Raw genomic sequence first — 1119363 nt, 5'->3', positions numbered from 1 at the left:
GAAGAAGTACACTAGGCATTCCAAAACGGAAGGTTACCTGGTATCTGTGTGCTGCTAGATTCTTTTCTCCCAATTACTGAAGGATACAAGGGTTTCTCTTCTAAGGATACTTAAAGTATATGTACTCAATTGAGTGGGGTACATATATTTTATCATAACAACAGTTAACATTTATTAAAAGCTCACTAGTTTCATCCTTAACCCTCACAACAACACTGTGAAATAGATACTAGAATAGCCATTATTTCCATTTCCAGTGTTACAGATAAGGACACTGAGGCTTAGATATTTTAAGCTGGTAAAGGGTAAAGCTAGGGATTGACTCTAAACAGCCTGACCACAATGTTGAAATATTCACCACTTTTACCATCCTAAAACCCCCGCTCACACACACTTACACACACATTCTCACATACACACTCCCTCATACACACTTCCACAGTAAGTGAACACTTCTGGATAAAAACCACTCAGAGATTGCTAGGTTAATACATATTCTTTCATCACCCAATTCAGCCTGAAGCAGTTGACAGGAATCCAAGCACATTCAAGTTGTTACTCTGTTTTACTTCCAACATCCCACCTTGTTTCTACTCCCAGGAGGAATAGTACTCTGTCTTAACTTTTACCTCAAGGGAAAATTACAAGTTCTGTAGTTTCCCATGTTTAGCATTTCTGCAGGGTTAAACCCTTGGGTTCAGGCTGCTCTGCAATCCATGAGACTTTTCATTGTTTTTCCAAAGAGTAATTCTCCTCTCGCCTCTCGTTTTGAAACATAGTCACTCATTTAAGTCATGGTTTGTTTTTCTTTTTCCAGAAACTCAGTTTTTCAGAATCAGTGATGAGACGAACATGAAAAACTAGGACAATTTTAGGTGATAAGCCACCATGGAGCTGTGTAAAAGGCTCTAAGGAAGTGTGGAAAGGGAGTGTCTTTCTGGGCAGGGAGAGATAGAGTATATTCGTTTGTCAAGACTTCTGTAACAAACTACCACAGACTGGATGGATTAAACAATAGTAATTTACTTTTGCACAGTTTTGGAGGTTGTAAGTCCCAGATCAAGATGTCAGTGGGTTTGGTATCTTCTAAGTTTGCTCTCCTTGGCATACAGCTGGCTGATTCTTGCTGTGTCTTCATATGGTCTTTTCTTGGTGCAAGAGCACCCCTGGTGTCTCTCCCTGTAGCTTTTTTTTTCCTTTTGGGGCTGCCCCCACAGCTTTTGGAGGTTCCCAGGCTAGGAGTGGAATCTGAGCTGCAACAGCCAGCGTGTGCCACAGCCATAGCAACGCAGGATCCAAACTGCACCTGCAACCTATACCACAGCTCATGGCAGTGCCAGATCCTTAACCCACTAATCGAGGCCAGGGATCAAACCCACAACCTCACGGTTTCTAGTGTGATTCATTTCCTCTGTGCCACGATGAGAACTCCTCTCCATGTCTTAATGTCTTCTTATAAATCTACTTGGATTGGGGTCCATTCTAATGACTTCATTTTAACTTAATTAACTCTTTTCAAGGCCTTGTATCAAGTATAAGTCACATTTTGAGATACTAGGGATTTAGGCTTCAATGTATGAATTTTAGGGGAACACAGTTCAATCCATAACGGAACGGCATAGGGAGCATCAAGAAAAAGTTAATTATCTGAGCTGAAACTTGAAGGGTAAATAGTTCACCAGGTAAACAGAAGGACATTGTAGGTAAATTAAACAACAGCAAATCCAGAGGAAAGATGAAAGCATGAATGTTGAGAGAGTTCCCTTTGTGGCACAGGGGAAATGAATCTGATTAGTATCCATGAAGATGCACGTTTAATCCCTGCCCTAGCTCATTGGGTTGGGGATCTGGCATTGCTATAAGCTGTGGTGTAAGTCGCAGATGTGGCTTGGATCCCAAGTTGCTGTGGCTATGCTGTAAGCCAGCAGCTGTAGCTCCAGTTCAACCCCTAGCCTGGGAACCTCCGTATGCTGTGGGTGCAGCCCTAAAAGAAAAAAAAAAACCATGAATGTTGAAAATATTGTGTTTGCTATATATGTGTGGTTGGAATGCAGAATACACGAGAGAGTGGGGAGAGAGGCTATTTCCAGCTGAATTGAGAGAGACAGTAAAAGATTTTATTCTGGAGTTCCCATTGTGGTTCAGTGGGTTAAGAACCTAACTATTATCCATGAGGATATGGGTTTGATCCCTGACCTCATTCAGTGGGTTAAGGATTAGCATTGCTGTGAGCTGTGACATAGGTTGCAGATGTGACTCAGATCTGGCATTGATATGACTGTGGCATAGGTCAGCAGCTGCAGTTTGGATTCGACCCCTAGCCTGGGAACTTCCATATGCTGCAGATGCAGCCCTAAAAAGACAAAAAATAAATAAATAAATAAATAAAAAGATTTTATTCAGGAAGAAGCACAATCAAATCTGCATTTGATTGAAATGTCAGCAGGATTGAAAATTAATTGAAGTAGAGGAGTAGATAGAAAATTTAGAAGATTATTATAATGGGTCAGGAAAAAAAATGTTGACAGCTTAACCTAAAACAATAACAACAAAGATAAGTGGGTATACCTGAGTCAAGAAATTAAAACAAAACAAAGCAAGTTTCAGGTTTTCCAGGAATAGAGACAGTTATGTTATTTAGATCAATTCTTCTAGGGATAACAAAAATTCTAGGTAAAATAGTTTAGAACTTTCTTAAAAGTAAAAAAGAACTAACAAGATAATAAAAACTTACCAGGCCAAGATATAAGTGAAAACAAGGATACATATTGTTTAAGTTTGACTGCTATCACCACTTCTTTTCAACATTGTGCTGGAGATTTTAGCTAGCACATCAAGGCAAAAGAAAAAAAAAGTTAAATATTGGAAAAGAAAAAACAGAATTGACATTATTCTCAATTAATATGAATGTATACCCAGAAATGTGAATGAAATTACTGATAAATTTTGAGAATTAATAAAGTAATTTAATAGCAGTGTTGGATACCAAATCAATATAGCAAAATCAACTATATTTCTGGTAAAAAGAGCTGGAAATAAAACTTTTGAAAAATACCATTTACAATATTGTCAACAAATATAAAATATCTAGGTATAAATCTAATAGTATGTTTTTAAAACTATTATGGAGAAAACTGTAAAATTTTCTTTCTAAGACTAAAGAATAAATAGATATACTATGTTCATGGATTAGGAGACAATACTGTAGATATAAATTCTTTTAAAGTGTCAGTCAAAATCATATATTTGGGAGGACATTCATGAGCTGATTTTAAAATGTATGTGAAAGTTTAAGGAGTCCCCAAATAATAAAGATACTCATAAAGAAGAATAAGATGCTATAGAAAGGAAGAGTAGAGAGAACCCATACACACCCATACATACATAGTATACACATTTGGTATGTAACAGGGATAGCATTGTAAATCGATAGAGAGGACATGGTGTTTTCAATTATGTGGGGCCAAAAGAGTACCCATGTGGGAAAAACAGATCTTCTTCTCACATTATATGCAGAAATAAATTCCATCATTTCAAGACCTAAATGTGAAAGCTAATACTGAAATGCTTTTAGGAGAGAGTGTAAGAAAATATCTTCCTGAGCTCAGCTTAGGTAAAGATTTCTTAAGCAAGACACAAAGCACGGTAACCATAAAGTAAATAATTGAAATTTTTACTGTATTAAAACTAAGAACTACTGTTCTTTAAAAAAAATTAAATGAGTGTGACAGATACAGATGTGCCGCTCAGAGCCCCCTTTGAGAGTGACTTGCTGCCCAGCTGCAAGGACTGTGGTTTGATGACTGCCTCCACCTATTTGCCTACCTGTTGAGCCAAGGTCATGCTATTCTTGAAGTGGTCCCCAGGGGAAAACGGAACAAGCTGTAGTAACCAAGGTCGCTCTCCTCTTGAGGAGGTCCTTGGCCAATGACTAACTGAGCAAAGCAGCAGTACAAGTGGCCCATCATTTCTACCCAGTGGAGGATTCATATAATGAAATGTTTTTGCTCCAGGGCTCCCCATGGGTTGGCAGAAACTTTTTCAGATTGAAATTATCGATGGAATTCTCTGCCCAAATCTATTTCCTTCCTTTACCTTCACAGGTGTTACTCCACAATAAAATATTTTCGCTTTCTATTCCAACTCAGTGTCTGCTTTTCGGAGCATCAATTTGCAAAAGACAGTTAAAAGGCAAGCCACAGAGTGGAAGAACCTATTTGCTGCCTATATTAACAAAATAAGGTTCATACATAAAATATATAAATAACATCTAGTTGGCAATAGAATAAAGACAACAGCCCTATAAAAATAGTTTTAAAACTCAATTTTCCACTTCACACATATATAAAGGATGTCTAAATGGCAATAAGCAATGAAAAAGTGCTTAACATCAACAGCAATGGGGAACTGCAAATTAAATGAGATGCTCTGTAATTCTGCTGAAATTATATAAATGTAGTAAATCTGAAAATTCCAAGTATTGATGTTTATAAAGAGCAATGAGGACTCTCATAAAATGCTAGTGGGAATATAATTTGGTATACCACTTTGAAACACTGGCATTATCCAGCAATGTTGAAAATGCTCTTATCTTATGACCTAGCAAATCCACTTCTAGTATCTCTCACAAATGTATACCAAGACATAAGTACAGGAATATTTATAGTAGCATTATTCACCAAAATCTGAAAACAACCTAAATATCTTTCAGTAACTGAATGGATAACTAAACTGTGTTACATTCATGTGGTGTAATACCTTGCAGCAATAGAATAAACAAATTACTACTACACACAGTGGCTAAGATGAATCTCACAAACACAATATTGCGTAAAAAAGTAAGATACACACAAAAAATATAATATGATTTCATTTAAGGCAGGCAACACTAAAATATATTGTTTATGGATGGAATTTTATCTCAGGTAGTAAAACCACAACGATTAACAGAGAAATCACCACGAAAGTCAGGATAGTACTTATGTCTGTGGTGAGGAAGGACTATCATTGGTAGGAGCACATGAATGCTGGAAATATTTTTTTTCTATTTCATCTAGTTGATATGTGGATGCTTGATTTATGACAGAGATGTTCATTAGCTTACTTACTATTACAGAAGAGACATGGGAGCTGAAACCTGGCAAATGAGAATGAGCAGGTCATACAAGAGTCTGGGAAGATCTTTCCACAGAGAGGGTGTCACCAGTGCATTGAGCTTAGGAGAGGGAAGAACTTGAAGTTCTGTTCAAAAAACTAAATGGAAGATGCAATGAAGGCAGAAAGTGATAATATGTGAGGTTTGCACAGCAGGATTATGCTTTGACCATGCAGAGCACATTGTGGGGTTTCAATTTTATTTCAAGGGCAATAGAAAGCCATTGGTGGGTTTTAACCAGGAGATTGTTTGGCATGGCCTGATTTCCTTTTTTTTTTTTTTGAAAGGTCATTCTGGCTGATCTATGGAAAACAAATGACACAAAGGGTCCACAACCAGAAATGACAAAATAGCTCCTGTTGGGCTAGAAAAGGATCAAGGAAAACCCTTAAATTTGGGGCTTAAGCAAATGTAAAAATGAGGTGTCATTTATCAAGATGCAGATAGTGGGAGAGGAACATCATTTGGAGCAAAAAAAAAAAATCAAGAGTTATTTTTAAGACCTACTTAGGTTTGAGATACTTGTTAGTCTTCTAAAAATTGATGTAAGTAAAGCAGCTGGTTAGAGAAGTCTGCAGTTCGGGGCTACTGTTTGAGTGGGAGATAAAAATTTGAGGGTTAGCTGCATATGGATGACATAAGCCACCTTTAAATGTCCATGCTTTGGACCCTTTATTCTTTTCTAATGTATCGTTATGGTTATGCATTTCTCTCTAGGCACTGCTTATATTGTATCCCACGGATTTTGATATGCTGTAATTTTATCATCATTCACTTCAAAATACTTTTTTTATTGTTACATTATCTTTTTTCTTTTTTTTTCTTTTTGGCTGCACTCTGGCATATGGAAGTTCCTGGGCCAGGGATTAGATCTGAGCCATAGCTCTAACCTATGCCACAGCTGTGCCACACTGGATCCTTTAACCCACTGCACGGGGCTTGGGGCACTGGAGAGAATGCCATTCTCCTTGCACCAGACTGGGAATGCCAGCCCATTTACTGTTTATTGAATATTTAAATATTGGACAGGAAGGAGTTAAGACAGGTGGTCTTTCATCCATTTCTCTCTCATTTACTGGGGTGGAGAGGTCAAGATATTCTCAGACAAAGAAAGACAGTAGATGACCCAGTAATGTAAACATGGCAATAACTGAACCTCCTGGAAGATACATGGTTATTGCTTAGAAGGAGTGTCCTTGTTTATGGAATGCTCTTTACAGGATATCCCTACTTTAGGATTGCTTATGGTGAATCTATGAATTTAAGGAGCATGGTTTCCTGAAAAGTGTTACAAAAACTATTCAGCTGTATGCCTATAAAATGGAAAGTTTTCATTGCAGAGACCTTAAGTCTTACATGGGAAGAAGGACTGGGAGTTGCCCTCTCCCTGCTTTGGCTGTTTCTGGTGATTGATTATATTCCTGAAATTATTCATAGAGCTTGATATTAGAAGAGATCTTAGATTTGTGTGAGTCTGATCTGACATTATGATCCTTTGTGTTACACACACACACTCTCTCCGCTACCAGATGCAATTAACTTTGAAAAATGCCTTTGAATTCCCACATATGTGTGATATGGGATACTGATATTTCAAGAGATAAAAGAGCAAGCAAAGGCTTTTTTTTTTTTTTTTTTTTTTTTTGAGCAAGGATCCCCAGGAACGGAGTTAGGATTACTGAGCCCTCATCTTCAGTGTTATCTAGTTATGTGATGTGGGCCTAATTTCCCTACTTATAAATTGAAAAGGGGAGTTCCCATTGTGGCTCACAGGGTTAAGGGCCCAACATAATTTCCACGAAGATGTGGGTTCAATCCCTGGTCTTGCTCAGTGGGTTAAGGATCAGGTATTGGTGCAAGCTGTGGTACAGATCGTAGATGCAGCTTGGATTTGGCATTGCTGGTATAGGCCAGCAGCTGCAGCTCTGATGTGACCCTTAGCCTGTGAAATTCCATATGCTGCAGGTGGGGCAGTAAAAAGAAAAAAAATAAATTGCAAGGGTTATGTAATATGATTTCAGAAACCCCCTCTGGTTCTAAAAATCTTAGAATCCAAAACAGAAATTAAGAAAAATAATTTCATTACATGAGAAAAACCAAGAAATGAGAAATAACATGGTGATTAAGTCCTCCCTCTTGTGGTCACTGTATTCAAAAGTCAGCTCCTCATTCAGCCAACTCCTGAGGGACTTCTAGGCTCCCACAGCCTCTCCGCACCCCTCTAATCCATGCTATTCTCCTGTCATTTTGTACTTCTAATGACAGAGCCAGGCTTGTTTTAGAATTATTTTGGTCTCTCCATTAGATTCTGGTTTCTGGAGGACAAGAAATGTGTTTTAATTATCTTTGTTTCTCCTATTGTGTTTATGTGCTTTACACATAGATGGTTTCCAGTGAATATTTCCTGAACTGAATACATACCCAGGAGAGCAGAAAACAAACAAACAAACAAACAAACAAACAGTGGAGAATTTTATGAATTTTATGCAGTGGCCTTTTGCTTACTTAAAGGAAGAGCCCAAGTTCTCAGTAGAGCTACTTTTTTTTTTTTTTTTTACATTCTGACTAGATAGGGAGAAGGAGAAAGAATTTCAGTAAACAATAGTAGCAAATGAGATGCTGTAAGGTGGGACTTGCAAATGACAACAGTTAATTTTTTTTTTTTTTTTTTTTTTTGGTCTTTTTGCCTTTTCTACGGCCGCTCCTGTGGCATATGGAGGTTCCCAGGCTAGGGGTCCAGTCAGAGCTGTAGCCACCGGCCTACACCAGAGCCATAGCAACGCAGGATCCGAGCTGCGTCTGTGACTTACACCACAGCTCACGGCAACGCCGGATCCTTAACCCACTGAGCAAGGCCAGGGACCGAACCCTCAACCTCATGGTTCCTAGTGGATTCGTTAACCACTGCGCCACGACGGGAACTCCAACAATTAAATTTTTGAATCCAATGTTAGCTGTAAGAAAACACTATGAATAATTTTGGAATATCTGGGCAACCCCAATATATTAAGTAGGAAAGGATTAAAGGATTGTAAAATTCTAAAAAGAGTTTTTCTGCTGAGGTAGCAGTGGCTTGCATGTGAGCTACGTCTTCTGCATGTTAAACATGACCTGTTTGTTCCCTGCAGAGCAGTTGTAGAAAAAGGTGGAAGCTTTTTCAGGAAAACCATGAGGGGCCTGCTGCTTTTAAGGAAGACCTTGCCCCAAATCTCTTCTCTCCACTTAGAAGGTGGTAGAGGGTGTGGGAGGCACAGAATGGAGGAAAGGAAGGAGATAAATTGGGCATTTCGGTGGACTGAGAAGAAAGACAAAGGAGATCATTGAGGTTCAATGGGCATAGCAGTCAAGAGAAACTTGATGGAGAAAGACCAGGATTTTCTGTGACACTGAATAGGGGGGTGTAGAGTGGTACTATTGGTTTTGTTAACTAGGATGTTTTGTTTTGCAGCTCAGAAAGAGAATGTGAGCAGGACATCAACTTTCTGAGATGGAGCCAAACTTGACATTCCTTGAAGCCTTGGCAACCAAGATGGTTGAATGTCAGCTTCATCTGGACAGATTTGATAAAAAACACAGATTCTTGCAATCCCCCAGAAAAACAAGTGAAATCACTGTTTATAGGAGACAAATATGAATGGCCAACAAACAAATATAAAATTGTTTAACCTAGCCAGGGATCAGAGAAATGCAAATCAAATCATTTTTTTGTTCAGAATACTGTCAACATTTTAAGAGATTTGTAATATTAAAAGTGTGAGGGAAATGGCTTTTTTGTTTTTTGTTTTTGGCATGCCTACTGCAAAATAAGTTCCCGGGCCAGGGATTGAACCCATGCCACAGCAACGACAGCATCAGATCCTTAACCTCCAGGCCACCAGGGAACTCTGAAATGCCTACTCTTTTACACTGTTGGTGGGTATCTATAAATTAGCAATGCTCATATTGGATATTGCAATGTGGTGCTATCTATTACATTTTTAAATGCTCCATTCTCTTCAACCCAGCATTTCCATTTCTCAGTATTCACCTTAGGGTAATTCTTATACATGTTCACAAAGATGTAGGATAATGAATTTTTACCCTAGTATATTTTTCTAGAACACTTTTATCATGGAAAATTTCAAACATGCAAAGTAAGCATTATAGTATAATGAATTTCCTGCACTTGTCACCCATCTAAGAATGTTTTATGAATAGCTTTAAGTACTAAAGAATGCATGTCAAGTTGTGGGAGAAAATGAAATAAAAAGTAGCACATCCATACTTTGAATTTTGGAATGGCCTGAAGCAGTATGAAAAAGGTGGAAAGAGACATTGTTGCATATCCTTTGTATATAATGTTCTACATGGGTTCTAAATCATACAACTAAGTAAAAAGAGCGAGTTGCCAAATAATGCTTATAGTGTGATTCTGATAGGTTAAAGAGGTCCAGAGCACACACTCAGGAGTCACCCATACCACTTACTAGGTGTGTGACTTGAGCAGGTTACCTATGCTCTTTCTGCCTGAGTTTCCTCATCTGTAAAGTAAGGATATATGATAATAATAGGGTAACTGTGAGAATGCTTGGCATGTATTAAGTAGCACACATTCTTTCTTGTGCAGAAAAATAAAGGTTAAAAATAAGGTAAAACTTTATATTTTATGTATACAAATATTTACATAAAAACATAGGAAATAGTCTTAAATTATTCACACTTAACTGGTATTAATGATTTTATCTTGAGAGTACGGGAAATGAGAACATAATCAAGGAAGCCAATTTGTTTTATGCATATTGTTCGAAGCTTTTACTATGAGAAGACCTTCCTATTGTATAATATTTGAACAAAATAAATTAAACAATTCCCAGTCTCTACCTTTGGCCATATATAATGATTTAAGTATCTCCTACTTGGAAACATTGCAGTATATAAATGGGCAAAAGCAAAGAATAGAGATAAATGGAAGATATAAGATTCACTGCAGCAAAATTGCAGACACAGTTGAGATGGACATTAGTTCGTCTAGTCTAGTTAGAAACTAGACTGAAGTGGGTGATAAAAGGGATCTGAGGAGTGGATGAGGAGCAGATCAGTACACATTTGGAGATATAAATGTGTAATTAGTGGGACTTAACATAATATGATAAAAAGGCCAGCATTATACTAATATTTCACATTTATTCATCATCTGTGGTTAGAATAATTCATATCCTCAATAAGGAAAGATGGAGATTAAATAATAATATGCCTGTGTAAAATATGGTAATTTATTGTCATTACACACCCTCCTATACTCTTAGAAGAATATGTTATTCTATAAACTTGTACATAATTCTCATTATTTATTTATTTATTTATAAAAATTAAAGTATAGTTGATTTACAATATTGTGCTAATTTCTGTTCTATAGCAAAGTGACTTAGTTATATACATATATACCTTCTTTTTAAAAATATCCCTTTCCATTATGGTTTATCCCAGGAGATTGGATATACTTACTTGTGCTATACAATAGGAACTTGTTGTCTATCTATTCTAAATGTAATAGGTTGCACCTACTACCCTTAAACTCCCAGTCTATCTCTCTCCTCCCTCCCCCTTGGCAACCACAAGCCTGTTCTCCTTGTCCATGAGTTCACTTCTGTTTTGTAGATAGGTTCATTTGTGTCATATTTTAGATTCCACATGTAAGTGATATAATATGGTATTTATCTTTATCTTTCCAACTTATATCACTTAGTGTGAGAATATCTAGTTGCATCCATGTTGCTGCAAATGGCATTATTTCATTCTTTTTTATGGCTGAGTAGTATTCCATTGTGTATATGTACCATATCTTCTTTATTTATTCTTCTGCTAAGCCTTGTCTATTGTGAATAAGTCTTCTATGAACATTGGGGTACAAGTACATCTTTGAATCATTCTTTTGTCTCGGTATATGCCCAGGAGTGGGATTGCTATATCATATGGTGATTCTGTGTATAGTTTTCTGAGGAACCTTCATACTGTGTTCCATAATAGTTGTACTAACTTACATTTCCTCATGATTCTTTTAAATTATTTCTTTTATTTTCCACATTCTAAGTTCAAAAACACATTAACATTAAAATATTTTAAATAGAAACACATACACTTGGGCAAACTAAATCAACCTGTCAGCAAGTACTGTCCTTTCTTTCTTTCTTTCTTTCTTTCTTGGCTGCACCCTCAACATGTGGAAACTTCCAGGCCAGAGATCAAACCCACGCCACAGTAGTGACCCAAGGCACTGCAGTAGCAATACTGGATCCTCAACCCACTGTGCCACAAAGGAACCCTCTTCATCGTTGTTGTTGTTTTGAAATACTGTCCTTTCTTGATCAGCTGGAGAAGAAGTTAATTTACAAATTTAGAAATTAGGATTAGCTGTTCTTGATTTATTATTATCATCTAGAAGGACCAGTTAATTTATACTTGAAACTTCTTGAGGACAGGGTCCTTCTTTATTTTTGAAATTTTATTGGAATATAGTTGACTTACAAGTTGTGTTAATTTCAGGCATATAGCAAAGTAAATCATTTATACATATGCACATATCCATTCTTTTCAAATTCTTTTCCTATATAGGTTATCACACAGTTTTGAGTAAATGTTCCTGTGCTGTACTATAGGTGGGAAACTTGTTTTTAAATTTAAAATTTTTGTTTCCCAGTTTCTAGAATAGTGCCAGTCACATAACAGCTGCTCTTGACAGGTGTTTATTGAATGAAGAAAGGAGTGAATGGTGAGTGAAGGAAGGCTGGCTCACTTCTCTTGAAATTCTCTGGAGATTCCTACCTTGGTGACTATACCTCTTTCTAATTCAAGAAGTAGAGGACTACTTATGTAGGATATATGATATTGTGTGTGTGGGTTTCAAAGTGTCGCTTGAATATTTTTTTACCACTGAGTTTACAGAGAGCTTTAAGAAGTTGGATGGCAATAGCGTACCCCTTTCTAAATCATATTATATTTCTTTATATCTAATCTCAGGCTGCAGACACCTTCCAGGCAGGGATTACTATTCTTTCAATCCCTCCATAGGATTGACCAACATGCCATGACAGTACACACTTGATAAATATTACAGAATGAATGAATAAAGGAATAAATGCTGATAATTTGGACAAGTTTGTAATTTTGATTTAGAGAATTTCTCTCTAAAGCATTTCTTGTTCTTATGGCATGTCTTCCTCTTCTACCTATATCTTCTATTGGAATTGGTTTCACGGCTGTACCATAGAAAATTCCCGGTTCTCCCTGTACAGTGGCCGTCAAGGCAGATGATGCTGTAGTCTCGCTGCTGTTGCTCCTCTCACAAACAATGTTTGCTCTCTTGCTAAGACCTAATTAAACTGTGATGCTCCCACATTCCTCTGAGGACTAAGCCGAGGGTGATTTTTCCAATCTCTTAAATTGCCTATGTGTCAAAATTCTCCCTGTGGCCATTATTGGTAACACCTTGAAATAACTGAAAGTTATGCTGGGGAGGGAATACACTTGCATGGAAAAGCCCTTGCCTTTGGACCTGTAGCAAAATAGCTCTTAATCCTGAAGAAACAAACTCTTTTCTGCTCCACGAACCAGTGAAAATCTAATAAAAGTATGTCTCCCCTGGGGATTTTACATCATTAGCATCCTGGCTTCACACTTTTCTTTAACAAATAACTTATTTTAAAAGTTTCTCCAGGGAGAAGACAGGGAGCCAAAAATATCTTGGAAGAAAACTTTACCTAGCAACCTGATAAGGCTGTTTCATACAGTTTCTGAAATTTAACTTCATGCAGAAAAGTCTTTGAGGTTTTTTTCATTTTTGATTTTGGTATGGACAGAAACTTCTTCATGATTCAGCAAGCAGGGAAAGAAATAAGTAATGTATTATATGTGAGTGGTACTTTATGGCTTTTCATTATATAAAGCATTTATTATAAATGCTACTACCATAATTGATCACTACTACATGCCAGAACATTGTGCCAACCATTCTACATATGCGCATTGGATTTTTTTTTGGCCACAATTCTACATGGTGAGAGGTATTACAAATCCTATTTTACTAATAAAAAACTGAGTTTTAGAGGAGTTATATAATTTTCCCAAAGTCATATAGTTAGTAAGTGGCTGAACTTGGATTTGTCTGACCTTAAAGACTACATACTTATTTCACTTGGCAACAATCTTAAAAAGTTGAGTGAACAGCTCTTTTCCTTTTATATGTACAACTGTCCTAATGTTTATGTGTCTCCATCTTTTTTTTTTTTTCTCTTTTTTCCCTCTCAAAAAAAGCCAATCTCATCACATATCCTTCATTTCCTCCCTCTCTGAATTCTTGGTACTACCTTGCTACACAACTCCAGGGGGCACTATCCACAAGGTGCTCTCTGTAGGTAGCACCTCTGGAGGCAAGGCATCAGCATGAGATGTGAATGGTGCCTCCTGGGACTGTGTGACTACTGGCTCTGTGGATTTCCTCCCTCTACCTTATTGAGAACTTCAGTTCCTCCTCTCCCCTTCATCATCAATCTCTCACTCTCCTAGATTATTAGCATCAGTATACTGACATATCCACTATCCTCTGCCATAATGACAAACAAAAGACCCAAGAAACACCACTAGCCAATCACCCTTGAGCTTATATTCCTCTTTCACTTGCTTTTTCAGTAGCAGTCATTATTTACCATCCTGAAACATCCTCTTTTCTCTGTGCCATCACTCTTTCCTTGTTTTCCTATTTCTCTAGCCACTCCTTTCCTCTCTCACTGAATACTTTCCTGTATCCATTCTTCAAATCCAAAATTTCTTCAGGTCTCTATATGAGGCTCCTTTTCATCTTTCTATATTCTCAAGTCATCTCTCATCTATGCTTGTGATTTAAATACTCCCAAATGTCTATCTTCACTCCAGATCTTGCCTCTAAGACCTATTCTTTTTTTTATTACTCAAATGAATTTATCACATCTGTAGCTGTATAATGATCATAACAATCCAATTTCACAGGATTTCCATCCCACAGCCCAAGCACATTCCCCCCACCCCCCTAACTGTCTCCTCCGGAGACCATAAGTTTTTCAATGTCTGTGAGTCAGCATCTGTTCTGCAAAGAAGCTCAGTCTGTCCTTTTTTCAGATTCCACATGTCAGTGAAAGCATTGGATGTTGGTGTCTCATTGTATGGCTAACTTCACTTATGATAATTTCTATTCCATCCATGTTGCTAGAAATGCTGGTATTTCGTTCCTTTTAATGGCTGAGTAATATTCGATTGTGTATATGTTCCACCTCTTCTTGATCCACTCCTCTGTCGATGGACATTTAGGTTGTTTCCATGTCTTGGCTATTGCAAAGAGTGCTGCAATGAACATCGGAGTGCATGTGTCTTTGCGAGTCATGGTTTTCTCTGGATAGATGCCCAGGAGTGGGATTGCTGGATCAAATGGTAGTTCTATGTTTAGTATTCTGAGGAATCTCCATCCTGTTTTCCACAGTGGTTGCACCAATTTATAATGCCACCAACAGTGTACTAGTGTTCCTTTTTCTCCACACCCTCTCCAGCATTTCTTGTTTGTAGACTTTTTGATGATGTCCATTCTGGCTGGTGAAAGGTGGTTCTAAGACCTATTCTTATACCCGAATATTCTCCTTTACAATTCCCCTTGAAAACCTTACAAGCATGTCACACTTAACATTCTCAAACCAAATATCTAGCTTTCTTGTTCCTTTCGATTTTCTTTGTCTCAGAAAATGGCATAATCCTCAAACTTTTATCTTTAGAAAGGATAAGCAAGGACGGCCTACTGTATAGCACAGAGAACTATATGCAGTCTCTTGGGATAGAACATGATGGAAGATAATTAAGGGAATATATATATGTGTATGGCTGGATCACTCTGCAGTACAGCAGAAATTGGCACACTGTGAATCAACTATTCTTTAATGAAAAGAAAAGAAAAGAAAAATGGCATCATCCCCACACAGTTGCTTAGGCCAGAATCTTTTTTTTTTTTTTTTTTTTTTCTTTTCTAGGGCTGCTCCCTCGGCATATGGAGGTTCCCAGGCTAGGGGTCTAATCAGAGCTGTAACCTCTGGCCTACGCCAGAGCCACAGCAACGCAGGATCCGAGCCGCATCTGCAGCCTACACCACAGTTCATAGCAACACTGGATCCTTAACCCACTGAGCAAGGCCAGGGATTAAACCCGAAACCCCATGGTTCCCAGTCAGATTGGTTAACCACTGAGCCACGACGGGAACTCCCAGAATCTTGAAAATTATCTTTGATGCCTACCTTTTCCTTATTCCTCGTTTAATCCATCATCAGGTCCTGTATATTGTATGTCCAGAATATGTATCGAATCAGTTCACCTTGTCTGCTGACCACCCTAGGCAAAGCCTCCACACCATCACTCCCTGGATGCTTTGACAGTCACTAGCTGTTCCTACCTCTTCTTTTGCACCACCAGCACCCCCAATCCAATCCTATCACATCCAGATTTTTGCAAAATGTAAACTGGCTCACTTTACTCTCTTGCTTAAAACATTTTAGTGATGTCTATTTTGCTTCACATAAGGGCCATATAGAAGGCTCTATATGGCCTGGCCTATGCCTTCCTTTCTAACTTCATTGTAACCACTGTGTTCTAGGTGTCTGATTTCAGTTCATTAGATAGACCAGATCTTCCTAACTTTCAGCCTCTGGATGTGCTACTCTCTCTCCGCTTAGAGGCTTTCTCGGCCCCTATCCTGGCTGTCTCCATTTTATCCTTCATTTGTCCTCCAAGATTCTTCTTGTTAAGGTCACCATTGATTGGCCTCCACATTGATAACAGTGATACTAATACATTTAACACCTCTGTTCATAGGCAGTAGATTTCCCGTCTTCCTACTCCATCTTGAGTTCCTTGAAATCTGAGATAATACCTGCACTATATCTTCATTACCCTGGAGCCTAGTGCTATGATTGGCTTATGGTAGGTATTTAATAAATGCTTATAAATGAATGAAGGTGCAAGTTGGGACAGATTGCTGCAGAAGTAGCCCCAAACTCCCACTAGTATAATGAACAAAAACTAGAAGAAATATCAAGAGACAGGAGTTAAAGGCTTAGCACTGGCAATAACTATTCTTGAAATTCTCTGGCCTTAGTTTCCTCATTGCACCATCTACATCACCAAATTTTTTATGTCTCTTTCTCTTATTTTAGGGTTAAATTTTTTAATTGCTTAAGCCATTTTTTCTGGTTCCTCTACCCCCACATTTGAATTACAAAAAAAAAAAAATCTTTAAATGATATTTAAATTTTTAAAAAACTTTTAATTATGAAAAAATTCACCCTTACAGAAGGAAAGAGAATATTATAAATACACATGTACCCATCATTGGCTTAATCAATTACCCACTCATCGCTGATTTGTTTTATTTCTATCCTTATCCACTTCTCCCTCCCATTATTTTGAAGCAAACCCTGGACATGGTATGATTTTCTCTGTAAATAATAGAGTATGTATGAGAAATAATTTCTAACTGCTGGCACCTATTCTGTTTCTGAATGGCTTAAAAGTTTTCATTGAACAGCATGTTGCTCTTCCCAGAAACCAGATAACTAGCATGATTTTATTTCATGACTTAGGCAAACTGCTTAAGTTCTTTGAGGAGTGGGGCGGTGAGGAAAGGTGGGTTATAAAGCACTTAGCTCAGTGCCTTGCAATCAATCAGTAGAGGTTGAATGAAAAACAAAATGTGTGTTGGGTTTCTTATTTATTTACTTATTTATTTATTTTGTTTTTTTGCCATTTCTTGGGTCGCTCCCACGGCATAGGGAGGTTCCCAGGCTAGGAGTCGAATCGGAGCTGTAGCTGCCAGCCTACTCCAGGGCCACAGCAACGCAGGATCCGAGCCGCGTCTGCGGCCTACACCATAGCTTGCCACAACGCGGGATCGTTAACCCACTGAGCAAGGGCAGGGACCGAACCCGCAACCTCATAGTTCCTAGTCGGATTCCTTAACCACTGCACCACGACGGGAACTCCTGTTGGATTTTTTAAAACAAGTTAAATGCTTCTAGGGCCTTGTCTTATCTCCTTGGCTCTGTTCCCTTCCTAATTCATTAAGGGAAATTTTCAAATTTTATTAAATCATCCAGAGAACGAGGAGTTGAGGGCAGAGTAAGATTCCCTTCCCAGGAACAAAAGCATTTAAAAAAAAAATTTTTTTTTTCAGATGATTTCAACCTATGAAGAGGACTCACTATCAGGACTCACTATCAGGAGGCGGGGCCTCCGGGGGTGGGACTGCGCAGAGGCTCCTCCCCCTGTTCTCCCCACCCCCGTCCTCCAGCTCTTCTTCCCGGCATCCCTAGCGCCCGCCTTGGCGCTCCTCAAGATGGCGGCCGACAGTGAGGTGAGGTGTTTGTTTCATACCTATCCCTGTCTCTATTTAAGTTCGATTCTCCGCGTCAGCGCTCAGGCGCTCAATTCCTTTCTTTCTTCCCCTTCCCGCAGCCCGAGTCCGAGGTGTTTGAGATCACGGACTTCACCACTGCCTCAGAATGGGAAAGGTAAGGTCGTGTGTTTGGTTACCAACACTTTGGGCCCCGGCGTCTCCCCTGTCACTCCCCTAACAGAGCCCACTGGTGACGCCACTTATGCGGGAAAAGTAAAACCTTGGCTGCCCGCGTCTCCGCTTCCTCCCTTCTCGGGTCAGCCGCAGGCTTCTTCCGCATCTCCTGGCTGACAAGCCCCGGCCCGTCCCCCTTCAGCCAAACCCGGAGCCTCCGGCTCTCCGAAGTTTTGTTTTCTCTGCCCAAGGACCACTCTCCTTAGACCTTTGGTTTTCTAGTTGTTGTCCATCTGCAGAAACAGTTGTCGAGGCTATAACTTCCGTTTAACTCAAGTTCTAGTAAGCAATAAACTTCACAGCTGCCTTTTTTTTTTTTTTTTTTTTTTTTTTTTCCTTCCCGGGTACATCCTTTTCAGGAGGAGGCCTTTCTTCAGAGTCGTGGTGGGCTCTGCCACACACTCACCTTCTCCATCCTGTCTTTTAGAATAACTTTTTGAAATAGTCTGTGTCTGGTTTTGGAACGCTTTGATTCAGATTGTTCCATGTCATTGGGTGCTTTGCCCAGGCGTCCTGTGCCTTCAAACTCCAGTGAACAGCTGAGTCAAACTGTTGGCTCACTGAAATTAGTTGAAGGCCTAGTTTGTGGATGACTGATAGCTTAGATCAAGAGGTTAACAGTTTTGATGTCGCAGAGGTCCTTCAGGTTTTCTGGGTGATGAGGTTGCAACGTTTTATAATCCTAAAATCTTGCCGGTCGGGAGAAGTTTGTGGAATCCATGTCATCAAACGACATATGAAAATATAAAACATCTCTGCTGGGAAACTAGTTTGACCCGTGGTATCCCTCTTAAAAGACAGTAAGACATAACCACATTGGCAAGGCTTTATTGAGCAGGTATTGTGTGTTCAGAACTATACTAACAGAAAAGAACAAAAACAAAACGAAAGCCTTGATCCATGTGTTTTAAAAAAAACAAAACAGCAAATAGTTAAATTTTAAGCCAGCTAGTACTAACTATAAAAATAGTAGTTTAAGGATGATGTTGTTGTGGATTATAATTGTTGGAAGTATTTACATAAGAAAAGATAGGAAATGTGCTGGGCCCAGAAAATAGGAGTAGTTAAATATGAGAAGGGCCTAGTGTGAGTAGAGACAGGTGAAAACCTTTGGGATTTAATGAAACATCTTTACTGGAGTGAGGGCTATCTTTTGAAGGAAAGTAAACAAAATTATTAAGGAAGAAAGGACCCAGGTTATAGACAGCCTCCAAAGCTAAGTAAAGGAATCTAGGTTTGGTGCTTTAATACCAGTGATTCTCAAACTTTAATGTGCATCAGAATCACAGTTTATGGCTCTGTATGTCTAAGGTAATTTCAAAAATTTGCATTTCTAACAAGCTCCCAGGTGATGCTGATGCTGCTGGTCTGGAGACCACACTATACAACCATTAAGGAGCAATTGTGAGAGACCCTTGATTTTAGAGTGGTACAGTGACATGAGTTGTTTTAGGAGGTGAGGTAAAATTAAGGTCAGTGAGTTACTTTGATAAAGTAGGTGATTTGGAGACTGGAGAGGAAGGATAGAAGATTGTAAGACATTTTAAAGAAGTAGATAGTGCTTGATGAAATGTAAGAGTAGAAAAAAATCATAGATTGAAACTGCAGTTTCTTGCATGAAAGAATGAAGAAAGTGGCAAAGTAAGAAGAATAGTTTTAGACCTGTTGAATTTGAGATAATAGCTTAATGTCTTGAATGTAGTTAGAAAATTTAACTTGAATCTTGGAGGATGGGATGAGGAAACAGTATTTAGTTGAAAAATGATCACTTTCCTCTAGCTAAATACTTAAAATATTCTGAAGTAGAATATTAAATCCTATAGTTTCTTATTTGAAAGTATTTTTTTTAAACTTAAAAAAATTTAATATGCCTCAGTTTATCTTTTTTTTTAAACTGCATATAGTTGACTTACATGAAAGTAATTGTTAACACAGTTATAAAAACCACCACAAAGGAGTTCCCATGATGGCGCAGTGGAAACGAATCCAACTAGGAACAGTGAAGTTTTGGGGTTTGATCTCTGGCCTCTCTCCATGGGTTAAGGATCTGGAGTTGCCATGAGCTGTGGTGTAGGTTGCAGGCGTGGCTCAGATCTGGCATTGCTGTGGCTCTGGCATAGGCTGGCAGCTATAGCTTGGATTAGACGCCTAGCCTGGGAACCCTCCACATGCCCTGGGTGCAGCCCTAAAAAAAAAACCAAAAACACCAAAAAACCACCATAAAGTAGGAAATTTGGTTTTTGACTTTCATGCTCTCACGTCTAGAGTGAAACCAGTGTTTTACAGTTAGTAGGAAAATGTTAAGACTTTGGAGTCTTTTTTTTTTTTTTTTTTTTTTTTTTTTTTTTTTTTTTTTTTTTTTTTTTTTTTTTTTTTTTTTTTTTAATTCTTTGCCCCTCAGCATTTGGAGTTCCCCAGACCAGGAATCAGATCTGAGCCGCAGTTCCAACCTACATGCAGCTGAGGTAACCCCAGATCCTTTTTTTTTTTTGCTTTTTAGGACTGCACCTGCAGCATATGGAGGTTCCCAGGCTAGGGGTCGAATTGAAGCTACAGCTGCTGGCCTACTCCAGAACCATATGGCAACGCCGGATCCTTAACCTGCTGAGAGAGGTCAGGGATTGAACCTGCAACCTAGTTAGATTCGTTTCTGCTGTGCTACATCGGGCACTCCCCAGATCCTTTTAACCAACCTTGCTGGCTTGGGATCGAACCTGTGTCCTGGCACTGCAGAGACACCACTGATCCCGTTGTGGCACAGTGGGAACTCCAACTTTGGAGTCTCTTAAACCTTCAGTTTAAGGTTTGAATGAAAGTTCTTATCAGTGTGTTATGAACCATATAGACAGTTTATTGAGAGGACTAAATAGAAGCCCATAAGTCTTTTATCATTTGTTCATTGAAAAAATAGAGAGTGTCCACGTGTCAAGCACAATGTAGGGCATTTGGGATGTAGTGGTCAGTGTAAACAGATCATTCCTGCTCTTGTTGAACATACAGTCAAATGGAAGAGATAGACATGAATCTAGTAGTACAAATGATTCTATAATTACAGTTGAAATAAGAGCTAAGAAGGGAAAGAAACCTGGTCTTTTAAGAGCATGTAACAAAAGAATCTAATACAATGATGCTTCAGGTCAGATCTGGAGAGCTTTCAGGGATAGTTATTATATTTTTCTAGTTAAATATCAGTACTTGCAAGATAGAGTCTAATTTTTGTCTATTAGCTAGTACTAATAGAATTCACACAATATTTTTAAGATGTTCTTTTACTGTGAAAACTATATTTAAATCGTTTTTATAATAATAATACTACCTTATAAAATAAAAGAAAAATTGCCTGTAATCCTACCACCAGGGATAGCTAATTACTATATTAAGAAATTCCTTCTAATCTGTGTGTTAAAACTTTTGTATTAAACTATACTAACACTTACGTCTATAGCTTCCATTTTCTCATTTAACATATGGATATTTTCTTATTTCCTTAAATGGTTTTCCAAACACGATTTTTAATGGGTGCATATTATTCCATTGAATGGAAATACCATTAATTTACAGCTGTTTGCTGCAGTTGGACTTCAAGATAGTTTCCAGTTTTTTACCTTTATAAATGTGATGTACATTTCACATGCAAATTTAAATTTTGAGCAGGTATTGTCTGTTCAGAATTATACTAACAGCAAAGAACAAAAACAAAACCAAAGCCTTGATCCATATGCATACATTTAAATTTTTAATTTTTTTGTAAACATGTTAACTTATTTGAAGAGCACTCATTGTAAAAACTGATAATTGCTATTTGACTAAACCCCCTCCAATATTGTATTAATAGCTCTTAAAATTAATTAAAAGGCTCAGGTGAATCATAAAAACTCTGCCTTATCATTACTCTCATTATTACCTTTATAACAAGAATGTAAATAATGGCTTATAATGTCATTGAAGGGAAAAACCTATACTTTTGAGTATATTTTGACTAATATTAACTGTTACTCTAGCAATACTGTGTTGGTGTTTTAGGAGAGCAATGTTGCTGTTAGATTTCATCATACATATAGTATAAAAAGTCAGTTTCTTATAAGTCTTCTGAAAATGTCTTTTAATATGTATTTAGTACTACTACTGAGATTTGACAGTTTTCATTTGCTGATATTGAGCATGTTGCAAGTCATTCATTTCATTCCGTCGTCCAGTGTTACGATCCTAGATGATTCTTGTCTGTTGTAGTTTACATTTGTGCTTTGTAGTTAAGCTCGATTGTTGCTGTTTGGTATTGCAGTCATTCGATATGCTCATATGTCACAAAAAAAAAAAAAAAAAAAAAAAAAAAAAAAAAAAAAAAAAAAAAAAAAAAAAAAAAGAATTCATTCTCTTTAATAGGTCTACTTGATCATTAGATTTAAAGATCAGGTAATGAATAGTGTAAAAGCCTGTTGATTATTCCTTAAAGCTGACAAATATATTTTCAGTTTCTTGCCAACTGTCCCTTAAAACTTGTTTTATTTTAATGGGCAGAGCTCCCAAATGATGTTTTCTTTTAGGGGTGGGAGGCCAGAGGAAGCTAATCAGGGAATTTATAAATATCTTTAAAGGAAAAGTTAATTTAGTTATTTGGAGGGTAATGAAGAGATTATTAGTTTCATAATTATCTTTAATAGTATTTTAGTTTTTCAGTTTTTACTTCTGTCCTAAATTTATTACATTCAATATAGAGAAGTTATTCTTATTTTATATTTTATACAAGGCCAAACAGCTTTGTTGGTTAGGCAGTAGACAAAAAAATCAAAATCTAAGAATTCTTAGGATAAAGATGATTTCCATTTTTATTCCACATCTATAAGTTAGACTGACAATATTAAACTTCTTGAACTTTCTCTGATAAAAGTGATAAAATATGAAAATATCTTTTAAAGGAATTGTATAATCATAGGAAAAATGTGGTTACATATTTAGAAAGTTTTTCCCTCCTACCTAGGTTTATTTCCAAAGTTGAAGAAGTCTTGAACGACTGGAAACTGATTGGAAACTCTTTGGGAAAGCCACTTGAAAAGGTCAGATCTATTTGCTGCTGTCTCTAAATGAGTTTACTTTGAAATTTCTATTTTTAAGTCTTTTTGCTGCATTTGGTACATTTGAAGTAAATGTTTTTTAAAGTCATGTATAATCTGTGAACATAAAATGGCATCTGGAAGAACTTGTTTTTGAATCTCTGCAAACAATCTTTGTAAGATACTTGTGAACTGTTTTTTAAATAATAAAATTTTATATAATGTCATTCTTTGTGAGTGATTTTATTTGTTTCTCCTGATGTTTGCTGCTTGTTTCTTGCCTTCTCCCTTAGAATATTTCAAAATGGTTTTTCATATATATATATATATATATATATATATATTTTTTTTTTTTTTTTTTTTTTTTTGTCAGAGAAAAATTGTGACTACAAACTTCTTGGGTAGAGTATTTTGCTTAACTATAATGAGGAAAAATCTTGGTTTTTAAACAATTGACCTTCTGTCAGTAGTTGCTTTACTTAGTTTTTGTATTTTATGATACCCATTAATAATATTTGTCCCTCCCTTTAACTTTATGGATATTTTCAGGATATTTAAAAATTAAAAAATTATTGAAAATTGAGGTGGAACTAATCCTAATCTAAGATATTGATGATTTTGCTCATAAACGGTGTTCCAGATGTTTACTGAAGTATATACTCTGAGAAAAAAACCCTAGATTTTCTGTAGGTCACAGAAGGGAACTAACAATTTGATTTTAGGCTTATATGCTTCGTTTGTTAGCTGAATTCTTTTCCAGTAAAATTGATCATTGTTTTTGTTAAAAATCTGTTATTAACTGCAGTTTACCCTTCTACAAGGAACTGTACATTCTCAATGTTTGCCAGCATTTTTAGCTATATAGTGGTGTTAACAGAATCTGAGACTCTTACAGCATTACGATTTTCTTTATTCATATGAATAAGAGCAGAAAAATAAATACTATATATAGAAATGTCATTTAATACAGTGAATATATACGTTGATATACTATATTAAAGTATTTTATGATTACATTTTTGAATGAAGAGAAAATGCGACATTTCAAACAGACATTCTGTTCTACTTGAAACTTAACAATTGAGATGGATGCTAGTAAGATTAAGGCAAGACAAACTGGATATAACAGGGGTGGAAAATGACTTGTGCTATCAAAAAGAGCTAAACTGGATTATTTGTGAGCTCTGATAATATATTCCTTAGTTCTCTGAGTTACACACATTCACTGGGTATTCTGTGTGCCAAGTCCTGAAGAAATAATGAACAAGATCCATGTTTGCTATTGCACATGAATTCTCATATGAGAGAGAGAAAGTAATATGTAAACAAATAAGGTTAAAATTCTAGATGCTAAATTCAACTTTCAGATTTAAGTTGGATAGTGTTTTCAAAGTAGGGATCATACTGCTAGGTAGGTAATAGGGGTAAATGGAGAGTTACTTCTTTCCAACCCTTTTCTCACTACAGGTAGTAGTAAATAAATCAAATATGGAAAACATGAACAGATTTCAAAGTGAGCTCCAACTGTTAGGAATAAGATTAAAGAGAGTATAAAGGATGGGATTATTCAGCATAAACAAAATTTAGAGAATACCTTAGTAAGAGATTCTAATTTAGGTGAAGGATAGTGATTACCAGTTCTCTTCCTCCACTGAGAAAGAATGAAAAATTATTTTTTTAAATACCTGTAATTATGGAAAATTTCAATCACACATACATAAACAAAAATAGTATAGTGAACCCTCCTGTGCCTATCACCCAGCTTCAGTTGTTTCATTTCTTATGTCAATATTACTTCTTATCTACTCCCTACTCCCACTGGATTTTTTCAAAATAGTTTTTAAAATAAAATATACATAATGCTCAAGCTTAACTGCTTTTGATACATGCTTATATCATGTAAGACTCATTTTCACTCGATATTGGACATTTCTGTCACCTCGGAAATGTCCATAGTGAACATTTCCATTTGATCCCCTTGCTTCTCATTCATGCCTCTCCCACCTTCCCCACCTTGAAGGCATCTACTGTTCTTTTTCTCTTTTAAACCATGGATTACTTTTGCCTGCTCTACAGTTGCATATACATGGTATCATACAGTTCATACTCTTTGTGCCTGGCTTGTTTTACATAATATTTGAGATTATTCTAGGTTGTTGAATATATGAGTATTTTTATTGCTGAGTAATAGCCTGTTACATGAATATACCACAGTGTTATTTGTGACAGATGTAATCACTGTTATGAATAAAGCAAGAGTGTTCTTACATGAGGCCTTTAGTAGAATATGTTCTTATTTCTTAGTTAAATACCTGGGGGTAGATTTACTGGCTCATAGGCTAAATGTATGCTTAGCTCTATGATAAACTGCTAAAGCTGTTGTAGTATTACCTACCAGTAATAGGTGAGTTCGGGTAGTACTCTCACCAACAATTGTTTGTTTTCAATTTTGTAAATTTTATTTATTTATTTAAATCTTTTTAGGGCTGTACCATTGCATAAGGAGGTTCCTAGACTAGGGGTTGAATTGGAGCTGTAGCCACCGGCCTCCAGCACGGCCACAGCTATGCAGGATCTGAGCAACGTCTGTGACGTACACCACAGCTCACGGTAGTGTCAGATCCTTAAGCCACTGAGTGAGGCCAGAGGTCAAACCTGCATCCTCATGGATGCTAGTCAGATTAATTTCCACTGACCCACGACAGGAACTCCCAATCTTGTAAATTTTAATCCTTCTAATAGGTATGTAGTTTGTGGAATTAATATGTATTTCTCTTTCTGTGTTAATTTATATTTCTGTGACAAATACTGGTCATAACCACTTTTTTTCATGTACTTATTAGCCATTTGTGTACCTTTTGTGAAATATCTCTTTAAGTTTTTTTTTTTTTTTTTTTTTAATGAGAGTTGCAACGTTTATTTCAGGTTCTCTCTTGTTTTTTTTTTGTATTTTTTTTTTTTTTTTTTTTCTTTTTTGCCACACAGGCAGTATGTGGGAATTCCTGGGCCAGGGATTGAACCTACGCCGCACAGCAGCAACCAGAGCCACAGCGGTGAGAATGCAGGAGCCTCAACCCGCTAGGCCATCAGAGAACTCCCTCTTTAAGTTTTTGTCCATGTTTTAATTGGGTTGAGTTTTTATTGAGTTGTAAGAGTCTTTTAGTTCCTCAATTGTTTTGTCTCTTCTAGGCCTTTATGTTTCCATTATGAATTTTAGAATAAGTTTATCAATTTATATAAAAAAGATTATGATTGTGCTGGGACTAGAATTGGGGTTGTGTTAATTTATACATGACCTTGAAGAAAAGAAACTTTTTCTTTGGCAATATTGAAACTTCAAATCATGAACATGGTGTATCTCCCCACTTAGTAAATCTTTATCTCAGCAGTATTTTGCAGTTTTTGGTGAGGTCTTGCATCTTTTGTTAAATTTATTACTAAGTATTTTATGCTGTATGATGAAGTTGTAAATGGAATTTTTGAATATATTAGATAAAAGTTATTTTGTTTTTAATTTTTAAAAAAATTTTTAATTTTCTGTCCTTTTTTTTTTTGCCTTTTCTAGGGCTGCTCCTGCAGCATAGGGAGGTTCCCAGGCTAGGGGTCTAATCAGAGCTGTAGCCGCCAGCCTACACCACAGCCACAGCAATGCCAGATCTGAGCCATGTCTGTGACCTACACCATAGCTCACGGCAAAGCCGGATCCTTCAACCCACTGAGCAAGGCTAGGGATCGAACCCTCAACCTCATGGTTCCTAGTTGGTTCATTAACCGCTGAGCCACGATGGGAACAACTCCTTTTGTTTTTCAATTGTGGTAAAATACACCAATGTAAAACTTACATTATAACTTTTTTAAGTGTACGGTACAATAATATATATTTCACGTTGTTGTATAACCAATCTCCAGGACTTTATCTTGTAAATCTCTAAACAAGTTTATCTTGAAACTCTAAACCCATTAAGCTGTAATTTCCTATTTGTCCTTACCCCAGTCTTTGGCAGCCCCTGTTCTACTTTGTGTTTCTCTGAATTGACTACTCTAGAAACCTCATATGAAGGGAGCAATACAGTATTTGTCTTTTGGGGAAGGGTTTATTTCACTTAGCATAATGTCTTCAATATTGGAACATGTCAAAATATTTTTCCTTTTTAAGGCTTATATTACCATTGTATGTATATACCATATTTTGTTCACCTGTTCATCAGTTGGTGAACATTTGGTTGCTTTCATCTTTTTGCTGCTTCCAGTAATGCTGTTATAAACTTGTGTACAAATACCTTGCCAAGACTTTGCTTTTTTAAAAAGAATTAATTTTATTGAAATATAGCTGATTTACGTTTTGATTTCTGCTGTATAACAAAGTGAATTAGCTATACATATATCCATTTCCATATAGAGTATCATAGAAAATTGAGTAGCTTTCTCTGTGGTATACAACAGGTCCCCAATGATCATCCATTACATATACAAAAGTATGCACTTGCCATTCCCAAACCCCTAGTGCATCCCTCCTACTCCCACTTTTCTTCCCCTTTGGTAACCATATGTTTGTTTTCAAAGTCTGTGAGTCTGTTTCTATTTTGTAAATAAGTTCATTTGTATCATTTAAAAAAATTCCAAATATAAATGATATTATGTGATGCCTGTCTTTCTCTGTCTGACTTATTTCACTCAGTATGAAAATCTCTAGGTCCATCCATGTTTCTGCAAATGGCATCATTTCATTCTTTTTTATGGCTGATATATATATATATATATCTATATATATATATATAATCACATCTTCTTTATCCATTCCTCTGTCAGTGGGCATTTAGGTTGCTTCCATGTTTGGCTATTATAAATATTTGCAGTGAACATTGGGGTGCATGTATATTTTTGAATTATGGTTTTCTCTGGATAGATGCCCAGGAGTGAGATTGCTGGATCATATGGTAGTTCTATTTTTAGCAGGTTTTTTTGTCCTCTTTTTTTTTTTTTTTTGGGCTGCTCCTGTGACATGCAAAATTTCCTGGGCCAGGGATCGAACCCATGCCACAGCTGTAACCAGAGTCACAGCGGTGTCAGTGCAAGATCCTTAACCCACTAAGCCATGAGGGAACTTCTATTTTTGTTTTTTTGACAAACCTCTGTACTGTTTTCCATTTTATATACTGTTGTACCAATTTACCTTCCCATTAGCAGTGGGGGGGGTCCCTTTTCTCCAGCACCTTCTCCAGCATTTATTGATTGTAGACTTTTTGATGATGGCCATTATGACTGGTGTGAGATGATACCTCATTATAGTTTTGGTTTGTATTTTTCTAATAATTTGCAATGTTGAGTCTTTTTTCATGTGCTTTTGGCCATGTGTATGTTTTCTTTGGAAAATTGTCTCTTTAGATCTTCTGCCCATTTTTTGATTGGGTTGCTTGTTTTTCCTTTTTTTCTTTTTTGACATTAAGCTGAGTGGTTTGTGTATTTTGAATATTAATCCCTTGTCAGTTGCTTTGTATGCACCTATTTTCTCCCATTCTGTTGGTTGCCTTTTTTGTTTTATTTATGATTTCCTTTTCTGTGCAAAAGCTTTTAAGCTTGATTAGTGCTTGTTTTTTTTATTTTTTTATTTTCATTATTCTCAGAGGTGGATCCAAAAAGATATGGCTGTGATTTATGTCAAAAAGTGTTCTGCCAAATGTTTTCCTCTAAGAGTCTTATAGTGTCCACTCTTAACATTTAGTTCTTTTATCAATTATGAGTTTATTTTTGTGTCTGGTATTAGAGAGTGTTTTAATTTTATTCTTTGATATGTAGCTGTTTAGTTTTCCCTGCACCACTTATTGAAGAGACTCTCTTCTCTTCATGGTATATTCTTGCCTCTTTGTCAAAGATGAATTGACCATAGGTGTGTGGATTTATTTCTGGGCTTTCTATCTTATTTCATTGGTCTATATTTCTGTTTTTGCACCAGTACCATACTGTTTTGATAACTGTAGCTTTATAGTATAGCCTGAAGTCAGGGACCATGATTCTTCTAGCTTTGTTCTTATTTTTCAAGATTGTTTTCTATTTGGGGCCTTTGTGTTTCCATACAAATTTTAAAATTATTTGTTCTAGTTCTGTGAAAAATGCCCTTGGTATTTTGAAAAGGATCACTTTGAATTTGTAGATTGCCTTGGGAAGTATGGTCTTTTAACAATATTAATTCTTCTAATTTCATGAACACAGTATATGGTCATTTTTATGTTAATTCTTCTAATTCATGAACACGGTATATCATGTTTGTGTCATCTTTAATTTCTTTTATCAGTGTCCAATAGTATTCTGAGTACATGTCTTTTACCTTGAACCTTAGGTAGGTTTATTTTTAAGTATTTAATTTTTTATGATGCGGTGATACATGGGATTGTTTCCTTAATTTCCAATACCGACAGCTCATTGTTAGTGTGTAGAAATGCAAGAGGTTTCTGTGTATTAATTTTGTATCTTGTAACTTTTCTGAATTAATTGATGAGCTCTAGTAGTTTTCTGGTGGTAGAATTCTAGTTTTATTGTTGACTACCTTTGTTGCATTGGGCTCTCTCAGTTTTAGCTGCTAGTGGTATTGCCTCTCTCTTTCTCTCTTTCTCAAAAGTACTCACAAGAAGCTTTAAAAATGATGTTTTTTTTAAGTAGAGTAAAATATAAACTGATAGAAGTTTTTAACTTTTTTTGCTATAAAAAGTATTGTTTTCTTAGAGCTCCTAGAATTGAAAACCTTAGCATCTCTCTAGGAAAAAAATAACATTTTATATAATGTATTCGGGCTGAAAAAGTTCAGCTGTCATCAGCTAGATGAGGGCTCTCTTCAGACCTTTTAGTTCTAGTTTTTCTAGTTCTTATTTTCTTTTGTATATTTTAAAAGATTTTTGCTTGTTATTTAATTTTAGCACAGCATTCTTTAGTGTGAGAAGTCAGATTTTCAATATACATCATGAATTTCACTTTAATTTGGTATAGGACATATGCCCTTAAAACAGCTACACAAAAATCGTTCTAAACCAAAAGCACCTAGCACAAACCATTACTCACTTAATTTAGACATTATTTATTGTAATAAAATCTCTCCACAACATAATTCTAAAAAACAAACATAAGTCTGCTATATGAGGTTTCATAAATTAATACTCAGTTTTATTAAATAATTCCCTAACTTAATATTTTAATTACTTGGCTTGTTATATACAAATATGACAGTTTTTTTTTTTTTAGCAAAACATCTATTATCAAAGCCATAATCATTTATAGAATATTTGGCAGTTAACATCTCTATTGCTGTGGCCCTTTTTTGTTTTTATGGCTGCACCTGCAGCATATGAAAGTTCCCAGGCTAGGGGTTGAATTGGAGCTGCAGCCACAGCCACAGCAACACTGGATCTGAGCTGCATCTGTGACCTATGCTGTACCTTGCAGCAATGCCGGATCCTTAACCCACTGAGGGAGGCCAGGGATTGAGCCTGAAAACTCACAGACCTCTGTCAGGTTTTTAACCCACTGAGCCACAGGAGAACCTCCCCCCATTGGTATGACTCTTAATCTTTCTTTTTCTGAGGAGTACAGGCAGAGGGTATGACCCAGTGCCATTAGTAATAATAGTTTGCTAATTCATTTATTACATATACTTACCATGTTGCCTGGTTTGCACTTAGTAAATACTATTTAATTTATTCAGAATACTTGATTAACCCGTTGAGTTTGTGCTCTCTTTGCACAAGATATGGTGTATATAGATCACATTTAGTTACTCCGGGTTTTGTTGAAATACGATGATGGTGGCATTTAAAAAACTATTTTACTAAAGGTATCATATCTTTTTTCTGGGTGATCTGGTGCATTTTAAAATGAGTAACTAGATTAATTTCTCTGCATTTAGTTTAATAACTAGCCCTTTTCTTTATATTTTGATTTTTTTTGTTTTTTTGTTTTTGTTGTTGTTGGACCTAGTAATTTTTCTCTTTTTTCCCTTGGATTTTGGTTTAGTAATTTGGTTTATTTACTCCTAAAGAATTTTGTATATACTGCAATTGACAGGTCTAATGATGAGTCATTTTCTAAAAATGATTGTAAAAATGGCTGATGAGAATTTTGATTGCATTTTTCTGTAGAGGCAAGGAAATATTTAAATTATGTTTTAGGGTAGTGTCCAAAAATATGAAAATTCTCTATTATCAGAGCCATGTAATAAGTCTTTCAACTCCTTTCATTTTATTAATTTTTCAGTCATTCATTTATATAGAGTTGCTACTGTGGATCAGTTGTTATCCTGCTTCCTATTTATCAAAACAACTTCTCTGCCCTCCTTCAGCCTCAGATTGTTAAATACTTTACCACTTTACTCCCTAGTCATTTTATTCATTCCTCGGCTATCAGTATAGTCAGACCTCCATATCTCTGGATTCCACACCTGCAGATTCAGCTAAGGATCAAAAGTATTGGGGAAAAAATATTCCAGAAAGTTCCAAAAAACAAAACTTGAATTTGTGGCACTGGCAACTATTTACATAATATTTACATTGTATTTCCTACTATTTATATAGCATCTACATTGCATTAGGCATTCTAAATAATATAGAAATGATTTAAAGTATACTAGAGGATGTGCATAGGTTATATGCAGATATTGTACTATTTTATGTATGACACTTGGATATCTGAGGATTTTGGTATCTGAGGGTGCTGTGGGAGAGATGTGCTTGAACCAATTACCCCCAAGCACCAAGAGAGGACTGCATTCTTTCTGTGCCTCCCTCCATGAAGTGTACAATTAATGACTTGGAGCTGTTCAAGCAGTTAAACTCAGATTAGCTCTCTGAACTTGGTTGTTTAAGAAAATTATAATAGAAGTTCCTTTGTGGTGCAACAGGTTAAGGATCCAGTGTTTTTCCTGCAGTAGCTCAGATTGATGCTGTGGTGTGTGTTTGATCCCAGAACTGCCACATACCACAAGTGTGACCAAAAAAAAAAAAAGGAGAGAAAGAAAATTATATGAAAGTTAGGTTTTATCATGTTACTGGAATTACAGTTAAGCCAATTTAAAGAATTAAGCTCTTTGTGGACAGAGAAACTTCATCACCATATTTAATGGGAGTTCTTAGCTCAGAGTCTTGGGTCTCTTTAAATTGTGCACATGCTTAATTTTTAAAATACATGCTTAATTATTAATGTGAATATGCCTGATTTTTTTTTTTTTTTGTCTTTTTGCCTTTTTCTAGGGCCACTCCCATGGCATATGGAGGTTCCCAGACTAGGGGTCGAATCGGAGCTGTAGCCACAGCGACTCTGTATCCGAGCCACGTCTCCAACCTACACCACAGCTCATGGCAATGCCGGATCCGAACCCACTGAGCAAGGCCAGGGATCAAACCCGCAACCTCATGGTTCTTAGTTGGATTCGTTAACCACTGAGCCATGATGGGAACTCCTGAATATGCCTGATTTAACGGATGGTTCAGAGCTTTCATCAGATACTTAAAAAGAACCTGTGACTCAAAAAAGATGAAATAATAGCTAGTGTTTAAAGTTTCATTTTGTGTTCATTTATTATTTTAAAAAATTAATGTCTTTTGTTTTGGTGGCATTTGTATCCAAAGGCTTACCTGACCATGAACTTTTTTACCCTCACATACAACTAATAATTTTTTTAAGTCATGAAATTTTTTTTTAATATATCTCTTTCCTCCTTAGCCCTTTACTAATTCCTGGTATCATGGCTTCAAGTTTTGCCAGCCACCTTACCCTTAAATGTTGATTCCTCCAAAATTAACCTACTTCTTTACTTACTTTCTTTTTTCTATTCCCTTCTCCAAAATATAATGCTAATCTCACTTGGGTAAATAGAGAACAGTTTTTATTAACTTATTTAAAAAGGTTTGAAGGGATGATAATCACCTGACCTTATAAAAAGCGTTTTGGTTTCATATTTTACTAAAATGCTGAAGGAAAAATAAAAATGAAATTGAAATTGTTAACTTTTCCAAGCAGAGTTCCTTATCTAACCAATGGCTGAAGTAATTCATAGGAACTGCTTTTGGGCTCCTAGCCTGAATTTCTTTCCACCATTTAACCTTCAAGATTTTAATGCTTTTGAAAGAATGCTTGTGGAATTTCAGGAAGATGTAAGAAATATAAGTAAACAACTTTAGATTGTAGGGAGAAATATTTTGGGGCAAGATATGTGTCATATGATTTAGAAGGTTGTCTTAAGTCAGTTTTCTGAAATTGTCTTTCCTATCCTTTCAATTTTCTGCTTTTGAGTTCAGAACAGTTTTATTAAAAATTTAAAAACCTTTTTATTTACAAAAATAATATAACCAAATCAAATGATGTTTGTGTTTCAAAAGTGAATTTCCTCCTCATCACTTCCCTTCTACCCATCTACTTTCCAGAGCTAACAATGTTTATTTGATATTCTATTCCATGTGTGCACATTGAAAAAGGTGTTCTGTCTTGTAGTACAACTGCCTTTTTAAAAAACTTTATATTTTGTGAGTTTTTTTCCCAAAATAGGTCATAGACATTTATCTCATTATTTTAATGCTTGCATTGTAGTCTTTTGTATGACTGTACCATAATGTGTTTATTTATATTCTTATTGAAAGGATGTTTAGTTTAGCATTTTTGTAGTAGTGGGGTAGAAAGCATTATTGTACATACTTTTGTAAACTTGTGTGAATGTTCTGTAACTGTTTTCTAAAAGTAGACTTGCTAGGACAAAGGGAATGTGTTTTTTCTTTTTTTTTAATGTAATGATTTTTATTTTTTCCATTATAGCTGATTTTCAGTGTTCTGTCAGTTTTCTACTGTACAACAAGGTGACCCAGTCACCCATACATTCTTTATTCTCACATTATCATGCTCCATCATAAGTGACTAGATAATAGTTTCCAATGCTATACAGCAGGATCCCATTGCTTATCCATTCTAAAGGCAATAGTTTGCATCTATTAAACCCAAATTCCCAGTCCTTCCCAGTCCCTCCTCCTCCCTCTTGGCAACCACAAGTCTGTTCTCCATGCCCATGATTTTCTTTTCTGTGGAAAGGTTCATTTGTGCCATATATTAGATTCCAGATATGAGTGAAATCATATGGCATTTGTCTTTCTCTTTCTGACTTCACTTAGTATGAGAGTCTCTAGTTCCATGTTGCTGCAAATGGCATTATTTTGTTCTTTTTCATAGCTAAGTAGTATTCCATTGTGTGTATATACCACATCTTCTTAATCGAGTCATCTGTCGATGGACACTTAGGTTGTCTTTCATGTCTTGGCTATTGTGAATAGTGCTGCAGTGAACATGCGGGTGTATGGGTCTTTTCCAAGGAAAGTTTTGTCCGGAATATACCCAAGAGTGGGATTGCTGGGTCATACGGTAGTTCTATGTATAGTTTTCTGAGGTACCTCCATACTGTTTTCCATAGTGGTTGTACCAATTTACATGCCCAGCAACAGTGCAGGAGGGTTCCCTCTTCTCCACACCCTCTCCAGCATTTGTTATTTGTGGACTTATTAACAATGGCCATTCTGACTGGTGTGAGGTGGTACTTCATAGTAGTTTTGATTTGCGTTTCTCTAATAATCAGTGATGTTGAGCATTTTTTCATGTGCTTGTTGGCCATCTGTCTATCTCCTTTGGAGAAATGTCTATTCAGGTCTTTTGCCCATTTTTCCATTGGGTTGTTGGGTTTTTTGCTGTTGAGTTGTAGAAGTTGTTTGTATATTTTAGAGATTAAGTGCTTGCCAGTTGCATCATTTGAAACTATTTTCTCCCATTCTGTAAGTTGTCTTTTTCGTTTTTTTTTAATGGTTTCCTTTGCTGTGCAAAAGCTTGTCAGTTTGATTAGGTCCCACTGGTTTATTTTTGCTTTTATTTCTGTTGCCTTGGGAGTTTTTTATTTTTTAAATAGAGCCTTGTTTTACACCATGTTGATTGAATGTACTTAGTATATTCCCATGCATGGTTTATGAAAGCATCCGTTCCCTCAGTCCTCCAATACTGTTTTCATTATATTTTTATGTGTGTGTGTGTATATATATGTATTTAGTTCCATTATGTGGAAGTTGCTGGGATAGGGATTGAACCAGCAGTGACAATGCTGAATCCTTAACTGTTGGGCTACCAGAGAACGCCTTGTTTTTGTAAATATAAAACTGTCTAATTTTTATTTGTATTTTCCTGAGTCCTGATGAGATTGAGTGTTCCTTCATTTTATTAAACATTAGGATTTCCCTTTTGATTGCTTGTTATATATATTTTGGCCAATTTTCTGCTATCTTAACTGAATTATGAAGGGCTATGTTTAATAATTCTCTGTGTTGCAAATCTTTTGCCCAGTCTACCATTTTAATTTGAATGTCTTTTGACTTAGAAAAAGTTGTAAGTTTTTCCTTTGAGTTAAGAACATGAGAAAACTTGTAAATAAAAATTACCAATTTTGGAGTTCCCACTGTGGTGCAGTGGGATTGGCAGTGTCTCTGGAGCGCTGGGACATAGGTTCACTGCCTGGCCCAGAACAGTGGGTCAAGGATCTGGTGTTGCCAGAACTGCAGTGTAGGTCATAACTGCAGCAGATCTAATCCCTAGCCTATAAACTCCATATACCTCAGAGTGGACAAAAAGGAAAAAAAAAAAAACAAACAAACAATTTTGGGAGTTTCTTTGTGGCTCGGTGGAATAAGGATCTCATGTTGTCACTGCTGTGATTTGGGTTACTGCTGTGGCTCAGGTTTGATTGCTGGTCCCACATCTGCATGCTGCTGATGCGGCCAAAAAAAAAAAAAGAATAGAAAAAAATCTTACCAATTTAACCATGGTTAAATGTGTGTGGTTCAGTGGCATTAAGTGTATTTACATTGTTGTGCAGTGGTTACCACCATCAATATTCAGAACTTTTTCATCATCCCAAACTGAAACTTTGTACTCATTACAGAGTTTTATATCTGGTTTGTTTCTCTCAGCGTAATGTTTTCAAGGTTCTCTAATAGTGTAGTGTGTGTCAGAATTTCATTCCTTTCTAAGGCTGAAATAAAATTTCATTGTATGTATATACTGCACTTTGTTAATCCATTCATTCATAGAAGCAACTTGGGTTGTTTCTACCTTTAGCTATTATAAATAACACTGCTATGAATATGGGTGTACAAGTACCTGTTTGAGTCCCTGCTTTTAATTCTGTTGGGTATATACTCACAAGTAGCTGGATCATGTGGTAATTCTATTAACTTTTTGAAGAACCACCTAATTTCCACAGCAGCTGTACCATTTTATGTTTCCACAGTCACTGCACAAGGGTTCTAGTTTCTCCCCATCCCCACCAACACTTGTTTTCTATTCTTTTCTTTTTTTTTTTCGTCTTTTCTAGCACCGAACCCAAGGCATGTGGAGGTTCCCAGGCTAGGGGTCGAATTTGAGCTGTAATATTCCATTGTATATGCATACCACATTTTCTTTATCCACTCATTCATCAATGGACATTTGTTTCTTTATCTTGGCTATTGTAAATAATGCTGCAGTGAACATGGGGATGCATATATCTTCTCTTGTTATTTTAATTTTCTTTGGATAAATACCCAGATTTGGAATTGCTGAATCGTATGGTATTTCTCTTTTTTAATATTTTGAGATACCTCCATACTGTTTTTCATACTGGCTACACCAGTTTATGTTCCCACCAACAGTGCACAGAGCTCCCTATTCTTCACACCCTCAACCATCACTTGATATTTCTTTTCTTTTTGATGATAGCCATTCTTAGAGCTGTGAGGTGATACCTCATTGTTATTTTGATTTGCATTTCCCTGATGATTAGTGGCGTTGAGCATCTTTCACTGTGCCTATTGGTCATCTGTATGTCTTCTTTGGAAAAATGTCCTTTCAGATCTTTTCCCATTTTTAAAATCAGATTGTTGGGGTTTTTTGCTATTGAGTTGTAGAAGTTTTTTTTTAATATGTTTTGAATATTAACCTTATCAAGGTATATGATTTACATATATTTTCTCTCATTCATTAAAATAATTTTGTTGATTTTCTTTGCTGTACAGAAGCTTTTATATATATTCCCGCTTATTTTTGCTTTTGAAGTCAGATTAAAAAAAATCATTGTCAAGATGGATATGGAGCTTACTACATATGTTTTCTAGGAGTTTTATGGTTTCAGGTCTTATATTCAAGTCTTCAGTCCCTTTTTGTTTAATTTTTGAATGGTTTATGGTGGGGTCCAATATCATTCTTTGGCCTGAAAACTTTTGTCTGGTTTTCTTAGCATCATTTTTTTGAGCAACTTCCCTTTCCTCATTTCTTATTTATGGCTCCTTTGTCGTAAATTAATTGACTATACATGCATGGGTATATTTCTGGGCTCTATTCTGTTCTGTCTGGTTTATGCCCAAACCACTGTTTTGATTGCTATAGCTTTGTAGTATAGTTTGAAACCAGGGAGTGTGATTCCTCCAGCTCCATTCTTTTTTCTCAAGAATGTTATTGCTGAAAATTGAAACCAGGACCTAGTATCCTCTTTTCTTTATATTTGTGGTCATGTTTATTAGATCCCTAGCATTCTTATCCATGACACAGTTAATTAGGCACAGAAAGCACTGAGTATCACCTTGGATGACTTTAGGTGTCTTAGATTCTAAGTATTTGTCGAAGGGGATGGCTTCTGTTGTAATTTAAAACTTCGTACTTCACTTGTGAATTTTTGATATTATCATAATAGGTAACATTTGTTGAGTGCTGACCATGTGCTAGGCAATTTTTAAGCAGTTTATACATATCATCTCATTTAATCCTCAAATCCAATTCCAGGAGATAGATACTATTTTATTACCCCCATTTTATAGATAAAAATTTAGGCACTGAGGGAAAAGTAACTTGCCCAATTTTATTTAGCTAGTAGATAATAGAGCTATTCTGTGAATCCAAGAGATCTGCCTTAAGATACAGCCTTCCCAGTATAATCACTGGTCTATATTACTTCTGATTGCCCTTCTTTGCTCTTCTCCTTTCATCTTCCCCTATCTTAGCTCTTTCCCATTTTGTCTTTCCATGCAGGGTGTTCAGAGAAATTCTTCCAAAGTAATATTGTTATCATGTTACAAGCTTACATGGAAGCCTTCAAAGGGTCTTCACTACCTACAGGGTAAAGTCAAAACTTAGGGCTAATATTTGTAGACATCATTGTCAAGTCTATCTCTACCTTTGTTTTCCTTCTATTCTCTTTAGGAAACTTCAGCTGAATTGGGACTATTTGTTCCGTAAATTTGACATCCAGTTTCCTGCCCCAAACCATTATCTGTTCATTAGCAGTCTTACCTTATCTAAAGGCTAACTGGGATCCAGTTTTCTGAATAAATACATTTCTGACTCATCTGGCATTTATCCAACCATCTCCTTAAATTCTGACCCATATGTTGTTCTCCTTGTTTATTTTGTTCACATATGTAGTATTGAATTTATGTATGTACTTGTGTGTGTTTTTATCTCTCTGCCTTAGCTTCTAGTGGAAAGAACCAGCCTGTGGTAGATCCAATTCCAGCTTTACCACTTAGTGGTATGGTAACCTTGGACAGGTTTTTAAATCTCTAAACCTTTTCTCATTTATAAAATGGGGTTGAAACTTACTTGACAATGTTAGGTTTTATGTATGTGTATACACAAACATACATAAACACACATAATTACATATGAATTATTTGACTTAGTAACCACTCAGTGGGTGTTAGTTTCTATGCCGAAGGGCAAGGAAGCAGTCTGTATAGTTTTCTTATACTTGTTAAAAATGTTTGTAATGAACTTCAGGCTTTTGGATTAACTAATCCAGTTGGATTAATTAAAATTCCTGGTGTATATACATAAGTGTGGTGCATATATAAACAAATAAGATGGTCATCTATAAAAATGAGGAAGGTCAGATCAAGAGATAAAACACTTGGGGCTTAAATTGGAAGCCAGGTTGACTTAGTAAGGAGTATAAATCCTGGCTGCTGAGGTAGGCCCAAGCTTCTGTTAGAGCTGAGTGTCCGAGTAGTGCTAATGAGTACTCGTTGCTTTTAAAGATGACTTATTTGTGTCAACCATTGTATCTTGTTCCTATTTTAAACTGCTTGGCTTGTTCTTTTCCTTGAGGATTAGCCTATCATTTTTTTTAATGATTATTTTTTCCATTCAGTTGGTTTACAGTGTTCTGTCACCTACTATACAACAAAGTGACCCAGTCACACATACATAGACTCTTTTTCTCACATTATCCTCCTTCATGATCCAATATAACTGACTAGATATAGTTCCCTGTGCTATACAGCAGGATTTCATTGCTTATCCACTCCAAATGCAAAAGTTTGCATCTATAAATCCCAGACTCCCAGTCCCTCTCACTCCCTCCTCTGCCCCTATAGCCTATCATTTTTGGTACAGTCCACTAGTTGTTTGCTATGTCCCTTCATTCCAGGATCTCTTACTGTTAAAGTCTTAGATAGTAGAATGTTCTCCGGATGAATTGTGGTTCTTCATTGATTTGAGAGGGGATAATTTCAAATTGCCCTTTTGCTTTCAAGTTCCCCTGGTTAGGGTGTTTTTATAACTCTTTGAAATGAAAGTTACATGGAGAAGAGTGTCTGGATTTAAGCCTTAATAGCATTCCCTTCTACTTTTGTGCTTTTTGTGTTTGGGTTTTCATTTCTCTTGAGGTATTTTCTAATTTCTTCTTTGATTTCTTCATTGACCCATTGTTTTTTTTTTTTTTTTTTTTTTCTTTTAATACCGTGTTCAGTCTCCTCATGTTTGTGGGATTTTTGTTTATTTTATTTTACCATTTTCCTTCCTGTAATTGATTTCTAGTTTTATACTGCTGTAGTTGGAAAAAATACTTTTTATAATTACTATCCTCTTAAATTTGTTTAGACTTGTTTTGTGGCCTAGTATGTGACCTATCCTGAAGAACATTCCATGTGCTCTTGAAAAGAATGTTTATTGTGCTGTTTTTGGATGGAATGTTCAATAAATCTGTATTAAGTCCAACTGGTCTAACATGTCCTTTAAGACTACTGTTTCCTTATTGATTTTCTTTCTGGATCATCTGTCCATTGATGTAAGTGGGGTGTTAAACTCCTCTATTAGTATTGTGTTAAAGTCAGCTGTGTCTGGTATGAGTTTTGTCTCCCACCCTTGTTGTCATTTCCATTTGCATGAAATGTCTTCTTGCATCTCCTAACCTTCAGTATGTGTGTTTTAGCTTTGAAGTGAGTTACTTGTAATTAGGATTTAGGTAGGTCTTGCAGTGGTTTTTGTCCTATCAGCCACCCTGTGTCCTTTGATTGGAATATTTAGTCCACTGGCACTTAAAGTGATTGTTGGTAAGTATGTACTTACTGCCATTTTGTTACTGGTTTTCTGGTTGTTTTTGTAGTTCTCCATTATTTTCTTTTTTTGGTTTTCCCCTTATGATCTGATTATTTTTTTTTCTTTAGTGGAATTACTTTGGTTCTTTTCTCTCCATTTATATCTATGTAACTATTACAGGTTTTTGATTTGCAGTTACCAGGTGGTTCATATACCTATAACTATACCACTTTTTTTTGTTTTGTTCTGTAAGGGCTGCACCTGCTGCATATGGAAGTTTCCAGGCTAGGGGTCGAATCAGAGCTACAGCTGCTGGCCTACGCTATAGCCACAGCAACACCAGATCAAGCCACATTGGCAGTCTACACAGCAGCTCATGACTGTGCCAGCTCCTTAACCCACTGAGCAAGGCCAGGGATCCAATGCATGTCTTCACGGATACTAGTCAGGTTTATTAGCACTGCACCACCACAGGAATTCTTGAACCTACTTGTTTTAAACTAAGTCATTTAAGTTTAAACTCATCTTAAAGGATATACTTTTTTGTATTCTTCTCCCCTATGTTGTGTGTTTTTGATATTAAATTTTACATCTTCATGTTTATCCCTTAACTTATAATTGTAGTATTAAAAAAAAACTCAATACATTTTACTACATTTATAGTTGTACAATGATCATCACAACCTAGTATTGTAGTATTTCCATCCCAAACCCCTGGCCCACCCCCTTCAACCCCCAACCCGTCTCCTTTGGAACACATAAGTTTTTCAAAATTTGTGAGTCAGTATCTGTTCTGCAAAGAAGTTCATTTTATCCATTTTTTAGATTCCATGTATAAGTGATAGCACATGACCTTAGTGTTTCACTGTTGACTAACTTCACTTAGTATGATAATTTCTAGGTCTGTTCATGTGGCTGCAAATGCCATTTTTCTTTCCTTTTTATGGCTAGGTAATATTCCATTGTGTATATGTACCACATTTTCTTTATCCACTCCTCTGTCAGTGGACATTTAGGTAGCTTCCATGTCTTGGCTATTGTATATAGTGCTTTAATGAAGATTGACATACATGTATCTTTGCACATCATGGTTTTCTCTGGATAGATGCCCAGGAGTGGGTTGCTGGATCAAATGATAATTCTGTTTTTAGTTTTTTGAGGAATCTCCATACTGTTATTCATAGATGTTGCACCAATTTGCATTCCCACCAACAGTGTAATAGGGTTCCCTTTTTTCACACCCTTTCTAGCATTTATTGTTTGTAGACTTTTTGATGATGGGCATTCTGGCTGGTGTAAGATGGTACCTCATAGTAGTTTTGATTTGCATATGTCTGTAATAATTAGAGATGTTGAACATCTTTTCATGTGTTTTTCGACCATCAGTATATCTTCTATGGAGAATTGTCTGTTTAGATCTTCTGCCCATTTTTTGATGGATTTTTTTTTTTTTTTGTCTTTTTTTGGTATTGAGCTGCAAGAGGTGTTTATAAACTTTGGAGATTAATCCCATGTCAGTTGCTTCATTTGCAAATATTTTCTCCCATTCTGTGGGTTGTCTTTTCATTTTGTTTAGAGTTTGCTTTGTAGAAACTTTTAAGTGTAATTAGGTCTCATTTATTTATTTTTGTTTTTACTGTCATTACTGTAGGAGGTAGATCTGAGAAGATATTGCTGTGGTTTATGTCAGACAGTGTTTGGCCTACGTTTTCCTCTAAGAGTTCTATGGTATCCTGTCTTTAGGTCTTTAATCCATTTTGAGATTTTTTTTGTGTGTATGGTGTTAGGAAATGTTCTCATTTCATTATTTTACACCTAGCTGTCCAATTTTCCCAGCACCACTTATTGAAGGGACTGTCTTTTCTCCATTGTATATTCATGCCTCCTTTGTCATAGATGAGTTGACTGTAGATGCATGGGTTTAATTCTCAGGTTTATATCCTGTTCCACTGATCTGTATTTCTGTTTTTGCGCCAGTACCGTACAGTTCTGATGACTGTAGCTTTGTAGTATAGCCTGAAGTCAGGGAGCCTGATTCCTCCAGCTCCATTTTTCTTTTTCAGGATGTCTGTGGCTATTCTGGGTCTTCTGTGCTTCCAAACAAACTTTAAAATATTTTGTTCGAGTTCTGTGAAAAATGTCCTTGGTAATTTGATAGGGATTGCATTGAATCTGTAGATTGCCTTAGGTAGTATAGTCATTTTGATCATATTGACTCTTCCAAGAGCATGGTATGTCTTTCCATCTGTTTGTGTCGTTTTTGATTTCTTTCATCAGTGTCTTATAGCTTTCAGAGTACAGGTGTTTTGTCTCTTTAGATAGGTTTACTAGGTATTTTATTTTTTGGATGTGATGGTAAATGGGATTGTTTCCCTAATTTCTCTTTCTGATCTTTCACTGTTAGCATATAGAAATGCAGTCAATTTCTGTATATTAATTTTGTATCCTGCAGCTTTACCAAATTCATGGATGAGCTCTAACAGTTTTCTGGTTATCTTTAGGATTTTCTAAGTATAGTATCATGTCATTTGAAAACAGTGATAGTTTTACTTATTTCTTTCCAATTTGGATTCCTTTAATTTCTTTTTCTTTGATTGTTGTTCCTAGGACTTCCAAAATTATGTTGAATAGTAGTGGGGAGAGCGAACATCCTTGTCTTGTTCCTGATCTTAGCAGGAATTCTTTGATTTTTTTCACCATTGAGAATGATGTTAGCTGTGGTTTTGTCAAATATGGCATTTATTATGTTGAAGTAGCTTCCCTCTATGCCCACTTTCTGAAGGGTTTTTATCAGAAATGGGTGTTGGATTTTGTCAAAGGCTTTTCTGCATCTATTGAGAGGATCATATGGTTTTTATTCTTCAGTTTGTTAAAGTGGTGTATCACACTGGTTGATTTGCAGTTATTGAAGAATCCTTGTACCCCTGGGCTAAATCCAACTTGATCATGGTCTACAATTCTTTTAATGTATTGTTGGATTCGGTTTGCTAGTATCTTGTTGAAGATTTTTGTATCTATATTCATTAGTAGTATTGGCTTGTAATTTTCTTTTTTTATGGTATCTTTGTCTGGTTTTGGTATCAGGGTGATGGTGGCTTCATAGAATGAGTTAGGGAATGTTCCTTCCTCTGTAATTTTTTGGAATAGTTTCACAAGGATAGATGTTAGCTCTTCTCTAAATATTTGATAGAATTTGCCTGTGAAGCCATCTGGTCCTGGACTTTTGTTTGTTGGAAGGTTTTTTTGTTTGTTTCTTTTTTTTTTTTTTTTTTTGGTCTGTTTTTTGAGCTGTACCCACAACAGATGGAGGTTCCCAGGCTAGGGGTCAAATTGGAGCTGTAGCTGCTGGCCTGTGCCACAGCCACAGTAGCAACAGATCTGTGTTTGTGACTTTCACCACAGTTCACAGCAACGCCAGATTCTTAACCCATTAAGTGAGGCCAGGGATCAAACCTGTGGCCTCATGGATGCTAATCACATTCATTTCCACTGAGCCACGATGGGAACTCCTGTTGGAAGTTTTTAAATCATGGTTTCAATTTCAATACTTGTGATTGGTCTGTTCATCCTTTCTAATTTGTTTTGGTTTAGTCTTGGAAGATTGTACTTTTCTTTCTTGCTGTCTTCTTGCTTTTTAGGGCCGCACCTGGGGCATCTGGAAGTTCCCAGGCTAGCGGTAGAATCGGAAGTGTAGCTGCCCCCACTTATGCCACAGCTGCAACAATACCAGATCCTTTACCCACTGCGTGAGGCCAGGGCTCTAACCTGCAACCTCATGGTTACTAGTTGAATTCGTTTCAGCTGAACCACTATGGGAACTTCCAAGATTGTAGTTTTCCAAGATTTGTCCATTTCTTCTAGGTTGTCCATTTTATTGGTATATAGTTGCTTGTACCCATCTCTTAAGATTCTTTGTATTTCTGTGATGTCTGTTGTAATGTCTCCTTTTCATTTCTAATTTTATTGTTTTGAGTCCTCTCTTTTTTTTCTTGATGAGAGTGGCTAAAGGTATATCAATTTTGTTGGTCTTTTCAAATAACCAGCTTTCAGTTTCGTTGATCTTTTCTATGGTTTTCTTTGTTCCTATTTCATTGATTTCTGCTCTGATCTTCATGATTTATTTCCTTCTGCTAATTTTAGGTCTTGTCTGTTCTTCTCTCTAGTTGCTTTATGTGTTATGTTAGGTGGTTCATTTGAGCTTTTTCTTGTTTCCTGAGGTGGGCTTGTATTGCTATAAACTTCTCTCTTAGAACTGCTTTTGCTGCATCCCATAGGTTTTGGAGTGTCGTATCTTTGTTGTCATTTGCTTCTAGGTATTTTTTTTAATTTCCTCTTTGATTTCTTCACTGAGCTTTGTTTAGTCTCCACGTGTTTGTGGTTTTTTTTTTTTTTTTTTGCAGTTTTTTTCTTGTTGATTTTCAGTCACATAGTGTTGTGGTTGGAAAAGATACTTGATATGATTTCAATTTTCTTAAATTTGTTGAGGTTTCATTTTTGGCCCAGAAGGTAGTAATCAATCCTAGAGGATGTTCCACGTGCACTTGAGAAGAATGTGTATTCTATTTCTTCTGGATAGAATGTCCTACAAATATTTATTAAGCCTATCTGGTCTAATGGCTCATTTAAGGGCCTATGTTTCTTTGTTGATTTTCTGTCTGTATGATCTGTCCATTGCTGTAAGTGAGGTGTTAAAGTCTCCCACTATTATTGTATTATTGTCAATTTCTCCTTTTAAGGTTGTTAGCAGTTGCCTTATATATTGAGATGATCCTGTGTTGGGTGCATATATATTTGCAGTTGTTATATCTTTTTCTTGGATTGATCCTTTGATGATTATGTAATGTCCTTTGTCTCTTATAGTATTCTTTCTTTTAAGGTCATTTTGTCTGATATGAGTATTGCTATTCCAGCTTTCTTTTGATTCCAGTTTGCATGGAGTATTTTCTTCCATCCTCTCACGTTCAATTTGTATGTGTCCCTAGGAGTGAAGTGGGTCTCTTGAAGACAGCATATATATGGATCTTGTTTTTGTATCCATTCAGCCAGTCTATGTCTTTTGGTGGGGCATTTAGTCTATTAACATTTAAGGTAATTATTGATATGTATGTTCTTATTGCCATTTTATTAACTGTTTTGGATTTGTCTTGTTCTTTTTCTTCCCTTCTTCTCTTGTTCTCTCCTCTTGTGGTTTGATGATTATCTTTAGTGTTGTGTTTGGATTGCTTTTTCTTATTTATTTATGGTAGATTTTAGGTGTGCAGTTACCCTGATATAGGAGTGTACACACACACACACACACACACGATTGTTTTTAAGTTTTTGGTCTCCAATTGCAAGTGCATCTCCAGTGTTCTGTATGTGTACCCTCCTCTTGTCATGGATTTTTGATTTTGGTAACATGTTTGTGGATGATTTCCTATCTTTATTATATGTATGCCTTTACTGGTAAGCCTTGTCATTTGTAATATATTTGTTTCTAGTTGTGGCCTTTTCCAACTAGAAAAGTTGCTTTAGTATTTGTTGTAAAGCTGGTTTAGTGGTGCTGTATTCCCTTAGCTTTTGCTTGTCTATAAATCTTTTGATTTCTCCTTCAAATCTGAATGAGAACCTTGCTGGGTAGAGTAATCTTGGTTGGAGGTTTTTTTCCTTTCATCACTTTAAGTATATTATTCTACTCCCTTCCGGCCTGCAGAGTTTCTCCTAAAAATCTGCCAATAGTCAGGGTTCCCTTGTATTTTATTTATTTCTTTTACCTAAGTGCTTTCAGTATTTTCTCTTTGTCTTTAATTTTGGTCAGTTTGATTAATATGTATCTTGGGGTGCCCCTCCTTGGGTTTATTTTGTATGGTACTCGTTGTGCTTCCTGGATGTGAGTGAGTGATTCCTTTCCCATGTTAATGAAGTTTTTAGCTATTATATCTTGAAATATTTTCTATCGCCCTTTATCACTCTCTTCTCCTTTTGGCACCCCTATAATATGGGTGTTGGTGCATTTAACATTGTTTAAGAGTTCTCTTAGACTGTCTTCATTTCTTTTCACTCTTTTTTCTCTTTTCTGTTCCGCATCAGTGATTTCCACTAGTCTGTCCTCCACCTCACTTATTCGTTCTTCTGTTTCCTGTATTCTGATGTTGATTGCTTCTAATGAATTCTCTATTTTTGTATTTTTGCTTCTCTGCTTGCTTAATCCTTAAATCTTCTATTTGCTCACTGTTTCTTGTAATTTATCATTCTTTGCCTCCAGCTTACTTCCAAGGTCTTGAATCAACTTCACTATCATCAGTCTAAAGTCGTTTTCATGGAAGTTGATAATCTCCAGATCACTTAAGTGTTTTTTCTGGGTTTTTTTCTTGCTCCCGTATCTGGGTCATAATTCTCTGCCTTTTCATTTTTATAGGTTTATGGTGTGGTCTCCTTTTTGCAGATAATAGAGATGCCTCTCTTGCTTCTGATGTCCACCCCTCCTTGTGGCTGAAGTCAATACAGGGGATTACTGTAGGCTTCCTGATGGGAGGGACTGGTGCTTGCCCTCTGCTAGATAGAGCTGATTCTTATCCATCTGGTGGGTGGGGCTTTGTCTCTGTGTGAGGTTAGAGGTTGCCTTGGGGTTCTTTAGGCAGCCTTTTTGCTGATGGGTAGGGCTGTGTTCCCCCTTGGATTATTGTTTGGCCTGGGGCTTCTCAGCCCTGATGGGTAGGGCCGGATTTTTCCAAAATGGCTGCCTCTACAGGAGCACATGCTGATAATTATTCCTGAGACCTTTGCTTCGAATGCCCTTCCCTGACAGCGAGCCATATTCACCTCCTCTTTGCCCAAGAGATACTCCAAGAACTGCAGTCAGGTCTGATTGAGATCCTGTAGAGTCTCTGCTTTGCCCTGAAACCCAGTGCACTTGAAAGCCTTGTGCACCTTTGAAGAATGGGGTCTTTTTTCCCCCATTCCTGTGGAGCTCCCATACACAAGCCCCATTGGCCTTCAATGCCAAATGCTTCAGGGGCTCCTTCTCCCAAAGCCAGATCCCCAGGCATGGGGACCTGACGTGGGGCTCAGAACTCTTTATCCTGTAGGTGAGTCTTTGTGATAGTTATTTTCCAGTCTGTGGACTGCCCACCCAGTGGGTATGGGGTTTCTTATATCATGTAGTCTCCCCTTCTACCATCTTGATATGGCCTCCTCTTTGTCTTCTGGAGTAGGATTTTTTTTTTTTTTTTGATAGTTTGTAGTCTATTTGGTTGAAGGTTGTTCAGCAGTTGGTTGTAATTTTGTTACTTTTATAAGAGAAAGTGAGCTCCAGTCCTTTTACTCTGGCATCTTAATCCTGTCTCTGTATTTTAGTTATAGTTGATTTTATCTTTTATTGGGTTTTAATCTTTGTACTAGCTTATTTAAGGTATTGATCCACAGCCTTTACTATATATTTGCCTTTATGAGTGGAATTTTCCCTTTCCTGTAAATTCTTTTTATTGTAGTCTTTTCCACCTAGAGAAGATCCTTAAACACTTTTGTTAGGTTCGTTTAGTATTTTTTTGACCATACCCATAGCATGCAAAAGTTCCTGGGCCAGGGATTGAACCTGAGCTACGGTAATGACAGTGAGCCACAGCAGTGACAATGCTGTATCTGCTGGGCCACTGGTGAACTCCCACAGTTGGTTTAGTATTGATGAACTCTTTGCTTTTGCTTATTGGAGAAGTTCTTTTTTCCCTCTTCAATTCTGAATGATAATCTTGCAGGGAAGTTTACCCTAGGTTGCAGGTTTTACCCTTTGAGCACTTTAAATATGTCATGCCACTCCATTTCAGCCTGCAACGTTTCTGCAGAAAAATCAGCTGATAGCCTTATGTAGTTTCCCTTGTACATGACTCTTTATTTTCCACTTGCTGCTTTTGGTATCTTCTATTTAACTTTGCCATTTTAATTATGGTATGTCTTGGTATGGGTCTTTTTGGGTTCATCTCGTTTGGGACTCTGTACCAGAGTACCTGTACCTGTACCAGAATATCTGTTTCCTTCTTCTGATTTGGAAAGTTTTCAGCCATAACTTGAAGTACATTTTTGACTCCTTCCGGGATCCCTATAATGTGCATGTTAACGTGCTTGAGGTCCAGAGGTCCTTCAAGGTGTTCTCATTTAATTTTTTTTTCTTTTTGCTGTTTTCATGGGTAATTTTCATTATTCTGTCTTTCAGGTCACTTACATGCTCTTCTGTATTACCTAGTCTGCTGTTAGTTTTTTCTAGTTTTTTTAAAATTTATTTTTATTTATTTATTTTTATTATTCAATGAATTTATCACATCTGTAGTTGTATAATGATCATCACAATCCAGTTTCACAGGATTTCCATCCCACAGCCCAAGCACATTCCCCCTACCCCCCTAACTGTCTCCTCTGGAGACCCTAAGTTTTTCTTTTTTTTTTTTTTTTAAATACAATTTTATCTTTCTTTTTTTTTTTTGTCTTTTTTGTTGTTGTTGTTGTTGTTGTTATTGTTGCTATTTCTTGGGCCGCTCCCGTGGCATATGGAGGTTCCCAGGCTAGGGGTCGAATCGGAGCTGTAGCCACCGGCCTACGCCAGAGCCACAGCAACGCGGGATCCGAGCCGTGTCTGCAACCTACACCACAGCTCACGGCAACGCCGGATCGTTAACCCACTGAGCAAGGGCAGGGATCGAACCCGAAACCTCATGGTTCCTAGTCGGATTCGTTAACCACTGTGCCACGATGGGAACTCCCCTAAGTTTTTCAATGTCTGTGAGTCAGCATCTGTTCTGCAAAGAAGCTCAGTCTGTCCTTTTTTCAGATTCCACATGTCAGTGAAAGCATTTGATGTTGGTGTCTCATCGTATGGCTAACTTCACTTACCACGATAATTTCTATTCCATCCATGTTGCTAAAATGCTGGTATTTCGTTCCTTTTAATGGCTGAGTAATATTCCATTGTGTGTATGTACCACCTCTTCTTGATCCACTCCTCTGTCGATGGACATTTAGGTTGTTTCCATGTCTTGGCTATTGCAAAGAGTGCTGCAATGAACATCGGAGTGCATGTGTCTTTGCGAGTCATGGTTTTCTCTGGATAGATGCCCAGGAGTGGGATTGCTGGATCAAATAGTAGTTCTATGTTTAGTATTCTGAGGAATCTCCATCCTGTTTTCCACAGTGGTTGCACCAATTTACAATCCCACCAACAGTGTACTAGGGTTCCTTTTTCTCCACACCCTCTCCAGCACTTCTTGTTTGTAGACTTTTTATGATGGCCGTTCTGGCTGGTGGAAGGTGGTACCTCATAGTGGTTTTGATTTGCATTTCTCTAATAGTGATGTTGAACATCTTTTCTCTTAATAAACACTTACTTGCCCCACTACCCTCAGTCTCTCTGCCAATTTTTTTTAGTTTGTTTTTTATTTCCATTACTGCATTCTTCAGCTCTGACTGGGTTTTATGTTTTTTAGTTCCTTGTTAAAAATCTCACTGTGTTCATCTATTTTCTTCTGATGTTCAGTTTGCATTCGTATTTCTAATTACTTGAACTCTGTATCTGTTCATTTATTTATCTTTGTTTCATTAGTTTTTTTTCAGTTTTGTGCTTGAAATAAATTCCTTTGTCTTCTCATTTTGTTTAACTTTCTGTGTCTCTATGAAATTAGGTTAAAGTTACCTATCATGGTCTTGAACAGATGTCATTGGGTGGGAGCATCCTTGTGTATTCTGTGTGTGTCTGGTATCTTTGGTGGGTAAACTGGATCTGAAGTGTGAGCGTGGGTTCTGATCACTGGTGGCTGTTGCTTTGGTAGAAGGGGGGCTGGATCTGGAGGGACTAGAGTCAGAGCTAGTTGGGAGCCAGAGTTTCTCCTGTACTCAGCCTTATCAGATGGGTTACAATATGCTGGAGCAGGAGCCTTGAGGGTCAGTCTGGCTTCATTCACTCTAAGTGTCTTCTCTCCCAACTCCTGGGAATGGTACCCTTGCCCTAGAGGAGAGCAGCATTGGAATAGTATAGGTCAGAACAGGCAAGTGGTGTGGGCGGGGTCGTGTCCTAGTATTGTCCCAGCACATCAGTCAGAGCTGTAGACAGCTCCCAATTCACTGCCTCTGTGAGTACCAGCATGGCCACTCTCACCTGGCTCACCCTAAGTGCACACTCTCCTTGGCTATGGCATCCTGTTTCCATCTTCTGGTTTGGAAAGTTTTAAGCCATAACTTGATGAAATACATTTTTGACTCCTCATGGGGAGCAGCACCATAGATAGACTGGCTAGAGTAGGTGCTTGGTTTGTGTGAGGGTTCACTTTTGTGTGGTTGTAGGAAACCGACCAGAGCTCAGAGAAGTTTCAGTTTTCTTCCTAGGCCTTGTTCCCAGGAGTAAGCAAATGTGTGTTCTTTAGGAGCAGAATCTCAATATCTTATAGTCCTCCCTTAAGACCCACTGGTTTTCATACCAACTAAGTGGACACATCTTATCTTTCTGGTGTCAGATCCCAGGGCTGGTGTGCCCATTATGTAACTTGGACCACTCACTCCCCAGGTAGGATCTCTGAGCCTATGATGTCCCTCTCTTCTATGTCCCCTTATAGTGCTTTGGGTCCTGCTTGCTTCTGCTCACATTCTGCCTGACTTCATATAGATCTTTCTTCATAGCCTTGGTTGTAGAAGAGTCTATCAGTCTCCAACTTGTTTTCAGTATGAATTGCTTCATATGTAGCTGTACTGCAATGTGTTCCTTTGTGAAGATGAGTTCAGCATCCTCCCACTCCATCAATTGATCTCCCTTGTATTTTTTTAAATTTAGTTGATTTATAATGTTGTACCAATTACTTCTATAAGCAAAGTGACACACTCTCTCTCTTTTTATGTGTGTGTGCATATATATATATATCTCGTATATTGTATACAGTTCCCTGTGCTATTAAGCAGGACTTTATTGTCTACCTGTTATAAATGTAATAGTTTGCACACCTACCAAGCCCAAAGATTGATAGGTGCAAACTACCAACATTTTAACATTGAGAAATCAGTTGCATGTCTATTTAGATCTTCTGCCTATTTTTTCATCAGGTTGCTTGTTTTTTTTGTTGTTGAGTTGTGTGAGTTTGTATATTTTGGAAACTAAGCCCATAGGTGTGTGGGTTTATTTCAGAACTTTCTGTTCTGTTCCATTAATCCATGTGTTTGTTTTTGTACCAAAACCACACTGTCCTAATTACTGTAGCTTTGTAATATGAGCTAAAGTCTGGGAGAATTATGCTTCAGTTATGTTTTTTTCCCCCCTCAGAATTGCTTTGGAAATTCTGGATCTTTTATGGTTCTCTATACGTTTTTGGATTTTTTGTGCTAGTTATGTGAAAAATGTCATGAATAATTTAATAGGGATCACATTAAATCTATAGATTGCTTTGGGTAGTATGGTCATTTTAACAATATTCTGCATTCCAGGAGTGTGGGATATCTTTCTGTTTCTTTGAATTTTGTTTAATTTCCTTTATTAATTAATTTATTAATTTCTTAGTCTATACGTCTTTCACCTCCTTAGTAGATTTATTCCTAGGTATTTAATTTTTTTGGTGTCATTTTCAGAGGTATTATTTTTTAATATTCCTTTTCTAATATTTCATTGTTAGTATATAGAAATGCAGCCGATTTCTAAATGTAAATCTTGTATTCTGCTACTTTGCTGAAATTGTTTATCAGATCAAGTAGTTTTTGTATAGAGTCCTTGGAGTTTTCTGTATCATGTCATCTGCATCTTGGAGTTTTCTGTATCATGTCATCTGCATAGAGTGACAATTTTACCTCTTCTAATTTGGATACCTTTTCTTTCCTTTTTCTTTCTTTTTTTCTTTTCTTTTTTTCTTTTTTTGTCTGTTTGCTATGGCTAGTATTTCCAATATGCTGAATAAAAGTGATGAGCGTGGATATCCTTGTCTGTCTTGTTCCAGATTTTAGTGGGAAGGCTTTTGGCTTTTCTGTGTTGAGCATTCAATTAGCTGTGGGTTTGTTAATGTGGGCTTTTATTATGTTGAGATATATTCCTTCTATACCCACTTTGTTATATGAATGGAGTTGAATTTTGTATAGTGCTTTTTCTGCATCTATTGAGATGATCATGTGGTTTTTTACTTTTCTTTTTAATGTGGTCTGTCCCATTGATTTGTGTATGTTGGACCATCCTTGTGAACTTGGGATGAACCCCACTTGGTCCTGGTATATGATCTTTCTTTGTGTGTTGTTGGATTTGATTTGCTAAAATGTTGAGAATTTTTGCATGTATATTTATCAAAGATACTGGCCTATAATTTCTTTTTTGGTAGTATCTTTGTCAGGTTTTGGTATTAGGCTGATGGTTACTTCATAGAATGTCTTTGAAAGTATTTTGGAAGAGTTTAGGAAGGATCAGTATAAATTCTTCCTTGTATGTTTGGTAGAATTCACCTGTGAAGCCATCTGGTGCTGGACTTTTGTAGGGAGTTTTTTTGTTTGTTTGTTTGTTTGTTTAAATTGTATATTAAATTTCATTTCTAGTGATCTGTCTGTTCAAATGATTTCTTCTTGATTCACTTTTGGTAGGCTCTATGTTTCTAGAAAGTTATCCATTTCTTCTAGGTTGACAAATTTGTTGCATATAATTTTCATACTATTCTCTTATTTTTTTTTTTTTGTATTTCTGCAGTATCAATTGAGGTTTTTCCTTTTTCATTTCTTACTTTGTTTATTTGTATTCTCTCTCTTTTATTCTTGATGAGTTTTTGGTTTCCTTGATTTTTTTTCTATTGTTTTTAGTTTTTTAGTCACACCTATGGTATATGCAAGTTCCTGGGCCATGGATTGAACTCAAGTTGCAGCTGTAGACTTCACCATAGCTGTGACAATGCTGGATCCTTAACCCACTGTGCCAGGCCAGGGATCAAACTGGCTCCATCACAGAGACAAGCCAGATCATTAACCCAGTGTGCCACAGAGAGAACTCCTTTTTTTTTTTTTTTAATCTGTTTTATTTATTTCCTCTCTGATCTTTATTATTTCCTTTTTTCTTCTGACTTTAGGTTTTGTTTGTTCTTTTTCTAATTCTTTTAGGTGGTAGGTTTCGTTGTTGATTTGAGATTTTTCTTGTTTTTTGAGGAAGGCCTGCATCATTATGAACTTGCCTCTAAGAACTCCTTTTGCAATATCCCATAGATTTTGTATGGTTGTGTTTTCATTGCTGTTTATCTCAAGGTGTGGTTTTTTTGTTTTTGTTTTTTTTTTATTTTTAGGACTGTACCTGCACAGCATATAGAGGTTCCCAGGCTAGGGATCCAATTGGAGCTACAGCTGCCGGCCTACACCACAGCCACAGCAACGCCAGATCTGAGCCATATCTCCAACCTATACCACAGCTCACAGCAAATCCAGATCCTTAACTCACGGAGCGAGGCCAGGGATCTAACCCACAACCTCATGGTTCCTAGTCAGATTTGTTTCTGCTGCACCATAATGGGAACTCCTCAAGGTATTTTTAAATTTCTTTTTTGATTTCCTTGTTACTCATTGGGGTTTTTTTTAGTAGCATGTTATTTAATCTCCATGTAGTCAGTTTTTTCTGCCTTTCTTTTCCTGTGATTGATTCTAGTTTTATGCCATTGTGGTCAGAGAGGATGCTTGAAATGATTTCTGTACTCTGAAACTTGTTGAAGTTAGTTTTGTGCCCCAGTGTGTGATCAGTCCTAGAGGGTGTTCCTTATGCACTTGAAAAGAATGTATATTCTGGCTTTTGTTTGTTTTTGTTTTTTGGGTAGAATGTAATGTCCTTAAAATATTAAGTCTAACTGTTCTATTATGTCATGTAAGATCTCTGTTCCCTTGTTGATTTTTCTGTCTAGAGGATCTGTCCATTAATGTGAGTGAGGCATTAAAGTCTCCTACTGTTATTGTATTCCTGGCAACTTCCCCTTTTATGTCTGTTATTGTTTGTTTTACATATTTGGGTGCTCCTATATTAGGGGCATATATATTGACAAATGTGATATCCTATTCTTGAATTGACCCTTTTATTAAATAGTGTCCTTCTTTATCTTTGTTTATGGCCTTTGTTTTATAGCCTATTTTGTCTAGTATGAGTATTACCACTTCCACTTTCTTGTCATTTTCTTTTGCATGAAATTCTTTTCTTTTTTTGTTTTTTCTTTCTCTCTTTCTTTGCTTTTTTAGGGCCACACCTGCAGCATATGGAGGTTTTTAGGCTAGGGGTCGAATTGGAGCCATAACCACCAGCCTGTACCACAGCAATGCCAGATCCTAGCTGTATCCATGATCTGTGGCGGTGCTGGGCCCTTTAACCCACTGAGTGAGGCCAGGGCTTGTACCTGCATCCTCATGGATACTTGTTGGATTCTTAACCTGCTGCACCACAATGGGAACTCCCGAAATGTTTTTTTAATCCCCTCACTTTTAATCTATGGGTGTCCTTTGCCCTAAGGTGGGTCTCTTGTAGGCAGCATATTGTAGGCTCTTGTTTTTTTAATCCATTCTGCCACTCTATGTCTTGTGACTGGAGCATTAAGTCAGTTGACATTTAAGGTAACTACTGATAAATATGTATTTATTGCCATTTTAAACCTTTCTTTCCAGTTGATTCTGTGTTTCTTTTTGTTCCTTTTTCTTTTTGTGGATTAATGTTTTCCTTTTATTTTATGCTTATTTGTTTTGTGACTGTATTGTTTGTTTTTGATTTGTGGTTGCCTGCTTGTTTTTTTTGTTTTGTTTTTTGTTTTTTTTGGTTTGTTTGTTTTTTTTTTTTTTTGCTGTTTAGGGCTGTACCCATAGCATATGGAAGTTCTCAGGCTAGGGATCGAATCAGAGCTATAGCTGCCAGCCACAGGCACAGCAACATGGGATCTGAGCTGCATCTGTGACCTACAACACAGCTCATGGCTGTGCTGGGTCCTTAACCCACTGAACAAGGTCAGGGATCTAACTCGCATCTTCATAGATCCTAGTTGGGTTCGTTACTGCTGAGCCATGACAGGAACTCCTGTGGTGGCCTGTGTTTTAAGTCTGTTAGCCCCTTCTTGTATCTGCTTGCTTTAGACTGATGATAGTCATACAGGCTCAGACACATTTTAAAAAAAGAGTCTAGATTTTCTTACTCTTCTTCCCTGCATTTTATAATTTTAATGTCCTTTTTAACATCTTTATGTTTATCTTTTTGCTGTTCCTTGTGTCTATCACTGATTTCATATATAGGTTTTTTTGTGTGTGTGTGATCTGTATACTGGCTTATTTAAGTGATTACTTTCCAATTGTCATTTCTTCCAACCTGTATCTTCTTATTTCTTTCCTATTTAGAGGAAATTTTGAATATTTGAATATTTCTTTCAGGATAGGTATAGTATTGCAGTATTCTTTTAGTTTTTGCTTGTCTGAGAAATTCTTATTTCTCCTATTTTAAATGATAATCTTGATAGGTAAAGTATTCTAGGTTGTAAATTTTTCCCTTTTAGAACTTTGAATATATCTTGCCACTCCCTTCTGGCCTGTAGTGTTTCTGTAGAGAAATCAGTCATTAGCCTTATTGGTTGGGGGGGTGGGTCCTTTGTAAATTACTCTTTGTTTTTCTCTTGCTGTCTTTAAATTCCTCTCCTTTAACTTCTGCCATTTTTATTACAATATGTCTTGGCATAGGCATATTTCGATTCATCTTGTTTGGGACCCTCTGTACTTCCTGCATTTGGATATCTGTTTACTTCTTTAGATATGGGGAATTTTCAACCATAATTTCTTCAAATACATTTTCTTTTCTTCAATTTTTTTTTTTTTTTTTGGCCTTTTTAGTGCCACAGGTGAGTTATATGGATGTTCCCAGGCTAGGGGTCGAATTGGAGCTGTAGCCACTGGCCTACACCACAGCCACAGCAATAGCAGCTCCGAGTGGTGTCTGTGACCTTCACCACAGCTCACAGCAATGCTGGATCCTTAACCCACTGAACAAGGCCAAGGATTGAACTTGTGTCCTAATGGATGCTAGTCAGATTCGTTTTCACTGAGACATGACAAGAACTCCTCAAATACATTTTCAATTCTTCTTCCTCTTGCTTCTCCTTCTGGGGATCCCTATTGGTGTAATACATCATGCCAGTATATGTTACCCCATAGTTCTCTTATTGCTTGCTTACTTGCTTGCTTTCTCTTTTCTTTTTTCATTTGGCTTTCTATCTGGGTGATTTCCTGACTGGGTGATGGCCATTTTTCTATCTTTCAAGTCACTTATTTGTTCCTTTGCATTATTCATTCTACTGTTTGATGCCTTTTGCTCAGCTTTCGTCTTGGCAAATGAATTGTCTAATTTTTCTTGGCTCCTCATAATTTCTAGTTCTTTTTTTAAAGTAATCTGCATTAACTTGATAGCTATTCTTAATTCTTTCAGTATTTTCATTACTTCCTTTTTGAACTTGATGTCTATTAGACTGCAGATGTCCATCTCATTGTTTGCTTCTTCATGGGAATTCTTCTGTTCTTTTAACTGGGAATGGTTCCTGTGCATCTTCATTTTGCTTATGTTGTTCTTACTCATGAGTTTAGGGAAAACAGTTATCTACTGTAATCTTGGAGGGCTACATATATGTGGAAGCATCCCTGGGTATTTTATGTGGGTTTCCTGTTTTGTTTTGTTTTTTTTTTTTGGTGTTAGGACTGCTTTTGGTTTGAAGGCTTGCCGTCTCTTTCCTCAATGTGTGCTGTTGTCCCCTTGGTAAGGAGTGTGCAAGTGCATGGCCTGCCCATGCTTATGGGGTGGTGGTGGCACTGTGCAGCACTTGCAGGTGGTGCCTGGTCACTGGGTCCTTGGCACTGGTGGTGACCCATGGGAAGGTGCAGACTGCAGGCCCTGCCTGGTTGCAGGGCCCTCAACAGGGGCAGTGACCCCCAGGGATGTGAGGGTGATACCCAGGGCTCTTGTCAGTGGCATTGGAGGGTGTGTTTGTTCCCAGGGAGGTGTGGGCAGTAGGTGGTGCTTGGTTGCAAGACTCTCCATGGCAGTGACCCCTGGGATGACTGGGGTGGCTGGCAGTGCTTGGTCATGGGAGGACCCTCAGTGGTGGCAGGCTGTGCCTACCTCTGGAGTCCAAGAAGTCTTGGATGGTTTCTACCCATCCTTGTAGTCTGCTCAAGAGGTGCCCTGCTGCTTGAGAGCCTACTCATGTGCAGAGAAGGAAGTCACTATGGTGGTCCTGCCCCCGCCCCCAAATGGTGCCTTACTTCTCTGGTGGGCTCAGGCCTCCCCCCAGCACTCCCTGGGTTGTGGCACACCCCTTACAGAGTCATTCCTTACATTTTTTACTTTGTAGTTCGGGCTGTCTGTACTTGAAAGTTGCTGGGTTGATATTTTGGCCCTGTAGTGATGCTATGCTGTAATGACTGTATAATCCTCTGATGGAAAGAATAGCTATGGAAGATTAGAGGCTCTGTGGGGGAAAATCCTTCTTTATGGTTAAGTTGTGTAAGTAAGGGGGTGTTTTGGAATGTTTAACTAAATGTTTGCCAGTCAAGTTGTTGTTTAATGAAAATATTTGAATGCCAAATCTTTGTAAAGAAGCTTGCAGAAGCTGTTAAATAAGTGCTTCAGATGTCGTGTCACTTAAATTGATTTTACAAATTGCTTTTTTTAAAGCAGTTTCTGATGTCCAGTAATGCTGTGTACTACATAGTGATGTTTTTATATTTGAGTTTATTTATAATAAACTATATTTTGTTGCTGTGTATTTTTTTCTGATTTTCAAAATTTATGAAGTTTAACCAGTTTAAAAAGTAATGGTAGAGATTCTGCTCTTGGTAGAAAAGGTGTTGGGTGGGTGTGTGTGTGTGTGTGTGTGTGTGTGTGTGTCTGTGCGCAGAGACATGGGGTTTACTGTATATTCATGGTTATATAGAGACTCATCTTAGAAGAATACTTGAAAGTATAATTTTGTAAGTTACTTGGTCATTAATATTCTAGGGGAATTGTCTTTTTAAAGGAAACATTTTGATAAATCATTTATAAAATACCTTCCTCTTGGTTTATTCACATGTATTTTTCCTTTCCCATTCATTATGGGGAGGTTAAATGTAGGATGGAACTTTTAAATTAATTGGCAGAAAAAGGGGAAAAAAATCTTTGGTTAATAAACCTAATGGTTACTATGGATTACCTTAAGGATGTTTTTCCTTTTTCCTTTTTTTTTTTTTTGTTTTTTGTTTTTTTTGTGTGTTTTTTGGTTGTTAAATACAGGGTATATTTACCTCTGGCACGTGGGAAGAGAAATCAGATGAAATTTCCTTTGCTGACTTCAAGTTCTCAGTCACTCATCATTACTTGTACAAGAATCCACTGATAAAGAAGGAAAGGATGAAGTATTAGAAGGTAAGTTTATACTATATGTTTCAAACTCTTCACTAGTGAGAGTGATTATAACTTCAATTTGTGAATTTATTTCTTTGTATGTATATGTGTTTTGTCTTTCTAGGGCCGCACACGCAGCTTATGGAGGTTCCCAGGCTAGGGGTCGAATCAGAGCTGTAGCTGCTGGCCTACACCATAGCCGCAGCAAAACCAGATTCAAGCCATGTCCGCAACCTACACCACAGCTGACTGCAATGCTAGATCCTTAACCCACTGGTCGAGGCCAGAGATCAAACCTTTGTCCTCATGGTTTGGGTTTGTTAACCACTGAGCCATGACAGGAACTCCTGTTTCTCTTAATTAAGTAGCACCATCTGGAGATGATTTTTCTATGTACAGTTGTTTTACCATATCTGAAGTAGAGTATGATCCTTATAGAGGAAAAATCACAGCATCATTCATTTAAAAATTAATTAAATTAGGGATGGAGTGGGATGGACTGGGGTTTGGGGTTAGTAGATGCAAACTATTGCATTTGGAATGGATAAGCAGTAAGATCCTGCAGTATAGCACAGGGAACTATATCTAGTCACTTATGATGGAACATGATGGAGGATAATGTGAGAAAAAGAATGTATGTATATGAATGACTGGGTCACTTTGCTGTACAGCAGAAATTGACAGAACATTGTAAATCAACTAATAGAAAAAATAAAATTCTTAAATAAAAATAAAATAAAAATTAATTAAATAAGCAAATTTTTATCAAATGCCTAATATGTGCTAGGTACTTTGCTAAGCACAATTGATAAAAGAAATTTACTTTCCAGTAGGGGAGATAAAGTTTTTAAATCAGTAACAATGATGGAACGAAAAAAGTGAAAGTGCCATCCCAAGACACAAAGTTCCACTGGAGTTCAGAGGAGAAAGGATCACTTTTAATCCAGAGCGATTGGAGAAGATGTCATGGAGAATTAAGTAACTAAGCTGGGCTTTGAAGAATTTTAAAAAAGAGTCACTTACAGATTAGTCAATGTCATTTTTTGGATATATCTCAGACTTTGGGGTCAGATAAAATAGATTAAGATTCTGGTTTTTCTATTTACTAGTTACTTGACCTTTCTAAACGTCACTGATCATATTTGTAAAATGAAGTAATACTACCTGGGGGGTTAATGGGAAGATTTCATGAGACACTGTACATGAGTACCAATATCATGATTCCTAATGTTACCAGGCTCTTGTATAAACACTGCAATTAGTATTCAAGTTAGCAAACATCCTTTGCAGCATAATAAAAGATTTTAAGAGTTAGTTTCTTCCTCAAAAAAGCATATGTTTTATTTCCTAGGAGTAATTTACTAACTTGCAATAGGACCTTTAGTTTATATTACAATTTTTAGAGAAAGATTCATTTTAAGAGAATAGTTTTTAAATTATGATATTATGATAAATTATAATATATTATGATATTTTCATAATATATTGCTGACTTGAAATGCTATAACTTCTAATTCTGAATTAATATTTTAATTAAATTTTATAAAGTACCTATCTCAGTACTGGCTCATATTAGGCATTCAGTAAATAGTGCTTATAGTTGTTAATAGGTCATATCATCCAAAATCTGTATTTTGAGGTATGCTAGTGCAAAACAGTGAGTGAACAAGGTATTTTAAAAAAACATGAAATTTGCATCTGTTGATGAAATATTCTTCTTCATTGACTCAAAAATAACATACAGTTAAGTTTTACTTGTCAAAACAGATTTTCATTTCTAAGTGTAGGCCTGAAATATATGTGTCTTGTATAGGAATAAAATTACAATATCTTTTCTATTGTATTTTCACAAACAAAGCAATTTGATAGCATTTGCATTTAGATTCGTAAACTAGGGCAGATGTTTGACCATGTATACACATATACAGGACTGTTATATAGTAAAGTAAAATAATTAAACCAGAATGTGAACATGCATATTTTTGAAATAGGAGGAGGGAAATAAATGCAACTGGTGGGAAGTCTGATAATAGCACAGAGCTTTATGGGTCTAATATTCCACTAATTACTGAAGGAAACTGTTCAAGGTAGAAGAATCTTAAAATGCTGTTAATTTACAGAAAGATCATATATCACAGAAAAACTGTGATAGTAGGGGGGCTTAGAATCAGTGTTTCTGAGATGAATAGATAAAAGAGACTGATATGAGAGAAAATGAATGAATTTAAGATAGTAAAAGTTACCCCTGGCATTTTTCAAGGAACTAGAACACACAATCCAAAAATTTATATGGAACCACTAAAGACCTAGAATTGCCAAAGCAATGCTGAGGAACAAAAACCAAGCAGGAGGCATAACTCTCCCAGACTTCAGGCAATACTACAAAGCCTGAATAATCAAGACAGTGTGGTACTGATACCAAAACAGACACACAGACCAATGGAACAGAATAGAGAACCCAGAAGTAAACCAAACACCTACAGTCAATTAATCTTTGACAAAGGAGGCAAGAACATAAAATGGGAAAAAGACAGTCTTTTCAGCAGGTGTTGCTAGGAAAACTGGACAGCCGCATGTAAATCAATGAAACTGGAACACACTCTCACATCATGCACAAAAATAAACTCAAAATGGCTTATAGACTTAAATATAAGACAAGACACCATCAAACTCCTGCAAGAGAACATAGGCAAACATTCTTTGATATCAGTCTTACAAATGTTTTCTCAAGTCAGTCTCCCAAGGCAACAGAAATAAAAGCAAAAATAAACCAGTGGGACCTAATCAAACTGACAAGCTTTTGCACAGCAAAGGAAACCATTAAAAAAAAAACGAAAAAGACAACTTACAGAATGGGAGAAAATAGTTTCAAATGATGCAACTGGCAAGCACTTAATCTCTAAAATATACAAACAACTTCTACAACTCAACAGCAAAAAACCCAACAACCCAATGGAAAAATGGGCAAAAGACCTGAATAGACATTTCTCCAAAGGAGATAGACAGATGGCCAACAGCACATGAAAAAATGCTCAACATCACTGATTATTAGAGAAACGCAAATCAAAACTACTATGAAGTACCACCTCACACCAGTCAGAATGGCCATTGTTAATAAGTCCACAAATAACAAATGCTGGAGAGGGTGTGGAGAAGAGGGAACCCTCCTGCACTGTTGCTGGGCATGTAAATTGGTACAACCACTATGGAAAACAGTATGGAGGTACCTCAGAAAACTATACATAGAACTACCGTATGACCCAGCAATCCCACTCTTGGGTATATTCCGGACAAAACTTTCCTTGGAAAAGACCCATACACCCGCATGTTCACTGCAGCACTATTCACAATAGCCAAGACATGAAAGACAACCTAAGTGTCCATCGACAGATGACTCGATTAAGAAGATGTGGTATATACACACAATGGAATACTACTTAGCTATGAAAAAGAACAAAATAATGCCATTTGCAGCAACATGGAACTAGAGACTCTCATACTAAGTGAAGTCAGAAAGAGAAAGACAAATGCCATATGATTTCACTCATATCTGGAATCTAATATATGGCACAAATGAACCTTTCCACAGAAAAGAAAATCATGGGCATGGAGAACAGACTTGTGGTTGCCAAGAGGGAGGAGGAGGGACTGGGAAGGACTGGGAATTTGGGTTTAATAGATGCAAACTATTGCCTTTAGAATGGATAAGCAATGGGATCCTGCTGTATAGCATTGGAAACTATTATCTAGTCACTTATGATGGAGCATGATAATGTGAGAATAAAGAATGTATGGGTGACTGGGTCACCTTGTTGTACAGTAGAAAATTGACAGAACACTGCAAACCACCTATAATGGAAAAAAATTAAAATTATTATATAAAAATAAGATAGTGAAAGTATTTTTGCTTCATGTGTGTATGTATTGTGCTGTTTTAATTTGGTTGTGATTGAAACTGTAACTTAATGGTCGAAGTTACAGGAAAACCATCAGCCCAGTTAATTTGGAGATAAATGATTAAAACTATATTATCAGGTCTGAAGATGTGAGCAATGATCTTTTATGTTGGATTTGCTTATTGCTTTAGTTAAGTAGAGCATGAAGTCCTTAGTGTTCTCCTATTTATTCTTTTTCCAAATTAAGAAACCATAAGTTTGCTAAGCAATTATAGCTATATAGCAAAAGAAAATATTTTTATGAACAAACGTTATTCTTTATACTTTGAATTTATCATCCATTTATGAGTATAAATAAGATAATTGATGTTAGTGCCTTATTATGGATAGTAGTGCAAGTATTTACAGGTAGATTGGTTATAAATGGGAAGCTGCTTAGTGGTTTTTCAAGAATATTTAAGATGGCCAGGGATGAGTAAAGGCTAACCATCGGAGGTAGAGTTGAAAAAATTTTAATTCTAATTTTGAAGAAAAGTGGATGCAGGGGCAGGCCAAGAAGAAGAAATACAACAAGCCTTTCTTAATAGAAATTGTTTGAGTCATGATTTAGAACAATGGAAAATATAAACATAGGAATGATAAACACACATATATTTTGTAGGTTGGCTTTTTTTTTTTTTGAAGAAAAGAGCAGGAGAGAGACATTGGTTTCCCCTCCTTAAGAGTTAGCCTTAGATATAAATTTTTAAGCAATGGCAAAACTACATGGATTAGCAAGATAGGTTATAGATGATTTCTTTAAATCGTATGATAAAATTCTGCATTAGAGTGAACATACTGACCTTTTCATTATCAAATGTTTCTGTAGATGTTATTCCACAATCTATGCAAGATTTGCTGTGTATGAATAATGACTTTCCTCCAAGAGCACATTGCCTGGTAAGATGGTAAGTATATATTTTACTTTAGTGTGTATATATGTCAGGGAGGCCCCAAGACCTCTCCCAGATTTGATGATTTGCTGGGAGGATACACAGAACTCAGCGTGTAGCTGATTTTACTGCTATGATTTCTTTCTTTTTTTTTTTTTTTGGTCTTTTTAGGGCTGCACCTGCAGTATATGGTATTTCTCAGGCTAAGTCAAAACATAGCTGCAGTGTTGGCCTGTGCCATAGCCACAGCAACGTGGGATCTGAACCATGTCTGCGACTTATACCGCAGCTCATGGCTATGCCAGATCCTCAACCCACTGAGCAAGGTCAGGGATTGAACCTGCATCCTCATGGGTACTAGTCAGTTTTGTTAATGCTAAAGCACACGGGAACTCCTGCTATGATTTCTTAAAGTGGCAGCATTCAAAGCAAAATCTGCAAAGGGAAAATGTGCCTGAGGCCAAGTTAGGAGGAAGTGCAAGTGTTTAAGAGTCTTTTCCTGATGAATATACTCATTTCCTTTAACCACAAGTTGATGACACATATGAAATGTTGTCTACTAGACAAGCTTGTTTAGAGGGACAGCTCTCAGTTTTTTAATTAGAGACTAGTCATATAGGCACCCTCTGACTGCTATATAACAAAATTTCAGACACCTGGAAGGAAAGCGTGTGTTCAGCTTAAACCATGTTGCTTGTACCAATAGTGTAGGCATGATAACTCTTATTAGTTAAGAAAATGGTGAGACCTCTCCCCAAATCCGAGTTCCCAAGTGCCAGCCAAAGGTCAGCCTTGCAAGTAAGCCTTTCTGAGATAGCAGCCATAGGCCTGCAGTTAAGTCTTTGCTGCACAGTATGTCATAATTTAGGTTGTACCTAACTATAATTCTGATGATTAGCATAGAACACTTAAATATCATAGAAAATTAAATATATATTGTTGAAAATTGAATTGACATAAAATGCTGATTCTCAATTAAGTGATAACATCAAAACTCATCAGTATCTAAGTTTAAATATGATACATTCATATAAAACATTTATCACATTAAATTGTTTTAAGGGTCTTTTAATATTTTTTCAGTTATTTGCAGCATCTCTTTATTTTGGAGAAGTTGGTATTAAAACATACTACCACCAAAATGGCCCAAGTAAGAGTACATGGTCAAGAAAGGAGACCTAGTTAAAGGAAATTTATATACTGGTTTAAAATTATTCTGTTGGTGTGAGTTGGTCTTTTAATTTTTTTTATTAAGAATTTCTAAGGAAGGGGAAATGATATCTGTTTCTATTTTCTTCATTTCACTGTGATTACTATATCAAGTAGATTGTGTCACATGTTAAAAAAATAAAAATTATTTGTATTGCAATAAATTGCATGGTTCATAAATATTCCTATTTTAATGTGAGCTTTTGAAAACTGAACTATATAAGGAATTTAATAAATAAATTACCCATTTAATATAATCCATCCAGCTTCTCTTTCAATCTTATTTTTATGTGAATACACGTATTTAATATGACAAAATATATCAGAAGGCAGCTTGGTATCATAGAGCATGCATTTGCATGCATTCAGTCATTCAACATTAATTGAACATCTACTCTTTGGCCAGACACTGAATTAGACAAATTAATGTTTAATTTCTAGCTAAAGTACTTATTATCTCAGCAACTTTGGGCAGGTTATTTAATTTCTCTGAGCTGGTGTTTACATTGGTAAAATCAAAATAATAAATAATATGTACCTTTGAGGGTTATTGTAAGAATTTATTAGATAGTAACACGTAGTACATTTATCAAAATCTGAGTGCTATTGCATAACTTCTGCTCAGCTTTTTAATATAAATTTCAAAAAAACTGTATTTGACACATATCCATAGTTAAATATTCATTGAATGAATAAAATAACCATTCTTTGTTTTAATGAATCACTTGTTGGTGATTTATTTATATATTAATGAAAATCACTTTTTAGTGGTTTTTTTAACCTTCCTCCAATTTACTTTTTTAAAACTTTACTTTTAAAATTAGCATATAGTAAGCTGACCTTTTTTTTTGGATGAGTGGTTCACTAAACTTTAAAACAGGTATAGGGTTTTTTTTGTTGGTTTGTTTTCTTTGTGTTTTTTTTTTTTTTTTCGTTTTTTTGTTTGTTTGTTTTGCTTCTTTTTAAGGCTGCACCTTCGGCATATGGAAGTTCCCAGCCTAGGGGTCGAAATTGAGCTGCAGCTGCCAGCCTACACCACAGCCACAGCAACAGCAGGATCTGAGCCGCGTTTGTGATTTACAGCACAGCTCATGGCAATGCCAGCTCTTCAAACCACTGAATGAGGCCAGGGATCAAACCTGTGTCCTCATGGATACTAGTCAGCTTTGTAGCCCGCTAAGCCACAGTGGGAATTCCACATATAGGTTTTTTAAAATTTCCATCACAATCAAGATATAGAATAGTTCTGTAACCTCCTCCAAACTCTTATTCTCCTTTATAATGTCTGGCAGTCACTGATGTATTCTCAGTCACTAGAGTTTTGTCCTTTCAGGAGTGTCATAGAGGTAGGATCAGACAGTAACCATATGAGACTGACTTCTTTCACTCAGCTGGAAACAGCGAAACTGATTTCCAGAGCAATGGTACCATTTTGCATTCCCACCACCAGTGAATGAGAGTTCCAGTTGCTGTACATCCTCAGCAGCACTTGGTGTCAGGTTTTTTAGGTTTAGCCATTCTAATAGGTGTGTTGTGATATCTCATCCTAGTTTTAATTTGAATTTTGAGTTTCTTTCATGTATTTATTGGCCATCATATATACTCAGTGGTGAAGTGTCCAAGTCTTTTGTTTACTTTTTTTTTGTTTTTATGGCTGCACCTGTGGCATATGGAAGTTCCCAGGTGAGGGGTTGAATTGGAACTGCAGCTGAGGCCTATACCACAGCCACAGCAACAGCAGATCTTAGCCACATTTGGGATCTGTGCTGCAGATTTTGGCAACGCTAAATCCTTGAGCCATTGAGCAAGGCCGGGGATTGTACTCACATCCTCATGGAGACTATGTCAGGTTTTTAACCCACTAAGCCACAATGGGATTGCCTTATTGACTTTTTAATTAGGTTGTTTTTTTACTATTGAGTTTTGAGAGTTCTTTATATATTCTGAATGCAAATGTTTTCTCTAGACATAGCTTTTCTTTCCTCTTTTTTTTTTGGCCTTACTTTTGGCATGCAAAAGTTCCTGGGCCAGTAATCAAACCTGCACCACAGCAGCAACTTGAGCTTCTGTGGTGACAGTGCTGGTTCCTTAACCCTCTGTGCCGCAGGGGAACTCCTAGATATAGCTTTTCATTCTCTTAATTGTGTTCTTTCCAGAATAAAATGTTTTTGTTTCGATGAAGTTCAGTTTATCAATTTTTTACTTTATGGATCATACTTGTGGTGCCATGTTTAAGAATGCTTTGCACAAGGTCACAAAAGCTTTCTCCTATTTACAAAAATTATAAACTTAAAAACAATGTGGCTTTTTTTTTTTTTTTTTTTTTGGCTTTTTAGTGCTGCACTTGTGACATGTGGAGGTTCCCAGGTTCCCAGGCTTTTTAGTGCCGCACCTGTGGCATAGGGGTCCAGTCGGAGCTACAGCTGCTGGCCTATACCACAGCCACAGCAATGCCAGATCCGAGCCAAGTCTGTGACCTACACCACAGCTCACAACACCAAAATCCTTAACCCACTGAGCAAGGCCAGGGATCTAAACTGCAATGTCATGGTTCCTAGTTGGATTCGTTTTTGCTGTGCCGCAATGCAAACTCCTGGCTTATTTTTAATTTATAGAAAACTTGTGAAGATCATACAGGCTATTCCAGGATACCCTTTACCCAGTGTCCCCTACTGTTAACAACTTATATTACCATGGTCATATGACAAAATGGAGAAACCAATATTGATTAATTGTTATTAAACTTAATTTAACAAGTTTTTCCACTAATTCCATTTTCTGTTCTAAGATCTAATCTGGGATTACACATTGAATTTAGTCATCATGTCTTCTTAGTTTCTTTAATCTCTGTTCTGTGAAAAATTCTCAGTCTGGCCTCATTTTTTTATCACATTGAACTTTTTAGGGATACTAGTCAGGTATTTTGTAGAATCTCCTTTATAATTTCAGTTATCTCTTTAAAAAATTTTTTTAAGTAAAAAATTTGTGATTATTCTTAGTTCTTTTATGATTATTCTTTTATGTCTTTTGGAAAGAATTCCATAGAGGTGAAGTGCCTTTTGCATCATATATCAGAGGGTCGTGTTGTCATTGTGACTAGTCACTAGTGACATTAACTTGGATCACATGGCCAAATGTGTGTTTTATTCTAAGAGTTTTATACTTTATATTTAGAGCTATTGTCCATTTCAAGTTGATTTTTATATAATGTTGTTTTTGCATGTGGATGTTTAGTTGTTCCATCACCATTTGTTGAAAAGAATTTTGTTGACTTTTTCACTTTTATCAAATATTATTTGGCCATATTTGTGTAGGTTTATGTCCAAATACTCTTGGTTTCTATAGTTTTAGAATAAATCTTTAAATTAGGTAGTGTGATTCCTCCAACCTTTTCCTTTCTTTTCAGTTTGTTTTGGCTCTTCTAGCTCCTTTGCTTTCCTGTTTACATTTTGGAATTAGTTTGTCTATATCTACCAAAAGTTCTGCTGGAGTTTTGATTGGAATTGCCTTGGGGGAGAATTGTTATGTTTATTATGCTAATAAGTTTTCTATTTTATGATCATAGTTGGTGTCTCCAATTATTTGTCTTCTTTGATTTCACCATAAAGAACCTGTATACATTTTGTTAGATTTATATCTAATTATTGCTTTTTTAAATGATGTATTTTAATGATATTATTAAAAATTTTTCATATCTAGCTCTTCGCTGTTAGTATCTAGGAACATGACTGATTTTTGTTCATTGACCTTATATCCTGTGACCTTACTAATTGAATTATTCAAGGAGAAATTTTGCGGTATCTTTTGCATTTTTTGTGTTAACAGTCATGCTTTATGTGAATAGAGGTAGTCTTATCTCTTCCTTTTCAATCTCCATGTTTGCTCTTTTTTCCTTGCCTTTTTCTTTTCTTTTTTTTTTTTTTTTTTTTTTTTTTTTTTTTTGCTTTTTTAGGGCTGCATTTGCAGCATATGGAGGTTCCCAGCCTAGGGGTAGAATTGGAGCTGCAGCTGCTGGCCTACCCCACAGCCACAGCAATGCCAGATCCCAGCCACACCTGTGGCGTCACCACAGCTCACAGCAGTGCTGGATCCTTAACCCACTGAGCGAGGCCAGGGATCGAACCCACTTCCTCATGGATACTAACTGGGTTTGTAACCCCCTGGGCCACAATGAGCACTCCATTTTTCCTTGTCTTTTATAACTGTCTAAGGCTGTAATAAAATACTGAATAGGAATGGTGAGAGTGTATGTCTTTGTCTTGTTTTTAATCTCAGAGAGAAGCATTTAGTCTTTTATCATTAAATATGATGTTAGGTATAGTTTTTTCATAGATGCTTTTTATTAGGTTGAGAAATTCTGTTCCTAGGTTGCTGAGAGTTTTTATATGAATGGATGTTGAATTTTGTCAAACACGTTTTCTGCTTAAATTGATATGATTGCTTGTTCTTTAGATTTTTTATTATGGTGATTACATTGGTTGACTTTTAGATAATCTCATTAGCTTTGCATTCCCCAGATGAGCTCCACTTCTTCATGGTGTACTATTTATTAGTGCTTAGATATATTGCTGAATTTGTTATGCTAATATTTTGTTGAGGACCTTAGTGTCTGTGTTAATGAGAAATATTGGTCTGTAGTTTTGTTATACTTTCGTTTTGATATCAGAGAAATGCTGGCCTCATAAGTTGCAACGTATTTTGTTTTCCCTGGAAGAGATTGTGTAAAACTGATGATGTCTTCTTTAAATGCTTGATAGAATTTGCCATTGAAACCATCTGAGCCTTGAATTGTTATTTTATTGAGGTGGCTGTTCTAAGATCCAGGCTTTGTATAGAAGTCTCAGTTATAGTTCCTTGCCTCAAGTACCGCCATATTCTTGAGAGGCCATTCAAAATCTTATACAACCTCTGTATTGATTTGGATTGATGGAGGGTTCAAGCACAGACAATACTTGAATAAATGTAAAGGATACAGGAGGAAATTGATGTATTTAGGTTACTTTCTAGGGAGATTGGTAACATCATTGGAAAAAATACAGGCATTCCTACTCCCAGTGCCTCATAAGCGAGAGATGCTAATATCTGAATATTACACTTCTGGAATCATCATTTTCAGTCCTAGCCTTATTTATATTTATTATGAGGTTGGGGTGTTCTTGGACATAGCCTAGCCTGGATCCGTGCTAGAGACCACTTCCCCTGGGCTAATTATATAATCTCAGAGTTACATAATTTACATTATCATTGCTAAGCTAAATACGTGGTATTCTCAGACATAAATAAAATTTTCTTCCGTCATTATCAGTCTCTCTAGTCTTTGAAAGATTGGTCGATTTTGCAGATACTTCTGTGAGTTATACTAACAGGCTTTTAACATCTAAAAGACTTACCCTGTAAAATCCCAGTCTCTAGTCCATAGCTGTTAGGGCCTCTGTGCAGAGCTGATAATCCCCTGGTTTTCTTCAGAATCACCTTGCATGCTTACTTCTGCCTTTCAGTTTCCTTTTTGTTTCTATCACTCAGGAATCTCCTTGTTATTCTTTCAAGTTCAGCTATGTATTTAAAAAACATTTTATCAGATATTTTGGTGTGTCTGTGGGGGAGGAGGGATCTGCCATATCACTTCCATTTATTTCATTTATTTTTCTTAAATATTAGAAGGTTAGAAATAATTGACAATTGTTTAAAAATTAAACATATTTAAAATGTGTGTGTTGGAGTTCCTATTGTGGCTCGTGAAAACGAATCTGATTAATAACCCTGAGGACACAGGCCTCATCCCTGGCCTCGCTCAGTGGGTTAAGGATCTGGTGTTGCCATGAGCTGTGATGTAGGTCACAGATGAGGCTCAGAACTGGCTCTGCTGTGGCTGTAGCGTAGGCCAGCAGCTGTAGCTCCAATTCAACCCCTAGCCTGGGAGCCTCCAAATGCTGTAGGTGCGGCCCCAAAAAGACAAAAGAAAGAAAAAAGTATGTGTTTTCTTTTTATTCAGCAAACATTACTTTTAAATATTTTCTTTGAAGCAGGTACTAGGATATCAAGGATAAAATGTAGTCTTTGCTTCAGTTAGCTTTGGGATTAGAAGCGGGGCATAGAGATAAGGGAACAAATGGCAACACTGTTGATAACTGTTCTCATAGAGGGCAGCGTAGGACTTGGTGCAAAATCATATGAACTACCCCCTTTCTAGACAGATCAAGTTGGAAAATGTTTCCAGAAGACATGGTACCTTACCTGAATCCTTCAAGGCAAGTAAGAATAAACCAGATGAAGTTAGATAAAAATATATTCAAGTAAAAATGTTTTAAAATATGAAAATATAAAGGAAAAAAGATATTCAGGACAGAAGAAGAGCATTAGAGGTGATGATGCCTAAATGAACTTGAAACCTGAAAGTAGTTTGGTAACTCTGGGGTATAGCAACAGATGGTTGAGAATGGGAAAAGATGGGATGGTGTCTTTGTATTTGGGGCCTAATGTGAACAGGGCATCTTAAGAAGATTTCATAATGTTCTCATACTTCTGTTTTTTTTTAAAACAGAATTTTAAAATTATAATTGTTAAATATAAAAATTCTTAAAATTTTCACTGATAAAAATTACTCATCGTGTTTCTTAGCAACTGAGGAATAACATACACATCACCTGTAAACATTTTAAACATTTACTTTTTTTTCTTGGGCTGCACCTGTGGCCTGTGGAAATTCCTGGGCCAGGGATCAAACTCATGCCATAGCAGTGACCTGAGCCACTGCAGTAACAACACCGGATCTTTTTTTTTTTTTTTTTTTTTTTTTTTGTCTTTTTGTCTTTTTGCTATTTCTTGGGCCGCTCCTGCATCATATGGAGGTTCCCAGGTTAGGGGTCTAACCAGAGCTGTAGCCGCCGGCCTACGCCAGAGTCAGAGCAACTCGAGATCCGAGCTGCACCTGCAACCTACACCACAGCTCACGGCAATGCCAAATCCTTAACCCACTGAGCAAGGCCAGGGATCAAACTAGAAACCTCATGGTTCCTAGTCAGATTCGTTAACCACTGAGCCACGACGGGTATTCCAACTGGATCCTTAACCTGATGTTTCACCAGGGAACTCCAAACATTTCCTTTTTTTTAAATGGAACTAAAGTTTATAATAAAGCAGACAGCGAAATTTTGAAAAGCGTTATGCAAAATATTTTTACATCATACATACACAGTAAAAATTGACCCTGTTAGAGTGAAACAAACTATGATTAATCAAATTTTAGAAAATAGAACATTTATGTCAACTACTTAATATTGATGGTCGAAGTTAGTCTACGTCTCGTTTGTTTGTTTGTTTGTTTGTTTGTTTGTTTGTTTGTTTAGGGCTGCATCTGCTACATTTGGAAGTTCCCAGCCTGGGGGTCGAATTGGAGCTGCAGCTTCTGGCCTACTTCACAGCTACAGCAATGCTAGATCTGAGCTGTGTCTGAGACTCACACCACAGCTCACAGTAAAGCCAGACCCTTAACTGACTGAGCAAGGCCAGGGATCAAACCCATATCCTCATGGATACTGGTCAAGTTCATAACCTGCTGAACCACAATGGGAACTCCCAATCTATGATCTGTTTTGATATCTCTTAGTTTCAGTTTTTATATCAAGCACCCGCCTGTTACATTTTTAAGTGCATTTGATGAAACAGTTCTTAAAAAACATACATGGGCATGATTGTTACTGAACTTGGGCTTGGGCTGACGCAGCAAAGCCAATCTGCTGACACTGGATTGTGATGAAGGAAAGGACTGTTTATTGCAGGGCACCAAGTGAGGAGAATGGGCAGCTCATGCTCAAAAGAAGACCCAACTCCCTGATGGCTTTCGGGGAAGAGTTTTTAAAGGCACTGTAAAGGGAGCCACAGGGTCTGTTTTTGACTTGTGCTCACTTGGATTGGTTGGCATCAGGGTGAAGTTTCATGCATCATCAGTCTTCTGGCTCCAACAAGTTTGAGGGTTTTGTGTTGCAGTCAGCAGTTTTCATATGGTTGGGTTTGCTTTCTGTAAAAACAACTTAAGATTGGAGTTCCCGTCGTGGCTCAGTGGTTAATGAATCTGACTAGGAACCATGAGGTGGTGGGTTCTATCCCTGGCCTCGCTCAGTGAGTTAAGGATCCGGCGTTGCTGTGAGCTGTGGTGTAGGTCACAGACTTGGCTTGGATCCCACATTGCTGTGGCTGTGGCATAGGCTGACAGCTGTAGCTCTGATTCGACCCCTAGCCTGGGAACCTCCATATGCCACAGGTGCAGCCCCAGAAAAGAAAAAAAAAAAAAAAAAAAAAGAAAAGAAAAAAAGATGGTGTGTCAGCCCTTTATATCTTTCAGGGAACTGGGAGTTTGATGATTCTGCTATGTGGCTGATTTTAAATTCTTACCAGTTTCCTGAGCCAATAGCTGTTCTTTTTTTGTACATCTTGACATTTCTTAGTAATTAACTCTTGAGCCAGACATTTGAGACTCGGCAGAGTTCTGGGAGACTAAAGCAAAAGCCTTTTACTTCAAAAGTCAGGAAGATGGGGACTTTATGTGTACAGTTTCATGACCAAGTTTTATAGTATAAGAAAGGTAATTAGTGATGTGATTTCTTGGCTGCTTCTCTCTGCCTCTTATGTACCTATCCTTTAAATACTTTCTAATGGCTGATCCTGAAACTATCATTAGAGATTTAATCTCTTGATTAATTATTCTTTATAGTAAAATAGCCTTAGAAATGACACAGACATTAGCCTTAGTAGACATTTATGTCCAAATGTAAATTTATGAGAGCTTTTTTGAGCAGAGATTTTAATAAGAAGGTGGTGTGGTAGGCAGAACCTCTACTTCTTCTTCTTCTTCTTTTTTTTTTTTTTTTTGGTCTTTTTGCCTTTTCTAGGGCTGCTTCCTGCGGCATATGGAGGTTCCCAGGCCAGGGGTCTAATCGGAGCTGTAGCCACCGGCCTATGCCGCAGCCACAGCAATCCGGGATCCAAGCCGAGTCTGTGACCTACACCACAGCTCACGTCAACGCTGGATCCTTAACCCACTGAGCAAGGGCAGGGATTGAACCCGCAACCTCATGGTTCCTAGTCAGATTTGTTAACCGCTGCGCCACGATGGGAACTCCAACCTCTACTTCTTAAAGATGTCTACATCCTAGAACCTGTAAATGTACGTTACATGGCAAGAAAGAATTCAGAGAGCAGATGAAGTTAGGGTTTCTAATCAACTAACCTTAAGATTGAGATACTTTTCTTGAATTATCTTGTGGGCCCAGTGTAATCTTAAGAGTTCTTTAAAGTAGAAGAAGGAGGCAGGAGATAGTCTCAAAGTGATATGATGTGAGAATAAGTTAGCCTGCTATTCTTGAATTTGTAAGTAGAAGAAGGTCTTGAGCCAGAAAATGAAGGTATCTCTAGAAAATGGTAAAGGCAAGGAATGGATTCCCCTTAGAGCCTCCAAAACGAACATAGCCTTGCTGACACCTTGCTTAACTCTGGTGAGACTTGTGTCAGACTTCTTTTTTTTTTTTGTCTTTTGCCATTTGTTGGGCCGCTCCTGCGGCATATGGAGGTTCCCAGGCTAGGGGTCTAATGGAGCTGTGACACCAGCCTATGCCAGAGCCACAGCAACGTGGGATCCGAGCCGCGTCTGCAACCTACACCACAGCTCACGGCAACGCCAGATCGTTAACCCACTGAGCAAGGGCAGGGACCGAACCCGCAACCTCATGGTTCCTAGTCGGATTCGTTAACCACTGCGCCACGACGCGAACTCCGTGTGTCAGACTTCTAACTTAGAGAACTGTAAAATAATAAATTTGTGTTGTGGGGAGTTCTCCCATTCTGGCTCAGCGGTAATGAACCTGGCTGGTACCCATGAGGACGCAGGTTCAGTCCCTGGCCTTACTCAGTGAGTTAAGGATCAGGCATTGCCATGAACCATGGTATAGGTTGCAGACGTGGCTCGGATCCTGCATTGCTGTGGCTGTGGTGTAGGCCAGCAGCTACAACTTGGATTTGACCCCTAGCCTGGAACTTCCATATACCACAGGCACAGCCCTAAAAAGACAAAAAAAGAAAAAAAAATTGTGTTAAGCTGCCAGGTTTGTGGTAATTTGTTACAGCATCCATATGAAAATAGTATAAATAGTTACAGCATGAATGTTATATGCCTGATGAGACTCTACTGAGATTAGAAAAGAGTACCGAAAGTACAGCTGGTTTTACCTGAGGTCAGATTTTTTGTCTGTGTGCTTTTGCTTTTGTCTAGCCTGGTCTTTGGGCCTTCTGCTTCAATCACATTTTATTGGTTACACAAAAACAAGAAATCTTATTAGCTGTGTAGTTGAATAATTATGATGACTTTTTAAAAAAGATTCATTTTTGTAATTTTTTTTTGCAGCATATGGAAGTTCCCAGGCTAGGGGTCAGATCAGGACTACAGTTGCCGGCCTACACCATAGGCATAGCAACATAGGTTCCAAGCCATGTCTGAGACTTACACCACAGCTCACAGCAACGCCAGATCCTTAACCCACTGAGTGAGGCCAGGGATTGAACCCACATCCTTATGGATCCTAGTCAGTTCATTAACTGCTGAGCAACGAAGAGAACTCCTCATTTTTGTAATTTTAATGTGTTTATTTTGCTGGTGATAGAAAAATTTACAGAATAGCCCTAAGGGCCTGTAAAATATTCTTATTTCTGCAAAAGCAAATGTTTAGGGGACTTCTGATAATGATGACATGAAGTAGTGCATTTCCTTTATGGAAAAAAAATACGAAATTGAAAAGGGAAAAAACATCAAAACAACCATTTCACGGCACTGGGAATTGCCTAAGGGCAAGTAAATTCAGGAGCATTTATTCTTGAGAAACTACTAGAGCTCAGGTAAGAATAGAGGGATCCTCTGGCCCTTGTGCTTGTGGCTGCTTCGGTCACCTCCCCCTCTTTTTTTCCCAATCTATGCTAATGAGGACTGTAGCTTTCCGGTCTAGGTTGGTCATGAAAACCATCAGCTCTGTTGCCAGGTGGGCAGACTTGATTCTGGGTTGGAGGGCAGAAGCCTCTGGCTTTGCCAACCAAAACTAGCAGACTTGATTGAGGACAGATAGGGAAAACCTATACCTTTGCTAGGCCAAAGTTGCAGCCCTAGTCCAAAAGCAAATGGTAGATTATTTGGAAATTTAGCAGAGAGATCCTGTTTGAAAGTCATACAAAAAGTAGATACACTCTGTAAACATCCCTTTATGATAGGGAATCTGCTTGTGTGCCTGGGCAGACCTAAGGGAGCCCTAACCTGAGAACTTTTTGCAACTTTGAGTGCATTCCCTAACCCCACACAAACATTAGTTGCAGAAGGAAAGCCTAATGGTCTCAGCTATTTGAGAATCTTTGCTCAAATTATTGATTTACCACCAAGCTATACAGACAAAGGATAGTCCCCAGGGAGCCAGGTTAAAAATTCACAATAAAATTACTGAATAGAGACAAAAGTAATTGAACACTTCGGGGAATACAGATTGCACAGTTTCAGTATGCATTTTACTAAGTACAAACAAAAAAGAAACTAACAACCTCAGAAAGTTAAATAGCATCTGGTTTTATCTAAATGGAGTTTTCAACCGCAAATTAATAGATAACAAGGTCACAAAGGGAAGTGTGACCCATATGCAAGTTGAAAACTGTCAATAGGAATGGACTCTTAGTTGGCGTAGAGGTTGTATTTAGCAATGACTTGAAAGCAGTTATAAGTGTGTTCAAAGAATTACAGGAATTATATTCAAGGAGTTAAAAATAGACTAACAATGAATCAAATAGGAGCTCTCAATAAATAGAAAATATAATGGAGAACAAAAATGACAGCTAATACAAACTTTCACCAGGTGAGTTCAAAAATGGATCTTTTTGAAGCTAGCAGAATAAAGAGTTTGTAGATTTGAAAGTTTAATGGAAATTGTCTAAAGAATAAAAGAAAAAAGATTAGAGGGGAGTTCCCGTCGTGGCGCAGTGGTTAACGAGTCCGACTAGGAACCATGAGGTTTCGGGTTCGGTCCCTGCCCTTGCTCAGTGGGTTAACGATCCGGTGTTGCCGTGAGCTGTGGTGTAGGTTGCAGACGCGGCTCGGATCCCGCGTTGCTGTGGCTCTGGCGTAGGCCAGTGGCTACAGCTCCGATTCAACCCCTAGCCTGGGAACCTCCATATGCCGCAGGAGCGACCCAAAGAAATAGCAAAAAGACAAAAAATAAATAAATAAATAATTTTTAAAAAAGGCTTAAAAAAAAAAAGAAAAAAGATTAGAGAAAAATAAACAGAACTTTAGAGATGTGTGGATCAGTAATCATTGTTCCAAAGCATACTTGTAATGGGAATCCGAGATGAAGGGAAAGAAAAGGGCTGAAAAAATAATGGTTGGAAACTTGCCAGATTTAATGAAAAAAAAAAATTTCCTGAGGGATCCAGGAATCTCACTGAACTCTAAGTAGGATAAACACAAAAGGGAACCACACTTGGATACATCTTAGTCAATTTGCTAAGAGACAAAGACAAAGCGAATCTTGAAAACAACAAGAGAAATATAACTCATCATGAACAAGAAGACAACACTGCTGGTTGACTTCTCGTCAAAAGCAGTGGAGGCCAGGGGACAGTACAGTGGCATATTCTAAGTGCTGAAACAAACTATCAACCAGGACTTCTACATTGCTGCAAACTAACTTTCTGAATAAAGGTGAGATAACAACATTGTCATATAAATAGAGACTAGAGTAATCATTCATTGTAGGCCAACCTGCCTTACAGGCAGTATTAAAGGAAACAGTAACTTAGAACCACAGGAAGGAATGCTGCACATTGGAAATTCTCTAATACAAAAGATGAGTTCTCTCTCTCTCTCTTTTTTTTAAAAAATCATGATTGCTTAAGCAATGATGATAACACTGTATTGTTGGGTTTGTAACATGTAATATACATGACAACGTTGCACAAAGGATGAGGGGAGGAAATGAAATTATTATTGTATAAAATTGCTAGATTTTAGCAAAGTAACCTAGTAGATTATAAATTTAAGATAAATTGCATTGTCCAAGAAATATTGGGGGAAAAAACATTGAAAAGCATAGTTGTTTGTTCAACAATTCCATTTTCTCAGTTTTTTCGTGTGTATTTAAGTATGTCCAAGAAACGTTTTTTTTTTTTTCGTTTTTTAATCACCATTTTTGGTGATCCAGTATTTTATGCACATATTCTTTTTTTTTTTTTTTTTTTTTTGTCTTTTTGCTGTTTTTTTGGGCCGCTCCCGCGGCATATGGAGGTTCCCAGGCTAGGGGTCAAATCAGAGCTGTAGCCACTGGCCTACGCCAGAGCCACAGCAACGTGGGATCCAAGCCGCATCTGCGACCTACACCACAGCTCACAGCAACGCCGGATCGTTAACCCACTGAGCAAGGGCAGGGACCGAACCCACAACCTCATGGTTCCTAGTCGGATTTGTTAACCACTGCGCCACGACGGGAACTCCCCTTTTTTTTAAATTTTATTTTATTTTCCCACTGTACAGCAAGGGGATCAAGTTATCCTTACATGTATACATTACATTTTTTCCCCCACCCTTTGTTCTGTTGCAACATGAGTATCTAGACATAGTTCTCAGTGCTACTCAGCAGGATCTCCTTGTAAATCTATTCTAAATTGTGTCTGATAAGCCCAAGCTCCCAATCCCTCCCACTGCCTCCCTCTCCCATCAGGCAGCCACAAGTCTCTTCTCCAAGTCCATGATTTTCTTTTCTGAGGAGATGTTCATTTGTGCTGGATATTAGATTCCAGTTATAAGTGATATCATATGGTATTTGTCTTTGTCTTTCTGGCTCATTTCACTCAGGATGAGATTCTCTAGTTCCATCCATGTTGCTGCAAATGGCATTATGTCATTCTTTTTTATGGCTGAGTAGTATTCCATTGTGTACATATATACCACATCTTCCGAATCCAATCATCTGTCGATGGACATTTAGGTTGTTTCCATGTCCTGGATATTGTGAATAGTATGCACATATTCTTTATACTGTTTGAAGAGGCTCCCAATGTGTTTCTTTCTGAAGTAATGTATAGAAGGTTTTTATTTATTTATTTATTTTTTATTTTTTAATTTGTCTTTTTTGCTATTTCTTTGGGCCGCTCCCACGGCATATGGAGGTTCCCAGGCTAGGGGTCGAATCGGAGCTGTAGCCCCTGGCCTACGCCAGAGCCACGGCAACGCGGGATCCGAGCCGCGTCTGCAACCTACACCACAGCTCACGGCAACGCCAGATCGTTAACCCACTGAGCAAGGGCAGGGACCGAACCCGCAACCTCATGGTTCCTAGTCAGATTTGTTAACCACTGCACCATGACGGGAACTCCAAGAAGGTTTTTAAATTGTAGCATTCAAAGTAGGTTATATGGCTTTGATTTTCTTTTCTTTCTTTTTTTTTTTTTTTTTCCTTTTTAGGGGCATACCTGTGGCATATGGAAATTCCCAGGCTAGGGGTTGAATTAGAGCTACAGCTGCAGGCCGGAGCCATAGCCACAGCCACACCAGATCCTGGCTGTGTCTGTGACCTATACCACAACTCACAGCAACACCAGATCTTTAACCTACTGAGTGATCAGGCCAGTGATCAAACTCACCTCCCCATGAATACTATTCGAGTTCATTACCTGCTGAGCTATAATGGGAACTCCCTATGATTTTCTTGTGTGAGATTAATAAATATTGGTTAACTATTTGCTCTTGCTTTCAGTCTTAATTGGAGCAAGGAAGAAAAATTCATCTTTTTTTTTTTTTTTTTTTTTTTTTTTTTGGGAAGTTTCTTGAGCTGCTCCCGTGGCATATGGAGGTTCCCAGGCTAGGGGTCTAATCGGAGCCGTAGCCACTGGCCTATGCCACAGCAACAGGGGATCCGAGCCGCGTCTGCAACCTACACCACAGCTCACGGCAACACCGGATCGTTAACGTACTGAGCAAGGCCAGAGATGGAACCCTCAACCTCATGGTTCCTAGTCGGATTTGTTAACCACTGAGCCATGATGGGAAATCCAGAAAAATTCATCTTAAAAGAAACAAAAAGGAGTATAGATTGTCCTGTCTTTCTCAGTTGGAGGATAGGATGTTAAGGCACATTTATATTTAAATTTAGTATTTAGTATATGTACGTAGTTTGTTAGATAAAGCAGCTCTAATAAGATTGCCATATGGGGGTTTTTTTTGTGTTGATACATTTGAGCTCCTAATAAATTTAAATCGCTAGATTAGAAGTTGTAGGAAATAGATTAATTGGATGAAATTCATTCTCATTTTTGCTTCACTTTTCCCACTCCCTCCCCGCATCCCTCCTGTTTCCACATACACAAAAAGGGGGACTAAAACATCTCATTCTTCTTAATTTTGTATAATTTAAGCAGGAGACCGTGAGAAATGTGTGATATTTATGAGTATGTGAGTGTTATGTATTTTTTGTGGTTTTGATATGGGCATTTTTTATATGGATTTTACTATCAGTGTTATACATTTTTTCCTCTCAGCATTTCATATAGCTTTATGTCATTATTATTTTTAATTGATTGTTAAGTATTTCATAGTATAGGCAGTACTATAATTATTTACCCATTTCTCTATTGAACGATTTTTGTTTGTACTTTTCCACAATTAAACTGTTATAATGAAGATCATTATATGTATATCTTTTTGCATCACTATGAATGTTTTTGTAGCATAAAGAGATATATTTAGGTCAAAGTTTGTGAATTTTAAATACTGATATATTTTGCTTTTTTGCCCTCCAGAAATGTTTTAAAAGTTGATACCACCACCTATGGAATATACCAAACTCTTGCCGACATTGGATCTTACCAGTATTTTATATTTTTGCCAATTTGATAGGTTGTAATATCTTATTTTTTATTTATATAATCACTATTGAGGTTGAACATCTTTTAATAAAATTATTAGACATTTACATTTATTATGAAAATATATATTAGTTTTGATCATTTATTATGGTTAATTTTTTATTGTGATAAAACATAACAAAATTTACCATTTTAACCTTTTTTTTTTTTTTTTGAGCTGCAGCTGTGGCATATGGAAGTTACCAGGCCAGGGGTCAAATTGGAGCTGCAGCTGCAGGCCTATGCCACAGCCATAGCAACACAAGATCCAAGCTACATCTGTGACCTACACCAGAGCTCACTGCAGTGCAGCTCACTGCAATGCTAGATCCTTAACCCACTGAGCAAGGCCAGGAATCGAACCTTATATCCTCATGGATCCTAGTTGGGTTGTTACTCCTCGGCCACGACAGGAACTCCCATTTTAACCATTTTTTAAAATAAATCTTTTGAAATATAGTTGTCTTAGAAATGTGTTAGTTTCAGGTGTATAGCAAAGTAACTCTGTTATACATATATCCATTCCTTTTCAGATTCCTTTCCCATATAGGTTATTATACAGTATTGAGTAGATTGCACCATGCAATGCAGTAGGTCCTTGTTACCTATCTATTTTATTTATAGTAGTGTGTATATGACAGTCCCAACCCCCAGATTTATCCCTCTCCTCCCACCTATGTTTCCACTTTGGTAATCATAAATTTAGCTTCAAAATCTTTGAGTCTGTTTATGTTTTTTAAGTTCTTTTGTATTATTTTTTGTTAGATACCACATATTAGTGAACTCATGTGATGTTGTCTTTCTCTGATTTACTTCACTTTAATTTACTTTCTCTGATTTACTTAATTTCATGTCCATCCATGTTGCTATAAATGCCATTATTTCATTTTTTACGGCTGAGTAATATTCCATTGTATATATATACCACATCTTCTTTATCCAATGCTCTGTTGAAGGACCTTTAGGTTGCTTCCATGTCTTGGCTGTTATAAATAGTGCCATGATAAACCTTGAAGTACATGTACCATTTCAAATTATGTTTTTTTTTTTTCTGGATAGATGCCCAGGAGTGAGATTGCTAGATCATATGGTAGTTCTATAGTTTTTTAAGGAACCTCCATACTGTTCTTCATAGTAGATGCACCAGCTTAAATTCCCACCAATAGTGGAAGGGTGTTCCAGTTTCTCCATACCCTTTCCAGCCTTTATTGTTTGTGACTTTTTGACAGTGGCCATTCTGGCTAGAGTAAGGTAGCACTTCATAGTAGTTTTGGTTTGCATTTATCTAATAATTAGTGATACTGAGAATCTTTTCATATTCTTCTTGGCCATCTCTCTTTTTTGGAAAAATGTCTGTTTAGATCTTCTGACCATTTTTTAATTAGGTTGTTTGTTATTTTGGTATTAAGATGTATGAGATATTTGTATATTTTGGAGATTAATCCTTTGTCTGTTGCTTCATTTGCAGAGATTTTCTCACATTCTGTGGGTTGTCTTTTTATTTTGTTTATGGTTTCCTTTGCTGTGCAAAAGCTTTTAATTTTAATTAGGGCCCATTTATTTGTTTTTATTTTCATTACTCTATGAGGTGGGTCAAGAAAGATATTGCAATTTATGTCAAAGAGTGTTCTGCCTATGTTTTCCTCTAAGGGTTTTATATTATCTGGTCTTATGTTTAGGTCTTTAATCCATTTTGAGTTTATTTTTGTGTATGGTGTTAGAGAGTGTTCTAATTTCTTTCTTTTACATTGTAGCCATCTAGTTCTCCCAGCACCACCTGTCAAAGAGATTATCTTTTCTCTGTTGTATATTCTTGCCTCCTTTGTCAAAGATTAATTGATCATAGGTGTGTGGGTTTATTTTTGGGCTTTCTGTCTGATCCACTGATCTATATGTCTTTTTTTGTGCCAGTACCATACTATTTTGATGACTGTAACTTTGTAGTAAAGTCTGAGATTGGGGAGCCTGATTCCTCTAGCTCCATTTTTCCTTCTCAGGATTGCTTTGGCCATTTGTGGTCTTTTTGTGTTTCCATACAAGTTAAAACTTTTTTTTGTTCTAGTTCTGCAAAAAATGTCATTGGTAATTTGATGGGGATTGCATTGTTCTGTATACTATCTTGGATAGAATAGTCATTTTGACAGTGTTGATTCTTCTAACTTATAGAACATGGTATATCTTTCCATTTGTTTGTAGCATCTTCAATTTCCTTCATCAGTTTCTTATAGTTTTCAGAGTACAAATATTTTCTCTCTTTAGGTAGATTTATTCCTAGGTATTTTATTCTCTTTGGTGAGATGGTAAATGGGATTGTTTCCTTAATTTCTCTTTTGGGTCTTTTGGTGGTGGTGTATAGGAATGTAAGAGATTTCTGTGTATTAATTTTGTACCCTGAAACTTTACCGTATTTATTGATGTGCTCTAGTAGTTTGCTGGTAGTATCTTTAGGATTTTCTATGTATAGTATCATGTCATCTGCACACAATGCAGTCTTACCACTTATTTTCCAATTTGGATTCCTTTTATTTCTTTTTCTTCTTTGATCGTTATAGCTAGGACTTCCAAAACTGTGTTGAATAACAGTGGTGAGAGTGGACATCCTTGTCTTGTTTCTGATCTTAGCAGGAAGGCTTTCAAAATTTCATTGAGAATGATGTTAGCTGTGGATTTGTCATATATGTCCTTTATTATGTTGATGTAGTTTCCCTCTATGCCCACTTTCTGGAGAATTTTTATCAAATACGGATGTTGAACTTTGTCAAAAGCTTTTTCTGCATCTATTGAGAGGATCATATGTTTTTTATTCTTCAATTTGTTAATGTGGTGTATCCCATTGATTGATGTACATATATCGATGAATACTTGCATCCCTGGGTAAATCCCACTTCATCATGGTGTATGATCCTTGTAATGTATTGTTGACCATTTTAACCGTTTTTAAGCGTACAGTTCAGTGGCATTAAGTACATTCACATTTTTGTGCACCCATCACCACCATCCACTTTCAGAATCTTTTCATCTGCTCATATTAAAACTCTATACCCATTAAATGATAACTCTTCATTCCCTCCTAATCCAGCCCCTGGTAAGGACCATTCTACTTTCTGCCTCTTTGAGTTTGAGTTATAGTACCTCATATAACTAGAATCATAAAATATTCATCCTCCTGTGACTGGCTTATTTCACTTAGCATAATATCTTCACGTTTCACCTATTTTGTAGCATTTACCAGAATGTCTTCTCTTTCTAAGGCAAAATAATATTTCATTGTATTTATGTCCCACATTGTGTTTATTCACCTGTCAATAGATACTTGGTTTCCACCATTTGGCTGTTATGGATAATGCTGCTCTGAACATGAGTGTTCAATCTGTTTGAATCCTTGCTTTTAATTCTTTTGGGTATTTACCGAAATGTGAAATTCCTGATCATCCTATGTTTAAATGTTTGAAGAACCACTATACTGTTTTCCACAGCGATTATACATTCCCATCAGTCATACTTAAGTGTTCTGCTTTTTCCTTATCCTTGCCAATAGTTGTTTCCTCTTTTGATTCGCTTTTTAAATAATAGCCATTCTAATAGATGTGAAGTAGTATCTCATGGTATTGATTTATATTTTCCTAATTAAATATATTAACTATATCTTTTCATGTGCTTATTTGCCATTTGTACATCTTCTTCAAAGTAATGTCTCTTGGGATTCTTTATCATTTCTTTTTCTTTTTAGGGCCATACCTCTGGCATATGGAAATTTCATGGGCTAGGGGTCAAATCGGAGCTGTAGCTGCAGACTTGTGCCACAGCCATGGCAACACTGGATCTTAGCCACATCTGTGACCTACACTGCAGCTTATGGCAATGCTGGATCCTGAACCCACTGAGTGAGGCCAGGGATCCAACCCACATCTTCATGGATACTATGTCAGGTTCTTAACCAACTGAGAGACAAGGGGAGCCCCCTTTGTCCACTTCTAAATCTGTTTTGTTGTTGATTTTTTGCTCATTAAAAAAATTTCCACCTGGAATTCCTGTCATGGCTCAGCGGAAACGAATCTGACTAGAATCCATGAGGATGCAGGTTTGATTCCTGCCCTTGCTCAGTGGGTTAAGGAACTGGCGTTGCTGAGAGCTGTGGTGTAGGTCGAAGATGAAGGTCAGATTTGGCATTGCTGTGGCTATGGCATAGCCCGGTGGCTGCAGTTCTGATTAGACCCCTAGGAAACTCCATAAGCCGTGAGTGCGGCCTTAAAAACACAAAAAATAAAAATAAATGAAAAATTTCCACCTGATGTTTGTTTATATGATGAAGGCATAGTCTTGGGCCTCAAATAGTTCTAGTAGGAAAAATAATAATTTACATTAATGTTTAAAAAAAAAGTCAATTCCTCGGTATTGCCACCAGGAAGCTTAGCTAATGTAATCAGGTTTCTTAACAAAGCCAATATGCTAAAATAACCTAACTTCTGGGTTCTTTCTTTCTTTCTTAGGGCTGTACCCACAACATATGGAGGTTCCCAGGCTAGGGGTTGAATCAGAGCTGTAGCTGCTGGCCTACACCACAGCCACAGCAATGTGGGATCCATGCCGTGTCTGTGACCTACACCACAACTCAAGGCAACACCAGATCTTTAACCTATTGGGTGGGGCCAGGGATCAAACCACATCCTCATGAATACTAGTCAAGTTCATTACCTGCTGAGCTATAATGGGAACTCCTTTTTTCTTTTGAGGTATAATTGATGTATTATTTTTAGGTTTACAACATAATGATTTGATATTTGTATATATTGTGAATTAATCCCCACAGTAATAGTCAATGTCCTTCAGCATAAATGGTTACAAATTTTTTTTCTTGTGTTGAGAACTTTTAAGATTCATTCTCAGAGTTTCTGTCGTGGTGCAGTGGTTAACGAATCTGACTAGGAACCATGAGGTGGTGGGTTCGATCCCTGGCCTCGCTCAGTGGGTTTAGGATCCGGTATCGCTGTGAGCTGTGGTGTAGGTCGCAGACGCGGCTTGGATCCTGCATTGCTCTGGCTCTGGCGTAGGCTGGCAGCTCCAGCTCCGATTAGACCCCTAGCCTGGGAACCCCATATGCTGTGGGAGCGGCCCAAGAAATGGCAAAAAGACAAAAAAAAAAAAAAAAGAAAGATTCATTCTCTTAGCAACTTTCAGATATTTAGTACAGTATTATTAACTGTAGCCACCATGCTCTACATTACATCTCCATGATTTACTTACTTTATAACTGAAAATTTCTATCTTTTGATCCCTTCCCCTGCTTTAGCCACCTCCCATCCCCACCTCTGGCAACCAGCAATCTATTGTCTCTATCTATAAGCTCAGTGTTTTTCGTTTTTGTTTTTCTTGGATTCTGTATGTAATCGAGGTCATATATTATTTTGTCTTTTTCTGTCTTATTTCACTTAGCCTAAGTTCATCCACATTGTTTAGATGCTAAGATTTTATTCTTTTCTATGACAGAATAATATTCTGTTCTGTATGTATACCACGTTTTCTTTGTCCATTCATGCGTCAGTGGATCCTGAAGTTGTTTGCATACCTTGGCTAGTGTAAATAATGCTGCAGTGAACATGGGGTGTAGGTGTCTTTTTGGATTAGTGTTTTTGTTTTCTTTGGGTAAATACCCAGAGGTGGATTTTGTGGATTGTGTGATAGGTCTGTTTTTAATTTTAGGGTGGAGAGTATCTCTGTGATATTTTCCACAATGGCCGTACCAGTTTACATTCCCACTAACACTGCACCCCAGTTTCCTTTTGTCCACATTCTTGCCAATACTTATTTTTATTTTCTTTTTGATGATAACCACTCTAAAGGTATAAGGGGATGTCTCATTGTGGTTTTGGTTTGCATTTCTCTTAAGATTATTGATGTTGAGTATTTTTTCATTACCTGTGTTCCACATATCATATGTATATATTGATCTTTTAAAGATAATAATAATAGGAAAATACATTAGAAGTCAACAAAGAGAGTATATATTACAGGGGTAAAGGAGTGTTGTTTGAGGTAAATCTTCAAAAAAGAATCCATTGGTGTTCCTGCCCACTGCACAGTGAGTTAAGAATCTGACTGTAGCAGCCTGGGTTGCTGTGGAGGTTCCATCCCTGGCTAAGTGCAGTGACTTAAAGGATCCAGTGTTGCAGCCACATCTGTGGCAAAGATTCAGTCCCTGGCCCTTGAATGCCCATATGCTACAGGTGTGGGCATACAATTTAAAAAGAAGAAGAAGAATCCATTGATATTCTGTAATGGCAATTGAATAGCAGAAACAATCCAAGTAGTGGAAACAAAGATACAGACTATCAAATTTTATTGTAGATAAATGGAAAGCAGTTCACTTTGGCTTATTTCTTATGAGTAGGAGTATACTTGTATACTGGCGTAGTTTATATGTGTTTGAAGTGGGAGGAGTAGTTTGGCCACAGCTATCGATGTTAAAGATACAGATGTTCTTTTAAACAGCAACTTACAGGCATTTATTCCACAGATGTAATCGTTACAGGTAGATAATTGCAGTATTTTTGCGAAGCATAAAACTGTAAACAAAGGACTCTAGGGGAGATGAGTTTTTGAAAGGAAGGTACAGAAAGTATAGTTTATTCTTTTTTAAAGGATTTTTTCTTTTTCTTTTTTCTTGTCTTTTTATAGCTGCACCCATGGCATATGGAAGTTCCTAGGCTAGGGGTCAAATCGGAGCTGCAGCTGCGGGCTTACACCACACCCACAGCCAGCAGCAATGCTGGATCCGAGCTGCCTCTGTGATATACACCACAGCTTATGGCAATGCCAGATTCTTAACCCACTGAGCGAGGCCAAGGATCAAACCTGCCTCCTCAAGGATCCCATTTGGGTTTGTTACTGCTGAGCCACGACAGGAACTCCCTTTTTGAGGGTTGTTTGTTTGTTTTTTTTTTTCTTTTTCTTTATAATGACCTTTTTGAGGATTTTTGAGGATGGATGAATAAAATAGTTCTGGAAGAATGAGTAAGAAACTGTTGACGATGGTTTCACTCTAGTGCAGGGGCATACTTTGGCCAAATATTCACTTGTTTTGTTTTCTTAACATCCTTGGAAGAAAGAAGAAAACTTTATTTAAAGACCTTTAAAGTTTAAAATTCACAGCTCTGGGTTCCTTCTAGTGTATGACGCTACTTCAGCATAATTAATCTAGATTTCGAGGATAGGAGGGTGGAAGCAAGGTGAGAAGATGAAATAAATTTTTGTCCTCTAAACAGTAAACAGATTATGGTTTAGACTTTAAAAATTTTTAAATCTTTTTCCAAACTATCGTTTTGGGGAATTTCTTGAGAATTTTCATAAAAATAAGCATTCATAACTGTATACATGGAGTTAAATTAGGCAAATGAGTAATGTCTTTTATAAATTACTTTATTTAAGAATATTATTAGGGAGTTCCCGTCGTGGCGCAGTGGTTAACGAATCCGACTAGGAACCATGAGGTTGCGGGTTCGATCCCTGCCCTTGCTCAGTGGGTTGGGATCCGGCGTTGCCGTGAGCTGTGGTAGGTTGCAGATGCGGCTTGGATCCCGCGTTGCTGTGGCTCTGGCGTAGGCCGGGGGCTACAGCTCCGATTCGACCCCTAGCCTGGGAACCTCCACATGCTGCGGGAGCGGCCCAAGAAATAGCAAAAAAAAAGACCAAAAAAAAAATATTAAATAAAAATGCATTAGGGAATGAATAGGACAGGAATTCTCAGGATGCAAAGTCATCACTTTGACCTTAACATTTTTGTAAATTTTGACTTCAAATTTGATGTTTTTAAAGGACTTGTTAACAAAATGAGTTTTCATTATTGTATGACACCATAGCAAGGGTAAGCCATTTTCTGATAATTTGTGATTCCTGTCTATTATGTGTTATTGAGTGAAATAACATGATTCCTTTTTTAAAAAATTTTTTATCATAGTTGATTTACAATGTTCTGTCAATTTCTGCTGTACAGCAAAGTGACCCAGTTATATGCACATACTTTTTCTCACATTATCCTCCATCATGTTCCATCACAAGTGATTAGATATAGTTCCCTGTACTATACATTAGGATCTCATTGCTTACATACTCCAGATGCAATAGTTTGCATCTACTAACCCCAAACTCCCCATCCATCCCACTCTCTCTCCCTGCTCTTGGCAACCACAAGTTTGTTTTCCATATCCATGAGTTTGTTTCTTTTCTGTAGATAGGTTCATTTGCTCCATATATTAGATTCCGGATATAAGAGATAAATCATATGGTATTTTTTCTCTTTCTATCTTTACTTAGTATGAGAGTCTCTAGTTCCATCATGTTGCTGCAAATGGCATTATTTTGTTCTTTTTTATGGCTGAGTAGTATTCCATTGTGTATATGTACCACATCTTGTTAATCCTTTCATCTGTTGATGGACATTTAGGTTGTTTCCATGTCTTGGCTATTCTGAATAGTTCTGTGTTGAATATAAGGGTGCATGTATCTTTTTTTCTCTCTCTTTTTTTTTTTTTTTGCTTTTTAGGGCCACACCTGCAGCACATGGAGGTTCCCAGGCTAGGGGTTGAAACGGAGCTGTAGCTGCTGGCCTACACAGAGCCATAGCAATGCAGGATCTGAGCCACATCTGCGAACTACACCACAGTTCACAGCAATGCAGGATCCTTAATCCACCGAGTAAGGCTGGTGATGGAACTTGCCTCCTCATTGGATGCCAGTCAGATTCATTACCACTGAGCCACAACGGGAACTCCTTCTTTTTGTCTTCTTAGGGCCACACCCAGGACATATGGAAGTTCCTAGGCTAGGGGTCAAATTGGAGCTGGAATTGCTGGCCTACACCGTAGCTCATAGCAATGCCAGATCCTTAACCCACTGAGCAAGGCCAGGGATCAAACCCACCTCCTCATGGATGTTAGTTGGGTTTGCTACTGCTGAGCCAAGTTGGGAATTCCCACACATATCTTTTTCAATGAAAGTTTTGTCTGGATATATGCCCAGGAGTGGGATTGCTGGGTCATATGATAGTTCTATATTTAGTTTTCTGAGGTTCCTCCATACTGTTCTCAATAGTGGTTGTACCAATGTGCATTCCTACCAACAGTAGGAGGGTACCCTTTTCTCCACACTCTTTTCAGCATTTGTTATTTGTAGACTTACTAATGATGGACATTCTGACTGATGTGAAGTGGTACCTCATTGTAGTTTTGATTTGCATTTCTCTAATAATTAGTGATGTTGAACATTTTTTCATGTGCCTGTTGGCTATCTGTATGTCTTTGGAGAATTGTCTATTTAGTTCTTTTGCCCATTTTTCAATTGGGTTGTTTAGTTTTCTTTTTGCTGTTCAGTTATATGAGTTGTTTGTATATTTTGGTTGCCTTTGTTGGTTGCATTGTTCGCAACTGTTTTCTCCCATTCCATAGGCTTTCTTTTTGGTTTTATTTATGGTTTCTTTTGCTCTGCAAAAGCTTGTAAGTTTAACTAGGTCCCACTGGTTTATTTTTGTTTTTATTTCTATTGCTTTGGGAGACTGACCTAAGAAAACATTTGTATGGTTGATGTCAGAGAATGTTTTGCCTTCATGTTCTCTTCTAGGAGTTTGATGGTGTCTTGTCTTGTGTTTAAGTTTTAAAGCTATTTTGAGTTAATTTGTGTGCATGGTGTGAGGATGTGTTCTAGTTTCATTGACTTACATTCAGCTGTTCACTTTTCCCAATGTCACTTGATAAAGAGACTTTTTTCCCATTTTATATTCTTGCCTCCTTTGTTGAAGATTAATTGACTGTAGGTGTCTGAGTTTATTTATTGGTTTCTCTATTCTGTTCTATTGATCTTTATGTCTGCTTTGTTTTTTTTTTCCACCAGTACCACACTGTCTTGCTTACTGTAGCTTTGTAAGATTGTCTGAAGTCTGGGAGAGTTAGGCCTCCTGCTTGGTTTTTGTTCCTCAGTATTGCTTTGGTAATTCTGGGTCTTTTATGGTTCCGTGTAAATTTTTGGATAGTTCTAACTCTGTGAAAAATTTCATGGGTCATTTGATAAGGATTGCATGGAATCTGTATATTGCTTTGGGTAGTATGGCCATTTTAACAATACTAATTCTTCCAATCCAGGAGCATGGAATATCTTTCAATTTCTTTGAATCCTCTTTAATTTCCTTGATTAATGTGTTACAGTTATCAGCATATATGTTTCACCTCCTTGGTCAGGGTTACTCCTAGGTGTTTAATTTTTGGGGGTGCAATTTTAAAAGGTATTTTTGTATTCCTTTTCTAATATTGTTAGTGTACAGAAATGCAACTGATTTCTGAATGGTAATCTTATATTCTGCTACTTTGCTGTATTTGTTGATCAGTTCAAGTAGTTTTTATGTGGAGTTCTTAGGATTTTTGTATATCAATAGTATCATGTCATCTGCATAGAGTGACAATTTTACCTCTTCTCTTCCAGTCTGGATACCTTTTATTTCATTTGTTTGTCTGATTGTTGTGGCTAGGACTTCCAATACTATGTTTACTAAAAGTGGTGAGAGTGGGCATCCTTGTCTTATTCCAGATTTTAGTGGGAAGTCTTTCAGCTTTTCTCCATTGAGTATTATATTGGCTGTGTATTTGTCATAAATGGCTTTTATTATATTAAGGTATGTTCCCTCTGTACCCACTTTGGTAAGAGTTTTTATCATGAATGGATGTTGGAGTTTGTGAAGTGCTTTTTCTGCATCTGTTGCATGATCTAGTGGTTTTTGACTTTTCTTTTGTTAATGTGGCATATGATGTTTGATTTTGTGTATGTTGAACCATCCTCGTGAACTTGGGATGAATCCCACTTGGTCATGGTGTATAATCTCATTTTATCTGTTACTGGATTTGGTTGGCTAAAATTTTCTTGAGAATTTTTTCCTCTATATTCATCAAAGATACTGGCCTAATTTTCTTTTTTGGTAGTATCTTTATCTCGTTTTGGTATTAGGATGATGGTGGCTTCATAGAATGTCTTTGGGAATGTTCCTACTTCAACCTTTTGGAAAAGTTTAAGAAGGGTGGGTGTAAGTTCTTTTCTGTATGTTTGGTAGAATTCTCCTGTGAAGCCATCTGGTCCTGGACTTCTGTTTGTGGGGAGTGTTTTTATTACATATTCTCTTTCATTTCTAGTGCTCAATGTGTTCAATTGATCTATTTCTTCTTGATTCAGTTTTGGTGGGCTGTATGTCTCTAGAAAGTTGTCCATTTCTTTTAGGTTGTCAAATTCGTTGGCGTATAATTGCTCATAGTATTCTATTATGGTTTTTTTTGTTTGTTTGTTTGTTTTTTGTATTTCTGCAGTATCTGCTGAGATTTTTCCTTTTTCATTTCTTATTTTATTTATTTGAGTTCTTCTTCTCCTCTTGGTGAGTCTGGCCAGAGGTTTGGCAGTTTTGTTTACCCTTTCAAAGAACCAGCTCTTGGTTTTATTGATTTTTCTCTTGTTTTTTGAATCTCTATTTTTTGATTTCCTCTCTGATCTTTATAATTTCTTTCCTTCTGCTGACTTTAGGTTTTGTTTGTTCCTCTTTTTCTAATTCATTTAGGTGGTGGATTAAGTTGTTGTTTTGAGGTTTTTCTTCTTTTTTGAGGAAGGCCTGTCTATATCACTATGAACTTGCCTCTAAGCACTGCTTTTGTGGCATCCCATAGATTTTGTGTTTTCTTTATCATTTGTCTTGAGGTATTTTTTAATTTCACTTTTGATTTCCTTGTTGACCCTTTGGTTTTTTAGTAGCATGTTGTTTAGTCTCATGCTCTTTTTCTATGTTTGATTACTAGTTTCATGCCGTTGTGGTCAGAGAGGATACTTGAAATTTGTCACATTTAGTGTTGTGCCCCAGTATGTGGTCAGTCCTTGAGAATGTTGTATGTGCACTTAAAACAAAATGCATATGTTGATTTTTTGGATGTAATGTCCTGAAATTATCAATTAAGTTTAACTTTCCTATTGTGTCATTTAGGACCTCTGTTACCTTATTGATTTTCTGTCTAGAGGATCTGTCTGTTGATGTGAGTGGGGTGTTAAACTTTGCTACTATTATTGATTCCCATCAATTTCTCCTTTTACATCTGTTAGTATTTGTTGTACTTATTTGGGTGCTTCTGTATTGGGGGCATATATATTGATGAGTGTAACATCCTCTTCTTGATTGATCCTTTTATCATTAAATATTGTCCTTTATCTTTCTTTATGGCCTTCATTTTAAAGTCTGTTTTGTCTTATGTAAGTATTGCACATCCTGCTTACCTGTCTTTTTCATTCTCATGAAATATGTTTTTCTATCCCCTCACTTTGAGTTTATATATGTCCTTTGTCTTAAGGTGAGTCTCTTGTAGGCAGCAGATTATAGCTCCTGTTTTTTTATCCAGTCTGCCACTCTATGTCTTTTGATTGGCTCATTCAGTCCATTGACATTTAAGGTAATTATTGATAAATATGTATTTACTGCCATTTTAATCTTTGTTTTCCAGTTGATTCTGTTTCTCCTTTGTTCATTTTTTTTGGATGTATGATTTCCTTTTATATTATGCTTATGTCTTCTTTTTAGTTTTTGTGAATGTACTGTTTGGTTTTGATTTGTGGTTGCCCTGTTTTTCAAGTGTATTAATCTCTTCCTGTATCTGCTAGCTTTAGCCTGATTAGTCATAGAGGCTCAAACACATTCTAAAAAAAAGAGACTCTAGATTTTCTTACTTTCCTTCCCCATATTTTATGACTTTGATGTCTTATTTAACATCATGTTTATTCTTTTGTTTATTGTTTCTTTTACAATCTTTTTTTTTTTTCTTTTTGATCTGTATACTGGCTTATTTGAATATTTTCCAAGTGCGATTTCCTCTATCCTCTTTCTTCTTCTTTTTTATTTAGAGAAGCCCTTTCACTATTTCTTTTAGAATAGGTTTGGTATTGCTGTACTCTTTCAGTTTTTGTTTGTTGGCGAAATTCTTTATTTATCCTTCTCTTTTAAATGATATTCTTTCTGGGTTCAGTGTTAAGGCTGCATATTTTAGAGCTTTGAATACATCTTGCCACTCATTTCTAGCCTGCAGTGTTTCTGTCGAGAAGTCAGCTGATAGCCTTATGGGGGTTCCCTTATAATTAAGTCTTTGTCTTGCCACCTTTAGAATCCTCTCTTTAACTTTTCCCATTCTTATAAAATGTCTTGGTGTTGGCCTGTTTGGGTTCAACTTGTTTGGGGCCCTCTGTGCTTCCTGTATCTTGATAGCTGTTTCCTTTAGATTTGGAAGGTTTTCAGCAATATTTTCTTCAAATATATTTTCAATCTCCTTTTCTTTTCTTCTCCTTCTGGGATCCCTATTATGCATAGGTGGGCCCACTTTATATTATCCCATCAATCTCTCATATTGCTTTCATGTTTTTTCATTTGATTTTCCGTCTGCTGTCCTGATTGAATGCTTTCCATTATTCTATCTTCCAAGTCACTAATTTGTTCCTCTGCATTATTCATTCTGCTCTTCAGTGCCTTTAACTCAGCTTGCATCTCTGCAAATGAATTTACTAATTTTTCTTAGTTCCTTATATTTTCTAGTTTCTTTCTAATGTAATATGTGTTGATATTCATACCCGCTCTTAATTCCTTCATATTCGCTCTTAATTTTTTCAGTATTTTCATTATCTACTTTTTGAACTCAGTGTCTGTTAACTGCAAAGGTCTGTTTCCCTGTTTGCTTCTTTGGGTGAATTCTCCTGTTCTTTTAACTGTGAAAGGTTCTTGGGCTTCTTCCTTTTGCTTATATTTTTCTTATTCTGTGAGTTTAGGGAAAACAAATACTGTAGTCTTAGAGGGCTATTTATATGTGAGAGTGCCCCTGGATATTTTGTGAGGCTTTACTAGGTGTTTTTGGTGGGATGGCTTTTGGTTTGGATTCTTGCTGTCTTTTTCCTCAATATGTGCAAGCTGTTATCCCCTAGATAGGATGCTATGCATGTGTCCAGGGAGAAGGAGGCAATGGTTAGGGCTGGTAGCCAGTACCTGGTTTGCTGGTCCCTTGACAGTGGCAAAGACCCATGGGAAGGTGGTGCAGACTGCTTCCTAGGTTCAGGACCCTGAGAATTGGCAGCGACCCTCAGGCAGGTGTACGTGGTACCCAGAGCATTTGGCAGTGGCAGCAGCAGGGCCTGTGCATTCCTAGAGGAGTGAGAGCGACAATGGGTGGTGCTTGGTTGCAGCACCCTTCTGTGTTTGCTGACCTCTAGGTTACTGGGGCCATAGGTACTGCCTGTTCATAGACCCCCTAGGAGTGGTGGACTATGCCCACCTCTGGAGTCTGATATGACCAAGTTTGCCCCTTCCATCTGTAGAACATGCAAGAGGCACCCCATCCCACTTATCTTGTGCAGGAGGCGCTGCCACCCTTTGCCCATGCAAGGGGGGCCTGTCGCCCATAGCCTGGGCAAGGGGCACCTCACTGTTGGTAGCCTTGACCTCCGAGAGTCCGCATATGTGCAGGGAAAGATATTCCTCTGGCAGTCCACTCCTCCTCCTCTTGCCCTCCCTAGCAATGGCGCCTTGCTTTTCCTGCAGGCCCAGACCTCCTTTGGTTCCCTCAACTGTGGTGCTCCACTCCCCAGCCCTTGCCACATTGATTCCTAGCCCCTCAAGCTGTCTCCACACAGCCAACCCTAGTCCTCTCCCCTAGAACTGACCTACAGAGCCTGAGTCTTAGTGCCTAGTCCTCCTCCAAGCATCTCATGCTGTGGTGTTCCAGGATGTGGTACTGATGGTCTGTGCAGCTTTGCCCTCCTCAGTCCAGCTGCTCCGCTTTTCTCTGAGGCTGTGAGGTCCCTCCTTCTAGGCCGATTTCCCCGTCAGTTAGGTGGCTTCCCAGGCCATGGGATCCTTTCCTCTTTCACAGCTCCCTCTCAGGAGTGCTAGTTCAGTCCTAATTCCTTTTCTCTCTCTCTTTTTTCCCTTTATGTTCTACCCAGTTACATGGATGGTTTCTTGCCCTTTTTGGAGGTTTAAGATCTTGCCAGCTTTCAGTAGATGTTCTGCATGAATCATTCTATATGTAGATGATTTTTTTTGATGTGTTTGTGAGAGGTGAATGCCACATCTCACTCTGTCATCTTGATCCCACCCCAATTGCTTAATTAGGATTCTAGGGTAAACCTTAGGCACTTAGCACAAGTGCAACATGGCTGATAATTGTTCTCCTAATATTTGGGGAATCTGTTAAACTTTCTCTTTCCACATTGGTGGACTTAATGCTATCAGTTAAGTAATGCAATATGTCAGTGCTAGCTTTCATGTTTTAATTTTGAAACCTAACTTTTAAGACACAACTGTTATTTAATTTCTTTTCTTTGTGGTTTTGGTAAATTGCTCCTAAATTTATAAAGAATAGAGAGAAAATAGTAGATGAATGTTGAAAAGTTTTTACTAAAGTCCAGGTAGTTATAAGTTCAGTTGTCATTTGAAAAAAGAAAGAAAGGAAGAAATACCTGCAGTTTAGACCTGACTTTCCTTCAGGTTAGTTTTTTCATGTTTCTCAAGTAATGGATACTTGTATTCTGACTTTTTCCCTGTTGAATGGCAGTGATCTTTTGTTTGCTTTTGTTTGTTTGTTTGTTTGTTTGTTTTTTAGGTATGGACTTCGAGAGTTCGTGGTGATTGCCCCTGCTGCAAACAATGATGCTGTTCTCAGTGAATCTAAGTGCAATCTTCTTCTGAGTTCTGTGTCTATTGCTTTGGGTAACACTGGCTGGTAGGTGGACATTTCAAAAGACCTAGATAGCAAGTTTTAAGAACTATTTTAAATTATAATTTATGAAGGAAAATGGTTACTAAATGTTAGGATTTTGATTATAATTAGGATTAGTACTAATGCATTATTATATTGCAACATGGTCTATAAGGACAAACTCAAAACCTTTTAAGGGAGGCAGTTCTAAAGGGAAAATTACTGAAATATTATATAAATATTTAAAATGAAGAGTAAATTACACTGTTTTTGTATTTCGCTTCCAAATGTTTAGTTAATTTAAATTTTGATGCTGAATGTAATTTTAAAACTTGATGGCAGTTCATCACCTTGTTCTACCCCAGCTAAGAATATGCACTCAGATAACTCAGATTTTTTGTTTCTCTGCACACACCTGTGAAAGCGCTATTAGTATTGATATTGAGGTTACAAATACATTTTAGTGAGTGCATTAATTTGTGGGTATGGAAAACTTTGAATAGGGAGGATTAAGTGTGTCTTGAAATGATAAAGTAAAAAATAATTCACCACTAATATGAGTTTAATTTGTATTAATACTCATGAACCAAGTTTTATTGATTGGAAAGCCTAATATGGTAGGATAACTTTTATTCAGTGAGATTTTCATTCTGCTTTTTTATGACTTTGAGCCATTTTAAAGTAATTTTCTGACTGTGAAGTGCCATTAGGATGATTTCTTCATTTTATTCATGTAAGATGAAAAGGAACTGAGTATCTTTGTAATAAATTAAATCTGCGAAGTTTTCTTTGTTTAGTGCTTTTAAATAATTGAGATTAAAATAATGTAATCGTGGAAAAACTAGGAGTCATTGAATGTTTAATAGACTTACAGTCTATTCCTGTTTAATTATGTCCTACAGCCAGTTTAATAGACTTACATTCTATTCCTGTTTTATGTCCTACAGCCAGGTGCCACTCTTTGTGCAAATTCATCATAAATGGCGAAGAATGTATGTGGGGGAATGTCAGGGTCCTGGTGTCCGAACTGATTTTGAAATGGTTCACCTTCGAAAAGTGCCAAATCAGTACACTCATTTATCAGGTCTGCTGGATATCTTCAAATCAAAGATTGTGAGTTGCTATTGATGTTTTTGGTGTTATCTGGAATATAGATAAAAGTAATTTGGTAATTTTATTGATTATGTGGAAATATTTTTCTCTAATATTGATAATGTAATTACTTAGAAGAAAGATACAAGTAATAACATGAATTATTGTATATGTTTAAAGAAACAAAGTATCCAGTTAGATTTTTAGCTTACTAAGACTAAAGCTGATTGTTTTTTGGTTAGTTAACATTTACCTACCATGTGAACTTCTTTTCCTCTAATAGTAATATTGCCAGCCTCCTCACACGAATTGGCTTCAGGTAGCTGCTTGTCGTTCAGGGCTCTATGAGCAATTGGGATGTTAACTCTTTGGGTTCTGAATTGGTTTTTTTTTTTTTTCCCCCCAAGGGTCCATTTAATACTATTTTTTCTTTTTTGCGTTTTAGGGCTGCACCTGCAGCATATGGAAGTTTCCTGGCTAGGGGTCTAATCAGAGCTACAGCTGCCACCCTATGCCACATCCACAGCAACTCGGGATCTGAGCTGCATCTGCAACCTACACCACAGCTTATGGCAATGCTGAATCTTTAACCCACTGAGTGAGGCTTGGGATCAAGCCCATATCCCCTTGGATACTAGTTGGGCTCTTTACTGCTGAGCCACAATGGGAACTTCTGGGGTCCATTTAATTTGATGTTTAAGATTATTCTGATTTATAGTCTATGACTAAGAGCAGTAAGGCTAAATTGGATGTGCTCAGTATAACCTTGTTGTTATCTAAAAAAACTCTCACAGAGAAATGGAGAACTTGCCTGTGCTCTCTGAGGGAAAAAGATTGGGTCTAGATTGAGGAGCCTTTTGTGAATGAATACCTCTAGAAAAAAGAGCAAAGCCAGATAAGAAAGTGGTGAAGAGGATTCTCCACTTAGAGAAGTTGTCCTTAAGTTGGCACCCATTTCACTACAAGTGATCAAAATTGATAAACAATATTAGATATCTCCTGGTATGAGACATTGAATAGGATAGTCCATCATCTGTGTTGCATTCTTGCTAAAAATGTTTAACATGAATCAAAACATGAGGAAATAATCACATATTTTGAAAATAAGCCATATTTTACTAAGTAGCTGGCCTAGATGCTTTAGAAATGTCATTATCATGATAGGCAAAACAAAGGCTGGAAGCTGTTGAGCTTAAAGGAGACTAAAGTGATAGAACAGCTAAATGCAATGCATGATCTTTGATCCAAACAAACTAGCCATAAAGGGTACAATCAAGATAGTTGGGACAATTTTAATATGAACCATATATTAGAAAATAGTATCAATGCTAAACTTCTTCAGTGTGGTAAAGTGTTATGTTTGCAAAGGATAATGTTCTTGTTTATCGGAATTACCAGCTGAAGTATTTAGGAGTGAAATGTCATGATGCCTACAACTTACTTTTAAAAATTCAGCCAAAAATTTATTTATGTAAATATATATATGTGTGTATGTCAAAACTTTAATTGGTAAACTTGATGAAAGTCATATGGATATTAATTGAGCTAGCTTTGCAAGTTTTCTGAAGATTTGCAAATTTTGAAAAGGAAGAAAAATATAAGAAAAAATGCTGAAATTTCTTCAACATAATTTGTTTATAGAAAAATATTTAGGATAGCACTTAATTTCATAAAAATGTTTTTTAATGTTGAGGCCCTAAATAGTCTAATGGCAGGATTATCATCACCCAGATAAATCCGTCTGACTTTTTTTTTTTTTTTTTTTTTTTTTGTCTTTTGCCTTTTCTAGAGCCACCCCGCGGCATATGGAGGTTCCCAGGCTAGGGGTCTAATCGGAGACACCAGCCTACGCCAGAGCCACAGCAGCTCGGGATCCAAGCTGCGTCTCACGGGCAACGCCGGATCCTTAACCCACTGAGCGAGGCCAGAGATCGAACCCGCAACCTCATGGTTCCTAGTAGGATTCGTTAACCACTGCGCCACTATGGGAACTCCACCATCTGACTTTTTTTTTTTTTTAAAGTATGTGTATATCCGGTTAAGAAATTTAAGTAAAAACTTTTTACCCTTTAGTCGCTCTCCTCAAAATAACTATTGTTAGCTTTATCTTGTGATTTTCTTTATTAAAAAAATTATAGAAGCATGTCTTTTAGAAAGTTCCATGCCCTTATGTAATTTATTTTTTCAGGCCATTCTTGGGCTTTGAAATGTTTAAGTACTGCTAAGTTCTATGTATATTGCTTTGAGAAATTTTTGAAAAATTATGTGTTGTTTCTTCCCCATTGGTTTTTCTTTGCTCTCACCAGAAATCTTCAATTATGTTAAATTATTTTAGACCAGTTCTAGTCAGATGTAAATATTAATGCTTTATTCCTTATCTTAAAAGACATTAGTGAACATTATTTTCATGGATCTTTAAAGTCTCTCTTCTATGTAAGTTAACTTCTCTTTACTGAAACCAAGGACTGCTTTGACCTGTGGAATCTGACTTAAATTATGACTATTTGCTAATTGTACTTTAAAAAAGAGGGGTTCCTAGTCAGTTTATCACATCATCTGTCAGAAATTTAACAAACCTCACTTGTCTAGTTATGAAATTCTCTCAAAGTTGATTTGGTTAAGAGTTGAACTTAAAATAATTGAGGCCTGGTTTGTGTATTTGAGTGGTTTTACATTAAGGCTACCCAATATGTGACTGTCCTGTCTTTTTAAAGTTGTAAATATTACTTTTTAACATCTACTGGAAGTGTTGTAAGATACTTACCCTTAACTGGCAGTTTATTTCATTTTTGCACACATCTAATTATTAGAAAAGTCTTCCTTGGCAGGATAGCAACAGGGGGTGGTTGCCCTTTAGAATCACATAAAATTTAAGTTTAAATCCTCTTCTGCCATAATCCTCTAAATATTTGAAAACTCTCTCATGCTCTGGTCTTTCCTTTTTCAGTTTAGACATTCTTTTTAATTTCATGGTTTTATATTATGATTGTTGATTTGGATATTGTCTTTCTTAGAACTACATTTCTTCATGTTTTGGGGAAATTTTGTAGGTTCATTTTGAATAAAGGCTGTATTTATAGTTTTCAACTTTCTCTGCCATCTCTCTAGTGGTTTTGTAATTTTGTGGTTGTTCCCTACTACCTGCAGGAGATTTCAGAAGCTGGTCTTAAAATGGTGTTTGGAGTCCGTTGCTCAGTGGTGGTATTGACATATTGCATATTGAGTCTTGGAATTACTGGATTGCTTGTTCATGTCTTGAGAGTGGGATTTCCCCCCCGCCCCCGACACACAACAACCTTCCCTAGCCCTATACCTTCCAACAAAGCCATTATTGCAAGCAGGAGTGTGCTGCCCCAGTGTCTGCCTTAAGCAGTCTTATAGTACCCTCGCTCTGGTCTGAGTACTTTTGGTTCCATTTAAGGCAGTCTGTAATCCTGGGCTGTCACTGCCTTCTGCATGTGGAACTCAGCAAGCTTGTGTGTGTGTGCCTTGAGCCCCACTTAACACTTGAGTTTTAGCTACTTTTTCTAGGATCCACAAAGATATTTATGTCATGTTTGGTCCTAGCTATTTCTTTTTGGTCATCTCTTTCTATGCTTGTCTACATTGATATGTGACTGGAGCAGAGGTTATGTGTCAGATTGACTGTGTTATGATTTCTAGATCATTTACCCCCTATTGCAGGTGAGCGCTCATTTGATATTTAGACCTGAGTCAAAAGTAATTATTGCTGATCAGCCAGGACCTTACCTTGCTTGTCTAGGACACAGCAACCCAAAACTAAATTAGCTTTTTTGTTGTTGTTGTTGTTGGCCGCCTTATTTTGTGACTTTAGATTGAGTTTCTATTTAGTTAAAGTTTCAAATGACACTTGTAAATGCTGCTGCTGAGCTAAGTGTCCTAATCTTATCAGTAACACATGGGAAGTGGTTATGTATATTCATTATACTTCTGAATCTGAATTTTCACAAGCTCATTAGGTCATTCCTATGCATGTTTAAGTTCTATAGCACATTAATGTATGTTACCTATTAAGGGAAGCTGAGATTGTGAGATGTTTGGATGATATTAATTTTTATGATTTTTAATGAATATAAAAATGGATCTAAATTTTCTGATTCATTAATATAAACTATTTTGCATGAGTGACCATTTGTCATAGTCTAAAATTCCAGTTAAATATTTAAGACTGAACTTAATTTGAGTTTATTTCCATTTAAAAGAAAGAAAAGATATTCCCAAACCTAGTTTTACATTTTATGTAATAGTTTTACCTTATTTTAAAAGTGAATCACATTTTTTTCACATTCATATGGCTGAAGAGAATAGTAAGAAATTACATTTGTGTAACTGAAATTGTATAGGATATTTTGAAAGAACATTTTGCTTAATAGAATTTAATATCTTTTCCAGGTGGTAAACAGCTTTTCTCTTTTTTCTTTCTATGGCTGCACGTGCAGCATATGGAAATTCCCAGGCTAGGGATGGAATGAGAGCTGCAGTGAAGGCCTGTGCCACAGCAATGGCAACACCAGATCTGAGTCGCATCTGTGACCTACACCACAGCTTGTGGCAATGCCAGATCCATAACCCACTGAATGAGACCAGGGATCGAACCATATCCTTATAGAGAAATACATTGGGTTCTTAACCTGCTGATGCACAATGGGAACTCCAGTTTAAACACCTTTATTTTAAAGTAATTTGTTGTTTGGTATTGATTCATTTCTTGAGCTTTTGTGCTGTAAAAATTTCTCCCATGAAAATGATTTCCTAATTCTGAACCTTTGACTTTGTCAATTTCAGGGAAGTAGTTTTCCTCTTTAACAGCTAGAGTATCATGTTTTTTATGGCTAGAATATGGATACTAACACTATAATCTGAAAATCCATATTTTATAAAGGTAGTAATTTATCTATTCCAGTAGTCTGAAATTTGGACATGGTGTTTATTATAGCAAAGGTACTAATATTTACATGGTATTGTCTTTGCATTTATTTCCTAGGGCTGTCCTTTAACTCCATTGCCTCCAGTTAGTATTGCTATAAGGTTTACCTATGTACTTCAGGATTGGCAGCAGTATTTTTGGCCTCAGCAACCTCCAGGTAAGATATTAGAACTATATTTAACTTACTGAATATAAATGGAGAAAAAGTATATTCAGAAATAAAATATATTTAATAGTGTATTTCAAGTGTTTTAAATTTGAAGTATCAGTAACTCACTTTAAATGTTATATTGCTGATTTCATTGCCCTTATCATTTTTTTTCTTGGAAAAGCTCTGTCGGTTGTTCTAGAGACAACATTGCTCTGTATTTGACACTGTCATTGAAAGCTAATATTGTTTGGAAAGCATCCCCCTGCTGTGAAACGTCATGTGTTATAAATTAGTATGTAATGAATGATTAAAATGTCTGGTTTCAGAATGTAAGAGAAGCCACTCTCATAGGCTGAGAACAGACTTGCATAGAACCTTATAGAGTGGAGTTTGAAGAAGAGGACTAAATAAGAAAAGCAGAAAAGAAATGTGTTTATACACAAACACGATGGGAAGAGCTATAGAATATTTTACTTTAACATTCACTGTTATAAAAATATAATTAAAATCATTTTACCTACTTAGCCATTGATACACTGATTCATTTAACAGTCAATAAATACTAACCTATAATGGGACCAGTCTCTGTCACAGACATAAGTATGAACAGACATTATCTAAGTCCTATTGAAGCTCAGCCTGGTGGACATTTAGCCTAATAAAGTGAGGTTTTGGTTCCTGTGAGTTTCTCTCACATATAAGCATATTCAAGTATATCTAATAAGAGATTTAATATAAACTTATAAATATAGTACAAGAATGTTACTACCCTGAAAGCTTTTCTAGTCTATCTCCCTCAATGAGAAATAAATTAGAATAAAATATTTTTTGGTGTTTATTTTTGTTCCAAATGGTTGGTTTGTTTATAAGATTGAGAATAATAAATTAATAGTCTTGGGATGATACTAAAATTAATGTAGTGCATCTAGCTTTTGGTGATTATATACACTGCTATTATTTTATGTACTACTGAATAATTTGAAACTCTAATGTGCAATAAAAGAACTGCGTCTGAATTACAGCAGAGGGAAATAAAAGCTAAACTGAAATTTATATTAGAAGACTCAGATGTTCCTTTTGGTAATTTTAGTTCCTAGACAACAGTACCCACTAGACATATTTATAGTTAGCATCCTGTTTTGAGTTGCAATTCCTACCCTCTATCTCCATTTTTCAAAGGCCACCCTATTATTTTAAAGATTTCCAAAGATGGTATGGCCTTTTAATTATCTAAGAAATTCAAGAGCCAGAATCTTAACATTGTAATTCTGATTTCCAAAAAAGTCTTTGTTAATGTTCTTTTGCCAGTTTTTAAAATTAGGGTATCAAAATATTAACCTTTTTCCTCAGTGATTGAAGGCCACATACATTTTTAATGCTTTTCTTTTCTTTTTTTGGCCATGCCCATGGTTTGCATAAGTTCCTGAGCCATAGATCAAACCTGAGCCACAATAGTGACAATGCCGACTGCTTAAGTTCTAGGCCACCAAGGAACTCCAGTATTTTTTCTTTTAGAGGGAAGTGACTGAACATGTAATATGGGCCAGACATTGTGCTTGGCATTTTATATACAATTTCATGTAATTCTCTTTACCTTTTATATACTATTTCATGTAATTCTTGTTTACCTTTCTTAGAGATCAAAAGTAACTGGAGGAGTTCCTATCCTGGCACAGTAGAAATGAATCCAACTAGGAACTACAGGGTTTCAGGTTCGATCCCTGGCCTCACTCAGTGGGCTAAGGATCCGGCGTTGCCGTGAGCTGTGGTGTAGGTCGCAGACTCAGTTTGTATCCTGCATTGCTGTGGCTGTGGCGTAGGTCGGCAGCTACATCTCCAATTGGACCCCTAGCCTGGGAACCTCCATATACCGCAGGTGCGGCCCTAAAAAGACAAAAGACAAAAAAAGAAAAAAAAGTAACTGGAAAAAGTAAAAATCATTATAAAATTAAAAAAAAAAAAAAAAGTAACTGATCCAAGGTCACATGATCAGCAAGTTTGCATTTTTTTTTTTTTTTTTTTTTTAGGACCGTGCTAGTGGCATGTGAAAGTTCCCAGGCTAGGGGTAGAATTGGAACACAACTGCCAGCCTACACCATAGCCACAGCAATGCAGGATCCAAGCAACATCTGCAAACTATACCACAGCTCATGGCAACGCTGGATCCCTAGCCCACTGAGTGAGAACAGGAATCAAACCCGCTTCCCCATGGATACTACTCAGATTTGTTTCCACTGAGCCACAACAGGAACTCCAGTTCGAATTTTTAAGTACTGTCAAATTCCAAGTCCTGTCATCCTTTCATTCTACAGTGTTGCTTTTTGACTTTTATTTTATTTATTTATTTTTTTTTGTCTTTTTGTCTTTTGTCTTTTGTCTTTTGTCTTTTGTTGTTGCTATTTCTTGGGCCGCTCCCGAGGCATATGGAGGTTCCCAGGCCAGGGGTTGAATCGGAGCTGTAGCCACCAGCCTACGCCAGAGCCACAGCAACGCGGGATCCGAGCCGCGTCTGCAACCTACACCACAGCTCACGGCAACGCCGGATCGTTAACCCACTGAACAAGGGCAGGGACCGAACCTGCAACCTCATGGTTCCTAGTCGGATTCGTTAACCACTGCGCCACGACGGGAACTCCGCTTTTTGACTTTTAATTCAACTAAAAGTTATAGTCTAATAATTATTTTTCACTTGCTAATTTACAAAATGTGTTTATTATAAATTTTGAAGCTCTTAATTCACAGCTTATAATAAAGCTAGTCATTGTGATTTTTATTGTAAACATTCATCAGTTGGAAGAATGGAATGACTTAAGAAAATTTACTGAATGAAGTAGTTGAACCATGTTTAATGACTAATGTAATAACTTAGGGTGTAGATAATTGTCAAACATTTTAGCAAATCTGTGAGTGTTCATAACTCAACAGTAGACTTTAATTTTAGGAGTTCCCAGTGTAGTGTGAATAATTAAAAACAACCATCTGTATTATTTCAAAGAGAAATAAATCTTTTTGATGTCTTTTAGAAGTGTTTATTACTTCTTCAAGATAGATGGAATGAAGGGGATGATTTACCCTCTAAATTCTTCTCTAATCTCAAATACCATTCGTAATGGAAAGGAAATTCTTATCTGGACTTTAAATATTTCCATGTACTGTCAGCTGAAATAAGTTTATTATTGATAGCTAATTTGGGCTTTTCAGAAATTATTGACAGTAAAACTGATGAATGCAGGTTAATGATTAAATTTTTAATGCTCAGATAAGCTTTCTTTTAGATGATACTAATCACATTATTTGAAAATGAAAAAAATACAGAAATAATGTTCTCTTTAATAATATTTAAGGACTTTTCAGAAAGGTAGAACTTATTTATTTATTTATTTTTATTTTATTTTTTTTCCAGGGCCGCACCCACAGCATATGGAGGTTCCCAGGCTAGGGGGTCTAATCAGAGCTGTAGCTGCTGGCCTACGCCACAGCAACTCGGGATCTGAGCCGAGTCTGCGACCTACACCACAGCTCATCATAGAGCCAAATCCATAACCCACTGAGTGAGGCCAAAGGTCGCACCCACAACCTCATGGTTCCAAGTTGGATTTGTTAACTGCTGAGCTACGATGGGAACTCTAGAAAGGTAGAATTTAGAATGCAGCACTTTACAAGTAGGAATTAAATGTGAACTGTGTCCTTTTGCTATAACATTCTCAGAGGAAGTCTTTAATACCTAATGGCTTGCTCTCTTACTTGTTTTATGTGTCTTAATTTAGATGCTTTTAAATCTATAATCTCCCAAAGGGCTAACTTAACTAGATGAAAATACTGTATTTTTGCTTTGTTTTGTTTAGATATAGATGCCCTTGTAGGAGGAGAAGTTGGAGGCCTGGAGTTTGGCAAGTTACCGTTTGGTGCCTGTGAAGATCCTATTAGGTGAAAATTTCAGTATATCATTTGAATTATGGGACTTTACTTTTTAAATTATGTTAATAGTGATTTTACTGTGCTTTATAATACTGCAGCCTCCTAGAATGAATATAGTACTGGAAATGGAGACCTAGATCTAACAGTCTATCGATCTTTTTTTCTCTGTAACTTAAGAAGTAAAAGAGGGTTTAAAGTAGACATAAGATGTATATAATAACATTTATTGATTATTCCTTATAGAAGTGATTCTTGGTCTACTTTGGGGAAAACATTTTAAATACCGAAAAGCACAGATAGTATCATATGGGTCTGTGACCCAGAATTAACAATTGTTGGTATTTTTCCTGGCCGCTTTTTCAAAATACATAAATTAAGACTTAAGTAAGAGATGCAAGGGTGACCTCATAGTATACTGAATTTCTCTTCTGGAAGAACTACTGAATTCAAACAAAAAAAGTTGTTTGACAAGAAAATGTAAGGGTTGGAGAATTTAGTAACCCATAGCAAAATATTTGGAAGATACAAACAGTGCTGATACACTGTCTCACTTGTTAACTGTTTGGTTTTTTTTTTTAAATATATTCACATATATACATCTATCTTTAGTACTCTCATGCAGAGGTAGAAGTAATAATACTTTAATAAACTTAAAATCACTTGAAAGATGAAAAAGTAAGTATCTTTTTAAATAGATATTTATTATCTATGCCAGGCACAATACTAAATAAGGAAGATATTGAAGTAAATAAAATGAACAGTTTTTGTCTTATTGGCATTTACAGTCTAACTAAAGGAAGTAGAAAAAACAATCACCTAAAAAACACAGTTATAAATTGTGGGATAATTTGAAGGGAAAATACAGGAAGTAAAGACAATAAAATGAGGAACTAGTTTAGATTGGTATGCTGTCATCAAAGTTGTCCTCAAAGGAAGTGATATTTATTCTGGGTCTCAATTTCGGGAAGACTTAGCCAGATAAAGAGTGAGGATTACAGGTGGATGAGCCTGAGTGTTTTACTTAGAGGAAATTTTAAAGGGAGAGAAATAAATTGACTTGGTAGAAATTTGAAGGGTTTTTTGTATATTTGTTTGTTTTCAGTATATATGCAAAAATTCTTAGTGGAATTTTAGCAAGCTGAATCCAAAAACAATATAAAAGGGATAATGCATCATGATCAAGTGGGGATTCCAGAAATTCTCTTTGAACATTTAAATAAATCAGTCTATATAAATCACCATATTAACAGACTGAAAAAAGTTTTTTAAAAAGGATCATCGTTTCTTTAAAAAAATTTTTTTTGTTGTTGATTTACAATGTTCTGTCACTTTCTGCTGTAGAACATAGTGACCTAGTTATACATATATGTATACATTCTTTTTCTCACATTATCCTCCGTCATGTTCCATCACAAGTGATTAGATATAGTTCCCTGTGCTATACATTGGAATCTCATTGCTTTTCCACTCTGAATGCAATAGTTTGCATCTACTAACCCCAAACTCCCAGTCCTTCCTACTCCCTCCCCCTCCTCCTTGGCAACCACAAGTCTGTTCTCCATGTCCTTGAGTTTGTTTCTTTTCTGTAAATAGGTTCGTTTGTGCCATGTATTAGATTCTAGATATGTGACATCATGTGGTATTTGTCTTTCTCTTTCTGACTTAGTTCACTTTGTACGAGAATCTCTAGTTGCATCTATGTTGCTGCAAATGGTATTGTTTTGTTTTTTTATGGCTGAGTAGTATTCCATTGTGTATATGTACATCTTGTTAATCCATTCATCTGTCAATGGACATTTAGGTTGTTTGCATGTCTTGGCTATTGTGAATAGTGCTGCATTGAACATAGGGGTGCATGAATCTTTTTGAATGAAAATTTTGTCTGGATATATGCCCAGGAGTGGGATTGCTGGGTCATAGGGTAGTTCTATATTTAGTTTTCTGAGGTACCTCCATACTGTTTTCCAAATAAACTCAAAATGGCTTAAAGACTTAAACATAAGACAAAAAAATACCATAAAACTCCTAGAAGAGAATATAGGCAAAACATTTTCTGGCATCAGTCATACAAATGTTTTGTTAGTTCTGTCTCCGAAGGCAATAGAAATAAAAATAAACCAATGGGACCTACCAGCTTTTGCACAGCAAAGGAAACCATAAAAAAATTAAAAAATAAAAAGACAACCTACAAAATGGGAGAAAATAGTTGCAAATGACACAACTGACAAAGGCTTAACTCCAAAATATGCAAACCGCTCATACAACTCAACAGCAAAAAAAAACAAACAACCCAACGAAAAATGGCCAGAAGACCTAAATAGGCAGTTCTCCAAAGGAAATAGACAGATGGCCAACAAGCACATGAAAAAATGCTCGACATTGCTAATTATTAGATAAATGCAAATCAAAACTATAATGAGGTACCACCTCATACAGGTCAGAATGGCCATCATTAACAATTCAACAAAAAGAATGCTGGAGAGAGTGTGGAGAAAAGAGTACCCTCTTCCACTGTTGGTGGAAATGTAAATTGGTACAACCACTACGGAAAACAGTATGGAACTTCGAAGGTTTTTTTTATATATATAATGATTTTTATTTTTTCCGTTGTAGCTGGTTTACAGTGTTCTGTCAATTTTCTACTGTACAGCATGGTGACCCTGTTACACATACATATGTACATTCGTTTTTCTCACATTATCATGCTCCATCATAAGTGACCAGACATAGTTCCCAGTGCTACACAGCAAGACGATTTTATTTTATTTTATTTTATTGGTCTTTTTACCATTTCTAGGGCCACTCCTATGGCATATGAAGGTTCCCAGGCTAGGGGTCTAAACAGAGCTGTAGCCACTGGTCTACACCAGGGCCACAGCAACTCGGGATCCGAGCTGCGTCTGCAACCTACACCACAGCTTACGGCAGCGCCGGATCCGAAACCCCCAGAGTGAGGCCAGGGATCGAACCTGAAACCTCATGGTTCCTTGTCGGATTCGTTAACCACTGAGCCACGATGGGAACTCCAAGAAGGTTTTAATTATTAAATATTTCTTCCTAATTCATATCATGATAAAGTGTCAGTTAGCAAAGGAAAAGTGATTAAAGAAGAACACAAATATAAGTTGGGGTTAAAAATGGCGCACATAGGAGTTCCTGTCATGGCACAGCAGAAACAAATCCAACTAGGAACCATGAAGTTGCAAGTTCAATCCCTGGCCTTGCTCAGTGGGTTAAGGATCTGGCGTTGCTGTAAGCCATGGTATAGGTCACAGACGTGGCTTGGATCCCTTGTTGCTGTGGCTGTGACATAGGCCGACTCTTAACCTGGGCACCTCCATATGATGGGGATGCAGCTCTAAAAAGCAAAAAATAAATAAATAAATACAAATAAATAAATAAATATGGTGCACATGGAAGACTTTAAATCAAACAGTGATTAGCAAATGTTGTGGGCACTCTGCCTTTGAAAAGGCATCTTAGGTAATAGAAGAGGAAATAAGAGGCTTTTGTTTCAGTGTCTTCTGTCCTTTATCAAAGAAATTGTTAATTGTTCTGTAGTTGGAGAGGAGAGGACATAGTCATTAAAACTTTAGCTTTATTGTGAATAATCACGCTCAGTGGAGAAAATTTAGAAAACATGTAAAAGGGCAAAAATAATATGTTTAGTGAGATTGTTTTGTTGCAAATTGTAATAGTATTCAACTCTGACTAATTCAAGCAAAAAATCAGTATATTGGAAAGGTATTTGGTAACTCAAACTCAAAGGTTTAATTGAGACCATTGTAGAACTTGTCTTAGAAAACAGACTTGTGCCAAGGGTGGCTATTTGACCGGTTATAACCAAGGTTACACTGCCCTGTTGTGAAGTACTCGCCCTGCTATCACACTGAATTCTAAATAATACTTACAGATTCAGAGTCTTACAGAACTCAGCATATAGTTGCTTCTGTGGGTATGATTTACTATAGCAAAAGGATACAATGCAAAAATCAGCGAAGGTACACAGAGTTAAGGTCCAGGGCAAAGTACAGACAAGCTTCCTCTCCCCCTGTAGTCACACAGGACACATGTAGTTTTCCCAGCAATAAACTGTGACAACATGTGTAAAAGGCTATCTACCCTGAAAGTTCGTTAAGAGGCTCAGCGCTTGGGGGTTTTAATTAGAGACTGTTCATGTAGGTACCCTCTGCCTGGCACCTACCAGAAGGAAACCAGATGTTTGCATAAGCCATATTCTTTGCACAGGTAATTTAGGCACAGTGTGCCACTCTTATCAGGGAATGGTAGGAACCCTCACGAAATTCACATTCCCAGGTGCCAAGCCAGTGACCAACTTTGCAAGTAGTCCTTTCTAGATATCAAACCTGCTATGTTTTCTCTTTTTTGGATAATACTTTTGTATATTTTACAAATTTGTCATCCTATAAATTTTTTGTGACTTGTTTATTTTATAATTTTACATGAAAACTTTCTGAAATTTAATATTCATCTGTAATGAGAGGTCAGCAAACTATGACCTATGGACCAAATCTAGCCAGTTTCCTGTTATATAGCTAATGAGCTAAAAATGGTTTTTACATTTTTAAGGACTTTAAAGAAAAAAACAAGAATATGACAGAAACTGCATGACCCATAAGAAGCCTAAAATACTCTCTGGTCCTTTGTAGAACATGTATGCCAACCCCTGATCTATAACATGATATTTTCAAAATTGAGATACAAGTTATATAATAATTGACAGTTTTAAAGTATACAGTTCCGTGTTTTTTAGTGTTTACAGAGTTGTGCCACCATCATCAGTATTTAATTCCAAAACACTTTACTACTCCCAAAAGAAACCCCTTACCTCTTAGCTATTATCCCCTGCCCAAGTCTTACCAGGCCCTCTAGCTCTAGATAAGTACTAATCTACTTTTTGCCTCTATGGATTTGCCTATTCTGGACATTTCATATAGATTGGGTTATACCATACATGACCTTTTGTCTGATGTCTTTCACTTGGCATGTTTTAGAGATTCATCCCTATTGTAGCATGAGTCAGGACTCCATTACTTTTTAGGGCTGTATAATATGCCATTGTGTGGGGTATTACCACATTTTATTTATCCATTCATCAGCTGGTGTACTTATACTTTTTGGCTATTAGGTATAGCATGGTTTTTCTTGCAGGCAATAACTTTATATGAATGTGCTACCATTTACTATGCCAGGTGTTTACAGTTTTGTCATATTATAAATAATGTCCACTTTTAACATATTTTTATGTACATCTCTGGGTGTTTAGTTAGGGTACAATTCCAGAAGTAGAATTAAGTCAGAGAGCATATATACAGTATTAAATAAAGCTTATGGGGAGTTCCTGTCATGGCTCAGCAGTTAGCAAACCCGACTGGCATCCATGAGGACAAGGGTTCTATCCCTGGCCCCGTCAGTGGGTTAAGGATCCGGCGTTGCCATGAGCTATGGTGTAGGTCATAGACGCGGCTCGGATTTGGTATTGCTATGCCTCTGCCATAGGTCGGCGGCTACAGCTTCCACTGGACCCCTAACCAGGGGTCCCCTGTGCCAGGGGTGGGACACTAAAAAGATGAAAAGACCAAAAAAAAAAAAAAAGAGGGCTTATGGATATATTTTATGTTTTCTATTTTTTAGTGAACTCCATTTAGCAACTACATGGCCTCACTTGACTGAAGGTATCATTGTGGACAATGATGTTTATTCGTAAGTATGTTAAGAGTTGAGATTCACAAATTTCAGTAGAATAAACTAACTTCCAAGTGGTTAGCAATTTTTCTTTTTCTTTGTATCAGTTTCTGATGAGGTTGGTTATTTTTTTCTTTTTTTTTTTTTTTAAATATAGAACACTTCATGAATTTGCATGTCCTCCTTGTATAGGTACCATGCTATAATCTCTGTATTGTTCCAGTTTTAGTATGTGTGCTGCTGAAGCTAGCATTGTTGTTGTTGTTGTTTTCTATTTTTAAAGATCATTTTTTAGACTAATATGTATTAGAGATGAGTTTTAAGCTCTGGACTTTGGGGATATGATCCCTAGTTCAGGGATAGTGAGCAATCTGAATCTTACTTGGTTTTAGCAAAAATGTCTCTAAGCCAGTTTGGAATTCAGTGCATAATTCTGTTGAACTTTTCTGGCTGGTAAGAAGTATTTAATGAAGGGCTTTGAAGAAATGATGGTCATTAAAATATGTGGGAATAATGTTTGATTATTAAATGTCACAGGTAACAAAACATCTGTGTCATATACTCCTGTGCAGTGGAAAATTGCTCAGGGAAAAAAGTAAATTACTGTGAACAGTATCCTGGAAGAATGTAGAGAAAGAGGTTTTAATACCTTCTCATGCTTGATGCAGAACAGTGAGAAATAGGACACTTTTTTTCATAATTAAAATAAATGTGTTGTATTTTCTGATGGTAAAAGTAACATAAGCTTTCTTAATCTGATAACTTAGATGGCTATTAAGAAAGTAAAAACTGCCATCTACAATTCCATTACTTTAAAAAATAGGCAGGAGTTCCTGCTGTGGCGCAATGGGTTAAGAATCTAACTGCAGTGACTCAGATTGCTGCAGAGGCTCGGGTTCAATCCCTGAACTGGTGCAGTGAGTTAAAAGGATCTGGCATTGCTACAGCTGTGGCATAGGTCACAGCTGTGCCTTGGATTCAGTCCCTGGCTCAGGAATTTCCATATGTCTCAGGTGTAGCCATAAAATTAAAAAAAATAAAGCCAGTTGTTTTTGAGGGTATGTCTTTTTAAAGTTTATATATTTATAATTTGCATTATTTATTTAATATATTATTTAATAAATGTAGATGTGTTGTCAACTTTTAAGTTGCATAATATTCCATTAGATGAATGCACTATAATCTGTTTATTTGAGAAAATCAGGTGCTTTTGATCTTGTGCAAATTTTTTTAGTTCCTTTTTTTATTAGTAAATAGCAGAGTAAAAAAACAGATTAAGATTATTATACAATTTTGTTTCTCATTTCTTTTCCCTTATTTCTAAAATGTAATTCTCTCATTAGATTATCAGTGTACATTACCTGTTGAAAATTGGTTTTATTTATTTTTTGATTAGTTTGTTTTGATATTGGTTTTTCCTTTTGTGCTTTTTTCTAAGAACTTTGATTTCTTTTTTTTTTTTTAAACTTATCCAAATGGTCTTATGTATCTGAATAACAGTAAGTTTAATGGAGGCAAGATGGATTGCTTGTCCTTCTATATATTGTTTTATTAGACTGCATCTTGGTAATTTTTGAGTCTTTTTTTTTTTTTTTTTTTTTTGTCTTTTTTGTCTTTTTTGCCATTTCTTGGGCCACTCCTGCAGCATATGGAGGTTCCCAGGCTAGGGGTCCAATCGGAGCTGTAGCTGCCAGCTTACGTCAGAGCCACAGCAATGCGGGATCCGAGCCGAGTCTGCGGCCCACACCACAGCTCACGGCAACGCTGGATAGTTAACCCACTGAGCAAGGGCGAGGATCAAACCGACAACCTCATGGTTCCTAGTCGGATTCGTTAACCACTGCAACCACGGCGGGAACTCCTGTGAGTCTTCTAGTTTGCTATGATTAGGATCTTGTCTTTGTTTTGCATTTTAGTGATTTGGATCCTCTTCAGGCTCCCCATTGGTCTGTTAGAGTTCGAAAAGCTGATAATCCTCAGTGTTTGCTAGGTAAGATGTTTATGTTCTTTTCCTCAAATACCACAAATCTGTCTTTTGTCCCGATCAGGAACACTGAATGCATTCTTTATATTTTATTTTACCTATCCAAAAAGCATTTTTATATGTTTTTTACATTATAACCACCTCTTTTAACACTATTAAAAAAAAGAAAATCTTTGCCAACAGCAGTGAATCCTTCCATTTACTCTTAAATAGTCCCAGCAGACTTTCTTGTCCTTTAGTTTTAACCAGTCTATATCTCAAAATTCTCTTATATTTTCCCATGATCTAGTTGTATTCTCCTAATGCTTTTATGTCAGTCCTTTTTTTCCTTCTGTGGAGTACTCTGCATCTTCCATTCTAGTTAGTTGCACCCTTTTTGTCTTTTCCCTTCCCTCTGCACCTATGCTCTGTGATGGGAAGATCACTGAATTCGAAGATCTTATCTGAGTCCTTCCGTAGAGTTGTACTACATTTGCAGATCTGTTTTCTCATAGAGGAAAAGATGTGTAAATAATCTTAAACATTCATAGGTATATTTGAAGAATCAAGTGAAATAATGTAAATGAGAATACTTTGAAAAATATCGGTTGCTATTCACCATGTTATTATATCCCATGCCTGGAATTATCTTTCCCTTCCCATTTTTGTAGATAATGTCTCTTTCATAAAGTCTTCTGAACCCGTCTACTCTATCCGTCTTTTATCTCTTTTATTTAGTGCACAAGAAAGTATTTTCTCCATTTTTGTTCATTCATGCCACCTTTAATTGATACAACCTGATAAATTACTGTTAAATGGATGGAGTTACTAAATATTTATTGGTTAACAGTATTGGTGCATTTCTCTAAGGCATTATTTTCTTGGGCTCTTTATCATTCATCACATACTGTTCATTAAATGCTAATTAGCCCTTGCCATTTGGGCTAACTACGTAATAGTGAATATGAAGAGGTATATAAGGTAAAATTCCTGCCATTGGTATATTTGTCTTGGGGTATAGGGAGAGAGTAGAGGGTTAATACCAAGAGTTTTAGAATTAAATAGACCTTGTTTCCAATCTTAGATACACCAGTCTGAGCAAGTTTCATAATCTCTTTAAGTGTTGGTAACATGGAGAAAACAATAGTACATACTTCATAGTGTTATTGAAAGGATCAAATGAGATTATGTACATATATATATGGTAAATACTTAATAAATAGTTTCTGTTGTTTAATCATTGATTTACTAAATTATTTACTCACTACATTGTTTCTTAGTTCCTTTATTATTTCTTAGCCACTGACTTTTCTAATAATTATAGAGGACCTTAGAATTGAAAATACTCTTTTTTTTTTTTCCCCCAGGGCTACATCTGTGGCATATGGAAGTTCTTGGGATAGGGGTTGAATCACAGATGCTGCTTCTAGCCTACACCATAGCAATGTGGGATCCGAGCTGCATCTGGAACCTACTCCATAGCTCATGGCAATGCTAAATCTTTAACTCACTAAGTAAGGCCAGGGATCAAATCTTCATCCTCATGGATACTAGTTGGGCTTGTTATCATTGAGCCTTGATGACAACTCCTGAAAGGATTCTTATTTTAAGTTACTGTTCCATAATCTCACCCTACTTCTTTCTTTCTTTCTTTATTTTTTGTCTTTTTGCTATTTCTTGGGCGGCTTCTGTGGCATATGGAGGTTCCCAGGCCATGGGTCGAATCAGAGCTGCAGCTGCTGGCCTACACCACAGCCACAGCAACATAGGATCCAAGCCTCATCTGCAGCGTACACCACAGCTCATGGCAAGGCCAGGGATCAAACCCGCAACCTCATGGTTCCTAGTCGGATTCGTTAACCACTGAGCCACAACGGGAACTCCTCACCCTACTTCTTTAATTTTATGTGTTTATATAACTAAATTATAGGATTATATGGTCATATATCATAAGTTATAGTCATATAGTTTATATGACTTAGAGTATAGTATTTTCCAACTTTGATGAAGAGCTCTATAAAATGTTCTAGGTTTATTCAGAGCTAGTTGGTGAGTTCTAAAACTTTGATGTAATTAGTATATTGTATTGTCTAATAATTTTGGTACTTACGGTTCTTGTTAAACTTTAATTTCTTTATGCAAACATATCTCATAGAAGCTCCTCAGAGGTTATGAAACTTCCCCCATTCTTATGATAATAACATGTAGCATACCATTAAAATAATTGAAGCTGAAAGAACCTCATCCTACATGATTTTTTAATCCTGTAGAAATGTATCATTAGAAATTATTTTTAATTTTTACTTATTTAATGGATTCAGAATTATAGTAGGGTGACATCTGGGGAAAAAAAGGATATATATATATGAGAGAAATATTCTTGTTAACAATACACCTTAATGTGAATAGATACTATTTGTGTTATTTAGGCAAATTAGTAAGTCCTTAATCTTTATTAGGTCCTTTTTCCTTTCATTCTAGAAAGAATTATAAGGAAAAACTATTTTAATATCTTGGGAAAAAACTATTTTAATATAGGGAAAAAAGGCATATATATATATGAATATATGAGAGAAATAGTCTTGTTAACAATACACCTTAATGTGAATAGATACTATTTGTGTTATTCAGGCAAATTAGTAAGTCCTTAATCTTTATTAGATCCTTTTTCCTTTCATTCTAGAAGGAATTCTAAGAAAAAACTATTTTTTTTATTTTATTTTCCCACTGTACAGCAAGGGGATCAAGTTATCCTTACATTTATACATTACAATTACATTTTTTTCCCCACCCTTTGTTCTGTTGCAACATGAGTATCTAGGGGAAAAACGATTTTAATATCCTGGGACATGGAGAGAAAGTAAGAGCAAGGCTACGTTTGAAATAGGATTAATTTTCGTCTTGGGTTGAAAAACTGAATGATTCTTTTTCTAGTATATCTTAGTTAATAGCTTTTGTGAAAAGACATGTACTTTTATTTATAGGACTGTTTTCTTTCAGTTAAGTTTCAAAAATGAGTAATAATTTTTATATGCAGGTGATTTTGTCACTGAATTTTTTAAAATTTGCCGTCGAAAGGAGTCAACTGATGAGATTCTTGGACGATCCACATTTGAGGAAGAAGGGAGAGGTGACCTACTTTTTTCTTTTTAAAAAGTTAATTTCAAATGTCTCTTTGGCATATTTTCTGGCAACTTTTCTCTATTTCTCATTTGAATTATGTTGGGAAGCTACTATTTTCTCCAGGCTATACCCTGAGTTTAAAACATTGTGATTAATAAGTTCTTCCCACTGAAAATGTAAGATATTTTGAAAAACAGGGTTTTAGAGGTTTATTTTTGAAGTTCCCTGGGTGGAAATTTTGTTACATCTTCCTCAGTCATGCATCCAAATAGAGCTGAATGTGTCTATTAAAATTTTATAATTCTGAGACTATTTGACACTACTGGGAAGAGTGACTAAAATATCCAGTGATTGATTTGCTCATCATTTTAACCTGCTAAGGTTAGTGATATAATTTATATTCATTTCTATTCTTTTTCTAGAAATTGCTGATATATCTCATGCTTTGTCAAAGTTGACAGAGCCTGCACCGGTTCCAATTCATAAATTATCAGTTTCAAACATGGTACACACTGCGAAGAAGAAAATACGAAAACACAGAGGTGTAGAAGAATCACCACTAAATAATGATGTTCTCAATACCATTCTCTTGGTAACCAACTGTAATGTCTTTATATGTTTATATGCACATTCGTTTATTCATTATATGTTCAGTCCCACCTATGTGGCAGGCACTGGATTGAGGATATAAAATGAGTAAAAGTCTCCACATTCTGAGTCACCGCTATTATAGTAGGAGGAGAAAAGTAAACAATAGTTATAAGACTGTGTTGCATGTGAGAATTCTGGCAAAAGGGCTATGAGAACACAGCAGAGGTCCATCTGTCTCTTAGCTCTAGCAATCAGGGAAGGCTTCATAAAGAGGGACACTTGAGCTAAGTCTTAAAGAGAAGAAGGCTTTAGAAGCAGAGGAATTGCAGAGTGTGTTGAACAGTTTGGTACATTGTAGGGTACTTCCTAGAGAGTGGCCAGGGATGATGCTGTCGAGTAGCACATACCCTGCCATGCTGAAGCACTGGACTTTATCTTACTGTTTAATGCCATTTTAAGCAGAAGGTGGATAGGATCAGAATGGTATTTTTGAAAACTTTGTTTCACAGCAGTCCAGGGAAAGCTTTCTAGCGAGTACTAGAAGGGCCTAGCATGTCTCCTAGGTACAATGTGGTGGAATGGGCCCTGCCTAGGAGCCTTACACACTGGGGTTTAATCCTGTCTTCCTGTACAGCTTTGAAGAAGCCATTTAAGTTCAGTTTCCTCATTTAAAAATGCGTCTAATAAAACCCTGTGAGATTGTTGTGAGGATTAAAGGACCTTATATTACACAGGCGTATGATAGGCTTTTGCTAAACGATAACTATTCTTAGTATAATTATAGTTATACTTCTAGCAATTTGTGCATTAAGATATTCTTGGGAAAAACCTTCAAGACTATTGCAATGAAAAGAATATAAGGCTTAAAAACTTGATGTTAATCTTAACCCTGCTGTTTAACTGAATAAGACTTTTAACCAGAGTTTTGGTTTGTGTATTCCTAAGACGTGGGCAGTAATATATAGCTTACACATTGGTATGAGACTAGTGTACTGTTTGTAAATTTCCTAGTTGGGAGTTGGCACATGGTAGCTTCTCTCATTTAATAAAGTCTGTTCATGGACTTCCCATTGTGGTTCAGTGGTTAATGAATCCAACTAGGAACCATAAGTTTGCGGGTTCGATCCCTGGCTTCGCTCAGTGGGTTAAGGATCCGATGTTGCCGTGAGCTGTGGTATAGGTCGCAGATGCAGCTTGGATCCCGAGTTGCTATGGCTCTGGCATAGGCTGGTGGCTACAGCTCTGATTAGACCCCTAGCCTGGGAACCTCCATATGCCGCACACATTCTCTCTCTCTCTCACACACACACATATGTACACTCACACATGTTAACAGAAACCATGTGGAAAAAAGACACTGGTTGTTACAGGTTTAGACTGCTTTGCATTCTCTATGGGTATCTCCTAAGATAAAATTGTGGGTCTTTACAAATATCATATATATGTATAATCTAAAAAAAAAAAAAGATAAAAATGAACTTATTTACAATACAGAGATAGGCGCACAGACATAGAAATCAAACTTATGCTTACCAAAAGGGAAAGGTGGGGAGAAGGATAAATTAAGAGTTTGGGATTAACATATACACACTACTATATATAAAATAGATAACCAACAAGGACCTATTGTATAGCACAGGGAACTCTACTTAATATTTTGTAATAACCTGTAATGGAAAAGAATCAGAAAAATTATATATGTGTGTGTGTGTGTGTATATATCTGAATCACTGTGCCATACACCTAAAACTAACACAACATTGTAAGTCAACTATATTTCAATTTAAAAAAGAATTAAGAATTAAGAATAGTAACACTATGAGGTAAATAATATCAACTCAATTATACAACAGAGGTATTGAAGATCAAGGTCATAGCTAGCAAGTAGAAATGTCTGGCTCCAAAGCAAAATCCGTCAATTCCACATTTTAACTTTCACTATTCTCTCATCTCCTGCATCTGACTTTTTTCAACTAAAATTGTATTATAAGCATCATTAGTGATAATAATTCTCCTATCCACTTAAAAAAGTTTAATATCTGACTAGTATTCCATTTATAGTTTTTCAAAATATATCACCATTTCCCTCTTGTTAGACGTTTGAGTATGGTTTTGTTTGCTTTCAATTTTCTACTAGTATAAAAAATACAGAATAAATATCTTCTAGATTAAAAAAAATATGTCTTTAATGCCATACTTTTGCATTTCACATATGAAAACCTTTAATATATCCCTGTGAGCTCATGAATATATGTTTTTAAAATTTTTCTTTGTTTTTTTATCTTTTTAATAATAAAACTTTAAAAAGACCTAATAACCTTGGATGAGCCTGAAATCATAGTGAAGAGATTTTGATTCTATATTGTGTTTAGTTCACAGAAGCAGGTGCTTACATTTAAGAAAACTAACTAGTCACTGAAACTCTATATATTCTTATGTTAAGTTGGAAAAATCAACAAAATAGGAAATTTGATTGAAAAATGTGATTATTTTCTTTTTTGTCCATAAGTTTTTATTCCCTGATGCTACTTCTGAGAAACCACTAGATGGGACTTCTTCAACAGATAACAATAATCCTTCATCAGAAAGTGAAGAATATGTAAGTTAATCAATATTAAAAATATTTAAAATTCATCAAAGGAGTTCCTGTTGTGGTTCAGTGGGTTACAAACCTGACTAGTATCCATGAGGATGCAGGTTTGATCCCTGACCTCACTCAGTGGGTTAAGGATCCGGTGTTGCCTGAGCTGTGGTATAGGTCACAGACATGGCTTGGATCCCATTTGGCTGTGGCCAGCAGCTGTAGCTCCCGTTCAACCCTAGCCTGGGTACTTCTATTATGCTGTGGATGCAGCCCCAAAAAAGCAAAAAAAAAAAGACATTGAATTTCTAGGAGTTTTGCTATATTTCTAGCAACAGACATGAAATCTACTTTACAACATGACTTTTATAAACAGTGTAATGTGTCTCTACACCTATCATTTAAACTCTCATTTCTGGGAGTTCCATCGTGTTGCAGTAGAAGTGAATCCAACTAGCATCCATGAGGTTCAATCCCTGGCCTTGCTCAGTGGGTCAGGGATCCAGCATTGCTGTGAGCTGGGGTGAAGTTTGCAGACGTGGCGCAGATCCCACATTGCTGTGGCTGTGGCATAGGCTGGTAGCTCTAGCTCTGATTTGACCCTTAGCCTGGGAATTTCCATGTGCCTCAAGTGTGGCCCAAAAAAGCAAAAAAAAAACCCAAAAGAAAACCCTGTCATTTCTCAATTTATCAAAGACTTGGATAAGGAAAACATGAAAAATTTTCTAGTAGTCCCTGTAAAGCTTTCTTTGGACCACTGTGAAATAAGAATCTTTTTTTTAAAAAATCACCTTAGGAAAACTTGAATGAAGTTTATGACCCCCATTCAGACAATGACCTACTATAGAACATTAGGCATGGATACATAATTTGGATAGCAAGAACTTTTCTGGAAACAAACAAAAAAACAACCAAATATACTGTATCTGGTTATGAGATTTCCTTCATTTTAGACTTTTCACGAAAGCATCAAATTTATGTTTTGCAACAGTTTATTTTGGGTATTTCAAAACTGGGCAGAGAGTGGAAAATTCTTTAATGAAATAATGTATAAGATGAAGTAAAATTTTCTTTTTTTTTTCAAGTCATTGATAAATTTTCAAGTCTTTGAGAATTGAGAGTTTAAATAATAGGTATAGAGGGAGTACCCATTGTGGCTAAGCAGGTTAAGGATGCAGTGTTGTCTTCATGAGGATGTGGGTTCAGTCTCTGGCCTTACTCAGTGGGTTAAGGATCTGGCATTACTGCAACCTGTGGGGTAAGTTGTAGATGCGGCTCTGATCAGTGTTGCAGTGGCTGTGGCTGCAGCTCTGGCTCCAGTTCGACCCCTACCCTGGGAGCTTCCATATGTCTCAGGTGCAGCCATTAAAAAAAAAAAGAAGAAACAATACATGACCAGTGGACAGATTTATCAAATTGTTAACAGTGATTACTGCCCAGAAGTGATTTCATGAAGTAAGAAGGAAAGCAGAGGCTTTACATTTTCAGTTTATACAGTTCTGATTTTATTATATATGTTTTTGATTTTGACAAGTTGTGTACTCATTGGTAATTAAAAGATTTGTTTAACTACACATGAAATTTGGAGTATATTTTAAGGATTCCACAGACAAAATTGAAAGCTGTAACTTTAACCTTACTAAACTGTAGCCTCACTTTTTGATCCTTGTAGAAATCTTGAAAATATAGAGCTGCCTAAGAACAATTTAGTCAGTAATGTATTAGACATTTGATAAAAGCTAGTTTGGGTAGAATAGACTAATTTTAGTTTTTAAATACATACCCACACAGTTTTTGATTATGCATGTAACTATGTTGTTAAAAAGTTTTGCTTTGTTTCTATTTTGTTAAATTTAGAATCTCTACAATCAGTTCAAATCTGCACCATCTGATAGTTTAACGTACAAATTGGCGTTATGTCTTTGTATGATCAATTTCTACCACGGAGGACTAAAAGGAGTGGCACATCTCTGGCAGGAATTTGTTCTTGAAATGCGTTTCAGATGGGAAAACAACTTTCTGATTCCAGGGTAATAATTTCAATTTCCAGTTGTAGAGAGTATTTTCATTGGCAAAATTTGACTTTTGACCCATTAACTCTCCTGTCCCAGGAAACTTGCCCTGATGAAGTGGTAAGAAAGTTAGGACACGATTTATGTTCAGGGGTGTTCACTGCTGCAAATTTACAATAGGAAAAAAAGTTAACCTAAGTATTAAACATTAAAGAATGGTTGGACAAATTATGATATATTTCTACAATGGAAAGGTTTTTTTCTATGAACCTCTAATAACATAGAAAAATGATCATAATATTTGTAGTGAAGTAGAAGATAGGGTTAGCTGTACAGAGTGCTTTCAGTTGTGCTAATAGAGAGTGTTGAAAAATACACAGAATAGATATATATATATGGAAAAATAATTGGAAGGAAATACAACCAAATGTTAACAGTAGTTTTCCTGAGTGTGAAATTATATATTTATTTTGTACTTTATACATTTGTGTATTTTCTAAATCTTCTGTAGTGAACATATGTTTTTATCATTGAAGTGAAAATATCTTTAGTTTTTAAGTTCAGATATTAGACATTACTTATAATTTATGTTGACATTTCATTTAAAGAGTTTAACTAGCATATATGTTGCATAGATTATTGCTTGTTTACCCTTGTTACCCAAACTAAGGAGAATCATGATTTGAGTAATATAAAATGGTGATTGATCCAAAAATGTTTACTCTTAGGTCATTTGTCAGCTTCTGCTTAGCTAGGTTCTCTCTGGTTCCTAGGAACCTAGTGATTTAGATTAGAGGCAGTCCCTTTAGCAAATGAGAGGTGGAGATCAATGATTTTTATATTGAGGATCCACTGTAATGATTGAGAACTGAAAATATAGTATATCTCTTTAGTTTGATGTAAAATACTGCATGTTAGCAACCTACTAGGCTGGATTTAGAGGCCTTTTCAAAAATGTCAAGTTTCTGTAAGCTTGAAAGCTATCATTAGTTTGCTGTTGTGTTTTGAAATGTCTGTTATAATTGATGTTGGTGAATTATGGACTAGGAGGATAGAGTTAAATTGATCTTTTAATTGTATTTCTCCATCTCGTAGTGCCTGTCATGGCACAGTGGAAACGAATCTGACTAGGAACCATGAGGTTGCAGGTTCGATCGCTGGCCTTGCTCAGTGGGTTAAGGATCTGGCGTTGCCTTGAGCTGTGGTGTAGGTCGCAGATGCAGCTCAGATCTGACGTTGCTGTGGCTCTGGCGTAGGCCGGCAGCTACAGCTCCAATTAGACCCCTAGCCTGGGAACCTCCATGTGCCGCAGGTGTGGCCCTAAAAAAAGAAAAAGACTAAAAGACAAAAAAAAAAAAAATTTGCTCCATCTCAGTTACCTTACCCATACAAACATAGTGTTGATTTCTTATCAATGTATGGTAGTATAAATAATATGAATATCTGACGGAATTTTAATAAGTTTCTTTTCCCACTACTTTATTCAATAGATTAGCAAGTGGACCCCCAGATCTAAGATGTTGCTTACTTCATCAGAAATTACAGGTAAAGATTGCCTAGTGACAGTATATAAATGTGGTCTTGGTTCAATCAAGCATATTCTAGTATTAAATGTAATAATGGATTATAGGCTATTCTCTTTGTGCTGCTGTAGGTTATATAAAGTCACTGTCATTCACGGTCAATAAGGTCCAGGGAAAGGGTGGAGAATGAAAGTTAAATATTCAAGCAGTGAATATATTTTTATTTTACTGTAATTAATTCAAATATAAATGTTATTTCTGTTTTCTTAAGATGTTAAATTGTTGTATTGAAAGAAAGAAGGCACGTGATGAGGGGAGAAAGACAAGTCCTTCAGATAACGTGACTAACACATATTCAGGGGATGCTGGAAAAGCCGGAGACCAGCTGGGCCCAGACAATCTTAAAGATATGGATAAGGAAAAGGGAGAAGTGGGAAAATCATGGGATTCTTGGAGTGACAGTGAAGAAGAATTTTTTGAATGCCTAAGTGATACTGAAGAACTTAAGGGAAATGGACAAGAGGGTGGCAAGAAAGGAGGACCTAAGGAGATGGCAAGTTTAAAGCCAGAAGGACGACTCTATCAGCATGGGAAACTTAGACTGCTACATAATGGAGAACCTCTCTACATTCCAGTGACCCAGGTAAGGCATGGACTGGTTCTTTAAGGTTTGTTGTTGTTGATATAACTTTATCCTAGTGGAGGTGATTGCTTTGAGGATGGGCACTTCTTTAAACAATCTGTGTTTGGAGATCTATAAATTTGAAATTTAAATAAACCGTTGGGGCTCTAGGTCTACCATTTCTGGAACTGAGAAATGTTTTGAAGTTTCAGTACATAGTAGCTCATCATGTATAAGAAGACCTTTTAGTTCTTAAACTTAGTGGTACTCAGATGTTTAGAAAACAAAATCCAAAAATATTGAGGGGAAGAACAAAAGTAAAAGTCCTTTAATTATATAGTTAGTTTTTATCTGTTCTAATAGTTGTTTGAATTTGTTAGGAAGGTAGAATAGCAGCAACTCAAAACCTAAGGAAGAGCAGTAGTTTTTGTCGTTTTTTTGTTTGTTTTGCATAGAATACATTTTATTGTGAAAAATTAAATCCAGAAAAAGTGAAAGCTACCACCAGTTAATTCTAACTCTCATCCCTGGAAGTAACCACTATTATTGATTTGGTTTATAAATGCCTGTTTCTATGCATTGATGTACATTTGTATTTACATATGATACATAATTTTGCTGATTTAATGTGTGCATTGATGTGTAGATTTTTAACCTAATATATCTGGAAGATCTTTCCATGTCCCTACATGTAGATCTTCTTTATCTCTTTTGAATTGCTGCATAATATTCCATGAGATAGATGAGCCATAGCTTATTTAACTATTCACCTTTTAATGCACACTATATGTAGTTTGCAGCTTAATGCTATTGCAGTACTACAGTACATATTCTTGTAGTTTTTCTTATATGTTTACATATGAGTGTTTCTCTAAGGAGGAAGTAAAAATGGAATTTCTAGATAAACAGATGTATAAGCTGTAAAATTCCCCTTCAGAAGGGGAATGACCTACCTTATGCCGTCATTGATGAATATAGGAGTGAGACAGTATCACTCTCTCCCTAACTTTCCTTTCTGACTTTCTTCTTTCCACAGTAATATATTGAGTGCCTAATATATGCCAACCAGTCCTATGTCTTGGGGTTTTGTTGTTGTTGTTGTTTGTTTTTGCAGCATGCAGAAATTCCCAGACCCGGGATCAAACCCATGCCACAGCATTGGCAATGCTGAATGCTTAACTCACTGAGCCACCAGCGAACTTCAGTCTTGGGATTTTTAATAGCAAACTACAGAGTAAGGTTCTTGCCATTCATGGTACTTATATTCATATTTAATTTTTAAATAAAAAGTTGACATTACCAGTCATAAAAATTTTGCCAATAAGATTGGCAAAACTACTATCTCAATGTTCTAGACTGTATTTCCCTGATTTTTGATGAACCTAAGCAACTTTTAATATGTTTATGGCCATCTTTTCCTATGAATTAGGTTCTATTTTTCTTTTAGGTTGCTGTCCTGTTCTTTTTTTTTTTTTTTTTTTTGTCTTTTTGCCATTTCTTGGGCCGCTCCCATAGCATATGGAGGTTCCCAGGCTGGGGGTCTAATTGGAGCTATAGCTGCCAGCCTACGCCAGAGCCACAGCAACGCGGGATCCGAGCCGCGTCTACGACCTACACCACAGCTCACGGCAACACCGGATCATTAACCCACTGAGCAAGGGCAGGGACTGAACCCGCAACCTCATGGTTCCTAGTCGGATTCGTTAACCACTGCGTCACAACAGGAACTCCCTGTCCTGTTCTTATTGATTTATATGAGTCCATATTTTAGATGTAAATCCTCTGTTATATACATTGTGTATGTTTTCTCCTAGTTATTTAAAAATTATTTGTTTATTGAGTTATAAAATAATAACTGAAGTGCACAATCTTAAATATGCTGCTTGGTGAGTTTTTTTCATATTTAAAAACATGTAACTACCGCTCAAATCAAGATACAGAAAATTCCCATAATCCTAGAACTTTTCTGTGAAGATGGGCATAATATATTTTCTATTTCTGCTCTCCAGTACTACAGCCATTTTATATGTGTAGCTGAGTGCATGAAATATGGCTTATGCAACTGAAGAACTGAATTTTTTATTTAATTTATTTATATTTAAATAGCCAGATGTATTGGATACCATACCCTAGTACTCCCCTCCAGGTAACTCTTTTTCTCACTTTAGTCACCATATGTTAGTTTTATCAGTTTTTAAATTTCATAAATGGAATTATAATTTGCTTACTCTTTTGTATATAAATGGAATTATGTGCCCCTATGTTGTGCTTTTGAATTTAACTACCAGCTGTGGAAATCCATCCATGTCATTGTGTGAGTCAGTATTTGTGCATGTTTTATTACTTTATAGTATTCTGTTAAATGAACATGCCACTCAATTTTTATATTGCTTATCCATTTACCTATTGATGGAATTTGAGTTGTTTAAAGTTTGAGCTGTTATAAATACATGAACATTCTTATAAATGTCTTTTGGTGAACATAGACACTCATTTTCTTTTGGATATATTCCTAAGAGTAGAATTGTTGGGCCATGTGTAGAAATGTGTTTTAGCTTTAGCAAATATTGCTAAACAGTCTCCCAAGTGGTTGAACTTATTTTAGTTTACCTTCCATCCAACAATACATAATAATTGTAGTTTATTCCACATAATCTCTTACATTTGATGTCTTAGGAATCCAAGTACCACTCCCAGATTTGATGATTTGCTAGGACTACTCTTAGGACTCAACATATAGTCTTGCTCACAGCCATAATTTAATATAGCCGAAGGATATAAAGCAAAATCAGCAAAAAGAGATGGCATGTGGGACAAAGTTCAAAAGATGTCAAGCACAAGCTTCCAAGAGTCTCCTTGCAGAATAGCCACACAGGATGCACTTAACACCAGCACATGACCACACCTGTGAAATGACCACACATGTGAAATGTTGTCTACCAGGGAAACTTGTCAGAGGCTCAGTGCTCAGGTTTTTATTAGAGACTGATCACATGGCACCTTCTGCATAGCATGTGCCAAAATCCTAGAAGGAAAACAGGTGTTCAGCATGAACCATATTGTTTGCACAGATAGTTTAAGCACAGTGCACCATTTTTATCAGTGCTGAGTATGGTGAGACTTTGCCAATATCTAAGTTCCCAGAAGCCAGCCAAGGGCCAGCTTTGCAAACAGACCTTTCTGAGTAGTCTGAAGCCAACTCTGTTAACTCTTCTTTTTACATTTGATTATTTTAAGCATTTTAATTTTTGCCTTTCTGGTGGGTATGTAGTAGTTTCTCATGTTTTAACATTTCCCTGATGAATAATGACACTGAACACATTTTCATATATTTATTGCCCATTTGGATATTTTCTTGGTGAAGACCTTTGCCGACTTTTTCTCAAGTTAGTTGTCTTTTCTTATTGGTTTATAGGAATTCTTCATCTGTTTCTGGAATATGAGTCCATAAATAATTTCTCCTAACCTGTGGCTGGCCCGTTCACTTTCTTAATGATGCATTTTGTTGAATAGATGTTCTTAATTTTAATAAAGTCTGATCTACCAATGTTTTTCTTATGTAGATAGTGCTTTTGTCTCCCATTAGGAAATCTTTAACTACTCATGGTCCTGGTGGTATTCGTTCATGTTTTTTTCTGGAAGTTTTATTTTTTTACCTGTTGTATTTGTTTGTGGTCCACCTCACATTGACTGGTATGAGGAATAAATTAAGATTCTCTTTTTTCTGTAAGGATATACAGTTGTGTTCTAACACCATTGTTCAAAAGACCTGCCTTTTCCTACAGAGTGGCAAGGACATCTTTGTTGTAAATCAGGTGCTGTATGTGTGTTGCTCTCTTTCTGGACTAATTTTTTTTTTTGTCTTCAGTCTTTTTAGGGCTACACCCATGGCACATGGAGGTTCCCAGGCTAGGGGTCAAATTAGAGCTATAGCTGCCAGCCTTACACCACAGGCTCAGCAATGCCAGATTCAAGCCACATCTGTGACCTACACCACAGCTCACAGCAACGCCACTGAGTGGGGTCAGGGATCGAACCCGCAACCTCATGGTTCCTAGTTGGATTCGTTTCCACTGAACCACAAAGGGAACTCCTCTTTTTGGACCATTTATTTTGTTCTATAAGTTTCTTTGTCTATCCTTGTGCCAATAATGTACTGTCCTTATTACTATAGCTTTGTAAGTCTTCCCATCTTATAGTATAAATGTTATAACTTGTTCTTTGAGATTATCTTGTCTGTTCTTGCATTTTTATGTAAATTTGAGATTCTGCTTATCAGTTGCCACATACAGAATAATCCTGCTGGAATTTTAATTCATACTCTACTGAATTAGAATTAAACTTGCATTGAATTGAATTAAAGAAAATTTACATCTTAACAGTATTGAGTCCCATGACCATGAAATGCCTTTTATTTTATTTAATCTTTCTTTTACTTGGCCTTATCAGTGTCTTTTAGTTTTTAATATAGAGGTTTTTTGTATCTTTTATTAGATTTATCTCAAAGTATTGATAATTTCTCAAATATTATATTGGAATTTAAAATTTACATTAAACAGTTTTTCACAGATTTATGGAAATTTTTGTATACTGACCTTGAATCTAGCAATCTTACTAGATTCACTTATTATTTCTAGTAGTTTGTAGATTGTCGTTTTGTATATACATAGTTATGTTACATGTTAGTAATTCTTTTTCATGCATTATGCAATGGCTAGGACCCTACTACAGTATTGAAATAGTGAGCATCCCCCTCTTGTTCCCAGTTCAGAAGGAAAGCATATGATAATCATTGAAGGTATCCAGTGGAGTTATCATTTATCATATTAAGGAAATTCTCTTCTTAGTTTCTGAGAGTTTTTATCATGAACAGGTGTATTTTATCAAATATTTTTTTACTTAAATATATTTTTACCTGAATATTGAGGTAATCCATAAGATAATTGAGTTTTAAGTGAAATAGTATATAAGGGAAAAAGACTGTCTAATCCAAAATAAGCACTCAGTTTTTAGCTATTATTTTTCTGAAGACTTTTTCTTTCTTTTTTTCTTTTCTTTTTTTTGCTTTTTAGGGCTGCACCTGAGGCATATGGAGGTTCCCAGGCTAGGGGTCTAATTGGAGCCACAGCTGCCAGCCTATGCCACAGCCACAACCATGCCAGATCTGAGCTGCGTCTGCAACCTTCACCACTGCTCACAGCAAAGCCAGATCCATAACCCACTGAGCAAGGCCAGGGATTGAACCCGCAATCTCATGATTCCTAGTTGGATTTGTTTCCACTGTGCCATGACAGGAACTCCTAAAGACTTTTTCTTATACACGACTAAAGTATAAGCTAGCATTTCTTCCCAGGATGTAGGGATTTACTTAAAAGTTTTTGTAAATTAGTTTTCGTATTCTGAAATGGGTTGATGAGTTGTAATGATTATACAGTGGGATGCTGGGATGTTTGCTTGATAATTTTAGACATGGATTCTGTTAACATATTTCTTTGCTTATGTTGTTTTTTTACCAGGTGGCCATCATTGATGAGATTAGATATTTTTGTTTAACAGGCCTTGTCTTTTTGCTTCATTACAAATATAGAGTTGGTTTCTAATGCTAGAAACCAAGTGTGTATTTTTTCTAATTTTAAGCATTGTGCAGTTGGTATTGAGGTCTTATGATATAGATTTGGATTTTTGGATCTAGCAGAACTAGATTTATATCTTGCACCACTACTTGCTATTACTAATGTTGATAGTACATTCTGTGTTTCCTTTCTGAGCTTTGTTTTCTCTCTCTCTCTTCTCTAAACAAATATTTGCATTTTCTAGAATTTTATATAAATCTTACATAACTAGAGTGGGGTTTTTTGTGTGTTGGAATTCTTTTAGCATAATTATTTTGAGATTTATGTATATTGTTTTGTGTATCAGTAGTTCATTCATTTTTATTGCTTAGTAGTGTTCCATAGCATAGATATATCATGTTTTTTTTTTTTAATCCATTCACCTTTTGATAAGCATTCTAAAAACGGGCCTAAGGAAACTTTGCAGGGTGATGGATAAATTCATTATCTTGATATGATTTCATGGGTATATGCAGGTATATCCTTTAAATTATTATATGTCAATTACACTTCAGAAAAACTGTTTAAAATTTGTCATGTGATCAGTGATTGACAAGAAAGAAGAATGAAAGTATTGCTATCTTGTTCTAACATATCTTCAGTTTAAAACCCTACCTATTTATTTAATAAATAAATACTAAATACTAAGTTAAGTCAGTAGCAGTTTGTACTACTCTGGTTGTTGAAGGTTAAATTACATATTTAAATTACATATTTGGATGTAAGTGTTCCGCAAAGGTTAATTTTTTATGTTCTTTTTCTTTGCAAGTTTCAATAATTTTTTTTTCTTTCTTTTTTGGGGGGCCACCCTGCAGCATATGGAGTTCCTAGCCAGGGTCAGATCCTAGCCACAGCAGTGACCTACGCTGCAAGTGCAGCAAAGCAGATCCTTAACCCCCTGTGCCGGGCTGCAGATTGAACCTGTGTCCTGGTGCTCCAGAGACACCACTGATGCCGTTGTGCCACATTGGGAACTTCATTTCTTCTTATTTTTAATGAGCTCATTGCATATATGTTGTCTTGGTTTGATCAGGTTAATAAAGAGTCAAAGAAAGTTGTCCCATAAGCTCAAGCTTTATTTTCCTTCGAAATGTTGTGTTCCCTTCATTTATTTCAGATGCTTTAGTTTACATATTCAGCTTCGTAATTTAAATCTGGATAATTTAAATTTAAATTACTTTTCTCTCAGCATATGTTTTATGTATGTAGAAATTTTTATCTTTAGATAAATCAAGGCAAGTTTTTAGTCTGTTTTACTTTCTTTAAAGTTAATCTTCTTTAAATTATTACTGTTTTGTATGTACTTATTGAAAATGTTTGGAATTCAAAATGATCGCAGTTGAAATCATTATGATTTCAAAATTTATAAGTTAGCTTAAAATGTGCCATTAATCAGTTGGTACTTCAACAAAAAAAAGTAATAAGGCTTATATAGGTCTTACCTCACAAGAATTTAAAACACACTCCCTTATTCCTTCAGTGTAGCCTTAGGTCGTCCTACAGTTTATGCCTAGGAAAAGTTTAAAATTTTTACCCAGTATTTTAGAGCCAGGGCTAGAAGAAAAATTTGGGAAAATCTGTTAGAGCAAGAACTCTTAAATAGCGGATTAGAGGCAAACTAATAAATAGTTCTCACAGTTAGCATCAGATGGCTGTTCTAGATTCTCTTCACATTGCCCTAGAGAGTTTTGCTACTTTGAGGGTACTGAACAAGGCACTTCATCTCTGCACTCAGTTTTACCACATGTAAAATCCCCTGATCGCTTCTGTGATGAGATCATTTGTATGAGAAAGCTTTGGTCATACTCAGAAGTAGTCCTCATGCTACTTGCTGCTAATATTCTTCTCGATTGTGTTCTTCATTTATGGTTGGCCTGAGTTCCCAAAAGCCTTTCACAAGCCCCTCCCTTTTCTCAGGAGGAGGCTAAAGGACAATGAAAGTGGTTCCTACTTAATGGAAATAATGGGGGCTCTGTTCTTTAGTATATTGCTTCATTGAAAATTAATATAATTTTTTTAATTTGACTGAGGTATTTTGATATCATAGGGAAAGTCGAGTATAATACAGCCTAAGTATTTTGTCTCTAATTGCAGGGATCTATTCTTTGTAACAGTGAGTCACAGAAAGCTTGAGTAAATTACCCAAGGTCATAGAGCTGGGATTCAAATACAGGCATGTTGTCTCTAGATCCTAAAGTATTAATTCCTTACCAATTAGTATTCAACCCTAAGTATCAGTGTGAAACTTTAAAAGTAATGCCTGTTCATTGTAGAGAAAACAAAAGAAAACAAATCATAATTCTATAATCCAGGGCTAATCACTGTTAGAGTAGTTCTCTCCCATTTTTTCCTTCTGTTGTATATTGAGATTCTTTCCAATTTTCATACTATTATAAATAATGCCGCAGTGATATTTCTAGAAGGGGAATTATTGGGTCAATGGGAATGATCATAAATGCTTGCCATGTATCAATTGCCAGATTGTTGTCTGGGAAGATTTATATTATTATCTTCAGCAGTGTTTGAAAGTGCTCCTTCAGGTTTGTTTCAAAAATGAGGATGAAAAAGGAAAAAAGTTTAGTTTGTTGCTATGTTTTGAATGCCATACCTTTATCCTAGCTCTGCTTTATTCCCCACAGATACCTGTGAAAATCATTTACCGATGTGGCAGTGGCTTTTACCTGGGGAGTGTGTTTTGTGCCCACTCTCCACCCCCCACCCCAAATCAATGTCTGGAAACAGTTTTGATCTTCATGAGGCGGAATAGTGGTACTACTGCAGGAGGCAGAGACTAGAGAGGCCTGCTAAACATCATACAACATATAGAACAGGTCCCATGACAGAGAATTATCCAGTCGGAGGCTAAGAAAACTTGCATTATAGTAAGCTCCTGAAATCTAGAAAGAATCTATTTATTGACAAGACACTTACTCCTGCTAGGTCTTATGCTGTTACCAAGGAATAGAAGAGTTCGTGTTTTTCTGGTTTTAACAACAAAGCAGGGAAGATTTGTTTGGTTAGTCTCTGGATTGTAGAGTTCTTCATATTTCAAATACAAAGTGTCATGGAGTCAATTCTCAGAGAACTTCCCTAAGTCCTTTTGAACAGGTTGAAAATGTTTTCTGTTAACTCTCTTAATGACTCTACAGTCGTGTCTTCCTTTAGGTTTACCATAGCTGCTGTTTTATTTGGGATTGTCATTAAAATATATAATGTTTCTGATTCCCAAAACAATACCCAGCTTCTTGTGGGAATTAGTAATTTGAATTGGAACCTAAACTCAAAGCATCTTCTCCAACATAGGATAACATTTATTATAATTATTTGGGGGCTTTTAGTTGGGGTTCAGTTCATCTGCTTTCATTTTTATTTATATATATGTATATCAATTTTCTTCTCTTAGAGTAGTTCCAATAAAACCCATTGTAACTATAATGATATTCATAAAAATGTCTTAGGATATCATTTCTTTATCATTAATAGTCAGGAAAATGTTCAGTGCATCCAGATTCCTCTCAGCTCTCATCAGTAAGAAACATGATAATCTTATCTGTGGGAGGGAGGTTGCTGAAAGTCATAGTTATCGTTACCTTTTCGTGTAGGTTCCAAAAAACTTGCGAATTTTTCTGAATTCTTTTAAACACTTATCTTGTGACTACTAGAGCTGAAATGTTGCCTTTAGTCTATTTTTATAGTTCTGCTTTGTCTAAAAAAAGCTCTTCATGAGTTTTGTCATTTTCTGCTTCACAGGAACCAGCACCTATGACAGAAGATTTGCTAGAAGAGCAGTCGGAGGTTCTGGCTAAATTAGGTACATCGGCAGAAGGGGCTCACCTCCGAGCACGCATGCAGAGTGCCTGTCTGCTCTCAGATATGGAGTCTTTTAAGGTGGGTCACACTCTCAGAGCTCAGGAGTCTATTTTGAGCTATTCTGAGATAAAACTGTGAAAGTCACTTTATAAAGCGGTGTAAAGGCCTGGATGTCTTTTTTATTAAATGTTTCGATTTCATTAGCACTTACAACACCGTGCCTCTGCCCCTAAAGGTCATAGTCAAACTTACTTCTTAAGTTTAAAAAAGGAAAGTCAAGAATCTTTGAATAATAGTTGAAAGTTGAGAGTTGAATCATTTCTATATGTTTATTGGTATATTTTCTTCCTTTGTGTGTGTACAGTCAATTTAATGCAGGGCTTTTAGGAAACTCTTAGGATTTAACCTAGGCTGCTTCATTGAACAAACCTTTGGTTGTCTGTGTTGTGCCTGGCACTTTGATGATTAAGAAGTATAGTGTTGGAGTTCTCGTTGTGGTGCAGCAGAAACAAATCCGACTAGCAGCCATGAGGTTGCAGATTTAATCCCTGGCCTCACTCAGTGGGAACCTCCATATGCCACTGGTGCAGCCCTAAGAGGACAAAAGACAAGAAAAAAAAAAAAGAAATACAGTGTTTATCCTCACGTAACAGCCGATTGAAGTTGTGGGAGGGGAATATGTAAATAATTATTATGTGATGCATTCTCTTATGGAAGCAAGGTCAAAAGGTGACTGACTCTACTGAGTAGGGTCATGGAGAGTTTCTCACAAGAGTCACAGTTTAGGCTGAGTAGGCATTTGATGCCTGGAGAAGAATATTTTAGGCTTGGATATAGGCCTGTATGTAGAACACAAAGCGTTCAGAGAATGGTGGCATTTGGCTTATTAGTTAAAAACACAGGGATGAAGAATTTTTTTTTTTTTTTTTTGAATTACCTATTCTTTTTTTTTGGTCTTTTTTTGCTATTTCTTGGGCCGCTCCCGTGGCATATGGAGGTTCCCAGGCTAGGGGTCCAATCGGAGCTGTAGCCACCGGCCTACAACAGGGCCACAGCAACGTGGGATCCGAGCCGCATCTGCAACCTACACCACAGCTCGCGGCAACGCTGGATCGTCAACCCACTGAGCAAGGGCAGGGACCGAACCCGCAACCTCAGGGTTCCTAGTCAGATTCGTTAACCACTGCGCCACTACGGGAACTCCTGAATTACCTATTCTTGAAAGCAAAGGCAAGTCCATCTACAGTAAAAAGGAAAATGGGTAGCTCATTGGCCCACGGGGCTTCCCTCTCCTACTCCTCATACTCTGACCTGTCCCCAATGCCCAGACTTGCCTCCTTAACCTGCTGCTTCCTGTGATAGCCTCCATCTCTCCATTCCATAGCCCCTACTCAGTCCTGCTTTCGTGCTATGTAGGCCAGCCTGAGTTTGACATTTCAATGTAAACACCCCATGAAAACCTGTGCCACTTTCATCTTCCTTGCTAGCAGAGTTAAGTGACAATAAAAGGGAGCTTTTTATTCCCTACTGGTGTTCCCCCATCTTTCCTAAAAGAAGAAATCTTTAGTACATCTCTTAAGAGCTGCATGTTTTCCTTAGAGATGAGAAAGATACAGAAATTTTTTGAGTTCTATTCTGCTGTGAGACAAGAAAGTGAAATGTGTTGTTTTAAAACAGATATTTGGTACAGTGGATAAAGAGAAGCCAGTTGGCTCTCAGGGCATGTGTTAAATCAAAAAGGAGGAGAAAGGACTTGGCTTAGGGTGTGTGTGCACAGTAGGAGGTACTGGCCTCTACAGTAGCTGTTTTTTTACTTGACCTCTGGCCGCCTTCATATTCATCTGTCTCTGTCCTGCTACACTGTCCTTTTAGAGGCATATACAGGAGGAAATTCCAAATTGGAAGTGTAAAAGCTTTACTCCATAGAAACATATCTGCCCCTCATAGTAAGGTGCTATATAATTCCTTTAACACTGCTTCAGAACTGTGGTTCATTAGATGTCTTTGAACTAACCTGAGTAATGAACAGATCTCTTTCAGTAACATTGTTTTAGCCATAAAATAAATTGTATTTCAAATAACCAATTTATGTATCTTCCCTATGTGGGAATCAGATAATATATTTAAGGAAGTATGAAGTCACTCTAAAATAGGTATAGTTGCCTTTCCCTTTTTGTGTAGGGGATGATTTGGTATTTGCTGTACATGGGAGAGCCCCCAGAGCTGTGGATAAATGCTGGTATATTCCTAAGGTACCTACCCTTCACAATTCCAGGAGGACAGGCCCTGTTCTCCCACATGCGCTTGGAGTACCTACCTGGAAGGGTAGAAAGAAGATAAACCGTAGCCGAAGTGACCCTTGAGCCTCTCCTGGTAGCACTTTGATCTGCCTGGTATAGTAAGGACAACCAGAAGGAAGAATTCTGGTATGATATGTCCTTCTTTAACACATTCTGTAGTGCAGGAGCTCAATACTGTTTTCTTTTTCAGGTTCACTCTCTTCACTCAAGGCCTACCTCTATAGTTTCCTGAGATATATTCATCTGTGTGTGGTGTTGCCTGGTTAATATCCAAGCTTTGTATATGAATCCCAGGTCATGCAGTGATCTTGATCCACTGCATTTCATAACAGTTTTTTGTTGCCATGATGCCATAGCCCTTAGAAATTTGTGTTATTGACTGTCAGTTAAGGACTCCCCTCTGATTCCTTATCCTTTTGGGGGTTTCCTAAATTGGTGGGACCGGTTATGCTGGTAGTGAGTGCAATAAGGAGAAATTGGCAGTTTTGCTTTTCAAATTTAAGACTAACCATTCTTGTCATGTTGGTTTTAATTTTGGCCTGAGGTTAATTTAATTTAAAAAGAAAGAAAATGAACTTCTGCTTAGTACTTTTTAGTAGTGCTTATATCACTTATTATTTCAGGCAATTAAATACTGTACTCATAGCAGGAAGAATATGTTATAGAAAATTATAACCAAAAAGGTATGTGTTTAATGTACACATTTCCTTTGAGTATTAAGGGGATGATGTATATGCCCTTCCTTAGTAGTGTATTGATAAATTACTGGGCACTTGCGAAAAGACCTCCATGCCTTACCACTAAAACTGTGAAGCCTCCCTTTTTTCTCAGGCATGAATGTAGAGGCATGAATCCTTACTTAAAGGATTTTGGCATGCATCATTGTTAATTCTATAGAATTATCCACTAAATAAAACTTTAATTAGTTTGGTTTCAGAAGCCTGAAAAGCAATAATTTGAATTCCAATTCCTTAATAGCACAAAAGCAATTTATGCGATGGTAATTTATTATTCAAAGCATAAGAATTTGATGGCTGAAGAGAACATTTTTGAGATTAGTTGGTATTTATTCAGTACCAGTATTGATTTATTGAGGGGAAGAAAGAGCAGAATTTTTCCATTATTGCGTTTTTATTCAGATCATGTTGTGTATTATTTAATTTACTTGACTTGAGCCTGTTTGATACTTTTCAGAGTATTGAGTAGTTATTATACTATAATTTTAAACTAACTTATATAACTTGTAGTCTTAGAGAATTATTTTCACTTTATATCAAAATTTTATTTCCAAATTCATCAAATGAAAACATCTTCTTTTTCTATAAAATGGAGACAGCAGGGAGTTCCCATAGTGGCTCAGCAGTAACAAGCCCGACTAGCATCCATGACGATGAGGTTTGGATCCCTCGCCTTGCTCAGTGGGTTAGAGAGCCAGCGTTGCCCTGAGCTGAGGTGTAGGTCACAGATGTGGCTCGGGTCCTCTGTTGCTGTGGCTGTGGCATAGGCCAGAAGCTGTAGCTCTGATTCGACCCCTAGCCTGGGAACTTACATAAGCCACAAATGCACCAATAAAAAGACTTCCCCCCCAAAAAAAATGGAGATAGCAAAAATAAAATAATTTTGGTGCTTTAATATCTGACCTATTTTAAAGCTGACACCCAAACTGAAGTCACAGTACTAGATTTTGTAAAGATTAGGTAGGCTTTTTATGAAAGTGAAGTATAATATTGAAAACAAGTTTATCAGTAACTTGATTTTTATTTGATTCTGTTGATTTTTTTTTTCTTTCTTTTGGCTATTTTAGGCCGCTAATCCAGGTTGTTTTCTGGAAGATTTTGTGAGGTGGTACTCACCTCGTGATTATATTGAAGAGGAAGTGATTGATGAAAAGGGCAATATGGTTCTGAAAGGAGAACTAAGTGCCCGAATGAAGATTCCAAGTAATATGTGGGTAGAAGCCTGGGAAACAGCTAAGCCAATTCCTGCTAGAAGGCAGAGGAGACTCTTTGATGATACACGGGAAGCAGAAAAGGTAACTGAGTTTGGGTGTCTAATACTAGACTGCTAATTATTGTTCCAGCATTTTAAAAACTCACTATGATGAATGTAAGAGCTTTGAACATACTTGAGAAGGAGAGCATTGAAACGTAATGAATGTTTTATCTATCTAATATTTACATTCAAGATTTTAGAACTGGTTACAAATAGGCCAGAGAATAAACCATGCATATTTTATGTAGCATGCTTATCTTTAGACTATCTCACAGCATATGTCAAAAGCTTAATGATCATGTTCTTTGACTTCACACTTCCACTACCAAAAAAATGTTATCAAGGAAATAATGAGAGGTACATAAAAATCAATGTGCAAGAATGATGTTCAACACAGCTTTTTAGTGAAAAAATATATACACCCAGAGTTTCCAAAAATGACACTTTTGTTCAATAAAGTATGGTTTAATCATTTAGTAGACTACTTTGCAATTACTAAAAAACATTTGGAGTTGTGGAGAATAGTGGCAGCCACCTGATAGCAAGTTGCCATACATACCCTCCCACCTATCCACCTCCCCCCAAACCCCATTCAATTAATAAGTAAATAAACCCATGGCTTCAGCATTACTATAAGTTAAAGATTACAGTGATCTTTGAGTTAACTAAGTAGAGAAATAAGCCAAATTCCAGTGGAGTTCCCATTGTTGTAAGCTTGTGGATGTAGAGAGTGAGGACAGGGAGTCTTAGGAAGAAGAGCTGAGGGAAGACCTGGGAGGAACACAGTCACTCAGAAAGATTGCTCCTAACGCTGAGTGCCAAAAAACTCAACATAGGTAGAACCTGAGCGTTAATGGCACAGGCCACCAGGAAGTGGCTTGAAAGTAAGCAGGACTAGAAATGGGCACTAAGAGAGACTCTGCCTTAGGAAGAACCAGATATAGAAATAGGAATGATATCCCCCTTAAAGCAGTGATAGGAAAGAAGGAAATAAGGAGAAAATTAAAGATCCTATAGAAATGAAAGAGAAATAAGGCATATTAACCTCCTTCATCTCTTGTCATCTATTAAAGAAATGTGCAGAAGAGAGCCCTTTCAAACTGTGACATGACCAATTATAGTACAGAGCAAACTACTATAAAGAAACAAATTGAAAATTAGATCATTTCAGCTAATAAAAACATTTCCCAGAAAACTGACAAGTCAGAAGAAAATTATTAGTCCAAACTGAATCAGGTATTCTCAAATAAGCATGGGAGATATCAGAAATACTGAAAACAAGAGCACAAATGAACCCAAAAAACCCCACAAAGAAATGAAACTACTGCTGATTTAACTCAGGATACAAGTAGAAGAAAAAGACAAACCTATCAAAAAAAAAAAAAAGATTTATGGGAGAGTAGGTTTATATTTAAATTTAATAAAAGGCATTGAGGAAAGAAAAGCAGCAAAACAGCCAAGAGAAAAAAATTGGGATTAAAGGAGTGAAAGCGATTGGAGAGAAAGTAGTAGAAATGAAAGATAGAAAAGTAGAAATAATATTCATTTTATCAGAGTCCTTGAAAAAGAAAAATCAAAACACTAAAACTTAAAACTGCAATATAAGAAAACTTTCTGGAAATAAAACCTGAATTTACATATTGAGAGGGCTGAGTATAGGGGAAAATTGACTAGGTGAAGTGAATGCCAAACTATGTATTATAATACTACTAGATCTTAATTTTTTTTTTTTTAATTCTTAGACTCTGTAGGCAAAAAAACATGAAAATAACTTACAAGGGAAAAAATTAGAGAGTTGTCAGATTTCTCAAAGCACAGTAGTGTGGAGCAGTGTTTTCAAGAAATGTAAGAAAAGAAATACAAACTATAAAGATTTTCTATTCCACCAAGATGGGCAAGTAGTCAAGGCTATAAAAACTGTTTTCTCTGAGAGTTTTTGTACATACAGCTGTATACGTGAGCCCTCCCTGAGGACTCTATTAAGACTGCCTTGTCCATTGGAACTCTGTGCAGTGTTCAGAATGTTCCACAGCTAATGCTGTCCAAAATAGTAGCCCATGGCCACATGTAGCTTTAATAAGCACTTGAAATGTGGCTAGTATAACATAGGAACTGGATTTTTAGGCTGCATATGGCTGGTGGCTACTTTATTGAACAGCATACTATAGGAGGATGAACTTAGCCAACCAAAAGATGACTATGGTAAGACTTCATTTAATTTTCTGGCTAAGACTAATACTAGATGAGGACATGGGTAGAAAAAGAATATGTAAAAATTGTATATTATGATAAAGAAGAAAGAATGTAACTAAAAAAGTTGGAATGGAAAAAGCAAAGGAGGAAAGTGAAATGAAATCATTGACGGTACTCAGGTGGTACTCAGAGGATTCCTTTAAAATTATTAGACCAGTTCATAAAATAGTTAATGATATAAGAGAATCAAGGGCAGCATAAGAGTTAGTAGTGCAAGGATATCTACTAGAATAAAAATGCAAACCTTCCTAAGTACAACGGAAGAATTTTTCAGAAGCAAAGAACACACACCAAATAGAGAAGCGTACATAATAAAGGTCATATCATATACAGAGTAATTACAATATAGACATATAAAACCCAACTGTCTGCTCTAAATAAGGGATTCTGTGATTCAGAAAGGCTACAGAATAAACAATGGACCAGGTAAATGAAAACATTAAGAAAGCAGGGCTTGTGATCCTGATGCCAAAGTAAAATTAAAGTAGAAAAATATTAAATGTGATTAATAAGGATGCTTTATAGTCTAAAAATGATATTTCACAATGAAGATATATAGCTGTTAATGTTTAGGCAGTAGGTAACACAGTAATCATTTATATAAAATAGAAAACACAGGAGATGCAAGGAGAAATAGGTCAAAACACTAATAATAGAGAACTTTTAACACACTCTCAATACAAGACAGTCAAGTAGACAAAATTAAGAAAAGATCTAAAGAAGATAATCAATAAGGTCGTTCTTATAGATAAATCTCAAGCACCGTACCTTGATAATAGAAACTGTACCTTCTTTTCAGTCACACATGGAACATTCACAAAAATCGATAGTATATTAAGGGCACGAAGAAAACACCAGTGTGTTTCATAATGGAAATAAAACCAATGCTCTGATCTCTGCATAGTAATTAAAAATGAAAGAAACAAACCCTAGGCCTTCCACCTGCAAATTTAAACAGTACTTGGGTAAAAGGGGAAATACAAAGAGAAACTATAAAATTCCTGAAAAATGATGGTGAAAATATCACATGTGAGAGCTTTAGGATATGTTTTAGAAATGATCAAAGGAAAATTCATAGCCCTAAATGCCTACATCAAGAAAAAACAAAAGAATGAAGTTAATGGGCTTAATAAATTCCTAATTCAAAAACCTAGAAAAAGAACAACAAAATCGAAGAAAATAAAAAATAGTAATGAAGATAAAAGCAGGGAATAATGAGGAAAAAAATTGTAACTCATGAGTCCACATTGACAATATGTAGAAAAATTAACAAATGGGAGAGAAGGGAGGGCATTTCAGCACACAGATGAATGGTAAATATGGAGGATATGTTGGACTTGGAAACTCTTCATTTTACAACCATATTCATAGTAAAGATTGGTTCAGGCAAGAATCAATACATACTAGGTCTAGATGGAAATTTGGGTAGAGTGTCACACTTGGAGGAGTTTAGAAGTGTCTATCTGTGGATTACTTTTGAATTGCAAGGAAATAACAATAACACAGTGGAGAAATGGAACAATACCTTGACTGGATAATCAAAATGAGTATCAGCAATAACGGGCAGATTATCTGCATTGAGATACGATAATTGAAGGGTCCAGCATCACAAATGTACTGTTTGGTCCCAGAGTGCATAACCTCCATCTCTTCAAAAAGAGCTAAAAACAAAACAAAACAAAAAAACAAACCTATGGCAGCTGGAACCAGCTGAAATATTTCCCAGTGGCGAACACTGGAATTATTTGAATGACAATAAATAAAGTGGTATTGGATTATAGTCAAAATATAAAATAAATATCCTGGAATCTATAAGTGACATATATAAATGATGGAATAAATTGGAGAGAAGAGCAGAAGAACTCTGAATCTGCTCTGCCCTCAAGGAGGTGAAGCGTAACTCCCAACTCCATAGGTGTGGACTTTACGCAGGATCTTCCTCCCATAGTACGGTGTGCAGAGCGGGAAAAATGAGTTAACTGTAGAGCAGAAACCTGATGCACACTGCCTTAGCCAGGTGAGCAAGGTTATCAAGGGGGCAAGTCACATCTTGATAAATGATGAAAATGGTGCTTTACCTCTCTGGTCTTCCTCCCCAAAATATATAATCCTAGTTTAATTATCAGAAAAACATCAAATAAATCCTAATTGAGGGACTTTTTACAAATATCAGACTAGAATTCCTCAGAACTGTCAAGGCCAGTAAAAACAAAAAAGTCGAGAAACTAGTCACATCCAAGGGGAGTTTGGAAACATGGCTAAATGTAATGTGATATCCTGGATCAGATCCTGGAAGAGGAGAGGAACATTAGATTAAAAAAAACTTAGGAAACTGAGTACACAACTATTGACAATCTCATTATTCATAGTAGCCAAAGAGTAGAACCAGCCCAAGTGTCTATCAGTTGATGAATGGATACACAAAATGTAGTATATCCATACAGTGGAGTCTTATTCAGCCATAAAAATGAGTGAAGTTCTCATATGTTACAACTCAGATGAGTCTTGAAAGCATTATGCTCAGTGAAAGAAGCCAGAAACAGAAAGCCATGATTACATGATTCCTCTTATATGACATATCCAGAATAGACAAATCTATGGTGAAAAAAAAAGCTAGCTTAGTAGCTGTCAAGGGATTGGGGGAGTGGGAGTGACTACTGTTGGGTACTGGATTTCTTTGTGGAGTAATGAAAATGTTCTGGACTTAGGTAGTGGTGATGGTTGCATAGTCTTGTACATAAGCTAAAAACCATTGAAATGTAATTTTTAAGCTGGTCAATTTTATGGTATGTAAATTATATCTCAGTTTTTTTAAACTAAAGAAATATGAATAAAGTATGGAATTAGCCAAAAAACAGGAGAATGACTATACTCAAAATGTCAGTGTTGGAGTTCCCACTGTGGCGCAACTGGATTTACAGCATCTCTGGAGCACTGGGACATGGGTTCAAACCCTGGCCTAGCACAGTGGTTTAGGGATTCCACATTGCTGCAGCTGTGTAGATCAGAACTGTGGCTCAGATCTGATCCCTGGCCCAGGAACTCCCTATGCTGCAGGGCAGCCAAAAAAGAGGGGGAAAAAAAAAAAAGTCAGTGTTATAAAAGATAGGCTGGGAAACGTCTAGAGTCACTGAGACTAAGAGATGCAATAACTAAGCCAGTGCATGGTCCTTAACTGGATCCTGTATCATGATGGTGGAAGGTTATAAAAGACATTACTTGGTCAATTGGCAAAGTTGTACTAAGAATAAAAAATGAGATTAAAAGTATTTGATCAGTGTTCGTTCACTTTACATTAGTTACATTCTTTATTTTAGGAAATACACACTTAGATATTTAGATATTTGAGGGTAAAGGGACATCATATATGGAACTTGATCTCAAATTATTGAGAAAAATGTGTGTGTATATATATTATATGCATATATAGAGGAGGAGAGGTAGATATGATGAAAGAAATGAAGTAAAAGGCCAGCAAATAAATCCACACCAAGAGTATACAGTATTTTGTATTCTTGCAAATTTGTTTTTCTGTAAGTTAAGGAAAACAAAATTTGGAATAGAGTTAACAAGGATATACAGCAGTGGGAACTCTTAATACTCTAGATAGGAATGTAAATCTGTTGAAACACTAAATATGATTAAAGTATTTAAAAAATAATAATTTGGTATTTTCTTGTACATATACTAATTCTACTTTATATAGATACCCTGAAGAAATTCCTCTACATGTACACCGGCAATCATGAAATAATGTGAGAGGCATTATTTTAATAGCCAGAAAAGGGGGAGGGGAGGGACACTTTTATAAAGCAGTGAAAATGAATAAACTACAGCATCTATGCATTTCAGAAACAATGCTAAATGAAAAACAAGTCACCAAGGTGCACAAGCAGAAACATTCTTTTTGTTTTTGTTTTTTTTTTAAGAGCCGCACCTGCAGCATATGGAGGTTCCCAAGCTAGGGGTCCAGTCGGAGCTGTAGCTGCCAGCCTACACCACAGCCACAGCAACACCAGATCCGAGCCGCATCTGTGACCTACAGGACAGCTCATAGCATCACTGGATCCTTAACCCAGTGAGCGAGGCCATGGATCGAACCGGCAACTTCCTGGTTCCCAGTTGGATTTGTTTCCTCTGTGCCACGACAGGAGCTCCTCAGAAACATTCTTCGTATATAAATATTAAAACCAGACAAAACTAAGCAACACAATTTTTAAGGCTACTTACATAAGTGAAACAACTATGAAGATAAGCAAAAGAATGATTATTAGTTACCTGTGAGGGGCGAGTGGTGTGAAGGAGGGAGACTTGCTCAGGGAGGGATATGGGGGCCTTGGAAAGTACTGGTGATCTTCTGTTTTGTAAGCTGGTTGGTGTTTTCTTTTTTTATAAAATACTTTGGTATGTGTATTTTTAAAATGTATATTAACTTTAAAAACATTTCCAAACACACAAAACCTTCCAAGCCAAATAATAAAAATTATGTCATTAATTGAACAAAGCAAGTTATGAAATTGTATATATTATGAGAAATTATACATGCATCTAAATCTTTGTGTTTAAATGTGCATAGAAATAAGTCTGGGAAGATAAACACAAAAATGTGTTGTTAGGAAGTAGGATTTCTAGAGAACTTTTGCATTATACTTTGTGTTTACTTTTGAGATCTGTGAGCATTTATCAGCAAGGCTTACACTATGAGATTTTATTTCTCTTGTCTTTACTGCTGTTGAATATGGAGCTTAAAGGTAGGGTCTCTGTGTTAACACATACTTCTCCGTGTGTTTTTTATTTTTTTAATTTTTTTAAAATTTTATTTATTTTTTTATTTTTTATTTTTTTGTCTTTTTGCTATTTCTTGGGCCGCTCCTGCGTCATATGGAGGTTCCCAGGCTAGGGTCCAGTCGGAGCTGTAGCCACCGGCCTACACCAGAGCCACAGCAACTCGGGATCCGAGCCGCGTCTGCAACCTACACCACAGCTCATGGCAACGCCAGATCGTTAACCCACTGAGCAAGGGCAGGGACCGAACCCGCAACCTCATGGTTCCTAGTCGGATTCGTTAACCACTGCGCCACGACGGGAACTCCTCCGTGTGTTTTTTAAATCAGAGAAATAATAAAAGTTTCCATTTTGGAAAAAAATAATAAATCAAAACAACTAAAACCAAAAAAATTAGCAAGAAAGTCACTAGAAATGTTTAAAAATCTAAGTGAGGAATACAAGTTAAAAAACAGTATTTTACATGCTTAATATTAGTTCACTTAATATATGATGTGTATTCAGAACCTTAAACTCTGGAATGAAAATGCTCCATCACTAACAGTTGTTATCTCTGGATGGTATAATTTGCAGATGGTTTTAATTTTCTTTGTGTTTTCCTAATTTGCTTTTATTACATATGGAAACAGGAAAAAAACACTAAGAGTGTTAACTACAATTAATGACTGAAGTTATTAGTTGTTTTCAGTAACATTATTCTGACCTTTGGAAGTAGTAGCTACTAACCTGAGTGAGTAGGAGTGGGTACTAAGAGAAGAAAGCTCTTTTCTACTCTTGTTACAGATATGGTAACTGTACAGTGGTACAGTTTTTACTTTGTAAATGGCTGCCTAATTGTTTGACAACTGCATTGATTATTTGTCTAATTTTGGTCTCCTTCAGGTGCTGCACTATCTGGCAGTACAGAAACCTGCAGACCTTGCTCGGCACCTGTTACCTTGTGTAATTCATGCAGCCGTACTCAAAGTAAAGGAAGAAGGTAAATGTCTTGATTAATCATTGGTTCATTTCCAAAATGAAAGTAAATTTTTGCCTAACTTATCTAATGATGGCTTTTATCTTTTTAAAAATAGAAAGTCTGGAAAATATTTCTTCAGTTAAGAAGATTATAAAGCAGATAATATCCCATTCCAGTAAAGTTTTGCACTTCTCTAATCCAGAAGACAAAAAATTAGAAGTAAGACTGATTTTGCTAAGTGTTCTCCCCAGTTGGCAATAATTATTTTAAAGATATATTTTTAAAAGGCTTTTCTTTTTTTGCTATCTTCCAATGTATGCCTCTCCCCTTTTGCACTGTTAGGAAATCATCCATCAAATTACTAATGTAGAAGCTGTAATTGCTAGAGCCGCTCACTGAAAGCCAAATTTGGAACTGAGAAATGTGAACAGGAGGAAGAGAAAGACGATCTTGAAAGGTAATTGCTATCTGACTAACTCATTTTTGTCTGCAGTAAGAAAAGCCACCACTGTCTTTAGAAAATTTTTATAGAATATTGAGATTCTTCTGTGGTGCTGTTATATTATGTGTAACAAGTACTGTCTAAAGACAGAGAAATATTTATTTATCATAGAATTTGACTTCTCCTATATTTCTGAGTATTTGCCATGGGCTGCGCTCCTCCCGCTTTTATTACCAAGTCTTCCAGGTCTCTTTCTAGGACTGTCCTTGTTTGCTCTTGGAGCAGCTGCAAATAGAGGAACTAGCTATTCACTCTGTTACTTAAAGTGCCCCAGAGCTTTGCTTTCTGTTCTCACTGTTCCTTAACTATAGGAAGAGGTGTTCTGAAACTGTATTTCTGCTCAGTATTCCTAGCTACTAAGCCTAAACAAGATTTGTGATAGCAGATGTGCATATCTTCTGTACTTGGTGAATGTGTTCTGAAAGTGGCCAGATGGCCTCTCCAGAATGAGGCCCATGACTGGGTCAGTCTTTTCCTCCTTTTGAGATTTGGACCATTTCAAGGAGAGTCTGTCAGTGAGTGTCTCTGTCCATTTTTTACCCAGTGTTGTTTTAATATGTGATAAAGTGTTTCCAGGTTAGCTACTTCAACAGATTGAATTTGTTATAACTAAAATATTCATTAGCCTTTTGATGAGAAATGGTGATATTGATGCCAAATAATTAATATGACAAGGCATTTGCTATAGCTTTTAACAGGTTCTTGTTTGAATATTTTATCTTTTGTTAAGTGAAATTTTTTCCCAGCCTTCATTGTCCTTGAAAATTCCTTCCTTTTAAATGAGAAGATACAATCTAATCAAGGAATTGTTTCTAAAATGGCAGTATAAATTAGTGAGCAGGTGGTGCAGGCTTGGTGGCTTTGTGCCTTCGACTGTCTTAGCTCCACCATACGTTGTCTATGATATACTTGGAAGTAGAGTGTTTCCAGCACATAATGGCACAGTTTACAAAACATATTTTAAGCACGTGCATATATATATACACATTCACACACAAACACACACTTGCACTCATTGTCATATACCTTAAAAGAACAAAAAATAAATAGGATCATTGCTGTATAGATTAAACTTGGTTTCTGTTGTTAAAAACATTTTTTGGATCTTTTATTTAGTGTAGCATCTTCTAAACTTCTAGTCTGAAAGAGACTAAATATTTTTCTTACACTTTGAACAGACAGTTTGATATTTCGAAATTTTTTTAATTTTATGAAAACAGTTGAAGGGCAGTAAGATTGTCATTTGAATTGATTTTAATTTCAAATCTATCCTGTTATAAAATTTCCACTCCAGCCTTGGCATGATTTGTCCACAAAACCTGATTAGGAGGACTGACCCAGTGTCAACTGAGCAGCTCAGTTTTCTGTCCTTTCGCATCTCTCTCCCAGGTTTGTGAGTTGCCTTTTGGAGCAACCTGAGGTGTTAGTCGCTGGTGCAGGAAGAGGACACGCTGGCAGAATCATTCACAAGCTGTTTGTGAATGCACAGAGGGTATGTGACATTCCTTACTGACTGTATCATGATCTCTCCAGGCCTCTACTTGTGGAGGGGCTGTTGATTCCCACACTTAGCTGATTATACAACTGCTAACCAAGCATAGGGTTTGAACATTAAGGAAATAATGACTGTCACCACTAACTTGTTAGTCTTTGAAATCTGTCTGCTTTCTTACACGTTAAGGTAAAATGATAAGTTTATTTCAGTTTCTAAATTTTATAAGTTAAATGGTACAAAATCCCTTGTTAAAAAAATCTGATGGGGAGTTCCGCTTGTGGCTCAGCGGGTTAGGAACCCAACTAGGATCCATGAGGATGCAGGTTCCATCCCTGGCCTTGCTTAGTGGGTTAAGGATCCAGCATTGCCCTGAGCTGTGGTGTAAATCACAGACAAGTCTCCGATCGTGATCTCATGTTGCTGTGGCTGTGATGAAGGCCGGTGGTAGCTGCAGCTCCAATTCAACCCCTAGCCTGGAAACATCCATATGCCTTGGGTGTGGCCCTAAATAGACAAAAATTTAAAAATTTAAAACAAAAGAATCTGATAGGGACTTGGTTAGCAATGACCTGTGCTGTGGGAAAACATGTTTACTTCTTTCAAATTAGAATAGAGTTGTTTTACCAATTTTAAACTCCATATACTGCAAATGAAGTTAATAAATCTATTTTGCAATGGTGAAGAGGTCTAACTGTAGAGGTTTCCTAGAAAAGAAGAGCAAGATTCAGATTTTTAGGACCGTGGAAACATAGTCTTCAGCACAGAAAGAACTCAGTTTGAAATCTTTTCTTTGTCATTATCTCTACTGATGAAAGTAAAGATTTAAAAAATACATAATACCTTCTGACATTCTAGAATTACTAAGATTGGTGTTTTACAAGGATGGTACTAGTTACATATTGTGCTGATTCTCTGTACTGATCTCGTTTACTGGTTAAGAGGTGCTGGCATTCCACAGATGATTCTCACACCAGGGCTCATTAATATTAAAAATTCTGATAAAAGAATTATAAGTTTACCAAATACAGAGTGCTCCTTATGTGGCACTGTGATGACACTAGAATGTCCCAATTTTGAAGGTGTAATTCTCACAGACAAATAAGAAAAAGAATTTTTGTGGGTTTACACACATGCAATAAAAACTTGATAATGTCCTGTGAGTTGATCTGGAGTCATCTGGTTAATATATTCAAAATCATAGTTAAATATACTGATCTAAATTTTTACCAAGAACTAAAACCTGAGATTATTTATGGATAATTATAAATAATTTATAAATAATTATAAATAATTATAAATTAAGGATTTCAAGTTAAAAAACCAAGTGTTTTATTTCCTTATAAATTAAAGTTCTTGGAGTTCCCTTGTGGCACAGCGGGTTAATGATCCTGTGTTGTCACTGTATCAGCTCAGGTCACTGCTCTTACTTTGATATATTTTGTTTTTGTCTCTGGTATGCAACCAAGAACCAAATTTGTTTTCACGCCCTATGGTATATTCACCAGTTTACTAGCCAGCAGCTTACAAGCCCATTTCCTTGTTAACACCAGTATGAATTTTCCTCTTACTATACTACAAAAATTCTTTCCTCATTTTTTAAAAGCTTGTGTGTGAAGAGGATTTAAAATCTAAAGTATTTATATTTTTAATGCTGAGAGTAGAACACACTCATTGTTCTAAATAGTTAAGCCAAATTATTTTCCCCAGTGTGGAAATAACTTTTTCCCCCAGTCTGTAAATAAAGTCTTACTTAAAAAATTTGGATAACGCAGAGAATTATAAAGAAAAATTAATCACACTTAAAAAATTAGTCATGGAGTTCCTGCTGTGGCACAGTGGATTAAGAATCCAACTGCAGGAGTTCCCATTATGGCGCAGTAGAATCCGACTAGGAACCATGAGGTTGCAGGTTTGATCCCTGCCCTTGCTCAGTGGGTTAACGATCCGGCATTGCCGTGAGCTGTGGTGTGGGTCGCAGATGCGGCTCAGATCCCACGTTGCTGTGGCTCTGGCATAGGCTGGCAGCTATAGCTCCGATTCGACCCCTAGCCTGGGAACCTCCATATGTTGTGGGAGCGCCCAAGAAATGGCAAAAAGACAAAAAGACAAAAAAAAAAAAGACTCCAACTGCAGTGGCTCCGGTCACTGTTCTTTGATCCTTGGTCTGACACAGTGGGTTAAAGGATCCTGCATTGAAGCAGCGGTAGCTCAGATCCAGCCCCTGCCCAAGGAACTTCCATATGCTGCAGGTGCAGCCCTAAAATTTTAAAAAAATTATCACATTAATCTCACTACCTACTGCTGATCACTGTTAACATTTAACATCTAATATATACAAATATATGTAAATTTTACAAAATAGAATTATATAATTTGTCCTTATTTTCCACTTGATGTAATTACCTTTCTACATCAATAAATACAGGAGTGTTTCATCTTTCACTGGCCTCACTGTATAGCTAAACCCCTTTACAGATACTGAAATTGTGCATTCATCTCATATTATGTAATTTTAAAATATTTCAAATTTTCAAACATTGTGGTGAATGTTTTTGGGGAATTGGCAGGCTGTAATTCATATAACAAGCACCTGGTTGGTATGTTTTTAAATTCGGTTTTTAAATATCTGGCTAAAAGAAACCATTCAAGTTTATTCAGGTAATTTTTCTTAATTTACTGATACTTTATTATCATTTCTACTAATAAATCAAAGTTTTAACTTCTTTTAAAGTTATAAAGGGAGTTCCTGTTATGACTTAGTGGATTAAGAACCCGACTTGTATCCATGAGGATGCTGTTCCATTCCTGGCCTCACTCAGTGGGTTAAAGGATCTAGTGTTGCCACAAGCTGTGGTGCAAATGTGGCTCAAATCTGGCATTGCTGTGGCTGTGGCATAGGCCGACATCTGCAGCTCTCATTCAGCTCCTAGCCTGGGAACTTCCATGTGCTACAGGTGTGGCCCCAAAAATAAAAAAAATTAAAATTAAAAAAAGTTGTAAAATTTCACTGAGAATTCTTTACAGCATACAGTAATTTTACATATTGAGAACTTTTCCTTAAAATTATATATTTTAATAAACTTCATCTTGATTATGTGTGTCAGTCTTATATCCATATTTAAATAGAATTCAGCAAACCACTGAGTGGATTTTGCTTCAGTCTTGCTAAATTGAATAACTCAGACATCGAGTCTTAAATTCACTGAGTTATCTATTTTTCAAGCCCTGAGCACTTTTTTTAGTGTCTTAATCTTCAGTAAAGGAGCTAGATTTTGCTGAATCATTTCCCCATTAAGTGACACTCTGTATGTTGCCTGTGGAGCCATCAGAAGCATGAGTAGAGGGATTTGTCTGCTCAGTTTGAAAGTGAGCTGTGTAGTATGTGATGTGTTTTGTCTTGATATTCTTTTGATAGGACCATGTTCCTTACTATAATGCATGCTGTCTCTGAAATAATCTTGAAGTCTCTTGTCTAGCTCTTTGTAAACCTTCTAGCTTGTTTCCCTTTCATCACTGTTTCTTTTCCCACCCTTTCTCAAGCTGACTGAATCTTCTGATGAGGTAACAAAATCGCCTTTGTCTCTCATGGTTCCTTGTTCCTTCCCATCCCTCTAACTTCATAAGGTCATTAAACTAACCAACCACCTCTTTTGACGGTCTGGGTTTGGCATTCTTTTCTTGCTGATGTTTAGCATAACATGACTTCATATTTCCATGGCCACAACAGTTTTTTCCCAAAGTGATGGTATCATGAAAGAAATACAGTGATCAGAGTTAAAATGAACGCTCTAGTTGAATATGTATTTTATGCAATTATAATGAAAATAGATGCCTTTAATGTTGAGAACTTCTCTTTTGTGGCCACTGCTACATTTCATGGACCTCTATCACTTCTGTATTACATTAGTCACCCAGCAAACAAAACCGATGTTCCCAGTTTTAATTTGGTAAATGAACCTTAAAAAGAATTGAAAGAATTGAGATAAAAAACATCTCCCCAGGCTCTGGAGAGCAGCAGCTCCTTACTGGACGGAGGACATCAGACTTGGACTTGGGTCATTGCTAGAAGAAACGTGTAGACCTCTACAGCTCCATTGTCCTTCTTCATCAGATGTCTGAATATGGCCCTCACTTTCCAAAACTGATTGCTTGGCAGTCACTACCCTCTGTCTCTGTCACCAATTTGTTTGTAATCTCTGGCTGATCATGCAATGTTTCAGGCTTCTCGCATTTTCTGTGTTGTGATGTTTGAGCATCATAACATAATTGACTGCCTAACTGAGTAATGTAGAACATTTTTATGTATTTTCATGCTGATTCATCTGTCCTTCAGAATGATCCGAGTTGACTCGCTGTTGAATTTAGCATTTGCTTCTCTTCAAGGCTGCAGCCATGGCTCCACCGGAGGAGGAATTGAAGAGAATGGGCTCCCCGGAAGAGAGGAGGCAGAACTTGGCATCAGACTTCCCACCCCCTGCCGGCCGGGAGCTCATTTTGCGCACGACCGTGCCCCGCCCTGCCCCCTATTCCCGAGCTTTGCCTCAGCGCATGTACAGTGTTCTCACCAAGGAGGATTTCAGACTTGCAGGTGCCTTTTCATCAGATACCTCGTTCTTCTAATTCTCCTAGAGTCACGTCATTTGTGGTTTCAGAGACAGTGCTGACCCCTTCTGTGTGAAGCAGGTTGTGCCAGTCAGAACTAGGAGGCCATGAAGCGGACCTGCCCAGTTCAGTGATCAAGAATCATACCAGCATCCGAGAGACTTTCCAGTGGGCTCTGTTGTGTCTTGGTGGGGGCAGAGGAAATGGGCCTCAGCTCTTGAATGGCTTCTTCCCCCAGGAGATGGCCCTTGTTTCGGGGGAGGGGAAGACTGAAACAGCAGCAGTTCTCAATACTCCAGTGGGACTGTGTTCATTCGTCTTTTCTGTGACTATCCCTTAGGCTCTTGGCTGGCATTCATAGTCCCTGTAAACACTTATTATATTTATTAGTATCAAATATGCAAAGTAGAGTACCTGTTAACTCAGATTTCTGGATATTTTGGTGGTAGCTTCTATTCCCAGAATCTGTGTTTTTAAAATGCTAAATGATGTTCTGTTGATCCCGTCACCTGGTGGCCGTCTTTATTGTACTATTCAACTTTTGATGAGCACTTTGGATATTCTAGGAGAAAGCCTGGAATTTCACATAGTCTGTATGTTTTTCCATGTCACTGTGACCTAAATGTATTCTTTCTGATAAAACCTATATATTAAATGTCACTGCAGATTAGTTTAACATCTCTTGTAAGATTTGTTTCTCTGCCTTGTGTTGTCCCAGCTGCCTTGTGAGAGGCACCTGCAGAATGTCGTTCTCTTCCTTGCTGTACAGCATGCATTCCTTTTTTGGTGGTTGCTGGCTGGAGACTGTGTCTAATGAAGTAGAGATCAGCACATGCTAAAACTATGGCCTCCATACATGGAGACTGTCATGCAGTCAGTATGATTTGGTATATGTGCTAATGTTATGAGTAGAGGATTACTTCAGTGAACTACTGCTTTTGTATTTCAGTTAAAATGAAAACAGTTGATGGGGGTATGTAGTGCCCAGCCTAAGGATAACAGCAACGTATTTCTAGTTACATGATCATCAAGATTTATCAAGTCTGTGTTGCTGTATAGCCTCTATTCAATAACCTTAAATCTATTTTTAGGCCTAAAATTCCCACTTTAATCCAGAGTAAAAAATGGTTATACTGAAGCATAGATCTTGCCTGTGTGACTTTAAAGAACTAATAGAACTGTGTAAACCCTGTTACATTATTTTCATTAAAAAATGTGAATGTATGTGTACCTATATATGTATATATATATGGATATGTGAAGTATGGGAGGCCCTGATTCCCTCCTGACCTTCACAGCACTTTCTTCTGAGATGCTGGACTTGAGTGCTGCAGGTCTGAGGACAGAGCGCTGTGCGGGTAGAGGCCTTTCAAGGGCAGAGTTTGTCTACTCTCTAACGAGGCAGTTAATAAAAAGAAACGGTTTTCAAAGAGAGGTTTTAAAAAGGTGTTGTGAATCTAATAAAAGGGAAAGTGTCGCTTTCTCTGGCTAATTTTCTCTTCTTTTCTCCCCTATAATGGGCAGGGCATTTTGTTATTATTTCAGTTAGTTTTATGTTGTCTCAGATTTTCCTGCATATCTGCAGCCTGCTGAGTCTTATATGAATCTCAGGAACAAATTTATGCTTTTTTAAAATAGCAGTTATCCCATTTTACTTTTATTATAGTTATGTGTTTGTTAATTTTACAGGTATTTTTAAATACCTACTTAATATCATGTGCTGTTCCTGGCAGTGGAGATAAAGCAGAAGCCAGAACACACCCCCTCCTTTCAGTGACCTTCCTGTCGGGCAGGGAAGGCTGATATTATGTTGCCCTAAAATGAAGAGTGCAGTCAACTCAACAGTAAGAACTAGAGGTCCAGTGTTTATTGCAGTTGTTCGTTCATTCATTCATTCATTCATTCATTGGCAGACTAATACATGCTGTAGTAGTGACGATAAGTAGTGAAGTGTGGTGGAGGAGGTTTTTCAGTCAGGCTTTAGGGATCAGGAAAATCTCTCTAGAGGAGATGACTGCTAGGTAGAGACCAGAAGGTGAGGAGGAGCTGAGGTGGGGAAGTATGTTGAATTGCACGCAGAGAAGAACTGCAGTGTTCTCCTCATCCCTGTATGCCTGCCCCTTCTTTAGTGTGGTTGTGCTGCTGCTCCCATGAAGTGGAGTTTATTTTGCTACCAGCCCTTCAGTCTGGACTTAGCCAGGTCTTCTTTTGGTCAATGGAGTGTTAGCAAGTGTTGACACAGGCAGAGACTTAAAAGTATTTTCACTTTGGGGCTTGCCTTCTCCTCTTCCTGGGCACCCGGGGACCTGCAGAGAAGCGTGCAGAAGGAAGAGGGTTGGGGTTGGTTTGTTAGGCAGCAAAAATTCACTGATACAGGAGGACACAGGAAGACACTGTATCTCTAGCTCTGAGAAGGAGTTTGGCATCAGCCTGTGAAAGCGGACTTGCCTAATTCTTAAAATACAAAATACAGCTAGTTCACATTAGCAAGACTTCTTTGCCAGCAGTTTTTCCCGTGGCAGCTTGTGATGCCTGATGGGTGGTCATGATTAAATTCCCCAAATGAATAGTCTCACCTCCTGCAGGGATCACCTCTGGGGTGAACTCATCCACCAGGGGAGGAGGAGGGTTTTGGAGCCCCTCCCTGAAGAGGACATGCTCCGCTCGTCCCCTCCCCAAGGACAACCTTGGCAGCTCCGGGTGGAGGTCTTTTTTTTTTTTTGCCTTTTCTAGGGCCGCTCCCTCGGCATATGGAGATTCCCAGGCTAGGGGTCTAATTGGAGCTGTAGCCGCCGGCCTACACCACAGCCACAGCAACTTGGGATCCGAGCGCCATCTGCAACCTACACCACAGCTCACAGCAACACCAGATCCTTAACCCACTGAGCAAGGTCAGGGATCGAACCCCACATCCTCGTGGTTCCTAGTTGGACTCGTTAACTACTGTGCCACAGCGGGAACTCCTAGGCAGAGATCTTGATGCTGGCTCAGAGCACGCTTCCCTCTGCTGCCTTCCAGCTGAGAGAGCCTAAGGAAGGTATGTTTCTGGCCTATCAGGTTAGAAAAAAAGCTGGTTTTTTAATGCAAATCCATGATAGAATGTTTGTTTTTTGTTTAAGTTTGCAGGTTTGACCCGGAACTAGGTAGACGAAAGGCTTGTGAGGGAGATGAGTTCAGGCTGGGCCGGCTCGTGCTGGAGAAGCTGTTAGTTGGCTTCAGAGCTAGTGAGTTGACTGTCTGCAGTACTTGGCAGGCCCATGAGAAGTATTTCCCAGGAGAGAAAAGAGAATTCGCCACTGTATTTGTTTCCTAAAGCTTTGGTGACAAAGCATCACCCAAGTGGGTGGCATAAAATGGCAGAAATGTATTATGTTACAGTTCTAGAGGCCGCAAGTTGGAAATCAGGGTGTTGGCAGGACCGTGCTCTCTCTGAAGCCCATGGGGAAGAAACTTCCCTGCCTTTTCTGGTGTCTAGTGGTTGCCGGCATCCTGGGCTCCAGCTGCAGCACTTGAGTCTCTGCCTCTTATCTCGTGGCAGAGTAAGTTCCCCCGTGTGTGTGGGTCTGGGTCTCTTTTGTGACACCAGCCACCCTGCTTCAGTATGAACTCATCAGAACTAATTGCATCTGCAGTGACTTTATCTCCAATCAAGGTCACAGTCTGAGGTACTAGGGTTAGGATTTCAACATATCTTACTTTTTTGGAAGAATGCTGGGATCACAGTTCAACCCATGACAGCATTGTGCAAAAGCCATCCAGAGGCACGGGTGCCCACCCAGTTGAGATCAGTTCCGACTACAGTCTTATTCCTCAGCCACAGGATGCCAGGCTGCCACCGAACCCCTGCTTCTGCCACGGGAGATGAAAGTAAGTACCCAACAGGTTGTTAGAGAAATTAAACAGGATGATATCTGAGCAGTGGCCAACACGGTCCAGGGCTGTCGTGTAATAAAGATGCATTGTTTAAGTGTGCTAAGTGGCCGGCTGTGGATGTGAGCTCTGGTCTCATATGAAGACACATCCAGCAACCAGTGTTCAGAGATGGTGACCCAACAGCCCCATAACAAGAGGAGTGGCTTTGAAGTCTCCTGACAGCTTGTAAAATGTCCCTTTTTCCTCTTTGGCTCATAGGCTCCAGGTAGGAAATTGGGTTTAAAGGCTGAGTCAACTTTGTCAAGGCAGAGGGCTGGGCTGAAGTCAGGCCTGATCTGCAGAGACTCCCAAATTCTTGCCAGGATGGCTGGAGCAGAGCAAGGAGAGAGGGAAGCAGAGGCTGGTTCATAAGCCTCATGTGCCCTGTTGAGTTGGGAGCTTGTTGAGTGAAAGTGGAGAAGCTCTGGAAGGTTTTCAGTGTAGGAACAGAAGGACAAGCCTAGACTCAGACCCATGAGGGACCACAAGGAACCCCGCACTAGACAGCAGTCACTCTGACCATGGTGGTGGTGATGTGGTGAGAGGTTCAGCAAGTGACAGCAGCAGGGCTTGGAGAAGCCTGAGAGGTGGGCACTGAAGGTCGGTCGGGGTGAGTCTGGATGCCCTCCTTGGATCCCAGAGGGGCCAGCTGCTCTGTCAGGAGAGGGATTTGAGGCTCAACCACAAACAGCCTCGCAGCAAGGGTACCACTTTGGGCACTGCAGTGCAATCTGCACTCTGTCATGTGACCATGAGGGCAGGTGTCCCAGCCAGTACTCAGAGCGGCCAGGAGCCCCAGGCTTACTGCCAGCTGGTGACAGGTGCTCCAACTTTCCCTTCCATGAGCGGCCTCTGCTACACTCAGCTCACTTTGGTCAAAGGCTTCTCGGGAAGGTGACCCAGGCTCCCTCCAGGGGCCAGTCAGATCTGACTAATCAGTGATGGGACACAGATCCAAACTTTTCCTAAGTTCTTCAGCCATTTGATAGTTTGAGTAAATAATGACTTGTCAGTGCTATTTATTCGCATTCCTCTTTCTCAGCCCTATTTTTGGCCCAGAACACTCTTTATTTTTGTCCGTGTTATATAACGAGGGAATGGCATTCTTAGTAACCCACTGTCACTCCTGTGTTATCTTGCCTACATGAAAAAAAGAAATATTTTTAGAGTGTGACTTTCCCAAACGTTCTCAACTATTCTAGGACTGAAGGCATAACGTCATGGAGGGAGGATGGCGTGGGGAGAGGGCCCAGCCTTCTCTTTGTCCGGGCTGACCCCTGGTCCTCAGAAGCTGGGTGACCCTGCCTGCCTTCCTGTCTCAACCCCAGCCAAGTGGAGGAGGCTCCTCTTTGCACAGGGTTTTACATGATCAGCAGCTCGTTCAGGAGCCTGGGAATACTCTTCATTGATCTTCATTTCTGTTGTTTCAGGATATTCAAAAGTTTAGGGGGAGGAGTTCTGTGGTGCAGTGGATTAAGGATCCAGCATTGTCACTGCAGCTGCTTGGGTCACTGCTGTGGCAGGGGTTTGATCCCCAGCCTGGGGACTTCCACATGCTGTGGGAGTGGCCCCAAAAAACCCAGGGGTTGGGGGAACAACTACAGGCATTGAGCCCCTCTTCTTAAACCCTCAAGTGACAGGCTGAATCCCCTGTAGGGGGAGCAGTGTCAAACCAGAAGAGCAAACGCACTTTGAATTAAGCTTGAAAAGCTGGCCCTCAGGAGGCTTGTGTAGCTTAACCGACTGTAGCATAAGAAGGCAGCTTCCCTGAAGTGGGTGTGGAGGGAGCACAGTCCCAACAGGATGCGGCTCCACTGAGCCACTGAGCGTCTATAAGAATAAATCTGTCTGAAGGCCTGGGAGTTTTAGGTCCTGCCATCTGGCTAGAGAAGCAACAGGTTTCCTTCTGTGTTGATGGGATTTCCCAAGTGACCTGGTTGAAAACCACTTCCAGAAGCTGGTGTATAGCTACCTGTAAGGAAGGCTGACCCACCTCCAGGCAGGGGTACATCTGGAGGGGTCTGAGAAAGACTTAGCTGGGTTGTAATGGGAACAGTTAAACCCAGAAAGTCCACTGGGAGAGTCAGGAGACAGGGGACCCTCATCGCTGAAGTCATCTGAAATCTTTGCACATAACCACATTCTATACCGTCTTAGAGCAGATTGCTTCCTCGTAGTTAAATAAGCTAAACCAGAGTTTCTCAAACATGAGCAACATGTTGTGCCTCTTAAAGGAAGGGCTTCTTGCAGCCCCTTGTGTTTGTCTGGGGCTCACTTGGCAGCACCCAATCTTCAGATGAGCCAGGATGGCTGGAAGTCTTGACTTAGATTATCACTGAAGTGGAAAAAAACCCAAACAAACAACACCACACTTTAAAAAGGTCAGAGAAGTCAAAAACCCCAGAGACTACATCCTGAGACCCTGAGGTGGAAGAAAGGTCTGTGAAACCTGTGAGCTGTGGAAGAGAGACATTCCCAGCTTAATACTCAGAGTCCTGTGAAAAGTGAGCAACACCCAGCTGAAGCTACGCAGCCTCTCTGTGGGTTACTGCCCTCCAGAGAGATGCTCCCTGCCCTGAAGAAGTGCTCCTGGCCTGTGGATGCCGGGGTTCCTCTCCCACCTCTGTGGAGGGGACCATTCTAGGTTTGTCTCTGACCATCACACACACTCTCAGGGTTAGTGATGGGGAGGCAGTGGGCAAGATGGAAGCGCAGGAAGGCCATGCCAGGTGCACGGGCAGGTCAGAGGCTGGTCCACATGCCCGTCTCGGGTGCAGCACAGGGCAGCCATGACACGTGGTCACTTGACTGACACAGGTTTGAATCTTGCCTGGAGGCAGGAAGGCTGGTGATTGACTCTAGCTGACTATCCAGCATCTGTCTCTCCTGCTGCATTTACACAAGTCCCATGTGAAAAACCAGCCCTGTAAAGAAAAAAAAGCTAGAGAGGGAAAAGAAGAAATTTAATAAAAGGGTGTCTTCATGTTTGTGTCCCCCTAGAATTCATATATTGAAATCCATCCCCCCACACTCAGTGTGATGGCATTAGGAGGTGAGTGCAGATGCCCAATGAATGGGATTAGTGTTCTTATAAAAGAGATCCCCCCTCAAGTGCTCTCTCACTCCTCCTGCCACGTGAGGACACAGCGAGAAGTCAACAGATGGTCTCCCCGAAACAGAGCCTTAGTGAGAACCTGGTCATGCTGGCACCATGACTTCAGATTTCCAGCCTCCAGGACTATGGGAAGTAGATTTCTGTGTGGATAAGACACCCAGTTTATGGCATTTTGTTACAGCAGCCTGAGCTAAGACAGGCTGGCTTTAAGTTAAAGAGTGGTTTTTAAATTTTGGGTTAGTTAAACACGATGAATGTAATACAGCATTCATGGTAGAACTTCATAAATGACTTTAGGCTTATATTTACAAAATCATTAAAAGTCACGTATTTTTCAATTTCATGGGGAAAACTACAGATTAGAGGATGCGGTTGGGTTCCTTGGGCTGTAACGGGTGAAGACCAGAAGTAAGGATTCGTGGGCAGCAGAGAGGGCCATGAAATGAAACTGAGCCATCACAGGCCTGACCCCATGGCGTCTAGAGTCTGGAGGAGGGTTTTGGATTGGGGTCAGCTCTAGAGACGCTTAGTGCAGGAATTCACACTCCTCACCCTAGTGTGTGATTGTCAGTGTGACTCGGCTCTGAGTGACTGTCTTTCTGACCCAGTACCAGCTGACTTCCTCCTCTTGTCCACAGTTTGAGTCCTCTGACTCTGAGCTTGCTCAGGGTCCACAGTGGCTTCTCAGGCCTCCTCTATGACCATCTCTCAATAACAGTTTCTGTTGCTACCTGGCTTGGTCCTTAACTTTTTCTGTTCTGTAGAGCAGCCCAGTTTATCCTTTCGTCCAGCCTGTTGGGCATAATCTGTGGGCTCCCAGCCAAGAGTGGGTTGTCCCTTCAACTGTGGTGAGAAGTGTTCACGGACGTGACATGCTCATTGCCCCTTAGGAGGGTCACGGACAGGAAAGAATCCTTTCAAAGGTGGTGTGGCTGTACCTCCACCATGGTCCTGTTCATGACTTTCGTTATTCCTGAAGTTTTCTATTTAATTTTTTTATTTGGAAACTTAGGATGTTGCAAGAATAGTAAAAAGAAATCCTGTAAATCCTTTATCCAGATTCACCCATTGTCAATATTTTGCCATTTTGGTTTTCTAGGCCAAGTTTTTAATAAATTTGTATTAGGTATAAATTAGGAATCCCTCATCCCCCTTCTGCCCACCCTAACTTTTTCTACCCCCTCCCCCCCGCCATGTTTTGATGAAAAGAAATGACAGAAGCTATGATGGGTGGATTCTCAGGAAAGAACTTGTCAGAAAAGTCATGGAGCTGTTGTAGGAAATGCATTTTCAAATTTCAGCCCTCTTTATTAGACGTTGTAGTGATCTAGCAATTTCTTTTTGTCTTTTTTAGGGTTGCACCTGAAGCATATGGAAGTTCCCAGGCTAGGGGTTGGATCAGAGCTGTGGCTGCTGGCCTACACCACAGCCACAGCAACACCAGATCCGAACCATGTCTGTGACCTACACCACAGCTCAAGGCAGCCCTGGATCCTTAGCCCACTGAGTGAGGCCAGGGATTGAACTCTCATCCTTATGGATACTAGTTGGATTTGTTTCTGCTGCACCACAGTGGGAACGCCAATCTAGTGGTATTTTTAATGCACATGACAAAGTCAATGCAATTAAAGTTTAAGAAAAGATAAAGAAAATGGCATTTTAGATACTCCAAAAAAACCATACCCATAGCAACTGAAATCCTGGATAAATATTAAATGTATTTTAAACGTGTACTTTTAAAATGTATACTATGCAAATTTTAATATTTTAAAAAGACATAATTTACAATAGCAATGAAATATTATTTGCCTAGCAGTAAATTTGGCAGAAGATAATGCAATCTTTTTAAAGGAGAAAGTCAACAAATTAGGGGGTCTTTAGAGGTGGTAAGACTTATTATAATGTTATAGTATTTAAAGGAAGGCGCTGACTCAAAATTCAATAGAACAGATAGAGACCCAGAGGTAGACCCAGACATGTAAGAAAACTTAAGTTCTATCAGAGATAGTAAGGCAGATCAGTGGGGAATTGATGGGATTTTCAATAAATAATGCTCAGGCAAGAGGTTACCTTTTTTTTTTTTTTTTTTGGTCTTTTTTAGTGCCTCACCCATAGCATATGGAAGTTCCTAGGCTAGGGGTGGAATCGGAGCTGCAGCTGCTGGCCTACACCACAGCCACAGCAAAAGAGGTTATCCTTGTATCTCAAGAGGGAAAAGAAATGAAATGGGACCGTTATATCACTCCACACTCAAAAATCGATTCCTGGCAGATTAAAGACACTTACGTAAAAAGGAAAACACAGAAAATGTTTAGAATACTGTATGAGAAAGTACATTTAAATTTTTAGAATAGGTGGGAATTCCCGTTGTGCTCAGTGGTTAACGAATCCGACTAGGAACCATGAGGTTGTGGGTTCGCTCCCTGGCCTTGCTCAGTGGGTTAACAATCCGGCGTTGCCGTGAGCTGTGGTGTAGGTCGCAGACGCGGCTCGGATCCCGCGTTGCTGTGGCTCTGGCGTAGGCCGGTGGCTACAGCTCCGATTCGACCCCTAGCCTGGGAACCTCCATATGCCGCGGAAGCGGCCCAAGAAATAGCAACAACAACAACAACAAAGACAAAAAGACAAAAAAAAAAAATTTTTTTTTTTTTTTAGAATGGGAAGGTCTTCTTAAATAAAACATAAATAATATGACCTATAAAGGAAAAGGATAAACTTGGCTACAGTAAGTAATATTAAGGACTTTTGTTCCACAAACACCATAAGGAATGAGAGACAAACTACAGACTGGAAAAAGATATTTGTCACAGTGAGATACCATTTCACACTCACCAGATGGGCGCAAATTTTAAAGTAAGACAATATTCAGGTGTTGACAAGTATTTCTAGCAAGAGGCACTCTTACCCACTGCTGATAAGAGTGTCGGTTGATAGGCTGGCAGTCCCTCATAAAATTTCAACAAGTACATAACCTTGCAACCCAGAAACCTGTTCCTGGGTGTGTATGGTAGGGAGTGGTTCTCAAAGTGTAGTCCCCAGACCAGCAGCATCAGCATCTCCTGGGAGCTTGTCGGAGCCGCACATTCTCCAGCCAACCAGACCTGCTGAGCCAGACGCTGGGGCTGGGGACAAAGGTTCTGTTTGTAGGGAAGGGCAGCAGATGGTACTGGGGAGCAGCATACAAGCGTTAAAGGTACTGCGATATCCTATGTTTTTAAAGCTAGATGGTGGGCTTCATGGCTGTTCATTTTACTATTTTAACAAGCAGTATATTCAGTGGGAACTCAAAGTTTCAATCATGTAAGATGAAGGACTGCATGATTGGGAGGTAAGTGAAACAACAAGCAATGCTGCCCAGCTTGCAGCCAGTTCTGGGCATCTGGCTGTGAGATCCAAACCTGTCTGCTCTGGAGTTTCCATCGTGGTGCAGTGGAAATGAATCTGACTAGTATCCATGAGGACGCAGTTTCAAGCCCTGGTTTTGCTCAGTGGGTTAAGTATCTGGTGTTACCATGAGCTGTGGTGTAGGTTGCAGAGTCAGCTCAGACCTGGCGGTGCTGTGGCTGCGGTGTAGGCCAGCAACTACGGCTCTGATTCGATGACCCTGGCCCAGGAATCTCCATATGCCTTGGGTGTAGCCCTAAAAAAATAGCAAACTTGTCTGGTCTGTGAGGCTAATATATCCACCCTGGCTTAATGTGGACAAGGACAGTTCTGAATCTTATGGCTGGACAGGACTTCAAAGTGATTAGTAGGGCGGATTCTGAAATTCAGACACCCATCAGGAGTCAGGCCTGTCTGCTATTCTGCTACTTGACCTCACCCTTTCCTCTCTGTCTCCTCTTCTCTCACATAGATGAGACCTATGGAAGCCAATGGTGATGTCTTATATGTGTTTTTTTTGTTTTTGTTTTTGTTTTTGTTTTGTTTTGTTTTTTGCAACACCATGGCATATGGAGATCCTAGGCCAAGGATCAGATCTGAGCTGCAGCTGTGACCTACACCACAGGTGCAGCAATGCTGGATCCTTAACCCACTGTGCTGGGCCAGGGATCAAACCTGTGTCGCAGTGCTCCAGAGATGCTGCCAATCCCATGGCACCACAGCAGGAATCCTATGCACCTTTTTATATGTATTATATAGTAAGTTTTATGATGGTGAACAGTAATTTTTAAAGCCTCTCTGTTCATTTACATTGACATATCTCATTTACATGAGACATTTAGAAAGGTTATCTATCTTAAAAAAAAAAAAAAAGAAAGCAAAAAACACCGTTGTAACAAATATTTCCCTAAAATAATGAGAAATGGTCAGTAGGTCATTCAGCCACATGACAGAGAAGATTTAACCTCTTAGCAATAAGACCCACCTATGGGAATGTCTTCCAGACAGAACCTGAAAACATCACAGCCACCTCGTTAGTGAATTTGAAGTCCGTCTCAGTAATTCTCTTGGGATAGATCCTTGAACAGAGAGAAAACTTGCTATTTGTAACCACATGCTTAGCTTAGTTTGAGTTCTTAAAACACATATGATGACTCCAGGCAGAGAAGGGAGACAGCCCGGATGTGGCACCTGCCGTGTCCTGCCGGCCTCCCACCACCAGCCCCATGTGCTGAATCTCATAACCAATAACCAGGGTAAGAGTCCTCCCTTCAGCCAGCGGGTTGGGTGGTATTTTCCCAACAGTCAGAAGAGACTTTCACATGGAAACACACATGGCTGTAGCAAGGACCAGAGTGCAAATCTGCATGATTTTTTTTTTAACACTTTAAAGAAAGTGCCCCCTATTTGGGGCCTTCTTAGGGCTTTTCCCTCAGATTCTCTGGAAGTAAACTGTCTGCTTGCTCTGCCACGAGGGGTACTGTACTTAGGTAAAAAGTTTGCAAAATACTTCATGAACAAGGCAGGGATTTAGAACTTGCTGACATTTCCCCTGGTGATTAGATGTTTAGGCCAATGGCCTGTGAGCCAAAGTGGGAGCCCAGGCCACCTCCCTTCTTCCGCTGCAGGACAGCCCAGCTGAGGAGGGTCGCATTCCAACGGTGAGGGTAAAAGTGTCAGAAGGCTGCCTGACCCTCTCTGAGCTTCCCGTAAGGCTACTGAGAATTGTGTTTTGTTTTGTTTTTTGGTGTAGAAGCCAGTATTTGTATCCTAAGGTGATGAACAGTGGCCATGGAGAGGTGGGGGAGAGCAGGCAGGGCGATGCTACCCACCTCTGAGAGTCATGGGTAAGTAAGCGCTGCAAACAAATCACAGTGCCTTGGCTTGTTTCTCCCGGAAAAAGTTAGACTGCTAGTAGCTTAGGTTAAAGTGAGGAAGTCTGTAAAAGAGCTGAGGTCTCCCGGAGCTCTTGGACGGGTGGCCCTCCTTCCAGGTACGTCCATGCTTCAGGGACAACGTCTGAAGGGCATCTCTATGTGAGGATTGGGCTGGACCACCTGAGAACTTGACCAGCTCCTCACTAGAGGCCTTTTCCAGAGAGTCTGTCACAGAGCTGGTGGCAGGTCTCAGTGTCTCAGTACAAGTGAGGCACTGAGGCAGGGAGAGGCTTCTCAGGGAAATGTCAGTCTTCACAGAAGGGTCACATGGAAAAGCGGGAACGTGGTTTGTATGTTGCGTGACCACAGACCCGGGATTGAGTCAGGAAAGAAGCAGGACACCCAGGAAAATAATTAAGACATCCAGAAAAATAACCAGGGAAGACAGCAATCATGTCAGTGAACTGTGATGATGCATGTGATTGCTGTTAATTCAGATTGATGTGAAAGTCCACACAGCAAACATTTTAGAATGAATTTTATAAATGGCATTGGCGGAGCACTGGAAGTGGTATTTTTTTTTTTTTTTGTCTTTTGTCTTTTTGTTGTTGTTGTTGTTGTTGTTGCACTGGAAGTAGTTTTTTTTTTTTTTTGTCTTTTGTCTTTTTGTTGTTGTTGTTGTTGTTGTTGTTGCTATTTCTTGGGCCGCTCCCGCGGCATATGGAGGTTCCCAGGCTAGGGGTCCAATCGGAGCTGTAGCCACCAGCCTACGCCAGAGCCACAGCAACGCGGGATCCGAGCCGCGTCTGCAACCTACACCACAGCTCACGGCAACGCCGGATCGTTAACCCACTGAGCAAGGGCAGGGACCGAACCCGCAACCTCATGGTTCCTAGTCGGATTCGTTAACCACTGCGCCACGACGGGAACTCCTGGAAGTGGTATTTTGATCTTCAAGTTTTTTTTCTTTTTCTTTTCTTTTTTTTTTTTTTTTTTTTTTTGGTCTTTTTAGGGCTATACCTGCAACATATGGAAGTTTCCAGTCTGGGGTGGAATCGTAGCTGTAGATGCCAGCCTTCACCACAGCCACAGCAGTGCAGGATCCCAGCCGAGTCTGCAACTTACGAAGCTCATGGAAACGTCAGATCCTTAACCCACTGAGTGAGAGTAGGGATCAAACCCATGTCCTCATGGATACTACTTGGGTTCGTTACCATTGAGCCACAATGGGAACTCCCTTGATCTTCAGTTTCTTCATTAGCTTCCTTATGAGATCCACGTGCTCAATGCTGTAGTGTATACAGAAGTCAAACTACAGTTGGCCCTGGAGTAACATGGGTTTGGACTGCGTAAGTCCATTTACATGCAGATTTTTTTCACTAAGTGTATATTGTGGTACTACATGGTCTACCCGTGGTTGAATCAGAGGATGTGGAACTGTGGACACTACGGGATGACTATAGATGTACATGGACTTTGGACTGCATGGAGGGTCAGTACGCCTAACCCATGAGTTGTTCAAGGGTCAAATGTATAAAGTTATTTACACATAAAACTTATACAATATTATTAACCAACATTATGTCAATAAAAAATAAAACCACAAAAGACATTAAAGAAAAAAGAAAAAACCCAGGGGTGAGGATTAATGACAGAGAAATACCTTTCTATTGTATGAAAATGTAAAGAAGCTAGTAAGATTTTTTTAAATTTTTTAATTGAAGTATAGTTGAATTACAATGTTGTGTTAGTTTCAGATGGTCAGGAGAATGATTCAGTTATTCATATATACATATATAATTATTTTTCAGATTCTTTTCCTTTATAGGTTATTACAAAAAAACTCAGTATAGTTCACTGTGCTGTACAGTAGATTCTTGTTGGTTATCTATTTTATACATAGTCATGTGTATCTGTTAATCCCAAACGCCTAATTTATCCCTCTTGCTCTCTTGTGTTTTGGTAACAGTTTTTTTTTAAGAGTTTTATTTTTTCTATTATAGTTGATTTATAGTGTTATTTCAATTTCTACTGTACAGCAAAGAGACCCAGTCATATATATATATATATATACACACATTCATTCTTTTTCTCACATTATCCTCCATCATGTTCCATCACAAGTGACTAGATATAGTTCCCTATGCTACATGGCAGAATCTCATTGCTTATCCACTCCAAATGCAATAGTTTGCATCTACTAACCCCAAATTCCCAGTCCCTCCCCGTTCTCTTTGGCAAGCACAAGTCTGTTCTCCATATCCATGATTTCCTTTCTGTGGAAAAGTTCATTTGTGCCATATATTAGATTCCACATGTAAGTGATGTCATATGGTATCTGTCTTTCTCCTTCTGACTTAATTCACTTCGTATGAGACTCTCATGTTCCATCCATGTTGCTGCAAATGGTATTATCTTGTTCTTTTTTATGGCTGAGTAGTATTCCATTGTGTATATGTACCACAACTTCTTTTTTTTATTACTCAATGAATTTATTACATTTATAGTTGTACAATGATCATTACAACCAAATTTTATAGCATTTCCATCCCAAACCCCCAGCCCATCCCCCACCCTTCTCCTTTGGAAACCGTAAGTTTTTCCAAAGTCTATGAGTCAGTATCTGTTCTGCAGAGAAGTTCATTGTGTCCTTTTGGTTTTTTTTTTTCTTTTTTGCCTTTTTCCAGGGCCGCTCCTGTGGCATATGGAGGTTCCCAGAGTAGGGGTCTAATCAGAGCTGCAGCCGCCAGCCTATGCCAGAGCCACAGCAACGCCAGATCTGAGCCGTGTCTGCAACCTACACCACAGCTCATGGCAACACCAGATCCTTAACCCACTGAGCAAGGCCAGGGATCAAACCCGAAGCCACATGGTTCCTAGTCAGATTCATTAACCACTGAGCCACGACAGGAACTCCTTCAGATTCCACATGTAAGTGATAGCATTTGTTGTTGGTGTCTCATTGTCTGACTTCACTTAGCATGATAATTTCCAAGTACATCCATGTTGCCAAAAATGCCGTTATTTTGTTCCTTTTAATGGCTAATATTCCATTGTGTATATGTACCACAACTTCTTAATCCATTCATTTGTCAATGGACATTTAGGTTGTTTCCATGCCTTGACTATTGTGAATCATGCTGCAGTGAACATAGGGGTGCATATATCTTTTTAAATGAAAGTTTTGTCTGGATATATGCCCAAAAGTGGGATTGCTGGGTCACATGGTAGATTTATGTTTAGTTTTCTGAGGTACCTCCATACAGTTTTCCACAGTGGTTGTAGCAATTTACATTCCCACCAACAGTGTAGAAGGGTTCCCTTTTCTCCACACCCTCTCCAGCATTTGTTATTTGTTGACTTGTTAATGGTAGCCATTCTAATTGGTGTGAGGTGGTACTTCATTGTAGTTTTGATTTCCATTTCTCTAATAATTAGTGATGTCAAGCATTTTTTCATGTGCATATTGGCCATCAGTAACAGTAAGCTTGGTTTTGAAATCTGAGTCTGTTTCTGTTTTGTAAATAAGTTCATTTATATCATGTTTTAGATTCCACATATGAGTGATGTCATATGGCATTTGTCTTTGACTTACTTTACTTAGTGTGATAATCTCTGGGTCCATACATGTTGCTGCAAATAGCACGATTTTGTTCCTTTTTATGATTGAGTAGTATTCCACTATATTTACATACCACACCTTACCATTTTCCTGTTGATGGACATTTAGGTTGCTTCTACATCCTGACTGTTGAAAAAAAGTAGAGCTATGAATATTGCGGTGCACGTGTCTTTTGGAATTATGGTTTTCTCCAAATATATGCCCAGAAGTGAGGTTGCTGAATCATATGCTAGCTCTGTATTTAGTTTTTTAAGGAACCTCCATTCTCTATAGTGATTGCATCAACTTACATTCCCACTAATAGTGAAGGAGGGTTCCCTGTTCTCCATATTCTTGCCAACATTTGTTTCTGTGGTCTTTGGGATAGCCATTCTAACATGTGTGAGGTGATATCTTATTGTGTTTTTGATTTGGATGTCTCTGATAATTAATGATATTGAGCATCTTTTCATATGCCTGTTGGCCATTTTTATGTCTTCTTTGGAAAAATGTCTGTCTATTCAGGTCTTCTGCCCATTTAAAAACTGGGCTGTTTGGTTTTTGATGTTGAGTTGTATGATCTATTTATGTATTTTGGATATTAACCCCTTATCATTCATGTCAGTTGCAAATATTTTTTCCCACTCAGTATGTTGTCTTGTCCTTTTTGGCTGTGCAAAAGCTTATAAATTTAATTAGGTCCCAATTGTTTATATTTGCTTTTGTTTCCTTTGCCTTATGAGATAGATCAGAAAATATATATATTGCTGCAATTTATGTCAAAGTGTGTCCTGCCTGTGTTTTCTTTTAAAAGTTTTATGGTTTCCAGTCCTAAATTTTTTGGGTCTTTAATCCATTTTGAGTTGGTTTTTAAATACGGTGTTAGAAAAGGTTCTAATTTGATTCTTTTATATGAAGCTGTCCAGCTTTCTAAGCACCATTTATTGAGAAGACTATCTTTTCTCCAATGTATATTCTCACCTCCTTTGTCATAGATTAATTGAACATAAGTGTGTGGGTTTATATCTGAGCCCTCCATTCTGTTCCATTGTTCTATGTGTTCTGTTTTTGTGCCAGGACTATACTGTTTGATTACTACAGCTTTGTAGTATAGTTGGAAGTCAGGGAATGTGAAACTTCTAGCTCTGTTCTTCTTTTATTTTTAATTTTTTGAAGAACCTCCATATTGCTTTTCATAATGTTTGGCTCGATTTACATTCTCACTAACAATGGGAATTCACTACATCTTCATCAGAACCTGTTGTCTCTTGTCTTGATAATAGCCATTCTAACAGGTGGGAGATGATATTTCATAATCATTTTGATTTGTATTTCTCTGGTAATTAGTAAATACCTTTCCATGTGTTTGTTGGTCATTTGTATGACCTCTTTGGAAAAAACGTCTAGTTAAATGTCTTATGCCTATTTAAAAAATTGGATTTTTTGTTGTTATTCAGTTGAGTTCTTTGTATATTTTGAATATTAACTTCTTATCAGATATACGATTTGCAAAAATTTATACCCATTCTGTAGGTATTTTTTCATTTTGTTAACTGTTTCTTTTGCTATGCAGAAGATTTTGCACTTGATGTAATTCTATTCGTTGATTTTTGTTTTCGTAGTTTTGGCATCATGTTAAAAAAAAAAGATTGCCAAGACCAGTATTGATGAACTACTTCCTAATGTTTTCTTCTAGGATTTTTATGCTATCAGGTCTTATGTTTAAGTCTTTGATCTGTTTTGAGTTAATTTTTGTGAGTACTGTGAGACAGGGGACCAATTTCACTGTTCTGCAACGTGTTTCTCCATTTTTCCAAGCACCATTATTTGAAGAGATTATCTTTTCACCATTTGATATTCTTGTCTCCCATGTTGAATATTGGTTGAGGATTTAATTTTTGGCACTTTTTTGTTCCACTGGGCAATGTGTCTATTTTTGGTACCACTACTGTATTGTTTTTATTATTATGGCTTTGTAGTTTAATTTGAAACCTGGAAATGTGAGACTTCTGACTATTCTTTTTTCTCAGGAATGCTCTGGCTATTTGGCACCTTTTGTGGTTCCATATAATTTTAGGATTGTTTTTCTATTTCCGTGAAAGGCCTTTGGTATTTTGCTGGAGATTACAATGAATTTGTAGATGGCTTTGAGTACTGTGGCCATTTTAACAATATTAATTCTTTCAATTCATGAACACAGGATGTCATTCTATTTATCTGTATCTTCTTCAATTTGTTTCAGCAAAGTCTTGTAGTTTTCATTGTACAGGTCTTTTACTTCCTTGGTTAAATTTATTCAGAAGTATTTCATTGTTCTTGATGTTACTGTGAGTGGGATAGTTTTATTTCTTTTTCAGATGTCTCATCGTTACTGTCAAGGAATGCAACTGATTTCTGTACATTGCTTTTTTTTTTTTTTATTCTGTGACTTTAATACAATTGCTGATTGATTCTAATAGTTTTTTAATGGACTCCTTAGGACTTTTTATATATAAGATTATATCATCATCAAATAATGACAATTTTACTTCCTCCTTTCTGATTTGGGTACCTTTAATTTCTTTGTCTTGCCTATTTGCTCTAGCTAGAACTTCCAGTACTATTTTGAATAGGAGTGGTGAGAGTGGGCATCTTTGTCTTGTTCTTGATTTTAGAACACTTTCAATTTTTCTCCAGTATAATGTTGGCTGTGGGCTTGTCATATTTGGCCTTTATTATGTTGAAGTATGTTCCCTCTCTCTTTTCTTTTTCTTTTTACAGCTGTACCTGTGTCATATGGACGTTCCTGGCCTAGTGCTCAAATCATAGCTGCAGTTGCTGGCCTATGCCACAGCAATGGCGACATCATATCTAAGCCACATCTGTGACCAGCACCACAGCTTGTGGCAATGCCAGGTCCTTATCTTACTGAGTGAAGCCAGGGATCAAACCTGTATCCTCATGGAGACTATGTCAGGTTCTTAACCCACCTAACCACAATGGGAACTCCAAGGTATGTTCTTTTTAGGGCCACACCTGCAGCATATGTAAGTTTCCAGGCTAGGAGTTAAATTGGAGCTACATCTATCGGCTATGCCACAGCCAGAGCAATGCAGGATCTGAGCCAGGTCTGTGACCTACACCACAGCTCATAGCAACACTAGGTGCCTGACCCTCCGAGTGAGGCCAGGGGTCAAACCTGTATCCTCATGGATACTAGTTGGATTCATTTCTGCTGCTCCACAATGGGAATTCCCAGGTATGTTCCTTTTCTATATAAAATGGTAAGGGTTTTTGTCATGAAAGGATGTAGTATTTTGTCAAATACTTTTTCTGTGCCTACTGAGATGATTACATGATTTTTATCTTTCATCTTTTTGATATGATATGTTACATTTATTGATTGCATATGTTGAACCATCCTTGAATACCAGGGATGAATACCACTCGGTCATGATGTATAATCCTTTTAAGATATTCTTAAATTTGGTTTGCTGATATTTTGCTTAGAATTTATGCATCAATATACATTAGGGATATTGGTCTATAGCTCTGTGGCTTTGTTGTTTTTTGTGGGTTTTTTTGGTGGGAACTTACCTGGTTTTGGTATCATAATGCTGGCTTTGTAGGATGAGTTTGGAAGTGTTCCCTTCTCATTACTTCAGAAGACTTTGAGTAGGATTGGTGTTACTTCTTTAAATGTTTGGTAAATAAGCTTTTCTAGTGAAGCTGTTTGGATCTGGAATTTTCTGTGTTGGGAGATTCTTGATTACTGACTCTGTCTCATTACTCATTATTGTCCTGTTCAGATTTTCTATTTCTTCCCAATTCAGTCTTGGCAGTGTGTATATTTCTAGAAATATATCCATTTTTTTATACATTATGTAATCTGTAAGTATGTAATTATTCATATAGTCTCTCAAGATTCTCAGTGTTTCTGAAGTGTTTTAATATCTCCTCTTTCATATCTAATTTTAGTCTTTTCTCTTTTTTTCTTAATTAGTATTTTTTTCTTAATCAGTTTTGTTTATGTTTTCAAAAACCACACTTGGTTTTGTTGATCCTTTCTACTGTTTTTTCTGGTCTCTTTCATTTATATTGCTTCTGATTTTTTATATTTCCTTTCTTCTGCTAATTTTGGGCTTAATTTGTTCTTTTTCTAATTCCTTCATGTGTAAGGTTAGGTTGTTTATTTGAGTATTTATAATTTCTTACTATATGCATTTATTTCTATAAACTTGCCTCTGAGGACGGCTTTTGCTGCATGCTACAATATTTGATATGTTAATTTCCAATTTCATTTGTATTGAAATAATTTTTCATTTATAGTTTGGTTTCCTCTGACTCAAGTGTTGTTTAGAAACATGTTTTTTAGTTTCCACATATTTGTAGAAATTCTCACTTTTCTTTTATTGATTTCTAGTTTCATATCATTGTGGTCCAAAAAGATAGCTGGATGATCCTGATCTTCTTAAAATTTGCTAAGATTTTTGGAGTTCTGATCATGGCTCAGAAGAAATGAATCTGATTAGCATCCATGAGAACACAGGTTTGCTCCCTGGCCTCGCTCAGTGGGTTAAGGATCTGGCATTGCTGTGAGCTGTGGTGTAGGTTGCAGACTCAGATATGATGTTGCTGTGGCTGTGGTGTAGGCCAGCGGCTACAGCTCTGATTAGACCCCCTAGCCTGTGAAACTCCACATGTTGTGGATGTGGCCCTAAAAAAAAAAAAGACAAAAAAAAATTTGCTAAGATTTTTTTAATGTGGTTTACCATATGATCTGTCCTGGAGAATGTTCCATGTGCACTTGAGAGAATGTGTATTCTACTGCTATTGGATAGAATATTCTGTATATCAATTAAGTCCATTTGTTCTGAAATGTTCAATTCCAACATTTTATTCTTGATTTTCTGCGTGGATGATATATCCATTGTTGATAGAGAGGAACTGAAGTCTCCCTATGAGTACTGTATTAATCTATTTCTCCCTTAATATCTGATGTTAGTTTCAAGTGTACGGCAAAGTGATTCAGATATACATATATATACATATATATATATATACACACACATATATATATATATTTCAAATACATATTATTTTCCATTACAAGTAATTAGAAGATATTGACTGTAATTCCCTGTGGTATATAGTAGATCCTTGTTGTTTAGCTACATTATATAGAATAGTGTGTAAATGTTAATCCCAAATTCCTAATTTATCTCTTCCCTCACCCCCCACTATCTCCTCTATATCCTTTGGTAACTGTACATTTTTTTTTATGTCTGAGTCTATTTCTATTTTGTAAATAAGTTCATTTGTATCATTTTTTAGATTCCACAAATAAGTGATATCATATGGCATTTGTCTTTCTTTGTGCAACTTCCCTCCAGCTATAGATGTGTGTCTGGACAGACCCCCACTCATTCCCTTCACCTTCCACTTACTCTTCCAGAAAGGGTGTGCTGGCTCACCCCTGGACCTGCTGCTGTCTCTGTGCTGCTGCTGGTTTTGCTGCAGCACACCTCACTCTGCAGCTTCCTCTGTGGTCCAATCCACTCACTTTTGTGTTCACAGATGGATGGTCTCTTGGATGTCTTTTTATGCTATGCAGAGGTACTTCCTCTTTGGTTAGGGAGGTCTTAATAGCAAATCAAAAAGGAGAGAACAAAGGAATGACTCATGCCACCATGTTGCTGACATTACTATGAGTCATTAGTTTAAGTGTAAGTGAATCAAACTCTTCAAACAAAAGATAGAGGTTGGCAGGAAGGATGAGGGAAAAAACATGATCCAACTAGATACTATTTATAAGAGACTCATTTTAGAACAAAAGACAGAAATAGGTTAAAAGTGAAAAGAACTGAAAAGGATATTCCATGCAAATAGTAACTACAGCAAGCAGAGGTGAGTATAGTAATATCAGACAAAATGGAATTACTTACATCAAAATAGAGTTATTTAGATGAAAAAAGAGACAGTGGGAGTTCTCTTGTGGCACAGCAGGTTAAGGATCTGATGTCACTGCAGCGACTTAGATTGCTGCTGTGGCCTGGGTTCAAATTCCTGGCCCAGGAACTTCTACATGCCACAGGCACAGCCAAAAAAACCCAAAACCCCAAAAAGAGACAATGAAGGATATTATATATTAATAAAAATATTCAGTAGACCAAGAGGATAGAACAATTATAAACATTAATGTATCTAATAAGACATCAAAATATATGAAGCAAAAAAAAAATGGGAGAAGGGTAAAACAGACAGTCCTAAAAAAATAGTTGGAAACTTGAGTATCTTCTCCACAGTGGATAGAACAGCCAGATGGAAGAAAAGTACAAAAATAGAGTACTTGTTTTCTTTGTTAGGAGAAAGAAAACAACAAAATAAACCAACTAGACCTAACATAAATATACAGAATATCTTAAACAACAACAATAGGATATACATACTTCTTAAGTGCATATGGGACATTCTCTAGGATTCTCCATGTATTAGGCTACAAATTAAATCTTGATAGATTTAAAAAGATAGATAATCCTACAAAGTGTCTTCTCTGACCATAATGGGATGAAATTGGAAATTACTAATAGAAAGAAAGCTGGAAAATTCACAAACCTGTGGAAATTAAATAGTACATTGTAAAACAGCCAAAAGATCAAAGAAGAAATTACAATGATAATTAGAAAATACTTAGAGAAGAATAAATATAAAAATACAACCAAAATAATACCAAAGCTTATGAGACACAGCAAAAACAGTGCTAAGAAGGAAGTTTATAGCTATAAAGGCTTACATAAAAAAGGAAGAAGTTATTCAAATCAAAACCTAACTTAATATCTTAAGGAAATAGAAAAGGAACAATAATCTAAACCCAAGGCTAGCAGTAAGAAAGAAATAATGAATATTAGAGCAGAGATAAAATAAATGATACAGAAAACTAATAGAGAAAATCAGTAAGACCAAGACATGGTTGTTTGAAAACATCAAAAGAATTGACAAACTTTAGCTAGATGGACTAAGAATGAAAGAGAGGAGACTCAAATGACTAAAATCAGAAGTGAAATGGGTTCATTACTACTGTTTCTATAGTAATAAAAAGATCATAAGAGAGAATAATGAACAACTGTACACCAAACAAATTGGACAGCACAGATGAAATGGGCAAATTCTTAGAGGCAAAAAAATCTACCAACTGAAACAATGACTAGACCTTTATACCTAGGAAAGAGATTAAATCAGAAATTTAAAACTTTGACAAAGAAAAGCCCTGAGTTGATGGCATCATGAAGAATTCTCCCAAATATTGAAAGAACTAACATCAGTCTTCTCAAACAATTACAATAAATTGAAGAAGAAAGAATATTTTCTCACTCATTCTATGAGGCCAACATTGCCGGGTTACCAAAACCAGAATAAAAACACTACAAGAAAGGAAAAATAGAGACATATATTCCTTACAAATATTGATGAAAAGCTTCTCAACAAAATACTAGCAAGCCAAATTCAGTAGCATATTAAAAGGATTATATGCATGACCAAGTGGGATTTATTCCTGACATGTAAGAATGGTTCAACATACTAAAATCAATCAATGTAATACATCATATTAACAGAATGAAAGATATAAACTGCATGGCCAACTCAGTTGATGCACAGAACGCATTTGAAAAAATTAAATACCCTTTCATACATGGATGGACCTAGAGATTATCATACTAAGTGAAGTCAGACAGAGAAAAACAAACATCGTATGATATCACTTTTACGTGGAATCTTTAAAAAATGATACAAATAAACTTATTTACAAAACAGAAACAAACTTACACACTTTGAAAACAAATTTATGGCTACCAAAGGAAAAAGGTGGCAGAGAGGGATGGATTGAGAGTTGGGATTGGCATATGCACACTATTGTATATGGAATGGATAGTCAACGGGAACCTGCTGTTCAGCACAGGGAATTCTACTCAAAATTCTGTTCTAACTATATGGGAAAAGAATATGAAAAAGAATGGATATGTATAAATGTACAACTGAATCACTCTGCTGTACACCTGAAAATAACACAACATTGTAGATCAACTATATTTCAATAAACTTTTTAAATGAAAAAACAAACAGCTTTCCATGACAAGAACACTTCAACAAGCTAGAAATAGAAGTAAACTACCTCAACATAATAAAGGCCACAAATACATCATACTTAATGGTGAAAGACTGAAAACTCTTCTAATATCAGGAACAAGACACGTCCAAATTTTGCCGCTTCTATTCAGCACAAGTATTGGAAGTTCTAGCAGAACAATTAGGCAAGAAAAAGAAATAACAGACACCCATACTGGAAAGGAAAAAGTAAAAGTATCTCTGTTTGTAGATGACATGATCTATGATATGGAAAAAGAACAAAACAAAAAGCCCCTGAATATTCCACACACACACACACATACACAAACTTTGAGGGAGTTCCCTTTGTGGCTCAGTGGTAACAAACCCAACTTGTATTCAGGAGGATGCAGGTCTGATCCCTAAGCTCTCTCAGTGGGTTAAAGACCTAGTATTGCCATGAGTTATGGTATAGGTGGCAGACACAGCTCCAGTCTGGCATTGCTGTGGCTGTGGTGTAGGCCGGCAGCCACAGCTCCCATTCAAGCCTAGCCTGGGAACCTCCATATGCTGTGGGTGTGGCCCTAAAAGCAAAAAAAAAAAAAAAAACCCAAAAAGCAAAAAACCTTTTGGAACTAAAGAATGAATACAGCAAACTTACAGGGTATAAAATTAAGAAGAAGAAGAAGAAAAAAAAAAAAAAAAAAAAAAAAAGCTAAGGCTAGGCCTAAAATCCTCTCAATGTCCCTAAGAAGAGGCCAAATGGCTGTGGGGTTTCAGGGTAAGTGTGCTTGTCCTCCAGGAGAGAAGAGGCTCCAACTTTCTGCTGGCAAGTTGCCCCAGGGTCCTGAGTGGGGGCTGCAAGTGCTATTTTGACTGTGGCCTAAATCCATGCCATGATCTCTGATTTCACCTGATCGACCTTAAAATGATAAAAGTTTGAGTTCCATCTGACTCCAGTGGCTCATTTCTCAACTGGTTCCTAATTTGATGTGGGGAGAGGCTTACTGGAAGCTTTTAAAACATTAACAACAGAAAAACAGAGCAACTGCATAGCAATGTTTCATATATGCCCTGAAAATTTTCCATTTGATGAAAGCTAAAGCATGAATTAAGACACAGTTCTAGGGAGTTCTCGCTGTGACACAGTAGGTTAACCATCTAGCTTGGCTCTGTGGAGACACTGGTTAGATCCCTGGTCCTGCACAGTGGGTTAAGGATCCAGCATTGCTGCAGCTGTGGTATAAGTCACAGCTCCAGCTTGGATTTGACATCTCAACTTCTATATACCTCCAGTGTGGCCAAAAGAGAAAAACAATGACATAGTTTTGTAAGTGAATATTCTTTGGAAAGTACATAAAACATTTTGTAGGATTGCTGCAAAATCTCTCATGGTGGGTGTAGCAATCTGAAGTTACAGATTGAGATGTGGGTGTGTCTGTGTACAAACCGTATGTGCAGAGAACTTGGTAGGTCAGGTACTGAGATAGTGGATTTTTAGCTCATTTTATAGGCTAAGTTAAAACTATGCTGGAATCTTTGTTAAAGAGACCTTAACTGTCACAGAGATAAGGATGTTTGGAGTTTCTGTAATACAGTAATGAACTCTGGCTGGAGGGGAGGCAGACGTGTAAAAGCAGAGACAAATATGAACACTTCAGGAAACGCGGAATAATTAACATTTTTAAGGTGTCCCATATGTCAGTTTCTAGGAGAAAAAAAAGCTAGTATCTACTAGTGAGACAGGACTAGTCAGTGATTTCAAAGAGCCAGGAGAGAAGCTGTTGAAGCAGAGGCAGCAGTCAGAACCCTGAATGCATTTCAATACCAATAATGTTTCCGGTAGCAAATGTGAACACAACCAGGGCAGCAGAACACCTGTAACATCATAAGACAACCGATAAAGTTGAGAGGAGATGGGATGCTTTTCTGGTGGTTGAATATTTAATTTCTTCAGTGACTTGAAGTTTAAAAGAATAAAAGGTGCAGTGAGAGGTTAATAACACATAACTAATATGCAGTAACAAGAAAAGGAGATATTTCCACAACCTATTCTTTTTCAGCTAGGCCTGCAGCATGCAGAGGTTCCCGGGCCAGGGATCAAACTTGCACCACAGCAGCGACCCAAGCCACAGCACTGACAACAGGATCCTTAGCCCACAGAGTCACTAGGGAACTCCCTTTACAACCTGTTTTTGATGTTTCATATCCATGATTCTGTATCCTGTAGTAAACACATTTTTTTCATTTTATTCTGAAGAGTTCAAGAATGTTGACATCTTAGACATATAATTTAAAGTGTTTCATAGTTTTATTTCCAAGGGAACTTATTTTAAATGTTTCACTCAAGGATCTGAAGATTTAATAGTAAGGCATGTGGGCAGAAAATCCTTTCCCATCAACAGCTAGGAAAATGTAGAAAGGTATTCATTTGTCATAGGAAAATCTCCCCAGGAAACATACACTAGGCTGTGATTAACACTGACAGATCTTTTCCATGGTCTGGGACTCGAAGTGACTTATCAGTCATCAGAGAGTATCTGGAGGTCAATGTCACTCAGTGACAGTGGACAGGAGGACGGACAGCTCATCACTGGGCATGGGCGGTTTGGGTGCGTGAGCAGAGCCCACTATCCAGCACGGCCACCTTTCTCAGTGCTGGCCTCTTCTCATGGCTCCCACACCGCACACCAGTTCATTCCCCAGCTACCAGTTCTCAGTCCTGTACCCTGGATCCACAGCCTCTTCTTTCTTGTCTTCTAACTTCTCTGATTCTTTTCAGAGCTGGTTTCATCCTTCACACCTGCTCCAGCCCCCTCTGTTTTTCACTTAACCTCCACATCCTGTGCAGGAGCAGCCCCCTTCTTCCCAGGGGGGAACCCCAGACTGCTCTCTGCACACACGGCCCCCTGCTTGCCCTGACACTTGCTGTGCCCTCTGTTGGAATCTTATATTTACAAGCCACAGAGGGCAGCTTCCATTTCAGACTGTGAGGATGAAAGAACCACCCTAAAATAGTATTGATCTTCTGAGGTCTTTGCTGTTAGATTGATCTCTACTTTAATTTTCAGTCCCAGACTCTTCATCTCAATGTGCCCCTGAATAGATCAAACCAGGGGAAGGATGGGGTTGGGGTGGGCCAGGGTCCTGCGTGGCAAATGCTCACTGGTCCTTTATAGCATTTTTGTGTTTTTTTTCCAGATGTACTGAGGTATGATTGGCAAATAAAATTGTAAGATATTTAAAGTATGCACTTGATGATTTGCTACACATACACATTGTGAAAGGATGAGCATCATATAGTTAATTAACACATCCATTATCTCAAATACATACTTTTCTTTTTTGGAGAGAACACTCGGTTCTACTCTCTTAGCAATTCCAATCACACAATACAGTGCCATCAATGTTCTCACATCTTACTCATAACTGAAAATTTTTACCCTTTCATCAAACTTTCCCCACCACCTCCCACTTCCTGAAACCATTTTTCTACATTCTGTTTCTATGAGTTTGACTTCTTTTTTTTTCCCCCCTAGGACTCCATATATGAGTGATGCCTTCCAGGCTCATGCTACTGCAGATAGCAGGATTTCCTTTTTTTGAAAAGCTGAATAATATTCTAGTGTATACATCTTCTACGTTTTCTTTTTCTTTTCTTTTTCTTTTTTTAAAAACTACTTTTTTCTTTTTTTTTTTTTTTTTGTCTTTTTTTTTGCTATTTCTTTGGGCCGCTCCCATGGCATATGGAGGTTCCCCAGGCTAGGGGTCGAATCGGAGCTGTAGGCCAGCACCACTGGCCTACGCTAGAGCCACAGCAACGCAGGATCTGAGCCGCGTCTGCAACCCACACCACAGCTCATGGCAATGCCAGATCATCAACCCACTGAGCAAGGGCAGGGACCGAACCCGCAACCTCATGGTTCCTGGTCGGATTCATTAACCACTGCACCACGACGGGAACTCCTTCTACGTTTTCTTTACGCACTCATCTGTTGATGACAGGTTGTTTTCATACCTTGGCTATTGTGAATAATGTTGCAGAGAACATGGCAGGTACAGATATCTTTTAGAGATAATGGTTTCATTTTCTTTAGATATATACCTAGACGTAAGATTGCTAGTAGTTTTTAATTTCTTAAGGGACCATCATACTATTTTCCATAGTAGCTGCACCAATTTACATTCCCGTCAACAGTAGACAAGTGTTCTCTTTCCTCCACATTCTCATCAGCATATGTTATCTCTTATCTTTTTGTTAATAGTCATCCTAACAGCTATGAGGTTATATGTGCATGTGATTTGCATTTCCCTGACCATCAGTGATGTTGAGCACATTTTCATGTACCTGCAGGCCATTGTCTTCTTTGGAAAAATGTATATTTGGGTTCTTTGCCTATCTTTTCACTCGATTTTTTTTTTTTTAACTACTGTGTTGTATGAGCTCCTTATATAATTTGGATATTAGCCCCTTATTCAATATGTGGTTTGCAAATAGTTTCTTCCATTCTGTAGGTTGTCTTTTCATTTTGATGATGGTTTCCTTTGATGTATAGAAGCTTTTTAATTTGATGTAGTAACATTTATTTTTGCTTTATTTTTTGCTGCCTGTGCAACATAAATTTGGTGTCAAATGCAAAAAATCATTGCCAAGATTGAAGTCAAGGAGCTTACCCTCTGTGTCTTCTTCTAGGAGTTCTATGGCTTCAGGTCTTTTTAGGGCCACACCCACGGCATATGGAAGTTCCCAGGCTAGGTGTCTAATTGGAGCTGCGGCTGCCAGCCTACACCGCAGCCACAGCAACACAGGATCTGAGCTGTGTCTGTGACCTACACCACAGCTCACAGCAGTGCCAGATCCTTGGCCCACTGAGCAGGGCCAGGGATCAAATCCATGTCCTCATGGATACTACTTGGGTTTATTACTGCTGAGCCACAATGGGAAGTCCTGGCTTCAGGTCTTACATTCAAGTCTTAATCCGTTTTGAGTTGACTTGCCTGTATGGTGTAAGATAAGGGTCCAATTTAATTGTTTGGCACATGACTGTCCAGTTTCCCCAAGGCCTTTTATGGAAGGAGACCATCCTTTCCCCATTGTATATTCTTGGCTCCTTTGTTGAAAATCAGTTGAATATATATATTATATATATATATATATATATGTATATATATATGCATGGGCTTATTTCTGGGCCCTTGATTCTGTTCCATAGATCTATATGTCTGTTTTTATGCCAATACCATACTGTTTGATAACTATAGCTTTGAAATATAGTTTGAAATCAAGAAGTGTGATGCCTCTAGTTTTGTTCTTCTTTCTCAAGATTTCTTTGGCTATTTGGGGTCTATTATGGTTCCATAAATTTTAGGATTTTTTTTTCTATTTCTGTGAAAATGACATTGGAATTGTGATGGGGATTGCATCTGTCAATTGCTTTGGGTAATATGGACATTTTAACAATATTAATTTTTCTTATCCATGAACATGGAATATGGGATTTTTTTCCCCATTTTATTTGTGGTTTCTTCAATTTCTTTCATCAAATACTTGTAGTTTCAGTGTACAAATCTTTCACCTCCTTGTTAAACATATTCCTATTTTATTCTTTTCAATGCTCTGATATCATTTTTAATTGACTGGAATTTTGAAATCTGGCAAAGAATGAAAGCATCCTCATGGGTCATTTTACCTCAAACCATCATCCAGTTCCTCCATGTGAGAAAGTTCTCCGTAGAATTACCACTTTAGTTTGATCCAAAGAGCAAGCTCCACTCATATCTGACCTACTTAGACCAAAGTCTCACTTGCAAACACCTCCTGCTGGAATAAAGGCAGCCTGCTGGCTTCTTGGCTCTCAACCGTGAGGAATCCTAGGTTACCCTGGCAGTGAGGCAGAAAACTGCAAAAAGCCTGATCAGCAAAGCAGAAAGGAGGCCAAAGAAAGCCCAACTAATTTATAAAATGAGCAAATACAATTCCATCTCATAGAATGAAATACTATAAACTTAATAAAAACTCCAAAGGAAAAATTCATGGTTGTATAATATTTATAGAAATAAGTTATCTGTTACTAAGTACCAGCTACTAATTAAAATTAAAGAGTGTTCAAACTAATGAGAAGTACGCCTAAAGAATATTTACAGACAAGCCTTCTATGAATGCAGTTCTGACTCTTTGCTCACATGATTCTCACATATTGCAGGAGTTATTGCTTGGTTTTGTTTCATCATCACTTTTATTTTTGAATATCAGTTACATTTTAATAGTACCCTTATACTTTTTTTTTAACATATATCTCCATCTGATCATGCTTTACTTATAAAGTGTTTTATCATCATTACTCCTTTTAAAAGAGGTTTCAGGAATATACTTTTAATAAAACAGAATTTTAAAAACAGAAAATGAGAAACCAGGAGAAAAAGGGTGCTTTGATAGTAAGCCTAGTATTAGGCATTAAAACAAACTAAAAAAAAAAAACGAAGCTTAAGCGGCATTTAAAATTTTATGCTTTCAGTTTTTAAACATTCTTAACAATTACTTTAGCTAGAATGCCTAAATTGTCTACAAACAGCATAGGCTCAATTAGCTTACTTTCAAAAGCATCTTTTCAATAAAGACAACTGGCTTAAACATAAAACAAGAAGACAACACTCACAATGTGTACCCCCAGCCCATTTTGGAGGCATTTAGTGAACAAGAGTCCCTCTTGCATACTAAGCAGGCAGGTCACACTTGGCACAGAATTCCTGAATAATCATGATTTGCCTCTTAAATTTCCCTTATGGCTTTACAATGTTCCATTTAGACACACAGCCATCCAGAACCAATACTAATCCAGCAGGATTTTTCAAGTACTTGAGAGTATATTTTTCAAAAACAATCTATGTATAATACTATGATTAAGGTATAGTCATGGGAAATGGAAGCTTAACAAAATCTTACCAAAACATAATTGAGAGTCTGCATGAAATCAAAAAGGTTGTAGAAATATTTAGTATTGTATCTCAGTTTCTGTTATGTACTTTCAAAAGGCAGGGAACACTAAAAGCATTTAACATGAAAAGGGAAGTTGAAGTCTTGATTTTTCTTCTGAAAATTTCTAGTCTTAAAATATTGAAAAAAAGACAAATATGAAAAAATGTTGAATTCTCCACATATAAACCATTTGTCATCCATTCAAAAATTTTTATACTTCATTTCTTTACCAAAAATCGTGTGATGTCGGATCCATGCTTTGCTGCTAGAGACTGTCTTCTCACCTGGCTTCTTTCCTTAGCTTGTCTGGCAGTTCTCTAAAAGTTAGAAAAAACATGCACATGTACATGTTAAAAAAAAAGTACTAGATACAGAAGCTCAAAAACTCTGTTAGTCTGAACAAATCTACATTTTCACCACCCTGGTTTACCAGTGCTTTGCCATTAGGGGTGTTACCAAGCTACAAGCAAAGGTCTCCAGCAGCCTAAAGGTCCTGGGTTCACTTAAGGCTAGATGCTGAAGTGAAAACACAGCTTCATGGGGGTGACTTGCTACCCAGTGAGATGGCAAAAACCTCACTGGGAGGCTGGGGCATCCATGATTCTCCTCATCCAAGTGGGAGCTCGTAAGGCAGCTCTGGATTTCCCAGCCGAATAGCCAAGACACTGCAAACCAACCAACCAACAAACAAAAAACCCAAAGTAGGATGGAACACAACTGGATTCATCTGCTGCTCCCACAAATAAAATTTTTCATGAAACTCTGAAAAAGTGATTACAGAAGGTGCAGCATTCTCTTTTGCTTTATCTTAATTTTCTTATAGGCCTCAAATGTGCTAATAATTTGCACAGTTGAGAAATTAGATGATTTTTTCCCCAGTTAAATCCATAGAAATGTGAAGTGATTCAGGTGGAAGGGGTAAGGAGAAGACAAGGGTTAAACTAGAACAAGTAAACAAAAGCCCATGCTTATGACATAAGCCCATTTATGTAAAAATTATGCTTGTGAAAAAATTGAGGAATCTGAAATATTAAAAAGTGGCTAAGAAAGTGCTCACTACGACAAGAACACTGGCAAAGGATCTGAACAGTTCTCATAAGCTTAACTACAATTGACTAGCATTTTTCCAAATGTCAGGGTCTTTAATAACACAGTAATTCTCCTCCCAGCCCATCAGTAATAACTAGTGCAGGTAAATAGGTTCTGCTGTTCACTGCTGGGATGGAAGCAGCACCATCCTTTGGAAAACAGCTTGGAGATAAACTCCTACGCTTGACTCAGTGATTTTACATCTGAGAATCTGTCTTAGGGAAAAAAACCTCAAAATGTAAAAAACAGTTTGAATAAACAAAACAAAACAAAACCACCACCAACATGCCTGGCAGCGTTGTGTAGATGAACCAAAAAATGTCAGCAACTTCAATGTTTATCACTATGGGAATGTCTAAAAAAACCACAGTAGAGAGGTACTCCACAGAAAAATATGCAGCACTTTTAGATGATAAACAATGTGAATGCTTACCATGGGAGGAAGAGAAAATGCTACATTCTGCCCGGATGCGGAGTTGGATACGATGTTGATACTGAAAGTATGCTTCTTTCTAAAATAAAATCTCAACAGGTAGATCTCATGACCTTTGTTGAACTGCTTGTTAAAAATTCATCCTGGGAGTTCCTGTCGTGGCCCAGTGGTTAGTGAATCCAACTAGGAATCATGAGGTTGTGGATTCAATCCGTGACCTTGCTCAGCGGGTTAAGGATCCAGCATTGCCGTGAGTTGTGGTGTAGGTTGCAGACATGGTTCGGATCCTGTTTTGCTGTGGCTCTGGTGTAGGCTGGTGGCTACAGCTCCGATTAGACCCCTAGCCTGGGAACCTCCATGTGCCGCAGGAGCGGCCCCAGAAATGGCAAAAAGACCCCCCCCCAAAAAAAAATTCATTCTAAGGAGGGATCAGGATGGCAGAGGAGTAAGATGTGGTGTTCACGTTCTCTCATAAACCATCTACATGTAGAACAATTCACACAGAATATCTACTGAACACTGGCAGAAGACCTTAAACCTCCAAAAAAGGGCAAGAAACCCTCCATATAACTAGGTAGAATGAAAGAAAAAGAGAGAGAGAGAGAAAAAAATAAAAGAAATCAGAATGGGACTAACACTCCTGAGAGGGAGCTGTGAAAGAGGAAAGAAACCCACACCAGGGGAAGCCTCCTAATGGGAAGATAGGCCAAGATGGAGGGACTGCAAAGCCTCAGAAAAGAGCACAGCATCTGGATGAAGAGGGGAAGGTAGAGAGAGAGCCACAGAGACCATCGGTAACACTTCCTGGGACACCACTGCCTGGGATGCTTGGGTGGGGGCTGAGTGCTGAAATTCAGGCTCCAGAGGTCAGTTCTTGGGGAGAGGACTAGGGTTGCCTGTATGGAGACAGCCTGAGGGGCTAGGAAGTGGTGTGCCATGGGCTAGGGAGACAAACACCACAGCTGAGGAAACAGAAGGAAGTCTGGCCCACAGGAGAAGCAAGATGCCATTGTTGGGGAGGGCAAGAGGAGGAGGAGCAACTGCCATAGAAATATATTTCTCTGCTCAAGTGTGGACCCTGTAGGGTGGGGCTATAGATGACAGCTCCCTCTTGTGCAGGCTAGGGATGGCAGTGCCTCCTGTGTGGCTAAGTGTGTTGTGGTGCCTTGCGCATGGTCTACAGGTGGTGGTGGAAAAATCAGTCAACTCAGACTCTAGAGTTGGGTGTGGCGCACCACCACTAGGGGTCTGTGAACAGGCACCACCTATGGCCCCAGTCACCTCAGAGGTTGGTGCAGAGGAGGCACTGCAACCAAGAACCACCCATTGTTGCTCTCACTCCCCTGGAAACACACACACCATGCCACTGCGATTGCCAAACGATCCAGGCACCACCTACACTTGCCTGAGGGTCAGTGCCACTTCCCAGGGTCCTGTAACTAGCAGCAGCCTGTGCCACTGTCCTGTGGGTCCCTGCCACAGTCAAGGGCCCCGCAACCAGGCACTGGCTACTAGCCCTGCCCATTGCTTCCATCTACCTGGAAGCATATGAAACACTCCATCAAGGGAATAACAGCCTGCACACATTGAGGAGAGACAGGAAGCATCCAAAAAATCAGCCCTCATGCCAAAAAAAAAAAAAAAAAAAAAAAAAGAAAAAAAAAAGTAAGGCTTCACAAAATACCCAGGGGAAACTCTTCTATATACAAAGCCTTCCAGTAGCTGTTTTCCCTAAATTCATAGAATAAGAAAAATATAAGCAAAATGAAGATCTTCAGGAACCATTCCTAGTAAAAAGAACAGGAGAATTCACCTGAAGGAGCACTCAATGAAACAGACCTCTGCAGTCCAACAGACAGTGAATTCAAAAAGAAGATAGTGAAAATAATGAAGGAATTAAGAGTGGACATGAACAATAATGCAGATTACCTTAGAAAGGAACTAGAAAATACAAGGAGGAGCCAAGAAAAATTAGAAAATTCATTTGCAGAGACAAAAGTGGAATTAAAGGCACTGAAAAGCAGAAGGAATAATGCAGAGGAATGAATTAGTGACTTGGAAGATAGAATAATGGAAATCACTCAATCAGGACAGCAGCCAAAAGACCCAAAGAAAAAACATGAAAGCAATGTAAGAGACCTATGGGATAATATAAAGCAGGACAACATAAGCATAATAGGGATTCAAGAAGGAGAACAAACAGAAAAGGGGGTTGAAAATATATTTGAAGAAATTATGGCTGAAAACTTATCAAATTTAAAGAAAACAGCTATCAAGTTGCAGGAAGCACAGAGGGCCCCAAATAAATTGAACCCAAATAGGCCCACACAAAGACATATTATAACAAAATTGTAAAAAGTTAAAGAGAGGATTCTAAAGGCAGCAAGACAAACACAAAACATTAATTATAAGGGAACCCCCATAAGGATATCAGCTGATTTCTCTGTAGAAACACTAGAGGCCAGAAAAGAGTGGCAAGATATAGTTAAAGCCCTAAAAAGGAAAAATCTGCAGCCTAGAACACTCTACCCAACAAGAATATTATTTAAAACAGAAGGAGAAATAAAGAATTTCTCCAAAAAACAAAAACTGAAAGAGTACAGCAATACTAAACCCATTCTTAAAGAAATACTGAAAGGGCTCCTCTGAATAAAAAAGAAGTAAGAAGAAAAAGAATGGAGGAAATCACAACTGCAAAGTAATCACTTAAATAAGCCAGTATATGGAACTAAAGGGAAAAAAACCCTTTTGTATAAGCACCGATAAACACAAGGAACAGCAAAAGGATAAACATGAAGATGTTAAAAAATAACATTAAAATCATAAAAAGTAGAGAAGGAAAGTAAGAAAATCTAGTCTCCTTTTTTCCAGAATGTGTTTGAACTTATTTGACTATCAGACTAAAGCAAGCAGATATAGGAAAGGGTTATCATACTTGAAAAACAGGGCAACCACAAATCAAAACCAATGAATACATTCACAAAAACTAAAAAGAAGAGGACACAAGCATAAAATAAAAGGAAATCATTCAACCAAAAAAAGGAACAATGGAGAAACATAGAATCAACTGGAATACCAGATTTAAAATGGCAGTAAATACATTTTTATCAACAATTACCTTAAATGTCCATGGACTGAATGCTCCAATCAAAAGACATAGAGTGGATAAAAAAACAAGAGCCTACAATGTGTTGTCTACTGGACATTCACATTAGAGCAAAGGACACATATAAATTGAAAGTAAGGGTATGGAAAAAGATATTTCATGTGAATGAAAATGACAGGAAAGTGAGAGTTGCAATGCTTATATCAGATAAAATAGACTTTATTTTTTTAGGGCTGCACCATGGCATATGGAAGTTCCCAGGCTAGGGGTTTAGTTGGAGCTGCAGCTGCTGGCCTACACCACAGCCACAGCAATGTCAGATCCAAGCCACATCTGTGACCTAAACCACAGCTCATGGCAACACCAGTTCCTTAACCCACTGAGCGAGGCCAGGGATTGAACCTGCATTCTCACGGATACTAGTCAGATTCGTTTCCACTGGGCCACAACAGGAACTCCAACAAAACAGACTTTAAAACAAAGGTCATAAAGAAAGACAGAGGACACTGCCTAATGATAAAAGGAACCATTAAAGAAGAGGATATTACAATCATCAATATATATGCCCCTAGTATAGGAGCACCCAGATATATACAACAAATACTAACAGACATAAAAAGAGAAATTAATGGCAATGTAGTAATAGTAGAGACTTTAACACCCCACTCACATCAATGGATAGACCCTCTAGACAGAAAATCAATAAGGCAACAGAGATCCTAAATGACACATAGAAAAAATAGACTTCATTGATATTTTCAAGGACATTACATCCAAAAACATCAGAATATATATTCTTTTCAAGTGCACATGGAACATTCTCAAGGAATGACCACATACTGAGGCACAAAAATAACCTCAACAAATTTAAGAGTATAGAAATTATTTCAAGTATCTTCTTTGGCCAAAATGGAATGAAATCAGAAATCAACCACAGGAAAAGAAATTAAAAAAAAAATGACTACAAAGAGACTAAACAACATGCTCTAGAAAGCCAATGCGTCAATGAGGAAATCAAGATGGAAATTAAAAAATACCTTGAGACAAATGTTAATGAAAACACAATCATTCAAAAATCTATGGGATGCCACAAAAGTAGTGCTCAGAGGGAAGTTCATAGTGATACAGGCCTTCCTCAAAAAAGGAGAAAAATCTCAAATCAACAACTTAACCCATCACCTAAAAGCATTAGAAAAAAGAAGAACAAACAAAACCTAAAGTCAGCAGAAGGAAGGAAATCATAAAGATCAAAGAGGAAATCAACAAAATAGATAACAAAAAGGATAAGAAAAAAATCGGTAAAACCAAGAGCTGGTTTTTTGAAAGGGTAAACAAAACTGACAAACCTCTGGCCAGACTCACCAAGAAGAGGAGAGAAAGAACTCAAATAAACAAAATAAGGAATGAAAAAGGAAAATCTCAACAGATACCACAGAAACACCAAAAAAAAAAAAAAAAATAAGAGAATTCTATGAACAATTATATGCCAACAAATTTGACAACCTAGAAGAAATGGACAACTTTCTAGAGACTTACACCCTGCCAAAACTGAATCAAGAAGAAATAGATCAACTGAACAGACTCATCACTAGAAATGAAATTGAATATGTAATAAAAACACTCCCTACAAACAAAAGTCCAGGACCACATGGCTTCACAGGTGAATTGTAGCAAATACACAAAGAAGGACTTATACCCATCCTTATAAAACTTTCCCAAAAGGTTGAAGAAGAAGGAATACTCCCAAAGACATTAAATGAAGCCACCATCAGCATCACCAAAACCAGTCAAAGAAAATTATAGGCCAATATCTTTGATGAATATAGATGCAAAAATTCTCAACAAAATTTCAGCCAACTGAAGCCAAAAACATATAAAAAAGATTATACACCATGACCAAGTGGGATTCATCCCAAGTTCACAAGGATGGTTCAACATATACAAATCAATTAATGTCATCCACCACATTAACAAAAGAAAAGTCAAAAACCACATGATCATCTCAATAGATGCAGAAAAAGCATCTGACAAAGTCCAACACTCATCACTATAAAAACTCTTACCAAAGTGGGTATAGAGGGAACATACCTTAACATAATCAAGGTCATTTATGACAAACCCACAGCCAATATAATACGCAATAGAGAGAAGCTGAAGGCCTTCCTCCTAAAACCTGAAAGAATGCAAGAATGTCCACTCTCACCACTTTTATTCAATATTAGTAGTGGAAGTCCTAGCCACAGCAATCCCACAAACAAAAGAAATAAAACATATCCAAATTGGAAGAGAAGAGGTAAAATGGTCACTCCATGCAGATGACATGATACTATATAAAAAACCCTAAGGATTCCACACAAAAACAACTCAAACTGATCAAAAAATTTAGCAAAGTAGCAGGATACAAGATTAACATTCAGAAATAGGTTGCATTTCTGTATACTGACAATACAATAGTAGAAAAGGAATAAAAAGAGTTCCCGTTGTGACGCAGCAGAAATAAATCTGACTACGAACCATGAGGTTGTGGGTTTGATCCCTGGCCTCACTCAGTGGTTTAAGGATCTGGCATTGCCATGAGCTGTGGTGTAGGTCACAGACATGGCTCAGATCTGGCATGGCTGTGGCTGTGGTGTAGGCCAGCAGCTGTAGCTCTGATTAGATCTCTAGCCTGGGAACCTCCATATGCCTTGGGTGTGCCCGCAAAAAAGAAAGAAGGGTAAGGAATAAAAAAATACAATACCTTTTAAAATTGCACCCCTAAAAATTAAATACCTATGGATAAACCTGACCAGTAAGTTGAAAGACTTACATACTGAGAACTATGACATTAATCAAGAAAATTAAAGAGGATTCAAAGAAATGGAATGATAGTCCATGGCTCCTGGACTGGAAGAATTAATATTGTAAAAATGGTTATACTACCCAAAGCAATCTCTACTGATTCAATGTGATCCCCATAAAATTACCCATCACATTTTCCACAGAACTAGAACAGACAAACCAAAAATTTATACGGAACCACAAATGACCCAGAACTGCCAAAGCAATCCTGAGGAACAAAAACAAAGCAGGAGGCCTAACTCTCCCAGACTTCAGACAATATTACAAAGCTACAATAATTAAGACAGTGTAGTACTGGTACAAAAACAGATGGAATGACCAATGGAACAGAATAGAGATCCCAGAAATACAGAGAGACACCTACAGTCAATTATCTTTGACAAAGGTGGCAAGAATATAAAATTGGAAGAAGTTCCCATCATGGCTCAGTGGTTAACAAATCCACCTAGCATCCACGAGGATGCAGGTTCAATCCCTGACTTTGCTCAGTGGGTTAAGGATCCACTATTGCTGTAAGCTGTGGTGTTGGTCATAGATGTGGCTCAGATCCTGCATTGCTGTGGCTGTGGCCAGTGGCTGCAAGCCTGGGAATGTCCATATGCCTTGGGTGCGGCCCTAAAAAGACCTAAGACGCAAAAATGAAAATAAAAATAAAAATGGGTGAAAGACAGTCTCTTCAGCAAATGGTGCTGGGAAAACTGGATAGATGCACTAAATCAATGGAACTAGAATACACCCTCACACCATGCACAGAAATAAACTCTAAATGGCTTAAAGACAAACATAAGACACCATAAAACTCATAGGCAAAACATTCTCTGACATCAACCATACCGATATTTTCTTAGGTCAGTCTCCCAAAGCAGTAGAAATAAAAACAAAAATAAACCAATGGGACCTACTCAAACTTAAAAGCTTTTGCATAGAAAAGGAAACCATGAGAAAAACAGTAAAACAACCTATGGAATGGGAGAAAATAATTTCAAACAATGCCACCAACAAGGGCTTAATTTCCAAAATATATGAACAACTCATACAACTCAACAGCAAAAATACTGGAGAGGTTGTGGAGAAAAGGGTACACTCCTACACTGCTGGTGGGAGTGTAAATTGGTACAACCACTATGGAAAACAGTATGGAGGTACCTCAGAAAACTAAAACTACCATGTGATCCAGTAATCCCACTCTTAGGCATATATCCAGATAGAATTTTCATTCAAAAAGGTACATGTACCCCTATGCTCAGTGCAGCACTATTCACAATAGCCAAGACATGGAAACAACGTAAATGTCCAATGACAGATTAATGGATTAAGAAGTTGAGAGAGGACAAGATGGTGGAGGAGTAGGAAGACACGCTCGCCCTCTCCCACAAACACAACAAAAAAAGCACATCTACAGAATAAATGACTCGCACAGAACAGCAACCAATCGCTGGCAGAGGAACCTAAACTCCAATAATGGCAAGAAATTCGTGACATTATTGGGCAGAACAGGAGAAAAGAGGAGAGTGAGAGAAGGCGAATCCGAGTGAGACGGGGGCTCCCGAAAGGGAACTGCGGAGGAGAAAGGGATCCCGCACCCTGGAAAGTCACCTACCGGGCGAAAGATCAAACGAACCGGAGGAATCTCCAGATGCAGAGAAGAGTGTAGCAGTAAGTTGGAGTACGGAAAAGCCGATCAAGAACCCAACGGACCATCTGAACTACGGGCAGAGTCACCAAAAATTGAGACGCCTGGGTGGGAGCTGGGCACCGAGACCTCGCCTCTGAAGGTTAGTCCCCGAGAGGGGGCCGAGGGACGCCTGGGTGGGGGCTGGGCACCGAGTCCTCGCCTCTGAAGGTTAGTCCCCGAGAGGGGGCCGGGGGACGCCTGGGTGGGGGCTGAACACCGAGACCTCGCCTCCGAAGGTTAATCCCTGAGAAAGGGCCGGGGGACGCCTGGGTGGGGGCTGGGCACCGAGACCTCGGCTCCAGAGATTAGTCCCCGGGCTAGGGGGGCGGGGCAGAGCGGGAACTGCTTGGGAGGTCTAGAAACCAGTTGACGGGGCAGAGACTGCCTGGGAGACTAGAAAACAAAGCTGTCGCAGAGGAAGGGAGCAATACTCCAGGAGTGGGGAAGGGGAAAGCCACATCAGAGGGAACCTGGGAGAAGAGCCTGGTCTGCGCCCGTGCTGGGGAGGGGAGAGAAGAAGGGGTGGGTCCCCATAGAATACCCCCCATGCCACAGCAAGCTTACAGGCCCGCTAGCTGGCTGAAAACTCTGCTTCCCAGTGCATCCCCTCCCCCACCCCCGCCACGCCCTACGCTCTCACAGACCTGGGGCTGCCTGCCATCCAGGAGGGCTGGCCTCAACAATTGCCTGAAGCCTACCACCGCAGGGGCTGTCCCTGCACAGGCCTGCTTGCCCTTTGGAGGGGCTACACTTCCGCAGAGCAGCACCAAACAGCACCAGCCCCCGAGAAAAGGCCTGCAGCCTAGAAAAGCTAGAACAAGCTTAGCCAGGCTGTGAATAGATCGGCCTAATTCTCGGACGGTTTTTCTGAGTCGGGTTGCCCCGGGGAGGAGCCTCTTCGGTTTCCAACGGCCCTGCTACCCGCCCAAGCCCCCAGGGGATGCTCTAGTGGACCAGCTGCATAGGACTGCCAGCTCCAGGCAGGACCCCCTGCAGCCCAGAAAAGCTGCAACAAGCTCAGCCAGACTGTGAAAAGATCCGCCTACATTCTCAGGCTGTCCTTCTGAGTTGGGCTGCCCTAGGGAAGAGCCTCTCAGGTTCTCAGTGCCCCAGATAGCTGCTCCAGCCCCCAGGGGGTGATGCACCCCTAAAAAGCAGCTGCCCAACACTGCCAACCCCCTGCAAGAACCCCACAGCCTAAAAACACCAGAGCAAGCTCTGCATGGCCAAGTGAAATCTGCTACCATCGCGGTGTGGACCTCTCAGTCCTGTCTACCCTCAGGAAGTCCTCCTTTGCTTCAAAGAAACACTGTTAGCCCCATCAACACTCCAGAAAAGCCACACTGCCTCAAAAAAGATTGACCAACAACGCCAGCCCTCAGGAAATATTCCACGGCAGTGACAAGGCAAACACTGCCCAATCACGGAGAGTACAACTCCCTCAGGAGAAAGAAAACAACAAGCAAGATGAAGAAGCTGAGAAACCACTCCCAGTCAAACCAACAGGAGAACTCACCTAAAACAGTCAACAATGAAACAGATCTCGACAGTCTGACAGACCTGGAGTTCAAAAGAGAAATAGTGAAAATACTGAAGGAATTAAGAGAAGATATGAACAGTAATGCAGATACCCTCAGAAAGGAACTAGAAAATATAAGGAGGAGCCAAGAAAAACTAGAACATTCATTTGCAGAGATGCAAACGGAACTAGGGGCAGTAAAAAACAGAATGAATAATGCAGAAGAACGAATCAGTGATATGGAAGATAGAATAATGGAAATCACTCAATCTGGTCAACAGACAGAAAACCGAATCAAAAAACTGGAAAGCAATATAAGAGACCTATGGGATAATATAAAGCGGGCCAATCTACGCATAATAGGAATTCCAGAAGGAGTAGAAAAAGATAAGGGAATGGAAAATATATTTGAAGAAATTATTGCTGGAAACTTCCCAAATCTAAAGGATACTGGATTCAAGATACAAGAAGCACAGAGGGCCTCAAACAAACTGAACCCAAACAGACCCACACCAAGACACATCATAATAAAAATGGCAAAAGTTAGTGATAAAGAGAGGATCCTCAAGGCAGCAAGAGAAAAACAGAATGTTACCTACAAGGGAACCCCCATAAGAATATCAGCTGATTTCTCTACAGAAACACTACAAGCCAGGAGGGAATGGCAAGAGATATTTAAAGTGCTAAAAGGAAAAAATATGCAACCTAGAATACTCTATCCAGCAAGAATATCATTTAAAATAGAAGGGGAAATAAAAATATTTCCCAACAAACAAAAACTTAAAGAATACAGCAACACAAAACCCAGGTTAAAGGAAATATTGAAAGGGCTTCTCTAAACCAAAAAGAAAGGAAGGAAAGGGAAGAAAAAAGAAAAGAAAAAAAAAAAAGAAGAAGAAGAAGAAGAGGAAGAACTAGGACTGAGGAAACTGCAATCAGAGAGAAGTCACTCAAATAAGCCAGCATACAAACTTCATCATGAACATGCTTCAAACAAAATAAAATTAAAAAGAAAAAAATAAAAAAGAGGCATCAAAACCATAAAATGTGGGCAAGGGATGTCAGGAGGTAAATAACCCTTTTTGTTTATATGTATGTCTCTCTTCTTAATTTTAATATAGTAATGAAGTGTTTGAACTTACAGGACCATCAGGCTAAAACACACATTTATGGGAAGGGGTTAGCATACTTAAAAAACAGGGCAATCACAAGCCAAAACCAAATATTGCATTTGCAAAAAATGAAAAAAAAAACCACTCAAGCAGATAATAACAGGAGACCATCCAACCAAAAAAAAAAAAAAAAATGGAGAACCATAGAATCAACTGGAACACGAGGTTCAAATGGCAATAAATAATCATCTATCAATTATCACCTTAAATGTCAATGGACTGAATGCCCCAATCAAAAGACACAGAGTGGCTGAGTGGATAAAAAGGCAAAAACCTTCAATATGCTGCCTACAAGAAACTCACCTTAGGACAAAAGATACATATAGATTGAAAGTGAAAGGGTGGGGAAAAATATTTCACGCCAATAGACATGACAGAAAAGCAGGAGTCGCAACGCTCATATCAGACAAAATAGACTTTAAAACAAAAGGCATAAAGAAAGACAAAGAAGGACACTATTTAATGATTAAGGGATCCATCCAAGGAGAGGATGTTACTATTGTCAACATATATGCCCCAAATACAGGAGCACCCAGATACACACAACAAATATTAACAGACATAAAGGGAGATATTGATGAGAATACAATCATAGTAGGAGACCTAAATACCCCCCTCACATCAATGGACAGATCCTCTAGACAGAAAACCAATAAAGCAACAGAGATCCTAAAGGAAACAATAGAAACGTTAGACTTAATTGATATCTTCAGGACACTACATCCAAAAAAAGCAGAATACACATTCTTCTCAAATGCTCATGGAACATTCTCAAGAATCGACCACATATTGGGACACAAAGTGAATCTCAATAAATTTAGGAGCGTAGAAATTATCTCAAGTATCTTCTCTGACCACAATGCCATGAAATTAGAAATCAACCATGGGAAAAGGAAAGAGAAAAAACCTACTACATGGAGACTCAACAACATGCTACTAAAAAACCAATGGGTCAATGAGGAAATCAAGAAGGAAATTAAAAACTACCTTGAAACAAATGATAATGAAGACACAATCTCTCAAAATCTATGGGATGCTGCGAAAGCAGTGCTCAGAGGGAAATTTATAGCAATCCAGGCCTTTCTCAAAAAAGAAGAAAGATCCCAAATTGACAACTTAACCCTCCACCTAAACGAATTAGAAAAAGAAGAACAAAAAAGTCCTAAAGTCAGCAGAAGGAAGGAAATTATAAAGATCAAAGAAGAAATCAATAAAATAGAGACTCAAAAAACAATAGAGAAAATTAATAAAACCAAGAGCTGGTTCTTTGAAAAGGTGAACAAAATTGACAAACCCCTGGCCAGACTCACTAAAAAGAGGAGAGAAAGAACCCAAATAACCAAAATTATAAATGAAAAAGGAGAAATCACAACGGATACAGCAGAAATACAAAAAACCATAAGAGAATACTATGAACAACTGTATGGCAACAAGTTTGACAATCTGGAAGAAATGGACAATTTTCTAGAATCTTACAGCTTGCCAAAACTGAATCAAGCAGAAACACACCAACTGAACAGACCGATCACTAGAAATGAAATTGAAGAGGTCATAAAATCACTCCCTACAAATAAAAGTCCAGGACCAGATGGCTTCACAGGTGAATTTTATCAAACATATAAAGAGGAATTGGTGCCCATCCTCCTTAAACTCTTTCAAAAGGTTGAAGAAGAAGGAATACTCCCAAAGACATTCTATGAGGCCACCATCACCCTCATTCCAAAACCAGACAGAGATACCACCAAAAAAGAAAACTATCGGCCAATATCATTGATGAATATAGATGCAAAAATTCTCAACAAAATCTTAGCCAACCGAATCCAACAACATATCAAAAAAATTATACACCATGACCAGGTTGGGTTCATCCCAGGTTCACAAGGATGGTTCAACATACGCAAATCAATCAGCATCATACACCACATTAACAAAAAAAAAGGTCAAAAATCATATGATCATCTCAATAGACGCAGAAAAAGCATTTGACAAAGTTCAACATCCATTCATGATCAAGACCCTCGCCAAAGTGGGTATAGAGGGAACATTCCTGAATATAATCAAAGCCATTTATGATAAACCCACAGCAAATATAATCCTCAATGGGGAAAAACTGAAAGCCTTCTCACTCAAATCTGGAACAAGACAGGGATGCCCACTCTCACCACTGCTCTTCAACATAGTTTTGGAAGTCTTAGCCACAGCAATTAGACAAACAAAAGAAATAAAAGGCATCCATATAGGAAGAGAAGAGATCAAACTGTCACTGTATGCAGATGATATGATACTATACCTAGAAAACCCTAAGGACTCAACCCCAAAACTCCTTGAACTGATTAATAAATTCAGCAAAGTAGCAGGATATAAGATTAACATTCAGAAGTCAGTTGCATTTCTGTATACCAGCAATGAAACATTAGAAAAGGAATACAAAAAAATGATACCTTTTAAAATTGTACCTCACAAAATCAAATACCTCGGAATACACCTGACCAAAGAGGTAAAGGACCTATATGCCGAGAACTATAAAACTTTAATCAAAGAAATCAAAGAAGATGTAAAGAAATGGAAAGATATTCCATGTTCCTGGATTGGAAAAATCAATATTGTGAAAATGGCCATCCTACCCAAAGCAATCTACAGATTCAATGCAATCCCTATCAAATTACCCATGACATTGTTCACAGAACTAGAACAAACAATCCAAACATTTATATGGAACCACAAAAGACCCAGAATCGCCAAAGCAATCCTGAGAAACAAAAACCAAGCAGGAGGCATAACTCTCCCAGACTTCAAGAAATACTACAAAGCCACAGTCATCAAAACAGTGTGGTACTGGTATCAAAACAGACAGACAGACCAAGGGAACAGAATAGAGAATCCGGAAATAAACCCTGACACCTATGGTCAATTAATCTTTGACAAGGGAGGCAGGAACATCAAATGGGAAAAGGAAAGTCTATTCAGCAAGCATTGCTGGGAAACCTGGACAGCTGTATGCAAAGCAATGAAACTAGAACACACCCTCACACCATGCACAAAAATAAACTCCAAATGGCTGAAAGACTTAAATATACGACAGGACACCATCAAACTCCTAGAAGAAAACATAGGCAAAACACTCTCTGACATCAACATCATGAATATTTTCTCAGGTCAGTCTCCCAAAGCAATCGAAATTAGAGCAAAAATAAACCCATGGGACCTCATCAAACTGAAAAGCTTTTGCACAGCAAAGGAAACCCAAAAGAAAACAAAAAGACAACTTAAAGAATGGGAGAAAATAGTTTCAAATGATGCAACTGACAAGGGCTTAATCTGTAGAATATACAAGCAACTTATACAACTCAACAGCAAAAAAACCAATCAACCAATGGAAAAATGGGCAAAAGACCTGAATAGACATTTCTCCAAGGAAGATATACAGATGGCCAACAAACACATGAAAAAATGCTCAACATCGCTGATTATAAGAGAAATGCAAATCAAAACTACCATGAGATACCACCTCACACCAGTCAGAATGGCCATCATTAATAAATCCACAAATAACAAGTGCTGGAGGGGCTGTGGAGAAAAGGGAACCCTCCTGCACTGCTGGTGGGAATGTAAACTGGTACAGCCACTATGGAGAACAGTTTGGAGATACCTTAGAAATCTATACATAGAACTTCCATATGACCCTGCAATCCCACTCTTGGGCATCTATCCGGACAAAGCTCTACTTAAAAGAGACACATGCACCCGCATGTTCATTGCAGCCCTATTCACAACAGCCAGGACATGGAAACAATCCAAATGTCCATCGACAGATGATTGGATTCGGAAGATGTGGTATATGAACACAATGGAATACTACTCAGCCATAAAAAAGGATGACATAATGCCATTTGCAGCAACATGGATGGAAGTAGAGAATCTCATACTGAGTGAAATGAGCCAGAAAGACAAAGACAAATACCATATGATATCACTTATAACTGGAATCTAATATCCAGCACAAATGAACATCTCCTCAGAAAAGAAAATCATAGACTTGGAGAAGAGACTTGTGGTTGCCTGATGGGAGGGGGAGGAAGTGGGAGGGATCGGGAGCTTGGGCTTATCAGACACAACCTAGAATAGATTTATAAGGAGATCCTGCTGAATAGCATTGAGAACTATGTCTAGATACTCATGTCGCAACAGAAGAAAGGGGCGGGGGGAACTGTAACTGCAATGTATACCTCTAAGGATGACCTGACCCCCTTGCTGTACAGTGGGAAAATAATAAAAAAAAAAAAAAAAAAAAAGATGTTGTGGTACATACACATAATGGAATACTACTCAGCCATAAAAAAGAACAAAACAATGTCAACTGCAGCAACATGGAGGGAACTAGAGGCTCTCATACTAAGTGAAGTAAGTCAGAAGGAGAAAGACAAATATCATATGATATGTCTTGTATCTGGAATCTAATATATGGCACAAATGAACCTATCTTACAGAAAAGAAACTCATGGACATGGAGAATAGACTTGTGGCTGCCAAGGGGGAAGGGGAGAGAGTGGGATGGACTGGGCGTTTGGGGTTAGTAGATGAAAACTATTGCATTTGGAGTGGATAAGCAATGAGATCCTGCTGCACAGCACAGGGAACTATATCTGATCACTTGTTATGTTATGAAACAGAGGGAGGATAATGTGAGAAAAATAATGTACATATAAATAGGTCACTTTGCTGTACAGCAGAAATTGACAGAACATTGTAAATCAAATGTAATAAAAATTTTATAAAAATCATCCTAGTTGACAGATAATATTATGTCATTCTTTTTCTTTTGTTTTAAGCCGGAGATAATTGCTCCAAGATGTACCAAGGTTAACAGGTTTCATACTTAGGTCGGCAGTGCAATGTTCATGTTGAAGTGAGCTGGTCCTAGAGAAGATTTATTAATATTTTCAGATATTTCAGGACATATTTAGCTGCAAATGCAAACATATGTCACTTCCCCAGTTCAGTGAACTTCTAGTGTGAGGGTCTGGGTCTCCTCAGAACTGTGCAATATGAGGGAGTTCCCGCTGTGGTGCAGTGTATTAATAATCCAGCTTTTCTCTGTGGCCACGCTGGTTGCATTCCAAGCTGGCAGGTTCTAGCATAGCCATAGCTGTGATGTAGTTTGCAGCTGTGGCTCAGATTTGACTCCTGGCCCAGAAACTTCTATATGTTGTGGGTGTGGCTGAAAAGGAAAAAAAAAAAAAAAAAAAAAAAAGACTGCAATATTTAAGTTGTATCATTTTCTTCTAGGTGGTGGTGAAAATTTCCTGGTCTTAGAATGAGTCAAAAGGGAAGAAGTTTCTTTTTCGTCTGAGATTGAGAACTTGTATAGGCCTCAAAAGAATACTCGGGTGTTAGGTGATGAAAAGAATCAAATACATCTCGAATCTAGACCAGGGATACAGATTCACCCCGGAATCTTGCACACCTGTATGCACAGTGTTCAGTTTGATGTCTGCAAGCTCCACTGACCTCTTTGTGACAGACCGTACACAGAGTCTGCAGGTTGTCCAGAGAGCACTGTCCACCTCCCCCAGACACTGGCTTGATGTGGTCCACCTGCCAGAAATGCCCTTCGCTTGGGTTTCTTATCATTTCATTAAGCTGAAAAAAGAACACAGGATCAGCAGTTTTCAACATGCGCTGTGGGAACTGTTGGTTTTGCATTGTGAAATCATGTTTATACAGCAAAATCATGGGGAAAAATACATTAGGATGGCTTTTTAAAGATTTTATTGTGAGCAGGAAAAACCCTCTGGGTTAGCAATTTGAAAGCAATAAAATGTGTTTCTGAAAAACGGATTTTTTCCCCCCTTACCTAACCTATTTTGAAAAAATTACAAGTAAGTATAAAATACCAAGACTCCTGACAGGTTGGGAAAATTGGTTGCTTCTGCATCTTTGATCTAGTTTACATGGTCACTAAGACAAAATCGACACAAAAATAAGAACCGATAAAAAAGGAAAAACTTCTGAATATTACTGACTCATATATTTTTAAATTGTTGACCTAAATGCATTTGTGATCAATACCAACGACAGTTTAATATTAATTGTGATCACCCAGAACTTTTATGCTATTACCTGGGAACCTCCCAAGTTACATGGACTAGAATAGAATTTCTAGAACAAGCATTTGTAACTTGCATATTTGGAATAAACAAAGATGTTCATTTAAAGCAGCCACTATTTAGGCTAGTCCATATATATACACTTTAAATTTAACCAACGATGACCCACATTTAAATGAGATGTATTTTGGCCTCTTATCTGAGACAGTAAAATCAGCTCACACCATGGCAGTGTAGTTGTCAAAATATCACAAAGATGAGTATGAAGGTTGTTTTAAATTTCCTTTGTCTTGAACAAGGAAGACACTATAATCAATTTCATGGCCGCTGGCCATGGGAACTTGTGACATAGCCCTAAAATGCTTTTAAGAAAGTTGTCAGGCCTATGGATGGCATGGGGACCTTATCAATAGCATCTGGCCCAAGAGGCAACAGATTGGAGCAGTAAACTTTGTCTATTCAGAGAGGGACTCCCTTTCTCTTCTATACTGAACTTTGCAAGTTCTGTTGGAAAATATGTATCAATTTTTTTTTTGAGGGTGACATTATGAGAAGCTACTTCTTATCACACTCTCTGTGCATCAAGAAAATGGCATATCCTTAGGGGAAAAAATCCATTTTGGTTCTGCTTTTTGTAACCAATTCTTTTGCACTGAGCAGTTTTCACTCTGACAGACTCTGTGTAATTCCCAGTAATTCTCTGACAAATCACTCAGGGCCAGTCTTCAACATCCTAAACATACCTCCTGAAACTATTGCTCCCTCTCCGACTGGTCATCCCACCTAGTCCCTGTGGTGCTCCTTCTCCTCTAAGCACTTCTGGCTTAGAGGGAGACTGTGTTCCTTCTTCATTTCTGGACAGAGTGCTTTCAGCATGTCCTTGAGTCAGGTTCTTGCGTGTCTTCTGGAAGCCTCCACATGGAGGCAGCAGACAGTAACTGGAGTCTGGCTGACACCTCTGGGACTAGTGTAATATGTCCCTCACAAATTAGACCAAAGGATCATTCGGGAACTCTGGATAGCAGTAGGGAAATAGTCTGTTTCCCTAGCTCTCAAAGTCATGCTAATTCATCTTTGAAAAAATGCTTATTGAGTAATTCCATCATAATTCAGCAATACTAGGTAAAGAAAGAAAAGTATAAGACTTGAGTACATGGCCAGAATTTACCCAATATTTTAGCAGACAAAGAGTACTATTTAAAGATTAAGCTTACTGGAGTTCCCGTCGTGGAGCAGTGGAAACAAATCTGACTAGAAACTATGAGGTTGCGGGTTTGATCCCTGGCCTCACTTAGGTGGGTTAAGGATCCGGCGTTGCCGTGAGCTGTGGTGTAGGTCGCAGACATGGCTCAGATCCATAGTTGCTGTGGCTGTGCTGTAGGCCAGTAGCTGTGGCTCCAATTAGACCCCTAGTCTTGGAAACTCCATATGCTGCAGGTGCGGTCCTAAAAATCTAAAAAAATAAAAAATAAAAATTAAGCTTACTACAAAATTATACATTATGCTTTAGTTTGAAATTTGGATTGGTTAGATTCTATACAAGTTTCCTTCTCATTGTAATGAACTACATTTTGGGGTTATCTATTTGCCCCCTGTTATGCAATATTAACCCCATGAAAAGTGGAACAACCAGACCACAAGTGCCTCAATGCAATGTACCACCTATAATTTCTCTTCCCCAAATAATCTTGTCAGAATCTAGCCAGACCTCTAAATCGTATAACCATCATTCAGAAAATCAGGGGGATAGAGGAACATATCAAACATTATTACCACAAGGATACAAGGAGATAAATCCAGGCTGTGAGAAATTCCACAGGCAAATGATCCAGTTTCTTTAACAATCAGTGGTATTAATAAAAGGCGCGGTTTGGAGTTCCCATCGTGGCTCAGTGGAAATGAATCTGACTAGCATCTATGAGAATGTAGGTTTGATCCCTGGCTGAGATCATTGGGTTAAGAATCTGGCGTTGCCATGAGCTATGGTGTAGGTCACAGACGCAGCTCTGATCCCTCGTTGCTGTGGCTGTGGCATAGGCCAGAAGCTGTAGCTCTGATTCGATCCCTAGCTTGGGAACCTCCATGTGCCACAGGTCTGGCCCTAAAAAGACAAAAAAAGGCGGGGGGGGGGTGTGATATTACAGATTAAATGGGAAGTAATAGTTGTAATGACCAAAAGCAATGTGTGGATCATCTTTTGATCATAATTTGAATAAAGCAATTATAAAAAGATATTTTTGGGACAATCTGGGAAACCAAACACGGACTTACTAAAATTGAGGAATTATAATTGTTTTGAGTGTGATAATGGATATTGGGATATGGGATTCTATTTAAAAGAAAGAAAAAGAGAGAGGAGGGAGTAGGGAGAAAGAAAGTCTTTATCCATGAGAGATACATAATTAAAGTATTCAAGGGTGAAATGAAATGCTATCTGGAATTTGAATTTAAAATAATTCCAAGAGAGAAAAAGAAATAAGGTGAGGGAGAGATGAAAATGAAAGGCAAAAGGTTGATAACTGTTAGTTGGGTGATGGGTATGTGGGTTCATTATTCTATTTTTATATATGTATTTGAAAATTCCCGAAATAAAAAGATTTAAAAAATAAAGTGAATCAATATTCTTCACTCAGTGCAATGCTGCCTTCAATCAGTCACATGACTGTAATTTACCTGTTCTAATGGGAGCTTTGAGGTCCAGGTAATATCCAGAAAATTCTTCCTCTGACTTTTAGGAGCATCTCTCAGACGTAAAAAGAGTTCTTGTGCATTCAGATTACACAGCTGACACACACCATGTTCAATTTCAAATACTTTGGCTCGCAGGTAACTGTTATTAGATCGAATCCAGAACTCCTCCTGACATTTCAGAGAGCAAAACCGTGAATCCCAAGCATTTGCTTTATGCTCTTGCTTAGTTTGGCAAGTAGGTTGCTGACAGCGAAGGCAAAGTGGATTTCCTTCATTATCCACAGCTTGCAAATAGCCTTTAGATGTAGAAGCCTTCACAGTGAGATCAGCTTGGGCTGTGCAGGGATTCAGAAATGGGACACAGGCTCCACCTTTAAGACATTCTCTAAAATTGAGCACAACATTGAATAGGTAGTTAATGCAGATTTACTCTAAATAATTGTTACTTCATTTAAATAATTGTTACTATATTGATAAAGAGTAAATACATAGTCCACAGACCAAGTGATTCAGTGTGGAAATGAAATAGCTCTAGTCAGCACTCTCTATTCCATGCCAAGTAAAAGAAAGAATAGCGTGTTCAAAAAAACTCATTTGAATACAAATATGCTGCCTCTCTTGGGAACTTAGATGTCTTCTACCTACATAATCAGACTTTGAGACATCTGGAGAAGACGGAAAATGAGAAGTCAGGAAACGTTTCTTCAGGTCAGGAAAGGACAGGGTAATGGACATCCCCAGCTAGGGTTAGTGGCTATGCTGCTCTCTACGTGTGTTGGGTCATGCACCTCACTGGGACCAAGAGGCCATGACCAAGGCTCCTGTGAACATTCTTTCGGTGTTTGCTGGCCTTCAGAAAACAGATTATTCACATCTATTAAGTGACAGAGCCAAAGAGGGAACAGTGCTGAGAGGAATTACAACAGAAGACTTGCTAAATATGTGCCTCCTGTAGATAAACTCAGAGGTGGTAGAATTAAAATTAGAGATGAAATGTAGTGAAACAAGCTCAGTTTGTTAGAATACAAGGGAAAGGTACATTACTCAATTATGTGAAAAGTCTTACAAGGGAACTGTTACAGCTACATTGCCTATTTTCCGTGGCTGTTTGTTAGAAGTATGAAAAGAAAACCTTTTTATGAAAGAAAGAACTCAAGACTGCGGGGCAGGGTCCATATTTGACCTCAGTTCTCCTAGCATGCAGTGGCCATTCCTTTGATCTGCCTGGTCTCAGGGTCCTTCTTTATCTCTAATTTTTAAGACGAGGACTCATGAGCCTCACAGGCTTGCTAGGAAAAGAGAAGAGCTATTATGTTGTGAAAGCTTCCTGTAACCTGCAAAGTGGCCACACAAAGGTAAAGTATTATGACAAAAATGCATGCATAAATTTAAGGAAACAGTCTTAGTACAACTATGTCGTACAAGTAAAAACCCCTTACTTTACGTAAGGGTCCTGTGGCCTGGACTCCTTTGTGATCAGACGGACTCGGCCCCCATCATTCTTCACCTTGTCCATCGAGGCTGCAGCAACGTCTTCTTTGGTTATGTATCTAAAACAATGACATGTGAAGATTTCCTCTCTCTCCTATAAAAGTTTCTCATGTTCACAATGCTCCTTGCAAACACAATAGGAGAAAAAGCAAAATCCAAGGCTATTCACTGTGCTAATACTAAAGTTACAGGGTGGGGTTTTCTCCCTCCACATTGCCCTTCATTTGTGGGAAACACACTTCTCTGTCCCAAGTTCGTTTTCTCAAGATTTATTTTTCTAAGAAATTCAAGAGTCATTCAATATCCTTTGGACCAATTTTTCACTTGGGGGAATAAAAGAGTGGGTGTAGGAATAAGAAATGATCAAATACATGCGCCACTGACAGCCCTAAGTAAACTGCTTGCCAAGCCGTGCAGAAAATCTCTAACTGCGTTTTTACCTCCCTCGTGGCCTTCTCTTCAAGGCTCCTCACATTACCTTAATGAGTTATAATAGCGTATCAGCATATTCGGGTAAAATGATTCTCTTCCTAGTTAACCTGGTTCAATCATCTATAATCTCAAGGTTGTTTCCATTATTATCAGCTCATACAGGGTTTATGGAATCTTCCACTGAAATAATGCTACACTTGATGTGGGATTCAGAACCTTTTCACACAGCACTATCAATACCACATAATGGTTTAGGGACTGGAAGTAAAGAGGAAAGTTATTCCAATTAAAGGTGACGGGGGAATTTAAGTAGGTGAAATGCAATTACCCAATTAATTCCTTCTAATTAGCATGGCCCAGTTTCCCTAGTAGTTTACACCTATTACATTTAAAAAAAAATAGTTTAAATCTGCATTTCTTCATAACTTCAGGTACTTCATTTGGTAGCTTGACAATAAACTAAAAGATAAATCACAATGGAATTGTGCAATTTTAGGTAAAATTTCAGAGATTTGCTTTTATGTTGTTAAAGCAGACTTAGTAATTAACAGATATAGCCTTTAAATAAACTATTTTATTAACTTTTGATTAGGTGATACATACACATATTTCAAAACTATGAAGTTATAAACTGCTGTAAATGATGAAAAATAAATTTTCTCTCCATCCCCATCTTTTCCTCCCTCTTCCCCAAACCACATCTCGTCAGTTTTCAATACATCCTTTTAGAAATAGTTCATCTTTTCAGTGTATAGGTATATACATTTTATTTACTTATCTTTGTACTTTCATGGCACATAATTCACATACCATAAATTTAAACATATTTATTTACTGTCTTTTTTTAGGGCCACATCCATGGCATATGGAGGGTCCCAGGCTAGGGGTTGAATCAGAGCTGCAGCCGCTGGCCTATGCCACAGCCACAGCAATGTGGATCTGAGGCACGTCTGTGACCTAAAACAAAGCTCACAGCAATGCTACCTCCTTACCTCACTGAGCGAGGCCAGGGATCGAACCTGTGAACTCATGGATACTAGTCGGATTCGTTTCTGCTGAGCCACGATGGGCACTCCTAAATTTTACCATTTTAAAGTTTACAATTCAGTGCATTTTAGTATATTCACAGTTGAACAACCATCACATTATCTACTTCCAGAATATTTTTACCACCCCAAAAAGAAACCTGGAGTCATTGGCAGTCACTTTCCCATTATACTTTTTATTTTTATATTTTAAAATGATAGCATAATATACATACTAATCTTCACCTCACTCTTTTGACCTCAACACAAAACTCAGAGATCTTTCCATAGTGGTGTATATAAGATTGCCATAGTTTTTAATGGTTTCATATTATTTTGACAAACCATATACTATATCTAACCAGTCTTTGAGTGATGCTCATTTATACTGTTCCAGTCTCTACTATCACAAATGATGCTGTAATAAATAGCTCTATCTCAAATATCCCTATTTTCTACACAAGAACTATCTGTAGGAGTTCCCATCATGGTGCAGTGGTTAGCGGGTTTGATCCCTGGCCTTGCTCAGTGGGTTAAGGACCCGGCGTTGCCATGAGCTGTGGTGTAGGCCGCAGACATGGCTCAGATCCCAAGTTGCTGTGGCTCTGGCATAGGCCAGCGGCTACAGCTCTGAGTAGGCCCCTAGCCTGGGAACCTCCATATGCCACAGGAGCGGCCCTAGAAAAGGCAAAAAGGCAAAAGACAAAAAAAAAAAAAAAAAAAAAAAAAGAACTATCTGTGAATTCCCAGAGGTAGAATTGCTGGGTCAAAGGTCTTAGGTGCTTTGATCCCTACCAAATTACCCATGACATTGTTCACAGAATTAGACATTAAAAATTTATATGGAACCATAAAAGACCCAGAATTTCCAAAGCAATTCTGTGGAAAAAAACAAAGTCTGTCTCCCAGACTTCAGACAATCTTACAAAGTTACAGTAATCATGACAGTGTGGTACCAATACAAAAACAGACATATGGATCAATGGAACAGAATAGAGTGCCTAGAAATAAACCCAGATACCTATAGTCAATTAATCTTCGACAAAGGAGGCGAGAACATAAAATTGGAAAAAGTCTCTTCAGCAAGTGGTGCTGGGAAAATTGGACAGCTTCATGTAAATCAATGAAACTAGAATACACCCTCATGCCATGCACAAAAATAAACTCAAAATGGCTTAAAGACTTAAACATAAGACATGATACCACAAAACTTCTAGAAGAGAATATAGACAAAACATTCCCTGACATAAATCATACAAATATTTTCTTAGGTCAGTCTCCCAAGGCAATGGGAAAAAAAAAAAAAAAAAAAGAAAGAAAAGAAACCAATGGGACCTAACCAAATTCACAAGCTTTTGCATAGCAAAGGAAACCATAAGCAAAATAAAAGACAATCTACAGAATGGGAGAAAATAGTTACAAACAATGCAACTGAAAAGGGCTCAATTTCCAAAATATACAAACAACTCATACAACTAAACAACAACAAAAAACAAATGACCCTAATATATGGCACAAATGAACCTGTCTACAGAAAAGAAACAAACTCATGGACATGGAGAGCACACCTGTGTTGCCAAGGGAAAGGAGTGGGATGGACTGGGAGTTTGGCGTTAGGAGAGGCAAACTATTATATTTAGACTGGATAGACAGCAAGGGATAGCACAGGGAATTCTATCCAATCTCCTGAGACAGACCATGATGGAAAATAATATAAAAAAAGAATGTGTGTGTGTGTGTGTGTACGTGACTGAGTCACATTGTTGTATAGCAGACATTGTAAATCAACTACACTTTTAATTTTAAAAAAGGTTTTAGGTGTTTTAAGGTTGGATAGATTTTGACATATTTTCTCCTCTGGTTTTGTACCAATTATAGATCCACCAGCAATGTATGAGAGTCCCCATTTCCTTACACTTTTTCTAATACAAGGGCTATCAGCTGACAACGTCTCTGCTAATGGTGATAGGTATCTTGTTATAGTTTTAAATTTGCATTTCTCCTATTAAGGAAAGAATGACTATCTTTTCACACGTTTGCATTTCTACTTGTGTGTCTTTCTTAAAGCAAAAAAGAATCAAAGTGAATTCTTTCAGTATTCTTTTAACTTGCCCTTTTAGTTCCTAAATCCCCCCCACCTCCATTTCTTCAACCATTTTATTCCCTTGACAAAAGCATTTTGCTAAAGTATTCTAGCAGATTTTAAATGAATTCAAAAGCTTTCTAGCTTTGAGGGGCAATGGGATATTAAGCCTTGCCTCAGGTATTATTCAATGTTTAAAAGCTTAGAAACCTAATTCAGTAACTTTAAAAGATGCTGAGAAATCTATTCAGAGATTTAAGAACTAAAAATAACCTCTTGCTTTCCTATGAGAGGTTTAAGCACAAATTTTTGGAAACCACAAGAAATGGATCAATCAACCTCAAAGCAGGTTGTTGACAACTTTTCAAATGCAGTTGTGTTACCAATATTTAATTTTCCATTGAGGTTTGCTAAGAAGTTCAGGTAAGTATACCAGCTCTGAAAAAATTATGGTAAACATCAATTTTGACAAATGGGGAAGGAAGAATGCTGTCTACTAAAGTAATTCCTGGGTGAGGATTGTTGTGTTTGGCAGTAAGAGAGGAATGAGTTGGAAAGTGGCCTGAACTAATGAGAACAGTGTTGGGTTCTAGGTTGATGACTGGCTTGAGAGAACAACTGTGACTAGGGGATATACAGTTGGCTATGTAAACCCACAGATTTCCAAGCGAATCAGACCTGCCCTCCAAGAGTGGGAACTCACTTAGGAACCAAAACAATGGCTGGTCATCTTGGCTTCTACTCACATTTAAGAGTGAGTTGCTCAAAAGCTGGCTGCACACTCTGAGCTTAGATGAGGCCTGCAAACAGGTAGATGTCACTGGGGGATGATCATGTTGGGAGATGTAGCCATTGCTTTGGGGAGAACTCCTGAATATTAGTCTTTATTCTGAGGCCATTCCGTCTTTTCAGAGATGAATCCTGTAACCTCCTGCTAGAAAGTAAAATGTGGCTGTTGGTATGGCAACAGCCAAGAAAGGGCTTGGGGGAGTGTCAGTTTCCAATATAATGTTCTCTCTGTATCTCCACTAACCCTGGTGTTTCCAATACCGGTGCCTCTCTGGTTAGTTTCTCTAGAAAACTGGTAGGACAGTGGGAGGGCTAGGCATCCAGTGTCTAACTACTCTTCATGGAGACTTCCCCTCAGTGCTGTTATGCAGCCCCGTCTTTCACACCTGCTTTCAGAGAGACAGGATAACTGTAGTTTACTAAGACTTTCTGGGACCCCCAAAGCCAGAATTGGCATGCTTCCTCAAAGTATGCCCCTTTGCAGGTGCACAGGTTTCATTTCCATGCTCTGCTAAGCCCAAGCCGCTGGAGGCCCCCTCTCTCCACCTCTCTCTCATCAGTGGCCAAGGTCTCTAGGTCTACTTCCTCAACACCTCTCTTCATTCTCTTTCCTACACTTCCATTTCTAGTGCCTCAGTATATGCCCTCATCTTTTTACCCAGTTCTACTGTGATAGTCTTTTAATTCTGTGGTAGACAGAGTTTTAAAGATATCTCCCTAGAATACCTGTCTCTTGGTATCAATTGAACACTCATTTAGGTAGTGTTGTAAAGGGATTTTGCAGATGGAAGTAAGGTGACTGATCAGCTGACCTTAAGACAGGGAGACAGGGTGCAATTCCAAGTATAGGAAGGATTTGACATACCACTACTGATCCTGAGATATAGAGGCCCATGTGCTAGCACTAAAAAGAGCCTCCAGAGGCTGAAAGTGGCCCCCAGCTGATGGCCAGCAAGAATTCTAAGTCCAACAACCACAAGGAACTGAATTCTGTCAACAACCTGAATGACAGTGGAAATGGATTCTTCCCAGACCATCAGTAAGGGCCCAGCTAAGCCAACATCTTTTTTTCAGCCATACACGATTTCGACCAGTAAAATAAGTACAGCCAACTCACACTTCTGACAAACTTTGGTAATAAATTTCTATTGTTTTAAACTGCTAAGTTTGTGGTAATTTGTCACATCACCAGCCATAAGAAGCCTATCCCACTTATCTCCCCACTTCAAGTCTTGCCCTTTCAATCTAATCTTCTGCCAGAAGTGAGCTCTTAAAAATACAAATCTGATTATTTACTATGCTGCTTGTTAACATAGTTTTACTTTAATGTATCACCTACCTATCATGTTATAAATAATACTGTGTGTCTGACTTGGGTTTATATTGATTGTATGACTTCTGCTTTTATACCTGACCAGCCATCTTTTTGGGTAGATGGAGAAGAAAAAATGGAACATGACTAGAAGTGGTTGGAGTGGGCTATGAATTCAGTTAAGAAGGGAATTACGATTATGTAAAGAGAAAATCAATACTTCAGCTAAGACAATAGTTGTGAAAAGTGAGAAAAAGGAGAGGACTGGAAGGAGTATTGAAAGAAAGTAAGTGTCACATTTTCCGTTAAGTGTGTGTGTGTGTGTGTATAACACATCGATTTTTTTTTTTTTTTTTGGCTGCATCTGTGGCATGCAGAAGTTCCTGGGCCAGGGATCAAACCTGTGCCATGGCAGTGACCCAAGCCTCTGCAGTGCAGTGACAATGCCAGATCCTTAACCCACTGTAGCACAAGGGAACTTCCATACATTGATTTTTTAATGTAGTTTTTAATATAAAGTAATACACATTCATGGGAAAATTCAACCAGTACAAAAGAGTTGAGGCAAGAGTCCAAATGTGGACAAATCCAACTAGTCAAAGGACTTTGACTCACACAGTGTTTTATTTTTAGGTCTGAATTTAAGTGGCATTAGATGGGTTATGTACTTTCTAATTTTCCATAGTTCTGCTCCCTACCCCATCCTTTCCTAGTTTTATACCTGACCTCATTCGTCTATTCATTTATTTACAGTTCCTTGCTTTGTTTTTGGTCCCATGAGGTTATAATCCTGGCATAAAGTATAAAGTCCCTATCATTTCCACAAATCCCCTAATTATATATGGTCTAGAGTGAAATTTCTCAACAGTGGCACTACTGACATTTTGAAATAGGTAACTATTTATTTAGGAGTACAGTCCTGTTTACTGTAGGATTTTTAGCAGTGTCCTGGTTCTCTATGCACTAGATGTTCCTAGTTGTATCCCTGATCGTGACACTCTAAAACTGTCCCCAAGATTGTGACCCAGGGAAGAAACTGCCCCCAGTTGAGGATCATATCCTAGAGAAACCTCGGATATGAGTTTCTAAGGTGTCCTCCCCAACACCTTTTGTATCAAAAATAGGAATTATGTGGTGTTCCTACTGTGCTCAGTGGTAGGTAATGAAACTGACTAGTATCCATGAGGACATGGGTTCAATCCCTGGCCTCTCTCAGTGGGTTAAGGATCCAGCATTGCTGTGAGCTGCGGTATGAGCCCTTGGATACAGCTCTGATTTGACCCTTGGCCTGAGAACTTCCATATTCTGCAGGTGTGGCCCTAAAAAGACTTTTATTTTTTTTAAAAAAAAAAGGAATTACTTATTTGTGTCTCCATCTCTTTTTTATACTTATTTTTACTTTTTTTTTTTTTTTTAATGGCCATGCCTGCAGCATACGGAAGCTCCTCTGCTAGGGTTCAAATCAGAGCTGCAGCTGCCAGCCTACGCCGAAGCCACAGTAGCACTGAATCCGAGTTGCATCGGGGACCTACACTGCAGGTTGCAGCAATGCTGAATCTTTAATCCACTGAGTGGGGCAGATATCAAACCTGCATCCTCATGGACACTATGTTGGGTTCTTAACCCACTGAACCACAATGGGAACTCCTTTTTACTTTTAATTTATCACAAGCATTGTTCCTTGTTCTCACATATGAATATACCATAGCCTTATTTTGAAACAGCTGAAGAGATTTTCACTGTATGGGGATATAATGTATTTAACCAGCTGCACCCCTCACATAGCATTGAAGGATTTTTTTCACCTGTGTGTATGGAAAAGGCTAGAGATCACAAAATGAGGAAATGGGAGGACAAAGAGAGATTACAGGTAAACAGAGACAGCAAGAGCTAAAGGAAGGGGCTTTTTCTGCCAATGCTGCTGTTTGGTTTGGTGCTTTGCAGTCTCTTCCAAAGCAGGATCTGGGCTATAGAACAGCTGACTGCTTCTAGGACTCTGCTTTGTGATGAAAAAGATTCTACAGAGAATGGGGATTTGAGATCACATAAGGGGATATTTGAGTGAGGCAAAGATGATTATGATGCTAAGAGAGGAAATCGAGCATACGGAGATTAGAAAGGGACCTGTAAGGATAAGGTCAAAACAGTTACAAACATGAGACACTTAACTTTCCCTCTTACTTTGTTCCCAACGCAGGTATGATCACAGTCACCTTCTGCTATGTGGGTGGTGGCACATCAAACAGAAGCAGCTCCTTTGCTGCATGGCACCCAAGATTCACCCTAGGAACGCAGGGCTTTTAGGACCTGGAGGCAGGTTCTGCTCTTATATAACAGGGAAATGTTTTCCTGTGGTTCAACAGTGCCCCAGGTGGGGCAGGTCACAGGTCATAGCATCCTGTGACTCTGGCCTTTTCTCCTGATGAGTGGGACTCAGAGTGAGCAAGATCCAGACAACTTGATCTTTTCCAGTAGATTTGATCAAATGCACAGAATACCTAATTATGTTGCTATAAAGTAAGCTGTCATTTTATGTACAACTTTCTCTTACCAGGATTTCCTTAGTGGTTACATAAAATGCCTCAGACTCCTTCCTGTAGAATAATTACGATAAGTAATAAAACATAAGATTTTAAAAAGGAGAGACAACGCATACCTTTTGGTACTGCTTTGTTTGGCTTGTTGCTTTGTGATTTCTTCCAAAGCAAGAATTGGGCTGCAGAACAGCTGCCCGCTTTTCCTGATTATCCTCTGCTTCATGGCGGTTAGACAACTCCATTCTCGAACAAACCTCAAAATCTGGCAGAAAATGAGATAATGAAAACAATGTACAGCTCACCAGACATCTTCCTTTGAAAGTGAGGCTACTTATAACATCTGAAACTGATGTTTTATTATATCCCCCAAACAGGCTTTGAGTTTCACAGTTTTAGGTTTTCTTCAATTTGATGCAGTTTTCCTATATTTATTGTGAACTATCTAGGGCTGGTTCTTCAGGGGTCTCTTTCAAGCCAAAGGTTCTCTAAAGGCACCATTGAGGACATGCAGCATATGCCCTTAATGCACATAGGGGCCTGCGGCGACAATGTGCTCACTAAGACTGAAAGCAGTCTGGCTGCTGATGCACATACCCCACCAGTGGCCGAGGCAAAACTGGTCTTGGGCATAGCGAGTTTTGTGGTGGTGACAGAGTGACACTGTAACTTCCGAGAAACACTTGTACCTAATGCTTAAATTATCACAGGAAAAAAAGCCATCAATAATAAACCTGGGACATGTTATTAGGGTTACCATTACTCTTACTAATTGGACAATTATACGTAATTGACTATTTTCTGGCAATCCGAACATCAGTATTAGAGGATACCAAAGAAAATAGCTCATGGCTACCTTTTCCTTTAAAACAGGTGCAGCTGACCAGGGGCAAGGTTTCTTTTCTGATCAAAGACAAAAATAGAATCACTATTTTCTTGTAAAAAGTGCTACGCTGCGTGCTGGGTCAGCCCCCGCACATTTATCTTCCTAGGCATGAAGATAAATCCGCCACAGATCAGAACTAAGGCCTGCCCAGCAGGTACTTGGCCTGTGGTTACACGCCGGGCCTCTAGCAACAGATCAAGAGTCACCTGACATGGTGTTATCCTTGCTCTCAGAACTTGTCAGTGTTAGAACTTGGCCTACAAAGATACATTGTGATTCTGTCAGATACAAACATCACAGTTGCTAATCCTGTGAATGAGAAATTAAATGATGTGATGATTCTATCCACAGAAACAGCAACCCTAGGTGTGATTACTTGCCAAGGAAAGAGATTCCACATTTATTCTTAGCACCAGGGTAATTCATAGGCACTGACTGGACTGATTAAAATGCAACCAATGCTCTGACTCTGCAACAGGCCACAAAGTGCTCTGCTTTCAATAAACTCAAATACATAATGTGAATCTGAAAACACAAATTTTCATTTAAGACAAATGCACAGGACTATTCTTACCAGGGAGCGATTTTGTTTCAGCTGAAAGCTTGCTGGTAAATCTTCCCAAAGGTCTAACTTTATATCCAAAGGAATAAAATTACAGTTCATCTGGTTTCCATCCTGATTATAGATTAGGAAGGCATTATTAATCCATTTTGTCTGTAGGCACTAAAAATTATTTCAAAAGTAAAGAATTCTCTTCTGATAGACCATGCCCAGTCTTCTAAAAGATAAAATGGATACAGCTCATTCGAGATAAGATTCCACATACACAGCTCCCCAGAAAGGATGCTGAGTTGTGGCGGCGGCGGGGGGAAGGCTTTCCACTGCCCTCTCAGTGCCCCCACTGCATTCAATTTAAGAGTAAACAATACCATGGAGAAGGGTATAGTCAGTTAAACACGAGGTTGAGATGTGACATATTTCTTTTATAAAGTAAAAGAAGACACTCTGTATATGGACACTTGCTGTATAAACAATAGTTGAACCCATATTCTATCTAACTGTTTTGGCTAAGAAGAAATGTTACAGCTCCCATAATCAATTTGGGGGAAAGAAGCATGATTGAAAGTTTATATATATAATTGTTACTCTAAACTCTGCATCATACTTGGGATTCTGGCTGAAATGAACAGTTCTTTAGAGGTACACTATTAATACAACACAGGATGTGAAACATCTGTTACTGCTCTTCGTTTAAAGGGGCATTCTTTTAAGCAGGGAGCTAGGGTTTTGATCCACATTTCTGTGTCTAGATTTTATTTTGGCTCTCCTAAAGTAAAAAGGAAAGCTTTTATCTGAACTCTCCCGTAGCTGTGAAAATCCCTGTTGACATTTCATCTACTTAGTGTCTCATGTTTAGAAAACAGAGTAACATTTTATGGTAAGGGGACATGTGAGTATTTAGAAGAGTCATAAAAACGCACTTGGACTACTGAGAGATGTCAGGAAGGTGAGGTGGTGCACACTGCATGGGGAGGGGGTGTGGAATGTGAGTGGGGGGCTGCCGAGTACTTGCTTGGCAGCTGGCATGCTCCACTCTCTACCAGGAGGGTGCAGGTTTTCTCCAGTCTCCACCCAGGGGAGGAGACACCCTGATCAGATGGTCCATGATACAGAGCCTTCACTGTAGAGTAAAAAGTTTAAGGGTTTCTGAATTTCTTTGTGTGCTCTCCCTGGAGTCTGCCTTCTTGCTCCTCTACCTCCCAGCCCCTGGGATCAGTTCTCTGCTATTCTCATGTGATGGTCTGAGAAGCATGGCCTGGAACTCCACTCACAGAGGGAGAAGGAGGCTCAGGCACTTGGACCTGTTGCTAGAAAAGCAGAGGGGTCCCTGGTACTCCTCCAAGGTTAGAAGTTCCACATGATAGATAGGATCCAGCCCTTAGGGGGAGCTTTGTGTGCGCCTGCTTTTACTCTTTCTTTCTTTTTTTTTTTTTAGGGCCACACCCGTGGCATATGGAAGTCCCCAGGCTTGGGGTCAAATCAGAGCTGCAGCTGCCAGCCACAGCCAAAGCCACAGCAATGGATCCCAGACTCATCTGCTACCCACACTGCAGCTCATGGCAACGCTGTACACTTAACCCAGTGAGCAAGGCCAGGGATTGAACCTGTGTCCTCATGAATACTAGTTCATTACTGATAACCATGGTGGGAACTCCCCTGACTTTTATTCTTGATGTCACTCTTGGCAGTGGTCCCATGATGGAGGATGAGTGGAGTTTGTGATATTCACTATCCTAGCCATCTCCTAATCATCTAGCAATATGTTTTAGTTTTCAGTTACACCTGAAGGTTATCACATGGCACACCATCTATCTGTACCCAATATTTGGCTCGGCAAAAAACCCATTACTAAGTGTGAGCAGCTCCAACCTAAGTTATCTCTAAAAGGGCATTCCTCACTGTTGTGACTCAGTGGAAACAAATCCGACTAGGCACAATAAGGTTGTGGGTTTGATCCCTGGTCTTGCTCAGTGGGTTGAGGATCCAGCATTGCCGTGAGCTGTGATGTAGGCCACAGACGTGGCTCAGATATGGCACTGCTGTGGCTCTGGAGTAGGCCAGCAGCAACAGCTCTGATTCGACCCCTAGCCTGGGAACCACCATATGCCGTGGGTGTGTCCCTAAAAAAAGGGCAAAAGACAAAAAAACATATATATAATAATAAAAAGATAAAAAATAAAAAGGAGTTCCTGTTGTGGCTCAGCTGGTTAAGAATCTGACTAGTGTCTGTGAGGATGCAGGTTCAATTCCTGGCTTTGCTCAGTGGGTTAAGGATCCAGCACTGCTACAAGCTGCAGTGTAGATCACAGTGGTTCGGATCTGGCGTTGCTGATAGGGTGGCAGCCTAGCCTGGAAATTCCATATGCCTCAGGTGTGACCATAAAAAGAAAAAAAAGAAAAAAACAAGCAGGCATTCTTTCAATAGAATAGCCCATGAGTTTCTTATAGAGATTAGAAATTTGAAACTGTACACCATGATACTTATAGAGATTAGAAATTTGAAACTGTTACACCATGATACTTATAGAGATTAGAAATTTGAAACTATACACCAAACAAAAAGTGTTCACAATCTTAGCAATTTTTTTCCCTCAAACACTCACCCTATTTAACCTAGGCCAAAGATTCTCACATGGTCTCCATCAGAGGATCCACAGGGTCACAAGTGTTTTCATAAATATTAAAACATTACTTGTCTCTTTCACCCTCATTCTTTTGTGAATGTACAGTGAAGTTTTCCATGCACAGGCACATGTGGGGAATCCCACTGTCTTCTATTAAGACTTTAGAGAAAATTGCTAAAAATGTAAAACAATGCTACTTTCCTCACTAAACATTTTTGTTTCACAAAATAGAATTACTTTTCATAAAAATATGCTGTTTATATAAATATGTAATGGGTTTGTTATTGCTACCCCCTCCCTCGTGGGCCAGGGATTCAAGCCCATGCCACAGCAGTGATTCGAGCTATAGCAGTGACAACGTTGGCTCCTTAACTTACTGAGCCACCAGGGAACTCCTTATTACTGCTACTCTTAAATGAATTAATAAATGAATATTTTAAAGTGTCTCCATTTTAATTGAAAATACAGTAAATAGGAACAACCTACCTAAACAAAAGCTCTCTGGGTCCTCGGCAAATCTGAGGAGTGGTCCAGAGACTAACGAGTGAGTGCTACTAACCCAGGCAGTGGCAGGAATCTGAGCAATCATATTCTTAAAACTTTCTAGAGTTTACTCAGGATGGATGGGCAGGCATAAGCTTCCAGAAAGACACTCCTGCTGCTGTGGCCTTTAAGTAGACAATGTAGACTCAGTGCAGGCGCGAACTCTGAGGGAGAGTTCATCATGGCCAGGCAACTGCGCTAAGCACCTTACAGGAATTAGCTTATTCTGTCCTTGCAATAACTCCTCTCCATTTTACAGTTGAGGAAACTGAAGCATGGTAAGTAATGTGTCCAAGATTCCACAGTTAGCAGTAGATTTGAACTGAAGCACTCTGGCCCTGCAGTTCACACTCTTAACTATTATGCTGTTTGTCTCACTGTCTTTAGGTTTAACATAGGAATTTGAGAATTAGCTTTAAGAAGAAAAAGAACCAGAAGCCTATCTCTTTTGCTAATACAATTCATCACCTCTACTGAAACATGAAAAAAGGAATCCTTTTGCATGTTTCCAGAATTCATATAAAGCTTACCTTAGTATAGACATGAATGCGGTCAGTATTCTTACTTGCACAAAACATTAAGGTATCATATACTGGCATCGTGTCAGAACTCTTCAACTGTTCTAGTAAAGAAGATTAAAAAGAAGCTGAAGGCATATTTACTTTCTATCCAAAATAGCTTATTTTAATCTTCTGTAGGTTAGAATGATGAAACGGCTGTATCAAATAGATCAACATATTACAAAGAACACATGTCTGAGCTTGAAATAAAACTACCATAGTAGACCATCTACATTGGCATATGTGGTCACCAGGTGCTTTGAACTTTTGCTAATGACTCAGGAAAAAAAAGAGAAAGGGAGCATTCACTAAAAAGATAAAGAGTTAGGACTAAGGGAAAATTTCCCCTCCCACCCCCAGAATCCTTATCAGTTGCTAGAGTGGGTTTAAGTTGGGACTGAATGGATGCCATTTTTATTCTAAGCAGCAACATAGCTATGTTGAGGGTCACTTAAATAACTGATCCCCTATGGTCCTCACGTTCACAAAAGATGAGTGGACAAGGCTTCTTTCTGATAATCTTTATTTACTGTTTTCTCAGTCCCATTGACCAATATATTCTACAGGAGAGACAAGGTTATCAAGCAGATCAAACTATTAATTACAGTTGGCACTTAGCAAACACCTACAATGTGCCAGGTACTATTCTAAGTACATATATTAATACCTCTCAGAAATAAGTAGTGTATTTTACAAGGGAGGAAACTAATTAATTGCCCAGGGCCACTGGTCAAAGGACTTGAGCCCAGTAATCTGGCTCCTCAGCCATAGGGCCTCAGTGACTTTTAAAAATATTTTTCTAGGAGTTCCTGCCATGGCTCAGCTGTTAACGAACCCGACTGGTATCCATGAGGACATGGGTTTGATCCCTGGCCTCGCTCAGTGGGTTAAAGACCCGTGTTGCCATGACCCGTGGTGTAGGTCACAGACATGGCTCAGATCCTGAGTGGCTGTGGCTGTACTGTAGGCAGGCATCTGAAGCTCTGATTTGACCCCTAGTCTGGGAACTTCCATGTGCTGCAGGTATAGCCCTAGAAAGACCAAAAAAAGTATCTTTTCCAGATCTGGAAGTCCATGATTTGCTTGAGATCTATTTGGCAATGTCATCTATTTTAATTTTCCTAATCAAGGCATCAGTCATTTTACGAACTTGGATTGTGGATTATTCCCATATTTCATAAATTCTAAAATGTACACTTTTCCACACTTTAACATTTCTGAATTGGCATGTCTTATAGTCAATAATCGTGGCATTTTACAATCATGGTTGGCCAGGTGGCTGCCGTGAGGTAGTTGTCACTGCCTGTGCATGAGCTTAGTCACAACTACAATACTGTTGTCACTTCAACACTTGAGATACAGGCATTGTTGTTACTACAGGTTGAGTTTAATTACCTTTAAAATGTCTTCAAAGTGTTTCACTATGATTTGGTACTGAAACAAAAATGTATCAGGTATGCCAAAAACTTAGAGACAGAGCAAGAGAGAATAAATCTGTTATTAAAGAAGTAAATATGTATTACTGGAAGAATAACCAAAATTTACTATTCTTGCAAAGGAAAAACCAAGTGCTTCAGAGATCTAAGAAAAGGAGATTCCTGCAAATTGAGGATCTTATATTTGAACACTAAAGTATGCAAAAGGGTTGCCTATTATATGCAAGCAAAGCAAGTGAAGGCAGGAGAAACTGCCAAATCTCTCAGAACAAATGGAAATGATGCCAGAACAGCAAAGGTCTTAGGATCTGGGCTGGGCTATCCTTAAATTACTGTGTCATGGAGTTCACGTCATGGCGCAGTGGAAGCAAATCCGACTAGGAACCATGAGGTTGCAAGTTCGATCCCTGGCCTTGTTCAGTGGGTTAAGGATCTGGCATTGCCATGAGCTGTGATGTAGGTCGCAGACGCAGCTCAGATCTGGCGTGCTGTGGCTCCGATTAGACCCCTAGCCTGGGAACCTTCATATGCCACAGGTGAGGCCCTGAAAAGACAAAAGACAAAAAAAAAATTACTGTCATAACTTAATTTCAGGTTTTTTTTCTTTCTTAATGTACATAAGTGCATTTCATAACTGCTGTGTCTCCAGATTTGAAGAACTATGGTTAATGCATTAATACTTAAAGATCAGAAGTCATACTTTAATTTAAAAAAAATCACAAGAACAACTCAAAATCAGTTATTATTCCCTACTAGCTACATTAGGGAACATATTTTTCTTTTCATGAAGTGTCATTTAATGGTTCAAAACTACAGATGATGCATCTTTTCAGGATACAGCCATCCTTCCAGACCCCCAGAATTCTAGCTAGAACAAAACCACAATTCCATTGTAGTAGAGAACTCTGGTTCTAAAAGAGCATATGTAGGAAGAATAAGCATTTTAATATAATGTGCCTTCTCTGTCTTCTGTTTTTCATGGAAATCCATGTTAGTGGGGAGATGTGAAACATCGCTTTTGTGAAGGTCTCTACCCACCGATCTGAGAAGTGAAAAAAAAAAGAAGAGGGGCTAGGAATAGTGGGAAATGATGGCACTGTCTACCAGTTGAGGCCAAAGCAAATTTCACTGGCAAATTTTAGAATTTTTAAAAGCCTAGTGATTTTTGAAAAGTATGTGTAAGTAAAGCTAACATATTGTCTTCATCAAGGGACCAATTTACATCTAACAAGACAGTATTTCCTTGCCATAGATGAAGAGACTCATGGACCAGCTGATGACAGTTGCCAGTTGCTGATTCTGGTCTGATGTTTAGCTCATTAAGCTGTATGCTGTCCTAGAGGAAAAGCTTTATCAGCACTAGAGGGACTATCACAGCCTGAATAAGGAAACTAGAGACATAAAGTCAGGGTCTACATTGCCTGTTTAAAAGCTGTTAAAATTAACAGACCTAAACAAGACCCACTGTAAGATAGTTTTGGGAAGACCCTGAAAAATTAGATGAAAGGAAGGCTGAGCAAAGAAAAAAAGAGAATGCCCTGAGCTCAGAAACACTTAAATGAACATTTCATTTAGAGCTATGAATCTGACTCTGAGTTATATCTATGTTTCACAACCACTAACGTAAAAGAAAAGCTTCAACAGTCCCTTCCAACCATTTTGGGGTTGTTATAATGAGAACATTAACTTGTAGGTTACTATAGTCACAAACTAATAAAGACAATACCCCAAAGGGCTCACAAGCTTTTGCCAGCTGGCCCAGAAAGACAGTGACGTATGACCTATAGGCTGGTGTTTGCCAATCATCACAGCTATAAATAATGAATGGAACCAACCAAAAAGTAAATAAAATCTGAGATACCATATGTTGGTTCCAAACACAATCATGATTCATATAGTCTTAAAATTATGCTCCTTAAAAACAGTTGATTTTTTTTTTTTGTTTTTCTTTTTTTCTTTTTGGAGCTGTACCTACAGCATATGGAGGTTCCCAGGCTAGGGGTCGAATCGAAACTGCAGCTGCCAGCCTACACCACAGCCACAGTCATAGCCACAGCAATGCAGGATCCAAGCCACATCTGCAACCTGTGCTGCAGCTCATGGCAATGCTGGATTCTTCAACCCACTGAGTGAGCCCAGGGATCGAACACATGTCCTCAGAGATACTAGTCAGGTTCGTTACTGCTGAGCAACAATGGAAACGCCTAAAAACATTTTATTTTTAAGAAGTCCCCTAAACTCTACATTTAAAATAGGCCAAATTAATTATAGCCATTTAAAAGAAATACATGTATAAAGGATTAATGATCTGCTAAGAGGCTGTTACAAGTCTGTCAATCTTACAACAATCTATGTTGTGCAGAAGAACCTGCAAACAGCCAAACCATCCTCTGTGAGAATGCGCCAGGTAGACAGCAGAGGTAGCCACCTCTGGGTTGAGCTCTCTGTGTCATGTAACAGCTCCGCTCTTCTGGCCATCTGGTGTTCATGTATGCAGTTACAAATGCTTGATATTTTTAATATAAAAGGGAATAAGAGACACCTGGAACAAGGTAGTAATTGGAAATCTACTAACAGTATTACATGTCTAAGCATATGGTTATTATTTGGATCCTGGAAATGGAAACAAGACTTACCATCATCTGGCTGGGGTGTGAATCTCTCTTCACCCTCAACTTTTGGAATTTGTTCCTTGTTCTCAGCTAATGGTTCCGGTTCTGAACACACAAGGGCTTGTTTTTCACTGTCAGAATTAGTCTGGATTTTTTGGGAGGTGTCTTTCTGAGAATCATCTTTCTCATTTTTGTTTTTATCCCAGGTGGGGTTAAGGCTATCTATTCGGAGAACAAATTTGTACAACAAATAAACAAATTAGTTTCTTCAAATCAAACAGTTTACATTTAAATTTAGATGAAGTCATTATTTACTCTAAGTCCAATTTAAAAAGTAGAGTTTAAGAAAGTCACAGCTAGGTCTTACAAAAAAATAATAAAGTCAATGATGTTTGTTCATTTGTTCAAAACATTCATGGGGAGTCCAGAAACACCAAGTCCTACTCAAGGTGATGGAGAGGCAGAAGGAACAAGATAGAAAGGTCCTTGCTTCCCAGAGATTCCAGGCCAAGGGGCAGAGATAAACAGGTAACTAAAGAGAGTATTCTCAGATAAAGAGAATAAGTAAGGGGATTGGGTGGGAGGAGAAAAGTCAGCAGGACCATGTGAGCTGAGAACTGTTTAGGAATCTAGGAAGCCTGGCCCTGGGGGGTGCCATATTCTTGGATTAGATTCTTAGCATAACTGGAAGCCATAAAAGGGTTTTGGGCAAAGGAGTGTAATAATATAAGTTTTTAAAGGATCACTCTGGCTGTGCATCAAGAGGGACCAGACCCAGAGAGATGTCTGAAGTCCTGGGAGAGAGACGATCGTGGCTTCCCATGGGATGGTAGCAATACAGCTGAAGTGGCTGGAATCAAGATATAATGTGGAGGTTACGGCAGCAGAACTTCATGAGGTGGGAGGAGGGGGGGAATCAAAGATGCTACTTCAACAGACATGGAGAGTAAACTTGTAGTTGCCAAGGGGGAGGAGAGGAGGGAGTGAGATGGACTGGGAGTTTGGGGCTAGCAGATGCAAACCATAACATTTAGAATGAATAAGCAATGAGGTCCTAGTGTATAGCACAGGGAACAATATCCAATCTCTTGAGAAAATTCATGATGGAAGGAAATGCAGAAAAGTTATATATATATATAACTGGGTCACTTTGCTGTACGGCAGAAGTTGGCAGAGCCTTGTAAATCAACTATAAATTTTTTTTTTTAAGATGCTGCTTCTAGGTTTTAGTACCATGTAGAAAAGAGGGGAGAAGAGAAGATTTGGGTATTAGATATGTTGGTGGTGAATTGAGAATTCCATTTTGGACATGTTCAGCTTGAGGTACCCATTAGATATCCAGATGGAGATGTTACATAAGCCACTGGATATATCCAACCTGGAATGCCAGTGAGAGGTATAAATATGGGCATACAAGTTGTAAAATGCCAAATCATCTATAAGCTAGAGATGTGAAGAACAAAGCACAAAGAACAAAGAGAAATGCTATATAATGGAAAAAATTATTGTTCAGTGTATATTATACCAAATTTTATCTATTGTACTAAAGACTGCATTTAGCAACTTTTCCAGGACTTTCCACTTTCATATCCTTATATTGCTCCTTTAGTTTTTTGAATTCCACTGTTTCCTCAAAATGCTATATGGCGGGCATTGATTTTAAAATTTAGATGAGTTAGAATTGATTCTGCTTTTCAATACTTTTGGGATATATCCAAATCAAGGTTGGAAATCATTATGCCAAACTGTAGTAATATTACTCGAATAACTGCAACTTTCAAAAATAGTAATGTCACTGTTACTTAGAATATGTATTCCTCTTAAATCAGGCTGTTTCATATTCACAAAAGACGTTTTGTTCTTTTTAGATTGCTTGACAGTTTGCTTATTAAATCATGATTCTAGGAATTTGGGGGGCTCCCCAGTTTTTTTTCTTTTTAGGGCCATGCCTGTAGCATATGGAAATTCCTGGGCTAAGGACTGAATCAGAGCTGCAGCTGCTGGCCTACACCACAGCCACAGCAACACTAGATCCGAGGCGCATCAGTGACCTATATCACAGCTTGCGGCAATGCATATCCTTAACCCAGTCAGTGAGGCCAGGTATTGAACCCGCGTGCTCGAGGACACTATATTGTATTCTTTACCTGCAGAACTACAATAGGAACTCCAGAAATCTGCTTGAAAGATCATCTTGTATCATTTACTTTTTAAAAACTTTTTTAATGTTGCTCTTGGTATCACAAAGAAAAAAACAGAACCATAAAACTCTATTAAATTATAATTTTTTGGTTAAATGACACAATTTATATACTTAATGTAAACTGACATTATTCTGTAATCATGAGACACTTTATTTTTATTGCCTGTAGCAGCTGAAAATTGAGATAATGCAAATCATTGAGATATTATATGGAATAAACTTGTGGTTCTAATTTAGCTCGTAGACAACAGGTGTCCACACTACAAATATAACCAACCAGATGGCGGACTTGTCAGTTTTGGTAGGAACACCCAGAATTGAAGGAGGAAAGACTCAGCTACTCGTGACATTTTCTTTCACATCAAAACTGAGGCAGAAGAGAGCAAGGCAGGCAGGAAGGAACTGGAGCATCAGAACTTCTGTCTTTGCTGAGATTTTGTTCATGTCAATATTCTGAAGAATTCATATATGATGGAAAAGCAGGTGTGTATAATTATTACAATTGATAACATTTTATTTTACTTATGATTTCTTCCAGTTTCTAAACCATTTGGCATTTTTACTTACCATAAAAATGGTCACGAAAATTGGAAACAAAAGGAATACTAATGATCTTTTCTTAATATAACCACAGGTGTTAATAATCATTTTAAAAATAAAACATCAGAAAATGGCATATCATACTATAAAAACATACTCTGAGGTATGTTTATGATTTCTATTTTTAAATAGCATGTTTTAGAAAAGAACAAACTCATAAAACAGACATGAAATTAGTTTCATGAAATTGGTTTCTAAAGAAGATCTATAGAAGAATTTTTATGATTTGTCAGGCAAGAAATATGGCACATTGAATATTTTACTAGAAAAAGAAGCTACATTCGCTTCATTATGCTATTTAAGCAAAAGTAATCTATAATTTCTATAAAAACAAGTATTATCTACAGAGGAAAGAAAACAGCAGGTCTATGACTATAAGGCATATCTGCTGTCATGGCAACAGAGCTTCAATTCCTGCCCACTGAATTCACATCCTGCTGGCATTAATCAGAAATGTCCGTTTGTGCCAAATTAATGCCATGTCACAGACGCTGGGGGATATACATTCTTGACAGAACTGGGAGCTTTTTGCATTCCACAAGGGGAAAAATTCACAAGTCTTCACTATGTGAAGTTCTCTCTTCCCTGTCTAAAAGCTCTGATGAACCTCTGATGACAGCAGTTGTCTCTAAAAGCCCAGGTTATTCAAAGACACCACTGCCAGCTCCCATCACAGTCACCCTCTGCACACACACCCCCCAACTCCCTCTGTCCCACCAAATACTCACCAGCGCTGCCCCGAGGATTCTCACACATTTCACAGAAAGGTAACATTGAGTTATTGATATAGGTGCAGAAACCACACTGCCAGTCCATTCCAGGAAGAAGTGGGGTGGTGGCCTGGGCTTTTGCCTCAGAGATCCTGTCCATGAGTGGAGCCTTGGTTTGCCCAGGCCAGGATGGCTTCTCCTTCAGGGGACTGCAGTGGTCATTGGTGGTGACTAGTTTCAGTCTTTTAGCTTCAGGTTCAAGATTGCTCTCATGATGAATGAAATCTCTTGGGGGTGTTTTTCTGAGGTCTGCTGGTGCTACAGTATTTTTCTCCTGGAATACTCTTGATTCATCACAGGTCACCAACTGTCTTTTCTTAGGGTTTGGTGAAAAGAATGATCGAATATCACGCTGTTTTTCTTTTTCAAACTGGGAAAAATAAAGTTACTAAATTAAGAGGCAATTGAATATGTTCTTCCTAAATGAAACAGATTAGCAAACTCTTTTCATTATTAACCACACTCCAGTAGCTTCTGAATACCTTATTGGAAATGAATTCAATCATGCAATGACTCTTCATATATACATATATGCAAATCCCACTAACTCATCAATACATTTTGTGTCCAGTTTTTTATCACTTACAATGTGCAAGCGCTTTACATATATCAGTGCATTTAATCTTCATGCCAGCTCTGTGAAGCAGGTACTATAATTCTTTTCATATTTCAGATGAGGACACTAAAGCTATAGATAGAGAAGTTGGTAACTTGGCTATAGAATTATGTAATAAAAATACACTTTATAAACTATCTGCTCTAGATCTATGTCAGGGAAAGGAGGTGATTGTTTAAATATTTCAAGTCAATTAAGACCTAGATGTTCTCACACCCAAACTATAAATACGATGTTCATTAACAATTTTTTTTTTTTTTGGTCTTTTCTAGGGCTGCACCCGCAGCATATGGAGGCTCCTAAGCTAGGGGTCTAGTCAGAGCTGTAGCCACCAGCCTATGTTAGAGCCACAGAGATGCAGGATCTGAGCCACATCTGTGACCTATACCATAGCTCACGGCAACGTCGGATCCTTAACCCACTGAACAAGGCCAGGGATCGAACTGCAACCTCATGGTTCCTAGTCGGATTCGTTAACCACTGAGCCACGACAGGAACTCCACTCCTAACAATGTTTTTAACATTAAAATATATTCCTGACCAGGGAGTGATTTTCAAATAGCATTAAAGATATTAATTAGAACAGTTTCTCTAATAGACTCAGTTTAATAATTATCTTGTTTTCAAGAAATATACTTCTCCTTTTTAAGAACAGCTACTTCATTGTCTCATGTTTTTCATCTTCTTTTCAATGTGTAAATCTCAACCTCCTAATTAGAGAAAGGAGGATACCCAACTTCACAGATGATTAGCCAGCAGTTAAGGTAAATTAAAGGAGCTAATTTTAGAGAAGTCCAGCTGGGCCTGAATTGGGTACCATGGTGGGCCCACACTGTGGCAGACGGCATTTCCAAAGGTGGCTATACCAATTCTTATCCCACTCCTCATGTTCCACATACTTGTCGCACAATGTGAGAGTGGCACGCCTACATCTAGGGGCAGGGTCTGTGTTCCTCTAGTTTCAAACTGGATGGACCTTTGTTCACTGTCTCAACCAATAGAATGCAGTGAAAATGCTGCTGGGTGACTTCTGAGGCTAAGTTGCTAATATGGCTGCTGGCACTTTGTTCTCTTTATCTCTCAGGAGGGACACCAGCCTTTGAAACACAGCCACTGTGTTGTGGGGAAGCCCAGGCCACATGGAGAAACCAGGTGTGGGTATTCAAGTTGACAGCCCCAGAGAAGCCCCAGGTGATAGCCAGCAACAGCTATCAGACATGTGAGTGAAACAGCTTTCAGATGTTTCCAGCTCCCAGTCTTGGGGGTCTTCCAGCAAAGGCCCTATAATCTTGAAGGAAACACATCACCTTCATTGTGCCCTGTTGAATTACTTGTCCACAGAAACTATGAGAAATAATATGTAACCCTTCTTGTTATAAGGCACCTGCTATGCCACAATAGATTACAAAGACAGACACCACAGATGATGACATCCAAATATCACAAAGAGATGGTTTACATAATGAAACGTATCTGTATTTCTTAGTAGTGCTGCCTAGGAAAGATGTGATAAATTAATTGAGACAGATTACTGGTTACTGAGAACTGTGAAGAAAGAGAAATAGGGAATCATTGTCAAATGGTTACAGAGTCTGTTTGGGGTAATAAAAAAGCTTTGAAAATAGTGGTGATGGTTGCAATTATAAACGTAATTAACATCAGTGAATTATACACTTAAAAAGGGTTAAGATGGCAAATTTTATGATTATATACATAATCAAAAAATTACGTATATAAGGAAGGAATATTTATGTTGTTCCCATACTGGTAAAATTAAAATGTACATTATAGGAAAAAAAGTCCCCCCAGTACTGTACAACTTTGATTTTTGTATGATTGTTATTTATACATTCTCATATAATATTAAAAAGTTATCCAATGAGTTGTGCAATTCACAGAATTTAGATTAAAATATAAATAATGAAATCATTAGCCGTGAGACAAGATTTTTCTTCTTTTTTTGTCTCTTTACGGACGCACCTGTAGCATATGGAGGTTCCCAGGCTAGGGGTTGAATTGGAGCTGTAGTTGCTGGCCTACACCACAACCACAACAATGTCAGATCTGAGCCGCCTCTGTGACCTACACCACAGCTCACAGCAACACCAGATCCTTAACCCACTGAGCAAGGCCAGGGATCAGACCTGCGTTCTCATGGATCCTAATCAGACTCATTTCCACTGAGCCAGGAAGAGAACTCCTGAGACAAGATTTTTAAAACAATGCACAAGGGTAATTCTAAAAAAAAAAAAATGGTGGAGGAAAGTAGAGAGATTAGCAGACTAATGGAGTTTGGTGTTAAAAAAGTAACAAAGAAACAAAGATAGTTACTTATTTAAAGAGAATGTTCTATTCCATATAATAGAACCACAAGGAGAGGCTGCAGGATTTTGAAAGTATTGGCAAATATTCAGCAAATGAGAATGAATTTACCAGCTATTTCTAGTTAAATCATAATGATTTTACAAGAGAGGTTAACTTTCTGGGTCCTTGCACATGTCTAGAAATGACCTGATTTTGGCCTCTTAGTAGTTTTGTTGGACACACAATTCTCCAAAATCTTTAAAGACTGCTCTATTTCTTCCAACATCCAGTGATACTGACAATGTTCCTTTGTAGGTTGCAACCTCTTTCTACATTTCAGAGGCTTTGGGAACCTTCTTTTTATCTAGGTGTTCTAAAATTTCACAATGGTGTATGTCTATATATCTATATCTGTGTCATCTCTGTCCTCAGCACCCAGGACACCTTATTCATTCTGAATAGTAATGATGATCTTTAGATCTTGGAAATTTCTATTCTTCTTTAATAGTTTCATCCTCTTCATTTTCTTTTCTGTCATTCCTGTTAGCAGAAAGCTGGACTGAGACATTTATGTCTTATCTTTTATTCTCATATTTTCCTTCTTTTTGTCTTTTTACCCTCTTAACTCTAAGAGATTATAGCGCTATTTTATCTTTTAACCCTCCTATAAAATTATTTTAGTTCAGCAGCCATATTTTTAACATTGAAGAGGTCCTTCTTGTCCCTTTTTCATAGTATTCTGATTTCATTTATATGTACAATATCATCTCAAATCTGAAGCTACAAGTTATTTTTTTACAAGTCCTCTCTTGGATCAATTTTTATTTCAGCTTATTTTTGTTCACCTTTTTCATGCTACAGATTTCCTCTTCAAATGTCCAATGACCTTGGTTGTCCTCTCATACGTAAGAATGAAGGAATAGGAGGGGTGCCTGGGATCTCGGGACTTGGGGGACTAGACCGAGAAGACCTGGTAGGACACACTGAACATGGGGGATGAGGAGATGGAGGAGACCCGAGGGATTCTCAGACTCCTAAACCTCTGGCTTGTGACTCCGTAGGGATGACATTTTCAGTCACAGTAATAGGGAACACAGGAAGATAAATGGGCTCAGTAGAAGGCAAAAAGAAAAAGGAATAGAATTTCACTTTTAGATATGAGTAAGGACTGGTGGGAGTCAGGGTGGAGAGTTCCAGGAAGCTGGTCCAGAGTTCAAGGGAAAGAGACAAGTGGATTTGCACATGTGGGAACCACTGACATATAGGGTTGGTTATAGTCGGAGCCCATCTGTCATGAACAGAGGGAGAAGGAGGTAAGAAAAAGGAAAGGCATAGCTGGAAAGCACAGGGACCTTAAGGGTGGAATGAGGAGGAAGAGATACTGAGGAAGGAAACACAAAAGTAACAGTAAGAAGGTAGAAAAGCCAGGAGAGCAGAGTCTTCATTGTGCCTGTGTGTTGGTTTCCACTCTTTATCCGTGACGTTGAGGAGGCATTTTCTTTCTTTTCTCTTCTTTTTTTTGTCTTTTCTAGGGCCACTCTCGCAGCATATGGAGGTTCCTAGGCTAGGGGTCTAATCAGAGCTGTAGCCGCCAGCCTACACCACAGCCACAGCAACACCAGATCAGAGCTGCGTCTGCAAGCTACACCACAGCTCATGGCAACGCTGGATTCCTAACCCACTGAGCAAGGCCAGGGATCGCCGCAACCTCATGGTTCCTAGTTGGATTCGTTAACCACTGCGCCACGACGGGAACTCCCAGGAGGCATTTTCAATCAGAAAAACCCATGTCCTTCAGGTCTGGGAAATTTTCTTAATTCTTTTTTTCTTTTTTCCCTTCGTCATCTCTTTTTGGAATTCCTATTAGGCAAAAGCTTCTGAATTAATCACTTGATTTTCTTAATTTTTTTTCTCACATTTTTCCATTTCTATTTGTTCTAATTTCTGTGTGATCTCCTCATTATCTTCCTTTGCATCCTTCTTGGATTATTATTTTCTGAGATTACAGCTTCAATTTCTAAGAGCTTTTCTTCATTCTCTTTTTCCCTTCTTTTTCTTGTTTTGTGGGTGTAATCTTTTACTTCTCTGTGAATATTAATGGAAGGTTTTTTTGTTTATTTTCTTCAGCTCATTACACAGTCTCTGGTTCTTTTATATCCCTTTCTTGGCTTACAAGCTTATTTTGGTCTCTGCTTTGCTCATGAGAGGATTCCCTCCATGTCTGGTGGGCTTTACTATCCATTCACATTTAAGAATAACACACTAAAATGCCACTGGAAGTTCCAAATGGTGGACCTCACTAACAGTCATCAGTGACTGTCAGAGGATCCATTCCAGGTTCCATAGTCTTTTTTTGGTCCAGTCAGTTTCTCCAGAAAGGAGTCCTCCAGTTTCTTGCCTGAAAGCTACAATGCTGGCTACCTACCAGTGACCTGGGGGCTGATTAGGGGAAGGGAGCAAAGGATTTCTCCATTGGAACTTTTCTGTGGCTCAGCAGGTTAAGGACCCAGTATTATCACTGCTGTGGCTTGGGCTGCTGCTGTGGCACAGGTTTGATTCCTGGCCTGGGAACTTCCTTGTGCCACAGGTGTGGCCAAAAAGAAAAAAAAAAAAATTTCCCCATTAATTACAGGGTCTTTCACTTAATATTTTTTTTTTCTACTCATGGCCTTATACCACTCCTTAACTGGCTCTTCTCCTCGGTATATTTTTAAAGAGGTACAAATAAAACAGCTAAATAAATGAATAAAATATCAAGAACAAAGAATACAAAAAAATAAGTAAAATATACAAAGCAGGCTATTGTCACCTACACCAAATAATGTTTAAACAACATCAGCATCTCTGGTCCCATTCTACATTTTAAAGATTTGTTTCCAGTTGTCCAAAATGTTTTTAATCTCTCCATCTCCCCACCAAAAAGTAAAACAAAAAGATCATTTCAGATTTGTTTATAAAAGAGCAACCCTCCCAACAATATAAAATAAAAACCTAAGAAATCATTCAAAAAAAGAAATCCCAGAGCCTTAAAATATCAGCTTTTAGAGTTGATCTCTTTAATTAAGCTATTTAATCACACTTTGTTGTTTTAGGGCCACACCTTCAGCATATGTAAGTTCCCAGGCTATGGGTCAAATTGGAGCTGCAGCTGCCGGCCTATACCACAGCCACAGCAATGCCAGATCTGAGCTTCATCTGTGACCTACACCACAGCTCATGGCAACACGAGATCTTTGACCCACTGAGTGAGGTCAGGGATTGAACCTGAGTCCTTATGGATACTAGTCAGGTTTGTTACTGCTGAGCCACAACAGGAACTCTGATAATTAAGTTATTTTTAAAATAACTTCTTTTATTATGTAAGTAATCACTAATTTTGGACATTAGCATTTGAAAAATTCTCATTATGTGTCAGCGGCCCATGGAGAGTTAAGGCTTCTGACTGAGAGCAATCAGAAGTTGATGTGTACCTCTGCCACTAGGAAGGTTGACTAACAGAGCCTGTAAGTAGTCAGTAGCTGTGCTATTTTGAAACCATGGCAGCTTGGGTAATAATAAACTGAGACTGGAGCATATAAAATCCAGAAAAAGGAGCGGTGGGTGGAAGGGGGAATCGTTTTATATAATTTCAGGAACTAAAGGATACACTTAGAGTATAATTTTAGAGAAAGGAGAAGACAAGATTAATCAGTAGACTTTAATGTTAGGATGGCTACATTGGACAATGACGAATGTAGTTTTAGGTAGTGACCCTTATAAGTTAGGGCCCTGGAGACAGGGCTGGAAGAAGCATAAGACCTAAGAGGAGTAATAAAGACTTCCTCTGAGATAAACAGTTAGAAACCCGATCCATATTACCAGTTATGTTTTCTGATTGTAGTAGCCTCTGAGCAATCAGGCAGGAAGTTGGTTGATGAGGTTTCTCTGACACTCAATAGCTGTGACTGCCAGATAAAGTGAGAAAAATCTCTTGGACACATCCTGATGATAATTACACACACTGGATGGGAACAGAGAAGGGTTAAAGGCTTACTGAATATGAGTTGTTATTGGTTTTTTTTGTTTTTGTTTTTTGTCTTTTAGGGCTGCACCCATGGCATATGGAGGTTCCCAGGCTAGCTGAGCTGTAGCTGTAGTTCCAGCCTACACCACAGTCAGAGCAACACCAGATATGAGTCGCATCTGCGACTTACACCACAGCTCATGGTGACACCAGACCCTTAACCTACTGATAGAGGCCAGAGATTGAACCTCCTTCCCCATGGTTGCTAGTCAGATCATTTCTGCTGAGCCATGCCAGGAACTCCTGAATATGAGTTATTAATTTGAGATCCACAAGCCTCTTATAAGACCTTGGATGGCCTTCAGTGAGCCTGGGAAACCCTGAAATTGTCCATAAAATGTTGTCTGTATTGTATGTACATTTTTAGAGAGCAGTTCTTTACTCTCCCCACAGATTGAAAGGGATTCAGTACCCCAAAAAGCCATTGGATTAGAAGGTGCATGTGTGGATTGAGAAGCTCCATTTCTTTCCCTAATTTTCTATAGGTAAAGAGAGACTGCAGGTTCATTTGTGAATGCACACATGGGTGGTGAACTAACTCTTTTTAAGAGGAAAAAAATACAGTTTCTCTTAAAAAGTAAGACTCTCTCTAGCTTCTCTCAATACTTTTAAAAAATGGAATATACCAAAACGGAGTAACTTCTGTGCAGGCATGAAACATCACTTAGCTCATTTATCTGTCACTGTACCTAGACTCTCAACAGCTTCTCTTTAAGGGAGCAAATGACACAGGAGTCTCACACAGTCAAAGAAAGGGAAACCACTGATGAGGTGAGAAGGAAAGCACATGGGCTGTAAGGGCTTGGGTGTTACAGGAGACAGTACTGTGCTCACCGGACTCAAAGGTGCAATGTCACGTAGGTCTGCTTAAAACACTGACATTCTGAGACAGAGACATATCATCCGGTGGAGATTCTAGGAGCTATCTGGGATAAGCCTTGTTAATAACAGAAGGAAATGACCTTTAACAAGATGCTTAGACACAGATACTAAACATGAACACAAAATTCCTGTATCATAGTGAGAGGTTTCTATTTACTTTTCTTTTGTCCTTTTCTGTTTAATTAATTAATTAATTAATTAAATTTTTTTTTTTTTTTGGTCTTTTTGTCTTTTAGGGCAGCACCAGTGGCATATGGAGGTTCCCAGGCTAGGGGTCTAATCGGAGCTATAGCCACTGGCCTAGACCACAGCCACAGCAACTTGGGATCTGAGCCACGTCTGTGACCTACACCACAGCTCATGGCAACGCCAGATCCTTAACCCATTGAGTGAGGCCAGGGATCGAACCCGTGTCCTCACGGATGCTAGTTGGGTTCGTTAACCACTGAGCCACGATGGAAGCTCCTCTGTTCAATTAATTCTTTAATAAAGTGAATAAGGATCCACTGATTAAAGCATCTTAGAAAAAGGTGGTAAGAAATAATTAAACAAAATGCTCCCCCCCAAATCATGTTTTCTAAAAAGATTCATCAATAATAACATGATGCCTTACAGGAACAAATTTTTCAGTCTCTCCAAAATAAACTAGAATCCCCAAATGACAACAGCCATACTGATAGTTAAATAGTCAGCACCCATACAGTTCTGGCAGATCTATATTTGAAAAATTATTGACTTTATTAATGTTATCAGTATTTCTTAGTGGTAAAGATAGCAGGACCACAGAAAGACAAAGAAAACTTTGTTACTTAATGGCAAGATTAAGCTAAAAAGTCTTCTGTCTTTTGTAATAATATTGCACTTAGAAGAGACATTATGGTAACAAATTACTGACAAATGTCCTAACCCATCATGACTATTTGTCTTTGTAAAGAAACAAGTATAGTAAGTGATCCTTTTGGTGTCTGATAAATAAAGACCTTAGCAGTATGTGTTTCTAAATGGGAGGAGTGATCTAAGCTTATAGCAATTTTTATCACAAGGCTTTGGGGAGAATACAGTCAAGTCAACATGCCCATGTCTAAGAAATGGAGAAAATAGAAGAACATATTCCTCTCTTCGGTTATATAGCTGACACTCAGTTATTGTGTTCCTGTCTTTTGTTCAATATTGTCTTTGAAAAGCAAAAAAAAAAATAAATAAATAAGTAAAATACTGCTTTTGATGAGAAGTGCTGGGAATAAAAACTGCAAAACGCTTAAGGTGGCAAAATGCATGTTTTCATCTGAAAGGTTCAGGGACCTAATATATTTGCTCTGTTTTGCACTGTGGTAAACAACTGCTCTTTAGAGACAAATCCCCTGGCCATGATGATAGGATTAGAAGTCAGTTATTAGAACTGAAGGAGAGGAAAAGGAAATCTAGTAAAACTCATAAAAAACAATAAAGCACTTCAAAGCCTGGTGCTATTCCAGGGCAGCACATGCCACCAACAAAAGCACTGGTGTCAGGTTTAATAGACTTTGATCAAAGGGCAGCTCAGGGAGAAACATTACTGCCTCATGCCCTTCCTCTCCTGTTCCCCAAGGAGAACAAAACCACCATTTACAAATGGGCCATTGAGACATCTTGCTGGTCTCCTGAACAGCAAACAACTGATGATTGGAACTGGAGCTAAAAACCCTTCGCTACCATTTATAAACAGGCCAGGGTATATAGAATGACAAAAAAGGGTTTCAATCATCTAACTGAAAAAAGTGAAGCTAAATTCTCCTAAAAAAAGAAATGACTGACTGACTTTTCCAGATTTGGTACAATGTCCGTTTCTGTATAGTCATTAAATGAAACTTTGGCAGTGAACCCCTCTTAGGTACCAGAAATTTTTCTCTATGGGCATAGAGAAAACAAAACACCACTTTGGTTAAAAAAGCAAAGTGGTAAAAAAAGAAATGTTATTACTTATTTTTAAAGATGACATCAAAAGCAGTGCAGGCAAAGGTCTTTGGGAACAGCTATCTCTTCTGACAGGGACAATTAGAATGCTCAGCCAAGTATTGTATAATACAGGCTAGAATAACTAGAATGTGACACGCAGCCATCATGTGTGACATCATTATGTGCCATCATCTCTCCCCTAAGCTCTAGGCCTGACCTCCAAATGCCTCATGGGCTTCCGCTAAATAGTTCAGAGGCTCCTCAAACTCCAGAGGGCCTGAGGGGGAAGCCGGCTGCCCTCCTACGATCCCAGTCTCTCAGCTCTTCACTGCTTACCAAATTAAGGCAAAGTCCTCTGCTACAGATTCTCCAGTTTTAGACTAAACTGCATCACTTCCTGCACTCACCTATTCAGGCTGCATGCCTCTGGTTATGGTATCCCCTTTAGATACCTGCTTCAATCCCTTCTACTCTTCCTGCACCTGCTGGTGTTAGGGTTCCTCCCAGGCCACTTGTATTGATTCTACTTTTGAATGTCTGGAATTTTTCTTTATTACCACTGCAACTGTTAGGTGTTCAGAGTTGTGTGGTGTCCCAAACTCCATCTGCAAATCCCTGCCCAAGGAGCCTTCTAGATGGTAACAGCCTTATGAATAAAAAGGAAATTGGCTTTATTAATAGACCCAGGGAGCACCCAAGGAAAATTTGGTAAAAGATGTATTAAAGAAACCAGCCAAAACCCAAGGCCATAATAGGACTTCCTTCCCCAAATCTAGCAGCAGAGAAGATTACAGGGCCTGCTTCCGATCGACACAGTGCAGGAGAGGCACGCCCCTGAGAAGCACAGTGACTCACCAGCCCTCAACTGTTGCCCAGCTAAGTTCTCACGCTGAAAAATCAGATTAATAACTCCTCCTAAAGAGTGGGGGACAAAGTGCAGAGGAGGAGTGGAGACAGAAAATCACTTTACCATAGGCTCAAATTGGATGGGAGGCAGGGCAGAAATAATCCATTCCCCAAATACCACTGCCTCCAAGAACCTCTGTCTCATCTCCCTCCCATTCATTTTCCACACAGTTACAAGGAGTATCTTTGGAAAACAGAAATTTGACTATGTTATTCATCTGCTTAAAAGCCTCTGATGATACTATGTTACTTCCAGGATAAAGTCCAACTTCTCCGCATGGCATGTGTGGGCTCCTCTCCATCTCAGATGTGCCAAAATTTCAAGCTTCCTCTCCTCTGACTCACTTCTTGTGTGTCCGGTACTCATATGTTCGCCTGAAATTCCCATTCCAGGATGTCTGCTCAGATCGCTGGGATGTGGGGCATGCTTTTGGTGTTCCCTTTGCCTGAACAAGGAGCCACCCCTTTTGAACTCATCCTTCATAATCCAGCTCAGATGTTTCCTAAGGGAAACTTTCTCATATGCCCCTATGTTATTTACTCTATCCTATGTTCCCAGAGCCTTGTTATCTATCTCTATTGCCGCATTTATCATATTGCATTAAAATGATTCACTTATAATCATCTCTCCCAATTAAAGAGTAGGCTCCAAAAGAAAGTTAGCTGTTTTTCTTATCTTTGCATCTAGCATATAGTCTTTTGTTTGTTTTGTTTTTGTTTTCTTTGGGCCACATATGGAGCGTATGGAACTTCCCAGCCTGGGGGATGAAATGGAGCTACAGCTGCTGGCCTACGCCACAGCCACAGCAACACCAGATCTGAGCTGCATCTTTGACCTACACCGCAGCTTGTGGCAACACTGGATCCTTAACCCACTGATCAAGGCCAGGGATCAAACTCACATCCTCATGGATACTAGTCAGGTTCTTAACCTTCTGAGCCACAATGGGAATTCCATAGTCTTTTTAAAATAGCAGCTTTATTGAAATATAATCTATTTATACATTATAAAATTCACTCTTTTAAAGTGTCCTATTTGGTGCTTTTTAGTATAATTATGCAACCATTACTACTGTTTAATTATAAATCACTTTCATCACCCTCAAAAAGAAACCCCATACCAAGTAAGCAGTCACTTCCCATCTCCACCTCCCCCAAGCCCCTTCAATGATTAATCTATTTTATGTGTCTATGGACTTGCCTATTCTGGCCAATATAACTAAATATAAATGGAACCAAACAGCATGCAGCCTTTTGTGTCTGGCTTCTTTCACCTAGCATGATGTTTTCAGGGTTCATCTAAATTGCAATATGCATCAGAACTTCATTCCTTTTTAATGGCTGAATAGTATTCCATTGCATGGAACACACATACACATACCATATTTTGTTTATCCATTCATCAACTGATGAACACTTAGGCTATTCTAACTTTTTGGCTATTATGATCATGCTGCTATGATACTTACATACAAGTTTTTATGTGGATATGTGTTTTCAATTCCTTAGAAGTAGAATTACTGGGTCATATATTAAGTCTGTGTCTTTATATTTTAAGAAACTGTCAGACTGTTTTTAAAAACCACCACACCATTTTCCATTCCTACCAGCAGGGTATGAGTGTTTCAATTTCTCTACATCTCTGCCAATACATATTGTCTGTCTTTTTAATTTTAGTCATCCTCATGGGTATGAAGTGGTATCTCATTGTGGTTTTGATCTGCATTTCCTATAATCTTAATAAATGTTTATATAACAAATAATCTTTGAATGCTCTGTACATACCATACATCCCATAAACACTGGCTAACCAAACTGAAGTGTTTCAAAGTCTTTTTCATCCCACAAATAATTGAGGACCCACAATGTGCTAACTCTAATGCATCTAGCATATTTTGGCAAGGTTAGGAAGGCAGACTTTGGAGCAGAAATCCCAGTTCTGCCACTTACTGATTGTGTGAACTTGAGTGGGTAATTGATTTTCTGATTTAGTGGGGCATGGTAACAGTATCTGCCTCATGGTGAAGCTGTGAAGGTTAAATAAGGTCATGAGTGTTAAGGGCTTGGCACAATGGCTACACAGAATACTGGATACATGTTAAGTCATAAAGGTAAACAAGACAAATGCATAACAACAGCACTATGGGATGTAAGCTATAGCAGAGATACTTGTACATCTCTATCCATAAAAATGAGCCCACCCTCTTGTCCTTATTATCAGGCTATTAAGCAAACTAATTATATTATGTTTACTGAATGGTTTGAATTAAAAAATATACATTAAATAAATATTCTCATTTAAGATGTGTTATCTTCAAGAAATTAGTGCTTTAGCATACTGAGAAATAAGAGATTTTGCATAAGAATGATTTATACTTCATGAATACACAGCTCCTATGGTCAGCTTTCTTTTCGCCATCACCATTTTTTCAACTAGGTAACACGTGTGAATCAAGATTATTTTTTATACTTATGAGACGGCTTCTTATTCACACTTCCTGGCCCACAAGACAACACACATTTCATTCAATATTGGCATTTAATAAAAACAGTAGTTTGTTTTTGAATTTTGAGAGCATATTTAAAAATTCTGTAGTTGTGCTAAAAAGCTCTCCTTTCCAACTCTGTGTAGAAATCATATATTTTTAATGCAAATATGGGTGTTTCAAATGTAAATGTGCTTTGGGTGAAGGATGTTCTCTGGATGGCCTAGAGGACAGCAGACCAGGGAACTTGAGGAGGTTACGACAGGGAAAAGGCAGGGTGTAAGCCAGGTCAAAGATGCAAGTACGAAGGCAAGGAAAGGAAGATTAGACAGCAGGGGGGAGGCTAGTGAAGAAAATTGGGAGATACTGAACGAAAAGTACACAAAATGCAAACAACTGGTGTGGGAAAGAAACCACAGTGTGGCTGAATTTGGGAACTATCTGGAGATCTGTTCTAAAATGCAAAGAGGGCTACTGTCTGAAGTAATGAAAAGAGAGCAGCTCTGGCTTACTGATATTTGGAGAAGAGAAACCAAGCAAAAAGAAGATTTATCCTAAGTGGGAGCTGGACTTGTGACCCATTTTAGAGTCCTTTCTTTGGCTTACCTACGAATCGCTGATGCACCAAGTTTCTCTTCAGATATTTTATTTTATATACATAAAATGAATGAAAGGGGCCTCAGAAGCCATCTAGTGATCTAGGCATTCAAATGACTGAATAAATGATGCTACTGGCCCTTATCTCTTATGGGCCAAAAGAGGATGGGAAAAGGCCTTGAAGAGGTTACCAGAAGAGCCTGATTTCCCACAGCTATAGCTAAAGGAAGGGATACCGCTGAGATGGTGGTAGAAAAATCAAAACTAGAGAGGCAGGCTTCCTAGTTGAATACTCCACTCATTCTATTTTATTCAGAAACAACATTTAATTACTTAGAAATGACAATATAGACTAATATAGCCCATATTTTTCTCTCCTTCCATCTAGAGACAACCTACTTTATCACTTCATGGAAACAAATGTAGGAAAACCAAAACACCACATATCCAAAAGGGTACTTAGAAGTCATGTACGTTCAGACATAGGAAGAAGCTTGAGAAACTGGATCTGAGACAGTGACCCAGGCGATGGACTCCCAGGCAGGACAGGTTACCGAAGGGACAGACAATGGGCTTTATTCATGGTGGTGGAATTACTTCTGTTCATTTGAATTGGACTTCAGTTTGAGTTGTACTTGGGCTAATAAATAATTTCTTTTCAAAAAGTAAAGATATCTAGGATGGGTAAAGAATTGTGACTCATACGTTGGTGTGGATTAATTCTGTGCAGGGTGTTATTTAAAAACATAACAGCAGGGGCGTTAACCAGAGTCCTAGAGGCCCATGCCGTGCAGGATCACAAGAAGGTCCAGAAGGCCCTAGTGGTGGAGTGAGGAAGTAAGAGAAGACTGAAGAAGGCTTATTTATCATCTGTTACCAAAATAGTTAACATTTAACAACCAGCACACTTATACCTGTATATACTGGTAGAGTACCAGCCCTGGTTCCTCTTTTTTTTTTTTTCGCTTTTCAGGGTCACACCTGCAGCATATGGAGGTTCCCAGGCCAGGGGTCAAATCAGAGTTGCAGTGCTGGCCTACGCCACAGCCACAGCAACGCAGGATCCAAGCCATGTCTGTGACCTATACTACTGCTCATGGCAATGCCAGATCCTTAACCCACTGAGTAAGGCCAGGAATCAAATCCACATGCTCATGGATACTAGTTGTGTTTGTTACCACTGAGCCACAAAAGGAACTCCCCATATATTTTTTAATCCCAATAGTTAGCTGAGTTAGGTGACAGAAAGAGAATTCTAAGAGAGGAAGGAGTCGAGGATAATGCCATTCTAAAGGGCAATGAATACCAGGGGAGAAAGAAAGCAACAAAGAGCAAAATTATTACAAAAATTTTGTCTGGGAAAATATTCTCTCATTTTCCTGTTCTTCCTAACCACAGGTCTCCCTGTGCCCAGGGATCATAATCACACTAATATTAGCTCTAGGTCAATTCACAGAAAACCAATTTGCTGAAGGCCCAGATGCTAAGAAGTCAATTCACCTGACACCCAATTTACTGAAGACCAATTTGCCAAATTTACCATATTTATTGGCTTTCTGAAAAATCACTTATAGAGTTCAGAGCATTTTGAATGTGACAAACTGGGAGGGTTAAAAAGACTCTGGGGAACTAGAGATCCAAGGAGCTGTGGCTTCCTGGCTCTTCTTGCCTCCATTCATCGTCTCTGCCCTTCAGGCTCATGCTCTGCTCCTTGCTCTCCTCCTTTTTGAGCCTCTCAGTCTCCCTTTCTCTAGAGCTGCCAGCCTGGGCTGAGTCACACAGTGACCAATACACAGTCCATTCTTCTGGCCTTGGGGATCCTCCTCTGCCCCAGCTCTAAACTCCTGCTGCAGCAGCATCGGAGTGCCAGGACAGAGATAAAATAAACATTCCTTAAAATGCTGACACAACAGAAATATTCATAAGCTGTTTAAAACCATCCAATTAGAACTGTCATCTACTTTTTAAACAAGTTTTTGATGACAATGGGCCATATTGGTTAATTTGGCGAAGTTTAATTGGCAAAATTGGAAGTATCCCAAAAATGCTAAATGTAGGCAATTTTTTTTTTAAAGGCTTTAAAAAAGGATCCAAGAGAAATCAGTATAAATAGAAAAATTCCCATAGGAAATGTTGAAATTTTGGCAACATTCAGAAGAAAAATACTTCGATTAAACTTCCTTAGGGCTTCTCAACAAATTGAACATTTCTTAAAATGCACGAAGCTGAAGGATACAAAGACAAAGTAAGGAACCTCAACCTCATCTAAGGTCATTTAAAACACTTCATATCCTGGCCAAAAAACAAACAGAAACAAATACAAAGCAAAACAAAGCAAAATGAACAAACAGTCTCCACATTATAAGATTCCAATTTATATAAGACCATCTGTGTAAAAAACATGCACTGAGAAATCTGTGCAAGGTAACACAAAACTATGAACAGTATACCCCAAAGCAGGGAAGTAAGATTTGGTAAGTGCGACTAGGTGATTTTTTTTTTTTTTTTTTTTTTTTTTTTTTTGTCTTTATAGGGCTGCACCTGTGGCATATAGAAGTTCTTGGGCTAGAGGTTAAATCATAGCTGTAGCTGCCAGCCTGCACCAAAGCCACAGCAACGTGGGATCCAAGCCATGTCTGTGAACTATACCACAGCTCACAGCAATGCCTGATCCTTAACCCACTGGGCAAGGATCAAACCTGTGTCCTCATGAATACTAGTTGGTTTCGCTACTGCTAAGCCATGACAGGAACTCCTAGGTGATTTTTTTAAGCTTTGTACACAGATACACATTTTTATTCTGATAGACCTAAAAACAATAAATGTATATTTATGTGGGAATATATGTTTCAAGTTTTTAATACTTACCAGAAGGGAACTCAGAGTTCAGTAAAGAATTTTAGAGAGGGAAGAGCTACAAATCATGGTTTTAGTTATATATTTTAAAAATACCTATGCTACCTACAGATTTTTACAGGCTAAAATATAATAAACATTGCTAAAAGAAAAGTAGTTTTTAAAATAAAAAAATGTCTTAGAAATAATTCTTCTATTTTTTAGAAGTCTGACAGAATGACAATCTTGGATCCTAGAAAAGAAAAATATACTAGCCCTCCAAAAGGATACATAAAATAAATAAGATCCACATAAAAAACACTATTTTTATGGAATTAAACTTTGTATTATTAAGATTTTAATTTTGCACTATGAGAAAACATGTATAGACTTCAATTTCATCCCTATAATATCTGATCAATTCTTTCAAAAATTAAAATTAAACTCCACATAACTCTCACACTATATTGTCCCAGCTGGGCTAGAAAAATTAAATTGTGTCTTGACTACAAGCATCTGGAACATATTTTTTCTTATTTAGTTTATATATAGTCTCCAAACAGCACTTGTTATTTTACAGAGAATAAAATAAATATCCATATATCCACCAGTCAAAGTTTACAGATTCTAATATTGTAATAGCTATTTCTGATGCTTTTCTTTTTTATTTTATTGTAGTATATAGTATCTTTACTGAGTGTGTAGCTTATTTAAAATTTCTTTCCCTACCCTCTGGATCACAGAGAGAGTCTTCCATGGTTTCTTCTCAAGGGGGATTCTATTTAGCTTGTTTTTTTAAGGAGCAGAAGAGTGACCACTGATCTATAACTATTGGAAGATACAAGCCATTGCTACAGGCTCTTTCTCTCATTTTTGGTTCTTAGAGTTTTTCTACCTTTATGTGGAGGCTCCTTTCAATAGCATGAACAAGTGAAAATTGCTATTGAAAATTGCTATTGAAAACAATATACGGTAAAGTCATAGTTTCAGGATATTAAAAATAGAAAAGAATACATCACATAGTCTTACATGGGTGAATAACATTTCATTCTTGAGCGCCTCAGAACTTTCATCTGGAGTCCAAACTTCAGCAAACTGCAGGAAATCCCATTTTTCCTTATCATCCTCCTCAGCCTGAAGTTTTTCCTTCCTACCGTTCAATGTACTCCCTGTAACCTGAGCCTGTAAGATGGAAAAATATATGAATTTTACAACAGTTCACCTTACTGATATTTCTACACAGTAACTTGATACTGCATTTAAATCACAGGCAATCCAATACAGAAAATCTTATTGTTTTAACATATCAGGGGTTTTAGTAATATAATTATTCAAAATTTCAACCAAATTACCAAGTCAATGATACCTATGCTTAATGAGGAAAAGGTCTAACTAGAGAAGCTATGTACTATTTGCTTTTCTCATAAAAACTTTTATTTTAATATTTATAAACTTTGCCATTAAAGACATATGATTGGCCATTTTGAACATCTATATTCAAAGCTTGAAAACCATCCTCTAATCCTTAGTCAAGTCCTTTCTATAAACATTCCTCAAGGATGGGGAAAAGAAGAGACAGGTGAGTAGACAGAGCAAGAAACATCCCTCCTTCCTTTTCCTCAGGGCACAGGCAGTCCTCTGTCCAAAATTTAGGCAGGAACTTAAGAATCCTTCTAAGAAAGGACTTACTCCTAGCTTACAAAAAGGACTTGGGGTTTGAAAGTGATATGGTTCCTTACTAGCTCATCTTCCCCTAGCCTTTAAGATATAAATGAATGTAAAAAACAAAACAGGAGTTCCTATTGTGGCTCAGGGGGTTCAAATCTGACTAGTATCCATGAGGATGTGAGTTCGATCCCTGGCCTCAGTCAGTGGGTTAAGGATCAAGCACTGCTGTGAGCTGTGGTGTAGGTCACAGATGCAGCTCAGATCCCATGTTGCTGTGGCTGTGGCGTAGGCTGGCAGAGGTAGCTCCAATTTGACCGCTAGCCTGGGAACTGCCATATGGCGCAGATGCGGTGCCCCCCAAAATAAAGAAAGAAAAAAAGAAAAAAAAAAGAGGTACAAACTACTATGTATAAAATAAATAAGCTACAAGGATACATTGTACAGCTCAGGGAATATAGCCAATATTTTATAACTATAGATGGAGTACAATACATAAACATTTTGAATCACTATGTTGTATACCTGCAACTAATATAATACTGTAAATCAACTATACTTCAATTTAAAAAAATAGATTTAGGGCTGGATTAAAAAATGGTAGAAGAAGAGCTTGGAAGACAGGAGGAACACATGTAAATTCATGTCACTCTCTTATTATTGGTAGGATACTATCAATAGAAGCCTTTTCTGGACTTGGTCCCTATAAACATCACTATCTTAGTGTATTTAGGTATCTTTTGCCTGAGAACACTAGCATTAATCCTCTTAACTCATGCTGGCTATGGATAATAGTGAGCAAGCTGGTAACCTGGTTTAAATTCAAGGTTTACCTTGCGATTCAACATTGCCCACATGAGGGTGTCTAGAGTCCCATTTGCTATAAGGTAGTGAATATTCACAGAACTGCACTGTCCAATCCGGTGAGCACGATCTTCTGCTTGTTTTATGTGTCCAGGGTCCCAATACAACTCAGCAAATACCACATGAGTTGCAGCAGTAAATGTCAAACCCTAAGTAAAATAAAGTAATTAAGATGCAAATAGACTGAGAATTTAACATATAGCCATATATAATAAAGTCTTTCTGAGTAAGTTCCATGGACAAGAGAATGCTGAAGAACTTGAAAACAAATTGGTCTTTCATTTTAAGACAAAGTTAGAAAATTTCATTTCTGAAAGGCAAATGAAGACTGCTGATTGCGAGATAGCCATGTGAAGTACAAAAAACACATTTAAAAGGTATTTCAATATTTCAAAAGTCAGTTCGATGAAGATATATATATATATATGCAAAATCACTATCCTCTGACAAAGCCTGGATTCATATCACCACTGGAAAATCTAATAAAATACATTATAAATGAGAATATAATATCTAACACATGGTATCCATAGCAACTATGCAGAGAGCAATGACATTCCCTATTCATTTAATTCATACAATTGTTCTATAAAGCAAGAAAATCATGTCTCTAATCATACTGTTTTCTTTCTATGAAATTTCTCATGTTGCACCCCAAAGACTCTAAAGTTTACTGGCTTGTATCTCAGTGTAAATAACACAATTGAATTTTTTTGTGCAGTTGCGTTTTACATCAGTTTGAAATTCTGTGACATTAAGAGTACTAGTCTTGTTTTACACAATTAACAATGAAATAATGCAAATCTCCTCAAATAAAAAGTATGTCCAAAAATGCATAACTTGTAGTTCCCACCGTGGCTTAGTGGAAACGAATCTGACTAGTGTCCACGAGGACACAGGTTTGATCCCTGGCCTTGATCAGGTGGTTAAGGATCTGGCATTGCCATGAGCTGTGGTGTAGGTCACAGATGTGGCTCAGATCCCATGTTGTTGTGGCTATGGTGTAGGCTGGCAGTTGTAGCTCTGATTCAGCTCTTTAGCCTGGTAACCACCATATGCTGTGGGTGCAGCCCTAAAAAGACAAAACAAAACAAAACAAAACAAAAGAGAGAGAGAAAGAGAGACCAAGGGCCTCACTGGACATAACAACAATAACAACAACAAAAATGCATGACTTTAAAGTTGGTAGGCCAAGTGTGGACCATGCTTATGCTATAGCCACATTGCAGTAAGGGATACTAGGTGGTCAAAAGAAATGCCTACCATACTTTCGAAGTATTAACTAATCTACGCTGTTGTGCACATGCACTGAAACTTCTGTGACTGAGTGACTTTTCTGACTCCTGTGCGATTATTTTGATATGCTATTTTAACTTACAAATTTTTTATATCATATAACCAACATCATACAAACATCCATTAAATGGTAGCACTAGTTCTCAAGCTGAAGATCAACCACTTTGGAACAGAATTAAGAAGTAATAAAAACACGGACAGAGTCAAATAAACGCTACACTAAAACGTGCTGCTATTTAGGATATGAAATGCCACAAAATATTAGAGATAATGCAGAAAAATTAAGGAGTATTTAAAGAAGGACACCATCGGAGTTCCCATCGTGGTGCAGTGGAAACGAATCTGACTAGGAACCATGAGGTTGCAGGTTTGATCCCTGGCCTCGCTCAGTGAGTTAAGGATCCGGTGTCGCCGTGAGCCGTGGTGTTGGTCGTAGATGCGGCACAGATCCTGTGTTGCTGTGGCTGTGGCGTAGGCCAGTGGCTACAGCTCCGATTAGACCCCTAGCCTGGGAACCTTCATATGCTGCGGTGTGGCCCTGAAAGGACAAAAGACAAAATAAATAAATAAATAAAATTAAAGAAGGACACCATTAAGTATGTAAAAAGCATCATATGACCATATATAAGAATAAAGGGGAAACACATTGGCAAGATCAAGATCACTCAAAGATGCTATTAAACTACAACAGAATGTTCACAAATCCCCAAAATGAAGACTTTCTGCTTTCCTTTAGCTCTATGAAGATGCTAATGCTCAAGAATATGAGTTTCTTTTTTTTCTTTTTAGGGCCACAACCAAGGCATATAGAAGTTCCCATTCTAGGGATCAAATTGGAGCTATAGCTGCCAGCCTACATCACAGCCACAGCAACGCCAGATCCTTAACCCACTGAGCAAGGCCAAGGATTGAACTCGCATCCTCATGGATAGTAGTCGGATTCGTTTCCACTGTGCCACAATGGGAACTCCCAAGAATATGAATATTGAATTATTCAGGGTCTTCAGGATTACAGCCTTGAATCAAGCGTGAGTGCCTTGCACAATTTTAATTTCAGAAAGTCTTTTATCAGATCACACCCAGACTCTCCTGTCCAGCTTCGTCTTACTTATCTTCTCGTGTGCTATCAGTATTCCATTTCCAATTTTAAGCTCTTTTTGATGATAATCTCTATGGCTGAAATACCCTAACAGATATAAAACTCAGATTACTGGAAATTTAATCCAACATGAGGGAAGTGTTGAGACAACCCTCCTTTTGGCTAGAACTTCTAATGGCTTCTAGAACTTCTTCATCCTCATGGACTCATTCTCTGTACACAATTTTGTATATATCAGTTTGCTCATGTAAAAGGAGAACATTAGCTCTGATCCAGATTCCAAAGTCCACAGAAGTTACCAGATATGCCATATATCAGGTTGGGTATTTAACAACAATATACTCAATTATTTTCCCCTATATATTGGCTTAGACATTTATATTACAGTGTTTTAGAATGTTCATAGGAAAAAAACCCAGAAGAGTCCTCTCTTACATCAAGTGGCAGAGACTAATGTCTATTCTTTTCTTTTTCCTTTGTAACATAATACGTGATGGTTAGCATGACTACTTGGAATAAAGGCTACTTTCCCTGGAAGTTAGTTTTGGCCATGGGACTAATTGCAGGCCGAGCAGATGTAGCATGCCTTTCTCCAGTCAGCTGCCTGGATCACATAGCTGCCCTCCTAGATAAGAAACACTTGCTAGGATTGGTGGAACAGAAAGCCAGGGGGCCTAGGTTGTTCTAAGGACCTTGTGGAACCACCACACAAGCCTAGGACTGTCCATATTAGAAAATAAAACTTTATGTTTTTAAATCATTCTCAATTTGTGTTTTCATTTACTTGCAGCCAAACCTAATTCTAAGGGACAAACCAAGAACATACCATAAAACATTCAGAAAGATGGAAGAGTTCTTTTCCTTTAGGCCTGCTTGTCTCACAAACTCTGATGAGAACAACCAAGTAAGATAAGTGCTATAAGAAGGGGATAAAACAATTCTATGTTGTCTCAAAGGAAGGAAAAAGTCATGAAAAAGTATTACAATCTAATTACACTCTTCTAAGAAATTCTTTCCTTGAAAGTTTAGGAAGATCAGGGTTGAAAGTGTTTGTGGAAGTTACCTCTGTTACACTTTCTAGCACCCTCCACCATAGATTGAGTATTTATCACACCAGATACAAAGTTATAGTTATGCTTACGGGCCTTTTTATTATCTCAACAACATTTATCAAATTTAGACCAGAAACTTCTTACCTGACCAGCAGCCTGAATGCTCAGGATAGCCACACGAGTCTCAGGATCCTTTTGAAACTGATTAACCAGATGTATTCTTTCTGAAGACGGAACACTTCCATCAATCCTAACATAGCGAGTCTAGCATCCACAATGAGAGAGATGGCAAAATTAGGACAAGCTCCTATGCACCCATCTTTTTTTGTTTTTGTTTTTTGGTTTTGCCTTTTAGGGCTGCACCTGAGGCATATGGAAGTTCCCAGACTAAGGGTCAAATTGGAGCTATACTGCCAGCCTACACCACAGCTACAGCAATGCAGGATCCCAGCAGCATCTACGACCTACATCAAAGCTCACGGCAATGCCAAATCCTTAACCCACTGAGCAAGGCCAAGGATTGAACACACATCCTCATGCATACCAGTCAGGCTTATTACCACTGAGCCACAATGGGAACGTCCTGAACCTATCTTATTACATGTATTTTACAACTTATTTTTATGTTCACATAATAAAACAGAAACTAGTAAAGATGACAGGTTAGGAAATGTTATATAAGGAGAATCTTAACCAAATTTCTTAATAGCTTTTTGTAATAATTTCATATTTTTAAAGCTTTTAAGCTACTTGAGGGTGGAATCTATGTCTAATTCATCTTCATACCCTCAGTGACAAGCTCAATGCCACATATATAAATGCCATATATACAACAGGAGCTCCATAATGATTACTGAATTAAGCTAGTGTTGCCTTCGGTAAAATTCTGTGTGAACTGAAGTGCAGACTTTAAATGATAGATCACACTAACTTTAAAGTTACAGGATCACTAATTCCAAAGTAAAAATAAAGTCAGACATATGAGAAAGGAAAAAAGAGACTTTTCTGCCCACATATTTGGGATTCATGAAGAGTGGGGCACTTATTTCTGAAATGTCGCAACATTAACTGGGAACACATCTTTTTTAATGTACCATTTGAGTTCTCTTTTTTCACATTAACATTCAATAAAAGATATATATGATATGGTCATCTCCCCTGAGGTGGGGAATCAAGACACGAAAACATATATTTTTAAAAATGAGGGAACATTAAGTGCTAAACTGAACCCTTGGTGTTGTTTAAGAACAATTTGAATTGAGAAAAGGGAACAGCAATCAGTGTGTGTTACATTAGTGAAAAATAACTTATTACTCCACTTTGTAAAAAACAAGTATAAGCCCTGAGTTTCAAACTGTCTGATTTTTATATGGCTTTTATGTAAAATGTTGCCTTAAATAGTTGAGACATACAAGTTATCAGTTTTAAAAGGGAATCAAGTTAATTATTAAATAGAATATCCCTTAACCTTTTATATCTTCACAAAACACATATAAATTGAACAGTGACCCATTTACTATCCATTAAGGGAGATTATAAAACCTTCTGAGGATATTTCTAAAGAAAACACATTGTCAGGCTAAGGAGAGTTTGGGAGAAATTAACCTCCAACACCATAACTATCTACCTTTCTAACTCTTAGTGACACGAAATGGGATTCTAAACACGCCAGTGAAGTGGGAGTGGGAAGAAGAGACACATTTGGAATAGATTTCAGTAGTTTTAAGGTAAAATGGAATAAGAATTAAAAAATCTAATATTATTGTTCAGTCATTTAAAAATTACTCCTAAGGCTAATTAGCCCTTCCTCAGGAAGTGTTTTATAGATACAATGTGATAATGAAAAAGCACCTTTTAATATATAGCACTTTATTATATTATACAATCATACCTTCTTCTATGAAGAAGTCACTGGAGTTACTCCTTTGGTAATGTTAATGAACACATTACCTAATGCTTGAAAAGGGATATGAAGTTAAAAAACATGATTTTATCCCTTTGAAAAATATACCTGCTGGATTTCCCACTGTGGTGTAGCAGGTTAAGAATCCAGTGTTGTCCCTGCAGCAGCTGGGATTGCTACTGAGATGCAGGTTACGTTCCCAGCCTTGTGCAGGGGGTTAAGGATCCTTAGCTGTGGTGCAGGTCACAATTGAGGCTTAGATGCAATCCCTGGCCTGGGAACTTCCATATGCTGCCAGTAAAGCCAAAAACAAAACAGAAACAACCCCCCCACACACACTTTTTAAGAAGTATTTCGTAGATAAATGGTAACATACCTTGCTTTCTATGACAGCTTCTGTGCAAGCTTGGAGCATGCTTAAATGGTGAGCAAAAACTAGAAATTTAAGCGAATCATTCTGCAGCATCATCTTAATATAATCCCTTACAGCACCTGCCTAAATATGAAAAGTTAAACCTTATTAATGTCATAAAAATGTTTATTTAAAAAATCATGTCACTTTCTTTTAATAAAGCAAGAAAAACTTCTAGAAAATCAGTAAGTTTCTATGAACTTTTTTGTTCTCTTGGCAGCCTAAGGAAGTAGAAACCTTCATTCAAAGGGACATGTGGAAGAGGGACCAGAGGAAAAAAAAACTGAGGTGTTAAGAACAAAACAAGAATTAGCACTAAAAAAACAAAACGGGGAACAAGTTTCAAAGGAAAGTAGGTAGCTAAGTGGGCTATGGACAGGAAGGCGTTGGAGGTTTTGTTTAGAAAGTAATTTTTTAAAAAAGCTCATATAGGAGTTTCTGCTGTGGCACAAAAAGATTGCGGAGTCGATAGACAGCTGGGACACAGGTTCAATCCCTGGCCCAGCTCAGTGGATTAAGTATCTGGTGTTGCCAAACCTGCGGCAGGAACCCTGTAGGTCACAACTGGGGCTCGGATCTGATCCCAGGAACTCCATATGCTGTGGGCAGCAGAAAAAGAAATTAAAGTAGGGGGAGAGCTCATATAGAAGACTAAGTGGAATAGAGTTAAGGAGAAAATAGAAGATAAAAAATCAAATGAATAGCATTTTTTTGTGTGTGTGTGGGAGAGAAACTGAAAAAGAATAAGAAAGCTGGGTTGAAGTTTAAGAGTTAAGAAAAGTTGGTTTATTAATTTTTTTTAAACAGGTAGATTTACAAATAGGCTGTCGAACGTGTAGAAAGGCTAAGAAGAAATGGAAAATGAGGGGATGCAGCTTGTCTCCAGAATGGAGGTCACAGAAGAGGCTGGAGTCATGAGATTAAGAACAAAGGAGGGCAATCTGAGTGGGGGAGATACAAAGAAATGGTGAGGTAGAAGGGAGAAAATCAAGATAGTTCACACTGGATAAGCTTTTCTCAGTTAACTTGAGGCCAGGTTACCAATTAAGAGTAAGAAATCAATATGAAATGAATTAACTAGGAGTTAAATTTAAAGTGGAGAGCATGAATTAAATTTAAAACATGGATATAGTATCTTCCAAATGTTAAAAACTAGTTACTTAGAAATTTTGGGAAAAGACATCATGCTGAACACATTTAACCCCCACTCTTTCTCAATGCTATATTTAAAGGATGCAAAATGTATAGAGAAAAAGAGAATTGGAGAAGGATCAATAGCAAGAGAACATTGGAAGCTGAAAAAGTAGACAGATGCCTGGAAACTGATTAGCCAACCTGGCAGTTTCTAGGCGGCCAGAATGGAAAGTTGAAAAGTACCTGGTTTAAAATGGAGTGATCTAAAAGGTGTTAGGAAAAGTCACCTCTGGAAGTGACGATGGGAGTGTGGCTAAAACAGGAGGGTTGGATAAAAGACTGTTTAAATAGTTAAGTATAACACAGATCACTATCCTTTCCCTACCCATTCCCCATAAGAGGTGACTTCCCAACCCATCCTGGCAGAAAACTATAGAGATTTATTTTCTGGAGAGGGCAAAACATAGGGTATCTGGATGGAGGAATCCTACATGGGTGGTAGGTCATCCTCCAAAAACCATGAGGATTAGGTGAAAGTTACACAATGAACACTAGGGTCTGTCCCTCTCCCTTCACCTCTGGCCAAGGGTTCCAGAACAGACATACTAATGCCCTCTAGACAGGGGAGCAGAATGACAAGAAATGGTTCCTTTCTGGAAAACCTGACTGATGAGAAAAGACTAAAGATACTGATACTGTGGCTCCTCAGCAAGATATCCTGGTCAGATCACTCTTTACTGAAGGCCATAGTTTAAAAGACATATCCATGAAGACGTTCTAGTCAACATTTAATGTCTTACTTGTAAATATAAGCAAACAATCAAGGATCACCAGACATATGTGGAAAACAACCTATATGAACAGATCAACAACGTGGAGAGAGAGAGAAAAAAAAATAGAAGAGATTACATTTTAAAACAAGAACAGGATACTACAAAAAAAGGGAAAGTGTAGGGGAGAAGTATTCTTAGAAATTAAAAATATAATAGTAGGAATTAAAAATGCACTGGTTACTAAGCTGAAGAAATCTTCCAGAAAGTAGATGGAAAATAACAGAGAAAATATAAAAGATAAGAAAATTAGAGGATCAGGCCATAAGGGCATGTATATGAATAACAAAAGTTCTAAGAAACAATACAGAAAAAGGAAATAATTAAAAAATAAAGAATATTTTACAGATCTTAAAGTTGTATGTTTCCAAAGTGGAAGTGGAAAATGCCCATAGAAGTTCTTTCACAATGGATGAAAATGGACCCAGAGTAAGGTCCATTATCATGAAATTTCAGAACACAGACAACAAAGAATTCTATAAGCTTCCAGAGAGAGAAGGAACAGATTTCACAGAAAAAAAAACCAAAAAACAAAAACCAAAAAAACAGAATAAAAACTCTGAATTGCACTGGATACCTCAACATCAGTACTGAAAATTCTGAGAGAAAATGATTTCTGACAATTTATATCCAGCCAAATTAAAAATCAGATGTAAAAGCAGAACAAGGGCATTTATTTTCACATATGCAGCGTTTCAAGCAATTTACCCCCAATGTACTCTTGCTTAGGAGGCTACTGGAGCAAAATAAGGGAGTAAACAAATAAAGAAAATAATAACAAAGTAAGTAGTAATTCAGTACAAGGGGAAATTGAGAAAAATCCCAGATGACAGCTCTGCAGCAGACACAAAGAGCAACAGTCCAGACTGAAGCTACATCAAAAGGCTACAAGGGAAATTTTTTTTAAAGATTATACAATTAATGCAATGCTAATGTTTAATTAACCATATCAAGAGGAGATTGACTAACTAAGGTAAAATTTGAGGATGAATTAGTAAATATGAGGTGTAAAGGAAAATAACATATACATAGTGCATTACATAGTTCACATGTTAATATTATAAACAAAGTTCTAATAATATACATGGTGAATAATAATCAAGCCAAACTAGTAGAAACGTCTATACAATTAGTAAAATTATAACTCTAACTCTTCTTCCTTTTCTATCAATCTATCAATCTACCTACCTCCCAAATTATCACTTTGTTGGAAGAATGAGAATAGGGGAAAGGTCTGGGTTTGAGGACGGGGATGAGGGACAAAAGAGCTAAAATTTTATCCTTCCTATTAGGAAGCCAATTGATGACAGCTAAAATTACAAAGCAACCAGTAATACAAACCAAGAAGCAAGATAAACACATTGCTGAGTGATTTTTAAAATGAGCTAAAAGAAAAGAAAGTGCTTGCCCCAGGGAATAAGTTTAGGGAACTGTTATTTTTTGAAATGTCCGTTTCTCCTCATTTAAATTATGACCATATGTAGTTTGAAAGTAATTTTTAAAACTTAAAAATGGGGGCATTTCAAAATTGAAAAATACCTATTTAAAATTCATGCATCAGACTATAAAGACATAAGATTGATTCGGCAAGCTACATTTCATATGCCTAAGTTTTCCAAAAAATAAAAATTCATACAATGAGACTGGAGGCTGTTAAGAACTTTAGCCTTGGATTTTAGTGCCTCAGAAAGTGGAAATGAAGCCCTCTCAAAATAAAGAGCTATAAATTCCGGATATGTTGTCATGGTAACTGAACCACTTTAATAAACTGCATGTTTGCCTAAAGAGCTATATTTACTGTGATAAGCCTTTCAAAAAGTACATGTCAAGTTGGAGTATTTTTAAGGTACATTCACTTACCAACCATTGCAAACTTTCAAACTATATAATCACTGTATCCCTAGTCTCAGAGACATTCCCCACCTCTTCACAAACAAGATATTTCTTCCAGAGTCTCCTCCACTAACGTCAATGTCTCCTCAGTACAACTTGTACAACAGTATTTTCATCAACCTAAAAGAAACCCTTCACTCTTAGCAACCACTTTACCTGCCACTGTAGGTCTCTGTATCACCCCTAGCTCCAGGTAAACGCTAATCTACTTTCTATCTCTATGGACTGGATTATTTTGACGTTTCATATAAATGGAATTACACAATATGTGGTCTTTTGTGACTGGCTTCTTTATTAGCATAATGTTTTCAATCCACATTGTAGCATTTCTCAGTGTTTAATTTCTTTTCTTATTAGCAAATAACATTCCATTGCATGGATATATCACATTTTATTTGTCCATTCATCAGCTGATATTCTCTTTGCCTCTCTTGTTTTTACTAAATTATCTATTTCAACTTACAGTGCTTCTTATTCATTTATTTATGATAGTTAATTTACCTTTTATCCTGTATTTTTTTAATTAAGTATAGTGGATTTGCAATATTGTGCTACTTTTTGCTGTGTAGCAGAGTGACTCAGTCACACATACAACACATTCTTTTTTTTATATTATTTTCCATGATGGTCTACCCCAGGAGATTGGATATACTTCCCTGTGTTATACACTAAGGACTTATTTATCCATTCTAAATGTAATAGTTGGCATCTACTAACCCCAAACTCCCAATCCATTCCACTCCCTTCCTCTTTCCTCTTGGCAACTACAGGTCTGTTCTCTGTGCCTGTGAATCTGTTTTGGTTTTGTAGATAGGTACATTTGTGCCATATTTTAGATTCCACATATAAGTGGTATCATATGGTGTTTGTCTTTATCTTTCTGACTCACTTCACTTAGTATGATAATCTCTAGTTGCATCTATGTTGCAGCAAAAGGCAGTATTTCATTCTTTTTCATGGCTGAGTAATATTCCATTGTATATGTGTGTATGTACATATGTGTATATATACCACATCTTCTTAATCCATTCACCTGTTGATGGACATTTAGGTTATTTCTGTGTCTTGGCTATTGTGAATAGTGCTGCTATGAACATAGGGGTGCATGTATCTTTATTATTATTACTATTTTTTTTTGTTTTGCTTTTTTGTTTAGGGCTGCACTTGCTGCATATGGAGGTTCCCAGGCTAGGTGTCTAATCAAAGTTACAGCTGCCGGCCTATGCCACAACCACAGCAACACCAGATCTGAGCTGTGTCTGCAACCCACACCACAGCTCACAGCAACGCCGGATTCTTAACCCACTGAGCAAGGCCAGGGATCAAACCCGCAACCTCATGGTTCCTAGTCAGATTTATTAACCACTGAGCCATGATGAGAACTCCTGTGATTTGTAGTTTTTAAAAGGCTATAATAAATAAATTGATGTGTAAAGTATAAAATCTTGTTCCTGTCAGCTCTTCTAGGGAAGCAAGTATTTTCCATATCCATTTACATCACTATTTTAACACTGCCCATTAATTGTGGCTAGAGAGCAATGGGCTAGAAAGGACATCTGTGGGTCATCTGTCCTCTTAATTTTCTCTAGGCAGAGTTATATGCAGTCTTCCAGGCAAATGGGTCTCCGTCCATACTAGTTTTATAGATCTCCAGGATAGGTTTCTTTCTCTACTCTCATTGTTTCTCTTTTTCTTATATCCTACAATGTCTTAGGCAGATGGGAATACAGTACCAGTGCTTCAAATTAGGTCATGTCAGCAAATCAGGTCACATTGATATAATTTTTCATATAGACACTGTGGTACTATATAATACTGTTGACATATGTCATCCTTATGCTGTACAAACACCTAAGCTGTTCTGCCTTTTGAGATGAAGTATTTGTACTTGGGGGATAGAAAGTGTATAAGATTTAAGTATGTTTGTCATTACATTATTGAGCTCTCTTTTTCAGATATTCTTAATAAGAAATTTAATAATGATAATGATAGGCAGCAAATGATAATGATAAACACTAAACAAAGTAAACGACCATAAAATAATTAATGTTACTAGTAAAAAGTCAATTAGGGAAGGATCTCAGATAACTACACTTACTTCTCTTCCTCTATACCATTATTTCTATTGCTGTATAATATTTGTTGAGAATATAAGAGATGAAAATGAACAGATTCTTTAGATCTAAGATCAGCCTAATACTGTCCTAGGAAAAAAAAAAAAGACATAAGTTATATGCATGGTTTAGCCAACTCTCAGTTATTTTCTGGTATATTGTAACCATGTCTCATTTTTGAGAAAACCATTTTAAGAGAAATGCCAGTTATTTTTTTCTATGAACATGATTAAATCAACCAATAATTTAAAACTTCCTGTCATGGTGAGGATGGCAGAATTTCGTTGGAGGAAGGAGATAGTATGTCAGCTGTATGGCTGTGTGGAATGGAGGAAGGCTTTATTAAACATGGGGAGGAAGTTCCCTTGTGGTGCAGTGGGTTAAGGACCTGGTGTTGCCATAGCTGTGTCGCAAGTCACAATTGTGGTGTGAGTTCAGTCCCTGGCCTGAGAACTTCCACATGCCATGAGTGCGGCAAAAAATAAAAGGGAAAATAATTCTCTTGAAAAGTAAGAGTGGTTTAGGTTTTTGAGGTCATAGGAATGATTAAGTTTGGAATTACAGGTGAAGGAATTTGCCCTAGAGAAGAAATACCTCTTTTGTTACAAAAGGAAAGGAAGTAAGGAGGTGTAAAAGGCAAGGAATTCTCAAATGATGAGTTTTATTTTATCTGGGCAGTGGGAATTTTGAGAACCAAGAGGCATAGTTTCTGATTTTGAAGAAAATGACAAAGGTTGAAGTTGTTTCTGCAATTTACTGGAGAAATACAGTAATAATAAGAGCTACCACTTTTACAGTATTTACCATGTGCCAATTATTTCAAGCATATTTTATGCGCCAACTCTTTTAATTCCTACCACTACTCTATGGGTAGTAAGTACTTTTTATCCTCCTTTAAAGGTAGGGGATAGGTGGGGAAACCAAGACACAGGGTTTAAGTGACTACTAAAAGATTCTAAGATTGCAAGCGAAAGAGGCAGCATGTGAACACAGTTTGGGTACAAAGTACATGAACTTCCCCAACATTTCACCAGGATAGCAGAGTAAAATATAATATTTGTTGGTGTAATATTTGTTGGTTTTAAGATGGCTCCTGTTTTCCTATTAGTGATTTTCCAGCATCCTTGTATAGGCATGGAGAAGATACAGAATTTAAAATCCATACAGTTTATGTGTTATCATTTTAAACAATAAGATTTGTTCATGCTTAACTTTAGTTGTAAAGAGTTTATCACTTTATTTATCAATGGATGGAGTTTAGAAATAATTTGAGAATATTGTTCAAAATTGATTTGGCTTTTTAAAAATTATATTAGCTCTTTTGATCAAGGACTTTTATGATCAAATGCCCATGAAATCGACTTTTATGAAAAACATGCTTTTTAAGTCCATAATACTCTTGTCTTTAATTTCTGACTTTGTTTAAATTTGGGTAAACTTAAAGAAGTAAGTCATTCTTGGGAATGTTCTCTCTCATCCATCCTTGCCAGATAGATAGATAGATAAGATAGAATAATTAAAGTGAACAATTACTTTATTATATCTTATCCCCAAAACTTTTATGGAAAGGTCTAGGATCTCAGGTTCTTTTCTAAAATTGTGTTGGTTAATGTGTTAAATTGGGGCCGATCTCTTCTTATATACAGTACTGTAGCCTTGTGCTTCTCATTGTAAAATGGGCTGCTTGTGGAATTTGGTCAATATCAAAAGATTAGATTGTATTAAGAATGCCAGGTTTCTATTTACAGATGTATTTATAAGCATGCCTAGAGATAAGAAAATCACAATTATGATAGTTCATCTATTACTATCTTTGGAAGTTTTCTCTGGGAAAATTTTGGCATGGGGCCCTGTGAAAATGTTCAAAACACTGATATTATAGTATGGAATATCCATTCTTCCTCTGAAGGCTATCTTTCACCAGATTTGAAAATATTTTTTTAGGTTGATGAAATGGTTCCTAAATTGAGAACCATTGTCAGAGGGAAAGGGATAGTAGAAATTAGATTCCTAGCCTTTCTTTTGGTGGTCTGTTGGACAAGCAGGGGGTGAATAAACAGTATATGTTCTCTTTTACTTGTTATTTTCCTTCCTTCATTTAAGATAATTTTAAAGGATAAAAAAGTCCATGCTCTTATACTGGAGAAGTTAATACTGTTAAAATTACCCATGACATTTTTCACAGAACTAAAAAAAATAATCTGAAAATATATGTGAAACTATAAAAGACCCAGAATTGCCAAAGCAATCCCGAGGGAAAAAATCAAAACAGGAGGCATAACTCTCCCAGACTTCAGACAATACTACAAAGCTGCAGTAATTAAAACAGTGTGGTATTGGTACAAAGAACAGACATATGGATCAATGGAACAGAATAGAAAGCCCAGAAATAAACCCACACACCTACTGTCCATCAATTTTTGACAAAGGAGGCAAGAATACAAAATGGGAAAAAGACAGTATCTTCAACAGGTGGTGCTGGGAAAATCAGATAGCTGCATATAAATCAGTGAACTTAGAATACACCCTCACACCAGACACAAAAATAAACTCTAAATGGCTTAAAGACCTAAACATAAGACATGACACCAAAAAGCTCCTAGAAGAAAACATAGGCAAAACATTCTCTGACATAAATCATACAAATGTTTTCTTAGGTCAGTCTCCCAAGGCAATAGAAATAAAGACAAAAATAAACAAATGGAACTTAATCAAGCTTATAAGCTTTTGCACAGCAAAGAAGACCATAAACAAAATGAAAAGACAAACTACGGAATGGGAGAAAACAGTTGCAAAGGATGCAACCAACAAGGGCTTATTAATCTCCAAAATATACAAGCAACTCATACAATTCAACAACAAAAAAACAAGAACCCATTTGGAAAACTGGCAGAAGACCTAATAGATATTTCTCCAGAGAAGACAGGTGGATAGCCAGTAGGCACATGAAAAGATGTTCAACATAGCTAATTGTTAAAGAAATGCACATCAAAATGACAATGAGCTACTACCTCAACCCAGTCAGAAGGGCCATCATCGAAAATAATCTACAAATAATAAATGCTGGAGAGGGTGTGAAAAAAGGAAACCCTCAAACCCTGTTAGTGGGAATGTAAATTGGCACAGCCACTATGGAAAACAGTTTAAATATAGAACTCTCATATGATCCAGCAATCCCACTCCTGGGAATATACCTAGAAAAGACAAAAGCTCAGCTTCAGAAAGATTCATGCACCCCTATATTCACTTCAGCACTATTTACAATAGCCAAGACATGGAAGCAACCTAAATGTCCATCAATGTGGTTCATATATACAATGGAATACTACTCAGCCATGAAAAGAATGAAATGATGCCATTTGCAGCAACATGGATACAACTAGAGATTATCATTCTAAGTGAAGTCAGAGAAACACAAATATCATATAACATCACTTACATGTGGAATCTGGAACATGATACAAATGAACTTATTTACAAAACAGAAAGAGACTGTCTGACACAGAAAACAAAATTCTAATTGCCAGAAGGGAAAGGATATGGGGGGGGGGATAAATTAGGAGTCTAGGATTAGCAGATACACACTACTATATATATAAAACAGATAAACAACAAGGTACTCCTGCATAGTACAGGGAACTATGTTCAATATCCTATGTTTAACCATAATGGAAAATAATATGAAAAAGAACAAATGTATACATAAAATTGAATCACTTTGTTGTATACCAGAAACTAAGACAACATTGCAAATCAAATATACTTCAATTAAAAAAACAAAAAATGACTATTTTTTGGTAGGTTCCTCACCTCTCAAACTTTACAGAATTGAAGAGTTAGGGTCTTGTTCTGGATTAGGCTTTGGCTAGCAAGAACGTTGTAGCTGTTTTTTTGTGTGTTTTTGTCTTTTTAGGGCCACACCCACAGCATGTGGAGGTTCCCAGGCTAGGCGACGAATAGGAGCTGTAGCCACTGGCCCATGTCATGGCCACAGCTACAGCAGATCTGAGCCACGTCTGCGACCTACACCACAGCATACAGCAACAACAGATCCTTAACCCGCTGAGTGGGGCCAGGGATTGAACCTGCATCCTCATGGATACTAGTCAGATTTGTTTCCATTGAGTCATGACGGGAACTCGGTAGCTGGTTTGACCATCTATCCAGATCATTAAAACTTTCTCCATATCAGTAATAAGACAATGTTGCTTTCTTATTATTCATGTGTTCACTGGAGTAACATTTTTAATTTCCTTCAAGAACTTTTCCTTTGAATTCACAACTTGGCTAACTGTTCAAGGCAAGAAGCCTAGCTTTTGGCCTGTCTCAGCTTTCAACATGCCTTCCTAAGCTTCACTAAGCTTAATCATTCCTAACTTTTGATTTAAAATGAGAGATGTGCAACTCTTCCTTTCACTTGAAAACTTGGGGACCACTGTAGGGTTATTAATTGGCCTAATTTCAATATTGTTATGTCTCAAGGAATAGGGAAGCTCAAGGAGAGGGAGAGAGATGGGGGAACACTTGGTCGGTGGAGCAGTCAGAACAAACACATTTATTGCTTAAATTCACCATCTTATGTGGACACTGTTCCAGGTGTCTGAAAACAATTATAATATTGATATCAAAAGAACACTGGTCACAGATCACCATAACAAGAATTATAATAAAAAAGTTTGAAATATTTTGAGAATTGCCAAAATGTGACTCAGGGACATGAGTGAGCAAATGCTGTTGGAAAAATAATGCCACTAAGACTTGTTGGACATAGCATTGCTACAAACTCTCAATCTGTAAAAAATGTGATCTGCAAAGTACAATAAAGCAAAGCTCAACAAAATGAGGTATGCCTGTAGCTACCATTCTTTTTCTAAAGTGCAAATCTATCATTTTACTCTACTACAAAATACCTGATTGCTCAGAACCCCTAGGATAAATGACACACTATGAACTGTGACCTTCATGATGTGGGGTTACTGCTATGATCTCCAGCCTAGTCATTCTCAGAATTCCTCCCTGACATGCTGGCTTTCATCATGATGACTCACTTCTGGTTCCCTAAATGTGGCATGTCTGGTTAATCTATGTGAGTATGCACAAACTATGCACCTGTCTGAAATATACTCCATCCAGCCCCACCCCCTTCCCTTTTCACTCCCCTCTATTTAGTTGGCTAAATCTTATTTGTTCAAACCTTGTAACATTTTTCCTGAACCCCCAAGACTGGGCTGGGCATCTTCTCCTAAGTCCTTCCACAACACTCTGTTTTTTAAAAAACACTCAATATACTCTGCTGTCGTTGAACATTTATTTTGTGGTCTTCCCCAAGAGACCACAAGTTCCTTGAGAGGTAGACACTATGTCTTGTTCACCACGCCTCTCTAGTGGCAAGCATAATCCTTGCCACATCGTAAGCACTCAATAAATATGTGTTGAATTGGTCAGGAAGACACTTAGTCAAAGACAGGAAGCTTCAACACTAGTATGCATACCACACAGTAACTAATTTATCATCTCTGGTATTTCAAAAGTTCATTTACAAATTGGTTTCGGAGAACTTCAAAATGCATTTTTTTCATGGACACAATATTAAATGTAAATGATTACCAGATACCTCCCCACAAGGTTAGCTACATCTATAATGTAGAAAACTGCATTATTTATAGTTATTTTAAACTCTAACTACTGAGTATCAATAATATTTCTGGGGAAAACGTATTAAGAATTCCAGTGTGCTAAGGCTATCAACTAATTATTTCTGATTGCAGCCCAGGAATAGAAATATATAGTTACAATTTACATAGGTGATTGAGGACAGAGGTTCTAAAAGGGAGGCAATGAAAAAGAATTAAAAACTAGGAAGTCGAGATGGTAAGGATTGGTCTGCTGCTGCCAATCATCTTTGTCCCAATCTGGGAAAAGTGACTTTTTAACCTCCTTTTTCTTCAAGGATCCTAGGAATTAGATGCAACTTCCTACTGACTATTAGCCACTGCTGATTCTAACTAGGACGTCTTACCACACATTGGACATTACCTAAAAGGTTTTCATTTATATTCTTTTCCTTTAAGCAGCATCTTATACTCAGTAGTAAGTACAAAGAGAGCTAAGCAAGCAAACAAAAAACAAGATAGCTATTAACTCTAAGAAAAACAACAGTTGTACAAGAAAAGAAATGTAATTATAGCTCAACTGTGAAATGTTTAACAGAATCATTATACTGCAAACAATGAATACTGATCAAACCAAAAATTATGAAATGGAAAAATCGAACAAGGAATGCACTGTAAATATTTTCTAATAATCCATAGTTTGTATTTTCAAAACACTGTCTTTCATACAGCATACTTTTATTATTTATTTACTTTTCTTTTTTTTTAGGGTCACACCTGTGGCACATGGAAGTTCCCGGGCTAGGAGTCGAACTGGAGCTGCAGCTGCAGACCTACACCACAGCCATGGCAACACTGGATCCCAGCTACATTTGCAACCTACACTACAGCTTGAAGCAATGCAGGATCCGTAACCCACTGAGCGAGGTCAGGAATTGAAGCTGCATCCTCATGGACACTATGTTAGGTTCTTAACCTGCTGAGCAACAATGGGAACTCCATACTCTATACTTTTAAACACTGTGAGTACTAATGTTTTGAGTGCCATTTGTTTTTCCTTTGAAGTATATGCATTCTTGCACAGGAAAAGATGCTCAACATCATTAATTATTAGAGAAATGCAAATCAAAATTACAATGAGTTATCACCTCACACCAGTCAGAGGGGCCGTCATAAAAAAGTCTACACAGTAAATGCTGGAGAGGTTGTGGAGAAAAGGGAACCTTCTTATACTGTTGGTGGGAATGTAAATTGGTGCAACCACTGTGGGGAACAGTATGGAGGTTCCTTAAAAAACTAAAAATAGAACTACCATATAGTCCAGCAATCCCTCCCCTAGGAATATATCCAGAGAAAACCATAATTTGAAAAGATGTATGTACTCCAATGTTCACTGTAGCACTATTTACAATGGCCAAGACATGGAAGCAACCTAAATGTGCATCCACAGAGGAACAGATAAAGAAGATGCAGTACAAAAATACAATGGAAAATTACTTGGCCAAAAGAGAATGAAATGATGCCATTTTTAGCAACATGGGTGGACTCAGAAATCATCATACTAAGTGAAGTAAGTAGACAGTAAAAGACAAATATCATATGAGATCACTACTATGTGAAATCTAATAAAACTTACACAAAAGAACTTATTTACAAAACAGAAACAGACTCAAACATTTCAATACAAAACTTATGGTTACCAAAGGGGAAACGTTTGGGGGAGGGATAAGATGGGATGTTGGGACTGATATATTCACACTGCTATAAATGGAGTGGATAAGGACCTACCGTATAGCACAGGGAAATCTACTCAATATACTATAGTGACCCATATGGGAAAGAAAATCTGAAAAGGAATGGATATATGTGTATGTATAACTGATTCACTTTGCTGTACACCTGAAACTAACACAACATATTAAATCCACTATACTCCAATAAAATTTGAAAAATAAAAAATTTTAAAAATTTAAAAATGTATGTGCTTTTTGATTTTTTTTGTGTGTGTCTTTTGTCGTTTTAGGGCCGCACCTGAAGCATATGGAGGTTCCTAGGCTAGGGGTCTAATCAGAGCTGTAGCTGCCGGCCTACCTATGCCACAGCCATAGCAATGCCAGATTGGAGCCGCATCTGCAACCTACACCACAGCTCACGGCAACGCCAGATCCTTAACCCAATAAGAAAGGCCAGGGATCAAACTCGCAACCTCATGGTTCCTAATAGGATTCGTTTCCAATGTGCCATGATGGGAACTCCGGTATGTGCTTTCTATAACCAATGTTCCTACACAAAGGATGGGATATTCTAAAACATGTACGCTACTAAAGTTTTTATAAATTAACTTTCATATTTAAGAAATGATTCAGGAGTTCTCTTGTGGTGAAGCAGGTTAAAGATCCAGTGTTGTCACTTAAGCAGCATGGGTCACTGTGTGGTGCAGGTTCAAACCCTGGCCTGGGATTTCCATATACCGTGAGCACAGCCCCCGCCCCCCCAAAAAAAGAAAGAGTAGGAAAGAGGGAAGGAAGAAAGGTAAGAAGAAGGAACCACTTCAAGTTAATTTTATGTATGGTATGAAATAATGAACAAGACTCATATTTGGAGTCTCCATTGTGGGGCAGAGGAAACAAATCCAACTAGTATCCAGAAGAATGCGGGTTTGATCCCTGGCCTCCCTCTGCGGGTCAGGGATCCCAAGTTGCTGTGGCTATGGTGTAGACTGGCAGCTGCAGCTCTTATTCAATTCCTAGCCTGGGAACTTCCATACGCTTCGGGTGTGGTCCTAAAAAGCCCAAAAAAAAAAAAAAAAAAAAAAAAAAAAAAAGCGACTTTTTTTTTTTCCCTTGATAGGCATCTAATCGCCCTAGTACAATTTGTTGAAAAGACCATCATTTCCCCATTATCTTGTCTCTTTCCCAAGATCAGTAGACATCGAGGTCTATTTCTGAGCTCTCTTTTCTGGTTCATTATCCTAAACGTCTATCTTTTTTTTTTTTTTTTTTGTCTTTTTGCTATTTCTTTGGGCCGCTCCCGCGGCATATGGAGGTTCCCAGGCTAGGGGTCGAATCGGAGCTGTAGCCACTGGCCTACGCCAGAGCCACAGCAACGTGGGATCCGAGCTGCGTCTGCAACCTACACCACAGCTCACGGCAACGCCAGATCCTTAACCCACTGAGCAAGGGCAGGGACCGAACCCGCAACCTCATGGTTCCGAGTCGGATTCGTCAACCACTGCACCACGACGGGAACTCCCTAAACGTCTATCTTTATGCAAATATCACAAAGTCTTAGCACTGTAACTTTATAGTAAATATATTATGTGGTGTGAGTCTTCCAACTTTGTTCAGAATTACTTTGGCTACAGTAAGTCCTTTGCATTATCTCATAAATTTTACATCCAGTTTGTCAATTTCTACACAAAAGACTACGGGAATTTTTTTTTTTTTTTGTCTTTTGTCCTTTTAGGGGCGCACCCGAGGCATATGGAGGTTCCCAGGCTAGGGGTCGAACCGCAGCTACGGCTGCCGGCCTACACCACAGCCACGAAACACCAGATCCGAGCCACGTCTTCGACCTACACCACAGCTCACCACAACGCTGGATCCTTAACCCACTGAACGAGGCCAGGATCGAACCCGCGTCCTCATGGATGCTAGATTCGTTTATGATGGGAACTCTAGGAATTTTGACTATCATTGTATTGAGTACACAAATTAATTTAAAGAGAATATGTATCTTAACAATATCAAGTATATTTTTCTTGAATTTATCCCAAAGTAGCTCATGTTTATTAATGCTATTGTAAACTGTACTTTTTAAAATTCCCAATTTCTAATTTTTTATTGCTAGTATACAGAACTACAAATGATTTTTAGTTTGTGATTTTAATGAATAAAATCACTCATTACTTCTAGTAGCTTAAAGAGGTCTTTGATTTTCTATGTGGACAATCTTACTTCTCTTCAATCTGTATAGCTTTTATTTCTTTTTCTAGCATACAGCACAGTTAAAAACAATGCCTAAGCAAACAGTACTGAACAAAAGTGGTGAGAGTATACCCTTTTATTTTGAATCTGATGTTAGGGGAATAGCATTCAGTCTTTGAGCATTAACTATGATGATAATTTTGTTTTTCACAAATAGTCTTTGAGCATTAACTATGATGATAATTTTGTTTTTCACAAATAACCTTATAACCTTTTACTGGGATGAGGAAGTCCTTTTCTTTACTTTTCTTTTCTTTTTTTTGTCTTTTTAGAGCTGCACCCATGGCATATGGAAGTTTCCAGGCTAGGGGTTAAATAGGAGCTGCAGCTGCGGCCTACACCACAGCCATAGCCACAGCCATGCCAGAACCTACCCACATCTCCGACCTGCACCACTGCTCATGGCAATGCCAGGTCTTTAACCCACTGAGCAAAGCCAGGGATAGAACCTGCATCCTCATGGATGCCAGTCAGATTCATTTCCACTGAGCCATGACGGACACTCCAGAAAGTCCCTTTCTACCCTTAGTTTGCTGAGATGTTTTATCATGATTGGATGTGGAATTCTATTAAATGCTTTCATTGGGATAATCATATTGTTTTCTGTTTTTAGGTTGTTAATGTGGTGAAATATGTTGAATAACTTAATATTATACAAGCATTTTGCTGGCATAAATACTTTGTTACATATTGGTAGACGTGATTTGCTAATATTTCGTTAAGGATTTTTACATTTATGAAGGATATTGGTCTGTAGTTTTCTTCTGATGTGTTGACCTGCTATTGGTATCAGAGTAATCCCAGCTTCAAAAAATTATTTGGGAGGTATTTATTTCTCTTTTGTTTTATAAAAAAGTTTTAGTTATTAGTTTTAGTTAATTAATATATATGTACATACTTATGACTATTATGAGTAACTAATGAATTGACTAACTTATCTTTATGTAAGTTTCCTCTTTAATCATTTTGAAGCCTACATTATCTCATATTAATATTTTTCTATTTCAGTTTTACTTTGATTATTATTTTCATCCATTTATTTTTAACCTTTAACCTTCATACTTAAGGAAAATTTCTTAGCAATATCAAATAATTTGTGCAATTGGACAATTCATGCCTTTTAATTGCTGGGTTTAGAGCATTTATATTTAATGAAATTACTGATAAAACTAGATATTTAAACCTATAATTTTTAGCTGAAGAAAATGAAAACACTAACTCAAGAAGATATATGCACCCCCATATTAACTGCAGGATTATTTACAATAGTCAAGACAACTTAAGTGTACAATGATGGATGAATGGATAAATAAAAAGTAGTATTTATATACATATATATGTGTGTATTTATATATACATGTGTGTTTGTATATTTATATCACAGAGACAATGGAGTATTATCCAGCCATAAAGGGAAGGAAATCTTGAAATTTGCAACAACATGGATGAACCTTAAGGGCATTGTGCTAAGGGAAATAAGTCAGAAAGGAAAGACAAATACCGTTTATATGCAGAATCTCAAAAAACAAATAAACCAACTCACAAATAAAAGTGAAAAAAACTAAAGACATATGCAAAAACATGGATCACTATTCAAAAGCTATAGGCTAAGTGAAATAAGCCAGATACAAGGCTACCTACCATAGGATTCCATTTTTGCGACATTCTGAAAAAGGCAAAATTATAGTGATAGAAAGCAGATCTGTGACTGCCGAAGTCTAGAGAATAAGTGTGAGGGAAATGAAGAAAGACCGAGGTGCATGAGGAACTTTGGGGGGTAATGGAAATATCCTTTATCTTGACTGTAGTGGTGACCGACTATACACATTTGTTAAGCCTCATCAAACCACACATTTTAAAAGGACAAATTTCACTGTATGTAGATTATACCCCAGTAAACCCCTCTTTAGAAAATTACGTTATAAAAAAATCTCAGAATTGGAGATGGATGACACTCATTAGTGAGGGTAAGTCCAACCATACTGGTAAAAACAACAACGTACAATGAGATGACCTGATAGTCACGCTGAGATGTAAAAACCCCAAAAGCCTCTAATTTGCACTTTTGGGCAAACAGAACATGAGCACATCTATCTCTGTAAGGATCTAAGAACATAATACCAATTAAAAATGATTGACTTAAATAAAAAAAGATTATTCATAGCAATTATGTAGTAAAACCATGGGAAAAGCTGGCAACAAAGATGAATATCTGTAAGTCCTTTAAATTAGAAAGTGTAAAATACATTATACTCCTTCATCAAAGTATACCTATACATAGAAAAGGATCAATATATGAACAGGTATCATGGTGTTCATTACTCTACTGCTCACCTTGAATATGTCTGAATTTTTCTGTAATAAAGTTAAAAAATTAAAGGGAAAAGATATGCTGCAGTATGCAAATAAGTTGCTTAATTTAAAAATTAAATATATTAAATAATTTGTATCAAGACAACTTGTCATGTATCATGATGGCCCAGCCACAAGTACCTTGGCAATAGCAGTTTGTTTAAACATCCGAGTAATCAACCCCATGATGGACTCAGTGGCACCTGAATTTGGACCCCTCATTAATTTTTCCCACTCTTCAAAGCTGGAATTTAATTCCTATGTAGAAGAAAATAACAATGTTTAGAAATACAGCATAAAGAATGGAGCAATTAAATGAATCATATCCTACTTATTTAAATATATATATATATATAAGAAAATTCCCAAAGATGTCAATGTGTTCATTTAAAAACCTTGGTGTAGAGGTGGCCGTAGTTCAGTCACATAGTTGTGACTGAAAGCAATGACAGAAAGCAATGACAACTTGTACTAGAAAGCCAAGCCCTTAGCTAACACCGTAAATCAAACAATTGAAGCTTTCTCTTACATAGGAACGTTTAGTAAAAATAAAAATTTAAGAAAATTTTAAATAAAATAAAATTTTTAAGTAAAAATAAAAATTTTAAAGAAAGCACAGCAGTGAAAATATATAGTAGCAAAGTTTTTTTATTAAAATGTGTGATTTTATGTTGCTGCGGCTGCGGCGTTGGTCACAGCTGTGGTGTAGGTCACAGTTGTGGCTGGGATTCAATCTCCAGCCCAGGAATTTCCATGCAGCAGATGTGGCCATTTAAAAAAAAAAAAAAAAAGGTATGATTTTATTTGAGTAAGCATAAAGACTTGAGGAATATTATTTAAATAAAAATAATGTAATCACATACTAAAATTTTTTTTCTTTGTAATGTTAAAATAGCGAATACAGAAAATAAGAAAACTTATTATATTGTATATATTATGAGCTATTTAATATAAAATCTCAACATTTACAAATTGCCTATATTAAGCTTTCAAGGTAACACAAGGCAAAAAATAGCTTTTGTTGACAACGCCACATGCAGATTTGAAGAAATTTCAGTGAATATGTAAGCACTGTACTCCTCAAAAGTGTAGATAAGGATTAGTTAAAACACAATTTTGGTTTTCTAATATGTGAACTTCACATCTTACAACATGATCACAGAATTTAAAGATTTAAGAACATGGGGTTGTGGAGTTCCTGCCATGGCTCAGCGGTTAATGAATCTGACTAGCATCCACGAGGAAGCAGGTTTGATCCCTAGTCTTGCCCAGTGGGTTAAGGATCTGGCGTTGCTTTGAGATGTGGTGTAGGTCAAAGACACAGCTCAGACCCTGTGTTGCTGTGGCTGTGGTGTAGGCCAGCAGTTACAGCTCCAATTAGACCCCTAGCCTGGGAACCTCCATATGCCACGAGTGCAGCCCTAAAAAAAAAAAAAAAAAAAAAAAGGCTGCATTCAAATTATTATAAGAGACAGGTACTCATACTTGAAAAAAACTCCTAGAGCAAAAAACACAACTTCTTGGAGTTCCAGTTGTGGCTCATCAGAAACAAACATGACTAGTATCCATAAGAATGTGGGTTGGATCCCTGGTCCCACTCAGTGGGTTAAGGATCTGGCATTGCCATGAGCTGTGGTGTAGGTCTCAGATATGGTTTGGATCTGGCATTGCTGTGGCTGTGGGGTAGGCCGGCTGCTGCAGCTCCAACTTGACCCCTAGCCTGGGAATTTCCACATGCCATACCTGCAGTCCTAAAAGGAAAAAAAAAAAAAAAAAAGTAAAATAAACAAAAACAAACACAACTTCCTTTGCTACTATTGGGTTTTGCATCCTACAAATACTTAGAATTCTTAATACTAAATATATGTCTCAATTGAAGTGCTTTTTTTCTATATTCAGCAGAAATATATTTTTTAATGACTAAGATACTAAATCTTTTCATATTACTTGACGACTAAATTTAAATTTTTTCTGCTCTCTTCTTGAAATGATACAAAGCCGATCCATATGGCTCTATTAATTAAATCTATTTTAAGAAAGCAGACTTTTCCTTTTGTGAAATATGAAATACATGCAATCTCTCATAGTATAATTTAAAATGATTTCAAATAAGACTTTCAATCAAACATGGGTTCTCACCTTGGCTGCTGCTGATGGAAGATCAAATGGAATACGTTGTCTGATTTTAGGGGGCAGCTGGGTTAAAACTTCAGTCTTTAATCTTCTAATCATTATGTCACTTAATAGCTGATGAAGTTCATTAAGATTTGATGCCCCTCTACAATCCCACTGAGGCCTTTTACCAAAATATCTGTTAATATGAAGAAAAAACATGCAGCAAAGCTGAAAGCTAGAGTAAGAAAACAATTTATCCACCATGTCCTTCCTTTAATGATCAGGCTCCATGATGCCGGTTTTACTTTTATTTCTGAATGCAAATTAGTTTCAAAAAGCTCCATTTTAGAAATAGCAATGAATAAGATTATACATGACTCTCATCTATAGGAAATGTTAGTGTTTAAACATAGTGTTTATACTGAGTTAATGCAAGGCTAGGATGAACTGACAACTGAATACCACCGGCATTGGGCGGGCTCACATATGTCAGTGCGCTTAGCAGATCTAGCCCTAACTAAGCACTAACTATCAGTACCCCAGCCAGTCTACATAACAACCAAAACCACCTAAAATATTGTCCACAAACTCTAGGAGACAATGTTATCTCTCACTGAGCTATTAAGCATGGGAGGTGAATCACTTGGTGATCTCTTCTTCCTTTGAAAATACTGGATTGATAGCAAAGGGAGGGGGGAAGGCACAAATTATTATGAAAGAGAGGGGAGAGAAAATGTTAGAGTGTAAGTGATCTCAACAAACATTTAGAAGTCTGACATACAAGTGGTAGCTGACTTGACAAAAGAAGGCAAGCTACAAATTAAAATACTTGCAAGAAGAAAGTTATCCTCTAGATCTCTAAGATTAGGAGTTGGAGGCACCAAGCACTGTGGGTAGGTATTAAATCTGGTGGATCTATTGAACTTAGGTATCCAGAGAGCTGGTCTGATAGTGTCCCTCTATCACTATGACAACCCACACACAAATTCACAAAATTTCCCATCATCTTCTATGGGCCTAGTATTAAAAATAGCTATTAGAGAATAATTAACAAAGGAAAAAAATCCTGCTGGGTCGTAATAAACTCATAATATTAATAATTAAATAATTACTCATTTTGGTGGGATTTTATTTTTATTTTTATTTTTTTTTTTGCTTTTTAGGGCCACACCTGTGGCATATGGAGGTTCCCAGGCTATGGGTTTAATTGGAGCTATAGCTGCTGGCCTGAGCCATAGCCACAGCAACACCAGATTTGAGATGCATCTTCGACCTACACCACAGCTCATGGCAATGACAGATCCTTAACCCACTGAATGAGGCCAGGGATGGAACTGCAACCTCATGGTTCCTAGTCAGATTCGTTTCTACTGTGCTAAGATGGGAACTCTGGGATTTAAAGGTATTTTAACACAAATAGTGTCATTGTGAGGAATTTGGAACTTGCTAATATTGATTTTTTTTAGTTTAATGTATTTTGATAACAAACATACAGTAATTGTACCAACAACATTAAAAACATGTATTTGCATGTACAACTAATTAGAAAAATATAGCGAATGGATGGAAGTACTGTGTGATAAAATTACAGATACTATTTAGTTGTCATCAATACAAAAATATATTTGGGGATCTCCCCTATGGCATAGTGGGTTAAAAATCTGACTGTAGCAGCTTGGGTTGCTGCAGAGATCAGCCCAGCACAGTGGGTTAAAGGATCTGGTGTTGCTGTGGCTGTGGTGTAGGTTGTAGCTGGAGCTTGGAATCAATCCCTGGCCTGGGAACTTCTATATGTCGTGGGCATGGCTGAAAAAAAGAAAGAGAGAAGGAAAAAAAAAAGAAATGTATTTGTTTATAAAAAAAAAGGCATTAGCATTGCAAAAAACTTAATAAGTTTGTCCATAATTGTTATAAACCGAATTACTGAAGAGTCTCCTTGTGGCCCACTGGATTAAGAGTCTGGTGTTGTCATTGCAGCAGCTCAGATAGCTGCTGTTGCATGGGTTCAATCCCTGGCCTGGGGACTTCCACATGCCATAGGTGTGGCCAAAAAAATTAACTGAGTTACTAAAGCTTGTTCATTTAAGTCTTCTGTCTTCCTTTAATGCTTTAGTCTCCATATTAATACTAAAAATTTACACACTAATGAAAATTTTAAAAATACTTGCCAATACCTGATTTTGTCACCTATTTTTCCATTCACAATCAAGATACTTAGGTATAATATGACCTCATGGTAAAACAAACAAGCAAAAAAACCCCTCAAACTTATTGTTGACAATTATATCTCAATAAAACTGGACAAAAAACAACAGGAAAGAAACTAATGTTTTAAAACTATAGATAATGGAAAGAAGGATCTGCTGGATATTGTTTTTGAGGATGAAAGGTTTGCCATTAAAATGGATTCTTAAGCACGCTCTCCACCACTGCAACATATTTTGCAGGTGTACAACATGCTAGGTGAAAGTCTTTTGGCACAATTATTCCACTTTGGTACAGACATACAGACAACATACAGGTATCTTCACATAGGCCAAACACACAGGCCTCACCTGCCTCCTACAGAGCACCATTAGTTATGTTCCTTAAGCACGGGTCTGTTTTGACACTGAAACAATCTAATTTTAGATGCTATACAGTACCAGGCTTATACCGATGAGGCTTCCTTCCCCCTCCAGGAGAGGGCTCACACCCGATCCTTAACCCACTGAGTGAGGCCAGAGATCAAACCTCACAGACATTACGTTGGGTTCTTAACCCGATGAGCTACAATGGGAACCCCTCCATTTTGTTTCTGTAAGCATACTTCAGAGATACCATGGGTCCAGACCACCACAATAAAGCAAATATCACAATAAGTGAGTCACACAAATTTTTTGGTTTCCCATTGCGTGTAAAAAGTTATGTTTATACTATAGCATTTTAAAAAACAATGTACATGCTCTAATAAAAAATACTGTATTGCTAAAAAATGCTAACCATCATATGAACCTTCACTGACTGCAATAATAATATCAATGATCACTGATCTCAAACACCATAACAACTATAATAATAATAATAAAAATGTATGAAATATTATGAGAATGAATTACTCAAATGTGATATGGAGACATGAAATGGGCAAAGAGCACTGGGAAAATGGTGCAGACAGAGCTGCCTGATGCAGGGTTGCCAGAACCTTCAATTTGTAAAAAATGCAATATCTAAAAAGCACAGTAAAATAAGGAAGCATGCCTGTACTTTGTGTTCTGGTTGTTTATAATAAGCAAATAATGCTTTTGTAATTTAAAAAATTCAATTCAGGGAAAATATCACAACAAACTTCACAATGTGAAAATGTATAAATACCTACATACGTCTCCAAATTCAGGAAAATAAGACATTTTCATTAATTAACTGGATACACATCTAATGCTTTTCTGAACATTTTCCACTGCTTATACTTTGACTGCATTGATTCTTTATATAACAACTTTGTAATATTTTCTTTAAAAAAATCATAATACATATTTTACCCAAGTATAGGTGATCAAATTTTATTTTTCATTGAAAACAGTTTTTAGGAGTTCCTGCTGTGGCACAGTTAAGAACCCATCTGCAGTGGCTTGGGTCACTGGAGAGGTGCAGGTTAGGATCCCTGGCTCAGTGCAGTGAGTTAAAGGATCCTGGAGGTACAATGTAGGTCATAGCTGTGGCTCGGATTCATTCCCTGGCCTGGGAACTTCCATATGCGGTGGGTGCAGTTGTTTTTAAACAACAACAACAAAAAACATCATTTTAAAAAGTTTCAGGTTCATAATTTATTATTGGTAGGTTGTATAAAAATTTTTTGAACTGTTGTCAAAACTGAAATAACTTCCATCAAGTTTCTGCCACATATGAGCTGTAAGAAGGGGAAGAGGACCTCCGCTGTGGCTCATGTCATAACTACTCTGCAGTGGCTCTAGTTCTATCCCTTGCCCAGGAACTTCCAAATGCCACACATGAGGGAAAAAAAAAAGAGAAGTGGAAGAAGTACTTACAGATAAATCCTCTGGCTCTACACAATTTAACCACCCTGCTTCTCCTCCAGGACCCACATCCTTTAAACAAGTTGCTAGAGGATAAGTTCATACTGCAGTACAACACGTAGTATTCCTGGAAAGCATCCCTATGTTGGAATGGCTAGCTATTACCTAACAATACCTAACAAGGAAATTTACTGAAAACTTCATAAATATAGCCCACTAAGCTCAAACTAAATGTGTCCCCAATACAGTTTCCTCTTAGCTTGTCTGACAAAGTGCTTGCTGACACTCAACATTACAACATAATTAAATATGTATGTGTATATATGTGCATATGTGTATATACATATATGACAATGGTGGACTGAAAAGAGATCTTTCAATCTATTGAGATTAAAGTAGCCTACTTCTGGAGTTCCTACTGTGGCGCAGCGAAAACGAATCCGACTAGGAACCATGAGGTTGAAGGTTCGATCCCTGGCCTCGCTCAGTGGGTTAAGGATCTAGCGTTGCTGTGGCTCTGGCATAGGCCAGCGGCTATACAGATCCGATTAGACCCCTAGCCTGGGAATCTCCATATGCCACAGGAGCAGCCCTAGAAAAGGCAAAAAGACAAAAAAAAAAAAAAAAGTCTTCTAAAGTAGCCTACTTCTATAAATTTGATAGGACATAAAATTGAAAATTGCCAAAGTCCCTCCATAGAGCCTTGAAATGGGCCTACTACATGTGAGGGATTCTGAAATTTAAAGTTCATTAGTTTTACGTCAAGGAAAGAAAATTATAAAACAAATTTGTAAGTACAATAGCAAAGAAGTAAGGTGTATACAGGAAAGAGGAAAGGTAGAAATAAAAAAATATTTTTTAAGGGCAAAGTAGTAGCAGTATGGTTTAGGGTAGAATTAAAGAACTAAACATAAAGGAAATGTAATTCGCAACAAATTAAAATTAGCAGTATTTCAAATGTCTCTAAAGAATTTATGAAACATGAACCTTGAAAACTTTCAGAATTACTACAGCCATTTTCTCATTCAACTTTTTACAAAGTAAAAATTTGTTTCTCCTTTTCTAAACAAGAATAAACACAATCTTTCTATCTTCCTTTTTGACCATATATAATTAAAAAAGAAGGCATGTTTCAATAGGCACTTAATATTGGTTTGCGATAATGAAATAGGAAGTTTATGGCCACTCCTTTTTATTGCTGAGTAATACATTCCACTGTATGGCGATTTCATGATTTATTTGTGCATTCACCAACTGAAGGACATCTGGACAGTTTCAAGCAACTATAAGTAAAAACTGCTGTAAACATTTACATATATATTTTTTGAGTAAACATATGTTTTCATTTATCTTGACTAAATACCCATAATGGGATCTTTGTATTATACGGTGAGAATATGTTTAACTTTATAAAAAATTGGCATAGTTTCCCCACAAAGTTCCTATGCCGTTTTGCATTCCACCAGCAATGCATGTGACATCAAGTTGTTCAGCAGCATTGCCATCATTTGGTATTGTCAGTCTGTAAACATTTTATCTCTTTTAATGCATGTATACTGGTTATTTCATTGTGGTTTTAACTAGCATTTCTCTAATAAACATTGTTCAAGTGCTTAATTGACCTCACCTTATCTTTTTGGTGAGGTCTCTCTTTCAACCATTAAAAATTTTGTTTGTTTTATAATTGAGTTTTGAGATATTTGATATAGTCTTTTATAAATTGTTTTCGTATATTCTTAAATGTATATATTTATACACACATGAATTTATTATACATTCCTTTACCAAATAGGTGCTTCACAAATATTTTGCCTCATCTGTGGCTTATCCATTCATTCCCTTGCCAGTGTTTTAAAAAGAGTTTTTCAGGAGTTCCCGTGGTGGTACAGTGATTAACGAATCTGACTAGGAACCACGAGGTTGTGGATTCGATCCCTGCCCTTGCTCAGTGGGTTAACGATCCGGCGTTGCCGTGAGCTGTGACATAGGTCGCAGATACGGCTCGGATCCTGCATTGCTGTGGCTCTGGCGTAGGCTGGCAGCTACAGCTCTGATTAGACCCCTAGCCTTGGAAATTCCATATGCTACGGGAGCGGCCCAAGAAATGGCAAAAACACAAATAAGTAAGTAAGTAAGTAAATAAATAAATAAATAAATAAAAAGAGCTTTTCAATGTTTATGAAGTAAAATTTATCACATTTATCTTTTATAGGTCATGCTTTTTGTGTCTTATAAAAAATGTTTGCCTACCCCAAGGTCACAATGATTTTTCTCCTTTATTTCCTTCAAAAAGTTTTATAGTTTTACATTTTATAGTTAGGTTTACAATCTATTTTTAATTGATTTTTTTCATTTTTTCAATTGTGGTAAGTTTACACAACATAAAATTGACCACCTTAACCATTTCTAAGTATACAGTTCAACAGTATTAAATACATTCATAATGTTGTAATACATGACCACCACTCATCTCCGTAACTCTTTTCATCCTATAAAACCAAATTCTAAACCCTTTAAACAACAACTCTGCATTCCCTCCTACTGCTAGCCCTTGGTGACCACATTCTACTTTCTGTCTCTATGATTTTGACTAAGTATATCACACAGGTGAAAACATACAGTATCTGTCTATTGGAGACTGGTTTATTGCACTTAGCATAATGTCCTCAGTGTTCATCCGTCTTGTAGCATATATCAGAATTTCCTTTCCTTTATAAGAATGATAATATTTCATTGGATGTGCTAACCACACACATAGGAGTGTATACCCACAAGTGAAATTACTGGATCATAAGGTAGTAACAGCTCAATGCCTTCTGGCTTCCAAAATTTCTAAGACATCAGCTGATGATCTTTCCAAGGATCTCCTCTATGTGATGAGTTGCTTTGCTTTTGCTATCAAGATTCTCTTTGTCATGGCTTTTAGAAAGGTTTGAGTAATGATGTATCCGGATGTGGATAACCTTCAGTTTATCCTACTCTGGAGTTTGTTGAGCTTCTTAGAAGTTCATAATCATGTCTTTCATCAAATTTGGGAAGTTTTTAGTTCTTATTTCTTCAAATATTCTCTCAGCCCCTTTCTTCTCTCTTCTCCTAAGACTCCATAATGCACATGCTGATCTGTTTGATGGTTCACACAGACCCTTTGGGTTCCATTCACCTTTCTTCATTCTTTTTGCTTTCTGTTCCTCAGACTCAAAAATTTCCATTGTCCTATCTTTTTTTTGTTTTGTTTTCTTTCTTTTTAGGCCATACTTGCAGCATATGGAAGTTCCCAGATCAGGGGTCAAACCAGGGCCACAACAGCAACCCAAGCCACGGCAGTGACAACGCTGGATCCTTAACCCACTCTGCCACAAGATAACTCCTCCGTTTTGCTATCTACAAGTTCTCTGGTTCTTACTTCTGCCTACTCACATTTGCCTTTGAATCCTTCTACTGAAATTTTCATGTCAGTTATTTTGCTTTTTAGTGCCAGAATTCCTTTTCTGGATTCATTTTTAGGTTTTCTCTCTCTTCATTAATATTTCCATTGTGTTCATTCATCATATTCTGGGCTTTTTCCACACCTTCCTTTTGTTCTTTGAGCATCTTTAAAATAGCTGTTTTAGTCTTTGTCTAGGAGCTTTGTCATCAGGTCTTTCTCAAGGATAGTTTCTGTTGATTTATTTACTTTTTGAATGGGACACTTTCCTCTCTGTAGGCCTTACGATATTTTTGTTAAAAACTGGACATTGGAAACTAATAATATGGTAATTCCATAAACCAGATTCTCCCCTTCTGCATGTTCTGCTGTTTTTTGTTATTGTTATTATTATTTTTTTAATAGACTGTCTCTGTGTCAAGGATCAGCCTCTGGTATAAACTTAAGATCTTTTCAGTTCTCTTCTGAGCTAATGCCTTTTCCTTGGCATGCGTGGTCACTTTCAAATTTAACTCATACATGTGATTATTTTGTAATGTCCTCATCTTTATTTTTTAATTTTTTTAAATTGAAGTATAGCTGATTCACACTGTTGTTCCAATTTCTGCTGTACAGCAAAGTGACCAAGGCATGTGTATACATTCATTTTCTCATATTATTTTCCATCATGTTCTATCCTAAGAGACTGGATACAGTTTCCTGTACTATACAGTAGGACCTCATTGCTTATCCATTTTAAATGTAATAGTTTGCATCTACTAACCCCAAACTCCCAACCCATCCTGCTCTCTCTCCCCTCCGCCTTGGCATCCACAAGTCTGTTTTCTATGTCTGTGAGCCTACTTCAGTTTTGTGGATAGGTTCATTCATGCCATAGTTTACATTCCACATATAAGTGATATCATATGGTGTTTTTCTCTTTCTGACTTACTTCATTTAGTGTGAGAATTTCTAGTTGCATCCATGTTGCTATAAATGGCACTAATTCAGTCCTTTTTTTATGGCTAAAGTATTCCATTGTGTTCATAGACCACAGCTTCTTAATCCATTCATTTGTCAGATGGACATCTAGGTTGTTTCCATGTCTTGGCTGTGGTGCATGGCACTATGATGAACATAGGGGTACATGTATCTTTTTGAATTATGGTTTTATCTGGATTATCTGTCCAGGAGTGGGATGTCCTTATATTTAATGTCTGTCTCTTAAAGAGGAAAACTAGGACAATGAGATGGTAAGGTAAATGGTACTAGCCCCTTAAATTCTCTGAAAGTCAGTTTATCTGGAGGGGGAAGGTGAAACAACAATGGATACTCCCACTTAATCTGTACCTCTGTGATTAGAATTAGAACCAGTGATCTGAGCACAGATCTTTGATAATTGGAGAATAGAGTCTTATTTGCCCACTCTGACTCCTTCAAGCTGTGTGCAAGTATATAGCTGCCTTCCGCAAGGCTAGAGGTGTGTGATAGGTAGCTTTTACTGTGGCAAGAGTTGGAATTGACTGAAATTAACCACAATTTACTGTCCAAGTCTTCCCCTGGAAGTTGCAAGTCTTCAATATACTCCAGAGTTTCAAAATAGTGATATCAAACAGACTCTGCTAGTGCAATTGTCTAGGTTAAGATACTAATAGGTCTAGAGACAGAGTCCTGATGTTTCCTACTGCATTTCCCAGAGTCCTCTATAATCCATTTTTATTTAAATTAGATTGAACTGCTTTTATTTTCCTTTTTTGGGGGGAGGGAGGGGATTTGGCTATCTAATTGTTCCAGAAAACATTTGTTGAAAAGACACTTTTCTTCATAGGATAGCCTAGCATCTTGGTCAAAAATCAATTGACTAGAGGGCTTTCAGGTTGGTGGATGCATACAGGTTCGGGATAGTGGAGCACCTGGAGAGGGCATGAAAGCTCTGTGCCCTTTCTGCATTCCTTGCCCCATACATCTCTTTCACCTGGCTGTTTCTGAATAATACCTAGGATAAAACCAGAATTTCTGACAAGACTAAGGAAGTCCAGGAAGAAAATTAATGTCAAAGAGGTTAGAGGTCCAGCACTAAGATTGGGCTCTTAAGAATCCATACCTCCCTAACTGACCCTGGCATCTGGGCCCAAAGGTGTTAAGACAAGTTTATAGTATCAACCCTGATTTGGAAGACTACTGTAGAAAGCATTAAAGGACTAGAACAAAACCAATTAGCAGAAAAAAACAAATTCAACAGAATCTGGCAATAAGCTATATATCGGGACTAGCAGAAAGTAAGATTCAACATGCAAACTTAATTTCACCATATTTCTTTTTTTAACATGTTCCAAAATGGTGCTGCACAAACAAAATACTCTATATCTCCCAAGAAATAACTCATGAGATATTAATAAGAAAATCCCTTCTCCCAAGAGCTTATGCTTATGACAACATAATTCTGAATAAACTGGACCATAAAAGCAAATCAGGTCCCATGTCATCACACAAAGGACATTCTGAGGCAAGATGGATGCCCATCGTGAGCAAGTGTTTTTTTTGTTTTGTTTTTCAGTTGAATTTTTAAAATTACAGTTGATTTATAAGCAAGTGTTTTTCGATATGTAGATAACAATGTTCTATTCTTGAAAAAAGGGCTCAATAGACATAGTATAGGAAAATTCTATTACTTAACTAAAGGAAGGATTAAGGTTTAAAAGGGAGTGACAGAGAGACAAAGGGAGAAAACAAACAAAAAAGAGAAACAAAAGGAGATTAAGTAGAAGCATCAGGGCTGGCATCATATTCCTGGCTGGGGGCAGAATGCATGATGTAGTAAAAAAATCTTGGGAGTACTAATCAGATGACCTGTTTGAATTTTTTTTTAGTTTTCTACCTATTGGTTGCATAATGTTGAACCCATTACTCAGTCTTTTACTCTTCACTACTTCCATCTGTAAAATAACAACTTTCTCACACATGAAAATATGTGAATAAAATATAAAGTTTAATTAAAAAAAACAGTTGACCATACATGTATGGGTCAATTTCTAGATTCCTTTCCCCATTCCACTGATCTATGTGTCTCTACTTTCTTGATAAATGTAAAAAAAAAACAGTGTGTACAGTTTATAAAATATAACTAACTAGGAGCTACTGTATAGTACAGGGAAATCTACTCAATATTCTGTAATACCTATACGGGGGGGGGGGGAAAGAGTGGATCTTTGGGAGTTCCCGTTGTGGTGCAACGGAAATGAATATGACTAGTATCCATGAGGATGCAGGTTTGATCCCTAGCCTTGCTCAGTGGGTTGGGGATTCAGCATTGCCCTGAGCTGTGGTGTAGGTTGCAGACACAGCTCAGATCCTGTGTTGCTGTGGCTGTGGTGTAGGCCAGCAGCTGTAGGTCTGATTTGATCCCTAGCCTGGGAACTTCCATATGCCCCAAGTGTAGCCCTAAAATGAAAAACAAACAAATGAAAAAAACGTGAAATTAATTTTAAGCCAACTAAACTCCAATAAAATTTTTTATTTTCTTTAATTTTTTCTTTTTAGGGCTGTGCCTGGGGCATGTCTAGGTTCCCATATTAGGCAACAAATAGGAGCTACAGCTGCTGGCCTATGCCACAGCCATAGCAACACCAGATCCGAGCCGCATCTATGACCTACACTGCTGCTTGCAGCAATACTGGATCCTTAACTCACTGAGCAAGGCCAGGGATCAAACCCACATCCTCATGGGTAATAGCTGGGTTCTTAACCTACTGAACCACAATGAGAACTCCCAATAAAATTTGTTTTTGTTTGTTTGTTTGTCTTCTTGCTATTTCTTGGGCCGCTCCCACACATATGGAGGTTCCCAGGCTAGGGGTTGAATCGGAGCTGTAGCCGCTGGCCTACGCCAGAGCCACAGCAATGCAGGATCCGAGCCACGTCTGCAACCTACACCAAAGCTCATGGCAATGCCTGATCCTTAACCTGCTGAGCAAGGTCATGGATCAAACCCGCAACCTCATGGTTCCTAGTTGGATTCGCTAACCACTGAGCCACAACGGGAACTCCCCCAATGAAATTTTTAAAAAAGAATGAAAAAGTAGTGTGAATCTTCCAACTTTGTTCTTCTGCTTCAAAGATAACTTTATCATCTGCCTTTGCACATAAATCTTAGATTTAAAAATGTCAGTTTCTGCAAAAATCCGACACGATTTTTGGTCATTTTAAAAACAGTGAGTCTTCTAGTCCATGAATATAGTATTCTACTTCATTTATTTAAATCTTTTCTCTTTTCCTCAATGTTTTGTAATTTTTACATATCTAAAAGAAACCGATAACTCTTTTTTGAAACATGGCTGTGGCACTTTGTTTCCCACTATAATACAAATAGCAAATGATAAGAGAATTTCAAATAGTCTGTTCTAATATTAAATAATGACAATTTAATCCAGTAAATGTAATCCAGGGTAGTTTTGGTTCTGTCACCCAAGAATACTACAGACCTGAAAGGATTTAGAAATAGGAACTAATTTAATGTAAACATACTATAGGGAGAAACATACTATAGGGGAAGTTCTATTACAGGGAGATAGACTGAAAATCTGGAGTTATTCAGAGCAAAAAGACTAAGAGAGAATATAAATAGAATTGATAAAGAACAACAGTTCAGATAAATAGAACATAAACTTGTTCCCCAAATCCTGAAATATTAAAATGCTCTGAAACTCAAGAAAGGTATCATCATGAAAAAAAGCAGAATGTACATTACAAAATGGTCAGGCTGCAGAAAAAAGAATCACAAAATTGCGAATTTTTTTCACCCTAATCATAGGCAGTTGATGGAATGAAAGATATGGAAAATGCTGGGAAAAATATGAAGAATTATTTCTTCACCTGAGTCAGCTAAGTTTTGTAAATATATAACATTTAGTGAACTGATTTCTGAGACCAAGAATTTTGGAAAAGTACAGTGTTCTGAGACAAAATTTGCAGCTCAGAAAACCTTCCATGTTGACCAGTATTCTTGGACCCTTGAGTGCTCTAAACTGGAAACCTCAGGAAAAAATAAGAGCCTGTAAAGCTCTTTGAACTTGGTAAAACAGCAGATTCTGAAACACTAGGAATCCATTCAATGAAAAGAAACTCCTATGTGTAGAAGAAAGTTACATAGAGGGAAGTCATGTTTTATGATTCTTAAGCAGAGCAAATCTTAAGATGTATTTGAATTATCAAAGTAATTCTGGTCAGGACCAAAAGTAGCTGAATGAACTGTGGCAATCTACTCACCTAAAAAAGGACTTTTGTAATTACAGAGGTAAATAAACATATGAATCCAAGAACTATATTTATAGCTATTTAGATAAATCTGGGAACTAGTTAAAAATCTATCTGGATCTATGAAAAATATATATAATTCCATGAAATATCTCAAAGTTATAACAAAACTTAGCAGCACCATGCAAAACTGAGATTAGAATCGTGAATACCCTGAGCGTAAGCTTCTTAATGGCAAGGATCATGTTTTATTCATCTTTGTGTTCCTAGCACCTAGTGTGGTGCCTAACACATAATAAGTAGCTTATGAATTAATGAGTAAATGGACGAAGTGACTAATGACTACACCCCACAGTTCTTAAGGATAGCAATATTTTAGCAAGCAAAAACTACAGACAGCTAGAGTTTGGAAAGAGACATGTTATTAAAAATGGAAAATGAAGCTATTTTCCAGGAAAACCCTTCTAACATCAAAGAAAAGGAATTTAAAAGCTATTAAATAATAAGAACAAAGAGAATATGAGAGAAAAAGATAGGAGATGAGGATTTCAACCAATTTTTGGAAAAGGGAAAGTAAGTAGAAGAGATGTCCTGGTTAAAATATCATCTAAATGAGTACAAAGAAATAGAAATGAATTAACTCACCAGGACAAAAAGTATGAAAAGGAAACAATAGCAAAGAATGTGAACATACTTCTAGAAGCAGAAAAAAAAGTGAAGAAGCTAATAAAATGGAGAAAGCTGAATATCAAGGACCTAAAGAGGAGTTCCACAAAACCCCAGAATATCTCAGGAATTAAAAATCTCATTGTGTTAGAAGGTGGGGGTGAGTGTGCCATAATAGCTAAAAATAGGGACTTTGGTTGAAAGTTTGTTTAGGGAACACTGAAATGCCCTGATCTTATTTCCCATTCCATGCCACCATGTTACCATCTCCTACTATGAGATCATAGTTTTTCTAAAAGAGAAACTGAACCAAAGCTTAAACCTAGGGAAACCAAAACCAGTAGAAGATGCAGGAGAGTGTCATACAGAAACTAGAAAGATAAAGCCTACATACTAAGAACTGAGAACATTACTTTCCTTCCCTTGTTCATGCAAAAAAACATGGTAGCCAAGTTCAAATGTCCATAATTCTCACAGCAAAAGAATAGACAATTATTTTTTCCATTAAAAATTTAAAAGGTCAGAAAGACAACTTCCACATAATGATACTTGGGGATTCCCCAATGAAAAGTCTGTTCTGTGCTAGTCAAAAAAAACTCGTCTAATGAGTTTTTTACATTTTTAGTTTAAAATATGAATGGCCATTAAAGAATCAGTACATATTGAGGGAAAACTCTAATATAAAGAAGAGAGACCAAAACAATACAAAAAAAAAAAATTCAGAGTGAATATATCATGCAACAAACAGAAGAAAAGTTAAAAATAAAATATAAAACAAAGTAATACAACACCTACACCACAGCAACAATAAGCATCCAAAAGAAGGAGGTTATGAAAGTACAGAAAACAAGTGTATAAAGAACAAGAGGAGTTCCCATCATGGCTCAGTGGAAACGAATCTGACTAGCATCCGTGAGGACGCAGGTTTGATCCCTGGCCTCACTCAGTGGGTTAAGGATCTGGTCTTGCCTTGAGCTGTGGTGTAGGTTGCAGATGTGGCTCAGATCTGGTGTTGCTGTGGCTGTGGCATAGGCTGGCAGCCACAGCTCCGATTTGACCCCTAGCCTGGGAACTTCCATATGCCACAGGTGTGGCCCTGAAAAGACAAAAAAAAAAGATGACAACAAAGAAGAAAGGATGGTTAACAATTTACAAAACTTTAGCTATTTTCTTTAGCTAAAACAAAAATTAAATGGAAGAACCATGTGATAAAGAAGGAAATCTCCAAAAAATAAAACAAAAATAAAAATAAGAAAGTTAAGGGAGTTCCCGTCGTGGCGCAGTGGTTAACTAATCCGACTAGGAACCATGAGGTTGTGGGTTCGGTCCCTGCCCTTGCTTAGTGGGTGGACGATCCGGTGTTGCCATGAGCTGTGGTGTAGGTTGCAGACGCGGCTCGGATCCCGCATTGCTGTGGCTGTGGTGTAGGCTGGCAGCTACAGCTCTGATTAGACCCCTAGCCTGGGAACCTTCATATGCTGTGGGAGCAGCCCAAGAAATAGCAAAAAAAAAAAAAAGACAAAAAAAGAAAAGAAAGTTAAAGGACAAAAACATAAATAATGGAATGCTAGAGAGGAACACTGAAGAAAAGGGAAAGAAAAAGTTAAAAATGAGTAATTCCCAGTAATTGTCATTTAAAGTTTTGAGATTAAAGGTACTAGTTAATGCCCATCATTTGAATAAAAAGGATAGAAACCCAGGCTCATTTTTATGAGATTAAAGAGTAACCAGGATAAAGGACAATTGAAAAAGCTTCCAAAATAGAGGGAAAGACAAATACACATGAAACATGCAAAGGAACAAAAGTCAGATGGTATTATGATTCTTATTTTGGCCTTTTTTTTTTTTCTTTCTAGGGCCACACCCACGGCATATGGAGGTTCCCAGGTTAGGGGTTGAATTGGAGCTACAGCTGTCAGCCTGTGCCACAGCCACAGTAACACAGGATCTGAAACCAAGTCTTCAACCTACACCACAGCTCATAGCAACACCAGGTCCTTAACCCGCTGAGCGAGGCAAGGGATCAAACCTGCCACCTCATGGTTCCTAGTTGGATTCATTTCCACTGCACCACAATGGGAACTCCAGCATTATGATTCTTAATGGCAAGTGTGGTTATTAGAGACAACAGAAAAATGACTTCAAAATCCCAAAGAAAAACTATTTCCAACGCAAAAACATATACCCAGCCAATGTCTCAATCAAAAAATTATCAGAGACACCAGCTTTGAGGCAAGAGCAGTACAAAAGCTTCTGGTGACTTCTACCCACATGTTTCCCTGAACACGCTACAGAGAGCAGTCCTTAGAGTCTCCCCAGAAAAGGGACAGACTGCAAGATCAACTGGTGATGTTGCCAATTACATGAAAATGTCCTGAGAGCTACCTGGAAGCAGAAGGGGCCACAGGAGACAGTCCTGACCGCCCCCCCCCAAAAAAACCAATCCTGTGAACCGTGAACCACCGCCAACACTCACTGGGACCCCATTCCTAACAGCCACCCAGCTTCAGGGGAATTAGTGTAATACCACTGCTGCCATCATGTTCCCTATGTACACATGAGCCACTACCACCCCTGGGAACTCCAAGACAAGGCACCAGCTGCTGCATCTATATACCTATCATCAAGGGGACAATAAACATAGAAATTCAGATTCTATAAGATGAAAAAGAAATAGCTTTCAGAAAAAGTTACAAAACAAAGACACACAAAAACAACTAAATGAAGAGGAGACAAGTAAACTGCCTGAAAAAGAATTCAGAATGATGATAGAAAAGATGACCTAAGACCTTAGAACAAAAATGGAGACACAAATAGAGAAGTTATGAGCAATGTTTAACAAACAGCTAGAAGACTTAAAGAACAAGCAAACTAAGATGGTAGCACAATATCTGAAATGAAGAATATGCTAGAAGGAATCAACAGCAGGAAAATGGAGGAAGAAGAATGAATAAATGACATGGGAGACAGAGTGGTGGAAATCACTGCCACAAAAAAAATAAAGAAAAAATAATGAAAAGAATTGAGGAGAATCTAAGAGATCTCTGGGATAACATTAAATGTACCAACATTTGCATCATAGGGGTTCCAGCAGGTGAAGAGAGAGAGAGAAAGGGCCAGAGAAAATATTGGAAGAGATTATAGCTGAAAATTTCCCCAATATCGGAAAGGAAACACTCACTCAAGTTGAGGAAGCCCAGAGAATCCCACACAGGATAAACCCAAAGACAGACACAAAAAGACCCATACAAATCAAACTGACAAAAGCTAAATACAAAGAATAAAATATTAAAAGCCACAAGGGAAAAGCAGCAAATAACATACAAAGGAACCCCCATAAGGGTAACAGCTGATCTTAGAGCAGAGACTCTGAAATCTAGAAGAGAGTGGCAAGATATATTTAAGGTGACAAAGGAGAAGAACCTGGAACCAAGAATACTATACCCAGCAAGGCTCTCACTCAGATTCGACAGAGAGATCAAAAGCTTTTTAGACAAGCAAAAACTAAAAGAATTCAGCACCTCCAAACCAGCTCTACAACAAATTAAAGCAACTTCTCTAAGCAGAGAAGAATAGCCAAAATTAGAAACAAGAAAATTTCTGAGACAACTCACTAGTAAAGACAAAAATAACATAAAGACAAAAAAATCACCCAATGACAAATATGATATCAAAACTAATAGGCATAAGAAGAGGAAAAGACAAATGCAGAACACTGAAAATGCATTTGAAAATAAGAGAACCACAACCAAAAACAATTCTATATACACACAGATGGTCATATCCAAATTTAATGAGAACCACAAACAAAAAACTATAATAGACACACATAATAAAGAAAAAGCAATCCAAACACAACACTACAGATAGTCAATGAATCAAGACAAGACAATAAAAGAAGGGAAGAAAAAAAAAAGAAGACCCAAACAAAAAATCCAAGGAAATTAGCAGAATGGCAATATAGACATACTTATCCATAATTACACTGAATGTAAATGGATTAAATGCTCCAACCAAAAGACACAAACTAGCTGAGTGGATATAAAAACAAGACCCATATATATGCTGTTTACAAGAGGCCCACTTCAGACCCAAGGACCCATACAAGACTGAAAGTGAGGGGATGGAAGAAGACATTACATGCAAATGGAAATCAAAGGGAACAGGAATAGCAATACTCATATCAGAAAAAACAGACTTTAAAATAAAACAAATCACAAGAGACAAAGAAAGAAACTATACAATGATCAAAGAATCAATCTAAGAAGATATAACAATTGTAAATACATACGCAGCTAACACAGGAGTACCTCGAAATATAAGGCAACTGCTGACAACCATGAAAGGATAAACTGACAGCAACACAGTAAGAGTGGGGACTTTAAAACCCCAGTTACATCAAGGGACAGATCAAAAAGACTAAGAATCAACAAGGAAACACAGGCCTTAGATGACATACTTGACCAGATATATTTAACTGAACTTTCCATCCCAAAGCAGCAGAATATGCATTCTTCTCAAGTGCACATGGAACATTTTCCAGGATAGATCACATCTTGGGCCACAGATCAATCCTTGGTAAATTTTAAAAAGTTGAAATTATCCCATGCATTTTCTCTAACCACAATGCTATCAGACTAGATCAACTATAAGAAGAAAACACCAAAAAAACACAAACTCCTGGAAGCCAAACAATATGCTACTGAACAACCAGTGAGTCACTGAAGAAAAAAGATAAGGACAAATGACAATGAAGACACAACAACCCAAAACCAAAGGGACACAGCAAGGGCAGTCTGAGAGGGGAGTTTATAGCAATATAATCTTATCTCAGGAAAGAAGAAAAAGCTCACGTAAACAACCTAAACTTACACCTAAAACAACTAAAAAAGGAAGAAAAGACAAAGGCCAAAATTAGCAGAAGGAAAGAACCATAAAAATCAGAGCAGAAATAAATGAAATAGAGGCAAAAATACCAATAGAGAAGATCAATGAAAAAAAAAAAAGCTGTTTTTTTTAAAAGATCAACAAAATTGAGACACCCACAGCCAAACTCATCAAGAAAAAAAGGGAGAGGGCTCAAATCAGTCAAATTAGAAATGAAAGAGGAGATGGAGTTCCCGTGGTGGCTCAGTGGTTAACAAATCCAACTAGAAACCATGAGGTTGTGGGGTCGACCCCTGGCCTTGCTCAATGGATTAAGGATCTGGCGTTGCCGTGAGCTGTGGTATAGATCGCAGAAGTGGCTCAGATCCCACGTTTTTGTGGCTCTGGTGTAGGCCAGCAGCTACAGCTCCAATTAGACCCCTAGCCTGGGAACCTCCATATGCCACAGGAGCGGCCCTAGAAAAGGCAAAAGGACAGAAAAAGAAATGAAAGAGGAGAAATTTCAACTGACTCCACCGAAATACAAAGGATCATAAGAGACTACTCTAAGCAACTATATGCCAATAAAATGGACAACCTTGAAGAAACGGACAGATTCTTACAAACCTAAGGACTGAACCAAGAACAAAATGAAAATTTAAACATACCAATTGAAAGAACCAAAATTGAAAATGTGATTAAAAACCTACCAAAAAACAAAAGTCCAGGACTGATGGCTACACAGGTGAATTCTATCAAACATTCAGAGAAGAGTTAACACCTATTCTCCCGAAAACTCTTTCAAAAAATAGAGGAAATTGAGTTTCTGTCATGGCTCAGTGGAAAAAAATCTGACTAGCATCCATGAGGATGCAGGCTCGATCCCTGGCCTCAATCAGTGGGTTAAAGATCTGGTGTTGCCATGAGCTGTGGTGTAGGTCACAGTCATGGTTTGAATTTGGTGGTGTTATGGCTGTGGTGTATGTAGCCAGTGGCTACAGCTCCAATTTGACCCCCAGCCTGGGAACTTCCATATGCCATGGGTATGGTCCCCAAAAGACAAAAAAAAAAGGAAGGAAGAAAGGAAGGAAGGAAGGAAGGAAGGAAGGAAGGAAGAAAGAAAGAAAGAAAGAAAGAAAGAAAGAAAGAAAGAAAGAAAGAAAGAAAGAAAGAAAGAAAGAAAAAGAAAAAGCAGAGGAAGGAGCATTCCCAAACTCACTCTATGAGGCCAGTGTCACCATGATACCAAAAGCAGACAAGGGTACCCCCCCAAAAAAAAGACAATTACAAACCAATATCACTGATGAACATAGATTCAAAAATCCTCAACAAATACTAGCAAACCAAATCCAAGTATATATTAAAAGGATCATATACCATGATCAAGTGGGATTTATCCCGGGATACAAGGACTCTTCAATACCCACAAATCAATCAGTGTGATACACCACATCAACAAACTTAAAAATAAAAACCATATGATCATCTCAATAGATACAGAGAAGGCTTTTGAAAAAATTCAGCACTGATTTCTGAAAAAAAAAAAAAAAACTCTCTAGAGAGTGGGCACAGAGAGAGACTACCTCAACATAAAAAAAACCATATATGAAAAACTCACAGCTAACATAATTCTCAATGGTGAAAAGCTGAAAGAATTCCCACTAAGATCAGGAATAAGACAAGGATGTCCATTTTCACCACTATTATTCAACATAATTTTGGAAATCCTACTCACGACAATCAGAGAAGAAAAAGAAATAAAAGGAATTTGAATTGGAAAAGAAGAAGTAAAACAAGCACTGTTTGCAGAAGACATGATAGTATACCTAGAAAACCCTCAAAACAGCACCAGAAAATTTTTAGAACTCATCAATGAATTTGGGAAATTTGAAGGCTACAAAATTAATACACAGAAATCAACTGCATGTCTATATACTAACAATGAAAGATCAGAAAGATAAATCAGAGAAACCATCCCATTTACCATTGCATCAAAAAGAATAAAATACCCAGGAATAAACCTACTTAAAGACATAAAAGATCTAAACTCTGAAAACTATAAGATGCTGATGAAATAAATCAAAGATGACACAAACAGATGGAAAGATATACCATGCTCTTGGATTGGAAGAATCAATATTATCAAAATGAATATATCACCCAAAGCAATCTACAGATTCAGTGCAATCCATATAAAATAACCAAGGGCATTCCTCACAGAACTAGAACAGAATATTTAAAAATTTGTATGTAAACACAAGAGACCCCGAATAAACAAAGCAATATTGAAAGAGAAAAACAAAAATCGAGGAATCAAGCTCCCTGACTTCAGACAATACTACAAAGCTATAGTTATCAAAACCATATGGCACTGGCACAAAAACAAAAATACAGATCAACGGAACAGGATAGTAAGCCCAGAAACAAACCCAAGCACCTATGGTCAGCTAATCCATGACAAAGGAGGCAAGAACATACAGTGGAAGAAAGATAGTCTCTTCGATAAATGGTGTTGGGAAAACTGGAAAGCTACATGTAAAAGAATGATAATAGAAAATTATCTAACACCATACACTAAAGTAAACTTAAAATGGATTAAAGACCTAAATACAAGGCCAAATACTATAAAACTCCTAGAGGAGAACATAGAATGCTCTTTGACATAAATCACGGCAACATCTAGTATGATCCACTTTCTAAAATAATGACAATAAAGACACAAATAAACCAATGGGACCTAATTAAACTCAAAAGCTTTTGCACAGCCAAGGAAATCATTAAAAAAAAAAAACAAAAAGACAATCCATAGAATTGGAGAAAATCTTTGCAAAACAATGCAACAGACAAGGGCATAACATTTAAATGTAGAAACAACCCATACAACTCAAAAACAAAACAAAACAAAACAAAACAAAAAACCCAACTGAAAAATGGGCAGAAGACCTAAATAGACAATTCTCTAAAGAAGACATATGAATGGCCAACAGGTACATGAAAAAATGTTCAACATCACTAATTATTAGAGAAACGCAAATCAAAACTACAATGAGGTATCACCTCACACCAGCCAGAATGGCTAACATTAACAAGTCAACAAATAACAAATGATGGAGAGGGTGTGGAGAAAAGTGTACCCTCCTTCACTGTTGGTGGGAATGTAAACTAGTACAACCACTATGGAAAAGAGGATGGAGGAACCTCAAAATTAAACATAGAACTACCATATGATCCACCAATCTCACTCCTGGGCATATATCTGGACAAAACTTACATTGAAAAAGATACATGCACCCCTTATGTTCATCATAGTGCCATGCACCACAGCCAAGACATAAACAACCTAGATGTCCAATGACAGATGAATAGATAAGAAGATGTGGTACATATATACAATGGAATACTACTCAGCCACAAAAAAATAAACTAATGCAATTTGGAGCAACATGAATGAAACTAGACATTCTCATACTAAGTGAAGTAAGCCAGAAAAAAAAAGAAAAATACCATATGATATCACTTATTGGTAGAATCTAAAATATGGCATAGATGATCCTTTCTACAAAACATAAACAGATCACAGACATGAAGAGCAGACTTGTGGTTCCCAGGGGGAAACTGAGAGGGAGTAAGATGGATGGGCAGTTTGGGGGTTTTTGGATGCAAACATTTATATGTAGAGTGGATGGTCAATGGGGCCCTACTGTACAGCACAGGGAACTGTGAATGATTGGGTCACTTTGTTATATAACAGAAATTGAAGAAACATTGTAAATCAACTATACTTTAATTTAAAAAAAAGAAATAATCTTCAAGTAAACATACAAAGACTCAAAAAATGTATTTTCCATGCACTTTTCTTAGGAAGACATTGAGGGATATGTGATCAGAAAACCAGGAAAAATGCTAAGAGGAACCAAGTAGTAAAGCAAGGAAGCAGTGAAAAACTATCGGGATTGTATCAAAAGGACTATATTGAAGACACAATCTAACTATCAATAAAGATAAATGAAACGGACTGAAAAAAATATGAGTTGAAAGTAAAAATTCTCAAGCACTCAAGAGACTAGGATTAGAAGGTAAAAATTTCTTCAACCTGATAGTACAAAATAAAATAAACATTAAAAATCATACACTGAAAACTACATAATACTGTAGAAAACAATCCAAAAATTAAATAAGTGGAAATACATTTCTAGTCATAGATTGGAAGACTTTAAATATTGTTAAAGTAGCAAAACTCCCCAAGCTGATCTATAGATGCTATGCAATGTCTATCAAAATTCCAGATGGCATATTTGCACAAATCAACTAGCAGATCCTAAAATTTAAATAAAAAGGAAAAGGACACAGAATAGCCAAAATAATCTTGAAAAAAAAAAAAACAACAACAAAGTTAACGGACTTAAAATTATTAATTTCAAAAATAAAAACCCTCTGGGAATTCCTTTTGTGGTGCAGCAGAAATGAATCCAATTAGAATCCATGAGGATGTGGGTTCAATCCCTGGCCTTACTCAGTGGGTCGGGGATCTGGCATTGGAATGAACTGCGGTATAGGTTACAGATGTGGGTTGGATTCTGTGGCTGTGGCGTAGGCTGGCAGCTGTAGCTCTGATTTGAACCCTAGCCTAGGAAATTCCATATACCATGGGTGTGGCCATAGAAAGCCAAAAAAAAAAAAAAAAATCAAAAAACAACAAAACTCTCAGTGGAAACTATTAGACAATACTATCCAGACAAATTATTACTCTGAAAACTCATAAGAAGGAAAAATTAAGCATTTATTCTGCCTTTTTGAAATAAACAGAACCACTGAGTGGCCAAATAAAGGAGGAGGGGACATTCTTTTACAGAGGTATGTCAGTAAATAGAGAGTCTTAGCCACAGCAATCAGACAAACTAAAGAAATAAAAGGAAAAAAAAAAAATAAAAAAAGGAGTTCCCGTCGTAGCGCAGTGGTTAACGAATCCGACTAGGAACCATGAGGTTGCGGGTTCGATCCCTGCCCTTGCTCAGTGGGTTAACGATCCGGCGTTGCCGTGAGCTGTGGTGTAGGTTGCAGACGCGGCTCGGATCCCGCGTTGCTGTGGCTCTGGCATAGGCCGGTGGCTACAGCTCCGATTCAACCCCTAGCCTGGGAACCTCCATATGCCGCGGGAGCGGCCCAAGAAATAGCAACAACAACAACAAAAAGACAAAAAAAAAAAAAAAAAAAAAAAAAAAAGAAATAAAAGGAATCCAAATTGCAAGAGAAGAGGTAAAATTGTCATTGCATGAGGATGATATGACACTATATAGAGAAATCCCTAAGAACTCCACACAAAAACTACTTCAACTGACCAACAAATTCAGCAAAATAGCAGGATACAAGATTAATATTCAGAAATCAGTGGCGTTTCTGTATACTAACAATGAAATATTAGAAAAGGAATACCAAAATACAATACCTTTTAAAACTGCACCCCCAAAAAATCAAATATCTGGGAATAAACCTGACCAAGGAGGTGAGAGACTCATATGCTAAGAACTATAAAACATTAATCAAGAAAATTAAAGAGAATTCAAAGAAATGGAAAGATATTCCATGTTCCTGGGATGGAAAAATTAATACTGTAAAAATGGCCATACTATCCAAAGCAATCTACAGATTCAATGCAATCCCTATCAAATTACCCATGACGTTTTTCACAGAACTAAAACAAACAATCCAAAAAGTTATATGGAACCACAAAAGACCCAAAATTGTCAAAGCAATGCTGAGGAACAAAAACCAAGCAGGAGGCATAACTCTCCCAGACTTCAGACAATACTGCAAAGCTGCAGTAATTAAAACAGTGTGGTACTGGTACCAAAACAGACATACAGACCAATGGAACAGAACAGAGAACCCAGAAATAAACCCAGACACCTACGGACAATTAACCTCAACAAAGGAGGCAAGAATATAAAATGGCAAAGCGACAGTCTTTTCAGCAAGAGGTGCTGGGAAAACTGGACAGCCATGTGTAAATCAATGAAACTGGAACACACCCTCACACCATGCACACAAATAAACTAAAAATGGCTTAAAGACTTAAACCTAAGACAAGACACCATCAAACTCCTAGAAGAGAACATAGGCAAAACATTCTCTGGCATCAACCTCAGAAATGTTTTCTCAGGTCAGTCTCTGAAGGCAACAGAAATAAAAGCCAAAATAAACCAATGGGACCCAATCAAACTGACAAACTTTTTCACAGCAAAGGAAACCATGAAAAAAACAAACAAAAAGACAACTTACAGAATAGGAGAAAATAGTTTCAAACGATGTAAGTCACACACAAAGAGAAAGACAGATACCATACGATATCACTTATATCTGGAATCTAATATATGGCACAAATAGACCTTTCCACAGAAAAGAAACTCATGGACTTGGAGAAGAGACTTGTGGTTACCAAGTGGGAGGGGATGGAGGGGGATGGACTGGGAATTTGGGGTTAATAGATGCAAACTATTGCCTGTGGAATTATAGAGCAATGAGATCCTGCTGTATAGCACTGGGAACTATAGGTAGTAACTTATGATGGAGTATGATAATGTGAGAAAAAAGAATATATATGTGTATGTGTGACTGGGTCACCTTGCTGTATAGTAGAAAATTGACAGAACTTTGTAAACTGGCTATAACGGGGAAAAAAGTCATGAAAAAAAGAGCATTATAATATTACCATTTTGCAATGCCTAATGATTTAATAAATGACGTACTAAAGATTGACAGCTAGTAATATCACAAAAAGAGAGGACTTAGATACCATGGGCCTTCTAACAGAAACACATAACATCCCTAGAAAAGCAGAATTGTTAAAAAAAAATTGAAGTCCCTACATCAAGTATAGAGGACAGAGGAATATGTTAAACAACACCACCGAGATGCAAGCAACAAAATCCAGACGATAGTAACAATTTAGTTTTTTCAGCAAAGCCATTCTAAGAGGAAGTGTTATAGCAATACAAGCCCACCTCAGGAAACATGAAAAAGCTCAAATAAACAAGCTAACCTTACGTCTAAAGCAGCTAGAGAGAGAACAGAGAAGACCTAAAGTTAGTAAAAGGAAACAAATCATAAAGATCAGAGCAGAAATCAATTACATAGAAATGAAGAAAACCATAGAAAAGATCAATGAAACGAAAAGCTAGTTCTTGGAAAAGATCAACAAAATTGATAAACCCCTAGCCAGACTTATCAAGACCAAAAGAGAGAGGACTCAAACCAATAAAATTAGAAATGAAAAAGGAAGAGTAATAATGGACATCACAGAGATACAAAGGATCATAAGAGACTACTATATGCAACTGTACACCAATAAAACGGAAAACCTAGAAGAAATGGACAAATTCTTAGAAAAGTGCAATCTTCCAAGACTAAGCAGAGATGAAACAGAAAAGATGAATGGACCAATCACAAGAACTTAAATTAAATCTGTGATTAAAAAACTTCCAACAAACAAAAGTCCAGGACCAGACGGCTTCACAGGCAAATTCTATCAAACATTTAGAGAAGAGCTAACACTTCTCCTTCTGAAACTGTTTCCAAAAATTGCAGAGGAAGGGATGCTCCCAAACTCAATTTATGAGGCCACCAGCACCCTGATACCAAAACCAGACAAAGATAACATAAAAAAGGAAAACTACAGGCCCATTTCACTGATGAACATGGATGCAAAAATCCTCAAAAAATACTAGCAAACTGCATCCAACAATACATTAAAAGGATTGTATATCATGATCAAGTGGGATTTATCCCAGGGATGCAAGTGTTCTTCAATATCTCCAAATCCATCAGTGTGATACACCATGTTAACAAACCGAAGAATAAAAACCGTATTATCCTCTCAATAGATGCAGAAAAAGTCTTTGACAAAATCCAACACCCATTTCTGATAAAAACCCTTCAGAAAGTGGGCATAGAGGGAACCTACCTCAACATAATGAAGGCCATCTATGACAAACCCACAGCAAACATCATTCTCCATGGTGAAAAGCTGAAAGAATTCCCACTGAGATTAGGAACAAGACAAGGATGTCCACTCTCACCACTACTCTTCAACATAGTTCTGGAAGTCCTAGCCACAGCCATCAGAGAAGTAAAAGAAATAAAAGGCATCCAAATTGGAAAGGAAGGAGTAAAACTATCACTATTTGCAGATGACAAGATACTATACCTAGAGAATCCTAAAGACTCAACCAGAAAACTGTTAGAGCTCATCCATGAATTTGGCAAAGTCGTAGGACACAAAATTAATACACAGAAATTGACGTCATTTCTATATTCTAACAATGAAAGACCAGAAAGAGAAATTAGGGAAGCAGTCCCATTCACCAGCACATCCAATAGAATAAAATACTTAGGGATAAACCTACCTAAAAAGACAAGAGACCTGTACTCTGAAAACTATAAGACACTGATGAAAGAAATCAAAGATGACACAAATAGATAGAAAGATATACCATGCTCATGGACTGGAAGAGTTAATATTATCAAAATGACTATACTACCTAAGGCAATCTACAGATTCAATGCAGTCCCTATCAAATTACCAAGGACATTTTTCACAGAACTTGAACAAAATATTTCAAAGTTTGTTTGGAAGCACCAAAGACCCAGAATAGCCAAAGCCATCCTGAAAAAGAAACATGGAGCTGGAGGAATCAGGCTCCCAGACTTCAGACTATACCACAAAGAAACAGTCATCAAAATTGTATGGTACTGGCACAAAGTCAGAAATATAGATCAGTGGAACAGGATAGAAAGCCCAGAATTAAACCCACCCACCTACAGCCAACTCATCTATGACAAAGGAGGCAGGAATATAGAAGGGAGAAAAGACAGCCGGTTCAAGAAATGGTCCTGGGAAAACTGGACAGCCACATGGAAAAGAATGAAATTAGAACACTCCCTAACACCATCCCCCAAAATAAACTCCAAACGGATTAAAGACCTAGGTATAAGACCAGACACTATCAAACTCTTAGAAGAAAAAATAGGCCAAACACTCTCTGACATAAACAACACCAACATCTTCTCAGATCCACCTCTTAGAGTATTGACAATAAAAAGAAAAATAAACAAATGGGACCTAATTAAACATAAAAGTTTCTGCACAGCAAAGGAAATCCTAAACAACACAAAAAGACAACCCACAGAATGGGAGAAAATCTTCGCAAGTGAATCGACTGACAAGGGATTCATCTCCAAAATTTATAAACACCTTCTGCAGTTCCATACCAAAAAAAAAAAAACAAACAACCCCATCACAAAATGGGCAGAAGAGCTAAACAGACAGTTCTCCAAAGAAGACACACAGATGGCCAAGAAACACATGAAAAGATGTTCAACGTCACTCGTTATTAGAGAGATGCCAATCAAAACCACTCTGAGGTACCACCTTACTCCAGCCAGAATGGCCATCATCAAAGTCTACAAACAAGAAGTGCTGGAGAGGGTGTGGAGAAAAAGGAACACTAGTACACTGTTGGTGGGATTATAAATTGGTGCAACCACTGTGGAAAACGGTATGGAGAGTCCTCAGAAAACTCAAAACAGAACTACCATTTGATCCAGCAATCCCACTCCTGGCCATCTATCCAGAGAAAACCAAGACTCGCAAAGACACATGTACTCTGATGTTCATTGCAGCACTATTTACAAAGCCAAGACATGGAAACAACCTAAATGTCCATCGACAGAGGAGTGGATCCAGAAGATGTGGTACATACACACAATGGAATATTTCTCAGCCATTAAAAAGAACGAAATACCAGCATTTTTTGAAACATGGATGGTCCTAGAAACTATCATGCTAAGTGAAGTCAGCCATACAATGAGACGCCAACATCCAATGCTTTCACTGACATGTGGAATCTGAAAAAAGGACAGACGGAACTTCTTTGCAGAACAGATGCTGACTCACAGACATTGAAAAGCTTATGGTCTCCGGAGGAGACAGTTTGGGGGGTGGGGGGATGTGCCTGGGCTGTGGGATAGAAATCCTGTGAAATCGGATTGTGATGATCATTATACAACTATAGATGTGATAAATTCATTTGAGTAATAAAAAAAAATGGGAAAAAATGCAAATCAAGACTGCTATGAGGTACCACCTTACACCAACCAGAATGGCCATCATCAAAAAATATACAAACAAGAAGTGCTGGAGAGGGTGTGGAGAAAAAGGAACACTAATGCACTGTTGGTGGGATTATAAATTGGTGCAACCACTGTGGAAAACGGTATGGAGAGTCCTCAGAAAACTCAAAACAGAACTACCATTTGATCCAGCAATCCCAATCCTAGCCATCTATCCAGAGAAAAGCAGGACTTGCAAAGTCATTTGTACTCTGATGTTCATTGCAGCACTATTTACATAGCCAAGACATGGAAACAACCTAAATGTCCATCGACAGAGGAGTGGATTCAGAAGATGTGGTACATATACACAATGGAATATTACTCAGCCATTAAAAAGAACGAAATACCAGCATTTTTTGAAACATGGATGGACCTAGAAACTATCATGTAAGCCATACAATGAGACACCAACATCAAATGCTTTCACTGACATGTGGAATCTGAAAAAAGGACAGACGGAACTTCTTTGCAGAACAGAGGCTGACTCACAGACATTGAAAAACTTATTGTCTCCAAAGGAGACAGTTTGGGGGTCGGGGGATGTGCTTGGGTTGTGGGATGGAAATCCTATAAAATTGGATTGTGATGATCATTGTACAACTACAAATTTATAAATTCATTGAGTAATAAAAATAAATAAATAAACAAGTAAATAACCACATAGATCCAGGAAATAGAGGAAAAACCTCTAGATTAAGAGAGACTTAAAGAGATTAAGACAGGGATTTCCCTCTATGGCTCAGTGGAAATGAATGTAACCAGCATCTATGAGGACATGGGTTCTATCCTTGGACTCACTCAGTGAATTAAGGATCTGGCATTGCCATGAGCTGTGGTGTGCGTCACAGATACGTCTTGGATCCTGTGGTGCTGTGGCTATGGTTTAGGCTGGCAGCTGTAACTCTGATTCAACCCCTGCCTGGGAACCTCCACATGCCGAGGGTGAAGCCCTAAAAAGACAAAAGACCAAAGACAAAGGAAAAAAAAAAAAAAGAGAGAGAGAGAGAGATTACTACAGATCTATCCTGAGCCTTATTTGAGTACTGACTCAAACAGCGGGGAAAAAAGTGTAAAATTACCATATTCACAGGATAATTGGAATTTAAACATTGATGGGATTTTTGATGTTAAGGGATTATTATAAATTTTAAAGAGTGAGTCCTTTTTTGAAAGAGTCCTTACTATCTAGAGATATATACTGGAATATTTAATGGGTCAAATGTGATGTCTAGGCTTTAGTTCAAAATAACATCAGGTGGTGGAGGTAAATGGGAGTAAAGTTAAACAAGACTGGCCATGAGTTGACAAATGTTGATGCTCTTGAAGACTACATGGGGGGCTAATTATTTTACTGTCTACTTTTGTATAGATTTAAGTTTTCCACAATAAAACATTAAAAAGAAGACCAGCGTCATGGCTCAGTGGTTAACGAATCCGACTAGGAACAGTGAGGTTGTGGGTTTCATCCCTGGCCTTGCTCAGTGGGTTAAGGATCCAGCATTGCCATGAGCTGTGGTGTAGGTTGCAAACATGGCTCGGATCCCTCGTTGCTGTAGCTCTGGCGTAGGCCAGTGACTACAGCTCCAATTCGACCCCTAGCCTGGGAACCTCCATGTGCCTGGGAGCAGCCCAAGAAATGGCAAAAAGACAAAAAATAAAAATAATAAAAAAAATAAAAATAAGTCCAGAATATAAACTAAGAAATAAAAGTCATCATCAGGAGTTCCATTCATGGCTCAGTGGTTAACGAATCCCACTAGCAGCCATGAGGACGCAAGTTTGATTCCTGGCCTTGCTCAGTGGGTTAAGGATCTGGTGTTGCCCTGAGCTGTGGTGTAGGTCACAGGTGCGGCTCAGAACCCATGTTGCTGTGGCTACGGTGTAGGCTGGCGGCTACAGCTCCGATTAGACCCCTAGCCTCGGACCCTCCATATGCTGCCGGTGGGGTCCCAAAAGACAAAAAGAGAAAAAGAAATAAAGTCATCAATTCCAGGAATGGAAAAATAAAATTCAGAAAGACAGCTTTACACCATTTCTAAAGAAAAACCAATCCAGAATGCAGCAGAAACAGAAGGGTGTAGGAGGGAGGACTCCAGGAAATATTAAAAAAAAAAAAAAAGATTACTTTATGTGCTTGTATGACCTTTTGGAAGCTGACAGATCTGTTGGGGTTTTTGCATTAAAAAAAAGAAAAAAATAGTGATGGCTATAGAGAAAAACAAAAAATGAAATAAAACAGAATTAAAAATAAAAAGTTGGGAAGAAAGGAACAGTGAAGTACTTGAAGCATTAAAAAACACCATTAATTTATTTGGTCTATTTATTCCATTTATTTAGTCAACCATATAAACACAGAAACTGAATTACAAAATAATTCAAATATTGGAAAGAGAATAGAAGAAAAGTGGTGGGTGGCAAGAGGTTTTTAAATTACTGCTCTTTCAGTTTTTAGTTTTATGATTTGGACAAGTTACTTAACCTTTCAAATCTCAGTTTACTGATCTATAAAATGGACATACTATCATCAATCTCATAGGATTGTGGAAAGAATTAAAGATAGTATATAATATATAAAATGTAACACTATATATCATATATAAAATGTAATACTATGTATCCAATAAAATTATATAGTTCAGTTATTGTTATAGAAGTATCCTAAAAATTGTGTTCAATGAAAAAGCATATTTACATAAAATTGCCTATCTACCTACCTATCCTCATGTATCTAAGCAGAGAAACTATCTAGAGGGAAAGTTACCAAAATACTTTAGTACTGCTTATCTCTGAATAGTGAGAGTGTTGTTGATTTGGACTTATTTTTAAAATCTTTTCTCTCAGATTTGTTAAAATAAGTATGAATCATTTTCTCCAATGCAAAAAACTATCTTTAAGTTAGTAAAAATAAAGAAAATAAAACAACTTAAAAGAAAATGTTAAAACATGGGAAAATGTGATACTAAGTGAAAGTAGCAGATGATAGCGTCACATATAGGCTATGCTAAAATTTAAAACTATGTAAAAATTGTTACATATATGGACAAGGGTAGAAATCAAAAGTGAAAACATAAATTTACTTTTTAGTACAGTTGGATTATGGTATTTGCTTTTCCATTTTTATTGTACAGTATTATATACTATTGTTTTATTGTTATATATCTATATAAGTATGCATATTTTATAATTTCTTATATCAAGACAAAATTTACCTCTTCATTAAGTTTCATTCCTTGATAATAGTTTTATCCTCTGAGGCCACAAAGACAAAAGTCTAATTCCTTTAAAACATGACAGATCTTTAAATATTTAAAGACTTGTTCCCTCTAAGTCTTCTCTTTTTCAAATTCCTAGAGGCTTCATAAGATCAAGCTCTATGTCTTACTCATCTTTGTATTGCTGGCAGGTCTGAAATAATGTCTCAAATATAGTAGGCAATCAATAATATTAGGCATTTGTAGAACTGAAAATGAAATCCTCTCATTATTCTGATAACCATTTCCCACATATGTTTTCATTTGTTAACATGTTTCTTAAGATAGGACTTTATTTTTTTTTTTTGTCTTTGTTGTTGTTGTTGCTATTTCTTGGGCCGCTCCTGCAGCATATGGAGGTTCCCAGGCTAGGGGTCGAATCGGAGCTGTAGCCACCGGCCTACGCCAGAGCCACAGCAACGCGGGATCCAAGCCGCGTCTGCAACCTACACCACAGCTCACGGCAACGCCGGATCCCCAACCCACTGAGCAAGGGCAGGGACCGAACCCGCAACCTCATGGTTCCTAGTCGGATTCGTTAACCACTGCGCCACAACAGGAACTCCTTTTTTTTTTTTTTTTTTTCGTCTTTTTGTCTTTTTGTCTTTTCCAGGGCTGCACCCTCTGCGGCATATGGAGGTTCCCAGGCTAGGGGTCTAATTGGAGCTGTAGCCGCTGGCCTACGCCAGAGCCACAGCAATGCCAGATCTGAGCCGCATCTGTGACCTATAGCACAGCTCATGGCAACGCTGGATCCTTAACTGACTGAGCAAGGCCAGGGATCGAACCCGCAACCTCTTGATTCCTAGTCAGATTTGTTAACCACTGTGCCACAACGGGAACTCCCCAAGATAGGACTTTTAATTCCCTTTTGGTTCCTGGAATTCCTTGGCTCCAGGGATTTTTCTACAAGTTACTTCAACCACTCCACTCCCATAGCTATAGCTGATCCTGAAAACAGATCTACCTGGTAAATTCAGACATTACACTCTCTAGTACCCCCATCCTTTTCCCCCAACTTGTTCATGTATACCTACTGTGTCTTGATTAACTCATCAGGACCTGTCAGTCAACTTTCACCATATCATGATACCCTTCTTGTCTTCACATCTTTCCTCACCTTGTTTTGACTTCTGAGTTCTATACATTAGCTTTGTTTTTATCAATATAATATAACTTTCCTTATCCTACAATCCATGCTTTGGGAGCTATTGAAAAAAAATATATCTTGGTTAGATGCAACTGTAAGTCTTTTCCAAGCCTGTATACATGCTACTGTGAAAATCATACCTTAGAGAAGACTGATTCCATTACAAATTTAGAATTATTGATCTCAAATCGTTACTTGTTACATCAGTTTGACCACATTAATCTGTTATCTCATTCCCCTATTTAGCAAAAGCTCAGACCATGTCAACATTCATCAACCTTTGACTTTTCCATTTCTCTGAAAACATACTTGTCTTTCCAATACCCCAGAGACAATAAAAGTATACAAACTTCCTCAACTTCTCACCAACCCATAAACTATGGATATACTCAATACCATAAAGCCATAAAAAAGGTCGAAGGTATCTAGGTATACAAAAAAAAAAAAAGGACAAAAATGTTACAATTGTGGCTCAGCAGGTTAAGGATCCAATGTTGCCTCTCTGAGGATGTGGGTTTGAACCCTGGCCTTACTCAGTGGATTAAGGATCCGGCATTGCCAAAGCTGTGGTGTAGGTTGCAGATGCAGCTCAGATCTGATGTTGCTGTGGCTGTGGTATAGGCCAAAGCTACAGCTCTAATTCAACGCCTAGCCTGGGAATTTCCATATGCTGAAGAGACGACCATAAACAGAAAGAAACAAACAAAACAGATAAATAAATCAAGGAAAAAAGAATGTATATGTTTATAGCAACTAGTAAAAAAAAAAAGTAGGAATTTGATTTGCTTAAAAATGCACACAATTTCTGTGCAAAGATTGAAAGCTACATAAAGTTGTCTAAAGGGAGGGAAATTGGGGTGAAAGGGAGATTTTTCAAAGAATATATGATTCTATAGGTTTAGAATTTTGAACCATGTGAAAATGTTGTCTTAAAAAATAACAAATAGGAGTTCTCTTGTGGCGTAGTGGGTTAAGGATCCAACATTTTTATTGCAGCTGCTTGGATCACTGCTGTGGCATGGGTTTGATACCTGGCCTAGGAACTTCTACATGGCATGTGCTCAGTCAAACAACCCACAAACAACCCAACTGAAAAGTGGGCAGAAGACCTGCATAGACATTTCCCCAAAGAAGACATACAGATGGCCAACAGGCACATGAAAAAATGCTCAGCATCACAGATTGTTAGAGAAATGCAAAGCAAAACTACTATGAGATACCATCTCACACCAGTCAGATTGCCATCATTAGTAAGCCTATAAACAACAATTGCTGGAGAGGATGTGGAGAAAAGGGAATCCTCCTACATTGTTGGTGGGAATGTAAATTGGTACAACCACTATGGAAAACAATATGGAGGTACCTCAGAAAACTAAATGTAGAACTACCATATGACCCAGCAATCCCACTCCTGGGCATATATCTGGACAAAATTTCCATTGAAAAAGAAACATGTACCATTATGCTCATTGCAGCACTATTCACAATAGCCAAGATGTGGAAACAACCTAAATGTCCATCGATAGATGAATAGATACAGAAAAGGTAGTACATATACACAATGGAATACTACTCAATCATAAAAAAGAACGAAATAATGCCATTTGCAGAACCATTGATGGAACTAGAGACTCATACCAAGTGAGGTAAGTTAGAAAGAGAAAGACAAATCCCACATGATATCACATATCCAGAATCTAATATATGGCACAAATGAACCTATTTGTAAAAAAGAAACAAACTCATAGACATGGAAAACAGACTTGTGGTTGCCTACGGGGAGAGAGACAGAAAGAGAGAGTGGGATGGTCAGGGAGTTTGGGGTTAATAGATGCTAACTACTGCATTTGGAGTGGGTAAGCAATGAGATCCTGCGGTATAACACAGGGAACTAACTATATCTAGTCACTTGTGATGGAACATGATGGACGAATATGATGTGAGAAAAAGAATGTATATATTTGGGAGTTCCTGTCATGGTGCAGCAGAAATGAATCTGACTGGGAACCATGAGGTTGCAGGTTCGATCCCTGGCCTCGCTCAGTGAGTTAAGGATCTGGTGTTGCCGTGAGCTGTGGCGTAGGTCACAGATGCGGCTCGGATCTGGTGTTGCTGTGGCTGTGGCGTAGGTCGGCAGCTACATCTCCAATTAGACCCCTAGCCTGGGAACCTCCATATGCCACAGGTACAGCCCTAAAAAGACAAAAGACAAAAAAAAAAAAAAACCCCAAAAACCAAAAAACATGTATATATTTGTATAACTGGGTCACTATGCTGCACAGCAGAAATCAACAGAACATTGTAAATCAACCATAAAAAAAAACAAGTAGGGGTTCCTGTTGTGGCTCAGTGGAAACGAATTCGACTAGCATCCATGAGTACGCAGGTTCAATCCCTGGCCTCACTCAGTGGGTTAAGGATTTGGTGTTGCCGTGAGCTGTGGTGTAGGTCACAGACATGGCTTGGATCTGACATTGCTGTGGCTGTGGTGTAGGCCAGAGGCTATAGCTCCAATTTGACCCTGAGTCTGGGAACCTCCATATGCCATGGGTGTGGCCCTAAAAAGACAAAAACAAACAAACAAATAAAACTGGTAAATCTAATCTTTCATGCTTTAAAATCCCACAATGCAGAGACTGGGATGGGGGTAGGGATGGGAAATTATTGTTTAATGGGCATAGAATTTCAGTGCCCATTAAAATCCTGGAGGTGGATAGTAGTGATGGTTGCACAACAATATGAATGTACCTAATATTACTGAACTATAAACTTAAAAATGGTTAACGTGGTAAATCTCCTCAAGCATATTTTACTGTAATAAAAAGCCCCACAACAATAATAATAACTAAACACCACAAAACACCCTTCAATGCCTTCTTGCTGCTATTGTGATGAATAAAACCCTGTATAACATGACCTGCCTAACTCCATCTTGTCTTGAGACCTTCTTTTCAATGAGCTCAAGAATATTCAGCTGAACAGAACTTCTTTTAATTCCTCAAAGACATAGCAATCTCTCCTGCTCTAAGCATTACCACAGAAAATTCCTCTTCCTGGAATGCAAATAAATACCACTTACTCACAGGATGCCTCTTCTGTCCTCTCTGACTTGATTACAACTACTGTACTGTACTCTGCTATAGTGTCCTTTACTTCCTTTTTAATGATACTTATCACAACTATAATTATATGGTTAGTGTCTGACTAGAACACCCAACCAAGGCTGAGACCGCTTGGGTCTTGTTCTCTAACACATACTTGATGCCTAGCACATGGCATGGTAAATAATAGGAACCCTATAAACATTTTTAGAATGTATGGATTAATTCAAAATTAAACTTTACTCCACATATAGTCTAATCAATGAGCAGAGTAGAACCATCTCTCACTTTAGATGTACTCTGATCAATGTGTCCCCAGCATTTCTTTACTTTTTACCAGTTATGACAGATACTTGACTTTAATTTAGCCTAGGGTTATTCAAAACCAGAAGTCTGTTTGAACTGAACTACTGATAACAGGTTAGCATTCTCAAGTTCCTTCCACACAAAACAGATATCCTAAGCATAACTGCAGAATTATCCTATTAACTTTTACCTAATTATCTTTCAAAATTGTCTCTGCTATCCAGTATATTAACTATTTCTCTCATATTGGAGCCATTTGCAAATGGAATAGACCTGACCTCTATTTATCCACAGATGAGAACATTAAATGCAACAGTGCAAAGGACAAAGTACAGTACACTTCCATAAAAGGTAATTCTTGAAGCTGACATAACCTATTAACACTTTTGGGGAATGACTATAAATACTTTTCATAGGTACTATCACCCAGCATTTTCCCTCTCATAAAAATTTAAATAACTATTTCTCCTAAGAGGTGGCACTGGCACAAAATATCAGCTGTAAAGCAAGTTCAAAATTTTTGATAAATTGCTACGAAGATATTCTTAACCTTTAAGTATGACATCAGGGAGGTGGTTGCTGATAAGAGGATGCATGGCTGGATTATCCAAACATTTATTAAAGTTGTCATTCCTTACATCTTTCTTACTACCAGGAAAAAGTGGGGAAAAAATGCAAGAAGAAGTCAGATACAGGGCAAGACATTTAAACTCACCAGATACGTATAAAATGATAGAGGGGACTATGTGATGATAAAGTCTTTTAGCTCTAATGCGCTAATGGTTGACAAGTGAATATGCTGTCTTCAAATCATATTTGTATTTATGGTTTTCTCTAAATAAAACTCAGTAGAGTGAATGATGTGAAGGATCTTGGATATGGGATGCTCTGACAGAATAATACTTTCTCTGTGCCTCTTAAATTAAACCAGGTAGGTGGTTACCTAGACCTAGAGTTTTCATCTCCAAATCACATTCGCATTCACATTATTAGATTTCTGTTTGCCATCACTTACATATTTAATAAAATTTACAAAGGCAAAGCTGTATTTTTCCTCATGCTTCATTTAGCTTTATTTTTAATACAGCAAAATATAAAATAAGGATCTAGAACTGAATAACTAACTATAATTTGGTTTCTGCAAAATTCTAGTGTGAAAATAACAACTTCAGAGAATCATGACATTATAGAAAAAAATTCAACATTCCACAGACTAACTTAAAATGCCAGGAAGTGGCTTAATCTGAATTAAAGTCTATGGAACCATAGCACTTTCAAGGTAAAGAAGTAAAGGAATAACATAAAACTTCTGAAATGGAATCTGGAAGAAAATGCCTCGAGAAGAATGATAATAATCTTGAAATGGCTTTCTCTAGAAAACAGGAAATAGAACACAATCTCCTTGATCATAAAGCATTTCATAAAGATAAATTTCTCTTTGAAATAATGATCACATTAATAAACAAAAAAAGAACAGGTATACACCTCTGTTGCCATCTGAGAATTCCCAATCAGAAAATAGAAAAAAGAAATGTATTCTGACCACTTAGGTTTTCCTAGACCCCAAAAGGTAAATCCTGCTAATGTGTATTTTTTACATAAGCAAAACTTTTGGCACTTATAGTCTGCAAGAATTATGACTAAGGGCTCTCCAACAACATCCAGCATTGTGCCTATTTGACATTATCTCTTAAAACCAGTTATTATTATCTATGTAGAGAAAGACAATTGGCTTTTTAACGGAAACTTTGTGCTAGGATACCTTAATGAATTCTCTTTTGTTTTGAACATTTTTAAGCTCATTGTTTTGGGTCTTCTAAAAAATACTATTGGCTGCAAATAATGATAATTTTTCCTTTTCTTTCCAATTTTGACCTCTCATTTTGAGTAGATGAACTTATGCCTCCAGAATAAAGGTAAAGTGTGATGAAAGTAACACACTTGCCTTGGTTTTAGTGTTTCATTTGATGGTGGCTTTGGGCTTAAAATACATGCATACATGCACAAGCATATAGATATAGACATAGATTATATGTGTTTATAGGTATATAAACATCACATATGAATACCTTAAAATTATTAAAAACTGTAACCAAAGATAAATGCTGAACTTGCTCAAATTACATCTCAGCAAAAATAGAGAAAATGAAAGTTTTCCTTTTCATTATTAACATGGTTTTGTGTGTGTGTGTGTCTTTTGTCTTTTTAGGGCCTCACCTGCAACACATGTCCCAGGCTAGGGGTCCAATCAGAGCTGTAGCCGCCAGCCTATGCCACAAGCTACAGCAATGCCAGATGCAGGCTGCATCCGTGACCTACACTATAGCTCACAGCAATGCTGGATCCTTAACCCACTGAGCGAGGCCAGGGATCGAACCTACAACTCTATGGTTCCTAGTTGGATTTGTTTTCACTGCACCAGGATGGGAACTCCAACATGATAAATTATATAAATAGTTCTCCTAATATTAAACTATGGCTGAATTCCTCATATAGATCGAGTTGCATATGGTTAATGTTATGCTTTTAATGAGTTTCTGATTTATAATAATATTGAATAGTTCTGCATTTACAGTTCTAAGTAGAGAAAGGTCATTAGTTTTGGGTGGTTGTGTGCTATTTTGTTGGGTTTTTAGTATCAATGTTAAACTGCCTTCATACAAAAAATTTGGAAGTTCTCTTTCTATCTCTGTGTTCTAGGGCCCTTTAAAAAGCATCAGAGGAGTTCCTGTCGTGGTGCGGTAGAAACAAATCTGACTAAGAACCATGAGATTGCGGGTCTGATCCCCGGCCTCGCTCAGTGGGTTAAGGATCCGGCGTTGCCATTAGCTGTGGTGTAGGTCACAGAGGCGGCTCAGATCTGGCGTTGCTATGGCTATGGCGTAGGCCAGTAGCTACAGCTCCAATTCAACCCCTAGCCTGGGAATCTCCATATGCCACAGGTGTGGCCCTCAAAAGATAAAAGACAAAAAAAAAAAAAAAAAAGCTTCAGAACACCATAATAACATGAGGTTATCTGAGGAAACTGTAGAAAGAGAAAAATAAAACATGTGCATACATATTGAGAAAAAAGGTAAGCAATTCATATCACGGATAAAGAGCTTACTTCTGTAATATATAAAGATTTCTAGTATATCAATAAGAAAAAAGTCAGTAAGTTTAGTAAAATGAAGGGCCAGAAACACAGACAACCAACAGAAAAAACAATGACTCTTATATGTATGAAAAAATGTTCAGGGGCATTTGATAACATAAGGGGATAAATGTTCGTTAAAACTACTATCAGATCATGGTGGCAAGAAAAAATAATGTCTATTTGAGTATGTTGGCAAGATGTGGGGAAAAAGACAATCTTACTACTAGTGGGAATATGTATTGGTATAGGCTTTGTGGAACATAACCTGCAAACATCTATAAAATATAAAAATGCAAATGCTAGAGTGCCCATCGTGGCTCAGGGGTTAGCGAGCCCAACGAGCATCCATAAGGACACTGGTTTGATCCCTGACCTCACTCAGTAGGTTAAAGATCTGGCGTTGCCGTGAGCTATGCTGTAGCTCACAGGCACAGCTCGGATCTGGCTGTGGCTGTGGTCTGGCTGGCGGCTACAGCTCCAATTAGACCCCTAGCCTAGGAACCTTCATATGCTGCAGGGAAGGCCCTAAAAAGACAAAAGACCAAAAAAAAAAAAAAATGCAAATGCCCTTTGTACCAGAAATTCCACTTATATTAAATTTATCTTACAGATTTAGTTCCATATGTATAACATGAAATATTAAAATACCTAGTAAATATTAAGTGCTCACTATGGGCCAGTCACTGTTCAAGATCTTACAAATATTAGCTAATGTAAATTTTTTTTTGCTTTTTAGGGCTACACCTGTGTGGCATATGGAAGTTTCCAGGCTAGGGGTCAAATCAGAGCTGCAGCTGCTGGCCTATGCCACAGCCACAGCAATGAGGGATCCAGTGCACCAAGGCTGGATCTATGTCGTGGCTTGCATCGCCAGATCCTTAACCCACTGATCAAGGTCAGGGATCAAACCTGCATTATTATGGATACTATTTAGGTTCTTAATCTGCTGAGTCACAATGGGAACTCCTGCTACTGTAAATATTATAATAACTCTCAGAGGTAGGAATAATAAGCCTCTGTTTTTAGAGCTGAAGAAATTAAGGTATAGGGAGGTAAAATTACTTTCCCAAAATGAAACATCTGGTAAGTACTAAATGTGAAAATAAAACAAAGGTGGTCTAGGTCTAGTTTTAAATGCACTTTGCCACTATAACATACTACTTCTCAGCATGTTCATGGACAGTCATTGCTGCACTGTATGCAACAGCTATATAACACAAATATCTATTAATAGACTGCATAAGTAAATTATAGTGAATCTAAACAGTGGAATACACACATCATTTAAAAAGAATGCCAAAGCTCTTCTAGCAACTAATATGCAAGAATCTCCAAAACATCATAGGCAAAGACAGCAAACTGCTGAACAATGTATGCATAAATAAAATGAAATAATATGATACATACATAACCCTATGTTCTTTTTCATGCATGGAGTATCACCAGAGGGAACACAAGAAACTGCCAACATTGGTTACCTGGGAAGGGATAAGGTTGACTGGGAGACACAAGTGGAATGGGCATTTACTTTTCATTTTTGTATGATGGGCACATTTATCTAGGCAATACAAATAAATAATTTCAAAAATGAAATACATATAAGGCAAAAAAAAAAATAAAGAAAAACTGCCATTATCTACTCCTTTTATTATTTTAAACAGGGGTTATCCACACAAGATTTCACTAGATATTATTCCATAGCTACCACAGTTTGAAAAACACTGGAACAAAGAATAATTAATAAAGAGCAAAGCTCATTGTACATATGTGAGGATTAAAACTTACAGAAAATAGTTTGTCATACCTGACATGCGCATTACAGTATCTTCTGGCATAGTCGGTCCATGTTCCAAACTTTTGTGGAAAGAGAGCTTCAATCTGCATGAAAAGCTGTAATAACACAAGCTCTCTTAATGTGTTATAATATTTTTTTTTCCCTCTTTTGGCCGCCCCACAGCACATGGAGTTCCAGGGCCAGGGATCAGATCTGAGCTGCAGTTGCAACCTAAGCTGCAGCTGCAGCAATTCTAGATCCTTAACACATTGTGCTGGGCCGGGGGTTGAACCTGTGTCCCAGCACTCTCAAGATACTGCCAATCCCTGTTGTGCCACAGCAGGACCTCCAATGTGTTGTAATATTTTCAAGTAAATTATTATTACTATGATAATAAACCCAGTTAATGAAATAGTAAAAAGTGAAAAAATCTACCTCTTTTTCCTCAAGGATTCTCTTTCTTCTCCATCCTCCCATCCTTGCCAACCTATTTCCTCAGGAATAACTGCTATTCTCTTCTTCAATATACATTTATATATTTTTGTATGCCTCTATATGCTTATTTATATATTTTCTTTTAGTCAATAAAGAGGATCATATTATATACACAACTAGAAGTTTGTCTCCCAAAACATGTCTTAGACATAACTAAAGAGGTGTCTAGAATTTCCCAATATGCTCTTAAGCTATTTGAAGCATCTAATTTAAAATTAAAAATTGTAAAAACAGGAGTTCCCTGGTGGGTTAAAGACCTGGTGGTGTCACTGCTGAGGCTTGGGTTGCTTTTGTGGTGTAGGTTTGATCCCTGGCCCAAGAATTTCCACATGCCATGAGTGTGGCCAAAAAGAAAAAAAAGAAAAGAAAAATTGCAAAAATGGTGCAATTTGATTGATTCAATTCTTTTTTTAAAGCCCAAAGTATAAGAATTTCCATACCTCCTCAGGCCTTCCCAAAGCTGGAGTTCCTGTAAGAAGAATGGCTCGTTTGGCTTTCTGTACCACTGGCAATAAAATCCTGCTGCGAGTTGCATTTCTGGACTTCATGTAGTGTGATTCATCTACAATAACTACTTTGAAGTTCTGATTATTCAGTGCATCTATCAAAGTCTCTGCATCTGTGGTTAAAAGACCGTAACCCAGAACTGTCACTTTGCTGGTCGATATTCTCCTGGAAGAGAAAATCCATGTATTTTAAAAATGTTTTAGTAACCTGTTTATCATAAACAATACAATTCTTTGGGAAGAAATACAGAGGAGAAGAAAGAAGAGGAAAAATAAGTAGAGACAGATACCACCAAAACCCATTCTCTTTTACGATTTTACCTTCTTTGAATATGGTAAGTCAGAATCTAAAATTTAGAATTTGGTTAACCAAAACCATTCTGTTGATTCCCAGCTAGCCACATTTAACTAGGATAAGAACATTACTTTCTGAGAATACTTGCTTCCATGCATCTAGAATCATGCACAAAAAGTAGATACTCAAACATTAGCTGACTATTCAAGGAAGCTTTCCTAAAAACAGGACAGCAAAAAGCTCAGGTGATACTGCGATTTTGAGTAGGATGATACTTAGTGTTACGGGTCTGTCCAGTGCACTGCAGGGCAATTCACATTCCTGAGCCCTTCACTGAAGGACTGTAGAGTCCCTATCGCTGACAACAAAAGTGTCCCTGGGGGTAATAAACTGTAGAGAAAAGAGGAGGGAGCCACTTCACACAAAGATACCCTGAGCTAAAGTTATCTCTGGTCTTTTGAACTATCTCAACTATAATTTAAATATCTATCATATTCTTTATCATACTGCAATGAAATTATTCATTTACGTATTTCTTTCCTTTATTATATCATATGATTGGTAAGGGCAGGGAATGTGTCTTACTCATGTACAGTGCTATGCTCTCAATGAGTGTGTGGAATGAAATAATTAGACAAATAAATGCATTAACAATAAAACATACCACTTTTCATTTTCTGTATCACCAGTGAGGAACACAGAATAATGTCAGTCTTCTGTAGTTCTCTATTTTCTAACAGAAAAGTCAGATCTCCCAAAGAACCAGTGCTAACATGACAACTGCTTCTTTTTTTTTTTTTTCTTCTAAAGGACAATAGCATTTAAGCCCTGGATAAATCTACTTAATATAGAGACTTACAAATTTCCTGCTGTACTCAAATACCAGAGAATGCTGCCCAAGAAAAGTACAGGGTTAATATTACTAATTAAATATAAGAGCAATATTCGAGGGCTTCAAAGGTCACTGTAGCTGCTATCCTGCCATGTATTGACTAGTGGACCATCCAGGAATAACTGGCATATAACAAAAGAAGGTACATGTATTTGCAGTAAATACATGTTGTCACATGTTGCTATACACCCAGAGCTGTTTCAAGTACCTGGAAGGCAATGGGTAAGTTTTTCTACCCTTAGCTAACATCCTACAGAAACATTACACTCTGGAATTTGAGTATCATCTAAAATATCCCAAATGTTACTCAAAGAAAAATATTAGCCACTATTTAATAGCAAGCGTATACTCCCAAAATGATAATAAAATTTATATGACCTAAAAGCTATAAAAATGATAGTGGTATTTTAAAATGTTGTTCTTACCCAATATCAGTTTTATTCTGAATAACATTGATTTCTTCTGGACCTAGCTCTGGGATCCATTTCTCTATTTCTTCTGTCCAAGGGTACCTCAGAGATGAAGGGACCACTATTAAAAGAGGCCATTCCTCCTTATAGAAGTAAGCGATGCCAATAGCTTGAATTGTCTTTCCTAGGCCCATCTAAATTAAAAATAGATAAATAAATGCTAGAATATTTTGAAAGAAATTATTTGTCAAATACTTTTATTTAAATGTATCATCAACAAAATAATTTTCTGATGAAAAATCAACTGGATTACATAGTCAGTAAAACACTCAAGATTATCATGATCTTTAAAATTTATTAAGCAAATTGTATTTTTTTCAAGTCATCAGCGATTGGACTTGGAAACAAAATGACCGCTTTTTTGAAATATCAGTTATACTGGTTTCAGACCAGCTAAATTTACAAAGATGTGTGTGATGAGTTCCTGTTGTGGCTCGGCAGGTTAAGAACTGACATAGTGTCCATGAGGATGCAGGTTCAATCCCTGGCCTTGCTCCATGTGTTAAGGATCTGGCACTGCTGCAAGCTGCAGGGTAGGCTGCAGATGCAGCTCGGATCCAGTGATGGCTGTGGTGCAGGCCTGCTCAACCACTAGCATGGGAACTTCCATATGGTATGGCTATAAAAACAAAAACACAAAAACAGAGATGTATGTGACCATTTATAACTTTTCTCTTAGAGAACACAAGTTAATATATACTTACACAGCACAATATCCTGTAATTTTGAAGTTAGAATAAGCCCTAGATCACATACATTTTGCAACAGGAGTAAGCACAGAGAGGTTAAATTACTTGTTCAAGTCCACAGGTAGTAACTGGATGAAAAGCAGTATGAGAACCCACATATTTGCTATCTTCACACTTGACCATTTTCAGTTATATCACGCTGGCCCATTTCTAAGCTGTACCCTTTAAAATATTAGTTACTAATTGAATGTTTATAGTGGTTTTGTTCATAATCTCCAGAAACTGGAGACAACCCAAATATACTTCAACTGGTGCATGAATAAAAACTGTGGGGAATCCATACAATGGAATACCATTGAGTAATAAAAAAAGGAACAAACCACCGCTACACACAAACACATGACTGAATCTCAAATGCATTTTGCTAAGTGAAAGAAGTCAGAAGCCAAAACTAGGTACTATCTGATTCCATTTTTATTTCATTCTAAAAAAGACAAAACAACATGGACAGAAAGCACATCAGGAGCTAAAGGGTGAGAGGAGGGCAGCACCATGAAGCGACTTCTGGGGACTGAAGGAAAGGCTACATCTTGTAGTGGCAGTTACATGAATGAACTGGGCAGGGCTCAGAATTGTACACTAAGAAAGATGAATTTGGGAATCAGGGATAAATTAGGCATTTGGGATTAAGAGACACTCACTACTATATAAAACAGATAACAAGGACCTACTGTATAGCACAGAGATATATTCAATATCTTGTAATAAACTATTATGGAAAAGAATCTGAAAAAGAATGGATACACATAAATGTATATATGTATGTATAATTGAATCACTTGGTTGTACACCTGAAACTAACTCAACATTGTAAATCAACGATAGTTCAATTTAAAAAAGAAAGAAAACTAGAGTTCCTGCTGTGGCTCAGTGATAACAAACCCAACTAGTATCCGCGATGATGTGGGTTCGATCCCTGGCCTCGCTCAGTGGGTTAAGGATCCATCATTGCCATGAGCTGTGGTGTAGGTTGCAGACATGGCTCAGATCTGGCACTGCTGTGGCTGTGGCATAGGCCAGCAGCTGAGGCTCTGATTTGATCCCTAGCCTGGGAACTTCCATATGCCGTGGGTGTGACCCTTAAAAAAAAAAGGAAAGAAAACTGAATTTACCCAAAAGGGTGAATTATACCCCAATAATGCTATCTTTTTAAAAAATAATTGTATTATGAATCATTAGAAAGACAAAAAGACATAGACCCTGCTTATTAGACTATTCATAGAGAAAAAAGACATAGAAACCTAAAACAATTTAAAGTAAGTTTTAAGTGCTAAGTGAAATTAAAGAAGAAAGGAGAAAAAGAAAGTTTTGGACTTCTAGCAAGCCTCCATTAAGAATACCTTGTTTCTTTTTTTTTTTTTTTCCACTAAACTTACTGCAGTAATCATTTCATGATGTTTTTAAGTCAAATTATTATGCTATCCCCCTTAAACTTACACAGTGGTTTTTATCAGTTGTATCTTAACAAAACTGGAAGAACAAAAAGAAAACCTTGTTTTCTTCTTGTATTTTTAACTACTGCTATTAACAATACTGAAAGTAATTATAGAATAATTCAAGTAAACTTACATTATTTGATTGATATATCAGTCAAACTCAAAGACAAAAGAGAACACTAGTGTGAATTGCCTAGGAAAATTTTTTTTTAATTGGCATAAAGCCCGCCAAATTGAAATATGGTAAATGGAATGTAGGAAATGATTTTGTTTCAGAGCTGCAATAGTAAGTGATGAGATATTCCTTTAAAAGTATGAGTAAATCAATGACTAAATAAAGATCAAGGACATTAAATTCTCTGGGACAGGGACGACTGAGGTAGAGAAAAAGTGTTTGCAGTTCTTAACAAAAGAAGTAACTGAAAGGCCTGTAGTCTAAGAGCAGTTATATTATTAGTGATCATTTCAAAGTTTTGAGGCATAACATTCACGTACAGAGTCAAAACTAGGTCTAAAAGCTTTCAACAAGATCCAGCTGAAGATAAAAAAAACAAGATCCAGTTGAAGATTTAAAAAAAAGGTTTTTTTGTACCTAGTATTTTAAGAATAAAATTGAGGTTAAGTTAGGCAGGTCCTGGTAACACATAATGGTAACTTAGGAATGGACACACACACATGAAAGCACACACACATGCGCACACATACGCTATGTATTTTATTATAAAAAAGAATATTTAACATCTTAATATTCTATATCTCTTTCCAAGAAATAGCGTACAACCTAACACTTAGTCCTACAAAGCCAAATTTAGCTTTACCTGATGGTGGTAGATATAGCCCTAAGAAAAAAGAACAAATTTGTACATAACTTAGTTTTGTAAATCCCAAGCAAAGAGCGATTATGCACCAACATACAGTATAATGACTGATCTGTTTCCTTGTCATCAAAGCCTTCTAATCCTCATAGCTGAAACCACTTAAACTAGATCCTGGGACCAACTTAGTTCCAAAGCAGTAGAAATTTAAGAATTACAGATCTTTACCAGGCTTGGCATTATTAGTGTTGCTGTGTTCCTACAACAACTCTGATCATGAGCCGGTTCCAGAAACTGAGTCATGGCTTTATTTTATGTGTGTGGACCATACTATGAACTTTGTGCCATAATCATTTGAGTCCCTAGTTTTGCTTCCTTCCATGGTTTCATAATTCCTTTCCTCTCTCCTCCCCCCCTTTTTTTTTCAGCTATGCCTATGGCATGAGGAAGTTCTCAGACTAGGGGTCAAACCCTAGCCACAGCAGCGACCTGAGCCACTACAGTGACAATGCCAGATCCTTAAGTCACTGAACCACCAGGGGACTCCCATAACTCATTTTCTTAATTTCAATTTCTCTAGAAATAGGGGTCTGTTTTCCTTCCCCAATGTTCTGTGAAATAAAATTCTTTATCTGGGACTCTGATTCTATTACTGGATCCTTACCTTCTGCTTGTTGCCAAATTTATTTAGTGCCAATCACCCCTGCATACCTGGACTTTGGTGCACTTCACATAGTGTGACCATATTAAGTTTTGCCCTTAATCCTAGGAAATAGTCTTTAATACTAAGGGGTGTTCTTTCTGGGGCTTCCTGTAAGCCAAGACAAGGTATTTATCAAGAGTCTCCCAGTTCCACAGGCTCAACCCTGATCTCTGCTTCCTTAGCACCACAGCAGTGCAGAAATCTCCCCTTAGTTCTTTATCCTCTCAGCTCCAAATTTCTGCTGAATTTCTGAGGTCTGACCCTGTGTGTGTGCAGTTTAGAAGATGGTCAATGACTGAGGGTAATATGTATGCAGATTTTTTTTTTAATTTTTATTTTGGGTCTTTCAAGTTTTCTTCTCTGGGATTTTTCTCTTTCTGTTCCAGTGGCACAATGAATAGTTTGGGAGCTAGCCAGAGTGAGACAGAGTAGTCTCTGACAGAAACAAGAACTCACCAGTAGTGGATTGAGGCAGCTGAAGAAGAATGGAAAGCCACTTTAGGGAGCTATGAATACTGTGTTAGTAAGTATAGCAAATTCTGAACATTTTCTCACTATTCTCAGCTATCTCATCACACTTTCCTAATAACATAAAAATCATGGCTGCCTTTATAAAACTAAATGATTACACTTAGAATATTAAGTATTAATTAAGAAACAAGGAGACATAAAGAAAGAATGGTTTGCAAACCAAGAAGTCTTAAGTATAACTAGTGGAAAGACTAATCTAGCTAAGGAGATGAAGCACTGAATACAAGAATAAAAAATGGGAGCAAAAAAAAGGATGCAATAAAGAATATGACTCCATTTTATAATGTTTCAATGCTGACAGCTTTCAAACCCCATCAGTCCCTCTTAACTTTTTCCCCAAATTTGGGCAAGGCAATAAGAAAACATGGCTGCTATTTCCTTTGGCACCAGAGAGAAATTCAAACCACATAAGCCCAGCCCACACATTGAGAACCCTTATCCTAGACCCACCCCACAAATCTAGTAAAAAAACCAAGCCAGTCTCCAATCCTTGTTTTCTCAAGTCATTTTCATGCCTGTTTAGCAGCCTACCCTCCTTTCCACCAATAGGAATACTATGTGAGTAAACAAACTTTTCCATATACTGTTGACATCCATGTGGCATCATCATTCTGGATTTCTGAATCAAACTTTGGGTGGAAGAGTCCATTCTGCCTCTTTGGGGTGATCACAACAAAGGAAAGCCATTTCTCAGTATATGTTAATAAGCAGGCACTGAGACTTATATGAAAAGTTTTCCTTGAGCTTTGATAACTTCAGTGAAAAATCTCAGAATCTGGTTAACTTGGAATCACCAAGAAGAATGAATTTCTGAATCTGCATACCCAATTCAGTTATCTGAATTACCTGAAGATACTATCCTGTCCTGGTTGGAGAATTCACTGAAAAATGAGATTGCAATCAGTTCTTACCTAGTGACCTTTCATGGTAACAGCCCCAAATCTTCAATTCTTTATTAAAGATAATGTACATAAATGACTAATGGTGATTTCTGGAAATCAGAAAGATATTTATCAATACAAATAAAGTGATCAGTTGCTAATTTCTTAGGTATTTATTTCTTAAGTATTTGCTATTGATTGTTCCTTTTTTGGGGGGCACCATCAGTACAAGATAAAAGTTTGATGGGACAAATTGAAACAAAAGATGACTCCAAATTAGAGAATAAAAATATAAGTGTAATTTCATGTTCCCATTAAGGATAAAAATGATAAACAGCATAAGATAGCCAACTTGTAGATAAAAACTATCAATAGAAAAATAATTGTCTCAAACTATTTTTACCCTAGAAATAAACTTTTAAAATATGTACTTAGAATTCAGTATTTTGGAAAGTTTTAAATAGCTCAATATTCAACTATAAAAGCATTAGCACACTTCAAGTAATTTAAGTATAGAGAAATAACACCGCTCCATGAAGATTCAAAGCTCTTAGCTCTCTCTGCCATAGAATTTGTTATGGAACTATCTACTGTTTGATAACGATTAAGGCTAAATCACCTATTAGGAAAAAAAGCCCCGACTCAATAGAAATACAACTGCTTAGGCAACTACTTAGAAGAATTTAAAAGAATACATTAATTTCAAGGATGTATTTTGTCAATATTTTCAAAATAATGAATCTATTTCATTTAGGAGAAAAATTTTAGGTTTTCTAAATGTCTTATTCCGTAAAATTATTAAAAGTAATTAAATAACAATGATCCTAGCTGACAAAGAGAATTCCAATTTCAATTTTTTATATTGTGATTGCTTTTATATAGCAATTGTATAGAGAAGATGCATACCTATTGAGATTTTTTAAAACTAGAAAACTTAACGTTATAAACAGCTTATACCTTTTAGAGTAAACATATGGATTTATCTTTACTTTTTTTTTTTGGCTGAGCCCTCGGCATGTGAAAGTTTGTGGGCCAGTGATTAAACCTGCACCAGATCAGTGACCCAAACCACATCAGTGACCGAACCACTGCAGTGCCAGATTCTTAACCTGCTGAGCCACACAGGAACTCCTGGTTTTATCTTTAGAATAGGTGGCCTATTTGTCCTAGAAGAGACTCCTTTGGAGGACCTTTTTAGGTATGTAGGTTTAAAATCTTAATGAGGAAGTAAATTAAGTCAAGAAACACAGGAAAGTGTCAGACCGAAAGCCTATATTCTATTATTTATTATTGTTAAGGAGATGTATGTTTTAGCAGAATTATTTCCATGTTCTTAATTTTCTTTCCTATAAAGAGGTTTAGAGGGTATATCTGAAAATTGTTATTGATTCTTAAACAAGTATGAGGGAGAGAGAGAGAGAGTGTGTGTGTGTGTGTGTCGTAGGGGATAAGGAGCAGGAAACAGAACATAGGAGTATGGATATACAAGCCTGACCTTGTCTCGACTCAATAATGAAGAGGCCATACTTTGGGAAAGATGCTGTCATACTTCGCTGATGGTCTGGTTCTTCCTCAGGGATGGAAGCAAGCTTTCCCCTGAAGGAAAGACACTAGGATCATGTGAGGCTGAAAAGGACATGGCCTTAGAGGGCAGCAGGACAGGGCAAAAAACTTCTTTCTCCAAAGACAAGACATTGAGTTGAGGATGAACCACATGAGTTGAAGCTCTACTCCAAAGTATGGCTTCATGATGCCCACTAGGGGGGCAGCAAGAATAAAGCAGTGAGAAAGCTCTGCAATGGACAGAGAGGATGGACCTGAGCCAATGTACCTTAAGAGTACCATTTCTAGTATAAGTAGATAGCTATAACACTTCTAATGTTATAGTTTTATTCTTGCCAGTTCTCTAGGGAAGTTTTAATAAAAGTCACAGCTTTACAAATGAGATAAAAGTATTGCTAACAGATGTTATCTGAGTAAAGGGAATAAGGATGTTAACTACTCATATTTCTGCAACTCTTCTGTAAAGATGAAGTAAATTCCAAATCAGAAGCTGGGTGAAAAATTACAGCTTGACAACCTATTATTAATTGTGCTGGGAGGAAGGACAAGAGGGATAGTCTATATTCTAAAAGGATTGGTCAAGAAGAAATGATACTAAGTATTTGAGAAAACATTAAAAGTAAACCTTTAAATTTTCTTTAAATTATTTTAAAAAGTCAGCATAACATGGATAGTAAAACATGAAAGGCAGCACAACAGATAATCTAAGATCAATTTCACATGTGAGTAGTGACGCAAACATTTTAAGTAGACTCTGAGAATTTAAAATTTAGTAGGCTATTAATAGGATAACATAACAAAGAGGAGTTCAAGTCCAGGAATATAAAGACTGTCAATGTAAGAAAGTCTGTTGCATTCACAATGTTAATAGATCAAAGGGAAAATAACCTATGATAATCTTTAGATGCTAAAAAGGCAACTAAAAAATAGGCTTAATTCTTGATAAAACTCTTGATTACTAACTATTACTAAAAGGAAAATCCTTTCACATTAGAAAATGTACATATCTCAATCAAAAAGGCTGTATCATATTTAACGGAGAAAAAAATAGTCTCAATATCAGAAATGGGGGAAAGAAATGACAGATATAAATATTAGAACAGATCGGCAAAAAGTGTATTAGTTATAGATAATGTGACCAACTACACAGAAACTAAAAGAATCAGTAGAAAAAATGATTACTATTATTAGTAGTAATAACTAAGCATCACCTAAAGAATTTAGGTAAGTGGCTAGTCCCAAATTATGATGAAAAAAGTTTTGTACTTTAGAAAGAATAATCAAAACAGAGCAATGATGAGTTCCTGCTGTGGCACACAAGTTTCAGAATTCAACTGCAGTGGCTCAAGTCACTGTGAAGATGCAAGTTCAATCCTCAGCCTCATGCAGTGAGTTAAAGGATATGGCATTGCTGCAGCTGTGGCTCAGGTTGCAGCTTGGATTCAGGTTGCAGCTTGGATTCAGACTCTGGCTTGGGGAACTTCTTAATGCTGTGGGTGAGGCCATAAAAAAAGAAAGGAAAAAACAAAAACAGAGCAATGAAACAGAGAAGAATGCAAGAACCTGCCCAACACAAATGGGAAATGAGTATATGATAGAGGTGGCGTTTTTCAGCCAATGAAAAAACTATTAATACTGTTTTCAGCCAATGGAAAAAATGGCTATTAATACTGTTAAGAAAAGTGGTTAATAAAAGAAACTAGAAAATGTTGCCCCAAAACATGCATCTGTGACACAAAAATTATCTTGAGCTGAAGGTAATTAAGAAGCAGTAAATGCAGAAAAAGCTCCCCCCTTTGCACCTAAAGGAAAGACACAAATTCTCCCTTTCCTGACAGTCTATCCAGGGAGGCACCAGAGGAAACCAGACAACAAACTTTGCTAAAATAATCCATATCTTCCTAGCTATTTCTTCACCATTTAGTATCCTTAGCCCCAAATCCTTTCTTTGCCTTGTCAATTCTTCACAAATTTATTGTTCCTTTGTGTAAGAGGTATAAAAACTTCCCGCTCTGGTCACTTCTTTGAGTCCTCATTCTCTTGTTATGGCTCTTATGTACACGAAAAAATTCAATGTACTTTGTATGTTCTTCTGTCAATCTCTCTTTGTCAGTTTAATTTTCAGATCCAGCCAGCGACCCTAACAGGGTCAATGAAAACTATTCCTCCTCTAAACTGACCACTTGGAGAAACAATAAAATTAGATCTTTGCCTCATCCCTCATTATAAGACAATTTCCAGATAGATCAAGTATTTATACATTAAAAAGGAACATATAAAAGTGATAGAAAAAAAGAGGAGAAATAAAACTAAAAATTCAAAGTAGATATATTTTAATTCATTATGTCAAATCCAAAAAGCATAAAGGTACATACATGAGAACTAAAGGGAAACAAAAAAATAAAAAATTGTAATACAAATGACAAAAGGCCAAATTCCTCAATTAACAAAAATCTTCTACCAAAAAGGAAAAAAAAAGGATAAACACCCAATAGAAAAATGGAGAAAAGAACTCAACAACCAACTCACATATGCTACATATGTTCATGAACCATCAAAAGATGCCCAATGCCACTCAATACTTAGAGAGGAACAAATCAAAACTTTGAGAACCCATTTTTTTGCACCTAAAGAATAAGAAAAACAAAACCTAAACTAAACTAAATTGATTTGATTACAATGTTGTAGAAGGTTTGGAGAAATAGGCACTTACATACTTGTGGATATAAATACTGAGTTGACCATCCAGTAAATCTAATACTTGGAGTTTATTTAGGGACATACTCACATAGTACACTGAATCATTAAAGAAGAGACCATAAAATGAGATATTACATAATCATTTTTAAAAATGAAGCTATATGCTGATATGGAAAGACTGGTTAAGACATGGGCAGAAAAATAGAATGGTGAATATGAACCAATCAGTACTGAGAGAAAGGAGGAGGGAGAAGGAGAGAGAGAAAAGAGAGGATAAGAAAGAAAGAGAGAGAGGGAGGGAGTAAGGGGAAAACAGAAGAGGGAGAATGGAAGGAACTACTGACAGTGTCACCACTGGAGGGAGGGCCTGCAGGGAAGGAATGGAAGGAACCATGAAGTTGCAGGTTTGATCCCTGGCCTCGTTCAGTGGGTTGGGGATCTGCTGTTGCAGTGAGCTGTAGTGTAGTTTGCAGACAAGGCTTGGATCCTGCGTTGCTGTGGCTGTGGTGCAGGCCAGCAGCTGTAGCTCTGATTTGACCCCTGGCCTGGGAGCCCCCATATGCCACGGGTGTGGCCCTAAAAAGAAAAAAAAAAAGAAGTCCAAGAGGCTATATAAGATGCAGCAAATTTTTGAGTATTAAATTAGTAAGTGTTTATGGCAAAATCTGGAATCAACTGCGACCTTATTAAAAAGTCATAGTCCAATGAAGTACTCTGACATTTAGGTGGTTGGAGGGTGGGGAAGGGTGGAGGAGTGAGAGGGAGAAGAGGCAAGGGGAGAGGAATGAGCAAAGGGGCAGACCTGAATTACACACATATAAGTGTAGAATGAGAGATCTTTTAAAAAATAATTTGGTGAACCCCCTTGCTGTACAGTGGGAAAATAAAAAAAATAATAATAATTTGGTGAAACCCACACCTGAAAAAAACAAGTGAAAAATGAAGAATCCTACGGCTTCATGATGTTTCATCCTATTTCTTCTGATGACTAGGTCAAGACTCAAGAGTCAGTCACTTTTCCTTAACAGCAACGGATTTTCAAGCTGTAGCAATGTGGAAGCTATGTATTATGTTACTCATTTCAAAGGAACAAGTAGAAAGATGTATTAGGAATAATGCATGGTTTCTCAGGGGAAATATAAGAACTTAATATAAGAACAATAACAATATTTTGAATTTCAAAATACAGAAAGAACAATGAACACAGACCATAATATTTTAGAAAAATTTTAAGTTAAACCCATAAAGTGAGCCACAATCTGTCAATACCATATTCAAAAACTTTAGTGATATTCAAAAACATGCCTCTTTGGAATAGGATTGCTTTGAGCTGCATTTTTGAGAAAGAGCACACAGGAGAAGCTTTGAAGATGAAGTAGAAGTTACCCTTTTGAAAGAAAAATTTAGAGTTACAAAAGAAATCTCTGTTTTAAGGGTATCTCCCTTTCTGTACCTGGAAAAGAGAGATGACTCTTAAATCACAAAAACTCTTACCAATGGAGAAGGCACTGATTTAAGTATGTCTAACAAATCTTTTACCATGCTTTTCTAGGTAACTTCCCACAACTTCAACCCTCCCCGCCCACCCACTTTTGCGTTTAGCTGAAGATGTATTTAATGTAGTGGCTTGGGCCATTTAGAGAATTTTACTCATGTTTTCTGGGTATCTCCCCTGTATACATGTTAATAAACTTCTGTTTATTGTTCGTTAACTTGTCTTTTATCACAGGGAGTCTCAACCAAGAATTGAGAAGGGTAGAGGGGAAATATTTTTCCTCCCCTACATTGGCATTTAACCTTAAAAGAGTCACAAGATAGTAAAAATGAGCTAACTTAAGTGTAATGTCAAATGCTCAAAGTATATGTATTATCATTCACATAGTACTACTCCTGAAGTAAAATTTGAATTAATGAAAGATCATGACAGAATAATATAGATTTGTAATGCTCAATAGCTCAGAAGTAGATTTTCCATATATATATAAACACACACACATACATATACACTTTTTTTGGTTTTTTTTTTAAGGCCTCACCTATAGCATATGGAAGTCCCCAGGCTAGGGGTCGAATTGGAGCTGCAACTACTGCCCTATGTCACAGCCATAGCAACGCAGCATCCAAGCCACGTCTGCGACCTACACTGCAGTTTGAGACAAGGCTGGATCCTTAACCCACTGAGTGAGGCCAGGGATTGAACCAACATCCTCATGGGTACTAGCCAGGTTCATAACCTGTTGAGCCACAATGGGAACTCCCCATATATTTTTCCTATCTATAAAAAAACCCTACTTTGTAAAATAAAGTTAAAATCAGGTGCACAAACTGTAAAAAGATTCTTTTCATTTTCTTCACATGTGTTACAGGATTAGCGTCTAGGTGATTTTTTGAAAATGAGAGCCCAGCACAATACAAAGAACACAATTATAGATGCTTAGGGGAAAAAAGAAAGAGAAGGGGAAAAAAAAGTGATTCAATCTTTTTGTATCCTCTAGGTTTCTTAAAATCTATTATGCTTATGAATTGTTTGAATACTACTTAAAAATTCAGACTTTGGGGAGTTTCCAGGTGGCTCAGCAAGTTAAGGATCCTCTACTGTCAATGCTGTGGTGCATGTTTGAACCACAGTCCAGGAACTTCCACATGCTGCAGGCAAAGGCAAAAAAATTCAGACTTTAGGGCACTAACTCCTCAAATCCTGACTTAAAAGGTAAGCAACTCACCTGCGGCATGTGGATGTTCCCAGGCTAGGAGTCCAATTGGAGTTACAGCCACCGGCCTATGCCAAAGCCACAGCAATGCCAGATCCGAGCAACATCTGCGAACTACACCACAGCTCATGGCAATGCCAGATCCTTAACCCAGATCCTTGAACCCACAACTTCATGATTCCTAGTTGGATTTCTCTATGCTGTGCCACAAAGGAAACTCCAAGGTAAGCAATTCACATGTGGATGGCTATCAGATGGCACTGTAAAAACAACTACTTTAAATGCTACATCTTGGAGAAAAATATTTCAGAGTATTTTCATTTAATTTTTGTCCATTTTCTCCTCAGGAGGAAAAAAAAAAGATAAAACCAAATTTAGAGTTCCCATCGAGGCTCAGAGGAAATGAACCTGACTAGCATCCATGAGGACACAAGAATGATCCCTGGCCTCACTCAGAGGGCTAAGGATTCCTCAATATCCTCAAATCAATCAGTGTGATACACCACATTAATAAACTGAAGAATAAAAACCATATGATCCTCTCAATAGACGCGGAAACAGCCTTTGACAAAACCCAACACCCATTTCTGATACAAACTCTTCAGAAAGTGGGCATAGAGGGAACCTACCTCAACATAATGAAGGCCATCTATGACAAACCCACAGCGAACATCATTCTCCATGGTGAGTAGCTGGAAGAATTCCCACTGAGATCAGGAACAAGACAAGGATGTCCACTCTCACCACTACTCTTCAACATAGTTCTGGAAGTCCTAGCCACAGCCATCAGAAAAGTAAAAGAAATAAAAGGCATCCAAATTGGAAAGGAAGGAGTAAAACTATCATTATTTGCAGATGACATGATACTATACCTAGAGAATCCTAAAGACTCAACCAGAAAACTGTTGGAGCTCATCCACGAATTTGGCAAAGTCGTAGGACACAAAATCAATACACAGAAATTGATGTCATTTCTTTATTCTAACAATGAAAGACCAGAAAGAGAAATTAGGGAAGCAATCCTATTCACCATCAGATCCAAAAGAATAAAATACTTAGGGATAACCTACCTAAAGAGACAAGAGACCTGTACTCTGAAAACTATAAGACACTGATGAAAGAAGTCAAAGATGACAGAAATGGAAAGATATACCATGATCTTGGACTGGAAGAGTTAATATTATCAAAATGACTATACTACCTAAGGCAATCTACAGAGTCAACGCAATCCCTATCAAAGTACCAAGGACATTTTTCATAGAACTTGAACAAAATTTTTTTTCCATTTTTTTTATTACTCAAATGAATTTATCACATCTATAGTTGTATAATGATCATAACAATCCAATTTCACAGGATTTCCATCCCACAGCCCAAGCACATCCCCCCACCCCCCAAACTGTCTCCTCCGGAGACCATAAGTTTTTCAATGTCTGTGAGTCAGCATCTGTTCTGCAAAGAAGTCCCGTCTGTTCTTTTTTCAGATTCCACATGTCAGTGAAAGCATTGGATGTTGGCGTCTCATTGTATGGCTGACTTCACTTAGCATGATAATTTCTAGGTCCATCCATGTTGCTTAAAATGCCTGTATTTCATTCCTTTTAATGGATGAGTGATATTCCATTGTGTATATGTACCACATCTTCTGGACCCACTCCTCTGTCGATGGACATTTAGGTTGTTTCCATGTCTTGGCTATTGAAAAGAGTGCTGCAATGAACATCAGAGTATACATGTGTCTTTGCGAGTCTTGGTTTTCTCTGGATAGATGCTTAGGAGTGGGATTGCTGAATCAAATGGTAGTTCTATGTTTAGTTTTCTGAGGAATCTCCATACTGCTTTCCACAGTGGTTGCACCAATTTACAATCCCACCAACAGTGTACTAGGGTTCCCTTTTCTCCACAGCCTCTCCAGCACTTCTTGTTTGTAGACTTTTGGATGATGGCCATTCTGGTTGGAGTAAGGTGGTACCTCAGAGTGGTTTTGATTTGCATCTGTCTAATAACGAGTGACGCTGAACATCTTTTCATGTGTTTCTTGGCCGTCTGTATGTCTTCTTTGGAGAATTGTCTGTTTAGCTCTTCTGCCCATTTTGTGATGGGGTTGTTTGTTTTTTTGGTATGGAGCTGCAGAAGTTGTTTATAAATTTTGGAGATGAATCCCTTGTCAGTCGATTCACTTGCAAAGATTTTCTCCCATTCTGTGGGTTGTCTTTTTGTGTTGTTTAGGGTTTCCTTTGCTGTGCAGAAACTTTGAAGTTTGATTAAGTCCCATTTGTTTATTTTTGTTTTTACTGTCATTACTCTGATAGGTGGATCTGAGAAGATGTTGCTGTCGTTTATGTCAGAGAGTGTTTGACCTATATTTTCCTCTAAGAGTTTGATAGTGTCTGGTCTTATACCTAGGTCTTTAATCCATTTGGAGTTTATTTTGGGGGATGGTGTTAGGGAGTGTTCTAATTTCATTCTTTTCCATGTGGCTGTCCAGTTTTCTCAGCATCACTTCTTGAACAAGCTGTCTTTTCTCCATTGTATATTCTTGCCTCCTTTGTCATAGATGAGTAGGCTGTAGGTGGGTGGGTTTAATTCTGGGCTTTCTATCCTGTTCCACTGATCTATATTTCTGTCTTTGTGCCAGTACCATGCAGTTTTGATGACTGTTGCTTTGTAGTATAGTCTGAAGTCTGGGAGCCTGATTCCTCCAGCTCCATTTTTCTTTTTCAGGATGGTTTGGCTATTCTGGGTCTTTTGTGCTTCCAAACAAACTTTAAAATATTTTGTTCAAGTTCTGTGAAAAATGTCATTGGTAATTTGGTAGGGATTACATTGAATCTGTAGATTGCCTTAGGTAGTACAGTCATTTTGATAGAACAAAATATTTTTTTTTTTGAAAGGAAGAAAGACGGTCTTTATTTTTTTTTATTTTATTTTTTTTATTATTTTCCCACTGTACAGCAAGGGGGTCAGGTCATCCTTAGATGTATACATTGCAGTTACAGTTTTTTCCCCCACCCTTTCTTCTGTTGCAACATGAGTATCTAGACATAGTTCTCAATGCTATTCAGCAGGATCTCCTTATAAATCTATTCTAGGTTGTGTCTGATAAGCCCAAGCTCCCGATCCCTCCCACTCCCTCCCCCTCCCATCAGGCAACCACAAGTCTCTTCTCCAAGTCCATGATTTTCTTTTCTGAGGAGATAGAACAAAATATTTTAAAGTTTGTTTAGAAGCACCAAAGACCCAGAATAGCCAAAGCCATCCTCAAAGAGGAAAATGGAGCTGAAGGAATCAGGCTCCCGGACTTCAAACTAAACTACAAAGAAACAGTCATCAAAATTGTATGGTACTGGCACAAAGTCAGAAATATAGATCAGTGGAACAGGATAGAAAGCCCAGAATTAAACCCACCCACCTACAGCCTACTCATCTATGACAAAGGAGGCAAGAATATACAATGGAGAAAAGACAGCTTGTTCAAGAAGTGATGCTGAGAAAACTGGACAGCCACATGGAAAAGAATGAAATTAGAACACTCCCTAACACCATCCCCCAAAATAAACTCCAAATGGATTAAAGACCTAGGTATAAGACCAGACACTATCAAACTCTTAGAGGAAAATATAGGTCAAACACTCTCTGACATAAACGACAGCAACATCTTCTCAGATCCACCTATCAGAGTAATGACAGTAAAAACAAAAATAAACAAATGGGACTTAATCAAACTTCAAAGTTTCTGCACAGCAAAGGAAACCCTAAACAACACAAAAAGACAACCCACAGAATGGGAGAAAATCTTTGCAAGTGAATCGACTGACAAGGGATTCATCTCCAAAATTTATAAACACCTCTTACTGCTCAATACCAAAAAAGCAAACAACCCCATCGAAAAATAGGCAGAAGATCTAAACAGACAATTCTCCAAAGAAGACAGACAGACGGCCAAAAAACACATGAAAAGATGTTCAACGTCACTCGTTATTAGAGAAATGCTAATCAAAACCACAATGAGGTACCACCTAACAACAGCCAGAATGGCCATCATCCAAAAGTCTACAAACAAGAAGTGCTGGAGGGGCTGTGGAGAAAAAGGAACCCTATTACACTGTTGGTTGGATTATAAATTGGTGCAACCACTGTGGAAAACGGTATGGAGAGTCCTCAGAAAACTCAAAACAGAACTACCATTTGATCCAGCAATCCCACTCCTGGGCATCTATCCAGAGAAAACCATGACTCGCAAAGACACATATAGTCTGATGTTCATTGCAGCTCTCTTTTCAATAGCCAAGACATGGAAACAACCTAAATGTCCCTGACAGAGGACTGCATCAAGTTGATATGGTACAAATACACAATGGCATATTACGAAGCCATTAAAATGAACGAAATAGTGGCATTTTTAGCAATATGAATGAATGTAGAAATTATCACGCTAAGTGAAGTCAGTCAGACAATGAGACACCAACATCAAATGTTTTCACTGACATGTGGAATCTGAAAAAAGGACAGACTGAACTTCATTGCAAAACAGATACTGACTCACAGACTTCAAAAAACTTTGAAGACAGGTTGGGCGGTGGGGGAATCCACTGAGGGTTTGGGATGGAAATGCTATAAAATTTGGTTGTGATGATTGTTGTACATCTATAAATGTAATAAATTTCATTAAGTAATTAAAAAAAAAAAGATAAAACCAAATTTGGAGTTCCCATCAAGGCTCAGAAGAAATGAATCTGACTAGCATCCACGAGGACCCAGGTTTGATCCCTTGTCTCACTCAGGAGGTTAAGGATCTGGTGTAATTTCGCAGACATAGCCTGGATCCTGTGTTGTTGTGGCTGTCGTGTAGGCCAGTGGGTACAGCTCCGATTTGACCCCTAGCCTGGGAACCTCCATATGCCTAAAAAGACAAAAAAACAAAAACAAAACAAAACAAAAAAACTTAACACTTTCAGGATTTTATTCTTAAACTTCAAATTAATTTCTGGGGAAACTTGTTCCTTAATGGATCTTCAACTCCAGTTATAAGGCAGTATAAAAATAGTGTGTTCTACTTCCCTGTACAGAATAACTTTAACAAAAAAAGAATTTGGCTTTTAACTTCACAACTATTTAGATTAGTAATTTAACAGAAAAAGATTAATTTAAGATGTTTAATGAAGGCTCTGAAAAGGAATCTAAATTGTACACTTATTTGATTATCTGTTATTTCAGTTAATTAATTAAAATGCTATATTTAAGACATTATAATCAAAATTTAACTGTTAAACAAATGGAAGAATAAATAACTCGTATCACTAAAATTTTAGTTGTAATAAACACAGAGAATTAAAAATAGAGTGCCCTACAGGAAAGAAAAATGTATGAAAACCACAAAATCATCCATGTTATATAATAATGCTATGAATATACTTACCACAAATGTAAACATAAGAGTCTTTCTAAAGTATATGAAAACAAAGACTAAGAAGGAAAGAGCAGAGAATGAACATTTGTACTTGGCAAAGTGATTATTGCCAATAATGATTACAGATCAAGTCAGCCAGAGATTTTATAAAAGAGAAGATGAATAAATCCTTTCCTTGGTAGTATAAATAATTACAGTGTAGTGTTTTTATATCTTTTTTTATGTGGCAACACTATTATTAATTTGATGACAATATCAGAATAAAGAATAAAGAACCTCATGTTGAAATCAGACAGTATATTAAATAATTTCTTCAGTTATGTAATGACATAAAATCGTGGTGGAAGTGAAGTAAATAAATAAGGCCACTACTTATTTCTGACAAGAAGAAAATTACTTCTGCTTTCAAAAAAAGGAGTCAAATGCAAATCAATCAAAAGCTTATGAGGCAAAATTTCTTAGAATGCTTTCAGTTGAACAAGTAACTTGTAATATCCTGTCAATTCTTGTGCTGATACATAGCAATCACTTTAGAACCATTAGCAAGAACTTGAAATTTCAATCCAGTAATTTTGAAAATGTAAATTAAGCAACTGCAGAGATTCACTACTCAGATTCAAAACTGAGGCCCATTTAAGATGGGTCTTATATATACTATAGAGGAAGTATGAAGGAAGCCTTAATGGAAAAGTTGGGTTGTTTTGTTTTGTTTTGTTTTGTTTTTTCTTTTCAGGGCCTCCCCCATGGCACATGGAGGTTCCCAATCTAGGAGTTGAATTGGAGCTGTAGCCGCTGGCCTACACCACAGCCATAGCCACACCAGATCAGAGCCGAATCTGCGGGCTACACCACAGCTCACAGTAATGGCCAGATCCTTAACCCATTGAGCGAGGTCAGGGATCGAACCTGCATCCTCATGGATTCTAGTCAGATTTGTTTCTGCTGAGCCATGATGGGAACTCCTAGAAAAGGTTTTTTTTAAAGAAAAGTAAGAATTATAGCTATATAAAGTGAAAAGGAAACAAGCAAGAAGAAAACAAAAACAAAATACTAACCATGTTTTCTACCACTTGCCAAAATGCCACTATTCACTAAAAACAGAGTCCTAATGAATGAAAGCCTTCAAAGGTTAAAAAATAAAAGATGATCACAAAAGCCTGAGATTAACCACTATTTGCTGAAAAACAAACAAAAATGAGAATCAAATAAGGCTGCAGAATCAAATTGTTATTCTAAGAAAAAGACACAGAATGCTACAAAAAATAAAAATTGCTGTTTAAATTGGCTTAGGCAGTAAAGAAAAAAGACAGAACTATTAAGGGATAAGAAAACCATGAATGTTTTTAAAAGGACTAAATACATAAAACTTAATTTTGTATGTTTAGAGAATGTTTTTGGAGATGATTTTGGGGGCTAAAAAAACCCCACCTCACCTCAAAGTAAATTTTGCTGGGTTCGAACTATATAGTTTTCTCCTCTAGAGTGGAATTTGTATAGGTTATTTCTATATTAGACAAAGTTATAATTTCTCCTACAATGCAATGTCACATAAACCCCAGGGAAATATTACAGCAAGGTGAAATGTATTTGGTTTCTGACATTTTTATTGGATAGGGATGCACTTTGTTTTCCCAATATAACTAAATTACTGGACAACTTCTCTGTTCTTTCTCTTCCTTTGTCTTCCTTTTTTTTTTTCCTTCCTTAGTCTTCTACTAGAGCTAATAACAGCTCCAAACTTCTTAAATGAACCTTTGTACAGAATATGCTCAAAAGTGCACAGCCTGTCAATTATTACTTAAGGAACTCAATTTTAATCTATAAAAAGAAATGAGGTATGTCAAAATTATGATAATGGCAACATATGCTAGTCACAGTCCTCATTTATTAAATATTATCCATGTCAAAATAAAAAATTGACCATGGTTTTGTGGAACCAGTGGACTAGAGAAAACATAACATACCTGAACTTCAGAAATTTTAATGGAATGGTTATCTAAGAAAATCTTCCTAAGAAACAAATTCCAATTGGGTTTAGAATAAAAAATCAAATGTTACTTGCAAAGTATTAACAACTGTAACAAAAATAATAAAATTTAAATTATATGGAAAAGATGCATATTTTAAGATCTAACCTGGGCTTGATTTTACTTTAATGAAATATTAATGACATCAGAAGTACAGAAAACAGTTCAATAACTTCATAGTATACACTGTGTCATAAACTAATAAGGTAAAGAAAACTAAGAATACTATGAAGATGTTGGAATAAAAAAGTAATAAATATCAGGAATTAATGGTGGAATTAGAAAAGTAAGATAACCAACTCGTGATAAATTGACATATTATGAAATAACCTAAAATACGGATTTTAAATATAAGTATACTGAAAAGTGACAGAATAACTGATGATATTCTTCATTTCTCTTTTCTAATGTTACTTATCATTAATAGCCTCAGTACCAATATTAATAAAAATACACAATCTTTCATTTTATGCATAAACTCACGTAGGACATGGAAGAAAAAGGCCTTGGCATACCAAAAATGAAGACTAAGAAGCAGACACATAATTTAAAAGTCTAAGAGATTTAAGTAAAGGACCTAACTTGTCTCAGTAGTTGATAACCTTGAGTAACTAAAAAGAGGTTAAATTATGCTTAGTGTACAACGTTTAAAGAGGCAGGAATATATAGAAAGCATTTGGAAACAAACAAACAAAAAAACAGCAGAGCCTCCTTGCATCTCTTACAAGCATCTTATCTTAATAAATCTATTTTTTACCTATCACTTTGTCTCTTGCTGAATTCCTTCTGCACGGAGGCATGAGGAGCCTGAACCTCAGTGAGTCCAGTCACTGAAGACCTGTGTGACCATTAAAGCACACTTTTTACTGCCCCAGCCCTTGTGGGTGCTGACGCTTTATTTCCAGCTTGCAGCCAGACCAATTCCCACCCATCATGGACACTGTTGGGGACACCTTCTGTTGGCAACTTCTCCAGCGCTAATACTTGGTTGGGAAACTACCTTGGAAGGGATAACATCTAAAATAGGATGTGGCCAAAAAGTCTGAATGCACCCAGAGAAATATGCAAAAGGCTCAAATGATTGCAGTGGCTTTGTGTGTTCAAAGACCACCAATGGGGGGAGGCTGGTTTTTCTGGGCCAATCTGGCCCTGGCGGATCACTAGGCCCACAGGAACCCAGACAGGACCAGTGTACCGTGTGGACAAAAGGACACTTGAGAGAAGACTGCGATTGATGTGCCTTCCACAAGCAGCAAGGCCACTGGAAGAGGGAATGCCCCAGATGCCAGAGAGCAATAGGGGTCCCTTAGCCATTGATGATTTGAAAATCAGAAGATCCAGTGGGGCGGGGGCCAAAAGCAGCTCTGCCCAGAGATACCATCTACATAACAAATGCTGAGCCTTGAGTGGTCTTTGATGTGAAAGGTCACTTAATAGAACTTCTTACAGATACTGGTGCAACCCTCTTGTTCTTAACCCAAAGGACTGGAAAGCATAGCAATCATAAGGAGTACGTAATGGGGCTGTCAGGGAAGAGGCAAGGGCACATTTTCCTGGAGCCCCACTTGTGCAACATCAATGGCCAGCTGCTTTTACATTCCTTTCTGTTTGTGCCTAATTGTCCCATCCCTTTAATAGGAAGAGATTTATTAACTAAGTTAGGGGTTACTCTGTTTCTGGTGGAACAAGGGAACCGCCCTCATCACCAAATGGTTCTAACAGAAAACAGAAGGGAACCAATTGAATCTGAAGCTGAAGTAGAAGGCTTAGTGGACCCTCAAGTGTGGAATATTGAGGTTTCAGGCTTGGACAAAGATATACAGTTGAGATCTGGGCAGGAATATCCCTGCAAAAAGCAGTACCCCTTAAAATCAGAGGCAGAGGAGAATACTGTTAAGACCCTAAATCATGTATGAAGAAAGGGTTCCCCGAAGGTGAGGTGTCACCCATGGACCAGGAAACCTCAGGAGTCAAGGGACCCAAAGGAGACACTGGCGCACCTGGTCTGCAAGATTTCCAAGGGCCCCCGGTAAGTCTGGAGCCTCAGGTACCATGGGTCCCCGTGGTCCTCGTTTCCCTCTTGGCAAAAATGATAAAGTTGGAAATCTTGATAGCTCTGGTGAAAATGGAGCTCCAGGTCAGATGGGCCCCCATGGTAAGAGAGATGACACTGGACCTCTGGCCCTGCTGGTGCTTATGGAAATGATGATGCTACTAGTGCTACTAGACACCCTGGTCCCACTGGCCCTGAGGGTCCTCCTGGCTTCCCTAGTGCTGTTGGCATTAAGGGTGAAGCTGGTCCCCAAGGAGCCTGAGGAGCCCCTCTGGACCTCGGGCACCGGCAGCACCCCTGGTCCCAAGAGTAATAGTAGTAAACCTGGTGCTCCTGGCAGCACAGGAGACACTGGCACCAAGGGAGAGCCTGGCCCCACTGGTATTAAAGGCCCCTCTGGCCCTGCTGGAGAAAAAGGAAAGTGAGGAGCCCAAGGTGAACCCAGACCTGCTGGCCTGCCTGGACCCCCTGGCGAGCATCGTGGGCAAGGTACCACTGGAGAGCCTGGCAAAGTTGTAGAGTGAAATATTCCTGGACCCTCTAGTACTGTTGGTCCTGCTAGCAAATATGGAGAAGATGGAGCCTAGGGGTCCCCAGATTTGCTAGCCCCACTGCAGGCAAACCCAGGTGTTCCTGGAGACCTTGGTGCTCCCGGCACCTCTGGAGCAAGAGGTGAGAGAGGTTTCCCCAGAGAACATGGTGAGCCTGATTCCTCCGGCCCTGCTGGCTTCACTGGCCCCCTGGTGCTAATGGCCAACCTGGTTTAAAAGGTGAACCTGGTGATGCTGGTGCTAAAGGCGATGCTGGTCCCCCGGCTCCATTTGCAACGTTGGTGCTCCTGGACCCAAAGGTGCTCATAGAAGTGCTGGTCCTCCTGGTGCTACTGGTTTCACCGTATGGTGTTTAATCTCTAGGGTAGCTGGGAAAATAATGTTAACCAGAGAGACAATGGCTTATGCCCCTCTCAGCAGAAAAGGGACAGTTAGCCATGTGTTTTACTCTTTTCCTAGGCAAGCCTTTGCCCTATCTCAGCAGGAAGTAGTTAATGTCTTCGCCCAATATCCCCTTTAAGCATAAAGGGGTAAAATACCTGGAGAGGGGAATGATAGAGATAGAGTAGGCACAGGTATCATGGACAGGGAAACTTAGGGGATGTTGGGAGATCTGTAAGTTAATAAACCGCTCAAAAAACCATTCGAACAAGGCAGGCTTGCTTGACTAGTGGAGGTGCAAGAATTGCCTCAGGTTGTTGGGTGGGGGATGGGATGAGGCCTGCCTTCAGATTCAGACCAAGAGCAGGAGTTTGAGGACTGCCCTTTTGCTGATTTGAATACACACCTTACCAGACACCAAGGAGGAGCTACCAAAAGGGGATCTTTTCCGAGCCCCACTCCCCTTGGATGATAAAACTATAGCCCACTGGATCCTCGGGGCAGAGCCTCCTTGCCTGCCCATTTGCATCTCTTATAAGCATCCTATCTTAATAAATCTATTTCTTGCCTAAAAAAAAGGAAAGAAAAAGGAAAAAACTTCCTTTCAAATGTTATGGTAAAACAATTGAATGCCTAGCTGCCTTAATAATTTTTACTCTCTGTAAACATCTCATTTACTATATTTCAAAACAGGAAATAGTATCACCATTTAAAAATACATCCTAGTTTAGATTTCTTTTTGTTATGCCTTAAGTTATTTACAAACATAATTCAAGAGTTTGATCCTTTTTTTCAAAGAGACTGCAAATGCCCCTCTTCATATCTGTTTCATGGATTATTTTTTTAGTAGCTAGTGTCTGAATGTAAAGAAAGGAATAGCAAATCCAGATTCAAAGTACAAAGTCATCCTAACTAGTAACCACCACTTGATTTCCACTGAAAATGGTAAATTCTTCCCTGGCCCCTTCTCACAGTGGCTCCTATAGACCACAGAGGTTGTGAACCTTGCAACCAACTGTCCCAACCCAGCACTGCTGGAAGCTCTGTGAAAGGCCATAGACTGAAGATAAAGAAATGGCCACAATGTGGAGTTCCCGTTGTGGCTCAGCAGAAATGAATCTGACTAGCATCCATGAAGATGCAGGTTCAGTTCCTGGCCTCACTCAATGGGATAAGGATCCAGCATTGCTGTGAGCTGTGGTGTAGGTCATAGACACGACTTGGATCTGATGTTGCTGTGGCTGTGGTATAGGCTGGTGGCTACAGCTCCGACTCGACCCTTAGCCTGGGAATCTCCATGTGCCACAGGTGCAGCCCTAAAAAGAAAAAAAAAGAAAAGAAAAGAAAGAAATGGCTACAATACACACCAAATCTTCTTTTCCTCATGACCTTGTTCCCCTGTGTCTAGTTTAACTCTTTGAATTAACTTCATAGCTTGAAAGAAGGAGAATGAAGTTAAAACTTGCAGAAAATGCCAAAGATTGAAAACTTTTGGATTACTTATGAGTAAAATTAGATAAAACTTAAGAAAGATACATACTTGACACCATTATAATATACAAAAAGACAGTAGGAAACTAGAAAAGCAGTTCTAAACTTTTATTTTAATTAATTTATTTATTTTTATCTTTTTTTTTTTCTTTTTTTTTTTTTTTTTGGTCATTTAAGGGCCGTACACATAGGGCATATGGAGGTTCCCAGGCTAAGGGTCCAATCGGAGCTGTAGCTGCTGGCCTACACCACAACCACAGCAATGCCAGATCCGAGCCACGTCTGCAACCTACACCACAGCTCACAGCAATGTCAGATCCTTAACCCACTGAGCAAGGCCAGGGATCAAACCCGAAACCTTATGGTTCCTAGTCGGATTCGTTTCCACTGCGCCACGACGGGAACTCCAGTTCTTAAACTTTTAAAAAGCAATGTAAGCCATTTTCAAATAAAATATTACATAGAAATTCAATATTTATAAAACAGAAAAAGTAAAGCGGCAGTGGCTGAAGTTAAGTAGAAATGTCATAGCCTCAAACCTTCAGGTTCAACCTCAGTTCTGTGAAATAACACCTCACAAAACTAGTCAATAAACTCTTCAATTTTCCTTTTTTTCAAGGCTGTCTTTCTATTTACCTCTTCTACAAGACCTACCTTAAATCTACCTCCTCTACAAAGACTTCTGACTTAATCAAGCTGGAATTAATGGTTCCTTCCACAAAAGTACCCTAGAAGTTATATTGTAAACTTGATTTCCAACATTTCCAGTATTCTACATTTTATATATAACACACAGAGACATACACTCCCCAACCCTTCATTTTCTGACTTAAATTTCAGATAGTAGGTGTGTTTCTTAATCTATACTTATAATAACTTGTCAAAGAGAAGACCCTCAGTAATATGTATTTATTGAACACAGGAGTAAAATGTACATTAATCAATGTCTAATGGAAAAAATGGCTTAAAATGTTCTAATGTAAAGAAATAAGACCTCAATTGACAACAACCCTCAGCTGCTATATATGAAAAGTCTGGAGCATTTAAGTATATTCATAATTGTTGTCGAATTCCCAATGCAAATGTGGATCCTTTGGACTCTTCGAGTTCTGTGGAAACTTAAGTCCATTACTTTAAAAAAAAAAAAAGAAGATTATGGGATAACATTTAATTTTAACCTCCTGTCCAGATTTTAAATAATTTCTATCCCATTAAGAATATTCTATTTAATAAAAACTAGTAAGGCAAGAACATTTGCAACATCCTTCTAAAAGTGTATTTGGAAGTATTAATGTATAATAAGAGTGCCTTACGATGAGATAATGGTGTATAGTGCTTTGTGCCTTTCAATGCTTCTGTGAATTATAAACATTATATTCCAGGAAGCTACTTTGTGTCTGACTCTATCTGGGTACGGTTTAACTCATCATTGTTGTCACCTCTGTGTTTTATTTTGAATCTTGTCCAAGACAGCTGTGCAAAACAGCAGGAGCCCTGAACAAAACTGCACCAACTTCCCAATAAATCAAGGTAAACTTCCTTAAAAATTGAAAAATGCATTTCTATGTTGCTAGTGTTCAAGATAAAAAATTTCAAACTAAAGGGTGACTTGAAGGAAAGCAAGAAGACCCTATGTTAGATATTTTATTTTATTTTATTTTATTTGTCTTTTTAGGGCTGCACCTGTGGCATATGGAGGTTCTCAGGCAAAGGGTTGAATTGGAGCTACAGCTGCCAGCCTACTCTACAGCCACAGCAACATGGGATCCAAGCTGCATTTGCAACCTACACCACAGCTCACAGCAACACCAGATCCTTATCCCTCCGAGTGAGGCTAGGGATGGAACCTGGGTCCTCATGGATGCTAGTCAGATTCATTTCTGCTGAGACACGACAGGAACTCCTACGTTAAACATTTTAATAAAGTTTTTTCAAAAAACCTCCAAGCCCCCCAAACCATTTAAAGGAATCTTTTCTTCATTACCTCCATGTCTATAATAACTGGAGGTAGGTGATAGCAGATTGTGGACCTGATTTAAAGTACTGGTAACCGTAGCCAAGATGTCCCTCTTGTTCAGATAAAGAGATCTTTATCTGAGATGAGCTCAAAAGATCAATAAGAACAACAACAATTAATGAGTCATAAAAATTACTCTTTCTTTTTCTCTCTTATTCAATCATTCACAAGGCATTAAATGGAAATCTACTATTCCCCAGAAACTGCTAGGTAGACTGGGCATGAGTCCTAAGAGTTCCAGTTTATGGGAAAGAACCATATAAATACAGTGGAACATAATTCAAACTCAAGTAGAAGTGAGAACACAGGGAAACCAAGAGGCACAAAGGATGGTGATACAGAGGTGATACAATTGGAAGAGGTATTTGAAGAGGGTTTTGAATGATGCTTTTGTTAGATAAACTTGGGGAAAGATGGGACATAGAAGGAAGGGGATTAATCAGAAAAAGAGTAGCATATATACAGAGAGTAAAGTTTTAAAAGTCATGGTGTTTGGGAGTAGAAGAATCAGGGAATGAAGTACCTGAGATATATTCCTCTTGTTCTTTCCTAAGTAATCTCATGAGAAAAGTATTATTATTCCCTACTTTACACAAAGAAATTAAGGCTCAGAGAAATTAAATTAACCTGTCTAATACGACACTGATAATACTTGGTAGATATTATAATAAGTAGAGAAATGGAAGTGTCACTAGAATTTATGCCAGAAAAGGGCAGAAGAGAATGGAAAACACAGGTAGTGGCTACCTTGTGAAGTACTTTACCCTAGGCAACAGGGAAAAATGGAGAATTTGAGGAAAATAATTCTAGCAGCAGTAAAGAATAGCTGTTTTCACTTGATTTGGCCTTTGACAAACAAAGGGAACACTTCCTAACTCATTCTCCAAGGCAACCTTTACACTAACAACAAAAACAAGGATGTTATGAGAAAGGAAAACTACAGATCAATACCTCTCAGGGATATAGATGCAAAAATCCTCAATAAAATGTTAGCAAATCAAAGTCAAGAGTGTATGAGAAGAATTGTACATGATGATCAAGTAGAATTGATCCTAGGTGTATGCAAGACTGGCTCAACATTTGAATATAAATAAATGTGATTCACTACCAATAAACCAAAGAAGAAGAAAAAAATCATTGGTGCAGAAAAAACAGTTGATAAAACCCAACAATCATGACAAAAGCTCTTAGAAAACCAAGAACACAAGGGAATTTGCTCAATTTGATAAGGAATTATCTACAATATAGATATAGCTAACATCACACTTAATGGTGAAAAACTGAACACTTTTCCCCCAAGACTGGGAACAAGAAAAGGATATCTTATCCTGTCATTCTTATTCAACACTAGACCAGAAAACCTAGCTAGTACAAAGACAAGAAAAGGATATAAAAGGTATAAAGATTATAGATATATTCTATATAGAAAAACCAAAAGACTCCACCAAAAACTGTTAGAGCTAATAAACACAGTAAAGTTGCAGAATATAAAATCAATATACAAAAATCTGTTGCATTTCTACTACACTAATAACAAGCTATCAGAAAAAGAAATAAAGAAAAAAGAAACCTATAGTTGCATCAAAAAGAATAAAATACCCTGGAATAAATTTAAGTAAGTAGGTGAAAGACCATACACTGAAAATTATAAGACACTGATGAAAAAAACTGAAGATACCAAAAAAAGGAAAGATACTACATGTTCATAGAGTGGAAGAATTAATATTGTTAAAATGTCCATAATACCCAATCTAAGGTTCAATGCAATTCCTGGCAAAATTCCAATGGTATTTTTCTCAAAAACAGAACAATTTTAAGTTTGTATGAAACCACAAAAAACCACAATAACCAAAGCAATCCTGAGAAAGATGAACAAAACTGTGGCATCACACTCCCTGAATTTATTTTATTTTATTTTATTTTTGCCATACCCACAGCATATGGAAGTTCCTGGGCTAGACTTAGCCACAGCTGCAACCTACAGCACAGCTGTGGCAACACCAGATCCCTAACCCACTGTGCTGGGACAGGGATCAAACCAGAGACAATGTCAAGTATTTAGCCAACTACACCACAGTGGGAACTCCACATTCCCTGATTTTGAACTATATTACAAAGTGATAGTAACCTAAACAGTACAGCATTAACATAAAAACAGACATATTGATCAATGCAACAGAACTACAGAGCCTCCAAATAAACTCATGCATATGTGGCAAATTAATTTATGATAAAGGAGCCAAGAATACACAGAGGAAAAAGGACAGTCTCTTCAATAAATAGTGTTGAGAAAACGGAATAGTCACATGCAAAAGAAAGAATGACTTTTTTTTTGTCTTGTCTTTTTTAGGGCCACACCCATGGCATATGGAGGTTCCCAGGCTAGGGGTCAAATTGGATCTGTAGTCAATGGCTTATACCACAGCCACTGCAATGTGGGATCAGAGCTACATCTGTGACCTACACCATAGCTCACGGCAATGCCAGATCCTTAACCTACCCACTGACAGGCGCCAGGGATTGAAGCTACAAATCTGATGCTAGTCAGATTCGTTTCTGCTGAGCCATCATGGGAACTCTGAAAGAATGAATCTTGACCACTATCTCACACTATACACAAAAATTAACTTAGAATGGATTTACTTAAATGTAAGACCTGAAACCATAAAACTCCTAGAGAAAATGTAGGGAGTAAACTCCTTGATATCAGTCTTGGTGATGACTTTTTTTTTCAATTTGATACCAAAAACAAAAGCAAAAATAAACAAATAGGATTACCTCAAACTAAAAATCTTCTGCCCAACAAAAGAAACAATCCACCAAAACAAAAAGACAAACTACAGAATGGAAGAAAATATTTTCAAATCACATATCTAATAAGAGGTTAATATCTAAAATATGTAAGGAACTCCTATAACAGTAAAATAAAAAACAAACAAAAACCCAATTTAAAAATGAGCAAAAGATCAAACAGACATTTTTCCAAAGAAGACATACAGATGATCAACAGGTACATGAAAAGATGCTCAATATCAGTAATCATCGAAGAAATGCAAATCAAAACCACAGTGAGGAGTCTCCATTGTGGTTTAGCAATAACAAATACAACTAGTATCCATGAGGATGTGAGTTTGATCCCTAGGGTTAAGGATTTGACTGACGTTGCTGTGGCTGTGGCCCTAAAAAAACAAACAAAAACAAAAACATAATACCACAGTGAGATACCACCTCATACCTATTAGAATAGCTACTATCAAAATGATAAGAATAACAAGCATTGGTAAGGATGTAGAGAAAAGGAAACCCTCCTGCATTGCTGGTGGGAACAAAAATTGGTACAGCCACTGTGGAAAGTCATATAGAATTTTCTCAAAAAATTAGAGCTAGAACTACCACATGATCCCGTAATTCCATTTGTGGGTATTTATCCACAGAAAATGAAAAGGTATATGCACCCCCAAGTTCACTGCAGCATTAATTTACATCCATTATGGACTGAACTGCGTCTTCCTCCCACCACCAGATATACTGAAATCCTACCCCATCAGCATTATAGGATGTGACCTTATTTGTTGCAGATGTAATTAGTTAAGATGATACTATACAAGGGAGTTCCTATTGTGGCTTAGCAGAAATGAATCTGACTAGGAACCATAAGGTTGCGGGTTGGATCCCTGGCCTCGCTCAGTGGATTAAGGATCCGGCGTTGCTGTGAGCTGTGGTATAGGTCACAGATGGGCTCAGATCTGGCATTGCTGTGGCTGTGGTGTAGGCCTGCAGCTGTAGCTCTGATGAGACCCCTAGCCTGGGAACCTCCATATGCCGCAGATGCTGCCCTAAAAAGCAAAAACAAACAAACAAAAAAGATACTATACTAGAATTGGTTAGGCCCTTAATCCAATCTGACTGATGTCCTTATAAGAAGAGAGGACATATAGACACACAGGGAGAATACCCCATGAAGATGGAGGCAGGGATTGAAATGATGCATCTACAAGCCCAGGAATGCCAAAGAATGCCGGCAATCATCTGAAGCTAGGAGAAAAGTATCCAATAGGTTCTTCCTCACAGTCCTCAGAAGGAACCAAACCTCACGCCTTGATGTGATACTTCCATCCTGTAGAACCAAGAGAGGATAAATTTCTGTTGTTTTAGTCCATCTAGTTTGTTGTATTTTCTTATGGCAGCCCTAGGAAACCAACATACCATACATTGAAGCAGTTGCGCTCCTACATAACTACTCAACTGATGACATCCACAGAAAAACCAACATAAGAATGTTAGCTTTATAACTGTCAACACTAGAAGCAATTAATATGCCCCTTCATCTTGGTAAATGGAAAAACAAACTATGGGACATCCATATAATGGAATATTATTCAGTGATAAAAAGAAGAGCAATCAAGCCACAAAAAGACATGGCTAAATCTTAAATGAATATGACTAAGTGAAGAAAATCTGAAAAAGCTACAAACTGTATGCTTCCTATCACATAAAATTCTGGAAAAAGCAAAAACAATAGTCATTAAATGTATCTTTGAGTGCTAGAGTTTGGGGGCTGAAGGGAATTAAGTAAGTGAACCATGAGGGATTATTTAGGGCAATAAAACTATTCTATATCACTGTAATGGTGATTATAAGACAGTAACATTTACAAAAATCCACAGAACTTTATAAAAAGGAAACATTGATATATATTAATAATTTAAAATAATGTAGGAGGTCAGGAGATCCCATGATGGAAGCTAAAGTGTGATAAAATAATTTAAATGGGAGTTCCCCTCGTAGAGCAGCAGAAACGAATCCGACTAGGAACCATGAGGTTGCGGGTTGGATCCATGGCCTCTCTCAGTGGGTTAAGGATCTGACATTGCTGTGAGCTGTGGTGTAGGTCGAAGACATGGCTCAGATCTGATGTTGCTGTGGTTGTGGCATAAGTTGGCAGCTATAGCTCCAATTGGACCCCTAGCCTGGGAACCTCTCTATGCTGTGGTTTCAGCCTTAAAAAGCATAATAATAATAATAATAACAATAATAATAATAATTTAAATGTATTATAAATGTATGAGCCACCTCACTGAATATAGTAGAGGAATAAGGTGTGACCTAAGTAATACTGAAAATGAGTAGAATCTGTTAAAGGAACTGTACATAAACATTGTACTCTAGTTCATAATTTTCCTTCCTGGAGAGGGGCTACGGGTTAACGATAGTGAAACCATCACACATGCATACTGGAATTGCATACAGAGGGAGTGGGAGGAACAAGACGTGGAGATGGAATGATCCATGTGATAATGGATTAGAACTGGAGATATCAATAGAACTCATGTCTAGCTTAATTACAGATACAGATGCTTACATAGGTAAATATTTGTAAAGATTCACATACATACATATGTAAGTATATATGCATTTATCTCCTTCCTCTGACAGCTGAAAAGTTCTAGAAGAAATGACACCCTCATAAAAATGAGTATACTGGTTCCAATATCTTTTATCAATAAAAAGAAGCAGGGTTTCTTAGAGAAATGGCTGATTCAAGGAGTGGAGTAGGAAATATACTCGGTGAGCCTGGAGTATTGTGTAGTGCCAGAAAATAAGAAAATGCTGAAAAACAAAAGAAAACAAAACATAAAACTCTAAATAAAATAGCCCATAATGAAGGAGGTATGTCCAAGGGTCATAGGAGTGAATTGACAGAGCTTCCAAAGGCCATAGCTGGAATAATCTGACCAAGAAAATAAAGAAGTACTAGATAATAATCTCAAATATAAAATGCATATCCATGAGTCTTACTGAAACACAAATGATAAAGTGAATGAATGAACTTCAAATAATTTATGTATTTACTCTGCCTTTAAGGAAATAGAGCATACATTCCCATTCCTTAAGTATGGGCTGCATAGAGTTACTTTCTTTCAAAAAAATACAATATGGAAGGGGAGAAAAAAAATTATAACTTTATACTGGAAAAAACTGACAAACACTGCATCAAGGCAGATGATCAAAGTTAACATCAACAGTGATAAGTCACATTGATATTATGTACACTTGATATGACATGATGACAACAGCACTTTCCCTCTGTGGTTCCCCCACTCATAACACAGTACCCAAGTCTGATCATGAGGAAAAATATCAAACAACATGTCCCAATTAAGGGATATTTTATAAAATAATGAATCACTGATTCTCAAAACTGTAAAGGTCTTCATTTCTCTAAAGAAGATAAACAGATGGCCAATAGGCCCATGAAAAGATGCTCATCATCATTAATTACTAGAGAAATGCAAATCAAAACTACAAAGAGGTAACCCTCACATGGGTGAGATGGCCATCCTTAAAAAAATCTATGAATAACAAATGCTAGGGAGGCTACAGAGAAAAGGGAACCCTCCTACACTGTTGGTAGGAATATAAATTGGTGTAACCACTATGGAAGACAGTGAGAGGATCCTCAAAAAACTAAAAATAGAATTGCTATATGATCCAGCAATCCCACTTCTGAGCATATAGCCAGAAAAAAAAACCTTCTAATTTGAAAAGGTACATCACCTCTATATTCACTGCAGTACTATTTACAACAGCCAAGATGTGGAAATAAGCTAAGTGTCTATCAACAGATGAATGGATAATAAGATGTGTAAATGGAATACTACTCGGCCATAAAAAAGAAATAATATCATTTGCAGCAATATGGATGGAACTAGAAATAATATCATTTGCAGCAATATGAAGTGAAATAAGTCAGAGAAAGACAAATATACGATATCACTTATATGCAGAATCTAAGATACGACACAAATCAACTAATCTATGAAAGAGAAATCAACTTACAGATATAGAGAATAGACTTATGGTTGCCCTGGGGTGGAGGTAAGTGATGGATTGGGAGTTTGGGATTAACAGATGCAAACTATTATCTATAGAATGGATAAACAACAAGTTCAGGGAACTATGTTCAATATGCTGTTATAAACCATAATGGAAAAGAATATGAAAAAAAGAACATATATGCATAACTGAGTCATTTTGCCGTACGGTAGAATTTAACACAACATTGTAAATCAACTCTACTTTAATCATTTTTTTAAACTGTAAAGGTCTTTAAAACCAAAAAAGTCTGAGAAACTGTCACAGAAGCTATTGACTACATGTCATGTCAATTTAAATTCTTTTTTTTTTTTGTCTTTTTTCCATTTCTTGGGCCGCTCCCGCGGCATATGGAGGTTCCCCGGCTAGGGGTCCAATCAGAGCTGTAGCTGCTGGCCTATGCCAGAGACACAGCAACGTGGGATCCGAGCCGTGTCTGCAACCTACACCACAGCTCACAGCAACGCCGGATCGTTAACCCACTGAGCAAGGGCAGGGATCGAACCTGCAACCTCATGGTTCTTAGTCAGATTCGTTAACCACTGCGCCACGACGGGAACTCCTGTCATGTCAATTTAAGACATGATTACTAAATGTAATGTGCTACTGGATGGAATTCTGGAAAAGAAAAAGGAATTAGGGGAAAACTGAGGAAATCTAAAGGAAGTACAGTTTTTAGTTAACGATAATAATGTATGAATAATGGTTTGTTATTTGAGACCTAGTATATAATAATCTAAGTAATGATGGAAGACTGAGTTTGGGGCATATGAGAACCTCTGTACTATATTCACAATAATTCAATAAACCTAAAACTGTTCTAAAATTTAACATTTATTTATATTTTAAGTTTTATTGAATTATAGTTGGTTTAAGAACATTCAAAAAATAATAAATGAGGAAAGGAAGAAAGCAGGCAAATGATATTGAGAATCTCAACAGCACAAAATTTAAGGCCATCACCTTTATTCTATCACTCAGCTTCATTCATTTGAGCACTGAGTCTTGCAGATTCTTCTGTACTTAAGAATCCAGTTTCAAAACACAGAAAGTCGGACTTCCCGTTGTGGCTCAGTGGGAACAAATCTGACTAGGATCCATAAGGACACAGGTTCAATCCCTGGCCTTGCTCAGTGGGCTAAGGATCCAGCATTGCCATGAACTGTGATGTAGGTCGCAGAAGCGGCTCAGTCCTGAGTTGCTATGGTTGTGATGTAGGCCCGCAGCTGTAGCTCCAATTCGACCCCTAGCCTGGGAACCTCCATATGCGGCAGGTATGGCCCTAAAAAGACAAAAGACAAAAAACAAACAAACAAACAAAAAAAACCCACAGGAAGTCTGGTACTTCGAGGCTCTGTATAGAATAGCAATAATGGACTTGAGAGATGGATTATTTCAGGTTAGTTATCAGCTCCTAGTATGTTCTAGTTGCATTTACTTAACATATCTGTACCTCAGCTTTCTCATCTGGAAAATGGGGGTGGTAATAATAATTTTTTTTGCCATTTCTTGGGCCGCTCCTGCGGCATATGGAGGTTCCCAAGCTAGGGGTCTAATTGGAGGTGTAGCCGCCAGCTTACGTCAGAGCCACAGCAACTCGGGATCCGAGCCGCGTCTGCTTCCTACACCACAGCTCACGGCAATGCCGGATCCTTAACTCACTGAGCAGGGCCAGGGATCGAACCCGCAACCTCATGGTTCCTAGTTGGATTTGTTAACCACTGATCCATGATGGGAACTCCGGGGGTGGTAATAATAATCATAATACTCCATTGGGTTGTGTCCTGAAGATGAAATAAATTAATACGTGTAAATCACGATCTGGCACATATGTGTTAAGTATTAACTTTTTTTTTTTTTTTTTTTTTTTTTTTTGGCCACACTGATGGCATGTGGAAGTTCTTGGGCCAGGGATTGAATCTGTGCCACAGCAGCAACCCAAGTTGCTGCAGTGACAATGCCAGGTTCTTAACCCACTGCACCACAAGGTAACTCCCAAGTATTAACTCTTTCATCAGTCCATTCATCCAATAAAAATGGACCATCAACAAAGGGTTATGAATCAGAAACAGTAAGAGCTCAGAGGGACATGTGTCCAATTCAACTTGGGTCTGGTAAAGGGAAACTAGGATTTGTAGAAGCAAATGGAATAAAAATTGTCACCTCAGCTCAATTTGTCAAACCAGGGTAGTTTTATATAGGAGGAAAACTAAAATCCTTCATGTCTAACTTAATTTCTTAGTCCTCAAACCTATGAAGTTAATATGAGTAGAGTCTATTTCACAATATCAGTTTTAAGGTCTCTGATCAGAACAAATCTTCCAAAGGGTGTTCTTCAGTATTTTTTAGACACCTACAGATTTCTCCCTGCAGAGAAAATGACAAGGCTCTTCAAACTGCAGCATACACTAAACTTCTGTGAGCACTGAACAGGTTCCACAGCCACTCCCCTCAAACTTTTCTTCCAAAGAAACACATTGACCAAAAGAAAAGCATTCATAATGATAACTCCATGATCTCTATTCCAAATATTTAATATGTCCTGAAATAGCCACAAAGTAAGCCAAGCCAAGTAGCTTAGTTTGACAAATGGTTTCCTTTTCTTCTGAAAAAGGAAGGAAAGGAATACTTTACCTGGTATACCATCCCCCAATTCCAAATGTTTTTCTCAAGTAACAGGAAGGAAACATAGGGAAAACTGTGTGTGTTTGGTGTGTGTGTGTGTGTGTGTGTGTAGGGGATGAGGGAGGGGACTAAAGTAGAGTACTGACAAAAAATGTTACATAAGAGGAAAGCAGGAATTTTCTGACTTTGATAATAGATACAATGGACAAGAAAAGACAGAATTCATGTACGGACAACATTTCACCCATAGTGACATATTAGGCTATTCATGTAAATCCATGATATTAATCCCATCTTCTTAGGAAGAAATGGACATTACAAACAGTTTCTAAATACTACGTTTCTACAAAGAATACTATCCTTTAAATACCTGACAAATAAAGTAGAAGTGTGTTGTTTTATTATTTTCCCCCACGTACATCGAATTAAACTACCTGGTTTGTGTTAATGTGAAATTCTTTTTCACATTTAAAAAATTCTATGAATAAAAATTTTTAATAATTTTCAACTGAATAACAAAAACAAAAACACAGTGGCTCAAAAGATTAATAAAGCTATTAAGATAACAGCGCAACAGCCTGACTACAGACTGCAGCCTGAATTCCATTATGAAAGGAATCCAAATTCACAAAATTTTCTGTATATTTACCACACAGTTCTTGAAACAGCATTTGATTATATCAAACCAAGAAGGAGAAAAAGGAATTAAAACAGTAGAAGCTAGGTTACAAAGTTAGTTTTATTAATAGTTGCAGCTGTGTTGCTTATCTGAAGCATAATTGAAATACTCAATGAGCACACAATAAGACAATTAAACAGAACTTAAATCATTATTCCAATTTTAAGTTAGTGACTATCTTTTATACAATAGATAGATTATATAGTTCTTCAGAGACTGAATATATTAGAAAAAGATAATAGTGGAAAAATACTGGGGGGGGGTAGTTTATACCAGGGAAGGAAGACATTTGCTTCTAACGCTAGAGAATAAAGATCACAGCAGACAGCTAAATTACACAATGCTCCAAGTGGGTATTCAAGCATCTAAAAAAAGTAGGTTCAATAACAGAGATGTAAAATTGCTCTCCTAAAGCTTTTAGCTATTTGATGAGTCAAATATTCACCATATCAAAATATATTTTAATTTAAAAATGGAACGTGGTTGACCTCCAAGTTAAGAACTTCATTTCCTTCTCTGACATCACTACCATTATGTGATAAGAGCAAGTGAAGGAGAACTGTATGGGGAATTAGAATGAAGGTCAAACCAGAGTTCACATAATTTACATATATACAAGTTCTTTCTACTTTAAGATTTTTAATTTACTAAACTTCATTCACACTAGCTCAGTAAGATTCCACAGATACATCACTTCAACCCTACCACTAACAGAGGATAGTCAAGGTTCTGAGCTGTGATCTTGGAAATGTACCTCATGATGTTTATGTCTATAGCCCGTTCCTGGTACGTACATGTAAAACTGAGGATTTTTCCTTAATTAACCTTACTGACAGGACTCAATAAAACTTTAAAGTCAAATAGTTGTAAAAGAGAGCCTTTAAAATGCTGGTGAATCACAACATTATTAATCAACTATACGTCAATAAAACTTGAAAAAATAAAAAAAGTGCTTGTGAAAAAAGAGAAGATATGAGGGATAGAAAAGTAGAATTTTCTCTTAGGTACTGAAGAAATATTAAATTGTTCATTTAAATTCACTGAATTAAAAATAGGAATAGTTTTGAAAGGTCACAAATCACTCAACATGTGACAAGTGTAATCATAAATAATATGAGATGAAAAGTGATTGGTATAACAAAAAACTCTTGCCGGCTAAGGGTACATCATGAACTCTGCATAATCCTTAGTCTCATGTTAACTGAAGAGAAGACAGGAGTTTGTCAGAGAATAAAAGTTAAGAAGAGCTAAAGTGCTGATTAAGTGTTTATTTCAATCCATGAATGACTCTGTACATTTAAGGCCTGTTCAAATCTCTATGACATCAAATTGAGGAACAAGGTAGCAATGATATTACTAAGACCTTCCCCATGAATTGCTTGGGGAGATTATCAAGAAAATGTTATCTTTTTAAATATAGTTTCTGTGGACAAAAAACACTGGTCTGTTAGGAGTTCCTGTTGTGGCTCAGCAGTAACGAACCCGAATAGGATCCATGAGGACCCAGGTTCGAACCCTGGCCTCACTCAGTGGGTTAAGGATCCAGTGTTGCCATGAGTTGTGGTGTAGATCACAGACACAGCTCAAATCCTTTGGCTTAGGCTGGGAGCTGTAATTTCGATTTGACCCCTAGCCTGGGAACTTCCATATGCTGAAAGTGGGGCCCTAAAAAAAAAAAAAAAAAACTGGTCTGTTAAAAAAATATATTGATACACACACACACATATCACATATATTTTACATATATTATATAAAATGGTTATGCCTTATTTTGAGCGGATATTTTGGCAATGATCATAGCCAAAGTTGTGGAAGTTCCTGGTCCAGAGATCAAACTTGCGCGACAGCAGCAAACTGAGTGACAATGCCAGATCCTTAACCTACTGCACCACAAGGGAATTCCTAGTTTTGAGGTTTTAAAGGATGAATTTATATTCCTATTTGATGAAACATTTTCAGAGACTAAAAACAAGTCTTTCAGTCACTGTGGACTTTCAAGTTTATTAATTAATGAAAATACTTTTGGAATTCATCCTGTTCTAATAGAAAATATAAATTTCTATTGTTTCCCAAATGTCTATGTCCTTGTCCTATCTCTTTAATTACATTGTTGAAGTTCATCACAGACAATGACTATGTTTCTGATTATTATAACAATTAGTCTAAACAATGCCTTATAAAATGAAGAGTTGAGGAGTTCCTGCTATGGTGCAGGGGTTAAGGACCCAGTGTTGCTACAACTGTGGTGTAGGATGAAGCTATGGCTTGGATTTGATCCCTGGCCCAGGAACTTGCATATGCTGTGGATGAAGCAAAAAAAAAAAAAAAAAGAATAAGTGTTTTAAACTAAAAACTTCAATAATTATAAATCAGCATGAACCAAGAAACCCTATGCCAACCTCTGCACGGAATTCAGGAACAGATTTTGTTCCTGAGGAAGAGATTATGAAGAAAAGCCACTGGTGAGTCTACATGTAACTTAAACTAAAAGGCAGTTAATCAGGAGAACCTTTTATGGTTTTACTTATCTTTTTAACAAATTCAGTATCCATCTTCTTCATTTCTAATACATTTCTAAATGTATAGATTTTGCTGTTATCCTTAAAGTCATTATGAAAACAACAAAACATTTTTCAAAATAATTTAAAAATTAGAACTTTCTGGTTTACATTACTCTGAGAATGTATGTAAAGCACACTGTAGTTTATATAACAAGAACTTCCATTTAAGTGAAAAAACGTGAATATGAATATATACTAGTACTTGCCACTTAAAGACATCAAATTGTTTAGTGATAGTAAAATGCCATTTTAACATTTTGCTTCACACTCGTACAAAACAATTAACAATAACTTTTAGAGTAAAATCTTAGGTTCAACTTCTAAGCAAGTATGACAAGTAGAAAAAGAGTCCAGTTTCATCTGGGGAGGCATTCATGTTTCTGAGGTTAACAATATAGAATTTAAGATCACTAATGTTAACACTCGCATTATCCAAATGCACACCCTGCACACACACACACATGCACACTCTCATTCTTATTCTCTTTGCCTCCTCCTGCACACCTCCCCTCACCTCCCCCTTTCTCTCTCCCCCTCTCCTCTCCATATACAGATGTACAGAAATATGAAAGAGAGTACGTGGTATATAACAGACAATAAAAGCTGGGCAATTTTATAAAAGGCATAAAAATCATGAAAACACTTACCTCATCAGCCACCATACACCTGGAAAAAATAAAAATAAAACCAAATTAATGTCTTAAGTACCAAAGTCAACCATTGAAAAACTTCCAAAAAATAGTTTACAAATGTTAAAGTAGTAAGCCAGAGAGAGGTGTTTATGAGAACTTGGGCCATATAAGACTCTTCAGCTGCCATGGGCATATGTCTATGTGGGAGGGTTAGGGTTTCAGATGTGCTATTTCCCATTGCCCACCCATGGCAATAGTTACACTGAACCTTTGAAAATGTACCAATGACTTCATTCCTTACCAATAAACTTTAAAATTGGTCTTCCCTAGAGATTAGAAGTATGCTGTAATAAAGGGGATTAGCATCTTATATGTACAATTATATATGCTATATTATAAACACTAAGCCAATTTTTTTGGGCCATGCCTGTGGCATGCAGAAGTTCCTAGGCCAGGGATTGAATTTATGCCACAGCAGTGACCTGAGCAGCTGCAGCAACAAATTCATATCGTTAACCCATTGAGCCACAAGAGGACTCCAGAGTCTATTTTTAAGATGAATTTTGGGGGAGTTCCCATGCCCTGCTCAGTGGAAACAAATCTGACTAGTATCCATGAGGATTTAGGTTGGATCCTCGGCCTCGCTCAGTATATTAAGGATCTGGCACTGCCATGAGCTATGGTGTAAGTCACAGATGCAGCTCCGATCCCACATTTCTGTGGCTGTGGCATAGGCAGGCAGCTAAGGCTCTGATTCAACCCCTGGCCTAGGAACTTCCATATGCTTCAGGTGCGGCCCTGAAAAGCACACACACACACACACAAAAAAGATGAATTTTGGTTTCTACTTTTATTTTATTAAATTTTCTTTTCTCTATCCTTTCTTATTAACCTATAAAAGTCAATTACATCCACTGAAAACTGAGAATAGGGGATAAACTAAAGTCCTAAGTAGAAGAAAAAGGCAAAAAGAAAAAAGAAAAAATAGCACATGTGGTTAAGGTCACAAGGGTCTCTTAGGGACAATGATTACATCATAAGGAGAAAAACCAATCTTTTAACTGAGGGAATTTCTAGGCAACTTAAAAAAAAATACTGGAATATTATAAAAATCAGAAAGGAATAAAATCCCTATTTGTATTTTTTCCATCCTTTATTCCCAATGACTTGACATTGTAAAATATTATATGGTTTCTTTCAACATAAAACACAAATTAAGAATTTAGTAATAGTGCGTTCCCTTTGTGGCTCAGAAGAAATGAATCCAACTAGTATCCATGAGGATATGTGGGTTTGATCCCTTACTTCGCTCAGTGGGTTAAGGATCTGGTGTTGCCCTGAGCTATGGTGTAGGTCACAGAAACACGCTGGGATCCTATGTTGCTGTGGCTATGGTGTAGGCCAGCAGCTGTAACTCCAATTCAGTCCCTAGCCTGGGAACTTACCTGTGCTGCAGGCCTGGCCTTGGAAAAAAAAAAGAATTTAGTAATAAGTATATTAAGGAATAAGTTACAAGTAAAAGAGAATCATTTTTAAAATGGAAAAAGATGTCAAGTTACATAATATGTGTTTTTATGGAAAAATAAAATACGTATACTTTAACCGATATTTAAAACATATGTAAGAATAAAAAGTTTATTTTTTTTTTGCAAATAAGAATAAAAAGTAGAAAAGCTGAAAAGCAATATTTTGAAAAACATGACTTATTCCAGGAAGACTCATATGTATACCTACTTCTCCATTTTAAAATCCAACTCAAATTTGGCAGATGTCATATGAAGTATATACTATTTATTAAGTGGTACTATGAACTTAGCATCCCTGAACTAAGTGCTATAGATATAGCAGTGAATGTAAAAGTCCTTCCCTCACAGGAAGTGACTGGACGAATTCTTTTTTTTTGTATTGTTTTCAGGGTGGCACTTGTTGCATATGGAAGTTCCTAGGCAAGGGGTCAAATGGGAGCTACAGTTGTGGTCTTCACCACAGCCACGGCAATACCAGATCTGAGCCCCAACTGCCACCTACACTGCAGCCTGTGGCAATGTGGATCCGTAACTCACTGAGCAAGGCCAGGGATGAAACCCACATGCTCATGGATACTAGTTGGGTTCTTAACTCACTGAGCCACAAGGAGAACTGCAAGAGTTCTTGACAATAAACAAACAGATGATTTAATAAGTGGTGACGTGTGCTATTACAAAAACTAAAACAGGGTAAGTGGAATAGGGAATATAAGGGAGGATCTATATTATAGAAGAGTTAGGAATAATCTTTATGTTAAGGCAATTCAAACAGATGTGAATAAGTCACAATTTTTTTTTTTTGTCTTTTTAGGGTCACACCTGAAGCATATGCAGGTTCTTGGGCTAGGGGTCCAATCAGAGCTACAGCTTCTGACCTACACTACAGCCACAGCAATGCCAGATCCAAGCCCCATCTGAGACATAAATCACAGCTCAAAGCAATGCTGGATTCTTAACCCACTGAGTGAGGCCCCAGGATCAAACTTGTGTCTTCGTGGGTACCAGTCAGATTCAATTCCTCTGAGCCACGACGGGAACTCCCTAGGTCACAGATTTAGTGAGAAAGAGAATCATGAGGGAATCTGGAGGAAGAGCATTCTCAAAGTGATGCACAAGCTCAAGGTCCCTAAGATAAAATGGTCACAACGTAGTTAAGTGATAGCAAGGAAGCAATGTGACTAAAGTGCAAAGAGTTATGGAAAATGGTAAAAGATAAGGTGGGAAGCACCTGGAGTCTTGACCATGGAGAACCGTATAAGCAATGTCTGGATTGCTTAGAATCCTTTGGAAATAAGTCACATTTTACCTTTAAAGGATTAGTCTGGCTTCAAGAGAAGAAACTGCAGAGGCAAAGAGCAAAAGCACAGAGAGGAGTCAGGAAGCACTGCAGTAGACCAGGAAAGAAACAACACATACGGATGCGAGGTAAAGGAGGTCCAGATGAGAAGGAGTCAGTTTAGGTACATTTTGAAAGTGCAGCCAATAGGATTTGCTGTTGATTGGGATATGGGTGTAAAATGAGCGAGAGAAGTCAAGAATGAACCTTAAGATAAGCAATTAGGTTTGGAGATAACAATCAAAAGTTCAGTATCCCCATTGTGGCTCAGCAGGTTAAGAACCCGATATAGGGGAGTTCCCATTGTGGTGTAGCAGAAACAAATCCAACTAGTATACATGAGGATGTGGGTTAGATCCCTGGCCTCACTCAGTGGGTCAGGGATCCAGCACTGCCACGAGCTGTGGTGTAGATTGCAGATGTAGCTTAGATCGCATCTTGCTGTGGCTGTGGTATAGGCAGGCAGTTGCAGCTCTGATTCAACCCCTAGCCTTGGAACTTCCATGCACTGCAGATGCAGCCCTAAAAAAAAAAGGAACCCGACATAGTGTCCGTGGGTTAAGGATCCAGTGTTGCCACAAGCTGTAGCTTAGGTTGAAGGTGTAGCTCGGATTGCTGTGATATAGGCTGGCAGCTGCAGTTCTGATTTAAAACATTGCCCAGGCACTTCCATATGCTGCAGGTGTGGCTGTAAAAAGAAAACAAACAATTTAGTTTGGACACGTAACCTTTGTGATATCCATTAGATATCAAAGTTGAAACGCTGAATGGGCTACCCCATATGTGAGTCAGGGAATGGTAGCAATGGAGACATAATAAAATTAGAAGTCATCAGAATGTAAACGGCATTGGAACAAGTAAGGATCCAGGATATTTTGAAATAGAAAATTAACCATGGCTTATTCTCCTCTATGCCCAACTCCAAGTTCCTTAACATTCTAAAGTTAAGCAGCTGCTGTGACCTGAGGGCTGCTAGATAAGGCAGACTTTAGTGAGGTCACATCAGAGCTGTCTGGAATGTGCTAGATTTTCCCAGCATGAGACCAGTGGGTCTTCCCTGCTTTGGAAACTAGGGCAGTTCAGGTATATCATAGCGCACTGGGCTTTCTTCAGGTATCTCTAGTGGGGCTGACCATCCTTCAACCTAAGGCACTATGTCTATCCCAACCTCTGGGATTCCTGCTGTCAAGGACAGTACAGCAACCAAAAGTGATTTCCAATGAGCCATCTTAGAAAAATAACTGATCAAGTGAGATGTCCCAACATTTGAAAGAGCAGAATAGAAGTGAATATTCAGAACACACATTTAGTGAGAGAGAAGTGCTAGAAAAGAAAGTTAAAAAGCTGCACAAAAATTGTTAGAGGTTTTAAGTAAATTCTTTTTTTTTTCTCTTTTGCTTTTTAGGGCCGCACCCACAGCTTATGGAAGTTCCCAGACTAGGGGTGGAAACAGAGCTATAACCACCAGCCTATGCCACAGTGACAGCAATGCAAGATCTGAACTGCATCTGTGACCTATACCACAGCTCACGGCAATGCCAGATCTTTAAACCATTGAGAAAGGCCAGGGATCAAACCTGCGTCCTCATGGATACTAGTTGGGTTCATTTCCATTGAGCCACAACTGGCACTTCTTAAGTAAATTATAATTCGACACACACACACACACACACACATTCTTTCATGATTTCCAAAATGAAATGAGTAGATGAATTTTTTTAAAGATGATCATCATTGACAACAAACTAAGTAGAATGGAAGATGAAGTACAAAGATTACCTCAGAGAAAGTTAAGTACATGGAAATAGTGAAGGATAAGACTTGAATGATAGATCCAGAAAACTAATATACAAAAAATAGCTGTTGAGATAGCTATTCAAACAGCTGTTCGCAAAAACATAAAAGACAGTATATGAAGGAGAGACAACAATTAAATAAATAATAAAAGAAAACGTATCTGGACTAAGGAAACCTCTCTGGTGGATAACTGTACAGGGTAACCACATTTCAGGATGGATTGAAAAGAAAGACAAATATCTACTCATAGTCTTATAAAATTCACTAATATTAAGAATAAAGAGGAGTTCCCGTCGTGGCGCAGTGGTTAACGAATCCGACTAGGAACCATGAGGTTGCGGGTTCGGTCCCTGCCCTTGCTCAGTGGGTTAACGATCCGGCGTTGCTGTGAGCTGTGGTGTAGGTTGCAGACACAGCTCGGATCCTGCGTTGCTGTGGCTCTGGCGTAGGCCGGGGGCTATAGCTCCGATTCGACCCCTAGCCTGGGAACCTCCATTTGCCGCAGGAGCGGCCCAAGAAATAGCAAAAAAAAAAAAAAAAAAAAAAAAAAAAAGAATAAAGAGAAATGCTTATAAGTACTCAGACAGAACAACTATCTATAAAGGGAAAAAAGAACTGCATTGGACTTTTATCATCAACACTAGAAACTAAAACACAATAGAAGCTAATCTAGACTACTTGAAAAGAAAGCAGAACTCATGGATCTTATATCTAGCTTAGATATTCATTAATTAAAAGGGATGGCAAAACGATATTTGAGGCTAACCAAGATCTCCAAGATTATACCACTCAAGTAAAAAATCTGAGGAAAAATACTTAAGAAAAATAACCAAACAATAACAACATCTTAACAGAGATTCAAGATAGGAGGTATAAAAGAAATCTGGGAAGCTCCCATTGTGGCTCAGTGGTAATGAACCCAATGAACCCATGAGCTGTGGTATAGGCTGCAGACATGGCCTGGATCCCGTGTTGCTGTGGCTATGGAGAAGGCAAGAAACTGTAGCTCCGACTGGACCCCTAGCCTGGGAACTTCCATATTCCATACCTGCAGCTCTAAAAAGCACCCCCCCCCCAAAGGAAGTCTGGTAAACAATGAAGCTATATATGCATGAATTGAATGGATGATGTGTTTTTTAAATAAGGACTCCAGAAACAGAAGGGATACATTCTGAAAATCTGAATGTGCAAAATTCAAAGGGAAGTAACAAAAGAGAGAGGATACTAAAATTATTCTAAATCAGACTGCCAAATAGATGATATTTTAAAGTTAGGAAACTAAATGAGATCACCTAGGGAGAAGAGAAGAGAGATACTGACTGAGCCTGAAGCACTCCAACAATAAAAGGGAGAGGATCCAGCAGAGGGAACTGAGAAGGAGTGTCCAGTAATGTCAAAAGACACGAGAAGAATATAGTGCCCTAGAAGCCAAGTTAAGAAATTGTTTGGAGAAGGAGAGAGTGAACAACTACAACAAATGCTGCTGAGAAGTCTAGTAAAATGAGTTCTAAGACCTGACCATTTGATCTGGCAAGAGATTATTCGAAGCTCTGACAGGAACGACTTTATAGAACAAAAGCCTCACCTGAATGGGTTCGAGAGAGAAAGGAAGGAGAAAAAGAGAGTGAGTAGAGATTATTTTAAGGAATTATGCTGAAAGGGGAGGAAAGAAATATGGTAGTAGCTGGCAAGAAAACTAGAGTCCAGATAAGATTTTTTTAAAGACATAATAGTATACACAACCCAATAAATATCTTACCCTAGGAACAGAACATCTAGCAGACAGATATAAATGTGAATCAGGAACTTAGGAATCAAATCAAGACAATAAATAAAAATGAGAAAGTAGGTATGTATGAAGATGATAATAGAAGTGGAAATGAACAGGATTCTCCTGTGTAAACTGCGGAAAGGGGGTGAAATTTTTCACGGCTAGAACTTTGAGAAACATTCTTACTTAGAATGCAAAGGGAAGGAACTAAAAGGATTCAAGGAGGAGAGTAAGGATCAGGGTCTAATAAGTCCAGGTAATATATTACAATAGGGTAAATGGTTAAATGTCAAATGCCATGAAGATTTTACAAAGGATGAGGGGTAAACCCCCACCATACTAAGTTATCAGGACCTCATTTGTAAGTATTATGCAGAAGTGGCTAGAAGGATGGTGGATAGTAAAAAAAGGAAGGCAACAATACAGAGTAATCAGAAAGGAATTTGGGTAGCAAAAAATATTTTTAAATAGGGCAGTAGCTATATAGCTGTTGGAAACCTGAATAGAGGGCACAGGGTTAAGAGCAAGAAAGAAAACAAGAAAGACGACTGATGGAGATCGTAATGCACTACCATAATATCAAAAGGGAAAATACGGCTAATCCCGTTTCTCACTTCATAGATAATTTACACCACATTTGAATGAAACTAAATTCTACTTTGCAAATGAAGAACTGCCCATAATCATATTATATCCATGGAAATAAAATAGCTTTTTATCCCACTGGGAAATGGCAAATAGAGTTATAGGAACTTTAACCTACAGGTAAAAAGAAAAGGTCCTTCCTTAAAGAACATCCATTGTATTTGCCAAACCTGGTTCAGTGTGCCAAGAGCTAAACAATTTTATCTGAATTTTACAAGAAGTTCAGTTTTCCATTTTTATAAAAAAATAAATAATATTCTTTGTTCCAAATTCATTGTTAATTGCTTGGATCATAATTTATCCGGCTTGGCTACAGACATCAAAAGGCAACTTTTAATTTCACTGAGTTATTTCCAAAACCTTGAGGCTCTTTACATTAATCATTCACTTAACAACATCAAGACATACATACCCTAGTGTTTGCAGCAGCCATATCTATGGGTGCATATGCCCAGTGTTTGCTATTTTTAACCCAAATTCTTATACAGTTAGAAAAGAGAAAACTGAACAGCATTGTACTTTCCTAAGAATCATTTTATACACCAGCTAAAATTTTAATCTGACTCATAGAACTAAATAATTTGTGTTTAACCTGAAGTTTTTTCCAGCTTCTTTACAGTAAATAAAAACCTTTTCTATAATTAATATCTGTATCTCTTTTGAATAAATCATGTCTGTAGGAAAAAAAAGAGAAAAACTCTCCAAGAGAATATTTTGATTACCCTGAGGCTTCAATGAGGTGAACATATATGAGACAAATGATCTACTACTGTTTTGAATCCTAAGTACAGAATTCAGGACTCAGTACCTGAAAACAAGACCTCTTTAATGGATAACCATCCATACTTAGGGCCCTTAGAAAGAGATTACTGACATTTTGAGTATTAGTCTGTAACCATCCATTAGCAGGAATAACAATTTAATATATAAATGGTTGATAACATATTATCATACCATATCAGGTATGATATGCCTGACCAACGCTAACTTAATGTTATTTTAAATAAATGCCACCCACTCATGCCTATAGGGACTATGACTTTCAAGAACCGAGTCGTAACATTTTTCCAGCCACAGAAATGTCTTAAAATACTTTTCCCCCATAATTATAAAAGTTCAACATGATAAAATGGCCTTTGTTTTATTTGTTTAGTTTTAATATTTACTTTTGGATTGGGGGATACACTTATATGCACGTGATTTAAGAGGTACAAAAGTAGAAAATCTTTCTCCAATCCCTGTTCCTTAAAAGTGTCCCAGATATTGGCTGCTCTAACAGCAATAAGGTAACCAATTTCTTGTGTAGCCTTCTGAAAATATTCTCTGTAAGTATAAGCTTGTGTGTGTGTGTGTGTGTGTGTGTGTGCGTAAGATATAAAATAATAGCATAAGGTTTACACTTGTCTTAATCTTGTGTAAAATCTCCGAAGTGCACAATATAATATTGTAACATGATACTAACTCGAAAAAGGAAAAAAAAATTGAGGTTGAAAATAAGAAAAAAAGAAATCCCCCCTTTGGCAAAATGGCAATTAGATATGGTCGGGAAACCTCCAGCTTCAGCTCTCATCTAGCTTGACCTCTCCCAGCTGTCTGGGATTGAACAACCATTTCCTGGAAAAGCTCTCCTGGGCCTCCCAGCTGCTCCTGATTCTCCTCCCAGCTTTCATTTCAGCCCCATTCCCTGGTGCCTCTTCTGCCCACCCTCTTCAGTGTTCAATCTTTAATCATTTTCTCTCTGCTCTTCCTAAATTCCTAAAAAATCATCCATTCTCATAGTTTTAAGTACCACACATATACAAGTCCTAAATCTGTACCTAAGGTTTTTAGCATATGCTCCAGGTAGATCCAAATTTAAAACCTTTTTTTTTTTGGACTTTTTCCTCCTGGATAGCCTGAAGTTATTATAACATACAATGCATATTTATATTTGAAACAAAAGCTTGCTTATTAAGACCGATATTTTTTAAAAAGAGGAAAAAAAAACTCTAAAGGGATTATTTGAACAATTGATTTGAGTCTATGATTCTTACCCTTGGGTCAGAAATTTCTGTTAAAAATAAAAACTACAGAACAGAAACAGACTCACAGACTTTGAAAAACTTACAATTACCAAAGGGGACAGGTGGGGATGGGAGGGATAGACTGGGAGTTTGGGACTGGCATAGGCACAGTGAGGTTATATGGAATGGTTGGCCAACAGGGACCTGCTGTATAGTACATAGAACTCTACCCAGTATTGTGTGATAATCTGTACCAGAAAAAAAATCTGGCAAAGAATGGATATGTGTGTAGGTGTGACTAGGTCACTTTGTTGTACAGCAGAAATTATCACAACCTTGTAAATTAATTATACTTCAATAGAGCAAAAAATAAAGTAAAAAAAGTACGTTAAAAAAACTTTAAATAAAAACTACAAAACAACAGTATTTATTGTGGCTACATATCAAATCAGTCTGCCACATTGCTGTTAAAGCTTAGAGCACTAATCTTATTTGTCAGGATATAATTAAATATATCCTAGACCTCTATATTCATCTTCTTAGTCGCTCATTTGTCTTAAAAATGACTACGTCAAGTAAGCTGAGCTATGATAAAATGAGGTAAGATAGTTCTTTGCAAATGGAAAGGTAACATAAAAACTTTATTGTTGTTATATGGTGACAAATCAAAACTCCACGTTCACTGTCAGGTAAGTAAACATTGGCAATGGATAAGGTGGAGTTACTGAGGATAGTAACTTCCAACTTAGCTGTTATAAATGAAAGGAAATGTGACTGGCTTTAAAAACTGGTGTTATAAACGCTGTTCCACAAGGATGCAGTGCAAGAAAAGAAACTCAACTCAAAATGGCTTAATCCCTAAAGAGAATTAATATGTCAAATAGTATAAAACAAGAAATCCAGAGTGGGATAGTTTCAGGTAGTTAGTTAACTCCATAGCCCATTCATGTCATCTTTCTACTGTGTCATCCTATGCAGCTCTAAACAACATATCCTTACCTACCAATGTTCAGAAGCACATGGCAGGTATACCCAGAAAATTCTAGAGTCTGCTGATAGGGAAGGAAGAGGAGAAAGACTTTATATGAAGCAACCCACATTTGCTGCATATATGATGACTTTGAAAAAAAGTTAAAATAACATTTAGTGTTTTCTTTTGTTTAGTTCTTTTTACCCATTATGAAACACCAGTCACATACAGGAAGGACATAAAAGCCTGGTAATAATTTCAAGGTACATAAGAGAAATGGGTGTTATAAACCAATCCTTTGCGTATACCAAAAACCAAACGAAGCTTTAAAAAAATTGGTTTTCCTGTTCACGAGTTTTTAAAAAGTTAAACTAGTCCCTAATGCTTGATAATATCTTGAAAATATTGTGTTTCATTAGTCTGACTACATTAGCACAAAATTGCCCTATAACTTTTACTAATAAAGAGCAAAACAGGAAACAATCTCTGTATCCTCCTAGATGGTTAAAAAAAGGTGCATCTCAGCTGTTTTGAGAGAATTTTTATTGTTTTCAGGATGTATAATAATTCCCACTGGGCCATTATATCACATATTAGCTTTTACACAATTATTTATTCTTGTTTATAGAACTGCAGGTCAAAAAAGTTGATTATTCCTGCAGCAATTAGTGGAGAATTTTTAGAGCTTAATTAGACAATAAGAGTCGTTAGAATATTTTGGACTTAAAAATGAGAATATATTTTATATAAAAAGCAACTAAGAAGTAAGTCAGGTCTGCTTGAACTAGTCTAAAGTGACTTTATAAGTAGTAAAAATGATTTACAATATTAAAACTGTTTAATAAAGACATATGTTGGAGTTCCCATTGCGGCTCAGCAGATTATGATTCCACCTAGTATCCATGAGGATGGGGGTTCGATCCCTAGCCTCGCTCAGTGGGTTAAGGAACCGGCATTGCCAAAAGCTGCAGTGTAGGTCACAGATGTGCCTCAGATCTGGTGTGGCTATGGCTGTGGCACAGGCTGGCAGCTGCAGCTCCAATTTGATCCCTTGCCTGCGAACCTCCTTATGCCACGGCTGCAGCCCTAAAAATATAAAAAAAGAAAAAAAAAAGACATATGCACCATTGAAACTTAAATGTTGATAGGCAGATGGAGGAATAAATTAAATAGTTTTGTTACAAACTCTCTCAGAACATGGTAGAAAAATACCCTTTTGTTTACAAATTCATTTTTGCCTGTTTTTTAAATTTATTGAATTATACGTTAATAAAACCTGAGCATTTCTATTACAGTAGCTATCTTGTGGAGATGTGGGGTGAATTAGGCAAGTATATATCAAAAATTATTTCAATAATCACCAAGCACACGTTATTCATTTAGTCATTCACCAAATATACCTTTGAGCACCAAGCATAGTGCTAGACTCTTGGCCTGAGCAAGAGACAAGCATATAAGCCAATAAGAGGACAGAAAGTTATTGGTATTACGGTAGAAGTCCTTTCAGGTGTGAAGACTGTAAGGCAAAAGGGGAGAGTAGTCACTTTTGTTCAAAGTGCAGTAAAGGTTACACCGAGAACGACATGGTAAAACATTAAAATACTAGCTGGTTTCAAAATGAAGGCCTCAAGCAGGTCCTCATATCTGAGTACTCGCCAAACTCATTTCAAAGGAAAATATTCTTCAAAAGGCTTACTGTTAATTTAGGATTTTTTATGTCAAGTATGTATAAACTCAAAACTAGGTACAAATTCCTTATACTTAAGAGATTTAAAAAAGTATTTTAAAAATGAGAACGCATTTATAAAATGAAGAATAAACTACAAAATAAAAACAATTCCATTTAACAGTATTAATTTAATACGATAGATGGTGTCATTTTGCAGAAACTAAATCGATGATTTGGGGCTTTATGGTAAAAAGAAATAGCCTCCTGTCTATTTAATATTTAAACTGTATTCATATCCTGTATTTACTTTTTTAATAATAGAGAGTTGAGAACAATTGTACAAAATATAAAGCAATGGCCAAAATGGAGAGCACCGTTTTCTCCCTCACACCCCCACTCCTGCCACGTAACAAGGGGCTCGGAATTAGGAAGTCCGTGCTGGTGGGGCACGAGCCAAGATGTTAGATCCACAGCTCCACATGCTCTTCCTTCCTGGTAGGTCAAAAGATAGCCCTTACAGTTCCAGGTCTGGCATCATTGTTTGATGTAGGAAGAAAGGAAGAGGATAAAAAGGACACGTGCCTACTGAAGTGGCTTGATTTTAACAAGTTTTCCCAGAATCACTACCCTACAACTTCTACTAATGTCTCATTGGCCACACTGTCACATAACCACTCCTAGTTGAAAGGAAGCTTAGAAAAGCAAGGGTTTAACTGGACGTTTAGATCCTACTCCCAGGTTTGTGTCAGCAAGGGACAAAGGGAAGAAGGAATTTGGGGAAAACCAACTTCAGACTCTGCAACAAATTCCAAGGTCAAGTTGAAGAAGTGATTTGGAAACACTGAACACACCTGGATCACACAGCGATCAAGTCAGCTCTGAGGTGTTACTGAATTCTGTATCAAATAGGTATATATTGAATTCTATATCAAACAGGTATATAACTATGGCTGCTATTAAGGGGAGAAAAATTCTTCATTTCATACTGACTTTCATAGTTACTAATATATGTTAAAGTTTGGAACCTAAAAAAAATTAATCAGTTCCATCATGAGTATGATGTTCTGCATGCATGTACCCCTACGTGCTAGGGGATACTGCAATCATTCACCTTTTCTGTCCTTCAACTGTCGTAAAGACTTTTATTCATTCAGCATTCCACAATGAGATGTTTTTGGGGGTGGGGGACAGGGGCGGGTGAGCAGAGAGCTGCCCAATATACTCCTAAATGCAAAAGAAAGCACCAAACATATACGTGCCTGATTTTAAAGGAGTTATTCAGATAATCCAGAACAATGTTACATTACTGTTCTTTGGATTATACTCTAAAGGAAAATTAAGCACTCAACAATTAACAAAGTGAATTCTCACTCCTTTAAAAGAAGAGTTTGCACATTACTGCTTATAAGTCAAATACAGCCTATCAATTATTTTTGAAAATAAAGTTTTATTAGAACATAGTCCTGCTCATTCATTTAATATTGTCAATGGCTGCTTTTATGCAACAAGAACAGAACTGAGTAGTAATGACAGAGATTGTATGACATGCAAAGTCTAAAATATTTACTGCCTGGCCCTTTATGGAAAAAGTTTGCCAATCCTTGTCCTAAAATATATATATGGTGACCTGAAGGAATTTTCTGGTACAGTGCCAAAAGGTTATGAATTGGGAGTTCCCATCATTGCTCAGCAGAAATGAATCTAGCATCCATGAGGACGTGGGTTTGATTCCTGGCCTTGCTCAGTGGGTTAAGGATCTGGCATTAATGAGAGCTGTGGTGTGGGTCACAGATGCAGCTTTGGATCCTGCATTACTGTGACTGACACAGGCCAGCAGCTACAGCTCTAATTCAAGCCTGGGAATCTCCATATGCCACAGGTGCGGCCCTAAAAAGACGGAAAAAAAGGTTATGAATTTGGCTTGATACATAGAACCTTTCTATTAGGATGCAGAAACGAAATGTGAATTTATGAGAAGAGTGAACACACAGAACTCATGCCAATGGATATACTTTTACAGGAATAAGTTCAAAGCACTATGCTTGAGTATAAAAACAGAACTGTTATAAATTCAGAACTAAGGAAATATAAAATAATTGTTGAAAAAGAAATCAGATGCCATACAAAGAGGTACAATGTGACCGAGCTGACTAGAGAAAAATTGTCCCAAACTGACAGGATCTTGCATTTCCTTCCCTCTGACCAAATACGAAAGGCTGTCTTTTTTTTTCTTTTTTGCTTTTTAGGGCCGCACCCAAGGCACATGGAAGTTACCAGGCTAGAGGTCTAATCAGAGCTACAGCTGGCAGCCTACAGCTGCCATCCTATACCACAGCTATGGCAATGCAAGGATCCGAGCGGTGTCTGCGACCTACACCACAGCTCAGAGCAACACCAGATCCTTAACCCACTGAGGGAGGTCAGGAATCAAATCCGCATCCAACATGGACACTAGTCAGATTTGTTTCCACTGAGCCATGACAGGAACTCCTGAGACATTTCTCTTTCAAAATATGTTATCAGGATTCCTTAAAAATAACACTCGAACAATGCAATAATAAGTGAACACAGAATATCAAGTGATATAAAAATTTTATAACAATGTCAAATCATTTTGTGACTTATTGTGCCCCCAAAAATACACTATATAGTATTATATGCTTTTCTTTTAAGACTACAAACTGAATGACTAAAAAAAAAAGCCAATCTAGGAATGGAAATGTGATAGTCAAATAATTACAGGTTATATATCCTCACTCTTACCCCTTCCTCCTCTAAACTCTGAATCTGTGTCTTATTTCCCACAACATGGCACATATTTTTAAAATCTGTGAATTTTAGGAGCTCCCTGGTTGCTCATTGGTTTAAGGACCTGGCTTTGTCACTGCTGTGGCTTGGGTCACTACTGTGGCACAGGTTTAATCCCTGGCCCCAGGAACTTCCACATGCCGCTGATGTGGCCAAAAAAACCATGAAAATTTTAGTTGATGGCATATTTACTATGTTATCTGTTGAATATACCTTTAAAGAGCTAATGCTTTCAAAGGTAGTTGTTAAAAAATACCATGTTACTCCTCTTTTCTCCAAATTTTTGAGATTTATGATTGACAAATAAAAATTACATATGTTTAAAACATACAACATATTTTGATATACATACAATATTATCACAATCAAGTTAACATTTTTTTTGTATGTGGTTAGAACACTTCAGATCTACTTGCTTAGGAAATTTCAAGTAGGTATTAAGTATAGTCACCATGTTGTACATTAGGTATCCAGAAATTATTAATCTTATATAATTGAAAGTTTGTACCATTTGACCAATACCTCCCTTTTTTCCCTACTCCCCAGCCCTTGGTAACTACCATTCTATTCTCCATTACTATGAGTCTGACTTTGTTTTCTTTAGATTCCACATTAGTGAGCTATCTTAACTTGGCTACTATGAATAATGTTAACAATAAAGATAGGAATGCAAATATCTCCTCAAAATAGCGATTTCATTTCTTAAATACCCAGAAGTAGAATAGCTAGATCATACAGTAGTGCTATTTTTAATTTTTTGAGGAATATCCATACAATTTCCCATAATGGGTGCATCAATTTACATTGTTACTAATAGCACACAAGGGTATGCTTTTCTCTACATCCTTACTAACACTTGCTGCCTTTTGACTGTGACAATAGCAGTCCTAACAGGTATGAAGTGATATCTCACTGTGATTTTTATTTGTTTTTCCCTCTGTATTAGTGAAGTTGAGCACCTTTTCATATGCATATTGTCTATTTATACATCTTCTTTGAAAAAATGTTTATTCAAGTCCATTGCCATTTTTAGAGCATGTTACTTGTCTTTTTGCTGTTGAGTTGTATGTGTTCCTTATACATTTTTGATATTAACCCCTTAATGGATATGGTTTATAAATATTTTCTCCCATTCCATAGGTTGCCATCGCATTTCATTGATAGATTCCTTTACTGTGTAGAACTTCTTAGATTGATGCGATCGACTTATTTATTTTTGCTTTCATTGTTAAATCCAAAAAATCACTGCCTTGAACAAGGAACAGGAGCTTACCCTCTATGTTTTCTTCTAGGACTGTTAGAGTTTCAGATCTTAAGTCTTTAATCCATTTTCAGTTGATTTTTGCATATGGTTTAAGATAGGGATACAGTTTCATTCTTTTGCATGTGGATATCCAGTTTTCCCAGCATCACTTACTGAAAAGACTATCTTTTCCCCACTATGTATTCATGGCACCTCTGGTGAAGATTATTGATTTTTCACAGAGAAATCAAGGGGAAAGAATAGTCTTTTCCACAAATGGTGCTAGAATAACTGGTTATCCACACGCAAAAGCAAAACAAAATCTTCAACCTCTATCTCGCACTATACACAAAAATTAAGTTGAAATGGATTAAAAAATTATATGTAAGAGCTAAAACTGGGAGTTCCCGTCGTGGCACAGTGGTTAACGAATCCGACTAGGAACCATGAGGTTGCGGGTTCGGTCCCTGCCCTTGCTCAGTGGGTTAACGATCCGGCGTTGCTGTGAGCTGTGGTGTAGGTTGCAGACACAGCTCGGATCCCGCGTTGCTGTGTCTCTGGCGTAGGCCGGTGGCTACAGCTCCGATTCAACCCCTAGCCTGGGAACCTCCATATGCCACGGGACCGGCCCAAGAAATGGCAACAATAACAACAACAACAAGACAAAAGACAAAAAAAAAAAAAAAAAAAAAAGAGCTAAAACTATAAAATTTGTGAAATAAAACACAGGGAAAAAAACTTTGAGATCTCAGACTGGGCTTTTTCTAAGACAAGACAAAAAAACACAAACTATTGAAAAACTGATTAAATGGACTTCATCAAAATTAACATCTGTTATTCAGAAGACACTGCTAAGGCAAGTCACAGACAAGGAGAAAATGTAATAGCTGACAAAGGACTTGTATCCAAAACATATAAACACAATCTAAATTTACACCTAAAGCAAATAAAGAGAAAACAAACAAGACATTAAGTTAGCAGAAGGAAAGAAATCATAAAGATCCAAGCAGAAATGGATGAAATAGAAGCAAAGAAAACCATGGAAAATATCAATGAAACTAAAAGCTGGTTCTTTGAAAAGATCATCAAAATTGATAAACCCTTATCCAGACTCATCAAGAAAAAAAGAGAGCGGACTCAAATCAACAAAATTAGAAATGAAAAATAAGTTACAATGGACATCTCAGAAATACAAAGGATCATAAGAGACTACTGCAAGAAACTATATGCCAATAAAATGGACAACCTAGAAGAAATGGACAAAATTCTTAGAAAAGTACAATAAACCAAGATAAAAATAGAAAAGATGAATGGACAAATCACAAGTACTGAAATTGAAACTGGGGAAAAAAAACTTCCAACAGAGGGTGGATCAAGAGGGTGGAAGAGTAAGACCTCCCACTCACCTTCTCCCACAAACACATCAAAAAAACAAACAAACAAACAAAAAACAAAAAAACCACATCTACATATAAAATGATTCACACAGAACATCTATTTAATGCTGGCAGAAGAACTTAAACATCCAAAACGGGCAAGAAAGTCTTTATATAAATGGATAGAACAAAAGAAAAAGAGAGGGAGAAAAAAGGAATCAAGATGGGACTAGCATTCCTGAGAGGCAGCTGTGAAGGAGAAAAGGAACCCATATCCTGGGAAGCCACCTAACTGACGAGGAGATCAGCTGAGACAGAGGGACCTCAAAGTCTCTGAGACAAGTGCAGCAGCTGGACTGAGGAGGGCAAAGTAGAGTGAGAGCCGAACAGACAGATCATCTGCACCACCTTCTGGGACACCACAGCCTGAGATGCTAGGGCAGTAGCTGGGCACTGAAACATAGGCTCTGGAGGTCAGTCCAGGGAGAGGACTAGGGTTGGCTGTGTGGGGACAGCCTAAGGGGCGAGGAGCAGTGTGCCACAGGCAGGGGAGCAGTGTGCTATGCGCTGGGGAGTGGAACACAACAGAGGGAACTGGGGAAAACGTCTGGGCCTGCAGGAGAAGCAAGGCACCATTGTTGGGGAGGGTGAGAGGAGGAGGGGTGGACCGCCATAGCAATCTCCATGTGCACACGTGTGGGCTCCCAGAGGGCAGGGTACCTCTGGTGCAAGCTATGGGTGGCGAGAAGCCACCTGCTCGGGCTATGGGTGACTGGGTGCTACTTGTTCAGGCTACAGGTGGCTGGGAACCTCTTGTGTGGGCTAAGGGCAGCAGGGGGCTAAGTGCCAGGTGGTGCCTCTTGCATGATCTACAGGCAGCAGGGACAGACCGTGCTCGGAGACCACAGGGAAGTGTGGTCTGCCATCACTTAGGACCTGTGAGTAGGCTCCACCTGCAGCTCCAGTCACCTCAGGGGTCAGCAAAGAAAAGAGGGCACTGCAACCCAGCACCACACATTATTGCTCTCAGCCCCCTGGGAAATCATCTGCCCTGCAGCTGCCACTGCCAAACACTCTGGGCAGCACCCAGATGTTTGATCACTGTCCCTTCCCAGGAACCAACAACCAGGAGCAGCTGGTACACCATGTCCTATGTGGGCTAAGCAGGACAGGGTGCTTCTTGTGTGGTCTGCAGGTGGCAGGGTCAAATCACCACAGTTATGTCTGACTCCAGAGTTGGGGGGTAGCCCACCACCACTAGGGGTCCATGATCAGGCACCACTTGCGGCCCCAAGCACCTCAAGGGTACCACAGAGGAGAGCATTGTGACCAAATACTACCTGTTGTTGCTCTCACACCCTTGGGAGCACATGAGCCCTGTTGCTGCCATTTCCAAATGCTCCAGGGAGTGCCCACAAGCTTGATCTCTGTCATTCCCCAGTGGGTGTGTCTTGATACCACTACAGGTCCCTGAACAGGCACCACTTGTGGCTCCAATCACCTCGGAGGAGGGCATTGCACTTGAACACTACCTGTTGTTGCTCTCACGCCCCTGGAAACTCACACCCTGCTGCTGCCACTGCCAAATGCTCTGGGCACCTTGTAAATCTGCCTAGGCATATTACCACTTTCCAGGGCCCTGCAACTAGGAATAGCCAGCACCACCTTCCTAAAGGTCCTTGCTGCTGCTAAGAGCCCAGCAACCAGACACTGTCTACTAGCCCTACCCATTGTCTCCTTCTCCCTGTAAAAACACTCAGCACCCTGGGTATAACAGCCTGCTCACGCCAAAGCAAGAAAGCGCAAATATTCAAACTCCCATGCCAAAAATAAATAGTAACCCCCCACAAAATACAAAGGGATGCTCTTGCATAGATGTAGCCCACCAAGACTATACTTTGGCTTCCCTAAACTCACAAAAAATAAAAACATAAGCAGGATGAAGAAGCTCAGGAACCATTCCCAATTAAAAGAACAGGTGAATTCACCTGAAGCAGAAAACAATAAAACAGGCCTCTGCACTCTGACAGAAACTGAGTTCAAAAGGTAGGTAGTAAAAATAGTGACAGAATTAAGGCTGAATATGAAGGAACTAAGAGTGGATACGAACAGTAATGCAGTTTCCTTTAGAAAGGAACTAGAAGATATAAGGAAGAACATAGAAAAATTAGAACATTCATTTGGAGAGGTGCAAACTGAGCTAAAGGCACTAAATAGCAGAATGAATAATGCAGAGGAACGAACTAGTGACTTGGAAGATATAACAATAGAAATCATTCAATCAGGACAGCAAATAGAAAGCCAAATTAAAAAACATGAAAGCAATATAAGAGATCTATTGGATAATATAAAGCGGGTCAATCCACAAATAATAGGAAATCCAGAAGAAGAAAAAGAAAAGGGGATTGAAAATGAATTTGAAGAAATTAATGTCTCAAAACTTTCCAAATTTAAGGAAACTGTTATCAACATACATGAAGCACAGAGTGCCCCAAACAAGTTGTACTCAAATAGGACCACACCAAGTAATTTTATAATAAAAACGGCAAAAGTTAAAGAGAGGAATCTCCGACTAGGAACCATGAGGTTGCAGGTTCGATCCCTGGCCTTGCTCAGTGGGTTAAGGATCTGGCGTTGCCGTGACCTGTGGTATGGGTCACAGATGCGGCTCAGATCCTGCGTTGCTGTGGCTCTGGTGTAGACTGGTGGCTACAACTCCAATTAGACCCCTAGCCTGGGAGCCTCCATGTCCCACGGGAGCAGCCCTAGAAAAGGCAAAGAGACAAAAAAAATAAATAAATAAAGAGAGGATTCTAAAGGCAGCAAGAGAAAAGAAAAGTGTTAATTATAAGAGAACCCACATAAGGCTATCAGCTGATTTCTCCTCAGAAACACTACAGGCCAGAAGGGAGTGGTAGGATATATTGAAAGTTCTGAAAGGAAAAAATATGCAACCAAGAATACTCTATCCAGCAAGAATATCATTTAAAATGGAAGGGGAGGAGTTCCCGTCGTGGCGCAGTGGTTAACAAATCCGACTAGGAACCATGAGGTTGCGGGTTCGATCCATGCCCTTGCTCAGTGGGTTAACGATCTGGCGTTGTCATGAGCTGTGGTGTAGGTCACAGATGTGGCTCAGATCCCGCATTGCTGTGGCTCTGGCATAGGCCAGTGGCTATAGCTCTGATTCGACCCCTAGCCTGGGAACCTCCATATGCTGTGGGAGCAGCCCAAGAAATGGAAAAAAAAAAAAATGGAAGGGGAAATAAAGAATTTCTTCAAACAAGAAAAGCTAAAAGAGTAACCAATACTAAACCCATTGTAAAAGAAATACTGAAAGGGATTCTCTAAAAAAAAAAGAAGAAATAGGATGGAGGAAACCACAATTGGAAAGCAATCACTTCAATAAGCCAGCATACACAGCTAAAGGGGTGGGGGGAACTATAATAAAAGTGATGATAAATGCAAAGAACAACAAAAGGACAAACAGCAAGATGTTTAAAAAAAAAAAAGACTTCAAAATCATAGAATGTGTGGAAGGAATTAAGAAAATGTAGATTTTTTAATTTTAATACTGTATTTGAGTCTATATGATTATCAGGCTAAAACAAGCGGATACAGGAAGGGGTTAACAGACTTAAAAAACAGGGGAAACACAAATCAAAACCAAACATTACATTCATGACAACTAAAAAGAAAAGTAGACAAGCATAAAATAAATGGAAATCATCCAACCAAAAAGGAAAGGTAGAAAGGAAAAACATATAATGGACTGGAAAACAAGGTTTAAAATGGCAGTGAATAGGTATTTATCAATAATTACCTTAAATGCCAATGGACTGAATGCTCCAATCAAAAGACACAGAGTGGCAGATTGGATAAAGAAGCAAAAACCTTCAACCTGCTATCTACAAGAAATTCACCTAAGGGCAAAGGACACATATAGATTGAGAGTGAGAGGATGGGAAAAGATATTTCATTCCAATTGGTAAAACAGGAAAGCAGGTTTGCAATACTCATTATCAGACAAAATAGACTTTAAAATGAAGGCCATAAAGAAAGACAAAGAAGGACAATATTTAATGGCAAAAGGATCAATTCAAGAAGAGGATATTATATTCATCAATATATATGCCCTAATATAGCAGCTCCCAGATAACTATGACAAATACTAACAGACATAAAAGGAGAAATTGATGGGAATACAATAACAGTAGGAGACATTAATACCCCACTCACATCAATGGACAGATCCAAGAGACAGAAAATCAGTAAGGAAACAGAGATCCTAAATGAAAAAATAGGAAAGTAAGACAATAGATATTTTCATGACATTACATCCCAAAAAAACAGAATATACATTCTTCTCAAGTGCACATGGAACATTCTCAAGGGATCACATATTGGGGCACAAAGCTAACCTCAACAAATTTAAGAGTACAGAAATTATTTCAAGTAACTTCTCTGACAACAACAGCATGAAATTAAAAATCAAACACAGGAAAAGAAATGGGAAAAAATTAACTACACAGAGACTAAACAACATGATACTAAAAAACCAATGGGTCAATGACGAAATTAAAAAACACCAGTAGACAAATGATAATGAAGACAAAAACACTCAAAATATATGGGATGCTGCAAAAGCAGTGCTCAGAGGGACATTTATAGCAATACAGGCTTTCCTCAAGCAAGAAGAAAAATCTCAAGTCAACAACTTAACCCATCACCTAAATGAATTAGAAAAAGCAGAACAAACAAAACCTAAAGTCAGCAGAAGGAAGGAAATCATAAAAATCAGAGAGGAAATCAATAAAATAGAGATTGAAAAAACAATAGAAAAAAATCAATAAAATCAAGAGTGGGTTTTTTGAAAAGGTAAACAAAATGGACAAACCTCTGGCCAGACTCATCAAGAGAAAAGGAAAAAACCCAAATAAACAAAATAAGAAATGAAAAAGGAGAAATTACAACAGATACTGCAGAAATACAAAAAACCATACATGAATACTATGAACAATTGCATACCAAAAAATTTCACAACTAGAACAAAATGGCCAACTTTTTAGAGACCTATAGCCTCCTAAAACTGAATCAAGAAGAAACAGATCAAATAAACAGATCGATCACTAGAATTGAAATTGAATATGTAATTAAAACACTCCCTACAAATAAAAGTCCAGGACCAGATGGCTTCATAGGAGAATACTGCCAAACATACAAAGAAGAACATATACACATCCTCCTTAAACTTTTCCAAAAGGTTGAAGAGGGAACACTCTCAAAGACATTCTATGAAGCCACCATCACCCTAATTCCAAAACCAGACAAAGATAAAATCAAAAAGGAAGACTAAAGGCCAATATCTTTGATGAATATAGATGCAAAAATTCTCAACAAAATTTTAGGCAATCAAATCCAACAACACATACGAAAGATCATACATCACGACCAGGTGAGATACGTCACAGGTTCACAAGGATGGTTAAACATAATGCAAATCAATCAATGCCACACCACATTAACAAAAGAAAAGTCAAATACCACATGATCATCTCAATAGATGCAGAAAAAGCATTGGATAAAGTCCAACATCCATTCAGGATAAAAACTCCTAGTTTCAAAGTGGGTATAGAGGGAACATACCTTAACATAATCAAGGTCATTTATGAAAAACCCAAAGCCAATATAATATGCAATAGAGAAAAGCTAAAAGCATTCCCACTAAAATCTGGAACAAGACAAGGATGCCCACTCTCACCACTGTTACTCAACAAAGTAGTGGAAGTCCTAGCCACAGCAATCAGACAAACAAAAGAAATAAAAGGTATCCAAATTGCTAGAGAAGCGGTAAAACTGTCACTGTATGCACATGACATGATACTATATACAGAAAACCCTAAGGACTCCAAACAAAAACTACTTCAACTGATCAACAAATTCAGCAAAATAGCAGGATACAAGATTAATATTCAGAAATCAGTCACAGTTCTGTATACTAACAACAAAATATTAGAAAAGGAATACAAAAACACAATACCTTTTAAAATTGCACCCCCCAAAAAAATCAAATACCTGGGAATACACCTGGCCAAGGAGGTGAGATACTCATATGCCGAGAACTATAAAACTTTAGTCAAAGAAATCAAAGAAGATGTGAAAAATGGAAAGATATTCCATGTTCATGGATTGGAAAAATCAATATTGTAAAAATGGCCATACTACCCAAAGCAATCTACAGATTCAGTGCAATCCCGATCAAATTACCCATGACATTTTTCACAGGACTACAACAAACAATCCAAAAAGTTATGTGGAACCAACCACAAAAGACCCAGGATTGCCAAAGCAATCCAGAGGAACAAAAACCAAACAGGAGGCCTAACTCTCGCAGACTTCAGGCAATATTACAAAGCCACAGTCACCAAGACACTGTGGTACTGGTACCAAAACAGACATACAGACCAATGGAACAGAACAGAGAACCCAGAAATGAACCCAGACACCTAAGGTCAATTAACCCTTGACAAAGGAGGCAAGAATATAAAATGGGAAAGAGACAGTCTTTTCAGCAAGGGGTGCTGGGAAAACTGGACAGCCGCATGTAAATCACTGAAACTGGAACACACCCTCACACCATGCACAAAAATAAACTCAAAATGGCTTAAAGACTTAAACCTAAGACGGGACACCATCAAACTCCTAGAAGAGAACATAGGCAAAACATTCTCTGACATCAACCTTAGAAATGTTTTCTCAGGTCAGTCTCCCAAGGCAACAGAAATAAAAGCAAAAATAAACCAATGGGACCTAATCAAACTGACAAGCTTTTGTACAGCAAAGGAAACCATAAAACAAACAACCAAACAAAAACACAGCTTATGGAATGAGAGAAAATAGTTGCAAACAATGCAACTGACAAGGGATTAATCTCTGAAATATAGAAACAACTTATACAACTCAACAGCCAAAAAGCCAACAACCCAGTGGAAAAATGGGCCAGAGACATGAATGGACATTTCTCCAAAGAAGAGAGACAGATGGCCAAGAAGCATGTGAAAAAATGCCTAACGTCACTGATTCTTAGAGAACTGCAAATCAAAAACTACTATGATGTACCACCTCACACCAGACAGAATGGCCATGATTAATAAGACCAAAAATAACAAATGCTGGAGAGGGTGTGGAGAAAAGGAAACCCTTCTGCACTGTTGGTAGGCATGTAAATTGGTACAACCACTATGGAAAACAGTATGGAGGTACCTCAGGAAACTATATATAGAACTACCATACACCCCAGCATTCCCACTCTTGGGCATATATCCAGACAAAACTTTCCTTGAAAAAGACACATGCACCCCCATGTTCCCTGCAGAACTATTCACAATAGCCAAGACATGGAAACAACCTAAATGTCCTTCGACAGATGAATGGATTAAGAAGATGTGGTTTATATGATGGAATACTGCTTATCAAAAAAAAAATGCCATTTGCAGCAACATGGATGGAACTAGAGACTCTCATACTAAGTGAAGTAAGTCAGAGAGAGAAAAACAAATACCATATGATTTCACTTATATCTGAAATATAATATACAGCACAAACGAACCTTTCCATAGAAAAGAAACTCATGGACATGGAGAACAGACTTGTGGTTGCCAAGAGTGGCAGGAGGGAGTGGGATGGACTGGACATTTGGGGTTAATAGATGTAAGCTATTGCCTTTGGAATGGATAAGTAATGAGATCATACTGTATAGCACTCGGAACCATATCTAGTCACTTATGATGGAGCATGATAATGTGAGAAAAAAGAATGTATATGTGTATGTGCAACTGGGTCACCTTGCTGTACAGTAGAAAATTGACAGAACACTATAAACCAGCTATAATGGATAAAATAAAAATCATTATTAAAAAAAAAAAAAAACTTCCAACAAACAAAAGTCCAGGACCAGATGGCTTCATAGGTGAATTCTCTTAAACATTTACAGAAGAGCTTACACTTATCCTTGTGAAACTTTTCCAAAAAATTGCAGAGGAAGGAACACTCCCAAACTCATTCTGGGAGGCTACCATCACCCTGATACTAAAACCAGACAAAGATACCACAAAAAATTACACGCCAACTTCACTGATTAACATAGATGCAAAAATCCTGAACAAAATATCTGCAACTGAATCCAACAATACATTAAAAGGATTGTACACCATGATCAAGCAGCATTTATCCCAGGGATGCAAGGATTCTTTAATATCTCCAAATCCATCAGTGTGATACACCACATTAACAAACTGAAGAATAAAAATCATATGATCCTCTCAACAGATGTAGAAAAAGCCTTTGACAACATCCCACCACCCATTTCTGATAAAAACCCTCCAGAAAATGGGCATAGAGGGAAACTAGCACAACATAATAAAAACCATTTCTGAAAAATCCTTGCCTAACAATATTCTCAATGATGAAATGCTGAAAAAATTTCTCCTAAAATCAGGAATAAGTTAAGATAATGTCCACTCTCACCACTATTATTCAACATAATTTTGCAAGTCCTAGCCAGAGCAATCGGAGAAGAAAAAGAAATTAAAGGAATCCAAACTGGAAAGGAAATAGTAAAACCATCACTGCTTGCAGATGACATGATACTTTACCTAGAGAATCCTAAAAACTCTACCAGAAAACTGTTACAGCTCATCAATGAATTTGGCAAAATCGTAGGATACAAAATTAAAACACAGAACTTGACGGCATTTCTATATACTAACAATGAAAGATCAAAAAATTAGGGAAACAATCCCATTTACCATTGCTTCAAAAACAATAAAATACCCAGTAATAAACATATCTAAAGACACAAAAGACCTAAACTCCGAAAACTATAATATGCTGATGAAAGAAATCAAAGACAACACAAATAGATGGAAAGACATACCATGCTCTTGGATTGGAAGAGTCAATATTATCAAATTGACTATACTACCCAAGGCAATCTACAGATTCAATGCAATCCCTATCAAATTACCAAGGATATTTATCATAGAACTAGAACAAAATACTTTAAAGTTTGTTGGGAAGCACAAATGACCTGGCATAACCAAAGCCATTCTTAGAAAGAAAAACAGAGCTGGAAGAATCAGGGTCCCTGACTTCAGACTATACTACAAAGCTACAGTCATCAAAAGCATATGGTACTGGCACAAAGACAGAAATATAGATCAGCAGAACAGGATAGAAAGCCCAGAATTAAACCCACACACCAACAGTCAACTCATCTATGACAAAGGAGGCAAGAATATATGATAGAGAAAGATAGTGCAACCACTATGGAAAACAGTATAGAGATTCCTTAAAAAAACTGAAAATAGAACTACCATCTGATCCAGCAATGCCACTCCTGGGCATCTATCCAGAGAAAACCATAATGCAAAAAGATACATATACTCCAATGATCACTGCAGTTCTATATACAATAGCCAAAACATGGAAGCAACCTAAATGTCCATTGACAGAGGAGTAGATCAAGAAGATGTGGTACGTAAACACAATGGAATATTACTCAGCCATGAAAAGGAAAGAAACAATGGCATCTGCAGCAACATGGCTGGACCTAGAAATTATCATGCTAAGTGAAGTCAGACAGTGAGACACCAACATCATATGCTACCATTTATACAAGTAATCTAAAAAACAGATACAATGAATTTGTTGCAGAACAGATCCTGACTCACAGACTTTTAAAAACTTAAGGTTTCCAAAGGAGACAGATTGTGAATTGGGGGAGAGGGGCTAGGGGTTTGGGATGGAAATGCTATAAAATTGGGATGTGATGATCACTGTACAATAACTATAAATGAAATAAAGTTCATTGAGTTAAAAAAAAAGTATATAAATAACACTTAAAATTCAGTAATAATAGGATAATACAATTTTTTTAATAGGCAAATCATTCAAATAGACACTTCAACAAAAAAATATACACATGGCTAGTAAGCACACAAAAATGTGCTTAATATTATTAGTCATCTGAGATCCCATACTAAAACCACAATAGGATATCATTATACAACTACAAAATGGCTAAAATTAAAAAGATTATAATGGCAACTGTTGGCAAGTATACAGAGTCCATGACTGGATTTACTGGTGGGAATGGACAGTACATCAGTTTCTTATAAAATTAAACATATTTACCATATGTCATAGAAATCCTACTCCTAATTATTTACATAAGAAAAAAACCATATTCATGCAAAGATATGAATGTGAATATTTAGAGTAGCTTTATTAATAATGATGAAAAAACATAAATAATCTGAAATGCCCACAACAGCTTAATGGCTAAACAAATTTCAGTATAACCAATACAATGGAATCTGACTCATAAAAAGGGAGGGGGTAGTTCCTGTTGTGGCTTAGGGAGTTAGGAACCTGACTAGTATCCATGAGGATGTGGGTTTGATCACTGACCTCGCTCAGTAGGTTAAGGAAACAACATTGCTGCAAGCTGCAATGTAGGTCACAGAAGTGGCTCAGATCCTAAGTTGCTGTGGCTGTGCCAAAGGCCAGCAGCTTCAGCTCCAATTCAGCCCCTGGCCTGGGAACTTCCATACAATGCAGGTGTGGCCTTAAGAACAAGCACACAAAAAAATTAAATATGAAATTAAATATGAATTCATTTATATGGAAGCCTATAAAACACAAAACTATAGGGACAGGGCCTAAGCACATGTCAGCTCTTGTGTGAACTACAGGCAGTGTGGGAAAACCACAACAGTCATCTCAGACTCCAGAGGTGGGCATGCCCCACTGTCAGTGGGGGTCTGTGAACAAGCACGACCTGTGGCCCCAGTCACCTCAGAGGTCAGCACACAAGAGGGCATTGCAAGCGAGCACCACCCATTGTTGCTCTCACTCCCCTGGGAATGCACACAACCTCTACTGCCACTGCCAAATGTTCCTACCCCTGCCTGAAGATCACTGTCACTTCCCAGGGCCCTGCAACTAGGAGCAGCCTGAGCCATCTTCCCAAGGATCCTCGCCACTGTCAGGGGCCAGAAATGGGGCACTAACTACTATCCATGCCCATTGCCTCAATCTCCCTGAGGCACGCAGAGCACCCTAAAATAGTAAGCCCACACAAAATACCTAGGGGCACTCACCCATATAAATAGCCCTCCAAGACTACAGTAGTTGATTTCCCTAAACTCACAGATTAAGAAAAATATAAGCAAAATGAAGCTCAGGAACTATGCCCAATTAAAAGAACAGAAGAATTCATCTGAAGGAGCAAACAACGAAACAAACTTCAGAAATAGATAAGCAATGAGATTCTCCCATATAGTCCAAGAAACTATATCTGATCACTTGTGATGGAGCATGATGGAGGATAATGTAAAAAAGGAATGTATATATAACTGTGTTATTTTGCTAGATAGCAGAAATTGACAGAACATGATAAATCAAATTTTTTAAAAGAGTATGTGATACATATATACAATGGAATACTACACAGCCATGAAAAACAATTAAATAATGCAAGGGTAGTAAAGTCCAATGACTGCTTCCAAAAATGAAACAGGAATGTTATGAATAAACAATGAGAAGACTGAATGATGCAAAGCTTGAAGAATGAAGAGGTAAATTAGAATAGAACTAAGATTAGAGAGCAGAGCCAGAATTAGATGGCACATCTTTTTTTTTTTCATTTTTTTTTTATTACTCAAATGAATTTATCACGTCTGTAGTTGTATAATGATCATAACAATCTGATTTCACAGGATTTCCATCCCACAGCCCAAGCACATCCCCCCACCCCCCAAACTGTCTCCTCTGGAGACCATAAGTTTTTCAATGTCTGTGAGTCAGCATCTGTTCTGCAAAGAAGTTCCGTCTGTCCTTTTTTCAGATTCCACATGTCAGTGAAAGCATTGGATGTTGGCGTCTCATTGTACGCCTGACTTCACTTAGCATGATAATTTCTAGGTCCATCCATGTTGCTAAAAAGGCCAGTATTTTCTTCCTTTTAATGGCTGAGTAATATTCCATTGTGTATATGTACCACATCAACTTGAACCACTCCTCTGTTGATGGACATTTAGGTTGTTTCCATGTCTTGGCTATTGAAAATAGTGCTGCAATGAACATTGGAGTACATGTATCTTTTTGAGTCATGGTTTTCTCTGGATAGATGCCCAGGAGTGGGATTGCTGGATCAAATGGTAGTTCTATGTTTAGTTTTCTGAGGACTCTCCATACTGTTTTCCACAGTGCTTGCACCAATGTACAAGCCCACCAATAGTGTACTAGTGTTCCTTTTCCTCCACAGCCTCTCCAGCACTTCTTGTTTGTAGACTTTTGGATGATGGCCATTCTGGCTGGAGTAAGGTGGTACCTCAGAGTGGTCTTGATTGGCATCTGTCTAATAACGAGTGACGCTGAACATCTTTTCATGTGTTTCTCGGCCATCTGTGTGTCTTCTTTGGAGAACTGTCTGTTTAGCTCTTCTGCCCATTTTGCGATGGGGTTGTTTGCTTTTTTGGTATGGAGCTGCAGAAGTTGTTTATACATTTTGGAGATGAATCCCTTGTCAGTCGATTCACTTGCAAAGATGTTCTCCCATTCTGTGGGTTGTCTTTTTGTGTTGTTTAGGGTTTCCTTTGCTGTGCAGAAACTTTGAAGTTTGATTAGGGCCCATTTGTTTATTTTTGTTTTTATTGTCAATACTCTGATAGGTGGATCTGAGAAGATGTTGCTGTCGTTTATGTCTGAGACTGTTTGGCCTATGTTTTCCTCTAGGAGTTTGATAGTGTCTGGTCTTATACCTAGGTCTTTAATGCATTTGGAGTTTATTTTTGTGTATGGTGTTAGGGAGTGTTCTAATTTCATTCTTTTCCATGTGGCTGTCCAGTTTTCCCAGCACCACTTCTTGAACAAGCTGTCCTTTCTCCATTGTATAGTCTTGCTTCCTTTGTCATAGATTAGTTGGCTGTAAGTGCATGGGTTTAATTCTGGGCTTTCTATTAGATGGCACATCTTAAAATACTTGTCCACTTGTGGGCAAGTGGAGAGGAAGTTCAGGAAGTAACTAAAGGAAATACACCCATCAGCTAAAATGATGCAATGGAACATCTCAAACATAGGGCCAGAAGTGAATGTTTCAAGGGACAGAGTTTGCTTTATAGCTCAGGTATCAGAATCAAAGCATGCTATTTTTTACCCTTTGGTTATTATCCCCCAGGCTACAGGGAAACCTGGATAAGTTATACATACCCAGAGCTTTACTATTTTGCCATTTAACCAAGTATACTTTACAATCCTATTTTGCCATCTAATACCAAGTATACAAGCCAAACCACGTATTTGCTCAAAAGGTAGAACAGGGAAATTAGTCCAAGCCTCACTATCCATAAAGAAGCTGAACAACAGACGGGTGTGTCACACATGCAGTGTAAAAGCCATATACAAAACTTTTGTAAATGAAAAGCTAATTTTATGCATATTACCACAATCATTTAATATCTGATTGTAATTTCCTTGGCAATAGCTCCTAAACTTAAATTTAAGGCAAACCTATCAAAAAAGCTATGTACAAGAATGTTCCTAGCAGTATCTTCATAATAGACTAAAGTTGGAAACAATATTAATACCTATCAACAGTAGAATGGAGGAGTTCCCGTTGTAGTACAGTGGTTAACGAATCCGACTAGGAACCATGAGGTTGCGGGTTCGATCCCTGTACTTGCTCAGTGGGTTAAGAAACCGACGTTGCCGTGAGCGTAGGCCGGTGGCTACAGCTCTGATTCGACCCCTCTTCTGGGAACCTGCATATGCCGCGAGAGCGGCCCTAGAAAACACAAAAAGACAAAAAAACAAAACAAAACAAAAAAACCAAGATGTCTGGAGTTCCCTTCGCGGCGCAGTGGTTAACGAATCTAACTAGGAATCATGGGGTTGAGGGTTTGGTCCCTGCTGGTGATCAGTGTGTTAACGATCCCGTGTTGCCCTGAGCTGTGCTGTAGGTTGCAGACGCGGCTCGGATCCCGCGTTGCTGTGGCTCTGGCGTAGGCCGGGGGCTACAGCTCCGATTTGACCCCTAACCTGGGAACCTCCATATGCTGCAGGAACGGCCCAGAGATATAGCAAAAAAGACCAAAAAAAAACAAAAAACAAAAAACAAAAAACCCCCCAAAAACCCAGTAGAATGGATAACTAAATTGTGGAATATCATTAAAACAGATTTATACACAGTAATGAGCAACGGGATGGTGTCTGGAGAAAGCATACTCTGGACTTCTTGAGTTCAGGCTATATAGAATTATCTACCTGAATGCTGGTTACCAGGGAGTATTTCCTTTATGAAAAACTGCTGTTCACTTAAGATAAGGGCAGTTTCTGTACATATGGTACACCTTACTAAAAAGTTTACTTTTAAAATTAAGTAAAAAAATCCTAAGAGGACCTTTTAAAAAATTTATAATCTTAATACAAAGATATCCTAATATGTTTTTATAATTTTTCTTTTTAATGGCTGCAAATGCAGCATATGGAAGATCCCAGGCTATGGGTTGAATTGGAGCTGCAGCTGCAGGCCTACACCACAACCAGATCAGAGCAGCATCTGGACCTATGCTGTGGCTTACAGCAACGCTGGATCCTTAACCCACTGAGCCAGGACAGAGATCGAACCCACATCCTCATGGGAACTATGTCAGGTTCTTAACCTGCTGAACCACAGTGGGGATTCCAGATTCTCTAAATTTTTATTCTCTTAAAGAATGATTTGTTATTTCGAAATGTAAGGGAACAATACTTTTATATCCATTACCTATTTAAATGAAGACATTAATGAGCATAGCTTTTATTTTTGAAAAGCACATAGTACAGAAGAACATATAATGAAAAACAACTGTCCCCACTGGGGCCCTTCTCATGCCCCAGTTAAGATACCATTCTCAAAAGGCAATCTTGATAATCTTAAGTAATATACTTATTTTTCAATTTCATTATTTATCAACTCCAGATATTATCTACCATCTTCTGTGGAAACAGAAATAAACACATATTCCATAACACTAGCTTGACTAGAAAAGAATCTCTGAGGTCTGAGCACTAGGCTCCAGTTAATAACTGTTAATGAAGAGATTTTAAAAACAAGGGACTAATATTTGAAAACTTCCCAAGGGATTCCAAAGTATTGCCAAGGTTAATAAAGCCTGAAGCAATTAGAGGAAGAAAAGCTGAAATACATTTACATTCTTATTACTATTACATTTACCAAAAAAATTATTATTTAGTACGATGCATTCAAAATGTTGAATTTCTACCCACATTGTTTGCTAAGAAAGATAAATGACCTCATTGACATACTGAAAGTTTTGTTTGGATAGTTCTAAGGAGTATTAACTTGTAACCTTGTGTTTAAAATGTTTGTCAAAGAGAAAATTACATTTGTTAAAATGTGTTTTATAGAAACTACTATATCTATTCATTTAAAAATGTATTCTATATTTGCTATAGGAAGTTGATTTTAACATCCAGATCATAATTTCATCATAATGATCTCACTGATGAAGCTCTAATTAATTCAAACTACTTATAAAAGGATGGTACAGATTCTTATAAAATTAGGAAAATGATAAAGAGATATTTCCTCTTTTCCAGTAAAATGACTAACAGACTAACTTGGAAACAAAATTCAGAATGTTGATTATCACCAAAGAATATTAGCCTTCCCACTAAGGAGAATTTGGCTGACTCCTAGCATACTCGCACCTGACCTTCTCCTTCTCAGTCCAATGATAATAGTTACAAGAATGATTCTACTACTCATCTCATGTGTAGCTTAAGAAAATATATTTCAGCTTTAAGATCTAGTTCCATGAAATTTAGACCACTCATCTCATGTGTAGCTTAAGAAAATATATTTCAGCTTTAAGATCTAGTTCCATGAAATTTAGACCACTGGTTCTCAAATCTGATTACACTATGAAATTACCTGGCAAACTTAAGACAACAAACAAATTGGCACCTAGATCCCATCCTCAAAGATTTTGATTTCATTGGCATGATGCAGTGTGATGCAGTTTGGGCACTGAGATTTTTGAAAGTTACTGTGGTCAAAATAATATGCAACCAACTTTGCAAACAGCTATACAGAATGAAGATTTTATATTAATAATCATGCCTGTGCTTCCCAACTTCAGCCACATCTAATTTTTTCTTTAATTTCTTATATCAAAAAATTTAACTTATATTCATTGACTATAATTAAGACTTTCATACTTTGAGATGGGATTAAGATGGCAGAATAGAAGGACTGGACCTCAACTTCTCTCCTAAAAACAGCAAAACTTACACCCAAATACTGAGCAATCTTCAAACAAATGGAAGGGAAACTTTCAAAAAGATATTCTACTCTAGAAGACAAAGAGGAAGCCACATCAAGAGGGAGGAGGGGCGACTACATGATATAAGCAACCCTATACCTCCCAGGTGGGAAGGCCCACAGACGGAAAACTAACTGGTTCACAGAGAGACTCATCTACAGGAGTGAGAGTTCTGAGACCCACACCGAACTCCCATGTGTGGGGATCTGGCACTGAGAGAAAAAGCCCCTGGAGCATCTGACATTGAAAGCCAGTGGGGCTTGTGTGCAGAGGCTCCACGGGACTGGGGGAAATGGAGACCCCATTCTTAAAAGACACACACAGACTTTCACGTGCATTGTGTCCCAGAGCAAAGCAAAGTCTCCATAAGAATCTGGATCAAACCTGACTGCAGGTCTTGTAACCTCCTAGGAAAACAAGGGTGAATGTGGCCTGTGGTGGAAAAGGACATTGGAAGCAAAGCTCTTGTGAATATTCATCAGCATGCATTTCTCAGGAGGTGGCCATTTGGGGAAAGTCGGGCAACACCCATCAGCACTGAGAAGCCCCAGTCCAAACAACAATCCAAGTGGGATCACAGCCCGACCCATCAGTAAAAAGGCTGACTAAAGACCCCCCTCCCCCAGGCACACAGCCACCTCTAATCTCACCGAGACAAAGCCCCACCCACCAGAGGGATTAGAATCAGCTCCACCTACCAATGGGCAGGCATCAGCCACTCCCATCAGGAAGCCCACAGCAAGCTCCCATACCAACTTCAGCCACAAGGGGGACAGACACCAGAAGTAAGAGAGGCTACAACTCTATCATCTGTGAAAAGGTCACCACACCAAAAACCTATCAAAATGAAAAGTCAGAAAACTATAACTCACATGAGGGAGAAATAAAAAACCCAGAAAATCAGCTAAGTGATGAGGAGATTCTCAGCCTTCAGGAAAAAGAGTTTAGACTGTTGATGCCAAAGATGATGCAAGACCTTGGAAATGAACTGGACGCAAAAATGGGTAACTTACAGGAAACACTGAGCAAAGAGACACAAGATATAAAACTTAAACAAGATGCAAAATACAATAACTGAAATAAAAAAAAAATTCATTAGAAGCAGCCAACAGCAGAATACAAGAGGCAGAAGAACAAATAAGCGAGGTGGAAGACAGATTAGTGGAAATCACGGATGCAGAACAGAAAAGAGAAAAAAGATTGAAAACAAATGAAGACAGTCTCGGAGAACTCTGGGACAACATGAAACACACCAACATCCGTATTGTAGGGGTGCCAGAAGAAGAGAGAAGGAGACAGAAAAAATATTCCAAGAGATAATAGCCGAAAACTTCCCTAACATGGGAAAGGAAACATTCACTCAAATCCAGGGAGCCCAACGAGTGCCATACAAAGTAAACCCAAGGAGGAACACCCCGAGACACATACTAATCAAACTGACCAAAAGTAAAGACAAAGAGAAAATCTTGAAAGCAGCGAGGGAAAAGAAACAGATAACAAGGGAACCCCGATAAGGGTTATCAGCAGATTTTTCAGCAGGACCTCTGCAGGCCAGAAGGGAGTGGCATGATATACTTAACGTGATGAAAGGAAAAAACCTCCAGCCAAGATGACTTGACCCAGCAAGGCTCTCATTCAGATTGAAGGAGAAATCAAAATCTTCACAGATAAGCAAAAGCTGAGAGAATTTAGCAACACTAAACCAGCCTTACAACACATACTAAGGGAACTTCTCTAGGCAGAGATGAAAAGACAGCAACAAGAAACAAAAATACCACAAATGACAAGGCTCACCAGCAAAAGTATATATACAGTAAAGATACGAAATCATCCATGCACAATTATACCACCAAAATCAGAAATCATGAGAAGAGGTGGGTACAAATGCAGGACACTGGAGATGAACTTGCAATTAAGAGAACAACAACTTAAAACAATCTCACATACATATAGACTCTTATATCAAAACTTCAGAATAACTGCAAACCAAAAATCTACGATTGATACACAAACAAATAAGAAAATCAACTCAAATACAACACTAAAGATACTCATCAAACCAGAAGAGGAGAGAACAAGAGAAGAAGGGAAGAAAAAAGAGCAACAAAAACAAATCCAAAGCAATTAATAAAATGGCAGTACGAACATACATATCAATAATTACCTTAATTGTTAATGGACTAAATGCCCCACCAAAAGACATAGACTGGCTGAATGGATACAAAAACAAGATCCATATATATGCTGTCTTCAAGAGACCCACTTCACTTCTAGGGACACATACAAATTGAAAGCGAGAGGATGGAAGAAAATATTCCATGCAAACGGGGATCAAAAGAAAGCTGGAGTAGCAATACTCCTATCAGACAAAATAGACCTTGAAATGAAGAATAGTTTAAGGGACAAAGAAGGACATTACATAATGATCAAAGGAGCAATCCAAGAAGATGATATAACAATTTTAAATATCCAAAAAGATGATGTAACAATTTTAAATATCCAAAGACATCCTGAAAAAGAAAAATGGAGCTAGAGGAATCAGGTTCCCAGACTTCAGACTATACTACAAAGCAGCAATCAGCAAAACCATATGGTACTGGCACAGAGATAGATATATAGATCAGTTGAACAGGATAGAAAGCCCACACACCTATAGCCAACTCATCTATGACAAAAGAGGCAGGAATATACAATGGAGAAAGGACAGCTTGTTCAAGAAGTGGTGCTGGGAAAACTGGACAGCCACATGGAAAAGAATGAAATTAGAACACTCCCTAACACCATACACAAAAATAAACTCCAAATGCATTAAAGACCTAGGTATAAGACCAGACACTATCAAACTCCTAGAGGAAAACATAGGCCAAACAGTCTCAGACATAAACGACAGCAACATCTTCTCAGATCCACCTATCAGAGTATTGACAATAAAAACAAAAATAAACAAATGGGCCCTAATCAAACTTCAAAGTTTCTGCACAGCAAAGGAAACCCTAAACAACACAAAAAGACAACCCACAGAATGGGAGAACATCTTTGCAAGTGAATCGACTGACAAGGGATTCATCTCCAAAATGTATAAACAACTTCTGCAGCTCCATACCAAAAAAGCAAACAACCCCATCGCAAAATGGGCAGAAGAGCTAAACAGACAGTTCTCCAAAGAAGACACACAGACGGCCAAAAAAACACATGAAAAGATGTCCAGCATCACTCATTATTAGAGAAATGCTAATCAAGACCACTATGAGGTACCACCTTACTCCAGCCAGAATGGCCATCATCCAAAAGTCTACAAACAAGAAGTGCTGGAGAGGCTGTGGAGAAACTAGTACACTGTTGGTGGGCTTGTACATTGGTGCAAGCACTGTGGAAAACAGTATGGAGAGTCCTCAGAAAACTAAACATAGAACTACCATTTGATCCAGCAATCCCACTCCTGGGCATCTATCCAGAGAAAACCATGACTCAAAAAGATACATGTACTCCAATGTTCATTGCAGCACTATTTTCAATAGCCAAGACATGGAAACAACCTAAATGTCCATCAACAGAGGAGTGGTTCAAGTTGATGTGGTACATATACACAATGGAATATTACTCAGCCATTAAAAGGAAGAAAATACTGGCCTTTTTAGCAACATGGATGGACCTAGAAATTATCATGCTAAGTGAAGTCAGTCAGACAATGAGACACTAACATCAAGTACTATCACTGACATATAGAATCTAAAAAAAGGACAGACTGAACTTTGGAGAACAGATACTGTCTCACAGACTTTGAAAAACTTACGGTTTCCAAAAGAGACAGATTGGGGCATTGAGCGATGCACTGGGGATTTGGAATGTAAAGATTGTGATAATCATTGTACAACTAAAAATATAATAAATTTATTGAGTAATAAAAAGAGGGAAAAAAGACTTTCATATTTTGCATATACAGTGAATTCTTTCTCTAAAAAATGAAAATCAATACACATGTCCAGTATCAGGGTTTATATGAACACTGCTGAGAGCAGAAACTAGCAGTAGGCTCAGCTTGCATTTCCTTCTCTTCTAAGGTACTTCAAGGTCACAAGAAGTTTCTTTTGTTTTATTCAATTAATTTCTCAAAATCCCATTAAATTAAGTCTATCCAATATCTGGACACTTTCTTCGCTAGTTATTATTTTTTTTCTGAACTTTCTGACCATTTCTTTTGTCTTTATTGAGATAAGAAACATGCTATTTTACCACAGTCTCAATATTATCCTTCTTCTTATTAACTATTCTAATTTATCAATTTGTATTCCAGTTTTCTTGGATAGAAGTAAATTTCTACTTTAATGTGATCTAATTGTCTTGCCTGCTGAACAAATGTCATCTGGAGCTTTCAATCATTGGGTTTTGGGGTTAATCACACAGGTTATTGCAGCCTCTCTTGATTTTCATCCTTGTGTTGATAAAATCCTCAGCTACCTCAGAGATAAAGGTCATTTATCATTTCATGTATCTTCACACATTTGCATGTGAGAAAATGACTTTATTTTGACCTCACATTTTGGCTTTTTCTTTTTTCTTTTTTTTTTTTTTTGCCTTTTTGCCTTTTTTAGGGCCACTCCCATGGCATATGGAGGTTCACAGGCTAGGGGTCTAATTGGAGCTGTAGCCGCCTGCCTACACCGCAGCCACAGCAACTTGGGATCCGAGCCATGTCTGTGACCTACACAACAGCTCACGGCAATGCCAGATCCTTAAGCCACTGAGCAAGGCCAGGGATCAAACACGAACCAAATAGTTCTTAGTCAGATTCGTTAACCACTGAGCCACGATGGAAACTTCTGACCTCACATCTTCTATAGTTTGTTTAGGCATAGAATTCTAGGTTTAAATCCATTTTTCTTCAAGACTTTGATAAAACTATCCTACTGTCTTAGAGTATACGTGCTCCGCTCCCTTCTGGCATCCATAAATACTTTTTTGGTCACTTCCATTTCTTTTCTCTAGAAACTTTATTGGATCTTCTTTAAAACCGTGATATTTTGAAATTTTCCAAGAATGTGTTTCCTTCATTCTACTTGGTTGTCAGGGAGACCTTTTTTTTTTTTTTTTTTTTTTTTTTTCGTCTTTTGTCCTTTTAGGGCTGCACCCGCAGCATATGGAGGTTCCTAGGCTAGAGGTCCAATCAGAGCTGTAGCCGCCAGTCTACACCAGAGCCATAGCAACATGGGATCCGAGCTGTGTCTGCGACCTACACCAGAGCTCACAGCAATGCCATATCCTTAGAAATGGCACTGAGCAAGACCAGGGATTGAACCTGCAACCTCATGGTTCATAGTCAGATTCGTTAACCACTGAGCCACGACGGGAACTCCCAGGGAGACCTTTTATTCTGGAAATTCATGCCTTTCTTTACCTTTCACTATAAACATCCTATATATTGAAAGCTTAAGTGCTAGGTACTGTTTTAAGTTCCAGAATGGTAGTAATAGATAAAAAGAACAAAAATTCTGTCTTCCTGAGGCTCAGATTTTAGTGAAGGAAACAGAGAGTAAACAAAAGTAATTAAATGTACAGTATTAGATAATGGTAAGTGCTAAGGTTAAAAAAGCAAGAAAGTGGAATAAGAAGTAATGGGGAAGAAGCCATGGAAATGTGGACAGGGTGACCAAGGCAGGCCTGACAAAGAAACTGAATTTTGGATAGAGACCAACAACGAGTGAGGAAGTTATGACATGAGGGTAAGTGTGGGGTGGGGATGGAGGTGAGTCATTCTAGGCAAAGGGAAAATAAAATTTCTGAGACAGATGCATGAGGGGAGGTTTGTGGAAGCAAAGTGAGCTAAGGGATGGAGTGTAGCAGGTTGTGAGATGAAAAAGCTAAGGAGGAACAAGATTCTGTAGGATCTAGTGTGTCTCAGTAAGGACTTTGGCTTTTATTCTGAGTACACTAAGAAACCCTCCTTTAGGAGCATCTGAGCAAAGGACTGACAGGATCTCACTATGTTAAGAGGATCGTCTGACCGCTTTATTGAGAATGTATCATAGGAGGAAAGGATCGTTAGAAGAAAACAGTTGGAAGCCCTATTTAATAATCTCGGGTAGAGGAGATCTTGCTGTGGCACCACAGGATTGGTGGTGTCTTGGGTGCGTTGGGACATAGGTTCAATACCAGGCCTGGCACAGTGGGTTAAGGATCCAGTGTTGTCACAGCTGTGACTTAGATCATGACATCAGCTCAGATCTGATCTTGGAACTCTATATGCCTTGGGGTGGCCTAAAAGAGAAAATCATCGTCATCATCATCATCCTCTCAGGTGGAGATGAAGGTGGCTTCAAAGCGGTAGCGGCAGTGAGGCTGGTGGGAAACAGACCAAATTATGTGCCTATTTTGAAGGTAAAATTGACAGGATGTTTTGATGTGGTGGACCTATAGTAAGAAAGAAAGGAGTCAAGAATCTACCCACAGTTATGGGCCTGAAGAAAGAGAAGAATGGAGATATCAATAACTAAGATATAGGGGAAACAGAGAGAAGCCAGGTCTGGCAGCACATATAGGAGTTTGGTTTAAGCCTTATTAAGCTTGAGATGTCTACTAAACACTTAAGTAGGATGTCACACAGGCAGGTAGATACACAGGAATGTAAAGCAGGGAAGAAGTCTGGTTGGGAGTTACAAATACGGGAACCAGGAGCACATGAATTATTATTATAAATAAATGTTGAGGCTAGATGAAACCAACTAAGGAAGGCATTAAAAAAAGAGAGAAGGAATTCCCCTTGTGGTTCACCAGTAACAAACCTGATTAGTATGCATGAGGACATGGGTTCAATCCCTGGCCTCACTCAGTGGGTAAAGGATGCTGCGTTGCTGTGGCTGTGGTGTAGGTCACAGGTGTGGCACAGATCTAGCATTGCTGTGGCTGTGGTATAGGCCAGCAGCTGCCACTCCAATTCAACCCCTAGCCTGGGAACGTCCATATAGTGCAAGTGCAACCTTAAAAAGACAAAAAGAGAGAGAGAGAAAAGACCCAAGAACCATGCTCTATGACATTATCATTTAGAAGAAGGAATTATGAGTAAGACGAACCTGCAGAAGACACTAAGAAGGAGTTGCCAAGGAAGTAATAGTCAGTTATGGTGGTGTCAAAAGGTCAGTGATTCCTCTCCACAAAAAGCTATTATTAATCTGGGCATATTTTTAAAAACAATCATTCCTGGGCAGTAAACTGATACAAAAAACAAATTGAGGACATTTACTTTAAATCATACTAAAGCTTCAGGTAAGAACAGCATAAGACTGTGGCATTTTTTGGTCCCAAAGGCGCTACCCTCCACCTTCCAAAATTCTGCTGGCAAGAACAGTAGTTTCTTTGCTTTTAATTTTTTAATTGGGTAAAATACACCATAACATTTACTAACCTAAGTATGCCAGTGTAAGTGTACAATGTTAAATACATTCTTTTTGTGGTGCAAACAATCTCTGGAATCCTTCATCTTATAAAACTGACACTCTCTACCTATTAAACAAGAACATTTCATTACCTCTGTCCCTCCAGTCCCTGGCAACCACTGTTTTATGTTCTATCACTATAAATGTGACTACTCTAAGAATAGCAGTTTTACCAAGATAGGCTGCCAGTGAAAACCCGAGGAGTTGGACTCAATTAGCAGTGGAGGACAAAGAAATTCATGCTTTTGCCCTTTAAAAGTGGTGGGCTTTGGATCTGACAAAGTCTCACATCCATTCATGATCAAAACTCTTACCAGAGGGGGTATAGAGGAAACATACCTTAACATAATCAAGGTCATTTATGAAAAACCCAAAGCCAATATAATATGCAATAGAGAAAAGCTAAAAGCATTCCCACTAAAATCTGGAACAAAACAAGGATGCCCACTCTCACCACTGTTACTCAACAAAGTAGTGGAAGTCCTAGCCACAGCAATCAGACAAACAAAAGAAATAAAAGGTATCCAAATTGCTAGAGAAGCGGTAAAACTGTCACTGTATGCACATGACATGATACTATATACAGAAAACCCTAAGGACTCCAAACAAAAACTACTTCAACTGATCAACAAATTCAGCAAAATAGCAGGATACAAGATTAATATTCAGAAATCAGTCACAGTTCTGTATACTAACAACAAAATATTAGAAAAGGAATACAAAAACACAATACCTTTTAAAATTGCACCCCCCAAAAAATCAAATACCTGGGAATACACCTGGCCAAGGAGGTGAGATACTCATATGCCGAGAACTATAAAACTTTAGTCAAAGAAATCAAAGAAGATGTGAAAAATGGAAAGATATTCCATGTTCATGGATTGGAAAAATCAATATTGTAAAAATGGCCATACTACCCAAAGCAATCTACAGATTCAGTGCAATCCCGATCAAATTACCCATGACATTTTTCACAGGACTACAACAAACAATCCAAAAAGTTATGTGGAACCAACCACAAAAGACCCAGGATTGCCAAAGCAATCCAGAGGAACAAAAACCAAACAGGAGGCCTAACTCTCGCAGACTTCAGGCAATATTACAAAGCCACAGTCACCAAGACACTGTGGTACTGGTACCAAAACAGACATACAGACCAATGGAACAGAACAGAGAACCCAGAAATGAACCCAGACACCTAAGGTCAATTAACCCTTGACAAAGGAGGCAAGAATATAAAATGGGAAAGAGACAGTCTTTTCAGCAAGGGGTGCTGGGAAAACTGGACAGCCGCATGTAAATCACTGAAACTGGAACACACCCTCACACCATGCACAAAAATAAACTCAAAATGGCTTAAAGACTTAAACCTAAGACAGGACACCATCAAACTCCTAGAAGAGAACATAGGCAAAACATTCCTTGACATCAACCTTAGAAATGTTTTCTCAGGTCAGTCTCCCAAGGCAACAGAAATAAAAGCAAAAATAAACCAATGGGACCTAATCAAACTGACAAGCTTTTGTACAGCAAAGGAAACCCAAAAGAAAACAAAAAGACAACTTACATGAGCTGTGGTATAGGTCACAGACGTGGCTCAGATCTGGCATTCCTATGGCTGTGGTGTAAGCCGGCAGCCATAGCTCTGATGAGACCCCTAGCCTGGGAACCTCCATATGCTGCGGGTGTGGTCTTAAAAAGACAAAAGACAAAAAAAAAAAAAAAAAAAAAGGAAAAGACAACTTACATAATGAGAGAAAACAGTTTCAAACAATGCAACTGATGACAAGGGCTTAATCTCTGAAATATACAAACAACTTATACAACTCAACAGCAAAAAGCCAACAACCCAACGGAAAAATGGGTAAAAGACCTGAATAGACATTTCTCCAAAGAAGATAGACAGATGTCCAAGAAGCACATGAAAAAATGCTCAATGTCACTGATTCTTAGAGAGAAATGCAAATCAAAACTACTATGAGGTACCACCTCACACCAGTCAGAATGGCCATCATTAATAAATCCACAAAAAACAAATCCTGGAGAGTGTGTGGAAAAAAGGGAACCTTCCTGCACTGTTGGTGGGCATGTAAATTGGTGCAACCACAGTAGAAAACTATACATAGAACTACCATACAACCCAGCAATCTCACGCTTGAGCATATATCCGAAAAACTTTCCTTGAAAAAGATACATGCACCCCCATGTTCACTGCAGCAACATTCACAATAGCCAAGACATGGAAACAACCTAAATGTCCATCGAGAGATGAATGGATTAAGAAGATGTGGTATATATACATGATGGAATACTACTCAGCCGTAAAAAGAACAAAATCATGCCATTTGCAGCAACATGGATGGAACTAGAGACTCTCATACTAAGTGAAGTCAGTCAGAAAGAGAAAGACAAATGCCATGATATCCTTCATATCTGGATCTAATATATGGCACAAATGAAACTTTCCACAGAAAAGAAACTCATGGACTTTGAGAACAGACTTGTGGTTGCCAAGGGGGAGGGGGAGGGAGTGGGATGGACTGGGAGTCTGGAGTTAATAGATGCAAACTATTGCATTTGGAATGGATAAGCAATGAGATCCTGCTGTATATCACTAGGAACTACAGCTAGTCACCTATGATGGAGCATGATAATGTGAGAAAAAGATGTATATATATATATATGTGTGTGTGATGGGGTCACCTTGCTGTATAGTAGAAAACTGACAGAACACTATGAAATAGTTATGATGGAAAAAATAAAAATCAATAAAAAAAAAGTGGTGGGCTTTGGGAGTTCCTGGTGGCCTAGCAATTGGGGATTTGGCATTGTCACTGCTGTGGAGCAGGTTTAATCCCTAGCCTGGGAACTTTCACAAGCCTCCAGCACAGACAAAAAAAGTGATGGGCTTATATAGTGATTAAAGTTTGAAAAGTAACAGAGGAGGATATAAAATAACAAACCAGAATAACATTTTTAAAGTTTTCACTGTATAACTTATCTTGGAATTAGCATTAGATGCCAGCCTCGTTAATACTTAAGAACATGATGGCATTCTGCCTTGAAAATGTTTTACTCTATTAATCAAAATACAAGTGGGAAAAAAAAAAGTAGTAGACTTAGACAGAAATAAAGAGAGAAAATCTGCAGATCTACTCATCCCAGCTGGGACATGCTGCACACAAACCAAAAATTTAACTGGGGATCCTAGAAATAAGAGATTCATTTTATTTTTTTTATTTTTTTTATTTTTTTTTTTTTTTTTTTTTTATTAAATTTTATTTTATTTTCCCACTGTACAGCAAGGGGGTCAGGTTATCCTTACATGTATACATTACAATTACAGTTTTTCCCCCCACCATTTCTTCTGTTGCAACATGAGTATCTAGACATAGTTCTCAATGCTATTCAGCGGGATCTCCTTGTAAATCTATTCTACGTTGTGACTGATAAGCCCAAGCTCCCGATCCCTCCCACTCCCTCCCCCTCCCATCAGGCAACCACAAGTCTCTTCTCCAAGTCCATGATTGATTTTCTTTTCTGAGGAGATGTTCATTTGTGCTGGATATTAGATTCCAGTTATAAGTGATGTCATATGGTATTTGTCTTTGTCTTTCTGGCTCATTTCACTCAGTATGAGATTCTCTAGTTCCATCCATGTTGCTGCAAATGGCATGATGTCATCCTTTTTAATGGCTGAGTAGTATTCCATCGTGTATATATACCACATCTTCCGAATCCAATCCTCTGTCGATGGACATTTGGATTGTTTCCATGTCCTGGCTATTGTGAATAGTGCTGCAATGAACATGCGGGTGCATGTGTCTCTTTTAAGTAGAGCTTTGTCCGGATAGATGCCCAAGAGTGGGATTGCAGGGTCATATGGAAGTTCTATGTATAGATTTCTAAGGTATCTCCAAACTGTTCTCCATAGTGGCTGTACCAGTTTACATTCCCACCAACAGTGCAGGAGGGTTCCCTTTTCTCCACAGCCCCTCCAGCACTTGTTATTTGTGGATTTATTAATGATGGCCATTCTGACTGGTGTGAGGTGGTATCTCATGGTAGTTTTGATTTGCATTTCTCTTATAATCAGCGATGTTGAGCATTTTTTCATGTGTTTGTTGGCCATCTGTATATCTTCTTTGGAGAAATGTCTATTCAGGTCTTTTGCCCATTTTTCCATTGATTGATTGGTTTTTTTGCTGTTGAGTTGTATAAGTTGCTTGTATATTCTAGAGATTAAGCCCTTGTCAGTTGCATCATTTGAAACTATTTTCTCCCATTCTGTAAGTTGTCTTTTTGTTTTCTTTTGGGTTTCCTTTGCTGTGCAAAAGCTTTTCAGTTTGATGAGGTCCCATGGGTTTATTTTTGCTCTAGTTTCTATTGCTTTGGGAGACTGACCTGAGAAAATATTCATGATGTTGATGTCAGAGAGTGTTTTGCCTATGTTTTCTTCTAGGAGTTTGATGGTGTCCTGTCGTATATTTAAGTCTTTCAGCCATTTGGAGTTTATTTTTGTGCATGGTGTGAGGGTGTGTTCTAGTTTCATTGCTTTGCATACAGCTGTCCAGGTTTCCCAGCAATGCTTGCTGAATAGACTTTCCTTTTCCCATTTGATGTTCTTGCCTCCCTTGTCAAAGATTAATTGACCATAGGTGTCAGGGTTAATTTCCAGATTCTCTATTCTGTTCCATTGGTCTGTCTGTCTGTTTTGATACCAGTACCACACTGTTTTGATGACTGTGGCTTTGTAGTATTTCTTGAAGTCTGGGAGAGTTATGCCTCCTGCTTGGTTTTTGTTTCTCAGGATTGCTTTGGCGATTCTGGGTCTTTTGTTGTTCCATATAAATGTTTGGATTGTTTGTTCTAGTTCTGTGAAAAATGTCATGGGTAATTTGATAGGGATTGCATTGAATCTGTAGATTGCTTTGGGTAGGATGGCCATTTTCACAATATTGATTTTTCCAATCCAGGAACATGGAATATCTTTCCATTTTTTTACATCTTCTTTGATTTCTTTGATTAAGGTTTTATAGTTCTCGGCATATAGGTCCTTTACCTCTTTGGTTAGGTGTATTCCGAGGTATTTGATTTTGTGAGGTACAATTTTAAAAGGTATCGTATTTTTGTATTCCTTTTCTAATGCTTCATTGCTGGTATACAGAAATGCAACTGACTTCTGAATGTTAATCTTATATCCTGCCACTTTGCTGAATTTATTAATCAGTTCAAGGAGTTTTGGGGTTGAGTCCTTAGGGTTTTCTAGGTATAGAATCATGTCATCTGCATACAGTGACAGTTTGATCTCTTCTCTTCCTATATGGATGCCTTTGATTTCTTTTGTTTGTCTAATTGCTGTGGCTAAGACTTCCAAAACTATGTTGAAGAGCAGTGGTGAGAGTGGGCATCCCTGTCTTGTTCCAGATTTGAGTGAGAAGGCTTTCAGTTTTTCCCCATTGAGGATTATATTTGCTGTGGGTTTATCATAAATGGCTTTGATTATATTCAGGAATGTTCCCTCTATACCCACTTTGGCGAGGGTCTTGATCATGAATGGATGTTGAACTTTGTCAAATGCTTTTTCTGCATCTATTGAGATGATCATATGATTTTTGACTTTTTTTTTGTTAATGTGGTGTATGATGTTGATTGATTTGCGTATGTTGAACCATCCTTGTGAACCTGGGATGAACCCAACCTGGTCATGGTGTATAATTTTTTTGATATGTTGTTGGATTCGGTTGGCTAAGATTTTGTTGAGAAGTTTTGCATCTATATTCATCAATGATATTGGGCGATAGTTTTCTTTTTTGGTGGTATCTCTGCCTGGTTTTGGAATGAGGGTGATGGTGGCCTCATAGAATGTCTTTGGGAGTATTCCTTCTTCTTCAACCTTTTGAAAGAGTTTAAGGAGGATGGGCACCAATTCCTCTTTATATGTTTGATAGAATTCACCTGTGAAGCCATCTGGTCCTGGGCTTTTATTTGTAGGGAGTGATTTTATGACCTCTTCAATTTCATTTCTAGTGATTGGTCTGTTCAGTTGGTCTGTTTCTGCTTGATTCAGTTTTGGCAGGCTGTAAGATTCTAGAAAATTGTCCATTTCTTCCAGATTGTCAAACTTATTGCCATATAGTTGTTCATAGTATTCTCTTATGGTTTTTTGTATTTCTGCTGTATCCGTTGTGATTTCTCCTTTTTCATTTATAATTTTGGTGATTTGGGTTCTTTCTCTCCTCTTTTTAGTGAGTCTGGCCAGGGGTTTATCAATTTTGTTCACCTTTTCAAAGAACCAGCTCTTGGTTTTATTAATTTTCTCTATTGTTTTTTGAGTCTCTATTTTATTGATTTCTTCTTTGATCTTTACAATTTCCTTCCTTCTGCTGACTTTAGGACTTCTTTGTTCTTCTTTTTCTAATTCATTTAGGTGGAGGGTTAAGTTGTCAATTTGGGATCTTTCTTCTTTTTTGAGAAAGGCCTGGATTGCTATAAATTTCCCTCTGAGCACTGCTTTCGCAGCATCCCATAGATTTTGAGAGGTTATGTCTTCATTATCATTTGTTTCAAGATAGTTTTTAATTTCCTTCTTGATTTCCTCATTGACCCATTGGTTTTTTAGTAGCATGTTGTTTAGTCTCCATGGAGTAGGTTTTTTCTCTTTCCTTTTCCCATGGTTGATTTCTAATTTCATGGCATTGTGGTCAGAGAAGATACTTGAGATAATTTCTATGCTCCTAAATTTATTGAGATTCGCTTTATGTCCCAATATGTGGTCGATTCTTGAGAATGTTCCATGAGCATTTGAGAAGAATGTGTATTCTGATTTTTTTGGATGTAGTGTCCTGAAGATATCAATTAAGTCTAACTTTTCTATTGTTTCCTTTAGGATCTCTGTTGCTTTATTGGTTTTCTGTCTAAGAGATTCATATAAGAACTGAGATAAGTTCTCCACACAGGTCCCGGCTGACCTAAACTACAGACACATGCACTAGGAGATTTGAGAGAGCCTGGTAAAAGTGAAAACTAAAGAAGGCTTAAGAACTGATTGCAATTCTGAATTAGTATCTCAACCCATATACAAATCAACAGGCAGAAAGTGGAAGCCTTAAAGTTCAAGGTGTTGGAGTTCCTATCATGGCTCAGTGGTTAACAAACCTGACTAGCATCCGTCAGGACTTGGTTTCCATCCCTGGCCTTGCTCAGTGGGTTAGGGATTCGGCGATGCCGTGAGCTGTGGTGTAGGTTGCAGATGCGGTTTGGATCCAGCGTTGCTATAACTGTGGCGAAGGACAACAGTTGTAGCTCCAATTTGACCCCTAGCCTAGGAACTTCCATGTGCTGTGGGTGTGGCCCTAAAAAATAAAAGTAAAATAAATAAACAAAGTTCAAGGTGTTTAAGCATAATCACTACCCAAATCACTGGCTGATGACTATACTACAAGCAAAGAGAAATAACACCTAGAAATCTACGCTAAAATAAAATTACTGAGCATAAATATCATTGGCTGAACACAGTGGGGGACAAAGAACATAAAGCAGCATCCAGATCCACTATAATAGGGTTTCCCTTGGTGGCTCAGTGGCAATGAATCTGACTACTATCCATGAGGACACAGGCTCTATCCCCAGCCTCACTAAGTGGGTTAAAATACCTAGCATTGTCATGAGCTGTGGTGTATGTTGCAGATGCGGCTCAGATCCAGCATTGCTGTGGCCGTGGCATAGGCCATCAGCTCCAGCTCTGATTCAACCCCTAGCCTGGGAACCTCCATATGCCACAGATTAGGCCCTAAAAAAAAAAAAAAAAAAAAAAAAAAAAAAAAAAAAAAAAGGTCTGCTACAATATATTATGTAAAATGTACAGATTTAGTTTTCTTTTTTTTTTTTCTTGTTTTTTTTAGGCCCGCTCCCATGGCATATGGAGGTTCCCAGGCTAGGGGTCTAATCAGAGCTGTAGCTGCCAGCCTATAACACAGCCACAGCAACACCAGATCCGAGCCGCATCTGCAACCTACATCACAGCTCACAGCAATGCCGGATCCTTAACCCACTAAGTGAGGCCAGGGATCGAACCCGCAATCTCGTGGTTCCTAGTCAGATTCGTTAACAACTGAGCTACAACGGGAACTCCTAAAATGTACAGTTTTCAACCAAAAATTACCAGGCATCCAAATAAACAGGGGGGAAAATCAGTTAATAAAATTGAGAAGAGATTTCCCATTGTGGCTCCGCAGAAACGAATCTGACTAGCATCCACGAAAATATGATGACTATTACTCAATTAGGAAATCTTAATAAAAATATAGAAATTACTAAAAATAACCAAACAGAAATTCTGGAATGGAAAAGTACAAAAACCTAAAGATAAAATTCCTGGAGGGGGAGTTCCCATCGTGGCTCAGTGGTTAACGAATCCGACTAGGAACCATGAGGTTGCAGGTTCGATCCCTGCACTTGCTCAGTGGGTTAAGGATCCAGCGTTGCCGTCAGCTGTGGTGTAGGTTGCAGACGCGGCTTGGATCCCGCGTTGCTGTGGCTCTGGCGTAGGCTGGCGGCTACAGCTCCAATTCAACCCCTAGCCTGGAAACCTCCATATACCTCAGAAGCGGCCCAAGAAATGGCAAAAAGACAAAAAAAAAAAAAAAAAAAAATTCCTGGAGGGGCTTGTGGCAGGCAGAATTCTAAGATGGTCCCCCAGACCTCCCCGCAACCCTCATGTATATATTCTGTACAACCAGGGAAGTGAGCAAAAGATTCATAAATAATAGCCTTAAGAAGGAATTAAGGCATTAGTGTCAAAAGATGGAACTGCCACACCGATGAAGGACTAATGATTTACGAGACTCAACTGGAAGTTAAAAGAAAACAAATACCATCTGCTGGCCACAAGGCACTTTGGATATGGACCAAAGAGCTTACAAAAAAAAAAAGCCTACATGGAAAACTATAAAGTATGTGGTGTTGGAGGTGGGGGGGCACCAAAATTTATGTAAAATGTTCACATATATGTAAACATCATATAAATAATAGCCTATAATCTGAAAATGGCTTCATCAATATCTCCCATTACACACATATTCTTCTTGCGAGATAATGTTGACTCTTCTCTTGAAAGTAGGTTGGTCTATGACTATAGAATAAGGAACACTAGGTGACTTCTGAGGCTGTCAAAAAAGGCGATACAGTTTTTACCTAATCCTCTTGGGGTGCTTATTCTTGGAATTCAGATACCATGCTCTGAGGAAGTGGAGATCCAGCCAAGAGCCTGAACCAACTGCCTGACGTGTGACCAAGAAAGCCTTCAGGAAGACTACTATCTGACTGCAACTACATGAGAGATCCTGAGTATTAGAACTACCTAGTGGGACCCAGCCAAACCTCTGAATCACTAGAGATAATAAATAACTAACTACTAAGCTTTGTGGCAATTTATTATATAGCAGTAGATAATCGGAATACAATAATCAGACCAGCTAATCTGTGCCAGCTAATCTGTGCCAAGTGCTTTCACAAGTTTTTGTTTTTGTTTTTGCCTTTTCTAGGGTCGCTTCCGCGGCATATGGAAGTTCCCAGGCTAGGGGTCTAATCAGAGCTGTAGCTGCTGGCCTATACCACAGCCACAGCAACGCCAGATCCAAGCCGCATCTGCAACCTACACCACAGCTCACGGCAACGCCGGATCCTTAACCCACTGAGCAAGGGCAGGGATCGAACCTGCAACCTCATGGTTTCTAGTCAGATTGGTTGACCACTGCACCATGACAGGAACTCCTACAAGTATTACCTTATGTCATCAACACAGGTATTTAATGGGTAGATGTTATTATTATCCACTTTCTGTAATAAGCAAAGTGAGATGAAGAGAGGCTAAATAAGGCCACAGATAAGTGGTGGAGCTGATATTGAACCAAAGATCTCTCTCAATCCAAAGTTGTGGTTTTTTGGCATTAGAAATTTTCTCTGATAATAACAATAATGACTCATTTATTCAGAGCTTATATGCCAGTCCCTTTTTGAAGTATTTCACAAGTACTAACTTTTTTCATCTTCACAAGCACAATGAAGGAAAGCAAAATTTGCCATCCCAAATTTTCTTTGGCATGAGGATTAATTTAGGCTGATTATTTTAAGACACATAAGACTCAGGAAGATCTTCTTTTTACCTCTCCCTTAGCTGCCTAAATAATTTAGATAAAAGGAACAAAGCTATCACCAGAGTTATCTGCAAAGACTATGGGCTACTTGTGGTGGGAGAAGCTCAGGCAAGGCCCAGAGTTCAGAATCCACTCTGTGACCCACTGTCTTTGCCCAGCACAGCAAACATTTGTTTATCAAACATTTGCTTTTTCATCTCCGTGTGAATTGCCTTTCTTCCCCTTTGAAGGCCCAAACCACTAGCCCCAACATCCTCTTTTCTTTTTAGCTTAAGATGGTATTTAAGGTGAGGGTTTCAACCATTTTGGCATGTTGCTCAATTTTCCAGGGTCTCTCCCATGTATACATGTTATTAAACTTTCATCTTATTTTCTCCCGTTAATCTGTCTCATATCTATTTAATTCTTAGACCAGTCAGGAGAACCTAAAAGGGTAGAGAAAAATTTCTTCTTCCCCAACAGGCTATGATGTAAATTATTTTCCTTTTAAAGATTAAGAAGTTGAGGCACAAAGAGCTTAAGTAACTTGCTCAACGTTAAAGGGCTAATAAGTAGAACAGTTAACATTTAAACTGAAGCAATAAAGCTTCAGAGGTTTCTCATACTGCTTTTATGTTATTCTTAAAATTGAAAGACAGAGTTCCCGTTGTGGCTCAGCAGGTTAAGAACTTGACATAGTGTCTGTGAGAATGTGGGTTCGATCCCTGGCCTCGTTCAGTGGGTTAAGAATTGGGTGCTGCCACAAGCTGCAGCATCGTTTGTAGATGCGGCTTGGATCCAGCCTTGCTGTGGCTGTCGTGTAGGCCTGCAGCTGCAGCTCCAATTCGACCTGGGAACTTCCAGATGCTGCAGGCACGGCCATAAAAAAGAGAGAAAGAAAAAAGAGAAAAAGAAAAATACAGAAGGAGTTCCAGTTGAGATGGAGTAACATAGACTAGATTTCTCCTCCCCCCTCAATCAACCGAAGAAAAACCAAAACAAAAAACCAAAACCAAAAACCCATGCAAAATAAATTAAATAATGGTTTTCAAGACATTGGACATGAGGCAACAAATGGCAGTGATCCCTGAAAGACAGAAGACAAAGGATGTCAGCCCTTTGTAAGTGCCAAAGCTTTCTGCTGGAGAGAGCCTCCAAGAGGAACACAGTCAGAGCCCAGTAGTCTTCACAGTCTCCCCAAGTTGAGAAGGTGCTGGGACAGTAGGGAGACTAGGATTAAGCTTTACTTAGAGAACACCAAAGAGGAAAGAGCTACCCAGGGAGAACTCTAGACATTTATAAAAGATCCTCTCTTTAGTCAAGTACTGACTAAGGCACGCCTGGGAGCAAACTATTTGGTCCAGGGAAAGAATCATTTGAGAGATTGGTGGGAACAATGTCTAACCCAGGAATACTTTCTGCTCATAATTCATAAGTTACTGGTACCCACAAGGGTTTTGCTTCATAGCAATGCAAAATTACCCTACCTGACAAAACTTTAAAAACAGACCTAAAAGAAGCAAACCATTTCCAAGCAAATTAGCTCTGTCCTAGAACACAGTTCAACAAGAGTCATGAGAATATAAAAACTTCCAGCACCAACATGCCTCTGTCTGTCAAAATACTTACTTTGGTGGTTTTTCTGTATTTTGTCATTATTTTTTTATAAGAAATGGTCAGCCCATACGTTAGCATGGGTCTAGCTATAGTAGCAAATAGACTCAGTAGTATATAATAATTTAACCAAAAAAGGAACTAACTTCCTAACTACATGGTAATAAGAGAGGGGGTCTTCTTCACTGGCAAGCTTCTGTCCTCCATGTAGGGACCCAGGCTCCTTGAGAATCTGCAATTATTAGGCATTTCATCTAGCTGGCAGAAGGAGAAATAAAGCAGTACAGATGGGAGGTGTCTTCTAGTATTTCATTGCCTAGACTTCAGTCACATGGCCTTACTTTTACCTACAAGGTAGGTGGAGAAATATAGTGTAGCTGTATACTCAGGAAGAAGAAAATAATTTGGGGTAAACAGCTAACAATCTCGTCATAGCCATTCTGTTACAGCATTATTTATGACAATCTATTTTCAGAGGAAAGATGCGTGGGGGTTGATTGTGTCAGTGGTTGATCTTGTGGGTGAAGAAGTTCTCATTCATCCTGGGGGATGCCAGGCACCTAGAGCTTCGGTGACTTTTCCAAAAAAGCCACACTAACAAATTCATCTGAAGCCAAACCACTACTTTATAAGATAGCCAGTAAAAGTTTTTTGGGTGGGTGTAAGTACAAGAGTGAAGGAAATAGTCTATTCCTAGAGATTGATTATACTCTATTGATTGCCTCTGGGTCTCCTTCTAATTCAATGATCTCCACCTCTAATAACAGATCACCCTTCAAATGGTCCCTAACTGTTTTTTTTCTTTTTCTTTTTAGGGCCACAAATGCAGCACATGGAAGTTCCCAGGCCAGGGGCTGAATTGGAGTTGTAGCTGCTGGCCTATGCCACAGCCACAGCCACACGGGATCTGAGCTGCATCTGAGACTTACAACACAGCTCGCGGCAATGATAGATCCTCTAATCCACAGAGTGAGTCCAGGGATTGAACCCACATTCTCATGGATACTAATTGGGTTCCACAACGGGAACTCCATGGTCCCTAACTTTGAAAAGGGGGACCAGAAGGAACAGGTTTGGGAAGGAGATCAGAAGTTTCCATGTGGTTCAGAGGGTTAAGAATCTGGCATTGCTGCAGATGTGACACAGGTTGCAACTGCAGCATGGGTTCAATCCATGGCCCAGGAAGTTTCCACGTGCCGTGGACAAAACCAAAAATTATATCTTTAAATTGAGATATAATTCACATAGCATAAAACTGACTCTTTTAAACTGTAAAATTCAGTAGTTCTTAGAATATTCATTCTGGGACATTTTCTATATATGTAATCATAGTATGTGGATTTACAGTTTGGCTTCATTAAATCAGCGTGTTTTTGAGGTTCATCCATGGTGTAGAGTGTATAATTTTGTAGATGAGTAATACTCAATTGTATAGAGAGACCACTTTTGTTTATGAATTCATCAGCTAAAAGACATTTGGCTTGCTTCTACTTTTTGGGTACCTCAAATAATGCTGCTATGAACATCTGTACACAAGTTTGTGTATATGTTTTGAGATCTCTTGGGCACCTACCTGGAATATAAGTGTTAGGTCACATAGTGACTCTGTATACCATTTTGATGAAGTGCCAAACTATTTTTCCAAAATGTATGCAGCATTTTACATTCCAACAAGCAATGCATCAGGGTTTCAATTCAACCACAATCTTGGTAACATTTACTCTTCTCTCTTTCTTCATTACATTCTAGTGGATAGAACTTGAGATGTTGATCATCTTATCGTGAGCATGTAGACAATCTATATATTTTCATTAGAGAAACGTATATTCGAATCTTTGGCCCAATTCAAAATTGGGCAATTTATCTTTTCATTGTTGAGTTATAAAAGTTTTTAAAAACTCATTCTTGACAAAAGGCTTTATAAGATACATGATTTATAAATATTTTCCTACATTCAGTAGGTAATCTTTACATTGTCTTGCAAGTACCTTTGTAAGAGCTAAAGTTTTTAAGTTTGATTAAATCCAGTTTATCTACTTTTTATTTGGTTGCATATTTTAGTCATCATATTTAAGAAACTTCCTACTTCCCACTCACAAGCATTTACATCTCTTTAAGGTGTTTATAGTTTTAACTCTCATATTTAAATTTCTTTTTTTTTTTTTTTTTTTTTTTTGGCTTTTAAGGCTGCAGGTATGGCTTATGGAAGTTCCCAGGCTAGACGTCAAATCAGAGCTACAGCTGTGGGCCTACACCACAGCCACAGCAACACCATATCTGAGCCAAGTCTGTGACCTACACCACAGCTCACTGCAACACCAGATCCTTAACCCACTGAGTGGGCCCAGGGATTGAACCCACATTTTCATGGATATTAGTCAGGTTCGTTACCATTGAGCCATGATGGGAACTCCCTCATGTTTAAATCTTTTACCCATTTTGAGAAATAAATATTTTAACAGTGTTAAAGTAGGGGTCCAACTTCATTCTCCTGCATGTAGATTAACAGTTGCTAAAGTATTTTTTCTTGCAAAGACTATTCTTTCTTCTATTGAGTAGTCTGAGCACTCTTGTTGAAAATCATCTGACCACAGACATGGACTCTCAAATACATTCCATTGATCTATGTTTCTCCTCATGCCAGGACCACACAGTCTTTGTTACTGTAGCTTTGAAGTAGTTTTTCATTTTTTAGGTTTTTTTTTAATTGAGTTATAACTGACATATAACATTATATTAGTTTCAACTGTACAATATGATTTCATATTTGTATATATTGTAAAATAATCGCAATAACTTTAGTTAACATCTGTAACCACACATAGCTACAAAAATTTTATTTTTTTTGTGATGAGAAATTTTAAGATCTAATCTCTGAGCAAATTTTCAAATATGCAGTACAGCAGAGTCACCATGCTGTACATTATCTCCCCATGACTGACTTATTTTATAACTGGAAGCTTATACCTTTGGACCCCTTTCACCAATTTTTCCAACCCTCCCTGACCCCTGCCCTCTGTCAACTACCAATCTGTCCTCTCTTTCTATGCACCTAGGCTGTTTGTTTGTATTGTTTTGGTTTCAGTTTTTTGGTTTTATTGTTGTTGTTGTTGTTTAGATTGCACATATAAGTGACAGCATACAATAGCTGTCTTTCCAGATCTGACTTATTTCACTTAGCATAATGCCTTCAAGGTCCAATCATATTGTCACAGTGGCAAGATTTCCTTCATTTTTATGGCTGAATAATATTACATTGCGTATGTGTATAAAGACTTATATATCACATGTTCTTTATTTATCCATTAAATAGCCAAGAAATGGAAACTTGGTTGTTTCCATTTCTTGGCTATTGTAAATAATGCTGCAATGAACACAGAATTTTATATATAGACATATGTATATCTATATATAAACTATATATATCTGTTTGAGTGAATATTTTCATTTTTATCAGATAAATACCCAGAAATGAAATTGCTAGATCATATAATAATTCTATTTTTAATACTTTGAGGAACTTCCACACTGTTTTCCACAATGGCTGCACCAATTTTCATTCCCATCAACAGTGCACAAGAGTTCCATTTCTCTACATCCTCACCAACACTTGTGATTTCTTGTCTTTTTGAAAGTATTCACTCCAAGAGGTGAGAGATTATATCTCACTATGGTTTGGAGGTTTTGTTTGTTTGTTTTTTCAGGATTGCACTGCAGCATATGGAAGTTCCCTGGCTAAGGGTCAAATTAGAGCTGCAGCTGGCGGCCTACAATACAGTAACAGTCACATCAATGCAAGATCTGTGCCACATCTGCTACCTACACTACAGCTCAAGTCAACAGAGGATCCTTAACACACTAAGCAAGGCCAGGCATCAAACCCGCATTCTCATGGATAGAAGTTGAGTTCTTAACCCACTGAGCCACAATAGGAACCCCTCGTTGTGGTTTTGATTTGCATTTCTCTGATAGTCAATGATGTTAAGCATCTTTCTGTATACTTCTTGGCCATCTGTATGTCTTTTTAAGAAAATGTCTATTCAGATTTTCTGCCTATTTTTATATCAGATTTCATTTTGTTGTTGTTATTGTTATTGAGTTGAATGAGTTCCTTATATATTTTGAATACTAACCTCTCATCAATACATAATTTGGAGGGAGTTCCCTGGTAGAGCAGCAGGTTAAGGATTCGTCATTGTCACTGCTGTGGCTGGGGTCACTGCTGTGTTATGGGTTCAATCCCTGGTCTGGAAACTTCCACATGTGGTGAGCATGGCCAAAAATTTTTTTAAAAAAAGAAAAATAGGGAGTTTTCATTGTGGCTCAGTGAGGTGAAACTGACCAGCATCCATGAGGATGTGGGTTCAGTCCCTAGCCTCACTCAGTGGGTTAAGGATCCGGCATTGCCACGAGCTGTAGTGCAGGTCACAGATGCAGCTCGGATATGCCATTGGTGTGGCTGTGGTGTAGCCTGGAAGCTGCAGCTCTGATTCAAATCCTAGCCTTGGAATTTCATATTCCACAGGTGCAGCCTCAAAAAAACTTTTTAAATAAATAAATGTGTGTGTGTGTGTGTATACATATATAAAATTTAGAACTATTTTATTCCATTTGGGAGGTTGCCTTTTTAAATTTTTATTTATATTATTTTTATTATTTTTTTTAGGTCCACACCCACAGCATATCGAAGTTCCCCGGCTAGGGGTTGAATCAGAGCTATAGCAGAGCTACGCCACAGCCACAGCAATGCAGGATCCGAGTCGCACCTGTGACCTATACCACAGCTAGTGGCAACGCTAAGTGAGGCCAGGGACTGAACCCACATCCTCATGGATACTAGTCAGATTTGTTCCCGCCATGCCACAACAAAAACTCCCTGGTAGGGTGCCTGTTTTGTTGATGATCTCCTTTGCTGTGCAGAAGCTTTTTATTTTTGCTTTTGTTGCCTATGCTTTTGGTGTCAGATAGAAAAAGTCACTGCTAAGACCAATGTCAAGTACCTTATCACCTAATGATTTCTTCTAGAAGTTCTATAGTTTCAGGCCTTACATTCAAGTCTTCAATCCATTTTGATTTAATTACTGTGTATGGTGTAAGAGTCATCTAGATTCCTTCTTTCATATATGGCTGTCCAGTTTTCCCAACACCAATTATTGAAGAGACTCTTATTTCTTCATTGTGTATTCTTAGTTTTTTGTCATAAATTAATTAATCATATATACTTGTGGCTTTATTTCTGGGCTCTATAAGAGTCCATTAATCTATATATACATTTTTATGCTAGTACCATACTGCTTTGATTTTTATAGCTTTGTAATACAGTTTGAAATCAGGGAGCAGAGTACTTCAGCTTTTTATTTTAGTAATAAATTTAGTATTTCCAGTATTTATTTTAGTACCGCCATAGTACTTCCAGTATTTTATTCTTTCTGATGTAACTGTAAATAAAATTTTCTTAGTTTCATCTTCTTAATAGTTTATTAGTGTATAGAAATGCAACAGATTCTTATATATATTGATTCTGTACCCTTCAACTTCAACAAATTTGTTGATTGGTTCTTACAGTTTTTTGGTAGAGTCTTCAGAGATTTCTGTATATAATATTATGCCTTCTGCAAATAGTGACAGTTTTACTTCACTTTCCAATTTTGATGGCTTTCTTTTCTTTTCTTTTCTTTTCTTTCTTTGTCTAACTGCTTTGGCTAGGACTTTCAATATTATTCTGAATAAAAGTGGCCTTCCTTGGTCCTATTCCTGATCTTAGAAGGAAAAGATTTCAGTTTTTCACCATCCAGTATGATGTTATCTGTGGGGCTGTCATACATGGCTCTTATTATAGTGAGGTACATTCCCTCTAAACCCTCTTTGTTGAGAGGTTTGTTTTCTTGTTTGTTTTTGCTTTTTAGGGCCACATGTGCAGCATATGGAAGTTTCTGGGCTAAGAGTTGAATTGGAGCTGCAGCTGCCAGTCTACGCCACAGCCACAGCAACTCAACATTTGAGCTGTGTCTGAGACCTACACCACAGCTCACAACAATGCCAGATACTTTAACCCACTGAGCAAGGACAGGAATTGAACCCACATCTTCATGGATACTAGTCAGGTTTGTTACCACTGAGCCACAACGGGAACTCCCTGTTCAAAGTTTTTATAATAAATAGTTGTCAAATGCTTTCTCTGCATTTATGAGATGACTGTATGATCTTTATCCTTCATTCTGTTACTATGATATATGACACTGATTGATCTGCAAATATTGAACCATTGTTGAAACCCGAGAATAAATCCCACTTGATCATGGTATAAGTATTATTGAATTTGGTTTTCAAATATTAAGAATTTTTGTATCTAGGTTCACCAAAGATATTGACTTAGAATTTACTTTTCTGGTAGTGTCCTTGTCTGGTTTTGGTATCATGGTAATGCTGTCCTAATAAAATGAGTTTGGGAGTATCCCCTCCTCTTCTGTCTTTTGGATGAATTTGAGGATTGGTATTAATTCTTCCTTGAATGTTTGCTACAATTCACTAGTGAGGCCATCTGACTTTATACTTTTTTTTTTGCTTGGTATTTGATCTCCTCACTAGTAACTGGTCTCTTCAGATTTTCTATTTCCTCATGATTTAACATCGGTAAGTTGTATGTTTCTAGGAATTTATCCATTTTTCCTAGATTGTCAAATTTGTTGGCATATAATTGTCCATCAAAATTTCTTACGATCCTTTGTCTTCCTGTGGTATCCTTTTAGTGGTTTTGAAATAGGGAAATGTGAGTCCTTCCCTTTTAAAAGTGTTTTCCCTATTCTGAGTCTCTTAGATTTCCATATGAATTTTAGGATCAGCTTGTCAATTCTACTAAAAGAGGCAGCTAGAATCTTAACAGGGATTGCCTTAAATCTGTAATATAGATTTTTAGATACATTGTGTTTCAACATGTCTCTTACACATGCAAATAGAGAGATGTTAAGAAGTTTAGAGTTCAGAAAAAAATCACCACTTTTATTATACATTATGGTAACTGCTCAATCACTTATGAGATTGAACTCTATTGATGATGAAAGAAAGTGATGCAAAGAACAATAAAAATTATTTGGAATCAGAAATTTTTTTTTTTTTTGTCTTTTTTGCTATTTCTTTGGGCCGCTTCCGCGGCATATGGAGGTTCCCAGGCTAGGGGTCCAATCGGAGCTGTAGCCACTGGCCTACGCCAGAGCCACAGCAACGTGGGATCCGAGCCGCGTCTGCAACCTACACCACAGCTCACGGCAACGCCGGATCGTTAACCCACTGAGCAAGAGCAGGGACCGAACCCGCAACCTCATGGTTCCTAGTCAGATTCGTTAACCACTGTGCCACGATGGGAACTCCCGGAATCAGAAAATTTTATAATGAGGAAACAGAGATCTATTCTAATCCCTTAATATGAAAACAAAGCTTAAAAAAAACCACCCAGTACTAAGCACAATAGTATTGAAAAGTTCTATTTTTTTAAGTTGGGTTGTAGGTTGATAATACTAATTTTATTATTTTGCTTTATTAGAAACAATACCTTCCATACATTATTTTGAATGGACTTAAGTGTTTCCTAATCTTAAAATGGGGAAAAAAGGTAAGACAGTTAACTTTATAAGTCAGCTTTGCTGGGCCAAGGGGTGCCAGACATTTGGTCAGACAGACATTGGGTATGTCTCTAAGGGTGTTTACAGGTGAAATTAACCAATTCAATCAGTAGTCTAAGTAAAGCATACTGGCTTCCCTAATCTGGGTGGGTCCTAGAAAAAGGCCTGAATAAAGGGCAGACTTCAAGCTGGAACAATTTTTTTTTTCTTGTCTTTGGAATTGACCTGAAATATTGGTTCTTCTTGGGCCTCAAGCCTCAAACTCAGCTCTTCTGGCTCTCAGGCCTCAAACTCAAATTGGAACTATAGTCTGAGTAGTGGAGATTGGTTTTCCTGGCAATCTACCTTGCCAACTGTAGCTCTTGGTACTTCTACCCGCCATAATCACATGAGCCAATTCCTCATAATCAAACTCTCTCTCTCTCTCTTTCTCTCATTCCCATTCTGAACACCTCCCTTTATAAAGATAGAGAGAGTGAATCAGTGTGATGATACATAGATATTAGTTTTGTTTCTCTGGAGAACCCTGACTAATATATATATATGAAGGGGAAAATAAAACACTGATCAAAAGAGGTAAAGTCACCTGTTCAAGGTCAGACATCTAATTAATATTAGAACTAAAACTAGAACACAGGTCTCTTAACAATGAGTCTAACAGACACTGTGGATGGGGAATTCTAATCTAGATTTACTGAAGCCTCTTTCCCCCAATCATGTGACTCCTTAATAATCTCCTCTTGAGCAGCAACAACAGTGACAACCACAACAATAAAACTAAGTGAAACTTATCATGACTGTTTCCTATACATACGACAGATTCCCAGAGTCTCACAATTCTGAGGGCCATAAAGTTGTAATGATGGAATTAGTAATTATTCAAGAAATGTAATCAGTCTACTTTGTTAAGTCCTTATTCTTCTCTCAGTTAAAACAGAAGGTTATTCTCATATACTTGAGATATTTTGGGCTGCAATGCCATCAATATGCTAATAAAACATATCTCTTCATCTCATTTTAATATATTTTCAGCTTATTCTAATTGTGTTAGTGCCCCAATCTCTCTAGATCAATGTTTGGAGCTTAAATCAAAGGAAAAAGAAAGAAACATGTCCAGAGGAGAATGAATATTACTACATATTCCTATTTTAAATGTCCTATTATTATTCTGTTGAAAAGAAACCCTGAGAGAAGAAACCAGGATCCTTTGCTTCGCAAAGGAATTATGTTTATCCCTTTCATCAATTTCTTGAAAAGTTACTTTAATACTCCTACCTGTCTTTTATTTTTGTCTACTGTCTTTTAAAGTCTGAAAAAAAATAAAGATCTTTAATAAAATAACTGAATAAAGAAAAATGTTTTCATCCCATTTCAGAAGCATAACATACTTGAAAACCTTCCAATAGAAGAAAACCTCTCTACAACACAGTCATCATTAGCAGGACTTTTCTCAGTGACAACATAATCCTCTGGAGTACCAACTCTGAAAAACACCTTAGAAAAAGGAATCTGCAGGCTGATTTATTTACAATAATGCCACAGTGGCCATGAAAAAATTTTAGGTAAAAAAATAGAAAGAATTTCAAATAACAAATCTTTAGTTGACTCATCCCAAAAATTAAAATTTAAAACGTTGGCTCTCAAGACTTTCTTTTTTTCTTTGTATTTGTCATTCTCATAGGCACACCACCACTATCAATAACATTTTTCAAAGTCACTTGAAACAGAAAAGGAACACTTTGGAATATTAAGAGGGTTGGGAAAGTGATCAGTGAGGGGCGGGAGAGTCCTAGGTATTTGAGACTTTAAAAATTCTCTTCCTGAAGTTCCCACTGTGGCACAGTGAGTTAAGAATCTGAATGCAGCATTAATGAATTCAATACAGGTAGCCTAAGGGTTAGAGTCGGTTATGTAAACTTAAGTATCTTCAGTCAGGGACAAGAGAAAAGACTTCAAACAGCACCATGGTGGCGAAGATGGAGGAGGTGTTGAATGAAGAAAAATGCAGGACCTAAAACTTGCAAAGTTTGTTTGGACCTTAAGAGAGCTATGGAAATAGCCTCTAAGAGAGCTCTGAGGACTATTCCAGAGAGTTTTATATTGCCATAAATTGGCTCAAGATTGGACTTTCCTTGTGGAACCCTGTCAGCTCTGCCCAGGTCAATAATCTTCACACTGGAAAGGAATGAACAAACATCACCATTTTGATGGAACTGAGAGCCTAACTAGTAGAGTAATGGTTTTTTCAGAATATTGAATAGAGGAGCACCTGGTCAGGTGCTGCAGGTTGGGAGGATCCCCTGGAGAATGATTGCCACTATGATGGATGGACTGCTAAACTATTGAATTACGTCCATCGTTTAACCACACTAGAAGATCATCCAAGGGGTTGAGATATTTATTGCATTAATTTCTGACCTTACATACTTGAGGGATATTAAAATCCTATGTGGGAGATGGGATTAAGATGGTGGAATAGAAGGACTAGAGCTCAACTTCCCCCCTAAAAACAACAAAATTTACAACTAAAGGCTGAGCAATCTTCACCCAAATGGACCAGAAACCTTAAAAAAGACATCCTACTCCAGAAGACAAAGAGGAGGACACTTCAAGAGGGAGGAGGGGCGACTACATGATATAAACAACCCCATACCTCCCGGGTGGGAAGTTCCACAGACTGAAAACTAACTGGTTCACAGAGACTCACCTACAGGAGTGAGAGTTCTGAGACCCACACCGAACTCCCATGTGTGGGGATCTGGTACTGAGAGAAAAAGCCCCTGGAGCATCTGACATTGAAAGCCAGTGGGGCTTGTGCGCAGAGGCTCCACGGGACTGGGGGAAATGGAGACCCCATTCTTAAAAGACACACAGACTTTCACGTGCACTGTGTCCCAGGGCAAAGCAAAGTCTCCATAGGAATCTGGGTCAAATCTGACTGCAGTACTTCGAGGACATCCTAGGAAAACAGGGGTGAATGTAACTTGTTGTGAGGGAAGGACATTGGAAGCAAAGCTCTCGGGAATATTCAGCAGCATGTGTTTCTCTGGAGGTGGCCATTTTGGGAAAATCTGGCCCCACCTGTCAGTCAACGCTGAGAAGCCCAAGGGCAAACAACAATCCAGGTAGGATCATAACCCAACCCATCAGTAAACCGGCTGCCAAAAGAGCCCTCAGGCACACAGCTACCTCTAATCCCATCCAGAGACTAAGCCCCACCCACCAGAGGGATTAGAATCAGCTCCACCTACAGTGGGCAGGCATCAGCCACTCCCATCAGGAAGCCCACAGCAAGCTCCCATACCAACTTCAGCCACAAGGGGGACAGACACCAGAAGTAAGAGAGGCTACAACTCTATTATCTGTGAAAAGGTCACCACACCAAAAACCTATCAAAATGAAAAGTCAGAAAACTATAACTCACATGAGGGAGAAATAAAAAACCCAGAAAATCAGCTACGTGATGAGGAGATTCTCAGCCTTCAGGAAAAAGAGTTTAGACTGTTGATGCTGAAGATGATACAGGACACTGGAAATAAACTGGACGCAAAAATGGATAACTTACAGGAAACACTGAGCAAAGAGACACAAGATATAAAACTTAAACAAGAAAAGATGCAAAATACAATAACTGAAATAAAAAAAAAATCATTAGAAGCAGCCAACAGCCGAATACAGGAGGCAGAAGAACAAATAAGCGAGGTGGAGGACAGATTAGTGGAAATCACAGATGCAGAACAGAAAAGAGAAAAAAGATTGAAAACAAATGAAGAGAGTCTCGGAGAACTCTGGGACAATGTGAAACGCACCAACATCCGTATTGTAGGGGTGCCAGAAGGAGAAGAGAGAGAGAAGGAGACAGAAAAAGTATTCCAAGAGATAATAGCCGAAAACTTCCCTAACATGGGAAAGGAACCATTCACTCAAATCCAGGAAGCCCAACGAGTACCATACAAAGTAAACCCAAGGAGGAACACCCCGAGACACATAGTAATCAAACTGACCAAAAGTAAAGACAAAGAGAAAATCTTGAAAGCAGCGAGGGAAAAGAAACAGATAACAAGGGAACCCCGATAAGGGTTATCAGCAGATTTTTCAGCAGGACCTCTGCAGGCCAGAAGGGAGTGGCATGATATACTTAACGTGATGAAAGGAAAAAACCTCCAGCCAAGATGACTTGACCCAGCAAGGCTCTCATTCAGATTGGAAGGAGAAATCAAAATCTTCACAGATAAGCAAAAGCTGAGAGAATTTAGCAACACTAAACCAGCCTTACAACACATACTAAGGGAACTTCTCTAGGCAGAGATGAAAAGACAGCAACAGGAAACAAAAATACCACAAATGACAAGGCTCACCAGCAAAAGTATATATACAGTAAAGATACGAAATCATCCATGCACAATTATACCACCAAAATCAGAAATCATGAGAAGAGGTGGGTACAAATGCAGGACACTGGAGATGAACTTGCAATTAAGAGAACAACAACTTAAAACAATCTCACATACATATAGACTCTTATATCAAAACTTCAGAATAACTGCAAACCAAAAATCTACGATTGATACACAAACAAATAAGAAAATCAACTCAAATACAACACTAAAGATACTCATCAAACCAGAAGAGGAGAGAACAAGAGAAGAAGGGAAGAAAAAAGAGCAACAAAAACAAATCCAAAGCAATTAATAAAATGGCAGTACGAACATACATATCAATAATTACCTTAATTGTTAATGGACTAAATGCCCCACCAAAAGACATAGACTGGCTGAATGGATACAAAAACAAGATCCATATATATGCTGTCTTCAAGAGACCCACTTCACTTCTAGGGACACATACAAATTGAAAGCGAGAGGATGGAAGAAAATATTCCACGCAAACGGGGATCAAAAGAAAGCTGGAGTAGCAATACTCCTATCAGACAAAATAGACTTTGAAATGAAGAATAGTTTAAGGGACAAAGAAGGACATTACATAATGATCAAAGGAGCAATCCAAGAAGATGATATAACAATTTTAAATATCTATGCACCCCGCATAGGTCCACCACAATATATAAGCAACTGCTAACAACCTTAAAAGGACAAATCGACAATAACACAATCATAGTCAGGGACTTTAACACCCCACTTACAGCAATGGACAGATCATCCAGACAGAAAATCAATAGGAAACACAGGCCCTGAATGAAGCATTAGACCAGGTGGACTTCACAGATATTTATAGGACATTCCATCCAAAAACAACAGTATAAACATTCTTCTCAAGTGCACATGGAACATTCTCTAAGATGGATCACATCCTGGCCTACAAATCCAACCTCGGTAACTTTAAGAAAAGTGAAAACATATCAAGCATCGTTTCTGACCACAGAGCTGTATGACTGGAAATCAACAACAAGAAAAAAACTGCAAAAACCACAAACACGTGGAGACTCCATGACATACTACTAAACAACCAATGGATCACTGAAGAAATCAAACAGGAAATTAAAAAATACCTAGAAGCAAATGACAATAAAGACGCAACACTGCAAAACCTATGGGATGCAGCAAAAGCCATTCTAAGAGGAAAGTTTATAACAATACAAGCCCACCTCAGGACACAAGAAAAAGTTCAAATAAGTAATTTAACTTTACATCTAAAGGAGCTCAAGAGAGAAAAACAGACAAGACCTAAAGTTAGTAAAAGGAAACAAATCATAAAGATCAGAGCATAAATCAATTACATAGAAATGAAGAAAACCATAGAAAAGATCAGTGAAACGAAAAGTTAGTTCTTTGAAAAGATCAACAAAATTGATAAAACCCTAGCCAGACTTATCAAGAAAAAAAGAGAGAGGACTCAAATCAATAAAATTAGAAATGAAAAAGGAGAAGTAACAATGGACATCACAGAGATACAAAGAATCATAGGAGACTACTATATGCAACTGTATGCCAATAAAACGGAAAACCTAGAAGAAATGGACAAATCCTTAGAAAAGTACAATCTTCCAAGACTAAACCAAGATGAAATAGAAAAGATGAATGGATGCATCACAAAAGCTGAAATTGAAACTCTGATTAAAAATTTCTATCAAACAAAAGTCCAGGACCAGAAGGCTTCATAGGCGAATTCTATCACACATTTAGAGAAGAGCTAACACTTCTCCTTCTGAAACTGTTTCAAAAAATTGCAGAGGAAGGGATGCTCCCAAACTCATTCTATGAGGCCACCATCACCCTCATACCAAAACCAGACAAAGACACCACAAAAAAAGAAAACTACAGGACAATTTCACTGATGAACATGGATGCAAAAATCCTCAAAAAATACTAGCAAACTGCATCCAACAATACATTAAAAGGATTGTACATCATGATCAAGTGGGATTTATCCCAGAGATGCAAGTGTTCTTCAATATCTCCAAATCCATCAGTGTGATACACCATGTTAACAAACTGAAAATAAAAACCATATGATCCTCTCAATAGATGCAGAAAAAGTCTTTGACAAAATCCAACACCCATTTCTGATAAAAACCCTTCAGAAAGTGGGCATAGAGGGAACCTACCTCAACATAATGAAGGCCATCTATGACAAACCCACAGCGAACATCATTCTCCATGGTGAGTAGCTGGAATAATTCCCACTGACATCAGGAACAAGACAAGGATGTCCGCTCTCGCCACTACTCTTCAGCATAGTTTTGGAAGTCCTAGCCACAGCCATCAGAGAAGTAACAGAGATAAAAGGAATCCAAATTGGAAAGGAAGGAGTAAAACTATCACTATTTGCAGATGACATGATACTATACCTAGAGAATCCTAAAGAATCAACCAGAAAACTGTTACAGCTCATTCATGAGTTTGGCAAAGTCGCAGGATACACAATACACAGAAATTGATGGCATGTCTATACACTAACAATGAAAAATCAGAAGGAGAAATTTGGGAAGCATTCCCTTCACCATCACATCCAAAAGAATAAAATACATAGGAGTAAACCTACCTAAAGAGATAAAAGATATGTACTCTGAAAACTATAAAACACTGATGAAAGAAGTCAAAGATGACACAAATAGATGGAAAGATATACCATGATCTTGGACTGGAAGAGTTAATATTATCAAAATGACTATACTACCTAAGGCAATCTACAGATTCAATGTAATCCCTATCAAATTACCAAGAACATTTTTCACAGAACTTGAAAAAAATATTTCAAAGTTTGTTTGGAAGCACAAAAGACCCAGAATAGCCAAAGCCATCCTAAAAATGAAAAACGGAGCTGGAGGAATCGGGCTTCTGGACTTCAGTCTATACTACAAAGCAACAATCATTAAAAACCGTATGGTACTGGCACAAAGTCAGAAATATCGATCAGTGGAACAGGATAGAAAGCCCAGAATTAAACCCACCCACCTACAGCCAACTCATCTATGACAAAGGAGGCAGGAATATAGAAGGGAGAAAAGACGGCCGGTTCAAGAAATGGTGCTGGGAAAACTGGACAGCCACATGGAAAAGAATGACATTAGACCACTCCCTAACACCATCCCCCAAAATAAACTCCAAACGGATTAAAGACCTAGGTATAAGACCAGACAGTATCAAACTCTTAGAAGAAAACATAGGCCAAACACTCTCTGACATAAACAACACCAACATCTTCTCAGATCCACCTATCAGAGTATTGACAGTAAAAACAAAAATAAACAAATGGGACCTAATTAAACATAAAAGTTTCTGCACAGCAAAGGAAACCCTAAACAACACAAAAAGACAACCCACAGAATGGGAGAACATCTTTGCAAATGAATCGACTGACAAGGGATTCATCTCCAAAATGTATAAACACTTTCTGCAGTTCCATACCAAAAAAAAAAAACAAACAACCCCATCACAAAATGGGCAGAAGAGCTAAACAGACAGTTCTCCAAAGAAGACACACAGATGGCCGAGAAACACATGAAAAGATGTCCAACATCACTCATTATTAGAGAAATGCCAATCAATACCACTATGAGGTACCACCTTACTCCAGCCAGAATGGCCATCATCAAAAAGTCTACAAACAAGAAGTGCTGGAGAGGCTGTGGAGAAAAAGGAACTCTAGGACACTGTTGGTGGGCTTGTACATTGGTGCAACCACTGTGGAAAACAGTATGGAGAATCCTCAGAAAACTAAACATAGAACTACCATTTGCTCCAGCAATCCCACTCCTGGGCATCTATCCAGAGAAAACCATGACTCAAAAAGATACATGTACTCCAATGTTCATTGCAGCACTATTTTCAGTAGCCAAGACATGGAGGAGTTCCCATCGTGGCACAGTAGATAACCAACCCGACTAGGAACCATGAGGTTGTAGGTTCAATCCCTAGCCTTGCTCAGTGGGTTAAAGATCTGGTGTTGTCGTGAGCTGTGGTGAAGGTTGCAGACATGGCTCAGATCCCATGTTGCTGTGGCTCTGGCATAGGCCAGCGGCTACAGCTCCAAGTAGACCCCTAGCCTGGGAACCTACATATGCCACAAGAGGCTGCCCTTAAAAAGGCAAAAAGACAAAAAAAAAAAAAAAAAAAAAAGACAGGAAACAACCTAAATATCTATCAACAGGGGAGTGGATCAAGAAGAGGTGGTACATATACACAATGGAATATTACTCAGCCATTAAAAGGAACCAAATACCTGCATTTTTAGCAACATGATTGGACCTCGAAATTATCATGCTAAGTGAACTTAGCCATACAATGAGACACCAACATCAAATGCTTTCACTGACATGTGGAATCTGAAAAAAGGACAGACTGAACTTCTTTGCAGAACAGATGCTGACTCCCAGACATTGAAAAGCTTATGGTCTCCAGAGGAGACAGTTTGGGTGTGGGGGATGTGCTTGAGTTGTGGGATGGAAATCCTGTGAAATTGGATTGTGATGATCATTATACAACTACAGATGTGATAAATTCATTTGAGGAATTAAAAAAAAAAAAGAATCTGAATGCAGCAGATCAGGTGGCTGTGGAGGTGTAGGTTCAATCCCCAGCCTGGCACAGTGGGTTAAAGAATCTGGCATTGCCACAGGTGTGGCACAGGTTGCAGCTGTGACTCAGATTCAACCCCTGGCCCAGGAACTTGCATATGCTGTGAATGCAGCCTAAAAAAGAAAACAATAATTCTCATCCTGACCTAAGATTTGCTATTTCACAAGAAGTCCCTACTGCACTGATCATTTTTATTTTCCTATCTACTGCTTAAATAGTAATTTGACCAAATGGCTAACAGCTTTTGAACTTAAAATTTTCCATCTATCCAGAAGTGTTATTATCAGTTAAGTAGCACGTCTAACTTCCTGCTAAATGATTTTTTTACATAAAATAAATGAAAGTAAGTTTAGTTCCAAAGGTCTCTAGTATCTGAAGGGGCAATTTCTCATTTTCTTCAAAAGTATTAGGGGTTGAACTTAATAAATTAAATTTAATTAACTAAATTTAATTTAATAAATTATGCTTCTTGCTTCAGTAAGTTTTCTTAAGACCAAACTCATTTAAGTACTCCAGTTCTGGATTATAATAAACACACTGTATAATATATATCTAATACAAACTATAATCCCATAGAGCTATCATGTCCATTATGATAGCCACTAGCCAAATTAAATATAAATTAATTAAAATTAATTTTAAAAATTCATCCCTTCTGTCACACTAGCCACATTTTAAGTTCTCAATAGCCATAGTAGCTATAAGGTAGTATATTGGACAGCCAAAGATACAGAACATTTCCTTCATTGTATAACATTCTATTAGATAGCGACAAGAGTATAGGCTTGAAAATGATCACTGAAGCTGATATTCTCATTAAAGGATGAGTGCAAAAAAATCTGTATGATTATCTTCATCACTACTTGATAGGTTAATATATAAGTGATTCATAAATTACACTATCAATAAGAGTGATAGGTTTGACCTTTGCAACCAAATAAGTGGTAAACAAGATGCCTATAAATTAGGTTGGTTTTTTTTTTTTTTTTTCCTTTTCTTTTAAGGGCTGCACCTGCAGCATATGAACTTTCCAGGCTGTGGGTCAAATCAAAGCCGCAGTTGCCAGACCATGCCACAGCCACAGCAAAGCAAGATTTGAGCAGCATCTGAAACCTACACCAAAGCTCACAGAATGCCATGTATTTTAACCCGCTGAATGAGGATAGTGATCAAATCCATGTCCTCATGGATGCTAGTCAGGTTATAACCCACTGAGTCACGATGGCAACTCAAATCTATAAATTAGGTTTGGTGACAAGTTCATAAAGCAGGATTTTGGTTATAGATAAATATAATCAATATAATATTATATTAAATTATGGTATTAGAGTATTATGAGTATGGAGTCTAAAGTTGTGAGCTAATAAACTGGAAATACTTCACTTTCACTGACAGTACAACTCTGAATAGGCCTTTTGGGATTGGGGTCTGATGAAAAGACATTAGTTCTGATATCAATCTATTCAAACAAGGGTTCTGCCATTTTCTGGCTGAGAAACATCAAATTCATCGAGCCCAGTTCACTCATTAGCAAAATCCAGACAATAGACTATGTCTCAAAAGATAGTTAGAAGGATTAAATAACTTAAAACATGGAAATCACTTATCAGTGTCGCCAGGCAAAGTAAGAATCCAACGAACATTCCCAGCTTGGGAAACAGTGAATTGGATATGAACTCAAATTAGGAGGCAAATATAATTTAAAGAATTATAAGCATTAAAATAAAAACATTAATTATCTTATTCAATCTTCAGATAGATATACTTGATCATTTTCAAGTCTACACTTCGTCATACATACGAATAAACACTTCAACTACTGAGTAAAAACATGAAGGCACAAATAGATACTTTCCCCAACAATCTAGCAAAGGCATTTTCATTACTGAAATTGATCACAAATACCATAAAGCTCTTACTTCCCTGTAAATGAGACCCCAAGAGTCACTTTAAAAACTTGTTCCCAAAGGGTGCATTATAGGAATAATCTATGCCTGTGATTCCATATAACTAAATGAGCACACACATACATCCACACACAGCATTTAAAAGCCTGTGATTTGCATTTTAAAAAATCCAGTGGGGGGACCTGGCTTGGGGGAGTCTACTTGGGTTAAAAACGCACCTAAGTATTCAAAAAGGTCTAAATTAAACATTTTTTAAAATTTCATTAGATGAAGACATAATTAATGAGACACTTTCATTGGGTCATTTGAATATTCTTCACCCCCCACCTCAGAAATTGCATTAGGTCTTGCTTACAAATGCCAATTTCCCCCTATGTTTCCTTCTATTTTTCCACAAAAAAGGTATGGGAACATTTCTCTTGACTGACATAGGAATTGGCCACCGATATTGACTTTAGAGTTATAAGCTTGGGAACTAAGTTTATTCAGAGAAAATCAAGTACTCTGACCTTGAAAGGAACGTTTCAAGTATATTCGTTTATAAAATCATGAGCTTCCACATTGCTGCATGTGTGGAAGATGCCAATATCCAGAACTCTCATAATTTTGGGAAGCAACAGAGACAAGACAAAAAGGGCTAAATTATTTTTATCTCAAAGATGTGCCATAGTCAATTTCAACAGAGAAGTAAGGTCAATTCTTGAAACCAAATTGAGCTGATATCATTTAGACCTAAACTTAACAGAAAAAAAAAAAGTGTTTCTCAGAGGAAAATGGACTTTTGTTTGCTTAACAATTTTCCTCTTCAAAAAGTATGGCCTGAGGTAATATGACTTAACAAAATAAGTCCTCCCTTCCTTTTGTTCTTCTTCCTCTTTAATAGCCCCCTGACCCCTCAAATGTTTTCAGAGCCAGGGTAAAAATGGCAGTGGTAGCACTGGGGGCAACATGGAAGTCCAGGAACCAGGTCAAACTATTCTCTTTAGAACAGCGGTTGCAGATTGGCAGTCAGTTTTACAGGAGGATTTGCTTTGACCCCAGTGTGCTTTGTAGAAATCCACATTAGTTGCTAATATGTAAAAATCAGAATATTTCACAAAAAATCTTTGAAAAACTGGGAAATCTGGCAATGTTGGATGGATCCATTGAAATGACAACTGGCTAAACCCAAAAGCAACTCTCCCTCTCAGACATAATTTATGTGCTACTTTGCAGTCAACCTGCCACACTGGCATATGTTACTTGCTGGCCCCTACAGTTTGTTTCATGAAAATTTGAGGGATGGTTCTGAAGAGGATCTACAATAAAAAAGTTAATTAGTACATATGCTGATTGTACAGCATGGATACACCTGTCATCTCACTCCTGCAGTATAAGGATCTATCATTTAACATTTTAAAAGCTGATGAGAGTTGCTAAATGGGAGAGTGTTTAGATGTGATGGGACACTGGTTCTGCATGAAAAGAAAACTCTACAAACTATTCCAATATGATTTAATTAGAAGCTTTTGTAATTTGGGCAGGCAGGATGAGCTAGAAATTGCCTCAGCCTGAGTCAGACTAGCACCAAGAGGAACTAAAAATGGGGTGGGAGAAGTTATTTCAGGCCACAGGAGAGCAGAAGAGGAAGAGGAAGAAAAGGTTAGGGGTGGAATGGTATCCCCCAGTTCGAAGTGCACAGAAGTTTTGATGTAATGATTCCTGCATATGTGGATGAGCCTCTTCACTCTATTGATGAAGAAAACGAATCCTAAGTAGACTTATCAAAGGACATACATGCAAAATACCTTAGATTCAGACATCCTTAATTCTTGTTGCTTTTTAAAGTCCATGTAAACATTTCTCCCTTAATTGGCAGTTATCTAATTCTGTCATCATCCTACCCATCTGTTCCTATGAGAACTTAATTAAATCTATATCCAGGAGTACAAGTCTGAGTCATTAAACATTTATTTTCAACTTCATATACATATTCAGTTTCATGTTCTGCAAATTGATACATTCCACCAAAAGAAAAAAATAGAATTCAGAAAAATATGACAAAAATATGTCATTGCTGCATTTGTTCAAACTCCCTCTAGAATAGCCATTGTGATTACATCTGAGAATGATGATGAACTGTCACTTGACCTGAATTTTTAGACATTAAGAGTTTTTTGTTCCATAAAAATATTCCTAAATAAATAAAAACTAAACTTAAAGTTGTAAAAGGATACCCTGATGTAATTTTAAAATGAGGTAATTAAAATGTAAGTTTTAAAAAAGTAAGTTAATAAGAAAATAGCATATTCACGATTAGAGTGTATTTCCTACTATATCATAAATATTAATTGGGTAGTAAAATAAAGCTGATGGTTTCATCTAACAGATACTTTGCAGACCAAGTACATGAACATCTAAATGAGATACTTGAATAAAAATATCAATTAAATGCTGACAACTCAGAGGAGAATCACAAAGATAGTAAAGAAACTAAAAAACACAACACATGAAGAATGGATGAATAAATTATTATAAGAGGAAAAGTGTTTGGAGAGGTGAGGATCAGGCATGGTAACAATCTTCAAATGCACATAAGGGCCTTGGAAAAAGTTTTAATAATGTGTTGAAATGGGAGGCAGCATGGTGTGGTTGGAAGAACAGTAAACTGTGGGTTAGAAACCTGCAGTTCACTGTTGGTGGGCATGTAAATTGGTAAAACCACTATGGAAAACAGCATGGAGGTACCTCAGAAAACTATACATAGAACTACCAAATGACCCAGCAATCCCACTCTTGGGCATATATCCAGACAAAACTTTCCTTGAAAAAGATACATGAACCCACAGGTTCATTGCAGCACTATTCACAATAGCCAAGACATGGAAACAACTTAAATGTCCATCGACAGATGATTGGATTAGGAAGATGTGGTATATATACACAATGCAATAGTACTCAGCCAAAAAAAGAACAAAATAATGCCATTTGCAGCAACATGGTTGGAACTAGAGACTCTCATACCGAGTGAAGTAAATCAGAAAGAGAAAGATAAATACCACATGATACCCTTTATATCTGGAATCTAATACATGACACAAATGAACTTTCACAGAAAAGAAAATCATGGACATGGAGAATAGACTTGTGGTTGCCAAGGGTGGTGGGAGGGATTGCGATAGACTGGGAATTTGGAGTTAATAGACGCAAACTGTTGCCTTTGAAATGGATAAGCAATGAGACCCTGCTGTATAACACTGGGAACTATATCTAGTCACTTATGATGGAGCATAAGAACATGAGAAAAGAGAATGTATACATGAATGTGTAACTGAGTCACCTTGCTGTTATAGTAGAAAATTGACAGAACACTGAAAATCAGCTATAATGGAAAAAATAAAAATCATTATAAGAAAAAAAAGAAAAAAAAGTGGAAATGAATCTGACTAGGAACCATGAGATTGTAGGCTCAATTCCTGGCCTCGCTCAGTGGGTTAAGGATCTGGCATTGCTGTAAGCTCTTGTGTAGTTCGCCGATGCGGCTTGGGTCCAGTGTTTCTGTGGCTGTGGAGTAGGCCAGCAGCTCCGATTTGACCCCGAGCCTAGGACCTCCATATGCTGTGGGTGTGGCCCTAAAAAGCAAAAAAAAAGAAAAAAGGAAACATTTCAAGGATTCCAAAATCAAATTTTTGGTTACCAAAGGGGAAGAGTTGAGGGGGAGGGATAAAATAAGAAGTTGGGATTAACATATTCATTCATACTATTATATACAAAATAGATAAGTAACAAGGACCTACTGTAGAGCACAGGGAAATCTACACAATAGCCTGTAATAACCTATATGGGAAAAGAATCTGAGAAAGAATGGGTATATGTATATGTATAACTGAATTCAATTTGCTGTACACCTAAAACTAACACATCACTGTAAAGCAACTATATGCCAATAAAATTTAAAAAATAAAAGAAAATCCAAAACAAGAACAAAAAAAATAAATATATATCACTCATTATCGTACTTCAAGAGCCTCTCTCTGTGCCCAATACAGAGCCATTCAATGGATGTTTATTTGAAATGACTTCCAGAAAAACAACGGGGTATTTGATCCCTGTTTGAGCAACAAAGTCCAGTTCTCTGAAATGTCATTCCAGTAGGGAATTCATACCAGAAATTAGTTCTTATCTATGGAACTTACCTTTTTTTTTTTAATTTTTGGCTTTTTGGGGGGGGCCACGATATATGGATGTTCCCTGGCTAGGGGTTGAATTGGAGCTACAGCTGCCGGCCTTGCCATAGCCACAGCAATGCCTGCAAGATCCAAACAGAATCTGCGACCTACACCACAGCTCACAGCAACACCAGATTCTTAACCCCCTGAGCAAGGTCAGAGATCAAACCCATATCCTTATGGATACTAGTCAGATTCATTACCACTGAGCCACAAGAGGAACTTCCTGGAGCTTGCTTTTTATCATTAAGATAAAAAGACAAAATGAAAAAATTCTCATAGCTCTGACAGACATTTGCAAACAATGATTTGATGATGAGAACTAAGATCATTGCCATAAACAGCTTGAATTCTACTACTATTTGGTATACTCAATACTAACAATTCAAGAACTATCCACCTAAACATATAACCAATGGGAGTAACATCTAAAATGAGATCATAAAAATTGAAGTGTAAATGAAAAATAAAAATTCTACATGAATCCGAGCAATAATCACCATAGATATAAGTATAATTGATTATAATTTGAAATGAAACCAAATTAACTTTTCGTTGACAAAGAAAAGACTCAGGAAGAAGGGCCAATCAACAGTTTTCTACATATGCAACATACACTAATTAAAAGTATATCTGATACACATATACAAAGATAAACATATACGTACTTTATCTATCTCACAGGAATTAAAATTACTTAAATTACTCTCAGGCTTCCTCTTTACTAAAGCAAGCAGCTCATAAAAATAATATTGGTTATTTGATCACTATTTTAGATACATGATGAGGTATGAACATTCTAAGATTAAAAACTGTCATAATGGAGTTCCCATTGCGGTGCAGCGGAAACGAATCCGACGAGGAACTATGAGGTTGCGGGTTAGATCCCTGGCCTCACTCAGTGGGTTAAGGAACCGCCATTGCCGTGAGCTGTGGTGTAGGTTGCAGATGCGGCTCAGATGTGGCATTGCTGTACCTGTGGCATAGGCCGGCTGCTGTAGCTCTGATTAGACCCCTAGCCTGGGAACCTCAAAATGCCTCGGGTGCAGCCCTAAAAAAGAACAAAAGACCAAAAAAAAAAAAAAAAAAAAAAGAAAAACCTGTCATAAGGAGGTTTGATTCTTAATCTAATCATCATCAGATTAAGAAGATGATTGATAATTTTAAATTCACTTAAAAAATATAACCATAATAATCATACTAGAAATCGGTTCAAATAGAATCTCATTTTGGATGATGAATGAGACAACTTGCTTGTAAGATGTTTTTTCTAAGTCTGAGACAGGCATGCAATGCAATAGAAATCATGTATATGCTACATCTATAAACTACAGCTTTATCTTTAAAAAACCTGGGATAACACCACCACCATCACAGAGAACTTATAATAAGTAACATTAAAAGTGTTTTTTAGAGGGCTTGTTTCACAGTGAAGAACTGCCCTTTTGCTATTTTCAAATGAACTTTACATTCTCATCAGCAAAATAGAAACTTTTTTTTGTCTTTTGTCATTTTTAGGCCCGCACCCACAGCCCAGGCAGGTTCCCAGGCTAGGGGTCCAAACAGATCTGCAGCTGCCTGCCTACGCCACAGCCACAGCAATTCAGGATCGGAACAGGGTCTGCGACCTACACCACAACTCACAGCAATGCTGGGTCTTTAACCCACTGAGCAAGGCCAGGGATAGAATCTGCATTCTCATGGATGCTAGTTGGGTTTGTTAACCGCTGAGCCATGACGGGTACTCCAGAAATTTCTGTTTTAATATTGGTTGAGTTCTGAGTTTGGACAAAGAATCTTGGTTTAAAAAGTAAAGAGAATTCCAATAAAACAATAAGACTTAGAATATGGTGAAATAACCTAGGAAGCAATCTTTAAAACTTGACAACAACAACAAAATCCAAACAAACAAAATCTAATTTGTGAAATCCTATGCAAGTGGCACTTTGGAAAATATAGTAAATAAGAATATTTAGGAATCCCCACTGTGGCACAAGATTGGCGGCATCTCTGCAGCGCCAGGGTGGGATCTGAGACCCCTTGTCCAGCACAGTGGGTTAAAGGATCCAGCATTGCCAAGGCTGTGGCATAGGTCGCAACTGTGCCTCCCATGTAATGCCTGCTGGGGGAACTCCATATGCCACTGGGAGGCCAAAAACAAAAAGAAAAGAATATATGTTACTATAAATCAACCATTCAATCTCCCATTGACCAGTTTTAACTGCTGCCAAAAGCAGTAACTAATGATCGATATAACATTCTTCTCCTTTTGTCTCTATCAATAAATCAGCACGAGCTGTTTAGCAAGACCTAGGATACAACTTGCTATAAGATATGTGTTTTTATAGACTTTAATACCTATTCTAAAATAGTCCAAAAGTAAGTGTTTTATTCTCTTCATTTTAACTAATTTAAAAAAAAAAAGCATAGAGAGTGAATCACTGCAAATACTGAATCAAAGTTCTGTCCTATGAACAATGATTTTTTTAAATGATAGAAAATTCTATTTCACTTTTTTTTAACAGGAAGTTTTTACCAAGGCAATGAAAGAAATTATAGCAAGTTCTTTAATGAATACAGCTCCATTAAGCAGCCTACTGGAACATGGTGTAAAGAGAAATGGCACATATTGGCTTTTTCAAGTGTGGGTGTCCTGGTATTCTTGGGATTTTTCACCCACTCATATGAGTCAGTTTTATATAACACTGTAACATATAATTTCCCTCCTACTCACAAGCCAACACTTCAGAGATAACATCTCACTGTAGGGTATTTAAGGAATATGGTAACTCACAACATTTTAATATTTTATAAAATGTGCAAACAACCCAATTATTACTATGTCAGCGACGAGCTCCTTGGCTTCCAAACAAGCATTCCAGGGTGTTTCAGTACTGTAAGAGTTTAGGGGAACATGTTAAGATAATATGTAAATTGTTTCGCTATAATTAGATATTAAAACTATTTAAAAATCGAAATATTTTACCAAATAATAGTCATTTTTGAGCATCACAAAAAGCAAGCATTATGCAGTGATTTAGCAATTACATTCTCACTGAGGAATTATTTCCATGGCTAAAGATAATTAAGCACTTTGGTTTAAGAAAAGTAGGATAGATTTAGTTTTGCAGTACGACATATATTCTATTTCTGAAGGGTACCTAGAAAGGTATATAGGTGAAGTCAGATTACTACAAATAAAATGGAATGCTCAGAACTTTTTGTTGTTTATTCTAAAATGCTTTTGTTTATAGTATTACTGGAAAATAATCATTCTATAACTGGAGTTTGAACATCTTAATTACATTAAGACATTTTCTCTTTTTTCTTTTCTTTTTTCTTTTTTTTTGTCTTTTTTTTTTTTTTTTTTTTTGTCTTTTTGTCTCTTCTACAGCCGCACCCATGGCATATAGAGGTTCCCAGGCTAAGGGTCTAATTGGAGCTATAGACGCCGGCCTACGCCACAGCCACAGCCACAGCAACACAGCATCTGAGCCGCTCCTTCGACCTACACCACAGCTCACTGCAACCCCAGATTCTTATCCCACTGAGCGAGACCAATTATTTATCCTAACAAGCTAACTTTGTTTTCTTTCACTGGAAGGAAAGTAAGAAAAGCAATTAAAAAAAAAGAAAAAGGAAAAAAAGAAAAGCAGAAAGGAATAAAGGATACAATTTAAAATAGAAAATTGATACAAGAATGCATCTCCTCCCTTGGAGACAACTGGTATTCCAAAGAGAAGCATCATCTTTTTATGTGATGAGAAAGTAATTTAAAATAAAAATACTGGAGTAGATGACCTCGTGGTACATGAGTCATTTCCACCTTACACAGTCTACTCAAATTAGACACAACCTGTTTAAAGTCCACAGATGTTACATACAGCTTGGGGTTATCTCAGGGTACTCACACTACTGCTATATGACATTTGGTCTTGAACCATAACATGTCAGAATCTACAACACGAGAGAATGCCATGTCAGGATTTCCGTGTAACAAGAAGTAGCAATATTCTCATGGAAGGCAGGGGAGCATAATAGAAAGAGCACCTCCCTTAAAGTCAAGCTGAAGTAGAGCCAAATCTTAGCTACATCTTTTATCAGCATTTTATAAGCACTGTACTGCAGACAAATTATCCAGAGAGTTGAGAAAAGAGTAGGCTGTTGGTAAATCTGTTAGAAACAAACCTCTTTAAGCTTTACTTTCTTAATGGGTAAAAAAGAAAGTTAGTAATAAGTATATACCACATATAGTTATGGCCTTACACATATAAAGCTTCTAGCACATAATATGTGCTTTTCAAAATTAAATTCATAACTAATACAACATTTTAAATCAACTATCCTCCAATAAAATTAAATTTAAGGAGTTCCCGTGATGGCTCAGTGGTAACGAACTGGACTAGGATCCAGGAGGACGTCGGTTCAATCCCTGGCCTCACTCAGGGAATTAAGGATCTGATGTTGCTGTGAGCTGTGGTGTACGTCACGGACAGCTCAGATCCTGTACTGCTGTGGCTGTGGTGTAGGCCAGCAGGTGCAGCTCTGATTTGACCCTTAGCCCAGGAACTTCCATATGCAGGTGTGGCCCTAAAAAGACAAAAAAAAAAAAAATTTAATTTAAAAAATTAAATTCACACACCCACTCATTTCTATTCCCAAAGAAAGGTACCTAAGAAAGGGTTACATAAAATTTACCATGTTAACCATTTGTAAGTATAAAACTGATTAGCATTAGGTACAGTCATGTTGTTGTATAAGCATCACCAACAACTACCCATCCCCTGAACTTTTCATCATCCCAAACTGAAACTGTGTATCCATTAAACAATAAATACCCATTGCCTCCCTCCTTTCCCAAGCCTCTGGCAATTACTATTCTACCTTTGGTCTTTGAGTTTGATCATCCTAGGTACTCATACAAGTAGAATCATATAATTTTTTTCTTCAGCTATATATTTTAAAGGGTCAAATAATCCAATGACATTATACTTAGTAAAGGAAAATCATCTTTCAGAAAAAAACTAAACTGCATGAATATCAACATTATAAAAATGTTTCTGTATGTTCAAAATATTTGGGATACGGGAAGGACATTTATTTACTAATCAATTTTATGGTATAAATGGGAAACAATTACTAGTATTCACATAATACTCTTAATAAGTACTAAGTAGCAGTGTACATATAAAATGTATCCAGGAAATATACACACACTTTCTTTCAAGATAGTTGGTAATATCCTAAAATATAGAGGGAAAAGTGTAAGATGGTAAAAAAAGTAATACGGATATTGCATTAAGTGCTTAAGTATCTTTTACAATATTGTATAATACCACATCAATAGGTAAACCAACAGCATTATTTTGGTGCCTACAAATAGATAATGATGTCTTGGTATTTATCTCAATAGAACTGAGGTCAATGTCAAAAAGCTCTGGCACTATGATAGCACCTTGACAGTCTCTCCTATTAGCCCCCAGGGGGCAGTGTGGCCCAGAACAGTAGACTTCACTTTCTCATTTCCAAAGCTCCCAATATAAAAAATGCCCTTGTAAAAAGGGCCCTTACCTTGCCAGATAGATAAAGGTTCTCACAGAAATAAATCAAGAACAATTAGCTTCATTCCAGTTTGAGTAACGAATATGAATACTTTGGCTTCTGCCACAAGTTTGACTCAAATCAACTCTAGACATAAATTTCCCCTTAGGAGTAAATGGATACTTAAATATCATCAACAATACATGGTTTGGTTTCTATATAATTCAGTTACCATGATAAGCTGAAGGTTAAACATCTACGTGTCATATATTATTTGTTCTAAGATAGAAATCTTAAAAAAAAATGGTGTTTGTGTGGGAAATGCATGTGTGGGAAATGTGTGGGAAATGTGTACACACTCACACACTCACACACACCAGCAAGGTATTAGAGACCCAGAACTGAGATGCAACTCAAAAGGGTATGACCAAACACATACCATCCACAGCCTCTACTAACACACCAGGACTTACAAAAGGATACTGGCCATCTGCCTCTGCCTTCAGGAGCAGAAAGAAACTCCTTTACTTTGCACTTCATTTGGTGGTTTCCTCCCTCTGTAATAATTGGATCAACCATTCACTCTCCCAGTGACCAGCTTTAACTGCCGCCAGAAACAGTAAATACTGAGCAACATAACAAATTTCTCATTTTGTCACTATTCCCAAAAGTCTAGTTTTGTCTCTTTTTTTTATCTTTATTTTTTTTTAGGGCCACACCTGTGGCATATGGAAGTTCCTAGGCTAGAGGTTGAACTGCAGCTGCAGCTACAGGCTTAACCATAGCAATGTTAGATATGAGCTGAATCTGCAACCTACACCACAGCTCATGACAACACCGGATCCCCAACCCACTGAGTGAGGCCAGGGATTGAACCCGCATCCTCAGAGACAATACATTGGGTTCTTAACCCACTGAGGCACAATGGGAACTCCCAAAAGTCTAGTTTTTCAGCAAAAAAAAAAATATTTGTTACTGATAAAAATCTGCTATTCCTTAGCATACAATAGTCTAATCAGGTCTAACCTTTGAGTCTACACTTACACATAAAGCACTCACTTTGGGTTTTCAGGCTACTTCGTGTTCACTGCTAGAGAGTATGCTCTTCCTGCCCTCCATCTACTTTGCTATCTGCAGTCATTTTGGAAGCCTGAGGTTTCCAGGGACAATTCATCTACTCATGAATATTTAAATAAGTAACTCATAATAATTAAATGGAATACTTTTTGAGTATCTCTTTGGAACTGAGCACTAAGCTACCATCCCCAACTTCACAGAGTTCTAAGAATATGTCCTCAATCATAATGGTAGAATGGGTGTGACAGATGGACCAAGAGGCCAGCTGTGGCCAAAGAGCATGCTGCTCTTGCTCCACACCAGTAATATTAAGTGCATAACACCACAGCAGGCACTACAAAGATAATTTCTGGAAAGGGGTCCATTACAGTATTACTTTATTCCATTAGATTATTTTAAGGATTCTTGAACAAAGTGGTGGTGAATTTTTAGATTAAACAAAAAATGTTCCCTTATACTAGAAAGAAACTGCAGGAGTTCTCCCTTTGTGGCTCATCAGGTTAAGGACCTGAATTTGTCTCTGTGAGGATGCGGGCTTGATCCCTGGCCTCGCTTAGTGTGTTAAGGATCTAGCATTCCTGCAAGCTGCAGCATACATCGCAGATGCAGCTCAGATCTAGTGTTGCTGTGACTGTGGTATAGGCCTGAGTTGCAAATCAGATTTGACCCCTGGCCCAGAAACTTCCATATGCTGCAGGTGCAGCCATAAATAATAATAATAATAATAATAATAATAATAATAATAATAATAAACTGCAGCTCAATCAAGGAAAAATTTAAGAAGTTAATAAGGTAAATTTATAAATAAAAATATTATAATATTCCTATAGGTTTGCTAATCTAAAAGTTAAAGAGCAAACCAAATGCATTGTGTGGACCTTGTCTAGATACGATCTGAAAAAACCAAAACTAAAAAACACTTTGCAATAAGTGGAGAAATTTTAATATAGACCAAATGATAGGTAGGATTGTGTTCATATAACCTCATCATAAAGTGAAAATATCATAACTTGAAAATGCATGTAAAACACCTTATAGCTAAACTATAAAACATTAATAAAGGAAATTAAAGAATATTCAAAGAAATGGAAAGATATCCCATGCTCTTGGATTGGAACAATTGTTCAAATGGCCATACTACCAATGCAATGTACAGATTTAATGTGATCCCTATCAAATTACCCATGATATTTTTGTTTCACAGAAGTAGAACAAATGATCCTAAATTTATATGGAACCATAAAAGAACTAGAACTGCCAAAGAATCCTAAGGGAAAAAAACAAAGCAGAAGGCAAAATTCTCCCAAACTTCAGACAATACTACAAAGTGAGAGCAATCAAAACAGCATGGTATTGGTACAAAAACAGCCATATGTATTAATGAAACAGAACAGAGAGCCTAGAAATAAACCCACACACCTACAGTCCATTAATCTTTGACAAAGAATGCAAGAATATACAATGGAAAAAAGATAGTCTCTTCAGAAAGCAGTGTTGGGAAAGTTGGACAGCCACCTCTAAATCAATGAAGTTAGAATACTCCCTCACACCACACACAAAAATAAACTCAAAATGACTTAAAGACTTAAAGATATGACATGATAAAACTCCTAGAATAGAACATACACAAAATAGTCTTTAATATAAATTATGGAAATGTTCTCTTAGGTCAGTCTCCCAAGGCAAGAGAAATAAAAGCAAAATAAACAAATGGGACCTAATCAAATTTATAAGATTTTGCGTAGCAAAGAAAACCATAAACAAAATAAAAAGAAAACTTAGCAGCTAGGAGAAGATATCTGTAAATGATGCAATCGACAAGAGCTTAATTTCCAAAATATATAAACAGTTCATGTAATTCAACAACAAACAAACAATCCAATCAAAACATAACAGAAGACATAAATACATACTTCTCCAAAGAAGACATGCAGATGGCCAACAGGCACATGAAAAGATATTCAATATAGCTAATCATTGGAGAAACGATAAAACTACAATGAGGTATCACCTCACTCCAGTCAGAATGGCCATCATGAAAATGTCATAAATAATAAATGCTGAAGAGGGAAAAGAGAACAGGGAACGCTCTTACATTGTTGGTGGGAATGTAAATTGATGCAGCCACTATGGAGAATAGCATGGAGGTTTCTCAAAAAATAAAAATATAGTTACCATAGGATCCAGCCAACCTACTCCTGGGACTATATCTGGAAAAAACTGTAATTCAGAAAGATAAATGAACCCTTATGTTCACAGCAGCACTATTTACAACAGCCAAGATATGTAAGCATCCTAAATATCCAGCAACAGAGAAATGGATAAAAATATGGTACATACATACAGTGGAATACCACACAGCCATAAAAAGGAATTAAATAATGCTATTTGCAGCAACATGAATGGACCTAGAGAGTATCATACTAAGTGAAGTAAGTCAGACAGAGAAAGATAAGTATCACATGAGTTCACTAATATGTTAAATCTAATAAAAAATGACACAAAAGAACTTACAAAACAGAAACAGACTCAATGATTCTGAAATCAAACTTATGGCTACCATGAACAATTGTGGGGGGGGGATAAATTAGGGAGTTGGAACCAACATATACACATGACTGTATATAAAATAAATAGGTAACAAGGACCTAATGCACAGCACAGGGAAATCTACTCAATACTGTGTAGTAACCTATAGGGAAAAGAATCAGAAGAGGAATGGATATCTGTATATGTACAACTGATTTACTTTACTGTACACCTGAAACTAATTTTGTAAGTCAACTATATGCCATAAAATTTATATAAAAAAGATCATGCACCCCAATAGTCATAATAGCACTATTTATAATAGCCAAGACATGGAAGCAACCTAAATGTATATCAACAGTTGAGTAGATAAAGAAGACATGGTGTATGTATATGTATGTACATACATTGTATGGAATGGAATGGAATATATGTATGTGTATATATACACACACACAAAATGGAGTACATATATAATATACATACAATGAAATATATGTAAATGGAATACTACTCAGCCATAAACAAGAATGAAATAATGCCATATGTAGTAACATGGTTGACCTAGAGATTATCATACTAAATTAAGTAAATCAGACAAAGACAAATATATCACATGTAGGATTTTAAAAAATGATACAAATGAACTTATTTATAAAACAGAAACAGACTCACAGACATAGAAAACAAACTTATGGTTACCAAAGGGGAAAGGGGCGGGAAGGGAGAGATAAATTAGGAGTTTGGGATTAGTAGATACAAATTACTATATATGAAACATATAAACTACAAAGATTTATTATATAACACAGTGAACAATATTCAGTATCTTGTAATAAACCATAATAGAAAAGAATATGAAAAAGAATATATATATTCATTTATATATATATATATAATATTATACATATAACTGAATCATTTGTTGTACATCAAAAAATTACACATTGTAAATCAACTATATTTCAATTGAAAAAAACATATATTTTTTTTTTCTCTTTTTAGGGCTGCACCCGTGGCATATGGAGGTTCCTAGGCTAGGAGTCTAATCGGAGCTGTAGCTGCCAGCCTATGCCACAGCCACAGCAAGCCAGATCCGAGCCAAGTCCACGACCTACACCATAGCTCACAGCAACAACAGATCCTTAACCCACTGAGTAAGGCCAGGGACCAAACCCACAACCTCATGGTTCCAAGTTGGCTTCGTTTCTGCTGCACCATGATAGGAACTCCTTTTTTTTTTCTTTGTCTTACTATTTTATAATAAAGTATTGAACATTTCATGTAATTTATTGAATACTGTTCTGAAAAACAGAAGGGTTGCAATGAGTACACAATAGTTATACGTGTACGGGTTGTTGACCTTGGTGATGGTGTGGCAGATTAGGACCTACAACTGCAGTTACACCCTGGCATCATGGGTACAGTATATCAGTAGCCTGGGAAAAAATCTAAAATCAAAATTCAAAATTTGAAGTATGGTTTCTACTTAATGGGTATTGCTTTCTTACCATTGTAAAGGTAAAAAAATCATAAGTGAAACCATCATAAGACAGGGAATATCTGTAATGAGAAAATTAATTACCTTTAATTTATTAGCTGTGATAATGACGTTGCAATTTTTTCGGTATTTGTTATAAATTAAACTGAAGTGTTTATAGGTAAAATATAATTTCAAATATTTACTATAAAAACTCCAGAAAAAGTGGGAGTTCCCATTGTGGTTCAGCAGGTTAAGAAGCTGACTAGTATCCATGAGGATGCAGGTTCAATCCCTGGCCTCAATCAGTGACTTAAGGATCCGGCATTGCCCCAAACTGATCACACATTGCATTGCTGTGGCTGTGGTTTAGGCCAGCAGCTGGAGCTCTGGTTTATACCTCTTCTTCAGGAACTTCCATTTGCTGTAGGAGCAGCCCTAAAAACAAACAAACAAACAAACAAACCTCCAAAAAAGAAAAGTATGTCTGTAGTAGGAAGCAAAGAACAGAAAAACCAATAACTGACAAAATATAATTATTAAAGCTGGGTGATAACTACATGGAGGTTCCTTATACATTTTTTAATACATTTGGAAATTTCAATACTATGTTTGGACAAAATAAATGCCAGTACTGTACTTTGTAGTAGAAAACTTTGGGTAACCATGTTGCAAAACTTGGAGTTCCCATGTGGCTCAGCAGGTTAAGGATTTGGTGTTGTCGCCTCAGATTTTGGGTCATTACTGTGGTGAAGGTTCAGTCCCTAATGGGAACTTCTGCATGCTCCAGACATGACTCAAAAAACCCCAAACCAACCAAACAAAGAAAAACAAAAAACTGTGTTGCAAAACTCAACTGAGAGATAATCCAAAAACAACAAATATTTAGTTCTCCATTTATAATGACAAATTTCTGTGACAGTTTTTAACTCTTACCATCATATTTGTTTTTAAATCATCACTTTTTTTTTGTTTGGTTAGTTGATTGGTTTTTCTTTGGGGGGGGGGTTGTTTTTTCGCTTTTTAGGGCCACACCTGAGGCATATGAAAATTCCCAGGCTAGGGGTTGAAATCAGAGCTGCAATTGCCAGCCCACACCACAAACCCAGCAATGCGGGATCCGAGATATGTCTGCGACCTACACCACAGCTCACAGCAACACCGGATCCCTGACTCACTGAGTGAGGATGGGGATCATACCCGAATCCTCATGGATACTAGTTGGATTCATTTCTGCTGTGCCACAACAGGAACTCCAAATCATCACTGTTTCAATTAGTGGCGATTTTAAATTTACTGTTAATTTTCACTTTACTTGCTGGGAAGAATATATATATGAAAAAGAGACAGATAGATACATATAGGTAATATGGAAATTACCCATAATGGAACTTAGGAAGCAAAAAGTGATTAAAGAACAAGACATTACTGTCTATACAAATTCTCCAGAAGGAGTTTTCCAAAGTCCAAGTAGTTGCACTGCTTATTCTTTATTTGCTTATTACTACTTAGCAGGTGGCTTCACATAGAGTTTGATCAATGGGAGTACCAGTTGGAGATTATGTAGTTGAAGGAGGAAGATCTGAAAGTGGTTGGGTCCTTTCCAAACAGCAGGTACTGGCAATGGCCCATCCTCCTTAACTCCAGTGATTACTGGTCTCCCATAACACTTATTTTCTCCCTTTGTCCTCTCAGACAAGGGAGGGATCATGAATAGCTGCTTAATATTTATTGCTGGTTTCTTGGTGGCTCAAAATTACAGCTATCCCTCTTAAGTTTACACACACCTCCTAATAGTCCCTCATTAAAATCTCTTAAATTGAACCACATGAGTAAAATTCTATTCATGCCACCACTGACTAATGAAGCAGTATAGGCATAACTAATTTTATTATGCTATGCTTTATTATGCTTCCCAGCATTGTAAACTTGCCTTGTTTATAAACTGAAGGTTTGTAGCAACACTGCATCAGGCATGTCTACCAGTGTGGTACTTCCAAAGACATTTACTCACTCCGTGACTCTGTCATTTTTACAGTGTCGTTACATTTTTGGTAATTCTCACAATATTTCAAACTTTTTCATTGTTGCTTTATTTGTTATGGTGATCTGTCATCAGTGACCTTTTGTACCATGAACTGCACCATGAACTGCATCTGTATAAAACAGTGAACTTAGTCAATAAATGTTGAGTGTGTTCTGACTAGTCTACCAACCAACCATTCTCCCACTCTCTCCCTCTCTCTCTCCTCTCAAGTTTCCCTGTGCTTTAAGACGGAACAATATTAAAAATAAACCAATTAATAATAACACTACAATTGCCTCTTAAATGTCCAAGTGAGTCACATGTCCCTCTATTTAAATCAAAAGCTAAAAATTATTAAGCTTAGTTGAGGAAGGTATGTTGAAACTCCAGATATGACTGAAAACTAGGCCTCTCATGAACACAAGACTGAATGCAAAGGCTATTTTTGATAAAAAGAGAAAGCTTGATTTTGATTACGTAGGTTTATCTAAAATGAAAGCGGCAGTTAAGATCATCTATTAAAATTATACCTATTTTTCCAGCTTTATTGAGATATAATTGACATATAACAACCTTTAAGTTTAAGCTGTACAATGTGACAACTTGATACACATATATATTTTGAAAAATTACCACAATGAAGTTAACATACCACCATGCCTGGTTACCATTTTTTGTGTGTGTGAGGTGAGAACATTTAGATTAACTCTCTTTGGAGTTCCCGTCATGGCTCAGTGGTTAACAAATCCCACTAGGAGCCATGAGGTTACAGGTTTGATCCCTGGCCTTGCTCAGTGGGTTAAGGATCCAGCGTTGCCGTGAGCTGTGGTGTAGGTCGCAGATGTGACTCAGATCTGGCATTGCTATGGCTCTGGCATAGGCTGGTGGCTACAGCTCCAATTAGACCCCTAGCCTGGGAACCTCCATATGCCATGGGAGTGGCCATAGAAAAAGGCAAAAATACAAAAAAGAAAAAAAAAAAAAGATTAACTCTCTTAGTGACTTTCAAGTATACATTATAGTAAAATTAACTAATGTGTACATTAGTGACCAGAACTTTTTCATCTTACAACTAAAGTATGCACTCTTTGGGGGGTATGGGGATACAGTGGGGTTGTGGGATGGAAATCCTATAAAAGTGGATTATAATAATCATTGTACAACTATAAATATAATGAATTCATTGAGTAATTAACAAAAAAAAATAAAATATGGCACAAATGAAAAAAATAAAGTATGCACACTTTGACCAACATCTCTCATTTCCCCCACCCCCGGCCACTGGCAACCACTAATCTATTCTTTGTTTATATGACTCCGTATTTTTAGATTCCACATAAGCAAGTTCATATAGTATCTTTCTAATATGTCATTTAGTATAATGCCATCAAGATTCATCCATGTTGTCACAACTTTATCCACTAATCCATCAATGGACACGTATATTGTTTCCAAGTCTTGGCTACTATGAATAATGCTGAAATGAACATGACGGTATAGATATCTGTTTCAGATAGTGATTTCAGTTCATTCAGACATATACCCAGAAGAGGGATTGCTGGATCACATGGTAGTATTAGTTTTAATTTGCGGAGTAAACGCAAATTGTTTTCATAATGGCTGTACCTATTTACATTCCCACCAATAGTGTACTAGGATTCCCTTTTCTTCACATTCTTGTCAACATTTGTTATTTCTTGTATTTTTGATAAAAGCCTTTTTAATAGGTGTGAAGTGATATATTACTGTGATTTTAGATTTGCATTTCCATGATGATTGGTGATGTTAAGTGTCTTTTCATGTACCTGTTTGCTATTTGTACCTCTTCTTTGGAAAAAGGTCCACTCAGGTCCTTTACTCATTGTTTAATTGGAGTTGTTTGAGTTTATTATATATTTTGGATACCACCCCTTATCTGATATAGATTTGCAAATATTTTCTCATATTCCATAGGTTTCCTTTTAATTTTGTTGATTGCTTCCTTTGCTCTGTAAAAGCTTTTTACTTTGAAGAAGTCCCACTTGTTTACTTTTGCTTGTGGAAAATGTATAGCTAAGATGAATGCATCAATAATAGTTTTTGACATAGTCAAGTCTTTCTCTAGATACTGTTACAGAGCCCCCACAGCATGGGGAGGGGACAAAGCAATGATGTTGGTCTACAACTCAAATTAATACTTTTTGGAATGTCAAGATTTCATCTCTTATGAATTAGATGACTCAGGCTTATGAAATTAATAAGTAAGCTTTTGAAAATTACTTCTTCAGATTTTTTATACCCACACTTCAAGGTTCATTCGTACTTTCACCTAATTATCCTTATTTTATTAAGATTATAAGTATGGTGATTTACACCCTAATATTAAAATAATTTAACAAAGAAACTTCCTATAGCAAAACCACCAGGTGTTTCAATATTTTTGTTCATTGATGCAAAAATTCCATCTATATTAAACCAAAAATTCCATCTATATTATACACAAAAGCAGTATATGTAAATGGATAATGTTAAAAAAACTTCAATTTTAGGAGAGAAAAGAAAACAATAAAAGAAATTACGCTGTCATCAAGCAGTACCTTTAACGAACACAAATTACTACAAACCATCTCTTATACTTTTTATAAAAGCTTTATAAACCACAAGATTTTCTCTTTCACCATGCAAATAATTAAAACAAATTGTTCTGCATGGATTTCCAATAGACATGAAATGAACTTTATTTCCGAACATCACCCAAACAGAGAGCATTAACTAATGACAATGACAGTGTATAATGCTAAGCCTAATCATTCATTCAGTGGCAGGTGTCTCACATCTCATCAGATGCAAATAAGTAAATGACATATATAGGAAATCTTGTTCAACATTATACTAAAATTTTCACATATTAATAAGCGTGTCAATTACTTTTAGCTATGTATATCCCCAGGTACACATATACAGACATAAATACATATATATAAATAAACACATAATAAATACCTAAGTAATATATCTAACACAGCTCAGGGAGCAGAGATTCAAAAATTTAACATATGGATATTAGTCATCTTTGAAAACTAGAAAAAATGAGGATGGGTTACCAAAATATTAAATAGTAAAAACAACAACTGAAGGAGTATATCTAGAAAGAACACTTTTGGCTACACATCTCAGGGAAACAAAACAAAAAAATAGTAGGATACAGGTCCAATGTGAGGGAGACACTTGCATTGCCAAGTCAAGAATCCCTTCTTTGGAATTCCCGTTGTGGTTCAGTGGTAACAAACACGACTAGTAACCATGGGGATGCAGATTTGATCCCTGGTCTCACTCAGTGGGTTAAGGATCTGGCATTGCCGTGAGCTGTGGTGTAGGTTGCAGACATGGCTCGGATCTGGCGTTGGTGTGGCTGTGGTGAAGGCTGGCAGCTGCAGCTTATATTTGACCCCTAGCCTGAGAACTTCCCTATGCCGTGGATGCAGCCCTAAAAAGGCAAAAAAAAGAAAAGAAAGAATCCCTACTTTAAATCAACACGACAGGCGAGGCAGACTGGCAGTCAGAAAATCCCTGGCTCCAGTGTGGCTTCAAGGAGAAGTGGAGGAGTCCAGGCTCAATGACAAACCCCAAACTAGTGAAACAGGGTGAGGCTGAGACAAGAGTGAGTCTTTGCACCATTAACTACCCTGCTATGTTGATTTCTCTTGGTTCAGGTAATAAAATCAAAAGAAATAATTACATATAAACATAGTGTCATAAACATAAAATCATAAAATTCCTAGAATAGAACATGGGCAAAACACTCTTTGACATAAGACGTAGCAATATTTTCTTGGATCAGGCTCCTAAGCTAAAGGACATAAAAGTAAAAGGAAACAAATAGGATCAAATTAAACTTAAAAGCTTTTGCATAGCAAAGAAAACCATCAACAAAATGAAAAGATAACCTACGGAATTAGAGAAAATATTTGCAAATGATGTGACTGATAAGGAGTTAATACCTGAAATATACAAATACTTCATACAACTTAATATTAAAAAAATCCAAAAAATTTTGGGCAGAAACTTAAATAGACATTTTTCCAAATAAGACATAGAGATGGCCAATAGGCACATGAAAAGATGCTCAACATTGTTAATTATTAGATAAATGAAAACCAAAACCACAATGAAGTATCACCTCACATTGGTCAAAATGGCCATCATAAAAAAGTCTACAAATAACAAATGTTGGTGAGGATGTGGAGAAAAAGGAACCCTCCTACACTGTTGGTGGAAATATAAATTGGTGCAGCCACTATGGAGAACATTATGAAGCTTCCTCAAAAAACTAAAAACAGGAGTTCCCATCGTGGCTCAGTGGTTTATGAATCCAACTGGGAACCATGAGGTTGCGGGTTTGATCCCTGGCCCCACTCAGTGGGTTAAGGATCCGGCTTTGCAATGAGCTATGGTATAGGATGCAAATGTGACTCAGATCTAGTATTGCTGTGGCTGTGGCATAGGCTGGCAACTGTAGTTCCGATTTGACCCCTAGCCTGGGAACCTCCATATGCTGTTGGTGTGGCCCTAGAAAAGACAAAAAACCCAAAAAAACAAAAAACAAAACTAAAAACAGAGTTACCATATGATCCAGCAATCCTATTCTTCAAAGAAAATTCTAATTCAGAAAGATAAATGCACCCCAATATTCACAGTAGCACTATTTACAACAGCCAAGACATGGAAGCAACTCAAGTACCCATCAACAGATGATGGGGTTAAGAATATGTGATACATACACACACATTGGAATATTACTTAGCCATAAATATGAATGAAATACTGCCATTTGTAGCAATATAGCAACATGGATAGGCCTAGAGAAATATTACGCATAGCGAAATAAGTCAGAGAAAGACAAGTAGTATACAATATCACTTATATTTAGAATCTAAAAAATAATACAAATGAATGTACACACAAAACAGACTCAAATGTTCCCACTGTGGCTCATCAGATTAAGAACCCTACTAGTATCCATGAAGATGCGGGTTCAATCCCTGGCCTCGCTCATTGTGTTACGGGATGCAGCATTGCCAAAGGGTATAGCATAGGTTGCAGAGGCGGCTCGCATCTGCCATTGCTATGGCTGTGGTGTAGGCTGGCAAGATGGAGATCTGATTTGACCCCTAGCCTGGGAACTTCCATATGCTGTAGGTAAAGCCCCCCCAAAAAAGAAATGAAATGACTATTAAACATTTTGCCACAAATTTAATTACCTCTATAACACAAAAAACATAAAGTATAGGAATTCGAGGAAGCTATGGCAAGAAACATGAAGAAATTACATATGAACTGAAAGGAGTTCTTGTCATGGCACAACGGAAATAAATCCAACTAGGAACCATGAAGTTGCAGGTTTGATCCCTGGCCTTGCTCAGTGAGTTAAGGATCTGGAGTTTGCTGTGAGCTGAGGTGTAGGTCACTGACGTAGCTCGGATCTGGCATTGCTGTGGTTGTGGGTTGGTCCAGCAGCTGTAGCTCCAATTAGACCCTTAGCCTGGGAACCTCCATATGCTGTGGGTGTGGCCCTAAAAAGCACAATAGGTAGGTAGGTAGGTAGGTAGGTAGGTAGGTAGATAGATAAATGTGAACTGACAGGTCAGGGGAAGTAAAGGAAAAATTAAAAACCTCTGAAATGAAGACCAAATTGGAGAAGAAGAGAAAACAGGCACTGCTTTAAAAATAGGGAAATATAGTAGTTCCCTTTGTGGCTCAGCAGAAGTAAAATCTGACCAGTATTCATGAGGAGGCAGGTTCAATCTCTGGCCTCACTCAGTGGGTTAGGGATCCAATGTTGCCATGAGCTGTGGTATAGGTTGCAGATGTGGCTCAGATTCTGTGTTGCTGTGATTGTGGCATAAGCTGGTAGCTTCAGCTCCAATTCAACCCCTAGCCTGGGAACTTCCATATGCTGCAGGTGTAGCCCTTAAAAAAAAAAAAAGGGAAGTACACATAGGAAAGGATTGAAAGGAAATTTTTACAGTGAATGAAGAAATCAAAAAAGTTTCAGAGAATAAATAAGAAAGAAAATGTCAGAAAGTAAAAATGATCTCAATGACAGGCCAAAATTAACCAACAAACATAAGTATACTTGGTGTATCAATGAAGAAAACCAAACTAAAAGAACTGAAAAACTGTTCTTGATATAATTTAAGAAAAATTTCTAGAAAGGAAAGAAAAATGTAAGCTAGAAATTAATATAACATAGCATATCCGCTAAAGAGATATATAAGCATCAACAGCAAGATATTTTCCAGTACTAGATTGCCAAAATGGGTGGCAAGACAGAAAAAATCAATCTCTAAGGAGAAAAAATCCAGGTGGTCCTCAGACTGTCTACAGCAAACAATGGAGCAATACCTACAACATCAGCCAGAAAAGAAAGTGGGATTGAGGAATTTCTTACCCAGCCAATTTGTCATTTAGTATAAACTCTGTGTAGAAACATTTTTTAGATGTAGGAAACTGGGGAACTGACTTCACATTGGCCCTTCTAAAAACCTCTGAGAAGAAAATTTCAACCTAAGAACATGCAGAAATAAAAGGGACTCAAGAAAAGCAATGAAATTACTTAGAGGTTTAAATAATCTACATACAGAAAAGAATGTAGGAAGTTCCTGATGAGGCTCAGTGGTTAACGAAACCAACTATTATCCATGAGGACTCAGGTTTGATCCCTGGCCTCGCTCAGTGAGTTAAGGCTCTGGCGTTGCTGTGGCTGTGATGTAGGCCAGCAGCTACAGTTCCGATTCCACCCTTAGCCTGGGAACATCCATATGCTGCTAGTACAGCCCTAAAAAAGACAAAAAAAGACCAAAAAAAAGAAAAAAAAAGAAAAGAAAAGAATGTAATAGAGCAACAAAGAAATTACATACCTAACAAAAGGTAGAGGGCAGAAAGGCAAAGATCATTTAAAGTTAGTAAAGAAAATAACACAAATATATGAATAAATTATAAGTATTCTTAAAGATACAAAGGTGAATATCAAACAAAATAACTTACCCAGGAGTTCCTATCATGGTGCAGTGGAAAGGAATCCAACTAGGAACCATGAGGTTGCAAGTTTGATCCATGGCCTCACTTAGTTAAGGATCTGGCGTTGCCATGAGCTGTGGTGTAGGACATAGATGAGGCTCAGATCTGGTGTGGCTGTGGCTGTGGCTGTGACATAGGCTGGCAGCTGTAGCTCTGATTGGACCCCTAGCCTGGGAACCTCCATATACCATAGGTACAGCCCTATAAAGACAAAAATAAATAATAATAAAAGTAATTAATTTACCCAATTAATATGATGTGCTAAGAAAGAACAGAAAGGGAAAAAAGCAGTATACTAAATATCACTGCACACAACTGGGAGTAAGAAAATTATGCCAAATAAAATACAGATCCAAGTATATATATTATACAAAGCTGCAGTTATAGCAATTACCCAACAGATTCAAACTCTCAAAACATTTCAAATTACTAAAAGTGCATGCTAAAGATGAGGAAAATTTGGGTTGTATACTAATATATTTAGTGGATCATACAGTAACATACATGATTATATATTAACATATTTTTAGGAACAGAGACCATCACAGATACTATGACGGAACTGACCTAATATAGCTCTAATGTCAATTAATGAAAGCAAGCTTAATAATACTTAAGACAAACTGAATCATAAAGGGAAATCTAACTTTGGAATTTAAAAAGGCATCTAAAGGAAGTGTCACAAAAATGGTGAAAAAAGAGACATGGTTAAAGATACACAAGGAAAATATGATCAGAGAGAAATAGTTGTTGGGACACTAATTACACAAGATTAAATTTACAGTACAAAAGAAAATAATTCAGTAATTTTATAACAAGGGTATTTTATGATGATAACATAATCCTAAATGAAGATTTAACAGTAAGATTTCTGCTCCCAGTATTATGGTGGTTCAGATATTCTAAAAAATCTTCTTCTGCAAACACCCAAAAATACTTAGATAAAATTCCCTCTTTCATTTATTTATTTTTTTATTTTATTTTATTTTATTTTATTTTATTTTATTTTATTTTCATGGCTGCAACTGCAGCATATGGAAGTTCCCAAGCTAGGGACTGAATTGGAGCTGCAGCTGAGGCCTATACCACAGCCACAGCAACACAGGATCCAAGCTGCATCTGCAACCTATGCCAAGGCTTGTAGCAACCCCAGATCCTTAGCCCACTGAGCAAGGTCTGGGATCAAACCTGCTTCCTCACAAACACTATGTTGGGTTCTTAACCCACTGAGCCACAAGGGAATTCCAAAATACTATCTTTTAAAATGCAGAGCTGGCCTGAAGAAAAATTTACAATGACAAGAAACAAAAGAGAAAAGTCAAACCCAGAGTAATAGGTGAGTGATAAAGCTACAGGCCACAATGAAGGTGTTGTAGACATTATCAACAGGGAACCTTGAGACCTAGCAGCCAAGCAGAGCAACAGGAAAAGGGTTTTATATCTACACAAAGTAGACAGGGGAAATGAGATCCCTAAACAAAATGTAAGCGTAAAAAAGCTACAACATAAGTGAAAATGGAAAAGGACAGACAATACACATATAGGGCCAAATGAAACTAACAGGAAATAGATGTTTACATGTATTGTCTACTGCTTTGTCACCAGGACACCAAGGTTATTTATGGGAAAGAATAGATTTTTCCATAGATGATCCTAGAATAACTGTATATCAGGGTAAAAGAAAACTCAATTAGAACTCTTACCTCACTCCATTATATTAAAAAAATTATATATATGTATAAACATAAAACCTAAAGCTATAAAGCTTCCAGTACAAGACATAGTAGACCATATTTATGGTCTTAGGGTAGGAAAAGACTTATTGGTGACAACATGAAAAGCACCAGCCATGTAAGAAAAAAATGGATTAAATGGATTTTATGAAAATTTAAGATTTCTGTTCATCAAAGAATATAGCAAAGAAAATTAAAAGGGAAAGCAAACAAACTGGGAGAAAATATTCATAATACATCTGGCAAGGGTCTTATATACAGAATACCAAAAAAACTCCAATCAAATTAGTAATAAAAAGAAAACTAAAACATTGGCAAAACATTAATATAAGATATATATATATATATATAATATACAAACTGGGAGAAAATATTCATAATATATCTGGCAAGAGTCTTATATACAGAATACCAAAGGAACTCCAATCAAATTAGTAATAAAAAGAAAACTAAAACATTGGCAAAACATTAAGATATATATATATAAATATATATATCATATATATATATCATATAGCTTAATATATATATATCACATATATATATGTGATATATATATATATATATATATATATCATATAGCTAGAGAGCAAAGAAGTAGAGGGAAAGGATGCCAGTATCATTAGTCATTAGGAAAATATGAATTAAAATACAATGAGCTACCACTTGAAGATCCATTAATTTGAATCGCTAAAATGAAAAAGGCTGACAATATTAAATGTTAGCAAAAGCTTAGCGCATCTAGAACTTTCATATATTGCTGATGGATTGGAAAAAGTTGTTCAGTTTTCTCACAAAGTTAAACACCTACCCTCAAACCTAGCAAGAGAAATGAAAATGTTCAAAAATGGACTTGTCCAAGAATGTTCATAAGACTCCTAAATTAGAACCAACCCAAATGTCAATCAGAAGGCAAATGAATAAAATAACTGTCCTATATTCGGAGATCAAAACAAATATGAATCTCAAAAACATGAGAAGTCAGAAACACATAAACTATATGATTCTGTTTATAACAAGTTCCAAAATAGGTGAAAGAAAGCTATGGTTCAGTAATGGATTATAACTCAGCAAATATACAGGAATCCATGAGCCCATCCTCAAGAGAGATGCATAGATGGTTGGGCAGAGAAAGAAAAAAGAAGAAAGACTTCTGGTACAGAGGGAGGGCTCTTCCTTAGAGTACAATGCCAATTAATAAATCAACAGTTTGGGAGTTTCCATTGTGGTGCAGCAGAAATGAATCTGACTAGGAACCATGAGGTTGCGGGTTTGATCCCTAGCCTCGCTCAGTGGGTTGAGGATCCTGTGTTGCGGTGAGCTGTGGTGTAGGTTGCAGATGAGGCTCGGATCTGTCATTGCCATGGCTGTGGCGTAGACCAGCAGCTACGGCTCTGATTAGACCCCTAGCCTTGGAACCTACATATGCCTCGGGTATGGCCCTAAAAAGAACAAACAAATAAATAAATAAATAAATAAACAGTTTAGCAACTACCCTGGCAAAAATTTTTTTGAGCAAGAATTTTCTATGAATGACAAATCCAAGAGGAAAAATCATACAAAGAGAAGCATATTTGCATGGTCTTAACATCTCATGTTAGTTGTTTGTTAAAGAGGCAACAATGGAGAGAGAGAAAAATGTAACTATATGTATGGTAGAGAAACTACAACACTTTGACTAGCAATCAAAATTAATACTATCAGTGTGGGGATGACAGATACAGTATATATTCAAAAATAATATCCTGACAAGGACAGGACTTTAATATCTCTTACATACTAATCCAAAAAAGACTGCTTTATCTAAATCTTGTCATGAGAATACATTAAAAGGAATTGAGACAATTCGATAAAATAAACAGGCCTATATTCTTCAAGAAAAAAGTAAATAACCCAAAAACTAATGTAATAAAAGGCCGAGAAACTGTCCTATACTAAAGGAAAGAAGGAGATATCTTAAATGCAAAAGGTGATCGAGACTGGATCTTGTACTAAAAGGAAAAAAAATGCTGTAAGGGTATTATGGGTACAATTGATAACAGACATGTAGGTTAGAGAACTGTATGGAAACTAAATTTCCTGAATTTGATAACTTGTCCTGTAGCTGTGTTAGAGTATCTTCGTTCTTAAAAAATACATACTATACTGAAAAACTATAGGTTAAAGGAGCATGACATATGTAACTTCTCAAGGGATTCAGAAAAAAAATACTAATATGTACATGTATGTGTATGTTTGTGTAGAGATACAGACGGAGACATAGGGAAATGGAGAGAAAATTTTTAAAAATAAATAAAGGAAGGAGCTCCCACTGTGGCACAACGGGATTGCTGGCATCTTGGGAGCCCTGGGACTCGGGTCCAATCCCTGGTACAGCACAGTGGGTTGAGGATCTGGCATTGCCACAGCTTCAGCTTAGGTTGCTACTGTGGCTTGGATCTGATCCCTGGTCCAGGAGTTCACAGGGAGGCCAAAAAAGAAAAAAGGAAAAAAAAAAGGAAAAGTGGTAAAATGTTAAAAATTAAACTAGATAAAGGTATTTTAAAGTTTTTTTTGTATTCTAGTCTTAATAACTTTTATGTAAATTGAAATTATTTCAAAATAAAAAGTTTAAAAAATTAAGAAAGCATCAAGCAACTATAAAAAATACATTCAGGAGTTCCCGTCGTGGAGCAGTGGTTAACGAATCCGACTAGGAACCATGAGGTTGCGGGTTCGGTCCCTGCCCTTGCTCAGTGGGTTAACAATCCGGCGTTGCCGTGAGCTGTGGTGTAGGTTGCAGACGCGGCTCGGATCCCGCGTTGTTGTGGCTCTGGCGTAGGCTGGCGGCTACAGCTCCGATTCAATCCCTAGCCTGGGAACCTCCATATGCCGTGGGAGCGGCCCAAGAAATAGCAACAACAACAACAACAACAACAACAACAAAGACAAAAAAAAAAAATACATTCAGGTGATAGAAGTCACATCAGTGGTTGCCTAATTCAGGGGAATGAGATTGATTAAAAAGAGGCCTTTTCTAGGTGATGGAAGTATTCTATATCTTGACTAAGGTGTTTAAAAATACATAAGTATACATATATCAGAATCCACTGAACTGTACACCTAAAACCTGTGCATTTTATTAAATTGAATTACACCTTAATTTCTAAAAAACCAACAAGGAGACTTAAAAGTGTGGCATGAAGAGAAAAATTAATGATCAAAATTTGTAATCATAAGCCTACCTAAAAGTAAATTTGAGATTGCGAATTCATACTGCCTATGTGACCTAGGAAACATAAACCTAGGACTTAATTTTGTAAATTCTCCCTAAAAAAATTTACCTACTATTTAGGTTTCTCAAGATTTCCAGAGATCAAGATTACCTAGGGAGTTCCCGTTGTGGCGCAGTGGTTAACGAATCCGACTAGGAACCGTGAGGTTGCGGATTCCATCCGTGCCCTTGCTCAGTGGGTTAACGATCCGGCGTTGCCCTGAGCTGTGGTGTAGGTTGCAGACGCGGCTCGGATCCCGCGTTGCTGTGGCTCTGGCGTAGGCCGGTGGCTACAGCTCCAATTAGACCCCTAGCCTGGGAACCTCCATATGCTGCGGGAGCGGCCCAAGAAATTGCAAAAAGACAAAAAAAAAAAAAAAAGATTACCTAGTTATTAAAATAAAACCTTTTACATTTAGCAAATACATTGGGAAATAAGCCATCATGAACAACAACCACAACAACAAAAAGCAAATTTAGCCTCTAAAGGACTTCGGATACAAAAAATAAGTACATCCTAAATATTTATAGAAATAAGAGGTGAAATTAAAACATGACAAGAAATAAGATAGCATCAGCATAATCAGGCAAACAGAAATTGGATATTCTAGGACTTAAAAATACACCATCTGACATTAAGAACAGAAAAAAAAAAATGTTCCTTTTCTCCAGTTTCAAGAAAGGAAAGGACTGACTGTTCTTTGACATCAGTAAACTAATCCCTAAACTATATTCTGAAATTCAGCAAATCCTTAAACACTCCTGCTTTTTAAAGTCTGCAGACTTCCCCAAAACCAGATAAAAACCAACTCTTTGCTTTGTTTAGAAAGACCATGTCCAACAAGCAATAATTTCAGCTTTTTTGTTTCAGACACATGAGTTTTGGTTTCAGATATTTTAAGCTATGGTCTCAAATTCAAAAGATTAATTTAACCACAAGAGACAGTACTGTTAAACAAGAATATGGGTAGGAGTTCTCTTGCGGAGGGCGCAGTGAGTTAAGGATCCAGCGTTGTTACTATTGGCTCAGGTTGTTGCAACAGCATGGGTTCTATCCCTGGCCCAGGAACTTCCACATGCCTCAGATGCAGCCAACAAAATCTCAAGAAAAAAAGAAGGAAAAAAGAATATGGGTAGACAAAAATACACAACTGAAGAACAGAAATTTAAAAAAATAAGAAAATACAGAAAAGAAGATAAGGGATACATGGGACACTGAGAAAGGGCCTAAGATAGATATACCTGGAGGCAAGAAGGATTAAGAAAATGGGCAAAAATAATATTTGAAGAGATAATAACTGAGAATTATATCAAACTAATAAATGACATCAAGCCACAGATTAAGAAGGATAAATGCTAAGAGAACAACACTTAGGCACATTATAATAAAATTTTGGTTAGCTGAATAAAGAGAAAACCATGAAAAGAGCAAAAGGGGAGAAAATACAATTTATAATAACACAAAAATATTAACTACCTAGGAATAAATCTGATGATATATGGGAAACAACTATACATTGAAAACTATAAAATCTTACTGAAAAAAATAAATAAGGGTAGGAATAACTGTGATGAAAGTAAATGGAGGGCAATTAAAGAAATGGAAGAAAAATTCATTTGTGAATTAAAATACTCTATATAGTAAACATATCAATTATTCCCATCTAGATGCAAAACAATCCTATTCACATTCCCAGCAACATTTTTTTGTGAAAATTGATAAATGAGTAATACAATTGACAGGCAGAGCAAAGAGCCAACAATAGCCAAGGCAGTTTTGAAAAACAGAACAGAGCTAGAAGATCTACACTACCTAATACTAAAATATCTATAGTAAAGTTACACTAAATAAGAAGTATGGTGCTGACACAAAGATGGGCAATCAGACAAACAGTACAAAAATCTACACCTACACTATCCCATATGGTACCACTGAAGGCATTTATATTTAAAGAAATTAAAATTAGTTAAAACAAAAAATTCAGTCCTAGAGCTCCCATTGTGGATCAGCAGGTTACAAACCCTACTAGTATCCATGAGGATGGGGGTTTGATCCCTCATCTCACTCACTGGGTTAAGGATCCAGTATTGTTGTGAGCTGAGGTGTAGGTCGAAGAGGCAGCTAGGATCTGGTGTTGCTGAGGCTGTGGCGAGGGCCAGCAGCTATAGCTCATATTCGAACCCCTAGCATGGGAACTTCCATATGCCACAGATGCGGCCCTAAAAAGCAAAAAAAAAACAAAACAAAACAAAACAAAACAAAAATGACAATACCAATAAAGAGTTAGTATTTAACATGTGATTAAAATTGAGAACTTCAGCTTACCAAAAGGCATTATTAAGAATGTGAAAAGATGATGGTAGGGGGAGGGAGTGGGAGGTATCGGGAGCTTGGGCTTATCAGACACAACTTAGAATAGATTTACAAGGAGATCCTGCTGAATAGCATTGAGAACTATGTCTAGATACTCATGTTGCAACAGAACAAAGGGTGGGGGAAAAAATGTAATTGTAATGTATACATGTAAGGATAACCTGACCCCCTTGCTGTACAGTGGGAAAATAAAAAAAAATAAATAAATAAAATAAAATAAAATAAAATAAAATCACTACATGCCAAAAAAAAAAAAAAAAAGAATGTGAAAAGACAAGCCATAGCTTAAGAAAAATCATTTGCAACACATAGACCTAACGCAACCAGAATATAAATCTGATAAAAGACTTGCACAAAATGATAAAAAAGGCAGGTAGACAACTCGGCAGAAAAATGGATAAGACATTAACAGGCACTTAACACAAGAGAATATACAAATGGCTAGTAAGCGTATGGAAAGGTGTTAAGCTTCCAGAGTTTTTTTTTTACCTTGCCCATGACATTCAGAAGTTCCCAAGCCAGGGATCAAACCTGCACCACAACTGTAGCCAGAGCCACAGCAGTGACTTTGCCAGATCCTTAACCCACTGAGCCACTAGGGAATTCCACCTGCTAAGTTTCATTTGTCATCAGAAAAATGTAAATGAAAATTCAATAGATAGCACCATATACCCACGAAAATACCTAAAATGAAATAAAAGATAAGCAATATGAAGGCTGTGGTACAACTGGAACTTTTATGGACACTGTTGCTACATGTGTAAATTGGTGCAATCGCTTTGAACAATGTTTGACAGAATTCCGGGTTGAATTATGTCCCCCAAAATGCCTATGTTGAAGTCTTAACAGCCTGTCCTTCAGAATGTGACCTAATTTTGGAAATAGGGTCATTGCCAATGTAATCAGGGAAAATTAGGTCATTAGGGTGGGCATGAATCCAGTGTGACCAGGGTCCTTATAAAGAGGGAAAAATTTGGAGTTCCCACATGGTTCGGGGGTTAAGTATCTGTTGTTTTCATCTGTGGTTCTAGTTACAGCTGTGGCATGGCTTGGATCCCTGGGCTGGGGAACTTCTATGTGCCTCGGGCACAGCAAACAAGGGAATATTTTGACAGAAACAGAGAATAGATGATGTGAAAAGACACAGGAAAAAGATAGCTATCTACAAGCCAAGGAGAGAGACCTGGAAGAAACCCTTCTTTCAGAGTCCCGAGAAGTAATCAACTCTACCAACACCTTGGTTTCAGAATTCTAGCCTCCAAAACTGAGGCAATAGATTTCGGATGGTTAACCTACCTAACTATGGTACTTCATTATGACAGCCCTGGCAAATGAATACAGGCAGTATCTACATATCTATTTCTCTCCTTAGTACATGCAAAAGAGAAATGTGTATATATGTTTACCAAAAGATATGTGTAAGAATGTTCATAGCACTGCTATTAGAAAAGGCCCAAACTAGAAACAACCTGAGTATGTATCAACAGTAGAACAAACAAAAAAATTATGGTACATTTACACAATGGAATTTTTTTTTTTTTTGGTCATGCCTGCAGCATACAGAAGTTCCCAGGCAAGGGGTCAAAATCACACCACGGCTGTGACCCAGGCATAGCAGTGACAACACCAGATCTTTAATCTGCTAACCCACCAGGGAACTCGTATACAATGGAATTTTATAAGGCAATAAGAATGAACCAATTACAACTACATGCAACAATATAGAAGGATCTTACAATGACAATAAATGAAAGAAGTCAGACACAAAAGAGTACGTATAAATGATTATAATGATATAGTTGAGCATGTAAAAACAACCTATGGTTTGAAAAGTCAGGTAGTGGTTACTTTGGGAAAGAAGGGAGGCAACAGTAGTGAATGGGAAATGCAAAAGGAAGGTTTCTGGGATGCAAATAATGTTCTATTTCTTGATTTTGGTGATGGTTATAATGTGAAAATTCTTCTTCAAGTTGTATAAATGCTTATGACCTGCACACCTTTTTCCGTGTATGTTATACGTCATTTTACAAAGCTCATTAAAAACTGAATAGGTGAATTAACAGATTAGAACAGCTGAATCATAAACTGTAAGAGAGATCTTTTAAAAATAGCCATGAGTTTTCGTCATGGCTCAGTGGTAACAAACCCAATTAGTATCCATGACGACATGGGTTTGATCCCTGGCTCTGCTCAGTGGGTTGAGGATCTGGCATTGCTGTGAGCTGTGGTATAGGTCACAGATGCAGATTGGATCCCACATTGCTGTGGCTGTGGTGTAGGCTGGCAGCTGTAGCTCCACTTCCACCCTAGCCTGGGAACTTCCATGTGCCAACGGTGCTGCCCTAAAAAACAAATAATAATAAATAAATAAATAATAAAAAATAGCCTTAAGATAGTACAGAGAGATAAAAAATATGAGACATTAATGGAAGCAAAGAACAAAATGAAAAGATCAAGTATAAGTCTACTTGGAGTCACAGAACAAGATAAGAAAATGGATCAGAATCAATATTTGAAGAGCAAGAATTTCCCAGAATCAATATGATACGAAATTCTAGATTAAAATGTACAATAATCTCAAATTCCATCCCTGGCTGGGAACTTCTGCGTGCTGTGGGGACAGCCACCAAAAAAACAAAACAAAAGAAAACACTGTATAATAAGCCCAAGTAGAATAAATAAAACCATACTATATAAATTAAATTATAGTGAAACTGCAGAACTCCAAAGATCAAGAGAAAATCTTAAAATCAGATACAGATAAAGACAAATGATACATAAAGGAATGAAAATTAGACTGACTGGGAGTTCCCTTTGTGGCACAGCAGAAATTAATCTGAGTAGTATTCATGAGGATGTAGGTTTGATCCCTGGCCTCGCTCAGTGGGTCAGGGATCCGGCGTTACCATGAGCTGTGGTGAAGATCGCAGACTCAGCTCAGATCTTGAGTTGCTGTGGCTGTGGTGTAGGCTGGCAGCTATAGCTCTGATTTGACCCCTAGCCTGGGAACTTCCATATGCTGTGGGTTTGGCCCTAAAAAGCAAAAAAAAAAAAAAAAAGAAAAAAAAAGAAAAAGAAAGAAAGAAACTTAGATTGATTCTCTCTCTCTTTTTTTTTTTTTTTGAAAATTTCAAACTTAGATAAATCCAAAGAGAATAATACAATGAACACATTTATACCACTCAAATGTTCACACTGTTAATATTTTGGTTTACCCTCTCAAAGTTTCTCTCAACACATACATATCCTTTCCTTTTGGGAAAATGTAGAAAGTAGGCTGAATATAGTAGGATTCTTCATCCCTAAATTCTTTATCATGCATTTCCTAAGAATATGAGCATTCTTCCATTCAGCTACACTATTACCACATCTAAGGTCATCAACATTAATTCAATAATATCACTCTAATAGAGTCCAGATGAAGTTTTCCCAGTTAACCCAAAAATGTCCTCTAAAGCTTATCTTTTAATTGATTCCAGGATCTAATCAAGGTTTATGCATTACTTTCAAATGTAGCTCTAAGGTCTCTCTCAATTTAAAATATTCTCACCACTTCCCTTGGTTTTTCATGACATTTAATCATTTGAAGAGATCAGGTCAATTGTACTGAAAAAATGTCCCACATGCTGAAATGGTTTGACTGTTTCCTCAGAATTATCAGGTCAAGTATTTCCAGGAAGAACACCACTTAGAAATGTCCAACACCTTCTGTGTGCCACAGTATCCCTATAGCTATAGGACATACCAACTTGGACCATTTGTGTAATTTCTCTCTTTGCAATCAATAAATCACTTGTAAGGTAATATTTGATACTTGGAGAGCACTTCTGAATGGCACCTATGGAAGCCCGAAGAAAACAGAATACAACCCTCAGAGTGTTAAAAAGAAACAGCTATTAAAGAAGAGCCTTAATCTCTGTGGTTAATGGAGCAGACAGCAGAACCCAGAGAACCCTAAGCAGCCCCACTGCTGCCAGCCTAGTTACCATCAACACCCTGGGAGGAGCCTCAGCTGCCGCAGCCAGCGCCAGTCACCATCACCACAACCATGAGCCACAAGGCAGAGGCCCCTGCAGCTGCCCCTACTACCCCCACCCTTAGCGCTGCCCACACCAAGCCCACCACAAAGGGCAATATGGGAGGGGGCAATGGCACGGGCAGCCTCACATTGGTGGTGCCTGCTGGCAGGGACAAGGTCACTGCAGCAAAGGTTTGGGGAACAATAACATGGTTCAATGTAAGAAACATATGGTTTCATCAACAAGAATGACACCAAGGAAGATGTATTTGTACACCAGACTGCCATAAAGAACAGCCCCAGGAAGTACTTTGGCAGTGTAAGAGATGGAGAGACTGTGGAGTCTGATGTTGTTGAGGGAGAAAAGGGTGCAGAGGCAGCAAATGTCACAGGCCCTTGGAGTTCCAGTGCAAGGCAGTAAATAAGCAGCAGACCATAACCATTATAGACGCTATCCATGTCACAGGAGTCCTCCACGCAATTATTGGCAGAATTACCATAATAGTGAGACTTGGGAAAGAATGAAAGTTCAATAAGTGCTGCTGAAGGCCGGGCCCAAGAACACTGCTGGCTCTACCACAGGAGAAGGTTCCCACCTTACTACATATGGAGACCCTATGGGCACTGACCACAGTATTCCAACCCTCCTGCACAAGAAGTGATGGGGGGGGGGTGCTGACAACCAGGGTGTAGGAGAACAAGGTAGACCAGTGAGACAGAAAATAGAATATGTATTGGGTTATAGACCACGATTCCGAAGGGGCTCTCCTCGCCAAAGACGGCCCAGAGAGGACAGCAATGAAGAAGATAAGGAAGATCAAGGAGATGAGACCCAGGGTCAACAGCCACATCAATACTGGAGCAACTTCAACTACTGGCACAGATGGCCAGAAAACCCTAGACCACAAGATGGCAAAGGGAAAAAAGTAGCCAATCCACCAGTTGAGAATTCATCCCCTCGGGAGACTGAGCAGGGCAGGGGTGAGTAAATGCTATATTACCGTCTCTACCATTATCCGGTTTAGTCATCCAACAAGAAGAAACAAATCTGAAATTCCAGCAGTAAGAAATGAACAAAATGAGTTCCCATCGTGGCTCAGCGGTTAACGAACCCAACTAGTATCCACGAGGATGCGGGTTCGATTCCTGGACTCACTCAGTGGGTTAAGGATGTGATGTTGCTGTCAGCTACGGTATAGGTCAGCAGCTACAGCTTCTATTCAACCCCCAGCCTGGTAAATGAATCTGACTAGGAACTGTGAGGTTTTAGGTTTGATCCCTGGCCTCTTTCAATGGGTTAAGGATCCCACATTGCAGTGAACTGTGGTGTAGGTCGCAGATGCAGCTTGGATCTGATATTGCTGTGGCCAGCAGCTATAGCTCTGATTAAAGCCCTAACCTAGGAACCGCCATATGCCACACTGTGGCCCTAAAAGGAAAAAAAAAAAAAAAAAAAAGAAAGAAAGAAATGAACAAAAATTGAGCTGAAGACCCTAAGTGCCTGCTTTTTGCCTGTTGACCAGATAACAAGAACTATCTGCATTATCTATGCAGCATGGGGTTTTTATTATTTTTATCTAAAGATGTCTCTTTTTGGTAATGACAAATGTGTTTAAAAAGGGGGGGGGGCGCTGGCTTTTCTAACACACCTTTAAACGTTTTTAAACAATCAAGATTTGTAAGAACCTCATTTTTAATGTATAATAAAATTTACAACTTGGTTTTTTTCAAAAAAGTCAACAAGCACCTGCTAATAAAGGTCTTAAATAATTTTTTAAAAAGAAGAGCTATAAAGCCAACTAAAATATTATTCAAGAATGAAGGCAAAATAACATACATCTTGAAATTATTATTTCATGACCTAGTAAAAAAAATTAACGGGAAGAGTATGTAGACACACAAAAGAACCTTTTTTTGCAAAGCTTTGTTTTTTATACACTTGCCAGAGATTTATCATTTTAGCGTATCTTGAAAAAAGTACTTTACCTTCCATCTCTTCTGAGGGCAAAGGAGATGCCATCTTTCTGGAAAGGAAGCAGCTTTGCTCTTAGTTTGTCAGGCAAAAAGTCCAGGTGTTTATAAGAGTCACTTGTCAAATAAGAAATCTGCGGTGTAAGACACTTCTTTATGTTCTGATTTGTGGGCATGATGATCCTAAAAACAATAAAAATCATAAGGAGGGGTGGGGGAAATACATATTAGTAAGTGTATTGCAGAATTAAAAATAATAATATTAAAGTACTTAATAGTCGCCTTGATATACTATCTACAGAGATATAAATTGATTAAATTAGGAACCTAGAATAAGCCTTTACAAAAATTCAAAGCACTGAATCCAAAAGCAATTAATTAATGTGCCTACACCACAGCCACAGCAACACAGGATCTGAACTATGACTGTGATCTACACTGAAGCTCACTGAAATGCTGGATCCTTAACCCACTGAGTGAGGCCAGGGATCAAACTCGCATCCTCACGGATACTAGTTGGGTTTGTAACCCACCGAGCCACAACAGGAACTACATAAAATTGCATTTTTTTTTTTTTGTCTTTTTGCCATTTCTAGGGCCACCCCAACATATGGAGGTTCCCAGGCAGGGGGTCTAATCGGAGCTGTAGCCACCGGCCTACACCACAGCTCACAGCAATGCCGGATCCTTAACCCACTGAGCAAGGATAGCGATCAAACCCACAACCTCATGGTTCCTTGTCGGAGTCGTTAACCACTGAGCCACGACGGGAACTCCAAATTGCATTTTAAAAAATTATAAAATACAAAGACATTAAGTCCAAATTCATAATAATTAACTCAATAGTACTGAATGAAATTATTAAATATCAAAATGAATTAATCACTTGAAACCATAGTATAATTCTGCCAGTGCATTTCCACAGATATAATTTTAATTTTCTGCCATATAAAAATTTCATATACCTATAAATTCTTAAAAATCTGCAAGAAAAAACCCTATTAAATCACTGAACTATAAAGCTTATCCAATAAAATTTTGTATTTACATTTTACCTTTCATTTATTTATATATAATCTCGTTTCATTTTTAAAACAAATTTGCTCTTTTTCTCAATTACTTGCAGACTTTTTTGTTGTTGTTGTCTTTTTGCCTTTTCTGGGGCCACTCCTGCTGCATATGGAGTTCCCAGGTTAGGGATCTAATCTGAGCTGTAGCCACAGGCCTATACCAGAGCCACAGCAACAATGTATCTGAGCCACATTTGCAACCTACACCACAGCTCACGGCAACGCCAGATCGTTAACCCACTGAGCAAGGCCAGGGATCGAACCCACAACCTCATGGTTCCTAGTCGGATTCGTTAACCACTGCACCACGACGGGAACTCCTTACTTGCAGACTTATAAAACCTTAGCTTCCCAATCACCCAAAGAAAGTAATCAATTTCTGAGTCCAATGTTTAAGAATCTCAAGAATTCAACAAGTATTTATTAATAACAAATAGGTGCTATATGCCAAGATCTAGAAAAGCAAGGATCACACCCCATAGAGCTTACATTCTTGAGGGAAAGACTGAAAATAAATAAATAGATAAGATTAGTTACAGCATAGTACAAATATTATGAAGATATTAAGAGAGCAATGGCCACTTTAGGCAGGCTGACCAAGAAATGTCTCTCTTAGGTGATGCTTGGTCTACAGTCTGAAGAATGTGAAAGAGCTACCCAGGTTCAAAGTTGGAAGAAGAGCACTCCAGGCAGAAAGCGTAAGTGCCTAGACTATGAGCTAAGAAAACCCTCGGTGTTTTCCAAAAATAGAAAGGAGACCAATGCGGCTAAACCAAGAGAGAGAATGGTATGTCATGAAGCGATTGAGTTAAGTAAGAGCAAAGTCATGGAAAGCCTTGATAAAGACTTTGGATTTTACTTTAAGAACAAAGGCAAAAACAAAAAAAAAAAAAAAAAAAAAAAAAGGAGTTCCCGTCGTGGCGCAGTGGTTAACGAATCCGACTAGGAACCATGAGGTTGCGGGTTCGGTCCCTGCCCTTGCTCAGTGGGTTAACGATCCGGCGTTGCCGTGAGCTGTGGTGTAGGTTGCAGACGCGGCTCGGATCCTGCGTTGCTGTGGCTCTGGCGTAGGCCGGTGGCTACAGCTCCAATTCAACCCCTAGCCTGGGAACCTCCATATGCCGCGGGAGCGGCCCAAGAAATAGCAACAACAACAACAACAAAAAACAAAAAGACAAAAAAAAAAAAAAAAAAAAAAAAAAAAAGAACAAAGGGAAGCCAATGGAGCTAAGCTGTCAAATATACTATCAGCCAGATGGCAGCTATTTAAATTTAATTCAAATTAAAAATTCAGTTCCAGAAGTTCCCATCATGGCTCAGCAGTAACAATCTCAACTATTATCCATAGGGACATAGGTTCGATCCCTGGCCTTGCTCATCTGGCATTATGGTGAGCTGTAGAATAGATCGCAGTTGACGATCATATCTGGTGTTGCTGTGGCATAGGCTGGCAGCTGCAGCTCTGATTTGACTCCTACCTTGGGAACTTCCACATGCAGCAGGTACTCCCTGAAGAAGACGAAAAGTAAAAAAAAAAAAAAAAAAAAAAAATCAGTTCCTCAGTTGCATCAACCATGTTTCAAGTGCTCGATGACACAGTGGCTATTACACTGAATGGTGCACATGTAGAACATTTCAGTCTTCACTGAAAGTTGTACTGGACAGCGGTTACTGGAGCATTTCTAAATAGAGGAGTGACACAATCTGACTTACATTTCAAAAACTACCAGAGGAGTTCCCGTCGTGGTGCAGTGGTTAACGAATCCGACTAGGAACCATGAGGTTGCGGGTTCGGTCCCTGCCCTTGCTCAGTGGGTTAACGATCCGGCGTTGCCGTGAGCTGTGGTGTAGGTTGCAGACGCGGCTCGGATCCTGCGTTGCTGAGGCTCTGGCGTGGGCCGGAGGCTACAGCTCCGATTCGACCCCTAGCCTGGGAACCTCCATATGCCGCAGGAGCGGCCCAAGAAATAGCAAAAAAAAAAAAAAAAAAAAAAAAAAAAGACCAAAAACTACCAGAGGATATAATAATTGCAAGCCTCAGATAAATGTTAAAACTTAAAACTTTGAGTAGATTTCTTTTACCCATAATTCACAGAGGAAGTCTTTGTATCGGCACTTATCTTCACATCTTATAATGATGATGGAGTTTCTTGGCAAGTCTTCTCATAAACGTGTCACCTCTGTGTTTGGACACATCTCCATGTTTGGCCACTATAGTTGGGAAGGAAAAACTCAGTGCTCTTATGGGAAGGACTGAAAGTTCTTCATCCACCATATGTAAACATGAGTGTATTGGTAGTTGTATAATATGAGTATTTATATAACTAAGTTTTTAGATTTCTAAGGAAAGATCAAGAAGTTTTCATTCATGTATGTGTGTGTGCATTATCAACAATGATTTTAAGTGTATTATTGGATACAGTAGAATAAGAATATGCGGTGCTGTTTAGAAGAAAATAAACTTTATTGATACAGTTCAAATGGCCAAATATTACATTTGTTTCTATCAAAAATAAAAGCTACAAATGAAAACTTAAGAAAAAAAAAAAACAACCCAAAACTACCAGAAGAGGACAAAGATGTCAATAGAAAGGCAGGGGATAAATGTTTCTATAGGACTTGGTCAGTCCACAAAGCCCCCACTGCCTCAGTAGGCAAATGGATTTAGAAATGATTTGACTCAGACCTGTCTGATAAGGTCCTCATCAATGAGCCGGCAAACCCTAGTACTTTCTCAGCAACAGTTTTGATTTATTTTTTTATTTTTTTTAATTTTTATTTTTAGGGCTGCACATGCAGCAACGGATGTTCCCAGGCTAGGATTCAAATAGAAGCTGCAGCTGCCAGCCTACACCACAGCCACAGCAATGCAGGATCCGAGCCAAGTCTGCAACCTACTCCACAACTCATGGCAATGCCAGATCTTTAAACTGAGTGAAGCCAGGGATCAAACCCACATCCTCACGGATACTAGACAGGTTTGTAACCTACTAAGCCACAACAGAAACTCAACAACAGTAGACAATATCATTAATAATTAGAGAAATGCAAATCAAAACTACAAGGAGGTAACACCTTACACCAGTCAGAAAGCTCATCTTCAAAAAGTCTATAGGAGTTCCCGTCATGGCTCAGAGGAAACAAATCTGACTAGCATTCACAGGACACAGGTTTGATCCCTAGCCTCGCTCAGTGGTTTAAGGATCCAGTACTGCTATGAGCTGTGGTGTAGGCCGTAGATGTGGCTTGGATCTGGTGTTGCTGTGGTGTAGGTCAGCAGCTACAGCTCCGATTCAACCGCTAGCCTGGGAATCTCCATATGCTACAGGTGCAGCCCTAAAAAGACAGAAAAAAAAAAAGAGCCTGCAAATAATAAATGCTTAAAAGGATGTAGAGAAAAGGGAACCCTCTTACACTGTTGGTGGGGATGTAAATTGGTGCAGCCACTATGGAAAAAAAAAACACTACGGAGAGTCCTTAAAAAACTAAAAATTGTTACCATATGATCCAGCAATTCCACTCCTGGACATATATCCAGAAAAGAGGAAAACTCTAATTTGAAAAGACACAAGCACCCTTATGTTCACTACTAACAATAGCCAAGACATGGAAGTAAACTAAATGTCCATCAATAGATGAATGGATAAAGAAGATGTGGTATATTTATAAAATGGAAGATTAGTCATAAAAAAATGAAATTATGTCATTTGTAGCAACATGAATGGACTTAGAGATTATCATACTAACTGAAGTAAGTCAGACAGGGGAAGACGAATATTATATCATGTCACTTATATATGGAGTTTAAAAAATAACACAGGAGTTCCCATCGTGGCTCAGTGGTTAACAAACCCGACTAGCATCCATGAGGACGTGGGTTCGATCCCTGGCCTCCCTCAGTGGGTCGAAGATCTGGCGTTGCCCTGAGCTGTGGTGTAGGTCGCAGATGCAGATCAGATCCTGAGTTGCAGTGCCTGAGGCGGAGGCCAGCGGCTACCACTCTGATTCGACCCCTCACCTGGGAACCTCCATATGCCATGGGTGTGGCCCTAAAAGACAAAAAGACCAAAACAAAAAACAAAAAAAAAAACCCCACAAACTTTACAAAACAGAAATAGAGCCACAGACACAGAAAACAAAATTATAGTTACCAAGGGAAAACAGGATAGAGGGATAAATTAGGAGTATGAGATTAATAGGTACACACTACCATATGTAAAATAGATATATATATTTATATAAATAGCATATGTGTATATACATCTGAATCACTTTGCTATACACCTGAAACTAACACAATATTGTGAATTAAATATACTTCAATTAAAGAAAAAAAGAATAGAGAATGGTGTTAAAAAGGGAAGTGTAAAAGCAAGACTTGACAAAAATCATCTTTAGCAGTAGAACTGGAGAGATTCAGGAAAAGTCTCAGAGGTAATGCAAACAAGACTTGCTGATGGAGCACATGTGGAGAATGAGGGAAAGTGAAATAAAGATGTACATTTAGAGTGATGAAGTTGTGCAATTCAATGAGACAGTAAAGAGTAAGGAAGAAATGGAATAGGGAGAAAAAAATCAACACATCTTTTTAAGAATATATAAAGTTTAAGATGGCTATTAAGATGGGAAGTAGAAGTGTCACATACACTTGGAAATACACGTCTTGAGACTAGAACTCTAAGAAGAAAATCAGCGTGAATACATATATTTCAGAGTTGACATGGGATAATAAATTTATATCATTTTCTGATGTCACTCAACATCTGGGATTCATGTTATGTTTATAAATTTCCTTGTATCACAGATATAAGTGGGAGTCAGACATCACCTCCCAATAGTACAGCTGGAAATATCAGATTGTTGCTTTCCAAGCCTGCCTTGCAACAACTGAGTTTACTAATCAGATATACCAATTCCATACTTTAATCTAGAAAGTCAAAATTCAAAGGAGTGAAATTTTGACAAGAGCAGTAGCAGAAGAAAGAACCACGTCTACTTTTCAGAAGTAATAGGAACTCAGAAGCGCCTTTCAGAGTCAGTGGTAAAAGGGGGTATCATATTTTAGTGAGCAACACTGGCAAGGAGCTAAGAAAAACATACAAAAACCTTTTCCTATTACTTTGCTTGTTTAACATTGTAAAAAAATGTAAAAAAATTTAATATGCCAAGAAAAAAAAAATCTGCTAGGTAGAAGTCACATTGCAACTTAACATGATTTATTTTATGAGGACTGATTTAGGCACTACATTTAAAAACAATGAAACTAAAGCCATCTTAGTAAAAATTTGTTCTAATAGAGTCACAAATAAGAGGAAAAATTATTTAAATATGAAGATGAAAGAACTATAAAATAGTATGAAATTTTAGAAATATTTCAATTAAATTAAAATTATGGTATGGCCAGTTCACTGATGATTAAATAGGTACTTGGATAGATAAAGAACTTTAAAACATGCAGTGGTACAAGTTAATAGAAAATGAGTATTTTAGTTAATGCTTAAAACAAAGTCATTTTGTAAAAGCCCTTTCCCATTTATAGTATCTTTCTAAAGTCTAAAAAAAAATCTCATGTAGGCCAGCCTTATAGGTTCAACTGCTGCAAAAAGTCAGTTATAACCAACATCACATTAATAACAGAAGACTCAGGCTTAATCTTCTTTCTAAATCATCAAGAAACTGATAGTTGTAATAAATGTGTCTCACTAATCATGAAAACTGTAGAAGATTTAATTCAGAGATTTAGCAAAAAAAGTTTTGCTTAGGCAGTTCCCGTTGTGGCTCAAAAGTAATGAACCTGACTATTATCCATGAGGATGCGGGTTTGATTCCTGTCCTCACTAAGTGGGTTAACAATCTGGCGTTGCCATGAGCTGTGGTGTAGGCTGCAGACACGGCTTAGATCCTATGTTGCTCTGAATGTGGCATCAGGTGGCAGCTGCAGCTCCAAATCTGACTCCTAGCTTAGTAATTTCCACATGCCAAATGTGTGGCCCTAAAAAAAAAAGGTTTTGCTTAATGTACACATACTAGTTTACTTTGAGTAAGGTTGAGGGGGCTATTAAGATGTAACCAGCAACACAGAACTTTTAATACCATGTTATTAAAATTATCAAAACAGCTATTAGCTAGAGAAATTTAGTGAAAGCGGATCTTGCAGAACTCATTTTTAAGCAATTATCTTGATTAAAAAAGCAAGCAAGCAAGCAAGCACTTGAGAGGAGAACAAAGGAAAGCTCTTATTCTCAATCACCTAGGCTCAAGATGGCATTTTCTTCTTTATCGCCATACCCACAGCATATGGAAGTTCCCAGGGTAGGGACTGAATCTGAGCCACAGCTGAATCTGTGACCAAAGCCACATCTGGGGCAACACTAGATCCTTCTACCCACTTTGAAAGGCTGGGGATTGAACACATACCTGCAAAGGAACCTAAGCTGCTACAATTGGATTCTAAACCCAGTGCACCACAGCAGGAACTCCAAGATGACATTTTTTAATCAACTGGGAACAAGGTAAATTCAACTGAAATTTAATAATGAATTCTTTATTCTTATTAAAATATAGTTGAGCTACAATGTTTCTTAGTTTCTGTCATAAAATTGACCCAAACTGACCCAATCACACACAGTTTCCTATATGGTACTTTTTTTTTTTTTAATGGCTGTTCCTGTGGCACATAGAAGTTCCCTGGCCAGGGATTGAATACGAGTGGCAGCTATAGCTAAGTCAGATCCTTTAACCCAGTGTGCTAGGCCAGGGACTGAATGTGAGCCTTTACCATGACCCAAGCCACTGCAGTTGAATCCTTAACCCACTGACCCACAGCAAGAACTGCTCCTGATGTACTCTTAAGTAAGTAGTGGAATGTGTTGAGAAGAATCAGATATTGTTAAAATATACTACTAAAAGGTTTATTTTGAAAATAATAAGCAAATGTGTGGTCAGGGAAATTACTTACTTTAAGGAGATAATTTCCTTATTTCTACTTTTGAATTAAGAATTAGAGAACTGACTTGTGGTTGCCAAGGGGGAAGGAGTATGAGGGACTGGCAGTTTGGGGTTAGTAGATACAAACTATTACATTTAGAATGGATAAACAATGAAGTCCTGCTGTATAGCACAGGGAACTATATCCAATTACTTGTGACTGAACATGATAGAAGACAATATGAGAAAAAGAATGTATGTACATATATATATATACACACATATATACACACACACATTATGTATGTATACCTGGATCACTTAGCTGTACAACAGAAACTGACAGAACATTGTAAATCAACTATAATAACAATTTTTTTTAAAACATAAAAAGAATTTATTTGACAGAATTCCCATTGTGGCTGAGCAGGTTAAGAACCTGACTAGTATCCATGAGGATTTAGGTTCAATCCTAGGCCTCACTCAGTGGGTTAGGGATCCAGCATCACTGCAAGCTATGCCTTAGGTCACAGATGCAGCACGGAACTGGCATTGCTGTGGCTATGGTGCAGGCGGGCAGCCTCAGCTTCAATTCGACCCCTTGCCTGGGAAATTCTATATGCTACAGGTGCAGTCCTAAAAAAGAAAAAAACAACAAACAAGAACAAAAAAGAATTGACTGGATGGAATTTACTGCAAAAGAGATACACATAAGGAGAGAATTAGTGTACTAGAGGTAACATTAAACATAAATGATTAAAAGTGGCAATGAACAGAAAAAAAATACTGAGTGTAAAATTAATATCTACATGCTGCTTTAGAAAGACACATCTTAAATAGAAGGACTAATAAGCATTTGATATAAAAGAATGAAAAAAAATACATTAATGCTATCAAAATACACTTGGTATAGTTTATTAACATGAGACAATAAATGACGAAGGCTAGAAAACATTACTAAGACAAAGAAAGGCATTTAATAATGATAAAAGTTTTAATTTACTAAAATGATAAACAAAGCCTCAAAAATATGTAAATATATATATATATATATAAACAGACGAAAGGAAAATTTGATAGAAGTAAAAAACAGCCAAATCTATAATGATAGTGGGATATTTGACTACATCTCTATTAGCAAGTGATAACACAAACAGATTAAAAATGTGGCACTCCTGTGGTGGCTCAGAGGGTTAGGAACATGACATAGTGCGCATAAGGATGTAGGTTCAATCCCTGGCCTTGCTCAGTGGGTGAAGGATCTGGTGTTCTGCAAGCTGCAGCACAGGTCACAGGTAACAGTGTTGCCACGGCTGTGGTGTAGGCCTTGCAGCTGCAGCTTGGATTTGACCCCTAGCCTAAGAACTTTCATATGCTGCAGGTGCAGCCCTGAAAAGAAAAAAAATTGTAAAAATCTAAAAGGATGTGGAAAATTTGAAGAACACAAGAGATAAACTTGAGCCATTTGGTGCAATGATACAAATATTCTTTTCAAGGTCATTCTATGAAGCCTAAACTTCATCTGACAAGTTCCAAAATAGAAAAAATATATATACAAGCCATTTTCTCATATTCATCCATTAAAAAAAAATTAGCAAAGTACATACAGCAGAAAATTAAACGACTAAGATATCAAAACAAAAATAGGCTTATTTGAGAAAATGTGAAAGCTCAGTCACTGACAAGCTGATCCTAAAATTCATGTGGCAATGCAAGGGCCACATAAGAGACAAAACAATCTTGAAAAAGAACAAAGTTGGAGGATTTATACTTCTTGCTTCTAAAACTTACTATGAAGCCACATAATCAAGACAATATACCAGTAGCATAATGATAGATCAATGCATTAGAATTGTGGGTCCAGATATAAACACTGATATAGTGTTTACAGTCAGGTGAATTTTTGATAAGTGTCAAAATGTTAATAGGAAATGCATAATCTTTTTAAAAATTGATGCTGGAACAACTAACTATCCACATATAAAAGAGTGAAATTGGACCCCTAAGTCACACCATACATAAAAAGTTATTCAAATTGATCAAAAACTAAAATGTGGAGTTCCCGTCGTGGCTCAGTGGTTAACGAATCCGACTAGGAACCATGAGGTTGCGGGTTCAGTCCCTGCCCTTGCTCAGCGGGTTAACGATCCGGCGTTGCCGTGAGCTGTGGTGTAGGTTGCAGACGCGGCTCGGATCCCGAGTTGCTGTGGCTCTGGCGTAGGCTGGTGGCTACAGCTCCGATTCGACCCCTAGCCTGGGAACCTCCATATGCCGCGGGAGCGGCCCAAGAAATGCAAAAAAAGACCAAAAAAAAAAAAATTAAATTAAAAAAAAAAAAAAACTAAAATGTAAGGGTTAAAACAAAAAAAAAAACTTTTGAGAGGGGGGATAAGAGTAAATCTTTGTGACTTTAAGTTATGAAATGTTTTCTTAGATATTATAAAATGCTTTCTTAGATACAATGCTAAAAATAAAAGCAGCAAAAGAAAAAATAGATAACTTGGACTTTACCAAAATTAAAAACTTCATTGCCATAAATGACACCATCAAGAAAGAGAGGACAGGAGTAACTGCATTGTACAGTGGGTTAAGCATGTAACGGCAGCAACTGGGATTACTGCAGGGGTGTGGTTTCAATCCCAGCCCAGCACAGTGGGTTAGCATGGGTTGGCAGCTATGGCTTAGGTTCAGTCCCTGGCCCAAAAACTTCCATGTGTTTTGGGTAGAACAACAAAAAAAGTGAAGACAATCCACAGAAAGGGAAAAAATATTTGTACATTATATCTGATAAGGGACTGGTACCCAGACAACTCATTTTAAAAATGGGCAGGGAGGAATTCCTATAATGGCTAAGCAGTTAACGTGCATGAGTAGTATACATGACGACGCAGGTCTGATCCCTGGCCTTGCTCAGTGTGCTAAGGATCTGGAGTTGCTTTGAGCTATGGTGTAGTTCACAGATACAGCTTGTTGCCGGCTATGGTATAGGCTGGCAGCTGCAGCTCTGACTCAACCCCTAGCCTGGGAACCTCCATATGCTGAGGGAGCAGCCCTAGAAAAGGCAAAAAGACAAAAAAAAAAAAAGGAAAAAAAAGATAAAAAGGAAAAAAAGATATTTTCCTCTTTTTTTTTGTCTTTTTGCCTTTTCTAGGGCTGCTCCCTCAGCATATGGAGGTTCCCAGGCTAGGGGTCTAATCAGAACTGCAGCAACCGGCCTATGCCAGAGCTACAGCAAAGCGGGATCCAAGCCACATCTGCAACCTACACCACAGCTCACGGCAACGCCAGATCCTTAACCCATTGAGCAAGGCCAGGAATTGAATCCACAACCTCATGGTTCCTAGTCAGAGTCATTAACCACTGCGCCATGACGGGAACGCCCCAAAATATCTTAATAGACATTTTTCCAAAGAAGATCTATGAATGGCCAAGAAGCACACCCATAAAATGTTTAATATCTGAGTTCCCATTGTGGCATAGTGGAAGCGAATCCGTTTAGTATTGATGAGGATGCAGATTTGAAAATAAAAAGAAAACTTAATTCTTCATAGACCAAATGAAAAAACCTATCTCTGCATAGACTAAGATAAAGGCCAAAGAAAACAAATGGCTGCATGTGGCAAATGCTCTTAGTCAGGTCATATGAACTTGGATTTCAGCATGACTGACTGACCACAACAGAGGGGAAATAAATGCCCTCCCTGGTGGGAGGGCCACAGGAGATAGGGAGGGAATAAGGGGGTGTACATCTGTATGATGCAACACTATGAGTGTGAGTGTGTGTATGTGTGTGTGTGTGTGTGTGTTGAAATATGGCAAAAGTGGATGGTGAACTGTAATCTCATCAAAAAAATAAAACTTGCATACAAATTTTCACAGAAGCATTATTCATAACAGTTAAAAAGTAGAAACAACCCACATGTCTATCAACTGATAAACTGATAAAAATAAGGTAGTATATCCATACAATGGATTTTTTTTTTTTTTTTTGCTGCATATGTGAAATTTTCTGGGCCCGTAATTGAACCTGTGCCGCAGCAGAAACCCCAGTCACTACAGTGACAATACAGGATTCTTAGCCCACTATGCTGCAAGAGAACTCTAAATGGAATATTATTTGACAATAAAGAGGAATGAAATAGTAATATATACTATGAGATGGATGAACCTTGAAAACATTATGCTAAGTGACAGAAGCCAGCAACAAAAACAAAATATTGTGTTGTTGTATTTTTATCAAAGGTTCAGACGAGGCAAATCCATAAACACAGAAAATGAACTAGTTATTGTTTAGGGCTAGAGTCAGGGGAATGGGGGTCAGAGTAGAGAAGCAGAGAATAAAGAGCAATTGCTAATAAGTACTGGGTTTTTCATTAGAGTGACAAAAATGTCCTAAAATGAGACTGTATGATGGTTCCACAATGCTGTGGATATATAAAAACTCAGAAAATTGCAAAATGAGTGAATTTTATGGTTGTCATGAATTACATGTCAATTAAGCTGCTAAAAATACATTGTATGTAATTCTCAACAGTAACAAAGAAAGGAAGAAATTTTCTATGGTAATTTCAATAGTAGGGGGAGTAAAACATTTGATAAAATTCAAAATTCATTCAGAACAGGAGTTCCCATTGTGGCACAGTGGAAATGAATCCAACTAGTAACCATGAGGTTGCGAGTTCGAACCCTGGACTAACTCAGTGGGTTAAGGATCCAGTGATACCGTAAGCCATGGTGTAGTTGGCAGACACAGCTCAGATCCTGCATTGCTGGGGCTGTGGTGAGTAGATGTGGCTCCAATTTGACCCCTAGCCTGGGAACTTCCATATGCCACAGGTGCAGCCCTAAAAAGCAAACAAACAAATAAACAAACAAAAAATTCATTCAGAATAAAATCTTGCTGACATAGGAAAAATAGATGAAAACTTACTCATATCATGAAAACTTTTTACCAAAAATCTTTAGCAAACATCATACTTAAGTGAAAATGTTTAAAGTTTTCCTCGCAAGGTCAGGAAAGGCACAAATACGCCTAGTGTTTCAAATTTATTTCACAGTGGAATCAGATCAATTTTATTAAGGCAAAACAAAAAAGAGAAAGAAAAGAAAAAGAATTAATTTACAGATGACATAGAATTGTGTATATAAAATAAAAATAATCTACTAGTAGATTTATAAGCCAATTTACTAAGGTTCATGAGTACATGATCAATATACACAATCCACTGTGTTCCTCTATACAGGTAAAAATCAGAAATTAAATTTTCAAAATTTATACCATTCTCAATAACATGAAAAATATCAATTATCAGAAGTAAATCAAGAAAGATCAAGATGGCAGAAGAGTAAGACGTGGTGCTCACCCTCTCCCACAGAAACATCAAAAATAAAATCCATCTACATGTAGAACAATTCACACAGAACATCTATTGAAAGCTGGCAGAAGACCTAAAATCTCCAAAAAGGGCAAGGAATCTTCCACATAACTGGGTAGAACAAAAGGAAAAAAAAGGGAGAGAGAGGGAGTTCCCATCGTGGCGCAGTGGTTAACGAATCCGACTAGGAACCATGAGGTTGTGGGTTCAGTCCCTGCCCTTGCTCAGTGGGTTAAGGATCTGGCGTTGCCGTGAGCTGTGGTGTAGGTTGCAGACGCGGCTCGGATCCCACATTGCTGTGGCTCTGGCGTAGGCTGGTGGCTACAGCTCCGATTCAACCCCTAGCCTGGGAACCTCCATATGCCGCGGGAGCAGCCCAAGAAATAGCAACAACAACAACAATAAAAAAAAAAAAAAAAAAAAAAAAAAAAAAAAAAAGGAGAGAGAGAAGGAATCACGATGGGACTAGCACTCCTGAGAGGAAGCTGTGAAAAAGGAAAGTAACCCACACCCTGGGAAGCCACCTAACTGACACGGAAATCAACCAACACAGAGGGACCTCACAGTCTCAGAGTAAAGTGTAACAGCTGGACTGAGGGCGAAGCAGAGAGACAGCCACATAAATGATCGGTACCACTGCTGCTGAACACCACTGCCTGAGGCTCTTGGGCTGAACTGAGACTCAGGCTCCAAATGGCAGTTTCGGGGAAAGGCCTAGGGTTGGCTCTATGATACACCCTGAGGGGCTAGGAGGCAGTGGGCCACAGCCTGGGGAGCTGAGTGTTATAGCTGAGGAATCTGGGAGGAGGTCGGAGCCAGTGGGCCACAGCCTGGGGAGCTGAGTGTTATAGCTGAGGGAATCTGGGAGGAGGTCGGAGCCAGCAGGAGAAGCAAGGTGCCACTGTTGGGGGAGGTAAGAGGAGGAGGGGCAGACCACCATTTGAATATCTTTCCCTGTGCTCACACAGAGGAATCAAGAAAAATTAGAAAATTCACTTACAGAAACACAAGCTGAGTTAAAGGCACAAAAGAGCAGAATGAATAATGCATAGGAATGAGTTAGTGACTTGGAAGATAGATTAATGGAAATCGCCCGATCAACACCACACAGAAAACCAAATGAAAAAACATGAAAGCAATAAAAGAGATCTATGGGATAATATAAAGTGGGCCAATCTACACATAATAGGGATTACCGAAGGAGAAGAAAAAGAAAAGGGGATTGAAAATATATTTGAAGAAGTTATGGCTGAAAACTTTTGAAATCTAAAGGAAACAGATATCAAGACAAGAGGAAACACAGAGGCCCCCAAACAAGTTGAACACAAACAGGCCCACACCAAGACATATTACTATCAGAATGGTAAAAGTTAAGAGCTAAAGAGTGGACTCTAAAGGCAGCAAGAGAAAAACAAAGACATAATTATAAGGGAACCCCCAAAAAGCTATCAGGTGACTTCTCTAAAGAAACACTACAGGCCAGAAGAGAACAGTAAGATATATTCAAAGTTCTAAAAGGAAAAATTTGCAACCTAGAATACTCCACCCAGCAAGAATATCATTTAAAACAGAAAGGGAAATAAAGAATTTCACTGACAAACAAAAACTAAAAGCGTATAGCCATACTAAACCCATTCTATAAGAAATATTGGAAGGGCTCCTCTAAATAAAAAAGAAGAAAGAAGAAATAGGATGGAGGAAATCACAACTGTCAAATAGTCACTTAAATAAGCCAGTACACAGATCTAAAAGAAAAAAAAAAAAAAAAAACTATTGTAAAAGTGACAATAAACACAAGGAATGACAAAAGGAAAACTAGGAAGATGTTAAAAAAGGAATTCAAAACCATAAAACATGGGGAAGGAGAATAAGAAAATACAGACTCATTTTTTTTTTTCTAGAATGTGTTTGAGCCTATAAGACTATCATGCTAAAGCAAGCAGATATATGAAGGGGTTAAAATACTTGAAAAATAAGGTATCCACAAATCAAAACCAACCTATATTCACAAAAACTAAAAAGAACACAAGCATAAAATAAAAGAAAATCATCGAACCAAAAAAAAGAGAGAAAGGAACAGAGGAAAACATATAGAGTCAACTGGAAAAAAAGGTTGAAAATGGCAGTAAATGCATATTTATCAAAAATTACATTAAATATCAATGGACTGAATGCTCTAATCAAAAGAAATAGAGTGGCAGATTGGATAAAAAAGCCAGAGCCTACAATATGCTGTCGACAAGACACTCACCTTAGGGAAAAGGACACATATAAATCAAAAGTGAGGAGATCGAAAAAGATGTTTCACCTGAATGAAAAAGACAGGAAAGCGGGAGTTGCAATACTCATTTAAGACAAAATAGACTTTAAAATGAAGGCCATAAAGAAAGAGAAAGAAGGACACTATTTAATGATAAAAGGATTGATATTACACTCACCAATATATATGCCCTTAATGTAGGAGCACCCAGATACATACAACAAATACTAACAGGAGTTCCCGTTATGGCTCAGCAGTTAGCAAATCTGACTAGAATCCATGAGGATGCAGGTTTGATCCCAGCCTTGCTCAGTGGATTAAGGAACTGGCATTGCTCAGTGGATTAAGGGGGGTGGTGTAGGCTGCAGGCACAGCTCAGATCCTCTGCTGCTGTGGCTGTGGTGTAGCCCAACAGCTACAGCTCCGATTTGACCTTTAGCCTGGGAACCTCCGTATGCTAGACGTGCAGCCCTAAACAGCAAAACAAACAAACAAACAAAAATCTATGGGATGCAGCAAAAGCAGTGCTTAGAGGGAAATTCATATCAACACAGGCCTTCCTCAGAAAAGAAGAAAAATCTCAAATCGACAATTTAAGCCATGACTAAAAAGAAGTAGAAAAAGAAGAACAAACAAAATCTAAAGTCAGCAGAAGTAAGGAAATCAGGAAAAGCAAATCAATAAATACAGATTTAGGAGTTCCCGTCATGGCTCAGCAAAAATGAATCTAGCTAGTATGCATGAGGACACAGGTATGATCCCTGGCCTTGCTCAGGCAGTCACCTTGATCAGGTGTTTCTGTGAGCTGTGGTGTAGGTTGCAGATGTGGCTCAGATCCTGCATTGCTGTGGCTGTGGTGTAGGCCAGCGGCTACAGTTTTGATTTGACCCCTAGCCTGGGAATCTCCATATGCTGCTGGTGCAGCCCTAAAAAGAAAAAAAAAAATGTTTTAAATAAAATATGCAAAAAACAATAGAAAAAAAATTAATAAATTCAAGAGCTTCATCTTTGAAAGGGTAAACAAAACTGACAAACCTATGGCCAGACTCACCAAGAAAAGGAGAGATATAAATCAAATAAACAAAATAAGAAATGAAAAAGGAGAAATCTCGGTGGATATTGCAGAAATACAAAAAACCAAAAGAGAACAATATGAACAATTATATGCCGACAAATGTGACAACCTAGAAGAAAATGGATAACTTTCTAGAGACTTAGAGCCTACCAAAACTGAATTAAGAAGAGATCTATTGAACAGACTGATCACTAGAAATGAAATTGAATATGTAATAAAAACACTCCATACAAACAAAAGTCCTGGACCAGATGGCTTCACAAGACAATTGTACCAAACATCCAAAGAACTTATATACCCATTCTTCTTAAACTTTTCCAAAACACTGAAGAAGAAAGAACATTCCCAAAGACATTCTATGAAGCCACCATCACCCTAACACCAAAACCAAAGATATTACCAAAAGTGAAAAGTATAGACCAATATCTTTGATGAATAGAGATGCAAAAATTCTCAACAAAATTTTAGCCAACTGAATCCAACATATAAAAAAGATCATACACTATAACCAAGTGGGATTCATCTCAGGTTCACAAGGATAGTTTGACAAATGCAAATCAATCGACATCATATACCACATTAACAAAAGTCAAAAACCACATGATCATCTCAATAGATGCGGAAAAAGCATCTGACAAAGTCCAATATCCATTTCATGATAAAAACTCTTACCAAAGTGGGTATAGAGGGACCATACCTTAACAAGATAAAAGGCATTTTTGACAAACCCACAGCCAATATAATACTCAATGGAGAAAAGCTGAAAGCCTTCCTGCTAAAGTCGGGAACAAGACAAGGATGTACACTAGCACCACTTTTAGTCAGTATAGTAGTGGAAGTCCTAGTCACAGCAATCTGACAAACAAAAGAAATAAAATGTATCCAAATTGGAAGAGAAGCGGTAAAACCGTCACTTTATGAAGATGACAAGATACTATACAGAGAAAACCCTAAGGACATCACACAAAAACTACTGATCAATGAATTCAGCAAACTAGCAGAATACAAGATTAACATTCAGAAATGAGTTGCATTTCTGTATATTAACAATGAAATATTTGAAAAGGAATATAAAAATATAACACCTTGTAAAATCACACTCCCCCAAATTAAATACCTAGGAATAAGGATGTGAAAGATTATATGCTGAGAATTGTAAAATATTAATCAAGGAAATTAAAGAGGATTCAAAGACAGATAGATAGTCCATGCTCCTGGATTGGAAGAATTAATATTGTTAAAATGGTCATACTACACAAAGCAATTGCAGATTCAATGCAATCCCTATCAAATGACCCATGACATTTTTCACAGAACTACAACAAACAATCCAAAAATTTATAAGGAACCATAAGAATCCCAGAATTGTCAAAGCAATCCTGAGGGGGAAAAAAAAACAGCAGGATGCATAACTCTCCCAAACTTCATTCAATATTACAAAGTTATAGTAATCAAGACAGTGTGTGGAGTTCCCGTTGTGGCATAGGAGAAACAAATCCGACTAGTAACCATGAGGATACAGGTTCAATCCCTGGCCTCTCTCAGTAGGTTAAGGACCTGGCCTTGCCTTGAGCTATGGTGTAAGTCACAGACACAGCTCATTGTTGTGGCTGTGAAGTAGGCCTGCAGCTGTAGCTCAGATTCAAACCCTAGCCTGGGAGCTTTGATATGACATGTGTGTGGCCCTAAAAAGCAAAAAAAAAAAAAAAAAAAAAAAAAAAAAAAGACCGTGTGGAGCTGGTACCAAAACAGACACACAGACCAATGGAACAGAATAAAGAACCCAGAAATAAACCTGGACACCTATGGTCAATTAATCTTCAACAAAGGAGGCAAGACTATAAAATGGAAAAAAGACAGCCTCTTTAGTATGTGGTGCTTGGAAAACTGGACAGTTGCATGTAAATCAATGGGAAACTGTACACCATGCACAAAAATAAACTCAAGATGGCTTAAAGACTTAAACACAAGACAAGACACAGTAAAACTCCTGGAAGAGAATGCAGGCAAAACATTCTCTAACATCAACTGTACAAATTTTTCTTAGGTCAGTTTCCCGAGGCATCTGAAATAAAAACAAAGATAAACCAATGGGATCTAATCAAACTTACAAGCTTTTGCACAGCAAAAGAAACGGTAAAAAATACAAAAAGACAACTTACAAAATAGGAGAAAATAGTTGCAAACTATGCATCTGACAAGAGCTTGATCTCTAAAATATTCAAACAACGTATATACCTCAACAACAAAAAAACCAACAACCCAATTGAAAAATGGGCAGAAGACTTGAAGACATTTCTCCAAAGAAGACATACAGATGGCCAACAGGCACATGAAAAAATGCTTAACATCACTAATCATTAGGAAAATGCAAATCAAAACTATAATCTCATACCTGTCAGAAGAGCCATCATTAACAAGTCCATAAATAACAAATGCTGGAGGGTGTGGAGAAAAGGGAGCCCTCCTATACTGTTGGTGGAAATGTAAATTGGTATATCCACTGTGGAAGACAGTATGGAGATACCTCAGAAAACTAAATATAGAACTTCCATATGACCCAGCAATCCCACTCCTGGGCATATATCTGGACAAAACTTTCATTAAAAAAGACACATGCAACCCGTATGTTCACTGCAGCACTATTCACAATAGCCAAGGCATGGAAACAACTAAATGCCCATCAAAGATGAACAGAATAAGATGTGGTATATATACACAATCAAATACTACTCAGCCATAAAAATGAACAAAATAATGCCATTGGAGCAACATGGATGGAACTAGAGACTCATACTAAGTGAAGTCAGAAAGACAAATACCATATGATATCACTTATATGTGGAATCTAATATATGGTACAAATGAACCTACCTACAGAAAAGAAACAAACTCATGGACTTGGACAACGCACTTGTAGTTGCCATGTGGGAGGGGTAACGATTGGGAGTTTGGGGTTAGTAGACACAAACTAATGAATTTGGAGAGGATAAGCAATGAGTTCCTGCTGTACAGTACAGGATCAGCTATACCTAACCACTAGCAATGGAGTATGATGGAGGATCATGTGAGAAAAAGAATGTGTGTGTGTATATATATCTATATGTATATGTATGGCTGGGTCACTTTGTTGTACAGCAGAAATTGACAGAACACTGTAAATCAACTATAATAAATACAATTTTTAAAAATCTATTTCTAGGAGTTCCCATAATGGCACAGTGGAAACAATCCGACTAGGAACCATAAGGTTGTGGATTCAATCCCTGGCCTTGCTCAGTGGGTTAAGGATCCAGCGATGCTGTGAGCTGTGGTGTAGGTTGCAGAGGCAGCTCTGATCTAGTGTTGCTGTGGCTCTGGTGTAGGCTGGCAGCTACAGCTCTGATTTGACCCCCAGCCTGGGAATCTCCATATGCCATGGGTGCAGCCCTAAAAAGATAAAAAGAAAAAAAAAAAAAAAAAAAAAGAAAGAAAAAAGAAAAAAAGAAAAACAAATGCTCTGGTTTAACACATATCAATGAATCTGAAACCCTGAGAAAATGAAGTCTCCGCGCCGCAAATAAAGTCCAAAGAAGATTAAACTGCAAGATCATATAGCTACTGGTGGAGGTAAAACATAAATTTGGGTCTTTGCTCCCTTTTCAACCAAAATTGCTCCATTTGTGCTTCATGGTTAAATCCCAGTGAAAACATCTATTACAAAAAATCAGAATTTTTACACTGTAAAGATATAAAGTAGAAAATAATCATTTATTGGAGTTCCCATTCTGCTTGGTGAGTTAAGGATCCGGCATTGTGTGAGCTGTGGTGTGGGTCCCAGACGCAGCTTGGATCCTGCTTTGCTGTGGCTGTGGCTTAGGCCAGCAGCTGCAGCTCCAATTTGATCCCTAGCATGGGAACCTCCATATGGCACATGTCTGTCCCTAAAATGCAAAATAAATAAATAATTAATTAATTAAAAATAACCATTTATAGAATGGATAAACACTAAGTTCCTCCTGTATAGCATAGAGAACAATATCCAATCTCCTGGGGTAGACCATGATGGAAAATAATATAAAAAGGAATGTATTTATATGTATGACTGAGTCACTTTGCTATATACAGCAGCAATTGACACAATATTATAAATCAACTAAATTTTAATTTTAAAAAAAGAAAGGTTGTATGTAAAACATTCAGTAAAATGTAAAAGGCTATAGCAACATGAAAAATTCACTTAATAAATTTCATTCTTTCACACATTCAACAAAAATATATTTGGGTGTTTACATGGAGCAGATATTATGCTACACTCTGGATAGATTACAGAAGACAGATGCAATTCTGAAGTCTTAAGGGAACATATAAGAGTGACTCAGTTTTCAGATTTGGAGGTTTGGAAGGCTTCTTAATATATATACTGACTATATATGTGTATGTATACCTCACAGGTGAGATATGAAGAATAAATCAACAATAACCCAACAAGAAGTATATACAGGAGTGCCAGTTGTAGCTCGGCGGTAACAAAAGGGACTAGTACAATGACAACTCGGGTTTGGTCCCTGGGCTTGTTCAGTGGGTTAAGGATCTGGCAGGCCATGAGCTGTGGTATAGGTCAGATGAGGCCTGGATCTCTGCATTGCTGTGGCTGTGGCAGCAGCAGCTCCAATTTCAACCCCAGCCTGGGAACTTCCATATGCCACAGGTACATCCCTAAAAAAAATAAAATAAAATAAAATAAAGACCCTGGATTAGAAGCAAAAAAGATAACAGGAAGGAATTCTCAGTCTTCATCTTACTACACCTATCAGCAAATCGTTCCTTCCCTATCAAATCACCTTTTTTTTTCACTAGATTCTATAATACCACAAACTCATGGATTTTATCCTACATCACTGGTTATTCCTTCTCAGTCTAAACTTTTGCTGGTTCTTTCTCATCTTCCTGTTCTCTTAGAGTATAACAAAACTCAATTTTTAGTTTCCTTTTTTGCTTTTAGAGATCTCATTAGTTGCATAGCTTTAAACATTACCTCTATGCCAATGACTCCCACATGTATATAAGGAGATAAGACCTCTTCTGAACATCAGATTCATTTGTAAATCTAACAAGATATCTCTACCTAGCAGTCTAATAGGCATCTCAAACTTAATATGATCAAAAGAATTCTATTTCTTTTTTTTGGCCACGCCCATGGCATGCAGAAGTTCCCAGGCCAGGAACTGAACCCAAGCCATGGCAGTAGCCCAGGCCACAGCAGTGGCAATGCCAAGGCCTTAACCACTAGGCTACCAGGGAGCTCCCTAGATTTTCTCAAACCATATCCCATCCAGAGCCTTCTCAATCTTGTTCCTCCAGTTGCTCATAACAACCCCTTGATTCCCCTCTTTGTCTCATACTACACATCCAATCCATCAGCATCTCCTGCTGACTCTACATTTTAAATATACCCAGAATCCCACCATTTCCTACCACCTCCAAATCTACTCGCCTTATCTGAGACAACATTCGTGTCTGAGTCTGAATTCCTGCAACAGTTTAACTGAACCCCAGCTTCTACTGCATTCCCTACATTCTTCTCTTAATACTGGAGTTAGTGCAATACTTTAAAAAAAAAGTCTGATCATATCACTCCTCAGAACTCCTCAATGGCTCACAATTTTATCCAGATAAAAGCTCTATTAATGGTATAAGCATTTTCACAATCTACCACCTACACCTATTACATCTCCTCCTCACTTCTTCCTCTCTGTCTTACTGACATCCTTATATATTCCTGCTTTGTACTCCATACAAACTGGGCCGTCTTTCTATACCACTCTCCTCCTCACTCTTTCGCCCCCACATCTGCATGTTTTTTTCCCTTGTTTCATTCAAAAGTCTATCTTGAAATGTCAATTTCTCAATGAAGACTTAACCACAGTATTTAAAATTGCAACTCTTGCACTGGCTTCAGCAGCACATTAAGATTGGAACAATACAGAGAACATTAGCATGGCCCCTGCACAAGGATGACACACAACTTCAGGAAGTGTTACATATTTTTGAGAGAGAGAATTTTAAAGTAAATGTGGTAAGATATTAACAGTTTGTGATTCTAGGTCAAGGGTACATGGAAGTTCATTACACAATTCTTTTGACCTTCTCTGTCAAATTATTTCAGAATAAAACTTAAAAATTTTAAAACAAAAAACAAAAAATCCTTCAAACTCCCTATTACCTCTTCCCAACTCTTTTTCCTTCTTGATAGTACATTGTTATCAACTTGAAAAACACTATATCATTTACATACTTACTATGGGTTTTGTTAATCATCTGTCTCTCTCCTCTAGCATATAAACTCCATGAGGGCAGAGATGTTTGTGTTTTGTTTCCTGGTATATTCCATGCACTAGAGCAATGCCTAGCACTACACACTTAGTATTATTTGTTTTTTAAAGCTTCCAAGGACAGAGGGACCATGATTAGACAGTATAGAAGCAGAACAGTTCCTAGGGATAAGAAAGTACAAGGTAGGACCACTGGAGTGCACAGCTGAGCTATTGTGGAAACAAGGTTCACAGGAGACAGGGGAGTCTAGGAACAAAGAAACTAGCATGCTGTAACAGCTAGGCTGTACATTCGAGTGTAGAAGTCAGAATGCAGATAGAAAGACAGTAAGCAGTCCTAAGTAAGTAAGTTCAAGTTATAACAGGGAAAATGGAGACAGTTTGCTGAGTGATTAAGATTAGAGGGTGTAGTTTATAAAATATGGATTAATGCTCCATATTAGGATATTAGGGCATTAGAATACACTAGAAAGTTCTAAGCTAGAAATTAGGCCTACTATGGAAAATACTTCCTAACATAGTATTAAGCAAATCTTCTGTTCAATTAAAAAAATCTTAATCAAGATAGTTAAATTTTCTAAATTCACCCTAGTCAAAAAATAAATAAATACAAGAAATTGTTAGTGACAACAAAAACAAAAATAAACAAATGGGACCAAATCAAACTTCAAAGTTTCTGCACAGCAAAGGAAACCCTAAACAACACAAAAAGACAACCCACAGAATGGGAGAAAATCTTTGCAAGTGAATCGACTGACAAGGGATTAATCCCCAAAATTTATAAACATTTTCTGCAGCTCCATACCAAAAAAACAAACAACCCCATCACAAAATGGGCAGAAGAGCTAAACAGACAGTTCTCCAAAGAAGACACACAGATGGCCAAAAAAACACATGAAAATATGTTCAACGTCACTCATTATTAGAGAAATGCAAATCAAAACCACGATGAGGTACCACCTTACACCAGCCAGAATGGCCATCATCAAAAAGTCTACAAACAAGAAGTGCTGGAGAGGCTGTGGAGAAAAAGGAACCCTAGTACACTGTTGGTGGGATTGTAAATTGGTGCAACCACTGTGGAAAACAGGATGGAAATTCCTCAGAAAACTAAACATAGAACTACCATTTGATCCAGCAATCCCACTCCTGGGCATCTACCCAGAGAAAAACATGACTTGCAAAGACACATGTACTCCAATGTTCATTGCAGCACTCTTTGCAATAGCCGAGACATGGAAACAACCTAAATGTCCATCGACAGAGGAATGGATCCAGAAGATGTGGTACATATACACAATGGAATATTACTCAGCCATTAAAAAGAACGAAATACCTGCATTTTTTTGAAACATGGATGGACCTAGAAACTATCATGCTAAGTGAAGTCAGCCATACAATGAGACACCAACATCCAATGCTTTCACTGACATGTGGAATCTGAAAAAAGGACAGGTGGAACTTCTTTGCAGAACAGATGCTGACTCGCAGACATTGAAAAACTTAATGGTCTCCAGAGGAGACAGTTTGGGGGGTGGGGGGATGTGCCTGGGCTGTGGGATGGAAATCCTGTGAAATTAGATTGTTATGATCATTATACAACTACAGATGTGATAAATTCATTTGAGTAATAAAAAAAAAATTTTAAAGGTAAAAAAAAAAAGAAATTGTTAGTGGAAATTGACCCAATAACTATAGCAATTTGGCTACGTGTACACAAGTAAACGTTGTAAAAATAAAATACCTTAAATCTTGGGTGGCCTATGAAAAAGATTTGATTACTCACTCTTACTCCTATCCGCCCAACCATTGATAATAGGAAGCAGGTGGACAGAGGAGAGCGAGGAGGAATAGAAGCTGGCAACGCCAGTAAATACCTTTCCAGAGTTAGTACGTAAGTATCCATCTATTATATTAACATTAGTAATTCCAAGTTCCTTATTGGGATACAAATTTAGCTTCAATATACAGATGGTGAATGTGGGGGTCTACAGGACAACTTTAAAGTACACGCATCTAGAAGCCACACATTACCTAGCCAAACTTGGGTCCACAAGCCAGCAATGCAGTAAAGCTGATCTACTGACACCAGGTTGTGGTGAAGGACAGTGCAGCATTACTGCAGGGTGCTGAGCAAGGAGTCCAGGGCAGCTATTGCGCAAAAAAAATCCCAGATGGGTTACAACAAAGCATTTTTAAAGGCAAGGTGAGGGAGGAGCATCCCAGAGTAAGTGATTAGCTCAATTCTCTGATTGGTTGATAGTAGGCAACAGGGTGGCTTCTCAGGAATTAGCATTATCAATCCTTAGACACAAGTGCTCAGATCATCAAGTAGTTAAAAGTAGTGAATTTCTTCCTTTTGGGTGGGTGGGGGGAAGAAGCATCTGTAAAACAACTCAGGAAGTTTGCATCAGATACTGTTACTCTGTACTTCAGAAAGGAGCTACAGCAGAGGATATGGGGGAGGGATCTGTCTCAGGAAGGCCCCACAGGATCCTGCTGACACACTCACCAAAACCAAAACTGAAAAAAAAAGTTTGACTATGAATTTGAAAAAATAAACAATGTAAATCAACTAAAATAGGAAAAATAAAAATCTAAAAAAAGGGAGTTCCCCGTCGTGGCGCAGTAGTTAACGAACCCGACTAGGAACCATGAGGTTGCGGGTTCGGTCCCTGCCCTTGCTCAGTGGGTTAACGATCCGGCGTTGCCCTGAGCTGTGGTGTAGGTTGCAGACGCAGCTCGGATCCTGCGTTGCTGTGGCTCTGGCGTAGGCCAGTGGCTACAGCTCCGATTAGACCCCTAGCCTGGGAACCTCCATATGCCGCGGGAGCGGCCCAAGAAATAGAAAAAGACAAAAAAAAAAAAAAAAAAAAAAAAAAAAATCTAAAAAAAAAAAAGGCAGACAATGAAAATTTCTCTTATCCACTAAAACATCTTCAGTGATTACACACAAAATCATATACTCAATTACAGAAACACTTCAGAATTGATCAGGTCTTGTGAATGTACCTATTTCATATTTTAACATACTCCATGCTTACATAAAAGTATACATCCTATTTACACATTTTATCTGATGTATCTATATTTATGGGTTGCCAGTAAGCAGCAACCTAAATTAATTAACTTATTTATTTATTTATTTATTTGTCTTTTTGCAATTTCTTGGGCCGCTCCCTCGTCATATGGAGGTTCCCAGGCTAGGGGTCGAATCAGAGCTGTAGCTGCCAGCCTACACCAGAGCCACAGCAACGCGGGATCCAAGATGCGTCTGTGACCTACACCACAGCTCAGGGCAACGCCGGATCGTTAACCCACTGAGCAAGGGCAGGGACCGAACCCGCAACCTCATGGTTCCTAGTCGGGTTCGTTAACCACTGCACCATGACGGGAACTCCAGCAACCTAAATTTAATAAATTAAAATCACGTTTAATTACACTGAACATTTTAAAATGATAAAAGATCAAATTCAGTAAATGTTAAAATTACATATTTTAAAAATCACTTATGGGGCTTTAAAAAATGCCATATCTAATACCTAATTACTTTAAAAGCAAGGACACTAGAATCTTTCAGTCTACAGGGAACTGTTCTCAGAACAAACGATAAAATAACTCCCACTTACTGAGTAGCCTCTTTCTGTGTGGCAGTACACTAGGATATTTTAGAAAATCTCCTGTAACTCTCAAAACAACTCACAAAGATAAGTATCATTATCCTCATTAAAGACAAGAAAGACAAGAAAACTGAGGTTCAGAGATATTAAATAATTTATCACCAGTTAGAAACTGGTGATATTAAGTACAGAAGTCTGACTGGTCTAATGTAAAACTCTGAACTTTTACCATTATGCAACACTGCCTCTTAAAAATCACTCATTCAACAAGTAATTATTGAGTGTATTAAGCATTGCAGAATGTACCAGATATATAGAGATGATTCTTAACAATTCTTGCCTCACCTCCCAGCTAAATCCAGGATGGAAATAAAAGTTATAAACAAATAATTGCAATACAATCCAGTAAGTGCTATGAAGGAGGTATATATAAAAATACTACGCATAAGGTGGGAGTGTTGATTCCTTGAAAGGTAGCAATCAATCAAAGAAGGCTTCACTTAGGAGGAAAAAATGCTTGGAACACAGTACACTTTATTTAACTCTTTGATGTAACTTTTAAACTGAAATGAAGGAAGAGTGTAGTTTCCAGATAGAAAATCAAGAAATGGATATCCCAGGGAGAAAGAAGCCATATTTGCAAAAGCACAAAGCTTCAGAAAATCGTAAGCAGTTTAGTAGAGCTAAAAATAAGATGCTTTGTGACAAGAAACAGGCCATGTCAGGGAGCTTCTCATATGCCATGCTAAAAGGATTTGGATTTTTCTATAAGAAACTGGGAGCCTTTCCTAAAGTTTAGCCAAGTTTCTACTAACAAAGATCACCTTGTCAAATATGCATGTGGAAGCAAGGACAGTCTTACAGAAGGCTACTATAAATGGTCCAGGTGATATAATTTATAATCTCTTAGCTTCACACTCCTACATCAATACCTACCTGACATTTTGGGTATCTCATAGACATTTCTACCCCAAATGTCTAAAACCAGCGTCTTGGTTTCTCTACCAAATTGTGTGCTCCCTGACCAATCTCTCAGTAATGGTACAATCATGCAAGTTTCTCAAAACAACAACCCTGGAATTTATCCTTCTTTAGCCACCAAATTAAATCCACTCATTATTAATTACTCCTAAAATATTTCTGAAATCCATTCATTTCTTTGCAGTTCCATTGCCATCCCTATCTCAAGCCATCCTGGCTAAACTGGAATATTGCAATCGTACCCATCTGCACTCTCTGACATCAACTGATTTCTTTAACCATTTACTGTGAGTGACAATCATTTTCATTTGTTCACTCCCACCTATTAGAAAGCCTTCATAAAATCAAGGACCACAAACTATCTTGTTTATAGTTGTTTTACTTCAGTACACTAGTATCAACCCGGTCAACAGAAACAATATTAACAAAACCCAACACATACTTTCGAAGCATCCAGCACTATTCAAGTTTTTTTACATATATTAAGTAATTTAAGCCTAACAATGGCCTGTGACTTTTTTTACCTGAACTTTACAGATTAAGAAACTAAGGCTTAGATAAGTAATCTGCCCAAGGTCAGTCAAGGAGTACAGGGCAGAACCCAGAATCAAACCTAGGCAGCCTGGAACTCATCCTCTTGAACATTACGTAATAATCTCTTTCAGTAGATTCCCAATAAATATTACTTGACCAAATAAACACATGAGATAGAGAGTAAAGAGAAGAACAGAGGTAGGTGGTATTTTCAATGTGAAGTACTCAGAGAAGGCAATGAAGTATAGTGGGATAAGTGGTTACAGAGAAAAGCATTCAGAAGTCACCAGGTCCTACAGAAAGCCACCTATAAAGTGTTAGTTTCTGTATAAAAAGAGATTATTTAAAAGGTTAGATGTGCTCTTAATCTGTAACATTTAGATCCAACTATGCAATAAAAACATGTTTTAAAAAGCAGATTGTCCCACTGAATCTTGACTGTACTATAAAAAATTCTATACTGCTAATATGAAATTTAATATTTGCCTTTAAGTGGTATTCCTTTTATACAAATGTCAAACTTATATTCAGTTAAAATAGAAAAGTGAAGATATTTATTTTTAATATGACAAAATGACATCAAAATCCACCTATATAAAACACAAGAAAATGTGAGAATGACAAGAAAAAGTAGAAGCACACTTTACCTGCCAGATATCAAAATATATCACTAATTTTCAGAAATTAAGATAATGGGTATGGTACAAGTCAAAGAAAAGACAGAACAATGAAACAGAAAAGAATCCAGTATATATAATTTTGAAAACAAACGTAAAAAGAAATAAAACTTATATATACATGTTATATTTTACTATCTAATCTCTAACATAAAGTTTTTCCAGGAAAAGTATCACAAATAAACAAGAAAGTATAAAGGAAAAGACAAATTTTAGCATTAAAATAATTTAAACTCTGTCATAGAAAAACATCATTAAAAAGTTGAAAAGACAAATTTGAAAATGTGAATAAAGGCAAAACATGACAAAGTTAAAAACCTAAGAAGCAACTTCTTATTTTTTTCCTTATTTAGGGCCACACCTGTGACATATGGAGGTTCCCAGACTAAGGGTTGAACAGAGCTGCAGCTGCTGACCTATACCACAGCTTCAGTGAAGCCAAATCCGAGCCCCATCTTCGACCTACACAGCAGCAACACCAGATCCTTAATTCACTGAGTGAGCCCAGGGGTCAAACTCAAATCCTTATGGACACTGGTCAGGTTTTTAACCCACTGGGCCACAAGGGAACTCCTCCACAGCCTATTTTTGAGTTTAGAAAGTTTACAAAGGAAGAAAGTAGTATGATACCATTCAAACGTATAAGAGAGATCATAAGGACAGCAACAAAAATTTAATACTGGCATCTCGAAGTAATAGGATTACAGATACGCTTTACTTTCTGTTTAGTATTTTCCTGAATTTTTCTTTTTATTTATTTGGCTGTACCTTTGGCATGTATAAGTTCCTGAACCAAAGCTACAGTAGGGATCCCAGCCTCTGCAGTGACGATACCAGATCCTTAACCTGCTGAGCCACAAGAGAACTCTTCTCTGTTTTTAAATACAATGAGTATATATTATGTGACGCCAAAGGATAGCTCTAAAGAGGATGTGACAACCATCATTGGTTCTGGAATCCTAGGATGAAATTTCACACTTCTCTCTCATGTCTGGCACATACTGGGGGATTAATAAATATTTATGAGGCAGGATGAGCAGTGGTGGTTAAGAGCTCAGAAATGATACATAGATATGAATCTCAGCTCAAAAATTTACTGATAAAAGCTTTAAAATCTTATTGAATTTCATTGGGCTCCAATTTCTTCAAGTACAAAACATCACAGAACAATACTTGCAGATTACTGTAGGGAATATGTACTTAAAGCATTTAACATCATTCCTAGTTCAGAGGAAACACCATCATTACTAATTATTGATTTACACTGGAAGAGCTCAGACCAAAAAAAACTAAGCATCTATAGAAAACTATTCTGCTAAATTACATAAAATTCCCAACTGCATTAAAAAGCAAGAGCAGGAATTCCCATGTCACACAGCAGGTTAAGGATCCAGACTTGCTGCAGCTGAGGCCCAGCGTGCAACTGCAGGGAAGGTTCAATCCCTGGCCCAGGAGTTTTCACATGCCAAGGTGTGGCCAAGTAAATAAATACATTTAAAAAAAAAAAAGGAGTTCCTGTTTTGGCCAGTGGAAACAAATCCAACTCATATCCATGAGGATGTGGGTTTGATCTCTGGCCTTGCTCAGCGGTTCAGAGATCTGGCGTTGCTGTGAGCTGTGATGTAGGCCGGGAGCTATAGCTCTGATTTGACCCCTAGCCTGGGAACTAGCATATGCTATGGGTGCAGCCTTAAAAAGCAAAAAATAGAAGAATAAAATTAAAAATAAATTTAAAAAAAAGCAAGAGACAATACTTTGGTGGATCCAGCACACAAAAGGTATGATTATATTCCTTTACCTAGAAGGATTACACTATAAAATTTATCATCTAGTTTGCGCATAAACACCATTCATAAGTATTGGACATAGACATGTTAGTACATAAGGGGAAAAAAAAACAGAAAGAAAATATGCTTATTTTAGTCCACATGTAGAATGGAAAAAGTAACTAGCAAAACCTGACTAATGAAGAAACTTAGAGATTAAAAGAACAAGTAACACTACCATTAATTTTGTTTGGCCTCTGTCTTCCTCACTACTTTTGGTCAAGAACCTGTCGTTTTGCCATTTCTCTTCCCCCAAAATCTGGTATAGTAACTAATACAGTGTAAATACTCAATAAATATTTACAGGATGATTTATAAAAGAAAGTTTCAGTGAAACTGTGGGGAAATTTGAATGTATTTGAGGAAGTCAGTCAAAATGATGGGGAAAAGAGTTTAAGAATGAAAGCCATCAGAGGTGGGGAGGAAAGGCCTCTTTTTTTGATCTTTTTATATGCCACACGAATGGCATATAAAAGTTTCCAGCTTAGGGATGGATTTGGAGCTGCAGCTGCCCTGCGTATACCACAGCCGCATTAATACAACACCCCATCCTTAATCCACTGAACGAGGCCATGGATTGAACAAGCAACCTCACGGATACTAGTCGGATTCTTATCCTGCTGAGCCACAACAGTAACTTGCTGAAAGGCTTTTCCTGTTAATACCTTCTGCATCTCATTATTTCAAAGAGTCTCCAAAGGCTCCCAAAGGAGAGTCCAACAGCAAGAATATACTTAACTTTACATCCCAAAGGCGCATTAACTAGGCAGGGTCTGATGTGCTAAGCTTATGGGCTCCAAAGACTTTACAATGATGTTTATATTCATCAGTGTTATTATAGGTGGTACCCTGTGGGCACTTGTTTAATGAATGCTTTACATTAAAAAAAAAAAAAAAAAAAAGGAGAAGAAGAAGAAACTAATGGGCCCATTCTTCAGGTTTTTTGGTTTTTGGTTTTTGTCTTTTTAAGGCTGTACCGCGGGGCATGTGGCGGTTCCCAGTCTAGGGGTCGAATGGGAGCTGAGGCTGCCAGGCTTATGCCACAGCCACAGCAAGGCGGGATCCAAGCCTCATCTGCAACTTACACCACAGCTCAGGGCAACTCCAGATCCTTAACCCACTGAGCGATGCCAGGGCTGGAACGCGCGTCACGGGCACTACTCGGGTTCCTTAACCACTGAGCCAGGACAGGAATTCCCAAAAGGCCCATTATTGACTATCAATCCCTTCTGTAGCTTTTCTCCTTTGAACCAGCCTTTAAAAGTTTGTTCGTTAAAGTAGGAGGAGTTAGCTCAGAATTTCTGGGCAGTTTTTAGCCAAACTGAAGATGTGAAAAAGGCCACAGAAACACCCATCACAAGTAAATGGGTGTAATATAATACTGAGCAGGTCAGAAGACAGGAAATTGAAGTCTCTGGAATTGAAGACTGGCATTCAGCCCTTGGGAAGTAGCCCCATCCCATTTCACCCACTCTTTCTAAAATGCAATTAAATTCCATTTAATTTCCTCTCTTTCACGCAAGAAACTTCCGACTTGCCCGCCATGCCACTCCCAGACCGCCACACCTGGTGTATTCGCTGTAGAATCTCCAACTCCCGCCACAGGTTTGGCATGTGTCCGCCCCAAAGCGGAAGTGACTTCAAAGGGACAAACTGAAAGTAAGAGAGTTCAAACACCAGCATTTAAAACCCCTACGGCGTTCTGAAAAGACTCTTCCCCGACTACCTTCTTTTCCATCCCTTCCCTCTTCTATTAGGACGGCAAAAAGGCTTCGCCACAGCTTAGCAACTAGTTCCCCGCCCCAAACTCCAAATCATTCAAAAGTTTGTCCTTTCTCATTGGCCAAAGAGGCTTCATGGGTACCTCCCGGGAACTACAATTCCCGTCAGGCCCCGCTGCAAGCAAACCGATGAAAGAATATAGGCAGGAGCAAAGCACACTGGGAGCTGTAGTTGGCTGCTGGCCGAAAAGGGCAATCACCCCGCCTTTCCTCACAGAGGCTGAATAAACCAGGTGTTCGACTTAGAACCCGTTACCGCTGAGGGGAGGAGCCAAGCCCTTAAACGGCATTTCTCACTTCCACCACATGGAGGATGAAAATTTTCCTTTACTCTTATAAAGCACTATAAATACTCCTTGAAGAAATATGGTTGTCTCTCCAATACCTCCAGGTCAGTAAAAACTCCCAGAACTCCCCCACCTCAGGCTCCAACTCGTGGGAAAAGGTGGCTCTTTTACAAGTGGGCAAAATGGCTGTCCTTTTAGTTTTACCATTGGTTGTCCTTTGTGTCCTTCAAGGGCGGATTCTTACCGCCGATTGGCTCTTTTTCCCTTGAGGGTGGAGAAAGACTTGGCTAGGCTCTCCCGCGGCCGATAGGAGAGAAAGGGGTGGAGAGAAGGCATTTTTTTCAGGCGTGATTGGATGATCCTCCTATCACTCCGAGAATATACAACCTATGATTTGTCGACTGCCCCTCAAAGAGAACGAGGAGGCGGGGCTAGTGCGTGGTGGGAAGGGGCGGGATTCCGCCAGCCGCGGCTGCTGCTGGAGCCGGTGTCCGGGCTGGTGATGGGGTTAATTCCCTTTCGTAAGACTCTTACTTGCACCCACCCAGCCCCGCCGTCGCCCCGCCGCGCCGCGCTCCAGCCGCCTCCTCCTCCTTCTCAGTAACGCGGGTAAGAGATGCCTTCCCCTCCCCCCTCCAGCTCCCCGGGAATAACGCGCCTTGTTCCCCTCCCCCGCCCGCCAACCGGTAGCGCTAACGGAGAAAGGCAGGCAGGGGAGAGATGTGTGTGAGAAGGTGGCCTTCCCCGCGGAGCGGTCGGCGCTCCAGCCAGGGCCCCGCTGAGGTGCTGTTGCTGCCAGCCCGCGGGGAGGTCTGGTTCCGAGGGCGTCCTGGCTAGTCTGGTCGGCCGCTGCGGCTGCAACTGCATCCACTACCTTGCGCCCACCGCCCCCACCCGGGGGCCATGTGAAAAGCAAACCCCTCGAGGCCTAGCGGAGGAGGCAGGGGAAAGGTTCCCGAGTCCCTGCCTTGGCTGCTGCTGCTGCCCTTGCAGCCCCAGGGACTCGGGAACCAGCCACAGAAGGCCTGCCAGGAGCGGTGCCGTGAGTGGCTCTGCTTTCCCGGGTGGTTGGCGCCGCTACCCCGGGCTCATCGGCCCACCACACGGCCGCGGCCCCTGGCCTTACAACCCCGAGAATTTTTAAAAAGGAAATAAAGCGTTACGACCGGTTGGTGAAAGGTGAGGTGGTACATTTTGCCTGTGGTACCAGAAAAAGCACAGTGGGGCTATTAAAAAGAAAGTTGAATGACTGTCAACGCCACGGATCTCGGAGATCAGATTTACACACGTTAGGGTTGAGCCTTAGGTTCTCCCTCCAATTCCCTGTGTGGTTGAAGTTTTTTGCCGTTGTTCTCTTTTTTGTGTTATTGTTGTTGCTAGGTGCGAAGGAGAGTGCCTCTGTTCTTTGAGCTTGCTTTTATGCAGAAACTTGAAGGCTGTCATGTCCCATCTATAATTGGGCTAGCGAGTCAGTTAAGTAAAAGGCAAAGAGGAGCTTTCTAAAATAGTAAGGCTTAGTAAATAGCAGATGATTTTTCTAATAAGATTTTTCAGAAAAAAAAGTTTTTTTATGTATGGTTATGGTCTGCCTAATTGTAATTCTGAAGAAACACTTGGCTTTTAGCCTAATGTCATCTATTACAAGAAGTTTTGAATAATGAAAAAAAGTCAAACTGGCAGCCCACCTACTTGTAATATTTGAAACAGTAAGACCTGTGTAATATTTAACAGAGTAGGATAACAATGCGACTAAAGTAATTGGACACACCCCAGTTTAACAAAATTTGGCGTATTTGGCCATATTTGAGAGAGAATGCTTCCTTTCCACGTGTTGATTGAGTGCTCATCTTTTCAGTCCTTGCTTTTATGTCCAGGTGAATATGTCCTTAAATGATGGATTCTGTAATTTGTTGTAGACTTGTCTGTAATCAAAGGTAAAACTCTAGGCCCACTTCTAAGGTTTATTTGTTACCAGAATAAATTTGGGTTCTGAGGAAATATCTGAGTTTTGACTAAGTGTTATATCATTTTTTCAGGGCCTGTGAAAAAATACTCAATACTGGCTTAATGATTTTTTCATTAAGCTTAATGAAATACTCAATACTGGCTAATGATTTCAGGGTCTGTGAAAAATACTCAATACTGGCTTAATGATTTTTTCATATTCTGTAACTGATATATCTAGATACAGAATTGACAGATCCATAGGTTCAGGACCTGGAAGAAATTTGGATGTGTATTAGAATTAAAAAATGAAAGATGTAACCCTGCAAGGTAAGTCCACCAATTCCTGGCAAAGTAACCATAGCATTTCATCATAGCATTTACTAAAACTTGTCGGTTAATTGATAAATTATATAATGTTTTCAGATCTCATGTGCCTTATGTACAGAAAGGGGTGATGAAAATGTAGGAGCCTTCTGTATTCTCATTAGCTTCAGAACCCCTCTAACAGCCTCATTTCCTTTTCCTCATCTATAAAATGGGGATGGTTAACTCATGAAGTTATGGGAATTAGAGATAAAGTATATGAAGCCCCTAGCATCCTACCTAACATGTAGTATGTATGATTAAATATTAACTGTTGTTACTTCCATGCATATTAAGAGAATGAGTTTGTTATTCAAATGCACATAGTATTGTTGGAGCCTCAGAACATGTTCTGTTAGTGATGAGTATTGTGGGAGTTTTCATTTATATTGTAACTTTAAGTGCTATTTGTAGTTAGCCATTTTCAAAGTGAAAGATGTGGGAAATTGGTTGTCACGTACAGAAGAGTTGTTTAGAGAAGATTCTTTGTTTTTGCCTTAAAAATGAAGTGTTGTGTGGACTGTATTTCCAATGGAGTATCTGTGATAAAACTGTATGGTGAATTATTTTAGTGATAAATTATTGGAATATCTTTTAAATGTCTAGTTTATCTAGTTGCTGTCCATATTCATTGTGTTACCGGGCTTCTGGCAAGCAACAGCTGAACTCTTTATAAGAGTTAAGATTAAATAAGTTATTTGAGTTTGTTAGGGCCATAAGCTGACTACTGTTATGTTGCTGCTTTTAATTCTCATTATTTATCAGTTCTTGAGTGTTTCTTTTCTGGCGAACAACATGCCAGACACACTGTTCCTTTCTCCTCCCAGGCACTTTTGAAAATGTACTGGATATTCACATATAATAGTGTCCTTGGAGTTTGTACAGTGAGACAAATTTAGGGTTGGCATGAAAATAGTTTATTATGAAGTCCTCTGACAGGGTTGGCCAAGGTTCAGGTCAGCTTCACCTTATGCCTAAATAGTGAGCCTAGGTATACAATTTTAGGATGGACCTCCCAATTTATTGAACCCAGTTGGATGCTCTTTTGAGGGGCCTTACCTGGTGATAGCAGTAGAAAATTTTATTGAAATAAGCTTTTTCAGATATTATGTGGAAGATAAGAATTGCTGAGTAACAAAAGAAGCACTGAGAGAGCACTAAGTTTTACTTTTGCCATTCTCGAAAATGTTACAATCATAAACACTTTAAGACTGATAGGTATATATTATATTGTTGCTATTTGGTTTAGAATATTTCACTATTAACACTTTCATGATCTATTATAATATGCTGGGCAGTTTGAATGTCATAGAGGTGTGGTTACAAATGGTAGTGAACTTTTCAAGTAGCACCTACCTACAGCTCCAGACCACAAAATCAATACTGTCTTTTCAGTCATACATCCACATTGTGATAACATTACTTGTAGTTTTAGATGAATAAGAGAAGGGAGCATGTCAGTTTTTTCCTCATTATCATAGTAGTGTTTTTCTAAGGGTGAAATAATCTTCCACTGATCTCTGAATTCCAATAATATTTTCTAATAATGCAGACATGGATAAAGAATCAAATCATATAATCAAACAACTTTATTAAGTTAACTTTGCTTCCCAAATAAGGGTATGTTTTATAATTAAACTAATTTGCTTGTACCTGATAAGACCCAAGCATGTGTGTTTTTCCAGGATTTAATTTAATTAGTTATTGGCTGATGGTTAAAATAAGAGATGAATTATTTAATCCTGGTTCAAAACTAGTTCTCTACCGGAGTTCCCGTCGTGGCTCATTGGTTAACGAATCCGACTAGGAAAATGAGGTTGCGTGTTCGATCCCTGGCCTTGCTCAGTGGGTTAAGGATCCGGCGTTGCCGTGAGCTGTGGTGTGCTGTGGTGTAGGTCGCAGATGTGGCTCGGATCCCGTGTCACTGTGGCTCAGGCTTAGGCCGGCGACTACAGCTCCAATTAGACCCCTAGCCTGGGAATCTCCATGTGCCGTGGGAGCAGCCCAAGAAATGGCAAAAAGACAAAAAAAAAAAAAAAAAACTAGTTCTATACCTTATATTCCAGCAATTTGGTTTTTTATTCCCAGATTTTATCTTTTATTATTTTGCCTCTTCTTACTGCTTTAGTTTCCACACATGCCTATTAACTTAAACTTTCTTAGGAGTTTTGAAAACCTATGCTTTATGATCTTGATTGTTCTCTCTTTGCTCTCTGAATTGTAGATTTATAACTTTTTCTTAATTTCTACCTGTAAGCTCACTTCTCCAAGCAATTTGTGAGCCTTCTTATTTCGCAAATACTAGACAACAGGTTTAAATTATTGGTTTAAATAATAATTCCATTTTATATGTATGTATACACTAATAATAATTCCATTTTGTATATATATATGTATATATACTTTCTCATGTTCTTTTCAATTATGGCTTTTGAAGGGATATTGAATATAGTTCCTTGTTCTATGCAGTAGGACCTTATTGTTTATTTTATATATAGTAGTTTGAATCTGCTAATCTCAAACTCCTAACTTATTCCTCCCATCCCCTTTCCTGTTTGGTAACCATACGTTTGTTTTCTGTGTCTGAGTCTGTTTCTGTTTCATAAATAAGTTGATTGGTATAATGTTTTAGATTCCACATGTAAGTAATATCACATGGTATTCATCTTTCTCTTGTCTGATTTCCTTAGTATGATATCTCTGGGTCAGTCTGTGTTGCTGCAAATGGCATTATTTCATTCTTTTTTATGGCTGAGTAATATTCCATTGTGTATATATACCACATCATCTTTTTCCATTCATCTGTCAGTGAACATTCAGGCTGCTTCCATGTCTTGACTATATAAATAGTGCTATTATGAACATAGGGGTGCATGTTTCCTTTCAAATTAGAGTTTTCTTCTTTTCCCCATACATGTCCAGGAGTGGGATTGCTGAATCACTGGCCTACACCTCAGCCACAGCAACATGGGATCTGAGCCCTGTCTGCAACCTGCACCACAAGCTCACTGCAATGCCAGATCCTTAACACACTGAGCAAGGCCAGGGATCAAACCTGTGTCCTTATGGATGCTAGTCGGTTTTGCTAACTGCTGAGCCATGACGGGAACTCTTAAAATGTGATTTTAAAAGGGATTTTTTGTTTGTTTGTTTTACTTTCTAATATTTCATTGTTAGTATAAAGAAATGCAATGGATTTCTGTGTATTAATCTTGTGTCCTGCTACCCTGCTGAATTCATTTATCAGTTCTTGTAGTTTTGTGTGGAATCTTTAGGGTTTTCTATGTATAGCATCCCATATGCATGTAATGGTGATTTTACTTCTTCCCTTCCAATTTGGATACTTTTTATTTCTTTTTTTTGTCTGATTATTGGAGCTAGGTCTTCAAATACTGTGCTGATAAGAAGTCATGAGAGTGGGCATCCTTGTCTTGTTCCAGTTTTTAGTGGGAAGGCTTCAGCTTTTCACTATTGAGTATTATGTTGGCTGTGGATTTATTATAAATAGTTTTTATCATGTTGAGATATGTTCCCTCTCTACCCACTTTAGTAAGAGTTTTATCATGAATGGATGTTGAATTTTATCTAATGCTTTTTCAGTTTTTTATTGATATTTAGTTGATTTTTCTGCTATTAAACTATGTTTATTGAACTGTACTTATACAGTCATCCCTTAGTATCTATCCATTGAGGATTGGTTTCAGGACTCCCCGTGGATACTAAAATTGACATATGCTCAAGTCCCTTGTATAAATGGCATGATATTTGCATATAATCTATGCACATCTTCCCATATACTTTAAACCATCTCTAGATTACTTGTAATACCTAATTCAATGTATATGCTAAATATATTGTTGTAGGAGTTCCCATTGTAGTGTAGTGGAAATGAATCTGACTAGTATCCATGAGGATGTGGGTTCAGCCTTTGGCCTCACTCAGTGGGTCAGGGATCTGGCGTTGCTGCAAGCTGTGGTATAGGTCGCAGAAGTGGCTCAGGTCGCAGAAGTGGCTCAGATCCCGTGTTGCTTTGGCCATGGTATAGGCCGGCAGCCATAGCTCTCATTTGACCCACTAGTCTGGGAACTTCCATATGCTGCAGGTGCAGCCCTTAAAAAAAAAAAAATTGTCGTAAGTACAATGTAAATGCTACATAAATATTGCTAGCACATAGCAAGTTCAAGTTTTGTTTTTTGGACTTTCTGAAAATTTTTTTCCTAATATTTTGAGTCTGAGTTGTTTGCATCTACACATGTGGAACTTGTGGATATGGAGGGCCAACTATAAAATATCATCGTTGGGGCACTAGATGAAGAGTGCACGGGGCCTTACTGTACTATTTTTACAACTTCACATGAACCTATAGTTATTTTTAATTATTAAGTCTGTTATAAAAAATACATATTACTTATATTTATGTTCCTGTGTAGTATTGGGGGGAGTATGTTTTTAAACAGATATTCTCTGCAAAATACCATTCATACATTTTGTACTGTTCATTTGTGTTATTTATTCTAAGTCTTGTTTACATGCATCCACATCAAGCATATCTAAGATGCAGTTTCCATTTTCATTTTATGTGCCTCGTTTTCCCTAAACACCAGGTCATTCTTTTTTTATTAGGGCTTGCTTCCAACAACTCTTCATGTAAACCAGAAGGAATCTGATATTGGTCATCTGTATTGTCCATTTTCCAGTTACTATAAGAGGATTTTGTCAACAGGCTTTACATTGATTATTCAACTAGACATTTGCATTTTAAGCCAAATGATTATTTGTAAGAAAAATAAAAGATTTTGTTCTCTTATGAAGACAGCAAATAAGATATAACTTGGAGGAAGAAAGTAATATAACTGCTTATTTAGTTGCACTGTTGTTACTGTGTGACCATGAACCTTTTAATACAAAAGTATTAAGAATGCAAGGAGGCCAAAAGTAAAGGTGTAGACCACCAACTTGGGAGAATACACTTTCTGTGATATGGATGACTTTGATCTATTTTGCATTAATTATTTCTATATGTAGTTTAAGATTAGCTTGTCAATTTCTGCAAAGAAACCAGCTTATATATATATTTTTTTAATTTTGTCTTTTTAGGGCCACACTTGTGGAATATAGAGGTTTCCAGGGTATGGGTTGAATTGGAGCTGTAGCCACTGGCCTATGCCGCATCCACAGCCACCCCAGATCCAAACTGCATCTGTGACCTACACCACAGCTCCCAGTGATGGTGGATCCTTAACCCACCGATGGAGGCCAGGGATCAAACCTGCATCCTCATGGATACTAGTCAGATTCATTCCTGCTGAGCTGTGATGGGAACTCCCAGTTTGAATTTTAATAGGGGTTGTGTCAAATAGGTAGGGCAATTTGGGGAAATTTGGGAAGTATTGCCATTTTAACAATATTGAGAAAATGTCTTCAATATTTCATGATTCATTTTAATTTTTTTTGGCAACACCAATGGCATAGAGAAGTTCCCGGGCCAGGGATTGAACTAGAGCCCAGCAGTGACAAAACTGGATCCTTAACCTGCTGAGCCACAAAATCTAATGATTCATTTTAAATGAATAATAAACTTACAGCTTGTTAACATAAATACAGTTGAACCTCCCTATCTACTGGTTCTGCATACCTGGATTCAACCAGCAGTGGATTGAAAAATAGTAAAAAAAAATTCCAGAAAGTTCCAAAAGCTGTAAAGTTTGGCATATTCAGGTATAAATATTCAGCATTTATATTTTATTTACATCTATTTATATAGTATTTACATTGCATTAAGTATTATAAATAATCTGGAGATGACTTAAAGTATACGAGAGGATAGAGTTCCTGTTGTGGCTCAGCAGTAACAAAACCCGACTAGTATCCATGAGGACGTGGGTATTGATCCTTGGCCTGGCTCAGTGGGTTAAGGATCCACTGTTGGTGTCAGCTGTGGTGTAGGTCGCAGATGTGGCTTGGATCATGGTATTGCTGCGGCTGGGGTATAGGCTGGTGGCTACAGTCGACCCCTAGCATAGGAACTTACATATGCCCACAGGTGCAGCCCCCACCCAAAAAAAAGCAATAAATATGGGAGGATGTACATAAGTTATCTGCAAATATTCTGCTATTTTATATGAGAGACTTGAGCATTTGTGGATTTTGGTATCCAAGGGGAGGTCCTGGAAGCAATCTCCCATGGATACTGAGAAATGACTATACCATATTCTATGAAAAATATCTTTACAAAATCAAAAAATAAGAGGTATGGCATTGTTTTGTATTTCACTGATCTCCATAATATCTGACTCATAAGAAGATAGCTAGGTTCTCTCTTATCTCTTTTGCATCCACTCTGATATGATAGGTGGTTTTGGTTGAAATATAAGACGACAACTAGGCCTCATACCAACACATAGAGGAAAGTAGAGAACCCTCTGAACGCATCTTGATGATCTGCAGTGGTCATTGGATCACATTTTAAGCCCAGCTTGTCCATCCAGTGGAAAGAAATATGTTTGGAAACTCAAAAACTTGGTTGAAAGTCACAAGTCTGATGTGATTGTTGAGCAAGTTACTTAGCCCTCAGTCTTTCTTCATCTGTTAAATGAGGATAATGACACTTCCTTTTAGGATTTTTATAAGGAGGAAACAAAATCATGTCTGTAAAGTTTTGGGTATATAGAAACCACCACCAAATTGATGCTTGCCTTTTTTTTTTTTTTTTTTTTCTTCGTTTATATATGTCAGCCTCTTTCTTTTTAAATATAATTAGCTAGTTCTTTCCATTGAAAGTGTACATACCACAGCATTATAACCCTTATAGTGGTTTTAAGGGCTGAATTTTATTCATATATTTTTCTACTGCCAGTCCTTTTAACTACAAATTATGATAGCAAACAAGTAGAGAAGAGAATGGCCAAGAAAAAAGGGAAAGGAATTTCTGAGAAATAGGGGAGTAAATTGATGTCTCTTTTAAGACAATTTGCTGCTTTTCTGCAATTCTGCTATTAATTTTTGGGAGAATAACTGCGAAAATTCTGCCTTAAATTAGAGAATTTTTTTAGCCTATATTTTCCCTATTAAAATTAATAAAATTAAAATAAGGAGTTCCTTTGTGGTACAGTGGGTTAAGGATCCAGTGTTGTCACCGCAGCAGCTTGAGTTGCTGCTGTGGCATGTGTTCAGCCCCTGGCCCAGGGACTTCTACATGGTGCAGGCCAGCCAGACTATAAAAATAAAAAATACTTCACTGCTAAGGCTTACTGAGCCTTCAGTAAGTCATAATCTTTTTAAAGAAATTAAAATATAAATGACTCCAAATCCTTAATGATTCTATAACTATTGAACCAAGTATCAGATAGACATTGTTGTTTTCTTTCAAGCAAGCTGGGAGACAAAATGAGGTGTAGGTCTCATTTAGACAAAGTGGTCGGGAAGACCTTTTGACATATGAATAAAAACCTCACTCAAGTGAGGAAACATGCCATGTGAGGGAAGAACAACATTTGGGAAGGAAGAAAAGAAAGTACAAAGGCCGTGAAATGGGGGCATATTTGGATGGAGATGGGAAATTACACTTTACTGAAGTTTACTGAAGTTCAGCCATTTTCTCCCAAACATAGGATTTAAAGGAACAAGTACATTAAGAACACTTTCAGATGTGGCTCTGGGCCTGTCAACTCTGCATATTCATTAGCTAAGTGAATCATTTCCATTGTAGATCCTCCTAATCCCAATCCTAAATGTACTGAATTAAAAGTGATATTTGCAAGGTCTAAACCCAAATCTTTAATCTCCACTTTTCAAAGGTTTCTTGAGTTTTCAGTGTCAAATCAAAAGATCTGGTAGTTTTTTGTAAAATTATTTGCATTTACATAGACCAATGGATAAATTGTTGTGTTGGAATGTGGGAAGTCATCTCGTCCAACCTCAGTGATTTTCAAGGACCAGTCCAGTGTTGGTTATCTGGGCAGTTTCTCATAAAGTTAATCTGCTTTTCCTTTGCTTTCTTCTTTCAGGGGTATTAGAATGGGGAGATGAGGAGACACCAAGCTCATGCCTTTTTGAGCAAGCTTTTGTGGGGAATTTACATGACAGAGAAATCAAGCAGATAATCATTTAGGCTTTGGTTGAACCATTCTAGTGACAAGAGTGCCTTTTTAAGGGACCAGTCTTTATATCTATATACACACACACATATATATATTATGTTATATATACTGTGTATGCATATAATATTCTATGTATATTATGGTTTTTTTCTTGGTGGAAGGAAGGCATAGTCAGAGGAGAGGTGATCCAACTAGTCCTAGACACAATTGAAATATCCTAGACTCAATTGAAATATCATAAAAGTGTATCAGTACCAGTGTCACCTGTCTCCTCTCCCATCCCCTTACACCCCCAGGGGGTAGAAACTAGAATGGGTAGGGATGGGAGACTTCTTGCCCAGGCCCAAGACTTTTCTGCTCGGCCCAGTTGTCTAAAAATGAGGAAACTGGTGGAGGACCAATCCTATACATATCCTCTCTAGGAACTTCGTCCCTAATACTCCCCCTGACGGTTTAGCACCCTCCTTAGACTTGATGGGTTATATTCTATATCGCTGTGGGCAGAGGAACTAGAGCTAGTGCTCAAAGTACATAAGATCTTATCACAGAATTGGGTAACTAGACTATAATGGTATCTGATTTTAGATTTTGTTTTAATCAAGGTGATATAACCATAGGAAATAAAAGTCTCGAAAGACAGTTTTAAAACCTATATTTAGGAGTTCTTGTTGTGGCTCAGCAGAAATGAATCTTGACTAGCTTCCATGAAGATGCAGGTTTGAGCCCTTGCCTCACTCAGTGGGTTAAGGATCCATTGTTGCTGTGGCTGTGATATAGGCTGGCAGCTACAGCTCTGATTCAGCCCCTAGCCTGGGAACCTCCATGTGCCACGGGTGTGGCCCTAAAAAGACAAAAAAAACAACTATTTTTAGATCATTTTTATAACAATCGAACTGATTTGAAAAAAATGATTCTCAGATTTAAGTGTTCTTACTCAGGTAGTTTTGACAGCTTCTTTGTCTTTTGAAGTCAAAATGTTCAAGTTTATTCATTACACTCAACAGATTGTAATAGAAAACTGAGCCATTGTAGGACTTCCTACATTTTTAAAATTAGCTTTCTGGAAAGTTTATTTTTTTAAGCTTTTAAAAAAATCAAAATAATACACAGACGATCAGTCAATGGATCTGTAATTAACTGATTATTGTTCCCTTATCTACTGTGCATTTTCAGGATTACAAGTCACCTGAAGTAGAATGTTCTTAGCATCAAAAGTCAGATAGACTCTTAAGCTTCCATCAGAGTTTATCAAAATCAGTTCAATTCATTTTGTTACACAGAAGCATGTATTTCCTGTCATTTTTTTTCACTTTTCCTGGAATTTCTAATTTAAAAAAAAAAAAAAGACCTCACGTGTAAATCACATTGAAATTTAGTGGCTGATGTTGACTTTTTTCTGCTGAAATTTTTAAATACCTTTATTGAGATATAATTCATATACCATAAAATTCACTCTTTTAAATTTTATAGTTCAATAAGTTTTAGTGCATTCACAAAGTTAGGCAACCATGACCATAGTCTAATTGTAGGACATTATCATCACTTCAAAAAGAAACTCCATGCCCACATGCCCAATAATAATTATTCTCTTCTTTTCTTTTTCTTTTCTTTTTTTTTTTTTCCGTTTGGTCTTTTTAGGGCTGCACTGATGGCATGTGGAAATACTGATGTTCCCAGACTAGGGGTTGAATTGGAGCTGTAGCCCCTGGCCTTCAGCACAGCCACGGCAACGCAGGATGCAAGCTGTGTCTGCAACCTCTGCCACAGCCACAGCCCACGGCAACACGGGATCCTTAACCCACTGAGTGAGGCCAGGGATGGAACCCGAGTCCTCATGGATACTAGTTGGGTTAGTTACCACTGAGCCACAATGGGAACTCCCATTAGCAATTATTCTCCATGTTGCTTTCTGCCTCCTCCAGTCCTAGACAGCCATTAATCTCATTTCAGTCTCTATAGATTTGCCTCTTCTGGAAATTTCATATACAGAAAGTCATACTATATATCATTTTTGGTGACTGCCTTTACCTTAAGCATAAGCATAAGGTTTTTAAGGTTCATTCATGTTGTAGCATGAAGTCAATACTTTGTTCCTTTTTATAGCTGAATAATATGCCACCATATGACTACCACATTTTAAAAAATTAGTTGATAGTTGAGAGGCATTTGAGTTGTTTCTACTCTTTGGCAATTAAAAATAGCACTGTTATAAACATTCTTGTACAAGTGTTTGTGTAGACATACGTTTTCATTTCCCCTGAGTATATACCTACAAGTGGAATTGATGGATCATATGGTAATTCTGTGTTTAACCATTTGAGGAATTGATCAACTGTTTTCCAAAGTAGCTGCACCATTTTGCATTCCCAGCAGCAATATAGGAAGGTTTCTACCTCTCCACATGCTCACCAATGCTTGTCATTGTCTTTTTGATTATAGCCATCCTAGTGGATAGCAGTAATAACTCATTGTGGTTTTGATCTGCATTTCTCTAATGATTGAAGTTGTTGAGAATCTTCTTATGTGCTTATTACTAGCCACTTGATTTTATGTAAACTTTGATGTCTAAATGTTGTTTGTATAGCTCTTATTTGCTTACAGTTAATTAATATTTAGACTCTACATTCCATACAAAATAGCAGTATTATACACATTAAAGACTTAACTCTAAGACATAGTGAGAATTGGCGTGATACTGATTCATCAGTTTTTTCCAAGCTTAACTGCTAAATAGTGTAGTTAGTTACTGGTCTGCCCAGTGCAGCCCCAGTTTATGCCTGTGATTCTGGCGTAACTATAAAAGTACCATCTTTCACTCTGAAGCCCTGATTGGGATAATAAATTATCTAGCCATTTTACTAACAGTTAACCTAGAGTACTTATTTAAATACGCATATGCTGTCTGCTAAATTAGAATCTCCAAGGGAAGGGCCTGGAAATGTGTTTTTAGCAATTTCAAGGTCAGGCACGTTTATAATTTGTTATTCTACCAGAATGCTGTTGTTGCTCTATGACCCAAAATCCATTATCATTGTTTCAGTGGGACAGTGAGTTTCAAGTTAAAATTGGAGAGAAAAAAATCTCAACTGATAGCCTAGCACCACCCATCTCCTTAAAGTGGAGGAGTATTAACACACACATCTCACTGGCTGGTAGGGGTGAGGGTATGGGACAGTAAGTAAAGTGAAATAATTTTCTGGAAGTAGGGTGATTTCAGGACAGAGCTCTAGTAAGAGGCAATGAGCAAAGCGAAGCTTCTCAGTAGTATTTTCCTTTGCATTAGGCAAGAGGAAGAGATTCATGAAGATGTTCTTCATACCTGAGAATTAGGAGCAAGAGTTAGTGGGGATGGAGGGAGGCAGAAGAAGTACTTTTAGATTTTGAAGCCATGTTAGAAGGAAGATAGGTTGTGGCACTGTTGGTTTTTATTGATTTGGGAGTCACTGGGATTTGATAATATCTGCACATGCGGTCACTTGTAAGTCAAGCACTTGCAAGATAGCTCTATTTTCATATAGGTGTCAGAGATACCCATCTGAGTTTTAAGATACATATATATTTTTTAATTGTATAATTTTGTCTTCCAGAGAGTGAACACTTCTGACTCAGTATAAAGTAATATGCATTAATTATTTGCGGAGGGTCTTGTGCTAAGTCATTCATACTTGCCCTTTGTAGTGATTACCTTTTAGCAACAATACCACACAGTTGATAGATAAATGCAGGAAAGGTAGTAGTTTATCTGTACCCCAGCATAGCTACTGTCTCATGATGTCTCCGTTAGCTGGAAACTTAAGCTAATAACTCTTCTATGAGCTATAATACTAAGCAGCATGCCTTAAATACCATAATATTTCTTCCAGAAACTCTTCAGATGAAGGAAGAAACTTTTTAAAAAGCTTTATTGAGGTATAACTGACATATAATAAACTACGTGTATTCAAAGTGTGTATTTTGAAGATACACTGGTTTTTAAATTGATACTCTGGCAGGTCTGCCATTATAATTTGTCTTCTAAGCTTACAGTAACTTAGGGTAGAGAAATGAAATGACCTGTTAATTTAACTTGCAGAAACCATTGTGAATTATGCACAGGAAGATGATTACATTGAGTTGTTACTAAGACTTGTGTACATATTTATAAAGCAGGTACTCTTCTCTCCAGAATTCAAGAGATAGTGACTTTTCACTTGTACATACTTAACCGAGAGAATGGTGCAAATAATTACATGCCAAATGAAGTTCCAAAGAATAAGGAAGAACTACACCAGAAAGGTTGTGAGAGTTATTAGGGGAAAAGTAGATTATGTAATAGGTAATAGGTGAGTTGGAGTTGGAATCAGAGCTTGGAAAACAGATGTGATTGACCAGTAAAAAATAGGTGGAAGGGAATTCTAGACAGAGAGGAGCACCAGTGTGTACAGGTAATGCAAGGTCAGTAGCCTAACTTAGCTCTGTGGTCTAGCTTAGATGAGAGGAAGATAACAATGGAAACTAAATTGGGTCAAAATAGTTTTGTGGGTTGTTTGTTTGTTTGTTTGTTTCTTTTTAGGGCCGCATCTGTAACATAGGGAAACTCCCAGGCTAGGCAAATCAAGAGCTGCAGCTGCCAGGCACAGCCACAGCAATGCAGGATCCAAGCCTCATCTGCGACCTACACCATAGCGCACTGCAGTGCGGAATCCTTAACCCACTGAGTGAAGCCAGGGGTGGAACCCACATCCTCATGGTACTAGTCAGATTCGTTTCCACTGAACCACGACAGGAACTCTGGGTCAGGACCTGTAGCTGCCGGCCTAAGCCACAGCCACAGCCACACCAGTCCAAGTGCATCCACGACCTATACCACAGGTCTCAGCAATGTTGGATCCTTTAACCCACTGAGTGAAGCCAGGGATTGAACCTGCATCCTCTTGGATCCTAGTTGGATTCGTTTCCTCTGAGCCACGATGAGAGCTCCTCTATATCTTTAAACAACTCCCGGAGTTCCCACTGCAGCACAGTGGGTCAAGAATCTGGAGTACCTGCTGTGGTGCAGCGGAAACGAATCCAACTAGTATCCATAAGGATGTGGGTTCGATCCCTGGCCTCACTCAGTGGGTCGGGGATCTGGCACTGCCGTGAGTTGTGGTGTAGGTCTCGGACGTGGCTCCATCCTGCGTTGCTGTGGTGTAGGCCAGCAGCTACAGCTCCGATTTGACCCCCAGCCTTGGAAGCTCCATATGCCTCAGGTGTGGCCGTAAAAAGACCAAAAAATAAGATACAGAACTAAGCGGATTTAACCTTTTTAAAAATACTTAATCAATTTCTGTTTGATGTTGAAATTAATCAGTTTTTCTTGGTGAAGATATTGAGGCTATTTATTGTTGTTTGGGGAGGGGGGGTCACAGATTTTTTCCCTGGGTACTTTAAAAGCCTCTCTTAATACTCATACTGATTTTTCTCCTACCATTCTCAAGTGAAGAGATGTCCCTTTTCTTCAAATCTACTCCCACGTTTCTTTAGAATGTGTTGATCCCTAACTATGTACTAGGGACTGTGATAGGACACAATCATGACTAAGAATTCTTGCCCTTAAGAAACGTACTGACCTGTGTTTGTGACTGAGTTTCCTGTTCCTTCCATTACTTGTTCTCATCTTGTCATATGTGCATTTTCCTTCATATTTCTAGGATTAGAGAATTTTTAAATAGGAAGGAAAAAGATTGTTTTTCCTCAAGAATATAAGAGTAGGGACCCTCTTTCAAATTATACCTTCTCCTTCTTCCCATTTGAGAAGGTATCTGCAAGTATGTTATATTTCCCATGTTTTCAGGTGTGTGTTGTTGCAAGAAAAAAGACTGAAGCTCTCTGTTGTGGTAAGGATTCTCATATCTAATTTATTAATCACAGCCCTTCAACAAGTTTAAATCCAGTCATTCCTTATTTCATGTGTACAAGCTATATAATATGTGAAATTTTGAAATTTATATATATTTCTACTCTCCAGTTATCTTTATACCAATGCAATACCTTATTGAAATGTACCCATATATAGTTAATATGTCTCTCTAGCCTTTATGAGTTTGTGTGTTGATTCCTACACTTAGGGCAAAAAAACATCTTGATATTCATGTTTGAAGAGTTTTTGGTTTCATTTTTTTATTGTAATAAAATAAACATAATATGAAATTTACTGTCTTAACAGTTTTTTGTGTACAGTAATGATAAGTACATTCATGTTGTGTAGCCAGTCTCCAAAACTCTTTTCATCTAGCAAAACTGAAACTCCTTACCCAGTAAATAACAACAACTCATTCCCCCCTTCCCTGGCTTGTGACAGCAAACATTGTTTTCTGACTCTGAATTTGACTACTCTAGGTAGCTCAAGTAAAGTCATACAGTATTTGTCTCATTTTGACTAGCGTATTTCACTTAGCATATGTTCTCAAGGTTTATCCAAGGCGATTAGCAAGTCTTTATTTTTTTTAATTTTTTAGCATGTGTCAGAATTTCCTTCTTTTTTAAGGCTAAATAATACTGTTTTTTGTATATGCCGTATTTTATCTTTTTATCTGTTGATGGACATTCGGGTTGTTTCCCATTTTTGGCTATTGTGAATAGTACTACTGTGAACATGAGTGTACAAATATCTCTTTCAGCCTTGCTTTCAGTTCTTCTGAGTATATAACCCAGAAGTGGACTTGCTAGATCATACAGTATGAACATACCTCGATTTATTGCACTTCACAGATGCAGCAGTTTTTGCAAACTGAAGGTTTGTGGCAGAAGGTATACCAGAACCATTTTTCCAACAACATTTGCTTACTTCCTATCTGTATCATTTTGGTAATTCTTGCAATATTTCATACTTTCATTATTGTGTTTTTTACGATGATCTTTGATGTTAGTAGTACAACTTGCTGAAGATGATGGTTAGCAAGTTTTTTTCTTTTTTTATCTTTTTTAGGGCCACACGCATGGCATGTGGAGGTTCCCAGGCTAGGGGTCGAATCAGAGCTACAGCTGCCGGCCTGCGCCACAGCAATGCCACATCCTTAACCCACTGAGCGATGCCAGGGATCGAACCCACATCCTCATGGATCCTAGTCGGGTTTATTAACCATTGAGCTATGATAGGAATTCCTGTTATTTTCTGCTCTCTTAATACTAATATCCCAATAGGTGAGAAATGATATCTTTTTGTGGTTTTTATGTGAATTTCCTTAGTGATTTGTGAGGTTGAACGTTGTTTCATGTACTTGTTTGGTCGTTTGTATATTTTATTTGAAGAAATTTCTTTTTTTCTGATTTTTAATGGTGTTTTTTGTTGTAGTTGTGTTTTGTTTTTGTCATAGCTTCTTGAGCTTTAGTTTTAAGTAATGTTTTTAAGAAATCAGACTCTATAATTATTTAATGACACTTAAAATGTGTTAAAATGTGCTATAAATGTTAACTAGAAGCCTAAATATTGGGTCACTCCTAAAGTAGTAATATAATGAGGAGTATTAGTATTGTTTTTCCTTAGCAACAATTCAAGCTATCAAATTAAAATTAAATACTATATAGCTTCAAGCTGTTTCTAGCTGTCTGTGTTAGACATTCAAAAATACTCATTATATGTGGTTTTCAGATTAACTAGTTTTCCATTGGTTCTTACTAAACCAATCTAAGAGTATAGTATAATTAAAAGGTTTTTTATTCTCAATGTTTGAATTTCCCAAGTTTACAATTCAGACATATTAAGGTTAAAAGTATCATGCATCTAGGAAATGCTGATACTAAAATTCGGAAACTAATGTCAGTTGGCTCTTTTTTGCCTTTTAGGGCCATACCTGTGGTACATGGTTCCCAGGCTAGGGGTTGAATCGGAGCCACAGCTGCCGGCCTGTACCACACCCAGAGCCAAGCAGGATCTGAGCCTCATCTGCAACCTGCACCATAGTTCATGTCAACACCAGATCCTTAACCCACTGAGCGAGGCCAAGGATCAAACCCACAACTTCATGGTTCCTAGTCAGATTTGTTTCTGCTGCACCACAACAGGAACTCCTGAGTTGGCTATTTTATAATTATTTTAGTCCACACATATAGAATAAGTTCAGAATCTCTTTAAAAGCCTTTTTTCATTTCTAGTCTTCAAAACTTTGTCTTTAACAGTGCTATATAAAAGACTTTTATATTTGAAAAAATTTAATGTTCACTAATATACAGTAAAGTAAAGCAGTAGATGAAAAAGTTGAAAGCTGTTAAACTGCCAAGAGCTGCTAAAATACAGAGGTACCTTTTTTTTTTTTTTAGATTAATATTTCTTTTCTTTTTTTTCTTTTTTTTTTTTTTTTTTTTGGTCTTTTTAAAAAAAAATTTTGGGGGGGGGGGCTGCACCCTCGACATTTGGAGGTTCCCAGGCTATAAATCTGCCAGCTTACACCACAGCCATAGCAATGTGGGATCCAGGCTGAGTCTCTGACCTATACCACAGCTCATGGCAACCCCGGATCCTTAACCCACTTAGGGGAGCAAGGGATCAAACCTTCGTCCTCATAGATGCTAGTCAGACTCGTTTCCGCTGAGCCATAATGGGAACTCCAAAAGACTAATATTTCTGTAAGAGAACTCCTTTGAGGAGTTCCTGTTGTGGCTCAGCAGGAACAAACCTGACTGGTGTCCATGAGAATGCAGGTTTGATCCCTGGCCTTGTTCAGTGGGTTAAGGATCTGGCGTTACTTTGAGCTGCAGGGTGTAGGTCATAGACACAGCTTATATCCGGTGTTGCTGTGGCATAGGCTGGCAGCTGCAGCTCCGACTCGACTCGTAGCCTGGGAACTTACATATGTTGCATGTGCAGCCCTGAAAAAGAAAAAGAAAAAAGAAAAAAAAAGAAAGAATAAATGAATAAAAGAAAGAGAAAGAAAGAACTCCTTTGATTGCATGGACAGAAAGTTTATGAGCCAAGCCTGTGATCAGCGATCACAATAAAGATCTCAGGTTTCTGTTATTGCTGGAAAATGTTCACAGCAGTACCAGTAGAAATCAGACCATGGAAAGACATTTTGATAGAGCAGGATCTACTTTAAAGAATCTAAGACCTTAGATGTCCTTTCCTGCAATATCACCTCTTTTAAGCCATAAATTTTAAAAATTATTAAGGGTTGAATTGTATCCCTCTCTACCCCTCCCCAAAACAAAACCCCCTTACTCCGAAGTCCTAATCCCCAGTGCCTCAGAATATAACCTTATTTGGAAATAGGGTCTTTGCAGATGTCATTAGTTAAGATGAAGTCATACTGGAGTAGTGTGAGCCCCTAAATCCAATAAAACTGGTGTGCTTATAAAGGGAGGGAATTTGGAGCCAAGGAGAGAAGCCTGTAAGAGACCACTTATAAGGAACCAACACTGCCAGTATCTTGGTTTTTGGAATTCTAGCCTCCAGGACTGTGAGACAATGCATTTCCGCTATTTAAGCCACCCAGTTGTAGTGTTTTATTATGGCAGCCCTAGCAAATTAATGCAAACATGAAGTGGTCCATGTCCATCCTATCCTAGCAAATAAACATCTTCCCTTGTTTTGATGACATAATCCTGTTGCATTCAAGCATCAGCTTAAAAAGGAAATAGACATCATTAACCATCAAGGAAATAAAAACCACATTGAGATACCACTTCAAACCCAATATGATGTCTGTAATAAACGAGTTAGATAATAACAAGTATTGAGGATGTGGAGAAACTGGAGTCATCATTTACTACCCATGGTAATATAAAATGGCACAGCTGTTTTGGAAAAACTGCCAGCGCCCCAGATGCTTAAATATTTAAATGATATAAACATTAAATTACCGTATGAATTTATATATATATTTATATACCTAGGAATTCCAGTCTAGGTATATAACCAAGAGAAAAGAAAATGTGAGTCTACATAAAACTTGTACATGAATGTTCATAGCAGTATTACTCATGATAGAGATGAGGTAAACACGATCAAAATGTCCATCGATGGATGAATGGATAAACAAAATGTGATACATACATAGTGTGGAAATTGAATGAGAGCAACATAAAGTACTGATTCATGCTGTAACGTGGATGAACCTAGAAAACATTCTGCATAAAAGAAGACAGTCACAAAAGACCACATATTGTGTGATCTCATGTGTATGAAATGTCCAAAATAAGCAATCTGAAGAGACACCAAGTAAATTAGTGGTTGCCTAGGTTTGGGCAAATATGGGGGATTAAGGGGATGGTGATTAAGGGGAGTAAGGTTGCTTTTGGGGTAATGAAAATATTCTTAAATTGATTGTCATGAAGGTTTTACTACTCAGTGAATACATGAAAAGCCATTGAATTAGGAGTTCCCGTTGTGGTGCAGCAGAAACTAATCCACCTAGGAAGCATGAGGTTGTAGGTTGGATCCCTGGCCTTGCTCAGTGGGTTAAAGATCCAGCATTGCCGTGAGCTGTGGTGTAAGTCACAATGGGGCTCAGATATGGTGTTGCTGTGGCTGTGGTGTAAGCTGGCTGCTGCTGCTCCAATTAGATGCCTAAGCCTGGGAACCTCCATATGTTGCAGGGGTTGCCCTGAAAACAAAAACAAAACAAAAAGCCATTGAATTAGACACTTTAAATAGGTGAATTATATTTCAATAAAGAAATTTTTTAAAAATGGAAGACAGGTGAAAAATTATAAGGAGCAACAATTGATTGATCATTTATTATACTTGCTATAATTTAGGTACTTTTTTAAATACTAGATGTGAAAAATGATTAGGAGACTTAGGTTCCTTCTTACTTGTAGAGACAGAATCATTTAACAGCTAGCTTTAATAAAAATCAGGAGTTCCTGTCGTGGCACAGCAGAAACCAATCGGACTAGGAACCAAGAGGTTGCGGGTTCAATCCCTGGCCTCGCTCAGTGGGTTAAGGGTCTGGCATTGCTGTGAGCTGTGGCTCAGATCCCACGTTGCTGTGACTATGGCGTAGGCCGGCAGTTGTAGCTCCAATTCTGCCCCTAGCCGGGGAACCTCCGTATGCCTCTGGTGCAGCCCTGAAAAGCAAAAATAAATAAATAATTAAAACAAAAATCAAAATTGTTATTTGAATTCAGATGGGGGTGGAATGATTAAATTCCTCTGCTTAGGTTCTCTAGATCTTAAAATTTTATCAGATACCTATATACCTAGATCATATTGCTGAACTTTCCTTATAAAAATGTAATTTACCTTCATAGAAAAGGTGCCACTGTTTAAAGGTTGAGAAGCTTAAGACACAGACTAAAATCTCCAGCTTTTATTTCTTTTTCTTTCTCTATTTTTTTCTTTTTTTTTTCTTGTCTTATCTTTTTAGGGCTACACCTTCGGCATTTGAATGTTCCTAGGCTAGGGGTTGAATGGGAGATGAATCTGGACACTATAGCTACAGCAATGCTAGATCTGAGCCACATCCCCCACTTATGCCGCAGCTTGAGATAACACCAGATCCTTAATCCACTGAGCAAGGCTAGGGATCAAACCTGCATCTTCAGGGACACTATGTTGGGTTCTTAACCCACCGAGCCACAGCAGGAACTCTGCCTTTTTTCTTCCTTAATCAATGACTTTTAAACCCGCCCTCCTTCACTCTGGTTTAGAGTCCTAGAACTGGGAATTTAGGACAAGTGCTGTTTTTTCTCACTTACTGTATGCTGCTAATTAGCAATATTGTTATCTGAATATAGTATTATTTTGTTTTTGTTTTACTTCTGGTTTTTCATTTTGGGGGTTTTGTGGTTTTTTGGGTTTTTTTGTTTTTTTGCTTTACTAATGTGGAAGTTATGAGCTCTATTTTATTTCTTTTAGTGATTACCCTTTTTTACAATGCATCTTTAATAGAAGATTAGTGTCCTGTTCTCCTTCCCAAACAACACCAAGGTCTTTGAACTCTTATCTCTCATTTGTCTTCTGTTCCTTTAATTATAAGTGATAGAAATGCGAAGCATACTAACCCAACAGAAGAGGAACTTCCTAACTTACATGAATGCTAAGTCCAGAAATTAAGGAACACTTAGGTCCAGGCCCCAAACGGTATAATTTGACTCTTATGTCCTCCCTACAGGCATTCTGTGAACAACTTTATCCATTCGCCAGAAAAAAATTGAGTGCCTATAAATTCTGCCTTACTTGGTCCTTGGAGATCTTGGTCTCTATAGGAATGAGCTGGTGACAAGGAAGATCTTATGGCACATCCTGAATGATCCAGCTTAAGTCACACCTTCAGCTCTGAACTGTGTCCAGTACTTTTTGTGTATAGTATATGCCTAGGTCATGTTCTCCCCCCTTGGGTTGGAAGTGGAGGTTCTTACACCTTGGGCTGGAAGTGGAGCCAGGGTACAGGGTAAGGCCACTGAGGAGTGATAACATGACCAGAGGAAATAGAAAAACACCACATTCGGTAGACAGAAATAGCAGAAACCATTATGTATGTAGTCATCATTCATTGAACAAAATACTGGACCCATATACGAAGGAATGTAACAGTCCAAAATAAATTTTGACATAAGATCTTAGAATGCATTAAACCTATAATTCTTCAAATTAAGACATGGAGCGCTGGAGAAATACACATTTTTCAGTGCGGTAGAGTGATTAAATAAGTTGGGATGTATGGATAATAAAACCCTGGAAATATTGAATTATAGGTTAATTAATCAAATGTTATGCCAATTCTTTAAGCACACATCACTTTTCATGTATAAGTAAGGTATATTATATGGTGGCTAAGATTGCAGACAGATCAGTAGTATCCAATAGAACTTTGTACAGTGATGGAAATTTTCCATCTTTGTACTGTCCAACATGGTAGCCACTAGCCACATATGGCTGCTGAGCACATTAAGATGTGGCAGGGTGGATTTCCCATTGTGATTTGGTAGGTTAAGAATCCAGCTAGTATGCCAGTTCGATCCCTGGCCTTAGTGGGTTAAAGGATCTGGTGTTGCTGTGAGCTATGGTATAGGTTGCAGATGCAGCTCGGATCCCACTTTGCTGTGGCATAGGCTGGCAGCTGCAGCTCCAATTAGACCTCTAGCCTGGTAACTTCCATATACCATGGGTACAGCCCTAAAAAAAAAAAAAAAAAAAAAAAAAAAGTGCCAGTGTAACTGAAGAACTGAGTTTCTAATTTTATTTAATATTAATTATGTTTAAATAGCGACATGGGGCTAGTAGCTACCTTATTATACAGCACAGTCATTATACTTTGATAATATCCTGCCTCCCTGTTTGATAACTTTAAAGCATTAGACACTTTACAAAAATCTTCCTTTCCTTCATTTCCTCATCTGTAAAATTGGATAAATATATGCCTGTCTCAATGGGTTGTTCTCAGGATTGAATGACCAAGTTCACATAAACGTGTTTGGTATTCATTGTCTTAGTTGGTTACAAAATACCATACACTGAGTGGCTTGTGAACAGCAGAAATATATTACTCAGAGAGTTGGAGGTTGAAAACCCAAGATCAAAGAGACAGCATGATTGGGTTCTGGTGAAGGCTCTCTTCTGGGGTGCAGACTGCTGACTTCTTGAAGTGTAGAAAGGCCTAGGGAACTCTGTCGGGTTTCTTTTGTAAGAGCACGAAGTCTCTTGAAAGCTCCATGAATTATGGCCTCCTGGCCTGAACTCTTCACAAAGGTCCTACCTCCTAACACTTTCCCATTGCATTAGGATTTCAGTTTATGGAATTTAGGCACACCAAACATTTCAGACTGTAGGACTCAGCATGCTGCACTCAAGTGTTAGTCATTATCATCTTTACTGTCACCATCATTTCACTATCTTAGAATGAGAGCTAAAAAAATGAAGGGCCACAGTTCCTGTTGTGACTCATCAGTAACAAACCCAACTACTATTCATGAGGATGTGGGTTTGATCCCTGACCCCGCAGTGGGTTAAGAATCCAGCTACACTGTAGGTCGCTGACAAAGCTGAGATCTGGCATTGCTATGGCTGTGGCATAGGCTGCTGATGCAGCTCCAGTTCAATCCCTAACCTGGGAACTTCCATATGCCACAGGTACAGCTCTAAAAAGACCAAAAAAAAAAAAAAAAAAAAAGAAGAAGAGGAGGGAGGGCCAGTAGTCAAGAATATTTTTTGTGGGGGAGGGGGGTCTTTTTAGGGCCACACCTGTGGCATATGGAAGTTCTTAGGCTACGGGTCAAATTGAGCTATAACTTGCCGGCCACAGCCATAGCCACACCAGATCCTTAACTCACTGAGCAAGGCCAGGGTCTTTAGAGTTGTAACACTTAGGCTGTTTTTTGATGATATATACATTAGGGTGGACTGAGTGCAGAAAACGGGGTTAAAATGTTGCTTGGGGAGATTTATGGAAGAACATTTCAGTACTAAGTATTGTCAGCTTTCAGAATTGGTTGCCAAAGGAGATGGAGAAATTTTTATTTTTATTAAACCAAGGTCCCTGAACATACTTCATGGTGGTTTGGTCAGTATTTTTAAGGTAGATGCTGAGTTTTTAAAGCAATAATTATGTTTTAAAATACTTTTAAATATTTTTAAGTTATTTGCTAGTAATCCTATGACTTTCCTAATAGACATTAGAATTTCCTTCTCTGAAGGTCAAAGTACAATTAAGCCGAAGTTAGAAGTTACTACTTTTTAATCTACTTGTGTTTTAAAATTATTTTTTAAATGAGACATTAAAGTGGTGTTCATGATTTCACAAAGTATGTTGTCATCCTTTTTATTCTTTAATACCTGTTTAATATTTTGTCCCCTAAATTGTTTTGAAATTTTTTGCTTTCTTTTATTTTTGTGATTTTTTTCATCAATCCTTGACTAAAAATACATGTATTACCTTAATTGCAATGTTATCAATTGTTAGATTCCTAAGTAGTGATAAGTCCTTTGAGTTTTGCATTTCCCTGCCTCCCAAACAACAATCCACCTATTTGCTACCTGCAATTTGATATTTTAGGGTATTGTTTTGTGGTTTGTTGTCTCTTATTGCTAGTAAGTTGAAAGATCTGTCCCCATGAATGTTTGAACAAAGCCCTTTATTTTGAAATATGCAACTAAAATGAATTCAAGTTTTTACTTTTCTCATAGTAATACTAGTGAGCTTTGTTTAAAAGTTTACTTAAAAATTTAATGAATGCCCTTATTTAATTTCTCACACCTCCTTCCTTATTTTGCATATTGAAAATTGATTATTAGTATCTTATGAAAGAGCATTCCTATTTTTTGATTTGTTTGTTAGATGTAGACTCAAAATTGTTTTTCAGTCTTTCCAATATATTCTGATATAATTGATTTCCCCTTTTTCCCTGTCATTTAATTTTTGGTATAAGTTTTAAAATATTTCTTACCATGTTTATATTGTTTCCCCTTGTGCCTGACAGACTGGTATAGAGTAGGTATGTTGACTTTATGTGTGTATGTCTTTTTAAAATGATCTTAAACTATGAACTAATTTTTTTTTTAAGTTTGGTGTGTTGTGTAAATGAAGTCGTCTTACCAAGTAATGAAACATTCACTTGCTTAAATAAAGAAAAAAAGAGATACTCTAATTTATGTCTTTTTTTTTTTTTTTTTTTTTTTTTTTTTTGTCTTTTTGCTATTTCTTGGGACGCTCCCGCGGCATATGGAGGTTCCCAGGCTAGGGGTCGAATTGGAGCTGTAGCCCCCGGCCTACGCCAGAGCCTCAGCAACGCAGGATCCGAGCTGCGTCTGCAACCTACACCACAGCTCACGGCAACGCCAGATCGTTAACCCACTGAGCAAAGGCAGGGACCAAACCCGCAACCTCATGGTTCCTAGTCGGATTCGTCAACCACTGCGCCACGACGGGAACTCCTAATTTATGTCTTTTAGTATGCCCAGTAGATATGGCAGAACAATAAAAAATATTTCACTATCATCATTATAATTCGGCTTGCAGCTGTTTCATACTTACAAAATCAATTCAGTGAGAAGTGTTGAGATTTTGAAATGACCAAATTAATAAGCTTTCCCTGCAGTGATGGCATAGAATTTATTTTTATTTACAAAGTCAGTACATGTACATGTTTTTCTGCAAGATTTATCAATTCTTCTGTTCCATTCACTTAAGGTTGAAAATTTCAAGTTTTTATGATGCATTGGTAACATTATGGCATGCTAAAATTTGAAGCCTATGTAAAGAATTTAATTTTGACATGCTGCAGATGATATTTTAGTTCTGACTCAAACATAAAGCATTTTTACTGTACTACAGCTGTGGTATTTTGAAACATTTCTTTCTAAATCAATTTTAAAACCATTTCATTAAGATTTATACTAAAAATGAAAATTATAGTTGAAATATTTAGAATCATAGAATCTCTGAGTTAGAATAACACATACAAGTTGTGGTGGATTACTTTCCCATGTCAGTATTCTGCTCCCTTGGGCATCTGGAACAATACACTTCCAGTTAGACATTGCCACATGACTCATTCTAGAGTGTGAGCAGAAGAGACCATGGTGGAGGCTAAGTGTTGAGGTGGCAGAGCCACTTTCAGAAAAAGGCAAGGAGCCACAAGGTGGAAGTAGCCTAAATCTCTAGTCACTGCATGAAAGGCAGGTAGTAAATATTTTAGGCTTTGCAGACCACATACTGTTTCTATCCACATATTCTTTGTTTTATATTTTTTTTTCCACAAATCTTTAAAAACAAATCCATTTGTAGCTCAGTGGACATAGGAAAACGAGCTGTGGGCCCTTGTTTACTAACTGTACTAAAGAGTCACTGGACTGGTATCAAAACAGGTGGTGTGAGACAGAAGTCTTTGTATTAACCCAGTGAGTTGTAGGTGTTAATTATCACAACAGACTTACCTAATCCACGGGTAGTCTCATCTGGTTCCTTAACCCAACCAGATTCCTGAAGAATGTTTCTGATGTCTGGAATCTCTATACTATACACTCTGTGAAATGACCTCTTCCATTATTGAACAACTCTATCTGTAATAAGCTGTTCTCTTTTTAGTGAGCCAGAGTCCTGATTCCATTTTGTGTGTTGATTCTGTTCCCCTTCTGCCTGTGGATAAATTTACACTTTATGGCAGTGTTTTATTATCGCAAGTTTTTAGGTCTGCTCTGGTGTGTTAACTTAGGAGAAAACAGAATAGCATATTAAATGATAGAAAATTTAGATGCAAACTGCATTTAAGCTTAGAAAAGTCTATTGCATAAGTGGTAAGACAATTTGAGTCATTCATGAGAAAAAGATTGTCAACTTAGTTGTTCAGCTTTATGTAAGAGTAAAATGACAACTTTAAAAGTTAATCCAATTGTAGATGTGATTTTTTTTGTTTAGGTCAGGTAGCTTTCTGTTGTCCTCTGAACTAGTCCAGGTAATCAAGTTTTAAAAGGAGAAATTGATGAAGGTAATCTAGCAGCATGGTCACAAGAATGACTAGACCAAAAATCTAGGGACCCTATCATAGGGTGAATGATTAAAGGAAACATGGATATTTTAAAGAGAAAGGGGCTGTTGGACATTATAACCAAGTTGTTATAATGAAACACATGTTTTATTAGTTTTCTTTGAGTATCTTCACAGAGAATGACCAGTGGCTGTTCATAGAATAAGGTATATGGGCATCCCAAGCTTTGGGTGAGAAAGCAGATTTTTCAATTTTGTGAGTTTTAAACACTTTCTCCAAAAAGTGAGTGTTAGCTTTGCATTTGATCTTTCTAGCCAGCATTATCCAGAGTGTGTTTGAGCTTCCATAGAATATTTGGTCAATAAATTTAATGAAATCATAAAGCATATAGTCTGTAGTATACTAACAATATAGAAACCCTGTCAAAAAATGAGAAGTTTAGTGTTAATGTGATTTACTCTGTGCTCGTTCTTAGTAATTAATGATTATTTTGTAGTTGCTCTTCTTGTGATAATTTTGCTGAGGACTGATTCCAAATTTACCAATCCGTACAGCATTTGTTGAAAATTGGGAGATCACTTACGAATACCTAGACTTTTGAAAATTTTTATCTTCTTAGTTTTATAAAACTTTTCATTTCAGATTTATTTACACTTTCAGGTTCATGAAAACCTGAATAGTTGAACTAACTTTAAGTTGCCTAGGTATATTCACCTTTTTAGTCCTACCATATTCCTGTACTTTTTATCAGGGGTCTTTAATGTGTTCTTAATAAAACTAAATAACCTTGTTTGCCTTGGACAGACTCAACTCTAGGAAAGTTAAACATCTGATTTCAACCTCAGTAAGTGTTCGTTTCACTTAATTTCTGATGGAAATAAATGATGTATTCCTTTTATTTCCTATTACCATTTGCTGTGAAGTTAATAACTAGGGTGACCACATGTACCACTTTATATCTGTTGCCCAGCAAAAAATAATATACCCCCTTTCACTCTGGCCAATTTGTACGAAAAATTATATTATCTTCTCTGTCATCTGCTTTTTGCAGTGAATAGCAGAAATGTCTTGTGTTCAAGTGTTTCATTTTATTTGGCTTATAGCAACCTGATTCTTTCATTGATCCCCTTACAACAGCAAGTAGTCCATGAGATGACATTTGGACATTTGAAATCTTCAGGATTGGGAATAATTCATGAATATGTCATCCTTGTGCAAAGAACATATCTCATTTTTGTTTACGCACTGCCAAAGTAAATATAAGAATTACCTTTTAATTTAAAGAAAGAAAAATTCTGTTTTTTGAAGGATTTTGTTCTCATTTCGTTTTTTGTTTTTCTGTTTTTTTTTTTTTTCTTTTTAGGACCGCACCTGAGGCATATGGAGGTTCCTAGACTAGGAGTTGAATTGGAGCTATAGCTGCCAGCCTACACCACAGCCATGGCAACGCCAGATCCCAGGCCGCATCTGTGATGTACACCACAGCCTACAGCAACACCAGATTCTCAACCCACTGAGCAAGGCCAGGGATCAAACTTGCATCCTCATACTAGGGTTCGTTTCCACTGATCCACAGTGGGAACTTCCATTTTCTCATTTTCTGAGAATGAGAAATACATGCCTGTCTTGTATCCCTTTTGCTCTTGCTGCTGTAACACTCAGACCCAAACTTGATCCTAACAGTCAGATATCTCTGTTAGCTACTTTGATGGTTAGCATCTGTCTTCTTTTTGGGATTATTTTTCTTAAAGTATATACTTGTTGATTCTTTGTTAACTATGTTAAAATTTTGGGCAAGTTATTTGATATAAAATCATAATAGGTACTTCTTCAGCATTCAGTAAATGTTAGTCAATGCTGTTTTTGAAATAAACTGAGGCTTCGTGGGAAAAGTACCAAAAGCTCAGTGGAATAATTTTAACACCCTGATACAGAGAAAAAAAGATCAATCACTAAAACTAAGCTAGCTACACAACACTATCCTTAAAGCATTTTTTTTTTTTTCTTTTATGACTGCACCCATGGCATATGGAAGTTCCAGCGGGAACTCCTGTAAATTTTTTTTTTTTTTTTTTTTTTTTTTTTGGTTGTTTTAGGGCCTCAGCCAAAGCTTATGGAAGTTCCCAGGTTAGGGGTCTTACCGGAGCAACTCACAGCAACTGAGTGGGGCCGGGGATTGAACCTGCATCCTCATGGATACTCAGCAGGTTTCTTAAGTATAAATCTTAGCACATAGATTTTGTTGGTATTTTTATAAATAAATATGTAATACATTCGTGGAAGACAAATAAGAAAAAATAAAACTATGAAAATGATCCACCAATAAGTTGCTATCACCCAGAGAAAACCATTCTTAACATTTAATATATCCTTCCAGACTTTTAAAAATGTATTCTTCACATTCCCTGGCAAGTAGCTATCAGTAAATAAATAAGTTATTCCTTTTTTTGTTGTTGTTTGTTTGTCTTTTCCAGGGCTGCACCTGCAGCTTATGGATGTTCCCAGGCTAGGGGTCTAATCAGAGCTGTTGCTGCTGGCCTATGTCAGAGCCACAGCCACACCAGATCTGAGATGCTTCTGTGACCTACACCACAGTTCACAGCAACGCCAGATCCTTAACCCACTGAGCAAGGCCAGGGATTGAACCTGCAACCTCATGGTTCCTAGTTGGATTTGTTAACCACTGAGCTATGAAGGGGACTCCCCTTTTTTAAAAAATTTTAACAAAAAAAATTAGATCATATTGTACATTCTGTTTTATGATCTGGTTTGTTTTTCCTTTTCACGTAAAATGTCGTCATTATTTTGACTGCCAATAAATAATTTTCTGCAGCTTATTGAGTGTATTTCCATTTAGTCAGCCAGTCCTATAGTGTTGACAGTTTTTCAGTCTTGTATACAGTGCTATGATGTACATCATAATTCTCTCTCTTAGGATAAAATCCTCTCAGTGGTCTTCTTGGATCAAAGGTTGTGTTCAGTATGAGGCTTTTGGTGATACAGTACTTCTAAATTGACCTCCAAAGAGTTTGGACCATTTTTCATTCCCACGATGTGTAAGAATGCCCATTTTTCCTGGCCTTCCATTCACTTGACAGAGGCATAAGTTCTTTTCTGTCTTTGCCAGTGGAAAATGCTGTTTTTTAAAATTGCTTTTCTTTAATCAGAAATCTTTAATTTCTTTACTGTGAAATGTCTCTTTCTTTGGCTATTTTTCACAAATATGTTCATCTTTTTTTCTTTATTTGCAAAGTAAGGAATATCCTTTAACAGTAATTATTACTGCACAGAACTAATTGAAGATTCTTTACAATTTCAACAATAATAAGTTAGATTACTACTTTGTGCAATAAAAAGATGTTTTAGACTTAAATGTAGATATGTGGATAGTGAAATTGAAAGCTTTCCATTTTCTTATTGAGGTATAATTGACATACAACATTGTCTTTCAGGTGCACAACATAATGAATCAGTATTTGTTTTGGGTTTGTTTGTATTTTGGACTGTGCCCGCAGTATGCAGAAGTTCCCAGGCCAGGGATCAAACCCATGCCATAGCAGTGACAATGCCAAATCCTTAACCCCCTGAGCCACCAGGAGACTCCCCAATATTTGTATATATTGTAAAACAATTGCCATAATAAGTCTAGTTAACCCCATCACCTTATTTACAGTTTTTTTTCTTATGATGAAAACTTTTAAGATTTATTTTGTTACCAACTTTCAGATGTGTGAATACTATTATAGTCACCAAGCCGTATGTTATATCCCCACGAATTGTTTATTTTATGACTAGAAGTTTGTTCCATTTGATTACCTTCACCCATTTCTGCCCCCTACCTCCACCTCTTGCAACCACCAGTCTTTTTTCTGTATCTGTTTTTGGGTTTGGTTTGGAGTTGTGTTGTTTTGTTTTTTAGGTTTTAAATATAAGTGAGATCACAGAGTATAGGAGTTCCCTCTTACCTGAGATTTCTCTTTCTATGATTATGATTTCCCACAGTCTACCACCATCTGAAAATATTAAGTGGAAACTTCCAGAAATAACAATTCATTTTTACGTCCTGGGCCATTCTCAGTACTGTGATGAAATTTTGTTTTTATAAACTCAAAGCAAGCATTCAAGTTGTATATGTAATGGAATTTATAGAGACTGTATAAATCTGAGTGTCACTTAACTATAACAGTTGAGTTCTTCTTCCATCAGCATTACCAGTGCATTCTCTTCAGGTTAATTTGCATGTGCTAGCCAAATTATAATTAGAAGGCTGTTTAATTAGCAGGGGTTCAGATTGAGTTAGTTGGTTAGATGGTCAGCTAGAAATATACCTAATATAGGGAAGGAAATAGTCAAATCTGGTAGGCCTGGGCAAAAATGCTTTCTCCATTGTTGACATTGGCACTACTAATTCTACTACTTGTCTCCAAGATCTGATTCTCAACTTTTCAAGTGTGAAGCAATTTCTAAGTTCAAAAAAGGTCAGTGGTAGTACTTTGGATATAGATGGATGTATGAATCCCTTGCTAGGTACTACTCAGCTGTACCCTTGCAATCTACACCCCTTAGTCTGGTCATCCATGCTGTGGCCTAATAATCCTTCTTCTATAGACTTAGTCCAGGTCCCAATACATTAGCATTCACTGCTTGCGATTATATATCTAGATTCTTTGAGTAATGTGGAAATTTAGAGTCCTGTCTACAGACAGTAATTCGATTTATTCCCCAAAATGGATTAATTAGATTGTGTGTGTGCACTCGCACATGTGTGCACAACACATATACACAAGCTTTACTTTTCACCCCCAAAATGTACTCTACCACTTTAGGGAGAGGGCCAGGGACTCCCTACTTGGCTGAAGTGCTGCCAAGCATGCTACACACTAGCAGAGTGCAGTATCCCAGAGTACATCAAGATGCAGCTGTTAAATCTTCCTGTTAAAGAGTAAAGTTAGGTCTCTTTATTTTTAATTAAATGGCTAAATTGGCATGGTATTCATAACAGCTTCTTCTCATTGATAGGCTAAACCATGCCCAAGAATGGTCTCATTTTAGGGTTTTATTTCTCAATAGAGTTTTTCTTTGTCTTTATTCTTTTTTCAGAAGAGTTCAGTAAATTTAACAGCGCTTCCCCCCACCCCCACCCCCTGCCCCACACGCGAAACTCCCAGCCAGGGATTTAAACCTGCACCGTAGCAGTGACCTGAACCACTGCAGTGACAGCACCAGATCCTTAACCCGCTGTGCTGCAAGGGAAATCTAATAATGCTTTTTTAAATCTACTTTTTTCAGTGTTGGTTGTTTAAAAGTTTAACAATGGTTTTTAAATTTACTTTTTTGATTCTCCCTTAAAGGGAATATTGATGACTGTTAGAGAGGAAGGGGAAAGGAGTTATCACTTGGTTGCTAAGGGAACATTTTCCATGTAGGAAATCAGTTCAAGTAGATGAGGAGTCTAACCATCCTGTCCTGGGGTTTTTCTGCCCTCAAAGCCAAAGAATGTGCATGGAGACAGCAAAGGGAAGACTTCCCATTCCCCAACCTCCACTCCAGGGAATCCTGATCTTAACAAAGCTCACCTCTGTACACCCAGTTCTTCAAGCCAGAAACTTGAGCATCATGTTTATTTTCTCTATCCTCAGTCCCCAGTCTAATCACTCACCAAATCCTGCAGATTTTAACATGGATGTGTTTTTAAAATTTTCTGCAGGCTTAACATTATTGAATATATGGACCAGACTTGCTCTGCTCTGAGCACAGAAAGGAGCAAGTAGGAATAGATGATGTTTTTCAGCTAAACCAATTTCAGAATGTGAAAGATGTTTTAAAAATTACACAATCACAGAGAAATAGGTGTATTAGATATATCAAAGTGATTAAGCTCATGAATGCTAGAGCCAGACTACTCACTTATGATTCTACTCTACCACTCACTAGTTTTGTAACCCTGGGAGGGTTACTTTACCTACATGTGTCACAGTTTTCTCAACTCTAGAGTAATATTACTTGCCTCCTAAGGAGTGCTTATAACATGCCTGTCACATAGTAAACTCTTTGTGTTAGCTCTTGATCTTTTCATTGTTTTTGTTCAAGAATTAGAAGAATCTGTTTCTCAACTGATGAATTTGAATCTAACTATTGATTATCAATAGCTCTTTTATTTAATAGGGTATTTGAGATGAGTCTTTTTAAGATATAAGCAACTAAATTATCCTTATTCTCTACCACCTAAGCTTGTTCCACCAATTGACTCTGGATTAATTCTCTGACTTTGTTAATGAGTTAAGTGATCTGAATGTTGAGTGTTAATGTAAGATCATAAGGCATTTTCTAAAGTGTTATTTTGCACATGTGATGATGTCTGCCTAATGCTGCCTTGGCAAAGGAATTATCTTTTGTTTTTTGTTAGTGATTTAGGTTACTGCATCATAATTGGTTATCATGGAGTTCCCATTGTGGCTCAGCTGGCTAAGAACCCCACATAGTGTCCATTCGTGAGGATGTGGGTTCGATCCCTGGCCTCGCTCAGTGGGTTAAGGATCCAATATTGCCGTTGTGATGTAGGTTGCAGATGTGGCTCAGATCTGGTAGTGCCGTGGCTGTGTTATAGGCCTGCAGCAGCAGCTCAGATTCAGCCCCTAGCCAAGAACTTCTCTATACTTCAGGTGCAGCTGTAAAAAAGAAAAGAGGTTACCTTCAGCCTCTCAGAAATCTATTTTGTATAATTTAATTATCAGCTAAGCAGAGGAAATTATCAGCCCTGGAAAAGTGGTTCATATACCCACATGGACAGAACACTTAAAAATGTGTGTGTGTGTGTGTGTGTGTGTAAATTACATTTTGCATCCGACACCTAGGGCAAGAATAAGAATATATTCCCCTTTACAGCTGCCTAGTTCTCCCAAAGTTGTAAAAATGAGTATGAGAAGAACAAAATTAAGTAATTCTCAGACATTGTTGTAGAATAAAGCTTCTTGCCAGTATTGCCAGAGGCCTGGTTGCTCTTGCATGATATCAGATGTACATTTTCGTTATTCTAAGTCCTTGTTTTTTGTTTGTTTTCATTTTTGTTTTTTTCTTTTTTGACTGCACCTGCAGCTTATGGAAGTTCCCAAGCCAGGGATCAAATCCATGCAGCAGCTTTGACCTATGGCACAGCTGCGGCAATGCTAGATCTTTAACCCACTGCACCAAGCTAGGGGTCCTTAACCCCCTATGCAACAGCAGGAACTCCATTGTTCCTTTGGTTTTTTTATTCCACTATTTTTGATACATGTTTTTTATGTGTTGTATGTTTTTTATTCTGCTTTAACTATTTTTTGATATATGCATATTTTGTGCCCTAATTTCCTTTAGGAATCCTCATTTAGGCAATGACTATCAAAAACTGCCTTTCTACTCCTAAAAAAAGTCAATATATACTTTATTAGCATTCTTTGACTACTTCTCTGGAGCCCAAAGAAGACTATGCAGTGTTCTTTAACACATGTTCATACTACCAGAATTCCTAGAATTAGTATTTTTTTTTTTTTTTTAAGTTAACCAGTAATATAAGGTCCTTCTGTAGGAATTCCTGCTGTGGAGCAGCAGGTTATGGATTGTCATTGCTGTGGCATGGATTTGATCCCTGGCTCTAGAACTTCCAGGTGCTATGCTGCATTATACAACTCTGTGGTTACACTAAATATTATCCGAGTGTATACTTTAAATGGGAAAATTATATGTTAAGTGAATTACATCTTAGTAAAGCTGTTACCAAATATAAATGTCAATGAGGACTTCAGATAACTGGAGACAGTGGTGATCATCTAGCTAGCGCTTCCTAATTTTCCTTCCAAAAAATAAAATAAAAATTTAAAGACATAGCATAATTTGAGAGAATTTAAGACTTCAGAATAACCTGAAATTAAAAAAAAAAAAATGCCGAATTTATGTGATTTCTCACACTCTTACTCCATTCTTGCCTGCCAGAAGATTTGGGGCGAGCAAAGCACCCTCTCCCCCAACCCAAAAAAAATGAGAGGGAGCTCAGCCATTATAAAGAATAAAATTCTACCATTTGCAGTGTGGGTGGGCATTTTGCTTAGTGAAATAAGACATTCAGAGAAAAACAAATAGTCTTATCATTTATATGTGAAATCTAAAAGGTAAACAAATGTATATACAAAACAGAAGCGAACTCAGAGAACAAATTAATGGTTACCAGTGGAGAGAGGGATGGAGGCGGGGCACTGTGGGGTAGGGGATTAAGAGATACAAACTACTAAGTATAAAATAAATAAGCAGCAAGGATATATTATACAACTTGGAGAAATACAACCATTATTTTGTAGTTACTTTAGGTGGTGAATAATCTATAAAAATGTTGAATCACTATGTTATGCACCTAAAACTAATATAATAATACTGTAAACCAGCTATACTCCACTTGGGGTGGGGGGAAAGAGGCAAAACACAGAAGCTAGTCTTGGTTTAAACCCCTTAGCCAGGGAGTTCCAGTGGGTTAAGGATCCAGTGTTGTCACTGCTGTGGCACAGGTTTGATCCCTGGCCCAGGAACTTCCATATGCCATCGGTGTGGCAGAAAAATCCCCCCAAAACAAACAAAAAAAAAAACCCACACAACACTTAGAAAGACTAAGTTTACCCTGAAAATTCTAAAAGAAAAAAAAAATCTGGATTGAAGTAGGAGCTGTAGGGGAGGGACTTAAAAATACTTGTAGTTTGCAAGTTTCCATAGTGGCTCAGTGGTTAATGAACCTGGCTAGCATCCATGAGGACGCCGGTTCCATCCCTGGCCTTGCTCAGTGGTTTAAGGATCCGGCATTGCTGTGAGCTGTGGTGTAGGTCGCAGACTCAGTTTGGATCCTTCATTGCTGTAGCTCTGGTGCGGTCCAATAGCTGTGATTGGACCCCTAGCCCGGGAACCTCCATATGTTGGGGTGCAGTCCTTTAAAAAAAACATATATGCAGTTTGAAGAGGCAGCTTTCATAATGCATCATACCTTCTAGAGAAGACAAGTATACAAGGAAGGGAGAACCACCCTTTGTCAGTTGGGTGATGAAGGGAGAGTAAAGCAAAGGGAAGAAATTCATAATCCATCGAGACAACCACAAGATTGTAGGGATCATAAGCAACTTTTCCCCTCAGAAAAAACAATTGGCTGAAATATCAGGATTTGGTAATATGGATGGAAAAAAAGCACCATTAAAATGGGAATCTATAAAACATCCCATTAAAATAGTATTCAAATGAAAATTACAAATAGTAAACAAATTTACTTGTAAAAATGAAAATAAGTGAAGTAAATTCAAGCTCAAAAGACAATCTAAAAAAATAAAGAGAACACAAGGAAGGAAATAATAAAGATTAAAAGCAGAAATTAATGAAGGAGAATAGAAAAACAATAGACCTAATCTATTTTTTTAAATTATCAAAATAGGCAAATTATTTGCTAGCTTGATCATGTGAAGAAATAATTATGCAAAATAAGACAAGGTTGAAAATAGCTATGAAAACAATTTTTTAAATTTAAAAAATCACAAGATATTACCTAGCAGACCTCACAACAATTTATTTGAAAATATAGATAAGTAATTTCCTAGGCAAATGCACATTACCAAAATTGAGTTAGAAAACTTAAATGGACCAATTTCCATAGAAATAAGGAATATTGTCAAGAAATTACCCTACTAAAAACTTCAGGCCCAGATGGTTTCACAGAGTAATTCTACCAAACCTTCAAAGACCCAAAAGTTCCACTGCCTTATGAATTGTTCCAGTGTTGAAAGTGATAGAAAGCCTCTTAGCTCCTTTTATGAAGCAAAAATAGTGTTGATACTTAAACCTAATATAGCAATACAGATAATACAAAATACTAAATAAAATACTGTTGTTATTAAGTAATATGCCATGACCATGTGAAATTTATTCCAGCAATGCAGAGGTAATTTAGTGTTACGACAGTCACTAATAATTATACTTCACATTAGTAGATTTGGAAAGAAAAATAATTTATCTTCAGCGATACCTAAAGAGCCTTCAAAAAGCTTTACTCATTCATGATAAAAATAAAATACATACACTCATGAAAATAAGAATTGCAGGATACTTTTTAACAATGATAATTAAAAATGTCTTTATCCTAAAGCCAGAAATCTTATCTAATGGGAACTACTGGAAGTATTTCCTAAGTACACAAAAACAAGGCAAGTGGCCACTATCTCCACTAATATTCAGCATTGTAATTTTTTTAAGTGGGAAAAGGAAAGATTTATTATTTGTAGCAAGTAAGAACACTGCGGTCCTTTCCAAAGTGGCCTCTCTGTAATGTAAGTATTAGCCAGTTTAGTTAGATAAGAAATCAGGGAGTTCCCGTCGTGGCGCAGTGGTTAACGAATCCAACTAGGAACCATGAGGTTGCAGGTTCGGTCCCTGCCCTTGCTCAGTGGGTTAACGATCTGGCGTTGCCGTGAGCTGTGGTGTAGGTTGCAGATGCGGCTCAGATCCCGCGTTGCTGTGGCTCTGGTGTAGGCCGGTGGCTACAGCTCCGATTCAACCCCTAGCCTGGGAACCTCCATATGCCGCGGGAGCGGCCCAAGAAATAGAAACAATAACAACAACAACAACAAAAAAAAAAAAGACAAAAGACCAAAAAAAAAAAAAAAAAAAAAATTAAAAAAAAAAAAAAAAGAAATCAGAATAGCTAGAAAACCCATAGAGGATCACTGGTAAAACTAATTCAGACATTAAAAAGAATTTGGTAAGGTAGCTGAATATAAAATTAACTTAGGAAAATCAATAGCCTCTTATATACAGACAGCTACCATTTGGCAGTCATAATGGTACTGAAAACTCCATTTAAAATTACAACAAAGGACTTCCCATTGTAGCTCAGTGGTAATGAACCTGACTAGGATCCATGAGGAATCAGTTTCAATCCCTGACCTCAGTCATTGGGTTAAAGGATCCACTGTTGCTGTGAGCCGTTGATTTGATCCCTAGCCTAGGAACTTCCTTATGCTGCAGGTGCAGCCCTCAAAAGATAGACAGATAAAACTTGCAACAAAGATTAGCCACTGAGGAATAAACTTAAAAAGGAATGTAAAAACCTATATGAAAAAATTAGTTACAGTTTTTGAAAGTCACAAAGTTAGACTTAAATAGAATAACAACATTATAAAGATGTTAGTTCCCCTTATTTTCTAAATTTAACTCAATCCTAGTGAGTACTTTTTTAAGGGCCATATGTGTGGCATATGGAATTTCCCAGGGGTCGAATTGGAACTGCAGGTGTGGGCCTGCACCACAGCCACAGCAACACAGGACCCAAGCCATATCTGTAACCTACACCACAGTTCAAGGCAATGCCAGGTCCTTAATCCACTGAGTGAGGCCAAGGATCAAACTCACACCCTAAGGTTAATAGTCAGTTTCCTTACCTCTGAGCCACAATGGGAACTTCTAGAAGTACTTAAAAAAAAAAAAAAATTGAAGTTAGATAACAGTGGTAACTAAATATATGGGGGAAAAACAAACAAGAGTAGCCGGGAAGATGTGGCATAGGTTAGCAGCTGCAGTTCTGATTTGACCCCTAGCCTGGGAACTTGCATATGCTGCAAGTGTGGCCCTAAAAAGCAAAAAAAGAAAAAAAGAAAAAAAAAAAAAAAGAGTAGCCAGGAAGAAACTATAAAGAAAGAAGAACTGCCAGACGGTACTACCTGTATGAGACATTAATATGTGCACTGTAAAATTTCTGCAATTAAAACTATGCTATTGTCACATGAATAAACAAATAGAGCTGTGGAATAGAAAGCCCAGAAACAGACCAGAGTACACATGGAAGTAGTTAAGGTGGCATTTCGAATCACTGAGTTAGAGATAAACTTTATAATAAGTGGTGTATCTGGGTAGCCATTTGGAAAGATCCACATCTTGAACAAGAAGAAACAACATAAAAATGTGTACACAGATGTTCATAGCATTATTTATAATAGCCAGTAATTGGAAACAACCAGATGTTCAACTGATAAATGGATAAACAAATGTGGTATATCTATACAATGGAATATGATATTTTTAAAAAGTATTGGTACTGCAACATCAATGAAAGTTGAAAACATTCTAAGGGAAAGGTGGCAGTACAAAAGGCCACATATAGTATTATTTTATTTATGTAAAATGTCCATAACAAGCACATTACAGTACCAAAATATAGATTAGTGGTTGCTAGGGGCTAAGGGAATTTGGGCAAAGGGGAAAGACTGCTAAAAGATACAGTGTTTTTTTTTGTTGGTTTGTTTGTTTTGTTTTTAAGGTACAGAGTTTCTTTTTGAGGTGATGAAAATGTTCTACATTTGGTTATAATCATGTTTTTACATCTCTATAAATGTGCCAAAAACCATTGAATTAGACACTTTAAATGAGTGGCTTTTGTGGTATTTGAATTATGTATCAATAAGGCTGTTACCACAAAAAAAAAAAAGCAAAAGCTCCAAATAGACCCAGAATCTAATTAAAGAGAGATAAAGAGAGGCAGACAGACTGACTATACAAGTACTAAAAGAAAACATGAAATTTTTTTTTTTCTGTAACCTTGGTTTAAGGAAAGACTTTCTCACTGTGAATCAAAGTCCAAAAGCAGAAAAAGATTGGTAAATTTCAATACATAAAAATAAGAAAACTTGGATGGCAAAATCACCATGAAAAAAGTCAAAAGATGGCTAAAAAAAATAGGGGAAAATATTTTCACATTATACCACAGACAAAAAGGCTAATTAATATCCCTTTTATATAAGAATTCTTAATTAAGGGACAATAAAAAAATTGAGAGCTAAAGGACCAAAGACCTGATAGGAAAATGGAGGGAGGTCATGAACAATGTAAATACAACCCTTTAACACACAAAAAGTTTTAATCTCACTCAAAATTTGACAACTAGAAATTAAAGCAGCATTGAGGAAACATCCCACCCCCTCCCCCCAACTGCTGAGGGGCAGCACCCATGGCCTATGGAAGTTCCTGGGCCAGGGAAAGAATCTGAGCCAGAGTTGCAACCTACACCACAGCTGTGGCAACACCTGGTCCTTATTCTACTCTTCAGGGCCAGGGATCAAACTGGCATCTCCACAAAGAAGCCAGGTCTTTAATCTACTGCACCACAGTGGGAACCTTGAGTTAACATTTCTTATCTGTCAAATTGGCAGAAATTAGAAATAATGACAGCATATTCTATTGCAAGACTGTTGGGACATAGGCACTCTTATACACTGGTGGTAGAAATGCAAACCCACATAGCCCTTCTGAAAGGCAGTTGGCAATACTTAATAGGTATATACATATGCACTTCTTTTATTTTTTTGGCTGCACCTATGGCATGTGGAAGTTCCCCTACCTGGGGTTGAACCCATGCTACCGCAGGGACCCAAGCTGTTGCACCATAGGAGAACTCCGACATGTGCTTGCTTTTTTGTTTTTGTTTTCGTTTTTTTGCTTTTTAGGGTCACGAACTGCAGCATATGGCATTTCCCAGGCCAGGGGTCCATACGGAGCTACAGGCATTGGCCTACACCACAGCCATAGCAATGCTGGATCTGAGCCACGTCTGCAACCTACACCACAGCTCATGGCAACACTGGATCCTTAGCCCACTGAGCAGGGCCAGGGATCGAACCTGCATCCTCGTGGATCTTAGTTGGGTTCATTAACTGCTGAGCCACAAAGGGAACGCCTGCATGTTCATTTTTTTTTTTTTTTTTTTGTCTTTTTGCTATCTCTTGGGCCGCTCCCGCGGCATATGGAGGTTCCCAGGCTAGGGGTCCAGTCGGAGCTGTAGCCACCGGCCTACGCCAGAGCCACAGCAACACGGGATCCGAGCCGCGTCTGCAACCTACACCACAGCTCACGGCAACGCCGGATCGTTAACCCACTGAGCAAGGGCAGGGATCGAACCCGAAACCTCATGGTTCTTAGTCGGATTCGTTAACCACTGCGCCATGACGGGAACTCCTGCATGTTCATTTTTGATCCAACAATTCCACTCCTTGGAAGCTTCTTTAAAGACACCCTTCTTGTGCACAAGTTTATTCATTTTGGGAGTGTTTGTAATTGCAAAACATTGAAAATAACCTAATGCTCATAGAGGAAAATGACTGCATAAATTATGGTACAGCCACATAGTGAAGAACTATGCAGTTGTAAGGAAGAATAAGGAAAGTCAACTGTTACGTGCAGTTAAGTGAAATGAGTCAAGTATGAAAAATATTTATACTATGCCTCTCTTTGTGTAAGAAGGGGAATGTATACACATTTATCTGCTTAATTCCTACAGAGGAAATCCAGGAATGATAAACTAAAAACTAATAAAATTGGTTTCCTATAGGGAAGGGGGTTAAAATAGGGTAGAAAAATTAGCAATTAGGGGAACAAGATACTGGGAAAGAGCAACACTTCTTAACTGTACTTTTTTTGTGTAACTCTCTTGGAACCCTGATAAATTTTCACCTCCTAAAACACATCACCTTCCTAAAATAAAAGTTGACTTGGATGCCTTGCCCTTGTTTAATGGAGTACAAATAGTAACAAATGAACCTAACTGTATTGCAAGTGAATAACAAAACACATTGACTTGAGTGGGGAAGAAAGGAACTAAGTAACTGGAAAACAAGACTTTGATTATATACTCTAAGGCCAAAGTTAATTAAATAACAAGTATTGCACTTTATATAATAAATTTCTCACAGAGGTGTTGGTTAGGAATTCTGAAATTGTCTTTAGTGCATATTGAGTTTGAGCAAATAGTGAATATATTGTAGACAATGAGTTTAATTCTTCTCAGTTGGATAAGGAAGTTACAGATAAATGAATAAACTAGAATGAACTATTTCCTATGCATATAAATCCATGATTTTTAATATACATGCAGATGCAGACTTCAGAAACATAGGTGTTTGAATGTGTACATTACCATGCATACACACATGTATTCTATCCTGAGAGGGACAGAGAGCAGTGAGACCTTAGTCACAGTGAAGACATTAGTGCCCAGATGTTCTCTAAATACCGTTCTCCAGAAAAAGGAACCAAGGATCCTTGAAGAAATAGTTGACTGAGATTTCTATTCCACTGCTCTGATTATTCATGTGGCAGTAGCACAATTTTAATTGTAGAAGTTTTATAGTGCATGTATTAATGTCTGGTAGGAGTGGACCTGTCTGGCAAGTCTATTTATAGAACTAGAGTAGTTCCAGCCAGTTCTTTCTCTGGCTACTCTAGTATGTTTATACAACAGTAACTATATAGAAAAAACATGGCAGACACCACCTTCACCAAGTAATTGAAGTAAAAAATCACTAATTATAAGATGTATCAACATCATTTATACCCTGATTATGATGCACTGTGAAGGGCACAGTTTCCCTTCTGTGGTGTTCATGCCAAAAATGCATTAAGTTCAATACATGTAATCTAACGATGAGAAACATAAGGTAAATCTAAATTGATGGTCATTGTACAAAATAACTGATCAGTACTCTTCAAAAGGATAAAGGCCATGAGAGACAAAAAATGAGGAACTGTCACAGATTAGAGGAGAGTATGCAAACATGACAATGCAATATGAAATCCTAAATTGTATCCTCGACCAGGAAAGAGGACATTAGTGGGAAACTGTTTGTTTCAGGAATTTGAATAAGGTCTGTCGAGTAAATTAATAGTTTTCTGTCAGTGTTATTATTCTGATTTCAATACTTGTATTCTAATTATATAACATATTATTAGGGGGGAAATTGAATGAAAGTATATACAGATACTCTCTGATATTTTACAGCTTTTCTCCAAGTCTAAAATTATTTCCAAATAGAAAGTTTTTTTAAAAATATGAGTTTGCGGAGTTCCTGTTGTGTGGCTTACTGGGTTAAGCACCCAACATTGTTTCTCTGAGGATGTGGGTTTAATCCCAGGCCTTGTTCAGTGGGTTAAGGAAAACTCAAATCCTGTCGGTGTTGATGCAAGCTGTGGCATAGGCAGATGCCGCTCAGAACCATTGTTGCTGTGGCTGTGATGTAGGCCTCAGCCACAGCTCCAGTTCATCCTCTGGCCCAGGAACTTCCATGTGCTGCAAGTGCAGTGGTAAAAAGAAAAAAAAGAACTTGAGAGACAATTACCTCTTGCTACCAGAACTCTTGATACCCAAACTCAGAAACCAGATAGATTTTGATAACTTTGCTGTCAGAGCTCTTATTTTTTGAACTAAGGCTGAATAGATACACAAGATATGTATGTATTATGGATGTTTTTGTTGTGATATTAGTGAAACTTGGTCTAAGTAGAGTTTATTATTTTTATTTCCCAGGAGTCCATCAACTTCTTGCTTATTCTGTATATATGCTCTTCTTAGGAGACTCATTGATTTATTTGGCATTTGCTGTCACTCTGAGTGAAAAATCTGTTCATGCCACTAACCTGATTTTCTTCATTGCCTCCCTAATCAGCCTTGGGAAAATTTTCAGCCCTTAAACTTTACTTTCAAGTCATTGCCTATGCTGTTCTTTCTGAGATCTTAAGCTTCATTTTAAAAACTCTTATTCTTCTTTGAACTTGAAGCTCTTGCCTTGCTGAGCTAATGTCAGTTCACCAAATTTACTCTCATACTGTGCCTTTTGGCTCTTGCTCATAGTGTTCCTTCTGCCCCAAATCCTTCTTTTCTCTTACTTTGCCTGGAAAATTCCTTCAAATGATAGCTTGTTACTTCCTCCACAAAACGTTCGCTGACCCTCCAGAATTAGCCTTCAGTGCCTCCTCAGTGCTTCCATAGCATCCTTTGGTTCCCGTCTCTAGCACTTACCCATACTATTATAATAACGTTTGTATCTTTCTCTAGAGCATGTTGTATAAGGAATAAATTAGAAGGAAGGAAAACCATTTTAAAGGTTAGAGACCGTAAAAAAGCCTCTTGGGTAAATCCAAACAGAAAGTAATGGTTGCCTATATTAGGATATTGGCAGTGGGGATGGAATCCAAAGATACTTAGGAAGTAGGCTGTAAGATCCTTGAAGGCAGTTTGTCCTGTTCAGCTTTAGGTCCATAACAGAAAAACTCAAATCCTGCCTTATAATCATGACTCCAGTTCTGTTTCCTGCCCATAGAACATTTCGCTTCACCTTTAATGTCTTGATGCCTGATTTTTGTAATTATCTCGGGAGGTCTCTGAGGCTGGCACTTTGGATATCTCACTGGTTGTGGAATGTTGAGTCAGTTCATCTAACTTGGGCATATCTTAGTTCTTCATTCCCTCTCTGGTAGAATCTTCCCTTGACATGTTGGTTTGAGGAGGATAATTGGGCTTGTTTATTTCCTTACTTGCTTGTTTACTTATTTTTGCTGCATGATGGCCAAGCATAGATGAGAAGTTAGTGATTTTCTGCCCCTATACCAGTTTCCCCATGCTCAATGTCCTTATAGTTCTTTCATGCTATTCTTTCAGTTATCTAATTTTTAAAATGTTTGGATTATTCACGACTTAGCTTTCTCTTTTATGAGTCATTCATGACAAGCCAAATTTTGCTTTCTTAATTTCTTTGCCTCATTATTCTCAACTTAGATTTGAAAGAATTGTGTTGATTCTCAGCTTTGATGTTGAATTATCTCACTGAATTGAAATTTTCCACAAAATTAGAAGTATTAAGTGAAATAATAGCTGAGTGTTTTGTAAATACATCTCTGCTAGCTCTTGCTTTATTCTTTCCTTTTAAAATCTTTTTATTTTAAACTCTAAAAAAAGTCTTTTGTAATTAAGGCCTTCATTTGCATAAAGAGGGAGTAGTATACCAATTAAGAATAAAGTCTGTACAAAATAGACTTTAAAACCAAAGACATAAAGACAAAGAAGGACACTATTTAATGATTAAGGGATCCATCCAAGGAGAGGATATTACTATCATCAACATATATGCCCCAAATGCAGGCGCACCAGATACATACAACAAATACTAACAGACATTAAGGGAGAAATTGATGGGAATACAATCATAGTAGGAGACTTTAATACCCCCCTCACACCAATGGACAGATCCTCTAGACAGAAAACCAATAAAGCAACAGAGATCCTAAAGGAAACAATGGAAAAGTTAGACTTAATTGATATCTTCAGGACACTACATCCAAAAAAGTCAGAATACACATTCTTCTCAAGTGCACATGGAACATTCTCAAGAATCAATCACATATTGGGACACAAAGCTAACCTCAACAAATTTAGGAGCATAGAAATTATCTCAAGTATCTTCTCTGACCACAACACCATGAAATTAGAAATCAACCATGGGAAAAGAAATGAGAAAAAACCTACTACATGGAGACTAAACAGCATGCTACTAAAAAACCAATGGGTCAATGAGGAAATCAAGAAGGAAATTAAAAACTACCTTGAAACAAATGATAATGAAGACACAACCTCTCAAAATCTATGGGATGCTGCGAAAGCAGTGCTCAGAGGGAAATTTATAGCAATACAGGCCTTTCTCAAAAAAAGAAGAAAGATCCCAAATTAACGACTTAACCCTCCACCTAAATGAATTAGAAAAAGAAGAACAAAAAAGACCTAAAGTCATCAGAAGGAAGGAAATTATAAAGATCAAAGAAGAAATCAATAAAATAGAAATTCAAAAAACAACAGAGAAAATTAATAAAACCAAGAGCTGGTTCTTTGAAAAGGTAAACAAAATTGACGAACCCCTGGCCAGACTTACTAAAAAGAGGAGAGAAAGAACCCAAATAAAATTATAAATGAAAAAGGAGAAATCACAGCGGATACAGCAGAAATACAAAAAACCATAAGAGAATACGATGAACAACTATATGCCAACAAATTTGACAATCTGGAAAAAATGGAAAATTTTCTAGAATCGTACAGCCTGCCAAAACTGAATCAAGAAGAAACAGACCAACTGAACAGACCGATCACTAGAAATGAAATTGAAGAGGTCATAAAATCACTCCCTACAAATAAAAGTCCTGGCCAGATGGCTTCACAGGCGAATTCTATCAAACATATAAAGAGGAATTGGTGCCCATCCTCCTTAAACTCTTTAAAGGTTGAAGAAGAAGGAATACTCCCAAAGACATTCTATGATGCCACCATCACCCTCATTCCAAAACCAGACAGAGATACCACCAAAAAAGAAAACTATCGGCCAATATTGATGAATATAGATGCAATAATTCTCAACAAAATCTTAGCCAATCGAATCCAACAACATATCAAAAAAATTATACACCATGACCAGGTAGGGTTCATCCCAGGTTCACAAGGATGGTTCAACATACGCAAATCAATCAGCATCATACACCACATTAACAAAAAAAGAGTCAAAAATCATATGATCATCTCAATAGACGCAGAAAAAGCATTTGACAAAGTCCAACATCCATTCATGATCAAGACCCTCGCCAAAGTGGGTATAGAGGGAACATTCCTGAATATAATCAAAGCCATTTATGACAAACCCACAGCAAATATAATCCTCAATGGGGAAAAACTGAAAGCCTTCTCACTCAAATCTGGAACAAGACAGGGATGCCCACTCTCTCACCACTGCTCTTCAACAAAGTTTTGGAAGTCCTAGCCACAGCAATTAGACAAACAAAAGAAATCAAAGGCATCCATAGAGGAAGAGAAGAGATCAAACTGTCACTGTATGCAGATGACATGATACTATACCTAGAAAACCCTAAGGACTCAACCCGAAAACTACTCGAACTGATTAATAAATTCAGCAAAGTAGCGGGATATAAGATTAACATTCAGAAGTCAGTTGCATTTCTGTATACCAGCAATGAAATATTAGAAAAGGAATACAGAAATACGATACCTTTTAAAATTGTACCTCACAAAATCAAATACCTCGGAACACACCTGACCAAAGAGGTAAAGGACCTATATGCCGAGAACTATAAAACTTTAATCAAAGAAATCAAAGAAGATGTAAAGAAATGGAAAGACGTTCCATGTTCCTGGAGTGGAAAAATCAATATTGTAAAGATGGCCATACTACCCAAAGCAATCTACAGATTCAGTGCAATCCCTATCAAATTACCCATGACATTTTTCACAGGACTACAACAAACAATCCAAAAATTTATGTGGAACAACAAAAGACCCAGAATCACCAAAGCAATCCTGAGAAACAAAAACCAAGCAGGAGGCATAACTCTCCCAGACTTCAAGAAATACTACAAAGCCACAGTCATCAAAACAGTGTGGTACTGGTATCAAAACAGACAGACAGACCAAGGGAACAGAATAGAGAACCCGGAAATAAACCCTGACACCTATGGTCAATTAATCTTTGACAAGGGAGGCAAGAACATAAAATGGGAAAAGGAAAGTCTATTCAGCAAGCATTGCTGGGAAACCTGGACAGCTGCATGGAAAGCCATGAAATTAGAACACACCCTCACACCATGCACAAAAATAAACTCAAAATGATTGAAAGACTTAAATATAAGGCAGGACACCATCAACCTCCTAGAAGAAAACATAGGCAAAACACTCTCTGACATCAACATCATGAATATTTTCTCAGGTCAGTCTCCCAAAGCAATAGAAATAAGAGCAAAAATAAACCCATGCGACCTCATCAAACTGAAAAGCTTTTGCACAGCAAAGGAAACCCAAAAGAAAACAAAGAGACAACTTACAGAATGGGAGAAAATAGTTTCAAATGATGCAACCGACAAGGGCTTAATCTCTAGAGTATATAAACAACTTATACAACCCAACAGCAAAAAAGCCAATCAATCAATGGAAAAATGGGCAAAAGACCTGGATAGACATTTCTCCAAGGAAGATATACAGATGGCCAGCAAACACATGAAAAAATGCTCAACATCGCTGATCATAAGAGAAATGCAATTCAAAACAACCATGAGATACCACCTCACACCAGTCAGAATGGCCATCATTAATAAATCCACAAATAACAAGTGCTGGAGGGGCTGTGGAGAAAAGGGAACCCTCCTGCACTGTTGGCGGGAATGTAAACTGGTACAGACACTATGGAGAACAGTTTGGAGATACCTTAGAAATCTGTACATAGAACTTCCATATGACCCCACAGTCCCACTCTTGGGCATCTATCCAGACAAAACTCTACTTAAAAGAGACACATGCACCTGCATGTTCATTGCAGCACTATTCACAATAGCCAGGACATGGAAACAACCCAAATGTCCATTGACAGATGATTGGATTCGGAAGAGGTGGTATATATACACAATGGAATACTACTCAGCCATAAAAAAGAATGACATAGTACCATTTGCAGCAACAGGGATGGAACTAGAGAATCTCATCCTGAGTGAAATGAGCCAGAAAAAGACAAAGACAAATACCATATGATATCACTTATAACTGGAATCTGATATCCAGCACAAATGAACATCTCCTCAGAAAAGAAAATCATGGACTTGGAGAAGAGACTTTTGGCTGCCTGATGGGAGGGGGAGGGAGTGGGAGGGATCGGGAGCTTGGGCTTATCAGACACAACTTAGAATAGATTTATCAGCTATCCTGCTGAGTAGCATTGAGAACTATGTCTAGATACTCATGTTGCAACAGAACAAAGGGTGGGGGTAAAATGTAATGTGTACATGTAAGGATAACTTGATCCCCTTGCTGTACAGTGGGAAAATAAAAAAATAAATTAAAAAAAGGAATAAAGTCTGTAGAATTTAAATCCCAGCCTCACATCTTAGATCTGACAGTATACAAAAGAAATCACTTAATCCATTTATAACTCTGTCTTCTCAACTTTAAAATTGGGGGTGGGTGGGTAGGGCATCTCTTTTAAGGTTATTGTCATAAAAACGAATTAATATTTGCAGAGTACTACTTGTCATACTATATATGCCAAATTTTGTGATATTGATAGCAAATAAAAGTATACTAATATTAATGTTAGGTGATAAGTCCTGAAGTGTGCATATGTTACATATTTAATGTAACTGCACATGTATTAGTAGACAGGAAAAACTTGAGTCATGAAGTATTTTCACTTGGGAGAAAATCTCAGGTGCAATGCCTGTTAGAAATGCTGTATGAAGAGTTCCTTTTGTGGTGCGGTGGAAACCCATTTAGTACCTATGAGGATGCAGGTTAGATCCCTGGCCTCTCTCAGTGGGTCAAGGATCCAGTGTTGCTGTGAGCTGTGCTGTAGGTCGCAGATATGGTTTGGATCCTGCATGGCTGTGGAGTAGGCTGGCAGCTGTAGCCCCACTTTGACCCGTAGCTAGGGAACTTCCATGTGCCAGAGGTGCGGCGTAAAAAGCAAAAAAAAAAAAAAAAAAGAAAAGCTACATGAAAGTTCCCTGGTGGTCTAGCGCTTAAGGGTCCAACATTGTCACTGTTGGGTTCACTGCCTGGCCTGGGAATTTTCACATGCCAAGGGAATAGCCAAAAAAAGAAAATTACGAAAGGACACGCAGGAAAAGCAGTCTAGGAAGAAGTTCATGCTTCACAAGATGAAAGGAATCCATTCCATGAGGAACATAATCCTTTCATGTTTTATATTATCTACCTTTGCAATTAATCAAATACAGTAAAAGCACACAAGACAACAGATTAGGCCAGGTTAATGTTGGACCATTTCTAAGTGTGTGATAGAAATTTGCTATAGCATCTGATTATCTAGCTTATACTAAGACTGCTGTCCTGATGAATAAAAGATGCCAGAGAAAAGGAGGTCTTCTGGAAAAGATTGTACAGAAAAGTTTAAAGATGGTATAAATGAATGTCCAAATAGCCCTCTGGCTTTATCATTTCTAAACATTTTGCCGCATTTTCGTGTGTGTTCTCTCACTCATGTTTTTATCACACCTCCCAATTTTAACATTGATAAAATGTTTTATTATCTAATATACCAACCATATTTCACTACCCCAGTTACTAGTAAATATCCTTTATAGCTTTCTGAAAAATCCTGAATCCTCTTGAATGTAAGACTTTATATTTGTTTTCTTGTCTCCCTAGTCTTTTGTAATTTTGCTTATTTTTTTCTTTGATAGTATTGATATCTGAAGAGTTGAAGCTAGCTGTCTTGAATAGTGGTCTATAGTCTAAATTTATTTGTTTCCTCGCCATCAGATTCAGTTTAAATTTTTTTTTTTTTTTTTTTTTTTTTTTTTTTTTTTTTTTTGGCTTTTTGCTATTTCTTTGGGGCTGCTCCCACGGCATATGGAGGTTCCCAGGCTAGCGGGTCGAATCGGAGCTGTAGCCACTAGCCTACACCAGAGCCACAGCAACACGGGATCCCAGCCGCGTCTGCAACCAACACCACAGCTCAGGGCAACGCCGGATCCTTAACCCACTGAGCAAGGGCAGGGACCGAACCCGCAACCTCATGGTTCCTAGTCGGATTCGTTAACCACTGCGCCACGATGGGAACTCCAGTTTAAATATTTTTAGAGGACTATTGCATAGGTGATTTTTTTGTCCCTTATTACATGATATCAGGTGGTCTTAAACTTGCTCACTTGGTTAATTAAGGTGAGTCTGCTGGTTGAAAACACACCTTTTTCTCTTTGAAATGAAAGTTAACAGTAATTTAGGACTAACTTGTTCGGTAATAATCTTTCATCCAGTAGATTTTTTGTCATCTATTCATGATACTTGACAGAATCAGTTATTACACTAGTGGTTGCAAAATACTGATTTTCTACTTCTAAGAAAATGTTAAATTTCTAAAAAATTAGTTCTTATAAGATGGCCCTTAGTTATAGTAATCATTTACTCTCTTTATTTAGAATGTCTTAATAGGTAAGAGAATTAGGTTCAAATGTTTTCACTTTTAAAGGTTGAACACTTAAAAAGTCATCTCCTAAAGTTATAAGACACCAAAAATTAAGGAAGTTTATTATTTGTCAGTAATTAGATTTAGAAAACTAATTTTCAATTATTAATGCCTTAGTTGCCCCCCTTCGTATTAATTCAGTCGGGAGATTTGTTTTTGCCTTCCAACTAGTTAAACACTGTAATACTGAAGTCATGCACTTATGTTTTTGCAGAGGAAGTTGTTGAGCATTCTAAGAAGTGCAGTATGAAACATGAGGTACAAGTAGAAAATTAAATCTTAACTAACTCATATTGCTCTGTTGAGGATTTATTCTGACAGTTCCCTTTGTTACCTGACCTTGGTAGCATGTTTTAAGCACAGTTATAAGATATTATAAGAAACCTTTCTAAATCTATATCACTGCTGTTTGTATTGAACACTTACAGACAAAACTATTTACATAATTAATGACATAGTGTCAAAAGAGAATATTGAGGATTTTGTATCATATTAGAAATTATAGATTATTCCTGAATTGAGTTCATTATCGATGGAATTCACTATTAACAACTAAGTCCTTTCCTTTCAAAATTAGAGGGAGGCCTCTACTTGACAGTAATGAAACTATATTTAAAAAAAAAATTTTTTTTCCGTCTTTTTCCCATTTCTTGGGCCGCTCCCGCGGCATATGGAGTTTCCCAGGCTAGGGGTCTAATCGGAGCTGTGACTGCCAGCCACAGCAACATGGGATCTGAGCCACATCTGCAACCTACACCACAGCTCACGGCAACGCCGGATCCTTAACCCACTGAGCAAGGCCAGGGATCGAACCTGCAACCTCATGGTTCTTAGTCAGATTCGTTAACCACTGAGCCATGACGGGAACTCCTAAAATAGTCTTAATTATTATTTTTCACTAATTCAAAGTTACCTGAATTTATAAGGCCTAATGATTTCCAAAGCTCAAAGATAAATAGAATTATTTGAAATATTATCATCTATGCATACAAGTGGATTTATCCTGACCTTTTTGAGTAGTAGCAACACTCATTTTAATTTTTGCCACAATGAAAGTGATTCCCTTCATTATTCTGCATTTCAGTTTGTTTATCTGTTTCATAATGGAGCTTTTATTATACGTTTTAAGGAGAACTGCCTTGAATTTATATTTCTCATAAGTTAATGAAGATTTTATGTGAGAAAATATCATTTGTACCCTTCGATGGAAGCAGTAGCCATTTATGGAAAAGTCAAGGATATTTGGATATTTGTTTGGGGGCTTCTCAGGCTGGTACTTAATTTTTAACTCTTACAGGTAGATGGGTATCAAAATGTACAGGCTACAGTAAACTATTGTAAACTGGGGAGATAGGTGTTTTGGGAAATTTTAAGTAAATTAATGTGCAACCTCTTAGGCAAGAATCTTATCACCTTTGTTGTTACAATAGTCATGGAATTTTGTGGATATGTATATTATAAACAAACATAATGTATATAGGTCTGAAATAGAGCCTAATTTTTAAAGGGCAATAACTTATTTTTAAGTTACAGAGTTAGTATCTGATTTTGCTGTTTCCTAAGCTGGTATACAGAGCACTGCTGATATGTTAGTTATATAATAAACTGTAAGTGGCAGAGAAAAGTAATGTCTCTGGTTAGTGGTATACATTTTTTCTTAAAATAGTACAGGTAATGGATGAGTTCTGATAGGCTCCTTGCAGCATCCCTTTCTCTTGATGGATTTTTGATCCACAAAATGGGAAACAGGCATGTGCTTTACCCAGCTATTGCAGAAATCAATGGTTAGAATTTTGAAAACACACTTGTCTTGCTTATTCAGTGTTTTACTCAGTAGACACAATTAGGTTTTTATTATCTTCATTTTATTTTGTTTTTCTTCTCATAGTTATTGAATGTTGAGTTTCGGTTAATTTCTTTTAAGTCTGCTACTTGAGCTAAACAGACAACAGGCATCTGATACAAGGCAGAATTGTCTTCTCATTGCAGTTCTATTGCTGTCTCCATCTGTTGGTATGAAGAAGTAATGCTCTTGCCAGAATAAGCCAGCTCATTTTAATTTTAGCAAAAACAAATTAAGAAATAAGGAAATCTTTTCTTAATGCATTTTCTTTCTTTGTGACAGTTAAGTCAGTTTGGAAATGCAAAACTATCATGGGATGTCAGCTTTTGAAGGCAAATTTTTTTTTTAAGGCTTTTTCATTAGTGATATTTAAAGTGTCAGAGTTATTAAGAATCTTATATATTAACCATGCCTAGATTCCATACATTTTATTCTTTAGAAAATTAGAGAAAAACATAATTACTTAACTTTTTTCATCATCATGCATCAAAAATTTAATAGCAAGAAATCACAAAAATCCTGATAGTCTCTGCACATTCACAGCTTCATGGGCTTTTGCATCATTGCTTCTGAATTGGTAATGAAGAGCTCAATATAGCTTCCGATGCATTTCAGATATTCTGGGTGGTGACTGGCTAGAGTGTTACTGACATCACAACATACAGCTGTTGACTTTCTATTGTCTCTGAGTCCTCTGCAAGTGCTTTAGACTGTTCTACCGCACTCTCCCAATGCCTGACTAATCAGCCGGCTGTGTGTGTTGAGCTCCGTAGAGGAGCAATGCAGAGCATCAGTTTACAGATACCATGGAAAGTACATCTTCATACACTTTGTATGATGAAGCAGATAGCAATACGATGAAGGTATGTGACTCTTTAATTCATTTAACAATGCGTGAAAATAGTAATTAAATGTATGAAGAGTCATTCATGTTCACTTGGTACCCTAATTTTTGCTGGGGGCATGTGTGGTAAAATCCTTACTGTGTCCAAAATGAGAGCATGTTTTTAAATGTTTTTTGTTTGTTTTTGCAAAGATATGTTTTTAGGTTGATAGGATGAGGAGTAAGATTCATTAACTTCTCAACAGGAATACAAATTTCTTATCCTCTAACCCCCCAACTTTGTGATACTCTTTTTACCTTGTTGATAAAATGGTTTACTTGTGTGCTCTTTGGTATTCGTGTGTGGCAGAACAATCTGTCAGTTGGAAAATGACTTCTCTTTCAGGTTCATCTTAAAATAGACATGCTGTGTGGATTTTTCATCTTAAAATTTTCATTGTGGAACAAGTACAGTGTAGATGAGACTCCTTTTTGAAATTAAGAAACTAATAACTTTAACTGTCAAAACTGATGTTAATTTTTGTACTCCTTTTTTGGGAGAAGAGGTAGAATAGTTTTTAAATTACTTATAACAGCAAAACCTAGATTTGTCATTGCTCTGATTAGCATATTCAAATACCACATTGCAAAAGAGAGCAAATGATAACCAAACTATGTAATTTTTGAGAACTCTTTGACTTTTAATCATACTATATGAAAACTTTGACATTTACGTGATATTTTATGATTCTTCAAAACTGAAATCTCACCATAGAGGTGATACTGAATAACTAAAATATGTCTGTTGGTGTATAGTTGACTTGTTTGGAAGGTTTTCGAGAGTATTGCTTGCTTTTTACCTGGATTAGCTGAAATTTTAACAGTATGTGGAATTGTTGTGATATTTTTTCAACCCCCATTCCCAATATGAAATAATTATTTTGATCTTGAGAAATGAAACTCATCTCTTTTTGAGAGGAGGTAGAAGGAAATTCACTAAATGGGCTTTTGTCCATGCTGAATATCATTGTTCTCTTTTGTTTCTTTCTGATTCCCTACTGTGTAAGTAATTAGGATCATGAAAGTATTAATAGCTATTATTAAAATCAGGGTTTTTTAAGTCATATACATTATTTGATTCTAATGCCAGGAGAATTTCATTATAATATCTTTTGTAAGCATCATGGTTTAAATTTTATGTGAAACTATGAAAGAAAAATGAAAATAAACAGCACACACTCTCAGTTCTTACCTACAGCTGCGTTTATCCATCATTTGTCACATTCCACTTTTCTTGTTTTTATTTCTTCTATTCTTTAGGTTTCTCTTCATGTCTCTTTCTGCCTCTTGAGACCCCCTCCCCCACGGTGTGTGTGGGTGTGTGTGAGAGAGAGTGTGACTTTCTGAGTGTTTGTCTTTTTCTGTCTGTGTCTCCCTCCACTGGCCTGTTGGTCTTTCCCACTTTGTCTCAGTCTGTCCCCTTTCTGTCCCTTTCTACCTTGTGTCTCAGCGGCCCTCTCTGACTGAATCAATCTCTCTGTGCCTCTTTCTTTTTCTGCTGGTCTGACTCTCCCTCTCAGTGGGTATCTCCCTCTCCCTGCCTAGCTGTCTTCCCATCCCTCTCTGTGTCTGTCTCACCCTTTCCCTCTCTCTGTTTGTCTCTATTTCTCCCTCTCCCTCTTCCTTTCTGTTAGTCTTGTCCATCTTTCTCCCTTTGTCTCTGGTGTGCCCCTCAATGTGCCCCTTCCTCTGTGTGTCTTTCTGTCCCCCAACCTCTTCCTCTTCTTCTCTCACCCTTTTCTGTACCTACCTTTCTCCCTGCTTCTCTGTTGCTATTTGTGTCTCCAGTCCCACTGCTACTGTTCTGTTAGTCTTTCTGCCTCCCTTTCGCTCTCCTTCTTAGCATTTTGCCCTCTTTTCCACCCTACCCTCAGGTCTTTCTCTTTCTTATCCAAGCTTCACTCATTCACATGCACTCCCCAAGTTTTCATTGTCATACAGTTTTTCAGTTTTCATTGGACCCAGATATGCACTTAATTTTAAATGTCTTTTGGCTATTTAATTGCAGCTGCTGGTTGCTTGCTTGCTTATTTATTTATTTATTTATTTATTTATTGGTTTTATTTTATTTTATTTTTTTATCTTTTTAGGGCTGCATCGAGGCATATGGAAATTCCCAGGCTAGGGGTCGAATCGGAGATGCAGCTGCCCGTGTCCACCACATCCACAGCAACACGGGATCCAAGCCACATCTGCAACCTATACCACAGCTCACGGCAATGATGGATCCTTTAATCCACTGAGCAAGGCCAGGGATAGAACCCACTTCTTCATGGGTACTAGTTGGTTTCATTACTGCTGAGCCACAGCAGAAACTTCCTGCATTTTAATTTATGTTAAACTCTGCATGTGCTTTAAAAAAAAAAAAAAAAAAAAAAAAAAAACTATTGGGTAATAATTAAATATTTTAAACAGATTTTACACTTGGCTCAATCTTCAGTTTTTATGTTTCAGGCCTTACAAGTGGATTGAAATTAGTATATTGACATTATCATTTAAAATATTTTACCTTCCTAAGATAAATATTTTAGACTGTTAAAGAGAATTCTTTTTCTCTTAAATGATCTTTTAGTTTTTCTGCTTTTTTAGAAAGTAGTTAAAATTTTTTCACTTTCCAAGATACTTAACGCAATATCTAATTGTGTTCCAAGTTATATGTAAACTTGTATTTTTTATATTTACATAGCTTTTTATAATGTATCATTCTGTATTTTCCAAGTTTGTTACAATGAGCATATGTTGGGGTTTTTTTTTTTAATTTTTAACTTTTTTTTTTGAAATATAGATTAACAGGAAATAGCAAAAATACTGGAGAAGTCTCATGTATGTTTTTTAAAGATTTTTAATATTTGAAAAAATTTTTCAAGATTTCGTGCCATATCTTTGTATTTAAAATGGTCTGAGAAATAGAAATTCACTTAGCATTTACTTGTTTACATAATCACAAACCTAGCAACTGTCATCATCTTGTTTTTGTGTTGTAAAACAGATTAAGACAGCAAATTGATGAAAGCATAGTATGTCTTAGTGGCACTGTGGTTTTCTGATAATATAGAGCTATCAGGCAAGACAGCTAAATTTACAGTTAACAAGTTATATATGCTTTAAGTAGTGAAGAAAGGTAGGATTAAAAATCTTTTCAGAGCTGAGTTAAACATCATTTTCATGTGTAACTCCCCCTCCTGTGAAATTATGTAGCACTTTTCTTTGTTCTGTTGGTGCCTCTGTGATTGTCATAGGTTTCTTCCCTACTATATAATCACACTCCTAATCATGTGGGGCATGGAATGGAAGTGAAAAAACCAAAAATAAATCATTGTAGATCTTCTTGTCACACCTCCAAAGCTGAGCAACTCCCATTATATTTCATGTATGTAACACTCATATAAAAATTGTTATATATAACATACATATACAAAATATGAAACAAGAGTTGCTAATGAGGATTTATGTATAAGCTTCTGGAGAACCAAAACCTCTTAATACCACATGCAGAAATGTCTATGAACATACACATGTATGAGTGCTGCATTTCCACAGAGGAGATCCTTGGGTTTAATAAGCTTCTAAAGCAGGATCTTTTTACAGTCTAAAAATAACTAAGAATTACTGCTTTATGGTATCTGTAAATCATTATTCAGTCTACTGTGTTGATTTGACATTTTTCCTCTTTTCCTTTATTTTCAAATACTTAGAAGGGTGCAAGATTTCCTTCTTCAGCAGCAGGCACTTGCACAAAAATCATGGTTTTTTTCTTTCAGGTATTTTGGACATAATGCAGTACTGATTACCAAATACATTGATGCCAGGCTATAATACGATATCACCAAAGAGAGATAGCAGAATGTTTTATTATCTCAGTAGTCTCAAAGTGCTAGCTAAAACTTCTTTTAATGGTTAGAAAATTAATGACAACAAAAATTGTAAATTGAGGAGTTCCCATTATGGCACAGCAAAATGAATCCAGCTAGTATCCATGAGAATGCAGGTTCAATCCTTGGCCTCACTCAGATGTGGCTTGGATCCCATGTTGCTGTGACTGTGGTGTAGGCCTGCAGCTGTAGCTCCAGTTCAGGCCCTAGCCTGGGGAACTTGCATATGCCATTAGTTCAGCCCTAAAAAGCAAAAAAAAAAAAAAAAAAAATTGTAGATTGAATTCCCCATCAAACTCCGCTGTAAATTGTAAAGAAAGCAAAAGTTAACTATTAATAACTATTAAAACAATTTGATATTGTGCACAGAGCTTAAGGAGTAATGAAAGAAAACCATTTAAAAATCAAATCTGGGAGTTCCTATCATGGCTCAGCCAAAACAAACCTGACTAGTATTCATGAGGACACAGGCTCGATCCCTGGCCTCACTCAGTGGATTAAGGATCCAGCATTTCCATGAGCTGTGGTGTAGGTTGCAGATGCGGCTTGGATCTGGCATTGCTATGACTGTGGTGTAGCCCAGAGGCTTCAGCTCTGATTCAATCCCTAGCCTGGGAACCTCCATGTGCTGTGGATGGGCCCTTAAAAAAAAAAAAAAATCAAATCTGAAATGTATTAGGCTGGCTATAATCATTTTGTGCCCTGCCATAGGAAGCTAAACCAATTAAATTGGACAGAACCTTAGATACTTTAAAGGGAAGTTATATCTCCTCATTCTACAAGTATCGTGTATAGTGTGAATTTCTGGAGACCATGAGGATCTCAGCGGTGTTCACTCACACCTAGCAGCAGCATCTCACACTATAAAAGTGTTTGTTTGCATTTTGTTATACACATCCTTTTATAGAGTATGAAGACAGATGATGGCTACTGAAAGACAACACCTGTTCTCCCTCAATCTGTTCTTAAACTTTTTTTTACTGACCATGAAATATTCTTTGACTGAAAAGAAGACATTTTTGAGCCTGTTTCCCCTGAACATTATCCCTAGGTGCTTTCTTGAAAGCGGGTTGTGATCCTTTGTTAGTAAGAATATAGTTAGCAGTTCGAGAAGTGAAGAGTGGCACATTAGTATGTCTGCCAGTTGTAACCTAAATTAAAGTCGTGTAAAGGAAACATTTTTGTCGCAAGAAGGAAATGGGTCATGTTAGATCTACTGATTCAAATGCTAGGGAAAATGACGTTTCACATGTTGATGAAATACATTAAGCCATCAAAGAACCTTTGGGTGGATTAGATAAATGTGCCAGGAGCCCAGCGTTAGTTTTGCTAAGCCTCTTTGATGACAGAGTTTAATACTTTTAAGGCCCTCAAAGAATTTCCACTGTGATTCTGTGATAAGAATGAGGTGCTAGTCATGGATTAAAAGTACATAGAGCTAAATTCACTTAGTTATATTACTAGTACACAGCGGGGGGGGGGAAATCAAGTAAAATAGAATTCTGAAAGAGTAAAGGGAACACAACATGAGAGTCTGGCTAAAGTACCATAAAGATTGAAGGTTTGTTAGAGAATGGTCTTGTGCTTGCCACAGTCATCGTGAAAAGCATACACCTTCTCATTGATGGCATTAGCAATGACTGATAAACTGGGATTATGCTCATGATGTTGTTCTCTTTCATTCATGAACTGTGAACTACAGATATCATGCTGTGAACTAGCACAAAATACATTAGTGAGGATATAATGAAAGACTAGACTCTGCAAAAGTGTAATGACTTGTGATGTAAGAAACCCAGAGTGAGGCCAAGCTTCACAGGTTAAGGGCAGAGCCCTCCATAAGTCTGCCCTCACTTCAGACATCAAGCCACCCTCACTTCTGACCAACTGGCTACAAATTTGAAGATTCCCCTTTTCCTCTAAGGTTTGATAATTTGCTGTAATGACCTAAAGAATTCAGTAAAGTGCTATACTTATTCACAATTACAATTTTATTGTAAAGGATACAAATGGAGACTAGCATAAAAGGAGATACATGTAGGGCAGATCTGAGAGGGTCCCAAATGCAAAGCCTCCCTTGTTCCCCCTCCGTGAGGTTAGCGTGTGTTACCCTCCTGGTACAGAGATATGTGAAAATGTGCAAAATATTGCTGTTTGGGGAAGCTCACCTGAGTTTCAGGATTCAGAGTCCTTCTTAGTGTATATTGGTATGATTGATTGAATTGTTGGCCATGCAGTTGACTCAGTCTCTTTCAGCCCACCCCACCAGAGGTCATGCAGATACCACATTGCCTCAGAGGCCCAACTTTCTAATCACATGGCTCATTTTCAGGTGTGTCCAATCTGCATCCTGAGGCATCTCATTAGCATAAATTACATTGTGGCCCCAGCATAAGTCACCTTGTTAGCATGAACTATCAGGACCCACCATCAATACACCCATCACTTCAGAAATCCTTAGACTTTAGATGCTACCTTCTAGGAACCAAGGACAAAGGCCAGCCAAATTCTTTATTGCACAGGAAATAATTTACTTTTCTGGTTCTCATTATTATAAGAGATAACTGAAGTCAGGGCTGAATAAACAGATATTTCTCTAAATAGTTCCTTTTACCTAAAAAGCATGTCTAAGTAGATAATACATTATTTAAAGGATGAATTATAACTAATTCAAACTCAGTATGGAACAAAAATCTGTATTCTCCCTTCACACATGCCCATTATCTTAATATCTCCTTTCACATTCTCATTATCTATGCTCTCTTTCCAGGAATCTAAACCTTTGAGTGTTGTTTATTTCCCAGAGCATGATGAGATGGTAAGACCAGTCTTTTCTTCTTCCATGTAGTCTTAATTATGTACCAAGAGATCTTATTACAACCTAATTTATTTCAGTCTTGCATTTGACACACACAGAGGAAGCTCCCAGTATAGTCCTGAACTATTATAGGTTTATAATTAAGGCAAAATACATTTTATCCTCACTAGCTGTATTAGTAGGTAATTTATAAAGTCCTCATATGTGGAGTTACATTCTTGGCCTTGACTTTATTAAATTGTCTCTTGCTTTCATCTGCCATTATCTAAATACCTTCAAAATCTCTCCAAGTTATCCTAGGATTCTCCAAGATTTCTTTCTTGAGCTCCTGAACAGCCCTTTATGCTCTTCCAATTTTCTCTTTCTCTGGCCCACTCCGCTTGTGCTAGTGCTTGCCATAAACTTACTCATGTCCCTGCCAAAGGTTCTGTCTCCTTTGCATAGTCTTCAGGCAGGGCACCACTGATGTATTCTGGCCTGGCCTGATCACCTGCTCACTGTGAGATATTTGTCTCCCACTTCTCCCCTGCTTTGGTTCTCTAATGGAAACACTTCCTTTAGCTTCTGCTTCAGCTCAAACTAGGAACCCTGCTGCATAAAAAATAAAGACTTCTTTTAGTACTCTGGCATTCCTAACATCCAACTTTTTACATGTTGATTTTGCATTATTAGGCTTCTTAAGCACTGTATCATACAGTGATGTAATGTCAGATCTGGAAGTGGCTGTGAAAGGACATTAGCCTGTCCTAAGCCCAGTAATACCCGAGCTGTCTCATTTCAGTTACTCCTGTTGCACTGACTTCAGTTAAAGGATCACAGAAACCTCCAGTCTTGTTATCTACAGACTTCACGCCTAAACAGTCCTGGATGTTGGGGTCGGTGGTGTTGATCCTTCCCCTGGGCACTCCAGTATTTATCCTCACTCATCGTTCTTCCAAAACTCCACAGCCACCCTAATTTCCTCACTTTTAGCAAATAATATTTTAGGTAAAATAGAAAAAGTATTTATTAGAAATTGAATTACTGTTTCCTGCCACATTCCCTTCAGTTTCTGAGCACAGTGAATACTCGTAAGGCTTATTCCTTCATTTGTGTTTGACTCCCAATTCTTCATTTCTTTCCACTTCAGATTTTCCTTCTCATTCTCATCCTTTTTTTTCCCTTTTAAGCCTCCAGCTTCTTTCTTCCTTTCTCTGCTGACTTCTTCTCATTTGCCTACACACACTTTCTATCCCTACAGCTCCCCCTAACTTTGCATCTCCTGCTAATAACCTTGTTATCAAATCCGGTAGACTCTCCTGTTCTTGCACCTTCCACCTTCATCTCCTAAGGGTTTGGTATTCCTTAGGAATTCTATGCTAAGCCCACTTCTTTTCTTACTCAGTGGTTCTTTGACAACTTCATCTAGGTTGATAAATCAAAGCTTCCATCTGTACCATGAAATAGCATCAGCCCTGCCTTTTCTCCTTAGCTCCTCATTGTCCAACTCCCTGTGAAATTTCTCCACTAGAGACTTGTGGCTGCCTGATGGGAGGGGGAGGGAGTGGGAGGGATCGGGAGCTTGGGCTTATCAGACACAACTTAGAATAGATTTACAAGGAGATGCTGCTGAATAGCATTGAGAACTTTGTCTAGATACTCATGTTGCAACAGAAGAAAGGGTGGGGGAAAAAATGTAATTGTAATGTATACATGTAAGGATAACCTGACCCCCTTGCTGTACAGTGGGAAAATTTAAAAAATTATAAAAAAAAAAAAAATTTCTCCACTGAGAGTCCTAAAGGCACCTTCAACTTAGTGTGTACAAAACGGAAATTATTGTTTTGCACCAAATCTCTATTTTCTCTTCATATATTTCCTCTTCTAGTGGGTAGCAAGCACCATGTACACCGTCATTGTGTCCTGTCATAACTGTTCCTACTGCCACAACCCCAGCCTTTTCCCTGACCACCCCTGTATCTAATTGGCTTCCCTCAGTTAATTACTTTCTGATGTATTAACCTGTTCATTTCTAGAGACAGGGTATGTAAGTAGTGGCTAACAGCAAGGGCTCTGGAGCCAGACTAACTGAATTGAAATCCTCCACTGCCACTGAGTCATGACACCTTGGACACGTCGCTTAATTTTTCTCCATCTCAGTTTCCTCATTTGTAAAATGGGCATGGTAAGAGCACCTTACTTCTGAAGGGTCGTTATGAGAACTAAATAAACTAATACAGTTAAAAGCATTGGCAGTAGTACTTTGTGAATAATAAGTAGCTGTTTCAAGAGTTTACTCTTAATATTTTTGGTTTTAAAGGACATATCACAATAATGGTGTTGTTTTGTCTGTGCAGTAGAATCCAAACACCTTGAGTACTGGGTATCCTGTCTGCCTGGTTCGTTGCTGTATCCTTAGCACTTAGAGCACCTAACCAAATGATTTGAATGAATGAATGAAATCTCCTTTTTCATTTTAGCCTTCACCTTTTAATTCTTTGTCTGAACTCTGGTCAGTTTTCATCACAGTTCTCCTAACAGTTTACCTGCTAGAACAGAGTCCATCTATATTGTAGCTAAAATAATTCTCTCTGGCTTCTCTTAAAATATGCTCCTCTATTATTCAGGCTTTCTGTTCCCTCATGAAGTCAAGACTAAACTTCTCATCGTAATTTCAAATACATCCACCCTTTGATGTTATTCTCCTGTTGTTTGTTTCTAGAGTATTTTTAATGAAAAATGTCAAGACCAAAAAAGCATTTTAACAAACATTCAGTACTTACTACTCAGAATTAGCAAGTGTTAACCTTTTGTTGAATTTGCTATAGATTTTTTTTAAGAAGTAAAATAATAAAGACTTAATTAAAGTCCCTTTTCTATCTTACCAGAAACCCTTTCCTTCTCCAGAGAGAATTACTAACATGAAATAGATATGTCCCCTTCCCAACCATGATTGTGGTTTTAAAATTTTTTACCTAACTTGCATTGTGTTGTAGAAATCATTCTGCTTTTTCACTTTGGTGGGCTTGTATTGATACCTCTAGTTCATTCATTTCAATTGTTTTATCATATTGTGCAGTATGAGTATACCATAGTTGTTAAGCTTTTCATTTTAATAAATTTCCCTATCAATAGATGTTTAATCTTTCCTATTCTTTTCCTTTTTTTTTTTTTTTTTTTTCTTTTCTTTTTTGTCTTTTTAGGGCTGCATCTGCAGCATATGGAAGTTCCTAGGCTAGGGATCAAATAGGAGCTGCATCTGCTGGCCACAAACACAGCCACACAGGATCAGAGCCACGTCTGCAACCTATGCCACAGTTCTAGGCAACACCAGATCCTTAACCCACTGGGTAGGGCCAGGAATCAAACCCACGTCCTCATGGATACTGGTCAGATTTGTTACCACTGAGCCACAATGGGAACTCCCCATTCTTTTCTTCTAAATAAAACGATTCAGTGAATATTTTTGTATCTGCTCGTGTACATGTTTGAGTCTTTTCAGTGTGTAGGTCCAGAAGTGGATATGTTATGCCATAGGAGAGGTGGAATTGAAGCTTCACCCATCACAGAATCGTTTACTAATATGAACTTGAAGCATTTGAGAATTCCTATTCCCCATGCCCTCTAGCTATCATCAGATTTTTTTGTCTTCAGCCTCAGTTCATTACACTCTATTTCCATTAAATGGGCTTCTTTTTCTTTCTCCATTTTTCTACTTAGAATGCAGCAACAAATTCATGTAACACCCCTTACCTTTCCATGTAACTTTTTCTGTAAAATAATTTGTGCCATAGTCTGGTAGGACTCCACTAATAAATTATTCCCTCCCATTCTTTAACATACCAAAAGCCTTTTCTACTCCCTTTAAATATCTTCTTAAAATTATTTTATGTATTTGTTGATCACTATCACTATGGACATCCTCATTTGGGTTTAACAGACTAAGGTCAAGTTTGCTCACTTTTTTATTTTTGATTTTTAGGGCCACACCCACAGCATATGGAGGTTCCCAGGCTAGGGGTCTAATTGGAGCTGCAGCTGCTGGTCTACTCCACAGCCGCAGCAATACCAGATCCTTTACCCACTGAGCAAGGCTAGGGATGGAAACCTCAACCTCATGGTTCCTAGTCAGATTCGTTTCCACTGGGCCACAATGGGAGTTCCTCAGGTTTGCTCACTTTTAAATAGTATAGCTAATACTAATTGCAGCGGTACTGCTTTCTGAAGTTACTCAGTAAATTCTTGTTGGATGACAGTAAGTGTTTTTAAATCACAGACATTTAGCATTTTGAAATGTTGGTTCAAGTGATTGACTTTCAGAATGTGAATTGCCACTATTTCTAAATAAGGCATAAACAGGATTCTTTTTTGGAGTTCCCATCACGGCGCAGTGGTTAACGAATCTGACTAGGAACCATGAGGTTGTGGGTTTGATCCCTGCCCTTGCTCAGTGGGTTAACGATCCGGCGTTGCCATGAGCTGTGGTGTAGATCGCAGACGCGGCTCGAATCCTGTGTTGCTGTGGCTCTGGTGTAGGCCTGTGGCTACAGCTCCAATTTGACCCCTAGCCTGAGAACCTCCATATGCCGCGGGAGTGGCCCAAGAAATGGCAAAAAGACAAAAACAAAAACAAAACAGAATTCTTTTTTTTGCCAGTTGATGCCCCCTTTGAAGTGGCTTTTTGTTTTGTTTTTGATTTTTTTATTATGGTTGATTTACAGTGTTCTGTCGTTTTCTGCTGTACAGCAAAGTGACCCAGTTGTGTGTGTGTGTGTGTGTGTGTGTATGTATATATATATACACACATGTATTATTTTTCTTGTATTAACTTCCATCATGTTCCATTACAAGTGATTAGATTTAGTTCCCTGTGCTATACAGCAGGAACTCATTGCTTATCCACTCTAAATGCAGTAGATTGTATCTACTAACCCCAAACTCCCAGTCCATCCCATTGCGCCCACCTCTACTGCCCAGGGAAACTGATCTAAGAAAACACTTGTACAGCTGATGTCAGAGAATGCTTTGCCTTTGTTCTCTTCTAGTTTGATGGTGTCTTCCCTTATGTTTAAGTCTTTAAGCCATTTTGAGTTTATTTATATGCATGGTACGAGGGTATATTCCAGTTTCACAGATTTACATACAGCTGTCCAGTTTTCCCAGGACCACTTGCTGAAGTCAAGACTGTCTTTTCCCCATTTTATATTCTTACCTCCTTTGTCAAAGATTAATTGACCATAGGTGTCTGGGTTTATTTCTGGGTTCTCTATTCTGTTCCATTGATCTGTATGTCTCTCTTTTTTTTTTTTTTTTTTTTTTTTTATCTTTTTGTCTTTTGTTGTTGTTGTTGTTGTTGTTGCTATTTCTTGGGCCGCTCCCTCGGCATATGGAGGTTCCCAGGCTAGGGGTTGAATCGGAGCTGTAGCCACCGGCCTACGCCAGAGCCACAGCAACGCGGGATCCGAGCCGCGTCTGCAACCTACACCACAGCTCACGGCAACGCCGGATTGTTAACCCACTGAGCAAGGGCAGGGACCGAACCCGCAACCTCATGGTTCCTAGTCGGATTCGTTAACCACTGCGCCACGACGGGAACTCCTGTATGTCTCTTTTTGTACCAGTACCATGCTGTCTTGATTACTGTAGCTTTGCAGTATTGTCTGAAGTATGGGAGAGTTAGGCCTCCTGCTTGGTTTTTGTTCCTCAGCATTGGTTTGGCAATTCTGGGTCTTTTATGGTCCCCTGTAAATTTTTGAATTGTTTGTTGTAGTCCTGTGAAAAATGTCGTGGGTAATTTGATAGGGATTGCTTTGAATCTGTAGATTGCTTTGGGTAGTATGGCCATTTTAATGAATATTAATTCTTCCAAACCAGGAGCATGGAATATCCTTCCATTTCTTTGAATCCACTTTAATTTCCTTGATTAATGTTTTATAGTTCTCAGCATATGTCTTTCACCCCCTTGGTCAGGTTATCCCTAGGTATTTAATTTTTTAATTAGTTTAATTGATTAATATTTATTTATTTATTTATTTATTTATCTTTTTAAGGCCTCACCTGCAGCATATGGAGCTTCCCAGGCTAGGGGTCTATTCGGAGCTATTGCTGCCAGCCAACCAGAGCCACAGCAACACCAGATCCAAGCCAAGTCTGTGACCTACACCACAGCTCACAGCAACGCTGGATCCTTAACCCACTGAGCAAGGCCAGGGATTGGATCGAACCCGCAACCTCATGGTTCCTAGTCCAATTCATTTTTGCTGTGCCACGACAGGAACTCCATTAATTTTTAATGTTATTTACTTATTTTGCCTTTCTTGCTAGAGGCCTTTGACCAATTGGTTCTCTCAGTTTCTAACCTTAGGAGAAGCTGTGTGTTGGTCTTTTTTTTTTTTTTTTTTTGGTCTTTTTAGGGCCACACCCACAGCATATGGAAGTTCCCATGCTAGGTGTCCGGTTGGAGCAGTAGCCACTGGCCTGTGCCAGAGCCACAGCACCACAGCATCCAAGCCACGTCTGCTACCTATACCACTGCTCATAGCAATGCTGGATCCTTAACTCAGTGAGCGAGGCCAGGGGTCAAACCCGTGTCCTCATGGATGTAGTTGGTTCGTTAACCACTGAGCCACAACAGGAACTCCCAAGAAACTGTGTATTGGTCTTTTCCATTTGGTTTATTTTATAAATGTGCCTGCCTGATTACATTTTTTCTTTAAGGGAAGTAATACAGCATTGTGCCCATCTAGTGAAATGACATTGAATAACCAGGTAGTCATAAGGGAAGAACAATGCAGTGTGCTTTGCCAAATTCTTTTTAGATAACTTCAATAATATGACTCTAAAATTTCCCCCCCTCAATATTATGTGAAGAGAACCTTACTTTTACCTCTAGGGCCAGATTTCTTTCCCACAAAGAAATTAACTTAAATTTTTTTCAGTGTTTTGTATATCAATAATTTGTGTGAAACTAGAAATTTTTTTATTGAAATATAGTTGATTTACAGTGTTTTGCTAATTTCTGCTGTAGAACAAACTGATTCAGTTATACATACATATATATACACACACACACACATATGTTCATTCTTTTTCAATACTTTTCCATTATGCTTTATCACAGGATTTTTTTTTCTTTTTATGGCTTCACCTGTGGCACATGGAAGTGGCGTTTGACAAGGGTCAAATGAGAGTTGCAGCTGTGGCCTATACTGCAGCTTGCAGCAATGCTGGGTCCTTACCCGACTCAGCAAGGCCAGGGATCCAACATGCATCCTCACAGAAACAGTAGGTCCTCAACCTGCTGTACTATAATGGAAACTCCTTATCACAAGATTTTGAAAATAGTTCCCTGTGCTATACAGTGGGACCTTGTTGTTTATCCATTTTGTGTATAATAGTTTGCATAGTCTTAATGCTGCCTCTTTATTACTGTCAATTCTATCTGAAATTTCCACTAGAGAAACTACTCATTCATAGACTGCATATATAATATGCCTTTCCAAATGTTGATCCTAATTCTGCCCTGCTTTGTTACTGAGGAAAGTACTTTACTATTCATATTTGTCATTTGTAAACTCCCAGGCTTTACGTTGTTCATTGGCCACAAACTGAATCCTTATTGCCAGCCAGGTTTATATGGTTTAATATTTATGATCACAAGAGATAGGGAGATTAAGAGAAAGTGGATGGTTACCTGGCAGTTCTGATAATTCAATGCCGAGTAGTTATGTTGTGAGCCACATGGGAAGTCCAAGTTCTGATAATTCAATAGCAGTTAGCCCTACTGACCATGAATAAGAAGTTAATAGTGGAGTTCCCATTGTGGCGCAGTGGTTAACGAATCCGACTAGGAACCATGAGGTTGCGGGTTCGGTCCCTGCCCTTGCTCAGTGGGTTAACAATCCGGCGTTGCCGTGAGCTGTGGTGTAGGTTGCAGACGCGGCTCGGATCCCGCGTTGCTGTGGCTCTGGCGTAGGCCGGTGGCTACAGCTCCGATTCGACCCCTAGCCTGGGAACCTCCATATGCCGTGGGAGCGGCCCAAGAAATAGCAACAACAGCAACAACAACAAAATGACAAAAAAAAAAAAAAAGAAGTTAATAGTGCTACCTTCCTGTGTACAAAGAATAATACACTGCTTCTGTCTTTGTGAAAAAGATGTTTACTTTCTTTCTTGAACACTGTTAAGGAGTTAACACACATCCTAAGTATTTTTGAAATAAAGGTGTTCTATGAGCCCAAATTACCCCTCTTCTTTGTACATGTGAATGATGATACAGCATTTTGGGTAAGAGCTCAGAGTGGAGCACGTCTGCCCCGGTTCACATTCTGTTTCACATCTCATGCTTACCAGATCTGTGGCCTTGGGCAAACCAGTTTCTCTGGCCTTAGTTTCTTCATCTCAAGGATATTAATATAACCTACTTCCTAGAATTGTTGTGACCTTTAAATATTTAATTATGAAAGATAGTAAAATAATACCTGCAATAAATAAGCTATTCATTAGTAGTATTTAGTGGTCATTATTTGTCTTGTTTTTGCACGTGAGAGTTCCCAGGCTGGGGGTTGAATTGGAGCTACAGCTACCAGCCCACACCACAGCCACAGCAACGCTGGATCCAAGCCCCATCTGTGACCTACACCACAGCTCACAGCAATGCCATATCCTTAACCCACTGAGCAAGGCCAGGGATAGAACCCAGGTCCTCATGGATACTAGTTGGGTTCATAACACGCTGAGCCACAACGGAAACTCCTCCCTTTGATTTTTAAGAGCTTCTTTACTTTAGAGATTTTAGCCCTTTTGTGTTAGAAATATTTTTTATTACATCATTTGCCTTTTAATCTCTTTGTTATATTTTGTCTTGTAGATATATTAAAGTTTCATTGAAGATTTGTTAATATTTTTCTTTGATAGCTTCCAGATTTTTGTTATGCTTGGGAGGAACTCTTATTACACTCTATAAAATAGTTCCTATATTTCCTTTACCTTAATCGTTTTACTTCTTTAGGTTATAATCTTTAATTTTCCCTTTAATTCCCTTTTGCTTATGGTGCTGAGTGGGTGCCAGCCTATCATGCATAGGATTCTGAAGATTTTATTTTATATACATACATATATAACATTACATGTATATTATATATATACATACATGTGGAATTTCTCTTTTGTTACATGCAGAAATTGTATGTAATCAAATCTCTGATATGTCCCTAATAAATAACATGTTACCAGTGGAAAAATGTTCTTTTCAGAGTTGAGTATAAATTTTGGGCACATCTATCTATCTCTTTTGAGTTGAAACAGATGATGAGAAGCTCAGTTTTTAAATATCAGTAATATCAGGTACTTAATAAGTGCCAATATTTTATTTTTTTCTCTTGTCTCTCTGTTTAGAAACTTATCAAATTCATTTAAGATCCTTAATTTCACCTACTGTATAACTATTTATTACATTAGGGTGATGCATTTAATTGACTCCTTCATGTTGTGGCAGAGATATAAAGTGCCATTTCAGTCTGTGGCTTCCTGTACTTGACACCTACCTGTCCACACAGCCTTGGAAGTATAGCCTTTGTGCCAGGATTAAAAGGATTTTTGTTTTAGTGAGTACCTGAAAGCTAGAATGTCTTTTACTTGACGATTTGGAGGAAAACATTTATATTTAAAACAGATGCATTAATATTTCTGAGAATGCAAAGTTTATGCATATTTTTTATATTAAATGAGAATGCTCTAATATTAGAGAGCCCCTTAGGTTATGGACTCACATGAACACCCACATCCCCAAGCATAACACACATCCACAGAAACCCTAGTGGATCTCCTCTGGTGAGCTTTTTAGAGTATACGCATAGGAAAACTTGAGCTATGCAAAGCCACTGTGCACCCAAATAGGCCTCCTATCAATGTCCTATCCTGTAGGGCGCAGCCAGGGCACAACAGACTGAGCTTCAGCCAACTGCTGGCCTAGGGTTATTATGCCATGAAAGAAAGCTAACGTTTTTGGAGTGCCCACCACAGGTTGGAAAAGTGTGGCTCAGAGAGATTAAGTAATTTACCAAGGTTGTAACTGACAGAGCTGGGATTTAAACTAAGGTCTAATGCTAGTGCCCTTGATCTTTCTATTATACCATTGCCTCCTTCCCAGGCAGTAACTGGCCATTTGGTTCAGCAGCATTCATTAATTGTCTAGTGATGTATCTTATTTTAGCAGGTATGGGTCATACATTAATTAGTTGTGTGACTTTAGACAAGTAATTTTACTCTGGGCGCTAATAACGTGCATGGTAAATTGTATGATTGGACTAGGTGTTCTCCGAGGTTCCTTGGGGTTCCTAGGACCTTGAGGTCCTGAGAGGATCTTCTGATCCTCATGTTCACTTCACGTTGTGTTTCTTCCTCATTACCACTTGTAGGTGTTACCTTAGCCATTGCCTTACTCATTTCTTAAGTGGGTTACAGCCTGCTTTTTGAGAGATTCAAGTTTAAAGGATTCATAAGTAAATCACAGTCACAGCAAAAATGCATGAAAGAATTTGGCTGCTTAGTGAGTGCTGCCATCTTGTGTCTGTCATTTTATGAGAAAAATTTTTTATATCTCTTGGTATTTGTTATGCTCAATTGTTTCACCTTAAAACTGTGCTGTTCTGTTTATTGACAACAAAACTGTCAGGAAGATGGAAGAGCTATATGGGATTTTTTAGAGTTGCTTTTTGCTGTGCTATGTAGTCACTGCACCAAAAAAAAATTTAAACTGACTTTAAAAACAGATGACACTGAGAGAATTTTGACATTAATCTTTCAGATGTCTTTAAAAATAGTCATTCTAACCTTTGTAGACATTTGCTTTCACGAAGCAATGTGTGTTTCTTTGAAAATGCTAAATGGCTTATTATAGCTCTTGTTCTTTTGTACTTTTAAAAACCTAGGGTGTGGTTATTTTTCAAAATTACAGTCTTAAGTTCATCGAGTTGTAGCTCTGGAAGAAAACTCTAAAAATGTTAGTTCTTGGAGTCTACTGTTCCTGGTTCTGATCTTGGGAAATCCTTTTAAAATGAAGATAATATCTTCCTTACCACACTGACCACATATTCAGTTCTTTTTGTATATTAGTTCCCTTGCTTTCTTCTTTCTTCTGCTTTTACTGCTAAACTCTCTAGGTGGCCTCATGACTTACTCGGGCTCACAAAACCAATGCATGTGAGAATTAGTTGTAACTAAGTGTTCTGGCTCTTGTGTGGGAGAAGAAAATAAAATCTCCAATAATAATATTTTTAATTTCCACTTATAGTGTAGTGTTTCATTTCCCTTGGCTATTTTGTTAAAATGTTTTCTTTTGTTTTAATTTTAGGCCACTGAAAGGTATGATATATTTGATCCAAAACAGTCCATTTCAGTCCAGGAATCTACAGTGGTGACAAGGACATGGGACTCCTCCTGCCAGATTCCATATGGTTCAAGACAATTGACATCCTGGCTGACAACTGTGAAAAAGAACCTTGGATTATTTTATTTTATTTTTGTGGGACACCACAATCTCAAATCCATAGGACACATCAGGTAACCTCTTTTGTCACTTAAGGAAAATATATGCTTTATTCTTTCAAAATATAAAATATAAAAAGGAAGGAGCAAAAGTACTTTAAATAATCCCTTCCCCTTAGTAACCTTACTGTTTTGCAAATGAACCACTTAAGTTTGGTGTGGATATAATTAAGAATTTTTTTTTTAAAGCTTTCTGGATATATTTATGGATTCCTAAAATTTATTTAGATATCCATCAATTCATCTCAGTTTTTGGATTTTTTTTTTTTTTTTTTTTTTTTGGTCTTTTTGCCTTTTCTAGGGCCGCTCCCGCAGCATATGAAGGTTCCCAGGCTAGGGGTCTAATCAGAGCTGTAGCCACTGGCCTATGCCAGAGCCACAGCAACGCCAGAGCTGAGCCTCGTCTGCGACCTACACCACGGCTCACGGCAATGTTGGATCATTAACCCATTGAGCAAGGCCAGGAATCAAACCTGCAACCTCATGGTTCCTAGTCTGATTTGTTAACCACTACGTCATGATGGAAACTCCTGGATGCATTTTTAAATAATTTGTTTTTGTTCTCACCACACACAAAACAATTTATGAGATGATAGATTGTGTCAATTATTTCGCAGTGTACACATGTATCTAATCACCACATTGTACACCTTAGGCTAACCCATTGTTATAAATCAATTATATATTATAAAATGACACCTTTATTGGATACTTGATACCCAACATAAAGTCCCCATTGTTGGGTTCAGCTCACTAAACATAAGCAATATTTTGGCATCTGTTCTGGAGTCCATGTACTAGAGCATCTGGTAATATGTGTTGTTTGGCCTTGAGTCACAAAAGTCAGGAGAGTTTTCAATGCTTGGTTCATAATGCTGAACAATTGCTAGTGCAGATTTATAACTATGTTTTTTTATTACTCAATGAATTTATTACATTTATAGTTGTACAATGATCATCACAATCCAGTTTTATAAGATTTCCATTCCACACCCCCAGCGCATCCCCCCACCCCCATAACTGTTTTGTGTAGAATGTTACTGTCTATTTTTTAAGTCATTTCCTTTTGGAATTGCAGATTAAGAAATAAGAAATTTTAGGAATCTGGGTGAAAGCTGTGACAGGAAAATATTTTTTTCGCAGGGTAATACTCATAATATTCGATCAGAGAAAAAGATTTCCAATGTCGCTTAAATATACATTTTAAAATAATTCTCAAATATTACCTTTCATCTAATAGGACTCTTTCCTTAAGATTTCTTAAGAACTTTCGCAAGAGGTGTGTGTATCAGAATCACCTTGAACCCATATTATAGCCCTTATCTCATTGTTTTTTTAATTTCAAATGTCAATCGCTAAATCATACGCTCCTTGGAAGAAGAATTTTGCTTCTGTCCATGAATATTTGACATTATCCCTGGAAATAGAAGGTACTTAGTTAATGTTGTGCACTAACTGAATGTAAGAAATGTTTGAAGCTGAATTAAATTTTTTTTCCTCACTTGCCAAGGCTTCAAGTTCCCTGTAGAATTCTAAAATAACCTTTGCTAATGAGGATGTCTGATACTGTTACTGTAAAAAATGAAACTGAAACAATGAAGGATTTGGAGGCAGAAGTGAAAGATACAACCAGAGTTGAAAATCTTATAAAATCAGAAAACTATGGGAAGATTTTGGCAGAGAAGAATGAACGTTGTATTGACAACAATACTGATTTGCAGGTAAACAAGATTTTTTCTCTGGTTACAAATATTAAATATTCAACATATAATTATACTTTTCATATGAATCTCAGAATTCTAAAAGGGTAAGTTGACCCTTTGGGACATGCCTCCCAGCTGTTTTTTGTGGTCATCTGGATTAGCTTGTTGAGTCTAGCTCTTTGCTTTACTTCTATCATGTAATATAACTTTTTTTAATGTAGCCAGTATGTTTTTTATTGGCTTTATTCTTTTTCCACTTTGTACCTACTCGTCAGTGTTGTGAAAGTTCAGAATAATCTAAGATTTGAGGAGAGAAGAATACAGAAATCGAAACTGCAGAAGTTCTCTTGGCAAAACAGCCCTGAGAAAGCAATCAGTCAGGTGTGACTGAAAAAAGGGATTGGTGGGGGAAGAGTCACTTGAGCCTTTTGTTGTTATATGTGTATGATGGTTTAGTACTAACCTCTGAGAAGGCTTTTAGTTCTAGGCACAGATGGAAATTGATGAGTTGGTTAACAGATTTAAGAAAGGTAAAAATTGTTTCAAGTAGTACTTGGAATATTCACTTCTAAGTGTTCTTGTAATTGATTGCTATACAACAGATACTTGCAAAAACAAAGGGCTAACAACTCTAAAACAGCATTTTTTGTTTTAATATTTCATAATCTGTGATTCTGAAAGAGGAACAGGGGCTTGGCTGAGTGAATGTTCCCTCACACAAGGCGTCAAAAGAGATCCCTAGCTGGTATTTAAATGGCAGGTGGGCTGACCTGGAAGATCCGCAACTGTTGTGCTCACATACTGGCTCCTTGGTGAGAATGGCTAGAGTGTAGGCTCAGCTGGAACTGGGAGTACCTCCATGTGTGGTCCCTTTAGCACAGTAGGCCCAGGTAGTCAGACTTACCATGCACAACTCAGGGATTCCAGAAAGGACGTTCCAAGAGCCAAGCAGAGCTGCAAGGTTTCTTTTGATCTAGCCTCAGTATTGCCAGAATATCATTTTCCACTGTTGTTTTTTGGTTAACACATGTCAATTAAGCCAGCCCAGATTCAAAGGAGGGGGCATTAGACCCTGCGTCTCATTAGGAAAGATCTTTAATCTACCATAAAACGTCTTATAATGCTGGCTTTATCATTTCTGTTTTAGTTTAGCCCTATGAAGAAAGAATTCTATTTTTGGAGAAAATATTCTTTCCTTATACATCCTAAATAGTTTTTTTTTTTTTTTTAAGAATAAGTAAAGAAATTTCTTTTAAAGGTTATCTTAGGAGTTCCCGTCGTGGCTTAGTGGTTAGCAAACCCAGCTAGCATCCATGAGGACATGGGTTTGATCCCTGGTCTTACTCAGTGGGTTAAGGATCCGGTGTTGCAGTGAGCTATGGTGTAGGCTGCAGGCGCGGCTCAGATCCTATGTTGCTGTGGCTGTGATGTAGGCTGACAGCTGCAGTTCTCATTGCACCCTTACCCTGGGAACCTCCATATGCCACAGGTGTGGCCCTAAAAAGACAAAAAGACCAAAAAAAAAAAAAAAAGATCTCAGTCAATCAAAAACTTTATTCTTCACTATGTGCCAGAAATGTGGTACAAAGTGATAGTAGTTCATACAGCAATAGAAAAGCATTTAGGCCCAACTGATTAATAAGTATAGTCAGGTGGTAATTATCTAAGAAATTTAGAGGAATAGCATAATTTTTCTAGTCATTTTTAGTAACAGCACTTTTTAAAACAAAGGATTGTCGTGGAGTTCCCTGGTGGCACAGAGGGTTAAGGATTCGATGCTGTCACTGCTGTGGCTTAGACTGCAGCTGTGGCATGGGTTTATTTCCTGGTCCAGGAAATTGTGTATGCCACCAGCATGACCATAAAAAATAAAATAAAATAAAAATTGCCATGCCTGCAATCAGTACACTCAATGATAGTAGCAAACCAGTGCCCTCATTGGGTCAGAGAAAATGCTTAAATTCTATTGCGTTGTGATTAAAATAGTAAAAGATTTCCTTCTAGTCTCTTTTCTACACCTGATATTCACTCTTCCAAGTTGTGTTTATCAACAACTGATTAATTTTTATTATGGCATACCTGGAAGTTATCGCAGGATCATTTCCAGACCACTGCATTAAAGCGAATATCATGATAAAGCAAGTTATGCAAATTTTTTGGTTTCTCAGCACATGTAAAGTTATGTTTACACTGTACTATAGTCTATTAAGTGTAAAGTAGCTTTATGCCCAAAAATACAGTGTGCATACATTGATTTTAAAAATAACTTCATTGCTGAAAATGCTAAACATATCTAAGCCTTCAGTGAGCCATAATCTTTTTGCTGGTAGATGGTCTTATCTCAGTGTTGATGGCTGCTGACTGATTCAGATAATGGTTGCCAAAGTTTGGGGTGGCTGGAACAATTTCTTTAAATAAGACAACAGTGAGGTTTGATACATTGATGGACTCTTCCTTTCACAAAGTTTCTCTATAGCACATAATACTGTTTGATAGCATTTTACCCATAGTAGAACCTCTTTGAAAATTGGAGTCAGTCTTCTTAAAATCTGCCACTGCTTTATCAACTAAGCTTATGTCATATCCTAAATCCTTTATTGTCATTTCAACAATCTTCACATCATTTTCACTAGGAGTAGATTCCACCTCAAGAAACTGCTTGCTTTGCTTCATCCATAAGAAGCATTCCCCATCCAGTAAAGTTTCATTTTAGAATCACAGCAATTCAGTCACATCTTTAAGCTACACATCATAGTTAAGTTCTTTTGCTATTTCCACCATATCTGTAGTTACTTCCTACAATGAAGTCTGAATGCCTCAACGTCATTCATAAGGGTTGAAATCAAACTTCTTCTAAATTCCTGTTGATTAATTATGTTTTGAACTCTTCCCATGAATTACAGTGTTCTGCTATTGCTGGTTTTTTTTTTTTTTTTTTTTTTTTTTTTTGTCTTTTTGCTATTTCTTGGGCCACTCCCGCGGCATATGGAGGTTCCCAGGCTAGGGGTCGAATTGGAGCTGTAGTCGCCGCCTACGCCAAAGCCACAGCAACGCGGGATCCGAGCCGCATCTGCAACCTACACCGTAGCTCATGGCAACGCCAGATCATTAACCCACTGAGCAAGGGCAGGAACCGAACCCGCAACCTCATGGTTCCTAGTCGGATTCGTTAACCACTGCGCCACGACGGGAACTCCTATTGCTGTTTTTTAAATTGTTTATTTACAATGTTGTGTTAATTCCTGTTGTACAGAAAAGTGATTTAGTTGTACATATATATATATATATATATATATACACACTCTCTAAAATACTCTTTTCCATTATGGTTTATCATTGGACATTGACTATTAGTTCTCTGTACTATATAGTAGTACCTTGTTGTTTTTCCCCTCCGTATATAATAGCTTACATTTGCTAACCCCAACCTCCCACTCTATTCTTCTCCCAGCCCTCTTACCCTTTCGTTGAACAAGTCTGTTCTCTTTGTCCATGAGTCAGTTTCTGTTTTGTACATGGGTTCATATGTGTTATATTTTAGATTCCACATATAAGTGATACCATATAGTACTTGTCTTTCTGACTACTCTTAGTATGAGAATATCTATTGTGCTCATGTTGGTGCAGATGACATTATTTTGTTCCTTTTATGGCTGAGTAGTATTCCATTGTACATATGCACCACATCTTAACCCATTCTATGGACATCTAGGTTGTTTCTATGTCTTAGCTGTTGTGAATTAGTGCTGATACTGTGAATAGTGCATGTATCCTTCTGAATTATAGTTTTGTCTGGATATATTCCCAGGATTGGGATTGCTGGATCGTATGGTAACTGTATCCTTAGTTTTCTTAAGAACTTCCATACTATTTTCCATAGTGGCTGTACCAACTTAGTATCCTAACAGCAGTGTAGGAGGGCTCCCTTTCTCCACACCCTCTCCAGTATTTGTTACAAGGAGACTTTTGAATGATGGCCCTTCTGACCAATGTGAGGTGTTTAAACTTTGTGTTTCTCTAATAATTAGCAGTGTTGGGCATCTTTTCATGTGTCTATTGGCCATTCGTATTTCGTTCTTTCTTTCTTTCTTTTTGTTTTTTTGTTTTGTTTTGTTTTTTTAGGGCCATACCCACAGCATATGGAAGTTCCTAGGCTAAGGGTCAAATCGGAGCTGCTGACCTACGCCACAGCCACAACAACGTGAGATCTGAGCCAGGTCTGTGACCTACACCACAGCTCATGGCAACACCGGATCCTTAACCCACTGAAAGAGGCTAGGGATCGAACTTGCAACCTCATGGTTCCTAGTCGGATTTTTCTTTCTGCTGCGCCATGATGGGAACTCTGATTTGTATTTCTTTGAGAAATGTCTATTTAGATCTTCTGCCCATTTTTCAGTTGGGTTTTTTGTTCTTTTGTTATTGAGGTGTATGAGCTATTTTTGTATATTTTGGAAATTAAGCTCTGGTTGGTTACATCATTTGCAGATATTTTCTCCCATTCTGTAGGTTGTCTTTTAGTGTTTTTTCTTTCTATGGTTTCTTTGCCATATTATAAAAGCTTGTAAGTTTGATTACGTCCCAATGATTACGTCCCAATGTTCTTTTTTTGGATTTATTTACTTTAAAATTTTTAATGATTTTTATTTTTTCCATTATGGTTGGTTAACAGTGTTCTCTCAATTTCTACTGTATAGCAAAGTGACCCAGTCACAATACATTATATACATTCTTTTTCTCACATTATCCTCCATTATGTTCCATCATAATTGACTATATATGGTTCCCTGTGCTATACAGCAGGATCTCATTGCTTATCCATTCCAAAGGCAATAGTTTGCATCTATTAACTCCAGACTCCCAGTCCATCCCACTCCCTCCCCCTCCCTCTTGGTAACCACAAGTCTGTTCTCAAAGTCCATGAGTTTCTTTTCTGTGGAAAGTTTCATTTGTGCCATATATTAGATTCCAGATATAAAGGATATCATGGCATTTGTCTTTCTCTTTCTGACTTACTTCACTTAGTATGAGAGTCTCTAGTTCCATCCATGTTGCTGCAAATGGCATGATTTTGTTATTTTTTATGGCTGAGTAGTATTTTATTGTGTATATATACCACATCTTCTTAATCCATTCATCTCTCGATGGACATTTGGGTTGTTTCCATATCTTGGCTATTGTGAATAGTGCTGCAGTGAACATACAGGTTCATGTATCTTTTTCCAGGAAAGTTTTGTCTGGATATATGCCCAAGAGCGGGATTGCTGGCTCATATGGTAGTTCTATATATAGTTTTCTGAGGTACCTCCATACTGTTTTCCATAGTGGTTGTACCAATTTACATTTCCACTAGCAGTGTAGGAGGTACCCTTTTCTCCACACCCTCTCCAGCTTTTGTTATTTGTGGACTTGTTAATTATGGCCATTCTGACAGGTGTGGGTGGTACCTCATAGTAGTTTTGATTTGCAGTTCTCTAATGATTAGTGACGTTGAGCATCTGTTCATGTGCCTGTTGGCTGTCTGTGTATCTTTGGAGAAATGTCTATTCAGCTCTTTTGCCCATTTTTCCATTGGGTTGTAGGCTTTTTTGCTGTTGAGCTGTTTAAGTTGTTAGTGTATTTTAGAGATTAAGCCCTTGTCAGTTGCATCGTTTGAATCTATTTTATCCTGTTCCATAGGTTGTCTTTGTTTGTTTGTTTTTTATGGTTTCCTTCACTGTGCAAAAGCTTGTCAGTTTGATTAGGTCCCATTGGTTTGTTTTTGCTTTTATTTCTGTTGTCTTGGGAGTCTGGCCTAAGAAAGCATTTGGAAGCTCGATGTCAGAAAATGTTTTGCCTATGTTCTCTCGCAGGAGTTTGATGGTGTCTTGTCTTATGTTTAAGTCTTTAAGCCATTTAAGTTTATTTTTGTGCATGGTGTGAGGGTGTGATTCAGTTTCATTGATTTACATGCGACCATCCAGTTTTCCCAGCACCGCTTGCTGAAAAGACTTTTTTCCCCATTTTATATTCTTGCCTCCTTTGTTGAAGATTAATTGACTGTAGGTGTCTGGGTTTATTTCTGGGTTCTCTATTCTTTTCTATTGGTCAGTCTGTCTCTTTTGGTATCAGTACCACACTGTCTGGATTACCATAGCTTTGTAATATTGCCTGAAGTCTGGGAGCTTTATGCCTCCTGCTTGATTGTATCCTGCTACTTTGCTGAACTCTTGTCTTTGACCTACACCACAGCTCATGGCAACGCCAGATCCTTAACCCACTGAGCAAGGCCAAGGTTCAAACCCACAGCCTCATCTTTCCTAGGCAGATTCGTTAGCCACTGAGCCACAACGGGAACTCCATGTTTTGCTGAACTCTTTGATTAGTTTGAGTAATTTTTGTGTGGAGTCCTAAGGGTTTTCTGTGTATGGTATCGTGTCATCTGCATACAGTGACACTTTTACCTCTTCTCTTCCAATTTGGATGCCTTTTATTTCTTTTACTACTCTGATTGCTGTGGCTAGGATTTGCACTACTATATTAAATGAAAGTGGTGAGAGTGGGCATCCTTGTCCGGTTCCAGATTTTAGTGGGAACGCTTTCAGCTTTTCTCCATTGAGAATTATATTGGTTGTGGGTTTGTCATAAATGGCTTTTGATATCTTAAGGTGTGTTCCCTCTATACCCATTTTGGTATAGTTTTTATCATGAATGAATGTTGGACTCTGTCAAATGCTTTTTCACATCTATTGAGATGATCATGTGGTTTTTTACTTTTCTTTTGTTAATGTGGTGTATGATGTTGATTGACCTGCGTATGTTGAACCATCCTTATGAATCTGGGATGAATCCCACGTGGTCATAGTGTATGATCTTTTTTATAGGTTGTTGGGTTCAGTTGGCTAAAATATGGTTGAGAATTTTTGTGCTATGTTCATTAAAGATACTGGCCAATAATTTTCTTTCTTCGTAAGTATCTTTGTCTGGTTTTAGTATTAGGGTAATGGTGACTTCATAGAATGTCTTTAGGAGTGTTCCTTCTTTTTCAACCTCTTGGAAAAGCTTAAAAAGAATGGGTATAAGTTGGTAGAGTTATCCTGTGAAGCCAAATGGTCCTGGACTTTTGTTTGTAGGGAGTGTTTTCATTACATACTCATTTCTAGTGATCGGTCTATTCATTGATCTCTTACGTACTCATTTCTAGTGATTGGTCTATTCATTGATCTCTTTCTTAATTCAGTTTTGGCAGGCTGGAAGTCTCTATAAAGTTGTCCATTTTCTTCTAGGTTGTCAAATTTGTTGGCAAATAATTGTTCGTAGTATTCTGTCATGGTTTTTTGTATTTCAGCAGTATCTGTTGAGATTTCTCCTTTTTCATTTCTTATTTTGTTTATTTGGGTTTTTTCTCTCCTCTTCTTGGTATTCACCAGTGTGAATACCAAGATAATGGCATCCAGAATGGCAGATCTTTCTAGAGGCTTTCAATTTACTTTGCTCAGATCCGTGAGAGGAATCACTATCTAAAATACCTATAGCCTTAAAAAATGTATTTCTTAAGTAATAATACTTAAAATTTGACATTCTTCTTTAATTCATAGGCTGCAGATTGGATGTTGTGTTAGCAGGCATGAAAACAGCATAAATCTTGTGTATCTCCGTCAGAGCTCTTGGGTGACCAAGTGCACTGTCAGTGAGCAGTAGTATTTTAGTATTTTGAAAGTAATCTTTTCTGAGCAGTAGGTCTCAACAGTAGGTTTAAAATATTCATTTAACCATGTTGTAAAGAGATGTGCTGTCTCCCAGGCTTTGTTCCATTTATAGGGCACAGGCAAAGGAGGTTTAGTATAATTCTTTTTTTTTTTCTTTTATTCTTTTTGTGATTGCACCTGCTGCATATGGAAGTTTCTAGGAAGCTAGGGGTCGAATCAGAACTGCAGCTGCCAGCCTACACCACAGCCACAACCATGCTAGATCCGAGTTGTGACTGAAACCTACACCACAGCTCATGGCAACACCAGATCCTTCACCCACTGAATGAGGCCAGGGATGGAACCTGCATCCTCATGGATACTAGTAAGATTACCACTGAGCCACAATGAGATCTCCTAGTATAATTCTTAAGAGTCCAGATTTTTAGAATGGTAAATTAGCAATGTCTTCAACTTAAAGTCGCCACCCAGGAGTTACCATTGTGGCTTCGAAGATTAAGAACCTGACGTAGTGTCCGTAAGAATTCGTGTTCAATCTGTGGCCTCACTCAGTGGGTTAAGTATCTGGTGTTGCCATAAGCTGTGGTGTAGGTCTTAGACATGGCTCAGATCCTGTGTGGCTGTGGCTATGGCATAGGGCAACAGCTGCAGCTCTGCTTCTTCCCCAGCCCAAGAACTTCTGTAGGTTACAAGAGGATTAGATTGTCCTTTGAAGCTCTTAAACAAGGCACTAACTTCTCCTCTCTAGCTATGAAAATCCTAGATGTCACCTTCCAATAAAATGCTGTTTTGTCTACATTGAAAATCTGCTGTTTAGTGTAGCTACCTTCATTAACTATCTTAGCTAGATTTTTTAGATAACATGTTGCATCTCCTACATGAGCATTTGATGCTTCATCTTGCACTTCTATGTTATGGAAATGGCTTCTTTGCTTAAACCTTGTGAACCTTTCTATAACATTTGTGTGTTCTCTGAAGTAGCACTTATAATTTCCTTCAAGGACTTCTCCTTTGTAGTCACAATAGCTAATTGTCGCAAAAGACTTAGCTTTCAGCCTGTCATGGCTTTCTATATACCTTTCTCTCAAAGCTTAATCATTTCTAGCTTTCGTTTTGAACTGAGAGGTATACAACTCTTCATTTCATCTGAATACTTAGATGCCATTGTAGGTTATTAGTTGGCCTGATTTCAGTACTGTTGTGTCTCAGGGAATAGGGAGGTCCAAGAAGAAGAGAAATAGGGGAATGACTGGCTGGTTGGCAGAGCAATCAGAACACACACAATATTTTTGGTTAATATGTCTTATATGTGTGTGGTGCAAGGCACCTCAGAACAATTACAATGTTAAAATCAAAGATGACCATAAGAAATAAAATAATAACAAAGGTTGAAATATTGTGAGAATTATCAAAATGTTAGACACAAAATAAGCAAACAGTGTTGGAGAAATGTTGCTAATAGACTTGCTTGAAGCAAGATTGCCAGAAACCTTCAATTTGTAAAAAACACAGTATCTGCACTGTTCAGTGAAATGAGATATGCTTGTGTTGCATTTTTTATCATATCTATTGTGTCACCCTTGGCAGTAAGCATAAAAACGTTTTGACCGCTATTACTGGATCATGGCTCAGTTGTTGATACTACAGGAGAACTTCATGCATTCCCCAAATACTTACTGAAAACCCATTCCATGCCAAGGAAATCTAGTAGTAAAGAAAAATGGGCCTGGTTTCTGGCATCATGTTCTGTATAGCATGGTGACTATAAAGATTGGGAGGAATAGAAAAGCATATGAGAATTTGTTTTATGTTAATACACTGAATGCTATCTATATTCACTGCTTATTATTCAAATGTTTTTTAAGAATTTACTGTATGCGAGTGTATTTACACTCTGCTTGGAGATTTTGAGCCCAAGATGCCTCCAGTGCAAGATGTCTGGCAAGGGGCTTATGGTTGAAATAGCATATACAGAAGAGATTTAAGTAATGGAAATTTGGAATGGAAGTAGATAAAAATAGAAAACAATTTTTTATGTTTTCACCTAATATAAAATAAAGTCAGCTATTTTAACCATGAACAGGGAATAGAGTATCTTGGTAAAAAATAATCTGGTTGATAAAGAGTTAGCACTTAAATGTGGAGTTAGTTATTACGAAATGCCTTTTTTCTAAAATACCACTAGACATTTCATCTTCCTTTAGTATCTATGATACTGCCTGAGGTTTAATTTTAGATAGCAACTATTATTTTTACTCAGATTTAAATGTATGTACCAATTAGTGTAGGTTCCCTATTAGGAATTTTGAATTAACCAGTATATACTCTACTTTCCTCTCTATCATTGTGAAAGTCAGCTACCATGAATATAATTTATTTCTTTTGTCTTGCTTCAGCATAGTAATATTTAAAGTAACTTAGTTAAACCTGTTTTTCTCTACCCTAGAAGTTAATACCTCTGACAGTATATTAATGTTAGTTTCAAACCGAAAGTCTGTTAGTGATGTTTCATATTCTGCACCAATATGTTGACCTTATTCCTACCCTGTCCTATAACATCAAGCAATGTAAATTACGCATTGGGGTCTTCTATGCCCTCTAAATTATAATTTAATTAGCATCTTTCTGGAGTAAAAGTCTGGTAAATGGGGCTGCTAAATTTTTACTATGACACTGAAGTTCTGTTTGAAGTGAAAAGAAAACCAATAGAGAAAATCAATGAAACCAAAAGTTGGTTCTTCAAAATGATCAATAAAATTGATAAGCCTTGGTGGGGGGTGTGGAGGAGTGGGATGGACTGGGAGTTTGGGGTTGATAGATGCCAACTATTACGTTTAGAATAGTAAACAGTGAGGTCCTACTGTAGAGCACTGGGAACTACATCCAGTCTCTTGGGACAGAACATGATGGAATTTAATGACAAAAGGGAGTGTGTGTGTGTGTGTGTGTGTGTGTGTGTACATATATCTGACTAGATCGTGTTTCCGTACAGCTCACATTGGCACAACATTGTAAATCAACTATTTTTTTTTCTTTTTTTGCTTTTTTAGGGCCATACCAACGGCATATGGAGGTTCCCAGGGTAGGGGCCAAATTGGAGCTGTGGCTACTGGCCTACACCACAGCCACAGCAGCACAGGATCTGAGCCATGTCTGCAACCTGCACCACAGCTCATGGCAACTCCAGATCCTTAACCCACTGAGCAAGGCCAGGGATCAAACCCACAACCTCATGGTTCCTAGTTGGATTCATTTCTGCTATGTCACAATGGGAACTCCTACTTTAATTTTTAAAAAGTTGGAAGTTCCCATCATGGCTCAGTGGTTAATGAATCCAACTAGGAACCATGAGGGTTTGATCCCTGGCCTTGCTCAGTGGGTTAAGGATCCGGTGTTGCCGTGAGCTGTGGTACAGGTCGCAGGCGAAGCTCGGATCCCATGTTGCCGTGGCGGTGGTATAGGCCAGCAGCTACAGCTCCAATTAGACCCCTAGCCTGGGAACCTCCATATGCCGCAGCAGCGGCCCAAGAAATGGCAAAAACACACACAAAAAAAAAAAAAAAAAAAAAAAAAATTTTGACAAGCCTTTAGCTGAATGGACTCAGAAAAAAAGAAGTTTCAAATTACTAAAATAAAAAATGAAAATAGGGACATTGATATGAATTGTACAAAATAAAAAGAATTAAAGGAGGATGCTGTGAATAGTTGTACACCAAAAAATTGGATAATCTAATGAAATAGATAAATTCCTAGAAGCAGAAAACCTACTGAGATCAAATCACAAAGAAACAGAAAATCTAAATTGATGCATAATAAGGAGATTGAATCAAAAATTTAAAAATCTCTTGAGAAAGAAAAGCCGTGGATCTGATAAATTCTACCCAGTGTTTGAAGAAGAACACCAATGTTTCTCAGTTACCAAAAAATTTAAGAAAAGGGAATACTTCCTAACTCATTTTACTCAGTTACACTAATACCAAAGCCAAACAAAGATGCTATAAGAAAAAAACTACAAATTAATGTCACTTAATGTAATTGATGTAAAAATTTTCAGTGAAATGCTAGAAAACTGAATTCAACAGCATATTAAAAGAATTATGTGCTATGACCAAGTGGGATTTATTCCAGGAATGCATGAGTAGTTCAACATAAGAAAATCAATTAATGCAGTATATCATAGAAATGAGAGGGGGAGAAAATCTGATTATCTCAATTGATACAGAAAAAGCATTTCTTAAAACTCAGTAACATTTTACAATTTTTTTTTTGTTTTTACACTCATAAAACTAGGAATAGAAGGAAACTACATTAAAATAATAAAACCCGTGTATGAAAAACCCACATTCAACTTTATATTCCTATTGTGGCACAGCAGAAACAGATCCGACTAGTATCCAGGAGGATTCGGGTTCAATCCCTAGCCTCGCTCAGTGGGTTATGGATCCAGTGTTGCCGTGAGCTGTGGTGTAGGTTGCAGGCGTGGCTCCAATCCCATGTTTCTGTGTCTGTGGCATAGGCCAGCAGCTACAGCTCCAACTCGACTTCTAGCCTGGGAACTTCCATATGCCGAGGGTGCAGCCCCCAAAAAATCCAAAAAACAGAACTTTATACTCAATAGTGAAACACTGAAATCTTTTCTTCTCAGATTAAGAACAAGGCAAGGATGCCTGCTTTTATTAGTTCTGTGTAGCATGGTACTAGAAATTCTAGCAAGGACAGTTAGACAAGAAAGAAGACAAAACAAAAACAGAAGACATCCAAGCTGGAAAGGAAGAGGTAACATTATCTCTGTTTGATGATGATGTGATCTTATATGTATAAAACCATAAAGATTCCACCAAAAAACATCAACAAAAACCCTATTAGAACTAATAATCCAAGTAAAGGACACAAAGCCAACACAGAAAAGTCAGTTGCATTTATGTACATCAACAATGAATACTCTGAAAAGGAAATTACAAAAGCAGTTCCATTCACAATAACAATTAAAAAATAAAATACTTAAGAATTACCTTATTCAAAGGTGAAAGACTTGAACAGTGAAAACTGCAAACCACTGCTAGAAGAAATTAAAGATGACATGAGTAAATTGAAATACATTTGTATTCACAGATTGGGAGACTTAATACTGTTAAAAAGTCATTACTACCCAAAGTGATCCACAAATTCAGTGCAATCCCTGTCAAAATACAAATGACACTTTTGCATAAATAGAAAAACCTCATCCTTAAATTCACATGGAATCTCAAACCACCCAGAATAGTCAAAACAATCTTGAGAAAGAACAAAACTGGAGGAGACACACTTCATGATTTCAACACTTACCACAAAGCTCCAGTGATCAAACAATATGGTGCTGGCAAAAAGACACAGAGGCCAGTGGAATACAGTAGAGAGGCCCAGAAATAAACCCTTGCATATTTGATCAAATGAATTTTCTTTTTTTTTTTTTTGGCTGCACTTGAATCACATGGAAGTTCCCAGGGCAGGGGTGGAACCTGCACCATAGCAACAACCCAAGCTACAACAATGACAATGTTGGATCCTTAACACACTGTGCCATGGGGGAACTCTTGATCAAATGATTCTTAACAAAGATGCCAAGACCATGAAGGAAAGGACAGTCTTTTCCTAACACCATATATAAAAATTAACACAAAGTGAATCAAAGATCCGAGAGCTATAAAACTCCTGGAAAAAACATAGGGGGAAAGCTTCATGACACTGGTTATAGCAATTTCTTAGGACACCAAAGAGGCCAGCCATGAGAGCATTCTTAGTCCCCACCCCCACCCCTAAGGCATTCCAGTGCCTAGGGATGCCTGCTATAAACTGCACACACAAGGGGAAAGGAGCCATAAGTGCCAGAGCTTCCAGACCCATTTAAAGTCAATGACTTTCAGGTAGGTAAAGGGTGAGGACTGTGAAACTACAAAACAGAAGAAGGTATGGAGTGATAACTTCAAGATTCTGCATCTCAGCAAGCTCCCAGGTGATGCCAATGTCGGCTGTTGACAGATCTGTGGGCAGTACTTTGAACAGTGAGGATGTAAGATGCCCAGGGGAAAAGCAGCATTACTGATATAGGGAAACAACGATTAAGGTGTGAAAACTACTCTAATCCAGTGATTAGTGAAGCTGGACTCCCTGACCCTGAAGAAATACTCAGAGAGATGCCCTTTGATGCATTTCTTCCAAAAAAGATTCAGAATTGGCAAGAAAAGCTCAGGATTGTGACCAACCATTTTAAAATTAGATTCATAGAGCTCAAAGTTGACCTGAGCAAGCCTTCTATTTTCCAGAGACCTACTCTGAATTGCCAATGTTACCTGAAGAGCCAGTGGCACAGGTGGGACTCAACCCTAGCCTTTTTCTGAAGCACATGCTGCCTCAATCATGACCATTCCCAACTTAATTTGGGCCTAACTACCCTAAAAGCAGCATCTGTATTTCAGTGCATTTTACAATAAACCCAAACTCTTTGTTGAGTCTTACAGATGATAAAGCATTTGCTGAAATGAGGACACTCCAAGGGGCAGTCCTATCTGGAAATGTGACTTGCTTTTTAATTTGTGAGACTTGGCTAATGACAGTTGATCTCAGGATGGATAGGTTTGAAAGGATGAAATAAAATGCAACATATATGCATGCAAACCACCTTTTGGCTCAGTAACATACTCAGTGTCTTTATCAAGTTGGTGAGTGGAGAGTAGGAACACATGAATCTTTCTTTATTGTGATTCATACCACAGAAGCTTTCCTTAGCTGAAAGCTTCCAGAAAGGTTTATTCCAGGATGGCCAGTTGAGATTTATTAAGCCGTATATTAGCTGTGAGTTTTCTAGAAATGTCAGTGATTTCAAGACCATCTTACAGTGTGCCCTGAGCTGCCCAACCATCTTTACTCATATGCTATACTATGAAAGGTGGCAGATGGCCCTACCCAGGTTAGGATCATGGTCTTTCAAAGTGAAACTGATCATGTACAAATAAACACATGTACAGCCAGATGTATCAGAAGACACTGGGCACAGTAATGTGCAAGTGACACAGTTAGAGGTTACCAAAGGCTTCTGACCATTGTGAGCCAGTAGGAGAGATTTTTTTTTTTTTTTTTTTAATGAATGAAGCTATTCAAACCTTGTCCTTCAAAAAAATAAATAAAAACAAACAAAAACCTTATCCTTCAGAATAATGACTGACCTGCATGCAGCACTGTATCAGGGTAATGTATTTATTTGGTCATTGCCTTAACTCCATTTTCTTCCCCTCTATATGCAATCAATGTAAAGCCGAATCACAATAATATGTTAATAACTCAGTGTTTATAAGGCATAATTTTCATTACTCTAATCAGAACACCAAATTCAGTAAAAAACAAAACCTCTTGAAAAGAAGGGGGAAGAAAAAACAGGACAAAGGCTTTACCACATTGGATTTGGCAGTGATTTCTTGGATATGACACCAAAGGCACAGGTAACAAAAGAAAAAAGACAGATTGGACTTTAGTGAGAATTTTAAATTTTCATACAGCAAAAAATTATCAACAGAATAAAAAGGCAAACCCATAGCCTAGGAGAAAATATTTGCAAATCATATATCTGCTAAGAGATTAATAACCAGAATATATAGAGAACTCCTAAAACACAGCAACAACAACAATAACAAAACCCCAAACAACCCAGCTCACAAATGGGCAAAGGACTTGAATAGACACTTTTCCAAAGAAATGCAAATGGCCAGTAAGTACATGGAAAGATACTTAACATCACTAATCACTGGAAAAGCAAGCAAAATTACAGTGAGATGCTGCCTGTAGGATGGCTACTATCAAAAAATAGAAGACAAATGTTGGCAAGGATGTGGAGGAATTGGAGCTCTTATACGCTGTTGGTACGCATTTAAATGGTACAGACACTGGAAAACATTATGGTAGTTCCTCAAAATATTAAAAATAGAATTACTATGTGATCTAGCAGTTAAATTTCTGGATATATACCAAAAGAATTGAAAGCAGGATCTTAAAAAGTTGTACACCCATGTTCATAGCAGCATTAATCACAAATAAAACATGAGGTCAACAGAAATGCATTCATCTTGAGATGAATGGATAAGGCAAAATGATACATACATAAAATGGAATAACATTCAGCCTTAAAAAGAAAGGAAATTAAGTAGTATGTTACAACATGGATTAACCTGGAGGCCACTGTGGTGAGTGAAATAAACCAGTCTATAGAAAGATAAACACTATGTAATTCCACCTAGAGGAGGTACCTAAAGGAGTCAGAATCATAGAGACAGAAAGTAGAATGTTGACGGCCATGGGTTGGAATGAGAGGAGATAAGGAGTTTTGTTTAATGGGTACAGAGTTTCAATTTTAGAAGATGAAAAGTTACGGTTATGGATAGTGATGATGGTGACACACATTGAATGTATTTACTACTACCAAACTTCTCACTTAAAAATGGTTAAGATGGTAAGTTTCATGTGTATTTTTCCACAGTTTAAAAAATTGGGGTGGGAGTTCCCATTGTGGCTTAGGTTAAGAACCCAACTAGTATCAATGAGAATGTGGGTCCAATTCCTGGCTTTGCTCAGTGGTTTAAGGATCTGATGTTGCCACAAGCAGATGGGGCTCACATCTGGCATGGCTGTGGCTGCGGCTTGAATTTGATCTCTATGCCACGGATGCTGCCCTAAAAAGACCCCCCCCCAAAACAAAATGGGGTTGAAAAGTGAAAGACCTGCTTTAAATAATAAAATCCATTTTTAAATTAATTTATTCTTACTTAAAACCAAACTTTTTTTCTCTACTTTGTTTTTGTGGTGCATGTGTATATGGCAGATTTTCTGATGTTTATTATGAATTTTGGTTCTTTGCTATTTGAAATGAAATAAGTGATTTTTATTGAATAATACTACTTTGGCATTTCATAGTTTACTTATGTAGTAGTGTATTAGGTTCTATCACTGCATAGCATACTATCACCAACCTAGAGGCTTAAAACAATGCCCAGTTATCAACTCAGAGTTACGTAGACTAGAAGTAACTGGGTTAGTCTCAACTGAGCTCTTTTTTTTTTTTTTTTTTTTTTTGGTCCATTGTCTTTTTGAGAGCTGCATCCGCAGCATATGGAGGTTCCCAGGCTAGGGATCTAATTGGAGCTGTAGCCGCCAGCCTACACCACAGCCAAAAGCAACACCAGATCTGAGCCATGTCTGCGACCTACACCATAGCTCACGGCAACGCCGGATCCTTAACCCGCTGATCGAGGCCAGGGATTGAACCTGCAATCTCATGGTTCCTAGTCCGATTCATTTTCACTGCATCACTACAGGAACTCCCTCAACTGGTTCTCTGTTTAGGGCTTCTCCAGGCTGAAATAATGGAGTTGGCCAAACTGGGCCCTTACCTGAAGACTGGGAAAGAATATGATTCTGGCCTCATTCCATCAATACCACCACCTCATTTCTTTGCAGCTAGAGGTCCTGGGAAGGACCACTCTGTGCTCCTAGAAACTGCCCTAGTCCCCTCACCTGTCCCCTTCATCTTCAAAGCCAGCAGTGCAGTGTCAGGTCTTTCTCACCTTGAATCTGACCTTCACTCTTTTCCTAGCAGAAGAATGTTCTCAGCTTTTAAAAGAGGGCTCACCTGACTGAGTCAAACCCAGTTGATTTATCTCTATCTTAAGATCAACAAACTTTGGACCTTAATTACATCTGCAAAATCCCTTCACAACCTTATTTACATTGGTGTTCGATTAAATTACCAGAGGATGGGAATGTTAGGAAACCAATCATCTTTATTAATTAATTATTTTTTTATTTTTATTATTTTTTTTAGAGCCATACCCACGGCATATGATGTTCCCACGATAGGGGTTGAAATGGAGCTGTAGCTGCCAGCCTATGCCACAGCCTTAGCAGTGTCTGCAACCAACACCACAGCTCAGGGCAACACTGGATCCTAACCCACTGAGTGAGGCCAGGGACTGAACCCCCATCCTCATGTATGCTAGTTGGGTTCATTTCCGCTGTGCCATAAGCAGGAATTCCCCCAACCATCTTTGGAATTCTATCCACCACAAGTAGTTTTTGATTCACAAGATTTTTTATAAATGTGTGATATAAAGTGCACTGGACTGAGATTGTTTACTAACTCTGATCCTAGACTTGAGACCAACAACTGTGTCTTATCCATCTCTGTAGGCCTAGTGCCTGGCACAGTCTAATGTATACCAAGAACTCAGAACATATTAAATAAAGTCACAGTGTGATAATTATACTTCTCTGTGGTTTTTCCTTTTTTTTCTTTTTTTTCCTTTTTTTTTTTTTTTTTTCTTCATTTCAGGGCCATACCCACGGCATATGGAGGTTCCCAGGCTAGGGGTTGAATTGGAGCTGCAGCTGCTGGCATACACCACAGCCACAGCAACTCGGGATCCAAGCTGCACCTGCAACCTATACCATAGCTCATGACAATGCCGGGTCCTTAACCCACTGAGCAAGGCCAGGGATCCAACCCACATCCTCATGGATCCTAGTCAGGCTCATTAACTGCTGAGTCACAAAGGGAACTCCTGTTTTTCTCTCTATATCATTCTTCATCAAAATGTTCTTAGGAATCAAAACTGAGATGATTAGTGCATGCGTCTAAGTCTGTAAAATGCTAAACCCAACATAGGGACAATGTACAGCATCCCCAAAGCCCTTTTTTAAATCTGTCCTTTCACTAAGTCTTTTCAAGAACCTTGAGAATTAACACAAATAGTGTGAACAGATAAAAATTAGCTGTAATAACTTGACCAGGGTCATCTACTCTTAAGAAGCAAAGCTAGGGAGTTCCCCTTGTGGTGCAGTAGAATCAAATCCAGCTAGTGTCCGTGAGAATGCGAATTTGATTCTTGGCCTTACTCAGTGAGTTAACGATACAGCGCTGCCGTGTGCTGTGGTGTAGGTCGAAGACTCTGCTCGGATCTGGCGTTGCTGGGCCGGCAGCTGTAGCTCCTGTTCAACCCCTAGCCTGGGAACTTGCATATGCCACGCATGCAGCCCTAAAAAACCATAAAAAAGAAGCAAAGCTAGAAATTTAAATCTAATCCTGTGTATGAATGCAGCTTTTACTTGCCAGCTAATCATTTCTTTTATTTAAAAAAAAAAAAACTTAAGAGAAAGTGTCATGCCCTTGATACTTAGAATTGTAAGGGGTTAAAGTAGAGGACTGGGGTCAGTTGTAAGTTCTTTTCTGCTGCCTTGGAACTCTTTTGAGTCGTATGCATTTTGATGATGTTCATCTATTGATTTTCTCCAACTTTTATTTCCTGTAAACCCTCACTCTTTGTAACATAACTTTTAAAAATTCTGTGAGTAACAAATCCTTTTGAATAAATTAAAACAGTGTGAATAAATAGGAAGAGAAGACAGCACCAACATTTGGAAGTTCTCATAGGCAGTACCACCATGTGCATATGTGCGTGCATCTGTGCCATTTTTGTCTCTATAAGAAACAGAAAGTCGTTTTTCTGTATTTTTTCTTTTCCTTTTGTTGTTACTGCTAATTTATAATATGGATAATCCAGGGTCAGAATCCTGAGAATACAGTGCTTCTTATTTCAAGATCTTTGGGCTCAAAATGGGGGACAGGACACACAATAAATTCTCATTTCCCTTGGTTCTATAAGAAAGGCTCTTTTGGATGTTAGAATGAAATGGTGGCTTTTTTTCATACGTGAAGCATACCAGTCTAGGTGTTCAGGACTTTATGTTTGGTACCAAGCTGGCTCCCTGGTTTTAGTGAGTATAAATGATGGATACCTGGACTATATACTACTTGGGTTTGGGGTTAGAGAGGTAGATACCTATCGGGTCCAGTACACAGGCACTTCAGCTGCTTTCCCAAACCAAACCAGAGCTGCTTGCCACGGTGGGCTCCCCATTCTTGTGATCGATGATCTGGCAGTCAGGTTGAACATGAACATTGGAACCTCGCCCACTTTTCTTCATTTCTGCTTCATTGCCTTAACCCTAGACCAGGCAAATAGGATTCCGTGCTAATAGACTGGTGGTGTACCATGAAGTACAGTGCTGAAAAGGCTCAGTAGCAAGGTCATTGTACTGACTCAATGGGCTTTTGAAACATTCTCCTTAGTAAGTTTGGGACTTTGCTGAACACAGCTGCTTAAAATTCCTCAGGTTTTTTTGGTGGGGTTTTTTCCCCGTAGCCTTGGTTAAAGTGTAGTATGTTATAGAATACCAAAGAAGAGTATATTTTTTTGCTATTATCTAAGAAGTTACCATATAAACTCAGTTTAGCTCACTTAACACAGAAATTGTGGCTATTTGCTTCCTTAAAGAACATGCCAGCCCACAAAAGGATTTTAGGAAACCTCCTGCAAGTGTGTTTCTGGGAGGAATCAGTACTTTTTTACTTGAATCCAACTTTGATTTCCTCTTCTTCCCTCCTTTGTTTAGTTAGTTTCTCTGTGATTTAGGATTATAAATTAAGAAATCTTTCTGTTTCAACATGAAATTTAATACAAATCTTTCTTGTGTATTCAGCGGCCATTGCAGTCATTTGGACAGACAGGAAAAAGGTCTAAGGTATAGTAAATATTTTGTGCTGGCATGCCAAGGGCCTTCCTTCATGCTTGATGAATCTTTATTTTCATATAGCGCTGCATTCAGTTTAGTTTTTTCATATTTTGTTTGGGGCAGAAAGCTTATTTTGTTTTATTTGGGGTTTTTGTCTTGCTAGTCGCTTTTGTGCATTGCTTTTATAGCTTTAATGGTTCTTCATTTACAGAGAAAATGGCTTTCTCACCATTCTTTGGGTTTTCAGATTGGAATTATTCCCATTCTTGCTATTGCTATCATTTTCAAAACTGCAAGTATTGTTACCCCTCATAACAGGGTTTTAGTGGTATTTAATGATGTATTTAACTTGCACATTTCCTTACATCTATACACGGCAGAAATTATTTATAAAGAAAGTTAAGAAACTCTAGGGGACTTTTGGATATGCCCTAGGTTTGTGAAATGTAGTGTTAATTTTAAATACTTTTCTTTAGTCAAGCTCAAAGTTAAAGCTAGTTCGGAGCCTTGCAGTGTGTGAAGAATCTCCACCACCCCCTACAGCAGAGATATCCCAGGAGAACCAGGTAAAAAAAAAAAAAAAAAAAAAGCAAACAAACAAAAAAACCAACAATAAACAAAATAAAACAAAAAATTTTAAATATGGTGAATAACCTACTTACTTCCTGGAGAATATTCTTTCATAATATTAAATAAAACTTGTATGTGCATGTGTGTGGTATATATATTTTTATTAAGTGAAACTGCTAATACTTGCCACCTAAGATAACAGATGAAAAGTTGTAAGAATCTTGTTATGTCAGTCTAAGGCTTAGCACACTGATTTGACTTCTCTCTGGAAAAACTTAGGGATCATTTAATTGAGAATATGGCTTTAAGAGAATCATAAGTTATTATGGAAAAGTTAAAGTAGTACTTGCAGTTAATATGATTTTGATGAAATTTGCCCTTTTGATTTTGGCTTTTAGAAGTTTGTCAAACACTGCTTGTATGTGACAAAAAGACTACCCAGGTCTTCCGCTTGATGTATACCATTTTTACTTAACCTGAGTGCATGGTAAAGCCAGTTTCTTTTAGCTTGACTCTAATAGTTGTCTAATATTTCTAATTCTTCTTCTGTCTGTGCTTGACTTTTAAAGTATAAAACTACTGAGGTTCAAGCAAATAGTTTGGTTTGCTTTTAATAGTCTTTTAATGTTATGACTTTTTTTTTTTTTTTCTTCTAGTCTTTTTGTTGGGCTGCTCCTGCGTCATATGCAGGTTCCCAGGCTAGGGGTTGAATCGGAGCTGTAGCCACTGGCTTATGCCACAGCCCCAGCAACTTGGGATCTGAGCCGCATCTGTGACCTACACCACAGCTCACGGCAATGCAAGATACCCAACCCACTGGGCAAGGCCAGGGATTGAACCCAAAACCTCATGGTTCCTGGTCGGATTCGTTAACCACTGAGCTACTACAGGAACTCCTACTTTTTTGTTAATCTCAGTTTTGTATCAATCTTGTCTTATGTTATATTTGGACTTTTACACGAAAATATTTTTGGACCCTCTCCAGTGTTTATCAGTGTGATAACTTTGTGGCTTGTTGACTTTTTAAGAGTTTGAATTACCTAAAATCCTCCTATATTCCAATAGTTGGTGTCCAAAGAATTAAGGCAATTTTGTGATTAAGAAACATGACTGAGAAAAGAAAAAAAGAAGCCATCACAGGCTGTGGCTCCTTTTTTTTTTTTTTTTAATACCAATACATTTGTTGATTCAAGCAAAGGCTGTTATGCTTTGCCTTGATTTAGAAGATGATGCCCTCAAAAGACTACTATAGATACTGAAGATAGTTGTCACATGTTTAGAATGTGTTCTGTTTTTTAAAAGCACTACAATTGTTTGTAAATTATCACAGAGCAAAGGGTTTTTAATAGATTATTTACTGTCATTGAAAAATACTTAGAGTTTCCTTTGAAGGTCAAGTGTCAGGAATACAGGGTTCAAAATTTACTTGGGATTTTTATTTAAAATTTAACTACATAAATATAAGATAACTATGTATTTTATACAGTAGATATTTTTTAGCAATAAAATAACAGACTTTCTCCCAAAAAGCAGAAATCCAGTTCAAAATATTTTACTAAGAACTACTGCCTGGAGAACATTTTCAAATGTTTAACTTTTGGCTTTTGCATGGTTGTTGATGAGGCCAAAGAGTTGTGATACACTCTGAAAAAAATTAATGAAGTTGTCTTTTGCAATTGCACTTTTTAAAAATTCTTTGCATTCAGAGTAAAGAGTATACTTCTTCAGAGTGGAGGAGTAGGGAGTGTAATGTTTTTTGAAAGTTCATTTCTTTGGAGTTCCCATCAGGGGAACGAAACTGACTAGCATCTATGAGGACGTGAGTTTGATCCCTGTCCTCGCTCAAAGGGCCAGGGATCCAGCGTTGCTGTCAGCTGTGGTGTAGGTCAAAGACATAGCCTGGGAACCTCCATATGCCTCGAGTGGGGCCCTAAAAGCAAAAAGAAAAAGAAAAGAAAAGAAAATTAATTTCTTCATTTTGTTGAACAAAATGTTATACCGTCTTAGCCTCATGGAGTAATTAGTCCAAGGAGATTGAGGAAGGGAGAAGGATCAGACATTCAAAAGACTGTTAATCCAGAAGTGCCTTCTTTTGAGAAAAACTGTAACAAATGTGATCTTTGGTTTTATTCAGTACATTTTACCTATCTGAAAATTATTGCTAGAGGCGGAAGAGGGGAGAAGATTCTTATAGTACTAAATAAATTTGGCTAGTGAGTAATATTAGGAATATATCTTGTATATTGATATATATGGTTTCCAAAAAAGCAGAGTTATAGCATATGGATAATGAATAAGGTGGTTATGCCACAATTCAGTTATTCCACTTAATATATTCTTTCTCAATTTTTCTTGGATACATTTAACTTTTTCTTTTGGGATAATAACCTATTATTAACTTCTCTGAACAAAAGATATTCTTTTTTAGTAGAAAGTCTTTTTCTAAGTCTTGAGTTAACTAAATTGCACCCGAATTCAGGAATTGGAAAATAAATTATTTCTCATAAAATGTGCTGGTATTTAATCCTTAACAGTAGAGACACTTCCCAACTAATAATGCTTGCTTCAGAATATGATTTTTGAGGAATTAATCTGGGATAATACTCATTATTCGAAAGGTTGAGAGGTAATTAAAAGAGAAATGTCACTTGTGTCTGATGACAGCCTGTGAGAGGAAAGTAACCTCAATAACTGATGTCAATGACGGATTGAAGAGTAAAGGAATTACAGCTACCTTTGGAGATACTGCTACCACTTCAGTTTTTTATAGTCAAGAGAGTTCATGTATGAGGACATCGGCATTTAAAGTATTTCTCACTACACACTGAAGATAAGCCTCAGTACATTAAACCTATTAGATTTTTAAATAAACTTCATGTTGATAAAATAGTTTAATATCTATAATTAAAATGTATGACTTTAGAAGGAGAATTTAGAAACGAAATCTGATAAGTCATTGGAAATGACTTTTGGTGAAATTCTAAATGTGAAATCTTTTTTTCCAGCCTGGATTTCATAGATTATCCCTGAGTAACAGGGATAGAAGCTATAAGTCAGGAAAACTAAATACTCTACTTCTAAAACATAGTTCTGGTATTCATTTTCAAATAGTATTTTATAGTTAGGAAAGGAATAAAGAATGTAGATTAGAAATCAAGTCATAATGAGAAAAATGACTGGTTGGTGGATGTATGAAGTTAATTAATGTGTGAAGTTTGGTAAGCAAGTCAAAGGAGGGCATAAAGTAAGTGTTCATCATTTCAACGAAAATTGCCAGCACATAGGTTTTTCCCTATATTCTGAGCACAACTTTGAGTTGAGATGGAATGAGAAGCAGAATTGGGGGGGGGGGATGAAAATAGCAGTCAGCAATCCCATATGTATATATGTATTATAATCTGAAATTCTTGTGCCAAATACTATTTTGAAAAAAAATTATGTGGAAGAAAATGTTTAATAGAAATCCTGGTGGCTGCAAGTTTAAGAATCCTGAAATGTATATCCCCTTCAATATTGATTTATTGCACGTGCCACCACCAATAGCCCTCACCCAGAAAAGCAAACTAATGGTCTGATTAATATTTTTCATCACTAAAGAACAACTGTATACAATAGTTTAGCATACAAATAGGCTACACCTTTCTCTTTAGTTGAAATGGTCTGGAAGTTATTCTGCCTTTCTTTATAACTTTACCGGAACAAACAGCTACATGATTTTTACCTATTAGGGCTATATGAATTGATTGATAATTCCTTTGGATTCTGAAACTTCATGTAATGACATTGTATTAAAAATAAAATGTAGGAGTTTCCGTCGTGGAGCAGTGGTTAACGAATCCAACTAGGAACCATGAGGTTGCGGGTTCGGTCCCTGCCATTGCTCAGGGGGTTAACGATCCAGCGTTGCCGTGAGCTGTGGTGTAGGTTGCAGACGCGGCTCGGATCCCGCGTTGCTGTGGCTCTGGCATAGGCCGGTGGCTACAGCTCTGATTGGACCCCTAGCCTGGGAACCTCCATATGCCGTGGGAGCGGCCCAAGAAATAGAAAAAAAATTAAAATTAAATAAATAAATAAAATGTAGAATTAGTTGTCCTTTTCAGTCTTGGGGAATATTCACAAATATCTCCAGTATCACTAAGGAGAACAATCTTGTTTGAAGTCTTTCTAGAACAACTTGATGGTGATTGAAGGAGGAACCGTAATAATAATCTCAAATAGAGAATGATCAAATTCGGGGATTTGGTTTTGGAAAGTTTTTACTTACAGTTTTATATGGCAAGAAAATGAAGTAATATGAACTTATAAATGGATACTCAAAAAAATGCTTTTTGATAAGTGTTGACCTGACACTCATATGTTCCTGTTGTTGTGACTGATGGTTACTATCGTACATTTGTTTGACTGTGGCATCTGTATTGCAAAAATAGATTAAAAAGACCTTTGTTCTGATCCTCCAAGGGTTTTACATGTAGATTCATTTAAACTGTTATTTTTTAAAAATTTACTTTGTCTAAGATAATTTTCAGAATGTGTTTCAATTGATATATTCAAGTCAAAACATTAATTTTAACATTTTTATCAAGACCTTAATTAAAATGGTAAAATTTAAGTTATATTCTTGTTTGACGAATGTAATTGGATAAAATAGAAATCTTTTTTCTTTCAATTTTTTCTTACTCAAAGGATACAAATGTGGGGTATTAAATGAGTCACTTTATATTTTCACTTAATAACTGATCTTACCTTCCAACAGGAGAAAATTCAGATCCAGTTAACACAATCATTTGAAAAAGAGGAGAAGCCCACAAAAGATGAAGCAGAAAAAGAAAAAGCCAGTGATAAGTTGCCCAGAAAAATGTTATCAAGAGGTTTGCAATTTATTTCTGTGTTTTTTAAACAACATTTTAGTTTCATTGTCGATAATTCCATCCTTTACCCCTCGAGTAATTATATATAGTATGTCTCTATTTACCATGATCTAAAATAGACTGAAGGGATGATAGAGGTCTGAGCAAAATGGCATAACACCCTTCTGAACATCAGTAAGATGCTTTAGCCAGAAACCTGCAGCACATGCCAAATCACCAAGGAAGATGATTGTCATGATGGTTTATTGGTCTGTCTCTTGTATAATGGAATCATTACAATTTGAATACTGATTCCACTAAAAATATTTTTACTTTTTTAATTCCTTATGATACAAAGAGCTGATGCCAAAATATTTAGTATCCAGTAAGAATATTCTTATAACCCAGAGTGTTTATCTTTTATAACAGATTTTAAGGGATTTCATCATACATCACTGCAAGTCTATAAAAATGCTTCTTTAATTTATAAACCCAGTTATGTTGACCAGTTTTATAAACAGGAAAAGGATATTACTTATATAAGGGCAAGAAATAAACATGAATATTTGTAGAAAATATTTTGCAGGCAAGCTTTTGATGATAGACCTGATCAAATCTAATTAAATAGATGGTAATTTTAGCATTATCACCTCCGCTTATATTCCCAACTTAACTAAGCAGACTCAGTTCGCTGCAAATTTAGTTAATTGTCTAAATCATCCTGATTTTTTGTCTAAGGAGGCATTTTGAATATGAGGAATATGGTTTGTATATAGAAGGATCTTCAAGAATTCAGAGAAAATTAAACTGACGCATTTGACTGAAGAGGTTTTTTTTTTTTTTTTAAGAATGTACGTAAACATACAGTTATATAATCTATGTCATGCTCTTTATATGGGAGTAGAAAAATTGTGGTCATCTGAATGCATCATTAATTTCATTTTCCTACTTTGTCAATTTTTTTTCATTGTGGGGCAACTCATTTTATTTAAGATATGCATCATGTGTAAAAGGGAAAGAAGTTTGTTTCAAACAACTTTATACTGGGTTTTTGTGTTGTTGTTTTTTAGATTCCAGTCAAGAATACACTGATTCAACTGGCATAGATCTACATGAATTTTTAGTAAATACATTAAAAAACAATCCCAGGTAAAAATTAAATTTTTAAGGTTTATGTTGCTTCTCTAGTACCAGAAATTTGTTATATGTGTTTTCATTACTGAGTTAGAATAAGATTAAAATATTTGAAATATACCAGAAACATTTTAGTTTCTTAGGGCTAAGGTGATGTTGGCCTCTGTATGCACATGTATAAATATCTTTTTGCGTTATGTATATCACCATGATATAAAAATAATTCATACACTCCTCTGTAGGAACTTTGGGAAATACAGGATCACCAAGATATTTTTACTCTTAATTGAGATAGAGAGGTTTCATAAATCATGAAGTAAGAGAGAAATATACCTCATGATAAAGCACTTAACCAAATAACTTAGTGTATTCTCTTATAAGTTTTTAGACTTAATTGAATGGACAGTTGTTGTCTCTTCTTGTTTAGTTTGTAAACCTCCAACCCAAAGATTTTTAAAGTGTTTATTTGAGTCACTACTTTAACTGAAATCCTTCATTTTGCCAGGGTTCTAGATAAATGGAGTTTAGCTTTTGGGCGGATCATTGACCCCATTGAGGCATTCTCTCCACAAAAAGGCTTATCCACAAAATATCTGACCAACATGTTCATGGGGTAGAAGACACCAAGTTTAAGAACCCCTCCTCCAGATGTTTGCTTCTCAGAGGGATCATTAAAATTTGTAAAATTTTCTGTTCCTTGGGTTGGTGCATGTGAAAGAAAACGTGAACAACTAAGGCTTGTCTTGCTTTAAGATAAACCTTTAATTTCATTCAGGATTTATCATTTCAGCACCATCTTGATTTTCTGTCTTACTTTTAATCCCAGAAGGAGAACCACCAAAATGAAAAGTGGTCTTCTCATTGTGGGGGCCAAAGCAGTATAGGTGTGAGGTGAGGAAGGAGTCAATCATCTCTGTATAACTACTTCTTTCCATTTCAAGCTTATTCCTCAGTGGTCCCAACCAAATGATGAATTCATTAGTGCATTGAACAGGAACAGGCATTTGCTGAGAATTGGTCATTGTGCTAAATATTATAAATATAAAGATGAACAAAATATATAATCTCTTACCCTAAAATATTCACTGTGTGCTAGGAAAAAAATACATGATACATAATTAAAACAAATAGATGTTGTAAGTTTTTCAAAGTGCTATAAAAACACAGGGTGGGGATCCCAACCTCTGAAAGACATCCTTTGATGTGGGGAGGCTTCACTGAAAAGGTAATGCCTGAACTGAGCCTTGAATTCAGAGTGCTTTAAATGATACCAAGTATGGCATGCTGTGTTGAGGACTACAACAAAAATTTGAAACAGGTAATGCCACAATGCGATTTGCATCTTAGAAATATTACTTCATTAATGAGGGGGACCTAGATCAAAAGCAGGGAGTATGGGTAGGAGAACATAGGGAAGAATAGAGGGGAAAGGATACATTGAAAAGATAGTTAAAGGAGTTCCTACTGTGGTGCAACAGGATTGGTGGCATCTCTGGAGCTCTTTGCACGCAGGTTCAGTCCCTGGCCTGGCACAGTGAGTTAAAGATCCCACGTTGGCCACAGCTTCAGCTTGTATCTGATCCTTGGCCGGGGAACTCTATATGCCTCGGGGCTGCCCAAAAAAGAAAGGAAAAAAACAAACAAAAAGATAGTTAAGAAGTACTTTGGCAAGACTTGGTGTTATGGAAGAGTAGTGGGACGTTGGAGTAGAACAAAACAGCTGCTAGGTTTCTGTCTGGACAGACAGCCAGTCCCTTTAACAGGGGAAATAAATAAGGGCAAGCCTGAATGGAGTGGGGTATGTTCTAAGTAAGTACAGTTTGAGGTGTCTGATGGTAAGCTTCAAGATGAAGTATGTCAGCAGTTAAAGGCTCTAGTTTTCAAATAAATGAACCTGGCTGCTGTTACAGATTAGGAGTCATCAGTAAAGGGGCTACTTAGAAGTTTGCCCAGAGAGTTGCAATAAATGACAAGGACAAAATTCTATGGAAGGACAGTATATTAATGGTAGATGAGAAGGAAGAGACACTGAGTCCTAAAGATAGAAGAAGAATCATGAAAATATTTGTCTTAGAAGTGAGTGAAGGGTCAGCAGTTCAGTTAGATTGAGAAACTAGGAAGTCGTTGGCCATTTTAACAAGCCATTTCGTTGGGGTAGGATGGTGGAAACCTGAACTCAGTGGTTGAGGAAGAAGGTAGAAAATATATAGCTAGTTTGAGTGAAACAAGATGAGATCCTAAACAGGCAGAATTTTTCTTTGCTATGAATCTGTAAGTAGAGATATCAATATAGATAAATGTATTTGCATTGCAAAATATTTTTCTTGGAAGTTCCCTTCATGGCTCAGCAGTACAAACCCAACTAGTATCCAGGAGGACACAGGTTTGATCCCTGGCCTCAATCAGTGTGTTAAGGATCCAGCGTTGCCATGAGCTGTGGTGTAGGTCACAGACACAACTTGATCTGGTGTTACTGTGACTGTGGTGTAGGCTAGCAGCTATATCTCCGATTCGACCACTATTCTAGGAACTTTCATACGCTGTGGGTGCGACCCTTTTAAAAAAAAAAAAAAAAAAAAAAAAAGACAAAATGTTTTTCTTTTGTGCAGTTCTTTGTTTCCCTCTCCAAATGAAAAAGGTTTTAAGTTATCTGCATATGCATTTTTAAAGTGTACACTTTAGTGAATTTTAATATATTCACAGATATATGCAACTTATCACTGCAGTCCATTGTAGAATTTTTTTCATCACCCCAAAAGGAAACCCTGTACCCTTTTGCTGTCATCTCTTTATGCCCTGACCCTAATCTAGTTTGTCTCTACAAATTTCCCTATGTAGGGTATCTCATGTATGAAGTTATATGTATGTGGTCTTTTGCGACTGGCTTCATTCACTTACCATGATATTTTCAAGTTTTATCCATGTTGTAGCATGTATCAGAACTTTAATCCTTCTGTGTATACATTTTTGTTTGAATAAGTATATAGGTGAATAATTCATGTAATGTCTAATGTATAAGTTTGTGGGGTTTTTTGTTTTTGTTTGTTTTTGTTTTTGTCTTTTTTTGTTTTTGTCTTTTCAGGGCCGTGGCATATGCAGGGTCCCAGGGTAGGGGTCCAGTCGGAGCTGTAGCTGCTGGTCTACCCACAGCCACAGCAACTCGGGATCCGAGCTGCGTCTGCAACCTACACCACAGCTCACAGCAACACCAGATCCTTAACCTACTCAGCAAGGCCAGGGATCGAACCCGCAACCTTATGGTTCCTAGTTGGATTCATTTCCATTGCTCCATGATGGGAACTCCATAATGTATAAGTTTTTACTAATGTCAGTGTGGATTAGGAAGTTGTAGCAAATGTTAAATTTTCTGAGAAGTAGGATTTGCTTAATTGATGACTCAGTGTTCTCTCAATGAAACATGTAATTAATTGCCAGATATACATGACACAAAATTAGGAATAAGCCTGGCCAATTTCCCCTAGAGCTTTCAAGTTTGAGTACGGCTCAGACAGATCTTCAGATGTTAAGAAGATTTATTTTTAATGACAGGCACTAAAATTTAGTTAGCCTTTTATTTCAGACTTTTTCTTCAGATTCTTAAATGTTTATCTTGTTGTCAACCCAATAAAGAAACTTAACTTTAGATGTCAAAAGTTTATTTGACCTGTTTCAGGAAATATTTTCAAATACTACAATGAATCATTACTAGGTCAGAACCTACAAGCCTAAAGTTGTTTGAGATACAGATTACACTCACTGACATGATCTTACACCTATCTTTGTGTTGATTTTAAAACCCCTTTTTTGTAAATTCCATAATGTACTAATGAAATAATGGACAAGGAGTTTCTGTTGTGGCGAAGTGGAAACGAATCCAACTAGGAACCGTGAGGTTGTGGGTTCGATCCCTGGCCTCGCTCAGTGGGTTAAGGATCTGGCATTGCTGTGGTGTAGGCTGGTATAGATTAGACCCCTAGCCTGGGAACCTCCATATGCCTCATGTGCGGCCCTTAAAAAAAAAAAGAAAGAAAGAATGGACAATATGGACTTTATTATTATATCACTAATGGAGGGAAGCAGCCCCATGGAAAGAGCCTGAGAATGTGTTATTTTAAAAGTAAACTGTTCCAGGAGTTCCCTTGTGGCACAGTGGGTTAAGGATCTGACATTGTCACTGTGGTGGTGTGGGTTTAATCCCTGGCTCAGGAATTTACATGTGGCCAGAAAAGTAAACTGTTCTGCTCTGGGGAACATTATGTAATTATTCTGTGTTTGAAATACTTTCTGAAATTGCTATTATTAGAGGTAATGTTTGTCATTTTATTTCTTATCTGTTGCAGTTATTTGACCAAGGTCCTATGGAACATTGGGGTGGGGATCAGGTGAAAGCATTGTTTTCTCATTTTTCATTTGCCACTGGTATACCAGCTGTGTACACTTTATCTAAAGCTAGTTCTGGGATAATGACTAAAACATTGATAACTAAAAGATTTTTGCACCTTCATTTTAACTTTAGGTAGTTTATTGGTCAATTTGATTACGATACTTTTTTTTACTACTTCTTTAATGATAGCATGTATTGATTCCCTTTAAAGGTTATACAATAACATGTTCAGTAAGTGTGCCTACTTATAGGTTCATATGCCTTAAGAAAAGTAATTTGTGGATTCGTTAGTTTGAGTACTATCTGTAATGCTTCTATAAAGGATTATTAAATTTTAACTTAAGGCCATTACCAGAATATCTAACCTTGACAACAGATCTGAAAATTTGGAAAATTGAACTAAGCTATAGTGGATAAAAGGCAGGAAGTATAAATATTGAGAATTAAGGAAAGTTACTGGCTTTATTTTTCTAACAAGTTCCACATTTTACTAACCAAGCAGGGGAACTTAATTTAAATAGTAAGCAGTTTGGATAATAACAGAAAATCCTCTGCAGTCTACAGATCTACATGTGAAAAGGGAAAAATAGCTTGAATTTGTATCAATGGCTAGTAAAATTTAAAATAATTAGATTTTGTATATTAGGGAAGTTACTAAAAATTACTCATCTCAAGGCAAATTGACCCCCCAAAAATTAGATGAAGAGAAGGTCTGATTGTTAAGTGAGTAAGTCCTTTGGGGGGGTGGAATTTCCCCTCCTTCCCCAAAAGTTTAAGGAAAAAATATTAAAAGACGTGGGTGACACAGTTTAATTAGTTTCTTTCATACAGATACATTTGTTGAGCTTCTCTCTATAGGTTGAATAACTGTGTAATGAAAATTGTGATAAATACTATTAAAGAAAAGTTTGAAAGAAACAAGAACAAATATAAGTTGTTCTAGGCAAAGACAACAGCCTGTTCAAGGAAGCTGTGAAAGCAAGGAACTTGGCAAGTGAGTGAAAGATGGTGCCACATGCCGAGATGGAGAATACTACAGGAGAAGCACATTTGGGAGCAAATTTGAATGTTGCTAGAATTTGTGTAAAACTCTAACCCTGTTTCCAGCTTTGGTTTTGAAATCACCGGATGGGCATGTTTTTCTCTTGACTTTTTTCAACCAATATAAAAATATGTATGCTCACTGTTACTCAGTTTAATTGAGACTTATTTTGCTATATAGAAAGAGCATCAAACTTAGGGCTGATGTGTAGACTTCCAGGCAACTTTCACAGGGGCACCGTTTCCTCTTAGAACTTGAGAGATCTGCTCTACAGTGTTTGTTAGGGAGGGAAACGTTAATCTCTTGGCCTAGCTTCTGGATCTATAAAATTTCGAGAATAGAACTGAATGATCTCTAAAAGCTGCTTCTGGCTTTAAGATTCTGTGAGGTTTGTTTCTGTTTTATTTTTCCCACATGCATGAGAAATTTGCAGTGATCACAGGAATACTCTCTTGAGCCATGTTCTTGGTGTGTGAGCAGGGAAGGCCTTTGGGGAGTGGTACCTCTAATTTGTTACAGACTGGCACACTAAATAGTATCCTAGTAGTCAAAAGGAACACATGCAGGTGTTCCCTGGAGTCCTTATTAATTTTGCATGTTGGAGGTCTTTGGTTCATTTTAATTTTTATGGAAAAAACTCCCCAAGTCTTAAAAGTATGTAATAACAACTTACAAAATGATTTGAAATGTCCTTCCTTCTGAATTAGAGTTAGTAATACAGTTCGTACTTCTGTGCTCTATTTCTGTCTCTATGCTAACATTGGATTCCCATAGGAATATCCCTGTTGTTACTGCCTTTCCATGTTCTTTAGAGTACTGTTTCTACTGAGTTCATCATAATAAAGTCATGAGCCTAACTAGAGATTTCTGCTTTCCTGCTACCTTTTGTCTTTATTGAGTAGTAATACTTAGGAAATCAAAATATATGTATTTTAAGAATGGCTGCATGTTGATAATTATTGGAGTTAGGCAATACTGTACACTTGTGTTTATGTGAAGTTTTCCATAATAATTTTAAAAAGTCATCTTTTACTTTTTTAAAACATTACCTTTTTTTAGAAAGCATGTAAATACCCTAGCATCGAGCTTATGATGTTCCTCGGTGTACGGGTTTTAAGGAAAAAATTAGCCATATAAATTCAACATTTATGATTATTTCAGTGTTTTAAGTTTTACATATAAGAGTCTTCATATTTTGTTTCAGGGACAGAATGATGCTGTTGAAATTGGAACAAGAAATTTTAGATTTCATTGGTAATAATGAGTAAGTCCTGACATTTAACAGAAAAACAAATTGTCGTCACAGTTCTTCAAGATTTGCTAAGTTAGTTTTTCTTTTGCTTGCAGGTCTCCACGTAAGAAATTCCCCCCAATGACGTCCTACCATAGGATGCTGTTACACAGAGTAGCCGCTTACTTTGGATTAGACCACAATGTTGACCAGAGTGGGAAGTCTGTCATAGTAAACAAAACTAGCAATACAAGAATGTAAGTATCAAGAAATGTACTTATAAGATATACATGTGCGTGATAATATTTTATCTTTCTAAAGCACCTCTCATCTCAGGGTTTCCACATGTTTTAGCAGTCTAATTCAGCTTCATGATAATCTGATGTGATGGTTCCAAAAAATACATTTAGCTAAGTAGGTACAAAATCTACAAGTCTGGACAGAAATAAGACAGATGAATGAGGATTGGTTTTAAAAAATAACAACAAAAAATCCTTCAGAGGTCATAGTATCAGTGATGTTTCTCTTAGGGATGTTTAAATTAATGTAATTTACATGGCTATGGCCAACCTCAGGCAAATGTAAAAGAAAAAAAAGCAAATTTTTACACCCTTACATTTAATTAATTTTCTGTCAATTTACTATCTTTTCCACCTTGCTGCTCCTTTTCCCCACAAATCTCAGGAAAGTGGGACTATTAGTTAATCTGGTATTTTTCATAATGTACCCTTCTGGGCTATTTATAATTTACTGAGGAGAAAAAAGGAGTCACTTGCTTTAAAAAGTGATAGACTTACAGTATGGTGAAATAGATAACCAGTACTGATATTTGGGAGCAATGCAGAGGCACCTAAAATTATAGTATGTTCACAGTACCTCTTTTGCCTGTTGATAAAGAGTTGCTAATCCTAAACTAAGTAGTTAAGTTCAGCTGAAATCGCACTTTGTGGTGAATGTGCATATTAAAAGAATTTTCTAGATTTATTTCATATGTGATAGCCCATATTCTGTGGAAATGGGCAGCAGTCAGCTTCAGCCTCCATTAAGTAATGCTTTTCAGCTCATTATTTTTCTTTTTTTCTTGAAGCTAGACTTTTCTCAGGGTTCTATTATGGACTGTTTAGTTTGTATGGTTATATTTAATTGACCTATATCCCTTCTGTTGTAATCACCTTTACTCTTATAGCTGCCATATTGTTTACTTGAACTTAGTTGTCTTTCTTCCATTTCAAATAGTATTTTGTCAGATAAATAGAAATATTTCTGAAGCTAGTATTTATAAATGACTATTACTAAAAAAGATGTCTTTGAAAAGGATCCTATATTTATTTAGAGATTAAAGTTTACCTACAAATGTTAATCTTATTTCATTTTCCTCTACCTTTTAGTCTTTTTAAAATATCCTCATCTCTTAAATCGTGGCTAGAGTAGGATAGTAACCATAAGATATGAGCTTATGAAGGTGAATTAGAAGGTGAATTCACTGAAGGTGAATTAGAACTATACTCCATTTAACCAGTACCTTTCAACATTACTCAGAGCTGCTGGATACCCAAGCACATGTACATTAGCAGGCATTTTGACTAACATTTTGACTGGTGGCTCTCTAAGGTTTTCAATACAGTGTAACTTCAGTTATTTGAATGGTGCAAATGATGCCAGGTTTTTCTTTATCCATGTAATCAAAAGTTTAGCTAAACACAGATGTGTATGATATACTTGAAGAATGAATCGATAACATAATTTTAACTAGACATTTCGGATCATTGAAGTTACACTGTATTCTTACTTTATATCTTCTGGAATATGAAGAAGGCTGTAAATCAGAAAACCTTAGAGATCTGCTCCACATTGAATAAAAACAAACTTACCTTTTCCTCATAGGCAGATTACCCGCTCCAGCCTTGAACCAGTGGTGTTGTGGATGTCAACAACCCGGTGTCCACTGGGGTGTCTCATTGGAGCGGGAAGTTGGCGATTGCAGGGCAGTAAAATCAGGCGTCTATAAAAGATAGAGGTAAGACAGTCTTAAGGTTAGCTGAAATGCCTACTAATGCTGTTTGGTATGGATATCCAGCTGCTCTTAGAAAAGTTGCCAGGCCCTTGGTTAAATCTTATAGTTCTCTTTAGAGTAACAACATTCATTAAATGAGAAAATGTGACTGTGGACAGCTACAAAAATAGTTGATAAAAGGAATTATCTGGTGGCTCAACAGGTTGGGATGGGCATTTTCACTGCTGTGTCTCGGGTCACTGCTGTGTGGCCAGTTCCATCCCTGGCCTGAGAGCTTCCACATGCTGCAGGTGCAGCCAAAAAAATAAGTTGAAAAAAGTAAACAGAGCAGTCATGTGACAGGTAACAAACAATATACTGCCATTGGCAGAACTAAATAATCTTTCAAACTCCTAGTGAAAGCAGCCTTTTGCTCATGAGTTTGGTCATGAACTTGCTTTTTTCTCTTTTAATTTTTTTTCTCTTTAGTTCTATATGTAGCTTTACGTAGAGACCTGCTCTGTTTCACTTATCTCAGTATATTTTAAAATAGAAAAATTTCTTCAGCTTACTTAGATAATTCTCATTTTTAAATCTTTTGCATCATTTGACAGGAGGTAGATACAGTACTTTACTAAAAATTCACTAGGTTAAAACAAAAATTCAGAAGTGTTACTTGAGTACTACATATAATTAATTATCTGGTCAAGTTTGCTGAAAATGTCATTACTCAGGTTTATTTGGTTTAGAAATTTATTTAGGGTATTCATAATATATTATGTGACCATATGTATAATATATATCACATATTTCAAAAGAACAGTTGCAGTTTTATAACAGGATAGTATTAAGTCCAAGTGTTGAATGAAATAATTTGTTGAGGCTGAGAATATATTTTAGAAAATGAAATCGAATATAATTATAATTTCCAAGGGCAACAACCTTTTGTCTCGAGACTTCAGTAGAATTTATGACATTTTTATAGAGGAAAGACTAATCAGCCATAAAGTATGTTATTAAGACTTCATAATCATCATGTTAGGTCACAACATTAACCTCCGAAAAAGAATTTATCTTTTTAAACTGGTTCACTTAATTAAAACAAAGATGTTCCCTGCTGTAATTAAGAATTCTTGGTATCTTGGTTACATTTCGAAGTAGTTTTTTTTAAGTTTTAGTAAATTTAACCACAGAGTATTTGATTATATATGCCAAACCAGGCACTGTAGGTGTGTAACATGAGATGTGGTGCTATATATCTTTTTTTCTTTGTTCCAGAACTTTTTCTTAGATTTAGAGGAGACAGAGCAAAGAGGATATACAGGCTTTGAGTCTTAACATACCAGGGCTACAACTGTGGTTCGGTCATATACTTGCCCTTTAATCTTGGGCAGTTAGTTGCCTTAGCCATTTGAACCTCAGTTTTATCAGTAATATTTATAATAATAACCAACTTCTACTGTTCACTGTTTTAAGTGCAATTCATCATTCATTTTATTTTCGGATCAACCTTATGAAATAGGTACACTACAATTCCCATTTACAAATGTGGAAACAAGAAAAGAAAGATTAATCAGTAGCACATGCAAGTTCTAAAGCAACTAACTGTTAAAGCTGAGTGTTTGAACCTGCACAGTCGAATTCCAGAGCCCACACTTTATTTCATACAGCCTTTCAGTCATGACATGGGATGGTTAATATTCTCTCATAAGATTATTGTGAGTGGTAACTGAGATAACAGAAGTATCTATTAATGGCACTAGTGTGTGGTAACTTACTGTTTTTATCACTTGTCTAAAATGTTGAATTTAACTTTTCTGTAAATATTGTGTATTATCTTTTTTGTTCCCTTGTTTTGTTTTGTTTTTCTTTTTTTAGACCTGATCAGAAATTTAATGAACATATCAAGGATGATAAAGGGGAAGACTTTCAGAAACGATATATCCTCAAGAGAGATAACTCTAGCTTTGACAAAGATGATAACCAGGTAACCTAACACAATTAGAGCATTTTTATAGGTTCTGGACTTTTACCAGCATATCACTTTCCTAAGAATTAATTGTTCTCTTTTCTTTAGATGAGAATACGCTTGAAAGATGACAGAAGAAGCAAATCTATAGAAGAAAGAGAAGAAGAGTACCAGAGAGCTAGAGACCGAATATTTTCCCAAGATGTATGTATTGACGTCTATTTGGGTCTTCATGTATTTATATACATATACATATTCATATATATATTATTTTATTGATCACATTTACTTTTAACCACATCTGTTACATATAAAGTCACCTTTTAGAAATATTGCGGTCTGTTTTGTTCATGTTAATTTTCAGTAGCTTATAAAATACTGCATATTAAAAGTTAGATAAACTTCAAAATTGGAAGCAGACAGACTAAGGAGTAGTACATGGACTGAGTATATAGTTTATGTAATTTCTTTTTCTTTCAGAGTTGAGATTTTTAGAACATTAGTCACTGTTTATAAAATCATGTTCTCTAAATCCTTCTTGTTAGTGGACTTTTCTTGATAAATAACTTCTTTCTTTTAAAATAAAGTTAATTGGGAGTTCCCGTCATGGCTTAGTGGTTAACAAACCCAACTAGTAACCATGAGGACATGGGTTCCATCCCTGGCCTTGCTCAGGATCTGGCATTGCTGTGATATGTGGTGTATCTTACAGCTACAGCTTGGATCCTGCATGGCTGTGGCTGTGGCATAGGCCAGCAGCTGTATCTCCAATTAGACCCCTAGCCTGGGAACCTCTATATGCTGCAGGTGCAGCCCACAAGAGACAAATAATAATAATAAAATAAAATAAAGCTAATCTGCTTTTTACATTAATATTTGTTTTTCATCTTATAAGTGATGATATGAAAAACTTCTTTTAAATGGCAATTATTTTATGTATATATTCGAGAAGAGAATCAGTTTGGTTTAATAATACCTGCTCTGTGCAGTACTGGGTACTATTCAAGGAGGTAAGGATATATGTAATTTGTGTTAATACTGCCAGAGGTAGAAATTTCCTCAGTATTTTTAAAAAGAGTATAATAACATTAAATTCTAGACTGTCAGTTAACAGTTTATAATAGTCAACAAATCTTATTGAGCACCTGTAGTAAGTGCTTTGCTGGGCACTGGAGAATATATCTATGGATATTTACAATAATTTATCTCCCAAGCAACCCTACATGTGGTAGATACTATCACTGTTTTTATTTTACAGATAAAGAAATTGGGGCTTCAGGAGGCTAACTAAATAAAATAGACAAAAGATCTTCCAGCTAGAAAATGACAGAGCTGGGATTTCATCCCATGTCTTCTGAACTCAGAGCCTAACCTGGATATAACTCTCTCTCTAGTTTTTAAGATAACTGAGGTCTTTACCCTTGATGAGTATTCAGATGACAGTATGGAGTGTGATTTCTATAGAAAATGAAGGTAAAATAGCACAGCAGAGAAGCACCACAAACCAGAATTGGAGTGAGAGGGAGAGTTTGCTTCCAAGAGGAAACCTAAAGGAGTGAAATGTTCTATGTCCAGGGTTAGCATCTGCAGGAGCCCAAAGATAAAGGGAAACTTGAAACAAGAGGAATTGAAAGCTTCAGAGTAGCTGGATTATAGCCTAGGCGAGGGATGTTTCCATTGGAGAAGTGAGCAAGAAGCACATGACTTGCTCTTGAAAGCTAGTTAAGGTGGTTGGCCTTTAGCTAGAGCAGGTGTCAGCAAACTTTTTCTTTAACGGACCACGTAATTAGTATTTTAGGCTTTTCAAGCTATATGGCCTTTATTGCAACAACTCGGACCTGCTTTTTTAATATGAAGGCCCCATAGATAACACGTAAACGAATAGGTATGACTGTGTTCTGATGAATCTTTACTTACAAAAGATAAGTAGTTAGAACATCAGGGAGCTGTTAAAGAAAAAGAAGCATGGAGTTCCTGTCATGGCTCAGTGGTTAACAAACCCAACTACGAACTGTGGAGTTTCGGGTTCGATCCCTGGCCTTGCTTAGTGGGTTGAGGAACCAGCATTATCGTGGGTTGTGGTGTGGGTTGTAGACACGGCTTGGATCCGGCGTGGCTGTAGCTGTGGCTGTGGCATAGGCCGGCAGCTGCAGCTCCAATTCGACCCCTGGCCTGGGAACCTCCATGTGCCGTGGGTGCAGCCCTAGAAAAGGCAAAATGACAAAAAAGAGAGAAGAAGCATGATCAGGTTGATACTTTAAAGAGATTGCTCTGGCTTCTCCTGTTTAAATTGGATGAAAGGAGCCACACTAGTAGCTGGAAAACTAGTTAGAAATGTAATAAGGAGTTCCCGTCATGGCTCAGTGGTTAATGAATCTGACTAGGAACCACGAGGTTGGAAGTTCGATCCCTGGCCTCGATCAGTGGGTTAAGGATCCGGCATTGCTGTGAACTGTGGTGTAGGTCGAAGACGCGGCTTGGATCCCACCTTGCTGTGGCTCTGGCGTAGGCCAGAAGCTATAGCTCCAATTAGACCCCTAGCCTGGGAACCTCTGTATGCCACGGGTGTGGCCCTAGAAAAAAGACAAAAAAAAAAAAAGAAATGTAATAGTATAAGCAAAGGCGATGGTTGCCTGAGTTCAGTCAATAGGAACAGAGTTTGACTGTAAGCTACATTGAGGTATAGCTGCTTATTCACTGCTCTAGCTACTACCAGAGCACAGGTGATCACAATAATTGTTGAATGAATGAGCTGGAATCTATAAACTGGTGTATACCTTGAATATGTAATAATGAAAATAGATTCACTTGTTGGAGAGAATATTTTAATTTTTAAGTGGATATGTACAACAAAAATGAATGGCTTCAAAATGTCTGTTAAAAATAAGCATAGTGTCTCCAATCCAGAAAAGATTTTCATTATCAGTTATTTGTGTTCCTTATCACCATGTTTGATATCGTAGGGGATGCTACTTTTAAAATATTACTAAATGTGATTTTTGTTGTCATCATTGGTTTATAGATAGCATTATTTGACAAATGCTCAAATTTTTATATCTGTTCTTTCTTTCTAGTCCCTGTGTTCCCAAGAGAATTATATTATTGACAAAAGGTGAGGGACTTTTTAACATTTGTTTTGGTAAGTGTCTGACTGATGCTACTAAAAATTAAAATGTTTTATTAAAATGCCAACAGAATCCAAGACGAGGATGCTAGTAGCACCCAGCAGAGACGTCAGATATTTAGGTATTGGAAGCATGTTTTCATGCAGTACATAGTATTGGAAATACAAAGCATCTTTTTCCTTATTATTTCCATTCTTGTCTCTATTAGCTTTTCAATTTATTTCTAAATTTCAGAGTTAATAAAGATGCTTCAGGGAGATCCACAAATAGTCATCAAAGCAGCACTGAGAATGATCTGAAGTACTCTGAACCCAGACCCTGGAGCAGCACAGATTCAGACAGCTCTCTCCGAAACTTCAAGCCTGCTGTAACCAAAGCCAGCAGCTTCAGTGGAATTTCAGTTCTGACAAGAGGTGATAGTTCTGGAAGCAGCAAAAGCATAGGCAGGCTTTCGAAAACAGGTATAAATATCTTTCTAGACTGTACAGTCAAAACATTAGTTTCCCTAATGTTGTCTTAGCTCTTTATTTATCATATGATTGCTGTAATTACCCTAAAATTTAGAATTCCTATCAGAAGTACATTGAGCATCTCTAAAGTACTTAAGTGGTAACACGTTCATTAACATTTAGATTTATTCTCTGAGCAAGAAAGATTTACAAACACCAGTTAAAATAAGATTTCTTGTAGTTACTGTTGTGGCTCAGCAGTAATGAACCCAACTAGTATCCATGAGGACATGGGTTCAATCCCTGGCCTTGCTCAGTGGATTAAGGATCTGGGGTTGCCATGAGCTCTGGTGTAGGTCACAGCCGTGGCTTAGATCTGGTGTTGCTCTGCTGTGGTGTAGACTGGCAGCTGCAGCTCTCATTCAACCCTGAGCCTGGAAACTTCCATATGCCACAGGTCTGGCCCTCAAAAGAATTCTCTATTATGACATAAACTTAAATCACATTGGTTAGATGAAGTGTCGCCTCTTGTTTAAGTGCCCAGAAATGGCTAGAAATTCTTATTTGGAAGGATGGTTTCTCACCTAGAATTAGTTAACACTGATTGTGTTTTCAGCTAATACTATGAATTATTGATTTCATTTGCATGATAAAATTCTTCATGTGCCACTCAAAAAGTTAAAAAAGTTGCTGAGAAGTTTTTGAGGAATTTAAGGACTAAAGAAAAATAATGTAACTATTATGAAATGTAAGAGTAGAAATTTCAATAACATTCTTATTCTCCTAACTTTGCTTTTAGATTATATAACATTTAGACATATCATTTTCTTTTCGCTTTCACTAAGTGGTTTCTATAGAAGTGGTTATTACTAAAGAAGTTCATGAATCTTTTAGGATCCTCATGGGTCTTTATTTTTTATCCCCCCAAATATGGCCCCTCTCATTCTTTCTCTCCATACTTTTTTGGGTAAAACCTAGACATAGAGCTTTATACAGATAACAATTGAAGAGGCAGGTATGAATTTGAAGGTGACTTTTTAATCTGTTAACTATAATTCAATGCAACTGTTAAGTTTTGTGGATTGTAGTTGTCACCTTTTTAAGTTGTAATGTGGGTATTTAAGATGTGTTAGTATATATGATAGAATATTTCTAAAGATAAATAAATTCTATAAATATAAGAAATATGCATACAAACTAATATGCATTTATTTGATCAATGGCCACTTAGTCCTCATAACAGGAAAAAAAAATCTACTCTTGAGAAAATCATTTAGACACACAGCCAAATTCATACATTTTAAGAACATATATTAGGAGTTCCCTGGTGGCTCAGCAGGTTCACGATCTGACATTATCTCTGTTGTGGCCTGGATTGCTGTTGTGACATAGGTTCAGTCCCTGGCCTAGGAACTTCCATGTGCTGTGGGCACAGCCAAATAAATTAATAAATAAAAGAACGCATTCTATTTATAACCTATGTTATCTTCGGAGAGGTAAAGAAATAATATTAAATTCTTTTGTTAGGGAAGGTTATTTTTCATATAGTTCTTGTAAATAAGCATTTTGGCAAAACTTAAAATAGAAGTTATCCTTCAGAAGAAATCAGTATAGTGTATCATATTTGTTTATTTCATTCATTAAAAATGAATTCGCCATCCCAAAGTGAGAGTTCTCTAGTGGTTCAGTGGGTTAAGAATATGGCCTTGTCACCGCTGTGGCTCTCGTTGCTGCTGTGGCCTGGGTTCAATCCTTGGCTCGGGAAGTTTTGCATGCTACAGGCATAGCGCCCCCCCCCAAAAAAAAAATTTATTTCTCTATCCCAGAGTCAATTCTGTTATTCAAAACCTAATTAACTATTTACATCATCAGAATCTTTGCCTTTCTTTCATTGTCTCATTGTCTGCCTTTAGCCTTTTTACTGAAAGTCAGTGGCCTCTTCAGTCTCTATATAATAGAAAATTAAGTAGATTGAAAGCCTGAATACAAGTAAAAGTAAATTATCAAATTTGTTTATTAAGTACGGTAAGAAATTTTAAGCTGCTGCTAATTTAAGTACTTGGAATATTTTTATTGCCTTTGTCTTTTGGTATGATAAAAAGTTGAAAGTTGACTTTATTGTAGGAAGATGCTGATTATGAGCTAAAAATGAAAGTCTACAATGAAACTTGATGATTGTTTCTCTTAATAGAGAACTAATCGTTTTTGTTATTCCTTACCCTACTCTTAATCTTTCTGTGTTCTTAGATAAGGGGTTTCTGACATAAGAGGTTTTGGGCATTTGGCTATGCTAATAAATTCTTTGTCCTCGGGGAAATTATAATCTGTATATTCCTAGGTGTTAATCTGAAAGGTAAAAATATGCATAACTTTGTCATTTTGAGATCATGGGTAATGTGTTATTTTGTGGCTGTCTGTGGCTGATGTTACTGGAGACATGCTTAAATTGCATGCTTTGTCTGTGACTTCTCTGATAACTTATGTGATCGGTTTCGCTGTATTAAACTTGTTCTTGATGGGGAGGTGGAGCAAAATTGTACAGTAAATCAAAAATAGCTCCTGCCTTTATGTGGTAACTGCATGTTATGCAATATGTATTTTATTGTTATGTGTGTAAAAGCTGCATTTTTATATGAGGTTTTTTAAATCCCTGTTTTTCATTACTCCTCCCCTAGGTTCTGAGTCTTCTGGTAGTGTAGGGTCATCTACGGGCTCTCTCTCTCACATCCAGCAGCCTCTTCCAGGTACAGCTTTCAGCCAGTCTTCTCATGGCGCACCTGTCGTCTACCCAACTGTCAGCACTCATAGTTCTCTTTCCTTTGATGGTGGCCTAAATGGGCAAGTCGCATCTCCTAGCACTAGCTTCTTTTTGCTTCCCTTGGAAGCGGCAGGCATACCACCTGGCAGTATTCTGATCAACCCACAAACAGGTTGGTATTCAGAAAAGAGTATTTATTTCAGTTGACCTATCTAGAGTTAACTGAAAATTAAAGAATACATATTAAATGTATTATATGTATAAGCATTGTCAGCTTTTTATTTTTGAGTGATTAGCATTTTCCCTAGAACTTTAATAAAAAAGTTTATGCTAGAGCATTTTTTATATCAGAAAGTGTGTTTCTCCTTATGATATACATGACATCATCTTTTAGGTCAAAAAGGAGTTTACTTCCTAGAAATGGGACAACCACCTTTCAAAGAGATTTAGTTGATAAAAATTTTATCCTGGGGAAAATAGTTTGCATTTCACTTAGAAGAGGAATGTTAACAGCTCTTATTATATAATGCAGTGGAAAAAACTTATAAGTAATTGTCTTTCTCTATATGTTTATTGTTTCCTCCTGAGGAAAAGCTAAAGAATAATATAATGTTATTATTAAGTGAAAGAAATTAGGTAGTCATTATAAATTAGTTTGTCAACACATACTTTTCAGTTAGATAGCAGTTTGGGAGTTTCTGCTATGGCACAGTAGATTAAGGATCCAGCATTGCTGCGGCTGTGGTGTAGGTCACAGCTGCAGCTCAGATTCAGTCCCTGGCCTGGAGACTTTCATATGCCACAGGCACAGCCGAAAAAAAAAAAGCAATTTGTTTTTATTGAGCATTTACTATGTGTCATGTACTGTGTTAGGTGCTTTAAATACATTATTTATAACAACCCTGTTAGGTAGGTGAAATCTAGTTATATAAAGGGAAACCAAATCTCAGAGAAATTAGAAACTGTAGTCAGAATGCATTTCATTAGGTATATTGGCAAAAATGACTTATACTGAGAAAATAAAATTTTTTAAAAAATCACGAGAAGTCAGGAGTTCCTGTCGTGGCACAGTGGTTAACGAATCCGACTAGGAACCATGGGGTTGCGGGTTCGGTCCCTGCCATTGCTCAGGGGGTTAACGATCCGGCGTTGCCGTGAGCTGTGGTGTAGGTTGCAGATGTGGCTCAGATCCCGCGTTGCTGTGGCTCTGGCGAAGGCCGGTGGCTATAGCTCCGATTGGACCCCTAGCCTGGGAACCTCCATATGCCGAGGGAGCAGCCCAAGAAATGGCAAAAAGACAAAAAAAAAAAAAAAGAACAAATTCCTTCCCAAAAGGCGACATGTGCACTAAAAATCACATTAAGGAGCAAAGGACAGTTACCTTCACCTCCTGAAATTGTATTTCTTATGTGGAAAGGGGGCTGAGCTACACAAGAAAAAAAAAAAAAAAAATCACGAGAAGTCAGAATTCCCTTTGTGGCTCAGCTGGTTAAGAGCTCAACATAGTGTCCTCAGGATGCAGATTTGATCCCTGGCCTTATTCAGTGGGTTAAGGATTCAGTATTGCCTTGGCTGTAGTGTAGGCCAGCAGCTGCAGCTCTGATTCAACCCCTAACTTCCATATGCTACAAATGCGGCCACAAAAACAAGTAAAAATAAAAATCCCATGAAGTCTTGGTCTCAAATCTAAATAACATAGCCCAGCCATATGCTAAGATAAAGAAAACAGCCTTAAATTGTTTGGTATCCTTCCTTTTAAGATTCACAGATTTAGCTGATGTGGTCACACATGGTAGTAAGTAGTTGGGCAAGGTAGATAGGCAAGAGTGTTAGGGAGGGGTCTCAGTATTCCTGAAACTTTCCTTTTGTTGTAGGAAAAACCATGGCTTGGAACTCATTACCTTCACATTTCATTTGCATCTCTTTTTCAAAGATAAAGTATTTGAACTTTTGTTTCTGTTAGAAGAATTGAAGAGTTCCTGTCGTGGCTCAGTGATTAATGAATCTGACTAGCATCTATGAGGATGCAGGTTCGATCTCAGGCCTTGCTCAGTGGGTTAGGATCCAGCATTGCCATGAGCTGTGGTATAGGTTGCAGACACGGCTCAGATCCTGCGTTGCTGTGGCATAGGCCAGTGGCTGTAGCTCCCATTCCACCCCTAGCCTGGGACCTCCATATGCTGTCCGTGCAGCCCTAAAAAGCAAAAAAAAAAAAAAAGAAAAGAAAAAAGAATTGAATTAGCATAAATAAGTGGCTTTTCAGAGACTCAGTTTTTGCTTTGTAATAGTTATCTTCTAATCCTTCAGGTCGATTTACATTACTAAATTTCCTTTTTTCCTGGAGCAGGATACAAGATGATGTAATAATTTACTATTTTATGTTATTTTTCATTCAAGACATATTCATTTGTGTTTGGTAGCATGAAAGATTCAATTGAGTAGGAAATAATAAAGTGAGAAACCTATCGATCTGTATACCTAATGTTAAATTAGTCCTAAAGTAATCTCTGCTTTTTGAGAACAATGTTACAACACATCCAGTTTTATTCAGACAATCCTTAGGCAAAATGCTTTTTTTGTTTTTTGTTTTTTTTTAGGGCCACACCCGAGGTATATGGAAGTTCCCAGGCTAGGGGTCAAATCGGAGCTGTAGCTGCCAGCCTATACTATAGCTACAGCAACGTAGGATCCAAGATGTGTCTGCAACCTACACCACAGCTCACAGCAACATCGGATCCTTAACCCACTGAGCAAGGCCAGGGACTGAACCGGCATCCTCATGGATGCCAGCCAGTTAGATTTGTTTCCACTGAGCCACGATGGAAACTCCAAGCTAAAGGCTTTTACTCAAGTTTTCTCTGCCATTTTTTTTTAACAGTCAACATAAACCCAGAATGACTTGCTTTTAATTATCTCTAAGCATCACCTAAGTTATCAGGAAACTAACTGATGAAAATAATTTGACTTTGGGGGACTTTTCCCACTTGATAGCAATGGAACAGTGTGTTCTTCTCTCCCTAATATTATTTTACTATATATCACGTTTATTTTTTAAAAATAGAGGGTCATAGACCATGAAAGAAAGGATTTTTTTTCTTTTCTTTTCTTTTTTGCTGTCCCACAGCACATGGAGTTTCCAGGCCCAGGATCAAATCCAAGCCATAGCTATGGCAACACCAGAGCCTCCAACCCATTCTGCTGGTCTGGGGATCAAACCTGGGTCCTGGTGCTGCAGAGACACTCTTGTGCCATAGTGGAAACTCCAAGAAAGGATTTTTGAAGGCAATTTAAGACACTATTATTCAGTCAAATTTCTCTTGTTTTGTGAACTTCCCGTCCTATATGGGTATCGTAGTCAGTGATCACTTTATTTCACATAGTCCTTTCTTTATTTTTTTAAGTAATCCAGTATATTTTTTAAAATAATTCAACATATAGTAAGGAAAAATACTAACCTTTGAATCTATTTGTATGTACATTGAAGTCTGGAAGAAGGTAAGTTAGAAATTATAAAATAAGGACGCTGTCCTCAAGTACACAGTTTAAAACTTGAAGTTATCAGAGTTCCCTTTGTGGCTCAGCAAGTTAAGGACCCAATGTTGTCTCTGTCAGAATGCAGGTTCTACCCCTGGCCTTGCTCAGTGGGTTAAGGATCTGGCGTTGCCACAACCTGCAGTGTAGGTTACAGATGCAGCTTGGATTCTCTGTTATTGCTGTGGTATAGCCCCAGCTGTAGCTCTCACTTGACCCCTATCCCAAGAACTTCCTTATGCTGCAGGTGCAGCTGGAAAAAGAAAAAGAAAAAGGATTGAAGTTACCAGCCATTTTAATTTTCATCGTTTTAATCTTACTAGTTAAATATGTGCAGTGTGATCTCTAACTTAGATATTTCTCACCACCTAACAGGCTAATTAATAAATTTCCAGTATGTCCCAAAGTCAAGTATTTTTTTTTATTAAAACTAAAATATATATAACACTACAGGGTTACAATCCTATAACCTCTTGAGCAAGATGTGTTTCAGAATTTGGTTTTTTGGAAAATACTGTGTCTTTTAAAGTAACTTAAGTAGTTTCTGGAGTAGCCCCTGATAGTAAAACACTGCAGCAAATATTTTGAATATTTACTCTAAGTTAATAATATAAAGACTATTAATAGCCTCGTGTAAGATCAGACTTTGTTTTTGAAGCTAAGAGAACCTTTGGTTTTCAGAAAGTTGAGGCTTTTGGAATTGTGACTAAGGATTGAAGACATGTTGTAAATTGTTTGTAGAATGACCTGTTTTCAATCTCCATTAAAAGTGCATTTTTTTTTCTTCCTCTTTTAATTTTTCAGGTCAGCCGTTCATAAACCCAGATGGGAGTCCAGTTGTGTATAATCCTCCTATGACTCAACAACCAGTTAGAACCCAAGTGCCTGGACCTCCACAGCCACCTCTGCCACCCCCACCACCTCAACAACAAGCAGCTAATCACATTTTCTCACAGGTGCACATTACCACGATTACATAATGCTAATTTCACCTGCCTTTGCATATTTGGGACTGAATTCACTAATTGTTATTGCAATAGCCTAAGTAAGTATCTCTTAGAACTATAATATTATCCACCAGTGATGTCTTACTCACTACCTGTAGGAAGAGAGGTTAAATTCAAGAGTTTTTCAGCTAATAAATACAGAATATGTATTGGTAAAAAAGGAACTTTTTATCTCATAAGCCTCCGTGGTGAGTATTTTATCCTTATTTCACAACAGCAGGAATCAAAATAAACTAAGATTGTTCATTATCCCCGTGAGCAAAATGAGTTGTAAAATTCAACAGATCAAGAAACTGAGTTGAATTGCTGCCAGGTGCTCTCCATCCCACCTACCCTACGAAAGATAAAGACAAAAACATTGAGGTAGAATTCTCAAAAGCACTCTTGATACCATCTTGAATTTGTATAAATGTTTATAGAGTTTACACATGTATCTTCACATTCAGGCTTTTCCCCTATAGATTATTCATGCTTGCTGAACTTGATTATACCAGTGTAAAACTTACTTTCATTCTATCCTTTAAAGGTTATGTAACATACCAAAAACAGTTGTACCATTATTTATACTTCTCTTTCCCTAGAAGATGATCTAAATATTCCACTGGAGAGAACATGCAGAGTAATTTTTTGTGAAAGAAGTATAGTGATAAAATTGAATTGGAGAAGTTTCGTTGGTTTTGCTCACAGGTTATATTATTTGTATTGCAAGGGTGAAAAATATATGAGCAGTTTAATAAAGTTATGAAATATTCTCAAACTAAAATGAAAATAATTGTTGCTCTGACAGTTAAGACTCCTAATACTGTGCAAAGCAATTTCTCTAAAGTAGGGCTTCTAGGTTTGTGATGCTCTTCTGAGCCCATGCAAGTGAATGGAGAGAAAATGGCCTAAAAGTATTTTCAAAGACTCCCATACTCACTTCCCAACCACGTTTGCTTACATATGCTCAGGTACATGTTAGACTATGTAAAACTCCCTCCCTGGCCTTGATTTCTTTCAACTTGGTCGTAAAGTGATTCCTTCTAATTTCATGTAGTCATCTTTGCAGTGCTATGTGTTTCACCTGAAGCTTATACAGATGGTTTGCATTTGATTTCATTCAGTGGAGATAATCATAGTTTAGCAGCTTCAAAAAAATCCCAAGAATTTATCTGTAGTTATATATATCAGGTTATTATCTCTCAGAAGTAGCTTTGTCGGATTTAGTTTTAAGAGACAATCCTAAATAAAGATGTGGCAGTTTAGTTTAGAAATGATGTCCTAATAGACATAATTTGAAATCTGGGGTATGCATCAAACTCCATGGCTGACTTTCCTGGCATTGCTTGAAGTGTTTCTGGTAATTCATCATCAAATACAAAAATAGAGAATTTGATGAACAAATGATACTTAATAACTATCTTTTGCACAATGAGATAATCCATCTATGAAATTTCAAATAACCAAACAAATAATGCAATGAATTCCAAAGGTGTGCATTCTTGAAACCAGTCACTTTAAGTGGATGTTGTTTTGCAGCCAGTTGCAGTTTAAGTAGAAAAAAAAGGAAGTGCTAAGGCTTATTCTTTTCTAAGTGGTGTCAGAATTTCACTTTGATTAGCCGGTGTTATAGCCCACATTTTTGTCATTCCCACCTGACACTGGGAGACATTAATTCATAGCCTTAGTGCTCATATTACTCTCTCTTTTATTCTTCAGCAGACTACAGCTTTTGTTTCATCTGACATTTATACAGTAGGTCAAGTTGTCTGGAAAAACAGTTATGTCTTATAACACATTGATTGAATAGCTTGTACTTGGTAGTTCTAAAGGTACTGCACGTCATTTAATGTGACATGTGCTGTCGTCAGGATGTTCACTGTTTCTAATCAAGAGGTTGGTGGCTCTTCCATAGATCTTTCAGCTTTTACCTTTTTTGGTACTTGAACTCTATATTTTTTTGCATAGAATTCAAAACTAATCTTAACCTTTCAATTTTTAGAAACTATTGTGTTGATTTTGTGGTAGAAAGGCAACTCATGTCTTAGTCATAAGAATTTCTCCTTAGATTATCTCAAGGTAATCTTATTTAGTTAGTTTATTTTGCATTTTTATTTTATTTTATTTTATTTTTATTTTTTTGTCTTTTTGCTATTTCTTTGGGCCGCTTCTGCGGCATATGGAGGTCCCCAGGCTAGGGGTTTAATCGGAACTGTAGCCGCCGGCCTATGCCAGAGCCACAGCAACGCGGGATCCGAGCCGCGTCTGCAACCTACACCACAGCTCACGGCAATGCCAGATCGTTAACCCACTGAGCAAGGGCAGGGACCAAACCCCTAACTTTATGGTTCCTAGTTGGATTCGTTAACCACTGTGCCACGACGGGAACTCCTATTTTGCATTTTTAAAGTATACTCTGGAAATATTGTCCAGAAGGAGATTCATATATATACATTTTAACCAAAAATAAATTTTCATTAGACAAAATTTCTTGTGTTCCTCCAGTGCTTGCCTAAATGGCTATATATAGGTCACTTAATTTCCCTTAACCTGATTGCCACTTATAAAGTGGATTATGATAGTCATTAAACCAATATGTATATTACCCCTTTGTAATAAACTATAAAAATGTAAGATTGGAAAGCTAAATGCCAGTGTTAGCCTATTGATGACCAGCTCTATTCCCTAAGATTTAGAAATGATTGAAATATTTTTCGTTATTTAAAAACACCTGTTTCTTGAGTGCTCTTGGAAAGCATAAAACTTAAATTTTCTTTCCTGAAATACAGGAGTGTTTTGTTAGCAAAATAAATAAATAAATAAATAAATAACTACAGTGGACCCTTGAACAACATGAGTTCGAACTGTGAGGGTCCACTTACATAGATTTTTGACCACACAGAGGGTTGGTGCCCTTAATCTCTCATAAAAAATTTCAGCTAGAAAAAAAATGTGTTTATCTTTCTTACATAAAAGAGACCTGTTTGTGTGTGCATAAGCTTATATATGTATGTGTGTATTTCTTTGGGCTGTTATTAATGATACCCCCAATACATTTTCCTTTAAAAATTGCTAAAATTTAGGCACTTTGTTCCCAAAAGAGTTATCTAATCACGCTTTATCAGATAGAGAGGGTACTCGGCATAGATATTAAGTTACTCTGTCTATCTAATTATGTTTTAAATTTAAATGTCTGTTTTCATAAATTTTCTATGTAGTTTCTTCACTTAGTATTGTTTTTTGTTGTTTCCTATAATGTATTTTAGGTGACTTTGTAGTTTTAAGCTATTGCCAAAAAAGTGTAACTTTCCATTTTATGCAATTCTTCTAACATTTTATTCTGACATTAACATTGTTTGCCAACCTGTTATTCCTTAGCCTATTCGTCCTCTGCAGTCCTCTTCACAGCCTGTTCAGTACTCTACAGCCCCTTACCCATCCCCGCTCCTGCCAGTCTCACCCACCCAGCAATACTCCGTGGTACTATATCTCTATTCACCTCCTGCGTTGTCTCTGTGGGTGGATATGTAATGAATCCTCATGAATGTGATTAATGTGATATGTTCTTTTGTGATTTTTTGCAGTCAGGGGTACATATATTTTGAAAAAGTATTTCTAACTTGTATTAGAAATAAATTTATTCTTTTCCATAAACTATTTGTTATATTGGCTTATTATGCTGATTGTATAAAGCCTAATCTCCTGCTTTTTCATAATGAAATAATTTTGAAGTTAACTATTCTAGTCCTAAGATATTTTAGCTGCTTTTCTCATTGAGGTCGGTGCAGGTCTTTGCAGTCCTGGGGTGGGAGCTTTCATCTAGGTTTAGGCTTTCTTGTTTCCCAGTGCCCCAGGTCTATTAGACTTAGTGGCAGTTATTAGGTTGAATTGGAGCTTCCTGTTACCTAAGACATCCTCCTAAGATGATTAATCTGTAACTATAAAGTAATGGTACCTCATTTCATGCAAAGTGTGCCCAAATTATACCTGTCAGCAAGAATTCAGACACACCAGTGCCATGTGTTCTTTGACCTTCTCTTAATGTGAAATAGGCATTCAATAAATGTTAGTTTACTTCCTTTAAAATGAATCTGCCTCACAACCTATATACTTTTCCCAGGTTATTTTTCAGACTATACGGCTGTCTGATTTTGAAATTCCATTCCAAGTTAAATTATAAGCTGTATCTTAAAATCATTGGACACTTTTTAGAAATGTTTTATTGGTGATAGGATGTTTTTTTGTTTTGGGGGTTTTTTTGAGCTGGGAAGCAACTTTACTTACTAGCCTTGGTTCTGAATGATTTGCAAAAATCACTTCTAGTCTAAAAAATGAAATCTTCCCGGCATTGAGAAAAATGACATTTTAAAAAGTAGCATAGAGCTACAAAAATGTTTTGTAAAATGGCAGATAATTGGAATAAGAAAACAACTCCTTTACCAAAATGGCTCTGATTGTGGTGTGTAGTTATGGTATCTCTTTTTTAAAATATTTGGCCATATTACCTAGTAATTATAGCTGATAGGTATATTTAGGTGTATTTTTCACTTCTGAAACTAGGTGACTAGTGCTAGACTATGTCACAACAACCATTTGGAAAGAGTAAAACCATATATTTTCAGTGGTTATATCAGATTCCTTTTTTTTTTTTTTTCAAATTCCTTATCTTCTCCATAGCCCTAATTTACTTTGCCGAAATCAGCTGTAGAAATTGCAACTTTGATCTGACAACTCCATTGATACATTTTTAAGTAACTTTTTTTCAAATTTTACCTCATTACAAAATGTGATTTATATTGTTGCCAATCTGTGGTTCCTTGGGAGCAAGAGATTGCATTTTAACCCCATCATTGTCATTTCAGTGACATTAGACTAGTCAGAACTCGTCCTTAGACTGTGAGTCAGAGAAACGTTTGCTAGATAACATATGAATCGTAACCCTGTCTTGTCAGGACACTATTTCCTGCTAAGTACCAAAGGCAGTATGAAACTGTTGTTTGGGTACATTTACCTAACATCTGACTTAAGGAGCAGACTGTAAAACAGTAAAGAATAGAATTTATGGCCAAATTATTTTTGAGAGATTAGAGAGAAGGAGGGTAAACTTTATATATTTTATTTCATTTCCACTAGTGTATTTGATTGTTGGGTACAGTAAGAGATATAAAAAATAATAGAACCTGAATCTTGCCTTCTGGGAAGAAATGCAATGATTTAAAGTAAAGAATAATTAATACCATGCCTTGCTAGTATCTTGGTCTTTGAAGTCCTTTCAAAAAATGTTAATTGTATAATATAAAAGTGTGCCTTTAATCTTCATTTAAGTGATTGTCTTTTTTTTAAATTGTGAAATGTTGTTATACCCTCCTTTTTTCTGCATGCTGTACATTTCCGTTAGATGTATTTTATAAATAACTTGTAATGACAACATTGTAATATTCCTGCCTTTCTGCCTTAGAGTTCTAATTTTCTTGAAGCTGTTTTTTCTATTAAATCATGTGTGTTGTAGTTATATGATTTCCACAGTATTATATACTACTGTACTTCTTAAAATATATGAAGTATTTTTCTTTGATAAGTGTGGTCTGTATATGAAAGGCTTACTGATTTCTGACTTTTCCCTTTTTTAGCAGGATACCCTTGGGTCTCAGTTTAGCCATATGAGTCTTGCCCGCCAGCCATCTGCAGATGGTTCTGACCCTCATGCCACCATGTTCCAGTCCACTGTTGTTCTTCAGTCCCCACAGCAGTCTGGTTATATCATGACGGCAGCTCCTCCACCACCACCACCACCTCCGCCTCCTCCTCCTCCTCCTCCCCTACCACCTGGGCAGCCAGTCCCTACTGCTGGCTATTCTGCCTCTGGTCATCCTGTCAGCCAGCCTGTGCTCCAGCAGCAGGGGTTTATTCAGCAGCCCTCTCCACAGGTACATTGCTTTTTCATCTTTTCTTTCCCCTGGAAGCCTCTCATTTAGGATCACTTTTAACTTTAGAGAACTTATTTTTATTTATTTATATATTTATATTGGTCTTTTTGTCTTTTTTCAGGGCCGCACCCTCGGCATATGGAGGTTCCCAGGCTAAGGGTCCAATCAGAGCTGTAACCGCCGGCCTACCCCACAGCCACAGCAGCACTGGATCTGAGCTTCACCTGCAACCTACACCACAGCTCATGGCAACGCTGGATCTTTAACCCACTGAGTGAGGCCAGGGATCGAACCCAGTCCTCATGGATGCTAGTCAGGTTCGCTAACCACTGAGCCTCAACAGGAACTCCTAGAGAGCTTATTTTTAATTTCATATGAATAGAATTTGTGAGAATGTGTAAACAGAGCTTGTTATCTCCCCTTCTCTGGAGATTTTCAAGTGCATGCTGGAGAACCACATGACAGGTAGACACTTCAGTTGGAGAGTTAAACTAGGATTTTTTGAGTTTCCGTTTGTCTCTGAGAGTTTTGTTATAATTAGCGTAAGAGAAAAACAGTAAATAAACTATAAAAATAAAATGATGAACTTCAAAAAGAAATAGATCTTGAATTAACACCTTAACACCATTGACTCTTTGGTGCAGGAACATGGTAACTCTCTCCACTTATCTTCCTTAATGTTTTTGCAAACAGTATTATGTAATTTTCATTACACAAGTGTTACACATACTTTATTAAAAAGATACCTAAGTATTGGATGTTTTTAAGTGATATTATAATGGAGATTATATATAGACATAAAATTGTTTTTTGTATATTGATCTTGTATCCTTTGGACTTTCTAAATTTAGTGGGGTGTTTTTATAGACTGCTTAGGATTTCCTCTAAAAAGATTGTACTATGTGTATTTTCCTTTCCATCCTATATGGTTTTTGTTTCTTTTTCTTGCCTTATTATATTAGCTAGGAGCTCCAGTGTTTGATAAATATACTCATCACAATAGAGGGAAATAAAATCCCTAGAATCTATATGTTAACTTAAATGTAAGTTTTGAAAGTACTTACTTTTTCCTTGTTTCCAGTCTTAGAAGCAATCATTTAGTCTTTCATCATTTAACTGTGATATTATCTATGGGTTTTTTGTACATTTCTTTTTTCTTTTTTTCTTTTTATGGCCAAACCTATGTCCTATGGAGGTTCCAGGCTAGGGGATGAATCAGAACTACAGCTAAGGCCTACAATATAGACACAGCAATGCTAGATCTGAGCTGCATCTGTGACCCATGCTGCAGCTTGCAGCGGCACCAGATCCTTAACCCATCGGTAGAGGACAGGGATCCATCCTGCATCCTCATGGGGACTAGTTGGGTTCTTAACCTGCTGAGCCACAATGGGACCTCCTTTACCTTTCTTTTCTATTCCTAGTTTGCTGAGAACTTACCATGAATGGAAATTAATCTTGTTTTTTTTTTTAAAAAAAAAAAAAAAAGCTTTTCTGCATCTATTGAGGTATATGTATCACTGGGTTTAATTAAGGATTTTTTGCTTGTATAATCAAGGATATTGATCTGTAGTTTGCTTTTCAGGTTGTAGTCTTTTTCAGGTTGTGGTACCAGGGTATTACCTCAAAATGAGTTGAATAATGTTCCCTCCATTATTTTCTAAAGAAATTTATGTAGGATTGATGTTATTTCTCCTTTTTTTTTTTTTTTTTTAGGGCCAAACGCACAGTATATTTAAGTTCCCAGGCTAGGGGTTGAATCAGAGCTGTAGCCGCTGGCTAATGCCACAGCCACAGCAACACCAGATCCAAGCCACATCTACAACCTACACGGTAGCTCACAGGAGCACAGGATCCCTAACCCACTGAGTAGGGTCAGAGATCAAATCTGCATCCTCATGGATCCTAGTCAGTTTCTCTACTGCTCAGCCACAACGAGAGCTCCTGATGTTATTTCTTCTTGAATGTTGCTATAATTCACTAATGAATCTATCTAGGCCTGGAGGGGGTTTTGCAAGGAAATTTTTAAAAATTACAAATTCTATTTCATAGTAGATATAGAACTATTTCAATTTCCTTTTTCATTTTGGGTCAGATTTGGTAGTTTGTATGCATTTCATTTATGTTCTTAAATTTACTGACATAAAGTTGTTCATAATATCCCACTATTATACTTTTAGTATCTTTTGGATCTCAATGGTATCACCTGTTAATTCTTGAGTTTGGTAATTTTAGTCTCTTCTTTTTTCTTTGTTACGTTAACTAGACAATTATCAATTCTATTCATGTTATTTTTTTTAAACTTAGGGTTTTGTTAATTGTTCATTTTCTGTTTGAACTGTTAACTGATATAAGTTTTTTAATGCTATAATTTTTCCCTCTAAAGTATTCTAGCTGCAGTGTGCAGATTTGGTTATTTGTATTTTTTTTTTTTTTTTTTTTTTTTTTGTCTTTTTGCTATTTCTTGGGCCGCTCCCACGGCATATGGAGGTTCCCAGGCTAGGGGTCGAATTGGAGCTGCAGCCACCAGCTTACGCCAGAGCCACAGCAACGCTGGATCCCAGCCGCGTCTGCAAACCTACACCACAGCTCACGGCAACACCGGATCCTTAACCCACTGAGCAATGGCGGGGACCGAACCCGCAAACCTCATGGAACCTAGTCGGATTCGTTAACCACTGCGCCACGACGGGAACTCCGGTTATTTGTATTTTTATCATTTAGTTCAAAATGTTTATGACTTTTTTGGGAGTTCCCTGGTGGCTCATCAGGTTAAGCATCAGGCCTTATCACTGCTGTGGTTCAGGTTTGATCCCTGGTATGGGAACTTCCACATGCTGTGGGTATGGCAAAAAAGAAAGAAATTTTGCCATTCTCATTAAAAAAAAAAAAGTTTATGACTTTTTTAACTCAGGATTTATTTAGAAGTGTGTTCGCTTCCAAATATTTGGGGACCTTCCAGATACCTTATTGTTAATTGATTTCTACCTTAATTACATATGGTCAGGGAATCCAAGATTTTAGTCTTTTGGAACCTGTTAAGTCTTATTTCATATCCCAGCATGTAGTCTTATGGGGAATGATCTATGTGTGCTTGAAAAGAATTTCTGTTCTACCATTTCAGTGTTTTGTGGTTTTGTTGTTTTGTTGTGTTTTTTTTGTTTTGTTTTGTTTTTTTTAGATAAAGTTACATATATATAACATAAAATTAACCAGTTTAAAGTGAACAATTTAGTGACAACTAGTACATGTACAGTATTTTGCAACCCTCACCTTTGTCTAGGTAAAAACACATTTTTTATCACCGCAAAAGAAAACTTTGAAACCATTAAGCAGTTGCTCCCAACGCCCCTTGTCCCCCAGCCCCTGGCAGCCAACAGTCTACACTCTCTATGGATTTACTATTCTGGGACTTCATAGTAATGAAGTCATGCAGTATGTTACGTTATGTGTCTGCTTTAACTTAAGGTAATGTTTCAAGGTTAATCCGTGGCATGAACCAGTACTTCATTCCTGTTTGTAGCTGAGTAATAGCCATTTTACATATATGCTGCAGTTTGTTCGTCTTTTCCACCATTGTTGGATTTGGGATGTTTCTACCTTTTGCCTGTTGTAAATAGTGTTTCTATGAACATGTAAGTCCATGGATTTGTTCCAGTATCTGTTTCCATTTCTTTGGATATATATTGGATCATTTGGTAATTCTATGTTTAACTTTTTGAGGAACTGCCAAGCTGTTTTCCATGGTGTCTGAACCATTTTATATTCTTGCCTGCAGTGTGTAAAGTTTTCAATGTCTCCATATCCTTGCCAACACTTACTACACATCATCATCATCATCATCATCATCACCACCACTCTTGCCATCATGTGGGTATGAAGTGGGTATTTCATGATTTTGACTGGCATTTGCCTGATGATTAGTGATGTTGGTCATCTTTTCATGTGCTTGTTGGCCATTTTATATCTTCTTTGAAGAAATGTCTATATATCTTTTGCTTACTTTTATTTTTTATTAAAGTATAGCTGATTTACAACATTGTGCCAATTTCTGCTGTACAGCAAAGTGACTCAGTTATACATATACATTTTTTAAATATGATTTTCCATCATGGTCTATCCCAGGAGATTGGAATTTTGCCTGTTTTTTATTTTTTATTTTTTTAAGATTTTTATTTCTTCCAATATTGTTGATTTTCCATGTTCTGTCAATTTCTACTGTACAGCAAAGTGACCCAGTCACACTTATATATACATTCTTTTTCTCACATCGTCCTCCATCATGTTCCATCACAAGTGACTAGATAGAGATCCCTGTCTGCACGCAGGATCTCATTGCTTATCCACTCCAAATGCAGTAGTTTGCATCTGTTAACCCCAGACTCCCAGTCCTTCCCACCGCCTCCTCATCCCCCCTTGGCAACCACAAGTCTGTTCTCCAAGTCCATGAGTTTCTTTTCTGTGGAAAGTTTCATTTGTGCCATATATTAGATTCCAAATATACAGTATTCCATATGGTATCTGTCTTTCTTTCTGACTGACTTCACTTAGTAAGAGAGTCTCTAATTCCATCCATGTTGCTACACATGGCATTATTTTGTTCTTTTTTATGGCTGAAAAAGTATTCCATTGTGTACATACACCACATCTTAATCCATTCATCTATCGGTGGGCACTCAGGTGTTTCCGTGTCTTGACTGTTGTGAATAGTGCCACAATGTACATACGGGTGCATGTATCTTTTTCAATGAGTTTTATCTGGATATATGCCCAAGAGTGGGATTGCTGGGTCATGTGGTAGTTCTATATTTAGTTTTCTGAGGTACCTCCATACTGTTTTCCATAGTGGTTGTACCAATTTATAGTTTTGCCTGTTTTTTTAATCAAATTGTTTGTCTTTTTGTTGTTGAATAGTGTCCCTTATGTATTCTGGATACTAGACCCTTATCAGATGTGTGACTTGGAAGTATGTTTTCCCATTCTGTAGGTTGTCTTTTAACTTTCTTGATAATGTCTTTAATGAATAAAGTTTTTTTTAACTTGATGAAGTCCACTTTATCCATCTTTTCATTTTGTTGGTCTTACCTAAGAATTCATTTCCAAACCCAAGGTCATAAAAATGTATTCCTATTTTCCTCTAAGAATTTTATGGTTTTAGCTCCTGTATTTAAGTCATTTATCTCTTCAGAGTTAGTTTTTGTATATGGTCTGAGTTAAGGTTCCAACTTCATTCTTTTGCATGTATATATCTATTTATTCCAGCATCGTTTGTTGAAGACACTATTCTTTTCCCAGTCAATAATCTTGGTACCTTTGTCAAGTATCATGTGACCGTAAATATGAGTTTATTTCTGGACTCTCACTTTTACACTATTCTGTATTTCCATCTTTATGCCAATACTACATTGTTTTGATGTACCTTTCTAGAAAGTTTAATCAGGAAGTATGAGTCCTCCCACCTTGTTCATTCTCTTGGTTATTTGGGGTCCTTGTATTCCATATGAATTTGAGGATCTGCTTTTACATTTCTGCAGAAGAGGCTTTTGGAATTTTGATAGAGATTGCATGGAATCTGTAGATTGTTCTGGGTATCATTGCCATCCTAACAGTATTAGATGTTCCAATCTTAATGATCATGAGATCGGTTGTCTTTCATTTCTCTCATTCTATTCGTTTTGCATTTAGAATTCTCTATCAATTAAGTATATGTGTTTAATAGTCTTAGATCGTCTACATCCTTATGTAATTTTTGTCCAGACAATAAATGATAGTAGTTTTTCTGTTTCTCTCTAAATTCTGTCAGCTTTTTATAGAATTTGAACCTATATTAAGTAATTTATATTTATTGTATCTTCCTGATAGATTGACTCATATCATTAGAAAATGTTTTTTTCTGTCTCTAGTACTATTTCTTTTCTTGAAATCTATTTTATGACCCTTTTTTCTCTTTCGTTTTTTTGGCCATGACGTGCAGTGGCTTGACGTAGGATCTCTGTTCCTGACCAGGGATTGAACCCCAGCTGCAGCAGTCAAAGTGCTGAGTCTTAACCAGTAGACCACCAGGGAACTCCTTTCTCTGACTTTAAGCTAGTAGTTTCAGCATTCTTTTGATGAGCACTTAAATGATATGTCTTTTTTCCATCCTCTTATTTGCAGTCTTCATATTTAAAGTGGATCTTTCACATATAATGTATAGTTGTTGGGCATTTTATCTCGTCGGATTGAAGTATCTAGGCCTTGTATTTTTTTTTTTTTTTTTTTTTTTTTTAATGGCCACACTTGAGGCAATCCTGGGCCAGGAATTGAATCTGAGCCACAGCTGTGGCAATGCCAGATCCTTTAACCCAATGCACTGGGCTGGGGACCTAACCCTCATTTCTGCAGTGACCCAAACCTCTGCAGTCAGCTTCTTAACCCAATATATCAGTTGACTTGGTCAGATATAAGAATGCCACATTGCTATTTGTTTTCCATTTGTCCTGTCTATATTTTATTCCTGTCTGCTTCCTTTCCTTCCTTTTATATTTATTTGAATCCTTTTAGGGGTCTATTTTATTTTTTCTCTTTCCTTTTTGTCTACAGTACTTTGTTTTGTTTTGTTGTTGTTGTTGCTGTTTTTGTCTTTTCTAGGGCCGCTCCCACAGCATATGGAGGTTCCCAGGCTGGAGGTCCAATCAGAGCTGTAGTCGCCGGCCTGTGCCGCAGATCCGAGCCACGTCTGTGACCTACACCACAGCTCACAGCAATGCCAGATCCTTAACCCACTGAGCGAGGCCAGGGATCGAACCTGCAGCCTCATGGTTCCTAGTCGGATTTGTTTCCCCTGCGCCACGAAGGGAACTCCCTCTACAGTGTTTTGAATCTTGTGCTTATTTGGTTTCTTTGAGACTGTGGTAGGTAACCTTGGCTTACCACAGTCTACTTTGAGTTCATATAAAACTGCAAGTAGGATATACTAGTTATGTTAATAGTATAATTCCATTTACCTTCTCTCCATTTTTTGTGCTATTATATATATTGCATGTATATGCATTGTAAACAAAGATAATGTATATACATTGTAAACAAAGTGAATAATTTTTGCCTTTATCATATCTTTTTTAATTAGAAAAACAAGAATGTATTATTTATACTCATACATACTGGAAAGTATAATAATGGATAAGGTCTTAAATCAGGATATATCTTGCTTGTTGATACCTCCAGGAAAAATAAAGGGAATCACATGTGTATTGTGTCTAATGTTTCAAAAACAGAATATTACAGGAAATTTAGGAGATCCTTAGCATATCACTGATCCAGGAATTCTGTCTTGTCTGGTTTCTAGATGAAATGGTCACTCTTTAAAAATCTCCACAGATCTCTCTCTCTTTTTTCTTTTTTTAAATAACATGATCAGAAGAGCAGAACCTAATAAAGTTAACTTCTCTATCACTGGATTTATTCTTCCTCATAAACTAGATCAGATTAGTTTCAGAGAAATTCACAGCTGATACAGATAGCTCTGGATGGAAAACTAAATCAAGCTAGTCTTACTGGCTTTTTTTTTTTTTCAGTTTTATTAAAGCATAATTGACAAATAAAATTTGTATTGGCATTTTAGTTTGTATTAGAAATATGAGAAAGTTTTAAATGGAATCAGTGCAAGTGTACATTAGTGTAGAAATGGATAAACTGGTTTATATGACAGTTGCTAGTGGTACTGTTTCAACCAAAATGAGTCTCAAAAACAATATTAATTGCAAAATAAGTTGCATGAAGTTATATAGAATAAAGCACCATAAATGTAAACTTCTAAAATGCTCAACAATTCTGTAGCAGTTACAGATAACAGTTATATACACACACTAGAAGTTCAAAAACATTTATGGGAATGGTATGTACCAACTGTAAGATAATAGTTTTTTTATGGAATATAACAGAGCAAAGGAATGTCAGAGTGAGCCATTAGCTATTTCAGTAGTATTTGGTTTTGTAAAAAAGAGAAAAATCTGAAACAAATTTGACTAAAAATTAGAAATATGCTAAATCTGATCAGTAGGCAAATTGGTGGTATCTTTTATTATATATACTGTATGTTTGAAAATTTTTAATTTTTTTCAGGTAAATTTAAAGCTAAGAAAATCAGTTTTCAGATGATTAGTATTGGAGAGCATTATTACTCATTACACTCTGATATTCCTGGCAGAAAAAAAATTTTATCACAAGTAAAACTGATTTTTTTTTCCTCAATACTTATCCTAGATGCCAGCCTGTTACTGTGCTCCAGGCCACTACCACTCCAGTCAACCTCAGTATCGCCCAGTCCCTTCTGTCCATTACAATTCACATCTAAACCAACCACTGCCACAGCCTGCACAGCAGACAGGTGAGTAGTATTTATGAATATAGGAATTCTTTGGGTATTGCTGTTTTTCATCCTGCCTTCTTTCAGTCTTACTATTAAGATAGTGCCACACTTAGTCTGTCATCTCAGATAGGTGCATGCATATGCATATGCAAACCAGTGAGATTAAAAGAGTGGGCAGGTCTTAGCACCTGTCAGGAAATACCACACTGTCAGGTTTATATGCTACCAGGTGAGCAGCTTCCTGGTGGTCACTGCCCTTGCAGTTGAAGCCTTCTCTTCTGCCTACAATTCACCTGTGGTAAACTTGAAAGAGAGGCAAAGCATGTTGTCTGCTGAACAGCTAACCAAAAGTAAGGACCAAAGTGACCCAACTTTGGTTGAGAACTCTAGCTTAGTGAAGATATTCTGATGTCTTAGTCTCTGCAAGAATGCCTTGAAAGGAATGATGTTCTTATACATCTCTTTTGTGTTTTGTTTTTCAATTTGCTGGTTGTATAGTGAAAGGTATTTTTAAACCAAATGCAGTCTAATCCTAGGCATATCAAATATATTAAAAATGAAAAGACTGTTTTTCTTTTGCCCCATTCAAAATTTTTTAAGCATTTCATGAAAACAACTGTGATCCCAGTATAAAAAGCATTCTTACTAATTTAACTGAACTAATTTCTCTCTATGCTTCCCACCTAGATGTGTACTTCTGCCCCAGATGTTTAATAAGGTATTCTTTTCAGCCTTTTATAACTCTAGGTGTTGAAGTAGAATTTTTATTGGTTTCTTTGAAGCCTTTTTGGCTGCTTGTCATCATTTGAAGGTGCTCAGGTCGTGTCAGTGTCATATAACCCCTCCACCTCTCCTTAGGCAGTTTTTTGCTCTTGATGTTGTATGGAACTCAAGGGATGCTGCAATTTCAGGAGAAAGACATGTGCACTGGGCAGTGTGATGGGAGTGCTCTTGACTCTCCTTACTTGTGTGGTCTTCATGATCATTGTGACTCATCAGCTTCCTTTACCAGGCATGGCCTTTACTTCTCACTCCTACAGGGAAACTTCCAGTTCCTCAATCTGTTGCTCTTAGGAAATGTCTTATACTCAGTATGTAGGTTTTTTCCCTTTATCATGTTACTGGCCCTGTATTGTGTGTATGACAAAAACATTCTTCCAAAGGATGTTGAGTACAATACATTGATCATTTTGGCCAAGTTAGAATTTGGCTTCTGTCTCAAATATGACTCTCTTTAGTTTCAGGTTTTCCTGAAGTTTTGTAAAACATTCCATTTCAAGTAATGTAAAATAGTATATGCTCTAATTTTGAAACGCATCAAAAGCTGTCCTTTATACCTGGGAACACTGGTCATGACACTGCTCACTAAATTTAAATACATTGTCATTTTATTCTAATAGAAATTATTTCCTGGGAGTTCCTGTTGTGGCACAGCGGAAATGAATCCGACACTAGTCGGATGAGAGTTCCATCCCTGGCCTTGCTCAGTGGGTTAAGGATCCTGCCTTGCCGTGAGCTGTGGTGTAGGTTGCAGACGCAGCCTGGATCCTTCATGGCTGTGGCGTACCCTGGTGGCTGTAGATCCGATTAGACCCCTAGCCTGGGAATTCCACATGCCACAGGTGCAGCCCTAAAAAAAGGAAAAAAAAAGAAAGAAAAAAAATTATTTCCCGAATTTTCCTGGGCCTCTGTGACTAACTTTTCATGTCATAATTGTCATGATTTTTTTTCTTCCAAAAATACAGTTCAGATTACAGCAAATGTTATGGTGATCAAAAGAGAAATTTACCTTAACTCTCCCCATACAAATACCTTGAATGTGACTAACTTATTAGTACACCCTATTAATGAGGCAAACAAAGAACCTTTGTTCTGTATTTGTGTGAGATTCTTGATTATTTTTCATGGCAGAATTTTTATTCCTCTCCATTGGCACACTGCCGCCAAAATTAAAACTTTTAATCACAGATCAGGTCAGTGTGCTCATATAACTACCTTTCTGCAAAAATACCCCCACTTAATGGAAAAACAACTGAAAATGCCACTCCTAATTGAGGGCCGAAATATCTGCATGACAGATGGCATGTGTTTATCATCAGTGATGTTTTTTAATGGGGTTTTTCCTATTGCTAGTTATGGTGAGAAAGAAGGAAACAGTAAGTTAGAGTGCATCTGGACAGTACAGGCACAGAAAAGTGCGTGTGTCTGAAAGGCTTTCGACATTGTATTTGACTTGTAAGAGTCAGTCATAATATAACACTCATAACTAGAGTTGGTTCCTCCGTTTATTTTATGTAGTAGCCTCTCAACTCAAACATAAGTTTCATTTTGTCATTCAGTTTGAAGAGTAAGAGGTAAATTCTCAAAGCACCCTTCTGAGAGGGAAAGAAATGTTGTTACGCTAATACATACAAGAGAAAATTTCCCTTTAAAGAAAAGTTCAGTAGTGCTAGTACCAACTATTGTGTTGGTAATTATATTGAACCTTTTTATAGAATTAGTAGGAGTTGGATGATCATATAATCCAAGGACTTTTTTGTTGTTAGCTAATGGTTATTTTTTTTATGTCCAAAGCTTACAGAAAAATGTGCATTTATGTTTGTGTGTCTCCTTATAGAAAAATGATATGCACTGGGAAATGGACAAGGCAGCTTTTTGTTTCTGATTTTCTTTATAGATTTATAGCCATTTGTTTCTCAGTAATTTACCTTTTTGTATGTAAACATCATCCTTTCTCAGTTTCTTGTTTTTAATTCTTCGCTTTAACATTTCTCTGCATTCCACCATCCCCATCTGATTAAAATTAGAAATAATTTGGTATATCCCTTACATTTTTTTCGTGTCAAGTAACATTTAGTCAAGAAGCATATTGTTTTCTTTCATTACTTAACAGGGTGAAACTATTCAACCAAAGAATGAAAACCCTGATAGATTTGGAACATTTTTTTTCACCGAGGCACAAATCAATAATTTTTAAATGTTTTTATATGAATTTAAAGAAATTTTTCCCTAAATTAACAAACCCGATCCTAGACCAGGTAGGGTATGAGCAATAGAAATATAGGGTTTTCTGTTATCTTCCCTTTGGAGAGCAGGAAGGAGGTTGGGGAAACCTCTCAAGCATAAAATGCCTCTGGTCTTTCATCCATGTATGAGCCAGAGGACTGCAGTAGTTATTGATCTCCTAGACAATAAACCCTTATGTTATGGGAACTGAACTGAGATCAGTACTATCATTCCTGCTGAGAATGAATGTACACATCTTTTGTTTTGAATGTGAAAACTACCTGGCTAATTAAAACAAGGTTGAATCAGCTCCTGTCAATGGAAGCAGAAGAAATTCTGGCTACATAAGATTTTTCAGATGATGTGTTATATAACATGAAAGAAAACAAAATAGGAGTCAAATCCTGACAGGCCTTATTAGTATTTAACTGGTATTAGGTGTATCACCTAAAGCCTCTGAGTTTCAGTTTACTCACTTGCAAAGTAAAGGAGTTTACTGTGTTGTCTGTTGAAGCCTCTGTGTGCTCTAAAATTTCCTGTGTCTCTTATGTGAGTCACTTCTAGTTTAGGAAGGTGGAATATTGGAGAACTGGTTTGTAGTAACTTAGTGACTTACTGTCAATAACTGGAGCCATATAAGCAGTGATTTTAAAAGATCTGGTTACTTGCCAGTTATGATAATTTTGCAATTAATAAGGATTTATTATCTTAACCCTTTTTCATAAAATTTACAGCCTGAATACTCTAAAGTACACTACATGTAAGGAGCTTGGTATACGATAAAGAAACCTTTCCCACAGGTAGTAATTATAGCAGAGATTTTAGGTTTATAAGGCCTTGGCTGTTTTCTTTTAGCTGCTTTCATTCTTACGACTTTTGAAAAGTTTGCAGCTTCACCATATGTGTTTAATCTTTTGCAATAATTGGCCTTGTTCCTGAGCTGTTGGATTCGGGGCCGTAGCACTGTCTGAGAGGTTTACATTTCTCACAGTGAACCGGTCTCTTTTTCAGCTGCTTCCTGGCTTCTTTTTACTCAGGTTTCCACTGCCTTTTTTTTTTTTTTTTTTAATGCTGTATTAAAATATTAACATTTGCTTATATTTTCCATTAATTGTAATGCCTATTAATCATGCATCATACTCAGAAATAAGCATTTGAATTTAAATGACAACCTTGGCTTAATATAATTTATCTTTTAAAAATTCATGAAATCTGTTGCTTTAATTTCTTTTTCCAAAGCAGATTTGAACAGCAGATTCAGTTTGGTTTGGAGCTTTTCTTAAAAGTTTAATGTCTTAAGCATGCCAAACTCATTAGCAAAAGTCAGATACATCTCTTTCACTATTGCTAAATAACTTTTTAGAAATATTTTGCATGCTGTTAAGTGGGGCTAAGACACCTTAAAAACATTTGAGACTATTTGAGCTCCAACCAGGGATATAATTTAATTTCTTTTCCAACTGGAATATTATATGTATGTGGGAAGCAAAATGACTCAGTAAAACTAAATATCATTTTAGTTGTGCAACCAGCTGTTATTTTAAAGATTATCAATGCATTATACCTTCAGTCTTAGCTTTCCAAATAATCAGAACCATGAGGTTCCAAACAGATTAAGCTTTATTAGCAGTAGACTGTGGTAGGCTCCTGATGAACCACAATCACAGGAGAAACATTTTAGGTTAAACAGTCTGTAAGGTGTGCAGAATACTGGCAGCATTGCAGGGCACACATTTAAAAGTAACCAGGATGTAAAAGGCGAGTAAGGAAGAAAGGACCCTGTTGGATAAGCAGAGGAGAGGTGGTATTGATAAGGGATTTAGTTATGTCAAATCCAGACTCTAAGTACAAAGTCAGTTTCTTTACTGACCGCTTTTGACTTGAGTAATAGCAATGTTGTATTCATATTACTAGGTGGTGGCCCTGACTATCCTTGTTTTTTCATTGATTCTATAAACGTTTTTTAGTATTATAAGACCACCACAGACTCAAACAGTGTATATTACCTACAAATCCACCTATTTCCCTTTTCCCTTCTCCATTAACCTGCCGCCACTGAAATCTGGAGCCAAATGTATCGGTAAGTACCCATAGATTTCCTTGAGTTTTATACACTCATGCATAGGACTGTCATTTAAATACCTGTGAGCTATAATTTCTGTGTGGCTGTTTTTATTAGGTCTTTGTGTTTATGTTTATTTCAGACACAGAAGTAGGACAGCAGAGGGTTATAGAGGAGAAAAAATAGTGAAGGTGTACTGGCAGATGTCTGTTCTTCTAAAGTCACTTCACAGGCTATTCTTAGTTGAACTTGGCTGCTCACTAAAATAGTATCACAGACATAAGACAAACTAGATTACAAACTTTGATGATCTGGAAGCAATTCTTATAAACTATCTTGTTGATCTAGTTACAATTAAACTTAGAGTTGGCAAAATGGCTCATTCAAAAAAAAAAAAAAAAAATCTGGAGTTCCTGTCATGGCGCAGTAGAAATGAATCCACCTAGGAACCATGAGGTTGTGAGTTCAATCCCTGGCCTCGCTCAGTGGATTGAGGTTCTGGCATTGCCATGAGCTGTGGTGTAGATCACAGTCTGGCTCGGATCTGGCGTTGCTGTGGTTGTGGCTGTGGCCAGCAGCTGTAACTCCAATTAGACCCCTACCCTGGAAACCCCTAGCCTCCACGTGCTGTGGGTGTGGCCCTAAAAAGCAAAAAAAAAAAAAAAAAAGAAAAACAGAACAAAAAAAAAAAAAAACTACCCTGACAAGCTTATGCTATACACATGCAGTTTTGAAAAAAATTAACATTACAGTTAAATGAAATAACCTTTAGATTGATTGCTATTCTGAGTAAGCAGTTCTTCAGTCCCTTTCCTATTATCTTTCTGATTGTGTCTCATCTGTATTATTAAGAATGCTTTCCTTTAACACAAACGCTAGTTCAGATCACCTATATAAAATAAAACTAGCCTGTTAAAGCAATACTTTTCTGCTGAGCATTGTATTTCCTCCTTGCTCTCTTCTCTGTTAAAGGGAAAGAGAGTTAAAAATAGAATATTCTTTGGAGCCCTCGAGGGAAGTGCCTGAGCCATCAATTTATATTGTCCTACTTCTCTCAGCTTGCAGAATTGATTGTGGTTTCCTCTTGAAAGTGCTGGAAGAAATGGGATAATAATGCAACACTGCAACCCCTTAACATAAGAGAATGTCAGTGTTAAATAACACCTACGTTGAGATCTGGATGTTTATTCTGTTGTTTGGTTTCACTTACATAGGCAATGCTTGCTTTACAAAATAGAAGCTTTCTCAATACACAAATTTCTGTAAAAGATACTGTTTTCTTCTTATATCAGGTTAAATCCAGATATATCTCAAGGTGGATTTTTTTTTAATTCTGATATAATGGAACAAAGTTTATTGAAGTGTAATGTAGGTAATAGCCAAGTTGGGATGCATTGAGGAACAGAAATACTCTTATATCTTTTTTTTTTTTTTTTTTTTGTCTTTTTGTCTTTTTGCCTTTTCTAGGGCCGCTCCCGCGGCATATGGAGGTTCCCAGGCTAGGGGTCTAATTGGAGCTGTAGCCACCGGCCTATGCCACAGCCAAAGCAACACCAGATCCGAGCCACATCTGCAACCTGCACCACAGCTCACGGCAACGTCAGATCCTTAACCCACTGATCGAGGCCAGGGATTGAACCCACAACCTCATGGTTCCTAGTCAGATTCATTAACCACTGAGCCATGACGAGAACTCCTCTTCTAGCATTTTTTTAAACACAGTGGTAATTTTAATTCTCTAGGAATCTATTTTACCCTTCCTAATATTCAACCTTCTCCCTCTTTTCCAGATCACTGGATTTTTTTTCTCATACTTGGCAGTCTTCAAACAATACTTTTGATACTGTCAGAACTATGTCTCTCCCCTTCCTTCGTCTGCATAATTAGATAAAGAACCTGAATCACTGTGCCACTTCTATAATAAGTGCTACTTTGTAACAGTTGATACTCTGCAGCCTGAATGTTTAAACACTGGTTTAAAGCAACTTGGAAACTTCTTTAAAATGTAAATTCTATGGAGTTCCCATTGTGCTTAGCGGTAATGAACCCAGTTACTATCCATGAGGATGCAGGTTTGATCCCAGGCCTCACTCCATGGATTAAGGATCTGGGGTGCCGTGAGCTGTGGTGTAGGTCGCAGATGCAGCTCAGATTCCACATTGCTGTGGCTGTGGCTTCATCCAGCAGCTGCAGCTCTGATTAGACCCCTAGCGTGGGAACTTTCATATGCCACAGGTGTGGTGCCCTCCCTGCACCACCCCCTCCCGCCCTGAAAAAAAAAAGCAGGATGTAAATTGCAAGTGTGTGTAAAGTGAGGCAGCATCTGTAGTTAAATAGTCTTTTATTTTATACTGCTAATTATTATTTTTCTCTTGCATAAACATTAGTAAGGTTCTTGTTTAATTGGATTGGTAGGATGATGTTTTACATTTCTTACCTTTTTTAGTGCTTTTCAACTGAATATTTCTAGTTATACGATTATAATAACTTTAACCAACAGAGTTCCTATGGTCAAAAAAGTCTAGTAATCTTTTTGTAGCATTTAATATCATGTTCTTCAGAGAGTATACTCCAGAATTACTTACTTTTTAATAAGTTACTGGGCTATTATTGTTTGTTTCTTATGATTATTTGAATGAATGATCAAACACCTTATCATGACCTATGGAAAAACAGTTTGACTACCTGTCCTAATGCCAGTAGAATTTCCTTCCTGGGTACCAGTTACACAGTGTATCAGATTTTAAATGATGCTTTTTGGAGTTCCTGTTGTGGTTCAGTGAGTTAACAACTTGACTACTATCCATGAGGATGCGGGTTCAATCCCTGGCCTCTCTCAGTGGGTTAGGGATCAGGCATTGCTGCAAGCTGCCACGTAGGACATAGAGGTGGCTTGGATCCCCCATTGCTGCACCTGTAGTGTAGCCTGCAGCTGCAGCTCCAGTTTGACCCCTAGCCTGGGAACTGAATTTGCTGCAGATAAGGCCCTAAAAAAAAAAATTTTTTTTTTTTTTTTTTTTTTTTTTTTTTTTAAATGTGACAGGAGTTCCTATCATGGCTCAGCAGAAACAAACCTGACTAGCTTCCATGAGGACACGGGTTCGATCCCTGGCTTCACACAGTGGGTTAAGGATCTGGTCTTGGCTGAGCTGTGGTGTAGGTCGCAGATGTGGCTCAGAGCTGGCATTGCTATGGCTGTGGTGTAGGCCGGCAGCTGCAGCTCTAATTTGACCCTTAGCCTAGGAACCTCCATATGCTGTGGATACAGCCCTAAAACAACAAAAAATAAATAAATAAAAATAAAATTTTAAAACAAATTGTGACAGCCTTAGAAAGATTCCTCAAGCCCTGACAGCTTCCTGATTGCTGTGGTTCAAACCTAGTGGATTTTCCTGCCTTGAATGTAAAAATGAATGTAAACCTTATTCAGTTTATAGAAAAGAGCCATTACCTCACAAGAACTTCAAGACTTCACCCATTTAATGGAACATGCCCTCTTACACACATGATGTCCAGGTTAAAGCTGGCATTGCTCCACTGGGTAACCTCTTCATTCTTGGCAAAGCAACTCAACTTTGTGGAGAAGAGAGCCAAATTTATGAAAATTCTACCAGAGAAATCTTCTAATACTTATCTTGAATATGGCAGTAGAGTATACATTTTGAGCAAAGGCAGCCCTTGAGGCGAAATAGCAAAGCTATTGGAGGAACATTGGAGATTGACATGGAAATGCTCAGGCTGAGAGATACAGACCAGAGGATGTGGAGTCTGAAATATGTCACTGTTTGAGCCACCTCTTCCCATTCCCAGCTGTTTCATATACTTGTGAAATCAAATTACAGTAAGGCTGTAAAGAATAACCTTGAAATCCCAAGGTCACAAACCATGCATCTTGAGAGTATCAGGCAGAGCAAGTGAAGGAGAGAGCCTCCCATGGAGAGGACCTTGTGGGCTAGGTGAATAAAGGCATGGTCTTGCTTTCAGCCCTGAAGTGCCTATAGCTACAATCTGGACTGACTGCTAACCAGCCTTTCACTCTCATTCCTGTTTTGAGTAACAACATTTAATACTCAATCTTCAAAAGAAAAAAAAAAAACTTTCCTGGTTGATTGACTATTTACAGTAATTGTTTTCCTACACATAAATTTCTCTCAAGACTTAGTATGTTAAACCACAGTAAAAAGTCTTCATCAGCCAAAATTCTCAGAAAAAGGAAGGAGGTCAGCTGTTTAGTGTTCTGCTTATTTGAATAGGATTACCTTAGTACTCTTTCTACTTTGGTATTTGAACCTGAGAAAAGTAAAGTTTAGAATCAGACTGCTATGTGCAGATCCCAGCTCCAGCACTTGACAGCTGGTAACCTTGGACAAAGTATAAACCTCTCTGTGCTTTTGTTTCTTCATCTGAAAAAATGTGGATAATAAGTTCATAAGATTGTGAGCACTTAACGGGTTAATATATGAAAGTGCTTAGAAGTGCCAAAAAACTAATAAATATCATGCACATCTTAGCTACTAATATTGCCTTGTTGAACCATCAGAGAAGTGTTAATTATGTGGTATTCTAAGTGAAAATGCCTCGAGATTTGGGCTAAATTTGTGTTTGGACTGAATTCCAAAGTGGACATCAGAAACAGACTTAACTTTTTCTTTGATATTTAGTCTTTTTGTTAGTTTCTCTACATATACCTTCTTCCTAAAAGTTCCAAGTTTAGATCAGTTGAGTTTTTCCTCATCTTTAGATTGTTAACTTGAGGTCTAAATATGCTCCAAGAAAATTTACTTTAAAAAAGGGGGGGGGGGAGTTCCCTTTGTGACTCAGTGGTTAACGAATCTGACTAGGAACCATGAGGTTGCAGGTTCAATCCCTGGCCTTGCTTAGTCGGTTAAGGATCCAGGCGTTGCCGTGAGCTGTGGTGTAGGTTGCAGACGTGGCTCTGGCATAGGCCCGTGGCTATAGCTCTGATTCAACCCCTAGCCTGGGAACCTCCATATGCCACGGGAGCAGCCCAAGAAATGGCAAGAAGACAAAGAGAAAATTTACTTAAATATTTCCTTCCCATAGCTTTGTAAAATCCCTGTTAATTAGCTGTAGAAACATTGCATAGAAAAAGGTTTGAAACAGTATGTGTCATGTGGTCCCAGTTCATAAATAATATAAGTGGGTATGTATGTAGAAAAAATAAGGCAGCCATATATGCAACTAATTGTATATATTATAGCATATATATAATCACCTATACGTGATCGTTTTACAAAAATGGTAATGTGGAAATTGGCTTTTCCCTTTTTTTGTTTCAGATTTTCTTAGGTGAAAACCTATTTTATAATCAAGCTTTTTTCAAAGGTTATTTTGTAGGGGGGCAAATATATTTTTAATACCCTTTTTTTCTCCAGAAATGTTCAAATAAAACCTTCATTTCACCCTTTACATATTAGACGTAAAACAGTCCTGCTCTTATGAAGTGAACACTAATTACATGAAATCTGTGGTTCAGCTGCTGTGCAAATTTTTTTAAGGAGAGTTTTAATGACTGATCCATGAATTCCAGATTGAGGTGATTTATATTCATGGGATTGTTTCATTTTATTGAAAAGGCAGGAGTTCCCGTCATGGCTCAGTGGTTAACAAATCCGACTAGGAACCACGAAGCTGTGGGTTCAATCCCTGGCCTCTCTTAGTGGGTTAAGGATCTGGTGTTGCTATGAGCTGCGGTGTAGGTCCACAGACGTGGCTCAGATCCTGAGTTGCTATGGCTGTGGCATTATGCCGGTGGCTACAGCTCCAAATAGACCCCTAGCCTGGAAACTTCCATATGCTGCACGTGCAGCCCTAGAAAAGACAAAAAGACCAAAAAAAAAAAAAGAAAAGAAAAGAAAAGGCAAGTATATTTAACCTTATTATAAACATGTTACCTTAATTAGAGTTTTTGCTAACCAAAACCATTCACTAAACATGGACAGTGGGAAACTGACCATTCATTCTCAGCTTGTCATCACATGTTAAGGTCCTGATTTTGTGTAGAAGCATATATTATTTTGATTCCATTCTGTTAAGAATGTGTTTTTTTCCCATTGTTTATTTAGTAATTTTTGTTTTGTTTTTTAGGGCCAAACCCACAGCATACAGAGGTTCCCAAGCTAGGGATCAACTTGGAGCTACCGTTGCCGGCCTATGCCACAATAATGTGGGATCCGAGCCACCTCTACAACCAACACCACAGCCCATGGCAACGCCAGATCCTTAACCCACTGAGCGAGGCCAGGGATCAAACTCACAACCTCATGGTTCCTAGTCAGTTCGTTTCCACTGCGCCACAATGGGAACTCCTAGTAATTATCATTACTGAGTGCCCTTTTTTTTTTTGCTCATTTGTATGATAGCTGATATGAATATTTTTGGGTTTCTTTCCTAACAGGTTGGGTGGAGTGTTAAAAGGTTCTAACCCAGGAGTTATTCTCATGGCTCAGCAGCTAACAAACCCAAGTAGTGTCCATGAGGACATGGGTTCAATCCCTGGCCTCTCTCACTGGGTTGAGGATCCCATGTTGCCGTGAGCTGTGGTGGAGGTCACAGACGCAGCTTGGATACCATGTTGCTGTGGCTGTGGCATAGGCCAGTGGCTGCAGCTCTGATTAGATCCCTAGCCTGGGGCTTCCATATGCTGAGGGTGTGGCGCTATAAAAAGACAAATAAAAATGTTTCCAACCCTACAGGTTAAGGATACCATGTTGTCATTGCAGCATCTTGGTTCACTACTGTGGCTCAGGTTCAGTCCCTGGCCAAGGAACTTCCACATGCCATGGGCATAGCCAAAAAAATTTCCTGGAGTTCCCGTTGTGGCTCAGTGGTAACAAACCCAACTAGTATCCATGAAGATGCAGGTTTGATCCCTGGCTTTGCTCCGTAGGTTAAGGATACAGCATTGCTGTGAGCTGTGATGTAGGTTACAGGCACAACTTGGGTCCCTTGTGGCTGTGGCTTTGGCTGTGGCTATGGTGTAGGTAGGCAGCTCCAGCTCAGATTTGACCCCTAGCCTGGGAACTTCTAAATGCCCTAAGAAGACCAAAAAAAAAAATTTCCAACCCTGCTCTTAAAAGGCACATCATTCTTCCCCCCCCCCCCTTTTTTTTAATACCTGTCTGGTTTTAAGAGAGAAGAAATAAGGCAATGAACAAAAGGTTAACAAGAGAGCTTCTCAGGGAAGATGTTTTATTCTAAACTCTGACATCCTTATTTTTAATAGCTCCACTGTTATTTCAAAACATGTCCTCAGTTTGTTTATGCTACTTTTTTTTTTTTTTTTTTTAATGTCTGCACCTGTGGCATATGGAAGTTCCCAGGCCAGGGACTGAATCCTAGCCACAGCTATGACCTACACTGCAGCTACAGCAACACCAGATCCTTTAACCCACTGCAGTGGGCCAAGGATTGAACCCCAACACCTCCACATCGACCCGAGCTGCTGCAGTCAGATTCTTGGCAGGAATTCCTATTTATGCTACTTATGAATGAAGTAGTAATATTAGTTATTTTTCTATTTTCACTATATTTAAAGTCTGGAACCTCTTAGAAGTTCTCTTTTGAAATTTATTGGTGCAAATTTCATGATGTAGCCTCCCAGTGTCCCAGTATTAGCCACTATGTCATGGAATCTGTAGCTATTTATTGGAAACCTTTCTGTGTCAATTATTTTTTTCAAAAAGAAACAGCTGCAGTCAGAAGGCAAACAAGGTGGCTCTCCAAATACTGGCAAATTTAGATAAATAAAGGAAATCTTAGAACCACATTTACACGTAAATTGGCCTTTTTCCCCAAAGTTTTCTTTCGAGGTAGGCTGTAACTTTGAATTTTTTTTAATAAAATACAAAAATAATGTGGAAAGTATTTGAAGTTTCTTAGAGGGATGTGACTATTTAACTCAAGGTATTTAAGTCAGATTATGTTAGAGTAAGTTCTGCTAGGTGTCTGAATTTTTCTTTTAATTTTAGTTGACTGTAATTCTATCAAGTCCATTATAAGAAGTTACTTTCCCAGTCTGTAAATTTGAGCCCAAATTCTGACGCTACAGTAGATTTATGTGTGGATATGTGGGTGCTCAGAGATGGTATAGAGTATGAATTTGAAATACCTGCCATTTGAAAACTAAAAATAGTGTTGGATGTTAATTATTAGACTAAGGAGCAATAAGTTTCTTTATCTGTCTACAAATTTGAGTATTATAGGAATTTCAAAGGGAGAAATGTTTAGGAAATAGCATATTGTCAATGACTATATTACATATAAGGACTATAATATACATTTCTTTGTAAATCTAGATTGGTAAGAAGTTATTTGAAACATGACAATAAACACCTTTGCTGTATAAGTAGAATCATTTTATAAAACCCTTCACTATTAAAGATTCACTATAACTAGATTTTTACCTGATTTTTACTTTGTCTTTAATATGTTGCTGTTATATATTTTGTATTCATTTCCGTAGAGAAGGTTGATGCTAGAATTTATTCATTTATTGAGTCATTGAGGCTTCCAGGCAACTACAGTGACACTCTTGTCTACAATCAATACCTGATATGGGATCTTTGCCATTCCTGTTGCTTTAGGGATTAATAAAGATGGAAATGAAAACTAATATTTATAAGATAGCAAAATAGATTTACGGTGTTATCAGAGAATTCATCTCACTGGCCTTTAGTTGTGGAAATTTGTATAGGCAGTGCCATAGTTTATGTATGTAGGAACAGTTTAGATACCCCAAAGCTGAAGTTACTTAATTTATTTTTACCTTTTTTTACTTAAAAAAAGGGTTTTGTTTTAGTTTGCAGAAATTTATATGTCTTGAGCAAATTGGTTTACCTGAAAGAATCCTTCTAGAATCAGGAGACACATATAGTTCACACTCACTACTCTTAAACCATATCATTTGAATTCTTCATTAAATAACTAATAAATTCACTCAATAAAAGTATATTTATACTCAACTTACCACTTAAATAACCAACAGTACCTTCAGTTTAGGAAGAACTGTCCCTTAAGAGTTTGATTTGTGAGCTTCAAGCAGATTGCTTAATCTCTCTTAAGGACTGGTTTCTATGTTAAGTGATCTTAATAATATAGTAAGTAAATAATCTTAAAAATTGCTAAATAACTCTATTTTCTTGTGCTATAACATACTGATTTGTATCTTAGTGTGATTTTTCAAACATACAGCCATTTTATAAAAGTCATGGTGTCCTTCCCCGCCCATCCACCTCCACCCCCCATTATTTTTGGTCTCCAAAGGACCAGTTCTGCCACTACCAACTCACAGTACTAATTTTTTAACAAGAGACCCTGCATTTTGCTTTTGTTCTGGGCCCCACAAATTCATGTAGCTAGTCCTGGTCCACAGAAACTATTTGTCATAACAGATTGTAATACACACTGAATAGTAAATGTCTGTATGAACCAACTCTTTGGGCCTATAAATTTCCTCAACTGCACAGGAAATCTTTGTACACAAATTTTATTTGAATGTGTTATTTTTGGGGTGTGGGCAATTTAGCTTACTTGGGTTACCTGCATAGTAAACCTTTGAGAGAATAGCTTTCATAATAGAGGGTTTTTGAGATTTGCTGTTTAAACACAATTCTGTCATTTTAGAATGCAGTGTACTTGCTTAAAAAAAAGAAACATACTGCTAGTGAAATAAACTAAAAGCAGGATTTAACTCACTGTGCCGTTACAGGTTATCAAGTCATGCCCAACCAGCAGCAGAACTACCAAGGACTAGTTGGAGTTCAGCAACCCCAGAGTCAGAGCCTAGTAGGCGGCCAGCCCAGTAGCATTGGAAATCAGATTCAAGGAGTGGTCATCCCCTATCCTTCAGTGCCATCATATCAGGTATGTGGTCAGTCTCACCCACATTGGATAGAGGTGATTTTTGAATAAATTAAGTGTATAGCTACATTCTTCTCCTTTTAGTATGGGGAAAACACTTAGGTGATAAATAACTTCATAGTCTTAAGAGTTTTATTGGTCATTGAAGCTTTGTTGTGTTCTCATTTTATTGTATTATTCATTTACCTCATTAATTTTTAGGAAAAAACATCTGAACCACATTAATACTAAGAAGTAACTTTTTCTGGCATTGTTTGTTTCCAACTACATAATATATGGACAAATGTCTTAATCTGTTCTTCAGCTCCTTAGAAAGTCTCTTGAGGAGAGAGTGAAATAGAGGGCCATAGGGGTGGAGGTGGGTACATGAAATAGAGTATAGATTATAATTCAGTATTTATAGAATACAGAAGAAAACAATTTCCCGTACTGGAACTGACTTTTTTCCCCAGGTCAATCCCAAAAAGGAATAGTATGTCACGTGTTGAAAATGTCACAGATTTTAATTTATAGTTTTAAAGTGGAAATACCTATTTCTTAACTCAGATTTTTTCAGTATACTGTGGCACATTTTCAGAAATTTGTTTTACCTTCCTTTACCTTTCTGGAATAAAGTGCAAGTGGATTTGTTTTATTCACTCATTATTTCCCGTAACTGAGTCTGATGTTAAGAAATCCAAAGACTGTTTCCATTTATCGCAACAAGATGAAAACAATCTATTTGGGACAATGAATGTACATGTATTTCATCTAAACACCAATCAGCAAATTGGTGATAGTATACAGACCAATAACTGAAGGACTCATGAAACATAGCCATGAACAGATTAGGGATTTCACACAGAAGTCTTCTAGAAAGATACAGACCTTTAACTCTTAAAAAGAAATTATGGGTCTAAATTAGTTAAGAAGACATTCTGAGGGTGGGGAAGAATGTGAGCAAAGGAAGTAGCATATTTTGTGTGATCCCAGAAAATTGTAATTAAAATGTGGAATTGTCAAGGACTTTTGAGCACTAAGACTATATCTCTTTCAAAGCCCCTTGATAAATAGAAAGCAACTAAGGAAAAAAGCACTTACATCATGAAACTAGATTTTACATCTTTCTTTTCTTTCACATCCTTCATGCTTGTTACTCCTTATCCTTCTTGCTTAAGGCTGGGCACATTAGGCTGCCTATTCCCTACTTCTCTGTAGCTAGACATTAGTGAGAATCCCTGCCAGGCCAGGAGCTCTCCCTTCTCAAGGAATCCTGGTCATACTGATCTAGTATGTCAGGCATCTGTTAGATGCTCAGCACTGTGTAAACACAATCTGCTTTGAAATATAAGTTGAAAATAAATTACATCCTTGTTAATGTACTTTTTAAAAACAGAGCAAAGGGAGTTCTCTGGTGGCTCAGCAGGTTAAGAATCCAGCATTATCACTGCTGTGGCTCTGGTTACTGCTATGGCACAGGTTTAATCCTTAGCTCGGGAACTTCCACGTGTCATGGGCTTGGCCAAAAAAAAAAAAAAAAAAAAAAAAAGGAATTACATACTGGAAATGTTTCAGAGCTAAAACAGTTACTATAATTTCTATAACATGGTCTCTACAAGTTATAGATTATTTTCTCATGGTATTTCATGTTATTCTCCCACTTGGGATAAATGGTTATGAGAAGTATTGCTCTGATGAGCAATGAATGACAGCTTTCTTTATGCTTACTACCACATTTAGGTAAATAAGCCAGGTTCATCTAAAAAATAAGTCACTTCCACATGCCGCAGTTGTGGCCAAAATAATAAAATAGATTTTTTTTTTTTTTTTTTTTTTTTTTTTTTTTTTTTTTTAGGGTCGCACCTGTGGCATATTGAATTTCCCAGGCTAGGGGTCCACCTGCATCCTCATGTATTCTAGTTGGGCCTGTTACCAATGATCCACAGTGGGAACTTCCATAAAATAAATTTTTTAAAAAATAAAGAATGAATTAAAAAAATTGAACCAGAAAAGTCATCTCAGTAGAGTGTATTCTGCTGAACATGCTCAAGTATTGCTTCCTCTCTTTTGGTACTTCAGTTTTTTTTCTTTACCACTAGTTACAAATTTATTCTGTAGCTTGAGTCATCTAGATTGAGCTGTGTCATTTTCCCTAGATCTGCCTTGCATATATACTTATATTCAGCTGTTAATAATACTCTCAAAATGTTACACTGCTTCCGTAGACAGAAGGACTGAAATATATTGTGTCATACAGAATTGGATAAATCAAACCAATAACTTTATGTACAATAATCGAGTCAAATTGAAAGTAACTAATACTACTATATATTTTAATATTACTCATATTACTGTATATTTAGAAAGGACTAGTTGCATTTCAGAAATATGTTATATAGGCAAGACTTAGAAGTTAATCATTACTTAAAATCACAGAGCCCAGGTATAGGTAATCATGAAGTGGTTCTAGAACTAAGGCTGTGGACCCAGTAGGCATGGAAGTACCCTCTTAGATTGTTAGACTTGATGTAATAATATCCATAAAGTTCTTAGAACAGAAGCTGAACATGGTAGTTACTTAGTAATGTTAGCCTTTATTGTCCTCACTGTCACTACTGTTATTGCTGCTACTGTTGTTGACATCATCATCATCAGAAGCTTTTACATGGGCTTTATTTACCAAAATCAGTATAATGCAACTGTAATGTAGCACATTTGTAGATTATGAAACTATTATGCCTATGTGGTTTCTATTTTAGAAACTATAGAAATTAGAGAATTGAATCCATTGTGTTCATACAGTTTCTGTGTAGATAATGATGAAAACAGAAAATTGAAAGATCCACATCCATCCTATGTGCTAGATCTGTAGATGGAGGTAATAGAGAGAATATGCCTCCTGAGGTGGAGGTGGCATCCCATTTTTGCAAATAATGAACTCTAGAGCCTCAGCAGAGTTAAGTCATTTGCCTGTAGTAAAGTGATGGAGTCCTTATCATATCTGTGTATCTCAAACTCCAACGCTCACACTTTTTGTGATCCAGTGTATCTCACCAGTACCATAGGTTTTACTTTGCTGTACCTGAGGTAGATTGTTTTACTCTTTCCATGTCAAATGGTCATCCTTATTTGGGAGCAGTTTCTTTTTAAAAATAACTTCTATTTGGGGACCCAAGTCATAGCTTTTTTTAATAATCTAATGCACCTAGCCTACTCTACTGTTGATAAATGCTATCCAAAAACCATAGCCAGGTGAAAAAAACATAAGAAGTAAAGTAGTGGAATTCCCTGGTGGCTCAGCAGGTTAAGGATCTGATGTAGTCACTGCTGTGGGGCGAGTTTGATCCCTGGCCCAGGGGAGTTCTGAATGCGGCAGGTGTGGCCAAAAAAAGAAAGAAAGGAAGTAGTAGTACTGTAACTAACTTATAAGAACAACCTATTGGCAGTTTGAGCTTATTCCTAACTGCTCATACTTAGAAAGTTTATAGAGGTTAGGGACATTGACATTTGCAAGGTTTTGAAGAATTTTTTTCACTTTGTCTTTCAAATTTTAGGTTTCACTGCCTCAAGTTTCTCAAGGAATTGCCCATCAGACTTATCAACAGCCTGTTATGTTCCCTAATCAGCCTAATCAAGGATCTATGCCCACAGCAGGAATGCCAGTTTACTATAGTGTCATTCCACCTGGCCAACAAAATAATTTAAGGTGAGTATGAATAAGAAGCCTAGTCCTATAGCTCCTCATTGTTTATTAGGACTGTGGTCTGTTCCTAATTTTTAAGTTGCCTAAGGGGCATTACCTGAAATCATTCTTTAATATAGAATAGAAAAACTACAATACAATCTATTTTTCTAGTGTTTCTTCTAACAAAATCAGTATAAGCAAAGCATTTTATATGTAAAGGAGAGTCAGATTTTCTCTCATATGCCTGAAAGTAGTAGACCAGTCTCCTTTTATTCACCCAAATGGAATAATAGTTCCTTAATGCATCTGTAGATCTTGCAGTTTAGAGTGTTTATGTATTAGTATTTAAGGTTTTTGTAAGAATTTAGAGAGAATGTATTTCCTGTATATAACCTGGGCAGCAAAATATCTTGCTAGACTATTTCAGGCCCTGGAGAGCTCCTTTTTCTTCAGTAAGAGGAGGGAGGCATATGAGAATCAAATGAAAGTAAGCATGAAGTATTCCATTAGCTACTTAAGTTGAAAGAACAGAAGTGTCTCTGATAAACCTAATGTGTGTTAAAAAAAATAGTAATCTTCCTTTGACTTGGGTGCTTTTGGTCTCTTGTTCAGGATGTGTTACAGTCTTTATTTATTCTCATGACATTTCTGTAAGGGTGCCAGAGGAGCCTTGGTTGCTCTTCTTAGCAAGGGGTCTGAGGTTATAATTATTGATAAAGGTTGTCAACGAGTTAAGGTTACAGATGTTATTTATTTGTGAATAAGGGATTGTAATACTTGCCTCATTGAATCTGCTAGGGAAAACAGGCACTTGGCTCTCTCTCACTCTCTTTTTTTTTTTTCCCTGTTAGAAACACACACATACACACCTAAGGAACTCACATATTTCCTCCTCTCTGTGGCTGCCACAAATTGAAAAGACCCAGGCTTTTTAAACAAGTTGAATGTGAATCTCACAGGCAGCTTTGGAGTTTTATATTATGATGTGCTCCAGCTCTTTTATTTATCTGAAAGAAAATTACCAAAGGAATCTTTCCTAGGTAGGACAGAGGCTATGAGAAATAGGCGTTATTTGTGTATTAGTTACTTCTGTAGACCTACATGCTGTATAGAGGGCCTTTTGTGAGGGAAGAAGATCAAGCCTAAAAGAAACTTTAAAAGGTGACTTTAGACTTTAAAACATATTCAGGAGTTCCCGTCGTGGCGCAGTGGTTAACGAATCCGACTAGGAACCATAAGGTTGCGGGTTCAGTCCCTGGCCTTGGTCAGTGGGTTAATGATCCGGTGTTGCCGTGAGCTGTGGTGTAGGTTTGCAGACGCGGCTCGGATCCCGCGTTGCTGTGGCTCTGGCATAGGCTGGTGGCTACAGCTCCGATTAGACCCCTAGCCTGGGAACCTCCATATGCCGCGGGAGCGGCCCAAAGAAATAGCAAAAAGACAAAAAAATAAAATAAAACATATTCATGTTTGTTAAATCTTTCAGTCTGTTGAAATACAAAAGGTTTTGTTTGCTTGACTTGGAGGGACCTGGAGTGTGTATCAAGGTGAGAGGGGACAATTCTGTATCCCTTCTACTTTCAGCCCTATTTTAAGCATAATGGCAGAATCCAAAAGCTGTCTAGTAGATGCTGGTGACTACACCTTGGAAAGAACTGTACTTAATTTTTGTCCCTGGGCCAGCTTGGCCTGAGGATTACTTGAAAGCACGGTATTTAAAAGGTTTCCCCACAACGTCCCTCCAACTTGAATCTTGAGATTGTCTTTGGAATTACTCCTAGTTTAGGGCTGTGACATAGCTGAGGTAGATAAATTTGAAAGAAACTAGCTACAAGTTGATAGTACTGATTGGTTACCTTGTAACAAACTGGCACTGATCTATTCCAACTACAGATTACCAGTGTGAGAAATAGGATGGGTTGCACATAAAGCAGAAATACTTATCCTGTTTCTTTTAAGAGTAGTTATTTGGTAGGACGTCAAGTCATGTACAGAATTAATTAAGGATCCCTTTGGGTGAAAAAAAAAATCTGTAAGTAATGACATTTTTCAGAATGTAACAGCATTCTTTATAGAATGTCTTTTTTTTCTGAGCAGTATTTAATAAACAAAATTGCCATAATGTTTTAGATTTCCAACTTTGAAAGATCAGCTGTTGGCATTTATTATTAATCAAGTCACTGAGTTACCATCTAAGGGCCAATATATAGGGACCATTCCTTCATAATTCCAGATTTACTAGCTTGTATAAATTATATTTTATCATACATATTCTAGTGTATTTACATGTACAGCAGAGGTTTGTCTGAATACCCAAGCACCCAGAACAGCTCTTGCCTCAGAGTAGAAGATTGCTAAATCCATACTGAAGGAATACACTTCTTCCACGTCAAAGACCAGCTCTGCTTATATTTATTTGCTCAGATATGAAATTCTCATGTACCGTATTAGCCTTAAATATTACTTTATTTCTGTAACCTCTGCATACTTTTCAGTTTTTTCATTTGTTTTCTTAAAGTACAAAATAATGTTGACACAAGTGAAGCAATCAATGCAAAGATGTACATGTAAAAGGAAAGCTAACCATCATGCCCTATTCTGCCCCCACCTCCAGGTAGCCACTGCCTTCTGTCACATTAGTCTCCTGCCCATACAGACATGCACGCATGTGTTAGAACTGGTTGGTAGGTTCTAATGAAATAGACATTATCTTGCTTTTTTTTCCCCTTGATATATTCACATCAGTTTAGTAAGTATTAGTCTAAAACATGCTGGGTTCTTTTAGTTTTCTTTCACAAACCTACTTTTGTTTCAATGGGATCATGTCATCTAGGCAGTTGTCGATGATGGTTACGACCTCCTCCTCTCGTCCCACTCCTTCCACCTGAATTATCCCACACAGGCGTATGCTGGGTAACCCATGTTTCTATCCTGGTTTGTGTCCTTTCTCACTTTTCTCCTTGGGGCTAATCGTGTCCTGACATGGGTATGGAAACATAAGATAAATTAACACAGTGAAATGTAGTTTATACTTTAACATATAAATTAGTCTACAGCTATGGTTTATACAACCGTATTATGTCTGACAAGTGAGAGAATTTAGTCCATTCAAAGGTGGTCATATAACTTCTGCCCACTTGCGTCTGTTTATTTTACCACGCTGTACTTGCTGGTCATTCTTCTGCCATTTTCTGAGAAGTCCAAATGTGTGCTATATTCCTTGAGGCTCTTCATCATGGAATCTCATATATCTGATACAGGGCATGAAATGCCAAAATTAGTTGTTGTTTTTGTTGTTGTTGTTTTTGCTTTTTAGGTCCACACCCACAGTATATGGAGGTTCCCAGGCTAGGGGTCCAGTCAGAGCTACAGCTGCCGGCCTACACCACAGCCACAGCAACACGGGATCCAAGCCAAGTCTGCGACCTACACCACAGCTCACAGCAATACCGGATCCTTAACCCACTGAGCGAGGCCAGGGATCAAACCGCAACATCATGGTTCCTAGTTGGATTTGTTTCTGCTGTGCCACAACAGGAACTCCCTAAATTAGCTGTTATTTAAATTTATTTTTTTATAGCCACACCCTTGCCATATAGAAATTCCTGGGCCAGTGATTGAATCTGAGCTTATGCCACAGCTGCAACACCAAATCCTTTATCCCACTTCTCAAATCTGAATCTCCTTAGCAACCCTAGGCACCACAGCCATATTCCTAACCCACTCCACCATAATAGCAATTCCGAAATTAGCTACATTTTTAGATAACTGAATCTTGTGCCACCTGGCATTTGTTATCAAGTGTCATGATATGGTTAGAAAGAACATGGGATTCAAAATCAAACCTGACTTCAAGTCTGTGTGATTTTTTTAGGTAAGTTACTTAGTCTTTTTGTACTTTTCTCATTGCAAAATAGTAATTCCTCACTATAAAGGCTTACAGAATGTATTAACAATATGAGTTCATATTGTTACTGAGCTTTAATCATTTCCACTGCTAAAGCCTGCTTGGTCTTATTAGGAAAGCATGAAGTTCAAGAAAAGAGTGTAAATTGTGTTGTCTATAGCCTTTATTTTTCAGAATACCAGAAAGTTTGTTTTTCTCTCTAATATCCAGAAAGAATTTACCTATTTAAATATATTTAGATATGGAAGAAAAGTAGGAAATAGTCTTTGTCCTTGGAGTGCTATAGTTTTTATGGGAAGTCAAAGCTAGACGTAGGAAGCAATTAGAAAGACATGCAAAATGAATATAAGAGGGATAACCTGAGAATATAAAAGAACAAAATATTTATAGATACTAAGCATCTTGCTGATCAAATGGTATTTGACTTGGTAGATCCCCGGTGGCCCAGCAATTAGGGATTCGCCATTGTCACTGCTGTGGCATGGGTTCAATCCCTGGTCTGAGAAGTTCTGCATGCTGTCGGCGTGCCCCAATAAAAAAACGGTATATACCCTAGCATTATATTTTGCGCCCTTTCTATTTGGTCAGCATTTTGTTCACCTTCAGTTTCATTTATACTAAAATGGTGTTTTTATCACAAGAAAGCTTAGAAATGCAAATAAAAGCTTTCTTCCAAAAAATTTTTCTTGCCCAAAGTTTTTACATTCCTAGAACCTTGTCTGTCCTCACAGTGTCCTTTTGAAAAAGACATGTCCATCTACAGCCATACCACCCTGAACACACCCAATCTCATTTGGAAAAGACATGTCCTTATTTTTAGTGTATGTATAGACTATGAAATACAAAAAGAGGTTAACCAAATAATTTAACCCAAGGACCTGAACTCTTCTTTCCTGATTTCTGGCACCCTACTTTATTAACATGTCTATCAGTAAGTCCTAATCTTTGCAGCATGTTAGAATCACCTGTGGAGCTTTTTTATGGTTTCAGTAAGAACCTCTAGCCCTCTATATTCTTATTTTATTGGTCTGGGCCTGAGCTTAAGTTGGAACATCATTACTTTTTTAAAGCCTTCCAGGTAATTCTTCTGCCAACAAAAGTTGAGACTCACTGACCTATGCTAAGCACCCCTATAGGTTTTTTTGTTTTGTTTGCGGGGGGTTGTCTTTTTAGGGCTCCACCTGAAGCATATGAAGGTTCCCAGGCTAGGGGTCAAATTGGAGCTACAGCTGCTGGCCTACGCCACAGCCACAGTAACCCCAGATCCCAGCCGTGTCTGCAGCCTATACCACAATTCACAGCAACACGAGTGACCAAGGCCAGGGATCGAACCTGTGTCCTCATGAAAACTAGTCAGATTTGTTTCTGCTGAGCCACAACAGGAACTCCTTTTTTTAACCCGTTAGATTTCAGCTATGCGCAAGTCGCCGTAACCCAGTAATATTTTACACATTTGCCAAAAAGTCATAATGTCTGTCATTATTACTGAATTTTTATCCAATACCCAGTGTCCTAAGGTAAAACTAGGTAAATTCTTCCATACCAAAAAGTATAATAAATCTCAATTTGTTCCATGGGAAAAAGCATCTTAAACTCTAAATTAATAGGATCCCAATCCAAGGCACTCTTGTTTTTACTATAGCATTACCGGATTGTAAGAGTTCTAAGAGTTCCTGCTGTGGCGAAGTGGATTAGGAATCTGACTGCAGAAGCTCGAGTCTCTGCAGAGGTGCAGGTCCCATTTCCAGCCTGGCACAGTGGGTTAAGGATCCGGCATTGCCGCAGTTGCAGCTCAGATTCAGTCCCTTGCTGGGGAACCTCCATATGCCGTGTGGGTGCAGCCATTTAAAAAAAAAAAAAAAAGAAAAAGATTTCTATAAGAACACTAAGTGAGCCTTTGTTCTGAAAAATGTCTTCCTTAGCTTGAGTTGCTTAGCAATCCATTTTCTTGTGGAGGCTTATAATGCAGAACAGCAGAATTTGAATTAATCTTTCAGCTCAACTTTTCATTTATCGCTGAGACACCTTTGTATTTGGATTGGATTATCTTATTATGTATACCGTGAAGATTGAACATAGCGTGATACAGGTCATGTGTCTTGTCACTTCAGCAAGCCATGTACTGGTCAGAGAAACCAGTTTTCTGACTAATCATGGTATTTCTCTCAATCTGTGATAATGGGGAAAAAATTAATTTCATTCCTACAGTCTTCAAAAATGGCAAGCTAGTTGGATAATGTCTTCAAAATGCTCTCTTTTCAAAGTTTTTTTTCCTCCTGTTTTACCATTCATTTTCCCATTTTTATCTTGAAACTCAAAAGGAAAATGTACCTTTGTCTTTGATGTGCAGTCTCAAAGGGCTAGCATACATAGAGGGAAACTTGAAAAGACCGTAACCTTTATTTTTCAAAACTGCAAAAAATGCTTCACAGAGTCTTTAAAAGAAAGCCTGCTTTTAAGTCTTTTTTTCCCTTTTTCATCCACATAGTCCGTTTTTCCTCATTTTTGTATCCTCATATTCCTCTAGTATACCCTTTGTCCTACTTCTTGAACTGTCTTGTTTCCCTTTATTTCTCCTAAACTTCTAGTTTTTCATTTTTGGTTTTTTTGTTTGCCTCAGCTATCATTTGAAATAATTGTCAATAACAAAATCTCAGTCTGAACCACATCTTTTAGTGAAGTTGTACTTCTGTTGTTATTAAAAGAGAAGTTGTTAACACTTAGCCTCGAGAAGTAAAATGTAATAAGAAAGCTACTTCCAGTGCTAAAGCATTGCCTTTTCAGAAAGAACATTTATTTTCTCTTGATTGGATATAACAGCTTTTTAGTATTTTTTATAAGTGTGTATTTATCATCAAAATTAATTGCTAAATTGTTTTGTTGACAAAAATAATGTTAAATGGGAAGGGAAGATGATGCTTATGGCTGTTTAATTTCTTATGAACTCAGCAAAAATGAGTGATAATAGTGATAATAGTAATATAGTGATAATAGTGATAATAGTAATATATCATAATAATTTTTAAGTGGATACCGTTAAAGAACAGGGGGAGATGTAATAGCTTCTGCCAAAAAAATTTGTTTTTCAGTCTCAGTGTGTTTCTATTGAGAAATGTATTTCTCCTACATCTGCATTTTGTCTTTTAAAAGTGTTTTCTCTAACTTGTTTGAGTATTTATGATTATATATGTGATATGTAGTCATTGTAGAAAATTTAAAAATATAGGAGTTCCTGTTATGGCTCATTGGTAACGAACCCAACTTGTATCCATGAGGATGTGGGTTCAACCCCTGGTCCCGCTCAGTGGGTTAAGGATCCAGTATTGTCACTGCTGTGACTCTGGTCACTGCTGTGGCACAGGTTCATTCCATGGCTCGAGAACATGCTTCAGTCACGGCCAAAAAAGAATAAAGGACTAGAAGGAATGAATAGATCCTTAATGCTTTTGAGGGGGCCTGTACACATGCAGTTGGCATCTTCAAAAGAGAAGAAAGAGAGGAACATAAAATTTTTGAATAAGTAATGGCTGAAATTTTTCAAATTTGGTAAAAATTATAAACTTGCAAATCCAAAAAGTTCAGCAAACTTCAAGCAAAAGAAATATGAAAAAAAAAAGAAGAAGAAGCTGAATAAGTTCCTGTTGTGGTTCAGCAGATTAAGAACCTAATTAGGGAGTTCTTTGTGTGTGTGTGTGTGTGTGTTTGTGCGCGCGTGTGCGTGCTTGTGCTTTTTAGGCAGCATCCTTGGCATATGAAGTTTCCCAGGCTAGGGGTCCAGTTGGAGCTACAGCTGTCAGCCACAGCCACAGCAACATCAGATCCAAGCCTACACCACAGCTCAAGGTAAAGCTGGATCCTTAACCCACTGAGCCGGGGATCAAACCCACAACCTCATGGTTTCTAGTTGGATTCATTTCCACTGTGCCACGACGGGAACTCCTAGACTGGGAATTTACATATGCTGCAGGTGTGGCTAAAAAGCAAAAAAAAAAATTTTTAATTAAGAAAAAGAACCCAACTAGTATCCATAAGAATATGCATTTGATCCTTGGCCTCGCTCAGTGGGTTAAGAATCCAGCATTGCTGTGAGCTGTAGTATAGGCCTGCAGCTGCAACTTCAAATCAACACCTAGCCTGGAAACTTACATAAGCCACAGGTGTGGCCCTAAAAAGAAAAAAAAAAAAAAAAAAAAGGAAGAAAGAAATATGAAAGAAATTTCCCAAAAACTAATAAAGAGAAAATTGTTAAAAGTAGCCAGAGAAAAATTACACATTGCATATGAAAGAACAAAAGTAAGAATTAGTAGACTTCTTGTTAGAAATACCACAAGCCAGAAGACAGCGGCACAACATCTTTATCTGAAAATGTTGATTAAATTTGGTTTAAATTCTAGTGAAGGAGTTCCCATTGTGGCGAAGCAGAAATGAATCTGACTAGTATCTGTGAGGATGCAAGTTCGATCTCTGGCCTTACTCGATGGGTCAGGGATCTGGCTGGCATTGCTGGGAGCTGTGGTGTAGGTCACAGACGTGGCTCAGATCCTGTGTGGCTGTGGCTGTGGCATAGGCCAGCAGCTTCAGCTTCAATTCATCCCCTAGCCTGGGAACTTCCATATGCCATACCTGCAGCCCTAAAAGGCAAGTTAATTAATTAATTAATTAATTCTAGCAAAATTTCCTCAGTTGTCATCGTGAATCAGTCATTGGAACCAACAAGTCTCCCAGTGTTTTTTATTCTTTGTTAACTCCTTCATTCTCTTTAATTCATTACTAAGAAATTAAATGTGTGATACTCAGATGGCTACAGTCCCCAAATGAATTACATCGATTACTTTTATAGCATCTTCAGGGAACACAGCACATGTCTACTAAGTAATATTAAGTTCAGGAAGCTTGCTTGACTATCATTGATTTTAAAAGATGACTTTAAAAAGGGAGAAAGCCAAATGACTTCCTGGCACACTTTGCCAACTACTCATAAATTTTCAAAAACAACACGTTTGATAGGCATTAAAAGCTGTAGCACATGTGGAGCTTGCTTTTCAAATGAACTAATTATTTCCTAAGACAAATACACCAGTTACTCTTCTCTCCATCAAAAAATAATAATTTTGGAAGCTCCGCTGTGGCACAGGTTTATTAATTCCTGGTCCAGGAAAACCGTCCCCCCCCCCCCCCGTGCTACAGGTGTGGCAAAATAATAATAATAATCTGAAATAACGATTATAGTATTTGTAAAACAATGAAGAGAGGAGAGGTATGATGGACATAACATCTTTCTGTAGAGTTTTGAATGCTCTTATTTTTCGTAAATCATCAACCTTTTTGTGGGAGACTATGTAATATGACTTCTTAGTATGTACCTTTTATATACATACCATTTTTATCCATTCTACCATTTCCTTGTTTATAAACAGCATCATACACTATGCAATTCACCCACTAAGTGTACAATTTAATAGTTTTCAGTACATTCAACATCTGTTACCACAGTCAACTTTAGAATATTTTTATCTCAAAAACAAACAACAGAATCCCTGAGGTGGAAAATCAAACCAAGTGTCCATTAACAGATAAGTGAATAAATTAAAATGTGGTGGACATATACAATGGAATATTATTCAGTCTTTAAATATAAGGAAATTCTGTCACATGTTACAACATGGATGAACCTTGAAGAGAGTATGTAAGTGAAATAAGCCAGTCACAAAAGGACCGGTATCATATGGTTTTACTTCTATGAGTTACCTAGAGTAGTCGAAATTCATAGAAACAGAATGGTGGTTGCCAGAGGCTCAGGAAAGAAGGGATGGGGAGTTGCTGTTTAATGGGTACACTTTCAGTTTTGCAAGATGAAGCGTTCTGGAGATGGGTGATGGTAAAGACTATAAAACAGTGTGAATGTGAATGACACCGAACTGGATACTCAGAATGATTAAGATGGCAAATTGTATGTATGCTGTGTGTATTTCACCATAATTGTAAAAATTTTAGTGTAAATATACTGATGAAGGGGGGGGAGAAATCGTGTACTCTTTAACTGTCACCCTCCACAACCACCGTCTCCTAGTCACTAATCTACTGTCTCTATAAATTTCCCTGACAGGGATATTTCACATGAATGGAATTACATGTAGTCTTTTTTATTATTATTTTGACTATGCCTGTGGCATAGGGAATTTCTCAGGCCAAGGATTGAACCCACATCACAGCAGTGACCCGGGCCACTGCAGTAACAAGACTAGTGCCAGATCCTTAACCTGCTGAGCCAGAGAAGAACCCCTGTGTAGTCTTTGGAGCCTGGCTGCTTTCACTCAGCATAATATTTTTAAGGTCATCCATGTTGTAGCATATTATCAGTAATTTATTCCTTTTTATAGATGAATAATATTCCATTGTAGGGACTTATCACATTGTATTTATCCGTTTGTTGATTGATGGATATTTGGGTTGTTTTCACCTTTGACTAGTATGAATAGTTGTGGTATAAACGTTAGTTTGAAATTTTTGTGTAGACAAATGTTTTGTATTTCTCTTAGGTATATACCTGGGAGTGGAATCACTGGGTCATATGGTAACTCTGAGTTTAATCATTTGAGGATTTGCCACAGTTTGCCAAAGTAGCTGCACTATTTTATATTCCCATAAGCACTGCACGAGTGATCCAATATCTCCACATCCTTGCCAACACTTGTTAATTATCTTTTTTATTACAACTGTTCTGGTGGGAATAAAGTGATATCTCATTGCAATTTTGATTTTCCAGATAACTAATAATACTATCTTTCCATGTGCTTTTTAAGCCACTTACATATTTTCCTTAGAGAAATGAATATTCAGTTTCTTTGCCCATTTTAATTGGGTTATGTGTCTTTATTTTTACTTTCTTGTTTTTTTTTGTTTGTTTGTTTGTTTATTGGGGCCACACTGGTGCCATATGGAGGTTCCCAGGCTAGGGGTCAAATCAGAGCTGCTGGCCTATGCCACAGCCACAGCAACATAGGATCCAAGCCATGTCTGCAACCTACACCACAGCTCACGGCAACACCGTGTCCTTGACCCACTGAGCAAGGCCAGGGATCGAACTTGCATCCTCATGGATGCTAAACAGATCCATTTCCACTGAGCCACTAGGGGAACTCTGTCTTTTTAAATCGTAAGAGTTCTTCATATATTCTGATACAAGTCCCTTAACAGATGTATGACTTATAAGTATTTTCTCCCTTTTTGTAGGTTGTCTTTTCACTTTCTTGATGCAGTCCTTTCAAGTACAAGTTTTTCACGTTTGTTTTTTGTTTGTTTGTTTTTTGTTTTTTTGCTTTTTAGGGCCCAACCTACAGCATATGGAAGTTCCCAGGCTAAGGGTTGAATCAGAGCTACAGCTGCTGGCCACAGCCACAGCACCAGCAGATCCAAGCCACATCTTTGACCTACACCACAGTTCATGGCAGCGTCAGATCCTTAACCCACTAAGCAAGGCCAGGGTTTGAACCCGCATTCTCATGGATACTAGTCAGGTTCATTTCCTCTGAGCCATACCAGGAACTCCCAGAAGTTTTTTTCACTTTTGATGAAGTTCAGTTTATCTCTTTTTCTTTTATTGCTCATGCCTTTGGTATCATATCAAAGAATTCATTACCAAATCTATAATCACAAAGATTTATGTCTATATCGTCTAAGAATTTTTTCTAAATGTCTAGCTCTGATATTTAAGTATTTGATCTGGAGTTCCCGTTGTGGCGCAGCAGAAACGAATCTGACTAGGAACAATGAGGTTGCGGGTTGGATCCCTGGCCCTGCTCAGTGGGTTACGGATCCGGTGTTGCTGTGGGCTGTGGTGTAGGCTGGAAGCTGTAGCTCCGATTAGACTCCTAGCCTAGACCTCCATATGCTGCAGGTGCGGCCCTAAAAAGACCAAAAAGAATGACAAAAAAAAAATAAGACAAATAAATATTTGATCCTTTTTGTTTGTTGTTGTCGTCATTTTTTTCTTTTTTTGGTTTTGTTGGCCATGCCTGTGGCATGCAAAAGTTCCCAGGCTAGGAATCAAACCCAAACCACAGCAGTGACAATGAGCCACAATAAGGACAGCGCAGAGTCCTTAACCACTAGGCCAGCAGGTAACTGCAGTCCTGGTGTTTTACTTTAAAAGTTCCCTTCTAGCATTCCTGCTGTGGCGCAATGGCTTTAGAATTTGACTCCAGTGGCTTGATCCTCAGCCCAGTGCAGTGGATTAAAGGATCCAGCATTGCTGCAGCTGCAGCTCATATTCAATCCCTGGCCTGGGAACTTCCATGTGCCATGGTTGTGGCCATAAAAAATTAGTATAAAAAAAAGGTTCACTTCTTTCTTGGTCTTCGAAAGCAAAGAAGTGTGTTTGAACTTACTACAACATGATTCTCCCTTTTTGGTACATAAGTATTTGTATTTTTAAAGTACAAGTTGTATTTAAAAGCTTACTCATACTTTTCTTTTTTCTAATGCATTCTAGTTGTAGAAGGCAAATTAAATAATTGAAAATAGAGCATTTAAGAGATTTTAAGAGGGCTGCTCATTACCTGCTATATGTCCCTTGAAGTATCTTTATGTCTTTTGAAGAAGATTAGTAGAGTAGAACTCAGCCTTATCATTGATTTACCTAAGAGAGAACCTCGTGCTAGACAACTGATAAATACTAAATATAATAATGACACCCACTAGAGTGGCAAGCCAAAATAGCAGTTTGTAGTTTGGCAGTATGGGAAGTAGTGCTCATCTCATATTCTTGTCCCTATTCGGGGGGTGGCTTCCTGTCACCTATGTGTCTCAGGCCTTGAGTAAGCCACTAGGATGTACTCAGTGAACAAGATCAGGGTATGGGGCACTGTCTGGCCCAAGGGAGCATTTATCCCAGTTAGAAAGGAACATAAAATTCCTTCCATCCTATGGTATAACTTTCTGTTTGGCCCAGTAGCAGCACATTTACAAGCTATGCCTTAAACCATATTATTTCCACAGGTAGTTAATATTCATGCAATGCATTCTGGTCATAATTAACATAAATTTCAGAAAGTAGGTTTTTTCATTTTATCATTTGGTCCAAAAATCACTTTTTTAATTAAATCTCTTTTTTGTTCCCCTTTATTGAACTACACGGAGTTAGTGCCCACAAAAAAACAGTAAAACTTTTTTTCTTTCGTCTGCACTTTAGACGTGCAGAATTACCTGGCCAGGGATCAAACCCAAGCCACAGCTGTAACCAAAGCTACAGCAGTGACAACCCGGATCCTTAACCTGCTGAACCACGATGGAACACTAATTCTTATTAATTGGAGAATTGTTGGCCTGAATTAGAGGATCATTTTTTAACTTTTTATTGAAGACTTTTAAAATACACATAAATATAAGCAGAAGTGTACTGAACCTCCATGTACCCATCACTTTAGCTTCTGTATTTATTATATCAGTTGGTAATTGTATTACCAGCACCCCACAAATACTGCTTATTATGTCTTAACATGTTTGTCCTGTAGAAGGTCCCATAGTCTGGATTTGACTGATTGTGTCATCATGGTGGTGTTTAACGTGTCGCCCTGTAATTCATTAGTTGAATCTAATGTAATATTTTTGATGCATTTATGTGATGTGTAAATGCAAAAGGTCGTTAAAGCTAGAATAAGAAATGAAATACCGTGTAAAGAAAGTTTGAGTTGAAAAAAGGCTGGTAACATTAAGGTGAAGATTTTTAATTGAGAATTCTCCAAATTCCTAGTATTGCTCTGTGATTTTTTCACTACTTTTCCTGAAAGTAATTACCAAACAGGGAAAGTTTTAAAGACAAATTATGACAAATTTTGTATTAGTTTGAGTCTCAAAGACTAATTGTTGAAAAATATAGCAATAGCTTAATGATTTTACAATAGCAGCCTTTTATTTTTGTCAGTATTTATATTAGACTTTGTCAGAATCACATTCTATTGTTTCTTTTATTCCCTAGACAGCACATTATATCCTTAAATAGTACATTTTTTAAGGAATAATTCTTTTTTTCTGAGTCTCATCATTGTCTAACTGCATTTTCACTTTTCTAAATTATAGCTTAGTGAGGTCCAAATAAATTACCTTTTTATTTTGTAAAATTAGCGAGTTATCTTTCTTTTTAAAATAATTATTTGAACAATATAAAAACACTATTTAGAATAAGTTGTAAAAAATAAGAACAATGAAATCAGGAGTTATTTTTAAAAATCAGTGTTACCGTGGGAGTTCCTGTTGTGGCTCAGTGGGTTAAGAACCTTACTAGTATCCGTGAGGATGCGGGTTCAATCCCTGTGGCTCTGGTGTAGGCCGGTAGCTGCAGCTCCAATTTGACCCCTAACCTGGAAACTTCCATATGCCACAGGTGCAAGCCTTTAAAAAAAAAAAATCACTGTTATTGTCAAAATCATAAAGTGATATTTATCCAAAAGGTAGTTATTTATAACTCACAGTTTAGAAAAGAATTAGATTTGACTTTTACTAAACTAACCAACATGAAAAATAATTGTATCTAAATACAATTTTAGGACTGTTCATTCAAAGATTCTTTACAGTCATCTCCATTTCATTGTGCTGTCTTTTTGTGTTTGTTTGGTTTTTTCCCCCATAGCTCATCAGTAGGTTACTTGCAACATCCAGGATCAGAACAAGTACAATTTCCTCGAACTACTTCACCATGCAATTCCCAGCAGCTTCAAGGCCACCAGTGTGCAGGTATGAATATATAATTGGAAAAAAAAAAAAAAGACAATGTTTTCTCCATTTGAGACATAATTAAGATCCTTGGGCATTTCCTGAAAAGGGGCTTCAGCTTGTTATGTGCTGAGATACACCCAGGATTTTCAGGGTTCCATGTGAAATCAGAGCTAATAGGTCCACGACCACTGTCTCCTACTCTCTGTTTCTCCTCCTCAAACTCTGCTGCCTGCCTGCCTACCTGCCTACCTCATAAGTAGTGATGTTCTCTGGGGATCCTTTCTCTCAATACTCTTCAGGTTCTTCCTCAGAAATTCAGCCACTTCCTAGGCTTCAACCACAGCTTTCTGCCAGTCTCTCCCAAATCTTATTTCTGCCCCCACAAGACCATGTAGCTGACTGTCTGTTGGACATTCCTCCCCACGAATGTGTGAGGGGCACTTTAGATTTAATATTTCTCCCTCTTTCTGCATCCTTTTCCTCACCATCTATCTAGGGACCAATACAGATTTCAAAATCATAACTAACTCTCTTCTAGTCTCTCCTTTCACACTCAGGTTGGCACCATTTCCTCAAATCTGGGTTTTCCTTTTTTCTCCACCCACAGCATGTGGAAGTTCCCAAGCTAGGGGTCCAGTTGGAGCTATAACTCCCGGCCTACAGCACAGCAACAGCGACGCGACATCCGAGCTGCATCTTTAACCTACAGCCACAGCTCACCGCAACACCAGATCCTTAACTCACTGAATGAGTGTTAAACCTGCATGCTCATGGATACTAGTCAGATTCATTTCCACTGAGCCACAATGAGAACTCCCTGGTACCTTTTTTTCCTTCCCCATTCCTGCTATTTTTGGTCAGTTCTTTTCAGTCTTATTTGCAGTAATGTCTTACATGTTTTGCTTATTTCGTGTTTTCCCCCGTGCCCAACTCTCCTCCTCTCCAACACACACAACACATACACACACAGTTTAAGAATTATTGCCTGAAATAGATTCCTGAAGAGGATCTGTCATTCCTCTGAATTAAAAATTTGCATAGACTTTTTTTTTTTTTTTTGCTTTTTAGGGCTACTCGGCATATGGAGATTTCCAGGCTAGGGGTATAATCAGAGCTACAGCTGCCGGCCACAGCCATAGCAACACCAGATCTGAGCCACATCTGCGACCTACAGCACAGCTCACAGCAACACCAGATCCTTAGCACACTGAGCAAGGCCAGGGATGGAACCCACAACCTCAGAATGAGTTCCTAGTCGGATTCGTTTCCACTGAGCCACAATGGGAACTCCTGCATAAACTTTTCATCCACACTCGCTAGCAGTTAAGCCTCCTATTTGTACTTTACGTGCTCAAGTCACACAGACCTCTATTTCTAGAATATACTTTGCTTTTTCATGCCAAAGTTACTTTTGTACATGTTTTTCCCTCCTCCTGGAATGTCTATCCACCATCCTGTTGGCCAAAATCCTGCTCATACTTAAAGTTTGACTCAAAAATCACCTCTTCTGCAAAGCTTCCTCAGTCTTTAAAACAGAGTTTGTGCTTCCTTATCTATGCTTCCATAGTGTCTTAAACAATCCTTTATCATAACACCATATTTTATTGTAATGATTTGTTAACATATGTAATCTTGAAGGAACAAAGGAATACTAAATGACTGTGAAGTACATGACCAATAGTGGCTTTGTCCAGCATGGGCTGCTGTGGCCCAGGAGAACTTTGACATGATCCTGAGTGGTCAGCTCTTCTGTGATTTGCATAGCCAGGTCCAATCGGTGCTATTTGTAGGGAACAGAAAACTACCATTACAGTTTCTGCAATGCAAACAGTGGCCTTGGAGGTGGGCCACAGAGCACCTTACTTTACACAGAAGTGGTGAATGGCAGTCACATTCCTAATATGAGTAGTGCTGTAGTACTTGTACCACAGCAAGAGTAAATCAGATAGAAACATAGATACTATAATGTGCTTGTACAATTTAGTTAGTGCTTTTACATGCATGTGATCAATACAGCTCTTTAAAGTCAGCCAAAGAGCTCTTCCAGCCTTTTTCAGATGAGAAAGTACAATAAAAAAGGGTAAATAACTTACCCATATTCATAGGACATTTCAGGACACTGAAATCATGCTTTCTGATTCCCACATCCCAGACTTTTTCCACTGCATAAAATTGATTCATTCAAAAGATGAATTTTCTACTGTATGTCAAAATTTCTGTAGGATATTATTTTTTCCCAGAGTTTTCCTTTATGTATTTAGAATAATGCTTGTTTTAAAATTAATTTATTTTTGAGCAAAAAAAAAAAAAAACCAGAGTTCCCATCATGGCACAGCAGAAATGAATCTGACTAGGAACCATCAAGTTACAGATTCGATCCCTGGCCTCACTCAGTGGGTTAAGGATCCAGCGTTGCCATGAGCAGTGGTATAGGTTGCAGGTGCGGCTTGGATCCCACATAGCTGTGCCTGTGGCATAGGCCGGCAGCTGTAGCTCCGATTTGACTTCCAGCCTGGGAAATTCCATATGCCACAGGTACATCCCTAAAAAGCAAAAAAAAAAAAAAAAAAAAAAAAAATTATTTTTTAAGTTCCCACTGTGGCACAGTGGGTTAATGATCTGGCTTGTCTCTGTGGCCACGCTGGTTCATTCCCTGGCCCAGCGTAGTGGTTTAAGGATCTGGCACTGCTATAGCTGTGGCGAAGGTCACAGCTGCTGCTCAGATTCAGTCCCAGGCCTGGAAACTTCCATAAACCTCAGGTGCAGCCAAAAAAGAAAAAAGTTAAATTAAGCCCTTTTATAGATCATATCACAATTGTGCTGGCCTATACTAGGTCCTGTTGTAGATTATTGGACTTTCCTGACCTATTATGTGTAGGATAAGTTAGATATGTAGGTATACAATCAGTTTCAATGCCTTTTCAACACACAACACTTGTAGTATGAAGCATGAGGACTTACATCTTGCTTGCATAAATAACAGTAAAATTTTGTTCACAGGTATAAAATTCTCTCCATTATCTTGGTGTTTAAAGATGCTAATTGCAGTGTCCTGACTCTGATTTTCAGCTATGCCGCCTCCACCAACTGGTGGAATGGTGATGATGCAGCTCAGTTTACCAAACAATCCACAGTCTCGTGCCCATTCACCCCCACAGTGGAAACAAAACAAATATTACTGTGATCACCAGAGAGGACAGAAGTGTGTGGAATTTAGCAGTGTAGACAATATTGTTCAGGTAATGTGCTTCTTCATTTATTACAATTTTTAAAACCTTGAACATTTAAGTCACAGAAGATTAACCTGCTGCAAGCTGCCATGTAGGTTGCAGATGTGGCTCGGATCTAGTGTTGCTGTGGCATTGTTTACAGGGAAAAAAGCAGGGGAGATCACAATCAAAGCAGGATGATGAGTACCTAAAGATTTGTTATACTCATCCATCTATGCTTTTGTATATATATATACTTGAAAGTTTATAGCATTGAAACTTTTTCTTTAATTTTAAGCTAAAGAAATTTTTAATAAATACACATGAAAAGTCATATCAGAATTAAAAGGACTAGAGTTCTCTTTTATTTTTTTGTCTTTTTTTTTTTTTTTTTTAGGGCCATACCCACAGCATATGAAAGTTCCCAGTTCCCAGGCTAGGGGTCAAATTGGGGCTGCAGCTACCAGCCTACACCACAGCCACAGCAGTACTAGTTCCTTAACCTAATGAGCAAGGCCAGGGATCGAACCCATGTTCTCATGGATACTAGTCGGGTTCATTACCACTGAGCCACAATGGGAACTCCCTGGAGTTCTCTTGAGACACAGTGGGTTAAGGATTCAGCATTGTCACTGTAACTGCTTGGGTTGCTGCTATGGTGTGGATTTGATCCCTGGCCCAGGAACTTCTACATGCCTTGGATGTGGCATAAAAAGGGGGAAAGGGTCACTTATAATCTGGCTTATAAACTATAAATGGCTGGTAGCCATTAAACAAATGAAAATAATAAATTTTTATTTTTTGTCTTTTTAGGGCTGCACCCACAGCATGTGGAGGTTCCCAGGCTAGGGGCTGAATCGGAGTTAGAGTTGCCGGCCTAAACCACAGCAACGCCAGATCCAAGCCACATCTGCAGCCTACACTGCAGCTCATGGCAACACTGGATCCTTAACCCACTGAGCAAGGCCAGGGATCACACCTGAGTCCTCATGGATACTAGTCAGATTCATTTCAACTGAGCCACAATGGGAACTCCATAAAGATATTTTTTATCTGTATAACTGGGAAAATTTAGAAAGACTAAATTGGCAAGACAAGCCGCCACGTGGGTTGCAGATATGGTCAGATCTGGCATTGCTATGGCTGTTGGCATAGGCCAGCAGGTGTGACCATAAAAAGAAAAAAAACATTTTAAAATCTTTGTTCATGAAGGTAGAAATAAACATTTTTTTTAATTATGGGAAAGACATACAAGAATATGTGTACAAGGATTTTTTTTCTTCTCTGTTATAACATTGAAAAAGAAAATAGTCATGATATTCATTAGTTGGTAACTTATTAAATAAATTACTATGCCGTTTAGGAAAAATACTCTTAGGTGTATGTACTAGAAAAAATAGTGTACACCTGCTACCCAAATGGCAGTTTCTAAATATTCTTCAGTAAAAACAACCAGAGCTCCTTGGTGAAATGACTGTTGCCAGGATTCATTCAGGGAACATACAGGATGATTCTGGAACATGTTGCTGTGCCAGAATGTAATTAAGTACTCAGATGATGGAAATATATCAAAGAACACAGGATCAAGCTTGAGGGGGTTGGGCATAAAATAATAAGGAAATGAATAATCACCCACAGGATAAAATAAGAATCCATGAGTCTATTCTGATAGAAAAAAAATGAGTGGGGGAGAAATAAAGCTCTTTACAGTAGAATGTGAACAAAAAAATGTAGAGGAAATGATGGAATTAAAAATCACCACCTGGAAACCACCAGGCAAGAATCATCATTAGAGGAGAGAGGATTCCTGGGAGATGGCAGAATAGGAAGTACCAGGAATCTGTCTCCCTGGAAATAATTGCTCTGGTAGAATCTGTCCAGTGGAACTATTTTGGAATTCCAGAATCTGTTGAAGGCTTGCATCTGCCAGGGGAAAATGTGGTGATAAGCTGTGGTTAATTTCAGCTCAGCTTGGAACACAGAAGCAACCACCCATCTTCTACCCCAGCCCATGTTGACAGGCAGCTGTGCCCATGTTCCTGGGACAGCTTATGGGAGCCAGGGTGGGCAAAAAGGACCCTGTCGTCCAATAGAATTATGTTCTGTTCATGGAATTCTGCTTCTGATCACAGGGGTGTAGACAAAGGGACAGTAGCCATTGTTGTTGCAGTTTCCTACGTTGTTAAGAAACCTCCAGCTTGGAGTTCCCGTCATGGCTCAGTGGTTAACAAATCCGACTAGGAACCATGAGGTTGCGGTTCAATCCCTGGCCTTGCTCAGTGGGTTAAGGATCCAGCGTTGCCGTGAGCTGTGGTGTAGGTTCCAGATGTGGCTCAGATCCCAAGTTGCTGTGGCTCTGGCGTAGGCCATCGGCTACAGCTCCTATTCAACCCCTAGCCTGGGAACCTCCATATGCCGTGGGCATGGCCCTCAAAAGACAAAAAAAAAGAAAAAGAAAAGAAAAAAAAGAAACCTTCAGCTTTCAGGGGATTTTAAAAGGGCTGACACTTTATTTTTCTTCCCTTCATTTTTCTCTTTTAACCCCTTTTGGGACTAGAACATTCAGAAGTAGTTGGATGTATGGAAAAAATTAGAAAGTGGCCCTGCATGCACAGGGAACCCTTGAGAAGTCCTTAAAGTTATATCTTAGGCTGGTCCTTGGCACAGAGAGCCTGCAACCATGAATAAACAACAGCAACAACAAAACAGCAAACCGTAGGAAGGGGAGAATCTCACTTTCACAGTTAACATATTAGGTTCAAATATCCAGTTTTCAACAACAACAAAAAAAAATCGCAAGGGGAGTTCCCATTGTGGCACAGCAGAAATTATTCCAACTAGTATCCATGAGGATGCCGGTTTGATCCCTGGCTTCGCTCAGGCGTTGCTGTGAACTGTGGTGTAGGTCATAGACGTGGCTTGGATCTGGCATTGCTGTGGTGTAGGCCTGCAGCTGTAACTCCAATTCAACACCTAGTCTGGGAACTTCCATATACCAAGGGTGTAGCCCAAAAAAAAAAAAAAAAAAAAAAAAAAAATCACAAGGCATACAAGGAAACAGGAAATTGTGACCCATTCAAAGGAAAAAATTAAATCAATAGAAACTATCTCTGAGAAAAACCTGATCGCAGATCTTCTAGACAAAGTCTTTAAGAACAAATGCCTTAAAGATGCTCAAAGAACTAAAAAAAGATGTGGAGAAAGTTAAAACAATGTATGAACAGAATGGAAATACTGTTGAAGAAATAGAAAATAAAAAAAAAAAAAAATGAAGTTCTAGGACTGAGAATAAAACTGAAATTTCCCTGGTGGCTTAGCAGATTAAGGAACTGGCATTGTCACGTCTCTGGCTCAGGTTCAGTTCCTAATCCAGGAACTTCCACATATCACAGATGGGACCAAAAACAAAAATGTCAAAATTATGAGAGAAGACAGATTGTGTTCCAGGTTTAGGAATATTAAAGAGATGTCACAACTAAATGCAGCAATTGATTATATACTGGATTCTGTACTAGAAGGAGAAATTTTCTTTTCTTCTACAATAAGTACCTTAATGGGACAGGTGGAAAATTTGGAATAAATTATATAGATTAGTAGGAGTTCCCATCGTGGCGCAGTAGTTAACGAACCTGACTAGGAACTATGAGGTTCCAGGTTCAATCCCTGGCCTTGCTCAGTGGGTTAAGGATCCAGCATTGCAGTGAGCTGTGGTGTAGGTTGAAGATGCGGCTTGGATCCTGAGTTGCTGTGGCTGTGGCGTAAGCCGGCGGCTACAGCTCCGATTAGACCCCTGGCCTGGGAACTTCCATATGCCGAGTGCAGCCCTAGAAAAGACAAAAAAAATTAAAAATAATAAAAAATTTAAAAATAAAGTAAATAGATTATATGATATTATGTTACCTGGTTCTGATCATTCTTCTGTGCTTATTTATAGAAGAAAATGTCCTTGTTTCTTAGGAAATAAGCACTATTTTGGATTAGCGGGGTATTGTGAGCCACTTATTCTCAAAGAGTTCAGAACGTAATAATATATACGGAAAGGGAGAAAGCAAATATGATAACATTAACGTTTCGGAAATGTGAAATTTTTGTGCTGTCTTTGCGACTATTATAAGGATGAAAGTTAAAGAGTTAATGTGGGAGTTCCCGTCATGGCTCAGTGGTTAACAAATCTGACTAGAAACCATGAGGTTGTGGTTCAATCCCTGGCCTTGCTCAGTGGGTTAAGGATCCAGCATTGCTGTGAGCTGTGGTGTAGGTCACAGACGTGGCTCGGATCCTGAGTTGCTGTGGCTCTGGCATAGGCCGGTGGCTACACCTCTGATTAGATCCCTAGCCTGGGAACCTCCATATGCCGCAGGAGCAAAAAGACAAAAAAAAAAGTTAATGTGAAAAAAGAATGAGATAAATGCAAATATTCTCTGATGAAAAAGTATCTACAGTATTGTTGTAAAGGTATAAAAAAGCAAGAGTCAAAAAACTAGGTTGTATAGTCTTTCCATTTTTGCGATGCATATGCATAGAAATAATGTTACCAGTGTTTATCCTTGGGGGGCGGAAATTATACATTTCTAACTTTTAATTTTTTTAATAACAAGTACCTATTGCATTGTTATAACAAGTACATATTTTAATCGTAAAGAATATAAATTCGTCCAAAAGAAAATTTGCAAAAAGCCTGACTAAAAATGCTGATCTGTTTTCTTGATATAATTGCAGCACAGTCCTCAACTCAGTAGTCCCATTATTTCACCAGCTCAGTCACCAGCACCAGCTCAGCTGTCCTCCCTAAAAACTGTCCGTCCCTCTGGACCACCACTTTCCATCATACCCCAGTTTTCTAGACCCTTTGTTCCTGGGCAAGGTAAGTGTGCAAAGCTAGTCTCTGAGGCTGTGGACTAGTCACAGTCTCAGAGAATGACATCCATTCCCAGTCACTTTGTGATTTACCTAGTAATACTCCCTTTCAGTTTTCTACAGAACTGCATTTTTACGTCACTCAGGCATTTTATTCATTACCATATACTTTCCTAACTCAGTGTTTGATCAAAAAATTAATAATTACTAATTTAGGAGTTCCCATCATGGCTCAGTAGTTAATGAACCCAGCTAGCATCCATGAGGACCAGGTTGGATCCCTGGCCTCACACAGTGGGTTAAGGATCAGGCGTTGCCGTGAGCTGTGGTTTAGGTCACAGGCACAGCTCAGATCCCACCTTGCTGTGGCTCTGGTGTAGCCCGGCAGCTACAGCTCCAATTGAACCCCTAGCCTTGGAACCTCCATATGCCTCGTGTGCGGCCCTAAAAAGACAAAAGGACCAAAAAATAATAAATACTAATTTAGTAATTACTTACAATAATTACATAAAAATGAAAATGGCTTTGGCTTAAGACTGCATTTCTCTATAACACTAATAGGCAATGTAATATTTGTTTTGTATTTCTAATTGTGTAATTCTTTGAGTAATGTCTCAAGAGTAATTGAGTAATGTCTCGAGTTGATTCAAAAATTTAAAAAAAAAATTTTTCTTAACTCGAGTTCCCATTGTGGTGCAGCAGAAACGAATCCAACTAATATCCGTGAGGATGTGGGTTCGATTCCTGGCTTCGCTCAGTCATTCGGGTATCCGGCGTTGCCTTGAGCAGTGGTGTAGCAGCTTAGATCTGGCATTGCTATGACTGTGGTGTAGGCCAGCAGCTGTAGCTCCGATTACACCCCTAGCCTGGGGATTTTCATGTGCCACAAGTGCAGCCCTAAAAAGAAAAAGAAAAAAATTAACAAACATTTATTGAGGACTTACTGTGCCCCAGAAGTTTAAAGATGAATAAGGCAAAGGCCTCATCCTCACCAACCCTCAGTCTAGTTAGAGGAACAGAAATTCAAGCAGATGTTTATAAAACAATGTGGAGGAGTTCCCATTGTGGCTCAGCGGGTTAAGAACCCACTGTAGTCTCCATGGAGATGCAGGTTTGATCCCTGTTAAGAATTCATGAAGATGTTCTCTTGGTACCTACTCGTAACCTCCTCCAGACACTGAATGTGCTACATTTGGGGACATACTGTTAAAATGAGAGCGTAACAGATGAAGACGTTATTCATTATTTTGGCATCAGCATTTATTAAGCTCTTTCCATTTGATGACACTCACGTGAAAGAAAACAGAGGATCTCCATCCTAACCACCCTGAACTTGCTCATTTGGGAAGGGTCTTCTAGTGCAGAGTAACACTTGGAACTGTGCTGTTCATTCTAAGCAAGCTTAAGTTATAAATCCAAACTCTAAAGAGAGCTTCAGAGCACACCCAAGATCTAGAATGTAAATATACCCATTGGTTAAGACTATAAAAACTTTTGTGTATATAAATGTATCCGTGCATGTATTTTTAATTATTAATGAATTGAGAAGATAGCTTCATGTTTCCCCAGGGTTTATTTCCATCCCCTGACATAAAAGTTCTCTTAATTTTTAATCATCAGAGGAAATGTGGATGTTATCGTCTCAGGTGGGCAGAATGAGTATTATAGTTATTTTGATGAATTTCACATAGAATGTTATGGTTTAGAGAGAAGTTTCTCTCCATGCCTGTCTACCCCACACCCACTTACCCTCCTTCATAACCACTGTTATTAGTCCTTAGTCTTTCAGACGTTTACCCCAGACCTTTAAAGAGTATATGGTAGCATTGAGAACTATGTCTAGATACTTATATCACAACACAACAATGGGAGGAAAAGTATGTATACATGTATGTGTAACTTGGTCCCCATGCTGTACAGTGGGGGAAAAAATTAATTAATTAAAAATAAAGAGTATATGAAGGGAGTTCCTGTTGTGGCTCAGTGGTAATGAACCCAACTCGTATCCAAAAGGACACGGGTTTGATCCCTGGCCCCACTCACTGGGTTAAGGATCTGCATTGCTGTGAGCTGTGATGTAGGTCACAGATGTGGCTCAGATCTCAAGTTGTCGGGGCTGTGGCTATGGCCAGCAGCTACAGCTCTGATTGGACCCCTAGCCGGGGAACTTCCATATGCTGTGGGTGCGGACCTAAAAAAAAAACTACTTAGAAATGCTTCTTTTCAAAAATATGTCAACATTGACAGTTTTTTATTCTACCAAATATGTTTTCCCTACTCATCCTGAGACAGTTGAAAAAACTGTCAAGTACTTTATACCTGAGTAGAGGGAAATGTTAAAAAAATTTTTATTGACTTTCAGGAGATGCCAGATACCCGTTGCTTGGCCAGCCCCTGCAGTACAACCCTCCTGCTGTTCTGCATGGACACATTCCAGCCCAACAGGTGTGAGCGGGGCCACCTGACTGCCTAGGCTTTGTTGCTGAGAATGTGGGGCATCCTGGTGCAGCACAAAGGAAAAGCTGTGTGCCTGGGTTGGTGGATATATGGGTGTTGCCACTGGCCCTGCTGAGAACAGAGCCAGGGAGAAGGTGGCAGGCTGCTTAGCAAATCTCTGTCCAGATGTGGGTGGGTGGGGGTGGTGGGCACCCTTGTTCATGTCAGCAAGTGATGGGCTGGGTAGCGGCAGAATTCTGAAGGCCTGGGACTGAACTTCTTCTATTGAAGTACAAAGTCCATACTATGTATGGTTAGGGGTTAAGTGTTCAAACATTGCAAACACATTTTTCAACATAGTTAATCTTACTTTCCATCTGTTTCTGGATTTTCAGGGTCAGTCTGGCAACAGGCACGGAAACCGAGGAAGGAAACAAGCTAAAAAAGCTGCATCCACCGACCTTGGTGCAGGAGAAGCAGGTGTGTCCCTAAGAGGCAACTAGATGTGGTTCTACCATCTGTTGGCCAGTCGGGCAGTCTATAAAACCACCACACCACAGAGATGGGTTTTCTTCTTCTAGAGGAGAATTATGCTATCTCTAATGCAGGGTTCTTAAATACATTCTTTTAGTTCTCTCATTTCAGGTTTGAGAGTGTAGTGAGGTACAGGTGGGTTTAGAAGAAGTGAATGGACCAAGGGGTTCATTCTAAAAAGATGCGAGGAGTTCCCCTTGTGGCTCACTGGTTAACAAATCTGACTAGGAACCATGAGGTTGCAGGTTCGATCCCTGGCCTTGCTCAGTGGGTTGAGGATCTGGCACTGCCGTGAGCTGTGGTGTAGGTTGCAGACAAGGCTCAGATCCCATGTTGCTGTGGCTCTGGCATAGGCCAGCAGCTATGGCTCCAATTCGACCCCTAGCCTGGGAACCTCCATATGCCGAGGGAGCAGCCCAAGAAATGGCAAAAAGACAAAAAATAAATAAATAAAAATAAAAAGATGTGAGAGGGAGTTCCTGTTGTGGCGCAGCAGAAATGAATCCGACTAGGAACTATGAGGTTTCGGGTTTGATCCCTGGCCTTGCTCAGTGGGTTAAGGATCTGGTGTTGCTGTGGCTCTGGCACACGCTGGCAGTAACAGCTCTGATTCGACCCCTAGCCTGGGAACCTCCGTATGCTGCAAGTGCAGCCCTAAAAAGACGAAAGACCAAAAAAAAAAAGTAATATGCAGTTTTACAACCAGGAACATGAAGTTCAAGAACTGTGTCCAGAATCACATACCTAATTTGGAGAAGCCACTGCACAGGCTGCTTTTCGTATGTGAGGCTCTCAGTGAAGCCAGTGGCATAGGCTGCTCTGCATCCCTTGCCTAAGGAGTGAGAAATATTTAGAAGATGGCCATAACAAGTATAACTGGATTTGCATGGTTTCCAAAAATGTTACTCATTTCCTTTGTCATGTTTTGGTCCACAGTACTGTTTGCCCACCTCTTTGGTAACAGATTATTAATTCTGTACCTTTTCCATCCTAGTTGTTGGGAAGGTCTTGGAAATTACTGAACTGCCAGATGGAATAACTCGAATGGAAGCTGAGAAGCTTTTTGGGGAACTCTTTAAAATTGGCGCCAAGATCCGGTGGCTCCGGGACCCCCAGTCTCAGCCCCAGCTTCGTCGTCACCCCCTCTGCTGTGGCAGCGGGGACAACACTGTTAACCCTGAACGCTCTAAACCTAGTGACTTGGCCTCCACATACACCGTCTTAGCCACATTCCCCTCCATTTCAGCTGCGCAGAATGCATTGAAGAAACAAATTAACTCGGTTAACAAGTTTAAGCTGAGAACGAGCAAGAAGCACTATGACTTTCACATTTTGGAAAGGGCAAGTTCTCAGTAACAGCCTCCATGGACCTTTGACCTTTGTGATTCCCCTGTTCTTGTCCATCTTTAATTGGCTTCGTACCTGGGGCTTCTATTAATATGATAGAGACTCCTAGGATGTGTGGTTGTGGTGTTACAACTTATGAAGACAGGCCAGTGATCCATCAGGGGGGAGGGAATACACATTTCACCCCAAATGATTATAGAAATCCACATCAAAATGATACAGAGTTAGCAGCTTTTTCTGAGGAAATGCTGTTCAAATGCCTCCTAAATTTTATAGTTATTTTGTTTTATATTTCTGAATTCTTGTATCAGATCCAAAGCTCTATTGTACAGCAAATTATTCTTCAAAATGATTACAACCAGTTGCAACCTGTATTTTTTTTTTTTTTTTCCAGCCAGCACGGTTTGACCCACCATAGAATTTGGGGAGGAAAGAATCTAGGAGTGGAATAACCAAGACGAAACCATGTGCTGTCTTTTTGTGGGGCTGGAGGGTGACTAAGGAGAGCCCACAAATAGAAGCTTATTACTCTTCCCCTGTATCTCCAAACACAGAAACAAATTCTAGAAAATAGAGAACTCCTTCATAAGGTCCTTCCCTTATTCATTTAGGTCGTATGAACATTAAGTGTAAGGTAAATTATGTTCTTAACGCCTCTTAATCAAACCACTTAGATTCAAAGGGGAATAGAATTACTCTAGGCAGGCAGATACTTCCACTTTTTTTTTTAAGTGTCCCTTCAATAACTAAATGCCACTTTTGCATTCCCCTCCTTGTGGATTTTTTGTCACCCGAGGAAATGCATTTGATCAGTGCTGGAAACTTCTTAAGTGGTTTAAAATGTGTTTTCATTGTTTGCAGCTGATCACTGGACATCGAAGATTCATTGCACTTATGAACAAGGAAACTTTTTTTCAATTTCTGTGTAATTTGCAAGGCTGTACAATGTGTGCTGATGCAAGCAAGCCTTTTTCTGTTCAAGGAATAAATGTTTACAAGTGTAGACCCACTTTGTCTTTTGTAAATTAAAATCATCTTTCTAAATAAGAGTCAGTATTGAAGACAATACCAATCATTGTAAACAATTTTGAGTATGAACATATTGACAGCTAAAAATAGAACATTCTGTTTAATTAGGTAAGGAATTTGTGTTTTTAGCTGATATATTGAGCACCCAATTGTCCAGTTTAGCTCAGATGCTTTATAGAAAGCTTTCCCCATTTGTTAGTTAGTCGAACAAAGTCAAACCTCTGGGAGTTCCCACTGTGGCTCAGTGGTAAGGAACTGGATTAGTATCCATGAGGATGCAGGTTCAATCCCTGACCTCACTTGGTTAAGGATGCAGTGTTGCTGTGGCTGTGGTGTAGGCTGGCATCTATGGCTCTGATTTGACCCCTAGCCTGGGAACTTCATATGTCACAGATATGGCCCTGAAAAGATAGCCCCCCCCCCCAAAAAAAAAAGGTCGAATCTCTGGGAAACCCAAAGGGGTGAGGGAGAGGGTCTGCCATCTGCAACTTGCCTGGAGCCTGGTTTTCTTTCCACCCAGACTAGGGGTTTACTTTGCAACTCAAGAGCAGTATGTGTTACCAGGCTCTGATGTAAATGTCTGCTCCCTCTAGAGCATTTGCAAAGCCCCACTTCGTCCCAGGGAATCTCAGGCTTCTCCGCAAGCTGGTGCATGCAGATGATGAATATTGTGCTCCTGGAAGCAGACACTGGAGCTGCCTTTAACCCAGATTAAATTAGATTGAGAAGCCATACACAGAAAGAAGCAAGAGTGAGGGCTGAAAATCATTCACAGGACTATTGAATTTTTTTTTTTTTTAATTTTTGACTCAAGACAGTCAAAGATGGAAAGGATATATAATTAGGGCCAGCATTGCAGCAAGAATTATTTAATCATACATGGGGATGGAGACTACTATGGTTTATTTCAATTCTCTGAATATTCTCTTTAACTCCTGCAGTAGACTTCCTAGTAAACCTAAGTGATTGTTATTATTTCTTAATAGAGATATAATTGACATGCACTTATTTCAGAGGTACAACATAAGGATTTGATATTTGTATATATTGTAAAATGATCACCCCAATAAGCCGACATCCATCACTTCACTAATTATAATTTTTTTTTTCTTTTTCCTTTTTATGTCTTCTTAGGGCCACACCTGCAGCATATGGTGGTTCCCAGGATAGGGGTTGAATCAGAGCTGTAGCTGCCCGCCTACACCTCAGCAACACCAGATCCGAGCTGCGTCTGCGACCTGTACCACAGCTCACAGCAATGCCAGATCTTTAACCCATTGATCAAGGCCAGGAATTGAAACTGCATCCTCCTGGATCCTGGTCCAATTCGTTACTGCTAAGCCACAACAGGAACTCCTGGCCCAGAATTAAAGCATTCCTAAGGGCATCCTCAGGTGTTTGACAGCCCTGGCTGTGGGTTTTCCTAGAGCACTGACCATATTTAGGGGCAGGTGGTACTTTTGCCAATCAAATGAGTTACTTTATTTTTGGCTGCCCAACACATATGGGATTCCCAGAGCCAGAGATCAAACCTGCATGCCAGCACTCCAGAGAATCCACCAATCCCGTTGCACCACAGCAGGAACTCCAAAGTGAGTTATGTTGTCAATATTAGCAGCTCCTGGAGCCCCTTTGGGAAAGATGGAGGGCACTTACCTCTCTGGGCACTTCTGCTACCTTAATATATTGCAGAGCTGAGAATGTGTTGCTTATGGGTCTTTAAGACCTTGGTCCACAAAGAACATGGATGTACTGGGTGCATGTAAGTGAATCGGGAGTACAAGATGTTTGCCAGAAGTAGTTAAAAGTAACTATTGAGTTCCCGCTGTGGCGCGGTGGGTTAAGAACCCAACCACTGCAACTCGGATTGCTTAGGAGGCGCTAGTTTGATCCCCGGCCTGGTGCGGTGGGTTAAGGATACACAATTGCCCCAGCTCTGGCATGGGTCACAGCTGCAGCTCAGATTCAGTCCCTGGCCCAGGAATTTCCATATGCCATGGGTGGGCCCATAAAAAAAATTTTTTTAAGTAATTAATTTGTCATCTGAGCTGATAACAAAGTAGGGATCTGAGCCCTACCTGAAGCTAGGAAGTTATTTTTCTGATCCCAGTAGGGGAACGTGTGGCCTATAAGTTGTGTGGAAACATACCGGAGCCAGAGTGGCCTGGGCAGAGGCAAGTCACCACACCCACAGCTACCTCAGGAAGCAGAGAGAGTGGGGTTCTCCACTAACCATCAGCAGTGGGGGAAAAAAGCGAGTCTAAGACCTCAGCAGAAGCCAGCCACAGGGACAGTGTGAAGGCGGCCAGCTCCCCAACCCCAGCAGATAATGAAATGGGGTTTGATTGTCTTCCCAGGCAGATAGTGACAAGTGTCACGCTAGCATGAAGGTGACAGGATTCAAAGCCAGCCTGTGCTGCTTGGAATTCTCATGAGCTTTATGAGCTGATGCTAAAAGAGAACCAGAGACTCACGTGCACACGTGTAGCCCATAGTTCCCACCAGCCTGGAACACAGGTAGATACAGCTCCCCTTTCACCTACCCTCAGGGTCACACACACTCAGGAGCTGGCCACCTTCACATACTGCACATCTGTTAGTCATTTTCCCCTTTGGTGTCTCCATTTGGATTCACTTTGGTTTGATTTCACCAGTTTAAGAATATAGGAGGAGTGTAAGGAAAAGACTGTAGGCACTTCTAATCAGAAAACTGATCGAAGTTGATTCTTTGCAGGGGAAGGGGGAGGCATTGAAACCCACCCCCCAAAAAAAAACCAGCACCATTTCAGTTATCTGCTATCTAACAAACCACTGAAAATGTAGTAGTTTAAAGCACCAATCCTGTGGGTCGAGAATTTGGACGAGGCTCAGAGAAGACATCTTGGCTCTTTCCCACCTGATAACAGCTGCCCTCAGCTGGGGCTGCGCTGGGCTGCAAGTTCCAACATTGACTCATGTCTGGGCTCCAGGGGCTCTCACCCTCAATGCTTCCATTCTTCATGTGGACACTCTCTACTGGAGACATCTCATCCTCCAAAGTAGCTCTGTCCACGTGGCTTTTCTCTCCAGCACCCTAACCCGGACTTGATATAAATAGTCAGTCACTATGCTGTGCATTGGACCCCCAGAACTTACTAATCTTACAGTAGAAGTTTATACCCTGTGACCTCCTCCACCCACTCCTCTCAGCCCTGCCCTGGCAACCACCAACTATTCTCTATTTCCTTAAAGTCTTTTTTTTTTTTTTTCTTTCAGCAGCACCCATGGCATGTGGAAGTTTCTGACCTGGGAAATAAACCTGCGCCTTAGCAGTGACCTGAGCCACACCAGATCCTTAACCCACAGGCCACCACCAGGGAACTCCTATAAATTCATGGGGTTTTTAGGTTTGTCTCATGAGATCATACAGTATTTGTCTTTCTCTAACCTATTTCACTTAGTGTAATGCCCTCAAAGTTGATTCATATTGTTAGAAATGGCAGGATTTCTTTCTTTATGGCTAATTAAAAGGTCTCTTAAAACCTAGTCTTGTAAGCAGACAGGGCAGGGATTCCTGGAGAAAGAGAACCAGGCTTTCCTGACATTAGAGAAGCCATTTTTGGCCTAAGCCATTTGTGATCTAAGCCTGGCCATGATGCTTGCCCTTGGACAGGTCTCAGTAATAACCATCTTAAGAGAACAAAAGAACAAACCATTATCAGACAAGAGACATGACAATAGCAAAGATGATTAACCAGTTGTAAAGACTCCCAGTCCTGCTTCAATGGGAAAGGCTGGTCTGAAACACTTTCTTGAGCCATTGTGCAGAATTTTAACACCCCTTCAAATCAACTGGAACCTGAGGGATGATAATGTTGACCTTTTCTGACCCTTAAGACTTCACTTAACTAAACTCGAACAAATATTTGTTGACTGGTTAAGAGAGAAGATCAGGAGAATCCCAGCCTCCAGACCTGGTTATTTCTCCCACTAAGTGTTGTCAGGAGATGGGAGGGAGCTAGAAAGGAAAAGAGTCACATGCCCTCCTCTGGCTATCTTGGCACTTAGGTCGGTTCCTTAATGGCTGGGGCTGGGGGGAGGTGGGGGCTGGTCTTTAGAGCTGCGCTGATTGGTCACAAGGGAAAATGAAATAAAATGTACGTATGAGTCCCTGGGTAACCCGGTTAAAATGCAGATCTAGATTCATTAGGTCTGGGGTGGGACCTGAGATTCCAAAAGTTAATGACTCTGCTGGCACTCAAACAGGATTTAAGTAGCAAAGCACTAAGGCATCCCTGTTTTCAGATAAGTAACTCAGAGCACATGGCTAGAGCTGGGTCTTGCATCAGTATCCTGAGAGAGGGAAGCTATTATTATTCATCTAAGTTATGAGAAAACTCACAATTGGGAATCATACATACAGCCCTGGCATATCACTAGCTTGATTTTTTTCACAATTTTTTTTCAAATCTCTTAAATGTCCATTTTTTGTTTGTTTCACTAGTTTGATTCACCCCCTCATGAAAAGAAGAAACGAGCTTTTACAAATAACTCAGGGACAAAAGTCAACAAAACTCTCATATGTTGGCCCCTGCTAATGTCACATCACTAGAAATATCCTTGAGCTATTCCTGTTTTATTATTTTATTTTTTGCTTTTTAGGGCCACACCCACAACATGTGTATGTTCCCAGGCCAGGGGTCAAATAAGAGCTACAGCTGCTGACCTATACCAACACCAGATCCAAGCCGCTTCTGTGACCTACACCACAGCTCACAGCAACGCCGGATCCTTAACCCACTGAGCAAGGCCAGGGATCCAACCCGCAACCTCATGGTTCCTAGTAGGATTCGTTTCTGCCTTGCCACAACGGGAACTCCGAGCTATTCCTGTTTAATTGCTGTCCACATCATCCTGCATTCCACCCTCACCAAGACATCATCCTTCGTGGTCACCTGTCAAATTTAGACCTTTTGAGTATCCTTCCTATGTTTGGGCAAATCCCACATTACAAGTCTTTCTACCCTAAATAGCAACCAGGATGACTCAATTCTGTTTCACTTTTGCTCAGAAAAGCTGCACCCCAGCATGGCTGTGATCTGGAGCTCCCCCAGCCACCCCCCACCCCCCATCCTGAGAATCTGATCAAGAAGACAACAGGGGAAGAAACAGTCTCTTAACAGAATTCGTGGTTGTAGTTGACAGTTTCTGTGTGCAACCACAGGAGGTTTTCGAAACTGCTGGCTCTGGAGTTCCCACTATGGATCGACAGAATCAGTGCCATCTTGGGAGCGCTGAGACACAGGTTTGATCCATGGCCCGGCACAATGGGTTAAGGATCCGGCATTGCAGCAGCTGTGGCTTAGGTCAAAACTATAGCTCGGATCTGACCCCTGGCCCAGGAGGGAACTCCATATACCATGGGGTGGACAAAAAAGGGGAAAAAGAAAAGTGCTCAGCCTTATCCTTCCGAGGGTTTTTGATGACAACCTTGAATTAATTGTTCTTCTTTTTAAACTGGCTAGAATGGGAAACAAAGTGGCTTGAATAAAACTACACATTCTGCATAACGCAAAGCCCTCGGGTGGGTGTTTCCAGGATTGGTTAATAGAGCCGTACAGATACGGTACGCCACCAACGATCCAGCTTCCTTACATCTTCCAGGCATGTTGACTTGTCCGTTGGGGCTGGTTTCTCTCCTAGTTACTACAGTCCTGGGTGCCTGCAGGTGACAACATGCAGAAGCAGAAAGGGAAACCTCTCTGCAGTGTGGCTTTTCCAGAAGTTCCCAAGAGATCTCACTTCTCTGGACTAGAATTATATTACATGTCTCTGCCTAAAGAGATTATTGGATAGAGAGCATGAGAGCACTGCAATTGGTTAAAGTAACCAATATTCACCATCTTGAGGAGTTCCTGTCATGGCGCAGCAGAAGCGAATCTGACTAGAAACCATGAGGTTGCAGGTTCGATCCCTGGCCTCGCTCAAGTGGGTTAAGGACCCGGCATTGCAGTGAGCTGTGGTGTAGGTAACACGCAGCTCGGGTCCCATGTTGCCGTGGCTGTGGTATAGGCTGGCAGCAACAGCTCCGATTTGACCCCTAGCCTGGGAACCTCCCTATGCAACGAGTGCGGCCCTAAAAAGACAAAAGACCAAAAAAAAAAAAAAAAAAAAAAATTCACCCATTTGAGATGGGAAAGGACACAGGCAGGGCCTCTGAAGGACAAGGCCATTTGGAAGAGGGTCAATAAAAGCAAGGTTGTTTGCAGAGAAGGGATAGGTTAAGGTAAGCGACCAAGAGTCTGTCACATTCACTTCTACCTGTTCAGTGCTCAGTGTCGTGCTGAGCACAGGACAGCGGTCAACCAGCAAGTGTTTATGGAAGGGAGGGAGTGAAGGTGGGCCAATGGATGGGCCATGATCTCTTAATTTTTAACCCCTTCCTTCCTTCTTACTGCCACTCCTCTCATTTAACCCTTTAGCATTCACTCCTCATAACTTCAGTAGCCTCCCAGCTGGTCAGTATACCTGTGTTATCAAACCCAGATCCTTGAGCCTACACAGTAACACTAGACAAACTGAAATGGAGTTTGGAATAGAGAAATGCTTTTTGCAGGGCAAGCAAGGGAACGAGCAGCTAGTACTCAGAAGAACTGAACTCCCCAGTGGTTGTCAGGAAAAAGCGCTTTTTTTTTTCTTTTCTTTTTTTTGTCTTTTTAGGGCTGAACCTGTGGCATATGGAAATTCCCAGGCTAGGGATCAAATCAGAGCTGCAGCTGCTGGCCTACACCACAGCCACAGCTATGCAGGATCTGAGATGTGTCTGCGACCTACACCACAGTTCCCAGCAATGCTGGGTCCTTAACCCACTGAGCGAGGCCAGGGATCAAACCTGCATTCTCACAGATACTAGTGGGTTTTGTTACTGCTGAGCCACAGCAGGAACTCCAGGGAAGAGATTTTAAAGGCAGAATATGAAGTGAGGACTGCAGGGTGTGTGACTATTCTGATGGATGGTGGTAAGGTAACAGGGCAGTTGTCCAGGAGTCTTGTGCTCAGCATGAAGTTACTGTTCTCCATCTGGGTGGGGGCCTTAGTTCTTGTGGAAGAACTCAAAAGCATATTGTCAAAATATCCCTTGAGTAGGAAATAGGACTCTGCTTTATCACTGCACTATTTTTTTTTTTTTTTTTTTTGGCCTGCAGAAGTCCCTGAGCCAGAGACCAAGCCCATACCCCAGCAGTGATCTGAGCCACAGCAGTGACAACACTAGATCCTTAACCCACTGAGCCACCAGGGAACTCCTCACTAGTCTATTTTGTGTCTATTTTTCCTTTGTTCTGCATTTCCTCCTTTCCCTAATAAGTGACTGTTAGAATCTGCCCTTTGGAACTCAGGGAATGTCTAGGAGCCTGAAGCCTTTTTCTTACAAACGAGAAACAGGGAACACAGAAAGGCTTTTGTACCCAGGAGGGCCCCACAGGGTCCTATTTGTTTTCACTTGCCTCATGTTTTCCTTGCCCCTCTTTCACTCATCTGTCTAAATGCTATGCACACTTCACCCATAAAGACTTACCTGGTTACTCACATCTACTGAGATAAAAATAACAGCAATAACATGTAAGCTTATTGAACACTTATATGTAGGCACTGTACTAAATGTTTATAATGCTTGAAGTTAAAATAACCCAACTCGGAGTTCCCGTCTTGGCTCAGCAGAAACAAATCTGATTAGTATCCATGAGGACACAGGTTCAATTCCTGGCCTTGCTCAGTGGGTTAAGGATCTGGCATTGCCCTAAGCTGTGGGGTAGGTCGCAGATGAGGCTTGGATCTGGTGTCGCTGTGGCTGTGGCATAGAACATTCGCTACAGCTCTGATTCCACTCCTAGCCTGGGAACCTCCATATGCTGCTGGCGTGGCCCTAAAAAGACAAAAGAAAAAAAAAAAAAAAAAGAGCCATTTTGAGTTTATTTTTGTGGTGTGAGGGTGTGATCTAGTTTCACTGATTTGCATGCAGCTGTCCAGGTTTCCCAGCAATTCTTGCTGAAAAGACTCTTTTCCATTTTATGTTCTTGCCTCCTTTGTTAAAGATTAGTTGACCATAGGTTTCTGGGTTCTCTATTCTGTTCCATTTGTCTGTAGGTCTGTTTTGGTACCAGTACCACACTGTCTTGATTACTGTGGCTTTTTAATATTGCCTGAAGTTTGGGAGAGTTATGCCTCTTGCTTGGTTTTTGTTCCTCAGAATTGCTCTGGCAATTCTGGGTCTTTTGTGCTTCCATATAAATTTTGTATTGTTTGTTCTGGTTCTGTGAAAAATGTCATGGTTCATTTGATAGGGATTGCATTGAATCTGTAATCGCTTTGGGTAGTATGGGCATTTTTACAATATTAATTTTTCCAACCCAGGAACATGGAATATCTCTCCATTTCTTTACATCCTCTTTAATTTCCTTGATTAATGTTTTATAGTTCTCAGCATGTAAGTCTTTCACCTCCTTGGTCAGGTGTATAACCAGGTATTTGATTTTGGGGGGGTGCAATTTTAAAAGGCGTTGTATTTCTGTATTCCTTTTCTAACATTTCATTGTTAGTATACACAAATGCTACTGATTTCTGAATGTTAATCTTATATCCTGCTACTTTGCTGAATTTGTTGATCAGTTCAAGTAGGTTTGGGGTTGAGTCCTTAGGGTTTTCTATATAGTATCATGTCATCTGCCTACAGTGACAGTATTACCTCTTCTCTTCCTATTTGGATGCCTTTTATTTCTTTTGTTTGTCTGATTGCTGTGGCTGGGACTTCCATTACCATGTTGAATAACAATGGTGAAAGTGGGCATCCCTGTCTTGTTCCAGATTTTAGTGGGAAGGCTTTCAGCTTTTCTCCATTGAGTATTATATTTGCTGTGGGTTTGTCGTAAATGGCTTTGATTATGATAAGGAATGTCCCCTCTATGCCCACTTTGGTAAGAGTTTTTATCATGAATGGATGTTGGAGTTTGTCAAATGCTTTTTCTGCATCTATTGAGATGATCATGTAGCTGAAAGACTTAAATATAAGACAAGACACCATCAAACTCCTGGAAGAGAATATAGGAAAATCATTTGCTGACATCAACCTTACAAATGTTTTCTCAGGTCAATCTCCCAAAGCAATAGAAATAAAAGCAAAAATAAACCAATGGGACCTCATCAAATTGACAAGCTTTTGCACAGCAAAGGAAACCACAAAAAAAACCCAAAAAGACAACTTACAGAATGGGAGAAAATAGTTTCAAATGATGCAACTGACACGGGCTTAATCTCTAAAATACATAAGCAACTTATACAACTCAACAGCAAAAAAGCCAACAACCCAATGGAAAAATGGGCGAAAGACCGGAATAAACATTTCTCCAAGATATACAGATGGCCAACAAGCACATGAACAAATGTTCAACATCCCTGATTATTAGAGAAATGCAAATCAAAACTACCATGAGATACCACCTCACACCAGTCAGGATGGCCATCATTAATAAGTCCACAAATAACAAGTGCCGGAGGGGGTGTGGAGAAAAGGGAACCCTCCCACACTGTTGGTGGGAATGTAAACTGGTACAACCACTATGGAAAACAGTATGGAAGTACCTTAGAAAACTATATATAGAACTACCATATGATCCAGCAATCCCACTCTTGGGTATATATCCAGACAAAATTTTCCTTGAAAAAGACACATGCACCCATATGTTGACTGCAGCACTAGTCACAATAGCCAAGACATGGAAACAACTTAAATGTCCATTGACAGATGACTGGATTAGGAAGACGTGGTATATATATACAATGGAATACTACTCAGCCATAAAAATGAATGAAATCATGCCATTTGCAGCTACATGGATGGAACTAGAGACTCTCATACTGAGTGAAGTCAGTCAGAAAGAGAAAGACAAATACCATATGATATCACTTATATCTGGAGTCTAATATACAGCGCAAATGAACTTTTCCACAGAAAAGAAAATCATGGATTTGGAGAATAGACTTGTGGTTGCCTGGGGGAGGGGGAAGGAGTGGGATGGATTGGGAACTTGGGGTTAATGGGTACAAACTATTGCTTTTGGAGTGGATTAGCAATGAGATCCTGCTGTGTGTAGCACTGAGAACTATGTCTTGCCACTTATGATGGAGCATGATATTGGGAGAAAAAAGAATGTATACATGTATGTGTAACTGGGTCACCATGCTGTACAGTAGAAAAAAATTGTATTGAAGAAGAAACAATAAAAAAAAAAACCCTCAAAGGAGTTAAAGCAGCCAAGGAAATGTATTGGCTCACTGTAATTGAAAAGAACATGGGTATATGCTTCAGGCATTGCTGGATCCAGGAGCTCTGCAATATCCTCAGAATAAACTATCTTTATCTGTAAACTCTCCTATCCTGTGTTGGCTTTGTAAGCAGATAGGGTAGGGGGCTCTGGAGAAAGAGAATCAGCTATGGCTTTCTTGATGAGCCATTTTAGACCTAAGCCTTTTCTTTTTTTTTTTTTTTTTTAATGGCCACACCTATGGCATATGGAAGTTCCCAAGCTAGGGGCTGAATTGGAGCTGTAGCTGCTGCCTGTGCCACAGCCACAGCAATATCAAACCCAAGCTGTGCTGCAACCTACACCACAGCTTGCGGCAATGCCAGATCCTTAACCCACTGAGTGTGGTTGGCCAACTGGAATAGTCCTTAATGCCTTACTGGAGCTAGAGGTCCACTAGCATGTTGTGTATGCTGAGCAGCCATAGGCTCTGCCCCAAGCTCTGCTGAAGCCACAATGGGGCTGCTTCATCATCCCCTTGAAGACCACAACATTGTCCTTCTTCATCAGCATGTCCAACTGCTCCACCAAGGTGCTGCCCCCCGGCGCTGGGACCCACCCATCCCCCAACGCTCACCCAGCACCTGGGCAAGACAGCCTGAGCCTTCCAGGTAACAGCTTTAAAGAGACAGACACTTTCCATTAGCTGACAAGATAGCCACCTGCAGACCCAGCTTAGATCCTATTCTCTTGGCAACATCAATGAAAGAGAATAGTTCTTTTCCACTAATTCCTACAAAAATCCTGAAGTCAATTTTCACTGGTGTGGCTTGGGTAAGGGCCCTCACTGAACTATCTTCATGGCCAGAAAGAAATGGGTTGACCATTCCTGGCCCAGAAAACAGGGCAGAACCCCCAGATCACATGGACTAAGAGTGACCACCACCCACACTCCCCCCCCCAAAAAAAGGAAGACTGACATTCTGTGATCACAGGTGGAGGAACGGCCACTGAACTGGAAGATGATACATCCCAAGTAATATTTCATTCTTAACCCACTGCCATCAATATCACAAGCTACCTTTTAGTGAAGCTTGGGGAGATTAAATAACAAATGTCATTTGATCAGGTTTAGAACTCTGGAGACTGTGCCCTGAATTCTCTGCCCATCTCTTAATTGCATATAATAGTTTATACTGAACTATATGACTTGGTTTTGGTCATATACTGTCAAGTGTTGTTGGTTATCTTTGCAAATATTTTATTCCAATTTCTGAAACTGTACTATCCAAAATGGTAGCTACTAGCTACCATAATATTATAGTAGGTATTATCTTACTAGTAATTTAATTGAAATCAATTAAAATTAAATAAAATAGGAGTTCCTGTCATGGCTCAGTGGTAATGAATCCAACTAATATCCATGAGGATTCAGGTTCGATCCCTAGCTTCACTCAGTGGGTTAAGGATCCAGTGTTGCTGTGGCTGTGGTGTAGGATGGTGGCTACAGCTCCAATTTGCCCCTTAGCCTGAGAACTTCCATATACAGCAGGTGTGGCCCTAAGAAGATGTTAATAAATAAATAAATAAAATTCAGGGAGTTCCTTGGTGGCTCAGTGGCTTAAGGATCTGGCCTTATCTCTGCTGTGGCTCTGGTTATTACTGTACCACAGGTTCAATATCTGGCCTGGGAATTCCTGCATGCTGTGGGCATGGCCAAAAACAAAAAAGGAAAACAAAAAAAAAAAAAAAAAAGAAATTCGGTTCCTAAGTTGCACTAGCCTCGTTTCAGATGTTCAAAAGCCACCTGACTTTTTGCTGTCCAAAATCCTATCACCTTCCAGGTCTTCCACTGACTCTTACCTACCTACCTCTCCAGGCTTACCTGGCACTTGCTCCCTTCCTTCCTAGACTCTAGTCACTTTGGACTTCCCTAAATTCCCCAAATATGCCATGCTGTCTGGTCTCTGGGTTCTCTCAAGTGGTAAGACAGACACTAGGATTCTCATCTGTGGCAGAGATTGCTTAGTTTTTCAGCAAACTGTAGTAGGAGGGGTGTGTCTCTCTTCCTTGGCCTGTGCCAGACTAGGTTTTCCAGCCCCCTGCACTCTGAAGGCCCAGTGTCTGAGTTTCAGCCAATGAAATGTGAGCAGAAATGATGCATTCCCTTCTTGCTTGGTCCCAAACACCTCCTAAGAAATTCTCCCTGCTCTCGCTTATCAGAGTGGAGGTGTTGCCGAAAGTTGGCCTCTGTCCACTGGTGCTGAATAGAAACATGGTGACAGAGTTTGGGGTGAAGGAGGAAAAAAATAGCTTTATTGCTTTGCCAGGCAAAGAAGACCACAGCAGGCTAATGCTCTAAAGACTGTGTCCTCCTTTGGGAGATGTTAGCAAGCGGTTTTATAGTTTGGGAGTAGAAAATAGGGCCATAAATAATGGATCAGGGTAGATGCAAGCTTTCCTTCCTCTTCAGGGTTGGTGTTTAGTGGCCCCAGGACTGGTTCTGGTGGTCCTCCTTTTTGTTTTTTGGTTTGCTTGTTGGTAGTTTTAGTTCTGCAGAAAGATATTATAATATCCCTTGACCCAGCCCCAAGGCTGCACTATTGTTTCTTGACTGCTCCTCCCTGTTGTCTGCATCCCCTCCCTTCCCTGGTCATCAGCTGTTTGAACCTGCCCTTTGGAAACTCAGGGGAGGTCATGGAGGCTGGAGCTTGTTCCCTAAAAATAAGAAATTGAAGACACAGAAAGCCTTGTGTGCCCAGGAGACCCACAGGGCCCTGTTAGTTTTCAGGGGCTAGAAACCAGCAGTAATCAGTATCACCAGAGAGCCTGGCCCAAATACAGAATCTCATGTCCCACTCCAAGCTGATTTGAATCAGAATCTGCACCTGCACAAGCTCTCCAGGTGATCTGTAGACACTGAAGCTTGCTTGTTGGCTGCCTGTGGAGGGTGTCCTATCTCCAGGACACCCTCCCAAAGGATGAGAAGATTTAAGACTTCTTGATTGACTTGATGGAGCTGAACCCCTTGCACCAACACCCCCTTACACCTCTGACTGGCATTCATCTGTGAGGTGAGTGAACAATAAACCTTGTGTTTAGCCATTTTGAATTTGAAGATTTCTTTTTCCCACATGTAACTTACCCTCTGCCTGGAACAACGATTCTTTCCAACCTCCAACTTCTGTTCACGTGTACTCTCACTTCAGATCTCACTTCAAATAGTTCCATCAGGATATGGGTTCGAGCCCTGGCCTCACTCAAGGTTAAGGATCCAGTGTCACCGCAAACTTCAGTGTAGGTCACAGACATCTGTGGCTTGGATCTTCCATTGCCATGGCTGTGGTGTTGCCCTCACGTGCAGCTCTGATTTGACCCCTAACCTGGGAACTTCATATGCCATGAATGTGGGTATAAAAAAAGAAAAACAAAACTTTCTTCCTTCAGGTAGTCTGCTCTCCTTCCAGAATTCCCTAATTCAATTCTCCAGACTAAGGCATTGATGCCAGTAGTAGCTCTAGTACTATCCCATAATTTCTCTTCAAAGCATTACTCACAATGATAATTATATGAGTAATTGGCCAATTAGTTGCTTAATGTTTTCTATCCATCAGTATGTAAACCTCAGGGCAGGAAAAACATCTACGGCTTTTGTTTACTAATACCTACCCAGCTCCTACAAGTACCTTTCTCAGTAAATATTTGTCTCCAGTGATTAAATGAAGAAATGATCTGGCTGAGTCAAATGCTTTGAATTCTGAAAGGCACCTATGTATTTTTCTCGAGCGTGGTTTTTGCAGGCAGGCAGAAATAATAGCTAACATTTGTAAAACAGTAAATTATTATGTGGCAAGCACTTGCTAAGCACGTATCCGGGTCCATATTTAACCATAACAGAGGCCCTAAGAGGTAAGTTCTATTATTACCCCACTTTACACTGAGACAACTGAAGTATCAGAAAGGTGAGGAGGAGTTCCTGTTGTGGCTCAGTGGGTTAAAAACCCAACTAGTGTACATGAGGGTACAGGTTCAATCCCTAGCCCTGCTCAGGAGGTTAACATTTCGGTTAACTCTGGCTTGGATCTGGCGTTTCTGTGGCTGCGGTGTAGGCCAGCAGCTGCAGCTCTGACTCAACCCCTAACCTAGGAACTTGCATATGCCACAGGTGCGGCCCTAGAAAGAGAGAGAAAAGAAAGTTCAGGAAATTTGCCCACCATCACCCAACTAGTAAGTTTGGGCTGCATACATGAAGTGGGCAACTGACCATGGCATAACTATTTAAGTTACTACCATAAGCCTTGCTGATAATGTAATGACTTTCATTAAAAAAAAAAAAAATTATGGAAGTGAGAGTTCCCGTCGTGGCTCAGCAGAAATGAATCTGACTAGTATCCATGAGGACGAAAGTTTGATCCTTGTCCTCATTCAGTGGGTTAGGGATCCAGCATTGCTGAGAGCTGTAGTGTAGTTCGAAGATGTGGCTCAGATCTGGCATTGCTGTGGCTGTGGTATAGACCAGTGGCGGTAGCTCCGATTAGACCCCTAGCCTGGGAACCTCTGTATGCCGCAGGTGTGACACCAAAAAACAAAAAAAAAAAACAAAAAAAAATTGAAGTATATTAGATTTAATGACTTCCATTTTTAAATTTAAAGAAGAGCACCATTCCATCTTTACTTCTGAAAATTCAGTTTGTGTAAGTGAAGGTTATAATATATTCAAATGGAGTTCCCGTCATGACGCAGCGGAAATGAATCTGACTAGGAATCATGAGGTTGCGGGTTCGATCCCTGGCCTTGCTTTCAGTGGGTTAAGGATCGGGCATTGCCGTGAGCTGTGGTGTAGACTGGTGGCTACAGCTCTGATTAGACCCCTAGCCTGGGAACCTCCATATGCCGCAGGTGCGGCAAAAGACAAAAGACAAAAATAATAATGATAATGATAATAATAATAATATATTCAAGTGGTTCTTCTCCCTGCCCCACCCCTTTTTTGCCAAACGTGAGGCATGTGGAAGTTTCTGAGACAGGAATCAAATCCATGCCATAGCAATGATCCGAGCCACTGCAGTGACAATGCCGGATCCTTAACTCACCGCACCACAAGAAACTCCTTTTTTTTTTTTTTTGTCTTTTTGCCATTTCTTTGGGCCGCTCCGCGGCATATGGAGGTTCCCAGGCCAAGGGTCGAATCGGAGCTGTAGCCACTGGCCTACGCCAGAGCCACAGCAACTCGGGATCTGAGCCGCGTCTGCAACCTACACCACAGCTCACGGCAACGCCAGTCAACCCACTGAGCAAGGGCAGGGACTGAACCCGCAACCTCATGGTTCCTAATCGGATTCGTTAACCACTGCGCCACGACGGGAACTCCTCCTCTCTTTTTTAAATTTCATTTGCATCCTTAAGCCTAATATAGTAATTAAAGCATTCTCCTTCTGATACATAGGTGAGTGATTATGCTTTCCATCATCACTTTATCTTTTTGACTCCCTTTTTCTCTCATGAAAAAGCGAGAACAGACTATTTTTTCCTTTACATTTTATTTATAAATAGTTTTCAATATGTAAGTCATACAGCCTCCTCTAGTGGTAAACAGGTGAAAGCTTCTGTGAAGCTTTTTCTAAAAAGCATGGTGTGGGATTCTATATTTCAAGATTCAGGAGGAAATACAATTTGGGGATTTCCCAACGTGGCTCAGCGGAGATGCATCTGATGAGTATCCTTGAGGACTGAGGTTCAATCCTTGGCCTTGCTCAGTGGGTCAGTGATCCAGCATTACCATGAGCTGTGGTGTAGGTCACAAACGTGGCTCGGCTCCTGTTGCTGTGGCTTTGGCGTAGGCCAGCATCTGTAACTTCGATTTTACCTCTAGCCTGGGAACTTCCATATGCCACAAGTGTGGCCCTAAAAAGCAAAAAAAAAAAAAAAAAAAAAAAAGAAAGAAAGAAATACTATTTGGTTTCTTTTTCAAGCATGATAAAGGCTGGCATTGAACCATCACCTTCTTATAAATATTGAAATATATTTGTGTGAGCAGAGTTAAGAATTGAGTTTATGATGGGTTTTTATCTGTGCAAATTAGAACAGAACCTTTGTAGTGGGGAAATTTTGGCCTCATGACAATAATAATTCATTCAGTCTGTAAAGGACACAGGTATTATGGGGGGTAGAAAATTAGGTAGAGTTGCTGCTTTTCATCCTTTGGAGGAAGGAAAACATAAACCCCTGAATTTAAATATACGTAAAATAAAATGTTCACAAGAGGAATTCCTGTGTGACTCAGCAGGTTAAGAACCTGACACAGTATCCGTGAGGATGGGGGTTTGATCCCTGGCCTCACTCGTGGGTTAAGGATCCTGTGTTGTCACAAGATGCAGCATAGGTCACCGATGTAGCTCAGATCCTGCATTGCTGGAGCTGTGGCGTAGACCGGTAGCTGCAGGTCCTATTCCACCCCTGGCCTGGGAACTTCCATGTGCGGCAGGTGCAGCCCTAAAAAACTAAGAAGAAAAAGAGAAAAAATGTTCACAAGATAAAATGGCAATGAGAAACTGCACACTTCTTCCAGATATGCCATTTTCCCTGACCAATTGCCTTTCAGTTTCTTGGTTGGAAGCTGGTATTGAGCAGGCTGGTGAGACATAGCCAACCTTGCTTGGATACTTAATGCCTGTACACACTCTGGTGCCAACTGAATGTGTACAGCAGGCAAACTCAGATGTTTGTACTTCTGGAGAGCGAGGGAAGCTAAGAAATGGGAGGGGCCACAGCAAACCAGAGTGCACATGGCTCTTACAAAACCTTGTGAATGAAGCCCAATAACGTTGGAATGCCAGTACAGCCCATCACAGGCTCCAGCACAAGTGCAGAACTAAAGAATCCTGAGATTCCACATAGCCAAGACATGGAGAGAGTTAAGGGACATGTGCTGGGTAAACAGCTGCAGGGCCTCTGCTGGAAAACCTGAAGAGGCACAGGGTGATGGGTCACAGAGGAGAACCAACAGATTTGAGAGGTAGAAGGCCAGAGGATTCAAGGTCAGCCAACTGGGAGGGCTCCCCCATCAGCCCACAACCACTGTGAACAACCTGTGTGTGTGTGTGTTTTAATTTTTTCTTTTCAAGGCTACATCTGCGGCATATGGAAATTCCCAGGCTAGGGGTCAAATAGGAGCTGCAGCTACCAGCCTACACCACAGCCCCAGCAATGCAGGATCCAAACTGTGTCTGTGAATTACACTGCAGCTTGTGGCATGGCCGGATCCTTAACCCACTAAGCAAGGCTAGGGATCCAGCCCGCATCCTCACAGATACTAGTCACATTCTTAACACTCTGAGCTACAATGGGAACTCCCAACAACCTCTGTCTCTGACGACAAGAAGGCAGACTGAGAATTCACACTGGAGTCTAGCAGGTGGGTTGGGCTCTTGTGCTGGGGGTTCTCCAAAAGGTCAGGGACACACCAACTGAAACCTGGCCTTCCTCTCCACTGCCTCTGGACCTGGTAATAGTTCTCATGTCTACAATCCCTCATAGAAGAGCTCATTGCAATGAAACTACTCTTTTTGCAACAAAGAAACCCATAAATCCTTGAAGCCCAAATCATGGGAAGTCTTTTTTTTTTTTGGCTGTACTCAATGCATGCAGAGGTTCCTGGGCCAGGACTGGAACCAGCACTGCAGCAGTAACCAGAGCCACAGCAGAAGCAACACCAGATCCTTAACCTGCTGGGCCACCTGGGAACTCCCCATGAGAAGCCTTCTTTTTTTTTTTTTTTTTTTTTTTTTTTTTGTCTTTTCTAGAGCTGCACTTGCGGCATATGGATGTTCCCAGGCTAGCGGTCAAATCGGAGCTGTTGCTGCTGGCCTACACCACAGCCACAGCTCGGGATCCGAGCCAGGTTTGCAACCCACACCACAGTTCATGGCAACGCCGGATCCTTAACCCACTGAGCGAGGCCAGGGATTGAGCCCGAAACCTCATGGTTCCTAGTCAGATTCATTAACCACTGAGCCACGATAGGAACCTGGAAGTCTTTTATTTCTAGAATGAGGTAGGGTGGTAGGAAAGAACAGAATGTAACTTATTTCATAGTTTACCTCTTGCTCACTAATAAACAAACTTCAGTTTTGTGGTTCTGATTGTAAAATTGAGCTATAATTTGTCATCAGTGATTTAGGTCCATTTGAAAAGTAGGGCTGATACCCACTTCCTCTCTGTAATGCCCTATACAGGGCTCTTTCATTTTACTCAAACCAAAGTGTTATAGTCACTTCTTTATGTATTGGTTTCTCCCACTGACTACAGACTGTGAGCTTTTTGAGGGCAAATATACTACCTATTGTCAGTCAACAAAAAGTTGACTAAAAGGAGAAAATGCAAGAAGAACCAATGAACTAAAACAGAGATGGCAAAGAACCCAGCCTGGAGACTGAAGAGAACAGTCTTGTTGGCCCAGAGAGCTCAGGTGGGGACGTGGAAGATCGAACGCTGGAAAAGCTGGTTGGAGCGACATTGTAGAGGATTTTGAATGTAGAGCTACAGAATGTGTGTTTTATTTTTGGAGGCACTACAGGGGTTGTAAACATTTTTAAGGTGAATGAACATGCTGGGTTGGGGGGAGGTTGTTGATGTCGTTGTGTGGGATGGCCTGGAGCGAAGGCAGAAAGAGCAGTGAGGAAAGTTGTATGAATCCTTCAGGTAACTGGGGCTCTGTCTCATTTGTGTTCCCAGACTGAGATGTGCTTGTAGGAAGTTTGTTAAGGAGTAAACCACGTCTGTAAGAACATTGGTGTTGGTCAGATGCAGGGGTAACAGAGGCTTAGGATGGTCCTGGGAGGGGAGAGGGGCAGCTGGAGAAGGGAGGCTCTTCAGAGGCCAAAATGAGGCAAGGGTCCCAGGCCTTTGTGCCTTCAGCTGAGTGCACCTCTTGGAGGGCACGGCTCAGAGCCTTCAGCATCCAACACTCCCAACAGCTGGGGGAGTGAGCACCATGGTTCCGAAGCAGGGCTCTGGGTGGGGAGCATGTACCCACTACATTGAAATTAAAAGGATTTAGGAGTTCCTGTTGTAGTCCAGCAGGTTAAGGACCAGATGTTGTCTCTGTGAGGATGTGGGTCCACGGGTTCCCAGGCTAGGGGTTGAATTGAAGCCACGTCTGTGACCTACACCACAGCTCACAGCACCACTGTATCCTTAACCCACTGAGCAGGGCTAGGGAACCTGCATCCTCGTGGATACTACTCGGGTTCATTATCACTGAGCCACAATGGTAACTCCCTGTAGTAGGATTCTTAATCCACTGTGCCACAGCGGGCACTCCGCTTTCTTGTCCTGTGTAAATCCAGGTCTCCAGGTCATCAGTGCCTGTGCCCCAGGGGTTGGGTGATCACCAGAGAATATTACACAACTGGAAAAAATCAGGGCCCTCATTGTCACCTGGCCCTTGGTTCTATCTGGCACTCTGTGTCCCCCTCTGCCCTTGCCTTTCTTTTTGTTTTGTTTCGTTTTGTTGTTGTTGTTGTTGCTATTTCTTGGGCCGCTCCCGCGGCATATGGAGGTTCCCAGGCTAGGGGTTGAATCGGAGCTGTAGCCACTGGCCTACGCCGGAGCCACAGCAACGCGGGATCTGAGCCGCGTCTGCAACCTACACCACAGCTCACGGCAACGCCGGATCGTTAACCCACTGAGCAAGGGCAGGGACCGAACCCGCAACCTCATGGTTCCTAGTCGGATTCGTTAACCACTGCGCCACGACGGGAACTCCTGCCCTTGCCTTTCAACACTCATCAGATTTTTTCAGACCTTCCCCTTCCCTTACCATCCCTATCACTCTCAGCAAATGACTGCTCTTTCATAGGCCTCAGCCTTTAGATGAAAAGCTCAACTTACTGTCCTGAAACTTATAAACTTATTTATGTCTATAGTTGTTTTTCTCTCAAAAGGGTATCTCTGCCTGTACTCTGGATCCCCTCCCATCCCAGCTTGTTTAAAATTGTGGTGAATACAAGATGCAATAACCAACTTACAGGAGCCTAACCTGTGAGGACTGTTACTCCTTCATAAGACAATACTTGAGTCATCATGAAATGAATGCTTTCTATATTCCATTCCAGTATTCTCAACACTGTTCCTCTGGCCACAGCAGTACTAGGCATCATATGCACATAGCCAGTTCTAGCATAGAAGTGATGTATTTTCTTCCCCATCGCTCGTTCTCTTTCTTCTTCTTATTTTTTTTCTGGCCACACTCAAGGCATGTAGAAATTCCTGGGCCAGGGATAGAACCCATACTACAGCAGTAAGCAGAGCCACAGAAGTGACAATGTTGGATTCTTAACACATTGAGCCACCAGGGAACTCCTTCGTATCTCTTTATTTTTTTAAGGAAAACGTCTTGAAGTGCCCTCCCCACTTTCCTGCAACGTCCTACTGGCTGTAAGGAGAGGTTGAAAAACAAATATCTAGCAGTTTCCCCTCTCAGTGAAGGAACTCTGCCAGCAAGGAACAATAGGGGGCGTGGTGTAAGCGGGACTGTTGGGTGAGCTACTGGCAGAATTGGCCACATCTCCTATTCCCTCCAATAGCCATCGGTGCCTCCCTCTTTCCTGTGTATTCAATCTCTCCAAGACTAGCTCCTTTCCATCAATATTTAATTGTGTGCAAGTCTCTCCAATCTTTAAAAAGGCTGGCTTTCTCTGTCCAAATCCCTGTCCAGCTAATGTCCTTTCTCCTTCCTTCTCTTCACACTCTCTGATACCCCCTCCCAACCTTCCCTTACTCTTCAACCCATTGCCATCTGGCTTTCACACAGAAGATCCCATCAAGACCCCTCTTGCTAAGTTGATAACCACCTCCATGTTGCTAAAAACAATGGCTATTTGAAAATCTTATTTAACTTGACCCAATAGCAGCATTCAACACAGCAGCTTCTCACTCCTTTCTCAAAAATCTCTCTGCCCTTGGCTCCTTTGGTATCATATCCTTCCATTTTCCTCAACACATATAACTCCCCCTCCACCTCTCCTGAGTCTCCTTCACTGGTTTATACTTTTCTGCACAACACCATAAATGTTGGAGTTCTTTTTTTTTTTTTTAAGAGCCGCACCCATGGCATTATGGAAGTTCCCAGAGTAGGGGTTGAATTGGAGCTGCAGCTGCCAGCCTATGCCACAGCAACGCCAGATCCAAGCTGCGTCTGTGACCTACACCACAGCTCACGGCAACATCAGATCCTTAACCCACTGATCGGGGTAAGGGATCAAACCTGCGTCCTCATGGATACTAGTTGGATTCTTAATCGGCTGAGCCACAACGGGAATACCTATAGATGTTGGAGTTCTTAAGGCCTCAGTCATAACTCTTGTCTCACCTCATTTTGCATGCTCTGTGATGGCATTGAGAGCCTCAATTATCCCCTGTATATAGGGAAACTTCACATCCCTATCTCTAGGTAAGAACTATTTTCTGAGCTCCAAACCTGACATCAATCTGCCTACTTAATGCCTCATCCTAATGTCTCTCCAGCATGACGAATACATGTCTAATATTGAACTCACATCTTCATGCTCACCTCTCTAACTACCCGCTCTTCCTTCAATGGTCCAGATCTCACTACCGCCTTCTGTGCAACTTCTCAAGACAGAAACCCAAGATCTCTTCTTGATTCTTCCTTCTTCAAATTCCATAGCTAATCAATCAACAAAACCTATTGCATCTGCCTTCAAAATTTTCACAAGTATCCACTACTCCCTTATATGTGGACAGTGGGCTCTTAACAAGTCTCTTCACATTCAAACACTCCACCTTCAGTGCAATCCATTTAAATTGCAGCACAGCTGGGAGTTCCTGTTGTGGTGTAGTGGAAACGAATTCAACTAGTATCCATGAGGATGCAGGTTCAATCCCAGGCCTTACTCAGTGGGTTGGGGATCTGGCGTTTCTGTGAGCTGTGGTGTTGGTCACAGACATGGCTTGGATCTGGTGGTGTTGTGGCTATGGCTGTGGCCAGCAGCTGTAGCTCTGATTCGACCCCTAGCCTAGGAACTTCCATATGCCACAGGTGAGGCCCTAAAAAACAAAAAACAAACAAAAAACCCAAAACAAACAAAAAAAATTTACAAAAAAATAAAAACACAACTCATATGTGTAACTCCTCTGTTTAAATTTCTTCAGCAGTTTTCTACAATTCTTAGAAAAACATCTGCAATCCTGAAAATGACTTTCAAGGCCCTGGATGAGCTAACTTGCTCTCCTTTCAGCTTCATTTACACCATACATCATTTTGTATGTTTTAGTTACCCTGGACATTTTCCAGTTCTTCAAGGGTACTGGTCTCATTTGCTTCAGAGCTTTCATCTGCTGTTCTCTCTACCTGGAGTAATCTTGTCTTTCACCTGGCTGGATTTCCCTTCACATGTCATTTCCTCTAGAAGGCCTTTTCTCAACCTGCCATCCATGTTTGGTCACATGATTACATTTCTGATGAATTTCCCCTCTTGTATTCATCATCACTTACAGTTCAAGGTCTGTCTTCCTCTTTTAGACTATGCAGTCACAAAGACATGGCCTCCATCTGCTTGCCTCATCTCCTTATCAATGCCAGGTACAGGGCCTAGTTCATAGCAGGTAAGCAATACATAATTGATGAATAAGTGAAAGGCTATGAATGATTCTTCTCTCTCTCTCTTTTTTTTTTTTTTTTTTTTTTTTTTTTTTGTCTTTTTAGGGCCCCACCCATAGCATATGGAAGTTTCCAGGCTAGGAGTTGAATCAGAGCTGTAGCTGCTGGCCTACACCACAGCCACAGCAACATGGGATCCGAGCCATGTCTGGGACCTACATCACAGCTCAAGACAACATGGGATCCTTAACTCACTGAGTGAGCCCCAGGGATCAAATCCACACCCTCATGGATACTAGTCAGGTTTGTTACTGCTGAGCCACAGCAGGAACTCTCCTAATATTTAATTCTAACACTAGGAATAATTAATCGTTCCACTGCAAGGGTATATACATTAATCGAATTTTAAGGAATCCATTTAAAGTTGATGTTAAAGATCAACTCTAACTCTTCCTGAGCAACAGTGTCCTATATAAGCAGCAACTATCTGTAAGATTACTGTCTATAATCAGCATTATGTTTGTTTATAATAACACTATATGTGAGGCCTGGTTGGAAAAAAGTAAATAAAAATTGGAATGTTAGCTATTTTTAGGTTAAATATTTGTAGAAAATGGGTATTTTCGGATGTAGCCCCTCCTTAGCCCTGCAAAGATTGTCAAATGGTTGTACTGCTGGAGAAGAAATTTAAGTCATGTAGAATGTACAATATAAGAGCGTATGCAACTGTAAATAAACCATACATGCCTTTAGCCAATAGTTATTAGAGACCATATACTTTCATGAAAGTATTAAATATGGATCGGTTTTCATTTTAATGACAACCTACCAGAAAGTGCCATATCTTGATTATAATACATTATCACATATTGTCATAAACAAAATTCTTCTTTTGTAGTACAATGAAAAGTAGCTGGAAAATAAATCATTATCTATTCTCTGGCTTCAACTTACTGTAGAAAGCAACTGTGGCAACAGCATAGCTAAGTGTTATGAGGTTTGAAACGATCTCTAACCAATGACTAGGAAATTACTCAAGGTCTGCATCGAACCAATACCTCCCCTGTACCACACTCTGTATGGTATTACAAAAGGTTCTTTTCTTCAAGGTTGAGCTGATAAATTAAGATCAAAAGAAATCAAAGCCTTGTCGTGAATCCCCACAAAGCCCACTTAGTCCCTTACCCAGAGACACCCACGCTATCTCACAATGGTCACTAATAGTAATACAGAATTACATCGTCCCAAAGGCAGGGTTCCACTCAGGGCGGGGACGATTTCCTCCACTTTCAAGGTCTCAATAAAGCCAAGAATGGCATCTCTCGGCGAGAAGCACTACTTCTCCTCTTTATAGATTGTGAAGTGACTCACTACCGCCCCTTTAGCGGTGCGCGAGAAACCAGTTATATTTTCCACAGAGTTAAAGGGACCTAGCCTAAGAAGCCTACAATTCCCATCATGCCTTAGGAAGGCGCCGCCGACGCGCCTTAGCTACTAGTCATCCTTCCTACTACCTCCGTCCACTTCCGGGACTGCCGGGCCTGCGGCCTTGTAGGATAGCGCACCCACCGACTTGCCAACAAGACAAGTCACCGGGGTGCCTAGACGACGGCGACGTGTGGTGTCACGTGTCGCGGGGCGCTCCTCGTCTGCGCGCTTGCGCGCGTCCCAGAGGGCCTCTGACCGGCTTGCGCGCCTGTGCGGGGCCGGAGGCGGGGGGCGGACCAGCTGCGGCTGCGGAGGCCGCGGGGCCCGAGGACGGAGAGGGCGGGGTCAGCTCCGGGACCGCGGCGACAACACACCAAACGAGCGATAGGGCCCGAGGGCAACGATGCTGTGGTTTCAGGGCGCCATTCCGGCCGCCATCGCATCAGCCAAGAGGAGCGGCGCGGTCTTCGTGGTGTTCGTGGCAGGTGAAAGAGGCGAGGGCCCGAGATGTGGCCGGGTCATTCCCCACCCCGCCCCGGCCTACGTCCAACCCCAGAAGCCCCCTGCCTTTCGTCCTCGTGCTGAGGGGCCCGGCCTGTCGGTGCTGACTGGCTTCTCAGCGCCTCCCCCGTCCGTTTGGAGCTCACCGGGCTTTGCCCCCACCACCGGCTTCTCCCGGCCTTGTCCGGAGAGCGCGCCTAGCCCCGCCGTCACCTCTCTGTGCGGGGCGAGGGGAAGAGCGGAGCAGGCCCTCGCCCGCCCTGCCCCGCAGCTCCCCGCCGAGCCTTACTCCGGGCCGCCTGCGGAGTTGTTGCTCACAGACCCCCACCGCCCCCGTTGGAGATTTCTGTCTCCGAGGACCCGCTTCGGGAAACTTTAAAGCCGCTGTCATTAGTGTTGAGGTGCGGGGAGAGACAGGCCATTAGCCAGGCAGGCAGTTTGTAACTAGTTGTGGACTGCCAGGAAGAAAGCTGTGTCATAGGTAATCCACAAAGAGAAACCACCTGATGTCACGTTCCTGAGACGCAAACTTTTCAGGTCTCTATAGGTTTGACTTTTTAAACAATGTTATGGGGGGTGGGGTGGAGAATCTAATCTTTTTCTTATTTTAACCATTTGTTTAGAAGAAGTAGATACAGAGGCTTTGGCTATCTTTGTTGTCTTCCTAGTTTCATAGCTGCAGTTTCAGGTGTACTGACTCATTTATCCTAAGTTGCTCTGGGATTTATTACTGAAATCTTCTATTTTTCAGTAAACAGATGCTTCTGTGGTTTTGTTGATCCTCATTATGTAAACCAAGTCAGTGTTTGTGACTACCGTTAATTCGAGGTGTATTATTTCAACTATTTGTGTTTAATAGCAGTTTGGTCATTATTAACTCATGACTTGGGAAAATAGATAATAGCCCTATAGCTTTATGCACTACAGTGAAGACGAAGTTGCTGAAACGTGAGTTTCACTTAACATTAAAGTTGGAATTTCAGATTGTTTTAAATTCTGCTAAAATTTTAGTGCAGTGCTATTAATTAGAAGAACTTGGGTAGTTTAGATTCTCTTATGCTGTTTTTGTTTGTTTTTGGCGGCGCTTGTGGCATGTGAAAGTTCCAGGGCCAGGGGTCAAACCCCTGCCAGACCACAGTGTGACAATGCCAGATCCTTACCCTCTAGTCCACCAGGGAACTTACACTATTATCCTGTGTTAGTGTTGTATTTCACATAAATGTCATAAACGTATAAGGAATTAAGTGGATAAATAGGAAAAGGAAAATTAAATGATACTTAGTATGCTTTAAGAGAACAGTTACGTTTTGTGACATTTTATGTTGTGTTTTCCCATATAATCTCAATTGATCCTTGCAGTTGGTGGAACAAGATTATACCTATTTTATAGACAAGGAAATATATTCACAGTAAAGTGATATGTAAGAGGGTCAGAAAAAGAATTTATATCTTTTGACAGATTTTATTTTTTAGCAACTTCAAAAAAAGAGTATCTTTTTTGTTTCTGAAAGAAAAAACCGAACAGTTGTAGACTCTAGGTAGTTAATGAAATTAGTGTACAAATCAGGAAACCTAGGATTATAGTAGTCATATTTTTAAGTGAAAAACGCTTTTTTGGGGGGTCTATTTTGGGGCTGCACCCGAAGCATATGGAGGTTCCCAGGCTAGGGGTCAAATCTAAGCTACAGCTGCTGGCCTACACCATAGCCACAGCAACTGCAGATCCGAGCTGCATCTGCAAACTACCCCACAGCTCACAGCAACACCAGATCCTTAATGCACTGAGCAAGGCCAAGGATCAAACCTGTGTCCTCATGGATGCTTGTCAGATTAGTTTCCACTGAGGGAGATGGGAACTCTGAAAAACACATTTGATGGTGTCCAAATGTTCCTAGGAGGCACTTTTGGGTTAACCAGTTTTGTTTGTTTGTTTGTTTTTACTTTTTTTTAGGGCTGCACCGTGGCATATGGAAGTTCCCAGGCTAGGGGTCGAATTGGAACTGTAGCTGCTGGCCTACACCACAGCAGCGTCAGGTCTGATCCGCACCTTCGACCTACACCACAGCTCACGGCAATGCCGGATCCTTAACCCACTGACCAAGGCCAGGGATTGAACCTGCATCCTCATGGATGCTAGTCAGATTTGTTTCCCCTGAGCCATGGGAACTCCAGGTTAACCAGTTAATTTGAAAGAAGAAATAGTAGATTTAATTAGTGGAAATTTGGACACCCATTTGTAAATAGTAGTCCTAATTATTACAATAGAAATATAGTTATAGGTCTTTGGGGTTTTGTGTGTGTGTGTGTGTGTATATATATATACATATATATATGAGTTAATAATGACTAATTCCCAATTGCTTTAATGACTGTTGAACATTTGCAGAAAGACCCTTGGCAATCTGTCAAAGGAGTCTCTTCCTTGACCCATTCAAAATATTGTTAGTTTTTCTAGAGTTTTAGGATGTAATCTCCAAAACCAGGTAGAGTTAGTGTCACTTCAGGAATATGTAGACAGTGGAGTCATGAAACTGCTACACTTATTGGTGACTTAGACCTTTGTTCATGACTTTGAAGATTACAGTGAAAACTCATGATTTTCTTAGATATCACACCTTAACAATAATATTCCAACTCTGGAAAATTAAAAAGATATCTTTATAGTTGGAAGGAGTGGTCTTAAGTGTATACTTTATATAACCATTCAAGCGGGAAACATTTTTAGGTAGTTTTTATTTAGTGAAATTTTCATGGATAAAGTGTAAGAATTTTGATGTTAAGAGACTGCAGTGATTAGTGCCAGTCAAGTTAACAAAGATTTTTTACAGTGTTATAGTTTTGTAAATTGAAAGAAATAAAACTGAAAACGATTTTTTTTTTTTTTTTAATCTTATGGCCACACCTGCAGCATATAGAAGTTCCTGGGCCAAGGATCGAATCTGAGCCAAAGTTTCTGCTTATGCTGCAGCTATGGCATCGCCAGATCCTTTAACCCACCATGTGTGGCTGGGGATCAAATCCTGCACCTCTGCACTGACCCGAGCCACTACAGTCAGATTCCTTTTTTTTTTCTTTTTTCTTTTGTTGTTGTTTTAGGGCCACACCCAAGGCATGTGGAGGTTCCCAGGCTAGAGGTCAAATCAGAGCTGTAGCTGCTGGCCTGCAGTCAGATTCTTAACCCACTGCACCATGGGGAGAACTCCAAAAAAGATTTTGATTCTGTTCTTAGGAAGGTAGAATAATCTGACAAGAATCTTGAAGCAAAGGTGTCACTTCACTGACTTGTTGCGAGTTGGCTAAAATTTCCTTGACCAACACCATTTAATGCCTTTTTTTCATTAAAAGAGACCACAAAAGGAGTTCCCGTCATGGCTCAGAGGAAACGAATCCACGAGGCGTAGGTTCAATCCCTGGCCTTGCCCAGTGGGTTAAGAATCTGGCATTGCCGTGAGCTGTGATATAGGTCACAGATGTGGCCTGGATCCCGAGTTGCTGTGGCTGTGGTGTAGGCCGGCAGCTGTAGGTCCAATTTGACCCTTAGCCTGGGAACTTCCATATGCCATGGGTACAGCCCTTAAAAAAGAGAGAGAGAGACCAGAAAACCTTTAGTTTTTGACTAGCTGAGTTTTCCTAGATTGAAATTCCTGGTTGAATGGTCTGCAGCTTTTTGCTTTAGAGTTTGTACTATTTAACTGGCTTTCACTATATATATATATATATTTTTTTTGTCTAGGACCTCACTTGAGGCATATGGAGGTTCCCAGGCTAGCAGTCTAATCAGAGCTGTAGCTGCTGGCCTACACCACAGCCACAGCAACTCGGGGTCTGAGCTACATCTGTGACCTACACCACAGCTCATGGTAATACTGGATCTTTAACCCACTGAGGGAGGCCAGGGATCGAACCTGCAACCTTGTGGTTCCTAGTTCATTCATTAACCACTGAGCCATTCATTAACCACTGAGCCATGGTGGGAACTCCAACTAGCTTTCACTTTGGATACTAACTGATACCACCAAGATGGTAAATTTTTCTCCTAAAATCATAGGCCCACCTAACTCCGCATCATAGTTCATAATTTCATTAGAAATAAGGAACTGGGGGTTCCCTTCTGGCACAAGAATAAGGATTTGATGTCACTGCAGTGGCCTGGGTTGCTGTCATAGAGTGGGTTGGAGCCTTGGCCCAGGAACTTATACATGCCGTGGGCATAGCCCCCCCCCTTCCAAAGCAAGAAACTAAAGACACTGTTGTTGGCAATTTTTTTTTTTTAAGGGCTATACTCAAGGCATATGGAGGTTCCCAGGCTAGGGGTCCAGTCAGAGCTGTAACTGCCGGCCTACGCCACAGCCACAACAACTCAGGGTCCGAGCCGCATCCGCGACCTACACCACAGCTCACAGCAATGCCAGATTCCTAACCCACTGAACGAGGCCAGGGATCAGACCTGTGTCTTCATGGATATTAGTCAGATTCGTTTCCACTGGGCCACAATGGGAACTCTCTTTTTGGAATTTTTAGATTTTTAGTTACACTGAGGGTATATCCTTTGTTTTATTATAGCCCAATGCCTAGCACAGTGTAAATGTGGAACAAAGTAGTAAATGTAGGAAAGAATGAATAAAAAGAATCATGCCTTAGAGTTCCCCTTGTGGCACAGTGGGTTAAGGACCTGGCATTGTCACTGCAGCAGCTTGGGTGTGGTGTTCTATCCCTGTGGTGTGGGTTCTATCCCTGGCCCAGGAACTTTCACATGCTGTGGGTGCTGCCCAAGAGAGAAAAAAAAGAATCACTCCTCACAGGCTTCTCTACGAAATGGTTGTAGTATGAATGTTCCTCAGTAGCTATTCTCAAGGTTGATAATCGTGTCATTTACTTGGAATTTTTCATCTCTCCTCACCCCATAGTGTCTGAAGATGTGCTTAAGGTGATCTCACTGCAGATAGTAGATTCCTGTCTGCTGCTTCAACATCTAGGAGTTTGCTAATGGGCATTCTTTTAATGTTGGTCTGGGATGCATTCTAGTCCCTGTTTACTTTTCCATGCCCAGTTTTCTCAAGCCCCTTATTACTGATATTCCTGGGTTTCACTTCACAACCAGTCAATCAATCAATCAATAAAATGCTTTGAGCTGTGGAGCATTAGTCAAATATTGTAGGTATGCCATGGTACTATCCCAGAAATTTAGCTATTCATTCCACAAAATACTTATTGAGAGCCTGCTATATGCCAGATACTTACTGTATGTCAGGTTCTATTGTAGCCGTTTGAGTTATATCAGCAAATAAAAAGGAAAACAATTCTTGTCCTCATGGTGCATGCATGGATTTTAGTGGAGGGAGACATACAACAAACGCTGAACATAATAAGTGTTACAGAAAAAAAGGCAGGAAATGAGGGAGCTTTGGGAATATCTGAAAAGTATAATTTTAAAGTAGTGCTTAGGGAAGGCTTTATTGAGAAGATAACATTTGAACAAAGACTTAAGGGAGATGGGAGTTAACCATGTAGGTATCTGTGAGGAGGAATATTCCTGGCAGAGGAATCGACTAGTAGAAAAACCTTAAAGCAAGAGTGTCTTTCATATTTGAGGAATAGGAAGGAAAGGGACATCAAGAAAGTAAAAGGAAATGAGCTCAGAGAGGCAACTGAATGCCTGAGGCCATGAGTAGGTTTTTGGCTTTGAATTTGAGGGAAATAGAGAGCTATAGTAGGATTTTGATCAGAGTTGATACCTGACTTTATTTTAATTTTACTTATTTATTGTCTTTTTAGTGCCGCACCCACAGCACATGGAGGTTCCCAGGCTAGGGTTTGAATTGAGGCTACAGCTGCCGGCCTACACCATAGCCACAGTAACGCCAGATCTGAGCTGCGTCTGCGACCTACACCACAGCTCATGGCAATGCTGGATCCTTAACCCACTGAGCGAGGCCAGGGATCCAGCCTGCGACCTCATGGTTCTTAGTTGGATTCGTTTCCACTGTGCCATGATGGGAACTCCAATATAATCTGACTTTTTAAAGAAAGATGCTGTGTTAAGAAAAATTCAGCGGGGAGACCAATTAGGAGGCTGTTGTAATCACTTATGTGAGAGTATGATAGCTTAGATCAGGGTGGCAGCAGTGAGGGTGGTAAGACATAGTTACACTCTGGATATATTTTGGAGATAGCATCAACTGAAGGCAAGAATAACTGAAATTTTTGGCCTCAGAACTGAAAGGATGGTGTTGCTATTAACAGATAACTGAGATAGGGAACCTAAGTGTGGATTAAATTGGGAAAGGGAGTCACCCATGGGAAGAGTAGGTATTAGAAGGATTTTTTTTTTTTTTTTTTTTTTTTTTTTTTTGCTGTGCCCAAGGCACGTGGAAGTTCCCTGGCCAGGGCTTGCACCTGCGTCACAGCAGTGACCCAGACCGCCACATTGACAACACCAGATCCTTGACCCACTGCACCAAAAGAAATTCCAGAAAGTTCTTTTTGTAAAGCAGAGAATGTGAACTGGAAACTTTTCAGTCATAAATTGGCAAAGGTTGCTCACCTTTGAGGAAGCACTTAGCTCTGCTAACCTAAGAAATACTTATTTTGCAGTGACTTAGGTAGGTTTTCTTTTGCCCACAGTAAGTGACCATGTCAAAATTTAGGTATTATAAATCTGAAATGGAACTAATCTCTTGATGGGGATAACTTAAAACATTTTGTCACTGAGGGAGTTCCCATTGTGGCTCAGTTGTGAACGAATCCGACTAGGAACCACGAGGTCGCGGGTTTGATCCCTGGCCTTGCTCAGTGGGTTAAGGATCCAGTGTTGCTGTGAACTGTGGTGTAGGTCACAGACGTGGCTCTGATCTGGCATTGCTGTGGCTCTGGCATAGGTCGGCAGAACAGCTCCGATTAGACCCCTAGCCTGGGAATCTCCATGTGCCGCGAGTGCGGCCCTAAAAAGACAAAAAAAAAAAAAAAAAAATTGTCACTGAGGTATGTTACATTGTGTAAAGTGAAATGTATTTGGTGAACAGCTAGGTGAATTTTTACAGGTGAATACACCCGTGTAACTGTCATCCAGATAAGACATAAACATTTCCAAGATCCCAGAGGGGCCTTTGTCTTCTTTTCCAATCAGTAACACCTCCACCAAGGTGGAGGTGAATTCTGTCACCATAGTTTTGCATCAGCATAACATTTATAATCAGCATACGTATAAAAAAAGGCAGGTCCAAAACAGCAAAATGGAGTTGTACCTGCTTCTGTCTATCTTGGAGGAATTCTGGAGAATAAATGTGTGTGTGGAGGACATTGAACTCAACAGAAAAATGTTATGTAAAGGAAAAGTATTGTACCTATATGAGGTGAATTCTGTCACCATAGTTTTGCATCAGCATAACATTTATAATCAGCATATGTATAAAAAAAGGCAGGTCCAAAACAGCAAATGGAGTTGTACCTGCTTCTGTCTATCTTGGAGGAATTCTGGAGAATAAATGTGTGTGTGGAGGACATTGAACTCAACAGAAAAATGTTATGTAAAGGAAAAGTATTGTACCTATATCTTCTAAAATCATGTACAAAAGCCAAAATAGTAACTTTTCTGCCCATGGCTTCTAATTATTGTGATGATGTTTGCATCATAATTTGGATGTCTTCTTTTTTTTTTTGTTTTTTGTTTGTTTTTTCTAGGGCCGCGCCTGCAGCATATGGAGGTTTCCAGGCTAGGGGTCTAATTGGAGCTGTAGCCACCCCCTACACCACAGCCACAGCAACGTGGGATCCGAGCCGCATCTGTGACCTACACCACAGCTCATAGCAATGGTGGATCCTGAACCCACTGAGCGAGGCCAGGGATCAAACCCACAATGTCATAGTTCTTAATCAGATTTGTTAACCACTGAGCCACGACGGGAACTCCTGGATGTCTTCTTTTAGAAAATGTATTGTACAATCTAAATAGTACTGTTTTGTTTTTCATTTTTATTAATGTTAGCCATGCATATAAGTCACACTTTCCATTTATGGAAAAATTCAGTTTTCAAATTTGGTATAAAATAGTATTTGTGGGATATATTTTATTTGAAGTTCCAAATTTCCAGGGAAAAGAATCATTAGATACTGGTTCTATGTTTTAAGAATGCTTAATGTTTTACAGGTGATGATGAGCAGTCTACACAGATGGCTGCAAGTTGGGAAGATGACAAGGTGACAGAAGCATCTTCAAACAATTTTGTTGCTATTAAAATCGATACCAAAAGGTTTGCTTATGTTTTAATCTTTGAATTTAAATTTTTTTTTTTTTTTTTTGTCTTTTTGCCTTTTCAAGGACTGCTTCCCGCGGCATATAGAGGTTCCCAGGCTAGGGGTCCAATTGGAGCTGTAGCCACTGGCCTACGCCAGAGCCACAGTGACGCAGGATCTGAGCCGCATCTGCAACCTACACCACAGCTCACTGCGACACTGGATCCTTAACCCACTGAGCAAGGCCAGGGATCAAACCCACAACCTCATGGTTCCTAGTCAGATTCGTTAACCGTTGCACCATGATGGGAACTCCAGAATTTTTTAAATGTTTTAACCATTGTCTTTGGTCGAGACTTATGGTAATACTCTTAAACTGTAAGAATGTTGATTTTGGAGTTCCTTGTAGCTCAGCAGGTTAAGGATCTGGCATTTGTTGCTGTGGTGCAGGTTAGATCCCTAGCCTGGGAACTTCTGAGTGTTGCAGGTGTGGTCAGAAAAAAAAGTTTACTTTTGTCTAAGGCTTGTTGGAGACTTCGATTCTGGTTGCCATTTTCCAAATTCATCATTATATCTTGCTGAAAAACTTAAAAATTCTTGGTCTACCAAGCAGCTGTGTGACATGCACCAGTAATGCAAAGAACTGTGATCCTCAGATTCTAAAACCTTTTGGAAGTAGCTGCAAACTATATATTGAATATCTGGGAGGTTGATCACTGTCTTGGATCCTTTTTTTTTTTTTTTTTTTTTTTTGTCTGTTTTTGCCATTTCTTGGGCTGCTCCCGCAGCATATGGAGGTTCCCAGGCTAGGGGTTGAATCGGAGCTGTAGCTGCTGGCCTACGCCACAGCCACAGCAACGCGGGATCCGAGCCGCGTCTGTAACCTACACCACAGCTCACGGCAACACTGGATCCTTAACCCACTGAGCAAGGCCAGGGATCGTACCCGCAACCTCTTGGTTCCTAGTCGGATTCGTTAACCACTGCACCATGACAGGAACTCCCTGGATCCTATTTTTGAAAACGGAAACATTTAATTCATAAGAATAAGGACATTTCTTTTTTTATTTTCTTTTTAGAACCACACCTGGAGCATATGGAAGTCCCACACTATGGGTCAAATCAGAACTGCAGCTGCCAGCCTATAGCACAGCCACAGCAACTCCAGATTCGAGCTGAATTGGTGACCTACACTGCAGCTTACAGCAACACCAGGTCCTTAATCCACTCAGCGAGGCCAGGAATTGAACCCACATCCTCATGGATTCTAGTCAGGTTCTTAACCCACTGAGCCACAGCGGGAACTCCCAAGAAAAAGGACATTTATAGGTCCACCCTAGTACCTGATAACTACAAGTCTGTTTTTTATTTTAAAAATTAAAAAAATTTTTTAGCCACACCTGCGGCATGCAGAAGTTCCTGGGCCAAGGATCCAACCCATGCCATTGTAGCTACCCAAGCTACAGTAGTGGCAGTGCTGAGCCTTATCTCACTGATCCTTAATCCAGCAGCTACCCAAGCCACTGCAGTGACAAGGCTGGATCCTTAACCTGCTGTGCCACAGGAGAACTCCCTCATGTAGCATTTTTATTATTATTATTTTTTTCCTTTTTAGGGCTACGCCTGTGACATATGGAAGTTCCCAGGCTAGGGACAGAATTAGAGCTGTAGCTCCTGGCCTATACCACAGCCACAGCACCATGGGATCTGAGCTGAATCTGCATCCTATACCACAGCTTACGACAGCAGTGGATCCTTAACCCACTGAGCGAGGCCAGGGATCGAACCCACATCCTCATGGATACTAGTCAGGTTTGTTTCTGCTGAGCCACAGCAGGAACTCCTAGCATTTTAAAAAACTAATTTTTGTTAGTAAACGCAGGGATACTACTTATGTATGTATGGTGATGGATGAGGTTTGTTTTATTGTGGACTGACTGTTAATAGAATCTAGTATGTCTTTTAATTATGAAAACTAATTTTTATTTATTTTATTTTATTTTTTTATTTTTTGGTCTTTTTGCTATTTCTTTGGGCCGCTCCTGTGGCATATGGAGGTTCCCAGGCTAGGGGTCGAATCGGAGCTGTAGCCACTGGCCTATGCCAGAGCCACAGCAACGCGGGATCCGAGCCGCGTCTGCAACCTACACCACAGCTCACGGCAACGCCGGATCCCCAACCCACTGAGCAAGGGCAGGGACCGAACTCGCAACCTCATGATTCCTAGTCGGATTCGTTAACCACTGAGCCACGACGGGAACTGCTAATTTTTATTTTTATATAATAATAATAACAGGAGTTCCCATTGTGGTGCAGCAGAAATGAATCTGACTAGTATTCATGAGGATACGCGTTCGATCCCTGGCCTCATTCAGTGGGTTGGGGATCGGGCATTGCCGTGAGCTGTGGTGTAGGTTGCCGATGCGGCTTAGATACTGCATTGCTGTGGCTGTGGCGTAGGGCTGGCAGCTGTAGCTCTGATTCAACCCCTAGCCTGGGAACTTCATATGTTACGGATTCAGCCCTAAAAAAAAATAAAATCTAGCTAATGTTCTAGGAACATGTTAGTTTCTATTTATTTGTGGAGATAGCCTGCATTGAAAATAGATTGGGGGGTTCTTGTTGGAGCTTAGCAGGTTAACAACCTGACATAGTGTCCGTGAAGATTGAGTTATCTCACTGGCCTTTCTCAGTGGGTCAAGAATCTGGCGTTGTCATAAGCCATGGGATAGATTACAGATGTGTCTCCAGTTTGACCGCCAGCCTGTAAACTTCCATATGCTGCAGGAGTGGTAGTAAAAAAGAAAAAAAAAGTGAAAAAAAAATAGATTGGTAGGAAATGTGTCAAAAGTTTACAATGATTATTTCTGAGATTAATTCTTGGTAATTTTTTAATTATATTTTCAGATTTTTTTTGATAATCATGCTTTATAGTCAGGAAAAAATGAAACAAATTTCTAGTTCTTGGAAGCATTAATTTGATTCTTGGAATTACTCATCTACATCGATCCATGTCTCTTATTTGTATTATAATATAAAGTTTCTTTCCCATCCCTTTCCCTAACTACACAGATCCTGGAGGCTACCAAATCTTCTCTGAAGGCCACTAAATCAAGAAAATATGTTTGTATTTTTTTCATCCCCTTTTTTTACAAAAATGGTAGCAGTTTGACGTACTTTTTTCCTTTTTTTTTTTTTTTGCTTTTTAGGGCCACACCCATGGCATATGGAGGTTCCCAGGCTAGGGATCTAATTGGAATTACAGCTGCTGGCCTACACCACTGCCACAGCAATGCAGGATCTGAGCCATGTCTGTGACCTACACCACAGCTTATAGCAGTGCCGGATCCTTAACCTGTTGAGCGAGGCCAGGGATCAAACCTGCGCAACTTCATTGTTGTTAGATTTGTTTCCACTGCACGACAACAGGAACTCCGACTCTTTTCCTTTTTATGATTATATAATCTTTGTTGTTTCAAAGTATTGTATTATTACTTGCATGGGTAAGTCACAGGTATTAATATTTTTTGTTACAAGTTAAGGTATTATATTCAGATATACTTGCTGCTGAGGAAGAAACAGCATATGCTAACTTGATTTTTAGGTGTCAGGATCCAGCCACCAGTTTGTGGGTTATAACAGCAAGTGCCTCCTTTTTTTTTGTTTTGTTTTTTTTTAGGGCCACACCCCTGGCTTATGGAGGTTCCCAGGCTAGGGGTCCCAATGGAACTGTAGCCACCGACCTATACCACAGACGCAGCAACGTGGGATCTGAGCTGCATCTGTGACCTACACCACAGCTCACGGCAATGCTGAATCCTTAACCCACTGAGTGAGGCCAGGGATTGAACCTGTGTCCTCTTGGATGCTAGTCAGGTTCGTTAACCTCTGAGCCACAACAGGAACTCCTAGCAAGTGCCTCTTTAATCTGAAAATTATAAAACAACCCAAAAAGCTCTGTGAAATAAGGATTACATTTTTCTTCCTTCAGCTGATGCCTATGAAGGGAACTAGTAGTTTCAGAAAAATACTTGGAATTGGTAAAGTTTTATAAAAACAGCTCATTATTTGGGAAACACTTGCATTCATGTAGTGATTGATTTTCTGTTTGATTTTGTTTTACAGTGAAGCCTGCCTACAATTTTCACAAATCTGTATCCTTTCTATAAAGAATCGGTTTTATGTATATTTTGCTTGAGGATTTACTTTTCTTCTGATTAATTCATGACAATTAGAACTTACTCATTTTTATTTAGTAGCTCATGCATTCTTGTTTATGGAAACTTTATGTTGCTAAATATCTTTTGAGACAATACCTTGTGGCACATGGGATCATTTTTTTTGTTTGTTTTATTTTTATTTTTTTGTCTTTTGTCTTTTTAGGGCTGCACCCGCACATATGGAGGTTCCCAGGCTAGGGGTCTAATTGGAGCTATTGCCACTGGCCTTCGCCGGAGCCATAGCAACGCCAGATCTGAGCCTCGTCTGTGATCTACACTACAGCTCATGGCAACGCCGGACCCTTAACCCACTGAGCGAGGCCAGAGATCGAACCTGCAACCTCATGGTTCCTAGTCTGGATTTGTTTCCACTGCGCCATGAGGGGAACTCCTGTTTGTTTTAAATTGTGAATAGCTGCAAAGCAATTCATATTGGAGCAGTGTTGTTGGAATGTTAGAAGTAGCTCACAAGAGATATGATAGATGTAAAACTTATGGTAGAGGAGAATGTAGTGGGTGTTTTCCACTTGATATATAGTACAGATAAATCAATTAAATAGCGCATGCACTGGGGGCATAATGATATGGTAGTTGAAATTATTTTATGAAGATGTTATCTAATTATAATGTGAAATTCACAAAGATGATTTCTTTTGCTTTGTTACCACGAATTGACTTAATTGAACTGTACAGATCCTGTAGTATGTGTTCCATCCAGTTTCTTTATTGGAGACAGTGGAATTCCCTTGGAGGTAATAGCAGGAAGTGTTTCTGCAGATGAACTTGTTAGCAGAATCCACAAAGTCCAGCAGGTGAGAAGGAACAGAATTCTTTGTATAAACATTGGAAAATGGTTTATCAGGAATTTAATTTTGGAGTATTTTTGGAACAACCCTGAATATTTAGAAACGAGGTATGCTATTAAACCTAAAAGGTAGTAAGTACTCTCTTTCTGGACTGGTTTTGAAAATAGCATTATGAGGTTAGAGGTGCCTGTAGCATAGTACAGGAATAACTTCCTGTTCTCCTTTCCCTTTTTTTCCCTCGCCCAACCACTAAAGGCACATTATTATTACTCTGTTGCCAAAGAGAGTTGCTGTCTCATTAAGGTCTCTAACAGTATATTATTTGCTGTGTTTTAAAGACCTTACTCAACTTCTCACTTGCATCCGCTTTGGGCAAATAGCTAATATAGCATGTAACTTTTTCCTTGATTTCTAATTTTAAGGAAAATCAACAATGTACTCTAACAACTTTTTATGCTGCTGTGACCCTGCAGTTGAATTCCATAATGTGATTGTCATATTTACGATTATACGTTTTAGTTTGATCTACTTGGAAAATTTAGTATTTCCCCCTCCTGTGGAGTACAAATTGACTTAATCATATTTTACTCTCATATGCCTTTGGTAAATTTAGATTCTTCTCTGTAATTAAATTCTGATTTTTTTTCTTTCCAGATGCACACATTAAAAGGTGAAACATCAGTGGCAAATGGTAGCCAGTCAGAAAGTTCAGTCTCTACCCCATCCAACTCATCTGAACATAACAACACTTCTGAAAATTGTCAGTCTGGAAATGTAGAGCTTCGCAAGACACCACCCACTTCTCCTGATAAAAAGTCAGATTCTGCAGCAGGTAATTTTCAGTGTATCCTTTCTCCTCCATTTCATTTTAAAGGCTGGAAATTAATATCCTTAAAATAAAAGTATTGTATTTTTCCCTTTCACATTCATTTAACTTAAAATTTAAGTGTTGTTTTAGATATGTATGTTTGTCATTTAGTGGCAGAAGAGGGTAAAGTCACTATGTCCTTCAAACCCAAATAAGTAATAGTCCAGAACAGCTGATAGTAGTAATTTCTGCTACTGTGCTATGTGGTTCAGGGTCTGTCATTAAGACACTCATCAGTTTTATATATCTCAGCCAGAGGATTTTGAAAGATCCAAATGAATTGACTTGTTTGGAATTGTTTTTAAACCTATAAAATACACATTTAGGACAGTTGTATTTGCATTTTAAAAATTAGAATTAAAAGATAGTTGTAAAATAAAGCCTGTAGCAGTCGGAGATAAGATTGCGGAGAGGTTGAAGAAAAGGCAGGAGAGAAATTTTACACTGTATATTAGGGATCCTGCACAATCAGAGTTGTTTTATGTAATATAGCTTTGTATTAGGTAGGGTAAGTTAAGTCAAGAAGTTAGAATAGAGAGTTCTCGTTGTGTCTCAGTGGTCAGTGAACCCGAATAGTATCCATGAGGATGGCTTCTACATGGCTGTGGCTGTGGGTGTGGCCACAGCAGCTACAGCTCCAATTAGACCCCTAGCTGGGAACCTCCACATGCCTTGGGTGTGGCCCTAAAAAGACAAAAGACAAAAAAAAAGAAGTTAGAGTATTAGTATCCTAAAAGATGATCCTGCTCCAGCATCCTGGATAGATAATCAAGCCTCTATTTGAATACATTTAATGACAGGAAAGTCATTATCTTGATGGGAAGCCTGTTCTCCTTTTGAAGACCTAGTTTTTAGAAAAGTCTACTTTGTATTGAACTGAAATTTGATGCTCTTTAATTTCCCATTAACTTTAGTGCTTTAGCATTGTTTATAGAGTTGCACACAACACACTGGATTCTGTTATATTCCTGCAAAATGTTGATGTTATTGTTTTAGTAGACAATTAACTTGGCTAGACTCAAACTGTTAGACTCTGTCTTATCTGAGGTGAGTAGCCACTCTAATCTCAGTTCTTTGTAGATTTTTTTTTAGCTTCTTTATGGGTTTTTTTTTTTTTTTTTTTTTTTTTTTTGCTTTTTAGGTCCACACCTATGGCATATGGAAATTCCCAGGCTAGGGGGTCGAATCAAAGCTGCAGCTGCCAGCCTACACCACAGCTCATGGCAATGCCAGATCCTTAACCCACTGAACGAGGCCAGGGATTTAACATTTGTCCTCTTGGATGCTAGTTGGGTTTGATACTGCTGAGCCATGATGGGAACTCTTTTTTTTCCCTTTTTTTGGATGCCCCGTAGCATATGGAATTCCCTGGCCAAGGATCAGACCCAAGCTGCAGTTGTGACCTACACTGCAGCTGCAGCAACACCTGATCCTTTAGCCCACTGTGCCAGGCCCAGTATTAAACTTGCATTCATATGCTACAGAGATGCCCCTGATCCCATTCTGCCACATTGGGAACTCCTGGAAAATTTCAAACATATACAGAAGTAGAGAAAATAGTATAAGAAATCCCTTGAGGGAGGAGACAAGATGGTGGAAGAGTAGGGGGACATGCTTGCCCTCTCCCACAAACACAACAAAAAAAACACATCTACAGGATAAATGACTCGCACAGAACGGCAACCAATTGCTGGCAGAAGAACCTAAACTACAATAACAGCAAGAAGTTCGTGACATTACTAGGTAAAACAAGAAAAAAGAGAGTGAGAGAAGGTGAATCCGAGCTGAACGGGCACTCCCGAAAGGGAACTGCGGAGGAGAAAGGGATCCTGAACCCTGGAAAGTCACCTACTCGGGGGGAAGATCAAATGAATCAGAGGAATCTCCAGATGCAGAGAAGAGTGTAGCAGTAAGTTGGAGTTCTGAGAAGCAGATCGAGAACCGAATGGACCATCTGAACTACGGGCACAGTCACCAAAAATTGAGACGCCTGGGTGGGGGCTGGGCACCGAGACCTCAGCTCCGGAGGTTAGTCCCCGGGAAAGGGCTGGGGGGTGGGTTGGAGCGGAGACTGCTTGGGAGGTCTAGAAATTGGTGTTTCAAGTTTGAGGGGGCAGAGACTGCCTGGGAGACTAGAAAACAAAGCTGTCGCAGAGGAAGGGAGCAATACTCTAGGGGCGGGACAGTGGAAAGCCACATCAGAGGGAACCTGGGAGAAGAGCCTGGTCTGCGCCCATGCTGGGGAGGGGAGAAAAGAAGGGGTGGGTCCCCATAGAATACTCCCCACACCACAGCAAGCTTACTGGCCCACTAGCTAGCAGAAAGCTGTGCTTCCCAATGCATCCCCTCCCCTCACCCCTGCTACCTGCTACCCACTCGCCGGACCTGGGGCTGCCTGCCATCCGGGAGGGCTGGCCTCAACAATTGCCTGAAGCCTACCACCACAGGGGCTGTCCCTGCACAGGCCTGCTTGCCCTTTGGAGGGGCTACACCCCCCACAGAGCAGCACCAAACACCACCAGCCCCCGAGAAAAGGCCTGCAGCCCAGAAAAGCTAGAACAAGCCTAGCCAGGCCATGAAAAGATCTGCCTAATTCTCGGACAGTCTTTTTGAGTCAGCCTGCCCTGGGGAAGAACCTCTTGGGTTGGCAGTGGCCCAGCTAGCCACCCAAGCCCTCAGGGGGGTGCCAGGCTCTCACGGATCAGCTGCACAGGACTGCCAGCTCCAGGCAGGACCCCCTGCAGCCGAGAAAAGCTACAACAAGCCTGGCTGGGCCGTGAAAAGATCTGCCTAATTCTCGGACAGTCTTTCTGAGTTGGGCTGCCCTGGGGAAGAGCCTCTTGGGTTTTCAGCGGCCCAGCTAGCCGCTCCAGCCCTGGGGGTGGGGGGAAGCCGCACTCTTGTGGAACAACTGCAAAGGACTGCCAGCTCTCTGCAGGACCCCCCACCCCCCCTGCAGCCTGGAAAAGTTACAACAAGCTTGGCCAGACTCTGAAAAGATCTGCCTACATTCTCAGGCCGTCCTTCTGAGTTGGGCTGCCCTAGGGAAGAGCCTCCTGGGTTCTCAGTGACCCAGATAGCTGCTCCAGCCCCCAGGGGGTGCTGCACTCCTGAGGAATAGCTGCCCAACACCGCCAACCCCCTGCAAGAACCCCACAGCCTAAAAACACCAGCGCAAGCTCTGCATGACCAAGTGAAATCTGCTACCATCGTGGTGTGGACCTCCCAGTCCTGTCTGCCTTCAGGAAGCCCTCCTTTGCTTCAAAGAGACCCTGTTAGCCCCATCAACACTCCAGAAGAGCCATGCTGCCTCAAAAAAGACTGACCAACAACGCCAGCCCTCAGGAAACATTCCATGGCAGTGACAAGGCAAACACTGCCTGGTCACAGAGAGTACAACTCCCTCAGGAAAAAGAAAACAACAAGCAAGATGAAGAAGCTGAGAAACCACCCCCAGTCAAACCAACAGGAGAACTCACCTAAAACAGTCAACAATGAAACAGATCTCTGCAGTCTGACAGACCTGTAGTTCAAAAGAGAAATAGTGAAAATACTGAAGGAATTAAGAGAAGATATGAACAGTAATGCAGATACCTTCAGAAAGGAACTAGAAAATATAAGGAGGAGCCAAGAAAAACTAGAACATTGATTTGCAGAGATACAAACTGAACTAAGGGCAGTAAAAACCAGAATGAATAATGCAGAAGAATGAATCAGTGATATGGAAGATAGAATAATGGAAATCACCCAATCAGGTCAGCCTTCAGAAAACCAAATCAAAAAACAGGAAAGCAATATAGGAGACCAGTGGGATAATATAAAGTGGGCCAATCTACGCATAATAGGGATTCCAGAAGGAGTAGAAAAAGATAAGGGAATGGAAAATGTATTTGAAGAAATTATCACTGGAAACTTCCCAAATCTAAAGGATACTGAGTTCAAGATACAGGAAGCACAGAGGGCCCCAAACAAATTGAACCCATATAGACCCACACCAAGACACATCATAATAAAAATGGCAAAAGTCAGTGATAAAGAGAGGATCCTAAAGGCAGCAAGAGGAAAGCAGAATGTTACCTACAAGGTAACCCCCATAAGATTGTCAGCTGATTTCTCTACAGAAACACTACAGGCCAGGAGGGAATGGCAAGAGATATTTAAAGTGCTAAAAGGAAAAAATGCAACCTAGAATACTCTATCCAGCAAGAATGTCATTTAAAATAGAAGGGGAAATAAAAATTTTTCCAACAAACAAAATAAAAATTTTTTCCAACAAACGAAAACTAAAAGAATACAGCAACACAAAACCCAGGCTAAAAGAAATACTGAAAGGGCTTCTGTAAACCAAAAAGCAAGGAAGGAAAGGGAAGAAAAAAGAAAAGAAAAAAAAAAAAAAAAAAAAAGAAGAGGAGGAGGAAGAACTAGGACTGAGGAAACTGCAATCAGAGAGAAGTCACTCAAATAAGCCAGCATACAGATTTAATCATGAACATGCTTCAAACAAAATAAAATTAAAAAGAAAAAAATAAAAGAGTCATCAAAATCATAAAATGTGGGCAAGGGATGTTAGGAAATAAATAACCCTTTTTGTTTGTATGTTTCTCTTCTTAATTTTAATATAGTAATGAAGTGTTTGAACTTACAGGACCATCAGGCTAAAACACACAATTATAGGAAGGGGTTAGCATACTTAAAAAACAGGGCAATCACAAGCCAAAACCAAATATTGCATTCGCAAATAATGAAAAAAAAAAAGAAATCCCTTGAACCCATTGCTTTTCTTCCAACTGTTTTGCATATGGAAGTTCCCGGGCCAGGGATTGAATCCAAGCTGCAGCTGTGGCAATGCCAGACCCTTAACCCACATTGCACTGGGCCAGGAATCGGACCTATGCCTCAGCAGTGACCCAAGCTGTTGCAGACAATGCCAGATTCATAATCTGCTGTGCCACAGTGGGAACCCATTATTTTTAACTCATGGCCAGTATTATTTCATCTGTGCTCTATATTTTGCGTCTCCTTGCTACTTGTTATTTAGAATAAAGTTAGACATTATATTATTTCATCTTTTAAAATGTTAGTATCTAAAAGATAAGCACTTTAAAAGATAACCATGTAATATACAGCACAGGGAAGTATATCTAATGTCTTGGGATAGAACATTGATGGAAGATAATGTGAGAAAAAGAATGTGTGCGTATGTGTGTGTGTGTGTGTGTGTATGTGTGTATATCTGGGTCACTATCCTGTACGGTAGAAATTGACACAACACTGTAAATCAACTATAATTAAAAAAAAACCCAAAGAAATACCAGGAAAGGGCTTCATAATATGGTAATATATAAATATAGTGTATGACATATTTCAATATGTAAATGTTTGGGCATGAATATGTATGAAAGACATAATGGAATAGTCAGAGGCTTGTATCTACTTGAAAAGGTTTGGATGTAAGATAAATAAGACAATATTGAACCGAAAAAAAAAACCACCACCATTACCGTTATCCCATATGAAACCTAGAAAATTTAAAAGTAATCTCCTTTTGTCATTAATCATCCAGGCATTATTTACACTAAATTTTTCAGTTTCTTTGAATCAGAGTCCAGTATATTGTTACTGATTGATGAGTCATTTATTTTTAGCTTTCCACTGTCAGTAGTGGTTTTTATCTGTAGTTTCCCACAGTCTGGATTTGGTGTATCTTCAATGTGATTTGTAAACATTCCCCTAAATTGGTAGTAAAACTATAGACTTGTATTACTTATCAGATTCATGTTCATTCTTTATTTACTTTTTGTTTTTTTTTTGGCAAGACTACTTGATACTGTGTATTTTCTTTCCTCTCTCTCTTTTTTTTTGTTTTTTTTAGGGCCATACCTTCAGCAGAAGGAGGTTCCCAGATTAAGGGTTGAATTGGGGCTATAGCTGCCAGCATATATCACAGCCACAGCAACGCCAGATCCTAACCCATTAGTGAGGCCAGGGATTGAACCCGCGTCCTCATGGATACTAGTTGGGTTCGTTACCACTGAGCCACAACAGGAACTCCAAAATGTGATTTTTTTTTTTTGTCATTTTTTAAAGTTTTATTGAAGTGGAGCTGATTTACAATGTTGTAATAATTTCTGCTATAAAACAGAATTTGTATTTTCACTTAAACACACAAGTGTTGGTAAATATGTAATGAAAGGTTTTTTTGGAGGAAAAAAAATCCTTTTTTGTAGCGTTTGCTGATTTCTAAAGTGTAAATATGCTATGGTTGATTTTAAGCTACCTAGGTGAGGCAGTGTATGCAGAGGTAGGAAGAGATGTGTCCCAGTGACTCTGCCTAAGAACTGAAGCAATTTCTATGTGCTAGTCTTAGTAAAAGACTCAGCCTTTCACTTGTATTAACACATATTTCTTGTAACAACTCTATGAGGTTACTGTGCCCACTTTATAGATGAGGTACGGTGAGAATTAAGTTACTTACTAAAGTGACAGAATAGGACTTTTGGAGCCCAGACTTTGTTCCTTCATAGTCCATGCTCTTTGAGAGATCAAAAATGGTAAATTCCTGCTGTGATTCAGTGGGTTAAGAATCTGCAGTAACTTGGGTTACTATGGATGCTTGGGTTTGATCGCTGGCCTGGGATTTCCACATGCAGGAGCGGAAAAAAAGAGAAGAAAAAAAAATGTAGAGAATAATTCAGTTAATGGTGAGTGGTAAGGAAGGAAATGGCAGAGGTTCTAAAAGGAAGTACCAGACCATAGCTATCCTCTACAGCAGTCCAGGACAAAATTCTGTACTTCAAGACACCCGCCCCCCCCATTTTTTTTTAACAACTGCACCTGTGGCATATAGAAGTTCCTGGATCAGGGGTTGTATCAGGGATATAGCTGGGACCTACGCCACAACTTGGGGCAACACTGGATCCTTAACCAACCAAGTGAGGCCAGGTATCAAACCTGTGTCCTCACAGAGACAACATAAGGTCCTTAACCCACTGAGCCATAACAGGAACTCCAAGAAATTCTTAAAAGAACACTAAGGATCTGGTCTTGTCACTGCTTTGGCTCTGGTTATGGCTGTGGCTCAGGTTTGATCCCTGGCCTGGGATTTTTTGTATGCTGCAGGTGCAATCAAAAATAAAAATAAAGAATACTAATGTAGATACAAAAAGCTTTTCTAAGGAATCATTGTGGTCTATAGAAGCCAGCCCTTTTGATAGAGTATAGAGTGATACCCAGTATCAAACTTGGCCTCTAGAGCTTCACTGTCGAATACCACAACCACAGCCACATGTGACCAGTGGCTGCCCTGCTGGATACCAAAGATATTGGATCATGCTGCCTTAGAGTGGAACCTACTCCTGGCCAGGCATACTTAGTCTATTTTTGTTATAAATCCTCCTGCCAGATTAACATTTCTTCATGTTTTGTCTCAGTGGTTTTCAACTGGGTGACTGCCTTATTTCTCATTTATATACTGTTGTACCCAGGTCCAAACTTCAGAATTAGTATTAGCTCATTTCTTATTTCCTACTCCATTCTTAGGGAAAGTATGTAATGCTTAAGAAATAAGATTATTAACAAATGTTATACCCCAAAGATTTATACCTTTCTAAAATTGGCATTAAATGCAATTTTTTTTCTTATTTCTTTTTATTTAATAATTAAGGAGGAGAAAGTTCAGGCCATGCTACTGTGTCTCAGGAGCCTAGTGGATGTTCAAATCAGAGACCTACAGAGGACCTCACCGTCAGAGTGGAAAGGTTTGCTCTTATTTTCACAGATATAGTATTTTGTTAGAAAGACGATGGTTTTCAGTCATTTCATTAATTTAGATAGGAACTAAAATTACACAAGTGAAATTTCAGAATTCTAGGTTGAAATTTTTTATTACCTGACCAACTTATTTATATCCATAAAATTGTATTCTAGAAGTAAAAATTTCTGTGTCTCTGAAGTTATAGGTCAGCTTTGGGTCTAATAATTCTAAGAATCTCATTTTCACTGGTGTTTTGGTACGTGTATTTCCATCTGTCACTTCCACTTTTATCTCTGTACTGTAGGACAAGTTCCAGATGGGCAAGAACTTCAGCTCATTTTATGACTATGTACTGAGCCTGGGGTCTGTATAAGTGGGTGTCTATTAAATTTCATAAGTTATTAGTTGGTTTATTAATCAAATTTCTGACTTTTCATAGTTTCTAGTTTAGTTTTCTTAATGCTATAACAGTTATAAAATCATAGTCTTATACTGTGATTCTTAAAAAGATATATGAGTTAATGGTAAAAGGATAAACAGGAATATTTGTAAATCTTAAAAATCACTCAGTGTTATGTAGAAGTTAAGAGAAAATGCTTCAACTTGACATTTTCCTGTTCATATAGATGCCATTATGGGGAAACAAGGTTCAGAATGACTACTGACATTGACATATCTGTGTTGGCTTGGCTCAGTAAAAATGAGAATTGTTTCAGCAAAACCTAGATTCTGATTGTTTTTCATAGGGGTTAGGGCAGGCTGGGAACTGGAGGTGCAGGGCAGGGTAGATCTCTCATAGCAGTGAGAAATGGTGTGGGGCTGGGAGAAGAGCAGTAGGGAAGTATAGTTCCAGTGGTTCATTCTCCTTTGTGTCTTTCTGTTTTGCTAAGACCAGTCCCACCACCATGCACCCTTATTTGCACAACCTGGGGTCCTGGGATGAAGTGAAAATGAAAAATGAGGGAAAGATTTTGAGACTTTGGGGGAATGAGAAAAACATGGCAGGTAGCACTTTATCATGGGGTGGGATCAGGTGCTGTTTAATTGCTGTGGGAAAGGGGAGTTTCTGGTTTTTTTTTTAATTTTTAAAAATTTCTTTCCTTTTTTTAGGGCTGCACCTGAAGTATATGGAAGTTCTCAGGCCAGGGGTCACATTGGTGCTTCATCCGCCAGCCTACACCACAGCCACTGCCATGGCAACATGGGATCTGAGCCTTGTCTACGACCTTAAGTGGGTTAAAGATCTTTCGTTGCTGTGAGCTGTGGTGGAGGTTGCAGATGTGGCTCAGATCCAGCATTGCTGTGACTGTGGCCCAGGCTGGCAGCTACAGCTCCGATTCGACCCTAACCTGGGAACTCGCATATGCTATAGGTTCGGCCCTAAAAAGACAAAGAAAAAGAAAAAATTTGGCAGGAGGGATTAGTAAATGTAGGATTCTAATTTTCCTCTCAGACCATAACATCTATTTCCAGAGACCAATATTTTGGAAACCTAATTGTTCTACACTAGATCTTAGGCCTTTTTCTCACCTAGCATAAAGGGAAAGTAATTTTGTTAGGGAAAAAGTGACTAAACCAAATTGATGTCGGCTCAAAAACTCATCCTATCTTGGACATAAGAAGAATCAAACTTCATTTCTCAGGGAAGAAAACTTGATTAAAAAAAAAAAAATAGGAGTTCCTATCGTGGCTCAGTGGTTAACTAATCTGACTAGAATCCATGAGGACTCGGGTTCGATCCCTGGCCTCGCTCAGTGAGTTAAGGATTCAGTGTTGCCGTGAACTGTGGTGTAGGTCGCAGATGCAGGTTGGATCCCCAGTTGCTGTGGCTGTGGAGTAGGCCGGCAGCTGCAGCTCCGATTTGACCCCTAGCCTGGGAATTTCCATATGCCGAAGGTGTGGCCCTAATAAGAAAAAAAAAAGAAGATTGAGCGGAGTTCTGGTTGTGGCACAGTCGTTTGATGATCTGGCATTGTCTCCTTGCCAGTGCAGGTTTGATTTCTGACCCAGCATAATGTGTTAATGATCTGGTGTTGCCACAGCTATGGCATAGATTGCAGTTGTAGCTTGGATTTGATCATGGCCTAGGAACTTCCATGTGTTGTGGTGCAGCCAAAAAAGAAAAAAGAAATTAAAAAAGCATTGGCTAAGATTCTGTTGGCCCTGAGCAGGGGCTGCAGCCTAGTCAGGGCCCAGGACCCATCCACTCAGGCCAATAAGATCACTAAATAGTAGATTCCCAAATGCAAAAGTGATGAGAAACAATTGATTTGTCATTAAGATGTAGTGAGCTTTTCAGCCAGATTAGAACAAAATTGCATCTGTTTTTTTGGGGGGAGTGTGTACCTGCAGCACATGGAGGTTCCCAGGATAGGGGTCAAATCGGAGTGCAGCTGCTGGCCTATGCCACAGCCACAGCAACAAGGGATCTGAGCTGCTTCTGTAACCTACACCACAGCTCATGGCAATGCCGGATCATCAACCCACTGAATGAGGCTAGGGATTGAACCCACATCCTTAAGCCACAACGGGAACTCCACATCTGTTTTCTCAGAAGAGAAAAGTGGCGTATAAAGTGGTATATAATTAAAGAATAAAGACATTTTCAGATGTTAGTACCATTGTCACACTTAGGAAATTGTAAATTGATACAGTAAAATTATTTAATATGTGACCATATTCAGATTTCCCCAGTTACCCTAATAATATTCTTTGTAACTTTTTCCCCCTGATTCAGGATCCTTGACCCACTGAGCGAGGCCAGAGATCAAACCCACATTCTCATAGATACTGGTTGGGTTCATTTTCACAGTGCCACAACAGGAACTCCTCATTCATTGAGTATAGTCTCTTTTATTTTTATTTTTATTTTTTATTTTTTATTTTTGTCCTTTTGCCGTTTCTTGGGCCGCTCCCTCGGCATATGGAGGTTACCAGGCTAGGAGTCGAATCGGAGCTGTAGCTGCCGGCCTACGCCACAGCCACATCAGTGTGGGATCTGAGCCGCATCTGCAACCTACACCACAACTCACAGCAACATCGGATCCTTAACCCACTGAGCAAGGCCAGGGATCGAACCCTCAACCTCATTGTTTCTAGTCAGATTCATTAACCACTGAGCCACGATGGGAACTCCAGGATATAGTCTCTTTTAATCCAAAACATTTCCTTCATTTTATTTTTTTCATTTTTTTCATAACTTGAACTTAATCTTTGTGTGTGTGTGTGTGTGTGTGTGTGTGTGTGTTTGCTATTTCTTGGGCCGCTCCCATGGCATATGGAGGTTCCCAGGCTAGGGGTCTAATCGGAGCTGTAGCTGCCATCCTGCGCCAGAGCCACAGCAACGTGGGATCCAAGCCGTGTCTGCGACCTACACAACAGCTCACGGCAACGCCGGATCCTTAACCCACTGAGCAAGGGCAGGCATCCAACCTGCAACCTCATGGTTCCTAGTTGGATTCGTTAACCACTGCACCACGACGGGAACGCCCCGACCTGAACTTAATCTTTTAAGAGTCTGGGCTAGTTGTTTCTAGAATATCCCTTGATCTGGTCCCTGTTCATCATTCCAGATTCGGGTTAAACTATGATGAGAACATTACCTAGGTAATAATTTGACCTTCCTGTTAACCACATCAAGAGATAACTAGTATCAGCTGTATGTTTAATAATAGACTATGATGGTGTCTGTTGGTTTTTTTTATTATAAAGATATGCTTTCCTAATTAATAAGTTATCTAGAGATGATTCTTTGAAACAGTTCTTAAAAACTTTCACCCAGTGGTTTTGGCATACATTAATTTTTCACATGGATCAGTTATTTCATTGGTAGTTAAAAATGGTGATTTTTTTTTCTAGTTCTATTCTTTCTACATATATTAGCTAGCATTCTTCTGTAGAGAAGTGCTTTGATCCACCTCTTCCTACTTTCCATTACCCCCTTTTTTAAAGTAAATTTCTTATTGGACACCAGCACCCATATCAAGAAATTATCAGTGCACTACATGCATGGGACCTAGTGCCCCCTTCTTAATTACTGCTTCCCTCCCAAAGATAACCACTGTCCCAGGTCTCACACCATAGTTGAGTTTTGCCTGTTTGTGAACTTCAGAATGGAATCATACCACATGTACTCTTTGTGTTTGCTCTCCTTTGCTCTGCATTGTGTTTGTGAGGCTTTTCTGTGCTGTTGCATGTGGCAGTAGTTGAACTGTCATTACTGTGTAGCTATATTGACTGTACCAGTTAATTCATTCCACTGTTGATGGATATTTGAATTATTTTCACTTTGGGTCTGTTATGAATAGTATTGCTATGAACATTCTTTGACATATCTTCATGAGCATTTTTGAATATACAGGAGTGAAAGTTTTGGGGTCATAGGTACTGGCCAGTTTTCCAAAGTGGTTATACCATTATATAACTCCCCTCCGTAGTAAGAGGTTCCATGGGTCCTTTTTTTTTTTTCTCTAATGTGTTTAATTTTTCGTTCTTTTTTTCTTTTTTTTTTTCTTTTGGTGTGTGTGTGCACAAATTTCCCCAAATTTGGATAGTGGAATCCCCTTCATGCTGGGCCTCATGTCCTTTTGATGGCCTAGAGGTTAAAGATCTGGCACTGTCACAGTTGTGGCACAGGTTCAGTCCCTGGCCTGCATACTTATGCATGCTGTGGTTGCAGCAAAAAAAAAAAGAAAGAAAATAAATTTGGAGACATTTTGCTGAATTTTTCCTGTGGTGTGGCTGCCCTCTAGTGCACCGTTTATTTTTCTCACCATGTGCACCTAAACTTTGTCATCTCTTTGGGTTCTAAACCATCATTTTTTGTGCACTCCCTTGATTTCTGGCCACAAGTTGTTCAGCTGGGTTTTAACAAATGCATATGCCTGTGTAACCCAAATCTCCCTCAGAGAAAGTGCCATTAGTTAAAAAAAATTGAGATATGAGTCACATACCATAAAATTCAAAGTGTATGTAGTTCAGTGGGTTTTGTACATTCACAAATTTGTGCAACCACTACCACCGCCTGCTTTCAGAATTACTAGTTTTTTTTTTTTTTGTCTTTTTTTAGGGCCACACATGTGGCATATAGAGGTTCCCAGGCTAGGGTCTAATTGGAGCGATAGCTGCCAGCCTACGCCAGAGCCACAGCAATGCCAGATCCGAGCCATGTCTGCGACCTACACCATAGCTCTTGGCAACGCCAGATCCTTAACTCACTGAGTGAGGCCAGGGATTGAACCCGAAACCTCATGGTTCCTAGTTGGATTCGTTTCCGCTGCACCACGACGGGAACTCTCAGGATTACTAATTTTTAGTTGATGAATTTCTCACAGTTCAGCATTTGGGTATTATTAGTTTTTATAAATTTAGTTTTCAGCTATTTGCTTTCATTTTTTCTTGCTTTTTAGGGCCACACCCGTGGCATATGGAGGTGCTCAGGCTAGGGGTTGAATTGGAGCTTCAGCTGCTGGCCTACACCATAGCCACAGCCACAACAACATGGGATCTGAGCTGCATCTGCAGCTTTCACCACACCTCACAGCAATGTGGGATCTTTAACTCACTGAGCAAAATCAGGGATCAAACCTGCATCCTTGTGAATCCTAGTTGGATTTGTTAACTGCTGACCCACGAAGGGAACTCCTCAATTTTTAACAATTTTGTGCCATGTTCATGTTTACGCCTATGTAAGAGGTAAAGCATTTGTAAATCATTGATTTATATATACATATATATATTTGAAAAAGTTTATGTGTATTTTAAAATCAACATCTGATAAATTGGGGGAGGAAAGGGAGCTAATTAATGGTAAATAGCAGGTAAGGCACTCGGAGCTGCAGTGAGGTTTCTGATGGTTCCCACTGAATCCATGAGGATTTCCCTAGGGGCCAGGGACCAGGTGGGTACATTGTTGCTTTGCCTCCAGTAGCTTTTTCTTGTTTGTTTCCGCATCTCCTCTGTTGTTTTTGGTTAAAGGAATATTTTAACTGTAATTTATATTAACAAGATGTATCTCAGTTAATGTGTTTTTTTAAACTTTTAAAATACAGACTAACGAAAAAGCTTGAAGAAAGAAGAGAAGAGAAAAGGAAAGAGGAAGAACAGGTAAAGTTCATGTGCTTGGTATTCTTTTCCTCTTCCCTTAGGTGAAGGAATGTTTGAGTCCCTGTGCACTTTGTCAAACATGGGATGGCTTCCTGGTTATGTAGTTCAGTGTTGCAGTGCAGTGAGGGGAGTTAATCTGTCTTATGTAGTAAGATCATAGTGTGCACTTTTTTGTGTTCTTTTTGTAAATTGTTAGGATAAATTGGACCATCTTTTCTCCCTCTGCAGTTAGTTTTCTACACTAAGTATAAAGAGACTTGAACTAAAATTAGTTTGATGCAGATTAAAGTTTTAGTTCCTTTTTATGAAAAAGAAATTTGTAGTTTTTTTGCTGAATTTTTCCTCTGATGTGGCTGCCTTCTAGTGTACCTTTCATTTTTTCTTTTTTCTTTCTTTTTTTTTTTTTTTTGCTATTTCTTGGGCCACTCCCACGGCATATGGAGGTTCCCAGGCTAGGGGTCGAATTGGAGCTGTAGCCACCGGCCTACGCCAGAGCCACAGCAACCCGTGATCCGAACCGCATCTGCAACCTACACCACAGCTCACGGCAACGCCGGATCATTAACCCACTGAGCAAGGGCAGGGACCGAACCCGCAACCTCATGGTTCCTAGTCGGATTCGCCAACTACTGCGCCACGGCGGGAACTCCCATTTTTTCTTACTCTGTGTACCTAAACTGCATCGTCTTTTAGGGGTTCTAATATAGGCAGGTTAACCTGTCTTCAAGCCAAGTAAATGATTACCCTGTCTTTGGAGGGCATTGTATTCACTTCAGAAACTAAAGACCTGTAATTCTGGGTTGTTTTTTTTGTTTTGTTTTGTTTTCCAAAATTACATTGACAGCATAATCATAACAGAACCACTGGTAAAGACATAAATTGATGAACATTTGACCATTAACCCATGCTGTTAAGATATTCTTCTAGATACCTACATTTTGTGAAGTCCTATTCCTTTAGCTGTAGCTACAACCAGCTTTCCCTGCATACAAAGTCGTATTAAGGGCAGATTATTACATTTTGTTTTTGGCTCATAAAACTTACTTTCTCTTAATTCAGAGAGAAATTAAGAAGGAAATTGAGAGGAGGAAAACTGGTAAAGAAATGTTGGATTATAAAAGAAAGCAAGAAGAAGAATTAACAAAAAGAATGTTAGAGGAAAGAAACAGAGAAAAGGCAGAAGATAGGGCAGCTCGAGAGCGTATAAAACAGCAGATTGCACTGGTGAGTATTTATTTATTTATTTATTTATTTATTGGCCACACCTGTAGCATATGGCAGTTCCTGGGCCAGGGATCAAATTGGAGCTGCAGCTGTGGCCTACACCACAGCCATATCAACTCTGGGTCCTTAACCCACTGAACAAGGCCAGGGATTGAACCTGCATCCTCAAGGAGATGATGATGTTGGGTCCTTTACCCACTGAGCCGCAATGAGAATGCCATTAAGTTTATTTTTAGTGCTTGACTCTAGAACATTTGTGAAATTGTTTTTCCATGCACAGTGGTTTTGGTGTACTACCAGACAGTGCATATGAAAATAGTAGATTTTAATGACTCAGAGAGTACCAGTTCTCAGTATTGATTTTAAACTACAGATAAGATTAAAATTGAGATGATTTTTTGAAGTAATTTTTCTCCATGTTATGAATTTTATCAAGAGTCAAAAGGTGGTTTTCAGAGATTCTCTAGAAAAGAAGCTAAGAATTTGCCACCTAGCAGTCTCCTCTAGTTGTAAGTGTACTCTTTTAGGACATTCAAAGGATTTAGACATGACAGGTAGAAGTTTAGGATAGTTTTGCAACAATTGCTTTTAGAATTTAGCAGTTATAATACACATGAAAATCACCCTACCTTAATATTGTTTGTTCTTTTTTTTTATTCTTTTTGCCACCCCATGGCATATGGAGTTCCCAGGCTGGGGATCAGATCCAAGCTGCAGTTTTGACCTACACTGCATCTATGGCGACACCAGATCCTTAACCCACTGTGCTGGCTGGGGATCAAACCTGCATTGCAGCACTGCACAGACTCTGCCAATCCTTTTGGGCCATAGCAGGAACTCCTTGTTCATTTTTTCATTCAGTAAATATTTACGGATTATCTGCTATGTGCCATACTTTGTTCCAGGCTTTAGAGACACAGTAGTGACCAAATCTTATTTGTTTAATCATAATTCTGGTTCCTGACAGTTGATAAAATTAGATAATACCAGATCCAGAGTGATGAAGTTCATGCATGGCCTTAAGGAATTTCATGCATATTTGTGTTCCTTGTAATTGGGAATGTGTACCTGGATCTTTCTGGCAGTGAAAGGTAATTAATGTCTAACAAATGTTTTACAGGACCGTGCAGAAAGAGCTGCTCGTTTTGCAAAGACGAAGGAAGAAGTAGAAGCTGCTAAAGCTGCTGCCCTGCTGGCCAAACAGGCAGAAGTGGAAGCTAAGAGAGATTCTTCCACAAGAGAAAGGAGGTACTTTATTTCCTGCTAAAATGTGGTAGTTGAGAATAGCAGTTGTGGGCCGCTTTTTAACACCAATAGGTTCTGTGGCTTAATAAGCAGTTATAGCAGAACATACTGATCAGCTTGGCAGCTGCCAGTGGTATTTGTCATTGAATGTGAACGTACAACAGAACAGTCCTAAATAAATGATGTTTAAAAGAAGGCTGAAGAAATCTCTTTTCAAAAGACAAAATGCATACATCAAAATGATTATAGTCATCATTTCCTATGTACTAGGATTCTTTAGTTGTCAGAATCTCAAGTCAGACAGGATTAAGCAAAAGAGGGAATCCATTGACTCTGCAGTAGGGAGTTACAGGGTTAGATTTGGTCAGGCCTCACTATATCCAGGAATCTAAAGGGTACGCTTAGGACTTTTTCGCTCTCTCTCTTTAATTTCTTGGTTTCTGTTTAGCTTCATTCTAGGATCCCTGGGCCTCCTGGCACCTTTCAGGAGCTTGAGTTCCTGATCCTAGAGGAGAGACCAGTCCTTTTTCTTAAAGCTCATATCATTCACTGAGCAGACTTCTGTTAGCCCTGCTTGGGTCATGGGGCCATCTCATTGCTAATCACTGTGTCCACATATATGGACTGGCTGGTTGGGGTAGTAAATATGCCCACCCCTGTGGTGGAGAAGACAGGAAATATTACTGATAATCATACCAGAATAAATGACATGTTGGAGGGATAAAGCAGTTCCCAAGACAAAGATTTAGGTTTCCAGTATATACTGTTAGCTGTATCATGGTTATTATTTGTTTTCTGTACTTTTCTGTATTTTCCATATTGGAAAATTAATAGTGGAGCTCCCTAGTGGCAACAGGTTATGGATCTGGCATTGGCACTGTAGCAGCTGGGGTCAGGGTCCACCCCTGACCTGGGAAATTACGCATGCTATGGGTGAGGCCAAAACAACACAAAACAAAAAGCAAAAAAAAAAAATAATAATAATAATAAGCATTACTTTTGTAATCAGAAAAATAGCTTTTTATTTATTTAGGCCATGCCCATGGCATGTGAACGTTCCTGGGCCAAGGATCAAACCTGCACCACAGCCGCAACCCAGAGCCACTGCAGTGACAATGCTGGGTCTTTAACCCACTGCACCACAGGGAGAACTCCTATTTATTTATTTTTTAAACCTTTTTTTTTTTTTTGGCTGCACCCATGGCATTCAGAAGTTCCTGGGCCAGGGATCAGACCTCAGCCACAGTAATGACAATGCTGAATCCCCAACCACTAGACCACCAGGGAATCCCCAGATTACTTTTAAAAACTATTTTCTGGGAGTTCTTGTAGTGGCTCAGCAGTAACAAACCTGATTAGTATCCATGAGGAGGTGGGTTTGATCCCTGGCCTCATTCAGTGGGTTAAGGATCCACCGGTGTTGCCTCAAGCTGTGGTGTGGGTCACAGACATGGCTCAATTCTGGCATTGCTGTGGCTGTGGCATAGGCGAGCAGCTGCAGCTCCAATTTGACCCCTAGCCCGGGAGTTTCCATATGCCGTGGGTATGGCCCTAAAAAAATAATAATAAAAAAAAAGGAAAGTGAAAAGACAACCCACAGAAATGGAGAAAATATTTGCAAGCCATATATCTGATAAGGGACTTGTATCTGGAATATAAAAAAAAAGTCTTACAACTCAGCAATAAAAAGCAAATAACCCAACTTGAATATGGGGAAAATAATTATTTTTTCCAATGGAGTGTCTCTCATATTTACTACTGAGCCAAAGCACTAGTGCAGAAACACACAATGAGAAAAATTATTTTCCCAGTAAATCATATCCACCTGTTCCGATAGTAGTGATCTTTTCAGAGTGATGAGGTAAGATGCAAGTGACCTTGACACAGCACAAATGTGTGTGCCACTTCATGTGCAGGGCTCTTTTATTACCAGTTTTCATTTGAATCCATTGGAGAATGGGATGATTCTGCTTTTGCTTCTTGGCCAGGAATCGTTTGATCCTGATACACAAAATATACTATATCCCATACAATGTAATACTACTCAGCAGTAAAAAGGAATGAAGTTTGATACATGCTGCAACATGGAAAAACCTGGAAAACTATGCTACGTGACAGAAGTCAGTTACCAAAATGTCACATGTATGATTTCATTATATGAAGTGCCTGAAACATTCAGATCCACAGAGATAAACATTAGATGAGTAGTTGCCTGGGGCAGGGAGAGGGAGGAATGGGGAGTAACTGCTAATGGGTTCGTGGTGTCTTTTTGGGGTTCTATAAATAAATAGTGGTGATGGTTGCATAGCTCTGTATTAAAAACCACCAAATTGTACATTTTAAGAGTGAATTTTGGAGTTCCCTGGCAGCCTAGCAGTTAAGAATCCAGTGTAGTCACCACTGTGGATTGGGTCCCAGCACAGGTTTGATCCCTGGCCTGATAACTTCCACATGCTGTAGGCGTGGCCAAAAAAAGAGAGTAAAAGAGTAAATTTATGTGAATTATATCTCAAGCTGTTCTTACAAATAATAAATGAGAACATTTGGGGAAAAAACTTTTTTTTTTCTAACTAGAGAAATATTGACATACATTACTTACAAGTTTAAGGAATACAGCATGCTGGTTTGATTTACATATATTTTGAAATGATTACCACAATGGGATCAAGTAACATCTATCTTCTCACATAGAGTTGGCGCTTGAACAATGCAGGCATGCACCACCCATGCTGTCAAAAATCTGTTTAACTTTACAGTGTGGCTTCTGTATCTGTGGTTCCACATCCATGGATTCAGTCAGCTGTGGATAGTGCAGTACTGTATGTGCAAAAAATCTACTTAAGTGTGGACCCCTGGATTCAAACTCCTCTTGTTCAGGGAAGGGCCAACTGGAGAATAGAATAAAAAGAAAAAACATCTTTCCTTGTGATGAGAACTCTTAGGGTTTACTCTCGGCAGATTTCCTATGTACCATACAACAGTGTTAATTATATTTATCACATGGTGTATTACCTCCCCAGTACTTAGTTATCTTATAACTGGACATTTATACCTTTTGACTACTTTCCTCCAATTCCTTCTCCCCCACCAAAGAAACCTATTTTCATTACACATTTCCACTTCCATTTTCTCTAAGTTTTAAAGATATTTGAGAATATGTAGATGTAAAGATGGATGCTAACTTTAATTTTCATTTTTTCACAGCTCTGTTGCAAGAATTCAATTCCGTCTTCCTGATGGTTCTTCCTTTACAAATCAGTTTCCTTCTGATGCTCCTCTAGAAGAGGCAAGGCAGTTTGCTGCACAGGTAAATTTATGTCTTGCATGAGTGTAGTAAAGGTCGATGAATGGGTGATTAGAATGTAGGAGGGGGAACCTTCCAAACAGAATTTGAAGAGTGTGAATAAGTCATGACTATTCCTAGGGGACAGGCACAAGATGCCTCTGGGGTGTTGTGGAGCCTCTGTCATGTATGAGTGCCATATGGAAACAGCCAAAAGTGGAATTTGCTGATACTGTATAATAGGTTCTGGACATTTCTCACTACTTAGTACATTCAGCTGGAGGAATGAAAAGCAAGTGATTTTCCGAAAGTCTAATCTGAGGGAGATGTCTTCAGCAAAAGATGCAGTTTTTCTTGGTCCTCACTCTTCATGTTTTCTGCAAGTTGCTTATAATTCTTTGAGGCTGGCCATTTTCCCATCATCTGCCAGTTGGTCAAGCCTAAATAAAGATCAGTAATCTTTATTTGGCAACAAATATGTTCTTAAGGAATTTCCTTCCAGAATGTGGCCTTATTCAACATCTGAATGGGTGTGAAATTTGACATCTTAGAAAATAAGAGTAATTTCCAGTTAGTTTGTTTTCCTCTGATTACTTACTCAAAATGAATTTGAGACATCAAATGTCCTTTAGGATCTAGGCTTATTATGTGTGTCAGTATTTGTCTTGTAATACTGGTTAAAATTTGAGTTCAGATTTTTCTGCTGGACCTCTTCTCTGCATTTAGTCTGCTATGTCCAAAGCATTCAAAGGGTCCCGAGAAAAGGATACCTAAAAAGCATTATGCGTTCCTCTAGTGGTGAGCTTGGATGGACAGTATAAAAATTTATTTTAAGTACCCCTTTCCCCAAGCTTTATAGTAGAACCAACTCCAGGTAGCCCGTTTTCATTCTTCTTTTGCCTTGGGGGGTCTCACTTGGGGATTCCCCAAATTGGGTGCCCAAGTCTGAGTCTTACTGCTTCTGTCGCAGGTAAGTGAAGATGGAGTCACGTGGGGAAAAAAGAGTTTTGATTGCATCAGTCCTATTAGAACTTCACCTCAGGAGTTCCTGTTGTGGCTCAGTGGTTAATGAACCCGACTAGTATACATGAGGACACGGGTTTGATCTCTGGCCTCTCTCAGTGGGTTACAGGATCTGGCGTTGCCGTGAGCTGTGGTGTAGGTCACAGATGCGGCTCAGATTCCGCTTTGGTGTGGCTATAGCATAGGTTAGCAGCTACAGCTCTGGTTCAACCCCTAGCCTAGGAACCTACATATGCCTTGGGTGTGGCTCTAAAAAGACAAAAGACCAAAAAAAAAAAAAAAGGGGAACTTTACCTTGGTATGATGACCTAATTTTGCAGCCTGATATTAGAGTGAGAACAGTGACAGGTGGGTGTGGGTGTTTGTAAACATGGAAATTAAATTCTTTCTTTGGAATCTTCTAGGGAAAGGTAAACTTGTCTAAGATTGTACAAGTATAGGTGACTTAACACTGTGAAAGTGGTTGTGATACTCCCCACTGTAAATTCCTGAATCTGGGATTATATGTATATAAAGGGTTGATTATGGACAATTTACTCTTTAAGATAAAGAGGAGACAAAACCCCTAATATTGTATATAAGAGGGAAATTGTGGTCTGTTCCAGATTTTTAATAAAAAATACCTACAATCCAGATGTGTACTTGTAAGATATTAATGCTAGTTTGCCGAAATATAGTAAAACACTTAATTGCAAACTGAAGGCATACTTGATATAAATTGTTCATTTTTTTTCCTGTTTCCTGGTTTGAATAATAAGTTTTTAGATACTGTTTGGACTTCATAGCTTTTAGCTACTTTTTGAAGCACAGAGTTCTTAATAAACTTTTCTGAGTTTACAACATTTAAGTGAACTTTTGAAATTAAAGCAGTCATAGTGCATGCATATGAATTTGTATCTTACTTTAAAAAGGCTCCATTGTAAGGTTTTCAAACTGTTTTGTTACAGACTGTTGGCAACACTTATGGTAATTTTTCACTAGCAACCATGTTTCCCAGGAGGGAATTTACCAAAGAAGATTATAAAAAGAAATTATTGGATTTGGAACTTGCCCCAAGTGCTTCAGTGGTACTATTGCCAGTATGTATATACATATATATATATATTATTATTATTTTGTCTATTCTTACAGTCCTGTTTGTTCTGCTTGTCATCTTTTCTTATAAGAGTGAAAGTAAGGTGAAAAGTGTACTGTGGGTAATTACAATCCAAATTATCCAAAAGTGTTGGGCCAGTTTATTGTTCCATTATTCTGGGCTTTATATTTGTTTTGCTGGTGAGGCACTGAATAAATTTTCAAGTTTTGTCCTCACCTGTTTTCATGTACCAAAGGAGAAGGTAGGAAGGAGAAGATAAGAAATGTATGAAGATAGAAGAAGGTAAGGAGAAGAAATGTAGAATATCTGTCTAACCTGCCAACTTCATATCTTTTATTTATATATGACTACTCTTTACCAAGTTTTGAAAAAACACTTTAATATAAAAAACATTAATTTTTAAAATTGACTTACAGTGTTAGTTTCAGATATATATAGCACAGTGATTCAGTTTATAGATAGATAATGATGTTGGTTATCTATTTGATATATAGTGTATGTGTTCATCCCAAACTCCTAATTTATCCCTCCCCCTTTCCCCCCTTTGGTAACCATAAGTTTGTTTTCTATGTCTGTGAGATACTTTCTGTTTTGTAAATAAGGTTACTTATATCTTTTTTTTAAGTTTTATCGAAGTGTAGTTGATTTACCACTTGTACGATTTCTTAGATTTAATTATGAGTGATATATGATGTTTGTCTTTCTCTGTCTGACTTCACTTAGTATGGTAATCTCTGGGTCAATTTATGTTGCTGCTAATGGCATTGTTTCATTCTTTTTTTGGATGGGTAATATTCCACTGTGTGTATATGTGTGTGTGCACATATACATACTGCATCTTTTTTATCCATTCATCTGTCAATGGGCTCTTAGGTTTGCTTCCGTGTGTTGGCTATTGTAAATGATGCTTCTGTGAACACAGAGAGGTGCATTATTATTATTTTAAATTTTATTGACATATAGTTGATTTATAATGTGTTAATTGCTGCTATACAGCAAAGTGATTCAGTTTTACATATACACATATCCATTTCCATATAGGATATCACAGAATATTGAGTAGATTTCCCTGTATTATACAGCATGTCCCTGTTGACCATCCATTTCAATATACCATAGTGTGCATATGCCATCCCAAACTCCCAATCCTTCCCTCTCCCTGACCCTTCCCTTTGGTAACCATAGATTTGCTTTTGGTTTGAGTCAGCATTTATTATCTGTAGACTTTTTGATGATGGCTGTTCTGACCAGTATGAAGTGATACCTCATTGTAGTTTTGGTTTGCTTTTCTCTAATAATTAGTGACATTGAACATCTTTTCATGTGTCTGTTGACTGTCTGTATGTCTTTGGGGAAATGTCTATTTAGGTCTTCTGCCCACTTTTTGATGGGGTTGTTTGTTTTACGATACTGAGCTGTATGAACTATTTATATATTTTGGAAATTAATCTCTAGGTGGTTGCATCCTTTGCAGATACCTTCTCCCATTCTTTTTTTCTGTTGCACCATGATGGGAACTCCACCTTCTCCCATTCTGTAGGTTGTCTTCATTTTGTTTATGGCTTCCTTTGCTGTGTAAAAGCTTTTACGTTTAATTAGGTCCCATTTGTTTATTTATTTCTTTATTTCCATTGTTCTGGGAGATGGATCCAAAAAGATATTGCTGAGATAGGTGTCAAAGAGTGTTATGCCTATGTTTTCCTCTAAGAGTTTTATAGTGTCCAGTCTTATATTTAGGTCTTTAATCCACTTTGAGTTTATTTTTGTATGTGGTGTTAGAGAATTTTTAAATTTCTTTTATATGTTGCTGTCCAGTTTTTCCAGCACCACTATTGGAGAGACTTTTTTCTGCATTGTATGTTCTCACCTCCTTTGTCATAGATTAATTGACCATAGGTGTATGGGTTTATTTCTGGGCTTTCTGTCCTGTTCCATTGATCTATAGTTGTTTTTGTGCCAGTTGCATACTGTTTTGATGACTGTAGCTTTATAGTATAGCCTGAAGTCAGGGAGCCTGATTTCCTCCACCTTCATTTTTCTTCCTCAAGATTGCTTGGAGTTCCTGTTGTGGCTCAGCAGAAGCAGATCTGACTAGTATCCATGAGGATGCAGGTTCAATCCCTGGCCTCGCTTAGTAGGTTAAGGATCTGGTGTTGCCATGAGCTGTGGTGTAGCTCGCAGATGCAGCTCAGATCTGGCATTGCTATGGCTGTGGCATAGGCCGGTGGTCACAGCTCCAATTTGACCCCTATCCTGGAAACCTCCATATGCTGTGAGTGCAGCCCTAAAAAGATAAAAAAAGATTGCTTTGGCTACTTGGGGTCTTTTGAGTTTGCAGGCAAACTTTAAAATTGTTCTAGTTCTGTGAAAAATGACATTTGTAACTTGATAGAGATTTCACTGAATCTGTACGTTGCCTTGGGTATAGAGCCATTTTAGCAATATTGATTCTTCAAGTCCATGAACATAGTATCTTTCCATCTGTATCATCATCTGTTTCTTTCACCCATGTCTTACAGTCTTTGGAGTATAGGTCTTTTGCCTCCCTAGGTGGGTTTATTCCTAAGTATTTTATTCTTTTTGATGCTGTGTTAAATGAGATTGTTTCCTTAAATTTTCTTTCTGATCTTTCATTATTAGTATATGGGAATGCAAATGATCTCTGTGTATTAATTTTGTATTCTGCACTTTTATGAAATTCATTAATGAGCTCTAGTATTTTTCTGGTATCATCTTTAGGATTTTCTGTGTATATTATCATGTCACCTTGGCTAGGACTTCCAAAACTATGTTGAATAAAAGTGGTGATGTTGATTATCCTTGTCTTGTTACTGATCTTAGAGGAAATGCTTTCAGCTTTTCACCATTAAGTATGATGTTAGCTGTGGGCTTGTCACATATGGCCTTTATTATATAGAGGTAGGTTTCCTCTATGCCCATTTTCTGGAGAGTTTTGTTTTGTTTTGGCCGCACGCATGGCATATGGCAGTTCCCTGGCCAGGGATTAAATCTGAGCCATGCTGTGACCTGTGCCACATCTGTGGCAGTGCCCAATCTTTAATCCAGTGCCTGGGCTATGGATCAAACCCGTGCCTCTGTAGTAACCTAAACCACTGCAGTCGGATCCTTAACTCACTGCACCACAGCAGGAACTCCTGGAAAGTTTTTTTTTTTAAATAAAAAATGGATGATGAATTTTGTCAAAAGCTTTTTCTGCATCTGTTGAGATGATATTTTTTATTCTTCAGTTTGTTTGGCAAATGTTTAAAAATCCTGCATCCCTGCAGTAACTCTCACTTGGTTATGGTATATAATCTTTTAAATGTATTGTTGATTTTGGTTTGGTAGTATTTTCTTGAGGATTTTTGCATCAGTGGTTGTCAGTGATATTGTCCTGTAATTTTCTTTTTTGTGTGGTGTCTTTGGTATTGGTATCAGGGTGATGGTGCCCTCATAGAATGAGTTTGGGAGTGTTCCTTCCTCTGCAATTTTTTGGAATAGTTTCAGAAAGAGAGGTGTTCATTAACTTTTAAACATATTAATTCTATTTGATCTTAACATTTTAATCTCTGATGAAGAAAGAGGCTCAGAAAACTTAAACATCTTTGCCAAGGCACCACCTTAAGTGCCAGAGCTGGCATGAGAGCCTGGATCTTCGGTTATCTTGTTTAGTATAACAGTAGTGCCCCTAATCCATAGCTCTTCTTTCCATGCATTCAGCTGCCAGTGGTCAGCTGCAGTCCAAAAAGATTAAATAGAAAATTCCAGAAATAATTCATAAATTTTAAATTGCGGGCCGTTGTAACATGATGAAATTATGTGTCTTCCTACCCAGGACATGAAGTGTCCCTTTGTCTGGCATGTCCACGTTGTTTATATGCTGCCATTTGGTTGCTTAGCAGCTATCTTGGTTATTGACAGACTGTTGAAATATTACAATGCTTGTGTTCAAGTAATCCTTGTTTTAATTAATAATGGCCCCAAAGTGTAAGAGCTTTCAATTTAGATAGTTTCTTACTGTGCCTAACCTAATTTACAAATAAATTGAACTTTATCACAGGTATAGAAAGAACATGGTGTACATCAGTTTCAGGCATCCATTGGGGGGGGGTCTAGGAATATATCCCTTGGGGAAAAGGGGGGACTACCGTAGTTTGCCCTGCTCTGAACTAGAGCCCTATACTTAAAACAGTCCTGCAATAATCAGGATTGATTGTATTCACTGAGGTTTGAAACCTTTCTCTTGTTTTAAGTCATAAAGACTTTTTAAGTCAAAGTTGTTAATTTGATGGCAAAAGTTTAGTTCTCTTCCAAATAATTGATTCATTTCATTGGGAACTACTTTCTAATGTCTATGTTGTGATTACTCCTTTAAAGAAAGCTCCAGGAATTTCTGGAAGTTTATATGATTGAAAAATAGCAAAAGATGGCAATTTTAGCTTCTTGCAGTAAACTGAAAATTCACAGGGCTTTTTCAGATAAAAAATATATCTGTAAACTTGAGTATGATGCATCTGGGCTGATGTAGTCTTCATCTAGTTTTCTTTCTTGATTTTTAGGCAGGAAGACCAACTACATCCATGGTACATTCTTCCAGTGGAGACTTTTGGACCTTGTTGGGGACAGTACTTTACCCATTCCTGGCCATCTGGAGATTGATTAGCAACTTCCTATTTAGTAATCCTCCTGCACAGACCTCAGTGAGAACAGCATCAGTGGAATCCTCAAACCTTGCATCTGCTAGCAACTCGGAGAAAAGGTATTTGCTTGTGTTTTCCCCATTTGCAAAATTTGCTAGTAATGTTCAATGCCTTATTCAAAATGAAAAATTTTTGCTGTGGCTGTGGTGTAGGCCAGCAGCTACAGCTCCCATTAGACCCTCTAGCCAGGGAACCTCCATATGCAGCGGGTGTGGCCCTGGAAAAGACAAAAAAAAAAAAGAAAAATTTTGTTATGGGTAATTTGTCTTTTTTCTGTGTAAGGGGGAAAAACCCAATATGTTCTGAAGTTTTATTACATTACCTCCGAGGAAGCTCACTACCTGAGTTTTCTCAGTCATCTTTCTAAAACCTATTCCAGGAGTTCCCATTGTTGTGCAGCAGAAATGAATCTGACTAGTATCCATTAGGATATGGGTTGGATCCCTGGCCTGGCTCAGTAGGTCAGCCACATGGCATTGCTCTGGCTGTGGTGTAGATCACAGATGTGGCTCAAACCCCACAGTGCTGTGGCTGTGGTGTAGGCCGGCAGCTATAGCTCCAATTTGACCCCTAGCCTGGGAACTTCCATATGCTGCAGGTGCGGCCCTAATTAAAAAAAAAAAAAAAAAAAAAGTCAAAATAAATAAAATCTAGTCCATGGAAAGCAATTTCTACTTAATTTTATTATTTCATGTATTGAATTCTTTTCATCCCATAACAAAAAGTAGTTTTTTTTCAGGTCTAAATAGTAACATCTTTCTTACTAGCCATGTTTTGTCTGACAAGGTATTTCATTCCAGTAGTTACTCATAGTCATCTTGCATAATTACAGTTGCAAGATCATTGTGCTCTAGATAATTTAACCTCCTTCTCTGGGTCAGTCAGAGAAGGACCAGACTGAGGAAGCAGGATATTCACTTGAGAATGGTGCCTCCTTCAGAGAGTTCTTTTGGACTAGTGCCCTAACCAAGAGACCTTACCTTTATTGCAGAGGGCCAATGTTAGAGTGGTAGTACTAAAACACAACACTAATGACCTTAGTTCCTAGCTCTGTTAAAATTGTACATATTTGAAAGGAATTAAGAGGGGAATATGTTTTGTTAGAAATTGGGATGATACCCCCTTCCAATAATCAATAGCACAATTTATTACAATATATACCTAGTACTGTTAAGTAGTTTATTAGGCCATTAATAGGCATTAGAGCAAATCCCCACCCTAATTCTATGTGATGAACAATGAAAATCCTTGCCCCTGTCTGCTGTAAAGAGATTCCCTAATCTTGCGTCCTGTTCTCTCTCCAGTTGAAGATTTGTGTAAATATTGTGATTGGGCTGATGTAGCCTTTATCTTGAATTTTTTTCGTAACTAATATGCAAGAAGACCAATAATATCTTTTTAGTATATCACTCAAGTGGGGACACAGAAAAATTCTCTAGTCTTAGAGCAGTATTCAGACGGGTCTTGTTAGGTCTGAATTTCAGAGATCATACTGAGTAATGCGTGGAAGCATTTCATCCTGAATTTTTGGCATATAGAAGAACTTGCTGTCTTTTTTTTTTTTTTTTTTTTTTTTGCCTTTTTGCTATTTCTTCGGCTGCTCCCGCAGCATATGGAGGTTCCCAGGCTAGGGGTCAAATCAGAGCTGTAGCCCCCGGCCTATGCCAGAGCCAGAGCAACGCGGGATCCGAGCCGCATCTGCAACCTACACCACAGCTCACGGCAATGCCGGATCGTTAACCCACTGAGCAAGGGCAGGGACCGAACCCGCAACCTCATGGTTCCTAGTCGGATTCGTTAACCACTGCGCCACGACGGGAACTCCAGAACTTGCTGTCTTAAAAAATGTATTTCAAATAAGGCGAGCAGGAGCTCCCACTGTGGCTCAGTGGGTTTTAAGAACCAGACACAGTGAGGATGTGGGTTTGATCCCTCCCCTTGCTCAGTGGGTTAAGGATACAGTGTTGCCACAGGCTGCAGCATAGGTTGCAGGTGCAGCTTGGATGTAGCATTGCTGTGGCTGCAGCTCCTACTTGACTCCTAGCCCAGGAACATCCATCTGCTTCAGGTGTGGCCATAAAAAGCCAAAAAAAAAAAAAAAATTAAAAATAAGGGAAGCAGTCTTGGGTTGAGGCAAAGGATGGGATGAATATATACATGAATATACATCTAAGAGGGTGATTGAAGCTCTGAGTTCCACTATTTTTTTTTTTCCTCCCTCCACCTATAGTGTTAGAGAATGTATTAGCAAAAAATTCACCTGTTTCCTTCCCATTTTCAGATGAAGAAGGCCTGTTTGTTCTCGGTTGTCCATGTAAAAATACATCATTCTTAAAGATTAGGAAAGGATTGAAAATTGCTGACCATTTCTATAGATCGGTCTATGAATGGAGTTTGGATAGCCTCTAGGGTGCCGTGTAAGTTATAAATAAATGTTTCAGTAGATGTGTCAGGTTGCATAAATAATAAAGGAAAGGTTGAGTTGGCAAAGAGTCCCACTCTTCCAAAGCTCGGTAAGTCATCAGAAAAGACATGCACATAGAGAACAGGACCTGCCTGGTTTGACTTAGAGATCAGATGACGTTAAACCACCAAAACCACGTAAAGTCTAGTACCGTGGTAGTAAATACAATGATCATCTCCCATGGGCTTCATAAACTATAGTTGCCTGCACTAACCCGAGTTTAAAGGAGACGGCTTTGTGTTACTCCTGTGTTCATTTTATAGCGTCTTCTCTTTTCTCCCTCTTTTGTTCTACCAGGGAACCAGTCAGAAAAAGAGTGCTGGAGAAACGGGGGGAAGACTTTAAAAAGGAGGGCAAGATATATAGACTGAGGACTCAAGACGATGGTGAAGACGAAAACAACACTTGGAATGGGAATTCTACGCAACAGATGTAGTGTGACAAGTACAATATGCGCAATAATGATTGTTTCTCTTATGATTTCATTCAGCTAAAATTCTACTGGAGAAGTGGGACTGCTTTATGTTTTCCAACTCACTACCAAGTGTCTCTTTATTCCTGCTTAGTGGGTTCAAGTTGTTTAACTCAGACAAGTCAAGAGAGAAAATAACTGGCTGCTAGGTCCTTGTATATGGTAACCAACTGCTAGAAGCCTAAAAACAACAACAACAACAACAAAATCAAAAGGTCTGCGACAACCTCCCTTTATCAGCTCTCTTATTCAGTATTTCATGTACCCGTTAGCCCTGTGCTCTTAAGACGACAGGTTTTGTTTAGGGCTGTTTTGCTTCAGAACTCCTAAACCCAGAGTAACTGGTATGTCACGGAGTAATCTGACTCTGAGTCAGAGCATTTTAACTAGCCTATCAGATGATAATCTAGGCTTAACTTTTCTCCTTTTGCTCATCAGCTGCAAGCAAAATCTTGTAGTTTTTAATCTTACTTAAATACTGAATAAAAAAATCTTTTCCAAAAACCAGAGCTATCTTATTTTTGCTTTAAGGTTTGCTATCCTAGCAACTTTCTGATGCACAGGTGTCTGTTGAGGTCATGGGTCCCTGATTTCCCCCACCCCTTCAATACTGCCCTGGAGCTGTCCCAAGAGAGGAGGCGACCGCCTTACCTTAACTGTCACTGAGGGAAGACATCTCCTGACACACACTGACAAGCTAGTTACTCTCTCTCTCTTAAGTCAGGGAGGCATCACTTTGTTTACACAATGCTAAGGTCTTTGTTCTCATTAGATGCAAAACAACCGCTGGTCTATGACTAGTTCTCTCTCACTTTATACTATAGTTTTGTTCTTGATAATGATAATCACACCTCAAAGAACTACAGTACCTGCAGTGTACGATAAGAAACAGCGAATTAAGACCTGCCTTTTGCTGATTTGATTATTCTTAAGAATTTTAAAGAGATCCTCAGTCTGACTTAATGCTTCTTAATTTTGTTATTTATTTTTTGCTTTTTAGGGCTGCCCCCGTGGCATATGGAGGTTCCCAGGCTAGTGGTCACATCAGAGCTGTAGCTGCTGGCTTACACCACATCCACAGCAACGTCAGATCTACACCACAGCTCCCCCAGCAATGCCGGATCCTTAACCCACTGAGGGAGGCTGGGGATCGAATGTGCTTCCTCATGGATGCCAGTCAGATTCGTTTCTGCTGAGCCACGACGGAAACTCCCAAATGCTACATTATATGTTATGGTATGTTCAGATTCAAAAATACTACTCGAGGGAACAGAAGGACTCTGACTTTTGCAACGGGAGGAAGAAATTTTCTCAGACAAAACCTATTTTTTCATCTCTGAAGTAACAATAATGCTTAAAAATGGTAGTAGTATTTTGTTTTGTTTTGTTTTTTCCATTGTTTTTATTTATTTATTTATTTATTTTGTCTTTTGTCTTTTTTTGTTGTTGTTGCTATTTCTTGGGCCGCTCCCGCGGCATATGGAGGTTCCCAGGCTAGGGGTCGAATCGGAGCTGTAGCCACCGGCCTACGCCAGAGCCACAGCAACGCGGGATCCGAGCCACGTCTGCAACCTATACCACAGCTCACGGCAACGCCGGATCTTTAACCCACTGAGCAAGGGCAGGGACCGAACCCGCAACCTCACGGTTCCTAGTTGGATTCGTTAACCACTGAGCCACGACGGGAACTCCCACCTTTTTTTTTTTTTTTTTTTTTTTGTCAGCGCCTGCAGCATGTGGAGGTGGTCAGGCCTGAGATCAAACCCGGGACTTAGCAGTGGACCAAGCCACAGCAGTGACACCAGACTCCCAACCCCCTGCACCACCAGGGAACTCTGCTTCTGCACAAGTACCTTTTGCTAAGGAGAAATGGTATAATACTAATTCAGCAATTCAGTTTAACATATTTATTCAGTACCTGTTATTCAGAGAAAAAAGCAGAATACGGGGTGGTAGGTACAATGTGATCTCAGCTTTATAAACACATTATATATATAGATAGTAGTATGTATTGAAACAATGTAAAGAGAAAACACATGAAACATTAACAATGATAAGAATAGTTTTAGTTTTAGTTTAGATTTTAGTTCTTTTTGTATCTTTATAGGTTTCGTCATTTTTCTATGATGATACTACTTCCATATTTTCAAAAGTTGAGTCTGAAAAAGAAACATCTCCAGCAAACATCCCATTTAAGTAAAGGTTTGTTATCTTTAAAAATATAGCAGGATGTAATTTAAGAAAGCCTTGAAAAAATCAAATGCAGATCTTAGAGAAATGTATATAAAACCATGATTAACAATCTTTTTTTTTTGATAATTCATGTGTGCTTATTTTATTTTATTTTTTTTCTTTTTATTTTCCCACTGTACAGCAAGGGGATCAAGTTATCCTTACATGTATACATTACATTTTTCCCCCACCCTTTGTTCTGTTGCAACATGAGTATCTAGACAAAGTTCTCAATGATACTCAGCAGGATCTCCTTGTAAATCTATTCTAAGTTGTGTCTGATAAGTCCAAGCTCCCGATCCCTCCCACTCCCTCCCCCTCCCATCATGCAGCCACAAGTCTCTTCTCCAAGTCCATAATTTTCTTTTCTGAGGAGATGTTCATTTGTGCTGGATATTAGATTCCAGTTATAAGTGATATCCTATGGTATTTATCATTGTCTTTCTGGCTCATTTCACTCAGTATGAGATTCTCTAGTTCTATCCATGTTGCTGCAAATGGCATTATGTCATTCTTTTTTATGGCTGAGTAGTATTCCATTGTGTATATATACCACCTCTTCCGAATCCAATCATCTGTCGACGGACATTTGGGTTGTTTCCATGTCCTGGCTATTGTGAATAGTGCTGCAATGAATATGCGGGTGCACGTGCCTCTTTTAAGTAGAGTTTTGTCCGGATAGATGCCCAAGAGTGGGATCGTGGGGTCATATGGAAGTTCTATGTATAGATTTCTAAGGTATCTCCAAACTGTTGTCCATAGTGGCTGTACCAGTTTACATTCCCACCAACAGTGCAGGAGGGTTCCCTTTTCTCCACACCCCCTCCAGCACTTGTTATTTGTGGATTTATTAATGATGGCCACTCTGACTGGTGTGAGGTGGTATCTCATGGTAGTTTTGATTTGCATTTCTCTTATAATCAGCGATGTTGAGCATTTTTTCATGTGTTTGCTGGCCATCTGTATATCTTCTTTGGAATAATGTCTATTCAGGTCTTTGGCCCATTTTTCCATTGATTGATTGGCTTTTTTGCTGTTGGGTTGTATAAGTTGCTTATATAGTCTAGAGATTAAGCCCTTGTCGGTTGCATCATTTGAAACTATTTTCTCCCATTCTGTAAGTTGTCTTTTTGTTTTCTTTTTGCTTTCCTTTGCTGTGCAAAAGCTTTTCAGTTTGATGAGGTCCCATGGGTTTATTTTTGCTCTAATTTCTATTGCTTTGGGAGACTGGCCTGAGAAAATATTCATGATGTTGATGTCAGAGAGTGTTTTGCCTATGTTTTCTTCTAGGAGTTTGATGGTGTCCTGTCGTATATTTAAGTCTTTCAGCCATTTGGAGTTTATTTTTGTGCATGGTGTGAGGGTGTGTTCTAATTTCATGGCTTTGCATGCACCTGTCCAGGTTTCCCAGCAATGCTTGCTGAATAGACTTTCTTTTTCCCATTTTGTGTTCTTGCCTCCCTTGTCAAAGATTAATTGACCATAGGTGTCAGGGTTTATTTCTGGGTTCTCTATTCTGTTCCATTGGTCTGTCTGTCTGTTTTGATACCAGTACCACACTGTTTTGATGACTGTGGCTTTGTAGTATTTCTTTTTCTTTTTTTTTTTATAATTTTTTTTTGGGGGGGTCTTTTTTTGCTATTTCTTGGGCCACTCCCGCGGCATATGGAGGTTCCCAGGCTAGGGGTCGAATCGGAGCTGTAGCCCCCGGCCTACGCCAGAGCCACAGCAACGCGGGATCTAAGCCGAGTCTGTGACTTACACGACAGCTCACGGCAATGCCGGATCATTAACCCACTGAGCAAGGGCAGGGACCGAACCCGCAACCTCATGGTTCCTAGTCGGATTCGTTAACCACTGCACCACGACGGGAATTTCTCCTGTAGTATTTCTTGACGTCTGGGAGAGTTATGCCTCCTGCTTGGTTTTTGTTTCTCAGGATTGCTTTGGCGATTCTGGGTCTTTTGTGGTTCCATATAAATGTTTGGATTGTTGGTTGTAGTTCTGTGAAAAATGTCATGGGTAATTTGATAGGGATTGCACTGAATCTGTAGATTGCTTTGGGTAGTATGGCCATTTTTACAATATTGATTTTTCCAATCCAAGAACATGGAATATTTTTCCATTTCTTTACATCTTCTTTGATTTCTTTGACTAAAGTTTTATAGTTCTCGGCATATAGGTCCTTTACCTCCTTGGTCAGGTGTATTCCAAGGTATTTGATTTTGTGAGGTGCAATTTTAAAAGGTATCGTATTTTTGTATTCCTTTTCTAATATTTCATTGCTGGTATACAGAAATGCAACTGATTTCTCTTTTTTTTTTTTTTTTCTGCTATTTCTTGGGCCGCTCCCGTGGCATATGGAGGTTCCCAGGCTAGGGGTCTAATCGGAGCTGTAGCCACCAGCCTACGCCAGAGCCACAGCAACGCGGGATCCGAGCCGTGTCTGCAACCTACACCACAGCTCACGGCAACGCCGGATCCTTAACCCACTGAGCAAGGGCAGGGACCGAACCCGCAACCTCATGGTTCCTAGTCGGATTCGCTAACCACTGCGCCACAAAGGGAACTCCCCTGCAACTGACTTCTGAATGTTAATCTTATATCCCGCTACTTTGCTGAATTTATTAATCAGTTCAAGTAGTTTTGGGGTTGAGTCCTTAGGGTTTTCTATGTTTAGCATCATGTCATCTGCATACAGTGACAGTTTGATCTCTTCTCTTCCTATATGGATACCTTTTATTTCTTTTGTCTAATTGCTGTGGCTAGGACTTCCAAAACTATGTTGAAGAGCAGTGGTGAGAGTGGGCATCCCTGTCTTGTTCCAGATTGGAGTGAGAAGGCTTTCAGTTTTTCCCCATTGAGGATTATATTTGCTGTGGGTTTATCATAAATGGCTTTGATTATATTCAGGAATGTTCCCTCTATACCCACTTTGGCGAGGGTCTTGATCATGAATGGATGTTGGACTTTGTCAAATGCTTTTTCTGCGTCTATTGAGATGATCATATGATTTTTGACTTTTTTTTTGTTAATATGGTGTATGATGCTGATTGATTTGCGTATGTTGAACCATCCTTGTGAACCTGGGATGAACCCAACCTGGTCATGGTGTATAATTTTTTTGGTATGTTGTTGGATTCGGTTGGCTAAGATTTTGTTGAGAATTTTTGCATCTATATTCATCAATGATATCGGGCGATAGTTTTCTTTTTTGGTGGTATCTCTGCCTGGTTTTGGAATGAGGGTGATGGTGGCCTCATAGAATGTCTTTGGGAGTATTCCTTCTTCTTCAACCTTTTGAAAGAGTTTAAGGAGGATGGGCACCAATTCCTCTTTATATGTTTGATAGAATTCACCTGTGAAGCCATCTGGTCCTGGACTTTTATTTGTAGGGAGTGATTTTATGACCTCTTCAATTTCATTTCTAGTGATTGGTCTGTTCAGTTGGTCTGTTTCTGCTTGATTCAGTTTTGGCAGGCTGTAAGATTCTAGAAAATCATCCATTTCTTCCAGATTGTCAGATTTGTTGGCATATAGTTGTTCATAGTATTCTCTTATGGTTTTTTGTATTTCTGCTGTATCCGTTGTGATTTCTCCTTTTTCATTTATAATTTTGGTTATTTGGGTTCTTTCTCTCCTCTTTTTAGTGAGTCTGGCCAGGGGTTCGTCAATTTTGTTTACCTTTTCAAAGAACCAGCTCTTGGTTTTATTAATTTTTTCTATTGTTTGTTTGAATCTCTATTTTATTGATTTCTTCTTTGATCTTTATCATTTCCTTCCTTCTGCTGACTTTAGGTCTTTTTTGTTCTTTTTCTAATTCATTTAGGTGGAGGGTAACAATCTTATATTTTAAAAAAAAATGGTAAATTTAAAACAGTATATAGAAGGCTATAAAATGATGTCTCCCTTCTGCATTATACCCCCTGTTCTAGTCCTCAGAAATCACCTCTATTAACACCTTTTGTAATCTTCAGAAAAATTTTAGGCATATATAAGAAAATGTGTAATCTTTTAAAGATGAGATTATAGATACATGCATACACTCTGCACCTTGCTTTTCCATGTATACAGTTTTTTTTGTTTTTGTTTTTTTTTGTCTCTTTAGTGCCGCAACTGCAGCATATGGAAGTTCCCAGGCTAGGAGTCCGATCCAAGCTGTAGCCACTTGCCTACGCCAGAGGCACAGCAATGCAGGATCCGAGCCGTGTCTGTGACCTACACCACAGCTCATGGCAACGCCGGATCCTTAACCCATTGAGTAAGCCCACTGATCAAACCTGTGTCCTCATGGATGCTAGTCAGGTTCGTTAACTGCTAAGCCATGATGGGAACTCCTCTATGTATGCAGTCTTGAAGATCTGTCCCCGTCAACACATAGCTACCTCATTCTTTATGAATGGCTACACAGTATTTTACTTGATAAACTTATCCAGTCTCTTGTGCTTTTTTTTTTTTTTTAATTGTAAGCATTAGGAAAACAAAAATAGTGAACAATTTTGGGAAAGTATCTTTTTAGCTGTGAAACTAAACCTGTCACTCACTGAGTCAAAGGTGTTTACAGTTTAGACCATAAAAGATGCTGCCAAATTGTCTCCTCTACAGGCTTTGAGTTTATAGTCCCATTGGGAGAATGCTGATCTCCCCACATCCTTACCGATACTGTATTACACTTTTTCATCTTTGTCAGCATGATAGATAGATGAAAAACTATACATTTCATATGTATTGTGTTCATTATGGAAGTGAACATCTTTTAATATTAGTGGTTATTTTGATTCACTTTCCTGAGAACTGCCTTGTTTGCCAATTTTCTTTTGGTTCGTTCATCTTTTTCTTATTGATTTATAAGAATTTTCATGTATATGAAGAAAATTAGCCCTTTGTCTAGCAAATGCTGTAAATATTTTCTCCCTGTTTATATTTTGATCAATATGATGGTAACTTCTTCGCACAATTTTTATGTGCTCATATTTATCAGCTTTTTTCTTTATGGCCTTTGGGTCTTAAGTTTTAGAAGATACGTTTCCCACTTCACAAAGTAATGTAGGGGGTTCCTGTTGTAGCTCAGTGGGTTACAAACCCGACTAGTATCCATAAGGATGCAGGTTTGATCTCTGACCTCGGTTAGTGGGTTAAGGATCCGATGTTGCCGTGAGCTATGGTGCAGGTCACAGATGAGGCTTGGATCCTGCATTGCTACGGCTGTGGTATAGGCCACCAGCTTCAGCTCCAATTTGACCCCAGCCTGGGAATTTCCATATGCCACAGGTGCAGCCTTAAAAAGCAAAAAAATAAACATAAAAACTTTACTCATGTATTCTAGCATTCCCATGGTTTCTTTTCTTTTCTTTTTTTTTTTTTTGTAACATTTAAATCTGGTATCCAAGAAAAGGATTTAGTTCCTTTTTCCGACCTGTGGCTAACATGAAGAGCTAACCTGTGACCCTCCTCCATTTATGAAATGGTTCATCTTCCCCTTTGCCCCCACCTCGATTTGGCAGACCTCCTCTTTCATGAACTCTATTCCCATATGCATTCGGTCTCTGTCTAGGCTCTCTTTTCATTTGTTTATTTTTCTTCTTTTCTCTCTCTGCTTTGAAAGTACATTTTATAACTTTTATAACTAGCTTTATTTTAATGCTCTTTCCCCCTACAGATTTATCCTGGCTCTTTTCACAAGTTATCTCATGTAAAAGTTAAACAAAAATTTTTTTAATGTTGTCCACTCCTTCCCCCTACGAAAACAGCATTTGAATTTTGAGATTAATTTAGGTATAATTTAGAGCTTATAATACTGAGCAATTCTGCCTAAGAAATGTCTCTAATGTCAGTTTTAGCAGCATGCTTACTCCCTCTGATAAACTTCTTCCTATCAGTGGGAGAAAAATTCTTGGGCACCACATGTTTCTAACTGCCAGGTCAAGGCCTCCCCCAGCAGAGGAACATTTTGATGTCAATTTTCTACAGAAACAACAATTCAGGTAACAAATGCTTACAAGATACAACTCTTGATCAGCCTTTTAAAACTAGTGGGACACTACTCTTATTTTTTCCTAATTTTTAAAACAATTTTTCAAAAACTTTCTCCCGTATGTCTAGAAAGAATACATAAACCAAGTAAGTTTTTAAAGCGTTCCATACTCTGTCTCACTAGCACTATTCCAGGGGAATTGATAGAGACCCATCACTACTCTGAAAGGGTTTTGTGAATAAACACACAGAAGGAGCAGGTGTACTTCCTCTGCCCTGTCTCCACACATGCCTGCTAGACAGTGAGACATGGTCCTTTAGCCTCAAGAAGCTACTAGAGAAATACGCAGTTCCAGTGTAATGTGGTGGAGGGATAAAGGGGGATATCTACAGGCCAAGTGGAGGAAGGAGTGTTCGTCTGGCGAAATCAGGGGGGGGGGGCCAGAGGGGAAAGTACATTATTTGAGCTGAGACTTGAAGCCTTTTTTAGAAAGAAAGGACATCTGGGCAGAAGGAATAGCATTTGCAAAGACACAAAGGAATATGGGGTAGTCAGGACTTCCAAGGAGTTCAGAAGCATCACACATTGAGAGAGAAAGAAGGGAAGCAGGCTAAACGAACCAAGATCAGTTCATATACTTGAAGATTGTCCATAAAAGTCATCCTAAAGACAGGGGAGAGGCAGAAAGGACGCACAAAGTGGCAATGGGGAGAATAAAGGATCATTCAACGGTCACTGTTTTTTATCTGTTATGGTGTCTGTGTCCCCAGGAATATGTAACATAAGCAGAAGGTCTGGGTCTGGTGGGAAAGCTCACAGCCCCAAAGGGATTGCGTGACTTCATAATTTCTGTGGAACCTGCCTTCTCCAGGAGAAACACCCCTAAAAGCTAGGACACAAGTAACAGAGCCTTTTTTAAGAAATGCAAGGTAGGCGTTCCCATCATGGCTCAGCGGAAAAGAATCTGGCTAGCATCCGTGAGGACACAGGTTTGATCCCTGGCCTTGCTCAGTGGGTTTAGGATCCGGCTTTGCCATGCTGTGGTGTAGTAGGTTGCAGACGGGACCTGGATCTGGTGTTGCTGTGGCTGTGGTGTAGGACAACCCCTGGGCTGGGAACTTCCATATGTCGAGATGCACCCCTAAAAAAAGACAAAAATAAATTAATTAAAAAAAATTTAAAAAAAAAAGGAACACAGAGTAATAGACTGGGAGGGAACTTGAAGAGAGAGGACAAGAGGTGACACTGCAGCTGATCTTTCTTTCTTTAGGGCACACTCATGGCACAGGGAGGTTCCCAGGCTAGGTGTCAAATTGGAGCTGTAGCTGCCGGCTACATCCGCATCCACAGCAAAAACAGATCCAAGACTGTCTGCGACCTCCCCCACAGCCCACGACAATGCTGGATCCTTAACCCACTGAGAGGCCAGGGATTGATTTGAACCCGCATCCTCAGGATATACTAGTCAGGTTTGTTTCTGCTGAGCTACAACGAAATCTTCTGCAGCTGATTTTTTTTTTTTTTTTTTTGCAAAGGGAAGGGATAGGTATGGTTGTTACTCATGTGTTCACCTTTAAAATCTCGGACACTTAAAACAGCTCCTTTGAGCTGAATTAAGTGGCTCACAGAACCAAGAGATGAGTTCAGTACCTACACGTTCCCACAGGAGCCACTTGCAGGGTGATCTCACGCCCAAATGAATTCCTGATTCTGGGGCAAGATGGGGATATTTCCATTTTAATCAGGGACTTGAAATCCTTCAACAAGGGTCACTTAATTTCTAACAGCGCAGAGGCTTTTACAGAGCAATCTGGTAGGAGCAGAGTGTAAGATCCTCAGTGGTCCCGGGGGTGCAAAGGCTTGCAAAGAAAGTAGGCCTAATTTGCAGAAGTGGAGGAGGTGGGAACTTGTGGGTCAGAAGGAAGAAATACGGTTCAATTCCTGTTCACCTGGTTGTGTTTCCTTTTGCTTGGAGCGCTTACAGTACTTGTAGGACAGAAATGCCACACCACAGACTCCAAGAAGCAGAAGAGCAAAGAGTACATACAGCGCCGTCTGGGCCTCTGTGGTACCCAGTGTTAGCCCCAGGAACTGAACGTCCTCCTGGCTCATGGGGCTGATGGTGGGCTCAGCACCTAGGAGAGGACAAGAAAGGGTGGTGAGTGCACCAGTACGGACACAGTTATCAGATCGCCTTTCACCTAGATCTAGCCCAAACCAGATCCTTGCACAGAGAAGCTACCAAGGTACCCAAGTGCGGGTGTGGCTGAGGTGACGGTGTGCATCGTTTTCACTGAGTTAGCAGCAGCCGAGTGAAGTCATGGAGTTTTAGCTTTTAACCGTCTCTGTCAGTGATTAGAGCAGAATCTAAACTGGATAGTGGTGTCTTCATTGTGTAGTAACTTAGGCTTTTTCAGTCATTCAGCAAGTATTGGGCATCATACATTGTGCCGCGCACTGAATTCTTAAGGTCACTGTATGTGATCCTTGCACCGGCCCAGCCCTTAACCTAGCTTCTTGCCTAAGCTTGCACAGCAAGCTAGTGGGAGGGCTGCACAAGAACCTAAACCTGCTGTTCCCAGACCAGGGCCTAGTTTCTACATGCAACTTTGACCCTAAATTCTTTGTTCTATCCTCAGAATGTCTGGAGCCTTCAAAGTTCATAAATATTGGTTCAGTGACTGAAGGGGATGGACAGACAGAGATGAGGGTAATAAACTAAAGAAAACCGGTTGAGAAAGGCCCCTTCACTCCTCACCCTCTGCCTTTGCCCCCCACCCCCCGCCCCCGCCCCGAGCCACATCTCACCTTCTTGCTGGAGACAAGGGTGTGGCCCTGCCGCAGGGTCAGGGAAGCCGTTGCACCGGACTATGGAGGCGTAGAACTTGGCCGAGGCTTTGGGGATCCTTGGCAGAGAAGTGTCAGTGTAGTTTACAAAATGCAGACCAAACCTCTCTGCAAAGCCTGTGGCCCACTCAAAGTTGTCCATCAGAGTCCAAACTGTGTATCCTCGAAGGTCCACCTTGTCCTGCACAGCTGCCCAAAGACAGAGGCCCTGCATGAGCTTCCCTTATCTTCTAAGACCCCTTTCCACCAGGTCGACTGAGGCCGTGGCTGCCCACAGCCCTCCCACAGTGACCACTTGCAGGGCAAGGGGAGCTTTTCTCGGCTCTTTGAGAGAATACGTGGGAATTGTTAGCGGGTCCTCTGTGGGTGTTTCTGCAGAACTTTCTGCATTTTTCTAGAAAAGGCTTAGCTCAGAATGAGCGTCAGGAACATGGGCTGACTAATCCTACTGGGACTTCTATGATCCTGTCTTCACATCTTGGGCTATTGGTCTTGGTGGCTGCCTTAGAGTGTCAGTGCTCTCCCCTGTAGAAAAGAAATGGCTCCTGGAAAAGATTTTAGCTGGAACAAGATTTTCTGATCTAATGGTGCCTTTTTGCTGCCCCATTGCTCACTTTCTTTTACTCAGCATTTCTTACTGTTTCCTGTCAGAGTCCCATCCCAAGTTGCTCTGCTGAGCTAAGGGTCTCAACTTTCTGCCTGGGGAACAAAAGACCCCATGGACAACCCCTCCAGCCCATTCCTCCTGGCCCTGCCCAAACTCTCCTCAGGAGGGCACTGCTGTTCAGGAACGTGGACACCAGGGTATCAAGCAGAGCCAAGGACAGGGCAGGAACCTGGTCCAGCTGTATCAGGCCACTGAGATTGCATGCTTGGGCTTAAATCCAGGAAGGAAAAATCCCAGCGTGCAACCCCAAAGAAAGGTTTAAACTCAGCAGGAGCTGGAAGCCTCATCTTTCTCACCTGGGGGCTGGTGGAAGCAGTACCACCCTGACTCCATGTTCGCAGATGTTTCCGTCCATGCAATGTGCCCACTGGAGGAAGGGGTGAGCCTGTCCTACCTTTGAGTGCCTCGTTGAGGTAACTGCGGAGATAGTAGATCCTTGCAGTGTCATTGAGGTCTGATTCTTCTCGTTGGGACACCCCGTTCTCCGTTACATAAATCGGGGGGTTGTTGTACTCCTCCTTTAACCAGTTCAGGATCCTCCGGAAGCCAAAAGGTGTCATCTTCAGCCAGAAGGAGCCAGAGTCTGGCCAAGAGCGATCTGTAATCGAGGCCACTCCCCTACAAGTTCAAACACTAAGGATTAGGTCTTCATTTGTAAATCCCAACAGGCCCTCTGCAGGAAACATCAAGCAGGATTTACATGAGGAAAAACCTCAGATTTCTGTCTAGACTTGAGGGTCAAAACTAAACCCAGAGGAGCCAAATTGCCTTGAATTCTCCTCTTTTCACTAGTTCTGGTGGCACTGCTCAAGGCTGGGGTAACTTTGGACCGCCTCCCCAAACTCTCTGTGTAGCTTTCCGCCTGCACAGAGGAATGGCCCCACTCATGGACCTGACCCTCCATGGCTCTCTGTTAAGAGACCGCACCCCACACTGGATGTGAAAGGGCTATATGTGTGGGTGTCGCTCACCACAGGTTCCCACAGGATGTGAGTGCTAGGTCTTCAGAGGCTGGGTTCCCTTGAGAAACCTGCATCTAGTCAGTGCCACACAGAGGCCACATGCACAGGTTCAGGCATCAGTATTTGGGCTGCTGTCTGTGTGGTGCTGGGGCAGATAGGCTGGGACCTGCTTCTGCTGCCCAAGACCCTGCCTCTCTCTCTGGCAATGGGCAAGGAGAGGGCGTCAGCTTGTGCCAAAGGAGTGTCACTAGGGGGACTGGGCGGGGGCGGGGGGCAGGGGGGAGGCACAGAACCTGGAATGTCTTGAGAGTCATGCATATCAAAGAAGGACCAGCCATTTAGATATTTAACATCCAAATCCTTCAGGGAAAACTGTAGTTTTGTCAGTAGCTGGATTTATCTTGCTCAGCTGAACTGAATGTGGGGCATTTCATGAGCTGGAGCACAGGTGCCTGGACCCATGAGGCAGCAAGAGTCAAGTGGGTGCTTGAACGGGGCCCATAGGGGAGTGTTCTCGGCCCTGCTTGGCAGGCCTGACTCTGGTGGTTGCAGGACGCAGTGGTATTGTCTGCACTTGTTTTCAAAGAAAGAACCTGGACAGAGTCACACTTATTGATGCGGAAGGATGCTTGTCAGAAAAGGAACAAACAGTGTGTATACATATAATCCTGTTATTTTTCCATTAAAAGTCAACATATATATATAAATGTATAACTATATACTATATAAACTACATATAATATATAAAAAGGGAAGCACTACACCCCCGAACACACAAACACTTCTGAAATGCCACAGGAATTTCCTCCTCTGCTTTCCAATGTTTCTACTGTGAACATATATTTTTTTGCAATACAGAAATAATAGTTTAACTTTTATCTTCAATAGAATAAAAGAGATACTAGTTATTTTGAAAAATTTAGAAAAAAAATACAAGAATAGTATTTAAAATTTTTTCTGGAGTTCCCGTCGTGGCGCAGTGGTTAACGAATCTGACTAGGAACCATGAGGTTGCGGGTTCGGTCCCTGCCCTTGCTCAGTGGGTTAAGGATCCGGCGTTGCCGTGAGCTGTGGTGTAGGTTGCAGACGCGGCTCGGATCCCGCGTTGCTGTGGCTCTGGCGTAGGCCGGTGGCTGCAACTCCGATTGGACCCCTAGCCTGGGAACCTCCATATGCCGTGGGAGTGGCCCAAGAAATAGCAACAACAACAACAACAAAAGACAAAAGACCAAAAAAAAAAAAAGAAAGAAAAGAAAAAAATAAATAAATAAAATTTTTTCTTTCATGGCCACACCTGTGGCACATGGAAGTTCCCTGGCCAGCAATCAAATCCAAGCCATAGCTGCAACCTACCCCGGATCCTTAACCTGTGCTGCACCACAGTGAGAATTCCTTAAACTTTTTTTTTCTTTCCTTTTTAGGTCCTCTGGCATATGGAAGTTCCCAGGCCAGGAATTGAATCGGAGTTACTGCTGCGGGCCTACACCACAGCCACAGCAATGCCAGATTCAAGCTTCATTTGTGACCTACGCCATAGCTCATGGCAGCACCAGATCCCTGATCCAATGAGGGAGACCAGGAATCGAACACGCATCCTCATGGATACAAGTCAGATTTGTTTCAGCTGCACCACAACAGGAACTCCTTAAATGTTTTGTAAAACTCGAAGTGTGTCTGCCTTAATGGAAAGGACCTGGGAAATCCTAGCCTGGAGTGCTATCTGACTGATAGAGGTATTTCAGGAGACAGGGCTCATTTTGCAAACTCCAGGGTACATAGCATCAGGAGCTGGTTTTCTGAGGCTGTACAGGCCTCCAAGGAAAAGGAAAGGGGCAGTTTACTGTCTTTTCCAAAAATCGATCCAGGTGCTCTTACCTGTCCGCTTCAAAGGAGGAGATGGAAGAGTCAGAGTCGAGATTGTAGGCCAGGACAGTGGTGTAGTGATTGAACCCAAAAAAGTCATAGGTGCCATTGATCCTCCTCTTCTCACTCTCTGTGAACTCGGGCAGCCTAGGTGGAAGGAACCATTAAGGGTGTGGGGCTTTGGAAGAGAATGTTCCGGGGCAGGGTCGGTGCAGGACTCTATACTCCAGTAGCTAGAGGTGACTACAGGGCAGCTAGCTGGTCAGGACCAAGGATAGACCCTGCTTCTGCTGCTAAAAGCACCAGAGCCTCCTTCTACCAGACCACAGACCTCGCTTCCCTCTGCTGTTAACAAGACCCTCTCTCTTCCTGCTGGAAATTTTTACTGTGGTTTGTTAAGGTGTGCCTCTTTTCTCCAAAGTCTACCCTTATTAGTAGGGGAAATTCTTTTACACAATAAATTGACTGAAATTTTGAGATCTGGACTCTTCTGCTCACGTGGGATCGCTGCACTTTCTTTTTAAACATCTGGTGGACCATTCTCCATGTCTCCTTAGTGAGACTTTTCTCCTGATGAACATGCACATGTGTGTGCAGCACTTCCAGGTTCTTCTCAGCCAAGTGCTGACTGACTACATGGTGCAAATTGAGAGTTGCCTAGAGAAAGCCCTTTCTAGGCGCCTGGCACTTCATCCTGACCTCTCTGCTACTGTTAACGGGGGATTAACCTTCCTTCCCGGGAGTCTGGGAAACACTGGGACAACACTAAGGCCCAGCCCCCTCACATCCCTGCTCAGGAACCAGCAGTGGCTCCTCGGGTTCTGTGGCCTCCAGGCACTCTCCAGCATGTGGCTCTGACCCTCCCACAGCTGCTGGGCCAGTCTCCCCAGTTCCAGCTGCAGGTACCCCACTCATTCCTGCCTCTGGGCCCGGGCTCACATCCACCCCCTGCCCCACTAGGATGGAAGGTCCTCTCCTCTCCAGAATGCTGGTCATGGTCAAGGCCCAGCTTAGCTGATGACCTGCCTTGCCCATGAAGTCAACTGGGTCTACCCAGCCTGCCCTCATCTCATCTGAACTCTCCTGGCATGTATCCTGCCAGGCAGGCCTGGCCCTGCCCGGGGACACAGGGATGCTCAGCAAGGTTACATCCGTGGACTGAAGTGTTCACTCGCTTCTTGGAGTCGGGGGTTGACAGGTCACGCCTTGTGGCTCAGTGGGGCTTGCCCTAACCAGGCCAGCCCACGTGTGTTCTGTAAGGGCAGGAACAGATGATTTCATCCTCGCAGCTGGGCCGCATAAGACTCAAAGGCTGTGTTAGGACGCGTTGCCTTTTGAATTCCTTTTAGCCTCCCCTTCTTCTGGACACATGAGCAAGCTTGGAGCTTGTGGGTATAGTCCCAGGAGGCCAGGTTACTGCCTGCCCTGCCCTTCCCCACACCTCTAATCCCAGCTGGACGGCCCTGAAACCGAGCATGGGCTCTGCAGTCGGGCAGCCTGCTTCCACATCCCAGCTCCATCACCTAAGCGCTGGCTGATCTTGCCCTGATCTATGTGCTTCAGCTCACGCATCCTTAATTAGGAGAAGTGCCAGTGGGAGACGGATGAATGCTAGCTGTTGCTGACGTGGCCATCACTTCCTTGACAGGAGGTAGGATGACTCTGGTGCAAACCCTTGCCGCCTGGTGGCCACATGACAAAAAGCACCCGGAGAGACAACAAGTCACTCATTGCTTCCCACACGGACTCCTGAGGTGATGAGATAGGATGGCTGGGCAGGGGGGAATTTGTCGTTGGAGTGAGGTAATGGGTTTCTAAGAAGTGAGGGCCCTAGAGGGGATTTCCTGGCCATTCTGAAGAGGAATAACAATAAAAAAGCAACTGCCTTCTGTCTCAACAGCCTGTCAGAGCAGTGCCAGGTCCTGAGCTAAGAGCTTCACATACACACTCAGGCTGAATCTTCCCAGCAAGCAAGGAAGCTCAGAGCAATAGTAACTTGCCCAAGTCCCGCCTCTCTGACCCCAAGAGCCACACTCTGGGTACTCTGCCATCCACCCAGGAGCCTCAGTTGGGCACCACACAGGCTGCTTCCTCCCGACCCTCTCACGGCTGAGGGTGTGGCGCCACGACCTACCGAGACTCGTTGAGGCCGCGGCCAAGCTCCTGTCCCGGATCCGTGTCTTCATCACCTCGGGGTAATCTCCATTCTTGAAAATAGGATTCGAGAACCATCCTCCCATAAACTGTGGGTGGGGTTAGAGGGACAGTCAGGCTTGGCCTTAAGAGGCTCCTCCAGGAGACAGCAGCCTCCTTGCTCAGGAGTCACCGACCCCAGGACCCCTTCTCCCCAACCCAGGCTTAACGTCGCAGCACTTCTGTGGCTGTTCCCCTGTTGCCGCTTAAATGCCCACGGGTCTTTTCGCTCTGCTGGGAGCTCACTGTGGGAGGGCCGTGTTCTCAACCACTGCAGCTTGAGGGACATGAACAGAACCAAGCCCGGGCCCTGTGCTTGACAGTGCTGCCTGGAAGCCTGGAGGAGGGTCCCGCAGAAGAGGGGGAATCCAAGCCTCCAGGACCTGATTCCCTCTCTTACCACAGAGCCGGTCCTCCCCTGCCTTCACGCTCAGGGCCCACCAGAACCTTCTGGGGAGGGCAGAGGGGCAAGACTCCTTGACTGCCCAGGTAGAAGATGATTCTTCACGGGCTCTGGATTCGCCAGGTCTAAGGGGGGGAACTTTCCAGTCAGTTTTTCTTGAATGATGTCTAGGCCATCCTTACCCTTAGTGGGTACAGGTGGCACCCAAGTGCTGTGATGTTCTGGCCCTGACAGGCTTCTCCGTCTCCCCACATCCACCGCTCACCTGCTGGCCGCTGCCTGAAAGGTGGGGTGAGGGCTGCCTTCCATTCGCAGTCAGAGATGAGGCTTGGAACACACTTGCTCTGGTAAAAGAGGCTGCAGTGCACTCTGGGCTAAGAAATTGTTTCTCTCTGTGGCGTCTGATTTTACTAGGGGATGTGTGTACCAGAGTCCTGGGCTGCAGTATCACAGTTCGCCAGCAAGCTGTGATAAGGACACTACGGCCTAACCTTTCGTGAGGTTTGTTTTGATTTCAGACAGGGAATTATTGCTCTGATTCACCAGTTCTGTGAGTCTGAAATGAAGGAATGGATTAATTTTGTTCCAAGGCTTTGCCCCCAGCTGGCGAGCAAAGAGGGATCTTAAGCTTTTGTTTGCCCTTATTAATTTGACCCCCTTTGTCAAGTTCCCTTGTGAAGAATTTGGGAAACCAAGGCCACTGGTGTCCTTTGAGCATAACACAATCTGTGGGCTCCTCCTCAGAGCCACAAGTGGGGACCAGTCTGGAGAGAAAGACCCCTGCCTTTCATTCTTGACCCCGAGATACCAGAGAGGGTGACTTCCAACCCCTTCAGAGACACTAGCAGGATCCAGGGAAAAGCTATGCCACCAAGAGTGCTGCTGGTTTTCCTTTCTCTCTCCTCTTTCAGGGACCCAGACTGAAATAAGGCTGAGCCATGTTGTTGGCACCTGCTTACCTGTGTCTCTTCTTCCTAGGAGCAAAATGCCATGACCAACAGTGACATGCCCTTAACATTAAACAATGGAATTAGAAATTAGGGTCTCTGTTGGGTGTCAAAGAACCTAAAGCTCCCTATTTAAGGAATCAGGCAGAGAAAATAAAATTAGATGGTGACACCTGGAGGTGATATGACACTGCAGCCCAATTCTCTCTCTCTCTCTTTTTTTGCCATTTCTGGGGCCGCTTCCGCAGCATATGGAGGTTCCCAGGCTAGGGGTCTAATTGGAGCTATAGCCACCAGCCTATGCCAGAGCCACAGCAAAGCAGGATCTGAGCCGCGTCTGCAACCTACACCACAGTTCATGGCAATGCTGGATCCTTAACCCACTGAGCAAGGCAAGGGATCGAACCCACAACCCCATGGTTCCCTGTCAGATTTGTTAACCACTGAGCCACGACAGGAACTCCAGCCCAACTCTCTGAAGCTACTATTGTCAAACTACAGACTGAAGAGATAGAATTCTCTTATTTAGCTTCAGACCAATGTTGCATCCAGTAAGAACTACATGTATAATAACCTTTTAAGACTTTAAAGAAAACTCAACCCCAATGAACTTTCATCATAGCAAACCTATGAGGTAGTTAGGTCACCTCCCTTTCAAAGATGAAAAGACTACGGTACAAAAGCATTACAGGATATCCCCAAGTTCACAAAATCAGGTAATAACAAAACAGCACCTAAATCCTAAATCCTTCCCTTGCAATCTCATTGTACCTCATTTTGATTATGATGCAAGGGGGAAAAGAGCAAGAGTAAAAACAGTGCCCAGATGCAAAGCAGACCTGAACGTATCTCCTGGCTGCCTCCACATCCTCCTGGTTGGAAGGGTCTCTAGGCTCAGCCCAGTCGCTGTTGATGGTGATAGAAATCACGCCACCTTGACTGGCGCGGTACACATCATTGTACAGATGCCAGGCCTCAGCATGAGCCTTGATTAGGTTGTGGCCAACAATGTAGGGGGCAGTGCCAGGCCTAGAGGAGATTCCTGGAAACATACACAAGATGTCGGTGAAGAATGAGTGTGGCCAAGAATATCACTTTCTTCCCATGAATGGACTCCGCATATTTGGGAGAAGGACTGTAGATTTGGGCTTAAGGAAGACTGGAATCCTAATCCCAACTCCACTTCTGACTAGCTGGCTGTGTAACTTTGGGTGAATAAGCCAGACTTTCAGCAATTAAAAGAGCTCTTGTGAGACAAAAATGAAGTCATGTGTGCAAATCGCCCAGCCTTACAGTGTCTGGCAAAGACAAGGCACTTGATAGATGTTGGTTTCTGTACCCCTCACCCAAAGAGCGGCTCATCTGTCCCAGGCAAAGTACCCAGAAGAGTGTGGGCCTCAGAAGGTGACATGCTGGCACTTCTCGGGCACCCACAGTGAAGGTAAGTATCAGAGAGTACAGCTGATGCAAGCAGCTGACACAGAGATTCCTTGAGACCAAATGTTGTGAGAGAGGCTGCCTCTCATTTGCTGAAGGAACAGAATACCAAAGCGCCAATCAAGGACCAGCGGGAGATACGTCTGGTAACGAGTCAGAACAGATCTCCCCATGGCTCTTTACAGCGTTTACTCATAATCCCAAGGGATCACGTACATCAATACAAATTTATTCTCTAAGGCTCAGAACCAGAGAAAAGGAAAATTCAAGGGTTCTCAGGGGAGGAGTACAGGTCCACAGGCCTTTATTCAAAATGCTTAGGGTCTGATGTATTTTGGAATTAAAAGGTTTTTAGTCTTAGAAAAGAAATAAGTTGCATATACCGTATTTACACGTTGCCCAGCAGGGCCCAGGACAACTCTCCGTAATTAAGGAGACCAGTATGTCTGTAGCAGAACTTTTGAATGTTCACACTAAGAGGGATGGCAACCTCACAGTGGTTCCAGTCAGGTTAAGCCCAGGTCACCCAATCAAATACTGGGAACTGTACAGTCTGATGAACTGTCCCTTCCTGTATTGATTAGCCTGCATCCTTGGTATCAGGGAACTTCCCATCTGAGGCAGCAGAAGCATAGAGACAAAAAGAAAATGAAACCATCTGGAGGTCTTGATATGGGAAGTTCATGTTCAGCAAAACTGGTATCAGAAGAGGAAACCTCTGCCACCTCCTAAGTGGGAGGCAGGGATTCTGAAGCACTGCTTTGAGGTTTTTATGGCCTCCTCCTCCTCCAGGGCAACCTGGATTTCATATCTTGTTGGTGCTAAAAACACCAGACTCCAAATTGCTGACATGTAGGCTTTGGGACCTTTACCTGGAGCAAATGTTCCAGAACCGTAGCCTTGCTGAGCCACAACAAAGGGCTCATTCAGTGTGATCCAAAACTTCACCTTGTCCCCTAGCCTCTGGAAAAGCACATCTGCATACTCCTTAAACCGCTGCACAATGGTCTCATTCTCCCAGCCTCCAACATCCTGAAGTGCCTGGGGCAGGTCCCAGTGGTAAATGGTCACCTGTGAAAAAGCACAATCGGCATTTCCATCAGTGATGCTGTATGTGCCAGCATACTGCTACTGCTTACGCTGAGGACGAATGCCAAGACAAAAGAGCCTCACAGTTCCTTTGGCAGGATGGGGAGGGCAGCAGTGTTGAAGCATGGTAAATTCATACATGTGGATCAGAGAAGCCTGGGTTTGGGTCCTAGCTCTGCCGTCTCCCACCTGCGTGACCCTGGGCTCAGGCACGAAGACTTCCATGTGACAGAAACATTGTGAGGCCGAAATCACATGGCAGAGGACGTGGAGAGTGGGGACATCCTGTCAGCCCTTCAGGAAGCATTAGCTATGCTGGTAGTCAGGGGTCAGAAATGCTAAGCCTCAGAACCTCCTGGATAGACTGTACTGAGAGTCTGAGGCTCTGAGGGTTTCAGGAGGATGGAGGCACTTTGCTAGCAAAAGGGCCTCTCTGAGGACATCCAGTGTGTCTGGAGGTTCTTCCTGTGGAGCTGGGAACACTTTGCTGGAGAGGGGCCCCTCTGGCCATGTCCATGTGGTGGCCTCTCCTCTCCCCTGGTCTTCCCCTGGATGCTCCTGACACAGCCCATCTTGGCCACACTGGGGTCTCCACTGTCTTCAGTCTACACTGGGCTTCCCACCATCGGCAGCTCAGACCCAGTCTCTCCCTTTGCCTGAAATGCCCTTCCCCTCCCACTCGCCCATCCACAGTCTCCTATTTCTTCTAGACCCACACCTCCTTGAAGATTTTTTTGGCCACATCACTTTCCCTTTTTTTGGAGGGTCTCTATGCCCTCGAGAGCTACAAACATTTAGCCCTATGTTGTGTTCTTTCTGCTGTTGTTCTGGATTTTTGTGTGTCATGGATCTTGCTGTCCACTGAGATCCTGGGGTCCTGCAAGCAGCCCCCAGCCACCTCCTCTCCATCACAGTCAGTACGCATGTTCCCCTTAATAAAACCTTCATGGCTGGTTTTCTCCTGCAGTGTTATCAGTGTGAGAAGTCCAAATAGGACTTTTATTTGAAAAAATATTTTCATTGGGGGTGGGAAGTGGTGGATGTAATGAAAGGATTATGCTCTCACTACAGTGAAATAATCTCCAACCACAGCAGAGCAAACAGGGTTTCACAGAATTTGTGCCCTGCAGCCCTCTATTATAAAGTTGCCCAGGGGAAAAGGAAAAGTGTTAGAATCTCAAATAAAATTTGATTGTTTTGGGGACAGTAAATTAAGCCCACAAGTGAGCTTCTGTATTATTATTTGTAGTAACTCAAAGCTTAAAAACCATACACTTTTGGGAGGAGGGGGCAAGCTGGCAGTGGTGTAGGACACAGAGCACACCTTTTCCATCCAGTACATCAAAAATACATCTACATGTGGAACAATTTTCATAGAACATCTACTGAATGCTGGTAGAAGATCACAGACTTCCAAAAAGGCAAGTAAATCTCCATGTAACTGGGTAGGACAAAAGGTCAAAGAAAAAGAAGAGAGAGAGAGAGAGAAAGCAATCAGGACCAGGCCACCCCCCCTGGGAGGGAGCTGTGAAAGAGGAAAGGTTTCTGCACACCAGGAAGGCCTCTCACTGACAGACCAGCCAGGACAGAGAGGAAGCTTTGGAGCCTTGAGGCGATTGTAGCAACCATTTTGTGTAGGGAAAACAGGAAGAAGCCCTGCATAGGTGGTTGGTTAGTGCCACTGCCCAGTGCACGCCATCCTGAGATGTTGTCTGCTAAGGTGAGGGGTGCTGGGCTAAGGCTCAGGCTTCAAAGTCAGACTAGGGGAGAGGACTAGGTTGACTGCATGGAGACAACCTGAGGGGTCTAGGGTGTGGTGTGCCATAACTGAGGTAATGCAGGAAGAAGCCTAGGCCTCCAGAGATGCAGGGTGCCATTGTTGGGGAGCATGAAAGGGGAGGGGCAGGACCACCAGAGGTGCTTCTTTTTCCACGTGGGGGCTCTCAGGCCACAGGGCACCACTTGCATTAGCTCCAGGGGTTGTGCTAGCTACTGCTGACATCTCAGACTCCAGAGGTGGGCAGACACCACTGCCTCCACTGAGGGTCTCAGGAGTGGGTGTGGTCACTGCCCCTACCTTCCCAGGAGCGCCCACAACCCACCACTGCCAACACCCCAGAACCCTAAACCAGGCACTGATCCCTCCTCCCACCTTCCAGGAGCAAGCATTGCCTGTTGCTGCTACCAAGGGTTTCCCATCTGGGCCCAGACTTCTGCCCCCACATCCCTGAGAGTGTGCATGCAGCCTACCCCCACTACTGCTACAAGAGGGGCCTGTAACTAGGCACCAGCCACTGCCCTCTGGTGTCAACCATTACCTCCTATCAATGGATAAAGTACAGCATATGCTGAGCAAAGAGTTGGCAGGCATCCAAACTAAAAACAGCTCTCAGAGGAGACTGGGACAAGATGGCAGAGTAGAAGGGCTTAAGCTCACCTTCTCTCACTAAAACACCAAAATTACAACTAATCACTGAACAACCATCAATAAAATAGATTGGAAACTACCTGAAAAGATATCCTACACCCAAAGACAAAGAAAAAGCCACATTGAGATGGTAGGAGGGGTGCTTTCATGATACAAGCAATCCCATACTTACCAGGTGGGTGACCACGGACCGGTAAATAATTATATCACAGAGGCTCTCCCACAGGAGTGAGAGCTCTGAATGCCACATCAGGTTCCCCAGCCCAGGGGTCTAGCATTGGGAGGAGGATCCCCAAAGCATTTGGCTTTGAAGGCCAGTGGGGCATGTGGTCAGGAGCTCCACAGGGCTTGGGGAAACAGACTCCACTCTTTGAGGGTACACACAAGATTCCATGTGCCCTGGATCCCAGAGTGAAGCAGAGACTCCCTGAGAATCTGGGTTGGACCTACTTGAGGGTCTTGAATGGTATCCTGGGAAAGCAAGGGGCAGCTGTGGCTCATTGTGGGGGCAGGACATTGGAGGTAGAGGTCCGGGGAATATTCACTGACATGACTTCCCCTGGAGCCTACCATTTTGGAAAAATCTGTCACCTCCCATTAGGGCTGAGAAGCCCCAGGCCAAACAACAAACAGGGTGGGAACCCAGCCTCGCCCTTCATCAAACAGAGTCCTTTTAGGCACACAGTTGCCTTTAATCACACCCAGAGTCAAAGCCCCACCCACCAGAGGGACAGGATTCAGCTCCACCTACTGACAAGACTCAGTGGGCAGGCACTAAGCCCTCCCATGAGGAAGTCTGTAACAAGCCCCTGTATCAATTGCCCCCATGAGGGGACAGACACCAAAAGCAAGAGAGGTTACAACCCTCTAGCCTGCAAAAAAGAGACTAGATTGAAAAGCTACAGAAAATGAAAAGGCAGAGAAATATAAGCCAGATGAAGGAGCTAGACAAAATCCCAGAAAAATAGCTAAATGAAGTGAAGATTAGCAGCCTCCATGAAAAAGATATTAGAATAATGATAGTAAAGATGATCCAAGGTCTTGGAAAAAATTGGAGGCAAGGATTGATGAATGAGAAGAAACACTGAACAGAAAAAGAGAACATTTAAAGATTAAACAAGCAGAGATCCAAAATACAATAACCAAAATAAAAAATTCACTAGAGGAACCAATAGCAGTTTATAGGAGACAGAACAAATAAGTGAGGTGGAAGACAGACTGGTGGAAATCACTGATGTGGAAAAGAATAAAGAAAAAAATATGAAAAGAAATGAGGAGTGTCTAAGAGAACTCTGGGACACCCTTAAATGCATCAACATTCACATTATAGGGATGCCAGAAGGTGAAGACAGAGAGAAAGGGCCAGATAAACTATTTGAAGAGATAATAGCCAAAAACTTGCCTAACGTGGGAAAGGAATCAATCACTTAACTCCAGGAAGCACAACAAATACCATATAAATTAAACTCAAGGAGGAACATCCTGAGACACATACTAATCAAGTTTACCAAAATTAAGACAAAGAGAAAATATTGAAAACAGGGAAAAGCAACAAATAACATACAAAGGAACCCCAATAAGGCTGTCAGCTGAATTTTCAGCAAAAGCTCTGAAAGCCAGAATGGAGTGGCATGATATACTTAAAAGTGATGAAAGGAAAAAAACCCTACAACCAAGAATGCCCTACCCAGCAAGACTCTCAGATTTGAAGGAGAAATCAAAAGCTTTACAGACAAGCAAAAGTTAAGAGAATTCAGCACCACTAAAACAGCTTTACAACAAATAGTAAGGGAACTTCTCCAGATAGAAAAGAAAAGGCCACTACCAGAAGCAAGAAAATTACAAATGAGAAGGCTCACCAGTAAAAGCAAACATATAGTAAAGGTACGAGATCATCCACATACAAATATGATATCAAAACCAGCAACTGTGAGAAGAGGTGGGTACAAAGGCATGACACTGGAGATGCATTTGCAATTAAAAGGTCAGCAACTTAAAACAATCTTGTGTATATATAGACTCCTATATCAAAACCTCATGGTAACTGCAAACCCCAAACCAGCAATAGATACACACAGAAATAAGAAAAAGCAATCCATACACAACTCTAAAGACAGTTATCAAACCACAAGAGAAGAGAACAAGAGAAGATGGGAAGAAAAAAAGACCAACAAAAACAAATCCAAAACAATGAACAAAATGGCAATATGAATTTATATATCAATAATTATCTTAGATGTAAATGTACTAAAGACTCCAAACAAAAGACATAGACTGGCTAAATGGATACAAAAACAAGACCCATGTATATGCCATCTACAAGAGACCCACTTCAGATCTAAGGACACATAACAACTGAAAGTGTGATGATGGAAGAAAATATTCCATGCAAATGGAAATCAAAAGAAAGCCAGAGTAGCAATACTCATGTCAGACAAAATAAATTTTAAAATAAAAAATATGAGCCAAAGAAGGTCATTACATAATGATGAAGGGATCAATCCAAGAAGATACAATAATTGTAACTATATATGCTCCCAACATAGGAGCACCTCAATATATAAGACTACTGCTAACAGCTTTAAAAAGAGAAATTGACAATAACACAATAATAGTGGGGGGCTTTAACACCCCAGTTACAGCAATGGACAGATCATCCAGATGCAAAATCAAAAGAAAACACAGGCCTTAAATGACGCATTAGACCAGATGGACTTAATAGATATTTATAAAATGTTCCATCCAAAAAGATCAGAATACACATTCTTCTCAAGCACATATGGAACATTCTCTAGGATAGATCACATTCTGGGCCACAAATAAAGCCTCAGAAAATTAAAAAAAAATTGAAATCATATCAAGCGTCTTTTCCAACCACAATACTATATGACTGGGAATCAACAACAAGAATAAACCTGCAAAAAAACACCAACATGTGGAGACTAAACAACATGCTACTAAACAACCAATGGATCACCTGAAGAAATCAAAGAGGAAATAAAAAAAAGATACCTAGAAGCAAATGACAACAGAACACAACAATTCAAAAACCTATGGGGTGCAGCAAAAGCAATTCTAAGAGGGAAGTTTATAGCAATATGAGCTCACTTCAGGAAACAAGAAAAATCTCAAACAACCTATTTTATACCTAAAGCAACTAGAGAAAGAAGAACAAACAAAATCCAAAGTTAGCAGAAGGAAAGAAATCATAAAGATCAGAGCAGAAATAAATGAAATAGAAATGAAGAAAACAATAGAAAATATCAATGAAACTAAAAGCTGGTTCTTGAAAAGATCAACAAAATTGAGAAACCTTTATCTAGACTCATCAAGAAAAAAAAGACAGAGGACCCAAAACAATAAAATTAGAAATGAAAACGGAGAAGTTACACCAGACATCACAGAAATACAAGGGATCATAAGAGACCACTATAAGCAACTATAGGCCAATAAAGCAGACAACCTAGAAGAAATGGACAAATTCTTAGAAAGATACAATCTTCCAGAGCTTCCTTGCCTTCCTGCTTTCCTCTCTTACAAGTATCCTATCCTAACAAATCTGTTTCTTGCCTATCACTTTGTCTCTCACTGAATTACTTCTTCATGGAGGAATAAAGAACCTGAGCCTTGCTGAGACCAGACACAGGTTGTTTCCATTGGCTTCCACTGCCCAAGGTTGAGACCAAGTCAGACCAAGCCGAATGCAGATGACTCAGCCAAGATCAGCAGAGCCAGGCCCAGATAAACTGACTGGAGGACTCAGAAATCATTGTTTTAAATCATTGGATTTAGGTTCTCAACTGAGACAACCCTGTAATAAGAATGGCAGATTAACAGGGGAAAAAAATGAACAGAAGTTTAATAACACATATACCTATGGTAAACAAGTGAGAGACCCAGGAACACTGAGTAGCTCCCTGAAATGGTTCAAGACATGACCTTAAAAACCATCTGCAGTGAAATACAAAAGAAAATGGTGGGTGAGGATGACAGGGGTGTAGGGAGCCAGTTATGGGCTTAAGATACTTATCAGACCCTTACCCCAAAATAATTCATGGCAGCCTATCCCTTAAGGACAAGTATTCCCTTTCTTGTGTCAGACTACAGTCTTGTGGCTTTGCCTATTTGGTTAGAAACCCCAGCTTTTGGTTTTGTCCCCAGACCCCCAGATTCCATCTGTTTGAAATCAGTCTGCAGTTCTCATTTCTGAGGTTTGCTGGTGCTGTCTGCTTCTCGCTCCCCAAATTCTACACTGAAAACTACTGGGTAGTTACTGGTTGAGGTTGAAATGGTCTGACTTAAAAGCCATGGTCTAGGATTGGACTGGGTTGGATTTAAGAACTGAAGTGGGTCTAGGATTAGAGTGGGTCTGATTTAACCTGGACTGACTCCAGTTTGAGGACTTGGGTGAGTACAATTTTGTTCTCAGGAAAGGCTACCACAAACAAAAATAACAACAACAACAACAAAACTAGGCATCTTCTCCACAAATACCTATCTCATGGTAAAATTTTAGAATGGAAGCTATAAGGTCTCTGTTTGCATTTTTATTTTATTTATTTTTATGCTTTTTAGGGCTGTACCCACAGCATATGGAAGTTCCCAGGCTAGGGGTCAAATCAGAGCTACAGCTGCCAGCCTATGCCACAGCCACAGCAATGTGGGATCCGAGCCATGGCTGTGACCTACACCATAGCTCATGGCAATGCCAGATCCCCAACCCACTGAGCAAGGGCAGGGATCGAACCCACATCCTTATAGATAGTAATTGGGTTCATTACCAATGAGAACTCTTCTGCTTGCATTTTTATATTCATGACTCTCTCTATATATGTATATATATGATATTTTTCTACCTCCAAATTGCCAAAATTAATTTACAAAAGAGTTCTATTTAAATGGCCTAAAGAAAAGTAGGCACTTATATGAATTATATATTCATAATATTCTTAAAAATATAATAAAAACTCAAATGCTTTTCAGATTCACATGATCTGAGATAAAAGCTAGTTTAAGTTTTTTATTTAATTAAACATCTTTAGAGTTATTGATGCTAAACATAATTTAGACATAAAATTTTTATTTTACCTAGGCTTACTAAAGGTTAAATAAGCTCAAATTATGTCTTACAAAAATTGACAGCAAGAAAAATAGCTTGAGATAATGGCTTACTTTGATATCTCATGGAGTTTCGTGGGTAACTTTAATGTAATTGTTAAGAACAAGAAAATTAAATGGCTGAAAGTAGGATTAAAAAAAAAACTTTTAAAAGTTTCCCCAAATCTTTTCAAGAAGCTAAAAATCTTGAAGCTAATTTAAATGATACATATCCAGATTATTTCCAAATGAACCAAAATACTGAAATATTACTGAGCACAGATTTATCCAGTTTTGCTTCCCTTTATCAAAGAATTAAAGATATTTGGGTCTATTAATAAGCATGTTTTGTGCCACACTGAAAAATTTTCTATGAGAAAGCACAGGTTTCTGAAAATGAGATTATAAAACATGTTTATAAATTTACCAAAGCACAGAATGCTAGTTTAAGGGACAGTCACAACTGTTTCTTTACTTTCACTAGTAATTAAACTTACCAATGGTTAAAAATTCTAATGCATGTAACTAAAACTACTAGAAATAATAGGGGCAACATCCCTGTATGCAAAGAGAGAAGTGTATTTTCAGTAAAAACAAAAACAAAAACAAAAAAACCATGAGGAATGGAGATGTTTTGTGGAGGGAAAGGAAAGGAATTTTGTCCTAAAATGAGTTTGTTATTTCAGAAAAAGAAAGAGAAAAATAGAACACAATCTAAATTCAAAAAAGAAAATTGCAGAGTGTTTGTAAAAAAGAAATTTGAGGAAAGGAATTTTATATGTGGTCAAGCTGGATGAGATTAAATGAATTTGTTATAAGGATTTTAAAAATAAGCTTGAATATCAATAGTGTACTTATATAGAACACGATTTTCTTCCATCTGCTGAAAGAACAAGTTTTATTGGATTGTTGGTATGCTTTTAATAAATTATAAACAGAAGTTTTTATTTACCTTGTAAGTAAGTGATCTGTCTAGAAAACAAAAGTTTTGTATCTGGACAAAATAATTACCTGTATCTTTTTCGCTGAGTCTTTGATTACTTAAGAAAATTGAATCTTTTCTATTAAAAAGCTAAGGGTTTTTTTGTTTTTTTGTTTTAGGTTTTGTTTTACAATGACTTAACTTTCTGTATTTGCCTGCATAGTCTTCAGTTGTCACTATGGTTAAATAAATATATTTTGTTTCATAGTGACCTATGATCCTATTTGACCAAATGTTTTAAAAGCTTTTGACATTTTTGATAAACTTCCCCAAATTAAATTCTAAGCAAAATCTTTTTGACCTCAAACTAACTTTGGGATTTTCCAGAGGGCTCCAGAAACAAAGCAAAAGGTTTGTGCTCTCTCCTTATAAAAAGGGAGACATTACAACAATTAAGTGCATTTGATATGTTAAATTACCTGGAAGCATTGTCAAATAAGAACACAAAGGCTTCTTTACGATTTATTTGCATAGGTATATGTATATGTGTTCCAGAAATTATGACATTTTTAAAGGAAAAAAAAAAAAGAAAGATACAATCTTCCAAGATCAGGAAGAAATAGAAAAAGTGAATGGACCAATCACAAGGACTGAAATTGAAACTGTGATTTAAAAACTTCCAACAAACAAGGATCCAGGACCAGATGGCTTCACAGATGAATTCTATTAAAAATTTAGAGAAGAGGTGTTCCCATCATGGCTCAGCTGAAATGAATCTGACTATCCATGAAGATGCAGGCTCGATCCCTGGCCTTGCTCAGTGTGTTAAGGATCTGGTGTTGCAGTGAGTTGTGGTGCAGGCTGGCAGCTACAGCTCCGATTTGACTCCTAGTCTGGGAACCTCCATATGCCATGGGTGTGGCCCTAAAAAAGACAAAAAAAAAAAAAAATTAGAGAAGACTTAACACCTATCCTTCTGAAACTATTCCAAAAAAAAATTGCACAGGTTGGATCATTCCTAAGCTCATTCTATGAGGCTACCATCACTCTGACACCAAAACCAGAAAACTACAGGCCAATATCATTGATGAACATAAATGTAAAAATCCTCAACAAAATACTAGCAAACTGAATCCAACAATTCATTAAAAGGATCATACACCATGATCAAGTGGGATTTATCCCAGGTTGTAAGGATTCTAAAATATACATAAATCAATCAGTGTGATAATACCACATTAACAAACTGAAGAGTAAAAAACATAAGATCCTCTCAATAGATGCTGAAAAAGCTTTTGACAAAATCCAACACCCATTTCTGAGAAAACTCTCCAGAAAGTGGGCATAGAGGGGAAACTAATTCAACATAATAAAGGCCATATGTGACAAACTCACAGCTACCATCATTTTCAAAGGTAAAAAACTGAAAGCATTTTTGCTAAGACAAGGATGTCCACTCTCACCACTTTTATTCAACATAGTTTTTTAAGTTCTAGCCATGACAATCAGAGAAGAAAAAGAAATAAAAGTAATTCAAATTGGAAAAGAAGAAATAAAACTGTCATTGTTGGCAGGTAATCTGATACTATACATAGAAAATCCTAAAGATGCTACCAGAAAACTATGAGAGTTCATCAATGAATTCAGTAATGTAGCAGAGTACCAAATTAATACAAAGAAATCACTTGTATTCCTATACACTAACAATGAAAGATTAGAAAGAGCAACTAAGGAAACAATCTCATTTACCATTGCATCAAAAAGAATAAAATACCTAGGAATAAACCTACCTAAAGAGGCAAAGGACCTGTAATTCTGAAAACTATATGACACTGATGAAAGAAATCAAAGATGACACAAACTAATAGAAGTACCATGCTCTTGGATTGGAAGAATCAACTTACCCAAGACAGTCTTCAGATTTAGTGTAATTCCTATCAAATTACCAATGACATTTTTCACAGAACTAGAACAAAAAAATTTTAAATTTGTATGGAAACACCAAATCTCTGAATAGCCAAAGCAATCTTTCTTTTTTTTCCATCTTTTTGAGGGCCACACCTGCAGCATGTGGAGGTTCCCAGGCTAAGGGTCTAATCTGAGCTATTGCTGCCAGCCTAGCAATGCAGGATCCTAGCTTCATATGTAACTTACACTGCAGCTAATGGCAGCGCTGGATCCTTAACCCACTGAGCAAGGCCAGGGATTGAACCCGCAGCCTCATGGTTCCTGGTTAGGTTCATTTCTTCTGTGCTGTGATGGGAACTCCCAAAGCAATCTTGAGAAAGACAAATGGAGCTGGAGTAATCAGGCTCCTTGAATTCAGACTATATTACAAAGCTGCAGATACCAAAAGAGTAAGGTACTGGCACAAAAATAGAAATCAGTGGAACAGGATAGAGAGCCCAGAAATAAACCCATGCACCTATGGTCAATCTATCTCTGACAAAGGAGGTAAGAATATGCAATGAAGTTAAGACAGTATCTTCAATAAGTGGTGCTGGGAAAATTGGATAGGTACATGTAAAAAATAAAATGAGAATATTTTCTTATATCATGCAGAAAAATAAACTCAAAATGGATTAAAGACCCTAATGTAACACCAGATACTATGAAACTCTTAGAGGAAAATGTAGGCAGAACACACCTTGACATACATTTCAGCAATATCGTGTGTGTGTGTGTGTGTGTGTGTGTGTGTTTGGCCACACCCATGACATACGGAGCTTCCTGGCCAGGAATTGAAACCAAGCTGCAGCCGCAATCTACTCCAATGCTATAGTAATGCCTGATCCTTAACACACTGTGCTGGGCTGGGGACTGAATATTTGCCACCACAGAGACAACATTGGATCTTTAACCCATTATGCTACAGTGGGAAGGCCAGCAATATCTTTTTTGATCCACCTCTCAGAGTAGTGAAAATAAAAACAAAGATAAATAAAAGGGACCTACTTAAAGGCTTATGCACAGCAAAAGAAAACATAAAAAAAAACCCTGAGAAGTTCCTGTTGTGGTGCAGCGGAAATGAATCTGACTAGGAACCATGAGGTTGAGGGTTTGATCCCCCGGCCTCGCTCAGTGGGTTAAGGATCTGGTGTTGCCGTGAGCTGTGGTGTAGGTCGCAGATGTGGCTCAAATCTGGTGTTGCTGTGACTCTGCTGTAGGCTGGCAGCAATAGCTCCGATTGGACCCCTAGCCTGGGAACTTCCATATGCTGCAGGTGTGACCCTAAAAGGTCAAAAGACAAAAGAAGAAAACTTTAAAAAAAAAACCTGAAAAGATAACTCACAGAATGGGAGAAAATATTTGCAAAAGAAGCAACTGACAAGGGATTTATCTCAAAATATACAAAAATCTCATATACCTTTACATCAAAAAAAACCTCAACCTAATCAAAAATGGCCAGAAGATCTAAATAGATGTATCTCTAAAAAAGACAAACAGATGACCAAAAGGCACATAAAAATATTCTCAACATCACTAATTATTAGAGAAAGGCAAATCAAAACTATGAGGTAACACCTCACAGCAGTCAGAAGGGCCATCATCAAAAAGTCGACAAACAATAAATGTTAGAGTGTGGGGAAGAGGGAACTCTCCCATACTGTTAGTGGGAATGTATAAACTGATACAACTACTATGGAGAACAGTATGGAGGATCCTTAAAAAACTAAAAATAGAACTACCATACAATCAATCCAGCAATCCCACTCCTAAAAAACTAAACAGCCCTTTCTGGTGGTGACAACGTCCCTACGAGAACATGCCTCTCGCAAAGGATCTCCTTCATTCCTCTCCAGAAGAGGAGAAGAGGAAACACAAGAAGTACCTGGTGCAGAGCCCCAATTCCTATTTCATGGATGTGAAATGCCCAGGATGCTATAAAATCACCACCGTCTTTAGCCATGCACAAACAGTAGTTTTGTATGTTGGCTGCTCTGCTGTCCTCTGCCAGCCTACAGGAGGAAAAGCAAGGCTTACAGAAGGATGTTCCTTCAGACGGAAGCAGCGCTAAAAGTACCCTGAATCAAGATGAATGGGAAACAATCCCAATAAACACATTTTGGATACACCCTGTTTATTGTCTTGTTTTACTCCTAGAAGGTTCCTACCTCACGTATTCAGGGGCATCCAGAAGAGTGGACTCTAGAGTCATTTGGAGCAATTTGTGAAATAGAATGAAGGCAGTTTCCAAGTCAAAAGTCCATGGTGCTGAATATAAGGACTCCTTACCTAGAAAGAGGAAAGCTATTGATGCCGACATTGCAAAGAGGGTAAAGAGGATCTGGTAAGAACCCATGAACTTCTGGAGGACACCTGAACCTTCACGTTGATCTACATATTGGCAGAACAAAAGAAGACAATAGTTATTTAATATATTGGGGACAGATGTCATTTTTAAAAACTTATGCGGTCCTAAGAGTTAGCTAAGGCACTCAGAACCCAGCCCTTCAGGAAATTCTTTTGCTTCTTAGCAGAGAAAAAGAGGTGAACTATACTTGGCTTCTCCACCACTTTGGCTATCTCTAATGTAGTAAACTAAATTCTTGAGCCTCTCTCTTCAGCTTACAAAAGAATATTTAAATTCTCTGCCACTTTAAAATGCTTGTTAGTTTTCCTGCATACTTAACTCCTGGTGACATGCTGCTAAATTTGTGACAATCTATGGTGATTCAACTTTCAATTTTAATCCCTTTGCCCTGAAACATTTCTTTGGATCATCAATGACCTCTTAAATCCAAGGACCACTTGTCCTTTTTTTTACTCAGGTGACATTTCTAGGGAACATTCCGATTTGCATATGACCTTGTCCTCAATAAAACTCTAGACTTGTGTCTTTGAAGCATAAAAAACAAAACTAAACATAGAATATCTACAATCACTCCATAGAAAACCATAATTTGAAAAGATACATGCACCCCAATGTTCACTGCAACACTATTTACAATAGCCAAGACATGGAATCAACCTAAATATCCAATAGAGGATTGGATAAAGAAGATGTGGCACATATATAGAATGGAATATAAGTCGACCATAAAATAGAACACTACTGTGTAATTTGCAGCAACATGGACAGACCTAGAGATTATTATGCTAAGTTAAGTCAGACAAAGGAAAACATCACGAGATCATTAATATGTGGAATCTAATAAAAATGATACAAAAGAACTTAATCAAAAAAGAGAAACAGACTCAAAGATTGTGAAACCAAACATACGGTTACCAAAGGGGAAACACTGGGGGAGGAATAAATTGGGAAGTTGGGACTGGCATAACACATCACTATATACAAAATCAATAAGTAACAAGGACCTACTGCATACCACAGGGAAATCTACTCAGTACTCTTTGATAGCCTATATGGAAAAAGAATCTGAAAAAGAATATATATGCATATATATATATTTATATATATATGCATATATATGTAACTGATTCATTTTATTGTATACCTGAAACAAATACAACATTGTAAGTCAACTATATTCCAATAAATAAAAAAAAACCAAAACAGGAAATAAACATTAAAAACCCCAGAAAACACATGCACTTTAAGTACTAAGGATGTAATGTACAACATGATAAATATAACTAACACTACTTTAGGTTATACATGAAAGTTGTTAAGAGAGTATTTTTCCTTGAGATGAGAACTCAGTATATAATGTTTTCTATTTTTTAACACTATACGAGATGATACATGTTCACTAAACTTATTGACATAAGTCAAATCATTATGCTATACTACCTAAACTTACACAGTACTTTATTTTATCTCAATAAAACTGGAAGAAAAATAATAAAAAATGAAGAAAAGGAAAAAAAGAATAAACTTTAAACAAATGAATAAACCCATGCATTTTGGGGCAGGCAATAGTGCTCCTAGAACCATACCCTACAGATAAACTTCCACCGTAGCGGAATTGTATACATACAGTTACTCACTGTACTATTCATTTTAACAGTGTAAGAGTGTCCATTAACAGGGAAGTAATTAGAGAAGGTACAAAGAGAATTCCACATGACTGAAAAAACCAAACGTATGAGGAAATTATGTATGCATATAGAAATATCTGTAAAAAGTACTGTTAAATAAAAGGAAGCACCAAACTGCACGTGTCACATCATTATGAAAAATGAGGGGAAGAGGCGTGTGCATACTCATATACACACATCTGCTGTCTATAGATGCAAAAGGACAGGAGAACCCAGCAAACCTGGTTGCCTGCAAGGAAGGGAATGGATGGTTGGGGGTCAGCAACAGGATGAACATCTTTACTGACAACTTAAAGATTAAATTTGATGACAGCACTTTGTTTACACAATAAATGTGCTCCCCAGCCCAGACGGCTCCCACATTTGGCCTTGGCCAAGGCCTGGTCAGGGCCCAACCTCACCTGGGGCTGGATGTTGGCAGCCAGCAGGGCGTCAATGAGCCGCACATAGTAGTCCAGGCCTGCTTCATTGATGTACTTGGTGGTTCCATCAGGGAGGATGCGAGTCCAAGAGATGGAAAGTCGATAGTGGGACACACCCAGGTTCTGCAGGGCGACTACATCCTCAGCAATCTTGTGATAACTGTCACAGGCCATATCTCCAATGTCATTGTTCTCAATCTTCAGTGGTGTGTGAGAAAACGTGTCCCAAATACTGAGTCCTTTGCCATCTGCTCTCCATGCACCTTCGATCTCAAGACAAAAAGACATGCTCTAATTAAGTCATGTAGTCAAGCCCTCCCTGGTCAGCAGGTGAGTTCTGGCTCAGGAAGTAAGGGGGCATTACCTTTACTGGCCACCCCCAATTTCTGAACTCCTACAGCTTCCTGTACACACTTTCTGTATGTCACAGCACTGTCATGTTGCTCTTTGCAATTATGGGCTTGCTGACTGGCTTCGCTTTCACAAGACTGAGGTCTAGGCATTGTGTCTCTCATCTTCACAGCCTGGCAGTCAATGCAGCAGTGTCAGGTGTATGGTAGGTACACACTAAAAGTCTTAATGAACAATTCCATGTGCATCAACTCCAATTGTGGCTATAAAAATCCCAGTGATGCCAGGTGAGGTGTGGAGGCAGAATTTTTTTTTTTTTTTTTTGTCTTTTTAGGGCCATACCCATGGCATATGGAGGTTCCCAGGCTAGGGGTCCAATCAGAGCTGTAGCTGCTGGCCTACACCACAGCCACAAGAATGCAGAATCCAAGCCAAATTTATGACCTACACCATAGCTCATGGCAACACCGGATCCTTAACTCATTGAGTGAGGCCAGGGATCAAATCTGCACCCTCATGGATACCAGTCAGGTTCATTAATCGCTGAGCCACAACAGGAACTCAGATTTTTTTCTTTTTGTTTCTTTTTTGGCTGTACCCACAGCATGTGGAAGTTCTAGGACCAGGTATTATATTCGAGCCACAGCTGTGACCTATACCATAGCTATTGGCAACACCAAATCTTTAACTCACTATGCTGGGCCAAGGATCAAACCTGTGCCTCAGCAGCGACTTGAACACCTGCAGAGACAGTGCTGGATCCTTAACCTGCTGCGCCACAGCAGGAACTCCCAGAGTTTCTAGTCAGGACACATGTCACTGTTTTTGTGCCTCCTTTTTCTCCTCCCACCTAATCTATGGGGAGACTGACCACAAGCCACTGGGCAAATGCTTACCATTGAGCTTAGGCAGTTTGACAGGTCCAATTTCTATAATTTACATTAAAACATCTTTGCATATATGGTGTGATACTATGTGACTGGCTGCAAGTAAGATAGAATACTGGCATTCTAAACAAAACTGCATATTCAAGGGGAGTTTCCCAGTGGCCTAGTGTTTAGGATTTGGCACTTTCACCACTGTGGTCTAAGTTCAATCCCTGGTTTTGGGCAAAGATCTCACACATCAAGCTGTTGCTGTAAGCCACAGCCCCACCCTCCTCCAAAAAAAAAAAAAAAAAAAAAAAAAAAAGCATATTCAGGCTTGGCCTGCAGTTTTTGTGAAAGTGGCAGAGACCAGGGTCAGCAGGAAGGCACCCTGTGTGAGCCATGTGGATGGAGGTAATGGTTAGCTGGTTGGGAGACTAGTTAATGAAAGGGGACTGAGCACATAAGTGACTATGTTGACGACATGAGGAACAAGATTTCTCACCACTGGAGAAAGGAGAAACAAACATGAAAAGTGGGAAGGCTTCTATCAACCCTGTGGAGTTGAACTGGATTTGGATGTATCAAAATGAACTCATTGTTCGTAACATAGGTAAGATGTGGGTAGCCATGGAAATACATGTAAGTGCACATGTATGTGTGCATACATATATGTGTTACCTAGCTCTGTCCACTGAGAAGACCTAGAAGTAATGACACCTCAGTAACAGTGAGCACACTTAGCATCCAGAGCTTGGTCCCTAAATGCCTAGATCAGGATCCAGGTCTCATTTGTGAAATGTCTGCTTATAGAGAAGGGGCAAAAAGATACGAGCCCAAAATATCTTGTTGCACCACAAAGAATTAGGAAGGTAATCAAAGAGTAATGGGTCATGTCCAAATGACCCAGGATCCAGTTAAACTACAATCAACCCAGCAAAATATGGGACAATTTAAGCATCTAAATACATAACAACAGCAAAAGCAAAAGTATAACCCACTGGGGAAAAAAGGGCTTCTTGAGGCCATACTGATGATATAGATCAATATGTGTTTAAATAAGTGGGAGAAAAGACAAAGCTTGACCTTTCTGGTGAATGCCACCTAAAGAATATAGAAAATCACCATTTGTCAACTATCACAGTAGTAACTGATCCAGGCCTGTAGCCTGTGCCCTAGAATAAATCTCTAACCTCAGTCCAAGAATGAACACGTCTAGCTATAAACATGTGGGGCAGGGGTTCTCACCCATGAGCTATTTTGTCCCTGAAAAGATACTTGGCAATGTCTGGGGACATTTTCAGTTGTTACAATTGGGGGAGGAGTCTGCTGGCGTCTAGTGGGCAGAGCCAGGGATGAGGCTCTGGGATCAGAGCATCATCAGAGCTCAGGGATGAGGACTCATCGAAGAGTCCTCAGGAAAGCCCCACAACATCTTGACATTGGGCAAAAATGTCAGCTGGGCCAAGATGAAGAACACCTGGGAACAGGATTCTGTTTGCGTAAAGGAAGAGTAACAGGATCTGGTCTCTGAAATCTTGGCATTTCCTCAAGTGAACTTTCATGTATAGCGTTGGCCTCAGCCCCAGAGAGGTCCAAGAGCTATGGTTTTCTTCAGGCCACGAAACAGGATACATGAATAGTTTCTTTTTTTTTTTTTTAATTACTCAATGAACTGTATTACATTTATAGTTGTACAGTGATCATCACAACCCAACTTTATAGCATTTCCATCCCAAACCCCCAGCCCATCCCCCCACCCCCCTAACCTGTCTCCTTGGGAAACCATACGTTTTTCAAAGTCCATGAGTCAGTATCTGTTCTGCAAAGAAGTCATGGATACTTTCTGTGTTTGTGTGCTGAGTTAACATGGCAGAAATTGGTCTAAGAATTCACTATACTTTGGTAGTGAGGTCATCTGGGGGCAGCTACCCTCACCTTCCTCAGCAAAGTTTTTAGCAGCTATGGTCATCCAGAAAAAAACCCAAAGGCTGAGCAACCCAAAGTCCTGTCAGCTCACACCACTGACCCTGCCCCCTGCACACTGAGCACACAGACTCCCCACTCCTGTATCAAAGAAAATAAATGGAGGCAGCATAGGTAAAGCAAGGACCCACCCCTAACTGCCTGGGCAAGTCACTCTTCACTTTAATATCTTTTATTTTTCTGAAAAAAAAAAAAGGAAATTCTCATATTTTCTGCATTAATGAACTTCATTTAGCATGAATAAAGTGATCAACAGTATGAGGTTATTAGGACATCAGAAAAGCCCACACCCACACGATAACCGCTTTGATCAAATTATCTGCTTGCAAGAGCCTAGGTGAGAAATAAAGGGATCCAAGCTGAAAATCTTCATATCCACACGTCTTTGCCTAAGTGTTTCTGCCGGGCCCCACCTGCTCCATCTGGCCTGCTAACACCCATCTCAGCACAGCCCTTGTATCTGTGCTGGTCTCCCTGAATTTGGGGATGTGGAGAAGCCAGGCTGACTGGGAGGCGGCTTCCCAGACTCCCACCAAGTCACCTGCGTTTCCTGCCACAGGTCTATGGAAATCCCCCACTCGGGCCTGCCCACCCCTCCCCAAGCCCAGGGCCTGACACACAGTAGGTATGCAAGAGATGTTGAATTGCCCTTAACTCCTCCTCACCTGATATGCAGCAGTAGCCGCACTCCAGATGAAGCCCTCGGGAAACTGGCCATACAGAAACTCATCCTCCGCGGGCAGGGGCATGCCGTTGTTGGTGATGACCTCTGTGTAGTACCTGGCGGAGGCTCTTGCAGTGCGAGGTCTATTCACATTGTTGAAATCAACATGGTACAGTCCAAACTTGACTGTGTATCCGTTCAGCCACTCAAAGTTGTCCATCAGAGACCATGCTGCATAGCCTCGAAGGTCGACACCATCGAGCCTGTAGGCTGGAAACATTCCAGAGCGAGCAGTGGAGAGCTTTATATCAGGAGGGCAGGGGCCCCTGGAAGCCCAGCCAAGGGCTGGCTCCTCAATTCAGGGAGCCCTGCACCTTCAATTTGCACACACAAGTTAGGTCGGTCCCGAGAGACAGATCAACTAGTCTCTTTCTTTGTGTCAGCACGGATGCCCCCACAGCAAGAATTAATGCCTGATCTTTCCCAAATCAAATTCTTCGTTGGAGTAAAGGGACATGTCTGAAACTCACGAGTCTCAGCCCAGTTGAGAAGTCAAACACAGAAATGTGAATCAGGGAAGAGTATTGCTTTGGGGCACATGGAACCCACCAGAAAATAAGCTCTGTGTCAGCAGAGAGTTATTTGCAGTGTTCACTGCTAGATTCCCCAGCACCTAGAACAGAACTTGTCACATAGTAGCTGCTCAATAATCAATGAATGGACCCATGAAAATACTCTTGTGGGACTCTGTGTGTACATTTGGGGAGGTGGCCATCGCTTTCTTCAAAGGGAGAGGTAACCCCTGACGGGGAACAACTCACGGATTTAGGGCACAAAACAGAGATCTGACCGTGGTTTGTAATCCCCTCTGCCCCACCATTTCAGGCCATGGCATATGAATATTGGATGATTCTATAAGGGGGACATGAACCTTCACGTACCTTTCAAAGCTTCATTGATATAGGTTTTGTGGTAAAATATCCTATCGGTATCTTCCACTCCCGGATCTGTCAGCCCCACTCCGTTTTCTGTGATGTAAATGGGGATGTCGCCATACTCTTCCTTGATCCAGTTGAGCAGTCTTCGCATCCCCCAAGACGCAGCTCTGTTCACTGCTGTCGAAGGCCAGGAAGGATCTTCCTCCTCCGTCAGCTCCTGGTCGTCTTCGTAGGAGGGCGGGTTTAACCTGGGTGTTGCATGCCGCACGATTCTGGAGGAGTAGGTGTTGAGGCAGAAGACGTCGGCCGTGGCCCTGATGTAGGCCTTCTCTTGCTCAGTGAAGCTGGGCAGGCGGGACGTGGCTAAGTGCTGTAGCTCACTCCTGTTGCCCACTTTCCACTTCATGGCGTCGGGATAGTCTCCGTTGCGGAAAATGGGGTGGGCGAACCAGCCCAGTGAGAACTGTAGCATCCGGTCAGCTGCCTCCACGTCCCTGGGCACCCCCGGCGACTGGGGCTCTGCCCAGTGTGTACTGAGGCTCAGAGAGATGACCCCCTTCTGCTCTTGCCTGTATTTCTCATCGTACGTGTGATAGACCGTGGCATGAGCTTTGAGGATTGCATGGCCAATCCTGTAAGGTCCCGAGCCTGGGTCCTTCACGTTTGGGGGGAAATCCCCTGAGCCATACCCCAACCACGCCTGATACGTGGGCTCGTTAAAAGTCATCCAGAACTTGACTCTGTCACCAAAGGTCTGGAAACAAAAGTCTGCATAGCTGTTAAACAACTCAGTCAAGGCAGGATTCTCCCAGCCTCCAATATCCTGGAGGGCCTGGGGCAGGTCCCAGTGGAAGAGTGTCACCATGGGAGAGATGTTGCTTGCCACCAAGCCGTCGATCAGCCTGTTGTAATAATCGACACCACGTGTGTTGATGGAACTGTTTCTCCCGGTTGGGAAAACCCGAGACCAGGAGATGGAGAAGCGATAGGCCTTCACCTTCAAAGCTCGAAGCATATTCAGGTCGGCATCCAGTTGGTTATAGCTGTCGCAGGCTACGTCTCCAGTGGCATTGTCTTTCACGTTGCTCCCTGGGGTGTGGGTAAAGTTATCCCAGATGCTGGGGCCTTTGCCGTCAGCATCCCAAGCTCCTTCAATCTGATAGGCCGATGAGGACACGCCCCACAGAAAGTCATCCCGGAACGTGCCATGGTAGAACAAATCCCTCTCAAACTTGGGCTGGTTGGAGAACTTTTCCCAAACTACCTTAGCCTTGGAGGGCACCTCGGATGGAAAAGCGAAGGCTCTGATTTTCTGGGGGATGTCTGCTCTACTGGATGGTGGCTGTTCTTTGACTGCCTTGCTGAGGAGACTGTTCTTTTCAATCATGCTGGTGAGAAAGTAGGCAGATTTCCTGGGAGTCCTTGACCTGCTGCTGTCGTTGAAGTTGACGTGATACAGCCCAAACCTCTGGCTGTACCCAGAGGGGCCTTCGAAGCCATCGAGGAGAGAACGAGCAATGTAAGATCGAACATCCACAGAGTCCTCCTTGACAGCTGTGGAGAAAAACAAAATTGGGGTTGTGGTAAAGTCTTTGTTACGGATGTTGCTTTTTTATTTTTAATATTTTTAAAATAGAGACATTAATTTGGGGTTTGCTAGCACTGTGGCCGAGGAGATACAGATTCAAGAAGCCGTTGAGTGTCCGTCATGGTGCAGCGGGAACGAATCCGACTAGGAACCATGAGGTTGCAGGTTCGATCACTGGTCTTGCTCAGTGGGTTAAGGATCTGGCGTTGTCATGAGCTGTGGTGTAGGTTGCAGACGCGGCTCGGATCCTGCGTTGCTGTGGCTCTGGCGTAGGCCGGTGGCTACAGCTCCGATTCAACCCCTAGCCTGGGAACCTCCAGATGCCGTGGGTGCGGCCCTAAAAAGACAAAAAACAAAAAATAAAAATATGAAGAAGCCATCAATGAAATACAAAAACCCTCTGAAGAAAACAAAAACAAAAATAGAAGCACTTGAATGGTATTCCACAATCAAATGGGGGAAGCGTGGAAAGGCGATTCCCGGGAGGTCACATACATTGCTTGTCAAGAATTATGACTGTGCCTGGCAAAAAAAAGGGGGCTGGTGAAGGAAGGATTGGTTGGGGTCTGAAATGGTTACATAATTGCACATGGGCTTTTAAAGGTTTTCCTTTAGACATCAAAGTTTTGGAGGTAACTTGGGTTATCTTCAAAATATTAACCTTTTTTTTGCTCCTCATAATGAGCAAATGAAAAGTGCACAAAACCTGTCCAAAACATTAGGCCACATGTATGGCCATAAATCTCAGTCCTGCTAGTATCAGGACTTCTTGGTTTAAAACAGAATACATGAATCATCAAATCTTTAAAAAAAGTGTGCTTTTTTTTCTTCTTTATGTTTAGCAATATTGACTAAAATAATCCCATATTCCATTTAAAAAGGAGAAATAAAGCCTAAGGTTATCGTATCCCTGAACATGGTGGAGGGAAAAAAAACACAAAAATTATAACTAAATGTATAACAACTATTGACAAAATAGACTGTAAACGACCAAAAAAGATATCCTGCACTCAAAAGACAAGCCACAGTGAGATGGTGCTCACGCAAGGGAGTTTTGTGATGTAAGAAACCCCATACCTGCTGTGTGAGCAACCCATAAATTGGAAAATAACTATATAGCAGAGGCTCTTCCAGAGGAGTGGTAGCTCCAAACCCCACATCAGGTTCCCCAGCTTGGGTGTCTGACCTTGGGAAGAGAAGCCTCAAGAGCATTTGGCATTGGAGGCCAGCAGGGCTTGAGCATAGAAACTCAACAGGACGGGGGAAACAGAGACTCTGCTCTTGGAGGGGTGGTCACAAGGTTTCACCTTGGTAGTCTACAGTGCACTGGGTCCTAGGGCAAAGAGGGACATCATAAGCATCTGGGCCAGATCTACTTGCGGGTCTTGGAGGGTCTCCTATGTAGATGTAGCTGATTTAAAAAGGAGAAATAAAGCCTAAAGAAATATATTCCCTGATACAGTAGCTTGAATGGTGGTCCCTCGAAAGATATGTCCACATGTTAACCCTAGAATGTAAACTTATTTGGAAAAAGAGGTTTTGCAGCTGTAATTCACTAAGTTGAGAATTCTCAAAATGAGGCCATCTTGGATTAACCAGGTGTGCGCTTATTTCAATGACAAGTGTCTGTATAAACGACATAAGGGAGAAGGCCATGTGAAGATGAAAGCAGAGATTACAGTGATAAAAGCCCTGCGAAGGAAGGCCCAGAGCCTCCAGAAGCTGGAAGAGGCAAGGAAGGATTCTCCCTTAGAGCTTCTAGATGGAGAGTGTCTTTAGTAACATCCTGAGTTGGGACTTCTGGGCTAGAGAAAAATGGTCCAGCCAGCCAACCAACAATCAGAGCAATGATATAGATGACAGTCTAAGATTTAGGCAGTATTGCTCATTCACTCAATAAATAATTTAGGAAGCATTTACTTTGTCCCAGGCTGCTACAGTATGCTCTAGGAACACAATTAAAAGTCTCACAGGGTTAGTGGGTAGAACAGAGAGCTAAGCCAGAAACAGAAAGGATTGTGGGTCGACTCACCGGATGTTTGGGCACATCTTTTAATCTCTCAGAGCACCAGTTTTCACGGTTGTCCCGTGAAGATAATATCTGCCACTACTTCCTCACAAAGGATCACTTGAGAGAGTGTCTGAAAGGGATTCCCTGATGCTGAGAAGAGCACACACAAAGTATAAGAGAGGATGTCTGACCTGACCAGCAGTAGGATGTCGGCCTCCATTCCTCACTGCAGTGCCACGGCAGGTGACACTCACCAACTCTTCCTCTTTGACTCTAGACAAGCCCTTGAAATCTTCTCAACGTAGCCCTCTAGGCAGACAACTAGCTACTATCAATTCATTAGGATGGCCATGAGAGATGAGACCTATCTGCCACTCTGTTTTACTTGGAATAAAAGGACATAGAAAACAGTATGTTAGGTAAGAATGAGGCTGTAGAAACGGATTAAGTGGATCAAAGTGAAGGACGTGGAATGCAGATTTTATACCCAGTGAAAGGACATGAAGATCAATGTGGCTGGAGCAATGAAGGAAGATTTAATGGGCTGGAGTCCCATCCTAAGTGTCCTCAAGCCACCTTGTAATGCCATCATCATTTTTCCGTCTGAGTCCCTCCCTCTGTGGCCTGTGAGTCCCCTCTAGGAAAAGTTGGCGTTTGTTTAATATTGTACCCCTGTTTTCATCCACAATGTCTGGCATGCAGTGAGCACTCCATAGTTATCTGTTAACTGAATGCACTGAGAGATGATGAGGCCTGGTGGATGGATAGGACTCAGATGGGCAGAGCGTAGAAGGGAGCGTTCTAGGGAACAGGAGTATAAAAGCAAAGACTCAAGGCCTTGGAGGGAGAGAGTGAATTAGAAGGCTGATGTGAAGCACTCACGCTATTACTACCAATTCTACGTTTTGGCCTCATTCCCTTGGGAGACTGTCAGTCCCATAAAACAAAACTCTGAAGATTTGATGAAGTATCACCCATGTTCCAATCAGCAGCATATCCACATGCTTACCCTTGAGCACCTCATTGATATATTGGTTGAAGTAGGTGACTCTCGAAGAATCATGGAGGAGATCTTCACCGTCCCCTATGGGCATGCCATTTCCAGCCAGGTAGATTGGAACTTTTCCTCTTGTGTATTCCAAGGATACAAACCGCAACAGCCTCCTTACACCCCAGGGCACCACACGGATCCAAGGGGACGCGGTCTGGGGCCACGTGGGGTCCACGTGTTGGGAGAAGCCTCCGATGGTATCATAGCTGGGGATGCAGGTATCTTGGTGGGCCTTGCTGATGAGGCGGGAAGTGTAATGGGACAGGCCTAGAAAGTCGGCAGAGCCTTTCAGGAGCTGCTTCTCCACCTCGGTGAACTCAGGGAGCTGGGCCACGGGACTGGGGCAGCCCTGGTTCACCCGTTGGACCTGGGCCCTCAGGGTGGCTGGGTAGTCTCCATCCACAAAGATGGGGTGTGCAAACCAGCCCAGCATGAAGTGCAGGAAGCGTTCAGATGCTCTCAGGTCCTCGGGCCTCTCTGGGGACAGGGGTTCTGCCCAGTCAGAGTTCAGCACAATGCCCACACGCCCCTGCTGCCTTGGGCGATGGTGGCTGTTGTAGTGGTGCCAAGCCCTGGCGTGAGCCTTGAGGACCAAGTGAGCCACCTTTGAGGGAGAAAGAAGGAAATACAGGTCTTAGTCACAACAGCAGCACCCACAAGCCCACGACGAGCCAACAACAGCAATGTTGGCAGGTTAACACCAAGGTCAAAAACGGTGGCAAGTTCATGACAACAGTAAGGCTGACAATGTCAACATCATTAATGTCAACACCAGTGTCAATAATGTCGTCAGGTCATCAACAAGTTAACAATGTCAGCAAAACATCAACAAGTCAACACCACCACCAAGAAATTAAGACTGATACTTACTAACAATGTAAACAAGGTGACCACATGGACAGCGCTGACATCAACAACATCAATAACTTGGACCACAGTCTGAACAAGTCAACAACATCCACAACAGTGTCGACAAGTCACCACCACCATCCCCAGGTCACTAGCAGCAGCATTACAACCATATTAACAAGAACAGCTGTTTTGACCTCTTTCCCGTGAGCCTCACTTATGTGGCAACTACAGTTACTGATACCACAATTCAGATGAAGAACACAAGATCCAGAGAGGAGAGAACACAGGTAGTCTGACCTTAGGCCTGTATTGTCACCCATAGTGCTATTCTGCCTCAGTAACTATTTACTGACTAATCAACAACTGATTGGCCGTAGGGGGAGGGGATCATTTCAGTTAACACACAAAGGAGGGGACAATTCTTTCTAGCCCACCTCTTCTCCATTCCACTGAATGAAATCTAGAAGGAGAAATCACAACCAGGATCTTTGTGTAGACTTAACTCATGGTCTCACCAAAGTCAACACCTTTCCTTGGAATACCGTGAGAACCTGGGCAAAAGCAGGGTGGCTGGCGTAAAGCAAGCCCAGAGACCAATCTTGACTCTGTCACTAACATCCTCAGTAAACTCAAACCGTCTTCCCTCTCAAACTCCTTGTCTGCAGAAAGTGAGTAATTATGTCTCCAGGAAGTGAGTTTTCTTAGACAAAATCAATCAGTGCCCTATAGGTCCCTAGCCTAGACCTGGTGACTGGTACAGGGTTGAAATATGACCATGAGGAGATCATGATCCCAGGGAGACTTTCACTGGGAATGCCACAACAGAGGCAAGCTGTCTTTTCTGCTTGCTGCTGGTCTTGAAATATGTGAAAGATTGAGGCCATCTGGCTACGAGGTGGTTCAAGAATAAAGCCAAGGAGGGGAGCAGGAGAAGAAGAAAAATTGGGTCCTGGTAACATCACCTGTAGCCTGAGCAAGCTCCATTTTGATCACCTGAAACCAAGACTTTTCAGTTTCCTAAACTCAAAAATGCCCTCCTTGCTCAAGTCAATTGGGTTATTTTTTCTTCCTTTTTTTCTCCCTTTTTCTTCCCTTTCTCTTTCCTTTCCCTCAATCCTTCTCACTCTTGTCTGTCTCCTTCTTTTTTTCTTGCCACACCTGTGGTATGTGGAAGTTCCCAGGCCAGAGGTCTAACCCACGCCACAGTTGTGACCTCAGCCAGAGTGGCAGCAACGCTAGATCCTTAACCCACTGCACCATAAAGGAATGTCCCGGGTTGGGTTTTCTGTCACTTGCAATTAAGAGTCCTGGCTAACACGGAAAACTTGCTTTGGAGTCAAGTAGACTTGGGCTCAAATGTTGGCTTCAAACTGCTTAACCCACTAGCGATGTCATCACGACTTAACTTCTCCTCCTCCTGAGCCCCCTTCCCTCATCCATCAGAGCTGTTCTGAGGATGTAGTCGCCATTTTTAAAATGTCATAACAGCGTTTGGACAGGTAAAGTGATTAACAATTTATGGTTCCTTCCCTCCCTCTGATCTCCTCTAAAGGAACAAAAGGAAAGACTTGCTGATGGGAAGGTAAAATGACCTTTTTCCCAACCACATATCCTCTCTCCTCCAAGGAATAGGCACTGCCATGATGGGAAGTACCTTAAAAGAGGCCACCCCTGGGTCAGAGATGCCTGGCGCATGCTGACCGGTGCCGTAGCCCGCATAGCTCATCACCCACGGCTCGTGGAAGGTCACCCACATCTTCACACGGTCCCCAAAAGTGGAGAAGCAGAAGGCCGCATAGTCCAGGAAGGCATCCACCACACTCTCATTCTGCCACCCCCCACGATCCTGCAGGGCCTGAGGCAGGTCCCAGTGGAACAGGGTGGCCATCGGCTCGATGTGGGAGTCCAGCAGGCTGTCGATGAGCTTGTTGTAGTAGGCGACGCCCTGGAGGTTGGGGCTGTGCCCCTGCCCAGAGGGGAAGATGCGGGACCAGGAGATGGAGAACTTGTACACCTGGGCCCGGAGGCCACGAAGCAGGGCCACGTCAGTGTCCACCTTGTGGTAACTGTCACTGGCCACCTCCGGCGTCGCTTGGCCTTGGCGGTGTCCTGGTGCCCGAGTCTGTCCCAGATGCTTGCCCCTCTTCCGTCCTCAGCCCAGCCTCCTTCCACGTTAAAGGCTCCTGTGGAGACGCCCCAGAGGAAGCCTTCGGGAAAAACACCCTGCAGGAGAGCATCCCGTTCTGCCCTGGACTGGTTGGCAAACGTCTCCCAGACGGCCTGATACGCCGAGCGGGGCGGTGAGGAGTCTACTGCTGTCTCCGGGTCCAGCTGCAGGGCAGCCTGAAGCGTCAGGTTGTCAGTCAGAGAACAAGACCTGCTGTGGGAGGAAGGTGACATAAAGGGACATCGTAAGTGCACACTCTGAGTTACAAATGCCCGTACTGACGAATGGCAGCAATCTACTTAATCAGGAAAGATTCTGGAAACTCTAAGTCGAAAGCCATATCCCTAAAGGCGGGGGCAGGATTTGACTGGTTAAGTGGGAAAGTTATTATCATTGCCCCTTCTTAGATGAGTTATCATTGCTCCAACATCAGAAAAAGTAGTGTACTGTTGCTACGGTTCTCTGTATTCAATCACCTTTGAAGACTATCCGGAGGGATGATGAAGAGTTTTCTTCTTATAATGTATGCTTTATAAAACAGAATAATACCAATAACCTCAACTTATCAAGCCTCTTTTTAGAAGATTTTATGGCTGCACCAGTGGCATATGAGAGTTCCCAGGCCAGGGACTGAATCCAAGCCGCAGCTGTGGCAACACCGGATCCTTTTAAGCCACTGCACTGTGCTGGGTATCAAACCCACGCTTCTGCAGCAACCCAAGCTGCTGGAAGTGGATTCTTAACCCACTGCACTTTGGTGGGAGCTCCTACTGAGCCTCTTGATTTTGTGCTCATCACTGTAATAAAAATAAATGCATAGAATCTCACTTCCATTTTAAAATAAATGTATGAGATAGGTACTATAATTACAACAATCCTCCTAAGGAAAGTGAGACTTGAAGATATAAGTAACTTCTGGGCATCATGCGGCCAGCAACTATTTCCCATCCTGTGCTGAGTATTTCAGTAAACGAACGGTGTACCACTTCAACATCAACCCTGCCTACAGCTTCCTTTCTTCTTCATGCTGCCTTGAGTATGTCCTTAATGGCATGAGCTCAATCACCCATTCTGGACCACGAGGTAGAAATGTTTTTAAGGATGACAAAGCACCAAAGTAGGAGCCTAGATTCCTGATGATTTTACGCACTCTCCACTGTCCATCTCCAGGCTTCCTTTACTTATATACTCATGTAAATATACATACATCTTTTTTCTTTTTTACATGAGAACTTCTCCTTGATCACACAGGTTGCAAATGGTAGGCAAGGCATTTGTGCTTTTAACCACATATCACTTTGTATGTGTGTAGATGTGTAAATATTTATGTGCATAGATGTCTTTTTATGTTTTCTTTCAGTTAAATATACCTGAAAGACACATATCAGAAATATAGCTGAAATAAAACACAATATAAAAATGCTACTTTCGTATGCAATAACATCTGATATACTCTATTTAATTCTAGTCTGTTTTTCTCCTTCTCTCTCCTCCCTACCCCCCCTCCCTCCCTGAGTCCTGTCCCCCAGGCTGGAAAACAGTGTATGACAACGTGCACAAGTTACACCAGTAGAGTGCAACCTTGAGGAAGGGTTGGTATAGGTGGGTGTCTTTGGCCTGGAGAAGAGAACAAGCATGGGAAAGAGGGGAGAGTACGAGAGCATCTCCCTGTCCTAGGGCCATCATATGGAGAGGGCCTGACACTTATTCAAGGTTGGTCCAGGGTGCAGAACTGGTGGAAAGGACAGGGATGCTACTGAGGGACCTCCCTGCCATGAAGTGTGGTCTGGGCTTCACAACCCAAGCTCTTCCTGTTTTCTAAAACATAAACTCATCTGCATTTACTAGAAAAGTGGTGCAGGGAAATCCACTGGCTTCCACACCATCCTTTTCTCACTGACTTGAGAAACACAGTGGAATATGGGAACATGAGAGTGATACAATTACACAGACAACCTAAAGTCTGCTCTAAATTTTTCTTTTAGACAAATACCATATGATATCACTTATAACTGGAATCTAATATCCAGCACAAATCAACATCTCCTCAGAAAAGAAAATCATGGACTTGGAGAAAAGACTTGTGGCTGCCTGATGGGAGGGGGAGGGAGTGGGAGGGATCGGGAGCTTGGGCTTATCAGACACAACTTAGAATAGATTTACAAGGAGATCCTGCTGAATAGCATTGAGAACTATGTCTAGATACTCATGTTGCAACAGAACAAAGGGTGGGGGAAAAAATGTAATTGGAATGTATACATGTAAGGAAAACTTGATCCCCTTGCTGTACAGTGGGAAATTTTTTTTCTTTTAGCATAGCACTTACAAATTTTGGTACTTTGGTCATGGGCTAAGAAATTATTTCCAACCCTACGCTAATTCAAAAACTTCGTCCTGGAAACGGTCAAACTGGACTTCTGCCCCGCTGCAGAGCTAGCTTTCCAGTCTACCTTGTCTCCTCATTGGGAAATCGTTTCACATTTCATGTGAAGAAATGGGGCAGAGAGCTCACTTCACTTACTCAGATCACATAACCTCAGAGATGGGTGGATCTATCATTAACCCAGCCTGTTTTCCCAGTCTCATGCTGCCTCCAACAAGATCTTTTTTTTTTTTTTGTCTTTTGTTGTTGTTGTTGTTGCTATCTCTTGGGCCGCTTCCGTGGCATATGGAGGTTCCCAAGCTAGGGGTTGAATCGGAGCTGTAGCCACCGGCCTACGCCAGAGCCACAGCAACGCGGGATCCGAGCCGCGTCTGCAACCTTCAACACAGCTCACGGCAACGCCGGATCATTAACCCACTGAGCAAGGGCAGGGATTGAACCCGCAACCTCATGGTTCCTAGTCGGATTCGTTAACCACTGCGCCACGACGGGAACTCCCCAACAAGATCTTAAACTAGCAGGCAGGGGCTCAAACCTCAGTTCTGCTGGCTGAGTGCACTCGGGTGAACTGCAAGGTGACTGACTGACTGGTGAGAATGTCAGAGCCATGTGAGGCCCCGAAGATGGCACTCCCTGCTTTCCCCTCTGACACTTCACCTCTAGAATGGCCACAATAAACTCACTGGCCCGAGAGGAGAATGGCCACAGTCCCCTGAGATCATTCGTGTCAAAGAACAGCAGAGTAGTCTGCAAATACCAGTTACCGAGAGTCCACAGGAAATCTAACATTACCTTTTCTTGGAACTTGAAGAACAGCTCAGGAATGTATGAATATCAAACCCAATGGTGAACACTTGGTCTTCATTTAGGGCTGTAAGAGAAGGAGTTTAATTCACAACCAACCAACAATAACATGACTGCCATCAACACTTCTCCTCACTCACACACCACAAGCAAACTCCAAGCAATGGTTCCAAGCCCCTGTGGAAAATTCCACGGGCTTCAGATTTAAGGAGGGCAGAAGTGATTGTTTTCCTGCTTAGTTCACAGTAGCTCTCAAACCTCCACATGCATCAGCATCACCTGCAGAGCTTGTTAAGCACAGACTGCTAGGTCTGCTCCAGCGTTTCTCCTCTATTTCTTATCTGAGTTTCTGATCTGAGGTGGGCTCTACAATGTGAAGGGCCAACAAGCTCCCAGGTGATGCTGATGATGCTTGTCTGGAGACCAAACGCGGAGAACAACTCATTCAGAAGAACTCAAGACATCAGCAAGGGGAGGCTTTCTTTTTTACTGTGCTAAACTATGCATCAACATAAAACTGACCACATTAACCATTTAGAAAGGGGTGGAATTTAAGAACAGAATTCGTTATGCCATCAAAGGTGAGTTGCAAGGAAGGTTAAGCGGCATCCATGGATGTGGTTCATGAGGTCTGCAAAGCCAGCTCAGCCCTGGTTACCAACTTCTCCTATATTCGGACCTCACACAGAGACTGGACTGGGTACCAGGGCACCCAGGAGTGTGCCGCTCAGCCCCTTCCTGCAGAGGGCCTGGTGGTCCTCAGCCCCTGAGGCTTTGGCCTACCCCACTTTCCCTTGACTGAACTGGACCAGGAGAAATCTTGTGATGCATGGCCTGCCAATCAGATTCACGCTCAAGAGTCTGAACTGAAAGACACCGAGGAGATGGACCATGAGCTGTGGGCCCTACACCTGAAGGTTTTGATCAGGTGATGGTGACATGAACAAGTAAGGTGGCTGGGGTGGGGAGGCAGTCCTGCCAAGGGGGAGCAGAGATGAGAGACCTTAAAAGAGGGGTAATGGCAGAGGACAGGCACCGAGCAGTTGGCATGCTTACCCACGACATCTGAGGCCTGATGGTCTTTATTTCCTTAAGACCAAGGCATCCTGAGCATCCTTGTACAGAACCTCTCTTCTTTCTTGGGCCAGTAGGAGCTAAGGGACCAACACTAAGAAGGCCAGGGACACTAAACTCATCTGGAGTGTGCTCTCAGACCTCAGGCGAGCCCTCCCCCAGCCACTCCTCCTGTTGGAAATCCAGACTTTCAAGATAGCTACCTCACCAGCCAGTGCTCCCAGCGCCACTCCAAACCTCTCCAGTGATGGTCCACTCACCTTTGAGGAGGCTGAAGAGCACATCGGCTGGGTTCTTCCTGGTGGAGAGGCAGTCCTGGAGTTTCAGACTGAAGATGAAAAGTTTCACATTTGGCTCAATGGTCTGGAAAAGATACAGGCCAGCAAGTGAACTGAAGCTGCCTAGAATAAGGCTTTTGTTAACAGGGACGGATTTTCAAGATGAGAAGCCGCAACACTCAGTCTGGATTTGGAAATGATGGCTCATCCTCTCAGTCAATGAGGAGAGCTGGTCTAGGCTCTGAGGGTAGAAAAAAAATCTTCACACTGTTCAGTATCATAGGCCATCTCCCCACCAAATTCCGAAGAGACAGGCTCACTAGGCCATCATCTCAGGCTCCGAGGTACCTCCTAGAACCAGGCACCCAGTATGAGGATCAGGAACAAGGTGGTCTGCTCATGTCAGGGGCCTGCTTGCCACCATCACTGTATTTATGGGTGTCCAGGGTTTGCTTCAAAACATTCTGGTTTGGGAGGGAGAAGGGAGGGTATAGATGAAATAGGATCGTTCAGGAGTTGGTAGATTTTGAACCTGGGGGGATGGCTTCATCATACTTTTCTTTCTACCTTTCGCCAGGTCTGATATTTTCCAAGAGGAAAGTTAAAAGGAGCGATCTTCCTTAATACGGGGGCAGCTGTGATTTTTTTCTCCCATTTCTAGCCATTTCAATGTCAAAAGAAACATCTTTAGGCGGACATGCTGTTTGACTTCACTTTAAGTTACCTTTTGGGGGGAGGTTGGATTTGGTTATTTTTCCCACACTAATTTTTCCTTGCTCTGAGTCGGTAAAGGCCACCGTGAAATACCAACAGCAACTACTTAAAAAGGAGCCAGGCATGTTCTTGATTATCTTAGAGCTACCGGTAACAAAGAGGTGCCTTGAGCTCTGATAAGCTAAGTTGCTCAGGACCACTTAGTGAAGCTGGAACTCACACAGCCTTGTTTGTCCTTTCCCTGTGCCGGGTCAATGCAGAAAAGCCAAACCACCAAGGGATCCCAGGGCTCTCTCCTTCCTGAAAAGTCAATGCTGAGGCAGCCTGAGCTATCTATCACAGGACGGGAGAGCTGGAGGAGCCTTCTGCTGAGTGGGGCACTCCCTGGTGAGCAGAGCCTCTTGTGATAAAGGGATGTGGGACCCTGATCTGCACCTCCTGAAGGACTCAGAACCTGTGCGTGTGCTGTGGCTCCTCAGGTCTGAAGACACCTCTGGGCCAGAGGGAGTGGCAGCTGAGGCTAAGGGAGGGGTGTGCAGGTGCTCTGGGGAGAGTGGAGGCATAATGAAGCTTGGTTTGTTAGGGTCAGTATTTACATGACCAGGACTTTCTGTCGTGGTGCAGTGGAAACAAATCCGACTAGTAACCATGAATCTGTGGGTTCGTTCAGTGGGTTAAGGATCCGGTGTTGCCGTGAGCTGTGGTGTAGGTCGCAGCCGATGCTCAGACCCCATCATTGCTGTGGCTGTGGTGTAGGCCAGCAACTGTAGCTCCAATCAGAGCACTAGCCTGGGAACCTCCATATGCTGCGGGTGCGGCCCTAAAAAGCGAAAAGTGTGTGTGCCTGTTTACATGACCACCATCCAGGAAATGTCCCATTTTAATCTCAGAATGAATGCTGGAATTTTGATTCTCTGTAGCTTTCTATATAAGAGAGCAGAGAATCCATGGAAATACTTACCTTAACAAGCCAACTCTCATTATCCTTTCCAGGGAAGACTGTCTCGTGATGCTGTCTATGGAAATCTCCCCAGAGGCAGCTCTGCAAGTCGATGCCTCTTGGTGGAAATTCAATTTACCCATCATCTCAAGCATCAAATATCTAATATGCTCTCGGGAACTTTGCCATTCATCATCAATATAGAAAATAGTTCAAATTACCTGCAATTTTCTCAGCTTCTGTGGTAAACTTGTCTCACTTTCTTGACATTCAGAAGACAAATCAAGAGAGAGGAAGTCGACTGCATCCTAGAAATAAGTAAACCGGGTCTTTAGAGTACAAGCAATTTCAAGACAAAGAACTGCTCAGAAGGATTCTTTTTTGTTCCTTTCCTTATTACTAAATGGAATATTCCAAAGTATCATTTTCCATGAGTTCCTGCTGTGGGGCAGTGGATTAAGGATCAGTCGTTGCTACAACTGGGGCATAGGTTGCAGCTGCAGCGCAGATTCGATCCCTGGTCTGGGGAACTTCCATTTGCTATAGGTGCAGCCCAAACAAACCCCAAAGTGGGACATTCCAATGGAACAGCATAATGAGGGAAAGCTGGGACACGTTTTGATTGTGTGTGGGGGGGTGCCTATGTGTTGTGGGGAATATATCAGCTATGTACCCAGCAGAGTGATAGGTACACTGGAAGTGCTCAATAAATGTGTATGACTGAAGGCATGTGCGACTGAATGAAGTATCTTATGCCAGAAATGGTGAGTTCCCACCACGTGGGTGAGCACAAAGGAAGGGAGTCAGAGGCCAGAGCTGCCCTGGGCAGCACCCTCCTCATAGACTTTCCACTTTGCAGGATGGAGGCAGTAGAGCCCTTAGCCACCCACAGGCCAGTGAGTAATCTCTTCAGATCCCGGGGTCTGGGGTTTTGTTCTAATTGTAGTGCTGTAAGAAAAGTCCACACCAGTGGTCCTCAAATCATGGTGGGGATTAGACTCACCAGGGAACTTGGGAGGGAACCAGGGCTGTCCCTCCACATTAAGCCATGGCCTCTGTGTTCTTTGCTAGCTCCCCATGTGGTTCTGATACAACCAAGGCTTGTATCTAACTGGTCTAAACAAACAGCTAAGGGTTCCCAGTGGGGAGAGACCAAGCCAGGTTCAGTGAGGGAGTATTATTAACAGAGGCCTGCTGATGGAGGCACACTCACATGGAAGAATTTTGTTAGAAGAGATTTGAGGAAGACTTCAGGTAGGGAATGCAGGAAAACAGAAAGAAAGCATAGCATACACGCTGGGAAAAAAGGAGGTGAGGCCAGAGAGAGCAGAGGAGAGCCTGAATGAGCTGCACTCTGGAAGACCCCTAGGAATTTCACTAACTCAGGGGAGTGCATCTTCTCAGTAGGTAACTGAAATAAAACCAAACAAAAAACTGCTTTTGAAAGATGATCCAGAAGTGTTGCCTGGCATGACCTGGGGCAGGAGACAGTTCAAAGGCTATTGTTCAAAGTCTATAATTTTCTGCTAAGAACATTCATCTCCTGAGCTCACACTTAATAGCAGTTATCACCCCTTGTAAATTAATAGGCATTCTGGCTATTAATCAGTCTTGGAGCTAGTTTTACAGATATCAAGTCTGGATTTTAACTTCCTGGGTCCTGACACATTGGGCCTCCGTCAAGCACAGATTACCAGTGGCTGTCATACAGCAGTCAAGTGTCTGTAAAGCACTTGACTACAGTGCCGCAAAACTACAGAAAAAAGCTCTTTTCTGAGGGCTTTCTGCATTGCCCAGATGCCAGTGTTACAAGGGCCAAAGCTGTTTAGTTTTTAGATGTTTTAACTTTTCTTTTAAGAATTATACTTAGGAGTTCCCTTCGTGGCTCAGCGGTTAACAAATCTGACTAGGACCCATGAGGCTGTGGGTTCGATCCCTTTTTTCACTCAGTGGGTTATGGATCCGGCATTGCCGTGAGCTGTGGTGTAGGTCGAAGACGCGGGTCAGATCCCACATTGCTGTGGCTGTGGCGTAGGCCGGTGGCTGCAGCTCCAATTCAACCCCTAGCCTGGGAATCTCCATATATTGCGGGTGTGGACCTAAAAAGACAGGGGAAAAAAAAAAAAGGAGCAAACAGAGGCATTTGACTTTGTGTATCGAAAGTTCACAGTTGACCAAGCGAGAACAAATAAGATTTTGTTTTAAATTTGTTATAAATCTAGAGAAGGTATCACACTCAGAAGAGGCCAATTTTAAGACATTTAAGAATCTCAAGCCAACAAACAAAACTTCTTGCTTTTAGAAATTAAAACCACAACTTTCCTGAGAAGTTACAGATGCTATTTCTTTAGGCTGTTATCACCTTGGCAAGGACAGACGTGGATGGTTCTGTCAGGAGCTGGGAGACTGCTTCAGCTTGTAGGACCACAGAGAGCTTTCCGCCTGAGACCAACAGAGGAAGGGCTGAGGTGAATGCAGGATACCTACAGTCTTTTAAAAGAGAAAAAAGCAGTTCCCTTCCCTCCCTCACACCTGTCCCAGCCCGCCCTGCCTCGTGCTACCCCACCCTACAAGGTGAAAGGCAGAAAGGAGAGAACCACCTCCTGAGTTCCTAATGAGGCTTGGCTTCTGCGTGCTTTATTAGCTCTCCAGGTGATTCTGATACACACCAAAGCTTAGGAACTTCTGGTCTAAACAGCTAAGGGTTTCACGTGGGGAGAGACTTTTGAAAGGCAAGGTGCTCTAGGGGACCTCTGCTACTTGTCTTTATTAACTGTATGACCCTTACTGCACAGTGAGGGGAACACAAAGGAGATATAAAATGTGCAGCTTTTACCCACTTGCATTGACACTTGATCACCTAACAGTGCTGCTCAAGCCTGTGTGCATCAGAATCACCTGGTCTGCCTATCAGGAGACTGGGGTGGGCCCAGGAGTGCCTTTTAACATGCTGCCTGGGTGTCTCTGATACAGTGGTGCTTAGACTGCTGTGGGAGACATGCTACTATGGACTTGTTGGCAGTGTCATCTGACTCTACGATTCACTTAATTATTTTTCTCCTGCTGGATTGTGTGCTATTTGAGGAGCAAAACTTAAACTAGTTCCTCCAAATAACAAGGTGCAGACTGAGTGCACAGCATGTGTTCAGATTTGTGCTTTGGAAAGAGTAAACAAAAATGGAATAAAAGCAGAGTTTGAGACTTAAATTGAAGGACTGTATTTCTTTTTCTTTTTGTTTTTTAGGGCTGCACCCACAGCATACGGAGATTCCCAGGCTAGGGGTGGAATCGGAGCTAAAGCTGCCAGCCTATGCCACAGCCAGATCTGAGCCACATCCGTGACCCACACCACAGCTCATGGCAATGCTGTATCCTTAACCCACTGAGTGGGGCCAGGGATCAAACCCACAAACTCATGGTCCCAATCAGATTCATTTCCACTGTGCCACAACAAGAACTCCGGTAAGGCTATATATTTCTGACTTCATTTCTACATCCACATTCTCTACAGGGGAAAGATCTCCCCAGCCAATGAATCTACCAACAACCACTGCCAATTACCAAAGTGCTCACTTTGATAAGCATAATGGAACTTTGAAATCCTCTGAGCAGGGAATATCACTCAGAGACATTTAGTCCTTATTCTGATAAGATAATGCTATTTTCCAGTTATTCAATGATTGTGCCTGATGGAGCCATTTCACCTCCCACAGATTTCCATGCTTTAGTCTACCACTGTGTCAGCACATATAGAACATATTTCTCAACCTGTGCTGAACATTTAAAAATGTACAATTTTGTATCATCTCTAGATCAATGCCATGACACAAAACGTACAGCTAATCCCCAAGCACCACTGACTGATAAATCACTTCTGTTTGATTTTCCAAGATCTTTTTAGAGTTAGAGTGAACAGAGGTATCAGAAATTCCAGAAATTTTCATACCATACAAAATAATTAAACTTCCAAATACAGTTCCCAACTTGTTCCCAGTGCATGCACAAACCATACTTCTTAAAATAATGTAAAATGCAGATTACTCAAAGCTAGATTCTTTTAGGTTGCAGTTCACATTTTCTATGTAACTGAAAAGGGGGATGTGGTAATTGCTCTGGCTTAAGATAATTTATCTTGTTATTTGTGCTGGATATGGTTAAAGATCAGGGTTCTTGTCCTCAGAAATCAAAGCCAGTATTTGCTATGGGTTGAAAATTAACTCTTTTAAGCCTGTGTAGAACATCACTGCATAGCACTGTGTGAGTTCATGCCCCTCACAGGCATGACTAGACCTCACTAAGGATAACCTCGATTCATTCATTCAAAAACCATTGCTGTTGTCCACACAAAATAGCCCCTTTCCATTTGCTCCTTTCCCTGTGGTCCCAAATGCTTCAATAAAAGTAATCTGGCCAGTACTGCACTGCCAGTGCTTCAAGAGGTTGTTGGGGCGACTAGTGTTGCCCTAGACTGTGACCCAGTGTTGTGCAAGTGGAGGATGCTGGGTGCAACTCTACTCCTCCTGTGAGAGTGATGTTCACTCTCTTCCCTCCCTCCAACTCTCTCCCAAGAATCTTCTTTTGTATCCTTCTCATGGTAGCACACTGAACACATCAAGAGGAGGTTTATATTAACACACTTAGAAAGATTAGACAAGAACTTTGCAAAAATTGGGGTAAAAACATATAACATAAAATTTACCATTAAAAAAGTTTAGTGGCTTGAAGTACATCCACAATGTTGTGCAACTGTCACCACCATTCACCTCCAAAACTTCCATTATCTCAAACTGAAACTCTGTATATCTAAACAGTAACTCCCATTTCTCCCTCCTCCCAGTACCTAGTTAACGATTATTCTACTTGCTGTTACTGTACATTTGGTTATTCTAGGTCCCCCATATAGGTCAAATCATAAAATATTTGTTTGTGTTTGGCTTATTTCATTGAGCATAATGTCCTCAAATCTCATCTATGTTGTGAAATGTGTCAGAATTTCATTTTAAAAATAACATTAAATATTAAATGAATAATTCCACTGAATGTATTATGTTTACCCATTTTGTTTATCCATGCATCCTTGCAGGGGCATTTGGGTTATTTCTATATTTTGGCTATTGTGAATAATGCTGCTATGAAAATGAGTATACAAATGTTTGTTCAAGTCCCTGCTTTCAATTCTACTGAATATATACCCACAAGAGTTAGATCATATGGTAACTTTATGTTTAATTCTTGAGAAACTGTCATACAGTTTTCCACAGTGGCTATACCATTCATATCCTGGCTAGCAATGCAAAAGGATTATAATTTCTCCCTATCCTCAGCAACATTTGGGATTCTGTGCATTTAAAAAATATCAGCTGGAGTTCCCATTGTGGCGCAGCAGAAACAAATCTGACTAGGAGCCATGAGGTTGCAGGTTCTATCCCTGGCCTCACTCAGTGGGTTAAGGATCCGACATTGCCATGAGCTGTGGTGTAGGTCACAGATGTGGCTCGGATCCGGCATTGCTGTGGCTCTGGCGTAGGCTGGTGGCTACGGCTCTGATTAGTCACCTAGCCTGGGAACCTCCATATATGCCGCGAGTGTGGCCTTAAAAGAACAGAAGACGAGATAAATAAATAAACAAATAAAATTTTAAAAATGAAAAATATTAGCCACCAGGAGTTTCCTTTGTGGTTCAGTGGGTTAAGAACCCTACAAGTATCCATGAGGATGCCAGTTCAATCTCTGGACTTGCTCAGTGGGTTAAGAATCTGGTGTTGTCAGTAGCTGTGGTATAGGTGGCAGACGCTGCTCAGATCTGGCGTTGCTGAGGCTGTCAGCTGTGGCTCTGGTTCAACCCCTAGCCTGGGAGCTTCCACATGCTGCAAATGCAGCCCTAGACAAAAAAAAAAAAAAAAAAAAAAAAAAAAAAAAAAAAAGCTATCATAGTGTGTATGAGATAGTGTCTCATTTTAGCTTGGATTTGCACCCTAATGACCATTGGTTGATATAGAGCATCTTCTCCTGTGTTCTTTGTTTATTGGCCTCTTTTTTGGAATGTCAGTTCAAGTCCTTGCCCGTTTTTTTTAAACAGGCTTTTTTGTTTTGGTATTGTTAAGAGTTCTTCAGATGTTTTGGATATTCATCTCTTACCAAATATATTTGTAAATATATTCTCCCATCCTATGGACTATACTTCCCTTTGTTGATAGTGTCCTTTGTTTTGGATAGGGTCCTTTGATGCTCCAAAGTTTTAACTTTTGGTGTAGTGTAATGTATCTACCTTATGGTTTGTTGCTTATGCTTTTAGTGTCATTGCTAAAAAAATCATCACCAACTCCAGTGTCATAAAATCTTTCCCGCTATGTTTTCTTCTAAGAGTTTTATAGTTTTAGCTCTTATATTTAGGTCTTTCATCTACTTTGAGTTAATTTTTGTATATGATGTAAGATAATAGACCATCATCATTCTTTTGCATATGTGTTATTCAGTTTTCCCAGGACCATTTGTGAAAAAGACTTTTTCCTCCATTGAATGGTCTTGGTTCTTTTGTTGAAAATCATTTGACTGTATAGGTGAGGTATATTTCTGGGCTTTATATTTTATTTCATTGGTCCATATATCCATCCTTAGGCCAGTATCACCTTGTTTTGATGACTGTAGCTTTATAATAAGTTTTGAGGTCAAGAAATGTAGTCCTCCAACCCTGTTCTTCTCTTTCAAGATCATTCTGGCTATTTGGGGTCCCTTGAGATTTTATATGTATTTAAGGATGGATTTTTATATTTTTGCAAAATAAAAAGTCATTGATATTTTGATAGGGATTTCGCTGAATGTGTAGATCACTTTGGGTAGCATTGTGATCTGAACAATATTAAGCCTTTCAGTCCATGAATAAGGGATGTGTTTCCACTAATTTTTGTTTTCTTTAATTTCTCTCAACAGTGATTTGTAATTTTTAGTCTTTTGCTTAGTTTATAAAAAAAACTTTTATTGTAAACCAGCTATGATGGAAAACATAAAAATCATTTAAAAAAATAAAAGAACTTTAAAAAGTATTAGAGGGAGCATAACTCTCTCTCCTTAAGCAGGGGCTATGTATAGTGACTTCCTTCCAAGGAGTACATTATGGAGAGGAGGAAAAATGAGAAACTTTACAGTGGAGGTACCTGACAAACCCTACCTCAGCCAGATGATCAAGGTTAACAGCAACAGTCATAAATTATGTTGATGGCATATACAGTTAATGCGACATGATGAAATGGCATATAATCTGTGATCCTCCCCCGTCAGGCTCATAATCCCAGTCTAACCATAAAGAAAACACAAAGCAAATCCCAAATAGAAGCAGTCATGAAAGACTATATATTATATTATTTCATTCCAAAGAAATAATACAAAAATCTACAGAGATAGAAAGTAAATTAGTGGTTGCTTAGGGCTAGGATGGGGGAGGAAAATGAGCGGATAAGAAGGTGATAGCTAGAGGATGCAAGATTTCTTCTTGAGCTGATGACAGTATTCTAAATTGACAATGGTGGTGGTTGTACACATCTGTGCATATACTAAAACCTCACTGAATTGTACACTTTCTGTGAGTGAATTGCATGGTATGTAAACGCATGGTATTTGTATCTCAATGAAATACTTTGTAAAAAGGGGTGCCTTACAAAATACCTGGCCAAGACTACTCAAAACCATCTACTACTTTTCAAACACAAAGAAGTTCTGAGACACTGTCACAGATAAGAGGAACCTAAGGAGGGACATGACAACTAAATGTAATATGGTATCCCAGATGAAAGGATGGGATAGAAATAAGACATTCAGGAAAAACTATGGGAATCTGAGTAAAAAATGGACTTATTTAATAATTACAATACTAATGCATTAATGCTGGTTTATTAATTATAACATATATGCCATAATAATGTAAGATGTTAATATTAGGAGAAAGTTAAGGAAGAGGGACATATAGGAACCTAATCACCTGTCAATTTTTCTATACATCTAACCTATTCTAAAAAATAAAGTTTTACTTTTTAAAAACTTTGTTAGAAAGGAAAAAAATTCTTACAAACTAAGAATGGTTCTCAGTTTTTCAGATTATCTTTGACTTTTTTTTTTTTTTTTGCTGTGCCTGTGCCATGTTGAAGTTCCTGGTCCTGGGATTAAACCTGAGCCATAGCAGTGAAAATGCAGAATCCTGTTAGTTCACCAGCCAACTCCATCTCTGACTTTTTAATGATTGCCCCTAAATCATTAAGAAATATCATAGCAATGACACAAAATGACCTCCTCCAAATTGGGTGAGGAAAAGATACATAACTACCTAAGAACTTCAAGTTTCACCAGGGGAGGGGAAAGGGGTAAAAACATTTGGAAACCAGAAATTATAAACAATGAAGAAATGAATTTAAATAATTATAACAAGTGCCAATAAAAATATATCAAAAAAATCAACCCAAAGAAAAGATTGATAAGTTTGTGTTAAGAGAAATTCTGTTCATCAGACTCCATAAAAAGATTGAAAAAAACAAAAGAAAGAGAAAAATTTTAAAAATATTATCATCACATATAACCAATACAAATTAAAGAATGCATAAATTACTCCAGCAAGTCAATGTATTAATAGATAATAGACATAAAAAATTTATAGGCGAGGAAACAAATATATAATAAACAAATATATAATAAACCCATGAAAACCTGCTCAATCTGAATAGGAATCAGGTAAGTGAGATCATAAAGATAAATTTTAAAATCCATTAGATTGGCAAAGTTTATAATTATGGCAATTACAAATATTGGATGGGATCAACAAGAACTCATACATTGCCCAAGGAAATGTAAATTGGTACAACCACAGTGGAAAACCATTTACTTTATCTCCTAAAGCTAAACATTTGCAATTAGCAGTCACATGTGTATTAACACACATGTGAAATTCTAGAACATGTATAGAAAGAAACACGTGCAAGAATGTTCATAACAGCTGTATTCAAAACAGCAAAGGTTAAGAACAGTGAGAATGACTGTAAGCAGGATAATGAATTAATAAAACGTGGCTTAGTCACACAATGAAATACTATATATCAGTGAAAAGAAGATTCAACACTGTGAATAAACCTTAGAAACAATTTTGTTTGCAAAAAAAGGGATATTCTAGAGGACTACAAAAAGTATAATACTTTTTCATGGTGCTCAAAACAAAGCCAAGCAAAATTGAATACTACATTGTTTAAGCATATATGCACTTGAGATAGAAGTTATGCTTTTAAAAATTACTGAAATCTCAATGCAATATTATCAGAATGGCTAAAATAGAAAAGATGAAAATGCTAAACACTGGTGAGGATGTGAGGCCACTGAAACTCTCACACACAGCTAGTGGGCATGAAAAATGGAACAAGTGCTTTGGAAAACTGGTAGTTTCTCAGAAAGTCAAATACATCTCTACCCTATGACCTAGCAATTCTACTCCCACTTATTTATCTAAGAGAAATGAAAATGCGTGTTCATACAAAAACTTGTACAAGAACACTTATGGCAACTTATCTATAATACATAAAAACTGAAAATAGCCCAAATGACCCTCAACTCTGATACAACCACAATAGAATATGACTTGAAAGAAACAAAGAGCAAATTACCAAAGTAATGTAATTACTAATTACAGCAACAAAATGGATGAATTCCACAAACATGCTGAATGAAACAAGACAAGCACAAAAATTAAGTGCTGTATGATTTCATTCATATTTGTGCTAATGGAAATCTGATCAGTGGTTGTTCCTGGAGGTAGAGATTCATTACGAAGGGATACTATTGATTGGGAAAGGGATTTTCGTAGGTGTTAATGTCTTATATCTTGATAAGAGTATGGGTTACAGGGATGTGCATGTTTTTCAAAACTAATCAAACTGTAAAATTAAGGTCTGTGCATTTCACTATCTAAGGATCATACCCTTATTTAAAAAATTCGTAGGGAAAAAGCAGAACTACATTTCACATTGCTCATTTTTAAATCAGCAATAAAAGGGAATTTAATTTTTTTAAATTAAAAAAAATTTCCCACTGTACAGCAGGAATTTAATTTTTAAACGTATTTTTAAACACAGGGAATGTTTTTGCTAAAATTTATTTGCTAAAATACCACCTTTTCTGTAATTAAAATATTTTTGTCTTTTTTTTTTTTTTTTTTTTTGTTGTTTTGTTGTTGTTGTTGCTATTTCTTGGGCCGCTCCCGCGGCATATGGAGGTTCCAGGCTAGGGGTCGAATCGGAGCTGTAGCCACCGGCCTACACCAGAGCCACAGCAACGCGGGATCCGAGCCGCGTCTGCAACCTACACCACAGCTCACGGCAACGCCGGATCGTTAACCCACTGAGCAAGGGCAGGGACCGAACCCGCAACCTCATGGTTCCTAGTCGGATTCGTCAACCACTGCGCCACGACGGGAACTCCTCTGTAATTAAAATATTTTTATTTAAAATGTTTGGCGTTGTACCATTAAGTTATTGCAGACACCAAATGGGAGGAAAAGTCATAAAGGAATAAAAGATGGACAGAATATTTAGCATAGTGGTAACCTGGGGTAGGGTGGAGAATGGGAGCTGAGATAAGGAAGAACATACAAGTAGATGTATTTGTAGAGGTATTTGTAGATGGTTTGTTTGTTTTGTTTATAAATCCTCAACCTCCCATTTATTTTTTTAACATTAAAATTGTAATACATTTGATATATCATAAAATTCATCCCTTGAAGAATATGATTCAGTGGTCTTTAGTATTATTAGAATGTCCTTTTGGTAATGCAGGTGGTTAAAGGTCCATGAGGAATAATGGGCAATAGACCCTCTAAGGGAGGAGGAAAAAACCTTGTTCCTGTCAGACATGCTTCTTTTTTGATAGACAGATTCTACCTTTAGCTTAGGCCTTTCTAAATTCCCCTGAAACCCTTTCAGCAGTTCGGAGGGCAGCTGAGAATGCTTCTGGATCACTGTTCACTTAGGTCTCACCTGTATATAAGTTATCCACAATAAGCGTCATGATTGCACTTTATGGAGCTGTCTGCTTTGTTTTCCAGTCTCAAAGTTCCTTCTCGGTTTGGGGTGTATTATTCAATATCCCTACCTTTGAACAGTTATAGTATTTTGCTTTTAACCAACATATGTTATATATCTTTCTTGTGTATATTAAATAATATATTTTACAAAAAACAACAAAACTATAGGATCGCACTGAAAAGGGAGGGGAGAATGAGAGAGAGAAAGATGGAAAACTATTTTTTGGAATAAAAAAGAGGATTTATTTTGCATCCTGCATTATATTGAGGGCAGATAATCTATCGACACTGATGAAACATGAAATGAAAAATGGGAAGAATGAACAGAAAAAGAAGAGAAGGGAAATATGTTTTTAAAAGAGAAATAGAGTTCCCATTGTGGTTCAGCAGTAACGAACCAGACTGATATCGATGAGGATACAGGTTTGATCCCTGGCCTTGCTCAGTGACTTAAGGATCCATACTCTGTTGCCATACGCTGTGGTGTAAGTCACAGGCGCGGCTCAGATCTGGTGTTGCTGTGGCTGTGGTGCAGGCCAGCACTACAGCTCTGATTCAACCCCTAGCCTGGGAATTTCCATATGCCACAGGTGTGGCCTTAAAAAAAAAACAAAAAAAAGAAAAAAAGAGAGAGAGAAATAGTGTTTAGTAACCCAGTGGAGATTAAAAATGAGATGTGCAACACATTTTAATAAACATGCACATACAGTATATATAGTTTTCTATAAACATGTACATCTAGTTTTATAATTTAAATAATTCTATGGAATCTGTCCTCAAATAAGATAGATTTCCCTTTATTTCAAATGATCCAAGTTCAGCTTTGCCTTCCTTCAAAATTCATTTTACTCAAAGCTTCAACATTTATCTATATATTATATATTATATAAACATGTTATAATACAATAAATATATATTAAATATATAATATAGTACAATAATATAATTATATATAAATACTATATCATATAAACAATTATAAATATTTATATGTCTATAAAAGCCAACAACAACAAACATTCATTTATTTTCTCACTCACCCTATGATAGGTTTTCCAAAGAATCCAGTTTCTACTCTGGCATCTCCTCATCTTCCACGCTCTACAGTTCATGACACTGTTGGCAGGACCTCTTACCGTTCCCTCACCAGGGCTTTGCACTTATCCCAAGGCCTGCCATCCTCCAGATCCCATGGTTGCTCCCTCCCTCATTCCACTTGGCTCAAAAGGTGGCCTGAGGACAGTCTTTTTGACAACAATTTCTAAAACAGCTGCACCACACTCACACTCTTTCTTACCTTGCTTGATTTTCTTTTAAACATGAAGAAAGTGTTTAATTGCTCTATAATCAAATACATGCAAATAAAAAATATAAGGAGATATTAATTTTCAGCTGTCAAAATACTAATGACAGAAGAAATTTTCATGTATTGAGGCATAGAGAATTTATTCTGGCTTATACATGATTTAACTTTATGCTAACTAGAACGGCTTGTTTTGTGGTTTATAAACATACATTATATACCTTCTTTAACCACTGAAGAATAGACTGCATTATGAAGTTGTAAAGAATGCCCATTTTGAAAATAGAAATGAATGCCTCCCTGCCTGGAATATCAATGCTAGCACCACATGGATGATAAGGCTTCCTTCCCAGGCAGCAAGACCATACTGAATTGCTTGTGTATATGCTAATCTGTCTTTTTTCAAAACTTTGAAGAAAGGCAGCCCTGTTATGGTTGATGTTCTTTGTTCTGACAAAATGTAAAACTGTAATGAAAACCAGGCTTCTCTGGAGCAGTTCCTCAATAGCTATCTGAGAGGCTGCCTCCCAGGATATTGTTCTCAGTTTGGTTCGAATAAAACTATCTTCTATTCTTATTGTAGATTGGCTATGGATTGTTTCCATTTTGACAACAACGATAAAAGTAATTACGTCATTGAAAACAGGCTGAGTAGGGTCAGAAGAACAATTTTATAACTGTTAGTATAAACTATTCTGACTTTTCTGGAAAATAATTTAGCAACATGATTTAAAGTTTTAAGGAATACACATTTTTTGGACCCAGGAATTTCAGTTCTAAGAATCTATCCCAAATAATTTCTCAGAAATTAAACAAGCATTTATGCATTGGAATGGTCAATGCAAAAAAAATTTTTAATAGTGAAAATTAAATAAACTATGTATAAAAATGAGAGTATATTTTAAACTTTATGATCTACTCACATAGTGGGAACCTAAAAGACCATTATAAGCCACCCCCACCTATGTACCTCCACTGGGAAATCTTTGGCACAGTATTAATTTTTCACTAATGAATAGAGAAGAAGAGACTGATGAAGGTAAGTGGGAAGAATTGCTGAGTCCTGCTTTAAGGAGGGTGGGGAAGGTGGGCCATGAAGACTGGCAGTGGGTCAGCAACCAGGGTCATGTGTACTCACCTTGAGAAGAATATTTTTCGTGGTAAATTTCATAGGCTTTTCTATGGGCCTCAGCGAGGATCTGGAGATGTGACGCTCTTGATTCCTGGTGGGGAAGTTCTGTTATCACCTCCTCCAAGTCACTAAAAGTGAACCAGATCTTAACTAGGTCCCCAAAAGAGTGGAAGACGAAGGAGGCATAGTCAGCAAAGAGATCAGCAAAGGCCTCACTTCTCTGGACGGTGCTGGCAGGGAGGGTCTGGTGGTGCAGGACCACCAGGGGCTGAAGTTGAGCAGTCTCAAGGGCCTCAAGGAGTTGCCGGTAGCACTGCACCATTCTCTTGTCTGGGTTCTTGGAGCTTCCTTCTGGGAGAAGTTGTGCCCAAGGTAGAAATACCTTATAGTGGGTGATCATACTGGCATGAACACTGCTAAAATACTCTGGCAAGAAAGCAGGCAGTGGCTGGCGACACACATAAATACCTTTGTCTCCTGCTCCAAAGTGAGAATCCTGGTGTCCCAGTGGACCCCTCAGGTCGTATAGCAAGTCAGTGGTTAGAGGACCAGCAGCTAAAATGAAGTTTCTATCAGATTCCCAGTCTAATCCCCAGCAAGAAAAACTTAGGAGGACAATAGAGACTAAATGCCAAGCCAGCTCCATCTTCAAGGAACTGTTAGGAGGTATGTGGAATACTTACTTTATAACTACAACTGAGGTTGTAAAATACTAGGTGATTTTTAACACTTAATATGTAACTGGGTTATCTGTGATAATAAAATTAGTACATAGTTCAATGAAATATCAAAAAATTTAAAAACCATAAAAGATAGCACAAAAACCTCAAACTTCTCACACAATTTAAGCAGAGGAAATGGAAAGCATCTGAAGGAAAAAACTTGTCCACATTTTTGTCTTACTTACAAATTATCTTAAAATTTGTTTACATAGCGGAACACAAGTTAGGTCCTCACCAAAGTTTTTTCCTCCTTTAAAAATAAGTAAATGAACACAGGTTGTAAAAGATTCAAACAATATAAATATATATGTGAAAACTTTCTAGTTCCCCCCTCCCCTTCCTAGGGTAAGCACTTTCAACACTGTTTTTGTTACTGGACCAATTGAGTCCACTTACTTCTGTGCGTTAAAGGCAATCTACTAATACTGGGTTGTGGTGAAGGAAAGTACAGTGTTCACTGCGGGAGAAAACAAGTAGCAAAAGCAGCTAATGTTCAAAAAGCCTAAACTCTGATGACTTTTAGGGAAAGGTTTTTAAAGATAGGGTGAGGGATAAGGTTTCAGAGTACAAGATCAGCTTGTAGACAGTCTTATGATCAAAGTCGTAAGCAGTCAGAAGTTAATACCATCAGCCACCTGGTTCCAACCTGTCTGGGGTGTATGTGCTTGTGGTCAGTATGCAGTTAATTTTTTCTGCCTGGGTGGAGGTTTCAGTATCTGTAAAACAGCTCAAAGGATATGCCTCAGAATATTATCTATAGTCCTTGAGGAGAAACTAAATGTCCTTGGCTTTGTTTAATGGCTAAACTATTATTATTTTGTCTGGTTTGACCTACCTTTATTTCTGCATATCGCAGTTCCCTGATTAATTTCACTCTTTGGAACTCAGGAAAGGTCTTGGAGGCTAAAGGTTTTCTAGAAATGAGAGGTAGGCAGAAAACATGGGAGGGCCTGTCCTGAGAAGACCCAATAGGTCCTGCTAGGTTACATTTCCTTCCAGTTTTCTTTCTTCTCTTCTCTTCTCTTCTCTTCTCTTCTCTTCTCTTCTCTTCTCTTCTCTTCTCTTCTCCTCTCTTCTCTTCTCTTCTTTCTTTCTCTCTCTCTCTCTCTCTCTCTCTTTCTTTCTTTTTACAGTGGCATATGACAGTTCCAGGCAGGGATAGGCCCATGCCACAACCACAGCCACACGGGATCTGAGCTATGTTGGTGACCTATACCGCAGCTCACAGCAATGCTGGATCCTTAACCCACTGAGTGAGGCCAGGGATTGAACCCACATCCTCATGGATACTAGTTGGATTTGTAACCTTCTGAGTCACAATGAGAACTTCTATAATTAGTCATTTGTACATTTGACCACCTTTATCCACTTCACCCATTCGCCACCTTCTGCTCTGGCAACACTAATCTGTTTTCTTTATCTACGAGTTCAGTTTTTAAAAAAATTTATTAGCATACTGCTCTCCAATCTCATCCTTGTTGTCACAAATGGCAAGATTTCCTTCTTTTTGTTTTATCTGTTTGTTTTGTTTTGTTTTTATCCTTTTTATGGCTACACCTGCAGCATGTGGAAGTTCCCAGGCTAGGGCTTGAATCAGCTGCAGCTACAGACCTACACCACAGCCATGGCAACCCTGGATCCAAGCCACATATATATTTTTGAGTCAGTATTTTCCTTTTCTTCAGATAAACACCCAGAGGCAACACCCAGGAATTGCTGGATGATATGGTAGTTCTATTTTTAGTTTAGTTTCATTTATGTATTTTCCTATGGCTTCACTCATGGCATATGGAAGTTTCCTGGCCAGGGATTGAATCCTAGCTGCAGCTTTGACCTACTCACAACTGTGGCAATGTTGGATCCTTTAACCCATGTGCCAGGCTGAGAATTGAACCTGTGCCTCTGCAGTGACCTGAGCTGCTGCAGTTGGATTCCTATCCCACTGTGCCACAGTGGGAACTCCTACTTTTAGTTTTTAAAGGGCCCTCCATATGTTTTCCCATAGTGGTTCTCACCAGTAGTACACTAGGATTCCCTTTTCTCCACATTCTTGCCCACGCTTGTTATTTTTTGTCATTTTTATAATATTCATTTTAATAAGTGTATTATATCATTTTGGTTTTGATTCCATTTCCATGATAATTAGTTATGTTGAGCACCTTTCATGTATGTGTTGGCAGTCTGTACCTCTTCCTTGGAAAAATGTCTGTTCAGATCGTCTCCACATTTTAAAATCAGATTTTTGTTTTATTCTGTTTTTGCTTTTGTTACCTTTGCTTTTGGTGTCAAATCCAAAAAATCATTGCTAAGACATTTCAAGGAGCTTACTGCATTACTTTTATCTCCTAGGAGGTTTATGATTCAGGTCTTACATTCAAGTTTTTAGTCCATTTAAATTTTTGTGTACAGTCTAAGAGAGTGGTCCAGTTTTATTCTTTTGCATGTAGCTGTCCAGTTTTCCCAACACCTTTTAGTGAAATGATTGCTTTTCCCAAATTGCTTTTTTTTTTTTTTTTTTTTTTTTTTTTTTGCTTTTTAGGGCTGCACCCATGGTATATGGAAGTTCCCAGGCTAGGGGTCCAGTTGGAGCTACAGCTGCTGGCCTACAGCAACACAAGATCCAATCCACATCTGTAACCCACACCACAGCTCACAGCAATGTTGGATCCCCAACGCACTGAGCAAGGCCAGGGATTGAACCTGCAACCCTATGGTTCCTAGTCAGATTCATTTCCGCTGTGCCACAATGGGAACTCACTCCCCATTGGATATTTTTGACTCTTTTGTTGGAAATTAATTGACTGTGTATGAGTGGGTTTATTTCTGCACTTTCCATTCTGCTCCACTGATCTATATGTCTGTTGTCATGACAATACCATACTGTTAATGTATCTTTGAGATATAGTTTGAAATTAGGAAGCATGCTACTTCTAGCTTCTTTCTTCTTTCTCAGCAATGCTTTTGCTATTCAGGGTCTTCTGTGGTTCTGTACAAGTGCTAAGATTGTTTTGTCTCTATGAAAAAATGACATTGGAATTTTTATAATGATTGCAGTGAAGTGTAGATTGCTTTGGGTAATATGGACATTCAAAAAATATTAATTCTTCTGATCTATAATTATGGAACATATTTTCCTTTATCTGTATCTTCTTCAATTTCTTTTATAATTGTATTATGGTTTACAGTGTACAAGTATTTTACCTCCTTGGTTAAATTTATTTCTAGGTATTTTATTCTTATCATGCATAAAAAATAGGAATTATTTCTTAAATTCTCTTCTGTTAGTTTATTAATAGTATATAAAGATAAAGCAGATTTTGGCATATTGAATTTTCAACCTGCAACTCTGGTTGTTGATTTGTTGATCAGTTCTAAGAATTTTCTAAGAGATTTTTGGTAGAATGTGGTATATGGAATGATTGTCCAATGAGGACCTACTGTATACCACAGAGAACTCTAACCAAGATTCTGTGATAATCTATGTGGGAAAAGAATCTGAAAGAGAATGGATGTGTGTGTACATGTATAACTGATTAACTTTGTTGTACAGCAGAAATTATCACAACCTTGGAAATCAACTATAGTTCAATAAAAATTTTTTATTACTCAATGAATTTTATTACATTTATAGTTTTACAATGATTATCACAACTCAACTTTATAGCATTTCCATCCCAAACCCCAGTCCATCGCCCTACCTCCCAACCCCTGTCTCCTTTGGAAACCATAAGTTTTTCAGTCTGTGAGTCAGTATCTGTTCAGCAAAGAAGTTCATTGTGTCCTTTTTTTAGATTCCACATGTAAGTGATAGCATATGATGTTGGTGTCGTTGTCTGACTGACTTCACTCAGCATGATAATCTCTAGATCCATCCATGTTGCTAAAAATGCTGTTATTTCATTCCTTTTAATGGCCGAGTAATATTCCATTGTATATTTGTACAACATCTTTATCGACTCCTCTGTCAATGGACATTTAGGTTGTTTCCACATCTTGGCTATTGTATATAGTGCTGCAGTGAACATTGGAGTACAGGTATCTTTTCAAGTCATGGTTTTCTCTGAATAGATGCCTGGGAGTGGAATTGCTGGATCAAAAGGTAATTCTGTTTTTAGTTTTTTGAGCAATCTCCATAATGTTTTCCACAGTGGTTGCACCAATTTACATTCCCACCAACAGTGCAATAGGGTTCCCTTTTCTCCACACCCTCTCCAGCACTTCTTGTTTGTAGACTTTTGGATGATGGCCATTCTGGCTGGTGTAAGGTGGTACCTCATCGTGGTTTTGATTTGCATTTCTCTATTAATGAGTGACACTGAACATATTTTCATGTGATTTTTGGCCATCTGTATGTCTTCTTTGGAGAACTGTCTGTTTAGATCTTCTGTCCATTTTTTGATGGGGCTGTTTTTTTGGTGTTGAGCTGCAGAAGTTTATAAATTTTGGAGATTTATCCCTTGTCATTGGCTTCTCCCATTCTGTGGGTTGTCTTTTCATTTTGTTTGGGTTTCATTTGCTGTGCAAACTTTTAAGTTTAATTAAGTCCCATTTGTTAATTTTGTTTTTATTGTCATTACTCTAGGAGGTGGATCTGAGAAGATTTTCCTGTGGGGTTTATGTCAGAGAGTGTTGGGCTTATGTTTTCCCCTAAGAGTTTTATACTATCTGGTCTTATATTTAGGCCACTAATCCATTTTGACTTTTTGCATATGGTGTTAGGATAAGTGCTCTAATTTCATTCTTTTATATGTAGCTGTCGAGTTTTCCCAGCACCACTTATTGAAGGGACTGTCTTTTCTCTGTTGGATATTGTTGCCTCTTTTGTCATAGATGAGTTGGCTGTAGGTGTGTGGATTTAATTTGGGGCTTTCTATCCTTTACCATTGAGCTATATTTCTGTCTTTGTGCCAGCACCATACAGTTTTGGTGACTATAGCTTTGTAGTATAGTCTAAAGTCAGGGAGCCTGATTCCTCCAGCTCCATTTTTCTTTCTCAGGATGGCTTTGGCTATTCTGAGTCTTCTGTGCTTCCAAACAAACTTTAAATATTTTGTTCAAGTTCTGTGAATAATGTCCTTGGTAATTTGATAGGGACTGCATTGAATCTGTACATTGCCTTGGGCAGTATAGTCATTTTGATAATACTGATTCTTCCAATCCAAGAGCATGGTATGTCTTTTCATCTGTTTGTGTCATCTTTGATTTCTTTCATCAGCATCTTGTAGTTTTCAGAGTATAGGTCTTTTGTCTCTTTAGGTAGGTTTATTCCTAAGTATTTTATTCTTTTCGATGCGATGGTAAATGGGATTGTTTCCCTAATTTCTCTTTCTGATCTTTCGTTGTTAGTATATAGAAATGCAGCCAATTTCTGTGTATTTATTTTGTATCCTGAGACTTTGCCAAATTCATTGTTGAGCGCTAACAGCTTATCTGTAGCTTCTTTAGGATGTTCTATGTATAATATCAAGTCATCTGAAAAAGCGAGTTTTACTTCTTCCTATTCGATTTGGATTCTTTTCTTTTTCTTCCCTGATTGCTGTGGCTAGGACTTTTAAAACTTTGTTGAAGAGTAGTGGTAAGAGCAAACATCCTTGTCTTGTTCCTGATCTCAGTGGGAATTCTTTCAGCTTTTCACTATTGAGAATGATGTTAGCTCTGGGTTTTTCATGTATGGTTTTTATTTTGTTGAGGTAAGTTCTCTCTGTGCTCCCTTTCTGGAGGGCTTTTAATCAGAAATGGGTGTTGGATTTTGTCAAAGGCTTTTTCTGCATCTATTGAGACAATAATATGTTTTTTATCCTTCAGTTTGTTAATGTGGTGTATCACACTGATTGATTTGCAGATATTGAAGAATCCTTGCATCCCTGGGATAAATCCTACTTGATCATGATGTACAATCCTTTTAATGTATTGTTGGATGCGGTTTGCTAGTATTTTGTAGAGGATTTTTGCATTCGTTCATCAGTGGTATTGGCCTGTAATTTTCTTTTCTTTTTTTTTTTTTTTTTGTGGTATCTTTGGTTTTGGGATCTGGGTGATGGCGGCCTCATAGAATGAGTTTGGGAGTGTTCCTCCCTCTGTGATTTTTTGGAATAGTTTCAAAAGGAGAGGCATTAGCTCTTCTCTAAGTTTTTGATAGAATTTGCCTCTGAAGCCATCTGATCCTGGACTTTTGTTTGTTGGAAGTTTTTAAATCACAGTTTCAATTTCCATTCTTGTGATGGGTCCATTCATCTTTTCTATTTCATCTTGGTTTAGTCTTGGAAGATTGTACTTTTCTAAGAATTTGTCCATTTCTTCTAGGTTTTCCATTTTATTGGCAAATAGTTGCATATAGTAGTCTCTTATGATCCTTTGTATTTCTGTGATATCCATTGTAACCTCTCCTTTTTTGTTTCTAATTTTATTGATTTGGGTCCTCTCTCTTTTTCTTGATAAGTCTGGCTAAGGATTTATCCATTTTGTTGATCTTTTCAAAGAACCAGCTTTTAGTTTCACTGATATTTTCTATGGTTTTCTTCATTTGCATTTCATTGATTTCTGCTCTGATCTTTATGATTTCTTCCCTTCTGCTAAATTTAGGTCTTGTCTGTTATTCTCTCTCTAGCTGCTTTAGATGTAAAGTTAGGTTGTTTATTTGAGTTTTTTCTTGTTTCCTGAGGTAGGTTTGTGTTGCTACCAACTTTCCTCTTAGAACCGTTTTTGCTGCTTCCCATAGGTTTTGGGTTTTTTTCCATGTTAGAGTATAACATTTATTAAATTTCATAATTTATGATCACTGTGTCATAACCAAACAAACCCTAACACAAACTTCAACATTTAAAAACACAAGGAGCATATTGATTTTTCAACTATTTCACTTACATGTACTTTTCAATTGTTATGCAGTTGTCATAATTAGGAGATATTATACATTAACCATGTCATACTATGCTTGTTAAGAACCAAATTCAGAGGGTAGAAAAATGCCAACATAAATTATTTCTCCAAACTGCCCACGAATGTATTGTCGCTGTTCATTCTAATCATATACTTAGGGTACATTCTTTAATAAAATGTGTAATTGTAGTCACATAACAATAGTTCCGATGAGGCAAAATCATTTCAAGAAAGGAAATGCATCAAATGAGACAAAAAATTGAAGAGCAGGGGTAAGGGCATATAGAAGTCACATGAGAACACCACACAAACTTCCACGTTTTCCCCTTTCCACTTGCAAAGAACATGCATGAAGTTTTATTAAGACAGCTGTCAGGCACTATTCACAATAGCCAAGACATAGAACCAACCCAAATGTCCATTGACAGATGATTGGATTAGGAAGATGTGGTATATATACACAATGGAATACTACTCAGCCATAAAAAAGAACAAAATCATGCCATTTGCAGCAACATGGATGGAACTAGAGACTCTCATACTGAGTGAAATCAGTCAGAAAGACAAAGACAAATACCATATGATATCACTTATAACTGGAATCTAATATACAGCACAAATGAACATTTCCACAGAAAATAAAATTATGAACTTGGAGAATAGACCTGTGGCTTCCCTGGGGGGGAGAGGGAGGGAATGGGAGGGATCAGGAGCTTGGGGTTATTGAATGCAAACTATTGTTCTTGGAATGGATTTGCAATGAGATCCTGCTGAGTAACGTTGAGAACTATGTCTAGATACTTATATCACAACAGAACAAAAAGTGGAAAAAAAATGTATACATATAAGTGTAACTTGGTCCCCATGCTGTACAGCAGGAAAAAAAAAAAAGACAGCTGTCAGGAGTGCATGAAACACTGGCTTCCATGTCATATATGTTGGGAGACAATCAATGCCATTGAGGAGAAAGTACTGTTCTTTATCTTTTGGGTCTGTCTATGTCATCTACAGCTGAGAGAAGTTTCTGTCTTGCTTTCTTATTGATGTGTGATCCCAGGCAAACATTTACCAGATTGATCAGCTGCTTTGTTGAATACTCCCTTTTACGATAGTTCTAGTAGCCAGGCGTATACAATGTTCCCAAAGTATTTTAGACACGGGCAGGGGTATCCAAACTTTCTTAAAAACTTCATTTAACCTCATGTTAAACTGCTCAAATTCCTTTAACAGTGCATCTACATATATGTTGTGCTGTGAACTAATTTCTTTTACATTCCATTTTACATTAGCCACTAGGTGCAGCATCTGTTCATAATCAATGTCTTACTGGCCACAATCCAGTAAATTGGTTTGCATAGTTCACTGGCCATGGAGACTGAGAATAGAACTGCTGAAGAAAGGGCTTTTTTTTTTCACTGCAGGCATCACAGCATCCAGGTGTGGTTGAAGGAACTCAAACTGTTCAACCAAGAAAACCAAGGATTCTATGGCTACCACTCTTTCCGCCAAGCCATACAATGTATCCCCAGATATCAAAACCACAAGGTGACTGAGTTGAGGGCTTTATACCTTCTCCTTTCTCTCTTCTGCTACTGTGAGTGTGGCAGTAGGATCGGTTAAAACTTCCAGATCAATGGGACTTTCTTGTATTCTCTTTAGAGTTGTTCTTAGTCTACTACTATTAAGGTCTAGTCCTGTTGACTTCAGTGAATCATTCTGACCAAAAAAGTTATATATTGCATACAAGTGATAATCAAATGGCTGAGACAAGAAATGGATACCATCAAAAGCGACTGGTTTAAGAATGTTCATCATCTGCATGTATTTACCAACAAGTGTTATTACATTTAATGTTGTATTTGTTAAGATGGGTGCATTCACTTTATTCAGACTATAATCTGATTTCTTCCTGCTTTTTAGGGTCTCTCAAGAAACACTTTTCACAGGAGCATCACCTGTCTGCTCATCAACATAATCTCGTTTTAGTTTCTTGGGAACATCACTGTCGCTGTCATACTCCTGATAGGCATTTTTTCCTTGTTCATCAGACTCATACCCATTAGAAACCAGGATATCTTCTGTTTCTTCATCATCGTGGTTGGCCTGAATTTCAAATGGATTCCCACCACTAAAGTACTGCTCAAACAAGTCACTGTTTTCAAGGAGGTTGAGGATGGCTGCTTACCAGGTGAAACTGATGGGGAATGTGATTGTTCCATGAATTTAAATTCATGAAAATGCAAGATGCTGAAATTTGACTTAACAGGAAAAAGTTCCCAGGTCTCATTCTGTAGAAACATTCTCAGTTCATCAAGCTGTGTTCTATGGTAGTTCTTAAAATAATTGACACTTTGCTTTCTCATAAAATCTTGCAAAACTTCAGACTTGCTACCACAGAATTCTTCTCCAGCTTGCATTAACCTTCTGATTATATCCAAAACAAAGATGAAATCATCATATTTGAATATAGACAAATCAGTTTCAAGCAAGTAGGTTTATACTTTTAGCTGAACATCCTGCCATATTTGTGTAAATCCATGTTCTAATTTCTTTTTTATGCAACTACGATCAAAATCCGTTTTGTCAGTACCCGTCATATTACTCCCTTCAGAAGCAGAAGTAGTATCCTCATTGTCATGCTTATCATGCCATTCCATAGTCCTATAATAGCTGAGCATAACCTCCCACAGAGCTTTGCACAGGTCAACAAGGCATGGAATGTAGCTGTCTGGTGTGACATGTACAGAGGTCCTTGTATTGCAGCTTTTGGAATTCTCTATCTGTGTTTCTTTCACGTAGTTCCACATAACCAAGAACAACTTGAAACATGGTATTATGAATGGCTTGGGTGAAGTTTTGCTATAGGAGTCTCTCTATATATATGAGATTGTTTTATTTTTATTTATTTATTTATTTTTCTTTCCTAGGGCCATACCCACAGCATATGGAGGTTCCCAGGTTAGGGCTCTAATCGGAGCTGTAGCCACTGGCCTACGCCAGTGCCACAACCATGCAGGATCCGAGCTGCGCCTGCAACCTACACCACAGCTCACAGCAATGCTGGATCCTTAACCCACTAAGTAAGGCCAGGGATCAAACACGCAACCTCATGGTTCCTAGTTGGATTTGTTAACCACTGAGCCATGACAGAAACTCCACGAGATTGTTTTAAAAGTTGTTGGTCTCTTAATTGCAAGTGCATCTCCAGTGTCCTGTATTTGTACCCCTTCATCTCACAATTTCTGATTTTGGCAGCATATTTGCGTGTGGATGATTTCCTACCTTTAGTGTATTTATGCCTTTACTGGTGTACCTTGTCATTTGTAGTATTTTTGTTTATAGTTGCAACCTTTTTTTCCTACCTAGAGAAGTTCCTTTAGTATTTGTTATAAAGCTGGTTTAGTGGTGCTGAATTCTGTTAGCTTTTGCTTGTCTATAAAGCTTTTGATTTCTCCTTCAAATCTGAATGAGAGCCTTGCTGGGTAGAGTTATCTTGGTTGGAGTTTTTTTCCTTTCATCACTTTAAGTATATCATGCCACTCCCTTCTGTCCTGCAGAGTTTCTGCTGAAAAAAATATGCTGAAAACCTTATCTGGATTCCCTTGTATGTTGTTTCTTCTTCATAGCTGCTTTCAGTATTTTCTCTTTGTCTTTAATTTTGGTCAGTTTGATTAATGTGTGTCTCAGGGTGTTCTTCCTTGGGTTTACTTTATATGGTACTCATTGTGCTTTCTGAATTTGAGTGAGTTGTTCCTTTCCCATGTTAGGGAAGTTTTTGGCTATTATCTCTTCAAATGTTTTTTCTGGCCCTTTCTCTCTTCTCCTTCTGTCATTCCTATAATATGGATATTGGTGTGTTTAACGTTGTCCCAGAGTTCTCTTAGACTGTCTTCATCTCTTTTCTTTTTTTATATATAATGATTTTTATTTTTTTCCATTGTAGCTGGTTTACAGTGTTCTGTCAATTTTCTACTATAGAGCATGATGACTCAGTTACACATACATGTATACATTCTTTTTTCTCATATTATCATGCTTCTTCATTTCTTTTCAATCTTTTTTCTCTTTTCTGTTCCACATCAGTGATTTCCACTAGTCTGTCCTCCACCTTGTTTATTCATTCTTCTGCATCCTGTATTCTATTAGTTGTTTCTAATGAATTTTTTATTTTAGTTATTGTATTTTGCATCTCTGCTTGCTTAAGTTTTAAATCTTGTATTTCTTTGCTCAGTGTCTCCTGTAATATATCAATCTTTGCCTCCAGTTTATTTCCAATGTCTTTAATCATCTTCACTATCATCAGTCTAAAATCTTTTTCATGGAGGCTGATAATCTCCAGATCACTTAGTTGTTTTTCTGTTTTTTTTTTTCTTACTCCCTTTTCTGAGTTATATTTCTCTGCCATTTCATTTTCTATAGGTTTGTGGTGTGGTCTCCTTTTTGCAGACAATAGATTTGTAGCCTCTCTTGATTCTCATGTCTGCCCCCTTTGTGACTGAAGTTGGTATGGGGGCTTGCTGTAGGCTTCCTGATGGGAAGGACTGTGCCTGCCCACTGATAGGTGGAGCTAATTCTTATCCCTTTGGTGGGTGGGGCTTTGTCTCTGGGTGAGATTAGAAGTGGCTGGGTGCCTGGGGGTCTTTAGGCAGCCTGTTTACTAATGGGTGGGGCTATGATCCCACCTGGTTTATTGTTTGCTCTGGGGCTTCTCAGCCTTGATGTGTGGTGCCAGACTTTTCCAAAATGGCCACCTCTAGAGGAACACACACTGATGATTATCCCAGAGACCTTTGCCTACTACTAGCCACAGTCACCCCCTGTTTTCTCAGGTGATCCTCCAAGAATTGCAGTCAGGTCTGACCCAGATTCCTATGGAGACTCTGCTTTGCCCTGGGATCCAGTGCACATTAAAGACTGTGTGTGCCTTTTAAGAATGGTGTCTCTGTTCCCACCAGTCCTGTGGAACTCCTGCGCATGAGCCCCACTGGCTCTCAATGCCAAGTGCTTCGGGGGCTCCTTCTTCCAATGCCGGATCCCCAGGCATGGGGACCTGATGTAGGGCTCAGACCTCTCACTCCCATGGGTGATCTGTGATACAGTTACTCTCCAATCTGTGGGCTGCCCACCCAGTGGGCATGGGGTTGTTATGTCATGTAATCACCCCTCCTACTGTCTTGATGTGGCCTCCTCTTTGTCTTCTAGTGTGAGATATCTTTTGATAGTTTGCAGTCTATGTGGTTGAAGGTCGTTCAGCAGCTGGTTGTAATTTTTGTTTTTATGAGAGAAGGTGAGGTCCAATCCTTCTACTCTACCATCTTAATCCTGTCTCTTGACTTTTGCTTCAATGAAACTTTAATTATTGCTTTTTAGGGTGATGCCTGTGGCATATGGAAGTTCCCAGTCTGGAGTTCAAATCAGAGCTGCAGCTGTCGGCTTACAACACAGTCCCAGCAATGCCAGATCTGAGCCATGTCTTCAAACTACACCACAGCTCATAGAAATGCTAGATCCTTATCCCACTGGGTCAGGCCAGGCAGGGATGAACCCATATCCTCATGGATGCTAGTTGGGTTAGTAACTACTAAAACCACAACAGGAATTCCTAAAACTTCTTTAAAAAAGAAATGCATGGATCTTTTGGAATGAAAGTTTTATCTGGATGTTCATTGCAACACTATTCACAATAGCCAAGACATGGAAACAACCCAAATATCCATGAAAAGATGAATGGATTAAGATGTGGTACATTTGTACAATGGAATACTACTCAGCCATAAAAAGAAGACAAAATAATGCCATTTGCAGCAAAGTGGATAGAACTAGAGATTCTCATACCAAGAGAGGTAAGGCAGAAAGAGAAAGACAAATACTGTATGATACCACTTATATGTGGAATCTAAAATATGACCCAAATGACTCTATCTACAGAAACAGAAACAGATCGTGGACATGGAGAACAGACTTGTGGTTGCCAGGCATACAGGAGAGAGAAGGGGACGGATGGGGAGTTTGGGGTTAGTAGATGAAACTATTACATTTAGAAGAGATGGGTAATGGGGTCCTACTATACACCACAGTCCTACTTTACAGTCTCTTGGATTAGAACATGTTGGAAGACAGTATAAAGAATGTAATATATATAATATAGATACATACATGTATCTATATTATATGACTAGGTTGCTTCAGTGTTCAGTGGAAATTGAAGAAACATTGTAAATCACTTATACTCTAATAAAAACTTTTTTTTAAAGATTTCTGGTGGAGTCTTTAGGGTTTTCCTTTTTTAAAAAAATTTATTGAAGTATAGCTGATTTACAAACTTGTGCTAATTTCTGGTGCACAACAAAATGATTCAGTTACACATATACACAAATTGATTCTTTTTCAGATTCTTTTCCCATATAGATTATCACAGAATATTGGATAGAGTTCCCTGTGCTATATAGCAGGTCCCCATTGGCCTGTCATTCCATATACTACAGTGTGCACATACCAATCCCAAACCCCAATCCATCCTTCCCTCTATCTGTCCCCCATCCCTTTTTTTCTTTCGTGGCTGCCCTGTGGCATGTGGAATTCCTGGGCTAGGGATCAGACCTGAGTCACAGTTGCAATCCATGTTGCAGCTGCGGCAGCTCTGGATCCTTTAACCCTCTGTGCTTAGCCAAGAACTGAACCTGAGTCGTGGCACTGGAGAGATGCTGCTGATCCTGTTGAGCCACAGCAGGAACTCTCTATCTGTCATCTTTGGTAACCTAAGTTTGTTTTCAAAGTCTGTGAGTCTATTTCTGTTCTGTAGATAAGTTCATTTGTATCCTTTTTTGAGATTCCACATATAGGTGATACCATATGATTTTATCTCTCACTAACTTCACTTAGTATGATAATCTCTAGTTCCATATATGTTGCTGTAAATAGCATCATTTCATTCTTTTTGTGGCTGAGTAATATTCCATTGTATATATGTACCACATCTTCTTTATCCATTCCTCTGTCGATGGACATTTAGGTTGCTTCCATGTTTTGGCTGTTGTAAATAGTGCTGCAATGAAAATTAGGGAGCATTTATCTTTTCAAATTATGGTTTTCTCTGGATATATGCCCAGGAGTGATATTGTTGTATCATATATGTAGTTCTATTTTTATTTTTTTGACTGGCGCAGAACCTCCATACTGTTTTCCACAGTGATTATACCAATTTACATTCCCACCAATTGTGTTAGAGGGTTTGCTTTTCTCCACAGCCTCTCAAGCATTTACTATTTGTAGACTATTTTTAAATTTAATTTAATTTTATTTTTTTGTCTTTTCTAGGGCTGCACCCACAGCACATGGAAGTTCCCAAGCCAGGGGTCTAATCGGAACTACAGCCGCCAGCCTATTCACAGCCACAACAACACAGGTCTGCAACCTACACCACAGCTCATGGCAACGCCAAATCCTTAACCCACTGAGTGAGGCCAGGGACCAAACCCACAACCTCGTGGTTTCTAGTTGGATTTGTTAACCACTGATCCATGATGGGAACTCCTGTAGACTTTTTAATGATGGCCATTCTGGCTGATGTAAGGTGGTACTTCATAGTTGTTTTGATTTGCATTTCTTTAATAATTAGCAATGTTGAGCATATCTTCATGTGGGTTTTTTGCCATCTTTGTGTCTTCTTTGAAAATATCTGTTTAGGAGTTCCCGTCGTGGCGCAGTGGTTAATGAATCTGACTAGGAACCATGAGGTTGCGGGTTCGATCCCTGCCCTTGCTCAGTGGGTTAATGCTGTGGTGTAGGTCGCAGACACGGCTCGGATCCCGTGTTGCTGTGGCTCTGGCGTAGGCTGGCAGCTACAGCTCCGATTAGACCCCTAGCCTGGGAACCTCCATATGCTGCGGGAGCGGCCCAAGAAATGGCAAAAAGACAAAAAAAAAAAAAAAAAAGTCTGTTTAAAAGACCTGAATAGACATTTCTCCAAAGAAGATATACAGATGGCCAGCAAACACATGAAAAAATGCTCAACATCGCTGGTTATAAGAGAAATGCAAATCAAAACTACCATGAGATATCACCTCACACCAGTCAGAATGGCCATCATTAATAAATCCACAAATAACAAGTGCTGGAGGGGCTGTGGAGAAAAGGGAACCCTCCTGCACTGTTAGTGGGAATGTAAGCTGGTACAGCCACTATGGAGAACAGTTTGGAGATACCTTAGAAATCTATACATAGAACTTCCATATGACCCTGCGATCCCACTCTTGGGCATCTATCCAGACAAAACTCTACTTAAAAGAGACACATGCACCGGCATGTTCATTGCAGCACTATTCACAATAGCCAGGACATGGAAACAACCCAAATGTCCATCGACAGATGATTGGATTCGGAAGAGGTGGTATATATACACAATGGAATACTACTCAGCCATAAAAAAGAATGACATAATGCCATTTGCAGCAACATGGATGGAACTAGAGAATCTCATCCTGAGTGAAATGAGCCAGAAAGACAAAGACAAATACCATATGATATCACTTATAACTGGAATTTAATATCCAGCACAAATGAACATCTCCTCAGAAAAGAAAATCATGGACTTCGAGAAGAGACTTGTGGCTGCCTGATGGGGGGGGGAGTGGGAGGGATCGGGAGCTTGGGCTTATCAGACACAACTTAGAATAGATTTACAAGGAGATCCTGCTGAGTATCATTGAGAACTATGTCTAGATACTCATGTTGCAATAGAAGAAAGGCTGGGGGAAAAATGTAATGTATACATCTAAGGATAACCTGACCCCCTTGCTGTACAGTGGGAAAAAAAAAAAAAGTCTGTTTAGATCTTCCCATTTTTTGATTGAGTTATTTGACGTTTTGTTATTGAGCTGCAAGAATTGTTGGTATATTTTGGAGATTAATCTCTTGTCAGTTGCTTCTCTTGCAAAGATCTTCTCCCATTCAGTGGGTTATCTTTTCATTTTGTTTATGGTTTTCTTTTCTGTGCAAAAGGTTTTAAGTTTCATTAGATACCATTTTTTGTTCTGTCTTTTTGCCATTTCTAGAGCCACACCCGTGGCACATGGATGTTCACAGCCACAGCAGCGTGGGATCTGAGCCCCGTCTGCAACCTACACCACAGCTCAGGCAACGCCGGATCATTAACCCACTGAGCAAGGCCAGGGATCAAACCCGCAACCTCATGGTTCCTAGTTGGATTCATTAACCACTGAGCCAAGATGGGAACTCCTAAGTCCCATTTGTTTATTTTTGTTTTTATTTTCATTATTCTAGGAGGTAGATCCAAAAAGATTTTCTTCAATTTATGTCAGAGAATGTTCTGCTTATGTTTTCCTCTAAGAGTTTTATAGTATCCTGTCTTATATTTAGGTCTTTAATCCATTTTGAGTTTATTTTTGTGTATGGTGTTAGAGTGTTCTAATTTCATTTTACATGTAGCTGTCCAGTTTTCAAAGCACCACTTACTGAAGAGACTTTCTTTTCTTCATTGTATATTCTTGCCTCCTTTCTCACTGATTAGTTGACCATAAGTGCATGCGTTTATTTCTCAGCTTTCTATCCTATTCCACTGATGTATATTTCTGCCTCTGTGCCAAAACTATACTGTGGGTTTTTTTTCTAAATAAATTTTATTGCAGTGTAGTTGATGTAGAGAGTTGTGTTAGCTTCAAGTGTACAGCAAATTAAATCAATTATACATATACACATAGCCACTCTTTTTCAGATTCTCTTCCCATATTGGTTATTAAACCGTATTTACTAAAGTACCCTGTGTACACAGTAGGTCTTTATTACCTATCTATTTTATACATCATGATGTGTATACATCAATCCCAACCCCCTAATTTATCACTCCCACCTCACATTTCCCCTTTGCTAACCATGAATTTGGTTTCAAAATCTGTGAGTCTGTATTGTAAGTTCATTTTTTATTAGATTCCACATATTAGTTATATCATATGATTTTGTCTTTCTCTGTCTGACTTACTTAACATGGTATCATAATTTCTAGGTCCATCCATGTTGCTGCAAATGGCATTACTTCATTCTTTTTGTGGCTGAATAATATTCCTCTGTGTATATGTACCACGTCTTCTTTTTTTTTTTTTTTTTTTGTCTTTTTGTCTTTTTGTCTTTTGTTGTTGTTGTTTGTTGTTGTTGTTGTTGCTATCTCTTGGGCCGCTTCCGCGGCATATGGAGGTTCCCAGGCTAGGGGTTGAATCGGAGCTGTAGCCACCGGCCTACACCAGAGCCACAGCAACGCGGGATCCGAGCCGCGTCTGCAATCTACACCACAGCTCACGGCAACGCCGGATCGTTAACCCACTGAGCAAGGGCAGGGACCGAACCCGCGACCTCATGGTTCCTAGTCGGATTCGTTAACCACTGCGCCACGACGGGAACTCCCCACGTCTTCTTTATCAAATCCTCTGTTGATGGACATTTAGGTTGTTTCCATTTCTTGGCTATTGTAAGTAGTTCTGCAATGAACATTGAGATGTATGTATCTTTTCGAATCATGCTTTTCTCTGGATATATGTCCAGGAGTGGGATTGCTGGATCATATGGTAGTTCTATTTTTAGTTTTATAAGTAACCTCCATAATGTTCTTCATAGTGGTTGTACCAATTTGCATTCCCACCAGTAGTGTAGGAGGGTTCCCTTTTTTCCATACCCTCTCCAGCATTTATTGTTTGTAGATTGTTTTTTTCAAATGATTTTTATTTTTTTCATTATAGCTGATTTACAGTGTTCTGTCAATTTTCATACTGTACAGCAAGGTGACCCAGTCACACATACATGTATACATTTTTTTCTCACATTATCCTCATTCATGCTCCATCGTAAGTGATTAGATATAGTTCCCAGTGCTATACAGCAGGATCTCATTGCTTATCCATTCCAAAGGCAATAGCTGGCATATATTAACTGCAGATTCCCAGTGCATCCCACTCCTTCCCCCTCTCCCTTGGCAATCACAAGTCTGTTCTCCAAGTCCATGAATTTCTTTTCTGTGGAAAGGTTCATTTGTGATGTATATTAGATTCCAGATATAAGTGATATCATATGGTATTTGTCTTTCTCTTTCTGACTGACTTCACTCAGTGTGAGAGTCTCTAGTTCCATCCATGTTGCTGCAAATGGCATGACTTCGTTCTTTTTTATGGCTGAGTAGTATTCCGTTGTGTATATATACCACATCTTCCTAATCCAGTCATCTGTCAATGGACATTTAGGTTGTTTCCATGTCTTGGCTATTGTGACTAGTGCGGCAGTGAACATGCGGGTGCATGTATTTTTTCAAGGAAAGTTTTGTCCAGATATTGCTCAAGAGTAGGATTGCTGGGTAATATGGTAGTTCTATATTTAGTTTTTTAAGATACCTCCACACTGTTTTCCATAGTGTTTGTACCAATTTACATTCCCACCAACAGTGTAGGAGGATTCTCTTTTCTCCACACCCTCTCCAGCATTTGATATTTGTGGACTTATTAATGGGGGCCATTCCAACTGGTTTGAGGTGATACTTCATTGTAGTCTTAATTTGCATTCCTCTAATAATCAGTGATGTTGAGCATTTTTTTTCCATGTGCTTCTTGGCCATCTGTATATCTTCTTTGGAGAAATGTCTATTCAGGTCTTTTACCCATTTTTCAATTGGGTTGTTGGTTTTTTTGCTGTTGAGTTGTGTAAGTTGTTTGTATATTCTAGAGATTAAGCCCTTGTCAGTTGCATTGTTTGAAGCTATTTTCTCTCATTCTGTAAGTTGTCTTTTTGATTTGTGTGTGTGTGTGTGTGTGTTGTTTCCTTTGCTGTGCAAAACTTGTCAGTTTGAGTAGGTCCCATTGGTTTATTTTTGCTTTTATTTCTGTTGCCTTGGGAGACTGACCTGAGAAAATATTCATAAGGTAGATGTCAGAGAATGTTTTGCCTATGTTCTCTCCCAGGAGTCAGAGGGTATCTTGTCTTATGTTTAAGTCTTTAAGCAATTTTGAGTTTATTTTGTGCATGGTATGAGGGTGTGTTCCAGTTTCATTGATTTGCATGCTGCTGCCCAGTTTTCCCAGCACCATTGATGAAAAAACTGTCTTTTTCCCATTTTATGTTCTTGCCTCCTTTATCAAAGATTAATTGATCATAGGTGTCTGGGTTTATTTTGGGGTTTTCTATTCTGTTCCATTGGTTTGTATGTCTGTTTTGGTAGCAGTACCACACTGTCTTGATGACTGTGGCTTTGTAATACTGCCTGAAGTCTGGGAGAGTTATGCCTCCTGCTTGCTTTTTGCTCCTCAGGATTGCTTTGGCAATTCTGGGTCTTTTATGGCTCCATAAAATTTTCAGATTGTTTGTTCTAGTTGTTTGTATATATTTTTGATGATGGCTATTCTGACTGATGTAAGGTGTTACCTCATTGTAGTTTTCATTTGCATTTCTCTATTAGCAATGTTAAGCATCTTTTCATTTTTTTTTTTTTAGTTTGTTTTGTTTTGTTTTTGTTTTTTGCCAGCTGTATGTCTTTTTTGGAGAAAGGTCTATTAAGATCTTCTGCCCATTTTTTTGACTGGCTTGTTTGTCTTTTTGACATTGAGCTGCATGAGTTGTTGGTTTATTTTGGAGATTAATTCCTTGTCAGTTGCCTCATTTGCAAAGATTTTCTCTCATTCAGTGGGTAGCCTTTTCATTTTGTTTATGGTTTCCTTTGCTGTGCAAAAGCTTTTAAGTTTAATTAGGTCACATTTGTTTATTTTTTAGTTTATCTTCATTACTCTAGCAGGCTTATGAAGAAAGATTTTGCTGCAATTTATGTTGGAGAGTGTTTTGCCTATGTTTTCCTCAACAGTTTTATATAATTGGTCTTATATTTAGGTCTTTAATCCATTTTGAATATATTTTTGTGCATGGTGTTAGAGAGTACTCACATCATTCTAGTTTTACTGCACCATTTAATGAAGAAGCTGTCTTTTACCCATTGTATATTCTTGCCTCCTTTGTTGTAGATTAATTGACCATAGATGTGTGGGTTTGTTTTTATAAATACCATTATTATTGTTATTATTTTGCTTTTTAGGGCTGTGCCCACGACATATGGAGGTTCCCAGGCTGGGGTGTAATCGGAGCTAAAGCTGCCAGACTATGCCACAGCTACAGCAATGCCAGATCTGAATTGCATCTGTGAACTACACCACAGATCATGCCAGTGCCTGATCCTTAACCCACTGAGCAAGGCCAGGGATCGAACCCTCAACCTCATCGTTTCTAGTTGGATTCATTTCTGCTGCACCATGATGCAAACTCCTATAAATATTATTTATTAAATTCTGAACTGAGTAGTTCTTCCAACGCTTCCACCTACACATACCTTTCATCAAAAAAAAAAAATCAGTTTTTCAGATACTAAGTTTCTTATTTAGTAATCCTCCTCCTGCACAGACCTTGGTGAGAGCAGCATCAGTGGAATCCTCAAACCTTGCATCATCTTGCTGCAACTCAGAGAAAAGGCATTTTCTCCATTTGCAAAATATGTTAGTAATGCTCAATGGCTTATTCAAAATGAAAAATTTTGTTGTGGATACTTTAATCTTTTTTCTGTATAAGGGGGAAAAAAACCAACATGATCTGAACCTTTATTATATCACTTCCTGGGAACTCTCTACCTGAGTTTATTCAGCCATCTTTCTAAAACCTATTCCGTGGAAAGTAACTTCACTTCTACTGATATTATTATTTCATGTATTGAATTCTTTTCATCCCATAACAAAAAGCAGTTTTTTTTTCAGGTCTAAATAGTAACATCTTTCTTACTAGCCATGTTTTGTCTGACAAGGTATTTCATTCCAGTAGTTACTCACAGTCATCTTGCATAATTACAGTTGCAAGATCATTGTGCTCTAGATAATTTAACCTCCTTCTCTGGGTCAGTCAGAGAAGGACCAGACTGAGGAAGCAGGATATTCACTTGAGAATGGTGCCTCCTTCAGAGAGTTCTTTTGGACTAGTGCCCTAACCAAGAGACCTTACCTTTATTGCAGAGGGCCAACGTTAGAGTGGTAGTACTAAAACACAACACTAATGACCTTAGTTCCTAGCTCTGTTAAAATTGTACATATTTGAAAGGAATTAAGAGGGGAATATGTTTTGTTAGAAATTGGGATGATACCCCCTTCCAATAATCAATAGCACAATTTATTACAATATATACCTAGTACTGTTAAGTAGTTTATTAGGCCATTAATAGGCATTAGAGCAAATCCCCACCCTAATTCTATGTGATGAACAATGAAAATCCTTGCCCCTGTCTGCTGTAAGGAGATTCCCTAATCTTGTGTCCTGTTCTCTCTCCAGTTGAAGATATGTGTAAATATTGTGATTGGACTGATGTAGCCTTTATCTTGATTTTTTTCCTTAACTAATATGCAGGAAGGCCAATAATATCCTTTTAGTGTATCACTCAAGTAGGGACATAGAGAAATTCTTCTCTTGTCTTAGAACAGGATTACAACTAGGTCTTGTTAGGTCTGAATTTCAAAGCTCATACTGAGTAATTTATCCTGAATTTTTGTCATATAGAAGAACTTGCTATCTCAAAAAACCTATTTCAAATGAGGCAAGCAGGAGCTCCCATTGTGATTCAGTGGGTTAAGAACCCAGCATAGTATCTTGTGAGGATGAAGATTCCATCCCTGGCCTCACTCAGTGGATTAAGGATCTGGCTTTGCTGCAAATTGGGGCATATGTCACAGATGTGGCTCAGATCTGGCGTTGCTGTGGCTGTGGTGGACGCCTCAGCTGTAGTTCCTACTTGACCCCTAGCCCAGGAACTTCCATGTGCTACAGGTGTGGCCACAAAAACACAAAAATAAAAAAAAAATAAAGGAAGCAGTCTTGGGCTAGGGCAAAGGATGAGATGATTTGAGAGGGTGTGCATTTGAGAGGGTGAAACTCTGAGTTCCGGTATTGGTTTTTTTTTCTCTCTTCCTCCCCCCATAGTGTTAGAGAATGTATTAGCAAAAAATTCACCTGTTTCCTTCCCATTTTCAGATGAAGAAGGCCTGTTTGTTCTCGGTTGTCCATGTAAAAATACATCATTCTTAAAGATTAGGAAAGGATTGAAAATTGCTGACCATTTCTATAGATCAGTCTATGAATGGAGTTTGGATAGCCTCTAGGGTGCCGTGTAAGTTATAAATAAATGTTTCAGTAGATGTGTCAGGTTGCATAAATAATAAAGGAAAGGTTGAGTTGGCAAAGAGTCCCACTCTTCCAAAGCTCGGTAAGTCATCAGAAAAGACATGCACATAGAAAACAGGACCTGCCTGGTTTGACTTAGAGATCAGATGACGTTAAACCACCAAAACCACGTAAAGTCTAGTACCGTGGTAGTAAATACAATGATCATCTCCCATGGGCTTCATAAACTATAGTTGCCTGCACTAACCCGAGTTTAAAGGAGACGGCTTTGTGTTACTCCTGTGTTCATTTTGTAGCGTCTTCTCTTTTCTCCCTCTTTTGTTCTACCAGGGAACCAGTCAGAAAAAGAGTGCTGGAGAAACGGGGGGAAGACTTTAAAAAGGAGGGCAAGATATATAGACTGAGGACTCAAGACGATGGTGAAGACGAAAACAACACTTGGAATGGGAATTCTACGCAACAGATGTAGTGTGACAAGTACAATATGCGCAATAATGATTGTTTCTCTTATGATTTCACTCAGCTAAAATTCTACTGGAGAAGTGGGACTGCTTTATGTTTTCCAACTCACTACCAAGTGTCTCTTTATTCCTGCTTAGTGGGTTCAAGTTGTTTAACTCAGACAAGTCAAGAGAGAAAATAACTGGCTGCTAGGTCCTTGTATATGGTAACCAACTGCTAGAAGCCTAAAAACAACAACAACAACAAAATCAAAAGGTCTGCGACAACCTCCCTTTATCAGCTCTCTTATTCAGTATTTCATGTACCCGTTAGCCCTGTGCTCTTAAGATGACAGGTTTTGTTTAGGGCTGTTTTGCTTCAGAACTCCTAAACCCAGAGTAACTGGTATGTCACGGAGTAATCTGACTCTGAGTCAGAGCATTTTAACTAGCCTATCAGATGATAATCTAGGCTTAACTTTTCTCCTTTTGCTCATCAGCTGCAAGCAAAATCTTGTAGTTTTTAATCTTACTTAAATACTGAATAAAAAAATCTTTTCCAAAAACCAGAGCGATCTTATTTTTGCTTTAAGGTTTGCTATCCTAGCAACTTTCTGATGCACAGGTGTCTGTTGAGGTCATGGGTCCCTGATTTCCCCCACCCCTTCAGTACTGCCCTGGAGCTGTCCCAAGAGAGGAGGCGACCGCCTTACCTTAACTGTCACTGAGGGAAGACATCTCCTGACACACACTGACAAGCTAGTTACTCTCTCTCTCTTAAGTCAGGGAGGCATTACTTTGTTTCCACAATGCTAAGGTCTTTGTTCTCATCAGATGCAAAAAAAACACTGGTGGGAGTTCCCATCGTGGCTCAGTGGTAAGCGAATCCAATTAGGAACCATGAGGTTGTGGGTTCGATCCCTGGCCTCGCTCAGTGGGTTAAGGATCCGGCGTTGCCGTGAGCTGTGGTGTAGGTCTCAGACGCGGCTCAGATCCCGAGTTGCTGTGGCTCTGGTGTAGGCTGGTGGCTACAGCTCCGATTCGACCCCTAGCCTGGGAACCTCCATATGCCTCGAGATCGGCCCTAGAAAATACAAAAAGACAATAAATAAATAAATAAACAAACAAAATACAAAAAGACAATAAATAAATAAACAAACAAACAAACTATAGTTTTGCTCTTGATAATGATAATCACACTTCAAAGAACTACAGTACCTGCAGTGTAGGATGAGAAACAGCGAATTAAGACCTGCCTTTTGCTCATTTGGTTATTCTTAAGAATTTTAAGGAGATCCTCAATCTGACTTAATGCTACTTTATGTTTATGGTAATGGAGACACTAAACTAAGAATGTTTGAAAAAGGGAGTAATCTTGTAGGTACAGTATGATCTCAGCTTTCTAAACACATTTTATATATAGATAGTACCATGTATTAAAAATGTAAAGAATAAAGAAAATGCATGAAATCTTAACCATGGTAAGAGGGGTTATATATGATTTTAGTTATTTTTTGGACCCTTACATGTTTTCTGATTTTCTGCAATTATATTACTTCCATAATTTAAAAAATGAGTTTGAAAAAGAAACCTCTCCAGCAAGCGTCCTATTTATTTTTCTCATCTTTAAAATATCAGTATGCGATTTTTAAAAAGTTTCTCTTGGGAGTTCCCGGCATGGTTCACTGGTTAACAAATCCGACTAGGAACCATGAGGTTGCAGGTTCAATCCCTGGCCTTGCTCAGTGGGTTAACGATCCGGCGTTGCCGTGAGCTGTGGTGTAGATCGTAGACGCGGCTTGGATCCCGCGTTGCTGTGGCTCTGGCATAGGCCGGTGGCTACAGCTCCAATTAGACTCCTAGCCTGGGAACCTCCATATGCTGTGGGAGCGGCCCAAGAAATGGCAAAAAGACAAAAAAAAAAGTTTGCTTTGAAAAAAATCAAATATAGGTCTTAGAAAAATGTGCATAAAAGAATAGTTCACAATCTTTGAGTATGAGGATCCTTCCTTAATTTTATATTTTAAAAAGTATACACAATATGAGTTCTCTTGTGATGCAGTGCATTAAAGACCCTGCATTGTCATTGCAGCTGAGGCTCACTTTCTATCTCTATCTATCCCAGGAACACTTGGCAAGGTGTAGCCCCACCAAAAAAGTATACATGGTAAAAACTTCAAAACGTGGGTGTTCCCCACTGTGGTGCAGTGGGTTATGATACAGCTTGTTTCTGTGGAGATACCAGTTTGTTCCCGAGCCTGGTGAAGTGTGTTAAGGATCCAGCATTCCCATAGCTCTGGTGTAGCTCACAGCTGCAGCTCGGTTTCGATCCCTGTCCTGGGAACTTACCTATGCCCTGGGTGCAGCCAAAAAAGAAAAAAAAAAATATTCAAAACAGCATAGAAGGCTACAAAATGACATCTTCTTCCTTGCATCATACCCCTGCCCTAGTTCCCAGAAGTAACCTTTATTAACAGTTTCTTTTGTAATCTTTAGAAAAATTTCACGTGTATATTCGAAACATTTAATCCTTATTTTTTTAAATAAATGGGATTGTATTATACATATATTTCTCTGCATCTTCATTTTTTACATACACAGTCTTGAAGATATTTCCCATTAACACACAGCTACCTCATTCCTATTAATGGTTGCATGGCCTTTTGTTGATAAATGTTCTCCAACATATCCATTCTCTGTTCATTGGTAATTTGAAGGGCTTGTTTCTGTTTTTCTGTTACAAACATTGCTACAGTAAACATCTTTGGGAAGGTATCTTCTTAGCTGTGGAAACATACCTGTAACTTATTGAGTCAAAGGGTGTTTGCAATTTAGATTATAAAAGATGCTGTCAAATTGCCTCCTCTACAGGCTCTGTGAGTTTACAGCCTCCCTAAAGTGTAGAAGAATGCTGATTTCCCCACATCCTTGCCAACACAGTATTATTCTTCTTCATCATTGTCAACATGATAGGTGACAAATGGTATGCATTTTATATCCATTGTGCTGATTATGAATGAAGAAGAGCATCTTTTAATATTATTGTCATTTTGATTCATTTTCTGAGAACTGACTTTTTTTTTGCCAATTTTCATTTTGTTTTGCATCTCTTTCTTATAGATTTACAAGAATTTCATGTATATTAGGAAAATCAGCCCTTCGTCTAGCATATGCTATAAATATTTTCTTCCTGTTTATCTTATAATGAGTATGTTGATGATAATTTCTTACCACAAATTTTTTTTTTTTTTTTTTTTTTTTTGGCCGCACCCACAGCATATGTGGTAGTTCCTGGTCCAGGGATCAAATCCAAGCCATAGCTGTGAACTATGCCACAGCTGCGGCAATAACAAATCCTTAACTAACTGTGCCATGATAGGAACACCTCTTGCCACAATTTTTATTTGGTCATATTTATTATTGCTTTTCCTTATGGCCTCTGTCTTAAGTCTTGCTTATAAAATACCTTTCCCACTTCAAAAAGTAATAAAAAATTCACCTATGTATTCTAGCATTCCTATGGTTTCATTTATTTACATTAGTATCTTGTATCCAAGTTAGGGAATGTGTCTCCCTTCCAACACTTGTGGCTAACATCCTTAAGAGCTGATCTGTCACTCACCTCTATTTATAGAATGATCAATTGACTCCTATCTCCCTGCCCCCAATTTGTCAGGGTGCCAAGTCATTTACTCTATTCCCATATGCAGTTGGTCTATGTCTAGAATGTTTTCTGTTATTGATCTTTCTATTCTCTCTGCTACCAAATTACTTTTTAATAAATAATTTTATGTTTTAAAATTTTCCATCCCTTAGATTTATTCTGACTCTTTCCATAGGTTTATTTCATGTGAAACTTTGTTATTTTTTTCATGTCCCCCTTCACAAAAAAAAAGTTGTATTAACTTTTGAGATTAATGTAGGTATAACTGACAGCTTGTAATACTGAGTCTCGGAGTTCCCGTTGTGGCACAGTGGTTAACAAATCCAACTAGGAACCATGAGCTTGTGGGTTTGATCCCTGGCATTGCTCAGTGGGCCGAGGATTCGGTGTTGCCGTGAGCTGTGGTGTAGGTCGAAGACGCGGCTCAGATCCCGTGTTGCTGTGGCTCTGGCGTAGGCCGGTGGCTACAGCTCTGATTAGACCCCTAGCCTGGGAACCTCCATATCCCATGGGAAGCGGCCCTAGAAGAGGCAAAAAAACAAAAAACAAAAACAAAAAACAAGTCTCTCTACGCAAGGAATGTCTCCAATATCAGTTTTAGAACCATCCTCACCCATCTGATAAAATTTCCTATCTATTGATGGGAGAAAAATGTTCATGCTGCACAAGTTTCTGACGGTCAGGTTGGGGCCCACGGCAGTGAAATATTTCTATAGGAATTTTCTATAGAAAAAAAAATTAAGTAAGGAATGCTTACAAGAAGCAAAATTTCAAGCATGATCAGCCTTTTAAAACTAGCTGATAACTATTCTACTTTTAAAAAAACATTCTCCCAGATACCTAGGAAGAATACATAGGCCAAATAAGTATCCCATACTGTAACTGTCTCATTAGCATTATTTCAGGGGAATTGATAGAGACCCATCACTACTCTGAAAGGGTTTTGTGAATAAACACACAGAAGGAGCAGGTGTACTTCCTCTGCCCTGTCTCCACACATGCTTGCTAGAGACAGTGAAACATGGTCCTTTAGCCTCAAGAAGCTAATAGAGAAATACGCAGTTCCAGTGTAATGTGGTGGAGGGATAAAGGGGGATATCTACAGGCCAAGTGGAGGAAGGAGTGTTCGTCTGGCGAAATCAGGGGGGGGGGGCCAGAGGGGAAAGTACATTATTTGAGCTGAGACTTGAAGCCTTTTTTAGAAAGAAAGGACATCTGGGCAGAAGGAATAGCATTTGCAAAGACACAAAGGAATATGGGGTAGTCAGGACTTCCAAGGAGTTCAGAAGCATCACACATTGAGAGAGAAAGAAGGGAAGCAGGCTAAACGAACCAAGATCAGTTCATATACTTGAAGATTGTCCATAAAAGTCATCCTAAAGACAGGGGAGAGGCAGAAAGGACGCACAAAGTGGCAATGGGGAGAATAAAGGATCATTCAACGGTCACTGTTTTTTATCTGTTATGGTGTCTGTGTCCCCAGGAATATGTAACATAAGCAGAAGGTCTGGGTCTGGTGGGAAAGCTCACAGCCCCAAAGGGATTGCGTGACTTCATAATTTCTGTGGAACCTGCCTTCTCCAGGAGAAACACCCCTAAAAGCTAGGACACAAGTAACAGAGCCTTTTTTTAAGAGGGGTCGGGTGGGTGGTCGACAAGCCCCTGACTCACGCACGTGTTACACTCCTTGGTCCGTGTTTCAAGACGGGTCGGGTGGGTGACAGAGCCTTTTTAAGAAACGCAAGGTAGGCGTTCCCATCATGGCTCAGCGGAAAAGAATCTGGCTAGCATCCATGAGGACACAGGTTTGATCCCTGGCCTTGCTCAGGGGGTTTAGGATCTGGCTTTGCCATGCTGTGGTATAGTAGGTTGCAGACGGGACCTGGATCTGGTGTTGCTGTGGCTGTGGTGTAGGACAACCCCTGGGCTGGGAACTTCCATATGTCGAGATGCACCCCTAAAAAAGACAAAAATAAATAAATAAATATAAAAAAAATTAAAATTAAAAAAAAAAAAAGAAGGAACACAGAGTAATAGACTGGGAGGGAACTTGAAGAGAGAGGACAAGAGGTGACACTGCAGCTGATCTTTCTTTCTTTAGGGGCACACTCATGGCACAGGGAGGTTCCCAGGCTAGGTGTCAAATTGGAGCTGTAGCTGCCGGCTACATCCGCATCCACGGCAACACCAGATCCAAGACTGTCTGCGACCTCCCCCACAGCCCACGACAATGCTGGATCCTTAACCCACTGAGAGGCCAGGGATTGATTTGAACCCGCATCCTCAGGATATACTAGTCAGGTTTGTTTCTGCTGAGCTACAACGAAAACTTCTGCAGCTGATTTTTTTTTTTTTTTTATGCAAAGGGAAGGGATAGGTATGGTTGTTACTCATGTGTTCACCTTTAAAATCTCAGACACTTAAAACAGCTCCTTTGAGCTGAATTAAGTGGCTCACAGAACCAAGAGATGAGTTCAGTACCTACACGTTCCCACAGGAGCCACTTGCAGGGTGATCTCACGCCCAAATGAATTCCTGATTCTGGGGCAAGATGGGGATATTTCCATTTTAATCAGGGACTTGAAATCCTTCAACAAGGGTCACTTAATTTCTAACAGCGCAGAGGCTTTTACAGAGCAATCTGGTAGGAGCAGAGTGTAAGATCCTCAGTGGTCCCGGGGGTGCAAAGGCTTGCAAAGAAAGTAGGCCTAATTTGCAGAAGTGGAGGAGGTGGGAACTTGTGGGTCAGAAGGAAGAAATACGGTTCAATTCCTGTTCACCTGGTTGTGTTTCCTTTTGCTTGGAGCGCTTACAGTACTTGTAGGACAGAAATGCCACACCACAGACTCCAAGAAGCAGAAGAGCAAAGAGTACATACAGCGCCGTCTGGGCCTCTGTGGTACCCAGTGTTAGCCCCAGGAACTGAACGTCCTCCTGGCTCATGGGGCTGATGGTGGGCTCAGCACCTAGGAGAGGACAAGAAAGGGTGGTAAGTGCACCAGTACCGACACAGTTATCAGATTGCCTTTCACCTAGAACTAGCCCAACCCAGATCCTTGCATAGAGAAGCTACCAAGGTACCCAAGGTGTGGGTGTGGCTGAGGTGACGGTGTGCATCATTTTCACTGAGTTAGCAGCAGCCGAGTGAAGTCATGTAGTTTTAGCTTTTAACTGTCTCTGTCAGTGATTAGAGCAGAATCTAAACTGGATAGTGGTGTCTTCATTGTGTAGTAACTTAGGCTTTTTCAGTCATTCAGCAAATATTGGGCATCATACATTGTGCCGCGCACTGAATTCTTAAGGTCACTGTATGTGATCCTTGCACCGGCCCAGTCCTTAACCTAGCTTCTTGCCTAAGCTTGCACAGCAAGCTAGTGGGAGGGCTGCACAAGAACCTAAACCTGCTGTTCCCAGACCAGGGCCTAGTTTCTACATGCAACTTTGACCCTAAATTCTTTGTTCTATCCTCAGAATGTCTGGAGCCTTCAAAGTTCATAAATATTGGTTCAGTGACTGAAGGGGATGGACAGACAGAGATGAGGGTAATAAACTAAAGAAAACCGGTTGAGAAAGGCCCCTTCACTCCTCACCCTCTGCCTTTGCCCCCCACCCCCCGCCCCCGCCCCGAGCCACATCTCACCTTCTTGCTGGAGACAAGGGTGTGGCCCTGCCGCAGGGTCAGGGAAGCCGTTGCACCGGACTATGGAGGCGTAGAACTTGGCCGAGGCTTTGGGGATCCTTGGCAGAGAAGTGTCAGTGTAGTTTACAAAATGCAGACCAAACCTCTCTGCAAAGCCTGTGGCCCACTCAAAGTTGTCCATCAGAGTCCAAACCGTGTATCCTCGAAGGTCCACCTTGTCCTGCACAGCTGCCCAAAGACAGAGGCCCTGCATGAGCTTCCCTTATCTTCTAAGACCCCTTTCCACCAGGTTGACTGAGGCCGTGGCTGCCCACAGCCCTCCCACAGTGACCACTTGCAGGGCAAAGGGAGCTTTTCTCGGCTCTTTGAGAGAATACGTGGGAATTGTTAGCGGGTCCTCTGTGGGTGTTTCTGCAGAACTTTCTGCGTTTTTCTAGAAAAGGCTTAGCTCAGAATGAGCGTCAGGAACATGGGCTGACTAATCCTACTGGGACTTCTATGATCCTGTCTTCACATCTTGGGCTATTGGTCTTGGTGGCTGCCTTAGAGTGTCAGTGCTCTCCCCTGTAGAAAAGAAATGGCTCCTGGAAAAGATTTTAGCTGGAACAAGATTTTCTGATCTAATGGTGCCTTTTTGCTGCCCCATTGCTCACTTTCTTTTACTCAGCATTTCTTACTGTTTCCTGTCAGAGTCCCATCCCAAGTTGCTCTGCTGAGCTAAGGGTCTCAACTTTCTGCCTGGGGAACAAAAGACCCCATGGACAACCCCTCCAGCCCATTCCTCCTGGCCCTGCCCAAACTCTCCTCAGGAGGGCACTGCTGTTCAGGAACGTGGACACCAGGGTATCAAGCAGAGCCAAGGACAGGGCAGGAACCTGGTCCAGCTGTATCAGGCAACTGAGTTTGCATGCTTGGGTAGGAACCTGGTCTAGCTGTATCAGGCCACTGAGATTGCATGCTTGGGCTTAAATCCAGGAAGGAAAAATCCCAGCAACCCCAAAGAAAGGTTTAAACTCAGCAGGAGCTGGAAGCCTCATCTTTCTCACCTGGGGGCTGGTGGAAGCAGTACCACCCTGACTCCGTGTTCGCAGATGTTTCCGTCCATGCAATGTACCCACTGGAGGAAGGGGTGAGCCTGTCCTACCTTTGAGTGCCTCGTTGAGGTAACTGCGGAGATAGTAGATCCTTGCAGTGTCATTGAGGTCTGATTCTTCTCGTTGGGACACCCCGTTCTCCGTTACATAAATCGGGGGGTTGTTGTACTCCTCCTTTAACCAGTTCAGGATCCTCCGGAAGCCAAAAGGTGTCATCTTCAGCCAGAAGGAGCCAGAGTCTGGCCAAGAGCGATCTGTAATCGAGGCCACTCCCCTACAAGTTCAAACACTAAGGATTAGGTCTTCATTTGTAAATCCCAACAGGCCCTCTGCAGGAAACATCAAGCAGGATTTACATGAGGAAAAACCTCAGATTTCTGTCTAGACTTGAGGGTCAAAACTAAACCCAGAGGAGCCAAATTGCCTTGAATTCTCCTCTTTTCACTAGTTCTGGTGGCACTGCTCAAGGCTGGGGTAACTTTGGACCGCCTCCCCAAACTCTCTGTGTAGCTTTCCGCCTGCACAGAGGAATGGCCCCACTCATGGACCTGACCCTCCATGGCTCTCTGTTAAGAGACCGCACCTCACACTGGATGTGAAAGGGCTATATGTGTGGGTGTCGCTCACCACAGGTTCCCATAGGATGTGAGTGCTAGGTCTTCAGAGGCTGGGTTCCCTTGAGAAACCTGCATCTAGTCAGTGCGACACAGAGGCCACATGTACAGGTTCAGGCATCAGTATTTGGGCTGCTGTCTGTGTGGTGCTGGGGCAGATAGGCTGGGACCTGCTTCTGCTGCCCAAGACCCTGCCTCTCTCTCTCTGGCGATGGGCAAGGAGAGGGCGTCATCTTGTGCCAAAGGAGTGTCACTGGTGGGGACTGGGCGGGGGGGGGGGCAGGGGGGAGGCACAGAACCTGGAATGTCTTGAGAGTCATGCATATCAAAGAAGGACCAGCCATTTAGATATTTAACATCCAAATCCTTCAGGGAAAACTGTAGTTTTGTCAGTAGCTGGATTTATCTTGCTCAGCTGAACTGAATGTGGGGCATTTCATGAGCTGGAGCACAGGTGCCTGGACCCATGAGGCAGCAAGAGTCAAGTGGGTGCTTGAACGGGGCCCATAGGGGAGTGTTCTCGGCCCTGCTTGGCAGGCCTGACTCTGGTGGTTGCAGGACGCAGTGGTGTTGTCTGCACTTGTTTTCAAAGAAAGAACCTGGACAGAGTCACACTTATTGATGCGGAAGGATGCTTGTCAGAAAAGGAACAAACAGTGTGTATACATATAATCCTGTTATTTTTCCATTAAAAGTCAACATATATTTATATAAATGTATAACTATATACTATATAAACTATATATAATATATAAAAAGGGAGGCATTATACCCCCGAACACACAAACACTTCTGATATGCCACAGGAATTTCCTCCTCTGCTTTCCAATGTTTCTACTCTGAATATATATTTTAATACAGAAAAAAGAGTTCAAAGTTTACCCTCAAAAGAAAAAATGAAACATCACTATTTTGACAGAAATGCATCCAACAGTGAAATAAATTTGGGGAAAAAATGAAGGTATTTTTAAATTTTTTTTAAAACACGAAGCACAGCTGCCTTAATGGCAAGAATCTGGGAGATCCTAGCCTGTAGTTCTATCGAACTGATAGATGTTCTATTAGCTATCTAAGGAGACAAGGCTCGTTTTGCAAACTCCAGGGTACATAGCATCAGGAACTAGTTTTCCGAGGCTGTACAGGCCTCCAAGGAAAAGGAAAGGGGCAGTTTACTGTCTTTTCCAAAAATTGCTCCAGGCGCTCTTACCTGTCTGCATCAAAGGAGGAGAGCCATGTGGCATAGTTGAAACTGTAGGCCAGGACAGTGGTATAGTGATTGAACCCAAAAAAGTCATAGGTGCCATTGATCCTCCTCTTCTCACTCTCTGTGAACTCGGGCAGCCTAGGTGGAAGGAACCATTAAGGGTGTGGGGCTTTGGAAGAGAATGTCCTGGGGCAGGGTCGGTGCAGGACTCTATACTCCAGTAGCTAGAGGTGACTACAGGGCAGCTAGCTGGTCAGGACCAAGGATAGACCCTGCTTCTGCTGCTAAAAGCACCAGAGCCTCCTTCTACCAGACCACAGACCTCGCTTCCCTCTGCTGTTAACAAGACCCTCTCTCTTCCTGCTGGAAATTTTTACTGTAGTTTGTTAAGGTGTGCCTCTTTTCTCCAAAGTCTACCCTTATTAGTAGGGGAAATTCTTTTACACAATAAATTGACTGAAATTTTGAGATCTGGACTCTTCTGCTCACGTGGGATCGCTGCACTTTCCTTTTAAACATCTGGTGGACCATTCTCCATGTCTCCTTAGTGAGACTTTTCTCCTGATGAACATGCACATGTGTGTGCAGCACTTCCAGGTTCTTCTCAGCCAAGTGCTGACTGACTACATGGTGCAAATTGAGAGTTGCCTAGAGAAAGCCCTTCCTAGGCGCCTGGCACTTCATCCTGACCTCTCTGCTACTGTTAACGGGGGATTAACCTTCCTTCCCGGGAGTCTGGGAAACACTGGGACAAAACTAAGGCCCAGCCCCCTCACATCCCTGCTCAGGAACCAGCAGTGGCTCCTCGGGTTCTGTGGCCTCCAGGCACTCTCCAGCATGTGGCTCTCACCCTCCCACAGCTGCTGGGCCAGTCTCCCCAGTTCCAGCTGCAGGTACCCCACTCATTCCTGCCTCTGGGCCCGGGCTCACATCCACCCCCTGCCCCACTAGGATGGAAGGTCCTCTCCTCTCCAGAATGCTGGTCATGGTCAAGGCCCAGCTTAGCTGATGACCTGCCTTGCCCAGGAAGTCAACTGGGTCTACCCAGCCTGCCCTCATCTCATCTGAACTCTCCTGGCATGTATCCTGCCAGGCAGGCCTGGCCCTGCCCGGGGACACAGGGATGCTCAGCAAGGTTACATCCATGGACTGAAGTGTTCACTCACTTCTTGGAGTCGGGGGTTGACAGGTCACGCCTTGTGGCTCAGTGGGGCTTGCCCTAACCAAGGCCAGCCCACGTGTGTTCTGTAAGGGCAGGAACAGATGATTTCATCCTCGCAGCTGGGCCGCATAAGACTCAAAGGCTGTGTTAGGACGCGTTGCCTTTTGAATTCCTTTTAGCCTCCCCTTCTTCTGGACACATGAGCAAGCTTGGAGCTTGTGGGTATAGTCCCAGGAGGCCAGGTTACTGCCTGCCCTGCCCTTCCCCACACCTCTAATCCCAGCTGGACGGCCCTGAAACCGAGCATGGGCTCTGCAGTCGGGCAGCCTGCTTCCACATCCCAGCTCCATCACCTAAGCGCTGGCTGATCTTGCCCTGATCTATGTGCTTCAGCTCACGCATCCTTAATTAGGAGAAGTGCCAGTGGAAGACGGATGAATGCTAGCTGTTGCTGACGTGGCCATCACTTCCTTGACAGGAGGTAGGATGACTCTGGTGCAAACCCTTGCCGCCTGGTGGCCACATGACAAAAAGCACCCGGAGAGACAACAAGTCACTCATTGCTTCCCACACGGACTCCTGAGGTGATGAGATAGGATGGCTGGGCAGGGGGGAATTTGTCGTTGGAGTGAGGTAATGGGTTTCTAAGAAGTGAGGGCCCTAGAGGGGATTTCCTGGCCATTCTGGAGAGGAATAACAATAAAAAAGCAACTGCCTTCTGTCTCAACAGCCTGTCAGAGCAGTGCCAGGTCCTGAGCTAAGAGCTTCACATACACACTCAGGCTGAATCTTCCCAGCAAGCAAGGAAGCTCAGAGCAATAGTAACTTGCCCAAGTCCCGCCTCTCTGACCCCACGAGCCACACTCTGGGTACTCTGCCATCCACCCAGGAGCCTCAGTTGGGCACCACACAGGCTGCTTCCTCCCGACCCTCTCACGGCTGAGGGTGTGGCGCCACGACCTACCGAGACTCGTTGAGGCCCGCGGCCAAGCTCCTGTCCCGGATCCGTGTCTTCATCACCTCGGGGTAATCTCCATTCTTGAAAATAGGATTCGAGAACCATCCTCCCATAAACTGTGGGTGGGGTTAGAGGGACAGTCAGGCTTGGCCTTAAGAGGCTCCTCCAGGAGACAGCAGCCTCCTTGCTCAGGAGTCACCGACCCCAGGACCCCTTCTCCCCAACCCAGGCTTAACGTCGCAGCACTTCTGTGGCTGTTCCCCTGTTGCCGCTTAAATGCCCACGGGTCTTTTCGCTCTGCTGGGAGCTCACTGTGGGAGGGCCGTGTTCTCAACCACTGCAGCTTGAGGGACATGAACAGAACCAAGCCCGGGCCCTGTGCTTGACAGTGCTGCCTGGAAGCCTGGAGGAGGGTCCTGCAGAAGAGGGGGAATCCAAGCCTCCAGGACCTGATTCCCTCTCTTACCACAGAGCAGGTCCTCCCCTGCCTTCACGCTCAGGGCCCACCAGAACCTTCTGGGGAGGGCAGAGGGGCAAGACTCCTTGACTGCCCAGGTAGAAGATGATTCTTCACGGGCTCTGGATTCGCCAGGTCTAAGGGGGGGAGCTTTCCAGTCAGTTTTTCTTGAATGATGTCTAGGCCATCCTTACCCTTAGTGGGTACAGGTGGCACCCAAGTGCTGTGATGTTCTGGCCCTGACAGGCTTCTCCGTCTCCCCACATCCACCGCTCACCTGCTGGCCGCTGCCTGAAAGGTGGGGTGAGGGCTGCCTTCCATTCGCAGTCAGAGATGAGGCTTGGAACACACTTGCTCTGGTAAAAGAGGCTGCAGTGCACTCTGGGCTAAGAAATTGTTTCTCTCTGTGGCGTCTGATTTTACTAGGGGATGTGTGTACCAGAGTCCTGGGCTGCAGTATCACAGTTCGCCAGCAAGCTGTGATAAGGACACTACGGCCTAACCTTTCGTGAGGTTTGTTTTGATTTCAGACAGGGAATTATTGCTCTGATTCACCAGTTCTGTGAGTCTGAAATGAAGGAATGGATTAATTTTGTTCCAAGGCTTTGCCCCCAGCTGGCGAGCAAAGAGGGATCTTAAGCTTTTGTTTGCCCTTATTAATTTGACCCCCTTTGTCAAGTTCCCTTGTGAAGAATTTGGGAAACCAAGGCCACTGGTGTCCTTTGAGCATAACACAATCTGTGGGCTCCTCCTCAGAGCCACAAGTGGGGACCAGTCTGGAGAGAAAGACCCCTGCCTTTCATTCTTGACCCCGAGATACCAGAGAGGGTGACTTCCAACCCCTTCAGAGACACTAGCAGGATCCAGGGAGAAGCTACGCCACCAAGAGTGCTGGTTTTCCTTTCTCTCTCCTCTTTCAGGGACCCAGACTGAAATAAGGCTGAGCCATGTTGTTGGCACCTGCTTACCTGTGTCTCTTCTTCCTAGGAGCAAAATGCCATGACCAACAGTGACATGCCCTTAACATTAAACAATGGAATTAGAAATTAGGGTCTCTGTTGGGTGTCAAAGAACCTAAAGCTCCCTATTTAAGGAATCAGGCAGAGAAAATAAAATTAGATGGTGACACCTGGAGGTGATAAGACACTGCAGCCCAATTCTCTCTCTCTCTCTTTTTTTTTTTTTTTTTTTTTTTTTGCCATTTCTGGGGCCGCTTCCGCAGCATATGGAGGTTCCCAGGCTAGGGGTCTAATTGGAGCTATAGCCACCAGCCTATGCCAGAGCCACAGCAAAGCAGGATCTGAGCCGCGTCTGCAACCTACACCACAGTTCATGGCAATGCTGGATCCTTAACCCACTGAGCAAGGCAAGGGATCGAACCCACAACCCCATGGTTCCTAGTCAGATTCGTTAACCACTGAGCCACGACAGGAACTCCAGCCCAACTCTCTGAAGCTACTATTGTCAAACTACATACTGAAGAGATAGAATTCTCTTATTTAGCTTCAGACCAATGTTGCATCCAGTAAGAACTACATGTATAATAACCTTTTAAGACTTTAAAGAAAACTCAACCCCAATGAACTTTTATCATAGCAAACCTATGAGGTAGTTAGGTCACCTCCCTTTCAAAGATGAGAAGACTACGGTACAAAAGCATTACAGGATATCCCCAAGTTCACAAAATCAGGTAATAACAAAACAGCACCTAAATCCTAAATCCTTCCCTTGCAATCTCATTGTACCTCATTTTGATTATGATGCAAGGGGGAAAAGAGCAAGAGTAAAAACAGTGCCCAGATGCAAAGCAGACCTGAACGTATCTCCTGGCTGCCTCCACATCCTCCTGGTTGGAAGGGTCTCTAGGCTCAGCCCAGTTGCTGTTGATGGTGATAGAAATCACGCCACCTTGACTGGCGCGGTACACATCATTGTACAGATGCCAGGCCTCAGCATGAGCCTTGATTAGGTTGTGGCCAACAATGTAGGGGGCAGTGCCAGGCCTAAAGGAGATTCCTGGAAACATACACAAGATGTCGGTGAAGAATGAGTGTGGCCAAGAATATCACTTTCTTCCCATGAATGGACTCCGCATATTTGGGAGAAGGACTGTAGATTTGGGCTTAAGGAAGACTGGAATCCTAATCCCAACTCCACTTCTGACTAGCCGGCTGTGTAACTTTGGGTGAATAAGCCAGACTTTCAGCAATTAAAAGAGCTCTTGTGAGACAAAAATGAAGTCGTGTGTGCAAATCGCCCAGTCTTACAGTGTCTGGCAAAGACAAGGCACTTGATAGATGTTGGTTTCTGTACCCCTCACCCAAAGAGCGGCTCATCTGTCCCAGGCAAAGTACCCAGAAGAGTGTGGGCCTCAGAAGGTGACATGCTGGCACTTCTCGGGCACCCACAGTGAAGGTAAGTATCAGAGAGTACAGCTGATGCAAGCAGCTGACACAGAGATTCCTTGAGACCAAATGTTGTGAGAGAGGCTGCCTCTCATTTGCTGAAGGAACAGAATACCAAAGCGCCAATCAAGGACCAGCGGGAGATACGTCTGGTAACGAGTCAGAACAGATCTCCCCATGGCTCTTTACAGCGTTTACTCATAATCCCAAGGGATCACGTACATCAATACAAATTTATTCTCTAAGGCTCAGAACCAGAGAAAAGGAAAATTCAAGGGTTCTCAGGGGAGGAGTACAGGTCCACAGGCCTTTATTCAAAATGCTTAGGGTCTGATGTATTTTGGAATTAAAAGGTTTTTAGTCTTAGAAAAGTAATAAGTTGCATATACCGTATTTACACGTTGCCCAGCAGGGCCCAGGACAACTCTCCGTAATTAAGGAGACCAGTATGTCTGTAGCAGAACTTTTGAATGTTCACACTAAGAGGGATGGCAACCTCACAGTGGTTCCAGTCAGGTTAAGCCCAGGTCACCCAATCAAATACTGGGAACTGTACAGTCTGATGAACTGTCCCTTCCTGTATTGATTAGCCTGCATCCTTGGTATCAGGGAACTTCCCATCTGAGGCAGCAGAAGCATAGAGACAAAAAGAAAATGAAACCATCTGGAGGTCTTGATATGGGAAGTTCATGTTCAGCAAAACTGGTATCAGAAGAGGAAACCTCTGCTGCCTCCTAAGTGGGAGGCAGGGATTCTGAAGCACTGCTTTGAGGTTTTTATGGCCTCCTCCTCCTCCAGGGCAACCTGGATTTCATATCTTGTTGGTGCTAAAAACACCAGATTCCAAATTGCTGACAAGTGAGATCTGGGACCATTACCTGGAGCTGATATTCCATAGCCATAGCCTTGCTGAGCCACAACAAAGGGCTCATTCAGTGTGATCCAAAACTTCACCTTGTCCCCTAGCCTCTGGAAAAGCACATCTGCATACTCCTTAAACCGTTGCACAATGGTCTCATTCTCCCAGCCTCCAACATCCTGAAGTGCCTGGGGCAGGTCCCAGTGGTAAATGGTCACCTGTGAAAAAGCACAATCGGCATTTCCATCAGTGATGCTGTATGTGCCAGCATACTGCTACTGCTTACGCTGAGGACGAATGCCAAGACAAAAGAGCCTCACAGTTCCTTTGGCAGGATGGGGAGGGCAGCAGTGTTGAAGCATGGTAAATTCATACGTGTGGATCAGAGAAGCCTGGGTTTGGGTCCTAGCTCTGCCGTCTCCCACCTGCATGACCCTGGGCTCAGGCACGAAGACTTCCATGTGACAGAAACATTGTGAGGCCGAAATCACATGGCAGAGGACGTGGAGAGTGGGGGACATCCTGCCAGCCCTTCAGGAAGCATTAGCTATGTTTGTAGTCAGGGGTCAGAAATGCTAAGCATCAGAACCTCCTGGATAGACTGTACTGAGAGTCTGAGGCTCTGAGGGTTTCAGGAGGATGGAGGCACTTTGCTAGCAAAAGGGCCTCCCTGAGGACATCCAGTGTGTCTGGAGGTTCTTCCTGTGGAGCTGGGAACACTTTGCTGGAAGGGGCCCCTCTGGCCATGTCCATGTGGTGGCCTCTCCTCTCCCCTGGTCTTCCCCTGGATGCTCCTGACACAGCCCATCTTGGCCACACTGGGGTCTCCACTGTCTTCAGTCTCCACTGGGCTTCCCACCATCGGCAGCTCAGACCCAGTCTCTCCCTTTGCCTGAAATGCCCTTCCCCTCCCACTCGCCCATCCACAGTCTCCTATTTCTTCTAGACCCACACCTCCTTGAAGATTTTTTTGGCCACATCATTTTCCCTTTTTTTGGAGTGTCTCCATGCCATCAAGAGCTACGAAATCATTTAGCCCTGTGTTGTGTTCTTTCTGATGGTGTTCTGAATTGTTTGTCATTAATCTCCCTGTCCACCCAGATCCTGGGGTCCTGCAAGCAGCCCCCAGCCACCTCCTCTCCATCACAGCCAGTACGCATATTCCCCTTAATAAAACCTCCATGGCTGGTTTGTTCCTGTAGTGTTATCAGTGTGCAAAGTCCAGATGGACTTTTACTTGTAAAAATATCTGCGTTGGGGTGGCAAGTGGTGAATTATAATGAAGGATTATGTTCTGGGTATAATGAAATAATCTCCAACCACCACAGAAGAGGAAATACCAATTTATAGAACCAGTGTTTCGTGGAACAGTCTATTATCATAAATAGCCTGGGGAAAAGGAAAAGTGTTAGAATCTCAGATAAAATTTGAACGTTTTGGTGACAGCAAATTAAGCCCATAACTGACCACCTATGTTATTATTCATAGTAACACAAGGCTTCAAAACATATGCACTTTAAGTACAAAGGATGTAATATACACCAGGATAAATATAATTAAGGCTACCATAGGTTATATGTGAAAGTTGTTTAGAAAGTATACCTGAGTTCTCATCTTAAGAAAAAATATTTTTTCCATTTTCTTTTTTTTAATCTTTTTTTTTAAGGCACCAACGGCATATGGAGGCTTCCAGGCTGGGGGTCAAATCGGAGCTGTAGCCACTAGCCTAGGCTATAGACACAGCAACGCCAGATCCGAGCTGCGTCTGTGACCTACACCACAGCTCATGGCAATGCCGGATCTTTAAACCAGCTGAGATAACCCTGGGATGGAACCTGCGTCCTCATGGATACTAGTCAGATTTGTTTCTGCTGAACCACGATGGGAACTCCATTTTTTTTTTCTACTTTTTAACACTGAATCTATCTGAGATGATATATGTTCAGTAAACTTATTGACATAAGTCAAATCATTATGCTGTACCACTTAATCTTATACAGTATTGTATGTCCATTATATGTCAACAAAACTGGAAGAAGAAAATAATAAAAAATGAAGAAAAGAAAAAATAAAAGATAAAAAGATATAAACAAATGAACAAAGACACATGCCTTTTTGGGCCAGCAATTCCTAGGACCATATACTATATATAAACTTCCACCCTAGTGGAACTGTATACATACAGTTACTCACTGTACTATTCATTATAAAGGCGTAAGAGTGGAAATGTAACAGAGAAGAGTGTCCATTAACAGGGAAGTAATTAGAGAAGTAAGGTACAAAGAGAATTCCACATGACTGAAAAAACCAAACGTATGAGGAAATTATGTATGCATATAGAAATATCTGTAAAAAGTACTGTTAAATAAAAGGAAGCACCAAACTGCACGTGTCACATCATTATGAAAAATGAGGGGAAGAGGCGTGTGCATACTCATATACACACATCTGCTGTCTATAGATGCACAAGGACAGGAGAACCCAGCAAACCTGGTTGCCTGCAAGGAAGGGAATGGATGGTTGGGGGTCAGCAACAGGATGAAAATCTTTACTGACAACTTAAAGATTAAATTTGATGACAGCACTTTGTTTACACAATAAATGTGCTCCCCAGCCCAGCTGGCTCCCACATTTGGCCTTGGCCAAGGCCTGGTCAGGGCCCAACCTCACCTGGGGCTGGATGTTGGCAGCCAGCAGGGCATCAATGAGCCGCACATAGTAGTTCAGGCCTGCTTCATTGATGTACTTGGTGGTTCCATCAGGGAGGATGCGAGTCCAAGAGATGGAAAAGCGATAGTGGGACACACCCAGGTTCTGCAGGGCGACTACATCCTCAGCAATCTTGTGATAACTGTCACAGGCCACATCTCCAGTGTCATCATTCCCAATCCTCAGTGGTGTGTGAGAAAACGTGTCCCAAATACTGAGTCCTTTGCCATCTGCTCTCCATGCACCTTCGATCTCAAGACAAAAAGACATGCTCTAATTAAGTCATGTAGTCAAGCCCTCCCTGGTCAGCAGGTAAGTACTCATCAGGATGTAAGAGGCCATTACCTTGAGTGAATCCAATCTGCAGCCAGGGAACAGCCCCACTTGCATGTTCTTATGGCATCTAGGATTGGCCACCCCCCGTTTCTGAACTCCTACAGCTTCCTATACACACTTTCCGTACATCACAGTACTGTCATGCTGCACTATGTAATTATGGTCTTGCTGACTGGCTTGACTTCCACAAGATTGAGGTCTGGGCATTGTGTCTCTCATCTTCACGACCCAGCAATCAATGCAGCAGTGTCTGGTATATGGTGAGTACTCACTAAAAGTCTGAATGAACAGTTCCATATGAGTCAAACTCAGTCAAAGCCAAACAAATCCTGTGATGCCACTTGGGGACCCAGAGTTTCTAATCAGGACATGTGTTACTATTTCTGTGCCTCCTTTTCCTTCTCTCACCTAACCTATGGGGAAACTGACCACAAGCCACTGGGAAAACACATACTTATGAGCTTAGGCAGTCTGATAAGTCCAATTTCTATAATTCAGATGTTTAAAACATCTTAGCATATATGGTGTAAAACTCTGTGACTGGCTGCAGCTAAGGCAGTGCTGACATCCTACCAGGAATGCATGTCCAGGGTTGGCCAGCACAGCCCCTGTGAGAGCGGCAGGGCCAAGGGTCAGCAGGAAGGCACCCTGTGTGGGCCATCTGGTGGGGAAGAGAGGCTCAGTGGTTGGGAGATTAGTTAATTCAGGGTGACTGAGAAAAATGAATGACTATGTTAAGGATATTAGGAGCTAGATTTCTCACCATTGTAGAAAGGAGATTAAAAAAAAATGAGAGGTGAGAAGGCTTCCATCAACCCTGTGGAGTTGGACTGGAATTGCAGATATCAGCATGAACCCAAGGGTTTTCCGTTTGTTCTGGGGTTGTTTTTGTTTGTTTGTTTGTTTTGTTTTGTTTTTTGTTTTTTTGCATTTTTGGCTGCCCCAGGTCAGGGATGTGATCTGAGACACAGTTGTAACCTGAGGCACAGCTGTGGCAACACTAGATCCTTTAACCCACTGTGCTGGGCTGGAGATCAAACCCATGTCCTCATGCTGCAGAGATGCCAGCAATCCCATTGTGCTACAGTGGAAACGTCGAACTCATGGTTTTTAACATAAGCAAAGATGTGGATGGACATAGAAATACATATAAATGCACATGCACATGTGTATACATATATGTGTTACCTAGCTCTGTCCGCTGAGAAGGCCTAGAAGTAGTGACACTTCAGTAACACTGAGCACACTTAGCATCCAGAGCTTGGTCCCTAAATGCCTAGATCCAATAACAGGATCCAGGTCTCATTTGTGAAATGGCTGCTTATAGAGAAGGGGCAAAAAAGATGAGCCTCAAACATCTGGTTGCCAGAATGAATTAGGAAATTGGTCAAAGAATAATGGGTCATGTCCAAAACACAGATCCAGTTAAACTACAATCCACCCAGCAAAATGTGGGATGGTTTAAACATCTAAATACATAAAAATGGCAAGGGCAAAGGTATAACCCACTGGGAGAAAAAAGGACTTCTTGATATATCAATACATGTTTTGGGTTTTTTTGTTGTTTATTTTATTTTATTTTAAATACATTTTTATTTTATTTTATTTTATTTTATTTTATTTTATTTTATTTTATTTTTAGGGCTGTACCCAAGGCATATGGACATTCCCAGGCTAGGGGTCAAATCAGAGCTGTAGCGGCCAGCCTATGCCAGAGCCACAGCAACGTGGGATCCAAGCCGCATCTGTGACCTACACCACAGCTCATGGCAATGCCAGATCATTAACCCACTGAGCAAGGACAGGGATTAAACCCACAACCTCATGGTTCCCTAGACAGATTCGTTTCCACTGCGCCACGACCTGAACTCCTCAATATGTGTTTAAATAAGTGGAAGGAATAGACAAACCTCTACCTTTCTGGTGAATGCCACTTAACAAATATAGAAGGAATTATGAACTTAGAAAATCAACATTTGTCAACTATCACAGTAGTAACTGATCCAGGCCTGTAGCCTATGACCTAGAATAAATCCCTAACCACAGGTCTAGAATGAAGAAGTCTAGCTATAAACCTGTGGGGCAGGGGTGCTCACCCATGGGCTATTTTGTCCCTGAAAAGATACTTGGCAATGTCTGGGGACATTTTCAGTTGTTACAATTGGGGGAGGAGTCTGCTGGCATCTAGTGGGCAGAGCCAGGGATGATGCTAAACATCGAAGAGTCCTCAGGAAAGCCCCATAACATCTTGACATTGGGCAAAAATGTCAGCTGGGCCAAGATGAAGAACACCTGGGAACAGGATTCTGTTTGCATAAAGGAAGAGTAACAGGATCTGGTCTCTGAAATCTTGGCATTTCCTCAAGTGAACTTTCATGTATAGTGTTGGCCTCAGCCTCAGAGAGGTCCAAGAGCTATGGTTTTCTTCAGGCCACGAAACAGGATACATGAATAGTTTCTTTTTTTTTAAATTACTCAATGAACTGTATTACATTTATAGTTGTACAGTGATCATCACAACCCAACTTTATAGCATTTCCATCCCAAACCCCCAGCCCATCCCCCCACCCCCAACCTGTCTCCTTGGGAAACCATACGTTTTTCAAAGTCCATGAGTCAGTATCTGTTCTGCAAAGAAGTCATGGATACTTTCTGTGTTTGTGTGCTGAGTTAACATGACAGAAATTGGTCTAAGAATTCATTATACTTTGGTAGTGAAGTCGTCTAGGGGCAGCTACCCTCACCTTCCTCAGCAAAGTTTTTAGCAGCTATGGTCATCCAGAAAAAAACCCAAAGGCTGAGCAACCCAAAGTCCTGTCAGCTCACACCACTGACCCTGCCCCCTGCACACTGAGCACACAGACTCCCCACTCCTGTATCAAAGAAAATAAATGGAGGCAGCATAGGTAAAGCAAGGACCCACCCCTAACTGCCTGGGCAAGTCACTCTTCACTTTAATATCTTTTATTTTTCTGAAAAAAAAAAAAAGGAAATTCTCATATTTTCTGCATTAATGAACTTCATTTAGCATGAATAAAGTGACCAACAGTATGAGGTTATTAGGACATCAGAAAAGCCCACACCCACACGATAGCCGCTTTGATCAAATTATCTGCTTGCAAGAGCCTAGGTGAGGAATAAAGGGATCCAAGCCGAAAGTCTTCATATCCACACGTCTTTGCCTAAGTGTTTCTGCCGGGCCCCACCTGCTCCATCTGGCCTGCTAACACCCATCTCAGCACAGCCCTTGTATCTGTGCTGGTCTACCTGAATTTGGGGATGTGGAGAAGCCAGGCTGACTGGGAGGAGGCTTCCCAGACTCCCACCAAGGCACCTGCGTTTCCTGCCACAGGTCTATGGAAATCCCCCACTCGGGCCTGCCCACCCCTCCCCAAGCCCAGGGCCTGACACACAGTAGGTACGCAAGAGATGTTGAATTGCCCTTAACTCCTCCTCACCTGATATGCAGCAGTAGCCGCACTCCAGATGAAGCCCTCGGGAAACTGGCCATACAGAAACTCATCCTCCGCGGGCAGGGGCATGCCGTTGTTGGTGATGACCTCTGTGTAGTACCTGGCGGAGGCTCTTGCAGTGCGAGGTCTGTTCACATTATTGAAATCAACATGGTACAGTCCAAACTTGACTGTGTATCCGTTCAGCCACTCAAAGTTGTCCATCAGAGACCATGCTGCATAGCCTCGAAGGTCGACACCATCAAGCCTGTAGGCTGGAAACATTCCAGAGCGAGCAGTGGAGAGCTTTATATCAGGAGGGCAGGGGCCCCTGGAAGCCCAGCCAAGGGCTGGCTCCTCAATTCAGGGAGCCCTGCACCTTCAATTTGCACACACAAGTTAGGTCGGTCCCGAGAGACAGATCAACTAGTCTCTTTCTTTGTGTCAGCACGGATGCCCCCATAGCAAGAATTAATGCCTGATCTTTCCCAAATCAAATTCTTCGTTGGAGTAAAGGGACATGTCTGAAACTCACGAGTCTCAGCCCAGTTGAGAAGTCAAACACAGAAATGTGAATCAGGGAAGAGTATTGCTTTGGGGCACATGGAACCCACCAGAAAATAAGCTCTGTGTCAGCAGAGAGTTATTTGTAGTGTTCACTGCTAGATTCCCCAGCACCTAGAACAGACCTTGTCACATAGTAGCTGCTCAATAATCAATGAATGGACCCATGAAAATACTCTTGTGGGACTCTGTGTGTACATTTGGGGAGGTGGCCATCGCTTTCTTCAAAGGGAGAGGTAACCCCTGACGGGGAACAACTCACGGATTTAGGGCACAAAACAGAGATCTGACCGTGGTTTGTAATCCCCTCTGCCCCACCATTTCAGGCCATGGCATATGAATATTGGATGATTCTATAAGGGGGACATGAACCTTCACGTACCTTTCAAAGCTTCATTGATATAGGTTTTGTGGTAAAATATCCTATCGGTATCTTCCACTCCCGGATCTGTCAGCCCCACTCCGTTTTCCGTGATGTAAATGGGGATGTCGCCATACTCTTCCTTGATCCAGTTGAGCAGTCTTCGCATCCCCCAAGACGCAGCTCTGTTCACTGCTGTCGAAGGCCAGGAAGGATCTTCCTCCTCCGTCAGCTCCTGGTCGTCTTCGTAGGAGGGCGGGTTTAACCTGGGTGTTGCATGCCGCACGATTCTGGAGGAGTAGGTGTTGAGGCAGAAGACGTCGGCCGTGGCCCTGATGTAGGCCTTCTCTTGCTCAGTGAAGCTGGGCAGGCGGGACGTGGCTAAGTGCTGTAGCTCACTCCTGTTGCCCACTTTCCACTTCATGGCGTCGGGATAGTCTCCGTTGCGGAAAATGGGGTGGGCGAACCAGCCCAGTGAGAACTGTAGCATCCGGTCAGCTGCCTCCACGTCCCTGGGCACCCCCGGCGACTGGGGCTCTGCCCAGTGTGTACTGAGGCTCAGAGAGATGACCCCCTTCTGCTCTTGCCTGTATTTCTCATCGTACGTGTGATAGACCGTGGCATGAGCTTTGAGGATTGCATGGCCAATCCTGTAAGGTCCCGAGCCTGGGTCCTTCACGTTTGGGGGGAAATCCCCTGAGCCATACCCCAACCACGCCTGATACGTGGGCTCGTTAAAAGTCATCCAGAACTTGACTCTGTCACCAAAGGTCTGGAAACAAAAGTCTGCATAGCTGTTAAACAACTCAGTCAAGGCAGGATTCTCCCAGCCTCCAATATCCTGGAGGGCCTGGGGCAGGTCCCAGTGGAAGAGTGTCACCATGGGAGAGATGTTGCTTGCCACCAAGCCGTCGATCAGCCTGTTGTAATAATCGACACCACGTGTGTTGATGGAACTGTTTCTCCCGGTTGGGAAAACCCGAGACCAGGAGATGGAGAAGCGATAGGCCTTCACCTTCAAAGCTCGAAGCATATTCAGGTCAGCATTCAGGTGGTTATAGCTGTCGCAGGCTACGTCTCCAGTGGCATTGTCTTTCACGTTGCTCCCTGGGGTGTGGGTAAAGTTATCCCAGATGCTGGGGCCTTTGCCGTCAGCATCCCAAGCTCCTTCAATCTGATAGGCCGATGAGGACACGCCCCACAGAAAGTCATCCCGGAACGTGCCATGGTAGAACAAATCCCTCTCAAACTTGGGCTGGTTGGAGAACTTTTCCCAAACTACCTTAGCCTTGGAGGGCACCTCGGATGGAAAAGCGAAGGCTCTGATTTTCTGGGGGATGTCTGCTCTACTGGATGGTGGCTGTTCTTTGACTGCCTTGCTGAGGAGACTGTTCTTTTCAATCATGCTGGTGAGAAAGTAGGCAGACTTCCTGGGAGTCCTTGACCTGCTGCTGTCGTTGAAGTTGACGTGATACAGCCCAAACCTCTGGCTGTACCCAGAGGGGCCTTCGAAGCCATCGAGGAGAGAACGAGCAATGTAAGATCGAACATCCACGGAGTCCTCCTTGACAGCTGTGGAGAAAAACAAAATTGGGGTTGTGGTAAAGTCTTTGTTACGGATGTTGCTTTTTTATTTTTAATATTTTTAAAATAGAGACATTAATTTGGGGTTTGCTAGCACTGTGGCCGAGGAGATACAGATTCAAGAAGCCGTTGAGTGTCCGTCATGGTGCAGTGGAAACGAATCCGACTAGGAACTATGAGGTTGCAGGTTCGATCACTGGTCTTGCTCAGTGGGTTAAGGATCTGGCGTTGCCATGAGCTGTGGTGTAGGCTGCAGACGCAGCTTGGATCTGGCATTGCTTTGGCTGTGGTGTAGGCTGGCCGCTACAGCTCTGATTTGACCCCTAGCCTGGGAACCTCCACATGTCGTGGGTGCGGCCCTAAAAAGACAAAAAACAAAAAATAAAAATATAAAGAAGCCATCAATGAAATACAAAAAAACCTCTGAAGAAAACAAAAACAAAAACAGAAGCACTTGAATGGTATTCCACAATCAAATGGGGGAAGCGTGGAAAGGCGATTCCCGGGAGGTCACATACATTGCTTGTCAAGAATTATGACTGTGCCTGGCAAAAAAAAGGGGGCTGGTGAAGGAAGGATTGTTGGGGTCTGAAATGGTTACATAATTGCACATGGGCTTTAAAGGTTTTCCTTTAGACATCAAAGTTTTGGAGGTAACTTGGGTTATCTTCAAAATATTAACCTTTTTTTTGCTCCTCATAATGAGCAAATGAAAAATGCACAAAACCTGTCCAAAACATTAGGCCACATGTATGGCCATAAATCTCAGTCCTGCTAGTATCAGGACTTCTTGGTTTAAAACAGAATACATGAATCATCGAATCTTTAAAAAAAAGTGTGCTTTTTTTTCTTCTTTATGTTTAGCAATATTGACTAAAATAATCCCATATTCCATTTAAAAAGGAGAAATAAAGCCTAAGGTTATCGTATCCCTGAAGATGGTGGAGGGAAAAAAAACACAAAAATTATAACTAAATGTATAACAACTATTGACTAAATAGACTGTAAACGACCAAAAAAGATATCCTGCACTCAAAAGACAAGCCACAGTGAGATGGTGCTCACGCAAGGGAGTTTTGTGATGTAAGAAACCCCATACCTGCTGTGTGAGCAACCCACAAATTGGAAAATAACTATATAGCAGAGGCTCTTCCAGAGGAGTGGTAGCTCCAAACCCCACATCAGGTTCCCCAGCTTGGGTGTCTGACCTTGGGAAGAGAAGCCTCAAGAGCATTTGGCATTGGAGGCCAGCAGGGCTTGAGCATAGAAACTCAACAGGACGGGGGAAACAGAGACTCTGCTCTTGGAGGGGTGGTCACAAGGTTTCACCTTGGTAGTCTACAGTGCACTGGGTCCTAGGGCAAAGAGGGACATCATAAGCATCTGGGCCAGATCTACTTGCGGGTCTTGGAGGGTCTCCTATGTAGATGTAGCTGATTTAAAAAGGAGAAATAAAGCCTAAAGAAATATATTCCCTGATACAGTAGCTTGAATGGTGGTCCCTTGAAAGATATGTCCACATGTTAACCCTAGAATGTAAACTTATTTGGAAAAAGAGGTTTTGCAGCTGTAATTCACTAAGTTGAGAATTCTCAAAATGAGGCCATCTTGGATTAACCAGGTGTGCGCTTATTTCAATGACAAGTGTCTGTATAAACGACATAAGGGAGAAGGCCATGTGAAGATGAAAGCAGAGATTACAGTGATAAAAGCCCTGCTAAGGAAGGCCTAGAGCCTCCAGAAGCCAGAAGAGGCAAGGAAGGATTCTCCCTTAGAGCTTCTAGATGGAGAGTGTCTTTAGTAACATCTTGAGTTGGGACTTCTGGGCTAGAGAAAAATGGTCCAGCCAGCCAACCAACAATCAGAGCAATGATATAGATGACTGTATAAGACTTAGGCAGTATTGCTCATTCACTCAATAAATAATTTAGGAAGCATTTACTTTGTCCCAGGATGCTACAGTATGCTCTAGGAACACAATTAAAAGTCTCACAGGGTTAGTGGGTAGAACAGAGAGCTAAGCCAGAAACAGAAAGGATTGTGGGTCCACTCACCGGATGTTTGGGCACATCTTTTTTTTTTTTTTTTTTTTTTGTCTTTTGTCTTTTGTTGTTGTTGTTGTTGCTATTTCTTGGGCCGCTCCCATGGCATATGGAGGTTCCCAGGCTAGGGGTTGAATCGGAGCTGTAGACACCGGCCTACGCCAGAGCCACAGCAACGCGGGATTCGAGCCGCGTCTGCAACCTACACCACAGCTCACGGCAACGCCGGATCGTTAACCCACTGAGCAAGGGCAGGGACCGAACCCGCAACCTCATGGTTCCTAGTCGGATTCGTTAACCACTGCGCCACGACGGGAACTCCTGGGCACATCTTTTAATCTCTCAGAGCACCAGTTTTCACGGTTGTCCCGTGAAGATAACATCTGCCCCTACTTCCTCACAAAGGATCACTTGAGAGAGTGTCTGAAAGGGATTCCCTGATGCTGAGAAGAGCACACACAAAGTATAAGAGAGGATGTCTGACCTGACCAGCAGTAGGATGTCGGCCTCCATTCCTCACTGCAGTGCCACGGCAGGTGACACTCACCAACTCTTCCTCTTTGACTCTAGACAAGCCCTTGAAATCTTCTCAACGTAGCCCTCTAGGCAGACAACTAGCTACTATCAATTCATTAGGATGGCCATGAGAGATGAAACCTATCTGCCACTCTGTTTTACTTGGAATAAAAGGACATAGGAAACAGTATGTTAGGTAAGAATGAGGCTGTAGAAACGGATTAAGTGGATCAAAGTGAATGACGTGGAATGCAGATTTTATACCCAGTGAAAGGACATGAAGATCAATGTGGCCGGAGCAATGAAGGAAGATTTAATGGGCTGGAGTCCCATCCTAAGTGTCCTCAAGCCACCTTGTAATGCCATCATCATTTTTCCGTCTGAGTCCCTCCCTCTGTGGCCTGTGAGTCCCCTCTAGAAAAAGTTGGCGTTTGTTTAATGTTGTACCCCTGTTTTCATCCACAATGTCTGGCATGCAGTGAGCACTCCATAGTTATCTGTTAACTGAATGCACTGAGAGATGATGAGGCCTGATGGATGGATAGGACTCAGATGGGCAGAGTGTAGAAGGGAGCGTTCTAGGGAACAGGAGTATAAAAGCAAAGACTCAAGGCCTTGGAGGGAGAGAGTGAATTAGAAGGCTGATGTGAAGCACTCACGCTATTACTACCAATTCTACTTTTCGGCCTCATTCCCTTGGGAGACTGTCAGTCCCATAACACAAAACTCTGAAGATTTGATGAAGTATCACCCATGTTCCAATCAGCAGCATATCCACATGCTTACCCTTGAGCACCTCATTGATATATTGGTTGAAGTAGGTGACTCTCGAAGAATCATGGAGGAGATCTTCACCTTCCCCTATGGGCATGCCATTTCCAGCCAGGTAGATTGGAACTTTTCCTCTTGTGTATTCCAAGGATACAAACCGCAACAGCCTCCTTATACCCCAGGGCACCACACGGATCCAAGGGGACGCGGTCTGGGGCCACGTGGGATCCACGTGTTGGGAGAAGCCTCCGATGGTATCATAGCTGGGGATGCAGGTATCTTGGTGGGCCTTGCTGATGAGGCGGGAAGTGTAATGGGACAGGCCTAGAAAGTCGGCAGAGCCTTTCAGGAGCTGCTTCTCCACCTCGGTGAACTCAGGGAGCTGGGCCACGGGACTGGGGCAGCCCTTGTTCACCCGTTGGACCTGGGCCCTCAGGGTGGCTGGGTAATCTCCATCCACAAAGATGGGGTGTGCAAACCAGCCCAGCATGAAGTGCAGGAAGCGTTCAGATGCTCTCAGGTCCTCGGGCCTCTCTGGGGACAGGGGTTCTGCCCAGTCGGAGTTCAGCACAATGCCCACACGCCCCTGCTGCCTTGGGCGATGGTGGCTGTTGTAGTGGTGCCAAGCCCTGGCGTGAGCCTTGAGGACCAAGTGAGCCACCTTTGAGGGAGAAAGAAGGAAATACAGGTCTTAGTCACAACAGCAGCACCCACAAGCCCACGACGAGCCAACAACAGCAATGTTGGCAGGTTAACACCAAGGTCAAAAACGGTGGCAAGTTCATGACAACAGTAAGGCTGACAATGTCAACATCATTAATGTCAACACCAGTGTCAATAATGTCGTCAGGTCATCAACAAGTTAACAATGTCAGCAAAACATCAACAAGTCAACACCACCACCAAGAAGTTAAGACTGATACTTACTAACAATGTAAACAAGGTGACCACATGGACAGTGCTGACGTCAACAACATCAATAACATGGACCACAGTCTGAACAAGTCAACAACATCCACAACAGTGTCGACAAGTCACCACCACCATCCCCAGGTCACTAGCAGCAGCATCACAACCATATTAACAAGAACAGGTGTTTTGACCTCTTTCCCGTGAGCCTCACTTATGTGGCAAGTACAGTTACTGATTCCACAATTCAGATGAAGAACACAAGATCCAGAGGGGAGAGAACGCAGGTAGTCTGACCTTAGGCCTGTACTGTCACCCATAGTGCTATTCTGCCCAGTAACTATTTACTGACTAATCAACAACTGATTGGCCGTAGGGGGAGGGGATCATTTCAGTTAACACACAAAGGAGGGGGCAATTCTTTCTAGCCCACCTCTTCTCCATTCCACTGAATGAAATCTAGAAGGAGAAATCACAACCAGGATCTTTGTGTAGACTTAACTCAGGGTCTCACCAAAGTCAACACCTTTCCTTGGAATACCGTGAGAACCTGGGCAAAAGCAGGGTGTCTGGCGTAAAGCAAGCCCAGAGACCAATCTTGACTTTGTCACTAACATCCTCAGTAAACTCAAACCGTCTTCCCTCTCAAACTTCTTGTCTGCAGAAAGTGAGTAATTGTCTCCAGGAAGTGAGTTTTCTTAGACAAAATCAATCAGTGCCCTATAGGTCCCTAGCCTAGACCTGGTAACTGGTACAGGGTTGAAATATGACCATGAGGAGACCATGATCCCAGGGAGACTTTCACTGGGAATGCCACAACAGAGGCAAGCTGTCTTTTCTGCTTGCTGCTGGTCTTGAAATATGTGAAAGATTGAGGCCATCTGGCTACGAGGTGGTTCAAGAATAAAGCCAAGGAGGGGAGCAGGAGAAGAAGAAAAATTGGGTCCTGGTAACATCACCTGTAGCCTGAGCAAGCTCCATTTTGATCACCTGAAACCAAGACTTTTCAGTTTCCTAAACTCAAAAATGCCCTCCTTGCTCAAGTCAATTGGGTTCTTTTTTCTTCCTTTTTTTTCTCCCTTTTTCTTCCCTTTCTCTTTCCTTTCCCTCAATCCTTCTCACTCTTGTCTGTCTCCTTCTTTTTTTCTTGCCACACCTGTGGCATGTGGAAGTTCCCAGGCCAGAGATCTAACCCACGCCACAGATGCGACCTCAGCCAGAGTGGCAGCAACGCTAGATCCTTAACCCACTGCACCATAAAGGAATGTCCCGGGTTGGGTTTTCTGTCACTTGCAGTTAAGAGTCCTGGCTAACACGGAAAACTTGCTTTGGAGTCAAGTAGACTTGGGCTCAAATGTTGGCTTCAAACTGCTTAACCCACTAGCGATGTCATCACGACTTAACTTCTCCTCCTCCTGAGCCCCCTTCCCTCATCCATCAGAGCTGTTCTGAGGATGTAGTCGCCATTTTTAAAATGTCATAACAGCGTTTGGACAGGTAAAGTGATTAACAATTTATGGTTCCTTCCCTCCCTCTGATCTCCTCTAAAGGAACAAAAGGAAAGACTTGCTGATGGGAAGGTAAAATGACCTTTTTCCCAACCACATATCCTCTCTCCTCCAAGGAATAGGCACTGCCATGATGGGAAGTACCTTAAAAGAGGCCACCCCTGGGTCAGAGATGCCTGGCGCATGCTGACCGGTGCCGTAGCCCGCATAGCTCATCACCCACGGCTCGTGGAAGGTCACCCACATCTTCACACGGTCCCCAAAAGTGGAGAAGCAGAAGGCCGCGTAGTCCAGGAAGGCATCCACCACACTCTCATTCTGCCACCCCCCACGATCCTGCAGGGCCTGAGGCAGGTCCCAGTGGAACAGGGTGGCCATCGGCTCGATGTGGGAGTCCAGCAGGCTGTCGATGAGCTTGTTGTAGTAGGCGACGCCCTGGAGGTTGGGGCTGTGCCCCTGCCCAGAGGGGAAGATGCGGGACCAGGAGATGGAGAACTTGTACACCTGGGCCCGGAGGCCACGAAGCAGGGCCACGTCAGTGTCCACCTTGTGGTAACTGTCACTGGCCACCTCCGGCGTCGCTTGGCCTTTGGCGGTGTCCTGGTGCCCGAGTCTGTCCCAGACGCTTGCCCCTCTTCCGTCCTCAGCCCAGCCTCCTTCCACGTTAAAGGCTCCTGTGGAGACGCCCCAGAGAAAGCCTTCGGGAAAAACACCCTGCAGGAGAGCATCCCGTTCTGCCCTGGACTGGTTGGCAAACGTCTCCCAGACGGCCTGATACGCCGAGCGGGGCGGTGAGGAGTCTACTGCTGTCTCCGGGTCCAGCTGCAGGGCAGCCTGAAGCGTCAGGCTGTCAGTCAGAGAACAAGACCTGCTGTGGGAGGAAGGTGACATAAAGGGACATCGTAAGTGCACACTCTGAGTTACAAATGCCCGTACTGACAAATGGCAGCAATCTACTTAATCAGGAAAGATTCTGGAAACTCTAAGTCGAAAGCCATATCCCTAAAGTCGGGGGCAGGATTTGACTGGTAAGTGGGAAAGTTATTATCATTGCCCCTTCTTAGATGCGTTATCATTGCTTCAACATCAGAAAAAGTAGTGTACTGTTGCTACGGTTCTCTGTATTCAATCACCTTTGAAGACTATCCGGAGGGATGATGAAGAGTTTTCTTCTTATAATGTATGCTTTATAAAACAGAATAATACCAATAACCTCAACTTATCAAGCCTCTTTTTAGAAGATTTTATGGCTGCACCAGTGGCATATGAGAGTTCCCAGGCCAGGGACTGAATCCAAGCCGCAGCTGTGGCAACACCGGATCCTTTTAAGCCACTGCACTGTGCTGGGTATCAAACCCACGCTTCTGCAGCAACCCAAGCTGCTGGAAGAGGATTCTTAACCCACTGCACTTTGGTGGGAGCTCCCACTGAGCCTCTTGATTTTGTGCTCATCACTGTAATAAAAATAAATGCATAGAATCTCACTTCCATTTTAAAATAAATGTATGAGATAGGTACTATAATTACAATAATCCTCCTAAGGAAAGTGAGACTTGAAGATATAAGTAACTTCTGGGCATCATGCGGCCAGCAACTATTTCCCATCCTGTGCTGAGTGTTTCAGTAAACGAACGGTGTACCACTTCAACATCAACCCTGCCTACAACTTCCTTTCTTCTTCATGCTGCCTTGAGTATGTCCTTAATGGCATGAGCTCAATCACCCATTCTGGACCACGAGGTAGAAATGTTTTTAAGGATGACAAAGCACCAAAGTAGGAGCCTAGATTCCTGATGATTTTACGCACTCTCCACTGTCCATCTCCAGGCTTCCTTTACTTATATACTCATGTAAATATACATACACCTTTTTTCTTTTTTACATGAGAACTTCTCCTTGATCATACAGGTTGCAAATGGTAGAGCAAGGCGTTTGTGCTTTTAACCACATATCACTTTGTATGTGTGGAGATGTGTAAACATTTATGAGCATAGATGTCTTTTTATGTTTTCTTTCAGTTAAGTATACCTGAAAGACACATATATCAGAAATATAGCTGAAATAAAACACAATATAAAAATGCTACTTTCGTATGCAATAACATCTGATATATTCTATTTAATTCTAGTCTGTTTTTCTCCTTCTCTCTCCTCCCTCCCCCCCTCCCTCCCTGAGTCCTGTCCCCCAGGCTGGAAAACAGTGTATGATAACGTGCACAAGTTACGCCAGTAGAGTGCAACCTTGAGGAAGGGTTGGTATAGGTGGGTGTCTTTGGCCTGGAGAAGGAACAAGCATGGGAAAGAGGGGAGAGTACGAGAGCATCTCCCTGTCCTAGGGCCATCATATGGAGAGGGCCTGACACTTATTCAAGGTTGGTCCAGGGTGCAGAACTGCTGGAAAGGACAGGGACGCTACAGAGGGACCTCCCTGCCATGAAGTGTGGTCTGGGCTTCACAACCGAAGCTCTTCCGTTTTCTAAAACATAAACTCATCTGCATTTACTAGAAAAGTGGTACGGGGAAATCCACTGGCTTCCACACCATCCTTTTCTCACTGACTTGAGAAGCACAGTGGAATATGGGAACATGAGAGTGATACAATTACACAGATAACCTAAAGTCTGCTCTAAATTTTTCTTTTAGACAAATACCATATGATATCACTTATAACTGGAATCTAATATCCAGCACAAATCAACATCTCCTCAGAAAAGAAAATCATGGACTTGGAGAAAAGACTTGTGGCTGCCTGATGGGAGGGGGAGGGAGTGGGAGGGATCGGGAGCTTGGGCTTATCAGACACAACTTAGAATAGATTTACAAGGAGGTCCTGCTGAATAGCATTGAGAACTTTGTCTAGATACTCATGTTGCAACAGAACAAAGGGTGGGGGGAAAGAATATAATTGGAATGTATACATGTAAGGAAAACTTGATCCCCTTGCTGTACAGTGGGAAATTTTTTTTCTTTTAGCATAGCACTTACAAATTTTGGTACTTTGGTCATGGGCTAAGAAATTATTTCCAACCCTACGCTAATTCAAAAACTTCGTCCTGGAAACGGTCAAACTGGACTTCTGCCCCGCTGCAGAGCTAGCTTTCCAGTCTACCTTGTCTCCTCATTGGGAAATCGTTTCACATTTCATGTGAAGAAATGGGGCAGAGAGCTCACTTCACTTACTCAGATCACATAACCTCAGAGATGGGTGGATCTATCATTAACCCAGCCTGTTTTCCCCAGTCTCATGCTGCCTCCAACAAGATCTTAAACTAGCAGGCAGGGGCTCAAACCTCAGTTCTGCTGGCTGAGTGCACTCGGGTGAACTGCAAGGTGACTGACTGACTGGTGAGAATGTCAGAGCCATGTGAGGCCCCGAAGATGGCACTCCCTGCTTTCCCCTCTGACACTTCACCTCTAGAACGGCCACAATAAACTCACTGGCCCGAGAGGAGAATGGCCACAGTCCCCTGAGATCATTCGTGTCAAAGAACAGCAGAGTAGCCTGCAAATACCAGTTACTGAGAGTCCACAGGAAATCTAACATTACCTTTTCTTGGAACTTGAAGAACAGCTCAGGAATGTATGAATATCAAACCCAATGGTGAACACTTGGTCTTCATTTAGGGCTGTAAGAGAAGGAGTTTAATTCACAACCAACCAACAATAACATGACTGCCATCAACACTTCTCCTCACTCACACACCACAAGCAAACTCCAAGCAATGGTTCCAAGCCCCTGTGGAAAATTCCACGGGCTTCAGATTTAAGGAGGGCAGAAGTGATTGTTTTCCTGCTTAGTTCACAGTAGCTCTCAAACCTCCACATGCATCAGCATCACCTGCAGAGCTTGTTAAGCACAGACTGCTAGGTCTGCTCCAGCGTTTCTCCTCTATTTCTTATCTGAGTTTCTGATCTGAGGTGGGCTCTACAATGTGAGGGCCAACAAGCTCCCAGGTGATGCTGACGATGCTTGTCTGGAGACCAAACGCGGAGAACAACTCATTCAGAAGAACTCAAGACATCAGCAAGGGGAGGCTTTCTTTTTTACTGTGCTAAACTATGCATAAACATAAAACTGACCACATTAACCATTTAGAAAGGGGTGGAATTTAAGAACAGAATTCGTTATGCCATCAAAGGTGAGTTGAAAGGAAGGTTAAGCGGCATCCATGGATGTGGTTCATGAGGTCTGCAAAGCCAGTTCAGCCCTGGTTACCAACTTCTCCTATATTTGGACCTCACACAGAGACTGGACTGGGTACCAGGGCACCCAGGAGTGTGCCGCTCAGCCCCTTCCTGCAGAGGGTCTGGTGGTCCTCAGCCCCTGAGGCTTTGGCCTACCCCACTTTCCCTTGACTGAACTGGACCAGGAGAAATCTTGTGATGCATGGCCTGCCAATCAGATTCACGCTCAAGAGTCTGAACTGAAAGACACCAAGGAGACGGACCATGAGCTGTGGGCCCTACACCTGAAGGTTTTGATCAGGTGATGGCGACATGAACAAGTAAGGAGGCTGGAGTGGGGAGGCAGTCCTGCCAAGGGGGAGCAGAGATGAGAGACCTTAACAGAGGGGTAATGGCAGAGGACAGACAGGCACCGAGCAGTTGGCATGCTTCCACACGACATCTGAGGCCTGATGGTCTTTATTTCCTTAAGACCAAGGCATCCTGAGCATCCTTGTACAGAACCTCTCTTCTTTCTTGGGCCAGTAGGAGCTAAGGGACCAACACTAAGAAGGCCAGGGACACTAAACTCATCTGGAGTGTGCTCTCAGACCTCAGGCGAGCCCTCCCCCAGCCACTCCTCCTGTTGGAAATCCAGACTTTCAAGATAGCTACCTCACCAGCCAGTGCTCCCAGCGCCACTCCAAACCTCTCCAGTGATGGTCCACTCACCTTTGAGGAGGCTGAAGAGCACATCGGCTGGGTTCTTCCTGGTGGAGAGGCAGTCCTGGAGTTTCAGACTGAAGATGAAAAGTTTCACATTTGGCTCAATGGTCTGGAAAAGATACAGGCCAGCAAGTGAACTGAAGCTGCCTAGAATAAGGCTTTTGTTAACAGGGACGGATTTTCAAGATGAGAAGCCGCAACACTCAGTCTGGATTTGGAAATGATGGCTCATCCTCTCAGTCAATGCGGAGAGCTGGTCTAGGCTCTGAGGGTAAAAAAAAAATCTTCACACTGTTCAGTATCATAGGCCATCTCCCGACCGAATCCCGAAGAGACAGGCTCACTAGGCCATCATCTCAGGCTCCGAGGTACCTCCTAGAACCAGGCACCCAGTATGAGGATCAGGAACAAGGTGGTCTGCTCATGTCAGGGGCCTGCTTGCCACCATCACTGTATTTATGGGTGTCCAGGGTTTGCTTCAAAACATTCTGGTTTGGGAGGGAGAAGGTAGGGTATAGATGAAATAGGATCGTTCAGGAGCTGGTAGATTTTGAACCTGGGGATGGCTTCATCATACTTTTCTTTCTACCTTTCGCCAGGTCTGATATTTTCCAAGAGGAAAGTTAAAAGGAGCGATCTTCCTTAATACGGGGGCAGCTGTGATTTTTTTCTCCCATTTCTAGCCATTTCAGTGTCCAAAGAAACATCTTTAGGCGGACATGCTATTTGACTTCACTTTAAGTTACCTTTTGGGGGGAGGCTGGATTTGGTTATTTTTCCCACACTAGGTTTTCCTTGCTCTGAGTTGTTAAAGGCTACCGTGAAATACCAACAGCAACTACTTAAAAAGGAGCCAGGCATGTTCTTGATTTTCTTAGAGCTACCGGTAACAAAGAGGTGCCTTGAGCTCTGATAAGCTAAGTTGCTCAGGACCACTTAGTGAAGCTGGAACTCACACAGCCTTGTTTGTCCTTTCCCTGTGCTGGGTCAATGCAGAAAAGCCAAACCACCAAGGGATCCCAGGGCTCTCTCCTTCCTGAAAAGTCAATGCTGAGGCAGCCTGAGCTATCTATCACAGGACTGGAGAGCTAGAGGAGCCTTCTGCTGAGTGGGGCACTCCCTGGTGAGCAGAGCCTCTTGTGATAAAGGGATGTGGGACCCTGATCTGCACCTCCTGAAGGACTCAGAACCTGTGCGTGTGCTGTGGCTCCTCAGGTCTGAAGACACCTCTGGGCCAGAGGGAGTGGCAGCTGAGGCTAAGGGAGGGGTGTGCAGGTGCTCTGGGGAGAGTGGAGGCATAATGAAGCTTGGTTTGTTAGGGTCAGTATTTACATGACCAGGAGTTTCTGTCGTGGTGCAGTGGAAACAAATCCGACTAGTAACCATGAATCTGTGGATTCGTTCAGTGGGTTAAGGATCCAGTATTGCCGTGAGCTGTGGTGTAGGTCGCAGACGAGGCTCAGACCCCATCATTGCTGTGGCTGTGGTGTAGGCCAGCAACTGTAGCTCCAATTAGAGCACTAGCCTGGGAACCTCCATATGCTGCGGGTACGGCCCTAAAAAGCGAAAAGTGTGTGTGCCTGTTTACATGACCACCATCCAGGAAATGTCCCATTTTAATCTCAGAATGAATGCTGGAATTTTGATTCTCTGTAGCTTTCCATATAAGAGAGCAGAGAATCCATGGAAATGCTTACCTTAACAAGCCAACCCTCATTATCCTTTCCAGGGAAGACTGTCTAGTGATGCTGTCTATGGAAATCTCCCCAGAGGCAGCTCTGCAAGTCGATGCCTCTTGGTGGAAATTCAATTTACCCATCATCTCAAGCATCAAATATCTAATATGCTCTCGGGAACTTTGCCATTCACCACCAATATAGAAAATAGTTCAAATTACCTGCAATTTTCTCAGCTTTTGTGGTAAACTTGTCTCACTTTCTTGACATTCAGAAGACAAATCAAGAGAGAGGAAGTCGACTGCATCCTAGAAATAAGTAAACCGGGTCTTTAGAATACAAGCAATTTCAAGACAAAGAACTGCTCAGAAGGATTCTTTTTTGTTTCTTTCCTTATTACTAAATTACTAAATCCCACTCCAAGATGGGAATTTCCAAAGGAGAAACAGAATGAGGGAAAGCTGGGAGAAGTTGAGAATGTGGAGGGGGCGCCTATATGTTGTGGGGAATATATCAGCTACGTACTTAGAAAAGTGATAGGTACGCTGGAAGTGCTCAATAAATGTGGATGACTGAAGGCATGTGTGACTGAAGAAGTGTCTTATGCCAGAAATGGTGAGTTTCCACCAAGCACTAGGAAGGGATTCAGAGCAGCACCCTCCTCATGGCCCTTTCACTTTGCAGGATGGAGGCAGTGGGGTCCTCAGCCACCCACAGGCCACTTATTAATCTCTGCAGACCCTTCTGGAGTTTGGGATTTTGTTCTAATTGTAGGCTACAGTCCCAGCTAATTTTAGGGCACAGTTTAAAGTCCACCCCAGTAAGCCCTAGCCTGGCCCATACTATTATCTGAGAACATAGCTTTCATGGTTCATGGACATTGCCATCCATGCTCCAATCAATAACATAACCCTCTGCCCTGTCTCTGTCCTTCATGCACTCTAAAACTACAGATTGCATCTAAACACCTATAGATACCATGGTGATTCCCTCCCCGCCCTTCTCAGCAGGCCATTTCTAGCCTGCCACACCAGACTGGTGTCTGTCTTTTCTTCCTCTCTTCTCTCAGGACAAAGACTACTTATAATGGCATCTGGTAACAACCTAGTGCCCTAGGACCTCTGATAACTGACTCTCTGATGGCTCCCTATGGGTTGCCCAATCAAGTTATCATCAGTGCTTACTGAATATTTCACAGGCTTGCTCACCTCTGTCCTCTCAGCTCTTACTTTATCAATTCCATATAGTACATGGTCTTTGAGCTCCTACTCTTGAAAGTAACTGTGCTAGGTACAGTGGGTGGGATTCAGGTTGAAAGATAAGATCCACAGAAGCTTACAACTTCATACAGAGTATTAGTAAGTGCACCAACTATATGAAGGAAAGGCAGAAAGTTAAAAGTGCTATAAGACAATTCCACACCAGTGGTCCTCAAATCTTGGTGGGGATTAGACCCACCAGGGAACTTGGGACACCTATGAAGGCCCAGGGCTGTCCCTCCACATTAAGCCACCAGGGAACTTGGGACACCTATGAAGGCCCAGGGCTGTCCCTCTGTGTTCTTTGCTAGCTCCCCATGTGGTTCTGATACAACCAAGGCTTGTATCTAACTGGTCTAAACAAACAGCTAAGGGTTCCCAGTGGGGAGAGACCATGCCAGATTCAATGAGGGAGTGTTATTAACAGAGGCCTGCTGATGGAGGCACACTCACATGGATGTGAAAAATGGGAAGAATTTTGTTAGAAGAGATTTGAGGAAGACTAGGAGGATAAGTAGGACTTCAGGTAGGGAATGCAGGAAAGCAGAAAGAAAGCATAGCATACATGCTGAGAAAAAAGGAGGTGAAGCCAGAGAGAGCACAGGAGAGCCTGAATGAGCTGCACTCTGGAAGACCCTGAGGAATTTCACCAGTTCAGGGGATTGTAGCTTCCATCAGGGAACTGAGCAAAACTGCGCTTCGGAAAATGATCTAGAAGCACTGCCTGGCATGACCTGGGGTAAAGAAACCAGTTCAAAGGCTACTGCTTGACAAGTGCTTTTCAGTCAGCACTTTGGTCTCCTGAGCTCATAACTGATAGCAGTTATTACCACTTGTAAAAGAATTTTGATGGCATTCTGGCCATACAGACCTGGTGCTGGTCATTCAGAAGCTTAACACGTCCAATTTATCTATTTATTTATTGTTATGGCTAAACCCATGGCATAGGGAGGTCCCCTGGCCAGGGATTGAATTTGAGCCACAGCTGCAAACTATGCCTCAGTTGGAACAATGTCAGATCCTTAACCCACTGTGCCACAGTGAGAACTCTCAAGTTTGGTTTTTAAATTCCTGAGCTGGAAAATCTGAAGTTGGACCATGACATATAGATTATAGTGTCCATCATATGATAGACACCAGTGGCTGATGTACAGCAGGGTGGTATCTGTACAGTACTTTTAATGCTACAGAATTACAGAAATCAGTTGTTTTATCTGAAGGCTTTCCTCACTGCCCAGCAACCAACATTACCAGGGCCAAAGCTGTTTAATTCTAAGATTTTTAAATTTTCTTATTAAAATTATAGTTTAGGGAGTTCCTGTCATGGCGCAGTGGTTAACGAATCCGACTAGGAACCATGAGGTTGCGGGTTCGGTCCTTGCCCTTGCTCAGTGGGTTAATGATCCGGCGTTGCTGTGAGCTGTGGTGTAAGTTGCAGATGCGGCTCAGATCCCGTGTTGCTGTGGCTCTGGCATAGGCCAGCGGCTACAGCTCTGATTCGACCCCTAGCCTGGGAACCTTCATATGCCGTGGGAGCAGCCCAAAGAAATAGCAAAAAGACAAAAAAAAAAAAAAAATTGTAGTTTAAAAGCTGTATTTAGAGGAAGTAGAAACCAGGATGGGCACTCTAGGGAGCACACGATTTTTTTCAAAAACAAACAAACTGGGAGTTCCTGTTGTGGTGCAGTGGAAATGAATCTGACTAGTATCTATGAGGATGTGGGTTCTATCCCTGGCCTCGCCCGGTGGGTTAACGATCTGGTATTGCCATGAGCTGTGGTGTAGGTCGCAGATGCTGCTCAGATCCCCCCATTGCTATGGCTGTGGTGTAGGCCTGCAGCTATAGCTCTGATTTGACCCCTAGCCTGGGAACTCCCATATGCCGCTGGTGTGGCCTTAAAAAGCAAAAAACAAACAAAAACCCAAAAAACAAAACTGTTTTGTAAAAACTGACCTCTCTTCTAATAAGCTCTTTTAATAAAAAGTCAGAGCAAGCAGAGGCAATTAACTTCTTTGTGTAGGCCAAAGCTCACAATTGACCAAGTGAGAGCTGGGCTCAACAAATAAGGTTTTGGGAGTCCCTGTCGTGGCTCAGTGGTTAATGAATCTGACTAGGAACCATGAGGTTGAGGGTTCGATCCCTGACCTTGCTCAGTGGGTTAAGGATCCAGCGTTGCTGTGAGCTGTGGTGTAGTTAACAGACGCGGCTCGGATCCTGCGTTGCTGTGGCTCTGGCGTAGGCTGGTGGCTGCGGCTCCTATTGGACCCCTAGCCTGGGAACCTCCATATGCCGCGGGAGCAGCCCAAGAAATGGCAAAAAGACAAAAAGACAAAAAAGAATAAAATAAATAAAATAAGATGTTGTTTTAAATTTGCTATAAATCTAGAGAAGGTATCACACTCAGAAGAGGCCTATTTTAAGACATTTAAGAATCTCAAGCCAACAAACAAAACTTCTTGCTTTTAGAAATTAAAACCACAACTTTCCTGAGAAGTTACAGATGCTATTTCTTTGGGCTGTCATCACCTTGGCAAGGACAGACGTGGACGGTTCTGGCAGGAGCTGGGAGACTGCTTCAGCTCGTAGGACCACAGAGAGCTTTCCTCCTGAAACCAACCAGAAGAAGGGCTGCAGGTGAGAGGAAGGAAGCTGTGACCACAGAAGCCACTGGGGGACTCATTTCCTATCCTTGTAACCTCTCTATTCCATGTTCACTGACTTTAATAAGGATTTCTGAAGGAATCACTCACATGATTTCACCCTAGGCAAAAGATTTTAGAAAACAAAATAGCTTAAAAAAAAAAAAAAAGTCCCTTTAGAGCATGTTTCATGTAAATCAGGATGGTGAAGTGCAGGACACTTGTAAAGTTTTTATAATAAATGCAGTCCCTTCTCCCAACCCCAAGCAATACGAAAGGCAGAAAAGAGAGAACTACCTCCTGAGTTCCTAATGAGGCTTGGCCTCTGTGTTCTTTAATAGCTCTCCATGATTCTGATACACACCAAAGCTTTGGCAACCACTGGTCTAAACAGCTAAGGGTTTCACGTGGGGAGAGACTTTTGAAAGGCAAGGTGCTCTAGGGGACCTCTGCTACTTGTCTTTATTAACTGTATGACCCTTACTGCACAGTGAGGGGAACACAAAGGAGATATAAAATGTGCAGCTTTTACCCACTTGCATTGACACTTGATCACCTAACAGTGCTGCTCAAGCCTGTGTGCATCAGAATCACCAGCCCTGCCTATCAGGAGACTGGGGTAGGCCCAGGAATGAGTGCCTTTTAACAAGCTGCTTGGGTGTCTCTGATGCAGTGCCGCTTAGACCACAGTGTGAGACATGCTGCTGTGGACTTGTTGGCAGTGCCATCTAACTCTTTGATTCACTTAAGGCTTTTTCTCCTGCTAGATTGTGTGCTCAAAACAAAAAAGGAATAAAAGCAGAGTCTGAGACTTAAACTGTAAGAGTATATTTCCGACTTTTCTACATCCAAATTCTTTACAGAAGAAACATCACCCTAGCCAATGAAACCACCACTAACAACCACTGCTAACTACGAAAGCACTTTTTTTTTAATTAAAAATTTTTTGGAGTTCCCGTCGTGGTGCAGTGGTTAATGAATCTGACCAGGAACCATGAGGTTGCAGGTTCGATCCCTGGCCTTGCTCAGTGGGTTAAGGATCCGGCATTGCCATGAGCTGTGGTGTAGGTTGCAGACATGGCTTGGATTCCACATTACTGTGGCTCTGATGTAGGCCGGTGGCTACAGCTCCTACTAGACCCCTAGCCTGAGAACCTCCATATGCCACGGGAGCAGCCCTAGAAAAGGCAGAAAGACAAAAAAATAAAAATTTTTTAAAAAATTTATTTTTACTGCTGCTCATGCAGCATATGGAAGTTCCCAGGCTAGGGGTTGAATCAGAGCTGCAGCTGCCGGCCTACACCACAGCCACAACAACAAGTGATCCAAGCCTCGTCTGTGACCTATACCCTAGCTTGTAGCCACGTTGCAACCTTAACCCACTGAGCGAGGCCAGGGATCAAACCCACATCCTCACTGACACTATGTCCTGTTCTTAACCCGCTGAGCCACAATGGAAAATCCTATTTTCCTTTTTTTAAGTTTTATTGAAGTATAGTTGGTTTACGATATTGTAATAATTTCTGCTGTACAATAAAGTGATTTGGTTGTGTATATATACACACATCCATTCTTTTTCAGATTATTTCCCCATATAGATTATCACAGAATATAGTGTAGAATTCCAAAGTGCTTATTTTGATAAGGATAATGGAGCTTTGCAATCCTCTGAGTAGGGAATATCACTCAGAGACATTTAGTCCTTATTCTGATAAGATAACACTAGTTTTTCCAGTTATTCAATGATTGTGCCCAATGGAGCCATTTCACCTTCCACAGATTTCTATGTCAGCACACACAGAATATGTACTCAGCTTACACTGAATACTTCAAAATGTACAATTTAGGAGTTCCTGTTGTGGCTCAGCGGGTTATGAACTCAACTAGTGTCCATGAGGATGTAGGTTTGCTCAGTGGGTTAAGGATCCAGTATTAAGGATCCAGTGTTGCTGTGAGTTGTGCTGTGGGTTGCAGACGTGGCTCAGATCCCACATTGCTGTGGCATAGGCTGGCAGCTGCAGCTCCTATTCAACCCCTAGCCTGGGAACTTTCATATGCCACAGGTGCAGCCCTACAAAGAAAAAGAAAAAAAAAGCAATGACATGACACAAGAGTACAGTTAATCCCTAAGCACCACTGACCCACAGATCACTTTTATTTGACTTTGTAAGATCCTTTCAGAGTTAGGGTGAACAAAGGTACCTGACATTCCAGAAATTTTCATACTATACAAAATAATCAAACTTTCCAATATGGTTCCCAACCTGTTCCTGGTGCATGCAAAAATTACATTTCTTAAATTAATATAAAAAGCAGGTTACTCAAAGCTAGATTATTTTAGCTTACAATCAATCTTTTCTACAGGAATGAAATTGGTGGGGGGAGATTGCTCTGGCTTAAAATAATTTCCTTGTTGGAGTTCCCATTGTGGCTCAGTGGTTAACGAATCCAACTAGGAACCGAGAGGTTTCGGGTTTGGTCCCCGCCCTTGATCAGTGGGTTAAGGATCCGGCGTTGCCGTGAGCTGTGGTGTAGGTCTCAGAAGTGGCTCAGATCCCGAGTTGCTGTGACTGTTGCATAGGCCAGTGGCTACAGCTCCAATTAGACCCGTAGCCTGGGAACCTCCATATGCCGCGGGAGCGGCCCTAGAAAAGGCAAAAAGACCAAAAAATAATAATAATTTTCTTGTTATTTGTGCTGGATATGGTTAAAGATCAGGGTTCTTGTCCTCAGAAATCAAAGCCAGTATTTGCTATGGGTTGAAAATTAACTCTTTTAAGCCTGTGTAGAACATCACTGCATAGCACTGTGTGAGTTCATGCCCCTCACAGGCATGACTAGACCTCACTAAGGATAACCTCGATTCATTCATTCAAAAACCATTGCTGTTGTCCACACAAAATAGCCCCTTTCCATTTGCTCCTTTCCCTGTGGTCCCAAATGCTTCAATAAAAGTAATCTGGCCAGTACTGCACTGCCAGTGCTTCAAGAGGTTGTTGGGGCGACTAGTGTTGCCCTAGACTGTGACCCAGTGTTGTGCAAGTGGAGGATGCTGGGTGCAACTCTACTCCTCCTGTGAGAGTGATGTTCACTCTCTTCCCTCCCTCCAACTCTCTCCCAAGAATCTTCTTTTGTATCCTTCTCATGGTAGCACACTGAACACATCAAGAGGAGGTTTATATTAACACACTTAGAAAGATTAGAAAGGAAATTTTCACCCTAAAAAGCAAAAAATAAAACAAAACAAAAAAACACACAACCTTTTCAAAAATTGGGGTAAAAATACATAAAAATTTACCATTAAAAAACTTTTAAGTGAACATTTTAAGTTTAGTGGCTTGAAGTACATCCACAATGTTGTGCAACTGTCACCACCATCCACCTCCAAAATTTTTCCATTATCTCAAAATGAAACTCTGGATCCCTTAAACAGTAATTTCCCATTTCACCCTCCTCTCAATCCCTCCTAACTATTATTCTATTTTCTGTCACATGAATGGGTTATTCTAGGTCCCTCATATAGGTGGAATCATAAAATACTTGTTTGTGTTTGGCTTATTTCATTTAGCATAATGTCCTCAAGGTTCATCTGTGTTGTAGCATGTGTCAGAATTTCATTTCTACTTAATATTAAATGAACAGTATTCCACCTTTGGCTATTGTGAATAACACTACTATGAAAATGACTATACATGAAGTTCTCATGGCTCAGTGTTAAAAAGCCCAGGGAACTTCCATATGCCACAGGTGTGCTCCTAAAACGAAAAAAGAAAAAAAAAAAGAAGAAAATGAGTACACAAATGTTCATTCAAGTCCCTGCTTTCAATTCTCGAGTATATATTTATTCCCACAAGTGCTAGATCATGTGGTAACTTTACGTTTAATTTCTTGAGGAACTGCCATATAGTTTTCCATAGTGGCTACACCATTTACATCCTTGCCAGCAATGAGATAGGATTATCTTCTTTCTATCCTCAGCAAACTTGGAATTTTGTGCATTTAAAGAATATTAGCCGGAATTCCCGTTGTGGCACAGTGGAAACAAACCCGACTAGGAACCACGAGATTGCAGGTTCAATCCCTGGCCTCGCTAAGTGGGTTAAGGATCTGGCATTGCTGTGAGCTGTGGTGTAGGTCACAGACGTGGCTTGGATCTGGCTTTGCTGTGGCTCAGGCATACGCCAGCAGCTGTAGCTCTGACTAGACCCCTAGCCTGGGAAACTCCATATGCGTGGGTGTAGCCTTAAAAGGACAGAAAGACAAAAAATATATATATATTTTAGCCATAATAATGGGTGTGAGATAGTATCTCATTTTAACTTTGATTTGCATCCTAATGACTGTTATGTAGAGCTTTTCCTGTGTTTATTGGCCTCTTTGGAAGGATGTAAATTCTTGTTTTTGCCCATTTTTTAGTAGCCATTCCAGAGGTTGTGAAGTGCTATCTCACTGTGATTTTGATTTATATGTTCCCTAATGATTGTTGATGTAGAGAATCTGTTTGTGTACTTTGCCATCCGCATACTTTCTTTGCAGAAATATCAAGTCCTTTGCCCATTTTTTAAGGGAGTAGTTTGTTTTTTGTTGTTGAGTTACGATGTGTCCTGGATATTAATCCTTTATCAAATATATGTTTTGCGGATGTTTTCTCCCATTTTGTATGATGCATTTTCCTTCTGTTGATACTGTTCATTGATGCTCCGAAGGTTTTAATTTTGATGAAATCTAATTTATTTGTTTTATCTTTTGTTGCTTATACTTTTAGCCATACCTTAAAAAATTATTGCCCTAATCCAGTGCCATAAATGTATTTTTTTCCCTGTTTTCCTCTAATAGTTTCATAGTCTTAGCTCTTATGTTTAGGTCTTTGATTGTTTTTGCATAATTTTTGTAAGGTAAGGGTCTGACTTCATTTTTTGCATGTGAGCATTCAGCTTTCCCATCACCATTTATCAAAAAGGCTGTCTTTTCTCCCACTGAAAGGTCATGGCACTCTTACTGAAAATTATTTAACTACATAGGTGAGGGTTTATTTCTGGGCTTTCTATTTTATTCCACTGGGCCATAGGTCCATCCTTATGCCAGTACCACAGTTTTGATGACTATAGCTGTGTAGTAAGTTTTTAGATTGAGAAATGTGCGTCCTCCAACTCTGTTGTTTTTCAAGATCATTTTGGCTGTTTGGAGTCTCTTGAGATTTTGTATGTATTTAGGGATGGACTTTTCTATTTCTGCAAAAAATGTCATTGGGATTTTTGATAGGGATTTCATGGAACAGGTAGGTCACTTTGGGAAGTACAAAAGTCTGAATTTATTAAGCCTTCCAGCTCACAAATAAGGGATGTTTTCATTTATCTTTGCTTTCTTTAATGTCTCTCAACAATGTTTTGTAATTTTCAGTATGTAGGTCTTTTGTTTCTTTGTTAAGTTTCAAAAATAACTTTTTTTTTTGTCTTTTTAGGGCTGCACGTGTGGCATATGGAGGTTCCCAGGCTAGGGGTCTAATTGGAGCTACAGCTGCTGGCCTACACTACAGCCACAGCAATACCAGATATGAGCCTCATCTACGACCTATACCACAGCTCATGGCAACGCCAGATCCTTAACCCACTGAGCTAGACCAGGGATCAAACCCTCAATCTCATGGTTCCTAGTTGGATTCATTTCCTCTCCTAGAAAAGAACTTTTTAAAAGTATTTATTAGAGGGAGCAAAACTCTCACTCCTTAAATATGGGCTGTATAGTGACTTCCTTCCAAAGAGTACAGTATGGAGAGGAGGAAAAGTAAGAAACTTTACAGTGGAGGTACCTGACAAACACTCCCTCAGCCAGATGATCAAGGTTAACATGAACAGTCATAAATCATGTTGATAGTACATACACTTGATGTGATATGATGAAATGGCACTTTATTTTGTTATCTTCCTTCCCCAATCCTATAATCCCAGTCTACTCATGGGAAAAACATAAGGCAAAGCTCACAGAGGCAGCTATAAAAGATCACATATTACGTTACTAGATTCATATGATATAGAACAGAGAAATTTATACAGACAGTTAATTAGTGGTTGCTTAGGGCTGGGATAGTGGAAATAAACAGCTAAAGAGTAAAATATTTTTTTCTTTTTCTTTTTTTTTTTGGCTTTTTAGGGACACACTTGCAGCATATGGAGATTCCTAGGCTAGAGGTTGAATCAGAGCTGCAGTTGCCAGTCTACACCACAGCAACAGTAACTCAGACCCAAGCCACATGTGCGACCTACGCCACAGCTTGTGGCAATATTGGATTCTTAACCCACTGAGCAAGGCCAGGGATCAAACCCACATCCTCATGGATACCGGCTGGGTTTGTTACTGCTGAGCCATGACTGAAACTCCAAAGATTTCTTTTTGAGGTGGTAAAAATGTTCTAAAATTGACCATGGTAATGGTTGCACGTATTTGTGAATATACTAAACCCCACTGAGGAGATAGTTCCTGTTATGGCTCAGCTGTAATGAATCCAACTAGGATCCATGAGGATGAGGGTTTGATCCCTGGCCTCACTCAGTGGGTTAAGGATCCAGTGCTGCCATGAAGCTGCAGTGTAGGTCACAGATGTGGCTTGATCCCGAGTTGCTGTGGCTGTGGTGTAGACAGGCGGCTACAGCTCTAACTGGACCCTAGCCTGGGAACTTCCATATGCAGTGGGTGCAGCCCTAAAAAGCAAAATAAATAAATAAGTAATAATATATAAAGAACTCTAATAAATCAATACATAAATGGATAAAAGACATAATAGGAATTATATAGAAGAGGAAATAAATATGGCTAATAAACACATGAAAGCTTGCTTAACCTGGCTAGAAATCAGGTAAAGAAATCATAAAGAAATACTTTTACATCCATTAGATTGGCAAAAATTTATATAATAATGGCAATTACAAATGTTAGAGGAGGTCATCAAGAACTCATATATTGCTCAAGGAAATATAAATTGGTACAACCAAAGTAGAAAACAATGTACTTTATCTCTTAAAGCTAAACATTTGTATTCCTCCAGTTAGCAATCACCTGTGTATAAACGCAAGTGAAACTCTAGCACATGTACAGAAACATGTGCAACTATGTTCATAACAGCTATGTTCATAATACCAAAATATGAAAACAATTAGAATGTCCATAAGCAGGAGAATGAATTAGTAAAATGTGGATTTGTCACACAATGAAATACTGTATAGAAATGAAGATACCATAATATCTGAATAACACTGGATAACCTTGGAAACAATTCTGTTTGAAAAGAAAAATAGGATATTCTAGAGGACAAAGAAGTTTTGTAGTGCTCAAATTTCATGGTGCTCAAATACTATATTATTTAATCATATATTCACTTGGGATAGGAATTACACTTTAAAAAGCAATGGAATCTCAATTAGATACCATCAGAATAGCTAAATAAAATAGCTAAAATAAAAATAATGCCAAAAGAATGCCAAATGTCGGTAAACATGTGGGGCCAATGAAATTCTCAAACACAGGAGTTCCCTTCGTGGCACAGTGGTTAACGAATCCGACTAGGAACCATGAGTTGCGGGTTCGATCCTTGCCCTTGCTCAGTGGGTTAACGCTCCGGTATTGCCGGGAGCTGTGGTGTAGGTCACAGACGCGGCTCGGATCCCGCGTTGCTGTGGCTCTGGCGTAGGCCGGTGGCTACGGGTCCGATTCGACCCCTGGCCTGGGAACCTCCATATGCCGCCGGAGCGGCCCAAGAAATGGCAAAAAGACAAAAAAAAAAAAAAAAGAAGAAAGAAATTAGGGACACATCAGCAGTCACTCTCCATTCTTTCTTACAGAACCAGACATCACTAATCTACTTTAATGTCCCTATAGGTCTGCCTATTCTGGATATTTAATATAAATGAAATCATATAATATGTGGTCTTTTGTGACTGGCTGTTTTCACTTAGCATAATGTCCTCAAGGTTTATCATGTTGTAGCATGAACAAGTACTTCATTCCTTTCAAGGGCTGAGTAATATATTCCATTGTGTGGATATGTCACCTTTTGTCTATCAATAAATTGATGGACATTAGGGTTGTTCCCACTTTGGGTTATTATCAATAATGCTGCTAAGAGTGTTTGTGATGAGTTTTTGTCTGTACATTTACTTTTACTTTTCTTGCATATATACCTAGGAGAGGAATTGTTGAATCATATGCTACAATATTAACTTGAGGGACTGCCAAACAGATTTCCAAGGTGGCTGCATCATCATTTATTCCCACCAGCAAAGTATGAATGTCCCAATTTCTCAGCATTATTGTCAACAATAGTTATTGTCTGTCTTTTAAATTATAGCCATCTTAGTTGATATGAGGTAGTACTATATATATATATATATATATATATATGTATGTATGTATATATATATAATTTTCTCTTTTTCCTTATTTTTTAAAAACTGAAGTATAATTGACTTACAACACTATGTTAGTTCCAGGTGTACACATAGTGATTCAATATTTCTGTACATTACAAAATCACTTCAGTATTCATAAAATCACTGCAGTATTTTGCTATATTTTAATTGTTGGTCTGAGTGGTCACTCCATGGGTATTAGTTATTATATAATGTAGCTGAACCACAGTGACTCCACTTTGTCAGCTCCACCTTAGGCCTGCATTCCTAACCCCTCTCCTTTCTATGTGACTGAGTTTCGGCCTACTCACAAGGAATGTACTCAAGCCAGAGAAGTTTCCTATCAACTTTTACCCTGTCTTCCACCTAATATGAGAACTGCAAGAATGTTTCGCTGACATAGATGGTTAATGGTTTGCAAAGAAGGTCATAAGACCTCTAGGGGGAGGAAAATCCTCCAGTTCTCATTGGTGCAGATGTGCTTCTCCCTTAGTCAGATTTATTTTTAGCTTTGCCCCCTTTAAATTCCCCTGTACAACGGGGAATACAGTGCAAATGCTTGCCCACATGTAAGTTACCCACAATAAACTCCATAATGGCACTTTGTGGAGTTGCCTGCTTCATTTTTTTGGTATCAAAGTTCTTTGTCAGTTTAGGAGATATTATTCAATATCCTCGCCTTTGAAAATCATAGTATTTTGCTTTAAACCAATATATGCTACATAACATATATATGTTAAACATATATATAACTTTTATATATATGTACAATAATGTATTTTACAAAGAACAACAAAGCTACGGAATTGGACTCAAAGGGGAGAGAGAGAAAGAAAGTTTTGTTGTTGTTGTTGTGGTTGTCTTTTTAGGGCCATACCCACAACATATGGAGGTTCCCAGGATAGGGTTGAATCGGGGCTGCAGCTGCCAGCCTACACCACAGCCACAGCAACTTGGGATCCGAGCCTTGTCTGTGACGTACACCACAACTCACAGCAACACTGGATCCTTAATCCATTGAATGAGGTCAGGGATTGAACCTGTGTCCTCATGGATACTAGTCAGATTCATTTCTGCTGAGCCATGACAGGAACTCCGAGAAAGAAAGTTTTTGAATAATAAACAGATGGAGAAGAGAAATTATTCTGTGTCCTGTATTATATTGGGGGCAGATAACCTAGTGATATTGATGAAACACGAAATGAAGGATGAAAGGAATGAGCAGAAGATGTAAGGAAGAAAAATATGAGTTAAAAAAAGTAATAGTCTTTAGTAACCTGATGGAGATTAAAAATGAAATATGTAAAGAATTTTAATAAACACGTATATATAGTTTATAATTTAAATAACTATGGAATCTGTCTTCAACTAAGATAGATTTTCCTTTGTTTCAGATAATAAATATTCAACCTTGCCTTCTTTCAAAGTTCCTTTTACTCAAAGCTTTAACATTTATTTATTTTATATATTTTATAAACTATATTTATATGTCTATAAAAGCCAACGACAAATATTCATTTATTTTCTTACTCACCCTATGATAGGTTTTCCAAAGAATCCAGTTTCTACTCTGGCATCTCCTCATCTTCCACGCTCTACAGTTCATGACACTGTTGGCAGGACCTCTTACCGTTCCCTCACCAGGGCTTTGCACTTATCCCAAGGCCTGCCATCCTCCAGATCCCATGGTTGCTCCCTCCCTCATTCCACTTGGCTCAAAAGGTGGCCTGAGGACAGTCTTTTTGACAACAATTTCTAAAACAGCTGCACCACACTCACACTCTTTCTTACCTTGCTTGATTTTCTTTTAAACATGAAGAAAGTGTTTAATTGCTCTATAATCAAATACATGCAAATAAAAAATATAAGGAGATAATAGTTTTCAGCTGTCAAATTACCAATGCTGGAAGAAATTTTTCATATACTGAAATATGGAGAAGTCATTCTAGCTTATACATGATTTGACATTGATGTTATGCTAATTTTATTCTGTTTTATAGTCTCTCAAACATATATTGGGAGTTCCCATTGTGGCAACCTGCAGCATAAGTTGCAGCTCGGATCTGGCATTGATGTGGCTGTGGCTGTGGCGGCAGCTACAGGTCTATTAGACCCCTAGTCTGGGAACTTCCATATGCCACAGGTGCAGCCCTAAAAAGAAAAACAAAAAAACATACAGCTGCTTTAACAATTAAAGAAGATGATGCACTGTCCAGAAGTAAAAAAGATAGAGACAAATGACTCTTCTGGGACAATGGTGGTACTCCTTTGATGATAAGGCTCTCTTCCCAGGTCTTTGCCTCAGAACAAAGCCATACGAATGCACCGTGTACATGCTAATGTGTCTCTTTTTGAAAATTCAAAAGACTGTATGTTTTTTGTTCTGATAAAATATAAAACTGAGCTGAAAACCCTGCTTCTCTGGAGCAGTTCTTCAGAGCTATCTGAGAAGCTGTCTCCAAGGATATATGGACTCTCCAAGGACTCAGTTTGGATCAAATAAAATTCTCTTCTAGTCTTATATAGAAAATGATTTTACAAATTACATCATTGAAAGCAGGCTAACTAGGGTCAGAAGAACAATTTTATAATTGTTGGCATAAACTATTATAACCTTTCTGGAAAATAATTTAGCAACACCCTTTAAAGTCTTAAAGAATGCATATCTTCTGACCTGGTAATTTCAGTTTTAAGAATCTATTAGAAAGAACATATTTAAATGCAGTCAAATATTTATAAATAGGAATGTTCATTGTGATATAATTTTTAATGGTGAATATTATTTATTTATTTATTTTTGCTTTTTAGGGCTGCAACTGTGGTATATGGAGGTTCCCAGGCTAGGGGTCTAAGAGCTACAGCTGCCAGCCTACACCACAGCAAAACCAACACCAGGACAGGAACTCCAATGGCGAAAATTAAATAAACACATATAAAATGAAAGAATATTTAAACTTTATGATCCATTAATATAATGGGAACCTATAAGAGCACTGAAAATCATGCTTTCAAAGAGTTTTTAATAAAATGACAATAGGAGTTCCCATTGTGGCACAGCAGAAACGAATCCAACTAGTATAATGAGGATGTGGGATTGATCCCTGGCCTCACTCAGTGCATCAGTGATCCAGCATTGCAGTGTGCTGTGGTATAGGTTGCAGATGCAACTTGGATCTTGCATTGCTGTGGCTGTGGTGTAGGATGGCAGCTGCAGCTCCGATTTGACCCCTAATCTGGGAAACTACATATGCTGCAGGTGTGGCCCTAAAAAGCACAATAATAATAATAATAATAATAATAATAATAATAAAATGAGAATATATTCAGTAAATATGTTGTTTCAAAAGAAGAATATACGGGAGTTCCCGTTGTGACTCAGTGGTTAACGAATCCAACTAAGAACCATGAGGTTGTGGGTTCAATCCCTGGCCTTACTTAGGGGTTGAGGATCTGGTGTTGCCTTGAGCTGTGGTGTAGATCACAGATGAGGCTTGGATCCCGCATTGCTGTGGCTGTGGTGTAGGCCAGCGGCTACAGCTCCATATGCCACAGGAGCAGCCCTAGAAAAGGCAAAAAGACAAAAAAAAAAAAACAAACAAGTATGAAAATATATAAGAAATGAGAAAGCACATTTAATCCAAAATTTGTTCCCAAAATTGGTATAACTCAGATTCACCTAGGGAATTTATTAAAATCATTAATGTCTTGATTCTGCCCAGACATACTGAACTGGAACCTTAAGTTAGCTCTGAAGCAGGAATATGGACAATTGCAATAATGCAGTTCTCACTATCTGCCAGCATATCATTATATCTTTGTATCTGTCACCGCTACGGAATGTAAGCTTCAACTAGAACATGTAATTTGCTTTGCTGAGGGAGAATGGGCAATCTTGAATCCTAGGAGGAGTCAGGGAGACAGGACTAAAGAAGGAAGGACAAAAGGTAATTTGTGATTATACAGAATCAGCAAAGGGGGCTTAAAATATATTTTTCAAAGGTAATACTGGGCAGTGTACAAAGTAAGCTACTACCTCCACTGGGAAATCTTCGGCTCAGTATTGATTTCTCACTAATGAATAGAGAAGAAGGGACTGATAAAGGTAAGTGAGAAGAATTGCTGAGTCCTGCTTTAAGGAGGGTGGGGAAGGTGGGCCATGAAGACTGGCAGTGGGTCAGCCACCAGGGTCATGTGTACTCACCTTGAGAAGAATATTTTTCGTGGTAAATTTCATAGGCTTTTCTATGGGCCTCAGCGAGGATCTGGAGATGTGACGCTCTTGATTCCTGGTGGGGAAGTTCTGTTATCACCTCCTCCAAGTCACTAAAAGTGAACCAGATCTTAACTAGGTCCCCAAAAGAGTGGAAGACGAAGGAGGCATAGTCAGCAAAGAGATCAGCAAAGGCCTCACTTCTCTGGACGGTGCTGGCAGGGAGGGTCTGGTGGTGCAGGACCACCAGGGGCTGAAGTTGAGCAGTCCAAGGGCCTCAAGGAGTTGCCGGTAGCACTGCACCATTCCCTTGTCTGGGTTCTTGGAGCTTCCTTCTGGGAGAAGTTGTGCCCAAGGTAGAAATACCTTATAGTGGGTGATCATACTGGCACGAACACTGCTAAAATACTCTGGCAAGAAAGCAGGCAGTGGCTGGCGACACACATAAATACCTTTGTCTCCTGCTCCAAGTGAGAATCCTGGTGTCCCAGTGGACCCCTCAGGTCGTATAGCAAGTCAGTGGTTAGAGGACCAGCAGCTAAAATGAAGTTTCTATCAGATTCCCAGTCTAATCCCCAGCAAGAAAAACTTAGGAGGACAATAGAGACTAAATGCCAAGCCAGCTCCATCTTCAAGGAACTGTTAGGAGGTATGTGGAATACTTACTTTATAACTACAACTGAGGTTGTAAAATACTAGGTGATTACTAACACTTAATATGTAACTGGGTTATCTATGATAATGAAATTGATACATGATGCACCAATGTAATACCAAAAAAATTAAAAAACAAAGAGATAGCACAAAAACCTCAAAACTTCTCACTCAACTTAAGTGGAGGAACCTGGAAAGTAAAGAAAAAAAGTTCTCCACAATTTTTCTTACTTACAAATTATCTTAAAATTTGTTTACATAGCGGAACACAAGTTAGGTCCTTACCAAACTTTTTTTCCTCCTTTAAAAATAAGTTAAGTAAATGACGAACATATTTTGTAAAAGATTCAACCAATATGGAAATAAGTATGGACACTTACTAGTTCCCCTCCCACTGCCTCAGGGTAAGCACTTTTAACACTGCACTTACTTCCAGTCTTCTTTCTCTACGTAGATAAATGGTAATTCAGGAGTTAGAATGCCACAGTTTAAATCTCATCTGACAAAAGTTACTTAAGTTCTCTGTGCCTCTGTTTCCTTATCTGCATAATGGTGATAGATAGGGTGAGTGAATTAAATGAAGTCATTCATTAGCATGTTTAGAACAATGCAACACAATAATAGATATTATTACATATATACAAATGAAACATACATGTGTATAACATTTAAAATAATTTAACATATATAGAATTATGTCTTATATTGTGTTCAACTTTTTTCTAACTAATAACATCCTGTTTACATCAGAATATATAGACCCACTTCCTTTAAAGGATGCATAGAATTCCACAGTATTTTTATACCATAATTTAACCTCTTATATATTGAACATAATTTTAACATGTTGGGAGATGGGATTAGGATGGCAGAATAGGACTGGAGCTCAACTTCTCTCCTAAAAACAACAAAATTCACAAATAAAGCCTGAACAGTCTTCACCCAAATGGACCAGAAACCTTAAAAAAGATATTCCACTCTAGAAGAAAAAGAGAAGGCCACATCAAGAGGTAGGAGGGCGATTTCACTATATAAACAAACCCATACCCCACAGACTGGAAACTAACTGGTTCACAGAGACTCACCTACAGGAGTGAGAGTTCTGAGCCCCACATCAAACTCTCATGTGTGGGGATCTGGCATAGGGAGAAAGAGCCCCTGGAGCATCTGCCACTGAAGGCCAGTGGGGCTTGTGTACAGGAGCTCCATGGGACTGGGGGAAAAAAGACCCCATTCTTAAAAGGTGCATACAGATTTCACATGGACTGGGTCCCAGGGCAAAGCAAAGTCTCCAAAGGAATCTGGAGATTAGTAGAAATTACCTGATTGCAGTTCTTGGAGGACATCCTGGGAAAACAGGCGTAAATGTGGCTTGTTGCAAGGGAAGGACATTGAAAGCAAAGCTCTCAGGAATATTCAGCAGCATGCCTTTCTCTGGAGGTGGCATTTTGGAAAATATGGCCCCACCTGTCAGTCAGCACTGAAAAACCCCAGGGCAAACAACAATCCAGGTGGGATCACAGACATGCCCATCAGTAGAGGCGGCCTAAAGACCCCTCAGGCACACAGCTGCCCCTAATCCCATCCAGAGACCCCCAACCACCTGAGGGATTAGAATCAGCTCCACCTACCGGGGGCAGGCATCAGTCCCTCCCATCAGGAAGTCCACAGCAAGCCCCCATACTGACTTCATCCACAAGGGGGGCAGACATTAGAAGTAAGAGAGGTTACAACTCTATCATCTGTAAAAAGGTCACCACACCAAAAACCTATCAAAATGAAAAGTCAAAGAACTATAACTCAGATGAGGGAGAAAGAAAAAACCCCAGAAAAACAGCTAAGCCACAAGGAGATTCTCAGCCTCCAGGAAAAGAGTTTAGACTGTTGATGCTGAAGATGATGCAAGACATTGGAAATAAACTGGAGGCAAAGATGGATAACTTACAGGAAACAATGACCAAAGAGATACGAGATATAAAACCTAAACAAGAAGAGATGCAAAATACAATCACTGAAATAAAAAATTCACTAGAAGCAGCCAACAGCAGAACACAGGAGACAGAAGAACGAATAAGCAAGGTGGAAGACAGATTAGTGGAAATTATGGATGCAGAACAGAAAAGAGAAAAAAGATTGAAAACAAATGAAGAGAGTCTCAGAGAACTCTGGGACAACGTGAAATGCACCAACATCTGTACTATAGGAGTGCCAGAAGGAGAAGAGAGAGAGAAGGGGACAGAAAAAATATTCCAAGAGATAAGAGCTGAAAACTTCCCTAACATGGGAAAGGACCCACTCACTCAAATCCAGGAAGCACAACAAGTACCATAAAAAATAAACCCAAGGAGGAATACACCGAGACACATAGTAATCAAACTGACCAAAAGTAAAGACAAAGAGAAAATCTTGAGAGGAGCTAGGGAAAAGAAACAAATAACATACAAGGGAACCCCAATAATGTAAACAGCAGAATTTTCAACAGAAACTCTGCAGGCCAGAAGGGAGTGTCATGATATACTTAACGTGATGAAAGGAAAAAACCTCCAACCAAGATGACTTGACCCAGCAAGGCTCTCATTCAGATTGGAAGGAGAAATCAAAACCTTCACAGATAAGCAAAAGCTGAGAGAATTCAGCAACACTAAACCAGCCTTACAACAAATACTTCTTTGGAACTTCTCTAGGCAGAAAAGAAAATACAGCAACAGGGAGTTCCGTCGTGGCATGGTTAACGATCGAAGGACATGAGGTGCGGGGTCCTGCCTGTCAGTGGTCATCATCCGGCGTGCGGAGCTATGGTGTAGGTGCAGACGCGGCTCGGATCCGCGTTGCTGGCTCTGGCGTAGGCGGTGGCTACAGCTCCGATTCAACCTAGCTGGAACCTCATATGCGCAGAGCGCCAAAATAGCAACAACAACAACAACAAAAAAGACAAAAAAAAAAAAAATACAGCAACAGGAAACAAAAATTCCACAAATGACAAGGCTCACCAGTAAAGGTATATATGTAGTAAAGATATGAAATAATCCATGCACAGTTATACCACCAAAATCAGAAACCATGAGAACAAGAGGGTGCAAATGCAGGACACTGGATATGAACTTGCAATTAAGAGAACAACAACTTAAAACAATCTCACATATATATATGGACTCAGATCAAAACTTCAGAATAACTGCAAACCAAAAATCTACAATTGATACACAAACAAATAAGAAAAATCAAGTCAAATACAACACTAAAGTAATCATCAAACCAGAAGAGGAGAGAACAAGAAAAGAAGGGAAGAAAAAAGAGCAACAAAAACAAATCCAAAGCAATTAATAAAATGGCAATAAGAACATACATATCAATAATTACCTTAAATGTGAATGGACTAAACACCCCAACCAAAAGACACAGACTGGCTGAATGGATACAAAAACAAGACCCATATATATGCTGTCTTCAGAGAGAGACCCACTTCACTTCTAAGGACACATACAAATTGAAAGTGAGAGGATGGAAGAAAATATTTCATGCAAACGGGGATCAAAAAAAAGCTGGAGTAGCAATACTCCTATCAGACACAATAGACTTTAAAATGAAGAATATTTTAAGGGACAAAGATGGTCATTACATAATGATCAAAGGATCAATCCAAGAAGATAGAACAATGTTAAATATCTATGCACCCAACATAGGTTCACCACAATATATAAGGAGACTGCTAAAAACCTTAAGAGGACAAATCAACAATAACATAATCATAGTGGGGGACTTTAACACCCCACTTACAGCAATGGACAGATCATCCAGACGGAAAATCAATAAGGACACACAGGTCCTGAATGATGCATTAAGCCCAATGAAATGGACAAATTCTTAGAAAAGTACAATCTTCTGGAATTCCCGTCATGGCGCAGTGGTTAACGAATCTGACTACGAACCATGAGGTTGCGGGTTCGGTCCCTGCCCTTGCTCAGTGGGTTAACGATCCAGTGTTGCCGTGAGCTGTGGTGTAGGTTGTAGACGCGGCTTGGATCCCGCGTTGCTGTGGCTCTGGCATAGGCTGGTGGCTACGGCTCCGATTAGACCCGTAGCCTGGGAACCACCATATGCCGCAGGAGTGGCCCAAGAAATAGCAAAAAGACAAAAAGAAAAAAAAGAAAAAAAGAAAAGTACAGTCTTCCAAGATGAAATACAAAAGATGAATGGACCAATCACAAGAACGGAAATTGAAACTGTGATTTAAAAACTTCCAACAAACAAAAGTCCAGGACCAGGTGGCTTCACAGGTGAATTCTATCAAACATTTAGAGAAGAGCTAACACCTCTCCTTCTGAAACTATTCCAAAAAATTGCAAAGGAAGGGATACTCCAAAACTCATGCTATGCGGCCACCATCTCCCTCATAACAAAACCAAAGATAACACAACAAAAGAAAACTACAGGCCCATTTCACTGATGAACATTGATGCAAAAATCCTCAACAAAATACTAGCAAACCGCATCCAACAATACATTAAAAGGATGCTACATCATGATCAAGTGAGATTTATCCCAGGGAGGCAAGGGGTCTTCAACTGCCACCAGTCCATCAGTGTGATACACCACATTAACAAACGGAAGAATAAAAACCATATCATCCTCTCAATAGATGCAGAAAAAGCCTTTGACAAAATCCAATACCCATTTCTGATAAAAACCCTTCAGAAAGTGGGCATAGCGGGAAACTACCACAGCATAATAAAGGTCATATATGACAAACCCACAGCAAACATTATTCTCAATGGTGAAAAGCTGAAAGAATTCTCACTGAGATAGGAACAAGACTGGGATGTCCACTCTCGCCACTACTCTTCAACACAGTTTTGGAATTCCTAGCCACAGCAATCAGAGAAGTAACACAGATTAAAGGAATCCAAATTGGAAAGGAAGGAGTAAAACTATCACTATTTGCAGATGACATGATACTATACCTACAGAATACTAAAGAATCTACCAGAAAATGTTGGAGCTCATCCATGAATTAGGCAAAGTTGCAGGATACAAATTTTTTTTTTTTGTCTTTTCTGCAATTTCTTGGGCCGCTCCCACCACATATGGAGGTTCCCAGACTAGGGATCGAATAGGAGTGGTAGCTGCAAGCCGACACCACACCCACAGCAACTCAGGATCTGAGCTATGTCTGCAACCTACACCATAGCTCACAGCAATGCCAGATCCTTAACCCACTGAGTAGGGGCAGGGATTGAACCTCATGGTTCCCAGTCAGATTCATTAACCACAGTGCCATGACGGGAACTCCAAGGATACAAAATTAATACACAGAAACAGACAGCATTTCTATACACTAACAATGAAATAGCTGAAAGAGAAATTAGGGAAGCAATCCCATTTACCATCACATCCAAAAGAATAAAACACCCAGGAGTAAACCTACCTAAAGAGACAAAAGACCTGTACTCTGAAAACTATGAGACACTGATGAAGGAAATCAAAGACAACACAAATAGATGGAAAGACATACCATGCTCGTGGACTGGAAGAGTTAATATTATCAAAATGACTATACTACCTAAGGCACTCTACAGATTCAATGCAATCCCTATCACATTACCAAGGACATTTTTCACAGAACTCGAACAAAATATTTTAAGGTTTGTGTGGAAGCACCAAAGACCCAGAATAGCCAAAGACATCCTGAAAAAGAAACATGGAGCTGGAGGAATCAGGCTCCCGGGCTTCACACCATACTACAAAGCAACAATCATCAAAACCGTATGGTACTGGCACAAAGACAGACATAGAGATCAGTGGAACAGGATATAAAACCCAGAATTAAACCCATGCACCTACAGCCAACTCATCTATGACAAAGGAGGCAAGAATATACAATGGAGAAAGGACAGTTTGTTCAAGAAGTGTTGCTGGGAAAACTGGACAGCCACATGGAAAAGAATGAAATTAGAACACTCCCTAACACCATACGCAAAAATAAACTCCAAATGGATTAAAGACCTAGATATAAGACCAGACACTAAAAATCTTACAGGAAAACATAGGCCAAACCCTCTCTGACATAAACGACAGCAACATCTTCTCAGATCCACCTCTCAGAGTATTGACAACAAAAAGAAAAATTAACAAATGGAACCTAATCAAACTGAAAAGTTTCTGCACAGCAAAGGAAACCCTAAACAAAACAAAAAGACAACCCACAGAATGGGAGAAAATCTTTGCAAGTGAATCAACTGACAAGGGATTCATCTCCAAAATTTATAAACAACTTCTGCAGCTCCATACCAAAAAAACAAACAACCCCCATCAAAACATGGGCAGAAGAGCTAAACAGACAATTCTCCAAAGAAGACATACGGATGGCCAAAAAAACTCATGAAAAGATGTTCAACATCACTCATTATTAGAGAAATGCAAATCAAAACCACGATGAGGTACCACCTTACACCAGCCAGAATGGCCATCATCCAAAAGTCTACAAACAAGAAGTGCTGGAGAGGCTGTGGAGAAAAAGGAACCCTAGTACACTGTTGGTGGGATTGTAAATTGGTGCAACCACTGTGGAAAGCAGTATGGAGATTCCTCAGAAAACTAAACATAGAACTACCATTTGATCCAGCAATCCCACTCCTAGGCATCTATCCAGAGAAAACCATAACTTGCACAGACACATGTACTCCCATGTTCACTGCAGCACTCTTTGCAATAGCCAAGACATGGAAACAACCTAAATGTCCATTGACAGAGGAGTGGATCAAGAAGATGTGGTACAGGAGTTCCCATCGTGGCACAGTGGTTAACAAATCCAACTAGGAACCATGAGGTTGCAGGTTTAATCCCTGGCCTTGCTCAGCGGGTTAAGGATCCGGCATTGCCATGCGCTATGATGTAGGCTGCAGACACGGCTCGGATCCCGTATTGCTGTGGCTCTGGCGTAGGCCGGCGGCTATGGCTCCAATTAGACCCCTAGCCTGGGAACTTCCATATGCTGTAGGAGTGCCCCAAGAAATGACAAAAAGTCAAAAAAAAAAAAAAAAAAAGAAGAAGAAGAAGAAGAAGATGTGGTACATATACACAATGGAATATTACTCAGCCATTAAAAGGAATGAAATACCAGCATTTTTAGCAACATGGAAGGACCTAGAAATTTCATGCTAAGTGAAGTCAGTCAGACAATGAGACACCAACAACAAATGCTTTCACTGACATGTGGAATCTGAAAAAAGGACAGATGGAACTTCTTTGCAGAATAGATGGTGACTCACAGACATTGAAAAACTTATGGTCTCCAGAGGAGACTGTCTGGGGGGTGTGGGGATGTGCTTGTGTTATGGGATGGAAATCCTGTGAAATTGGATTGTGATGATCATTATACAACTACAGATGTTATCAATTCTTTTGAGTAATAAAAGAATAAATAAATAAATATTTTAAAATTTTTAATATATTACAAATAAGTATTCATATCTATAGTTACATATCTTTGTTCACATTTCTTTAAGATTTATACTTAGGGAATTCCCGTAGTGGCATTCTTAGGGAATCCCCATCATGGTGCAGCAGAATTGAATCCGACTAGGAACCATGAGGTGGGGGGTTTGCTCCCTGGCCCCACTCAGTGGGTTAAGGATCTGGCATTGCTACAGTTGTGGCGTAGGCCGGCAGCTGTAGTTCTCATTAGACCCCTAGTCTGGGAACCTCCATATGCCATGGGTGTGGCCCTAAAAAGCCAAAAACAAAAAACAAAAACAAAAACAAAAAAACCCATAGATTATTAGAAACTAATTTGCTGACTCAATGGCATCTCATTTAGAATTTTGATTGCAAGCCAAATAGTCTTCCAGAACAGGCTTCTTCAAATCAGATCTACAGTTAAAAGTATGTCTAAATCTCTCTGGTTTGCTCATACCTCTTATAAACCTTCACATTTTTGAAAATTTTTTTCTGTTTAGAGGGGTAGCCCTTCGTGTTTCGTGGCTACCTGTTTCTCTTCTGAGATTTATGTTCCTATCTTTTGTATATTTTTATTATTTAACTTATAACTGATATAAAAACTCCCCCCCCCCATTTTATAGCTACACCTGCAACATATGGAAGTTCCCATGCTAAGGGTCAAATTGAAGCTGCACCTGAGATCTATGCCACAGCCACAGCAATGCTGGATCTGAGCTGCATCTGCAACCTACTCTGTAGCTTGCATCAACACCAGATCCTTAACCTACTGAGAGAGGCCAGGGATCCCACCTGCATCTTCACAGAGACTATACTGGGTTCTTAAGCAGCTGAGCCACAATAAGAACTCCCATAAAAACTTTTTTTTTTGTCTTTTTTTTTGGCCATTTCTTGGGCCACTCCTGCAGCATATGGAGGTTCCCAGGCTAGGGGTCGAATGGGAGCTATAGCTGCCAACCTATACCAGAGCCGCAGCAATGCAGGATCCAAGCCACATCTGCAACCTATATCACAGCTCACAGCAATGCGGCCCTAAAAAGACAAAAAGAAAAATTTTGTCTTATGGTGTCTTTCAAGCTATATTATCTGGTAACATATTTTTGTAAGCTCATTCAAACCTATTGTGTTCATATTCTTTTTCTTTTTATTCGCTGCATCTGTAGTATATGGAAGTTCCCAGGCCAGGGACTGAATTCAAGCTGCAGCTACAACCTACACTGCAACTTCAGAAACACATCATTTAAGCCACTGTGCCAGGCTGGGGATCAAACCTATGCCTCCACCACAACCTAAGCTACTGCAGTCAGATTCTTAAATCACTGTAGCACAGCTGAAACTCTTATTACTTCATATTTCTTGTTTCTAATCTTTAGATATTTATCTCATCTTAAATTTTGTTTATGTTGTGTGGTAGAGTTTATCAATTTCTTTTTTTTTTTTTTTTTTTTTTTGCCTTTTCTGGGGCTGCTCCCATGGCATATGGAGGTTCCCAGGCTAGGGGTCTAATCAGAGCCATAGAGCTATAGCCGCCGGCCTACGCCAGAGCCACAGCAACACCAGATCCAAGCCGCATCTGTGACCTACACCACAGCTCACAGCAATGCCAGATCCTTAACCCACTGAGCAAGGTCAGGGATCGAACCCGCAACCTCATGGTTCCTAGTCAGATTCATTAACCACTGAGCCACGACAGGAACTCCCCAATTTCTAACATGTTATTGAATAGGCCACTCTTCCCCCACTATGTGAAATGTCACCCATCAGAAACTAAATATTAGAGGTGGGATCAAGATGGCAAAGGAGTAAGACATGGTACTCACCTTCTCCCAAAAACACATCAAAAAAAAAAAAAAAAACCCATGTGCATGTAGAATGATTCACACAGAACATCTACTGAATGTGGGCAGAAGACCCCAGACATCCAAAAAGGGCAAGAAACCCTCCACATAACTGGGTAGAAAAAAGAGACAGAGAGGGAAGAGAGGGAAAAGGGGATCAGAACAGGACCAGCACTCCTGAGAGGGAGTTGTGAAAAAGGAAAAGAATCTGCACCCTGGGAGGCCACCTAACTGACGGGGAGATCAGCCAGGACAGAAGGGGAGCCTCAAAACCTGGAATAAAAGCAGAAATCCAAACTGAGGAGGACAAAGGAAAGACAGAGCTGCAAAGACAATAGGAACCACTGCCCAAGATACCACACCTAAGACACTCAGGTCAAGGGTGGGCACTGAGACTCAGCCTTCAGAGGTCAGTACTAGGGTTGGCTGTGCAGAAACAGCCTGAGGGGCTGGGAAGGCAGGGTGTCACAGCTCAGTGAGTGCAGGAGGAGGCCTGGTCTCATAGGAAAAACAAGGCACCATTGTTTGGGAGAGTGAAATAGGAAGGGCAGGACCACCATAGGAACATCTTTTTCTGTGCACATGCGGGCTTTTAAGTGGCAGGGCACCTCTTGCATGGGTTACAGGGGTGGGTGCAAACCTGTGCAGTCATCTTCGACTCCTGAGGTGGGCATGGCCCACCACCACATCATGTCCCCTAAACAGGCACCACCCATGGTACTAGTCACTGCAGAAGTTGCCAAAGAGGGCCCTGCAACTGAGTGCCACTGATTGCCCTGACCCTCCCTGTGAATGCATGCGCCCTGCTGTTGCCACTGCCAAAGGATCTGAACACTGCCCCTACGCCCCTGAGGGTCAGTGCCACTGCCCAAGGCCCTGCAATCAGGAGCAGCCTGCACCCTCACTTCCCCACAGGTCCTCACCACTGCCAAGGGCCTGGCAACTGAGTGCTGCCTACAGGTGGAACTCATTTCCCCCCACCTCCCTGGAAGCACTTGCAGGCCATGTGCTGGCATACACTCCAACAAGGAGATAATGGCCTGAACACACTGAGGGAAGAGACAGCAAGCATCCAAACCAAAGCAGCCCTCACACCAATTTTATATATATCCCCATAGGCACTCTCTCATATAAATAACCCTCCAAGACTACAGTAGATAACTGTTTTCCCTCAACTCATAGGATAAGAAAAATACAATTAAAATGAAGAGGTTCAGGAACCAATATCAGTTAAAGAATAGGAGAATTTCCCTGAAAAAACAAACCATGAAATAGACCACTGCAGTCAAACAAACACTGAATTCGAAAAGGAGATAATGAGGAGTTCCCGTTGTGGCTCAGCAGGTTAAGAATCTGACAAATATCCATGAGGATACGGGTTTGATCCCTAGCCTCACTCAGCAGGTTAAGGATCTGGCCTTGCTTCAAGCTGCAGCATAGGTTGCAGATGCAGCTTGGATCTGGCATTGCCATGGCTATGGCATAGGCTGGAAGCTGAGGCTGTGATTCAACCTCTAGCCAGGGTTCTTCCATATTTCACAGACATGGCCCTAAAAAGAATTTTTAAAAAGGAAGTAATGAAAATGGATATCAACAGTAATACAGATTACTTTAGAAAAGAACTAGAAATTATAAGGAGGAGCCAAGAAAATTAGAAAATTCTTTTGCAGAGATGCAAGCTGAGTTAAAGGCACTGAACAGCAGAATGAATAGTGTAGAGGAAGGAATAAGTGACTGAGAAGACAGAATAATGGAAATCTCCCAATCAGGGTAGCAGACAGATAAACAAATTTTAAAAAATCAAGGTAATATAAAAGATCTATAGAATAATATAAAGCAGGCCAATCTACATGTAATGGATTCCAGAAGGAGAAAAAGGAATAGGGGGTTGAAAATATATTGGAAGAAACTGTGGCTGAAAAATTCCCAAGTCTAAAGGAAATAGTTATCAAGATACAGGAAACACAGAGGGCCCCAAAGAAGCTGAACCCAAACAGACCCAAGACATATTATAATAAAAATGGCAAAGGTTAAAGATAGGGAGAGGATTCTAAATGCAGCAAGAGACAAACAAAGAATAAATTTATAAGGGGACTGCCATAAAGCTATCAGCTGATTTGTCTGCAGAAACACTACATGACAGAAGAAAATGTCAAGATATATTCAAAATTCTAAATGGGAAAAATTTGCATCCTAGAATTCTCTATCCAGCAAGATTATCATTTGAAATAAGAGTAATAAAGAATTTATCCAACAAACAAAAACTAAAATAATATGGAAATACTAAACCCTTTCTAAAAGAAATGCTGAAAGATCTCCTCTAAATAGGAAAGAAGTAAGAAGAGACAGGATGGAGGGAATTATAACTGGAAAGTAATCACTTAAATAAGCAAATATATAAACCAAAAACAAAAAGAAGGAGTTCCCGTCATGGCTCAGTGGTTAATGAAACCGATGAGGAATCAAGAGGTTGTGGGTTTGATCCCTGGCCTTGCTCAGTGGGTTAAGGATCGGGCGTTGCTGTAAGCTGTTGTGTAGGTTGCAGATGCGGCTTGGATCCCACGTTGCTGTGGCTCTGGCATAGGCTGGCGGCTACAGCTCCGATTCAACCCCTAGCCTGGGAAGCTCCATATGCTGCGGGAGTGGCCCAAGAAATGGCAAAAAGACCAAAAAAAAAAAAAAAAAAAAAAAAGAAATGAAAAAAACCTACTTGTGATAGTGACAATAATGAGGAACAAGATAAACACGACATGTAAAAAAGGACATCAAAATCATAAACTGTGGGGAAGTAGAGTATGAAAATCGACTCTTTTTTTGAGCCTATATGACTATGAGGCTAAAGCAAGCACATATAGGAAGGCATTTACATGCTTGAAAAACAGAGCAACCACAAGTCAAAAACCAAACAATACATTCACAAAAACTAAACAAGGGACACAAGCATAAAAGGAAGTCATCCAAACAAAATAAGGAACAAAGGAGAAACACAGAATCAACTGTAAAACTGTTAAAATAGCAATAAATACACGTTTATCAATAATTATCTTAAATGTCAATGGAATGAATACTCCAATCAAAAAACAGAGTGGTAGACTGGATAAAAAACCCAAGAATCTAGAACATCCTGCCTACAAGAGACTCAACTTAGCGCACATATAAATTGAAAGTGAGGGGATGGAAAAAGATACTTCATTCGAATGAAAATGACATAAAAGCATGAGTTGCAATACTCATATCAGAAAAAATAGACTTTAAAATAAAGGCCAGGAGTTCCCATCATCACACAGGGGAAACAAATCTGACTAGGAACCATGAGGTTGCGGTTTCGATCCCTGGCCTCACTCAGTGGGTCAAGGATCCGGCGTTATTGTGAGCTATGGTGTAGCTCACAGACTCGGTTCAGATCTGGTATTACTGTGGCTGTGGCACAGGCTGGCAACTACAGCTCCAATTAAACCTCTAGCCTGGGAATCTCCATATGCCATGGGTGCAGCCCTAAAAAGACTTAAAAAAAAAAAAAAAAAAAAAAAGACAAAATAAAATAAAATAAAGGCCATAAAGGAGTTCCCATCATAGCACAGCAGAAACAAATCTGACTAAAAACGATCAGGTTGCCAGTTTGATCCCTGGTCTTGCTCAGTGGGTTAAGGATCCGGCATTGCCATGAGCTGTGGTGTAGGTTGCAGACGTGGCTTGGATTCCATGTTGCTGTGGCTGTGGCATCATAGGCCAGCAGCTATAGCTCCGATTAGACCCCTAGCCTGGGAATATTCATGTGCTGAGGGTGCAGCCCTAAAAAGCCAAAAACAAACAAACAAAGGCCATAATGAAAGATAAAAAAGGGCACTGTTTAATTATTTAGAAGAGGATATTACAATTGTCAATATATATGCCCCTAACATAGGAGGACCCAAATACATACAATAAATACTAACAGATATAAAAGCAGAAATAGATGGGAATACAATAATGGGAGACTTTACCACCCTACTTATATCAATGGATAGATCTAGACAGAAAATCAATAAGGCAACAGAGATCCTAAATGACACAACAGAAAAGTTAGATTTAACTGACATTTTCAGGACATTACATCCAAAAAAATCAGACTATACATTCTTTTCAAGTGCACATGGAATGTTTTCAAGGACTGACTACATACTGGGGCACTAAACTAACTTCAACAAATTTAAGAGAATAGAAATTATTTCAAGCATCTTCTCTGACCACAATGGGATGAAACTAGAAATCAACCACAGGGGAAAAAAAGAGAAAAACCTAACTACATGGAGACTAAACAATATGCTAATTAAAAACCTATGGGTCAATGGGGAAATTAAAAAACACCTTGAGACAAACAACAATGAAAACGCAACCATATAAAGTCTGTGGGATGCCACAAAAATAGTGCTTAGAGGGAAGATCAAGGTGATACAGGCCTTCCTCAAAAAAAAAAAAAAAAAAGAAAAGAAAAGAAAAATCTCAAGTCAACAAACTAATCTACCACTTAAAAGAATTAGAAAAAGAAGAACAAACAAAAGCTAGTCAGTAGAAGTAATGCAATCATAAAAGTCAGAGAGGAAATCAATACAGATTCAAAAAATAATAGAAAAAAATTAATAAAACCAAGAACTGGTTCTCTGAAAGGGTCAACAAAATTGACAAAACTCTGGCCAGACTCACCAAGAAGAGAGAACTCAAATAAACAAAATAAGAAATAAAAAGGAGGAGTTCCCATAGTGGCACAGTGGAAACAAATCCGACTAGGAACCATGAGGTTGTGGGTTTGATCCCTGGCCTCACTCAGTGGGCTAAGGATCTGGCATTACCATGAGCTGTGGCGTAAGTCACAGACATGGCTCGGATCTGGCATTGCTGTGGCTGTGGTGTAGGCTGGGGGCTACAGCTCTGATTGGGAATCCACATATGCCACAAGTGCAGCCCTAAAAGGACAAAAAAAAAAAGAAAAAAGAAAGAGAGAAAGGTAGAAAGGCAGAAAGGCAGAAAGAAAGAAAGAAAGAAAGAAAGAAAGAAAGAAAGAAAGAAAGAAAGAAAGAAAGAAAGAAAGAAAGAAAGAAAAGAAGGAAGAAAGGAAGGAAGGAAGGAAGGAAGGAAGGAAAGAAGAGGGAAAGAAAGAAAGAAAAAGGAGAAATCTCAACAGGTATTGCAGAAATACAAAAAATAAAAATAAAAAATAAAAATAGAGAGAGCGAGAGAGAATACCATGAACAATTACATGCCAACAAATTTGGCAACCTAGAAGAAACTGACAACTTTCTAGAAACATGAAGCCCATGAAAACTGAGTCAAGAAGAAACAGATCAATTGAACAGACTGATCACTAGAAATTAAATTGAATATAGAATAAAAAGGCTCCCTACAAACAAGACTCCCAGATGGCTTCACAGGGGAATTGTTTTGTACATATGAAGAAGTTATACAAATCCTCCTTAAACTTTTCCAAGAAATTGAAGACGGAACACTCCCAAAGACATTCTATGAAGCCGCCATCACCCTAAAACCAAAACAAGACAAAATTACTACCAAAAAGAAATTATAGGCCAGTATCTTTGATGAATAGAGGTTCAAAAATTCTCAACGAAATTTTAGCCAACCAAATCTAACAACACATCAAAAAGATCATACACATCCAAATGGGATTCATCCCAAGTTCACAAAGATGGTTCAACACACTCAAATCAATCAGCATCATACACCACATTAACAAAAGAAAAGTCAAAAAACACACCATTGTCTCAATAGATGCAGAAAAGCATTTGACAAAATCCAACATCCATTCATCTTACAAAAGTGGATACAGACGGAACATATCTCAACAGAATAAAACTCGCAGCCAAAATACTACCCATATCTCAACACAATAAAAACCCACAGCCAGGATAATACTCAACTGAGAAAATCTGAAAGCTTTCCTGCTAAAATACAGAACAAGACAAGGATGCCCTCTCTCAATACTTTTATTCAACATAGCACTGGAAGAACTAGCCACAGCAAGGACTTTCAGACAAACAAAAGAATTAAAAGATATCTAAATTGGAAGAGAAGAGGTAAAATTGTCACTCTATGCAGATGACATGATAGTATATATAAAAAACCCTAACGACTCTGCAAAAAAACTACTCAAACTTATCAAAGAATTCAACAAAGTAGCAGGACATAAGATTAATATTCAGAAATCAGTCACATTTCTGTATACTAACAATGAAATATTAGAAAAGGAATACAAAAATACAATACCTTTTAAAATCACACCCAAAAAAATCAAATACCTGGGAATAAATCTGACAAAGGAGATGAAAGACTTATATGCTGAGAACCATAAAACATTAATCAAGGAAATTAAAGAGGATTCAAAGAAATGGAAAGATATTCCATGTTCCTGGGTTGGGAAAATTAATATTGTAAAAATGGCCATACTACCCAAGGCCATCTACAGATTCAATGCAATCCCTATCAAATTATCCATGATATTTTTCGCAGAACTAGAACAAACAATCCAAAAATTCATATGGAACCACAAAAGACCCAGAATTGCCAAAGCAATCCTGAAGAACAAAAACCAAGCAGGAGGCATAAAACTCTCCCAGACTTCAGGCAATATTACAGAGTCACAGTAATCAAGACAGTGTGATACTGGTACCAAAACAGACCTACAGACCAATGGAACAGAATAGAGAACTCAGTAGACACCCATGGTCAATTAATCTTCAACAAAGGAGGCAAGAATATAAAATGGGGGAAAAAACCAGTCTCTTCAGTAAGTGGTGCTGGGAAAACTGGATGGTTGCAGGTAAATCAAAGGAACTAGAACACACCCTCACACCATGCACATAAATAAATTCAAAATGGCTTAAAGACTTAAATGTAAGAGAAGACACCATCAAACTCCTAGAAGAGAACATAGGCAAAACATTCTCTGACATCAACTATACAAACGTTTTCTTAGGTCAGTCTCCCATAACAACAGAAATAAAAACAAAAATAAACAAATGTGTCCTAAGCAAACTTACAAGCTTTCATAAAGCAAAGGAAATCATTAAAACAAAACAAAACAAAAGGAAACCTATGGAATGGGAGAAAGTAGTTGCAAACGATATAACTAACGAGGGCTTAATCTCTAAAATATACAAGCAGCTCATACAACTCAACAGCAAAAAAACCCAAACAGCCCGAACAAAAAAATGGGCAAAAGACCTAAATAGACATGTCTCCAAAGAAGACATAGGGATGGCCAGCAGGCACATATAAAAATACTCAACATCAATAGTCATTAGAGGAATTCCCATCATGGCGCAGCAGAAACGAATCCAACTAGGAACCATGAAGTTATGGGTTTAGTCCCTGGCCTTGCTCAGTGGGTTGAGGATACGGCGTTGCTGTGAGCTGTGGTGTAGATCGAAGATATGGCTCAGATCTGGCATTGCTGTGGCTCTGACGTAGGCTGGCAGCTTCATCTCCAATTAGACCCCTAGAATGGGAACCTCCATATGCCGCGGGTGTGGCCCTAAAAAGACAAAGACAAAAAAATAATAATAATCATTAAAGAAATTCAAATAAAAACTACAATGAGGTACCACCTCACACTGGTCAGAATGGCCATCATTAATAAGTCCACAAATAACAAATGCTGGAGAGGGTGTGGAGAAAAGGGAACACTCCTACACTGTTGGTGGGAATGTATTGGTACAACCGCTATGGAGAACAGTATGGAGGTTCCTCAGAAAACTAAATATAGAACTAACATATGACCCATCAATCCCATTCCTGGGTATATATCCAGACAAAACTTTCATTCAAAAAGATACATGCACCCCTATGTTTATTGCAGCACAATTTACAATAGCCAAGACATGGAAACAACCTAAATGTCCACTGACAGATGAATAGATTAAGAAGAAGTGGTATATATAAACAATAGAATACTACTCAGCCACAAAAAAGAACAAAACCATGCCATTTTCAGCAACATGGATGCAACTAGACATTCTCATACTAAGTGAAATAAGTCAGAAAGAGAAAGAGAAATGCCATATGGTATCACTTAAATGTGGAATCTAAAATATGGCACAAATGAACCTATCTACAGAAAAGAAACAGACTCACAGACGTGGAGAATGGACTTGTAACTGTCAAAGGGGCAGGTGGAGGGAGTGGGATGGATGAGGAGTTTGGGATTGGTAGATGCAAACTATTACATTTAGAATGGATAAACAATGAGGTCCTACTGTACAGCACAGGGAACTGTATCCAATGTTTGGGGATAGAAAATGATGGAAGATAGTATGAGAAAAAAATGTAGATATATATAGAATATGATGGAAGATAGTATGAGAAAAAATGTAGATATATATATGCAGTAGAAATTGGCACAACATTGTAAATCAACTATACTTTAAAAATTAATTTATAAAAGAAACTATCTACATCGATATATATGTTTCTAGAGTGTGGGAGTTCCCATTGTGGCTCTGTGGGTTAAGAACACGACTAGTTTGAGTTCTTGTGGCACAGTGGAAACAAATCCGACTAGTATCCATGAAGATGCACGTTTGATCCCTGGCCTGGCTCAGGGGCCAGGCATCTGGCGTTGTCCTGAGGTGTAGTGTAGTTTATGGATGTGGCTCAGATCCTACATTGCTGTGGCGTAGGCTGGCAGCTGTAGTTCTAACTCAACCCCTATCCTGGGAACTTCCATATGCTTAGGGTTAAAGCCATAAAAAGAATTTAAAAAGCAAAAAACAAACAAACAAAAAACCCATGGCTAACATCCATGAGGATGAGTGTTTAATCCCTGGCCTTACTCAGTGGGTTAAGGATCCTGCGTTGCTGAGAGATGCGAAGTAGATCAGAGATGCAGCTCAGATCTTCATTGCTATGGCTGTGGCATAGGCTGGTGGCTGAGGCTTCAATTTGACCCGTCCTGGGAACCTCCATATGCTGCAGGTACATCCCTTAAAAAAAAAAAAATTCCCAGAAAGCACCAGTGCTATTATAATATTATCTTTAAGCATTTTAAGAATTTTGACTAGAAAAGGCAAAAAGACAAAAAACAAAACAAAACAAAACAAAAACAAAAACAAAAAAAAAGAGCCCATCGTGGCTCAGTGGTTAATGAATCCGACTAAGAACCATGAGGTTGCGGGTTCGATCCCTGGCCTTGCTCAGGGGTTAAGGATCTGGCGTTGCCGTGAACTGTGGTGTAGGTTGAAGACATGGCTTGAATCCCGCATTGCTGTGGCTCTGGCGTAGGTTGGCAGCTATAGCTCTGATTCAACCCCTAGCCTGGAAACCTCCATATGCCGTGGGTGCGGCCCTAGAAAAGTCAGAAAGAAAAAAAAAAAAAAAAAAAAAAGGTTAAAAAAAAAAAGAGAATTTTGAATGACTTAAAAAATTTTGTTCTGTATCCATTTGGGGAAATAACCTTTCTTCCAATTATAAATTAAGAAGAACATCTATTGATATTATATATATGTGTGTGTATGTGTACATATATATATTCTATATATATATTCTATATGTATTCTCTCTATACATATTCTATATATATATTCTATATATACATATTCTCTCTATATATATATTCTATATATATATAAAGTATTCTGAGCTACAGCTTATTTATTCTGCATAAATTAATCCCTTCTCTGGTATAGGTTGATAGTATGTTTATCCAATCTGTTGCTTTCTTTTTTAATTTTTAAAGTTTTACATTTTGGTGTAGTCAAATTCATTATTTTTTTTTTTCTTTATGGTTTCTGTGTATATACATTGCTTTGAAAAGCCTCTTCTGGAGTTCCTGCTGTGGCACCGAGGATTAAGAATCTGACTGCAATAACTCGGATTGTTGTGGCGGTATGGGTTTAATCCCCAGCCCAAAACAGCTGGTTAAAGAATCTGCCTCAGATTCAGTCCCTGACCTGGGAACTTCCATATGCCATGGATGCAGCCATTCGGGGGTGGAGGGGAGCCTCTTCTACTGCAAAGTTTTAACAAAAGCAATTTTTTAAATTATTTCTTTTTAATGTAGATATAATTGACATATAACATTATATTTGTTTCAGGTGACAACATGACTTGTATACACTACACAAAGATCACAATATCTAGTTAATGTCTATCACCACATATAGATACAAATTTTTGTATGTGGTGAGATCTACTCTTAGCAACATTGAAATAGAGTATTATTTCCCCTTGGTGTACATTACATCCCATAACTTATTTATATTGTAACTCCAAGTTTGTACCTTTTGTCCACCTTCACTCATTCCACCCATCCACCACCTCCACCTCTGGGAAGCACCAGTCTGTTCTTTTTATCTGTGAATTGAGTTTTTAATTTATTATAAAATTTTTTAAGTTTCACATATAAGTGAGAACATACACTGTCTGTTTTTATCTGACCTATTTCATTTAACATACTGCATTCCAGGTTCATCCATGTTACAAATGGCAAGACTTCCTTCTTTATAGGGATAAATAAAATTCCATCGTACATATTTACATTTTCTTTATCTATTCATACTCATTGAACACCAAGGTTTGCTTCCATGACTTAGCTACTATAAATAATGCAGCAATGAACATGAGGGTGCATGTTCCTTTCTGAGTTATTGTTTTCATTTTCTTCAAATATCTAGAAGTGGAAATGCTGGATGATATGGTAGTTCTATTTTTAGTTTTTTGAGAAACGTCTGTTTTCACAGTTGTCCTCACCATAGTACATAAGGGCTCCCTTTTCTCCACATCCTTGCCAACAGTGTTTTTTGATAACAGCCTAACAGGTGTAATGTGAGGTTTTGTTTTGACATTCATTTCCATGATTATTAGTGATGTTAAGCATTTTATCACTTACCTGTTGGCAATGTGTTTATCTACTTTGGTAAAATGTCTAATCAGATCATTTCTATTTTAAAACCTGATTGAGTTCTTTGTATATTTTGGATATTAATCCCTTATCAGATATATGACTTGTAAATATTTTCTATTTTTTTTTCAACTGATGGTTTTCTTTGCTCTGCAGACACTTTTTGATGTAGTCCTATTTATTTATTTTTGTTTTTGTTGCCTTTGCTTTAGTGTCAAATCCAAAAAAGCCATTTCATGGACACTGAGGTCAAGGAGCTTAGCACCTCTTTTTTCATCTAGGTTTATGATCTCGTTTTATGTTCAAGTCTTTAATTCATTTTAATTTTGGGGTATGGTGTAAGGTACTGATCTAATTTTCCCAGCACCATTTATTGAAGAGATGGTGCTTTCCCTATCATTTATTATTGGCTCTTTTGTTATAAATTAACTGACCATATATGCATGGCTGTGTTTTTGGGCTGACTGATCTATATGTCTTTTTTTATGCCAATATCATAATGTTTTAATTACTATAAATTTGTGACATAGCTTGAAATCAGGAAGCTCACCTCTAGCTTTTTTCTACTTTCTCAACACTGCTTTGGGTATTCAGGGTCTTATTTATGGTTCCATGAAATTTCTAGGATTTTTTGTTTTATTTCTGCGAAAAATGCCGTTGGAATTTGGGGGCTAGGGCTGCACATGTTGCATGCGAAAGTTCCTGGCCAGGGATTGAACCCATGCCACAGTAGCAAGCCAAGCCATTGCAGTGACAAAGTCAGATACTTAACCTGCTGAGCCACATGGAAACTCTTGGGATTTTGAGAGAGATTACACCAAACATGTAGATTACTCTGGATAGTATGGGCATTTGACAACATTAATTCTTCCAGTCCATAAACATGGAATATCTTCTCATTTGTGTCTTCAATTTCTTTCTCTGCTGTCTTACAGTTTACAGGTCTTTTACTACCTTGGTTAAATTTACTCCTAGGAATTTTATTCTTAATTTGCAACTATAAATGGGGTCATTTTCTTAATTTCTCTAATAATTTATTAGTGTATAGAAATATAGCACTTTTGCAAATTGATTTTATACCCTGCAACTATACTGAATTTGATCACTTTTAAGTTTCTTGATGGAGTCTGTTAGGTTGTCTATATGTAATATCATATCATCCGCAAAGTGATAATTTTACTTCTTGTCTACTTTGTATACCTTTTCTTTTTGTTGCTAATTGCTCTGGCTAGGATTTCAGTACTATGTTGAATAAAAACTGGTGGGAGTAGGAATTCTTGTCTTGTTCCTGATTTTAGAATATGATGTTATTAGCTGTGGGCTTGCCTATTATGCCCTTTATTATGTTCAGGTACCTTCCCTCTATATTCATTTGCTGACAGTTTCTACTTATTATAAATGGAGGTTGAATTTTGTCAAGTGCTTTTTTCTGCATCTATAGAGATGACCGTGATTTTATTTTTAATTACTCAAAGAATGTTATTACATTTATAGTTGTACAATAATAACAACCCAATTTTTGAGGCTTTCAGTCACAAACCCCCAGTGCATCCGCTCAACCCGCAACCTGTCTCCTTTGGAAAACATAACTTTTCTGTGAGTCAACATCTGTTCTGCAAAGTTCACTGTGTTCTTTTTTGAGATTCCACATGTAAATGATAGCATATGATGTTGGTATCTCACTTGACTAATGTCACTTAGCGTGATGATTTCTAGGTCCATCCATGTTGCTGCAAATACCATTATTTCTTTCCTTTTAATGGTTGAATAATATTCCATTGTGTATATGTAACACATCTTTATCAGCTCCACTGTCGATGGACATTCAGGTTGTTTCCATGTCTTGGCTATTGCATATAGTGCTGCAATGAACATTGGAGTACAGATATCTTTTCGAGTTACGATTTTCTCTGAATAGATGTCCAGGAGTGGGACTGCTGGATCAAATAGTAATTTTATTTTTAGTTTTCTGAGTAATCTCCATACAGTTCTCCATAGTGGTTTCACCACTTTACATTCCCACCAATAGCGTAAGACGGTTTGTTTTCTCATACTCCCTCCAGCATTTATTGCTCATAGACTTTTTCATGATGACTATTCTGGCTGGTGTAAGGTGGTACCTCATAGTGGTTTTGATTTGCATTTCTCTAATAATGAGTGATGTTGAACATCTTTTAATGTGTTTTTTTGGCCATCTGTTTATCCTCTTTGGAGAACTGTTTATATCTTCTGCCCGTTTTTTGATGGGGTTGTTTTTTTGGTATTGACCTGCAGGAGAAGTTTATAAATTTTGGAGATTAATCCTTTGTCAGCTGCTTCATTTGCAAATATGTTCTCCCATTCTGTGGACTGCCTTTTCGTTTTGTTTAGGATTTCCTTTGCTGTGCAGAAACTTTTAAGTTTAATTAAGTCCTATTTGTTAATTTTGTTTTTATCATCATTACTCTAGAGGTAGATCTAAGAAAATGTTGCTGTGGTTTCTGTAGGAGAGTGTTTGGCCTATGTTTTCCTCTAAGAGTTTTATAGCATCCAGTCTTATATTTAGGTCTTTAATCCATTTTGAATTTATTTTTGTGTATGATGTTACAAAGTGTTCTCATTTCATTCTTTTACATGTAGCTGTCCAGTTTGCCCAGCACCACTTATTGAAGGCACTGTCTTCTCTGTTGTATATTCTTGCCTCCTTTGTCATAAATGAGTTGGCTGTAGGTGCGTGGACTTAATTCTGGGCTTTCTATCCTGTTCTGCCGATCTGTATTTGTCTGTGTGCCAGTACCATACAGTTTTGATGACTGTAGCTTTGTAGTATAGTATGAAGTCAGAGAGTCTAATTCCTCCAGCTCCGTTTTTCTTTCTCAGGATGGCTTTGGCTATTCTGAGTCTTCTGTGCTTCCAAACAAACTTTAAGTATTTTGTTCGCGTTCTATGAAAAATGTCCTTGGTAATCGGATAGGGACTGCATTGAATCTGTAGATTGCCTTGGGTAGTACAGTCATTTTGATATTGATTTTTCCAGTCCAAGAGTATGGTATGTCTTTCCATCTGTTTGTGTCATCTTTGATTTCTTTCATCAGCATCTTGCAGTTTTCAGAGTACAGGTCTTTTGTCTCTTTGGGTAGGTTTATTCCTAAGTATTTTATTCTTTTCAATGCGATGGTAAATGGGATTGTTTCCCTAATTTCTCTTTTTGATCTTTCGTTGTTAGTATATAGAAATGCAGCCAATTTCTGCGTATTTATTATTTTTTTTTTGTCTTTTTTTTTTTTAGCTATTTCTTGGGCCACTCCCACGGCATATGGAGGTTCCCAGGCTAGGGGTCGAATCGGAGCTGTAGCCACTGGCCTACGCCAGAGCCACAGCAACTCAGAATCCCAGCTGCGTCTGCAACCTACACCACAGCTCATGGCAACCGGATCGTTAACCCACTGAGCAAGGGCAGGGACCAAACCCGCAACCTCATGGTTCCTAGTCAGATTCGTTAATCACTGCGCCATGATGGGAACTCCATGTGTATTTATTTTGTATCCTGAAACTTTGCCAAATTCACTGTTGAGCGCTAACAGCTTACCTGTAGCTTTTTTAGGATGTTCTACGTATAGCATCAAGTCATCTGAAAAAGCGAGTTTTACTTCTTCCTATTCGATTTGGATTCTTTTCTTTTTTCTTCTCTGATTGCCATGGATAGGACTTCCAAAACTATGTTGAATAGTAGTGGTGAGAGCAGACGTCCATGTCTTGTTCCTGATCTCAATGGGAATTCTTTCAGCTTTTCAGCATTGAGAATGATGTTAGCTCTGGGTTTTTCATGTATGGTTTTTATTTTGTTGAGGTAGGTTCCCTCTATGCCCACTTTCTAGAGGGTTTTTATCAGAAATGGGTGTTGGATTTTGTCGATGACGTTTTGTGCATTTATGGAGGGGATCATATGCTTTTTATCCTTCAGTTTGATTAATATGTGTCTCAGGGTGTTCCTCTTTGGATTTCTTTTATGTGGTACTCATGGTGCTTCCTGGATTTGAGTGACTGTACCTTTCCCATATTAAGGAATTTTTTGGCTATTATCTCTTCAAATATTTTCTCTGGCCCTTTGTCTCTCTCCTCCTTCTGGCACCCCCTACAATACAGATCTTGGTGCGTTTCACATTGTCCCAGAGTTCTCTTAGACTGTTTTCATTTCTTTTCAATCTTTTTTTCTCTTTTCTTTTCCACACCAGTGATTTCCACTAGTCTCTCCTCCACCTCGCTTATTCATTCTTCTGCATCCTGTATCCTGCTGTTGGTTGCTTCTAAGGAATTTTTTATTTTAGTCATTGTATTATGCATATGTTTGCTTAATCCTTAAATCTTGTATTTCTTTGCTCAGTGTTTCCTGTAATACATCAATCTTTGCCTCCAGTTAATATCCAGTGTATTGCATCATCGTCACTGTCATCAGTCTAAAGTCTTTTTCCTGGAGGTTGATAATCTCCAGATCACTTAGCTGTTCTTCTGGAGTTATTTCTTTCTCCCTTATCTGAGTTATAGTTCTCTACCTTTTCACTTTTATAGGTTTTTGGTGTTGGTCTCCTTTTTTGCAGACAAGATTTGTATCCTCTCTTACTTCCGATGTTCTTCCCCCTTGTGTCTGAGGTTGGTATGAGGGCTTTCTGTAGGCTTCCTGCTGGGAAGGACTGGTGCCTGCCCACTGGGCTGATTCTTATCCCTCTGGTGGGTGAGACTGTGTCTCTGGGTGAGATTAGAGACAGCTGTGTGCCTGGGGATCTTTAGGCAGCCTGTTTGCTGATGGGTAGGACTGTGATTCCACCTGGATTATTGTTTGGTCTGGGGCTTCTCAGGCCTGATGGGTGGGGCCAGACTTTTCTGAAATGGCCACCTCTAGAGGGACACACACTGATGATTATTTCTGAGAACTTTGCGTCCAATATCCTTCCTCCACAATGAGCCACAGTCACCCCGTTTTCCCAGGATATCATCCAAGAACTGGAATCAGGTCGGACCCAGATTCCTCTGGGGTCTCTGCTTCACCCTGGGACTTAGTGCACATTAAAGCCTGGATGCACCTTCCAAGAATGGGGCCTCCGTTTCCCAGTCCTGTGGAGCTCCTGCGCACAAGCCCTACTGGTCTTCAATGCCAGGTGCTCCAGGGTTCTTTCTCGCAATGCCATATCCCCAGGTGTGGGGATGTAACGTGGGGCTCAGAACTCTCAGTCCTGTAGGTGAGTCTCTGTGATAGTTACTTTCCAGTCTGTGGGCTGCCCAACTAGCAGCTATGGAGTTGCTTATATCTTGTAATCACCCCTCCTACAATCTTGATGTGGCCTCCTCTTTGTCTTCCGGAGTAGGATATCTTTTTTGAAAGTTTCCAGTACATTTGTTGAAGGTTGCTCAGTATTTGGTTGTAATTTTGTTTTTATGAAGAGAAGGTGAGCTCCAGTCTTTCTATTCTGCCACGTTAATCCCCTCTCCCAGATGACCATGATTTTTACCCTTCATTTTTTTAACCTAGCATAATACACTAGTGGAGTTACAAATGTTACACCATGACTGCATCCCTGGAATAAGTCTCTTGATTGATTATGTAATATGATTGTTTTAACATACTGCTCAATTAACTTTGCTAATGTTTTGTTGAGGAATTTTGCACTTAGGTACATTAGGGATTTTGGCTTATAATCTTTTTTTTTTTTTTTTGGTGGCACCACCCATGGCATTATGTAAACTCTCTGGCCAGGCATTAAAACCAAGCCCCAGCTGAGACCTTTGCCACAGCTGCGGCAATGCTGGATCATTAACTCATTGTGCCATGATTCCACAGCAGGAAGTACTTCAATTTTCTTTAGGCATCCTTGGCTGTTTTGGTATCAGGGTAATGCTGGCCTTATGAGTTTTGAAGTGATCTGTCCTCTTCTATTTGTGGGAAGTCTTTGATGTGGACTGGTACTAATTCTTTGTTTGGTAGAAGTCACCAATGGTCCTGGACTATTGTTGGTTGAGATGTCTTTGGTTCCATCTCCTGACTACTAACCAGTCTACTCAGATTTTCTATTTTGTCATGATTCAATCTTAGCAAGCAAATCACTTCTTTTAGGTTGTCCAATTTGTTGGCAAATGCTTCTTCCCAGTAACATCTTATGTTTCTCTGTATTTCTGTTGTATGAGTTTCAACATTTCCTCATTCCTTTCTGAGTCTGCCTTTTGAGTCCAACTAAAATTTTGTCAGTTTTACTTACCTTAAAAAACAAAAACACTGCCAGCTTAGTTTCTTTGCTCTTTCTTCAACTAACTCTGGGCATCTATTGTTTTTATTTCCAGAGATAGAAAGTTATGTTGAGATCTTAAACTTGTTTCTTGGTGCCAGCATTTATCCTTATGAACTTCCCTTTTGATTTGATTTTATACTTAATGAATTTTATTACATTTATAGCTGTACAGTGATCATCACAACCAAATTTTACAGCATGTCCATCCCAAACCCTCAGTGCATTCCCCCACCCAACTTGTCCCATTTGGAAAACATAAGTTTTGCAAAGTCTGTGAGTCAGTATATGTTCTGCTAAGTTCATTGTGTCCTCTTTTTAGATTCCGCATATCAGTGATAGCATTTGATGTTGGTGTCTCATTGTCTGACCCACTTCAGTTAGCATGATAATTTCTAGGCCCATCCATGTTGCTCCAAATACCATTATTTCTTTCCTTTTAATGGCTGAGTAATGCTCCATTGTGTATATGTAACACATCTTCTTGATCTACTCCTCTGTTGATGGACATTTAGGTTGTTTCCATGTTGTGGCTATTGCAAATAGTGCTGCAATGAACACTGGAGTACAGATATCTTTTCGAGTTACGATTTTCTCTGGATAGATGCCCAGGAGTGGGACTGCTGGATCAAAACAGTAGTTCCATTTTTAGTTTTCTGAGGAATCCCCATACTGTTTCCCACAGTGGCTGTACCAGTTTACATTCCCACCAACAGTGTAATAGGGTTCCTTTTTCTCCACATCCTCTAGAGCACTTATTGTCTGTAGACATTTTTGTTTTTTTAGGGCCACACCCACAGCACATGGAGGTTCCCAGGCTAGAGGTCCAAACAGAGCTGTTGCCACCAAGCCTACACCAGAGCCACAGCAATGCCAGATCCAAGCCACGTCTGCAACCTACACCACAGCTCATGCCAAAGCCAGATCCTCAACCCACTAAGTGAGGCCAGGGATCAAACCCGCAACCTCATGTTTCCTAGTAGGATTTGTTTCTGCTGCCCCATGACAGGAACTCCCAGTTTGTAGACTTTTTGATGATTGCTATTTTGGCTGGTGTAAGGTGGTACCTCATAGTGGTTTCAATTTGCATTTCTCTAATAATGAGTGATGTTGAACATCTTTTCATGTGTTTTTTGGCCAGCCATATGTCTTCTCTGGAGAATTGTCTGTTTAGATCTTCTGTCCATTTATTGATGGGGTTGTTTGTTTTTGCGGTATTGAGCAGTAGGAGGTGTTTATAAATTTTGGAGATTAAGCCCTTGTCAATTCATTTGCAAATATTTTCTCCCATTTTGTGGGTTGTCTTTTTATTTAGGGTTTCTTTTTAAAAGTGCAGAAACTTCTAAGTTTAATTAAGTCCCATTTGTTTATTTTTATTGTTGTTACTCTAAGAGGTGGATCTGAGATGATGTTGCTGTGATTTATGTCAGACAGTGTTTGGCCTATGTTTTCCTCTAAGTTTTATAGTATCTGGTCTTATATTTAGGTCTTTAATCCATTTTGTGTTTATTTTTGTGTATGGTGTTAGGAAGTGTTCTAACTTCATTTCTTACATGTGGCTGTCCAGTTTGCCCAACACTACTTATTGAACAGGCTGTCTTCTCCATTGTATATTCTTCCCTCCTTTGTTATGGATTTGTTGGCTGTAGGTGCGTGGGTTTAATTCTTGGCTTTCTATCCTGTTCTACTTATCTATAATTTTGTCTTTGTGCCAGTACTATATGGTTTTGATGACTGTTGCTTTGTAGTATAGTCTGAAGTCAGGGAGCCTAATTCCTCCAGCTCTGTTTTTCTTTTTCAGGATGTCTTTGGCTATTCTGGGTCTTTTGTGCTTCCAAACAAACTTTAAAATATTTTGTTCGAGTTCTATGAAAAATGTCCTTGGTAATCTGATAGGGACTGCATTGAATCTGTAGATTGCCTTGGGTAGTACAGTCATTTTGATAATGATTTTTTCCAGTCCAAGAGTATGGTATGTCTTTCCATCTGTTTGTGTCATCTTTGATTTCTTTCATCAGCATTTTGTAGTTTTCAGAGTACAGGTCTTTTGTCTCTTTAGGTAGGTTTATTCCTAAGTATTTTATTCTTTTCGATGTGATGGTAAATGGGATTGTTTCCCTAACTTCTCTTTCTGATCTCATTGTTAGTATACAGAAATGCAGTCGATTCCTGTGTATGAATTTTGTATCCTGCAGCTTTTCCAAATTCATTGATGAGCTCTAACAGTTTTTTGGTAGAGTCTATAGGATGAACTTCCCTTTTTAGACTGCTTTTGCTGCCTCCAATGAATTTCGGTATTTATATTTTTTCCTTTCTTTAAAAAAAAAAAAACAAACAAACAAAAAAAAAAAAACAAAAAAAAACAGCTACACCTGAGGCATATGGAAGTTTCCAGACTAGGGGTTGAATCTGGATCTGCTGCTACTGGCCTGTGCCACAGCCATGGCAACACCAGATCCAACCTGCATCCATTTCCTATGCCTGCTAAATGAACCACAGTGGGAACTCCTTGTTTCATTTTCACTTGTCTAAACTTATTTTTAAATTTCTCTTGATTTTTTTCTTTGACCCATTGGTTGTACAGTAGGATGCTGTATTTGTAAAAATTTTCAGCTTTCTTTTCTTCTCCTTGTGCTTTTAAGGGATGCATCCGTGGGATAGGTTCCCAGGCTAGGGATCAAATTGAAGCCACAGCTGCAAGCCTATGCCACAGCCACAGCAATGTCAGATCTGTGCAACATCTGTGACCTACACCACAGCTCACAGCAACCCAAGATCCCTAACCTAGTGAGCAAGGCCAGGGATGAACCCTGCATCCTCATGGATCTTAGGTTTGAGAAGCACTGAGCCACAAGGGGAACTCCTCAGCTTTCTTCTTATAGATGATTTTTAATTTTATACAATATGGCCACAAAAGGATGCATGAGGGGATAAGGATCAAGATAGCACAAGAGTAACATGTGGCAATCGCCTTCTCCCATAAAAACAAAACAAAACAAAAAATCATCTACATGCAGAACGATTAGCACAGAACATCTACTGAACGCGGCAGAAAAAGACATTGAAACTCCAAAAACGGCAAGAAACTATCCACATAACTGGGTAGAACAAAAAGAAAAAAAAGAGAGAGAGAGAGATGAAAGGAATCAGAACAGGGCTAGCACTCCTGAGAGGGAGCTGCTTAAGAAGAAATGAACCCATACCCTGGGAAGCCACCTAACCAAGGAGATCAGTTGAGACAGAGGGACCTCAAAGTCATGGAGAAAAGCTCAGCAGCTGGACTGAGCTGGGCAAAGCAGACAGAGAGCCACACAGACCATTGGTACCACTGCCACAGACACCACAGCCCAAGATGCTCTGGCGATAGCTGGGCACTGAGACTCAGGATCCAAAGGTCAGTTCTGGGGAGAGGACTAGGGTTGGCTGTGTGGAGACAGCTTGAGCAGCTAGGGAGCAGTGTGCCATGGGCTAGGGAGCCAAGCACCATAGCTGAAGGAAGCTGGGAGGAGGTCTGGGACCACAGGAGTAGCAAGGCACCATTGCTGGGGAGGGTGACAGGAGGAAAGGCAGACCACCTTAGGAATATCATTCCGTGCACACTTGCGGGCTCTCAGAGGGCAGCGTGCCTCTGGTGCAAGCTATGGGTGATAATGCAGCACATGCCCAGGATAATGTGCATTGGAGGGCCTCGTGCAGGCTACAGGTGGCCAAGTACCTCTTGTGTGGGCTAAGGGAAGTGAGGGGCTAAGCATGATGTGCCATCTCTTGTATGGTCTACAGTTGGCAGGGGCAAACCATAGCAGTCATCTCATACACCAATACTACAGGTCTGTGAATAGGCACCACCTGTAACCCCAGTCACCTCAGATGATGGCAAAGAAAAGGGCACTGCAAACGAGCACTTGTTGCCCACTCTCTTGGGAACACACCCACTCTGCTGCTGCTGCTGCCACTGCCAAATGCTCTAGGCACCACCAACACCTCCCTGATCACCTTCCCTTCCCAGGGTCCTGCAACTAGGCACAGCCAGAGCCACTTTCCCACAGGTCCTTGCCACTGTCAAGACCCAGAAACCAGGCACTAGCTACCAGCCTTGCCCATTGCTTCCATCTCCCTGGAAGCATGCCCAATACCCTAAAAATAACAAGAATGCTCTCACAAGATACCCAGGGGCAAATGCAAACATAAACACCCCTCTCAGACTACAGTAGTTTTCCCTAAATTCAGAGTAAGAAAAATATAAGCAAAATGAAGCTTACAAACTATTCTCAGTTAAAAGAATAGGAGAATTTCCCTGAAGAAGCAATCAATGAAACAGACCTCTGCAGTCTAACAGACGAGTCCAAAAAGGAGATCGTGAAAATACTGAAAGAATTAATAGCGAATATGAACAATAATGCAGTTACGTTAGAAAGGAAGTAGAAATTATAAGGAGAAGCCATGAAAAATTAGAAAATTCATTCGCAGAGACACAAGCTAAGTTTAAAGCATTTAAGAACAGAATGTATAATGCAGAGGAACAAATCAGTGACTTGGAAGACAGAATAATGGAAATCACCCAATAAGGACAGCAGACAGAAATGAAATGAAAAAATATGAAAACAAGATAAAAGAGATCTATGGGATAAGATAAAGTAGGTCAATCTATGAATCATAGGGATTCCAGAAGGAGAAGAAAAAGGGGGTTGAAAATATATTTGAATAAATTATGGCTGAAAACTTGCCAAATCTAAAGGAAACAGATATCAAGATACAGGAAGCACAGAGTGCTCCAAACAATCTGAACCCAAAGAGGCCCACACCAAGACATATAATAAAAACGGCAAAAGTTAAAGAGAGGATTCTAAAGGCAGCAAAACAAAAACAAAGAGTTAATTATAAGCAAAGCCCCATAAGGCTATCAGCTAATTTCTCTGTAGAAACACTACAGGCCAGAAGAGAGTGCAAGATATATTCAAAGCTCTAAAAGGGAAAAAAGTTCCGCCTAGAATACTCTACCCAGTATCATTTAAAATACAAGGAGAAATAAAGAATTTTTCCAACAAACCAAAACTAAAAGAGTACAGCAAAACTAAACCCACTCTAAAAGAAATACTGAGAGGGCTCCTCTAAATAAAAAAAGAAAAAATAGGATGCAGGAATCACAACTGGAAAGCAATCACTTAAATAAGCCAGTATACAGAACTACAAGAAAAAAACAAATGAACAAACAAACCTATTGTAAAACTGATGATAAACACAAGGAAAAGTTAAAGGACAAACATGAAGATGTTAAAAACGGACTTCAAAAATGATAAAATGTGCAGAAGGAAAGTAAGAAAATCTGGATTTTTTTTTTTTTTTTTAAAGAATGTAGTTGAGGAGTTCCCGTCGTGATGCAGTGGTTAACAAATCTGACTAGAAACCATGAGGTTGCAGGTTCAATCCCTGGCCTTGCTCAGTGGGTCAAGGATCTGGCGTTGCCGTGAGCTGTGGTGTGGGTGGCAGACGCGGCTCGGAGCCCATGTTGCTGTGGCTGTGGCATAGGCCGGTGGCTACAGCTCTGATTTGACCCCTAGCCTGGGAACCTCCATATTCCATGGGAGCGGCTTGAGAAAAGGCAAAAAGAAAAAAAAAAAAAAAGAATTGCAGTTGAGTCTATTTAAGTATCAGGCTAAAGCAAGCAGATATAGGAAGGGTTTAGCATATTTGAAAAACAGGGCAACCACAAATCAAAACAAACATTACATCCACAAAAACTAAAAAGACACAAGCAGAAAATAAAAGGAAATCATCCAACTAAAAAAAAGAAAGGGACCAAAGAAAAATATAGACTCAAGAGGAAAACAAGGAGTTCCCGTTGTGGCTCAGTGGTTAACAAATCCGACTAGTAACCATGAGGTTGCAGGTTCGATCCCTGGCCTTGCTCAGTGGGTTAAGGATCCGGTGTTGCCATGGGCTGTGGTGTGGGGTCACATTCGCGGCTCGGATCCTGTGTTGCTATGGCTCTGGCATAGGCCGGTGGCTACAGCTCTGATTTGACCCCTAGCCTGGGAACCTCCATGTGCCACGGGTGCAGCCCTAGAAAAGAAAAAAAGACAAAAAAAAAAAAGAGGAAAACAAGGTTTAAAATGGCAATGAATACACATTTATCAAAAATTACCTTAAATGTCAATGGAATGAATGCGCCAATCAAAAAACATAGAGTGGCAGACTGGATAGAAAACTAAGAACCTACAGTCTGCTGCATACAGGAGATTCACCTTAGGAAAAGGACACACATAAGCTCGAAGTGAGGGGTGGAAAAAGATATTTCATGTGAAAGAAAAAGACAGGAAAGAAGGAGTTACAATACTCGTATCAGACAAAATAGACTTTAAAATGAAGGCCATAACGAAAGACAAAGAAGGACACTATTTAATGATAAAGGCATCAGTTTAAGAATAGGATATTATAATCATTAATATATAATCCCCTAATATAGGAGGACCCAAATACATACAATAAATACTAAGACATAAAAGGAGAAATTGATGAGAATACAGTAATAGAAGACTAACACCCCACTCACATCAATGGACAGATCCTCTAGACAGAAAAATCAATAAGGCAACTGAGATCCTAAATGACACAATAGAAAAGTTAGACTTAATTGCTATTTTTCAGGATATTACATCCAAAAAAAAAAATCAGACTATACATTCTTTTCAAGTGCACATGGAACATTTTCAAGGACTGACTTGCATACTGGGGCACAAAACTAACATCAACAAATTTAAGAGTATAGAAATCATTTCAAGAATCTTCTCTGACTACAATGGCATGAAACTAGACATCAACCACAGGAAAAGAAATGAGAAAAAACTAATAACTACATGGAGACTAAACAAGATGCTACTAAAAAACCAATGGGTCGATGAGGAAATCAAGAAGGAAATTAAAAAATACCTCGAGGAGTTCCTGTCGTGGCGCAGTGGTTAACGAATCCAACTAGGAACCATGAGGTTGCGGGTTCGATCCCTGCCCTTGCTCAGTGGGTTAATGATCTGGCATTGCAGTGAGCTGTGGTGTAGGTCACAGACGCGGCTCAGATCTGGTGTTGCTGTGGCTGTGGTGTAGGCCAGCAGCTATAGCTCCGATTAGACCCCTAGCCTGGGAACCTCCATATGCCATGGGAGCGGCCCAAGAAATGGCAAAAAAAAAAGACTAAAAAATACCTCAAGACAAATGATAATGAAAACACAACCATTCAAAATCTATAGGATGCCACAAAAAGCAGTGCTTAGAGAGAAGTTCATAGCCATACAGGCCTTCCTCAGAAAAGAAAAATCTCAAATCAACAATTAACCTACGGCCAGGAAGATTAGAAAAACAAACAAACAAAACCTAAAGTCAGCAGTAGGAAGGAAATCATAAAGATGAGAGAGTAAATCAATAAAATAGAGATTCAAAAACCAATAGAAAACAAATCAATAAAGACAAGAGCTGGTTCTTTGAAAGGGTAAATAAAATTGACAAGCCTCTGGCCAGACTCACCAAGAAGAGACAGACTCCAAATAAAATAAGAAACGAAAAAGGAGAAATCTCAACGGATACTGCAGAAATACAAAAACCTTAAGCAAACACTATGAACAAATTTGACAATCTAGAAGAAATGTACAACTTCCTAGAAACATACAACCCACAAAAACTTAAGAAGAAACAGATTGAACAGAAGAGTCACTAGAAAGGAAATTGAATATGTAATAAAACCACTTCCTACAAATGTCCAGGACCAGAGGACTTCACATAAGAATTCTACCGAACATACAAAACACTTAATACTCGTCCTTCTTAAAAACTTTTCCAAAAGGCTGAAGAAAAAGGAACACTCCCAAAGACATTCTATGAAGCCACCATCACCCTAATACTAAAACCAAAGATACCACCAAAAAAGAAAATTATAGGCCAATATCTTTAATGAATATAGGTTCAAAAATTCTCAACAGAATTTTAGCTAACCAAACCCAAAAACATAAAAAAGGTCATACGCCATGGCCAAGTAGGATTCATTGCAAGTTCATAAGAATGGTTCAACATGTGCAAATCAATCAATATCATATACCACATTAACAAAAGAAAAATCAAAAAAGCAAATGATCATCTCAATGGATGCAGAAAAAGCATTTGACAAAATTCAACATCATTCATGATAAACTCTTACAAAGGTGGGTACAGAGTAAACATACCTTAATAAAAGCCACTCATGACAAACCCACAGCCAGTATATACTCAACTGAGAAAAGCTGAAAGCCTTTCAACTAAAATATGGAACAAGATGCCCTCTCAACACTTTCAGACACAGCAAGGACTTTCAGACAAACAAAAGAATTAAAACGTTATCTGAATTGGAAGAGAAGAGGTAAAATTGTCACTCTATGCAGATGACATGATACTATATATAGAAAACCCTAAGGAGTCCATAGAAAAACTACTCAAACTGATCAGCAAATTCGGCAAAATAACAGGATACAAGATTAACATTAGAAATTGGATGCATTTCTATATACTAACAATGAAATATTAGAAAAGGAATATAAAAATACACCTTTTAAAATTACACCCAAAAAAATTCAATACCTAGGAATAAACCTGACCAAGGAGATGAAAACTTTAAAACATTAGTCAAGGAAATTAAAAAGGATTCAAAGAAATAGAAAGACATCCTATGCTCCTAGATTGGAAGAATTAATATTGTTAAAATGGCCATACCACCCAAAGCAGTCTGGAGATTTAATGCGATTCCTATCAAATTACCCATGGCATTTTCCACAGAAGTAGAACAAATAATCCAACAATTTACATGGAACTGAAAAGACCCAGAATCGCCAAAGCAATCCTGAGGAACAAAAACCAAGCAGGAAGCATAAGACTCCCAGACTTCAGACAATATTACAAAGCTACAGTCATCCAGAGAGTGTGGTACTGGTATAAAAACAGACATACAGATCAATGGAACAGAATAGAGAATCCAGAAACAAACCCAGACACCTATGGTCAATTAATCTTCACAAAGGATGCAAAATGAGAGAAAAAAAAAAGAAAACAGTCTCTTCAACAAGCGGTGCTGGGAAAACTGGATGGCTGCAGGTAAATCAAAGGAACTAGAACACACCCTCACACCATGCACATAAATAAATTCAAAATGGCTTAAAGACTTAAATGTAAGAGAAGACACCATCAAACTCCTAGAAGAGAACATAGGCAAAACATTCTCTGACATCAACTGTACAAATGTTTTCTTAGGTCAGTCTCCCAAAGCAAAACAAATAAAACCAAAAATAAACAAATGTGTCCTAAGCAAACTTACAAGCTTTCACACAGCAAAGGAAACCATTAAAACAAAACAGAACAAAAAAAAAAGGAAACCTATGTAGTGGGAGAAAATAGTTGCAAATGATACAACTGACAAGTTTGAAACTATTATATATACATACATATAAACAACTTATCCAACTCAACAGCAAAAATAAACACAACAACCCAAACGAAAAATAGGCAGAACTGAATAGACATTTCTCCAAAGAAGATATACAGATGGCCAACAAGCACATGAAAAAAATGCTCAACATCACTAATTATTAGAGAAATGCAAATCAAAACTACTATGAGGTATCACCTCACACCAGTCAGAATGGGCATCATTAACAAGTCAACAAATAACAAAGGCTGGAGAGGGTATGGAGAAAAGGGTATCCTCCTTCACTGTTGGTGGCAAGGTAAATTGGTATAACCACTATGGAAAACAATATGGAGGTTCCTCAGAAAACTAAATATATAACATGACCCAGCAATCCCACTCCTGGGCATATATCTGGACAAAACTTTCCTTGAAAAAGACACATGCACCCCTATGTTCACTGTAGCACTATTCACAATAGCCGAGACATGGAAACAACCTAAATGTCCATTGACAGATGAATGGATTAAGAAGAAGTGGTATATATACACAATAGAATACTACTCAGCCACAAAAAAGAACAAAATAATGCCACTGGTAGCAACATGGATGTAACTAGAGACTCTCATACTAAGTGAAGTAAGTCAGAAAGAGAAAGACAAATTCCATATAATATCACTTTTATCTGGAATCTAATACACAGCACAAATGAAGCTAGCTACAGAAAATTAACTCATGGCTTGGAGAACAGACCTGTCTGCCTGGGGGCAGGGGGAGTGGGGGTGGACTGGGAATTTGGGGTTAGTAGATGCAAACTATTGCATTTGGAGTGGACAGGCAATGAGATCATACTGCAGTGCACAGGGTATATCTGATCACTTGTGATGGAACATGATGGAGGATAATGTGAGAAAGTAATGTGTGTGTGTATGACTGGGTCACTTTGCTGTACTGAAGAAATTGACAGAACATTTTAAATCAACTATAATAGAAAAAATAAAAATCTTAAAAAAAGGATGCATGATATGATTTCAGTCTTCTTAAACTCATTATGATTTGTTGTATAGCCCAATACACAATCTATCCTGGAGAATGTTCCATGTGTTTGAGAAGAATCTGTATTCCATTGCCTTAGGATGGAATGTTCTGCCTATTTCTGTTAAGTATATGTGGTCAAACATATTATTTTAGGTCAATGGTTCCTTACTGCTATTCTAGCCAACCTCTCCTTTAATGAAAGCAGGATGCTAAAGTCCCCTAATACTGTTTTGCTGTCTCTTCTCCCTTAGGTCTGTTAGTATTTGCTTTATATATTTAGATGCTCCAAGGCTTCATTTGCACATTTTCATTTTGGGGCCACATCTGTGACATGGGGCTGGGGGTCAAATAAGAGCTGCAGCTGCTGGCCTACACAACAGCCACAGCAGTGACAGATCTGAGCCACATCTGTGACATGTGCTGCAGCCTGCAGTAATGCCAAACCCTTAACACACTGAGTGAGGCCAGGGATTGAACCTGCATCCTCAAGGATACTAGTCAGGTTATTAACCCACTGCACCACAATGGGAATTCTCATACATTTTTCTTTTCTATGTGTCTTGGAGATACATTTCTATTTCAAACGTCTTGGTTTTCCTCATTTTAGTTTGTACAACCTACAGCATAGGTGTATCACAATTTATGCAGTCATTTCCTTATTGATGAACATCTGTTGGGATTTGGTTAAAAATAAATGAAATTTTTTAGATCTGTTAGCAACTTAAAATACTCAAGACTTTCCATTCATAAACAAGTAACATCTATCCATTTACTAAAATACTTGTCTAATTTTCTTCATAAAGATCTTGGACATGCTCCATCATCCATTAGCCACTTCACTTCCCTGACCAGTAACATGTAGAGGAAAGAGGTGTGTGAAAATGTAAGCGCACTCAGATGAAAAAAAAACTGATTTAGTTGTATTGATGGTCTTATTTTGCTCCAGAATCCCCACTCTTTAACAGCAGAAATGAGGAGAGGACAGGTTCACCACAAAGGAAATCATCTTTCCTGGGCTACACACTATCCTTTAGTTCAATATTTGATCAAATTCAAATTCAAATTCCTGTCAAGCTGTTTCTCTTTTCAGAACCTCCCCACCCCATTTTCTTTATCAAGCTTGAATTCAGTGCAGGGAGGGGGCTCTTTCTTGTTGTCTCCTGGGTTTTCACTACTTATTCTTCCTATCACCTGTTACAGAATGAAGTCCATGCCTTATACTAGCATCTCCTGTCTCAACAGGAAGCCTGAATCCTGTATACTGACATTTCCTTGTCCCAATTGCCTCTCCTACAGCCATTACTAAGAATGCAGTTTTCACAGGAGCTTATATCCTGTATCCACCAATTGCATAACTTCTTAATCCATTTCCAGTCTTCTATACCCTTCTGCTTTCAAGCCATTGGAATGTGAAGTTTCTATTAGTGAACTCATATACCACAGTAAACATTTCCCAACTGGCCTCACAGGCCCCAGAATATCACCTGTTGTCAAAAGCTACAACAAGAGGAACTTCTACATCATGAATATACTGATCATAGTTAAACCTCAGGGACTGTTAGTATTATAAAAAGCAATACTTTGTTCCTAGAAGAAAGCCCTAAAATTTAGAAGTGGTTTATAATATAAAAAATGACAAACTATCACTAAAAAAAGCAATTAGAAAATAATTCTGAGAGCTTGCTATGATAGAGAAGTTTAAAAAATTAAAGTGTAATGAAAAAAAGTATAATAAACCTTTTATTTTCACAAACTATCTTAAATCAAAATAAAACAAAGAGAATTGGAATTAACCTCGAAAAGTCATCTCCAACACGTTTTACATTCATACTAACAAATTTTAATAAGGACTTCTCTTCACAGGAACCTATTCCTACATGTTTACTACAATGCTGTGTTTCTACCCTCTTGCCCCATATCAAGCAAAAAGGGAAAGACTCATTTTCATGAATAAATGGAAGCATTAATTTTAGTAGACTAGAAATATATCCAATAGACAACAGCAGAAAAAAGTCACTTTGGTGGAAAAAAGCAGGGGTTGGCAATTTTAAAAAGTTATTTCCCCAATAAGATAACACACACCATAAAAGCAATGAACCTTTTCCTACACATGAAAACAAAGGTCTTAGTTATAAGAACACATAATTGTCATCAAACTTCATTCAGACAAGAAGCACACTAAACAAAAGGATAAAAACTGTGCTGGTATAAAAGTATATGACAAAAATGAGACACACAAGACCATCAAGTTGGTTTTTCTTCCTCAAAGTGTATCTTCTTGAAGCATCACTCCCAGAAGCATTTCTCTGGCCAGCAGAACTCCATCCAGACTCCAGGCTACAGGTAGAGGACCCCATTTTCTCTGGTTACCTTCAATAGCTCAATCTTCAAGCAAGTAGTTAGGGTTAACGACCAAGTAGGGGTCTTCTTCATAGCTCTCACTTCCTTCTGTGGAGCCTTTCAATCCAGCTTGGGTGAGCTCAATTAGAACATGATCCTATCAAACACAAATGTTTGTTCTCAGGTCTCCATCAGTATTATAAGAATGCCCAGGTATACAGGCTTGGCCTTTCTTCTGAATGTTTGCTGTTAACATTTTCTTTCACTTCCCCCAACAAATTCAGAAAAAGAACTATATCTTAAAATCACTATCAAGTTTCTGCTCAAATAGCTTCCCACTAGGATATAGACCTTTTCATATCATAAACCTCTTTTAGAAATTAAGAAATATTTCAGTAAGGTCAACAGACACTGTGCTTTTAATCAGGTCCCCTAGCATATTACATCAAGTACTTGTAAATTTAACTTCAAAAAAGATAAAACATAACATATGAATTTTATGACCATTCAACTCTATAAAACCCTCTGACATGATGCAAGATAGTAGGAGAAAAAGAGTGTGTGTGTGTGTATATATATATATGTATGTATGACTGGGTCACTGCTGTACAACAGAAATTGACACAACACTGTAAATCAACTATACTCTAAAAGAATAACAAAAACCAAGTAAAAGCTGCTTTTAAAAATTACAATAAATCTTTGCTCTTCTAGTTTAAGACCTTGGCAAAAAAAAACCCTCCGATAAATATGTTTATCATTCTAATAAAAGTGTTTAATTTTACTTAATATTATGCTCATTTTTAATTACTGGCCACTGAATTCTTTCATATACCATCCATTTGTAATTTGGTTAGAACTAGAATCTAAAAATAAATAACATGAAAAAGCCTTCCCTCTGATCTATTAATAAAAAAATTATTTAATTATAAATTTGACACCAGATTTCAAGCCATTATATACCTATGTCAGTCTAATTATGTCCACAAATGAGAAAGACTCCTACCCAAGGCCCATACCAAGGAACCTAGGATATAGTGATTGATTGTAAGAAGGTGGAAAAATCCCATAGAATGAACACTAATTCCGCTGAGACTAACTGGACTTTTTAAGGAAACACTTTATATACTAAAACAATTTCACAGAAAGCACATTTGATCAAGTATAAGTCTTCTAATCTTTTGTAGTGAGTTATCTCAGGTGTCAAACTTAAAAACACAAGCCAAATTTAAATCAGTTAATTTCACAATGTGTTCCAACGTGGATTTCTTGCATTAGTCTTCCATTTATTTACTTTTTTTTAAGGACCACATCCACAGCATATGCAGGTTCCCAGGCTAGGGTTGAATCGGAGCTGCAGCTGCCAGCCTATGCCAACAGCCACAGCAACAGGGAATCCAAGCCACGTCTGTGACCTACACCACAGCTCATAGCAACACTGGATCCTTAACCCACTGAAAGGCCAGGGATCGAACCACCATCCTCATGGATACTAGTCAGATTCATTTTCACTGTGCCATGACAGGAACTCCCAGCATGAGTCTTTTTATCTTAGACTTGTCCCAGGGCCACTAGGGAGGGAAAGACTGGCCTGGTGCAAACACACTGCCCACCACTACATAGACATCTCTGAACATGCACTAACCCAGTTTAGCTTTATTTTATATAAATTTATTAAATTTCTAAATAGAAAAGCTCTTTCTACCCTCCACATAACTACAGTCGTAGTCACATCTAGTAGTTTTTCAGATGAAAAACCCTGATGACACCTATGTTTATTTTTTTTCTTTATTTTCACTTTTTCCATTATAGTTTGTTTAGTGTTGTCAATTTTCTACTGTACAACAAAGTGACCCAGTCACACATATATACATTCTTTTTCTCACATTATCCTCTATCATAAATGACTAGATATAGTTCCCAGTGCTATACAGCAGGCTCTCATTGCTTATCCATTCCACATAGTTTGCATCTATTAACCCCAGATTTCCAGTCCATCCCACTCACACCCCCTTGGCAACCATAAGTCTGTTCTCCAAGTCCATGAGTTTCTTTTCTGTACACCTATAATATTTATACAGTGAGCACTATAAACTGAATTGCAATCTCTGTCATTTGAACAGAAAAAATTTAATCATTTAACAAATATGTGACCATTCTATGAGCCAGGTACCACTATAGATCCTGGGGATATAGTGTTTAACGAAAAGTCCCTGCCCTCTTGGTGCTTGCTTGTTAATAAAAGACCAACTATAAACTTAAATAAGGATTACACTGCCAGGCAATGATAATAAGCACTACAAAGAAACACATAGCAGGGTAAGGGGGTGACAGTTAAGGACAAGGCTGCTACATTGACAGGTTAGGCAAGAACTTCCTTTGAGAAAGCAACATTTGAGCAGACATCAGAATCGAGGCAGGAATCTGGGGAAAGAGATAATGGGCAAGTGCAAAGACCTTCATGCTTTGCGTGTTTAAAGAACATGATAAGGCCAACATTACTCAGCAGAATGGGCAAGGGGAAGAGGCTATGAAATGAGGTGAAATAGACTTGCCAGTGCAGGCTTCTGCAGGCCATAGCAGAGACTGGATTTTATTCTAAATGTGAGAAAAGGACTAGAAAATTGGACACTATGACAATTTGATTTGTTAAAAGATCTGTCTAGCAGCTAAGCAGACAGCTGCCTCAAGAGGGGAACAGGTGAGGCACCTGTGGAGATCTAGAGAGCTTGGGTAGATATGACGGTGGTGAGAAGAGAACAGAGAATACTCATACTCAAGGCAGGACTCATAGGATCTGATGCTAAAATAATTTGTCAGGGCAAAGTTTCACCACGGAATCAACGATGATTCTAAGTTGGCTGGCCTAAATCAACTGAGTAAATGAAAACACCTGAGGGACAACACTGTCTTGAACACATTAAATGTGAGGTGCCTACTAATTTGCAAGCAGGAAGCTGGCTATATACATGTGGAATTTAGAGCTGAAGATATAAATCTGCAAGTCAACAAAGATGGATTTACATTCATAGAACCAAATGAGGCTACTTACACAATGAATGTAAATAGAAAAGAGGTATGAGGACTAAGCACAGTTCTTCACTTAAAAAGTGACAAGAGGAGTTCCCGTTGTGGCTCAGTGGTTACCAAATCCGACTAGGAACCATGAGGTTGCGGGTTCGATCCCTGCCCTTGCTCAGTGGGTTAACGATCCGGCGTTGCCGTGAGCTGTGGTGTAGGTTGCAGATGTGGCTCGGATCCTGCATTGCTGTGGCTGTGGTGTAGGCCGGCAGCTACAGCTCCGATTAGCCCGCTAGCCTGGGAACCTCCATATGCCGCAAAAGCAGCCTTAGAAATGGCAAAAAGACACAAAAAAAAAAAAAAAAAAAAAAAAAGGTGACAAAAGAAAGACTTAGGGGAGTTCCCACTGTGGCTCAGCAATAACAAAGCTAACTATGAGTATCCATGAGGATGTGCTTTTGATCCCTGGCCCCAATGAGTGGGTTAAGGATTTGGCATTGCTGTAGCTGTGGTGCTAGCAGGCAGCTGCAAGCCTGGCAACTTCCATATGATGCATGTGTGGCCCTAAAAAAAACAAAAGGGGGGGGGCAGGGGACTCAGGAAGAAACTGAGAGGAAATAGCCAGTGAGAAGGAGTAGACACAGGAGAATATGGTAACTCAGAAGCCAAGTGAAAGAAGTATTTCTAAAAGGAGTGATCAACTAACTGTGCAGATGTAGCCTGTAAATAGGAAACACTGAGAATGACCGATGGATTTGAGTAGTAAGAAGATATGCATGCAATAGTCCTTTAAGAGAGTGGGAGAATGCCTAGGCAAAAGTAATATCATTGGCCAGTGCTGTGAGGTCGAAAAGACATAAGTAAAGAACTGTTCACTTCAGATTTGTGGCCATGAATTTAAAGTAAGAGTGGGCAGATATCTGCATGCTTTTCTCAGATATTTTTAACTGCTTAGATATAGGTTTGGGAAATGAATTAGCTGTAACTAAAGCTGGAGTTTTATCAAGCAAGTAATATAAAAAGATAATATATATCTGGAATCTAATATATGGCACAAATGAACCTTTCCACAGAAAAGAAAATCATGGACATGGAGAAAAGACTTGTGGTTGCCAGGGTGAAGGGGACTGGGAACTTGGGGTTAATAGATGCAAACTATTGCCTTCAGAATGGATAAGCAATTGGATTGTGCTATATAGCACTGGGAACTCTGCCTGGTCACTTGTGATGGAACATGATAATGTGAGAAAAAAAGACTATATTTGGTATGTGTGATTGAGTCATCTGCTGTGTAGTAGAAAATTGACAGAACACTGTAAATCAGCTATAATGGGAAAAATAAAAATAAAAATAAATAAAAAAATAAAAAGAGAATAAAGTTGAAGTATAAGAAAAGGTGGGAGTTCCCATCATGGCTCAGTGGTTAACGAATCCGACCAATAATCATGAGGTTGTAGGTTCGATCCCCGGCCCTGCTCAGTGGGTTAAGGATCCGGCATTACCATGAGCTGTGGTGTAGGTCACAGATGAGGCTGAGATCTGGCATTGCTATGACTATGGTGTAGGCTTGTGGCTACAGCTCCGATTTGACCCCTAGCCTAGGAACCTCCACATGCCTTGGGTGCAGCCCTCAAAAGACCAAAAAAAAAAAAAAAAAAAAAAAGAAAGAAAGAAAGAAAAGGTGATTATGAACTCCCAGTTAATACCAAAGAAAACATAATTCTATACATACGTAGTGGGTGAGTCGATAAATGACTTTCTCTATGATTCTCTTTTTATTTATCAGTTCTTCTTCAGAATCAATTTCTGATTCAATTTCCTTCAGGTACCAGTTAACAAGCTCACTCCTCTTTAATGCTGACTCATCCTCTTCTGCAACAACAACAAAAAGCACATTTAAAAAAGGTTAAATTATCCTTGTAGCAAACTGTATTGCTAATTCTTGTATACATAACAAGATAATGTACAGATTAAATTACTACTAACCTGTCAGAGAGCACATCTGCTCAAGTAAGGTTGGCAATTTTCCAGCATAAGCCTGAAATAACCTGTCATATTACTTGAATTAAAGTATGTGTTTCTTCAATGTGAAGAGAAAAACCTTAAAGAATAGCTATTATGAGAAACAAGTTTCTTGGGAGTTCCCTGGTGGCCTAGTAGTTAAAGATGTGGCATTGTCACTTCTGTGGCTCAGGTCACTGCTGTAGTGCAGATTCCATCTGTGGCCTAGAAATTTCTACATGTCCCAAAAATCAAAAAAACCGAACAATCACCAAAACGAATTTCTTTACACTATTACAACTTCAAAGTATGAACGTGTCAATATGCTGTCTTCAAGAGACCCACTTCAGTTCTAGGGACACATACAAATTGAAAGTGAAAGGATGGAAGAAAATATTCCATGCAAATGGAAATCAAAAGAAAGCTGGAGTAGCAATACTCGTATCAGACAAAATATACCTTAAAGTAAAGAAGGTCTAGAATTAAAGAGACAAAGAAGAACATTATATAATGTTCAAAGGATCAACCCAATTGTAAATATATAGGCACCCAACATAGGATCACCTCAAAATATAAGGCAACTGCTAACAACTTTAAAAGAAGAAATTGACAATAACACATTAATAGTGGAGGACTTTTAACACCCCCACTTATAGCAATGGACAGATCATCCAGACAGAAAATCAACAAGGAAACACAGACCTTAAATGATGCATTGGACCAGATGGACTTACTAGATATTTATAAAACATTCCATCCAAAAGCAGCAAAATACATATTCTTCTGAAGTGCACATGGAACAATTCTCTAGGACGGATAACATTCTGGGCCACAAATAAAGTCTCAGTAAATTTAAGAAAACTGAAATCATACCAAGCATCTTTTCTGACCACAACACTATACAACTGGAAATCAACAATAAGGAAAAAATGCAAAAAACACAAACACATGGAGACTCAACAACATGCTACTAAACAACCAATGGATCACTGAAAAAAATCAAAGAGGAAATTTAAAAATACTTAGAAACAAATGACAGCAAAGATACAACATTCCAAATCCTATGGGATGCAGCAAAAGCAGTTCTAAGAAGGAAGTTTAGAGCAATACAAGCCTACCTCAGGAAACAAGAAAAAGCTCAAATAAACAAGCTAACTTTACATCTAAAACAGCTAGAGAAAGAAGGACAGACAAGACCTAAAGTTGGCTGAAGGAAAGAAATCATAAACATCAGAGCAGAAATCAATGAAATAGAAATGAAGAAAACCACAGAAAAGGTCAATGAAACGAAAAGCTGGTTCTTTGAAAAGATCAACAAAATGGATAAACCCTTAGCCAGATTTATCAAGAAAAAAAGAGAGAGGACTCAAATCAATAAAATTAGAAATGAAAAAGGAGAGGTTACAATGGACATCACAGAAATACAAAGGATGGTAAGATTAATGCCCAAAACTTATAAACACCTCCTGCAGCCACAAACCAAAAAACAACCCCATCAAAAAATGGGCAGAAGATCTAAATAGACAATTCTCCAAAGACATACAGATGGCAATAAAATACATGAAAAGTTGTTCAACATCACTAATTATTGAGAAATGCAAATCAAAACTATGAGATACCACCTTACACTAGCCAGAATGGCCATCATCAGAAAGCCTACAAGTGGAGTTCCCGTGGTGGCACAGTGGTTAACGAATCTGACTAGGAACCATGAGGTTGCGGGTTCGGTCCCTGCCCTTGCTCAGTGGGTTAACGATCTGGCGTTGCCGTGATGTGGTGTAGGATGCAGATGCGGCTCGGATCCCACGTTGCTGTGGCTCTGGTGGAGGCCGGTGGCTACAGCTCCGATTGGACCCCTTGCCTGGGAACCTCCATATGCCGCAGGAGCGGCCCAAGAAATAGCAAAAAGACCAAAAAAAAAAAAAAGCCTACAAGCAATAAATGCTGGAGAGGGTGTGGAGAAAAAGGAACCCTATTACACCGTTGGTGGGAATGTAAACTGGTGCCAACAACTATGGAGAAGAGCATAAAGATTACTCAAAAAAACTAAAATTAGGAGTTCCCGTCGTGGCGCAGTGGTTAACGAATCCGACTAGGAACCATGAGGTTGCGGGTTCGGTCCCTGCCCTTGCTCAGGAGGTTAACAATCCGGCGTTGCCGTGAGCTGTGGTGTAGGTTGCAGACGCAGCTCGGATCCCGCGCTGCTGTGGCTCTGGCGTAGGCCGACAGCTACAGCTCCGATTGGACCCCTAGCCTGGGAACCTCCATGTGCCGCGGGAGCGGCCCAAGAAATAGCAAAAAGACCAAAAAAAAACCAAAAATTAAAATTAGAACTACCATATGATCCAGCAATCCCACTCTTGGGCATCTATCCAAAGAAAATCATGACTTCAAAAGATACTTGTACTCCAATGTACACTCTATACAAGAGCCAAGACATGGAAACAACCTAAATGCCTTTAAACAGAGGAATGGATAAAGAAGATGCAGTATATATACACAATGGAATATTACTTGGCCATAAAAAGGAAAGAAATAATGGTGTTTGCAGCAATATGAATGGACCTAGAAATTATCATGCTAAGTGAAGTTAGTCAATGAGACACCAACATCATTATGTAGTCACTTACATGTGGAATCTAAAAAAAGGATACAATGAACTTCTTTGCAGAACAGATACTGACTCACAGACTTTGAAAAACTTATGGTTTCCAAAGGAAACAGGTTGGGGTTTGGGGGGGGGGAGGCTGGGGGTTTGTGATGGAAACGCTATAAAATTGGGTTGTGATGATAGCTGCACAACTATAAATGTAATAAAATTCAGAGTTAAAAAAAATTAACCAATGGTCAATCGCCAAATGAAGCTTAAATTTTACCCCCGAATTCATCACTTTTCCCTCTGCCTTGTGTCCAATTAGAGCTTGAGAAAACTTGGATAGCATGGTAAGCAGTTAATAACAAGAAGTGTACTAGTATCTAGATATCACACTTTACCTACAGAGATACAAGGATTTTATTTCATTTCTAGTTTGGAATGTACTTGTGCTAATAGAGACTTTTGATACAGTTATTTGTCTATGAACCAGAAATACTCTAGGAGTCCATCCATTTTATTTTTTTTTCACACCCCCCCTTTCTTTTTTCAAGGAAAGTGCTCTCTATCCATTTTAAACAAAACCATTATAAGGAATAGCGATTTTGAATGTGTAAAAACAGTTGTTAGGTGCCTCATTACATCATCAGATCCCAAATTTGGCTTCATAAATATTAAAACAGGCCAAAGACATGGACAAGAAGGACTCCTAAATCTTTTGACAATGAACTTGTGGGGAACCATCCAGGCTGGTAGACACGCTGACACTCCCTAGCAGATTTTGTTTGCCAAAGTGAGCTTGTCCAACAATTTGTCATCCCTTCTGACAAAATAATAGTCTTTAGCAATCAGAAGTGGTTTACACAAGTATAGCTAATGCAAGCAATTTAGCATGAGAGCAGCACTAGGTACAGCCTCACCTTCTTCCATCTTTCTGAGGTGAAGCACAATAAGATTAGAGATTCGGCAGTATTCAGAGAAGCCCAGCTTTAAGGAGGCTTTCGGAACTGAATCTTGATTCATGTCTTCACTATGGCCGTTGATTCCATTTACAGGAGCAGGGCTATCAGCATGACCTAAGTGAAATATTAACTGTTTGAATCTTGTTTCTGTGCCTCCAATACCCCCTCATCCAATGTCATAAATATACCACTTAACTTTTAATACTAACTTTAAAACAAGCATATAATTAACACTCATATTTAGTAATTGCGCAAATAAATTAGAAGCACCTTTATAAATGCTATTAGTGAAGTAAAAAAGACATTTGGTATGAGACTAGACAATAAGATTTCATGATCTAAAAGTGCATCTGCATTATAGACAAATTTTTAAATTCTGTCTCTCTTAAATGTACTCAAGAAAATGTTTTTAATTCAAAAGCAAAATAATGATACAAATTAGGCCAGAGGAATTAAGTCCACTATCTCCATTTTGGTGTATTTTCTCTTTTAAGCATATATATTTTATATCAACTTTTTTTTTTTTTTGCTTTTTAGGGCTGTACCTGCGGCACATAAGTTCCCAGGCTAGGGGTCGAACTGGAGCTGCAGCTGCCATTGCAACACTGGATCCAAGCTACACCTGCAACCTATACCACAGCTTGCAGCAACACCAGTTCCTTAACCCACTGAGAAAGGACAGGGATCAAACCTGCATCCTCATGGATACTAGTCAGATTCTTTACCTGCTAAGCTACCAAGAGAACTCCCTGTATCAACTATTTAATTTTATTTTAATTTGTAAAGTTAATAAAATTTGTATCATTTTCCTCCTTTTGCTACACAGACTTCATAACTATCAGTGAGTTTTTACCATGACATCTCAGAGAACATTTCAGTCTCGAACTCCAAAAGAGTCACAAACAAACACCTCACCATTGATGCCATCTGGACTCTCATCTACCTCCATCTGGGCATCTTCTTCTTGATCCAGATTGACATCAGGTGTTTCTACACGGATGATTGATTTATTCAGTAACCTGAAAGCTTCCTTCACATGTTTAGGCTGGACCTAAACCAATTAAGATGAGATAAATCAGTAAGCCAGTCTTCTTGCTATACCAAACAGATTTTCTCCACCTGAAACCACAGTGGCATTTTTGCTTTCTCACAGTATCCCTCTCACACACACATAAAATAAGAGATAGCACCATAAATTCACCAGAATGGCTAAAGGACCAACAATACTAAGTGCTAAGAATATAGACAACTCTCATTCACTGCCGTTGCAAAGAAAAACTGATACAACCATTATAGAAAACCATTTTTCAGTCTTTACCAAACTGAGAACATGTATAATCCATGAGCCAACAATTCTACTCCTAGATACACACCCAAAAGATATATATAACATATATACAACAGTATATACAACAATACACATATATACTACATATATGCATCAGATGAATAAAAAGACATGTATATGTCATTGAAAAACCAAATTGGAAAGCACCCAAATATTATTAGAAAAACAAAACAATAATTGTGATAGATTCACTGATAGTTTGTTCTTAACTACAACTGGAAGAAAAAAAAAAAAGACTGAAAACAACCAAACTAATCACCATGGAAATATGGTTAGAATACTGTATTGCCATAAAAAAGGTTACCCTCAGAAGAGGTAGCACTGACTGCAAAGAAGCACAAAGAGAAGCTTTGGAGATGCTAGTCAGGAACATTCAACTTTATGATCTGGGTATAGGTTACATAAGAATGTTTACTGAAGGTAAACTGTACCCTTGTAATCTGTACATTCTCTGTTATGTATGTTTGGCTTCGAAACAAGAGCTTACTTGGAAGAAAAATGACAGGTCTATACTTTGAGGAGGGGAGATTGCAGTTAAGTCCCTGTGTAAATAACCAACAGTCTCTCTAAATCTATTTCCTTGCTAATGAGCTGAGCCCCATAACAACATATAACTCAGCAGAGCAGCCTCTCTCTCCATTCTTTCTTAACATATTACCACTTGCAAGAAAACTTTAAGTCATTTGAGAACAGTTAATATCAAGACATAGCCTAGTAAACTTATTGGCTAAACCTACTACAGAAAGAATAAATTGGAAAGAGAAAAATATTGTTACATACGGTGGAAAATTAATAATCAAGGGCTGGGCTCAGATTCTCCCAAAAGCAAGTTAATGTCAGAAAAATCCACAGGAAAGTATGAGCCAAGCTGTCATTCTGGTAAGGCTACAAACAAACCCTGTTGAACACAACACTCAGGAGTCAGGTAATATTATTCCCACGAACTCACCTTTGAATTTTTTGTCACTGAACTCTATGTTTCAAGTAGAGGCCAAATTTCAATCAAACATGAAATTAGGAAATCATGATTAACATTATCTCCAATGAGCCTTGAATATATTTAAGCATAAAACCAAGACTAAAAACAATGTGTGAATTAAAAGTGACAGAACACAATGTAAATGGTAAATGCCCTTAAGATAGAGGGGTACAAGAAAGCCTGACAGAGTAAATTTGTTGATTGCCTCTCGCCTGTAATAGACAAAAGTCAAAAGATCATTAATCAATCAATGGACAGGCATACTTGACTGCACAAGGGTAAATGGTAAATTATTACTTACTAAAATCAGGTAATTGAGGGAGGAGAGGAGAAAAAGTAGATGAAACATGCTAATTTTATCACTGTTCACAGGAGGGAACCAAGAGAACTAAAGGTATCATATAAAGGTATAATAATAGAAGTAACCACTAAAATAAAACACACACTTTCTGACGTCACAAAACAAAACCATACCTTCTTCCACAAACAAATCAAAAAAACACATCTACATGCAAAACGACCGGCAGAGAACATCTACTGAATGCTGGCAGAAGAACTTAAACCGCCACAAATGGCAAAAAACTCTTGACATTACTGGGTAGAACAAAAGCAAAAAAGACAAAGTGAGAAAAGGAATCAGGATGGGACTAGCATTCCTGAGAGGGAACAGTGAAAGAGAAAAGGAACCCACATCCTGGGAAGCCGCCTAACTGATGGAAAGATCAGCTGAGCTGGAGGGACCTCAAAGTTGCCGAGAAAAGCGCAGTAGCTGGACTGAGGAGGGCAAAGTACAGTGAGAGCTGCACAGATCATCTGTACCACTGCACTGGACACCACGGCCTGAGACGCTCAGGTGGGGTGCTGGGTGCTGAGACTTAGGCTCTGGAGTTCAGTCCCGGAGAGAGGACTAGAGATGGCTGTATAGGGACTGCCTCAGAGGCTAAGGAGCGGTGTGCCATGGGCTGGGGAGTGGAACACCATGGCAGAGGCAAACCGGGAGAAGGTCTGGATCTGCAGGAAAAGCAAGGTGCCACTGCTGGGAAGGGCAAGAGGAGGGGGAGTGGACCACAGGAATCTCCCTGTGCAGGTGTTCTCAGACTCTCAGAGGGCAAGGAGCCTCTGGTGCAGGCTCTGTTTGACAAGAAGCCACCTGGTCATGCTACAGGAGACCGTGCACTTATGTGCAGGTTATGGGTGGCCGGGCATCTCTGGTGTGGGCTAAAGGCAGTGGGGAGCTAAGTGTGACACGGTGCCTCTTGCGTGATCTACAGGCAGCAGGGACAGACTGCAGTGGTCTGTCTACCCATTGTCTAGGAGGCCAGTGGGAGGCGTGGCCTGCCACCAATGGGGTCCTGTGAGTGGGCTCCACCTGCAGCCCCAGTCACCTCTGGAGTCGGCAAAAAAAAAAAAAAAAAAAAAAAAAAGGCACTGCAACCAAGCATCACACGTTGTTGCTCTCACTCCCCTGGGAACATATCACCACCCGGCAGCTGCCACTGCAAAATGCTCTGGGCAGCGCCCAGACACTTGATCACTCTTCCGGCCCAAGACCCTACAACTAGGAGCAGTTGGTGCAGCACCTCCTGTGGGGGCTAAGTGGGACAAAGTGCTTCTTGCAGGGTCTACAGGTGGTGGGGGCAAACCACCACAGTTTTCTCTGACTCCATGAAAAAACTTGCGGCCCAATCACCTCAAGTGCACCAGAGAGGAGAGCATTGTGACTGAACACCACTTGTTGCTCTCACACCCCTGGGAGCACACATGCCCTGCTGCTGCTGCCACTGCCAAATGCTCTGGACACCTCATAAATCTAAGGCTCATTACCACTTTCCAGGACCCTGAAACTAAGAGTAGCCTTCACCACCTTCCTGCTCTTAAGAGCCCAGCAACCAGGCACTGACTACTAGCCCTACCCATTGCCTCGTCTCCCTGCAAACACACTCGGCACCCTGGGGTTAACAGACTACTGAAAACAAAGAAAGAGACAGCAAATATTCAAACTCCCACACCAAAAAATAGTAACCCCCCCAAAAAACACAAAGGGGTGCTCTTGCATAGAATTAGTCCTCCAAGACTACAGATTGGCTTCCCTAAACTCACCATAAAAATAAAAACATAAGCAAGATGTAAGAAGCTCAGAAACCATTCCCAGTTAAAGGAACAGAATTCACCTGAAGCAGCAAACAATGAAACAGGCCTCTGCAGTATGACAGACATTGAGCTCAAAAGAGAGACAGCGAAAATACTGAAGGAATTAAGGCTGAATATCAAGGAATTAAGAGCAGATATGAACAGTAATGCAGATTCCTTTAGAAAAGAACTAGAAAACATCAGGAGGAACATAGAAAAGTTAGAAAATTCATTTGCAGAGATGTAATCTGAACTAAAGGCACTAAAGATAGAATGAATAATGCAGAGGAACAAATTAATGACTTGGAAGATAGAATAATGGAAATCACCCAATCAAGACAGCAGACAGAAAAGCAAATGAAAAAACATGAAAGCAAAATAAGAGATTTATGGGATAATATAAAGCAGGCCAATACATGCCTAATAGGAATTTCAGAAGGAAGAGCAAAAGAAAAGGGGATTAAAAATATATTTGAAGAAATTATGTCTGAAAATTTTCCAAATCTAAAGGAAACTGATATAAGATACAGGAAGCACAGAGGGCTCCAAACAAGTTGAATCCACTCCAAGATATATTATAATAAAAATGGCAAAAGTTAAAAAGAGGATTCTAAAGGCAGCAAAACAAAAACAAAGAGTTAATTATAAGGGAACCCTCATAAGGCTATCAGTTGATTTCACTAAAGAAACACTACAGGCCAGAAGGGAGTGGCAAGGCACATTCAAAGTTCTGAAAGGAAAATATCTGCAGCCTAGAATACTCTATCCAGCAAGAATATCATTTAAAATGCAAGGGGAGGAGTTCCCGTCGTGGCACAGTGGTTAACGAATCCGACTAGGAACCATGAGGTCGCGGGTTCGGTCCCTGCCCTTGCTCAGTGGGTTAACGATCCGGCGTTGCCGTGAGCTGTGGTGTAGGTCGCAGACGCGGCTCGGATCCCGCGTTGCTGTGGCTCTGGCGTAGGCCGGTGGCTACAGCTCCGATTCAACCCCTAGCCTGGGAACCTCCATATGCCGCGGGAGCGGCCCAAGAAATAGCAACAACAGCAACAACAACAACAACAACAGACAAAAAGACAAAAGACAAAAAAAAATAAATAAATAAAAAATAAATAAAATGCAAGGGGAAATAAAGAATTCCTCCAACAAACAAAAGCTAAAAGAGTACAGCACTACTAAACCCTTTCTAAAAGAAATACTGAAATGGCTTCTCTAAATAAAAAAAGAAGAAGAAATAGGATGGAGGAAACCACAACTGGAAAGCAATAATTTAAAAAGCCAGTATACAGATCTGAAAGAGGGAAAGGGAAAAAAAAAAAAAAAACTACTGTAAAAGCAATGATAAACACAGAACAGCAAAAGGACAAACATGAAGATTTTAAAAAAGGACTTCACAATCATAGACTGTGGGGAAAGAAACTAAGAAAACATATGGAGTTCCCATCGTGGCACAGTGGAAGCGAATCCGACTAGGAACCATGAGGTTTCAGGTTTGATCCCCGGCCTCACTCAGTGGGTTAAGGATCTGGTGTTGCCATGAGCTGTGGTATAGGTCACAGACATGACTCAGGTCCTGGGTTGTTGTGGCTGTGGCTAACAGCTGTAGCTCTGATTCGACCCCTAGCTGGGGAACCTCCATGGGTGCAGCCGTAAAGAGCAAAAAATACTCTTTTTTTTTTTTTTTTTTCAAATAATCTGTTTTAGCCTAAACAGGCTAAAGAGAGCAGATACAGGAAGGGGTTAACATATTTAAAAAGCAGGACAGGAGTTCCTGTCATAGTGCAGTGAAAATGAAACCAGCTAGCATCTACAAGGTTGTGGGTTCGATCCCTGGCCTTGCTCAGTGAGTTAAGGACCTGGCATTGATGTCAGCTGTGGTGTCAGTCAGACATGCCTAGGATCTGGCATTGCTGTGGTTGTGGCATAGACCAGCAGCTACAGCTCCAGTTAGACCCCTAGCCTGGGAACCTCCATATGCCATGGGTTTGGCTCTGAAAAGCAAAAAAACAAAAAAAAGCAACACAGGGGAACCACAAATCAAAACCAAACATTGCATTCACAAAAACTAAAAAGAAAAGTACTCCTATTCACAATAGCCAAGACATGGAAACAACCTGAATCTCCAATGACAGATGACTGGATTAAGAAGATGTGGTATATATATACAATGGAATACTAAGCCATAAAAAAGAAAATCATGCCGTTTGCAGCAAAAGTATGCTGCAAAAGCAGTACCGAGAGGGAAATTCATAGCAATACAGGCCTTCCTCAAAAATGAAGAAAAATCTCAAATCAACAACTTGACCCATCACCTAAATGAATTAGAAAAAGAAGAACAAACAAAACCTAAAGTCAGCAGAAGGAAGGAAATCATAAAGATCAGAGAGGAAATCAATAAAATAGAGATTCAAAAAACAATAGAAAAAAAATCAATAAAACCAAGAGCTGATTCTTTGAAAAGGTAAACAAAACGGACAAACCTCTGGCCAGACTCCCGAAGAAGAGGAGAGAAAAAACCCAAATAAACGAAATAACAAAGGAAAAAGGAGAAATGACAACGGATACTGCCGAAATACAAAAAACCATAAGAGAATACTATGAATAACTGTATGCCAACAAATCTGAAAACCTACAAGAAACGGACAACTTTCTTGAGACTTACAGCCTGCCAAAACTGAATCAGGAAGAAATAGACCAACTGAAAAGACCAATCAATAGAAATGAAATTGAGTACATAATAAAAACACTCACTGCAAATCAAACTCCAGGACCAGATGGCTTCACAGGCAAATTATACCAAACAAAGAACTTAAACCCATCCTCCTTAAACTTTTCGAAAAGATTGAAGAAGGAACACTCCCAAAGACATTCCATGATACCACCATCACTCTAATACCAAAACCAGACAAAGATACCACCAAACAAGAAAACTATAGGCCAATATCTTTGATGAATATAGGTTCAAAAATTCTCAAAAAAATTTTGGCCAACCAAATTCAACAACATATAAAAAGATCATACACCACGACCAAATGGGATTCATCCCATGTTCACAAGGATAGTTCAACATAACAGAGATCAATGTCATATACCACAGTAACAAAAGAAAAGTCAAAAACCACATGCTCATCTCAATAGATGTAGAAAAAGCATTTGACAAAGTCCAACATCCATTCATGATAAAAACTCTTACAAAAGTGGGAAGAGAGGAAACATACCTTAACATAATAAAAGCCATTTACGACAAACCCACAGCAAATATAATACTCAGTGGAGAAGAGCTGAAAGCCTTCCCACTAAAATCTGGAACAAGACAAGGATGCCCACTCTCACCAATTTTATTCAACATAGTATTGGAAGTTCTAGCCACAGCAGTCAGACAAACGAAAGAAATAAAAGGTATCCAAATTGGAAGAGAAGAGTTAAAGTGTCACTGTGTACAGAAGCCATGATACTATATATAGAAAACCCCAAGGACTCAACTCAAAAACTACTTGAACTGACAACAAATTCAGCAAAGTAGCAGGACATAAGATTAACATCCATAAACCAGCGGCATTTCTGTATACTAACAATGAAATATCAGAAAAGGAATACAAAATAAAATACCTTTTAAAATTGCACCCCAAAAAAATCAAATACCTGGGAATAAACCTGACCAAGCAGGTGAGAGACTTATATGCTGAGAACTTAAAACGTTAATCAAGGAAATTAAAGAGGATTCAAAGAAATGGAAAGATATTCTATGCTCCTGGGTGGGAAAATTTAGTATTGTAAAAACGGCCATACACACAAAGCAATCTACACATTCAATGCAATCCCTATCAAGTTACCCATGACATTTTTCACGGACTACAACAAACAATTCAAAAATCTACAGGGAACCATAAAAAACCCAGAATTGCCAAAGCAATCCTGAGGAACAAAAAGCAAGCAGGAGGCATAACTATCCCAGACTTCAGGCAATATTATAAAGCCAGTCATCAAAACAGTGTGGTACTGGTACCAGAACAGACATACAAACCAATGGAACAGAAAAGAGAAGCCAGAAATAAACCCAGACACCTATGGTCAATTAATCTTCAACAAAGGAAGCAAGAATAGAAAATGGGAAAAAGACAGTCTCTTCAGCAAGTGGTGCTGGGAAAACTGGACAGCAGCATGTAAATCAATGAAACTGGAACACACCCTCACACCATGCACAAAAATAAATTCACAATGGCCTAAAGACTTAAACATAGGAAAAGACACCATCAAACTCCTAGAAGAGAACATAGGCAAAACATTCTCTGATATCAACCTTACAAATCTTTTCTCAGTTCAGTCTCCCAAAGCAATAGAAATAAAAGTAAAAATAAACCAATGGGACCTACTGAAACTGACAAGCTTTTGCACACAAAAGAAACCATTAAAAAAGGACAACTTACAGAATGGGAGAAAATAGTTTCTAATGATGCAACTGACAAGGGCTTAATATCTAAAATACACAAACTTATACAACTCAACAGCAAAAAAGCCAACAACCCAATGGAAAAATGGGCAAAAGACCTGAATAGACATTTCTCCTAAAAAGATATACAGACGGCCAACAAGCACATGAAAAAATGCTCAACATTACTAATTCTTAGAGAAATGCAAATCAAAACTACTATGAGGAACCACCTCACACCAGTCAGAATGGCCCTCATTAAAAAGTCCACAAATATCAAATGCTGGAGAGGGTGGAGAAAAGGGAACCCTCCTACACTGTTGGTGGCAATGTAAATTGAATTGGTACAACCACTATGGAAAACAGTATGGAGGTAACTTAGAAATCTATACATAAAATTACCATATGACCCAGCAATCCCACTCTTGGACATATATTCAGAGAGAACTTCCCTTGAAAAAGACATAAGCACCCCTATGTTCACTGCAGCACTATTCACAACAGCTAAGACATGGAAACAACCTAAATGTCCATTGATAGATGAATGCATTAAGAAGAATTGGTGTTTATATACGTAATGGAATACTACTCAGCCATAAAAAAGAACAAAATCATGCCATTTGCAGCTACATGGATGGACTAGAGACTCATACTAAGTGAACTGAATCAACAAAATCATGCCATTTGCAGCAACATGGATGGAACTACAGACTCATATTAAGTGAAGTGAATCAGAAAGAGAAAGACAAATACCATATGATATCACTTATATCTGGAATCTAATATACAACACAAATGAAACTTTCCACAGGAAAAAAAACTCATGGACTTGGAGAACAGACTTATGGTCGCCAGGGGGGGAAGGGGAGAGAGTGTGATGGACTGAGAGTTTGGGGTTAATAGATGCCAATTATTGCCTCTGGAATGGATAAGCAATGAGATTCTGCTGTATAGCACTGGGAACTAGCTTTATATATATGATGAAGCATGATAATGTGAGAAAAAAGAATGTATACATGTATGTGTGACTGGGTCACCTTGCTATACAGTATGAAAATTGACAGAACACTGTAAATCAGCAATAGAAAAAATAAAAATCATTATATTAAAAATTAATTAATTAAAAATTAGGTAATGATATATCAGACTTTGAAAGCAAGGTGGAATCCAGGCCAAAACACATGAGACAAAGAAAGTTAAAGAGTACATATCACAATGAAAATACATCTTTATCAGTTATGAGAACAATTATCAGTAATGAGAACAACAATATTAGTAAAGTAGAAATTATAGGAGATAAAAAGATAAACACAAAGAGACAATAACTACATTAGTGGTAGAGAAATCAATACTATTAATAGGAAACATTTAATTTTCAATCTAGATACAGCAGACTAAAAAAACCTATAAAATTAGAAGACCCATATCACATAAAAAGGTACCCTCCCCCTTCACAGATATAAATAAAATTATATAAACTGTAAACAGAAACTAGGCCTTCCTTTAAAGAGCTTATGGAACATTTATGAAAAACTGGTAATGGGTCACAAAGAAAGCATCCATAAAACCAAATTCTCCAAAACCAAAACTCAATGGGAAGCATAGACATCCTTTTCTAACCACAATGTAATAAAATTAAAACACGCAACCAACAAAACCCCCAAACCAAATCTAAGACTGGTTTCCACTGGCAGAAATTAAATTGTACTCAAATTATATATACTAGACACAGAGGGTTTTATTTGATAATTCTTACCAATGAAACAACAGATCATTTTAATGCAACAGAAAACTATTCTAGAATAGAAAAGGAAAAAAAAAAAAAAACTTCCAAAAATTTAAACAAAATAACAACCACAGTACTAAAAAAAGAATGCAAAAACAAAACACCTGGAGACCAATGTGATTTATGAATACTGCACTGCTTAAAAAATTCTAATAGCAAGCAGAAGCTACATGCATTAAAAAGTGGGATTTGGAGTTCCCGTCGTGGTGCAGTGGTTAATGAATCCGACTAGGAACCATGAGGTTGCGGGTTCGGTCCCTGCCCTTGCTCAGTGGATTAAGGATCCGGCAGTGCCGTGAGCTGTGGTGTAGGTTGCAGATGCGGCTCGGATCCCGTGTTGCTGTGGCTCTGGCGTAGGCCGGTGGCTACAGCTCCAATTAGACCCCTAGCCTGGGAACCTCCATATGCCACGGGAGCGGCCCAAAGAAATAGCAAAAAGACAAAAAAAAAAAAAAAAGTGGGATTTATTTCAGGAAGGTTTGATATTAGAAAGTCTATTAATTGACTTTTCATATTAACAGATCCAGGAGAAAAAAGATTATGGTTAATTCCAGAGACTCTAAAAAGACATCTGGTTATAAAACAAACAAAAAACAGAGTTTCCATTGTGGTATAGCATGTTAAGGATCCAGCATTGCAAGTTATGGTGTAGGTCAGAGATGTGACTAGGAATTGGTGTTACTGTGGTGTAGACCACAGCTGCAGCTCCAATTTGACCTCTAGCCTGAGAATTTCCATATGCTGTGTGGTAGTTAAAAAAAAAAAAAAAATCAATCTTCATAAAAATATTCAAGATAGGAATAATAAATGTATACTTTCTATGATAGAAACATATCATATCTCAGCCACTGAGCCAATCAAGAAAAAGAAAAAATGTCCAAAGTCCTAAGTATTAGGCATTGTATTACAACAGCAAAAGCAAAATTAAGTTAGTGGAGAATTGGAAAAAGATTAAGTTTATTTTTCAGTAAGAAGAAAAAGAACATGTCATATCATTTGCAAATAAGAATGAAAATCTGGAGTTGCCGTTGTGACTCAGTGGTTAAGGAATCCAGCTAGAAACCATGAGGTTGCGGGTTCAATCCCTGTCCTTGGTCAGTGGATTAAGGATCCCACGTTTCCGAGAGCTGTGGTGTAGGTCACAGACGAGGCTTGGATCCTGCGTTGCTGCGGCTCTGCCGTAGGCCAGTGGCTACAGTTCCTATTAGCCCCCTAGCCTGGGAACCTCCATATGTGGCGGGAGCAGCCCTAGAAAAGGCAAAAAGACCAAAAAAAAAAAGAAAAAGAAAAAAAAGAAAAGAATGAAAATCTGGGAAATTAATAGATTTAACTGAAAAACTATTACAAACAATAGAAGTTATCACTATGGTACAAAACTAAGATACAGAATTCAACTGATATATAAAAGCAACAACCTGTTAAAAGATAAAAATGGGAAAAGAAAGTCTACCTTCAATACCAAGAAATATTACAAAATATCAAGAAATAAATTCAACAACATGCAAAAGTCATATGAAAAAATTTAAAACCTATTGAATGAAACAAAAGATTATGTGGAAAAATAATGATATCTCTGGTAATTATCAAAAATATTCACAAATGTTTGCTTTTCTCATTCCATGCACTTGAAAGGAAGGCACTTTTTAACCACTTGGAACTTAGGTATGGTATGTTAATTTCCCTGATCAATGAAATGTGAGCAGCAGTGCTAGGTCATTTCTAGATAGAAGGTTAAGACATGGCATACAGTTTGCCACCTTTTATTTTTTTCTCTGTCTTCTATGATCATGGAAGTGTATGTCAAGAAAGAACCTTTATATCAGCCTGAATTTCTGAGCAACTAGAGCCTCTGCGTAACATAAATGGATATGAAGCATGAGCAAAAATAAGTAATAAATGCTTATGTTTTAAGTGGCTGAGATTTTTATAGCAGCATAATCTAGGTTCTAACTGCTATTATGTTTTCTCAGACAGGAAAAGTCATCATAAAGACGTCAATTCTCCCTATTAACATATAAATTTAATATGCTCTCAATATCAGGAATTTGGGCAGTATACTTTTTAAATTTTATTCATATTTAAATTTTTACCATCAAACACTGATGATTTCAGATTTTTGAAATAAACATTAATGGACAGACAGCTTTAAGGGTGCAATATATTTCATTTTCAACAGAGAAAATCTAGGGGGTGGTAAAACTACATACCCTTATATACTTAGTAGCACAAATATAGGGACACGCCATGCAACTGGAGGAAAAACCTGTTTCAGAACTGAACAGAGAGGTCCTGGGTCCTGCTAACAGAATATCCCCTTCACTTAAGACAAACCAAGGGAACTCAATATACAAAACCCACCAAACTGAGGACAAAGAGGAACAACAGGATAGGTAATAAGGAACTGGTTCTAGACAGGATTGTGGGGGCTGGTCTGAAGCGAGCAGGGCTGGCTAGAGGCTGGAAATGCTGCAGCTCAAGTCCAAGGTGTGTAGATTAGAACAGCAGTCTGGAGACAAAATGGTTATTCTTTTCTTCAAAAATTCCTGGCTTTTCCAAACAAGTTCCTAGGATGCTTTCCTCAAACAGTGAAAATAACTAATTTTTTAAAGAAACTAAGCTCGCTGATTATTAAGTTCACAACAGCCAAAGAGAATAATGCAGTAGAACTAGCTGTACATTTAAAATATAAAACCCCACTGATTAAAATATTGTGACAACAATGCAAAAGGAGACTGAAAGACCAAAGGAATAAAAAAAATTTCAGAAAGAGAGCCTCGCAAACACAAGCATTTAATATATAATAAAAACACATGAAAAACACATGGAAAAGACGTTTTTTCAGTGAATAGAATTGGAACAACTAGGAAAAAGAATCAAGTGATTCATACCTCACATCTTAGTGCAGAATAAACATCAAATGTTTGAATGATTTAAATACAAACAATGGGAGGAGTTCCCATTGTGGCTCAGTGGTTAATGAATCCAACTAGGAACCATGGGGTTGCAGGTTCAATCCCTGGCCTTGCTCAGTGAGTTAAGGATGGAGCTGAGGTGTAGGTCGCAGACACGGCTCAGATCCTGCATTGTTGTGGCTCTGGCATAGGCTGGCAGCTGCAGCTCCGTTTCAACCCCTAGCCTGGGAACCTCCATGTGCCATGGGAGCGGCCCAAGAAATGGGAAAAAGAAAAAAAGAAAAAAATAATAAATAAATAAATAAATACAAACCATGAAACCATCTAAGTGCTTAAGGAAATCCTGACAGAATTCTTTTATAATCTTAAGAGTAGGGGGAAGCCTTTCTAAGGAAACTAAGCAAAAAATGAACAAAGAATATGATCATAAAAGGAGATAGAAATGACTTTTAAATATATGCAAAAAATTAGTTTTATTCAGAAAATGTATTTGTGTATACATGTCTATTTATCATGTGAATCATGATAATTTCATGTGAATATGCTACCTACTGAAAACCGCACCCACCCCCCAAAAAAAGGGAGAAGAAAAATCTATTAGAGAGTCCCCAAAGACACATGTCAATTCTCTGAAACTTATTTTAGGAAACATTATAATGGGGGAGAAAAAAAAAGTACATGCGTCAGCACGGTTTTTAAGAATTCCTCTCCACTATGACCTGTTTTTTGTTTGTTCTCTTCAAACTCTACTATATTCCTCCAAATACCCTATGCTCTTTCTGAAACTTTCTATCTTCACTCTAAAAATGGCTATCAGGAGTTCCCGTCGTGGCTCAATGGTTAACAAATCCAACTAGGAACCATGAGGTTGCAGGTTCGATTACTGGCCTTGCTCAGTGGGTTAAGGATCCAGCATTTTCGGGAGCTGTGGTGTAGGTCGCAGATGCAGCTCGGATCCCATGTTGCTGTGGCTGTGGTGTAGGCCCACGACTACAGCTCTGATTCAACCCCTAGCCTGGGAACCACCATATGCTGCGGGAGTGGGCCTAGAAATGGCAAAAAGACCCAAAAAAAGGCTATCAAAATTCTATGCACTTTTCGGAGTTTCTGTCATGGTGCAGTGGAAAAGAATCCGACTAGGAACCATGAGGTTGCAGGTTCGATCCCTGGCCCCACTCAGTGGGTTAAGGATCAGAGGTTGCCATGAGCTGTGGTATAGGCCGTAGACACAGCTCAGATCTGATGCCACCATGGTAGTGGCTATGGCTGTGGTTGGCAGCTATAGATCTGACTGGACCCCTAGCCTGGGAACCTCCTATATGCCACAGGTATGGCTCTAAAAATTAAAAAAAAAAATTCTATATACTTTTCAGTGATCATGTTTGAATGTGGTATCTCCCCAGATACTCCTTCTTTGGGAAAAAATTCACTAATCTCTGTACTCTTTGCTGGTAATAGCTCAGTCTCCCACTCATATTTAATATGCCTAATTAAACATGTCTTGCTCTCACCAAATTATCAGTAATGGAAGACAGGAGCTCGTTTATTCATTAAATGTCCATTAAATGTCAGAAGAATCGAAAGATAATCTTTGACTCTTGACTTGATAATAAGTCACATAGGGCGAAAGTATTTTATAATTAGTAAAGCACCATTATCAGAGAATTAGAAAAAATAAACAAAAAAAAAAAAGAAAGAAAAATTAAACAAAAAGGAAAAAAAAGCCAAAAAATAAAACCTATGGAATAGAAATGGTTAATGAAGTCAGAACGGTGGTTACTTCTGGGGAAGGGTGCAAACTTTCTAGAATGATGTAAATGTTCTATATTCTGAGTTGGGTGGCCCCAAGGGTGTATGTAAAAAGTCAAACCTGTACATTTTCCTCTATGTGAATTATACATCAATCGTACTATTAAGAAAAATAGCCAAACTCTTTCCTCAAACAAAATCTAACACTGTCAAAAATATAAAGCTAGATAAAAGTAAGCTGGTTTGCTCGAAGCAGAAATGAGGGCATGAATGTTCTTCCACTCTGCTCCCTGTTTACTCCTCTAAATATCCACTGTACAACCCAGGGCTCGAAGAACAATTTAATATCCACACATTATACAAACCTAAGGAAGACAACTCTCCTTAGGAGAATGTGGGCTACGTCATTCTACCTGTATCCCCAGTCCAGAGGCCTGGCGCGTTGTAGGGTTTAAACAAGTTTCTCTCAAACGAATGGCATTAATCTTGAACTCACTACTATATATTTATCTATAATCTACATTATGATCATTTCATTACTATTAATCTAACTATTAAATTCATTAAATGCTTGACAGCAACCTTCTACAAGGGAAAAATCCCACAGTCACGTATCATATGAGCAATCAACAGTCACATTAAAAAAAAAAATCTGGGAGTTCCCATCGTGGCGCAGTGGTTAACGAATCCGACTAGGAACCATGACGTTGCAGGTTCGGTCCCTGCCCTTGCTCAGTGGGTTAACGATCCGGCGTTGCCGTGAGCTGTGGTGTAGGTTGCAGACGCGGCTCGGATCCTGCGTTGCTGTGGCTCTGGCGTAGGCCGGTGGCTACAGCTCCGATTCAACCCCTAGCCTGGGAACCTCCATATGCCGCGGGAGCGGCCCAAGAAATAGCAACAACAACAACAAAAGACAAAAATAAATAAATAAAATAAAAAAAATAAATAAAAGGAAAAAAAAAATCTGCAGCTAATGCTAGTATGTCCTACACCAAAGCTGGCTTACATAAGTCAACAAATGATTTCTCTATTATGTTGAAGTGATTTTGATACCTCATCACAGCAGTGCATCCGAGCCATTGCTTCAGAAAGACGGATCATGCTCTCGAGCTGTCGCACTGTAATCCTCCATGAAGACTTGGTTACTCCAGAACCATCCCTCTGGCGAAGGCGTTTATACTGTTCCACTATGAAGTCCTCTGACTCTTTAGAAATCTGTGTCAGAACATCAATGAAGTCAGCATTTTTACTTAAACATAAGTTTAAGAGCTTCCCAGGTGGAGATATTCTGGGGGAACTGAGAGGGTCAAAGCTTTGAAACCAATGACAAGGAATTAATACTGAAATGTCTTTTAAAAGAAACTGATACTTAGGACTGTGAATTCCATATACTAATTTTATGAACAGGGAGACAGCAGAGTTAGTATTTAAGCAAATGACCATTTCTAAAGGACATGTATACCTAAGATGCCAAAGCTCATTAAAGAAGCTACCATTCAGGCTATTCTTGAGCAGCTAATTAACTTATGCAGTTTTTGGGAAAAAGAGGAGTCAATAATTAATAGTAGTCCCACTTTATCTGTAGCTCCATTTTCTGTTACTCATGATCAACTGCAGTTTGAAAAGATTACATAGAAAATCCCAGAAATAAACAATTTATATGTTTTAAATTGTGCACTGTTCTGAGTAGTATAGTGAAATCTTATGTCACCCAATGTCCCACCCAGGGTGTGAATCATCTCTTTTTCCAGTATATCCATGCTGTATATACTACTTGCCTATTAGTCACTTAGTACCCATCTTGGTTACCAGATCAACTGTTACAGTAACAAAGGGTTTGTGCTCAAGTAACCCTTATTTTACTTAATAAAAGCCCCAAAGTGCAAGAATAGTGATGTTAGCTATTCAGTTACTCTCTTATTGTGCCTAATTTATAAATTAAGCTTTATCACAGGCATGTATGTGTAAGAAAAAAATAGTATATATAGGATTTGGTACTATCTGTGGTCAAAGGCATCCACTAAGGGTCTTGAAATATATCCCCTGTGGATATGAGGGAACTGCTATATATATATATACACACCAGATATTTTGATAAAGCTTAGTATCTACTGAATAACAAAGTGAGGCATACTAAAGAATCCTAAGTTTTTCAGAGCTAGGAAGTAAGCATGTTAAGGAAGCAGACCAAGGTAACAGAAGGACCAGCATACAGTGATGGAGAACAAATGCCTCTGCAAATTAAAGTGATGCTTCTCTTGGGACATGAGAGTCAATCCTGATTATTTTAGATAACCAAGCGAAGGAGCTGGAGAATTAAAATCTAAGGATAACTCCCAAAAGTCAAGCCAGAAATAGTGTAAAAACCTCAATGAGAATCAAAGTTTTTGATTCTACTTTAGCAAAATGCTTAAAAAAAAAAAAAAAAAAAGGCATTATAGAGGTTTATTTCAGAAACAAATGTCCAACTCAATACTCTGGATCCAGCACAGAATCCAATAAACTACATCAATTACTGTAAGATAGTTATTCATGTTCATTCACTTACAAAAATCTTTTTACTGGCATCTAACAAGTAAAAGAAATGTTAATTTTTCACTTTTAAAAAATTCCCTTTTCTCAGCTCTCACTGAAGAAAACTGTTCTCAAAAAAAAGCCCTCAAGATCAAACGAAAAAAAACAAATAACTTTAAAAAAAACACCCGAACAAGTCAAGTTCAGTTAATTTCCAGGTGATGCTTTTGTTTAAATGTAACTTTCACATACTCATAATGCCTGATTACAATTCAAAAAGGCAGGTTACCTTGGGTTTAAACTGTCTTGCAAAAAGAAGATACCTCCTGATATCATCAAGGGAATAGACACGATCAATTGAATCCTCAATTCTTGAATGCAAGTCTACTATTCGCCTGGCAATGGCATAATCTGTGACCTAATTCGAAATCAGAAAATCACTTTGATTAGTTATAACAATAAACACTTCAGGCTATCTCAGGCATTAAGAAATTATTTATGGCTAACAAACTCTAATATGCCACCGTAAGATGTATTAATGGGTTCAAGTTTCTGAGAAAAGTTTCTTCAGTTTTAATCAAAAGTTTAAATGTATACCTTTAAACTGCTCTAAGACTACTCCTGAAAGAATTAACTGATTTAATATTTTTTTCCTTTTATGGCCACACCCATGGTATACTGAAGTTCCCAATCTAGGGGTTGAATCAGAGCTGCAGCTACACAGCCATGGCAATACGAAATCTGAGCTGGATCTGCAACCTATGCTTCAGCTCACTAGATCCTTAACCCACTGAGCCAAGCCAGGGATCACACCTGCATCCTCATATAGACAATGCTGGGTCCTTAACTTGCTGGGCCACAAGGGAGAACTCCAGAAATAACTGATTTTAATATGACAGAAGTAAGACTTCTAGGGCCCTCAGTATATGACAGTCACTATTGCCCTAAGTATATCCAGAAGCAATAATTCATGCAACCCTCACAAAAACCTTATTAGGTAAGTAATATTACCCCCATTTTACAAATGAGTAAATTGTGGCCCAGAAAGATTAAGTAAGTTGTCTAACATCACAGTGATTAAGTAACAGAGAAAGGATTTGAAGATTTTACCTTCAGAGTCTGTCCTCTTAGCCACTACATTATGTTGCCACTTATGAATACATGAAGATAATCTCATAGAATTGTTATTACCATTGAAAAAATAAAATCATACTAAAAATACATAATTTACTCTCAAATGGTACAGGAAAAAAAAGTAGAGATATATAGAGCAAATGGTAAAGCAAATGAGGCAAAAAGTTAATATGTGAACTGAAAAAAGACTATTGGGGTACTATATATACTATTCTATTTCCTGCAACTTTTCTGTAAGTTTGAAATTATTTTCAATTAAAAAGTTAAAAAACTAATTTAGTATTATGTACAGACAGAAATATATGAAAATCAGACAACTCCCAACAATGGGGCTTCAAAGAGGAATGGGTTAAATACATAGATTTGTGAAGGAAAACAGCCAAACTCGAACATAAAATACAAAAACTGCCTAAACATTCGTATTAATGGAAGGCAGCTCCCCATAGATTTGTGAAGGAAAACAGCCAAACCCGAACATAAAATACAAAAACTGCCTAAACATTCACATTAATGGAAGGCAGCTCCCTACCCTCCCTGCTTTTCTCAGCTGCCCTGGCAGCATATGGAAGTTCCCGGGCTGGGAACTGAATCTAAGCCAGAAATGTGACCTAAGCCACAACTGCAATAATGCCAGATCCCTAACCCACTGCAGCAGTCCAGGGTTCAAACCAGCTCCTCCACAAAGACAAGCTGGATCACACACCCACTGTGCCACAGTGGAACCTCCAGAAGGCAGCTTTTATTTTGAATAATATTTAAAGTTTTGCTATAAACAAGAAGCATGCATTGGGCCTAATGTAATGCAGGATCTCCATGCTCAGCAGTTAAAAAGTACGATACAATATTACCTTCTACAGAAGGACATTTTGTAGTTCTGTGCTCATCTAAGACGTGCAATGTTGTTAAATATTTAAGTCTAAGTAACTCTAATACTAACATGTTAAAACCTAAGTAAATCCACAATTTTACATTCAATCTTAAAACTACTACATAATTAGGAAAAAATGTGACACATGTAGTAACTTGATAGGAAAGTACAGTACAGGAGGGCAAATGACTCATAATTTAAAATAAGAAAAAAATTCCTGTTTGGCATTCTGATTCTTTCCAATACTCCTGGAAGAAACAGAAAACAATGAAAAAATCTTATAGAAACCTTGAAGCATATGGTTGGGAATTTACTGTAATATGTTTCCTCTTTTATTTGAGAATTTAAAAACAGTAACAAAAACAAAAAACTTGATGTGACTCTATTTTGAGTTGCTTAATAAACCTTTGTCCAAACCTGTGGCACTGAGAAAGAAAAAATCACTGCCAAAAAAAAAAAAAAAAAGTCACTGCCAACATATGCACCAGTTCTTCAGGAGTATATCCTCCAGGTTTGGCTCAACTACTCAAATTGGAAACAACAAAGGAAGACAGCACATGTGATTACCTCATTACATTCATCCACAAGTATAAAGAAGAGATCAAATCGGGACATGATAGGAGCTGACAAATTTATATTCTGTTTCAATGACTTTGATCTGTCATAGTGTCCACTGATCGGGTTTGCTGCTGCCAAAATGGACGTCCTGGCATTCAGAGTAGCCTGACCACAAAAGGAAAAATTGTGATAGGTTTAAAGATAATTGGAATGGCCAATAAGCATACAACAAAATGCTCAACCTCACTAATAACTAACTAAATGCAAAACAAAATAATAAGATTACCATCTTTCACCTTCTGAATCATTAAAATTAAAGTCTGATAATAAAGAGAAACAGGTACCCACTCCCATATGATGTTGGTGGTATAATGTACACACCTTTTTTTTTTTTTTTTTGTCTTTTTGCCATTTCTTGGGCCACTCCCGAAGCAAAAGGAGGCTCCCAGGTTAGGGGTCGAATCAGAGCTGTAGCTAACAGCCTACACCAGAGCCACAGCAACACAAGATCCAAGCCGCGTCTGCAATCTACACCACAGCTCATGGCAACGCTGGATTGTTAACCCACTGAGCAAGGGCAGGGATCGAACCCACAACCTCATGGTTCCCAGTCAGATTCATTAACCACTGCGCCACGACGGGAACTCCAAATGTACACACCCTTTAAGCCAGTAATTTCTTATTAAGAAATTACTTTGCAGCGAGGTATGGGAAAATGTGTCTAAGGACATTTATTATAATATCATTTAGAATACAAAAGGCTGGAAATAACCTAAATGTCACTGTATAAGAGCCTACTAAGCCAAAATGGGATATATACAATTGAAAATCATGCAGTAATAAAAAAACTAAAGTGGATCTAACATGTACTGGTATAGAAAGATTACCAAAATAAAATGATGGAATTTAATGAGCAAGCAACAAAACTGTATGTTTATTATGCTTATTCATGATAAAACATTCCTAAGAGGGGCACAAAGTCAGCAGAAACTTCTGAGTATCTACTGGTGCTGGAAGCTGTAAGGGAAGATTTCTCTTTTTAACTTCTATTTTAAAGTACTGCTTATGTTTTTCTTAACTGACCATATTGCTTTTATTCTTAAAGTTTGGCTTCTCTCTAATGCTAGTTACAATACTGTATTTATTATTTTCATTTAAATAATCTGTTGACTTTCATCATTTTGGTTACAAATGGAAGTACCCTTTCTTTATCAAAGACTATAGAAGCTCTGTGGAAATTGTGAAAGTACTAAAAATTTCACCAGTACTTCTACTTTGCGTCATAGCAATAATTTTCACAGTACCGTAAACAGCACCTATAATTTGGATTAATAATTCTCAGGGCTGTGTCTTCCATTTCAATAAACACCATTTCTTGTTGAAGTAATGCATTTTATTCAAGTGACCATCTCTAGATCTACATTAATCTACAAGGCAAAGGCACCATGCAGTGTTAACAGAAGTGGACACACAAACCTTCACTCCTGCTTTAGTGATGGAGATGGTCTGTTGTTCCATAGCTTCATGAATAGCAACTTGATCCCGCACATCCATCTTATCAAATTCGTCAATACAACATACACCCTGTAACCAAACAAATATAGCTTAAGAAACTCTTTCAGATGTCAAATGGCAAGGAAACTCCTATCAGAGACCTTTCCAGTCTCTAAATAACAAAGATAGATTAAGTAAGCAATACTAATTTCTCCTACTAGAGTAAGACAGTACAAAAGATCTCAGAGCTAGAAGGAACCATATGCTTTTGACCCATTTAAACTAAGCAAAACTAGATACATAGTTACTGACTGAACTTTTACTCATTATCAAAACCAGTCTCAAAATATCCTAGGTCATCTCAGTATTGATTTTAGGCTGGGGAAGTGAAGAGCAAAGTTGGAACATATTACTATTAATAAGTATGTATAACTAGTTTATACGCATTCACAGGTCTAATGGATCTGTAACTAACACATGTGAAATGCAACAGATATACTCAGATGTGTCAATCTAAAAAGATAAAATGATAAATACTAGTTATAGCAAACACAAAAGCTTAAAGCAGGCAATTCATTCTAGAGAAGTTCAGAAAGCGCTGATTAATGACGACAATCTCAATTATATTCTGGACTAATAAAACCATGAATTACCTACTAAAACTGCTTTAAAAAAAAAAAAACCCTTAATAGAAACTTATAAGCCTTTATTGATAGGGTACTGGATATTTTGATGTCTTTATATCCAAGAAGGTAAAATGCTCTTACATTATCAGCCAGCATCAAAGCTCCAGCCTCAATGACAAACTCATGAGATTCTTCATCTCTCACAACAGCTGCTGTTAAGCCAGCAGCACTGGACGCTTTGCCACTGGTGTAGACAGCTCTGGGACTGAATTCCTCCACATGCCTGTTCAAGGTTATCATAATAGTTAATAAATATATGACTATAAATTATCCTTTTCAGGAATATCATCTAGTAGGGTTTATGGCAAGTAAGAATTTATTACATTTATTTATTTTAGGGCTGCACTTGTGGCATATTGAAATTCCCAGGCTAAGGGTTGAATCGGAGCTGTAGCTGCCACCCTATGCTACAGCCGTAGCAACACAGAATCTGAGCCACATCTATGACCTACACCACAGCTTGGGGCAACAACAGAACTTTAACCCACTGAGCAAGACCAGGGATTGAACCTACATCTTCATGGATACTAGTCAGGTCTGTAACCTGCTGAGCCACAACAGGAAGGAACTCCCAAGAATTCACATTTCTTAACTTGGAGTTCCCGCTGTGGCTCAGCAGGTAGCGAACCCGACTAGCATCCATGAGGACGTGGGTTCTATCCCTGGCCTCACTTAGTGAGTTAAGGATCTGGCGTTGCCATGAGCTGTGGTGTAGGTGGCAGATGTGGCTCAGATCCTATATTGCTGTGGCCCTGGTATAGGCCAGTGGCTACAGCACTGACTGGACCCCTAGCCTGGGAACCTCCACACGCCACGGGTACAGCCCTAAAAAGACAAAAAGTAAAAAAAAAAAAAAAAAAAAAAAAGGAAAAATTTCTTAACTAACATTTGAAAGAGTCATTAAAAAAAAAAAGCAATTCATAAAGACATATACCACAGACCAAATAAAAAACCTTTTCTCCTTTGGTCTTTTAAATAGGTTAAATCTAGTCCTATCAGGTGGAAGATAAAGCAAAAAACATCAGTCATAAACAGCTGAGCAACAATATCAGAAGGCCTTGCACTTAAAAAAAAAAATGAAAACAGAACTAGATGTGAGATTTATTCAAAAAAGGCAAAACTAGTTTAACATCAAAGAATCAACAATATACACTTTTTTAATAAAGGATAAGAACTATCTCAATACATGCAGAAAAAGCATATGATGAAATCCAACACAGATTTTACGAGTCTCTCTAGAACAGAAGAAACTTTTCCTCAATCTGATAAAGGGCATCTATGAAAACCCACAGCTAACATTACACCTAACAGTAAAAGGCTGAATGCTTGCCCCCTAAGAGGAGGAACAAAACATGGGGGTCTGCTCTTGCTATCTATTCAACCTTATACTGAAAGGTCCAGCCAGGACAATTAAGCAAGAAAAGAAAAAGGTACCTAGATTTGAAAGGAAGGAGTTCCTGTTGTGGTGCAGCAGAAATGAATCCAACCAGGAACCATGAGGTTGGGGGCTCAATCCCTGGCCTCAATCAGTGGGTTAAGGATCAGGGGTTGTAGTGAGCTGTGGTGTAGGTCGCAGATGTGGCTTGGATCCCACGTTGCTGTGGCTGTGGCGTAGGCTGGCCGGTGTAGCTCTGATTTGACCCCTAGCCGGGGAACCTCCATATGCCACAGGTGTGACCCAAAAAGGCAAAAAAAGAAAAAAAGAAAACCTATCTCTGCATAGACAGAAGCAAACGGCTGAGTGGGGCAAATGCTCTTGTCAGGTCATATGAACATGGACTTCAGCATGAATGACCAGACACAATAGAGAGGAAATAAATGTCCCCTCCCCGAGGGCGGGGGAGGAATAAGGGGAAGTATATCTGTATGATACAACTGTGTGTGTGTGTGTGTGTGTGTATGTGTGGTGTGTGTGTGTGTGTGTTGAAATATGGCAAAAGAGGATGGTGCATTGTAATCTCATCAAAAAAAGAGAACTATCATGATTTGCAGTTAACATCATTTTGTAGACAAAAAAAATCCTATGGAATCCACTAAAAATGTCAAAACTAATAAATCAGTTCCAACGTTTCAAAATAAAAGAAAACCAATAATCGATTGTGTTTCTAAACACTTGGAATGAACAACTCAAAAATGAAACTTAAAAAACAGCTTCATTTATAAGAGCATTAAAATAGAATGAAATACTTAGGAAATATCCCATGTTCATGGTTTGAAAGACCAAATTATTGTTAAAAAGCAAATACGCCTCAATTTGATCTAAAGATTCAATGCAATCCCTATTGATATCACACTTAACTTCCTTGTAGAAACTGGTAAGTTGATACTAAAATTTATGTGGAAACTCAAGGGACCCAGAATAGCCAAAACAATCTGGCAGATGAATAGAGAGAGAGATGACTCACACTTCTTGATTCTAAAACTTATCACAGAAGTAATAATAATCAGCATAGGGTAATAGTGGCCTAAGAACAGACATAGAGATTAATAAAATGTAACTAAGAGTCCAGAGATAAGTCCTCAGTTTTATGGTCAAGGGATTTTCTTTTTTTTTTTTTTGTCTTTTTTTGCTATTTCTTTGGGCCGCTCCCGCGGCATATGGAGGTTCCCAGGCTAGGGGTCCAACTGGAGCTGTAGCCACTGGCCTACGCCAGAGCCACAGCAACGCGGGATCCGAGCCGAGTCTGCAACCTGCACCACAGCTCACCGCAACGCAGGATCCTTAACCCACTGAGCAAGGGCAGGGACCGAACCCGCAACCTCATGGTTCCTAGTCGGATTCGTTAACCACCGCGCCACGACGGGAACTCCCTGGTCAAGGGATTTTCAACAAAAGTGACAAAACATTTCAATGAAGTGAAAGAACACTCTTGATTTGGAGGCAACTGGATAGCCACATGAAAAATAAAGTTGCACTCTTACTTTACACCATATACAAAAATTAACTCAAAATGGATTAAGGATCTAAATTTAGGAGAATTAAATAAACAAGAGGAGTTCCTGTCATGGCTCAGATGTTAATGAATCCAACTAGTATCCACAAGGACACGGGTTTGATCCCTGACCTTGCTCAGTGGGTTAAGAATATGGTGTTGCCATGAGCTGTGGTGTAGGTTGCAGACGTGGCTCAGATCCAGTGTTGCTATGGCTGTGGTGTAGGCCAGCAGCTACAGCTCCAATTCCACCTATAGTCCGGGAACCTCCATATGCTACAGGTGCAACCCTAAAAAGACAAAAAATAAGAATAAAAATAGAAGAATAACAAAAGAAACAGAAGTAAGGATTTGAACAGATATATTGTGACTTGAACAGATATTGTAAATATAGCATTATTTACAATAGACCAAAGGTGAAAAAAACTCAAATGTCCATTGACAGATGAATAGATAAACAAAAAGTATTAAACACATACGATGAAGTATTATCCAGTCTTAAAAAGGAAGGAAATTCTGAGACATTCCACAACTCGGCTACCTGTCTGGATGCTGCTAGATTAAGACAACACACATGCACAAACACAACCACACAGCAACAAGAACATTTTGAGGAGTTCCCATCGTGGAGCAGTGGTTAACGAATCCGACTAGGAACCATGAGGTTGCGGGTTCGATCCCTGCCCTTGCTCAGTGGGTTAACAATCCTGCGTTGCTGTGAGCTGTAGTGTAGGCTGCAGACTCGGCTTGGATCCTGCGTTGCTGTGGGTCTGGTGTAGGCCGGTGGCTACAGCTCCGATTGGACCCCTAGCCTAGGAACCTCCATGTGCCGAGGGAGCGGCCCAAGAAATAGCAAAAAGACAAAAAAAAAGAACATTTTGAGTAGGTGCTCAAAAACTGGTTGCTATTATCTTGACCTTTAAGTTTATTAAAAGTCTAAAAGTAAGTACTCACTATACTTTCTAAAAATAAGCAAAAATTGGAGTTCCCGTCGTGGCGCAGTGATTAACGAATCCGACTAGGAACCATGAGGTTGCGGGTTCGGTCCCTGCCCTTGCTCATTGGGTTAACGATCCGGCGTTGCCGGGAGCTGTGGTGTAGGTTGCAGACTCGGCTCGGATCCCGCGTTGCTGTGGCTCTGGCGTAGGTCAGTGGCTACAGCTCCGACTGGACCCCTAGCCTGGGAACCTCCATATGCCGAGGGAGCGGCCCAAGAAACAGCTAAAAAGACAAAAAATAAAATAAAAATAAAAATAAAAATAAGAAAAAAATTGCTAAAGTAGTATTATATTAAATTTAGCATAAAATGTCTCATCTTTATAGTACTGCTTTTGTAAAGGTTGTCTTATTTAAGAACCTTAAAGATGTTTGTATTCTTTTGTGTGTGTGTATGTGTGCTTTCTAGGGCTGCACGGCAGCATATGGAAGTTTCCAGGCCAGGGGTTAAATCGGAGCTAAAGCTGCCAGTCTATGACACAGCTATAGCAATGCAGGATCCGAGCTGCGTCTGTGACCTACACCGAAGCTCTCGGCAATGCCAGATCCCCGACCCACTGCAAGGCCAGGGATCAAACCCATGTCTTCAAAAATACTAGTCAGATTCATTTCCGCTATGCCACAACAGGAACTCCAAGATGTTTTGTTTTGTTTTTGCTTTTTTTGGGCTTCACTTGCAGCATATGGAGATAACCAGGCTAGGGGTCAAATCAAAGCCACAGCTGCCAGCCTATACCACAGCCACAGCAACGCAGGATTTGAGCTGCATCTGCAACCTACACCACAGCTCACAGCAATGCTGGATCCTTAATCCAATGATCGAGGCCAGGGATTGAACACACAACCTCATGGTTTTTAGTTGGATTCATTTCCACTGTGCCACAATAGGAACTATGATGTTTATATTCTTAATCTCAACAATTCTATGTCTAGGAATTTACCCAAAAGAAAAAAATTAAAATCAAAACTTATACGCACTATGATGTTCACTCTATTAATATCTATAATCATTACCATAAACTACTCTGTTAAACTAATATCAGGCTAGGGAACAGATTTTTTTTTTTTAAGTTATAATAGACCAACAAAACCCAACACATAAAAACAAAACCCAACAATTGTGAAAATAAACATGGAAAAATATTTAGGGTAAATCAAAATTAAGAATATGCATGCTGTGACTTATAACCATGAAAATATATATATTCATGTATTCAAAGAACTTTATTATACAAAGATTAAAAGAATTCCGTGTGGGACTGGGACTACACACAATTTTTCCTTATTCCAAAAAAAATGTGTAAAATGTTGTTACATTCTACTTAACAAATTAAGGTGTACTTAATCAAGAGAGTTATATAGTCAACAGTCGTAATTTATACTCTTGCTCTGGTAAAGGCACAATGACTGTATTCTTCATAACACAGAAAGTCTGGAACTATGCATATTGCTTTCTCTGCGCCCCTATCTTAGGCAAACACTTACTTGAGAAACTGGCTCTTAGCTGTACTCGGGTCACCAACAATGCAAACGTTTATGTCCCCTCGAAGGGAGGTCCCTTCCCCTGTTGTTTTTGGAACACCACCAAAGAGCATCAGCAAGACACCTCGTTTTACTTCATCATTGCCTGAAATGAAAACCCAAGGTAATTTGCAACACAAAGTTAAACAATTTCACAGGAAACTACCATGATATATTTACCAATTAAAAGAGCAGAGATAGCAGAAACAAAGCTAAGACTGGAGTAAAAATACCTGGTTTCTAATCTTGGCTCTTGTTCTGTGAACATAAAGTCACCCAATCACCGTCCTAATGTCTTTACCTAATCACAGATGCTGACGCTCACCATCCTAAGAGTCTTTCTTTGTCCATAAGTCCCACCTCTACACAAAGCCTTTCCTAATGTCACAGTCCTCAAACACCTCTCCCCATACACAAACTATGTCCATTACAGCCTACCACATTTACTGGCTCTTTCTAGTGGCAGGTCCTACAATTCTAATCAAGAGTTTAAGGAAATGGGAGCTCCCATTGTGGCACAGCAGAACAAATCCAACTACGAACCATGAGGTTGCAGATTCAATCCTTGGCCTTGATCAGTTGGTTAAGAATCCAGCGTTGCCATGAGCTGTGGTGAACATTGCAGACTCGGCTCGGATCTGGCATTGCTGTGGCTGTGACATAGGCCAGCACCTGTAGCTCCGATTAGACCCCTAGCCTAGGAACCTCCATATGCCACAGGTGCCGCACTAAAAAGCAAAAAGAAAGAAAAACTACATTTCCAGCCTTTTTTGCCACTAGAATTCAGAAAGCTAACTTGAGAGATGGATTCACATGAGTTACATGGAAAAAGATAAGGTGAGGTATCCTTTTGCTGATGTGATTGTCAACAGAGGAGGGAGGTTCTAAGGTTGATGAGGGAGACACTCCCAGTTGCGGCTGAGGCAGCATGGTCTGGGGGGTCAGTAGCCCATTTTGCAATGTAGTTATAAGAATTCTTTCTGTAATGTTTGCATATGCATGACCAGGTCACTTCGCTATACAGCAGAAATTGACAGAACATTTTAAGTCAACTCAAATAAAATTTTTTTAAATATATTTTTTAAAAAGAATTCTTTCTGGCAATCCAACCAAAGGGCTGTACTTCTCCTTTGGATACTACAAACTTTCTAATATCCTTTAAAACTTGCTTCCTTTCCCTGGGGGCAGGGGGGAGTGCACCCATGGCATATGGAGGTCCCCAGGCTAGGGGTCCAATCAGAGCTGTAGCCACTGGCCTACGCAACAGCAACATCAGATCCAAGCTGCATCGGCAACCTACACCACAGCTTACAGCAACAGCAGATCTTTCACCCCCAATCGAGGCCAGGAATCAAACCCTCTTCCTCATGGAGCCTAGTCAGGTTTGTTAACCACTGAGCCACAACAGGAACTTCAAAACTTGCTTCCCTTTTTTTGTGTGCGTGTGTGTGTGTGTGTTTTTACCTTTTTGCCTTTTCTAGGGTCGCTCCTGCAGCATATGGAGATTCCCAGGCTAGGGGTCTAATCGGAGGCGTAGCCATTGGCCTACGCCAGAGCCACAGGAATGTGGGATCCGAGCAGTGTCTGCAACCTACACCACAGCTCATGGCAACACCGGATCCTTAACCCACGGAGCAAGGCCAGGGATTGAACCCGCAACCTCATGGTTCCTAGTCAGATTCGTTAACCACTGCGCCACAACGGAATTCCAAAATTTGCTTCCTTTTTAACCCAAATAGATTCTTTTATCTGCACTTAAGAATCCATCTAAAGGATTAAAAAAACTTTAAGACCAGCAGTTTCAGGAAATAGTTTCTTATTCACCCGTGAACTCAGCTCGGATCTGGCGTTGCTGTGGCTGTGGCACAGGCTAGCAGCTGTGGCTCCAATTAGACTCCTAGCCTGGGAACTTCCATATGCCATGGGTGCAGCCCTAAAAAGTAAAATTAAATAAATAAATAAAAATAGTTTAAGGAAATGGTCTATAATTTACTTAGAACAGTGATCCATGGTGAATATAAACACATGCTAATTGAACTGATACGGATTAAATAAGATGCTAAATGTGATTTAGAGCTGCTTCTAAGAACAGTTTATACATCTAATATAAGAAGGAAATGTACAATTTAAAAAAGACATCAGATTTTTAGAAATTGTGATACTTAAATAAACATTTTCTGTTTAAATTATGATGATTTTCTGTGAACTCCATCAACAATGTCCTAGGCACATTTCCACAAACACTGCTTAAGAGCAAAAAATTGAAAATCCAAAACCAAAATTCCTCTGACTCACAACCTGTATGAAACAAACAAAACTCATGTGGTAGTTTTTAAATAGTACACAAATTCTTTGATAATCCTCATTTCTAGGTGGAGCTTAATTCTCTTCTCCTTAAGTGTGCCTGCACTTAGTAACTTGCTTCCATCAAAGAGCACACAGTGGAAGTGAAGGTATGTAACTTCTAAGAATAGGTTCTGAGAGGCATTTTGCTTCCTCCTTGCTCTGCTCTCTTGGATCGCATGCTCTGGAAGAAGTCAGCTGTTGTGTTGTGAGGACACTCAAACAGCCCAATGGAAGAGATTCGTGTAGCAAGAAACCAAGGCTTCCAGCTAACAACCAGCACTAATAGATAAGCAGTGAGTGAGCCCCCTTTTAAGTGGATCATCCTCCAGCCCAAGTCAAGCCGTCCGGTCAAACTCGTCAAAGACTGAGCCAGAACCACCCAGGTTCTCCCTCTCAAATTCCTGACCTCCAGATTGTATGAGAAAATTTAAGCCATTAAGTTTTGTGTAATTTTTTTATGCAGCAAAAGATTAATTCATGGGGGGAATGGAGCAGTATAAAAATTTGACACCTACTCATTATAACAGAGGACACTCTAAAATCTATAAAGAGGCTTGGGCTGTGGGATGGAAATCCTGTGAAATCAGATTGTTATGATCATTATACAACTACAGATGTGATAAATTCATTTGAGTAATAAAAAAATAAAATAAAATCTATAAAGGGTTATAAACAGAAAGAATTTCAATTCAATTTCATTGACCAAATATTTAACTAGGAAAAAATGCTAAATTTCAATGATTAAAAATATGTATCAAGGAGTTCCTGTCATGGCTCAGTGGTTAACGAATCTGACTAGGAACCATGAGGTTGCGGGTTCGGTCCCTGCCCTTGCTCAGTGGGTTAACGATCCAGGTTTGCAGTGACCTGTGGTGTAGGTCGCAGACACAGCTCGGATCCTGCGTTGCTGTGGCTCTGGCGTAGGCTGGCAGCTACAGCTCCGATTCGATCCCCAGCCTGGGAACCTCCATATGCCACGGGAGCAGCCCAAGAAATGGCAAAAAGACCAAAAAAAAAAAAAAAATATATATATATATATATATATATATATATATATATATATCAAGAGAAATTGCCATGATCCTATGAATTCTTGCCATAATTCTAATTAAGTATGGAAGATAATGATGGAACAAAAGTAAAGTATGAGGCCTGAAAATTCAGACATATCCTTTAACACAACAAGGGGATTTTAAAGACAGTGAGCAGCTAGTAACCAAGAGAAAGAAACAAGATCTATACCTTGCACAATACACATAACCAAAAAAACAGAATGAAAACACTCTCCATTGTGAATATGAAGAAAAACAAGATTAGAATATTAATCTAGCATATTAGGATATATTAAAGACAGTTGTTATAAAGCCAGGAAAAAAAAGACTGACCTCTTTTCTTTTTTAAAAAATTGTGGTAAAATATATACAACATAAAACTACTATTTCAAACAGTTCAGTGGAATTAAGTATATTCACTCTTTTACAACCATCACTGCATCCATTTCTAGAACTTTCCATCATCCCAAACAGAAACTCTATCCATTAAACAAATCCTCTTTCCCCAAGCCACCAGGTAACCCCTTTCTACTCTGTCTCTATGAACTTACCTATTCTAGGTACCTCATTTTAAATGGAATCATCTAGTATCTGTCTTTTTGTAAATGACTTTTTAAGAGTCCTAATTATTTTGGGGAGTTCCCATGGTGGCTCAGTGGTTAATGAATCCGACTAGGAACCATGAGGTTGCAGGATCAATCCCCGGCCTCACTCAAGTGGGTTAAGGATCTGGCGTTGCCATGAGCTGTGGTGTAGGTCGCAGACATGGCTCAGATCTGGCACTGCTGTGGCTCTGGAGTAGGCCGGTGGCTACAGCTCCGATTCAACCCCTAGCCTGGTAACCTCCATATGCTGCAGGTGAGGCCCTAGAAAAGACAAAAAAAAAAAAATTTTTTTAATAGAAAAAAATTAAAAATTTAAAAAATATAATCATTATTTTGATTTCAAGTTTAGACCACAAATGGATAAAAGGACTCTTACCATGTATAGTAGGAAACAGGCTTGTGCAAAGATTGTGGTATAGATTTTTATCTTGACTCATTTCAAACACCTTCTCCCACTCCTTCACAGTCATTTGGTTCTTAATGCTCTCAGCCGTCTGCTCCTCATCTCGGAGCTCTTTTCCTCCAAACTGAATGGTGGAGAAGAAAGGGAAAAAACAGTAGTACAGAAATAGTCAAAATAATGTGAAAGAGAAGAAATGTCAGCACAAATAAAATAAAGCCTGGGAGGTAAACTTCAAAATCTGTTGATTGTAAAGTTTTTTTTTAAAAAAATTCCTAACCAGTTTTCATAGTGGCTCAGCTGAAAGGAATCGGACTAGCATCCATGAGGACATAGGCTTGATCTCTGGCCTCGCTCAGTGGGTTAAGGATCCAGTGCTGCCGTGAGCTGTGGTGTAGGTTGCAGACATGGCTCGGATCTGGCATTGCTATGTCTGTGGTATAGGCCAGCAGCTATAATTCCAATTCAACCTCTAGCCTGGGAACCTCTATATGCCATGAGTATGGCCCTATTTTAAAAAACTATTTCCGGGAGTTCCCATCGTGGCGCAGTGGTTAATGAATCCGACTAGGAACCATGACGTTGCGGGTTCGGTCCCTGCCCTTGCTCAGTGGGTTAACGATCCAGCGTTGCCGGGAGCTGTGGTGTAGGTCACAGACGCGGCTCGGATCCCGCGTTGCTGTGGCTCTGGCGTAGGCCAGTGGCTATGGCTCCGATTCGACCCCTAGCCTGGGAACCTTCATATGCTGCAGGGGCGGCCCAAGAAATATCAAAAAGACAAAAAAAATAAAAAATAAAAAAATAAAAAACTATTTCTTAACCACTATGGGCTAAGTTTATCAAGACACTGAAGAACTTATCATCTGTCCAGTGAATTAAAAGTAACAAAAAAGCTACCATTTTTTCGTATTGCTATAAATGAATCTAGATACTCAAGAGATGAGCCATAATAAAATGTTAATCACTGATATGAGGATGAAAGAAGTAACAGAGTATTATGTTTCCCTCTCATTTTCCAGTACTAAACTACTGTCCAAACATTTTTTCACTGCTTTCCCATCCTGGACACAAAATCAAGTTCTGAACTATAATACAAGGGATACGTCACTCTCAGAAAGAGTGCTATACTGTACCTTCAGATTACTAAAGTTTTTCTATTTATACTTTCTCAAGGAGCATGACAGAGGGACTGCGACAATTAAAAATGAAAAAAAAAAAAAACAAAAACGCTATGGATTATTTGTACCAATGCTTTTAAAGTACTCGGTGCTTATGCATGAAAACAAGTAAGATTTTTCTTTAAGGTGGGACAGACAGACACAAAAACATCTGCTTTCAAGAACAAATCTCAACCCACCCCCCTGCCTTTAAAACCGAGTTTCAGAAGATTATAACTTTGTGGCAGCATCAGCAGATGTCTTTCCCAAGCTTTGCTATTCTAAGAATCACCCTTAGGGAGTTCCCGTCATGGCTCAGTGGTTAACGAACCTGACTAGCATCCATGAGGACATGGGTTCCATCCCTGGCCTCACTCAGTAGGTTAAGGATCTGGCATTGCCGTGAGCTGTGGTGTAGGTCACAGATGTGGCTAAGATCCCACGTTGCTCTGGCTGTGGAGTAGTAGACCCTTAGCCTGGGAACCTCCACAGGCCACAGGCATGGCCCTTAAAAGACGAAAGACAAAAAAAAAAAAACTCACCCTTGGGTTGGTCGGTGCAACACAGCACGCAAGAAAGACCAGCCTATATGAAAGGTCCCTAACACCAAGGGCCCGGAGTCCTCGAATGCCTTCTGTCTCATATCCATCAACACCATTCACACGGGAATTAGTTTCTGCACGTGCTCCTGAAAGATCGAAGGATAGGTTGTTTCACAGTTCAAATATTCAAGGTGCTGTGAATCAAAATTGCTCAGTTAAATGAAACTTATTTAGACTTTGAAATTTTTCAGAACAGTACCTTCTATAGCAAAACCAATTTGTCTTTATTCTCGTCATAGTTCCTTGCTCATCCTCTGATTGGTAGCCAAAAACAAGACAAGGAAGATACAAGAAACCAGATACTCTGTAGGTTAGGTAACCAAGAATTTGTTAAATCTGAGCCACAGATTACTGACCTGGTGTGCTAAGCTTAGACACGTCAGGCACAACAATCAGCGTTCCTGTGAAGTCACACTTGTCACCAGCTTGAGCTGACTCCACAGCTTCAGCCCTCAAGATCACTTCTAGGCTGCGGGGGATACTCCCTCGGGGAAGCTCAGCTTGAGTCTCCTGAATACGAACCTGTAACAAAGACAAATGGCCAAGAATGAGAAGTCATCTTTTTCAAATGCCATGCAATCTAAATTAAATGCCACAATTATTGACATATCCTAAATTATCTTACCAGTTTGCAGACTTTTTTTTTTTTTTTTTAGGGCCGCACCCACGGCATATGTAGGTTTCCAGGCTAGGGGTCTAATCAGAGCTACAGCTGCCAGCGTACACCACAGCCACAGCCACAGCAACATCAGACCAAGCCACGTCTGTGACCTATACCACAGTTCATGGCAATGCCCAATCCTTAATCCACTGAGCAAGGCCAGGGATTGAACCCACAACCTCATGGTTCCTAGTTGGACTTGTTAACCACTGAGCCACAATGGCAACTCCTACATACTTCTGACATGTGCCAACATTCATCTTAAAAATTCTCTACCAGGAGTTCCTATCATGGCACAGTGGTTAATGAATCTGACTAGGAACCATGAGGTTGCGGGTTTGATCCCTGGCCTTGCTCAGTGGGTCAAGGATCTGGCGTTGCCATGAGTGGTGGTGTAGGTCACAGACACGGCTTGGATCCTGCGTTGCTGTGGCTCTGGTGTAGGCCAGTGGCTACAGCTCCAATTAGACCCCTGGCCTGGGAACCTCCATATGCCATGGGAGCAGCCCTAGGGGGGGAAAAAAAAAAAAAAATCTCTACCATAAAAGTCCTTTCAGTTTGCTAAGAGATTACAACTATTAAAAACTTCAACTTCACTTTTACTCTCATTAAGAAATACTTCTTTCTCTTTGTTCAAACTGACTTTAAATATCTGTTCTGTATTCCATCTTCCTCTAAACTGTCAGGGAAATTTTATGAAAAACTTCACATCTATTATACTCTCCACCTCAAAACAACTGTTAACATTTCCTAAAACGCACACATACTTTTACTGTAGTATTTGAAAGAAGCTGCAAAACTCAAGATACTTCGTCCCCAAATATTTTAGCATCCATTTCCTAGGAATACTATCAATCCCACCAAGAGAATTAAATCGTTTTTGATTATCTAATTCATCTTCAAATTTCCCCAATTGCCAAGAATGTCCTTTATTACAGCTGTTTTTTCCCCAAACCAAGACCCAATCTAGATTCATACATTGTATTTGGTTGTTATATCACGTCTTTTCAAATAAAGCATCCCTAACCCAAAGTGACTGGTAGAGTATATGCTTCTAATAAACCAAGTATCATAAGTAAGTAAGAACTAAAAACTGAATTTAATAGAAGTTACTGGAGTTCCGGTTGTGGCTCAGTGGTAATGAACCCGACTAGCAGTATCCATGAAGATTTGGGTTCCATCCCTGGCCTCATTCAGTGGGTTAAGTATCTGGCATTGCTGTGGTATAGGCGGGCAGCTGCAGGTCTGATTAGACCCCTAGCCTGGGAACTTCCATATGCCCTAAAAGGACAAAAAAAAATTACTTATTTTAGTTTGCTACTCATTCTCCCAGTGCTTGAGGTACTGAAACTTTTCTTTCCTCTTTGCATATTCCAGAGTTAGTAAGTACTAAAGGACTTAGCCCCTTCATTCTTACTGCTATCATCCAACTCTGCCCAAGTAACTACAACTGCCTATTAGTCTTTTATTAAATACTACTGATGACTATCCCATTAGTCTTCCTTTAACAAAGAAAAATTCACATTCCCTGAAATTATATTCCCCTTGCTTATCAAGATTAAATCCAAATTTCTCAATCTGAGATTTAAGACTCCAAGTACCCCTATGCCTCATACCAAATCATGCCTCTATGCCTCTCAGATGATTTCCAATTTGGTTCCTCTAATTAATTAATTAATTAATTCCTCTACTTTAATCATGATAAATCCTCATTGCTATTGACAAGCATGTCCATTTTCACCTATCCTTTTATTTATGTCTTCTTCCCTTCTAACCACCAACTCCAAGTCATATCAACTAGTCTCTTATTTCTTCAGTTTTCTTAACTCTAGTTCACAGTAACAGTAACAATGGTTACTATTTATTCTTTGACATGTACATTGTCTGAAAGAGCTTCTAATCCAAGTTATTAAAGATTAAAACACATGTACTGATATTGAAGTGTGCGTTACAAAAGCTTAAATCTGTAGTTATAATCGACAATGCTTCACTTAAATAAAAACTGAGATTAACATTGCCTAAGTAAGCTTATGAGAATAATTACAAGTGCCTAAAAGTGAATTATTAGCATAGGCTGAATCAGATTTAAACATCTAAATACCTTTTGAAAATCAACAAATCTTGATTTATTTGTATCTAGCAGGAATCTCTTTCTATTGGCACAAACTGGATTTCGGCAGATGTTTGGCTGTGTGTACTTGAACTGCTGTTCTACGTCCCTGATCACTGTTTGACAGTCCAAGCACAGGAAAGTTCCGCTCACAAGCTCTGGGTGAACCGGGTGAGTCCGTACTACCTGCCCACTGATGCGAGTGAGCAAACCAATTCTAGATGAGTTAAGTTCTCGAATTCTGTTTAAAGACAGATATTGCATTAGTAAATACTCATTTCCAAACTATGACAATTTTCTCTTTTAATGAGAGGATATTCGATGCTTAAAACAACAAAGAAATAAGGGACAAGAGATAAGGTATTCACTGGACTATCCCACAAGAATGATTTAGTTAACAGCCCATTCCTAAAGTATAATATACATACAACTACAACAAAATACATAAATGAAGATGTGAAAGACACCAAAGAAATTAAAGAATGTGTTATTTTCACAGTAAAGTTATCATGGGCAAAGATTTTTTTTCTGAACCTGGAAATTCAGAAAACTATTTCACAAACCCATTTTACCTTAAATGATTTGGTAATTTTTTTTTCCTTCTTTCTTTTTCCACCACACTGGCAGGATATAAGTTTCCCATCCAGGGATCAAATCCGAGCCACAACTGTGACCAATGCTGTGACAGCTGCGGCAATGCTGGATCCTTAACTAACTGCACTAGGCTAGGGATCAAAACCTCACCACCTCAGAGACAATGCTGGATTCTTAACCCACTGTGCCACAGTGGGAACTCCACAACTTGGTAATTTCATAATTTCAGTGGTTTAAGTTTTCAAAGTAACCAAGTATCAGCAAACTTATTCTTTATATAACTGCTAAGAGGAAAAACAATTTAAAAGTTTATGCTCTTTAAGCTCTTGACAAAAATTTCCAAAGACACATTTCTGTGACTGCTCTAAGTCTTCATAATTTTTTACTAAACTAATTTTTCACCTAAAATATCCCTTAAAAGATATCCTAAAATATGAAAATCCCCAGAAATTGCTCTACTTACTTCCCATCCCACTTCCCTGGCTATATAGGTATTACAAAATTAAACCTTCTGGATAACTGGTATAACTCTTTATAGATTCAAGACTACAATCTTCTGAGCTTTGACAATTAAGTGATGCCTATTATTTGGAGTTTTGTTTTGTTTTTTTAATAATCCTTTCCAAGAAGGGTTTCTTACTTGTGTCTGGTAGGAAGGTCTTGGAATGCAACATAAAAATCCTTGGCCAGGGGAATCTCTTTACGGTCTTTGACAAACGTTTTCAAAGCGCGACATAGGTAAGGGTAAACCCTGAAAAATAAACAAACAAACAAAAAAAATCAACTAACAACTTCAACAGACTAACCAAGTCTCCTTCCCCATCATGCTTCCCAATAGCTGAAACTAAGGAATTTTATCTGGTTAAACCAAGCTTTAGAATTTAACTCTGCAGGACATTTCTATGATCTGGTCTAGGTTTAGAAGCTTCTTCAATCCTCTATTCCACAACAAATACATCTAAGAAAATACAAATCCAAAGATAAAATGCTATTCCTGAATATCTATTATCTTTAAATAATCATTTAGTGCATACACTGCAAGCCACACCTCTGACTCTACCTGCCACCTGAGCATTTTATTACCTAGCAAGGCAGACTCCTTGCTACCTATTTGGTGTCTTTTGTGCTTCCATACAAATTTAAAAATCTTCATGGAGTTCCCGTCATGGCACAGCCAAAATGAATCCAAATAGAAACCATGAGGTTTCAGGTTCGATCGCTGGCCTCACTCAGTAAGTTAAGGATCTTTCGTTGCTGGGAGCTGTGGTGTAGGTCCCAGACATGGCTCAGATCTGGCGTTGCTGTGGCTGCAGCGTAGGCTGGCAGCTGTAGCTCTGATTAGACCCCTAGCCTGGGAACCTCCATAGGCCATGGGTACGGCCCTAAAAAGACAGAAAACGGAAAACAAAACAAAAAGTTAAAAAATTTTCAAGATATATTTTGTTCTTGGATTGAAAGAATCAATAGTTAAAATGATTATATTACCCAAGGCAACCTATAGACTCAATGCAAACTCTATCAAATTACCAATGGCTTTTTTTCACAGAAATGTGATTTAAGTTCCCAATAGCTGTGGCAGCTTGGTTTAAGCAGCAGGATCTGGAAATCCTCTGAAAAATGAGCTGCTTTCAGGAGACAGAACTGCTGTATGGTCTGTACATGAGGTATGGGCACAGGTGTTTCCACCATCAGCCCTGATTTTCCACCTCTACTCATTGGTCAATACAACTTTTCTTGCTATATACTTTCACAATAAACTGCCTAGTATCCCTCCAAACATTTCTATGCCTAGAAACACTGAACTAAATCCTCCCTTTCCCAGTTCACCAGGTAAAAGAACAGAATTATGTCTCTTTAATCCTGGGTCTTCATTTCTCTTTAACTGTCAACAGTGTTTACTTTAACCTGATTTTATTTATAAAGATTGTCACATTTATTTAATCCAAATGCAGAGAAAGATTAGTGTAGAAAGATGTTTCTTATTTTATATAGCAATTAAAAGCAGAACAAAAGCCTAAATTATTAAACATAACAACTAATTTCTGCCAAAAAAATTACCACTCAGCTTTGAAAATGTTTCAAGGGATTTATACATATTATGACATGGGGAAGAGTGAGACGGAATGGATTAAATGAATGATATAGCAATAGCACTGAATGCCTAACACAAAGTAAGCAAGCTTCTTAACACGGTAAAACTATATAGAAAGCACAGGTTTTCAACATTTGCATGTGAAAAATATTTAACTCCACAAAGCCCTAAATTAGTTCAGAGCAGCCCAAAAATGACCACTGGCTGTATCAAAGGAACTCTGTGATAGCTGCCCCTTTTGCCTCACAAATGAACACTTCCACACCAAGAAGAGCTGGTTTCCCAGGCTCCATGTCTATTTAAAGTAAAGATTTCAGAGTTCCCATCGTGGCGCAGTGGAAATGAATCTAACTAGAAACCATGAGGTTGTGGGTTCGATCCCTGCCCTTGCTCAGCGGGTTAAGGATCTGGCATTGCTGTGAGCTGTGGTGTAGGTCACAGACACGGCTGAGTTGCTGTGGCTCTGGAGCAGGCTGGCGGATACAGCTCCGATTTTACCCCTAGCCTTGGAACCTCCACATGCCGCTGTGAGGCCCTAAAAGACAAAAAGACAAAAAAAAAAAAAAAAAAAAAAGATTAACACACTCTACCTATAGAACTCCTCTTGAATAGTGGTAGAAAGTTGCTGGTTAAATTGCTCCAGGTCCACAAAACTCACAACCAATGTGTTTCTCTCAGGACGAATTAGTTCCTCAGCTAACTGCAAGTACTTAATTTCTCCATCGCTGTTCTGGAATCTGCGGATACATGCAAGTCATAGTAAACTGAAGAATTAGTAAAAATAAGAATCTGAATGCCTGATAATTCAGTGTAGGTTAAAGATTAACAGCTTTATGATCAGACAAGCCGATTTTAATAGTTGTATAACTGGGGACAGTTTACGTACCCTCTCTAAACCCATCCTTCTTTTTGAAAAATAACAGTGGTAAAAAAAGATTAGAACATCATCTTAAAAGACTATTGTGAAGATTAAATGAGAAAATGCCTGTCAAATGTTTTGTCCAAAGCTCGAAACACAGGAAAACATCTTCCGACCTTAATTGTACATAACATAAATAAGCAGTTAGCATCTGTTGATTAGAAAATTTTAAATCAAGAAATTCAAACTATGTCTAGATACTCATGTCGCAACAGAAGAAAGGGTGGGGGAAAAAACTGTAACTGCAATGTATACATCTAAGGATGACCTGAACCCCTTGCTGTACAGTGGGAAAATAATAATAAAAAAAAAAAAAAAAAAAGAAAGAAATTCAAGTTAAAATCCAAAGATTTAATTTCTAAAGGGAAAACTGACAGATTAGTTATTGATTTAAGAACCAGAACAAAAACAAATACACAGAAATGAGGTGCTTCAGTACCCAAGACCCCAGGAAAACCAAAACATACATACACACAAAGTAAAGCTGCTTTTTTCCAAAATATCATACAAATATATTTGCTTTTTGTTCTTTGAACATAACCATGCAGATTAGGTTCTGAGGAAAAATCAAATATCTTCCTCAAATACAGCGTGTTCTAACTCTGTTAATTACTTAATAAATATCATCTATCTGCGAAGTACTATGCCAGAGATACCATAAGCTGGAAATGACAGTGTTGCTCCTCTCCTATGGTTGACACTCTCACAGGAGACATTACTACTAAGGAGAGGGAAAAGACATTTAAATGTCCATGACAGGAGTTCCCGTCGTGGCGCAGTGGTTAACGAATCCGACTAGGAACCATGACGTTGCGGGTTCGGTCCCTGCCCTTGCTCAGTGGGTTAACGATCCGGAGTTGCCATGAGCTGTGGTGTAGGTTGCACACGCGGCTCGGATCCCGCGTTGCTGTGGCTCTGGTGTAGGCCGGTGGCTACAGCTCCGATTCAACCCCTAGCCTGGGAATCTCCATATGCCGCGGGAGCGGCCCAAGAAATAGCAACAACAAAAGACAAAAAGACAAAAAATAAATAAATAAATAAATAAATGTCCATGACAAATAAACAAAATGCAGTATACACATATAATGGAATATTATTCAATCTTGCTTTTTTTTTTTTTAAGGGCCACACCCACGGCATGTGGAAGTTCCCAGGCTAGGGGTCTAATTGGAGCTGTAGCTGCTGGCCTACACCACAGCTCACAGCAATACCAGATCTTTAACCCACAGAGTGAGGCCAGGGATCGAACCCACATCCTTGTGGATACCAGCTGGGTTCATTACTGCTGAGCCATGACAGGAACTCCCTCTTCAATGTTAAAACAGGATATTTTCTGCAATGCCCCAATATAGGTGAACCTTGAAGACAAGGTGCTAAGTGAAATAAGCCAATTACAGAAAGAAATATTGCATGATTTTACTTACATGAAGTATCCAAAACAGTTAAGTTAACAGAATCAAAAAATGGAATGGGTAGTTGGAGGAAGAGGAAAATATGGAAGTAATAATTAACAGGCATAAACTTTCAGTCAAGCAAGAGGAATAAGGTCTAACAGATCTACTGCACAACAATAGCGTACAGTTATAAATTTGTTAAGCAGGTAGACTCAGGTTAAGTGTTCTTTCTACAATAAAATTTAAGAAGAAAAAAAAAAGGAAGTGGTCCAAGAAATGTGTCAGGGGAATAAAAACTAATTTTGCTTAACAGGAACATCTAGAAAGACCTCATGCAAATAAAAGGCAGCACTGGAATTCTGCCTTGAAACACTTTTAAAATTTGAAAGAAAAATGAGTGTGGACAGACTGGTTAAAATCAGAAAAGGTATGGGAGGAGCGTCGATGATGACAGAATGGCTGTGGAAGATGAAACTGTAAAGAGCAGCTGTGAAGACTCTGGAGTTCCCATCCTGGTGCAGCGGAAGCGAATCCGACTAGGAACCATGAGGTTGTGGGTTCGATCCCTGGCCTCACTCAGTGAATTAAGGATCTGGTGTTGCTGTGGCTGTGGTGTAGGCCAGCAGCTGTAGCTCCAATTGGATCCCTAACCTGGGATGCTATAGGTAGGACCTTTAACCACATGCTATAGGTAGGGCCTTTAAAAAAAAAAACAAAAACAAAAACAAGAAACAGGAGTTCCTGTCGTGGTGCAGTGGAAATAAATCCAACTAGGAGCCATGAGGTTTCGGGTTCGATCCCCGGCCTCGCTCAGTGGGCTGAGGATCCAGTGTTGCCATGAGCTATGGTGTAGGTTCCAGATGCAGCCCAGATCTGGTGTTGCTGTGGCTCTGGCACAGGCCAGCGGCAACAGCTCCAATTAGACCCCTAGCTTGGGAACCTCCATGTGCCTCGAATGCGGCCTTAAAAAGACAAAAATAAAATAAAATAAAAAAAGAAACAAAACAAAAAAAGCAGCTGTGAAAAATGCGGACTTTTTTCCATAAGCAATGCCAAATCAAAGTTGGTATTCTGAAAGGGAACTAACATTTTCGCCCCAACAAATACAGGGATTATTTGTCTTGCTCATCATTATGCCCAGCAGTTAACTAACTGCATGGCAAACTGCAAGGAAGTGAAGACAACTACATTATACTACATTATTTGTTGAAATCAAACGTTAATTAAGGACCTTTGTAAGGTGGTGTGGTGGCTATGTGGGATTAGGAATGGGATGTACATTCACATGAAATGGCTGACAAGTAAAGATTATTACCAGGGATAATGGAAAATGGCACCTTGGGAACATAATATTTGCACTGCCTAAAAGTTTAATAGGGTTTTACAAAAGGGGTATGAATATTTAGCTGGGTTTTGAAGGATAAATAGCTGTCAGGCAGAGAGTAACATCACCAAAGGTAGGGAAATATAAGCTAAAGTATGGTTTTAAGTATATAAGAATTTCATAAAATAGCAGAATTTTTCACAATAGTAAAAGCATGGAAACCCATATCTATATGGATAGATGAAGAGACAAAATGTGGCATATACATACAATACTATTCACCCTTAAAAAGAAAATTCTGGCACACGCTACATGTATGAACCTTGAAGACATTATGCTAGACCAAAAAAAAAAGAAAAAAAAAAAAAGGAGTTCCCCTCGTGGCACAGTGGTTAACGAATCCAACTAGGAACCATGAGGTTTCGGGTTCGATCCCTGCCCTTGCTCAGTGGGTTGAGGATCCGGCATTGCCGTGAGCTGTGGTGTAGGTTGCAGATGAGGCTCGGATCCTGCATTGCTGTGGCTCTGGTGTAGGCCGGTGGCTACAGCTCCGGATTGGACCCCTGGCCTGGGAATCTCCATATGCCACGGGAGCGGCCCAAGACCAAGAAATAGCAAAAAGACAAAAAAAAAAAAAAGACAAAAAAAAAAAAAAAAAAAGACATTATGCTAAGTGAAGTAAGCTGGTCACAAAAGGACAAATATTGTATGACCCCAAGTTTGAGGTACCTAGAGTTGTCAAATTCATAGACTGGGTGAAACGATGAGTTACTGTTTAGTGGGTGCAGAGTTTCAGTTTGGGAAGAAGAAAAGGAGATGAATGGTGGTGATGGTTGTTTAACAAGGTAAATTACTTAAGTGCCACTGAACTATACATTTACAGAAGGTTGAAAAGGTAAATTTTAGATCACATATATTTTACCAAAATAAAAAAAAAAAAATTTCCTGCCATGTTAATGAGCCTTAAAGACACTGAACTCATTAGGGTCCCTGAATATGGCTACAAGAAATTTTAATGATGGGAAGCATTTTCCTAAGATATGATATAGTTTTTTTAAAGCTTCACTATACCTAGTGCTAACAACTTAGTGAATTTCTAAATATTAGTAAAACCACATGATATTTTTTTAGGACTATGACAAAGAGTCTCGGGCCAAGGATGTCATCGATGAGTAGTTCCAATGCAAAAAATGATCAAATTTAAAAACTGAATTCTTGGAGTTTCCATGTGGCACAGGGGAAATGAATCTGGCTAGGAACCATGAGGTTATGTGTTCCATCCATGGCCTGGCTCAGTAAGTTAAGAATCCAGCATTGCTGTGAGCTGCCGATGTAGGTTGCAGAAGGGGCTCTGATCTGATATTGCTGTGCCCTAGGCCAGTGGCTACAGCTCCGATTCGACCCCTAGCCTGGGAACCTCCATATGCCACAGGTGCGGCCCTAAAAAGCAAAAAAAAAAAAAAAAAAAGGATTCTTAAAAAATAATTTTCTAAGACATTCCAAAGTGCTTCTATTTCTCCTGGAGCTAGTGGGGTTCATCCTCAAGGAGAGCCATGATGTATCTGCACTAAGAAAAGTAGCAGATGGTAGTGGCTGTAAGCCAGGGCGAGGGGGTCTGAGATGCCTGGGGCCTAAAAAAGGTAACAGAAAAAAAAAAAAAAAAAAGTGAGGCTTAAGGGATTGGAAGGAAAGGAAGAGATGGGCGGGTGCGTTCAACGACATAAGCATCGCAGGGCGGCCCCTCGGAACATCTGTCAACCAAACAGGTCACCGCCACTTGGATCTGCACAAGCTCCAGGGCTGCCAGGCCCTCGGCGGACCCCAGCCAAGCTCCCACTAGGATTCCGAGGACACTTCGGCCTCCCACACCACCCAGCCGACGTGCGGCCTAACCGGTAAGTTACGCATCCCCACCCAGCCTCAATGTCCGCACCGGGAACCCGGGGCTAGGCAACCACTAGCCTTTCAGTCTGTGAGGACTGAATGGTGGGCCTAACGCGCTCGGTACCGGGCACTGCGCACCGCTCGAGTTTGAGAAAGGGCTCCAGATGCATTTCACCCGCTGGAAACCAGCCCTGCTCGGCCCGACCCAGGCTCCTTCCAGCAGCCCAGCTAAGCCTCCCGTGGGCCGCTCTCCCCGGCGCGCAACCCCTCATTTCCAGAACACTCGCGGCCCCCACAGCGCCCGGGCTCCGGAAGCCGGGAGGAGCCTGAGGTGAAGGTCCGCGAGGAAGGGGCGCTCGCCGACTTACTCCTCCAAGAAATCTAGGAACAATTTCTGGCACTTTTCGGCCACCTCGTCGCGGACTTCTAAGTGCTGGCTGCCGGCGCTCGGTTCCGCTGCCGCCGCGAGGTCCATGGCTGCCGAGCGCTGAGGAGCCGCCGGCGCCACGCTCGATCGCCAAGAGTAGCTTCTCCCTAGACGATGCCGCTTTGCGCGCGCCGCCTCCGCCCCGCCCCCTCGTCCCCCACTGGAAAGGTCGGAGCCAATCGTGGCGCAGGAGCTCAGAGATTTCGCGCCAAGCCTGCCCAATGAGCGCGGCTCTTCCCTTTGCCCCGCCCATGTAGCAGAGATTTCGCGCCAAATGCAAAGACCTGAGTAAGCTGGGAAGTCTGCCTTTGCGCCTGCGCAGTTTGGCTGCTAGGAGCCGGTTTAGAGATAGGTTGTTTGTTCCAGTGGTTTTTCAAATGTTCAGATCATCTCACTGAGAGCAATTGAGCAGAAGGCGTAAGACCTTAAGGAAAAGGAAAATGAAGATTCAGTCCTGCTTGAGACCTCCTGCTTGAGTCTAACTGGAGGAAATAAACCGTAAACCACCGGATAAAACCTCGTGGAAGAGTTAAAAGAGACGAATAAGCAGTACTGGCGCGGGGAGGGGAGAGGAAGGATTTGGCAGTTATTGTGGCTGGAGCTGACTGGGAAAAATCATAGAATCTTTGACATTATTGGTTAATTCCTCTCTCAAATGCACTGTAGACTTGCGTCCTCCTGATTTTACTTACCCCCCTCTTTGGCCATATTTCCCCGACCTCATTTCATTTGATTTTCTCTTATCTCTTTCAGCCATTCCTGGTTACCCTCTGCAGGCAGCTATTTAGGGAATCCATTAAATGTTATGGTCCCAGAGCCCTCCTTTCCCATAAAGGAGCTTTCTTAAGCAACCCCTTAATTTCCATGCTTTCAATTCACTAAAGTCTGGATGCTGATGGCTTCTGAATGTGTACCACCAACCAGTTCTCTTTCCTGGGCCTCCAAGAGATTAAGAGAAACCTGGACCTATTCCATTTTTTAGACTTGAAAGCACATTTAAAAGAAATTATTTTTTTAAATGCCAAACAGGGTGACAGAAGCTATGCTAATTCTTTTAACACACACACATATACACAAACACACTATTCACAGGAGTTTCCTGGTGGCCTAGTGGTTAAGGGTTCATTCAGCATTGTCACCAATGTGGCTTAGGTTTGATCCCTTACCAGGAACTTCCGCATGCCTCAGGCACAACCAAAACAAAAAAAAAAAAAACAGGAGTTCACGTTGTGGTGCAAAAGAAATGAATCCCATTAGGAACCATGAGGATAAAGGTTCAATCCCTGGCCTCGCTCAGTGGGTTAAGGACCCGGCATTGCTGTGAGCTGTGGTGTAGGTCGCAGACTTGGCCCGGATCCCGTGTTGCTGTGGCTCTGGTGTAGGCTGGCAGCTGTAGCTCCCATTAGACCCCTAGCCTGGGAAACTCCATATGCCACGAGAGCGGCCCAAGAAATAGCAAAAAAAGACAAAAAAAAAAAAAAAAAAGAAGGCAGAGTTTCATACTGACTTGCAGCCATGCCTGCTGAGTAATTTGGGACTTGCTCTTCTCAGCCTTCCACACCTCATTGGGCCTCCTTTCTCCCTTCAAATATGCATCTCTGAACCAGATTAGTGGATGAGGTCTCCAAGCAAGGGTTGTGGAGGTACCTTCCATAGAAGAGGAGAATGAGTTATGAAACATCTCTGTGTTATATTCCACAGAGTTCATGCCTCCATGTGTATGTGGGCCTGAGCCTGCTCTCCTTAGAAAGGCTTCCTTGGAGTTCCTGTTGTGGCACAGTGGTTAACGAATCCGACTAGGAACCGTGAGGTTGCAGGTTCGATCCCTGGCCTTGCTCAGTGAGTTGGGGATCCGGCGTTGCCGTGAGCTGTGGTGTAGGTTGCAGACACGGCTTGGATCCCGAGTTGCTGTGGCTTTGGCGTAGGCCAGCAGCTATGGCTCCAATTCAACCCCTAGCCTGGGAACCTCCATATGCCGCAGGAGCGGCCCTAGAAATGGCAAAAAGACCAAAAAACAAAGAAAAAACAAAGAAAGAAAGAAAGGTTTCCTTGCAAGATTGGCTTTTGGCTGGCATTTGGGACCTTGACTGATATGATACTTTCTCTAAATGATAAGGATGGCTCACTGTGCCTAAAAGGTTTTTACAAACAATGTGGTTGATGCTGAATATCTTCTGAGAGTCTGGAATCTTGACATGTGCTAGGTAGAGGGTGCATATGTGACCAGCCCCCAGTAACAATTCTGGGCTTCTCTAATGAGCTTTCCTGGCAGATACTATGACATGTGTGTTGTCACATTTTGGTGCTAGGAGGAATTTAGTGCATTCTGTATGACTCCATATAGAGAGGACTCCAGGAAGCTTGTGCCTGGTCTCCTCTGGACTTTGCCCTCTATGCCTTTTCCTTTTTTTTTTTTTTTATTTTATTGTCTATCCTTTTGCTAGAATAAATCATAGTTGTAAAAGTTGTAAGTATGATTAGATGCTGAGTCCTGGACTCTTCCAGCCAAATCACTGAACCTGAGGATGGCTTTGAAGACCTCCAACACAAAATAGATATTTTTTAACCTTAAGAATAGAGAATTTTGGAGTTCCTGTCGTGGCGCAGTGGTTAGCGAATCTGACTAGGAACCATGAGGTTGCCGGTTCTGTCCCTGCCCTTGATCAGTGGGTTAAGAATCCGGCGTTGCTGTGAGCTGTGGTGTAGGTCGCAGATGCGGCTCAGATCCCGAGTTGCTGTGGCTCTGGCGTAGACCAGTGGCTACAGCTCCGATTAGACCCCTAGCTTGGGAACCTCCATATGCCTCGGGAGCGGCTCAAGAAATGGCAAAAAGACAAAAAATAAATAAACAAATAAATAAAGAGTAGAGAATTTCAAACATACATAAATGCAGACAGAATAGTATTATGAACTTCCATTATATAGCCCCAATAACCAACAACTGGTGGCCGGTCCAGTCCCAACCATGCACCCCATCTGTTTTTCCCACTCCATTATGATTATCTTGAAAATTTTATTTTAGAATAATATCTTAGAGTAGTCCTGCAAAAGGTGGTACAGAGTTATTGTATATTTTTGTGCCCCTTTTTCCCTGTTGAAAACATCTTATATTACCATAGTACTTTGTCACAGCTAAAGAACCAACTTTGGTACTTTGGTAACCAACTTTTGGTAAACTCTATACTTTGTTTGGATTTCACTAGTTTTCCCCTAATGTCCTTTTCCTCTTCCAGGATTTCACTCAGGCTACCACGTTACCCTAAGTTGCTCTGTCTCCTTACTCTTTTCTGGTCTGTGACAGTTTCTCAGACTTTTCTTGGTTTTGATGACATTGATAGTTTTCAGGCATACTGCTCAGGTAATTTGCAAAGAAAACTTCAATTGGGATTTGTCTGATATTTTTCTCATGTTCAGATTCCAGTTAAGAGGTTTTGGGAGGGAGACCACAAAAGTAAGGTACAATTCTCACCACTCCCTTATGATTTTGAAGCAAATCCTAGATGTACCATATCAAATGTAGATATTTCAGAATAAATCTCTAGGAGTTCCTGTCGTGGCGCAGTGATTAACGAATCCAACTAGGAACCATGAGGTTGTGGGTTCGATTCCTGCCCTTGCTCAGTGGGTTAAGGAGCTGGCATTGCCGTGAGCTGTGGTGTAGGTTGCAGATGTGGCTCGGATCCCGCGTTGCTGTGGCTCTGGCATAGGCTGGCAGCTACAGCTCTGATTAGACCCCCTAGCCTGGGAACATCCATATGCCGTGGGAGTGGCCCAAGAAATGGCAAAAAGACAAAAAAAAAAAAAATCTCTGAAAGATAAGGGCTCTTTTTCCTGAGATATATCTTTAGCTGGACTGCAGCAGTAAGAGTTGAGGATGCTGATCCTTTTAAAGTTTACTGTAGTGTTTTCCTGGATTACCAACACTTCAACTTTTTTTTTTTTTTTTTTTTTTTTGTCTTTTTGCTATTTCTTTGGGCCGCTCCCACGGCATATGGAGGTTCCCAGGCTAGAGGGTCTAATCAGAGCTATAGCCACTGGCCTATGCCAGAGCCACAGCAACACAGGATCCGAGCCAAGTCTGCAACCTACACCACAGCTCACGGCAACGCCGGATCCTTAACCCACTGAGCAAGGGCAGGGACCGAACCCGCAACCTCATGGTTCCTAGATGGATTCGTTAACCACTGCGCCACGATGGGAACTCCTCAACTTATTTTAAATAAAACCAGCAGGTTAAAATTTTACATGGTTTAAGTGGTGTACAATATTCAATAAGATATTTGCCAAATCACATAATGAAATATTTTTGTCCATATAAAGTCACTCCTCATCAAAGAAAATATTTAATATATATAGCCTCTTATTAGCAAAATCAGAAAACTATATGTTAGCTGCTGACCTATGTAGGGCTGATTTGGTGAAACTCCCATTTCCAGAGACCCAGAGACCCCTTGCCCATGAGGCCTATGTGTCCATTATGATTAGACCCGTCTCTTTGCTAGTCCCACCTCCTCCGTGAGGCTTTCTGGCCTCTCCACCTATGGTTTTCTCTTCTTTCTCTGACCTCTGGAAACATTCCATCTCCCAGTTGGCACATGTAGTTTTCTGCCTTGATTAGATTGGTTTTCTTTTCAGGCTGTTATCTTTTGGCTTGATAGCAAAGATTATTATTGACTGACTAAAACTGAGAATTTGGGGAGACTTAACAGCTTCTAAGAAACTAACGGGCACTATTTATTTTTTATTTTTTTGCTTTTTAGGACTGCACCTGCAGCATATGGAGGTTCCCAGGCTAGGGGTCTGATTGGAGCTGTACCCACCAGCCTACACCACAGCCACAGCAACTTAGGGTCTGAGCCACGTCTGCGACCTACACCACAGCTCATGGCAATGCTGCTGGATTCTTAACCCACTGATCAGGGCCAGGGATCCAACCAGCGTCCTCATAGATACTAGTTGGGTTAGTTACCACTGAGCCAAGATGGGAACTCCAGCTTTCTTTTTTTTTTTTTTTTTTTTTTTTTTTTCCTTTTCATTTTTGACTACCCCATGGCATATGGAGCTCCTGGGCCAGGAGTCAGATCTGAACTACAGTTGCGATCTATGCCAAATCTGCAGCAATGCTGGATCCTTAACTCACGGTGCCTGGATGGGAATCAAACTCATGTCCCAGTACTCCCAAGATATCATCGATCCCACTGCACCACAGCGGGAGCTTCTAAAAGACAGGCATTCTTTTTTTTTTTTTTTTTTTTTGTCTTTTTAGGGTCGTATCCAGGCACATGGAGATTCCCAGGCTATGGGTCCAATCGAAGCTGTAGCTGCCAGCCTACACCACAACCACAGAAACGCAAGCTCTGAGCTACATTTGCAACCTACACCACAGCTCACAGCAACACCAGATCCTTAACTCACTGAGTGAAGCCAGGGTTCAAATCTGCGTCCTCATGGATACTAATCAGGTTCGTTTCTGCTGAGCCACAATGGGAACTGCGAAGACAAGCGTTCTTTTTTTTATATATATATTATTGAACTTTATGTACAAAATCATTTGATTTCAAATAAACATTTAATGTAAAAACAAACGTTCTTTTAAACTGAATTTTTTTTTTTTACATCTACTGTACCATTCAAATGCTTTATCATCTTACATGATTTCTTCAAAATCTCTTATCAAGGGTACATATAGAAAAACATTTTTTTTATAAATAGAAACAAAAGGATCTTTTTCAGCTTTTATTATAAGATGACATAAAAAGTTTACTCAACAGAAGTAATTTCATTACATTTGGGGGAGGGAATCACCAACCTTTTGTGCAAACAATGCTAGCCTTCTTTTAAGAATTAAGAGCATAACTGATTAAGAAATGACATAAGCAATAATTCTACACCTACATCTCCCCTAAAATAATCTATTTTTTTCTTTTTTTACATATGTGCACAGCAAATTAAAGCCCGAGAGAAATGCTCGAAATCCACTATCCAGAGGCATAAACGGAGTTTACTGGAACTCATCATTTAGAGAGCTTACTAATCAGGGAGTCTGTAATGAAAGCTGTAGTTTCCCTCTCTCCTGTTTTTTCTTAACACAAAAATCAATGACTAAGAACTTAATATTGGATGACAAATCACATCCACACCATTAGTTAAATAGCCTCACAGTTAAACACATCTTAAAGACCAACCAAATCAGTATTTACATTTTATAAATTTCTGGACACCATTTCTGCCTGCCTACACCACAACCACAGAAACGCAAGCTCTGAGCTACATTTGCGACCTACACCACAGCTCACAGCAACACCGGATCCTTAACCCACTGAGTGAAGCCAGGGTTTGAACCTGCGTCCTCATGGATACTAATCAGATTCGTTTCCGCTGAGCCACAATGGGAACTCTGAAGATAAGCATTCTTTAAAAAAAAAAAAAATTACAGGTAGTTCCTGTTGTGGCTCAGGAGAAATGAACCTGACTAGTATCCATGAGGATTCAGGTTCAATCCCTGGCCTTGCTCAGTGGGTTACGGATCCGGTGTTGCCGTGAGCTGTGGTGTAGGTCACAGATGTGGCTTAGATCTGGCGTTGCTGTGGTGTAGGCTGGCAGCTGCAGCTGAGATTCCACCCCTAGCCTGGGAACTTCCATATGCTGCACATGCCGCCCCAAAAAAAGGCAACCTCTCCCCACAAAACCAGCCTCTATTAGATGCTCTTATGCACCCCTTCAGAGCCTCACCTGTCTTTCATTCCAGTACCCTGAGGGCTCTGAGCTGCTCTATGGTGTCTTCTGCCCTCTGTGGCCCTGAGGTTTCCCTGTTGTCACCTCTGAGGAATCAGCTCATGCCTCTTAGAAGCACCTTGGAGGACAGAGGGAGTTAAGCCCACAGAGAATCTTTGATGGTTGGAAGAGGAAAGTTAGTCAGTGGTTAAACTGTTTCCCCCTATGCAAACTATTATATTTTAGAATGGATAAGCAATGAGCCCCTGCTGTGTATAGCACAGGGAACTATATCTAATCACTTGTGATAGAAAATGATAGAAGATAACATGAGAAAAAGAACATATATATATATATATATATATATATGTATATATATATGTATTACTGAGTCACTTCGCTGTACAGCAGAAATTGACAGAACATTGTAAATCAACTATAATAAAACTTTTTAATAAATAATTTTTCCCTTAATCAATCCCTTACATATGAGTCTTCAGCTCAGGTTAGATTTTCTTATCCCCCTTTCTTCTCCTTGCCCCCCCCCATTAGAAAAAACAGTGTAATAACTATCTTTGTATGGGTGTATTTATGGGGGATAAATTTCTGGAAGGGGTGGTTCTAGGTAAAAGGGAATGACTATTTTACATTTTCACGAACTGCCAAATTGCTTCTCAATAAGGTTGTACCAATTAATATTCTTATTAACACACAAAGCATTTTCATTTTAAGTGAAATAAAAACCTTAAGGCAAATGGATTAATTTCTGATCTTAGAATTACAGGTTGCAGCTGGCCAATGGGGAATGATTATTTGGGTAACAGAAGCTACTTGGTACCCCCAAAATTTCAGCAATCCCCAAACTTTGCTCCATTCATTCATTTATTTAATCATGCAACCACTATTTAATGAGAACCTACTATGTGTCAATACCAAAGTGTTAGGTGGTATCTGTGATCTGGAGGGAGAATACAAAATAGAGAACATAAAACAACCATACCATCAAGATTCCACCCAGGCTCCAGACACGATTTTAGCTGACCAAACCAACAGGAAACAGACTCCAGTATGGATGAAGGCCCCTGGACCAAGATAATTTAAGGAGCTGTTAAACCTCAAAATAAACAGAGCCAAAAGGACTGTTAAAATTCACACTTAATGATCTAAATCCTCCTTTCCTGTTTCCAAAGCCCCCTTCCCTTTTTTCCTTGAGACTATGTGGCCTAATATATGAAACCCTAATTATAAAGAAGCCTTTACCCCAATAGCAGGAAGCCTGAGTTCCTTCCAATCAGCTCTCCTGGCCACTCTGTTGGTCGGTAAAGCTGCTTGCAATCTCATTGCTCCAGCTTCTGTTTCTCTCAACTCGGACTCCACCGTCCTAACACAAGGGACTAGTGAAACTGAAGTGCCTGTTTGTTGTGAAGCTTACATTCTAGAGGGCCAGGCGGAAGTGGAACACAGTGAAGACTTGGATATAACTCACTCCTCTTGCTATTGCCTCGTTTCTGTTACAGTTTAAGGTCCAATAATTACCCAATGTTTTATAAAGAGATAAAATCCATCTCCTTGGCTTGAAATTGAAAAAGGAAATTTCACAACCCATTCTTCAAGACAAAAAAAGATTCATACTCCTCATGTGTAGTTGTGGCAGGCTGTGCAGTCATCATGGGGCCAATCATCCATCTTTTATTGGCCCCAGGAGACTCATCCTGGACCTAGCAGACAGGTGGGTTGACAGACAGCTCAGAAAGAGGCACTTACAAGCAGCTCAGATGGAACCAAATGAAATATTTTTCTGATCTGCATGCAAGTCCACCAGGCTATCCTAAATAATTAAACAAAATAAAACCAAAAAACAAACACAAAATCCAAAAGAGCTCATGCTTTTTTCAGCTGTTATAGAGGATTGTATGACTGATAGCAACATTTTAGAAAGCACTGGGTTGCACAGTATGTGGGAGGCAATAAGGACAGCTAGTCTAGTTCCTAGCATGATTTCAACTAGAATATCTGATGGTGTGGGGCATGTGTGGGTTTTGTTACATTTTTAATTAACAAGAACAAAGGGCTGTAGTGCCTCATGCTGCCACTGGTTCCTTCTGTGCTTTGGCTCAGTGTATGCATCCCGTCCTTCAGTCATTAGTCTGCTGGGGTATCTTGCAGTGGGCAGACATTTTTGTAGCCAGCTTTCTTACAAACTTACAACCTAATGATGAAGGCAGGATACAAATACACTACAAACTGCAGAAAAATCCAAGTATACCAAAATACATAATGTATAAAGTGATACGAAAGGGAGGATTTTTTTTTTTTTTTTGCTTTTTAGGGCTGCATTTGCAGCACATGGAAGTTCCCAGGCTAGGGGTCAAATTGGAGCTACAGCTGCTGGCCTACACCACAGCCACAGCAACGTGGGATCCAAGCCGTGTCTGCAACCTACACCACAGCTCACGACAATGCCAGATCCCCAACCTACTGAGTGAGGTCAGGGATCGAACCTGAATCCTCATGGGTCCTAGTTGGATTCATTAACCACTGAGCCACGAAGGGAATTCCAAATGGAGGATTCCAATTAGGATATTTTCTGCAAAATGAGGTAACTTATTAGGAGACAAGAATCATTGATTCCTTATTTTGTAGTAAATTACAATTTTAACAATTGCAATTAATACATAGTCAGAGGGGTATAGATAAATAAAGGCAGATAAATGAAAAGATTTGATACAAACCACCCCAAACCATATCACACAGAAATATTATTGGTTAATTTTTTTTTTCTGCACCTATGGCATGCTAAAGTTCTGGGCCAGGGATTGAACCCATGCCATGGCAATGACCTGGACTGTTGCAGTGACAGCACCATGTACTTAACCCACTGCATGACAAGGGAACACCTCAGTTAATATTTTCATGATGTAGGAGTTCCCTTCGTGGCGCAACAGAAACAAATCCGACTAGGAACCATGAGGTTGCAGGTTCGATCCCTGGCCTTGCTCAGTGTGTTAACAACCCGGCATTGCCGTGAGCTGTGGTGCAGGATGGTGTCAACAGCTCCGAGTAGACCCCTAGCCTGGAAACCTCCATATGCCACCATAGAAAGACAAAAAATATATATATATATGTTTTTTTTCATGATGTATATCCTTCCATGTGAAATATATGATTTTACAAACAGGTTTTTTTAAACAGCTCAGCAATATATCATTAACATCTTTTCAGTTGATAAATATATTTCAGTATTTTTTAATAGCTATCTAGATTACTATAAATTTCAGTCACACAACATTGTAAATCAACTATACTTCAATAAAATAAATGTTTTTCTTCTTTTCTTTTTACAGCCGCACCTGCAGCATATGAAGTTCTCAGGCCAGGGGTTGAATTAGAGCCGCAGCTGCTGTCCTACACCACAGCCATGGCAACATCAGGTCGAGGAGCCTCTGTAACCTATGCAGCAGCTTGTGGCAATGCTAGATCCTTAACCCATTGAGCAAGGCCAAGGATCGAACCCAAATCCCCATGGAAACAATGACAGGTTCCGCTGAGCCATAACAGGAACTCCTCAAAAAATTAATTTTTTTTTTTTTTGCTTTGCTTTTTAGGGCCGCACCCAAGCCATATGGACGTTTCCAGGCTAGGAGCTGAATTGGAGCTATGGCTCATGGCTTACACCACAGCCACAGCAACACCAGATCTGAGCCGCATCTGTGACCTACACCACAGCACATGGCAACACTGGATCCTTAGCCCATTGACCGAGGTCAGAGATCAAACCCAAAATCTCATGGATCCTAGTTGGGTTCGTTAACCACTGAACCACAAAGGAAACTCCCTCCAATAAAATTAATTTTTAAAATATATTAAAAATAAAGTCTATCCATGTAATATATTTTTACAAATTTAATTTAAATCTTTAGATAATTCTTTTTTTTTTTTTTTTTTTTTGGTCTTTTTGCCATTTCTTGGGCTGCTCCTGCGGCATATAGAGATTCCTAGGCTAGGGGTCCAATCGGAGCTGTAGCCACCGGCCTACACCAGAGCCACAGCAACTCAGGATCCGAGCCACGTCTGCAACCTACACCACAGCTCACGGCAACACCGGATCCTTAACCCACCAAGCAAGGCCAGGGATTGAACCCACAACCTCATGGTTCTTAGTTGGATTCATTAACCACTGTGCCACGATGGGAACTCCATTAAATCTTTAGATAATTTTTTGATGAAGAAATTAATGAGGAGGTCCCATCGTGGCTCAAGTTAACAAATACTCTTGATACTGCTGCTGAACTATCCTCCAGAAAAATTATACACTCTCTCCAGCATTATGGTAGTACCACTGCAATTTTTCCCCTCCTTGCCAATTTAAAAATGAAATAAACGAGATCACATTTTAGTTTCTACACATTTTCTAACAATTTCCTAGGGCACTTTACCAGCTTTCAAAAACTGGTTAGTTCAGCGGATTGCACTAAACCTGGATTTCTTTGTTCCATTATGGCTTATGCAAGGGTGTGTTCTCCTGTTGAATTTCACACAGAGGGAGAAACTCTTGAGGCTACAACTTCCTTATTGTCTTTGTCCTCAGAAAAGGACTGTGGTAGCCAAGACATGGAAACAACCCAAATGTCCATCGACAGATGATTGGATTCGGAAGAGGTGGTGTAGATACACAATGGAATACTACTCAGCCATAAAAAAGAATGACATAAGGCCATTTGCAGCAACATGGATGGAACTAGAGAATCTCATCCTGAGTGAAATGAGCCAGAAAGACAAAGACAAATACCATATGATATCACTTATAACTGGAATCTAATATCCAGCACAAATGAACATCTCCTCAGAAAAGAAAATCATGGACTTGGAGAAGAGACTTGTGGCTGCCTGATGGGAGGGGGAGGGAGTGAGAGGGATCGGGAGCTTGGGCTTATCAACTTAGAATAGATTTACAAGGAGATCCTGCTGAGTAGCATTGAGAACTATGTCTAGATACTCATGTTGCAACAGAAGAAAGGGTGGGGGAAAAACTGTAATTGTAATGTATACATGTAAGGATAACCTGACTCCCTTGCTGTACAGTGGGAAAATAAAAAAAAAAAAAGAAAAGAAAAGAAAAGGACTGTGGCACAGAGATTTCTGTGCAAGGGATTTATGGGGGATTGCTCTTGGGATCAACACCTAGTGGAGTCACAGAAAGCACACCTGGGTAGAGGGAGAAGTTAAACTGTGATGCAGAGACCTCAACTGATCCCTCAGGGAGCCCTGGGAGTTAGATGGTCCCTCAGAGTTGTACCAAATCAAGGCAGGGGACTGGGCCCCTGATCGCAGCATCAAGCACTCACTGGATGCATGCTGCCCTTGGGGAGGCAGTGTAAATTTAGGTGAAGCCACTTCCTTGCATCAAGGGCAATTCTTAGAAAGGGTTAAGGAAATGAGCCTTCAATAGCCAGCACTCCTGCCACTGGTGATTAGGGTTTGTGTTGGGGTGTGTGGTGGCACATCACAGCATCCACTACAGCCCACGCTTGCACCTCTCAGCTGCACTTGCTTCGTGTTGTAAACTCTGCTTCTGGGAACAGCACCTCCAGGATCCTGCTTGGCTCTTTTCCTGGGGAAACTTATGAGAGGAAGGTTAGTTCAGCTTAGAGCTGAAGCTGATCTTGAGGCCACAACTGATATTCATCATGATCCCTCCTCTACCACTCATTCTAGATTCCCCTCACTCTCAGCCAGTGCCGTTGCTGCAGGTGGCTTACTTCGTGGGGTAACACAGACCTGGTGGGGTAATGTGCCTGAGGGGCCTGAACTTTGGTCACCATACCTTTTTCAGGTCATGGCTGAAACTGGTTAGTAGATGTATGAGGAGAAACCCTACTGGATTATCTGACATTGGACATTTTCTTCCATCCCACTGTATGACGGCTGCTTTCACTACTCCTGCCAATCAGATCAAGTAAACCTGCCAATACTGTGACTCTCCCTTGCCTCCTGGTTTCTGGCATGAGGAGCCTGAAATGGCAGAATAGCAGCCATAATTTCAAGTTTATGGGGCTCTACTGTGTCTCCTGGTGGAAGTGTTAACTCTCTGGGAACCAGGACATCTAGATCCACACAGTCTCACTCTGTGGGGAAGGGAGTACTAATTTCCTAGGTGGACTGGAAGAGATTGTGAGCAGGGTCACGCCTCATACCTCTTGTATCCTGGGCCCTTGTGTTCCACTGTACATCTTACAGTGCTTGCTGATTTAAGGTATATAACATGTCCTGGATGTGGCGTCCCCTCCTCGTACAATATCTCCACACCAGCACCTTGGTCGAGCATTCAAAAGGCTCCTTTATCGTTCTATGGGCTTGAAGATTCTAGGGGGTGAAGTATGTCACAGATCAATGTCAGGAGCTCAGCTGAGTTGGGAAAGAGCTAAACTGTCAAGTGTCTGAGCTGCTGATTAATTAGATAAGCCAAAAAAGGAAAGAGCTAAAACTTTAAGCACTTTGCCTCAATGGTACAAGCAAGAAGCTAAAACCAGAGAGAGCAGATTCCTCTGTTCCTTTTCCCCCATGGAATGATGAGTGGTGGATGGTCAGGTGCAGGCAGTAAGGTCTCCCTCACTGTTGAGGGAAATTCGGACAAAAAGCTCTGGTAGTTTTAGGACCCTGAGGTGGAGGGTGGGATTGGGGAAGGGCTAGGAGGGAAAAAGTCCTGAGTACTGAGTTGGAATGGAAAAAGATATCTTCTTTGTCCTCACAATTTTCTACAAGATTTCAACAAAGCTGCCTAAAGATTTCTGCCCAAGGCCTCAGGTAGTGAGGCTTAGGAATGGAGGTGCCTGGACTAGGTATGTAAATATGTGAAGAATATGACCAGCTAAACGCTCTGTATCCTTAACTGCATATCCCTTTAGAGACTACAGTGCATTCACCATGGACCAAGTCTAGCTGAAGGTAAATCTATGGGCCTAAAAAACCACCCATAGATTAATTCAGTTCAATTTAATTTAATTCTATTCCAATTTTTCTTTTTAGGGCCATGCCTGGGGCATATGTAAGTTCCCAGTCTAGGAGTCAAATTGTAGCTGTGGCTGCTAGTTTACACCACAGCCACAGCAACACCAGATCTGAGTTACGTCTGTGACCTATACTGCAGCTCATGACAACACTGGATCCTTAACCCACTGAATGAGGCCAGGGATCAAACCTGTGTTCTTGGGGACACTGTGCAGGGTTCTTAACCCACTGAGCTACAACACAAATCCCATGATTTTAAAACAGGAGCCATACTCCTCAATCAGCAGATCCTGTGGTGTTGTGCCTAATGCTTTGCTGTAAAGTAGGATCCTTACTTTGAGTTGTAGTGTGGGATTCTGTGTTGGTAGATCAAACTTTATAAGCCCCTGGATACTGCTACTAGATGCCATGTGGGTAGGAAAGGAAAAACCATAAACTGATGTACGCATTGAATCAAGTTAAGGTGAACTGCTGCCCTTCACAAGGTAGAAAGGTCTAAATGAAACTGACTTGCTAGAAAGTAAATGGCACTCCAAGATATGGTGCCATACTGGGGCTCAGTGTTGATTTCTGTGCTGCCATATAGGACATTTAGCTTAGCAGTGATTTACAGGACAACTAGATCAGCCTTGGTGAGTGAAAACTCATGCTGGGCTCAAAGCATCTCCCTGCCACCTGGCTACTTGTTCATGAACCTACTGTGTCAGACTTGCAATGACTGATGACAGAGGCTGGCTCTAATCAAGTGGCCAAAACAGTCTGTCTACTAATGCGTCTTCCATGGTGAAATGTTCTCTGGTAGGCATTAACTTCTGATACTAAGATTTTTACACTTTTGTGCCTACTCCCACAGATCTATCCATATACCTTTTCTGTAAACCTCCTTATTCTCAAACTTCTCATCTTTCTTCCTTGGCTTCTGACTGATCAGCCTAGGCATTCACTAATGCCCATGAATGTGATGTATGGTGTTACCCTGGATCACCTTTCTTTCTGTACAAAATGGAGAGCCGCAGGCACTGTCCATTGGGAGGATTTCAAGCCTGTACAGACCACACTTGAGTGGCAGTAGTGCGCCAGCAGCAGCCACTGGCCAAGTCCGCCAACCATGAACCAAACATGGCCCCTTTCCTCCTCTGCCAGCTGGTCTTAAGGAAGTTCCCTCATACATGGCCATAAGTTTCAGAGAGGAGAAGCAATGAAGCAACAAGGGTGGTGACCAGGACTCTGGGAGTCCTGCTTACTCAGCTTGGCCTTTTTTCTATTCATGCCTAGTCCCACACATACCAACCAAAGTCTTATGATGGGTTGCCTTGACTCTTATGACTTGGTGGCTCTGATAAGACTCAGCACATAATAGGAAGGTCTGGCTACACGGTCACTTGATGTTCTATAGTCAGGTGCTCTATCTCCACCAGGGCCCTGTACCAAGCCAGGGGCTGGTAATTGAATGGTGTGTAGTTCTCTGCTGCAGATGGCATGGCCTTGCTCCAGAAGCTAACAGATTGTGATTCTCCTACTGGGTCCTCCTATAAACTCCACATGGCACTTTTCTCCTCATTGATACATACCATTACAACCACAGGCTCTGCTGCTTGAACCACAGCATGGACCTGCTTTAGAGCCCTCCCCTGTTTTAGGCACCACTCAAACCTGACAGCATTCCATTTAAATGGGTCAGAGTGGTATTCTGTGAAGTATTTTGTTCAATAATTATTAGTTTCAGGTATTCTAGACTTGGAAAGTAAAAATGAACTAGGATATTACTGTTATTATTACACTTTCTGAATGTCTTATAAAAAGTGGGGCAAACATAAAAAATGTTATGGAGGAGGAAATCTCTCTTTAATCTACAATCATAAATCCAGCACAGAGCCTTCTGCAAGTACTGCTGTATAAACTGTCAGGGCAAAGGGAAGGAATTCCAGTGAACATATCTCCTTTTAGGAACTTCTCTGATAGGTTTCTTTTTCTTTTTCTTCTTTTTTTTTTTTGGTCTCTTTTTGTCTTTCTAAGGCTGCACCCATGGCATATGAAGATTCCCAGGCTAGGGGTCCAATCAGAGCTGTAGCCACCGGTCTACACCAGAGCCACAGCAACGCAGGATCTGAGCCGCATCTTCAACCTACATCACAGCTCATGGTAACGCCGGATCCTTAAAACACTGAGTGAGGCCAGGGATCAAACCTGTGTCCTCATGGATGCCAGTCGGGTTCATTAACCACTGAGCCACAACAGTAACTCCCCTGATAGGTTTCTTTAAAAACATTCAAGAGGGAGTTCCTGTTGTGGCTCAGCGCTAATGAACCTGAATAGTACCCATGAAGATGAGGGTTCGATCCCTGGCCTTGCTCAGTGGGTTAAGGATTCCCAGTTGCCCTGAACTGTGGTGTAGGTCGCAGACTTGGCTCAGATCCCGCATTGCAGTGGCTGTGGGATAGGCTGGCTTGGGGTAGGCCGGCAGCTGTAGCTCTGATTCGATCCCTAGCCTGGGAACTTCCATATACCTGTGGCCCTAAACAAACAAACATAAACAAAAACAACCTCCCCAAACCCCACATTCAATAAAGTTTTTACTTTCTTATCAACTTAAAATAAAAATTTGAAAGACCCCAATTCGAACTTTCAGCATTTCAAATGATAAAGTCACACATGCACTTTCAAAATCCATTTTGTGTACGTGTTTAGCTTCACCACGGTCTGCTTTGCCTTGTTAAATATTCTGGCAACAGCAATAAGAAAACAAAAGAACTTTGGAATTAGCATTTTAATGCTTCTCACAAGAGGAAAATTCAATTAGGTCTGGTTCTGAGGTAAATATTAAGTTGGATATGTGGAGACTATGATTAATAACTAGTCAGAGCAGCAACAAAGCTATGTGTGCAAGTCAATGTTTTCCTACAAATTGGAAAGCATTAGCTATCCCAGATTGGATGGAGCAACAGTCTTGGTGCAGGCATCTGTTAGGGCATAAAGCATGATCTGAGTTACCCTATTTAAGAATACAGACAACTAATATCATTTAATTTTAAAACTTGTCTCTGTTCAGCAACTTCTTAATATGAACTACTGCATGATCAACTAACTCTTTGTTAGAAGAGCTTTAAAGAACACTCATACAAAGATATGTCTGGCTGGGTATGTTAAAAAATAGACTGGCTAAATTGGAAACCTCTATAAAGATATGATTAAATTAGAAAAATGAGTAACTACTTTGAAGTTCAATGCATGTAATCCACTTATTTTTAAAAGCAGACAGGAGAAAGGCCAAGGGCTAAAAATGGTATTGTTCATATCCTTTAGGACTTCTCATTGAATGCATATACATATTTGGATAAATACATATGATTTTCCATAAACAGTGTGACATGGTATCTAGGTTAGGGTCTTGATGGGAAACATGGTACATTTTGCAGAGAGGCCATAAACAAAGGTTGGGAAGCTTTAAAGGAAACCAGAAGGGATTGGGAAGCACCCAAGAGCCAGCAACTGTAGGAAGCTATTATCACCTTTAGGCATGAAGGGGCAAAGACAAGGAGCAGCAATGGGATCTAAGAAGCAGCTGTGGTTGTAGAGAGGGAGCTGTGACCTTCTGCTCCATGGAAGCTGTAGACTTCATGTACAAAATGTGGCCCAAGAGAAATGGGAAGTAAATAAAATGATCTTTCTCTTCTCCCTCCATCTGACCTCCATAAGGGGCAAGTAACGTCCAGCTCACATGAAGAGCTTTCAATAACAATGAATATACATATCTATATACAGTCCTAATTGTGTGATTCTGATAAATACGACTTTCAGTTTGCACCATCTTGTTAAATTATACCAGTCCCCTAACAACATGGTTCAAATTTTTGTTACTGTAAAATACAAACGTGGAGTTCCCATTGTGGCACAGTGTAAATGACTCTGACTAGGAACCATGAGGTTGTGGGTTTGATCCCTGGCCTTGCTCAGTGGGTTAAGAATCTGCCATTGCCATGAGCTGTGGTGTAGGTCACAGACATCGATCAGATCTGATGTTGCTGTGGCTATAGCGTAGGCTGGCAGCTATAGCTCCCTAGCCTGGGACCCTCCATATGCTGAGTGTGGCCCTAAAAAGCAAAACAAAACAAACAAAAGTCACTGTCAGTGCTGGCTCTTCAGTCCACACATCATTCTGTAAATAACAGATGTTTATCACGATCACCAGTAATGATAAGTAACACAATCATGTCACTTCCTTCAAAGTTTGTCAGTGACTGATCACTGCATGTTACTGAGTTCAGACAGATAACAAAGCATGTAGTTGTGTCGCTTCCTTGTCTCCTATTGATGAACCCAGGTGACATTTTACAAAGATAGATAATTGAAAGAGGGAATGGTCAAAAAAAAAAAAAAAAAAAAGAAAGAAAGTGCAGCAAAGAAACAAAAAGCAAAATCTCAATCAAATGTAAAAGGATTTAAGAGGAAAAAAGAACATGGGAGTGTTGACACTGCCACTGTTTGAGAAGCTCCAGATATGCAGCCAGATGAATTTGACATCAATGAGGAAAGTGGCTGTGATGGAAGGGATGAAACTATTTCAGAAGCGACAACTACAAAAAACTTCACAGTAAGGAACTCTTGGCCATGTTTCATGATGTTAAAAGTGCAAAGGGTAGTATCAAAAGCTTATCTGAACTTCAGAAGTATGACAATTCAACAAAGTGAAATGTCTACTTCATACTGAAAGTTATACAAGAGGGGAAACATTGCTCAAATTACTTGATAAATTTTTTTTTACAAAATTTAAAATTTTACTTTAATTCTTAATGTTTCTAATTTTTTCTTTCTTTCTTTCTTTCTTTCTTTTTTTTTTTTTTTTTTTTTTTTTTTGCCGCAACATGCAGTGGCTTGATGTGGGATCTCACTTCCCAGACCAAGGAATGAACCCAGGTTGCAGCAGGGAAAGCGCTGAGGCCTAACCACTAGACTATCCCAGAACCCTTCTAATGTTTTAAATTATAATGTACAATAAATATTGGTTTTACTATTTTTTATTTACCTATACACTTACAACCAATACTAAGAGAATTTTTCTCTCTCTCTTTTTTTTTAATGGGCACACCTGGGGCATATGGATGTTCCCAGACTAGGAGACAAATCAGAGCTATAGCTGCTGGCCTACACCACAGCCACAGCAACGCCAGATCTGAGCCATGTCTGCAACCTACGCTACAACCCACAGCAACACTGGATCTTTCACCCACTGAGTGGGGCCAGGGATCAAACCCATGGATACTAGTTGGATTCTTACCACACTGAGCCACAAAGGGAACTCCTTTAGAATAAATTATAAGGAGTTCCCATTGTGGCGCAGTGGTTAACGAATCTGACTAGGAACCATGAGGTTGCGGGTTCGGTACCTGCCCTTGCTCAGTGGGTTAAGGATCCGGCGTTGCTGTGGCTCTGACGTAGGCTGATGGCTACAGCTCCGATTCGACCCCTGGCCTGGGAACCTCCATATGCCATGGGAGTGGCCCAAAGAAATAGCAAAAAGACAAAAAGACAAAAAAAAAAAAAAAGAATAAATTATAAGAGTGTATAGGCTCATAGACTCTGCACATTCACATCTTGATGTATATAGCTATACAGCTTTCCAGAAAGGCAGGCTGAGTGCCAGTTTACACTCCACCAACAGTGCCTCAAAGTTCCCAATTCTCCATCCTGTTGCAAATAGTAAACATGTCTTATCATCATTGCCAGTTTGTTATCTCCCTGGTGTTTCAATTTGACTGCCAGTGAATTTGAACATCTTTAAGAGATAAGGTTTTTAAAAGTTATCTGGAAAAAGAGTTCCCTAAAGATATTTGTAAGTAGAGCATTTACTTGCTCTAGGGATGTGGTGACATCTTAATCTATGATAAGTAGCAGCTACTAGTCCAACTTTCTGGGCAGCAAATAAGAGTCCAGCTCATTTTAGTTAAGCAAAGTACTAACAAACAATGATTTAAAGAGAGAGTACATAAAAAATTAGTAACTCTTTGCAAACTGATGGCTACCACTGTTAGCCAGATGGCTAGTCTTTATTTTTAATTTTTTTCTTAGAAAAAGATTCCTTTTATTTGCTTAAAGAACACCATCCAGGAGTTCCCATTGTGGCTCAGTGGTTAACAAACCCGACTAGTAACCATAGGGTTGCGGGTTCGATCCCTGGCCTTCCTCAGTGGGTTAAGGAACCAGTGTTGCTGTGGCGTAGGCTGTCAGCTGTAGCTCCGATTAGACCCCTAGCTTGGGAACCTCCATATGCTGCAACTGCGGCCCTAAAATGACAAAAGACAAAAAAAAAAAAAAAAAAAAGAACACCATCCATTCCAGTTCTTATGAATGTTGGCCTGAACCTCAGATGCATTTTGAAATTCAGTAGTCTTGAGGCAACAGAAATTTTAAAAATTAAGCCATTACAAACTGGAACAAAATAAAGGTAATTATTTAACTGGTAACTAGATGGAAAAATGCATTCTAGCTATAAAGTAATAGGAAACTATATAACATATATGTATATATGCATACATATTCCTTACACATACACATATAAGGAAATATATATCTATATATTAGACTAAGTAAAATTTAAAACTCATATCAAAATATAAACAAAATTATTAACTCTTTGGTGGATTTGTTGTAAATATGAAAGACAACAAGTATGACAAAAAACTTTTTTTTTTTTTTTTTTTAGGGCCGCACCCACGGCACCCATGGCATATGGAGGTCCCCAGGCTGGGGATCCAATCAGAGCTATAGCTGCCGGCCTACACCACAGCCACAGCGACACAGGATCCGAGCCGCCTCTGAGACCTACACCACAGCTCATGGCAACACCAGATCCTTAACCCACTGGAAGAGGCCAGGAATAGAATCTGCAACCCCCTGGTTCCTAGTCAGATTCGTTTATGCTGAGCCACAACGGGAACTTCACAAAAAACTATTCTTGTTGTATAATAACCCCATACAAATCATGAAGAGAAATACTAAAATTGAATTAAAAATATGCAAAACACACATACACAAAACACTGACAAAGAATTATAGAAGTCCATGGTACATTTTCTAAGAACACTTTCCCAAAATGATGTGGCATTTTTTTCATAAGGATCCACATGAGGACTCTTTCCCAGGTCTCCAATTTTTCTAAGCAAATTTCTCTGTGGACTACATAGCTGATCTTGTGTCCTTGTTTTTCAGTGATTACTGAGGAAGTCAAAAATCATCCTTAGAATGGGTAAAAGATCTTAATACCACAGCAGCCACAATGGGGAAAAAACAGCATTTTCAATAAGTGATGGTGGGAAAACTAGATAGCTACATCTAAAAGAATCAAACTGGACTACTTTCTCACACCATATACAAAAATAAATTCAAAATGCTTTAAAGATTTAAATCTAAGACATGAAGCCATAAAACTAGAAGAAAACAAGGACAGTATACTCCATGACAATGGCCTTAGCAATAGTTTTTTTGGGATCTGTCTCCTCAGGCAAGGGCAAAAAAGCAAAACTAAAGAAATGAAACTACATCCATTAAAAGGAATGAAATACTGGCATTTTTAGCATCATGGATGGACCTAGAAATTATCATGCTAAATGAAGTCAGTCAAACAATGAGACACCAACATCAAAAGCTTTCACTGACATGTGGAATCTGAAAAAAGGACAGAATGAACTTCTTTGCAGAACAGATACTGACTCACAGACTCTGAAAAACTTATAGTTGCCAAAGGAGACAGTTCGGGGTGGGGGGAATGTGCTGGGGTTGTGGGATGGAAATTCTAAAAAATTGGATTGTGATGATCATTGTACAACTATAAATGTAATAAATTCATTGAGTAATAACAAAAAAAATCTAAACAAGGCAAAAAAACAATAAAGAAATGAAACTACTTCAAACTAAAAAGTTTTGCACAACAAAGGAAACTCTTAAGCCAGTAAGGCTGCCTACTAATGGGAGAAGATAATTGTAAATGATATATTGATAAGGGATTAATACTTAAAATATACAAAAACTCATACAGCAACAAAAAAACCTGATTAAAAAATGGACAGAGGGGAGTTCCCATTTTAGCTCAGTGGTTAATGAACCCAACTAATATCTGAGAGGATATGGAGGTTTGATCCCTGACCTTGCTTAGTGGGTTAAGGATCTGGCATTGCTGTGAGCTGTGGTCTAGGTTGCAGATGAAGCTTGGACCCCATGTTGCTGTGGTTGTGGTATAGGCTGGCAGCTACAGCTCTGATTCAACCCCTAACTTGGGAACATCCATATGCCGCAGGTACAGTTCTAAAAAGACAAAAAGACCAAAAAAGAAAAGAAAAGAAAAAAGCAGAGGATCTCAACATTTTTCTAAGACCCACAGATGGCCAACAGACACATGAAAAGATGCTCCACATCTCTAATAATCAGGGAAATGCAAATCAAAACCACAATGAGGGGTTCCTGTCATGACACAGTGGAAACGAATCCAACTAGGAACCATGAGGTTGCGGGTTCAATCCCTGGCCTTGCTCAGTGGTTAAGGATCTGGCATTGCCGTGAGCTATGGTATAGGTCGCAGATTCGGCTTGGATCCAGAGTTGCTGTGGCTGTGGTGTAGGCCGGCAGCAATACCTCCGATTAGACCCCTAGCCTGGGAACCTCCATATGCTGCAGGTGCAGCCCTATAAAGACAAAAGACCAAAAAAAAAAAAACAAAAAAACCCAAAAACCAAAAACCCAAAACAAACCACAATGAGACATCATCTCATACCTGTGAGAATGGCTATTATCAAAAAGACAACAAACAACAATGTTGGAGAGGATATGGAGGAGAGGAAACCCTTGTGCACTGTTGGCAGGAATGTAAATTATATAGCCACCATGGAAAGTATAAAGTTTCCTCAAAAAATTAAAAAAAGCAAAGTTCTCTTGCAGTGCAGTGGGTTAATGATCTGGCATTATCACTTTAGTGGCCATAGTGGCTTAGGTTGCTGCAGTGGCATGAGTTCAATTCTTGACCTGGGAATTTCTATGTGCTATAGGCACAGACAAAAAACAAATTGATAAATAAAATTGAACCACCACATGATCCAGCAATTCTACTTTCGGATATTTCCCCAATGAAAACAACACCAGATTGAAGAGATATATACATCACTATGTTCACTGCAGTGTTATTTATAATAGTGATGATATGGAAGCAACCTAAGTGTTCATCAAAAGATGAATAGATGTGATATATATATACACGATGGAAAGCCAGAAAAAGGAATAAAATCTTGCAATTTATGACATGATTGGACCTGGAAGATATTATGCTAAGTTAAGTGAAATAAATGAAACAGAGAAAGACAAATACCATATGATTTCACTTATATGTGAAATCTAAAAAACAAAATGAATGAACAAAAAACAGAAACGGACTCAGACAACTGAGAACAAACTGGTGGTTGTCACAGGAGAGGGGATGGAATGGTGAGTAAAACAGTTGATGGAAATTAAGAGGTAAAAAATTTGTTATACATGTGTTCTTTTAAATTTTTATTTATTTATTTATTGCCTTTGGGGGGGGGGGCTGCACCTGTAGCATATGGAAGTTCCCAGACTAGGGGTCAAATTATTGGAGTAGCTTCCAGCAACACTGGATCCTTAATTCATTGAGAGAGGCCAGAAAGTGAACCCACATGCTCATGGACACTATGTCTGGTTCTTAACCCGGTAAATCACAATGGGAACTACCACCACTGTTTCTTTGCATTTCATCTGGGTTCACTTTTCTTCTTACTCAAGTACCTTCCTTTAATATTTCTTTAAGTTAAGTTATGTCTATTATAAATGCTAAAGTCTTATACTCTTGAATGATACTTTGGCTCAGTATAAAATTCAAGGTTAGCAGAAATTTTCCCTTACCACTTTGAAATATTACACCATTAAGTTTTCTTATTGCCTATGAGCAGTTTGCTGTAGTTTTTTCCTTTAAAGATAATCTGGCCTTTTTCCTTAGAGTTAACATCTAAGTTACCTCTTTATCTTTGATATTCTATTAATTCTTTATGATCTGTTTGACAGTTAATCATCTTGTTGAGTATTCAGTGTGCTTTTTGTCTAGGACTCATGTCTATTTTCAATTTACCATTTTATCCATTTAAAAAAAACCTCCAAAAAGCTGATATTGGGCCTCTAACCATTTTATTATGTCTCGTATTTTTCAACTTTGTCTGTTTTATAGATGAGCTCCTTAATCCTGCCTTCTAATGTACTTAAATATTTTTCAAATATACCTAGTCTAGGCTGTGATGATGGTTGTACAACCATAAATATAATAAAATTAATTGAATTAAAAAACCCAAATATACCTAGTCTAAAATTAACTTCATTTGTTGCATTTTTTATTTTAATGACTTATTTTCTAATTACTTTTTTTTCTAATTTATGTCTATTTTTGTTCATTCATTCTTTGGTGGCAATTATCCATTTATATCTTTAATTTTTTTTTTTTTTTTGTCTTTTTTGAGGACTGCACCTGCGGCATATGGAGGTTCCCAGGCTAGGGGTCTAATTGGAGCTATAGCTACCAGCCTATGCCAGAGCCACAGCAACACCAGATCCTTAACCCACTGAGCGAGGCCAGGAGTTGAACCCACAACCTCATGGTTCCTGGTTGGATTTGTTTCCACTGCACTACAACGGGAACTCCTTCTTTCAGGAAATTTTGTATTATGTTACTCTATAAAATACTTTTGCCTTTCTCCTTTTTTGTTTTTGTCTGTTCTTGACATGTGTTCACATAGAAGGGGTTATCACATGCAAACTCACAGGACCATCTTTAGGAAGAGGACTACTATATGAAAGAAGAAAATATTTAAACAATGAGTAGATGCTATCTCCTAGTCTAGTAGTTTTTGTACTAAATGTTACAATTAGACATTTGCACTGTCTGAGTGTAGCAGGCTCAACAGGAAGTTCTCTTTAACTGTTGTATGGAGAACAAAGGGTTCTGCTACAGTAAAGCCAAATTTGATTCAGGCTTTGTCATGGACCATCTCTTGCATTGCATAACTTCCTGTACTTGAGACTTTTTTTCTTCTTCTCTTTAACTTATTTATAGTAACAACATGTTCTGAAGTAAAATTTTGTTAACTGAAGCTGAAACATGCTTGAGACTTAAAAAAATAAATTTTTATTTTTAAATTTTAGTTTTTAAAATTTATCACTGACATATTAGTTTCAGAGGTACAACATACTAAATATTTTCATAGATTACAAAATGATCACCAAGATGTCTCGTTACTATCTGTCACAATAAAAGGTTATTATATTCCATATGCTACACATTACATCCTCATGACTTATTCACTTTATAAATCAAAGTCTGGAGTTCCCATTGCAGCTCAGCAGTAACGAACCTGACTAGTATCCATGAGGTTGCAGGTTTGATCCTTGGTCCTGCCCAGTGGCTTAAGTATCTGGTGTTGCTGTGTGCTGTGGAGTAGGTCACAGACAAGGCTCGGATTCAGCTTTGCTGTGGCTGTGGCTAGCAGCTGCTACTCTGATTTGACCCCTAGCCTGGGAACTTACATATGTCATAGGTGCAGCCATAAAAAGAAAGATAGAAGGAAAAAAAAGTATGTTTCAGAAGTTCTCTTCTGGTGGAGGGTGTTAAGGGTCTGGTGTTGCTCCAGCTGTGTTGCAGGTTGCAACTGTGGTACAGGTTTGAGCTCAGGAACTTCCATATGTTGTGGGTGCTGGGGAAAAAAAAAAAAGGTGCAGGGGGAAGGGGGTGTCTCATTTCATGAACTGGAAGACTCATTACTATTAAAATAGCAATTGTCCCCAATCAATCAACAGAGTCACTGGTATCCAAATCTAAACCTTAGTAGGCTTTTCTAAAGAAACTGACAAGATGATAAAACAGGGAAAGGATAGTCTTTTCAACAAATGGTCTGGATCTATATGGGGGGTGGGGGAGAACATGGGCCCTTGAAAATACCGTGGACAAAAGTTAACTTGAAATGGATCATAGATCTAAATGTAAGAGTTCAAATTACTAAAATTATGGATGATAACATAAGAAAAAATACTTGTAACACTGGATTAGTCAGATATTTCTGTAAACAACAATAAAATTAAATCTTCTGCTCTTTGAAAGGCAATTAAAAAAAATAAGAAAAGGAAAGCCACAGACGGGAAGAAGCTAGCTGTCAAAATACATCTGACGAAGGCCTCATATTCAGGATGTATAAAGAGCTCTTATAACTAAAGTAGAAGAAAATCAAACTGATAAAACAAACAAGCAAAAGATATGAAGACACTTCACCAAAGAAGGTAAACAAGTGGCGAATATGCACATGAAAAGATGCTCATTGTCATTAATCACTTTGGAAATGCAAATGAAAGCCATAATGAGACACTACTACAGAAGCACAAGATTAGTTTAAATTTAAAAGGACTGACAGTTTGGAGTTCCCTGGTGGCTCATCTGGTTAGGGATCTGGCATTGTCACAGCTGTGGTGTGATTTCACTCTCTGGCCCCAGAACATCCCATGACCTGGGTGTGGCCAAAAAAAAGACTGACATCACTATGGTGATGATGTGGACTAGCTTAAACTCTTATTTACTGTTCATGGAAATGCAGAATGATACAGCGATTTAGAAAACCAATATGGCACTACCTTATAAAGTTATATATACTTGTAATGTTTTTCAGAAGTATCTAAGTATCTACACAAGAGAATTAAAACATGCTGGTACAAAGACCTATAAGCAAATGTTCATAGCACTGTCATTCACTACAGACTAAAAACTGGATGCTGGAGTTCCTGTTGCGGCGCATCGGAAATGAAGCTGACTAGTATCCATGAGGATGTGGGCTCAATCCCTGGCCTCAGTCAGTGTTTCAGGGATCTGGTGCAGCCTTGAGTGATGGTAAAGGCTGACAATTGTAGCTCTGATTTCACTCTCTAGCCTGGGAATATCCATGTACCATGGGTGTGGCCCTAAAAGCAAAAATAAATAAATAAATAAAAACAAAGCTATTTGCACTGCGTCTTTTTTTTTTTTTTTTGTCTTTTCTAGGGCTGCTTCTGCAACATATGGAGGTTCCTGGGCTAGGGGTCTAATAGGAGCTGTAGCTGCCAGCCTACACCAGCCCACAGCAATGCTGAATCTGAGCAACATCTGCGATCTACACCACAACTCATGGCAATGCCGGATCCTTAACCCAGTGAGCGAGGCCAGGGATCTAACCTGCAACCTCGTGGATACTAGTTGGATTTGTTTCTGCTGCACCATGACAGGAACTCCTGTGCTGTCTTCTTTTCAAAAAAAAACCCAAAACACCTGGAGATGGGATTACCATGGTGGAATAGAAGGACTGGAGCTCAATTTCTCTCCTAAAAACAACAAAATTCACAACTAAAGCCTGAGCCATCTTCAACCAAATGAACCGGAAACCTTAAAAAAGATACCCTACTCCACAAGACAAAGAGGAGGCCACATCAAGAGGTAGGAGGGGCGATTATGCGATATAAGAAACCCCATCCTTCCCAGGTGGGAAGCCCCACAGACTGGAAACGAACTGGTTCATAGAAACCTACAGGAGTGAGAGTTCTGAGTGCCACACCAAACTCCCACGTGTGGGGATCTGGCACTGGGAGGAAGAGCCCCTAGAGCATCTGGCATTGAAGGCCAGTGGGGCTTATGTACAGGAGCTCCACGGGACTGGGGGAAACAAAGACCCCATTCTTAAAAGGTGCACACAGACGTCGCCCTGGGTCCTAGGGCAAAGCAAAGTCTCCATAGGAATCTGGGTCAAACATGACTGCAGTTCTTGGAGGACCTCCTGGGAAAACAGGGGTAAATGTGGCTTGTGGTGGGAAAAGGACATTGGAAGCAAAGCTCTTGTGAATATTCAGCAGCAAGCCTTTCTCTGGAGGTGGCCATTTTGGGAAAATATGGCCCCACCCATCAGCACTGAGAAGGCCCAGGCCAAACAACAATCCAAGTGGGATCACAGCCCTGCCCCTCAGAAAACAGACTGCCTAACCCCTTAGGCACACAGCCACCTCTAATCCCACCCAGATACAAAGCCCCACCCAGATACAAAGCCCCACCCACCAGAGGGATAGGAATCAGCTCCACCTACCAGGGGCAGGCATCAGTCCCTCCTATCAGGAAGTCTATGCAAGATGCCATACTAACTTGAGCCACAAGGGGGGCAGACACCAGAACTAAGAGAGGCTACAACTCTATTATCTGTAAAAAACATGACCACACCAAAAACCTACCAAAATGAAAACACAGAGAACTATCAGATGAGGGAGAAAGAAAAAAAAAAAAACCCAGAAAATCAGCTAAGTGATGAGGAGGTTCTCAGCCTCAAGGAAAAAGACTTTAGACTGTTGATGCTGAAGATGATGCAAGACATTGGAAATAAACTGGAGGCAAAGATGTATAACTTACAGGAAACACTAAGCAAAGAGATACAAAACATAAAACTTAAACAAACAAGAAGAGATGCAAAATACAATAACTGAAATATAAAATTCACAAGCAGCAGCTAACAAAGAATACAGGAAGCAGAAGAATGAATAAGCAAGGTGGAGGACAGATTAGTAGAAATTACCAATGTGGAACAGAAAGGAGAAAAAAGATTGAAAACAAATGAAGAGAGTCTCAGAGAACTCTGGGACAACATTAAATGTACCAACATCCTTATTATAGGGGTGCCAGAAGGAGAAGAGAGAGAGAAGGGGACAGAAAAAATATTCCAAGAGATAATAGCCAAAAACTTCCCTAACATGGGAAAGGAACCACTCACTCAAATCCAGGAAGTGCGATGAGTACCATATAAAATAAACCCAATGAGGAATACCCCAAGACACATAGTAATCAAACTGACCAAAAGTAAAGACAAAGAGAAAATCTTGAGAGGAGCTAGGGAAAAGAAACAAATAACATACAAGGAAACCCCGATAAGGTTATCAGCAGATTTTTCAGCAGAAACTCTTGCAAGCCAGAAGGGAGTGGCATGGTATACTTAACTTAATGAAAGGAAAAAACCTCCAACCAAGATGACTTGACCCAGCAAGGCTCTCATTCAGATTTGAAGGAGAAATCAAAACCTTCACAGAGAGAATTCAGCAACACTAAACCAGCCTTACAACACATACTAAAGGAACTTCTCTAGGCAGAAAAGAAAAGATAGCAACAGGAAACAAAAATACCGCAAATGACAAGGCTCACCAGTAAAGACATATATATACTATAAAGATATGAAATCATCATGCACAATTATACCACCAAAATCAGAAACCATGAGAACAAGAGGGTGCAAATGCAGGACCCTGGAGATGAACTTGTAATTAAGAGAACAACAACTTAAAATAATCTCACATATATATATGGACTCAGATCAAAACTTCAGAATAACTGCAAACCAAAAATCTACATTTGATACACAAACAAATAAGAAAAATCAACTCAAATACAACACTAAAGATACTCATCAAACCAGAAGAGGAGAGAACAAGAAAAGAAGGGAAGAAAAAAGAGCAACAAAAACAAATCCGAAGCAATTAATAAAATGGCAATAAGAACATACATATCAGTAATTACCTTAAATGTGAATGGACTAAATGGCCCAACCAAAAGACACAGACTGGCTGAATGGATACAAAAACAGGACCCATATATATGCTGTCTTCAGAGAGAGACCCACTTCACTTCTAGGGACACATACAAATTGAAAGTGAGAGGATGGAAGAAAATATTTCACGCAAACGGGGATCAAAAGAAAGCTGGGGAGTTCCCGTCGTGGCGCAGTGGTTAACGAATCCGACTAGGAACCATGAGGTTGCGGGTTCGGTCCCTGCCCTTGCTCAGTGGGTTAACGATCTGGCGTTGCCGTGAACTGTGGTGTAGGTTGCAGACGTGGCTCGGATCCTGAGTTGCTGTGGCTCTGGCGTAGGCCGGTGGCTACAGCTCCGACTGGACCCCTAGCCTGGGAACCTCCATATGCCGCGGGAGCGGCCCAAGAAATAGCAACAACAACAACAACAAAACAACAACAAAAAAGACAAAAGACAAAAAAAAAAAAAAAAGAAAGCTGGAATAGCAATACTCCTATCAGACAAAATAGACTTTAAAATAAAGACTATTTTAAGGGACAAAGAAGGTCATTACATAATGGTCAAAGGATCAATCCAAGAAGATAGAACAATTTTAAATATCTACGCACCCAACAGAGGTTCACCACAATATATAAGGCAACTGCTAACAACCTTAAAAGGACAAATCGACAAAAACACTATTATAGTGGGGGACTTTAACACCCCACTTACAGCAATGGACAGATCATCCAGACAGAAAATCAATAGGAAACACAGGCCCTGAATGAAGCATTAGACCAGGTGGACTTCACAGATATTTATAGGACATTCCATCCAAAAGCAACAGAATACACTTTCTTCTCAAGTGCACATGGAACATTCTCTAAAATGGATCACATCCTGGGCTACAAATCCAACCTCGGTAACTTGAAATTATATCAAGCATCTTTTCCAACCACAATGCTATATGACTGGAAATCAACAACAAGAAAAAATCTACAAAAAACACAAACACGTGGAAACTAAACAACATGCTACTAAACAACCAATGGATCACTGAAAAAATCAAAGAGGAAATTAAAAAATACCTGGCTGCAAATGACAACAAAAATACGACACTCCAAAACCTATGGGATGAAGCAAACACAGTTCTAAGAGGAAAGTTTATAGCAATACAAACCCACCTCAGGAAACAAGAAAAAGCTCAAATAAACAAGCTAACTTTACATCTAAAGCAGCTAGAGAGAGAAGAATAGACAAGACCTAAAGTTAGTAGAAGGAAAGAAATCATAAAGATCAGAACAGAAATCAATGAAATAGAAATGAAGAATACCATAGAAAGATCAATGAAATGAAAAGATGGTTCTTTGAACAGATTAAAAAAAAATGGATAAACCCTTAGCCAGACTGATCAAGAAAAAAAGAGAGAGGACTCAAATCAATAAAATTAGAAATGAAAAAGGAGAAGCAAGAATGGACATCACAGAAATACAAAGGATCATAAGAGACTACCATATGCAACTATACGCCAATGAAATGGAAAACCTAGAAGAAATGGATAAATTCTTAGAAAAGTACAATCTTCCAAGACTAAACCAAGATGAAATAGAAAAGATGAATGGGCCAATCACAAGAACGGAAATTGAAACTATGATTAAAAAACTTCCAACATGGAGTTTCCATCATGGCTCAGTGGTTAACAAATCCGACCAGGAACCATGAGGCTGCAGGTACGATCCCTGGCCTTGCTCAGAGGGTTAAGGATCCAGCGTTGCTGTGAGCTGTGGTGTAGGTTGCAGATGTGGCTTGGATCCCACATTGCTGTGACAGTGGCGTAGGCCAGTGGTCACAGCTCCACTTAAACTCCTAGCCTGGGAACCTCCATATGCTGCGGGAGCTGCCCTAGAAATGACAAAAAGACAACAACAACAACAAAAACAAACTTCCAACAAACAAAAGTCCAGGACCAGATGGTTTCACAGACAAATTCTATCAAACATTTAGAGAAGAGCTACCACCTATCCTTCTGAAACTATTCCAAAAAATTGCAGAGGAAGGGATACTCCAAAACTCATGCTATGCGGCCACCATCATCCTCATACCAAAACCAGACAAAGATACCACAACAAAAGAAAAATACAGGCCCATTTCACTGATGAACATGGATGCAAGAATCCTCAACAAAATACTAGCAAACTGCATCCAACAATACATTAAAAGGATTGTACATCATGACCAAGTGGGATTTATCCCAGGGATGCAAGTTTTCTTCAATATCCTCAAATCCATCAGTGTGACACACCACGTAAACAAACTAGGATAAAAACCATATGAGCCTCTCAATAGATGTGGTAAAAGCCTTTGACAAAATCCAACACCCATTTCTCATAAAAAAACCCTTCAGAAAGTGGGCATAGCGGGAACCTACCTCAACATAATGAAGGCCATCTATGACAAACCCACAGCGAACATCATTCTCCATGGTGAAAAGCTGAAAGAATTCCCGCTGAGATCAGGAACAAGACAAGGATGTCCGCTCTCGCCACTACTCTTCAACAGTTTTGGAAGTCCTAGCCACAGCAATCAGAGAAGTAAAAGAAATAAAAGGAATCCAAATTGGAAAGGAAGGAGTAAAACTATCACTATTTGCAGATGACATGATACTATGCCTAGAGAATCCTAAAGAATCTACCAGAAAACTGTTAGAGCTCATCCATGAATTTGGCAAAGTCGGAGGATACAAAAATTAATATACAGAAATCGACAGCATTTCTATACACTAACAATGAAAGAGCTGAAAGAGAAATTAGGGAAGCAATCCCATTTACCATCACATCCAAAAGAGTAAAATACCTAGGAGTAAACCTAACTAAAGAGACAAAAGACCTGTACTCTGAAAACTACAAGACACTGATGAAAGAAATCAAAGACGACACAAATAGATGGAAAGACATACCATGCTGGTGGACTGGAAGAGTTAATATTATCAAAATGACTATACTACCTAAGGCAATCTACAGATTCAATGCAATCCCTATCAGATTACCAAGGACATTTTTCATAGAACTTGAACAAAATATTTTAAGGATTGTGTGGAAGCACCAAAGACCCAGAATAGCCAAAGACATCCTGAAAAAGAAACATAGAGCTGGAGGAATCAGGCTCCCGGACTTCACACTATACTACAAAGCAACAGTCATCAAGACTACATGGTACTGGCACAAAGACAGACATATAGATCAGTGGAACAGGATAGAAAGCCCAGAATTAAACCCACGCACCTACAGCCAACTCATCTATGACAAAGGAGGCAAGAATATACAATGGAGAAAGGACAGCTTGTTCAAGAAGTGGTGCTGGGAAGACTGGATAGCCACATGGAAAAGAATGAAATTAGAACACTCCCTAACACCATACACAAAAATAAACTCCAAACGGATTAAAGACCTAGATATAAGACCAGACACTATAAAACTCTGAGAGGAAAATCTAGGCCAAACACTCTCTGACATAAACAACAGCAACATCTTCTCAGATCCATCTCTTAGAGTACTGACAGTGAAAACAAAAGTAAACAAATGGGACCTAGTCAAACTTAAAAGTTTCTGTACAGCAAAGGAAACCCTAAACAACACAAAAAGACAACCCACAGAATGGGAGAACATCTTTGCAAATCAATCAACTGACAAGGGATTAATCTCCAAAATTTATAAACACTTTCTGCGGCTCCATACCAAAAAAACAAACAACCCCCATCAAAACATGGGCAGAAGAGCTAAACAGACAATTCTCCAAAGAAGACATTTGGATGGCCAAAAAACACATGAAAAGATGTTCAATATCACTCATCATTAGAGAAATGCAAATCAAAACCACGATGAAGTACCACCTTACACCAGCCCGAATGGCCATCATCCGAAAGTCTTACAAACAACAAGTGCTGGAGAGGGCGTAGAGAACAAGGAACGCTATTACACTGCTGGTGGGATTGTAAATTGGTGCAACCACTGTGGAAAACACTATGGGGATTGCTCAGAAAACTAAACATAGAACTACCATTTGATCCAGCAATCCCACTCCTGGGCATCTATCCAGAGAAAACCATGGCTCCCAAAGACACGTACTCCGATGTTCACTGCAGCACTATTTGCAATAGCCAAGTCATGGAAACAACCTAAATGTCCATTGACAGAGGAGTGGATCGAGAAGATGTGGTACATATACACAGTGGAATATTAGCCATTAAAAGGAATGAAATACCGGCATCTTTAGCAACATGGATGGACCTATAAATTATCATGCTAAGTGAAGTCAGCCATACAATGAGACACCAACATCAAATGCTTTCACTGACATGTGGAATCTGAAAAAAGGACAGACGGAACTTCTTTGCAGAACAGATACTGACTCACAGACATTGAAAAACTTATGGTTTCCTGAGGAGACAGTTTGGGGGGTGGAGGTTGTGGGATGGAAATCCTATAAAATTGGATTGTGATGATCATTGTACAACTACAAATGTAATAAATTCATTGAGTAATAAAAAAACAATAAAACTGGATGGTGTTTATATGTACATCAACTGGTGAAGAAACAAGCAAATTATGGCATATCCATTCTATGGAATATTACTGATCAATAAAAACACATTCTATTAATACATGCAACGGCATGGATGAATCTCAAAACATTAAGCTTAAGAAAGAAATCAATTTGTTCTCGTCGTTGCTCAGCCGTTAACATAACTGAATCATATCCATGAGGATGTGAGTTCGACCCCTGGCCTCACTCAGTGGGCTAAGGATCCAGTATTGCTGTGAGCTGTAGTGCACGTCGCAGATTTGGCTTGGATCCCGAGTTGCTGTTGCTGTGGCAAAGGCCAACTGGTGTAGTTCAGATTCAACCACTAGCCTGGGAACCTCCATATACCCCAAGTGTAGCCCCAAAAAAACAAACAAAAAAAAAAAAAAAAAAGAAAAAGAAGCAGTCAAGACTATACACTGTTCTATTATATCAGTTCTTGAAAATGCAACATAATAGTGACAAAAGTAGACCTTTTGCCAGAGGTTGAAAATGTCTATGAAGATGCACTCTGGAACTTTCTAGGGCAATGGAAGTGGTTTCTGCTTTGATTATGGTGGAAGTTACTGACTATATAAAATTACCAAAATTCATCCAACTACACACTTAAGATGAATGGATTTTGTTGTATATATTAGCAAGTTGAATTCAGGAGTACATACACAAAATACATCATGATCAAGTAGTATTTACTCCAGAAAAATATCAAGAATTTCTATTACTGTCATCTATCATATTCAAAACTAAAAGGAAAAAAAAATTGCAGCAAATACAGAAAAAGTGCTTGACAAATTCAAGCCATTCTTAACAAAAACTCAACAAATGGAACCTTCATTAACCTGATAAACAGCTTCTTTTATATACTCATAGCAAATAACACACTTAATCTTGACACTTTAATTAAAATTAAGTCAGAAACAAGAAAAGCATGCCCCCACCACTGCTTTTATTCAATATTTTACTGAAGAGGAGTTCCCACTGTGACACAGCAGAAATGAATCCAACTAGAAACCATGAGATTGCAGGTTCGATCTCTGGCCTCGCTCAGTGAGTTAAGGATTGAGCATTGCCATTAAACGTGGTGTAGGTGCAGATGTGGCTTGGATCCTGAGTTGCCATGGCTGTGGTGTAGGCAGCTGTAGCTCTGATTTGACTCCTAGCTTGGGAACCTCCATATGCTGCGGGTGCAGCCCTAAAAAGCAAAAAAAAAAAAAAAAAAAAAATCTACTGAAGGAAGTAAGTAATACAATAAGTAAATATGACATAAGAACTAGGAGTTCCCACTGTGGTGCAGTGGAAATGAATCAGACTGGTATCCATGAGAATGTGTGTTTGATCCATGGACTTGCTGAGAGGGTCAGGGATGTGGCATTGCCATGAGCTTCGACTGCAGATGAAGCTCGGATCCCCAGCTGCTGTGGCTGTGGTGTAGACTGGCAGATAAAGCTCCGATTCAACTCCTAGCCTGGAAATTACATATGCCTTGGGTTCGGCCCTAAAAAAAAAGATAGGAAAAGGTAAGACTCTTCTTTATTTGCCAGACACTATTCTATGAGCCAAGCACTGTTCCATGTGTTTCAGCTTTTTAAATTTCACAATAGTCTCATTAAGATAGAATTATGCAAATTGAGGATAAGCAAATTACTCAAGGTTATATAGTTGGTAAATAGCAAAATCAAGATTTGAATCCAGGTAGCAGAGCCACAGAATCCACACTTTTTTTTTTTTTAATGGCCAAACGCATAGCATATGGAAGTTTCTGGGCCAGGGATTGAATCTGAGCCTCAGTGACTTATGCCACAGTTACGGCAACAATGGTTTCTTTAATCCACTGTGCTGGGCCAAGGATCAAAACTGTGCCTCAGCAGTGACCCTAGCTGCTGCAGTTGGACTCTTAACCCTCTGCACCACAGTGGGAACTCTATACTTTTTACTATTATGCTAGTCTTTCTCACGTGTCTGTTTACCTTGAAAATACAAGATGTCTGGAGTTCCCATTGTGGTGCAGTGGAAACAAATCCAAGTGAGGTTGCAGGTTCAATCCCTGGCCTTGCTCAGTGGGTTAAGGATCCAGCGTCTGTAAGCTATCGTGTAGGTCGAAGACATGGCTCAGATCTGGAGTTGCTATGGCTGTGGCATAGGCCTGTAGCTATAGCTGCAATTCAACCCCTAACCTGGGACCCTCCATATGCCATGTGTATAGTCTTAAAAAATTGAAAAAAAAAAACAAAAAAACAAAAAAACAAAAAAAAAACTCACCACCACCAACAAAAAAGAAAATACAAGATACTTAATCGAAACTTTAGAAGTAATAAGAATTCAGGAATGTTGCTGCATAAAAAAAGTAATAAATAAAAACTGATAATTGATAGCCTCTCAACAGGTTAAGAACCTAAGGCAAGATCTGTGAGGATGTGGGTTTGATCCCTGGCCTCACTCAATGGTTTAAGGATCTGATGTTGCTGTGAGCTGTTGTGTAGGTTGCAGACACAGCTTGGATCCCGAGTTGCTATGGCTGTGGTGTAGGCTAGTAGCTGTGGCTGTGATTCGACCCCTAGCCTGGGAACTTCCGTATGTCTTTAAAAAAAAAAAAAAAAAAGGCCAAAAAAAGAGAAATATTTAGTTAAAATATAAAAACTTGGAAAAACTTGCAAAAGAATAAACACCCAATTTATATAGTAGTTAACACTATGGTAGGAAGGAATAGGAACAGGGTACACACAATATATTTTCCCTAAAAAAGAAAAATATTTGAAGCAAATATGGCAATGTTAAGATTTGATAAACCCTGGTGGCAAGTACACGGGTGTCCTTTATATCATGGTTCTATTTGGTTGGCCTGCTTGAAATACTTAATAATAAAAATAATTAAATAAAAAATTACATCATTCTAAGACTTTAAACAAACCATTTATTTTGAAAGAAGCTATAATTCTCTGTACTTCAGAATAGCTCCAGGGCTATTATTATCATACTATTTTGGGGTTTGGAGATTATGCAATACAGAAAAAAACAGTAGTCTATTTTATTCTTGGTGTGGCTTAAATGTTTTTAACTATTTTGGGGTACCTACCAAACTCAAGATACTTGGGAAGGTTATGAAAGAAAGATAAAAATTAAGTCTCTACACTTAAAAGACCTCATAATCTAGATGGTAACATAATTAACTTTCAAAAATAATGGGCAGATGTTCTTGATCCACAGGTAATGTCCTACCTTTCTGACCCTCTTTCTTTGCTGTATTGTTTTTCCTTTTCCTGTAAGGAAAAATATTTGCATTACATTGTTTTGTTCCTGACCATTACATGTGGAGCACCATAAAATTAACATGAACATCAACATATTTAATAATTGAGAGGTAAAGTGTTTCTAACTGTAATTCTTTTTTTTTTTTTTTTTTGTCTTTTTGGCATTACTTGGGCCGCTTTCACAGCATATGGAGGTTCTCAGGCTAGGGGTCTAATTGGAGCTGTAGCCACCGGCCTACGCCAGAGCCACAGCAACTCGGGATCCGAGCCAAGTCTGTGACCTGCACCACAGCTCACGGCAATGCCGGATCCTCAACCCACTGAGCAAGGCCAGGGATCGAACTCACAATCTCATGGTTCCTAGTTGGATTCCTTAACCACTGCGCCACAACAGCAACTCCCTAACTGTAATTCTTACATAAAAATTTATTTCGGGGAGGGAAACAGGAGTGCATTTTAGTGACTTCACTAAATACTAGTACCAGTTAAAAACAAAAAGAGAAAATTATGGAGTTCCCGTTAAGGGCCCAACATTGTCTCTGTGAGGATGCGGGTTTGATCCTTGGCCTGGCTCAGTGGCTTAAGAATCTGGTGTTGCTGTGGCTGTGGTGCAGGTGTAGCTCCGATTAAGACGGCTGGCCTGGGAACTTCCATATACCACAGGTGCAGCCACAACAACAACAACAACAAAATTCTGCAGTGTTTCATAATCTATGTAAAATAAACAATTAAGCAACCCAAGCTGTCAGCTTTAAGAACTTTCTGAACTTATACCTTAGTATGAATACATGTTATGAATATATCAGTTTTCATTTGCTCTTCGGCATTTACATAAACTGTTTGTCAATTTTTTCTTTTCCCAAATTATAAATGCCAAGAACAGTTGTAAAATCATACTGCCATGAAGTTGCACAGAGACTATAATTAGTTTTAAAATTTTATTGAAATTCAGGTTCAGAATTAAACAATTTAATACAGTATATTATTTTCTAACCAGTATTCACACCTGCTTTACATGATTCCTAGGCACTATTTTTAAAATTGATTATTTGCTGCCTAATTTTCCATGATATGCCAATTATACACTCATTAAAATCTCAGATATTTCTCCAAAATTGTTCTATCTCAATGTCAGAATTAAAAAAAAGACCAAATATTGAAAATTTAATATATGAATATTGTAGCCACTGTAATATAGAAAAGAAAATTTATACAATATTATCTGTTTAAAACTGTTAACATTTATTGTGGTAATGCAATATGAACTTTTAACAGTATGAATTTTTCATTAAAATGTTCAACCATTTCCTACTGAAGCATGTCCAAGGTTATAAAAATCTTCTCTTTTAGTGACCTATACTGAATGAATCCAAAGGTAATTGTGGCACTTTAGATAAGACATTTATTCTATTGCATATTTTGAGTTATCTAAGGTACAGCCTGATCAATAGCAGGTTACTGGAAAGAATACAAAGCAACACTTTAAGGAGTGAGTCTTTTGGGATCACGGGGAAACATTGAGGTCTGACGAACATTGTGCAAGCCCAAAAACAGCATAGTTACTCGCTCCAACCCTAAGGAAAACAAAATAATTATTAATTCATTTTTTGAAAACCTCTCGGGGTCTTAACTTATTGAAAACTATCAAAATAATATCACTGATCAACAAAATACTTTTCTTTGTTAGGAAGGAATATAACTTCTATTAAACATGGTGTTTCCTAGCATAAAAGATTCTGTAACACAGTACTATACTAAATGTTTTGAGTGCAGAAGAGTCTTACTTTGATATGTGACTTAAATACTATATACTTAAGCAATGAGATCCTGCTGTATAGCACTGGGAACTATATCTAGTCACTTGCGATGGAGCATGACAATGTGAGAAAAAAGAATGTATACATGTATGTGTAACTGGGTCCACCTTGCTGTACAATAGAAAATTGACAGAACACTGTAAACCAGCTATAATGGGAAAAAATTAAAATCATTTAAAAAATTACTATATTACTGACAAGAATGAAGAAAAGTACCACCTAAGAAGCAGAGCAAAAGTAGCAAATGAAACTTTTTCTTTTTTCTTTTTAGGGCCACCCCTATGGCATATGGAAGTTCCCAGGCTAGAGGTCGAATCTTAGCTGCAACTGCCGGCCTATGCCACAGCCATAGCTACTCAGGATCCAAGCCTCATCTGCAACCTACACCACAGCTTGTGGCAGTGCTGGATGGATCCTTAACCCATTGAGTGAGTCCAGGGATCGAACCCACATCTTCATGGATACTAGTTGCGTTCATAACTTACTGAGCCAAAACAGGAACTCCTGCAAGTGAAAATTTTTGGGTGTAATTTGTTTTCTATTTCACTGAAGTTGCAGCGGGACAATACGTCACACAAAGAAGGCACAGTCAAAGGACATTTTTATATAGCAACAACTTTGAAGTTTAACGGAATATATTTAACATCTAAAACAGTACTAAATAGAAGAATTAATATTTGTATTGTTTTTCCTTACTAAAAATTTGAACCTTGTATTATAGTAACCTAACATTACCCCCCCCCCCCAAAAAAAAAAAAAAAAAAACACTATATCCCATCTTCCTCTCAAATGTTACTTATCCAAAATAGGCAGTATTAGGAGTTCCCACTGTGGCGCAACAGAATCGACACTGTCTCTAGAGTACTGGGATTCAGGTTTGATCCCCAACTTGGCATACTGGGCTCAGTATCTGGCTGCGGTATAGGTGCCACAGCTATGGTGTAGTTGCAACTATGGCTTGGATCTGATCCCTGGCCAGGGAACATCCATATACTGCAGGGCAGCCAAAAAAAAATAGGTAGTATTTTGACAATCACTGAAGTGTCCTTCATAAGCAATATTTACATTGTCAATTAGTCACAAAAGTTTGTAGAATATCATGCAAAAGGCACATTATTCACAATATTCTAAGAGAAAATAATTACAAATTTCCAATTAAAACTTAAACTATGTATATATTCAATGTAGCATTGTTTATAATAAAAAAAGCCTGGTAATAGCCAACATGTCTGCTAATAGGAAGCTGGTTAATAATGCATCCTTTTAATGGATTCTATGTAGTGATAGGAAAAAGAATGAAAAAGTTCTTTAAGTATTGATAAGTACTGACACTGCAAGGTACTGAATGGTTTACACTATACACTAAAATTTGTCTAAAAAATATATTTAAAAAGGGATATGTAGTTTTGCATATGCAAAGGTCATCTTTGCTAAGGTCAAGAGAAAACTAGAAACAATAGTTTTCTCTAGGGAGGTGGATGTACATTCTTCTGCACACTCAGAATTTGAAATTTTTATAAGTGTATTACCTGTTCATCAAAAAACTCCAAACAGGAGTTCCCATCGTGGCTCAGTATTAACGAATCTGACTAGGAACCATGAGGTTGCGGGTTCGATCCCTGGTCCTGCTCAGTGGGTTAAAGATCCAGCGTTGCCATGAGCTGTGGTGTAGGTCACCTACGCAGCTGAGTTGCTGTGGCTCTGGCGTAGGCTGGCGGCCACAGCTCCGAAAAGACCCCTAGCCTTGGAACCTCCATATGTCACAGGTGTGGCCCTAAAAAGACAAAAGACAAAAAACAAACAACCCCCCCCCCGCCCAAAAAAAACCCCCAAAACTCCAAACAAATAAAAACTTCACAAAACTATAAATTCAGAATGCTTTTTAAGAGTTTTTTACATGGACATCTAAAAGTTGAGTTAATTAAATATTTAGTCATTTTAAATCACAGAACAATATTTTACATAAACTAGAGAAGTGGTCCTAAAAGTCAATGAAGTGTTACATTTCAACAAAAACATTTAGCAGCAATCTGACATAAGTGAAGGGAGAACTTTAATTTGGACTAAGTTAAATGAACTCATGAATATAGAAAGTTAACATATTCAAAATTAAACTTTCATTTAGTCATAACTCACTTTAAAAAAATTCTTATAATTCAAGTTTGTATTAACTTAGCACATACGGACTTATTTATAAGCAATAACAATATACGAAATTTACTTTTTAGAATCTAGTACTTAAGAAATTTAGTCAAAACTGAATGCGCACTTTGCCAAATGAAATCTGGGTTAGAAATATTGCCATAATATTAAAGGAATATTACCAATGCCTCCACCAGCATGAGGAGGGGCTCCAAAACGGAAGGAATCAATGTATGCTTTAATTTTCTCCAAATCTACAAAACAAACATGAAACAAAGAAATACAATTTTCATCTTATTACCTTAAAAAGTTGTAAACCCAATTACTGAACAATGAAGGTTAAAACAAATGATTGTGTTTCTGAAAAGTCTTTAAAACATTGTTTTTAGAATTTACATGACTCTCAGAGTTCCCTTCGTGGCTCAGTGGAAACGAATCTGACCAGCATCCATGAGGACGCAGGTTTATACTTGGCCTTGCTCAGTGGATTAAGGATCTAGCATTGCCATGAGCTGTGGTGTAGGTCACAGACATGACTTGGAACTGGTGTTGCTGTGGCTATGGTGTAGACTGGCAGCTACAGCTCGAATTTCACCCCCAACTTGGGAACCTCCATATGTCGCGTGTGGCCCTAAAAAAGATAAAAACACACAAACAAACAAACAAAAAAACACAACCTCCGAAATATAAGTTGCTTACCAATTCCATGATGTAAGGCTCTCTCTGTTAGCAGCTGAGGATCATGTATTCTTTGAGCTCCTGAGAGTATTTCTTCTCCCCTCATGAACATATCATAAGAGTTGGACTGTTTCTGCAGGAAAAACACAAAATACCACTCTGGAGTTCCTGTTGTGGCTCAGTGGAAATCCGACTAGTAACCATGAGGTTGCAGGTTTGACCCCTGGCCTCACTCAGTGGGTTAAGGACCAGTGTTGCTGTGAGCTGTGGTGCAGGTTTGATCCCTGGCCCCAGAATTTCAGAATGCCATGGGTGTGGCAAAATGAACAAACAAACAATCAAAAAACAAACAAATAAAAACCCTCCAAGTGATTCTGATGTCCATTAAAGTTTGGGAACCAGGGCAAAGGAAAAACCCCAAAAGGCCACAAGATATTATTTAGATTAACTACCAAGACAAAATGTGAACTCTTAGTTCAAGTGCAATGATAAAATGATTTGGTAGTTTTCAAATCTATTAATGCTACTTATTATTTGTATGGTGTTTCTTCCTCATATCTTTAAAAATGACATGTGAGGAGTTCCCGTCATGGCTCAGTGGTTAACAAATCCGAGGAGGAACCATGAGGTTTTGGGTTCAATCCCTGACCTTGCTCAGTGGGTTAAGGATCTGGCGTTGACATGAGCTGTGGTGTAGGTTGCACACAGCTGGCATAGGCCAGTGGCTACAGCTCCGATTCAACCCCTAGCCTGGGAACCTCCATATGCTGTGGGAGCAGACCAAGGAATGGCAAAAAAAAAAAAAAAAAAAAAAGACATGTGAAAATGATTTTTTAATATAGGTTTTGGGGACTAATTTGCTAGAATATTAAAACTTCACAATATTATTCTGACTTGAATTGACAGAAACTAGTAGTAATACATGTAACAATATGTTCATCAAAACTGCAAGTTACTATGAAAATCATTATTCCCATTGTACAACTGACATGGTGACAATAAAGATATCCCCAAAACAGGTTATTTAAAATCAAATTACTTACAGGATTTCTTGGGTCAGGCATGGTATAGAAAGGTCTTACAGCCAATGGGTATTTATCAAGAATATAAAAATCTGTATCATACTATAAAAAGAATAAATGATTAAAACAGATTTTTAAAAAGTTTAATGAAAGTGAAAAGGCAAACATTTTAGTGATTATCTTTTTTATACATAAGTTTTGTTCTTCAAAATTACTATAATTACACTCTATATGAAATAACAAGTTTCTTAGTAACATTTGTATCTTATAGCTTTTTGCTATGATGTTATAAATTCTTCCAATATACTTAATTCTTATGAGGTGATGACTATTCATAATTCAAATATGCATTCTTCTTTTTTTTTTTTTTTTTTTGGACATGTAATCTTTTTCCAATTTCTCCCCCAAAGAAAATTATGGTGTGATAAACTTGATTTTCATTTTTTTTTTCACTGCAATTAGAGCTCAGTTTTTTAGATGCATTTTATAACTGCTTTTGCTAAATTATTCTAAATCTCATTGGGTTTTAGAAAAACTACACTGAATCTGTAAAGTATTTTGGGAAAAACTGGTATCCTTTACTATACCAATCTACAAAAAACCTTATTTCTCCAATAATTTAAATTTTCTTTTAGATACCTAAAGTAAATTTGGTAGTTTTCCTCAAGTGAAAACTAAAATTGAAATAAAATAACATTAACATGAAATTATGACATTTTTATTAGAATATTTACTATGTGGCCTACATTTACTTAAAAAGAAACCAATCACATTTTAACTATTTCAATGTTAAACATATTTCCTAAAAGCAGAGAACTGAGGCAATGTCAAAAGAGCTGAAAATTAGAATCAGCCCTACTGAAACAGCATTTTAAAGGTAAAAACTCTGTACTGCGCAGTTTCACCAAGTTAGTTCCCCAGTCACTTGAATAGTTTTCAGTGCAACCAGCAGGAGGAGCTCAAGGATTGTTTTCATTCAATAACACAATTCTTTTAATTTCTTTAAAGATCACACTAAGTTTAGCTTTCCTCTTGCTGGAGTTTTGGGAAATGAGATAGGAAAGTAGCTTTCACAAAAGAGGCAGGAAGGAAATTCATTCACCCTCTAGTCCCAAGGGTACGCAGGGAAGACCACTTCTAAATAATTTCAAATCATCTTGAGGTCCTTTCTAACTAAACTATCAGACCTAGAAATCACTTTTAAAGATACCTCAGTACAACTTAATACAAAAATCAAATACTGAGTTAATCAAACACTAAGCTAATTTTTAAAAATACTGTCCCCCTTGCAAATATTCTTCAGTACCAACATATATTTCAGATTTAGAAAAAGAAATTCAGCATGAATAGTAGTCCTACCTTTTCCTTTACCAAACGACCCAACAGTTTTTCATTTGGTGTACTGAAAAAGAAACAGGAAATCAAGTGTTTGAAGATCAAACAGCAACTTCAAAAAGTTTTAAGTTGGGGAGTTCCTGTCATGGCTCAGTAGTTAGCGAATCTGACTAGGAACCATGGGGTTGCTGGTTCGATCCCTGGCCTCGATCAGTGTGTTAAGGATCTGGTGTTACTGTGAGCTGCGGCTGGCTGCTACAGCTCCGAGAACCTCCATATGCCACAGGTCCAGCCCTAAAAAAAGAAAAGAAAAAAAGAAAATGGTCTTATCTTTTTGTTACTCTTTATCAAAAATAATGTCTATCTTAAAGTAATTATAGAATTTATGGTTTTCCTTAAAATGTCATCTAGCGATGTATGGATATTTAAAACAATATATATGTATACACACACAGATGTGTATGTTAAATAAAAGTAGGAGTTTCCATCATGGCTCAGTGGAAACTAATCTGACTAGCATTTATGAGGATGCAAGTCTGATCCCTGGTTAAAGATCTGGAGTTGCCGTGAGATGTGGTATATAGGCTGGCAGCTACAGCTCCGATTTGACCCCTAGCCTGGGAACCTCCATATGCTGCGGGTATGGCCCTAAAAAAAAGGAAAAAAAAGAAAAAAAGGGAAAAAAATTAAAGCAAATGAAATGTTTTTAGGGAAAAACTTTTAAAAAATCTTAAAAAATAACAATAATCATCTCTTCCTACATTGATATGAATTGTTTGCTTAAATAGTTTAACTTAAGAACCCTTGAATAAAATATAAGTAGCTAACTTCCAATCTTCATCAAACTGCACAATTCATTTCAAAATTACTAAACCATTTGATCTGAATTTAGATAACATAACATAGTATGTTGAATAGAGAACAGTGACTTCTAGAGATTTTAAAAGTTTTATACTGTAATCCTGTATGAGAATAGATTTAGACTGCTGTCTAGCCTCTCTTAGCACCACTGATTTAGAAAGAGAGGTAACATATTAGATGATAAAATCACAGGCAAAAAGGACTATATTCTTTAAAACATTACGAATATGGGGAAAGGATTTGGAGAAAACGGTGTTCATAAACAAAAATATTGAAGCTTTGGCAAACCATATTAAATGATATTTTATTTCAGATCACAACTGAATGAAATAGCATTCTACTATACATACCAAAGTTAACAAACTGAAGTTCATCAATGGGGTGAAAAAATACCATTCATTAATATATCCATTCTTTCATATCTTAAATCTAATTACTAAAGTTTTAAAAATCACAAAGACAAACAAACCTTAGGTCTTCTTCATCTCCCATTTCAATTCCTGCTTCCCTAAGCATAGCCAGTGCTTCACAATACTCTAGTCTTAAAGTTGGCTCCAAAAATTTGAACGGCTCACAGGGGAACTGTTTATTCACCATCTGAATTTCAGTTTGAAACCTATTGTACAATGATGAAGAGTCAGTAAAAATTTGTGAAATAAATGTTTTCCCCAAGAGGTCACTGTGTCAATACATACATTAAAACCACAAAAAAATTTTTTTCAGCTACTACTGATTAAACAGGGAACATACAGTTAAAACAAACAAACAAACAAACAAAAAAAACAAAGAACGAACATTTTAAATATTATATAAGAGTCACTATATATGCAATGATGAGGAAGAGGCAATCTGGGCAGACTCCGCAGTGGAAACGAGCCCCTTTTCCAGCTGATTCCACTCATCGGCACAGACCTCTCCTAGCTATCTAAAGGGCCCTGTACTCAAGCAGCCAGTTGACATGGACCCAAGAGCCCACTGTACATCCTTAGTTGCATGGTTTCACTGATAACAATTTTTTTTTTCACTGATAGCACTTTTGAATTCAGAGATAACTCAAAAAGAAATGCTTTAGAGCAAAACTGTGAAATCAGCCTCAGTGAAGAAACTGCCTCAAGGACTTTTGGGCCCTTTAGTAGCAGTGACAGCAGCTAAGAAAAACTGTCACCTGTTTATGTCACATAAAATCATTCTTTGAATCGGTATATGCACCAGAAAAAAAAGTGTTACCAAGAAGTTATTTGTTAAAAAACAGAATGCAAATATTTAAAAACATTTAACACCATTTCTAAATTTCATATTTGTCACCACAGTGGCATTAAAGGATGAAAAACTTTCTTTATACTCATATCAGCTAACATTGTTAGAAACATGTTTAATGTTAGAGACATTAAAAAATTTGACTTTTCACTCCTTTAAGGATACCTGTCATCATCAAGGAAGACCAAATTAATGAATACTTGTCTTATTTTCCCCCTTTCCCATTATACTATAAATTTGTTTAGGAGAATGCCCATTTCCTTCCCATTTTAATAATCACTATAGTATACTGTCTACCTTCTAAACAGTAGGCACAAGACAAATGTTTACTGCACTAAACTGCCACTGTAGAGGATAGTAAGATGCAGCAAGAAGACCTAACTATTGTAAATATACATGCACCCAACATAGAAGCACCTAAATATGTAAAGCAAATTTCAACAAACATAAGGGAGAAACTGACACTAACACAGTAGCAGTAGGAGACTTTGACACCCCACTCACATCAACAGACAAATTATCCAAACAGAAAATCAGTAAGGAAACACTGACCTTAAAGGATACATTACACCAAATGGACCACATGGAACATTCTCCAGACTAGAGCACATGTTAGGTCACAAAATAAGTCAAGCATCTTTTCCCACCACACATGAGACTAGAAATCAACTACGAGAACAAAAAACCACTAACACACAGAGGCTAAATAGTATGGTTCTAAATAACCAATGGGTTACAGATGATATCAAAGAGAAAATAAAAGAAATACCTGATGACAAATGAATATGAAAATACATCAATCCAAAATCTATTTGATGCAGGGAAAGCAGTTCTAAGAGGGAAGTTTATATCAATATAAGCCTATCTCAGGAAATAAGAAAAATCTCAAACAACCTAAGCTTACACCTAAATAATTTATAAAAAAAAAAACACAAAACAAAACCCAAGGCTACTAAAAGGAAAAAAATAAGTGAAATACATGACATAGAGACTGCAAAAAAAAAAAGGAAAAATCAATGAAACTCAAAGATGGTTTTTTGAAAAGATAAAACTGATAAAATGTTAGCCAGATTCATCAAGAAAAAAGAGAATACAAATCAGTATCATCAGAAATGAAAAAAGAGAAGTTACAATTGACACCACAGAAATACAAACACCAAAGGATCAAAAGAAATTACTATGAATAGTTATATACCAATAAAATGGACAACCTAGAAGAAATAGAAAAATTCCTAGAAATGTAAAAATCTCTTAAGACTGAATCAGGGATAAAAAAGAAAATGTGAACAAACCAATTAACAGTAACAATATTGCATCAGTAATTTTAAAAACTCCCAATAAATAAAAGTCCAAGACCAGATGGCTTCACAGATGAATTCTACCAAATATTTAAATAATTACACGAATACTTCTCAACCTATTCAAAAAAATTCCAGAGGAAGGAACACTTCTGAATTCATTCCATAAGGTCAGCAATGTTACTGATACCAAAACCAGACAAAAAGAAAGAAGGAAAACTATATGCCAGTATCCCTGATGACTAATCAGATGCAAAAATCCTTAAAAAAATATTGGCAAACTGAAATCAACAATATATTAAAAAGATCATACACCATGATCAGGTGGGATTTACCCCAGGAATGCAAAGATGATTCAACATCTGCAAATCAATCCATGTGATATACCACATTAACAAAATGAGGAATAAAATAAATCATAATTTCAACAGATACAAGAAAGCTTTTGAGAAAATTCAATATCCATTTATGATAAACATTTTAAAAAATGCAGGTATAGAGGGAACATACCTCAATATAATAAAGGCCATAACGACAAGCCCATAGCTAGTATCATAATCAAAAGTGAAAAGCTAAAAGTATTTTCTTTAAGATCAGGAACAAGATAAGGGTGCCCACTTTGCCACTTTCATTCAACATATAATTGGAAGTTCTAGCCACCACAGCAATCAGAGAAGAAAAAGTTATAAAACGAATCCAATTGGAAAGACAGAAGTAAAACTGTCACGATGCAGATGACATGATGTTATATATAGAAAATCCTAAAGACGGCCCCAGAAAAACTTATTAGAATTCGCTAATGAATTCGGTAAAGCTGTGGGATACAAAACTAATATATACAGAAATGAGTTTCATTTTTATACAATAACACTGAACTATCAGAAAGATAAATTTAGAAAACACTCCTATTTACAAGTGCATCAAAAAGAATAAAATATTTAGGAACAGATCTAACCAAGAGGTGACGGACCTGTAGTCAGAACACTGTAAGACACTAATGAAAGAAACTGAAGATGACATAAATAAATGGGAAGATACACCATGTTCATGGATTGGAGGAATTAACTTTGCTAAAATGACCATGCTACCCAAGGCAATCTACAGATTCAACCTAACCTCTAGCAAAATACTAATGGCATTTTTTTCACAGAACTAGAAAAAGCAATTCTAATATTTGTATGGAAATGGGAGTTCCCGTCATGGCTCAGTGGAAATGAAACCAACTAGGAACCATAGGTTGTGGGTTCAATCCCTGGCCTTGCTCAGTGGGTGAAGGATCTGGTGTTGCCGTGAGCTGTGGTATAGGTTGCAGAGGCACCTCAGATTCAGCGATGCTATAGCTGTGGTGTAGGCTGGCAGCTATAGCTCCAATTCCACCCCTAGCCTGGGAACCTCTATATACCGCCAAAACCTAAAAAAAAAAAAAAAGGGGGGGGGGGAAGACGACAGAGGATGTGAATAGACATTTTTCCAAAGAAGACACACAGATGGCCAAGAGACAGATGGAAAGATACTCACCATCACTAATCACCAGGGAAATGCAAATCAAAACCACAATGAGATATCACCTCATACCTATCAAAATGGTTATTATCAAAAAGACAACAAATAACAAGTACTGGCAAGGATATGGCAGTTAAGGAACCCTTGTTTACTGTTGGTAGGAATGCAAAATAAATATAACCACTACGGAAAACAGTATAGAGGTTTCTCCCCAAATTAGAAATAGAACTACCATTTGATTCAGCAGTTACACTGCTGGATATTTTTCTGAAGAAACAACAAAACACTAATTCAAAAAGATATATGCACCCCTATGTTCATTTCAGCATTATAACAAGATATGGAAGCCAAGATATGGAAGCAATCTAAGTGTCCACTGATTGTGTGTCTAAGTGTGTGTATGTATAAAGAAGATATATATAATAGGATAAGATATATATAAGAAGATATATATAATAGGATATACATAAAAAAGGTTATATATATATAATGAAATATATATATGATGGGATATTACTTAGTCATAAAAAGAATGAAATATTGTCACTTTGCAACAACATAGATGGATCTAGAGACATAAGTCAGATAAAGACAAATACTGAATGATTTTACTTATCTGTGGAATCTAAAAACAAACATAACAAAACAGAAACAGACTCGTAGATAAGTAGTTACCAGAGCGGAGGGGGTTTGGGGGATGAGTGAAATGCGTAAGGGAGATTAAGAGGTACACATTTTTAGTTATCAAAACAATGACTCATGGGGGTGAAATGTATGGCATAAGGAATATAGTCAATTATATTGTAAAAACTCTGTATGGTGGCAAATGGTAACTAGACACATCATGGTGATCAATCTGTAATGTACAGAAATATGGAATCAGTACATTGTGCATTGGAACTAACACAGTGATGGAGGTCAACTGAACCTCAATTTGAAAAAATACATATACACTGGAAGGAAATGAATCAAAATGTTAATAATGCTTATCTCTGGGGGACAGGATTATGGGTGACTTAATTTTTATTTTATGCTTTTATTTCTAGTTGTCTGTATAACTTGTAAAATCAGAAAGAAAACATTAAATGTTATTAGGGGAAAAAAGGGCTGTCTACAATCAATGACTCATCAAAGGTATAATGCAATGCAGAAAATGCCTGGAAAATATTGGTGCTATGCTGTGGTATTTTTATAAAGTCAATGATTAATTTCTGCATTCTTGAAATTACTCATTAGATGTGCAATGGAGTAAATAAGTTGTATAATATTTCTAAACTCTTTAAGTATCACTGAAACATATCCAAATACATCAATTAATAGTTAAATCAGTGGTCTTCAAATAGAAATTTCAAATACATGCAGTTCCCGTTGTGGCTCACTGATTAACGAATCCAACTAGGAACCATGTGCTTATGGGTTTGATCCCTGGCCTCGCTCAGTGGGTTAACGATCCGGCATTGCTGTGAGCTGTGGTGTAGGTTGCAGACGCGGCTCGGATCCTGTGTTGCTGTGGCTCTGGCGTAGGCCGAAGACTACAGCTCCAATTTGACTCCTAGCCTGGGATCCTCCATATGCTGTGGGTGTGGCTCTAGAATAAACGCACAAAAAAAATAAAGTGAACACTTTACATAATTCAATTATCTGAATACACAGAATGTGTCTAATAATTTTCTATAAATGTGTCAATTCACCAAGCCCAGATAAGCTGAAAAGTCCTTTCAGTATATTGGAGTTTCTAATCTCTATTGAGCACTTAGTGTGAATATAAATTGATCTAAAAATTAAACATTCCTGACCAAGCTTAATTGACAGATTCAGTAAAAATTAAAAACTGAAAGACTAAAAGGACCCTTTTCCTCTGAGGTATATAATAATATTATCTTCAATTATAAAAGTGGAGGAAACTGGGAGTTCCCATTGTGGCTCAGTGGTTAATGAACCCGACTAGTATCCATGAGGATGTGGGTTCGATACCTGGCCCTGCACAGTGGGTTAAGGATCCCGTGTTGCCATGAGCTGTGGTGTAGGTCGCAGATGCGGCTCAGATCCCAAGTTGCTGTGGCTGTGGTGTAGGCTGGCAACTGTAGCCTCGATTCAACCCTTAGCCTGGGAACATCCATATGCCATGGGTGCAGCCCTAAAAAGACAAAAAATGGAGGAAACGGAGGCACAGATTAAGTAACTTGCACAAAGCCCACATCGATATACAGCAGAGCTGGGATATGATTCCAAGCTACCTAGATCTAGCTGAATCCAAGCTCTGTACTACCCCATACTACCTCCCAATAATAAACTGCTATAAAGGTAACATGGGCTCTGTTTCTTTCTTTCTTTTTTTGTCTTTTTGCCTTTTCTAGGGCCGCTCCCGTGGCTTATGGAGGGAACTCCAACATGGGCTCTACTTCTGAAACAATCAGGACATCAGTATAGAGGAAAAGACAAATATAGTTAGGTTATTTATAACCTGGTAGATTTCCCCACCAAAATCAGGTTAATGAGCTGCAGCCCCAGTTGTTGGATTCACAAGTACTATTATGAGTGTGGAGTTTTCCACTAACTGATCATCTAACTGGCAAGTCTTTATTTATCTTTATCTATATAATATTTTTTTCAATAAACACTCAGTTTACAAGTTTCAAGAACTGCTTTATTTTGAAGAACTCAAACAGCTGAAATTATCTTCATCTAAGGATATCAAATATATACTTTTTACCTTTCCTGAAGTCCTTTGAATATCTGTACTAAAGTGTCGGCAATTTCTTCCACAACTTCATGGTAATGGTAATTAAAAACCATTTCAATATCCATACCAACAAATTCAGTTAGATGTCTATGGGTATTAGAGTCTTCAGCTCTGAATACTGTAACATTAATAAAAGAAATACATAGTAAATGACGTTTTAATTCTGGAGATATTGGGATTTAAACAGAAAATTATATTTACTAGTACTCCAATGATACTATTTCCATTATAATTATAGGGTTGGAAAAACCTTAGATAAGCCATCTTTTTCAGCATTCTCTTGGACAGCAAATTCATTAAAAATTCCTATGGTCCCATAAAAGTTGTAACAAATGTAAATCAATAAATGATGAGCATGAGAATCTCAAGGGAATGCAAGATCCTGAAGTGCCTTCTCAATAATTAAAACAGATCCAATATAGTGAGTTCTTCTCAGTTGTGTTAAAACTTGACTCAAGCTAAATGAAATCTGTGAAGATGAAATAACATTATATATATTCCAGCCATTACCTCAGTCCAGCTCTTATTATCCTCAGTGCACTTTCCTCCTTTCCAGTCTCTCTGAATCTAGCACTGCAACATTTTTCATATCACTGCAAAGACTGATACTCTCAAAACACATCCTTGGAGTTCTCGTTGTGGTGCAGTGGCTAATGAATCTGGCTGGGAACCATGAGGTTGCGGGTTGGATCCGTGGCCTTGCTCAGTGGGTTAACGATCCGGCACTGCCATGAGCTGTGGTGTAGGTCACAGACGTGGCTTGGATCCCGCATTGCTGTGGCTCTGGCGTAGGCCAGCAATTAGACCCCTAGCCTAGGAACCTCCATATGCCTTGGGAACAGCTCTAGAAAAGGCAAAAAGACAAAAACAAACAAACAAAAAAAAACCAAAAAACAAAAACACATCCTTGTTCAGTAACACAATAGTTCCCAAATGACTATCATAAGATGTAAAATAACAAAAAGTCTAAAACCTTTACGCCTTCATAATTTAATCTTATCCCTTTATTTCCCATTTCTTAATACTAACTAGTCCTATTTTTATTTTGTCTCATGCTCTTTATTCAGCCTGCTTCTTCTGAGTAGAATGCCATCTCTGTCTATATCTCCCACTCTGTCCTTAGAGCCTACTTCAGTCTGAATTCTATTTTTTTTTCTTTTTGCCTTTTCTAGGGCCGCTCACGCAGCATATGGAGGTTCCCAGACTAGGGGGCGAATTGGAGCTGTAGCCAGAGCCACAGCAACACAGGATCCTATCTGCGTCTGCAACCTACACCAAAGTTCACAGCTACGCCAGATCCTTAATCCACCGAGCAAGGCCAGGGACCAAACCCGCAACCTCATGGTTCCTAGTCAGATTCGCTAACCACTGAGCCACGACAAGAACTCCCTGAATTCTTTTTGTTGTTGTTCTTCCTTTTTAGGGCCACACCTCTGGCACATGGAGGTTCCCAGGCTAGGGGTCAAATTGGAGCTACAGCTGCCAGCCTACGCCACAGCTACAGCAACACAGGATCCAAGCCACATCTGCAACCTACACCACAGCTCATAGCAACACCAGATCCCTAACCCACTGAGTGAGGCCAGGGTTCGAACCCACAATCTCATGGTTCCTAGTTGGATTCGTTTCTGCTGCAACGATGGGAACTCCCAGTCTGACTTCTCTTTTATGGTGACTCTAGCAAATTCCATCTTCTCCCCTCTTTTTATACTATCTATACTATATAAACACCAATTTCCTGATTGTACAGCACAATTTGATTGCGTGCTGTGAAAATCAATTGATTACTCCCTGGGACTAAAGTATGTGTGCATGTCTTATTCTGTCTTGGGAGCAGGGACAATGTTTATTCCCTGTTACTCAGAGCATAGTCTGTCAGCAAATCAGCAGCATCAGGAGTAGCTGGGAGCTTGTGAGAACTGCTGAATCTCAAAGCCTCACTTCAGACCTAGTGGTTAGAACCTACATTTTAGGAGTTCCAGTCGTGGAGCAGTGGTTAACGAATCTGACTAGGAACCATGAGGTTGCGGGTTCGACCCCTGGCCTTGCTCAGTGGGTTAATGATCCAGTGTTGCCGTGAGCTGTGAGGTCGGATCCCGAGTTGCTGTGGCTCTGGAGTAGGCAGGTGGCTACAGCTCCGATTGGACCCCTAGCCTGGGAACCTCCATATGCTGTGGGTACGGCGTTAGAAAAGACAAAAGGATAAAAAAAAAAAAAAATTATGTTAACATAACAATACTAAGAACTGTACAAATAATTAAAGAGAAGCAAAACAGCTTTGGAATAAAACTGGTAGCAAAGTACACAGCGGCACATTTGTGTAAACTTACAACAGTAATAAAGGGGGTATCAAGGACAAAAAAATGTATTATTTGGAAAATTGCAACTACTTCTTCTTAGTGTTGACAGTGAGTTGAGAGGACAGTCCAAATGGGAGCTAATTCTGTTCTAATTATACTTAAGAATAGTAGGAGTTCCCATCGTGGCGCAGTGGTTAGCGAATCCGGTTAGGAACCATGAGGTTGCGGGTTTGGTCCCTACCCTTGCTCAGTGGGTTGAGGATCCGGTGTTGCCGTTAGCTGTGGTGTAGGTCGCAGACACGGCTTGGATCCTGTGTTGCTGTGGCTCTGGCATAGGCTGATAGCTACAGCTCCGATTGGACCCCTGGTCTGGGAACCTCCATATGCCGCGGGAGCGGCCCAAGGAATGGCAAAAAGACAAAAAAAAAAAAAAAAAAAGAATAGTAAAATAAAACATTCAGGTATATTTCAGAAGGTATATGTTTTCAAAGTATGCATTTTTAAAATGAGATATTTTTCTTCAGCATTGATCTACAGGAATATATAATGGTTATAATTCCATTTACATGAACGATGCTCAATTATTTATTTATTTATTTATTTAGTCTTTTTAAGGGCCTCACCCACAGCATATAGACGTTCCCAGGCTAGGGTCTGAATTGGAACTGTAGCCGGCTGGCCTACACCACAGCCACAGCAACGCCAGATCCCAGCCATGTCTTCGACCTACACTACCAGCTCAAGGCAAAACAGGATCCTTAACCCACTAAGTAAGAGGCCAGGAATTGAACCTGTGTCCTCATGGATACTAGTCAGATTCATTTCCTCTGAGCCACAATGGGAACTCCAACGCTCAACTATTTAAAGAACTACCTGAGGATATAACTTTTTTTGAAATGTTGACCCAAGCACACTATCATTTTTACCACAAAGTCTACTATTTATGTAGATAGCATATAAAAGGATTTAAGCTTTCAAAAAGTGTTTATAAAACCATTACTATGGTATAGTCAATGAATTTTGAGAAAACTGTAACTGTCAATACCTTACCTGGTCCAATACAGAAAACCTTCTCAAAATCAGCACAAATACACATTTGCTTGTAGAGCTGTGGAGACTGAGCCAGATATGCATTATTTTTAAAATAAGAAACGGTAAATACATTGGCTCCTCCTTCACTGGCAGCTGAAAGTAAATATTTATGTTATAATCAATCATAAGCTTATCAATGCAAATTTCTAGTAAAAACAGTTCATACTTTTGACTCAAGTAACTTCATTTAAAAAAACTGGAAACTAAGAATTGTAGAAAAATCATTATCTATATATGTGTTATACTTGATTCTAAACAGCTTATATTTAGGACAGATTTACTTCTTTGGTTATACCTTCAATTTTACTCTTTTGGATATATACACTCCCTTTCTGCATCATTTTCAAATCTATTAAAGCTACTTTGGAGTTGTAAAAAAAAATTTTTTTTTTGCTTTTTAGGGCTGCACCCATGGCATAATGGAAGTCCTCAGGCTAGTCCTCAGCTACAGCTACAGGTCTACACCACAGCCACAGCAATACGGGATCCTTGTCGCGTCTGCAAACTATACTGCAGATCATGGCAATGCTGGATCCCCAACGCACTGGGGGGGCCAGGGATTGAACCTGAATCTTTATGGATACTAGTCGGATTCATTTCCACTGAGCCAGGACAGGAACTCCCAAAAAAATGTTTTTAAAGAAAGATATGGGGAGTTCCCGTCGTGGTGCAGCAGAAAAGAATGTGACTAGTATCCATGAGGGCAGAGGTCTGATCCCTGGCCTCACTCAGTGGGTTATGGATCCACCGTTGCCGTGAGCTGTGATATAGGTCCAAGACGCAGATAGGATCTCATGTTGCTGTGGCTGTGGTGTAGCCCAGTGGCTACAGCTCCAATCCAATCCCTAACCTGGGTACCTCCATATGCCACAAGTGTGGCACTTAAAAAAAAAAAAAAAAAAAGAAGATATGATATTCTTAATAACTTTCTAATTATCAATAATACAATGTTTGATTTTTAATTTATAATTAAGCTATTCATAACATACTTTTTAATGTTATTTAAGTAACTAAAAAAGGCTAAAATGATTAAAATAAATTTGTCATCAAGAATGAGAATTAATGAGATTTTTCCCTCTCTAGTATTTAGTAATGTTTTCATGTAGTTTATACAAAATTACAATACCAATTTAGAAAGAAATCTACATAACGAAAGTAGTTTCAAGTACATTTATATTAATAAAAATTTTGCTTTATGTGTTACTGCCTCATTTTATAACCATTATCACATTAACAACTCCTGAAATAAGAGGATTTAATATTACTGATGTTAGTGATATGTGGCTGGTGGTAAACAGCATAGTCTTCAAAATAAACAGTCTCTGGGAAATAAACTTTAAAGAATACCTGGGATCCGCAAAAAAAAACACAAAAAACAAACAAAAACAAACAAACAAAAAAAACCACCACAAAACTAAATTAAGAAACTCAAGGGAAAACAAATTTATTTTTTAAAATTAAGAGGAATATCTTAAAGCATACCTGAGATAATTTTAGGAGTTTGGATCTCCACAAAACCCTTGTTAATTAAATTTTCTCGGAAAAGATGGCAAATGCCAGACTGGAGACGGAAGACTGCCTGACTAGTTGATGTCTATAAGACAATAGTAAAAGCTAATTAAATCAATTTGACATTAAATAAGATGGAATATTTTTTAATCAGGCCACCTGCCTGCAAAGTTCATAGAGAAACAATTGATTACAGGAGAGAAAAGTCAGGCTACATGACAATATCAGAATAAGGATATATCTTAGAATTTTTCATATTACAGAAGAAGAATGACAATTTTGTCCTTTGTTTCCAACCTCTCCATCTCTTTGTTAAGCAAAGGGTCTAGAAAAGAACTGGATTGGGGTTATTACACAAAAGTTTAGATAAGCAAAGATGTATAAAAGATTTCAAGTTACTAATGAACAGAATGCTTCCCAAAAATGTAAACTCAAAGTAAGGGTTAAAAAAAGGTAAATGTTTACAAGGGCCAAAAAACATAAATAGAGTGAATGAATGGTACTTTCCAGCAGAATGCCCTGTCTAGAGTTGATGATGTTGCCATGCAGGCCTGTTATTGATGTGTTTATCTCTAACTTTTTAATAAAAGCCACCTAGATTGATTGATTGACTGATTTTTACGGCTCCACCCCCCAAAAAACACCTAGATTTATTTATTTATTCATTTATTTATTTGGTTGCACCTATGACATATGAAAGTTCCCAGGGTAGGGGTCAGATTGGAGCTGCAGGTGCTGGCCTATGCCACAGCCACAACAATGCTGGATCCTTAACCCAGTGAGTGAGGCCAGGGATCAAACCCCCATCCTCATGGATACTAGTTAGATTCTTAACCCAATGAGCCACAATGGGAACTCCAAGCCACCTAGATTTAATGGAGATTTAAATCCTCCGTTTTTCAATGATGGCAATAAACTTGACCAAAACAGATGTGGGTCAAATTAAAAAAATAAAAAACTCTTAAAGCCAAATATTAAAGGCTTAACCAGTAACTTGTGTGAACAAACAGCAAATACAGTATGATGGTTAACTACTGTGGCCAAAATTATGAAAAACCTGAGGTTTCTAGGCAGTATCAAGAGGACTTTTGATTACTGCTAGTCTTTTCTGTATACTATAAATTAAAATGGAAAAGTAAAAGCAAACAAAAACCAAATAATTAGGGGAAACATCAGTGTACAATAAGGGCAGACCCATATGACTACAGAAAAGTTGGAAAGAACTCTTAAGGTGACAAAGCATTTAACCTTTAGGTAGATTATTTAAGTAAAGGGGGAAGATGTGGTCAAAACATTAAGAAAGGGAGATGACAATGGTTTTACTACAATGATGAAACCAATGAACTCTTTCACTTGCAACCAAACCAGAAAGGGAAACAGAAGACCCATGAGATTACTATATACACTACCGGGGCCATCTACTTCTTTATTACTAATTTTGTGCTAGATCTAATTCAAAGGATTGAGACATTAACTACTAATCTCCATCTGGCTGTAAAATGTGCACACAACTTCTTTCACAATTTTGGAGTAATATTTATGGTCCTATTTTCACTTGCTAACTTGTTTGAAAAAGGTATCCCCTGGAAGGAAGCCAATTTATTGGCTTCACCTCCCTTTGTAATTTTATTTATTTTTTGCCTTTTTTAGGGCTGCACCTGCAGCATATAGACGTTCCCAGGCTAAGGGTCAAATTGGTGCTGCAGCTTGCTGGCCTACACCACAGCCACAGCAACATGGGATCTGAGCCGTATATAGGACCTACACCCCAGCTCATGGCAACGCCAGATCCTTAACCCACTGAGTGAGGCCAGGGATCAAACCTGCATCCTCTTGGATACTAGTCGGGTTTGTAACCCACTGAGCCACGATGGGAACTCCTCCTTTGTCATTTTAAAACAAAGCAAGTCAGTATCCTGTGAACTATTACTTGATTGTCCTTGTTGACAGCAATTCTCCTTTGGGGAAGGGTTAGTCAAAAAGGTAAATTATTTCTTGTATTATCACATTACCTATATGTAAATACCAATTAGTTCTATAACCCTGAGACAGGTATGGTATCCCTGCCCACCTTGATTTCAGCATAAACAAATAAGGCATACCCTAAGATCAATGATTCTGTTGTCTAATCTTGTATCCTGGTTAACAGTAGCTCTTCCTTCCTAAAAAAAAAGTTGAAAAAGCAGATTTTACTGATTTTTTTAAAGTACAAAAAAAATTTTTAGAAGCCATGTTAATTTTTAAGTTAAGAAGAGTTATGTTCATGTGTGTTAATGTTATACCCCCGAATCAAGGATTCAAGAAACAAGAAGTGGGGCCAGAAAGGTTACTGTTAAAAGAGAGATAGAAAGAAGAGAATGAGTTGAGGTTAAAGCTTTTTTTCTACTTCCCATTCCCCAACCCCCTGACTCATTACTGGGATGTCAAAATAATTAACTTCCCACACCTTCACTGATTCCGGGGTTTTACCTGCTAGTTCAAGACTGAAGGAACAGATAAAAGCTGACATAGAGCAATCAATGGTTCTCCAAGTATCTTCTGGGCACCAGTGAAGGTCCCCAAGACACTTTCAGAGTCTGTATGTCAAACCTATTTTTTCATAATAATACCTTTCACTCTCACTTTTTTCCTGATGATACTGAGAAGTTTTCCAAATGTGCATGCTATCACAACAGAATGATTGCAGAGGCAGATAACAAAATTTAATTGTTGTCTATTGAGCCAGACATTACTAAGATTTGTAGATATGTAGTATAATAACACTCTTGACATTAAATTACTTTGTTTTTGAAAATATTTTTCATAAAACATTATTGCTCTTTTTTATTATTTATATAGGAATAATACATACATATTTATATTATTATTTAATAAATTCATAAATATTAAGAAGTTTGTTTTAACTTCTAATACTGTAAATGTTGATAGATATACCTGCAAAAACTAAAGCTTGTGGGTTCAATTATTTTTAAGAGTGTAAAGGAATTCTGAGACCAAATAGTTTAAGAATTGTTAATTTAAGAGTATTTTTAACTAAAAATGAAACTCAAATTAATTCACAGGTACCCTTTCACACAAAAGCAGGACATCAAGTAAATGTTTTGCAAACTAAACACACAGAGGAAGCACAGTATTTCAAAAGTATAATTTTTACCTCTTCTCCTTCCACCTCAGGCCGAACAGCATCATCCAGCTGCAGGGGCAGGCGGGGCTCAGCTGAACTGATCACATAAATCTGAAAGTGAGAGATTACCAAAAATATCAGAAGCACACACAACCTGCTATCTTTTCTTAAAAAAACAATCTACAGTTGACTTAAATATGAAACAATGTTTGCATACATCTTTAACTGAAACTCCTTGGTAAAACTGGATGATACAAGTTTTTTTCACCTATAAAATGCTAATAATAATATTTGCATATATCCCTGGGTTGTTAAAACAGTCAAGTAAGACAACATATGTCCAAATACTTTGTAAACTCTAAGATGATAGATAATAACTGGAGTTGAGAGGTCTGGCTTAAGGCTTCCTTGTCACCTAAAAGCTACTGTTAGGCAAATCACTTTAACTAAAGCTTCAATATGCTTCTGTAAAATGAAGTCGGTGGTAAGAATCAAATGGTGTAACAAATATGAAAACACTTTGCTAATTTGAGGGGCCACTAACAAATCTGTTATGATAATTAACAGATTTGACCATTTCTACCACTAGGATCAATGTCAGTCCAACTCTTCTGTACCACTCCTTCCTTTCCTCGTTCTTTTGCCAAATATCTCTTACTGTCTTCTATTGTCAAGCATGTTATAACTCATTTTCTGTAGCTCTCTTGGTTGGGAGCTGCTCTAGAAGGTGTTCCTTTAATGGTGTTAAAATCCCTCAATATGCACTCACACTAATTGCACATTTTAGTTCTTAAAAAAGCCGTTAGGTCATAAAGAATGAGCTTGCATTTTTTTAGCTGCTCTTAAAATACATGTTACCCTATTAGTTACCCCAAATATGTCTGAAAAACCTACTAATGTACAAGAGAGACATAGATATTATTTAGTTAACTTAGGAAAGGAAATTATATTCTTCCAGTTGGTAAATCACATCTAGCATTCAGCTCAGACATGTCAAGAAAAGTGTCATAATGACACTTTAGTGCTCCTCACAGTAAAATACAATTAGTTGCCACCATCCCTTACACCCAAGTTTGTAGTGTTTGATGAGTTAACAGAAACCTGATCTCCAATGCAAAGCTAGAGAGCTGGACAGCTACCTCTCATTTTTGTAACTAGCAGAAATTCATCACCTCCTTTATTAGGTTGTAAGAGCTTTCATCCCCAGAAGTTCACAAAATGCTCAGAACAAATATACTCTGTTATTGCTGGCTGAATAAATAAGAGAGAATCATTGCTTATTACAAGATTCTACTTAGTAATATTTTATGCTTTGTGAGATACTTTATAATTATCTATTATTAATTATTTTCATTAAGGCAAAATTTGTAAGTTCTTTAGGCTTTATATTTAACATATATTAAGGTTGTGCTGATTACCAGATAATTATTTTAGAAATACACCTACTTGCTCCAGTCACTAAAATCTTATTAAAGTATTGAAAAAGACGTTATTTGTTTTTATTGGTCAGCATACCTTCAGGTTAGTTTGCCTTTACTAGGCTGCAGACTAACTGGGGTGAGTTAATTTGAAAAAAAACTTACACAAAGAGAACAAAGTAATTTGGCAAGTTACATCAATACAATATTTCAGTTAAATAGAACCTTACTCCCAAATCAGTGTGTATGGATCAATGTATCTTCCTGTCCATCCGCTTGAGTGTTTCATCTTACAGATGCTCACACACATGCACACACACACACACAGGGGTGATGGTGGGAAAGGGACTTCTCTTAAGGGACTCCTCCTTAACAGAAATTCAGTGATGAATGTTATAGACTCAAATTAAGCCTGGATTTGAGACTGTAGGTTCAGAAGCACAGGGTTATTTCTTTTTCTTTTCTTTTTGGCTGTGCCTGAAAAAGTTCTGGGCAGGGACTGAACCTGTGCCACAGCAGTGACCCAAGCCATAACAGTGATAACGCCTGATCCTTAACCCACTGCTCCACTTATATTATAAGTGAATATATATGAATTCATTTATAATATTTTAAAAGTCAGTGATAATCAATGAGCATTTCTAGTTTTTGTGTCTAAGAAAATAGATATGGGATAAATCTTTTTTTTTTTTTTTTTTGTCTTTTTGCCTTTTCTAGGGCTGCTCCCGCGGCATATGGAGGTTCCCAGGCTAGGGGTCGAATCCGAGCTGCAGCCGCCGGTCTACGACAGAGCCACAGCAACGCGGGATCTGAGCCGCGTCTGCAATCTACACCACAGCTCACGGCAACGCCGGATCCTTAACCCACTGAGCAAGGCCAGGGATTGAATGAACCTGCAACCTCATGATTCCTAGTCAGATTCATTAACTGCGCCACGACGGGAACTCCATGGGATAAATCTCTTATGAAAAAAAGTTACTCCTGCAATGTAAGCTCAATACAGTATCGTCCTTTTTGACTTCTCCGTACTGGAAAATATCAGAAATACAATGATTATAAGGAAATGTAATGATTAAGAATTAGTGTAACTCATCAACCTTTAGAAGTATATCATCAGGAGTTCCTGCTGTGGCATAGTGTTAATAATCTGACTTCTGGAGTTCCCGTCGTGGCTCAGTGGTTAACGAATCTGACTAGGAACCATGAGGTTGCGGGTTTGGTCCCTGCCTTTGCTCAGTGGGTTAAGGATCCGGCGTTGCCGTGAGCTGTGGTGTAGGTTGCAGACACAGCTCGGATCCCGCGTTGCTGTGGCTCTGGCATAGGCCGGGGGCTACAGCTCTGATTGGACCCCTGGCCTGGGAACCTCCATATGCCGCGGGAGCGGCCCAAAGAAAGAGCAAAAAGACAAAAAAAAAAAAAAAAAAAAAAAAAATATGACTTCTGTGGCTCCAGCTGCTGCAGCATGAATTAGATCCCTGGATCAGCACACTGGGTTAAAGAATCTGGTGTTGCTGCAGCTCAGATTCAATCCCTAGCCTAGGGACTTCCATATGCTGCAGGTGCAACCATTCCAAAATTTTTTCTTAAAAAAGGACATCAAAAGAAAGTTCACAGCAAAATTAAGTTCATAATAGTGAATGAAGGAGTTCCTGTTGTGGCTCAGCGGAAATAAATCTGACTAGCATCCATGAGGGCACCAGTTCAATCCCTGACCTCACACAGTGGGTTATGGATCCGGTGTTGCTGTGAGCTGTGGTATAGGTCACAGACCCGGCTCAGATATGACATTGCTATGGCTGTGGTATAGGCCAATGGCTATAGCTCTGATTCAACCCCTAGCATGGCAACCTCCATATGCCATGGGTGCAGCCATAAAAAAAGCAAAGAGAAAAAAAAAAGAAAAAAAAATTAGTGAATAAAGGTCTTTTTTTCTTTTTTAAAATTTTATTGAAGTATATCTGATTTACAACGTTGTGTTAATATCTGCTGTATAAAAAAGTGATTCAGTTATACATATATATATTCTTTTCCATTATGGTTTATCATAGGATACTGAATATAGTTCCCTATGCTATAGAGTAGGGCCTTGTTTATTCATTTGAATAAAGCTTTTTAGAGGTGTTTATATTTTTGTATATGTGACTATGGTAAATGCACCATATCAACAAGTCTAGGCTGGCCTGCTGGATGAGGAGGGATGAGAGGCCACAGGGAGATGTCCCAGAAATATCAGGTGGAGCAGATGAGCCATCCCAGATGGGCTGACCTTAATTCCCTAATTGCACAGAACTGTGAGCAAATGTTTTTTAAGTCACTAAATATTGAGGCAGCTTGTTATACAACAAAAGCTAACTGATTCAGTAATTAACTTATAAACCTCAATATTTTATATATCAATTCAGACTTGGAGTTCCCGTTATGGCTCAGTAAAAACGAATCTGACTAGTATCCCTGAAAATGTGGGTTCGATTCCTGGCTTCTCTCAGTAGGTTAAGGATCTGCTATTGCCATGAACTGTGTAGCAGGTGGTAGACATCACTTATATCTGGCGTAGCTGTGGTGTAGGCCGGCAGCTGTAGCTCTGATTCAACCTCTAGCCTGGGAACCTCCATATGCCATGGCTGCGGCCCTAAAAAGACTGGGAAAAAAAAAAAAAATTCAGACTTGATGTGAATCATAAGAACTACTCAAATCTACTTCTGTACACAATTTTATATTTTGAAAAAAATTACCTTTTGAACATGTAACTCTACATCTTGCTGTGTACAGCTTCCAATTTTCTGATTCACTTTTCTCACAACACCTTCCACATCTACGATGCTCTCTTTGTTGATGCTGTCAAAAAAAAAAAAATTCCCAACTTTAATCATCTCATCAGAGGTGTCAGAACTCATTTGGTGTTGCAACGGTAAAGCTGAATTATATTAAACCCTTCTCTAATACAGTAAATCACTTGAGAGATAAAGCCAGTCTATTTAATTTACTTCTAATAGACTACTACGTAGCACACCTTGTGAGATTTCCTGAAGACATGATTTTTCTAGATCCCGTAATTTAGTTACCATTTTTTAAAGCACTCTGGACTTAAGATGTAAGCGGATCAGCACTGACCTGGCAAAGTCTTTCAATTATTATTTTTGTCTTTTTAGAGCTACACCTGCAGCATACGGAGGTTCCCAGGCTAGGTGTTGAATCGGAGCTGTAGCCGTTGACCTACACCACAGCCACACCAGATCTGAGCCACGTCTGCAACTACACCCCAGCTCATGGCAACACCACTGAGCAAGGCCAGGGATTAAACCTGTGTCCTTATGAATGCTAGTCAGGATTTGTTTTTGCTGAGCCACGACTGGGACCCCAAGAATACTTCCCTCACTATAGCTGAAATTTACTAATATCAGCATTTTCTATAAGGAGAAACAGTGGCTTCAATAAATGTAATTACTGGTATGCAATGTAGTTAAATAGAAGGTCAACTGAGATTTCAAAGTAGTAGGAGGACATTAGGGTGGCTTCAATTAAATCTTCATTGCCTATAGTTTCTGGGTACACACTATCATTGGATTTGTGCCAGAGGGCCTACTGGATTGTATAATTCCATTTAAGAAGCTGGAGTTCCTCTGTGGCTCATAGGGTTAAGCATCTATCTGGTGTTGTTATTGCTGTGGCTTGGGTTACTGCTGTGGCTTGGGTTTGATCCTTGGTCCAAGAACTTCCACATGCCATGGGTGCAGCACAAAAAACCAGTCTATATGAAGCTTAATATAAACTTATTAAGCCTATTAAATATAGAGCGAAATAAATGCATCTCCTTAGCAGTTTAATTCTATAACAAATTTGAATTTTGAACACAAGACACTCCAAATTCTGAAATATAAAATTCATGAAATGGCTTATTAAATTCACCAATTGATTATTTTTGAGCAAGGAGTGTAATATGAAATGGTGGCTCCCATACAAAACATACCAGTTCTACTTCTGTGTATATTCTTGTACTGGACAAAATGTGTCAGAGCACATTTGTGGAAAAGGAAAAGATACAACATTCAGATCTTGGAATGATGTCAGCATGATGCTGGCTGAGCTGGCCAAAGGCAATTCCCCATGTAAAACTATTAATTAAAACTCTCAGGTGGTAACTGAAACCACAGAAGTGATCTGAAAAGAGAAGGAAGAAAAATGCCAAAGTGATAACTGGGAGAGAGTGGAATTCCTGGGGCAGTTGGCACAATACAAAGGGCAAATACGTATTAGGAACATCTGTCCTGGACTCCTTGTTTATCTACTATCATAAACCCTAGTTAACTTACATATTAAGTTCTCATGGCTAAAGTCCCTAGCCAAAATCTTGTAAAACTAATAACCAGAATCTAAAGAGTTTAAGACAAAACAAAAACATTTAAGTTTCATAAGAAAAATTCTACTCATTCTAATAAGGAACTGGGTCCTTAGTAGTTGTGGTGTTATTTGACAAGATTCCAGAAATCTAACAGTGCTTATTTTACAGAGAAGAACACCACAATCCATTTCAATGAACATGTGGGTTTGGAAAAGGATCAATATGAGGATAATAGGAAAAAGTGGTGAAGAAAGAAACATTTTCATTTCCCTTTGCTACACTGCCCAGAATTCTATAATGTCTGTTACCAACTGCCTTAAAATGAAAGATATCAATAGTGAACACATCTCTTGCACTCTCATAAATCTCGTGTACTAGAACTATCACCTAGTATCTGGCAAGAAATCTTGTGTACTGAAGAAACTCAGAATTTATTATGGTTAAGAGGTAGCTGGTAGGGCATTCCCGTCATGGCTCCGTGGAAACGAATCTGACCGGCATCCATGAGGATGCAGGTTTGATCCTGGCTTTGCTCAGTGGGGTAAGGATCCGACATGGCTGTGAGCTGTGGTGTAGGCCAGCAGCTGCAGCTCCCATTCGACCTCTATCCTGGGAACCTCCATATGCTATGGGTGTGGCCCTAAAAAGACAAAAGACAAAAGACAAAAAAAAAAAAAAAAAAAAAAGGTAGTTGGTGAACTGAGATAAAGCTCCTAAGACCTGAAGGGATCAAGAAGCTTCAGTTTATTGTTAAAAGGGCTTTCTAATACTGGCAATCTAAAGTTGTTGAATCTTTCTTCACTGTGACTGCCACCCACCACTGTTATATCTGTTTGTATGGTAAACTTGATACCTGAGTATATAATTTATGCCTTGTGAGAATTCTGTTGCGTATCTCACATGTTTCCATGAGGAAGATTTGATATATGTGATCAGTGTATTGCTTCAAGGAGCAACCTGACCTGCCCCAACTAGAGCTCCCCCCTATGACTGTCCATCTCCGTCCCTGGCCCATTTGGTTCTCTTACCTCACTACCCTGGACTCCCTAGTGGGAGGCCTTACATTATTAGAGAGTTTTCTTCAAGCAAACTCAAGTTAAACATATCTACTTTCAATGACTAAACAAGTATCCTGCCAGAAAGAAGCTGGAATGTGGCCAAATACACTCTGCCGGAGGCTAGCCAAAAGTCTAATCAAAGAAAACAGTATTTTTTTCTTCTTTCTCTTTCTCAAAAGTAATCAGATGACTCTTTTTTTATCCAGCACCTGAACCCTGGAACTAAGTCTATCTTTAGTATATTAATTCAGCAATATTATGTGTTAAAATACTTGATCGGTTAGACTAGAAAACAACCACTGATTTTAATACTTTCCAGTACTAAACAACTCACAAAAGGAACTTGAAAGTCTGATCTATTTCTTAAACTAGGCGCGAAGCTAAACTTGTGCTATCACAAATTGGTCTACTGAATAAATCAGAAAGAAGATAGGATTAACTAGATACATAAGATTCTTATAATTAATATTACCTTGGCCAGGTGCCCATGGCATGTGGAAGTTCCTGGGCCAGGGATCAAACCCATGCCACAGCACTTATAATTAATTTTTTTTCAGTATTTCCCTTATTATTTCTAGTAGCTATATGCTAGTAACAGAATAGCAGACTTAGATGTTAGTAAAACCATTCCGTAATTTTTTAAATCTTAGATAATTTAGTTCTAAAATGTCTATCTCTATTATATCTGTAGATATATATACCTATTGTGGACATGAATGACTTCAGAAGAAAAAACATTAAAACAACTTAAAAAGGTCAACTTTGTGAAAACAGGGTCAGACTAGAACTTGCTAGTTAAAACTAGTAAAAGGTTACATGAGAGTTTTACATGTATGTGTGTGTGTATAGTTTGAGTCAACACAAGAGGGACAGGAATACTTGAATAAGCTAACTGCTAATAGAAGGCTAAAATTCCACTTTGTAAGAGTTCCCATCATGGCACAGCAGAAACAAATCCCACTAGGAACCATGAGGTTGCAAGTTTGATCCCTGGCCTCGCTCAGTGGGTTGAGGATCTGGTGTTGCCCTGAGCTGTGGTCTAGGTCACAGAGGCAGCTTGGATCCGGCAGCTGTAGCTCTGATTAGACCCCTAGCCTGGAAACCTCCATATGCCACAGGTGCGGCCCTAAAAAGCAAATAAATAAATAAAAATAAGTAAATAAATAAAATTCCACGTTGCAGAAAAAGTTTATTTAACATTGATTTTAACTAATACTGTATGTGTAAGACGGTTTAACACTTTACAGTACTTTACAGTACACTTGACTGCTGCCATAAAGAGGCCCTATTAAAAGTTTGTTTTACATTTGGGAACTAACATGCCAGTATGCTGCATTTTGAAAGGCAGTAATGTCTAACAGGCAACAAAATGTTTTCAACTTTTATGGAGGATATAGCAGAAAAAAAAATCCATGATGAAAAACAGAGGAAATCCTGGGAACTACCTTATTGTAGGAGAAATGGGCGAAGTAAATTAAATATATCTTTTCAAGAGCAAAGTCAGCTATTTTTATTATTACCAACACTTCCCAAACACATTATTACTGCATTGTTTTATACTTCTTTCATTTTCCAATCACCTTTCTGTCCCTAAACATAAGTAATCACTCTACAAATAAATTAGAAGAAGCATTACAATGCTTTGATAGAACAGACTTCGTGTCATCCGTTAGGAACTATCAATGTCAATTTAATTAGTTTTACTACTAACGAACTGTCTTTAGGGAAAAAATTGTAAAAAGCATCATTCTTCATATAAAATATTTTATAAAAATATTTTAGGCTATCAAGTTTTTTTGTTTTTTAAACAAATGATATGGAATACAAATAACCCAATTACAAAACATACACCTTGGAAGAAAAATAAACAGTACTCGGTTATCTGAAGGAATAAAATCCTATCTTTCCAACATGAATGCCATACAGTTTACTATTAGTAACCACACGGATATTAAGTTTACCTTAATAACCCCACAGATACTTTCACTATCTGTACTTCTTATCAATCTTGACTCTAAGTTTTCATGTCTATATTACATAAGAAAACAACAAACTTAAAAAGTGTTGGAACTATTAGAATAAAGAAAAATAAAAATAAGAAAGTGGGAAACAACACATAGCTATCATAGTAATAGATGTTCACTGTGTCATTAAGAAAAAGTTAAAAAAGAAGAATGAATAAAATAGGTTTCAAAGATTCTGTTAAAGTTGTCAAAATAGTTTCAGTACCTGAAGGAAGTAAGCTTCATGGTCTAAAATAACACACTAATGAGTAATTCCTTAATGTTGCCAACACTTAATAAGTTTTGTATGTCATTGAAACATGGTGTGTATTATGCATTGTAAAGAGATTTTTGAAAAGCAGATATACTAAATTTTTCATGAAATATTAGAGTTGATTTCTTATCAAATACAGAATTTATCCATTCAGGCGACTACTCTTCAAAGTGACTACTCAGAGGAAGGAAGGGTTATAAACACATTTCAAAATCAGGACTGCCTAAAACAATCTTAAAACAACTTATCTGTAATTACTTCTTGGTTTTTCACACAAATCAGTTTTTTTGGAGGCAGATATCATTCATACATACCTATTGTTTACTATCCTTCAGAAATTTTTAAGACAATGATAGAACTCTGGGAGAGAAGAAGAGACTTAAAAAAAATTTAAAACAATAGTATTAGAGATGCAAGGAAGTAACATGTTTGAAAAACGAGAGACTATTTGGGAGTTCACCTTATGGCTCTGAGGTAAGAACTCAACTAGTATCCATGAGGACTTGAGTTTGATCCCTGGCCTTGCTCAGTGGGTTAAGGATCTGGCATTGTTGTGAGCTATGGTGTAGGTCGCAGACACAGCTTGGCTCTGGCATTACCGTGGCTGTGGCGTATGCTGGCAGCTGTAGCTCCAATTTGACCCCTAGCCTGGGAACTTCCACATGCTTTCGGTGTGGCCCTAAAAAGACAGAAAACAAAAAAGGAGAGACTATTTAATATATTAACTACAGAGTTAATACAGGTAGAAAGACAGTAACCTCTATGTAGATTTAACATAGATAGCTGTAGATAGTATATCAACTACGGGACTGAAGAGCTATCTCCAAACATTTTGGTAATTTGATTTACTCTACCAGTAAAAATTGGTGTATATGCACCCCAATTTATTTATTTTAAAGTTACATACATGTAATTCTAAATTTAAGTATTACCTTAGAGTAAATATAAACTTCGGGTGAGATTCATAATTAGCAATAGTGATCTGTACTTAAAACAATAGCAAATCTATACTTCACTTACTTTTCCTGATAATTTCTAGTTAGGGGAATACTGAAATCCTGTCAGATTTGATTGGATTATCATTTAAAAAAACAAACTTCAAAATGTGGCTGATACAAAGATCTTACACTATGAGTAAAAGTGTCAGCACTAACATTTTCATGTTTTTGCTTATGTTTTAAAGTTTTAGCTTCAATCTATAGTCTCTTGGTAGAAATCCTTTAAATCCACTTGTCCATTTTCTTTCTTTCTTTTTTTTTTTCTTTGTCTTTTTGCAATTTCTAGGACTGCATCTGCGGTACATGGAGGTTCCCAGGCTAGAGGTCTAATTGGAGCTGTAGATGCCAGCCTACACCAGAGCCACAGCAACATGGGATCCGAGCCATGTCTGCGACTTGCACCACAGCTCACGACAACACCAGATCCTTAATCCACTGAGCAAGGCCAGGGATCGAACCCGAAACCTCATGGTTCCTAGTCAGATTTGTTAACCACTGAGCCACGACAGGAACTCCCACTTGTCCATTTTCTGAGGGTCACTTTATCATCTTAATAAATATAAAAAATGTAATCCCCCAAACCAGTTAACCAGGCACAATAAACTGCAACTGGATACGGTATACTGAAAGTGAATCAGAGTTAGGGTACCAGTGTCAGGTCCTTTGTGTTAATGGAATCTTGCAGTCTTTCTTCAGAGATCACACATGCTATGGGTGACATGTGACCTTCTGAGATGCCATCTGAGTGATAGGCTCAGTGTTTATCTATAACTTAACTATTAGAAAAACTCAAAAATTTCCCCATACTTTTAGATAAAAAAAGGAAGGAAAGAAAGAGAAGTTTATTTTTCTTTTCCTCAGGTAGGTAACCTTGAGCAAATCACCCTTTGGAGACTACTGGGATAGAGTACAAGAATCAAAACGACTGAGAAAAGAGTATTGGAGCAGGTGATTTGTAGGTGAAAAGTATTTAACAACACATGACTCTAGTGAGACCACCATCTGGCATGTATATGATGGAGGAGTAGATCTGGGAAAGAAGTACTTCATCCATCTCTTGTTGCTGAGTCCCAGTGTGAGATACTGACTCTGGCAAATCCTCTCTTAGAGAACAAAGAATCACTCCCAATTCATACTGTCCCTCACTAGGAAATGGCACAGTTTGCTCTTCTATTTTTGTCAGTTTTAATTATAAGAATATACTTATTAAGAATTCCATTGTCAAATAACATGTAAATTTTTTTTTTTTTTTTTTTTTTTTTTTTTGTCTTTTGTTGTTGTTGTTGTTGCTATTTCTTGGGCCGCTCCCGCGGCATATGGAGGTTCCCAGGCTAGGGGTTGAATCGGAGCTGTAGCCACCGGCCTACGCCAGAGCCACAGCAACGCGGGATCCGAGCCGCGTCTGCAACCTACACCACAGCTCACGGCAACGCCGGATCGTCAACCCGCTGAGCAAGGGCAGGGACCGAACCCGCAACCTCATGGTTCCTAGTCGGATTCGTTAACCACTGCGCCACGACGGGAACTCCCTAACATGTAAATTTAAAAGTTTGTTTCCCATCATATACCCAGCCTATACTATACTCCTCCCACATTCTTCTCATTTGCAAAAAATATGGAGTGCATTATAAATTTTTTGTCATTCTTCAACATCAGTTTTGTTCATTTTCTTCAAAGTTGAAGAAGCAATTTTTATAGCTCAAATGAAACTGACCTTGATATATATAAATACCTAAAGTATTATTATTCCCATGTCACTTCAGAAATTTCCTTTTATGTACTTTATACATATATCATCTCAGTTAAACCTCACAAAGACCTACAAAGTGGGTATTACTACCATTTTACTGTTGGAAAAACTGAAATTCTGAAAGGTCAAGTAAAAAGCCCAAGATCACACAGCTACTAAGAAGAGCACATGCTGGTTACTACACTAGTTGTGTTACAGACTCACAAATAAGCACCAAATTTTAAATACTCCAGAATGCATCAACAGCTCACTCTGAAATAATGCATTCTTATTCTTAGAAGCTCATGAGCTGCCACATTAGTGTATGTGAAAGAAACTAGAAATAATAGGCCTTTCACAAACAGTTTTCAAAATGCCCAAGAATCATGCTGCCTTCTCCACTGATACATCTTGATGTCCTGCTGTTGTTGCCAGCCTCAACAGAAATCAGAATCTTTGTATAAACATCATGAAATTATTAAAGTTATATTTAACTTAGAAGAATTAATCCTATAAATTGGGAATTTTTGACACTAGACTTTAGATACACTTTTAAAGCATATACTTATCAAAGTTTTCAGTACAAATGTATAACTGGACAAGGCTGAATACAGAAGTTCTGTAATCCAATAGATAAGAGCCTCATTCCAACAAAGAGGTATAATAAACCATCTAGGTGTACTGTTGCTCAAAGAGTTGCAATCTAATGACCTAGCCCACATTCACCAACTTAACTACATGATGCTCAAGGGGCACCCTAATGTCCTACCCTCTGGGCTTCCACTGTAGATGGAGGCTGTAGATGAGATGTATATATACTTACACCACAGGACCTGTAACATACCTCTGATGCAGTTGTTTAGGTTTGCTCTCTCCCCAGATTAAATTCCCTATGTGATAAATGGTGTCAATGTTTATCCCAGGCCCCAAGAGTACCTGGAGCAGAGCGGGTGCTAAATCAATGTTTCCTAAATCAATGAGCCTTCTTCTGAGTATTATTTTGTTATTTAACAGTTCTAAAAATTAGTGTGCAAACTGAATATTTAATCTACCAACCACATAAAAGTTATTTTTAAATGAAAGATCTAGAAGGGAAAGAAAATAAACAAACAAGCTCGTGTGTAGCTAGGTGACTCACTAGAGAATGAGAAACATACTTGTGATTCATCAGATACCAATAAATCACCTAACCACAATGACTAATATGAAGAAAATAAAATACATATGTACTCAAACAGCCTGAATAAGCCTTTTTTTAGAATCTAAATATCTCTGTGCTAAGGGTGTGACATAAGCACAAATAGCAAAATGCAATTTTTCTGCTATTTGAATGAAGTATAGGCCTTTACATTAGTCACTATAGCTTTAATTTTAAACTTTAAAACCTGTGTTTACATTCACTATAGTCCTTGATAGCAGTCAATACAGAAAGGCCTATACAGCTGCTTTTAAAAAACTTGTCTTTATAAGACTCAACTATAACAGACTACTCTTGTTTATTTTAAAATGGCACTAAATAAACAATAATTTTAAAAAGAAAAAAAAAGGGATGACTTATCTCAACTCAAACAACATCTACTCAATATTAGAACATTAATATCAACATAAGATGGGGGATCCAGAAACAGTGGCCTGGATAGGTATCCTCTCTTCTTGCTTCCACACACATTTCATTTAAAGACCTCAAACCATTTCAGATACATAATTAAGAACCTGTTTTTAAAAATCTCTAGGGAATGAGATGTGCCAACCTTCCTATGTGACTCATTTAGATGTTTTATTTCTATATGCATTCAACCATAAGGAAATTGATCTTTCCAACAAATTGATTAAAATAATGTGCTGAAGAGTCCTGTGGCACTTAAATCCAATTAGTGAGTCAACTTTTCGGGGATTAGTATATTGATGAATTGGATATTCCTAGGGAAGATAATTTGCAGAAAACAACTGTCTCCACATTAAGTGTCAATATTGCTCTTAAGGAAAATACTAAAAGCTAGAAACTGCCAGCAGTACAATCTAGTCAGTAAGGCCAAGGTAAGAACTCAGATTTAATATCTAAAGTAAATGTTACGACAGTTATCTACTTAAGATATTAAAAGTGACCTCATATTTTGCCTTTTAAATGATTAGGGAACCCCAGCTGGAACTATCTGATTTGGTATTTTTAATAGTGGAGTCCTTGCTTTTTTCCACCTGGTATATGGCCAGAGGGAATAGAGTTAAATGTAGGGCCTCATGGAATTAACATATAAATACCACTATTTCTCTCACTTTGTTGTGTAGGAGTTCACACATTTTAAATGTCCAGTCTCTTTGGGTTGCACTATTCAAAATGGAAACACCTTGAGAATAAATAAACTTATTTATTAGGCACTCTACTACTACTAGAGATCATTACAAGCATTTATATAAAGATAGCTTTAAGACAGAATGAAAATTAAATGAGGATTAGAAATGGCCTTTTTCTCAGGGACATATTTCTATGCTATTTTCCAAACTAAAGATTCTAGCAGAATGGTTAGTTGGCTCACTAAACTGCTAGCCTCCCAAAGTGAATGTTACTAAATATTCATTTGAATTACTGCTTGCTTCACTGATCTTCAAATTTCTAAAGTATGCAAAAAACATCTATAAGTAAAGATTTTTGCTTTAAACAACAGAATCCACTAGAATTTATATATTATCATTCATATGTTTTTAATCATAATAGAAGACTGATAATATATTAAGCAATGGAACTCAACTATTTTCTAAATTTTTATTTTACAAAAATTATACTCAGAAACTAAGGGATAAAGAGGAATGAGATCCTGAAGAATTCAGTGAAACAATGAAAACAGAGATAGCCTATAAACCTCTACTTTTACTTTAAAGTAGAATACTGAACCAGCTGAGGAATAAAAATCAATTGTTTGCTACAATAACACAATACAATCTTTAAGGCTGGTGCTAGATTATGGGGTCAGGAGTGTATGGGACAAGGAGTTGGTAGGGCATTTGCAGGGCAAAAGAAACAAAGAGAGAGAAACAGTGGATAAGGATGCAGTGAAAGTAGTTTTAGGAATAGAACTAGGATTGTGAGGTCAAAAAGGGACAGAAAAGAACTAGGAGAAAATGAGATTGTTAAAACAAAAAAACCTAGAGGTTGGAGTTCCCGTTGTGGTGCAGCAGAAACAATTCCAACTAGGAACCATGAGGTTGAGGGTTTGATCCCTGGCCTTGCTCAGTGGGTTAAGGATCTGGCATTGCCATGAGCTGTGGTATAGGTCACAGATTCGGCTCGGATCTGGCATTGCTGTGGCTATGGTGTAGGCCTGCAGCTTTAGCTCCAATTTGACCTCTAGCCTGGGAACCCATATGCCAAGGGTGTGTCCCTAAAAAGCAAAAACAAACAAAAACCCAAAACACAGAAGTCCTGGGAGTTCCTGCTGTGGCACAGCAGATTAAGGACCTGGCATTGTCTCTGCCATAGCGTGGGTTTGACCTCCAGCCGGGTGCAATGGGTTAAGGACCCAATATTGCTTGCAGCTATAGCTCGGATTCAATCCCTAGCCTGGGCACTGCAGCCAAAAAAAGAAAAAGCAAACAAACAAACTAGAAGTCTCGATGTGGTCCAAGAGAAGATTAGGAGGCATCAGAGGTAGAAAGGTGGAAATTACGATTAGAGAGAATGGCCATTGGAGTTTAAAATGAAATTCTCAGGCAAAATCCAAGCTGTGACTACAGCAGTGAGTTGTTAAAGTGAAGTAATGGTGAAGATAGTGGGAGAAAAAAGTAAGGAGTTTTAAGGCCAAATTGTTCCATAGCTACTTGAAAACATTTAGAATGAGAGGATGACTTGGAATGGGGGAAGCAGAATCTTATCAGTCAGAAAAATAAAATGGTTCCAGTAAAACAACCTATTTTGGGGAGTTCTCACTGTGGCTCAGCGGTAACAAACCCAACTAGTATCCTTGAAGACAAGGGTTCTATCCCTGGCCTCACTTAGTTGGTTAAGGATCCTGCATTGCTGTGGCTGTGGTGTTGGCCAGCAGCCGCAGCTCCTATTCAACCCCTAGTCTGGGAACTTCCATATGCCACACGTGCAGCCCTAAACAAACAAACACAACCTATTTCAATCTTTGGGCTTTTCATCAATTCAGAAAGCTGGAACTTCTCTCCAATTTACTCAAGTAGTAATAAGCAAGTTTGGGAGATACTCTGGGCTGTCTGTACAATCCACTCACCCTTTCTTCATTGCTAACAGAGCCCGACCCCTGTTCTAGTATCCATACCGGCCAAGTGCTCCAAGGGAAGGAGATATCCCAGCTCCAGAGAGTGGTGTTCAGTCCCAGCCCATCGTGGGAATTTACCCAAGGTTGATGGTGTTCCTTTCACATAGTTCCTCAAATTAGAAACTTTTAAGTCATTTTTCACTTCTTTCTTTGCCTCACCTCCACACATAAGCAGCCAGCAAAGAGATAAGATTCTTAAGTTTCCACCCGCTCACTCTGCAAACATCACTATCTCTTTTAAGAGTATAGTGAGTTTTGGGAGTTCCCTTGGTGGCTCAGTGGTTAATAAACGTGAATAGGATCCATGAAGATGAGGATTCCATCCCTGGCCTCACTCAGTGAGTTAAGGGCTGGTGTTGCTGTGAGCTGCGCTGGAGGTCGCAGACACAGCTTGGATCCTAGAATTGTTGTGGCTGTGGCGTAGTCTGGGCTGTAGCTATGATTTGACCCCTAGCCTGGGAACCTCCATATGCCGCAGGAATGGCCCTAGAAAATGGCAAAAAGACAAAAATAAATAGATAAATAAAATAAATAAAAAGATAAAAAAAAATTAAAGTCATTATCACTCTCAAGAAGCAAAATAGAGAGTTCCTGTCATGGCTCAGTGGTAAGGAACCCGACTACTATCCATGAGGATGCAGGTTCAATTCCTGGCCTCCCTCGGTGGATTAAGGACCCGGCTTTGCCAAGAGCTGTGGTGTAGGTCACAGACGTGGCTTGGATGTGGCATTGTTGTGGCTGTGGTGTAGACTGGCAGCTGAAGCTCAGATTCCATCCCTAGCCTGGGAATCTCTATATGCCATGGGTTCAGCCCTAAAAACCAAAACCAAAAAAAAAAAAAAAAAACAAAAAAAAAACCAAAATCACTTGAGGATATTTATCCAGAAAAATCTATACATCTAGAAAAGATATTAGTAAGGCAGAAAGCAATGGGACTTCCCTTTCCTAGTCACTACTATATTTCACTGACTTTAAGGTTGTATTCTACGTGAGCTACATATATTGTGGAGGGTTTGAACTAATATCCTTACACAGTCTTAGGCAGGATGACATAGAAGAAGCACGGGCCCTGGAGGTCAGAGACCTTAGTATTTTATTTTATTTTGCTTTTTTAGGGCTGTACCCATGGCAGATGGAAGTTCCCAGGCTAGGGATCAAATTGGAGCTGCAGCTGCCAGGGTACGCCACAGCCACATCCACAATGACACAAGATCTGAGCCACGTCTGCAAACTACACCACAGCTCATGGCAATGCCGGATCCGTGACCCACTAAGCGAGGCCAGGGATTGAACCCACCGCATCCTCAGGGATAGTAGTTGGATTCGTTTCCACTGCCCACGAGAAGAGCTCCTAGGATTTTAGTATTTTAACTATCAATGTCCGTATCTGTAAAAACAGACAAGAAAAAAAAAAAAGACAAAATCCTATCTATACTTAATACTGCTGCTATGAGGATCAAGGGGAAAAATGCAAGTATGGCACTCTGCAGCTCCATAGTTGATGTACAGTCATAGTTAGCTATTATTGCTGCTATTGTTATATTATAATTTGTTATTTTCCCTGTACATGAGAAAAGGAAGCTATTGGTGATCAACGCACTGAACCTTTACTGGGTTGCACCCCATAAATAAAAAAATTCATGCTAGATACTGGAAAGCTTGGCAAGATAAAGCAAGGGTAATCAGCATACCAACTTTTAATTACAGATACTTTCTTAAATTTTAAAAATATTTCACATGCAATAAAAGTTCAGGTGTGTGTACAGGGAAGAAGGAAGCTTATTTCCATGGACGTTCCTCTAAAAAAATATATGGTACCTTTTGCAGAGGTCACTGAAGGTATCCCATCATGATTCATATAATGACTGAGTATACCCAAGATAATGATGGAAAGTTGGCAGCATAAGCTTTGTATGAATACTGGTTTTGCCCTTTGATTTTATATTGTTTTAGGCACCACAAATTTAAGACCCTCAAAGTGCTTAATTATACTAGATTGTCACAATAAAGGCCTAAAATATGTAAGAAATCCTATACAAACATATGCTGTTACTTGTTAATAGTAGAGATAAACTTGGAAGTTGGTGAAAGCTAAATGATGACCAAAATTATAATTTTAGGCAGGCATGAGCTCATATTTTTCAAAACGATTCCCATTTTATTCCTATTTATTTCTTCCTCCCCTTCCCCCCAAAATCAATAATGATGAAAAACAACACTATTCTAAGCTCTTCTTTCTGCATATTTAGATATTCTAAATAACAAAAACTCTTAAAATTTAAACACTTAAAGAAATGTGACTATTGAAAGTATTCAGCGAAACTGCCAACAAGTTTGTAAGCTTTCTAGATGTCAGAAATAATTTGCTGAATCTTACTGTACTCAATGAGAAATGTGCTCCACAGATCTATATAACTGCCCATATTCAACTTAATAATTTTTAAATCCTGGGCAAGGTATAACAAGAGTAGTTGAAAAGAGAACAGGCTATAAAGTTGCTACACAGTAGTTTTTTTCCGTAATATACAAACACAGAGATGCTACAATGCTGTAAATTAAATATATAATGCATTGGAGTTCCCGTTGTGGCACAGCAGAAATGAATCCAACTAGTATCCACGAGGTTGCAGATTAGTTCCCTGGCCTTGCTCACTGGGTTAAGGATCCGGCGTTGCCGTGAGCTGTCGTGTAGGTTGCAGACGCAGCTTGGATCCTGAGTTGCTGTGGCGTAGGCCAGCAGCTGTAGCTCCAATTCCCTAACCTGGGAACTTTCATATGCCACAGGCGCAGCCCTAAAAAGCCAAAAAAAAAAAAAAAAAATGCATTATGGTAGAGGACTCAAAATGCTTGAACATGAGAAACTATATATTTGCCAGTTAAACAGCATCTAAAAAACACAAATTATGTAAGTACTTTTAAAAATAATAAGCCACCTTTTGATAATAAAAATCTATATTCCTATTCTAAGGCATGCACAAACATGGTTTATATGTCAAGTAACTATTTACAGTTACAGTGAATTAGTACCACACCCAATCTCAGTATTTCCCAGGCGAGAAGAAATAAACATGTTCAAAGAAGGGTCTAGTTTTAAAGAATGAAGTAAGACTAACACATAGTAAACAATTTATGAAATCACATGCCTAGTTAGTAAGGAGCCAAGTCCCTAGGCTTTCTGCCCTCTATTACACTGGCACATTGTAGAAATTAAACGTTTAAATCACCCTAGTAGTTCTATGATGACTTATTTTGTGAACTCATTTTCCTCACCAAAACCTCAAGAATTTTAAGTTGAAAATAAGCTTGGTAGGACTTAAGTACTACTCAACAGACGTGTATCAGTGGGCTCTCCTTAGTGGAATAAACAATATCAAGGACCCTCAGTGAATACTTAAATTAGTTTTATCATGTTAAATACCTACAAATATAAAACTAATAGAAAGGCCTTATGATTACAGCCCTTAATTTTAAATCAAAGCATATTTTTAAAGAAAATAAAAACAAACACTAAAAACAAAATTCAAATTAACAATATTAAAGTTTCCTAAAACTAAACTGCCGACATTTAGTTTACTAAAAAACTGTACCCTCAGATCCAGTTCTAGATTTAATTTTTCCCTATTTTTACTTTAATACTAGTAATATGAAGAATGTTTGTTCACAAATTACACAAAACATTAACTCTGAGGTTGGTTCGGGATAATTAGGCCTCATAATTAACCAAAGTTCTGCAAAGAGCAATCCAAGAATGACCATTTAAATACCAGTTGGTAATTTTATAAAACATCCCGTTTCAGTGAAAGTCAACAATGTACTATTATTAATTGAAATTTTAATCAAATAGGTATCTAATCCGATCACTATTAGAACTGGAAATGGTAATGTATACATGTAAGGATAACCTGACCCCCTTGCTGTACAGTGGGAAAATTAAAAAAAAAAAAAAAAAAAAAAAAAAAAAGAACTGGAAATGGAAACATTTTCCCTTGTATGGAAACTATTGTACTATGAGTGATCTACTGCCCTCAAACAGATGAAAATAGATTTCAACAAATCTGCTTGAATGACATAGGCTTTTAAAGTTCAGAATAGCTCTTAATTACCCAATACCACCTAGTAAGCCATCTCATTTGGCATGTCACTATTCAAACTATAGTGAGGTCTTCGTTTGTACACAACATGGACATCACTGGCTTCAGTTGGCATGAACAAAATTGTAAATATGACAGTAAAGGCTAAATGGAAGTACTGAATTTACAGAGGAGTTCTATGTATAAGTTAGCCAAAAAGTAAAAAAAAGGGGGGCTTAACAAGCTAAGTGACAAAGAATGAGGATTTAATGAATAAAGCCAAAGCCTTTACAATAAGAAGTAAAATAAGAAAAGCAATCCTTGTAGATGTGGAGAGACTGCTCAATCTGAAGCGTGTATAACTGAGAAGTAGTGGGAAATAACAGGGTGAGCTAGCAGACAGAATTAATATTGGACATGGTTGGAAATAGGAAACCATTAAAGATTTCAGATAAAAACAGCACTTGGGAGTTCTCTTGGTGGTGCAGCAGTTAACGAATCTGACTAGGAACAATGAAGTTGTGGGTTAGATCCCTGGTCTTGCTCAGTGAGTTAAGGATCTGGTGTTGCCGTGAGCTGTGGTGTAGGTTGCAGACTCAGCTCGGATTCCGTGTTGCTGTGGCTCTGGCTACAGCTCTGATTCGCCCCCTAGCCTGGGAACCTCCATATGCTGCAGGAGCAGCCCTAGAAAAGGCAAAAAGACCAAAAAAAAAAAAAAAAAAAAAAAAAAAAAATTAGTACTTTGTAATTCCCACTGTGGCTTAAGGAGTTAAGGACCCAATGCAGTCTCCATGAGTATGTGGGTTCAATCCCTGGCCCCGCTCAGTGGGTTAAGGATTTGGCATCGATGCAAGCTCTGGTGTAGGTCACAGATGTGGCTTGGTGTTGCGGTGGCTGTGGTGTAAGCCTCAGCTGCAGCTCTGATTCGCCCCCTGGCCTGGGGACTTCAATATGCTGCAGGTGCAGCCAAAAAAGGGGAAAAAAATTGGTACTTTGAATACAACATCATGCTACTGGCTTTCTGTCACAAAGGACATGTGCTTTAGACATCCATTACTAAGAAAGATCAGGATTTCTGAACTACCTTAGAAGTACTGTAAAGTCAGGTAAAAAAGACAAGCTGACTGACCTATCAGAAGCAAGAAATCATGATCCTAAGAAAATTATTTTATCAACCAGCCACAAAAATTAAAAACTCATCATTTTTTTTACAACAGAGAATCATGAGAATTTTCCTTTTTCACAAGATAGCAAAAGCTATTAACACATTTATTCTTCATCACTCAGGCTAGACACCTTAACACATCTGTAGTATCAAAAGTTAAATAATCATAACTTAAGTACCACATGTTAAACCTATTGTATAAAATTGGCTCCATTCACTTGCATATAACCAGTCAAAAGCTTTAATAATTTGCAACAGCTCTATTATGAAACCATTTTTTCCCATACATTACTAAAGTCCAGTTTTAAGAGACTAAAAATAGCTATGTAGTCTTTCTTTGCTTTAAAAAGAAAAGAAAAACAAAAGGAAGTCACAACTTAATTGTTAAGCCTGAATTCAGATTAAAATCTAGATCTTGATTGAGTTCTACTTCAGGATTATGAAATCCAGGCTAAATTATCTAAAATCTTCCCTTATCTTAAAAAAAAAAATCATTCACACACTATCCCATTTAGATTAAAGCCTTTCTTTAACATATATTATAAGGGCATTAGTGAACTAAGTTCTGTATTCAAGAGCTCTCAGCCCAGCAAGCCTTGGTTGACATCTGATAATGGCCAACTGCTGCTGATCAAGTTCCAGGAGCTTCTGAGAAGATCCAGAATAAGAAATAACTATTTGTGGACTACTTTAAAGTGTCTACCTCTAAGGACATCAAATGAATTGACTATTCTCTTGACAGCAGAATGACTTAGTGAATGTTAAGGGTAAATAGGATTTCCAAAACTTTTAGACTATAATTTTTTAAGACTGTAACACTGAGGTTATAGTGCAGTTTAAAGAAAAATACATTCTACACAAAAATGTCAGCCCCAGGAGTTCCCATCATGGCACAGTGGTTAACGAATCCGACTAGGAACCATGAGGTTGCGGGTTCGATCCCTGGCCTCGTTCAGTGGGTTAAGGATCCGGTGTTGCCATGAGCTGTGGTGTAGGTTGCAGACACGGCTCGGATCCCATGTTGCTGTGGCTCTGGCGTAGGCTGGTGGCTACAGCTCCTATTAGACCCCTAGCCTGGGAACCTCCATATGCCATAGGAGTGGCCCTAGAAAAGGCAAAGAAAAAAAAAGTCAGCCCCACACATTAGTTTTCAGAACCAATTTAACATATAAAAGATAGAAGCCATAAAGTTTGTTTGTTGATTTGAAGCTGACTTGACTTTTTCCCAGTTATTTTCCCATACTTTAAATACAATTTAGCATATACATTTGTGGTTTTCAGGGGCTCTTAAAGAAGCTTCCCTGTGCAGACAAAGTTTATTTCCAGGATCCAGGTTTACTATGTCCCACTTCATAGGATATAGACTGACTTTAACAGAGTAGGTGACAAAGGTACCTCACATGGATACACCTTTAAGGACCAGAAATGAAAACAGCCATCCTAATCACAAAAATTCCAGGCAGAAGAGATGAAACTGAGTCTCCAGACAGCAGGACTGGGAGATAGGGAGAGGTGGGCCTAGTAGTGCTAGTAGTACTGATACCTCTGCTCATCGGTTAACTAATATAATTAATGGCACTGGAGTCTAAACCAGAGGGCAGACATTGATAAGATAACAATAAAACTAAATTTCATAAATAAATCTGTAAACCAAAACCAGATGTCAAGTATCTATTCTATGTAAAACACTGTGCTGAAGGAGTCAGGGAGGGCCCATACATAAATTAAGATAATAAATTGGATCTTTTTTTAGTTTCTTTCTAGTTCTAAAATCGATAATACTACCCATATTAACTTATCTTTGAAAGCATATATATAAAGAACAGAGATAAAAATCAACAGAAAAAAATGTAACATTTACTCACTGAATTTCTTAAAACATTTTGCCTAAGAATTGCATAAAATGTAAAACTGTCCATTTTTCCAACTCGTCTTTGATCATTATTATGGAAGTAAAACTTCAACTAAATTGAGAAAAACATACAAACAAAACTTAGGCACATCACCAATGCTTATTACCTGAGAGCTCTAGCATGCATAACCACTAAACCATCTCTTTATTTTGCCCCTTGCAAGCTGACAAAACAGTGAGCTTCTACAGGAACCCTGAGACAGACAGAAATGCTTTTGTGGAGGAAAGAGCAGACTTTATCCTTTCTTTAAAATAAAAAAAAACCCTTCCAGTTGTCAAAGTGAAAAGTTATAACATGTCACATCTGTTTTACTTTCTTCAGGATGGACTCATTTGCAAAATCATACTCTTTTATTTTAAACACTTCTATTATTCAGTTAGAAAACTTGTTTAATATTCAAATCTCAAACTGGGGGGGTTGGGGGGGAAGCAGCTCAGGAAACACAACAAAATAAAGTTGCTTTGCTGTGTTGAGACTGCCAGGCTTTTTGTTACTCTACTTGAAAGTAAATGTGACTTGTCTGCAGAAAGTGCTGCTTCAGCAGTTCCAAATGAATTTCAAGCTTGTGCTCCATATTTTCTCTTTTGTAAGTTTAATGTATTCAGAAACACTGAACTGACAATTTAAATAACTACATTTTTAAACAAACGAAGCATTGATGTTAATGTATGAAAATGGTCCAAAGCCCTGAGAGTCTTGGTTCCCACCATTGTTTATTCTGACAACAGGATATAATTGCTTACTTACTTGGCAGCAAATTTAACCATCTGCTTGCTTGCATGGTCTCCCACCGCCACAAGAGCCTGGACGTTAAACTGCTGCTGACGAAGGACTAAGAAACACTGCTTCCCTAAATAAGACAGAGAACACACAAGTGTATTCAAGTGTATTAAGGACATACTACTTCAGGTTTTACAAAGAAGAAAAATGCTTCTCTACTTCAAAATTGGGCCAAAATTTACCATATTCAACAGAGACATACATATGTGTATCTGGCTTCCATAACCAAAATACTCACATTCAATTGAAAAGCTTTAAAGAAATCCCAGTTCCTACTATGCTTAAAAAAAAAAAATGGTTTTAGGAGCTCCTGCCATGGTGCAGTAGGTTAAGAATGTGACTGCAGTAGCTAAGGTTGCTGCAGAGGCACTAGTTTGATCCCTGGCTCCTCACAGTGGGTTAAAGGATCCAGCATTGCTGTAGCTGCAGCTCAGATTCAATCCCTGCCCTGGGAACTTCCATATGCTTTGGCTGCAGCCATTAAAAAATAATAACAAAAAGTAAAAATGCTTTTAACGTGTTTGTTATGAGAACAAAGGCAAATAACCAATTTCTAAAAATATTATAAATAAAGAAAATTATTTTGTAATTGTATGGACTTGTTAAACAAATTTCAAGTAACTTCAGATCACTTTGAACATTCACTCAATAGCTAGTACATTCCAGAGGCAAAGATACTATGTTAACCACCACAGGAGCCTCAATGCTGAACCATTGAGTACTAACAAAGTGCTCGTTACCAAGAACATAAACATTCTATGGGGGTGGTTCACTTTATTTCTTACCAAAGTACATTTTAAAGAAGACTCAGGGAGTTCCCTTCATGGCTCAGTGGTTAATAAACCTGACTAGGATTCATGAGGATGCGGGTTCGATCCCCGGCCTCACTTAGTGAGTTAAGGATCCAGTGTTGCCAAGAGCTGTGGTGTAGGTCGCAGACGGGGCTCAGATCCTGAGTTGCTATGGCAGTGGTGTAGGCCAGCGGCTATAGCTCTGATGTGAGCCCTAAGCTGGGAACTTCCCTATGCCAAGAGCTCGGCCCTAAAAAGCAAAAAAAAAGAAAGGCACTTAGAAGAACAGGCTACCTTATTTTATGTTCTAGTTCCCTAATTTTTCCTTTATCATCTTCATCTTGTGTAAGTTCCACCTTTTTTTTTTTTACTCCAAATAGTTTACTTTGTCTATAAAAGATTATCCCCTTTATGCCCTATAATCAGTTTTATTTTTACATCATTCTGGGCCTCTTAATTCCCCCTCCTTTCATTCCTTATTCATAATCTTTTGAAAATATCTTTCATAATAGATCAGTCACTATCCTTGTAGTATCTCTTTCTCCCAAAGCAAATCCTTTTTAAAAGTCTCTGATCAAGTTTTGGGAAACTACTTCTTTATAAAACAAGTTGAATCTTTTTTTTTTTTTTTTGTCGTTTTGCCTTTTCTAGGGCCGCTTCCCGTGGCATATGTAGGTTCCCAGGCTAGGGGTCTAATCGGAGCTGTAACCGCCAGCCTACGCCAGAGCCACAGCAACTCGGGATCCAAGCTGCATCTGCAACCTACACCACAGCTCGCGGCAACGCCAGATCCTTAACCCACTGAGGAAGGCCAGGGATCAAACCCACAACCTCATGGTTCATAGTTGCATTCTTTAACCACTGCGCCACCAAGAGAATTCCAAGTTGAACCTTTTCTAACACATTTCTTATCAATTTTCTTTCAAACACCAAAAGATTTTGGTTTTTACACTGAGAATGTTTCTTTGCCTCCCTCCACCCTAGAAGCAAAGCTGCTAAGCAGACTTATATTTAACACTTTTAACATACAGTTTGGGAGTTTTTTTGGTCTTTTTTCTCTTTTATGGCTGCACCTGTGGCATATGGAGGTTCCCAGGCTAGGGGTTAAATCGGAGCTGTAGCTGCTGGCCTACACCACAGCCACAGCACTGCAGGATCCAAACTGTGTCTTCGACCTACACCACAGCTCACAGAAATGCCGGATCCTTAATCTGATAAGTGAGGCCAGGGATCGAAACTGTGTCCCCACGAATACTAGCTGGGTTCGTTCCGCTGAGCTACAATGGAAACTCCTCAACATTCAGTTTTGAAATGTAAATTGTAACAGCAATCATGAGGTTAAAAAAGAAAAAGTTGCAGAGTTCCAACAAAGACACAATCTATGCACTTCCAAGTCATATATGATTAACAAATTTTTGCCACTTAACAGACACTATTTTCCTTTTCCTTTAGAGTATAATCCAGGCACCAAGAAAAATCTTAAAAAAGAAAGTTGCATGAACTGGACAAATTCAAAGGGATTTTAAGACGCTAAATGGATAAAGATTGTTACTGTAAAGAAATCGGCAGATTAATCAAATAACATTATCCCAAGAACTCCTGAAACCACAGCCAGATATTAGCCAACTTAGAACAGAATATTAGGGAGTTCCTGTCGTGGCGCAGTGGACATGAATCCAACTAGGAACCATGAGGCTGCAGGTTTGATCACTGGCCTCGCTCAGTGGGTCAAGGATCCGTCGGTGCTGTGAGCTGTGGTGTAGGTCACAGATGTGGCGTGGATCTGGTGTTGGTGTGGCTATGGTGTAGGCCAGCAGCTACAGCTCCAATTAGACCCCTAGCCTGGGAACCTCCATTATGCCACAGGTGCGGCCCTAAAAGGACAAAACACACACACACACACACACACAGAACACAATGTTAGTGTGAAATGGAAGGTAATGTGCATGATTTATTAAGTATTTTAGCTGCTCTAGTAGTGCAGAGAGAGGCAGCACTGACCTGACTGTACCACAATCTTGGGATGAACTCCAATGCTACACCAAAGAGAGAATGGAGAGCTCTATAGGACTTAAAAAGTATAAGCACAAAACAAACAAACAAACAAAAGAAAATATTTACATAAAGAAAAAAAGCATATGGCTATAAAAAAAAAATCTATTACATTAGCTTCCGAAAAGCTTAATTTGCTGCTTTAAGTAGCTGTATACTTCAAAGGAGTATAGTTTAATCAATATTACATAATTTCCTTTTCAAAAAAATAAAATAAAAAAATAAAAACGGTAAGCACAGGAAAGTGTCTTTAGGACAGCACTAAGGGGTAACATTTAATCTAAGGTAAAAAGTAAAAGTGGGTTTTTAATCAAGACACAGGATCATATCCTTACTATCTCTTCCTATGAAGGGGTCTACAGGAAAATTATTAAACCACTTTATGCCTCAGTTCTTCATCTGCAAAATGGAAAAATTACAAGTATATTACTCATGGGGTTTTCTTGAGTCTTCATGTAAAATCTTAAGGATTATGTGAGCAATATGTTTAGAGTTGTGACAATCTCCCAATTAATGTTAGCTCTGAATTAATGTTAATTATTATTACTATTAACAGCACTGCTGCCACTGCCTACTTATTTGAGGACTGATTACCATTTCTACTTCTCAGCTGGATCACTATGTCCAAAAACTATGGTGGGTGCTGGGAACACTAAGTAAATATTTGTTAGACACTCATGAGAGATGATTATGTGAAAAAAGTGATCCAACCAAATAGAGTACAATCATAATTTTGTTTGTATAAGAAGTATATAAAAATTGACTGTGTAAGAAAAAACCACTAGAATGTGATATTGATTGTAGAGGAAGAAAAAACATCAAAATGTGGCTACTAATGGACAGTGAAATTAAAGAGAATTATTCTGTTCTTCATGTATATTTTCTTATTTTCGTTTGTTCTTTCTTTCTTTCGTTCGCTTTTTAGGGCCACATCTTTGGCATATGGATATTCCCAGGCTAGGGGTCAAATCAGAGCTGTAGCTGCTGGCTACACAAGAGCCACAGCAATGCCAGATTGAAGCTGAGTCTGTGACCTACATAATGGCTGTCAACAATCTGGGATCCTTAACCCATCAAGTGAGGCAAGGGATCAAACCTGATCCTCATGGACACCAGCTGAGTTCATTACTGCTGAGCCACAATGAGAACTCCTCTTCTCCGTATTTCCTGAGCTTTCTATAAGCATGTATTACTTTTTTTTTTTAGGGCCACACTGGAGGCATATGGAAGTTCATAGGCTAGAGGTCAAATCAGAACCGTAGTTGCCAGCCTATGCCACAACATAGGATCCGAGCCGAGTCTGCAACCTACAACACAGCTCACAGCAACACCAGACCCTTAAACCCACTGAGTAAGGCCAGAGATCAAACCTGAGTCCTCATGAATGCTAGTCAGATTTGTTTCTGCTGAGCCATGACAGGAACTCCTACTTTTTTAATCAGAAAAAAAAATTTTTTTTCAGAGACAATACAATCAGAGAGATAGGTACAGAAGAACGGTAAGGACTGAAAGAAAATCATGGCCATGCTCCAGATTCAACACAAGCAGTAAGTAAGACTGGGAAGTTCAAGAGGCTAAACATAGAAGCAAACATATTCCTAACATCTGACATGCCTGCTAGGGAAAAGAAATCATGAAATCAATAGCTATGGGTGAAGTGAAGAATGTTCAATGTTCTCTTTTAATGTTTAATGTGTTTGTTTATATAGTTCTAAAATTTTAATTTTTTAATTTTTAAAAAAGCCAACAGAGGGGAGGAGAGGGGTAAAGAGTCAAGCCCAATACCATCAGCATATTATAAACCTACGGTAAGTAAAAATGTACAAGGAGTTCCCATTGTGGCTCAGTAGGTTAAGAACCCAACCAGTATCCATGAGGATATAAGTTTGATCCCTGGACTCATTCAGTGGGTTAAAGGATCCCACATTGCCCCAAGCTGCTGCGTAGGTCACAGATGTGCTCAGATCTGGCATTGCCATGGTTGTGGTGTAGGCCAGCAGCTATGGCTCTAATTTGATCCCTAGCCTGGAAACCTTCATGTGCTGCCAGTGCAGCCCTAAAGAGACCCAAAAAAACCCCAAAAAACAAAAAAAAACAAAACCCCAAGAGAATCAAGAGAATCAGCCAGATATATGTATGAAGCATAAGAAAGAACTGACAAGACTCTAATAAAAGAGATTCTAATTTTAGATGGAATTCAGGAGATAAACTAAAAAACTTAGTAAAAAATGGAACTGAACATTAAACTAAACAATAGAAAAGGGAGGTCTAAGTTAAAAAATCAGAACATCTATATACAAAAAAACCACTGGGAAAAGTATCTGCATAATCTATGAGTTAATACCTTTAATACATAAAGACCTTAAAGATTTATGAATAAAGAACACAGTAAGCCCAATATATATATATATAGGTAATAGACCACAACAAATAATTTGAAAACAAAACAAAACAAAAAAACCCCGTAATAAATAAATATAAGGAGAAAAATGTTATGGGGAATGAAAGTAATGCAGGTTGAAGCAAACAATGACACACTATACTTCTCATATTAGCAAAAATTTTAAAATACACAGTATTATCCAATGCTTGGGAGAATTAAGTGAAACGTGTTCGTTTCCACTGTGGCGCACTGGAAGTGAATCTGACTAGTATCCATAGGGAGGCTGAATCCCTGGCCTTGCTCAGTGGTTTAAGGATTTGGTGTTGCCATGAGCTGTGGTATAGGCCACAGACAGGGCTTGGATCCTGCATTGCCGTGGCTGTGGTGTAGGCTGGCAGCTGCAGTTCCAATCTGACCCCTAGCCTGGGAAGTACAATGTCTGGAAGTACAATTCCATATGCCTCTGGTGTGGTCCTAAAAAAACAAAAAAAAGAGAAATACACTTCTTAGACTATATATTAAGGAAATGAAATATTGAAAGATGAGTGACAAAGATATTCTTAACATCATTTATATAAAAGAACTTAGGTTCTATTATCATTCCATATTTATGTAGTCTTCACTATTAGAACAGATCTAGATTATGACTCTAATGCTATGATCCCAGATTTTCTGTGTTCAAAGCCCTTTCAAATATTAGAACCTTGATGGTACACTCAAAAAGATTTTTAAAAGACCTAAAAAAAAAAAAAACCAAAAAAAAACCCAATACTGGTTTCCTGGTAAACAGAACTATCTGTTCAGACTACTTCTATCAGGTACAGCTGCGGCTGTATCCATGCCGCAGCTAATACCAGAGCCACAGCAGTGACAATGCCAGATCCTTAACACACTGTGCCACAAGGGAACTCCTACAAAGCACATATGACACCAAGTTCTTGAAAGGTGTTATTGAACAAATTGTTCTTTCTTTGGCTCTGGTCAGTGATATATGGCACTGCATGATCTATACCGTTCAATGTCTTGTAAGGCATTTCCTTATAGACAGTAATGAATGATAACAAGGAGAAATGTGTGTGTGTGTGTGTGTAAATCCCTTTTACATAAAACAAAGGATAGGTATTCCCACTGTAGCACAGTGGGTTAAGGATATGGAGCTATCTCTGCGATGGCTTGGACTCAGTCCCTATTTATAAATGCATTTTTCCCAGAAAAAATACACAAGACAAAAAATGGTTAGATTTGAGACTTCTACTTTTCTCCTTTTTTTAAACTGAAGCACAGTTGATTTAAAATAATTGATTTAGTTCCAGGTATATAGCAAAGTAATTCAGTTTTTTTAATCCTTTTTTCAGATTATTTTCCATTATATATCATTACAAGACAGTGAATGCTGTTCCCTGTGCTAATCAGTAAAACCTTGTTGCTTACCTATTTTGTATACAGTAGTGTGCATCTGTTAATCCCATACTCCTCCCTTTCCTCTTTGGTAACCATTAGTTTGTTTTCTACCTCTGTGAGTCTGCTTCCTTTTCATAGTCATTTGTAGTATTTTTTAGATTCCACATATAAGTGATAACATATTTGTCTTTGTCTGGCTTACTTCACTTAAGTGTGATAATGTCCAGGTCCATCCATGTTGCTGCAAATGGCATTTTATTTCGTTCTTTTTTATGGCTTGAGAGGTAATCCCGTGTGAGTGTGCATGTGCATGCGTACGTGCGTGCCTATGGCACATCTTTATCCATTCTTCTGTTAATGAACATTTAGGTTGCTTCTGTGTCTTGATTTATTATAAATAGTGCTGCTATGAACACTGGGGTGTATATATCTTCTGAATTACAGATTGTGACTTTTCCAGATATGTGCCCAGTAGAATTGTGTAATCATATTGCAGCTATATTCCCATTTTATCATTTTTGATACTATTGGAATTTAATTTTTACTATTTTCATATATTATTTTATTATTCTAGGGAGCAAATACTTAGAATAAAATAAAAAGTGAAAAAAGTGGTCCAGGAAACCAGTGAGGAGGCCCTGCAGCCGAAGAACTTGGCACCTGAGGGACAAGGACTTTGATGGAGCCCTGGAAAAGCAGGCAGATGAAAGAAGCAGAACAGGTGAAGAAGGCCTTGTTGAGACTTAATTGACTGTCCGGTAGCTGCTGCTGCAAGATCTTTTAAAGCAAAGGTTACGGTTTGGGCTTTATCGCTGCAAAGGACATCCAGTGAAGCATTTTTAACCGATGATGCAGTATGTCATGTTATATAATATTTGAATTTTCAAAGGGTGACAGGCAAGGAATGAGGTCCTGTTGAATGGCACAGGACCACAACTGTGGCATAAGGAAGTTCACAGGCGGATGGTATTAAGATGGCGGAATAGAAGGACTGGAGCTCAACTTCTCTCCTAAAAACAACAAAATTCACAACCAAAGCCTGAGCAATCTTCAACCAAATGGACTGGAAACCTTAAAAAAGATACCCTACTCCACAAGACAAAGAGGAGGCCACATCAAGCGGCAGGAGGGGTGATTATGCAATATAAACAACCCCATACCACCAGGGTGGGAAGCCCCACAGACTGGAAACTAACTGGTTCACAGAAACCTACAGGAGTGAGAGTTCTGAGCGCCACATTAAACCCCCATGTGTGGGGATCTGGCATTGGGAGAAAGAGCCCCTAGAGCATCTGGCATTGAAGGCCAGTGGGGCTTGTGCACAGGAGCTCCACGGGACTGGGGGAAACAAAGACCCCATTCTTAAAAGGTGCACACGGACGTCGCCCTGGGTCGCAGGGCAAAGCAAAGTCTCCATAGGAATCTGGGTCAAACATGACTGCAGTTCCTGGAAGACCTCCTGGGAAAACAGGGGTGAATGTGGCTTGTGGTGGGGAAAGGACATTGGAAGCAAGGCTCTCAGGAGTATTCTGCAGCTGCCTTTCTCTGGAGGTGGCCATTTTGGGAAAATCTGGCCCCAGCCATCAGCACTGAGAAGCCCCAGGCCAAACAACAATCCAAATGGGATCACAGCCCTGCTCCTCAGTAAATAGGCTACCTAACCCCTTAGGCACACAGCTCCTCTAATCCCATCCACAGACAAATCCCCACCCACCACAAGGATTGGAATTAGCCCACCTACCAGTGGGAAGGCATCAGTCCCTCCCATCAGGAAGCATTCAGCAAACCCCCATATCAACTTCAGGTACAAGGGGGGCGGACACCAGAACTAAGAGAGGCTACAACTCTATTATCTGTAAAAAAAAAAAAAAGACCACCACACCAAAAACCTATCAAAAAGAAAAGACAGAGAACAATAACTCAGATGAGGGAGAAAGGAAAAACCCCAGAAAATCAGCTAAGCAATGAGGAGATTCTCAGCCTCCAGAAAAAAAAACTATAGACTGATGATGCTAAAGATGATGCAAGACATTAGAAATAAACTGGAGGCAAAGATGGATAACTTACAGGAAACACTGAGCAAAGAGATACAAGATATAAAACATAAACAAGAAGAGATGCAAAATACAATAATTGAAATAAAAAATTCACTAGAAGCAGCCAACAGCAGAATACAGGAGGCAGAAGAACGATTAAGCAAGGTGGAGGACAGATTAGTGGAAATTACAGATGCAGAACAGAAAAAAGAAAAAAGACTGAAAAGAAATGAAGAGAGTCTCAGAGAACTCTGGGACAACATTAAATGCACCAACATCCATATTATAGGGGTGCCAGAAGGAGAAGAGAGAAAGAAGGGGACAGAAAAAATATTCCAAGAGATAATAGCCAAAAACTTCCCTAACATGGGAAAGGAACCACTCACTCAAATCCAGGAAGTGCAACGAGTATATAAAAAATATATAAATATATTTATAGAAATATAAAATAAACCCAAGAAAGAATACCCCAAGACAAATATTAATCAAACTGACCAAAAGTAAAGACAAAGAGAAAATCTTGAAAGCAGCTAGGGAAAAGAAACAAATAACATATAAGGGAACCCCGATAAGGTTATTGGCAGATTTTTTAGCAGAAACTCTGCAGGCTAGAAAGGAGTGGTATGATATACTTAACATGATGAAAGAGAAAAACCTCCAAGAGATTAATCTACCCAGCAAAGCTCTCATTTAGATTTGAAGGATAAAATAAAACCTTCACAGATAAGCAAAGCTAAGAGAATTCAGCAACACTAAACCAGCCTTACAATACATACTAAAGGAACTTCTCTAGGCAGAAAAGAAAAGACAGCAACAGGAAACAAAAATTCCGCAAACGACAAGACTCACCAGTAAAGACATATATATACTATAAAGATATGAAATCATCATGCACAATTATACCACCAAAATCAGAAACCATGAGAACAAGAGGGTGCAAATGCAGGACCCTGGAGATGAACTTGTAATTAAGAGAACAACAACTTAAAATAATCTCACATATATATATGGACTCAGATCAAAACTTCAGAATAACTGCAAACCAAAAATCTACATTTGATACACAAACAAATAAGAAAAATCAACTCAAATACAACACTAAAGATACTCATCAAACCAGAAGAGGAGAGAACAAGAAAAGGGAAGAAAAAAGAGCAACAAAACCAAATCCGAAGCAATTAATAAAATGGCAATAAGAACATACATATCAATAATTACCTTAAATGTGAATGGACTAAATGGCCCAACAAAAAGACACAGACTGGCTGAATGGATACAAAAACAAGACCCATGTATATGCTGTCTTCAGAGAGAGACCCACTTCACTTCTAGGGACACATACAAATTGAAAGTGAGAGGATGGAAGAAAATATTCCATGCGAACAGGAATCAAAAGAAAGCTGGAGTAGCAATACTCCTATCAGACACAATAGACTTTAAAATGAAGAATATTTTAAGGGACAAAGAAGGTCACTACATAATGATCAAAGGATCAATCCAAGAAGAAGATATAACAATTTTATTTTTTTGTTAGTTTTTGTTTTTGTTTTTTGGTCTTTTTCTAGGGCTGCTTCTGTGGCATATGGAGGTTCCCAGGCTAGAGGTCTAATCAGACCTGTAGCTGCCAACCTATGCCAGAGCCACAGCAACGGGGGATGCAAGCTGTGTCTGTAATCTACACCACAGCTCACACCAATGAAAGTTCCTTAACCCACCGAGCAAGGCCAGTGATTGAACCCGCAACCTCACGGTTCCTAGTCAGATTCATTAACCACTGTACCACGACGGGAACTCCCAAGATTGAACACTTTTAAATATCTACACACCCAACAGAGGTTCGCCACAATATATAAGGCAACTGCTAACAACCTTAAAAGGATAAATCAACAATAACACAATAATAGTGGGGGACATTAACACTCCACTTACAGCAATGGACAGATCATCCAGACGGAAAATCAATAAGGAAAAACAGGTCCTGAATGAAGCATTAGACCAGGTGGACTTCATAGGTATTTAAAGGACATTCCATTCAAAAGCAACAGAATACACATTCTTCTCAAGTGTACATGGAACATTCTCTAAGATGGATCATATCCTGGGCTACAAATCCGACTTGGTAACTTCAAGAAAACCGAAATCCTATCAAGCACCTTTTCCGACCACAACACTGTACAACTGGAAATCAACAACAAAAAAAATCTGCAAAAAACACAAACATGTGGAGACTAAACAACATGCTACTAAAGAACCAATGGATCACTGAAAAAAATCAAAGAGGAAATTAAAAAATACCGAGAAGCAAATGACAACAAAGATACGACACTCCAAAACCTATGGGATGCAGCAAATGCCGTTCTATGAGGAACGTTTATAGCAATACAAGCCCACCTCAGGAAACAAGAAAAAGCTCAAATAAACAAGCTAACTTTACATCTAAAGCAGCTAGAGAGAGAAGAACAGACAAGACCTAAAGTTAGTAGAAGGAAAGAAATCATAAAGATCAGAGCAGAAATCAAGGAAATAGAAACAAAGAAAACCATAGAAAAGATCAATGAAACGAAAAGCTGGTTCTTTGAATAGATTAAAAAAAAATGGATAAACCCTTAACCAGACTGATCAAGAAAAAAAGAGAGAGGAGTTCCCGTCATGGCGCAGTGGTTAAGGAATCCGACTAGGAACCATGAGGTTGCGGGTTCGGTCCCTGTCCTTGCTCAGTGGGTTAAGGATCTGGCATTGCCATGAGCTGTGGTGTAGGTTGCAGACGCGGCTCGGATCCCGCATTGCTATGGCTCTGGCGTAGGCTAGCAGCTACAGCTCTGATTTCGACCCCTAGCCTGGGAACCTCCATATGCCGAGGGAGCGGCCCAAAGAAATAGCAAAAACAAAAACAAAAACTAAAACAAAAAAAAAAAAAAAGGAGAGAGAGGACTCAAATCAATAAAATTAGAAATGAAAAAGGAGAAGTAACAACGGATATCACAGAAATGCAAAGGATCATAAGAGACTACTATATGCAACTATACGCCAATAAAACGGAAAACCCAGAAGAAATGGACAGATTCTTACAAAAGTACAATCTTCCAAGACTAAATCAAGATGAAATAGAAAAGATGAATGGGCCAATCACAAGTACTGAAATTGAAACTGTGATTAAAAAACTTCCAACAGACAAAAGTCCAGGACCAGATGGCTACATTTATCAAACATTTAGAGAAGAGCTACCACCTATCCTTCTGAAACTATTCCAGAAAATTGCAGAGGAAGGGATACTCCCAAACTCATTCTATGAGGCCACCATCACCCTCATGCCAAAACCAGACAAAGATACCACAACAAAAGAAAAATACAGGCCCATTTCACTGATGAACATGGATGCAAGAATCCTCAACAAAATTCTAGCAAACTGCATCCAACAATACATTAAAAGGATGCTACATCATGATCAAGTGGGATTTATCCCAGGGATGCAAGGGGTCTTCAATATCCACAAATCCATCAGTGTGATACACGACATTAACAAACTGAAGAATAAAAACCATACGATCCTCTCAATAGATGCGGAAAAAACCTTTGACAAAATCCAACACCCGTTTCTGATAAAAACCCTTCAGAAAGTTGGCATAGTGGGAACCTACCTCAACATAATGAAGGCCATCTATGACAAACCCACAGCAAACATCATTCTCCATGGTGAAAAGCTGAAAGAATTCCCGCTGAGATCAGGAACTAGACAAGGATATCCACTCTCACCACTACTCTTCAACACAGTTTTGAAAGTCCTAGCCATAGCAATCAGAGAAGAAAAATAGATAAAATGAATCCAAATTGGAAAGGAAGGAGTAAAACTATCACTATTTGCAGATGACATGATACTATGCCTAGAGAATCCTAAAGAATCTACCAGAAAACTGTTAGAGCTCATCCATGAATTTGGCAAAGTCGGAGGATACAAAAATTAATATACAGAAATCGACGGCATTTCTATACACTAACAATGAAAGAGCTGAAAGAGAAATTAGGGAAGCAATCCCATTTACCATCACATCCAAAAGAATAAAATACCTAGGAGTAAGCCTACCTAAAGAGACAAAAGACCTGTACTCTGAAAACTACAAGACACTGATGAAAGAAATCAAAGATGACACAAATAGATGGAAAGACATACCATGCTTGTGGACTGGAAGAGTTAATATTGTCAAAATGACTATACGACCTAAGGCACTCTACAGATTCAATGCAATCCCTATCAGATTACCAAGGACATTTTTCATAGAACTCAAACAAAATATTTTAAGGATTGTGTGGAAGCACCAAAGACCCAGAATAGCCAAAGACATCCTGAAAAAGAAACATGGAGCTGGAGCAATCAGGCTCCCGGACTTCACACTATACTACAAAGCAACAGTCATCAAAACCGTATGGTACTGGCACAAAGACAGACATAGAGATCAGTGGAACAGGATAGAAAACCCAGAATTAAACCCACGCACCTACAGCCAACTCATCTATGACAAAGGAGGCAAGAATATACAATGGAGAAAGGACAGCTTGTTCAAGAAGTGGTGCTGGGAAGACTAGACAGCCACATGGAAAAGAATGAAATTAGAACACTCCCTAACACCATACACAAAAATAAACTCCAAACGGATTAAAGACCTAGATATAAGACCAGATACTATAAAACTCTGAGAGGAAAACTTAGTCCAAACACTCTCTGACATAAACAACTACATCTTCTCAGATCCATCTCTTAGAGTACTGACAGTGAAAACAAAAGTAAACAAATGGGACCTAATCAAACTTAAAAAGTTTCTGCATAGGAGTTCCTGTCGTGGAGCAGTGGTTAATGAATCCGACTAGGAACCATGAGGTTGCGGGTTCGGTCCCTGCCCTTGCTCAGTGGGGTAACGATCCGGCGTCGCTGTGAGCTGTGGTGTAGGTTGCAGACGCTGCTCGGATCCCGCGTTGCTGTGGCTCTGACCTAGGCCAGTGGCTACAGCTCCGATACGACCCCTAGCCTGGGAACCTCCATATGCCGCGGGAGCGGCCCAAAGAAATAGGAAAAAGACAAAAAAAAAAAGAAAAAAAAGAACTTTTTGGCACTCAGCAAAAAAAAAAAAAAAAAAAAAAAAAGAATAAAATAAAAATTTCTCATTTTAGCTGTCTGATTGCTTAAGGTAATACAGCTACTTTATACGACATTAATCAACTGCTAAATATCATTTACTTTTCTTCATGGAACTCCCCAATCAGGAGATAGTTTATAGGAAGGAAATGAAAGTCAATGTTCAAAACAGCAGAATGAATACATTATTTTTAGATATTTTAAATTGAAGTCTTTTGGAGCTCCCAAAATGGCTCAGCAGTTAACAAATCTGACTAGCATCCACAAGGATGCAGGTTCAGAGTTCCCGTCTTGGTGCAGGAGAAACGAATACAACTAGAAACCATGAGGTTGCGGGTTTGATCCCTGTCCCCCCTCAGTGGGTTAAGGATCCGGTGCTGCCGTGAGCTGTGGTGTAGGCTGCAGCCATGGCTCAGATCCGGTGTCACTGTGGCTCTGGTGTAGGCCAGCAGCAACAGTTTCTATTAGATCCCTAGCCTGGGAACCTCCACATGCCACGAGTGCGCCCCTTAAAAGGCCAAAAAAAAAAAAAAAAAAAGCAAGTCTTTAATAGTTAAAAACTTTTTTTTGATTCTTAAATTTTTAGAAGAGGCAGTTTATGTCTTTTTTTTTTTTTTTGTCTTTTCTAGGGCCACGCCCATGGCACATGGAGGTTCCCAGGCTAGGGATCTAATCAGAGCTGTAGCCACTGGCCTACACCACAGCAACTCAGGATCCGAGCCACATCTGCCACCTAAACCACCTAAACCACAGCTCCCAAAAACACTGGATCCTTGCTCACTGTGGCCCACTGAGCAAGGCCACAGATCGAACCCGCAACCTCATGGTTCTCAGTCGGATTCGTTAACCACTGAGGCGCAATGGGAACTCCTTTTTCTCAAATTTACACAAGACTGTTTTAGAAAAATGTAATGCTGGAAACCTTCCTTTATAGCACCAGGAACAATATTTATTTCTAAACTAAAACCAAAAATTGTAGTCAGGACAAAAGGTTTACCCTCATTTTCATTTTGGTGATGGCTTAATAAGGAAGTGAGCCTTAGTGGGAGAACTAGGTTATCAAACACATGAGGCAATCATATATTTTCAACTTTTTCTAATGTCTTTCAGCTTGCCAGGGTCCAGAATCTTTTTTTTTTTTCAAGGGCTACCCCCGGGACATATGGAGGTTCCCAGGCTAGGGGTCAAATCAGAGCTATAGCTACTAGCCTCTGCTACAGCCACAGCAATGCCAGATTCAAGCCTCGTCTGCAACCTATACCACAGCTCATGGCAATGCTGGATCCTTAACCCACTGAGCGAGGTCAGGGATTGAACCTTTGTCCTCATGGGTACTGGTCAGAATTGCTTCCACTAAGCCACGATAGGAACTCCCAGAATTTATTAAGATAATGTACCTTCACTTCCTAATTAACATTAACATTTTCCTTCATTACTTATGTTAACCAGCTGTGGAATAAACAGCAAAGATGTAAATGTTTTAAAGTACTTCTTATTTGTCATTTTCCCTGAAATATTCTTGTGTGGATATAAGCTGTGGTTCTGACCACTAATATTAAAAATTCTGAACTATCTGAACAAACAAACCAGCTATTGTGGAGGTATAAGTTAAGTTTTTAGAAAGAATATGAAAAAGAATTATCTTCTGCCAATGACTTCCATGTAGTATGTATAAAACTTGAAAGGAACCACAGATATTTCAATTACTCTTTTAACATGCAGATTTAAGCTCACAATCTTTCACAATCAAAAGAAACTGTTAAACAGAGCATTTTTATATTGTCCCTATATAAAATTCTTAATTTTAAGGATGTGATACATAAGCTTACTATAAGAAATCTGCCTTTTAACCTTTAAAAATATGTAAAACACTGCTTTTACTTTGAGGGGAAATATATAGATATTTGGGCTATATAAACAGACTGAGTTTGAGTGTTTTGGGTTTTTTTGTTTAATAGGATTCTAGTTGTCATACTTTTGGCATTATGATTTAGACACTTTCATTTCCTTATTCATAGTTTTTCAGAACTTTGCTTTGTTTGTTATTGCCAGCATTGGTTGTTTTTCCAAGTCCAATTTAAACATGTTACTCCTTCTGGGTTAAAACACATGAATGATCCCAAATTTGCCATATTTCTTGGCATAATTTTTCCATATAAGAAAGAAAGGAAGAGTAACAGTCAGGGTTCTAAAAATTCAAAGCACAAGATTTTATTTATTTTCTCAGATAGTCTTCTTTGGCAGAAATAAAAAAACTTGTCATTACTGGCAAGAATGTGGAGAAAGTGAGTGGTACAGTCACGTACTTGTGGGAGTATGAATACAGCTTTTTTTTTTTCCTTTTTACAGCTGCACCTGTGACATACGGAATTTCCCAGGCTAGGGGTAATCCGCAGCTGCAGCTGCTGACCTACGCCACAACCACAGCAATACCAGATCTGAGCCTCGTCTGTGACCTAGGCTTCAGCTTATGGCAATGCCAGATACTTAACCCACTGAGCAAGGCCAGGGCTCAAACCGGCATCCTTACTGACACCATGTTGGGTTCTTAACCTGCTGAGCCACAACGGGAACTCCTGAGTATAGCTTTTCTGAAGGGTAATCTGGTGTTAGATAGAAAATGTTAATACATATAATGCATAGCAATTTCACTTTTAGATATTTATCTTGAAGAAACACTGCCGTATGTAGATCTATGACTAATATGGAAATAACCTCAAGAAACAAAACCTGTATGTGTGTATGTGCATGTTTACATTAAAAAAGACTTTTGGAAAGACACTGAACAAATCATTAAGTAGAAGAAAAGGCTGGGGCAAATGGAAGAAAAGGGAGTATAATTTGTGTATTCTTTGAAAAATTTTATGCAAAAAAATAAATGTATTACTTGAGTAACTTACAAGTTAAACGCACACATATAAATTTAAAAACAAAGCTTTCGGGAGTTCTCATCATGGCTCAGCGGTAATGAACCTGACTAATATCCATGAAGGTACCAGTTCCATCCCTCGTCCCACTCAGTGGGTTAAAGATCCGCTATTGCCATGAGCTGCAGTGTGGGTTGCAGACGTGGCCTGGATCACACATTGCTGTGACTGTGGTAAAGGCTGGCAGCTGCACCTCCAATTCAACCTCTAGCCTTGAAACTTCCACATGCCAGGGGGTGGCCCTAAAAAGCAAAAAATACCTACATCACAACTCGAGGTAATGCCAGATCCTTAACCCACTGAATGAGGCCAGGGATTAAACCCACAACCTTATGGATACTAGTCGGATTCATAACCCACCGAGCCACAAAGGGAACTCCAAAAAAATTTATTTAAAGTTAACTTAGGAGTTCCCGTCGTGGCACAGTGGTTAACGAATCCGACTAGGAACCATGAGGTTGCAGGTTCGATCCCTGCCCTTGCTCAGTAGTTAATGATCCGGCATTGCCTTGAGCCGTGGTATAGGTCGCAGACGGGGCTCGGATCCCGCGTTGCTGTGGCTCTGGCGTAGGCTGGCAGCTACAGCTCCGATTTGACCCCTAGCCTGGGAACCTCCGTATGCTGCAGGAGCAGCCCAAGAAATGGCAAAAAGACAAAAACAAAAAAACAAAAACTTAACTTAGTATTATACTAAAAGAGTATTATACTAAAAGAACTCAACCCACACTTTTACCAGACAGTTTATTCCAAGAATCCAAAAATGATTCAACATTAATAAATCCATTACTGCCAAAACATGAAAACAATCTAAATGTCTCTTGACAGATGAATGGATTAAGATGTGATACATATACAAATGGAATACTACTTGGCCATTAAAAAGAACAGAATAATGCCATTTGCAACAACATAGATGCAACTAGAGAGTCTCATTCTAACTAAATTAAGTCAGAAAGACAAATACCGTATGGTATCACTTACATGTGGAATCTAAACTATGGCACGGATGAACCTATCTACAGAATAGAAACAGACTCACAGACATGGAGAACAGAGTTACGGTTGCCAAGGGGGAGGAGGATGGGGTGGGATGGCCTGGGAGTTTGAGGTTAGTAGATGCAAACTATTACATTTAGAATGGATAATCAATGAGGTCCTGCTGTATAGCATGGGAAACTATATCTAATCACTTGTGACAGAACATGATGGAAATAATATGAGAAAAGGACAACATTATAAATCAATTATATTTTACTCAAAAAAAGAAATTCATTATTGTAAATCACTACAATTACATACAGTTGATTCTTGCTATTTGTGACAGTTACATTTTAAAAGTCACCAGGAATAATGAATTAGTGGACACTGAACCATTGCTCCTAGAGGAAATACAGGATGAGGTTTTCTGTCCACGTCTGGCCACAATATTTTCATTATTCATCAATACATAGACTTGTTCTGTGTGTATTTCTGTTAAAAGACACCTTATTTAGTATACATTGTTGATTCATTAATACAGAACTCATGGCCAACAGCACTGTAACTCACACTTGAACAAAGCTTATCTAACAACTTCTATTTTCCCCCTAATGCATTACAGTCTTCCTGCACTTTGGAACACTAGAAAACACTTTAGCACTATGCTCAGTGGGCCATTTTAAACAGTCAAATCACCAGCAAAAAGCAAAAAACTGTGAAGCAGTTAAATAGACTGGCGTTAACTGTGGCATTAAACAGACTGTGAAAAGGATACTTGTTTATGAGAGCTGAAACAATGCAGAGCTTCACTCTGATGGCAGCTGAAAATAAGTGCACTGGGAGAAAAATTTGTTACTCTGCACATGTGTTTATCTTGGCACATCCGTGAATGACAGCGAAAGCACTGCAAATATTGGTTTTGGGGTTATATATACGTTAGCAGGTAGGTGACTGGCAAATACAAAATCTGTGAATAATGAAGATCAGTATATTTAACTGTTTCTAATGTGGAAAATCTTAACCAAACAGAAGAGCAAAGAGAATAGTACAACGAATATATATATATATATACACACATACACACACACACACACACCTGGGAGTTCCCGCTGTTGTGCAGAGGAAACGAATCCCACCAGGAACCATGAGGTTACAGGTCTGATTCCTGGCCTCACTCAGTGGGTTAAGGATCCGGCAGTGCTGTTAAGGATCTGGCATTGTCTGTGTAGGTTACAGACATGGTTCGGATCCCAAGTTGCCATGGCTGTGGTGTAGGCCGGCAGCTGTAGCTCTGATTAGACCCCTAGCCTGGAAACCTCCAAATGCTGTGGGTGCAGCCCTAAAAAGCAAAAATATATATATATATATATATTTTTTTTTTAATTAAAAAAAATTTTTTTGAGATATATATACACACACACTCAACACAATGACAGTTTGAGGGAAAAAAATTCTGGAAAAGGTCTGATAAAATTGAACATCTATTTCTAGTAACAGAAAACTTAGAGTAGAACAAAATTTCTTTAACCTACTTTTTAAACTTTGGCACTGCTTTGTAGTAGCATTTTATGCATAACACCTAATGCCATGAAATAACTCAGCTGGATTTTACACCTCTGCCCTTTGAAAAATTCCTGTGAGAATCCCTGCAGTACTGGAGAATTTACTAATTACTGCAGAGAGAAATGAGAAGAAATGAGATAAACATTTGAAAGAAAAGGACAAATGGATCACACCAATGCCTATCTACAATCCCCATGTACCTCATTAATTATGAACTCATGGTCATAATTGTTTCAGCTTTGCCCCAATCCACTTATCCCTTAGTTCCTATGCTATTTTGAAGCAAACACCAGCAAATCCTCTATTGTATTTCATCTGTACATAATTCAGTATGGATCCCTAAGAGGAAAGATCTATTTAAAAATAATGTTACCACAGTGCTATTACCTCAACCAAAAAAAGAAAGAATTTTAAAATACCAAATATCCAAGAACTCAGTGGTTTTTTTGGTTTGTTTTGCTGTATATTTAAATTAGGATCTGGGAGTTCCCATCGTGGCACAGTGGAAATGAATCCGACTAGGAACCATGAGGTTGCAGGTTTGATCCCTGGCCTCACTCAGTGGGTTAAGATCTGGTGTTGCTGTGGCTGTGGTGCAGGCCAGCAGCTGTAGATCCAATTCTACCCCTAGCCTGGGAACCTTCATATGCCGCGGGTTTAGCCCTAAAAAGACGAAAAGACACACACACACACACAAATTAGAATCTAAGTAAATGATTGGTTGAGAGATCATTGTTTTTGGCCACACCCACAGCACATGGAAGTTCCTAAGCCAAGGCATGCCAGGGCAGCAACCTGAGCCACAATAGTAAGAATGCCAGACCTGCTAAGCCACTAGGGGAATCAACTGGGAGATATCTTAAATATTTTAATCCATAGGTTCCCCCTCCCCTTTCAATTTATTTCTTGAAGAAATGAGGTCGTTTTTGCCTAGTGATTTACTATAGTCTAGATTTTATTAATTGTATCCCCCATTGTCATTTAACATATTCCCCTGTCCTATAATTTTCCTTTATATTGGTATTTAGATGTAAAGGCCTAATGAAATTCATGTACGACTCGTTGGGCAAGACTACTTAACTGTGTGGTATTGTGTTCTTTCATAAATAGACACAAAATATTTCTGGTTGTCTATCATGTCATAGGCAATCACTGACGATTGATTGATAACTTACTGGGGGCAAAATAATGATGTTCTAATAGTCTCCATTTTATTAGCTGGATACTTCTCTAAAGAGACATGTCCCCATAACTGGCATTTACTTGGTTAGCCAATGACAGACAATACATACAGAAATGGTACTTCCACCTTAGTATTTACCAGTTTTGAAAATAACGAGCTTGTTCCATTGGGTCAGGCTTACATGCAGTGTGCATTCCCTTTTGTCTTTCTGTCTTTTCTAGGGCCGAACCCGAGGCACATGGAGCTTCCCAGGCTAGAGGTCTAATCAGAGATATAGCTGCTGGCCTACGCCAGAGCCACAGCAACTCAGCTGTGTCTGTGACCTATACCACAGCTCACGGCAACCCTGGATCCTTAACCCACTGAGTGAAGCCAGGAATTGAACCTGCAACCTCATGGTTCCTAGTTTGATTCGTTTCCACTGCGCCATGACGAGAACTCCCATTCTATCTTTTAATTCACTAAATAAATAACTATGTTTAAGAAACAAGGTGCCAGTGTGAACAAAACAAAGGTTCCTAATCTGGTGGGAAAATGACAAGTGAAGGATTACATTAAGATGTGATTATCTGTAGAACAAATGGCCCAACCTTTCAGGAAGGCAAATTTACATTTTTTAAAAAAATTTAAGGAGTTTTCATGTGGCTCAGTGGAAACGCATCTGACTAGTATCTATGAGGATGTGGGTTCGATCCCTGGCCTTTACTTACTGGGTCGGGGATCATCCGGTTTTGCCATGAGCTATGGTGTAGGTGTCAGATGCAGCTCAGATCCCATGCTTCTCTGGCTGTGGCATAGGCCGGCAGGTGCAGCTCCAATTCAACCCCTAGCCTGGGAACTTCAATATGCTGAGTGTGAGGCCCTAAAAAGCCAAAAAAAAAAGTTAAAATTCTACCAGTATTCTTCTCAATCAGTATTCATCTATTTGGAGGGGGATACTGGAAGAATACGCCAACTCTTAACAGTATTGATTCTGAGACAGTAAGATATATATGTATAAAATGCTGGAATTTGGGAGTTCCCGTCGTGGCGCAGTGGTTAACGAATGCGGCTAGGAACCATGAGGTTGCGGGTTCGGTCCCTGCCCTTGCTCGGTGGGTTAACGATCTGGTGTTGCCGTGAGCTGTGGTGTAGGTTGCAGACGCGGCTCGGATCCCGCGTTGCCGTGGCTCTGGCATAGGCCGGAGACTACAGCTCCGATTAGACCCCTAGCCTGGGAACCTCCATATGCCGCAGGAGCGGCCCAAGAAATAGCAAAAAGACAAAAAATAAATAAAATAAATAAATTAATTAATTAATTAATTTAAAAAAATGCTGGAATTTTAAAAGTGGGCCTATATTAATTCTATAATACATAGTTTATTTATTTATTTATTTTTTTGTCTTTAAGGGCTGCACCCACAGCATATAGAGGTTCCCAGGCTAGGGGTTGAACTGAGCTACGGCTGCCGGCCTATGCCACAGCCACAGCAACACAGGACCCAAACTGCATCTTTGACCTACACCACAGCTCACGGCAACGCCGGATCCTTAACCCACTGAGCGAGGACAGGGATTGAACCAGAAACCTTATGTTTCCACTGCACCATGACAGGAATTCCTTTGTTTTGCTTTTGAAGATTTACTTTGGTCCGTGAGGAATTTGCAACACAAAAAATTCAGTCCTTATCAAAAAATCTGTAACCATATAATCAATCTTACCTTTAGCTCTGCTTGTATGAACCCTTGCACGCACCCAAACAACTTCATCAGCTTTTTGCACTGTCAAGTCACTAACTCGAACCAAAACTCGATCTGTAGCAAATAAGTGAAACAATTTTGTAACTCAAAATTTACAAAGAAATCAAGATTATTTTGGTTTGGTTTGGTAGCTAGCATAAGTACGTGGTATTATCTTAAGTGATTCTCAACATCTAGCAACACTTTCTTTTGCTTTTCTTTTTATTGGTTTGTAACAATGGTTTATGATATAAATTTCATGTGTATGACATTATATTTCTACTTCTGCTCACACTAAAGTGTGTTCACTATCAAAGGTTTAGTTTCCATCCATTACCATACACTTGAATTTTTTTTTTTTTTTTTTTTGCCTTTTTTAGGGCCGCTCCCGCGGCACATGGAGGTTCCCAGGCTAAGGGGTCGAATCAGAACTATAGCCACCAGCCTACACCAGAGCCACAGCCACGCGGGATCCGAGCCGCGTCTGCAACCTACACCACAGCTCACGGCGATGCCAGATCCTTAACCCAATGAGCAAGGGCAGGGACCGAACCCGCAACCTCATGGTTCCTAGTCGGATTCGTTAACCACTGCTCCACGATGGGAACTCCATACACTTGAATTTGTTACCCATTTCACCCTTCCCACCATGTTCTTTTCCCTCTGGTAACCACTACTCTGCACTCTGTATCTATGTGTTTATTTTTGGAGGGTCATTAGTTGCAAATGGCATTATTTCATTTTTTCTTTTATGGCTGAATACTATTTCGCTCTATAAATATCCCACATCTTCTTTATCCATTCATTTGCTGATAGGCACTTAGGTTGTTTTCATACTTCGGCTATTGTAAATAATGCTGCAGTGAACGTAAGGGTGCATATATATTTCTGATTAGTGTTTTCATATTCTAAGGATAAATGCCTACAAGTGGAATTTCTGGCTCATATGGTACTTCTACTTTTAACTTCTTTAGGAACCTCCATACTGTTTTCCATAGCAGCTGCACCAATTTATAGTCCTACCAACAGTGTACAAGGGTTAATACCTTCTTTTCTATTACCTTCCATATGCAATCTGGACTCAAGTTTTATGAATTTACATCCTATGTATACCTCTAAAGTCTATCCAATTCTCTTTCATCTTCACTGTCACCATTCCAAAGCAAAATACTATGATATCTTACCTAAGCCAGAGCAAAGGCCTTCTCTTTTATTGCTTTTTAGGGCCACACCCATGGCATATAGCGGTTCCCACGCTGGGGGTCCAATTGAAGCTATTGTTGCCGGCCTATGCCACAGCCAATGCAACTTGGGATCTGAACCGCATCTGCAACCTACATCACAGCTCAGGGCAACTTCAGATCCTCACTGAGCAAAGTCAGGGATTGAACCTGAATCCTCATGGATCCTAGTCGGGTTCATTAACCACTGAGCCATGAAGGAAACTCCCAAAGCAAAGGCTTTCTAACTGACAATCTCTGACACCCTAATTCAGTGTACATTGGAATTAAAGAGATCATTTCAAAATGCAATTTCTGAATACTTCAATGACTTAGAAAGCCAAATGCAGCCTGTCTTCACCAGCCTCTGCCTAAGTGGACATGGTATTTTTGCTTGCTTGCCACAACATGTAAGTCAGGGTGGAGAATCCACAGGGGTGGATTCTCTGCCAGGCCTGGGAAATCATAGTACCCTGATCCCTAGGGCATGTTACTCAAACTGAGCAAATCAAAGTCCTTCTCAGGGACATAATATACAGACACCGGGAATGAAGCTGTCCTCCCTGGGGTCACTGAACAGAGATGGTAAAGGCCCAAGTTTGCAGCCACCATCTTTCCTACTACCTGAATTTGCAGGATCAGAGAATAAGGTCAATAGCCTAAAGAAAGCAAAACCAACAAGCAGAAACAGAAAACCCTGAAGATAATGTTTAAACCTCTATATCCAATTATGTCTATGCCACCTCACACTGTTTCCTATAGTTATGTGAACCAATAAATTCCCATTTGGGCTACAAGTGAGTGCCAATAATTATGCCTCGTAATACTAATAACGAAGTCCATCTAGAATTCCCCAAACAAGAAAACTGAAACAAAACTATTATGGGAACATAGTGATACAGAGCAATCATGATCCAGAAATCATTTTGTTATTGTTCTAAATATGCAATTTGAACATTTAAAAAATGATTTAAGTATTAATTAAAAATATTTTAATAGACATGATTCCACATCACAAAAAAAGATCTCAATTCTCAAGGGTTATGCTGCTTAATTGTAACCAAATTTGTCAATATCACATGCAGTAAAACCTTGTTACCATAATGCTAAAAATACCTTTGTGGTGTATATCATAATGAAATCAAATTATATTTTATCTATTTTATCTAAATGTATTTATAATTTGTCTCTTGAAGATACAGCTTAGACAGAATTTGATTTACAGAAGAATATGATGGTTCCCATCACCAGAAATGAAGAGAATGCATGAGAAATTTTCCGGCACTGGGCAACACAAGAGAATTTCTGCAAAACTCTTTCAATGGTCCTAATGTGTTAATCCAACTTCCAAGTCTGATGTGTAGACGAGACAAAATAAAGTGTGAAAGAGAAAAGACAGACAAAGCGACATAATATTTTAAAGATAGATCTGAAAATGTCGATATTGAAAAAGCAAATGAGGTGTTCCCATTGTGGTGCAGCGGAAAGGAATCCAACTAGGAACCACGAGGTTTCGGGTTCGATCCCTGGCCTCACTCAGAGGTGTTGCCATGGCTGTGGTGTAGGCCAGCATCTGTAGCTCTGATTGGACCCTAGCACAGGGATCTCCATATGCCAGAGGTGTGGCCCTAAAAAGCACAAAAAAAAAAAAAAAAAAAAAAGAAAAAAAAGGAAGAAGAAGAAAAGAAAAAGCAAATGAATTACTAAGGAATCAAAACTCAAAACCAAACAAACCCCAGAATAATGTAAGTCTAAATGAAGACTTACATATTCACACATACTTGAGGCATATGTCATACTCCCATCAGTATGACTGGCTGAGGCAACAGGGTTTCAGTTTGATAAATTATAGCCTCCTCCATACTTAAGTCACTGGTATTAAAATGAAGGAATTTTGAGAAATGGAAGCAGATAGGAAAGAAAAGTTTATGTTGAGCAAAGCATTGATTTTAATATAGGTAAAACCAAAGACAGAATTTTACTCTTATTTACTGTAATCAGATTACAGTTTATCCTTCCTTTTGGTGGACAGAGCTTATAACTGGAAGACGTCTGGATTTGCCAGCCAAATGGGAACAGTAATTACGGCAAAGGGTGCCCCAAGCATATTTAAGAAACAAACTCCAGAGAGATTTTTTGTGTTAGAGCTCAAGAAGTCCAATCCAGGAAGACAGCTGAAAAAAAAAGTCTCATAAGGTCTCTCCTGCTTATTCTGGCAAGGGAGTCCTCTACTGTACTGCTTATATCTCATTTTATACTCAATTTTTTTACTTTATCATCTTAATCTTTTGGAAATGGTTTATTCTTATCGAACTATTTTGGTCTTTCATTGCATACTTTCCCAACAAAGTTGGGAAGGAAAAGTGTCTTCTGTGACGACAGAGTAAGTCAAATAAAAAATGACAACAAAATTGACCTGGGGGTATATTATTTCCAAAGCATAAATATCATAGGGGGGCATCTAAATTAGAAGTACTTGGGAGTTCCCGTCCTGACGCAGTGGTTAACGAATCCGACTAGGAACCATAAGATTGCGGGTTCGATCCCTGGCTTTGCTTAGTGGGTTAAGGATCTGGAGTTGCCGTGAGCTGTGGTGTAGGCCACAGATGCAGCTCGGATCCAGAGCTGCTGTGGCTGGCATAGGCTGGTGGCTAGAGCTCCGATTAGACCCCTAGCCTGGGAACCTCCATATGCCGTGGGAGGTGGCCCTAGAAAGGGCAAAAAGACAAAAAGGCCAAAAAAAAAAAAAAAGAAGTACTTAATTCTTCCAATGCACCAGAGCTTAAAGGTCTGCAGTTGTATCAAAGTTTGAAAGACATAATTTGTAATGTCCACCAAAAGAAAAATGATTATTAGGATAAATTTGTTGAAATTGCATATATAAAACAGAAACAAAAGGAAGACAAATGTGTAAAAACAGAAAACCTACAGGTCTGAGAAAAACAATTAACAAGTCAATTTCAAAGAAATATAAAGGAGTTCCATTGTGGCTCAGTGGGTTAAAGGATCTGGTGTTGTCACAAGCTGCTGTGTAGGTTGCAGACTTGGCTTGGATATGGCACTGCTGCGGCTGTGGTGTGCGCCAGCAGCTACAGCTCCAATTCTACCCCTATTCTAGGAACTTCCACATGCCACAGGTGAAGCCCTAAAAAGACAAAAACAAAATAAGAACAAACAAACAAAAAACACAAAGAAATATAATAAAGTCAAGCAGGAAAGTAAAGGAGGTAGTTTCAGAAAGCATGCAAAAAGGTTGTATATGATGAAGGCAGCTCTTATTAACTACTGTTTATGTCTTAGGCTAGAGTTAAACCTTTTACCTAATCACTTAGGAATATCTTTTAAACATAATTTATCATTTAAAATACACTAATTTCATGTATTTTCTTCCCATTCTGGATTAGGGACCCTAAAGTGACAATGTTTACTTTACATGAGGTTATAGCATCTGCTTGTCATTTAAGCTTTTCAAAGCTATGCCTTCAGAGTTATGCCTTTAGATATGTCAACCTTCCTTAAAACGTCCCTGGAGTTCCTGTCATGGCTCGGTGGTTAACAAACCCGACTGGTAACCAAGACATTGCGGGCTTGATCCCCGGCCTCGCTTAGTGGGTTAAGGATCCGGCATTGCCGTGAGCTGTGGTGTAGGTCGCAGACTCTGCTTGGATCTGGCGTTGCTGTGACTGTGGCGTAGACCAGCGGCTACAGCTCTGATTGGACCCCTAGCCTGGGAACCTCCACGTGCCGTGGGTGCGACCCTAGAAAAGACAAAACTTCATGAAGAGCTTTCCTTGAATTAGAAAGAAAAAAAGCTTAATTTATGAACTACTAACCTGGTTTTTCTTGTGATTGTATCATTGAAGATACCCCATATCTCTCTTTTGCATAATCCTACAAAAAATATTTTTGCATTATGACTTTTTAAATACTAATTGCATAGTAAACACAGAAATACAAATAACAGAAAATAGAAATGAATTTATTTTAACTTTCAGGACCATTTTATTAATCCAGAGTCAGTAGTTTTAGAGTGTGCAAATCTGTCTTTTCATTTATAAGAAATAATAGAAAAAGGATAAGCACCCAGTTTCTGATTAGTTTGTTTTGAACATCACCACCCCTGGAATGATATGCTATACACAACAGCACACCCAAAATTTACTCACATGCACAACACATCTTAATTACCTTCTTCAAAAGGGAGACTAAACTACTTCAAAGCAGGGATATAAATTTCCTCTGTGAAGGGTGAAGGATGAGGTACCACAGTTTTATTTACTTCTTACTTCTTATTATAGGAAGAGATGTTGAAAGAGAACCAACATTTAGGGGTAAGCTTTCGGAGCACCAGATGTCCAGTTTTCAAAAATCAGAGATGTTGGCTATAACCTAAGTACAACTTTCTTTTTGTCACTGACAATATGACACCAAAATTGTTACAGATTTTAAGTCAGGAACAAGAGAAGGGAGACCTAGAGTTCAGACTATTATTTTTAACAAACTATACTTATTAAATTAGTAAGTGGCCTTTTATTTCAATCTCACTTTATTAAATGATCTCTAAGACCCTTCTAGCTATAAAAATGACATAACTCTGTCACAATGGCTACCTCATAACTAGACTTACACTATCTGCAAAAGTGCACTGCTAGTTTATATAGACAATCAGGTCCAGAATACACAAAAGTAGATTCCTTAAATTTTAGAAGGTAACTTAAGATGTGGATGAAACAGTTTCTGCCACTATAGCTGTCTGCTGGAATTCTCATCTTCATTAGACCTGAAGGATGTAAGATTTTGTGTTTATACTAAAACAAACCAAACAATGTATTAAGGTGCTTACTAAAGTTTTTTTGTTTGTTTTTGGCAAATAACAAAAAATACACCTTAAAGATATTCAGTCCTAATAAAAAGATAGTCATACAATGTAGCAAGACCGCAGCATAAATAAGTTACAGCATGTGAAAAGAAAATAAGAGGTCACTTATTAATACCGTTCATACTTCAGCAAACCTTATTCCATCTAACAGTCTTAAGATAACCTATTCCTTAGGTAGTTTACGATAAATTCATATTTCCTCAACAGAAAAATTAGGAGCCAGATAGGGATCTCGGTTTTACCAACAGCACGCATTAACTTGTAGGTTTCAAAACTTTCATTTCCAGATAGCACTGAAGGACCACAGATGATTTTGGGGGCACTTCATCTCAAATGCATTCTCTGCAAACTTCCCTACCTATTTCATGGGTTACTTAAGAGAAAAAAAGGAAATTTTAAAAATGACAAGTGTTCTCTAAGGCTGTCGCATGGAAAACGGCCATTAAACATTTTGGCAGATCGTTTTACTAAGTACTGTCATAACTTGAAACACATTAGGAACACACGAGCTGTGCGAAAATCGATTATCAGTGGACATTAAAATTTTCCGGGGAAAGAGACGGATTACGTGAAGGACGTGCCTAACCCAGGGAGGTTTAAGTGACCTCGCCGCTCCTACTTCCGGGGCACTTGGTACTTTAAGTCCACCCCAGCCCAGCGACACGCTTCTCCTAGGCCAGGCCTCCTAGGCGCCGCAGTGAGAAATGCGATCCGTAGTGCCTCTGGCCACGTTGCTCAGACAAGGACCTTGGAGGCCCGGTGAGCGTTCTAAGAGCGCGAACCTCAGGCATGCGGCCTGTAGTCAAAGTGCCGATAGGGATCCAGAAGTCAAAGCCCCGCTATCCCTACTCCCTCCCTCCGCGCGGTCCCGCCCGGGGCGGGGGGGGGGTCCTGCGCTCCCAGGCCCGGGAAAGAAAACCCACTTCCGCCGCGTCCATGATGTCCCGCGGCTTCTCCTGACTCTTGCGGCTGGCGCTGGCGCTGGGCATCTGGACAAATGGACAACTGGACAGGGAAGCGATCACCACCCTCCCTCGCAGGCTTCCGTAGGGCAGGCCAAAGGGGCTTCTCCCTCCCGCAGTCTCCGCCCTCCCTGCACTCCAGTCACAGCACACACGTTCGTACTCCGCGTGGAGGGTCGGCTGCGGAAAGATCGCGAGAACTGCAACTCTCTCGAGATCTTGGAGCGCTGGGAGGCTGATAGCGCGCTCCAGTGTCGTCTTCTTGCCCCGCCCTTATGGGTGTTGGGAATCCCCGGGAATTCGTTATAGTCTCGCGGGAATGATTCTTGAGTAGAGGAGTCTCAAAGCCTTAGTTGGCACAAACTTGAGTCTTTTCGCTTTTCAGGCCTATCCCAACTACAGCCTTTACTGTGTCGTCTTTTCTGCCCTACTTACTCTTCTTGGCTTTAACTGCAGACTGTTCACCAAAACATCCACCCAACTCGAGATACGACTTTTCCTCTCATGGACTTATCCGCCTCCAACACTGTCCAGCGGGAGTATAGGTGCCTGGACTCATGGGAGACCTCTTCTCAAAAAGCTGCTCTGTGTACTGGGTTATAGGCAGTTGGCTTGCTAAGGTAGGATTGGGTACTGGTACCCAAGTTAAAAGTGAAACTGGAGTTCCCATCGTGGCCCAGTGGTTAACGAATCTGACTAGGAACCATGAGGTTGCAGGTTCGATCCCTGTCCTTGCTCATTGGGTTAAGGATCCGGCATTGCCGTGAGCTGTGGTGTAGGTCACAGACGCGGCTCGGATCCTGCGTTGCTGTGGCTCTGGCGTAGGCCGGTGGCTGCAGCTCCAATTTGACCCCTAACCTGGGAACCTCCATGTGCGGTGGGAGCGGCCCAAGAAATGGCAAAAAGACAAAAAAAAAAAAAAAAAAAAAGTGAAGCTTAAGCACAATGGCAAAAATCCTACATAACTGCCTGATTGCCTGGACCTGTTGCATCGTTAGAGGCAATGCATAGTGTTGCTTGTCCAATGAATGAATCTCTATATAGTTCGGCTTTTTTTTTTAATTGTCATTCATAAGCCGCTTATTGCAATTGAAAGTAATTTGGGGGCGTAGTTAAATGCCGTCTCCTCTGCTAGCCGTCTTTGCACTCCGTCAAGTTTTAACTACCTTACTAGTCTTAGCCTGTGACAAAGTGGCAGAGTTTTACTTGTTCAGGAGTGCAGATAGACCCCAATGCAAATGAAAGGGCTCTAGAGGCTACCACGTTCAGATCCCGGGGTACAATAGTGAGGAGACACATAGTCCCTGCCCTCAGCTTACCTTCTCATTGCAGGTATGAAGTAGAGGTACCAAGTACTATGCAAGTTTTTTTGAGGGCATTTACCTCAGACTTCGCTGAGGAAGTGATACTTCAGCTAAATTCTAGAAGAGTCAGCCAGGTGAAATGGGGCCTAAAGAATATTCAAGGCAGAGCGGGTTAGGAAGAGAAAGATCATGGCTCAATTACATTCAAGGGGAGAATGTCCAGGTAACCTTTGCCTTTCTGAGGTCTGGGCTACAGATGTATGTTTCACATACACTAACTCATTTAATTCTTATACCAGAGAGGTAATATTGTAATCTTTTTGCATATGGGGAAATTGAGGCAGAGAGTAACTTGCCCATGGTCTTAGAGCCATTAAATGATGTATTTCAAGTCAGATAGTGTGGTTTCAGAATCCATGTCTTTAACCACTGTACCTCTGACTACCTTACCTGTCTTTAGATATGAGAAGTTTGGATGAGAGGAAAAATATAGGTGGTAACTAATGGGGAGTAAGTCAAGTGGAGTTTTATTAAAGAAAAGACTTGAGTGCATTCAAAACTAATAGGAAAGGAGTTTCTGTTGTGGTGCAGCAGAAACAAATCCAATTAGTATCCATGGGGATGTAGGTTCTATCCTTGGCCTGGCTCAGTGGGTTAAGAATCCGGCATTGAGGTGAGCTGTGGTGTAGTTCGAAGACGTGGCTCAGATCCCAAGTTGCTGTGGCTGTGGCCAGCAGCTGCAGCTCTTATTCGACCCTTATCCTGGGAACTTCCATATGCCCATGGGTGTGGCCCTAAAAAGCAAAAACAAAACAAACAAAAAAACCAAAAAAACTTTTAGGAAAGATTTATGAAAAGGAAGATGAATGTGCAAGACAGAAGGATTGAGAGATGGTAAGGTTGTTTTTTTGTTTGTTTGTTTGTTTTTGTTTTTAATAAGGGAGAGATAGGGCTCAAAACTTAGGCGATGGGACAGGGGAGGAAGGACAGTTCCTCTATCACAGCTGGAGGCAACAAGGCTAAGATAGTTGTAGATGTTCAATTTTAGGAAAATGAGAGAATTCCCATTTGATGTTTTCTCTAGAGGAGGAGGCTAAGTTATGAATGATGGCGTTAGGGTCTAGAGGGGAGGGAGAAAAGGGAGATTAGTGATTTTGAGAAAAATGGGAAAAGTTAAAATAGTCTTGTTGGTTTTTTGGTATTTGGTAATATTTCCGGGCATTGTAAGGACCCATTTACTAAAGACCTATGAATTGGTCATGAAACTGAGACTTCTGTAGCAGCACATGACAGGTATGGTGCAGTCACAGAAACACAGATAGTTGCTTCAGTCAGTGCGGAGATCCTGGTGCTGACACTGCTCTGCAGAGGGGAGCCCTTAAGAGAGCTGCCCTGAGTCTTGACAGGAACTACGAAGTGTGTCCATTCCACACTGTACTTTTAGGGACCAGGGTAATGACTGCGGGTAGCCCCTCTGGATCCATTCTAGGTGTTGCTGTTAGGCGGTGTGAAGCACCATTGTGATTCCTAATCCTTTGTATGATTCTTTTCCCATGGCAAAAAAAGAAGTTGCAGGATATCTGCTAAGTAAGTTAGCACTGGTCTTTTGTTCCTAATTCTCTGAAATTTCACAACATGTGGGTCTAAATTCAACCTTGTGCTGGATAATCAGCGGGCCTTTCAATCTGGAAACTCACTTAGTTCTGAGGCATTTTCTTGAAAAATTTCTTTGATGATTCTCTTTATTTCCTCGCTGCTTTCTTTCTTGAATTCTTATGATTCAGATGTTGGCCTTTCTGAGTTGGTCATCTTATTTTCTTATCATTCCACTCTATTTTCCATCTCCTTGCCTCTTTGAACTGCTCTTGATTTTTTTCAGTTTGATAACTTCTAGTTTTTCAACTGAGATCTTCTCATTTCTGTCGTCTTGTTCATAATTTCCCAAAGCACCATTTTGTTCTCTGAATTGTTCTTTAGAAGAATAGCACCCTGATCTTTTTGCATGAGTGCAATATCCTAACTTCCCGAATATATTAATAAGGTGATTGGGAGGGGGTAAGTTTTCAAGTATCTCTCTGCATAGCCCATTTCTTACAAGTTGCTTTTTGCTTGTTTAGTTTTGGTCTGGGTCCTCCATGTTAGAGACCCACATCTGCTGTCCGGTGAATTCTTATTTATTTATATTTCCTATATATTGTGATATTTTAACATTCATTCATTCACTTATTTATTTAAGGGTGAATCTTAGATTGTCAGCGAATGTTAAAAATGGGAACTAGGAGTTCCCGTCATGGGGCAGCAGAAATGAATCCAACTAGGAACCATGAGGTTTCGGGTTTGATCCCTGGCCTTGATCAGTGAGTTAAGCATCTGGCTTTGCTGTGACTGTGGCATAGGCCAGCAGCTATAGTTCTGATTCAGCCCCTAGCCTGGGAACCTCCGTATGCTGCAGATGCGGCCCTAAAAAGCAAAGCAAAAAAAAAAAAAAAAAAGTGGGGACTAAAAAGCTAATTAGAAGCTCTGAACATTTGAATGCAGTTTGCCAATTTCACATTTTACTCCGTAATGATCTGGTTGGGCCATTTGATGGGCAACTGTAGGTGTTAGTATCTTTAGATCTTTCCTCCTGAATGCAGACTGTTCAGGATAAAATTCTTCCAGTTTCCTGCCTGAAGAGTAAAGGTCTGCCAGTGTTCTGGGAATATTGAGCATGTAACACATATTCGGTCACTGAATCTCCCTCGTTTTGGTAAAGTATCTAGTTCCTAAGGCCCAAGGACCCACTCTTTCACTCTCCCTGAGACCACATTATGTCAGGTAGAAGCCTCTTGCTCAAAGAGGGGAGTAAACAGGGATGCACGGATCAGACTTCACATGTAGCTTCCCCCAGTTTTCCTTATTATAACTTCTACTTCCCATCTCCGTTTCCAGAGCTACCAGATGCTGCTTGCCCTGAGTCTTTTGAGGTTTCTAAGGTATAAATTAGTTTGAGTTGCAGCTTTCCTGACCTGTGCTTCAGCTTTTCATATCTGCAAAGTCGGTTACCACTGGTCTCTTTGTGCTCCAGCTTCCTGCATTTTGGGCGCATTGTCTCCCCTTTTGTTCTCCCATCCTCTTGATTCTAGTGTCTGTAGGAATAGGGGCAGCAGCAAAACTGGATTTGCCATCTTAGCACAGAAGTCATTTTTCATATTTTTTTAATAATGTCATTGCATATAAGATTTTTATCTAATGACTAGTGATCATTCATTCTTTTAACAAATAGTTATTGAGTGCCAGCTGTATGCCAGGCATTAGTCTAGGTGTTAGGAATAGACCAGGGAACAAAGTAAAGATTCCAGCTCTTGTAAATCTTACCTTTTAGAGGCGGGAGGCAACTGATAAACAATAAACATACTAAGTAAGTTGTATAACATGTTAGAAAATGATAATAAGAAAGAAAAAGTAGGGAGTTCCCGTCGTGGCGCAGTGGTTAACGAATCCGACTAGGAACCATGAGGTTGCGGGTTCGAGCCCTGCCCTTGCTCAGTGGGTTAACGATCCGGCGTTGCTGTGAGCTGTGGTGTAGGTTGCAGATGCGGCTCGGATCTGGCGTTGCTGTGGCTCTGGCGTAGGCCGGTGGCTACAGCTCCAATTCAACCCCTAGCCTGGGAACCTCCATATGCCATGGGAGCGGCCCAAGAAATAGCAACAACAACAACAACAAAAAAAAAAAAAAAAAAAAGAAAAAGTAGAGCAAGGTAAGGGAAAGGGGAAGTGCTGAAGGGCAGGAGGACGGGGTAAGTTGCAATATTAAATATGGTGGTCAGAGTAGTTCTCATTGAGAAAGTGATGTCTGAATTTTTTTTTTTTTTTTTTTTTTGGTCTTTTTGCCTTTTTCTTGGGCCACTCCCATGGCATATGGAGGTTTCCAGGCTAGGGGTCTAATCGGAGTTGTAGCTGCCGGCCTACACCACAGCCACAGCAACATGGGATCCGAGCCACGTCTTCGACCTACGCCACAGCTCACGGCAATGCCGGATCCTTAACCCACTGAGCAAGGCCAGGGATCGAACCTGCAACTTCATGGTTCCTAGTTGGATTCGTTAACCACTGAACCATGATGGGAACACCTGAAGATTTTTTTTTTAATGATTTTTATTTTTTTCCATTATAGTTGGTTTACAGGACATTTGAAATTTTTTTTTTTGGTAATAAAAATAATTTATTTCTGTCAAGAAGTTAAATCATATAAATTAGCAAATAATGCCTTCATTGGCACAAAAATAGAGGCAGAAAGATGACAGTTTCATGGCTCACAAGAATATACTCCTTAACAACTCCCATCATTTATACTGAATCAGTAGTAGTAAGTGACATGGAAATACATTTGATTCTCTCATTACATAACAACAGCTACAACCAATATATTTACTAAATGAAAAATTATTCTGAATAGCAGTAACAATAGCAAATGCACATATAACAAAGTCTTCAGGCTTTACAGTACTGTTAAGACATTTGTGTTTTATTCACCTTATCTTACTGACAAGCAGAATTTAATATAATGCACATATGGTAGTTGATTCCAGAAGTTCATTACCACCCTAATTTATGGTGGCAAAATTGTGCAAAAATAATTCTATACAGTTCTACATTATATAAATTAATAATCATGGTCTTTTATTTTATGTACATAATATACACCATATACATCATCATGGAAGACATGCCCCTTATATACAGATAGAACATAAGTAACTGCCAGGTAAATGGGCCAAAAGTAGTACATGTTATTAAGGTTCGGATTTCACCTTCCTTTCACCTTAAAAGGCACTACTGGATCCGACACATTTATTTTAACTGTGTGCAGTAGACAGGCCCTGCCAAGTCAAAGTGCTTGGTTTTCCAGGGACCTGTGGCTGCTCCTGCCTCAGCTGGACATTTGAAAATTTGAAGACAGTGAGAGATGTGACCATGCACATCTGGAGAAAGAGTAGGCAGGGGAGCAGCCAGTGGGATTTAAGGTAAAGGAACAATGCCAGTGTTCTATACAGAAAAATGTTTTGGGGGCTTCTAAAGTGTGGGCTTAAATGACTCCAGTTTGCTAAGCTATTTTTTTTTAATTGTGATTAAAAAACCACATAATGTAAAACATAACTCTCTTAACCTTTTAAAAGTGTACTATTCCTTAGTGTTAACTATATTCACATTGTTGTGTGATAGATCTGTAGAACTTTTTCATCTTATAAAAAACTATACTCATCAAAGAACAATTCACCATTTCCCTCTCCCCAAGCCCCTGGAAACCTGTTTTCATGATTTTAACTACTCTAGGTATTTCACATAAATGGAATCATCCAATATTTGTCTTTATGTGAATTGAAAAGTGTTTTGAGTTCTTATATTGCACATTTATTCTGGTTCCAGCCTTGTTGTCCTTCCTGTTATTACTTTCATGACTATATGGAATTCAAATGTTAGTGCTCCTATTTCCCAGCTGAATTAGATAGGATGCCTTTGGCTGCAAGGATGGGAAGCCTAACTCAGGCTGTTTCTAACAGTAAGGAACATATGCTCACATACTACGGAGTTTAGAGAAAGAGAGTTCAGATTTGGTTGGTCCAACCATTTATTATTTCCATCAAGGACTGAGCAGTTCTTTCTTTCTCTCAGCTTTGCAGGTCTCATCCTCAGCCTGGTAGCAAGATGGCTGCAGCCTGCAGCTAATCTAGTCATGACAATACCAGATCTTGTTCCCCTTACTTCTTTCCTTCCTTCCTTCCTCTTTTTAGGGTCACACTTGCAGCATATGGAAGTTCCCAGGCTAGGGATTGAATTGGAGCTGTAGCCTCTGGCCTACATGATAGCCACAGCAACACCAGGTCGGAGCCTCATCTGTGACCTATACTGCAGCTTTTTGCAACACCGGATCCTTAACTCACTGAGCAAGGCCAGGAATCGAACATGTGTTCTCATGGCTACTAGTCGGTTTCTTAACCTGATGAGCCACAATAGGAACTCCCCAGAAACCTTTCCTTAAAATCCTAGCATGAAGCTTTCCTTCACATCTAATTGGCTAAAATTAGATCACATGCCTGAACTAGATACTGGGGTGGGTTGGGAATGTTGCATGGATGGATGGAATAGAGGTGGATACTAAATAAAATCACATTCTGTTAGAAGGAAGAGGAGAATGCATACTGAGTAAACATTTTGATAGCTTGATAGAGTAAGAAATATGTTTGGTCTTCACCTCTGATTCCTGGCACAGAACTTCTAATAGGCTTGGAATTTACTGAGTGATGGAGGTAATAGGAGTGTCTTTTGTTATTCATAGCAAGCCCTTTTTGTTGTTGACACTCTGCCTCTGTCCTATTCCATGCCAAATAGAAACAGAAACAGAGTTTTGAGCAAAGGAGAAAAAATAGCTTTATTGCTTTGCCACAGCAGGCTAATGCCCTAAAGACTGTGCCTACCTTTGGGAAAAAATAGAAGGGGGGTGGTCGTATAGTTTGGGAAGTGGAAAAGAGGGCCACAGATAAGGATCAGGGTAGATGCAAGCTTTTATTCTTCTTCAGGGTTGGTGTTTAGTGGCCCTGGGACTGGTCCTGGTCCTCCTTTCTGGAATGAAGAATACTTCAAGTAGTTAACATCTTCCATTTGTTGAAGGTCTTAGTTCTATTGAAAAAATCAAAGATAACTGTTATGCATATTCCTTGAAGAGGAACTAGGACCCTGCTCCTGGGCTGCACTATTGTTTCTTGACTGCTCCTCCCTGGTCTCTGCATCCCCTCCCTTCCCTGATTAGCAACTGTTTGAAACTGTCCTTTGGAACTCAGGGAAGGCCCTGGAGGCCGAATGAGACCTATTTCCTAAAAGCAAGAAATGGGGAACACAGAAAGGCTTGTGCCCAGGAGCTCCACACAGTCCTGCTTGGTTTCACTTTCAACCACACCTGGGTTTATGTTAATGAGACGACTGGTGGCTGAAAGTCCCTAGGTAGTTCCTGGATAGGGGCTGGTTGCCAGAGGAACCAGGTCCTTAGAGGGTTGGAACTTTCAGCCCTTTCATCCCCATCCCTGACTTCTGGGGAGGGAGGAGGGTCTAGGGATTGAGCTAATCACTAACGGCCAGTGATTTAATCAACCTGCCTACGTAATGGAACCTCCATAAAAACCCTAAATGAAGGTGTCTGTACAGCTTCACAGTTGGTGAACACATCCATGTGCCAGGAGGATGGTGCCACACAACTCCATAGGGACAGAAGCTCCTGGGATCAGGATATTTCTCGACCTTGCCCTATGTACTGCTTCCTCTGGCTCTATTCAGATGTAGCCTTTATAATACCGTTTGAAATACAACAGTGATAAGAAGCTTCCCTGAGTTCTGTGAGCTATTGTTGCTGAAACCCGGGCTCTGTCTGCCACTGCCGAATCAAAATGTGGAGACAGGAGTTCCCATCATGGCGCAGCGTAAACCAATCCGACTAGGAACCATGAGGTTGTAGGTTCTATCCCTGGCCTCGCTCAGTGGGTTAAAGATCTGGCATTGCCGTGAGTTGTCATTAGGTAGCAGACGCCTATCTGGTGTTGCTGTGGCTCTGGCGTAGGCTGGTGGCTACAGCTCCGATTAGACCCCTAGCCTGGGAACCTCCATATGCCATGTGTGTGTCCCTAAAAAAGACAAAAGACAAAAAAAAAAAAAAAAGAAGAAAGAAAGAAAGAAATGTGGAGACAGAATTTTGGATGAAGGAGAAAAAGATAGCTTTATTGCTTTGCCAGGCAAAGGGGGACACATCAGGCTAATGCCTTCAAGACTGTGGCCCCCTTTGGAAGGGATTAGGAGGTGATTTTGTAGAGGCAAGCTTGCATTGTCTTCCTTCCTTCCTTCCTTAACTGAGTGAATGTTATTACATTTATAGTTGTACCACGATCATCACAACCCAATTTTACTGCATTTCCATCCCAAACCCCAGCCCATCCTTCCCCCCACCCAACCTGTCTCCTTTGGAAACCATAAGTTTTTCAAAGTCTATGAGTCAGTATCTGTTCTGCTAAGTTATTGTATCCTTTTTTGAGATTGCACATATAAGTGATAGCATGTGATGTTGGTGTCTCACTGTCTAGCTTCACTTAGCATAATTTCTGAGTCCATCCATGTTGCTGCAATTGCTATTATTTCATTCAATTTTATGGCTGAGTAATATTCCATTGTGTATATGTACCACATCTTCTTTATCCACTCCTTTTTGTTGAACTTTTAGGTTGCTTCCTGTCTCGGCTGTTGTATAGAGTGTTGTAATGAACTTTGGAGTACACGCATTGTCTTTCAAACCTGGTGTTTAGTGGCCCCCAGGAGTGGTTCTGGTGGTTCTTCTGGGAATGCTTCATCAAGTAGTTCTTCCAAGTGTTGGGGGTTTTAGTTCTGCAGAAAGGCTCAAAGGTATTATGTATATTCCTTAAGGAGGAACCACCACCCTGCCCTAAGGCTACACTATTGTCTCTTGACTGTTCCTCCCTGGTGTGTATCCACTCCCTTCCCTGATTATCAACTGTTTGAACTTGCCCTTTGGAACTCGGGGGAAGGTCATGGAGACTGAGGCTTATTCTCTGAAAATAAGAAATGAAGTACATAGGAGTTCCCATTGTGGCTCAGTGGTTAACCAATCTGACTAGGAACCATAAGGTTGTGGGTTTGATCCCTGGCCGCGCTCAGTAGGTTAAGAATCTGGCATTGCGGTGAGCTGTGGTGTAGGTCACAGACATGGCTCAGATCTGGCGTGGCTGTGGCTGTGGTGTAGGCTGGTGGCTACAGCTCTGATTAGCCGCCTAGCCTGGGAACCTCCATATGCCACTGGTGTAGCCCTAGAAAAGACCAAAAAAAAAAAGAGACAAAAAGGAGTTCCCATCGTGGCGCAGTGGTTAATGAATCCGACTAGGAAACATGAGGTTGCACGTTCGATCCTGGGCCTCACTCAGTGGGTTAAGGATCCGGCATTGCCGTGAGCTGTGGTGTAGGTCCCAGATGCGGCTTGGATCCCGTGTTGCTGTGGCTGTGGTGTAGGCCTGCAGCTACAGCTCTGAGTAGACCCCTAGCCTAGAAGAGGCAAAAAAAAAAAAAAGACTAAAAAATAAAAAAATTAATTGTCATCTGTTTAAAAAAAAAAAATGGAATACATAGAAAGGCTTGTGTGCCTAGCAGCCCCACAGGGCACTAGCTTAGTTATACTATTATAGCGAATTATCAAAATTGAGAGAGGAGGTCTTAGGAATTACTGATTTGTAGCTAGGAAACAGAAGTTTGGGTAACTTGGGAACCCACTATTTTCAATATCTGAAGTAGGGGGCAGTCTTGTGGTACTGGGCCCTTAACTTGTGGGTTTTGTGCTAACTCCAGATAGTGTCAGAATTGAATTGAAAAGCAGGACACGGAGTTCCCATCGTGGCACAGCAGAAACAAATCTGACTAGGAACCACGAGGTTGTGGGTTTGATCCCTGGCCTCGCTCAGTGGGTTAAGGATCCAGCGTTGCAGTGAGCTGTGGTGTAGGTCATAGACGCATCTTGGATCTGGCATTGCTGTGGCTCTGGCATAGGCTAGCAGCAACAGCTCCGCTTAGACCCCTAGCCTGGGAACCTCCATATGCTGCAGGTGTGGCTCTAAAAAGACAAAAGACAAAAAAAAAAAAAAGGTGTTAAAAATATATTTCAATTATTCCTCAAGAAGTATTATTTGGAGTTCCCGTCGTGGCGCAGTGGTTAACGAATACGACTAGGAACCATGAGGTTGCGGGTTCGATCCCTGCCCTTGCTCAGTGGGTTAACGATCCAGCGTTGCCGTGAGCTGTGGTGTAGGTTGCAGACGCGGCTCGGATCCCGCGTTGCTGTGGCTCTGGCGTAGGCCGGTGGCTACAGCTCCGATTCAACCCCTAGCCTGGGAACCTCCATATGCCACGGGAGCGGCCCAAGAAATAGCAACAACAACAACAACAACAACAAACAACAACAACAACAAAAGACAACAAAAGACAAAAAAAAAAAAAGAAAGAAAAGCAGGACACGCAATTGGTGTCTGCAGGGAATTGGAAAATTGCTTGTTGTGGAAAACCCATATATTTGGTGTTGTGGGCAGTGACCAGTTGTCTGGAGTAGAGGGTGGTAAAAAAAAATCCACTCAAATCAGGACTGAGTAAAGAAAAGCAGGTTTATTGTAGGTACCAAGTGGGCAGGGACACATAATGAGAGGTGTCTGCTCCCTTTGGGGGTTGTCTTTGGGAACGTTCTCTCCTGGTTCCTGCCATGCAAATAAAGGATTGCAACATGGTGATTTTGGAGTTTCTGTTGTGGCTCATCAGGCTAAGAACCCAACTAACATCTATGAAGATTCGGGTTTGATCCCTGGCCTAACTCACTGGGTTAAGGATCTGGCTTTGCTGTGAGCTGTGGTGTAGGTCACAAACACGGCTCAGATCTGGCGTTGCTGAGGCTGTGGCGTAGACCTGCAGCTATGGCTCTGATTTGACCCCTAGTGTGGGAACTTACATATGCCTCAGGTGCAGCCCTAAAGAGCTCAGAAAAAAAAAGCAAAAAACAACAAAACAAACAACCCCCCCAAAACATGGTGTATTTGGTTGGTTGATATTTGAGGTTGCTCATTGGTCAGTTGGAGGGTAACACAAAATGGCTTTTATCATATAAGATGGCTTCCACAGTTCCTGCTAATGGTGTGGCTTGTCTCTGGGGTGTTGCTGGTTTGATCCCTGGCCCGGGAACTTCCACTATGCTGTGAGTGTGGCTGAAAAAGGAAAAAAAATTATTTTGAAGTTCACGCTATGGTGCAGCAGGATTGGTGGCATCTGCAGGTTTGATACCTGGCCGGCTCAGTGGGTTAAGGATCCAGCTGCATCATATGTCGCAACTGCAGCTCAGATCTGATCCCTGGCCTGGAAACTCTAAATGCCTTGGAAAGGTTGGGTGCAAAAAAAAGATAGCCATCACATTTGGTATTAGAAGTGTTATGAGTAGGAGTTCCCATCGTGGCGCAGTGGTTAACAAATCCAACTAGGAACCATGAGATTGTGGGTTCGATCCCTGGCCTTGCTCAGTGGGTTAAGGATCTGGCATTTCTGTGAGCTGTGGTGTAGGTCGCAGACTCTGCTTGGATCCCACGTTGCTGTGGCTCTGGCGTAGGCCAGCAGCTACAGCTCTGATTGGACCGCTAGCCTGAGAACCTCCATATGCCGCAGGTGCAGCCCTAGAAAAGGCAAAAAAAAAAAAAAAAAAAGGAAGTGTTGTGAGTAGAAATGGATCATAGTAGTAATAGTACAGACAATAGTGTCCACTATACCAGCTCTGTGATTTAAGGAAAATCATTTAGCATCTCTGATTCCCAATTTTCTTGAGAAAATGAGGATAATGGTATTTTTCTCACATGAGGATTAAATGACATGATAATTGAAATGCAAAAACATACATAAATCACTCAGGACAGTCCATGGCACATAATATTGACTAGTTCAATAGTCCTGAAATTACGGTCTCTGGACCAATAGTATCAGCATCAGCATCAGCATCAGCATCACCTCATGTTATGAATTATATCTCTCCCCCCACCCCCAATTCATATGTTGAAATCCTTACCCCTCCTCAGAATATGACTGTATTTGGAGATAGGGTGTTTCAAGAGGTAATTAAATTAAAATGAGGTCAGTAGAATAAGCCCTAATCCAATACAACTGGTGTCCTTATAGGAGGAGATTGAGATATTGAGACACACAGAAGGATAACCTTGTGAAGACACAGGGAGAAGACGGCTATCTGCAAGCCAAGGAGAGAGGTCTCAAAAGAAAACAACCCTGCCTGCACTTTGATCTCAGACTTTAAGCTTCTAAAAATTATAAGAATATATAAAGTTTTAAAAGGGCTGCTCCCGCGGCATATGGAGGTTCCCAGGCTAGGGGTTGAATCGGAGCTGTTGACACCAGCCTACGCCAGAGCCACAGCAACGTGGGATCCGAGCCGCGTCTGCGACCTGCACCACAGCTCACAGAAATGCCGGATCGTTAACCCACTGAGCAAGGGCAGGGATCAAACCTGCAACCTCATGGTTCCTAGTCGTATTCGTTAACCACTGCGCCACGATGGGAACTCCCTGAAGTTTTGTTTTTTAAGCCACCCAGTTTGTGGTACTTTGTTACGGCAGCCCTAGCTAACAATATACCCAGGAACTTGTAAAATCTCTGGCTCCATCTCAGACCTACAAAGGGTAGAGGGTGGACCTCTGAGGGTGGAGTGCAGCACTCTGTGTTTTAAGAGCCTTTTTTCTTTTTTTGCCCTTTTAGGGCTGCACCTGCAGCATATGGAGGTTCCCAGGCTAGGGGTCAAATCAGAGCTATAGCCACTGGCCTACACCACAGCCACAGCAACTCGGGATCCGAGCCATGTCTTCGACCTACAACACAGCTCACGGCAACGCTGGATCCTTAACCCACTGAGCAAGGCCAGGGATCAAACCTGCATCCTCATGGATGCTAGTCAGTTTCGTTTCCACTGAGCCATGATGGGAACTCCTTAAGAGCCTTTTAGATGATTCCGATGTGTACTCAAATTTGAGAGGGTCTGCCTTAGTTGTTCAGGATGTAGGAACCCGACTAGCTTGGTTCATATCCTAACTCATCCACTTATTAGCTGTGTGATTTTGGGTACTTTCAACAACCTCTCTGTGTATCAATCACCTCCTCTGTAAAATGGGAATAATCTTAGTCCTTAGCCCTAAGGTTGCTATAGTGATAAATGAGTCCATCCAGGTAGAATTTAGAACAGCACTTGGTGCATAGTTAACATTCAACGAACTATTATAGTGGACTATTATAGTGGAAAACATGTAAATGTTGAATCTGAATCTCATCGGTTTTGGGAAAAGATAGTAGCCAAACATATTGGAATTAATTTTAGAGTGAGGACCTGGGGACTCCCTTGAGTAAAGTTGAATACTTCCACCTCAAGTTTGGCTGCTTTTGAAACCCTTTTTTTTTTTTTTTTGGCTTTTTGCTATTTCTTTGGGCCGCTCCCGCGGCATATGGAGGTTCCCAGGCTAGGGGTCTAATCGGAGCTGTAGCCGCCAGCCTACGCCAGAGCCACAGTAACGGGGGATCCGAGCCGAGTCTGCAACCTACACCACAGCATTAACCCCACTGAGCAAGGGCAGGGACTGAACCCGCAACGTCATGGTTCCTAGTCGGATTCGTTAACCACTCCTCCACGACGGGAACTCCCCCCCCTTTTTTTTTTTGATTCTTACTTCCTGGTTTATGACTGTGATGTGGAAAATGTAGATGGTGCCAAGTTCTTTGGCGTTTATGCAGATAATACATAGCACACATTGTTATGTTGCTCTTCATCCTCTATGAAGGCCCATTCATTGCCATCAATTTTATATCCTGTTCCCATGAGAACTTTACCTTTTTCTCTTAGCATTCTTTCTTGATGGATTGTCTAGTTTCTCACTTAGACAACTTATCCTCTTTCCCTGACAACCCATTTAAAACCCCCTTCTATTAAAAAAAAAGTTTTCTATTGAAGCATGTATATACTCATTTCCCTTGTTTTTTTGTTTGCCTTCTAGCTGAGATGATTCCAGTTGTTTTAGTGTGCAGCTGCCACTAGATACTAATGATATTTTCACTGGGTGAGTTGCATTTACCATCCTTGTTTCTGTATATTTGATTGTCTTCAGGATTTTATGTGAGTTGTGAACACACTGGGTAGAAACAACTCAATAAATGACAAACAGTACAATGAAAAATAAAAAGTTATAGTTTCATAAAAGGAGAATGAGTGGGGCCCTTTCCCAAACAGAAGTAAGCCAGGGATATCAGTATGTATGAAAATACTGGCTAGCTGCTACTTTGCCTTAAAATATTCTTTCAGTCACAAACTTGCTTTTGTAATCTTCACCTGCAATACACAATTCACTTTCCCTTCTACTCACCTTCTCAATCATGCTAGGAAACATGGCCATTCATTTACCATCTAGGCCCCAAATCTTGATGTCATTTCTTATTGTTTTTTCTTATCCCCAACATTAAAAAAACTACCAAAGTCTTTCTGCTATTGGCTTTTTCACATTATCCATCTCTAACTTATCTCAAAAAACAGATTTTTTTTTTTGTCTTTTTGCCATTTCTTGGGCCACTCCTGCGGCATATGGAGGTTCCCAGGCTAGGGGTCGAATCGCAGCTGTAGCCACCGGCCTACACCAGAGCCACAGCGACGCAGGATCCGAGCTGCATCTGCTACCTACACCACAGCTCATGGCAACTCCGGATCCTTAGCCCACTGAGCAAGGCCAGGGATCGAACACGAAACCTCATAGTTCTTAGTCGGATTTGTTAACCACTGAGCCACAATGGGAACTCCTCAAAGACCAGATTTTACACAATTGTGGGGAACTGGACAGTTCATGGTAGATAATAATTCATTCGGCAAGATTTCCAATCTTGTTTTGTATCCATCCAATCCATGTTTGACTGTAGCCATATCAAGAAACTCTATAGAGTCTTTAAACTCCCTCTCCCAATAAGTTGAAATGTAAAATACAAAGAAAATGTAAAGCATATTGTACTTTGTTGTTGTTCGCATCTGTGGCATATGTAAGCTCCTGGGCCCGGGCTTGAATCTGAGCCACAGCTGTGACCTATACCACAGCTGTGGCAGTGCCAGATCCTTAACCTGCTGTACCACAGTGGGAACTCCAAGAATATTGTACTTTTAAAAGAACTGTACATCAACCAGGAGGTGGGGAGAAAAAATCAATATCTCAGTAAATAGCAGTTATAGGACTCTCATGGACCTCTTGCTGTCTTGCTTTTCCTCTTCATTATTCAGGTACTCTTTTTTTTTTCTGCTTTGGTCACTGTAACATAATGTAGTTTTTCACTGTAAGCCCACCATTGTCACTATTCAGGGAGTATGTGATCTTACCATCTACCTCTTTCTTTTCTTTTTTCCTTTTTTTTGCTTTTTTATGGCCACGTTTGTGGCATATGGAAGTTCCCAGGCTAGAGGTCAAATCAGAGCTGCAGCTGCTGCCAGATCTGAGCTGAGTCTGCAACCTACACTGCAGCTTGCGGCAAAGCCCAATCATCAACCCACTGAGTGAGGCCAGAGATTGAACCCAAATCCTCATTGATACCAGTTGGGTTTGTAATCTGCTGAGCCACAACAGGAGCTCATCTACCTCTTCTTCTTTTTTTTTTTTTTTTTGCTTTTTGTCTTTTTTTTTGTCGTTGTTGTTTTTTTTTTTGTTGTTGTTGTTGTTGCTATCTCTTGGGCCGCTTCCGCGGCATATGGAGGTTCCCAGGCTAGGGGTTGAATCGGAGCTGTAGCCACCAGCCTACGCCAGAGCCACAGCAACTCGGGATCCGAGCCGCGTCTGCAACCTACACCACAGCTCACGGCAACGCCGGATCGTTAACCCACTGAGCAAGGCCAGGGACCGAACCCGCGACCTCATGGTTCCTAGTCGGATTCGTTAACCACTGCGCCACTACGGGAACTCCCATCTACCTCTTCTTTTAAGGAAAAGTTTTTGGCCTGATGTCCTTGATCTAGTCTCATTAATGTTTCTGAATATGATTTTAGACCCAAGGGAACTATTCTGAAGAATATCTTTAAGTCACTTATAAACAAGTTATGCTAAATTAAAACATTTAATTCCATTTTCTTTTTCTTTTAATGGGTAACTCTGTGATCCAAACTCAGATTTGTCTTCCTAATTGAGTCACTGAATCCAAATGTTGTTAAGAAAATCTAGTTCCTATTCCCTCAGCTTTGGTAGATCATGTTTCTGAAGATGGCAGCAACAGTATCTCCTATTCCATATGTTCTTTTGCAGTGTGACTGTGATACTTCCTTATGTAGAAGTAGAGTTTAGGGAGTTCTCATTGTAGCTTAGCGGTAATGAACCCAACTACTATCCAGGAGGATGTGAGTTTGATCCCTAGCCTCACTCAGTGGGTTAAGTATCTGGTGTTGCTGAGAGCTGTGGTGTAGGTCACAGATGTGACTCAGATCCTGCATTGCTGTGGCTGTAGTATAGGCCAGCAGCTGCAGCTCTGATTTGACCCCTAGCCTGGGAACTTCCATATGGTACATGTGTGGCCCTAAAAAAAAAGAAAAGAAAAAGAAGTATAGTTTTTATTTTCATTTCCTTTGAATCCCGACTGGCCAGTGATCTATTTTAATTAATAGGATAGAGAAGAAATGATGGGCCTTAAGAAATCTGTGGCTTCTGCATTCCTGTCTTGGAATGTTCTTTCTTGGAACCAGCTGCCATGCTGTGAGGAAGCCCAAGAAGACATGTGAAGAGGTCTCATGGAGGACAACCAAAGACACTGACCAACAACCCTAGCTGAGCCCCTAGTTGGGATGTGAATTAGGCCATTTTGGACATTCCTGCCGTCTCAGGACCCTAGCCAACATTCTGTGAACTAGAACTGCCTAATCAACCCATAGGAACATGAGAAATAATACATTGCTCCTGTTTTAAACCACTACATTTTGAGGTGGTTTGTAATGCCACCCTAACCAGACCTAAATTAACCAGACCACTGGGGCTCCACTCACCTTGATTTATTTATTTATTTATTTATTTATTTATTTATTTTTTAATTTTTTTGTCTTTTGTCTTTTGTCTTTTGTTGTTGTTGTTGTTGTTGTTGTTGCTATTTCTTGGGCCGCTCCCACGGCATATGGAGGTTCCCAGGCTAGGGGTTGAATCGGAGCTGTAGCCACCGGCCTACGCCACAGCCACAGCAACGCAGGATCCGAGCCGCGTCTGCAACCTACACCACAGCTCACGGCAACGCCGGATCGTTAACCCACTGAGCAAGGCAGGGACCGAACCCGCAACCTCATGGTTCCTAGTCAGATTCATTAACCACTGCACCATGACGGGAACTCCCCACCATCTATTTTAGAAAAGTACTATCTTTTTTAGACTCTTCCCTTTTTACTTTCATCCCCTAAACGCTTTGGAGATATAGGGTATGAAACTGACTTCTGTAAGTTTAAAAAGTATCTTAGTCTTGATCACATGTTCTTAATCTGAAATTTCCTGGTCTCTAAGAGTCCATGACCGCAACCCCCCCCCCAAGTGGTATGCGGCATTTTGTGTATCTACATGTATGTGCACTTTGTTGGCGGGGCGGGGGGGGGGGCGCAGGGAGTGACTCATAATTATCAACAGACTCTCAAAAGGCTTGTACTTAAACCAAAGACTAAAAATTCTGATATAGAAACAGCCTTTTAAATCTTCAACTGAAAGTAACTTGGAGGCCTTCCCTGACTTAAGACAAAGAAGGCACAGCCTTGGAAAGCTCTGCAAATTGATCCCGTCTTTCAGCCAGTCTCTTTCCCCAGTGTGTCCCTTGCAGAATGGGAGGCTGGCTGTTCACACTGGCATAGGTAATGCCGTAAAGACAGGACCATGTGGATGAAGAGGTGTTGCCGTCCTTAATTACAGCAGACGAAGACCAAAGCCAAAGTTGCACCTTCTGTCTCTGGGAAGTCACTTACTGAGTAGAGCTATAATGAGGATTTGCTACCTGAAACATAATTCTCAGGATAACAGATATCTAAATTATGTCCCACAAAAACAAAACAAAACAAAAATAAATAAATAAATAAATAATGTCCTAGACAAATACCTGAGGCAAAGCGCCAAGGGCTGATGGCCACAAGAGGTGTGGTGTGGCATTCTTCATTCAGTGGGGGTTAATAAATGAGGATGATATCACTCCGAATCTTGGAAGGGGGCAGGTGTCCAAGAGACCCTTTTGGCTTCTGCAGTGGGGCCTGACAGCCCGTGCACTGGGCTCTGTAATTTATGCCTCCGGCACAGAATCCACACAAAGCAGGAATGGCCACATCAGCATTTTTGGATTTAAGGCCAGCTTCTCTTATCCACAGACCCTCTCCCCCAAATTATAAGGGTGATTCAGCTAATTTATTCTACTTTGTTTTTAAAGAAAACGATGGTTGGTGTATAAAGAAAATGAAAATATAGTCCCTGGGGGAGGGGATTTAAAGTAATTTAAGTGTTCCATGGATGAAGTCTAATTTTGCAATTGCTATTATTATCTCTTTAATTAACAGATAATCCATGAATTAT

The 1119363-nt window shown here is 39.0% G+C and overlaps 9 protein-coding genes, 1 non-coding gene and 3 pseudogenes across 58 annotated transcripts; 6 read left to right on the top strand and 7 right to left on the bottom strand.

Annotated features, from left to right (window-relative positions):
• RAB3GAP1 (RAB3 GTPase activating protein catalytic subunit 1) lies at nt 17463–154243 on the top strand. Its single transcript, XM_013983945.2, is given in 27 exon segments — nt 17463–17552; nt 17654–17709; nt 22747–22822; nt 58410–58491; nt 58494–58541; nt 63285–63363; nt 96129–96248; nt 97172–97337; nt 102322–102421; nt 106261–106342; nt 111989–112057; nt 113956–114029; nt 117040–117132; nt 117548–117717; nt 120226–120315; nt 122155–122327; nt 123800–123854; nt 124104–124475; nt 133817–133954; nt 137981–138208; nt 146089–146185; nt 146280–146383; nt 146507–146549; nt 146552–146621; nt 148056–148158; nt 151702–151722; nt 152545–154243. Coding segments are annotated over 27 exon segments (2964 nt in total). The 5' UTR covers nt 17463–17534; the 3' UTR covers nt 152782–154243.
• ZRANB3 (zinc finger RANBP2-type containing 3) lies at nt 182952–496320 on the bottom strand. 5 transcript variants are annotated; one of them, XM_021075253.1, is made up of 22 exons: nt 495669–495965; nt 466596–466724; nt 463459–463626; nt 354914–354932; nt 315462–315640; nt 313784–314015; nt 312879–312964; nt 271781–271952; nt 269783–269899; nt 251685–251804; nt 249550–249669; nt 245928–246107; nt 244459–244611; nt 226764–227175; nt 223257–223454; nt 219155–219246; nt 215470–215571; nt 214132–214274; nt 205783–205893; nt 204326–204728; nt 201054–201185; nt 182952–184027 (listed from the first exon to the last, which is right to left on the bottom strand). In XM_021075253.1, the coding sequence occupies exons 3-22, from the start codon at nt 463617–463619 to the stop codon at nt 183929–183931; spliced, it is 3231 nt and encodes a 1076-aa protein (XP_020930912.1). In that variant the 5' UTR covers nt 463620–463626; nt 466596–466724; nt 495669–495965; the 3' UTR covers nt 182952–183928. The 5 variants fall into 5 exon arrangements, with proteins under 5 accessions (XP_020930912.1, XP_020930914.1, XP_020930911.1 ...); XM_021075255.1 differs by lacking the exons at nt 466596–466724; nt 495669–495965 and adding an exon at nt 496269–496320; XM_021075252.1 differs by lacking the exon at nt 466596–466724 and having other exon boundaries at nt 495669–495948.
• On the bottom strand, nt 338853–339108 carry LOC100525959 (annotated as a pseudogene).
• LOC100626154 lies at nt 460559–462630 on the top strand (annotated as a pseudogene).
• On the top strand, nt 496253–679650 carry R3HDM1 (R3H domain containing 1). 43 transcript variants are annotated; one of them, XM_021075209.1, is made up of 27 exons: nt 496604–496779; nt 568556–568764; nt 570260–570470; nt 590702–590743; nt 591211–591300; nt 596058–596172; nt 597222–597300; nt 603916–603975; nt 604059–604199; nt 607814–607922; nt 608013–608108; nt 610979–611016; nt 611100–611150; nt 611264–611490; nt 614154–614408; nt 618572–618723; nt 622132–622233; nt 624384–624680; nt 632925–633048; nt 647829–647983; nt 651514–651665; nt 666176–666279; nt 669331–669500; nt 674190–674334; nt 676690–676772; nt 677159–677243; nt 678292–679647. In XM_021075209.1, exons 3-27 carry the CDS (start codon nt 570300–570302, stop codon nt 678651–678653), a joined length of 3405 nt encoding a protein of 1134 aa, XP_020930868.1. In that variant the 5' UTR covers nt 496604–496779; nt 568556–568764; nt 570260–570299; the 3' UTR covers nt 678654–679647. The 43 variants fall into 43 exon arrangements, with proteins under 43 accessions (XP_020930881.1, XP_020930868.1, XP_020930875.1 ...); XM_021075208.1 differs by lacking the exon at nt 496604–496779 and adding an exon at nt 548622–550513 and having other exon boundaries at nt 678292–679650; XM_021075223.1 differs by lacking the exon at nt 496604–496779 and adding an exon at nt 548622–550513 and having other exon boundaries at nt 614154–614222.
• On the top strand, nt 636973–637054 carry MIR128-1 (microRNA 128-1). Its single transcript, NR_038503.1, has one exon. It is a non-coding gene; the product is annotated as a microRNA 128-1 (primary transcript).
• On the top strand, nt 704100–748496 carry UBXN4 (UBX domain protein 4). 2 transcript variants are annotated; one of them, XM_005654160.3, is made up of 13 exons: nt 704100–704485; nt 712648–712750; nt 716859–716887; nt 717647–717765; nt 718414–718591; nt 726291–726384; nt 732431–732485; nt 733545–733709; nt 734830–734957; nt 738159–738261; nt 740208–740339; nt 744916–745115; nt 747818–748496. In XM_005654160.3, exons 1-13 carry the CDS (start codon nt 704404–704406, stop codon nt 747954–747956), a joined length of 1527 nt encoding a protein of 508 aa, XP_005654217.2. In that variant the 5' UTR covers nt 704100–704403; the 3' UTR covers nt 747957–748496. The 2 variants fall into 2 exon arrangements, with proteins under 2 accessions (XP_005654217.2, XP_020930454.1); XM_021074795.1 differs by having other exon boundaries at nt 704100–705038.
• On the bottom strand, nt 756144–816334 carry LOC100625897 (lactase-phlorizin hydrolase). The gene is given in 18 exon segments (XM_021076419.1): nt 756144–758333; nt 759007–759234; nt 760107–760330; nt 762550–762684; nt 764672–764780; nt 766920–767122; nt 768390–768588; nt 783458–783748; nt 787347–787615; nt 788287–789837; nt 792892–793537; nt 795440–795909; nt 795912–796165; nt 799128–799206; nt 800474–800576; nt 802367–802453; nt 804508–804587; nt 815640–816334. Coding segments are annotated over 16 exon segments (5172 nt in total). The 5' UTR covers nt 816280–816334; the 3' UTR covers nt 756144–758333; nt 759007–759234; nt 760107–760274.
• Nucleotides 780805–781086, top strand: LOC100525613 (40S ribosomal protein S27-like). The gene has a single exon (XM_021076420.1). The coding sequence runs from the start codon at nt 780820–780822 to the stop codon at nt 781069–781071; it is 252 nt and encodes an 83-aa protein (XP_020932079.1). The 5' UTR covers nt 780805–780819; the 3' UTR covers nt 781072–781086.
• LOC100625986 lies at nt 824202–826492 on the bottom strand (annotated as a pseudogene).
• LCT (lactase) lies at nt 838991–894535 on the bottom strand. Its single transcript, XM_021076418.1, is given in 19 exon segments — nt 838991–845502; nt 846177–846404; nt 847321–847544; nt 849092–849226; nt 851215–851324; nt 853479–853681; nt 854949–855147; nt 857600–857890; nt 861433–861701; nt 862373–863923; nt 867280–867925; nt 869826–870552; nt 873228–873306; nt 874577–874679; nt 876468–876554; nt 880033–880112; nt 892749–893027; nt 893030–893224; nt 893227–894535. Coding segments are annotated over 19 exon segments (5787 nt in total). The 5' UTR covers nt 893387–894535; the 3' UTR covers nt 838991–845281.
• On the bottom strand, nt 932024–986973 carry MCM6 (minichromosome maintenance complex component 6). The gene is made up of 17 exons (XM_021075844.1): nt 986768–986973; nt 981469–981615; nt 979427–979537; nt 978184–978433; nt 975778–975943; nt 975362–975507; nt 973639–973789; nt 969224–969365; nt 963891–964032; nt 963106–963213; nt 961639–961794; nt 959359–959487; nt 957609–957770; nt 942138–942273; nt 941181–941336; nt 937399–937538; nt 932024–932802 (listed from the first exon to the last, which is right to left on the bottom strand). Exons 1-17 carry the CDS (start codon nt 986872–986874, stop codon nt 932686–932688), a joined length of 2466 nt encoding a protein of 821 aa, XP_020931503.1. The 5' UTR covers nt 986875–986973; the 3' UTR covers nt 932024–932685.
• Nucleotides 1024905–1100114, bottom strand: DARS (aspartyl-tRNA synthetase). 2 transcript variants are annotated; one of them, XM_003133266.5, is made up of 16 exons: nt 1099869–1100114; nt 1097900–1097957; nt 1092829–1092921; nt 1070653–1070755; nt 1050812–1050914; nt 1046692–1046772; nt 1045640–1045699; nt 1043511–1043622; nt 1041987–1042121; nt 1038607–1038754; nt 1032305–1032451; nt 1030999–1031041; nt 1029661–1029741; nt 1028639–1028750; nt 1028122–1028193; nt 1024905–1025554 (listed from the first exon to the last, which is right to left on the bottom strand). In XM_003133266.5, exons 1-16 carry the CDS (start codon nt 1099932–1099934, stop codon nt 1025463–1025465), a joined length of 1506 nt encoding a protein of 501 aa, XP_003133314.1. In that variant the 5' UTR covers nt 1099935–1100114; the 3' UTR covers nt 1024905–1025462. The 2 variants fall into 2 exon arrangements, with proteins under 2 accessions (XP_003133314.1, XP_020931502.1); XM_021075843.1 differs by lacking the exon at nt 1099869–1100114 and adding an exon at nt 1098255–1098886.

The sequence above is a fragment of the Sus scrofa genome, chromosome 15 (genome assembly GCF_000003025.6).
Source record: "Sus scrofa isolate TJ Tabasco breed Duroc chromosome 15, Sscrofa11.1, whole genome shotgun sequence".
NCBI lineage: Eukaryota > Metazoa > Chordata > Mammalia > Artiodactyla > Suidae > Sus > Sus scrofa.
This window is presented reverse-complemented; position numbering and strand designations above follow the sequence as displayed.

Bases quoted from the DNA above. Each gene is read 5' to 3' on its own strand.
- ZRANB3 (XM_021075251.1), bottom strand. The intron at 251,805-269,782 runs GTACTTGTGGCT...TTTCATATTTAG, and splicing joins AACAAACTGCTATTGCCAAG to GCAGGTGCTGTAAGGGATTA. The intron at 184,028-201,053 runs GTCAGTGGAGCT...TCTAACTTTTAG, and splicing joins GTACGGTCTGTCACAAAGAG to AGAACTGCCAGACAAGCTAA.
- UBXN4 (XM_005654160.3), top strand. From the start codon at position 704,404: ATGCTGTGGTTTCAGGGCGCCATTCCGGCCGCCATCGCATCAGCCAAG. The intron at 732,486-733,544 runs GTAAAGTTCATG...CTCTTAATTCAG, and splicing joins AAAGGAAAGAGGAAGAACAG to AGAGAAATTAAGAAGGAAAT. The intron at 738,262-740,207 runs GTAAATTTATGT...GTTTTGTTACAG, and splicing joins CAAGGCAGTTTGCTGCACAG to ACTGTTGGCAACACTTATGG.
- DARS (XM_003133266.5), bottom strand. From the start codon at position 1,099,934: ATGCCCAGCGCCAGCGCCAGCCGCAAGAGTCAGGAGAAGCCGCGGGAC. The intron at 1,097,958-1,099,868 runs GTGGGTTTTCTT...TATTTTTTGTAG, and splicing joins ACATCATGGACGCGGCGGAA to GATTATGCAAAAGAGAGATA. The intron at 1,025,555-1,028,121 runs GTAATATTCCTT...TGTTTTCCTTAG, and splicing joins TCATGCTGGTGGAGGCATTG to GGTTGGAGCGAGTAACTATG.
- MCM6 (XM_021075844.1), bottom strand. From the start codon at position 986,874: ATGGACCTCGCGGCGGCAGCGGAACCGAGCGCCGGCAGCCAGCACTTA. The intron at 979,538-981,468 runs GTAGAGTGTGTT...TTTATTTTTCAG, and splicing joins ATTCAAGAGGAGTTCTATAG to GGTTTACCCTTACCTATGTC. The intron at 941,337-942,137 runs GTGAGGTGTTTG...TATTTCACTTAG, and splicing joins GAGTCCAGATGGCATCAATG to GTCATGCTGATAGCCCTGCT.
- R3HDM1 (XM_021075208.1), top strand. From the start codon at position 570,300: ATGAGGATGTCTGATACTGTTACTGTAAAAAATGAAACTGAAACAATG. The intron at 624,681-632,924 runs GTACATTGCTTT...TACTTATCCTAG, and splicing joins TTCAGCAGCCCTCTCCACAG to ATGCCAGCCTGTTACTGTGC. The intron at 651,666-666,175 runs GTGAGTATGAAT...TTTCCCCCATAG, and splicing joins GGCCAACAAAATAATTTAAG to CTCATCAGTAGGTTACTTGC.
- LOC100525613 (XM_021076420.1), top strand. From the start codon at position 780,820: ATGCCTCTCGCAAAGGATCTCCTTCATTCCTCTCCAGAAGAGGAGAAG.